Raw genomic sequence first — 1,055,635 nt, 5'->3', positions numbered from 1 at the left:
AAATATACGGAATTTTTTTGCATAAGCTTCTATAACTGCAAAATCAGCATCATTGAGCAAATAACTGTGCCCACTTAATAAAAATTTAAGTTGAATTGATTCAGCTTTTATATCTTCACTCTGAACCAATTTCAGTAAACTTAACACAGTTTTTATATTTCAATTCTGTCCTGAACATGAATCTGAATACATTATAATTTTTTGAAAATCCCTTTTTTTTTTTTTTTTTTAAATTTAATGTGTTTAGTTAAACACGATGACACTTCTTGTGAACCCCGCGATGCTTGGGTTTTAGGCCAAACATACATGTAACCCTCGTTAGTCTGTAAATCATAGAACTAAGATTGTATACAAATAAGTTTCTCTTGTAATAAGCCACTGATGTGGATAGTTTCGGAAATGGTAATGCTTTTTCAAAATCAGAACTAAACACGTATATTTCGTCTGAAGCTCTTAGTCGATCATTAGCCATACTATTACGGGCAATTTCTGCACTTCGCAAGTGTTCGTCGTGTTCAACTTCAGCTGCATTTTTTTCTTCATCTATTGTAGATTTTTTTTTTTTTTTTAACCAAATAATCAGATTTTGCATAAGTACTTTTTGAAGGTTGCTTAAAATGTAAGTTAAATTTTGTCGAAAATATATGGTAATAAAACTTTTCCTTTACTTGTACAATTTGCTCTTCATTACATTGTTCGACATACAGGTTATACATTTTTGCAATAGAAAGATCTAAATTCAAGTATCTGCCACTGGGATTATGATTTCTTGTACTATGAATTTCTTGTTTTTCAGTGTTGTCGACAAAAATCGAAAGAAGAAGAATACTTTAATTTTTATTTCAAAGTTTATGCAAAAAATATTGATAAAAGGTGGACTTATTCACAATGGCTTCTGAAATTATTATACAATATTTTCAGAAGCTATTAAAAAAGGGCTGTCTAACCTGGAAAAAAATAACCAACTAGTAAATCCTTTAATAATTAAGAAGATTATTATTTATTTCATCACAATTTCCAAAAATCAGAAAATATCCAAAAATGGACTTAACCGCATTGGCTTCTGAGCGGCTCATTATATCAATTGATTTATTCATTTAGTTATTCGTATTTTGTTTCATTATCTTTTCATTTATTCATTCAATCTTTTATTCACTGATTCTTTTGATCAAAAATCATGTTTTATAATCGAATAAAAAATTTTCCATTAGAAAAATATTTTATTTTTCACTTTGCCCCACGGAAAAAAAGTGAAAAATTCCCACCTTTTTTGAAGACTCAAATTTATTGCCAAAAATAAAAAATACTGTTTCAACATAAGTTTTATCATAAAATACAATGTTCATTCTTTATGTACTGTAATTTTCAAAGCAAATTTCTGATTTTTTCATTTTGAAAAAACTCAGTCATCTTAACCATTTCACTTTGCCCCACATTCCCCTACATACATTTTTACATAAAATGTACATTTATACATTAATTTTAAGTCTATAGGTTATAATAGTAGTATAAGAAATTAAACAACATTAATTAGTAGGTTCCAGTTACTAGTTAGAGGTTAAAGTTTGCGTTAATTGAAAATATCGGGTATATATCAAAATATCCGATATGTATCAAAATATCGGATCTTTTCGATTTTTTCGAAAACATCATGAAATTTTCGAACCTTGTTCTTATCCGATTCGGTGCTTTTTATTGACACTCAAGCAATTTCAGAAATATTTCGTGTCAAATCGTTTATGGGGGGGGGGAGGTTCAGCATGACCCTCCCCAGTGATGTGCTGAATCTTTGAAAAAGCAGATCCGCGGATACGGATACGGACCCGGATCACTAGTGTCAAGATCCGCGGATACGGATCTCAAATTTTTTTTTACCCAAATTACCTACCCAAGGGTAAAATTTGCTACAGAAAGTATTCCCGTTATGGTAATGGCACTGCTTCTTCAAAAAATGTCATCTACTGCAAAAATATAAACAAGTCTCAATTATTTACTCTTTAAATCTCCGTTAAAATTGAGGTGGAATTGGAAGGAATGGGTCAGCGCTACATTAATGCTTAGATAGAATATGAAAAATTATTTCTAGATAGACTGGCAGATGTAGGATACAGAAACAAGAGTGTAAAGTTGCTTCTGGACAGGCTAAAAATAATTTTTCGCATTTTATTTCAATGTAAATGCAGCGTTGACCCATTCCACCCAACTTACCCCGATCGACGAAATAACAGAGCCGGGAGCACCTTTACAACTAGTAAATAGATAATTTAATTCCACTTTTTTTGAAGGATGCCGAGAAAAACCAAAATGAAGAATTACACAAACCCCAGGTCCAATAACAAAAACCAATATTAAATTAAAAATTTAAAAAAAAAAAAAAAAACATTTCCCAGAGAGCCGACCTTATATTAAGATGAATTTCGCAATCTTCCGACTATGAAATCTCTACCAATCACGCGTATAAAGGCTTAGAATAGCATTAAATTTATTTAACAAGATTATAGCTCCTACTGCATATAACTTGGAAGTTCCAAATAAATATCAAACACAGAAAACTTCGGTCTTTCAATTAGGGTCAATATTTTTAACCTACGAGTAAGTTTTTACTACCATAATTGTAAAAAAACATTAAGTCGGTTTTTAATTAATATCTCCGGTAGTTAAAGTTCTACAAAAACGAGGTCAAGCTAAGAACACTTTTGATCAAGTCACATTTGAAAGAAAAAAATAACTATCAAAATCGGTTCATCTGTTTAGGAATTACGATGCCACAAATAGACACACAGATGCACACTTTTAAAACTTATTACCCCTTCTTTTTTGCGACGGGGGGTAAATTGGCTTCGGAAATTATAACTTACTAGTGGTACCCGCACGGCTTTGCCCGTAATAGAAAATTAAAAGGCCCTTTGGTTCGCCTGTATACCTACAAATAACGTATGGTGAATTTTCTCGCCAATAGGCTTGTGCCCATGTTACGGTTCCACGCTATGATAATTTCGTAATTTACTCGTCCATCTTATGCTAATTTTGCTCAGGAAACTGTTCTTAAAATTGGAATAGAGAAAGAACCACATCGAATTTTCGAAAAATCGCTTCGAGGTGCACACCCCTATGCTACAAACTAACTTTGTACCAAATTTCATGAAAATCGGCTGAACGGTCTAGGCGCTATGCGCGTCACAGAGATCCTGAGAGACAGAGAGACTTTCAGCTTTATTATTTGTAAAGATGAAGATAAAGATAGTTTAGACAGGGAATAAAACCTAATTTAAGGTTTTATTCCCTGTCTAAAACCTAATTTAAGAATTAAAACGGAATTTAAGATTCGTTAATTCAAATACTTAAAAATTTTTAGAATAGAAAAGATCCGTTTAAGATCCGCCAAAAAAGTAACGGATACGGATACAGATCCTTATTTTTTTATTATGATACGGATACTGATACGGATATCCGGAACATCACTACCCTCCACCCCACTGAAATACGTAGTAGTTTGTATCTGCTCCTGGGTGCTAGCGCCTATGTGAAAGGGAATTGCAAATTTCCACGATTTTTAAAAATAGTTTTCCTAAAATTCGCGATTTTTTAAATGTGAAAATTGCTCAAAATTTGACATTCCCTTTGTTTTTTAATAGCAATTTACACTCTTCTGAAAGTGCAAAATAATTAATACGCACCCAAATCATTTAGAAAATTAGATAAATATCAGAACAGCAATAAAACTATAGTTGGACATAAGCCCATTCATGTCAAGGAGGATGATGAATTTAACATGACAAAATCAAACGAACTGTAGAAAAACTAACTGCCTTTTCTTTGAAACGCAGCAAGATAGGAATGACAATGCTGAAAAATCGTTGAATCGTTTTCTAAATAAAATGGATTATGCGATGATTGACGAAGTTTAAACAAAGATGGTAATATGCAATATTTTTGTACCTAAGATCTGTATGTTTAAACTAGAGGACCCGACAGACGTTGTTCTGTTCAAACTTTGTAAATTGAAAAGTTTTTAAATTTCAATAAACTATCAAGTGTTTGAACCGTTTTTTTTGAAAAAAAAAAAAAAAAAAAAAAAAAAAGTAAAAAGAAAATGATTTAAGCTGTTGGTGTCAGAATGCGTATGTTTATTACAACTTGATTTATCTAATGCCCACTGAGCTGTTGTTTTATTAAATATTTTCCCCCCGTACTTGATAGTTTGTTCCTTCAGCCATACTCAAACGATAAAAAGCGTCCCCAAATATTAGGTGTAAAAAACTAACTACCCATCTAGAGCAAACGGGAAGTCCCGCTGCAACATCCCCCATATGAAAAAGAATAAAACAATCGAAAGGATATCGTTTAAAAAAATGATAAAGGCAAAAACAGTTTTCTGAATAAGCGAAAATCACCCCCCCCCCCCGCTTCCAATGTAAAAAAAACACATTCTTCAACTAAAATGACTAAAAACCCTTTAAAAATGAAAAGCAATTCTTTGCAATTTGAAATATTTCGCCAAATAAATAAAAAATACAATAAATGACATTAACAGTAACTTTAAAATGTAAACAAATGATCATGCAACTCTATTGTTTATAGCCAAAGTCGCCAAGCCACCACGTTACTGTAATCCAGCCGATCAGTGAAGGAAGCCAAATCTTACAGATTTAGCAGTCTGATCTTTTGAACGAAAATTAATAAAACTTCATATATTGCCTAATTTGTTCTTTCCACCAAAGATAAAGATCTTCCGGGGATATTTCTATAATTGGGAATCTGGCGATCTTTTTTCATTGGCGTCCATTTTTGGCTCCAGCGCCTGCGCGAGAGGTATTTTTCGTTGCAAAGCTAACAAAGAGAACGGAAACATCTATTTACACAGGGCCTTTATACACTGAAGTGACAAAATTCATGGGATAGCAATATGCAAATATACAGATGGCAGTAGCATCGCGTAGAACAGGTATAAATGCGCAGTGCTTTCGCAGAGCTTTCATTTGTGTTCAAGTTGTTCATGTGAAGAGATTTTGACGTGATTATGACCGCACGACGGGAATTAACAGATTTTTAACGCGGAATGTTAGTTGGAGCTAGACGCATGGGTCATGCCATTTCGGATATCGTTAGGGAATTCAACATTCCCAGATTCACTGTGTCAAGAGTGTGCCAAGAGTATCGAATTTCAGGCATAACATCCCACCATGGACAGCGCAGTGATCGACCGCGACCGGCGACGTCTGCGTAGAGTTGTGAATGCTGACAGACAAGCAACACTTCGTCAAATAACCGCAGAAATCAATGTGGGACGTACGAGGGACGTGTCCGGTAGGACTGTGCGGCGAAATTTGTCTTCCTTGGGCTATGCCAGCAGAAGACCGACTCGAGTACCTTTACTGACAGCACGACATCGTTTTCAGCGACTCTCGTGGTCACGTGAGCATATCGGTTGGTCCCTAGATGAATGGAAAACCGTGGCCTGGTCCGATGAGTCACGATTTCAGTTGCTAAGAGCTGATGGTAGGGTTCGAGTGTGGCGCAGACCCCACGAAGCCATGGACTCAAATTGTCAACAAGGCACTGTTCAAGCTGGTGGTGGCAGCATAATGGTGTGGGCTGTTTTTACATGGCATGGACTTGGTCCTCTGGTGCGACTGAACCAAACAGTGACTGGAAATGCTTATGTTCAGCTACTTGGAGATCACTTGCAGCCATTCATGGACTTCATGTACCCCAACAACGATGGGATTTTTATGGATGACAATGCACCATGTCACTGGTCCACAACTGTTCGCGATTGGTTTGAAGAACATTCTGGACAATTCCAGCGAATGATCTGGCCACCTAGATCGCCCGACATGAATCCCATCGAGCATTTATGGGACATCATCGAGAGGTCTGTTCGTGCCCGAAATCCTGCACCATCAACACTTTCTCAATTATGGACGTCTATTATAGCATGGCTCAATATTCCTGCAGAAGACTTCCAACAACTTGTTGAGTCCATGCCACGTCGAGTTGCTGCACTTCGCCGGGCGAAAGGAGGACCTACACGATATTAAGACGTATCCCATGACTTTTGTCACTTCAGTGTAAATCAGCAGAGTTACCAAAATAAAGTTATTAACGCCAAAAATGAGACGACCGCACCAGATTCCCAATTATCGAAATATCCCCGATCTTCCACTGTACTGATCTTTTGTGTCCAGAACTACGCCGTTGTAATTTATCTGGACAAAAATAAAATTTGTTTCGTCTTTAAATTCCATCATCTTTTAATTTAATAATGTACTGATTAGTTTGATAATCCTTAAAGTAATCTTGACATCGGTGTCAAAACTCAGATGGATTTGAGCCGAGAAACAAATGTTGCTAGGTATGGTACTTTCTGATCATTTGGTTAGGAAAACCTGAAGCACTGATCCGGTCACATGGTTCAACTACGACGGCAGAACACACGTTTTGCGTGAACCTTCCAGCACTTTATTTTAAAATATATCTCGGGGCCTAAAATCGTTGCTTTTACGAAATGAGACCATCTTTCATTCCCATGAGACCATCATCCATTCGTCTGACCATCGATTGCATGGAAAGGCTAATATCCGGTTTATAGGCGGAAATGGACGTATCTATTAGTTTATAGGGGTGTTAGTTGGTTTGTTTCACATGCGCACTTTTGCCTCTCTATTATTTAGCCTTAGTTTTGTAAAAATGAAAATTTGCTTACAGCGACATTTTTTAATCTAAAGCATATTCGATCTATATTTTCACGGCAAGAATAAATAGATTTATTTCTTCACAACAAAGTTTTGAGCTTACCATTTTGCTTTTACGTTCCTGAACGAAATGAAAATATTTTATTTTATTTTTGTTGTTTACATGGTAACTATTTTTGTTTCCCCTTATTTTATGTTTGAGAATGCAATAAATGAATAAGACACTAGTGACATTACAAAACGCGAGAATCAAAATCCCATCGTTATTTTCCCTTCTCCCCTGCTAGATTCATTCAGATGGAATCGTCTTTACTTGGCAGATTGCCTAATTACATACAATACGTGGTCAAACAGTAGGCTTCACTCTCTCTAAGTTTTATCTATTATAAAATTAACATATCACAGTAGGAAATTACATTGCAAAAAGCAGAGCTAGCTTTCGTACTGTCCTTTGGCAACAGGTTAAATATTTATTTCAATTCTCGCTCAACAATAGGTTAAAATAAATATTAATCATTTGGGAGATATAACCATCCAATGTTTAAATTAATTGATTAATTAACAAAAACGTTTCCGATTCGATCCATCGCGCTTCAAAACCATGCTTGCCACAACTTTATTACACACAAAAAATTTCTTCAAAATCGGTCCAGCCGTTAAAAAGCCTTATGATGACAAACGTCCGCTGAAATCAAAGAAAGGAAAGTTTTCTAATTCTATTATACGTTTTGTTATTTAGACCATGATCTTTCATTTCAGATATCGTATATTTTATTGCATTTGTGTTACTGCGAAATTTGCGAAATTTCCGTTTCTGTTTTTTGCGACAAATTTACAACCCTATGCATAACATCACTACGTAGTTTCTGTAAAAGTAAAGTTGCATCATAAGGAATTCTTTTCCAAATCTTTACCCTGTTAGTATCAGATTTTAAAGTAGTTGACGTACACAAATCTTTGAAATAGAAAAAATTATGTTTATTTCGGTCGTAGTAATGCCCCTATAGTGGAGGAGTCGACGCATCCGCCATTTTGGAGCAAACTTGATCCAGTGCTTCGCAGCGATAGCATTGCTGCTGATGTTTATATTGCTTTAGCATATATTAAATTCAGTCAAATGGGTGGTTGTTCGGTTGTTAATTGTGCAAACAGCTCCACGAAAGGATTTCAGCTCTTCAGATTTCCAGCAGAAGCAGAAAGAAAAAGAAATGGGTAATTAATAGCCGACGAATAGACTGGCAGCATGGAGATGAAGCTCGCTTGTGTAAGGTTAATATCGATTTATTTCTCATGATTTTACTATCATTATGTTATAAATATGCTCTGTAATCTTTGCTAATATGTTGCAGTGTTCTACGGAATGTCTTTTATTCTGTATTTCCCTGTTGTATGATGCTCCCGCTTGCCCCAACATGGCGGATGCGTCGGCCTCTCCAGTTATAGGGGTTCTAGGTCTTAGAGCACAAGAAATAAATTTCGGTATTGTTAGGGAGCAGAAAGTATTAATTTTGTATCATTTGTGGAGCAACAATTTTTTTAATAGTAAATTATTTTATTTATTGATTCATTTTTAAAACCATATTTTAAGAGATACAGTAAAACTTTTAAAGTAAATCACCCTTGTAAGTTGACCACCTGTCTAAGATGATATCTTTTGTCAGGTACATAACTAGTCCTATGTCATATATATCAACCTTTATAAGTTGTGCACTTGTTCAAGTACTAGTGCACTGCAATAGGTCAACTAACAGAGGTTTAACTGTACCAGCTAGAAGCAGTTCAGAGTTTTCTCATAGCAGAAAAGGAAAGTCTTTCAAAAAATTGCTAAATATTGCAGTTAAAATAACATAACCAGGGGCGATCCTAGCAGGTGTGCAGAGTGTGCACCGCACAAGGGCGGCCAAAGCAAGGGGTGGCCGCAGGCCGCATCACATAGTTCTTTTAATCAAGAAATATTCCTCAAGAACTTCTCAAAAGATAACTTATAATAAGTCAAATAAATGTGCTAAATTTTAAATGTTCAATTATCAAAGTAAGTGCCGATTTTCCGACAGCATAGCATAGTTTAAGAAAAATGGCCCCCTCCTGAAGCATGAAAGGGTGCCTTCTAAAAGGAGCACTCAGGGCCCAGGGCAAAGGGCTTCAATTTCTAAAAACCTCTAGAGGAGAACTGCCTGGTTTATGTTACTTTTCACGGCGCTAGGGCATATATCCATCAATCGTCGAAGTGAGGTGGACAAAAGTCTATAGTTTGTTTTTCAGATATGAATATCGAAAAATATCCGAAAGATCCGCCGAAGCGTCCCAGTTTTGTTAACGTCACCAAAGATAGCATAAAATAGTGCTTTTATCCGCTTGAGAGCCACAAAACCCTTCCTTCCCAAAAATAGCCTAAAATGGATTTTAGTTCCGAAAAATATTTCGGTTCCGAATTTTTTCACGTTTCCCCTATCGTTTTCAAATATAGCCAAAAACGGATTTTTGAAACAATAGTGCCGGGGGGCATATAAGCTACCTTTACTCCTGTTCGGTCATAGGAAAATTTCAAGCCCTCTCATTGGCTTATTCGAGTTTCAATCAAAGCTTCAAAGACGCCATTGTAATGTTGCTAGTCCTCTTTCGCACTGTGTTTCTTGTTTGTAATCTGCTAAATACGAATAAGCATTTGCAAATGATATCTTTAATTGAATGTTGCTGGCAAAAACAGCATTATTATTTCCAATCAATTTCATTCTTTGCAAAACAATTGAAAGTGCCTTTGAGCAACTATGCTTTGAAATAAAAATAAGTGGCGCCATCTTTGGGCAAAAAATGCATATTTTACGACATTGTTTTGATTTAAATTGAAGTTATTAATTGAAGTTTAAAATAATTCTTATGGTAAATTATTTTGTAGATGGAAAAGAGCAAATTCTGCAATTTTTCATATTCACAATGATATTTAATGCAATTTAAACAGCTCTTCTTAAAGAAATGATTACCATTTAAATTCTAGTGAATAATTTAATACATAATAATTTCTAATATAATTTTCTCTTGTTCCAATTTATTTCTAGCTAATTTCTATTGAATATGAGTTAGCATTCAAGAATAAGACTTCCAATTGAATTTTGAGTGAGTCTGGCAAACATATCCTTCTTGTCTCCTTCTAATTTCATAACTCATAAAATAATGCTATGCTTTAAAAAAAAAAAAAAAAAAAAACCTGTAAAATATATAATTAAACGAATAAATAGCATTATTTTTAAGCAAAAAATGGCGCTTTCGAAGAAGGAGCTATTGGAGTTTAATTTAACTCATTTGTCAACTAATTCTCAATGTAAGTTTTTTTAATTAAACAGCAAATTCTTTATCTTTTAATATTCTTCATAATATTTAAAGTTATGTAAAAAGGAATAGGTAATTTAAACTCTTGAATGAAATAATTGAAAATAACATTAAAAAGCAATGTTTAATAATGTAAAATTATATACAGTGAAACCCCTCCTAACGGACACCCCTCAAAGGCGGACACCCCTCTTATGCGGACAATTTTTAATTCCCCAGTTCCAATGCAAATAACATTGTTAAACCCCTGTTCTGCGGACACCTCTCTACTGCGGACAAAAAAATTTGTCCCGATAGTGTCCGTATTAGAGGGATTTTACTGTATATGTTATTCCAAGTCAAACTTTCAGAAATCGCACCGTTTGTTACTTTAAATTCATTTATTATTAATTAAAAAAATTATCACATACAGTTGATGAGGCAATTCAAGAGAATTTCATGCAGTTTCATTTACTATTTAATTTAAATACATTTGGGGAAAAAAAGTTTCACAAAATTCTAAAACTTGAAAACTCAACCATTTTTGAGACAATTTTGAAATCAATATATTACTTTTAATGTATTGTAATAAAAAATACAGCGAATTTTTTTAGACTGGCCCATGAAGAGAACTGCAGCTGTTAAATATTTTCAGCAAAATTATCAAAAAAAGTTTTCCTTATTTTTTTGCTGTACTGATGATGAGACCTTCGTGGCTTCATCGCGTTAACTCGCTGTTTAAAAAGTTATGAGTGGTTCTGGGCTACAAAAGCTAGTTAACCTAAAACAAAAACAAAATTTTAAACGTGTTTTTAACCTGTAAAACTTTTTAAAAATATTTTATGTGTTTCTTTTATATTTTTACTTTATATGTTAACGTGATTTTTCGGACCTATTAGGGTTTTAGTTTAATGTTAAAGATGTAACTTAAAGTTTTTATATGGTGTTTCAACGAAAAAAAAAAAAAAAAAACCCCCACAGAAATAAGGTGAATTAGCCACTCCCCTAGAAGTTATTGCTTCCCTCTAGATCCGGCGCTGGTAAATGTTGACATTCAAACTGCCGCTTGATATATGTCTAAAATATTTTATGTATGGAGCTGTCCAAAAAAAAAAAAGGTGTCACACTTTTTTCAACAAATTTGACCCCCTGCCTTCTTGGTCACAAAGTATAACACTGCTTCATACGCATTATTGTTTTGTGTGATGTTATAATGTTGTAGCTTGTTACTCCCCCCCCCACTTATCACTAACTCACATAATTGCACGAACCCCCTCCCCTTCAAAGCGCTACATCATTTGTGAACAACCCCTATCCGTATTTCTGATTGTGCCCACCTAAAATGTCGACTTCCACCTTGGGGCGTGCACAGAAATTATGGGGCCCGTCACAAATGACTTTTCCGGGCTCCCATCCACACTACCCTGAAAATTTCACTCCTAGTTTCAAAAATATGAGGCCCCCTTCAGGCTCAAGCCTACAGGTATTCCCCCCCCCCCGTGCACGCCCCTGCTTCCACCACGCGCTACGCAGACGCATCAAGCACTAGTAATGAATGCTGAATATTTCGAAGATCTTTTACTACTCCGTATTTCAGACACGATTTAACATCACGTGGATGACGTAACTTTTTCGCTTCTCTTACTGGGAAGATTGACCAATCACGGGAAGGAGAGAGATCTGTCACATTTCTGTGTGGAAGAGCTTCTCTCCGAGCTGCATTGACTTCTCTTTTCCGCTTTCACCGAAGCATATCTTTGTTTGTCGACATACGCCGATGATAGCCAAAAGTACTAAAGAGTGAAACCAAATGTTCGACCTTTCACTGACGTATTTGCCAGGGGCGTAGCTAAGGGGGGGGGGGTTTGGGGACAACCCCCCCCCCCCGAAATGTTTGTCCCAAAAAAATGGTGGGAGAGAGAGAAAGAAGGAAAAGAGAAGAGAAAGAAAAGAGAAGAGAAAAAAAAGAAAAGAAAAAGAAAAGAAAAAAAAATCAATTTTTTTTTTCTGAATAACAGTGGTCAAAAATTCACTTCGCTCTCCCCCCCCCCCTCCAGTGCCATTGAAAATCAGCTAAATGAGTGACCCTCAAGCGTAAAGACGCCTCACTCCTCACTGTGCTGCAACATTTTTTTGATAATTGAGTGAAATTTCACACTTCGCTTTAGAAATGAGATTGATTTATTAAATCCACGTATATGCAGCCTTTTTTTGTCATAGATTCTGAAAATTGTTAAGTATGTTTAATTTTATGAGCGGCGCAGTGAGAATATTACATACAGTTGAATCTGTATGTTTCGAATTTCACAGGAAGGAAAAAAAATCGAGATAAAGAGGTTTTAAGATACGGGGACTTTAGGAAACTTTATAGAAATTTGGAATATGATGGTGAAAATTTGAAATCGATACTATAGACCACATGGGCTCTTGATCAAAATTCCTCTGTATTAGTTTTGTTAGGTCTTTGTTCTATTATTACATTATTATGTGCTTTATTGCCAGTTTAAAGAAACTTTGAGCATATCTTTTTGAAGAAAACGTCTTTTATTGCTTTTTGGTGCCTGATTTTTTCTTTTTCTTGTTTTTTGATTAATTATTTATCCTCTTGAGGTTAGCAATTGCTGCAAATCTAACCTGGCCAATATTCTAGGATTTTCCTTTTTTCTTTACTTGAAAAAATCTTAAACTTCCCTCCTATCATCTTGGTTTTCTTTAAGGAATCATAATTTTAAGAAAGATAGCGATCACAGAACAGTACTAAACCAGATAACAGAGCAAAATGGCTTTTAACTTGAATGACCTTTAACCATGAACTTGAAATACTCATCCATAAGGCAACTAATACTCAACCTGTGAATTTCACCCCTTTACTCTTCTTCCAAGTGCTCGAAACGACTGTCCTTTCCTTAATTTTCCTAAAAAACCTATTCGTGGAACGCATTTCTCCTTTTTTTGCCCCCTCAGCCCTTTCTGTTTCGAGTTGAAGAAAATGCTTTTGCTTGCTGCTTTGAAGATCATTGGGCTTCGAATCCGAAAATGATAGCATATCCGGAATTCGAGACATAAGGTTTTTGTTGGCGTTGTGCTGTGATAGTCAAAACGGCCTTTGCTAACCAGAAAATCCACCGCAATCACATCGATTTGTCGAAAATGTCAGCCAGTATTTACTGCGTATTCTTTTAAAAACGTTTAGTCTGAACTATTTAGAATAGTATATTCTAAGTGAACGTTGTTGTATAATGAAGAGAGCAAAACCGATAACAAGCTTTTCAAACCTCCCCCCCCCCCCCCTAAAATGTAAATGACGAAAATGGTTGCTCTAAAAAGAGAAAGTTAACGTCCTCTGAAGAAAACGAAGTACAGTCTGCTGAAGCAGCATTAATTCCATCGAACCCTTCTGAAGGAAATTTTATTTTAATTTAAAAGAAAAACTGCATAGCATTACAGAAATAAAATGTTTAACAAGAAGTTCCGTCTAGAACTAGACGAGCCTACTTTCCCGTATACCCATACTACTTTCTAGTACCTGATCAATATTCTCAAAAATAGCTAAAATCGCAAATTTTTTCAAACATATTTTTTTAAATATTTTAAGCTGATTTCTAGGAATAAAATATTCCTTACTTTTCTTCAAAAAAAAAAAACGAACAAATAAAATAGCAGCACCTTTTAAACAAAGCAGCTAATACACTTCTTTCCATTAAAAATTTTTTTAACTGCTTTCAAAACGAAAAAATAATAAGTTCATTAAAATAAATACATCATATAAAAAAAAAATCGTTTCTTTTTCCCCTGTTGCCGAAAATAATTTTTTAAACGAATTAATGCACTTACCAAAATAAAAAAAAAACAATAAAATGTCAACTTAAAAAAATAATTTTCATTGTCAAAAAAAAAAAAAAAAAATCGTCTGCGCATATTTTTCGAGTTTATTCACCGAAAACTAAATACCTAAATTAAAACTTTAGCGTGAAAATAAAAACAAATCATATCAACAATAATTATTTCACAGTTAAAACCACAGCAGCGGAGTTAGAGTCAATCTCATTTTGGGATAAAAGAGTCGGAGTCGAATATCCAAGAATCGGAGTCAGTCATTTGTCCTCCGTGTATAAATGTTTGCCAAAGCTACGAAGTCAGAGTCGAAGTCGGGGAGTCGGAGTCCGATTAATTGTCGGGAACAGGAGTCAGAGTCGGTGTCAGGTCCCCCTAAATTCTCGGAGTCGGAGTCGGGAGTAGGTCGTCAAGAGCTATTTCCAACAAAGTTTGTTTGAAGTAAATCCGCCTTCAAGTACGGAATCTACATTGACTTTCAGTTTCCCCGTAGGCGCTAATGTTAAGGGATTTGAACTGTTCAAAATTGAACGGAAAATTGTTCAACTCAAAAAGATATCTTATATACAAGTTTTTTATCAAAAGCTTTTTCCTACAAAGTTTGTTTGAAGCAAATTCGCCTCACAGTTCGGAATTGCTTTGAATTTACCCGTAGGCGCTAATGTTAAGTTTTTTTGAACTGTTCAAAATTGAACAAAAAATAGTTCAAATCAAAAAGTGAAATAAGGGAATGAGGTGTCCTCGCCGAGATCTTTCGAACAAAAAAAAGTTTGTTCGAATCGGACTATTCATTCAAAAGTTATTAGGGGGGGACAGACAGACAGACAGACCGACAGACAGACAGACAGACCGACAGACATTTTTCCCCATCTCAATACCCTACTTTCCAATTTTTAATTTTTCAATATTTATTTAATTATTTTATTTATTTTTGACTTTTTTTTGTTTTTCACGATATTTTTAAGATGCATTAAGCCTTCTTTCATGCTTTTTTCTTCTTTTTCTGACTTTTACTGGGAAAGTAGGCTAATAAAAACGAAATGAATCTAGACTGTTATGTACTATTTCTGTTAGCTTGGTTCGCATTAAAAAGTAGAAAATAAACAAGACTTCTGTTTATAACACTCGAAAATTGCTGTTGCTCTCTCAAATAGATATTTATATAAATTCTAAAGCAGGTAATAAAATTAAAAATAAAAACTTGAAAGGAGAACAGATGGTATGCAGCTTTGTGCAAATAACTTTCTACCGCCTATATTTCTTCCCTCTTTTTTAATTCAAATTTTATTAACTGCTTTAGAACTAGCATAAATGTAAATACATATAAAAAGCAACATATAAATATAACGATATGAAAAGTCATTTCATTTTTTGCAGGTTATAATCAAGAAGTCTTTTTTTATTTTATTTCATGCTTTTAGTGCGAACCAAGTTAGTAAAAATAGTCTGACCACCGATGAGATTGAAAGTCAAACATCCAGTTCACAGGCGGAAATGGATCCATCTATTAGCTTTCAGGGATGCCAGCTTTTGTAGATGTGTGTTAGCCTCTAAATTAAGCAGTCACACTGAAATGAACGGAACACGCTCATCAGATATTTGATTTTCCCCCTGATTTGGATAGACTGGTTTTGACTAGACCTGTTGCTAGAAAGTTTCACTTTAAATTAAATGGAGAAAAAGGAAAAAAAAGTTAAATTTTCCAAAACATTACAAAAAATAAATTTAAAAAAAATCCTTTGATTTTGTTTTGTTTGACACAAGTATCGAACTTGGGGCACCCCATTCCAAAGTATGTAAAAGTTCACTCACACACACACACACACACACACACACACATATATATATATATATATATATATATATATATATATATATATATATATATATATATATATATATATATATATATATATATATATATATATATATATATATATATATAAAATAAAAGAAGTAACCCCCCCCCCCGAAAGTCGGGTCTAGCTACGCCTCTGGTATTTGCCATTTGTTGTTATGACATTGAAAGTCGACATTCGCTAATTTCGGTCTTTTGCAATACATATATATATATTTCGTATTCACAATGATAATTGATTTAAAATTTAACAACACACTTGTCATTTACAAAGCAGTCATAATCATACAAGGGCGCCCATATGCAAAATTTTAAGGGGGGACTCGGATATTTTCCTCATAGAAACCCATTTCAGTACAGATTAGAGTTATTAAAGTTTGACATTTTTAATGAATTATTCATTAATGCTGGAGAAGAAATGTTTTTACATTTTTGCAAATAAAAAAGTACTAAAAGCAAGGAAGCTCCAATTTCTAAGGGGGGATTGAGACCCCCCTCCCCCTTGCCCCTTATATGGGCGCTCTTGCAATCATAAGTTTCGGTGGAAGGTTTTCAAGTTTAACTTCCATAAACACAACATTATCACTAATTTTTATTTATTTCACTCCACTGAGCTATATTGACATCTAGAGAATGGACTGAAGAGTCGTCATGTGTTTTTCAACAAGGAAACTTGAGATTTTTACATGCTTGAATCAGGGTGTCAATGATTTGAATCAATTAGTTTGACGCAGTGATTTAAATCGTATAAGAAAATCATTGATTTAAATCAATTTCTTAAACTTAAACCACGGAAATCATCTTGAAAATGCCAAGTTCTCCGAGTTTTGCCTTTTCTCAGTCAGTTCAATCATTCTTCCTTATTTTTCGTTATATCTTAAGTGTTATCTTTACGTATCATTCTTATCTGTTCAAAGTCTCTCTCTTTACTCAACCTGAAAAATTCAGCTTTTTCGACTCCTTTCTTTACTCTCCAATTCTGGTAAAATATTAGCGTATTGTATTTTTATTAAGATCCTTGTGCAAATAAAAAAGTACCTCATGTTTATTTAAAATGTCAACCGTATTTTAAAACAATGGGGTCGTTTCCAAAATTTTAAAAGTTTTTTTTTCTGAAAGAGCATGCTTAAAAACATAGGATATGACCATTCTTTAATAATTTGTTTAAGTTTGATATTTTAAAAAAATACTTAAATCTGCGTGCTTTCAATATTTATTATGCTTCTGTCCAATGACATCACAAATGATGAAATGCCATTCTGTGTTGCCACTCACAGAGCAAAATATTTAATTCGCATCTTTACTCATGTGTATTGGCAACGATATTGTTGATAGCAAGCGTAGAGCGCAATTTTAATTCGCTTCTTGATTATCATAACGTGGAATCGCGATAGAAAGATGCGCCAAAAAGGGCATCATTTGTGACGTCATCAAGACCACGCCTTGCTTCAAAAATCGGACATTTTAAAAAATTAATTAAAAAATAACTGTTGGGAAAATGAAAGTATTTTCTGGGTCCATGTTATTTTTTTTTTTTTTTTTGCTTATTCTATCAATTTCAGTGACAAAAAGTACTACTTTTGACTGAAGGAAACAACCCCATTAAAACAAAAAATAAATGAAGTCATTCATTTCGTTTTTCTAGTATTTAAACATCAAAACTATTCATTTTTACAGATGAGTCTAGGTATTCTGGTTTATAAAATCAGCCGCTTTATAAAATCAAATGTCCTCAGAACGAATGTGATTTTAACAAGCGGCGGGCACTGAATCTCATATTAAAAATTTATTAAATGTGGTCATTTAAGTACATATATTTTAAAACATATAAACCTTATTCATGCAGCTGACTGCAATCCAGTTACAATAGAAGTTTCAACTCAGCATTAAGAATTTCAATTAGCAAGTATGAATTAATTAAAAAAAATAGTAACCAAATTTTCTTACATGTATAAGCATGTGTAAAAATGAGGGTGCTAAAAATATAGTGTAATAATCGACTCAAATGCAATAAAAAAACAAGTTTTCGTTTGAAGAAAAAAAATATACAGTGGTGGACAAAATTATAGACTCAATTTTTTTTTATTTTGTTTCAACTACAACATGACTCAGTTTAAATTATTTTCATTGAAGTAAAGATGAATAGTTGAAGAAATAGTTCTAAAATTAGTACATCTTATCAATTAAATTAAAAAATTCATAAAATTAGAAAATTTGCAAATTTAATATTTTATCATTACGTGAAACCTGGACAAAAGTATAAACTCAAAGGTAAATAATCCAGGATTACGAGAAAGTTTCGTTCGAAAATGTTATTTTAACGCCATAGAATGAATAAATGTTGCCATCAGTGATTGCTAAAAGTTTTGTTTTCGGAAATTTACGAGAAACATATAAATGAACAGCTGGACAAAATTATAAACTCATTTTTCTTTCTCATTTTTTCAATCATAATTTAACTCAGTTAAAAAAATTTTTGTTCCAGTAAAGATAAATAACTCTTTCAGCATAGTAAAGCAGGATTGGCGTTTCTTAATTGAAGATCGAACGCTGAAGATCATCTCTTACCTTTTGATCATCTGATTCCTGGAGGTAACTGGTTATTTTAGCAAGATAATGCGAGTGTACACACAGCGAAAAGTACAAAAGAATGGTTCAAGCGCTGGGATATCAAAGTTATCAAATGACCAGCTTGTAGTCCGGATCTAAATCCGATTGAAAATCTTTGGGGGACCTCGGTTCGCAAAGTTTATCATGATCGGCACCAGTACCAAACCAAAGAGGAATTAAAAAGGGCAATACTTTCAGCATGGCACCATATGTCACTGCAGTTGTTAGAAACTCTTGTAAAATCTACATGCCCAGCAGCCGCATATTCGAGGTAATTCAGAAAACTGAGGGCCCAACTCGTTTTTAAAAGTTTGTAGTTTACACTAATGGCTAGATTTAATGCAGTGTTAATTTTTAAAACATTTCATATATTGATTTTTTTTTTTTCAATTTATCCATGTTAAAAGCAAAATTACATTTTAATAAATCTAATCTTTTGTTTTACTGAAGTAATTGCAAATGTAACTTAATTAAACTCAAAAAAAAAAAAAAAATTGTCAGGTTATAGTAATTGTGTTTACGCAGTATTGTAAGTTCGTAATTTTGTAATTCAGCATTGGTTCATTTTTAGATATTAAATGATTAAGTATTTGAATAAAATTCTACCAAACTTCAGAGTTTCTTACTTTTGAGTTGATACTTTTGTCCAGATTTCATGTATTATAAAGATATTAAAGTTGAGATTTTTATAATTAATTAATTTATTTTATAAAGTTTATGATTTATACTGAATTTAGGACTATTTAGTCAGTTATTTATCTTTACTGGAACAAAACGTTTTTTAACTAAGTTAAATTATGATTGAAAAAATGAAAAAAAAATGAGTTTATAATTTTGTCCAGCGGTGCATTTATTTGTTTCTCATTAATTTCCAAAAACAAAACTTTTAGCAATTACTGATGGCAACATTTATTCATTCTATGGCGTTAAATTAACATTTTGGAACGAAACTTTCTCGTAATCCTGGATTTTTTACCTCTGAGTTTATACTTTTGTCCAGGTTTCACGTAATGATAAAATACTAAATTTGCAAATTTTCTAACTTTATGAATTTTTTAATTTAATTGATAAGATGTACTAATTTTAGAACTATTTCTTCAATTATCCATCTTTACTTCAATGAAAATAATTTAAACTGAGTCGTGTTGTAATTGAAATAAAAGAAAAAAAAATTGAGTCTATAATTTTGTCCACCACTGTATATATGTATTTGAGACGTTCAAAACTTAGGTGTAATTTTTCTTCTCTAGTTATAGTGATGAAATGACCACTTCATGATTTAAAACTAAATTACCACCAATCTACTCAAAGAAAACTCTGATAATTTTTTCGAAAATGTAGGAAACTACTATGTATTTATTGTAGAGTTTTACAGAATGCTTTGTATTAAAAACATAAATTAAAAGTGAAAATTGGGCTATTTTTAAATTTAAAAGTGCTTACACTTTGTCATCAATTTATTATTCATCAATCAATGATTTAAAAACAAAAATTCATTAAAACATCGTGTAAAATATTATCATGGAGAAATCTTTTTTTTTTTAATTAAAAAAAAAGTTTTTTTTTATGGCAAAATATTACAAATATAATAGCGGTTAGAGTTATAAATGGAACTGAAATTAATTACCTTGGTAGTGTTTATAATTCCTTTGCATAACACTAAAAATTCTTGCATAAGAAAATTTTTATATAATTGAGTTATTGGTAGTTTTTACGAAAAATATTTTTAAATGAACATTTCGAAGAATAATATTTTCAAATATTCATTAATTACAAATAATTAATCAACAAATGTAACAAATATTGTAATTACAAATACTGCAGTATAAAGCACTCTTTTCCACAGTTTAAGACACTTTTATCCGATATTTGTTTTGAAAATATTATGATATTTTGATATTTTCGACATTAATTATTATTATTTTTTTTTTGACTACGGTATTTTCAATATAAAAATCATATTAATCATAGTAATATTGTTCATTTATTATTAAAAATAACTAAAATGTTATGTACTATATTTTTATGATGTATTAATAAATAATATAAAAATATAAAATAATATAAAATTATATAAAAAAGCAATATAATATTCCTTTTTTAAAATTTATATTCATAAAATTATTAGAAATGCAACAATTGAAATGCACATTAAAAGTGTATAATTAGATGTTAAACGTTGATCAGAAAATGTCTTCTGACTGGACACCGACTAATGCATATTTTTTATTTCAGGACCATAACTGTGAAAGTAGCTAAGAGAAGAAAAAAGAGTAAAACAGCTAATGCTAAATTAACTCCATTAAAATTGAGTAAAATATTAAAAGAAATATTAGATATAGATAATTAAAGAAACCTTGATTTTAAGTCTACATATTGCAATAACAATATAAGAAAATAAAGAGTGATTTGAGGATGCATTTACTATTCGAAGACTTTAGTTTGTGCTGATTGAAAACATCGAATGCATATCAAAATATCCGATATATATCAAAATATCGGATATTTTCGAAAATATCATGATATTTTCAAACCCTGACTGTATTTAAAGTGACTGAAGTAAGGTAATATAGCTGCTATGTTTTTAACAAAGCTTTACTTTAGTTTATCCTCTAAGCTCTTCGTCTGAAAATTAATTTCTATCTCCTTTATTTTTGTGAACTGCTAAGTAAACTAAGTAACTCCTTTTGGCTATCAGTCTATTAAACCTATATAGCCACCAACATTCTGTCTCTGATACTGTAGCATGGTAAAAAATTTTAGAATCTGATTTAGATATGTTTATTAATTTAAAAAAAGATAAACAAATAATGTTTTAATAAAACAAAAACGCACATGACATTGACATTATTCCTCAACCGCTATGAGCAAAATTCAGATATGGAAAAGGGTGGCACATGTGAACAACTTTTTCATTTCTTTACTTTGTCAAAAAACATTATCAATTTCTCAGAGCAAAAGTGTCCTCGTGATTGTATAGTCTTTTCTTTCTGTCATGGAAATTTTTGGAATTTAAAAGAAAAAAGAAAAAAACTTGGTACTTTTATGCCATAAAGGAAATAATATCATAATGTTTATGGTTTTTTAAGAAAATGTCTTCAATTGTTCACATGTGCCCCCCTGAAAGTCTACAAAACAAGATTATATATTAAAAAAAAAGGCAATCATTATCTTTTAAAGACTAGCTTTTCCATATGAAACACTTTCGCATATACTAATTGTATCGAAGGGTTTTTTACCTATACAATGCCAGTTTAAATAGTATTGTGAAGAAAATATTTTCCCCCAGACATATAACCCTGTCCCAGGGTTGGCCGGATTGGACCCAATGGGTTTTTTTTTTTGAAAAAACCCATTATTTAGCCCATTTTTGGGTTTTTTAAAATTTTCTGAGAAGTTTTTAAAAAGAATAATTAATTGAAATACTTTCACAATTTAAACTTACTTTTTATTTGTTCTTCACCACAGACAATGGACATAAAAGATGAATTTTGAACTTCAATAGTATTTCTTAACTCTTAACGGTATTAAAAAAAATACTTTAAAGATTTTAAAGAAATATATTTAACTTTTTTCTTTAACTGGTCAAAAAATAACTCAAATTATCTTGACTAAGTCCTGTCACATCTGATTTTTTCAATATTTGTAGATTGTACTGAGGAAACTACTCTAGCTAAAAGGCTTTCATTTGAATTATTTTCTGCAAACCCCTCACGTCACAAATCTCGAATAAATAAGGTATATTTTTTAGAAATTAACAGGTTTTACAAACGGTCGGACAGAAAACAGAATAGGATGTACAGTATTTTTATTATCTTACGAAAAAGTTTAATATTTCTTACTCTGTACACTGAAATAGAAAAACAGGCAACATAAAATTCAAAGAAATGTCTTGATTAAGCTGGGATTCAGTAAAAAGGGATTTAAACTACTTGAGGTTCTACAGTAGTTTTGCATAACAAAATGAAATTTAATAAAGTAACATTCAAAAAAAAAAAAAAATGTAGTAATTAAAAACGAACAAATGAACAATAGATTTTATCACTCGAGAAGTAACTTTGCCTTAACTGTTGATAATTATGGAAACTAAAAAATCTGAAACTTCACCATTCTTGGTTTCGTCATCTTTTATACTTTTCTCCAGAAAACGCTGAATTTTCCAGCTTTTTTTTTTACCCCAAGACAATTTTTGTGCTTTGTCCATATATTTACGTTACAATATGCTACAAGTACCCATTTTCCCTAAAAAAAGACAAAAAAAACACATTTCTTTTTTAAAAAAACCCAGCTTTAGTTGGGTTTTTTTGTGGGTTTTATTTAAAAAAACCCAAAAAACCATGGGCTTTTCAAAAAAAAAAACTCGGGTTTTTGCCAACCCTGCCCTGTCCACTGTCAAATTTTAAAATTTCGTTGCATGCTCTGATCACTAGATAGACAAGAAAAAGTTTTTGAGACTACATAGTACAAAAAATATTTCATTATGTAAAGATTATTCTAATCATTTGACAAGCTTAATGCAGGGTATGATAATGTATTTGAAACGATTAAAAAATTAAATTTTTAATTAAATTAAATTAGTTTTTGTCTTTTTACTTCCTAACTCTTCTATGACACGAAATTCTTGATCAACCTTTTGGTTACGACAAATAAATAAATAAATGAAGAATTTAAAAAATTCACTATCGATAAATTTATGAATCGACTGTATGGAAAAATAATAGCTATAAATGTTTACTAATTTTCATGAAACTAATAATATTCTACACATTCATAATATGAAGAGAACATGGTAATTGTTCACAAGTGCCCCATCACAAGTATATCTTAGGACTAACTTGCAAAAATAAATAACTTTTAATTCAATAAAAATATGTAAGCATTATTATGAATTTACCTGAATGTTCATACAATGGTTAGCAATAATTAAGATTAGCTTTCGAGTCAGTTAAACGTTTTCACGTGAGGAAGAAAGTCATGAAATTACACACAACAGCTTCTAAAACAAAAGAGTTGTCACCAATGAAACATAAAATAGCCCATTGCTCTAAAAGTTTTGCCAAGAGTTACTGCCACCACTGGAGAATTTTTCAAGATCTTTTGCTTTAAGTTATCATAGTAAAACATACAATGTTCCAATAGCGGATTTTTTTTTGGGGGGGGAGGGGGCCTGTGCCCCCCAAAGGATAAATTAATTTAACTATTCCATTTATTATTTTTAATTGACTTCTCTATAACATATTTTTTTTTACAGATATTTAAAAAGAACACAAAACACAAGCATATTTTGAACAAAAGCATTTGAGTTTGCAAAAAAAAGTAATATTAGAGTCGTAAGATAGACCTGCAAAATACATTTAACTCACTGGTTTCGAATACAAGGGAACGAAATACAGTCGAGTCCCGACTTACGCGAGGGATGCGTTCCAAGACTCCTCGCGTAAGTAGAAATTTCGCGTTGTAGAAAAATGTACGTATACAATTTTTTTAGAAACATACCAAATTCTTTTAGACACTCTTAAACACCCTTTAACTGCTTTAAAGCATTCCTCAATCATACATTACAGTTTCTTACATGAAGAGCTAAACTTTTACTATTTTTAAAAAATATAAAAAGCCGTTTTATTCAGCATAAAATACTGTAAGATGCACAAAATGAATGATCAATGGGAGGGAAAGACATAAAATAAAACACGGTACACGCACAGTATGTAGTAATAATAAAAGCTGCACTATAGTAGTACTGTACAGTAGATACAGTAATAATATTCATGACTTGAAAAATAAAGATGGTGATGATTTATGCTCCATGATCAGGTCGTTATTCTTTTTTAATACATTTTTAAGTAGGATTGCTTCTCCTTTTCTTTTTGCGTTTCCATTTATGCGATAGCCCCTCTTCCCGATCGCTTTAATCCACAGTACAAGATCAGCTTCCATTTTCATAATACATATTTACTTTGCTTAGACACTACTCTGCAAGCTTCAATATTGAAACTAAGTTCTGAACTTTTACGGATATCTTTTTGTTTTGACTTTTAATTGTACGAATGGAAGATTTATTCGTACTTATTGTAGTGCTACCGTCGACGTTTTGTGTTCAAAAACATATCGAGAATCGTAAACTTTTTTTTATTTTGGGCAGAAACTTTCTTTTTCTTCCCATCTTCAGACTTTGGATGAAACAGCGTACTACGGTGGCATTATATTTCATCAAATTTAATAATTAGAATGAAAGAAATAAACAAATGAAAGATGATGAATGGTTATTTGATGCACTAACAACGCGATGTGTCGAATAGTTTGGTGTGAGAACTTTCGCTGTCAGTGATGCTGAAGAGATGTAATAACATTTCACGAAATCAATATTTAGTAGCCGATAACAAACCGATACTTCCTTCCAAAAAAAAATTCGCGTTGTCGACGAGGAACTCGCGTCAGCTCTCAAATTCGTTACTCATGAAAAATTCGCGTTTCAGCCCTTTCGCGTAAATCGAATCGCGTTGTAGTGGGAGTCGACTGTATCGCGATTCATCCATTAATTCTTCTTTGATGGAATCAATAATTAAGTCTTAAAAAAAAAGTGTGCAGACGTGTCTAAAAGAGTCATTTCGGTCCAGGAAGCTATTTGAAAAAATATTCTTTTTCAGCTTGTAAAAAATGCAGAATGAAAGAAATCACATGGCAGTTTCTTTTCAAAACCATGATATTAATGGAAGCGGGCATGTTGTATCAAAATGTCACCTCAACTGTATCATGGCTTTAAAAACAAATCAGTAACTGCTTTGAAATTCGAAAGAAATAGAATCTGAATTCTTCAATGAATGAATTTACGATTTTCTCAATTACATACTATTTTATAATAAAAAATATAATCAATTTATAAAAACTCCAATACTCAAATGAGGTATGGGTTTATTTAATGATATTGCCATCGTGTTATAATCATTATGACAATGATCCTAATTAAAGCCGTTCATTTAAAAATCATCTAAAGCCGAAAGCATCTCGGTGATGTTATATTGGGTTTAGTATTTAATTTGCTTGAAATGTTATTTTACGTCCACATTCAAAGCATATATTAGCAAAAAAACATTTAAAAAGTAAAGTCATGAAAACTGTGGTACATATTGTATGCAGGGGGGGGGGGCTATTCAATTTCCAGGCCACCTCCAAAAGTTATTTCTGTGTCCGCCCCTGCAATGTTCGTATGTTCACATGTGCCCCCTAGAAAAAAAGTCATGAAATTACATACAACAACTTCTAAAACAAAGAAGTTGTCACCACAGAAACATAAAATGGCTCCTAGCTCTAAAAAGTTTTGCCAAGGGTTACTGGATAATGTTTAAAGATCTTTTGCTTTTGAGTTATCATAGTAAAACATACAATGTTCGTATGTTCACATGTGCCCCCTTTTTCTTTACTGGTCATTTTTCAGCATTTCTGTCCAACCCCCAACTGTAGACAAAATATCCAGTTATAAGAGTAACACCAAAAGAAAAAGGAGCTACAATTGAGTTTACAAATCATAATCATGATGTTTTGGCTACATTGATGAAAGGTTTTGCAAATGATGAACATTTTTCTGTGACTTTTATGATGTTTGAGAAAAATGAATTTGCACTCATTGGAACAGCAATATGGATCTTGAGCATAATAAACAGTTCTTAAGCTAAATTAAACTTGAAATTTCATTAAGGGCCGCTTAAAAATTTTACAATGGGGTCGTTTCCAAAATTTTAAAAGTATTTTTTTCTGAAAGAACATGCTTTAAAACATAGGAACTAACCATTTTTTTAAATAATTTGTTTAAGTTTAATATTTTAAAAAAATTACTCAAATCGTTGCGCTTTCATTGTTTACATTTCTTGCCGATGACATCACAAATGATGAAATGCCATTTTGTGTTGTCTCATCATTACTCACGTGTATTGGCAACGATATGGTCGATAGCAATCGTAGAGCGCAATTTTAATTCGCTTCTTGATAATCATAACGTGGAAACGCGGTACAAAATGCGCCAAAGAGCATCATTTGTGACGTCATCAAGACCACACCTTGTTTTCAAAATCGGACTATTTAAAAAAATTAATTAAAAAATAACTGTTGAGAAAACGAAAGAATTTTCTGGGTCCTTTTTTTTTTTTTTTTTGCTTATTCTATCAATTTCAGTGAATAAAAGTAGTACTTTTGACTGAAGGAAACAACTACATTGTAAAACTATTTTTAAAATATACGAGAGGGAGGAAGAGAGATTTGCCAGTCACAAATAATTTTTGTTTGCACTTGCAAAACGTTTTTGAATAATCTCAAAAGTCTAATGTTCTTTACCTTGACCATGGTTTATTTTAAACTCAAAAAGGAATCAAGAAGGAAGGAAAAGAAAAATCATTTACAAAAATTATTAAAAAATTGTATTAAGTATTGGCGATAGAGATAAAACCAGGCACCAAATGTACATTATAGAGCTTGAAAAAATATGATCAATGTTATTATCGTAAAAAAATTATATTAAGTTATTGGTAGAAATCACAAATTCATAACTAAATTATATCCTTCATTAATTTTGCATGCGGAGCTTTTCTTAATTTTTATAAAGAATGAAGTCACACTTGAAGGGTTGAATGATAGCATACTATTAATCAGGGTTCGCCGATATATATCAATCTATATATATCATGATATGTACTCGATATTTATTCTGAAAATATCATACTATTTTTATACTCTCGATATTTATTTTTTGATCTACGATATTTATAGTACAAAAGGTATATGTATTTATTACATAAATATTATTAATTAATTAGCGAAAAAATCGAATTGTAATGTTCTATAATGTATATGATTATATCATTAACACAATCAATTAATGTATTATTACTTTTTTATTTTATATTCATAAAAGTATTGGTAATGTATCAATTTTAATACAGATTTAAAATGCCTAGTTGAAACTTAAAAATTTAGCAGAAGACAGGAAAATTTCTTTCGGCTGTGCACTGACTAATGCATATTTTTTTATTTCTAAATTATATAATTTTGTAAAAGAAGCTAACAAAAGGAAAATGAGTGAAGCAGTCAATGCTTTCTTAAGTAACTCAAATAAAATAAATGAAAATTCAGAGTATAATATTAATTTTAAAATGCATATAAACGTTATGCAGTGCTATGCAGTGCTACAATCAAACAATTATGCAAATATAATATTAATTTTAAAACGCATATAAACATTATGCATTACTACAATCAAACAATTATGCAATTATAATATTAATTTTAAAACGCATATAAACATTATGCATTACTACAATCAAACAATTATGCATATATAATATTAATTTTAAAATGCATATAAACATTATGCATTACTACAATCAAACAATTATGCATATATAATATTAATTTTAAAATGCATATAAACATTATGCATTACTACAATCAAACAATTATGCAAATATAATATTAATTTTAAAACACATATAAACATTATGCATTACTACAATCAGACAATTAGGCAAACATAATATTAATTTTAAAATGCATATAAACATTATGCATTACTATAATCAAACAATTATGCAAATATAGGTGGTTTTAAATCCCGTTTTCATATTTGAATTTCGCATGATATTTGATATTTATGTATAAAATATTGTGATGTTTTTTCTGAGGGCACATGTATATACGTAATCAATTTTACAGTACACGTGAACATAATCATCAATATCCAATACAACAGCCAGTATCAGTCCCAATTAGGTTAATCGTCTATTTTTCGTTTCAAAAACTTGTTATTATTTGAAAAATTCTTAATCAACTGAATATTTATCTATGTAAAACAGAAAATGGCAAAAGTTAATTACTGTACAAATGGAAATGCAAAAAAAAAAAAAAAGAAGAAGGAGGGGGGGGGAATAAAATAGCTTTTTACGATTAAGGGGTCACTTCAAACATTTTTTTTAAATTTAAGTAAATTTTAGATTTTTTGAAACTACTACATGCATTCTTATTTCGTAATCAATCATTTATTTTCAAAATTTAAAAATATTGCCTATTTTTTTTAAATTCAAAAAATTGAGGAAAATTTCAATTTTTTAAAATCCCTAAGGCTTTTTTATTTTTGCACTAATTTAAAAAAAAGTTTTTTGCTAAACGATCACTATAATCATATCTAAAAATCTGTGCATTCATTTGCTTATAAGTTTATTCGATAATTTTCTGTGATTAATTATGTAAAAAATCAAAGTTTTTTTTAAAAAACATTTGGTTTTTAAAGGTTTAACATGCTCTAAACATTTGAGTAATTTATAAAATGCTTATCCAATGCACAGTTTTGTCAAATATGTTATACCAATTGCAAAAAGTATTACTTTAAAGCTGTATCTTTAATAGAAAAAAATGCTTAGGAATTCTAATGACATGAAAACGCAAAAAAAACATCATCGAGAAAAAGCAATTTAAAGTTTTTCTTTTGCATAATAACACATAGCGATCATGGCCTAAAACCACTCATAACTTTTTAAATATTTGAACTAAAGCAATGAAACTTTTCCCCTGTGTTCAGAATAGTTTTTGTTTTGAAATAAGTAATAATTTTTTTTTTTTATTGTTTCATCATTTTGAGGTACTGTACCCCTTAAAAAAATTTAAGCAATATAGAAAACATCGAAAATGTGATACATTATTTTAAAAACAAAGACAGCGAATATTATTCTGTCATTTATGAAAACAAAATCCAACAGGGGAATGTGGGGCAAAGTGAAATAGTTAAGATGACAGCTTTTTCGAAAGGAACAAATTGGCAATTGTTTCGAAAATTGCAGTACGTAAGGAAAGAACATAGTATTTAAAATAAAACTTGTATTGAAACATTATTATTATTATTATTATTCATTTATTTGGGGGGGGGGGCAGTAAAATTGTTCTTTCAAAAAAAAAAAAGAAAAGTGGAAAAATGTTCACTTTTTTATAGGGCAAAGTGAAAAAATGAAATATTTTTCGAATGAAATATTTTCTATTCGATTGTGAAAAGGATTTTTGAACAAATTAATGAGCAAATATAAAAGGATAATTGAAAAAATGAAAAGATAATGAAACAATAAACTAATAAATAAATTAATTAATTAATATATGAAGGAAAATAAATGAGCAATTAAAATAGTGAATGAATGAGAAAATAAGTGAATGTGTGAATCAATAAAATAATTATTAAACAAAAGAATGTAAATAAATTAGTTAATACATGTATAAGTAAGTGATTTAGTAAATTATTGAATGAGTAAACGAAATGAACTAATTTTACTTTGCCCCATTCACTTTGCCTTGCATGCACTTGACTAATTGCGAAAAATATTAATAAAAACAAACAAATAAGCTAAATTTTAATCAAATAAATACTGCACCGAATATTAGAAGGTCCTAATAAATATTTAAAATGTTAATAATAAGAACTTTATCATTTGGTAATATCAAAATAACTTTTGACTTACAACAAAATATTACAATTTGAGTATCCATTTTTGAAAATTGCTTATATTATCATATGCTTTGATTTTCAGAGTTTTTTTTTTGAATGGAATACACTACATATGTTACTACATAGTTAAAATATTACTAAGTAAGTGACGCGAAAAGTAGAGTAAGTTTTCACCACTTCATTTTGCCCCGCTATTTCACTTTGCCCCATATTACCCTACCAATGGAGATGTCAAAATTATGATACATTGTAATTTTTTCAAAGTATAATAAATAGTAGAACTAGCGATAATCGGTAAAGATCATCAGACATATTCGGCGGCACCTCCTCCCCCCTCAAGATCGAACTTTTATTGTAAAAAAAAATGTCCGGGAAATAAACTATTCCAGGTAATGGACGCAGTGCCGGATCTACGATTTTTCCGAACCGGGGCAAAAGCTTGAAACTGCCGCCCTTACCTACCTTCTTTTAAATTTTTATATTTGGATGCTTTAATTCCAAATCGATTAACTCCACTTTTTAAAAAAAATCTCATTTCTGCTTCAATATTGCTTTATCAGGACTTAGTATGTGAATTTATATTAAAATTATGGTTCAGTACATTTTTGACCATGTGATGGCAGAAAATGACACACGAGGCTTATATACTTCTATGGATAGCACCATCTTCTTCACCACTTTTCTCTACTTTTTGTTTTATGGAGTTAGTCGATTTGGAAAGTGATGCATCCATTTAGTCTACCCCTTAGATCCGGCATTAAATGGGGATCCGGGCACGGGATTTTCTACTATATATCACAAAAATTTTCTAGAAATTTAATATGTTCCTGCGAAATGGAATAGCCAATTTTCCACGAAAAATTATTCTAATAAACGGGATATTCCATTAAACAAGATTAAAATAATAGACATCAATGGTACTTTTCATTAGAGCGCGACATTCTTTTGACCTATATTCTAATAAGCGAGCTTGACTGTAATCGAATTGCATGCAAAAATTCAAAAAGGTATCGAATAACTGTCACTATAAAAAAAAAATCTCAGAAGTAGACGTTAAAAGCCGTACCAAACAGCAAAAGATGACAAAATTTTAGGCTTACCGGTATCCTCTCTCATCGGAATCCAGCAGGAGAATAAAGGCCGGTCGGAGCAATAATTATAAAAAGCAGAGCACCGAGATTTTTCGCGGCTCCTTTGGCAGCTTTTGTTTTCTTAGTAGCCATTCATTAATTACGCAAGGGCAGGGTCGTGCACAGAAATTTTGGGGCCCGTTACAAATGACTTTTACGCCCCCCCTCCATGCTGTTTCCCCCACGGCCCTTTATATATTTCACCCCTCATTTTAAAAATCTTGGGCCCCCTTCAGGCTTGGGCCCGGGCCAACAGGTGTCCCTTCTCCCCCCTTGTGCACGCCGCTGCGTAAGGATCCTCAGGGGTACGGGAAGGGGTTTGGAAAAATCTCTACATTCCCTTACTTTGGGGGGAGGGGGGAGGGTCAAACCCATTCTTACGTATTGTTTTTCAAGTTGATATTTTGTATTGGAAGTCGAGCGGTCAAGTGATTTGGCAGGGATCATATTTCATTTGCGTCTGGAAGGTAAAAAAAAAACATATTAGGATGAACTATTTTTTACTTTTTTTACAAAGAATGAATAGTATAAAATATTATAAAAGAATCGTACTATATATATATATATAGCATGTTTTATTTTTAATTAGTATCGCATAATATACGAAAAAAAAATGTCGAAAAATCATTTAGTCTAGATTCCAACTTTTTAGTATTTCTTTGCACAAAAAGGTTTTTAAAAATAATTTAAGAAAACGATTCCAGTGATGTAGGATTCGTATGCATAAGACAAACTAACTGTATGGAGACGTTTGTTTATGTTACACGCGGCGTATTTAGTTACATCGCCCGTAATAGTACTTAAGTACTAAGATAACGTGAATCAACCACGTCGTCAGGCACAGTCAAAGTAAACAGTTAATTTTCTTTGAAATTAATTAAAAACTTGTCGATCATAGTTTTAAAGGTGTTATTGGTATTAAAAATAAACCAACCAACCAACCAACCAACCAAAAACTAGATATTTATCTAATAACATAATGGTAATATGTAGTTGACAGCAATAAAATAATATAACTTATCTGTTGAAAAATAAAAATTTTTGATTCATGTCAAACTGGGAGTTTTAGTGTAACTGATACTTTTTTAACAACATTTTAATATTATTTTGAAAAACAAAATTTAATCTTACGTAAGAATAAAGGGGAGGAATTTGAAAAAATCTTACGTACCAAAATTTTGACCCCATAGGTTGGTCAAAATTGCCCGGGAGTGACCCCCTTCCCCAAGTTCAATGGCGCAAATCCCCCCGCCCAAAATTTTCCCCCAACCTTCTTTCCCTTTTTTTAATTTTTAGCTCTTTTTTCTCATTTATTTATTTTTAAAAAATCTTTTTTATTTATTTATTTATTTATTTTTAATTATTATTTACTATTATTATTATTTTATAAAAAAAAGTTACGATTTTTAATGACATGCATACATACTCACACACACACATACGCAAACTAAATAAATAAATGAAGTAAAATATAAACAGAATAAAATAAAATAAAATAAATAATTTAAATTAGAAATAGATCAATAAACATTTAAATAAATGAATTTGAAAACATTAAAAAATCACTCCTAAAAATTTTGATGGCACAACTTGCCCCATAATAACCCCCTTTGAGCACCCCTGAAAACTGCCAAAATCATCCTTACGTAATTAATGAATGGCCCCTAACCGGTGTTTCCCCCTGCTGAAGAATTTCTTTTAACCCATTGCCGGGGCGCTCCGGCAAGGAAACTGCTGCCCTTAACCCCTTACCCTCCTTTCTTCAAGTTTTTATATTTAGTTTCAAGAAAAAAACACAGAAACAGGATAAATTTACAGCCCGGGGCAAAGGCCCCGTCCTGCTCCACCTTAGATCCGGCACTGTATGATCGTCCGGATATGGAATTTTCTACAAAATATTACAATAATTTTCTAGAAATTAAAAAGTAGAATTGCATGCAAAAATTCAAAAAGTATGAAATTATTGCAACTTTTAAAAAAAATCTCAGAAATCGGCATTAGAAAGCCATACTAAACAGCAAGATGACGGAAATTTAGGCTTACCGGACTCCGCTACGAAATTTTTCCGAAATATGTGGGTGCAGCGACGGAAGGGTCCTCTCCGATCGGAATCCAACTGGAGAATGAATACCGGCCGAAGCAATTAGAACATCCCCCCCCCCCTCCAGTAACCCTCACCGTGACCCAGAAAGCATCGCGAGATGGTTTTGCTGCTCCTTCGGCAGTTATTGTTTTCTAACCGGTGTTTAGCGAGTGAGAGTGTCTTCCCCGACGCGACGCAGCGAAAGGATTGTCTTTTTAACCCTTGGCACGCGACTGCGGAGGTATTTCCGGCAATGTAAACATCGCAATAGGAGCACCCCGAGCAAAAATTTTTGGGGCGGGGAAATTCTTAATTTACCGAGTGGAACTATAGTGCCACTTAAACTTAAAATTTTCAACTTAAAATTTTACAGAAAAAAAAAATACCGGAATGCAAATACAGTGGCCGCCGCTTATATGAATTTGATTCCATATTCCTTTTTTTTCCCGCCCTTGAAGCTGAGCCCCTTTACTTTTTTTTTTTTTTTTTTTTTTTTTTTTTTTTTTTTTGCGCCGTCGAACCTGTGCACCTTTATTTTTATGCGCCCTCAAGCCCATGAGCCCTAGTTGTTTTTTTGTGCCCTTGGTCCTAAACGCCTCCGTTTTTCTTTCTTTTCTTTTTTGTCGCTCTCGAGCCTGTGCGACTTCGTTTTTTTTTTTCTTGCGCTTGAGCACCTTCAGCTTTTTTTGTGCCCTCGAACCTATGATCATTTTTTTCTTTTTGCACTCTGAAAGCTGTGCACCTTTTTATTTCTTTGCTCCTTCAAAACTCCGATTTCGTTTTTTTTTTTTTTTTTTTTTTGTACCCTGCACACTTGTACGATTTTTTCTATTTTGCACCTTTAAAGCTGAGCTCCTTCAGTTTTTCTTTTGAACCGTCGAACTTTTTTTTTCGCCCTTAAACTTGTGCGCCTTTGCGTTCGTCTTTTTTTTTTTTTTTTTTTGCTCCTTCAGTTATTTTTATTTTATTATTTTTTAATGACTATTTATTTTTATTTTATTTAATTGACATTATTATTATTATTATTTATATATTTATTTATTTATTTTGCACTTTTAGGTTTTTTTTATTTATTTATTTTTATTTTTTTTTTTGCGCCCTTTGGGAGCCAAGTTTGGCGCTTTCTTGAGAGATCCAATTCGCCCCTGATTGAATTTTCCAAATTTGTCTAATAAAGAAATTTTTCGGAAGGTCGCAGCGACCTCCCGTTCGGAATGTAATCAGTGGCGAATTTAAAATGCTGCAAATGTCGCAATTGCGAGAGACCTCTAAGACCACTAGGAGCCCCGAATGGGATACAAAATGTGCGTGATATAAATGTTTTACAAAATTTAAATTTTAGACGCGTTGATACACATTTATCTTCTAATATGGAGCATTTATAAGTGAAAATAAAATGTCATTTCGTAATGGTAACATCATACCATTTCTGAAATATATCTACACTAAAAAGAATGAAATGAAAGTATTTTTGATAAAAAGAATCGAATTCAAAATTGCTGCAGGAAATTGCTCTAAAAAGTTTAAAAATATATATTTTTTTATTTTTTGAGCACCATCTTTTAAAAATAATTTTTGAAGTTGACGCAAACGCAAACACAATTTAGATAAAATCGTACATAATCATAATTCAGAAATTGAATGGATCCAGATTCTTCAATAACATTCGCATACCTTACATTAATAATAACATATTTGTCTAAAGGTATAAATGTTTCGATCTTAATTTTAAGTGGTTGTTCTGAATTTAAAAAAAAAAAAAAAAAAAAAAAAAAAAAAAAAAAAACAATATTGTTACACATCATTTTACGTACCATTTCTCGGCGATATCAGAAATTATGTTTGAAAATAGTGTCGATGGTGTTCAAAAAATAAAATTATTTTCAACTTTTAAGAACAATTTACAGTTGCAGTTTTAAAGTATGTTTTTTTTTTTTTTTTTTTTCAAACTCCTTTGCTGCAGAATATTATTTTTTGTTCATATTTATCAAATGAAAGAAACGTATTTTGTTAAAAGTTGCATTAAACGTTAAAAAGGTATTTTAAGACAAAATAATAATAATAATAATGATAAAAATAAAATAAAATAAATAAATAAAAATTAATAAACTGACTAAAACTGAAAGAAATAGGGGTGAGCTATCTCCAAAAAGTGGTGGGTGAGTGGGGAAATGGTTGTCATAGTTAGATTCAGAGGATCATTTTACAAAACAATCAGCAAAAAAGTTGTCAGAAGCATTTAAAAAGTTTTTTTTTTTTATCTTCTGCCTTGCAACTAAGCAACCATTTTCACTCTTATAACCAACTCGTTTGAATTTAAATTAGTTCTTTGTTATTAATTATTTTGTTTCAGATAGTCGAATTTGACAATGAAGTAAAATGAAACATAAAACCTGTCGTCGTGGGGATAAACGAACTCCACAACTCCACTTTTGCCGGACACTCTGATTGGCTGTTCGAGTGTGTGGAGTTGTTTTCAATCGGAGTGGGGGGCGGGGTTTCAGATGGATTGTTGTGACGTCACATTAACATAGTTTACCGATACAGTAAAACCTGTAAAGTTGACCACCCTTGTAAGTTGACTACCTGTCTATGTTGACCGCTTTTGTAAGGAACGGAATTAGCCCTATCTCATATAATGTAGGAAAACCTCTGTAACTTGACCACCTCTCTATCTTGACCACCTGTCTATCTTGACCACTAATGTACGCCAAATTTGGTCTGGAGTATTGCAAAAAACCCTTTGTAAGTTGACCACTTTGTTTATTTTTTTTTTAAACTTTCTTCAGCATATTATTTTATTATTAATTTATTTATTATAATAATATTTTTTTTGATAGCATTAAAAAAATGTTTTAATGCTTTAATGAAGTACTAGCATTTTTCTAACTAAACAGTAGCATAAAGCTTATGCTGCTCTTTATTCTCCAAACTTGTTTTTCATTTGTTGTTCTATTTGAGATAGCTTTTTGTACTCTGTTCAATGAAAATAGGTGTCAGTAGAAAAGTTCAGTCTTTTCTTTCAGTTGCAACACGTTGTGGCAACACAGGAATTCTGCTAAAAAGAGCAGGCCCGGATCTATACAGGCACTGCGGGTACGCAGATTTGGGCCTGCTAATGAGTAATGAGTGAAGTTACATGTTTCTGGTGCAAGGGATTAAGAGATAGGGCATTTTAATTTTGCCTTCATGAACTGGGAGAGTCGAACTTGTTGCTTTTTGTGCTATAAGTTTTATATAAAAAGACTTCAAAAAGAAAGTTAGTGGAACTTGATATTAATTAAAAGTATGAAATATTAAAAGTGATTGAAAATGGAGAAAGCCACAGAAAACTAGCTGGCATATATGGAATTTCTAAAACTACAGTGTCTAATATAGTTAAAAACAAGGGAAAAATAACAAAAGTATTTGAATAGTATTTTTAATTATTGTTACTTTCAATAATGTTAAACAATGAAAGTGGAGTTGAACAGAAAGAGTAAGGGTGAATTCCTCAAAATAATAATAATAATAATAATAATAATAATAATAATAATAATAATACATGGTGCAAGAAATAACAAAATATATTTTAAAAAAATTACCACCCTTTATAAGTTGACCACCTGTCTAAGTTGACCGCCAAAGTACTGCACCGCGAGTGGTCAACTTACACAGGTTTCACTGTACCTGCTAAAAAAAAGCGCGGTAGAAAGTGGTCGTGGTGACGTAAGATCTGATGCCTGGGAGCGAAGCAAGTTACGATAAAGCATGCATAGCGCTACTTGTTTTGCAACTGGTATCAGTTTTAGAACAAAATGATATCGATTCATACTATTCATTTTCTCTATAATAAAACAGTTGTTCAGCAGATCAGTCATCGCTGTTTCTTTTTTGTTTTAAAAATTAAAATCTAAAAAAAAAAAAAAAATGAACATCTTAAAAATGTAAAGTAAGACAAACAACGTTAGAAAAAGCACAAATTTGCCAATTACAGCAGACACGTGCGTTCCCTGCAACGCCGAAACACGTGTCTGCTGTAATTGGCAAATTTGTGCTTTTTCTAACGTTGTTTGTCTTACTTTACTGTTCAGCACAAAGGTATTTAATTATCTTATCTTAAAAATGGTTTTATATGAAAAAAATTACCCGCGATTTTTCTTTTTTTTTTGAACAATAATCATTTTTTAAAAATATTTATTTTCTTTTTTGAACTTGATTTAATGCTATACTTTGAATAGTTAGTGCAATGCTTGGCAGAGATAGCACAACCAAAGCTAAACGAAAAAATGAAAGCCTAGCACATACGCAACCTAATATCTCTCGTTATTTTTAAAATTTGTATTGTTTCCTCTTGAAAACCCTCAACAGTAACGATGAGGAAATTTGATTTTTAATGGCGAATTCAAAACTAATTTAGAACTAATTTGTGTGAATGGAGTGGTTACACAGCATGCCGAATAAGAGAAGAAAATAAATATGTACTAGAACTTTTCCCTTGCTGTTACTCAGGAAAAGGTTTGAAATATCTGAGTAGCATATGTGGCATTCACTGCAGTCACCACACATTTAATCAAAACTACGTTTTTTTTTTTTTTTTTAAAGAAAATCCCCACACTTTAGGAGAAAAGCGGATCATTGTTGTAGGTAGAATTTTTGACCAAAGCCTTGCAAGATGAAAAGCAAGTTAGTTCTAAGTGGAATTAGTGAATTTCGGGTTGCTTTGTAAACGGGTTGTTATGTTACGACGATGAGTTGTTACGCTCGAAAATGTTGTCAGAAATCCCTGGTCCTTGCTTTGAGCCGGTTCGTATCAATATCAAATGAAGGAACATTATCATTTTAAAATTTTTCACATGATTCTTTGAACACATCGTTTTCGTTAGACTAAATAACGGAATGAAACTAAAAAAAAAAAGAAATATTATTTAAATTTAAAATCAAAATTTTAAAGCTGTGTATGTGGAACACTATACCTTGTATCAGTTTTAAAGAGACCAGCCATTTAATTTTTTTCTTTGGTGTAGCAAAGGGTTGATATTCAATGCATATTATATTGGAAAACAACAAAAGCCACTCCCGCATATGTATCACGTCAATGCATTAGTTTCTCAAAACCAGGGAGGGCAAGTGCCCTTTCCTCACGACCCGAAATAACAAGCCTGGTTTTAAATATTTGCAGGTGAGTATAGTTTAAGATCTGTGGCACATTGAAAGTCGTGGTTTAAGGGAAGCTTCGGATGAGAGTTATTCATTATTGGTTAAATATCAGAAATTAATAAAAATCGTACTTACATGTGCTTCATAGCAGTCACAAACGAATAGTATCCAGTTTTGATAAATATAAGCCACGAGTTATCTCCCATGTTAACGAATTACATACACAGCAGAGAAATCTAGAGCTTCTCTTAGCCTACACGTCTACCAGTCGAGTGGAGAGGAAATTCATTCTCTATCAGTTTTTTCTCTCGAGATCCTGTTTCCTCTGAGCTATGCGAAGGCCGTGGCTATGCCGCGTTATGAAATAGTCTTTCTTTTATTCAGGGTCACCAGGTTGATGACCCGTATGACGCGTTGATTCGTGCTTTTTTGCTGATGGTAAAAGTAAAGTCAAAAGAATTGACTTTGCGTCATCTCTTCGCTATGTCAGATCCTCCACACTAGCAGTGCCAAACAGGGCAGGTGCCCCGGGTCCCGATTTGAAAATGGAACTTCTAAAATATTCCCTCAACTTAAGTATAAATTTTCAAAAAACACACATCATTGAAACCGAAGAGAAGTAAATAAATGCCAGATCCTCCACATCAGCACAGCAGTGCTAAAACATTCCCTCAATTTTCGACAAATTTTCAAAAAAGACACCATTGAAACTGAAGACTGATTCTCGAAAAAATATCCCGTGCGTAACGCTTTAAGTTTTTTTATTTTATTCAAGTAACTATTACTTAAATATGGGATTAACTGTTATGCTTTGACAGTATATTAAAGCATGTAATATTCCCAAATAGCATTATTTTTTGAAGGCTTTGGTTAGATGGAAAAAATAAAACCTTAGCGTTACGCATGGGGGGACATTTTTTTTTTTCAAGAATAGCTCCGAAGATAAATAAATAAATGTCAGATCCTCCACATCAGCAATGTTAAACAGTGCAGTTGCATGGTGCTCCGGAGCCCGGGGCCCTAATTTGAAAAGGGAGCCTCTAAAATATTCCCTCGACAGGTATAAATTTTGAAAAGACACACCATTGAAACCGAAGATAAGTAAATAAATGTCAGACATGGGCGGATTTATGGGGGGTCAGAGGGGGCAATGCCCCCCCAGTTTTGGAAGGACTTTATGTAGTAACACACATCTTCCAAAAATTTAAAAAAAAAATCATTATTTTTTCGTTTTTGAATAGTTCAGAAGAGCATGGGTGGATTTATAGGGGGGGGGAGGGGACAAGGCCCCCCCCCCAGTTTTGGGAGGAGTTTATATAGTAACAACTTATCTTCCAAAATCTTAACAAAAAAATCATGATTTTTTTCTTTTTTGAATAGGAAATTCAAGTTTATTTTTTCTTTTAAACTTAAAATAACCGTTTCTTACAAAGTTTGAACAATACTGTACAAGTGTATAATCTACTACTCAATTTCAGAGACTAGAAAGTGCAAATTATTAATAGGTTCTAAAATCCCTGAAAAGAATTGGCGTAGATAGCCTACAAGGGCTCTTGAACCAAAAACCCAATCTAACCAAAGAAACCTTGAAAATAATTAGACAAGTCTTTGAAACTCCTAAGCAAAGTGTGCTTCAATTTTATTTCTTATCAAGTGTATAAATTAAGAATTGTTCAAATGGGTAGTATGTTACTCTCTTGATACCTATTCTCTAAATCTGTGCACCATTTCTTTTAAGGGGTCTAAGGACCCTTAACCTTCAAAATTTTCGACTTTCTGGAAAAAATATATGTTATGCATATTTTAATTCTGAACAATTTGATACCTTATTTATTACCATACGCCAAAAACTTTTCAAGTTATTGTAAAAATGCGTAAACTTTCCCCGTAGAGATTTATGTTAACAGCAGCTGTTTAAGCCTCTTTTTCTCAGGTGCCGGTTTCTTCGGCTTTCTCATTTTGCGCGCATAATATCTCAGAAAGTTTCTTATATATTTCCGTAAAACTTTTCATACTTGTTTGTCTGGTTTATATTTATGACCTGAACCTAAATTTGTTTAATTTTTTTTAAAATTATTTATTTATTTTTTGAAATTTTACAAGTCATAATCAAAAATTTCCAAAATTTTGGGCAAAAAAATATATATTTTTTAATATTACCTTTCATTTTTAGTTAAAATTTAGGTTCAGATCATAAATATATACCAGACAAACATGTATAAAAGGTTTTACGGAAATATATAAAAAACTTTCTGAGATATCATGCGCGCAAAACGAGAAAACCGAAGAAACCGGTACCTGAGAAAAAGAGGCTTAAACAGCTGCTGTTAACATAAATCTCTATGGGGAAAGTTTACGCACTTTTACGATAACTTGAAAAGTTTTTGGCGTATGGTAAAAAATAAGGTATCAAATTGTTCAGAATCAAATTATGCATAACATATATTTTTTCCAGAAAGTCGAAAATTTTGAAGGTTAAGGGTCCTTATTAGACCCCTTAAAGTATTAACTTGCATCACAAAGCACTTTTAAAGCGTAAAACTTAAAAAAAAAATTATTTGCCTATTATTTCCAATTAACCCTTATAAGACTTCAAAATGCAGAATTTTATATCCATTTTAGATAATTTCCTCCGGGGGTGTAACCCTCGGACCCCCTAAAACTGGAGATATTCTATATCCCACTTAAAAGGGAGCACTGCGTTACTCTCTTAATACCAGCCCCCTCTCTTTTAAGGTCAATTTAAAAAGGACAGCATGCTTACACACTAATGAAAACGACACATAAAAAAGTAAAGAATGGCTTTACGCATCACAGAAAACAGACAAAAACATGGGGGGGGGGGGGGGGCAATTAAAAATGTTGCTCCAAAAAAAAAAAAATCCTGCCCCCCATTAACTCAGTCCTAAATCCGCCTATGATGTCAGATCCTCCACGTCAGCAGAGCTAAACGGGGCAGGTGCCCTGGGTTTCGATTTGAAAATGGAGCCTCTAAAATATTCCCGCAATTTTCGTCAAATTTTCAAAAAAGACATATTGTTGAAACCGAAGATAAGTAAATGAATGTCAGATCCTCCACATCAGCAATGCTAAACGGAGCAGGTGCTCGGTGCTCCGGAGGCCCGGGCCCTGATTTAAAAAGGGAACCTCCAAATTTTTCCCCCGACTAAAGTATAAATTAAAAAAAAAAAAAAATCACACCATTGAAACCGAAAATGTCAGATCTTCCACATCAACAACAATGCTAAACGGAACAAGTGCTCGGTGCTCGGCTCAGTAGCCCCGGGTCCTGATTTAAAAAGGGAGCCTCTAAAATATTCCCTCAACTTTAAATTAAATTTTCAAAAAAGACACATCTTTTAAAAGATAAGTAGGGTCTGGTGGGGTAAAGTGGTTATAAAATCGTCGATTTTCAACTTAAGTGGACATTAAATAAAATAAATTCTTTAAACACTTAAACTTTTTTGGTTGTTATTTTACATTGCATTATTAAAGAACACAACACATAGAATTTCAGGGGAAAAAATATTGATTTAAGTAGTTTTATAACAGTTTCATTTCCCTATGTATTTATGACCACTTTACCCCATGGGGTGGGGGAAAGTGGTCATAGCATGGGGTAAAGTGGTCATAGGTACAAATAGATGCAAAACCGTTACAAATAACCGTAATATTTGTATATTTCGGTTATTTTTATACTTACAAGTATATGCCCGAGTATATGCGGGTATACATAAGAATGCATACGTGATTACCTACAGTATACGTGTCTACAAGGGTATATACGCGTATAAACCAACATCATATGCGTGTATGCACTTGTATCTCGAGTATATACATGCATATCTGAGTATATGCGTGTATGCACTTGTATCTCGAGTATATACATGCATATATGAGTATATGCGTGTATAGTAGACATATATACGCATATATAGGTATACATACATACATATACGGGTATACACGAGTTATTTCGAGGATCCAGTGCGTGTTTGTACATGCCTATTCACGTACATACATATGGAAGCAACGAGTATACACGTATGTTTACGTGTAAACACGATTATGTACCAGTATAGACGTATATACGTACATTTACGTGTATATCAGTACATGTATGTATACACGAGTATATCCCCTAATACACATGTATGCTTACAGAGTGAATCCAAGCTCTGGGGCAAAGATCAAAGGGGTGTGAGAAGGAAGGATACGAAGCAAAGAATCATAATGAACTTATGGTCGCTGACGCGCTACATGCACACGAAGCCAGAAACTGATGGATGCAAAACAGGTCACAAATTTGTTACACAAAGATGATTTTACATGACCAGCTGGTGGCGTGATGGTTAGGCGCTGGCCTTGTACGTCTGTGGAATCGGGTTCTGACCTGGGGATGCCGGTCGGTGGATTTTCGAGATGCAGAAACTCATCAGCGCCCATGTCGTATGATTATGCGGCAGGTAAAAGATCTCTATGGTATTCGTTTTGATTAGAATTTCTTAGGCAAAATCAAATTTCTACAGCAATTTCGCATCAAAGAGAGCCCAGGTGCCTCCCCCTGGTGAAAACTGGGCGTCAAAGAAACTGTGTCATACATCAACGTCTTAATGGTGACACATGAAAGACTGATGCATTGTAGGGGAGCGCACTAGGTCTGGTTATGGCCCAGACGCCTCTTCAGGTAGGACTCTTATACAGCCCCATTAGGGAAAAAAGATGATTTTAACCAACATTTTAGTTTTTAAGAATTATTTAGAGCAGATGTTAAAGTTACAGCCTGTAGTAGCTCTAATACACGCATCGCAACAAAGGCACAGCGACTGTTGAACGTTTTTCAAAAGTCTCATTATTGCAACAGAGAGTGCTTTGTGATTGCGACGCATGTATTACAGCAGCCGGCCACAAATTTCATCAATCACTTTAACACTTTCTTAAGACCTAAAATGTTGTGTAAAACTGTCTTTTTGTAATAAATTTTGTGACCTGTTTTGCATCCTTTAGGTTCTGATTTTGCGTGCATGTAGCGCGTCAGCGTTGTGTTTGTGAATATATGTTTCTTATGATTCTTGCTTCTTCTACTCCCCTCTTACATCTTTTAAGAATTTGCCCAAGAGTTTAAATTCACCCTTTATACATGTATATCATGTCTTGTGTGCAAGTGTCTGCTCGAGTTTCGAGTACTTACGCGTATATACGTGTCTAACTGAGTATATAAGTGTTCGTAAATGTACGAGTATAAGCGGGTATATACGTGTATCGATAGTCGAATGTATATTTTTATAGACAAAAAATACTTGCAGTTACCCATATACTACGCGTTTATTGGTGCATTTATGTTAATACGTATATATACGTGCCTACACGAGTATATGAGTATGCATACGCATATACTCGTATATTTAACCCTGTTTACTGTAAAAACAATGCATATTAAGTTAAATTAATATTTCATTTATGTCTGCCTCATACTTAAAGTTTAAGTGACGTTAAAAGGACAATATTCGTTAAGCCTAATATTATGACCACTTTACCCCATCTTACTTAAATTGTTCTAAAAAATTAACCAAAATAGATTCAGCTAACTGCTAATGAGTAAGAGTTCTTGAGACATGTAGGAAACTTCCTGTGCAGTCATTCTGTTCATAATTCTAACAAACGAAATTTTCCAAGAAAGTTAAAAGAGGTGTTTAAATTTTGAAATTTTTCATATTCACACAAAATATTTTATTTTACCAAATAAAATTTTGCCAGTTGTGAAATTTTGTATTCAAAATGTTGTTTCTGACTGCCCTACTCTAAAATAAAATTTTCACATTCATTCGAACATTTATTTCCAAGCTATAGCCATTTATTCGACGTATGACCACTTTACCCCATTGACCACTTTCCCCCACCAGACCCTAAATAAAAAGTAGAACTCTAAACTGCGAAAAAGTTAGATATCTAAAAGTTTCTTCATTGATTTTTTTCGTTGCAAGCTGAGGCAGATTGGTTGATTTTGGCCCAGTCGGCAAAAGAATATTCTGGTCCACCTCTGTAAATCAGAAAAGTGAAACTGAACAATACAGGATCTCGAGTCTTCCAAGATCAAGCAAAGACATTAACTACTTCTAGTTCTTATTTCCCTTTAAATTTCTAAATCAAGTTTTAAAACTTCTAGAAAAAGAAAATAGTGAAACATAAAATAAAGCTAATACTGGCACATTTTGTATGTGCCTTGAAAAAAGAATACTAATGGTTACGAGTCGTAAAAGGCACCTTTTTAGGCTTCTATGTTGACAACATAGGGAGGACACGAGGAAAGAGAGGAATCAGGTAAATCCCCCCGGAAATTTTCGAAATTGGTTTGATCTATTGCAGAAAAAATCATTCTACTTTTGGAAAAAAATCGATTAACATTTTGAATTCAATCAAAAGAGAGATAAGACATAAATCCTGAGAAAAAGTGAACACACGACCCTTTTTTTTTTTAAATTGGTGTGGTAAGGGGCTGTGCACATATAACGTTATCAATTTTTCACATATTTTTGACCCCCCCCCTCCCCTACGATATCAAACGTTATCATTACACGACCCCCCCCCCCCCCCTCACTCTATGATATCGTTATCAGGTACAAAAAAATTAAGTTTTTAATTCTATATCCCACCCATTAATTTATAAAATTATTTGTGTACAGTCAATATCAATACCATAATTATCAGTAATGTTTTTATAAAATCGAGGTATAATTAACAAAGGTATTAAAAATAGAATAATTTTAATATTACGACTAATATGTGATAAATTAAAAAATGTATTTGTTATAATTATTTTATCACGTATAAATTGACATTTAAAAAAGGAAATTTAAGAATTTACAATAATTAAGATAAGGAAAAATGAACAAAAATTAAGTGGAATACAGTGATGAATAATGAAATAATGTCACAATTCTTCCCATGTTGGTTCCATTAGTTCTATTATAGGTATCTCGTCTGAAATGTTTGGAAGATCACTTTTCAAATCTGCACTGCAATCACACTCATCTTTATCAATCCACTGTAGATCATCATCATCCCTAAAACAAGCCAAAAGTTCTGTCCGCCTGCGAGCAGCAATACGCTTTGGTTTCATTTTCTCAATGATCATGGCTTTTCCGCATACTTTTGAATGATCTTTTAAAGCCTTTAAGGTGCAATGATATATATCACACTTCACACAAATGCGTTTTTTCAAGATTTCGTCGTTTATTGATGGCAAGAACAAATCATATGCAATTTCACTAACATTTGAAGATGTCTGCTTCAGCTTGGCAGCATCCTGCATCAATTGCGCGGCACACAAAGGAAGATATGCTCCTCCCTTTTGAATGGTCAATCCCTCACTGACTGGAACAGGAACTGGCAAGAAATGGTTCTTTAAGATTGAACCAATATTTGATCGTTTTGGTGTACAGCACGATCGATCGTCACATTTTACTATTTGACACAAATATGTGGAACATCTCATATGTGTTCTTTTCCAACTCTGACAAACTTCTGAACTTATACGTTCACTTCCAGGTGCCTGATACTTTGCTACTACAGGGTAGTCATCAATTACTGTTGAATTCCATACTTCAGAGAGCACATTTGCAGCTGCTTCGAAGTTTTTCTTCTCTTTCTCGACATCAACAGTCTTACCACTCGAATCCAAGTGATTTCCGAAGTGATCATGTGGCAAAACTAAACCTGAGAGTTGGCGGCTAAGGGGTGCCATTCGCCTCTCTACTGCATTGTAGGCCGAACGACCAGGGGCATTTGTGGCTAGGAATACGGCATCCAAATCAAACTTTTTAAAAGTCTCAATTGCGGCAAGCTGTACTTTTTCATACCGAGGATTTTCGTCGGGGCCACCATCACTTGTGATGATTAATACTGGTTTTACAGTAGAATCTTCCCTTCGAACTAATTTTGAAAATTCTGGCAGAGTCATCACATTGTCTAAGTCAAATGCATGAGTTTCAGCAGTTGAAGAATCGTGTTTAGCAGAGCGAATCGCTATATAAGTTGGACCGGAATATGATACTCTTGTCGGATCGCATGGTTTACCATCTTTAATTACTAGTCCGGCATAAACACTTGGTATTAGTTTGTGTCTAGCTGCTTTCACAAAATCATGGTCTGGAAGTCGAACACGATAGTCTAAGTGCATTATCAATGGGCTTTGATTTTTAGCAGCTGTAATGCCAATTGGTACCCTACATTTATCATCAACTGACAGAAAGACAACATCTTGACTGGTTAACGTTGCGGATAATTCTTTCAGGTGATTGATTGTCATTTTACAAAACTCGCTGTCTGCGTGAGCTCTTCTTTGATTGTTTTGTGGTTGGCATAAACGGACCGGCACAGTAGTAACATGGCGCTTTCCTTCGACTGTAGAATAATTTCGCGGCAGTAATCGCAAGTAAGTAGCTGTTCTACTTAGCATTAATCCGTGATTTTCCTTCAGTTCGTTGTGCAAGTCGTCTAATGTCATACATGAATTAAGGGCTTCACAACGTCGTCGTCCATCTGCACCAGCTCCCTGCTTCGCCAGTTCACAAATCACTTTCAAAATCTCTGGTTGGTCATTTTCCAGAGCTGGTCTCCCTATTTTCTTAACTAACTTCATATTATCTTCAGGATATTTCTCTTCCAATGCCTCAAAAAGTTTTCTCTTTTTTTCTCGCGCTTTCCTATTGGCTTCAGCTACATTTATTAGCCGTTTTAATTGCTTTTCTAGATTTTTCACATCATCTCTGGCCTTTTGAATATCAGAGTGGCTCACTTCAGCGAGCCCAACATCCCTTTGACGCAAAATCAAGAAAAGCCGATCTTTCGCTAGGGCAATTTTTGAAATCAGTGTCTTTTGTGCTGGTGCTTCTCGGGCATTGTTGATGGGCTTCTCAGATGAATCTTTCGGAATAACTTCAGGTTCGGGTTTCGAATTCGTTATTTCGCTACTTCCAGAACTGGTACTGTCATTCATAGCTGTTGACGCTGCAATCTGTGCTTTCTTCTCCGTTGAAGGTACCTGTGTAAAAATAAATGTTGTTTAGTGAGCGCCTTTGGAGTGAATGTTATATTTTCAAACAAAATATTACATTCACTAAAAAGAATTATAATAAACCCTTGACCGAGATATTAAGAATACCAATCGATTAAAAAAATTCCATTCGAAAATTCGCATCGGTTCGAGAGTTATCGTGCGAAGAAACGTCCGTACGTCCGTACTAACATTACGATCTTAGTATACACTACGTGATCCTAATAAAGAAAAATCTGACAAGTGTAAGAAAAGTCAGAAATCCATTTTATCAAATATTCAGAAACTGCAATTCAAAACCAACAATCAAAATCACTATGCTAATCTTTGATAAGTTCTAACTTTTGTTTTGATATTTTTATTTTAAAAGGATGACTAGCCTGTTCCGCAGTTGTAAAGGGGACTAAATAAAAACGAAAAGTACAATTTACATTTAACAAATTTCTAACGTATATAAGAATGCAGAATAAAAGAAAAATAATCATTTTTCTAAAGCAAACACGATTCAGTTTCGATTTCATTAGAAAAAATGTTCTGATGAAAAAAAAATCTTCCTGTCTGCTAAGGAAAACAAAAAAAACAGAAGTTCATTGGAAATGACAAAAAAAAAAAAAAAAAAAAATATAAAATCATAACTAAAAAAATAAATATTCTCTAATAAAAAAAACTTCAAAAAAAATGTAAAATCAAAAATAGAATAATCAACCATGGTCAAAAAAGAAACTAAAAAAATATAACATTCATCTATAATTCCAAACGATAAAAAAAAGCAGATGTGTATAAAAGAAAGGAAACTGAAAAAAAAAATTAAATTAAAAATTCTCCCCGCTAAGAAAAAAAATCTCCTCCATAATGCTCCAATTTTCTAGTGAAACGGTTTTAGAGTAGAGTGGACGCAATAGTTTACATCCCCATGTTAATACCAACGCATGCATTATCAAATTTTTAGAAAAAACTTACCTTTGTCCAAAAGGATAAAAGCCCTGCTCTCTTTTTCTTTGCAATTTTGTTCAATTCTTCAAGCTTTCTCTGTAAAACAGTGTTGAATTCTGGATCAAACTTGTGAGCATTCCAAAATATGGTTGCCTCTCTCTGACAAACTTGTTTTGTTTTATCTGGATTTGCAGTTTGAATGCTTTTATGTAGTTCTAAAAACATTTTATTTTTATCCATTTCAAGAGATTTAGAAAACGTCTTCACACAACAAGAACGATTGCATCGATGAGTGTGACTCCACAAGTTGCCGTCTTCATTCCTTATCAGTTCGCAATTCGCATAACTTCATTGGTCAATAGGTAGAAAAAAAAAGCGAGGGAATGGAACAAAGGTGACATTGGGCGACCTTGGTCGATAGAACAAAAAGATGTATCCCAGGCGAATTCTCGGAATAATCGTGGGGGAGGAGGATTTGGCTCTGGAGTGCAGGTGTGATATTTCTGGTGTTATTTCAATCAATCGTTACTGTATGTGTTTTGTGCCTTAAATTAGAAATAAACTCGCGAATATTGCACGAAAAATACGAAAATTGCAATATTATACGAAAATTTAAAAAAGTGATAACGTTATCAAACTTAAAACCCCCCCTCCCCCTCTCGATATCATACGATATCATTTGGCTTTACCCCCTCCCCCCCCCCTAAAATGATAACGTTATATGTGCACAGCCCCTAAAGGAGAATTTAGAAATTATATTTGTTGAAGCAAATGTTAAATCATTTCCGATATATATTTCCGAGGATATTGTAACTCTAAGTCAGGCTAATGCAGATGAAAACAAAAGAAAGTGACTACAATAGCAACAAATGTGAAGAATTTGAAGTTAAACAGCCTTGGACATACTGTCAGCCCGGTTAGTCGAATATCGTCGGTTCCAAGAAATATTATTCGATTAAGCGGGGCATTTGATTAAGCGGGGAAATTTTATTTACCTTTTTAAATTTACAACGTGTCTTAAAATATGGTAATAAAAAAACAATTTTTGAAAGGAAATAATTAGTGTTACTGCTAAAGTTTTAGAAATAAGCTAAATAAACAACAAAATAGTTTAATAATTAGCATATAAACAAGTATATTACAAGTACGAATGAAAATTGTAAAAAGTAACTTACAACTTCAGTTATGATATCTTTATTTTGGCACTTTTTTTTCAGAACAACGTTGTTTTTTGAAAAATTCCATAATAGTTGATTGCTCGCTCAAGGTCTTTTGGAACACTTTCTGACACCCTTTCCCCCCTCCTCGTCTAACGTATCTTACATTAAATATTTGTCAATTTATCATCGTCTAAATTATGTATAGTTATAGTATTTATTTGTGTTATTTAATTTGGTTATCGATTGCGCTATTTTTTTTTAAATGTCAAAGACATTCGGCGATAAATATTACTTTATAGCTTAACTCAATAAGTGTTCTTACTTAACTTTTTTTCTAATGAATTCAAAATGTTTCTCATCAAAATTATTCGTGAAAGCTGATTAATATTATTCGATTATCCGGGGAAACTATTCAGGGTTCGTACGCTCCTTCAAAACTCCTAAAATACTCCTTCATTTAGGAAATTTTTTTGAAGGGTGCTTCAAACTCCTTCATTTTGGTTTTAACTCCTTCAAAACTCCTTCTTTTTTGGTTCAAGACTACATAATCTTCCTCTATGACAGTAACTTAAAATACTTCGATCGACAACTTTGTCCCAAGGGCGATTGTATAAGGGCAGTTTTAATATAGTAATTTCATTTTTTTTTATTTTCCCCCATAAAGATGTGATTTACAAATTGATCATAGTTAAGTCACAAAAGTTGAAGGTGAAAATATTATTAGATGACTGAGACATTTCATAAGTGATGTAAAACATGCTTAAATGGTGCTTGCCTATTTTTTCAAGTTTTATGATTGTTGTTTTCCCCTCCACCTCAGCGCTAAAGTCAGATTATCTAATTATCCTAACAAATATAATAGCCAATGATCGAGTAACGATGAAGTGACGTCATCGACAATGAAACTCACACCACGGTATGATAATTTGATAATATGTTTTGGTAATGTTTAAAACGCTGGAAAATGTTTTATTTTGATAGGATTGAACTGTTTCGCTTGTAAGGTTGTTATTTTAGGAGAATGAAGAAACGTAAAAATGGTCAACAAAAAACGCTATCTACTGGAGTTCAGGGTTAATCCACTGAATTTAGGGATAAAATGTCAACTATATCAAAATATCACCAAACAAGGCAATGGCTTCGTTCAAAAGTAGAAGCAATTTTCACCCGTCATACCTTGACGGGCGACTTTCTAGTTATTTAAATGTTTAAAAATACATAAATATGTTATTATTATACAGACAGTTATTGTAACAATATGTTTATAAAAAATATGATATGTGACAAGAGGAGGAGGTATGTGAAGTGTGACACTTTGTGATAAAGGGGGAAGGGGTCAAATATGTTGAAAAAAAGTGTGACATCATTTAATGACTGGCCATTAGTACTCCTTCAAAATCTCATTTTACTCCTTCAAAGCTTCTCCAAAACTCCTTCCTTTTATTTCTAAAATTGAGTACGAACCCTGCTATTCGATTAAGCGGGGATCTTTAACATTGCGTCTATGGGGAAATATTAGGTTCCGGGAGGTTTTATTCATATAAGCGGATTATTCGTTTATCCGATATCCGATTAAGCGGGGCTGACAGTATTCAGTAGTTTCTAAAGTGCAGAAAAAATTCAAACTATTTTAAGCCGCGGATGCTAATGGCGATGTTTTTCGGAATATTATTCTATTATCCGGGGAAATTATTCGATTAAACGGGGATCTGTAACATTGCGTCTATGGGGAAACATTAGGTTCTGGGAGATTTTATTCGTATAAGCGGGTTATTCGTTTATCCGTTACCCGATTAAGCGGGGCTGACAGTATTCCGAAGCTTCTAAAATGCAGAAAAAATTCAAACTATTTTGAGTCGCGGATGTCAATGGCGATGTTTCTCGGAATATTATTCGATTATCCGGGGAAATTAGTTGGTTTATTCGGGGATCTTTAACATTGCGTCTATGGGGAAATATTAGGTTCCAGGAGGTTTTATTCGTATAAACCTGTTATTCGTTTACCCGTTACCCGATTAAGCGGGGCTGACAGTATTCAGTAGCTTCTAAAGTGCAGAAAAAATTCAAACTATTTTAAACCGCGGATGCCAATGACGATATTTTTCGGCCCACGCATTCCTTGAAAACATGACAAGAAAGAGAAAAATGAGACAGTTCAAAGCAAATAGTGAACTTTGGTACAATACAGAAATATAAGAATAACGCAGTATGTATAAATTTTCATGATGTTTATCACAAATCCTTTTTTTTTTTTTTTTTTTTGTGAGCACTCCTGTACTCTGTTATATATAACAAGCAAATGCTGCAATCTCTTTGCGCTTGTTTTTAGTGAGTTGGACTGTACTATTTCTATGAGAGCAAGCCCTTGCTACAGGCGGCAACTTCTGAAAGGTGGTAAATTCACCATGATTATTTTCTTCGTTCAAACTTGATATAAAAACTTGAAGGCAGATGGGTAAGGGCTAGTGATGGGCATAATCGAATCACTCGAGAACTTTTATTATCACAAATTCTTGGTTATTGATTGACTCAGCTCGAGTTCTCCATTTCAAAAGATCTCGATTATCAATCGCTCAAGTTCTCGATTTGGAAACAGTTCGATTATCAAAAGGTCTCGATCATGCCCATCACTAGTGAGAGCATCAGTTTCAACATTTGCCACAGCTCAGAAAAATTAAAGATTTGGCACTGCTCGCTTAGCACTATCACCCCCCTCCCAAACCAATATTAAATGACTGAATTTGAAATTTGCCCCCCCCCCCCCCTTGTCTGACTATGTTGTGTATATGCACCTTTGTGTAGTACTGCCACTAATTTTTTCTTTATTGAAAAAAAAAAAAAAGCAACGGGATTTGGACCATATTTATTTTTTCATTTATTTACAGCGAAACATTCCTGCCAATTACTTTTTTAAAAGCATGTATATGCAGTATATATATATGTTACTGTAAAACACCAAAATAATTAAAGAATGTCGACTTTTACTGGTGATTCACCAGAAATATTACATATATCACTGATATCTTTGGTATGTGTATTAGGATGGGCCAAAAAAAACTCATTTTTTTATTTCGAAGTTGTAATAGCGCGGAAAAGTTGCGAATTATAAAGACAAACAAAGGAAAAAAAAATTATAGAAATCTATTCACATCTTCCGTTCGCGCACGGGGCCTAAAGTTTGACAATATATATATATATATTAGGGTGCATCATACGCCCCATCAATTTTTTCTTCGTCTACAAATGCTTTGTCCCTAAGCTACTTTTATTCTACATACAAAATTAATAATTTATGTGAAATTTTTTCCACTTTGAACAATATCTATGTGTGCCACCTGACAGTTGAAAGTTATGAAAACTCAGAAAAATATCACACTAAGCAATTTTTTACATTTATTTAATTATTGAAAGAATTATTTGATTTATTGAAGCTAATTTATTATATATTTCAAAATATTACTTTGTTAAATATTAAAGTTTGGCTTAAAAGTTAGTTTTTAATCAATTTTCCTCCTTTTGCGAAGATTTAGCAGTTGTTTTCGATCATGCTCAACTACTTGTAATATATTATGGTAAGTATCATTAGTTTTGGCTGATATTAAAAAGTCTTTGGTCAGCTTTATTCCTCGCTCAGCACAATCGTTTACTACATTTATTCCTTTCAAATTAGTTTTTGAAGTCTGATATGAAATACAATTAGTCCACTGTTTAACATCTTTCACCATGAATTCTGAATATAACTTCAAAATTAAAAACAAAAAACCAGGAATCAATGCCAACAAAATCAGACAGTGTTGATGAAAAAGGAATTTCTGTTGGAAACTGTGGTTTTCCAAATCCCATACCAAATCTGTGATTTGGATTAGAAAGAATAGCTGGTCTAACGGCTAATATACTGTCAGCAAGAGCACGTCAGTCTGCTTCAGGCACTTTATCACTCCAAAGTGCTAGAGATACTTTCTTCTGTCAGATACCAAAGGTGATTTTTAAAAGCATTAATTGCTCTTCCAGAAATTTCTGAATTAATAATACTATATTTTATAAGTGAATGAAAGAATTGCAAGTCATTCCACGGTGCATCCAAGACAGAAGTGCACATCCACTATGAACTATATACCAAAGTGACAAAATTATCAAAATTTCTACATTTTAAAACTTATTGATGTGTAGTCATTGTTCCAGTTAGTAGTTCTTGGATTCGAGATTTCAATTTTTAAATCGTCAAACACTTGTGACAATATAATTTCTCCAAATGTGGTGACGGCAAGCCGACCACAGGAGAGCTTTACCCAAACGCTCTTGAATAGCTACATATGCTGCAGTTATATGTCCTGTATTAGAAGCAGTTGTGACAAAGGACTTATTAATTATTGAGTCAGAATAGTTCCATGAATTTAGCAAATTAGTTGTTAAATTAGCAATGATATCTCCGTTTTTTTTTTTTTTGTCTGTTCCTATAAGATATGCTGGTATACCAAGAAGCTTAACTTTATATGACCTACCCACTATAACTGCAAGCCTTTCCTCTTCAATATTTTGATTTGTTAAAGTTGGTAAGAGTTAAGAATCCCAGTGCAAAGTTGCAAAATCATAACCATTCCATTGATCCTTACAAGCTTTGACAATGTCTCTGACACTTGATCGTCTTGCTCTGTCTGTTGTTGCATATGATGCTGAAATTTAGTGTATGAAGCTTGCTGTGCTGGTGTCATTTTAAACGTATTACTAATGATATAACATCAGGTCGTTTTATAATATCATGTGGAATAAAAGCATATGTACCAGCTTGTATTGTACGGTGATGATTTCTGGTATTATGAGCATTATAAATCTGTTCTCTCGGATCTGTCTCATCATTTGTATCGCTTACATCACTATTTTCATCTCTTCCAATTTCATCAATAATAGCTGAATTAAAACTTGTATTGATGTTCCTTGTTTCCTTGGCTATTTTTTCACAAAATGCTGCTTTTGATATTTCACTCATTTCCTGACACTTAATGCTTCAGTGTAATATTTAATCATGTGAGTCACAGGTTGCTAGATGATCACTTTTCATAGATTGAAGAAAAGCTAAATCTTCTGGATTTTTTTATAAGGCATTCTACATTTTTAGGCAATAATGAAAATGTTTTAGCTAATTCTTCTTCCATTTTCTTTACTTTATTAATGGAATTTGTTGTATTTCTTCTTTGAAGAGGAATTGCTTTTAATTTTGTCTTCATGAAGTTTTAGTATTTTCTCACAGGCTTTACTTTCAGTAATCATTGGAATGTTTGCTTTTGCATAGAAATCAAATATTTTTGATAAGACAAGTTTTGAAGACTCCCATTCGGTAAGATTCTGATCCGCACTTTTCTCAATATGATACATCAAGCAGCGAAGCACTTGCAAGCTAGTGGGTAAATGTAAGCCCTTAAATTCCGAGTCCTCTTGAGTTATTCCAAGTCCAAATACCATTGAAGATTGTCTGGTTTTGACTTTTACCATTTGTACAGGTGAACAAGGCTTTGTTTGTGAAGAAAATGTCACTGATTCAACAGCAGCTGATTTACTCGTGTTTATTGAAAAATTTCAAAATGTGTTACTTTTGAAAATTCATGGACCTTATGAATTAAAATAGTATAGATCAACTCATTTAAGTGGTGTTTACAACACATATGCATAGAATAACAAGAAGAAAACATAAAGAACTAGCATTGGCAGTTGTATGATAGAAGAAAATGGTAGAAAGTTGAAAACAAAGAGTGAACCTAAACTTACAGTTACATAAGATGTTATGGAAAGTTACTGAAAAAATGCTAACAGAGTTGAAGTTAACACTGGTTCAATGTAAATTAAATAATTTAAAAATTAGTTCCCAGTATTGCACTTTGAGTCACTTTTGATGTTATAATTGTTGATTTACCTTAAAAAAGAAACTTCCTGCTTGAGGTGGGATACCTAAATCAATTTTGAATTTCATAAAAATTCACAGGAATACTATCTAGTGGTATGAGAATATTTTTAAATTAGGGACAAAACAATTTTAGACTAGTCGGGCAAATGATGCACCCTAATATATATATATATATAATAAAAGTGAAAAATATTGAAAAGACCACACCAAGAGCCCATAGATGCGCATTATTGTTTCGCAAGCTATCATAATAAAAAGAATTTGCAATACCATTTCTGCATTTAAGCAAGAAATTTCAGTACTCAAAAACTTACTTGTTAATAATAACTTCCCTAAAAATCTAGTTGAAAACATTTGCTTAAGTATAGCCTTCGATGAGCATGTCGCTTCTTTTGAAACTGTTTAACTGTGTAAATGTATGATACAACCGTGACAAACCATTTTTTATGAATCACCGGGGTGGATGAATTTTTTACACGTGGGAAACAGGCGACTCGGTATGTTTATGGATTGATTTCTGGATATGGTTTTATGTTTTTAATGTTACGTTGACAACTGGAATGTATTTTTATCAGGTTGAACAATGGATTGGGCTAAGTTTACGTGGATTTCAAGGTAAGACAATTTTGTTATAGGCAGGTACTGTCCCGTGGAAGGCTAATTATCGGAACTTGTTTTCCTAATTCGTCGAGACGAAACCCCCTGCTTTTAGTTTTAGGTTTGAGCTCTAGTTTATTGTTTTTAGTTTAACAAGTGGTGCTTTTGCCCATTGTTACTCTATATTGCATGTACTGGAGCTTAAACATTCTCTTTTAGTTCTTAGTTAAAAATTTTGGTCTTTTGACCATATTTAATGAACCCTCCACGACTGATGAGCTCTGGATTCATACTTTATCTTTTTTTACTTAATAGCTGTTTGCAATTTTCCTTTTTCTCATCATTAATTATTTATAATTTGTTTAATATTTGCAATTCTGTTTGCTTAATTTTATATATCTATATATATATATATATATATAAACATAATTTTTGAGGTTTTTTTTTCAAATTTTTTAATTAGATGTTTTTTTAATGTAATAGTTTGTAACGTCTTTAAACAGAGCCTCAAAACAATGTGTTTAAATTTGGTTTCGATCAGCTAATATCTTTCGGTCGCGCATGGCCCCAAAATTTTCCAAAATAATGAAAAAGTTACATTTTTATGGGTTTTCGGTATTGGAAGAATAATCAGTATTTAAATATAATAGATGAAGTATTTTTTTCAGTCGAACTGAAAATGAGATTAAAAAAAAAAACTGTCAGGTTCAGTCAATGATTTCCGGTAGAGCAAAGCTTAGAAACTCTCCTGCGCAGACGTCGGACAGCAATCCAAAAAACGTCAATAGCCTGGTTGGGGGCGCTCTCCTCCACGTCTTCCCCGCCTTCCTAGAACCGCGTTAGCTGTCTCCCAATATTGTTTTTCCAGTTTGCATATGTCAGTAGTGATTTCAGTAAACTATTATTTAGTTCGATCTAGCTGTTTTCATTCTACAACTCTTGTAGTTTTCTGTCATGATATATGGCTGTGCAATGAGCAGTTTGTCTCTTCCATTTCAATGAGTTGCCATTCCACCACATGTTTCAGCTCTTAGATGGCAAGACAACGAGGTTTAGTACCTCTTAAGGGTCAATTGGGGAAAAGTTAGTTAACTTCCAGAATCTTCCGATAGTTAACTTTCAGAGTATTGATTGCCTGGTCCCAGAAATGGACCAAAGCGCGTTCAGCAAAGATCAGAATCATCATTAATTTGATATTTCAATGGCAATTGAATCAGGAACCAGTAAAGAAGATTTGGCTGTACGAAATCCTCGACGTTTATCAGAATCGAGGTGGTTGACAAAGGCAAATAGAACTCTTAGATTGTGTATGTAAGTGAAAAAAAAAGCATTGCATCTGAACTTCAAGAATTAGTATGGTTTATATTGAAATCATTCATGCCAATGTGGTTTTCTATCAAACTATCTTAAGTAGATTTGCCCACAGAAGAATTCCAACAATTGAGACATGGACTGTGCTAAGAAATATATTTTCACAGGTTTCCAAAAATGGGATGTTTTGTTTCCAGTTTTCAGGTTCTTCCAGTCAATCAATCCTAAATCAAGTTCTCTCTGAAGCAATAGCAAAGAAAATTTTCTAATTTCTACTCCAAATTTATCCATAGCACTGTGATGCCAAAATAATTGATTAGCAAGTTACCAATATGACAGATAATTTTGTTTATTAAATCTGCCAATATTGATAAACCAGCTAGTTTTGAAAGGAACAAGTGTGATACTTGAATTAAATCTTCTGCAAAAATGACAAGAACAGGGTCAACGAAATGCTTTTTGTCCACATAGTTGTGCATTTGCTTGCCAATGCACCAGGGTCCTTTAACTTGAATACAATAACTATAAACTTTCTTGTTGTTACACCATTCTCCGAGGGTCCCCTCTTTCTATCACTGAAGTGACTTCCCGATGAAGTGACCCCCGGATATTGTTACAGTGGCCGCAGCTTATATGAATCAACTTTCTTCTAAACATCTTCAATAAAGATGAATTTTGTTATTTTTGACAATTTAATTTATCACTGCAGTTTATTCAATTAACCGGTATTCACTGTATTAGCCTTACTTTAGTCATCTTTTGAATCACAGATAAAAACCACAACATGAAAATTTTACTATGCATAAAATATAAAGTATGTAATAATAAATATACTCTTTTGAGCTCATTTGCAACTTATAGATATCAAAAGTCTCCAACTAAGAGTACTTTTAAACCCTACAAATCTATGTACACTGAAATCTCCCTACCACAAACTTCACATTTTGTGCATTGCACCGGGAATTTTGTTGCAATAGAATTTAAACAATACATTGAAACTCAGACCAGGAACCAATTTTTTTTTTTTTTTTTTTTTTTTTTTTTTTTTACGTTGAAACGAATATTTCATTGAAAGTTCATTACAACGGGATATCATTCACTGTATTCTTTTCAATCAAACCACACGAGACTTTTGTAAAAAGTTTTCAATACATCACAAACTGAATACAAGGAATCAGCAAAGAAGTAGAGGACATACCCCTCCCCAAAACTCAGAAATTCCCCCCTTTTTTTTGACTAAAAGCAAACCATCTATCTTTCCGTATTTGTTTATCCAACTAAACATGCATATATGTATGGAAGTTTTTTAGAATTCAATTTTTATATCTCAAGACCATTTTTAAAACATTAATATTTCTCATAAGATATTTGGACATAGGATAATTTTTAACGTTCGATATATAAGGGGAGGCAAAATTTATCTATCATGTGTAGTATTTTCAAAGTTTTTGTTTTTACCTATGCATTATCAAATGCTAAAATTAGTCTGAGACTGTTAGATGTTTGCATTTTAAAAAATAAGTGAAAAAATTTTAGAAGTTTCCTGAAGATTTTGAACAAAAGAGAAAGTTTTTGCTTTTAAATAACTACAGAACATGTTTGACTGAACAAAACGAAGTTTTACATTACAAATATCACTCATAGAATTTAAACAAAGCCACTATCGCAATGTGTACTTCTGATAAAAATTTTAAAGAAAATGCATGAAAATGAAGAAAAATTAACTTGAAGTAAGTAAAAATGAGCAGTGAACAAAAGCGTATTGCGGTATCATTTGATTTTCAAAACATTCCGCTGTAACGAATCTCTTCTGCCAGAACATGTTTAAAATAATAAAAGCACATGGTGTACAATTATCTTTTTGCAATTAAGAGATAAAAAGCATTCGAAACACGCAATGCGGAGTCAAACGCTATATCAGTAACATTATACATTAACACCGATAAAGTAAACATAACAAGGAAACTATGTTAGTACTACTTGACATTAATGACAGTTGTACAGATATTATACTACAACACTGGACGAAACTAAACATAATACCCCCCGAACACTGAAATATATAAAAATACTGCACAAATAAGAGATTATTATGTAAAAAAAAATGCGAAATAGGCTACAGCTCGCAACAAATGGAAAAATCAACAAAGCTTGCTATGTAAAATGCGATTACGGCCACGGTTAGTTACAGGTTTCGGTCCGACATTGATCATCTGGGCAACGCCCACTTTTTCTCATTGGAATCGCCAATTGTCTAGAAGAAGCTGTGTCGTCCGTCAGCGTCATACGCACCAGGTGTCTGTCATCGCGAGCTGACGTAACATTTCGGGATCCACTCCCGGATTTTCGTGCTATCCGACTCTCGTCCGTCCACTGCTTCCAAACACGCATGATTGTGCTGCTATTACGCCGCACACGAGCCCGGCTACTGCACGATAAAACAATCCAGCTTCACGAAGGTCGACGATTCTGCCCCGTTCAAACTCCGAAATTTGCTCAAATTTCGCTTTTTTTCGTCGAAGAGGCATAGTAAAGATTCAGTTAACGTTTACTCTAGCATATAAACACCGATAATCATCAAGGAGGATAGAAGAAAGGGGAGACGTCCAAAGCCGTAAACTTGCTGTGCGCACTTGAAGCCGTGGACACAGCGGATAAGGGAAAGGGGAAGGGGAAAACTCTACCCAAGAAAGCAATGGTATTCAATGTAGAGTAATAGGGAAAACGTTCAGAAAGAAATAAATGTGCGGCACTTTTGTAATTTTTATTGTCGTAGCAAAAAAAAAAAAAAAAAAAAATGCTTTATTTATCACATACAACAATGAAAAAGCAATATTTCTTTAAGATTTTCTGTTTCTTATTTTTATTCATTTTTGCTGTTAGTGAATGCATTTTTGGAATGTAGAGTAGTTATTTATTTCCCCCGATTACCACACAATTTCAGAAGCTTAAACGCACTTAATTAATGAAAAAGTATGTCTAAAACTGTGCTTAGTTAGAATTAGAGTATAAACTCATAAGAAATAAATTATACTAAAAAATGTAGATGCCTTCAATCTTAATTTTTGAACATTGTTTAAAAGAATTACAGAATGTAACAAGTACAGAAAATGTCTTTATTATACACAACAAATATTGACACATTGAAAGTAAAACACAAATGTATGACAAAAATTTAAATTTCTTAAAAAATACCCTTAAAATAGCCAAACATTTAAATAATTTTTCTATTACATTTTCTTTGTCAAGAGCTCTCTTCAATAAGTTTAGTTTTAAAATAAAACTGCCTTGTAGTTCAAAATTTATGTATTGCTTAAGCCATTTGCACAAATGAGATATTTTTACGCGCTGTATTTTTGGAATATTAAACTTGTTTTTAATTGTGACAATTAAAATATGATGAATCATCATTATGTATCATAACATGATGTAGCAAATTTATAGTTTTCTTGCATTAAAAAAAATATGTGCCCTATCCTCTTTTCTCTATGGTTCTAGTAGAGATATTTCGAACAAGAAATAAGTTATTCAAGTTGTGTTGCCAGGGTTGGCAAGTATTTCGCCACGGGTAGAAAAAACCACGGTTTTCCCCTTTCAGCAAAAATAGATTTTTTTGCCCAGTATTCTAAATGGAACAAAAAATGGAATTTTTACAGACAACTTATGCAGTTTTTTTTTTTTTAATTTTGTCCTCAGTAAATTAATAAAGGATATTAAACATGCTTTAATTAAATTCTAGTTTTCTTTGACATCTAGCTTAAAATAAATGTAATATTAAACTTGCTTAAACGAATGCTTCCAAAGATTGTTTTTTTTAAAAATAAAAATTGAATTTACAATTTGTATTTGAGACAGGAAAATAAATGCAAAGGATGATTGTCTAAAAGGACTAGACATTACCAGTTCTCAACTACTTTTCCTCGGGTATCAATTTCCCCAGTCAGGAGAAAAAAGCGTATTATTTCTTTTGAGAAAAAAGATAATTTTCTATATTATTTCACTATTTTGTCAAAATTAAATAGCTTGAAAATCTAAATGAAATCTGGAAAAAGAATAACAGTTTAAATTTTTGATGAGATTGGTCGTCCTGCCAGCAAAGGGTTATTTTTTCCAGGAAAGTGGCAAAAACTGGGAAAACAAGTACATCAATTGTACAATTTGAATAATCCAATTGAAATTTAAATTAAAGCAGACCAAGACTAGGTTCTTCATTAATATAAATGTATAATTAAAACAATTTAAAGTAAACTAGGGGAAATAGATAATGATTTAAAACTTGCATATTGCGATGCAATGTTAAAAAAAAATATCCTGATATACCGGATCCAACTGAATTTGAATGAGCTTTGACTATTTTTAGGAGTAATTGTCAATAATAAAATTTCATTTAGTATGAATTATACATTTTTATCACATTTATATTTCACACTATATAATCATAGTTGACCTCTTATAATTTTTATTACTCTGTTGGCATTGCAAAATTTGCACTACTTCCCTGCTAAAAATTAAAGGATGAGAATTTCTTATTTAATAGTTAGGACAGTTTAATATTTTATACCAAAATCAGTGAGTTGATTTTTATTGTTTTTTACTCTCCACTTTCTTTCTGTATTCATAAAATAAAAAAGAAAAGCATTTGACTAAAACAATGGATTACTGTTCCACTGATGCAATTTAATATTTTAGACACAAAAACATGAAAATTATTAGAATGCAGTTAAAATTACTATGATATTAAACACGTTATATTCAATCCCCATCCCCATAAATGAAGCAAATCTAGTTTTGCCACTTTGTCAAATATGGGCAAAACATAGTTTTGCCAGTACACTTTTAGAAATTTTTTTTCCTACCTTTGGCAGAAATGTGCCAGACCTAATTTTTTTAAAAAAAGTTTACTTATCTGAAATTTTATGTTTAAAAGAATTAGGCTCATAGAAAAATTGTACTGCATTATATTGCAACATGTTGTGGTGGAGGTTTAAAAGGATTACTTTTGTTATTAAACGCAAATTTTTCAAATTATAAATAAATATAATAAATAATAAAATTGATATCTAAAAAAATTCATTCTTATATCTTTGTTAACAACTCAATTCAACTTTCCCTAATACTGTTTTTGCCATTTTTTTCACTGTCCTGGCATAAATGACTTCTTGCCTGCAAAATGTCTAACCCTTTTTGTTACCCACTATTGCCCTCTAATGTGCAATAATTTTCAATATAATCGTCTAAGTGAATTGCATTTTTTTCCAGTATTTTTTCCCCAATACCTAAACCTTACATTTAAATATTCTTTTATAATGGCACGAAAGATATCCCTATAATCTTGCTTCTCGGTCTGTTTGTACACCCGTACGCAACACAAGCGGGCATTTTAGTTAAATCAACAAAAAATATTCACTATTAAACACAGCATTCTAGGTAAAATAGCACTGATATAGCCCTTCAAGGCCGAATGTTTTGGGTAGACTTTTCCCCGCGTTAGTTAAAACCTGTTACGGTTTTAGCTTCTGTTTTGTTGCGTTGAGCGTCTCTCCTTTCTTCTATCCTCCTTGATAATCATACACGCCTCGCTACAGCTGTCAATTTATATTCGGTTCGATCCGCCGTTCAGAAGACGCTTTTCAGCATGCGCTACCGTTCAGAAATTCTAATCATTTGCATATCATGCCCTACTTGACATTTCCTGCAATTTTCAGCTCACTCGCGTAAGTCCTTCGTGGTGTAGCAATTTTCATAAACAGGAGTGTAGTTACAAAATTAAGAATACAAAAACTTTGTTATTTTTCTTTCTTGACATTAGAAATTAAAAAAATAATAATAATCTTTTGTTTTACCCTACAAAACATTTTTGGTTTGGGAGCGGGCGGCCGTTGCCCCCCCCCCCTTCTGGATATGGCCTTGGTCTGCAATTTTCTTGCAAATTTGCTTTTAGGTTCATATTTCATACTTACACTGAGAACCTTCTTTCAAAATCGGGGAAAGTATTTTCCTGGCATATATGCATGGCTATAAATTTCAACTAATTAAGATCTAAATATAATGTATGAATTATGCAGAAATGCATGGAGATAAATAAAGAGAGTGAAATCTATTTTCCTTGTGGTACCCATTTCCACAAGGGTGTTCCTGCAGCTCTCCCAAAATGAGACTAAAAGTCCCCTAAAAATGTAAATGGCACAGTCTGCTCCATGAGCCCCCCTCCCCTGTGGGCACTTCTGCTTAATCTTATGCAGGAGTAATTATGATGAAAGATTCATTGATAACCTGTGATTATTAAAAATTAATTACTTAAACATTTACAATTTTTCATTCAATAAAAACTTAATATTTATGAACACTACTTTACTTTTATGTACTATTAATTTAATCTTGCAACGAAAATAAAGTTTATACCAAAACTTTACAGTATTTAGAACAAGATTTTGTCAGTTGCTTATATATGTTTAGTTGATGTAGAAATGGGATCGTTTCCAAAATTTTAAAAGTATTCTTTTCTGAAAGAACATGCTATTGCTTAAAAACATACGATCTAACTATTTTTTAATAATATGTTTAAGTTTAATATTTTTAAAAAATTACTTAAATCGGTGCGCTTTCATTGTTTACATTTCTTCCCAATGAAATGCCATTCTGCGTTGCCATTCACAGAGTAAAATATTAAATTCGCATCTTGCTCACGTGTATTGACAATGATGTGGTTGATAGCAAGCATAGAGCACAAATTTAATTCGCTTCCTGATTATCATAAAGTGGAAACGCGGTACAAAGATGCACCGAAGAGCATCATTTGTGACGTCATCAAGATCACGCCTTGTTTGAAAAATCGGACAGTTTAAAAAATTAATTAAAAAATAACTGTTGTGAAATGAAAGAATTTTCTGGTATCATGTTATTTATTTATTTTTTTTTTTGCTTATTCTATCAATTTAAGTGACTAAAAGTACTACTTTTGTTGTCCCTTGTGGAAATAAATCAATAAATGTAAAGTGAAAAAAAATGTAGAATTTTAATTCAAAATTAATAATATTTTTAATTTTAAATTTTTGAAATTGAATTTCAGCATAAATATCAAATTTTATTCAACTTACCATTTTTTTAAATTTTGTATTTTTTTAAATTAAATTTCAATTATAATATTAATATTGAAGTATATTTTTTCAAAACTTGTTCTTGTAATTTGTTTGAAATTAAGCATTTCAATACGAGAAATAATGTTTTATTACATTCCAATTGAATAATGGTTAGAAAATATTGATTCCGAAAAAGAATTTGAAGAATTTGACCAGTCATTTTCGAACAGTCTCATAGAAATGATTATTTTTAAAAAAAAAAAAGAGAGAAAAAATTAATATGAATTTTGACATCTTGAATTCAAATTATGTTTTTCGCAATCACGAGTGTGTGTGTGCGTCTGTATGTAGGCGTGTGTGTCTGTGTGTGTATATATGCGTGTATGTGTAGAATATGGACGCAACCTAGAGACGGTTTTCGCTAGAGGAGCAGAATCGGGAGTGGCCGGTCGACGGTGGTGCTGCAGAGGGAGGCGGGGAGGGGATAAAATCACAGGAATTCAAAACAGTCAAGTGAGAACAATAAGCAATGTGATTGCTCAAAAAAAAAAAAAAAAGAGAGAGAGATTCTTATATCATGAACAAAACACATACGTGTAGACAGGAAAAAGAAATAAGATCGTTTTTGCGCTGACGTCATCGCCGCTGCTCGCGTGTGTTCCTGTGACGTATTGGCGTCAGCCAATGAAATGCGAGATGAGTAAAAGTGGACGGAACTTGACTCCTCCCTCGTTACGTGGTATCCGATGATTCTATATCGTTGTTTTCCGCAGAAGGTATATTTGCAACTCCAGCTCTCGAATACGCTACGTAGCAGTGATTTACAAAATTAAAGAAAAAGGTAAAACATTGCGTTTCACGTGTGTCTGTTGATAAACATAGGCAGTTTGTTATGAGTATTTATCATAGACTAATAATAAGAATAGACCGAGCTATGGCAACCCTTTTGCTGCTCATAAACCAAACCATGTGACTGGTGGATATCCTAGCAACAGCGGGCGTTGATCGTAGCAGACGATCGAAATAAAATAAATAAAATTGATGGAACACAGAAGAATGATCTTTTATGGAGTCCGATTTGTAAATTTGTTATTCTAAGTTGTGAATATTTTGTTAATATAGTGAGTTTTTCGTTTAGATAGTATTGTGCATTTTCTTTAGTCAATTTCAATAACTCTCTAAGCAATTAAATATTCAAGCGCCCAAAACGAATCGGCAAACGGTAAGATTTTTACCTACAATTTCAATTTAAGATACCGATTAGTACATTTTTGCGTTAACGCAAAACGTTTACGCCAACGCTGACGTAGTAGTTCCGAATGAAATTAAAGTTACTGAAAACTGTGACCAAAAACTATTACTAGTGTCAAAATAATGCATAACTAAAAAAAAAAAAAACAGTTCAATCTCTGCGCTTGGAAATTTTTTTTTAATGAAAACACATTGTCTTAAAATACATGTCGAGTGTCAAACTATAGATAATGCTGCAATCTAGCAACCATGCTGCCAAAGTCTTCGCCAAGCCCTTCCACTAGTCACGTGATACATCTATGAACCAATTTTCTTCATCAGCAAGAATGAAAAAGCTCGGTCTACTCTTATTATTAGTCTATGGTATTTATTGACGCATTCGATGAGTTTAAGATTGCTGTCAGCAACAGAAATTGTTTCGTCCTGAAATGGTATTCTCGAGCTTCTCAAAATAATGTTAGTTTTCCTTATTTTCCTCTAAAAAGTGAGTTGATTGTTGTAAATGGCGAAGGCGTAAACACAAGAAAACTCTGGATTAACAAACTTCGCATTTGCATGAAATTAAAAACAAATATGCTCGTCTGTTCGAAGCTTTCTTTTTTTTTTCTTTTCTTTTCTTTTCTTTTTTTTGAAAGAGGATAACGTTATACCAGGTAAAATGTATTATATTGTTTTGTATGAATTTGTATGAATATGTTTTTTTTTTTTTTTTTAAAGCTCGAAAGAAGGATTTAGTAACATTAACTAAAGAATTCGGGCTTTCATCTCCGCCTAGTTTAAAAATAATTAATTTAAGTAACCTTACTTTACTGCAGCATTTAGTTGAAATGGACAGTATAGTAGGGGGGCATACTACATTCCGTGGGAAATTTCGTGAGGAAATTGTGAGACCAATTCTATTATGTTCCTTATGGCCTGTGTAACTATGCCTCACTGGGTGTTTTGCTTGAATTTGTGTCAGACGGCCTGTATGACGTCATCAATCCAAGATGGCGGCTGTAATGAGTTTTTGCAATTCTGACTCAATTTTTGGGTATTTTGTGATAATTTTCTGGTGAATTTTATTGATTAATATTCTATTACTTTTCTTATTATAAGTTGAAAGTAAAATACTTGATTTATTTGTTTATTAACTCATTAAAAAAAAAAAAATCCGAAGTCTTCATTTTTGACTTTGGCATTCAGAATAAGCTAGTTTAAAAGTACCTCGGATGAGTTTTTGCAGTTAAAAAATACTGTTAATTTTCAGGCTAAAATCATCAAACATTAGTACAGTCGAACCTCGTTAATTCGGACACGCTTATAGCGAATTACTGTTAAAGCGAACTATATTTGCGATCCCCCATTTTACTGTACTTACACTTAAACTATTTTTTTCAAGTAAAACGAGCTACTGTTGAGACAAATTCACTTTTAAAGTCCATTTGAGTTCATTTTAACAAGGTTCGACTGTAGAATCGTTTAACAGAGTTCCTTATAACCTGTATCATTATGCCTTAGGAGCTTTTCTTGCATCTTTTAGAACGCACGTTTCATTTCATCAACGTAGCTTACGTTCATGCAGAAACTGGTACATGTAACTAAATATATTTTAGGGGAAAATTTACCAACAGTAATCACCATGGATATTGGATTATACAAACCAGTTTTAAAACTTGCCCTGTCAAACAAAACTTGTACAGGTCTTGACAACAATTTGACTGAGTTATACAGTAAATCTGTAGTGTCAAAAATTCTTGCAGAAAAGTGTGTTAGATGGGCTACAGAAGCACATTCTACATTAAGGGTTGCACAATTTAAATGTTACCTCGATGCTTTTTATACACACAATGAAGAAATGAAATTTCAATGTGATGATAGAGTGCAAATTCAAGAAAAAAAGTATGGTAAAACAAATGAACTTTCCTCAAATATAATGCAAATATTACTAGATTCTAAAATACATGAAAAAATGAAAGATTTGAGGACATAGAATCAATTGGAAGACCAACATTTAAACTTGCTTTGTTATACATTCCATATAATGGGTATTGGATACCATGTTACTTTTATACGGTCTGTTAGATCAGGAAATTGGGAATTACACATTTTCTTCATTCGATGGTTTCGTTCCCTATTTCTTTGCTTTGAATTTAACAAATTATGCAAGTATGATATCATGGTACTTGACTAATATGAAGCGTCTTAAAGTAAAGCAACAAAATCTTAGGAATGAATTCATGGAAGGCAATTGGGCTGTTAAAAAGTCTTTTGTACTGTTTTGTGCTTTAGGGTCAGACGAAGCTTTGGAGCAAGAGAAAAGGAGTGTGAAAGTAATTGGTAGAATAGTAAATACATAACTCAATAGAAAAAATAGTTTAGCGTTAAAGAGTAAGTATTATCATTTGACAGGTTCAAGAGGAAAGCAACTACATGAAGATGTGCAATATATATTTAGTGCTATCAGAGTACAGTAAAACCTGTGAAGTTGACCACCTGGCTAAGTTGACCGCTTTTTTTAGGCACGGAATTAGCCCGTATCATATAAATCAACCTCTGTAAGTTGACCACCTGTTTAAGTTGAGAACTAAAGTTCTGCACCGCAGGTGGTCAACTTACACAAGTTTCACTGTATGAATAAGTATAAGTCCTATAATATATGAAGGAAGTGAGTGAACTTATTAACACAACAAAGTCTGAATATAATGAAGCCATACAAACAGATGTATTTAAGGCATTTTAAACAAAGGGCGTGACATGTATGCCACTTTCAAACGAGAGAGTATTAAAACTGAAAACACGAATTTCTGGGCCCCAAAGAAGAAAGAAAAGCTAAATTTAAGTAAAAATAACACGATGAAAGTTGCAACAAATATAGCTGGCACTGTTCTACAGCTAAAGTCCATCGTTATTTAAACTTCTGCTAGCTGTTTCGAGGAGTCGAGCAGATATTGATTTGAAAACAGCATATGAATTTTAGGCTGTTCCACAGTCTACGTTTAATCTGGATGATAGATAAAATTGTTACAAAACAAATCAAAGTTAATGAAAGTTTTAGAAGAATGTGGCTCAGAAAAATTAGACAGCAGCATCGAAGATTCTTTGCCAAACCCCATGAAAGACTCAAGCATACCGAAGAAAAAGAACAGAGAATCTTACAGTGTTGCTGTTCTTTATGGAATGGCACAGCTACAATCATAGAAGAAACCAAAGCAAGTGAAAATATGTAATGATTTAGCTGCAGAATTTAATAATAAGATCAAGGAAATTCTTTTAAATTATGATGAAGCACACTTAGTGTTTGACACATACATTGAAAACTCGGCTAAAATCTGCCTATCTGCCATGCGGAAAAAAGAAGTAAATTAACACCCATTGAGTTCAAAATAACCGATTGTACTAATATTAAAAACGTACAAGACCCTACTTTCTCATGTAAAAACAAAGGATAACTTAACAGCTTATCTGGGGAATAAAGCGTTAATATATACATGCAGCATTTAAAAAAAAACCTAATCGTTAGCTGGAGAAATGAAGCTAAATCATCATTAAAAGGTGATGTGACTGCACAGCAAAGCAGTCATGGAGAGGCAAAATAGTACTGTGCTATCTTCATGCTTCAAGAGAAAGAGCAACCAGTACTCATACATATTCGCCTGACACCGATGTATTTTTGCTAGCATTGTTCTGGTTAAAATCATTTCACTGTACATGCACATTTTTGACTGGGGTAGGTAGCAACCGAAGAATGACCAGCATTATGACCGCATTAGGACTAGATAAAACAAGAGGAATATTATGACTTTATGCTCTGTCAGGAAGTAATATAACAAGCTCACTTGCTTAAAAGGGAAACCTTCTTTTTGGAAAATTAATAAGACGGCTGACAAAGATACTCTCGACGCTCTGACTCATCTGGGGATCAACTGAAGAATTCGGTACAAATGATAAAATTGTTATTGGAAGGAAGCTTTATTTGTTCTGTATATGTGCCGTTGACAAAGATTTTTGATATTGGAGAATTTCTTTGGTTCATCTTTTCCAAGCAGGAGACTCAAAATGAAAATTTGCCTCCTGCAAGAGCATCTTTGTCCCCTTACATTTTAAGAGCGCATTATCAGGTATTGGAACGGCATCTTGCTGACCAGCAGCACCCGAATTTAGCATCACCGTCAGACTTCGAATGGGAAGAGAAAGACAACTTCTATGTTCCAGTTATGTGTACATTTTTTTGTTCTTCTGAGTCCATTTTAAAACTAGTTCGATGCAGTTGCGTTAAGGGAAAATGCATTGTTTCATGTAAATACAAATCTCAAAATATTTCATGCACTGAACTTTGAGTGTGAAGATGATGAGGATTTATGTGAAAATCATAGCCAACAAAGCGATATTGATAACGCTTTAGATGAAGATCTTTAAGTAAGAACTGTTTGTTTACCTTTAAATCTATATTTTGAATTAAAAGCAGAGTATAGATAATGAAATCAATCATTCATTACTTGAGAACATAAATAAAATTATCATTATACCTAATATTAAGTAACGGAAGTTGTAATTTTTTTCTGCATTGAAAGAAAAAAATGCTTCTTATAACCCCGAAACGCGTGTATGCAAATTATTTTACAGGTTTTTTGGAATAATAAATTTGATTTTATCGTACAAGCTTTCCAAAATGTTTTTTAATTGTTACTGTTTTCTAAAAATCTGCATCTAAACAAAAAAAAAAAAAACTAAATGAATAACTTATTTTAAATTGGCAATTAGCTTTCAAATTTGAAATATAATAGTATTAAAACATTAAATATATAAGATAAGTTGAAAAAATGTCATAATATGCCTCAAAAATCAGTTAAACCGAAAATTTTCATCAATATCTAGTGCAGCCGCCATCTTGGATTAATGCCGTCACACAGGTCATCTGACACGAGTTCAAGCAAAACACCCGGTGAGGCATAGTTATATAGGCCATAAGGAATGTATTAGAATTGGTCTCACAATTTCCTCACGAAATTTCCCACGGAGGGTCTTTTTCCTTAAGTATGCAACTGGACTAAGTATGCAAAATATTTTCTTGAATATATGATCGTAGAACGAAATGAAAAATGTTTAACCGAGAAAGAAATTTGCAATAGCAAAAACAAAAGCCGAGCTGAAGAGTTTTACCAAAAAATTGTTTAGGGTTATAGTTTTAGTATTGTGCGAGCAAAGAACCCTTGGCGAGGTTTCGCATGACAGTTAAACCATTTTTATTTTTTATCATGAGTGGAATAAAATGGTAGAAAGATTAGCACAATTCGATAAGTTAAAAGAAACAACGGTTTATCAATTATAAAGAAAACTACCGCCATATATCCGTGAGAATTTTGTTTATGATTTGCATAACATGACAGAATTAATATCATAATTCAGAAATTAGAAACATACGAAACAGAAAAATTTAAAATAAACCGATTTGGGCAATTTGAGAATTAGCTCTAGCCAAAGGCAAATAATATCATTTTCTTCTTTTGATTCTTCTTATTCGTAATACCACATAATTCAATTATCTAGCATTAATTGTTATTCTTGTCAGTCTTATGGTTACAATGAAAATGTAGTTCCATCAAGAACTGATAAATATCGAATTCAACATCGTGGAAATGGCTGCTTAGAACTACGAAATACGTAATTTGCATTAATTTCTGATGTTTAGTAATGTTTCTTTAATTCTCATTTCTTTCTACCTGGGCCAGAATATCCACAAGACTTAAAGAATTAATTTAAAAAGAATAAAGCAAAAAAATCATACATACAAACAAAAAATTACTATTATTATTGGCATTTTCTACGCTACGGCATGCGCTTGTTTCACCTTTTTCATCCGCCATTAGACGGTGGAGTGCCCCCTATAGTTTGCTGGAGTTGCGAATTCGGATCATAGCATTTTGTTGTAAAAGCAGCGGTTTTTAAAATGTAAGAATAACTAAAATGACAACAGACAAATAAAGCAAGTGATGTAAAAGCACTGACTTTTTTGCACATTAAAATGGGCCCCCGGGGCCGTGGTAGCCGGATCGGTAGAGTGTCGGATTCGGAGCCGGAGGGTCCTGAGTTCGAACCTCGATGGTCGAAGATCCACCGTCGTCATTAAAGGGGACTGGGCGACGTTAAATATGCTCGTGGTCTCAATATCCTCCAAGTGAAAGGATACCTTTGGGGATGCTAGCACCAGGTAGCTATTAGCTCCTGGTCTAGTTCTAAATTCTCATAAACTGTTCGATCCGGTGATGGTGCTTCTGTCTATCGGTATAGAAAAAATAATGGAGGCAAGGCACTTAGTATGCAGTCCTTGACATAAATACAGTTGTGACTAAATCCATAATGACAGTTGTGACTCGGAATCGAATCGAAAATGCGCGCCCAAGTAAAGGCTGTCTGTGGCGACGTGCCAACTAAAAAATATTGCGGCTTCAATCATCGAAAGTTGCGGAGGTATCCAGAGCACGTTTTTTAAAGTACATAAAATAAAAATTTACTTTTGGAGCAAAGCCTGACCTCTCGGTTGCTCCATGATTTTACGTTTATCGAAGAAGAGAGCCTTACAGCCTACGCCTCTTATCTTTTTAGTGCGCTACTGAGCCTAATATATTGTAATTTGACGTTTTGTTTTTGTTCTCTTCCCGCTCGTAGTATTTATGATTTTTTTTTATTAATATCGATATTTACTTGACTTGGATGGTGATCTCTGCATTCACGCTATGAATTCTGAAAATATGCAGTTGATAACTGTACACTTTGTCTGAATTACGATTTAAAACTCTCAATCTTTCTTTAAAATACTTTTTGTTCATATGCAATCAAAGCTCGGAATTAAATCTTCTTTTACATTGATGCTGCGTTGAAAATGTATTTTTTTTGGATGAATGAGAGTTTTTGTTTTGTATTTTTTGGGGGACATTTCGATAATTGGGAAATTGATGTAGTCTTCAAATTCTTGGCATGAATAATTATATTTTCGATACCATGTTGCTTTGTGATAACCCTATGCAAATATGTATTTCCTTACTCTTTCCTCACGGATGCAACTGAAAAACATTTCTTGCGCTGACGTTGGTACTAAAAATTTGACGCCAATGGATGAAACTTGCCAATTTCCCAATTTTCGAAATCTTGCCTTTTTTTGTGTAAATTGAACCACATACATTAGGTTTTTATAATTAGGTACTATTTGCTTGTGAAATAACCAGGGGCGCCCCAAACTTTAACTTTGTAAGGGAGGAAATTCTCAAATTGCTGAATGATATTCCAAATTTTGTCGAACAATAAAAACAAACATGATGCACAAAGCATGTCCACATTACATCTAATAAAGACAATAGACATCAATTGCGAAAAAAAAAAAAAAAAACGATGTTGCAAAACTCCAGATTTGCCAAATCTTTAGTAAAAAGTTTTGGATAATGTACTTTGGGAATTCGCAGCGACCTCCCATTGGGTCGCCCCTGAAAGTAACACATGTAAAGAATTGGTATGAACTGCCTAAATCTATTTGTTACAATTTTGAAAATTGAAGATCAATATGTACTTTGTGTAAGAATTGTCAGTTATTGCTGGTCGAGATATGATAATGTAGAATTCATGGAAAATGTTTCTGAGCAATCAGAATGTTTTTTTTTAAAAAATCAAGTACTTTGATTACGTCTGCAAATTATTATTTTTTGGAGCCTATAATGTCGAGTTTGAATGTATGCTTTGACTCGTTTGTTTCCTATGCAAGGGCGGATACAAGGGTGGGGCGATTGCCCCCTCCTTGAGCCGAGATGCAGGAAATCTGCTTTGGCATATTTTCGGTACTGAAGTTCGAAAACGCCCAATCCAAAAAAAAGTGGACATGAGGATGAAAATTCAAATTTCATTCAATATGGTTGAAATTTTGCATACACACTGTTAAAAGTATACTATTTCATATTTTATTGAAAAAAAATTTCATTTATGTCATTAACATTCTTATTTTAATTACTAAAGTGGAACTATATCAGTGCGAACTAGACTGCACCAAAATTGCTTATGTTGCATGGTCTATTACAGCTGAACAAATAATTCTAGAAATCTATAAAGTTTCACATATAATCTGACATTCATTAGCAACAGTTTTTTCCTGAAGAGAAATGTCTACTAATCTTCACTACAAAAGGTAAGCATATTTAATTATTCTTAATTATTGTGTCACACCCGCAACAAAAAAATGCATTTATATTTCCACAGAAAAATTTATTTGCCTAAAAGTTTTGAAACTTTGTATTCTAAAATAGTTTACTAAAGTACTTTGAATAACAAACAGAAAAAAAAATTAATTAATGTTTTAATTGGAGTTATTAAGCGTTGCGGGTGTGACGTGTTCCTGTTGCGGGTGTGACATTTAGTTAAAGTCACACCCGCAACATCTTTTTAAATTAAACACAAATGTAATTCTGGAATGCATGTAGATGACAGCACTAATGTTTTAACCTTTGACCTAACCTTTGGCCTTTGACTTATTTGTCTAGACCCCAGTTAATTCAAAATTAGTATCTTTAGAGCATGTGCAGTTGATTTATTTAGTTTGGTATTCTATATTATTGGTTCTCCTAAGAAAAATTTTTGTATTTCTTGATTTATAATTAAGGCAACTATTCAATAAGGTAAGATTTGTTTTTTTGTTTTTTTTTTAAATAAAACTTTAAAAAACCAAAACAATATTTTATCTTTTTTAATATGTATAAAAATGTATAATTTTGCTTTCAGCATTTGACTTTTTCCCCCTTTACTTTTTAAAACAAATAATGTAATATTAGGGACAGATTATTTTTTACTTCAAATTCAAAATAAATATAAAGAAATAATAAAAATAGTAATGGAACTTTTATTAAAATATTTTTTTAAAAAAAACTTTGTATAAAATTCTGTTAGTTAAAGTTTTAAATGAATCAAAACTTAATGTTTTTAATTTCATTAGGGGTTAAAAAATTCAAAGAACTTCAAAAAAAAATATGTTCAACAATATATTTTGGGACTTGTAGTGCTATATTTATTCACTTTACACATTTTTTTTTTTGCAGAAGAATGAACAGCACTGAAAGATTCCGAAATCATCGTAAAAAGATGAAAGAAAACTCGGCTAAATACTCGGAATATTCTCTAAAAGGAAGGGAAAGAAACAAAGCAAGAATAGAAATTACGAAGAAACTACTTAAAAAAATTACAATCTGTGGCCATGAAAAAAAAAGAAAATGTAGAGGCAAAACCAGAATGAGAGGCAGAGAAAGTGTAGAGAGAGAAAGAAATCTTCGACAAAAGGGGCCACACCATCTCCAGCTGTAGAAGCAGAGTCGATGGCAATTTTTTGATGAGCTCAAACCTTTGGTAATGCAATCCATAGACAGGTACAATCTTCTGTTAATGTCATACAACCATAAAGACTACAACATTAAAATTGCATGGTCATACTTTGCAAGGACTCATAGATAAGGAGCTGTGGATGGTGTTGGTGCGGTAACAAAAAAAAATGGTGTCACTTGCCGTTCTACAGCGTAGAGCAACAGTCAATTCTGCATCGGATTTTGCCATTTGAGCAGAAAAGGCTCTTAAAAAAAATCAGAGTACTTTATTCTGCAAAGAGCGACATCACAAAAGATGTTGCAAAAATGCTTCACGCACGCTGCTGCCTTGTACAAAGCTATACCAAACTTCCAATCGGTACACCATGCTGTACCGATCAATATGGGTACAATTCAAGTGGCAGGCACTAACTGCAGAAAGTGCACTGAAGATAGTTTCATTGCTGCCTCAGTCGGAAACGATCTCCCTTGGTAATATAAATGCTATTAGAGATTTTGTAGAATTAGTTTTGTTTTCTACCTCAAAAAAAAAATAAAAAAAAATGGTCAAATCAAGCAAATAGATGGAGAAGACAAACAAGTAGAATACTTTGAAAAAAACCCTTCAGAACATGTATACATCTGGCCCAATCAGTCAGACATATCATGGGAGAAACAGAACATTGTAATAAGAAAACTAACACCCCCTGAAATCATCAATTCTAGATTGGAAATGAGATTTATGTAAAAAAATTTCCTTAGTTATTTGCAATTTCTCTTATTTATTACTGTGCTAATCATAAAATGTCTGATTGAAAACTATTTATGTATGTTGTTATGTTATTGGCCACACAAGTCACACCTGCAACGGGGTGTCACACCCGCAACGGCAACTTTGAATATTTTTTACAGTGAAACTAATTGAGTGAGTATCTAAATTTTTGTATAGAATAATTAGTTAAGTATTACTGTCTAACATAAAAAAAAAACAGTTCGATCAGTTGATATAATTCACAGAGTTTTGAGTGTTTTGATCGCAAGGTGAAAATGCATGTCTTTTTTATGTCACACCCGCAACGGGTAGAAATTAATTTTTTAAAAAATAAATAAAATATCAATCAACTTGCAAATTGGCATCAATGTACCTGCAAGTGATCTTTATTGAAAAATATAAAAATTGAAACCTATACTCTAAAATATTTTTGCTGATGACTAATTTAGTTAGTGTAAATGTCACACCCGCAACTTTGGATTGGGCGAAAAACGTAATTTTAAACTATCTTCAATAATGTTACAAAAGAGGGTTCTACCTCGAAGTATTTTCCGAATTGTAGTCTTAAAAATGCAATCAAGGCACAGCTCTTAATACTTGAGTGATAAGGATTGGAACTTTGTACTGAAAGATTTTTGAAATTTTAAAACTCAAATTTTAGACGATCTTAGATGACTATAGATGTGGTTTAGGTGATACTGCCTTGGAAAGTTTTTTAAATTGAAGTCCAAAAAAGGGTAATTATATGACACCAATGAAGTTAAAGTAAAGGGTGGGATTCACTCCTCCAGAGTTTTTAACGATAGAAGTTTAAAAAAAAAAAAACTTGAGAAGATTTTCCATGACATTAGGAGGTGGAGATTTGGAAATTTGTAAAAGGGTAAGTATCTGAATTCAATCGCCCCCTCCTTGAATACTTTTTGGATCTGTCCTTGTTTCTGTGTGATATCAAATTTATGTAATTCCAAATCTGAAAAGTTTCAGCAAGGAATCTTTACAAAAGAAAAAGTTTAATAAGCTGTACTGCGGTGGGAAGGTAAAGGGCCATTATCTGCAGAAATGAGCTTTTCAGATTTTCGAAGTAATGCATTTTGGAATGTTAAATTTTTTCATGCTTTATTTTCAGTGGAAACCAAATAAGCAAGCTTGTGCAATAAAGCTCAAGTACAACACATGATAAAAATGAAAAATTTGCAGATGCTGCCCTTATCCTTCCCACAACAGTATATTTTTTCTATGATTTTCTGTCTCTTAATTGTTAGTCAATAATTCCATGTAAAATTTTTTCCAAGATTAACTTTAAAATTTTCTTCTAGGTAACACAAGTGTCCTGTCACGCATGTATTATGTCATGCATGTTATTCAATTTTTGTCCTGGCGAATAGAATCATTTGAAATTACATGAAAATAATTTTGAGTGACAACCATAGGCGTGTGCGGGGCTTCAGAAATGGGGGTACCACTGTACGAGAAGGTTGAAATTGCGCTTGGAAAGGCTCCCAGACTTGCTCGCTTAAAGAAAATTTTCAAATATTGGGAGTAAAAAAGCGTTTTTAAAGCGTATGAGGTAAGAAATTAATGAACCTAAAAATGTAAAATTTTAGCCACTTTTGTTAACTTTCATTTCTCTGTGCTAATGGTGTGCCACGGTACCCCTAGTGACCCCTGTGCACACGCCTATGGTGACAACTACGTATGCTGGTGGACTAGGAACTTGTCTCAGACTGCAAAACAGGAGAGAAGAAGAATTTGTGTGAAGAAAATGTACCTTAAAAGTTGAAAAGTTATCAAGTGTCTAAATATAAGAATAAGTTCAACTGAACACATACATATGACACTTGTTCCCACGTTAAAGCTATTCCTAAACCTCTTAGGGTGTCATTGTTGGAAAGGTATATATTCTAGGGTTGCCATGGGCGACTAAAAAGGCGGCTATTTCTGACTGTATGCGACTATGACGACTTTTTTGATTTAAAAATGCCCAAAAGCGCCTTTTAAAAATAAATTAGCTAATTTTTGCAATTTTAACGGACTTTTTTTTCATAGCTTCTCATACTCATTGCAAAAAAGAAGGAACGATTTTGAACTTATCAGTTGCATTAATTCACGTCACAAAGATTGCGTCATGTATTTTTTGGCCAAGTGCGTTGAGCAACAAAGGATGAATGCAAATGTAAACGGGAGTATGGGTAGAAAGAAAACATGAATGCTGTAAAATTTTATTGAATTGTTCTTACAAAATTTGAAAATAGTTAATCAATGTAATATTCTTAGCATAGGTAAGGGATGTACGTGCATAGAAACTTTGGGACGCATCACAAATGAATTTTATGGGTTTCCCCATATTGCTAAAAATCTAGGTCCCTATACAGTCAAACCCCGTTAACACGAACTTGCATAACGCGAAATTTCACTTAGCGCAAAATAAATGCCATTTCCTGTCCGATAAAGCTACCAATTAGTGTTAAATCTATCACTTAACACAAAAAGGATTTGGGCAAAATCCCGCATAAGACGAAAAAATTTTAAGTTCTTGAAGAAAGAGGGGAAAATAAAAAAGAAAATCTCCATACTTTTACATGAAATTACTTTCAAAAGTCAAAAGATCTGCACTTCAACGTAAGCGACATGGATGGCTGTGAGAAAATTCCCTTCCATGATTAGGAAACTCGGGAAAAACCTGGTTGTTTCAAGAAAGTACGAACTTTAGCTGTAAAGCTTAGCTTTAGCTTGTAGACTGCTTGCAGTAAAAAGCTTGTATGATCAGTGAAGTCTTCAGCCTAAACATGAAATTTCATCGCGAAAAAAAAACAAAGTCCAATTCTTGACACCTGTTCTACCCATGTAGAGGTTTAAGGTCTAAAAGTGATAAAGTTTTTTTTACCAGTCAATACTGCAGGGAAAATCCAGTCTCGCGATCAAGGAAAAATCAGATGTTTGAAAATGACTTGTTGTAGAGAAATGGTCCAAATGGCCATTGCCTGTTTCAAATTACTTGTGTTTCTTACTTAAACTATAAATTTTTCTGCTTCGGTGCACATTTTTGTACAAATTTTCATTGGTTCCTATATTTTCTGAGACCCCCCCCCCCCCCAAAAAAAAAAAACTTCACGGCTTATCCAAAATCCGGTAAAAGTGGAAATTGGTTAACGCAAAATATTTTGGCATCACCGTTGAGTTTGTGTTAACGAAGTTTGACTGTATATATTTCACCCATTATTTAAAAAATTTCAGGCCCTGGCCAACCCATGTGTCTCTTCTCCTACCCCACCCCAGCCCTGTGCGCCCCTGAATTGGTACGATGTGCCTAACATGTGTATCGCAAAAAATACTTCCTCTGTTTTAGACTTCAATCCTTTAGCATCTTGTAAATATTTTAAAATCAGAATTTTTTTCGACATAGGCTATGTTTGATTAACATATTTTATGCTTTATTTTTATAAATGATACAAATTTATTTTTGGAAGCATGCCAACGTTTTTCATTTATATTGTGGACTCATCTTCCCATGTTTGAGATTTCAATCATTTTGCATCTTGTAAATATTTTAATAATTTTGATAAATGGACTTTAGTTTGATGTATGCTACCTTAGCTTAGCTTATTTTGGTTTTATTTTGATAGCTGATAAATTAGTTATTTTTAATTTTATATTTATATACTTATTTAATTTTTTCAATCTTGATTTTATTGATCATTAGATTATCTATGTTACAGATTTTTTCAGAAAATGTTTAATTTAAACACAATATTTTAATTTTACATTTGTATTTAAAATGCAGTATTTTGAGCTGAATTTTTATAAGTAATGATTTTAAATACCTACTAAAATACTTCAGTAGGATTTTCTATGTTACTAGCAGTGGTGCTGCTTGATGTGCTGTGAAAAATTCAAAGTTATGTACACAATTATCTCTCTCCACAATTCAGAAGCTCTAACATTTAAAGTTTTGTACATGTTTACAACCAGCGCAGATTTGGTTGTAATGTAAATGTATTTAATTTTTTTCGAAAGAAAAAGTATATGCAATATTTATTCTTTTTGCAGTAAAGTTGAGTATGACTAAAATGTTTCCTTATGCAAGCTTCTTTTATACTTATTTTAAAACTAAAGTATTTTACTTTGTACTTTTATGAGCAATTATATTAATTTTTCTTTTTGGGTGTTGATATAATTATAAAAGTGTAATAATTTCACCGAAAGTCCTACTATTCTCAGGACATTTGGTTACTTTTACTTATATTTTAATATCTTATCGCTGTACTTTATAACTAAATTTGGGTTAATGTTTCGCATGTATCAAATAAATTTATAAAATAGTCATTGAAGTACTGAAATGATATTGAAGTTAAATGCTAATAATGTTCTAATCATCATAGAGACATAAATATTGTTTCCAAGTTAATCACTATGCCAGTAAGATTTTTCATATATTTCTCTTTTTATTAAGATATTTATATTTTTCAGATTTTGAACTTCGAATTCAAGTGGAAAACAGTTACAGTTGTGAAGAAAATGGACTGAAAGTTCCAATATTTAGCTGCTCATTTTGTCCATATACATCTAAATTTCAAACTACGTTAAAGCGTCACATTCTGAGACATACTGGTGAACGTCCATTTGCATGTTCAAGGTGTGGAAAAAGGTTTATCCAGAGAAATAAATTGCAGAAACATGTTTGCCATTTTAAATATTCAGACATTTAGAATATATTTTGCCTTATCTTTTGATAACTCAGTTAATGAGTATTTGTTTATAATATGAAAAGTAAATATAACTAACAGGAAATATTCAACATTGTTTAGCACAAATAAACAGATTACTGAATACATGTGTTTTAGGGTTTTCAGAAAATTCTTTTTCAATTCAAAGTTATGAGCTTTTGGAAGTAAAGACATCCCGTAAAAGCACAACAGAAATGAACAGCGGACAGCTTTAGTAGCAAAAAAAAAAAAAAAAAAAGCAATCAACAAAAACAAACAAGACAAAATGAAACTCAAAGATTCTTTCTTTCCATACATGTGACAGCTGATTCCTTGCAAAAAGTTTTCTAACATGAAATTTATTGCTAATTTATTAATTAGCGGATTCATTTTGACACCAGAGCTTTTTTACTATTTAAATTGTCTGCTGTTCATTTTTTTTTTTTTTTTTGCTTTTACTGGATGCCTTTACATTTAAAAACTCTCAATTTTGAATTGAAAAAGGAATTTTCTGGAAACACAAAAACATGTGTGTTCAGCAATCTGTTTATTTGTTCTAAAAAATGTTGGATATTTTCTGTTATTTCTCGGCACAAATGTATTTATTTATTTCTTTTAACTAAATGATTTTGTAGCACATCGCACATCTTAATCCAATGACACAACTAGAATTTTTTTTTCTGGGTAGGGCTTTGGCTCATGATAACCGTTGCATTTCCATGCATAGGTAATTTTATAGAAATATACTATACCTGAGCAGGATTGTCTTTACCAGTAGTCGGGCAACTGCAGACGGTAATCTTGGTTCATACCTCGATTGTTGAAAAATGGGACTTAAAAGTATTCTATTGTAGATCATGGCCGCCCATATGCAAAATTGCAAGGGGGCGGGGGCTCAGATATTTCCCCCATGGTTTAGCAGGATATTTTCCGCATGGAAACCGATTTCAGGACAGTATAGATCAATAAAATTTGACATTTTTAATAACTTATTCATTAATGGCTGGAGAAGAAATGTTTCAACATTTTTGCAAAGAAAAAAGTATAAAAGCAAAGAATTTCATTTCTAAGGGGGGAGGAGACTCGAGCCCCCACTTGCCTTCCCCCCTATATGGGCTCCCATGTTGTAGATAACAGTACCTTTGAGAGTCACCTTCATCATTTTCTTTTATTTTTTAAAATATTATTTGCCTGTTTTTAACTGCTTACTTGGAGATTACATTTGGAAACACATACATTTAGAAAACAAATATTGCTCAAAATTATCAGAAGTTCTCCTGAAACATTCTTTGCATTAATAAACTGCTCCCTATGCGACTCTTACTTGGAAAATCTTAAGACTAAATGTGATTTCTCCCATTGGTTTTTGAATACAGATATCATTGCCTCATACAGGGGTGATTGTGGTCCGGTATTTTACCGAATTTCCGGTATTTTCGGACGTATTTCCGGTATTTTCAGACATGAAAATACCGGAATCATCTTCTTTTTTCGTTGTGCTTTTACCTCCCTACCTCCGCAATTTATTTCAAATTATATAATACTCATCAAATATACCTGCAAGAGCCTTAAGATGGACAACTATCCCTTAAGATGGACAAATGTCAAGATAATTTGTATAACTCCAGCTGAAAAGTAACTTTGTAATCCATTAAAAATTTAATTAAATGTGCACGCAATATTTTGACTCAGAACTATTTAAAACTATGGCAAAGGTGCACTTAAGTAATAGGGGCCAAAGATTACCCCCCCCCCCCCCATTCTCGCTTTGAAACTTTCAGGTATTTTTTGATGAACTCACAATCACCCCTGCTCATAGCAACAGTAAGATATCTTAGTGTTATTTCTGGACTAGATATCTTACTGTTGCTCTGAGACAATGATATGCCTATAGATTGTCTTGAATACTAATTCGTGTGTGAAAATTACAAGACATATGTTTTTTTTCCCTGGATCCCAAAGAAATTTTTTCAAGTGTATCCTGATCTCACTTAAAATTACTTGGCGACCGCTGCCTATATAATAGGATCCCACGAAACTGAGACCCGTTATTCCGACCTCCAAAGAATCGGAGGTCGTGCAAATAATGTACTTTTCCCCCCAATCCTTTTGCTAGCAGTCCTGGATAAAATATAAAACTGTCTGCGAACTCAAATAATATCTAAACAATTTTTCTACAAAAAAAAAAAAAAAAAAACTGCCTCCCAAGTTCTATTTTGCAACTAACAACAAAAATAAAAATACAGTGAGCGCCGGGTAATTAAATCAGCTGCTTTGATGAATTTAACCCTCAAAAAACAAAACAAAATACTGCTTTACCACCAAAAAACTGCCAGATATTAGAATAAAACACGCCGCCTAAATGAATCAAGCATATATAACTGACCATTTCCCACAAGCATGTGCTGCATCAGCGCAGTGTTTTGTTCTTTTAGAAAAATGATTTAATTTTTTTTTCTAAATAGTTAAACAGTATTTTCAAAACTGTTTAGTAATCCCAAATAGATAGGGGTTTTCCATTAAAAATTTAATAAAAACCTCCTAATTTTTATGTAAAATTTGAAATTGAAAAAAAAAAAGAAACTCATTTTTTGCTTTATTGAATCAAAACTGTTGGAAACAAACATGATTCATATAAGTGTAGCCATAGTAAATGCAATTGAAGTGCCACTGTATGACCAGCAGACTGATTGCTGAAACATCATGATTGAAAAATGTGAATTTTGTTTGTAAAATAGCACTTTTTTATTTTTGAGAAATACATTTTTTTCTTTTCTCTTTTTTAAAAATAATTTCATAAAAAGAGAATGTATAAAAATTTTCAAAACTGTCTGTAAACTTTTAAAATTTTCTGTGAACAGTGTTTGCATGTTTGTCTATATTATCTGAATCTGCTTGTAAGAGTTTAAAATTTGTAACTGGCCTGCTGAGCCAGTAATCTGGTGTTTTAGGAATTTTTGCTTATTTTCTCCAATTGCCATTTGTTTTGTATGGCTGTACAAAATATTTATTTGCAAATCTGCTAGCCCATTATTATTTGCTATTTAATCTCTCCTTTCCTTTTTATTAGCATTCATAACTGAATTTTTCTCCTAAACTAAATGAATTTCTGACAATGAACAGACATGCAACCATCAGAAAGATAATCTTGCTATTGTATATAGTATTTACATCATTTTTTAAGTTGTACATTTAGAGTACCATGATCCTATTTTTAAAAACTGCTCCAGAGTTTTCAGAGTATTCTGGTTTAAAAAAGATAACTTCACATATTTTGTTTTTCATACATTATGTGAAGCACACACGGGAAAGTCAGCTTTTACAAGGAAATGAAATAACACAGCAGTCTAGTGATTGCTGAAGCATACTTTTCAAATAGTTTATCATCTTTTGACCAAACTCTGTGAGTCAGCTAAAATATTTGTTCGAAAATAAATAGTACTGGGGGAAAAGTTCATCAGTCAAACATTCAAATGCATTTTTCTGAAAAGTAGTTTTTTTTTTTGACTGACAGGTTTTCTCTCTGTACTCTTCATGTATAGAGTTTATTCCTGTCCCCTTCTTACAAAAAATAACATTAAATGTTGTATCTGCATGAAATATATTTCAATGAAGTGTTCTTATTTGTATAAATTATTTTGGGAACAAATTAACTACATTAATCAAAGAAAATTGCAGAGTCTCTAGACAAATGCAGTAGAATTGTTTAGTTGTATTGACAAAAAAGAAGTAACTTTCTAAACACTGAAACTCTTGGGCATCAGTGTGTGTTTTATGTGTATAAGCAGTGGTGCTCAACCGTTTTTTTTTTAAATCAAAAGCCGCACATCATACTAAGATGAATCTTTTTTTATAGATTACATAAGAAAATATATTTAAGTTATATGCGGTTAGTTTTTGACCAATCTATAACGTGCGGTCAGAATAATGAACTTATCCGACATAATTTGAGCAAAACAAAAAAAGCATAAAACTCTGGTTCCGAAAACCACATAGAATTTTTTATTTCATTCATATGTCCATGTAAAAAAATATTTATGTTGTTTAAATCGTTTAATCGCTTTAAATAGTTTATTTAAACTTTTTCTTCAAAACTGAGAACAAACTAAATTAAGAAAAATTTTGACGATCAAGAGTTTTTTTCATAAAAGGAATTTAAAAGGTAAAATTTTTACTGAGAAAGATTCATTTGTCCTCAGTTTTTAAGACGAATTTAAAATAAACTAAATAAGCTATTGAACTGTTAACTACATAAAATAATTTTTTACATCAATATTTGAATGAAATGAAAAAAAAAATGATGTGGTTTTTTAGGACTAGAGATTCATGGGTTTTTTGCTTGAATTATGTAACGGGTAATTAAGTTGATTATTCTTATCACAAATTATAGACGGATCAAAAACCAACCGGATATAGCTTAAAAATATGTGTGACTTTTTTTTATATAATTTTACCAAAATATGTATTAATGACACTAAATATGCTGATGGAATATGCAGAAATTTAAAAATCTGTAGTTTATTTTTTAAATCTAAGAAATTTTCTCGTTACCAGCAGGGTTTCCAATTATAATGACATTCAGTAATTTGAGACTGATTTGTACGATTGTGAAAATTGTAAGAATTAAAATGAAAACATTTTAAATTACTTATTTTACATTACGCAAACAATCAACAAGTAAGGACTTATGTCGACAATTATTAAATATTGTTGTTTTTACTGTCAATGATTTCATTACAAAGAAATATCTTTAAATTACTTATTTTTAAGAATAAAATTGAATATTATGAAGAATGAAAAAAAAATGAATAGTTTACTTAGTAAGTTACAAAGTAATTTACACTGACACATCATTAAAAATATATTCTAATTCAAATTCCAGGGATTTCATGAAAAGTAGTTTTTTGTATGCTCTAAGAGAGAGTGCCGCCACTTATTTTGCTATTAAAAGAGTTGTTAAATTGTACATTATAATTTGTGTTATAAGAGATTGAATTTCTTGGGAATAACAAAGATATTTTCGTTAGCTACATTGAATTTTCAGTTACAGATCTTATTCTTAGACACAAATTCTATTCAGTGGATAGTTTAAGCTAGAAATATAGTGTTTGAGACTGAATAAGAGTACAATGGTGTCGAAACTTTGATTGACATCCAGAACAACCAATCAGTGGGCTAGAAATGTCCCTATACCCCAATAAGAGTAAGGGTAGCTTATATGCGCCCGGGCTTGAAGAGGACCCAAAATTTTTAAAATGAGGGCTGAAAAATATGTATTGATGTAGTGGTAAGCAATATGTTGGGGAGCCAGTAAAAGTCATGTGACGAGCCCCAAAATGTCTGTTCACGCCCCTGATAACACAGAACATAAAAACAGGCAACAATGATCAGCTTCACGGGTCACATATAGCCAGCGGGCCGTAGGTTGGGCATCACTTTTATAAGAAATAATTTCGCTAACCAATGTGATCAAAAAGTATTTATGAACATTTTTTTTCGTGAAAGTAATGAAATTATTCCTGTTACTTTAACCATTAGTATGCTGAAAAATATATAAATGTTTACATGTTATTCTTAAAATTTATATCAATATATAATCTTGTTCCCATTTCTTGTAAATTTGTTTCGAAAATATGTAATTTATACAGTGACATGTTGTATATATACAACATGTTACTTTCACCACTTCAGACCAGGGTTGGCAAGGTTTTGGATTTGGACACTATGGTGAAAACCACGTTTTTACCGTCCTATCCAAAACCTTTGTGCCCAAAACTGTCTAAAAGCAACCAAAAGTATATTTTTAGAAAAATTGTATTCTGTGAGAAAACATCAAAAACAGAATAAAATATATCAAAGCAATATTTTATAGTGAACAGTTATTCAATGAGAACATTCAACTTATTTATGCACCTGATTTTATATACATAGAAGTTGAATTCTTGATTAAAATTTCAATTTGTATTCATGACTTGATTTAGTTCTTTTATTTTATTTATTTATTTACTTATTTATTTGATATTAGCAACCAAATTTCCTTATGTTTATGTATGTGTATAAATGAAATCATGGTTGGCAAGGTTTTTACCATCCTGTTCAAAACCTTTGTGTCCAAAAACAGAACAAAATGTGTCAATATTATATTTTTGACTATTTAATATTTTTATTCAATGTGAACATTCAAGTATAAATGTATATGTAACTGATTCATGCAGCTGATTTTAATCTAGTTACGTAGAAATTAAATTCTTCATTAAAAATTTCAATTTGTATGCAGGAGTTTTTTTTCCTCCATAAACCAAATTTTTCGACATTTATGCATGTGTGCAAAAGAAAGTGCAATAATTGACTTAAATGCAATAAATTACAATTTTTACAGTTACAGAAAGTATTATATTTAAAATATGAACTAAAAAAAGAACAGCACAAGTTTTATAACATAAGTGTTTAACCATCAATTTTTACTCACTTTTACAAAAAAAGGAAGTATTGTATTCGCGAAAAAATTTTCACTCAAAAATCGACCTTAATTTCCATTTTACTCTAGCAAGAATAAATATTGAGTTTTTTTTCTACTCGACCACACGTGGATAAGTGCCTAAGAACGTATAGACTTGCGAAATATCCAGTTTGATGATTCCAGAGTTAATTACAACGAGTTTTCTCGTGATGTCTGTTTGTACGTATGTGTGTATGTATGTTGCATAACTCAAGAACGGTATGTCTTAGAAAGTTGAAATTTGGTACCTAGACTCCTAGTGGGGTCTAGTTGTGCCCCTCCCCTTTTGGTTTCATTTGGGTGCTTCTAAAGGAGTCTTTTGCACCTTTTTGGGAGGAAATTATTGTTAATTTCGATGTAAACTCAAGTGGTGTTATAATTTGAAGAACACTTGGCGATATATTGCCAGTATTTTGGTCGCCAACTTGGCAATTTTTTTTAATTTTTTTAAATCTGGTTTCAATTTGGCCACTGTTGGTGATATTTACTGTGCATTTTTGAGACTGAAAGAGGAGTGTTATCATATGTAGAAATGTTATAAAGTAAATGCGAAGCAACTGTATTTAAAAATATATTAGAATAATGATCTTCAAGCGCAGCAAAAGTCAGCGTCTTCAATTTTAAGGTCATAAATGTAACTATTGTATTTACTGTACAGTACTAATTGAGTGCAGTGCTTTATTATTTCTACCTACTGTATGAACTGACCTATTTTTAGTCTCTCTCCCATTAATCATTGATTTTGTACATCGTAACAGTACTTTATGTTGAATAATGCAGCTTTTTAAAAAATACAGAAAAAATCAGCTCATTATGTCAGAAACGGTAATATATAGTTAAAAAATGTCTAAAACAGTTTGAGGGGTGTTTAAAAATGTCTAAAATAATTAGGTATGTTAATCAAAAAAATCTTACGCATGCCCTTTTTCACAATGCGAAATTTTGACTTACACGAGGGATCTTGGAATGCATCCCTTGCATAAGTCGGGACTCTACTGTATACGCAATGTAGCAATATTTTTAGCTGTAATTTAAATGTATGTGTGAGTACTATTCATATTTTTTAGGTATTGAAAATACACTTTCCTTGTTGGGATTATCCGCGGTTTTCGCTTATCCCCGCTTTCCATGCCACTCTATTCCATGAATAATTGAGAGTTTACTGTTTGTATATAGATAAATGAACAGTAGCATTGTATAAAACTAGTATGGATACCTGCAACAGCTGATAACTATCAGTTGCCTAAAAGTAGGGGGTGAAACTCACAAGATCACAGCGAGAATTTCTTCCTGGTTTTGGTCATTAGTCCATACATGTATCCAAGCCTGCCATTTTGAATTTTTTCAGGGGGGGAGGCAAAGGATGTATAGTCAAGTCATATTTAAGTAAAATTCTGAAAACATTGATAGTTATAGAAACAAAAGAACTTTGCACTTACTAAAAATTTAAATTAATAGTTAGCTCATTTAATAATATTTAATTTTACATGATATTTCACACATTTTAATGAAAATAATTTTTAACACGTTTGAGCAAGAACATTTGATACATAGTTAAACTCTTGATACTTTTCAAAAAATAAAATATTTTGATATTGAATTTAATCTTGGGATATTTTTCAAAGTTGTTTATCATTTATTTTAAACATCCTGTTGTTTTTAAAAGTAATTCATTTTCAGTTCTAGGTATTAAAAATCGTTGAAACATTCGAAAAGGGCCTTCAGTTTGGTATGTAAAAATATGAACAATATAGAGCCTTATTTCCACTTTTGGTTCATAATAAATTACTAATTGTTACATATTCTGAACTTCGATCTTTATAAGTTCATAAATATTTTGTGTACAATGTATCTCTATTCTGAACATATAAAGTGACATGTTATGAAAAAGAAATTTTGTTTCCTTGGTACTTTTCTCTTATAGGTTATAGTCAGGACCCAACTAACTAAAAGTGAGGCTCCCTGAAGACTCTATAGTGGAATGCAGTGGTTGATTTACAGGTTTGGGACCCATCGGAATGCTCATTTGGGGGCTTCTTTGTCTGTCACAGAATTATGTTAATCATATATCATGTGCATTTAAGAATCCCCTTCCGGGCTCCTCAAAATTGTGACATGTTACATTTGCCACTGGCAGAATGAATAAAACTTCTCCTTTATGGAAGTTTTTTTGTTCCAATAAACAAGTCATTATTTTTTGTTATTATTTTAAAAATAGATGTATTTTTTGTTTAGTAGTAATGCTATGCAAGAAACTTTAAGTAATTTGGGACCCCATAGGAAGATGTGGCCCCAGGACCAGGCCTACTCGGCCTGTGCAGTAATTGAGCTCTGGTTTAGTTAATTTTAAATTTTGGTGCTTTTCATTTTATTTATTGTAGTCTTGTATAGTCAAAGTTACTTAAAGACTACGTACTTGGTTGGTGATACCATACTATTTTGTCTTTTTAATAGATTTTTAAATAAAACAAGCCATTAAACAAGACTGAAATTTCTTTAATATGAAAAAAAAACAATCTGACAAATAACTAAAGTAAACCATTAAGTGTAAAATAATCTTCCCAAATAAAAACTAACTAATAAATAACATGAAAAGTCCCATTAATATAATGTGCCAAATGAATGAAACAATTTTAAATGCCCCTTAAGTGTTTAATAATCAGCCAAATTAATGTTTCCAGTCATCAATAAATTTTATAAGTTCTATTGAGATGTAAAACTGGAAAAGAGGAGAGCAAACTTGACATGAACATTATTCTTCTATTTTCATCAAGGTAGAAAGTAAACAAAGTGATTTATCTATAACAGAAATTTTCAGTTTTCTTTTAACTTAAGTGGAGGAAGACTAGTGTATGATCCTGAATACTAATGCACATTTTATCTGGAAATAGTTTCATAAATTGGGGTGAGAAAGTTTAAATTGGATTTAATTGAGCATATAATATTGTGGTGCTATGTTATTGGTATGGCTATATATCCAACAGTCCACAAGACTTAACTTGACTTTTGCCACATTTTGAGCTCCTATCATTCTTTAATTTTTAGAAGTGCCTTGCTAAGGCTGTTGTAGGGGGCTATCCATAAATAATATCACTTTTCTCCAACATATTTAACCCAACTCTCTCCCTTTTCAAAGGGTCACACTATAACTTACTACACCCAACTTCCCCTTGTCACGATATATTACATAATAAACAATTTTTAAAACATATTTGACTCGTCTCTCCCTTCTAATTCACAAAGTCACATTTACCCTTCCATGTTGTCATGCTATATTATGTAAACACATTGTTGTGAAAAAAATATTTTAATTTCAACAAAAATGTGATGTCACTTCTTGTTACCTCCTCTCCCCCCCCCCACCCCTGTTACCAGCTGTCACAATTTCACAAACTGCCTTCGACCTCAAAATGTGATATCATTTGTGGATAACCTTTAGGTGATTTTTAGAAAGAAACTTGATTTTAGGTTATATATTCCCTTTAAGAAACATTTGATTGTGAAAGGGAAACTTAGTCCTGATATAAGTTGTTTTGGTGGTTATTCTGGGGAGTTTTGTGTATCATGCATAACCAATAATTATCTTTTTTCCCAAATTGTATCCCCAATTATAATAGGGTGTGCACTATTCGAGATTGTACGGTAATATTTAAAAAGGTTCTACGGGGGTGCCCCTCACCCCTAAGGGCAAGAGCCCTCCAATATTAGAAAAATGCCCCTAAAATCAACCCCTCTAAAAATTTTAATTGCGCAGTCAGTGCCATGACCACAATGAGGTGGACACCCTAGGTACTATTAATTTCAAATTTTTCAAAAAAAAAAAAAGTATTTCCATTTTCAGAATTTAATGTTTTATTTCTGAAGAAGCTAAAATATGTGTAAAATATTTGTTGAAATTAAAACGATATACAATTACAATATTTCTTCTTATTCGTTATTGAATGATATAATTTGTATTGTAACACATTGTGGATGAATTGTGAGAATCCTTGTGATTTCTCTGTTTTGTCAAATAACGGTTCAGGACAATGACTGTTTTTACAATTGTAAAAAGGGCTGATGAGAGGTCATGTTGGGGTAGTCGTAAAATAGGGGCCCAGCTCAGAATTAATGTAGTGTATAACTTGTAACGGGGGGAAGGGGTGCCCGCAACCAAACTGACAAGGGGCCCACTGTGGCTCTTAGCAGCCCTGATTGTATAACTTCATGTAGGGCCGGATTTAGGGGAGGGCAGGCAAAGCTACTGCCCCGGGCCTCCGCAACAAAAGGGCTTCCCACAGTAAAATTTTTACAAAATATCCTAACTTTCACGGGTCAAAAAATCGAAAATATCGATATACATATACATCAAAATATTCGTATATATATCAAAGTATCGGATACTTTCGAAAATATGATCTTTTTGAACCCTGATTAGGGGCCTCCACTCCTTCGTTGCCCCGGGGCCTCCACACTTCCAAATCCAGCCCTGACTTCATGCTATCAAATACATTTTTCCTGAACTTTACTAAATATGCGTGAAACATGAGACCTATCCACAATAATGTTAAACTGAGTTTATAGGACTGAATGTAAAATGGCATTTAACTTGCATAAATATGAATAGTCATTTGACAAGAATGCTAGATTCCATTTTTTGTTTCTCTCCCTAAATTTGTGTATGTGTGTTACATAATGTGTAAAAGGGAAAATTACTTATGCTGACTCAATAGAATTTTATTTTTGTCACCAGTTTCTGACCTTCTCCCCTATTGCAAAATTATACTCTAAAACATTGATGTTTTTCAGGTTTTGAACTTCAAGCTGAAATGGAAAGCACTTGCTGGTCTAATCAAGATAATTCAGTCAAAATACCAGTATTTAGCTGCACTTTTTGTCCTTACACTTCTAGATTTGCAACTACGTTAAAACGCCACATTCTAGCTCACACTGGTGAACGCCCTTATGCATGTGCACTTTGCGGAAGACGATTCATACAGAAACATGAAGTAAAAAAACATGTTTGCCGTTTTTCTTAAAAAGAGGTTTTGTGTCAGTCATTATGGTGTATTTTAATGGAGTGAATCATGTTGAAAAAATGGAATATATTTTTTTTGACTAATAGTTAATAATTTTTGCAATAATTTAAACAAAATGAATTATAAAACTATTAAAAAAAGCATGATATTATATTTGTGCTTAGTCTGATTATATTCACAAAATATTTTTTTAGAAATGAAGTTTTTTTATTGAATGATGTAAAGTGAGCTACTATTTTAATTTTGCAATATATTGTTACCATGTTATATACATTTTCGCGACATTCGCTTTCATCATATACAATAACTAAACATATAAAACTAAAAAGCACATACGTAAAAAAAATTGCACAAACGTACAGGAAATTAAAATTAATTTTGAGGCCACTACTTTGAACAGAATTGAAATTAGAAATTACTTTCTTTAACTACGCTGCGTGCAGTCTAAAAAGCCACAAGGCATTTCCATTTCGGTTCTGCCTTTTGGGTGCATCAGATTACCATTTCCGCAAAAGTCAAATTTTTTCTGTATCTTAAATTTTCCAGAGTTTTGACAAAATCTAGAATCGAATTTAATGAGTTACAGAAGTTGGCCATCTTTTTAATCTTCTTAAATTTCTGACATTTTCCCTCAATTTTCCTACAACAGTGAATCTTTGAGGCAGTAGTCAAGATTTTTTTAAATTTAAATATTTAGGTTTCTCTGATTTTCTTCAGAATCCAAATCCTTTTTAACAGTTATCAGGTAAACTCCTCCTTCCTGAAGATAATGGGTGAATTTTATAATTTCAGTTTTTTTTATATTTCTCTAAATAAATTTTGTTAGCTATTTGGGAAATTTTTCGAATTTAGACAGATTTGCAGGGTGTGAGGTCTGTTGAATCCATTTTGACCATTTTTGGAAAATGTCTGTCTGTGTGTGTGTGACCTGTTTTCTGCAGCTGCTTTTGAGCAAAAATCGAACGAAATTTTGTACTTATTTGTGCCCTATGTGAATTGGTGCCGATACTTCCAAAGGGGGGGGGGGGGGCAATTGAATGTTTTCCCCTATGCTTGCTTGCTATAACTCAGGAAGTAGTGGGCAGAATCAAACAAAATTTGGTCTACATGTTGACCTTAATGGGTACAGGTGCTGATTAAATTTTGGTAGCATTAGCCTGGAGAAGGGTTGAGCAATCAAACTTTTTTTCTCGCTACTCAAGAAATGAACGGAATCAAATAAAAATTGAATCCAAATGATCGTTAGCTAGAACTTAGAAAGTACAAGAACTGATTTTAATTTGACGCCAATAGCTGAAAAGGGGTGGTGCTATTGAACGTTCTTTCTTGATTATTGGAAGTGCTATATCTCAAGAAGTAATGCTACATTTTAGATGAAATTTTAATAAATGTGAACCAACACAGAAACAGGCACTGATTCGATTTTGGCGCCATTCGCTCAGGGGTTGGGGGGGGGGGGGGCTGATTTTTGCAGGAATAAAATAGCATAATTGATACAACTAACAATATATTTGAAAGACAAATCACATTAAAAATTGTCTACTTGAAAAAGGTTGTCACGCAATTTATTGTTGGAAAATGATTGGAAAAATCGCAATGATTTAAACTTTTTATCTGTTGCTAGCTTCTATTTGTTTACAAATAAAATGTTTGTAATTGAAATAGGAAAGGCTTTCAAAATAGTTATCAATTTCCACTCTTTAACTCTGCCTTCGTGGATATATTTCAATAATTTGGAAATTGGCACGGTGGTTAAATTTTTGTGACATTCATTTTATTTTGGTAATCCTATTTGTTTACGTATTCAAAGGTAAAACATTCTCGGCACAGGCACTGGTGCCAAAATTTTAACCGTAATGAACTAAGATCGCCTATTCCTCAATCATTGAAATCTTCCCACTTTTGAGAACAGCTGAGTTTTTTGTAGCAATTACATGAGCGATTATGCGTTAGATCCAAAAATTCATAAGATAGACATTGAAGAAAGTTACGTGATGGCCACAACATGCTAGTCAAAAATAAAAAAGAGCTGCCTGTGCGTCAGGTCTATTGAATTGGAAAGCCACAGGTTAGAAATATTTGTTGTTGGTAGTGCATTCTTGTTGACTCTCCAAGGTACATTTATCCTCCTATCCCCAACATTACAGACTCTGTCTGGAAGGTGACTTTTCAGGGTACAAAGGCAAGGGGGACTCCTTTAAAAAGCTCTTTCCGAACAAGAGTCTATTGTTTGACCATGGAACCTGACTGCAAAATTCTTGGGAATGGTCGACACAAAAGACGGAAGAAGAAATTGGACTACAATAATCAACTTTTTTTATTTATTCAGACGAAGTGATTTTTTACAAAATTGAATAACTTTTAAGGAAGTTAAAAAATTTAGTTCCATAAAACAATAAAAAAGTAGGGCCAAAAAAAAAAAAATAAATAAATAAATAAATAATTTGATTAAAGCTTTCAAGCTTTTAAATAAGCTCTAGTGTTGTGCTATATTTTTATTATTCCACCAGCAAAGTTCACGTAATCATTTGAACTTGGCTCCTATACACAAATGAAAACCTATGGATGAACCTAGCATTGCAGGGTATAGAACTATGCCGATAATGCTGTGTTTGCTCACATAGACCATGCTATTTCAATATTTTTCATTCTATTTCACTCTTATCAGAGCATGCCTATTTATATGTTTCTGTGGCTTTCTAATTAGGTGTAATGTATCATAACCATGTAAATAAATAAATGAATTTCAATTAAATTTTTGTGGTTTTTGGTATTTGGTCAGTTTCTTTATTAAGTCAAGTCAGTGGCGCAGAGAAGGGGGGTTTTGGGGGTGAAAACACCCCCCAAAGCCAATTCTTGTAACATAAATGCTTAAACACTTAGGACGACTCTGTTTTATTGATCAGACCAGAAGCCAAGCAATCCCTGGTCCAACACCCCCAAATATAGAGTTATTTGGAGGACTTTGTGACCAGCACATATTTAACATCAATAGGTATCACTGCCGAAGTATGGCTGGAGTGAGACTATGTAACCTTCAGTCGTATCGATATATGCTAGTCCTCCTGGGATAAAAAAATGACTAGTCTACAAATATCCATTTAAGTTTTGCATGACTATTCTTATGATTTTGAGGATATTAATTATTCAAACAAATTTTAGGGTAAATTATTATTAAGTTTGCAGCCAAATTTCAATGTTTAAAAATGTAAGGGTGAATATCAGGAAAAGTGCTAATTTGAGTCCCAGATAAATATTCCAAACATTCTAAGTGCATTGGTTTTCCTGTCAAACTACCTCATGTTTTAAAATTAGTTTAATTTCTTAAAATATGCTTCAAAAATACAGCCACCCTAAAATAGGGGTAAATGTTGATCCTATCCCTAATTTTTTTAAAAAATCTGTTACTAATGTGTTGTTTAAATACCCTAATAATTTTAATTTCAAAACACAGTGGTACCCTAATTTTACGTTTTTTGTCGGAACTGATAAAAAACATTCCAAGCGGGAAAATTTAAAATATGGGTTGTGTTAAAAAAGCTAACCATATTGTTCAAAAATTTACTCGTATCCAATGAAGTAATAGGGAAAATTTGTATATTTCCCCTTTTTTTTTCGTTTTTAGATACAATGTCATGTATTACACTATCTGTAATAAAATATTTTGCAATTATACTTCTTAATAGGCATTCAAATAAAAATAGTTTTTGAGTTTTTATTCTTGGAATTGCTTGATCAGCTGCAGGGCAGGGCCCAGGGGTGATTGTGTTCCGGTATTTTACCGAATTTCCGGAATTTAAGGACAGATTTCCGGTATTTTTATGTCTGAAAATACCGGAATTATGTTTTTTTTTGTTATGCTTTTATCTCCCTACCTCCGCAATTTTTTAAAAAATTATACAATACTCATCAAATATACCTGCAAGAGCCTTAAGATGGACACCTATCCCTTAAGATGGACAAATGTCAAGATAATTTTGTATAACACCAGCTCAAAAGTAACTTTGTAACCCATTAAAATTTTAATCAAATGTACACACACAATTTTGACACCGACTATTGAACTATTAAATACTATGACATAGGTGCACTTAAGTAATAGGGGCCCCCCCTGTTCTAGCTTTGAAACTTTCAGGTATTTTTTGATGAACCCACAATCACCCCTGGGCATGCCCTTGATTATTTCTTCTTCATCATTATCACCAAAAGTGGGTAGTAAATCTGATATTGACGGAATATGTAATGTGATGAGACGATACATACGTCACCAACTTCTGGAATATTTTCAAGAAGAGTGTCACCTGCTCTAGTCCTGAATTATCATTAAGGAAGATTGGACCATCACAGGAAATTCCTGTTGCAGACAAAGGACAGTTAGATTGAAAAAAAAAGAATGACACAGCGGATTCAAACAGCTACAAAACAAATTATTTTGAAAAATAGAAATCTAAAAAAAAAATATGATTCTTGTAGATGAAAAATTATTTTGATCTGTTTAAAGAAAAGCTTATCAAGCGAACTTTCTGAAAAAGGGTAACATAAAATCTGGAATATTGTAACATTATCAGTATAGCATTTTTCAGGGATTAGCAGAAAATGATGTCAGAAGTGGGATAGCATATGAAACGGACTATTTAAAACTGGGGTTCCACTGCATTTTTAAAAACTGAAAATTTCTATTGTCGAACTGGAACTTTTCCCGATATTCACCCGTAAAATGTAGTTCTGTTTTGAAGTTTCTCTGCAAAAGAACTATTTTTTTTTGAATGAGTTGTTTCACTGGCTGACAGCAAGAAAATGAAGCTTTATCTATCATATTAATGTTAGTACTTGTCATTAACATTGCATATTTTTGACTAAGAAAACTAGTTCAATCCTTCAAACGAGTATAAATATTTCAGTAATGTGTAATAACATTATGTAACTGAGAATAATTCTGTAGGAGGTTTTAAGTTTTTAAAAAAGCAAAGATTATCCTATTACATACAACACACAAAATTAAAAAACAGTCTCAATAATAATGCTAGTAAACAAACTACCAAAAGTTAAACACATAAATAAAAGTGTTAATTTCCAGAAGCTAATCTGATTTGGCAACCTATGGGCTCTGAAAAAGACCTGCTTCTCAAACTCTTATTTAAGATTGATAAACAAAGGGGCCTCCACACTTTTACCAAATCATGCTGCAGGAATGCCATGAATTGAATACCATACTGCTTTAAGTTTTGTGAATTCAACAGGGTTGGGAGGGGGGGGGGGAACCAGGTTTCTGTGAAAGTTTTTCTTTTTTTGGAGAAGAAAAAAAAAAGGGGGGGGGAGGGGTAAACCAGGTTTCTTTTGATTTAAACTGGGTTTATTTCGTTTAAACATTATCTGTACGAAAGAAGATTTTATTTTGGGAAAGGCTTGAAGCCTATATGTATTAATTGTTAATGAATGTTAAATATTTGTTTGTACTTAATTTCTTGATGATCAATTAACTAATTTTGAGTCAAAAATTGTGATTTCCTTTCCTCATAAGTAGAGCTTTTTATGGGGGAAATATTTATTTGAAAATCTTCAATTATTAAAAAATCACTATTTGTAAATAACCTTTTTGAAAATAAATAACTAAAGAAATAACTTTTTTATGAATGGTCAGATATGATTAACAAAAATAATTAAGAATCAGTCTTGTAAATTAATTACTTAACAATAGCTTTGACCACAAGTAAATAAACTGAGGTATACTTAAAACCATGTATTCTTAAGCACATTAAGTATTTTGCCGTACCTACAAATTAATCACAAGTCTGATGTTCATTAATTGTTTTGAAAATTCAAAAGATCAGCACATATTTTGGGTAAAGATTTTTAAAAAAAGATCATGTAATAATTTACCTACTGTAACATGAAGGACACTTTGACAAATAGGAGGAACAGGCTTTAAGAAAATCATGTTTTTCATTGTAGACAATATTTTCCCCGTTTTAATGTGCTTCGGAACAAAATTCCTTTATTTAAAAAAACATTAATTAAAAGCTTCGAATAAAAGACAAGTTTCAAATTCTTTTCCCCTCCTAATGCATTCCTTATTTTTGACAGTACAAATTCAGAAAATGAAAACATTCTTTTAACTGATTATAATAATAAAGACTGCCATAAAAATTAATATTTATTGATTCAGTCACAATTCATAGAGGGGACTTCTTTTATTATATTGGGATTGAAAAAGTTCTTTGAAAGGAGAAAATTCATTTTTTATGTTAAAATATTTTATTTAGTCAAAATATTCTGCCTAGAAATACCAGGCCCTGTGCCTGTTATATAACCAGCAACAGGCACAAGCTAGACTGGTCCCTATTAGATTCAAATGAAGATCAATGACCCTCCTTAAGCTATCAACCCCTTTGCTGATTGCAGCTTCTTTCGGTAAGCTGTTCCAAGTACCCACAACCTTACTAAAGTAGTAATTTTGAACATTTGAGGTAAAAGGGAAAATTGGAAATATAGGAAAGGTAAAAGCATAACGAAAACTACTGGATTTCCAGTGAATAATCATAGCACAACCACACCTGTTACACACCTTAATTATTTTAGCAGACATAAAGAAAATGATGCACTTATAAATTCAACTTCATAAAATTATGTAATTAAAAACTTTATATTTAAAATACAAACTTTTAAGTTAATTTTTTAGGTGCTCAATTGCTTAAAGTTAAATTCTTTTCACAAAATATGTTATGACCGAGAATTAGCTAAAGATAAATTAGCGAAATTGCAAAAACAAATAAGCATATAATTAAACAAGAAAAAGTAATTAATTCTTCAGTTATTAAAATAAAAAATAAAATAAGCTAATCTGATGTAGCATGAGTCAAACTAACTTCCACTGCCAAAAATATAAAAGTATTTACAAGATGCAAAAAGATTGAGATCTCAAACAAGGGAAGCAAATGTTCGCAAATTCAGTTTAATGTTGTCATGTTTCCCATAAAATAAATTTATATTTTACTAAAATTAAACATAAGATATGCTTATCTAAGGTGGCATATATGAATATAACATCTGATTAGTCAATATATTTAAATATTTGCAAGATGCAAAAAGATTGAAATTTCAAACACAAGAAGCTATTTTTCGCAAAGTCTGAGTTCGTTCAACGTTGGCATGTTTCCCATAAAATAAATTTATTTGTTTTTTCTTAAAATTGAACACAAAATATACTAATGTAAGGTAGCATATGTGAAAAAAAAACATTTGATTAGCCAAAATGTTTAAATATTTGCAGGATGCAAAAAGATTGAAATTTCAAACACAAGAGCAATTTTCCGCAAAATCCGAGTAAGTTCAATGTTGTCTTGGTTTCTAAATTAATTTCATTGTTAATTAATGAAATTAAACAAAAAATATACTAATCTAAGGTACCATATGCAGGGGTAGAAGTAGTCCTATATATCCTATATTTCCTATATTTTCAAAAAAAGCATCAAAAGTGTCCTATATTTCCTATATTTTTAGTAATTGTCTTATATTTCCTATATTCTCATAGTTTCTTGTATATATTTTTAGAAAATGACCTTGAAAAAACCTTTAGGTCACTTGATTCACACTTTCTTTCAAACCTTGACAACAAATAACTCAAGATTGCTTAGAAACGAGATGTTTGTATATATATTTTTTTTTTTTTTTGGAATCTCTAGCATAACTTGTCTGTTTTAATTTTGTTCTAGGTGTCGAGTATTTTTGACAATGTTTAAAATTGTTTTAAGAGAAAGCTTCAATGATCCATATTTTATAACAAGCTCTCCTAACTATTGATGAAGTACTTTGACAATGAATCGGTACGAACACCAAAATGTGGGGAAGGTTCATTCGATATAAATGTACGAAAAAAAATGGCCTATTTAAAATGCTTAAATTTAGGTAACTATGCAGAAAAAAAAAGGATAAATGAACTCACCCTTGATTCGAAATTTGAATGTCTTGCAAAAGTTAGTTTACATTATTGTAACACTATATTTTTAGCAGAATTCGTTACTGAAAAATAAGCTCTTCGGAAATTAAAAAAAAGTTGCATCCTCTTATTAGAAAGAAATGTTCCAAAGCTACGTCACCATCTGAAAAATATCTAGGCAATATTTTGCCCTAAGTACTAACCAAAAATTATCTAGGCAAACTAACAGATGGAGTCAAATCTTTACGTACATAATGTTAAAATTTTTTGAGGAATGGTGATTTGATGGTACTTGGAAATCAATTATTCATTTTGGAAAAATGTTTTTGAAATGATAAATAGTCAGCTTTCTAAAAACAAACACTTAGAATTTTTAGCGGTGAAAGTCGTTTTAGTCATTTTGGCTTTTTCTCGGTTTGTATCATCTGTTGAAAGACGTTTTTCTCCAAAACAAAAAGATACTGACATAAGAAAGATCCTCTTAACCATTGATGCTATAATGAGATTTTTAAGGTTAATTAAGATGCTGAGATTGGGAAAACATTACCAAGAAAATTTGTTTTATCACAACGTATTCTCTAAATACGAAATTCAAAAAGTAATGGAAAAATCATACAAAGACGCATGACAGTCAGAGGCAAAAGAAGTTGGGGGTACCTTCAATAAAAGAAAAAATAGTGAAACTTAAAGAAAAAATTGATTCTGCGCTATATGATTCATGTAGCATTCAAGGTGTGAAAATGGTTTTGATATATATATATATATATATATATTAGGACTCGACCGATGCATCGGCCAGGCCGATGCATCGGCGCCGATGGTTCAACAATTTAGCCATCGGCATCGGCATCGGCGGCCGATGCTAACTTGCAGGAAACATCGGCCCATCGGCCTTAAAAGCATCGAAAAGCCGATGGAATTGGCCGATGTTTTTGAAAAAAAAAAGGAGCTTTGTTGTTTTACCTTTTAATACAAAGTAAAGGGAGTTATTGTTTTCAAACAAAATTGTTTACTTAAATTTCAGTATGAATTTCTATTTTAGTCACCCCTGGAAGAGATTTTGATACTGCATTCAGGTACCAAACAAGTTAATTATTGCGTTGTTTCTTGCAGCTGGATGTACGTACGTATGTATCTCTTGTAAGTCATAACTCAAAAATGGTAAGCTGTTGAAGGCTAAATTTTCGCATGTGGGATGTGAGCTCGTTCCAGTTGTGCACTTCCTTTTTTGTTTTCGATCGGGTGTTCTAAAAAGCCTATTAACTGATTTTTTATGGCTATTAATTACTTATTTCAACGCAAAACTAATATAGAGTCTCAGACTGACTATCATTTGGTGATATATTGCAGAATTGGAGACCATGGAAACAAATATGAGATGGCGAAACCGGTTTTGTTTCATTTTGTTAGATTCCCGTTGAACCGACGGTAATTTTTAATTTTTTGATATTTGTAATATGAACCACAATAATGCAGTCTTTTCTGTATCGCTTCGGCGGAGCTACAAGTTTGGGGCCCGTCGAAATACATTTTGGAGCCCTATTTATCTATCACAGACGTTGTAAAACATTTATCATAAGCATTTTTGTAACTCCTACGGTGCCCCTATGGTTATGGGGTCTCTTGCGCAATTGCAACATTTGCTATATTTTAAGTCCGCCACTGCGCGTCAAAACAAACTCGGGTGCACGTTTTAAAAGGGTTTTTCTGCTCAATGTTTATAATTATTTTGAATTATATTTTTTACGACTATTTTTTGTATTTCCAAGAACACTTGCGTGCCCCTCCTCCCACTCCCTCCATTTCTGAAATTAAAGTCTAGTTGTACTGCTGATTTGTTTAAAACTAACACCATTCATAAAATTAGAGAAATTTTTTTCCAAGCTTCATCTATTGTTTAGGAAGAATTTAGAGCATTAATGTAAGAAATTGATTAAAGACGTTTAGAATGGTGACATAATTCGGAAAACAAAGGGACTTTTGAATTTTTTCTTCAGATGTGCTGAAGTAGATTCAGAAACTCTCCCGAGGCGTTGGTGGTAGCAGTTCTGTACTAAAAAAATTAAGTCGAAGTTGGAGCCGAAGCTTAACGTTGTGAGTTACTCCAAAATCAGACCCCCCTAAACCATCCTCGTCGTTTCAAGCATTTCTTAAATACTTAGCAATTATTTATTTTTGTCAAGAAATGTCATTTTGCGTATTTCTTATACTTGTTTCACTTATATTTTGTAATGCGCCATCTTTTTTTGCATCACTAATAGCGATCGAATTTTTTTTCTGTTGTAAGTAACTATTTTTATATATTTATATAAAATCAATGAATAAGTTATTTTCGTGTTCATCATATGTTTAATAATTTTCGTGTTCATCATATGTTTAATAATATGTTATAGAAAAATTCCAAGGATTTTCTATTATGCAATTTTTTTAAATTTCAGAAAATTATTGTTAAATTGAAAATTTTAATTTGAACTTGTTTGTAGTGTTTCATAAAAGATTAAACAATCAAATTGTTCAATATTATGCGTGCAAACATCAGATCAAGTAGTATATGTATTAAGTTATTATTAACTTGGTATAAATATAGAGTTTGTTTATTGTAGCTGCGTTTTAAGAGCCTCGCTCTTTTCATGACTATTTCTTTTTTCAGCAAAACTTTTGTCATTGTTATAGCTTTTATGAAAAATGCAAACTTTTCTATTCATAAATTTTAAATAAGTATAAAAATATTCATATTATGATTTAATATTGTTATTTATCTGTTACCTTTTTTGTTTAATTTGATGACTAAAAAATATCTATGTGCAGTCTTTCCACTTTAACTGCGTAATTTGTTGACGGTTTCGTAGTTTTATTCTTCTTCTTATTATTTTTTTGAATGATTAAGCAACATAATTTAATGTTTTTTTTAACTATGTTTCGTTTACCTAAATCCGTACATTATTACAATATTACTGAAATCTTAGCTATATGTTATATCAAAAAAAAAAAAAAAATCTATTGGTCATTAAACAGTTTTTCTTCCTTTTTTGGCTGTTCTTTGTCTTCCATCATACAGCAGTCAAAAAAGGAGAAGCATAACTACACCCTATATAGACTGTACGTAGTACAAACAAAAGTTCGAGGGACAAGCTGCATAAAATTTTTTCCAGAATAGTTCACATTACTGAAGCACATCCACCTTCAAAAGATCATCTTGAGGGACTATGTACTTCGGCCAGTGTTCATATAATTTTTGGAAACACTCCTGGAAGCCATTTTTCGCAACCTTCTGCGATGCAGCTTTATCTTCTCCTGACGTAAGAAAGCGGCGTCCATGCAAATGTTTTTTTTTTTTTTGCTGGGAACAGGTAAAAGTCACATGGAACTAAGTCCGACGAAACGGTATGTTATTTGTTTGTCATATCAGAGTATTGACCATTCGAACCGTGCGTCCTCAACATGAAAGTCGCCTTCTTCCCCACGATGAAGTTAAAGCAGCAGCGCAAGAGGCCTTACAGATGGTTACGATAAATGTCTTCCAGGAGCAGGGACTGATTTACGGTGGGGCATTCGGGGCTCGGGCCCGGGGCACCAAATTTCTGTCATCTTTTTTTTTTTTTTTGAGCAAAAAGACAGAGTGCAAAAAGACAGAAAAAAACTCCAAAACAGTTTTATGATGGACAATGTGAAGAAGTCATATTAGACTCTAAGCAAAGTCTCAAGGTTTCCTGTTTTTATGTAATCTGTGATAATTTGTTTACAAAACTAAAATTCAAGATGTCAGCTTATAATGGCATATTAAAGAAATCTTCTTGCTTGTTTGAATGCAACAAGCAAAATATTCGAGAAAGTGCAAAAGATCTTTAAAAATCTTACTCCTGTGATTTGGAGGAATCTTTTCCTGATGACTTTATTCATATTAGTTCAGTCATCGAAAAAAAAAGTTTAATGACCGAAAAGTTTAAAAAAATCCACGAACTTGGTAAATGGATACTTTTGCCAATGTAGATACAGCCGTGAAATTGTTTTTGACTTTGCCAATCTCCAATCGTAGTGGAGAACGATCATTTTTGCTATTGAAGAGAACTAAGTGTCCTTTGCGTACTCTCATTTCTGATAGCAAATTATCTTCATTAGCTCTATTATCAACAGGAGGAAGTTGGACCGCAAAACTTGGTTATAAGGACATTACGGAAGAATTTACTACAAGAAAACAAAGGAACGCAAAAAGCACATTATAATTTACCTTAACCATCCTAGTTTCTCCATCTGCGACTGTAAAAAACTTTCTTACATGAAAATCAGGAATTTATTTTAGAGTTTTCTTTCTATCAAAATAATATACAAAAATTACCTTCATATATTTGTTTTGGGGGGGGGGGGGCACCATATTTGTCAGTGCCCCAGGGCATCCAAGTGTGTAAATCGGTCCCTGTCCTCGAGTACTTCTAAAATCTATACGAACGTTGGCCGAAGTGCATAGTCGTTCAAAGTGACCATTTTTTAGATAGATGTACTTCGGTAATGTGAACTATTCACGGTAAATTTTTATACAACTTGTCTTCGAACTTTTAAAACATACTACGTACGTATGAGTTTTCAACTTACTATTTCATAACGTTTTTGAGTGGTGTAAGTTTACGCGCATGAAGACATCACAAGATAATTTGCTATAATTAACTAAGGAGGCGTTCAAAATGGATATTTCGATCATCTATATGTTCTTATAGGTACATCTACATATGCGCCGAAAAAACTTGTGAAGTTTAAATTGGATGATCGTAAAATAAAAATTTAGGTCGAAATTTTTTTTTTGGGGGGGGGGGGATTACAATTCCTTATTCGTAAAAAAGAATAAAGTGAAATGAATCAATGATCCTTTAAATCCCTGACAATCTTATCAATTTATTTCTGTTAGATTTTTTTTTTTTTTTTTGCCATCGGCCAACAGCATCGGCCATCGGCAATCGGCCATTTGGAGGCAAACAATCGGCCATCGGCTATCTTTGAACAATCGGCATCGGCCCATCGGCCAAAAAATGCCATCGGTCGAGCCCTAATATATATATATATATATATATATAAATAACTGAAGCTTCGCAAATTCTTTTTATGCTGGTAATAAAAATATTAAACTTGCAAAAGATGAAATGGAGAAAAAAAGGTTTAACAAAAGCTTTTTAAAAATATAAATAATTAATAATTGTAAATAATTGTATTAAATGTAAATAGATGTCACATTGTTTAAATTTTGTTTAAAAATATTTTTACATAAGTAAACAGTTTTTTCATAAGTTATTCTTTCAAGAACTCTGGAAACTCATTCTAGGTATGTTATAGTTTTTATTTTAGTTTTTTTTAACTGTATGCTGTATGATAAATTGAAATCATTGATAATAATTACTGCGAGAATAACTAGATAATATAAACTATGTATTGTTTACTTTTTCAAACAAAATTATTCATAAAATGTGTCCTATATTTGTCCTATATTTTTTTTGGAAAATGTCCTATATGTTACAAGTTAACCACTTCTACCCCTGCATATGTCAAAATATCTTTCGGTTGTAAAAAACATAAAAATATTTACAAGATGCAAAAGGATTGAAATCCCAAACACGGAAGCAATTTTTTGCGATGTTGCATATTGAACACATGTTGAGAAAATTGCATTGGTGAAATACTTTTTTTAAAACTTTTAAGCACAATCTGATGATTTTTGAGAGAATTTAAGCCCCAAGAAACTTTTTCATGCACTTGAAAATAAACTTTTTTTCAAGGGTGTACAAACCCTGTTAAATCTAACAACCGCCACTAATGGAGAGACTGCCTTTCTTTTACAAAGATGGAGTGAATGTTACAGAGAATGAGCAATGTATTTAACTATCTGTGCTTGTGATTGAAGTCGAAAAGAAAAATTTAAATAAAGCACAAATTACAGAGAAAACAGCATATAGTTATTTCAAGGCTACAATGTAGTTTCTTCATCAGTGAAAAATGCTCAAATACACAACAAGAATGTCGTGAGAAAACAAAGCATTTTCCACGTGGACACCGTTATGTATAGTAAATGGGTCAAATTAGAAGTTAACCAATAGAAATGCAGGTGAAGAGACAAATACCAACTAACCATCAAATTACAAGTCAACAGTAAGGACCATTCAAATTACTTATATGAAATGGAAAAAAAGATATAAAAAATTAATGTTGTTTAAACCATAAATTTTTCCAAAAGAAAATTTTAAGCAAGCTCATTTAATAAATAAGGTTGAAGAACAAAGTATTTTTGTTTGGATCCATTGTTTTTTTTTATGTTACTTTTTATAACCGAAATTGCAAATTGAAATCTGAAATTGAAAAGCGTGCATGCATTAAAAAGTCAGTGCTATAGTCTTCCACTTATTTCCAGAGCTGAAGCATTAAAAATTTTTTTGCCTTTGCGTCCCTGGCTATATTTATGAAAGCATGGCCGCTAAAAAAATATCAAAGCACTGCTATGTTAAGATTTAAGAAACACAATATTGTCGCCTCAGAGCAACAGTAGGATATCTTAGTGTTATTCCTGGGATGAGATGTCTTACTGTTGCTCTGAGGCGACGATATGTGTACCTTTGCATGATTAAAAAGTTTCGAGAAAACCAATGTTTTAATACAGCAATTATAGGGTAATAAGAATACACATGTTTTAGAACCTAAACTGCAAAATTCTGATAAAAATATATAATGAAATTAGTTTGGAAACATTTCAAATATTTTAAAATAATATAAAACATTTATTTATCAGCTATAAAATTACAAATTTTGTTGCCTGGCATGTAAATTCAAATGTGCTTGTAAATTTCCCTTCAAAGTAAACCGTTTATTACAAATGTGACATTCATGAGGTTTAACACCTGTATGAGTCAATTCATGGCGATTGAAATCTCCTTTCTGATCAGTAGAATAACTGCAGTGTGGGCATGAAAATCGCCGCCCAGGGCCCTGACCTTTTCGTCTCCGTATACCTCTCCCACCACATAAGCCCCAATGGCCGTAGTCCAAGTTTGTTGAATATAACAGCTGTGAAAAGCCTAAAACTGAAAACAAAGATATGTGAATATTTTTTCACCAAAAGACTAACATTCCAGAAATTTGTTAAGAGTACATAAATATTTATTCACAAGTTTGAAAGAAAAAATTTATTTTGCGAAATACGAATATAGTTTTGAATTTTATGTCAATAGCAATTAAATAAAAGCATAATTAAAATATTTTCCGTACTATACAATCAAACCTTGTTAACATGAATGTCACGGGACCGTGATAATTATTTCATGTTGACTGGCTTTCATCTTATCCAAAAAATTATGAAGTGATTGTTAACTCATGGGATCAAAAATTATTTCATTCAAAGTGATGTTTCACGATAAGAGATTCTGCGTTAACAAAGTTCAATTGTATATTAATTTTACTTCTCTATCAAAAATGTTGGTACTTTTCTGTTCTGTAATTTTTTAATCCTGGAGATTATTTTCACTTCAAAGAAATTTTTTAAACACACCAAGTGTTTGTTTCACTTTAAGATAATTCCCTCAATATGGTAGCTACATTAACAATATTTTTCTGTTATCGCAAAGGTAGAAAATAAAGAAGTCGTAAAGCCAAGTGATATACCAATAACAGAAAGGTACCAAACTATTATAAAATATCTTAGGTCACAAAGTACATAGATTACCTTTATATTCAGAAAAATGTAACCAGTATGTAATTGTACATTCAAATTTTTGTACACCTAATTATATTCGATTGAAAATAATCTAAACTAAACTATACCTAAATTATGATATTTGAATGTATTTTAAAAGCATGCAAATACTACAACTACTGTTAATATTAAAGAGCAGATTAATGATATAAACATATTGAAACCAATGTCTAAAACAAAATTTTATAGCTTTAACTATTTTAATTTATGAAATTCTTTTGCTTAAGAAAAACATTTGTTTGGGACCATTGGAAGAATATTCCGTTTTTGAATGAGTTCTCTGAAATGAATTTTTCTAAAAAAATAATAAATTACAAGACAACATTAATCAAATTGTTAATAGACGCTAATATACAAGTGAATAGATATTGAAGCAATGTTAAATAAAAGAAACATTTTCCTCAATATCAGTTTCTGTTAGAAAAGCTATTAAACATTCATATTCAAATGCATAAATACAAAATTTAAGTAAAATAATTTAAGATTAAGCATATTCACTTTGAAAACAATTTGCAGTCATAGTTGAAGTTTTTACAACTTGATGTCAAATCATCAGGCTTAACAACGCAACTGGAGTGATATCTGTCATAAACTTAATTGCTCAAAACTAGAGTCCCTATATGAAAACGTAGTTACTTTACATTGCTTTAAAAATCAAGGTATTACACTGCTTACCTTTCAGTTGTCGTACCGCATTACAGTTCGTTGATTTTTTAGTTTTCTGCTGATGAGATACAAACAGTGAGATGTACTACTTGGTTTTCGTTTTAAAACTTAACTAACTTAGGTTTAAACTTTTGACCGTAACTGAAGATGTTTGTGTCAATAGTTCTAATTTTCAATAATAGATGGCGCTAAGTTGCGGATTGGGAATTTCAATATGAAATATTGGCGAATAGTAACCACAGTTTTCATATTATGAATCTGTCAATGGTGTTTGGTGGTATAATTAGACGACTGTATAAGTATACTGAGCTATCTCGTTTGTGAATTTATGTTTATTAAACAAGTTACTTGTTATTCACATCCTAATTCAAAATGATAAAACTTTTCTGAAGACGTGAAAGAGACTTTCTGTCGAGATTTGTAAGTAGGCTTAGAAATACTTAGATGCTAAAATATATGATTGCCGAAACGAAGTTTTTCTGCGTTATTATGTATTGATTTCATTTAATTTTTCATCAGAAGCAGAACGGGATGCCTGAAACTCAATTTTGTTTGATATAATTTGACCAAATGATTACAAGTTCAGAATCATTAAAAACGTTTATATATTATTATTATTTTGTTTTTATGAAAAATCTGTGTCTTTAATAATTCATTTCAAAATGATTTGTTGTTGTGCGAAAATAGTTCGAAGTACTTTCGATTGCATGATGGATTTATTTCAGCTCCTGATTTTACACACATCGGTGGGTGTTTCAAATTGAAAAAGTATATAAAAAAAAAAGTGATCCCGGTCACTCTCTCTCTCTTTTGTTTTGTTGTGCATATCGAAACCGGACTCAACTGATTCTAAAAATAAGTAGTAACATGGAAAATTAACCATTGTCTGAAGAAATAAAAATGAACCTTTTTTGATCCTTTCAAATATATTATCAAAATAATAGCAAATGTATCTTCTGGTTTACTTGATTTCCAATGAACGTCTTTACAATGTAATAAAAATTACCACAGGATATGACGGAAAGTTCTGGAATAAACTTGTTCGTAAAAGTATTCAGTGTTTTCATAAATTCAAGAAGATTGAGATTTTTTTACAGTATGTTATTTGGTAGTATTTTATTTTAGTGGTTTATTATTTTAGTATGTTTTTATCTACATATGTCTTAAAATTAGGATCGATCATTATACTTAAGCACAGAGACTGTTGCTGGTTGTCTAGATGTTTTTATGATGAGTTAATTATTCTTTTTGTATGCAAGGAGATAGCTTTAAATGCATTGAATTTATATTTTGATCAGTTAAGTTCATGTATTTATTGTTATCATGAAAAATTTGTTTTTGTTGTTTTCATGGACAAAGTGATCTGCTTTTCAACTTTTAACTGTCGGTTTTCATATTTCACCGCCCGGCAAAAAGTGACACAACTCAAAATTTAAAAAACAGTACTAACTGTTGATTTAAAATTTAAATTAAATGCCCTTTCTGGCAACAAAACTCACACAAAGCTAGCTTGCATAACTGGTGCATATTGGCATAAAAAAAAAAAAGACATAATAGCCGACCACACATTGTTACTTTTTTGAACTTTAAGTATACTTTATTAATGCAGATAACTAAAACTTACTAATACAAATCATATTATAAATTTTTGCTCGTATTGTAAAGTTTGAGGTTAAATTGCTGAAAAATACTAGTACATAAAACCTCGATTTTCTCCATTGCTGTTTTCATGAGCTTCGAAGTACAGGGTGTGGAGAAAGTTCCCACGATTTTATTAGATATTTCAATAGACTAACTAATAACATAATTGAACAAATCAACAAGTTAAAGCAGTAAAAACTCTTTATTGAAACATTAATAATAACATTAAACAAAAAGATTATAACAGTTGTTCAAAATTGGCTCCTTCGGCTTCAATACATTTGCAGAGCCGCAGTCTGACATTGCCGATGATGCTCGCGCACGCATCCACCGTTATCTCACTCCAGGCATTTTGCAGTTGTTGGACGACCACTCCATGGACGGTCGGCAGTCTCTCCAGTCTTCTTGTAGCGTTTCACACAGCTTCATAGACTGTTTTACTCTTGGGTCCAGTCGTTCAAATAATATCGGCTGTTTTCATTCCTTTCTTGTGTAATTCAACGACAGTAACACACACATTTTCACGATTCATAGGTCACTGACTCAATGAACTAACAAAGAACAAGTGATAAACCTCAAATACTTTTGATGCCAATAAACAATACGTGCCAAATAAATTGCCAACATACGATTTTGACACCAAAAAAAAAACGTTTTAAACAAAATTGTGGGAACTTTCTCTGCACCCTGTAATTGCATTCTAAAGTAAAACTTTCAAAATTTAAATTTTCCTCTATACTAATGCACCAGTCTTTATCAATTATATTGGCCATTCTGTAAGACAACTGTGTTGTTTGCTATAAATTAGTCATTGTACTAAATAATCTAAAATCGTTTTGCTACTTTCCTTTATGTTTCAACTACACTTTAAATTTATTATTCAAAACTATGTTTCGAAAAAACTGCCTAGATAAGTACGTTTTAAGCTGGGGGTGCACAACCGTTTTCAGTGAATTGCCATACACATTACAGGAGTTTTAGTATAGGGGTCAGGGAAGCCTCCCCCCCCGTACCCCCTTTGTCAGCCTTGAGAAATTAATGTATTTTATAAGAGTTTTAGTTTTGACCGGACAAAACTTATTCTATCCATGCCACTGGTTAAAACTGAATTTTGCCACCAAAGAGCTGGCTGAAACTAAAAAGCACACTAATATGCTTGCAGACAGGTCCGGCTCTGCTGCTCTAAGCAATATTGAAAAGTGCTCTCCCCCATTGAATAATTAATATAAGTATAAAATAATAATGTACTAATAAAAAAAAATAATAATAAAGTGCTTAAAATTAAAGTGAGTTTCTAGTTAAATTCCAAACTGGTTTTTGCATATCCAAGCACTGGTACACACTTTAAATTATCTTTTTTGACATTAAAGAAGTAATCTGATGGCGCTATGCATATTAATATTTTCAAAATACTTTTAAATCACGCAATTTGCCGCCTGTGAAATTAAATTGAATTTCTTGTTAAATTACAAACTATGTTTTGCATATCCAAGCACTAGTAGACACTCTAAATTATTTTTTGTTAGAATTGAAGCAATGAATCTTATGACACTGAAACAAATATTCATACTTTAAAAAAAATGTTTAAATTCCAAAATTTGTCGCCCCGGGCGGCCGCCTACCCCAACCTGCGTGCAGATATAATTTATCTGTACTATAATGTTGTACATTTTGTTCAGTGATGTTCCCATCAATTTTTTTTGAGGGTATACTCCCAGTTGTCTATTGTGCACAATATTATGTATGCAATCATATACATAATATGTCATAATATGAAAATTTTTGAAGCTTCAGGGCATATGCTATGTGTCTAAAAATGTTTGAAAGTATACAGCGTAAATAGAAACCCTATGGGAACACTACTGATTTTGTTGCGTAAACATAAATAATAGAATGTGTATTTATCAAAACTGTAGTTGTTTTTCAAAGTAGGTTAGTGATTTATATTCAATTTTTTTCCAATAACAATATCAAAAATAGCCTGCTGCTTTTTTTTTTTTACAAGACTTCTAACAAAACATGTATATTCAATTTGTTTAAAAAATAAATGAAATACTTTGAACAAATTTTAAATTTATTTAGTGCTTATGAAACTATGAACAAAGTGTATATTGTGCTTATTTACTGTTTGACATATATATATATAAAAAAAAATCACATATTTTCCCTGTGATGTGACCAACCTTTTGGAACATACAGTAACTTCCATTGGCTCTAAAATTCACTTTTCTGAAATAATGAATAGTGATTGATAATTGGATTGCTATTTCATGTTATTTAAAATTATGTTCTCATTTATTTTCATTTTAAGCTTTGTTATTTCCTGTATCCATGTCCAATGGCCAAAATTGATTTTATCCAAAACTGGTTTTATCCATGGTTAAATACACAACTGGGAGAAACTCATACAACCCTGTATTTTATGTACAAATAGGCATGGTTCTTATTATCCATAGTATAATTTGCATTAAGTACAGTAGAGAACCAATTATCCGTGAAGTTCGGGACCATCGCTATCCCGGTTTTCTGCATCGCTAAAAAGCGCTATTGGGCGATTGTTTGTTAAATTACTATGATAAATAGTTATGCATATTAAAATAAGAAGAAAACAGTTCAGAAATTCTTATAAATATCTAAATATTAAAAACTAACAGTGAGAGAATAATTTGAACACCAAAAAAGTTATTCATAATACCTTAAACGCTCACATTCTATTTGATAAAGAAAAAAAATCCACCACTTTTTGATGTTTTAAAACAAAAGACAATAAAGGGAAGGGCAAAAAATAAGTTTTTGAACCTTAATGTTCGGTTTTTCTACTATAGTGTATAAAAAAAATTCGATTTTCATGATCACGTTTTTTTAAAAAATTTTCTAAAAATTTTTTTGTAAAGGTTTCGTGTTTGCGATTACGGTAGTTATTGATAACTAATGCTTTGGCATTTTGTTAATACCAATAGAAATTTAATTTATGAGTTCTTGAAGCCTTATTAGTCTTGCGTTTAATTTCTAGATTTCCAATCAGCTACGAGTAACTATCCAGAAAACTGGCGAATCTGGTTTTCGCGTTTCCCACACTTTCGCGACGTCACTAACGTAAATGCCTTTAATTATAGGCCATTCAATAAAATACAGCATTAGAATGTGACAATATTCATTTCCTTAGCTTTCAGTTGGAATAAAACATGAAAATTTCAGACTTACGAATGTACTTTTTAATTCAAGAAAATATTTCTGAAATTTTGTCCCCCATAAAGGATAATCATTTGAAGTTAGTGTTTGCAAACATTTTCCTCGAGTTATATGTGAGTAATATGATGTTTATTAAGAAATCTTTCAATGTTCTTTTTGGTACTATTTCAATTTTCGGATTTAGACTTAACGGGACTCTAAGCTATTTCAGGTATATGGGGCCCCTTTTGTAGTTTGAACAATGTTTCCCTCTACGGTGTAAGAGGCAATTTTTAATTCCCCCCCCCCCCTTTACTATGTTTGTCTCTTTCCCTGATTAGAGATGAAAATAGTCCGAAAAAACCCGGAAAGTTTTGGAAAAAACTTTTTTTCTGAAGGGGTTTATTTTCGATTCGGAAAAATTGAATTTTTTCATTTTTTCAGGAAGTTTCAACTGAAATTTTCAGCAAAAAGTGATAAAATAAGTAGATCTCATACTTAAATTCTGATGCTATTTCCTTCTCCCCCCACCCCCTCCTTGTATGTTAAAATACTGTCTAACTTTGAAAATGCAAGTTGTTGTATGATAATAAAATTTCATATATAGATCAAAAAACATTTAATACTTTTTGCCCAAAAAATGAAATGTTTTCCTCAAAATTATCTCAATAATATCAATTATATATTTATTTATTAGAGTGTCTTAAAAAAATGAAGGATGGTTTTTCAAGTCGCATATCCTCTTATATTTTTCCTTTTTGATCAAAATATATATATATATATATATATATATATATATATATATATATATATATATAATAATTATATAAATAATATAATAAAAAAAGTTTCGTATAGTTTAAACAACGGCTACCCATGCCGACTTGCGCCTGAAAGTGTAAACCAGCCTTGTGTACTAGGCCGAATAATACATGTATATATATATATTTTGGAAGTTCGAAATTTCATGTTGATAAAAAATGTTTCTCTATAGCCCCACATGTACCACAAAAATATTTATCCAAATAAAAAATAATTTTGAATTTTAGGCCTCATAATTTAGGTGTCCATCAAGAGGCCTAAAATTTATAATTTTCTTCAAAAAAATTGATTTTTTTTATTTACCATATAAAAACTTACACATCGATTTAAAAAATAAAATATCAAGTTCAAAAATTATTAGCAAACATATTTTTGAATCAACATTTGCAAATGAATTTAAAAAAAATGTATTTAAAATGGAAAATTTAATTTCAAATTGAAAAGATCCATATTTTGAGTACCACGTGGGAGATTTAAATATCGCAAGAGAGCAAAATTTTCTATTCAATGCTATTATCCACTCTATTGTCTATATTTTTTGTCTTGATAACTTCTTAAAATTTACCTTACATTTTAAAAATTATATAGAGAAATTAAATCTATTTTTGAAGAAAAGTACAAATTTTAGGCCTTCTCAACACCTAAATATTTTTTTTATTTGGATAAATAATTTTATGGTACATGTGCGGCTAGAGGCAGCGTTTTATAAACATAAAAGTTTCAAACTTCCAAAAAAATATTTTTTCGATTCAGTCTAGTACAGTGTTGGTTCACACTTTCAGCACATGTCGTCATTGGTTGCCACTTCAAATTGTATGAAACGTTTTTGACTTTACCCTAAATCTGTTATCCTAATATCTATTTTATTATTAACTTTTACATTGCATTGAACAAAACCCAACTAACTTTTATGTACACAGAACAAAACTTAAACTTAAATAAAAAGTTTTGAAAAAATACAGAATTTAAATATTATAAATTCACATAGCAGTTTATTAAAAACTACTTTAAAAAAAATTCCTGCATACTCTGCCAGGCTAAACCAAAGAGGATTCTGCAGTTGAGCTCAAACTGAGATAGTGCATTTTAAAGTTTGGCTTTTCCATATATTTGATTCAGACAGGGCGGCTCGTACCTTGAAAAAGTGAGGGGGCCAGATCATGGGTACAATACCCCCCCCCCCCGGTTTTTGAAACAAAAATAATTTTTAAAAATATTTTTTTAATATTTAAACTTTCTTAAAATACCTATTTGTGGGGGGAAAAATTCATTTTAAACAAAGGACAAGCTACAAAATACATAAACTGTTAAATAAATCACAAAAAATATTAATTTCATGTTTATATCCATGATTGACGGCAGGGTGGAGTACTTTCACCACCTGACTTTCAAAAATAAAATTTGATTAACCAGATAAGGAAAAGCTACAAAATACGTCACGAAAATTAATTATGTCATGTTTATATCAAGAACACTTTCCGGCGTTGCAGTACGCCTCCCTTGTAGCGTCGGAAAGGGGCTGCAAGGGAGGCACTTTCACCCCCCTGACTTGTCAAAATAAATAAAAATAAATTTTAAAAAGAAATACTCTTTTTAATCTTATAATATATTATTTTGAATTGTTGTAAAATTAATTTATTTTAAGCAAGACCAATTACAAAAGTGCAAAAATATTGTGATCAGAGAAATATATAAAAATTATAAATTAAATAACTTTAACATAGATGAAAATACATCTCAGTATTTGCTTTAAAATAAAAAAAAATAGATAAACTAAATTTAAAAAAAAACCTAAAATTAAATAAATTAAAAACTAGTTAAAAAAATTCTTAGCGATTTTAACGAGGGTGTACCTTTCTGCCGATGATTCTGCCGGTCCCTATGGGCCAGATTCAGAATTTTTATGCAAAGACAAAAAATATCGAACTCTTTGCTACATAAGCAGTAATTTAAAACAAGTAATAATTTCTGTGTAACAATGGAAAGACAGTTTTTGAATTAAAAAATTATCTTGTAACGATACATGCGCACACTTACATACAACACTACACACGACAGTGGAGCAACAAGAAAATAGTTTTTAAGCAGAGGGAGAGGAGGGGAGCAAAATAGGAAAAAAATATCATCACTTTGATTGATTTGATTTGCTCATCAAGTCTCTAAATTCTGAAACTTATAATTTTAAAAACTCAATTTTATACGGTATTTGGTGATGTTAGGGGAAAGAACAGAACAAGGGACTCAGCTGAAATTTGTAGAAATTGAAGCCTTAAAACGCGGTTATAGGCCTGATTATTGACCTTAGGGTAAAGAATGGTGTTCCAGGACTCTCCTCGAACCGTGTCTTTTTTTTTTTAATTTCTTTTTTGAAAAATAAATAGATATCAATTCTCCCCCCCCCCTACTTTTCGAAATTGCAGTTCCAAAAACGTAATTGTAGACAAACTTTGAAGATTTTTACAAGAAGGGGTTCTGGAGCTCTCCCCTGGAATTTTTTTCAAAACTAAAGTCCTAAAAACTGAAGCACAATATACTATGATATTATGAGGAGGGGTTCATAGACTATTCCGCTTAAATTTTTCAGAATTGGCTGTTTAACAAAACCTATTTTTGATGACATTAAAAAAAGGCGGTTCGGGGGCCCTTGCCCGAATATTTTCTGAAAATGAAATCCTAATAAAAATCCTAATGGTCCATATTTGGTAACATTATTAGGAACAGCAATCTTTCGAAATTGAAGCTTCAAAAACGCAAAACGCTTCGAACGCAAAGTTTTAAGCGATGTTGCAAGGTATTCGGAGTTTTCCCCTGAAATGTTTACGAAATTGAAGATCTGGAAAGGAAAGTTTGATCCGTAATGTTTTTGGCGATAGGGGGATTCCGAGGAGAGACTCTTTAATTTTCAGACGAACTAAAAAAAGGGAAAGAAATAGGATGGGGTGGGGAGGGGGGAACTAGTTGGACCAATTAGCTGTAACTATTGAAAAGTTTTAATTCAAAGATTTCTTTCTAAAAGAAATCATGATTTACCCTAACATTATTATTTTTTTTCGGATTAAAATCTCTTCTGCCCTACTGTGTTCCTCAGATACGTTTTTAGAAGTTTCAAAGAGCAAAATACTCTTTGACAAATAAATGTCTTGTGTAAGTGATTGGCTGGCTTCGCACCGATCTTTCTTGAAGGAAAAGTTGAGAATATTAGGATACACATTTCAGGGGGAAAATGAAACAAAGTCAAGTTTGAAAAATATTTTCTGATCCCTCCTTTCCCTTCCGCATAAACAATCCATTTTTTTTTTAATTTCAAGCACACGCACGCACAAAAAAAAGGGGGTGGGGGTTGAAAAAAGTAAAAAAATTATTGTCTGAAAAAAGTGAGGGGCCAGGGCCCCCTCTGGCCCCTCCCACGAGCCGCCACTGATTGCAAGTGTTCAGTTGTTGATTTGCTCTTTTTTTTACTCGTCATGCTCACAAATGTATATTCTACTGAACATTGTAACATACATGCTTGCCTTTTCCTTAATATTGGTAAATCCTCGAGTTAAGGATTTGTAAGACTCCAAAAGCCCCAATATTCAGAAACCTTATTTGCATATATCAGTGATCTGCATGTCAACAAGCTCCAACTGCTTTCTGACCTTCATACGAACTCAAAATGGGTTTCCAAATAGTATTTGTAAGTTTTTAGATCGGAAAATATCCATCTGCCACGTAGAGAGTACAAAAAAAAAAAGTTATTGATAATATTATTTATTTTGAAAAATATGTTCGTATTCTTGCTCAGTAAGGTTTATATTGTATACTATTTCAAAAATAATAAGAAATATTGTAGCCTGAAAGCCGATGCCAAAAAATTGCTGAAAAATTACAGATAAACCCTCACCTTACGCTTGACACATGGCATCGAAGAAACTAAGCCAAAATTGCAAAGCATTTAACTTCTCAAAACCAAATGAGCAGAAGAAATAGCATATAAGTTGGAAACATAGACCTTGAGCACTGAAATATTAAAAAATAGGTCGTGTTTTTTAAAATGGCGTCAGGTGGTTTTTTTTTTTTTTTTTTTGGTGGCGTGTTTGGTGTTAGAACAGTTATTACGTTTGCTGAAATGGTGACAATAAAGCTATAAAAAGCTATAAGGGTGTGTCCTCTGGTTAGTCACTGGAAATTTTTTTCAGGTGAACTGTTTTTCTCTCTAAGTCCTGAAACCTTTTTTTAAACGAGCATTTAGGACAGTCCACGGTGACGGTGATTGAAGTTACAATTTGACTTAATTTTTAACTTATAAATTCAGCACTGTCTTGAAATTAAATTTTTTTTTTTCTGAAATTGATCTAAAATATCATTATATGGTACATCACTACTGCCCTCACACTTATTTTCAGACTTGAGGAAATGTTTTTTTGTATGAAATTAAGGGGGATAAAAAAACGTGGCTGATGTTACGCAGAAGAGACATTGAAAAAAGTGACTTATATGTAATTTGATATTATCTTCAAACTAATAACGTACAATCTAAACAGATCCCCTTAAAATAGAGATTTTAAACTTGATGAAAACAATTTGTTTTATTGAAAAAACTTAAAAACAAAAAGTATAAAAATTATTTAACACCCGTGACTGATGATACAAAGATTTTATGACTGATGTTACATTTACAATAAATTGCTGCAATTATAAATTATTTCTCCTTGAAAATTAAATTAGCACATATTTTACTTAAAATTGTATTTAAATTACGAGAAAAGTACACTTATTAAGTTTTAAAAGTTATATTTTTGATGTATTTCATAAAATAAAAAGTTCTCTTGCCTTAACTACATCTAGTGCGCTAAATATTTTAGTCATTTCACATGTGAATAATGAATTTCATCCACATTGACAGGCTATTTACAATGTTTTACTGCTTGAATCTTGACAACTACTAAATACTCCTAGTTTTCAATTTCAATGCATCTAACTTCTCGTGATACAATTGTTTAACATGTTCTTCAAGAACCCGTTCCCCAGTTGCAGTCAATAATTTTGGAACATGTTCTGCTGGAAGTTATTCCCTCCTTTACTATATAAAAAAAAAGAGTTGTTGCTAACATCTGCTACAGCTTCTGAATTAAAAAAAAAAGTATTACTCAAATATAACTCTTTCTAACATGACTGTGCAAGTCGGATGGTGATAGCTCTGAAATTTGCATAAAGCTGTGACATTTAGAAATATTTCTGTATCCATGATGTAGCACTTTTATTCAAATGTAATACATGATGAACTAGGAGTATCTCTTTGTCAAATTTCATGCTAAAAATTTTTTTTACGGCAGCAGTTTTCTTTGTGAAGTTATAACAAAGAGCGCTTTGAATGACTAGCAGATTTTACCAAGGTTTCATTATCTTAAAGAGGGATAATGCAGCTGCTAATTCAAACCTGGGACTTCAAGCTTTAAATTTGTTCTACTTCTGCACCTAATTTCTCTTTTTAATTTTATTCTAAACTAACTTTGATAATTATGCTATGTTTAAAAAAAAAATTTATTTATTTCTTATCATCCGCTCTTTTTAGCTTTTACTTTGTTTTACTTTTTCTAATTTTCATGCTTTCCTGTATTTCTTAATTTATCTCGCCTCCTTTTTTGCCTTTCTGCAGCAGTCAATGCCATTTGTGCAATTTGTTTGAGGTTTATTAACGAAAGGAAAAATGTGATTGATGTTACTGTGACTGATGGTACATATTTTAAATAAGTTTTAAATAATTAAATTCAACTATTTATAAATATTTAAGGGATTAATATTAAAGATATCTTCATAAATGAAGAGAATATGACTTTTTATAAACTTGGGTTTGTTTTTGTTTAAGCAATGCAAACTTTTATACAATTTTGTGTCTGATATTACATTAAACGAGGCCTACTTTAAAAACAATTGTTACAAGACAATTATTAGTTTAAAGTTTCTTTGTTGGTCTAATTCCTTCCCATATAAACTAAATTTCAATAAAAAATAAGATTGTAGACATAGAAATTTATTTCCTAAGTGGAAAAAAAAAAAAAAGATTAACTTTTAGAACCGCTTATACAACGACACATGGGCACTGAGTAGTGTTGTCAAAATTCGCCTATAAAACTTACAAATCATGTGTTTATAACTTTTTTCGCATAGTTTTATAAAACTGCAGTCTTTTTTTACCTCATACGAAAGAAAAAAAAAACACTGATACAATGAAGTTTTTTTTTACTGTGATGTTCCTAGTTTTATGGACATGCCCATTTTTATTTGGTCCGTCTAATTTAAGATCATATTTGCAAAATCTTCCTGAATTTTTTCCTTTCCCTCTCATTTCTCCTTTCAAAAAAAGAAAAAAAAATGTTTTTGGAAAGATATCAGCGATCTAGAGCCGAATTTCAATAATTCTTGGATAGGCGACGAATCGTGAGGGATCGTTCGCTAATAATCTGTTTTTACAATCGATCAGTGACGATTGCAGGCAAGTGTTGCAAATTTGCGAACGACCTCTTACTATTCGTCGCCTATCCAAGAATTATTGAAATTAGATCGCTGATATCTTTCTAAATTTTTAAGATATTGAGCTGAAATTTTACTATAAGTTGAGAGATTTACTTTCGTTTTGAATTATAAAGATTATAAATTGCTATCTTTCGTGCATGCTCAGTGAATATTTAATTGCTTTAAATATTCATATTTCATCAAATTTTCAACAATATTTTAACTTTAAATTTTACAGTATTATGTTTCTCTTGTATGCTGCGAAATATTCTGTACGTTTGGTAAGGGATGACGGAAAATTCTTCGTGTAATGAGCAAACTCCCCCCCCCCTTTTTTTTGAATGAAATGCTTATAATAAAGTAAATATGGGTGAGTCATTCCATTTCAGATCAGGCAGGGTCTGTCACATGACCATCACCGATTTTTTTGAAAAAATTACAGTAGTTACAACTAAGGGACATATGAAATATCCCAAAAGGATTTTGCAAGAAAATTTTTTTTTCTTCAGTTATAGCCTATTAAAATTCTGCACAAAATCCGCTATTTTGGAAAAAACCGGCAAAACACTCCATTTCAAATCGACATTATTTCAAAAGTATTTAACCTATTTGAATAATTCTTTTTTCTAAAAATAAATAAGGACCCATATATCCTCCAGACATCGTTTTTAAAAGTTTAGTTAGGTTTTTTGATAAAGAAAAAAAATCATTTTTGTCGCGAAAAAACTGCATTTTTACCGATTTTATGATTTTTTTTCTCCATGAAAAAAAAGTTTTTTTTACTAAAGGAGATGGCAGTCTAAAGCCCTTATATGATAGTTTCATAACATATTTTATTATAATCCTTGAATGCATACAGCCTCGGAAATAAAATTTGAAATTTTAAAAATTTTCAAAAATTAGCGATTTTTGAAGTGATTTTACTCAAAAAACCCACTTTTTAAAAATCTAAAAATTGGCTCATTTGAACCCCATATAATGCTTAACAAGTGGGTAGACACCGCATCCCGTATTTTTTCCCACAAAATGTTTCATGATTTTTTGAAAGTGACCTTATCGCCCATGGCATGCATGTAAAATAAAAATTTCTAATAATTTCAGTCACTGAAAATCTGATGAAATTAATTGACAAAATAAAGTAATATTTATAATATATATATATATATATATATATATATATAATAGCTACAATAATGGTGCACTTTATCAGCAACAAATAAAATTTTACTAACTTTTAATAATGTAGCAGTATCAAACCGCTTCTGATGACCCAGTCAATTTGTCTTTTTGTACTTCGTTATATGAATATATTTTTCTGCTGATCAGCGCCTAATTGTTATGGGAGCTGAGATCCCATACTTCCTTATTTGTTTCATTCAAATTTTTGTATTTTTGACCGAATTCAGGCCACTTAAGCATTAAAATAAGTTCTGAAGACTATAGGGATCCTGACCTTCTTTTGTTAGAAATTGGATTCCTGGCTATAATAGCCACCTTTGGTGAGATCTGTTTGGTTACCTCAACTTACAACCATGTTCAATTAATTATTTCTCTCATAAAACAGTGGGCTTTTTAAATTCTTAAACTACAAGTGAGTTTTGCGGTATGAATTTAGTATACATATATTTACGTATAAAAGTAATCATACTAGGTAGGATCCAAAAATTATGTGACAACATTCGCCAATGTCAAACCAAAGCACGAAATTAAAATTAATCGTTTTAAATGCATTGTATTGTTCTTCCCTTTGATGGTTTCCCCTGTCGCGTAATTGAGTTGAAGAGAAAGAGAATTGAAAGAGAAAAAATATGATTCGTTGCTGCATATGAAAGTAACGGTGAATGCATAGCTTTGGAGACAAAATAAAGTAATATTTATAAAATATATATATATATATATATATATATATATATATATATATATATATACACATATATATATATATATATATATATATATATATATATATATATATATATATATATATAGATTTTTACTGTTGCTGATAAAGTACATAATTATCGTAGCTATTAGTCATTAATATAATCACCAAAGGCTCTTCTATCTAAAGACTACACACAGAGTCTTACAAAAAGACGAATTGACTAGGTCATCAACAGCGGTTTGTTACTGATATATTATTAAAAGTTTAAGATTTTAGTTGTTCCTGATAAAGGGCACCTTTATTGTAGTTATTAGGCATTAATATAACCAGAATTTTAGTTACTGAAATTATTAGACATTTTTATTTTACATGCATGCCATGGGCGATTAGGTCACTTTCAAAAAATCATAAAACATTTTATGGGGAAAAATACGGGATGCGGTGTCTACCCACTTGTTAAGCATTATATGGGGTTCAAGTGAGCCAATTTTTAGATTTTTAAAAAATGGGTTTTTTGAGTAAAATCACTTCAAAAATCGCTAAGTTTTGAAAATTTTTAAAATTTCAAATTTTATTTCCGAGGCTGTATGCATCCAAGAATTATAATAAAATATTTTATGAAACTATCATATAAGGGCTTTAGACTGCCATCTCCGTTTAGTAAAAAAAACTTTTTTTTCATGGAGAAAAAAAATCATAAATTCGGTAAAAATGCAGTTTTTTCGCGACAAAAATGATTTTTTTTCTTTATTAAAAAACCTAACTAAACTTTCAAAAACGATGTCTATAGGATATATGGGTCCTTATTTATTTTTAGAAAAAAGAATTATTCAAATAGGTTAAATACTTTTGAAATAATGTCCATTTGAAATGGAGTGTTTTGCCGTTTTTTTCCAAAATGGCGGATTTTGTGCAGAATTTTAATAGGCTGTAACTGAAGAAAAAAATTTTTTTCTTGCAAAATCCTTTTGGGATATTTCATATGTCCCTTAGTTGTAACTACTGTATTTTTTTCAAAAATATCGGTGATGGTCATATGACACTTTTCATACCTGCCTGCCTGATTTGAAATGGAATGACTCGGGTGATACTTTCTGAAAATATAAAAATGAATTCTACATAGTAATATAACTTACTTCTGAAATTAATAGCTTATTCCCCAGTATTTACGATAAAAGGTGATCAAAAATCGTTTTTTTTTTTTTTTGTGTTCTCTGAATTTGTTGCTGGTCCCTTAAATACATGGGTTATTTAATTTTAATTAAAAAATGACAGCTGGAACATACCTTTTATATGCCAAAATACAGAACAATTAGTCTCTTATTTCTCAATAAATCCGGTGAAAAATGTGAATTTTTGAAAGTATCCTAATACTTTTGATGATATAGTGTATACGAAATTTCCCAAATGTAGATTGTTTATCAAGTTATTTAACCCCACTCCCATTTGTAAGAAAATTTCTTTGAAACAAATCTTTACCTGGAAGCGAGTTGGATGTACTTACTTACCCTTTAGGGAAACGAAAAAAGTTTTTTTGCACTTTAGTTTGCGATAGGGTAAAATTGCATTGCGTTTTACACTCTACTAATTCGATGTAGACAAAATGCCCCGTTCACGGCTGTCATTCATCCCAAACGAGCGCTAATGAGGCCATAATTAATCTCTTCCCATTTCCATGAAGACACTGGTCTCAACTAAATGACAATTGCGTCCTCCTTTCTCGTCCGTCTGAGACTTTGATTAGCGCAGGAATAGCTCTTGTTAATTAGATTAAGCCCCACTTGCTCTTAATTGACGTGAGTAATTAATAAGATGTTTCACTTAAATTGTCGTTCTTCAGTTCCTGCTGTACCGAGTCTTCCATGTCCCGTTCTAAGAAGTTAGGAGGAACATCATTAAAAAAAAAAAAAAAAAAAATAGAACGGTGTTAGCTGGAGTTGAAAGAAATCACTTATGCATCTGCGTGTGCAAGGATGATGATAATTGACGTGTCATCTGTTAAGCTTGAAGTACTAAAAAAGTCATTTGCCCCCCCCCCCCCCCCCCCCTTTTTAGGGTTCAAGTTTTTTTTTTCCGTGTTTGCTAGTGTCTAAAAAAGTTTTTTTTTTTTTTTTTTAATTATTTTTATTGTGTCCTTGTAGTAATCGTTCTTTTGCCCAATTTCTGAATCAAGGATGAAGTGATTTTTAAGAGTATAAGTTACAGAGGTCTGTCCACGTTTCAGTTTTTTTTCTTTCGATCTATGAGGGTTATTTTCTCTCGGCAAAATAAGATTGATTATGTAAAAGGTACAATTATTATTTTTTTCTTTTTTTGTGTGAGGAGGGAAAGTGTCATTAATTCGTAATATACAGAAATAATTAATGAAAAGAAATGGAAAAGTTTTAGTGTACCATGAGTTAAAAAGTGTAAAATAATTTCTCTCTGCTTCATGTAGATTTGAAGCCCCATACACTTCCAGAATTCCTTACAGATTGTCTGAAAAATTTGTGATTGTGAGATTTTAATAGCTATCATAATTCTTGTCAGCTTAAAAGGAAAAATAAAGGGCGCACGCAGCAGACAATCAATGTATTTATTTATTTTTGAAACTGCGATTAATAGATGCTTTTTTTTTAATCACCATCCCCCCCCCCCACCATTTAGTCACCCTGTTTCTGGTGGTGACCGCCTTTTTATACTCTTTAATTGTCGGACATTTGATGTGAATATACCATTACATATGCAGAAAAAAACAAAACTTATTAAGTAAGGAACATCGGTTTAAATGTGTACATTTATGTACTTAAAATAAAAACTTAAATTTTCAGAATATGGGGTTGTTTCCTTCAGTCAAAAGAACTACTTTTAGTCTCTAAAGTTGATAGAATCAGCAAAAAAAAAAAAAAATTCTAATTTGAATTCCGAAACTTTGAATTCAAATTATGTTTTTCGCAATCACGAGTTGCGACAAGACCCTATTGATTAGAGTTATTGTTTCTAGAAACGGCTCCCCCCCAAGCATGTCCCTCCTCCTGGGTGGTTACGTGTGTATAGTTGTGTGTGTAGGCTTACGTGTGTGCACGTAGGCGTGTGTATGTGTGTAAAGGCGAGCGCGCGTAGGGGAGTGTATATGAGCATGCGTGTGTAGGACATGGACGCCACCGTCCAGCCAAAGTGGATTCCGGTGGACAGTGCTCAGGACCAGCCGCGCCGCCGCCGGTGGACGGTGGTGCTGCAGCCCTGGTCCAAGCTGAAAAAGGAACCGTAACGTCAAGGACAGTCAAATGAAAGCAATAAGCAATCGTGATTGCTCAAAAAAAAAACCCTTGCGAGGAAAATATTTTATCTTCAAACCGTTTAATTTTTAATTATTTTTTTTAAATATCCGATTTTTCAAACAAGGCGTTGTTTTTATGACGGCACAAGGGGTGAACGTTGGTACGTACTCCACTGGCGCTCTGAAGGCTTACTCTTGCTGTCTACCGCGTTTACAACTCATGATAATTCAGAAGCGAATTAAATATTGCATTAGCGTATGGAATTCATCATTTGTGATGTCATGCGCAGAAGCGTAAAAAATGAAATTGAGTCTTCGCACCGATTAAATAATAATGTTTTTTGAATAGTAAACTTTGTCAAATTTTTAAAAAATCGTCAAATCTTATGTTTTTAAGCATGCTCTTTCAGAAAAAAATACTTTTAAAATTTCGGGAACGACCCCATTATTGCTGGGTTGGGAAATAGTAGTTTCAACCACGACGTAATTAGTGAGTTTGTGCTGCAAAATATCTATTATGTTAGCGGAAACGAGTATTATTGGAGCGTTACTCATATTAACTAGCAACAGAATCCATTGCTTTTGAAATCTCAAAATAATTTTATCTTCCCTCTCGCATAAAAATTTTACCATCTTGTTTTATTCTCTAGTGTGACCGAAGGAGTTGAGAGGCAAGAATTTTCGTCTGATAGAATGTTTGTGCCCCGAAATTATTTCATTAGTTATTCAAATTGATGTAAACTCGACTATCTCCCGAGGCTTCTTGAATGGAATACTTAATAAGACTAGTGTTCGGCGGCCCAGAACGGAATTTATTAACTTTAAAAATAAAAATATTTTAGCCCGAATAAGAGACCGCCACCTCATTTTTATGAGTCATCCCCCCTTTGATGTGCCTGCCCTTTTGTCGAAAAATTAAAATAAGCTCCAGTCGCTTGCCATTTCAGAGGGAATCCAGCGTAACATTGTGTTAAATCCCCGGAGAAATCTTATGCCTTTTTATTTCGTCGGTTTGGAAAAGTGGACGCATTCCAAAAAATGACTCTGTAAAAGTGTTTATGGAATTGCAGAGAAAAATAATCGACTTTCTTTCCCCGGGAAGTCAGAAGATGACGTATTCAATGAGTGAATGACTCGCCCCGTGCTCGTTGTAATTTGAAATTTTAATTCCGGTGCGTTTAGTTTTTGACCCTTTTTATGGAGATGGTTGACAAGATTGTGGATCCACTGGGGAGTTGGATGGGCGCGATAGCATTTTGCTTTTGTTGCTTTGCTTTCCACACCGTTGCAGCAAATGTGTTGGAAAGATGAAATTTAGTTCAAGATTCTACTTCGTTTTAATGGAGACTTACGTGAATTAATAGAACTAAAAACTGCATTTATTGGCTTAAGGGCAGATCAGAATTATGTTTTAAAATTAAATGAAACCCCCTCGCTAGGGATTAAAAATTGCTAGTCAACAAATTAGCCAAATTTTAAAAGTCTTGGCTAAAGACTTAATTTAGAAAATGTTTATTGTGAATTTTTATTTCTTGTTTATTTTTTTTTTTTTTTTAAAGAAAACTTGAAGGGTCGTTTCCAAAATTTTACAAGTATTTTTTTCTGAAAGAGCATGCTTAAAAACATAGGATCTGACCATTTTTTAAATAATTTATTTAAGTTTAATATTTAAAAAAAAATACTTAAATCTGTGCTCTTTCATTGTTTACACTTCTGTCGTGTGACATCACAAATCATGAAATGCCATTCAATGTTGCCATTCACAGAACAAAATATTTAATTCGCATCTTTACTCACGTGTATTGGCAACGATAGGGTTGATAGCAAGCGTAGAGCGCAATTTTAATTCTCTTCTTGATCATCATAACGTGGAAACGTAGTAGAAAGATGCGGTAAAGTGCACCATTTGTGACGTCATAAAGACCACGCCTTGTTTTTAAAATCGGACATTTAAAAAAATTTATTAAAAAATAGCTGTTGGGAAAATAAAAGTAATTTCTGGGTCTATGTTATTTTTTTCACTCATTCTATCAATTTCAATGACTAAAAGTAGTACTTTTAACTGAAGGAAACCACCCCATTGAGCGACAACCTTGTACATGAATTCTACGAAATTTGAGGGAAAATAATCTTGTAAATGTTTTATTAATAATTCATCTTGCTGTAAATACTGTGCTATTAAGACTAAAGCAAAAACCCATAAACTACAAAATACTCGGAAGAGAAGATTCAACAGAACAATTACAAGTCAACAAAAAAGAGTATGATCCAGCTTTCAGAATTTCTGATTATTAATGCTTTATGAATGCATATTGATATTCTGCAATTATTTTTTAATACGCATTATTTTACTAATTTTATTTAATTAGTTTTTTTAGAACTCTAGTGTATAATTTTATATTTATACTAGCTGCGTGCCCGGCGTTGCACGGGCTACCTAAAAAATGAAAGTTATATCAAGTGACGCGAGTTCAACACTCAGGCTTGAACCAAAAAAAAAAAAAAAAAAGTCACTGAAATTTTGCGGCAGATTGCGGAAAACCCCAAAAAGTAAACATTTTAAATCCCCTGATTACAGGAAAAGCCTCAAAACAAAAACAAGAATTTTACCTGAGCAAAAAAAATGGCAACAGATCTTTCATCTCAATGATTTTCTTCACGCTCACATACATTTTAATAAAAGCATTGTTGCGGAAAGTTGAGATGAAGCACTGAATAATAATTTAAATGGAGGAAAGCCTTCGAAAAATAGGGATTTGATTTTGAAATCTAAGAGTCATAATTAATAATTTTTAATTGATATCTCCGCTAATTATTATCGGAGGATTATGTTAAATAGCTAAACATGAAGACGGGAGGATTACGAATCCATCGATACCTGGGGCCCTACAACGTAAGTAACGTTCCATTCTGGTGACGACGTTTTCTCCCTCACGAAAAGAGAGAACAACCGAGAAAATAGTCGGTTCCTCCCATTTGCTCTTACCACCATTGTATCGAGTGAGTATTTTGTCTCTGTTTCCAGCGTTCCGAGAACTACTCGTGACGCGGAAAAGGAATCGCTTCAGTCGGACTGGAGTTCTTTTTTCCTACGGCAAAAGAGGCTTGCATCTCCGTTTCCCACGGCATTTGCGGTTTCCCGTACTTATTGAGTTTTTTCGTCCACAGCAACGGGGATCCGCAACTTTTAATTCCACGGCGTTTCGGGATGCGATGAGTTATCTCATGGCCAAACAAATTGACAGATACATTTCTTGATATGTCATAACCAACTTTTTTTTCTTTTGTGTTTACGCATTTTATTAATTTTATTTTTGGCTTATTTTTTTCTTTTAAAAATATTCTTTCGAAAAAATACTTTAAAATGCAAAGTGCCTTTTTGTTTGCCTTTTGTTTATTATACATCAGATTTCAAAATCTTTTCACGGTAAGTAAGCGAATAAAATTTGACAATGTTCTAGTTTTAAGATTATTCCCCCCCCCCTAAATCGTTGATAATGACTCACCCTTACGGTTATGTTTCGTAAAATTAGAAATGCAGATTTGCGAAGCACGGTTGCTTTAGTTTGAAACTAGTGACTGTTAATCTTCGTTTACACCAAAGAATTCTCTTTTGGCATGAACTTTCATGCGGTTTAATAATTAAAAAAAAAAAAAAAAAAAAAAAAACCCTAAGCAATTGCTATATTTTTGAAAAAATAAACAATGGACTCGCTCTTGATTATCTTTGAAAAGCAAAACAAAGGGCTTTTAAGAACCATTTGACAGAATTTTTTGGTCCATAATTACCCCACTAGAAACCGTGAAAACATTATACCTATTAACGCAAAAACAAATCCATTGTTTAATGGCATTAACTCTTACGGACCAAGATTGTGGACACCTTATCCATTTTTTTAAAAACTATTAATAATCGAAATTTGTTTAAGAAAAGGCTAAAAAATTTTATACTCAATTCTACTGCAGTCAATTTAGGATAAAGTAGCATATTTGTAATATAGTATACCTGGGTTCCGTTATAAAATTAAACGTACTTTATTGCATTGCTTGTGTTTATGTGTTCTTTGTATGATTATGCATTTATTTTCTTTTAATTCTATCTTATGTTATAAACAGGCTCTAAATTAAGTTCTTTTCTGAGTGGTGGGAGCTATTCAGGCTACTGTTATAGCCTTTACTCCCATCTACTCAATCAGGGATTTTCAAATAGACAGAGTGAAATATATTTAAAAGAAAAATTTTTTTTATTTAATGCAAATTTGAAGAATAATAGATAAATAATAAACCTGGGGAATTCAAAAACGATCGTTTTGAATTGACTACAATGCCCTTTCTCATTACTTCTGATGAAATAACAGTGGTCCAGCAAATCAATTTTGCTAGAATAGTGTATAACTTATAACTTAACATGAAAGTGCTGTGGGTTTTAAACTTTATTTCTTTAATTTAATTAAATGGAAAGTGTTTCGCGTTGATTTTGTACTGAGGTTACAACAAAACAATGTGTAAACATACTGCGGGAAAAAAACTGAATGCAATTTGATTCGAAAAATGAAGATTGATATTTTATGAAATGTAAAATTAAAAGATATTTGATTGGTGAAAAATTTCTAAGGATCTTGAGGTCCTATTAACCAAAGTCTACTGTCCAAATGTCATACCCTACTATTTATTAAGACAAAATTATATGTACAAAAATAAAGGGGGGGGGGACTGTAAAAATATTCTCAGTTATTAGAAAACGCCTACCTGTAGAGCAACGTTGCTTAACGTCGCAAAATTGAATCCAGCAGCATGTATGTCAAAACTATCAAAACATGTAATTTAAAGGCAGAAACACCAATATGTAAACCAAGAAATGAGTCATTTCTCGCGATCGAAATTGTTAAAAAGTGTATCTATTTGCCCTCATCATAATTAATGTTTATTTAAAAACATCCATATTCGGGGAATGAGCCTAAGAAAAATATGTTCGTACCACTCTATAACGAAAATATGTTCATAATATTTTGAAACCAAAGACATTTAATTTAAATTACTAACCGATTTAAACAATGCGTCAGTGTTTAATGAAAACCATGTTCCTATAATAATATTACTATTATTAAAAGTAACTTGGCTGCAATAATTCCTAGACTTCTCCTCTTGCAAAATTACGAGCATTAAATCCCACAATTGCAAAATTTCCATCACTACGCAAGTGTAAACAGTCACACCGCTTCTCTGGCCACCGCCATCTTGACTAGGAAGCACTTCTCACCTCCCGAGAAAGCCATCTCACCACCTGCCACCCGGGTGAAAACGAGAATGGTCCTTCTCGGCAGCTAAAGTCGGCAGCAGGACGTTTAGGATAGCTTCATGGTAGGGAGAAATGGTGCGTCACGGAAAGTGACGTCACGCACGGCGAAAAACTGGTTTTCTGATCGGTTTCTCGTTAACGACTCCCTTCTAGATATAATCATTGTAAGGCCCCTTGGTTCGATGGTCAGTTCACTGTCGTTCGGGAGAAGAAGCTTGGACATAGATAGATACTCAGATTTTATATGTATAAGATTCGTTTTCATAAAAACTCAAAGATGCTTCTCATTTTTTATATTTATTTAGAATATATTATTTCTTGTATCATTGCTCTTTGTTGGGTAAATTATAAAAAACAATATCCGCAAAACAATACCCGCAATATTCTTTTGTGCAAATTGAAAATATAAATTAATAGAAATAAGTTAAAATTATATTTAAATTGAAACTACTGTGGGCCTGGTGCCCTAGTTCCTCTCAAATTTAAAGCAGTATATAACAAAATTCAAGCTATAATTGAATACTTTGCAATTAGAATAAGTTTGTAAACTGAAGAATGAATAGTTCCTCATAAGGGATAATAAGGCTATTTTTTTCTCCTTAGCATACTGCCGTTTTATTCAATGCGCTAACTAAGGCAGTGCTTGCATTTTCTATTTCGCTTTTTAACGCTCACGTTGGTAATAATTAAGTAGTTTTAAACAAAGTGAATGATGACGTTTCAGATATTATTGATTCCCTAAACGGTTAAATTATTTTAAAAAAGAACTTATCTTTGGAAAAAGAGCTTTTCGTATTTTATAAAAAAATTTTGCATGGCTGCTAAAAAAGGAATTTTACTTATAAACCAACAAAGATAGAACTATATAAACATCGATAGGTTTTTCAAGCCCTTGTTCTGTTGCATCTTTTGCCACATTTTTAGTGATTTACTTCTTACGGTTCGCGAGTTATGAGTGTTTTAGTAAACGGCGTCCCCCTACTGCTTTCCCTCTCCCCCGGAGATGTCGACCGCCGAGGGGGGGACGACATGTGTTTTCATAATCACTATAGTGCCTGTAACAATAATAAGAAATAATTCTGCGTCAGGTCTTCCATGCATGCTCAAAACCCCCTTCAGATCCTGTGTATTTCATGTACTACGAATAGTGTTCGAGCTTGCTACTTTCATTTTGTTTTTCAACGCGTTAACAGTACTTAAATAGTTTTAACAAACTGAATAATGATATTTAAGACTTTATTTGAAAAAAAATCAAACAATTTTGATTTGGAATTTATTTTGGTCAAGAAAAGTTTGTTTTGCGCATTTTATTCAAAAATTTTGCTTGTTTGCGAAAAATGGAATTTTACTCAGAAACCAACAAAGATAGGTTCATAATCATATTTAGCTTTTATGAAGCCCTTGTTTTGTTGCGTCGATTGCCACTTTTTTCAGTGTTTTATCTCAAATAGTTCGCGAGTTATGAGTGTTTTAGCAAACGGCTTCCTCCATTGTTTTCCCCCCTCCCCCGGGGTTGTCGACCACCCAGGGGGACGACGACATGTGGTTTCATAATCACCATCGTGCCTGTAACAATAATCAGAAATAATATTGCGTCAGCCTTTCCATGCATGCTCAACCCCCTTCAGATCCTGGACTATAGAGGCTACTTCGTTTTAATGGATACTCATGTGAATTAATAGAACTAGAAACTGTCTTTATTGATTTAAATGCAGATCGTATTAATGCTTTAAAATTAAATGCAAGGCCCACGTTAGGGATTTCAAATTACTGGTTTACAAATTAACCAAATTTCAAAGACATTAGCCAACGAACTTATTTTTAAAAAAAATTAATTGTAAGTTTTTATTTATTGATTTATTTATTTGTTATTTATTTTGTTTAGAAAACTTCTATAAAAAAAATTATAAAGTGTACAATGCAAGTGCGTATATTTTAAATATGCAGCTTAATAAATAGTTCATAAGAATGCATAGGACATTGAGTTCTTAATTTGGAGTTTTTTTTTTTTTTTTTGCTGAATTTTTACTAAAGAGTTTGAGGATCGAAGAAAATACCATTTTTTTTGTGTGTGGAAATTTTTGAGCATTTTCCGTTTACCAATATTTTCGCCAAATCCAAATTTCGTTCGCCGATTTTACGACTTAATCGCATTTGGCGCTGTGTAACTTTGAGTCTTAGTAGCAGACTAAATGGGGCAATTATTTTGAACGTTTACATTTGACAATATTGGAAATTTATTTGGGAAAAAACGTAGTAATCTAATTTATTTTAAACTACAAAAAAGAGGACTATGACTTTTAAATCAGTTTCGATGTTGAACTGATGCATAGTTATTGCTCAGATGCGTATGAGCACAAGTAACTCTGTATGGCTTCAGATTCTCACTACGATATCTCTGTCCAGCTTGTGCGTCTATAATTAATTTTTTTTATATCAGTAATTGTCGAATCTGTTCTGAGTAATCACTGAATGCAATCGTTATTCGCTCTGAATTTGTGTTCAAGGAAAAAAAAAAGTACATAGTTGCGTTGAATCTCGCACTGTGTCAATCTTCTTCAATTTAAAATTCTAACACTCGCCATTTTTAAAAATTCTTTTCCTTTTATAAGCAGTATATACTGGGTGGCTTTAGGGTTCTAACACTCCTGAAATTTTATGAGTTTTCATGTATGGTTAAAAAGTTGTCTATCCTCTTGGTGTTTTTATGCATTGCAGTTAAAAAAATTTATTTAAAATGGAATGTTGCCCTGTCTTGAAGTTGGAAGTCATCATATTTTGGGAAATCGCGATAGAATAGTTTGTAGAAAGTTTAAAGGTAAAAGCTGCATACTAGAACCTATGCATCATACGTAACGATTTAAAAATTACTTTTAAATCGTTTTTGTTAACATGGGAAAACGCAAAAAGGAATGAAAATTACTAAACGAAGAATTACAAGCATAGCATATACTGACACCCTGGCTGCGAAATGCCTTTTTTTCTTCTTTTTTCTCCCCTTTTCATTTTTTTTTTTCGATGTCATAAAAACTCTTGAACCTGTGAAGTATTATGGTGCAAACCACAAATTCATACGACAATTTTTTGGTTTTCTATGATTTTTTAAAATCTGTCAAGGACTTTTCGGACACCCTGTATGATAAACCATGCTTATTCAGGAACTGATTGTGCAAAACAGCATTTTAGAAGTTCAGCAAATTAAGGTTGTTGAGTTGAGAACTACAGCCCATTTCTTTCTGAAATTCGAATGTTGTGTACAAAATCCATCATGCCCATCTTCTTGGCCTCTTCGCCCCCCCCCCAATCCTTGGAAATAAACGAATTCCTCCTTGCCAGCTAGCTCTGTAACATAATACGTTTCCGGAGAAACAGTGTCATCTGCTTGCTGGCTGAAAGTAGTCTCCTGGTGGAGATATTTCGTTCTGCTCGTCCGACTGTCTCCAATCCTTAGTAAACAAGACTTTCCTTTTATGCCGCCGAGGCGGATGGAAATTAATTTTGGCCACTTTTAAATGGCGTAAGCATAAAATCCCTGGAGATTTTCTGTTAATGCTAAGAAGAGAAGGAGCATCGGGTCCTGACAAATAAATAAATAGTTTTGTTTCTAATGGTAACTTCCTTTTCGGAATGAATGATGGATAACAAGAGGATCTCGTGCGCGAGATCATTTTCCATCTTGCTGAAAATTATGTTGTTTTGGGTACGAAATGTTTTTGGAACTGTTTGGGTGTCAATAAAATGCGCCAAATCAGCCAGGATTTAAGCATGCAGTAGGGCATAAACTTTATTAATGAATTTCAGCAGTAATGAAAGAAGTACTATTGTTTCAAATATTTACTTTAACAGTTAATTAATAAATTTAAAAAAATACTATAAACACTTATAGAGAAAGTTTAGCTCTGCCCTTCACTCGATTATGAGTTTTGATTAAGCCCACATCCAAAGAGTCGCCAGAGAAAACGTTTAGCTTTGTTCATCACGTAAATCCAAAAAGTCTCACGAGAGGAAGTTTATCTCTGTTCTTTACACGTGTAAGAAGATTTTTGATAAGGAAGCTCAAATTCAAGAGTTGCGAGAGAGAGAATGTTTAGCTTTGCTCTTTGCACGTATAAGGGGACTTCTATTATTAAAAAAGCTCAAATCCAAAAAGTCGCGAGAGAGAAAATTTAGCTCTGCTCATCACATGAGCTCAAGAAATTTTTTGATAAAGTAGCTCAAATTCAAAGATTCGCGAGAGAGATTTAGCTCTGCCATTCATAGCAATGCTCTAAACCAACTCTACTTCAGAGCTAGAAAAATCCAAATAAAATGTCCACTTCGATCGTGTTTATATGTTAGAATTTATTTACTTGCATCTAAGCTTTTTATTTGCATGTTAAAGTCACTTTAATCACCTTTGCCTGGCAAATAACTTATTTCCCCGAAAAACCTATCTATCCAGCCGAAATCGCTCCGATGGAAATAAAGGCTAAAACGCTGAAATTCAATAAAATACCAACTACTGTTATTTATACGTTACTTCAGCACATCTTGCTTTTCTTGATCATTTTCTGTTTCCTCTGTCGGTTCCTTTTCGGTTGACTTTCTTTAGGCCCCGATTACATTTGCCGAAGGGAAATTCCTTTTCTTGTTTGTCCTATCGAGTTTTAAACTGGAATTTGATTTAGTGCGGAAATCCATGTGTCCCTAATACTCCAGAGAAGGGAATTGTCATCTTGCGCTGGATGTCGCAAATTGGAAGTTTGTTGCGCCCCACGTTCGCGTCTCGAGCATATTATGCAAATAGACACGGACTCGGAAGATAATTGCGTTTCTGCTGCTCCGTACCCTTTAATGAGCCGCGTTTGTTGGAACGAAAGATTCGGTCCGGATGGGCATTCCTAATGTGGTTTGCTCGCCCCCCGGTTGGCCCAATCGAAATAAGTAGTTCCTCGCCATGGTGGCGCCCCGGGAGCGCTGGAGAGTGCTTTTCGCGGATGGACGGAGGAACAACTGGGGCTTGCCATCGCATTCTTGAAGGTCCAAACAGGAAATTATTTCAGTTTGCTTGAAGGTCCCCCAGCGCTGCCTTGGAATATAGCGCGTCAGCGCCGGATTTTGACGGAAACTGAATTAATGGCCTGACTTGATGTTTAGGGTTACACTCGAGGGATTTTTAAATGATTTTTTGAGGATCTTTTTGAAGATTTTTCAGACATTTTGTTTGAATCGAAGGGATCTTACCCACGGTGTGGCAACGGTACATTTAATTTTTCGTCTGCAAGTATTTTGGTTCAGTGTTAACGATGGCGTTGTAGTGTTTAAAATATGCGTTATGTATTTAATAATCACTGGACTCTATATGCATTCTGAGCATGTGTAAGTTTTATAAAGACTTAAGATTGGTGTCAAAAATGCCGAAAAGCACGATAAATTAAAAAAAAATTGCTTTTCACTGATTTTTTTAATGAGAAACTTAAAATTTAGAAAATACAATCAAGATTGGTGTGAAATAAATAATTCATATTTCTTTTAGACCTTACAGAAACACTTTCTAGAAACTTATTTTTTACGCATAGAAGAGTTTATATGTCTTAAAAATGCTATGCAATTTGGATGCCTACAACGTAAGCTATAGAGTGATGATCTGCTTAACCATTTTCCCATCTACAGTTGCATTGTAAAAAAATTTTGAAAAAAAAAAAAAAAAAAAAAATAGAACCGACTTTAAAATTGCTCTAAAAAGTGAAAAATAATTTTATTCTTTAAACACCATCAATAATGCTTTTAAACATAATTTTTGAAGTTGGCGCAAAAACAAAACGTAAAATCCAGTGTAACCATGCTTTGTTCATATTTTTTTCAGAAAAGCATCCAAAGTTACGAACGAAACATTTATATCGTTATTTAAATATGTTGTCATCAATGCATAATTTATGTGATAGTGAAGAAACTGGGCCTGGTTAAATTTATAGTTGTGGTTGAGTTATGGCTGTGAATGATTTTATCTATCGTTTTAGCGCCAACTTCAAAAATTATGTTTAAAAGCATTATCGATGGTGTTTAAAGAATAACATTATTTTTCACTTTTTAGAGCAATTTTGAAGTCGGTTCTTTTTTTTTTTTTTTTTTCAAATTTTTTTTATTTCATTCTTTTTAGTGTAAATTTAGGTATTTCAGAAATAGTAAGAAGTTACAATCACGAAACTTCACCTTATTTTTTTCATAAAAATGCTCCATACTAAAAAAAAAACTATGAGCACGCCTTAAACTTTAAGCGATTGGCACTAAAAACTTACCTTTGTTCCTCTTTGGAATTAATGTGTAGTTAATATAATTATAACCATTTAAGTATTACGATTTTCCTAACTAATTTACATTTCACAGCATTTAAGTTGCTCATGATGCAATTCTGTATTTTCTTACTTAGCTCCCATCATTTGTTATTGGCATAGATGATAACGAAAAAAATACTACTGTAGTTGAGGCAAACCTAATGATAGCATTGTGAAGACTAAGCAGATTCTAATCACTGCATCACCTAGCTTCCAGGTTAGGTTTACCCCCACTATGGAGCAATAGCACTGAAGAAGGGAAGATTTCGATAATTCACATAGGTTTCTATAAATCAGCAAGGTTACCAAAATAAAATTATTTACGCCAAAAATGAGACGACATCGCCAGATTCCCGATTATTATCGAAATATCCCCCCTGAAGAAACTTGATGCTTGCTTCAGAGAAGCCTTCATTCAAAATTATCATTACAATTACTATTAATGTTACTGTCGTATGGTACCAAACTTTCATAAAAATGGGTTTTAAATTTTATCATTTAATAGGGAAATTGCATGAAATTTATTGTTTTTTGCCCATAACTTTTTTTCTAAAGGAAAAATATGGTCAAACAAAGTAATGGGACCTAAGTTGAGCCATCCCGTATCCATTAAAAAAAAGAATCATCAAAATCGGTTCACTAGGTGAGACGGTGTGAGTGGACAAAAAAAAAAAAAAGAAACATACATACGGTATGAACTGATAACCGCCTCCTTTTTGAAGTCGGTTAAAAAATGAGTTTGAACACCTAATTTCCAAATAATACATTTCTAAATAACGTGTTCCATTGCTGAATCATACACTTCAACTATTGCGAATAATGTGGCTTTGTTCCCTTCACGTTTCAAGTTCCTGTTAACTTCGTTGAGCTCTGCCATCGCTTTCTTGCGCAAAACGAAAACGTGAGCATTGAATCGTTAAAAGAAAGCCCAAGTGCAAATCAGGGGAAAATGAAAGATTGGAAAAAATATTTATTAGAAATTATGAAAATTTTCTAATACAGTTAGCTTTGCAAAAATCAAAGTGGGGGAGCATTAATTAATAGAGTGATTATTTTTAAACTATTTAATTTTCCTTCCTTAAATTAGAAAAGGGCTGCAACGTTTGTTAAAGTTTTCGTTTTAGTTGGATGAATTGAGTTGCCAAAGAAACAAAAAATACGTTTGAGGCAGTGATATACAAAGGGATGTAAGTGGACTTTTCAGAGTTTCGAGTAAAACGCGTTCAAAGTTCAGATCCTATGTAGGCTTTCTTTGAAATTTTTTCTCTAAACCAAACTGTATAGCAACAATAGGAACACTAGTACTCTCTTTTGCCCCAAGACAGAGGGGAGATTCTCCTTCCAATTACTGTTCTGATTGCTCCAAATTTTTAATTTTGGTACTTACATCTCGTCTAATTTGTTTTAACAAATGAGAGATGAAGGGTACCGACTCCCTTGCTGACTTCACTGATTTAGTAATAGTAATGATTCTTTTTGTGCTATAACATTTTTTTTTCTTTGTAATTATCCACTTGAAAGGGGGGGGGGGAACAGGGTTTAAGCTGGGTTCAAAAGTTCTTTAGCATAAAAGCTAAAATTGATGGAAAAATGTTAGCAAAATGCTAAAATGTTACACATTCTCATGTATTTATATATGCCTCAGTGTGTTTCATCTCCAGTTGAAAATAAAATTCATATTTCATTTGTGACATCCTTGAAGAAATAAGTACAACAGCAATTTTTTTAAAACATAAAATAAAAAAAGAAAACAGGATTGGTGTTTAGAACGTTGCAGTCCCCTCTTCCTAATAAAGCAGTTTTTGGGGGGACATAATGCTGGATAAGACTAATAGTTATTAAACTTAATTGTAATTTAAACATCTTAGCTAAGATTTTAAAAAGATTAAGTTGATTATCGCCATGCACGCTTCCTCTCTAGGATCATACATTTCTTCTTTATTTAAAAAACTAATTTGTTTTTTATTTCAGCAAAAAAAAGAAAATGCATTGCTTAATTTTCGCAATTTAGATAGTGTTTTCGCATTTTGCGAAAAATGCGACCGTAGCGGAAACCCTGGGGGGAAGCAAAATTTGCTAAAATCTATATCTATATTTTATCACATGGTTATTCTTATTTGTCGAATGCAAATGTGTTCCCTCCCCTATAAAATTCAATTTTTATTGAATATTTAAAATTTGATTAGAAACTTTCTTTTGAAACTTTGTGTTTAGTGCAACAATCAAATTTAATCACTGTAACGGATTTCCTTCACTTTATGTAAGCCAACATTATGTGGCCGAAGGACGCTATGTCTGAGTCTGTAGCTATTTTAAATTTTTAATCGAAAGGCTTGTTTTTCCTGGAAAAATATCTGAGAGGATTGTGATATACTTTGCTTACGTCACGTTGAATTATTTTATTGTTCTTTAGCAAACGTGTACTGGATAAACGAAACCTCTGCACTGCGGTGATGATCTGGGGTCAAAATTAATTTATCTTCCCATGGCGGTGCTTAAGGCCTTTGTTGATGGAATTAATCCCCTCGATTCAATCCCTCGTTTGAAAATTATTCAGGTTGCCATGATTATTTGTTACCTTGGTATCGAAACGAAAATTTATCCGGATGATAAGCATTATCGGTAAATCCATCCTTATTCCGGGGACGATTACCAAAAAGCTCGGCAAACAACGATAAAGCTTTCATCTCTCCCTCTCTCTCTCTCTGTAGCATTCGTAGGAGTTTGCGTTTCAATTAATCCGGTTGGCTCTTGAAGAAAACACGGGGCCCAATCACCATCGGATCTATGACCATGTAATCGGGCTTAATTAATTAGGGCTCGGCAATCTGTGCCCGCTCTGAAATTCAATGTATTTACCAATATCCCTTTAAGTGGTGTAAGCGCGCAGTGGGAACTCAAAGATCCTTTGGCTGTTATAAATCAATTTCATGGTGTGCTTTGGAATGATTGTTATGGAACTGATCTGTGTGTGTGTGGGGGGGGGGGGGGTTCCAGTGATCGATTTTTCTTTTCTTTTTTCTTTTTTAAACTTTCGTTTCAAAACTGATAAGATGCTTATGAACCATTAAATTTCCCGCCTGGCTTTTGATTAGTCTCTATCTGCATTGCGGAATGTTTGAAGGGTGCTAAAACGTAGTTTACTTCAATGTAATTAATTTTTTTTTCTCTCCGATTCTGAAACTTCATCCATCTCAAAGGCATCGGTTCTCCCGAGGATCGGCCATAAAATTTTTACGTCAATAATTCCCCCCTCCAGGTTGTAGAAATGGTAATTAAAAATATTTTACCTCCAGCCATTTCGTCATTAGTTTTATGAACTCTATTATATTTATTATCTCTCTTGTTTGGAGACTGGAGCAATTTTTGCATTTTTTTTCAATGGTTTTCGTTGCTTCATCTCAATCGCCCAGTTTTGAGAGTATGGTTGGAAACTTTTTGAATTTCGACTTGAACCGTAATTTTGTATTGTCGTAATTTCCGCCATGCAACCATTTATTATTTGTTAAAATGGGTTTCGAGTGTAGCAAAGTTTCTCTGAAGCGAATTCAATTAACTAAGTACCTAGACTTTTAGTGGGGACTGGCATATTTGTATTGAAAACGGTTTTCGCGTGTGCAAGAAGGGTGAACAACTTCCGTGAAGTTAAATTTTGTTCGAAAATATTTCTGTAACTATTTATTTTTAGTTTGCAAACACTCTTAGGGCCGTAACTAGACTTTTGTTTCGGAGGGGGTTTTACCAAACATTTTTTGAAACATTTAAATGGTCTATCAAATTTGGTTTCATGTGTATTCTATTGATATTTGTTACAATAGATTATCTAAATGGTGGGAGCGGATGTTCTTACAAAACGCATATTGTTACATAATAAGTGAATTTCTCAATAACTATCATAAACTATATTAAACACTTCAGTCATACTATTTTCATTTCACAAATGAAATTGAAATAATAATAATAACAACAATATCATTTTTGTCACGAAAATATAAATAAATAAATAAATAAATAATAATTGAAAGCATTTCTTTGGATGAAAAATTTCGGAGGGGGTTTGAACCTCATAAACCACCCCCTTGCATACGGACCTGCTCTGAAATTATTATCACGAAAAAAATGTTTATATTGATTTGCTGTTCTCTTAAGTAATGCCTCAACTGAATTTTTGTGTTTTTTTTTCTCTCTCTTCTTTATTTCTCCCTTTTTTTTTTTTTTTTGTCCAATAAAGCTTATTATGTCCCAATGTATTTAACGTTCATATATCATCTCCCTTCTTTCAAAAAAAAAAAAAAAATCTTCTGGAGAAAACTAGATTTATTTTTCGAAATTTTGAATTTTTGTTTTGGTGCAAAAAAATCCATACAGCTAACTGTTGAAGAAAAAATCATAATTTTTTAAGTGCTTTATGGCAGGGGCGGCATTTCACCAGTTCATTTGGGGGGTCGAGTTTCTTTAATGTGTATAACCCCAAAGCAAAACCAAACACACATTAGTTAACAAGAAGTTGTCATAAAATCGGTCTACTATGAATAAAATTAGTGTTTAGAAACAATTAAAATTTTGGTTCATTGATTAAAAAATTATCATACAAAACATTTCGCTACTGAAGGTTTTATACCTTTTGGAAAAGTTATAATGAATGAATTTTGGAATTCGGAAGAGCAGGGAATCGTGTTACTAATCTATCAGTGCCCAATGTCGTGCTGTTTTGCCAGTTCAGCTAAATGGAAAAGGTAATTTTCCATTTCCTCTAACCTCCTGAGACATAAAAAAAATCTTTCTCTACTAGCTGAACTGATTGTAATAGTTAGAAAATAATTGAAGTAACGCAAATTTATGTATTAAAACACTTTTTATATCTTGGTCTTCAAAAACTACTTCAAAAACTGTGAGGGGCTTAAAATTTTCATCATTGAATAATCTAGTCATGTCGGCGCTCTCAGCTTCAATGAGATATCATCTGCCTCTAGCTCTGTTATTCACTATTCCAGACTGATAAGTCCATAACAATGACGAAACTGCAGTCTCTGGATGTGAAAACCATTCTGTCGGTATATTGCTTGTAATTTTTCTTGCCTCATGCTAAAAACTTTACTCGCAGTTGAAGCATTTTGTTTTTCGTTTTCAAAATCCAATCCAAATAACCATAATCCCACTCAACCATACAGAAAAATAATTATCATCAAATCTTGTGTTAATTTCATTCGAAACTGAATCTATTACTTCATACAAAATATTCAAAAATCATTTTTTGCCCCTCTTTAAAATTGGCTCGGAGGAAGAATTTTTTTGAAAAATTTCACGATTGATTGAAATATACATCTATAAAAAATCTATTTTCAGTTTCAATTGTAGATTAAACTGTGGTAGCATGGTGCACAGATCAATTGTAGATTGAACTGCGGTTTGAATAGTCGAGTAGGGGATTAAAGATATAAGATTTGGATAGAATAAAGCATTTTTCAAAAACCTTTTCCCGATACAAACAAATTGGATAAAAATTCAAACGAAGTCATACATGCTAAAGGACATGAGCTTTTTCACCATTGAAAGAATTGTTTTGCAATAATTCTTTCAGTCGTCAAATCACTGCTTTGAAGTTACAGAGAAATGTTTTTATCGTTTTAACTCTTGAAGATTATCTTGTGTCACTCCGCGATTGCATAATTATAGAGCCCCATAAAAGGTATTTAGTTGATATGTCTTTTTTTATTCAATAATCACATGCATTTTTAAGAAGTTTCTAAGAAAGCATTATAATGTATTGAGCAGCTGTAAGGTGTTTCTAGCAGAAGAAAGCAATGAACACTCATTAAATAAATATACACTTAAAAAATGAGCGTAAAGTAAATGTAAAATATCAAGGAATTTTCTTGTGAAAACCATGCTGCTACACCACTTTTCACGAGGCCTCTCATATTGGACATACCATCGTTACACTGGGCACACAAGTGTGAAATATTTAGCCTATATCTATATGAGGCAATGTCTTCTTTAGTTAAAATTAACCATGGTTCTCTATCAGTTTTCTATGTTCTGAAAAAGTCGAAAATACTTCATGAATTTTTCAGTCATCATCCAAATAACGAAAAACACTTTTTCTAGTCTGAGAATGTGTCGAGTTTCATCAAATAGTTGCTGAGAACCAGCAAGATTTCCTTTAATGAACATTGATTTCCGACTTACAGAAATTAAATTCACCCATTTTCTATTATTCTGCTCAAAAAATTTGGGGGTGCGACCGCCCCCTCTTGACCCCCCTATTTGCCGCCCCTGCTTTATGGGTACTCGACATGAATCTTTTGAAACTTCCTACAGTCCACGAAAATGTTTAAATTCTGCAGGGAATTCATCATTTTTAGAGCTAAAGCTATACTCATTGAATATACCACGAGTCCTTAGAAATCTGTGCTTTTATTGTTTGTCTTTCAATCCTCATCCTTGTTTGCTTTCGGAGTGCCTAGAGAATAAGCTTATTCCTCCCTTTGGACCCCCCCTTTTTTCCTCCCCCTTCTTTTTGTGACTGCTTCATCATACTCATTCTGTTTAAATTATTTCGTACAAATTCTACGTTCCTTTTATTTTTAAATTTTTTTTAATTTTATGGTTGCCTGAAATCATTTTTTTAAAAACATTTTAAGTTACGAATGGTTGCGAAAGAAAAAAAAAGTTTTATTTGCATTTTTTGTCTCTCATTTCCCTCACTGCATAAGTCCATTGCAAAGAAAATTTTATTCATCTGCGTTATCCGGCTGGGGATAAAAAAAAAACTCGCCGAAAATTATTTTTGCATGAAGGTTAAGGGAAAAAAAGATGCAGAAAGAAGAAAAAACAGCTGAAGCAAACAGTTCCCTTTTCCTTCTTTTCCCTTTATTTCCTAGTCCCTCGTTTTTCTAGCCGCGCTGTTTTATTTCTTTCCAAATGCATGGACTGTATCTGAGGTTAATCACATTAGAAGATCGTAAACTTTTTTCCCAGTGCCATGAAGTGACTTTTTTTTATTTATCTAGCGCCGATGAAAAAAATTCTGAAAAGAAAACAGAACTTCTGTAAAGAAGCTTCGTTATCACTTATCTGCTTAATATGTTGTAATTGATGGCGGTAAGAAACGTAAATATATAAAAGTTGATTTTTGAATGAACTTTTCGAATGCAGTTCTAAATCTTTCTTCGTAAAGTTCAAAAACAGCTTTAGATGTTAAAAAGCTAAATTTTCTTCTTCCATTTGGTGTTTTTTTAAAGTACGATCCAAAGCTGAGCTAGAGGAGAGAGGGAGGATGAAAAAATGATGAAATTGTAATGATATTTAACTTTTGAATGCGCTCGGCTTGTGTGTGTATTAGGGAGAACGATGCGTGAAAACTCGGATATACGAAAAAATGTTTCGAAAATCTTGGTGTCAACAGTACAGAGAGACTAATAGTTATTTCAGGAAATGTTTGAACAGTACTAATGAAACTAAAGTTGAGAAAATCAGTTTCCAGTCCCCGTTCTGAATTGTTTGGATTTTTTTTTTTCTTGCCTAAGTGGTTTTTGCATCTTTGAAGTAATTGTTTTCTACTGTTTTTAGGTTAATGTTAATAAATTTATGTTCTCAGAGTCGTTTGTTACAACATTTCTCAATATTTTTTGACCCGAACCGCCAAGAGCTTTTAAAAAAAGCCATGAACCAGTAATGTCCCCCCCCCGCCCTTCTTCCCTTTTCTGTCCCCCTCCCCCTCAAAAAAAAAAAAAAAAAAACCTTTCAGTTGCGGTCCGTTCAAAACATGTGATAAATTTGTTTCCAACAGGAGAGGTTTTTCCCCTTTTTTCTTTTTCTTTCTTTGTATTTCTTCAAAAATAAAAAAACTTTCAACTTGAGGATAGTGAAAGACTTTTGAAAACATTTGTGAACTCCTGAGATTTTTTCCCCTTTTTTTACGAAATGAAATAGTAATAATAAATGAATTGTACAGAAGGAAAAAACGTAGAAAAGTACGAAAATTATTCACAAAATTCACGTGAAATATTTCGTATAAGATATTTTATTTTCTGACGGTGTTTTCTTTTTTTTTGAATAAAGTACATTTTTTAACGTGGACGAGCAAAAATATCTGGGGATCGATCTAATTTTCTGCGGACCGGTGCGGGTCCGTAGCACACCACATGTGATAGGGGAAGGAGGACTGGCGGATCTAGCCGATCATTTTAAAAGGGGCTGGCTACCCAAAATTTTTGAACAAACTCCCCTGAAATTTTATTAACATGAAGTTTTAAAACTCAATTTTGTGCTATCTTTAGAGACGTTAAGTGAGGGGGATGGATTTAGGAATCTTCCTCGAAAATGTTTCGAAATTGAAATTTCGAAGTAATTTCTGAAAATTAAGGTCCTTAAAAGGCGTTTCAGGCTTTTCCCCATGATGCTCTTCTGCTGTCGAGCCTAAAAATGCGCCTTCAGACAATGCTTGCTGACATTAAAGGGAGAGGGAGCGTACTTGGAATCTCCCCTTCCTGGAAATATTTTACCATTGAGTCTCTAAAAATCCTATTTGGGCTGTTTTTGGATTAGGAAAATTCGTCAGCACTCCCTCCAAAAACCTCATTTTAAAGCTATCACCGACCAGGGGAGGGGTGGCTATCGAAAATCGTTTGTAATTGAATCCCTTAAAAAAATTAAGGGATAAAAGCTGGATAAGCTAAACTTGGTTGAAAAATTTTCCAAATTGAAGTCCTAAAATGCAATTTTTGGTTACTTTCCGTGGCATTTGTGGAGGAGCATGGGAATAGGGGCTTCCCTTCAGGAGATATTCGAAATTAAAGATACAAAAACGCAAATTTAGGCTCTCTTTGATCTTATGAGCAATAGGTGTACTCTGAGGACATCGGTATCTAGAGATCGTCCAAGAGTCTCAAGATGAAATCAAGATGTAAACGTTGGAGCAAAGTTTTGGGAATAGTAGTCCTGTTTCGTGGAGAGGGATATAACTTCTCTCCTAATTAAGACCTAAATTTCTTTTAGAGTAAAACATATGTTTTGGATTTTGTTATCTTCGCATAATCTTTTCTTTCTTTTGTTTCTTCTTTAAAAAAAATCTTCTACAGTTTCCTTCTGCAATCACAAGGTTTTGGGAGAGGCCATGGTCCCCATGGCTCCCCTCTAGATCCACCCCTGGTATTGTAAGGTGAAGTGCGACACTTTGCGACAAAGGGGGCAAATATGTTGAAAAAAAGTGTGACATTTATGGTCAGCCCCTAATGGAAATAAAAAACTAGCAAATTTTTTTTTTTTTGGTAGTATTCCGGATATGGGGTGATGAGGGGGCGGGAATTTAAAAAAAAATGTAAAACTTGCTACTCTGTCGGTTTAGAAATGCGGCAGTGGACATGCGTTTTCCTTGGACAATGCATTCGTCGAGTCGCTGCAAATCCAAAACAACCTGGCTGCGAAGAAGGGTATTAACGGCCTATCGACCGGCCCAGCTTCCCGGTGAAAAGGAAAGGCTCTCGAAGGCTTTTATCTGACAGGTCCAGGCAGCAGATGTCTCCGCAGAGCGTAATGAGTTTTCATTGTCCCCCGACGGACCCCATTCTTCTCCCGATTTCGCTCATGGCTCCGCATTAGCATATTTAATTAAGTGTTGCTTGGCTTTTATCCGGAGCGGATCGTCCGGATTTGAAATCGGGGAGGGCGCCTGATGAAGACGTCGTCTGCTCGAATGGGCGCAAGGTGAGCCTTTCCTCTCACCACCGCCTTTTATGCGTCTGCTACTGCTACTTGGATCGCATTTAAGTGACCGAGGTTGCGTTTGAAAGGTGATGTCCTCTTCCCTCACGGTTTCAGCCCATTTTTTTTTTAAATTGCGAAACTTTAGCTCCATTACTCCCCCATCCTCCGACTCTTTTCTTAAATGATCCGCCTGAATTTGACAAGCGAGGAGGTAGTGTACAATTTAAATTCCTGTCTGGATGAGTTGTGGAGTTTTTTTTTTTTTTCAAATTTCTGAACCCTCAGTTAATCTGGCGCCTTGTCATCGATCCTTAAGGGAACTCTACTGAAGGTAGATTTTCTTACAATTTCGTTTTACATGTTTCTGGTTTATGGTGTTGTGGCTGTTTGTTTTTTGAGGAAAAAATAACAATTGTGTACCGGCTACGTTGATGAGCGGGGAGAGGGTTGTGCTATGTCGTTTCTAAAAGATCTAAGTCATTCACGTTATACTTCTCCGAAACTTTGCAACACATCGTGGTAGAAATCTTCAGCAACGTACAATAAAGTTGATCAGGCATTGCAGTGGGGTCGCAATGTTTTTCTTTTCTGTAGTTGAAAAATCTTTTCTTTTTTTAAAATTTTTATGGGCGCTTTTGCAAAGGAAATGCAATGAACCGGTTTAATGCCGTTAGCAGGGATTTCCGGAACTCGTTTACATTGCTTTGTCTCCATTGGTTTTAACGTACTTGCTATTAGACTGCTTCTTGGGCAGTGTAAACGGGCTGCGTGATTTCTATAATTCTCCTACCTCCGCAGTAAATATGTTAACTGCTTTTAAAGAGGTCTGGGCCAGATTTTTAAATTTACTTTTGGTTATGCTTCACTTAGATTCAAGGTTCAAAGGTCGTAACTCTTCAATTTTTTCATCGGACGTGACAGGACTTGGTCAAGATAATTTGAGTTATTTATTGACCAGTTAAAGAAAAAAGTTAAGCATATTTATTTAAAATCTTTGAAGTTTTTTTTTAATGCCGTTTAGAGTTAAGAAATACCATTAAAGTTCAAAATTCATTTTTTATGTCCATTGTCTTAGGTGAAGAACAAATAAAAAAATTTAAATTGTGAAAGTATTTAAATTAATTAATTTTTTAAAAACTTCTCAGAAAATGCAAAAAAAACCCAAAACTGGGCTAAATAATGGGTTTTTTAAATGGTTTTTTTCAAAAAAACCTATTGGGTCCAACCCAATTGGGTCCAGTCTGGCCAACCCTACTTTCCCCTCCACACTCTGATTTCTGTTTTTACCACAAAACTAGAAAATCGCCCATCAAGGTATGACGAGTAAGAATTGCTTCTGCATTTGAACGAAGCAATTGTTCGTTTGGTGATATTTTGACGGTTGTAATTTTAACCCCAGCTCCAGTGGATTAACCTTAAACTCCAGTAAATAGCGTTAATTGTTGGCCACGTTTTCGTTTCTTCATTCTCCTAAAACGACAGTCTTACCAGTAAAACAGTTAAGTTACCGGATCCAGTTCAGCCTTGTCAAAATAAAGCATTTCCTTGCATCTTCAAACATTGCCAAAAAAATATTATCAAATTATAAATATAAATAACTTACTGAATTTTTGGTGCTTCAACAACGAAATGCATGCTTTGGCGCGAGTTTCAATCTTGGTGACGTCAGAGCGTTACTCGATCAGTGATTTTGACTATTATATACAGTAAAACCCCTCGTAACGGACACCCCTCTTATGCGGCCAATTTTTAATTCCCCGATTCCAAGGCAAATAACATCATTAAACCCCTGTTCAGCGGACACCCCTCTTTTGTGGACAAAAAATGTGTCACGTTACCGTCCGCATTTGCGGGATTTTACTGTATATGAGGTTCAAAAAATCAGTAATCCAATGTCAGAAAGCACAAATATTGCAAAATATTGCAGACACGTGTTTCGGTGTTATAAGGAACACCTTTTTCAATGCAAAGAAATGTGAGCTTCTGGATGAAAAGTCATCCGAGAAAAATATAGGCTTTTCTCGGATGACTTTTCATCCAGAAGCTCACATTTCTTTGCATTGAAAAAGGTGTTCCTTATAACACCGAAACACGTGTCTGCAATATTTTGCAATATTTGTGCTTTCTGACGTTGGATTACTGATTTTTTGAATTTTCAGCACAAAGGTATTTATTCGTTATGTATATGAGGTTGTTTATTTTGTGAAATTCCCATCGGAAAATCGGCTGCAACTTCAGCAAAGGATTTGTTTTTTTAAAAACATTCACACTTCTTGGTTTTCATTTTCCTGTTACTTTTTTTAAACATCCACTAATAGAATAAATGTACCCGCTATAAAGCTCTAGATTTTTTTCAACAAACTCAATGCATGCAAGGATGAAGAATTTCACTGAGTAGTTTTGCAAAATTTTGATTAGTTTTTGAAATTGGAATTATTATTTTGATTTTACAAGAAGCTAACATAGCATGCTATGGAGGGTCCACGGCACGTTGTCAATATAGCCGCTATTCTAGCGTATCAATTTAATGCATTCACCTTTGGTTATTGATTTTTGCATATGGTGATCATAAATCAATTTCACTGAATATTTTTCATCTGATTCGTGGCTAAAATAGGGGCATTGTTTTTATGACTTATCAAATATTATTTTAATTCACTTTTCCCTCAAAAGGGGGGAAATGCCATTTTTTTACATTTCAACAGCAATCTCCCTGCATTGCACTATTTTGATAAACTTATTCAAAAAAAAAAAATAAATAAATAAATAAATAAAAATAATAATAATAATGCTTTTTTTTTGCATTGAACAATGGTTGTAATTCCGTCATAAAAGCTTATTAAGTTGTCTAAGTTATCTCCTCTTCATTAGATAGTCTTAAAACATATGAGGCAGTGAGAAGCAAAGGGATGTAAGTGGCAAAATGGAAAATTCGGAGATAACCAGTACTAATAGTAGGGGAACCTCTCCTCTGTCTTGGGGCAAGAGATAGAACTAGTAGCCCTAGTAGATGCTGCTATACAGCATGATATAGAAAACTTTTCAACGAAAACCTACCAAGGACCATATCTCTTTAAACGAGTTTTACTCAAAACTTGAAAATGTCCGCTTACATTCCTTTGCTTCACTGCCTCATATGCACTAAGCAGCAAAAAAAAAAAAAAAAAAAAAGTGTGGGGAAGAATTAAATCATGCAATTACGTAAAAATTAATCATTATCATGCCTAAATTATTAAAAATAGTTAATTAGCTTGAAAATTGAATTTTGACACTTACCTTAAATATTTTACTTCGGTATACTTTTCGATCTCGTTGCCTCAGAGCAATACTAAGAAATCTAATCCCAGAAATAACAGTAAAATATTCTGCTGTTGCTTTGAGGTGACGATATACTGAAGTAACATTCGTTAAGAATAACATATAATATTTGTTTAATGCAGAATAAATACCGTATAATGAATAATTTATGTCTTGATACTGTGGCTTTTTGATTTTGTATGAGATTTAAATCTCAATATACCATCTTCCAGAATAATGAAATTAATCATGTGAAACGCAGAACAAATAAATGACTGCGGAAATATTTAATTTACCTTCCTTTCAAAATGGTTGTCCCGCCTAATGAATGAGGCCCAGTGCAAATATAAAATCCCTCTTTTTTTTGAAGGCATTCTTGTTTCATTAATAACGTATTCTTTTTAAAACGTCATCCGCTTTTAACTTACAATAAATCTGACATGACAACAAAGGGGGGGAAAAAAGAGCGCAAATTGTTAATTTTTTCCCCCTCTTGATTTTGACACGCGACGATGAAAAATCTGGAGACGGATCTCGGGGAGATTCTTTGGATTTTTGAAGTAGAAATTGAATTACCCCTGGAAGACGGCGGGAAACACTGTTTTAAAAACTTGAAATTCAATTTCGTTCCATAAATACAGCTAATACGATCGTATGTGGAAATTCTTTTACTTTGAAGTTTCTTTTGTTTGCCACTGGAGTTTGATCAAATTGTCAATTTCGTGCAAATTTATTATGCAGGAAAGAAAAAAGAGTTCGAAATTCTGTCTTTATTATTCGTTGCTGAAGAAGATGCATAGAATGTCCAATTGTTTGTTGCTATGAAGTTTAAATTCTCTCAGATGTTTAGATTAAATGTTTAAAGGAATAGCAAATCAGTTTCCATTTCTGTTATATAGCTAAGAAAATACTTTGGTCTTTTTTCTTCCCAGGAGAATATTTGTTATTAAGGTAAATTACTTTACTCAGTAATGTAGTGCGACTGCACAATAAATCTTTTTTACAAAAATGTTTTTAAAATCAGGTTTTAATTCAGAACCCATTTAACAATATAAATAAGGGTAGAAATCGAAATGAAATGAGCTTATTTCATCAATTATTGAACTGTTTTGTTTGTGGAAATCCATTCCACTTGCTTTTAGCATAAACAAAATGGTTGTAAGACTTTTGATTATTAGCTTTTATTATACTTTCTCTGTCTTTGGTAGGTGAAAGCGCTTTTAAATCGTTGCCAAGGATAAAAATGATTAATAATGAAGTAGTTATCTTAACTATAATTCATTAGTGTCGACTTTCTCACCTGAAAGTCACACTTCATATCAAGATAAATCTCACGAACCAAAACAGATAGCATGGGAAAACACGGGAGAAAATAAAATTACAATCCACGAATTGTTGTTATCACTACTATATACTTATAATATTGATACGAAGTTTCCATCTGCTTCTCAGAACTTTAATTTTTTTAAATTTATATGATTCCGTATTTGAAACTATCTTTCTCAATGCCAAACAAAGATGGTCGATTGTTTTGGAAGTTTTCGCAACATAGTTTTCGATTCTTAACATTGAACATGACAACGGGCCACATGGATCAGCTTCGCGGGCCACATCAGGCCCACGGGCCGTAGGTTTGGCTTTACGGCTTTTGGCTGTCGGGCAGGAGTTGAGTAGAATACCACCGAGTGTGAAATCATAGGTTGACCATAAGTGGTGGTGGTGGATCATAGATGGACTTTAACTATTGGGAAAATAATCGATCCCCGAAGAAAGCAATTTCGTTGATCCACAAGGACAATCGTTTTGTGCCCCCCCCCCAGCAATAATAGTTATTGCATATTGCAGTGGGACCCCGATTTAACGAATTCGACGAGACCGAGACTTAGATATGTTAAATTGGGGTTATTCTCAATATCGCGGGGTGTGAAACAAAATTTAAAAAACTGCACTTACCTTATCTAAAACCCCTAATAAGGAACGGCGCAAAAATATCCATAATTAGAAAATGTACACTTTTTATTCAGCATTCCACTATTGATCACACACTAATGTGAAAGTTCAAGCTACTAAATTATCGATGTTTGACAATTTCCTTGATTATTCGAAATAGTTCTGTTTCGACCTCATGGAGATAAGAAAATACTGTGTCATTTGCAGCTTGCTGCATAAGATATGTTTTTACAGTTTCCAAGCCATGCAAAGCATTTGAAAAAGTAAGTTTTAATGGGAGTTTCATTATTGCTTTCTGCATCAGAACCATTATTCGTTGGTTTCCCCCCTCGCCCGTCAAAAATTGCTGATTCCAAGAAAAGTCTTTTCCTGCTTCAGACAATATGGATATAACATTTGGAAAACAATCCATTATTTCCTAACTCAAATTTACGATTTTTTTTTCGGCTGTTAAAATAATTCGTTAATTCGGGGTTTATTGTTCGGTAAATAGGGGGGTTTTTGCCTTAATTTTAGTGGGGGAAAAGAAAAATTCACTAAATCGCGAAATTCGTTTAATAGACGTACGTTAAATCGTGGTCCGACGGTAATAGCATTCGCTTTACAATTAATGATTGAAAAAGTTTCATTTTAGGGGCTCTGCATGTGTGCAGTTAGTTTTTATGTTTATTGACTCATAGGACCAGTGTATTTTCAAATCTCCTTAATTTTTATATAATGTTACTCATGGCCCACATATGGATGTGCTTTAAATTACCACGACCGTACGCCCGATTTGAAAAGGCACCCGACCTAAAAATGTGGTGCTATAGCATATTTTTGTAAATCTACTGGCAAAAATGGAAGAAGCTGGTGGCACAATCTTGCAAGGGGGTTTTGTAATAAATGTGGGTGCCATGTCTGGATTATCTATCATTCTTATGTTTGCTTTTTTTTTTTTTTGAAAAGAATGTAACAGTGCAGTCGTATAGAGTTAGTCATCACGTTTCAGTGACTCTTAAAAAATAAATAAATAAATAAATAAATAAAAAAGAGGACTGGGATACTTGATTCAGTGAGAAAGTATTTATTTAAATTAATCAAGACAATGTAGAGTGTAACGCTAAATTAATTTTCAAATATTGTATGTTGAATAATTGAACGATTCGAATATCATGGTGTCTTACTATGAAAGATATACATGTATACAAAAAGAAGAGAAGTGTTTTAATTTTAGACTCGTTAGGCAGGGAAAATCGCAGGTGACTTACGGATCATAACGTGAATGAAAAAAAAAATAAAAACCCCTAGCACGTTTCCAAAAAATCGATACTTATTATCCAGAGATTTACTCGTCCCTTGTGAAGCAGAACATTCGTGAAGGAAGGGAAAAAGAATCATGTCCGGCCTAGCGTTAATGGTTCTGACAAGATGGCCATGCGTAAAGCCTTCTATCGTTTGGCAGAGCGCTACTTGTCCATGACTCGTACTTAGCCTCTTGTGACGAGCATTAATGGATCCATGCGCCTTCAGCCAAATATTTTACCAGGTGTCGAGATTCGAGACACATGCTTTTACTGGCATGCACGTCACGCACGATGGGTCGAAATGTCATGCCTCGAGCTCAAGTGGCTTATTAATGGAACAAGGGGGGAGGGCGCATGTTGCCTCGCAAGGTGGATCTAATGAATACGTGCTCCGTGGGGCATGGTGTTGCATCATTACTGGCTGTTTGTAAGCTGCAAGGTGGGTTTTCGGTTGTAGTTTTTAAATGTTGGCAAATTTTCATTTTACCGAATCAATGCTAATTTGTGTCTAGTTCTGCCGTGCAGGAGGTGGTTCAGTATTTTTAGATGTAGTTTCGAGTAGTTACGTTTTGTAATCGTGCTGATGCTGGTTTAGTGTTTGTTGTTGTAGTTTTAAAGGAGTTACGTTTCGTAACCGTTTAAGTGAGTGATTCTCAACCTGGTGATTCGCGGACCACAAATGGTCCACAAGCAATTTTAATGTGGTCCTAGAACAGCTGGTGAAAATTTATCTTGGATCTGGAAGAGAAAAGTAATGCACATGCACTTTCGGATCACCTAATATAATTGCTGTGAAACTATTATTTCTATCGCATGTGGTCCGGTTAGGATTTGGAAATGTACCAAGTAGTCCTCATCAGTGAAAAGGTTGAGAATTACTGGTTAAAATGATAGTTGAATGTTAAGTATTGCATTTTAGAGTGCGTTTAGATTTCCCCTTAAGGTTTCATTGATTTGAAACGGGTAACAGTATTATCCATAAACCTGTTGCCTGAAAACTAATGCATATGCACATTTGGATTCATCTCATTTCACCTAAAATAATTGTTTGTGAGAATATTATTTCTATCGCATGTGGCTCATTTAGGATTCGGAAGGGTACCAAGTAGTCCTCAGCAGTGAAAAGATTGAGAATCACTGGTTAAAATGATGCTTGAATGTTAAGTATTGCATTTTAGAGTGCGTTTAGATTTCGGCTTAGGGTTTCATTGATTTGAAACAAGTAACAGGAGTATCCGTAAACCTGTTACCTGAAATCTAATGCATATACGCATTTGCATTCATTTCATTTCACCTAATATAATTGTTTGTGAGGATATTATTTCTATCGCATGTGGTCCGTTTAGGATTTGGAAGGGTACCAAGTAGTCCTCAACAGTGAAACGGTTAAGAATCACTGAAGTCGCAGTTGTCGCAAGTTTTATGCATATGAGCGATGTGTTTTGTGATTATAGACAAGGTTTTGCGTATAATAATTACCTTTTTGTGCTAAAGATTTAATTAATCGGAATTTGTTGAGATATATGACATTCTTCCATCGTATATAAAACTCACCTTTTCGCACATTTCAACTCTCCACGCTGTTTAGATAAAACACGAGTTCTTTCTATACCTGAATTTAAATTTTCGCAAAATTCCGGTTTTAGCATCTTCTAAAAACATTACAGTCATGATTAACCAACTCAGAGCCCGTTGTTTCAAGTGCCTTCATTTAGCCCCATTCACGTGGAAAGAAATGTGTCTTCATCGGAAGCAAAGAACCACTTTTCCGCCCATCGCTTTTGCTAATTCAAATATTTGCCCATCAAAGTGGTTTCGGTCCGGATGGAATTGGACGATGATGGTGCAGAAGAGGTTTTCCCGCCCACCCCCTCCCTACTCAAGCCTCGCCAGAACCCCACTTCCCGCCTTTTCTGCTGAGTGTGTATGCATTACCTCCGAAGGGCCCATCTGCGTCTTCCATCTTTCCTCGCCTTTGAGAAGTTTCCGAGAAAAGTGAGAGCAAAAATAAATGTTCGCACCCAGTGACAGAAGCCTTTATGTTTCCCCCCTGATGGATTTGTTTACCAATCCTTCATTTAGGCGGAACTTAAGTGCCTGTTTTTTTTTTTTTTTTCGAATCAGATTAGATTAAATCTCGATAACTTAAAATCTGAAACGGATCGAGCTTTTCATGTCACTTATATCATTGTCCTTAATACAGTGGCTATCACTATTTCCCTTTTGTATCTGGCGCTACTGTGATTCCTAGCAAAACTTTTGGAGGACCCTCTAGTTAAAATGACATACCAATATGCAGTAACGTACCTAGCGAGGTTGACACCCGGGGCGGTAATCTTTGGTGAAACCCGACCCCCTCCCACACAAACGCCCCCCCCCCCCCCAAGAAATGGTGATGAAATTTATGGCCCGTAATTATTTCAAACACAGCCGCATTGAAAATATGCACATAACCTAATCCTGAGTGTAGTACGTATTCACTCCGTGATGTGAGGTGGGAAGGAATGAGGCCGGATGGTTTTCTCCGGATAATTTTCCAATTGGTAGTCTTAAAAATGCATTTTAGCTTCATATTTTTCAAAAACTTGCAGTTCCATTTTGGGTGTCATCCCAGACATGGGTGACACCCAGGGCGGACCCTCCCCCCTCCCCGTAGCGACGACACTGCAATGTAGAATGTAAATCAAAATGACATGGTTTACTGTGTTCTGTAATAACTTTCTTTGCACAAAGCATTTATGCTGTACCCTGCCCCATTTTCTCACGAAAACTCATCCTGGGTGTATACTTCTGAAGGCAGCGCAGAATATCGTTTTTTTTTTTCAATCGCTCAACTATTAACTCAATGTTGATTTACTGTAAGAGAAATAACTTGAGAATTGAAGAAGACATACTCAACTATTAACTCAACGTTGCTTTACTTTGTGAGAAATAACTTAAGAATTGAAAAAGAATTCTTGTCTTAAAAAAAAAGTGATTTTAAGGAGGAGGCCACCTTAGAAACACACATCCGTATCTTGGGTTGTGTCCTCTTTCTTAAATTTGCCTCGCTGTTTTAGTTTCCTTAAGTTTCGATTTATTTAAAAATTTTATCAGTTTCATTATATTTTGTTGTTTTGACTCAATGCGTAAAGATTTTGTTCCTGCTAGATCCAATTAAAAACTTCGGAATTTAAATTAAAGAGCATGCTACAAAATCAAAATTAATGGAAAAGTTCCCCAGTCGTGGTAAATCATCCGCCTATTTCAAATCGTTTTCCAGTGCTGAGTGTGCATTCAACTCATCATTGCATCTTCGAAAGGAAAATTCCTTGCTGACAAAAACTCCCAACTTCTCGTCATTACCATATGGCTGTGACAAATTCATATCGCCGAACTTGTTGAATCCTGAGATCTGCCATCTTTGTTTGGGGAGGACCATAAGATAAGAGTTTGAGTTGCCCGGCGAGGTTCATTAAAAACCCTTTTCCCCCCGATTCTGGATGAGTTACCCTGCTAAGTGTGTGTGCCCATGATTTTTTTTTTTGTCCGTTTTATAACCTAATCCCTTCTCTCTTTTTTCCTCTTCGACGCTGAAGATGAGTTAGGGAATCTCATTTCCACTTTGGAAGTCCTTCTTTTAATGGGAATTATCTCTCGAAAGTGGGGAAAGGTGGGGGATGAGCTAGACATTAGCAAACGGAAATAAATCATCTCTTTTTTTTTCCCCCAACCCTTTTCCAGATTAACATGTCCAAGAGTGAAATGTGCTCTTTTGCATCTTGGAATTTAAATAACGTGGTATGCCTCAGGCCTAAATGTCGGGGAAAGCTTTAAAAATTTGCTGTGCATTTCTGAGTGGGGCGGGTTTAAATAAATCGTGTTTCTTGTTGCATTTCCATAGTTTGACGATAGAAACTCGGCAGTAGAAATGACGAAAACTTAAGTTACACTGAACTGGAAGTTTTGTACTGTGAAATTTCTCTGATCATTCTAGCAGATGAAATCTGAAGGATGAATCAAAATGAGCAGTGTATTCATGCATTGTTGGCTATTGAAAAGCCTTCATCGAAAAAAAAAAGGAAGTCATGGTGAAATGATTGTACGTTCCAACTACAGGAGAATGGAGTGGAGGTATACTTGCAGAAGTGTTACTGGAATTCAATATTTTCCAATTTAAAAAAAGGGGGGGGGGGCTTAAAAAATAGACATTGTTTCTATCTTTTATGTCAAAGACATTTACTTTACAATCTAAGGGTTTAAAAAGAAACAAATACTTTCTACGTTTTTTTTTTAATTCCTAAAACAAAGTCGTTTTAGTTCAGCAGAGAAAAATATTGATATCAATTTTTAATTGTTTGCGGGGGGAAAATAGTAGCATTAATTCGTAGTTCTAGAGCTTCAATACGCCACCTTTCGGTGATTTAAGAAATTTGCCATACAGATAAAACATTTCAATTTGGTACGGACAGAGTCGATGTCTGTCTCATTGGACAGATCATATCTTTCGTAAGCATGTTTCACCTCTTTTTGCAGCCATTAGCCTAAAACTAATTCGTCCTCTACAGGGTGCCCAGAAATAACTGACGGTTCAAAAAATTTTATCACTGTAATACAAATTTTTCTATAATGGATAAAATAAATGTTAAATAAAAGTAATATCATTGTTGTTCAATGTTTAAGTAATGGTTTCTATTCTCGCGCCTTTAACTGTAACCACAGATGACAATTTTTTGGAAAGGCTTCTGCTGCGGCATGCACTACAGAGAATGGAATTTCATTCCATATCTTTAGTAGTAAAATTTTAAATTTAACTGTGGACATTGGTTTTAGTTTTTCAATTTATTTTCCATCTATCGTCATGTGCAATAGTACAGTGGTTTGAGATCAGGACTAGATGCATGCCATTCTTCTGTGGAAATAAGGGATGGACATTGGACAAATCTGTTTGCACCATTGTTGAAAAATCTTTGCTTTGTGGGCAGATGCCGAATCTTGCAGATGTGAATAATTCCTTTTCAAATAATTTTTGGACTTCTTAATACTTTTTGTAAATAATAATTTTTGTCAATTTTCTTACCTTTTTCAATAAAAAGAAGGGGCAGTTTTCCTCTCTTTCTTATAGCACCCCAAACATTACTGAAAATGGTTTCTGGAACCTCTTTTAGTTGTACTGATACTCTGCATTGATGTTGCATAAATCCTGTTATTTTGCCAATTATGAGATGCTTGTTGCAAAAATAGTTTCTCATCCGAAAAAGTTATCTCATTAGCAGCGTCTTTTCAGCAGCTCTTTGCACTTTCTTAGTCTTTCAACTTGATTTTTCTCTGTTAATCCGTGGACTGTCATTTTCTTGTAAGGTTTTAATTTTAAATCTGTTTTATGAAGATTATAGCCATATTTTTTGATAAATTTAGGTCTCGTGAAAATGTTCTGGCAGGTTGTGCAGGATTTCTTTGAATTCTTTCGCGGACACATTTTATTAATTGTTTTGTTCGTAAACTGCGTTTTCTTCCACCACTATACCTTACTTCTACACTACCTGTTTCTTTAAACCGTTTTAAAGTTCTTTCAATAAATCTCTTTGCCACGTTTAAATACTTTTTTTTTAGAAACTTCACAATTCCGCTTACCTTTTAAATGCAATTAGAGAATTAAACGTTGTTTAGCATCCATCTTGATAATTCAAAGAATAAAAGGGATTTTAATTCAAAAAATTATCTGCGTTATTACTCATGGAATTAAACTAAAACTATTCGCAACTCCAGAGCTCGAATACGCTACCTTGAGGTGATTAACAATATTTAAGAAAAAGTTAAAACATTCCATTCCACATGTTTTCTTTGGGGTAAATTACAGGCTTCAGACAGTATGTGGTGCAATGTAATTTCATAAGAATAGAAGAAAAAGCTTCCCACAAACACGATGAAAAATTACTTCATTCCCAAAGCGTCAAAGCAAGTTATAAGTTACGGCATTTGTTTCTTTTACCTTTTTCATCCGCCATTAGACAGTGGCTAGTTTACTGGAGTTGCGAATTAAGTGTTGTCAACACTAAAGCACATCTTGAATGCAAATTATGCACAAATGAATTTTGCCGTCAGTTATTTGTGGGCACCTTATATAGTTAAATTGAATTGTGAGTTATAAATATCAAATTAAGAGAACCCCCTCTCTGTGTAAAAAATATTAAAATATGTAGAAAGTTAAAAATAAATGTATATTATTCAATAATGTAGTAATGAATATTTTATGCTACCACTAGGAATTGCAATACCGGACCAAAAATTCAATACCGATATTCGGTATTTTTAAAACGTGATACCGGAATACCGATATTTGAAATTTCTCAAAAAGTGCTTGAAAACCATTTGTTTCGTAGCCACACTTAGTAATTTTGTACGCAAATTTTATTATTTATGAAAACGTATTGTGAACAAATATACGTAAAATGAAGGAACAAATGTCGTAATAAAAAATTAATAATAGTAAAAAAATAATATATCTATTGAGTTGTCTCTAAGCCTCAAACTTATTTTAATGCTTAACTTTCCTACAGTTAAAAATACTTTCTAAATTCACGCAGGTCGGTGGTACTGTTAACAATGCGTGATAGTCCTCCTCTAACTGTCTAGAAGTTCTTCATCTTCAAACAATTCAGTCTGATGAGTGTTATTTTTGGATTAATACTTTTCTGTGTGTATGTGTGTTTCTTTTGTATTCTGTGTATTATTATAATTTTTTAAAATTTGTCTAGTTGTAATTAAGTTCCGAGAGACGATACTTTTCCAACATTAACATCGTTTTCTCTTGAGCAGTTGAGGTTTGTGTTTGCTTTTTATTAGCCCTTAGGTTTGAAAAAACGACAAACTTGACTAAATTTAATCTTGTTAGTTTGTTGTCTTATTTGTTTTCGATTTCTTTCCAAAATTCTTCACAATTATAATTATGTAAATATCTGAAAATAAGTTTTAATTGATTTTGCTTTATTTCTATGCAAATTTTCAAGGCACTATATAATTTCGATATATATTATCTTGCCAAGTATAAAGTCAAATAGCGAGACAGGACAACAAACCAATACTGGTGGCAACAAATCACTATTTGTTATGCTAACAAGAAAAAGTTTTGTCAAAATTTAGTACAATTGAGGCAAATAATTAAAAATGAAATCATAAAGTATTACTGCAATTGATGGTTGGAATAAGTTGTTCATAGGACAAATGCATTCAAGATTACATTCGAAATTACCTTTCACTAAAGGGAAAGTGAGTGATCAGGGAAAGGAAAAAAAAAAAAAAAACTAAAACATGGTGCACAAAAGCATACGAAAATGCTATTCATCTCACAATCTATTATTGTAACGGGAATATCATTTTGCAATCTTTCCGCTACTTTTGTTCAATGATGTTCTATTAGTTCGTGCTTTTAAAGCCAAATATTTACATCAAGAAATTGATTTAGGATCTGTAACTTGGAAAAAGAAATGTATTTTTAAAATATACGTAAAGATTTAATAAGTTAAATTGAAAATTCTTTAAACTATTCCTTATTTTCAGCTAATACCGAAAATACCGGTATTTTACCCCAGCAAATACCGTTACTACGAAATTGCAAAATTGCTCGAAATACCGGTATTGCAATCACTAGCTATCACATATGCATTATTTTTCATTTAAATCAACTATTTTGTTTCATGGTACCATAAGATTTAAATAAAAATACCTAGTTAATTTTTAATCGAATTTTCTTGTTTAACAACTGAGTACGATGTCAGAGTCGATCGATTCGGTCAGTTGTCGCTTTTCTGATGGGCTAGTAGGTAATCTAGTTGTAGATTTTTTTTACAAATTTTTGCTACAAGTTTTGTGTTGCTTTTTTATAAATGATAAATGTATTTTCATATAGATTGAATTTTGTTTTTATAAAGTTATCGTAGGAAATAGAAAAACTTAAAACAGGAGTTGTGATGTAAAATAGTGTTGGCCGCATAATTGTTATTCTTGCTCAATTATCTTCATCTTAAACACATCGTACTGATGTCATCGCATATAGAAAATGTTTGTGACAACGTAGATGAAAAAGGATGAAATGATTGGTCATTTAAGGAAAATACACGAGTAATAATTTTATGCAATTCTGAGTAGAAAAAGAAAATTCTGAAAATGCTATAAGTTTACTTTGTTGAAGTTAATTTGACAGTATTAGATTCGTGTGTATGTTTCGTACATTTTTCGGAATGTTCTTATTCAAATAATGAGTCTCAGTTATCTGCACTGTTTTATATTTATTTGAAATACTGTCCATCAACAATTTAAAAAAAAAAGTCAACTGTCTTGCTGTTTATTCGCCATTAGACTTTATTTAATTAATCTTTATTATTCTGCTATGTACACAATGTCAAATAGGATCAGGCGAAACTTTCGTATACTTTGTTTACTTATACGCTTGCATATTCTTAAAAAGCTGACCGAATAATGGCGAAATAATGACGAAAAAATATTCCAAAAGAGTAACTAAGTTACCAAATGTGACTATTTTCTGGAGTAATCTGCTTTGGTCTCTCTGCGGTGAAATATTAATTAACCCTCCCTTTTTCCGAATTCCTTCCCACGTTTCTTTGCCGTAGTGAAGACGAAAACTGTAATTATTGCAATCTCTGTTTTATTTCAGCTCTGTTTCGGTTTTGCCTTCCATTCTTTGTCTGCGAATCAACAAAGAGAAACACAATTCGGCGTGTTTCTTTTGCCTCAGATGTCACGGCTGCGGAATAAGAATTGGACGAAAAAAATGCATTTGTGTGTATCTAATTAAAGCTTTTGAAATCTGCTGGGATTCTAGGCAAACAGAATTAGATTTTCGTTTCCTTGCTACACGGCGTTAGCCCATCTGAATGATTAGTTATTCCTTATCGCTGCGGAATTAAGTTGCTTCCACTGTGTGGCGGCGCGGAGCGAATGTTGTGTGCTAAGCAGAAATCAAACAAACTATAGATGAGTTTTCTTGAGCTGATTTGACGGCGCTGCTAGTTTCATAATTCCTTTCATTATTATTTTTATCCGTCTTTTTGGAGCGATATCTTTCCGAGTTCATCTTTGGTATCGAGTGAAGTTAATGGGAGAAAAGTAAATCGAAATAAATACATAAACACGAAGGAGAATTTTCGCTTGATTGTGAATGTTTTTTAAATTGCTGTTTTGACTGTTTCTTTTCCAAGCAGTAAATTTATCAATAAACAAAATGTGCAAATATATTTCCTAAGTTTATGGTATGTACAGTAGACCCTCGTTTTACGAGTGTTAATTTTACGCGGTTTAAGATTTGACATCTTTATTTTATTTTACGGGATGAGTTTCGGTTTTACGCGGATGCGGCAATGCAAGGAGATGAAATTTCCCCTCTTTCGAAGTCCAAACTCTTAAAGATAGCAGATTACGCGTAATCAACTACATTTTGGCGTGCTAATAATCGAGCTTGGGCCACTGGAGAGATATGCGACTGGTTCCAGAGCTTTTTCCAGAAGTAAAGTTATTAAGCTCACACATTTCAGAACTCACTGGAAGAAGAGCTTTTAGGAGTGACAAAGGAGGACAAAAGCAACGAGGATACCGACATCGATAACACAGAACTAAAAACGTTAACATTGAAAATTTTGAGCCATTCCTTGACAATAGAAATGATCTTTCTGATTTGTTAGTGAAGGAAGAATCTATCATGGCAATAACGCAAGTGATCATAGATGCGTTAATGCTCTGCAAAGAATTACAGAGAAAAATTTTTAATGACTGCCAGAAGACTATCATAGCCAGCTCCTCTTTATAAACAGAACACGAAACTAATTTGTTTTCTTTATGCATGTTGTGCATAAAAGTCGATATAAGCCAGGGGCCAATCCAGGATTTTTATCTTGCTACCTATTTTTGTGAAAGTATTGCATCATTCTATTTTTGTGAATGTTCTTTTTTATCAGCATTGTTTTTGTGAACTTTTAGAGGCATCCTAATTTTTGTAAAAGAGAAGTAGAACAAGTGAAATTTTAGTTCAAAAAGTGTAAATGTCATCTAGTATTATTTTTAACAGGTTTCGTTTTTGTGTTGGGAGGGGGGGGAGCTAAAAACCTAAGAAGTACCTAAAATACCATTGTAATTTCAGCTTAATGGGCTATGTAATGTGTACAATATTGGAAATTATGAGAAAAACGGTGCCCCAAAATATGTTAAAAGATTGTGATGATATTATTGCATAAATACTTTGGCGAGAAACAGCTAAAAATTAGTTAAAATACCACAAAAAGGTTGCTATTTAAGCGATTGTTCATATAAACCTGCTTAGAATTTTAGTTTATGAGTAAATTTTGTTTTAAACAGAGAAACAGGTTTTATATTTTAAAATGCAAATTTTTGTGAAATTTTCGATGTTTTTGTGAAGCTACTGATTTTTGTGAAAGTACCTACTTCAAAACAAGATTTTTGTGAAGGTACCGAAAAACGGTAGCAAAATCAGCCTGTATTGGGCCCTGTAAGTGCACATTAAACTTCTCATCACTAGAATGAAGTATTTTGTTATCTATAGAACCAAACCAATATTTTAACACTAGTATTAGGTCTCAATATACGCGATTTCGATTTACGCGGCATTTCCTCGGAACGTAACCCCCGCGTAAAACGAGTGTCTACTGTATATCTTTCTTGGAAAATATAGTAAGTGTTGATCTGTCCCAGCGTAAATCATTCAATTGAAAAGGGTATGAATAAAGTGAAAGCTCATTGGAGTAATCTGCAAATTCCGTTTACTGTTTCATAAGGTTGTTCTCATTTAGACACTGTAATTATTATTTAAAAGAAAATTTTATTTTCGTTCCCCAGTAGCTCATTGAGTTATCTTGTTTGATATGAAGAAATGCCCCAACCCTGCTTTTGAGTGTCAGAATTTTCTTCCAAAAACACGTTCAAGTTGTTAAACACTATAGCTCATGAATTATGCTAATGCTAGTTGAAACTACAGCGTCGTGGAGCCTCCTGAACTCGCTTAGTGCAGTAAATCCCATTTTTCACTGTTGCATATCATTTAGTAGCAATTAAAAAATATTAAATCAAAGATTGATCCTGAAAACGTACTTTGACTGCATTCATTCTGTGACCAAAAAATTGAAAATCTGATATGTGATTGCGAAGAAAACTGCGCCTCTAAATCCACTATGTGAAAATAAAGTAAAATGTGAAAATATGTCAAAGGTAAATAAATCGCTACGAAATTGTAATCGGAACTTAAGTTTCAAATCAAGCAAAATTAAAGTAAATGAAAACGTTTTTTCTTCTTCCGAAACAATTCGTACAAACGCACACAGCGGATTTTGGAGGAGCAACGCGACTTTTATGAAATTTGAATTTTTGTCTTTAATTAGTAATTCTATGAACAGTGGATCCACACATTAGTCCTCAGTGGTTCATTACTCTATGTATGAGCTCAAGTTAGAAATAGCCGCTTTTTTATTCTAAGGCTTCAAGATTTCCATTTGACTGTCTTAAAATTTCTGGGCATTTAATGAGAAATAAAAGTTACAATTATGCGAAATATAGTACTATTCTCTAATACACTAGAAAATCGCCCGTCAAGATATGACGTGTGAAAATTGCTTCTACATTTGAACGAAGCCATTGCCTGTTTGGTGATATTTTGATAATTGAAATTTTATTCCAGTGGATTAACCCTAAACTCCAGTGGATAGCGTTAACTGTTTTCTACTTTTTCGTTTCTTCATTCCCCTGAAATGAGTCTTACCAGTAAAACAGTTAAGGTACCGGATCCAGTTCAGCCTTGTCACAGTAAAGCATTTCCCTGCATGTCAAACACTACCAAAACACATTATCAAATTATCATGCCGTGGCGCGAGTTTCGTTGTTGATGACGTCAGGATCGTTACTCGATCATTGTCTATTATATATATATATATATATATATATATATATATATATATATATATATATATATATATATATATATATATATATATATATATATAAGGATAATAGGGGTTTTTTTCCTTTTCACTTCAATATCTGCTGTTGCTTTTATTAACGTTTCAAATAAGAGCGTTCTTTTTGCACCAGTCTGTATATTGCATGTAGTTTCAAAAGTTAGAAAAGCATATATTCATGTTTACATAATGACTTTGCTTTCAACGTTCAACACTAGCACAGCGAGAAATACCTTCTAGAGGGTTTTTTTTGTTCAAAAATACCTTCTGGAAGTTTTTTTTTTTTTTTTTTTTTTTTAATGAAAAATACCTTCTGGAGGTTTTCCTAAATCAAAAAACCGTCTGGAGGGGTTTTTTGTTCATTAATTCCTTCTGAAGAGGATTTTTTGATCAAAAATACCTTCTGGAGGGTTTTTTTTTTTTTTTTTTTGTAAAAACAGCATAAACTACTGTATTAGAATTTGCATTTATGTTAAAACCAATGGCTCTGGGGTGGGGGTGTTTCTCCCCCCCCCCCCCCTCCGCTGCACCACTGACTCCAATTACTGTATGTGAAGGGATCACATGAATAACTGTCACTTAAAAGTTTTTAAGCCTGGCTTGTTATTGATGTTCCAATATTCACTTCAATTACTTATTCAATTTTTTCTTTCTTTAAATCTACATCTGCTGTTCGAATTCTCATTATACATCATTTCCGAGGAGGAAACTAAGCGCGTCGGAATAGGTTGTCTAATCTTCGCATTATAGAAAGGGAGTTTTGCTTTTCCGTTCTTTTGCTCATTACCAAGTAGTTTGTGCAACATGGCATTTTTGAGCTAGGCGCGAAAAGGGGTTGCCGAGTCATTTCTCCGAAGTCATTATTGCCGTTTATCGTTTGCTCCAGAACTCGACGAATGGAAATGACATCGAATCATAAAAGGTATAACGGAATCTTCCGAATCATGAATGATGCATTTTCCTGATGATGGCCTGAAGAAAAAAAAAAGGCAATGTTCTAGTACGCATTCTTTTATCTTTTTCCTCTTCCCAAAACCGTTTATGGCAGTGGAGGCAATTTTATGTGAAAACATTTCTCTTGATACCTTTGTTTTTTGCTTCTTCTTATTCTTTAGGTTCTGAAAAACCTTTTGTTACTTACCTGATGTCAGAAATCTCGGACTTGGGAGTTCTTGTTTCTTCTTTCTTTATCAGAAATGTGATTTGAAGAAAACGAGAAATCTTATATATGAAATGCCGAAAAGATCAAAGTCTTCGCTCCCAACAAATAAATCCATCGCCCTGCGAGAGCTGCACGGGAAATTGATTTATCGGCGTTGCTCCGAAGATCTCCGTACTCTGTTATATGATTCATGAAAGTTGTTTTGTGCAGTGGAACGTGAAGGAAGGTGGAGGGCCCTGGGCTGTCAATCCAATTTGACCGTCTTAAGTTTCTTTTCACAATTGTGGGTACAGCGTGTACCGTCGTTATTCATCTATTTTATTTCGAACTGTGTTACTATTTACCTGGTTCCGTGTTAACTTGGTATCTATCTGTTTTTGAAACTTATTTCTGTTGTTCTACTTCTTCGGGGGAAAAAAAAAACTTTTCTTTTAAATGAAATGAAATTCTTCAATTTTTATAAACTGGTGGTACCCGCACGGCTTTTCCCGTAGTAGAAAACTAAAAGGTCATTTGCTTCGCCTGTATATTTACAAATGATGGATGATGAATTTCTCGCCAATTTTCTGTGTTAGTTTGCTCGCCCATGTTACGGTTCAACGTTATGATAATTTGGTAATTTACTCGTCCACGTTATGATAAATTGCTCGGTGAAATGTTCTTAAAATTGGAATAGAAAAGGAACAAAATCAGATTCTCGAAACATCGTTTCTGGGTGCTCACCCCTATGCTACGAACTAATTCTGTGCCAAATTTCGTGAAAATCTGCCGAACGGTTTAGGCGCTATGCGCGTCACAAAGAGACAAACTTTGAGCTTTATTGTTAGTAAAGAAGAAATAGTTTAATTACATTTTTACATAGAATACTAAACAATATTCCTTGCAACGACAAGTCGAACAACCTTCACATTCCATCAAAACATTCCTAGTTAACTATCTTTTTAAGCGTTGCCATTCCAAGAAACAAATAAATGACGAAGACGATAATTAAATTGAAGTTCTAAAGAAATATAAAGCATCACAGACAATAATAAATTGATAAAAATGCGTACACAGCATAACAGATAGTAAATTTACTAAGCACCAAAAGTATTTCTGCTGGGACTACGTTTCTTCGTTGAATGTGCTATGAAACTTGGGCTTTTACTAGTCAAGGAAAACTTCAGATTCCGAAAGGTGTTATCAAGTGGAAAGCGTTGGAGGGAAAAATAGGTTTGAAAATAATCCTGGCATTGTACCAAAAACTTCAACACGGGTTTTTAAAAATCAAAGTAATTAAAAATTAACTTTTGTGGTACGTATTTAGTGAAATTCTGGTTGACAGATGTGACTAACTTAGTAATAGAGTGCCGTATGAGGAGTGAAATAGAACGAAAATAAACTAAAAAAATTATTAGTAGCTAGTGAACAGTTATTTTGCTGTCGCAGAATTTGCCAGAATGAAACCTTTTATTTATGTTTATAGTTTGTACACTCTTCGTCATCCTCATATATATAATAGCGAATGATCGAGTAACGTTCCTAACGTCATCAACAATGTAACTCGCGTCACGGCATGATAATTTGATGATATTTTTTGGTAATGTTTGATATGCAGGGAAAGGCTTTATTTTGACTAGGCTGAACTTGATCCGGTAACTTAATTGATTTACTGGTAAGACTCATTTTAGGAGAATGAAGAAACGTAAAAATGATCAACAATAAACGCTATCAACTGGCGTTTAGGTTTAATCCACTGGCGTTAGGGTTAAAGTTTCAACCATCAAAATATCGCTAAACAGGCAATTGCTTCAAATGTAGAAGCAAATCTGCACGTCATTAGACACGACAACAACAACAGATAAGATGCAATGAAATCAAATGAAATGGAAGCGTTTCCCCAAAGTAAATTGGCGATACGTACTGAAGTTACGTGATATGATTAAAACGAGATAAAGAAATATTAACAAAATCAAGTACTTCTCATGGCGTGGATAGATAATTTTCATTTGTTAAAATGTTCCGAGAAATGTTCTCGTATTGAAATCTTTTAAATGTAAGGGTATGGTTAAAACCGATCACTGATCTAGTAGGAAGAAAAACTATAAAAGCGTTTGCTGAGCAATGAATCTTTCATTGTAGTGCTTGATCTTTATTTTTAAAGCAGGTCATTTCGATCGTGGAGAATGGGCGTTTTGGATTCGTGTTAATTACGTGTCGTGATGAGATTTCTAATAGTTTTTTGCCGGTATTCCACAAAAACTTCTCACGGGCACGTTTTGATCGCACGACGAAGAGCTGCTTCTGTGTTCCTGGGTTCATTATCAAATCGGGATAGGCGAGGAAGGATATCAAACCAAGAGGGGGGGGGGGGGGACTTTTAGACTGCCTTTTTTGGGTTTGGTTTGGTTCCCTCGTCGCAACAAAAGACGAGCTAAGTCCGAAGACACTTGAATCATGTGAAAATTATTTGCAGCAATGCATAAAACAATTTATAGTACCAAGTATTTATGCTAAATTTGTTACGAGTTTTCAACAAAGTCACGTTTCTACTGTAGTTTAAACAACAAATCCGAGTTAAATCACCAAGAATGAAGTGGCAGACTGCCGCGCTTAAATACAAATTAGGTCAATACATTTGTGCAAGCGTGACATTTTTATGTGTGTATGGGCATTTTATTCCGGGAACTTTAAACTTGGGCTTTTAATTTTTATATTTTTGTATATTAATAGCCATTATGTATCATGACATCAAGTATCAACTTTCTAAGAATTGTTTTGGATTTAAAAATGATTTGTACGTGTGCGGATGCGATCGTACAGCTGACGTACAGTTCGCAATTTTTTTTTTCTTTCCTTCTAATGCGGCTGTAAAAAGCTGCATAAGGCTAAATGGGGTTTTAGCCTTTTGCAGACCTTGTGCGATCCTCCATTATGGCATCCAGTCTTTCATGTGCCACCATTCTGGCGCGGTCGTCAACGGCACTGATAATTTTGACACCCAGTTTCCACCAGATGGAGGCACCTGAACTCTCTTCAATGCGAAACTGCACTCAGGATTTAACTTTGCCGAGTGCATTCAAAGCCAAACGAATACCCAACTGCTCAAGCTTAATTTTCAGAGTAAATTTCAAAGTATTCGTAAAAATGGAACACCTGTGCAAATGGATTGAACAATTACGCCAAGCAACTTGGAAAGTTCCAAAGACGCATCTGGTGCTAGGATGGCTCTAGAAAAGCCTTCTATTTTTGGAGATTCGTCGTTGTTTGCCAAATCGCTAACTTGGCGACCAACTTTGTTGTTTGTCCTCTTGTATGTTAATCCTCGTTTAAAAAAATCTGTAAAAGTTGTTTTTCTACTAGTACAGTGTCAATGCAGGGAAAAAAAGACAGCTCTTGCTAAAAAAGACCTCATTTCGTGCCATGTGCTGTCAGGTCATAAGTTCTAATTGACCTTTTTAATTAATTTGTTATGGAGAATAGTGTATTACTTATCCTGAAATTAAAAGAGAGTGTATAAAAGCTGTTAGCGGATATATTTCGTATTTACCGAACATTATCGGTTTTAAACGGACAAAGTGATTACTCCTCTCTTGCCACACCTTAGATGTTTTTGCCAAATAGTAATAGTAAATTACAAATGAAATAGTACTTCATTTTTTTCAAATAAGTGTAGTTTTGAATGCAGTTCAGATTGAATAGGGTGAAAATTAAATAGTCTGACAATAAAAAGCATTTGCGGATTATGCTCTTAGCGTTAAGTTTTGTTTACGAAATATAAATTATAGAGGTTATTAATATTGTATTTGTGCTACGGTAGAACAAATTTGTAAGTTCTTGAATTCAGTTTGTAATTTTTGTAAAAAGGATTTTTTTGGGTGTTGAAGTTAAATTTGCTTCAACTTAAACTTAAATGTTAAAATATTAAGCAAATAAACGTCGTTTTCTCATTTAAAAAAAAAAAAAAAAACCTTACCTACAACTTTACTCCTATTTTTTAGTTTTTATTGAACTACGATGAAGTAGAAAATAAAAACTTGAATTCAGTTTGTAATTTTTGTAAAAAGGACTTTTTTGGATGTTGAAATTAAATTTGCTTCAACTTAATCTCAATTGTTAAAATATTAAATAAATAAACATCGTTTTCTCATTAAAAAAATTTACTTACAACTTTACTCCTATTTTTTAATTTTTATTAAAATACGATGAAGTGGAAAATAAAAATTCAAATGCTTAATAATAGCTTCTTTTAATTAAAAATTGATCTAAAACTATTAGACAGGTTTGTTATTTTTCTTTTTTGATGCATTAAAGATTATTGTTAGGGGGTGGGTAGAGTAACATTTTTGGCTGATTTCGTTTTCTTGGAATTAATGAAAGAGTAAAAGGTGAACTGTGTAAAAACACAGCCAGTTTCTACTTTTATTACTTTCCATAATAAACTAATTGCATCCTAAAAACCCATTTTCTCAATTGTGTTTCGTTATCTGTAGTATTTAATACACCATCAAACCATTTACGATACCATTTCGTCGTCCATTATTGCTGCTTCGACCGCATCGAACTTGCAAATCGATCGGAATTAAATTGATTTCTTTTCATGTGGACAACGTCGTTCCGTTTGTACGTTTGTTGGTTATATACCATTTTCAGAGCAAAAGAATTGTTTATTTAAGGTAGAAAACCAGATACATGATTTAGCAAAAGGAACTTTTTTTTTTGTCAAATGTACCTGAGTTAATGCTCGATGCATTTTATATTTTTGCTTTTTTAATATTTAGATGACTTTTTATTCATATCATTAGCTGTATTGAGCCTGTGTTACGCAGAGTTTTTTTTTTTTTTTTTTGTGAAGCAGACAAAAAGGTGCTTGAGATATGTATGATTCCTTATTTACTCGTATCTATTAGCTTTATTGAGCCTGATTTAAGAAGTTTTTTTAAATACATTTTTGGGGTTTGTTTGGGAGTTTGCGATCTTACTCCCACAAAAAAAAATAAATAAATAAAAAATAAATAAATAAATATATATATATATATATATATTGTCTAGAACTTTTCTAACTAATAAATGAACCTAAGAATTTATAATTTCTCGCATTTACTTTCAATCAGTTTTACACTACTGGCCATTAAAATTGCTACACCAAGAAAGTGACATGGTACAGACATGAAATTTTAACGACAGGAAGAAGATGATGTTATATGCAAATGATTAGCTTTTCAGCGCATTCAGACAACGTAGGCGCCGGCAGCGACACCTACAAAGTGTTTAAATGAGGAAATTGTACAGTCAATTTCTCACGTGCAAATTCAATTTGAACGTTGTTGCGTGTTGGAAAATTGTTGTGATGCCTCGTGTAAGAAGAAGAAATGTGTACTAGCTCGTTTCTGTCTTTGATAGAGGTCGAATTGTAGCCTATCGGGATTGCGGTTTATCCTACCGCAGTATAGCTGCTCGCGTCGGTCGAGATCCAATGACAGTTCGCAGAATATGGAATCAATGGGTTCAGGATGGTAATACAGATCGCCGTGCATGTTTTCAACGGCCAGTAATCACTAGCAGCTGAGAGGACAGGCATGTTATCCGCATAGCCATAGTGAATCGTACAGCCACGTCACGAGCCTTGAGTCAAGAAATGGGGTCATTTGCAAGACAACAAGTGTCTGCACGAACAGTTCGGCGACGTTTACAGCAGCATGGACTGTCAGCTCTGAGACCATGGCTGCGACTACCATTGACACTGCATCACAGACAGAAGCGCCTTGAATGGTGTGATCAGCGACGAACCTGGGTGTACCAACGGCGAGACGTCATTTTTTCTGATGAATCCAGATTCTGCTTACAACATCATGATGGTCGCATCCGTGTTTGGCGGTATCGTGGTGAACGCACACTGGCAGCGTGCATTCGGCATTGTCATACTGATGGCCCCTGGCGTGATAGTGTGGGGTGCCATTGGATACACATCTCGGTCACCTCTTGTTCGCATTGACGGCACTATGAACAGTTAGCGTTACATTTCCGATGCGTTACGACCCGTGGCACTACCCTTTATTCGACCCCTACGAAACTCTACGTTTCAGCAGGATAATGCACGATCGCATGTGGCTGGTATTGTGCAGGCTTTCCTTGATGCGGAAAATGTTCGACTGATGCCCTGGCCAGCACGTTCTCCAGATCTTTCACCAATAGAAAACGTCTGGTCAATGGTTGCTGAACAACTAGCTCGTCAGCAAACGCCAGCCACTGCGGTCGATGAATTGTGGCATCGTGTTGAAGCTTCATGGGTGTCTGTACCTGTACATGCCATCCACTCTCTGTATGACTCAATGCCCAGGCGTATAAGCACTGTTATTGCTGACAGAGGTAGTAGTTCTAGGTACTAATTTCTCAGGATCTATTCACCCAAATTTCTTGAAAATTTAATCATTTGTTATTTCCAACATTATAAATGTGTCCAATAAATATTACTTTGCTATCTGCATTTTTCCCTGGTGTAGCAATTTTAATGGCCAGTAGTGTATATTGCCTACATTTGAAAAATATTTAAAAATTTGTAATTTTGTTATTGTTGTATGCTTATACCTGTATATTAAAAACGAAATTTTGTTTGTTGTTTTTGTAGACTATCATAATATTTTCATGTTGTTAATATTACTAATATTGAACGGTGTTTTACTTTTTGCGCTGCGCTTTCTTAAAGAAAAAAAACTCTGCTTAGATTTCGATAACTTTTTTTTAAGGTTGTATTTTCATTTAATAATTGCAAAAAATGCAAAATGTTTTTAGCTGCCGCTTAACCATAGAATTAAATGCCTGGATTACATGATTTTATGACCACAAGCATTTTTCATTTTATTGACCACAAACATTTTTGTGAAAAATTGTGGCCAGGGGAAAAAGTGTTTTAATTCTCCAATGTGTTTCACCTACATAACTTAGTAAACGGAGGGGTTGTTTTACTGAAAAGTGCTTCTTAGTAAGATATGCCAGATTTTAAGACCAGGACGAACTAAGTTTTTGGGAAGGAGAAGCTTACAATTTACTAAATAGAATTCCGAATTTTACTCAATGCTCAAAAATAAATAAATAAATAAATAAAATTAAAAAAAAATAAAAATAAAATAAAATAAATAAATAAATAAAGTGTGCACACATACCTGCCTTTAGTTAAAAATATTAGTCATTAATAATAATGCAATGATGTTATACTGTTTCCAAATTTTCCGAACCGTCAATCAAAATTTGCCGAATAAAGAATCGTTTTGGGAGTCACGGTGGCCTCCCTTAAACTCTCAACTGGGCGCCCCTGTTTAAGACCGTGCAGTTATTCATTATTGCCTAGAAATGTTACATTTTCCTATTATTCCTATGTGGTAATAAGATGAAGTGAAAATGTTAATATTGTTTATCAACTCATATCAATAATTAGTCTTACTTTAATTGAAGTCCTTTCTTGAAACACATTTTCACTGTCTGATATATTTATTGTGAAGAATTAAATAAGGAAGAAATAATTAGTATGGTTTCATTTGATAAAATCAACATATTACTCTTATGATGATGCTGAACTGTGAACTTGATCCCATCTTGTGGTACATCACGTACTTTTTCACTTATTTCAAACTTCTATGAATATTATGCACACGTACCATAACACCGTTGAATTTTGAAAAATGTGACGCCACTTGCTTTATTGTAATATCACGTTCAAGTCGTTATAGGGAAAGCCACACGCGGAAAACGTGATACCATAATTTATGAGCCTTCAAAGTGTCACAAGTTTTCTAATAAGGTTTTCCAGAAACTTAGTGCATTTGCGCACCCACTGGTAGTACACAGATTTTCTCAAGTAATAGGTGGGGCGGAAAGTAATTTTTGTTTAAAGCATATACAATTGTAGTAAGTTTTAGTTTTAATCAGTGATGTAAATGTTCTCATTATCAACAACCTTTTGCCATTCAGGATGCAAATTTTCCATCCCGCATCTATAAAAATCGATTCATCATCATCGGTCATCTTCTTAGTCGCCACATCGTTTCCTGAACCTACCACGGTTTCGTTTGCCCCTTGGTCTGTAATAAAAGGCAGCTCTTGTTAGAGCCCCTATAACTGGATAGGCCGACTCATCCGCCATATTGGAGCAAGCTTACAACAGGGAAATTTACCTTTATTGGCAATTATTAGCCAAACAGAGAACGAGAGAGCGAAGGTGAGCATTGACGAAATTTTGGAAACAGTTGCCGTCGTTTCCAGGCTGCTAGTCACTTCGCGAGCTGTTAATTATCAATTTTTTTCTCTCTACATTTACTAAAAATCGGAAGAGCTGAAATCCTTTTTTGGAACTGTCTGCACAATGCACAGCCGAACAACCACCCATTTGACACAATTTAACTCATGCTAAAGAAATGTAAACATCAGCAGCAATGCCATCGCTACGAAGCACTGGATCAAGTTTGCTCCAAAATGACGGATGCGTCGGCTCCTCCACTATAGGGGCCTTAGCCCTTGGAAGTCTCCCTCGTGTCATATGTCGAACATGGTTTTTCCAATCGTTAAAATATTCTGTAATTTCTAAAAATCAATTGGTTTTTGAGCAAAATACCCGGAGATGTCATTTTGAATATCAGCCAAATTTTGCAGTTTTTTTGTAACATAGAGATCGGAGTAAAGAGAAATCAGATGGTACAGTTTGGAATCCCACAGAATCGGGTGAGTGGTGAAGACAACCGTCACAATTCGTAATTATCCCCCCCCCCTTCTTTCCAGGATTCCTCTCAAGTAGTGTGGTCTTACTTATTATTATTTTTTTTTTCCAGAATCGCACCTTCTTGTTGAGAATCCCTCTGAATGTACTTTCCCAGCACTCTATTTTCCTTTATTCCGATCGCCGCGGCGCAACCCTTTCTTTATGACCAACAACTTGAAAATTTGGATGACGTCCAAAATGCCATCTCCAGATATTTTACTCCAAAACTAATTGATTTTTACAGATCCAGGTTGGAAAACTTGCCCACTATAAAAAAATATAGTGGGCAATATATTTCTTAAGATGCCTTTCTTTTAGGTAGCAAATAGGTATTTAATAACAAGAGTACTTAAAATTAAAAACTTAATAAAAAATTATTTATTTCGTAAAATAAAAAGACGACATATTATTTTTCGGTCACCCTAATAGTTACGTATAATGTGCGCCGCATTTTATAAACATTAGTATAATGTTCAAAATTTCTGCTCTACTATGTAAAACTATTTAATGATAGTTATGTAAGAAGTTTACGGTGTATTTCATTAAACTTATTACATTATTGCATAACTTCTCTTTTTATTTTGTAACGAAACTGCGTTTAAAGAACTTATTAAATGACACAATGACAGACGAATGATCCATATAATTCACTTGAATGGTATACAAAGTCAAGGAAAAAAGGTTCAGAGGAAGATTTTTTGTTATCAAATTAAATAACTGCGGTAGTTGAGGGAGATTAACGAATAACTTTGAAACGTGAATAAACCGTTGCAGTTTCATTAGATGTTCCAACATCATTAATTTTTTTTTCTTTTCCTCTCTCTCTTTTCGCAACTACTGCTTCAGCAGGTATTTATGTTTTTCCCCATTTTTTCGAGATCAAATGATCCTTTAGGGAACATGAGAACTTGATTCTCTTCCCAAGTAATGCTCTTAAAATTGCTTTTTGAGTGCGTCGTTGTGTTTTGTCACCATAATCTTGTGTATTCAAAATTTAATTGGCCCGAAACCGCTGATTCAGTTCTTGCCGCTGAACTTCATATTAATCCTTGTAACAAAATCTTTATTAGTGTCTCAGGACATTTTTTTTTAAAGAAAGAAAATTATCCTCGGACTTGGTTCAGCATCAGGAGGAAAGGGAAGGGGGGAGGGTGATCGTTGACAAACTCCTCTGTGAATTGTTTCTCCTGAAACCAAAAAAGTCGTAAACTCTTCTTTTTTTTTTTGGTAATCGTTACGACAGCTTTTGTTTTCCGACGGTTAACAACAATCTGTTTACGCGCCTATTTGTGTCCCCAGCATTTTTCTTTGTCTTTATTTTTCGGTTTTTTATTTCTTTATTCCTAGCTTTTGTTTTGCCTCGGTGAAAGTAAGTAACAAAGGATTTTTTTTCTTTCCTTGCTATAAATTTTTCAAATTTTATTTCCATCCTTTCTATTTCCTGTGCCACTGTTTTACTGTAGAACGACTATTTGGTTGGTGAATTGTAGAAACGTTTTCTTTCTTTCTTTTTCCAATCTCGTTTTTTAAGGTTATTATGGTTGCCCCGTCTCTCTCTCTCCATCGTACATTATTGGCAGAAATTTTTAGTTTTCTTTCTTTGCAACAGTTTTTTTCCCCCGTTTTTATTTTGCGCCTCAATTCGTGAAATTTTTTACAATTTCTTCATATATATAGATGTCATTTTTATTATTCTTTGAAATTTCCTTTTTACAATGATCTATTACCAACTTCAATATATGCTTGGAGTGTTGAGGTTGGTACATTGGTTGTTTCAGTGCATCACCAAGTTTAGTGACCCGGGGTTACGATAGATACCGAATGCTTTACTGATTTTATTAAGCGCTGCTTTAAATTTTCTACGGTGTATATTTATTTCATTTATTTCAACACTGATTAATATATTATATTAAAGTGGTATTGAGATAATGTTTATGTTTTCCAAAAAAAAAAAAGAAAAGAAATTTTTATCTATTTTATGAAACTGGTAAGTTTTAATGAATTATGGCGGAATATCCGTGCAAAAAGTTGAAAAAAGGTATTGTTCAAATTATATTCTGTTATATTATCTGTGATTGCATGCAAAATTTTGTGCATCAAAATTATAATAATTACTTGGAGTGTACTTTCTTGTGGCGAAGGTACTTACACGATAGATTATCGAGCCATTTTGTTTGTTTTTGATTTTATACATGCATTGAAAACTGTTTGGATTGAAACAAGTGTCAATCTAATAACCGTATAGTAGTATTTTAATTTGAGGTGCTGCTTGCTAGTAAAAAAAAAAGGGTTGAGCGCCACGGATTTAGAACATTAAAATGATAAAATTATACATTTTTAATCTTACCCGCGAGATTAACCTTAATACGAGGTGTATCCTACTGGTAAAAAAAGGTCGAGCACCACGGATTTAGAGCATTAAAATGATAAAAATATAAATTTTTATGCCACAAAAATCTGGGTTCCTGTATTTAAGTAAATTGTGAAAAAAAAAGTTTTTAGTTTGTTTTATTTTTGGATAGCTTTTGCTCTAAAAACCTGACACTCCTTTTCAACTTTTGCCGTACAGAAAGAAAAAAAGCTGCAATAACAATTCTGGTTTCTTCACCATTACAACTTTTGGATTAAAGGGGCTGCAGAAATTTTTCGTTGGGAATAACTGACTTTTGTGCAACCTGATAAAACCATGAAGGTCCTGAAAAGCAGCTCGCTTACGAAAAAAAAAAAAAAAAAAAAAAATCAATACTGTCACTTTGACTGCCAGTGCTGTGCCGGTACACATTAATTTCCCTCTTCTTTTTTTTACTTCGAATTTCTGGCTGGTTGATTATCAGATGTTTCGTGCAACTAATGAAAGACATAAAAAGCAGGAATAAAATGGCAATAAAAGTGTCCGAGTTTCGCTGTCCTCTCGCTTCCGATTTGAATGAAGACTCATTTTCCCCGCTGCTCATAAATCCCCCCCCCCCCCCTCGCCCCTTAATTCGGCATTTCGATATCGTAAATTCCACCCCTCCGCATATGCGCTTCATTGTTCGTAAATTTTTATTATTGAATTTTCAATTTGGGGAAAGAGTCGGCAGGTTTTTATCTTCTATTTCGACCCAAACCGAAGTTCCTATAAGACCGTCTGTCTGTCGCCTTTCCTTGCTTCGATTCACACATTTCTTATTTGCACCTTTTTTTCTCCCTCCACTTCTCAATCTTAACATGTAAATGTGGCATACGTTTTATGGAATTCTGTTATGAGGAAAATGCATGCGGTTTTGAATATTTCATGTGCTTTTCATGAACTAGGCCAAGGAGCTGCTCGAAGTAAAGTTTCATGGTTCCCACTGAATGGTTCCATTCCGTTTGTCATTAAATTTCTACTCATCTTAATCCTTTAGTTTAAAGAAGTTTTTAAAAATAGTTCTTAAACTTTCGGGTGTTATCTGTATGATATGTGGGTAATGCTGAAAATTTCAAATGAAGTAGTTTTCTGATATTTTTTCCGTTCCAAGTTCGTTGCTACATTGGAATACTTTTATTCGAATTCTTGATACTGATGATTTTATGATTTTGTTTGATTGGTTTTTAGATTTAACATTTACATATCAAGCATTTTCTTAAAACAGTGTAAAATAAGTTTCAAAAATCCAGAATTTGCACTCTTAAGCCACGCCCCATTTCGAAAGATCTCGATTATAGGTTGAACTATTTAAAGTTGGCCAAGAGGGAGAATCATTATCACTTCATCCTCAGTAATAATTCCAACACGATCTGCATTAGGCCAATAAAAAGTTTCACTTTTTCTATTCTTTTTTGCAAATTTAGCAGTGTTGTGTGTTTTCATTTACATCATCAACTTCCAAAATTACAACGAGAACGACATGTTACTTTGTGGTTTTCTTTGATGCAACATTTCCCAAATACATTGGCACCTGCTTTTGCAGTTTTTGTGGCTAACTATCAATTTCTTCTAGACCTTTATAATTATCTTGTATTTCATCATAGAAATTTCTTCATCAGAGTTTATCTTCATTCTGAAATCGTCCCTATTATGACGATGAGGAACTCATTTACCCCTTAAGGGAAAATTTACGGGGTAGGTGTGAGTGACCCCTCCTCTTAGACACTTATTAATAATACTTCGTGTACAAATTCCTATTGCATTATGCATTTTTGCTATACATGAAAGTTTTGTAAACATAAAAGAGGAATAAACTAACCTGGAAATTTTTCTTTGAAAAATGTTACTTAACTCATGAAAAAAAAAATCAGATTTTTTTTTCTTAACATAAGTTTTCTGACCTAGAAAAAAAAAATCCTTGAAACCCAAATATATGCGAAACCAATCACTGATTCAATGTGACATGATAGGTGTAAATTAATCCCTGTTATAATGTGGGTTTGTGTACAGTGTGCATGTTCGTACTTTATCAATCGGTAAAATTCGAAGCTTCATTTGGTTAAATTGAGAATTTTTCCCCTCCCAAAAATTTTAGTTCGGGGCTCTCTTTCGGATGGTTTCAGTTCAGATGCTGCTTGCTTCATGCTCACATCAGCAAACATAAATTATATCATGACGTCTCCTTTCCGAAAGCGTCCATCGAATTGTTGTACAGCATTTGATTTTTGCTTGTAAAGCAGGAAAGGAAATTAAACGTAATAAATCATTCTCTTATCCAAATGAAAGTGGTAGTCTTTCATCCTATCGGACAGAATAAGAAATTCCACGCGCGAACGATCGTAAAAATGACCAACCCAAGTGGGTGGGGATGGAAGCTTTTTCTCTGAGTGATGCCGTTGGAGACTCCCTTTTTATAGGGCCTTAAAATTTTTAGGACCCGCTACCATCGCTTTCGCGCGCTTTTCTTTGCTACTTTCTCGGCAGTAGAAAAGGGAGAGACTTCACAGGAAATGGGTTGGGGCTCTTGGTATAAAAGTTTAACAGAAAATGGACTTCTTTTTCTCTCCCCATTTTCAGAAATTTCCTCCCTTTCCACGCGTTTCTTTTTATGCTACAGGCTTGCACTTTATTTAAAATCAAACGGTATTGGCTAGCAACTGCTTACTTTGATTTGCTTGCTCTGAAGTGTTACGTTTCTTATTATGGGTGTGTTTGTCGGAGAAGCGCTTGACTTGTGATTCGTCCAGTTAGGCTACGGTCAAGTGATTTTTTAGGGGCATTGAAAGTGTTGCATTTAGATTCGCGTACTGTCTCGGTGTTTTACGCCGCCTTAAACCGTTCGAAGTAGAAAAGGGAAAAAAGGTTAATGCAAAACCATAAAAAATCCTCATATCTGCCAGTAAATACAAGCTTAAAATTGTGCTTGCAGTGTAAACCAAGGGTTCCCAAACTTTTCAAACTCGCGGCACCCTAGTCTATATCTAGTTTACGTACGAATTGAAAATATGGACTACTCGCAGCACCCACTTTGGGAACCCCTTGTGTAAACTAAAGGGAATGTTAGAGAGCAAATTTTCTAGAATGACGTCTAAATATATAATTCGTTCTGGATTGTTTTAAAATTGGTTTGGATGATTATAACGCAATTGCTGGCAGTAATTAGTAAAATATCAACTCCTTACGGCATGAGCTCCCTCCCCCTGATTTTAAGTGCGTACAGTACACTCGACTTTAGAAAATTCCTAGTTATTCAAATTCAAATTATTGTAAGAGGGTCTAGTTAAGTAACTTGACTCTACAAGATTTCTTTTCTAAATGTTTTCTAAATTTGTTTTGGCATGATATGTATCAAAAAATGATTCATTCCAGTTAAATTTGTAAGAGAATTATCATTTTGACGAATCTTCTATCCCGTATCACTGCAATGGTCAGGGAATTTTGTTTCTTTTTGACAGTTGTACACGTTTTCAAATCGTTTTTCAGCGGAAACCACATGTACACAAAGCGAATTTTTCGTCGTTGCAGAAATTGCACATTTTTGAGCGACTTCTTCTACAGGCGTTAACTTGTTCGTTATTATGACTATTTGTATTTTTACGACTGTTCCTAATAATTGTAATAAAAGTCTTTTGTTTTAGTTTATTGATTGATTGGATTTCTTTGTTGAAAGTGATTGATCATCAAATTATCGCTTCATTTCATTTTTTTGTAGGGGGGGGGGGAGGGGAGTATCATTTATTTTACTACTTATTTTTGAAATTTTGTATATTTGAAGTGTTTTTAGATGCGCTATATCATTTTAGTATGTCATTGTTTATCATTTTATCTAAAGTTTGCTTTTCTTTTTCAGGAGGAATATTTGTAAGACAGCAAATATCTTACTTATCCTCATTTTTCATTTTAAGGTAAGGTGTTAATTATATTATTGTATTTTACCAATTAATATATTTCTGAACAATATTTCCATTAAAAGCAGAAATTAAGTCCTGGCGAGGTTTCTTACTACATTTTTGTAAGAATGTAATTCATTTAGTTAGATTCACTTAAAATGTTCAAAACATTGCTGGATATGCAATTAACATTCAATTCTTATTTATAAACTTGTGATTTTTTTTCTACCGCAGTTTATTGAAGTATTTGAGATTCTTTAAAAAATATCTTTCGTTTTTCCCTTAGATCGACTGAAGAAATATATTATTATAGATTCATCATCAAAATTCTAAGATTTATCAGCAGCAACAAAATAACTTCACTTTACGTCTCAAACATTTATTGATTGGTGACAATGTGAAAAGCTCGATATTTCTCAAGCGATTTCTGGTGCAAATGTCGCCATGCTAAAAATTTCTCTGTTCCAAGATAAAACTAACGTCAGGTCAAAACATTTTTTAATAGTCTATATAAAAAATTGTAAAAAACGAATATTATTCCTAGTAATTTAAACCTAAAATCTAAATGTAAACTTGGAAATAAAACAAAGAAACTGGCTCCTCATTTGCAATATAATTTATTTTACGTGAAACGTGTTCCTGAAAGAAATATCTTTGAGTGAAGCACCGTTTATACGTTTCTGTAGGGACAGTATGAAAAAAGCGTATAAATGAAAAAAAAAAAACCCCGTAAAATATGTATACGTTAACCTTATATAATTAAAAAACGGAGCGTATGTACCTATGTATGTAATAATGTATTTATGTTCAAGTTACTTCTCCCGAACGACAGTGAACTGACTAGCGAACCAGGTATCGAAGGATTCGTATTTTTCCCGTCTTTATGTTTTGCTTTTTAACATAATCCTCTGATAATAATTAGCGGAGATATCAATTAAAAACTTTTAATAATGACACTTAGATTTCGACATAAAATCAATATTTTTTGAAGACTTTCCCACCTTTAAATTATTATTCAGTGCTTCATCTCAATTTTCCGCAACAATGCTTTTATCAAAATTTATAGCGGGGGTGAAGAAAATCATATTGAGACGAAAGATGTGTTGCAATGTTTTTTCTCGAATATGAACAAGTAAAATTCTTGTTTTTATTTTAAAGGATTTTCCTGTAATCGGGGGATTTAAAATATTTACTTTTTGTTTATTTTTCCGCAATCTGGAACAAAATTTTACTGATTTTTTTTTTTTTTTGGTTTAAGCCTGAGCGTTGAACACGTGTCAGTTGACATAAATTTTATTTTCGAGGTGGACCGTGGAAAGGGGGGGACAGAGCTAGTATGTATAACACTTTGCAGGTACCAAATTAAAAAAACGTATAATTGATAAAAACGTATAAAAGAGAAACGTATAAACGGTGCTTCACTAAAATTTGAACATATTAAGATATTTTTATACTTTTTATTTACCTCTACTTAATAAGATCTCAAATTCGAGTAGTCCGGCAGATACTGGATGTTTCTGAGTAGTATTAATATAGATATTGACAACATAAATCGGACCGATAGGATAATGAAATTTTCGTGTTTCAAGTTGGAGGAGGATGAGATTTGACTAAATTTAATTGTTTGATCGCTCGACACTGCAAATCAGATCACTTATTTTGCTGGCGACATTTGGAAAAAAACACCGACTCAGGTACTTTTGCCAAATGTAAAAGGCAATTTCACCGTTAGTGCAGGTGTAGTGCAAAAGGCAATTTTACCGTTACAACAGATGTAACAATTAAGCAATAAGTTACCGTAATTTACTGCTTAATACTCAAGCTTTACCTTCAATTTACGAGTTGAACCGCACCATGTCTGCGGACTCTCGCTGGCGAGATAATTTCCCCTTTTTATCTACCAGTTTGTTGGCACTCTCAGCTTCAGTGAGATGACATCTCCCCCCCCCCCCCCTCAGCTGGGTTATTCCCTATTCCAGTCCATAACAAAGACGAAACTGCAGACTCTGGGTGGGAGATCCGGGCTGCCGGTATATTGCAAGATGTATCAATTGTTGCACAAAACACTACAAAGACTCCAAACGTGTTAGATCCTTATTTTGAACATATCATGAAAGATATAGACTCTACCTGTGATGTTCCCATCAATTTTTCTGAGGGTATACTCCCAGTAATCAGTTATGCACAATATGTGTATGCGATCATGTACATAATATAAATATGTCATAATATGAAAATTTTTGAAGCTTGAGGGTGTAAGCTATATGTCTAAAAGATGTTTAAGAGTATACGGCGTATATCCTATGGGAACACCACTGGACTCTACATCTATGTTTTGGAACTGCTCAGTAACGGACGTATTTCGTTAGATACGACCGTTACTGAGCCAAAAAAAAGTAAGTATTATATCCCAAAATTTAATTGTGTTATATCGAGGTAGAGTCCATGATCTACATAGTATTCTTGCAATGAAACAAGGATCTAAGACAGGGGTTCCAAAAACTTTTCTGATTCGCGGCACCTTAGTCTATCCCTCTAGAAATACATATTTGTACTGTGTACATACACTTCGCGGAACTCCTTGCTCCTCCCTGCAGCACCCCAGGGTGCTCCTGCGCCCACTTTGGGAACTCCTGATCTAGCAGATTTGGAGCCTTTGTTGGATGTTTTCTGCAACAATTCACCGTTTCTTAAAATCGAATTGCCCAAAGGCAACCCACTTCTACATTTCACTAACGTTTCATTTTGTGGACCTCGGCCTTTTGGCATCTAGAAATGAGTCCCAACCCTCAACAGCATTTTCATGTAAGTGTATTTATTTATTTATTATTTATTTTCTGGGATATGTGTCATTCGAATTGGAGGCTTCTCGAGTCATGGACTAAGTGATTACGGCCTCCCGTGGGCTGCTTCACATGTGTTGTGGGATGATGCATGGGTCCACCCTATCTTCGAGTGGTGGCGGAGGAGGGAGGGTCGAATATGATGGATTGAGGGAGTTCCGTGACATGATCCCCGTGGTGCGCTCATTATCATGGTTTGCCACCCCCCGCTGGGAAACGTTACGTCTTGCTTTTCCAATCTTCTCCTTCTGCCTGTTTTTGTGACATCTTTATTCGCAGCGATTTTCTTCGCATTTTTCTCCCCATTTTTTTTTTTTTTTCAAATTGTTATTTCATTTTTTTTTCTCTCTGTTCGCTTGATTATTTCTGCCCAATTTATTCTTTGAATCATCTAGAACTTTTTAAATTCCTGTATAATATCATTCATTGGTGTTTTAGCGACATAGAACTGCTCGAAGTCTGTTTTGTAAAGAATTCATTAAAAAAGGTTTGGTATGTTTTAACAGAATAATTTCGGTCGGTTTCTGTCTTTTTTAAAGAGAGTTTTGGGATTGTTGCTTTTCTATTTCCTTTTACAAAAAAGGAAGTATTGTATTCGCGAAAAAATTTTCAGTGAAAATCGGCCTTAATTTCCATTTTTCTCACCCCCGAATGAATGTTGAGTTTTTTTTTTTTCGACCCGACCACACGTGGATAATACTGCCGTGCTAAGCACAGATGTGGTATCTGCACATTTTATCAAAATTGAGTTATTGTTACCAGGTGATCGTTAGTAATTTAATTTACCTAAATGTCAAGTTTTTTGGCGATTTGTGAACGCGAAATATTAAAAAAAGCTTTAAGAAAAAAGTCGTAACTGCACAGTTTGTGTAGTTTGCTAAAGCAATTTGAACGTAAGTGACAAATACTAAGCCTTTAAAGTGGCATCTGCGCAGTTACCACTTTTTTCCTTAGTATTTTTTGTAGATACGACATTTATACCTTAGTAAAGCAGCATATTTAATAATGTAGCAGTTTATTGTAACACAGAATATTAAAATTAGTTTACCGTTGAATAGTTGATACAGGTTGATAATAAAAACTAATACAACTTTGCATAATTGTTAAAGTAAATATTCAGCTTTTTCTATTTAAATGTTTATTTAAAATGCAATTCTAAAAATGAAATGCATGTAAAATATTTATATCTAATTCTTTCAGGCAAACAAACCGCATTTCATTCTACGGCCAATAATATTTTTATTTAAGTATCGTCTGCTGTCAAAATTATCTTCATGCTCGGTAAAAATGAATCTAGAAAATAAAACATTATAAAAAACATTCTTTGAATATGAAAAATAGAAAATTGTTATGGGTTACAGAGTTTTGAAAATGGTATCTTTCAGAAAGCACATTCTGTTAGATTTGTATTAACAAAATAAAGCGAAATAGCAAAGTCCAAAGGAAGCAGATGTTTTTAGTATTATTTAATGATACTTTGAGTACGTTTTACTAAGCTATTTTTGTCGTATCTGTGCAGATACCCCTAAAAATGCCTAGTAATTGTCACTTACGGTGAAAATAGCTTAGTATATGAAAAGGTTTTGAACAGAAAATTTGTCGTAACTACATTTATTAATTTTAAATTAAGATTTTTACAAAAATACTCTCTCACCGTTTTTAGATAAGTTATTTACGAAACAACTACCGCAAATTGAGCATTTAGTTAAGTCATAAATCAAAGAAACGAGTTGTAAAACTTTAATCGTCAATTTCTCATTTTGAGCTCTACTGCAGATACCACATCTGTGCTTAGCACGGCAGAATACACGTGCCTAAGAATGTATAGACACGCGAAATATCCATATTGACGATCCCCGAGTTAATTACAACGAGTTTTCTCGTGACGTCTGTATGTACGAATGTGCGTATGTATGTCGCATAACTCAAGAACGGTATGTCCTAGAAAGTTGAAATTTGGTATGTAGGCTCCTAGTGGAATCTAGTTGTGCACCTTCCCTTTTGGTTGCATTCGGGTGTTTCTTAAGAGGTCTTTTGCCCCTTTTGGGGGGGGGGGGGGATCATTGTTAATTTCGATGTGAACTCAAATGGTGTTATAATTTGGCGGACAATTGGCGATATATTGCCAGTCTTTTGGTCGCTAATTTTTGTTACCAACTTGGCGACAAAGTTGGCGATTTTTTTTTAAAATTTGGTTTTAATTTGGCATCTTTTTTTTTTGATATTTAGAGAGCAGACTATTGAATCACATTAAAACTGCAAGTAATGGGGAAATGACATTAAATTGGATTAAAAGGAAGAAGTCATGTGATGCACACATCAGCTAGTTTTCTCCTCTGTTTTTTTGAAGTGAATCTTTTTATGCGAGAACATTGGTTTTCTGATCCCCAACATTTTTGTGTGACGGAAGTGACGTAGTTGTTTCTTAATTGTTGCCATGAAAAATGACAGCATTTAAATTTAATTTTGTTCATAAAATTAACAATTTAATTTTAATGCTTAAGTAAGCGTATATTTGTGGATTTCAGTCACTTTAAACGTTTCAAATAATGCAGGTTTTCGAGGGTTTCTTTGATTCAAGTTCAAGAGCGTAATCCACATTGCTAAGGTTTAGCCTTGAATTTAGTTTGTTAACTTTTATTATCAAAATTAACTTTATTATTACTATTATTTTTTATTGTTTTTGGCAACAGCTATTGTTTTTGGAAGAGCGTGCTTTTTGAATCTTTCCGTAAACTTAGCATGTTGAGAGAGCCGAAGTTGCACTGGTTTACAACTCTATACAAAGCTTCTCTGCAATTGATTCTTATCTCCTGACCTCTCATTTTTGATTCCTCAGTCTTCTTAATTTTTTTTAATCGTTGTTTGTGTGTGTGTGTGTGTGTTTTCCGTATTATTCGTATACGTTCTGCTGCTTTTTTTTTCTTATTTTCTTTTTGTTTACCTGCCATTCTTGCTCTTGCTTTTAACTCTCTCTCTCTCTTTTGTTTGAGCTGCCGATTTTTCCATAAAATGCAGCCCATGAAAATTGCACAAATATGTGTTGAAGATAATTGTTGAAAAAATATTACAAAATATTATACAGTAACATTGAAAAAACAATTATTTCAAAATATACATTTGTTTATTTATTATTGAACTAAACGTTCGAAAGATGCAGTGTTTGTTTTAAGCAATTACGTTCGTCACAATCAATATGTTTCGTTGCTGATAGCTAATTGTGTAAATGATTTAATAAAAATTCAACATTTTAAATGCATTCTATGAAGCTCTTGGGAAGAGGATAAAGCAAAATTTTCTTTTTATAGTCCGACAAAAAGTGTTTAAGGGAATATACGACGTTTTTTGACGAACGTAATATGCCGTTCAACACAGAATTCAAATTAGGCTCAACGCGAAAAAAATTAAAATTCAGCAAAGAAATTAAAGAAACTGAAATCTCAAAATGTAAGCAATAACTGAAAAAAAAAAAAAAAAAAAAAAAAAAAAAAAAAAAAAACGAATGTATGCTTAAAAAATTACAGGTCGCGTTTCTTGAATGCTTTATAGTTAAAATTTACATGTTGTTGTTGAAGATCTTCAAGCAGTAATTATTCTAGGCACGGCATCCATCTTCAAAAACCTTTGGAAGAATGTTATCTCTAAAATTATATGTAACACATTAATATTGATTGAGTTTGAAATTTTGGTCTGTAGGTTGACATTTTCGTGGAATTTTTACCGTTCGGGGAAATACTATGTTTATCGTACATGGGAAAAACTGATTATTAAAAACATACAGTGGCTCCCAAAAGTGTTCATACACCTTGAAATTTTGTAGTAAAACCAAAATATCGCAAAATTGTATTCGAATATGAAGTCTTTTTTTTTTTCACATCATTCCTATGCCATTCTAAATAAAACCCAGTAGTTTTTTTTTTTTCCAAAACATTGCCTGATTTTATTTTTGAAATTAGTCAAAAAACGAAGAGACAGAGAAAAAATACGCCACAAAAGTCATCGTACACTGAAACATTTTCGTATAAATTCATGGTTAAAATTATCACATGTCGTTTTTTAAAAATTATTTTTGCATTGTGTTGGCACTTTTAAGTCATTCGGCTTTAATTTTTTTGTTTATTTATTCCCCAATATTCCACTTATTATTTTAAAATGGTGTCATTCGTAAAAAACAGCACCATTCGAAATTTGATTTTTTTTCCTCACAGTAGCAGTAAAGTGGTTTAAAATGTCTCTAAATTAGTTAATTTATACCATTCTACAGTGAAGTGCTTGAAAAAATGCTTTAAACAAAAGAATCGATCGAAAACAAGGTAAGAAAAGGTCAACCGGCAAAGTTGAAAAAGCGTGATCGGAGATTTCCACGTTAAAAAAAAAATATATGAAAAATACACATTTGAGTACTGTAAAAGTTTCTGCAGAATTTAATGAAACATTTTACGTTTAATTTTCACCTAAATGTGTTCTCCAAGTTCTCTGATTCGCTGGATTAAATGAGACCTCCTCCCTCAGAAATTTTCTTGTTCGTGCGAAAAACAGAAAGCTTACGCTTTTCGTCGCAAAATCAATGATAAATAAGCTCAAAATGTTTTAGAATAACGTCTTACTTACACACGAAAATAAATTCAACATTTTTGGTTAAATTGTTGTATATGTAAATAGAAGGAATCATGAGGAATTTAATCTTAAGAACTTAGGTGGATCAGTTAATCAGGACGGTAAAGGTGTTTTTGTCTTGGGTGCATATCAGCATCAGGACTTGGTAATTTGGAATTCAAAAAAAAAAAAAAAAAAAAAAAAAAAAAAAAAAAAAAAAAAAAAAAAAAAAAAAAAAAAAAAAAAAAATTTAAACTATTAGCCCAAAATTTGCTTATCGGAAGCAACTTTTTTTTTTTTTTTTAATCAAGATAACGATAAGAAGCACACGGTTTTCAACGTTTTGTCTGGTACCTCAAAAATTGTCCTTGAGCATAGAAATATCTCCTCAATCGCCAGATTTAAATTTAATGTAACATATTTTTATATATCTTAAGGCTAGATTACGAAAATACGGCTTTGAAACGAAAAGAGAACTGGTAACAATAAGATTCAAAGTGTGGTTGAACACACACACACACACAAAAAACAACAACATTGAAATCTATTCGCACAAGTGCACGAAGACTTTTGTGACACAAAAATTTCCGGTACTTTTTGGTTTTTGATTTTAAAAAAATTAAGTTTTAATATGTTTTTAAAAATTTTCATGTAGTTTTGTTAGAAATACACTGGTGGCAAAATTAACAGATGGAAGGCATTTTCCCAAATATCTCGAGAAATACTAGATAAATGAAATTTGGAATGGATATAACTTATAGTATGACAATGTGTGCGAAGCAAAAATTAAAGTGCCATTCATTGACAAGAGTATTTGACAACAGTCCAATGTGGACTGAACTTCAATGAAACTGAGGCTTGTATGGTGTGTGATCGCCTTTAGTATGGTGTCTCATCACCTCTGACAGATAGACAGCATGCACAACGAGTATGCATGCTGTTAAAAAGAGAGTTAAGGAGTGCTTGTGGAAGACCCTCCCACTCTTCCACAAGAGCGGTTTTTAACAACGGAATGGTTCTGGATGGGGTTTGGCGTATCACAACAGCCCATCCAAGAGCACCCGAAGCAAGTTCAATGGGGTTAAGGTCAGGAGATTTGGCTGGCCAATCCATTCGAGGAATATTTTCGCTTTCCAGATACTCTTCAACTAGGACAGCCCTATGTGGTGGGGCATTGTGCATCCATAAAAACAAATTCAGGATCAAAAGCACCTCTGGAAAAACGTACATAGGGTTGTAGGATCCCCTGCCTGTCCCTCTGGGCATTCACGGATTCAGCGTCAAGCACATGGAGTGGTGTGCAGGTATCCTGCAGGATCCCCACCTAAACCATCACTCTCACACCAGTATAATGGTCCCTTTCCATGATGTTACTGAAATGGTATCGAGTCGCAGGTTCCCTCCATATGAATATTCACCGAGAGTAAGGTCGTAGACTGAATCTGGTCTCATCTGTGAAAAGAACATTTGCTCATTGGAACTGTATCCAGTGCTGGTGCTGTCTGCTCCATTGTACACGCTCTGTTTTGTGGGAGGGAGGGAGTGAAATGCAAATGGCGGGCTTCCGGGCATAGAACCCTTTTTCACCATTCCTCCTGGCAACTGTATTCCTTGAAACTAATGTTTCTGTTGCAGCAGCGAGGTCCATAGACAGTTGTGTCGCTCTAGACGTCCTCTGGCGCTTGGCTGTAAGTAACAAACATTGGTCTTTATTGTTCGTTGTTGCTCTCGGACGACCTTGTCCTGATCTTCCGGACACTTCCACTGTCTTTAAGCTGACTCCACAAATTCGAAACAACGCTTAGAGTTACACCCAATTCTCTAGAAACCTCAGCTTGGGACTGTCCCGCCTCAAGTCTACCCACAGCTATCCACCTCATGCCTTCGTTCCGAGAAATGTGTGAAAATGCCACCCATCTCTTAATTTTGTCCACCAGTGTAGATCATAGATCAGCCGGTACTTATTACTTTTTCCCAGTTTTTCCCGGCTGGATGGGAAAAACAAGTTTTGAACGGGAAAAGCCAACCCTGCTTGAAACTCATTGTTACGGGATTTCACTGTATTTTCACAACATTTATATATTTCGAGAAACAATACAGTTATATTCGCTGAATGCAAAAGTTTTCTGTAATAAATTCAATTACAACAATAAACAATGATATAATAGATTAATTTTCACTAGTTGTTCGCGGAACGCATAAAAATTGCTCTCTGACCACAGGACTAAAGGATTATGAAAATGTGTCTTCCCTCTTCTTGATATATCATTGAACTTAGTGCCTAAATATGAGACTCAGACATTGGGAACTCGCCACTATTTTGAGCTTCATTGTGTCACAATAAATTACATTCAACTTTATTGATGATCTTAATTCAACGAGGAGAAAATCTTCGGGAAATTTCTTCAAATAATGTAACAGTAACTGTTTTCTTAATATTTTAATGCAATGGGAGCTTCGTAATCTTAAGACAAAAGATCGGTTTTTGCGCAGATGGTATCTTCCTTTGTAATTTAGTTCCTAGAAACTCCCTAATTCAGTAAAACCACGAATGTAATTTGGGCTTGGAATTCGTAATTGGAATGGTACCACATCCGCTTTTAGTAACAAGTCTCTCCCCCCAGAAAACTTTCTGCTTTCTTGTTAAGATTCCCGCTCTTTATTCGGCCAGATCGATGTGTCTGATGCTTTTTTCACTCTTTTAATGATACGAATTTCTTTCCATTTCTTTCTTCTTTTTCATGTTGCCGTATCTTTTCTTTTATGTCTGCTTCTCCACCTCATTGTTTGGCGTGATTAGTTTCAAAAGCTGTGCCGTTAACGCTTGTTATTTTTGAAAAAATTTTCTTTAAATTCCCGCTTTAGTTATTGTAATTCCTGGTGAAATTCAATGGTTTGTTCTTCCGTTTTTGCATTGATGTGACTTTTTATTTTATTGTTTAGATGTCGTTGAGATTTTATTATGCTTTGTGAATTTAAAGAATTTCACCATTAGTTAGATCTTGTTATTTCTAACTGATTAAAGAAATTCGACTCTGCCTAATTATCACTCCTCACTTCATCTGTTGTGTTGGGTAGTAGCAATTTTGTTTAACGAATTTAGCGTTTTGTGGCTTCACATATTTTTTAAATTTACATTTGATATCTTGCCCCTCCCCCTTCCTCCCCAGGGGAGTGCGCAGAAATTTTTGGGCTTGTCACAGATGACTATTCCGGGCCCCCTCCATATTGTTGACCCCTACGTCCCAACATATTTCACCCTTCATTTCAATGATCTCAGGCCCCCCTTCAGGTTCGGACCGGGGCCATCAGGCAGGGGCGGCATTTCAGCATTTCATTTGGGGGGTCAAGTTTTTTAAATACGAATTACCTCAGTATGGAAACAAAACACATATCGGCTAACAGCAAGTAATCATGATATTGGGGGGGGGGGGGGAGGAGACTGCATAGTTAAAGAGCCCCCAGAAAAGATATTTGTTAATGCAAAAATTTTTAAAAAAATTAGTATGTATTTTTAAAGTGTGTCTATGAAAACATATTATGCATTGTGCAGCTGAAGTGTGTTTCCAGTGTTGCCAGATTGGGGGACATTTCCCCATTTTGGGGAAATCTGGTGCTCTCTGGGGAAATTTTGGGGAAATGGGTTTTGAGGGGAATTCTTTGGGGAAATTTTTATTTCTTGGGGAAAACCTGGGGGAAAAAAAAACCTCAAGGAAAAAATATTTTTTTTCGTATTTAGATTCACGTCAAGAAGTAGTAGTTACATTGTTTGTATCAAACAGCGTTGGTTTAGCTTTACTGAACTTTATGGAATTCGCATTTCGCATTATGCGGAATATTATGCTACGGAATTCGCATTAATGTTCTGCGTGAGTAACTAGTTGATACGTGAAACGGGTAAAAATAAATGTGATAAAGAATGTTCTTGGATAAATATATACAAAAATTATAGTTTAAATATACATACAGAAGCAGAGTAATAAATGCAAGTTAAAAAAAAAAAAAAATGGCTATTTCTTATCTTTCGGTCTGGCGCTTGTATTTATGACTAGTGGTACCCGCATGGGTTTGCCCATAGTAGAAAATTTAAAGGTCTTTTGGTTCCCCGTCGATATTTACAAATAATGCATGATGAATTTCTCGCCAGTTGGCTTGCCCACGTTAAGGTTCCACGTTATGATAGCTTGATAATTTACTCGTCCATCTTATGATAATTTTGCTTAGGAAAATGTTCTTAAAATTGGAATAGAAAAAGAAGAAAATCGGATTTTCGAAAAATCGCTTAAAGGTGTTAAAGGTCAAATTTCATGAAAATCAGCCGAACGGTCTACGCGGCACGTAACAGAGATCTTGACAGACAGAGAGATATCCAGACAGAGAGACTTTCAGCTTTATTATTAGTACAGATAAAGAAAGATATTGATAAAGAAGACAAAAAAAAAAAAAGCGAAAATGGGAAGAAAAAAAAAAGTTGGGGAATTTTCTAAGAAAATTTGGCTATTTGGGGAAAAGAGACAAAAATATTAGAGACAAAAATATTAGAGGAAGTCGATTCGTTTTCTGAAAATATTAGTGGAAAAATAATTTTTGAATTCGGGGAATTTTGGTAGAAAACATTACTTTTTGGGGAAAAATTGGTAGGGAATTGGGGAAATCTGGATTTGACCATCTGGCAACACTGTGTGTTTCTAGCAGAAGAAAGTGATGAACACTCATTAAATTGACATACTTAAAGTATAAGCGTAACAATGAATGTAAAATACCAAGGCATTTTCTTGTGAAAATCATGCAGCAACACTACTTCACGGGCCTCTCATAACCATCGTTATTCTGAGCACACAAGAACGAAATATTTAGCCTATATGAGGAAATTAAGTCTTTCGTTAAAATTAACCATGATTCTTCATCGGTTTTTTCTGTTCTGAAAAGGCTGGTAAAGGCTTGATGAATTTCTAATAATTTAAAAAAAGCGAAAAATACTTGCTCTTGTCTGGAAATGTGTCAAGTTTCATCAACCATAGAACCAACAAGATTGTTTTTCTTCAACTTTGATTGGCGATTTACGTAAATTGAGTTTGATCACTTTTTATCATTCCTCTCAAAAATTTGGGGGTGCAACCGCCCCCTCTTGACCCCCCTATTTGCCGCCCCTGCCATCAGGTGTCCCTTCTCCCCCTCCCTCTTCCTGTGCACGCCCTTGTCCCTACATACAACTGAATCCGAACTCTAACCAATCACATACTTCTTACATTATTACGCAAGTAAAGTGACGTACTCAGTCTGTATGGATTATGACGAATGTTCCCCTAGCTTGAGCCCCCCTCCCCTTCCGCACTATTTTAAGTGATAGTTCTGAGAAATTTCTCCCCCAATCTGTTCCGAATATTAGCCCAAGATTTAATAGATATTCTATTCGCGTTCAAACATACAATATTTCATTTGGAGCTCAGTGCGCCACGAGACTGATGTAATCGTATATTGGAATATTTTGGCAAAATTTTGGAATCCATGTCATGCGAAAGATAGTTTAGTTCACCAAGATACCATGATTTTTTTAACCTCCACTTTTCGGCTGCTTTACATGTCTCGACTTCACCTCTGGCAGGTTGCCACGATATCTAATTTTATTTTTCAAATTCGCCGTTGCTGTCACTTTCTGCATTTTTATCTTCGTAGAAATTTGATAACATGCTAATTTTGTTGAAAACAAACTTATTCTTTTTTTTAAGTAAAGCTGGAAAGGATCGAGGTCCTTGTTTTCGTTATCGTTGCACTTTATGGAAGTTTAGAAATTATTTAAGTCTTGGGGTAAAATGTCTTTTCAAGGATTGTGATTTTTAATTAATAGATTTCAAACTACCGAATCCAAGATTTTCGTGTGCAATTGGTTAAATATCATTCTGAGTAACTTCTTATTGCCGAATCAAGTATAATCTTATTTATTTATTTTTTTTAAATAGAATCTAAATAAGAAGTACTTTGTGACCGTAGTCTTGAGACGGGAGGAAAGGAAGCGACGAGTTTAAAATTGCGAAAAAGTAAGTGTAAAATGTTGGTCTATAAAAAAGTAGTAATTTGGTGCGTTATGGAGTCTGTTATCCGTAAAACTCTTTAGCTTCGTACTAGGCAGAGCCATAGAAGAGGAAGGGCTAGGTCTTAGCGCCTCGAAAGTAGGAACGGAGGGGGAAAGTGCCAGTGACGTCACTAGGTACACTCGATCTGGGACATTTGTGTTGTGCGTGCGTGCGTAATTCCTCACTCTTTTCCCGTTTTTATACCCATCGACAAGTTAATAAGCGATACGAAAAACAGTAAACCTGATTAAAATCTACAATACAAATTTTTAGTTTCTCTTGTGTAGTTTTGGATATTCTTTAGCCAATATTCCTGATTTAAAGGGGTAGAAAGCGGAAATTTCGCACAATAAAATTGAGCATATAAAGAAATGAAAATAATTTACTGTGCTTGTCAAGTTTCCTCTCGTGTGTACATAATTTTGTCAGTTTAGGCTTTAAATAATATTAATAACATTGTTATTTCAATCTTGTCTCAAATAAAATGAAAGAGATAAGATTGATATAAGGAATAATTAAAACATATTTGAATTTCGCGATACCATTTGAATCTAAATACTGCCGATATGTTTTAGAGAAAATTATTTTTTACGAAGTAACTATAACTCTGAACAAGAATCTTAACAAACGTTGTTTTTGAAAACTGAAGTAGAACCTCATTAACCTAGACTAATATAGGATCCAGGTCATCTATATTGTTTAAAACGACTTAAACAAAACAACCTTTAAATTCAATCAATGTACATAAGTAAAATACTTGAACACAGTAAAAGTTGTATTTTGAATTCAAGAGAATGAAATATAAAGCTGCATTAAAGAAAATTAAAAAAATAAAAATACAGCCTTACAAGAATACATTATTGTACTAACGCGTTCTTCATTTATACCGTATGTACATTTAAATGGTTTTCCCAGATTAATGGGTGTTTACTGAAATTATTAATCAACATTTTATTCACTTCAATTTATAAATAACGTATTGAAATTTAGCAACGTAAACCAAGTTTAAAGTTTCAATGATTATCGCCAAATTTATAAAGCTAACTTATTTGTAGACTGAAAAATTTCTTCATGTCTGAATTCTACAAAACATTACGTTACAGTAATTAATTGAAATCTTTCGGAATATTCTACAAAGTTTTCTTCTGTGATAAAGTCCATTTAAAAAAAAAATGTCGGCGTACCTTTTGTAATCAGAAAGTTTTTCGTTCAAATATCGGATTCTTCCAAATGTTCTTACGCGAGAAAAAAGTTCAACAGCTTTTTTATATAGGTCAGGAAATTAGTCTTCCAATACAGAAGAACAATTACCGTACTACCCCGCATTATTCGGCATGCCGGAAAAAAGCGAGGTTGACCAGCACGCCGAGAAATTCGAATTGTCCGGCATGCCGGATAATTCGGGGTTTATTTCGCATTAAAACAAAAGTAAATTTTCCCGTTCCGGTCCAATCAAAAGTCAAACCACTGTAAGTAAAAAAATAAATAAATCGCGAAAGTAACCTTTTTTCAAAATAAATGTGCATTTCATATAACATGTGCGATGTGCGTGCTATTTATGATAGGACATAACTAATGGATTTGATTACATGCCAATTAAGTAATCAGTTCAGAAACAATCATCGTTACTGCGATTTATTCATATTTTTTTTGCATAAAAATATTTTAGGTTCCTTTCAGAGAGGTAAGTTTAATTTTTATTTATTGAAGAGCTATGGTAAATTATTTAGCACTGGTTTAGGGGCGGACTCTTACTGCTTAAATGTTTGCTTACATAGTTTCAATTTAATTTTTATAAAATTATTTGTTATCAAACAATATTTTTCTTGTTAAAATAACAAATGGCATTGTTAGTAAATATTTTCACAAAATTAAACTGTTTGTTAATATCAATAAGATATGAAAAGAATTCATATTCATTTTTAAGCTGATCATATATTTTTTATATTATTATTATTTTTTTCCTAACCTCGATTTTTCCGGCATGCCGGAAAGGACCAGGCAAGTGTTATTGAAAATCTGGTAACCCCCAAATTTTGCGGCATGCCGGATAATGTGGGGTAATACGGTAAATGGCCAAGCTTTTGTACAATCACAAAAACACTAATGTATCTGATTTGAAAGCTTTAAATGATCACAAAAAAAAAAAAAGAAAAGAAAAGCTCCTACAAAAATAGATACACGATTGAAATAATCACGATACGGTGCTCATTTTACATGCGAATTATTAATTATTTTAAGCATGGGGATACAGTGTTCAAGAAATTGTTTAGTTAAATCTATTGAATAATATTTACAAAGAAATTTCATGCATTACATCTAGATATTGTAATTTTACGGTTGAAGGAAACTTATTACGGTCTCACAGTGCCGTTAATAAACTTATTAAATATCATTAACTTGCAATGTGACAGGGTTGAACCAAATCCTGCATTAAAAAATAACTTCGTACACCACATTTTATGAAATTTGCCTAGCTCTTTATCTTAACTTTTTAAAATTCTTCCTCCAATTATTTATTGAAGCAGCTTCAAATTTAGTATTCCATAAAAAAAGCATTTAAAAACAGAAAAGAAGGTTGTATTCTCAATTTTTTGATGTGTTTTGAGCTCTTTGAAAATTTTGAAGGAAAGCTTAAGTTTCCAGAACTTTTTCAGTACTAGGCCATCAGCACGTGAAGGCATTTTCAATACTTTCAAATATAATTACACACAAATATTTTCGATTCTAAAAAATGTGACCTTTAATGTCTACTTTAGCATAACGTGGAGGAAAAATGACCTGCAACTGATCTAGCGCAGGAGCATATTTCTGAAAAAACCCTAGTCAAATGTTATGAGACATTTCCAAATTAAAAAACCTTGAAAACAATATTCATATCCTTATTCATAATAAGTGATTTTTAACCTTGTCTGGGATTGGCCTGGGCCCCTTCAACTGCTTCTTTAACAACCCTTGTACAGAGAACAAATTTTTAAATTGTATTTTAGGTAAGGCATACAGCACTTCTTTGGGCACACACACACTGGATTGTCCCGCATAAGGCCCCTAGACCCGCGGAGTGTACCCGATGACGTCAAAAACGAGTTTTCTACTCTCGCTGTCCTTTCGGCGGTGGAAGGGAAAGATCAAAGGATTGAGCTAGCCCTTGTAACTTTTATGGCCCTGGTACTAGGTATAATAATGAAATCGCACACGTAGGTGGATGTTCTGCAGTAAAGCAGCATTCTGGCTAAATGGTTTTATTACTTTTCATAATTCACATTATTGAGCAATCACGATTGCTTATTGCTTTCATTTGACCGTCCTTGATGTCCGGTTTCTTTTTCAGAATGGACCAGGGGCCACTGCAGCACCACCGTCCACCGGAGGACGGAGCTGCTCCTCTGGTCCTAGCCTCCACTAGCAGTACTGTCCACCGGAATCCCCTCCTCCTAGCCGGTGACGTCCATGCATACACACACTCCTACATACACACACGTCTACACAGGGGCGGCATTTCACCATTTCATTTGGGGGGTCGAGTTTTTTAAATATGTATAACCCAAAGCGAAACCAAATACACATTAGCTAACAAGAAGTTGTCATAACATCGGTTTAGTATGAATAAAATTAGTGTTTAGAAACAATTAAAATTTTGATTCATTGACTAAAAATTGATCATACAAAACATCTCGCTGCTAAAGATTTTATACCTTTTGGAAAAATTATAATGCATGATTTTTCGAATTCGGAAGAGCAGGGAATCGTGTTACTACTCTATCAGTGCCCAATGTCGTGCTGTTTTGCCAGTTCAGCTAAATAGAAAAGGTATTTTTTCCCCCTTTGTGCCTCGAAAATATTTCTCTAACCTGAGACACAAAACAAATCTTTCTCTACTAGCTGAACCGATTGTAATAGTTAAAAAATAATTGAAGTAACACAAAGTTATGTATAAAAGCACTTTTTATATCTTGCTCTTCAAAATCGCCCATGCTACTTCTAAAACTGTGAGGGGCTTAAACTTTTCATCATTGAATAATCTAGTCATGTCGGTGCTCGCAGCTTCAATGAGATATCATCTGCCTCCAGCTCTGTTATTCACTATTCCAGACTGATGAGCCCATAATAAGGACGAAACTGCAGTCTCTGTATGTGAAAACCATTCTGTCGGTATATTGCTTGTAATTGTTCTTTCCTCATGCTAAAAATTTTACTCACAGTTGAAACATTTTATTTTTCGTTTTCAAAATCCAATCCAAATAACCATAATCCCAGCCAACCATACAGAAAAAAATTTATCATCAAATTTTGTGTTAATTTCATTCGAAACTGAATGTATTAATTCATACAAAATATTCAAAAATCAATGTTTGACTTCACATCATCATGTGGATTTTTGTCACTTTTTTTTTTTTTTTTTTTTTTTTTGCGCCTCTTTAAAATTGGCTAGGAGGAAGAATTTTTTTTTTTTTTTTGAAAAATTTCACGATTGATTGAAATGTACACACAGATCGATTGTAGATTGAACTATGGTTTGAATAGTCGAGTAGCGGATTGAAGATATGTATAGATTTTGATAGAGTAAAGCATTTTTCAAAAACCTTTTCCCGATACAAACAAATTGGATAAAAATTCAAACGAAGTCAAACATGCTAAAGGGCATGAGCTTTTTCATCATTGAAAGAATCGTTTTGCAATAATTCTTCCAGTCGTCAAATCACTGCTTTGAAGTTATAGAGAAATGGTTTTATCGTTTTAACTCTTGAAGATTATCTTGTGTCACTCCGCGATTGCATAATTATAGAGCCCCATAAAAGGTATTTGGTTAATATGTCTTTTTTTTTTCAATAATCACATGCATTTTGAAGAAGTTTCTATGAAGCATTATAGTGTATTGAGCAGCTGAAACGTGTTTCTAGCAGAAGAAAGCAATGAACACTCATTAAACATACACTTAAAAAATGAGCGTAAAAGCGAATGTAAAATATCAAGGAAATTTCTTGTGAAAACCATGCTGCCACACCACTTTTCACGAGCCTCTCGTATTGGACATACCATCGTAACACTGGGCACACAAGTATGAAATATTTAGCCTATATGAGGCAATGTCGTCTTTAGTTAAAATTAACCATGATTTTTTATCAATTTTCTATGTTCTGAAAAAGCCGAAAATACTTCATGAATTTCTAAGTCATCATCCAAATAACGAAAAACACTTCTTCTAGTCTGAGATTGTGTCGAGTTTCATCAATTAGCTGCTGAGAACCAGCGAGATTTCCTTTAGTGAACATTTATTTACGACTTAAGTAAATTGAATTCTCCCATTTTCTATCACTCTGCTCAAAAAATTTGGGGGTGCAACCGCCCCCTCTTGACCCCCCTATTTGCCGCCCCTGCGTCTACATACAAACACGTCCTTACACACATACACACGTCTACACGCAAACACGTTCTTACACACATACACACGTCTGCAGACAGACACGTCCTTACACACACATACACACGTTTATACACAAACCCGTCCTTACACACATACACACACGTAACCGCCCAGGAGGAGGGGCAGGCTTGGGAGGAAATGAACCGTTTCTAGAAACAATAGCTCCCAATGAACAGGGTCCTGTTGCAACTCGTGATTGCGAAAACCATAATTTGAATTCAAAAATGTCAGAATTCAAATTATGTATGTATACACACACATATATCTATTAATATGTTTTTTTTTTTTACTTTTTTTTTTCTTCAGAATTATGAAAACATTTTGTATTTTTTCTTGGATCAGTAAGGTACCAAACTTGAAACTAGACTCCAATTTATTATCTTATTTTTCAATGAAACAAAAAGATCCTCATAGCGTGAGTGCAAGTGTGGCGCTTCGATTTTCTTTTACTGTTGTTTGTATTTACAGCAATTTATTTAAATGCTCTGCATCAGCGGTGCCCGATCTTTTTCGACCCGAGTGCCACACCTAAGATGATTCTCATGGGCCATAAGACATATGATTTTAAATCATTATATTTTTTCTTGGTTTATATTTGTGAACGTAGAAAAGGAAAGAAAATTACCAATCAAGAACTGTTGTAAACATTACTTAATGTTAATCTGCTAAGTTTACATCTGTTTTTCGAAAATCTATTTCTGAATATTTGACTCTAACTTGGTAACATTGTGATGAATCGTGGTTTTCGGTGTGTATCATTGAGCAAAATAACGGGGCAGCTTCGCGAAGCCGCACATGGCCTGCAGGCCGTTTGTGGGCACAACTGCTCTGCATAGTCTGATGCTTTAATAAATGTATGCATTTCCACTAGTTACATTTTATGTATCGGAAACTGTAACACTTAATTGCCTGTAGCAGTATTACTGCTTTTCAAAGTGCAAATCTTTTGTGGGGTATAAGATGACAGAGCCGACTAACCTGTGTTTTTTCCTGCATATTAGATTCGTAAAGTAATTAAAGTCTTAAATCAGTGTTTGTTTCAAGTCGGTTAGTCCTCTTAAGCCCTTTTTCGAATTACTGCTTTATTTCTCTTTCTTTTGCTTGGTTGTACCTCCTCAATCTAATCAAGACGGGGTTATGAAGTAATTAAACCTGAAAGATTCGACAATTCTTCTTGTCGTTGCTGTAATTGCTCACCAGGTCAGAAAATATTACGCCCGAAGAGCGTAGGTTGCCCGATTCTCCGGCTTCTTTCACAAAACATATCAATTTACACCCTTCGCAATTAGAGGGAGTGTGGTGGAATTCACCGTTCCACTAAAGCTCTTATGTGTGCAAGATTTCTGTTCCTTCTTCTCTAGATAATGAGTAATGTCGAAAGGTCTACTCTTTTTGGTGGCTTTAACAGTTTCCACCCAATCCCAGTTAAACCGCTTAACTGGGCGTGGATTTTGTAGATTAACAACACTGTATCGCCCGTTTCTCCAATTACAGCTTTTTCAATTTGCTCGGCAATTATGTGGTTTTTTCTCCTATCCTCGTGTTAGAATTTTTATCGCTCAAGAATGCTGATATGAATTCCTAGAATGGAGTTACTATTTGATTTGAAATATTAGAGGGGAATATCTTTTTGGAAAACGACCATTTAATTCATGAATAACATGGAAATTACAGATGCACCGAATATTCGGTTGATGTTATTCAGTATACTGCAAATTCGGCAAACTAAACATTCGGTTCTGCTCAGGGGTGGATACAAACAACCGTGTAAGGGCGGGGGAATCATGCTGAAGAATGTAGGGTTTTAAGAGACGAAAAATTTCTGGAACTGTTTGGGTGTCAATAAAAACACCAAATCGGCCAGGAATAAGGCACCTCGTAGGGCGATTGTTACTCATTAACTCATTAATATCATAAGCATTGAAAAGGATTAGAATTTCAAATATTTAGCTCTAACAACTTGAGAAGATTACTGAAATCATTTACATCTTATTCATAAAGTATTTAAACACAATGGATAGATAATATTGTCGACGGTTTAGGGGGGAGGGCAGGACCCCTAGTGACCCTCCCCTTGTATCCGCTATTTGTTCAGCCGAATACTTTATTATTTGGCAACCGAATAGTAAACAAATGTACATATTTTTCTGTGCAATAAATGAAAAAAGAAAGCCCTCCTGTGTCAGAAAGTCACACCTCACCTTACCCCCTCCCTCCCTCCCCCTCCTGTCACATGTCACCCCGATTTGCATAAGCTATTTGAGGTTTAAATAATGTGTGTCACATTTCTTGTCACCCCCCCCCCCCCGTATTACACACTGTCACAAAATCTCGAAATTCGGGTAAAGTTTAATAATTTTCGCAGACATGTTGCACGCAACACGATTATTTCATTGAACCTTCATTTTAATTATATGCGTATCTTATATCTTTGAGTTTATTCTGAACCGAATTTAGCATTTTCGCGAAATTGTACATTTGAACTTCGAGGCTGTGTAAATAATAAAAAGTATGCATACGTTTTAGGATATCATTTAGATATAATCCATAAAATATAAAAGTAGACTTAGATCACTCCTGTTCTAACACTGTCTGAAATTTTATAGGCTATCAACAACGTTTCTGAGATTTTAGAAAATAAAACAAATCAAAGAATAAGACATCGTCATGTTTTCTTTATTTACGTTTATTAAGTTCCAACTCCTTCATAGGGTTCGTCAAACAAGCATTTATACTTGGGTCTTTTCACGGGAAAATGTATGTGACACCTCATATGTTTTATCCTCATATAAATAATAGCCGATTATAGAGTAACCCGCGTGTTTCAACAATGAAACTCGCGCCACGGCATGATAATTTGATAATATGTTTTGGTAATGTTTAACATGCAAGGAAAGGTTTTATTGTGACAAGGCTGAACTCGGTCTGTTAACTTGACTGTTTTACTGGTAAGACTGTGTCATTTCAGGGGAATGAAGAAACGAAAAAATGGTCAACAATGAACGCAACCTAATGGAGTTTAAGGGTTACTCCACTGGAGTTAGGGTTAAAATACCAACTGTCAAAATATCACTAAACAGGCAATGGCTTCGTTAAAATGTAGAAGAGTAGAAGCTATTTTCATCCGTCATATCTTGACGGCCGACTTTCTAGTTAAAAATAAATTTGAAAAGGTAATGAACAAAATTTTGTCGCTTCAAAAATTGCAAGCGTATGTGCGATTTATTAAGCAAAAAAAAAAATTTTGTTCTTAAACTTTTTAAATTATTATTTTTAATGAAATATATAAGCTCTCACGTGCAGTACAAAATGGCGTTCCCCCCCCCCCCACCATGGAATCACCCATTAACTTTTTTTATTTTGAAGATCTATTCTTGAGAGAGATGTTTGAAAAGTGCGTATACATATTACATTTTTGGATACTACTATACTTTCACCTTTTTCTTTTTTTTTTTTGGTATGCGGCGAAACTTTAAACTCGAAATAATAAATGAAACCTATACAATGCTCGAAACATGTTTTATTTTTATTCTTCCTTGTGAAAATTCATTTTAAAGAGAGAGTCCATCGTCAACATTCCTGAATCATTCCTCAGTACATTATCTAGTTTTCACTCATATAGCAAGGAGTCAAAAATAATGAATGATTCGGTTGTTAGGGGATTCATTTCAGAGTTCTACTGTTAGGCAAAAAATTGCGTTGTTGATTAAAGAGACTGGTTTTTGGAATGGAGTTCATTTTCAAGAGAACTGCTGTTGTGTCGTATCTGTTGCGTGACTCCCTTCTGTGACTTGAATGGCAGCAATTCTTTTATGAATTCTGAGAAGAAATGCGAACATACTTAATGCACTACTATTTACACAATAGGTTGCTTCTTTTTTCATGGGTTATCATATTTTCAAATTTAAATTACTTTTTTTTGTAATTTTTTATTGTAGTTTTATCTTTTGGAACTAATTTCTTCGGAAGTAAATACTTTTCTTTTTGTCAATTTTTACTAATGGCGCTGTAAACAGGGACCGTCATGAATGTAAGATTAAATGTCAGGCTTGGAATTGCTCCCAATTATTTATAATTGGGATATATTCTTCTCATATTTTTTTCCTTTGAATAAATGATACCAGGCAAAAGATTTTGTATTTGAAAAATACAGGTTTTGTTGGTTGGACCTTTTGTAGATTGTAGGATTTTGAAGATTGGGCCCAGTGGTGCCCAACTTTCGACCCGCTGGCAGTATGTGGGTGCAAAACTGATTGATGTGGTCCGTTGATCTATTCAATGTTACAAATCGAAAATTGTTTTAGAAACTTCCAAAACAACCAATCAATCGTCTTCATTCGTTATTAAGGATGGTAATTGCAAATTTGGAGCCAAAGAGTCAGAAATTGATTTCTAAAAGACAGACAAACTTTGTATTGATAAAATAAGCATATAGTGTAGTGATTTTTCTTTTGCTTTGTAATTTTCTTCCTTTTCTGTCTTTTTTCTGTGTTATCTAGTGAAGGAAATCAAACGTATTTAAATTTTGTGTATGTTCTGGCCCGCAGGATTCATTTTTTTCTTAATATGAGGTATGGGACCTCGGGAAAAAAAAAAGGTTGGTCGCTACCGCAATCTAATATGAATTCGAATAAGTTATATTCTTTTCTGGTCCTCGTTTATACGTGTGCATGGGTTACTCTACTAATCTTTAGTGTCCTTATAATGAAATTAAAGATGGTTTACTTTCAAACTACGATATATAGACTGCTGAATCAATAGTTTATTTTTTTTGACTAATCATGTTAAGTGATCGCCTGCTTGTTTTGTCGTCCGAAAACGCCATTGAAAAGTGTACTGGAAGCAAACTATCAACTATATACGCATTTTTTTTTTTTTTTGAAAAGGTTAACTCCTACAGCAGTCTGATTGTGTTGTTTTCAATATCTGACTTACACTCATTGCCCGTTTCAAAACTTAAAACTAAAACTTAACCTCGAATTAATCAACATGTAAGATCAAAATGCGGAGCATGGAGGACATTAGGTAACTACACTGCTCAAAACAATTAGGGGAGCAAGCAAAAAAGTGAAGAAAACCGCACGAGACAGCCACGTATTGGCATACGATGGATAGTAGTACACGCGTATCAATACGCAATACAGAAAAAAGACGTAAAAAAATTTGGAATTTAGCTTTAATTCTTTAAAAACATGGAAAAAACATGAAAAGATGATTTGGAGCTACAACTAGGTTACTTGTAAACGATAAAAAAAAAGGTACTGTTTAGACATGATGCATGAGTTTTAATAGGGCGTGTGGTCTCCTCGAACAACTAAGACTGCTGCACACTTGTTTGCCATGGATGCGATGAGGTTATTCATCTGACTTTGGGTAATACTGTTCCACTCCTCAGGAAGTGCAATCTCCAAGTGTCAAATAGTAACAAGTGGCTTTGATAGCGCAGCAATGCGTCTTCCGAGCATGTCCCAAACATGCTTGATTGAATTCAGGTCAGGAGAGCACGCTAGCATACCTTCGGCCCGTCAAAGTGCCATTCCGAATGATATGCAGGCCCGTACGTCCGCCTATGCTCATTCCACCACATACCATCCAACCAGCTCTTCGGTTTTGTGACCTTTCACGAACGAATGCGGGGTTATTTCGAGTGCCCCTGTCCCTCTATACCAAAACACGTCGGGTGTCGCACTCCAGACTGAATCGTGACTCGTCTGTAAACAGCACTTGACTCCAGTCATGTTGCTCCCAATCTCAATGTTCAGCAGCCCATCTTCTTCGGGCCGCACGGTGGCGTGGAGTAAACGGAATGCAGACCATTGGCCTACGTGCATAGAGCCCCTCCCCCTCATGAAGCCGATTACGTACTGTTTGACTGGACACCCTTCGTCCTGTAGCCAAGCGCAACTGTCTCTGCAGCTGCGTAGCATTCTCTGTTTTGTTTCGACGGGCTGTAAACCGTATGTACCGGTCATCAGTTGCTGTAATGGAGCATGCCGACCTTGCCCTTGTCGACGTCTAACATTTCCTATTTCTTGGAATCGATTCCACAGCCTTGTAACAACACTTCTGGCGACCCCAACAGCGTCCGTGCCGCTACCTATAACTTGCCATGCCATGGGTTCCGATATATTACGTTGTTGGGACATTCTCAAATAACTTTGTCTCAAAAACAAATACTGCGCAATCGAATTTCTCAGTTACAGCAATAAAACAGATGTTTTTACAACATCCCGATTTCTACCCTTATCTCCTTTTTCTGGATTTTGACGTCATGAACTTCGATTTACATAGAAAGTTTTCTTATTCTGTTTCCTGATAATCTTTAAATTATGGATGATTCATTTTATGTTACTTATTGGTATACATCTTTGCGTAATTTTGTTAAAACTATGTGCCCTCCATAATTGTTTTGAGTAGTGTATATATACATACTCTGCAAGTGTTGAATTCATTCAAGTGCGGATATAATGAATTCTAAGGGAGCAATTACATTTGTTTGAATTGAACTTCACAACAACTAATGTATTGATTTGTTTCTTATAAACGATTAACTAGTTTTTTTCAATATATCCGCATTATAATTATTATTTTTTATAGATTAAAGAGAAAAGGGAAATGAATGAGAATTCTTTTCTTTACCTATTTTAATTTCGAAATTCTATTCGTATAAGAGGAGTGTACCAACCAGCTAAAAGTAACTTTCTAAAGCGGGGGAGGGGGGAGGGGGGGGATCTCACCAGTAAAGAAGGTGTGCTACTGAAGAAGACTGACGATAACTGAAGATGATTCAGAAACTTAAGAGGAGATGATTGTGTTGTTGAACTAAAAATGCGAAGTGCAGGGGTCGCCGATTTTTATCAGTCGATATATTTCATGATATATATCACGATATATGTCCGATATTTTTTTTTTTTTGAAATTATCATGATATTTTGATATTTGCGATACTTATTTTTTCAACTACGGTATTTTCCAAACAAAAAAATATTAATCATTGTAATATTGTTCAGTATTATTAAAAAGAACCAAAAAGTTATGTACTGTATTTTTATGATGTATAATACATCATTAATATAACATCAGTAATAAAATATTCCATTTTTACTTGTATTTTATATTCTTAAAAGTATTAGTAATGTAACAATTTTAATTAATATTTAAAGTGTCTAATTAAATATCAAACATTGCTCAAAAAAAAAAAAAAAAAAAAAAAAAAAAAAAAAAAAAAAAAAAAGACTTATGACTGTGCACCAAGTAATGCATATTATTTATTTCTGAATCATATAACTGTAAAAGTAGCTAACAAAAGAAAAATGAGTAAAACAGCTAAAGCTAAATTAACTCCATTAAAATTGATAGAAATGTAAAATGAAATAATAGATATAAATAATGAAAGAAACATTAATTTTAAGTCTACATATTGTAATCTTTACTAATATTATAAAGAGAGAGGGCGGATGTTTGCGTGTTTGTATGTTCGAGATAATCTCCGAAACCACTGCACCTATTTGAAAAATTCTTTCACTATGTGAAAGGCGCTTTCTTACTAAGTAACATAGGCTATAGTTAGAAAAAAACCGATAAATAGTTCTTTTTTTTTATTCAAATTTAGGCCCAAATTTCACGTAAATTGCCTATTATTGGCTATTAAAGGGGTGAAAAATTACTTGCACGTATTAATATTATATATCGTTAAAAAGGGTAGAATTTTCCGTGTTCTAAGCAATTTGTTTCGATGGTAACTTTATTACGACGGGAGTAATTTGCGTTTTTAGCTCGAACTTTTTTAGGCTTAGCTGAAATTTAGGCACTACTTTCTTCATTTAATCTATCACTAAAAAGTGAAGGATCTGTTCCACAGTTTTCGTTTTTACAGCATTGGAAAAAGCGAGATTTTTTACTCCAGATCTCTCTTGACCTTTGGTCGAAAAAATTAGTTTCTATCTTCAAAGGAAAAAAAGTTACAAGCGTTTTTAAATCAATTTCGAAATACGTCATTTTGATTCAGATTTTCAACCATTTTATTTTCGCGTTTTCATTCTTAAACTTATTTTATTTCATGTTTCCATGGTTACGCTTTTAAAATCCATCTTCCGCATTTTAATTTCTTAAAAGTACTTTAATATCTGTCGTCATTGTTTGGAAGGGTAATTTTGCATGGTGTTTTTTTTCTTTTATTTAAGTTTTTCTTTAAGTTATTCTTTTAATTAATTGTTGAATATATGTCACTTGACACAATTTTTGTTCTCAAGGTAGACCGGGCAAAGCCGGGCAACGCAGCTCTTATTATGTAAAGATTTGAAAGCTACTGTTAATGTGATTTTATACCCTTTTGTCTGGCGAAACATTTATTATTGGCCAAGAAAAAACATCCGCTTCACTCGCAAAAGGGCTGGGTTCCGATAGCGTGGTCGCTTGGTACGTTAGGCGCTGAGCAGGTTCAGTCTAGGATTATTGTTTTAAGGCAACCGTTAATGTAATTCATTGTTTTGAAAGAAAAGAAACTTTTGATTTGTTTTTATCCAAATGAAATGTACGATAGTTTCTTCTTTTTTTCTGACCATGATTTTTGAACTTTCCACGGGATTTTTTTTTTTTTTTTAGACGGATGGATTGTGATAGCGTGGTTGCTGGGCAAGTTTGGCGATAAACAATAGAGCTGCAGAATTATTTTTACATTTGAAAGATGTTATTTGATGTCTTTTTTTGTTTATTTGGCGAAATATTTTAAATTGCAGTAAAAACCGCTTCACTCGCTAAATAGAGTTTTAAAGCAACTGTAAATCTAATTTAATGATTTGACCAAAAGTTTTTAATTTGAAAGAAACTTAAATAGTTTTTTACTTTCTTCTATATCTAATATATAGAAGAAAGTATTGGATTCGTGCAAATTTTCGAATTTCGAATTTTGACGGATTCGAACGTTTTGAGGTGTGCTGAGTCCATTTCGACTATTTTTGGAAAATGTCTGTCTGTCTGTGTGTGTGTATGTGTGTGTGTATGTGTGTGTGTATGTGTGTGTGTGTGTCACGTCTGTGTGTGACCAGTTTTTTGTGGCCGCTCTACAGCAAAAACTACCGCATGAAATCGAACGAAACTTGGTACACAAATGTGCCCCTATGTGAACTTGTGCCCATTGGTTTTTGGCGCAAATTCCTCCAAGGGGGGTGGAGCAATGGGACGTTTTTTGAGTTACGCGTAATTGCTATTCTTCAGGAAGTAACTGGCGGAATCAAAAAAAATTTGGTCCATATGTTGCCATTAACAGGAACAGGTGTTGATTCAATTTTGTTGTCAATAACTCAAACGGGGGTTGAGATATAGAACGTTTTTTGTCGTCAATTGTGACTGCTGTATCTCAAGAAATAATGAACGGAATGAAAGAAAAATTTATCGGCAAGTAGCCCTTAGTAGGTATAAGAGCTGATTTTGTTTTGGTGTCAACAGCTAAAAAGGGGGTAGCGCAATCGCCCGTTCTTTTTTTCCATTGTAAGTGCCCTATCTCAAGAAGTAATGCTACGTTCTGGTTGAAATTTGGAATGTATGTGAATCCATATGTAAACAGGCTTTGGTTCAATTTTGGCGCCAATCGCTCCAAGAGGTGCTGATTTATTTTTATTATCATTATTTTTTAGCGAATAAAAATAGTTTTATTAATGCAACAATAAGAAAGATAAATCGTAATAAATTGTCGTCTGCGTATTTCTCGTGATTTTAATTGTATGGAAATGATCGGAAATATTATCTCAGTGATTTAAAATTTTTAACTGTTGCCATCTTATGTTTGTTAACAAATAAAATATTTGTAATTAATTAAAGCAAGGCTTTTAAAATAACTTTCAATTTTCGCTCTTCGCTTTGCTTTTGCAATAATTCAGACATTGGGATGGTGGTCAAGTTTTTGCATGTGTAATTTCGTTTTTGTTGGGAATATTGCTTCCTCGTCAAGCATGGGGAGGGATCAGAAAAAAAAAAGAAAAATATAGAAGAAAGTTTCGTGATGGCCACAACATACTAGTTTTTTTTTTTTTTGAAAAGGTGTGCACGCATTTTATACAAAGAAAAACGATCATTTGACATCAGAGGGGGAGGGGGCGTCAGTTTTTTTTTATTCAACGAACATTTTTAGCGCGGGCATCGCTGTGCGGGTACTGCTAGTTATAATGTAAGAAAATAAAGAGTGATTTGAGGATGCATTTACTATTTTGACGACTTTAGTTTCTGCTAATTGAAAATATCGGATATACAGTGAAGCACCGTTTATACGTTTCTGAAGGGACTGTATGAAAAAGCGTACAAATGGAAAAAACGTATAGCAGGATACATTAATATGTATTAAAAGTCAGGCAAAAAATAGTTTCAACTGTAAGAAACTTATGGAAAAGGACAGGATGGGGCCGAGGTGATTGTCGAGCAAGAATTGACGATGATGAATATCAGAACGTCTGATTGTACTTGTTCAAGAAATTGCATTAACCAGTTTTCGTTGGTCATGTATGCCTTGACACATTTCATCATATATTGATTCATGACTTTTCACCAGGTCGTCATTTTAAATTTTTCCAGGGGAGGGGGCGAATGTATAAACTCAATGCAAATTATGTGGGGGGAGGGACCACAAAAACCACGCCCACTTAAATTTAAATACTTACTTGCTCAAACCCAAAGGGCTGCAATCGCCTTCTTTTGATTCCCCCCTCCACCATCAAATGACGGGCCTGTTTTTCATCCGTCACTTTTAGTCAAACCATCTTTATTAAACACATTCGTGTTGGATCGACGAATGAATATAGACATTAGTAACTTACAGCTCGTGATGTGGTGATGGCGATTTTCGACGAACCCTATGTCTGGAAGATTTTTTTTTAAAAGTCTCCTAACAGGGAAATGTTGGATTGTTTTTGAGTACACTTATAATAAATTAATAATCTTAAATGATTAGATGAGTCATTGTATCATTAGGGGTACATATCGGTGTTCTCAAGTTGTCGTCTTGCATTACCATTCAAAAAAAAAAAAAAAAAATTTCTTTGTTAATTTTTTCGGTGGTACTTATCTTATGCTTTCAGAAATCAGAAAGAAAGCTTTAATGATGTCCGCGACACTTATTATTTTTCTGGTAATTTTCTTCTTCATCTCTTTATGTGTAATTACGAAATGATGCATGGGAAGGGAATAGATGATATGTTGTTGTGGCGAATTCTGTTCTTCTAAGAAGTAAAAAAGTTCGCTAATGATAGTAATTTTCCGTTATTTTATTCTTTTCTTTGTGTGTCGTCTGGATTTTTTTTTCTCCCCCATCAATAGTGTTCGCGTGACGATTTGTCCACGGATGCTGCGACCCATTTAATCGACTCCACCCCATGACCTTGTCGCCTTTGTCTGACATGTGACATAACGAGGGGTTGGGTCTTATGTCCACTGTTTCGTTTCACATTCAGCTGGCCTTTTTGGAATTTCTTAATGGATAAGAAACTTGGTTTGTTGCTGGCGCGGGATATTTTCTGACTTAATCCATTTTTTCATCATTAAAATAGCTCAAGGTGCTTTATATGATGTAGGTTGTCTGATTGTTTTGCGTGTGTTTTTAAGAACATTCGGACGGTAATTTTTGCTTCAGCAATTTCAGTTGTTGTAAAAACGATTGTGTGAAAGATACGTTGCTGTACTTAGAGCATGAATTACGCGAGATTAAACCTCTGTTCATCTTACAAGTACACGAAAAATCCGTCCAGTAAAATAAGATTGCTGTTGTTAACGAGTTCATATACTAAGGAGGTAAAACTGATTTGTTGTGAGTTAATGGCAACCAAGCAATTACCTATCTGTAGCATTCATTAACTCTGTTAATCGATTGCGGAAGCCTACTTTTAATTATAGGTATTGTTTACTGAGTTGAGACACTTTTGTTGGCCTATGATCAATCTACATAGATGTTCCTATAGATACAGAAAATTAACATCATAGTCTTTTACTTTGTACATGGGTGTCTTTAATCATTCAGTTCAGGATCCCCCCACCCCTCCCTCCAAATTTGGTCGTAGTTCTTTCTTTCATACACATAAGAGTTACGAATTCGTTACTACATTATGTCTTCTGCTATCTTCAATGGCTTGATAGTAAAGACTTCAACTATTCTTTGCTGGAAATTGAATTTTCGAGTGATCCACTTTTGCTGCAAAACCACTGTACTGATTTACAATATATAAAAACCGAATTTTTAATGTAATAATTACAAGGATAAATCGATGTTTGGATAAATGATATACCATAATGCAATAGTACCACCGATTCAAAATTTCTTGTGTATATGTTACTGTGAAGGATAGAAATAGGAATAAGTCGATTTTTCCCCCCGGAAATATTCAGCTTTCCGCCAATGTTTTTGCTATGTGTGTGTTCATATTCACCGGCTAATGTCTACATTTACCAGATTTCGAACTTTCACAGCAACATATACGCGTATTTTGGATGATAAAAAGAAAGAAACTCAGTAGAGCCCAATAATAGCCTGTAGAAAATTTTTTCATATGTAACTTGTCAGATATCTGTCTAGTATGTAAAAAGTATTATAATGCTGAGAAGAAGCAAACAGCCTTTCACCAGCGCGGTCAGAATTGTCTCATGTGGGGAGGGGGGGGGGGCGGGGGGGGGGGGCAGCCACGACAGGCCTTAAATGTTAAAATAGTATCACACTAGAATTGGCAGTACCGCTTAAAATAGAGCTCTGGGTGTAAGAGTTCCTTATCCTGGCTGCGCTCCTGCTACTATGAACTCCCCTGTAAATGTGTTCTATACTGCTTGACAATTGCTAAGGAACAAGTACATTTTTGGAATAGTTAAGAATAGATTATGGTTAATGAAACAGAACGAAATATATAGTTAGTAGGGAGGATGTGCCTTTATTATAAGTACAAAATAATACAGATATTACTGCATTAATGAAGTAAAAACTTAAAAATAAAAAAATAATCCTACTTAGATGATTTTAATACAACACCAAAAAAAATGATCTAGGTCAGAATGATGGAGACATGAGTACATTAATATGATGTATGATTACTAGGGACACTGATGCACAATTTACATCTGTTTTCGATACTCCCCATTAATTATTGAGGAGTGCTTGGGGGATGTTTTCCCACCCCTCTCTCAATGCGGATTTGAGTTCTTGTACTGTTTTGGGAGGGACGGTTCTTCGCGCAACACGTCTGCCAAGAGCCTCCCTGGCAAGTTCAATTGTATTTAAGTCGGGAAAGTAAGCAGGCCACTGCATACGGAGAATGTTTTCACTTTGCAATGTGTCTGACAATTCAATGCTCCTATGTGGCCGTGTATCGTGATCTGTAAAGAGAAAATCTGGACCGACAGCCCCCCTAAAAAGACGAACATGGTCCAGCATAACATCTCTGCAATACATTCGCGACGTATCGCTTTCTTATTCAAAAATGTGAAGCTGTGTTTTGCCATTGTGCATGATGCCTGCCCCACGTTCGCAAACAATTTTTTGTGCATAACGTGTTCCACGCTCTCTCCACAGTAGTTGGTGACCAGAATCACTTGTCACGCTGTAACGAGATTCGTCAGAAAACATCACTCTAGACCAATTTTGATGATCCCACCAGCATGTTCCTTACACCAGCGTAATCTCTCTCGACAATGGCGTAATTGAACTTGGATGCAACGTACGGGCTTCCGTGCATACAAACCGACGTTATTTACTCGCCGTGAGATGGTTCTTGCAGAAACATGCGTACCGGTAGCGGTTTTTAGATTTGCAGCTGTCTGTCCAAGAGTGAAATTTCTGTTCCTTTTTGCCACGAGGGCTACATAGCGATCCTCTGAAGCTGCCACGACTGCCGGCATGTTTTTGCAAAACATTTCTACCTTCAGCAGCCGTCTTTAATCGGGAGATGGCATTTTTTGATATACCCATTGCAGCAGCCACAGTGGTGACACTTTGACCTGCTTCCAGTCGTCCAACCGCTCGTCCACAATCGTAGATACTCAAATGATGTCTTGCTGACATTTTACTCTTAAGTATTTCGTTAATCAAACAGAATTTCAGAGAAAAACCTTTTTTAACATCCAGCACTATTTTTGTTAAAAACCAAACAGCGTGAATTTTCGTACGAATTTTTTGCGTGCGATAACGAGTCTTGGTCTACCACGCCATCTGAACTTGAATTTATTTCCATTGGCCAGGTGGTTGAGGTACAAATTTGCATAAATCACTTGTTCCTTTGCAATTGTCAAGCAGTGTATATTCGTGCGTACGATTATCTGTCTAAAATTGTTGTTTATCTTTATTGTATTCACTGGATAATCGCAGGGTTAGCCTGCTTAATTGTGGTTTTGTTGTTGATGTTCTCTTTTGCAGGTTAGGTTGGCAATTTGGGTTTTGCTGCTTCACTTTTCTAACTGTACTGTAATACGGTGTGAAGTCCGATTTCCACAGTACACACATGCCATAAGGACTCGTTTATAGAGTAGGCAACCATTCACAGCACAAAAGCACATTGACACCAAGAAAGGACGACAGAAAGTACAGTAGGCGCCGCTTAATGTGATTACTTTGGGACAAATTCAATTTGATAACTATAATCGATTAATAACAATAGCCGAAAAAAATCCAGGACGCACAAATTGAAGATTTCTTCAGTTCAGTAAGCATTTTTTTACAACTGCATATGGAAATTACAATGACTCAATTTATCGCAATTTAAAATTATTCATTAGCAGAATATAATAGTTCTTTCTTCCATCGATTTAAGCATCTGTTCGATGCTGTTAAGTCTTTTTTGCCCATTTTAAAAGCAAGAAAAAAAGTTTTTAAAGTAAAATTTTTTCTTGATTAACGAACCGTTTACGCGCACATCCTTTTCTCCGACATTCGTAAATCACAGTTTCAAAGCAGATTCAAGTTAACCATCTTTTCCAGCATGGTTTTGCTAGTTGTTTAAATTTTCATTTAGCTTCACTTGGTTTTCAATCTCGTCACGATTTTTTTTTCTTTTTAACTAACGAAGTAATGGCTGATAAATCTTTAGTTGTACTGTTTTGACTCATCATGATTAATTTGTCGAAGTGTTTTAAGTTTGAAAGTGTTTAAGTGTTTTAAATCCGTAAAAATTAAATTGTTAAATCATTGCACTTTTTCTCCATGGCTAAAATGCTTGACAGTTTAGATTAGATTTTTTTGTATTGTTGGTCAGGGGAAAAAATTCTTCTGCTTTACTGGAAAGAAGAAAAATTATTTTTCCGGAAGCTACTTGTCAGTGTTTGCCTTATGTTTCTGTTGATTGAGGAACAAAAGGAGGGAAAAAATTCAAAGTTTATGAAAAAGTGATAACAATAAACGAAGACACTGATCACAATATCCGACCTTTTTTAGCACATGTTAATATCCAATAGTTCCCGGACTTCGTGATTCTGATAACATTAAGCGAATGATAACATTAACCGTGATCACATTAAGCGGCGCTTACTGTACATCCATGCCCGAACCGAGATTCGAACCACCCATCCACTGTCAGGCTTTTCTGACTACGAGACGAGGTGGTCGGCAATTTATTGTGATGCATTTACTACTTGCTCTTGCTGTCTTTCGACACTTTTTCATGGGCGCATCCTTGAATCTTCTTCACAGATCTTCTGAACAAACCATGGTGCTCCTTTCCAGTTGAACGCAAATCGAGCTGATGACGATAAATAAATTCAAAGTCAAGAAGTAATTCTAAGTTTTAAATAAAAACTTATATCATCAGACACGACAACTACAAATAAAAACTTAAATTTGTGTGTATATATATATATATATATATATATATTATTGCGACAGAGACACAAACACAAAAAAAGAAAATTAATTTAATTTGAATTCTGAAATTTTCAATTCAAATTATGTTTTTCGCAATCACGAACTGCGACAGGACCCTACTCATTATCGTTATTGTTTCTAGAAACGGCTCCTGTCCGTTATATTTTCTAGAAATGGCTCCTGTTCTTTCAAGCCTGCCCCTCCTCTTGGGCGGTTACATGTGCTTAGTTTTGTGTGTGTGTGTGTGTGTGTGCGTAGACCGGTGTATATTCACGTAGGTGTGAGTGTATATGTATGAAGTCGCGTGTGTGCTGTGTGTGTGTGTGTGTAGGATCTGGACGCCTCCGACCAGGAGAAGTGGATAGCTCAGGACCGGAAAAGCCGCGCCTGCAGAGGACGGTGGGCGGTGGTGCGCGCTGCAGAGGCCCCTGGTCCAAGCTGAAAAATTAACCGGACATCAAAGACGGTCAAGTGAGGACAATAAGCAATCGTGATTGCTCAGAAAAAAAAAATAATAATATTAATAATTTTATTATTACGGAACGAACGAGAAGAAAAAAATGCTATTTTGTATCCCAAGGTTTAAAAAAAAATGCATATATATTTTTTATTTTGCTTTTTCAAGCACGAGACATTAAAAGCATCATTACCTGATCTCTCTCCTTCTAAAACAGTTCACGAAAAATTCCCATTTCATCTGCGGAGCAGTGTTTTATCGGTTATTCTTATCTGCACGACCTTTTCTGCGTGCAAGCTGTGTGAGAGAGAGAGAGGTAGAGAAGGGGCTGCTTCTCCACAAAGAGGTAGTGAAAAAAGCGAATGAAAGTCTTTCTCTTTATACCTCAGTCGTTACCAGATGAAATCTATTTTCTCAAGATCAGCGCCGTCGATACATACTCGCTTTAAAAACTATCTCTACCCCCCCCCCTCCCCTCTCCCCATTTCTGTGCTGGAAGAACCAGCTTTTTCATCGGTTTATCCGCGTCATATGCTGCGTCAAAAATCGCTGACGTGGCTCAGTTCTCTGGTAATGCACCCCCCCCCCCACACACACCGACACCTCTTTCTTCCACATACCCCAAAATGCCCTGATGATGGAATGAGAAGAGAATGCCTTTTCCCTTCCTCTTCCCGCTCTTTCTTTTCTTCTTTCCCTTTGTCTATTAATATTGTGTGTGAGTGAGTGTGTGTGCGCTGTTCGTTCGTCGGGTTGTCGTTCGGACCTCGTGATTTCGTTCGAATCGTGTGCTTCCGAGAGGGCGTGAGATTCTTAGCATTCCGCGCCCTTTTTGTTTTCAAAGAGGGATGCGTAGTTTGTCAGATAACTCGTTTATTAGTGTGGGACACGACGTGGGATCATTCGAATCGATCATTTATATGTTTTTGTTTTTCCATCTTTGCTGTCGTTTGAAGAAAAATTATGTTTTTTTAAGAAAATTGTTCAGGCATTGGAATTCAATTTTTTTTGCCACTTTTGATAAACTTCATTTTCCATATCAAAACTTAAAAAAAAAAAGATCTTTACTGTAAATAATTTAATTAGTAACGATCAAAACGTGTTTATGGCAGTTAAAATTAGTGTTCAATACCTTACCTGGGAGGTAAAGAGCACTGTGTTCCATTTTTTTTTTTTTTTTTTCAAAACCAGCAGCTGAGCCGTGGGCAGGTAAACGGCAATATCTGCAGAAATGAGATTTCGAGCCGCGTAATTCGAAACCACGTAAATTGAGACCTAATACTAGTGTTAAAATAAGGGTTTGGTTCCGGAGACAACAAAATACTTTATGCTAGCGATGACTGATTGTATAAGTTCAATGTGTACTTATATCGACTTTTATGCACAACATGCATAAAGAAGACAGAAATTAATTTCGTGTTCTGTTTATAAAGATGATTTCTATGATAGTCTTCTGGCAGAGTCATTAAGAATTTTTCTCTGTGATGGGGTGGTTTTCTTCAGTCAAAAGTACTACTTTTAGTCATTGAAATGGATAGAATAAGCGAAAAAAATAACATGGACCCAGAAAATACTTTCATTTTCCCCAACAGTTTTTTTTTAATTATTTTTTTTAATATCCGATTTTTCAAACAAGGCGTGGTCTTTATGACGTCTCAAATGATGCACTTCGCCGCATCTTTCTACTACGTTTACACGTTATGATAATCAAGCAGCGAATTAAAATTGCGCTCTACGCTTGTTATCAACCATATCGTTGCCAATACGCGTGAGTAAAGATGCGAATTAAATATTTTGAACCGTGAATGGCAACACTGAATGGCATTTCATCATTTGTGATGTCATCGGCAGAAGCGTTAAACGATGAAAGAACACCAATTTAAGTAATTTTTTAAAAATATTAAACTTAAAGAAGTTATTTAAAAAATGGTCAGATTCTATGTTTTTAAGCCTGTTCTTTCCGAAAAAAATCCTTTTAAAATTTTGGAAACGACCCCATTCTTTGAAGAGCATTAACGCATCCATGATCACTTGCGTCATTTCCATGATAGAATCTTCCTTCACTAACAAGCCACAAAGATCATTTCTTTTGTCTAGGAATGGCTCAAAATTTTCAATCTGAACGTTTTTGGTTGTGCATCACCGACATCGGTATCCTCCTTGTTTAGGCCTTCTTTGTAACTCTTAAAAGCTATTCTTCCAGTGAGTTCTGAACTGTGTGAGTTTAATATTTTTACTTCTGGAAAGAGCTCTGAAACCAATCGCATAAAATGTCTCCAGTGGCTTAAGCTCGATTATTAGGAGGCCAAGATGCAGTTGGTTAAGCGTAATCTGCAATCTTTAGGAGTTAGGGTTTTGAAAGAGGGGAAACATTTATTTGTTTGCGTTGCTGCATCCGCGTAAAATCGAAGCTCATCCACATAAAATAAAATAATGGTGTCAAATCTTAAACCTCGTGTGATCGAAACCGCGTAAATTAAACCCGTGTAAAACGAGGGTCTACTGTATTTGAAGAATTGCGTTTTAGGTTCAATACTAACATTAGGGATGTTTTTTTCGCTATTTTTTTTACCAGAGGAAACCAAATTCGCAAGCTTGTACTAAAAAGTTAATGTACAATAGATGTCAAAAATGTGAATGATAATAATAATAATAATAAATAAATAAATAAATTTAATGAAATAAAATTTGCAATTACTGCCTTATTCCTGCCCACGGCAGTATACTATACTTTTTATATTCTATTCAGTCATAAATATACCATACGACCCGTTTCAAACGTTACAGTCCCATTTTTAGGTATAAGGAAAATTTGATAATTTCCCCCTACTACAACATGAAACTTAATTTCGTCGTCGTAATTTTTACTTGCACACTTTTTGGTTATCATCATCAGCCTTATCTTAAAACTCTTTCGATTTGTCCTGATTATTACATGAACACATTTAAGATAAAGGCTCTAAAATTCCTGCGAGATACTTATCATTAAAGAATCCAACTGGAAGAAATGGTTTTTACCGAGAAGGAAATATTTAATGGATTTGTAAAGTGAGGGAGATGTGTGTGAAATCGGGTAGGTTGTTCTAATTCATTGAAATTGAACTCTGAAGCAAAAATACTTAGGCTCCTTTAGCAAAGGAGAAAATAACATCTCTTTTTGGAGATGTTTTGACAGAATTTCACCGCAAGATACATTTTAATCATCGAAAACATTTCGTCTTCTTGTAAAGGCGTCTTATACATATCCTAATTAGTCGTCTCCTGTTTTCTTCTCAGACAATGGAGCCGAAAACTTTTAGCTTCGGGAAAGGAAATGTAATTAAAAGTTTCAAAAATTAATTATCTATAGAATTCAGTGCTGTGGCGTCGGTAATTCCTAATCTTCAAATAATGAGCAGACTTGTTATGCTTTTAAAAGTCATCTGTTGTGCCTCTAGGCCGATCGGTGTCTCGGTTTGCCTGGATTTCCGAATTTCTGCCTGTGGATTAAGTTTCATCGTTGTTATGTTTCTCCGGTTCAGGGATAATTGAATCTTCTCAATGTTTTAATACAGTTGAACAGTCGTTCCCAACCTTTTTCACTGCGCGACCTTTTTTTTTTTTTTTGACCGACTAAAGGATCACCCGTAGCCTTCCCCTCCCATACCAATATGCGTTTAGAAATCAGTACAATATAGAGTAACTTTTTCTACACATTCAAAATTCACGCACTCAGATGATAAAAATCCTTAATTGTTTAGTAAGAAAAATGGAATTGAAAGGAAAATGCTATTTAAAAGTTAGAAGTGACTCAAACCAAAATATATTTTTTTTTCTTCTACCATATGGAAACTGAAAATAGAATTAGTGAAATGATGTTATTTTGCTCTCTGGATTACGTAATCTCTTTCTATTTTCTTCTGTTGGAATATACAAATTGCTAAGCAATGTTCCTTACTGAGTAAATGCTAAGAGTTCACATTTGTGCAGAAAACAATCTGTGAACGAGCATTAAAATAATACATATTGCATTGATTATACTTGTACATCTAGTAATAAGGTTATGTAGATTATTAGTGAAACTGTTCTATTATATTCTTACGGTTCCATACAAAAACAGAACCTCTAAATCTAGTCTTCTAAATAGTTTGAAGCATCGTGACTACTAAATTTGGCTTTCAAAATTTCAGTGAGTAAATAAATCTGACATCGAAGTAATTAATAATTACAACAATTTTTGATTTCAAAACTGATTTAATATTGCATCAAGTGACGTTATATTTGCACGATGAAGAAATCCCCTTTCGACGCGAAATTTTTACACAGAAAAAGTAGTGGAAGAAATGCAAAGGCTTTTCCATTTGAGATGACTTTTTCTTTTGGAAATGTTGACCCTACGGCGTTGGTCACCAGATGGCACGACCTTCCCAGCGATGAGCGAATCAATGGACCTTTTTATCGATTCCCTCTTTCGGTGCTGCTGTTGATGAGACAACGGGAATCCATCTGCATCTTGGATTTCCCAGTGGATACGGGCTCGAAAATACTTTGTTCCAACTCGTGGAGGATTCATAAAATTCCGCATCCCCTTATTGCCTCGGTAACTTTTTATTCGAAGCGTTGGCTTGGATGTAGCCCGCTCTAAAGAAAAAAGAAGCAATTCGATTACATCATTGATCTTAGGTTGAGGATTTATTATTGAGCATAGATATTTTATCAAATCGGGTAGTTTCATATGCGATCGAGCGTAGTATACTTATGTTTGATAAATGTTTGCATATATATTTGTGTTGCGGTGACGATTGATGTAGCCGTTCTAGAAAAAAAAAAAAAACAATTTGATTACATCATTGATCTTAGATTGAGGGTTTATTATTGAGCATAGATATTCATTAAATCGGGTAGCTTCATATGCGCACTAGCGTAGCATACTTGTTTAGTGAATGTACTGTCTGACCACGGATTGTATAGAAAGACAAAACATCCGTTTTATAGCCGGAAATGGACGAATCTATTATTTTTTACCGATGTCCGCTTTTGCAGAAGCAGAGTCTCATTCAAATGAGCGGAATACGCGCATCAAATTTTTACTTTTCCCCCTTATTCACATAGATTCGTCTTATCTGGACGTTTGAAAATTCCATGCAATCCGTGGTTGGACAGTATGCATGTTGCATATATATTTGATTTAGGCGAAGTAGAAAATTTCTGTAACTCTGCGGCTCAATAGTGCTTGGGGGTTTGTCACAATACATTTTTAGGCTAGGGACCCCTAAGAGATGGATAGAACTATGTAAAATGTTATTCATGTGCCTTTTTGGATTCCCCTTCCGTGCTCTTAGGGCATGGGGGCCTTTCTGCCTTCTCGATTGTGACATTTGCAGTATGGGAAATCCGCCAGGACTGCTGCTAAATGTTTTTTTCTGAACATTAAAAGTTTTAGTATCCAGCTGTTTTCAATATTTTATAAATTAAAACAGATATTTGTTACTTTGTTGTTTTCAGTAAATTCTCATTAATCCAGACCCTATTAAACCGGACTTCGCTTAATCCGGCCAGCCATTTTGATGTGCATATTGTACAAATAAAAGGAGAGTTTAGGGCAATTCCACGAAAAAGTGGATATGAGGGTTGAAATTTAAAAAATTTTTTATTACTACAAGTAATACATCAAATTAAAACTAATAACATGAGATTTATGAAATTATAAATAAAAATTTCATAAAATTTACTTTTATTATTATTTTTTTGAGCCTAAAGCTAATGTAATATATCATACTTGTATTTAGGAAAAACACAGTATTTTCGTTCCGCCTATTTAAAACAGGAGAATTTTGTATTGTATATGTATGTTACTATTTGTGACATTTGTTTATCTTTTGGAACACTTAATTTTTCATAACAAAATATTTAACAGGATTTTTAGAATAAAATAAAGTTATAAGGTCTTGCTGTCACAGCCGTCACAAAAAAGATGCATTAGTTACCATAGCAAATGCATTCTTCCGTGGAAAAACATGAAACTTTCCAAAGTTCTAATGTTTGCAGGTCTGAATAGGAGTACAATGTTTAAATTTGATCCAATATATATTCTCTGGGAAAATTTGGTGTGACGGGTATGACAAACGTTTGTGACGGGTTTGACAAAATCATTGGGACATGTGTAATAGCATTTAAAATAGCTTTAAAAAACTTTCTAAATGAAATAGAAGATTAAACCATTTTATTTCTTAACAAATTAGCATTGTAGTTTAAAAAAAAAATCTGAAAATCTTATAACATGACAGATTTGAATTATTTGTATTTGAATAATTTTTTGGTTATTAATTGAGTTACTTTTATTTAATTCTTGAAACATATCAAAGGAGTAAAATAGTTTTAAAGGAAGTAAATAATCAGTTGCATATTTCCATAAATCTCTGCTTTGTGAAAATGCCCCAGTCAATTTTTATTTTCATGAGATATAAAGTAATATCGGAGACCCTGGAGCTATACAACAATTAAACTTTGCCCAAAATTATGGCACTGGTTGTCTTGATGCAATTTAAAGTCTTATTAATCAGTTATCATATTTACAAGTTGCGTATGGTAAAAACAAAAGATAATACAATTTGCTCCCTTATGGAAGTACACTCTTAATTCAAAAGAACGAAAAAATAACTCTTAAAAAGAGTGAAATCTATTGCGGGTGCATTCATTCTTTCGGAGTGCTAGCTTTATCGAAAAAAGACGCTTTACGAAAAAACCAAGACTAAAACTTTTCTTTATTGGCGTGAAATTCAGAAACACTCCTTTTGATGCGCGAAAAATAAAAACATTCTTTAAAAGGACTTAAAAACATTTTCATTGGTTCGATTCTGTCACGTGATTTTGTTTAGGGAGAATCTTCTATACCTCCACGTTCGGCTTAACTAACGTTGGTCGCGAATACCAAGTGAATGTCGCTATCTAAATGTCTTCATTTAATGCATTAAAACAATATTTGTTTCCCAATGAGGTTTCTGAAGGAAATGCACAAAAACTGCATGAATTTTATTTTTTATTAAAACTTGTAACTGTTAATATTTCTTGAACCTCTCGTATATCGTTACAAATCACCCACGTGCAATGTTACGGCGAACTTTTTGTAATTTTTTCTTCCAAATTAAAGAAACTTTCATCAACGATTTTGTTTCGGTCATCGAATCAGAAATATGACATTTGAAACAGTCGTTACCATCTTTGGTGTGTGTGTGTACTGTATATATATTTTTTAGGCAGGTGTTACAGACCCGACCATGCTCAAATCTATAGGTCGGATACCGAATCCGCTCCCGATGGTCGGAGCTCCAACCACTGCTTATATTTTAAATTAATCAAATATTGTTTTTGTGTATAATAAACTTTAAAGAGTATCATAAACTTTGTATAATACACTCATTCATATGTGTAACGGGCCATTCATTAATTAAGTAAGGGTCCTGGGGGGAAGGGGTGGAAAATTTTATATTAGAAATCCGCGGTCAAGTGGTTTTGCAAATATTATATTTCATTTGCTTCAGGAAGGTAAAAGTATGCATTATAGGATGAGCTGTGTTTTACTTGTGTTTCGAAGAATGAAACTGTAAAATATAATAAAAGAATCGCACTGTGTTTTGCATGTCGTATTTTTAATTCTTATCGCATCATATACAAAAATAATTTGTCGAAAAAACATTCGGTCTAGATTCCTTACAGTTAACATTTCTTTACTCAAAAATGTTTTAAAAAAATAAAAAATAATAATGATAGTTAATTTAAGAACAATCCCAGTGATGTAATATTTGTTATTTTATTATTGTGAAGAAAAAAAACAATCTTACGTAAGATGGGGGGGGGGGGGGAGTCTTACATACCCTTACATAGGGGGAAGGGAATGTCGAAAATTGCCAAAATTGTCCTTACTTTATTAATGAATGACCCCGAAGAAACAAAATTCAATTCAAACGTATCTTGTCACAATTTGTGAGAGACTTTTTAAATTAATTTGAACTGATGTAACTTTTAAAACATTATTAATGTTAAAAGGCACACCGAGAATATCAATATAGAGTTTCAAAATTTTAAATCTATTTATTTGGAACTGTGTGGGTTTTTTAATTTTATATCAATCTTTAGATTCGGAAATGTACGTAATATTGCACGTGGGTGATTTGCAACGATATACGTGTAGTTTAAGAAATGTTACCAGTTAAAGTTTTAATAAAAAAGAAAATTCTTCGTACTTACCATACAGTTTTAGTGCATCCTTTTCGGAAACACTAAAAACAAGTTTTTTTTTTTTTCGTTTTTTTAACTTAAAAAATAATTTTTTTTTTCAAATGAAATAACTATTTAAAAAACAGTTTTAAATTCAAATACACAGCATAAGCACATGAAAACACGTTTAAAAAACAATTTCACCAAATGAGAGTGAAATGATTTTACCTATTTTATTCTAAAAAAGAGTGAAATAGCGGCTTTCCAAAACAGAAAGCAGCCACTCATTTATGATATTAACTTAGTCTTAAAAAAGAGTGAAAAACACTTACCAAAAGGGAGTGAAATTAGCTTATTTAAAAGGAGTGAAAATCACCGCTCCGCAAAAGGAATGAAATTCACTCCTATAAGGAAAGTGCGTTTTCAATACTGGAAAGGAGTGAAAATTTACTCAGTCTGAGTTTAAATCGCTGGAATTTTTTAAGAGAGTAAGTTACTGCGCCATGACAAATATGCTCCACGGGACGTTTTAAAATGCTAGCATAACGGATCTGAAAATGGAATTGTCTTAACTTTGAAAAGGGGAAAAAAATGTTCCGTTTGCTGTAGAGCTCAATCACAAATGATGTATTACAATCAAACTAATGCTTTCTTCTAAAACAGGGGATTTTCAAATGACATGAGATTAGAATATTTTCACCATTTTGTATAGAACGCGACAGTAGTCGTATTTGTGGGGGGCTAAATGCAATCAACATTGTCGAATTGAGCTAAGTCAAATCAAACTACTTTTCATTTATTTGATTGTGCAAGTGCAGTGAAGATGACAAGAACTGATTCGTATATTAACGCAAACACTGTAGTCCGAGTGAATATCGTCTGCAAGTTAGAATTAATGAAGAAATGAAGTTCACAGAGAAGTGACAACTTTTGGGAAAGCAGCTCTGATAATGTTTAAATTGAACAGACTGCAAAGTTTACATTGTAAAATATAGCTATCACTGCAATTCAAATGCTATATCTTACTCAGTTGGATTATATTAACACCTGATAAACTTTTATTTTTCTTTTCACTAACCACTCAAGGCAATGTAGTACAAAACACTACAATATTAGTATTATGTTCATGTTTTACTTATTAACTTTAAAAAGAAAAAAATAAATAAAGATATGCAAGCAAATGGATGACCCTGTTCATTTTTCCCCGTAAAAGGTGATAGTACTAGCTTTTTTTCTTATGAAATATAATTTATATTCAGTATTGTCAAGTATGTCATCTGTACTGATCACTATTCTTTTAGAAATAACTCATCCAAGTAGCGGATTTGCACAGTGTCGCACCCGTCACAAATTTTGTCATACCCGTCACAACACGCACACACACACACACAAAAAAAAAAAAAAAAAAAAAAAAAAAAAAAAAAAAACCTGTACAGTAAAAAAAATTTAAATTCATCATAAATATCATGTATTAAGTTTCATTTGAATGTCTTTTATTAGGAAAAAAATGCTATAGTCTTGAAACATTAAAATGTTCACAGGAATTTCTAGAAATATGAGTACAGGTGAAAACTCATGTCTCGCAAACGTCACACCCGTCACAAGGATTTAAAAATTTCTTTAAAAAAATTGAAAAGTCCCGCAGTTTTGCTTCATCTCAATTATTCAAGCAAATGCATAGTTAAACATGATTAAAATACTTTTTTAGTATTTGTTAACTGATTTAGTGAGATTGTTTGAACCAGTAAAAATAGTGTCTAAGTGTCATACCCGTCACAATGGAGTTGCCCTCAATGCAATAATATATTTTGTGGGCCGTATTTTTGTATTCAATTTTCGAAATGCTATCTTAAGTAGTTTTATGTTTCGTTCTCTTGAATTAAAAATAAAATTCTTACTGTGTGCAGTAGTTAGTTTATGTACCTTAGCTCAATTTATAGGTTATTCTGTTTAATACGTAGGGGAATGTGGGGCAAAGTGAAATTGTTAAGATGACTGAGCTTTTTCAAAATGAACAAATTGGAAATTCATTTTGAAAATTACAGTATAATATAAACTGCTGTACATATTTTTTTCGGCAGTAAATTTGTGCTTAAAAAATAATAAATAAAAATAAAATAAAATAAAAACTTTTTTTTATGGGGCAAAGCGGAAATATTTTTCTAATTAAATGTTTTCTATTCAATTATAGAAAATATTTTTCATCAAATGAATCAGTAAATAAAAGGTTTAATGAGTAAATGAAAAGATACTGAAACAATAAACTAAAAATTAAATTAATTAATATATGAAATGTACTAGTAAAAGAGTGAATGAAAAATAAAATAAGTGAATGAATGAATAAATCAGTGAATTACTAAGTGGAGGAATGTAAATGAAGGAAATAATAAATGAATACGTAGCTGATTTAGTAAATGAATGATTCGTTACTCTTCCATACTGAAAAGCAACGCTGGAAATCTCATGTTTCGTCCTTCAGCTTTTCAATCTTTTTCATCGCTTCCAATCAACTTAAAAGCTCCATCTGGAATTTTGGCGAATCGCAGTTTTGTCTACATGTGAAGTACCTACCCGTTCTGTACAATGTTGCAAGATTTCTTTTTCCAACACAGTCGTTTGCAAAAGAGAATAAGATAGCTTTGCCAAGTTTGCTTGAATTTTTGTTCGTGCATTCTTTTAGAGATGAGACTACGTTTCTCAGTCTCGCATGGCCATTTAGAAACGGGAGTGAAATAACTTCCAGTAGTTTTCCCGAACAGTTCAAGTGTTTAATTTGGGAGATTAAGAGCTAGTCAAAAATAATGGATCTTGTTGAGAGTTACATTTCTAGGTTTTTGCTGACATTTTCTAGCTCTATTTTTTATTCTCTTAGAATTTCGTTTTTCATGTTTGTTTCTATATATTGTGTATTAGAAAAAATGTCTGTAGTTATTCAAAAGCAATGAATTTTGATGACAGTTGCATTTCGACTTTTTTTGTTGTCATTTTCTAGCTCTATTTTTTATTCTCTTAGAATTTCCCTTCTCATTGTTTGTTTCTATATTGTATATTAGGATAAGTTATCTTTATTAAGTTCACCTGCATTTCAAATGGTAAGAATCACGCTTTTGGTTCTTGCTTTTCAAAAATATCTCGATTCAAAACTGCAGTAAAAAGTCTCCATTAGTTGTGATCAGGGTTGAATTTCTGACAAAAGAAGTGCCGGAGCCCTATAGTTATCAGATGTCATTTTCATTAGGTTGAATTTTCGTCGAGCGTGGAAAAATTCGCCTAAATTTGACAGAAGTGCATGAACTGGAACTCCTGTGGGCTCCCGTGCAATCTAAGCTCTGGTTATGATTACTACATAAATCGTCGGGGCTACGCAAAAGCTGACGTTTTATCCTGCATGTGACAAGTTCTATAGTTCGTTGAAAAATGTGTAATAATCAAAGTGTTTCAAATATTAGGCAAAAAAAAAAATAAAAATAAAAAAAAAATAAATCGTTTTTTTACATTTTTAAAACGTTACTTTCGAAATAAAATACAGCGCTGTTTCTTGGAGTACAAAATGTCTGATTTTCTGTGGGACGCTTTCCTCCCCTCCCACTTATCGTTTCTTATTAGAACTAAATTGGTAGGAAAACAAAGTATATATTTAAAAAAAAAAGAAAAAAAAGTGTTAGCAATAGATTCGGTGGTTAGTTCTTTAGAATTGAGCTGTCCAAAATGTACACTTCATTTTATAAATAACAATATAAAATGATGGTGTAAGTTTATTTTTTTCTGCTCATCATATCACGCAAGAAAAGTACTTTTTCTAGATCGACTATTTAAAAAAAAATCCTCTAAATAACTCGTTTATAAATAAAAATGTTATGAAAAATTAAGTCATATTTGTTCCACATGTGACATTGAAAACGCCTTGTATAACTGAATGAGCTGTCTTTCTCATTTTTCTTAATCTATACCACCCCTTCAAACTGCTCCTGATAAATTAGTCAGAGTTGAATTTTTAAAAAGCTTTCATCGCTGAGACATCAATTTCGGTTTTTATTATCATACTAGAATGTCGCCCATCAAGATATGACGGGTGAAAATTGCTTCTACATTTGAACGAAGCCATTGCCTGTTTGGTGATATTTTAAGACTTGAAGTTGTGACCCTAACTCCAGTGGATTAACCCTAAAGTCCAGTAAGTAGCGTTCATCGTTGTCCCCCCCCCCTTTTTTTTTGTCTTACCAATAAAACTGTTTAGTTACTGGATCGAGTTCAACCTTGTTCAAAACATATTAAATTATCATGCCGCGGTGCGAGTTTCATTGTTGAAACTCGCGGGTTACTCGATCATTGGCTACTGTATATGTATGAGGATTTTTTTTACTTTATCATTTTTGAGATTAATGATTTTCTAATCTAAATAGAAGCAATTGCGCAAAAGTGAATAAATCTTAAAAATTATTATTTGCATGATGTTATACTTTTTTGCGTATATCTTGGGGAATTTTATGTGCCCAATTTTGGGTTTTGAAAACAGTTCCTTTAGCAACCCTGTTTCGGACACGTTGTTATTTATGTAGATATTTTTAAACACAGATTTTGTCATGCTTCTTACAGCTGCTAAATTGTCGTGTGTGTGGTGGTTAGGAAGCATGGACTCAACAACGATTAACTATCTCTGCGATTTAATCCCATCAACATTAAGCTACGAATGCCTGTTCAGTATTTGATGCATCAGGGATGGCTAATGGGTAATGGCATATGCACGTTCGTGGAATGGTGTGAATTACTCTGCAGCCAATGGAGTATTTTAGCCGGCGTTTTCAAAAGTATGCACCATGTATTAATTATCCTACCCGGTACTATACTATATGAGTTGTGTAAGTGCGTACGTTAAATTGGTCGATATATGAATAAAATTGGCTTCTTCTTTCAAATCTCGTATAATTCCACCAAGTTTCTTAGATGACGAGATGTCAAACTAAATTAAGGATACCTCTGGCAGTAAAAAAATATCGTTCGTCCTCCTAAAATGTGCTGTAAAATTCCAAAACTCTTGTTTGAATCTGTTAGAATCAGTTAAGAAAGTTAAGAAAAAAAAAAAAGACATTTGCGTGACTTGCAGGCAGAAGCTGTTGTTTTATTGAATAATATAAGCTTATAAAATTGAAGATATATTGAAACAACAAATCGAATCAAGTTTCAGTTAATATGGTTAAATTCATCAACTGCAACATTATAAGCTTAATTTATTTAATAAAAACACAGCTTCTGTCGTTTAGTCCGCTATTGCCACTTTTTTTTCCTTTCAAGTATCATTATTTTAATATTTAAAAAAAAAAAAAAAAAAAAAAATCACTGCCGGATGCATATAAGCAACCTTTACTCTGCTAGAGACCATATAAAAGTTTGGAGACTGCTGACTGTGTGTGTGTGTGGCTGGCTACCGTGTGAAAACAACATCCGTCTTCTATATAGCTTGTTTTGCACGCTCTAATTATGGTTTCATTTCGAAACAAAACATGTCTTACAGACATTGTTCAAGAAGAGGGGGAGGATTTAAAACATTCAAACGTGAATTTAGAACTTCCGAGGAACGAAATTTGTTCAGAACGTTGCGTTGGATGTTGAAAAAACATGGCTGACACATTTGCGTCGACTGGCCAATCAGGAGTCTTAAAACTATTATAAGGTCTCTGGCTGACTGAAGGTTGTTTGGTTTATATGCCTCCCGCATATGCTCGAACCACGCACTTTACGGTTTACAGCCGAACGCGCTAGCCAACGTTTCATAAGATGCATATAGCTTAAACAGGATTCTCTTCTTGGTTACGAAATTAATTTTATTCATTCTTTAAATGTCAAATTTTAATTTTTGTTTTATTTTGACATCAAAAGAATGAATAATTTCAAACTGCCAATGCATGTGTATTTTTGTAAATGCATATATATGCACTGGGCAGTTTATCATTTGCTAAGTGCAAAATTATATTGATATTTTTTTTTTTAATTGTAATTTTTTTAATTATTTTTTTGTAATGAATTCTTTTATCCACAGAAGGTTCTTTTTCGGATTGCCAAAATTTCTCTTGTTAATGCTGTACTTATCAAGAAAATGATATCTCTGGGCTGTGTGACACATCGTCGCCTCACAGCAAGAGTAAGATATCTTAGTGTTATTCCTGGGATTAAATGTCTCAGTGTTGCTCTGAGGCGACGGCATATAAACGAAGTTTCTTTCTTTTTTTCAATTTATTTTTTTAATGCCAAAATTCAATTATTGTTTTAGAATTCTCACCAACTTTGCCGAAAGAGAAGGTTGGAGAACTCTCTCAGAATTTTATTTCTCCGCCATAAAACATTGCACTCGTGCGCTGTCTGTATTATAATCAGTTTAAGAAGTTAACCTAAACAGATTTTCTCTCTTTTTCTTTGTCGATTGGAAGGAAATCTCTTTACCAGCAACGGATTCCGTATTTCTTTTTCTTTTATTGAAACCTAATTTCCCATACCTTCTCCACCATTCTACCCTCTTTTGTTTGCGGCTCAGCTTCAGGTTCTTATTTATTATTAGTTGCTTTGTCCTGCTGCGGCTTTTATCTAAACGGTCTTTCCCAAAGACGATTAGAACAACTTGGATCGAAAAGCGATCCCTGCAGTTCTCTTTTATTCTGAACTTTTTTTGGGGCACACAGCAGGGGGGCTCTTCTCTGGTACGGAGAGTGAAGCAAGCGAAATAGAAGGAAAAGTCGAGTCTAAAAACTGATAGCTTGCTTTTACCAAACTGCAATTCTTTTTTTTTTTTTAATCTTAAGAATTGAAGTGTGGGGGGAGGAGGAGGTGGATCTTGTTCGTTTTTACCTGGAGAACTATCAGTTTAGATATTTCTTTAAGTAGAGAGAGGGGGCGTATGTGTAGTAAACATTCTCTACTCAATATGCTTGTAATCAGTCATGAATTTGAATTTTGCTATCGTAGATCATAACTCCACGTTTCACTCAAACCCAAAGTTTCATTCAACTATTCTCACATTAAAGAACCTAAAATTCGGATCGATGTAAACTTGAATGTATAGGAGAAAAAATCCTATTAGGGTCTGCAATAATCCGACAGATCTTCACACTTTCTTTCTTTTTTTTTAAATCTGCGTGCGTGTTATCAAAATTGATATATATATATATATATATATATATATATATATATATATATACATATATATATATATATATATATATATATATATATATTTCTTTCTTTCTTTCAAATTTCTCTAGTTTATAAGCAGTATTAAATAACTCAAATCCGGTTTTTGTACTAGTGGAAATTTAATGACGTTACAAAATTATTCGTACATCTTTTAAATTTGTTTTCATCTTTTAACTTGACGAATTTGTACTGATGTTTCAATTTTTTCCTTTTGTATTTTAAATGCATAAATTATTTATCTCTTTGCAATACCCCATTTGGAGTGTTATTAATAATTAATTATTATATTATTATTTGGTTTTCTTTGACAATTAAATAATATTCTTAATTAATAAATTTCTAACATTAATAAATTTCTCTTGGGTTTATTGTGCAGGGATATACGTTAAAAAGTTTCGATGTTTCAAAACGCCGAAGTTTTGGAGTCGATGTATCGATACCATCCATACTTTACTTTTGAACATCGATGTTTCAAATCATGGATATTTCGGGATCGATGTATCGATACTTTCATTTTGAGCATCGATGTTTTTGCATCGATGTCGCACCACTAGTCAGGATTCTTGTGTAATGTTGTCACATCATGCCAGTTGTGAACTTCAATATCATTAAGAAAGGGCTCCAATTTCTGAAGTTTGGGCCCAAGTTTTGTTCGGTGGGCAAGGGGAAAAAAAGACTGAAAGGTGAACCGCCTATTTGTTGTTGCATTTTTCAGAAGTAAGCTATCCTCTTAGCGTGTTAAATAGAATAAAGAGCGAATGCATAAAATACACCGCCAGCTCAGTTATTCCGTGCTTTTTAGCACTCATCAGCCCGGAACTGAGCTGGAGGCGGAAAACCTCTTAAAGCAGCCAAGAGAGCCAAACAAACTGGTAGCTAATGTAAAATTAGCACATCAGACAGGGTGACCGCAGCAATGGTGCGGTTAAACTCAAAGTTTGAAGGCAAAGCTAAGTATTTTGCAATAAGTTACCGCCCTGCCTTAACCCTGGCTTTGGATGATATCTTACCGCAAAAAAAAAAAAAGAGTTTACAACAGTTACTTGTCTTTTTTGTACTTTCCGTTTCTGTGATTGTTTCCAAATCAACTGCTGAGCATATCAGCAGTTGATTTGGTCGATTTTATTCAGTGTAAGTGTTTTTGTTTTTGAAACGAGAGAGAGAGAGAGAGAGTGAATAACAAGAGAATGATCAAAAGAAATTGTATAATCACATGATGAGTTAGATCAACATTTTCTTTATTGTATTTACAATAAACTTATTAGCAATATTTTTACTTGAAGGAAATTAAGAAAAAAAATCTAATGATTAAAATAGAGAATAAAAACTAGATAAATAGGAAATATTTCGTGCTAATATTCTATTTAAGTGTTTGTTGCTGTTTGAAGTTTATAATTATTTGTTAAGCCTGATTAGTGCCCAAACCTGTTGTTCCCTTCGTTGCAAATACTTTATTGACTAAAATTATTTTTTTCCGTACAAACTGTAGGTCAGAACTTCTATTTGGACAGACATGCAGTTAGATCGGTCGTAGAACGTGAAGAATAAATAAATAAATAAATAAATAAATATATATATATATATATATATATATATATATATATATATATATATATATATATATAGGGGCATTCCAAGGTATTTGGCTGTTACGGACTCTACACTTCATAAGGATGTTTTAGCCTCCTTCTCATGATTAGTGCAAATAGTAAAATTAAACTTTTTGTAAATGATTAGTCCTATGTGTAGTTATGTCATAACATTGAAAAAAGTTTAGATTTGTGTTGAATTTCTAAAGATATAGGAAGATATATAGCATGTTACGGACTCTACACTAAAAAGACATGGGAATTTTTGCTTAAACTATCTTCAAATTTTCTGTGAAAGTAACAACTGCTCTTACCTAATGAAGGTTTTCCACTATGTCTCAGTTTATCTATAATACATTTAAGCACCAAAATATTTTTTAAAAAGGTAAAAAATATTTTTTACGGAATTATTTACTGAAGAACTGCAGGATTATGAACATGTTACGGACTCTACATATTTGTCACGTTCGAGTATTGTTTGAATTATTGTTTATAGAGTGTAAACAACAACAATACTACTCATTGTTCAATAGTTACAATGATAGAATCAACTGTTATGACTATTTCTTCATCATATATTCTAAAGGTGCCCACCTGGGGGGGGGGGGGGGCATGCCACAGACTGTGCCATTGAAGTTTTTTGAGGGGTATTTTTCTCATTTTTGGGGAGAGGTTTTTGATGTTATGGGGGAGGGGGGGGGGTCAGTGTGATATTTAGGGGAGGTGCACCAAAGCTCTAGGGGTGGGGGGGGGTACCAGATTGAAGGTGGCCTCTTGTTGGAACAGACCAAGTGATATGTTGATTTCTTCAGTCTTGAATTTGTTATTAGAAAAGATAGGTTTTAATGCAAATTTCACTTACAATTCAACTTTTATAGTAGAACTTTGGTTATCTGAAGTGATCAATACCGGACCATCTTCGGTAAGTTGAAATTTCTGGATAACTTTTTTTTTTTGGGGGGGGGGGGGGGCGGGACATGTTAGGAAGAAGATGTTTTTAAGCCAATACTTTTTAAATTGCATTTTTAAAGTTAAGTTAAATTTTCTGTTAATTCAATTTAAAAAGGCAACATTTTTTGCTTCATTAATCACATATATTTTTAAGCAACAAAATTTTGTTCATTTCCGGTTTAAATAATAGCGTTTAATTAATTAAATGTCAAGTCTCAGTCATGTATGGCACGAAAAATCTTATATTTTTGTTTAATGACCTTAATATCAATGTACTAAATGGCATCTTACATGCCTTACTTTGTTCCTTTATTTGAACGTGAAAGTGATTTTTTTCTTTCTTTTTTTTTACAATATATACTCTTATTTTATACTGGAAATTTTTCAAATGTCACACTGGAAATATACTGAAATTCGGGATCACCAGATCAGTCAACATCCCATAAGATAATAGGGTAAATTGGGACTCGTTAGACCGGCCTTGATAATTTTAATACCTTTTTTTTTATTTATGACCAGCAAAAAGTAGCGCCTATAGTTCTACAATTCCTATAATGAAATCATATTGTACAGTTATTTTGAACAAATTTCAGAAACTGTTATTTTGGCAGTGCTACTTTTAATTGATTAACTCTCATAACTAAGCAACTTTATTTTTTAAATGGTTTTCATGAAGAATGAAGCAATAAATTGAATTCCTCTCTTAAAATAAGTTTTTTTTTAGTTCTTAAGTATTAGCAGTTTATTTTTTGTTGTAGGGAAAAAATCAGGACAACTTTTTTTAGACCAAGTACCTGGGGTATGTTGCTTCACTTTTAGAAAACACACGAAAACTTTTAGAACAATTAAAAAAGCAATACTCCAGTATTAGCAATAGTAAAGTTGCTAAAAACACAAATTGTGCTGATTGTTAAAAAAGTGTAAAAGTAGATGTTGGTCAATTTTAATTATATTGATCTTTAAACTTTGGTTTTTGATTCTAATCATAAAACATTTGTTTGGTACAAATGTTGGATAATATTTAACATTAAAATTGTAATAGAAGTTGGTTTTGTAATAAGGGGACTCCAGGACTGTGGCAGGTTGGTTCACTTCACAAAGTTCACTTAAAGTATTAATGGGGGGAAAAAGGTAATGAATTGAAAATTTTCTGAGGTGGTGAGAAATATTTAACTCATGGTAGAAAATAAAACTACAAATTGAAATTTATGATGAGATAAAAAAAGAAGAAGAAAAGTAGAGAGCCAGACCAATGTGCCCTGACTCCCCCTATACACTTACTTGTTCAGTTAAAATTCTTCTGAAAGTCAAAGTTTTTTTTTAAGTATAAGTTGTAATTTCCTTTAAAGGGCTACTTTTTTCTCCCCCTTGTGCAGGCTGTTCAAACATTTTGGTAAAGAAAGAACTGTGTTGAAACGGTTGCCAAATGTAGAGTCCGTAACGTTTTGTAGAGTCCGTAACCAAATTTAGAAAAATAATTAAAAATACCGAATTTAAATAATCATGAAACTTATTTTAGAATATTGAAACACCATAGGTGAAGTTAGAAAACATTCAATTTAGTGACATAAAATGCATAAATAAAAAATTTAACAGAACTTTTCTTCTAATTATTGTTACGGACTCTACAATCACCATTTTCACAACTTATAATTTTTTAACGAATCCACTTTTTGATTAAAATTATTATATGTATTAGAGATAATCCTTTACTTTATTTGTTCCAAGCACCAGTTTTGGCTTGAAATTCGGTTCAAGTCACTATTGAAGAAAAATTCAATGTAGAGTCCGTAACGTTAAAAGTTGTATTTTTGATGTTTTGATTGCGATTACATGAATAATATGAAGTAAATGAAGAAAAAAATATGACATGCGTGTCCTTTGGAATGTGCTTTTTTAATATATATAAAAATTTTAACCTTTTAACAAGTTTTGTTACGGACACCCCTATGTCACAAATACCTTGGAATGCCCCTATATATATATATAGTCTTCATGGTTATAATTTTATAATTGATGGAAAAATAAATGTTGCTAATAAATATCCAAAACTATATTAGAGTTAAAATGTGACTTGAAAGCAAAATTTGTTGCTAAACAAAACTATATTTAAACTTAAATTTAAAAAAAAAAAAAAACTCAATTTTGCGTCATCCGACCTTAACAATTTTTTGGCTCGGTTCCCACTCGTTATTTTTCTTGTTAAGTGTCCGAAAAAAATTGGGCAAGACGAACAGCTTTTTTGTTTTACTGTAGTTTTATTATTTGGGTTCTTTAAAAGTACAATTATAATTTTTGCACATTTTTAAGAAGACATGTTTGTTTTTGAAATTACGGGAGTGAACATTGAAAGTTTATTTTGTGAATTTAAAAAAAAAAAAAAAAGTTTAGTCAAAGCAGGAGTTGCAATGAGTAGTCTTTAGCGTTATCTCTGGGTTTTTATCTTTTCCCCTTTGATGGAGACAAAGTTAGCCATGTTGCATGTAAACCGCTTTTTTTTTTCAGTTTGAGTTTTTAATTAGTAAAAAGCAATGTAGAGGGTAATTTATTCCGTGCTTGGAAAAACGAACAAGGGCAGAGTTAAAAAAAAAAGCCTTTTTAGAAGCTTCTTTTATGTTGAGGATAGTACTCAAGAAGCAAAGAGAAGAAATCGAATAATAGAGGTGAAAGTTCCCAACACTTCCCGGTTTAATTAATAAAATTAAGATAAGAGACTTCTTTTATTGCCGGCATCGAACAAGCTTTTCGCTTCCCGCCCGAAAAGCATTAACATGCCGCCTCCCCTGGTCAAGAGAATTTAAAAAAAAAGTCAGAAGAACAAAAGTGGTTCTCGGGGAACAAAACAAAAACACTTCGCCAACGAAATTGAGCTGTCGTTCCCGCTTTGTGAAAGAACATGTTTTTCTCTTTGTTTCAGGCCGCCTCTGCAGGACCCATGGAACGCTCGTCGTAGTAGACCGCGGCAAATAGCCCCGCCTACCCCTGGGGTTCCTTAGCCCGGAGAGGGAGAGAAAGCGAGTGTGGCCTCTGAGGGGGAAAGGAAAAAAAAAGGAGAATAAAAAAAAGTGAATTCGAAAAGAAAACCTGAAGGTAAACCCGGCGGAACAGAACAGACCGCGTTCTTGTGTTGTGCTTGTTGGAGGCATGGCTGCTGCTACGAGCGGCCGGCATTCGTATGCGATGGTGATTCTTGTGGCGAGTGTGTTTCTCTTGGTTCTACCGGAATGGTGTGCTTCTACATTCTTCGTTTCGCACCCGGATCACAGAGTTTCCCCAGGTATGGTTTTATTTCTTTACTACTTTTCTATCTTTGTTGCCAATTGAAGACTAAAATGAGAAAACGCATTAAGGGTACCAAAAAAAAAAATCTTGTCAAAATGAAGTAAATGCCAAGCATTTCACCGTGGTATACGATTTATGCACCTATCTTCCCTAAAACAGGGTGGCGACAGATCAGGGAGATCAGGGAAAAATCAGGGAACTTTATTAATCAGGGAAAAGTCAGGGAAATATCAGGGAATTTTGAAAAAATAACAAAAAATCAGGGAAAATTGATTTTATCAAGAAAAAAATGTTTTTTTTTTTTGCTTTACAAAATTAAGTTCTCTAATTCCCTATGTATTTTCCACCAATTATCTGTTTAAAAAAAAAGTAAAATTAATGAGGTGCAATTATACACTGCCGCATATTTGCGCACCTTTTTTCCTCAACGTCAAAATATGGAATCTTACTTATTAATCACAGGATGAACTTCCTAAGATCGCTTCTGTGTCTGTTAGGTTGTTTATTTTACCTAGCTTGAAATTTCCTTTCACGCTTTCAATGCTACGTAAAATAAACAACCCTACATGAAAAGAGGAAGCCTTCATTAATGCCTTAGCTCCTTTGCCTTTATTCCATTGTCTCGAAGTAATTAGCATACTGTAATCGCAATTTCAAGAAGAAATCTTTAGTTTTTGAATTAATACTACAAAAGCTTAAAAATAATTGCTTCGTGTTTTTAATTTAATTGCTAAAATTGAACTTTCAATCAAAAAAACTTTTTTTTTTTTTTTTGCCGTTATACTATTTGCAGTCACCACAGATCGTAAAGGTTTTCTTTTCTTCAGTCTTAAATGATACTTTTATTTTATAACCAAGTTGTATTCTTCTTTTATATACTTTGAAATTATCTAATTGCTTTTTTTTTTTTTTTTTTCATTTCCAAGTTGTTTGTTACAAAAGCAATCTAAGATTTTTTTCGTTACATACTGAAATCATTTGAAATAGAGTTAACTTGTGTACTTAAGTAAATATCTTTATTTTTTATTGTTCAAATGCTGTTTTCATTCATTAAAATCTATGTTCTTGATTAGAGAAAAGCTCCCTATGAATGATGTCAAATGGTTTCATCTTTTTTGCATAAATATGTCAGTTAGTTACATAAGAATAACTACATTACTTCTATTCTTCTTAAAATTCTTATGCTAAATGGGTTCTGGAAGTAAAGTTTTTTTTAATTTTAATTTTCTATATTCTTTCCATATAGAAAAATGTAATATACTATTTTGTAGGTTTTTCCCCCCAAAAAATTTGATTTGATATGTTTTTTTTAAACAATTTTATTAAAAAAGTAGCATCTTTTAAAAATATATCTTTAATTCAACAACTTAAAACGTTTAAAATACTGCATTTTATACAAACATACAATGGATTTCAAGTAGAGCAAAGAAAGAAAACCATTATCATTGCTAACGTAAATCAGGGAAATTTAGTGAACTTAATCAGGGAAAAGTCAGGGAACTTTTTTTCACAATTCCTGTCGCCACCCTGTAAAAGTAAAATAACGTTATTAGGGTCCGCCAGTGGAACAAGTGTTAGCGCCCGTGCGGTGGATAGCGCAGTAAGTGCCATTAAAGGTTATTAAAGGTTACTTATCTTGGTTGGTTCAAGTCAATATTGCAAAAAGATGGAAAACGTAGAAAGTGCCATAATCCTCCTGGAATCTTATTTCCGATGCCCTGTAAAAAATTTTATTTCGCACTTTCTGCGTTTTCTATTTTTAGTCTTCAATTCATGATTGATTTTACTTTTGTTGCGTCACTCATTTACATCATTGAAATGCGCGTATCTAGTTAAATGCTCTACTTTCCACGATCCTGAACTTGGAACCGGTGTGTTTAGAAATGTTGCTTATATACAGTCTCCTTTTCCTTAGTAAATGAAGTGTTCTTTTAAACCAGTGCTATTGTTGTTTTCTGTGTTCATGATCTTGAAAGTTTAACCTTCCTGGAATGGGAATATTACACTGTAAACAAAGTCTCAAATCCAGTGCTGCTATGGTTACCTTGACCCTGGAACTGGCACCCGGTACACTATTGTGGGATGAAGTGGTAAATGAACTTTTACTTCCATGCAAGTGCTACTGGGTCCTTAAACCGAAAACTTTAGGGGACGAAAATACCTCGTAAGGGAACTGCAGTTAGATACAGTAGCACATCAAGAACAGGGCCTGATTTACAGTTAGGTCCTTAAGGCCCGACCTGGAAGCCTTACCAATATACCTGGAGGCTACACCAATGCATGGCTTTGTTTTTTATGGTGCTTAAAATCACACACAAGAGTGACGTATAAAATGTGTAGCAATAGCAACCTGGTTTTTAAGATCAACAAAGCCACGTTTTTCCATCGAGGGTATTTATTTCTCTTTGTTAGCTTACCTCAGCGTCACCTAGCCTGTAGCATATGCAATTGCAGAACAGCTATGCAGTTGAAACTCTGCAGCACTTTCATCGACTTTGTTGTTCAAGGGGCATCTGCAGATTTGGCTCTTTTACTGCCTTAAAATTGCTAAAAATGATCCTGATCGATCATGACGAGTACAATTACAATGCAAGACAGTTTACCTAACTTGTAAAAAATGGTGCCTCCATCCAGCTTCACCTGAGCATATCTTGGACTGGATCGTATTTTCTGAGATTAATCTGACAACACATCCCCTAACATTTATGTACTTTCTTAATGTCAACGACCTGTTGGAATTTATTTGTCTCTTGTCAGAATAGAGGATTAGCCATAACAACAACAACTTTCAAACTAGTATTGTTATTATATTTCGTGTCTTAGAGGCTTGGATGTCTGGAATGAAACAATGATTTTGGTTACATTATTAATGTAACCATTATTAATGTCAGATTAATGATTAATCTGACCTTGGAAGGAAAATAGACTCGACGTTAAATCCCGGTTATCACAAATTTGCCATTTCAACTGCGCTTGCGCCCGGACTTAGCTAATTTTAAAAGTCTTGATAAATTAATTACAAACATTTTAAATTTGTTAATAAATATGCGATGGCAACAGATAAAAATTAGAAATCACAACGCTTTCTCTGATTTAATTTTTAGGCCTCGGTAAAGATTGAGTTTTGTGTCTTAATTATTAATGGATTCGGTGTCTGATTTTTCTGCCCCTTGAAAAGCGTAATAGAATTGCTGTATCACTTCTAATACAAAGTCGAACTCTCAGCCTAAATAAAAACTTATAATACTAAGCTGTTTACGCCTAAAGTAAAATATCTTCAAAAGACGGATGTCTGTACTCATATTCCAATTATTTTTGAAGTACACAACGTGTTTTACGTTTATGTTAAATAAATTTTTCCAAACCAAAAAATATTGAAGTGTCATTTTTCTCTTTACATTATAAAAATTATCAGTTATTCATTTCCATAGTTTCATATAATATATCATGAAATCGATGTGAAAATATTCTAATAGCATTCATTAATTTTTGGGACTCTAGCTTAGCCTAAATATAAACAAGCAACACGAAATTTTAAAACAGAAAGCCCAAAAAGCTTAGTCCGCGCGCAAGCGCAGTTCAAATGGCAAATTTGTGATAACCGAGATTGAACGTTTAGTGGAAAATAGTATTTGTGCCACATGTTCAGACTCGACATTTGAGGAATGAGAAGGGAGGATGCGTTGGCCTTGGTTTTTATAAACATATAAACATGCATTAATATTGTCATATGTACGATACTGTTTTATTTCTTTTTTAAGGGTTATATTGAGCAAACTTTTAAATGACGACCTGTGTGGATGCTTTCATACTAGTTCTTTGTACACATTCTGCATTTTTTTCTACATTCATGACTGAATTTAGCTTGCGCGAAATGATCACTTATGTCACAGTCTCCTGAAATGGGTGTGGGGTATGGAGTATTTTTACACCTCTTTTTTTATCTGTAGTGTTCTTCTGAAACTATTTTGAGGATTTAACATTCACTTACGTCATTTGCGAAATTTGCTTTCATACCAGCACCAGGAATAGTTTCTTGCAATTTCCTAGAGCATGGGGCGCAGAGATACAGTATGACTCTGAGAAACAAGAAGCTTGACCTTGAACAAGCTCATTTATGCTTGGGTTTGAAAAAGAAGACGCCAAATACCGTTATTAGCAGAGCAAACCGGCGCACAGTGGAGTATTTGACTGAAAATCCTGGCCAAAAGTCCAAAATTAAAAATTTACCCGATTTTTATGAAATTTTATTCTATGCTAGTTGACTAACTGGTGCATCGATCGGCACCTGTTTTGGAAACCTGAGTCACGTACACTTACTCATAGCCTCGGTCAAAGATGAGATTTCTATAAAAATTTTCGCTTTTTTGTTACGTTTCAGCTTAATTATTACGTTTCAATGTCGATTTTTTTGTGGTTTTATAAATGAATGGAACTGACCCAAATCAATTTTACGGGATAAAGAAATGTCAGGGCTTTGTGCTAAATATAAAATAAAGTAAATACTTTTATTTCCTTTTTGTAAAAAAAAATAAACAAAACTTAGTATGGAAGATTTTTAAAGGCTTTTTGTCTTAATTTATAACTAGAGAAAGCTTTTTAAATGGGTGTCGGGCTCGGTCGGGCTTTTTTGAAAGTTGCATCGTATTTGGCAAAGCCTCTAGTGCTAATTTTTGCAAAAAAAATCTTCCACCTACAACTGCCTTTTTTTTAATGAATTTTTTTAAAAAAACGCATAATCCGATCGTTTTGTGACAAGTCATGATTTTAAACTGAATTTACCTACAAAGATTTAATAAATTTGTAAAAAGTTATCAAAAGTACTACTGAATGAAAAAATCAACATATTTAAGGGCACAAACATCAATAAAATTTCAGACACAAGTTTCAGGGTTACGAGAAACCGCTTCATGAATGTATAAAAGTGTAAACTATGGAATGAGAATCATCGAATTAATTTCGAAAATGCTAGCCTTTATGCTTCGCTAAAGAAATTCATTGCACCCCTAAAATATGTGTTTGCGTTTAATTATGTTAATTTTCTCATGTACGTTAATGAGGTAACAAATTAAATTACTTTGTGATCTCGCTAAGAAAATTTTCTCTTCCTTAAAATTGAGATATATTATAAATAAAATAAATATTTATATTTTTTCAGATTATTGTTGCAAATAATGTGCCGGGGGAAGGGGGGTCTTTTCCCCCTTATACATAGTATATTTGTAATTTTCTCCTAACGCTAGCGAGCTATCCACATTTAAGACATTTTACCTACTCATTGTGAAATTGAAGTTGTATTAAATTTTAGTTCCAAGTTTTTGTTCACACAATTTTTAGCGGGACACATCAAGCTATGTAAAACTAAGAATCGACTCGAGGTACGGGTATATGTACAATGTATGAAATTCAAAAACAAAGAGTTTTTGAATATCCATTTTCGAGTGTTTTTACAGTTATAACTTCCTAGTTCATTTTTCTTTTCTTTCTTTCTTTTTTTTTAGAATAGAAAAAAGGTTCTTTGTAACCCCGAAACCCTTGTCTTCAACTCCTTTTGTGCATGATTTACTCAGGGTTTTAATGATTGAAACCAAACGAAAAGAATAAAATTGATTTTTTTTTTTTGGTTCCAAATTAGTGTTTTGTACAGAACACTAGGATTTTTTAATCGTTTTTTGTTTTTATTTATTTTTCTTAATTACATATCTTCGAGGAAAATGATGGGGAAAAACAGCCAGATCGCATTAAACATGTTTACTTATCACTTGTTAAAGCGTTACTTGCAAGCAGCCAACTGCTAAATCCATTTCGGATCGAGTGAAAATTATTGAAAATTTTTATTTCAACTCATTGAAAAAAAAATTCATCATAAATTAGTGAAACAACATAACTTCACCGTTTTTGCTTTAAATAAAGATAAGGTGTTTATATTATTTCCTTAAAAAGTTTCAGAGCCATAACATTATTAGAATACCGGATGCAGGAATTTTAGTTCACATTGATTGAATAATTGAAAAAAGTCGAAAAAGTGACTTCCCTTTGTAAATTCCTAGAAATTCGGTTAATTACGTTAAAACTTCAAACAAATCATATTTCCGAAGAAAATTATTTTTCCTATCTTGTGATGCATTAGTTTTTCTTCTACGTTCACTAGGATCGTTTTTACGGTCGTAAACATGCAAAAGTCTAGACCGTGGATAAAACATTAAATATTTCATTTTCTAATACAAATTTAAAAAATCGAGCTTCAAATTGTAACATCAGGATTTCAGACCACTTGTATACAAAGTTTCGTGTCTTTAAGTGGAATAGTTTCGCCGTGCAGCGCACAAACACACAGAAGGAGTTGCCTTCAGAAGAGTGAAAATTTCCAACTAGTTTTGGCCAGGATTTTCAGTCTAATACTCCACTGTGCGGCGTTCCTTATCCCTGTTTCAACAAATGGAATAGTTTAAACTTATACTTTGGTACATTGGCAATCATTTTGCCAAAGTCATTGTTCGAATAAAACAGTGCCTTTTTGTGCCTCCGACGGAACAGCTGGTCTATTCACCCACTGAAAACATCGATCATATTTTTTTTTTTCTGGAAGATCACAATGAGCGCTAGGTAATTGAATCAGCCCGGCTTTTATGAAACATCCTCAGAAGCAGAACGAAATCCAGCTTTAACATTAAAAAACTGCCGGATATTTGAATCAAAATCGCTGCACAGACGGGTATTTGAGCCAAAAAGCCGGCCATAAGTCGAAAAGTCAACTTTACCGATTGGCATCGACCTTAAGGCTCAAAAGAGGTGGATAAATATGCCATTTATGTGGAAGTGTTCTTTTTTCATTGAAATTATCCATAAAAATTTGCCTGCAGTCGGAACTTAGCACTTTGATGATTCGTTTGTCTTTGTTTACGACATTCCGAGATTTTCAATAAATTTTCACCGTCTTATTTTTCGCGTTAAAATTACGTTAGAAGAAAATATTTTTATGGTTTGGCTTGGGAAAGGATTGTAGTCTATTATTTATCAATTTTTACTTTTTAAGACTGTTAGTATTTTTTTAATGCAATTCTTGAAGCCTCACAAAAATGCCATCCCTTTTTTTGAAATTTTTTATGTAAATGAATGGTTTTAAACTCTTTGTATTCATTTGCACTACTTCTAAGTTATACCTTATGTTACTTTAGAATGTCTACTTTGAGAGTCTGCAGCAAAAGTTTGCCCGAATTTGCCCGAAAAAATAATAAAGCTATAAATAGAGCACATTATTATTTTCATAATTTTGAGCTTTTTCGATTACTTTTAGGTTCTATGGCTTCAGTCATGTGTAAGACTCAAAAGCAACTATAAAATATAATAAAAGACAATACACAAAGGCTGTTTGATGCAAAAATCAAGCAAATAGAAATGAAACTAGCTGAAATTATATATTTCTCTTATAAGAAAATATCGAAATTGAAAAATATCACCCCGTTTTATTTCTGGGTCTGACTTTGAAAGTCCGTAGCATCAAATTGTCTTCCTATAGTCTAATTTATAACATCCTGCAGTTGTTTTCAATTTATGCACCTGAGTGAAACTTGTAAACCCAAAAATAACCGAAAAAATGAAAATTTTCGGAAATTAATAGTCTGCTCTATTTATAGCTTTTTTATTTTTCTGTGCAAACTCGTACAAACGTTTGCTGCAGATTGTCAAAATAGACAGTATGATAGGAAAACTTGGACGTAGTACGAATGAGAACAGAATATTTAAAAGCATTCACTTACAAAAATGAAAATAAGAGGGGGATGTGTCTTTGTGAGGCTTGAAGAAAGGCATTAAAAGAAATAATAATAATATATACACATAAATTGATGAATAATGGAGTACAAACCTTGCTCGTGCCCTTCCATAGTAAATGTTTCTACTAATATCACTTTTAACGTGAAAAATAAGACAATGATGGTTTGTTGAAAAACTTTAATGGTCCCAAACAAGGACAACCGAATCATGAAAGTATTAAATTCCGACTACTGGTAAATTTTTATGGTTAGTTTCAATGAAAAAAGAACGCTTTAACATACTGTCATGTTTATTTACCTGTTTTGGTACTCAGGGCCGACAATAACCAGTAAAGTTGACAATTTCGAGTTTTGGCCAGCTTTTTGTCTCAAATACCCGTCTGTGCGCCGCTTAAAGGAATCAAGCGTATATGACTAATCATTTCCCACAACACGTGGGGAATGCTGCATCAGAGGTGCATTAGCGCATTCTTTCTTTGCGTTATTTTAGGAAATCTCGTTTTTTTTTTTTTTTTTTTTTTGTTAACAGTGGAAAGAGATGGATGCAGGATGTTGCACACTTTTAGTGAGTTTACTCGGGAAAAGTTAAAAAAAAAAAAAAAAAAAAAAAAAAAAAAAAAAAAAAAAAAAAACAGTGGAATGGAGAGAAACAACGTGTCAACATTGAACTAAAGGGCGTCAACGGGACTTCTGCACTCTAGGCTTTGTCACCGGTAGCGTTAACATTGGCCAACGCAATGCGAATTTCGAGGATTTTTTGATAGTTTTTATGACATTGAAAATAGAGTGTTACATTAATTATTACCTATTCTTTAACAATCAACAGCAGATACATTTTCCGGAGCAAATAAGTTAAAATTTGAATTTTATAATTGTTTTTTCATACTGTTAAGTACTATGATATTCTATAAATATCAAAGAATGAATATTTTGAGTAAACGGCATACTTTTAATGATACTTTACCTCATTTGACTAAAAAGTAACTAAAGTTCTGTTACATTGTGCGTAGAATTCCACATTTAAAAAATCAGTTATGCATTTTTGCTTAGTTGAACCAGCAGCTTTATTGAATTTAAAATGTTCAAAACAAACATGGCTTAAAAGCCTCACCGACAGCCATGGATGTGGATTCACAACATCCATTTTGCTATGTTGAGGTCCATTCGTCACGTGAATTGTCGGTTAAACAGTTCCATTGGCAGGTGATGGCCCTGCGGTTGTAGATAATTAGATGTTTAGAAGTCATCCCTTCCAGGAAAATATCCCAAACTTCACCGAAAGAGGTGAAGTTTGTGTTCTTTCGTGTGCGCAACGGATCTTTGTGAATTTGGCGCTTGAATGAAAATAAAACTTAAGGATTTAAAAGAAGCTCCAAAAGATACTTTATGACTTTTCGCCCATCCCTGGAGTTAATCTGCAAGTTCTTAAGTGTTTCCGAGTTCAAATTATCCAATGTTTTTAGCGTTCAGCGTTCAAGCATTTTAATGATTTTTGTGCGACAAGTATTAATTTACTGTCTATTATATGGTGATGGGAAGTTCCACGGAAAACGGTAATTTTGTCCCGCACTTGACGCTTCATATATTTCATAAAAAATAATAATTTAAAAGGATGATGAACAAAATTTTAAGGAACTGTCACGTGCAGGACAAAATGACCATTTTCAATGGAATGGGCAAATACATCTTTTTTTCAATGGTTCAAATAATTACTTCTAAACTAATGAGATATGTTTCTTTTACGTTGGAACCATAACTTTCAAAATCTACAATTGTTTCGTCATTGCTGTATTAATAGAACAAAAATATTAGCTTATTCATAAGCCATATATACCAGAGGTTGACTTTGTATGTCCATGTAAAAAAATGTTTTTAAATAAAAAAAATTGTTTAATAAAAATATAATTGTGTCAGGAGTATCTTTGTATCAAATGTAAAGAGTAAAATTATTGCTTACCCCTGTTTCATTAAAATATTAAGAGATATGACGAAATGTTAATGAAATTTAAGCGTATTTTTTTCCCGCACGTGAGGGTGGAATGGCGATAAATTTCAGTTTCAAGGTCATCAAGACATTGTAGATTATTTGAATAATTTAAACAATTTTGATCTATCTATTGCTCTAATTATTTTTTGTTATGTATTTATCATTTTTTACATTAATACATAATGGAATGCTTGGTACAAGGCGGTAGGAATTTTAGGCAAAATCAATTTTCCGTTTTGGTTAATGATATTTTTCAAAGTCACAAAAACTGCTTCCGGCTAAAATCAGCACCAGTAACTTAGCAGATGTGTTTCAACTTGTGGATAAAAGCTTAATGTTTTCACCTGGAACAAAAAGTTTTGCGAAATAGATGGTGATGAGTTGAGACTTGAATGCAATGAGCCAGAAGCAAAACAGTTATCGTTTTCCCGAAAAATAACTTAAATAAATTGTACGTATGTTAAATGATTCCAAGGATAGATCCAGAAATATTTCAAGGAGAGGACGATTGTTTTTCCCCCTTACCTCTTACTGCGTATCTGATTTACACCTGCCTAGGAATGGGGAGGGAAGGCTGCCACATCATTTTTAATTAAAACAACTAAAATACATAGTTTAGCCAATTAGGTTCTACAACTTATTCCTTTCCTTTTCAGTTGATAGATTTATTCTAAAATTGCATTTTAGAAATTCTATTTCGTAACAATTCCGGGGGAATGTTTTTAAACCCCCTCCCCCTAACATCATGAAAGGTCAACTAAAATTATAATTTTTGGTACTTCAGTCCCGAAAAATTACTGGAGGGAAGTCACCCATTCTGACACTACCTGAGATGTCTTGTCTACCATCGCGTCTTTGACTTACGTTTTGAAAAATGACCTGGGGAAGGATTCCGAACTACTCCTAAAACTACCAAAAATAGTCTAAAATTGCTGTTTCGGAACTTCAGTTCCTAAAATTTTCCGAGAGAGAAATTCGACCCCATTTTCTTTTCCTTAACGTCATATCATAGATGGCCTACACTGTTGTTTTAGGACCTCAATGCAGAAAAATTGCCGTTGCAGGATCCCTCAAGGGAGAGGCGATCGCCCCTCCCTTGTATCCGCCCTTGCATGTTACAAAACACTAAATTGTAGTACTTCACGTTAGAAAATTGGATCGTGTGTTAATTGCACTGCCATCCTTTTAATTTTTTGGTATTCCGAGGAAGAAGTGCCGACGCACAGTGGTTCAAGGGCGGAAAAAATAGCCATTTTTAAGTTTTAAAATAAAAAATATTTTATGCCTTAATTACTTAGTCCTTGAGTTGTAGTACCTTACTCCGAAAGAGTTTTTGGAAAAAAAAATTCGTTTTTACAAAAAAAAAAGCAGAGATTGTTGAACAATTGCGTTTTTACTTTTTTCGGACGTACGACGTATACTTCAGTTTTAATTCATTCGTTCAATAAGGAGGACTAAAATTTAATAAAAGTCATTTCTGATTTGTTTTTCACACTTATAGGATGCATATTACATCGTAGTTAAAAATTAAAAATTCATCAAAATTAAAAACTACCTGAAATAAAAAAACATTTTTTAAAAAATATAATGAAAAGTATTGTGGAATATTCTTTTATCGGCGGCTTCCGGTGGGCTAAAATTTACATACATCAATAGTTTAATCCTTCCTGTAAATAAACAACAATATTTTAGCTGCGACCACCTGCGACTGCAGGCGTGGCAGATGTTTTTGTTCGATCTACGCTATTTACGAATACCAATATAGTAAGTTAGAAAATAACCCATAACGGTATGACGGGGGTAAATTGCTTTTTTATCAAAGAAATTGGTCATCAAATTTGAGATGCTCCAGACTAACGTATGTCACAGTTTCACTACTTTGCAGGAGAGCCTAAAAACGTTTGTTTACTGTTTCCGAAAGTTGGGGCTTTTGAAATATTCATCTAAAAATATAGAGGATTTTTTTTAAACAGATTTACGTTGTTATGGCTTAATGCGGCGCATTTTTCTACATGCAATGCCGTAGTAACCTGAAAATAACAATTTTCGGAACTGTTTGGCTTTAAAGAAGATACATATGAGAAAGAAATTTTTAAAACTCATACAGAAATCCATATAAAAAGTTAAATAACCATTCTGTTCATAAAACAATGAAATTAGAAAATCATTAAACGTTTGAAATTTCTGATTTCTTTTTCGAAATCATTCTAGTATAAAGCTGTTCTTAGTTTGTCAACATTGCCAGAAAATATTGTTCGAGGGTATCAATTGCAATAAATAAACCTTGCATGTGGTATACGACTGATTTAATTTATATTTTTCACTAAAACACAGAAATGAATTTGAACTACAGAGAAAACCCGATTTCACGTTCTCAGAGGCCTGAATCAAACATAAAATACATAAAACATGGGAAAACGTTAAATACAGGAAATGTATAAAAAGCAGAAATCAGATAAGGAAACAAAAATAGTAATAAAGGTTGCTACGATGACACTTATAAAATGTAAAAATAAGATATTTTACGAAAAGAACATTTTTGTACTCACCATTTTAGATCATTCTAACACATTAAGTAACGAATCCGAGCTTTTAGGTTGAAAATAGTCAGTAATTATGAGTCATTGAATCCAAAGTAAATACAGCATCTTCCAGGATTGGAACATTTTGCAAAGTTTTTTCCTGGTCTTTATGATAAAGAAAATAGTCTTTCGCTATTATTAAGCTCTTAAATGCAGTATTGAAAGAAGAGACAAGTTGTGTTTCCTCTTCTTCTTGTTCATCTTCAGTCCATAAAGTCAGATACGGACGGAGCCGAAGCGTTTCTGTTTTCATGGATTAACTTTCAACAGAGTGGATTATGTTTAAAAATGCACAGAGGGAATTTTCTTGATTTTAAAACATTTTTTCTCTTTTTTTTAAACTACCGAGAGAAAACGTAAAATGCGGGAAATTCATAAATAACAAGCTTTCCATCCGTGTTAAATTAATATTATTAGTGTACGGAAAAACTGGGACCTGATGATAAAAAACGTAAAATGTGGGGATAACGCAGATTCGAGGGACGTAAAATCGGGGTTTCTCAGTGTATACGATCAGCAAGCATGAAGATAAATATTACCATGCAACAATTTTACAATTTTCCAAAGCATTTTTTGAGAATATTCAAAGTTATTGAATTTTTTCCGCTTTTTTGTCGTTTTGAACCACTGTGCGACACCTCGGTTTTTGAGCAGAGTTATTCCCTTTTTTTCATCTGTCTAGTTATTCTTTAATAAATTAAGCTGTGCGGGAATTTATTTTAAAAGTGAGACATTTTTGTTAATGTTTGATATTACCAGAACAGGCGACGCTGGTAAAATGCGTGAGAAGCATTCCATCGGGGTTGTCACGCCATAGAGAGACGCAGAGGAACAGGAAAAATACAAGGAATTCAAAAAAAAAAAAAAAAAAATGGGGGGGGGGGGAATCTAGGTAATTATGAAAATTTCCTTAAAAACCTGGAAAGTGCAGGGAATTTCTATTATTATTATTATTTTTTTTTCATTGAACTACAAAAATCAATTCCCTAACTTGAAATTTTTTTGAAAAAAGTAAATAGTAACATTATTATCATAAAAGCAAAGATTATTCATTGTTTTATTTGACATGCATCTTGGTTTTTATGCTCCTTTAATTTAGAGAGCATGAAATTAATGATCAGTATTTATTGTCCAGCTTGCTTTTTCCTTTTTTTATGTTTTGACGTCCAAGTAGTGAATGATAAAAGAAGTCGGTTTTTCATTTAGTTATAATGAACTCTTCCACTATTTCCCATTACTTTTATTTATTCGTTTTTTTTCCCTCCCTCTGTGATGGAACTATCAGGATTTTAATGTTCTTTTTCAACTAACACGGTTCACTCGTTTGTGATGTTGTTTATTCATACAGGAAAAACACAAGTTTTTTCCCCAGAATGGGGTCGTTTCCAAAATTTTAAAAATATTTTTTTCTGAAAGAGCATGCTTAAAAACATAGGATTTGACCATTTTTTAAATAATTTGTTTAAGTTTAACATTTAAAAAATATTACTGAAATCTGTGCGCTTTCATTGTTTACGTTCTGTCGTGTGACATCACAAATGATGAAATGCTATTCTATGTTGCCAATCACAGAGCAAAATATTTAATTCACATCTTTACTCACGTGTATTGGCAACGATATGGTTGATAGCAAGCGTAGAGCGCAATTTTGATTCGCTTGTTGATTATCATAACGTGGAACCGTGGTATAAAATGCATCATTTGTGACGTCATAAAGACCACGCCTTGTTTTTAAAATCGGACATTTAAAAAAATTTATTAAAAAATAGCTGTTGGGAAAATAAAAGTAATTTCTGGGTCTATGTTATTTTTTTCACTCATTCTATCAATTTCAATGACTAAAAGTAGTACTTTTAACTGAAGGAAACCACCCCATTGAGTGACAACCCTGTACATGAATTCTACGAAATTTGAGGTAAAATTTTATCGCGATAGCAATACTTTCTTTACTATGAAAAAGGGAGTAAAAAGTGAGCCGTGGAGACACTTCTTCTGATGATCGACTTGCCGAAGGAGTTCTTGGAGAAAATGGCGAAGAATAGATTGTAGCATGCATTTTTCAGGGCGACTTACTAGTCAAGGAATGGCTCCTTCACCGTCTGATGTATCTCCGCAAATCGCTCATGAGAAATGCATACCCCATCCCGGATCATTGGCGATTATGGGGCAACAGGAAGTTCAGGAAACGAGGATTATGCCTCTGCCCCCCTATAAATGAAACAAGTGGCCATCGCCTGCAGTACTGGACGTGCATTATTGAGAAAGGGGCTCAAGTTGATATAGAGCAGGTGCTCCTAATGTATTTCCTTTGGCATTTGTTTCTAGCTTTGCTGGAATTATTTTCTGCTCCATATCTCATGCGTTTTTTTTTTTTTTTTTTGTGTGTGCGTGAGGAATAGGCGAATATTCGGGTGTCATTCTTTGCTTTAACCTATGGTACCCGAGCTACAGCCTGCGAGCTATGTGTGGTCCGTAAAGTTTATCCCTGTTACTCGTAATTATTACGAATCGGCAAATATATTCTGGAATCTTCCAAAACATTCGATCATCTTCATTCAGTTTCCGCATGATTGTGGAAATTTTGAAGCCAAATAGTCAGAAATGGATTTCTGAAATACAGTTGGAAACTTCGTATCAATAAAATCATATCATTACTATAGAAATTCTTTTGTGGTAATTTTCTGTCCTTTTTCGCGTATTCCCTAGTGTTCTGACCAGGGTTGGACAGGGAAAATGGCAAACAAACAAAAATGACAATTACTGTAAAATTTACTGGATTTTGAAAATTTTCCAAAGGTATTATATACTTTTGTACACAGCCTTAACTTAAAGACTGAGGAAAATGAAGTTTTCATAAATGAGTACATTCATGCTTTCAAATTTCCCTGAACATTGCCATACATTACAAATAAAAACAAGCATCCATTTTGCAACACATAATATTGCTGATTATTATTCTAAAGTTAGTCAATCAGTATTTAAAGCTTTTTTATAGTATTAAATCAGAGCATTTAATTAATTTTGGTCACCAAAGCCAGCATTTTTGACTTCCCAAACAGTTTAATCCCTGATACTTTATCTTTAATTAAGTGTTGAAATGCAAGAGTAATCTTGAAAATAGTAAAATAAATTGCTGTATATCCTTAACCGAAGTAAAGCCCCAAGTTTTATGGAAAAATTACTATATTTTTTACACTACAGTCCCATGGCTTACGTCCGCAATATTTTAAATTGTACGGTGTGTATGGTAAATGCACACAAGAACAAACCTCTGTATGTGAACTAGTAATTTCCAATTTATTTGCAGATTAACTAAACTGCATTTGATCTGTTTTCCTTGCGTAAGAACATTGCCTGGATGTTTTATCTTTAAATTTATACACCCAATTTTTCTTTACATTGTTATAACTCTGCATTATCATTGGAAAAATCTCTAAGAACAATTTTTCTATTTTTGTCCGAAGTGTAGGTAAGATGAAGATAATATCAGAGCAATAAGGTTTACATGACAACTACATTTGTGTAAATTTTCGAGATGAGAAAAAAATTGTTAGGTTTAAATTGTTATCTTTATTTTCTGCCTTTAACTTTCATCATAAGTTCTTGCAGTATAAGTGAACTTAGTTTCTGTACATGCAAAAATATTTGCTGATTAGTAGTAATTAACAATCTTCTGAATGTGTTCTAGGCTTTACTAAAATATTTTTTAACTAAAAATTAACAGGGTTAAATGTACAATTTATAGATTTTTTTTTCACTTTGTATTTCCTGATGTCATAATATTTCTTGAAGTTTTTCCAGTGAGTTTTTAAAGAAAAATATTGTGAATGAAACACTGCTCTTAATCATTTAATAATATTTTGACCAGTTGCAAGATCTTTTTATTTATTTTCCTAATCATCAGAAAAAAGTTTTATTCATTATTCAGTAAATATATAAATCAAACTCACATTGTTTAGTCAAAATTTGTGCCTAATAAGCTTTAAATGATGTTGCTGCAGCATCTATTTCACTAGGTATGATACTTTTTTTTGTTACGCCAAAGTTTATTAAGTTTTAAAATTTTAGTAAGTTTTAGGTCAGTTTTTAGTCAGTAATAGTCAGTATTTTATAAATTTTGGTCAGTAAAGTCAGTATTTTTGTCCCTCCAAACAGATTTACCCCCTGCATCTGCCGTGTCCGGGCATAATTGAAATGTTTTACCTCTTTGGCTAATTTGTTAAATCACCACAAGGTGGCATGCTCGAGCTCCAAAATGCAAATTAAAAAGTGCTTGCTGTGGAATTCTTGATTAACCGATACTCTCTCTGCTTACCTGTCTTTCAGTTTGTGTTTATTGAGAACTATTTTTGCTGAAACGGTTTTCTGAACGATATTGTAAGTTTAAAATAGAGATATCCCTCTTTACCGAGGACCCAGCCCTCTATTTCTTTTCTGAAAGCCCGTTTCTAGAGTCATGACAGGAGAGTGCACACCCCCCGACCATTCCATTCATCCTTTCCCAATGCTGCTTCGACAACGCCGACCAAGCACAAATTGTTACCACCGAGCCCGGCACAAATAGCGATGCCGAAAATCCCTTTTAGATCCTACATAATGGTGTTTCCAGAAGAACACACACGCACTCAAACAAGCGGCGAAAATGTCGTTCGTGGAATTTTCCAAAAAGGGGGCAGAGATTAAATAAAATAAAATAAAATGGCAAAAAAAGAAGAAATTGTGTTCATTCGCTGATTCTCAGCCCCCTCCCGGATCATTGTGTGTGTGCTCGGACGCTATTGAACCCACGCTGTTGGATGAAATCCCCCCCCCTCTTTTCCACAAATGGAGGCCGATTTAGGGGCTGTCGGATCAACACCCTGGACAATGAAAGTGTGGATCTGGAAAGGCGAGAAAATGTTGGCTTTTAACGAGTTCGAGTATTGGATTCGGAATTTGAACTGCTGACTTATATAATACTGACGACTGGGCTATTTCCTTTTCAATAAGGATCATGAGGGTCCCGTGTCGTATAACCGCTGTGGGACAGTTTGCTTTGTAGCATTTTGTCGCTTGTTTAGGAATTTATCGAATGATGTTTTAAATAGCTTTGAACTGCTGACTTTTGATTTAGAATCGAAATTGAAATATAATAACTTTTCTGACTCCTGTAACAATCATTATATCTTTAAACAGTCTTTTCTCGTTGAAATGTATTCATCTAAGGCGAGGTGTGTTTTAATTAATTAGCTAAAAACTTTTATACATATGAAGAGGCAAAGGGGTGTAAGTGGCAAAATAAAAAAAAAAAAATGAAAACCGTTACAAATGGTAGGTGACCCTCTCTTCTGTCTTGGCGCAAGATAAAGTACGAGTAGCCCTGTTAGGCGCTTCAATACAGCATGATTAAGGGAAAAAAAATCAATGAAAGCCTACCGAGCCCCGCAATTGAAATGTGTTTACTCAAAACTGGAAAATGTCCACTTACATCCCTTTGCTTCTCACTGCCTCATATGGTCTTCATTTTTTTCATTTTTAATGCGGGCACAGGATCATTGCGAATTTTGGGAGAGACTTTCATTGTTCAAGTTTGGGTAGAGTGGTTAATTGATGTCAGGGGAAATTGGGGAGTATGGTGAAACCGCGAAGCTTGTGACTCTGGCTTGTTTAGCTCTCCTTTGCGAGCGTATTTGGAATTTCGATCCAAATACAGTCGAATCCCGACTTACGCGAGGGATGCGTTCCAAGACTCCTCGCGTAAGTCGAAATTTCGCGTTGTGGAAAAGTATTGTGTATATGATTTATTTATTAACATACCCAATCACTTGAGACATTTAAACACCTTTTGAACTGCTTTTGACTATTTTTTAACAATATACTACCGTTTCTTACATGAAGAGCAGAATTTTTACCGTATTTTTAAAAAAGTTCCTTTATTCAAAATAAAATACTGTTATAATGCACAAAATCAATGATCAATGGGAGAGAGAGAGACATAAAAATAACACATTATGGTACTACAGTATGTAGTAATAATAGAGCACTATACTGTAGATACAATAAGCTACATTTATAACTTAAAAATTGAAGGTGATGATTTATCCTGCGCAAACTGATTGTCATTCTAATATTTTTAAATACAGTAGCTTCATATTTACTTTTATAACATTTACATGTGTGGTAAACACCCCTCTGGGACCACCTGGACGTATACGGATTACCTTCTCTTGACTTTTAATTATACGTATGAAAGATTCACCTTATACCTAATTGTCGAGCTATCTTTGACCCACTTTTTAGTTGTTAAAGCGTATCAAAAATCTTTACCTTTTCTTAAATTGTCGCAAACTTTCACTTTTTTTTCCATCTTCAAACTTTAGATGAAACAGCATGACTGGGTGCCACAATAGTTCATCACCTTTCATATTTAGAATTAATATATGAAAAATGAGGAGTGGTGATTATACACACTGATAAAGCTATGTTTATAGTACAGTGTGTGGGAACTTGCGCAGTCAGTGATGCTGAAAGGATGAAAGTACATTCATGAAGTCAATGCTTAGTAGTCAATAACAAAGCCGAATCTTAGCATCACGATTCCTTTCCAAATATTTTTGTGTTGAGAGTGAAAAATTCGCTTTTTAGCTCTAAAATCCGTTGTTCCTGAAAAAATCGCGTTATAGCCATTTCGCGTAAGTCGGATCGCGTTGTAGCGGGAGTCGACTGTAGTCCAGAGGAAAAAGCCGTCGTATTGTTGCTATTTAATTCAATGTCGGTACGGAAGAATATTTTACAGTGTCAAGTTTTTAAAATCATTTCTGTTTTTAAACTTTTGTTACCTAAGAGACAACTACAGTTATAAAAGTCGATTGTTTCGTCGGTGTGCTGATGGACATAACAGTCTTCACATGGATATAAACTGTCGAATTAGAATAGGAAATATGTGTGAAAACTAAAAGTTATGGAAGAGGGGGGGGGGGCTTCAAAACTCCCCTTGCGGCTTTATGAAAATTTTGTACATTTCTAAAGTTTTATCGGTATGGTGGGCCTCATATTTCTCTTTTTGCATTTCCGTCTTCATTTTATTTTGTTTTATTTAACTTTATTATTAATTATTTTTTTAAATGTTTGTAACCAAAGTTGCGTTTTTACCTTTTTATTCATTTTTTAGTAAGTCCAAGTAAAAATTTCTTTTGTGCTCACGTTCATTTCGAACGGCTTTTAGAAATTTACTTCTTTCAAAATGTTTTGTTATGGAGAAATGCAGCACTTCTTCAATATATTTAGAGAAATTGTCGTGATTCGAAATGTTTTTCTTCTTGATTTTTTTCCCTCTAGCGTTCGTCATTTTTATGTCGTTTCCTCCCTCTTTGCTAATCAAATAAACTACTCAGAACTTTGTTCTTCATCCTTCTAAAATAACTTATTTTTATATTTCCAATTTTTAGGATTACCATCACCGTCCAACGCAGACTACCCGTTTGACGCGAAGGGATTTTAAATAGCTGAAAACTTTCAAAAGGTTTACGAAATCGTGTCATTAAAAGAGTTTGAAATCTCTTAATTTTGTGGTTTAAGTTTCATAATTCCTTTCATCTGACAGCTGAATGAGTCGTTAAGACTTCTTAAAATCTCCAGCGGACTTCAGTGAATTATGTCAACTTTTAAATGTGATGGATTTGAAATCTTTATTCTACTTTTTTTCTTTTGATTAAAGGTGCTAAGTTTTATTCGACCTCAAAAGCATTTGTGTTTTTTGGTCCCCCCCCCCCTCCTCTGCAAGAGAGAGAGAAAGAGAGAGGGAAAAATTTCAGAGTAGTTTTAAAAGTTTAAAAAAATTTAAATAACATATTTTTTGAATAGTCTCTAATGAGACCAACTGGATTAGCAAAAACTGATTTAGCATCAATAGTAGCAAGGGTGCAAAATATGTCCGAATGCCTGGACTAGATTAGGGAGAAATGGGGGGGGGGGGGGGGGTTGGATTTTCTACTTTTTGGGAATACGTTTCACAAAAAAAAAGGGGGGGGGGGAGCTATTTTTCAAAGAAATATTTTGATGAGTGAGTTTTTGAGAACTTAATAAAATTTATTTTCTTATTTTTAGCGTGCTTTCCCTGTGAAATTCAGAGAAAGAAGAAAAAACCATGAAAGAAGGCTTAATGCATCTTGAAAATATCGCGAAAAAAATAAATAAATAAAAAAAATAAATATCGAAAAATTAAAAAATGGAAAGTAGGGTATTGAGATGTGGAAAAATGTCTGTCGGTCGGTTGGTCGGACTGTCTGTCTGTCCCCCACTAATAACTTTTGAGTGAGTAGTCCGATTCGAACAATTTTTTTTTTGTTCGAAAGATCTCGGCGAGACACCTTATTCCTATATTTCACTTTTTGATTTGAACTATTTTTAGTTCAATTTTGAATAGTTCAAAAAAACTGAACATTACTACGGGAAAATTCAAGGCAATTCCGAGCTTAGAGGCGAATTTTCTTCAAACAAACTTTATAGGAAAAAGCTTTTGATAAAAAAACGTGTACTTTATATAAAATATTTTTTTGATTTTAACAATTTTCCGTTCAATTTTGAACAGTTCAAATCCTTTAACATTAGCGCCTACGGGGAAACTGAAAGTCAATGTAGAAGGCGGATTTACTTCAAACAAATTTTGTTGGAAACAGCTCTTGACGACAACAGCTCTTGACGACAAACTCTCGACTCCGACTCCGAGAATTTTGGGGCACCTGACTCCGACTCCTGTGCCCGAAAATTAGTCGGACTTCGACTCCCCGACTTCGACTCTGACTTCGTAGTTTTGGCAAAAATTTATACACGGAGGAAAAATGACTGACTCCGATTCTTGGAAATTCGACTCCGACTCCTTTATCTCAAAATAAGTCCGACTCCGACTCCGCAAACATTGGGAGAGTTGCGGACTCTAAGGGAAATGACCGATTCCAACTCCGGGTCTTGAATTAAATACCTTCGGCTCCCGAATCTGACTCTTTTATCCCAAAATGAGATTGACTCCGACAACGCAGCTATGGATTTAACTGTGAGATGATTATTGTTAATATGACTTGTTTTTATTTTCACTCTAAAGTTTTAATTTATGTATTCAGTTTTCGACGGATAAAACTCAAAGTTCTTTATGTTTTTACATGAAAATATACGCAGACGATTTTTTTTTAATTGACAATGAAAATTATTTCTTTAAGTTGACATTTTATGGTTTTTATTTATTTTTGAAATGACATTAATCAATTTTTAAAATTATTTTTTGGCTACAGGGGAAAAACAGACTTTTTTTTTTTGAAATATGATGTACTGATTTTAATGAGCTTATTAATTTTAATTCGGAACTCCGCGCTCGAATACGCTACCTTGCGGTGATTTACAAAACTGCCGATGAAACTAAAACATTGCCACGTTGCGTTCCACGTGTGTCTGTTGACGTAAACACAGGCAGTTTGTTCTGAGTATTTATTAACGCAATCGATGAGTCTTAGTTTGCTTTCAGCTACAGAAATTAATTCGTCCCTTAGTAGTATTCTCGAGCTTCTCAAAATAATGTTAGTTTTCCTTATTTCCTTCTAAAATATGAGTTGATTGAAAATGGTGAAAGCGAAAACTGGATTAACAAACTTGGATAACGTTATACAAGGTAAAAAATTTTATTGTTTTGTATGAATTTGTAAAAATATGAGTCTTTTTAAATCTTAAATTAATTTAACTAACCATCTTTTACAGCAGCATTTAGTTGGAATGGACGGTATGCAAAATATTTTCTTGAATATATTATCGTAGAACAAAATGAAAAATGTTTCACCGAGAAAGAATTTACTTTATTCCTTTTATTCTCAGCTGAAAGGTTTCGCCAAATTTGTTTAGGGTTATAGTTTTGGAATTGTGCGAGCAAAGTAGCCTTGGCGAGATTTCGCGTTTTTAGTTAAACCATTTTTAATTTTTTTCATGAGTGGAATAAATGGTAGTAAGATTACAGAATTCGATAAGTAAAAAGAAATAATGGTCAATCAACTGAAAAGAAAACTACCACCATATATCCGTAAGAATTCTGTAGATGATTTGCATAACTTGACATAATTAAATCGTAACTCTGAAATTAGAAAAATCGAAACAGAAAAATTTTAAATTAACCGATTCGGGAATTCGAGAGAAATAACTCAGTAACAAATGCAAAACAATAAGCGCTAGCCAAGCAAGGCAAAGAAGTATCATCTTCTTTCGATAATAATTTGTAATGTCATATTGAATTTTCTAGCATTAATTGTTGTTCTTGTCAGGCCACAATTATTATTTAGTTTTATCAAGAATTGATAAATATCGAATTCAACATCGTGGAAATAGCTGCTTAGAACTACGAACTACGTAGTTTGCAGTAATGCTTCTTGAATTCTCATTTCTTTCTACGTGGACCAGAATATCCACAAGACTTTGAAAATGAATTTCAAAAGAATAAAACGAAAAATATCATACATACGAACAAAAATCACAACGCTTTTAGCATTTTCTTCGTTACCACATGCGTTTGTTTTAGTTTTTAAGTCGGCCATTAAACAGTGACTGCAGTGCCCCCTATAGTTCGTTGGAGTTGCGAATTATTATTTTTTTCTTTTGAAAGCGGTTAAAGATTTTTTTAAAAGAATAAAAGTGTATTAGCTGCTTTGTTTAAATGGTGCTGCTATTTTATTTGTTCCTTTATTTATTTGTTTATTTTTTTACGCATCTAATTTTTTATATGAGTGAGGCATATTTTGTTCCTAGAAATCAGCTTAAAATATTTAAAAAATATGTTTGAAACAATTTGCAATTTTAGCTATTTTTGAGAATATAGATCAGCTACTAGAAAGTAGATATGGGTCTACGGGAAAGTAGGCTCGTTTAGTCCTATACCGAACTTCTTGTTTAAACCAGTTAAATCTTTTATTTTTTACCGATTGTTTTTTTTTTATGTTAAATACACAACTTTACATTTTACTTTATTGTTTAATTACTGTTTAAGCAGTTGTATAATGTCCAGTTACCGTAAAACAGGAATACTAATAACTTGATCTTAGCTTTTATTGAATTCAAGAACATTATCTACGAAACGCACTTCAATTTTCCTTAAATTCAGTTACATTATTAACGAAGCGCACCTTAGTTTGGTAATTTTGCTTAAACTTAGCGACATTATCAAAGAAACGCACATTAATTTCCCTTCATTCTTTTGCGACTATTGCAAAACATGTATCATGTCCCTGATAGGGAAAAAGAGAAAATGGTTAAGTATCGCTATATGAGGGCACTAACTTTTAGGGATGCATCGAGCCCAAGTTGTTTTCTCTGTATTGGATGTCCGCTCGCAAAGAAACAACTTTTACAGAGTTCGCGTATTTTCTTGACTACCAGCATATGAGAAAATTGGTAGGCAAGTTCACTTCTTAAAGGCAAATTTGACTGATAATTTCAAATCACCAATGTTTTTTCCAATTTGTTTAAACCAGTGTTGCCTATGGGAATCTTTCGAAATATTTTTTTCTTGCTCGATTGGTGACAACACTTTTTTGATTCTAGAATAAATGTTCCCGTTATTTGTGTTTACAAAGATTATTAGGGGAACTTATGTGTTAATAATATAGCGATTCATAAGTAAAAAGAAATGTGTCAGTGAAAAAATGATTGTTAGCTTCTTGCAATAACTTTGCACAGCTATGAAACTTTCATGGCACTAAAGAACAGATTACGTCGGCATATCTGAAGAATGTACTGAAACAAAGATGTGCAATTTCTCCTTAAATTTTCTTGCTATTCTCTGCCTTTAGTTACTGCAAATAAGGCCATTAAAGCAATTTTTCGGCCTTTTGTCTGTTATGTTTCAAGTTTCAGTACCTCCTCATCCCTCCTCTTCTGGCGTCACTGGGGGGGGGGGGTCCGCCCCGGGTATCATCTGTCTGGGGGGGGTGACACCCAAAGTGGAATTACAAGTTTTTGGAAAATATGAAGCTAAAATTAGTTTTTAAGACTACAAATTTGAAAATTTTCCGGGGGCAACCTCCCGGACTCTCATTTTTTATTTGTTTTTTGTACACTGCTTCACTTAAACGTTCAAACACAAATGTAGTTGTTTCCTGAAGATTGCACAAAATTCATGTTTTCACATAAAAAGTTATTATTTTTTCTTTTGCTTTTGTGTGTGTGGGGGGGGGGTGACATCAAAAATTACTTCCCTGAGTGTCACCCTTGCTAGGTACGCCACTGGTTTAGGGTTAATAAAAATGGAGCATTACGCAACTATACAGCCAGTGAAACAATTCAATTACTGCATGAGGCATCAGAATCGGTGAACAGAATTGGCACCCTAGATCGTGTGACTTAACTTCATTAGATTTCTTCTTATGGGGTTATTTGAAGTCAAAGGTCTGTGTCAACAAACCCACTACCGCCCGTGCGCGTTGCCATATCGAGCGCCAGTAACAGTAACTGCTTGATCAGCCCCTACTTTCGATATTTTTAAAATAATGGTTTAATAATGAAAACGCGTTATTGTATCGTATAACGCTCGATTTTTAAAAACCTTGAACTCTCAGCTGTCGAATTGTTCTTTTTTCAGGGTTGCTAACTATTTACTGCAAAAATGACAATAAATTCAAATCTTGCGTTAATTTTGAAAGACCCTTTATTTTTAAATAGGAACATTTAGTAAACTTGTACTACCTTGCCCTGATGATAATCTATTGACTGCTATCGCCTTTCTCTTCGTTTTACATCCTTCATGCTGTGTGTTGAACTTCCTATTTGAATTGTTCTTTACTTAAAATTTCCTTAGAATTCCATGGAATTTTTTCCCTCTATATAAAATTAAATTTTTTACTCTTCAATGCATCGTAAGTAGTAGCATTGCGAGACAGCAATATGTAACATTTATTCCTTTTGGCCAGCTTACGAATGCAACAGAACATTCGATCCGTGCCCCTTCCATGGCAATAAATAACTCAGGCGTAAGAATATATTCATAGACTTTTTTTTCTCTCTTAAATTAGCCCGTTCTTTCCTGAAATCCGATTTAGGAAACCACGGACGCAAAAAACCGGAATAAAAAAAAAAATTACAAAATATATTCCCGTTTAACAAGCGGATTATTTCCTGTTTGCTTCCCGTCCCCCATGTCAGGATTAGGGCTTACCTTCGAACTTTCCCAACGATTTTTCCCCCTTTTTCCTACCAATTTAGTAATTCTTAGATGTATGATATTTATTTATTTTTTTTTGAAGTATTCCTTCCGCCCCTTATTCGGGTTGGGAGATTTCTTTCGCAAAAAGACAAGTTTTAGAATTCTCCTTGAAAAATTGTGTTTTTTACGATTTTGCATTATAAGAAAAGTCGTTCCCCATACAGTGGTTCTGTGGCATTAAATTGATTAACATATGTATATTTTTAATATTTTTTACGTTCATTCATAAACTATTTGTTCGTAAAATCTTTACGGTAATCTGTTACTATATTTTTTAAAAGGATGCTGTACTTTTTTTCTTTAAAATGTCATGCTTTTTTTTTTTTTTTGCACGAAATGTTTTTTGTTAATTTTATATCGAGAGTTGCAATCATGTATTTCGCGTTCTTCGAAAATTTATCAGAACCGTTAGACATTACAAGCATTAAAAAAAAATTTTAAAAATGTCAAAATATCTTGATTCAAATTCATTTAATTCCACTCTTCAGACGAAAAATCGAAGTGGCATTAAATGCTTTTGAAAATAATGTAGGGGTATGATGGGGTAAAGTGAAATATTAGAGCAAAGTGAAATGATAAAATAATTTTACAGTTCACAGCGCCACCTATCTAGAAGTATTTTATCTAGATTCTTAAACATGTAGTTGATTTCAGTCGAACAAATAAATACCTCCAATGTTCAAGGGAAAAATAATACAAATTTTTAGAGTTTGATACACATATTGTAGTACTATTTTGTGCTTTATCAAAAAGGATGTTTGGTATTTTAAAATTCTAAAGTTTTCGTAAGTATTTATAGTTTTCGGAAGAAAAATGAGATCTACTGTTGTCCAGTGCAGTACTTAATTGATTTACATTAAACATGTTTTGATTTTAAATGTTTAATGCAATACGCGCGGGGAAAAGTGAAATAGTTCGTTTCGGTTACTTTTCCATTCCTTTATGAAGCCACTTATGTATTTATTCAGTAATTAATTCAATAACAATTCTTCCTTTATTATTTTTTTATTCATTCATTCATTTGGTCACATTTTTTTAAAAAATAATCCAATAGATGTTACTTCATTGGAGAAATATTTTATTTTTCACTTTGCCTTATGAAAAAAAAAGCGGATTTTCCGCTTTTTTAAGGTACAAATTTGCTGCCAAATGTGAAAAATAATATTTCATTGCAAGTTTTATTATAAAATTGCTGTTATTTTCAAAACAAAATTTTCAATTCGTTTATTTAAAAAATGGTAAGTTATCTTAACTACATCGCTTTGCCCTACATTCCTCTACTAATATTAGTTGAGAAATATTGAATACAATCATTCAGAGTTTCTTTGGGCCAGTCCGGGTAACTTTGCTCTACTTCGTGTTTTTTATAGTGCAATATAGTATTTTATAAAACCATAAAGATCAGAAATATAATTTTATGACCTTTCCAGCGGAATATCTTAGTGGGACTTCTAGTTTTTTTTCTCCCCGAAGTCAAGTAAACTAAAAAATATGAAGTAGCGGCACAAAAATATCTTGATGTCCTGAGTGACTCTTTTCAGATATAACCTTTTTTATTTTGCACCACTTATATTTAAAAAAAAAAAAAAAAAAGCTTATTTTGAAAAAACTTATTCGTTCCAAAAAAAAAAAAAAAAAAAAGTTTTCACTTGTGTACGCTATTAATTTACACTGTTCAGTGTCTTTATGTAGACGTTTTCTATACTTTTATGAAACAACTTACTAACAGATGAAAAAGGACAGTTCTGGGACAAGAGGGGGTGTTGGGGTGTTAACACCCCTTCCCGATCCACCTCTCAACTCAATCTTCCTCTCACTCTTCCTCCCAATCTCCTCTCCACCGCCTGCCGTTCCCCTCTCCCTCCCGATAGCCGCCTGTGACCTCATGGCTGCGCCTCTGTGCAATCTTCGTAGAAGACTATGGGATATTCTCGCGCGTTTTGTCGTGTTTCCCGCGTTTTTGGATTTTGTCGTTTTACCGTGAAGAGTTACGGTGGTATTTTCGCGCGTTTTAGATATTTTGGCGCGGATTTTATTTATTTACAAACATACTGGACTTCGTCATTTTACCATGAAGGGTTACGGGTTTTTATTCGCGCGCCCGCGTTTTCGGACTTGTCGTTTTTCAAAAATAAATTTTTGTTTTAAATTGATGGTCCCACCATCCAGCCCGGTGTATTAAAACAATACACCCCAATTAACAAAACTACCTCTAATTCTAATTCTTGCCCAGCCTTTTTCATGTACTTAGTTATGCTAAGAGACTTCAGTAGAGAATTTAATTTCTTTAGTCACGAAGAACGAGAGATGCTAAGCGATATTATTTTCTTGTGTTTTCAAGTGTAAATATGCAGATTTAGTGATTAAAACATGTTAGTAAAATAGGTACATTAGGTTATCATTTAGCGGTACCTGAATGCAGTATACTATCTCATATCTCTGAAAAGGTAATTTGTCAAAAGGGGAGTCAAGTGCCTAAACATGCTGTTCAGATGTGATAACCGTAAGCCAGTGGTGCCCAACCTACGTGTCCGCGGGCCACATTCGTCCCGCGAAGCTGATCCTTGTGGCCCGTTGTTTTGTTTAATGTTAAATGTCGAAATGCACGATTAATGACAATGTTACAAATTTGGTGCCCAGTGCTCTGAAATTGGTTTATGAAAAACAAATACATCTGGGAAGAGAAGCATAGTTATGATAACAACAGTTATTGGTTTTTTAATATTATTTCCTTTTCCATATTTTACCATGTCATTTAGAAAAAAATGTAAATTTTTTGAAATTTTATGTGTTTTTGTTCTGATTTGCGAAAATCATTTTATCAGGAGGTGCGGCCCTTGGGTAGAAAAAAGGTTAGGTACCATTGCCTTAAGCTATCGTTTCCTAACTTGATTTGACCCGTGGACTGGTAATTTTTGCAATAAAGTTTCCGCACTAATTGTGTCCTTAAATAATAATAATAATTATAATAATAATAATATTTATTTTATTTTGCATATAAACTTTTTAAAGCTTTTAAAGAGCTATTTAATAAACGTCAACAATTGTCTTTCCTGAAATACATGGCCAAAGCCATGCAGTGCATTGATTATAAATTTCCATTCTCGACAAAATGGCAGGGAATGTATTAAGACGTTGATTCCGCCGATTGCATGCATTTACATCACCGATTTCCAACTGCCTCGCTTACAGTTTCGGATGCTGAATGAAGTTGTGAGCGACGGGAGTGACAAGCTCGACTTTTCTCTACTCGTCTGACTGACGCATACTTACTTAACTGGAAAATGTAGTTCCATTTTGCCTCGCTTCAGTTTCTGTGGAATAAAGGATAAGTTTTGATACAAGAAATTGTGTCCTTTAAGGACTTGATGATAGCTTTGATAGTTTAAATTCCAGTTTTGTCCTTGTCAAGAATTACAAGAATATGTTTTCGTTTGTTTATTCAATTATCACATATTATTTGTGATATTTTTTTGTAAAACTCTTTCTTAAAATCAGGGAATGAGTAATGTGGTGTGATGTTATCATGCAGTTTTAAATGTCAAAAGGTACTTAAATTGTCTATAACTTTGAATAAATATATTGAAAGTTCAGTTTGACGTAAATAAATTCTTCGATTTCCCCGGCGGAACAAACTTTTGTTCTAGTCTTGATTGGAATTGATTGATATTATTACTAAATAGAGCCTCGGTTCAACGTAATTTTTCTCGATTCATCGAATATTTTATTCTTTCATTGTTATTCGATGTGTCAAAATCAAGTTATCGCCATCACTATTAATAATAATAAAAAAATAGTTTTCGCCATTTAAAACTTTTTTGGCTGCTTTAAGTTTTAGGTTTTTAGTTGCGTAAAGTAAAATGTGAAGTTTCAATCACAGATACTCATTTTTCATGGGCGATTTATATGGATGATTTACAGGAATTAATGTTTTTTTTTTAAAATAACTTACTGAAGTTATCATTTCTTAGATGAACCTTTGAAATAGTTTTACCAAGTGATCTCAGATTTTCTAGATCATTTTAGAAAATCTGATTTTATGCTGCCTTTTTCAAGTCTTCTGCCTGCTCAAGGATTATTTCATTTTCAAAAGGAAAAAATGTTCTGAGAACACAAATCAGGCGAATTCATTAATTGTGGAATGTTCGTGCTATTCTATTTATAGTGATACAAAGCAATGATCATCTGGATTTAGTCTCGTAGGATTCGTGACGCTAAATTTCCTGTTGATCAATATGATTTGTTGTTTTAGTATCAAAAATATATTTGCAATGAATTAAGTCTGAATGATGGTGAAAATTGTATCTTCTGTTCTTAATAGAAGAGAGCAATAAATTTTCAACATTCAACAGATTTGTTAAATTATTGAGTACGTTATTTTTAGTTGAATAATGCTTCTTATTTTGTTATTAGTTCAGTTCAAGATTCTATTTTACATATCGGAGAGCGTAAAATTCCATTTAGTTAGTTCTGTTTGCAATGGTCAAAACAGGCCCCGATGTTTTCATTTAAGACGATGTATTTATTGCAGATTTTTTTTTTTTTTTTAAATATCTCTAGGGCAACAACACCAAATAGAAATTACTTTGCACGCGTGATGTCTGGTCTATCTCATTACTATTCAATAGATATTGCGATTTTTTTTCTTTTCCCAGTCTCTGCTAGACGGATCATTTTATTGTTCATTAAAAAAAATCTCTTTCGGCGGACATTTGCTCTTAACTGTTGATGACGATATATCGTGGACAGGGAAATGATAATGATGAAAGTCTTGCATAATAGCTTCAGAGATAGAGAGAGCAAGAAAGAGAGAGAGAGCTACTCTATTTAATAACCGGTGGTATCTTCGTATCGATTTGAGAGTTATTTCTTGCGGGGCGTGCCAGTGAAATTGGGAATTATGATTATGGTATTAAAGGCTCCAATTTGCTGATGCCGCAGAGACTGGAACTTTAGATTTCCGTCTTTTCCATCCACCGGAGGTTTCTTCAGGATGAGGTGATTAGCTTTAAATGGTCTTGTGCTTCTTCCCCTTCTGCCGTTGTCGATCATCGCTTCTGGAAGAGTTTTGTGCGAAAACTTACGACTTTTAGGCCATTTAATCCGGATGGAATCTCATTATGGCGGCGCTTACTTTTATCGCGAAATGATGGGAGACCCCTTCTTTTCCTATGGTCTTTTCACTTCACTGGAGGAGATAGACATTTTTGCCAGACCGAATGCACTAAGTGAGCTAAAGGCCCTCGTTTCGTTGGATTCACTTTTGCTGTCTCAGCCTCCAAAGACCTTTGGAGTTCTTTTAAAGGACCGCGGTGGGAATATAAGCTATTTTGTCTTGAAACCGTGATCGGTATCTTTGATTGGTTTGGATTAAAGTTTTAAATTAGCAACTTCCGGAGTAATTATGCTCGTTGTAATTTTAGTTAATTCCCACTCTGTATAGTAATGGTTATAAGAAGCTTTCTCAATGTATGTTGGCCGATGGGAGTTCACTGTGACCTCCCAAAAATTTCCTTATTCGGCAAATTTCGTCTGACGATTCGGCAACATTATTATCAACATTCGGCGAAATTTGGAGCTCTATTCGGCAAAATTATGATCATTCGGCGAAATTTATAGCTCTATTCGGAAAAATTATGATCATTCGGCGAAATTTGGAGTTTCATTCGGCATAATTATCATCATTCGGATTTGGAGTTCGACTTGGAAAAAAAATGGAGTTCCATTCGGCATAATTATTATTATTCGGATTTGCAGTTCCATTCAGCAAATGGAGAATTCTTGCCCTCCCAAAAATTGAAGTTCGGAGCGCCCCTGTATGTTAGTTCAAAATGTGCCATTTAAATGTACACAGGGTCTTATTAATGAATCGGCCAACTAGGCCGTGGCCTAGGGCCCCCACTTTTTAGAGACCCTCAAACGCCTAAAACTTGTTTCAGCCAATGACAGAAATTATGAGGTTTAACTACAAAAGGGCTCCGAAAAAGTGTTTGGCCTAGGGCCGCGAGCTAACTTTAACTTAATCGGGCTCTGAATTGTACAGTGGAAAAGTGAAAGTATTTTTATGAATACGAACGTTTTTTTTTTTCCTCCTCAATAGATCTAACATTTAATCCTACCACGACTATTGTAATTACTTGTAAAGTTGGTATAGGAACAGGTTGTTTTATGGTAATTATGATATATAGTTTGGGATTTTTAAGTATTTTGTTAGACAGTAATTGGCATTTCTTTCAAATGAGCTACTCAAAGAATTTTATCCTCACCGCGAGTTTCTTTTATTTTATTTTTGGTATGCAGTTCAAATGAAGTTACTTCTGCCTAGTTATGCCTTTAAAATTAAATGCTTTTATGATTAAATATGCCTTTTGGTTAGATGATGCTCGAACGAAAGTAGTTTTTTTTTTCAAGCAAACCTTAATTTAATATCTGCAAACGTTGCTTTTTGAAACCTCAATCTGTAATTTAAAACAGGTATAACTCTGGTCAAAGCTTTTGGATTTCGTTCAATAAATAGAGTCGAACCTCGATAAAAAAAATTTAAAGAGACCTTTAATATCAACTCGTCTAAACCGTAATTCGTCTTATCCGAAAAATAATTAACAACAAATAATATTTACAACAATGTGTCACAACTGTAGTTTGTCTTCGCAGTAATGTATTCATTTTGAAAGTGTTTAAATTAATGAATTTTTGGAAATGGTATTAGTTTTTTTTTTTTTTTCATTTATTTATTTATTTATTTTTATTTTTTGGAAATTTAGATTAGTTGAGACTGGAACTGAACATCGATGTCGAAATAATTTAAAATTAGACTAAAGCTGTATTTTAGGTGATCTTTGTAACATTTTAACTTGTCTAGTCTAAAGCCTAGAATTTTTAGTTGCCGGGTGAGGCCTGTGTTCTTTTGTTTTGCACACTCCGATTCATTCGATATACCGTAGTAACGTTTATTTTTCGGCAGTTCAGATATGAATCTGGCACTGAGTTAGGAGAAACATTTTAACTTCCTTCGATGTTTCAAGATCAGCAACGTGGTTACTGTTCGATTAATTTTTTTAACCGTTTTGTGTGTTTTACATTTTGAAATAATTTTAATATAAATTAAACATTTTTTTTGTTTCATAATGTATGTTAATGGAGTTTTTTACATCGTAGTATTAGGATAAATTATTGTTTTCTCTACTTTTATACACTTGAGAAATAATGCCTCTAACAATCATTTCAACAACTAAATTTAACGTAAAATTAGTTTTAAACTTCGCTATTCTGTTACCGAATATCTAGATATCCTGCCAAACCAAACATTCGATCTCATCATATGTACAGTCCCCAGTGCCGCCGAGAGTTGGCCCTGACAGTTCAAATACCAAATATCAACAGGACCATTTGGTACAACTCGATCTGTAACCGTTATGGGAATTCGGATGTTTAATTAACAGGAGCACGGTGATTGGCCATTTGGGGGATTTTGATTACCTGAAACTGAATGTGTTCCGTTTTGAATGCATCTATACCGATTTCGCCCTTTCCTGTCAAATCTCTTCGACTTATAATGAATAATTTAAAACATAAAGTAATTTATCAAGTTATAATTGAAATTCATCGACTTTTAAGACAAATTCTTTGGGAGAGTCCTTGACTCACTGTGACATTTCCTCCTTGAAAATTTTATCGTTCGAAAGTCGTGGTAGTGAAACCTAAATTGTCTCCGTATCAAAACTGTCAAACTTTCCAGCTAACTTTCGTGGGTGATTTCCTCTCGGTTCCCCTGGTGAATTTTAAAGCATAACACTAGACAGAGTTGAAAATAGAAACATTATAACAATGGATTTCAACATTAGTTAAGTGAAAGGAACTGTGGGAGAAGGGGGAGAGGGGAATGGATTACGATATAATTGAGCCTCGATTTTTAAAATTTTTGAACCGATATACAGGTATTGGTTCGTTAATATAATTTTTAATAGTTTTGCGTTTGTAAGATTTATTAAATTGTCTCTAGCTTTAGTTTTTCTTAACTATTGAAATTTAAGGAAAATCTGTGACGGCGATCTTCTATTTCTCAAAGTTGCAATGTGGCCCTTTAATTCATGGTGAGGCATAAATGATTTACCGTTTTATACTGAATTTACCCCTAAAAAGACCACCATACAGACTTTTTGTGCGTTGATTTTTATTTCATAAAACCCTTATTGATTTGTAACTGTTCTTTCACTTGCAATTTCATTAATGGTGAATTCAATACAAAATGGGATGATTTATTTACACCTCATCATAGAACGATTGACGATTAACAGTATTGAACGATTAAAAACGTGCTGCATTTCGTTGCTGAAGGAATTCATATTGAAATCATCATCCAGACAGAACTGCATTTAAATACAGAAAATCTCGTTACAGCAAATACCAATCGTAGAAAATCAATATTCTGTCATGATTTCTTTGCCATCGCACTGCTTGAATTCCCCCACAGCGAAAATCCCATTACAACGAACAAAATTTGCGGCCCTTCGAAGTTCGTTGCAACAGGATTTTAATGTATCTGCAAGTATCGTAAATTGACTAAAATTCTGCGAAAGAATTCATAACACATCCCTATATGTCTTATTCTTTCTCTCCCCGCGGCAATAACTTGAAATCAATCGCAAATGAGGCGACATCTTTCCATCGATCAAAAAGTCAGTGGCGAAAAATTTATGAAACGCGGATCAAAATCCATTTCGGAAAAACCCTCCCGTGTCACAGAGGTCATGAAATGAATGCTTTTTACATTTCAAGTACACAACTGCTGTGTCGGGCGGCGGCTGGAACGAAACCGCCATCCAATTTCAACCTTCTCGATATTTTTACTCGAGTGATTTCATAAACCCATCAGACAACTGTCACAGCTTATTAGGGATACAAGCGAACGAGTTGAGATGCCATTTTTCTTCCCCATCAAAAATCCTGGCGGGGCACTTTATTACTCGACATAATTCCCCCCATCTTTTTTTTTTTTTTTTTTTAACTTTTTCTATGAGTACTTCATCCAGACAGATAGACTGCTTGCCAATCTATCTTCCCCTGCCCCTCTCTGTTCCTGTAAGATCTCCAAAAGGAAGCTCGTTTGGGTTTTCTTTTCTTATGATTGGCCTCTCGGATTTTCTTTCTTGGGGAAACTTTTCGGCCTTGTCTTTTTTCATTAATCACCAAGGGCTCCTGAAAATTCTCCCTCTTTTGTTGTAAGGCTGCGCCCCGCCCCCCTCTCCTTTGGTCCCACCCAACCTCTTGTCTCTCATGATAGCCACCCATTTTGCAAAATGATGTATTTTTTTTCTTTGCCGGGGGGCACTGGGATTTTTACTCCATCTCCGTTTTCTTTGTTTCTAATGATTGATTTGAAGAGTATGTATTTCTATCCTTTCGGGTTATCGTACCTCTGTCTTAGATGTCTGTCTAATTGGTTTATCTCGTTGCTACTTGAACTCTTTTCCGAAGGAAACTCTATAAAAAGGGTTCGACTTATTTATTTCATTGATGTACGCTCTAAAATACATATCATTCAGGATCCAGAAATTGTTTTTTACATATTTAATTGACTTGCTGCAAAAAAAATTTGGTTGGCTGATTTTTTCTTAGAAATGTTCGAACACGAAGTTAAAATAGGAATCATTATGCTTAAAAAAAAAAAAACAACTTTTAAAATACTAATTAAAAAAAACTGTTGTTTGATTTTTGATTATAGCTTCTAAAAACCTAATGAAGATATAGATACGTTCATTTTTTGAAAATGCTAAAGGTAAATTTTTATTGCGCTTTAATAGTGGCCACTCGAGCAATTTAAAAGGTGTGAGGCTGTTCGGCATTATTGATAACGTTAAAATTGTGAGTCACGACCTAAAAGATACATTTGCTTTTAGGTGCACACATGAAAAAGCGGCTTAGGCAACAATGATGCTGGGCTTACCGACATGGATGTAGACCATTGAAGTTGGTTCTGCTGTGTTGATTTCGTTTTACTGCCGTTTCTGGCTGTCCGATGAATACTTTGGAGTTGCCATCTAATGTTTCAATCAGGGCCTCTGAGACGAAGAAAAATGACTGACTCCAACTCCTGAAATTTTAAAGCCTTTTACCCCAAAATCGGTCTTGACTCCACAGCTCTGGTTTCTATTCCAATTGACAAAATGTCTACTTCATTGTTTGCTGTATCCCGATATATTTATGGTTCAGCCTGGTTTGTTCAGTTACTTTTGCTGGAAATACTTTCGGAAACTTGTAAAAAAGCAATCGAAAACTTTGTAGTATGGAATGAGTAAAACGACACAACGTGTATAAAGTACAAATAAAATATTAAAATAGAGTTGAAAATTTAGCAAACAGCTGTTTCATCACTGCTTAGAAGAAGAACGAAAAGCCCACACAATGTAAACCAAACGACAAATGTACGAAAAATGGAAGATTACTAACTTTCGAAAGCGTTTTGCCCCCCCCCCCCCCTGCAATGCATATATAGGAGTTGATCACTGAAGATTGATTTCTGCACTTGTCTGTGGCCGAAGCTAGACTGAGCTTCCGGGAACCAGATCTAAACCACATTGAAATCTATGGGACGAATTTTGAGCACAGATTCTTGTGCTTAGGAACTAAAAAGTTTTATGTAAACAGGGTATAAGTCATGTCTACAAGGTGAGTCTGATAAGTTGAGCTATGACCTTGACAATGTTTGCTCCTTTTAGTGGTAATAAAAAGGGTAGTTAGCGTTGAGTTGAGTTTGCTTACTTTCGTAGTTTTACAAAAGTATTCCAACACGAATCCGCCGCCGATAGCACCTCCCTTTTTACTAAAATCCCAAAAAAGAAGTAAGCATTGTCAAGGTGTGGCTCATCTTATCAGAAGAGCCACATCCAGAGCCGCACACAGCCAAGGCATGACCCAGTTATGTCGCCGCCCCTCCCCTCTCAAAAAAAAAAGAAAAGAAAAGGGAGAAAAACAAAGGGGAGAAAAAGAGAAAAAAGAAAAAAAAGAGGGGGGGGAGGAAAAAAATCGAAATCGCTTACTAGAAAACAATTAACTCTATTTTAAGTGACACAGCAGTAAATACCAAAGGGTACATTTTACTTAATCTTTACGTTTTCTTTTATTCCGAGTTTTCCCCCCTTTTCTTTCTTCCTTTCTTTTTATTCTTTCTTTTTTTCTTTCCTTCTTTTCTTTGCTCTAGTGTCGCCGCCCCCCCCCCCCCCCCCTCCAAAGGTCCGGGCCGCTAGTTTCCGACTAGGCTGACATGTCCTCTCGTCGTGCCTGGCCACATCTCATCAGAGCGGTACTATAGATCGCCACTGAGTGCATGCATCATCATTTGCTTCCGTTTGCTTTTTACATCGACCCGAAAAGCCGGATCGTTTCTCAAATGACTGGCTCCGAAAACAATTATAAGTTTGTTTAAAATTCCAGATCTCTCTTCCTCCTCATTCCTCGCCGAACTCTTATTTGTTGCCGCCGTACCTCCTTTGTGCGCGAAACAAATTGAAAAGCATTTTTACTCTCCCTTGTCTAACATGAAATTAAATTTCCTTTTTCTTCGCATGCTACTACCCTTTTGTAATTTCAAATCCTACTTGATACTCCAGTCGGCTGGAAAGTCCAAAGAAGCATTTTGAGTTGCCTCCGCGGGCATCCATCCTCTCTCCCTCCCTATCTATCGCCTTCGTTGCATCCTCTAGTTGCTGCTGCAACCGCCCAGAAATCTCACAGAGGTTGATTATTTCTCGGAGATTTGTTGGTGGAATATATTGCAAATGTTTGTTTTTCTGTATTGATTTTTTGAGAAGATTTTCAATTGCGATATGTTGATTATTCGAATAATGATGCACCTGTAAATTGTTGATGTGTGAAATTATGAAGTAAATCGATGGTTGGAATGCATTTCTGTTTATTTTTCATCTTTCCTATATTTTCGTTCATTCTTTATTAAATGGTTGAAGCGGGGGGGGGGGGGCGTTTTAGTTGCCTAGATTAATTCAGGCTGATTTGTGCTCCAGTGTCGAAATTTCTGATCATTGGAAAATATTCTAATGTTCTGCATTTTTACTTCCTTTCACATAGTAAAGGAAATATTGTAATTCAAGAGTAGTTTATCAAAATCTAACCTATCCACTTTTTAGAAAAATTCATTTTATGACATTTTTCTAAATCTTTCAGATGACCTTTATCAATCACTTACTCTCAAGAAGTCCAAGCGTGGAAAATCCTATTTTATTTGAGGTTAAAATGTGGCTTTTTGTCAAAAGGTAACAAATCCGTCCTCTGCACGTTTTATTTTGAACAAAAGAGGACATATCCTGAAAGAATCTGTAGTACGAAGACTTTTAGATCTTAAGGAACACATGTCCAAACTCCTCAAATTATAATCCACTACTTTTAGATTCATATACTTCGATAAAAGAGTATGAGAGGATGAAATATTAGGGTCTTGGTGAAATTGGAACTCTCAACATTCAGGTTTTCGTTCAAGAGGGCACATATCCGAAATTAAAATGACGATATCTCCTTGTTCTTTTTTTACACAAACATTTCTTACTTGGGCCGTGATTTGCCGTGCTTTTCTGCTCAATTTTGTACCCTGAGAAGTTGATACAGTCGACGCTCGATATAACGACCATCTCCGTCCCAGAAAAAAAGGTCTTTATAACGAGTGGTCGTTATAAGAGGTATAAATTTAAAAAATGTACACTGTCATTATGCATGCTCAAGTAAATGCCCAAATGTTTTTTATCATAGGAATTTTTAGAAAAGTAGTGTGCAAAATATTATGACAGAATATTAAGCAAGTTCTAAAGTAGAAAATATAGGGAGGAAAATGTTACACACTTTCAGATCTGCTACTACTGCTACTACCACAATAATTTCTGAAAATAAAACCAGAAACAGAGGTCAGCCTTTTCAGCAGATGTGATTTTTGCAAAACATTATTTTCTGTTTCAGATATAGGTGATAAATTGTGTTTCTCTTGCTTTCCAAAGAAACATTTAAAAGTCCCTCGAGAACCCCAAATCTTTAAAAATACTAGATTCAAACACCAAACTACCAATACATCTGTCAACTCCCTTTTCTTAGGAATCTGGAATTTTCTCGATTTTTCCTCCCATTATTTTTTCTGTGCTAGCTGTGGTAAATGGTAATCTCCTCCCCCCACCCCCTCTTAAAGTTGGATTTGACATTGAAAACTTCAGGCAGATGTCCGTAAACAATAATCAATGTCATTTTAAGCTACAAATTTGTTTTATTGGAAAGAACACAAGAAATAGCGTCCGCTGATTCGGTCGCTGTATTGGATTAGACGATACAGAACGGTCGTTATAACGAAAGCAAATTAACATAGAGTTTATAGGAACAAAGTTGGGACTTCTACCACTGGTCGTTATAATGGGACGGTCTTTATAATGGGTGGTCGTTATAATGAGCGTGGACTGTATAACTATTTTGCTCTTACCCTAATTCGTTTTTCTCACCTCCTGAACATTTTTGGAAAATGAATACGCTTCTTTTTGAGAAATTAGTCCTCAATTGCGAAAATATTTTCCTTCAAATTTCGACCTAAAATATCATTTCACTCGCCACCGAATTGTTTCGTATAGAATGTCGTCACCAAATACGCATTTTCCACCTTCAAAGAAAAAAAAAAATCATATTACAATTCATTCGACGAAATATTTTTTGTAATGTTAACGATGTTCGAGATGATACGAATCAGGAAACAAAATTGAGCTACTATTGAGCAAAAGCAGAATATAGGAACCTTAATTTCTGTCTGATCAAAATCGTATTGACGTTTTTTAAAGCAAAATTGAGGCAGTGAGAAGCAAAGGGATGTAAATGGACATTTTCAAGTTTTGAGTAAAACGACTTTAAAGATAACATCCTAGGCAGGCTTTCATTGATTTTTTTTTCTAAATCATGCTGTACAACAGCACCTACCATGACTACTAGTATTGTCGCTTGCGACAAGACAGAGGAGGGGTTCACCTACCATTTGTACTGGTTATCTGCAAAGTTTTACTTTTTGCCACTTACATCCCTTTGCTTCTCACTGCCTCATTTGATCTTTCATTTATGTATTTATCCTCTTAATTTGTTCTAGACTGACTGTTTCATGATTAGTTTTTCCCTCCTGAATTGCAGATTCAAAATTCTCACATAAAAAGTGCGTAGAAATCTTGGTTTTGGTTAATTAAAAAATGTCTTATCAGATAAGTTTCATGTAAAAATACTGAACTGAAGATATCTCTGAAATCTTCAAGGAATATTTTTATAAGATTGACGTTCTCCGATTTTTTTATGTTTTTATTTTTATTTATTTATTTTTTTTTTGACAAAGAAGCAGATTTAGGTTTTTTGCCCCCCCCCCCCCATGCATATAAAAATCTCAATGCCGTCAGAAATTGAACTGTATTTTTATCATTCCTTCAAAAGCCATTTCTGAAATTTAAAGGTTCTATTTCTTATTTAGAGTTCTCTACTCAGTAAAAAAAAAAAATTCGTTAAACTTTTCCTTCCACCATTTTTTAACTCCAGTCGACTTTTCGTCTGGATTTAGCCGGCGAGTTATCGTGGCAGAAGAATTTCAAATCTCTTTACGAAAGTGGGAAAGAATAGCTGGCGCCCAAGTGCCGTTCCATGGCATTTTCTCTTAACTCTGGCAGAGATAGTTCTCAACTCTTTTGTTTGGTATGGGGCAGAGAAGGAGAGAGAGAGAGAAAAAAAGGGGTGCAATAGAGTGGTATCGAATTTCGAAAAAGGCAGATCGCCCACTATGAACGATATATTCTTTGTATACATATACATCCCAGCCGGGTTTTATTTTTCGCTCTTCCCCTTCTGCAGTGCACACCGAGCATTCAGACTGAAATTGAAAATACGACTTTTGCCTCGGGGTCCTGATCCTTGTTCTTCGACTTCTTTCGTAACTTACGAAGGGATGGTTTCGGGCAGCTTCGACTTCTCTCGGAATTTATGTTCTCCGCTTGGCTTGGAGGCTTTGATTTCCAGATGCTGCATCTAGTAGGAGTGGACCAGAGGTCCCCCCCCCTCTCTCGCCAAAAGGTTACACTTTGTTGCGTTATAAATTGTAGTCTATGACTAGCACGTATTTCGTTGTGGTGCAGTTTTTGATTTATTCGGTCTATATCCTGGAGGTTTGTAAGAAATGGAAACTTTCGAAATGTGCCGTTATTGTGTTCTTACCTGAAGGAAAAAAAAATGTGTTCTCTATTTCATACCATACGTGGAAAACTAGGTCCGAAATCACTTTCAAAAAATGGCTTTGATAGATTTATTGTTTTCAATTGACATACACAGTGCGATCTGAAAATAACCGAACTTTTTTTGTGGTAGAATACAATAACCGTGGTAATATGTTTTAAAGCTAATATTCATTCAAAGTAGGATCCATTTAACTCAATGCAGCGTTTTAAATGGTCATCCAATTTATCCTTAAACTTTTCCAATTCGGTTTCGAGATTGTTCTTTTCACCTGTATCACGGCTGGAACACCATCGTAAAAAGCTCCTTTCATTGCAGGTTTCAGTTTCGGAAACAGAAAATAAATTTGGGTCCTCGATCACCCTCCGTACTCACCTGATCTGTCACCGTGTCCCTATTTTCTGTTCCTGAAACTGAAAACTCCAATAAAAATAGCTTTTTACGATATTTCAGCCGTTCAAGCAGCTGTGATGCAAGTGCTAAAGAGCATTTCCAAAACCGAATTAAAAAGAGGATGAATACATTGGTTGACCGTTCAAAACGTTGTTTCGAGTTAAAAGGATCCTATTTTGAATAAATATTAGTTTTAAATCATATTACCATGCTTATTTTATTCTATCATTAAAAGAAAACTGATTTACAAACTCGTTTCTTTTTTGTTAATTGTTGGCATCTTTTACTGAAAATGCTACAAGCAAGGCAGCTTCACCTGGTACTGTAATTGTTAAAATGTCTGTAATTTCTGTTACTTTATATTCAATTTATTGTTCGTTTGATTTCGTTGTGTCAATGCGTTATTGTATTACAGTATTTTCAAAACTTTGTATTCGATTTTAAATGCTAATGTTTTTTTTTCTCCCTTTCAGGTAAGTCTTATCTGAATATATATTATGGTGCCGGTATGTTTTATTTTGCTTTTCCTGGGGTTTAAATTATGAAAAAAATTACTGATGTTTATGTTTTTCTCCGCAACCTCTGTCATAGTGTCATTCTTTTTCAGTTCACAAAATATCGCACAACATAGCGATTGATGTCCTTATTATTATTGTGATTTTTAGGAACTGTTATCTTTGTGTCTGACATGTCCTTATTTTGAAAGGGGTTTTTAGAAGGACCGTTGACCATTCTTAGGAACTTTTTTTGCTCTAATGGGGACTTTTATAAACTTAGGAAAGAAGCTTGCATAAGGCAACAAAGTCTAGCATTCGAAACAAATCTCTCAAGAAAAAAAAAGTTTTTTTTAATGTGATGTCTAATTAAGTAACTTCCGCATGCTCCTCATACCCGGAAATTACGCATGGTGGGGGGGGGGGAGAATCAAGAAAAAACGAAAGCATTATCGTGTGTTTCAATTACAATACCTTTGCAATTCTATCGCAGATGGTGGCCTAACTCATCTCAGTACCAATTCCGCTTTAGTGAACTACCCAAGAAGAAGGGAGCGCTCTTAAAGTCAAGCTTCATCTTATCAGAGCCAGTAGTCATACGTTTTCTCTAAGTTCGTTTTGCAGAAACCCTTCCGTCACCCTTTTTCTTTCGCTGTCATAAAGGAAATGAATTCTGCTTACATTTATGTTTAAAAAATAATCGAAACAATAAGGGTTACCTATGGCTACTAAATAGACAACTTTTGCGACTATATCTGTTCGTAGGTGACTATGGCGACTTTTTAAAAAAAATTATATTTGTACATTTTCTCCTTTTAAATTTTATATTTTTACAATTTTTCAATTGTTTATTCTGCCTTTTCCTTTTTTACTTGTTACATTTTCCAATTTTATACCTTGTTTCATTTTTATATTGTACTCTCTCTTCATGTGTGCTGCGTGTACTGCCTATGTGCGTGCACTCTAATCAATGAATTCCTATGTCAGGGTGGCGGCTGATCAGGGAGATCAAGGAAAAGTCAGGGAACTTTATTAATCAGGGAAAAATCAGAGAATTTTGAAAAAATAACAAAAAATCAGGGAAAATTGATTTTATGAAGAATTTTTTTTTTTTTTTGCTTTACAAAATTAAGTACTCTGATTCCCTACGCATTTTCCGCCAATTATCTGTTCAGAAAAAAAGTAAAATTAATGTGGTGCGATTATACACTGCCGCATATTTGTGCATCTTTTTTCCTCAACGTCAAAGTATTGAATCTTACTTATTAGCCACAGGATGAACTTCCTAAGATTTCTTCTGTGTCTGTTAGGTTGTTTATTTTACCTAGTTTGAAATTTCCTTTTACGCTTTCAATGATACGTAAAATAAATAACCATGCAGGCAAAGAGGAAGCCTTCATTAATGCCTTAGCTCCTTTTCCTTTATTCCATTGTCTCGGAGTGATTAGCGTACTGTTATCACGATTTCAAGAAGAAATCTTTGGTTTTTGAATTAATACTGTGAAAGCTTCAAGTGAAAGCTTATAAGCTTATTACTATGAAAGCTTATTACTTCTTTGCGTTTTTAATTTAATTGCTAAAATTGAACTTTCAATAAAAAACTTTGTTTTTTGCCGTAATAACTATTTGTTGTCATCGCAGATTATAAAGGTTTTCTTTTCTTCAGACTTAAGTGATTCTTTAATTTTATAACCAAGTTGTATTCTTTTTTTATGTATTTTAAAATTCACTAATTGCTTTTTTTTCTTTTTTTTTTCTTGCATTTCAAAATTATTTGTTACAAAAGCAATCTAAGATTTTTTTTCGTTACGTACTGAAATCATTTGAAATAGAGTTAAATTGTGTACTTAAGTAAATATCTTTACTTTTTTATTGTTAAAATGCTGTATTCATTCATTAAAACCTATGTTCTTGATTAGAGAAAAGCTCCCTATGAATGGATGTCAAATGGTTTCATCTGTTTTGCAAAAATCTGTCAATTAGTTATATAAGAATAACTACACTACTTCTATTCTTTTGCTATTAAACTACTACTTTCGCTATTAACTTCATTCAAAATAATTTCAATTACTTTTTAGTTCTATCATAAATACACATATGTTTTTAAGAATAATTTTAATAGTTTCTTAAAATTCTTATGCTAAGTGGTTTCTGGAAGTAAAGTTTTTTTTTTTAAATTTTCTGTAATCTTTCCATGTAGAAAATTTTAATATACTGTTTTGTAGGGGGTTTTTCCTAAAAAAATTGACTTGATATGGTTTTTTTTTTCAACCATTTTATTAAAAAAGTAGCATCTTTTTAAAATATATCTTTAGTTCAACAACTTTACCCAACTTAAAACGTTTAAAATACTGCATTTTATAAAAACATACAATGGATTTCAAGTAGAGCAAAGAAAGAAAACCAATATCATTAGTAACGTAAATCAGGGAAATTTGGTGAACTTAATCAGGGAAAAGTCAGGGAACTTTTTTTCACAGTTCTTATCGCCACCCTGTATGTTCAAATGCTACTGCTTAATAAATAAAAAAATCAATCAAAAAAGGCCCAAAAGTGCCTATTTTTTTTAAAAAATGGCGACTTTTTGCAATTTTCTGCGATTATTTTTTCATAATTTTGAGATATTCACTGAAACAAATAGTAGAACAGGGGTCGGTAATCAGAAGTATGAAGAATGATTCTTTATACCTTTGATTTTTCTGCTGCTAACATTTTTTCAGTTTCAACTCATTAGCATTCTGAGCCGCGTCACTCGTAGCAAAAATGACATCACGTTGAGTGTTCATCTCGCGTTTGTGTCTGGCCATGATTATCATAACTCGCCTAAAAATCGATCTACTGTGGAAGAGGAAAGCAAAATTTTCTAGAGAGCAAATTAATATTTCTACGATTTCCTAGTTGCATGAGAGGAGTACCGTCAAAGAAGAAATTCTCCCGTTTCTTCTCGAAAAATTCAATTCCCTCGCGACGGATTATCCGGAAAAATCCGCGCCGTTGCCGAAATTGCAGCGACTCATCCGGGTATTACGGAATTCAGCACTACAAAGGCGCGAACGGAAATAGTTTCGTAATATTAATATCGCACCATTTTTTTTCCTTCGCTAGTGAAGAAATACCGCGCTTTTGAAGACCGTTTTCTTAAATTTTGATAAGTAAGTTCACGGATGCTTAGAAAACCAAGAGAATTTCATGTCAAAGAAAATTGTTTGAACGGAGCTGTTTCAGTTTAAAATGTGGGGTCTGCGCGATTTAACTTTTTGAGAAAGTACATTTTCTCGTGCAGTATTGGTTTGTATGATTGTTACCCGAACAGCATGACTAAAATATGACCAGTATGTGAAAGTTGCGTCGTGGTCACATAGGGACACCCGTTGTATGACGGTCACAAGTCGTCACTGTAATGAAGTCATTAACATATTGCAGTAGCGGTGACGTCACAAAGTGAGTGCACAGTGACTAGAGCCGCTATATAGATAGGCCGACGCATCAGCTTACGTTTAGCCATTTTGGATAGGATTTTTCCATTGTTGCGCTGCTAAGGTTACCAGAGCAAAGTTTCGGGTTTCGCCAAATTTGCTGAAAATAATACTTTATTTAATAAATAATTCACGTGCCGCGAATAATCGCTCGCAGTGAACAATCATAAAACGCGATTACTCGCCAGAAAAGACAACCGCTCAAACACGCGCTCCGATATATAATGGCCTTAACAGTGACTAAAATGTGACCCATGTGTGAAAGTTGTGTGGTGCTCACGTAAGGGTCCCTGTTATATGACGGTCACAAATTGTCACTGTAAAAATGTCATCAACATGTTTAGTAGCGGTGACTATGACCTGTGTGTGAAAGTTGCGTGGTGGTCACGATTGGGTTCCCCTTGTATGACGGTTAAAAATCGACAATGTAATTAAGTCATCAATATGTTGCAGCAGCGGTGACCTCACAAAGTGATGTGACCCGTGTGTGAAAGTTTCGTGGTGGTCACGTAAGGGTCTCTGTTGTATGACGGTCACAAATCGTCATCGTAATAAAGTCATCAACATGCTGCAGTAGCGGTGATGTCACAAAGTGAGGTTGGAGTGGCATCTATAAAATTTTACTATAGTTGGGGCCAAACTAACCTGGCAGCTTTCTGTGAATAGAGCGTAGGATTCACAATACTGCCAGGTAAGGTTTGCCACAACTGTCGGTGACTTGTGACAAATTACTAGTTGTTGCAGTCATAAGAAAAGACTATGTTCCTACTTAGTGAGGAAAATACTATGCCGAAAGTAGCGGCACATGTTCTTTTACCATCGCGAGCTGTAGAGTGGGGACAGTAGTTGTCCGGTAGTTTATGTCTTGAAATGTGTCCAAACAAGAAGTCTTTTTTGGTGTGACGTCTAGCAGATGAATCTCACCTAGTTGAACGATTAATCAGCATTTAAGTGAAGGCCTGGGTGTTCTATCCGGCCATGTTCCTTGACCCCGAGCACGATCTCGTGACCATGCTCCCTGTTCAACGACCGTTGTTCCCTGTATTTCTGGTGCTGCAATTAAGCCGAAGATGCTATCACCACTTCGCCATCGGGATTCTGGATCACGTTCTGTGATCGATGGCGGAGTAAAATGGCCACTTGCCTTCTTCCGATTCTCGTCCACCCTCCACGTCACTTTTTAATGTGTGTTTATTTTCTGCGTTGCGGAGTATGTTGAAAGTTCCTTTCTTTCACGGGAAGCTCGTTTTGCTGGAACAGCTCGAGTTGCTATCTTCGAAGTTCGCACTGCTGTTGCAAAAAGTTCTGTAAGCATATAGAAGAAATAGCACAGTGTAATTTGTTTCAACTTGCGGCGTGTGTTTCAGATGAACAATCAAAATCAGTGACTCGTTGTGCTGCCTAAATGATGGGCACTGAGGAAGCCGAAACGATTCTTGAAGTTCACGCAGTGACATGAAGAATCCTGTGTAAATAAAATTACATATTTAACGTTTTTAGTTGGCTAGAAAGTGTATTAAGATTTTTTAAAGTGATTGTTTGTGATCAATTTCAACTTCGATGTCTCTTTTGGGAACTTCTCTGTTTTAATAATGCATTGTGTTTACTGCAATAACAGAAATGAGTTACTTAAATATTGTATAGGGATTCAGTGGCTGTTAATTTTGTTGGATGCCAAATACTGTATATTTTTCGGATAAAAGCAGATGTCCGGCAATCTGGCTGTAGTAAGATTACTTCTGTATTTTTGGTTAGATATAAGAGGACTCTGGTGGCACTGAATTTATTTCGTCCCTCTCTTAAGCTTCATATCGCATAAGTAGAATAAAGGACCACAGCTATAATGATATTCTATTTTGAGATGTGTCTCTTTGCTCTGTCATTCTAAGTATGCGATATTTATATTCGTTATAAGTTCAATATGTTTTTTTTCTCCTTGTACCTTAATACAGTTTGATAGTTCCTCTTCTAAAATATCAATCAATAATCCTTGATGGATGTGTGAAAAAATTACAGAATTAGTATTGCGCAGATTGTTATAACGCCGAAGCTTACAGTACCCATAATTTTTTATTGGCTAATAATGACAACTTTTGCCCAGGATAATATCACCTCAACTCATCCCTCAAGGCGCAAATAAGCAATCAAATCAATCACGCATTTTCAGTCTGGGTTACATTCATGAAGAGAATTACCAACAATCCAACAAAAACTCGGCACACTTTTTGAGATGAATACATGCTTAAAATTACTTCGAATTCAGCAGAGCGCTCATTTGCAAGACATAAAAAAAAAAAGATCTCGCCATAATAGTCATTCAGAAACTTTAATCCCGGTTAGGATGAGGACATAATTATTTTCGGGAACGAATCCAGGAAACTTTCCTTTATATTTAAAACTTTCCCGATTCCCGTTAAGGAGATTACCGCTTGCTCAAATAAGGGAGGTATAGAGGCTGGAACCAGAAAATATAATAAGCTTCTTCTCTTCGCCGCCTTCGCGACGGCCGTGTGTGTCCCCTTTCCAGAAATCTTAAAAGTTCTACTTGAACAAACTTAATCACATTCTTCCATAGCACAGCAAGTAATAGGATTACCGTGAAATTCCGAAGTGCAATAGAAAAGAGGAATATAAATGTAAGAATTAATCTGGAAAATTCAATTAAATTTTGAGACAAGCACTAAATGTAGATTGCGTGGACGAACATACAACATTCGAACTGAGAAAGGAATTGCCCGCATATTTGTTTGAAGCAGATTACCATTCCATTTACGTGCAGAACACGAGTAAGGTATTTAATTCGTGTTTATTACGCAGATAAAATACATGCAATTATAGCAAAACAATTAATAATATTATTTTCACTGATGTAAGTCCGGTAGCTTAATTTTAATAGCAAATAATCATATCGGTTAGCTCTCGGCCGAGACCTATTTGATTACCAATTAACAAGAGAGTCGCCCTTCAAGGTACGAGGGGTGGGGTGAAAATTGCTTCTACATTTGAACGAAGCAATTGCCTGTTAGGTGATATTTTGTTAGTTGAAATTTTACTCCAGTGAATGAACCTTAAACTAATGTAGATAGCTTTAGTTGTCGACCACTTTTTCGTTTCTTCATTCTTCTAGAATGACAGTCTTACCAGTAAAACAGTTAAGTTACACCATCCAGTTCAACCTTGTCAAAATCCAGTTTAGCCTTGTGCATTTCCCCCTGCATGTCAAACATTACCAAAAAATATTATAAAATTATCATGCTCTGGCGCGAGTTTTATTGTTGGTGACTTCTGCGTTTCTCGATTCGTGAATTGGCTATTATGTATGTGAGAATAACCGCACATTTGGCGACAAAAATTATTATCCAAGATAATCTGATGATGTATTGAGATTTCTAAAATCAGAAGATTTATACTCAACCCTCTCAATAGTCACCAATTTTTCCAAAGCCATGCATTCAGGGTGAGTTTGTAAATTTATTTATTTATTTTATTTATTTATTTATTTTTTTAATGAAATAGAATGCTTTGAGCTGTAGTGCAAGGTTCAGTTAACATACTGGACTTTACCATGTTGAACTTATTCAGTTTCACCGTTTGAGCATAAGGAATTCATTAATATCCTCATACGTATAATAGCGAATGATCGAGTAACGCTGTCGTGATGAACAATGAAACTCGCGCCACGACAGGATAATTTGTTAATATTTTTTGGTAATGTTTGACAAGTAGTGAAGTGCTTTATTTTGACTGGGCTGAACTGGATCCGGTAACTTAGCTGTTTTACTGGTAAGACTCATTTTAGGAGAATGAAGAAACGTTAATGCGGTCAGCAATGAACGCTATCTACGGAGGTTAAGGGTTAATTCACTGGAGTTAGGGTTAAAATTTCAACTGTTAAAATATCACCAAACAGGCAGTTGCTTTGTTCGGAAAAATATAGAAGCTATTTTCACTCGTCATACCTTGACGGGCGATTTTCTAGGGTTTAATGTTTTCCAATTTATTTGACTACTGTTGGTCATTCTTTTTAAGGCACATAACTCGAAACTCGATTTCTTGGCACTGAAAAAATGCTAAAAGGACTACTATCTCAAAACAAAACAGCTGCACGTGGTTTTGATTGACTAGTTGTACCTTCCCTAGCTGATTTTTTTTTTTTTTTCAGTAGAACCAGTTGGTGTTGCAAATCAGCAGGTCGACAAAAAAAAAAAAAAAAAAAAAAAAAGAAAGAAAGAAAGAGAAAAAAAAAAAAAAGAAAAAAAAATCAAAATGTTTCAAATTTTATGTCATTACTCTGTTCAACAACTGTTAACACATTTTCTGTTCACAATATGCACATGGAGCGTCTGAATGTGTGCGTCAAAGCCCATTCGAAGTCACGGCGAATACAGCTACATAAGTTACGAATTTATATCTTAGGAATATAATTTTTTCACCGCAAAACTTCTTAAATTTTTCGAAAAATATTTCGATCAACAAAATTTTTTCTGTTATGTATTAGCTTTAAGTTTTGTCAATATTAGTTAAACCCTGTATTGGTGCTAAAATATCAAATGATTAAGATTAGCAATTGCCATTCGCCACGTGGCGACAAAAAATAGTATCATACTTCTCTGATATCAGAATTAAATGTCAATGTTTATCTGTATTTAAAGTTTAATCTTATAATTTTTATGTCTTAGTACCAGTTTGAAAGGTGTTTTATTTTTTAGTTACCTTTTTGGTTTACAAAAAAAGTGGATACTCGACAAAAAAGGGGTAGCGACTAATCAATTTGTATTTACTCACCGTTGGCAAAAAAAGTTCTTGTTCTTGACCTTAAGCCAAATGCTAAGACATGTACGAGTAACATTTATTCAATACATTTACAGTAAATGTATTGAATAAATGTTATAAAACTGGCTTTTCAAGATTTTGAATTTTTGATACAACTGTGAGCAATGGAGTTTATCTAATGTGATATTCTTTTCAACATCCCCGAAAGTATAAAAATCACTTTTACTTTACTAGGAACAGAAACCTTATTTATCAGATTAAATACAAAAATTAAGTAAATAATTAACTTATTTTTTAGTTTAAGTTTTCCAAACTGACAAATTAGATTGAAATGCCAAATCGTGTTTTTTAAACGTTGTTAAACCGTCTCTGGAGATTAAGTAGTCTTTTTCTTCATCTCATTTCCATTTTCATATCTTATTCACTATCCTTTTTTTTTTGAGTATGTTCGATTTTTAATGTTGTCGCCTTACGAAAATAGACCTGAGTTTTCAAAAAGATTTTTTTTCTCTCTCTCCATTTATCTTTACATTATACGTTCTACATTTTTTCATGATGTTCTATTCTATGGGGACATTGATCAAGACGTGGCGACAGCGGTGATGAGGACCTCTGAGAGCAACATCGAACAAATTAAAGCTTCGAAAACTGGCATCACTCTTTAAAAAAAAGCTTGCTTTTCTTATTTTTATGATAGAAGAGGGGGGAAAATCCTCCTTTTTAGTTGGAAATATGCTGAAAATATTCTCTTGTGGGAATTAATTTAGTACATTGTATCCCTCCGTAGAACCGCGTTTATGTGTTTTCTCTAGTATTTTCTCCCCCTTTAGTGTTCCGTAGGGGCTATTCATGTATGTCAGCCACCCCCCTTTTTAGTTCCTGCGTCAGATGAGTGTGAGTTGGCACAGTTTTCTGTTTTATGACAGCTGAATTCTGAATGTTAATTGAAAAATTAAATGGTTTTATAAAAATATTGCGGTGTTAAATTTTACTTTGTTGTCGTGTTTTAAAGAATTTTGTCATCATTTGAGCGAGTTACAATCAACTCAATTAAATCAACAATGTGGAAGATAAATTATATTAAAATGTTTTCTTTGACGATTGCCTTAAGAATTAGTTAAGAGTTAGAGATTGAACAAGATTTTAAAATTTTCCAAATTTGCCAAAGATTCTGTTAAGCCAGGTATTTTTTTTTTTTTTAATACAAGAGATTGTAATTAAAAACTGAATTAGCTTTCTAACGAAAGTTTGGTATTGGAAACGTTCTCATACATTGAAAATAAAGGTGAAAATCGAAAGAGCCAATTTTTATGCGTATGATGGACTTAGTTTGAAACTTAATTTACGTAGAACTTGAGTTATAACCTTTTGAAACAATTTTAGGTAACATTCTAGGCCTTTCACTGGATTTAGTTACTACAGACGTTCGGCAAAATCTCAATGATATTTGCATTTTTTTATGATTTGCCATCTTCTGTTTTTGAACAAATAAAATGCTTGGTAGCTTATTGAAACTTGGCTTTTTAAAATGCCGTTCAATTTTCTTTCTTGAGTTCTGCATTTACGAATAGCGAAATTTAGTAGTAGCGATTATGCGTGCAAGTCAATAATTCGTAAGAACAGTGGCGCAGCGAAGAGGGAGGAGACACTCCCACCCCCGCGCATTGGTTTTAACATAAATGCAGTATTTAATATAGTAGTTTATGCATATGAAAGGGCTGTTTTGACAAAAAAAATTTCTTCAGAAGGTATTTTTAATCCAAAATCCTCCTCCAGGCTGTATTTTTGATCAAAAACCCCTCCTGAAGGTATTTCTGGCTGCGCTAATGCGCAAGAAACATATAGAAGAAAGTTTCGTTATGGTCACTACATGCAAGTTTTACGTGGTTTTGCTTTTGGCAATCGTAGTCTGAAAGTACATTATCGGGTATTAATTTCATTCAAAATTTGCACTTAAAATGTGTCATAACTCTTCTTGCATTATTCAACTCTGTTGCGGTCAAAACAACAGTTCGGCCTTTCCTAATGTTCCTAAAAAAAGTCGATTCAGCCGTCGCCCTTTTATTGATTCAAATGACTTCGTAAAGGGAAACGGAAAACACGTAACGTCGTGGTCATCTCCAAAATAGCGGCTATTTGAGGCGAGTACGCAAATGCATTCGAGCCATCTGTTTACTGTATTTTCTCTTTGCTGCAGCTGAACCTCTCAAAAGTTTTTTTCCTCAAAGCCTAATCGAATAAATAAAAATCTTATAAAGCTCGCTTTACGGCATTGCGTTCTCGAGCTGAGATTTTTACCTGTCCGCGTTAAAAAAGTTTTCTACTTCAATAAATAAATAAATAAAATGATCAATGATTAAAGTTCGTATATTTGGTGTTACGGGGGGGGGGGGGGGGGTAATACCATCATTTTAGAAAATACAATCAGTAATTTTGTTTTTGAAGATTGGCAGCTGGTAAAGGTTAACACAGTGACAACGAAGTGTAGGATCAGGTGGGGTGAAACGGGTAGATTTTGTCTTATTTTTTAAAATGTTGCCATTTGCAAACCTATAAACTTTTTTTTTTTTGTACTTCTTTAAAAATTTCTTCTTTACATCTGATTCTTCCCCTTTAATTTAAGCTGCTTCTCATTGAAATTTCTTGTTACTGACAATCTGAAAATTGCAATTTAAGTATCTGACCCATTTCACCCCACGGTGGGATGAAATGGGTTTTAATAGGGTGAAATGGGTCATAGCAATATAAACACACAATAACTAAGTAATTTTTACCAAAACACGTACAATAGCTGAAAGAATTTGTTTCCAATGAACTATTTATTTATTTTAACTTATTCAATACCAAGATATTTTGAACTAAAACTCAAAAGTATTATGTCCACAACAATCGAATTCTGCTAGTTCAAAGTCTTCAGAATTTGACATCTAGAAACAATGTCTGTATCTTCTCACTCAGGGAAGATGTAGTATTTGCCTGAGTTGGCCTTTCGTAGAAAATTTACGCTGCTGAAATGCTGGTCATTGACTTCTGTCAAGTGATCAACAAATTCTTTTGATGATTTCTTGCCCTTATATTAGACAAGAGCCCACTTCCCAGGTGTTGGTTCTTGCATAAGTAACTCAGACATTTCTTCATCCACGAGTTGAGTTTCATTCAGTTGCTGCTTCTTAGAAGATGTCCTGGCTCTTGCTTTCGTGAGCAATTCTCGCTTCCTCTTACATAAGTGGCATGCCGACCTTTTTTCAAAATTCTTGGCCCACTCTATGCCAGGAGTGCCACAATTGCATTTTTCAGAATTGGTCTTTATGAAATCCTTAGCAACAATGACTGTATCTTTCTATCAAATAGGAAACCACACTTTGTAGAAATGAAGCAATACATCTTTCTTCTTCTTCACTTAGCATTATACGTTCACCCGAACCTTTTCGACTTTGTATGTCGGAGACCCATCTCCTCGGTGTTTCTCTTGGCATATTATATTTCCTTCCAGCTGCAGGAATTGCTAAATCACCTTCAACTTCAATTAGTGCAGCCTTTAAATCAGAGTCTGAATATTTCTTTTCCCTTTTTCTTACATACACCCCAGGCATTTTCATTGAATAAATAAAAAATTTGAATTAGGAAATAGTAGGTAAGTAATAGGTTGTAAATATGGATGGCAAGTTTAGCTTTTGAATTCTGCTCATTAATAATACATACTTTATTTTTGTTACATTTAAAAGTCTTTTAAATTCTGTTTAAGACCTATTTATGGATTTTAAAAGTCAATTTACTCTCGTTATGAATTAAAATTCGCTAAGCCTAACTATGCCCCATTTCACCCCACCACATGAAAATAGCAACAAAAGAAAGAATTGATACTTTTCCTATCTGTTTTTTGCAAATTGTAGATGAAAATCTGTTCTAACTGATAACACTTGAGAATTTCAAAAGAAAAAAAAATGTATATCATGATTTTAAGAAGTTTGTCAGGCTCCCTTAAATTTCACATGTGACTTGAGAAACAAAATGTCAGTGTAGTGCTCCCAGCAATTTACACAGAAACTTTTTAAAAATCAGAATTGTAGCCAAAAAGCCACCCATAACTTGTGTAAAGTTTGAGAAAAAATTAGCCAGACCAAAAATTTTTATGAATAAAAATACACAGCATGACCCATTTCACCCCACCTGACCCTACTTATATTTTTCGCTTGGAAAACTGCCTTCACATTAAAAATAAGAAAAAACACATTATTGTGCTTATTTTTTTATAATTTTCTGTGAGTTTTTCCAAGGTTTACTTGATTATAGCTACTTAATGCATCAACTGTTTGCCCTTTTGTTTAAAAATAAAATATAAACAGATGATAAAAAAGTATCACTTACTAGCTGCATGGCCCGGCGTTGCACGGTCTACCTCAAAAATATACATATATTCGGCGTTACACGCATTTTATGTTTTGATATAAATTTTAACGTTTTCATAACATTTTTTATTGCTGCTCCACTCCTATCAATCATAACATGATGTTATATAGCCTACAGCCTTCCTCAATAAATGGACTACCTATTCAACACAAAAAGAATTTTTCGATTCGAACCACCAGCTCTTGAGATTACGGGTTCAAACAAACAAACTCTTCAACTTTATATTATTAGTATAGATAAACAACTCATTTAGCAGTTTTTTAATACTTAGTTGTTGTTTTTTCTCTGTGAAACCACTTTTATGAGACATTTAAATTCTTTCTAATGAATTTTATTTACATTTACGTCGCTTATTAAGCAACAAAATTGTTTAAAATTTAAGTTGCTGAGCGGACTTGGATTCAAAATGGTATGCATTATTCTATTGAAGAATCACGTTTGAGCTACAATCATTTTTAATGAATTTCGGTTACGTTTTGAAAATGGGCTCATTTTCAGTGCACGTACTCATCTTTTGCATAGTGATTGTAGCTGAAAAAATTGTTTGTTGAGATTTTATTTGTTGCAGTGAATGCGGCTGCAGAAGTGGCTTAAAAATGCAACGTAACAAATCATTTCGTTTTACTGAAGTTTTGAATTCAGTTTGTTTAATTTGATTTCTCATTTTGAATTAAGCATTTTTCGTTTTGTTCATTATTATTTTTTTTTTATTTAAATTTTTGTACCTTTAGTTGTGCACGTCGTTGTTATAATTTCGTCCCCCCCCCTTTTACTTCCTTTTACAAAAAAGGAAGTATTGTATTCGCGAAAACATTTTGACTCAAAAATCGGCCTTAATTTCCATTTTTCTCACCCTCGAATGAATGTTGAGTTTTTTTTCGACCCGACCACACGTGGATATATGCCTAGGAACCAACAGACACTCGAAATATCCATTTTGACAATCCCCGAGTTAATTACAATGAATTTTCTCGCGACGTCTGCATGTACGTATGTATGTGTGTATGTATCTCGTATAACTCAAAAACGGTTTGTCCTAGAAAGTTGAAATTTGGTGCGTAGACTCCTAGTGGGACCTAGTTGTGCACTTTCAATTTTGGTTGCATTCGGATGTTTCTAAGGGGGTCTTTTGTCCCTTTTTGGGGGGAAATCATTGTTAATTTCGATGTAAACTCAAGTGGTGTTATAATGTGTCGGACACTTGGCGATATATCGTCAGTCTTTAGGTCGCCAAGTTTTCTCGCCAACTTGGCGACAAATTTGGCGAGTTTTTTTAATTTTAAATTTGATTTTAATTGTGTCACTATTGGTGATATTTAGAGAGCAAACAATTGAATCACATTAAAATTGCCAATGATGGGAAAATGACATTAAATTGGAGTAAAAGGAAGTCATGTGATGCACATGCATCAGCTCGTTTTTTCAATTTATCCTGATAGCAGTTGACATTTGAGACAGTGAGAAGCAAAGGGGTGTCAGTGGCAAGAGGAAAAATTTGAGGATAACCAGTACAAATGGTAGGTGAAACTATCTTCTGTCTTGGGGCAAGAGAGCGTACTGATAGCCCTGGTAGGTGCTGTACAGCATGATTTACAAAAAAAAAAAAAAAAAAATCAAATGAAAACCTATCTAGGAAGTTATCTTTTAAAGCGTTTTACTCAAAACTTGAAAATGTCCACCCCCCATCAAAATGTCCCATCCCTTTGCTTTTCTCACTGCCTCATTAATAAATTTACAGGCCTACCAACTTTCCCGTTTTTCATGGCAGATTCCATTGCCCTTTTTCTGATAATTTCTTGAATTGTACACTTTGCAAAGTCTCTAAAATACAACGATATTGTTTGCATCCCTTGTCCCCCCCCCCCGAAAAAGACTTGAAATATAAGCCTATTGTTCAATTGTTCTGCTTGAAATGGTTTGCTCCAGAATAGGCTTCTAATAACTTTTTTGTTGAGTTTATTTTTCCATGTATTCTGTATTTTTTTAACAATTTGTATCACATATTTTATACGCATTATTAACAGAATTAAAAGCATGGTTTAGATGACATTAGTTCCGTTGTACTAGTGACATTAATATAACATCTTACTGCCAGTTATAATAAATAAATGTTTAATGAAGCAAAGTAGGTCGCTTGCTTTTTTCCTTCTAATAGCTCTGAGATGATACCAAATTTATGTATTAAAGTAGTGTAAGGTAGGTGCGGGTAATAAGGCCTACCTAAGGGAGATTTGGAATAAAATGGGAAGAAAAGGATCCGAATCAGCAAATTGCAAATTTAATTAAAGTACCATTCAATTACTACACGAAAACAACAAAAAACGGCCTTTCTTGCCGAAAACAAACATAAAATTAATTATTTAAAAAAACCTTGCAATTAGGCCTTATTATACTACGGTAGGGTAATAAGGCCTAATATTTTAACACTCGTAAATAATCAAAATAAGCTATTAACATTGGTAATTGAGAGCATTTGTAATATCCTTAAGCATTACTCATGCTGAAAATCTTCAAAATAACAAAAAAAAAAAAAAAATTAACAGCCGTTAGGGCACTCAAAAATATCTTCGTCATCGGCTGTCAAACCGACGCATTGCTCATGATACCACCTGTTGCATTTTGAACAGGGCCTCATGTCAATCATTTTATCCTCCTCACAAGCGTGACAGTACCAACTAGCATCGTTTTTTTTTTTTTTTTTTTTTTATCGTCTTTCTTTGAAGGTTGACGTCATTTTTTGCTTTTTTCTCTTTTCTATATTCTTCAAACAGTTCTTTGGTGACTTTAATTCCTCGATAATTAATAGATTTTCTTCTTAAAATTGATGTTTTTTCAGTATTTTTCACTGGAGTACGCATAAGCTCCTGAAATGCCTTTTTTTTAGTGGAGCTAGTGGTACATTGTCCTCTTCATCGTCCGAACTAGAACCGTAAACCATGCCGTACGTCGCTCCAGGAGGTTTGTTTGGGGTACTGTTAATTATTTCATCTTGTGCTGTCGATGTGGAAGGCCTTGGGGTTATTGGCGTGAGGGAGGTGCGAGGTTGCGAATTTTTTTCTTGAAATTTGTCAGCTTCGGGAGCTGGAATTTCTGTTGATACAGGCGGAGCAAAAGCTGTTTCTGAAATAGCCTGTGGATTCAATGGATACAAACCAGTGGCTTTAAAGCCGCTTGTAATGTTACTATGTGTCATGCATTTAGACCAGACATTTGAAAGAATAACATTAAACCGTGCCTTGTTGAGCTTTTTGTCTGGGTTTTGTTCCATAAATGATAAAACTTCTGCATCCCAGTGGTGTTCAAATGATCGATAGACGGCTTTATCAAGGGGTTGGAGTTCATGAGTGGTGTTCGAAGGTAAACAGTATAATGATATATCGAGAGAATCGGCGACTTCAACGATTGTTAAGTCTAGGTGACAAGCCGCTCCATCAAATATTAAAAGGGACTTTCCTGCACTTTTAAATTTAGATAGGTGTTTTAGAAATTCTGTAAAAAGTTCATTAGTCATGTAACCCTTTGTAGATTTTTCTACCAAAGAACCCGGTGGCAAATTATCATATAATTCTGCCTTCAACCGTTTGCCTTTAAATATTATCATTAGTGGTATAGCAGTACCAACTGCATTTACACATCCAGCTATTGTGACACTTTCGGCGTGTTCCGAAGACTGTAAATGCACTCTTTTAGTCCCCTTCTTTGCCAAAACAGTCTGCTGGTGGTGAACTGTGAGACGGCAGCCTTTCTCATCCATGTTGTATATTCTTTCAGGATGACTTCTCAAGTCCAGACTATCATAAATTTCATTCAGTCTGTTAAAGTGATCATTAACGATAAATTTGTTAAGCTTTTGAGCTCTGGCCGGGTTCATAAATTGAGCTTTTCGTCTAGATATTTCCGGGTGTCTTTTCATAAATGCTTTAAACCAATCTTTACCAGCAACTTTAGCAAGTTTATTAAAATTATGCTTTATGTTATTAAGCTCACAAAATTTATAAACCAAGCGTCGGAGAATACGTGGTGTCACAGGCAACCCTACTTCAGCAAACCTCAAAATTCTGATGACAAGATCAGCTTCCTGGTCATCACTGGGAATAGATTTTCTACCAAGTGTTTTTTTCAAACTTCCGGTCTGGAGATGGTTTCTAATGGTTCTCCTGGGAACATTATACCTCACAGCTGCTTTATATGAGCTCAGCATACCTCTTCTTACTGCTTGGACAGCCGACACTAAGTCATTATCAGACCACAGTGCTCGTTTGGGGGGCATCGTGATGTAGGCACTAAAATAAGAATGAACCAAGTCGTAAACAGCCGCAATTACTAATAAACACTCATACCATGTTGAGAAAGGTTCAAAATAAGATGCACAGCTGAGAAACTACGTTACAAAAAAAAGGAGTATAATAAGGCCTACGGTCAACTTTCGTAGGCCTTATTAGCCGCTGACGTCGAATTTGAAAAAATACAAAAAAGTACAATAATTCGATCATATTATTTCCCTCAGACATGAAATATCGATAGAAGCATTCACGACAGATAACTGTAGCACAAAACTATGCATAAAAGTATGATATTACAAAAATTACTTACATTTCAATCTGACGATTTTTTATTATTCGTGTCTTACAAGCGTTCCGTGAAAATGAATCTGGGCTCGCTGGTCAAAACAACTGAGCATGGCGTTGCGACCAGTTTGAGGTGCCATCTGGGAGTGTAAACTATCTACGATAGCGTTTTTGAGCGGCCACAACCATTTTAAATTATATTTTCGCTGTTTAGGCCTTATTACCCGACAGGCCTTAATACCCGCACCTACCTTAGTTCAGTCAAAAATCACTTCAGAAATCAATGATTTTTCTCCAAATAACGTACTTAAAAATCTTCAATTTTTTCTCCCTTCAAACTTTGGCTCAGTCTCCTGTTTTTCCTATTTGTAAGGTTAGCAGGTCTCTAACATGAATGCATGCAGCTTTTGTGTTTGACACGGTGGTATTGTTCTGTTATTTACTGTAAGAACAAAATCTTCGTGATATTCGAACGCTGATAATTTGGAACCCGGCCCTCACAAGATCACTGTTTTATGCCAGCTGTAACATAATTCGTGTCATTTGCCTAGTAAAACGTTTTTCTCTATTTTCAAGAAAGTACAATTTGCAGTTCCTGCCGATGTCACATTTCCTGGTAAGTTTCTCACTTAGCTTTTCAAAGCAGTCATCGTTCTATCCTTCATCTCATTGCTTTGTGATAATTTTCCTTTTCGGGTTGGATCAAAATTTAACAACCAGTTCATCGTTCTGTTCATTTCTTTCGTTATATCGTTAAAAAAAAAAAATAAATAAATAAATTAAAAAAAAAAAAATCTGCGGTTTTATTGTTATAACTAAGGATTAGTTCATGACTGGTAGCTGGTATACACCAGCCATGTCGGTGATCCCATCGAAGTTTTGCATTTTGGCAAACGCTAAGCTCTTTAAACGTCAATCTCGCTCGGCACTACCGATTAATTTGCTGACTCTGCCCCCCCCCCCCTTCCCCATGCTTAGAATTCGTAGCAAATATTCATCAGCTTCTGTATTGATAATGAAAATCCCGAGTTTTAAAGTCAGCAAGTGTTCTTTAGTAAAGCGATAAATTTTCGACGCTCAATGATTCGAAGAAACAATTTTCTTTTGAATGCGAGAGGCCATAAAAACGTTGCAACCCATCACCTTAATCGGACTTCCTACGCACTTCGAGTCGATCGGACGAGGCACAAGCGCAATAAATCTCACATCAGTATGATATGGATATTTAATGGGAGGATGCGTCCGCCCACCACGACAGCAGTTACAAATGAAAGCGTTTAAAGGGATAAAAAGTGTCTTTCGTACGTGACGGGACACGTTCGGCTTTAAATCCAATTCCGCGTCGAACATCAGATTCAGAATGAGATGGAAGGCAAAACGGGAGAAAACATAATTCGCATTTGTAAAATGGGCAAGCACAGCTGCGAGAATTGATCTCCCGCTGGAAGAGAACAGTCATAAAACCGAACGGAATATGATATGAGGAGTGTTTGGGGGGCAGATATAACAAAATCTGAAACATTAAACTTGCCGCCGAGATGGACTCGGCAATGTATTAGGGCCATCCCGCTGCCAAAATATTAATGTTCCAGTTTGGGTGGATGGAGAAAAACTCCACTACCAATCAGGCGAAGTGCAATTTGTTGGAGGAATCAAGTCGTTTTGACTCCATCGTTGAGGACAACGCAATGCACTTAGGAGTCCTCTTCGCCACCACCCCAATTTCTGGATCTCTCCAGAAAGCTGCTCGTCTTCATCAGTGAGAAACAAGTCGCGGCGGGCCTCGCAAACAATGAAGAGATATGCATTGAGTTATGCGGAGGCCTTCGACGTCAAGATCCCACAGGGCTTACTATAAATCTTGCCTCCCCCGTGACCCGCGCTATCAGAGCGCAAGCACTTCGGGAGATTGGCTCTCCCTTTGGGTCCTTATTTTCGTTTTTAGGACTCTTCACATGGAGACAGTGTTCTGTAAATCTGCCAAACATATCCATTTCTCTCAGCAGAGATCACTGGCAATGACTCTTACGGTGGTGACAAAACCTTTTCGAGTCCATTTGGTAATTATGTTGTTCTTTTCACGTCGCTGTTGACCCCGATTCTAAATAGGGGAGGGCGTAGAATATCCGGTTTTTGTGTTGGAAAATGGTCAGTTTTTGTTTCAGAGTTTCACTACTTGCTCTTTAACTATTAAATTGCATTTCTGTGTGAAACATTCTTAGCCTCTTCAGATTAGTCTTCGAACTTTTGAAGCAGTTAAAATTTTAACACTGTGGCTAAAACATTAAAAGTCAAAATGAACATAAAAAGTACAAAATAGCGACGAAGATTACAGACATTTAATTCGGAATTCCAAGGAACCCTTCTTTCGATGCAAAAAAAAATTGAGCTTAACGTCCAAAAGATGCTCGACGAATTCCAAAAAGCTTAAAATAAGTATGAATTTGTTTTCCTTCCTAACTGATTACGATAAGGACTTTAAAAAATAACTTAATGATGCAATATTTTTGGGCAGCTCTTTATTTTCATGGAAGCTCACTGGAACTTCCTGCACTTTTAAATTTTGTATGAGTTTTCACACAATGAACGGAATTCATACTTTTTGCGAAGTAAAATGAGTTTTGAAGACTATAGGACTCCTGCTCGTCTTTTGTTAAAAATTAAACCCTATGTCTGGTTATTACAACTGTCAGATGTTCAAAAGAATGAACAGAAATTCTTGAAGAATTCGATAATCGCACATAATTTAGGTCTGAAAGAGGAGGTTTTTTTTTTTTTTAACTTAATGGTTCTGAAATGTTCACAACTAGAACTAACAAGAATAATAAATAAAAATAAATAAAATTAAATTAAATCTTGATTTTTGTCTGTTACACTACAAAAAAATTTCGTGACATGTTGCATAAAATATTAGTGCAAAATTCGCTTCCTTCAAAGGCTTGATGCTTAATTTCACTATATTTTAATGCTTAATTGCCTATGTTGCTCCGCAACATAGTAAAATTTGGCACCATCTTTTGTTGCTGCAAATTGGCTCCATTTTTTCGTGCAATGTATCACCGAGCCTCATATAATTTAATCGGAGTTTTTTTTTTATTACTATTGGCTCCAACTGAAAAACATGAACATCGCTTAAGTTAACTGTCCTCAAGAAAACTGCTGCCACATTATGGTTTTTGCAATCTGCCGTAACGAATTGTGAAGAAAAATTTTTATCGTATGAAGCAGCTACTGCTGTGAAAGGGAACCAACCCTCCAGAAGCAGGATATAGCCGATACCGACTGCTAACTACAATCTGCTCTTCCGCAATTTAGGCGTTATTCTGCAGGTGAGAGAAAACATCTAAGAATCATGCATTCATGGTAACTGCTAGCAGCCTACCACTGAGCTTTCAGACCCACGGATTGACGAACAGGTACTCAGCATGTATATACTGTGAAAATATGAGAAATGTTAATGCACTGTATTCTAGACTACATTAAAATTTGTTATATTTAGAAATCTGATAAACCGAGGTTCATTAAATCTATTACATTGTTTATATCGCAAAAAACAGGTAAATAAATAAATAAATAAATAAAAAGTAATAATTAAATAAATAAATAAATAATGAAAAACTAAAAAAATATTAAATAAATAAATTTTAAAAAAAAACGACTAACTAATCATTGAAAGGATATTTTGAATGTTCTTGAATGCAAACCATACTCTTAATTCGATAATTTATTGCTTAGACTAAAAGTGTTGGGACCCATTTTATAAGCTGAACATAATACTTAATCGAAAAAGATCGGATTATTTCATGTTTACGCGAATGCGGAAAAATGTAAGAAGCCGGAAAACTTATTCCGGGCTCACAATTATTTAGGACATCGACCAGAAGTTGTTCGTAATCAATTTTCAAAAAGCTTTGGAAACTTGGCAAGTCAAACTTACATCGCTTTGCTGAACTTAGATGCTGAGGAATTGGCAGCAGAAATTCATATTCCGATAAATTATGATTGTGCCAAGTTGAAGTTTTCCAGGGAAGACAAATTGCCTCTGCGCCGTTGCCAATTTTTAAGTGATGTAACAAATTCACTTGAAATTTTCGTTGGATGGTACTAGAAGTTGCTTTTAAAATTACGCATTTTCAGAAAAATACAGTGTAATTAATCAAGAGGAAATGCTTGAAAAATCATCACAATATTTTGCTTAAAATATAGTTACATTGAATAAACATATTGATGAAATTCATACTCACGAAGAATAGCGGCACTTGGAATTTAAAAGTTATGGTTTTCGTATTTTGTTGCAATGTGCCTGAATCGTGCATGCAGTTGCAAAATGTTTTCATCTTTTACGATAAAAAAAACATGTTGCAGATTTTTTTTTATCTCCGTCCTATACGTACATTCTGGAGTAAAAGTATTTTACTGATCCAGTACACTACGCATTAACGATGCAGTTACTGCATTGTCTTGCAAAAGACAAAATTAATTAACAGCGCTGTAAATCTAATTTACGAATACAGTGAAATTTCGTTACAACAAATACCAATACAACGAAATATCCGTTTCAACGTTATGCATTTTTAGTCCCGATTTGATTTTAATTACATTGATTGAATTCCATCACAGCGAAATTATCGTTACAACGAACAAAATTTGGGGTTCTTTTCTGCTCGTTGCAAAGAAGTTTCACTGCATTTATTCTAAATGCATTATATTAGCGAGAGTGAAAACGTGTTGTAATGAGGCCGTACCCGATTCAAAATATAGCTCTTGAAAACGCATTAACATGATTTTTCTCCGCGTTTAAAATAGTCGCTCGTCGGATATTTGAGATGCTGTGTTAATAATTTAATAAGTGGAATTTTCCCTAATTCTGACCACGTGGAAGGGCACTGAATTGCAAAAACAAATGTTTCCATCAGACGTGTATCAAGTCTTTTTACCTCAAAACCATAGCGTATGAATTGTTTCATCAAGTACTGCTTTCCATTGTCTATCTAGTTCACTATTACACTGTAAAAAAAATTCGGAAACGTTTCTGAGTATATCGTGCAGCTGCGGTTCATGAAATTTTCAAAAACGTTTCTGAGTATTTCGGAATTCTCTTTCTGTAATGTCCGGAAACGTGTCTGAGTATTTCGGAATCCTCTTTCTGTAATGTCCAGAAACGTGTCTGAATATTTCGGAATCCTCTTTCTATAATTTCCAGAAATGTTTCTGAGTATTTTGGAATCCTCTTTCTGTAATTTCCAGCAATGTTTTTGAGTATTTTGGAATCCTCTTTCTGTAATTTTCAGAAACGTTTCTGAGTATTTCGGAATCCTCTTTCCGTAATTTCCAGAAATGTTTCTGAGTATTCTGTGCAGCTGTGGTTCATGAAAGTTTCGAAAACGTTTCCGAGTATTTCGGAATTCTCCAAACAATTTTCAAAAACGTTTCTGAGAATTTCGGAATCCTTTTTCCGTGATTTTTTCTAAAAAATAATTCTTTTTTAATAGTATTGCATGCCATATCAATTTCAATTCTTTCATATCTAAGAGCAATGAAACAAGCAATTTTAGAATCATTCGTGGATTTTTTTTTCTGAATTTCTAATGACAAATAGCATGGTTAACAGCATAACATATGCACAGTTAAAAATTTTTGAAAATTTATGAAATTATATAGTAGTTTCATTCATAATCACAAAATCGTCGGGGGAGGGAAGGGGAGTACTTTCTCAAAAGTGGGATTGTTTGTTAAACAATATTAAACTTCAGTTTTTCTCTCAATATTTTCAAGACAAAATTATCAACATATTGCGTTTTTAATGCAGAACTTAAAAACATATCTTGTATCAAACTTGATAGCTTTTATTTTCGGATAAAATTTGACAGAACTTACCTACACTTTGCGTTCCGAAATTCGTTCACGTCAAGTCAATTTCTTTGACGAACAAAGTGTACCGAAAAGTACCAACAGAGAAATTGATGAATTTAAATATGACACCAAAGTCCCCCTGCTGGAACCATTCGGGTTTATTCCTCTGTTCTTGCCCTTTTCCAGTTTATCACAAATATAGATACTTAATCAAAATAGGTTACTGATTTAGAGTGTGCGCAAAATGCATTATATATTTTATTTATTAAAACATTGAACTCTATTACATAATTATTCCATTTCATATATACGAGAGTTCCCCCCCCCCCCCCACACCATAAGAGTAATGGTGCACCCATAAAAGGATATAAAGCGCCCCCCACCTTAAAAAAAGCAACCCCTTGAAAATGTCAATGGCACAGTCTGCGTGGTGAACGCCCCTCGTCTTCTCACCATATGTGCATTGCATATTACTAACATAGTATTTAAAAACTGATCACTTTTAAAACGATGACATGAAATAATATTACTTTTTATTTCAGCATGTAAATGCAGCTGTTCCATTTTTGCCACTGACTCATTTCTCCTGACTGTCCTACATTAAACTAGTATATCCACGAAGGAAATGTTATTTTCGAAACTAATGTCAAGGAATTTTTTTTATTGTTAACCACATTTAACAAAATGAATAAGCAGATGAATTAATTTCATAACTATGTTCTTACTAATAGATAACATGGTCATTTTCTAATGGCATAAATATTTTTAAATGAATGAATAAATTATAATAAAAAAAAAAATGATACCGGTACATTTTTTGTGAAGCATATTACAATACTAGAAAATATTTGCATTACCATATTTCTAATGAATTAAACAATTGATTTTTTTTTCTTTTTGAACCAAAATGTATGTACATCCAAGTATTTCGAAATAATTTTTCTGTGATTGCTTCTCAAATATAAATCTTACTTCTTTTGCGTAATTAATCAGTTTCAGTTGGTTACAACAAATAGTACACCGCGCACATCGGTATGTAGGATAACTTTAAATTAATTCGATAAACCCAAAAACAGTTACAATTGGAGCCTCATCAAATGCAAATCAACAAAATTATAAATGTATATAACAACATATTTTAAAATATTCATTAATACTTACAAGTGAACATGAGCGGAAGAAAACCTAAGTACCTCCATTACAACTGAATAAGTAATCCAAAGGGTTTCGTTTCATTAAGTATAAACACGGGTGTTGAAACTATTCACGCTTGAACACACAATATATATCTAATTATGGTCACATTGGAAATTGTAAAGAAGCAAATGGTTATTAACTAACTTAATAGCTGCGTACATCGTCTAAAAAATCAAGGGCAGTCCAAAATGCAAAGGCGTAAAATTAGTTCCGACAGATTTTACTACTCTCTAGACATGAAATAACAAGCAATCCAATGCTAAAACAGCTGCTGACTGCAGCAACCATAGATAACAAAAAAAGAAGTTCTCGTTATTTCCGACTCATTGGCGCCTGTGTTGGAAGGATGAAATAGGTTTCGAAGCGTTGCGTCATCACTTCCGCTTCTAGATATCTTGAAATAACAAGAAGCTTTCTGAATATTGAGGAGTTCGCTATTGGATGAAGGATTCCTACTATTTCGGAAACGTTTCCGATATATCCAGAAACGTTTCCGAAATTTGTTACAGTGTAAGAATTGTACTAAGTGTTTATTTTTCTGAATCGAGACTAAAATGTTGAGTAATATAATGCTTAAATTCTTCTCGATTAAAAAAAAAAAAAAATAGACATAGTATTCTTAATCAGGAGCTCACATGAACTCAGTTCCCTACACTCCCCCGCACCCCCCCCCCCCCGTTTAGACGAATTTTTACATATTTGGCTGGAATTCAAACTAACCAGTTCTGAAGACTATTGGGCTCCTGCTTTTCTTTTGTTAGAAATGAAGCCCTGCTGCCAGGTTCTTAATTAAATTGTAGAATTCGTTCTGCTTCTTCGCCAATTCTTCGCATTGATTTAGTGAGAATTGATGAAGAAATACTTGTTCTTTAAATCAGAATTTCGAGAACCATTTTCTTCAGAGACACAATGTCTTTTCTACTATAATCGCATGTTGAAAAATAATCAGAATTTGAAGAAAATTTTCTTAAAAGGTCGCAGTGATTCACTCCCTCTCTTTCACTGTAATCGCATGTTAAAAAATAAAGTTTCTGTTGATCGTTATGTTTCAAATTCTTTTACCCAGAAGTGCTCATAGCCTGCAGTATTATTTTTCCAGGGACTTATCTCTTTTTCAAAACATCACATCGCCGTGTTCTTCGGGAATCATGGTGGTAATTGTGAACGTGACCAGCGCCATCTTTTCCCCGTCTAATGAGTCAAAAGCTCTGGTCCATCCCAAATTGCGTTCATTTTCCTCCGGAAAGGCCCTGAATTCTAATAGCCGTGTAGTCTGAGGAAAGGAGTCTTTAATTATTATCGTTACACTGGAAACACGCTTCTTCTTTACCTAGATATCGCATGTTTTTCCCTTATTATCTCTCCTCGGAAATTATCTTGTTTGAGTTAATCCGTTTCCGTGACTCGGCACGGATCATTAAGGGCCATCGTTTAGGAGGGATAAGTTACGGATCAAGCGGATAACAATGCGATCCTTTGTTTTCGGCTGTTAATGGATGTCATGTTTTTTGTGCCCCGAATCATGGAGAATATTTAAATGTAGCCATTAAGAGATTATTCCTAATTTTTTGGTGGATCTGTTCATCTCTGTTAATACCCTCGGAATCGGTGATATTTATTATGGAATATCATGCGAATACGACGAAAAGATTTCGGATCGGTTTTTGTAGTGTTTGACGAAAGATAGTAACTGAGTATTTGTATGAAAGAAAGTCAGTCGGGCTTCGTGTATCTTTGTGTCCGGATTCTTTGCCTATCTAAAAAATAAAATGTTTATGACATTTTAAGGAATTATATACGGTTTGTCCCAAAAGTAATAAGAATTTTTTCAAAAAAATAGTTTTATTGATCAAACATGTAATAAAACTTAATGCTCTCCAAGATAGTCTCCTACTTCGTCTATACACCATTTCCCATGTGTTTTCCATGCATCGATGGTCCTCCGGAACTCGCTTTTTGGAATGCTGTCAAGGTACCTTGTCACGGTCTTTTGAATGTTGTTTAGGGTCCCCAGATGCTTTCCTTTTTCATCTTTGAGAGCAAGAAAAAGTCTGCCGTGGCTATAGGGAGTCTGTGGCACATTTGAAACACTAATCCGGGTCAGATAGGAGTTGACAACGAAGCCGGTCAGACTTATGGCTCAAGTTTCGCAAAAATCTTAACGCATGGCCAAGTCTTCCGTAACAATTCGATGAACATCTGTTTTCGGCAAATTTAATTGCTTTCACATCAAACGAACGCTCATTCGGCGGTCTTTGTTCAGCAAATCTCGCACACGAGGGACATTATCGTCCGTTCGCGATGATGATGGACGCCCGGAAGGAGCCTCATCGGCGATTTCCTCCCGGCCGTTTTTGAACGACTTGTGCCAATTTTTGACCTGCTAGTTCGACAAGCAATCATCCTTGAAGGTCTGAGTGAACTGATCAAACGTTTTCATTGCCGTCGTTTTGAGTTTGACACAAAACTTTAACCGCATAGCACTGCTCTAAAGTTCTCACCATGACGACAGCTCTGTTCGGAGGTTCACTAAAATTGACCCCCCCCCCCTCAACGCTCCGAGAGCTCGTAGACAACTAAACCTGGTGTCTCTGGAAAGCCCCCCCCCCTTCCAACCGGTCGCACAGGTGTGGGCAATATAGTCTCGTGGCAAAAAAAAATCAGTCTTATTACTTTTGGGACAAACCGTATAAATGTTTAAGGTTTTAGTTGTTGTCTTCAAATGATGTCACTTTTTGTGGGACAGAAAGGTTCCTGAAATTGTGAAAGTTTGTGACTATTGGATAACAATAAGTGTGACTTGTGAAATCACGCGTGTTTTTTTACATCAGCGGTTAGGGGGATCAAATATTTTTGACGGAAACTGTGACATTGTTTATGCAGAGCCCCTTGAGGTATTTTATCACTTATCTTCGCTTAAATCACATTCGTTTATTTTTTATTATTTTCTATTTTTTTATTTCATGCTTTAGAAATCGTTTATATTCATTTTTGATATCCAGAGCCTACTTGTATGATTATCCCGTCCAATGTAAGAATTTTGGTTAGATCTTACGATTGTACGAAAGACTGCTCATTTTGTACAAATTTGTAATGTTCTCAATTCCAAACCGTTCATTATTCAATTTTTAGATCATGGTGCACCGTTCATCCTCATATAAATAATAGCTAATGATCGAGTAACCCACGAGTTTCAACAATAAAACTCGCGCCACGACAAGATAATTTGATAATATTTTTAGACAATGTTTAACATGCAGGAAAAGGCTTTATTGTGACAAGGCTGAACTGGACCCGATAACTTAACTGTTTTACTGGTTAGACAGTCATTTTAGGGGAATGAAGAATCAAAAAAGTTATTGAACTAACGCTATCCACTGGAGTTTAGGGTTCATCCACTGGAGCTAGGGTTAAGATTTCAAATCTCAAAATATCACCAAACAGGCAATTGCTTCATTCAAATGTAGAAGAGTAGAAGCAATTTTCACCTGTCATACCTTGACGGGCGACTTCCTAGTTTTAAATAGTCGGTCTTTTAGATCCGTTCGTTCATGAAGCACACATCCTTACTAGAGGTCAAATCCTAGTTCGCTTGAAAGAAGTAGCAAAAAAAAAAAAAAAAAAACTTTTAGCGCATTTGTGTTTAGAATAAAATTTATTAAGAGTTTCTTGATGGCGTTATGTGATTATCTTCGCTTTGAAGTGATGACTTGACTAGAATACAAACTTTCGTTGCCAAGCGACATGTATCTAAATCTGAGATGGTAGAGGCATGGGAAAATAAAATGCAGCACCATTATCATTTATCAAAAAGCATCGATAGAACTATGAAAAGAAAGAAAGGATTATTCTGGCGGACAATGAGAGGGAAACAAAGGAAGATGATGAAAAATTCATAAAAGCAACAATCTGTCGATGTAGAATCTTTTGTATCGAGTTAATATTTCATACAAACTGGATCTCCTCTCAATGGCCAATTTTAATCCGTTGAAAGATGTACATGCATTCTTTGGAAACACTCCTTATTTATTGCATGAAAACTACTTCTTCTTTGAACTGCCATTTCATTAGGCAAGATAATAATAATTCAAGCGTCAGTTTCGTCCTTAATCAGTTGAAAAGGTTAGATTATGGTTGGAAGGCAGGAGGGGTAAAGTGTTGTCAGGGTCAGCTTTCGGTTTCAACAATACTTCGTCAGATCTTATCCTTGTGCTTGTGTGTGTTGAAATGTCTTTTAAGTCTGTATTTAACTGCTAAATTTTGAAAAATTCTTCAACGAAACATTTCTTAGTGATGATCTTTCATTTTCTTGATTTATAGCTTTATCTTATACAAATATTTGTTTGTGTGTATCTGTCTGCGCGTTGGACAAAAGACAGTATTGTTCAATTGTTCAGTTTTAATCAAAAAGTTTAGCCAAACCCACTTACAATCAAAACATTTAGTTGAGATTTGTTCAAAGTATGGAAATGTTCACCTCTTAATGAGGATTTTTCCCAAATTCGATTTCTTTTGGTGTTCAATTTGTAATGCATTCTATGCATAATTTCTCAAATATTTTGACGAAAACATTTTTGCGAATTTGACATTTTTCACTGATTTGAAAGCGTGATGGATGTTGTACATATCTAGGTATAACACTACGTTTTTTAAATTATGTAATTTTAATTAAATGATGCATTTACTTTAGACTTTTCGAGTTTCTTGAGTCGCGGCTGTTATTTTTTGTGGCGTAGAAGTAAATATACTTTCCATTTTCACCATGTTCAGGGCGTTCAAGTCTTTCATAGTTTTTATAAATAATAACCTATTTTGAATTGGAAAGGCTTGCGTATCAGATCATGGAGCTGATTTTGTTGGGTTTTAAAGAATCTAATACATTTTCTATACTGTACCTTTTTTTTAATCCTTGAAAGTGCCAGGTTTTTCAACAATCGATTGTTTTAATGTAATGCAATTTCATTTCTATATATTCATAAGTGTTCTCAATGTGACAATGGTTTCGAGGAAAATCGTCTACGTGGGTATAAATTTATGTCTAAAATGCTTTTCATTTCCTTTCAGTTTCGCACGAATAAAATAATTGTTCCTGCTTTAATACACTGTCCATAAAGCAGTTGCGTCTATTGAGCTTTAAAATATATTATTCTAATTAATTTTTTTTTTCAAATAACGGTTTTCCTAAAAACCATTATGAAAAAAAAAAAAAAAAGGTTCGAATTTCTGTTCCTGTTCACAAGCAAAATTTGTCAAAAAAAAAAAAAGAAAGAAAAGAAAAACTAAGAAAAAACAGTTGTGTCGTACGATATCGCAGGAAAAGAGCGAACGTTGGTTTGATCGAGGTTGTAAAGTAAGATCGTTGTACCTGTCAGTGTCAACTACGTGTGCATTGGTGGATTCAGAAATAGTTGCTTCCGAAAACCATCCCATTGCTAGGAACTAATCCAGAAACTTGGTTGCTCCACTGTCCAAATTATTCGTAGCAAGTGTATACGAGTGGAATCAGCAGTTTTGAAACAAAAGCAACTTGAACATTCTGTCAATAGAAAAGAGGAGTGGTAAGTTGAGCGATGAGGGCTCGACATTAACATGTAAATGTCCACTTCGTGTGCTTTTCTCGATTCAGAAAAACGTGCCTGTTCAAATGATCTTATTGGAGGACACTATTCCTAAAGTTGCGTTGTTCTGTTACCGAAACCATTTGCAACGACTACAACAAGAGCAAAATAAACAGTTTCGAAACAAAAACATCTTTAACCATTGAAAAAGAAACAAGGCTTGATAAGCTGAGCGAGAAAGGTTGGAAATAAACATGTAGATTCCATAACATGTGCGTTGGTTGATTCAGTAATAGTACGTGCTTGTGCAAATGAATTCAGTGCAGGGAAGTAATCCACAAATTTGGTTGCTGCATTGCCTAAACCACTTCCAACGATTACGCACGGAATTATAATTTTCAAAACAAAAACAACATTAACCTTCATCAGAGATAAGAGGAGTGATAAGTTGAGCGAAAAAGGTTCGAAATTGATATGTAAATGTCCACTACGTGTGCTTTGATCGATTCAGAAATACGTACTTGTTCAAATGCTCCTCCTATTGGAGGAAACTAATCCAGAAATTTGGTTGCTCTATTGCATAAACCACTTCCATCGATTATGCACGGAATTAGCATTTCCAATAGAAAAACAACTTTAACCTTCCCTAAAGATAAGAGTTGAGCGAGAAAGGTTCGAAATTAACATGTAGAAAATGTAGATGTCCACTACGTATGCTTTGATCGATTCAGAAATACGTACTTGTTCAAGTGTTCCTTCCATTGGAGAAAACTAATCCAAAAATTTGGTTGCTCTGTTTCCGGAACTATTTGCAACTGTTACACCAGAGCGGAATTAGTAGTTCCGAAACAAAAACAGCTTTAACCGTAACAAAAGAAACGAAGAGTGATAAGTTGAGCGAGAAGGGCTTGAAAGAAACATGTAGAAAGTAGATTCCTGTACTTGTGCATTGGTCTATTCAGAAATACGTACTTGTGCAAATGAACCCATTGCAGGAAACAAGTCCAGAAATTTGGTTGCTCCATTGCCGAAACCATTTCCAGCGATTATCCACCAGCGGAATAAGCAGTTTCAAAACAAAAACAGCTTTAGCTGTAACAAAAGAAACGAGGAGTGATAAGTTGAGCGAGAAAGAAGATCCCAGTAATCCGAAGCAGTTTGAGAGAGTCTCCCTCGTTTAAAAAGGGCACAAATGCGCTTCTCCAGGCCAGCAAAACGAGTGTTCATTATTTACCTCGCACGATTTCCGAAACAAAAGCAACTGGTAATGAAAAGAACAGCGCCGTAAAATACCGGTCCCGAATCCGCCCACCATTCCCGGTAATTACAGCATACATTTCGTGGAGATAAATGTCCGAACAGACCCGATGTTCGGTGTTGAGCGTAATGACTTAACTCGCGTCCACAAAGGGAGGAGGCATTTTCTAATTAAACCGTCATACGCCGAGGTGATGCACTCGCCATTGTTTTCTGAATTTTCTGTCTTCTTTTGTCTGGGCTGACGTCATTACATCTCCTCGCTTTAAACCACCTTCAATACGCACTTAACTCTTTTTACTTTAATATCGGAACGTCAGATTTTCCCTCAAATAATCTCAAACTAATTAATGGAGGTTTGCAATGCAATTAATGCGCGTTTTTTCTCTTTGAAATACCCATTCCGGTGGATAGCGCAGATTGAATACTAATATAGTGCGCCGTTGGTGTATAAAAATAAATAGCCGCATTAGCATGGAAATGATAAGGAGACAAAAAAGGTCTTTAAAATTAATTTATGCAAGCCGTCTGGAATACGAAATTCTCTTCAAAACGTAAAACGAGGGCAGTTAGGGTTAATTACGGCGGTAGGTAAAAATTCAGTAATCTGCTATTCACGGACAGGCGAGAATTTTGGATTACAGCAAACAAAATATGTGTGTAATTTGTAATTACAACAGCTGCATGGTAGAGAACCCTATTAAAATTTGTTTGTAAATGTATCGAATAAAATAAATTTATTGAAAACTAAAAAAAGTGACATTTTTTTTCTCATTTTATAATTTAGTATGAAAGTACCCATTTGCGCTATAGGAGTTTGCTACCTTTTTCTATCTGCGTCCCAGAATGAAAGTGACCAACCAACTTTGATTGGTTTTCTAAATGAGTTACTCATTGAGAGATTTTAAATTAGATTGTCAAACAACAGACAGGCATGCGTTGTAGCGTACTAGCAATGTTAATACCAATCAAAATGTCTTTAAGCAATGTAAACATGTTAACTACTTTGGCTTGACTGTTTTGATCGAGAAGAGGGACAACAACTGTATTGTTGATTATGTGTCTGAAGAGAAGGGCGACACTGGACTGAAATTTTTTTTATAGCAGGAAAGAGAAGTACTCCAGCCGCTCTCTTTTATTTTGCGCTGAAGCTCTCGAGGGATGGTCCGAAATGAAAAAACTTCATTAAAAAAGAAGAAGAAGAAAGAAAAGTTTCTCGGAGTTTGTCGTTTCATCCATCAGTATGACTTTCATTTTTCCCCTGAATACTGTTCGTATTCGTATGCAGTATGATAGATGCTTCAAAATGCAGGCAGGGAACTCCTGCGCTGATTGATGCAACAGCCTGCTCCAAAATTATATAATTTTCCTGCTCCAAAACAATATTTTGGCTTCTCCGAAATAGTGTCCATCGTTCCTCATCCGTAAAAATGTAATTCTATGGGGGTTTTTTTTTCCATACGTTGTACCGAAATATTTGAAAAAAGAAGTTATATTTGATCTTGTAACTTGGTCTTACAATGTACTAACCCCAATTGTAAATAAAAATCGGAAGATATTGGTGAGAAAAAACAGATTTTTGTTAATATGATCATGTTGTATTTTGTTTATACTACTATAAGACATACAAGAACTACACCGTAAGTTTAAATTCCGTAGAAAAAACGTTAATATTTTAGCAATGAACGCGTTCGGGACCTTCGGCCATTAGTTAGCTCTGTTATCTATGTAAATTTGCCTCGTCCATTTTCCCTTGAATCCCCGAAATGGGAAATAGTAATTTTATCAATCGTGGCCACAGTGGATCAATAGTTCAGCTGAATGACATTATCGTCAATTCCGCTGCGTAATCTTTGATTTGAAACCGGAGCGAGAAAATTGCCATTGACATTTATTCGGTCAGATGATAGTGAGATTACCCCGCATCAAACAGCCTTTGTTGCCTGTTTTACTTGCATATATATCTTTGAATTCCCGTTGGCAACGTGAGTTCTCAATTCGATTGGCCGAAAATCACGAATGATTGTGTGTATTTTTTTTTTTTTTAAAGAAGTTGGTTGTCAAGTTAGACGGAACTAGCTTTCGGATACTTTTTTTTAATTTCGATTGGCTCATCTCTGGTATCACGTTTTGTGTTTGGTTATGTGTTATCAGGTTCATTTGCTTTTTGCATTAGACAGAAATTTTAGTATACTAGAGGAGGGCAACCGCACCCTACTCACCAACTTCAATGCATTCATCTCCATTCGCGTCAGATCACTTCGCAATCCAGCTATGAAAGTATTGCCCTCCTTTGGACGCCTACTTTAACTTCGTTCAATAAATGCAAAAATACTATACAGCAAATTTGTATAGCAGTGCTACTCCAGTGTTATTTTAATCTATCGCGAACTGTAACGTTTTCGTCTTTTGCAACCCTTGTTGAAAATTTTAAGCGTCGAATAGGAAATTCTGCTCGACTTTTCCGTACGCATTCGTCTACTATTTCCTTTCATCATGCTATCATTTCATTTCATTCCATTCATTTTCATCTACTACAGTGCTGGCAAAATTATTGGACTAAGACTGCTTTAAAAGCAAATTCTTTATTGATTACATAACTATAGACACATTAACGAACAGTGAAATAATTATCTAATATTTAGTATGCATTCCCTTGTTCTTGATGAGCATTTTAAGTCTTTTTGGCACAATTTTCACACGGTTTACACCATTTCTTAACTTTTTAAAAAAGGAGGTAAAAATTGTTTATACTCACTATTATATATACTTACATGCACATACTCACTAATTACCTAAAACTAACTTTAAATATAACAGAACACACTAATAAAAAGAACTAGTGAACTGTTTAAGCTGATTGAGGTTATGATCCTGGTAGGTAGATAAACAAAGAACATAAACAAAGCAGACAGTCCTGCCACCTGCAATCATGAAATTATGCTAAAATAACGTAATAATAAGTGTACAGTATAAACTGTACTTTAACAGTAAAATAAATAGTATTTTAGTACAAATAGTGTACAAAAAAAAAGACTCTTTAGTCTAATAATTTGGCCAGCACTGTATTTCATTGGCTATAGCGACAACATCATTACATTTTTGTAATGTGTAAAGATTTATAATATTTAAAATCCATTGCGAAATTTCATACCCGCGATACTAAAACGCAGGAAATGCTTATTTAAGTAATAGCAGTTTTCAATTTATCACGGTTTTAAAACGGAAAGCATTCACAGATTCAGAACTTCTTACAGATTCCCGGATAATCTGTAATTGTGAGTTTTTAATAACTAACAAAGTACTTGTACGTTTCAATTTGGAATTCCTTGATACGTGAAATACCATTTACGTGTGTGTAATATAATAAATTATGTATAATATTGTCGGATTTCGCTTAATCATGTAATGAATTAAAAAATACTCCGCTTGCATGACTGAAACCTTTTCCATATCTCAAATTATGTAGTTATCTGCTTAAATAAATATTTATTTCTAATTACTATTGTGCTTTGAATAAATTTTAACTGCATGTTTTAATAGTTATGGCTTTCCCTCGCACTTGAACAATAGTGATTGGAAGCGCTGAACTTAGTTTCAGCGGAGTATGTATAAATTTATTTATATGAATATCATTATACTACAATTTCAGAAAATACTGGACGAACTGGTTGGTTCTTCAAATCGTAAATCCAGACATAATTTATTTTTTAATTAAAAACAAAAACACCGAAGCGGAATTTCTCGAGTGTTTAATATTCTGTTCAAATATCTGTTTTAATCGCAATTTTTTCCCGGTCGAAAAAAAGAAACAGCCTTCTTTCGTCAGCATCAGCGAAATTCATTAATGTACTGAACTCGGGTGCTTCTGCAGGATGGAGTATCTTCATCGTAGAATTCATTTCGAACAGTAGTGCCTCACCGATACTTACTTTCTTACGTCCGTAATTAGTTTTTCAAACCGCTTTCTATTCCTAATGAAAACGACCTCCTCTTCAACCGAACCTTTTTCGGGGACAAACAATCCGCTTCGTTTCCTCATCGAACAAAAGCTAAATTATTTATTCCATTCTTTTGTTTCCATTTTTATTTTATTTTCTCAACTCTCCTCGACGAAACATTAATTATGAGTCTGGTTGCTTTTCATCATTCCCCTTTGGATATTCTTTCTTCTGCATTGCTATTCCGTCGTCTGCTTCGACAGATTAATTGGTTTTCCATCAGGCGGTCAGCGTCACAAGTCGGGGTCGATTTTACTTCATACCCCCTTCCCTTTCGTTCTTTCTTTTACTTTTTTATTTTCAATTCTCCTCCTCCAATGCCTTTATTGCTTGCCGAATTATTAATTACTTTTTAAAAGGGTAGCTTTTCCATCCTGTCTTCTCAAGTACTGTACTTCATTTGAAATTAATTCTTTGATTTTTGACAAAGCACTATTTCTATTGCGTTTCATAGTAAGTCTTACGTGAAATTACTTAATCGTGAAAAAATGAATTTAAATGACGAAATTCCTCAAAATGTAGCATATTGCTTTCCGATTCGTCGTAAGAAATTGGATATCTATTTTGATTTTTTTTAAAAGAGGTCTGGGTATTGTATGAGTCGGGGGTTCCCATTATACTACAATACGAGGCAAAGGGTGTCCATGATATCAATATATACCTATATAAAAAGATATGGGCTAGGGTGCCGTGAGAAAATTCTAATGCTTCAAAGGATGCCGCGAAGAGGAAAAGTTTGAAAACCTCGGGTATAAGCAATGGAGTTACATTTATAAGTTGAAATAAAATTTAAAAACATTTTGCAGTTTGTTCTTGTTTATTAAAAGCCAAGGGTTGTGGGAAGGCTCCCCCTTGCACCCCCTAGCGGCGCTCGTGGACATAAAGATAAATTGCCGTGATATATTTCATTGTGTCTTTGTAGTTTAAGTGCTTTGTCGTTTCTACTTTTTTTTTTAAATTGATTTTTTTAAATGTATTTAGAAATGTTTTTCAATGTTAAAAACAATCAGTCTAACATTTTATTATGTATTATTATCGTTTTTTCTTCCTTCAAAAAGCAGTGGGGTTCTAGTGTGAATTTCATTAACTTTCCTTGTAATTATTGTTCCTTTTTTCATTATAAATATTAGTTCCTCTTAAATTTTACAATTTTAAAAGATTTCTTTGCAACAAGTGTGGTTTTTCATTCTTCGCTTTGTTTTTCAAAAAGTTTATTTCAAAAACTAGAAAGTTGCGGAATAGTACTGAATTTAATTCTGGAAACTAATGGAGATCTTGTAGATTTTCACTTTACACTGTCCTATTTTGTACCACCTGTATGGTATTAACAAATAAACTACAAAACTTGTACTTGCGATTTTATTCATTTAACATTCTTTCGCACTGTCCTTTGACTAATAATCGGACTTTCTAATTGATTTACTTGAAGTGCTACTCAATATTCAAAACCTCCATTTCTTGCTATTACAGCAACAGTTTTAATTAGATTTCCAGAATGTGATGTATCAGGGAAGGGAAAAAAAATAAAAAGAAGAGAGAAACTCTTTTTTGATACCTTTTTAGCGTTGTCGGAAATTTTCCCCACTGTTTAATGAAGGATAAAATTTTGAAATATCAGTACTTTGTGCTTAATGACGAACATTTCCTCTGCCTTTTATGTTCCTTCTTTAATGTGAAAGATTCGCGAAAATTCTCGGTAACATTTAACTTTTTCTTCTCTCCGTAATTTATTTGCATTCATTTTTTCATTTCTTAAAAAGCATTTCTATCTTCAAAATAGCTTCTCATAAATACTCTAGTAAAAAAAATATATCTTCTGCCGTTTTTTCCCTGTTGGATTGTGTTACGCTTTTAGAGTAGAACATTTGTTTAATATTCATGTTCTAAACAAGGCATTTTTTCCCAAATTTATGGCTTTCATTATGAATTTTCTTCTTCACAGTTTAAAGCATTGATTTGTTCGTTAAAATGTGTCTAAAGCTTTACGCTGTAATGAATGAAAATGGCATTTTTCGTTCTTCATTTTGTTTCTTTGTCAGTCTGTAATTTTTATGTATGATTTATATTGTTCTTTGTTTTTTCGCATTTCAAGGGATTTACTGTGAAATTTTCGCTTTAAGTGTTGTTTGGGTGTGAGTTTAATTTTTCCCTCTTTCTGTCTTGTGCTCTTGGGGAAGAAGGGGAAGAAAAAAAAAGATGCATAATGAATTTTCTCAACCAGTTACTCTTCTTTTAACCCATTCTATAATATAAATTTTTTGGGGTCGTTTACAAATGATGTCACCCTTTGAGAGGGAGAGGGAGGAGGGATCATGAAGTTGTTACAAGGGGGAGGAAAGAAGTAACCAGAAGTGTGACATCACGCATTAAAATAAATAAATAAATAAATAAATAAATAAATAAATAAATAAATAAATATATATATATATATATATATATATATATATATATATATATATATATATATAATTTCAATTTGGAATTCCTTGATACGTGAAATATCATTTACGTTTGTGTAATATAATAAATTATGTATAAATATTGCGGATTTCGCTTAATCATGTAATGAATATATATATATAAAATATGTATAATTAGACCGTCCCAAAGGGGGGAAAAAACAATTTTGGAATTTTAACTCGCATACCATGCATTATTGTGACATTTGATGTAAATAACTGTCTTGCAAAATTTTAAACTATTTGAAGAGTATTAAGTGACAGCTCAATGCCATTAAAAGTTTCGAAAACCTAATTACTGAAATTTTTGTTTCTCTAATTTTCATAAAATTTACACAACACAAAAGCATTTTTTCTAGTACTTTTCTTTTAAAATGAGCAGTAATCTCAATAAATATATTTTTTTTTGTTGAAATTATTTATTTTATTTTATTTTTTTTTTTAATTGCAATTCCACTAGTTTTTGGTTTGATGTTCCACTAAATATGAAAAATGAGTTGAAGCTAATTTATTCTTTAGTACTAAGCTGCAAATTAAAATTACTTCCTAATTTAACTGCTCGTTCAGCATAGTCACTTACTATCTTCACTGCAGATGCTACTTCAGTTGGGTTTAAGCATTTCTCTCAGCCCAGGCATGAACATCACCTTGCAAAAAGAAATAGTATAAAGTTTTATTACAGTAAACAGATTCCTAGTCTATTCTGTAACAAAACCTATCAATGATTCTGTTACAGAAATCCCCATAATATAATAAATTCACTGATCGAGTAACGAGTAACGCTCTGACGTCATCAACAATGAAACTCGCGCCATAGCATGATAATTTGATAATATTTTTCTGGAATGTTTGACATGGCAGGGAAATGCTTTATTTTGACGAGGCTGAACTGGATCCGGTAATTTAACTTTTACTGGCAAGACTGTGTCATCTTAGGACAATGAAGAAACGAAAAAGTGGTCAATAATGAACGCTTTCTACTGGAGTTTAAGGTTAATCCGCTGGGGTTAGGGTTAAAATTTTAACTGTTAAAATATCATCAAACAGGCAATTGCTTCGTTCCAATGCAGAAGCAATCGTCCCCCGTCATACATTGACGGGCGGTTTTTTAGTTATAAATAGTTGTTCCTTTAAAAAAAATTTAAAGGTAGTTTTTTAAAGATAATGTTTTTATGATTAAGACATTAATAAGTATAATCATGTATAATTGAATGGGTGATTGGAAAGGAGTTCCAGTCATTGACTCTGACTGCTTCGTTGCGTTAAACCCCGTCTTGATCGGGTTGTCTATTTTGGTGGGAAAACTGAAAACTCCTGTGTTTTCAAGCATTAATATACAGGGCGGTCGGAAGTGGGCATATCCACCTTTTATTTTCAACATTATGTTAATTATGAGTGAATGTTTGTTATACATAGTTACCTAGAAGTCTTTAAAAGTCATAAGCATTGGTAGAAAACCATGCATGTAGTAACACAACTGAATTTTGCGCCATGCTCCTGCTGTTGTTTTGCAGCAAAACAAGTCCAATTCCCTGAAACTCCGCAAAATATCCCCGAAAACACGGCGCAGAATTTAGTTTTGTTACTTCATGGGTGGTGTTCTGCCGATGTTTATGACTCTTGAGACTTCAAATTAACTATGTATAACTATTCAACAATAGTTAACATAATGTTGGAAATAAAAGGGGATGCGCTTACTTTCGGACCACTGTGTAGTTAGTTTTAATATCATGATTAAAACAAAGAAATAAAAGCCAAAGAGACTTTTGGAAAATGTTTTTAAAAAACAGGCATTTAATGGTTTTTAATTTTATCAGCTTATGCGCTCATTCTTATTAAAATTGTGTTTACATTAAGCGGAGGCTACTGTACGTATTTAAAAAAGAAGGGAGATAAAAGAGGAAATTGGCTGTTGCATAAATTCGTTTTAAACTCTATTTAGCATTGAAAAGAAATATTTTTTTTTTTTTTTTTGTAATAATATTGTCTTGTTACGGAGACCTTTAAACAAACGAATGTAAGTACTTTCCGAAAAACATAAATGTATAAAACAATCAATTATTTATTTTTCATTATCTTTCCATTATGTCATTAATAGCTTCCCTGTGAATATTTAATCTTGTTTACTAAGCTTAAAAGAATATCCTATTAAAAGAAAAAACAATGCTGAGTTTGCTTTTATTTACCGTAATTATAAAGGTAGCAATTCAAATGCTGATAAAAACAAAATCTCCACTTGAAGCAGTTGTAATTGTAATAAAGAGCTAATTGTAACAAGCAGCGTTTGATGGAATAAGTAAATCGACTTTTTCAAACATAAAAAGGAGCACCTTTTATGCGAACAATCAATTTAAACTAACAACCATTGTTTTAAAAACACGGTTTTGCGTTATTGTGAATTCAACATCAGCTGTAACAATATATAGTAAGTTTTAATGATTTTCTATCGAGAAATGCTGTAAAAAAATTCAGAATTGTTCGACTTTTTTAAAAATGGTCCGCTTTTGTAAAGAAGGACTCCCTGGCGATTAGTTACGCTCAATTAAATTATTGCATTCTATTCCTTTTTCAAAGCTGAAGCACTATAAACGTGTACTGCTTAACCCCATTTCTGTTAAACGTATTTTACTTTAATTGCAAAAATCGATTTTTTTTTCAAACTCCGTTTTGCTTAATACTAGTCTTATTCCGTTATTCTCTCGTGATTTAGTTGCTAATTTTTCTTTTATGTTCTCTCTTTTTCCCCTCTGATTCTTTCATCTTTAATTCTGCAGGTTTTTTCTCTCTTTGTAACCTTTTAGTTAGTTTCATCTTTTGAGTTTTGCACATTTTCTTTTGCGAGTCATCCTTTTTTGTGCTTTTAAGTTTTTATTGCTAGCTTTCACTTCTCTTTGTTTTTCTTACGTAACGGGAATTTAAAGAAGTAAATTTATGGAGATTCGTTTTTACATTTAAGTTTTTAATATTTGTTACACAATTCTCACTCTTCCAAAAAAATAAATAATAATGAGCAGTTATATTATTCAACTTGTTAGGTAAGGAAGTCATTTGGAGCAGGGATAAATAACCTTTTTTTACTCCTAAGTCACATTGTAAACAATCCAACAGTAAAACAGTTCAAATTTTGTAGTTAGCGTTAGCAGCATCCCCCCCCCCCTCCCTCAACTTCAATGCATTCACTATTTTTTCGTTTAAATTATGAACTCAGTGGTGGTTACTGAGCTTAGTTTCCTCAAAAAATACTAAAAGAATTTTATATTATCAAATTTTAAAGGGTTTTTTTTCCTGCCTTTTATTTTTTGGTGGGCCGTAGGTTGGAGATCCCTGATTTGGAGTAATTTAGACCCCTGTCAGTTAACTTTTTTTTTATTTACAAGAAGGGAAAAAATGCTATGTATCGTGCGATGTCACACGGCTTATTGTATCATTCAATACTAGTGCAATTACTGTTTGGAAGTTATTTTTGAAGTTGTTGAAGTTACTGATCCTATAATGTAATATTCTATGTAATATTATGAATGATACTGATAGAAATCTTAGTGATGTTGTGAAGTACAAAAAGGAAATTTTTAAACACTTAGAAAATTAATTTTTCTGTTTTAGTCTCACTACTTTTATTAAAACATATTTTATTAAAACATTCGTTCCCCAACCATGACGTGTGTCAAAAACGGTACCCTAAATGACGGAATAACTTTGAACAAGGCTAATAATTTATTTTAAGCAGGGTTCGCGATTTTTTTAAAAAAAATCATAAAAGTCAGATTTTTTTAAAATTTAAATCGGTTTTTTGTTTTACAAATCTTCTAAATTTTGTATATATTAATTACTTTACATTTATAAACATAATATATTTCATGCAATAGAAGAATCCATTCAGCTTACTTTTAAAATTAAGATAAGTTCTCTAACTATTCAATACATTAAAAAAAAAAATTATAAAATCGTTATAATGCTTAGATAAGATGTAATTTTGTTTTACGCTTTGCTTAAAGATAAGATTTCCATCATCGTGTACGTTTTTAGTTTAAAATAATATGTTGAACAATTTTTTTTAGTTATATTAGTCCTGGTGTATAAGAAAATCTGCAAATTTTCTGAAAATTTTGTGATGAACTGTAATTTTGGAGTAAAAGCAATATTTCAAGAGTGAAAATCTGTTACACACACGGTCTTACGTAGTTTCGCCTATTGAAGTTGAGATAGTATAATGCAGTGTAGTTAAATTTAGAGCAATATATAAAAAATGCATAATTAATTTATAAAAATAAAATCAACTGATTTTAATTAATGATTTTCTTAAAAAAATCTCTTAATTCAAATCGATTGATCTAAATCAAGGATTTTTTTTTTAATCACTTGATTAAATCATGATTTCAATCATGATTTAAATCAAGCTGATTAAAATCAACGAACCCTGATTTTAAATCGATTTAATAATTATTATTTCCTTATTTTGGATAACTATACTGTTTTTTCGGAGCTTTCATACCAAGTTTCACACCAACAAACACAATAAAATTATATTAAAATACGAGTGCAACAGTTTTAAGTAGAAAAATTGTAACTCAAAGTTGATTATAAATTTTCAGAAACTGTTTTCCCTTTGAACTAGTAGTTCCACTTAAACCATTCTTTATTACATCAGAAGCATAATACAGAAATTACTTCATGGCTTAACAAAAAAAAAACCGTTGGTAGAAAGAGCAATTTCAATTTATTTACTCATTAAATACAGAAACAGTTATCACAGTTGAGCTTAAACTGAACTATTGAACTAAAATAGTAGTTCTTCTCCCCACGTTGCCGTGGGGCGGTAAAGCTCAGCATTTGCAAGTGTTTCATTTTTTGAGCAATCACGATTGCTTATTGCTTTCATTTGACTGTTTTGATGTCCTATCATTTTATTTTCTCACCGCCACCCGCCGCGCCATCACCGTGGACCGGCCGCCTCACGATGCTGCTCCTATAGCGAAAGTCGTCTCCAGGTTGCGTCAATATCCTACTCTTACACGCATACATACACGCACGTGAAACAAACACATACACACGCATACATACACATACACAAATGCATACATACACCTACACACATACATAAACACATTCATACTCCTACACACATATATACACCTACACACATACACAAACACATGCACACACACGCATACATACAGATACCTACACATACACACACACCTACGCACAACTACCCACACACTCATGCCTACACACACATACACATTCCCCCCCCCCCCACCACAAACACTCATACACACAACTGCCCACACACTCATACCTGCACACAGGCACAAACACACACGCCTACATACACACACACACACACACTCGTGATTGCGAAAAACATAATTTGAATTTCAGATGTCAAAATTCAAATTAATTTTTAATTTTTTTTTTTTTTTTTTTCATTTTGTCATCTATTGTACTTAAGCTTTACTGTACACGCTTGCTTATTTGATTCCCTTTGAAAATAAAAAAACGAAAAAAAGACAAATTATAACATTTTCCTATTGTTAGAATGGAATTCAAAGTACATTTCTTCAAATATCTCATGAACTTATTTCTGCAGATACTGCTCTTTAACTTCACACGGCAGCACAACTCTGAGGCAGATAGTAGTCTTTGTCCTTTATGGGATCAACCTCTGCGACATGCTGACTCAATTATTATAAAAGTATGGGCTGACTGCGACTCGCTCTTATTTTATCTTCTCTTTTCCTCCGCCCTCTTTCTACTTTAACCAGTGCAAAATCTTGTTCTCGGATTTTAAGGAGCAGTCGCCGAAATTAACTATTCAGAGAAAAGCTTTTTGCATTTGAGCCCCTAAGAAATAACTTCTACCCCCTTTCTGTTCCAAGTTTTTATGGATGGAACTCTTCTGAGAAGAAATGAGGTGTGTGGAGCTTTGAATTTCTAAAAGGAAGGATTGTAAATCTTCTTATGCCAAACTTGGAATGCAAAACTCGGTTGACTCCGCTGTTACAATCGCGACTTTTGCAGTCTGGTAATCTCGAGCTATTCGTGCCATTTTTACTTCCATTTCTACTTTACATGCATGGCCTATTTAGCATATAACAAGCTCTATAAGTAGAAACTCGGTAAGAACTTTTAACCCAGGTGGTGCTACATTTATTCAGCCTCGAAGAAGCAAAAAGAATTGCCTTGCATGGGATAATAAATAATGGATCTCGAAAACTGCCGCCGATGAGGCACATTATTGAACTTGAGAACAGTCAAATAAAGAGTAAAAAGTTGACCTTTGTACAAAATATTAAAAATCATTTGAAGGGGGGGGGGGATTGCTATGAAAATTGCAGACACGCGTTTCGAAGTCGGAAGGACTTTTCATTGCAAAACATGTCAAATTATGAACTGACAAAAGCATTTGGCGGATGTCATTTCATCTATAAGTTCGCATCTTTTGTTCTAAAAAATTGGTTCCTCGTAACAGTAAAAACTTTTGTGTACGATTCTCACTCCACCTCTATATGATGCAATTAAATTTTAAAGATTTCTTAAAACAATTTTTTAATGTTTTTTGACGTAGTAACACATGTATCTTATGAGATAATTCCGTTTCTGAACAAAAATATCTTTGTAAGTATTGTTCCTTGAAATCTCCAAAATTTAATTGCATTATTATATAGAAGTTATTTATGGTTTTCTCATAAGTTCATACAATGAAGCAAAAATTTTTGAACTAACATATTTTAGTCTTTGTAGGGTACGTACAACATGTGTACATTATGTACAGCAATTGATATGTCTGTTGCCGTGGAATAACCCTTTAGGTTATATTAAGTTTCAATCTTGTTTTTACTAATAATATAGCTTTGAAACACATTTTTATTTCAGTTTAACAAGATAATCTACATAAAAAATGAACGTATCAGACAATCTTGTTGAAAGCTGTATTTTTCTTCTGTCGATTCTCGATAACTCGAATCCTTATAACTTGAATGCTCCCTTATCTCAAAGTTTTCACTGGGTACCAAACTCTTGAGAAAGCTGAGAGAACTTTCCATAACTCGAGCTACCACTAACTTTGAACGTTTTAGCCGACCCCTTGAGACTTCGAGTTACCGGAAGTTGGCGCTAATCAATTTTTAAGAATTTGGTTCATTCTTTTTCATGCATTTAAGTAAACTGAAGTAAGAAATGAAATGTGCATAAAATTTGCTTACAATTTGAATACTGCAGCGATTTTGTGAATGACTTCGTACAGCACTCTTGTTGATTATAGCTATGACCATTAGTCTTCGTGGATTGCAATCATTTTATTATTATTTTGCTCTGAGTTAAAAGTTTTGGCCCATTATTGTGTTATAGTAGTATCATTTCTCTCTAATCATTTTCTGTTAAAAAATTAATAAAAATATAATGCTGATATTTTTTGTTACTTAATTATTTTATTTTATTTTGTAGGTAAGGGTCAATGGTTTTGTATTCGTACACATTCTTTGCCGCTATTTTGAAGAAAGGTTAGTTGCATTTCTTCAGCATAATTTAAAATGATTGTTAAGGTTCGATGTGCAATAGTCAAAATTATTTTAGTACTTTTGTTTTCAATTTAGCTGAAATTTCAACATTCTGAAAATTTAAAATGAGAAAACAAAACCTCAATTTTTAACGAGATGCGACCGTCTACGTACAATGTGCTGCTTGCAATTTTATTCAGTGGTTGATTTTGTGTATGTCAGATCTCTTGAAATATTCTAAACTTTCAATAACATATTCTGACTCTTTATTTAGGGAAAGGGGGTAGAAGGAGTTGTTTTTCTCGGAATCCTACGAAATTCGAACTTTCTTTGGTTGTCGGTGGTACAGCCACTTTTGATGTTTTGCGCCGAGACATTATTGAATTGAGGCTGTTGCTTATGGATCTTTTCTTCTCCTTGAAAATTTTCTCCTTGAACATTCGAGATGAGGTAGATTTTCTTTTCCGTCGTCTCTTGATTGAAAAGTCTTGGCTCTGGAAGATTTGTTGCCTCGAAAAATGCGCATAACCGAAAGCCAGCTGCCACCTCATTTGAGAATTTTTCTGCAGTTTCCTTTTTGAATGAGGCGAGTAGACCTTTCTTCTTTTGCCACCAGCGAGAAAATTATTTCCTTTAGTATGTCCCTGCACTTGCAAAAGTTGGATGTGGGCTCATACTACTTCATTTCAAAAGAAGGAAAGAACGGTTTGTGGTTTGAAAGTTAATTTGAAGTACCTGAAAGTTGGTGTGTAGATTGTTTAGACCTCTGATTTTTAATTAATATTTGCTACGAAGATACTGGGAGCATGTTTTGAACAGTTAACGTATTTTATTTTGTCATCATCTATTCATTTCTTCATCTTGTCTGCTGTTAAAATTTGCTAAAACCTTTGAGTTGCATTACAAACGAGTGGATTGCAACTCGACGTCACAGCTTTTGCAGACACAGTTGCACGCGAGATAATCTAGACGTCAAGCTCAGAACAAAAAATGCCACTTTGATTTAAACTCATTCATAATTCAAAACCTCACGGTCTCGGGAATTTAGATCGGGATGAAATTCAGCAGATTGGTATAGTAACCCTCGGCAGTATCCACACAGTAAAATAATAAAGCGCACTAACCAGAACAGCCTCTAAAGTTTTACACGCAGCTTATAATACATACTATTAGAGATTTCTCGCCAACAGCAGCTCGGTGGCTATGTGGTCAGCGTACTGGATTCTCGTGCAATCCATCCAGGGTTCGATACCTCTCGAAGAATTTTTTTTATATAAATTTATAAAGCGACTGTTACAGCTAATTGAAATTTCAATTGAAGAAAATACTTTGTTTTTAAATACATAATTAATTTTTAATAGAGAAAATAGAGATAAATTCGATCAATTATAAATTATAATTTGACTTACCACAGCAACAAAATTAGGGTAGAATTTATGTTTAAAATTTAACAGTATAGTTTTTATTTATCAATTATAGGATTTATATACATACACCAGAATGACAATTATTATTAAAACATCGAAAACAAAAGTTGTTTTGATATCTTGCACAATGTATGAAGGAAGATTGTTTACAGGAGCAACCTTACTGTAAAAGATTCGTAGGAAAACATACTTCATTAATATTCATGGAAATTTCTCTTTTGTCCGAAAGTTTGGAAGCACAGCAGGCATACCGAATGATTTTATTAAAAATTTGCAATGACAGTTGATGATGGACTATTGATTGTATTTTTATGCAGTCTTTACGAGTATTTATTTTTCTATTATTTTCAACGAGATACGCACAATTTTGTATATGCTATATCAGATTCTTCACCTGTCTATAAAAATAGATGTCGCAAGGTTAAACAAGTGAGGTACATTTTGGTGAAAAAAAGAATTCTTCAAGAGGTATCGAACCCGGGATGGAGTGAACGGGAATTCAGTATGCTGACCACATATCCACTGAGCTGCTGCTGGCAAAAATCTCAATTAGTGTATAAGCTGCGCTTAAAACTTAAGAGGCTGTTTTCTCGGAATGCTCTGGCTAGTGCGCTTTATTACTTGACTGTGTGAACACTCTCAAGGGGTACTACTAATCTGCTGAATTTCATCCCGATCTGAATTTCCGAGACCGTAAGGTCTCCTTGTTAGCTTTCTTAGTAGACTCATACTTAAATAGAATTGCTTCATTAATTGAAACCATGGAATAAAAAGGTATAAAGTATTTAAATGCATAATAAATTTCAAGATATAACGCTTGTGTAATTTGGCTTAAGTCTAAATACTTCGTTTCAATTGAAAGTGAAACCTCGAATCAAATGTATAAATGACAATTCTGATCTTGCTTTGTATTGCTGTAAAAGCACGTTTATTATTTTAAAAGAAAAGAGTTAGGCCTTTTCTTCTTCAATCAAAGATACCTGGATATTGTTAATTCTACTTCGTTTATAAATACATCAATATTCCTCACCCCCACACACGAATTTTCCATAATCATTGAATCTTTCCTTCTAAATAATATCCCTGTCCTTGTCGTCTGCTTTTATTCTATTTCGAGGGCGGTTGATCCCATTCCATTAGTATGGTAGGAAAAGACCAGCCGTGTTTTTCTTCCATTACATTCGCCCCGGCAGATTTGCCCGGAATGTGCCCCGGGGAACGCTTTTACCCCTTCCCGTATAAGATGGCGGCGGTGTCCTTTTAATAAGTCCCAGAATTCCATGCGCGTGTCCTGCGGGCGATGTAGGCGGATTACTGAGAACTGAATGTTTGTTTGAGTTTCTACCCCTTCTGCCGTATATGCGCGCCATTTTTGTATTTCTTCCTTATTTCCTTCGAATATGGGCCTTAGCTCTTGGGTATCTTTTATCATTCGCTTTTTTCCCCCTTTTCTTTTGGTCTCTGCATCGAGCGAAAAGATATCGAAGTCAAATTCGATGTAGGCTGTTAAGGTTTATTTCTTGGTGTTTTTATTTCCTTTCTGAGTTGAGGAAATATAGCGAGATCTTACTTGGTTGGCGTGGTACTATTTCTTTTTGCTGTCTATTTATGTCGGAAATTCTTCTGAAGTAAAAATGTTAGTCGCTTTTGCACCCATTGCTGTTATTTATTTTCCTCAGCACCTTTTTTAATGTCATGAATATTTTTCAAAATAATACTTTTTATAAATGTTTTATCCTTTTCTTCAAGAATTCTGGCAATTTTTCTATTTTTTAAAATAAAAGTTTTTGTAATCGCGATTTTAAATGTTTTCGAATTCTTTCTCCATTTTAAAAAGGAGAAGAATATGTAAACGTAGTTGTGGCGTTCGCCATTGGTAGTGTGTCCAAATTGATTTTCTCAAAGAGTAAAAGCTATTTAAAGAAACCTTTAATCTTGAATAAATGAAAAATGAACAAATAAGCTTTGTTCTATAATATGATTTAAGTGAAAAACCAACGTAAATAACGAATTCTCTAGAAAAAAAAATAGCTATTTCAAAGCTATAATGGAGCCTCTTCATCTGAAAAAAACTCATCATACAATCAGAAAGTATTGAGGGAACTGCAGTATGCTGTATGAATTTGTGCTTTATTTACGTTGGTTTTTCACTTTAATCACTTAATCTTGAGTGTTGAACCTTCCCCCCCCCCCCCCACAAAACACCCAGTAAAAGCCCGACTTTTACTGGGTTTAAAGCTTTTACTGGGTGTCTTTACATCTAGAAACTCACACCTTTGAATTGAAAAAGGGGTTCCTTGAAGCCTCGAAACACGTGTATTCTGAAATATATTTATTTGTGCTAAACAACGTTGGATATTTCCTGTTACTATGTGGTTGGTTTGGCCGAATTGAAACCTTTCTTTGTGTTCTGTTCTGTTCTGTCAATGGTGTCCTGCCCTCTTTAACCGTTGTATTTTAACTAATTTCCCAACATCTTTCTCCCTATGTATCCTTCCCTGTTGCGAATTGGTACTTTGCGTCCCCCCCCCCAATTGTTCACGTATTCTCCTGATCCCCCTAAAGAAGATTCTAAATATCTTACTTTCAAAATGAAAAGTGTTTCCGTATATTTTTTGGGGCCAAATCTTCAGAGGGCCCTCGTTTCCGTTGCGAAAGTAAAAACGAGTCGCATTGAACAACTATGAATCTTCGTCAAAATTTTCCTTTGAATATGATTGGATTATAGACAAAATGTTTTCTTAAACTGAGGTAAACGTTATCAATTATTGTGTGTAGAACAGTATTGTAGTCTAGACTACTCAAGTAGCCCATTGCGACCAAATATTCGCAACATCATTATGTTCTCTAAAATGAATTTTGGCTGCAGTTTTTATCTACGAAGGATTTATCTTTTACAGTTCATCCAAATAAAAATGCTGTCTCCTGTGAAACTGCCATTATCATGAACTTTTTAACGATACATAAAAAAAAAGGTGATTATCTCCTGATCAATCAATTAAACGAAGTTCAGTTGTTACAAATGAAGACCTCTTTAAGCCCATTAAAGTAGCCTCATCTGGTTTGAGATCAGAGACTAAGCTGCTTAATTGCGCCATTTTGATTTCCTCTCCATTTGTTAAAGAATGGATTCCACGTTCCTTTTTGTTACCTCTTGCCAGCATCCAGATGAAAGAATGTGTGTAATTTTGAGTTTGCCTCTGATCTTAGGAAGGGCTGGATTATGTGGGAGAAAGAACATGTTTCGCAGTTTCACGAAATTACGGTTAATTTTCTGAAAGCTCTGCTGGTAGAATATATTTTTATCATTGATTAAGAAATATCTCAAGTGCATATTTTTATAATGAAGTTTTTGGGGCAATCATAATACACTTTTTTACGGATTAACATCGTAAACTATTTGATTATTATTATTTCTTTTTTTTCAATAAGAAAGTTATGAAACGTCGAAATGAATCTTCCCTTAAAATTAGATGCAAATTCTTTTGCTATTGTTATTAAGTGTCCTGCAAAGTACATTGTCCTATGTTCCAATCCAGGGTTGTCCAGTAACAGGTCGAAATCAATCGCGAAGCAATTTTTGTTCCATCGAGTAGAGCTTGAATAGTTGATACTCCCCCCCCCCCCCAATGAAAAACTATCTCATATCATCTGTATAAATTTCGCAATTCCAAAAAACTATAGGCGGCGCTGCTATCTCTGGCTAATGGTGGCTGAAAGAGGTAAAAGAACAAACATTTTATCTGCTTTTAAGCTTAGTGAATGACAATAAATTTTCATCGTGTTTATGGAATATGTTTATTTACTATTCTTTTCAAATAACATCGCAGCGCAAAGCCTATCTTTTAGCACAAAGAAAAATTGTGAATGAAATGTTTTATCTCTTTCGGAAGTTTCTTAAATCACTGCAAGGTAGCGTATTCAAGCTCTACGATTGCGAATATGATTTTGGTATCGAGTAAGTTTAAGTTTTTAAACATGTTTCAAATTTTCTAAACATCTGGTTAATAAGGTGATTTTCCGCTTACACTCGAGTTTGGCTTATGTCGCCTTATGTAAAATTAGAATTTTAAGTTGCCTTTTTCGTTTATTATTGCATCGTATGAACTTTGTCTTATTTTAAAATGAATATCAACAAAATACATACTTACTGTATGCAAAAAAAATGGAGTTTTTTAAAAACTGAATCAACTTGATATATGTATTTGTATTTATTTATTTATTTATTTATTTATTTATTTATTTAATTATTATCCGTTCTGCATTTGTTTTTAAACCAACGTTTTGACCAGTTTGATTTAACCAAAGGAACAGCAGTGGTATATTTTCGCATAGCTTTACACCAACTGCTATGTGAGAAAAATGAATACTGGCCTACTTAATTCAATCAGAAAGTTTCTTAGAACATGAATGTTAATGAATATTCATTTAAATTCGTTGCTGTTTGATAATGTTGCTAAACCCTTGCAAATTAGTTCTTTCTAATTGGATTTCAAATGGTGAGGATTTATTCAAATTTAATTAAATGAGATCGAATTCCAAGAAAGGATTTACAAAGGAGCCATTTTTTGAATGCACAGAATCATTGAAATGTCATGGTTCAATCGTGGCGGACACCTTAAGCAAAGTGTTCTTTTAATTTTTTCTCCAAATGAAGTAATAAGCTCTCGAAAAAGTTTTTGATATAATTTCTTTCTAACGAATGAAGAAACACATTGTTCTTTTAAATATTTGTTTAAAATGTTGAATTGTGATACAATTTGGAGATATAATTAGATTCTTTTATTTTAAGTTATTTAAATAAAAAGAGAATAAGAGTTTTTTTACCTATTTATCGAACGAAAATGGGTAGTTAATGTTATTTTCTTAAATTTAAATTATCTCAAATATTCATTCATATCTTAAAGGGGGAAAAAGGAAATTTTTAAGCAGTTTGTATTGTCATTTCTCATTTATTTGTAAAAATAAGCTATCTGTGATCTGAAGTTTTGTAAATACAGTATAGCCCCGATTTAACGATCGTCAGGGGACTGGAAAAAGTTATCGTTAAATCAAGTATATCTTTAAATCGAGGAACATAGATATTCGATGCAGTCAGATCCGGACCAGTGAAATGTATCATTAAATTGATGAAATCGTTAAATCGAAGTTATACTATATGTGTAAAATACGAAAAATTGTTGCAATCCCCAAAAATATGGATAAAATATATATATATATATATATATATATATATATATATATATATATATATATATATATATATATATATATATATATATATATATATATATATATATATATATATATACATATATATACTGCTTGACAATTGCTAAGGAACAATTACTTTTTTTGGAATAATTAAGACTAGATAATGATTTAAGAAACAGAACGAAATATATAGTTAGTAGGGAAGATGTGCCTTTATTATAAGTACAAAATAATACAGATATTACTGCATCAATGAAGTAAAAACTTAAAAATATAAAACTAATCCTACTTAGATGATTTTCATACAACCACAAAAAAATGATCTAAGTCAGAATGATGGAGATATGAGCAGGGCTGTGGAGTCGGAGTCGGAGTCGGAGTCGAAGAGTCGGAGTCGGACTAATTTTGGGGTAAAGGAGTCGGAGTCGGAGTCGTTAGAAAACATGTCGACTCCGACTCCGGGCTTCTTTTTGTCTTTCATTTTTACTGACTCTCATTGCATTTTTTAAAAACTGACTACTAGCAATTGGTTCGATTACATGTATAAAAAGTTACTAATGAAAAAAAATAACTGCTACAATGGCAATCAGCTAGCTTGAGTGCTTATCGAACTTTCTGTAGCCGTCCCCTAGTTTGCTTGCTTTTTAACTTAACTAATATATAGCAACTGTCAGCAAACAGTTTTATCGCCTAACATTTTCAAGTAATAAATTTCAAATAAAAATAAAAATATAGTGTTTTGTTCGATCTCAGTTATAAAATAGTAAAAGGGACGTAACAATTTAGTAAGTCGGGGCCCGTACCTCAGGTGGAAACTTTTGAGAGTGATCGACAAATTCAAATAAGTTCTTGCGCGAAAACACGAATACAAAAGATCCGATGAAATAATCTAATGTTTTTTTTTCTTTATTAAGACTATTTCTATAAGTTTGGTTCTCACTAAAAAATTTGGAGCAAAATAAGTATAAATGATTTCTTGATTACAATACTAAATAATTGCAGTTAATCTTAAAATCTTCACATTAAGGTTAATTCTAAAGCAGCCAATAAAATTGAAATTAAACATTTAGCGAAGAAGAAATATAGGTATAGTAAAAACTATTCGTATAAATCTGTATACCGCCGCATTTTGTGTAAAATTTGCTCCTGACGTATATGTGCCCTATTTTCGTTGAAATTTTATTGATGAAATATAATTTAAAATATAATCGGGAGAATTTTCAGAATTAAAGTATTTATACCTTTTATAAACTCTGAAATTAACTTTAGGTGTCACCTACCACATGGGTGTCACCCGGGGCAAACCACACCCTCTCAAGAACTTGGACTTAGGAAAAAAAAAGCTTTTTTCCTCTCAAATTACAGCTTTCAAAAATTGAAAACACACGATTTGATCAATATCTATTTGTTAAATATTAAAGGGGGCAAGGTAATCCTTTTCAATTTTTTTAAAGGAATTTTTAAGTCATTTCATTTTTAAACTCGTAACTGTTCGAAAATTTGATTTTTAAATTGAATTTCTAACGTTGTATGCATCTTGGGTTTACAAAAAAAAATGCGAAATTTTCATAAAAAGGAATTAATATTTTAATCTCTGTTTAAAGGTTTCCCCCCTTCTCCTGAAAGGAGAGAGGGAATTGAAAAATACAATTAAAAAAATCCGGAGTCGGAGTCGGAGTTGGAGTCGGAGTCGGGCGTTTCAAAATCTAAGAGTCGGAGTCGGGGTCGGAGTCGGCCATTTTCCTTCCGACTCCGCAGCCCTGGATATGAGTACCTTAATATGATGCATAATTACCAAGGACACTGTTGCACAATTTACATCTGTTTTCCATACTCCCCACTAATTATTGAGGAGTGCTTGGGGGATGTTTTTCCACTCCTCTCTCAATGAGGATTTGAGTTCTTCTACTGCTCTGGGATGGACGGTTCTTCGCGCAACACTTTTACCAAGAGCCTCCCAGGCAAGTTCAATTGGGTTTAAGTCGGGAAAGTAAGCAGGCCACTGCATACGGAGAATGTTTTCACTTTGCAGTGCGTCTGACACTTCAATGCTCCAGTGTGGCCGTGTATCGTCGTCCGTAAGAAGAAAGTCTGGACCTACAGTCCCCCTTAAAAAGACGAACATGGTCCAGCATAACATCTCTGAAATACATTTGCGACGTATCGCTTTCTTATTCAAAAATGTGAAGCGGTGTTCTGCCATTGTGCATGATGCCTGCCCACACCATGACGCCTGGGCCGTACCGATCACGTTCGCAAACAAATTTTCGCGCATAACGTGTTCCACACCCTCTCCACAGTGGTTGGTGACCAGAATCACTTGTCACACTGAAACGAGATTCGTCAAAGAAATCACTCTAGACCAATTTTGATGATCCCACCAACATGTTCCTTACACCAGCGTAATCTCTCGACGATGGCGTGGTTGAACTTGGATGCAACGTACGGGCTTCCGTGCATACAAATCGACATTATTTACTCGCCGTGAGATGATTCTTGCAGAAACTTGCGTACCAGTAGCGGTTGTTAGATTTGCAGCTATCTGTCCAAGAGTAAAATTTCTGTTCCTTTTTGCCACGAGGGCTACATAGCGATCCTCTGAAGGTGTGGTGCTCCTACCGTAACCCCCGGCAGGCTTTTGCAAAACATTTCCACATTCAGTGGCCGTCTTTAATCGGGAGATGGCACTTTTTGATACACCCATTGCAGCCGCCACAGTGGTGACACTTTGACCTGCTTCCTGTCGTCCAACCGCTCGTCCACGATCGTAGATACTCAAATGATGTCTTGCTGACATTTTACTCTTAAGTATTTCAAGAACCAAACAGAATTTCCGAGAAAAAACTTTTTTTTTTTTATCCAGCACTATTTTTGTTCGTACGAATCTTGAGCGTGTAAGCAATGTCTTTTATACAGATAACGAGTCTTGGTCTACCATGCCATCTGAACTTGAATTTATTTCCATTGGCCAGGTGGTTGAGGTACAAATTTGCATAAATCACTTGTTCCTTAGCAATTGTCAAGCAGTATATATATATATATATATATATATATATATATATATATATATATATATATATATATATATATATAACCTGCTGAATTCGTATTTCTATATTGTTAAAATCAAGTTGGCGTACTAGTTCTGTGCAGCAAGGCAGTGCTAGGCAATGGCGAATTCAGCCCTTGGTTTTGGAGGAGTGGTCATTTTTGAAATATGAATATACAAACCGAAAGGGTCACACACACACACACACACAAGTGATTTCACTTATTACATTCCGGCAGAAACAGGTACTCTTGAGGTTCTCCCCTGCAGTTTTTTGAAATTGAAGCCCGCAAAGCGTAGTTTGAGGCTATTAATGGCATCATAAGGAACTTAAACTTAACAACAGAAGATTCAATAACAAAAAATTAAAATTAAAAAAGAGCAACTAAACTTCTAACAGCATTTTTAAAGCTACTTCTTTTTTATATTGAGACTCTGGTGTCTCAATATCATGGAAAAAATACGATTTTTAAATTTTATTCGAGAATGTATGAAACTAACTTGAAACCTAGGACACACATGTCCCGTTAAGGTTCTTAGATGGTTAAGGGGGTCATAACCCAGTCTTCGGATCAGCGTTTGGTGCTAGGCTTGTCATGATTGGTATTTATAAATTAGTGAAGATTGCTGAGAGGGTTTTTTTTTCTCTGATTTTGTTGCTAACAAACCAAAATGAAATGGCGAAAGGGATATTCGTCTGATGATTGTCACATTGCAGCAAATACTATATCGAAGTTCCTTGCGATTAAGAGGTCAAACACGCTTGCTCCGACAGCTACCTGAGCCTCACTTTTTTACCCTGTGTTTTGCAAGTTAATTTTTAAATTTGGTATTTCTAGCGGGGTCGAGGCTTTGCTCTCTCTTTATACACTTGGTTCGTTTAAAAATTCACTGAACTCATCTGATTTAACTATATGAACATTTATTTACACACATCCTCTAATCTACTGTACAATATACAAACAAGCATAAGCATATGACACAACGTCAGCAGATCAACCAACCGATTAGAGCCAGCGCACAAACACCGCTGCTCTCTATTAATCGGCCTTCGATCGTCCCTCTCTGAAAATATCCCTTCGCTCCTCCGCACCCCAGCACCAGGCTAAAGTAATCGTGTGACCAGGAGAGAGGGGTCGAGAAATATCTCTGTTTTGGGTGCCGGACACTACAGTATTTTATTTTCAGACATTCTATGGTGATGTTTTTTTAATCAACGTTGCGACTAATCTACCGCTGGTTTGCCTAGCATTTTTTTTTTGTATGGGGGGGGGGGATAACCTGCGTCGGCAGACTATCGAAAAAAAAAAAAAAAGCATTCTGCTTCCGGGTCCACCATTCTCGGAGCAGATCTTGCAACAAGACTGCTAACTCTATTTCACAAGTTACCCTTCTCCACCCCTTATTTAGTTGCCAAACACGATTAGCCACCGCTTATTTCGAACCCTGGGTCGGGATCAATAACGGATGAAATGTAGGTGAATTTTTCGTGCTGTAAACGGGAATTAAGTGTTCAAAGAATGGGATATCGATATGTTGGTAGTGTCATGACAAAAGTTTGAAAAACTGCGCCCCATACGTCCCCTCGGATAGCATCTCCCAAACCCGCGCTTTGCTCCAATGTATCATTCCCCCTCACAAAGAATCGGTGCGACTCCATCCTTCACTGCTCCTCCCCATCACCGAGTTTTATGATCCGACGACGCTTTTCTTCCACCTGAAGTCCTAGTGAAGAGAAATGCGTCCCAGGGCTCCCATCGCTCGTCTTCCATAAGAAGTGCTCCGTGATGTTTACATTAGGACCTTGCCCTTTTCTTTTTTTGTCTCTCTTCCCCATCTTCGCGCTAATCGTAAACGTAAGTGTCCTTCCGGTGTCTCGTACGTTCCTCCATCAGTGGCCTTTTATTTTCCCTCATCTGCTTTTTTTTTTCTTCTTCTCGTTTGCTTGGGCCTGACATCTTTCTTTGCTTTCTTGGTCGTTGGTTTTATTAGGCGGTCGTAATGGTCTGTCTTTTATTTTTTACCTTTTACCTTTTTTTCCCCTTCTTGCCCTCACGGCGACGTGGCGTTAATGGTAAATCTCATTTTTCCTGCGAAGATTTTTACCGCTTAATAGCTAAACAATGAAACGTTGTCTGAGGTGAGGGAAATATGTCAATTTCGCCATGAACTTGTTTGAGGAGAGAATTAAAAATTCATTACTTTTCTGGGCAAAGCTTGTTGCTTCGTTTGAATATCAATCTTCTTGCGGTCTCTGTTTCCTAGTTTGCATTTATTTTTTAACAACATATAGGCGGGTTAGAATAATTGTAGCATAGATGAAATAAATTTTTTACAAAAATAGTTCCCTTTTTAGTTTCTCTTTTGTGTGTTCCGATCGCTGGAAAGGGTGAAGACTGTATTGCTTACTAGGAACGCACGAAAACTGGCCACTAACCGAAATTGCTCTTTAGATGATGTTGACAGTGATGTAAGTCCCTCCATAACAGTCCTTGCGTGCATTTTACTTTCTTTCAGCAAACTGATCTTTAATTTTAGAATGATAGTGGTGTTAGTCATTTAAAGTTAATATTTCCTAATAAATCCGATTATGATGCATTCATTTCAACATTATTCCTCTGTGTACTATTGCATCTTTGTTACGAGCTAAACAAGTAATAACTAAATTTCAAAATTAAGTAATAGAGCAAAAACTATTCTCTCCCATGCAGTTATTATATTAATTACCGGGGAGGATACAGACGATCTTTTTAGGGGGGTAGTCCTGCTAAAGAATGCCCCCCTCTCTGATGTATGAACGAACGGTTTTGGGTATTATGGCGCAGTCGTAATGTTTACGTTACGCGTATTTTTGTCGAGTAACAATACAGTTTACATGGACTATAAATTTATTCATGCGGTTTGGGCTATTTGCATATATTTACACTATTTACAGTCCCTCATTCACCAAAATGAACATACTTGACTTTTCAATGACACTTTGACTCAAACGGAGGACTTAGTGAGAAATTACATACAGTTTGTACAATGATAATGACTAAGCAGCACGACAAGAGTTGTGGCTCTGGAACACAGTTCCGAACGTTGTCTACCTTGCTCCGTACCCCCAGGTACGAGAGATCGCAGATATTTTTTTTAGATTCCACACCACGGACACGGAGTCCTGACGAGTTCCTGTGAAAAAAAAATTTTTCAGGGGAACCTACCATGATGCGTGTCCGTGCCAACTTTAACTTTTTAAGTGGTTGACTTCTTGGCGCTGCGATCGTAAACAAATCAGGAAGAGATTTGATTTGCTTGACCAATGGCTCCAAAAAGTTTATATCCTCTCACTGCACTCGGTACTTAGGCACAAGATCAAATGCAACCATGGTAATTGGCCTTCAAATGGTGCTGCACTGTCCAAGGACCTAATGGTGTCCCAGCCTATTCACTGCTCAGACTGGACGGCGCTGTACGTGGTGACCTACCGAGGTCGGCCAGCAGTTAGGAGCACGTCACAATACGAAAAATTTCTAAAACTACTTGAGTGTCTATAAAAAGCAATAAATCGGCCAGAATTAGGCCTTCTAATAGGCATAAACGTGACAAATTAATTTCATACGCGTTGAAAAGAAGTAGTATTTAAAAAATTTAGTTTTTAAAGAGATTAATGGATTGATACTACTGAAATATTCATGCATTGTTTGAACACAATCTGAACGGATATTATTGCCGATGGTTTGGGGGGGGGGGGGGTTATGTCCCTTCCCTTTGATCCGTCTGTGGTTAATTACAAATGACTGGATTAATTATATTTTATGCAAAATATTTTATAGGTTCTCTTGAATAGTTTTATGAACAATTTTTTTGAATAAAATATGTTTTTGTCACAACATAAAGCAACTAAAGGGCTTCAAGTCATAAGGAAGACTTTCTTTCAGTAAAGAAAGAATCGACATGACTTCCTAGCATTGTTTTCCTTGAATGTGCGCGGACCTAGCACGTTGTAACTTTCTGGCACATTCAATCCCCCTCCAGAATCAAAGCTCCTTTTTGAAAACACTGCGAACATCGGAACTCGAACAGCAGCCCCTGACAAGTCCCATTGTAGCGACATCCCAACTCTACTTTAATGCCCCGGCAGCGAGTGTTTTTGACGAATTCAATTTGAGCTCTCTCCCTCGCACTCCAGTGGGGGGAAGGGACTCTATTAGTAAGTTCTTAATCTGCCAACGAGACACGTCCATGTTTTCATAAGAGCGAACTTAGTTGTTCCGTCAGGTTGTTCCGTCCGATTTGTCAGGATTATGGCTGTCATTGTTGCTGTCGGCGTGAGTTGTTGCAGTTGACTTTCAAATGTCGTCCACTCCGCCGATTGTTTGGGGGAGCTTTGTAGAAAGGATAATGGATGTGATAGATGCCATAATTTCTGTTAACGGTATTGATGAATTACTGATGGTACCGCGAAGTTTTTTTAAGCTCGGAGAATTTTTATCCATGTGTCGGTAAAAAGATTGTATTGGTGCGGCTAAAGGGTCTTTCTTTTTCTTTTTTCCACTACCTGATTCTTTAATTGTAGTTTTGTCATATGAACAAAATATTTTGCTGTTAATCGCTCCAAGGGTTTTTTTTTTTTTTTGCTATCATTCGCTCGAATTAAAAAAGCGTAATGAACACACCATGTGAAAGATAAATCAGATTATAATGTCGTCTGCTGGAGAAAGCCTAACACGCGATTTAATTATTGTTAAATGATCGGAAAAATTGTAATGATTTAAAATTTTTATCTCTTTCTACCTTCTTATTTTTTTTTCAATTAAAATGTTTTATTTTGCGAATAACGGGATTTTGTAGTACGATTATCAGAGCAGTTATACGTTTGATCCATATACAAGTGGATCGCAATATAGATATCGAAGCAAGTCTCGTAATCGCTGCAACAAACTACGTAGATTAAACATCAACTTCTGCATACTGTTGGTGTGGAACTGGGTTCCCCTCCATCTCAAAACACTTACACTAGTTTTAGTTTTAGTGTTATTTATTTTTTATCCCTTGGCGCTCACATTTGTAACTGTTGATTAATCTAGTCATCAGTAGCAGAAACATCGCGAAGCTAGTCGCAGATTCTTGAGGACATCTGTCGACTATTTCTGAATTGCATTTTTTTTTTTTTTTTTTTCGCTTTCTTCACGAATTTGTCGAATTTAAAGTAGAAAAATGCAATTCAGAATGAAAAATAAAGCAAAAAAGGGAAAAGTAACAGAAATAAATAAATAAATAAATAAATAAATAAATAAATAAATAAATATATATATATATATATATATATATATTTATTTATTTTTATTTTTATTTTTTTTTAACTAGCGTCTTTAGTGGCTGAGGGAAGCAAAAAGCACTTGCTCCGGCAGCAGCGTGCGCCTCAGCTTTCCATTTTTTAAAAAAAATTTCATCCTACTTTTCTTTCATAGTTTTTAAATTTGCATTTGTTTTCAGAAATTTTTGAGTGATGATTTATAATAATTGTTACGAGTAATCTAGTGCTGGTTTTCTTTGCAGACTATTTTTGGATTTTTAATGTGCGTCGTAGCCTGGTAAAAAAATGTTCTTGTACCGGGGTCATATGAGGTAAACATGATTTTGATATGAGAAGTGCTTCAAACTGCAAATTTGAACATTGAACTGATATTTGACATTATATTGAATGCAATTTCACTAGCGGTTGTGATCAGCTTTTCTTGTCTTGGGGGAGAAAGAGAGTGAAAGACAAAAAAGAAACGTTCATTTTCTTATTTACTTAATGTAAAACTCTGTTGTGAAACTTTGCATCCCTTTAACTAATATCTTTTTTAGGCGACATTAAATTAAAGACAAGTCATAGTAAGCTCAGGTCATAAATTTCTGATGATGTATAGTAAATTAAAGTCATCATTGACAGTCAGGTTTTTATATGACCGTCAACTAATTTCCTTGCTCCAAAGACCGTCAAACTCCAATGAAATAGCCCATCCTTTAAGAAACTGCTTCTGCCAATAACAATTAATCTCACTTTGAACGAACGTTTCCGCTGCTGAGCAGGTAGACTACTCCCTTCATTTTTTTTTTTTTTTTTACTCCTAACAATTTAAGTCTTTTTTTTCTCGAAGGTGACGGTGTTATTATTATTTTTTTACTTCGTCTTGTTCGAAAAGAATGTGGAAAATGAGTTCCATCGATTTGATGGTCGAACAAGAGAGGGCCGGTGGTAATCCAATCGCTGGAAAGTCTTTACTTCATTTATAACCATTAACCGCTTCGTGAGTTTCTTCTTTGTCTCTCCACAGTCTTTTCGCTCCTAAGTTGATAAAATTAAATCGCGTGTCTGAGAATTGTATTTTAATCTTTTTCTTCTTTTCCCCCGTTCTTTAGCACTAAAAATGTGCTTTTAAGTAGACATTATCCCCGGATGTGTCAGAACTAGTTTCTTACTTCCGAATGATATCGTCCTTAAGTTTTTTTTTCAATGGCAATTTTACTTTAGGTTTTTGCTTCCGCAATAGTGGGATTTTTGAGCAATATTTGATGCTTTTCTCAAGACACCGTCTGAAATAGAGGCACTGAGTTGTTGTTCTTTGCTAATTCTGAGTCAATGGTATTATCGTAACTATTTTACCATAAATATCCATGAATAATCATAAAATACATTGTATTACAGTATAGCCTCGATTTAACGATTGTCAAGGCAACGGGAAAAGTTATCGTTAGATCAGGGATATCGTTAAATCGAGGAGCATAGTCATTTAGGTGGAGTCGAAAAAACGAAACAGAGAAATATGTAAAGCCTGTATGCGGAAAAGTTGCCTCTTACCAAGTTTATTTATCATACAAAATTTCAGCTAAATCAAATGATATCTTTAGCTGCACATTTGACTTTGAATTTTAAGTTATTTGCCTGATTTTTCACAAACTGGCGAAAGTGGAATGGTAAAGTATAATTACCTCTCATTTGAAACTTTGAATGTTTGTTATGAAATTCTAGATAAATTAATACTTAATGTATAGTTAGTTGAATGACTTAGGCTATGGCGAAATTGCTTTCAAACGTGCATTAAGAGCGCTAATCGCACATGCTCTACCGGAGCACTTTCTTTGCGTTCACTGCTATCAACTACGTTCTTTTCTTTGTTCTAGTTGATTGTTTCTCTCTTTTAAAGTCGTTTATTTAAATTGAATTATTTCAAAGGATTAAATTATTACTTCAAATGTAAAGGAAGACGCTGATTGTACATACAAACAACTTGAAAGGAAAAAAAGAAAAACAATTATAGGTCAAGATTTTTCTTCAGCATCGTAAATAAGAGTAAAACTTTCAAATGAAGCATAGGATTGACTCCGATAGATCAACGTCAATTCTTATCAGTGCTGATTTAAAAGATAAAGGAGTCACAACTCATGAGATACATCCGTTACGGAGCCAAAAATATTATTTTAATATTGTTTCTGATAGTCTACAAAATGTATTTTCACAACCTGGAAGGAGTTTCCTTGTTCCTTCGTGCATTTTATGATATAAAACAAAAAACCAACATATTTGGAGTCTTTGTAAAAATTTTGTGATGCAATTGGGTTGTTTCCCCATCTTCCAAAAATATTTTTTCCCGAAAGAGCATGATCAAAAACATGGGGTGAGTTTGAGTTACTTTTTTTTTAAATATTGACTTTTTTTCTCTCTTAAAAAAAATAATCTTAAAAGACGTTCAGTTGGTGTTTTCATTTTAGCTGATGGCGTCACAAGTGAAAAAGTCGCTAGGTTTACCAGAATAAACTTTTAGAACATTGCCAATTTTCGCCAAATGAATATTTTATTCAACAAAAACTTCTAGTTCCGCTTAATTGCTCGCAATGAAAAATCACCAAAAGGGGATAGCTTGCCAGTAAAGACAACCACGCAATCCGATCAGAGATGGCTGTCTTTGCTTTGCTACGTCACGCGATGAAATATCTTGTTTTAGAAATCTGACATTTTAAAAGAAATTAAAATTGAAATGTTGGAAAAATAAAAGTATTTTATAGCTCCTTTTTTTTTTTTTTTTTGCTTTGTACTTCTATTGAAACGAAATCTCCAAAAGACCAAATCAAAAGAAGAAAAAATAACGCAATGATATGGATATAAAACTATAAAAATTGGTGTAAAAATTTCTGAAATAGAAAAAAAATCTCAAAATACATCAAATAAACTGGAAAATACAGGCTCTGAAAAGAAGATTATGTTCTAGTAGACTGGTACGCACGTTGGGCTGTCGAGCCCAACAAGGAGAGAGCGATTATTATGTTCTCACACTACAATTCAAAACTCTTCGTATTAAAAAAAGGAGTAAAAAATAGAATATTTTGAAACTTGTTTTGCTTTTCGAACTTTCCCTTCGCTCATTTGCTCTCGGAATCTATTTGCAAATAAATCAGAATATTCCTCATGGATGGAATCCCGAGCAATGCAAAAACCGCATCCCATTCGGCGAGGAGTTATGACCGGCGGCTAGAAGATGAAATCTAAGTGGAGAGCCGGCGGGAAATCTGATCAAAAGGAGAGAGGAGGCTTAAGGGTCGGCTCGCGTGAGTGAGAAACAAACACCATTAAAAACAAACAGGGAGCCCGGAGGCGTTAAAACGAAATGCAAAAACAAAGTAAAGCACATTTCCAACGAGACGCTTCTAAGTCGCGATTCTCACATCGTGTGATCTCTCTTCTCTCCCCCGCAACAACTTTATTTCTCGCGCCCCACAACTTCAAAAGGAAAAAGGAGATGATGTTAAAGGATGTTGCCATCAACCTTTTATTTTTTTTCTATTTCGGAAAAAGAAATCTTCAGATTTTTACCGAAGTCTGGTAACGCCTTTCGTGCTCATCATCATTATGCTGCTCGCTGCATATGCAGAAGAGAGAGAGGTGGAGAAAGAGAGAGAGAGAGAAAAAAAAACGTTTTGGAAAATCATAAAAAAAAATCTCAAACGAAAAAAACGGAATTTAGCGGAGAGGAAGGATTAAGGGGAGTTTTTAGTGGCAGAGGAAAGCCACCGGATAATTAACATGGACCTTTTCTAATGCTTCCGACCCTGATTAGGCCTTATATCATGACCTGAAGTGTGCAAGGAGGTTACGGAGAACAAAAAAAGGGTATCTTCGGAAGAATGAAAAAGGGTGGAAGGACATAAAAAGGTGGAAGGCGTGAACACATGGCTGTTGAAGATGGGGTGTATCGGGAAGTTTTATTGCCGGAGAGGTGCTTCGGTTTCTTTTATGACGTTAGAGAGAAAAAGCCCGATGTCTTGTTTTAGTGGGAGTCTAGGCAATTAATTACGTCTGTGATGCCCCTGAATGCGACCATGTTTCGAAGATGGGAAATTAGTTCTTGTAGAAATAGTTCTGTGCAGTTGTAACGAAGAGGGATGTGAAAATGGGTGGAGAGTTATGTCTCTGGTAACTGTCTCATAGTTTTTGAAAGTATTTTGGCAGGCATAGTCGAGTTTTGTTATGCTGTCCGAAAAAGAATTCGAATCCATTTCATTCATCTTAGTGCAGTGGTACCCAGCCTTTTTTTTTTTTTTTATCGGTGGACCACAACTCATATTAAGATTAATCTCGCTGGCTAAAGCGCATATAAAGTTTGATTACATTTGAATTTCTTGTTAGATATCATGGAGAAACACGGAAAATGAAAGAAAATTACAAACCAATAATTGTTGTTATCGTTATTTTATGCTTACTTTATCAATACGAAGTTTCATCAATATTTTAGGTACCAACTTTTTACCCTTTGGCTCTAAATTTGCAGCAATCATTCTTGATACCGAATGAAGGACTATCTGCTTTTTGGAAGCTTCCAGAACATAATTTTCGATTTAAACATAACAACTGGCCACACAGATCAGCTTCATTTTTATTATTCTCTTTGAAACTTTTCTTCCATCAGTATTATATTTCAAGAGAAAAAAAAGGGGGGGGGGGAGATCAAATCTTGTTAAAATTACGTTTTGTTTTCAGTAATGAATCATAGGATTTATTTAAAATATTTTCCGCAGTTTGTAGTGCTCCTCACATACGTTATTATCGAAATCTTCTGTTATCTTCAAATGGAACATTTTATAGGGAATAGCTGGATATCTCTTTCCTTCTCCCCCCTTGTTCCGCTTGATCTGAATAATTCGAACAAGCTCTTTTCGAACTTGTCTCATCGTGCTACACGTATCGATCTTCTGTATAGCCTTCGGTTTAAAATAGTCCGAAATCGGCATTTCTGTTTGAATACAAGTCGAGATGTGATGTTGAATTCGCTTTGAATATGTCCATGGCTTGTTGTCATTGTTGATGTTAAATACCCCGGGGCGCCCGGGGTATTTATAAAAGCTTGAGAAATTTTGATTCTCTTTCCGTTATAAATTAATCGCCATGATCGAAAATTTGTTCTCCAATTAGTTGCTGCATTTCAATGCTTTTGTACCAGGTATGGAAGCTGATGGTTTTATGATATTATTTATACATTTTTCAGAAATTTCAGTTGTTATGCTGTCAACCTCAACATTTATTTAACAAGCACTCCCTTCTTAAACCAGTAAAATCTAGCTCTCGCGCTCTTCAGTTTGTTATGCGCTATCAAGCTACAACATTAATTTACCAAGCAGTCCCTCGTTAAACCAGTACCAAATTAGTTTCTAAAATCCAGGGCTCGCACACTTTTAAGAAATTCCTCGTTTTGTAAGGACTCTTCCACCAGTGATCGCATAAAACTATCTTCCATCTGTAATGAATCCTGAATTCTTTAGAAAGTTAACTAACTTCTTTTGGTATACTGCTTGTAGAGAGTCCTTCCAAAAGACGTCGTGACTTAAGAAAGCACGAACTGTAGACTTTTGAAACTAAATTGGTACCGATTTAAGAAGAGAATGTTTTGAAAGTAATTGTTGTTAATTTATGGCATAGCACCCTGAAATATCTGAGAAAGGTTTAAGCAAAATCATAAAATCATCAGGGTATCAATAATTTGTTTAAAAGTATTCAAATGCAGTAGCTGGGACGGAAGTAGTATATTTTTTGGCCTCTCGTGGCCCCATGACATTAAGATTTTTCTTGAGATAAAATAACCATGTCGCTAATGCACTGAAGCTAAGTTGGTTAAGTATGTATCGGTTTAGAGTTATGTAGTACAAATGCACGATTTCATGTTTTTTATAACTTTCTTGATAAAAGTTTGCACTACACACAGAGACACACAAATAAAGTCTCCAGCTAATTATTCTGAATTTACAATAGTAGAATTTACGAGTGATAGAGAAAGAATTCTCCTTTTTATGGCTTACTTTGTTTCAGTAATAAGTACCAACTAATTTCTCCTGTTATGTTTGAGTGGACCCTTATTCATGATATCATCACACTTTTTTTTAGGTAAAATTTCATTTGATAACGGAAATCAACCACTTTGTTGTTCTGTGTCCACAATATCTGTCGGTTCATTATTACCCTACATTCATATAGATAACTTTATACTCCTGCTAGCTTTGTTACTCTCACCACGATGTACTGGATGATATGTGCCAAGCAACTCACCCAAGACTTCGGAAATTTGGCTTGCTATTCCATCCCTAAGGTGGATGGGAACTCCAACAGAAGCCAGGCGCTTTTGTTCTTGTGCCACTTGTCGCAGTGCATTCGAAAGAGGGTTTCATGTTTGTTCAGAAGCTCCTGTTCCGCTTCGACTTGGAGGCCAATTTAGTCTTCATTAAGCCTATCCTTGACTAAATTATGAAGCTCGCTGGTAGAGAAATTCATTCGATTCGAATGGCACAAGATGGGGAGAGCGGATCTTACGCTCTCTGCTATTGCCTCGGGGTGGAAAACAGAGAGGCATTCTAATGCATTCGTAGCGACTTCGTATTCGTTAATCTAAGCTCTGATCTTTTCGATCTTCTCTTCTATTTTCCCCGGCTTTGCTTTGTTCGACAATTGTAATTTATTTCTTAGTTAGATTCTCTGAAAGCCGTCTAAGAACACAGCTGACATTTATCAGCTTTGTCTTCTATAATTCCATCAATGGCGTTTCGGAATCTTTCCATTGAGGCCCCCGCCAGGTTGGAAGAGGGTTGATGTTGCATATTACGTTTTGTGAAATGATTTTGGTTCGCTGCTCATGCTCATGCTCGTTTATTATGGTGGTATACCGTTTGTTAAATCTAAGAAATACAGTAGGTTCTCTCTATTCTGAGCACTCGTGGGACCGGACAAAAGTGTTCAGTATATGGGGATGCTCATTATAGAGGGAGACTGGATAATCCATATGTATTCGCCGGGAACTTTGACAAACCTAACTTGGTAGCATTGTGAAGGTTACGCAGATTATAATCACAGCATTACAAAGCTGCCAGGTTAGGTCTTCCTCAACTATACTCAGATGTTGTTGTTGTTTATAGTTTGAAGAATAGAGAAAAAGGGAAAAGAAGAGAGAGAGAGAAGAGAAGAGGGAAGAAAACATATTACAGTTATTTTTTGTCAAGAAAAATCCCTGAGGAAAAGTGCATATATTTTTATTCCTGTAAATCATTTTAAAGAAACTCAAAACAACAATGAATATTCCATTTCTTAATTTGAAAATCAACCTCTGTTGGCGTTTTCAAATTAATAAATGCTTTAAGCCAAAATTTCTATCACTAATATCCTAAAAACGTTCAGTGCTAGATGCTGTTATCCAAAATTACAATAGATCTAAGGCTGAATTAGAAATTATGAAGCGGATGAACATTTCATGGTGGGAGAGTTAAAAATAGGTGCAAATTAATGTACAAAATATTTTTTGTGTCTGTAACGAGCGTATTTTATGAGCTACGTCCGTTACTGAGCAAATGAAATTATTTAAATATTGTTATAGAAATCTTCAAAATTTAATTGAATTACATGGAAGTAAAGTCCACGTTCCTCGAAGTTCATGCAATTAAACAAAAATGTACCGTATTTGGAGTCATTGTATGGTGTTTGTACAACATTGATACGTCTGTTACTTTGAAATTGCCCAGGTTACTTTTGAAACGCAATTTAATCCCAGTTTAATAGAAATTCACTGTTGCCAACTCCAAATAATCGCAACATATTTAAACATTAAGTTGGAAAAAGAAGAGAGACAGCTGACTAGGTAATTCTTGTCGTCCACCTTGTTAACTACCCCGAGTCCTTGTCTTTGCTTTAAAAACCCAGCCCCTTTCTTTTTATACGGAGGCAGTCTCCATTCACTGGTTAATGGACATTAATGACATATCTCGGGTGTGGCACACCGATTTCTGAATTACGTACTTGGGACTTTTAAGCGGGACATGAATTATTGTTTCTGTCGCTAATTCTGCGTGTCCCGGGATATGATGGACTGGTAAATGCTAGACTGAATTGTTTCCAAAGGGCAGAGCTGTCCCTAGAGGACGATGCTTTTCCTCTTTTTTATTTGGTGTCTTTTTGAATCACTTTGCTTCGAGATTTTCCAATGTTTCAGCCCACGTTGTGATTTATAACATTGGGCTGTTCAGAGGTTCTCCCAATTGTAGAGTATGCTTTTTGATTTAAGGCTTTGGGTTTGAGTCCGCCTTTTCTTTTAATTAACTGAGCGAGCTCTGGCTTTTAACATCTAGGCTTAAGGCGGATGCTCGCTATTATTACAGTGAAACTCAGGTAAGCAGCGGGCATATAAATTCTTCCGCCAAGTTGCTAGAAGTTGGCAGTGTTAGTAGCTCGCTTGTTGTGGGAGTACTAGTTCCATTCCATGCCAAAACGTGTCTGTGATGTTATTAAGTCTCGAGGACTTATATTAATTATTAGTTTCAAATGTATTCTTGAAAAACTTGAATAAAACTAATTTTTTTGAAGAAAAAAAATGCATTTCCCAATTAATTGCGACAATACTGTACCTTTTTAAAGAGTCATTCATCTATACTATCTTTAGTTTTTTCTATTTTCTTTTTTTTTTCTTTTTTTTTTTTTGCTATTTATATATTTTCCGTACTTTACGTTTTCTGGCATTTTACGTTTTTTTAAAATTTAGTCCCCTGAGAAACGTAAATTCGGGTTTTCACTGTATTATTATTATTATTTTTTTTTGGTCATTGCCAGTTTACCACGACAATAGCATTAAAAAAAAATGTTTTCTGTTAGCTGAATACCATTATTAGAATAGTTCGTTGGTATGAGTTGTTTTTCCTTGACGTATTTTAAAGTTGCAGGTTAGTTTAAAAATAATGATACGCTTTGTTACTTTCGCTATAAAAAAGCAGACTGTATAAAAGCTAAATAAATTATAAAGGCTTGCTTAGCTGCAAAGCTATTTTATTATTGTTCCTTGTATTTCCTGATTACTTCTTTTGCATATTTCTGCAATGAATTAAGCTTTTTGAAAACATTTATACTAGTCAGCCTTATTACAGTTTCAAATGTTCTCTGTGTTGAGCTTTTTTGTATATTCATTTTAATCCTACTTTGTTTTGTGGCTACCATTTGCATAAGGCAGAAAAAAATAAGTTTGAAATCTAAAATTGGTTTTAATTGTCAGGCTTATTTCATTTTAATCTAAATCAGACACTTTTAATTTGCAGTTTCAATTTCTCTTTTAACAATTGATTGCAATTTCGGCGAAGAAAAGTTCACCTTAATCGAAAAATAAAATTTCCCAACTTGTTTCTAAAAATAAATACATATTGTCAAAAGTTATTTTTTGTTGCACCTCACTTCTTTTTGTTTTAAATCGAATTTCGAAAAATTAATTTCTATAGATGTTTTCTATCAAAGTGTTCGCGCTTGATGTTCATATTCTATAATTACCTTTTGCTCAGCATTGACTTTTTGAAAAGAATGCTCCTATTGTGATGTTAATTGTTCTACGAATTCCAAAGAAAGTAAAAATATTTTGCTTAATCAATTAAGGATTTTTTTTTTCCAACCAGGATTATAAAAATATCCGCATCATAACGAGATATCAGAAAGGGGCAGCAAAACTTTCATCGGATTGGTTTTCGCAAAAGAATACCCTCCTTTTTGAAGTCTTTGAATTTCGAAAGCTTTCTTTATTTTTCGCGTTCTCACAACCAGGGGGAAAGGAAGGCGTTTCCTTAGCGACATTTACTTAGTTATAATCTTCCACTGTTTTGTTCGCGTATTCATCTAAGTTCCCTGGAGGCTTAGTCGAGTTTAAAATGTAAAGACGACGAAATGTTCGAGTTGGGAAAAAAATTAAATATTAAGAGGAAAGGGGAGTAAAAGATTCTTTTCAAATCCACCCTACTTGGATTCTGACTGGCTCTAACCCAAAATGGCTTTTCTTTTTTTATCATCAGTGCTTGATTCTTCCTGAATCGCGCAGTACTAGCAGTAGTGCTATCTGCTGTGACTGTCCTATTAGATTCGAAAATTAAAAACTACAAATTTGAATTTTTTTGGGGGGGACCCCCTTTTTTACCACCCTACATCATGGACGGATGAATACTACACCCAGGATTAAGTTCATGTTGTCATTACTTAGAATGAAAATTGCATAAATTTCATGCTTACATAGAATATTAAAACCTTTTTTTCGTGCTGGTGGGACCGGGGGGGGGGGGTGAAACCACAAATTGCCGCCCCGGGTGTCACCCATGCTAGGTACGCCACTGGTATTATATCAATCGTTTATGTCACTGTTAGGAAAACGTATTTCGCATTCGTGCACCGTATTTCAATGCGAGCTGTTGCATCGTAGTGATCTTGATAAAGATTACAATGGAACCTAGGCAAAGAGTGGCGCTAGTTCATTCACATTTCTTCTAAGCATAAATACGTTTAAGTTCTTAATTTATTGTATTGGGGATAAATCTACAACCCCGTCTCTAATGAAACAAGTGTAGTTTTAAAATATACTTTGTTTAAATAATCAAATCGCGTACCATATTGGAATTTTCTGGAAGTGAAGAAATAATGGAAGGTCGCGTAATGAGTTCGCTTCTTTTTGAAGAAGAGTGGTTCTGCAGAATTGGAGTGAATATCATGGAAGGATTCGTATTCAGGGGTCTACAGCAGAATCTTCACCAGCTGAAATTAAAATTCAAGTTTATAGTTCCCTTTATGTGATGGTTGGCATTCATGTTCGGACGAGCCTACCTGAAAACGGATTGAAAACAAAATAAATCAGGATTGCTAAAATTTTACATTGTCGAAACATGTTTTCTTCGTGGAGCATTGTTGATTATTTATAATTTTGCAAGCGGCGTGTACTTCAAATAAACTAATTTTTGTGGTTTGCCGAGAACCAACTGTAGTGAAGTAGGCTGTATTAGATTTAACTGCTGTTTACAACTAATAGTTTTCGTTATTCGTTTCATTGTTACTTAGCAACTTTGAACATCAAAATGATTCCGATCAGTGAATTTAAAAACATACGAAGCATAGTTACGCCGAAAAAAAAAGTTAATAATTTATCATTTTAATGGACTGATTCCATTGCGCTACAGTTTCGAGTTTCGTGTTATCCATTTTCTGCGCTACAAATGTCAACTTTTCAGCAGAAACCACTTGCAAGTTAGAAAAATGCTCGGCTCTTAATGACTTCTTTATTTCGTGAATGTCGCGTAATGAGTACGGATTAAACGATCAGTAAACAACGAAAGATGACCTGTTGAATTTCGAAGAAAATAACGAGCGAAAAATCTTCCTCCGGCGTCAAGAAGTTAAATTCGAGTGAGTCGAGGATCGAATTGCGATTATTTCTTGAACCTATTGTAGGAGGATATTCGCGGGGACTTTTCGCCTCCGGAAGAGAAAGGGGGGGGGGGAGACGGAAAGAGAATTTTTGAAGAAGAAGACTTCATCCCGGCGATGAAAGAAAATAAGTATATCTTGCCAAGGGTCGAAGGAAATAACGGGATTCGGGGGGTTATTCGACCCGTGCACGCGATGTCTGTGCCCCGGCGATGTCGGGGATGCGGTGCGGGGGTGGATGGAGGTGGAATGAAAGAGAGAGAGAGAAAGACAACATCGATCGGGTTCGGGAGAGAGACGCTTTCATTGGTGGACGGCTGCCAGCTGTCGGAAGGGCCGCAACAAACAACTCCGCGATCCTAGTTCCGTCCATCCACATTTCCCAGTCGCCCGCCTTCCCGGATAGACTGAGTGAGAGATCTTTTCTTTCCGATGACAGAGTCGGAGTGGTGAGATCCGTGTCGCTGTGCGTGTTTTGTGTTGTGTTGTGTTTCGCGCTTCCGCGCGCGCGTGTGTGATTGTGTGTGTGTCTGTGCGTCGCTGACATGTCGTGGACCGTCCTGATACCCCTGGCCGCGTTTGCGATGGCAATCGGGGCTCACCGCGGAGGGCCCGGCGGAGGACACCGGTGGTATTCTTGGGCTGCTTCTGGGCACATGAGGCATCACAGAGGTAAGTCCCCCACCCTTATTTTGTTTAGAACAAGCAGGGATATAGTTGGAATTTATTTATTTATTTTTTCTTTGTAAGGCATAAAAATATTTTTTGACATTTTCTAGAGGAGTGAAATATACGAATACAATAAAGACCTTTGGGAAGAGATGTGTACTTTTTTGATATTTAGACTATTGGATATTTAAATTTTAAACGTAAAATATGCATTCTAATATAATACTTAAAAAATTCTCATTGGCCTCCGCCCCCCCCCCTTTTTTTTCACCATGCTTATTTTTTGAGGCGTATTTTCAAGTCATGAAATACGCTTAAAAATATGTCTGAGTTCTATACACCTTTTTTACTGTGCGCACTTTTCATTCATATCAACTGAGACATATGCTAAATGTAAAAGTAAAGTCTCAATTTTATGTTTAGAGAGCGTAATAATAGAAATCTAGAGGTGAAAGTCAAGCAACAACTGTAGAACTGGTTGCTAACTGAAACAACCTGAGCGACATAAGTATTATATACAGCGGGAATTTACTGAAAATTCGATTTTTAATGTGAAATTAAGATTGCTTGAGAAAAAATCTTAACCAAATGATGAAATAATTATATTTTATGTTGCAGAAAACCAATATTCACTATTTCGAAAGGTGTAATTGTATTATCTTTCTCTCTTTATGTTCAACTTTTCTCTTCGCGTCCCTCAATTTAGTCGTTTTTTGCACATTTATTTAGTACTTTTTATCCACTTTTTTCTTTCTTTCTCTTCTTTTTTAATTTCTTGGTTTTTTTTTCAAAATCTTTCTTGCACATGAAACCGTTCACATGAAAAATTTTGTAATAGTATTCTAGTTATAATTGATTGCTTTACTAGTTAAACAGCAATTTTGCCTTGTGCTCATTAATGAATGGAATTGTTAAAATTTCAAAAATGTCGCATAAAAATTTCTTAACGACTAAACTAACGAAATAATGCTTTTCTAAATAAAAGATTTATGGTTAGAAGTATTTAACTGCTAAACTAACAAAGAAGTATTTCCTAACTGCTAAAATGACTAAAAATGCTTTTTCCAAATCAAAGTAATTTTTCTTACATGTTAATTATAGGTGTACTTAAAACAAGTTCAATATCCCCCACGCAATCGACTTACACGAGATTCCTTATAAATGTGGTAGTGTAATGCACATACGGAAAATGCTCTTGATGAAAAATGTCAAACATGATGTTTAACTGAATTCAGGCGCTCCTTAAAGCTAAAACCTACTCCGTGTAATATTTTATTTAGTGCCAGCGAATGCATTTATTTTATATCCCCCTCCTCCCATTTTCACGATTTTCCATTTTCATTAATTTGATGATAGTACAGGCTTGTAATCTGTTTCCTACACAGATAGAGATTACTTTTTCGTTTCAGGCATTTTTAATAAATTGTCAACCCACAAATTAGGTTGACTGCATTGGTGGAGAGAGTGAAAGGAGTTTTGGGAGTCAACTCGCTTTAGCCCATGGTTTTAACTAACACACATTTCCAATCCTTATTCGGTTATTTATATACATGTTGGATGGTTGTGTCCACCCTCCTCAATGAAGGTAAATTCTGGCTGCATCAGTACTTGATGTTGACCTTGCACCATCTATTGTGAGTTATTGACTAATTAATGGCAATCGATTCACTTGTTGCTTTCATTGACATAATGCCGCCAGATGAATCAGGCACTTTTCTCCAAAAGGTGTATAGCTAGACTTGCCAGAATGTTCAACCGGGACATTATAATGCCCCCCCCCCACCCCCTCCAGTGCCGGAAGCTTTCAAAAGGGTTGTTTTTAGAGTGTTTCATTGGGCAGTTCATTCTTGATGCTATGGATAAATTATTGTTACTAATTATTAACTCAAACAGGGGTAGTAAAAAATGACACAAGCAGATAAATTTCAACATTTTTCCTTGGATGTTAATTTTTAAAAGTTTTTTTTAGTAAGAAGAAACATTTTGAATGAGGAATAAAAAAATTGAGCAACTATTAACATATATTTTTCATTTGCTAGGACTTTTTTAGAAAGTGTTTTTTGTTTTTATTCTTGTTGTAAAAACCCTCACAAGTTATTCCGATATTAATTTTAAACCGGGTCGGGACACCGGGATTTCGTGTGAAAGCCGCGACTGCCCCGGTCAAACCGGGGCGTCTGGCAAGCCTTGTGTATATCTGTCTTGGTATATACGTCTTATGTATGTACGTCCGTACGTACGTATATACGTCTTGGTATTTTTGTATTTTTGTACATTAGAGTCCTTTTCCCATAGCAAGTGAAATCCGTTATTACTTCGTTTCCCAGTACAACATAGAATTTTTTTGCTTCAATTGTAGCCATTTTTCAAAGCATGTGTCATCAATTTTATTTTTCGTGATCGTGAAATTCTGTGTTTTACGAATGGTATGGAAAAAACTATCAAAAACAAATGAAATGAAAATATTGTCAGGATTTTTTTTTCTCTCAAAAGTTTTGTATCTGTCCTGCGTTTGATTCCAAAGCTTTATCTGGCGTTCAGTATAAAAAAATTCTTGCTTAATGTTTTGAAATTATTTTAAATATTAAACTTACCTACCTTTTTCGTTTACCTTGGTTGAGTCCACTTCAGTAATCATCCCGTGAACTTATCTTAAATAATGCGTGATATTGTTGTACGTCTGTCTAAATTTGAATAGTAGTATGATCAGGCCCGACTAGAGTTCATGTCAGCTTAGTCGGAAACTAGGGGCCCGGAACTTCGGGGAACCCGGCGACGCTGAAGCAAAAAAAAAAAAAAAAAACGGAAAGATAGAATAAAAAAGCAAGAAAGAGAAAAGGGGGGGGGGGACTCCGAATAGGGAGAAAATGTAAAGATGAAGTAAAATTTACTCTTTTGGTATTTTCTGTTGTGACACTTAAAATAGAGTTAATTGTTTTCTAGTGAGCAGTTTGCATTTTTTCCCTTCCCCCCTTTTTTTTCTTATTTTCCCCCTTTGTATCTTATTTTCCTCCCTTTTATTTATTTATGTTTTTTTTTGGAGGAGGGGGGGAGGGGCCAGGCGACATAACTGACAACAAGCCGTCCTTAACTCTCTGCGGCCCTGAGTAAGATGATTGCGTTAACTGAAATGTTTTATTTGAAACTTGAGCTTAATTTTAAAAAAAGAAAAGAAAAAATGCTGCACCTTTCGTCAGTATTCTCTTTTCAGATTGAAGTTTTCAGATATTTTTTATAATATTTCGGGAGATTTTTTTTTAGTGTTTGCTGTTATCATTTAGATAAATTTACATACATGCTGTATGAAAAGTAAAACATTTTTTATCTTCAATCCATTTTTATTTTGTTATTAATGTTAATTTCTCTCTCTCTTGATTCTCTGCATTTTTTGCTCTTCCCCCCTCTTCAACCTCATGTATTTATTTATTTTTTACAAAAATATTTAAAAAAAATTTCCTCTTGAACTGATTATGTTTAACGATTCCTCTGGCCAACAAAACATTGATACATGCTGCTTTTTTCCCATTTGAGTATTTTTTCCTTCCCTCTTTTTCTTCGTTTCTTTTTAAGGTTTATATTGCTTTCGTGTTAATATTTATAATCCCCCCCCCCATATATATATTTTTTATTTTAATAATGTTATGCGAAATACGTGAATAAAGCGACGGTTAAAGTTTATGTACTTCGAGCATGTTTTATATATTTCACCATGACATCTCAAGCAAAAATCAATATTCTTCTAGCAAAAAGAATAAAACTATGTAATAAAATAAATAAACAAAACTAAATAAATGAATGAGATTCAGTGATCTATTTTGCCAGCTCAAACTCAAGATAATCATATGACTGATAGTGGCTCAAATATTTTGAAATGCATCTGAAAACAGCAAAATATTGTGATTCATTGATGCTCTTGGAGAATAGTTGTCATATGAATAACATAAAGCTTCATGTATTCATCTGCACAATCAGTATAGTGTTTCACGACCGAACTTCTTGTTATTCTTCTCGAGCCTTTTCTTTTAATCTTTACTAATAATAAAGCGGAAAGTCTCTCTGTCTGGATATCTGTAGGATGTCTGTGACGCGCATGGCGCCTAGACCGTTCGGCCAATTTTCATGAAATTTGGCACAAAGTTAGTTTGTAGCATGTGGGTGTGCACCTCGAAGCGATTTTTCGAAAATTCGATTTTATTCTTCTTCTTTTTCAATTTAAGAACATTTTCCGGAGCAAAATTATCATAAGATGGACGAGTAAATTACGAAATTATCAGGACGTGGAATGGGAGAGAGAATGAACGCAGCCAATTGGCGAGAAAATCGTCATCCATTATTTGTAAATATACAGGCGAACCGAATGACCTTTTAATTTTCAACTACGAGCAAAGCTGTGCGGGTACCACTAATGTGAAATAAATATGAGCTGAAATTTTTTCCTGACAGTCTATTTTTCTTTTTCCCCATTTCTTTTTTTCTTCTTCTTCTTTTTTTTTTTTTTTTTTTTGAAGTGCTCGCTAAAATTAGAAAAATAATCTTCTGAAGCTGCTTCTCATGAGGGGGGGGGGGGTAATCTGACGCGGGCACAATATTACTAAATGTATATTTTTTTGTTACTAAAAATGCCGGTGGCAGAAACAGCTCTACACTGCGCCGTGCGTCGCAAATTCTTCAGGAAGTCAGCAGACTATTTCATAGTTTTGGGGTATTTTCTGAAATATAATCAACAAGTAGCATATACTTGTATTAGCATTTAATTTTTGTTATTTAAAGTTACAGTACCACCTGAATTTGATTGGAATTTCGAATGAAAATGAACAAAGATAAAAGACCGATTTGTTTGAAAAGCTGCTCAACCCAAAAAAAAAAAAGTAATAATCTGTAAATAATTAGACAATACTGCGAATTTATGACAGAAAACAAAAATGAAGAGGTTCGCCAAAGATTATTCAAGCAAAAATTAATTCCTCGAAAAAATTAAGTGATCTCTTTTTTTAGAATTTTTAAAAAATGTATTGAGTTGGTTTTGAAATAAAAAGAAAGAATAAAATATACATTTCGTTAGTTTTGAACGGGTCTCCCGGAACATTAAATTTGTAAGGAGTTCTCACAACGCAATAAAACATTTATTCGGTTTTGAATAGATTCCATAGAATACCACTGTCCTCTGTGTAAGTACGGTCTCTCACCCTTTCTGTAATTGTAGATACCAATCTCCTTTTTCGTAGTCTGATATCAATGAACGGCGATAAATCATTCGGTGAGCCTCCAACAACATTCGCTAACAGTTTTGAAAAGGGTAAATATGTTTCCGAACCTTGATAACAGTGTTTCCGAAGATAGATGTGTGTGCGAAAAACATTAAGCAAAGGAAAGCGTGTGGTGGGAATAAATTATGCAAATGCGGTGTTGGTGTATCTTTCGCTATGGATACAACTACGTGCTGAAGGTCTATAATATGTATCCTGCAATGTATGCATTCGTGTTTTTTTATAGTGAGGTAGATCGGCCAGTGAGTGTACTGCTTGTAGTTTCGTATTATTTTGTTAAAAAAATAAGGTTTCAAAAGTTTTTTTTCTAAGATAAATTGGCAGTAACCTTCCATTTGCGCCGACTTGTCGTTTTCATAAGTTGGTGGAGCAGATACCTCACCAATATTGAGGTTTCAAAGTACATTGCTCTTCATACCATATTTTATAGCGACGCGTGAAAGAAAACGTTTAAAAACTATCAATTTTATTGATAAACTAAAATTTTACTTCTGAGTACACAACACCTGAAGTACATGTTTCAAACACGTTCTCATCATTGGTAGCATTAAAGTCAGTTGCAAAGATGAATATTAAACTCTTTAAAATGTTTTTGTCACTTTTAGGACAGGTTTCATTTTGTTCATTTCTGAATGTGTACTAAATTGGAATAAATGTTTTGAACTTGAATGAATATATATTTTTTAATTTGAACAAATGTATTACAATAAATGTTTTTTGAGCCCTAACGAATATATTAATTACACTTGATTTCTTGCATTTTCACTCCGTCTCGTGAAATTTGAGATAGTTCGACTGTAGTATCTTTATTAAACTTGTGTATTTCCCCCCCTTTTCGATAATCACAATTCTCAGTATGTTTTAATCTCATTAAGCTTTGATTAAAAATTTTATTTGCTTCGTTATGTGTTTTATTTTTTAGAAACGCCTTTCTCCTTTCATAAATGACTTTTTTCTTGAGCTAAATGGAATGGAAATGATAATTGTATTTAACAAAATGCATGTGCAAAACAATATTTCCCTTAGCATTTTGTGCGTGTGCGAAATGATCGGTAATTGGAAGATCGGTACACAGGTGTGTGCGCATAGTTTGCATAACGGGGTCGTTTCCAAAATTTTAAAAGTATTTTTTTCTGAAAGAGCATGCTTATTAACATAGAATCGGACAATTTTTTTAAATAATTTCTTTAAGTTTAATATTTAAAAAAAAATTACTTAAATCGGTGCTCTTTCATCGTTTAACGCTTCTGCCGATGACATCACAAATGATGAAATGCCATTCAGTGTTGCCACTCACGGTCCAAAATATTTAATTCGCATCTTTACTCACTTGTATTGGCAACGATATGGTTGATAGCAAGCGTAGAGCGCATTCGCTGCTTGATTATCATAACGTGGAAACGTAGTAGAAAGATGCGGTAAAGTGCACCATTTGTGACGTCATAAAGACCACGCATTGTTTCAAATATCGGAAATTTAAAAAAAATTAATTTAAAAAAACTGTTGGGAAAAATGAAAGTATTTTCTGGATCCATGTTATTATTTTTGCTCATTATATCCATTTCAATGACTAAAAGTAATACTTTTGACTGAAGGAAACCACCCCATTGAAAGTTTTTGTTTCATTTATTTCTTGTAATGGTGCCATTTTTTCTGTTAGTGTTGGTTCTCTCAAATCTGAATTATCAAAAAAAAAAAAAAAAAAAATCTAAAAAGCATCTGAAAAAAAAATTTATGATTTCTGTAGTTGCAAGATAATAATTACTACTACTTTGTTACTTGCATTAAAGTGTACGCAAGATGCCAACAAGGGTTGAGAAAAATCCCCCCCCCCCCGTATTGACCGCGAAATTGTCAAAACTGATTTAAACCAGTCAACGCTGATCAAAATAAAACTTTTTATATAATTATTATAAATACATTAGGAATCACTCATAATTTAAATGTTAAAAATTTATGGTTTAAGTTGATTTTGATACTAACCACCTGAACTCTAGAACCTGTATCATGCAAATTAGTGTTTAAAAATGGCTGTTTACATTTGAGCATGTAATAAAATGTTTTCTGAGTTAGAAGGTAGGAAATCCACATCTGGTGATTTTTTAACCATTTGGCATTTTAGACTGGTTTTAACCTGGTAAAAACAATGTTCGTGAAAACCATTAAGACCCTAAATATGCCGGGTTAGAAATTTCTTCGTGCATTTATTTATTTATTTATTTTTTATTGAGCAATCACGATTGCTCATTGTTCTCATTTGACTGTTTTTGGCGTGCTATCATTTTATTTTCCCACCAGCACCCTCTGCCAGCACCACCCGTCGACCGACCTCACGATGCTGCTCCTCTAGCGAAAACCGTCTCCAGGATGCGTCCATATCCTACACGCATACATATACACGCGCATCCTACACACTCACACACACACTCATGCCTACACACAGACACAAATACGCACCTACACAGACACACATATGCCTGTACACACGCAAAAAAAAACCACGTGATTGCGAAAAACATAATTTAAATTTAAGATGTCAAAATACAGATTAATTTCTTTTATTGACCAATTACGATTGCTTATTGCTTTCATTTGACTGTTTTTGGCGTCCTATCATTTTATTTTCCCACCGCCACCCTCCGCACCATCACCGTCGACCGGCTTCTCACGATGCTGCTCCTATAGCGAAAGCCGTCTCCAGGTTCCATCCATGTCCTACACACACGCGCATACATACACAACTACACACACACACACGCACTCATGCCTGCGCACAGACACAAACACACACTCCTACACACACACACACACACATACACACACTCATTCCTGCACACAGACACAGACATATGCCTACACACACACACGAACGCCTACACACATGCGCGTACACACACAACACGCACACACATGCATGCATACATACACACACACGCGCACACATGCATACATACACGTACACAAACGCACACGCGCATTCATACACACACACGATCGTGATTGCTAAAAACATAATTTGAATTCAAGATGCAAAAAAATACAAATTAATATTTTAAAATTTTTCTTTTATTTTATTTTATTTATTTATTTATTTATTTTTTTTTGTATCTGAGCCTTGACCCTTCGCAGAATTGTAATTACAAAAGCAAAGGTTTCTCAAAATTGTTGGCTTTCATGGTACAGAAACAGCCTCCTTAAGTCCTTTCATTATGTCATTTCCTTGTACTTTTCTTCAAGATAAATATCCTCAGGAGAAAAAACTTTTGCTGCTGTTAATATAATAGCACATAGGTTTATTGTGTTTTATGAATTTGTTTGTAACAAAATTGCAGGTAGAAAAGTTTCAATGATCAGGGCCGCCGTGAGCCAAGGCGGACCCCTCGTCAGTTTTATCGTCGAGCCCCCCTGCCCCATAAAACGTACAAGATTTATATTACTCTGATTCCGAGCCAGGCTCCCCAAAGGGCTGGGCCTCTGGTTTCCGATAAGGCTGAAATAGCCTCTCGTCAGCCATGGCAATAATATTAGCTAAGCGTACTTTTTCTTTGAAATGCATCAGTATTGTATTTCTCACTCGAGCTGAAATTTTAGGTAAACGTCTATTTCTGCCTGTACAATTTTTAAGTAGGTAACTTAGTATTCATCGAAATTTGGGACCTCCGTACCACAGCGTGATTCACGAATTATCCACTCCATTAGCTAAATTGGTGGGAGAGGAGTGAGCAAGAGTTTTTTTTTTTTTTCCCCTCCTCACCCTCCCTGATGAGTTGCGCAGGGCACCGTAAGCAAAAACGATTTTTATTACTATACTTAAATTTTGGCGATGAGAATTTCGTCTGAAATGTTTAAGTGGTCGCGTGGTCATGAGCTTTATAATCGTAGTATATGTTGTTATTTTACCGGCGTTCTGGGTGCCTTCAGAACAGTGTCGGATTTTCGACTTTTCCAAACTGGGGCAGATCTTGAAACTACCGCCCTTACTCATCTTCCTTTAAGTTTTTATGTAGAGTAACAACGAAGAAAACCCTGAAATAGGATGAATTTGCCCACTTTCCCCCTAGATGCTGCAGCCTGGGCCCGGCTTGCTGCCCCCTAGATCCGGCACGACTTCAGAATAAAACTGATCTGCGCAGAATTCCTTACATTCTACGAAATTCAAGATCGGGTATTCCGAAAGTTTGATTGACGAGTTTATTTCGTATTTGTCTTGTTTTTCTTATTGACCTCAGATTATTAAGTGATAATAAGCAAGACTTAGAAATGTGATAAAACATTCTCTTTTATCCAAATGTAACAAATATTCCTTCTTCAGTAGACAGAGCGCTTCAAAACATCTTTTCTGTTTTAAGTTCATTAATTCGTACAAAATCCCTCCCCCCCCCTTTCCAAAAAGAAAAAGCGCAAGATTTGATTAACTTTTCTGACGACCTACTTTCGTTTCAGAGAACGAAAAAAATATTATATTGAAAAACAAATAAAAGATAGTAGCTCTTGTATTTATTTCTTTAAATGTAAAATTTTCCTCGCTGATGAATTTTCAAAATTGAAGAAAATGTATGCAGAAAATTATAGAAGTTTGGCTTATTAGTGAGATTTCTGCAACAGTTTGAAGATTAACTATCATTGTGGAAAACAAATGGTATACAATTTAACGAGCAACAAAATATTTCATTTTGTTCTGTCACGAAATTTTCTAAATGTAATACGTATACGTTTCAAAGTGCATTAAACTATGCAAGATATATATATTATAGTGTTGCATTTTGCAGGGGTATTACTCCAAAATATAGGATAACCTTCAGGTCTTCGCACTAAGACGCAAGATTGCGCAATTCTCACAGTACTGTAAAAGCACTTATTTTTGCGAAATGAAGATTTTCGTGATTACACGAGCTAAAAATTTCACGAATTTTATAAGTACAGAACCGAAAGTTGAAAAAATAATTTTTCCCGTTTTCGCGTCTGCAACGAGCCTGCGATAATCGCGAAAATTGAAGCCTTCCGAAAATAAGTGCTTTTAAAATATTATCCGAAACATCACCCCACAAAAATCCATTTGCAGGCAGTTCCCACATAGCCTCACTTAGCATTTCGACCATGGTGAAAAATCCCAACTTGGACGCCTTGATGTTGTTTTCCTAGTATAAACCCTACCTACCATCTGAGGCAAAAAATTTATTGATGATTTTGTAGTCTTTTTTTTTTTTTTTTTTTGAAAAATAAATTTATTTTATAGCAACCTCTATTCTGTTGACTCTAAAACTACGTTAAAGAGGCGCAACTTATGTGAGGGAGCAAAGAGAAATAAAAATTTCCTGTTTGTGTGTGTTTAGACCTTAATGATTTTTCTAATTTTTAGTGATCGATTTTTACAAAATGCCTCTTCCATCTTCTTGGAAAGCAGTATTTGCCGAAAATAGCTTTGCGGCATTTAGCCCGCGTTTATTTGCATTTTTCTATTTTTCATGACGCTGAATTTGAAGGAAATTTAAATAATGGGTCTTTTGCGTGACCTCGATTTCCTAGAATAGCGCTGTTTTGAACAAACATTAAGAAAAAGTTAAGACCATCTAAATTTCATTAATAGCTCATCTAGGGAAAATTTTCACACTTTATTTTTTGCTTTGACTTTTTGGCAGAAGTGATTTTTTTTTTTTTAATCTGAGGGTTTTGACGGCTTCGCTTTTATTACCTTACTTTGCTCGAATAATTTTATAGTTTTAATTTTTGTTTGATTGATTGCATGTAAAGTATCGCGCAAAATTGTAAAATGCGTTGATAGAAAAAACACTAAGCCAATAAAATTCGCTCTTTGAAAACCACGTTGAATTTCTTAATATTGCTTTAAGTTCCTTCTCCCTTTCGTAAGTTCTTCTCAGTGCAGGATATCCCAACCAATGATCTATTTTCATCTGCTGCTATTTTGGCGATTAATTTGGCTACAAAACAGCTCGTTATGAAATTAAAAAAAAAAGAGTTTGTTTCATGTTATTGTTTCTTAAGGGTGGTTTGAATCACATTTACATTAAATTAGTATTTTTTATAACAAAATTTCTGCATATTTGCATATTTCGGGAAGCTCCCCCCCCCCCAGGCACTTGTTATAAAACAATGCTTCTGCACCTATTGGATTAGAAAACATGCGCAATCTATTCAGGCATAATTTTTACCAAAAATTTCAGCTTTTCAGTATGTGGTCTCGGCTGAAGAGGAAGCTGCGACAAAAATAAGCTCCTTAGTAATTCTTAAATGTATTTCTCCGCCATTCTCGTTTTCAATGATTTCATATGAAGTTTGAGACGCACTTTTTCCGGAATGCATTTGAATCACAATTCGTTGGTTTTTGAACAAAACCGTGAAATAAAAGCGACAGGGAACAAACTCCGCGATGCGGAGATTGGAACATCTTGTCTCAATCTGCCGGCTGACTTGTCACCCGGGTGTTAAAGATGACGTATTTCTCGTCACTTGCAGGAGATGAGCTTTCCCATATGCAGCGCGTGTCGAGCTTAATATGATTAATTAATTGCGCCTCCAAGTTTTGATCTGTGTCGAAGTGGAACAATGCTGTCCTTTGTTCTGGATACTTGAGCTTCGAGCCCAATCAACCTCGATGGGCACTGATGACAGTAATGAATGGAGCTCCGAGCCTGTTTTGTGGGCTGGAAATTTCGACGACCTGTTGGAGTTCGCGGACATAACACCTCAATTGCTGGTTGCTCTTCCTGACAGGATTTATTTTCGATTGAAATATTCTGTTTTCCAGAAAATTTTCTGAGTTCATAGTTATAATCCAATCAGTCTCGAAGATTCATTCTGTTTATGAAAAAGGATATTGATCTTCTCATTCAGTTTATGTAGAGATGACAATGGCGTTTTAGGCCATAATATTTAGAATGTAGAGCAGGAATCAAAATGGAGGGAGCAAGTCCAATCATTGGCCTAGCAAAAGCTGACTCAAAGACCCCAAGTCACTTGACTCAACAACGAAGAATGGTTGGCACGTTTTGCGTGAAACAAGCGAAAGAAACCCGATTTCTTCCAATGCTTTGCTTTAAAATCTACCACGTGACTTTTAGTCTTGGCTTCACGAATGAAAGTATTCGCTCCCTCCATTTTATCTCTTTTCAATGGTTTAGAATTGTTTTTCCCCTGTTAAGGGGCTTTGTTTTTAATGTATAAAATATTTTTCAAATGCTTGTTGAAACATTTACTAGTATGTTGCAATGTCTCAAAGCTGCAGAGAAAGTATTTTACAACGAACAAGTGTATTTTAATCGCATTATAAATTGAAGTTTTTTCAAAACAGTTTTTTAAAAAATTTGAAGCAGTAGCAGTTCCAGCCATTTTGTTCGTTTTTTTGGAAAGCACTTTTTTTACAAAAAAAAATTCCCACTTAAAAACCTGTTCTCAAATGACAGAGGATATTCATTATTATGCCAAATGAGCTAAAAACATCCTTTTCCCCTGCCGGATCAACTTTTCTCCGCACACACCCCACCTCTTAGCCGTAGGCCTTAGGTTCCACCGCCCGGGGGGTCCGCGTAGCGGGCCCCCCGCACGGCTGGGTGCGGCGGTCGATAGTCGTATCATGCTACGGACGCGCTTGATGCTTATTGCGCCGGGGAAGGTCCCCGTGCTGGGCGTCAACCCAGCTGGGAGTTTACCCCTTAATGTGTGGGTCTTGCTCACCGTGAGATACGGTATATCTCCCCGTACCTCGTTAGTGTGCCATGACCCCCTCCTGCCGGATCAACTCATTTGGATACCGCTTTTATGGTCGCTGGCCAATTTTCCACGCGTGACGTGGTCGAACATAGTGATATTATTTTAATAAGTAGTTCGTTCTAACCAATTTTTATATCAGGGCAAGTTATCGATAAATAAGTTGGGGGAAAAAATCAAATTGGGTTTTTCTGTTAAAAAGACCGGAATGTGAACGTATGTTCAAAAAAATTCCCATCAAGTAAAAGAATTAATGACGTATCGGTTATCTTTATTTTAAGTTGTTAAAAAAAAAAAAGAGATCAGGGTTGCCACGCCACAGGGAAACCTGAAGAAACAGGAAAAATACTGGGAATTCAAAAATCAACAAAAAAAAAAAACAGGAAAAATGCAGGGAATTTTTAAATTTAAATTACAAAATCAATGCCCAAATGTATAAACTACCAAAATAAATAATAATAAAAATAATATTTATCAAGTTCATTTGTAAAATAAAATAAGAAATAGTAATACTTAAAGTTTTTTTTTTTCCTTTAGTAAATATTAAAATGTATATCATAAAAACAAAAATTATTTGTTGTTCTATTTGACATGCATCTTCAATTTTATGCTAGTTTAATTTCAAGAACATGAAATTAGTCGTTAATATTCATTATTCTACTTAACTTTAATTTTTAAAAGTTTATTGTTTGTAATGTTGCATACAGGGAAAACACAGGGAATTTTTTTTCCAAAACTGAGTGGCAACCCTGGAGATGCAGGGAGGGCCTTTTTTTTTCCACTGAAGGTAGCAATAACGAAAAGACATTGTGATCTCAAGTGATTTTAAATTCAAGTTAAATTATTGCGTTGATACGTAAAACAGCAATCATGAAACTGTTATTTATTGCTTTGTTTTAATGATCAGGATGGTTTATAATGTTTATTTTGTTTGTCACTATTGATCAAAATTCATAAAATTTTAAAATAAATAAATAATGAAGAAATAATAGTATTGTTTGGCCAACGCAATGTAAGATAACATTTTGATGTTTCGTATAAATATAATATGTGACGCTTGTAAAATGCAAATTTATATTTTATGAAGCCCAGTTTACCTCCGCTCCGACAGGTTAGAAGGAACTTCAATCAAACACGTCCCGACGGAATCGATACAGCAGTTCATTTTTCAGAGATCTGGACGGTGTTTATCTCGGTGTAAAACGTCTCGAAATTTCTACTTCACCTGCAGTTAAATGATCTCGTGCATTCATTTTTGGCGCTCACTTCTCTCTGTTGCTCGAGAATAAATATTTATACGAGGTTCCGACGAAAGAGAGAGAGGGAGAGTTGTAAAACAATTTGATTAAGCCGAAACGTGGACTTGAATATTCATGGACAGCGCATTTATTTTAGATCGTTATTTTTGTTCAAACAAGTAGAAAATGTGCGCGCTCTTGCGTCAACAATTTCGACCGAAAATTATGACGGGCGTCTTCCAAATCGATGTTCCCTTGCCAGTTTTTCCGCCTGATGGCTGCGTTTCGTTTTTTTTTTTTTTTTCAATGCTCTCCCTTGTGGGAGTTTCATTTCGAACCTGAAATAACCCTTTTGGAGCAATGAAACAATTGTGTTCTTACACAAACTCGCTTTTTCTTTTCGTTGACTCCGTTGGTATTGAAGAAGATATCACTTGGAGCAATTTCGTGTTAAATGGCTGTGATTCATCGGGGAGGTCTTTATTCATGTTTAAATAATTTGAGATGATGATTGCCGTTTAATGTAATCATTCATCCTCAATAAATAACCGCCTGAGACCTCAGTGTCTTTCTGGTATTTTTATCTTAATTAAAAAAAAAAAAATTCTTTCTTTCTTTCCTTTTTTTCTTTTTTGCTCCAGTTTTTGATTTAAGGTAACTGATGACAGTGGGAAGCTAAGAGTTGCGAGTAGACTTTTTTAAGTTGTGAATAAAACGGATGCTATTTTAATCCTTTTATAGACTTTTATTGAAACTTGTTTATGAATCATGCTGTATAGCAGCGCCTGTGAGGAGGACTACTATACTTGCTTGTAACTTAAGTTGACTATGACGTCACGACGCGCGGAAGAAAAACGCGTTAACAGATAAAACGTCACACTTACTAGCGAATAAGAAGACATCGCCACCTGTCTATGAGCTGCTATTGGCTGGCGCGTTTGATTCAAATGGCTAAATAATGTCATTTCCCCATTATTGGCATTTTTAACATGATTCAATAGTTTACTCTCTAAATATCACCAACAGTGGCCAAATTAAAACCAGACTTTTAAAAAAAAATCGCCAAATTTTTCGTCAAGTTGGCGACAAAACTTTTCGATCAAAATACTGGCATATATCGCCAAATGTCCGCCAAATTATAACACCACTTGAGTTTACATCGAAATTAACAATGATTTCCCCCAAAAAAGGTGCAAAAGACCCCTTTAGAGACACCCGAATTGAGGCAAAAGGGGAGGTGCACAACTAGACCCCACTAGGAGTCTATGTACCAAATTTCAACTTTCTAGAGCATACCGTTCTTTAGTTATGCGACATACATACGCATATACATACATACTTACATACAGACATCACGAGAAAACTCGTTGTAATTACCTCAGAATCGTTAAAATGGATATTTCGCATGTCTATACGTTCATAGGCACTTATCCGCGTGTGGGAGTTGAAAAAAAAACTCAACATTCATTCGGGTGTGAATAAAATGGAAATTAAGATCGATTTTTGAGTGAAAATGTCATTATGAATACAATTCTTCCTTTTTTGTAAAAGGAAGTAAAAAGGTTACGTATGCGTGGGTTTAACTAACTAATCCGATTTCTAAAGCGAACAGCGTAATTTCACCTGAATATCGGACAAGGCGCTAGGAACTATTTGCTTTGCTTGGCCTCAGCTCATTTCTCCATATTCAAGTAAGCTTGCAGTCGAGTATAGTACTATCTTTTGCCCCAAAACAGATGGAAGGTTCTCCTACCGTTTGAACAATAGTTAGGGCAATCCTAACCTGACAACGTCGTAATGCTGCGATTAGGATCTGCGCAGCCTTCACAATGTTGCTAGGTTAGGTTTGCCCCAACCATAGTTACCTCTAAGTTTTCATTTTTGGCACTTACCCCCGTTTTGATCCAGGTGCTTTCTCATTTTTGAGGACGGCACGATAAAGATTTTGCCTAAGCTGACATGTAACTATAGTGGAGTGAAACTTAACCTGGCTGCATTGTAAAGGCTACGCTGATCCTAATCACATCATTTTAACGCTGCCAGGTTCGGTTTGCCCAACTATAGGTTATTTTGAGCACAGTTCCACATTCAGGATACTTTACGGAAATCCAATTTTATGATTTTCATTCAATTTATCGATAGTATGCACATAAAATTAAAAAATTATTTTTGTTTCAAATGCATGTTATTTGTCATATTCGCGCTTTTTTCTTTGCATAGTATAAAATGAAGTCTTTAAAAAGCATTTATTTGTGTGAACTCGCAAAACTAGAGAACTACCGGCCGATATCGCTGAAATTTTTAGTCTCTTTCTTTCAGCACCAGAAGGGTTTGCAGACCAATTCGAAGAAAATCAGATGAATAGTTCTTTTTTTATTCCAATTTAAGCCCAATTTACACACTAATTCCCGAATATGGGGGGGGGGGGATTTCTTGCATACATTAATATTACATATCGTTGGAGAGGGTAGAGTTTTCTGCGTTCTACGCAATTTGTTTCAATGCTCTAATTTAATTACGGCGGGAGTTTTTTGCGTTTTTAGCTCGATTTTTTTAAGCGTAGCTGAAATTTAGGCACTACTTTCTTCATTAAATATATCACTAAAAAGTGAAGGAATTGTCCGACAGTTTCTTTTTGCCACCACCGGAAAAAGCGGCATTTTTTACTCCAGATCTCTCTCGACCTATAGTCGAAAGACTAAGCGTCTATCTTCAAAGGAAAAAAAGTTACGAGCCTTTTTAAATCAAGTTCGAAAAATCTCATCTGCATTCGAGTTGTTAACCATTTTATTTCGCATTTCCACGATTACGCTTTTTGAATCCATTGTTTCTTTCCATCTTTCTCTTAGAACTTATTTTGTTTTGTGTTTCCATGGTTATGCTTTGTAAATCCATCTTTCTCATTTTACTTTCGTAAAAGTATTTTAATATCTGTCATTGTTTGGAAGGGAAATTATGCGTGATGTTTTTTTTTCTTTTATTTGAGCCTAATTGTTGAATACGTCACTTGACACGATGTTTATTTTCAAAGTAGACCGGACAAAGCTGGCAACGCAGCTGGTACAACATATATTTTGCTTATGAAACAAATAAACGTTTTCTTCAACACTAAAAGGCTTCATTTCTCGATCATTAGTTTTTGATTACTAAATGTAGATTCTCTTATCGAAACCGAAACAGCCCCTCCAATTTGCTTGCTTAACTTTTTGGTCTTTCTCGAAATCTATCTTATTTTAAGAATATTGGCTTTTTTTTGAGTTTGAAGTATTGATTTTCTTGCCGCATCTGCTGTCGCATTTAATATATCGATTTAAGATTCCACTTCCCACATGTTGTGATTCGTGATGTCTAAATTTAGTGTTGTTATAAACTTTCCTTTTGTATTCTCACATTGCTTACAAGCTGTTATACATGCAAAAGTGGGCTTGTTTTTCATTTTTCTGCGACGTCTTGGAAACTTTAATAATAGAAATCGTTATTGTTTTAAAATAACTCGTTGTGTAAGCCAAGAACAAATAAGGCAGTGAGAAGCAAAGGTATATTATTGAACTGTTTAAAGTTTCGTGTAAATCGCGTTTAAAGTTCAATCCAAGGTAGGCTTTCATTAAAAAAAATTTCTGAATCATGCTGTAGAGCAGCATCTACCAGGGCTACTAGTACTGTCACTTGACTCAAGACAGAGTAGAGGACTACCTACCATTAGTACGGGTTATCTCCAAATTTTTAATTTTGTCACTTACAATCCCTTTGGATCTTCTCACTTCCTCAAATGTTCATGTGTTTAAAAAGATCGGTTACAATTACACCTCAGAAAATTTTGGGTGTTAGCATTGTTGCCAAATTCAGCTACAAAAGTATATACATTGAAATCCCGTTACAACGAACTTCAAGGGACCGCAAATTGTGTTCGTTGTAACGGGAATTTCGTTGTAATGGAATTCAAATAATGTAATGGCAGCTATATAGGGTCTGAAAATGTAGTTCTATGAAACTGAAATTTCGTCGTATTGGTGTTCGTTGTAATGGAATTTCACTGTACTGCCAAATTACTAAAATAAGGTTTAAAAATAGCTAGTACATTACGACGGCTTAAGATGCTTTTGTTTTTACTCGGATGTTCTTGAGATGATATCAAGCCTCAAATTTTGTCTACCCTTGCTTTCAAAGTGAACTTTCTCCCAATAATTTAGAATTATCACATTTGAGGCAGGGAGAAGCAAAGGGATGTAAGCGGCAAAATTAAAAATTTGGAGGTAACCAGTACACATGGTAGGTGAACCTCTCCTCTGTCTTGGGGCAAGAGATGGTACTAGTAGCCCTGGTAGTTTCTGCTATACAGCATGATTTAGAAAAAATTTCAACGAAAGCCTACCTAATGTTATCTTTAAACGCGTTTTGCTCAAAACTTGAAAATGTCCACTTACATCCCTTTGCTTCTCACTCCCTCATTTGAAAAACTTTCGCACATTAAAACTCTGATGCATTTGCTTTGTATTTTGCTCTAGTCATGTATTGTTTACATTATAATATTCCCAGCTCCTGTATTGATTTCTATCTCATCAAAAACAACCCTGTTGTAAAAATTCCCCCCTTAGAAAACCTTTACCTCTTCTCCACAAAAAAGAAGGCCTTCATCCTAAACCTCAAAACCCTCAGCCTTAAAAAGTTAAGATATCCAGTTTTCCCGCCCAAGCATCTGCCAAACTACCATCCTCCCTGTTTTCCTCTTTCATCACAACTATTTTCGCTAGAACCTGCCCCCATCATCAACTCCTTACCAGTGAGGATAGATCCTTTAAATTGTTTTCAATCCTGTTTAACGGGTAGCTTTTTGCTCTCGAAGGAACTACCTGAGTTAACAAAGCTTCCCGCCAAATAGCATTTAAAACAGTTTAAAGGATCCATCCTCACTGGTAAGGAGTTCGTGATGGGGGCAGGTTCTAGCGAAAATCGTTGTGATGAAAGAGGAAAACAGGGAGGACGGTAGTTTGGCAGATACTTGGCGGGAAAACTGGATATCATAACTTTTTAAGACTGAGGGTTTTTGGGTTTAGGATGAAGACTTTCTTTTTTATAGGGAAGAGGTAAAGGTTTTCTTGATGGGGAATTTTTGCAACAGGGTTGTTTTTGATGAGATATCACATCTTTTTGCATAGAAATTATAACTTTGCCTGTGTTTTTAGAATTGAGAACTTCAAATCAGAAATTTTCAATTGAAACATCGTATTTTGTGCTTTTAAGAAACAATAATTGCAAGCTTAATTTTACGTCATGATATCTTCTGACCAGTAAGATTCTATGTTCGTTTGGATACGAACATAGTTTGGAGAAAATTGGGCCGTTTAAATTTTATCGCAATCTTTGTATTCTCTCTGTGGCAAAGAAAACTGCTTGGCTAATAAAATACTATGTTTTAAATTATTTTGTTTTCGAGTGTTTTACTACTTGGCAATAAAGTCTGTTACAGTTTCTTTATTTGACGGGTTATTTTCATGAAGTTTTTTTAAAAAAATATTTTATAGCTTGCGAGCTCTTTCAATCTAGCTTTTCACTTCATTTAATGATTTCTTTTCTTAAATAACGGATTATTTTACATTTTATGGGCTAATTTCAATTGTTTGGTGATTGATCTTTCCTTTTAATGCAGCTTTCAGTCTTGTCTAACGTCTTTTTTTCTCTCCTTAGTTCAAGACAAAATAACGTTTGGTATCGCTTAACAAGTAATAGCGGCAATGAATAAAATAAAAATATTATCTCCACAATGGTTACAAATAAGCCAAATCACGAACCTGTAGCAGAAAAGTACATTATTTCACATTTTAACTGCTTATATTAATTATTTGGCCGATTATTTTTCATTTTAATAGAACTCTTTGTCTTATTCAATATCTTGTTTTGTTTAAAAGTTCATTAAAAAGACGAAATAACGTATGGTATCGCTACATTTGAAAAAAAAAAAAACCCCTAAGCCATAAAATATATTAAACTTGGATGCGTCAGAATATCTATGCAACTGTTGGATCTGTTTTAGTCTTGATTGAATTTCCTTTTTCTAAGACAACTTTTGAATAACTTTTAGATATATATATTTCAGCCTTGCAGTTTCAGTCAGAAATGAACAAACCATATGAGCTGTAAGTAAGTAATACGAATTTAGTGATTTTCATACTTTAATTACTCCGGCCCATGATGTCCCCGGGGTGTTTTGCATATGGCCTCAATGACCCCTCAAGAATATTTATAAAAATCATTAACGAAGATCCCCGGGGGGCTGCTACAGACCCCCGGGATGGTACGATTTGGGGGATAGAAACAAAGGTCGGGAGGGGGTGGGGTGGGGGGGGGGTCAAAAGGCACATCAGTAGGGCACAAGGAATGTGTGTGCGAAATTTCAGCTCGATTCTTCTTCTCGTCTGGGCTGTAGGCCTGTCAAAGTACACGAAAAGGTTTTTGAATAGCGATTTTCTAACTTAAATTCATCCTCCCCTGGTGGTACTGGAGATTGTATTTTGGAATACTTCGTCAGGGGCTACAAGAGATGAAGTATACCAAAAATCAACTACGGGGGTCTTCATGGGGCTAAAATACAGAGGGGTGAAAACCCCAACATGTTCTGTCGTATAAACTGTCCTTAGTCGCGTGTTTAAAATTTCTTTCTTCTTTCTTGGCGATGGATATTTGGCTTTGTTGGTGGCTGACATTTGGTTTTCTTGGCGGTCGGGACGCTTCCGCGTCCCGTGATATGCAAAAAAGGAATAAAAACCGTAATTTCTGAAAAAAAAAAGTACTCAACTCATTCTTTGTTTGTCGAAAAATCACAATTCCATGACCTTTGAATAACTTCCTTCTTTTATGTCGAAAATTATTCTGTTGCCTTGAATCCTTTTCATTTATCCAGAAAAGCTACTGCTTATTAATACGGTATCTCAATATTGGATGTTCGACCAGTATTTAGAATTCCAGGAACCGCAATTTAATCTTTCACAGATGATTCCGATTTGCGTTCAGTGTTTGTCCTGATAAGCGTATTTTGCTGAGCAAAGAAAATAGCTGTGTTCCAACCTCAACACAGCCAAACCCTGCCTAATGACACCTGCAAACTCCTGTTCGTCGTCATTTTTAGGAGGGCTTTAATCAACCCCCGTTTCCTCTCCGATGGTCGTTATCGTGCCCTGAATGGAATTTCTGCCCAATCCATTGTCGAAACGGCATCCTAATATTTTGTGATCGTTATCTTGCGCGCGCGAGTTGCGTCTAATTAGTCGCAAATGAGTCGGAGGACCCCAGCGGCCACTCCCCCCACCCCCGCAGCAGGAATGCGCTTCCCGGCACCACCCAGGTAACTAACGCGTGCTGATTTATAACGGTTATAAAACTCTGGGGCGCTAGCCGCCGAGCATCCTAATGAATGAAAATGGGCGTGCAAATGCACCGCATCTTCTCTGGTCGAAAACAGATCCATACTTTCGGCGAGAGGAGGCTTGAGTAGAATGCAAGGTGGTGTTCGCTGATGCCCTGTTTTGTTGAAGGCAACTACAGACGGTTGGGCTGAATTGTAGTAACTACCAAAAGTCTTCGTCATTACCGATTTGGGTGTGTAATATCTGCCTCTGCTGGTGCGTGGTCACGTTTTCTGTGTTTTTAACGTTTTACAGAATCTTTCTCGTTTTTTTTAATATTTTTGCGGCCTTTGTAGCATTCTAGTCAAGAATCTTATAGTAATTCTTAACGTATAAAAATTATTGTTGCAATTTTATAAGATATTTTTCATTTTATTTTATTACTGTCTGGAAAAATAGGAAGTTCGTTTGTGTTTTGGCCTTTTCTTGACAAAATCAGACAAAACACTATCAACATTGAATCAAGAATAATAACTCTTGAAACGGTATTCAGTAGCTCATTTCTAATTATATCTGCCAGGTTACAATTTCCACTATTCAGCAGAGAGACTAAAATCCCTATTTTTAGTGGAGGGGATACTTTTCTCCAAGTCTTATGTGTGGTAAGTAGTGCTGTAGATTAGCGTGTGTGTGGGAAGGGGGGGACGTTCTCTGAAGTATAGTCAACTCTTGATAACTCAAAGTCGCAAGGTATTCCAAAAACTTTCTTTTTTTTTTGGTAGTTCGAGTTATGGGAAGTTCTCTTCTTCTATGGGCCATAGTTTGAGGAGCCCTATGATAACTTCGAGACAAAGGAACATTTTAGTTATAAAGGCTTCTTCGAATTATCGCGAGGTGACTGTATTTGGTTTATTATTGCAAAAATTATGCAAATTAAACGTTATTTAATTTCAAAGGACTTTTTAAAAAAATAAGTATATATCTGATTTTTAAATTAAAGCTGGCAACTGATCCTTTTTTTTTGGCCTTCCAAAAAAAAAAAAAAAACAGTTGACCATGGTATGTGCCTTCTAGCCTAAAATGAAAGTGACTTCTCCTAAATATTTTTTCCAGTAACATCCTTCACTTTTGGTTTTGTTTCATTAATTTTTGGGGAAGAGAAAAGTCAGTATTATTGCATAATTTATCTGCCTTCTGTGTCTATCCGTATTCAAAAAATGTGCATAGTATGCCTGGTTTTTTTAAAGCTTTATCCAGATTCTTAACCATTTCTTGTTTTTACACCAATAAAACTACAAATGTTTTTGAAAATTCAATAAATTTGGAGGCATGAAGTGTTAATAAATTGCATCATTATGCAAGTGACGTCTGGCATCGAATCATTTTATAGACTTAGGTGAATCTTTTGCGGGGAGATGTCTCCCACATTTGTTATTTTCTTCTTTGTTTAAAAATTTCGTAGTGCAACGCATTTCAAACTTTTTTTTTTTGCAAAAAGGGATTAGAGTGATCTAGTTAAAATAAATCAAACCGCATTAGCAAATCTTTTTAGGAAAGTTTATAATTACAACTAAATGAGTCTTTCACGCGAATATCCCATTACAGAAGCTACTAAGAACCGAAGAAAAAAAATCAGAAAAAAATCCAACCTCATCATTATTTCTCATTTCACTTTGTTTTTTTTCTCCTGAACACCCATTCTTTCCATCAGTCATTACGACTCCTCTTCTCCAAGTAATTTGTTCTCGGATATCCGTCGTTTATCACCATCGCCAAACAGTCATTCATTTGGCGAAATTTAATTTTTTTTCGCCTGCACGTGTTTGTGTGTGTATATTAAGTGCGAGACGTCTTGCGGCGATATTTTGCCGTTTGCGAATTAATATCGTTTTTGAGGTTCGGATGGATAAAAAAATGTTGCATTAATCATGGAACGCTCTACAGGAAATATTTTTCGAGCGAATAAAAAAAAATATAATAGAAGAATTATTAGATTTATTTAGTTATTCTAGTGGGTATTCGTTTTTTTCGTTTTAAGAATATGAATATCCTGAAGGAACAAAATGTAAGAAAAATGCTTTTAATTAAACGGACTATTTGCGCAAAATTGTTTTTCGTTTTTTCAGATGTTATGTAAGAAACTCGTCTTGGACCGATTGCTGACTTAATAATTATCTTTCGAACTTTTTGAGATAAAATCTTTAGCCATATTATTACAAACTAGCAATACCCGCACGGCGATGCCCGTGCTAAGAATTTAAAGAATGCCCGTTGAATGAAAAAAATCCATCCTAAAAATCACATAAAACATTAAATAACATTTATTCTTATTAAAATATCAAAAATCAAAGCCCGGGGTGCACATTGTCTTCAAAAATCGCACCTGTATACCAAACTTCATCTTTCTAGGGCTTACCGTTTTCCAGGGAACCGCACCCCCCTCCCCCCCCCCCACACACACGAACAAACAAACAAACATCTTATTTTATTATATGATGGATTTTCATTTCTGTGAATGCCTTTTTGAGAACAAAAGTAGTCATTTTAAACTACTTTGGCATTTTCATTTGTACTATTTACCTGATGCGAAAATAACGCCAATTTTCGAAAAATTGGCTATATGTTGGCAAAAATATTATGATATATTTGCAAAAATATTTTGATAATTAAAGAATTTTTTGGAAATGTTCGTTTCAGCGGTTTATGGATAACTCTCTTGAGCAACTAGCTTAAAAAGTATTTAAGAGCCTTACGCTAGTAGACTTTGCCCAAGTTTGTTTTGCATAGTTGTGATTGTCTCAACCCCCCCCTCCCCCCGAATTCAGTAAAAATCTCGAAGTAACTACAAGCATATTCCTCTGATTGCCTTTAAATGAGGCACAACAATTTCTTCGGAACATACCGCTTTGAACTTCGAAGTGGTATTTTAAAAATTTGATTTTTTTTTCTTTCTTATTTGATTTTATGCCGAACGTTCGCATAAATCCGTTGCTATGAAATCAAAAAAAATTTTCTCGCTTTATTAAGTTTTTGTAATCTTACCAATAAGCATCGAAAATTTCCTGAGACTGTAAGTATTTGTGTATTTTCTAACTTTTCATGAAACTTAACTAATCGACTTTTTTTTTTCTTATAAAATAGATTTAATTTGAAGTACATGTTCCTTTTTTTTTAATTTCTGTTTTATGTAACTACTGGAATATAATTTAGAATGTTTCAATGTACGAGAATGTAGTTACTGTGCAATCATGTAAAAATACTTCTGCTGTGTAACTTCCTTATATTATGCAATCATGAAAATATATATATTCTTTTTAAAATTAAAAGATTTTTTACGATCTCCCAGGGAAAAATTTTTTTTTTCGCTTTCAAACTAAGAAAGTATTTAAAAAATGTATTCATCATGTTACTTAGAATGTTTTGTTATATATATATATATATATATATATATATATATATATATATTCTTTATTGTGTGAAATAAAGCTAAGGAATCGAACATTTTCCCTCATTAACAATTTTTTTTTCATTTCATAATTTTCATGTTGCTTTATTATTATTATTTTTTTTTACATTAATTCTTTGTTACATATTTTGTTTTGAAAATGTGAGGAAAAAAATCCGTTCTTAAAGTTACTGCGCTATCTAACTTCTTAATCTTTTTTTTTTTTTTTTTTTCAATTTTAAATCGTGAAAAAAAAAGCACTCACCTTACAAATAAAAAACGAAACTTCATGTTGGTACTAAAATCACGTTTTAAAATCTATATATAATGTATTGGGAAGGAGAAAGGAAAAAATACGTATTTGAAGAATTCCGTATTCTTTTTTACATTCTCACTAATTAAGTTATACATTCTCCGAATTAATTAGTAACTAAAAGGGAAAAAAGCAAAACTGAAAAATTACGAAAGATGTTAATTGCTTTTTTTTCACCCGTATTTTTGTTTTTTCGTTGTGAGCATTCTCAAGTTTGAAAATGACGAATATCTTTACATTCCAACAAAAATAGAGTCTTCTTGTTTTTATGAAGAAGATGGAATGCATAAAAACTTGATTTTCGTATAACACATTTTATTTTCTTTCAGTTGTGAAGAAGTTGTTTTTTTGGAAATAATAAATGAGTTTTTAATGTGAATTTTCGAAGGTATTTTAAGTTGAATATGCTCGTAAAATATGCTTATGAGCGTATGTTTACGTTTTAAATTAGTTTTCAGTTAATCAACCGAGTTAGAAATTGTTATTTGGCGTTATTTTTAAATTTTATCTTCCGCTTTCGTTCTTTCTTTCTTTCCTTCTTCAGTTCATTCGATCTGCGAATTATTAATTAGTACAAAGGACGAAATGTCTTCGTAGTAATGAAAGGTTTTTAGTGAAGTAGTTGATTTAGAACAAAAGTCGTGACGTACACATCGCTAAGAGGTAACGGAAAGTCACTGTGATCTCACAAAAAAAATGTCCTTGTTCGGGAAATTTTGTCTGAAGATTCGCTAAATTTAAAGTTAGTACGGTTTTTATGAATTAACTAATTATTTTCATTTTAATTTTAAATGAGTCCTACCGTCTCTTCTGATTAGATTTAAGCAGAGATCGGAAATACGACTCAAAAACTTGATCTAGCGTATTTTTACGCTTTGTATTTTTAAGTAAAAATTTGGCATCACGTGGAAAAAGGGAAAATGAAGTAAATGGATTTGTAAAATATTTTATTTGAATGTTTTGTTATTTTGTAAAAATAAATGTTAAATATTTTAAATGTGTAAAATTAATATGGTACATTGTACATTAATCTTTTTTCCCTGCCATATTCAATTTCGTTCTAAGAAAGATAGGTTTTTTTTTTAATGTAATTGATCGCAATCACAATAATTATGTTCTTTACTGTTTTCGTATTTTTACTCCTCCAAAATAAATTTCTGTCTTCTTAAAAATGTCAAGGAGTATTTTCATGCCTTGAAAAAAACTCTAGCAGTATCTCTGGATGTAGAGGCATGCGCGCATGCTGGTTCGGTTCAATTAGAGTTTTATTCGGTGAATAGAGACTTCACCCCTCGCCGAAATTCAAGCACGGGCGCCCTTGCATAGTAGATGGTCGACGCTACATTGAAAAGTTAGTGGTCGTAACATAATAGGACTTTTTCCACTAATAACATAGAATTATTTTCAATTGGAACTCATAGGAAGCGACTGCTCTTGTAACCGGTTTGCCACTTTTAATTATTACTAGCTACGTCGCCCGGCTTTGCATGGTTCACCTCGAAAATAAATGTTATGTCAAGTGACGCGTGTTCAACAATCAGGCTTGAACAAAAGGAAAAAAAAAACAGTATAATTTTGCGGCAGATTGCGGAACAATAACCAAAAAGGAAACATTTTAAATTCCCCGATTAGAGGAAAATCCTTTAAAACAAAAGCCAGAATGTTTTTTCTTCATATTCGAGAAAAAAATGGCAACACATCTTTCTTCTCGATGATTTTCTTCACGCTACAAATTTAAATAAAAGCATTATTGCGGAAAGTTGAGATGAAGCTCTGAATAATAATTTGAATGGAGGAAAGCCTTCAAAAAAAAAAAAAAAAAAAAAAAAAAAAAAAAAAAAAAAAAAAAAAAAAAAAAAAAAAAAAAAAATAGGAATTTTATGTCGAAATCTAAGTGTCATAATTAATAGTTTTTAATTCATATATCTGCTAATTATTATCTTAGGATTATGGTAAATAGCTAAACATAAAAACGGGAAGATGACGAATCCATCGATACCAGGTTCGATGGTCAGATCACTGTCGTTCGGGAGAAGTAATTCGGACATAGATACATAGGTACATAAGCTCAGTATTATTTCTTTTTAAGGATAAAATGGAAGATAGCAGTGAAAGGAGAGTTGTGCATTTCTTTGATTTTTGATATTTAGAATATTTAGCACTGATATTTAGAAAAGTAAAGTATTTAAATACATTACTTTAAATTTGCAGATGCTCTTATTGTAATTGTTATTTATTATTATTGTTATTATTATTATTATTTTCGTTTTCCACGATAATAAATCTTATTCAAGATATAAAGCCTAAAAATATGATTCACTAAAATTTTGAGTCGTATTTCAAACTTTCATTGCGTAATACGCATGTAGAGACGTTAAAAAATGTCTCTGTGTATGTATATATTTTTATAAAGCGTTATTTAGTGTCGTATTTTTAATACTTCATGAGTGAACAATAGATATGTGAATCAACGAATTAATTAATCATTCATTAAATTACTAAATAAGAAACATTTACGTTTCAACACATAATTATCTCAAGTGAGTTAGACAAAGTTCGGTTTCAATGGAAGTTGCTATTTTTTTAAATATATATATTTTTTACTTGCGCTGCTCTTATTGTAATTGTTATTTATTATTATTGTTATTATGATTCACTAAAATTTTGAGGCGTATTTCAAACTTTCATTGCGTAATACGCATGTAGAGACGTTAAAAAATGTCTCTGTGTATGTATATATTTTTATAAAGCGTTATTTAGTGTCGTATTTTTAATACTTCATGAGTGAACAATAGATATGTGAATCAGCGAATTAATTAATCATTCATTAAATTACTAAATAAGAAACGTTTACGTTTCAACACATAATTATCTAAAGCGAGTTAGACAAAGTTCGGTTTCAATGAAAGTTGCTATTTTTTTAAAATATATATATTTTTTACTTGCGCTGTGTTAGCGTTCCTGCATAAATGCAAACAACTTGATCATGTTGAATTTCCAAAACAATACCAGGAACTTTCGTTTTAGTATTTCATGTTCCATCAATATGATGAGGAATTAAGAATTCATTAAATTAATCTATGAGTTAAATCATATAAAAATAATTTTAGTTGCATAAACCAAAAGTCTTATGCCATTTCCATTCTGTAGCACTTAATTATTTTCTTTTCTTTCAATTTTATACTTTACTCAAGAAACGTCAAGTAATAGGCGAATGAAATAACTTTTAACTTTCCGTAACTGCGTATTGATTTTCTTCCTTTTCCTGTAATGTTAAATACTACTTCAGTATTTTGAGTAATTCTTAGTTATTTTGTAATAGATTTTTGAAGCATAGATTAAAAAAGTAGATTAATCGTTGGGTAACTCTGGAATCGTTTGAGTTACTCGTGATTGAAAATATTTAATCACTTAATAGAAACAGGAAACTGAAATGCTTGGTGTAAAAAAAAAAAAAAAAAAAAGGTAGAAAAAAGTACGTGCTGTTATCTTAACTAAATGTGCCTTCGTTATTTTCTACCTTGATGCATGTTTCTTCAGAAACGAAAAGAAAAATGGCGAAATCATTCTTTTTCGAGATTTTAATCAGAATAAAGAAAAGATGTAAATGAATCATTTTATCTTCACAGATTCCAATCTGACTTTAATCATTTAGATTTTTTTTTCTCTCTCTTTCACCTACGGTTCGTTCTCGAAATAAAGTTTGAAGATAAGGAGAGTATTTTAAACAAGGTAAAAAGTTATTTCGTAAGTGATGAAGATGTTTAATATAGTAAATTATTTTCACCTTGCCATTTCTTTCTAATCTATCTTATAATTTATTTGTTTGGACGACGTGACTTAAAAGTGCAAACACGCTTTTTATGATTGTTTTCAATTTTTGTTTTTTATCTCTAAAGCTTTTACAGAGCAATTTATCATACTGCATTTATCCCTACAAATTACATGTGTTGGAAAATTTTCTGTCGATTTTTAATTTTGCTCAACAGTTTCTGTAATTTTTTTAAAACTCTCTTTTTCTCAACTTTTACACATGTTTTAGTTATATTCTTAAACTTGCTGTACCCGCACGGCGATGCCCGTGCTAAGAATTTAAAGAATTTCCCTTGAATACATAAAAATTCCCATTCCCCACACATACCATAAAAAATAACAGTAAAAATTACTTTGCTATTCAAAATATTTTTCTGAAGAAACAAAAAGCGTTAAATTATATTTACAGTTGCTTTAAAATGTCAAATGATCCACCAACGCTGTTGTTTATCGCCAAGCTACCGAACCCCAGCCGATTAGCGAGCGAAGCGAACTTCAATCAATTTGCGATCCAATCTTTTTAACTGAAACGTTTAAACAAAAATCCCGCTCTCTCTCCCCCTTCCTTTCAAAGAAAAGAACGTAATTAAAAAACACATTACATTTAGAACAAATGGAAAATCCTATCCCCCGTATATAAAAAGACTTTGACTCAAATATGCAACGCAATTTACATAAAATGATCATTCCGCTCCACCTAAAAAAAAAAAAGTTTTGAAATGAAATTCGCATTGCAAATACAAAAGGAAAATCCTACTTCCCCCTATATACAAAAAAAAAATAAATAAATAAATAAATAAAAAATAAAAAAATAAATAAATAAAATAAATAAATAAATAAAATAAACTCAATTGCGCAACACGATTGAGGAGTAATTTATCAAAATGGAACATATCCACTTTTTAGAAAAAATGAATTCATGACATTCTCTGAATCTTTCAGATAACATTTATGAAATCACTTACTCTCAAGAAATCCAAACGTGGAAAATCATATTTTATTTAAGGGTAAAGTTTGGCTTTTTGATCAAAACGTAAGAAATCCGTCCTCTGCACGTTTGATTTTGAACAAAAGGGGACATATCCTGAAAGAATCTGTCGTACGAAGACTTTTAGATCCATAGGAACACATGTCCAAAATCTTTAAATTTTGATCCACTACTTTTAGGTTCACGTTTAGGTACCTCGATAAGAGAATACGAGAAGGTGAAATATTAGGGTTTTAGTGAAATTGGAACTCTCAACATTCAGGTTTGGGTTCAAAAGGGCACATATCCAAAATTTAGATGGTGATACAGTCGAGTCCCGACTTACGCGAGGGATGCGTTCCAAGACCCCTCGCGTAAGTTGAAATTTCGCGTTGTGGAAAAAGGTCAGTTTAGGAATTTTTGAAAAGCATACCCGATTGCTTCAGACATTTGTAAACACCCCTCAAATTTTTTCAAACCATTTTTAACTATATATTACAGTATCTTTTAAAACGAACTGACTTTTTTCTGTATTTTAGAAAAAAAAACGTTATCATTTAACATAAAATACTGTTAAGGAGCACAGAATCAATGATCAATGCGGGAGAGAAACATAAAATAAAGCAGTATGTTTCTTACAGTATGTACACTACAGCATTATAATAGCACTGAACAGTAGATACAGTAAATATATTTATAATTTAAAAAATGGAGAAGGTTTATGCAGCTCGATCAGACTGTTATCAGTCGTGTGACTGCGTATGCACATCAGGCAGCTCGTCATAGTCTAAGATCCCACTAAGCATGACCTACCCTCATCGAGTTTCCAAAAATTGTTATCATAGATGAAGAGCAAAAATTGTAAATGAACGCGAACGTAAGAGTTTCTACCTCTTTCACGTAAACTAATCACAGTTACCAGGGGTTAAAGGTGCCCAAAAATGAAACATTTACTGTCATTGAGTTTCTAAAAATTATTATTATAAATAAACAATAAAAGTTGTTAACGAAACGCTTAAGTAAGGTTGCCAACCTATTGCATGCGAACTAATCAGGGTTGCCAGGGGCAAAAAGTGCCCAAAAAGGAATAAGTTACCTTCATCGAATTTCCAAAAATTGTTGTCATAAATGAAGAGTAAAATCTGTAAAGAAAACGTTAAAGTAAGGTTGCCTACCTTCTTCTGGTCCCTAATCAGGGATGTCAGAGGTTAAAAGAGGATCAAGAAATAATAATTTTCCTTCATCGAGTTTCCGCTTATAAAAAAATGTAGCTAAAAATATTACAAAACCGATGGTATAGGGTTGTCCTAGCAAAAGTGGTTCAATCATTGGTTATCGCTGTTCGAAGTTTCAATAACTAAGACTTTGCGCCCCGTGACTCTTTTTTCAAAAATTTTCGCCCTGCAGGCGAGAAGTTGGCGTTGGAAAAAAAAAATCATTACCCAGGAAAAACTCGCGTTATAGCCATTTCGCGTAAGTCGGATCGCGTTGTAGCACGATCCGACTGTATCTCTTTGTTTTTTTTTTTCCACTAACATTTCTTACCCTGGGCCTGATTTGCTGTGCTCTCGTGTTCAATTCTGTATCCAGAGAAGTTGATAAAACTATATTGCTCTTACCCTAATTCGTTTTACTCACCTCCTGAATATTTTTAGAAAATGGATGTGTGCCTTTTTGATAAATTAGTCCTCAATTCATTCAAAACCGGAAACGATAAAAGTATTTATTCTTGTAAAGGATCGCGCACGACAGAATAGCTCGCAGTCGACACATATGTTTCGTACTTACGTGACGCTTATTGTTATGTATATTTGAAAAATTCACTCTATCTTTATTCTGATATGTGAATATCTTTATTTATCTCAACATCTTTATTCTGTATTCTATGTGTTATTCTGATTCATGAGCTGTGTTATTGTTAAGTTTCATTAAAATCCATTCTGTAGTTTTTGTGTGAAAGAGTAACAAACATCCAACTTTTGCGTTAAAATTAGTAGTACGATTTTTAACTCATTTTCAAATGGCGACATATGCAGAACTATGAATCAAATTTATTCAATTTAGCATTCAAAATGTAACTATAGTATTTCCGCTAGCTGCTTTTATACATTCTTTGATGTGTGAAACCAATATGGTGCATTAATCTTTTTTCCCTGCCGTATTCAATTTCGTTCTAAGAAAGGTAGGATTTTTTTTTTAATGGAAGTTATCACAGTCACAAAAATTATGTTAATTATTGTTTAGTATTTTTACTCCTCCAAAATAAATTTATCTCTTCTTAAAAATGTCAAGGAGTATTTTCATGCTCCTTGAAAAAAAAATCATACTCCTCATGAAAAAAACTCTAGCAGTATATCTGGATGTAGGTATAAGCGCATGCTGGTTCGGTTAAATTCGAGTTTTGAATTTTCGTCGATATCTAAAAATTTTGATAAACTTCCCTTCGTCATGATTTTGTTTTAGAAGACATTTTGGACAATCAGACTTGTTTATTAAGTATACTAATGGTACGATAATAATATGCACCTTTACTACTAACAAACAACACCACTAAGTGATTATTAACCAACACAATTCACGTTTTCTCGCTCTTTCATTGCTAATTTGCGTAACAAATCTTTCTCATTTATTTCGTTATGAGTTTATAAAAAATATTTTATAAGAATGATATCAAATATTTTTGATACATTCCTATAAAATATTTTATATAAGAGTGTATTAAAATTTTTGTGGATTAAATGAATATTATGGAATGAATGAAAAAACCCACTGAAAAATAAGGAGACATATTTGGTGATTACTTGTTTTAGAAAGTTATAATACTTGGACACTCGTTTTGTAGTAGAGTTTTTGAAATAACAATAGGATTTACGAATATAAGTAAATAACAAATAATTAAAATTACATGTTAAAAATTTTACTTTGTTATTTCATTCCTGTTTGATTCATCAGACACATCTTTTTACCCGGTTAAAAAAAAGAAAAAAAAAACTGCCAATTGATGGTTCACACAAAACTGTTCAGTGAACTACCTTACCAATGGAGTTAGTATAAATCATAAATGTGCTTGGGGGGCCATTCATTAACTACGTAAGGGTTCCGAGGGGTGGGAGGGTTGAAAATTTCTCTACATACCCTTACTTAGAAGAGGGAAGGGGGGGGGGGATAAATCCATTCTTACATCATATTTTCCAAGTCGATATTTCATATTTAAAATTGCGCGTTCAAGCGGTTTGGCAGAAATTCTATTTCATTTGCGTCTGGAAGGTATTAGAATGAGCTATTTTTTATTTGTTTTACAAAGAATGAATAATGTAAAATATAAGGAATAAATCGCACTATGTATGTCATGTTGTTTAATTAGTATTGCATCATATACAAAAAGAAAAAAAAAGTCGGTAAAACATTCAGCCTAGATTCTAACGTATTAGTAAATATTTCTTTTCACAGAAAAGATTTAATTTAATAATAGTGAATTTAATAACGATTCCAGTGATGTAAGATTCGTTATTTTATTGTTTTGAAAAACGAAATAGAATCTTACGTAAAAATAGGGAGGAAGGGTTTGAAAAACCTTATGTACCCTTACATAGAATTAAAGGGGAGGGTCAAAAATTGCCAAATTCATCCTTAGTTAATGAATGGCCCCTTAGTATCAATTAATATAAAACTTATTCACTAAACTTGTTGGAACTGAAAATGAAACAATATTAATACAGTAATCATTTAGTCATATAAAAAGGTTTATACCTTTTTAAAATAACGTCTTCAAATCCGGACATTTTTTCAGAACAGACATTGATCTGGATTTTCTGGTTACCTAACTTTTAGGGACATTTTTAAACATTTCCGGTTTACCTTTTACTTTGAAATAAACTACAAATGTTACTCTCTCTTGAGCTGTAAAACCTTTTCAATTTCGAGTTAAAAATTCAGAATTTCTCATAGAAATCTATATTAGTTTTTCATTACTGAAATTGTTTTAAAACCTTTCATGTGAGCACCAAAATTATTTTTGTGCAAATTAGGAGCTTTTATTATACTTATTAATGACTTTTTCCATTGAAACCTAAGATATGATAACAGGTTAAAATTGTTCTTTGTTTTGCAAATTACAGGCCGTTGTGGGAAAGAAAACCAAAAATGAGAACCAAAAAGGGGGGGGGGGAGCAGAGGAAAAAAAAATTATAAACGCTCATAATCGAAAGAAAAAAAAAAACCTTCTCTTGTGTTAATCTTCATTCTTTACTTTTTGCATCATTGATAAACTTACGCAAATGTTTTTTTGAAGCTTGCTACCCTATTTAAAAGAAATGCCTGAAGAAGAAGCATCAAATTTTCCTCTGACAGATTTTAATCAAACTAATGAAAGAAGCAAGCTCAAACTTCGCAGATCATTGGATTACCTACTGTTTAATAATTTCCTTTTTTAATAAGGCATTTCTGCTGATAAGTGAGACGTTTTTTCTCCTTGTAAATAAATTAAAAGGAGAAAAATATGAGCCCCTAACCATGTTTTCTTATTTTTCTTGCTCTTTAAAAAATTAATGTTAGGGAGGCGAAACATATTTCTTTTATCCGTAAGCTAATTATTGACAGACGCGTTTTCTCCGAAATCTTGTTTGTTTCATACTGATATATTATGCATAAAGTTTTGTTTCTTTAAGAAGGTTCCTTTTTTTTTTTTTTTTTTTTTTGCTAGATAAAAGTAAGAAAGGATTAAAAAACTAATAATAAGGTAGAAAATGGTGAATTACATCTTGTATCCACGTTTATATATATTTATGTAAGTACGGAACATCCTAACCATAAAGGAAGCGCAGAGCAACTAAACTCTTAAAATTGTATGACTCTCGTTAAATATAATTTAAACATTAAAAAAAAACTTCCACTTCTATCTAAGAATTTTGATCGTGAAAGGGCTTAACTTATAGAAGTGTTGAATTCAGTGTTGTGACTATTTTTGGTTAGAAATAAGAGTTTTGTGTAAATTGAAGTTGGGGGGAAACCAAACAAGGAAACTTCGTAATGCTGTGATTAGGATCTGCGTAGTCATCACAATGGTGCTACGGCTAGGTTTGCTCCCACTAATAAGTAAATTTAAATGAGTCCTTTGCGTGTGTGAGTGTATGTGTGTGTGTGTGTTTTTTAATTGCAGAATTCGGTATTGATTGTTATTATTTGATGCTCGACATGTGCGGGTATTATTGTATGAATTTCTACTAATAGCAAACTGTGCAATCTAAAAATCTACTCAAAAGAAAGTTATGTTTGGTTGCCTTTGAACTAATACTACTAGTCTTTATAATTACATGTAGAACAAACGTATTCTTTTACAAGCTTTTGAAAAGCATGTTGATTAATTATTTGAAATACATTTTTCGCGTACGTATGAACAAACTAATGTATCGATGCTTGATATGTTTTCGGTACACAATAAGTTTTCTTTTGTTTGAATTAGGTAGCAACCAAATTGATAGAACCATAAGTGATTGACCAGGCATTGTTAACGTATGAAGAAAAAGAATACCGCTGAAAAATAAGGATATATATTTGATAACTAATCTCGCATTTTAAAATTTTACACGGGATTGACCAAATATACAAATACAAATACGACGACCAGCAACAGGCTCTTGGCCCAGCTAGGCTAGTCCTAGTCAATTTATTAATCCTCAATAAAGATCAGTGGCCTTCTTAAAGCTATCCACCTCCTTGCTCATTACCACCTCTTCCGGTAAGCTGTTCCAAGTGCCCATAACCCTACTAAAGTAGCAGTTTTTCCTTATTTCCAGGTTAGCCTGAGATTTGAATTGCTTAAAACAATGACCCCTCGTCCTGCTTTCGGTGCAAAAATTTAATCCATTAACGACATTCATTTTGATAAATTTAAACAACTGAAACATGTCCCCTCTGATCCTCCTTTGCTCCAGGCTATACATATTATAAGTCTGGTATCATAATCTAAATCACGTCCCCTTACTAGTACTTACTTATATTCCAAATTTGTTGGGGAGGGGGGGGGGGATAAAATATCCCTTTGAAAAATAGGGGTAATGTGTTCGATATCTTGTTGAGAAAACGTTCGTATGCTAAAATGGCGAGTTGTCATAGGAAAGTTTTTTTCTTTCTTTGGGGAAAACCGTTCAAGTGTGAAGGAACTCTGTAAATCACGTTTTGCTGCAACAGAAGGAACGCTTGCAGTATTGCCGGCGAACTTCCTTTCTTAAACAACTTCGCTTTTTTCCATTGTATAAATTAAATTTTCCTGCTTTCTTTTACTTTTCTCTCTACTTTCGCAAGTGTTTTCTATTCTTCAATTCACCGTCGTTTTGTGTGAAACATATTTTATGTTTTTATTTATAAACGGATCTACGTTTAACAACTTATGGTTTCATTCATGGTTTCAGAGACTAGGGGTTTTTTTTCTTTCAATAATCGGTCATTGATTGGAACAATACCGTATCAATCAAAAGTCATTTGCTTGTAAAGAGTCTTTGTTTTTGTTTTTTTTTTCGTTTACACCATTGTTAAGCCGTGTAAATGAAATAACTCTTTAATAATCCGCTTTTAACTGTTTTCTAGATTATTGTATGGAGTTAAAAAAAAAAAAATGCTGAAAATCGAGCTTGGAGTTTTTGACGACTCTTTAATTTATCGATAATTTGTTTAACAGTTCCATTCGATATTACGACTACATGCAGTAAAATGAATCTTGACGCACAATGTTTCAATGTAAGAATTTTTTTCGATTTAGCGAACTTCGTTTTTATGATGACAATCGTTTTATTGATGTTAATGTACCGTGTCAATTTCCACAGTTTTATAAGTTTTAAGACACTTATTCCCATGCCTCCCCCCTGCTCCATTATTGAAAAAATAATGTTTTTACACATAAGTAGGCGAGGTTTTTGTTGTTTTCGGAAGAGTTTGCATTGGATACACATCCTGCAAGCCCCCCCCCCCCCCAGAAGAAATTGAAGTGTACGGACTTGCTTGTTCCTTCAAAAAATTTCTTCTTTACGGAGTTAGTCATGGTTGTTATTTGTCTTTTTATTTATTTAATTTATTTATATTTTTGATTAAAAATACATTGTGCTTTAATGATGTTTGACTCAAAAAATTATTGAATTTTATTTAGTCTGAAGGTGAAGCGCTTGTTAGAGCATTTTATTCGGTCTTATGCATCCGACTATTATGCTCTCGTTTCACAACATGCATTGATGGGGGAAAAAATGGGGTTTTAAACAAATGTTGTTTTTTAACTTTTATTTATTTATTTATTTATTTTTGTTGCGAATTATGGGAAAAGTTAAAAGTTCAAACACAGTTAGTTCTCTTTTTATTTTTTTAGTTTTACGTTCAAACAGAATGCAGCATCGTAAAATTTACTGTGAAATAATTTTACTTCCTTTTCACCAAACTAATGATAAACACTGCCAGTATTCGTTATCGAAAGTCTTTCGTTTTTGCTTCATTAAAAAAATAAATAAATAAAATAAGTAAATAGTTCTAGGTAATGTGATATTCGTTACTTATATTTTTTCCCGGTGCACTTTACATAATTAAGCTAATTGGCTAAATTTCAATGACGGATTTATGCTTATTTTTGCGTGATGGCACGTTTACTTTTCACCTTTTCACGTTCAAGTACATTTTTAATGAATGTGGAAAGATAAAAAGTGATACATGCATTTCAATTTGCATATATTCGTTGGGGAAAATATTTGTTGGATATATGCGAGTATTTATTTTAATGAAATTCCTTAATTAATTATTTTTTTCGTTTACTCGGTCTCGATGTTGAAATTTGGTCATTTGTCACTATTGAAGTTGAAAACATTTTGGATTTAGATAAATATATTTTTATCTTGACTTAACGTGCCTCGGTTTTAACTTATTAAAGGTGTGATGGAATAGGTTTCGCAATTTTCTTTTTCGTAGCTTGCATTTAATGCATTAAATTTTATTCAATGTAATCTTATATTAGTCTGCTTTGTTTACGTTTTTGCTGTTTCAGCTCACAGTTACCTTCAAAGCTTCGACAATAAAACTGCTTTGTTAAGTTTTACCTTTTGTTTGGGATGTAGTCGAACCGTTTATTTCAGAGACCAATCAAGCGCCCAAATTCGGAAAAGCATTTTTACCATCGTGTTAAAAATGTTCGATACAGATTAAAACTGAAAGGGAACACAAGTTTGGATATATTCCATCTCTAGAAAGCGTAGTAACTCCTAATAAATTACTTAATGTGATGATATAAATATTTTCCTAAAAGTAAAAAAATTGGAGTTCTTTAGTTTCTGAAATAAACAATTGAGAAAATGTTTTTTTTTTTTTTTTTTTTTTTAACTAAACCTGCTAGAAATTGCCATTGTTATTTAATAAATGTATTTTTATATAAAGAAACAGGATTCGCCGATATATATATATATATATATATATATATATATATATATATATATATATAATATATATATATATATATATATATATATATATATATATATATATATATATATATATATATATATATATATAATCAGTCGATATGTATCATAATATACATCCGATCATGATATTTTGATATTTTCAATATTTTTGTTTTAAGTATGACATTTACAATATAAAAATTATATGTATTAATCTTATTAATATTACTTATTTATTATTTAAAAGAATCAAAAGTAATTGTCTACTATATTTATGTAGCATATTATTATATCATCAGGGTTCGTACGCCCTTGAAAAACCTTGAAAAGTGCTTGAAAAAAAAAAGTTCATTTTCAAGTGCTTGAAAACCTTGAAAAAGTTTTAAATCCTTGAAAAGTTTCTTAGTGCTTAAATTCTCCCAAAAATCAACGAATTGTGCTTAGAAGTTTTAAAAAAGTATTTCACCAATGCAATTTTCTGAACATGTGTTCAGTATGCAACATCGCGAAAAATTGCTTCCGTGTTTGGGATTTCATTCCTTTTGCATCTTATAAATATTTTGATGTTTTTTACAACCGAAAGATATTTTGACATATGGTACCTAGATTAGTTTATTTTTTGTTTAATTTCATTAATTAACAAAGAAATTAATTTGGAAACCATGACAACATTGAACTTACTCGGGTTTCGCGGAAAATTGCTCTTGTGTTTGAAATTTCAATCTTTTTGCATCCTGCAAATATTTAAATATTTTGGCTAATCAAATGTTAGTTTCGCATATGCTACCTTAGATTAGTATATTTTTTGTTTAATTTTAATAAAAAACAAATAAATTTATTTCATGGGAAACATGCCACGTCGAACGAACTCAGACTTTTCGAAAAATTGCTTCTCGTGTTTCAAATTTCAATCTTTTTGCATCTTGCAAATATTTAAATATATTCACTAATCGGATGTTATTTTCATATTTGCTACCGTAGATTAGCATATTTTATGTTTAATTTCAGTAAAATATAAGTTTATTTTATGGGAAACATGACAACATTAAACTTAATTCGCGAAAATTTGCTTCCCTTGTTTGAGATTTCAATCCTTTTGCATTTTGTAAATATTTTTATATTTTTGGCAATTAGTAGTTATTTTGACACTGCTACATCAGATTAGCTTATTTTATTTTTTATTTTAATAACTGAAGAGTTAAAGAATTTATTACCTTGGTCTTGTTTAATTATTTGCTAATTTATTTTTGCTATTTTGAATGATTATCTTTGCCTAATTTTTGGTCATAACAGATTTTTTTTTAAAAAATTTAAATTTCAGCACTTGAGCACCTAACAAATTAACTTAAAGTTTGTATTTTAAATATAAAGTTGATTTATATAATTTTATTTATAAGTACATCATTTTTTTATGTCTGCTAAAATAAATAAGGTGTATAACAGGGGTGGTTGTGTTATGATTATTCACTTGAAATCCAGTAGTTTTCGTTTTTATGCTTTTACCTCCCTATATCTCCAATTTTCCCCTTTTCCTCAAATGTTCAAAATTACTACTTTGTTAAGGTTGTGGGTATTTGGAGCTTACCGAAAGAGGCTTTAATCAGCAAAGGGGTAGATTGCTTAAGGAGAGTCATTCATCTTCAGTTGGATCTAATAAATTGACCTGTACAAGCCTAGCTAGGCCCAGTGCCTGTTGCTGGTTATCAACAGGCACTGGACATGGTATTTCTATGCAAAATATTTTGATTTAATAAACTATTTTATGAATTGTATGCATAGCAAAAGTTGTTGTTGTAAATATGTATATTCAAGTAATAGGGGTCTTAGTTTTAAAAATTATTTCCTCCCCCCCTCGCCCCATTTTGCTCTTTGAAACTTTCGGGTAATTTTTTATGAACTCACAAATCACCTGAATATTATTGCCTTTCTAAATTTAAATTCTAATTTCAATAATAACCCATTTTTTCCCAAAATAAAACTACTTTTGTCGTAATATATGTCAACTTCTTGTGAATCTTTTCAATTTCGAAATATGGCTCTATAAATCTGAACTTGCACATTTATTGTCTATTGCAAGTTAATCAATGAAAGCTGAATAGGCTCAAGTTTGCATTCAGAGTTTTTATCACTGCTTAAGCTGCTTTTGTATATTTTGTGGTGTAGAGACTGGACTGTGGACTTTCATAAACTTTTCTTACTTCCTAATTTTTAAATTTATTCGAGGACAGTTGAAATGCCTTATTGTCTGAACAGCTAATAAATACATATAAATAATTGATTTGCATACTTATAAATGATTTGCAAACCTAATATTTTTAGAACTTAATAGTGAAAACTGAAATAACTTTCTGGGTAGTGTTTTTGTCCTAACCGCCCTTATATTGTAATAAACCACTGTATAGATATTGGCAATAAATGTTGAAACTGGGGGGAGGGGGAGTGACTTCAAAAACTCCTCTCTGGCAATGCCATTGAACTTGGGTATTTTAGTTTCTTCCCATAAAAGTTAAAAGCACTTATGAAAGGTTTTTTTTTAAGTATTAATTTGCTGATTCTAGAAAATATACAAACCTCTGACTGCTGCAACCTTTGAAAAACCTCAAAATTAAACCTCTTGGTATCTGCTTCTCTTTATAACCAAACTTTTCAAACATTTTCAGAAAAACTTTCAACGCAGTAGATCTTTCATCAAAGCGTCTCTCGTTGTAGAAAAGCAATTTTGCTTTCCTATACTTTTTTGTATTATTGCCTTATTTCTATGTGTTTGTAGTAAATGAAATCTGCATACAATATTTTTAGTACAAATTTATGATATTGCCTTGAAAACAAAATTTTTTACCTTGAAAAGTACTTGAAAAGTGCTTGAATTTTTTTCTGCCTAAAGGGTATGAACCCTGATCATTAAAATAATGTAACTAATATAATATTCCTTCTTTATTTTATATTCATAAAACAATTAGTAATGTAAAAATTTTAATATAGATTCGAAATGCCTAGTTGAAAGTTAAAAGTTGGTCAAAAAAAAGTTCTTGAAATGTCTTATTTATGTGCACTAATACATATTTTTTATTTCTGAGCTATATAAAATTCGTAAAAGTAATTAAACAAAAAAATAAAGATAGTTAAAGCAGCTAGTGGTCACATAATTCAATTAAAATTAATAGAAATTTAAAGTAATATATTAATTCTAAAATACATATAAGTATTACATATTACACAAAAAATAACACATGGTTTTGAACAATTTTTTCATGTTTTAACTTTAAGATATTTTGTATTTATGAACATGATACTGTGATGCTTTTCAGTGATTTTTACAGGGCACATGGCTATGAAAGTCAATATCCAGAATAATAATCAGTATCAATATTGTTTATGTTATATTTTATTTTTAATACATTAAATTATCACATTTCACAAATGATTGCAAAAGTCATTTATATTTAAATGTCATTCAAAGTACATAAATTTTTACATAAAATGTATTTTATGAATAAAAATAATTCATGAAACATGAATTTTAAAGCTGATGCATTATAATCATAGTATACGAAAGTAAACAACAGTAATTTGCGGAAACAGTTGCTAATTAAACACTTAAGTCTGCACTGGTTAAAAATATCGGATGTGATATATATCAAAATATCGGATATTTTCGAAAATATCATGATATCTTCGAACCCTGTAAAGAACTACGTTTGTCATTTTAAGGGATTAAATTACAAAAGCTGTAAATAATATTTAAAAACAAAAAAATCGCATAGTATGCTTTTATTCTGATGAAAACGATTTCGAACATTGGTAGAAAAAACAGTGGTTAATTCATTCGAATTAAATGAAGTAAGAACATTGTGTTTAATGTTCTCTATTATGGGGCAACTGTTAACAGGTTCAAATGTTAAATAAATATGCTTAATTTTGTTGCTTGAAATTAAATTATTTTGAATTATCGCGTTTTTGTTGTTCCTACTGATTTGTTTGAAATTTTGATTTTTATCTCATGTTTCGATTACTAATGTTGCCCTTCTTTTATAGGTAAGCTTCTGTTTGGTACTGTTCTGTAAGAAATCTGTAAGTTAAAATTCAAGCTCATTTTTCTTATCTTATCACTATGATTAAATTCTTACACTTGTGAATTTACAAAAGTGCTAGAGTAGCTTATGATTTTGTTGTTGCTGTCGTTAAATTTCACTTGAACTGTTGGATTTTCAAGGAATGATTTTGTAGTTGTTTGTTACTAGCCAGATATTGCTGAAAATTATGTTTTATGAGGTCGTATATGAGGCCCTTACGCCAAGTTGTATCAAAAGCTCTACTGAAGTCTAATAATAGACCTATAGAGCGGTTCTTATTGTTGAAATTGTTGGTGAGAGAAATGTAGGTAGATAGCTTAGCCAGTAAACAATTCTAAATCTTTCCTAAATCGCGAAGAACAATAGTATTTAAAAAACGTTTGCGTTATCAATGAACTTCAAATTTGCACTGCAAAGTCATCATTCTCGTTCTAATCAACTTAAAAACACCAAAAAATATCCGTATGCCAAAAATCTAGACTTAAAAAGTATATAAAAATTTTAAATGTGCAGGATTAACCAATTCATGTTGAACGTTCGCTTAAAGTTTGAATAATAATAGAACAACAAAGGGGGAAAAATAATCCCCTGTACTCCGAGCTAGTTGAAGAGTTAACTCTCAAAACGGATTATATCCTCTTTTTTTCTTTTTTTTTTTTTTGTTTTGTTTTCAGAATCTCTAATAGAAGTCTTATCGACCCATGAATTTCTTTCTTCTCGATTTGTTTATATCTACTGTTAAAAAATGCGTAAACATTGGTTTTACCACCTAAACGGTGTATTTCCATCCCTTATTTCTCGCCATGTCTTTTACAGCAAAGTGGAACTTATCCCTTCTTTACCGGTATTCACTCATTCACTTTCATACCAAAAGGGCACATATCCAAATTTGAATTTACTACTTCTAATTCAAAAGTAGTTCACAAGTAAAATAGCGTAAGCGAAGCACTGGCTGAACATTTACAATCAAGCATAATACCCGTCTGTATTAAGAGATAGCAGCACCTTGTGCTTTGTGCAAGTCTGTTATCAGTTAAGCAAGCGCGACCTCAAGCTGTGATTACTAAATTAATATTAAATAATTACTTATACTATTAAATTGTGATTAATTAATCATTAAATTGTGATAAATTGAAAAAATTTGATTAATTGTGGTCTATTAATACCTACAACGTTGTTATACTTGAATCGGCTTAGGTGGTTTCATTGTTCATACATAATTGGATCGAAGGTTTTTTTTACTTCCTTTTACAAAAAAGGAAGTATTGTATTCGCGAAAAAATTTTCTCTCAAAAATCGACCTTAATTTCCATTTTACTCACCCGAATGAATATTGAGTTTTTTTTTTTTCGACTCGACCACACGTGGATAAGTGCCTAAGAACGTATAGACTCGCAAAATATTTATAATGATGATTCCTGAGTCACACAGAAGTATTTTCTCATTCGCTGTGAATTTTCTCATACGGACGTATGAGAAAATTCACAGCGAATTTTCTCATACGTCCGTATGTATGTGCGTATGTGTGTATGTATCTCGCATAACTCAAAAACGGTATGTCCTAGAAAGTTGAAATTTGGTACGTAGACTCCTAGTGCGGTCTAGTTGTGCACCTTCTCTTTTGGTTGCATTCGGGTGTTCCTAAAGGGGTCTTTTGCCGCTTTTTATTTTGGGGGGGGGGGAATCGTTATTTTCGATGTAAACTTAAGTGGTGATATAATTTGTAGGACACTTGGCAATATATCGCTAGTCTTTTGGTCGCCAAGTTTTGTCGCCAACTTGGCGGCAAATTTGGCGACCTTTTTTTTTTTTTAAATTTGGCTTCAATTTGGACACTCTTGGTGATATTTAGAGAGTAAACAATTAAATCACATTAAAATTGCCAATAATGTGGAAATGACATTAAATTGGAAGAAAAGGAAGTCATGTAATGCACACATCAGCTCGTTTTTTTTTTTTTTTTTTTGAAATGTTCAATGAAAAACTTGTAGATAGCACAGTGGCAAGTGTACTAAACAACAAGAAACTGAAAAGAACATTAACAATGTAAATTGAAAACCATGTAAATATGAAAAGTTGAACAATATGAACATTGAGATAAATAATAGAATGGCCATTAACTGCTACGTTATCAAACAACTGGAGCAGTTGGCATATTATACTAATTTGTAGGTTTCTATAGAGGTCGGTAACGCACACAAGTCAGCGAGTATTTGCATTTTTATCAAATTAGCAAGAAATTACTTGCTTATTTCAACTGCGTGGGAGACTAAGTATTGGTTGACATTAAACGAGTATTATAAAAGGTGACAAGCTTTTTGACAAGTACTATCTAACCCCCCAGCTCTTAGTACACGTCAGCATTTTTAAAAATGGCTTTATTTAGTAAGTGACGTCAACCCAAAGTGATTAATACAGTAATTTTCACTAATATTAATGAGGTTTTTTTCTGCAAGAACATTTCACGAGCAAAATTATTATAAGATGGACGAGTAAATTACCAAGTTATCATAACGTGAAACCGTAACATGGGCAAGCCAATTGACGAGAAATTCACCATACATTATTTGTAAATATACAGGCGAACCAAAAGACCTTTTAATTTCTACTACGGGCAAAGCCGTGCGGGTACCACTAGTCAGAAATCAAATACTATAGAAATCTTACAATGTAATGCTACTAATTACAAGAAGAAAGTGCCGCATTGACCATTTTCAAAATTAATAATGGAGACAAACCTTTAAACTAACCAAGTTGCCCATAATTCAAAGAACATCAAAATTTTTGGTTAAAGGTAAATGTTTTCAAATAAATGATCACTTCCCATCGATTTGGGGTAGTTCGGCCTGGGAATCTGCTAATTAGATTCTAGCGCAAAAGGTTAAAGTAGGGAGATTAACTAAACTAATTGAGACCGCGGAGAGCTCGAATTATTGACTTGTTTGGATTATCGAGCGTGTGTCTGTTACAGTGGCTTAGCGCCTGCTTCTGGCTGATATGTTGTGAATGAAAATAACGTAAAAATGTTACAAAAGCATAGATTAGAATAAACCCCCATTAAGCCGGACCCTATTAAATCGAACTTTTCTTAATCCGGACAGCGATTTAGATGTGCATACTGTATAAATGAAAGGCGAGTTAGCGTAATGATGTATTTTTATAAGCCGTATTTTGATTCTTGTAACGTATTTTTAAAAGTTTCTCCTATGCAGTTTTATATTTCGTTCTCTTGAATTCAGAATGCAATTTTTGCTAATTGCAAATTTTTCTAAGAGATTTTCCCCTAATTGCAAAATTTTCTTCAGTGCTTTTTCAAAATGTGTGGGCGGGTTCTTTTTTTTTTTCCTCGCAAGTGCTTCGCACGGGGCATTACGCAAATTGGGGGAACAGGCCTGTGGGAACAGGTTCGTCATTTAGAAGCATCAGCAGGAGGCAATTGCCCCCCCCCCCCCCCCTTCCTGCCTCTGATAAGTTTAAGTATCTCCATATGGGTAAGCGTAGCTTTTGTTTTTCAATGAAATTTTCATTAAACTAATACCACCTGACCCCCCCCCCCCCCCCGCCCCCTCCCGCCTCTGATAATTTTAAGTATCTCCATATGGGTAAGTGTGGCTTTTTCAATAAAAATTTTCATTAAATTAATACCATCTGCCCTCCGCCCCCTTCGCCCCCGAAAAATTCGAAATGTCGGAAATGCTGCAGAAGTTCTCCGTAGGAAAAAAAAAAAAAACATTTCTTAGCTTTGAAACACGACATAACGTTTTCGGTCTCTGAAACTGAACTCCCGCGCAATTTCCTGATAGTCTTGTAGATAAAAATCAATAAAATCAAGTTAGTGGAACGAAACTCGCAACCTCGGTTTCCTTAGGCCGAGCTGTTATTTATGTGTATTAATGCTTGAATCTCGAGCGCTCATTTACAGGGCCATCTGTCTATTCAGAAACGCTTTTTCCAGGCCTCTTATCTCGGTTTGCGATATCTCCCTTCTACTCTTCAGCCCGGCTTCCTATCTTTTGTCCAACATGTTTATTTATTCTGTCTACCTAATTTGTCTTCCGGAATCTGGATCCGCCATTTATTCTGCCCTGAACAAGATATTATTCTATACCACGTGTGGATGAAATTCTTGATTGTTGAAGATTTTGTTTCTACTTTTGGAAGGATTTCGTATTTTTTGTTACCTCTTTAAATATAATAGGGAAGTTTTCGATTTTTCAATTTTATTTTTATATGATAGAGTAACATGTATGAACATCATAGGAGAAAAAAAAATTTGCGATACGATAAGTAGTTTTTTTTAAATTATTTTTTAAAGTTCAAGCGCTTGTGACGTCAAATGGCATAGGAAGTGACGTCATGCGCTCTTCCGATAGGGGAGAAACCGAAGGACGTGCATTCGACTTCGAAGACGAAACGTAAAAGGCTTATCTCCTCGCATTTAACTCCTCGTTTCTGGAACATTAAACCTCTCATCCTCTCGGAAATATTCGAATATCATCATTGATGTTACTCGAGGAAGATTATTTAGATTGTGCTTTAACGAATCCGGCCTCCATTGTGTGTTCAAAAGGATTATTGAATTTCTAAAAAATAAAAATATCAGCGCGCTCAAAATGTCCCTAGCGAAGACAAGGGATCTTCGGCGGAAGGCTGCCCATTAGTGCCCTGTGACGTAATCTCGTGACGTTTCAGAAGAGCGCACTTTTGCGCGTGGATTTTTAAAAATTCATTAAAAATCAATCACGATGGTGAATTTTTTAGTTTTGAGGGTCAATTAATAATATCCAATAACCAAAATATGAACATTTAATAGGTTGCAACTTCCCTATTGTTCGAGAAGTTTATTGAACATATCTTGTGGATTATATGTTCAATAAACATATATCAATCATGTAAGTATATAGATATAGAACATAACTATGACTTTTTTAAAGTTGGTTTTGTTAAGAACAATGATGAAGTAGGTATTTTCAGCTGTGTTTATCGGTGCTCTGAAGGAGTATTCTTACGTAGGGAGTTAAAAAGCAGTAACTGTGTGATTTTTGCATTTTCGTCATCTATTGCAACATTGCAAGTTAGCTTTATTGTACAAGCTAGCTTGTTTGGTTTTTGCTGGAAAAAAGTTCGGGGAAAAAAAACTTCAATTTTCGACTTATCCCTATTGTTAGTATTGAATCCAAAACGCGTTTCTTCATTTATCTCGGAAACTCATTTATTTCTGCAGATACTGCCGTTTGCCTCCCCGTGGCAGTTATCATTCCAGCTAAAAAGAGTTTATTGTAAAAGCTACATTAATTCTCATATTGTAATTAAGGTACGGCGACTTTCAGGATTCCCTTTGAGTCATGAAATTATATTTATGAATGTTTGAGTACGTACTTAGAGTGCTTTTTTTTTTTTTTTTTGGAGCCATGGACTTTTTATGGAACCCCAGCAGACGACAACTGCCGACGACATCAAAGATTTGGATCCTAGTCCTGCATTATCAAGCAATCAATAAGCATCACTACGACACGGGAAATGTATCTATAAATCACTTCCAACTGTCAGTCGTTTCGTAGAGAAGGAAAATCAAACAAGCGAATTCTCTGACAAGCAGTTGCTCCTCTTTTCAAAGCTAGTTTCGTTGTCCATAAGCTTTTAAGAAACCTGTTACGTCGCTTAGTGCCATCTCTTGTTCGTCTTTCCCCTTTTGTCCCATATTCCTTTTCCTCGTGCATGCTCGATTCTTCTTCTGCAGTTCGGATGTGTCATTTATAAAACTGCAACATGGTCTAGCAGATATCTTTCCATTTTCTGTGCGCTGGCGTGGAGCATTATTTTCCCGTCAGAATTCCATACTTCCTCTTCTTTTTTATTATTGTTCTGCCATTCGCTTTGGAATCTGAGTCTTCTTACTTTGGTTCGCAAAAATGGCCTTACCAAGTCGTTATTGACCGCTGTTGGTATTGGTTCCAGAGGGCTATTTCGCTTTCGTTGCATGTGACTAGTAATTGGTTTTTCTTCCTTTTTATTTCTTATCGGAGAACTTGAGAAGTTTGCGAATTATCATCCCCAGAAAGAATAGATGGCATTATCAAGTAGACCAGTTAAAATATAACTCACATTAAGTTTTTATTCAACATGTGAAACGATAATGGCTGTAGGTTTTTAGTTCCGATTTCGATATTAATTGATTTCGAATGAAAAAAAAATAAATTCGGCGATAGTAAACTATTTTTCAAATTTAAAAAGTCTAACTGGTTTCATATAAGCTTTATAGTGTACTGTATATTCAAGTTAAATTTGATTCATCAATTCACTGCTTTTGTTGTTCGATGTAAAACTAAATTCTCATTATAAAAAAAAAAAAAAAACCTTTTTAAACATGACTGAGTTTTAGTTTTTTTCCCCCTCCGTTCTCTTTCAGTTACTTATTTTTTTTTTTTTTTTTAGCAATAATGTTATTGTTTTGCCTTTTGCAGAGCATAAAACTGAAGAAAAACTTCTAAGTATTACATTATTATCCAACATTAAGAATTAATAGTTATAAAAGTGAATTAACTTTTAATCCAATAGTTAAGTTTTCCTGCTTCTTAGGATATTACTGAACCGTTTGCGAAATGTGGTGATGTGAAACAAATTGTTTTAATAAACATCGTGCAACATTTTTTTACCAGAAAAATAAAAAGTGCTATAACTCCTCATTTTATTCATATCATCCTAAGGTTTACATAATTTACTATGCTGGACAGAATATTGCAATGTAGGGTGTGATATTTCAACAATTTTAAATAACTACAACAGCAGTAACTTCAGAAGTATTGGATTATTTAATTGTGTGCCATTTTGCTAAAATAGGAAGTAGAAAGCATATTGTATCCCTTGCCCGCAGAATGCAGCTCTGAGCTGGACTCGAAATAACTGGTAATTAATCGTATTTTGCAACAAAAAATTGTTGTTCAACAACCACGATTTCACACCCAGTCGCCATTTTTTCAGCCTAAAGTTTCTTAAAAAATTAATTTGACGATCTAAGGTTTTGTCGTACTTTTTTCATAAATTTACTAGGCTTAATAGTTTGCAATTGTAAAATAATACAGTAAAACCTGTGTAAGTTGACCACTCGAGGTGCACTACTTTAGTGGTCAACTTAAACAAGGGGTCAACTTACAGAGGTTGATCAAAAAGTAAGGGCTAATTCCGTGCCTGAAAAAAAGCGGTCAACTTAGGCAGATGGTCAACTTACAAGGGTGGTCAACTTCACTGGTTTTACTGTATTGTTACCAATTCCGTGCAGCTTCAAACTTTCTTTAAATGACGACGCAGTTCTTGAGAAAACACAGGAGATTTATTTACGATTATGTACAAGAAATATCGTTAACAACTGCTAAATTAACCATAGCAATTAGGCAAGTATCAATTAACACCGTAAACTCAACGGTAAAACACGTATTTATACCAAAATACGCAATAACACAGCGCGAAGCGCAACGAGAAATGAAACTCCACAGTTAGAAAGCAAACCAACTAACTCTCCCATTCACAAGACTCCTGGCGTTTTATACCGAGCGAAGAAATATCTAGAAAATCCTACAAAGTTCTACAAATTTCACATATCTTCTTTTTATTCCATTCACAAATCTTATCATTCAGAAATGGGGGGGACCGTATACTTCGGGTCGAATGTTAGGGGGTTGTATGTACATTACAGGAAACTATTTACAGGTTACAATGCTAAGATAATGGATTAAACGCCAAATTTAGCTAGATTACAACAAATTAATCACAAAAATAATTACTATTTACAGAATTTGTAACAGTATATTTTTCTTTTATCCAAAAATTTTTCACTGTAGCCTGCTTATCGTAACATTCGGAGAATGAAAGCTCTGCTTGAATTATTTTGAAATTACAACTAAGCAGAATATTTTGGCAACTAAGAAAAATAATTTAGATACCTATTCCGCCTAAGTTTTATATCGACCAAACCCATACTTGAATACTGTTTCTTTTACAGTTGATATAAAAGTTAACCTATATGATTCAAATTTACGCTTAATGACTGTAACCGAATCTAAAACAATCCATTGACAAAAAAAAAAAAAAAAAAAAAAACTATTAATTAATCGTAGCTGTCCCCGAAATTAAAGATACTCAAGTGAAAGATTAAGAAATTGTTTCATTCTAAAATTTCATGTTCAGCTATCGAGGAGCTTTCAAAATTGAAATATGAGATTCTCCTTAGTATGGGTGTGCCTAAATACTGCGTCTTGGTAATAACTGCTATCATAACTGGAAATTTGCTAATGAACTTTGCTAATTACAATCCGTGCTGTAGATCCCGGGACTTGAGACTCGTTTTTTTCTGCGTTGTTCTTTGTAAACATCTATCTTCTTGATTCGAGTCATTTGCAGGAAGATTCTTCCTGAAGTAGCTGTGGGAGGTATTAAAGAATGCCGTGTTTTAATTAATGACATTACAGGTGCAGAGTTATGTACCTCTGTTTACAATTTTTAGGAAATGGTAAAATGTATCGCAGTCGTAAATAATGATAACTGGTCTCGATTTGCGAGTTTTACGTTTAAATTACTTCGATGAAGTTACTTTGTCTTTTCTACTAAGTAGTGTTATGACAGTTCAATTATACTTAATGAGACTCCCCATGAGTCAAGTAAACTCAAAGCTCGGCCACTTTTAAATTAAATGTGTGGTAAAATGAATATAAATTGAATTTTTCAGAAGAATAATTTTGCTTTTCACTTTTCTGCGGAATAGGGTCAGAAAAGCATTTCGTTTTTCCAGAAAGGGGTTGACTACAAATAATGCTGCACTTTTTTCCAGCATATTTGACCCCCCCCCCCTCCCCCACACTTTTTTTTTCACTAAGTTCCACACTGCACCTTACCCTCTGCTCTCCTCTTGTAACACATCACGCTATTTTTTGCAAACATGTTATTGTATGTAAAAAATGTGGTGTCGCACTTTATTAATACCCCATCCTTTTTCGAGTCATTAACTCACAATTTCACAAATAAAGTGAAACATCATTTATGGACGATCGCAAATGGTAGTTCTTACGCCATTGCCATACGAAAAACTATTGACTGTATGCTAGATTTTTCTTCACAAACATCACCGTATACTAGGACTTAATTTGCAGGGGAGTTGCGCTCTCCTACCAGTGTTGGGCATTAATCAACTAAATCCTCAATCGACTAAAGTAATCTGACTCACATTTAGTTCAGATTAAATTTAATTTGATTTTTTTTCAATTGCAGACGAAGATTAACGTTAGTTTAAACTAACTCGTTAGTTGCTGAAAAAACTAATTTAGTTCAGATTGATTTAGTTCAGATTAAATTAATCAGATTGAATTTAGTCAGATTAAATTAATCAGATTGAATTTAGTCAGATTAAAAGTAATCAAATCGATTTGATTACTTTTTTAATTCAGATTAAATTCGTAAAATATAAATGTCACATGAACAGAGGCACATTTATATTTCTACGTGTATGTACATATTTATGCAAGCATACACGAGTTAATACGTGTATATTCGACTATATGCGTGAATATACGTATATAAACGTGTTATCCCGCGTATGTTCGTGTACGGAGCTTTATTTGAAATTTTAAGTTAATATACATATTTATGTGTGCATACACGAGTAAATATGTGTGTATATACGAGTATGTACGTGTACACAAGAGAATATGCATATGGATATGTGTTACCCCGAGTATACTCGTGTACAGAGGTAAATTTGCATTTAATTGTGAAAACACATACTTATACGTGCACACAAGCGAAAATACGTGTATATACGTGTACACATGAGAATATGCGTATAGATACGTGTTACCCCGAGTATACTCGTGTAAAGAGGAACATTTGTATTTCGACGTGCATATACATATTCAAGCGTGCATATACGAAAAAGTACGTGTATATACAAGTATGTTCGTGCACACACGAGAATATGCATATAGATATTTGTTACCCCGAGTATACTCGTGTAAAGAGGTACATTTGTATTTGTACATGTATATACATACTTATGCGTGCATAAACGAGAAGGTACGTGTATATACAAGTATGTTCATGTACACACGAGAATATATGTAAACATACGTGTTACCCCTAGTATACTCGGGTACAGAGGTAAATTTCTATTTAAACGTGTATATACATATCGATGCATGCATATAAGAGAAAATACGTGTATATACGAGTAAGTACGTGTACACACGACAAATAAGTGTTTAACCAGAGTATACTCGTGTACGAAGGCACATTTGTATTTCTACGTGTGTGTGCATATTTATGCGTTTATAAACGAGTAAATATGTATATACACGATTATGTACGTGTACACAAGATAGTATGCGTATAGATACGTGTTACCTCGAGTATACTCGTGTACAGAGGTAAATTTGCTTTTAATTGTGTATATACATACTTATGCGTGCACACAAGCGAAAATACGTGTATGTACGTGTACACATGAGAATATGCGTATACATACGTGTTACCCCGAGTATACTCGTGTAAAGAGCTACATTTGTATTTCTACGTGTATATACATATTTAAGCGTGCATATACGAGAAAGTACGTGTATATACAATTATGTTCGTGTATACATGAGAATATGCGTCTAGATGCGTGTTAACCCGAGTATACTCGTGCACAGAGGAAAATTTGTATTTATGATTGTACATACACTTTATGCGTGCATGTAAGAGAAAAGACAAGTATATACGAGTATGTACGTGTACGCACGAGAATATGCGTTTAAACCAGTGTTGTGCATTAATCAACTAAATCCTCAATCGACTAAAGTAATCTGACTCACATTTAGTTCAGATTATATTTAATCTGATTTTTTCAATTGCAATTCCATTAATCTGATTTTTTATTCAGACGTCGATTAAAGTTAGTTTAAACTAACTTGGTTAGTTAGAGGGAAAAAAAACTAATTTAGTTCAGATTGATTTAGTCAGACTAATTTAATCAGATTGATTTAGTCAAACTAATTTAATCAGATTGATTTAGTCAAACTAATTTAATCAGATTGATTTAGTCAAACTAATTTAATCAGATTGATTTAGTCAACTAAAGTAATCAGATTAAACTTCGTCAGATTAAAATTTATACTAAATCTAGAGAGATTGAAATGAATCTACACCGTATGTACTTGTATTTTCTTATGTATGCACGCATAAAAATGTATGTACAATCTTAAATACAAATGTACCTCTACACACGAGTATACTCGGTGTTACATTTATCTATACGCATATTCTCGTGTGAACACGTACATACTCGTATTCTCTTATATGCTGGCCTAAATATGAACATACTCGTTTAAAAGCAAATTTCTCTGTACACAAGTATACTCGGCGTAACAAGTATCTATACGCATATTCTCTCGTGTGTTCACGTACATACTCGTATATACATGCATTTACCTGTGTATAAGCGTATAAATATGCAGAAATTCAAATGTACCATTGTATACGAGTATACTCGGTCTAAAAAGGAATATATACGTCTATTCTCGTGTGTACACGAACTTACTCGAATATACACGTATTTTCTCGTATATGCATGCATAAATATGTATACATACGTTTAAATACAAATTTACCTCTGTGCACGAGTATACTCGGATTAACACGTATCCATACGCATATTTTTTGTGTACATGTACATACTCGTGTAATCACGTATTTACTCGTGTATGCACAAATAAATTTGTACATACACTTAGAAATTACACATACCTCCGTGCACGAATATACTCGGGATAACACGTAGAATTCCGAAAAAAATTTAGTTTACACTTATCTACTCGTATATACACGTATTTACTTGCGTTTACACGTACTTGTATTCTCACACGTACTTGTATATACACGTAGAAATACAAAATTTCCTGTATACACCAATATTCGGGTTAACCCGTATATATACGTATATGCACAAAACTACTCGTTTATACATGTTTTTACTCGTATATACAAATGTATGCGAACATAAATATGTATTTTAACTTACAAATACAAATGTACCTCTGTACACGAGTATAGTCGGGTTAAACACGTATCTATTCGCATATTCTCGTGCGTACGCGAACATACTCGTATAAACTTGTCTTTTCTCGTATATGCACGCATAAAAGTGTATGTACAATCTTAAATACAAATTCTCCTCTTTGCACGAGTATACTCGGGTTAACACGCATCTATACTCATATTCTCGTGTGTACACGAACATACTTGTATATACAAGTACTTTCTCGTATATGCACGCTTAAATATGCATATACACGTAGAAATACAAATGTACCTCTTTACACGAGTATATTCGGTGTAACACTTTTCTATACGCATCTTCTGATGTGTACAAGAACATACACGTATTTTCGCTTGTGTGCACGCATAAGTATGTACATACACAATTAAAAGCAAATTTACCTCTGTACACGAGTATACTCGGGGTAACACGTATCTATACGCATAATTATCGTGTGTACACGTACATACTCGTATATACACGTATTTACTCGTTTATAAACGCATAAATATGCATATACACGTAGAAATACAAATGTGCCATCGTACACGAGTATACTAGGGTTAAACAAGTATCTATATACCTATTGTCGTGTGTGCACGTACTTGCTCGTATATACACGTATTTTCTCGTATATGCATGCATCAATATGTATATACACGTTTAAATAGAAATTTACCTCTGTGCACGAGTATACTCGTTGTAACACGTATGTTTACATAGATTCTCGTGTGTACATGAACATACTTGTATATACACGTACCTTCTCGTTTATGCACGCATAAGTATGTATATACATGTACAAATACAAATGTACCTCTTTACGCGAGTATTCTCGGGGTAACACATATCTATACGCATATTCTCGTGTGTACACGAACATACTTGTATATACCCGTACTTTCTCGTATATGCATGCTTGAATATGTATATACACGTCGAAATACAAATGTACCTCTATACACGAATGTACTCGGGGTAACACGTATCTATACGCATATTCTCATTTGTACACGTATATACACGTATTTTCGCTTGTGTGTCCGCATAAGTATATGTATACACAATTAAAAGCAAATTTACCACTGTACACGAGTATACTCGGGGTAACACGTATCCATATGCATATTCTCTTGTATACACGTACATACTCGTATATACACGTATTTACTCGTGTATGCACACATAAATATGTATATTCACTTAAAAATTCAAATATACCTCCGTACACGAACATACGCGGGATAACACGTTTATATACGTATATTCACGCACATAGTCGTATATACACGTATTAACTCGTGTATGCTTGCATAAATATGTACATACACGTAGAAATACAAATGTGCTTCTGTTCATGTGACATTTATATTTTACGAATTTAATCTGATTACTTTTAATCTGACTAAATTCAATTTGATTAATTTAATCTGAACTAAATCAATCTGAACTAAATTAGTTTTTTTAAGCAACTAACGAGTTAGTTTAAACTAACGTTAATCTTCATCTGCAATTGAATTATATTTTAAAAATATTAGTCTGAACTAAATGGGAGTCAGATTACTTTAGTCAACTAATCAATCAATTACAAATTTAGTTGATGTTTTAAGTTGATGCCCAACACTGTCCTACTTCTTTTCAACTTTGAGAAACTTTTACACAAAATACAGACTATATGAGATACGTTCTGGAAACTATAGAGCTCCCTCACTTCTTTTCTTAAATCTTAAGACCTTTCGCACGCATAAGATTAACTACATTTGTCGAAAAGGTATTCCCTAGTTCAGATTTATTTAATTTATTGAGCAATCACGATTGCTTATTGTTCTCACTTGACCTTCCTTGATGTTGTGGTTCCTTTTTCAGCTTGGAGCAGGGGCCTCTGCAGCACCACCGCTCACCGGCGCGGCTCCTCTGGTCCTGAGCACTGTCCCCCAGAATCCACTTCTGCTGGACGGTGGCGTCCATGCCCTACACACGCATGCTCATACTTATTCAAACTCACACACATACACTTACGCACATACACACACACCTGCGTGCACACACGTAAGCCTATACACACACACACACACACACACACACACTCAACTTTACACACGGAACCAACCAGGAGGAGGGATAAGCTTGGGGAGGAGAACCGTTTCTAGAAACAATAACTCCAGTGAGTAGGGTCTTGTCGCAACTCGTGATTGCTAAAAGCATAATTTGAATTCAAAGTTTCAGAATTCAAATTAGAGTTGATTGGGGGAAGTGGGGGTCACAGGTTTTTCTTTAATTAATTTATTTTTATTTTATTTATTTATTTTTATTATTTTATTTTTTGTAATATGAATTTAGTTCAATTGTCAATCAGTTTCAACGTTACTGAAGTTAATATTCTCCTGCATGTTGCAAGTGAAGCATCTTTCTATTGCCGAAGTTAGTTTTGTGAAACCAAGATTGTAATGATTTTTGTATGTGGTTTACTTTAATTGCAAATCAGTTTCAATGTTAATGAAGTGAATATTATCCTGCGCTTTGCGAGTGAAATATTTTGCTAATGCTGAAGTTTGTTTTGTGAAACTGAAATTATAATTTTTTTTTTTTGTGCTTTTCTTTATTTTCAGAATGATTAGTATTTGTCAAATTTGTTGAAGAATAAGTGTGACATCATCTGTAAATAGTTAGTTAAAAGAAAAAATTCAAACATTTTTTTATCTTTTTTCCTTTCTTCCCCCCTTTTCTTATTCTCTTTTTCTTTCTTTTTCAATTTAAATTGTAAAATATACGTTGTACAACAGCAGTTCAACTCCCAGTCGTTGGATTGATAATTAAGAAACTGCTATCAATATGAGAATACTTTTAACTCAAAAATACATTCATCGAAATACCACATCATTTCATCTTTGATAACGATTTTTATTTTATTATTATTATTTTTTTTTCAATTAAAAGTGTAGAGTATTCTTTGTACAACAGCAGGTCAATTTCCAGTTGTTGAATTTATAATTAAGAAACTGCTATCAATATGAGAATAATTTTAACTCAAAAATTCATTCATCAAAATACCACATCATTCCACCTCCGATAACCGGGAGGCTATTACACATCAAAAGCATATGTGTTTGAAATGTGAGTACGATAAATCAAGTGTGTCAAAAGTAATTAAAAGATAAATATTGGAATTTGGACATCCTGATCGGAAGATTAATCATTAAATCTCCCATGTAATTGCTATAAAAAACGTAACCCCACCTTATTGACCTCTTGAAATTATGAATTTTGTTCAACATTAATGAACTTCGTCCTTCTATTAGTGCTACAGATTCTGCATAATGGTTTTCCTTTTCATTTTTCTTACTTCTTAATTGATACATGAGATATTTAAAGCTCTTTTTTTCCTTTTCACGCCCTCCCCCATTCACTTTTGCCCTTGATGACTAGATTAATAATGGAAAAACGTAAATTTATGTCTGGGGAAGAAAAAAAGGTTTTTTTTTTTTTGAAAAGTACGGGCTCAATAAAATCTTTTATTTTGTCAGTGCGTTGTTTTTATTTAAGCAAATCTTTAATAACAAGACACTGAACATTGTTAAGCAATGAGAAGAAAAACAGAGTATAGGGTAGAGTTAGACTGACCAGCAAATGATCTCTTAATCGCATTTTCATTTTCAAAAATTCATAGCATCTTTAAAAATTGTAGTATCTGCCACGTGACAATTAAAACCCGTTAAAGATTAAATGATATATGAGGCAGTGAGAATCAAAGGGATGTAAGTGGCAAATTAAAAATTTAGAGATAACCAGTACAAATGGTAGGTGAACCCCTCCTCTGTCTTGGGGCAAGAGGTAGTATTAGTAGCCTACCTCTTTACAGCTGTATAGCATGATTTAGAAAAAAAATTCAATGAAAGCCTACCTAGGAAGTTATAATCAATGAAAGCCTGCCTAGAAAGTTTTTAAACCCGTTTTAATCAAAACTTGAAAATGTCCACAAGATCCCTTTGCATTTAGGTTTTTTGGGGGGTTGAAATGAAAAAAAGTTCACCGACCCATTGACTGAACACCCCCAACCAATGGACAATCACAGCATTGTCTAGTCTAGTCGTTGTCTTTCTGCAAATGGGTAGAAGGGAGTTACTACTGCCGATTCATCTGAAAGAATTTGTTTTAAAACTTTTAATTTTTCACAAAAAATATACGAGGTGTTCATTTAGTGGATGGTGTTCATTCACTGATCGGACTATCCTATTTATTTTTAGTTTTGAACTCTCTAAATATTAACGCTGGTCAGTTTTTAACTTTCGTAATTCTTGCTCAAAGATTAGTATGGATCTGTCGCGAAGGTAAATTCATTAATGATTGCGAATCGCCTAAATCGTTTTTGGAAACTTGTTAAAACCAGGGCTGCGGAGTCGGAGGAAAAACAACCGGCTCCGGGAATTTTAGAGCCTCCGACTCCTTTACCTCAAAATCAGTCCGACTTCGCAAGCATTGGCAGAATTGCGGACTTGAAAGGAAAATAACAGACTGGCGAGTCTTGAAATTTTAAACCTGTGACTCCCGACTCCCACTCCTTTACCCCAAACTCAGTCCAACTCTGACTCTACAGTTCTGGTTAAAACATTACGAAGAATAATCAAAACAGCGTTCGCTTGCACTAAGATGTGTTGAAGAAAAAATCCCTTAGTGGTTCAGCGCAAATTCGCTGTGAAAATTATAAAAGTGAAAATGTCTGAGGTACACGCGATTAGTTACAAATTTGGAGAAAAATACTCATACATGAGTACCTGGAAAATGAGGTCAACTTCGCAATAATAATATATGCATCAAGTAATTGGTAACAAAACCTATATTGGTTTGCACTGCTTCTTTCATTTTCCAACTTTTTTCTCAATGTTATCTATACTGCGTTCACCGAAAAGACAACTCGATGTAAACAAACAGGTTGCCAGAAGGCTTGCCACTTTTGGAGATTTTTTTCAGGAGTTTAAAAAAAAGTAAACTAATTAGCACTAATTTGTTCTTCTCGCGCAACTTCTTTCTTCGCACTCTTTGTTTATGCCAAACACGTGAGTGACATCGCCAAATGACGAATTTCTTTGTTTACATCTAGTCTATCTTTTCCGTGAAGGCAGTATAGAAGCACTTTATAATAATGTTTTAAAATGTTGTAACATTTAAAATACTTTAAAATGTTATCTGTGGTCCGATCTGCGAGATTCATCTTTAAAAAAGGTGTAGAGAAAGGTTGGGCGCAACTGATATGTGACGTTCATCAAGTCGATCTATCATAGCCTATTTAATTCTTCTGTTTTCATTTTTTGTGTCAAAAATAATAATTTCTAATAATGATAATTGAAAGCAAGTAATTAAATGAATACAAATAAATGAGCACCAGAAAACAAGTTATAAGAAAATTCCCATTAAATGATAAAGTAAGATCAAAGATTTTCGAGTACTTGTAAGAAGCATATCAGAATTATTAAGTCAAAATAAATAAGCCGAGAGTATTTTGTTAAATATATCGCTCGTAATTGGACTTTCGGCAAAGTACACTATGTGTCTGAGGAAATTAATTTTTCGTCGTTTATTCATCCTTTTTTGTTTCTTCAGCCTTTTGTGTATTAAACTAAATTTCAATGGAAACTTGTCTTCATTTATGAAGCATAAATATATTTATCGTTTGATTTTCATTAAAATGAGCATGAGCGGACGAGTTTCAATTCTTCATCGACTGTTTGTAAATGGATTTTGGCGGTACGGAAAAGAGACGCATAAAATGTCTTAGATAATATGCTGGCATGAAAATATTCGTTATTGGATATTTTATAACTGATGAAATTTTCAAATTTGTCTCCTTTGATCTTTTGTTTCGTTTACGTTTGAATGTATGCTTTGACTTGCTTGCTGATTGAAATATTATTGTAGTTATTGTTTTTAAGGTGATCAGAAACTGCCAGTTTTGTCGTGGTGAGCAGGTCGCTGTAGGCGACGGGTTGGTGAGCGAAGCGAGCATGGGGTGGATCCATTGCTTTCGAACCTTCTAGACTGCGTCCTAGTCAGCAAGCACTATTCCTAGGCCCCTATTCAGAGTGAAAAAGTAACGATCATGAAAAATTAATTAAATAAAAATTCCACCAGGGAAATGTTTGCTTAAAAATAAAAAATAAAAAAACTTTTATCATATTTTCTTCACTTTTAAATTATTTGAGCTCATGTTACCAAAATAAAAGCCGTGATTCTTTTATTTTTCTTTGAAGTATTTGCGTCGTATTTTGATTGATCGTGATTCAAATATGGGGCGAAGGGATTTTCATTTACTCATAGGACTTCTTTGCCTATACACTGCCGGTCGAGTACAGCTAGTAAAGAAAAAAACGAAAAACTAAATAAATAAATAATACGTAGGAAAATCTACTGCAATAGTAATCATAATTATTAAATGAAACGAAATTTGCTGTGTACTGTAATATATTCAAAGTTCAAGTTTTCTTGAAATTTCATTTTAACCGCACGTAATAAATGCTTTTCTCCTCTTTTTATCAATAAGGATAATTGTTCATGCATGTATTCCAAATTTCTTCGCTTAATCCCCCCTTCTCTCATGATTCATTCGTGTGCTTAAATTTTCGTCGTCTATTTTTAAATTGCTTACTTTCACAATTCTTTAAATATTTTGCATGAAGCATTTTTGTAAATTTTTCTTCTTTCTCAGTTTCCAATTATGAAAGTTTTTTTCGTTAAATATTTCAAAATGTCTCGTTGTTTAGCCAACAAAAATGTTTCTAAAAGGACTAAAACCCAATTCAATGAAAAAAAGGGGAGAATTTCAAACATGGTATCGAATAGGATTATCAATTTCCAAAGTAAATATATCGGCTTAATTTCGTTTGCCTCGAAAGCAGTCCTATTAAATTTTAAATCCTTTATCATACCTTCTATCCAGCACGAAAACGAACAAGAGAATCAAAAATATAGTTGTTTTCAGTTTGAAAATTCATTTCTCATTTTGTTACGGAGAAATTGTAAAATCTATTATTCACTTTGCCTTAAGATCGTTGGAGATAAATTATTCATTTATTCATTTGTATTTCCGTTATCGTTTAACTCTCGAATTCCATCAAATATTAATTGAGACGTTAAATTGAAAAATTGCTCCACTCTCTTACGTAGTTCTGGAGGAGGGAGGAAAAAAAAATCAATTTAGCGTTTCTTTCCATTGTAACGCTGAATGAAAAAGCGTTTAAAAATCTACGATTCAAATGCTCGGGTTGAATATCTGTTTCGCAGCTCATTTTATATTTACAGTTTAATTCGTTTGATTGCAAATCATATCAGACATTATCTAGCAAACGCGTGTATATTTAAAATAAATTACTCCTTGCATGATTTAAAAATAATTACGTGTATGTGGTGTTGAATTTTTTTTTCAGTAGAGAAGGAGGATTTAAAATTTTTATGCCTGACTTTGTTATTATTATTATTTTTTAATTGCTCTCATTCTGTTCACTTATATGTGTAACCAGGGTTCCCACGGTCCTTTAAAAGCCCCCTACAAAGGCCCTGTTTTCATGTAATTTTTGTGGGGATCCCTCACTCTAAAACAACAATTTCAAAAATGATGAAAAAGTTCTTGAATTTGAACATATCGCAGAGTCAGAATAGCTCCGACTATGTATTCAAATTTAAAACATTCAAATTCCCATCAAATACTCAAATCAACAGGTGCTCATTTCTGGAGATATTTGTGCTCGTTTTTTTTTTTTTTTTTTTTTGAATATGTAATAATTTTAAAATTGAGTATTAACCGAGTTCTGTACTCATTTTTGAGTATGAAATAATTCAGCACACTATTTAAAAACATGGGTACTCATATTTGAAACAAAATGTTTCAAGAGAATTTGAAGGCATGAATATACTCATTTTTGAAAACTTCATTGTTTTCAGTGCTCTAAGGCCATATTTGACTGTCAAAAACCCTAAAAATTAATCAGTCTTTTTTGGGATTTGACGAACCCTTTGACATTTAATAAACTGGCGACGACATTTTCTGAAAAGCTAAACCTAATAAACTGATTAGATTTTAACAAAGAATTTTGCTATTAAAACACGTGCTCATTTATTAGCAAATGTATATGAATTGGTTATAAGGATTACCCAGGTTCACTTTCGCGAAGTCTCGGAAGAGTGACCTTATTACGAGGTCCGACCTTATAAAGCTTGACCACGGAAAGATGGCGGAAGACTTTGAAACGGAAGCATCATTTCTATCATTTGCAAATTGTAGAATCAGCCAGAAAGCGCGAGTCGTCGAGGTGCGTTCTTGCTCAGTGGCGTAGCTAGACCCGACTTTCGGGGGGGGGGGGTTACTTCTTTTATATATATATATATATATATATTTATATATATATAATCGCTTGGAATTTTTTGCTTTTCTTCTTTTTTTTTCTTTCTCATCTCTCTTCATTTTCTCTTTTTTTTGAGACTAACGTTTCGGGGGGGGGGGAGGTTTGTCCCCCCCCCCTCCTTAGCTACGCCCCTGTTCTTTCTGATCGTATCCGTTACAAAAAATAACAAACAACCTATTGCAATTCATACAAATGATGTTTCCGCTTCAAGGTCATCCGCCATCTCTTCGTGGTCAAGCTTTACTTATATATGTGTCAATGCATGTGTTAAAAAGCGAAACTCTTTCCACTATGAAAAATTTCTTTTTGCGCCTCTAAGTGGACTTATATAGTGGAAAAGGGGCCGGAACAGGGCCATATAGAGGCTTTTATTTTTTAATCTGCTGGCAGAGTGAAAACCCTGGTAACACATAACGATGATTTGTAAAATAACAAAATATGTAAACATATTCTACTGTAACAACAGTGATGGATAATTAAGATAGTTGTGAACGTTTTGTATTGGCAAGGTTTTATTTTTCTCGTCAAGGGAAACGAGGAATGAAAAAGTAAAATCTTTGTGGATCATCAGGTTGACCTCCTAATCATTTGTCGGCAATTCTACGGTAACAGACAGGTCAATTGTCGCACAAACCACCCTGCAAAGACTCCAAAAAGGTTAGATCCTTGTTTCAATGCACAAACTGGATGAAAGACAATGGACTCGCTCTAATTCTATAAAATGCAATTCTATTTTTAAGATTTCTATAAATCATTTTTAAATGATTTCTCTTGATCTATCTCTATCTTTTCACTCTACGATGCCAGAGTGACACATAGACGGTACACTGACAAGCCAAACTTCTCTATTCCTTCTCAATTTTGGTTTACTTGTTTTCATAGTAATTGAAGATAATTTTGATTTCTTAACTCCTGTTTCCGTTCTTTGCACCTAATGTTGCATGAATATTAAGTGTAAAGAACAGAGTTATTTTTTCTATGTTTGTGTCTGCTTAATTATTCGTATTTGTTTTTATGAGAAACAATACGATTTGAAAAGCATTCAATTTATTTTAGGTACAATAAATTACTTTTTTTTTTCCTTCATAGACTCAGTTATGAAAAAGGTTCTTTTGGGATCAAAAGTTCACAGAATGCTGAAAATTCCCACATCCATGTTTTGAAAGAATTACGTTCCTCAGAAGCGAAATGTTAGCTCACTAATTCCATATTTTTTGCGGTTTCTACATTTTAAGCTTTATGTATTTTTAATTTTTGTCTATTTTATCAGCCAATTTAAAGCTGCTTTTTAAGTTTGTTAATGGCCAGCATTTAAAAAAAAAAGCTTTATAATGTGCGGTTTCGCTGTAAGCTGCACGTAAAGTTATTTACTTAAATAAATAAATGAAGGGGGAAATTTACGAATTGTTTAATCGGATTTCATGTTTTCTGTACGTTTATGAGAGCAGAACTTTTAATTTAGAAAATTGAAAAAGCCTTTTTCTTCTAATGAATCTTACATTGAAGGGGAAAAAATTCATGCGTATTAAACGCTTTTCATTATTCAAAAATATTTAATTCCTTGTTTCGTTCCGTTTCGCATTTGCTCTTGTACAAAATGATCCAATTTTCAATTCCTTTTCTTATAAACTTTTCCGAAAATGGTGTTCATTTATTTTCTTCCGCCAAATCCTCTTTCCCATAAAAGTAAATAACGTTTCGCATATGACGCCCGCAGCATCAATCGTTCCTCGGCAACCCCTTTTGTAAGGAGGCCGCCCCTTCGCAGCCGATTTTTATAGCCTTAATTTGCAACCGAAATCAGTGCCCTGTTAAATTGGGTTGTGCGAGGAGTAATAGCACCATGTAAAATTGGTATTCTCTCTCTCTCTCTCTTAGCATGGCTGTCTGATTAATGGATTTTTTAATGGGAAAATGGCCCCTTTTAATATGTGTGTACTGTGTACATGTATTAGCTATCGGGAGAAGGGTTGTGATGTAAATTCGGTCGATTTTTGAGTGGATTATCTGATGGAGTCGTTCTTTTGTCGGAATATTCTTTCTTACGTATAGTCATCTCGCATTTCTAAGTGCACATTTTGTTTGTAGTACTATACTGCCGCGAGAAGGTAGAAAGCAGTATCTGAATTTTTCAGTTTTTTCGCATTTTTGTCATGTATTGTACTTTAGCTTTACTGTACAAGCCTGCTTATTTGGCTTCAGTTGTAAATAAAGCACGAAAAAAACGTCTTTCCATCATTTCGTTATTGTTAATATGATACTCGAAACGCGTTTCTTCAACTACCCTCGTATCCGCAGATACTGCTCTTTACCTTCCCAGTTCCCATGGCAGTATATTCGGCAGATTTCTCAAAATGGTCTTTATTACTATAAAACATGGTACATCCTTCCATTTTTTCTCATACTTCATTTCCGTTAGCTACTTTCTTTGAAACGTAGAATGCTTCTAGGAATCCTTTTCTTAACGTTTGTCCGTATAACCAAGAATATGAGCTGTTAAAAAAAGTTCCTAAACTTTTACTGTTAAATGTACTGTCACCTATGTTGCCAGTATTTTTACCGTAAAATTGAAAAACGAGAACGCTGTGGCTAATCCCACTGATTAAAAAGAACGAGATACAAGCACTTGGATTTGAACCTGCCTTCTCATAGTTCCAAGAACGGCGCACTAGCTCCTATACTGATTAGGACTCGAGGGAGAAATGAGATTGAGGAATTATAGGCTTCACCTCATAAGTCACGTGGCGTACCAAATGACTCTGTAATCGTTTCTTTTTCCTGTAAAATTTACTGTAATTTTTTTTTTTGTTCTGTACGTACACTCCATTTTACAGAAATATTCACTGCAACATATTCCTGAACTACACTTGGGTTGTTTGAGAAATTTACTGCATTTTTATAAAATCTAAAGTTTGTTGCTAGTTTTTAAAAGGGATAAACGGGGGAGGGAGGAGGGATTTAATAGCGCTGTACTTATGCCAAAATAAGGCGTGAGAAAGTTTTAGTCTTTCTTTGATCATCACCTGTAAATCCGTTTCTACCATCAGCTTCGTAAAATATATTTGTTTCGGTTTTTTTCGTTCTATAAAATTTTATTTTTTATTTTTTTAGAACTGCGATTAAAATCCTTTAAAAACTTATATTTATATATTAAAACACACTAACTTAACAGGCTTATCTTACAGTTAAAGAAACAGGCTTATCTTACGACGTCACTTTATCGTCTTTGTAACAAATTATAATATTTTTGTCGTGAAATAAGCAAATACCATCTCGGCTTTGTACTTAGTCTTTTTCTTTTTTTCTCGCCGTTTGTTTGCGTCCCTCAGAAACAAACAAACGCTTCGCTGCTCTTGATTAACTTTCAAGTACAAAATTTGATTTCAAAACAATTTTACTCGCAGTTAGAAAATGAATGTCATATTTACTCTCTGATTTTCATTTGTTTGGATAATATTGTTGAATTAAAGCCGATGTATAATATTTTTCTTTCTGCCTCTTGTTTGCATTACGTTTTGAATAGAGCGTGTATTTATGGAAATGTTTAATGTCGGATGAATGGAATTTAATTAGTTGTTTCTTTAGTGTTTTGTTCGAGTATTTTGTAGTTAGAGATAAAAAAAGAGGTATTTATTCAGATTCTTTGAATAACTGCTTCTGCCTTCATTTTTTTCGTAATTAAAGGTTTGACTTGACTGGTTGAATTTTATGCTATTCAATTTCTAATAATTATTATTGAAGATATTCAATTTAAAACTAATAAAAAGCATTTATTTTAAAATTTGTAGATAAATGCTCTATTGATGCATGAAAATGAAATAAAAAACTGATTACTTATTTATATGTAATTCAAGTTTCGTGCAATCCTTAAAAGTTAAAACTCTTCTATAATACCGAAGGAGACTCCCCTCCCCCTCATTTTAGATTTCTTCTTCATAAAGCCCTTATAATTTTTCAAAATTACACGCAAGTTTACTTTTTTTTAATCCGAAGTTATTAAAGATTTTCATAATGGTCATTTTCTTTAAAAACTTTTATGTTACTGCAATTTATTCAATATTATAAAAGGACCTTCGGTTTTTCGAAGGAAAATAAACCCCTTGAAGTCTTTATTTATTTGTTTGTTTATTTTGTATTCTAAAATAATCACAATCTTATTTTTGGCGAAGAAATTATAAATAGGGGAAAGGGGGGGGGGGGAGTCGGGATTAATTAAATGTTTTTTGAATTTATCTTTATATGTTTTTTGAATTTTGTTTTTACTTGTCTCAAGCTTTGTTCTAAAATGTTGGAATGGTTTGTCGATGGTTTTATTAACATTCATCGTAATTTTATATTTTTTACTTACGAACTTTTTGAAAATATTTTTTTTAATTGTGATTAATTATTTTTTTAAATAATTAAATGTTTTTTTAATTTATTTTATCTCTTTTTGAGTTTTGTTTAAACTTGTCTCAAACTTAATTCCAAAATGCTGGAATGGTTTGTCGATGGTTTTATTGACATTCATTTTATTTTTTATACTTTTTACTTACGAGCGTTTTGAAAATATTTTATTTTGTCGAAGACATTTGTAGCTATAAGGGTTGAATCAATATCTTTCAAAAAATAAAAGAAATGTTGCAACATACCCCACTCTCCCCTACATAGTACTCTTCCAATTGAAACTGGATACTATAGTTTATGTAAAACAATAACTTGTTTTTAACACAACCTCCACTCTAAACGTAGTAATTTCTTGAATGGATCTCTATCATTTTTCCATCTTCTGGAACACAATGATGATATGCATCACTTTAATACTTCTACGATAAGAACTACAACTTCTGCGCTTTTGTGTCCCTGTGTAATGTCTGTCATTAAATTCAAATCAATTTTGCTCGTGACGAAGCAAAAGAAGAGAGATGAATGTGTTTCGAAAAGGGGGAAAAAAACTTGGGCTGCATTTTTTCTAGAAAACATGTTAAGAATACGTGCATTAACTTTTATCATCCAAAAAATGGAGGAAGAATTTCAGAAAACTTTTTTCAATACAAGTTCTTCATTTGACTTTTGCGATAAGTCTGTCTCCGGCGGTGCCTTCAGAAATGCTTTTTCGGTTATCATGACTGTAACTGCAACGAGACCGGTTTCTTGCGCGTAAAAGAAAACCAGCTGATACTCCACCCGGACAAGGGAATTGCTAGGCAATGTAAGAGGAAGCATTGCCTTATGATGGATGGAATAGATAGAAAAATGAATTACGCTTTCAGATTGATTATAGACCATAGCTTTTCCTCTTTTTCTCCCCTTCGAAGAGATTGTAGTTTTGCTGTGTAGGGAGTGTGTGCGTGTAGATTTTCTCCCCTCCACTCATCCCTGACCGCACAGGTAGATTAAAGCCAAATCACAGTTCCCTCGACTTTTTTTTTCTAAGTAGGTAGGGAGGGAAGTATCGATTTTTTTTCGTGTGTTTTGCAATGAAGGCTGTAATTGAAAGTGTCTGGATAACCTTCCGTGTGAAGTGCTGGATGGAATGGTAGCGATTATAAATGTTATTGATGTGCCTTGTTATTATATTTAAACTGTACTGTCTTCTCGTTTGGTGGTTAAATTGATTTTTGCTTTCGCTACATTGTCGATGTTTTTATGTTATTGGAGGGATAATGCTTGTTGTGAACGACTTCTCTGCTATCTCTATGTGTGTTGTAGTTACGTCTTACGGCAGAGTCATTGATGTGGGTTTTAAAATATTTTTAATTTGTTGTATATATTAATAGTCTAGTTAGTAGTCATTCTCCTGGGGGAAAGAACGAATTCGGAAACCCTTTCCGAAAGGCATTTCTTGCTGTGGCTTTGATTTCTACAAGTCAACAGCAGTTTCAAAGTGCTCTTAGTACCTAGGCCAAAAGCGTAGGCCAAAACCACGTGCCTTTCGGAAAGGGGGTTTCCGAATTCATTCTTTCCCAAAGCAGAATGACTACTTACTAGACTATTACCATACAAAATAATTTCCAAATATTTAAAAGCCCATATCAAAGTGCTGTTGATTGATATGGCTGTACAGTGTACAAGTTGGTACAAGTTAGTTTGGAACCCGGGAAAAGCGTGCTCTTCAAATAGTTTTTTTTTTTCATATCTTGGTTCTATAGAATAATATATTCAGTATATTTCTATCAAGTTCTTTTTGTCTTTGAGCGGAAGCAGGATTTTGCTCTAATTATGAACTCTTTACTTTAGTTCCATTTTTTACAGGAGGGAGAGGAGTATTTCCATTTTGTTCGAAACGGAATTCGGAACGCGGTTTTTAAATCTGATTATTTCTAATCGACGATTCAAATCTTTGAGAATCAAATAGGATTGCGAAGCAATCTTTCGGGGCTGGTGAGGGTTGGCGAGCAGAGGACGGAGCCCCGTAGTAAAATTTTAAATCGTTAATTTTTCACACTCACAAGAAGAAGCTTGTAGCTTGAAATTTTAACGGACGCTGACGTCTATCACATTTAAAATATTTAAATAAAAAAAAGCGAAGTGTTGTCAGAATAAACTTTAAACTTTTAAATGAACTATAAAATGTGTTCAAATAATAAAACTGTAATAACAATAAAAATACAGAAAAGTTTGTTTGAGTATATAATAATTTTGCCACCCTCTGTACATTGAAGTTGCACGTTTTTGTAAATCCATTGATTTATGTTGTTTAAATGATTGAAAAATCTAGTAGATAAACAATCTACTTAGGGAAAAAGAAAATCGGAAACCCTTTCCAAAAGGCATTTCTTGCTGTGGCTTTGATCTCCATCAATCAGTAGCACTTTCAAAGTCATTATTCATCGGGATCGTGCTGACTCCGAAATTGAGAGTTAGCTTCTCAACACCGATTTTATTTGTTTACCTACCTTCTTCCTCCGAGTATCACCGTCTTTCATCGGAAATCTTCCCCCACCACCACTCTCCCCGAAATAGCAACCCACGCCGCCTCACAGGTATCTTGCCATCGGTCCGGTCGATACTCCAGCTTTTCCAAAGTTTGCCCATAATAACAAGGGTTCGAACGACATCCTCCAGAAATCGAAGGGCAACCAAGAGGGGGGTTGTGGGGGGGATCGATGCCAGTCAGAAAGGAAAAGGGGGGTCAACCGACCGGAAAACTCCACGACGGCGAATCGGAAGAGAAAAGCTATTGGAAGATCTTTTCCAATGAATCGACGTTATTAATACCAAACCTCGGAGGACCATCATTGTTCCATCATCACCGCGAAGAGGTAATTGCGTCTTTAGAATCTTTTAGGGCCGCGCGCCAGATTCCTCGGCCGCTGAATGGGAAATTCCTTAACTTAATGATTCTGGAAGATAGCGGGATCGATGACTCTACCGAGAATAGCCAGGACAGGTAAGGAAGTAATTGAATTCGTGTCCATTCACTGTTGGAGGACGGATTGTTCGTTAGTTAAGGAACGGCAAGTACTGTCAAAGTTTTGATAGAACTCGTCTTGTTGTTCTTCGTCTCGGTGGCCGCGCATAATCGTCTCGTCATTCAAAATTTAGACACAAGTCGCGGACCTTTTCAATGGATAGCTGGTGATTTATTGGACTTATTCGTTCTAAGGTGTGTGCAGATGTGAGGAATTGAATAGTTAACGGAATTTCGTATTCTATGTTGATTACAGTTTTGTAAATTAAGATCTTTGCCAGTAATTTTCCCATCACTTTATTTTGTTCATTACATTGCAATCAATATATGAGTCGTTTGTTTTGAAAGCGGCTCACGACCATTTTTGTAAAAGTTAAGATATTATTAACAATAGATAAAACTTTGGATAATCGTTTTGTCTAAGAGTCAAAAAGTTTTCAGAATCCTAGAATTTGAGAGATAGCCTGAAATCTATAGAAAAGAAATGATATTGAAAAGGTGTGGGTCCATCGGTCCATCCATTTTTTTACTTCAGCATCAAGGATCTAATCTATGGTATCTCGATCAGGTAAGCAAGATTACGGTTCGCGCTGCTAAATCATTGAAATCATTACTGAAGTTCCTAATAATGAATTAAACTGAAAATTTTGGTTACTTTTTTCTGTCAACTAGCTGTAAATACATTTTCTTGCGCTGTCTATCAATGCCCCCTAGGATGTACCATAATCTTGTGTAAGTTCCATTATAAAGCCATTATCCCTTCGTGCACTCTTTGCATGTTCAAAACTTTAGTTTTGAGACATTATCAATTTAAACTTTCAAATTGTTATCAAAGTAGTAAAGGGTAATTCGCTCAGTTTTAACTAAACCAGTAAATTTAGTGGTGTAACTGTTGTATGATGAATTGTTTTACATTATTAAATAATCGAGTGAGAATTTTTGCCGACTGCAATAGTTCGTCAAACATATTTTGTGGCTAAAGTTAATTTTTAAACATCAATGATTAGAAACATACACCATGCTAGTTGATTCTAAATATCGAAATCCCAATGTCTACAATGAACTTCAACAATGGCTTTCTTTCCATATTTTAATTCAGAACGTTTTGATGCGCCATTTGGGACAAACTCTGCTCAAATAAATGAATAAAAAATCAAATTAAAATTTCAACTGCTATTTTTAGTGGGTAAGACATATTTAATATTTTTTCAGCAATAGTTTTTCTTTCTTTTTTTTCCAAACAAGGCTGAAAGGATAAATTGATCTACGTACATGCTTTAGTTCTGCTTCAAAATTTTTATCTACTCACTCCAGCCTACTGGTATATATTACGCCCTTCTTCTGAAGTAGCTCTTGAAGTTGTTATCTTTGGCGAGTCAATCATAATTAATAGCCCATGTTCTCACGCATAATGCTGAAATGCATACTGCGTGCCACAGTTTAAAACAACCATCTCTGCACATGCAGAGTAAAACAGTTAATGAGTATGGGGGGCCTTCAGCATACAAGTAGCGTTCCAGTGTTTCCCCTCCACTTCCTTTTGGGACTTTAATTCCCCTTGGCTCTCCGTGTTCGAAATCTTGCCGCTCCAGCGCATCCACCAAAGCACTCCCTCCTCTTTTCACGCTCCTGGAATCAATTTCCTGGGATGCTCCCTCATGCTTGCCCGGTCCCTCCTCACCTGACCGAAGTGAATTGCTTCTAAAAATCCTGAGTCATTTGCATGCCGGCTACCTTCCTCGTTCGTTTCAGAGTTAATCCTTGACCTGGCGTATCTCTCTCTTCAAGCTCGTTTTGTTGGCAAGCGGCTTTCTTAAATCGTTGAGGCAACTTGTGCTCTCTCGCGTCGAGGGGGACGAGTGTTCTTCAAGCGTCTCAAACCTCTGCTTCGATTTTCTTGGGACGATGAGAGCCGAAAACATTTACGGTAGCACTCTGCCTGATTGATGATTTTGGCAAATTGATTTTCCACTCAAAAGAATTGTAGACGCGCCGTTTTGAAAATTGTGATCCTTTAGTTTGGGTATTTGCTTCGACGTTTTTCACTCATCAATTCGAATCAGTATTTCGTAAGACTTTACTACGCTACTTGCCTTCGACGTTTTTCACTCATCATTTCGAATCAGTATTTCGTAAAACTCCTAACTTACCGCCGTAGATTTTGTGCCATAACTGTTTGATTTTTTATATTAATGTTCGGATTGATAATGTTTATGATATCCATCTTATCGACTGCTTATTTGTAATAACATTTTAAATTCTAGAAGATTATATTTTTATCTTTTGTAAAATGTTTTTTTTTTTTTTTTTGGTGCTCCTAGTCAGTTGCTAGTAGTACAAGAATTATTGTTCGTCAGTTTTACCTCATTGAAACAAATTTAGCAAATGCGTTTCCTGTCTAATCTATGAAGTAACCATCTGAGGTAACCATCTGCTCATTCATTTTGGGAAATGGAATTGAATTTGTTTCCCATTGTTTGATCTTATTTACCTATTTCTTTATTTTATTTATTTATTTTAGTTATTAATTTACTAGCAAAAATACCCGGCGTTGCCTGGGTCATAGTAATAATTGCGATTGTGAGTAACAATCGCTACTTTCATTCGTTTTCTGTTTTAACTGAAAGAACTTAAAACACCCCGCTTTTATGTGATTCAAAATCGAGCTTCTTCCTTACCCATAAAATTGAAAGAGCAATAAGTATAAAGAACGAAATATTATTCAGTTAGAAACGAAAGCACAACATTTAAGCATATAAAAATTTGAAGAATTTCCAAAATATGAAATTTCACTTGTGTAAAAAGATTTATCACTTTTTTTTTTTGAGCAATCACGATTGCTTATTGTCCTTACTTGATCGTTTTTGATGTCCGGTTCCTTTTTCAGCTTGGACCAGTAGCCTCTGCAGCACCACCAACCACTGTCCTCTGCAGGCGCGGCTCCTCCCGTCCTGAGCTATCCGCTTTTCCTGGTCGGAGGCGTCCATGTCCAACACACACGCACGCTCACACACACGATTTCACACATATACACTCACACACACCTACGTGCATACACACAGGTCTACGTACACACACAAGTCTACACACACACACACACACACACACAACTATGCACATGTAACCGCTTAAGAGGAGGGGCAGGAGCCGCTTCTAGAAACAATAACGCCAATGAGTAGGGTTCTGTCGCAGTTCGTGATTGCGAAAAACATAATTTGAATTCAAAATAGTTTTCTTTCTTTCTTTTTTGAACACAGTCTAAAACTTTTTCTATATGGCTTTTGAAACACAAACGGTTTTAAAAAATGTAGCCGTAAAAAATACTAGTTTTGAGAAATAACAAACGAATTATAACATTTCATGCAATATACTGAACAACCCGGTTATGACAATCCAGAGATTGCGGGAATTTATTACTGAACTATACCTTTTCGTTAAATGTGCATAGTGCCGTCTTGGTGCTTTAGTAAATATGCCAGCTTACTGAAAAGAACTAATACATGGTGACATTTATTGCAGATTTTTCATTTTGTGTAGCGAAACCTTAATCTTAGTCTAGAAATTTTGAAAAAGATCTCGCTTTCGAATGTTGAAAGTGTTTCGTTTATTACTTTGATGTCGCATCCCAAGCAAGACTAGTGTTACAACTCAAAGAACCTTATTTTCCAGTAGAACAAAAATAAAATATTTGTGAATATAAATAATTAATGTACTAAAGGTCCCAACAGTATCGTTGCAGACAGGTTTTACGGTATATCTCTATTCTATGTTTGTGAAGACATAAGAAAAGAAATATATTAAAACATAAATAAATAAAGTTTGAATTTTTTGACAGCTTGAATTCAAGTTATGTTTTTCGCAATCACGAGCGTGTGTGTGTTTGTGTAGGCGCTTGTCTGTGTATGTACACGTCCGTTTGAGTGTATGTATGTATTTACGCACGTGTATGTAAGCGTTCATGTGTAGGCGTACATGTGTGTTTGTGTGTGTACGCGTGTGTGTGTTTGTGTGTGTACGCGTGTGTGTGTTTGTATGTGTACACGTGTGTGTGTTTGTGTATGCACTCGTTTGTGTAGGATATGGATGCAACCTGGAGACTTTGCTCGCTAGAGGCGCATCATCGGGAGGGGCCGGTCGACGGCGGTTCTACAGAGGGAGGTGGGGGGGGGATAAAATCACAGGAATTCAAAACAGTCAAATGAGAACAATAAGCAATGTGATTGCTTTTATTATTATTTTTTTTTTTTTTTTAATTTAAGATCAATTGAAATTCGTGCATTTTTGAGCTGTGTTGCTAAGCAACACAGCTCAAAAATCAGAATATCAGCTCAGAATAGCAACTTGCTATTCTTGTGTTGGAAAATTAACTATTTTAGTTTTTTTCGTCTCGCGTGATTCCAACTGAATTCAATAATCTTCAATCATAAATCACAATATTCTATCAATGCCAAATATAATTATTGTAAACTGAAATATGGATTGAAAAGGGTAAAAAAATGTTCTTAGAGAAATGAATTGGTTTTGCTTGCATAGCTGTAAATGAAAAAAAAATATATATATATATATAAAAAACTGCAATGGACGTTACCGGGTTTATTTTGTAACAACTTTTTTCTGACTTGTGGAAATTTACCAATTAAAACAAAATCGAAAGTTTCCAAATAAACTGCTTCAACGCGCATTTTGATTTATAATTTAACCGCTATTAGAATCTTAAATTTCAGCTTTCGTATAGTAATTGAGGCCTGCTTTATGAATAAATAATTATGAATCCCAATGAGCTACAATTAATAATCCATCAACTACGCTGACTCCTTTTCCGTTTGATTCTTTCCAAAACGCGCCTAATTCCGGTGTCTTGGTGCAATGCGAATTTAATACCCGCGTCGTAAAATTCGCCTAATTATATTAGGTAAATAACTTTCTACCCATCTTCGGCAGCCGCGGGCTAATTATGCAATTCTGTCCGGGATCTCGGTTTCAAGCCTATAAATCATTGCAGCATCGATATCCGCACTTGTATTTCAGCGCTTCTGGAAGTTTTCGTCTTTTCCGAGCCATTGAATCCACCATTTTGCAAGATGGGTCCCTTAATTAGAAGAGGCGAGCCTTTCTGCCGTTTTGACAATTATGACCGGTCGTGGGGGCTCACTTTTAATCGGGATCGCCTATAAAACTCCGTCATTAAGTTATTAAATTTGCATGTTGCTGCTAATTCGGAGAAATACCGCAAACAAATTCGCCCTTAACAGCGATTAGCTGGTTTATTTTCAGGGATTTGCTCGTGTTATCTCTTGTGCAGAACATTTTACTTCCGGTACCGTTGTATTCGATTCTTCAATCATTCTAGACCCGTGTTAAGTTTAATGAAATTGGCCATTGGGAAGAATGAACATTGCAATTTCTCGTTGAAATCTAGCTATTTCTTATGAAACTGTTATTAAACATTCTTTAATTTATGCTATTGTGTAAAATAAAGTCTTTTTTTTCATAAAAATTCGGCAAAATACAACCATTAAAATTTTTCCGCTTTTTCCCATCTTCCATCTAGATTCTGCTTTTTCTTGCATGTCTTATTCTTTTATGTCAACGCTATTTTCCCGAAATCTGAGAATTTTTAAAAAAAAGCTTTTTCTTTCTCATTTTTACTTTTATTAAGTATCACAACATGTGAATGCTATTGTAATTGCTGTACAAGAGATATTTCACTTATAAGCATAGAAAGGTTTAGAGTAAAATATGTGTTAATTACAAAGTCCTTTTTTTTTTATCAGAACGTTGATCACAAAATATTCAATAATTCATGAATATATTCAGTAATAGGATGGAAATTCGTTCGGCTAATACTTGAGGGTTATAATAGGGAAGTTTTCAATTTTTCAATTTTATTTTTATATGATAGAGTAACATGTATGAACATCATAGGTGAAAAAATTTTTGCGATACGATAAGTAGTTTTTTTTTAATTAATTTTTAAAGTTCAAGCGCCTGTGACGTCAGATGGCATAGGAAGTGACGTCCGATAGGAGAGAAACGCTAGCGAACCGGTTCCCATGTCATGGGAGAAATCGAAGAACGTGCATTCGACTTCGAAGATGAAACGTAAAAGGCTTATCTCCTCGCGTTTCTGGAACATTAAACCTCTCATCCTCTCGGAAATATTCGAATATCACCATTGATATTATTTGAGGAAGATTATTTAGATTGTGCTTTAACGAATCCGGCCTCCATAGTGTGTTCAAAAGGATTATTGAATTTCTAAAAAATAAAAATATCAGCGCGCTCAAAATGTCCCTAGCGAAAACAAGGGATCTTCGGCGGAAGGTTGCCCATTCGCGCCCTGTGACGTAGGCTCGTGACGTTTCAGAAGAGCGCACTTTTGCGCGTGGATTTTTAAAAATTCATTAAAAATCAACCACGGTGTTTTAAAATTCGGCGATGGTGAATTTTTTAGTTTTGAGGGTCAATTAACAATATGCAATAGCCAAAATATGAGCATTTAATAGGTTGCAACTTCCCCATTGTCAAAATAAGAGAAAAAGCGAGATAGTTCCAAGGAACAAGCTTTCAAACGTTTCAGCATAGTTAAAATATGAAGCATTCAGAACTAAAGTGGATCGACTTCTTCCACTTTAGCTCTGAACGCCTCATGTAAAGTGCTTTGTGTTAAATGAGGTGTTTAGAGCTTAAGTGAATCAAGTCGTACATGCACTTGATCCACTTTAGCATTGAATGCCACATGCATTGGAAAGTTTTCTGGGATTGTCGACCGCTTATCAAGCTTACTACCGCACAAGCGATAGTAAGCTTTCCCACTGGTCTGATAGCCCATCTTCCTTCCCTACATAAGATTACTAAGCGCTGATTGTGCTACGTTATAATAACCCAAATGTGCATTAATACATGAAAACTATGGGTTAGATATACAAATGTGTTATGCACCAGATTCGAATGTTAACCTTATGTAATCAGTGTCCCTCGATGCTAGTTTCCATTCACTGGACAAAACAATGCGTCTTCCCAGTTTGCTACTTGGCACACTTAATATCTTACTGGAAAATCTTGGAGCCGTATATGGCCAAGCAGGAATGCATCTCATCCTCTGTGGGATTCACCTAGTTCCGATCTTTTATCGATAGTCCCATTATGTAAATTGCCATTCGTCGGCACTTGTCCTCCGAAATGAAAGTCCAAAACCCTTTTAAGTCTTCCATCTAGTAATCACTAGTGAATCTTCCCGAAGCTCAACTGATGCAATAAACATCAGCGGAGAAGATGCTGAGGCAATTTAGCTGGATATCTCTCGCCCACCTCACCTAAAGGTGACTGGTGTTTACTACGACGCTTATTTCGCTAGCTATCTGTATTCATTAAATTCGGAAATAATGCTTTGGCTCGCTCTTATAAGTGTAGATGCGTGCTCTGTTGAGAACTTTGATCAAATTTTCATTAACTCCAACCTGGTCTATGAAAGCATATGCAACGTAAATTATGTTGGTGAATGTAGATAAAGCGCCAGCGCTGCTGTTATTTTAATTTAAAGTTGAAAAGCGATTATAATAATTCAACGGAATCTGTTTCATAAATAAAAACCTCTTGTGTATGGAGTTTCGTCGTGAATTGAAATGAATAAATGAATTACCACAACCATTTCATATTGACGGATTTGGCCACTTCATATTTGATCTTATATTGATGGATTTGAATCATTTGATATTTGATAACTGAATTAGAGTCATTTGATATGAAAGCAGATGCAACGTTAACTATGTTGGTGAGTTTATATAAAGCGCAGCTGTTGTTTTAATTTATGTTGAGAAGCGTTAATAATAATTTAACGGAATCTGTTTCATAAATAACCGCTTGTAATACAGTCGAGTCCCGACTAACGCGAGGGATGCGTTGCAAGACTCCTCGCGTAAGTCGAAATTTCTCGTTGTAGAAATATGTACGTATACAATCTTTTTAAAAACATATCAAATTCTTCTAGACACTGCTAAACAGCCCTTAAACTGCTTTAAAGCATTCCTCAACTATACATTAGAGTTTTTTACATAAAGAACTGAACTTTTACTGTTTTTAAAAAATAAAAAAAGCCATTTTATTTAACATAAAATACTTTAAGACGCACAAAATGAATGATCTATGGGAGAGAAAGAAATAAAATAAAGCAACACGGCATGCATACCAGTATGTAGTAATAATAAAATTCTGCACTATAATAGTACTTTACAATAGATATATTAATAATATTCATAAGTTGAAAAAAAAGATGATAATGATTTATGCTCCATAATCAGATTATTATTTTCCTTTTTTATAAATTTTTAAATACGATTGCTTTTCCTTTTCTTTTAGTATAACGTTTCTATTTATGGCAACAGCCTCTCTTCCAGATCTTATTCATCCACAGTACAAGAGCAGTTTCCATTTTGATAATACATATCTACTTTGCTTACACACTCTGCAAGCTTCAATATTGAAACAAAGTTCTGAACTTTTATGAATAACTTTTTGTTTTGACTTTTAATTGTACGTATGGAAGATTCACTTATATTTATTGTTGTGCTACCGTCGACGTTTTGTAGTTGTTCAAGCAGATCGATAATTAATCTTAACCCTTTTTTTTGGCAGAATTTTTTTTTTCTTCCAATCTTCGAACTTTGGATGAAACAGTGCACTAAGGTGTCATAATATTTTATCTACTTTAAAAATTAGACTGGAAAAAAAAAAAAAAAACTCCGAAAGATGCTGAGTGATTATTTGATGCACTAACAACGCGATGCGTTAGATAGTTTGGTGTAAGAACTTTCGCTGTCAGTGATGCTAGAGGAATGTAATAACATTCACGAAATCAGTATTTAGTAGCCAATAAACGAAGCCGATACTTTCTTCCAAAAAAATTAGCGATGTTGACGAAGAATTCGCGTTAGCTCTAAAATTCGTTGCAAGTGAAAACTTCGCGTTATAGCCCTTTCGCGTAAGTCGAATCGCGTTGTAGCGGGAGTCGACTGTATGGAGTTTCATTGTGAATTCAAATATTCATTTGAACCATAACCATTTGATACTTGATTTAATCTTGATAGATTTGAATCATTTGATAACTTAACGGAACCTGTATCATCAGTAAAAACCGCCATCTTTTATAACAATTTTTATTTCATTAAAATCTTTATTCGTCATTTTGTCTTCAACAGCTAATTAGTTGGTGTAATGCAGGGTTCGTGTTTTTTTTTTTTTAATTTTAAAAAAATAATAAAAAAAAAGTCGGATTTTTTTCTATTTAAATTGGATTTTTTTTAATTTAAATCAGATTTTTTTTTAAATGTTCAAATATTTGTAGATATTAATTACACTTTACATTTATAAACATAATATATTTCATACAATAGATGAATATCCATTCAACATACTTTTAAAATTAAGATAAGTTCTCTAACTATTCAATAATATTTTAAAATTTATAAATACGTTATAATGCTTAGATAAGATGTGATTTTGTTTTATGCTTTGCTTAAAGATAAGGTTTCCATTATCATGTACATTTTTAGTGTAAAATAATATGTTGCACAATTACTTTTCTGAACTACATTAGTCATGGGTGTATAAGAAAAACTCCAAATTTTTATTTAGTTCTAATAAACTGTAATTTTGGAGTAAAAGCAATAGAGTGAAAATCTGTTACACACACAGAAAGAGGGATCTAAGTAGTTTTGCATGTTGGAGTTAAGATAATATAATGCAGTGTAGTTAAATTCAGAGTAATACATTCTAAAAATACAAAATTAATTTATAAAAGTAAAATCAACTGATTTTAATTAATGATTTTGTTAAAAAAATCACTTAATTCAAATCAATTGATTTAAATCAATGATTTTTTTTTAAATCACTTGATTTAAATCATGATTTTAATCACGATTTAAATTAAGTTGATTTAAATCAACGAGCCCTGGTGTAATGTAATAAGTAAAAATTTCTTTTTCTTAAAAAACTAAAAACTTATTCATCCTGGGTTGTATTTTATTCGTAAATCCAACTGAAAAGTTTCCTCCTGCTTTATAACCGTACAGATTTCAATTGCCACTTCAATGTTTTAGAATTGTATTGTATCAGTAATAGGCTTTTAAAAAGTAAAAATTTGTTGCTAAAGAAATATTTTCCTTTTATTTTAGAATGCTTAATATGTCTAGTCTTGAGCAAAAGTGAATACGAGGAGACATGATCCAGTTATTTAAGCTTTTTGAAGTAGAGGATAATGATAGACTAAATTTTTGCTCAGATGGCAAAAAATGATTTTTAGCTTTTCAAATACCAAATTAATCTTGGAATTAGGGTACTACTTCAACAGGGTTGTAAGCATTTGGAATACTTTACCAAAAGCAGTGGATACTTGCAATAGGGTGGACAGTTTCAAGACAGCTCTTGATCTTCATTGGGCATTGAAAAATTGATTAGGATCAGCCTAAGCTTGTCTCGGAGCTGGTCGTCAGTTCTGTACTCTTTACTACTAATAAAGCTGAAAGTCAATGCCTGGATCTCTGGATGTCTGTTACGCCCATAGCGCCTAGAACGTTCGGCCGATTTTCATGAAATTTGGCACACAATTAATTCATTGCATAAGAGTGAACACCTCGAAGCGATTTTTCGAAAATTCGATTTGTTCTTTTTCTATTCCAATTTTAAGAAAATTTTCCCGAGCAAATTACCATAACATGGACGAGTAAACTACCATAGCATGGACGAGCAAATTAACGTAGCATATTGGCGAGAAATTCATCATCTATTATTTGTTAATATACAGGCGAACCAAATGATCTTTTAATTTTCTACTACGGGCAAAGCCTTGCGTATACCGCTAGTTATTTTTATAAAAGCCTTGCTTTGAACCGTAAAACTTACTTCACGGAGACAAGAGCTGTTCTTTGGAATGGCGTTATTTAGTAAGTGACGTCAACCCAAAGTAATTAATACAGTAATTTTCAATAATATTAATGAGGTTTTTTCTGCAAGATAGATATATTTTTATCGAAAGTATTCGATTTTTCCGCGACCTCTTCCTTTTTTTGACAGACATCTGAAATTCGCAAGTCAATGCATTTGATTTCCATATCTCCCACTGGAGGTCTGTTTTAAATTCAACGGGCGTTCGCAAAATGCTAATGCACGTGTCTTCCACTCTGTGTAAGCAAATGCTGTGCCCCCTCCCCCCTCCACCCTCCATGACACGTGCCCTCTACTGATTTTCCCATCTCGCCGGATTCAGGGGGAGAAAAAGCTTCTTGGAGTGTAACTGCAAATGTTCCCCCGTCTGCCTGGATGACCAATATCACGCACCAGTAGTCCCTGGTGACGTCATCCCTGGAAGACCATTTTCTAGACGGAAGAGGCGGATGAAGAGCTAATCCCTGCGATCTATCAGGGAGGTGGCCGACCGGTCTTAACGGACTCACCCGTCCTTCGATTTCGCCAAGTTGCTCAATTAACGAAACAAAATAAATCTATCTGCAATAGATTTCTTAATGCAGCAAACCTAGTCCCCCGAAGATTTGTAAGCTCCCGACTAAATGGAGTAGTAATGAAGCAAGAATTCATCTTATAGTTCGTTTCAAACTATATTTAATACTCATAACGAATCTGGTTTGATTTGGTTGGAGTAAATGTTTCTGCCTAAATTTAGATGGGAATTTCATCTGCCTAAATATCCGTTTTTATATATGAATTTCAATTGAATGGTTTCAGAAGTTCTATATTTATACTTTCTTGAGTTTATTGTTTTCCCCTTCGCAGTTTTTAAAAGTACTTAGTTTTGAGTTTCGATCAAAGACGTAGATTCGACAAAGAACAAAAGGGATTCCTTTATGTTGATCTAAATTTTTATCTAGCATTTATATGGTCTTTAATTGTCTGACCTTTTATGCTTATGATATTATGAGAATACCCAAAGATAATTACGACTTAACATTCGTTTTGGGTATCACTGTGGTACATTTGGCTCTACATTGTGTAACATTTGATTTTAAGCAAACTGAACATAAATAGAAAAAAAAAACATTACAACGTTAAATCGCACAAATTTGCAGAGAACTGCATTCACCTGTTTCGGCGTTACAAGAAATCCCCTTCACAATGCAAAAGAGGTGAACTTGTAGGTAAAACGACATCCGAAGACTTTTCCTCCCACCCAGTAGACTTGTTGAATTTGACGGTTGTCTTTGCATCCATAAGCTTACGTTTTTTGAGTTGAAAAAGAAGTGTCTTGAAACCCCAAAACACGTGAATTTTGTTCTCTGCAAATTTGTGCAATTTAACTCTGTAATATTTTCATTTACTTTTCTCTCCCAAGGTATTTCTAAAACATATCTGAACATGTTTAAGTTCGTGAAACATTTGGATGACATTCTTTTTAAAAAACAGATTACCATGTTTGTAGCTGTCAGATTATATAATGAACTAACTTAGTGATGTAAAGTGGTTTAATGCCAGCCCCCCCCCCTACCCCCGATTTCGATTTGTCTATTTAACAAAAAATGATGGCGGACGTACACAATCAGTATAACATGCAACAAGCCGGTATATGGTGCTTGGCCATACCAGTAAATCTGCTTGGTGCTGGGATGACTGGAAACGGCTTTTCGTCTGTTGTGATGATCTCTTACTTAAAAAATATTTTAAATCTTTCTTTTGAATCAGATAACAAGGTTGAGAAAAAATCTTTGCAAGGAGCATGTGAGAACGAAATAGCTTTAAGTATAATTTTAATTAAAACATTAGAATAGTTACATATAGTAAGTTCTTAACGTAAAAAAAAGAAAATATATATATATATATATATATATATATATATATATATATATATATATATATATATATATATATATATATATACTAGCCGCCTGCGGCGACCAGCCGGTCCGCTTTCTTACGCCATTCGCCTTTCTATGCAAGCAGCCACCTACGGTGGCTGGTTGGCTAACTTGTCATTTAAATTTTTACTTCAAGTTTGCCGCCTTCGGTGGCTGTTTAAATAAATTTGGCAGCAGTATTAATCATATATCTCTATCTTTTGTTGTGCCATTCACATTTTTACGCCAAGATTGCCGCTTTCGGCAATTGTTGAATTAAATGTGCATAACTATGAAATGTAACGTAATATAGATGCAGCAAAACGTTCCAGCTTGGGGGGGGGGAATGGAAAAAGAAAGAAATGCAATCCCTAAATAAAACAAAAAAAAAGGAAAGAAAAAAGCAAGCTCTGCCGGAAAACACGTGGTCATCACGTCATAAAATGTAGAAGTAAGCTGTATAGTAAAAACAAAAGATAAACATTGTTTGCGATTAAGGTTCCATCGTAAATACCGAATCGAAATCCAAGTAGTGACGTCAGAGGCATAAAAGATTGAAGAACGCTTTGTTCGACCGATGCGTGGAAAGACATAATGTGTTCAGCATTGAAAAATTGTTTAAAAAAGAAACTATTGCGTATTTTTAAGAACTTTTTCCTTCTGAAGAGGGCGAAATGGTTTTACTATTACCAACTTAAATTTTAGAAATGGGGCTTTGATACTTCTCGCAGGATGATATTTAAAAAAAAAAAAAAAAAAACAGAAAAAATGCAAATTAAAGGTTTTTTGAAAAATTCATAAAAAATACAAAAATTGCTCTATTTTCAAAATTTCGTTCATCATATTTAAAATTAAATCTTCTACTTTATAGTGCAAAAAATATTTGTGTGGCGCGATTGGTTCGGGGTCAGTGAGGTAAAAATTGCAAAAAAAAACACATAAAACATTAAATAACTTTTTTTCTAATTAAAATATCAAAAATCGAAGCCCGAGGTGCACATCTTCAGCAAAAACTGCACCTGTATACCAAATTTCATCTTTCTAGGTCTTACCGTTTTCTCGGGATACGCGCCACACACACAAACATCTTATTTTATTATATATATATAATATATATATAATTATTTTTTTTATTTATTTTTTTAACGTTAGCTTTTTATGTATTTTCAATTTTATATTACCATTTTCTATCTCTATTACTTTTCAGTAATGAAACCAGTTACTATTAGTAAAGAGTTATATAACAGATATTACTTATAATTACAAACGGATATTACTTTTATTGAAGACAATAAAATCTTATCTATAAATTTGTATTGTCAAACGATAAACCGTAGATGCTTTCACCTTTTCCTCCAATCGAAGTAAGTTTTGTTTGATGCAGATTTCCCTGTAACTTGTCACTCTTCTGCATTTAATATACAAAGGAAATTCGTGAATTATCAAATAAAAGAAATCGCGTCGCTTTTCTACTTTCTCATATTTCAGAAAATCGTTTGTTCAGCTCGTTTGTCACTAATCGATGAATACTTCTTGAACCCTTCTCTGAAACGCAAACTTCTCGAAATTCATTTTCATAATTTTACTCGCTGTCGCGTTGCTTTGTAAATATTTGAAAATATTTTACTTCCTGAGTTTGCTTTCTCAGCAACTTTTAAAGCGATGTTTTTTTTCCCTCTCCGTTTTGGTTACGTGTGAAAGGATATTGATACATTTAGAGCAATTTTAGCTCTTTTTATCTTAAGGAATATCTTTTTAAATTTTTGGATGAGGAACATACCACAATGTTTGATCGAGTTCTCTCTTTTGTACATCTTTTGAAAAGATGTTGGCAAAAACTCTTAAATCTGTAATCCTTATCAGCGATATTTTTTCTCGGCTGATTGTCCTTTCGCCATTTTGTTTCTCTTATGAGGCGATTTCATGTTCGATAAAGTGTTACTTTTATATTTAAAAAAGAAGTGGAATAATGAAGATTGGTCGGTAGGTTTCGCTTATGATGTGGTTTACTGTTACAGCGGAAAGTGTTGTGTTAGAATATGTTAGAATTACACTCGATTTTTTAGGAATTATGAAATTCTGCTGTACAATTGGTTCTGAAATGTTCGATAGTACAGATCAACCACGCATTGTATGGAATTGACAAACTTCCAGTTGAGACGAGTCCATCTGAATGAAGTGGAGAAGTAAAATTTTGATGTGCTTGTTCCGCTTGTTTGAATGAGACTGCTTAATTTAAAGGATAACATACATCCACAAAAGCTGACATCCCTAAAAACTAATAGATGCGTCCATTTCCGTCCGTAAACCAGACGTTTGCCTTTCCATACAATTCGGTGATCAGATAGTAGGTTTATTTTTTTCCCCTTTCATCTTGTTAAAATGTTTGTTTGTACCGATGACCGCTTTAACGAATCCAAACAAAATGTAGGTTTTGTCATTTCCAAGAAATATTCTTTTTTCCTTTCTTCTTTCGTTTCTAGAAAATAGTTGAATTGAATAATAAATAAATTTAGTATATGACTCAATTGCTACTTCGGTCTATTTGCGTTTACAACAAAGCATATGTTCAATTATTTTTGAATGTTGCGACATAAATACCCTAATAAAAATTCTTTTGTGCAATACATTTTACCGAGAGTAGAATATTTTAGATAATGATCAATAAATTAGTTTAAAATTTAACAACTTATTGTTTGCTATAACTTTGCTTGTAACATGCATGTTTGGGCATTATACATTTCCGACGGATTAAATTTCGTATAGCTTATCAGAGCTTGCGCCTTAAAACCTAATACACTCAAGAGCCAAAACATTATGACCACCCCTACATTTTGCAATGAACTCGCCTGGATAACGTGGAAGGCACGTGATCAGGTGGAAGTGGTATTTAACTGCTGCTGGAGAGTCTGAGGAATCATTCTTTCACTTAACTTTTGTGTGTGATGGGAAAGGCTGAGAATCTAAGCGACTTTGATAGAGGCAGTTGTAATGGTTCGAAGGCTCGGAACAAGTATTTCAGAAACTGCACAACTTGTGTGTTGTTCGCGGCCTATAGTTGTTAGCACTTATGCACAGTGGATGAATGACGATGAAATCAGCAGTAGACGACATGGTATTGGACGTCCACACGCTATCGAAGAAAAAGGTCGTCGGAGACTGTCTTGCACGGTGAAGCAAAACCAGGGCCAGACAGTGGCTCAGCTGACAGCCCAATACAATGCAGGATCAAGTAGAATAGTATCAAAGCATACTTGTCAGCGGACACTGTTGGATATGAGGCTACGCAGCAAACGTCCCACTCGTGTGCCTTTGCTGACCAAGCGTCACCGCCAACTGCACCTGCACTGGGCCGGGGAACATCGCGACTTTTCCATGGATCAGTGGGAGAGAGTTGCCTGGTCAGATGAATCACGTTTTGTCATGCATCACAGTGATGGCCGTGTCAGGATACGCCGTCTTCTGGGCGAACAGTTGCTCCCACAATGTACAGTAGGTCATACACAGGCCGGTGGTGACGGTTTATGCTTTGGGGAGCGTTTTCTTGGGCGTCTCTGGGACCCATGGTTGTGGTACAGCAGACTCTGAATGCGACAGGGTATCTGAACATCATTGCAGACCAGTTGCACCCTTACATGGCCTCTGTTTTTCCAGCTGGAAATGAAATGTTCCAACAGGACAACGCCCTGTGTCACAAGGCTAAAATTGTGTTGGAGTGGTTCGAGGATCATGATGTTGAATTCCAGTTAATGTCCTGGCCGCCTAACTCATCGGATCTTAATCCGACAGAACACATTTGAGATGTCATGGGACGGCAGCTCAGAGTTCAAAGACCACTAATTCGCAATATCTCGGATTTGCTTAACAATTGCTTAAACATCTGGTACAATCTGTCTCCGGCCAATCTACCAAGGACTTGTGGCATCCATGTCAAGGCGAGTTGAAGCTGTGTTGCGCGCCAAAGGCGAGCCAACTCGTTATTGACAGGTGGTCATAATGTTTTGGCTCTTGAGTGTAGATAGACCCAACTTTCTACTACTGTTGGTCTTTGAATTATATGCGAGGCGTGCACACGCACATACGTATGGAGAAGAAAAGATACTACTCGTCGAAATTTATGGTCAAAATGAATTATTTGGTTGCCCGTACGTGCAGACGTCTCGAATAAATTAGTCAAAATTAATTCATGAGTGACTGAAATAGAAATAAGAATGGGAAATTTTTCGCTGCTGAAGTTCTTTTACTTCGGACTAGGAAGTAAAACTCAGAACAAATAAGCATTTCCGACAGGAATTTCATTTTGACCAGTAGATTCCGCTCATTGTGATGGTTTTGACTAGAAGGGTGTGCTATCGGAGATGTGTTTAACTGTCGTTTAATACGTGGAATAATTTTGTACAGGTGGTATATTTTTTTTACCATCTCTTTGTGTAACATTGTTACTCTTTATGAAACAAGTTAGAACCTCTGTTTCGTCAATTATAAATGTGGCTTTAACTCGCAAGGTTTTTTTTTTTTTTTTTTTTTTTTTTTTTTTTTTTTTTTTTTTTTTTTTTTTTTTTTTTTATAGAGAAAAGCCCCCCCCCCCCCCCAAAAAAAACTGCCCCATTTTATGCTTTCACTTATAAAGCAGCTGAGTATGGTGCGGGAGTTCTCATAGTTATGACAATCTAGAGATACGTCTCTATATTTATTGTTATTGTTTTAAAGGAAAAAACTAAGTTGAATTAAACTTTTTAAAACAGGTTTCTTTTAAGTGAGTTAATTGTGTAAGTTTATCAAAAAACGTTAGATTGATGTTTGTTTATTATTGAAATATTCAGTGAATATATAAATACATCAATTAAATATTTTTGCTCTCGACACAGAATGTAGGCCGCCATTCACTTTTGATATTTTGAACGGTTTGTTTTTAAGTTGAATTTTTGAAATAGAACATCTCGACTTTCAAAATAAGTTATATTCTGTGCAACATTATGTTTTCAAAAACACCACGTCCACCACGGAAAATAGCACTCCATTACTGTTTTTAAGCTGTCGCATACGCCTACAAACATTCATTAAAGTGAAGATTTAAAAAAATAATACTTTCAGTGTCCGATTAGAATCATCATTGTTCTTATTCGTGTGTAGTTGGAAAGAAATATTTGAACCAAGATGGCGGGTGGAAGAGCTTGGCTTCTGAAATCATTTCAATTACTTAGTAATTGAAACGTTTTCAGAATGTTATTTGCTGAATCAGCCCTTTCCTTCCTTTGAAAATGTTTTTCGATTGAAGTATAATATTCAGCAGAAATGTTCGCGAAACTGTCCTTGTAATTTTAATTTCAAGCAAGATAAAATTCCTAAAATTTTTTCGAGGAAAAAAACATCTAACCTGAAAGAATACGTTCGAAAAAGGAAGTAAAAAAAGTACTTCTTTGAATCTAATCTCTTTTCTTTAAACTAGGGTTCGTATAGCTTTAGTCGCGTTCTAGACTCTAAAAGACAGAAGGAATAAAAACTGAAGGAACCTACTCAGCAACTCCCCCAGTTCAACCAGAGATTTTCCTTATTCGAGGGAAAAAAAAATCCAAAAGTAAGATTGTGCTACTTGGAGAGCTTGAAACCATTCGCCTTTTTTATGCATCAGGCGGAGAAGGATAAAATGGAAGGAAAGGATAGATCGGGACAAAACTCCCGAAGTTGTTTTGCAAGAGACTTGCTATCCTATAAAACATAAATGCTGTTGTACAAATGGAAGAGAGGAAGGGCAATAAATTTTAATGGGAGCTATGTTTAGATGGATTTGTGAGTTGTAAGCGTGCTTAGAAAGGAATATTTGGGAAAAAGAGTGAACCCTCTTCTGTTGGACGAGGTGAACTTAATCGTTCGATTCAAACTCTTTTAGTTTTGTCCTATTCGAACTCGTGTTTATTTAAAGGGCTCGTTCGGATTTTTTCCCCTGTTCTAAGTTTGGTATCCGTTTTTATAGCATTCATAAAAATATTTTACGAATTTATTGTTTTACAATAATTCTTTTATGTAGCAAGGCGATTGATCCACGATATTCTTTTTTGACAGTATTCGTTTGTGTGTTTCGCTAAAGAAAATCCTTTTTTTTTTTTAATGGGACTGCGGTAGAGGCAGGCACCACGTGTTACCACTATCGGTGGGATGCCATTGCCATGAGAATTTCGACACCCAGTTTCCCCACTAGATGGAGCCACCTGGGCTCTATTTGATGCGAAACAGCTCTAGAAATTTAATTTTGCCAAGAGATGCTCCATGCCAAACAAGTACTCGAGGGATCTTTTACCTGCCGCATGATCATACGACATGGACATTGTCGATTTTCTGCATCTTGAAAATCCACCGACGAGAGCTAGGACCGAACCTGAGCCTTTGAGCGTAAGAGACCAGAATCTTATAACCACTCTCTCGGCCCTAACGAAAATCTTTGGTTGTTCATAATGCAAGAAATAGCCACTAAGAGGACAATCGCCATTTTTTTTTTATAATAATTGATTTCTAATTCGTTAGATGTTCCATTCAGGAGCGTGCACAGAAGAGAAACCTGTTGGCTTGGGCCCGATCCTGGCCAAGATTTTTAAATTAGGTGTGAAATATGTTTAGAGACGTGGGGTAAACAATGTGGAGGGCACCCCGTAACATAAATTTGTAACGGGCCCCAAAATTTCTGTGCACGCCTCTGGTTTCATTTTATTGGTTCAATTTCCATTACCGTTATCGCTCTGAACCGAAACTTGTAATTTATTTTTTGTTTACTCTCCTCCCTTTCTTTATCGCACATGCTTTTCTTCTCTTTCTTTTTCTTTTATTTTTTCCTTCACTATCGTTTGGTCTCGTTATTATAAATCCAGAGGAGATGATTATATAGGTAGAACACCTATAACTGGAATACCACTATAGGGGCCTTAGTTATATGTTATATTTGAATTTATTTCGTAATTTTATTTTTGTTATTATTTGAATTTACATGCATACAGAAGCCATTTTGATCGCGAAGTGCCAAGTTGTTCGTGTTCGCCCTGTAAATACCATGAGCTTTGACTTTAGAATATGGACATTTTTTTATACATGAATTGTTAAATGCCTACGTAAAGAACATGTGTGACAAGTTTTGTGAAAATTGATTCAGTAGATTTTGTGCCAATAGGTGGAACATATGTGTCTGTTTGGTCCATAAGAGATGCAAAACTACAACTATTTTTCAAAATTTATTCAGTTTTTTTCAGCACAGAAATATGTGGATGATTAGAGATTTTAACTGTATTTAATCTTTAATTAAAAGGTAATTTGGAATTAAGGTAGAACCATCACAGTGTAACTGCAGATGCATTTCATTTGCGATATTTTCAAAATAAAATTACAATCTATTTTTTATGCTGTTGTTTAAATTACCTGTTTTCGATCATTTTAAAAATAAATTTTGTACGAAAAAGAACACATATAAGGCAGTGAGAGGCAAAGGGATGCAAGTCGCAACATTAAAAATTTGGAGATAACCAGCTCAAATGGTAGTTGCACCTCTCCTTCGTCTTGGGGCAAGATACAGTATATTAGTAGTATTGGTAGGTGTTGTTATACAGCGTGAGTTTAGAAAAAAAAATCAATGAAAGCCTAACTAGGAGCTTATCTTTAAACGCGTTTTACTCAAAACTTGTAAATGTCCACTTACATCCCTTTGCTTCTCACTGTCTCACGTGGTCCCAGGGCCGGATTTAGACTTAACGGGGCCCTAAGCAATTTCAGATATGGGGCCCCTTTTTGTAGTTTGAACAGCGTTTCTCTCAGTGATGTAAGAGGCATTTTTTTATTTTTATTTTTTCCGCGTTTTATTATGTGTTGTCTCAGCAGTACTTTTACTTTGTTTATCTTGACCTTAAGAGGGAGAATGGTATTAAGATAGATTTTCCCTTACAGTTGAGTAATAGAATGTTCCCAAATGTAGGGGGCTCAGGGATTTCTCCCCCCGGAGGAAATTTTGAAAAATAGATATAAAATTCTGCATTTTGAAACCTTATAAGATATAGTTGGAACTACAAAAACATCAGGACAGAAATAGGCAAACAAAACTTTTTTTTTTAAGTATATACTCTTTCGAAAATTAAGACAACACACAGTAAAAATTGGTTTTTTATTCGACAAATCAATGACAGCAGTTGACAGAGAGAAAGAGCGCAGGAAGAGAACAGACAATGCATTGTTACTTGCTCCCATTGGCTTTCTGTACAATTAGTTTTTATTCACCCCTCCAACCCACCGATAAATACAACAATGAATTAAGCAACAAACGATCAATAGTAAAAAATGCTTTAAAAGAAATGGTGTTTAGTTTTAGAAAATAGGTAACAAGATTGTAACATACTGCCCATTTAAACAATTCATAATTCGTGCACTTGATAAGAAAGAAAATTGAAGCCCACTATGCTTAGGATTTTCAGAGACTTATCTAGTTATTTTCAAGGACTCTACAACAGTTAAAATTATTTAACGCCTTTTATATGTACTTCCTAGTCTGATATTTTAGTAATTGATTGTAAATTTTTGCAGTCCTGTTCTAACTTTGTAAGAAACAGTTATTTTTAATTTAAACGAAAAAGAAGCTTTAGATTTCTTATGCCAACAACTTTGCTTTAGTTGCAAGTGGGGCAGAAAGCGAAAAGGAATAGGAGTAGTATATTTTTTTCCCCCGTGTTAAACAGTTTGACAACATGCAGAAGTAAGCTAAACGCAAGCAATAACAAAAGAATTTCCAAAATACTGCATTCGGAATTTTTTAATAGCAAGAAATGAAACATGTGAATCACAAAAATTTGTTGTGTTTCAGAAACAAGAGAACCATGATTTTTACATTTTTGGTGCAGGATGTAGCAGGGAACTGAATTTGACATTTCTTCTCCCTACCCCCTCCCATTTGTGGTTTGTAGCCACTTTTACAAATTTTCAAGGTTTTCACGCACTAAAAAATAAAATTTATTTTTTCATGTACTTTTCTTTTCTTTTCTTTTCTTTTTTTTTGGAACGAATCATGCTAATTTCGGGGGATTGGGGGCTCCCAACAATGCGGGGACCTTAAGCTATTGCTTGCTTAGCTTGTACGTACATCCAGACCTACGGTGGTCCCATCGTTCTTAAACGGTTAAGAGAAATTCAGATTAACAATTCGACTATATTCTGGCTTCGTTGTACAAAAAATTTCATTTTTATTAGTTTCTGATCGCAAATCTTTATTTATATATGATTGTAACGTCAGTATCGTTTTATGTATTTGGATGTATAATTGCATTTTATTAATAATTGGTATTTTTCTATTTCAGGTATGTCCAATAATTCTTTAAGGGTCATGATTGTTGGTATGTTATTGATTTTTTATACTTTTACGAACATGTTTTGTAAGCAGTTAGATGTCTACTATGCTGGCCTCTTCTTTTTCGTTAAAGGGGATTGTCTTTTCTACGTTTGAAATTTTGCGAACGTCTTATAAAACAGCAATCTCTTAAATGATCCTGATATTATAATGAAAGACAACTTTCCCAATGGTATGCTTTAATGATCAGCCTTTTAATTATAATGCGAGTTCTGAGCTCGTAAAAATGTAGTTAGTGATAAAAAAATCTATTAGAAAAATATTTTTAATGGAATTCGTCTTTAATTAAAAGCAAAGTAAAGATACAAAAAAAAGTTTTTTTTTTCTTTTATCCATTATTTTTAGATCTTTTATCAAAATACTTTGCTTTTTTTCTGGTTCAAAAATTTTAAATCCTTTTTATTTCTTATGTTACTTTTTTTAACTGGTTGTAGTTTTTCATTACTTAATGTTTTCTTGAGGTTTTTTTCTCTCCTAAAAGCAAGATAGTATATTACAATCTTTCTTTGAAAATAAATGGCTGAAATATTCGTCTAAAAATCTTTATCTAACTTCTAAACATTTCAAACTAGACACTGTCTCACAAATTAAAGCTGTTTCTGGTTTTCCTTAACACATAATCGTATACATACGACAGCAATTTTATGCTTGCGTTTTCGGGTCACATTTTTTAAAATTTCACTTTGAAAATATTATCTAAAACGGTAATGTCCAGAATATTCTTGGTCAGAAAAATAATATTGATCGCACTAGTAGCGTATCATGTAATACTTAAGATTACAATTTGTGGTAATTTTTTTGAGTGTGCTTGCAGTTGTTGAGAGGTTCAAAAAAGTGCTATAAAATCATTTTTCCTTACTGCTCGCCTAGTTCTATTTCGAACACTGAAAGTTTCTCCACAGATGAACCGCTGAAGGAAGGTAATCTGTTACTCACCATGTTGGTTCGTCATTCTGGAGGGTCCAGGAGAAGACAATTCCCCCCCCCCCCCCCGTTTTTGAGAAATAAATGTATTTACAGAAATCCTGGCTTGAATTTTGTTATTTTTTGATGTAATATACGTTGAATCTATGCACTTTGCCAAGTGTGCATGAAGCTCCTGATTGTGTTGAGGTTCATTTTCGGAGGGTGTGGATCATTAGCGCAAAGTTCGGGAAAAACGGGATCTGGGACAGATTTTATGAAACGTGTCTCTAAAGCACAGCCTTAGGCTAACTTTGGTTCCTTAATCAGGGAGGTCATGAACCATCCCCCTCTGGATCCACGCCTGCCCTTTGCCCCCCTCCACCTGAAAAAAAAATTTAAACGACGGGCCGGTGTACAGTATTGCATGTCTCTTGTTGGGCATTAACTTTTTTTTCTTACTAAAACCATTTTCGTAGATCATGGATAAAACTTTTCACCTCTTTGCTTCGATTGATGCAATTTTCATTCGAATCTTTGAAAAATGTATCACAAGCCGAATCTTGCATCCGAAATTTTTGTCGCGACCCTCTACTCGACCCTTTTGCATCATTCAAGTGTTTTCTTTCCATTTTTGGAGAAAAGTATCCGCCCTGAATAATACATGAGGCTGTTACGTGTCTTGATGCATGGTGTGCAATACAGCCCGCTGCCCAATCTTTTGCGTCAAATTGCTTGTGTTTGATATTCAAGCACGCCCCTTTGCTGGATGGTGATCTGTTCTGTAATTGGTAATGCAAATGATGAGGGTCAAGTCGGTAGCCGAGTTCGTTGTCTTGCTTATTCATAAACTCATTCGGGAATGGCTGGTGTGGAAATATAGTTTTTTTATTTTTCATAGATCCCGTTTATGTATTTTGTCGATTCGGAAAATCGTAGGATGTGACAAAAAAAATCTATACCAGTAATTTGAAACACAGTTTCTCTATTTTTAACTGGCGCATGCATGTTTTCATATTTTTTCCTTCTTTTAGTATGAAAAATCATAACTTTGAAGCATGCCAGAAATGTGGTGTAAAATACATAGTTTCTGTAATGGTAGTGCAACTTTGAACCTGAGAAATAAAATTTCTGAATATTTAAAGACTAATAATGTTTTTACGACGACTCGAAATTTAAGAAATTCAACATCATTGTATATATGTGTTCTTTTGGAGTTACATTGGGAGACTAGTTGGTTTTAATTAATAATAATGGATCTTATTTACTATGTAGACGGGCTTCTGTTTTTCATTTTCAGATATGTCCATTTTGTACTGGTTTCTTATGATTTGCTACCCGTGGATGCGACAACGACATCGGAAATATGACGTTCTGTGCCGGATGATTGTGAACTGCCATTTAAGGGATCCGAACAATTTATTCCGTTCTGTCCGGTTCCCCGTCCGATTCGTTATCGAGCCCTATCTGTCCGGACGGCTTTATATCCGGGTCTGACGCAGAAGGGGAATGTTGCCTGAGCCTTGATGACCAATTAATTCCGCTGTTAGCCCTACTCTCGTTAACGCTGAGTGACCGTAGGGAATTTCAGGAGGGATCCCGTGTTGGATGGGGTAGATGGGATTTCATTGGCCTAGCGAATGCAGCTCTCTTGGCTTTGGATCTAGGTTACGGTTGTCGTGAGGCAGGAATGTTGATGGTAGTTGAGAAGATTTTTTTGTTGAAATATTTGGAATTCACTTTCAGTTGAAGTACAACATGAATTTTTAACTTATTAGGTATTTGTGTCCTGTTCGGTTACAGTAAACTCCCCAAATATCGGCGGTCGGATTATCCGCGGGTCTTTTCACATTTTTTTTTTTTGAACTAATGATAGTGTTCTTGTTCGCTTTTAGATTTTACATATAATATTTTTTATATTCAATGTTAGTAGATGAAATACAGCAATGTTTTTAGTTATAATATAAACGCATTTGTGAGTGTTATTAATATTTTTATCCAATGCATCTAAGTATCGTTTTTCACCCATTATTTGGATTATCCGCGGTTTTCGCTAATCCGCGGTTGCCGTGCCTCTGTTCCACGGATTATTGGGATTTTACTGTATTTTTGGAATTAGCTTCTTTTGCATGTCAAAATATTACAAAAGGAGAAAGAATAAAGGTTAAACTTTCAGTTGCATTTGTGGTGAGTTCGTATACCTTTAAAAGTATACAAAATTGTCCTTGTTCCGAGCAAACTTAGTCTGAATTTATTGTGTTCAATCGAAGTATTTTGATCAAAATTACATCTGGGTCATTAATATCCAATTTTAAGATTTTGATAATAATCACGCGCAATCGTAAATCCAAAGAAAAAGATAGAAAGGACCTCATCTTTGCACTCAGCTTGATCGCAATCAATAGCTTAATTGATCAACTGCGTCCTGCTGTAAAAGGTACCATGTTCGTTGATGATTTTCAAATTTCTTTTTCTTCATCGAGCATGAGTATCATTGAAAGACAACTTCAAATAGCCATCAATAGAGTATCACAATGGGCGGAAGAAAATGGCTTCTCTTTTTCTGCTCAAAAAACCTTCTGTTTTCATTTTTTGTCCTAAAAGAGGTCTCCACCCTGATCCAAATCTTAACCTTAATAATCAACCAATAGCTGTAAAGGATCAGGGAAAATTCCTGGGTCTCATACTTGATAAAAAACTCAAATTTGTACCGCACATACAAGAGCTGAGAAAAAAATGTTTATTGAAACTAAATATCCTGAAAGTCTTAGCAAACACATCTTGGGGTGCTGATACAGAGTCTCTGTTGAGAATTTACGGGGCTCTTATACGCTCAAAACTAGATTATGGATGCCAAATTTATGGCTCTGCAACGAAGAGCTATCTGAAAGCCCTGGATCCAATACATAATCAGGCACTGCGCATTTGCACAGGAGCCTTCCGAACCTCACCTATAAATAGCCTTCATATTCTAGCACATTAACAATCTCTAAACAACAGACGTCTCCAACTTTCTTTAAATTTTTACTTTAAAACAAAACCTTTCACTAATCTTCCAATACATCTCCATATTTTTAATCTATCTAATGTTGTTTTATTTCTTCATCGTCCTTCGATTACCCCAACATTCGGGATTCGAATGCGTCGGGTACTATCAGGCCTACAGCTACCAGATTTCAAAACTGTCAACACAATAAAACTAATCGAACCATGGTGCGAAGTAAAACCTTCTATAATTAATGATTTCTCAAAATTCCCCAAACAAACTACTACCGATTCAGTTTATCAACAAATCTTTCAGGAGATCAAAAGCAAATATTCTGGATATAAAGACATTTTTACTGACGGATCAAAAGCAAACGATCACGTCGGCTTTTCCACAATAATTGGTCAGGTCACTGCAGAAAAACTTAACCCATCTTGTTCAGTATTTACCTCTGAAATAAAAGCTTTATTTACATCTCTTCAATCCATAGCTTAATCCAACCACAAAAAGTGGGTGATATATACTGACTCAAAGAGTTCAGTGGAAGCCATCACTCACTGCAACAATAATAGCCACCCCATAGTCATTCCGTCATATAATTTGTACAAAATTCTAATGTAAAATCATTTTCGTGTTCTGTTTTGTTGGATCCCTGGTCATGTGGGCATTACAGGCAATGAGGCAGCCGATGCAGCTGCCAAAACCGCAAACAAAATGGTCGATGATAGTGTTCCTTTTGATGACATTAAAAACGCAATTTCTGAATGTCTTAACACACATTGGCAGCAGACATGGAATCTTGAAACACTAAATAAATTACATTCGATCCAACCGTCGGCTAAAGGTTTCAAATCAATACAACTTTCCAGGAGAGAACAAGTTCTAATAAGTCGTCTTCGCATCGATCATACTAAGTTTACCCATAAATACCTATTACGCCGTGAACCAGCTCCAACTTGTATAAAATGTAATGTCAACCAGACAGTGTTGTATATTTTATGCAACTGCCCAAATTTTAATCAAATGCGTTTTAAATATTTTAATGATTTTAATCCATCTTTGAAAGACTTGCTGGGAGACCCACCCCATTGCAATTTGTACTTCTTCCTCCAGGAGATTGGATTCTCCTTTTTAATTTAGTATTCGTCCCACCATTATGTGATTTCGTCCTTTCCGTATTTTTCAAGTTATTGTTTCATCCATTTTTTCTTATATGTTTTTAACGTTTATATGTTTTTAAGGCTGTCCTTTTTAAATACTAGTACTTAAAGGTTTATGCTTTTTACTACAAAATATACTTACTTTTACTTTTTTGACTTATTCTTAAATGAAAAATAAATAATATATAACAAAAAATCGTTTGGCGCAGTATAGCCCTCAAGGGCTCTTGCGCCATAAAAATCAAACCAACCAACCAACCATCTTTGCACATTCCGTCACACACACACAATTAATTCTTCTGCCAACCAACCCTTGGTTATTCAATCACTTATTCGTTTTACTCTTACTTACTCATATTTATTGTGTGGTTGGTTACTTCATGAAACTATAAAATTTAGATAAATTTGCTCAGCTGTAACCAATTATCATGATAGTACATTTTGTAAATTGACAATGTAGAAGTATTTTTCTACTATAATGAAAGATATGAAGGTTTTATACTACGGTACTCTAAGCTACTCTAGCTACGGGTACTCTAAGGAAAGTAGCTCTCTGTACCTAAGTCTTCTCTGCTGGATCTGCTGAACACATCTTAAGTATGATTCAAATATAAAAGACTAATTAAACAAGTTGATTATGTCACATGAGTTTGTAACCTGGATCTAGAAGTATACCACATGGAGTGAAATTATAGCTATATCTTAATGTTATTGACTAGTGGCTGAATGAGCATTTTACCTTTCACTATGATGTATCTATATTTTTTTAAATATCTTTAAAATTAACCTTGAGATTGAGATCGTTTAACTGCTAAAGCCAAGAGTAACCCGACATCTTTTATATATTTCTGACTACCATTCTAGGGAGTGTAGTTGATCCAATAGTTCTTTCTATTGATTACTTATGGCTTTAGCAAATATCCAGACAGAAAACGAGACCAAGAAGTAAAAAAGAAAATCAACGAAACAGATTTTTTATTGTTAAATGACCTTGGCTCTGAAAACCATTAGTGAGCCACCGAACCATTGATGCTAGTATGTACCTAGCAAGAAATGGTATCCATATTTAAAAAAAATATATATCATTGGTCACTCATAGATTGATTAAGAAGCAAAAGATGATCATATAGTTTAAACCACATTTCATTACCTGGAACTTTGACTTCTATTGGTAATTAGTCAAAGCAACAGTAGGATATCTTACTGTTATTTCTGGCATTAGATGTCTTACTGTTGCTGTGTGGCGACGATATCCTGAACGTTTTAGAAAAGTTGAAAGCATCAACTATCGTATGGCTTCTTGCAATTAGATATTTGGCATTGAACGCGCTCATTTGTGTTTGAATTGAAAGAGGAGAAATTTTGTAGTTGGGCGCAACGCCTTTAATCGATATCGACAACGAAAAGCCGTAGCTTGAAAAAAGTAGTGGCTTACCTCACTCCTATTCGAATTGTTTAAGCGGTTTACCCTACTTTTCGCCGACATTTAAAATCCCACCCCCCTTTATTTATATCTAAAGGTAAGATTGAAACTGAAAAAGGGGGGGGGGGATTTTGTCTTGGTGAGAAGTTGAGGCCACCGTTTAAGCTTAGCCTATCGGAAGTCAACTTGACAGAACCAGTCTGTTTGACAAGTTGTCCAACGAAGAATGGCTATCAAAATATCAACGTCTTACGAGCGTAGCGTGTTCCACCACGAAATTCTCATTGAAACTTTTATCGCAGAAAATGCTTTTTAGAGTTAAAATTGATCATTATATGTGAAGAAATTAGACCCGAAGGAATAATAAAACTAATAATCTCAAAATGTTTTGTGGGTTACGTTAATGTTATCTTTGTAGTGGATGCCTGGCCAGCCGCGATACCACTCCTAAAACCCGTCCGTACTAACAAATCATACCGCATTCGGAATGCCAGAGGAATATGCCGGATTCTGGAACCCAGCCAGGACCTCGTGCAGGAATCCAAGCAATTTATTCTGCTACGTTCATTTCCCAATGCGATTCGTTATCGGACCTGGGATGTCCGCGCCGTGATGACCAATTAATTTTGTCGTTTGTCCCTCTGTCCGCTAACGATGAGTGACCACCGCGCCCGGAGGAATATTGGAGAGCCTTTCCATTTCAGCCGAGTGGTTTGTGCAAGCCGAAGGAATGTTGGAGTGCCCCGCGTAATGAAAGCTGTGATTGCAAACAGTTCTGTTTATGGTGGAATTGAATCTTGGGACGGGATCGGCATTTCGCAGAAATGAATTGAAATATGCAGATCGACCTCTCCAATGAATGCTCTAAAATGTCCGCCTTCTGTGAATCAATTGAATGTTTTCATTTGTTGTTGGAGGGGATCGTCTAAGGAGCTCTTTGTAGAGGAATTCTGGAATCGGAGCTAGACATTTTCCGGTCGAAAAATTAGCCAGACAAGCATATTAACGACAAGTATCAGAAAAGCAAAAGCTTTTAAAAGCTACCTGGATTATTTCTATAATTTGAAAGGTTTCAAAAATCTTTGATATTGAGCTCAGAAAAAAATTCAGCGCATAAAAATTAAAATCTTTTACTTTTGATATAAGTGGTTATTATGCCCAAATTCTTTTTGATATTGCAAGGCTATCATATCTCTAACAGTCATTCAAAAGTAGTCTTCAGAAATTGATTTAAAAGGAAAATAAGACAGAGAAATAAACAAAAATACATCAAAGCTAAAACACATCTGATCCATACTTTTGACGCATCCAAGATTTATATATTTAATGGCTTACTTCATTTGCTTTTTTTTTTTCATAATCCTTGAGGAGGAGGAAGAACATTTTTTAGAGTAATTTCTAGATGCAATTTTGAAAGTTGTCCCCCCCCCCCGCACACACAAGGATTAAAAATTTCATCCTATCAACCCACCCAAGACAAAGCAATTATAATAAAACCTAACACTCTCAACTCTCGATAACTCGAAACTCCAAGTCTCAAGGGACCGACTAAAACCTTGGAGTTTTTTTCCCCATGAATATTCTTCCTGCGTTTTTCATAATTGCTGCTTTCAAAGTAAAAGAATTTTGTAAAGTGCTTTTTTCTTATTTAAATTATGGTCCGTGTGTGCCACATATAACTCAAAATTAAATTGAAATTTTCTGATGTAAAAGAATGTATTTGAACCATTTTTTACTAAATTCAACACTGCTTTTTGATTATGAAAAAACTCCACTTGTGTTTTTCGTTGATTTTCTGAGGTCGTTTTAAAAAGGGATTTAGAGAATAGATTTTTTTCAACTTTCAGAAACTTTCAAACAGGTGTTAAAAATAAAAACAATATTATTCGGGAACTAAAAATATTTTACTCGGCGCTTTTAAACCTGGTTTCCAATAAGAAAAAATATTCCTCCTCTTTTTTTCCTCTTTTTTTTTACATCGCTTTTAATTTCCAACCCAGGAAAACTCAATTACTTAACTTTTTGCCTGGTTAAATTTTCTTCATTGTTTTTGAAATTGGTGGTTTATGTTGGGGAATGTGAGGCAAAGTGAAAAGGTAAAATATTTACTCTGTTTTCAGTGCCACCTATCTGGTAATATTTTAACTATGTAGTACCACATGTAGTCTATTTCAGTCACGAAAAACTTCAAAAAGATCAAAGATAGTACAAGCAATTTTCAAAAAATTGATACTCATATTGTATTATTGTGTAGAAAGTTAGAAATTACTTTTGTTATTGCAGAATGATAAAGTGCTTCCTATTCAATTACAAATAATAATTGAGACCTTCCAGTATTTAATTTTTAATCTATTTTTTTTTATTTTACATATTTTGAGCTATTAGTTAAGTATTTAAGTAGTCATGCGGTGTAAAGTGGATGGGGCAAAGTAAAAATTCTTCATTTCGTTTACTTTTTCAATTATTTTTCAAATCAATTACGTATTCATAAATTAATTAATTTATTTACATTCCTCCAGTAATCCCCGACCTTCACTGCCCAAGAAACCTCTCTTCTGCAATAGCTGGGCTACGCACTGGACATTTCAAGGACATGAAGATATTACCAACTAATAATAAATCCTATCCCATCTGCAAGCACTGTCCCCATTTACAACTCACCCCCGGATCATGTTTTTAACTGTCAGGCCATTATTCGCTCCCTCCTCCAACTTGGAGCACCACCAATTGAAATTCTGTACAGACATCGGGCTCCAGAAGTAGCAGATCTTGTTATCAAGACTTTTGGAGACATCTAAACCTTTCGCACTCTGCACGTCATTAGACACGACAACAGCAACAACAACATTCCTCCACTAAATAATTCACTTGTGTTTATTCATTCTCGTTCACTTATTTTCTTATTCATTCACTATTTTATGCACTCAGTTTTTTTTTCCCATATAATAGTAATAACCCAATGCTGTCCGCTGTCGGCCGCTGCCATATGGATAGCAGCAGGACCGGCGTGTACAGGGTGTTCCGTTTTAACCTGCAAGACCTTTATTTTCGCAACCGTTAGTCCTAGATGTATACTTCCAATTGCAAAAATGTTCAAAATCAGATGCAGAGTTAAGATATCTAAATTTTGAAGCAAAAATAAAAATGAGTCAAAAAATACAAAATTCAACTTTTTAATTGGACCCTATGTCCCCTAACTAATATTTAAATAAATAATCCCCATTGAAAATTATTACTGACACAAAAAAAAAAAAAACTTGACATTTGTACGACCAAAACTCGGGGAGATATTCCATCTAAAATCTTAAGGGACCATACTGAAAATGAGATTGGTACTTATCGCCTTTTAGAAGAATGACAGGTCGTCAAACTAAGAAAATTTGTATTTTTCATTGCTTTTTAAAAATAAATGCAAATGTTATGCCGTGATATGCTAAAACATTTTAGAAAACCTCGGACAATTTGAAAACCACACTCTACGCACAAATATAATTTTAAACACTTGTTAACCGCTATATTTTCCCCCCAAAAGGTGTTACTGACGACGAGTGAAAATTGGTTCTAAGTCACAAAACTATATATCTCGGTGAACATTGATCGTACTAATTTCAAACTTTTTGTGTTGGAATTATTTTTCAATGAAGATTATTTCCCTAAATATAAGTTAGGGGACTTGGGGCCAGTATGAAAGGTTAAATATTGTATTTTTTGACTCATTTTTATTTTCACTTCAAACTTTCAACATCTTAACTCTGCATCTGATTTTGAACGTTTTTGCAATTGGAACGTATACATCTAGGACTAACGGTTTCGAAAATAAAGGTCTTGCGGGTTAAAACGGAACACCCTGTATAACCACATTCCTTCGTTCGTTCAGGAAACATAGTTGGGATAAAAATACTTGTATCACCAAATCAATATTTGTTGCATCATTTGGTGAAATTCTACCAAGCGGAGAACTCTTAACTTGGTGTCTACTAAAAAAATTTCGGTTCCGGAAGGTTTCATTCGCTTAAGCCAGGTATCCTTTTATCCGCTACCCGATTAAGCAGGATATTATTGCATTGAATGTTTCAGTTCAAAATGCTTCAAAATGTCACCGATTAGAAGTCAAGTATGTTTTTGAAATTCAAGTAATACGCAACTACATGCAACTTACTGATTAGTGTGAACTAAGTTAAGGGGCCTCTTTTTGTGGTTAACATGGAATCTTTGAATTAATTAAGGCAAACATCACGATAATGGTTAATCTCAAAGTTAATATTATTGTGCCCAACCATGCAGTTAGTTCGAAAGCTAGTTCGAAACTGTATCTGCTACTGAGAATGAATTAAACGGAGAGTATCTTGAAAAAAAAAAAAAAAAAAAAAAAAAAATTTTTTTTTTTTTTTGTTACACTATGAAATCTTACTTAAACAAAATGCACAAAAATTCTCTCCTCGTATATTTCATAATGCTTCATCCTTAAATGTCTAAAATAGAACTAGTAATGTAGGACGTAGTTTCTTTTTTACTTTACAGTTTTTCTCTTTATTCTCTGCATAATTTGATCAAGACCCTTTCGTTTTATTGATTTTCTTCAATAAGTGTTTATCAAAGTTGCTAATGCCAGAAAGAAGCGAACAGCAAAAAACGGGTAGCGGGAAAATTTCTTTTACAATGATATCTTACTTCTGAAGTTTGATGAAGTATAAATTAAGTTATGGACGTACCCTCAAAAAACACCTTTGAAAAATAATATATATGATGCTGTGATTTTTCATGTTAAAATAAAGTTTTTTTTTTTTTGGCAATTACAACAATAAAATACGACTATGGTTTCGAATCTCGCCCCCCATGCTTTAAGAATATATATTCATTGGACCAGAATTCTTCTGAAAAAAATCATTAAAACGATATTTTTCAGCCCATGAGATTCGAGCTCTCAACGTAAGCATTATTAGCATAACCAACTGAGCGAATGGGTCGGCATTTTGGGATGCTATGCATTCAAGCAATGCGTAATAAAATTAAAATAAATCTTTTTTTTTTTTTTTTTTTTTTGCCTAAGCAACTAAAATGTCAATTATCTCTTTATTTTTTTCCGAAAGCAGTGAAAAATCTTTAAAAATGATGTATTCTTTTGAAATTTGATAAAGTATTGAAGAATTCACGGCTTTGTTACAAAAAAAAAGAAAGAAACACCTTTGAAGAATTGTACTTATATATAATATTTAGGGGGGGGGCAAAGATCTCCTTAAATGTGTAATTTTTCATTTCATAACACTTAATGTAAATAAAAACATTTTGGATTACTATTTCCGATTTTGTGAAAATCTTCTTTAAAAAAAAAATCATAAATTTTGCTAGTTTTCCTAATAATTTTTTACGAAATGTAATCTTAGAAATCGAACCCAGACCCCTGGTAACGCCTCATTAAAGGACTCTTCTCATTAATTTTAAAATCCGTTTCTTTTCATTAAAAAGTAGTTTTCGTCTGCCATCAAACCGCAGAATCAGCAATGAGAAAATAGTCGTCATTTGCTAACTAACCTCAAAGGGATTTGAACTCTGAAATGAAAAAAAAAGTAGAAGAAAAAGCCTGCAAACCCAAGAATAGTTGCCTATATTCGTCTAGGGATTCATTTAACGCGAAGCGAAATTTTTTTGATTAATCACTTTAGAACAAGTCTAATTCTTTTCATTCCTAGAAAGAACTTTTTTCCCGTTGCTTTTATTTTCTTCCGCCTTCCTTTCGTGCGATTTTTTCTGGGATGGGGAGAGTGAAACTAGCTAGAATTGCATCTTCCTTCCTTTGAAGCTGGACTCAGAAGGATGTATCCTTCAAAATTAAAAGTTGCGATTCCGAAGTTATTGATGAAGAAAGAGAACTCTAGATTTTTTTTTTTTTTAATGATTTGCGAAAGGGAAAAGAATCATTTTAGTTTGTCTCCGTTGAATTTGAAAACGTTTTTGACGAATATCACTGCAACCAAACCCTGCCTATTTTAGCGAGAGAATAGCTCACTCTAATTTTCATTCACATGAATGTGGCCTTTTGCGCAGTGGAATTAATTTTTTTATAGTCGTCTGGGGATTGAAAATTCTCACTTCTTCAGAAAAAAAAATCCTGCAGTTTTTTTTATAATCAAGTCGCAAGTCCATTGTAATTCTGTGATTTCCAGTTCATTAAAAGCGCTCCCCCCCCCTCGTCTCCCGATACAGAAAAGTGCGTTACACGATGTATATTTAGTATTTAGGAAAATTTGATTTTTACAATTGTGGGAAAACGTCATTAAATAATTTCTTTCCAGAATAATTTAATGTGTGTACATAATTACACTGAGTTTAGTTACTCAGTTTTGAAACATTATTATCAGTGTTTTTCCCTTGCTTAAATATTTGGTATTTGAGTTGAGGAAAAGAAATAAGAATTTATTTTTGTATTTTAAACGGAAAAATATTTTGAGTTGATATTGCTCTACAACTGATGCATTTTTTTTTTTTTTTAGTTGATAGTTTGTTACAAGACGCTGCGATGAAAGGGTTTAGGGGTTGAACCCCCCTCCCCCCCTAAAAAAATCCACAGTTTTAAACCATAATTCTTAATACGATATTTTTGTATCAGAAATTTAATTGAGACATGTTTTGCAGCGGCGATTGTATTCCAGTTGTGCACCGAAATTGTAAGTTTTTCGCTTGCTAACCAGAAATACGGTTTTTCCGTTGTGCTTTTATCCGGGGCTGCGGAGTCGGAGGAAAAATGACCGACTCCTACTCCGGAAATTTTAGAACCTTTGACTCCGAATTTTTTAACCCAAAAGCAATCCGACTCCGCAAATATTGGCAGAATTCCAAACTTTGAGAGAAAATGACCGACTCCGACTCTTGGAACTTTAAACCTTTGACTCCCGATTCCGACTCTTTTACCTCCAAATCAGTATGACGCCGACTTTTTTTTCGCCGTATTTTTCGACGCCGACTCCACAGCCTTGCTTTTATCTCCCCACGTCCGCATTATTTTACTATGTCGCTGATAATTTTAATTGTTAACTAATATAATTATGGTTAACATATGTATTGATACTGTTAGCAATTGATACTAATAACATTCATCGTGTAGATTTCTTGAAATGTGATTCATACTTTAATAATTTCTTTTCTTGCCGTTTTTATACTTTACTTGCCCTCATTTTGAAAAGAGTGATCTCTTTGCATGTGATACGTGAACGGGTCTTTCTGGGTTTTTTTTTTTTTTTTTTTTTTTTAATGCTTACTGCGCTTTATTAGCAAGCAAGCAAAGGAATTTATTTTCCTTTTGATGAGTTTCGAAAAGTTAAAATAAAATAATTTTATTTTTGCTTCAATTATGTCGACGTTTATTAATAATTTGTTAATTGTAGAGTTTTAAAATATACAAGTCTGAAATAGTTTTAACTAAATAAATTCTTTTATGTGCCGTTTTTATACTTTTGATAAGTTCATCTTGAAAATTGCAATCTGCCTCAATCTTATATGGGAATCAGATTGTTAGCATTTTTGATGTTTACTAAGCTTTGTTCAGGGGGAAAAACAACATTTCTTTTTATCTTTACTAGAATGAAAGAAAACTGAAAAGTGTTAACCAAATTCCACACTTTCAAAAAAAAAAATATATATATATATATATATATATATATAATAAAACGCTGAATCTCTGAAATTTATTTTTGGTTTAAATGCATAACATCTCTAGTTAATGTGTTATATCTGTGTAAATAAATGAGGCAGTGAGAGCAAAGGGGTGAAAGTGAACTTTTTAAAGCTTCGAGTAAATCGCGTTTGAAGTTTAGATCCCAGGTAGGCTTTTAATTTAAAAAAAAATGTTTCTAAATTATGATGTAGAGCAGCAGCACCTACTAGGGCTACTAGTGCTATCTCTTACCCCAAGACAAAGGAGAGGTCCACCTACCATTGGTACTGGTTATCTCCAAGTTTTTAACTTTGTCAATTACGTCCCTTTGCTTCTCACTGCCTCAAATGCCTTTTGTATGTTTGTTAAAATAATTAATGTATGTATGTAGAAAATTACGTGCATTTAAGTATTGGTGGTCATACTTTACCCCCCTCCCCCACCCTCCTCCCTCTTTTTTTCTGTTGACTTTTTTTTTTTTTTTAAAGCAGGGGGATTTTTTTTTCATAAACTCACTATCATTACTCAGAGAAAAAGAAAAAAAAAATACAGGGTGTCAGAAAAGTCCTTGACACATTTAAAAAAATTCATAGAAAACCAACAAATTGTTGTATGAATTTGCGGTTTGCACCATAATACTTCACAGGTTCAAGAGTTTTTATAACATCGAAAAAAAAAATGAAAAGGGGGGAAAAAGAACAAGAAAAGGGGCATTTCGCAGCCAGGGTGTCAGTATATGCTATGCTTGTAATTCTTCGTTTAGTAATTTTCTGTCCTTTTTGCGTTTTTCCATGTCAACAAAAATGATTTAAAAGTTACTTTTAAAAGTTTTTTTTTTTTTTTTGACAATTTGTTGGTTTTCTATGATTTTTTTGAATATGTCAAGGACTTTTCGGACACCCTGTATATTGAGATGTGCATGTCTGATACTTTGTACACATTTAAAATTATGCTCTTTTTCAAGCAACTAATATTAATTCTCTATAATTAGCACCGTACAGGAATGCTTTTTTCAATCTTTTCTTAAGTATTGTTATTTTTTTTTTTTTTGAGTGTTAGTTTTTTAAAGGTGAGATGAGGAGGAAAAAATAGAAAAAGAACTTTTTCTTCTTGCTTTGCATAATTTTCTACAACTTTCCATGTAAATTTAAATGAAAAAAAAAAGGAAAGAAAAGCAAGAAAGACGGGAAAAAAGAGAACAAGTTTCTCCTCATGATTTTGAATGCTATTAATTTTTACGTTCCATGTATGACGTAATGACTTTTTAAGCTCTGTTTTTAATTAGTTTCAGTTGGAAATTGCAATGAATTTTGTTATTATGATTTAAACTGTTTTGCTGTTGAAAAGTTTTTTTTTTTCTCAAATTAAAAAAATTGCAACTTTTTTTTTTTTTTTTGAGAATTAAGCATGAAGATATAAATCTAATAAACGTACTTCCTTTTCAATACATTTTTCGTTGAAAAAAAGAGGAAAAAATGAAATGTTATTTTATTACAATTATTTCGGTAAAATAACTCTTGTTTAATTGAAGTTCGAGGGAAAAAAACTAATTGAGCTTGCAATATTTTTTACACGCAAAAGCGTCTGTTTTTAAAATGTTTCATTCATTTGCGACTTATCTTTATTTTAAGTATGTACTCGTATTAAAAAATAAGTAAGTAAAAATGAAGCATGCATCAAGCTGTCTTGCTGTCGATTTTCACAATTGACTTAGAAATGTTCCATTAGATCGCGCACTTTTCTCAAAAGAAAAAAAAAGGCAAAAACAGACATTTTATGCTTGACAATGCAAAATTCCGATCCACTTAATATTAACCTCCCCCCCCCGCCCCCCATCTTGAACTTTTTTTTTTTTTTTTTTTGATATATTTTTATTCTTTTCGAAAAAAACCTTTTTTTTTCTTCGTCAAACGAAATTGCAGGTAAGTTTTTACATACAAGTGTACAAATAATTTGCGTGGCTGATTTTGTTTTTATTTTAAAATTTGCTTGAAGCATCTTTTTTTTAATACTTACACTTTTATTAGCATTAACTGTATTTGTATATTTAACGGAAGCTTTCAACTCAATCTTCACCCACTTCCTGCAATTGGATTCTTTTGAAATTTGGTATGCGACTTCCTTCGGAGGATTTTGTTAACTAGGTAATAAAAAATTGAATAAGAAGTGAAAATGCGTTTTAATAGGTCAGAGGTGTTTGTGATTCAAACTTTCCGAAAACTGCGTTGCCGTTTCTGAAAATTTTGGACTTACAGCGCATTCTAAAACTGAAAAATAATTAAAAATAAGAAAAAAATTTTAAACGATTTTAATGGTTTTTGTATGCATATTTGACGAGTTTTTACGGGGGGTGGTGGGAGAGGCGTCGAACTTCCTCATAGTTTCGAAAATTTCGCGCTGTCATCAGAAAATTTTACTTGAGTCCAATATCAACCCTGCATTAGGTTGACCTACACATAAGACTGGGATGGAATATTTAAATTCAGTTACATCCACTTTCACACGTCCTATGTTTGAAATTTTGCTCATATACAATAAGCCAAAGACAAAAAATACCATAATTTAGTTTTTAGCCTAAACCAACTTTAAGGAGGTGGCGGAATCGATCTCGTTTTGTTTAACTGCACTATCTTAAGAAGCAATGCAGGGATTTAAACAACAATTGGTATACAAGCGGGCCTTCATAATAACAAGCACAGATTGAATTTTGGTAACAATTGCTTGATAGGTGGCGATAAATCGGCGCAGTTGAACTACTTTCTGTTACTTCTCTATGTCAATTCTGAATTTCTTAGCTGTTATTCCACAAGGAGCGTTATTCTTCTTTTTAGACTTCAGGAGGTCCCATTTCCGAATAATGCTCGAGCCCTTAGTGGCGTTTTATGAAATTTCATGAGTCTTGAACTATGTTTAAATTGAAGAAGGAAAGAAAAATATATTACTTTAAAAAAACTAAAAATGACATCCTTTTTTTAGCAATGTTCATTGAAAGGTACAAAATAATCTTTGAATGTGAAATATGTTCAGCAGCGAGAGTATAACTTAATTTTTTGAATTCTCACAACTAAGTAAGTACAGCTTAATTCTTTGAGTGAGCTTAAAATAATTGACCAAACAATTAACAAGCGTGGGGAGCTTGATACCCGTTGCCGTAATATTCTTATCGCTACCTAGTTGTAGATGCAGAGTCGTTGCAAACATATAAGTATTGAGCATTCATGATTTCTTACATAAAAGTTAATTGTTTGGTCAATCAATCATTTTACCGTTATTGTTTTGAACTAATACAAAAAGTGAAGTTATAGGATTTCAAAAAAATAAGTTATACTCTTATTTACTCTTACTGCTGAACATATTTGACGGTCAAAGATTGTTTTATACTTTTTTGTTCATATTGCAACAAAAGCGTGTTTTTTTTTTTTAATTATTATTATTATTAATTTTATTTAATGGTTGGCTTAAATTTTCAGTGTCATGATTTTCTCACCTATTCTGGGAATGTAGGTATAATAATATAAAATTTTATTGAACAAAATTGAAATCGAGTGAAATCCTGTCACAACACATACCATTTCAACGAAGTAAATTTTCAGCCCCGATTTGATTTACATTGCATTGATTGAATTTCATTACAGCGAAACTATCGTTACAACGAACAAAATTTGCGGTCTTTTGATGTTCATTGTAACAGAATTTTACTGTATTTCCCTTTTATTAACGCAGTGCACCGAATCATTTTCTATACGCAGTAGTACGTATAAACCATTTTCAAAACTACACCTCAAGCCGAAGAAACAGTGTTGCGCCGTCAGGCTGTTTTCCCTGTATTGACACTGCGCTGACGGGGAAACAACTTTTACAGATTTTATTGTAAGCTGAAGCTGGCGACGGGAACGCGAGGGGGGATGTTTGGTGTTACAGCCCCCCCCCCCCCTTCGCCACAGAGACCCTAAATATAAAGCCTTATGCCAATCTCAATATGATATACGTTTGTAACATACAAGGACTGCTATGATATGTAAAGACTGTATTATGTTCAAAATTTCGGTACATTATTTTGATGGAAATGACATATATAATACTTTTTGTTAATGAAAATATTCTACTGTAACTTACTACTGCCAGCGCAGTTTTTTTTCTTTTTGTGGGGTCTAACTATTTTGATCACATTATTCAATTTAGAAAAAAGAAGGACTTAAGAGTAAAAATTTTAAAGTGATATTTATAAAATATGATGTTTTAAAAATGAAAATAATAACTAGGGCTCGACCGATGGCATTTTTTGGCCGATGGGCCGATGCCGATTGTTGGCCGATTGTTCAAAGACGGCCGATGGCCGATTGTTTTCCTCCAAATGGCCGATGGCCGATGGCCGATGCCGTTGGCCGATGGCAAAAAAAAAAAAATCTAACAGAAATAAATTGATAAGATTGTCAGAGATTTAAAGGATCATTGATTCATTTCACTTTACTTCTTTTCTACGAATAAGGAATTGTAATCACAAAAAAAAAGAAAGAAAAAATCAGATTTTGACCTAAATTTTTATTTTACGATCACCCAATTAAAACTTCACAAGTTTTTTCGGCATGCATATGTACCTAAGAACATATAGATGACCAAAATATCTATTTTGAACGCCTCCTTAGTTAATTATCGCAAATTCTCTTGTGATGGCTGCATGCGCGTAAACTTGCGTCACTCAAAAACGTTATGAAATAGTAAGTTGAAAACTCATACGTACGTAGTATCATATAAAAGTTCGAGGACAAGTTGTTTAAAATCTTACCCTGAATAGTTCACATCACCGAAGTACATCTATCTACAAAATACTCACCTTGAACGACTATGCACTTCTGCCAACGTTGATGTGACAAACAAATAACATAACGTTTCGTCGGACTTAGCTCCGTGTGACTTTTACCTGTTCCCAGCAAAAAAAAAAAAAAAAAATTACATGGACGCCGCTTCTTTCATCAGGAGAAGATAAAGCTGCATCACAGAAGGTAGCGAAAAATGGCTTCCAGGAGTGTTTCCAAGAGTTATATGAAAACTGGCAGAAATACATAAGTCTCTCAAGGTGCCCTTTTGAAGATGGATGTGCTTAGGTAATGTGAACTATTTTGGGTAAGGTTTTATAAAGCTTGTCCCCCGAACTTTTGGATCGTACTACGTACAATCTGTATAGGGTGTAGTTATGCTTCTCCTTTTTTGACGGCTGTATGATGGAAGAGAAAAAACAACATCAAAAATAAATAAATTAATTAATTAATAAATAAAATAAAATAAAATAAAAATAAGTGAAGAAAAACAAAGAGACTGTTTAATAACCAATTGGCTTTTTTTTTAATTGAACGTATAACTAAGATTTCAGTAATACTGTAATAATGTAAGGATTTAAGTACACTAAACATCGTTAAAAACATTAAATTATGTTGTTTAATCATTCAAAAAAAATTAAGAATAAAACTATGAAACCGTCAACAAATTACGCAATTAAAGTGGAGAGATTGCACGTAGACATTTTTAGTCATCAAATTAAACAAAAAAGGGAACAGATAAATTATAATATTAAATCATAATAAGAATATTTTTATACTTATTTAAAATTTATGAAAGGAAAAATTTGCATTTTTCATAAAAGCTATAACCGTGACATAAATTTTGCGAAAAAAAAAGAAATAGCCATGAAAAGAGCGAGGTTCTTAAAACGCAGCCACAATAAACAAACTCAATATTTACATCAAGTTAATAACTAAACACATATACTACTTGATCTGATGTTTTCACACGTAATATTGAACAATTTGATTGTTTAATCTTTTATGAAGCATTACAAACAAGTTCAAATTAAAATTTGAAATCTATACATATAATAAAATAAGATGTTTGTGTGTGTGTGTGTGTGTGTGGCGCGCATCCCGGGAAAACGGTAAGGCCTAGAAAGATGAAATTTGGTATACAGGTGTAGTTTTTGCTGAAGTTGTGCACCTCGGGCTTCGATTTTTGATATTTTAATTAGAAAAAAAGTTATTTAATGTTTTATGTGATTTTTAGCACTTTTTAGTACTTTTAACCTCACAAACCCCGAACCAATCGCGCCAGACAAATATTTTTGGTACTATAGTGTCGGAAATTTAATTTTAAATATGATGAGCAAAAAAATTTTGAAGATAGAGCAATTTTTGTATTTTTTATGAATTTTTGAAAAAACCTTTAACTTGCATGTTTTTTTGGGTTTTATTTTTTTCTAATATCATCCTGCGAGAAGTATCAAAGCCTCATTTCTGAAATTTAAGTTGGTAATAGTAAAAACATTTCGCCCTCTTCAAAAGAAAAAAGTTCTTAAAAATACGCAATAGTTTTTTTTTTACAATTTTTTAATGCTGAACACATCATGTCCTTTCACGCATCAGTCGAAAAAAGCGTTCTTCAATCTTTTATGCCTGTGACGTCACTACTTGGGTTTCGATTCGATATTTACGATGGAATCTTAATCGCAAGCAATGTTAATCTTTTTTTTTACTGTATAGCTTACTCTACATTTTCTGACGTGATGACCACGTGTTTTTTAGGCAGCGCTTGCTTTTTTCTTTCCTTTTTTTTATTTAGGGATTGCATTTATTTCTTTTTCCATCCCCCCCCCCCCCCCAAGCTGGACCTTTCGCTGTATCTATATTACGTTACATTTCATAGTTGTGCGCATTAATTCAATAAAAACAGCGAGATTTTTTTTATCTTTGTCAAACGCTACTTTTTGCACACTACGGGGAATTTGAGCTTTTTTTTTTTTTTTTTTGCTCTACTTAAATAAAAAAAAGCGGTTTTTTGAGTGTTCTTTGTTTTTATTAGGAAATGGGTGATTAGGTCAAAATAAATAGAGATGGATAAGAAAATGTAGAGATAGATTGTAAAGGTAGATAGCCGCCGAAGGCGGCAATCTTGGCGTAAAAATGTGAATGGCACAAAAAAAAAAAGATAGAGATGGATTGATTAATACTGCTGCCAAATTTATTTAAACAACCGCCGAAGGCGGCAAACTTGAAGTAAAAAGGTAAATGACAAGTTAGCCAATCAGCCGCCGTAGGTGGCTGCTTGCACATTGGATGTCAATGCCCCCCTCCCTCCCCCACATACACCATGACTTTGAAAAAACAATGCTTTCACATAAAAGTGGAAGTGCATTTTGTTATTTTTCGACCAAATTTTCATGAAGAGTACGTCGTTTGTGTCTCCCCTCCCCCTCCTTTAAAAATATTCCAAACGACGAAACTGGAGACAGATCTAGAAAATATTTTATTCAAATTATTAATGATATAGATAGATATAGATTGATTGACACTGCCACGAAATTTATTTAAGCAGCCGCCGAAGGCGGCACCCCTGGCGTAAAAAGGTGGACCAGCTGGTCGCCGCAGGCGGCTAGTTTAACAATAATTTTCTGAAATTTAAAAAATTGCATAATAGAAAATCCTTGAAACTTTTCCATAACATATTATTAAAAATATGATGAAAACGAAAGTAACTTATTCATTTATTTTATATATTTATATAAAAAAAATAGTTACTTACAACAGAAAAAAAAAATCGATCGCTATTAATGATGCGAAAAAGATGGCGCATTACGAAATATAGGTGAAACAAAGTATAAGAAATACGCAAAATGATATTTCTTGACCAAAATAAATAATCGCTAAATATTTAAGAAGTGCTTGAAACGACGAGGGTGGGTTAGGGGGGGGGTCACCCTCTGATTTTGGAGTGACTCTCAACATTAAACTTCGGCTTCATTTTTTTAGTACAGAACCGCTGCCACCAACGCCTCGGAAGAGTTTCTGAATCTACTTCAGCACTTTCGAAGAAAAAATTCAAAAGTCCCTTTGGTTTCCGAATTATGTTTCCATTCAAAGCGTCTTTAATCAATTTCTGACAACAATAGAAAAAGCTTGAAAAAAAGATCTTCAATTTTATGAACGGTGTTAGTTTTAAACAACTCAGAAGTACAACTAGAGTTTAATTTCAGAAATTGTTCGATTTGGAGGAGGGGCACGCAAGTGTTCTCGGAAATACAAAAAATAATCGTAAAAAATAAAGTTCAAAATAATAATAAACATTGAGCAGAAAAACCCTGTTAAAACTTGCATCCGAGTATGTTTTGACGTGCAGTGGCGGATTTAAAATATGGCAAATGATGCGATTGCGCGAGAGGCCCCATAACCATAAGGGAACCGTAGGAGTTACAAAAATGCTTATGATAAATGTTTTACAACTTCTGTGCTAGAGAAATGAGGCCCCAAAATGTATTTCGACGGGCCTCAAACGTGTAGCACCGCCGAAGCAATACAGAAAAGACTGCATTACTGTGATTCATATTACAAATATCGAAAAAATTAAAAATTACCGTCGTTTCAAGTGGAATCTAACAAAATGAAACAAAACCGGTTTCGCCATCTCATATTTGTTTCCATGGTCTCCAATTCGGCAATATATCGCCGAATGATTGTCAGTCTGAGACGCTATATTAGTTTTGCATTGAAATAAGTAATTAATAGCCACAAAAAATGAGTAAATAGGCTTTTTAGAACCCCCGATCGAAAACAAAAAGTGAAGTGCACAACTGGAACGTACGCACACCTTACATGCGAAAATTTAATCTTCTACAGTTTACCATTTTGAGTTATGAATTATGAGAGATACATACGTACATCCAGCCGCTAGAAACAACGCAACAATTAACTTATTTGGTACCTGAATGCTGTATAAAAAACTCTTTCAGGGGTGACTACAATAGAAATTCATACTGAAATTTAAGTAAACAATTTTATATGAAAACAATAACTCCCTTTACTTTGTATTAAAAAGTAAAACAACAAAGTTCCTTTTTTTTTTCAAAAACATCGGCCAATTCCATCGGCTTTTCGATGTTTTTTAAGGCCGATGGGCCGATGTTTCCTGCAAGTTAGCATCGGCCGCCGATGCCGATGCCGATGGCTAAATTGTTGAACCATCGGCGCCGATGCATCGGCCTGGCCGATGCATCGGTCGAGTCCTAATAATAACCTAGAACAGAAGAAGATATGAAATTGACTATAGAAGGGAAATATAAAATGTAATAATAAATAAATTTGTACGTGTAGACCAGTTTTGATTTCCTTGTTTCTTCCCCCGTAGCTTAAAACCCTGATTTTTGTCCGTGCACTTTCTCTTCAATTGAATCTGTACGAAAGCAGCAAATCCAACAACTCGTAGTCGGTTCTCTCAACCAAGCTCAAGCGAAATCATCACGTTGTTGTCAGGCCAACGTGTTAAATAGCTTTTTCGTGCTCTTTGTTATACTTCCCTGTACAAAGCTTGCTGTACAGCAGCACCTACCAGGGCCACTAGTACACACTCTTGCCCCAAAACAGAAGAGTGTTCCCAATTTTTTTTTAATTTTGACTCTTACATCCTTTTGCTTGTTTGAAATTTAGTTGCAGAAGTCAAATCCCTTTGGTGCGTAAGGCACCCCACCTCCCTGGTTAATGAGTTCCGGGACAGATTTCGAAAAACATTTTATTGAATAGTTCTGAGTTTTAAAATTTTTTGCTCTAATTCACCATCTATTAAATAAGCAAAATCATAACATAAATATTTTTTAAAAAATTTTTTTATTTAAATGAATTAATTTTTTTTTTTTTTTTTTTGGAAAAAAAGGGTCGCTCTAAATCACTAAAACTCAAAATATTCTTTGTCAATTTAAATTTTTTTTTCATAAATTTAAATACCTAAGCTTTAATTTTTATCCGGCAATTGAAAAAATATTGATTCAATAAAAAAATATTTGGATGAAAATTTTGAAAAATTCTAAGATTTTTTTTAAAAGCACATGTTTTGAAGTAAAGATTATTTTTAAATTTGCCGAATAAAAATTCAAGAAAACTGTTTGAATAACATATGCTCCAAATTTCATTACTTTATCAGTTCTTGACTTATAAGAGTTTGAATGAAAAGAATCGGGAAAAATTGCATCATGGAGAAGAACGCGTTCAAAATTTTAAAGTTAAGAATAATGTTAATTAAATGTAAGCAACAAAAATAATTAAAACTTTCGTTCTAATTAAGATAGAGACCAGATTCAAACGGCATTTTCAGCAGAAAAACGAGCTGATGTGTACATCACATGACTTCCTTTTAATCCAATTTAATGTCATTTCCCCATTATTGGCAATTATTTTAATGTGATTCAATTGTTTACTCTCTAAATATCACCAACAGTGGCCAAATTGAAACTAAATAATAATAATAATAATAATAACACGCCAAGCTGGCGACAAAACTTGGCGAGCAAAAGACTGGCGATATATCGCCAAGTGTCCCACAAATTATGACACCACTTCAGTTTACATCGAAATTAACAATGATTTTCCCCCAAAAAGGGACAAAAGACCCCCTTAGGAACATCCGAATGCAACGAAAAGGGAAGGTGCACAACTAGGCCCCACTAGGAGTCTACGTACCAAATTTCAACTTTCTAGGACATACTGATTTTGAGTTATGCGAGATACATACACACATACATACGTACATACAGACGTCACGAGAAGATTCGTTGTAATTAATTGGGGGGTCGTCAAAATGGATATTTCGGGTGTCTGTAGGTTCCTAGGTATTATATATCCATGTATGGTCGGGTCGAAAATAAACTCAACATTCATTCGGGGGTGAGAAAAATTTAAATTAAGGTTGATTTTTGAGTGAAAATTTTTTCGCGAATACACTTCCTTTTTTGTAAAAGGAAGTAAAAAATCGAAAGTTTTTTAAATGATTAAATAAAATTGTAAAACTTAACGACTTTTGTGTCCCGAACCCCCCTTAAGGGTTTTAAAAAAGTGCATTTTGGTGCTCGATATTTTCGCGCCAGCCTGCGAAAATCAACCTACGTCTCACTGTTGAACATTTACTAGAGATATTCTTGCATTCCTTTTCCCACTCGCAAACGGGCGAAACTTTCTTTTATTAAATCAGCCTTCAAGCATCCAGAAGCTTTATTAATCTCGCGCGCTGCGAATGTAATCTGAGTGCCGAGTCTGGGAGCCCTGCGAGCGCTTCATTTGCGAAATGGCTCCAGAAGGAATCGTTCCGGCTGAAAAACAATTTCCATCAGCGACGGCTCGTTCTTTAATGAGCCGCTAAAGTTCCGACGAAATGGAGATAAAAGTTGCGCGTGGGGCTCCGTTCCCGAATGTATCATTTGCAGAGAGACCCCACCCCCACCCGAAAATCTCTTTCTCTCTTTGCAAGTTTCCGCCGAAACTGTTTAAAACCTCTTTTTCGATCCACCCCCCAAATCAGTCCAAGAATCGTCCCGAAGAGTCTTTTCCGGGACAAAGTTTTGCGTCGTCAGGATTCCTGTTTAATTAACCGGAACTTTGGCTGGCTTCGCCATTTTCCCGGTATCTTTTCTCGGCCGATGTTTGTGGTTTGGCGATCATTGCCAGCTCGAGCATGATTATCGCGAGACGCGCATTACCGTTTTACAGCCCTTCTTCTTCCTCTTGTTGGGGAATCGAGTTAATTTGTTTTACCTTTGGTGGAATCTTTCTTTGATCGCACGATGCCCCTCGACTTCTCTTCCTATCGATTTCCTTTTCTTGTAATTTTGCCTTTGTTTGTTGGGACTTTCACAAAAGACTTCTAGTACAGAATCACCACATGAGAACTCTTTGTGCTGATTTATTGCTATAGCTGACGAGATAATAATTTTTATTGACCCGTATTTAGTATGGAGTGAAGAGAAATAATTCACCCCCCGCAATATGTGCTTCTCACATTGCAGTGGGGGGGGGGACTGTGCAATGGTTATATTTATGTACTATGTGATTCTTACTTTTCTCATCTCTTTGCAAACGGAACAATTGAATAGTGTTTCCCCACTCTCTAGTGTCCTACTACACATGGTTTAACTGTTCGAATTGAAACCTGAATACCTGAATACAGCTTATATATATATATATATATATATATATATATATATATATATATATATATATATATATATATATATATATATATATATATATATAATGATCAAAATTGATGTAAAATATTCTACATTTAAACAGCGCAATGTTGCAGCTAAAGTAGTTAAATGTATTGAAAATATAGTAAAGTATGTAGTTTCACATACACGGGTAGCACGGAAATAAGTGTATGTAACAACGAAGATAAACAACAATAACAACAACAAAAATGAACATGGAACGTTAAAAAATAAACTAGGAACATTGAAAACAAGAATTGATGAAATCATGGGTATTAAACTGCTGCTACGTTTACGAAGAGCTGGAGCAGCTGGCATATTAAATATTCTGCAAGGTTTCTGTACGGGTCAGTATCATACATGCAGCAAAATTAATTAGAAGTAAAAGTATATGTATTTGAATTAACGAACTTATATGTGTAGCTACTTATAAGGCTTAATATAGTAAGCAGGAAAATTATAAACGTTATATATGCTTATTTTTTGGATAAATGCAATAAATTTTACATATATAAATAGTATGCTTATTAGTAATATGCTGTCATGTATTACCAACCCCCCAGCTCTGACTTGCAAAATAAAAGAGAAAAATTTTCGTCTCTGGCAAATGGATACCTAGACATAGACATTGTTGTCGACGAAATGTTTGAAATCATGTGGTATGTAATTTTTTTCTCTTTTATTTTGCAGGTCAGAGCTGGGGGGTTGGTAATACATGACAGCATATTACTAATAAGCATACTATTTATATATGTAAAATTTATTGCATTTATCCAAAAAATAAGCATATATAACGTTTATAATTTTCCTGCTTACTATATTAAGCCTTATAAGTAGCTACACATATAAGTTCGTTAATTCAAATACATATACTTTTACTTCTAATTAATTTTGCTGCATGTATGATACTGACCCGTACAGAAACCTTGCAGAATATTTAATATGCCAGCTGCTCCAGCTCTTCGTAAACGTAGCAGCAGTTTAATACCCATGATTTCATCAATTCTTGTTTTCAATGTTCCTATTTTATTTTTTAACGTTCCATGTTCATTTTTGTTGTTGTTATTGTTGTTTATCTTCGTTGTTACATACACTTATTTCTGTGCTACCCGTGTATGTGGAACTACATACTTTACTATATATATATATATATATATATATATATATATATATATATATATATATATATATATATATATATATATATATATATATATATATATATATATATATATATATATATATATATATATTGCAGCAGTAGCTGAGCAACCTCTAAGGTATTTAGAATGTGAACTTGATGGACTTTGTGACCGCGACAAATTAAACGTGCACAAATCACCATCAGCCTGCACAGAGGATTTTTGATCCAGCATACATCGACTAACCAATTACCGAGTCTAACGCCTTACCGATAACGCCGCCTATTGAATAATGTTTCTCAACGGTTGGTGCTACCCTTTTAAATTTTGCTAGGGCGGGAGCTGTTAGCGTTCCTCTTCATAATTTAGAACAGTTAATCATAATCTTTTCGAAAGCGGGCCACCCTTCAAACAAATAAGTGAATGGAATATAATTATTACATATAAATTTTTTTTGCCACGTTTAGGTAAGTTGACGCAAACTGTTTATCAGACTTAGTTGATGTGTGTTTAAAAAACCGTAAACATTAGTCGGTTACTAAACAGATAATCGTTATAATAATATTTTTTTTCTATCCTGATTCCTTTTATAAGAAATGCAAAGCTGGTAATAAAATATGATTTTAAAATGTGTTCGTAATCCCGTAAGGAATGCTAATTGAGTTTCTGGACCCTTGGAAAAAAAATTTTGTTTGTCAGTAGCTTGTAGAACCAAGTTCATTAGTCGCTACTGTTTTATTTCCCTCGTCGCACCTGTTTTTGTAAAACAAAAAAAGTAATCAAACAAACAATTAGCGTTTAAACTCCTAACTGAAACATAAAAATCATCGGTTTTCGTAAATATTAATAAAACTAATAACTCTGGCATTAATATTAACTGACATTAAGGCCATTATAATGTCACAACGTAATGTCTCTATCTAACACAGTGGTGTTGGGGAAGTTGACGGATGATTTTTTTTAGTATTTCGCCCCCCGGTATATTCTTAATCGCTCGCTACTTTATTTAGTCGCCAAGTGGCGAGTGGCGACCACTAATCTTAATCGTTATTAGGTCCGTATTCAGGAGCTCAAACTTAATGATGGATGCAAAATCTCATAACATCTGTAGTTTGTAGATTTAAAAAATTAAAAAAATCACCTAAAAAGTGACTTCATCCACACTACAGTGATCCATTTATTACAGTTATTCTGAAATAGTCAATAAAAATAAACAGTTAGAGAGATGGTTTGAGTCGTCAGAATGTCATTTTGTTCAGAAAATTGTTGCTTACAAGCTTAATAACAATTCCAGCCGGATGTCGTTAAAGGATTTCTGAAATTTTCCCAACTCCTCGAAAGACCCTTTAATTTTCAGAAAAATGAGTCTTTTCCTCTGGTATAAATATGCCTTAGTGCCACCGAGCGTAGAAAAATTTTCTAATTGCATAACAAAATGTTCTCAGTGGGGTCGTTATTGTTATTATTTTTAGATTTAAACAGAAAAAAAAAATCCTTAGCTTTCGTTTGGAAATAAAATATCTACTAATCTTCTAAATATGCCCATATTCCATCTGCGTTACTGCTATGTCCTCATTTCAAGAATTCAAATTCCATTAAAAATGCAGCGACGTTGCAAAACATCTTTCAGGAAATCCTAGCTCTAATAAATCCTAATTGCACACGTGAAATATCTGTGCTGCTGAGTTTGTAAAATACAATTTGCCTGCTCGGCTCCCAAGAGCATCATTTGCTCACACTGCAGCCATTCGTCTACAGTAACTCCAGGGATATTTCTTTAAGAATCTCATTCCGAGTTGTTTCAGGGAGTTGGAAAAACGGATGCAAGAGAAACCATTTTCGAGATTATCCGAAGAATGCCTGTACTTGTGTGCGAGGGAATGCCAGATTTTTGTGCATTTTTTTTCCTCTCTTTGATTTTTCTTGTTCCGCAGTCGTTGCCGTTGAAACATAAACGTCTTGTCGCATTTCTTCTACATTTTATCCTAAGATTTCTTCTGGTAGTTGTGTCATGATTATTGAGCAATCACGAATTGATTATTACCCTCACTTGACCAAAGTTGATGTTGCTCTGATTTTTTAGATTACCCTTCCGACGTTGTTTTTAATATTTATTTAGTAAGCGAAATTTTTGTCGTCATAGTTACAAGTCGCCTGCGGTTTGATTTTATTCATATTTTTTTCGGGGCTTAACTCAAGCAGACTTAACATTAAAAAAGGGAGGAGGGGTGCATAATTACGTTTTTTCAAGGAAAAAGATGAACATTCAAGGATATAGATGAACTGTTAACAGCGAAACTTCATCTAAATACAAATTTCTAGATTACTAATACTCATAATTTAAGATTGATAAGATTTTTAAAAAATTAACGTTATACGCTGTAAATAATCTTTTTGATGAGTGTCTGGTGAATATCGGCTGTAAAATCTTTTTACTTCCTTCTACGAAGTAAAAGTAGTATTGTATTCGCGCGCGAAAAAATTTTCACCCAAAAATCGGCCTTAATTTCTATTTGTCTCGCCCCCGAATGAATATTGATTTTTTTTTTCAACCCAATCCTACGTGGATATATGCCTAAGAACATATAAACACCCGAAATATCTATTTTGGCGACCCCTGAATTAATTACATCGAGTTATCTCGTGGACGTCTGTATGTATGTGTGTATTTGCGTATGTATCTCGCATAACTCTAAAACGGTGTTTCCTAGGAAGTTGAAATTAGGTACGTAGACACCTGGTGGGTCTAGTCGTGTACCTCCCTCTTTGCTTGCATTCGGATGTTTCAAAGGGGGTCTTTTACATTCATTTTGGGGGAATTCATTGTTAATTTCAATGCAAACTCAAGTGGTGTAATAATTTAGTATTTTCGGTTGCCAAATTTTTTCGCCAACTTGGCGACAAATATAGCGGTTTTTTTTTTTTCTTTTTTCTTTTTTTTTTTAATTTTTGATTTTATTTTGGCCATTATTGGCGATATTGAGAGAGTTAACCATTGAATCACATTAAAATATCCAATGTTAGGAAAATTAATCTGTATAAGACGCTATTTTGCTTCAGTTCGCAACAAACTTGGGGTAAAAATAGTTTCTTTTCTTACTCCAGGGCAGTATTATCATTAAATTGGCGTAAAAGGAAGTCATGTGATGCAAACATCAGCTCGTTCTTGATTACCGCATCCTAATCATTATTTATTTTTTTATGAACAAATCTCGTTTCACCTACTCTAGAAAATCACTAGTCATAATATGGCGGGTGCAAATTTCTTGGCCATTTCCATTCAATCCCATTTGTAGAAACAAGAAACCCCACGAGTAGGCTCCTTCGCAATTTGTGATTGCGAAAAACATAATTTGAATTCAAGGCGTTAAAATTCAAATGTTTTTTTTTTTTTAATTTTTTTTTATTTATTTTATTTATTTATTTATTTTTTATTTATTTATTTATTTATTTATTTATTTTTTGAGACACTTTAAAAAAGTTTTGACCGAAAGTACTGTTTTCATTGCTTTATAAATATCTCTAAAATATGCATAACGTTCCCATTCTTATCATTGTAATATGATTGAAGGGAAACCATGTCGGAAACACCATTTGTGTGTAACTGGAGAGAGTCCCGCTTGTCCATGTGATCCCACTTTTTGCCATAGCTGAGATTTGTCTATTCACCGAGTTATTTGTAGCATGATTTAATATGATACTATTTAAAAATAATAGGGGACTATTTTCCTTTTTGGCGACTATTTTTCATTTAAGAGGCTACTAAAACGACTATTTTTAGGACCATAACTCAGTGGCAGCACTGAAAGTTCAACTTTCCTATCACGGATTTATAAAAGTTACGATTAGAAATACAAGTTTTACCTTTTACCATTTTAGAGCTTCTTTTTTTTTTTTTTTGGATTTAACATATTTCGATGATTTAAATATTTCTTCTTGTTAAATTATTTCTTGTTAACAAATAGTTATATTAAAGCTAAAATTTAAAAAAAAAATCAATTTTACTTTATTTAGGAAGGAATGGTTTTCGAAGAATTCGTTTTTTCCCCTCCAAGCTCTAATCTGGCAATATTTGATGATGATTTCAAAATATCATCAATAGGCAGATTCTACCAATATTTTGAAGAAAATTTTATTTTCGTTGAGAACTTTCTCGAAGATTATTAAACGTGCTTCAGTAAAACCAGTCTCTTATTACTTCCAGTGCCAATTTATTTTTATTTTATTTTGTTTATTTTTTTTCATCTCCGAGCTTATTTCTAGTTAAGGAGAGTTTCGCTGCATTTTTTTTTTTTCATTATCATATTTCCAGTCATTGTCTTTTTAGGCCATGAAACTTTTTTTTTCCTTTCTTTATGTCAGGACTTCAACATTCCGTTAAAAAAAAGTACAGGAAATAAAGATTTAAAAATAAAGAACTGTTTCGGGCAACAGTGTATGTTGTAACAAAACGAAAATAAGATTCCTCCCCCCCCCCATACTTTTTTTAAAATAAGATATTGTTCCTGCAAATAGCTGGTTTTTCATTGATGGCTGGCCTGCGGCAATATCGTAGATCCTGGGAGGGGGGAAAATCCATCAGTCTTCAAAAACTTTTTTTCCAGCTGGAGCGAGTTTGGGGATGCAGTGTCCCTCCCCCCCTTTCGTGCTTCTTTTATCGAGATCTATTTTTTTAATTAGAATTTATGGCAGAGGAAACTAAAAAAAATAAAAAATTTAAAAAAAACGAGGCTCTTCAAAAGAATGATCTTGATTGATAAAAAAAAGTAATCGATTTTTTTTTCAGCAGTCTTTTTAAAATTCAGTTTTAGTTTAGTTTATTTCTCTGGTGTGTTTATTTTTGATGGCATCATGGCATTAATAGTATTCTTGCTCGCTTTTATTTAACTAGTTCGTGATATAAACCCTTCATCGTAAATGAGACAAAATCACTGCCTAGACGACTACTTTATAATCATTAGTTGTGATATCGTAAATAGAATTACTGTGGTTGAGATTGATTCCTAAATTTGATATTTGGTAGATTACACGCCGAGCTTCGTTCTTAAGTAAATGAATTTGATGATCTTTGAATATTAATAAAGTAACACTAGTAGTACTAATAGTTGTATATTCGTAGTTGTAGTTGCTATTGCAAAAGTTACAGGTACTGGAATGTCAGCATAAAAGTTTACTTGTGATCATTTGCTTTCTAAATTAATTATTCTTAAACACTTTTAAACTCAAAATGATGTTTTTTGTACACGATTACAGCAGCATTGCTGGTAACTGTTGCGGTTGTGCTTAGTAAAGATTAGTTAAAGAAAATTATATCTGCGTAGGTACAGTGAATAAGATTACGATGATTACGTAAAACTGTGATCAAGTGATAATAATTATTTTTTACGAATAATAAAAATATGTATACACTACATATGAAAACGTGCGACAGTCACTCGAAAAATTGGCATTTATTATTTTTTTATTTTTTAAATTCATTTATTTATTATTATTATTTATTTTAATACTTTGATAATATTCTTTTTGCCATCCTTGGTTTGGAGTCATACCCTTTATAATGTCTACCCTTAAAGCAAGTTATGCTGAAGGATTTCTATCCGAGTAAAAATAGTTTTATTTTACCGCTGCTTTATAATTTGTTCACTTTTGTTTCATGCAATGTATAGTTACAATATGCTACAACTGCTATATACATATTAGCAGTTTGTTTACAATGTTTTGTTGTTTATCGTCAACTTTATTTTGATTATGTTTTGGAATTAGCTATGCTCTTTTTTTTTTCTTTTTTGGAGGGGAGGGGGATGCAGGTCTTCGTTCTTTTTTGATAGCTTAAAAGTCGTAGTCCACTTTACTAAGATCCTTTTTACTTCCTTTTACAAAAAAGGAAGTATTGTATTCGCGAAAAAATTTTCACTCAAAAATCGCCCTTAATTTCCATTTTGCTCACCCCCAAATGAATGTTGAGTTTTTTTTTCGATTCGACCACATGCGGAAAAGTGCCTAAGAATGTATAGACACGCGAAATATCCATTTTGACCATCACCGAGGTAATTACAACGACTTTTCTCGTGACGTCTGTATGTATGTGCGTATGTGTGTATGTGCGTATGTGCGTATGTATCTCGCATAACTCAAAAATGGTATGTCCTAGAAAGTTGAAATTTGGTACATAGACTCGTAGTGGGGTCTAGTTGTGCACCTCCCCTTTTGGTTGCATTCGGATGTTCCTAAGGGGGTCTTTTGCACCTTTTTGGGGGGAAATCATTGTTAATATCAATGCAAACTTAAGTGGTGTTACAATTTGGCGGACACTTGGCGATATATCGCCAGTCTTTTGGTCGCCAAGTTTTGTCGCCAACTTGGCGGAAAATTTGGCAATTTTTTTTATCTGGTTTTAATTTGGCCATCGTTTTTAATATTTAGAGATTAAACTATTGAATCACATTAAAGTTGCCAATAATGGGAAAATGACATTAAAATGGAGTAAAAGGAAGTCATGTGAGGCACACACCAGCTCGTTTAGTAAATAGGATCAAAATAATAAAAGTTTTTTTTTTTACTTGAGTCAACTCGGAACGAATACTTCTATTCCATTTCCAAAATTCTGTTTCAGCGTTTTATAAAGTGTACTTACTATTTTATGTTTGCATCAAAAATCGATCCGCAATATTCATTTGATGTTTTTCATTTTTAAGAAATAGTGGTTAAACCTTTAATTTAATGTAAGCAACTGGTTCATAAATCGAGCAACAGCGAAGTTGTGAGGCTCAAATTCTGTGTCAAGTTCTATATGTACACTTACTTTGGAATTGTGAAATAAATATCTTATTTTTTCATGTAGTTCTGGACATTAAGCTAACCTGCTCTTAAAACTGAGTTCGAATAATCTACAGTTATTGATTGTTAAGACTAAGTGTTTCAAGTTATTTGAAAAAGAACCTTTTCTTCATTGATTAAGATGGGATTTTGATTGAAATGATGTTTTGATTGAAATGATATTTGATTGAAAGCGATATTTGATTGTAAGTTTGAAAGTGATATTTTGATTGAAACCTTTGATTCAAATAATATCCGATGGTTGTATTTTTTCTATTAAAACGCTTCATTTTCCATCAGGGTTGGCAAAAACCCGGGTTTTTTTAAAAAAGCCCATGGACCCAGGGTTTTTTGGGTTTTTTTAAATAAAACCCAAAAAAACCCAACTAAAGCTGGGTTTTTTAAAAGAAATGTGGGTTTTTTTGTCTTTTTTAGGGGAAAGGTGGGGTACTCGTAGCATATTGTAGCATAAGTATATGGACAAAGCACAAAAATTGTCTTGATAAAAAAAGCTGGAAAATACAGCGTTTTCTGAAGAAAGGTATAAAAGACGACAAAATTCAAGAATGGTGAAGTTTCAGATTTTTTTAGTTTCCATGATTACCAACAGTTAAGGCAAAGTTACTTCTTGAGTGATAAAATCTATTGTTTATTTGTTCGTTTTTAATTTCGACAAAAAAATTTTTTGTATTTTACTTTATTGTATTTCATTTTGTTATGCAAAACTACTGTAGAACCTCAAGTAGTTTAAATCCTTTTTTACCGAATTCCAGCTTAATCAAGACATTTCTTTGAATTTTGTGTTGCCTGTTTTTCTATTTCTGTGTACAGAGTAAGAAATATTAAACTTTTTCGTAAGATAATGAAAATACTGTACATCCTATTCCGTTTTCTGTCCTACCATTTGTAAAACCTGTTAATTTCTAAAAAATATACCTTGTTTATTCTAGTTTTGTGACGTGTTGGTTTGCAGAAAATAATTCACATGAGAGCCTTTTAGCTAAAGTAGTATCCTTTGTACAATCTGCAAATATTGAGAAAATCTGACGTGACAGGACTTAGTCAAGATAATTTGAGTTCCTTATTGACCAGTTGAAGGAAAGAAGTTAAATATATTTATTTAAAATCTTTGAAGCATTTTTTAATGCCCTTAAGAGTTAAGAAATACTATTAAAGTTCAAAATTCATTTTTTATGTCCATTGCCTATTGTGAAGAAGAAATAAAAAAGAAGTTTGAATTGTAAAAGTATTTAAATTAATTATTTTTTTAAAAAAAGTTCTCAGAAAATTTAAAAAAACCCAAAAGTGGGCTAAATAATGGGTTTTTTTAAATGGGTTTTTTCAAAAAAACCCATTGGGTCCAACCCAATTGGGTCCAATCCGGCCAACCCTGTTTTCCATGCTTTGATTTTTTACTTTTATTAGCTTGAAATACGATTTTAAATTTTAAAAATCTGACTTAATTGTTTTTATTTTCACAGCCGTAGGCTAATACAAAAAGTTAGCAGGTGGTTTTTATTTTAGCCTATTCGCTTGATGACACTTTTCTGTGAAAAGAGTGGGAAAAAGAAATAAATAAATATTGGACGTTTTTATTGCCGCTTGACAGGTGTTGCATTTCGAACGAGGAAAGGGAGGATACGGTAAAAGCACCTGTTCTTAGAGACCTCCCACAGAATATAGTTGCAGAAGAGGAAATTGGTATTTTTTTCTCTCTTGAGAGCACCATATCGATTACGACCGAAAAAGTCCACGTGGGGAATCTCGTTTAGTCCTTTGTTTTTCATGGAGGTTTTTTTTTTCCTCCTTCGTTTTTCAGCTGCGTGATTAACAGTGCGTTTAGCTGTAACCGTTAGTGATGAAAGGGGTATACGCTCGGAGAATTTATTTCTGAATGGTGGTGATTTTTTTAACGAAACTAGTGCAAGGACGAACAAATAAAATATATTGTAAAATATAAATTAATTTTCGATTCTCGAAGCCTTGTAAGCAGGACTGCAGTTGGGATTTGATTTTTTTTTTTTTTTAATGCTTTTTGAATTCTTGGCCAGGAAATATTCAGCAATTATACAATATAATGCCTTAAAAATTTGCATAAAGAAATTGCATAGCGATCTAGAAAATATTTTCTGATATTTACATAATTATACAGAATTTCGACTAGAAAACTGTAACGCATAAAAGAAACTAACAAGATCAAATTTAGTTAAGTTCATCCGTAAAAATGCAACACAAACTTATCCTAATCAAGAGGAAATCGGTTAAGATGATGTCAACGTTGATGAAAAATCGCCTCTCGAATAGAAAGTTTAAATTGTTATAAATGAAAACAAATACTGGATACAATACAAAAGAAACGCAAAAAAATATGTATCCAAAACCAGTTCGCAAGAGACTATACTATTTGAGATGAAAGATTTCGAGGAATTAGGCGTATTGTTAACAGTACCACCGAACATCGTAAATTCGAAAGAGTATTTTCGACTTCAAGAAATGTGTGCATTAAAATGAATTCTTGGTTTAGTGAAATTTTAATACATAGGTGCGTAGTGTCTCTTACTATTATTGATTTTTCATTTTGAGATTTGTTCCTTTATTTTATATCACAATAATTTATCCTAATTATGCATTTTTTGCTAAAAATTCGGAAATATGGCAACGAAAAGGGTATTTTTTTTTTTTATCTTTCTTCGAGAAATTTCTAATACCGGTATTCCAGTACCGCGTTTTAAAAAATACTGAATACCGATACTACATTTTCTGTCCGATTTTGTATTGCAATCACTAGATACCAATTAGAAACGCCAAAAAAATAACAGGTTTTGAACAATAGAAACAACCCTGGAACTTAGAGGAACATTGGTAATTTTGGTAAGTCAACAAACTCCATGCTTCTATTCGTTGATATTAGTCCTTGAACATAATTAGTTTTAGGTTTTCTTCTGGCGCTATCATTTCTAAAAACTCTTGTATGCTCTGTGCTCTCAGTAACAAGCAGTTGTTTACGTAAAATTGAACAATAACTGAAAATCTTTTTTTTTTTTTTCTTTTTGCATTTTATCACAGAATTCAAATTTGCTGTTTGTGCAAAAAGAAGTATATACTCAATGCTTGTTCATGTAATAGGATATTATTATGAATGTTGTGAGAAGTTGTCGGCAAGATGATTTTATGGTTTTGAACAAGTTATGTACAGTTGATTTCCTTAAAAAAATAGTGCATAATAAATTATTTTTTCATTCACTCTGTACGATAGAATCCTCTTGCTCTCATATGAGGCAGTGAGAAGCAAAGGGATGTAAGTAAGTCGGGTTTTGATGGATTAAATTTAAAAATTCAATTACTCTATAGCCATGTACTACTTTACACTCGCATTAATAAATCCGTTGTCAATATATTACAGACGAATAATTTTTGTCGTGCGAGGGGTGAAATTAGCGGAAGAATTGTACTAGAAATGCAAAACATAAATATTTGAATCTTAAGTTTATTTCACTTTGTATATTTTGACTGTCTGAAGAGAACTAAAGTTTAAGAATTTTCAATGCCATTGGAGCGGCTTTTTTTTAGTTTGAATTGATTGAACAAAATAACTGCTGTTTTCTGATTATGTATCAAAAAGCTCATTGATTTTTACTACAGGCTAAAAAAAATTGTTTTAACCGTAACACTAATGTGCATATCGCTCGTTTGGAAAAAGAGTGCCATAGTACGAAATTTATAACTTTCTTTCTTTCTTTTTTTTTTTTTAAAGACCTTCAAAAGACGTTATCTTCTTTGGAAAATAATGACAGATTTTTTGTTTGAATATTAATTATTGGAATACAGCTAACTTACTTTTCTTAATGCAAATTGCCTGAAGAGCTCAACTTCAAACGCTTCTCCTGCAAAATTTCGTTTCTTCATTTCGTAGCACTCTTCTTCCAAATGAGTGATGTATTGGGGAAAAAAAGATGCTTTTATGTGGAATGCCAATAGGAAAAATGACAGACTCTGACTCCGAGAACTTTAGAGTCCTTGTCTCTTTCTCCACAAGCACTGACAGAATTGCGGACTTGGAAAAAACCGACCGACTCCGACTCCTGGAATTTAAAACCTTCCGACTCCGACCCTTTACACATAATCAATTCTACTCCACAACCCTGGTTTTGTCATCAATGTCACATGTCTACTATCAGTACATACCATGCAAACAAAGCTTAACCGTTGTTTAACAATTTTTTTTTTTTTTTTTTTTTTTTTTTTTTTTTTTTTAAGCTCGTTTTGTACGTAACGTTCGTTCAAAATATTTTGCAATTACGCGAGTTTCCAAATCACTCCACTCCAAGCATCTAAGCTCTAATTTTCGCATGAACGCACTCAGCAAACATTTATTCTATTTTTTCTATCACGGAGGAGGGGGGTTGGGGGATGAAACTCTCATCTTTTTATGTTTTATTGAAATTTCTAAAAACGAGCGAGTTTGAACATTCATCCGCTCTTATCATGAAACATATTGTTATTTCCTTCCACATAAAGCTTCGAAATAAATGCAATTCTTCCTCTCATTTTTTATTGTTATTATTCCCATTCTTGTTATTCTTTCCTTTTTCCCAGAATTACATTTTGGAAATGATATAAGCATTTGCAAATGGGGATAGAGCTTGGAAGATGCATTTCAATTCCACTGCATTAGACGAAAGTAAAAATCTCCCTCCCCCTCTATTTTTAGGGGGGGGGGGCAACTATGTCCGTCTCTTGGATGGAGACATTTTTCATTTGGTTCTCTTTTTTCGAGCTGCTTCTCGATTAGGCGAAGGTAATACTCAGATTGAATTCTTTGGGTCGGAAGGTTTATTGTTTAAGCAATGGCGAAATAAAGGGTATTCTCATATTCTTGAAAATTTCAGTTGCGATTCGTATTTTATTTCCAAGCGAAAATAACCGTTTAATACACACTGTGAAATGTAACAAATGTTTCGAACTTGAAAGAATGTTATTCTATCCCCTCCCGTAGCAAAACTTGTTTATTCGAAATGAGAATGAAAATATTTCCATTAGGAATAATAGCATGATAATTGTAATTAAAGTAGAATATATATGTTGCTGCTAAAGTGCAGAAATCTGGTATTCTGCTGATTATCTAGTTCATTTACAGATTAATTTAGGTGCTTCGTTATTAAAAGACTGAAAATTGTATTAATTTTCAAATTACAGAGAAAACCTGCAAAATGCTGAATCAAAATCAACGTTTCTATGAGTTCAATAAATACATTTTCTTCCTTTCCTTCTATTTTTCCCCCTAAATGTCTAAAGAATCAAATTAGTACAAACAAGCAATAATTGATCGCATTAATGGATAAGATTAATCAACAATCAGTTAATAAACTACCACTTCTTAGTTTGCGTTTCTTTTCAATTCTGTGCAAATTTTGATATTTTAGGCGACTTTCAGGCAATTTAGGTGTAAAAATCAATTGCGGGGAGTCTGGAACTCCTGCATTTCTTTTTGTAGAAATAAAGCCCTGCATACTACAATACAAATAATCAATCGGTTTAAAATATTACAACTAAGGAAGTGAGTTTGCAAAACACATGATAAAAATATGCTTAAAGGGGTTTATAGCTCTAAAGATTGGTGGCACTTTGAATTGCGTAGCAATTTTTTTTAATACTTAACTTTGGTGCCTTACGCTCCAGAAAATTACGAAGGAATAAAAGGTGGAGGAAGGGAAGCTATGAATTCTGCAATGATTCTAAGTCACGTGATACATTGCATTTGAAAGTACGGTGTAGGAAGAAATCAGGTTTCCTTTTCCGGTTTTGCGTGAAACCCTCTAGTTCAATGCGTAAAAACGTGTCTCCCATTCGTCGAAGTTGAATCATGTGACTTGAAATCTTTGCCTCAGCATTTCCTAAGCCAATGAATGGACTTGCTTTTTCCAGTTACTAATTCCTGCTCTCTAAGTTCCAGAAGACTTGGACTTACGCATTCAAATGTTTTGTAATGTTTACATATACGGCTTTATATGTACACTCACGTTTGTGAAAATTGCAACAACATGAAGGATCATTGGAAATGAATAAAACTTATTGCACATATTACTCATAGTACTACAAATAAACGATGAAAATTACAGATCAATGAAGTGAAAATAACTGGCGTAAATAATTATCTAATGAAGCTACTCCGCGCAGCTATGCAAGACTGTATACGTTTGTTATCGAATCATAGAGATTCTGAATACCACGATTGGGAATATCATCCCATATGGCTTCAATCTGAAGCCAAAGTTCATCCTTACTAACTGCCGGATGAGACACATGGGCGAGCCTCAGCCCAACGCATTTTGAGACATGCTTGACGGGCATCATATCCAGAGAACGGGCAGGCCAAGGAAGTAGCGTAACCTTTCGTGCATCGAAGAGCACTTGTACTTTACGTGCGAGATGTGGACGTGCATTGTCCTGCTGAAACACTGCACCGGGAATGCTCTGAAGAAAGGGTAGAACCTCCGGCGTCACAGCGTCCCTGAAGTAGTGCTTGCTATGGAGGTTACCCGTAATTCGGACTAGATGGGACTACCTTTGATATTCAATAACGCTCCAGAACATAACGCCTGGCGTTATGCCGATGTGACGTCGGATTATACACTCTAGGAGGTGACGTCCAAAGTAGAACGTCTGACGCGTACACGTCCATCGTTATAGTGCAGATTAAATCTGGACTCATCCGAGAAGACGACCTGTTGCTAGTTAGCACGCCATCGGTTGTGTTGGTATGCCCATTGAAGCCAGAAGTGACGGGGGGGGGGTTGAGGGTAAAGGAAAACCTGTTTAGGGGAGTCCTTGCATGCAGGTCCTGCCGCAACAGACGTCAACGAACTGTGGATGCCACAAGTGTGACATCTGTAGCCATACTTCAACGTAGTGCGAGCGTACGAGAGGACGCTGTACGATCCATCACAGCTAGGCAGGTGAGGTGTCAATAATCTCGTGGCGTCGTTCAGTTGCGTAGGCTGGCGCGAGTCCTTCGGCTAATTTCATCATCCTCTGTCCATCTTCTACAAATACGCATCACAGTTGAGTTATTACGCCACGTGCGAGCACTGATTTCTCTATGCGTAAGTTAACCCTAACGCATGCAGGTCATACGACCCCATTCGAACTCCGTTACTCGTTCGTATGACGCTCTGAGTTTTGGACGAGGCATATTGAGTACTAGAGAAATATCTACCATCGGCAGATAATCATACAATTGATTCCAAAAAACATTTACAGCCGTTTATATACAGAGTCTACGCCGCAGTTCAGAGGGCATAACTCGGTCCGCGCATGCGCGACGCCTCCGTAATTCTAATCATTTGCATATCTTATCCTGCTATACATTTCCTGTGAATTTCAGTTCATTTGCATAATTCTTTCTTGGTGTTGCAATTTTCACAAACATGAGTGTGTATGTGTGTCACTTAAAGCACTATTTTCGTTGTATTTATACAAATGTATGTCACGCCCAATCATTGGACATTGTCCTACTTCAATTTGCTAGTGCGCTAGACATATGTTGGGGTTACCAGTTGCGTTACAAAGACAATCATTTCATCACTAAGCGTTAAATAAATTTTTGAACTTACGGAAGTCGTTAGTCTGTACAATACCTGGGCAAAACGCTGAAAACTGAATTCCGCACATTGTCGTGCAAATTAATCAATCTGTTAAGATAATTAACTAAGTAGTATGAACATTAACGGCTTTCGAGCTTTAACGGTGGCATTATATATCTATATAATGCTTTCTTTTCTTGATTTTAATTATTCGTATATTTCAGTGTTTGAATAAGTGTTTTTGCTCTTGAAAATACCTCCAACAGAGTTTACATGAAAAACCACTTTCCTCGCAATTTCCACTCAGCTACAGAAATATTCCAGGGATGTATTTAACTTTTACTTTAATCACTGCTCTTTCCATCTATGACCGGCTCATTCCTAAATTCTGTATTCAAATTGCTATCCATTTGCAGTTCGTCCCTCATTTACTGCCACGAGAGAGGTCTACCCTTATCATTATGCTTTAGAAAAAACCACGTTTGAAACGGAAGAAAGAAAAAAAAAAGTCAGGTTGGTGACTCTAAAAAGAAATTTAAAAATAAACGAGCCCATTTCTCCCAGTAGCCCTAAGGCCTACATTCCCGATAGAGGTGACACATAACTATATTTCCACCTTCCCCCATCCCCACGTTTTTGGAGTGTCATCCTCCGAAAAGTTGTGATTAGAGAAAAAGTCCTGTCTCTCTGCCCTGAAGACATCTCGAAGAGTCATCAGGCGGGGGTCACATACCTGAGTCCTCTTGCTCTTTCTCGAGAGGGGCAACCACCTGAGGCCTCGCGTGGTCTTTTTTTTTCTTTTGGAGGCGATTTCTCTTTCTGGCAGCAGCTCCTTATGATGTAAATCACAAGTTTTCACCTGGTAAATAATGGGCTTGCATGGAAAGTAATGTCGCGTGGTTTTCTGGTGAAGTTCTCTCGTTTCCTTGTGAAATAATTTTTCGGCTTAATTATCTCAGTACTGGAATTGCCCCTGTCTGAATTTTATTTTTGAGTTGTGAGTAGAGCGGTGAGGTATTTTGCAAGGTTGGAAATTGTTATGTTTTTTAATGTTAGGGTTTGGAGCTGAATTCCGTAAATGTAATTTGTTATTGTTTTTGTTATTTATTTATTTGATAGCGAATCCCGTTTATATATAAGGAACTGATCGTTGTTTTGTGTCCTACCTTTGGTTTTTCTGAGGATGGAAATGAGATCAAGGACGATGTGTGTGAAATCGAAGAGATTGAAGATGATAGACCTGAGACATTATTAAACGCTGAACTAGTCATACAAAATGGCATCGCTTTCTTAGTGTTCCGTTCAAAGAAAAATTGGAATGAAAAACGAATTGATTCGGTAATCATTGTGGAAAAGAACCTTTTAGAAGGAGAGGATCACGCGGTTGAAAAAATATATATGGATATTTATTTTTTATAAAACCAACAACAGTAACAGTGGAGTGAGAAAAAGACTTTATAAATCCAGTGCGTTATTTGCCACTAAAATTCGATCACGACGAGGAGATAACTATTGGATCCATTGTTTTTTACGTTCTTATTTTTTAGCATCAAGGAAATTACTGTTAGTATGATTTAAAGACTTTTTAAGACCACAATTTTCATAACTGTTTTGTATCTTTACAAAAGATGAAATGTCATATGCTTTAATCTTTTTGTTTTTTTCATACTTATCTTCAGTTGCAACTTATTAAATTAATTCTAAGTTTGAATGAAATACTTTATTGAGACTTATTAATCCCACGTTATTAGTAAATCTCAATCCCGAAATCCCATAAAGGCAAATATAGTGTGGGGTTGCAACCCCTGGTTTCGTATACATTATTTACAGATTCCTCCCTCTAGGGTCATAAGATCAAGTTGATCTTTGCTTGCTGTGTTGTCGAGTAAGTTTACAATGTGAAGCTTAGAGGGAAGACTTGGTTCATATCCATGAAGCAAATAAAACGGTGCCTTTTTTTTTTTTTTTTTGAGAAATTTTGCTCTGTGGTGTTAATTGCTAGTAAGACGTTTTGCAGTAATTCGCTTCATTTTTCTGGTTGTTGGTCAGTCATTTTTTTTCAAGGTTGATGCACTGACAGTATAAATCAAATTTATTTTACAATTCCAGTACAAAACTCAACTAAACTAAACGCTCAATTATAAAATAATAACTGATCTTATTTACTATACGATGAATCATTTTAATATATAATTAATAATATACGATCTCTTAATTTTAGATAACCATTTGCAGTCGGGAGCTGACAACCCACCAAATCCCGAGTTAAACAGTAATTTAACAAAACGAGAAAGTCTTTAAAACTAAACCTACTTAGTTTTTTCTTTTTTAATTATGAGATTTTTAAGCAGAAAAGTGATTTTTGAACGTTTGTTGCATGCACTTAAATGTATACACATATACACATGTACGTATATGCACACATTGAATAAAAATGTTAAAATTTTTTACTTAAACATTTCCTATCATTGAAATTATTGATATGACTAATTCTGTGCTGTATACATATACAGTGTTAATGAAAAGAGTAGCAAATAATACTTAGGTGTGCAAGGAAATTAAGCTATTTTACAGCTTATATTATCAGAGTTAATGTTTTCATATGAAATACTGGTCATAAAAAAATAATTGATTAACTTTTAAAAAAAAAGACATTTTAATGTATGTAAATTTCTAAATAAATAATTTTGTACTAGAAATTTCTAGCGTTTCGATTTTTTCCGAGTAGAAATAAACACCATCAGACTCCTCTCCCCCCTCGCACAAAAAATCCGTATTTTTCTGATCATTTGAATTTTAATTCATCTGTGTGTGTGTGTATGTCTGTCTTGTCTCCCCCCCCTCTCTGTGTTGATGACGGTTTCCTATTTTTCCCTAATGTGGTTCAAAAATACGTTGGTGTAACAAAAGAGCATGGCATACCGAACATTTTTTTTTTACATACTATTTTACGAAATGTTAAAATTTGTTTTACCTTATTTAAATGTTGTCAGTGATGTTCATCGATGTAGCAAGATGAGTCGGAAATCCCCTGAAAAGATATTCTCTTACCCATTCCATGTTTTATGGATGCTATATATTAAAAAGTAAAATGCCACAAACTATTCCTGTGATTTATTTCGTGTTAAATTATCCATTTCAGTGTGGGGAAAAGTTGATTTTTTTTATTTTTATAAACGCTCCTTTGTCCTCATTCGGCTCAAGTTTTATACACACTAACATACTGCTTGAATTTCATCGCGTGTTTTTCGTTAAATGTTGTCGTGAATATCCCTTTTTACTAAATTCATGCTTAAATTTGTGATGGTTTTGTAGAACATATTTCATTATTATTCCTTTTCCAAACATTCCAGTTGGATTTGAACATATACTATCACCAAAAAATAACATTAGAATGTGAGAAAAGGGAAAATAGTTTCATAAATATTTTAAATAATAGTGCTTTCCGCTACTTGAAGTTAAACCATGAATTCCATTCAGCATTGCAATTGACTCCCACTTTCGAGTTCGGAAGAGTTGAGAACATTTTAAAATGTCTCTTTAAAACAAATTTTGGGGCTTTTTCTTAATTTTTTTAAAGGCTTTTTATTTTTTATGAATATCCAATTTCTTTTTAACACTCCCCACCCCCAGAAATAAATAAATAAATAATAATAATAGTAATAATAATAATAATAACTTTTGAGATATATTTTCAGGCTTCTCGTGCATAATTTGAACATCGTTTGAGAAACTACAGTACTGCAGAACATTCTTTTTAAAATCACCGATGCGCTAAAACAAATGAGTTTAATTTAACTAGTCGGGTAGAATGTTAATCATGTAAATTTGTAATGGAGGTTATTTATTCTAGTTGAAACTACGGCATCTTGTTTCACCTTTCGCATGGCATAGTTTATTAACTCGTATTACGTGAAATTTATAAAACAAGAGTAGTTGTAGTAAGTGTTGTGGAGCCTGAAAACGGACTTTCGCGATCGTAAAAATTGAATTTTCTCTAAAAAATATTGCTCTTTTTAAAACAAAACCTTCACTAAAATATCGAAACTACAAAAACGAACCCTTGAACGAAAAATAGGACCCTCTAAAAATTTAGTACTATTCGTTAATTTAAAAAAAATTATGTTTAATAGTTCTCAATTCCGAAATTGCATCATTTTAAATGTTTCAAAACCAAGCTAACGTTTCCGACATAATTTAACTTCCTTTTAATTTTTATCAATTTTTTTCAATAAAACGCAGTAACTTTCGCAGTACCTATAGCAGTTTAAATCTTGCTTCTATGCTCCTTCTGATAACCTATGAAAATAATAGCTTTCAGATTGATCAGTGTCTATTGAATTTCTTGGCGTACTGACCTTCAATTTTATCAGTGCTTGTTGAATTGCATGGCGTACTGACTGTCGGATTTGTAAATACAAATAAAAGTACCATTGGGAAAAGTAGGGGAATGAAGCTCACTTTAGGGAAAACGTGATAGCTAGTATACTTCTTGGTTTGGTAACAAATTGCTGAAATATATAAATGGTTGCATTTCTTTGTCTCAATAATTAAAATTAATTAAAAGTATTATTTATTTATTTTTTGTTGCTAAAGTAAAGAAATGCAGGTGCTAATTTGTCTTTTAGATTAAAAATTTTGGGAATAACTTACTATTATATAACCCATTTAATGGGTAATAGCCTTAAAAAAATTGGGAACCATTGATTTATGTGAACTAATTATTTCTGCATAATAGTTTTGTTTTCTACGCAAATGTTTGTGCGCATGTGACTGTTTCTTTCTTATTTTAACAAAATGAGTTTATGTACTCATGAATGAATTTTCATAGATTTATTTCTTTCATTGATTTTTATTTTTATTTATTTATTTATTATTATTATTATTAGTCCTTGCACGAAAAAATCCTCAATTTTTATGTTGAAAATTTTTACGAGTCCCGTAAAAAATGACTGATCTTTTCCAATAACCACCCTCCCCTTACCTTAATATGAAACGTTTTATTTAAATAATTAATTGACTCCGAGCAGCTTTCAAATTCAAATTCTCCTACGCTTCAAGTTTATTTCAATTAATATTGTTCTTGTTTTGCTTCCTGTCTTCCAAAATTGTAAGCTCCATTTAATTACATACCTAACTTTGACGTTTAATTCTCATTTTTATCTCATCAAGTGGAGTTTCGCAACAACCAAAAAGGCTTAATGCCTTTCCATTGTCAGTTGTTTTGTAATTAAGGGGCACAAAATGAGTTAATTCAGAATAATAAGACAATTATTTTCTAAATATGCCTGTGCTGCCAAGTCGCTTGAAACAAGCGTTTACCTCATTATTTCAAAATGTTTCTTAATTAGCGATTGTTTAGCCTTTTTACCCGCAGTTCCAGCCAATTGCTAATAGCTGCTTTGACCGACAATGTCATGGTTAAAGGAAAAAAACACACACTAAAATCAACGATGTACAAATAACTACTCTTTAAGGCTTTTATATGTGAAATAATTAACTTTTGTGTGTTGGTTCTTTTAGGTAAATCTCGTTAAATTATGCTAATGTTCTTTTATAAATGTCGTGCTTTTTGGAAAACTTGCAAAAACTTAATAGTAAATTACTGTGTTACTTATTATTAAAACACCATAAATTGTAAAAATATTTTGATTTTTTTTAAACTGATCCATTTGTATTCATATTATAATTCGCTTGAGGCAGTCAGAAACAATGAGTTGTGATTGGACATTTCCAAGTTTTGAGTAAAACGCTTTTAAAGATAAGGTCCTACGAAGGTTTTCAATGAAAAGTTTTTCGAAATCATGCTGTAGAACAACACCTACCAGGGCTACTAGTACTATCTCTTGCCCCATGACAAAGGAGAGGTTCACCTACCATTTGTACTGGTTGTCTCCAATTTTTTAATATTGCCACTTGCATCCCTTTGCTTCTCACTGCCTCTGTAGTAATTTCTTGAATTCTACAGAATTCTGATAAACGGCGGCCAGGCTGTTGCTTTTGTCAGCGAGTGTCGCGGTTGCTTTTAGAATTGTTCGAAAGAGAGGCAAAATTTAAAAAAATACCCCTCTCCCCCCTCCCCACTTCTCCTTTGTTTTTTTCTTCTTTTGCAATGTTATGTAAAGATTTTGCACCATCTAATAAATAATTCAATTTTTAAGTAATAGTTTCATTCATGTGATTTCTTTTAGCTATCATTTATCACGACTCCATCCCCATCGCTTTCAAAAGTTGACGGTATCCTCTTTGCTGCTGCCGATGGCATTGTGTGCAGAGAATATTGAGAAATCTATTGAGAATATTTTTAAAACTAACTGTAAGAGTGCCTCAAAATTCTGCAGAAATTCATCCATCTCACAAAAAAAAAAAAAAAAAAAAAGTTTCTACCACCTTCAATAAAGCAAATGAAAACAAATATTTCTCTGCTTTGTTTGTATCAACCTCCCATTCATTTAGTTAATGATTTGCATATTTCCGAAATCTTTTTCTAAAACCAAACTACAGGAAAAGAAGAAACCCCCAAATCATCCGAAAGACTGCATTTTGACGAATCACGCGGTGTCGGGATTGTTTTAAAAGGGTCGATTTGCCACTTGTCGGCGAGAATTAATTGGCTATCGGCTTTTTCGCTCCCGGAGAAAGTCTTTCGTTCTATCCTGTTGATCGATGGATCCCGATTTCCTTTGTTTGAAGGAAGTCAGGCGGCTAAAAAATTTAGCCCCGATCCTAAGATTTCTAGTCCAATAGTTCGGTTTTGTTCTGGTGGGAATTGAAAATACTTAAAGGGTGCCATTTGTCGAGACCTCGTGCCATTGCCGGCTAAGTTTGGCGCTAATTTCTCTTTAGGTATTTCATTGAACTGATTGGAAGCGATGAGGTGAGCGAGGCGAGATGAGGTGCCCCCCGTTTTCTCTTTCTCTCTCCTGGGGAATGTTTGTAGTGCTGCATTCTTTTCGGAAATTCTAAATGACTTTAGATCTTCTGTCAGATATTTTCGAAAAGGGGAGGGGAAAATGAAGGAAAACTACCCCAGTGCTTCATTTCTGACAAAGGAAGTGCGGCAGCCCTATAGTCTTCGTAACTTATTTAGTCTGAATTCTCTCCGTCAGAACTTATTTTAATGCTTAAATAACCTGAATTCCGTCAGAACTTTTTTTAACACTTAAATAAGTCTGAATTCCGTTTAGTATGTCGTAGCTGCCATCTCTCCCGATTCGATCCGGAGACTCCCAAATTTTGACGCCTTAATAAAGTAAATATGTCCCAAATTTTTCACAAAACAACGAAATTTCCTAAAAGAGGGATTATTCAGTGATTAGAATTTCGGGGGGAAACTCTCACGATTGGAGAACCCGAAACCCTTTCTTCGAGTATGAGAAAGTCATTTTTTGATACTTGTTTATTTTATTTTTCTTCTTTATAAATTTGTATTTCCCATATTTTATAGTATTGTGTCCTGATTTTTTTTTTGAAAACCACTACGAAATCTGCAATTTTTAGGTTTAAAAGAGCATCAAGAAAACATCTGCCTTTCAACCCAAGCCCCATCATTTTTTTAAGACATAATTTCTTCCATTTACCCTGAAATTTATTATTATTTTGTTATTTTTTCATTTAATTTATTTATATATTTATTATTATTATTATTTGTTTATTTTAATTTTCATGCAGACTTATGTGAAAAGTTGTGATTTGCTTCAAAACTCTATGTAATATCTTCTCTCTCTCTATCTCTCTCTCTTTGACTAGAAGATATAGATTTGCTTCTTATGGAAATAAAATACGAACTGGCAGCGTTGCAATGCTCGGATTAGGATCTGCGTAGCCTTCCCCATGCTTCCAGGTTAGGTTTGCCCCCAACTATAGTTGTAACATGGTGGAAACAGTTTCCCTCTGTGGTTATCGCAGGCAGTAGACTACATCTAGTATATTAGGGATGACCAAAAATCTTGTCTTTTTTAATTTATGTCTCCCTCTCGCAATAATTTCCTTTCGCTCGAATTGACGTTATTTGCTGAACTAATGTGACTACAATATTTTAATACACGTTTACTTATGCTTATTTATGCATGCGTATTGTTTGGTTAATCTTAATGCGTACATGTTCTTTATTCCTGTTGATACGTTAGTTTTATATTTATTTCCTTCAGAAATCTGATAACTTCTTTTTGATTATCCCTGAACTTTTTTACTTCTAATAAGAATTTATTATTTGTTTTCCTGCATATTTCAGTACATTACAGTCCAATGTTTACCAACAGTTTTTGATTGTTGAAATCATCTTCTAAATTTCCGAGCTTAATTGCTTCTTATTTTGCTCTTTAACAAAAAGTGTGTTAACGATAAAGGTTCATTGACAATTTATTCATCCAAAAGAATCAACTCATTCAACATCTAAAAATCCGGGCTTTTTTTTATGTGTGTGCCTGTAGTTTGTCTTTTAAATTGTAATTTATAATTGTTATTATGATTTTTTTTTTTTTTTTTGCTAGTTTAAGTATTATTTCCTTCACCCCTAAAATATAACTTGATCTAGTTTTAGAGGGGTAAAAAGCCTTCGAGCTATTTTCCGTAATAAAAATGAATTTACTCTTTACTTTTATTCCCCCAAGGGAAAAAGATTAAATGAAGTAAAAAGTTTTCTTAATTATGCGAGTACTTTTATGTAATTATGGACAAAGATCTTTATTTTTTTTTTTTTTTTTTTTTTAATAATGCCTTGAAGACATTTTTGTGACGAAAATGAATCGTGCATTCATTTTGCTTTTCATGTTGTTAGCATTATGGTTAAATAAACTTCATTAATGTTGTTTTCATGTAATAGGTCACAATTTTGGATAGAAAATCTTAAATGTTTTGTAAAAAACTTTGCCGTAATTTTAAATAATAAATATAAGCTGCGCATTCATAGTTAAAATACAACAAGAGTTTTAAAAATACTGTTTCGTTAATTATTAGTATTATCATTTTTAAGAAATATATGAATTTAGTATTCCTATCGTTTCTCTCTCAAAATGTTAGGCATTGAAAAATAACTTAGTTCTAACGAAAAATGTATTTTTTTTTTAAATTTAAACTATTGATTTTATTTCGTTTAATTTATAAATGTAAATCCTGGTTATTTTTAAAAATGCTTTGCTTTTTTTTTAAAAATCATTTTTTAATTTATTCTCAGAATGCTTTGAGGCGAGTAAGATTTAAATTCCATTTCTTATGTGCTCATGTAAGAGTGTCATTTAATTTGTAGAAAATTCGTTATTAATCAATTTTTTATACCAGTCATTGAAATTTAAGTAAACTCTCTTCATGAGACTTGTTCACGTTTAAAATACTTGCATTATCAGCTGCCAGTCTTTGTCTGGACTAAGTATGAATAAAAGTTGCATGGGCGCCCATATGCAAACTTTTAAGGGAGGGCTCCGATATTTTCCTCATTATTTAGCAGCATATCCCCCCCCCCCCCCCATAGACACCGATTTCAGTACAGATTTGAGTTACTAAGGTTTGACATTTTTAATAAATTATTCATTAATGGCTGGAAAAAGAAATGTTTTTACATTTTGCAAAGAAAAAAGTATTAAAAACAAGGAAGTTCTAATTTCTAAGGGGGGCTTGAGCCCCCCTTGCCCCTTACATGGGCGCCCTTGAAAAGTTGTGGAGTTAATGAACTGCAAATTAAGAACATAAGAATGTTAAATCACAGTTCATTATATAGTCATGAGTTATGAACTGGCTTAAAAAACTTGCTGAATTAACAATTATAATGCGTATCATTGGAGTGTTTGTGATCCAAAATCAAAATTTCCGACATTTCCAAAAAATTTGGGTTGCCGTTTCCAAAAATTGTGGTCTGTCAGCCTCCTAAAACTGAAAAATTCAATTGAAAAAAAAAAGAAAAAACTTTTATTTCCTTTTTTTTAAAAATGATTTTAATGATTTTTGTATGCATATTTGAAGAGTTTGCACGGGCGAAAGGGGGACCGGACGGCGGGAGTCGAGTTTCCGAAAATTTCTCACTGTCTTCAGAAAATTTTACTTGAGTCTACTTGCACCCCTAGCGTAGCAGCATTATGTTCGGATTATGCTGCTTGTCCATATATATCCTTAGAATATTGATGACAAAACTTAAGAATAAAATCAAAAATCGAACTTAATTATTTAATCACAAAAGCATCTGTGACTTCTCTAGGAAATGCATTAAAGTTATTTTTATCACGTATATAAATTCTTCCTTCATATCATTTCATGTTTTATCGAAACGCATTATTTAACTAAAAATGTAAATGCGCAAGATTGAGCATCGTTATGTGGTCACAAAATGTAGACTAACGGCTTCGATAGCGACTTGAAGTCATTTTTGTCAGAAATACGAATTATACATAATGTATCTCTCTTCATAATATCGCAAATCAAGAAGCTTGATTGAGACAAAAAAAAGCTAATAATTTACTTGATGCGGTTCTTGGCAATCTCCGATAATGCCTCGCGGCCATTTTTTTTTTGTCATAAACACGGATTCTGCATTCATCTCTATCCACTTCCCAGGCACTTGAGCTGCAACAGGGGCGTTAATAAGCGAGAACACGGTTCTAAAGTTGATGAATCTCATTCCATCGATCTCTATTTCGGTAGCAGTGTCATAAATCGCGTTCCATCAATCCCTCCCAGAATCGTAATTTGTTTTCGATGGACGCGCGGAGGCATCCATCCCTCATTCATTAGCGCTGCCGTTCTTAATTATAAAAGCAATTCGAATCTAATCACTTATATTCGATCATCGTTTTTGAGTCGGTTAATTATCCTGACGCCTCACTGTCACTCTATGCCTCGGTAGTAATTAACGCAATCTGTGAGAAAATTTTAACAAATTATTTCGGTAATGAATGGAGATGAATGTAAGAATGACTTCATCTCCGAAAGGTTTAAAATTGCACTTAAGGTTCAAAACAACGCTGTTTTAAGCGTCATTAAACGCGTTAATAATCCATTCATCTAAGTTTTTCAATTAAGTTTAAGAAGCCACTTTTTAGGGTTAGTTATTGAATGTGACGTACAACGTAAATGCTTTTAACTTACACTTATGCACTTATTTGTAGTGAGAGTAAATGACACGAGACTTTAAGTTTAGTTTTAACTACCGAACACGTAGCCTGTTTCTAACGCTTTTCAGGGTTGTTGAACTGGGTTAAAAATTCGCATAATTCTTAGTCCCGTTCAATAAACCTTCAAGTGTCTACCTTCCTTTATTGCACCATTTCATACAGTTACCTTCATACTGAGAAAGTTGATCTTTATACATTCATAATTTTGGGAATGTTTAAGTCATACATTCACAAAATAACAGGCACCTAAATTCCATAATAATGTGTGGTTTATAGCTAACATTAATGGAGACTAATGTCGTATGCTAAGTTTTTTAAATTTTTTTTACAAGAAATTTTACCTAAAGTTAAAAGAAGAAATTTTACCTAAAGTTAAAAGAACTGCTGCAAAAGTTTCCTGCAGCGTTTTTATAAGCATTTACTAACAATGGAAGAAAATAAATCTTTGAGAAAAATCACAGAAAATTACGAAAAAGGGTGACAAAATCCACTATTGGAGACATTTAAAATTAATTTCTCTTATCCGTAGTTCGTTTTAGCAGTAATTTGTTTTACGCGTGCTCGAGTTAACGAGCTTCGACTATTATATACAGGGAAACATAGCATCTAGCAAATGTAAACGTACTCCAGCAATGCCAACCTTCATGGACGAAATCGTCTATTCTGAATCCTACAATTATGGTATTAACTTTTTTTTTTTTTTTTTTTTTTCGTTTTAAATGTGCAAACTTTTTGAACCCAAAAAAATAAAAGTACCTGAGACCAGTCGAAAATTTCCAAGAACCGGTAGCCGGTTTGCCCAACCAGCAACTGAGAATACCTGTTCTAAATCTTTGGTTGTAGTGCTATAACTAGATAACTGCAAATGCGGAAAGAATATAATGTTTCACTGGGAATTTTCATTCGAAAGAAGACATAATACTTCTATTTAAATACAATTTAGGAATGGCAATTCAATAACTTTTAAGTTGTGGTGATTGTCCGGGTCACTATTATTTTGGTGGTTGCATATTGACCACATAACTCGGTATTTTCTGTTGTAACACTTAATTATGTAACTACATCTTCACTCTTCCAGTGACAAACGAACTCTACTTTAAGGAATGCCTAGTTATGTGGTTAATAACCAAACACCACAATATCAAGTCTTCAGATTCAACTAAAACCGTGAACAAACATTAATTTGTTGAATTGAATAAATACTTTTTTGCTTGAAAAGTATAGGAATATAAAACAACGCATTAATTCACCAATTAGGAATAACGTGTATTTCTAGCTTTCTCGCTAATCTGTGCAGTTAATACATTGTTTTATATTCATGTTTCATTTGTTGAGTTTTCCTCGAAGTAGTACAGTGGACGCCGTTCAATTGAATCAACCGCTTTAAAGAATCAAAATTTTAAAAAACAGAACAAAATCCAGCTTTATTGAATTAGCCGCTTTTTTGAATCAGCCGCTTTGTGGAATCAAAATTGTTTAGAACAAACGTGATTCAATTAAGCAGTGACCAATGTATTAAAAAAACTGAATTGTAGTTCCAGAGTTCGCCGATATATATCAATTGATATATATCACGATATTTATCCGATATTCATTTTGAAAATATCATAATATTTTGATATTTTCGATACTTATTTTTTGAAATATGATATTTTCAATATAAACATTATATTAATCATATTAATAGTATTCATTTATTATTTTAATAGCCCAACAAGTAATATTCTATACTTATATGAACTAACCTGTTATAAATATAATATGTTTATACTGTATCTGATACAATGATGTTTTTCTGCGATCTTTAGAGGGAACACGTAAATTAGTTAGTAGCAATATTTGAATAGTTTTACATAGCATATGTATAAAATATTACAGCCAATATCAATATAAGTTATGCATAATAATTTAGTTTTTAACATTAAATTATCAGATTTTGCAAATAATTGTAACTATCATTCATATGAAAATACTATTTAAAGTACATAAATTTTTACATGAAATATATATTTAGACATAAATAATGGAAGAAAAATTAACTTTAAGTCTGTATATTATAACAATAATATAAGAAACTAAACAACAGTGATTTGAGATGCATTTACTAAATTCAAAGACTTTAGTTTGCGCTGATTGAAAATGTCGGATATATATCAAATTATCGGATATTTTTGAAAATATGATGATATTTTCGAACCCTGATTACCACTGATTACCACTCAAAACATTCACCCCACGAAATGCTGAATGCCAAACCCACGAAATTTACCATTCATCAGATAAAATCCCAAAATTTATCACTTAGTGGTTCGTTGATGAATTTCTGGCTGCTCCCTCCACTTCTCCAGCTCCATTTTTGAAAATATCTCCTCTGTGTCTTTCTTGTTCGTGTGCATTTCGTGTCACTCATATTAAATCTTAACCACTCTTTCCCTTTTTTCCAGAACATGTGCGGGAATTTAGCTGCGGTTTCCTCTACTATCGAACTTTTTACCTGGACGCCAAGCGGGACTCTCTGTTCGTCGGCGCCATGTAAGTGAAATATTTTTTTTCTCTCCAATTTTTCTTCGCCATCTGTTAATTACGGCCTCATTACTAATTCACCTGAGCACGTCTCTCCTCTTCAGAGCTAATTTAATAACATTTTCACCCCTTTTCCCGAATTGAAAAGCGGAGATCTGAAGAGTGTCTCTCCCCCATGCGGGACTTTTAATTAAAATCATAGTCTGGGTACTAGTTTCCGGGAGTAATTTAATCTGATAATTAAAGCTTGTTCGTCGTAGCTTTTCTGCCGCTCGATCTGTAAACCAGTATATTTCACCTATGGACTCTAGACTAGATCTTCGTTTGAGGTGGCAGCGGTTCTGAAAGATGTTATCTTCAGCAAGGATATCTCTATTCAAATATACCTCTTCCGATTTCGGGTGATTGCTTTGCTGGTCTTATGTTACTATCAGACATCTGTTTAATGAAGTCGTGAAAAGCTCACGAGAAGCTTCCAGGAATGGCAAATTTCATTAAAGGGAAATTCTCTTTTAAGTGAATTTTGTATGTGATGTTGTTTGATGTTAAGATGGAATCATAGCAGACGTGTGATATTTCAGTATTTTTACTGAGTTCAGTATTTTTTGAAAAAGCAAAATACTGTATGTAGAAAAAAGGGGGCATTTGAAGCTAAATTCAACATGTTCCAGTTAATTTAATGCATGCAATTGAAATAGTCTGCTGTATAGACACAAAATACTCGGGAGAGCTTTCAGGTGTAGTGCAAAAAACTAAGTGTTGTGTTTACAGTTTATACAACCATGCAATTTCAGTATTTTTTTTTTTATCCTGTTTGGGTCTCATGTCTGCAATCAATACTAAATCTGCAATCACATGCTTTAAAATATTGTACGACTATTAACATATGTACAGAAAACTAAAATAAAATAGTAAAACATAAAGTAAAAACCCTCTTGATGTTTTTATGAATACTTGGTTATATCACGTAACCTGCTACATGCAGAGGAACGGACGAGCGTCTGAATTCCGTTTAGTAATGTTGAAGTGCTGAGAGTCATAAGGTGGGAAGCCGCTCGTTCTCATGGAGCTTAACTGTATCACTCCCATTTACTGACGCATTTGCGTATTGACGAAGACAAATGAGGCAGCGAGAAGCAAAGTTATGTAAGTGGCAAACTTAAAAATTTGGAGATAACCAGTACACGTGGTAGGTGAACCCCTCCTTTGTCTTGGGGCAAGAAATTGTAGTAGTAGCCCTGGTAGTTTCTGCTATACAGCATGATTTAGAAAAAAAATTAATGGAAGCCTACCTTGGACGTTATTTTTATAATCGTTTCACTCAAAGCTTGAAAATGTCCACTTCCATCCCTTTGCTTCTCACTGCCTTAAATGTTCTTGGACAGATGTAAACTATTTAAAAATTAAAAATGTTCGATCCTTTTACAATAGTTGCTATTGCAATGAGATAGGACATTTTCATGTTTTCGACGCTTAAAAATTTGAGACACTAGACCCGGGGGTCTCCAAACTACTGCCCGCTGGCCACATTGAACCTACGAACAGATTTCATCTGGCCCACGATTAATTTATCAACTGAAAAAATAAATAAATAAAATAATATCTTTCCTTTTGAACACTTTTTTTTAAGCCTAGAAAATCTCAAAAACCACCACTGAGCGCTTAATTAAAAAAATAATAATAATGATTTGTGTATTGGGGAGGAGTTAGACCTAACTAGACCATTTGAACTGAGATAATGTTCAAAAAATTTACAATGTGGCGCTTGAATAAAAAAGGGTTCGGGACCACTGCACTTCCATGGCTTCCGAAAGTATGAAAAAAATTATTCCTGTTTGCGTTTTATGTCAATTAAATGGCCCCTTGAGCAAAAGATTAGAAACCACGAACCATTAAGTTTCTGCTTCATATATACAGATGAACTGTGTGACATTAGTGAAACAGTAAGTAAAATATAAATTTAAAAAACGTCTTTTAAGAACTATTGCTTTGTATTTTTCACCTCTTGATGAAAAAACTTAATGATGCTTCGTGAGTGATTGCTAGCGAGTGATTTTTTTCCTTCTTCTACTTCTTCTCAGGAGCAAGAGTAATGTTTTTATGCTTTTTCTAAATGGATAGGAGTTATAAATTCTAGAAATCTTTTTTTTTTTTTTGTAACTTTTTTTTTCAGTTTATTTATTTATTGCGTTTATGTTTAACGTGTACTACACCATTGAGTTTTAAAAAAGTATCTGCGCTTATTTCTCTTATCTTATCCTAAATCCCGATACATGTTCAACCAGCTTAAAACGTACTATAAAATCAGAAGAGTAGTTGTCTGCTTCGAAATCAATCGATGGTCCGAGAACGTTCACTTTGGAGTCTGCATGTTCAGCCGAACTTTTTAAATGTTCATTTTAAATTTGATTTTTGAGTGAATATGTCAAGGATAAAATGTAATAACTCCGAAATAAAACCACCAAAAAGTAAATAATGATAAGTGGAACAAAATTTAAGAGTCTAATTTCAATTATTTTTAGTTAATGGTATGAGTCTCATTGGGCTATACTGTGTTACATTCTTAATAGAAAGACAGGTTCAGGGCATAGTTTTTTTGTCGTCTTCCTTTATACTTATACCCATTCCACAAAAAATCAAGTTCAATATTTCAGCAGTCCGTGCAACATTAAGACTGTATGATAAGGCAAAATTCTTAAAATTTTCATTATGTTGTGTAGGCAAAAATATTTTTTTTTAAAGATGTGTATATAGTTTAAGCTATGTAAATTACTTAAAACAATTTATTTCTTCAGAAGTTTTTTTTTTCCTTCAGACCGGTTACTATATTTTTCAAAAGGAAACATTTAATTCGATTTTCGTTAAATCGAAGGTATACTGTATTCCAAATAGCTGCCAACAGGATTCTTAAGGTTTAGAGCCACGTTTTTTCAACCCAGTGCAACTATTTCTCGTCGCAGCGTGTCTGGAACTGAAGTGCCTGTCGAACATATTCCACCCTGGAATGTACCTACCTCTTAGTACCGCAGTCGCATCGAGTGGGGGAGTCAGCAGACGATCGAGGATGCCACGGCAACCAGAGCAGCATCTCTCCTCCTCCACTTCACTCGATGGGCTGCAACCACTCGACCCCCATTCGATCTGTTGCAGTGTTTGGCCCCTCATTAACTCCCTCCTCCGTCCTGCTGCAGAGACGAGGATCAACAAGAGTGGGGATGCGGATATCTAACTGCACGTCGAGGCAAGTGGAAACATCCCATTGTCGTGGAGATTCTTGGGTTCTTGTGAAACAGGTGTGCTTCGAATACCACTGCAGATCTTGTATGATAACAGCGTAACCTTTACTTGACTCCATGTCTAGTAGTAGTCGTTCCTAGTTTTCCGTCAGAGAGGGAATAGGGAGACTTTTGGATGAGCAGAATATATATTAATGTGCAAATTACGATTTCCAATTTTATAGTATTAATGCCTCGAAAACTTAATAACAACCTTACAGCAGGAATTCGTAAATGTAGGGAGCAAATCCAATCACTGGCTTAACAAAAGCTTGGGCAAAGATCTCAAGTCATGAAACTTAACAACGATGAATGGTTAACACGTTTTGCGTGAAACTAGCGAAAAAAAAACCTGATTTCTTCAATGCTTCGCTTTAAAATCTATGACGTGACTTGGTGTCTCTGTTTCATGAATGAAAGTTTTCACTCCCCACTCCTCCCCCCTTTTTAATTTCTTCTCGTTGATAGCAACTGAAGTATTTTTTTATTTTTTAAATTTATTATGTATATTTGAGGTAATGTTCCTATAGTGATCGCTGACCCAGTGGTGAACGCTTCGCATATGCTTTCCGTTGCTGTCCCTTTTCATTATGCTTTTTGACGCCTCAAAATACACATTGAAACGTACATATGTTTAATTATGTGTTTGATGCATGTTTAAAAGAATGGTTCTGAAAAATTTACAACCGCCTACTACAATATAATGTAAACTTCATCCATAAGCTCATTATTTTTGCATTGAAAAAGGCGTTCCCTGTAACGCCGAAACACGTGTCTGCTGTAATTTATAAATTTGTGCTTCTACTTACGTTGTTTGGTCTGAATCCTTCACTGTTCAAAAAATATCTTAATACTAGCTGCGTCGCCCGGCTTTGCACGCTGCACCTCGAAAACAATAGTTATGTCTAGTGACGCGTGTTCAACAATCAGGCTTGAACAAAAAAAAAAAAAAAAAATCAGCAAAATTTTGCTGCAGATTGCGGGAAAATAACCAAAAAGTAAACATTTTAAAAAACCCGATTGCAGGAAAAACCTCAAAACAAAAACCAAATTTTTTTTTGTTTATATTCGAGAAAAAAATGCCAGCAAATCTTTCATTTAACGATTTTCTTCACGCTACAACTACAAATTTTAATAAAAGTATTGTTACGGAAAGTTGAGATGAAATTTGAATGGAGGAAAGCCTTCGAAAAATAGGGATTTTATTTTGAAATCTAGGAGTCATAATTAATATAGTTTTTAATTGATATCTCCGCTAATTATTATCGGAGGATTATGTTAAATAGCCAAATATGAAGACGGGAAGATTACGAATCCATCGATACCTGACTCGATGGTCAGTTCATTGGCGCTCGGGAGAAGTTACTTGGACATACATAGATACATACGCTCAGTTTTTCATTATATAAGATATTTATTTCTTCTGTGCAGACATTTGTAACCGTAAGGCTTTTAAACGGCTGGACCGATTTCGATCAAATTTTTTGTGTGTAATTAAGTTGTGTCAAGTATGTGTATATCTATATATATAGAAGCGCAATGGATCGAATCGGAAATGATTTTGTTAATTAATTCATTAATTAAAACATTGGATGGTTATATGTTATACAGTGGTGGACAAAATTATAGACTCAATTTTTTTTTATTTTGTTTCAATTACAACATGATTCAGTTTAAATTATTTTCATTGAAGTAAAGATGAATAGTTGAAGAAATAGTTCTAAATTTAGTACATCTTATCAATTAAATTAAAAAATTCATAAAATTAGAAAATTTGAAAATTTAATATTTTATCATTAACCTGGACAAAAATATAAACTCAAAGGCAAAAAATCCAGGATTACGAGAAAGTTTTGTTCGAAAATGTTAATTTAATGCCATAGAATGAATAAATGTTGCCATCAGTGATTGCTAAAAGTTTTGTTTTTGGAAATTTATGAGAAACATATAACTGCATCGCTGGACAAAATTATAAACTCATATATTTTTTTCATTTTTTCAATCATAATTTAATTCAGTTAAAAAAAATTTTTGTTCCAGTAAATATAAATAACTCTCTCAGCATGGTAAAGCAGGATTGGCATTTCTTAATTCAAGATAGAACGCTGAAGATTACCAATTAATACTGGAAGATCATCTCTTACATTTTGCTCATCTGATTCCAGGAGGTAACTGGTTATTTTAGCAAGATAACGCGAGTGTACACACAACGAAAAGCACAAAAGAATGGTTCAAGCGCTGAGGTATCAAAGTTATAAAATGACCAGCTCGTAGTCCGGATCTTAATCTGATTGAAAATCTTTGGGGGACTACGGTTCGCAAAGTTTATCATGATCGGCACCAGTACCAAACCACGGAGGAATTAAAAAGGGCAATACTTTCAGCATGGAACCATATGCCACTGCAGCTGTTGGAAACTCTTGTGAAATCTACATGCCCAGCCGCATATTCGAGTTAATTCAGAAAACTGGGGGCCCAACTCGTTTTTAAAAGTTTGTAGTTTACACTAATGGCTAGATTTAATGCAGTGTTAATTTTTAAAACATTTCAAATATTGATTTTTTTTTTTTTTTTTCAATTTATCCATGTTAATAGCAAAATTACATTTTCCTAAATCTATGCTTTTGTTTTACTGAAGTAATTGCAAATGTAACTTAATTAAACTCAAAAAAAAAAATTAAAATTTTGTCAGCTTATAATTGTGTTTATGCAGTATTGTAAGTTTGTAACTTTATAATTCAGCCTTGGTTCATTTTTGGATATTAAATGATTAAGTATTTGAATAAAATTCTACTAAACTTCAGAGTTTCTTACTTTTGAGTTGATACTTTTGTCCAGGTTTCATGTATTATAAATATATTAAAGTTGAGATTTTTTAAATTAAAATATTTATTTGATAAAGTTAATGAGTTATACTGAATTTAGGACAATTTAGTCAGTTGTTTATCTTTACTGGAAAAAAAGTTTTTTAACTGAATTAAATTATGATTGAAAAAATGAAAAAAAATGAGTTTATAATTTTGTCCAGTGGTGCATTTATATGTTTCTCATTAATTTCCAAAAACAAAACTTTTAACAATCACTGATGGCAACATTTATTCATTCTATGACGTTAAATTAATATTTTGGAACGAAACTTTCTCGTAATCCTGGATTTTTTACCTCTGAGTTTATACTTTTGTCCAGGTTTCACATAATGATAAAATATTAAAATTGCAAATTTTTTAATTTTATGAATTTTTTAATTTAATTGATAAGATGTACTAAATTTAGAACTATTTCTTCAACTATTCATCTTTACTTCAATTAAAATAATTTAAACTTAGTCATGTTGTAATTGAAACAAAAGAAAAAAATATTGAGTCTATAATTTTGTCCACCACTGTATCTCCCAAATGAGTCATATTTATTTTTGCCTATTGTTGAGCGAGAACTAAAATTAATATTTAAACCGTTGCCAAAGGACAATAAGAAATTCATGCTTTTTGCAATGAAATTTCCTACTGTGATATGGCAATTGAGAATAGATAAAACGTAGAGACAGAGAGTGAAGCTTTCATTTCTTGAAAGCAACGATTTTCGGTCCCGTGATATATTTTACAGTAAAGTACTGGAAGAAATCGGGTTTCTTTAACTAGGCTCACCTGTCATTGTAGTTGAACCGTGTGACGGAATCGGTGCCTCAGGTTTACCTAACCAAATGATCAGAAAGTACCGTATCTAGTAACATTTGTTTATCAGCTCCTCAATTATTTACATTTTATAGCTACTGTAATTTACTGTATTTTAGTTTATTTGGCGAAATATTTCAAATTGCAAAGAATTGTTTTTGGTTTTTAAAGCGTGTTTAGTCATTTTAGTTGTAGAATGTGTTTTTTTTTTACATCGGGAGGGAGGGGGGTGATTTTCGCTTATTCAGGGAACTGTTTTTACCTTTATCATTTTTTTAAACGATATCCTTTCGATTGTTTTATTCTTTTTCATATGGGGGATGTTGCAGCGGGATTTCCCATTTGTTCTAGATGGATTGTTAGTTTTTTACTCTCAATATCTGAGACGATTTTTATTCTTTGAGTATGTGGCGGAAGGAACAAACCATACAATCTATGAAGATCTTTCAAATAAGCGAGAAACAAAATAGTTAATAAAACAACTAATCAGCGGGCATTAGATAAATCAAGTTGTAATACATATACGCATTCTAACACCAAGCAGCTTAAACATTTTCTTATGTTGTTGAAATTTTTCAAATTTTCAATTTACAAAGTCTGAACAGAACAGCGTCTGTGGGGTCCTCTAGTATACATATATATAACTTAAAGTTGTATAGTTAAAAATCATGTTTTGATTTGCGAACTTATACAGTGATAAGCATTAGTTTAATAAAATATTACAGTGTGATTATAAACAAAAAAATATCTATTCAAAAAAGAGGAAAAAAAGTTTTAAAAACTCTGCAAGTTATTCCCCCATTAAGACATTTAACGAGCAAGGTGTTGTTGTCAATATGTACCAAATGTATAAGTGAATTTTTCGTGTTTCAATTTGATTTTTACTGAGGGCAAAACCCATTTTTTACGCTTATTAATTGAACTCTCTGGTTAATTCCATATTAGTCATAAGTAAACTAACCGCCAAGAGCAAGAAAATAAATATTGCGTCATTACGGGAAAATGAAATTTTAATCCTACCATAAATGTTCTGTAATCTTTTTTTTTTTTTTTTTCCACTTGATGTAGATCGGTAATATTTTCAAGCGTTAAAAACCATTAAGTAAATTTACATTATAATTTAAATCACCTCCGCTTTGTTCTTTTTTTTTTCCACACTTTGTTCTTTGCTTAATGCTTAAAGTAAACTTATCAGGATGAACAAAAACTGCGACTTTAGAGCTTTTAACTTTTTTCTCCGTCGTATTAGTGTCCCGCTCTTCTTTTTCTTCCCCCTTCCATCACTTTTTTATTTTGAAAATTTAAGCTCTGCTATCTATATTTTAAAATTAAGTTTTCTGCCAAAGGCAGAAATCCTTAAAAAAGCAACTGGTCCTGCAAACCAGTAAGTATAAAAATATACTAGTCCGCTGACCATATAACACTAACCCACGTGACATTGAATGTTGTCTAACATGAAACATAATTCTTCATAAATTTATAAGCATAAAATTTACCTCTTTTTTATCTTTTATTTAATCTGTGTAGCCAATAAAAATTTAATTCAATATTTTCATGATTTAATTCAAAATTCAGAAGGAAATTGTATAATCAATTTCTCGCCAAATCTTTAAATTTCGCCCTTTTCTTAAAATTTCGGCTGACTTTGAGCCATTATATCTCAATGATAGGCGGACGAGGACAAATAATGTTTGCGTCAAAAATATATCCCAAAATGCTCTTTCAATCGCTACTTTTTTGAACTTCTTTTGCATTATTACACTATTTATGTGATCCCCTAGAACCTGTGAAACACCTTTAAAAAACCTGTGAAAGAAATCAATTTCGATACATTACTGTTTTCTTGGAAATGGATCGTTATTTTCCGCAGTTTTTTTATTTAGATCAGCTTGATTGAAATCATGATTAAAATCATGATTTAAATAAAATCATTGATTTAAATCAATTGATTTGTTTCAAGTGATTTTTTTAACAAAATAATTAATTAAAACCAGTTTACTTTATTTTTATAAATTAATTTTGGATTTTTAGAATAACACACTAACATTTACAACTTAAAAAAAAAGCAATCTTCTACGACCAAAATTGACCGAGTTATGAAATCGCTATTTTTGAAGTTATTATGACGTCAGCGAGTGAGCTTTTAAGGGCACATATGCGAGTTGACAATGTGTGTTAATAGGTTTAAATTTATTTTGGGCCTTGTTATCGAGGGCAATATTAACGGTTGAAAAACTTAGCAAGTGCTATTTATAAGCTCAAAGTCTATTTATGGTTAAAAGGCAGAGGGGGGGGGGTATTGAAGTTGTTTTGTCGTTTTGTTTTAAGAACCTCTAATTTCCAATCCCCCTTTAAAATGTATTGAATGTTTAGAGAACTTATCTTAGTTTTAAAAGTAAACTGAATGGATTCATCTATAGTATGAAATTTTTATGCTTGTAAATGTAAAGTAATTAATAACTACAAATTTGAATATTTAAAAAAAATCTAAAAAGTCGGATTTAAATTTTTAAAAAAAAGTCCGATTTTTTTTATTAAAAAAAATCACGAACCCTGAGTTTTTCATAACACTCTGTATTTGTGTATGTGTGTGTGAAGTAATGGTGTTTCGTTTCTTAAAGTTTCCTGACAAAACATCCTGAATATACTTAGATTTCCTTTCCTTTTTCTTCACTTTGTGTCTATTTTAATTTGCATAAAAAGTTGAATTCAACTGCACCCCTAGAAGTATTATTTTTCTTTGTCTTGTCTGCATTTCGTTATCTTCATCTATCTCCCAATTTTTCCCTTTTCCTTAAGTTTCGTAGTGTGGCATTTCCTTACCGCTTTCTCGTGTCCTTATCCTTCTTTGCGCTTTTGACTTTGTAGTAGAGATAATATAAGGATGCTCGTCGTCAAAAATAAGCTGGAAAAAGTTCAACACGCAAATATAAGCTAGAAAAAAAGTTCAACACGCTGAAACGTAATGATAGATTTCTTTTTTTTTTTTTTCCTTTTTTTTTCTCTCTCTCCCAAATTGCGAGCAAGGGTACGTTTATAAGGATGCTTCATTGAAAACTAAAACTGAAAAGGCTAAAATGAAAAGAAAAAGGAAGAAGAAGAAGGAAAGAGGGGGGAAAAAGCTACACTGAGCTACGACTTCCACAACGAAACAAATTTTTCCTTCCATTCTCCTTTTCTTTTATTGCAATTGAGTGCAGAGATGAATGATGAAAGAAGACGAAGAGGACGCTTTTTCGAACTTCATTCTGATCCAGTTTCCTCCTTTCTGCTTTACTTTTTTTTTCCTCCCTTATTTATGTCTTTTTCATTGTTATTTTCTTTCTATGTTTTGTTCTCGCTTTTATCTTCGGTATTATTCTCCAAGTTGTGCGGTTGTCTTAACAAATGGTATATCTGGCACCATCTGGTCTTCGTCTTTTTCCGTAGCATGTCCCATCTGTATATTCCAACCGCCCCCCCCCCCCCTTTTGTTCGCCCTGTTTCACAGCGAAGTGAAGTGAAGTACTCGTGCAACCGAGGGAACCTAATGTGCGAGAGCTGTAAGCAAATTTACAACCTCAAAGCCGTATTTCTCGACGAAGCTGCTCAAATTTCGAGTAACCTTGTTGGAAAACATTTGATTTGGGGAAAACCACGCAATGAGTTTTGACTCTTAGTCTTTTGCTTCGTTTCAAGAAAAAATAACAGATGCTCACCTTTTTGTTTTACATAATAATGGGATATCTATTTTATGTTTTATGATCCTCCTTGATTTGCATAATAACTTCTTATGAGATGTTGATAAAAAAAAAACTCTAAGTTTACTTAAAGCTTTTATTATTTATTTATTTTCCTGAAAAAAATTGTTTGATGAAAGTGAAAGAAATAAGAATAGTATGGCGATACCCGACACTAAGAAAGGGAGAAATGAAATGTAGTAAAAAACAGTATTTCTCTAAAATATTTTTCCACTGTAAAGTTTTATAAACGTCCGTTAAACAACTGCCGATGAGTATATATTCTTGATAGACTATATCTACTTTTAGTTGCTCTACATGATAAAAAAAAAGCTTTTAAAATTAATTTATTCATTATGTATTTATTCATTACATAGTTATTCATTATATATTTGTATATTGTTATTTATAAATATACATATATATTTTGTTGTTTCTTTGACGTAAAAATATCTTGGACAGTGCAGTAATTTAATTTAATAACTTAAAAGTTTCAGAGAAAATGAACAAGTTCATTTTAAAAATTAGCACATTTCATAGTACATATTTTTCAAGCAATTATATCTTCGTTTGTTTTTGTAATTATTAGCGTTTGTATTTGATTTTATGAATGCTAAAGGTTTCCCGCTTTTGAAACCTTTTTCGCTCAATACTGCTTTAGCGATATTATATATCACCATCACCCCTCCCCCTTTTTTCTTTTTGCTTGAACATTCTATTTTTATGCACCATATATATTTAACACAGAAATTTTACACACATGTATAACATTAACCGAAGTTACTTAGTTGAGTAATCCTAAACCCTTAATTATAATTTCTGTATTTGAACATTAAAGGATTTTTCTTCTTCTTTTTCTTCTTTTCTTTTTTTTTTGTAAAAGCAGCTATAAAAAATGTCTACATCTGAAACATGTTTCACTCAATACTTCCTCAAAGATATAAAATATAGCTATCCCCTCTCCCCTCCCTCCTTTTTTTGCTCGAACTTTCTGTTTTTATGTACCAAATATTTTAAATACACAAATTATATATCTATTGAAAATATTGATCAGAACTTTTTTGATGAGTAATCCTAAATCCTCAGTTATAATTTCTCTATTTAAACATTTTAAAAACGATTTCTTTTTTCTGTATTTTTTGTTTCTAATTGCGTGAAAAAGGAGCTAAATTGGAATAAACGAAAGGAAAATTGGATTTTATGCCGAGCTTCAACTTAATCTCTCTCTTCTTTTTTGCCAGATGTTAATGCATTGAAAGTATATCCAAGCGGCGCATTTTTGGTCGTTCTTTATTTACGCTCTGGACTCATAAGTTTGCTAATCCTCAATTGACAGCGGGCATCAAAAGCATTTTAAAATTTGTTTTCCACAAACTTTTTTTAAAGACGTTTGGTTGATAAGCCTTTGTGTTTTTCTTGCTGCTTCTCGACCGATCTTTTAATAGCTTTAAGTACCATTTTACTTTAAAAACGCATCCCTTCTATTTACTTTTCGAGCTAAGTAGGTACTTTAAGGGATTATTTTTTCCCCTTTTGTGCCTCATTCTTAGGAGGAGTATTCTTTTCATATGAAAGAACAATATGAAAGCTTTAAAGCGATAAGTATTTCTCCCCTACTCCCCCTTCGAAAAAGGATTTTTTCGTGGGAATTTTTCGATTTTTGTGCCTTCTACGATTTAATGGATGGCGCAACTTGAACTAATCCCCCTCTGGGGAAAAAATTATTTTGCATATAGCTAGTTGGAAAAGATTTTTAACGAATAGCTATTTCCTGTTTTAGCCGTAAGGAAAGCGATGTGATTCTACGATTTGTTGTTTTTTTGGTCCCAATTGGCTATGACATACAGGCAGTGCATTGCTCTCAGACCCCTCCCCCGCTTGAAGAAAAGGATTTTATATTGTACAGAGTAAAAAAGGGCTTTCGGGTTTTTTTTAAAATAATTTTTAATATTAACTTTCGAGATTTCTTTGAGCCGAGTCTAGAGAGTTGATATTTATTAGATTATAAAATCATCGGTTATAGCATAGCCTGGTTTTGAAACCAAATATATTTTGGCAGAAATGTTTAAAATATTCTTTGAGTAAATCATTGAAACGAATGTAAAGCAATGGTTTTCATTTCAAATACAAACTCCTAGTTCAAAAAAAGGTTGCTATAAACTTAATATTTTGGTATTCAATGTTAAAAAGAAAAAAAAAGGAAGGAAAGAAAAGGTTTAATTAAAGTTTCATTATTTTTACTAGAAAGTCGCCCGTTAAGGTATGACCGGTGAAAATTCTTCGCTTCTTTTACATTTTAACGGAGCACTTGCCTTTTTGGTGATATTTTGATAGTTGAAATTTTAACCCTAAACTCCAGTGGATAGCGTTCATAGTTGACCCCTTTTTCGTTTCTTCATCCCCCTGAAATGATAGTCTTAGCAGTAAAACAGTTAAATTACCAGATCGAGTTTGGCCTTGTCAGGATGAAGCCTTTCCCTGCAGGTTAAACATTACCAACAAAACATATTATCGAATTATCATTTCGGGGCGCGAGTTTCATTGTTGAAACGCGCATTAGTCGATCATCAGCTATTATATATATGAGGATTCTATTATTATTTAACTTAATGTTGTAAGGGGTAATGCATTTCCTGCATATCGTTCATAACGAAGGCATTAACTAGGTACATTTAAACTGAATTTCTTCAAACTATCATATAAAATTTTTTTCAATTCGTATTCGATATTTTTGAGTCATTGTCATTCCGTTACAATCGTACTATTTATAATGTTATCTTAGATATGCATTTAATATAAATAAAAATGCTCCAATTTCAACGTCAGTAAAATTGAGTTAGTTAAATTACGTTATTATATGTAAAGTTTTCGAAAATATCAGAATTACTGATACTAAGAGGGAAAAAAATGCTTTTTTTTTTTTTCACATTCATGCCAGATTTTGAATGGCTATCATTCCGTTGTATTTCTCAATGCGGTCATAAACGAATATTTGAGCATTCAATTCGGACGAATGCATTCCAGTTTCAAATTTTTTAGTTCGTTAAATTACATTGAAAATTTAAATTTGCAGAAATGCCAGAATTTAATCCTTTGGGGGGGGGGGGAGATGTACTATTTCCTGTTTTTCACATAAAAGCCAGGTTTTAGTTGGCAACCTTTATATATTTATTTATTTGTTTATTTCCTATTCGTGTTTGACATTTGAATGTCTTTCACACCGTCAAACTCTCATCATTACAACACTGTCATAAATGTGCATTCGATTAAAACGAATGTAATCTAGCTTGAACACTAAATTTCAAATATGTGCATTCAATTAAAACGAATGTACTTCAATTTGCACGTTAAATTTCATATACAGTGAAGCACCGTTTACTTTTTTTTTTTTTTGAAGGGAACGTGTTAGGAAAGCGTACAAATGAAAAAAAAAACGTATAATAGTTATCCGTCAATGTGTATTAGACTCTGCTGGGATCAATTCAAAAAACGTATAAAAGAGAGGCGTATAAACGGTGCTTCACTGTATGTGCATTTAACTAAAACAAATGCAATCCAATTAAGTTTGAACGTCAAATTTCATAGATGTGCATTCAATTAAGACAAATAACCTCCAGTTAGAGCGTTAAATTTCATAAACGTGTCCTTAATTAAAACGAATGTACTCCAGTTTGAACTTTAAATTTAAGCAAGTAAAATTACGTTCACTCTAAAAACAATTTCAAAAATGACAAAAACGTCCTCAAATTTGAACATATCACGAAGTGAAAATGGCTCCGACTATGTAGTATTCAAATTTGAAACATTCAAAGATTCATCAAACACCCAAATCAACATGTGCTCATTTTTGAAGTATTTGTGCTCATTTTTGAATATGCAGTAATTTCGAGTATGTAATAAAATTGAGTACTAACCGAGCAATGTACTCATTGTTGAGTAAGAAACAAAACAGCACACTATTTAAAAACATGAGTACTCATATTCGAAACAAAATGTTTCAAGAAAATTTGAAAGATGAATGTACTGATTTTTGAAAACTTCATTTTTCTCAGTATTGCAACGTTAAATTTTCAAAAATATCAGAATTACTGATCCTGTGAAAAAAAAGTATTCTTTTTCGGGTGCAAGCAAATTATTTTCTCTGATAGATTAGAAATCGATACGTTTTATATGCAACGTAATTTATGATCCATTCCCGCAGCTTGATCTCCTGACCACAACAAAATATTTTCTGCATCGTCAGAAAGTTTTTTGTGTGCATAAGGTGGAATTATTGTTTCCTAGAAAGCCCAGGAATCATTTATGTTTGTGTGATAACAAAATTCCTTTGATTGTTTTTGGGGGGTAATACCAATTCTGCTCTTGGGGAAAATTATTTCTTTGCCTTACGGTAATTGGAGCTTGAGAAAAATATATTTTCTGGTCTGCTTCGCGTAGGAAGAAAATCTATTCTTGGTCATATGTCCAGAAAATCGCTATATCTTTGCATTAGACGAACTATTTCTTAGTTTTGCTGCTAGAAAATATATTGCTTTTTGCTGTATTGCTGAACGCTTGACGCTTGGAATGATGTTGTAGACGTGAGTATTTTTGGACGTTTGAAACATACCATTTACTTGTTTCTTTGGCTTACCTTCGAAATGTTGTATGGAGGGTTCGCCGATACATATCATGATATGTATCATGATATATATCCGATATTTATTTTGAAAATATCATGATATTTTGATATTTTCGATATTTATTTTTTGAACTACGGTATTTTCAATATAAAAATTATATTAATCATAGTAATATTATTCATTTATTATTGAAAATAACTAAAAAGATACGTACAGGTATCCCTCGTAAAACACGGTTAATTTGTTCCGTGTAGTATCGAAACCGTGTTATACGAGATTTTTTTATAAATGGTTTTTTTACTCATGGGGGAGGTGCACACCCCCATTCTACAAACTTATTTTGTGCCAAATTTCATAAAAATCGGCCCAACGGTCTAGGCGCTATGCGCGTCACATACATCCAGACATTCAGTTTTATTATTAGTGAAGAAAATGAAGTAATTTTCTCTGTACTTGTGTTTCGTTATGTGTATGTGGGGGTGGAGGGGATTCTCTTGCGACAAAAATTTTGCAACTGTGAAACCTCGTCTTCCATTCATCTGAGAGAAACTGCAGTGACAGAATTACAGCTTTTCCTCTTATTTCAATGGGAACTAGACCTTCGCAACAGTTACTCGACAAAAAAGAAATTTCGTTTAAAAAATGGCATTTTCTCTGTCATATGGTCGCAGGAAATTTGAAATAGCGAGGAACGAACGGAGGAGAAAAAAGTGTCTCTTCTCCTGTTGGGGCGCTTCTCCTGTAGGCAGCATCGTTAGGCGAGTCTGAATGTTCGATCGTGAGAACAAGAGAACCTGAACAATTTCCGAAAATAAAAGCACGAAATAAGGGCGGGGCGCTGGGGGTCACGGTGCTCGTTAGAAGAGGGCGCAAGGCACGACCGAACTAATTAGACTCCGCGACGGATTTATAAGCACTCTTTGTTTCGCTTTTCGCGTGCGGAGGGATCCATTTTTAGCGTTAACAGATGGGGCGGATATTGCTCTTAATTGGAAATCCAACAAGCGACCGCTGGCAAGAACAATTTCTCACTCATTCTCTGAGGGGGAGGCCGAAGGAATTTTCATTTTCTTCGGCTGTAACAATTAGGCGTCGGGCAATGGTGCGCACGTACCTCTCGCCTTTTTCAGCCGTAGACTTGCGTTTCATTTCCATTATTCTATGATGTCCTTATTTCAATGTTAAGTTATTATTCTTGGGAATTTTTTTACTCTATTTAGTGGCTTCGTTTTAATGCGTTTGACAACTCGGATCAAATAATGAGGATACAAATTATGCTTGTCCCTAACCTGAAGACCTCTATTGGCAACCATTCTTTGATGCTTTTTTTGAGCAATCACGATTGCTTATTGTTCTCACTTGACATTTTTGAATTAATATGATTTTATTGTCCCCCCGCCTCCCTCTGCAGCACCACCGTCTCGTCGGCCGGCCGCCTTGCGATGCTGCTGCTCTACGAAAACCGTCTCCAAATTGCGTCACTTACTTGCCTACCTTTACACATGTACCAACACACACATACACATACACACACGCATACATATAGACACCTACACATACACACACACAAACACACACATACCTACAGATACACCCAACTACCCACACATACACCTCCCCTCCCCCACAAATACAACTACCCACACACACAAACACACATGCCTACACACACATATACATACCCCCTCACACAAACATACTCCCCCCCCCCACACACAAACACACCCGCCTACACACTTGTGATTGCGAAAAACATAATTTGAATTCAAGATGTCAAAGTCCCAAATTAAATTTTTATTCCCCCCATCTGGTGAAAATTGTTTTAATGCTGGTGAGTGCTCGGGAAAGGTCGAGCGATGAGGTGTCAAATGATTCATTTAACTGGTGCAGTAAACTCTCGATTCCCCCCCCCTCCCCTTGGACCTCCCAAAAATTTCCTTATTCGGCAAAATTAGGCTTACTGCCTTAGCTAGGCTAAGGTCTGGCCACATTAGATGTCAGGCCTACGACGACTTCACCAAGGCTTTTTCTACTTGCCCGCATGCTCGGCTATTGCCTCTCCCTCTCATAATTTTTGCTGTGTTTCGGTGCCTCTGTGGGGCAACTGTCGGATGAGAGTGGGATTATCTCTGATCTTTTAGTGCGTCATGATCTTTTGAACTTGGTCTTGGGGGTGTAAACTGACGAAATCAGCAGCACCAACATTTTGTCTGACGATTCGGCAAAATTTGGAGTTCCATTCGGCAAATTGAGAGTTTCCGCCCTCCCAAAAATTTTAACTTCGGGGCGCTCCTGCCAAAACAAAACCTTACATTGCCTCATTGCGAAGTATCTCTTTCTTTTCCTTTCAAGCATTTGCATTAAGAAGTGATGTACCACTTGGAAATGTTTTGATTTAGTACTTAGGGAGTTGCTGACTTTCGGTCGTTTCCACCCACATTTCCATTGCTATCGCTTCAGAACTGTTATTTCAATTGTGATCGATTTTCAGTTGCGTGTTCCATATTTAACCAGGACGTTTTGAATGCGTAAACACGACACATTTTCCTTCCCGTCACTCGCCAGAAAGTTGCTGAATGATTCATCCGGTCGTGCATTTCTTCGCATAAAAACTGCATCGCCTGCTGCTCGGAAATTCAGAAACGCTTGCTCGAAATTTAGGCCTTCGGTTTTGTTCGTTTCCCTTTTCCTATCCTCTTATTTATTGATGCCTGCGGCCATTCCTAAGAGCTTCAGCGCTCGTTAGAAATAACCATTTGTGATGTCGGAGCCAAGTGTCTCGAAAGGTTGGCCCGCGAATACTCCATAAAAAATAATGGATATCCTTCGTCGGAGAGAGGTTTCCCTGCCGATCCCTTGTCAAAAATTTGAGAGCAATACCTCCTGCTATCCCAGGCGGATAGCGCTTGTCGGAGATCGATGTTGGGATAACGTTGCGAACGGCCAAAAAGTTATCGATTTCTGCCATCGCTGTTGTATCTTTTATTCAGTCCCGTCCTCTCTCATTTGTGGGTTCAAGTGGCTTGAGTCTGTCCTGCTCACCTGGATTTTGCGAAGAGGGGCTGACCATAAATGATGTCACACTTTTTTCCGCCCCCTCCCCTTTGTCACACTATGTCACATTTCACCCTCCCCTCTCCTTGCTACACACAGGTCACGCTATTTTTCATTTACATATTCTTATGCAATGTACCGACAGTCCGGTTATCATATCCAGATACCTGCAGTTTCGTCCTTTTTATGCATTCATCAGTCTGGAATATTGACTAACCGAGGTGGAGGCAAACGTCATCTTATTGAAGCTGAGAAATCCACCAAACTAGCCAAGTAAATTTATATCACCAGCAAGAGTTCGCTGTCATAGTGCGATTCAACGTGTAAATTGAAGGTAAAGTTTGGGTATTAAGCAGTAAGTTATCGTCCCTAAGCCAGGGCTAAGGCAGAGCTACATGCAATATACCGACAACCCGGTTATCACATCCTCATCCAAAGATTACAGTTTCGTCCTTGTTATGGTCACATCAGTCTGGAATAGTATCTAACATATTCTTATTTTAAAAAAATGCATGATGCCGCACTTCTTGCAACCCCCCGCCCTCAAACTTGTCATAAACTATCCCAATTTCTCGAACCCCTCTCCACTCAAAGCGTGACATCATTTTTGGACAACCCCTTAGACAGAAATTTGTAATACGCGTTTCAATGCTTATTCAGGTACGTTTGTATTTTCCCTCTCTATGCTACTTAGATCAAATGCTTCTTATTGTAAAAATTAAACTATTTTCATGGGGCAAAAAATAATTAATACACTAGTTACATGATCTAGTTACTACAAAGAATTTTAAAAATTCTCAGTCACTAGCACAGCCAAAACTTTTTTCTAGGGGGTGAACCATAACCAGGAACTTTCGAAATGGGTTTTGAGGTCAACAAAAATAAGGTACAAAATCAAGGAAAATTAAAAACTATAGTAAAAATTGTATTCACAGATTTTTTCAAATTTACTAATTTAGCCCTCAATATCTCTAAAATAAATGAGGATGTTTTGTGAACTTTTGCAGTTTAAAAAAACTACATATCTTGCGTTTCTGACATGCCAAATTGAACCCCTTGTGAATAGTTGAAAAGTTTGGGGTGCAAAATACCCCTCTCTCCACAAGTGGGGAATTTTAGCTGCGCTAGTGGTAAAATTTTCCCCTGAAAGTTAAGGTTTGGTAATAACAGCTTACACGTGTATTATATATTACCACACTCTGATTGGTAATACAGCAAAAAACCAATAGTTTCGTGGAGTGGCCCCTACCCCCTCTTTTGTTGAGCCCCTATTCGCAGTATCTTTTATTCACTTTTGCGTCTCTTATTGAGGTTTCAAGTAACTGGAGTCTGCCCCGCTCGCCTAGTTTGCCCAGTTCTGAGTTTTGTTGATTTTACAAAGATTAACGTGTTATAGGAACCCACGTTTCAGAGCTGCTTACCTATATCAGGTTTGGCAGAACAATTGATGGCTTTGCCACCGTGTTTCTTATCGTGCTTTTTTTCATCTGTGACAGAATTTTTCTGGACAAAAGAGGGTATTTTCAGTAGGGATACGATTTGGCTCTTATTCATTTCGTTCAGTTTGGTATCGTGAGCTAAAAAGATTATTTTCCAAATTAACTTTCTGAAAAATGCAAATTAACTTTCAAAGCTTACGATCCGATTTTATTCATTATGAGTAGAATGTGTACACTTGACGCAAGTCACTAGGTCAAAACATTAATTAAGAAAGAAAAAAAAACTTTCGATACAGTCGTTAATATGTTAAATTGCCGAGGAAAAATCCATAGTGGGGGAAAAAATCAATTGACCAAGGGCAAATCTTAATGATTTATGAAAATTCTAAGAACTGAAGAAATACAAACTACTGTCTGCCTATGGTAGCTCTGGAATTGGTTAATGTCCAGTTGAGACGAGTCTACCTGAATGAGAGGGAAAAGTGAAAATTTGACGCGCATGTTTCTCGCATTTCAAAGTAACTCTGCTTAATTTAGAGGCTAACACACATCTATAAAAGTTGGCATCCCTGATAACTAATAGATGCGTCCATTTCCGCCGGTAAACCGGATATTAGCTTTTCCACCATATCGGTATTAGACTTTACTGAGATGAAATTCTTAATGACTAAAAACTACGGAAATGCATTAGTTTGTATTAATAAGGGAGGGTTGGGATGGTTTATTGCAATATTTCGTTTCCTCTTTATACCAATAACATGAAATACTAGAGCAATTCTTGTTGCCCTTCCCTTTTTACTGTCCTAAAATTGTTCAAGTCAACGCATGCGCATTGTAGTTCATGTAAATTGCACATTGTTTTCTATTTCATAAGTCCACGAGGATCCTATGAATCTTCCGAAGTTTATTTTTCATCCTGAAGTTTTTGTCGCGTACAATAAACTCCCGATTATTCGCGGTTTTTTTTTTTTTTGTCGATAAAATTGTAAGTTTAAACTTAGTTTTTTTGTTTATTTATTTATTTATTATTCTTCCTTCGTTGTATATACACTTGTTCTAATTGTTGATGTTAATTTCTGTTGTGTAAAGTTACAAAACGTTCATACTGTACTATATATATATATATATATATGTATATATATATATATATATATATATATATATTCACTGTTTGCAGTAAGAATTATGCGTCAATACAGCTTTTTTGAGGAATGACGAATTTTACCATATTTGTCCCTCATTTTAGCCTTTTTGCGGTCGATCCGCGATTTTTATTATCCGCGGTACTTGTGCCACCGAATTCTGCGGATAATCGGGTATTTACAGTATTTATTTTCCTAGCTAAAATAATTTTCTGAATCAAATTTCCAGCTTAGTGAATTTTCTTCGCACTACGCTGCTATTTTTCGCGAATTTTTCACGATGAACTATAAAAAGGAAATTCGCCCTCATCTACGGCTAATGTATTTGAGTGAAATAGTTTAATGGCCGACTTTTAATGATGCCAATCTTTTAAATAAAGCAGAACATTTATATTCAGCCCCTCGCTGGAAATATTTTTATAGCATAAGGAGCGTTTTATTTCCTGTCTTACGGTGCAATTATTATGCCTAAAGTTCTTAATTATGGTTTAGAGCAAAGAGTGCATAAGCAGTAATTAAATTTCCAGTAGGAGTAGTGTCTGAGCTTTTAAAATTGCCCGAAACGGTACGTAATTTTTAAGGAACCATAATTATTGATGAGACGAGGAAGATTTAATAGTACAGAATTAGAGCGTCGTAAACGCCGAGAATCAGAAGTGTTCCGCAATCGTAATTTTTGATCCATTATTTCCAAATAATTATTGCAAAGTAGTTAAAATTTAGGTCATGCCACATATTTTCGGTCTTTTTCATTGTTTCGACTGTTGGAATTATTATTTTAAATTCCACCTAGAGATGCAACATTTCCGAAAAATTTGTGGCAGTGGGAAAAAAAGTTTTTTTTCCGGATGTTTCCTGGAAAAGTTGATTTTTTTTTATCCAAATCAAAATGCAGTTCAATAGTTATATTTACTTTAAAACCATAAAATATGTTAAATACTTAAAAATATGTATGCAATCCATATTATTTTTTCTTTTTAGCAGAAATATATACACTACAAGTAGAAACCTATTTTTTAAAAAATAGCCAGTAGCTTTCTTTGTTCAAAACACCCAAAAATAACAAAATTATTCTAATTGACTTTCAATAATGAAGTATGAATAAAATAAGACTTTTGTAAAAAGTTGAATGTGTTTTTTTTTTTTTTTTTTTTTTTTTTTTTTTTTTTTTTTTTTTTTTTTTTTTTTGTAGATTGTGAGATTTTAAACAGAAAGCTGGAATATTTTCTTTACTTGTTAACGAAACAATAGAGCAGTGAGTAATACGATACAAAAAAAAAAATAGTAGTTTGTAACAATTTCTGGAAACTGCTTTTAAATTGTTTATAAAGAAACAAGGTTCAAGCGAATCTGATTGGTGCAAATCTTAAGCTGGTACAGCAACGGATGCAATGAAAAATATGGATCATATGGGGGTGGACTGGGCCCCCAACAGAGCGCCAACCTTGACTCCCAAAAGATGTAAAAAATAAAAATAAAAAGACTTAGTGTGCAATAAGAAACGAAGGCGCACAAATTCGGGGGTACAAAATTTAAAAAAAAACGAAGGCGCACACGTTTGAGGGAGTAAATAAAATAAAAATTAAAAAAAAAATAAAGGCGCAGAAGGGACACATCGGCCCGCGAGCCGATGGGACGGCGGCGGACCAGTCCATCCCTGATTGGATAGAGCGTGGCTTAGAAAGAAAAGAATAAGCGATAAGTGCCAATTTAGTAGCACTTTTATGTTTTTGGCTGCCGAGAATGTCCCGTGGATGAACGTTTTAGATTGCAATGGGGCTATTGTTCCAATATTCATCAAATATAGAAGCTTCTGTAAATGTTATAGAAGAGGATTAACTACCTAGAGCTTATAAACAAAGCTCAACGCATGTGATTTGAAGGTAACGGGTGGAAAGCTTTTTTATGCTATTTTTTCCCCAATTCACTTCCGGCGCCTGCGCGAAATAAGAAATATAGTTTCAAAAAAAAGAAGGGGAGGAGCACCAAATGCTATCAAGATGTACATTTAGCAGATATTTATATATAAACACTCGACTACGTTTTCCGATTTTTTGACTCCTCCGAGACATAATTAAAACCAAATTCTTCAAATTTTATTTCGCTCTCGCTAGAACACTTGCGTGGGTGGATTTTACGTTGATTTAGCTCAAGTTAACGATGGGCGTTATGGAGTCTCCCCACATGCCTAATGTGGGCGATACGGCCTCACGCCTCCACTTTACAGCATCCATTCCCCGTCTTAACGTCCCCTTTTTAGCGTTTCGCCGGACATAAACGCTTATCTCTCACTTTCCTTGTTTGACCTTACTGCATGCTAGTGGACGTTTACGATGCGATTGTAAACTGTCTGTAAAATCGTCTGCGTGTTCTGGTGGCGCGAAATTGGTTAACTATCTGCCGGTGAAATCAGCCTTGCAAGTGCTTTTTTCGGGGAGAAGCTATTTACGAGATTCGGAAACGGAACAAAAAATAACAATAATTAGTTTAATTTCCACATTAATAATGTATTCAATTTAGAACAGAGAGAAGCAGAAACGAATAACTTCATTCATTTCAAGTATAACATATCATTCGCATGCAACCCTTAATGTATGGGATGGGGTACGGTGGTACTGCGATAAGGTGACATAAAATGAGTATTGTACCACTCGAATCCGAAGTTTTCTCCAGAATTAAATGTGTAAATTCATTTGGCAGAACGATATGCGTTTTTTGCGTAGCTTAAGTATACTGCCGTGCTAAGCGCAAAAGTCGTATCTGCAGCTGAGCTCAAAATTAGAAATTGCTATATAAAGTTGTGCGGCTCCATGTATTCGATTCAGATGGATTTTTTTTTTTTTTTTAGAATTTCTTAAAAAATATTTCGCATTGGCATATGATCATAAAACATTGTATTCAGGTGAGTATGTGACAAGGAACCTCTTGGTGATCGTAATAACTCAATTTTTATAAAAAAAAAAAAAAGTGCAGATACGACTTTTGTGCTTAGCACGGCAGTTAAGACGTCACGGGTGCAAATCGGCCATACCAACTATATCTTTATTACCGCCTCCTAATTACCATTTCGTTTTTTTCCCTTATGAATATGCCTCGTATTACCTATTCTAGAAAATTACCAGTCATAATATGACGGGTGCAAATTTCTTTCCCGATTCCATTTCAGGAAACAAAAAACGAGTAGGGTAGGTCCAATTGCAGTTCGTGATTGCGAAAAACATAATTTGAATTTAAGACGTCAAAATTCAAATGAATGTCAGGGACCGGATGCTATGGATGTTCTTTTGTATTTTTGTTATTACAGTCGAACTTGCTTATTACGAGCCCTGATTTAGCGAGAGTCTAGAGTTAACGGGAAAACCAGACACACTTGTTTCGCGCAATGTTTAATCTATGGGGAGGGGGATCCAACCTGCATTTAACGAGCAAACCCCGGTTAAAGCGAGAAATTTTTTGTGATTCATTAAATTTCCATTTTCTTCCACCCCTTAAGCCCGGCTAATCTTTCGTTACAAAAATACATTCAGCATTCTGCCAACCAAAAGTAATAAGTCACAAGTACTACTCTCGAGCTTATTGCATCTAAAATTCAAGCGGAAACAGGTAAATAAAATATAGTAGAGGAGCTATGGTAGAAAATATAGCCGGAAACTGCATTTTGTGATAAAATCATGAAACTTGGCATGCATGTAGACAATGTACTAACAAACATTTTTAGAAGGGGAGGCAATTCAGAATCCCCCCAAACCCCTCTGGCAGCCATTTTTGGTCAAAAATCTAAAACTACTTTTCTTTTTTTATTTTTTGAAAAATACCCACTGTATCTTCTTTTTGGAGTTCTATTATATTTACTAAAGCGTAAAAAGTCATAAAAATATCTCTAAACCTCCTAATTTTAAAATTAATTTTAAAAACTTGATTTTTTTAAACAAAACTTTAACTAACATTTCTTGAGGGGTCGTTTGAGAAATGTTTTCTTATGCATTTTAAAGCACTGTGTTAAGGAAAATCAATTCATTTACAGTAGAACCCAATAATCCGAACCCCAGAAATCCGAAACATCAGAAAATCCGAACCTATGTTTTAAAGTTTCCTATTAAAAATTGATTACAAAACTAAGAATAAAACTAGAAATTAAAAACCATAAACAAAGCTAGTAATTTTTCAAAACTTGAAACAAACATTTAAATTGTTGTTTAAGAATAGATATAGCACTTTGATTAGATAAAACAAAATCAATTTTCATTATCGGTGAAAAAAAAAAAAAAAAAACTTCAAACACTTGGAAATGAAGTACGCAATTTTTTGGGAGTTTCACTCACATTCTGCAGTTTTATCAGTCATATGTGCACTTTAAATAAGGGGGATGGGGCACGGACGTTATTTTTACAGAACTCCAGTCTTTATTATTATTAAACGCTTTAAAAAAGTCTCAAGTTTTTTCTCATTAGACGATTTAAGGTGTTTGTTCTATGTTTTAAACGATGTAAGAGGAAGAAATATTTAATTACTACAATAAGAAGTTTAGTGCTATGTTGATAAAGCTAGCAATATTTTTACTATTAATAAAATTCTTATTTATTGAATTTTGCAGTATTTACACATAGGTGTTTAGATAAGTCCATTTTTGAAGCACCCACGAGTTATTTGAGAGCAGTTTTTTTTTACACTTGCATAACGTAAATTCGCTTTCAGCAAGAACTTGAAAGTTCGGGTAAACTCAAACAAATAAGAACGTGCTTTTCATCAGTTACTGTAAAACCCCAATCATAAATTGAAGTTAAGGCTAAATTTTTGGACATACTGCCCCACTGATGTCCACCTTGATAAGCACTAAATATCTTGCCTTTGGGCTTCAGCAGTGGGTGGTAAGTTATTCATTGATCATTGTTCGCGGGTGGAAAAAGTTTCCAGCTTCATTTACGGACGGCAAGTTGCACGCAGACGAGTAGTAGCAAAGATTAATAAATCGCTAAGTTATTTGAAATTTTTAATTAGATGTGCATTTTTTTTAGGTTAGGATATATATATGAAAATGCACCAATAACATCAGGATAGTCTTTTCATCATTTCCACATCGTCACTTTTTTCCGATCTGCAAGAAAAGAGGTAACCATGAGAGTTCCGCTGAGAATGAGTGGAATTCTCTTAGAACAACTGATTTTTGCTGACCGAATTTGTACGCTAAGTCTTGGACTAGTATAAGTCGAAAGTGTTTTCCAGCTCCAAAATCTTCTTCATCCCCTTTTCGTACAGCTGATGGAAGCATTGTTGTCAACAGTTCGAACGAATATGCTCATGTGTCCTCTCATTGCAGCATGCAAAACATGAACGAAGATCCAGAAATTAGCCTCCTCGTGATTTTATGGCACTAGAGATGTCTTATTCGATGAAAGTCACCGTCACATCATTAAGAGCAAACATAAGATCATATAGCTAGTGCAATTATGGAAAACAATTCTGTCTTATCTGCGTTTCGTAAAAACTGAACCAGTTCTTAGAAAGCAAACCATTTTCTCTAAAATGATATCTTTCTTTTATTCCTCTTATATGTCTTACTTGTTGTATCCTGAAAAGAATGCAGATACTCCACCGAAAAATTTTCTGTCCTAGGTCGTTTTATGTAAACGATGAAAGAACCATCATAGACAATGGCGTCACAATGTATCTCCATTGCACTTATTTTAAAATTAGCATTCATCATTTGCATCTTTATCATCCCATCTTAACTCGTTTTCTTCTTCTCTCGAGTTGTTTTCATCAGTAGGAATACTATAATTTAACTTACTGAGCAGGAATGTTATTGACCAGACTTATTTCGCGTTCAAAGAGCTCCATTTATTGAAATCGATGGAGGCTGAGGTTGATTTTCATAGAGGAGAAATTCAACTAGGTTGAATTTACGGTATTGCAAATAATGAAAAGCTTAGAAAACGAATCTGTATGGGATTGTAATCTCATGACATTGATTTTTCTGGAAAAATGAAATGCTAAAAAGTTATTGTTTTTCTACCCGTGAACATAAAGTGACTTTTGAGTCACAACTCTTTAAATTTGTTGCACTGTTTTTTTTTCCCCTCAACTTGCCCAATCTTCATCAGTTGCTCCACGTATTCGTCGTCTACTGCTACATTCGTCTCCGAGAACAGTTCTTTGGATGACTCTAAAAATGGATTCTCATGTTTAGCTATTTCTCTTCAAGACCTTTCTTGAAAACATGCTTTGGAAACTTAACATTTCTTCATTGCGCATATACAGCGTTTCTTTAAATCAGCAGAGGTAACTTTTTCAAACTGTAATTAAATCGATAGTTTGAAGACCAGCCAACACACATCTTCTTAACGCAGTTGGATCTGTGAAAGTCTAATAGCCCCACCATCTCCTTTCACTATCGCATTGTTTTGCTAAGCATAGTACGATCCAATTACAGAAAACACGTTCATTGTCTTTTTTACAACAAACGTTCCTTTTTCAAATATCTTGAGTAAAAAGTGGTAACCATCCAGCATAGTTACCAAAGTATATGTATAGCGTATAGCAATAAAATGAAAAAAAAAAAAAAAGAAAGAAAGAAAAGCCACACACACAAAATCAACTCCTTCGAAGTTTCAGTAAAGATACTAAAGTTGGTTGAAATCTATGATCTAATAAACCAGGGGTCGAAGTAGTCCTATATATCCTATATTTCCTATATTTTCAAAAAAAGCATCGAAATCGTCCTATATTTCCTATATTCCTGTTTTATACCATATATATCTTTTAAAAAGAATGGTAATATATATATATATATATATATATATATATATATATATATATATATATATATATATATATATATATATATATATATAATTTGAATTTTTGGCATCTTGAATTCAAATTATGTTTTTTGCAATCACTGGCGTGTGTATGTATGCGTGTGTGTTTGTGTAGGCGCATGTGTGTGGGTGCGTGTGTGTGTGTGTGTACGTATGCATGTGTGTGAGTGTTGTGTATGCAGTGCTGTGAGTGTAGACGTTCGTGTGTGTGTGTGTGTGTGTAGGTATGTGTGTTTGTGTCTGTGTGCAGGCATGAGTGTGTGTGTGTGTGTATAGGTGTGTGTAGGATATGGACGCAACCTGGATACGGTTTTCGCAAGAGAAGCAGCATCGTGAGGCGGCCGGTCGACGTCGATGCTGCAGGGGGTGCTGGCGGGAAAATAAAATCAGCGTAACGCCAAAAACAGTCAAATGAGAACAATAAGCAATCGTGATTGCCCAATAAACTTTCTGACATCGGATTTTTCGCTTAAAGTACGTGCCCAAACGAATTTCAAATTAAAAAACTCGACTGACTAAATTCTGCAACATGCATCTTCTCTCATTGGCTAGAGCAATGTGACATCACGCTATAGTGGGTGGAGTTTCGAGAACTAATGCTGAAGTTGGTTTTAGAATCTTTCATTTAGGGGGGGGGGGGGGCAACAGCCGTTTGTTTTGTTTTCCATCATATGTTTTCGTTGGTGTATTTTTGCATTCAGTGCATTTTCTGATCGGAATGTTCCAATTTTCTTTTTGCAATCTTTTCTTTTTGTGGAATTTTGGGATCGTGGAATGATTAGTTCCTTATGATGTTGGAATGGTTAGTTCCTTATGATGTTAAAACGTAGTTTGTTGTAATAAGTGGAATTATAATGGCGAAATCGCACCGCTTAACGACATTTCGTGTGGAGTTGTTGAACCAGGAAGACAATTATTCTACAAATTTTGGTGCATGGTGCACTAAAGAAATAGATGATTTTACCGCTTTTTGCCATTTTTGCAAATGTTCAGTGCCCATAAGAAATAGTGGATTTTCGCAATTGAGGCAGCATGCTAAAACATTCAAGCATAAAGAAAACTCTGTAAAACATCAGAAGGATCCTTCTCAAGCTCTGTTTGTTCTTAATACAAGTAGTAAAGGGTTCAGTTTAGATATAAAATCTAAGAGCAGTGGAATTAGTACTTGGGTCATGAGTCAGAAAGAAAAAATAAAAATTGTCTTTGTTCAAATTTTGTTTAGTTATTTAATCTATAAAGTACACTTTTTTCAAAAATTATTCTTCCAACTACAGGAAAGTCATTATAGATGTAAGGTATTTTGTTTGAGGTTTTTTTTAAACAAAATCATTGATAAGAATAACTGAATAATATATGATCTGTATTATTTCATTTTTCATAGCAAAATTATTCACATAATGTGTCCTATATTTGTCCTATATTTTTTGTAGAAAATGTCCTATATGTGACAAGTCGGTCACTTCTACCCCTGAATAAACTTTAATTTTAAAAGCATCAGCTTTAATACGGTGCTCCAAAACTTGAATTTGTTTATATATATATATATATATATATACACGGACGTAACTAGAGGGGAGCAGACGGGGCTTGTGCCCCGGGCGCCAGATTTTAGGGGCGCTAAACTGACCAACTGAAATTTATTTTTGTAAAAAAAAAGGGGGGGGGGGGTCAAATTATTATAAGTCCAAAAAAAAAAAAAAAACTCAGTGCGAGCGCAGGCAGAAAGTTTGCATGGTTTTATGCGGATAAAGAATGGTAGAGATACACGAAAGAGAGTGAGGAGGGCGCAGTAAATAGCATGAAAGTATTTTCTTAGAGTGACTAGTACTTGTTATATGTTATTTAAAGAGCATCCCTCTCAGAGGAGGAATATAGGAGCAATATGGGAAGTTCAAAAAACAGGGGAAATGCTCAAACGTCATTTTTCTACAATTAAACGTCATAAAGCTGCCAACATGATGTCTTCCTCTCATTTACAATGACGAGAGCTAAGGTCTACCCCATTGGCCTAAAGGAAAATCGTTATACTGTTCCCTTGGCCTAGTTTAGTTTAAAATTTTCTCATTCTTGGAGAAAAATCTCGCACTAAAATAATGGAGATTCAACTTAAAGTGCGAGAGGCTGCCCAATTTTTCTTTAGAAAATACTGAAGTTTTTTAGAGATAAATTGAGTTAAAATGAGAAATTTTAGATTTAGTTTCGATACATTTTCGCCACATACACAATATTTTAAATATGCTTAAATCATCTACTTTAATTAATGTGTTAGAAATCAACTTTTTTTTACAACTCTCAAACTTCAATTTTGCTTTGGTACTTTTGATGCATATTTATATTAACAGTAGAACCTCGTTTATCTGGCTCCCGTTTATCCAGATCTCCAGCTTATCCGGATCAAAATTGTAGAGTTAAAAAATACAGTCACTAAAATGATGATACTTCTAAATTAATGATAAGAACGAAACTTTAAATGTGCCAAATATTCGCTTATTTTGATTAAATACACAACTGCTATATATAGGTCTTACTTCGTGCAATAAATTATAGTCATCTAATAAACAACGTAACGTATCTGGAGTGTTAGTCTGACACCACTGCAGCTGAACTAGAAATGATTAAGTATTTGCGAGTAATAATCCGATGCAATTTTTTTACGAAGATCGTTTTTCGCTGCTAATAAAAGCTAAGTCTTCCTAATTACAAATTAATTACTGCTTATTATCCGCATTATCCAGAATTTCGTTTATTCGAATTGCCTTTGGTCCAAATTAGTCCATATAAATGTAATTGTACTGTAAATGGAGACTACCTGAAAAGTAGCTCACTGAAAACATGTAACGTTAATATGCTTAAGATTTGTGTTTTTAAAAAAAGATTAATAGAAAGAGTTTTGATATCAAGCACATTAGGTATCTGTTTTTCTATTAAATGTTTTTCAGATGTATAAACTATATACCAGATGTGGAGAGTGTGCGTTCTTGATAAAAATTAGATCTTGTAATAATTAATATTTAACTATATAGATTGCGACAATTTAAAATGTGTTGCACATTAAAAATTATCAAGGTAATGTTTAAGTACAATCAATCAATGTAATGCTCGTTTTGAGCTATTGTAAGTTGTTGGCTTATAGTCATTATACTAAGTAGTACATAGTACTCAATTGATTTCAAGTGAAAAACAAAAAACAAATAGCCTACTAATTTTTTCATCGGAGTTAAAATTATTTCACATATTATGGCAACACGTTGTTGAATACTGTTATTTTTCTTACGAATTTCTTCATAGTAGTATAAAAAAAATACTTAAAAATAAATAATTGAAAAAATTTCTGCTTTATTGTTTTATTTGAAGTAGTAATTTTAAATTCGAATATCGATATATTTTTTAAAAAAAGGAACGTCAAAGAAATTATGAAAGGATGCCTGAGGCGGGCCTGCGTCCAGAAGACCTCAGACCCACTTACAGATTTGAAATTTTGTACAAAATTACTTCGAGGCCCGATGATTTGCAATTGGGGTTGCTTATTTTAAATTTCGAATTATTATTTATTCATTATTTTTTTCTGTAATTAATTTTTTAAGCTAAAATGTCACATAAATTGCCTATTAAAGGGATGAAAGATTTCTAACATCCCTTAAAATTTCATATTGTTCCAAAAAGATTTTTTCTGCATCAAATAAAGCTTCTAACAATTTTATCAACAAATTAGAGCAACAGGTATAAGGGTTTCTATTTTAGCGAAACGTTCCAGGCTCAGTAGGGAGCTAAAGATCCCCTTTAGCACCCCTTAGCATCGCAGGAAAAAGCTTTTTTTTCTTCTAAAATATCTCGGTTATGCATATTTCTATCAAATTATTTTTATATTTTCGGGTAGAAGTGATATTGTGTTCTAAAAATGAGCTCCAAACTTAAATTATATTTTCTATGGGAGAGAGAGGGGAATTTTCACTTTGTTCGAAACGGAATTCGTACTGTAAACGCGGGCTACTTTGGTCTTAAGGTCCTTCTTTAGCCCAAATGGATAAAAAGATACAACATCCTCTGTCAACCTTCAGAGCGCAATTTTTTCAAAATATTTTGAGAGATTCCATTAGAGAGTATCCCCAAGCACTCAATCATGTATACTAAGCAGTATTATAGCTCTGCTCAAGAAGCAACACTAGTGATTCTGCATTCCTTGTGCTAACATGTGAATTTATAACCTCTCAAACTTCTCCATGTAGAAGCAGTTCTAATTCAGCTAAGAGTGTTTTTAAGTACCTGTTTACGAGCACTATTTAATACTCTATGCCGTACTATAGTTGCACTTCTCATTTCTGTTTCGTTTTTTTTTTTTATTTATTTATTGATTTTAATTGACAATGACAGCATATCTCTCTACCTAAAAATTATGACCTACTTTGGTCCAGCATAGAAACTTGAAAAAATCGGCCAAAGAGATTTGGAAAAGTAAACACAAGTTAAAATTAAGACTCTAAACAGGAAAAACACAAGAAAAAACCTGGAATTCTCGAAAACGGATAAATAGAGAGATTGCAGACTCAATTCATTAGGGCTGAGTTACATAGCTTTCATTATGGAAGATGAAGAGGAATTAAAAGTTGCAGGAGGCTTTAAAAAAGGTTTACCCAGTTGCATCTATATATTAAAAATATTGTTAAATTTGTTGGAAAGATTATGGAATTTTATTATTGTAGATTGGAATGAGTTCATGTTTCCAAAGACAGCTGTTGATGCGAGAGAAGAAGGAGCGAGTGTTGGAGCATGGAATGCACCAAAAAGTTTTGGCGGTGACTGAGAATTTAGGATCCTTTGTTTTATGAATGGTGTTGTCTTAGTAAAATTATTCAACCCTCAAAACTGATGAAAAGATGACTGTTCTCCGTCGGTAATTTCTGTGACTAGATATGCACACACATATTAAAAAATATAATAATAATAATAATTTTCCTTAAAACAAAAAGGTGCGACTCAAACTTCTCTTATATGTGTTTTTCATTCAAATAAATAGTTTTTCGTATGAACACCCGTATTTCTTTAGCTCTAGTTAGTTGTACAGTGATTTTAAATAGAGAAATTCACTTTGGGCTAAAGTAACCCAAACGCAAGGGTAACATTGGCCCAAATAAAAAACACTAATAAAGGGTAAAAATACTTGGAAATAAACTGATCGCTATTCAAAATTTAAATTAAGAGACCTCTAGATGCATTAAACAAGTTTCCACATCTTGGAAATATGAATCGTTATAAAATTATTGTGTGTGTGTGAGAAAAGAATGAGAAAAGTTTAAAATGTGAGCCAAAGTAACCCGTGTTTACGGTAACGTATTTTTCAATCTGATTCTGACAGACGATTTAAATCTTCGCGAATCAAATAAGGTTGCGAAGCAATCTTCGGGGTTGGTAAGCGTCAGTGAGCAGGAGGCAGAGCCACCTGGTAAAAAAAAATAATGCAACAAGTTGTTAATTACTCTCTTGTGGAAACACAAAATATTTTTCATTGAAAAACTTCGTATGTAAAATAATAAATAAAATATTAAATGATTTTTACCGGCTATCGAAAATTTAAAAAATGCAATACAGTGATAAAACTGCATAAAAACTTACAATTACGTAAAAGTCGCATTTATAGGCTTATCAGTGTATGCGTCTTCCTTAATTCTGCCTAATGTAAATTTATATATTTAGAATAATTATTTTTAAATATTTATTTTTATAGGGGGGGGGGCGCCGAAACGAGGTCTTGCCCCTGCTCGAAATTCACCTAGTTACGTCCCTGTATATATATATATATATATATATATATATATATATATATATATATATATATATATATATATATATATATATATATATATATATATATATATATGTTTTATTTTTTTTAATAAAATGAGAAAAAGCTTACTGATGATCAATTGGGTGACGGAGAATTAACTACAGCAACAACAATAATAATGAACAGAAATTTAAAATTCAACTTTAAATTTATTTCTATTAGAATTATCTTGTCTTGAAATTAATTTCTCCCTTTTTTTTTCAAGTCCTTATTCTATTATACCCTTCGCAAATAGTTTCAATTATGCGTGCTCAGACATTTAAAACGAGGGGCATCATGACCGGATAATTGGACAGTTCGGACAATTACAGTTCGGATAACTGGAACCCTACTTTGATATAACACTAATGTAATGTGTCTTCAAATTCAGAAACCTGTAATTCTGTTAGGGGGGGGGGGAGGAATTCACTTCAGACAATTTAAAAATATCGATTTTTTTTTTAAACCACTTTTTGTGAAGTTATTTCGGAAATTAGACATTTTTTGGAGTTTTAAATAGTAAAAAAGTGTAATCAACATCCATGGAATGACACAACCAATGATTTAAAAAAATTATAGTAACGAAAATTTAAAAAGAATCACCGTTTTTGGTTTAGGACCAAAAATGGCCGCCAGGGGGGTTTTGGGGAGGATTTTGGAATGCCTCCCCTTCCTGAAATTTTTGTTTATACAATGTCTACAAGCATGCCGAGTTTCATAATTTTATCACAATTTGCAGTTTCTTCCCCCGTAGCCCCCCGACTAATAATGAAAGATACGAGTGATAGTTCAAATTATCAAACTTCTTTGGGTGTGTGCAGAACTAAAAAATAATGATAATAATAGATTAACTATGTGTGATTTTTATTTTAGCAAACCCGTTTTTTACGAGCACTCGGTTATGAGGAGCAAATATAATGGTCCCCTACCGAAATTTTAGTGAGTTGAACTGTATTTATGTATTTTCTTTAATTCATTTATTTTGTTTTATTTTTTATGTTTCAGAATCTGCAATACCGCGTATTAATCTCTGAAAACATTTCCCGTAAGGTATACTTTACTGTATAATCAAGTACATTTCAGAAGATGTGCAATAGGTAATACTTTACTAGAGTGATGATGAATTCTTGCGACAAGCTTTGCTCTCTTCGCCCAGAACCATATTACGAAATGTGTAACAATCCCGAATTGAGTCGGTGATTAGTAATATGAATAGAATAAACATAATGCTCCGAATTAATGCAAACAACACGTTGCGAAACATAATAAGCCGACATTGTAGCTAATGATTGCTGGGAATGTTTCCGGTAATTCTAAGGCCGTAGAAAATGCTGTGAAGCAAGGAATCGTTTCTCTCAACAAGGATTACCCATTTGTCGCCAAACCTGGCCACTTGGTGGGGTATAATTGCTTTACATTAATATCCCATAACTCCTTAAGTTACCTTAGTTCATATTCTCTTAATTGCTGCAACCGGCGGTCCTTTAAAATGATTGCGGCTGCAGTTAAAATATGACACTCGAGACCATCATATTTTAATGCTATCAGCATAGAGAATACCATATGAAGTGTGAACGGGTGTGAAAATTTAAGGATTGCCGTGCAACGGAAATTTAGTTTTTAACTACTGAGAAATATATATATAAAAAAATTTGCGATCAGTTTCGTTGTACTGGTAGATATTAGAAATATAATTGAGAGATAATGTTTCGACATCAACTAAAAGTGACTTTATAGAGTATTTAATGTATAAATAAATTATCACTCATAAAATTCTGAAAAATTTATAACTGCAACTGCCATTTCAATTGAGGAAGGCAAAATTAAATTCACTGACATGACGGGAATTTCGAAATAGTTTCTTTCTTATAAACGATTTCTGAAAAAGAATTATTAAAATTTGACTTATAAGAATATGTTCTTGAAATCATTTACTGGGACTTACATAGGGATAATGATTGGACTTATATAGGGTTTTAATTCAGAAAGTGCAAAACTGAATTCACTGAAATGGCGGGAATTTTGAAATAGTTTTTTTGCAAACGATTTCTAAAGAAGAATTATTAAATTTAAATAAAATCAATATGGCGTTACTGATAAACTTTTTGAAAGCATTTGCTGGCTAACATGGAGGTAATAAGAATGTTCTGTTAAAGCTTTCATAAGTTGAGAACCAAGTTTCAAAAAGCTTTTATATATTTTTGACTTCGATGTAGAATTTGTCAATGTAAGAATCTAAGCCTTTTCGAGTTTTCGAGTAATTAAATCGTTTTTTTTTTTCATTTTCTTGCTAGCGACTTGGGGAGTTAAAAAAAAAATCGTATATTTCTTTTTGTCTCGTTAAAATATTTCGAAGTTAAATGGAAGAGAACTTTAAAACGTTGCAAAGATGCCAACTAAATTTTTATAAATGCTTAAAGTTCGCTCATGATGTAGATTTTTCTTCCTTCGTTAGAGGGTATTCGAAGATTTACTTGGTGAATCAACTGCTGCACTTTGGAAAAAGTTTTTATTCGGTGATGGCAGTTTTCAAATGGTGCTCATAGCGATGAAAAAAAATTTTTATGATTTGAATTTATGATGGGCATCGAGTTGATATAAAGTTAGCTACTGTATACATTCCACCATGGATTGTTTTCAAATATGTGTTTTATTTGCATGATTTGCGAAATTATTTTAGTTTTATGAAATGCAAGTTAGAATATGAGGCAAATGTTCACATGTTTAGGTTACTAGATGTTTGGATTTCGCCTGGACAATTCCGGTAGTCGAAACCCCCCTCAGGAAATTTTAAGTTTTGATAGGCGAGACATATGCATAGTGGAAATGTGCATTGTACAAGACACGCAATAATGTAATCATTAAGTAATGAAGTGATTAAGTGTTCAAAGTCAAAAACCAAACCGCGGGCCTCTTCATTCATAAACCCTGTGCACCCTTGCTTAAAAATAATAGTAAGACTTTGACACTGTCGCTGAAAAATATGCGACAAAACCATGTATCAGGGAAATGCATATAAAGACATATAATTTCTAATGTCCATCTGTACTGTTGTTCATTTATAAAAATAAAAAAATTAAAAATAAAAAAAAACCTTTAATCGTTTTTCATTAGGAGAGTATTGCAGTAAATAAAACAATGTGATCTCCAGTTTATTGTTAGAGATAATTTCATTGAAAAATCAGTAGTGCATTGTTTTGAGAAAACGCCAACGAAAATTAAAGTTGAACCAAAGACATTATATCTTTGGTTGAGCTGTCAACATGAACATAAAAGATGGGTGACGCTAAGTTCATTTACTTGTTTAAGCAAAAATAAAGTCTCTTGAAGTGTTAGCAATAAAATATGTTTACCCCCTTTCTTTTTCCCCTCCCCCCCCCCCTTTTTTTTTTTTTAAGAATAAATGCCAAACGTATAAATAGTGTACACTGTCTGGCAGTCACAATGGCTTCTTAAATTCCAGTCGCATACTTTAACGACTCACGCTTTAAGCCTTCATTCCAATTCTACTGAGCTTTCTTCTTAAGCCGATTGTAGAGCACTCTGGCGCATTTTCTACGAAACATACAAAACTCCTTAAGTCTCCCGTTGAGGCGAATTTGTTCGAAAACAAGCATTTTATATAAAAAATACCGCCTCTGAGATTTTTTCTGTTAGACTCTTCAAGTCCGAAGCCAAATCTAAGCACATACACGTTGTGCAATACATATATATTCTATTTACTGCGTCTGATCCCCCTTCAATGGGCGAAACGAGAGTTGGAAGGGAAAGAAATTTCAAATATATTCTTTGTCTTTCAAAGAAGATTTTGCGTGGACGAAAGGAAATGTTATGTACCGTCCAAAACTGCAAAACTAGAAGGGTAAAGGAGGAAAAAAAGAAGATATAAAGTTACATTCTTTTCTGCAAAATGAAATGGAAAAGAAAAGATCGTGGCCAGACTGCAAATGAGATTTCTGATTTTTCTATCATGATGGCCGCAGGGCGCAGGGAAAGGAGTGAGAAAAAGAAGAGAAGGAAGAAAAAGAGAACCAGAAAGAGAGAGAAAAAAGAGAAAATTACTGTTTGTTACTGAAGAACAAAGGGAAGAGGAAAAAAAAAAGGAAGAAAGGAAACTCCCGCTCTTTAACTGGATGATCCAATTGAATAATTATAAAACGAAACACAGAAAGAAAAGATGGGTTGAAATGGAATCAGAAACGGTGGTGGCAGGACCTAGACCTTGACTTGAATTCGTGATGACTTTGGGATGGGGAAAAAAGAAAGAAACAGAAATGAGTATGAGATGGGGGTTCCTGAACTGGGTGATTTGGTTGTGTGAGGGTGGGGCGGAGAGACCAATTTGTCCGAAATGGCGGAAGGATAAGGAAATGCGGTTTGGATGTAGGGAGGACGGGGAGTTGTCGCATCTCATGGATGGAGGAAAAAAGAGGCCATGGGGTGATGGAAGGAGGGTGAGCTAATCCGTTTCTGTGATTGCCACCTTAACATCCATTGGGATGTGTTTATCTCTTTTCCCGCTCTCCCCTTTTCTTCCCAGTTGATGAGCCTCTGGGAACAGGAGCATCTGTCCCAGCAGAAAGTCAGGAAATGTTGGAATAAGTGGTGATAAGAGCTCAAAAGGGACTGCTGGGGTTAAATCCATTTCCTGCTTTCGGGATTCTGTCTGCTTGTTTGGGAATCTGACAGGAAACGTCCTTTTGACTGGTGGCTCTGCGTCATCAGATTGTTGTTCCGTCTGACGGAAAAGAGATGGATCATTCCTGATGGGAATTGCTTTCAAGAATAGGCTTCGTTATGGCCGGAAACGGAGTTAATGTATCCAGTGGACTGATCTGAAGCGATATTCTTCTCCCGATGACACACTATCAGTTAGTTGATCTTGACACTGTGAAGTTTAATTGGGGAAAAGGGTTCAGTTCCGTTTAGTCTGTGGTGATTTATTTAGTATTTTTAGTCTCAAGCTCCCTAGGAAAATAGAGGAAAGTTCCCAAATTCACGATTAGCTTTCTATCCTCACTTGACCCAAGTTGAACGTTTTGATTTTTCAGATTACCGTGACAACGAGAATAATTCCAGCTTGTTGTTTTTAATATTTATTTAGAGAGACCAATGTTTCAATGCTTAACTCAAGCAAATTTTATTTTAAAAAGTAGGAATAGGGGTGTAAAATCTTTTTTTTTTTTTTACTTAAATAGCAAAACTTCATCTAAATGCAAATTTTCCAGATCTCTAATTCCTATCATTTTCTAGTTCCCAAACACTATTTTAATTCTTTATCTAGCTTTGCCCTGCTTTATTTACTAGAATTTTTCTGGAGAAAAATGATTTTTTGCAATTTTCGCCAAAATCAAAATTTTCCATTTTTGCATTCATTTTTAGAATGCTTATTTTAACGAGATCTTATGATACGCACATGCAGATTGTTTCTACTTTGATATCCCCAAAACAAAAATCCCTATTTTTCTTTAAACCACTTAGTCTAAAAAAATATATAACGTTGAACTGCTGTATGTTTTAAAGTAATGTTGAGACTTCATTACGCAAAACAAAATTTGTACAATTTATCGTTGCATTAAATTGTTTTGCCTAGGTATAACATTGCAGTCTCACGCTTACCGGATTTTTTATTAGTTGTTTTTCAATTATACCCTATCGAAAAATCAATGATTTTCTTTTAAAAAACTGAACAAAATTAAACATTGAACTTAAATGGCATAATTACAAAAATATCGTCTGGTTCTTGACATATTCAGATGTTACAAATATCCCCTCCCTCTAAATATTTCTGTTTTTTTTTTTTTTTTCCTTTTGCTACTACAAATCAAACTTGCATTACAATGCTTTCTTTTTTTTCTCCGTCAAAACCTTTCTGGTATCTTCTTTTCATTTTTTGAGCAAGCATGATTGCTTATTGTTCTCATTTGACTGTCCTTGGCGTTACGCTGATTTTATTTTCCCCCGGATCCCTCTGCAGCACTCCCGCCCACCGGCCTCTGCAGGCGCGGCTCCTCCGGTCCTGAGCAATGTCCCTCCAAATCCGCTTCTCCAGGTTGGTGGCATCCATGTCCTACACACACGCACACTCATACACACGCCCACGTGCATACACAAGTCTATGCACACACAAGCCTACACATGCACGCGAGCCTACACACGCACACAACTATACACACATAACCGCCTAGTATAAAGGTCAAGTTTGGGGGGACAGGAGCAGTTTCTAGAAACAATAACTCCAATGAGTAGGGTCCTGTCACAACTCGTGATTGCGAAAAACATAATTTGAACTAAAAATATCAAAATTATATATATATATATATATATATATATATATATATATATATATTACTACTTAAAATCTTTTTGAAAGATGAAAATGATTTTCTTTTCGTAACACCGAACACAATTTAGCATTTAAATAGACTAATTCCAAAAATATCGTCTGTTTCTTGCCATATTTAACCATTTCAAATGTTCCTTCCTTTCTCTCAAGTTGATTTCTTTCAGCACTGCAAATCAAATTTGCACTTCAAAACTTTTCCGGCATCTTATTTTTAGTTGCATTATTTACATAATTTACATTATTTTTTTATTACTATTTACAGTGATGTCTTTTAAATGTGAAGAGGAGAGCTTTTTCTCTTCTTCTCAGAGTGGGCGTTAAACGTTTGAGAGAAAACTCGCTCTTTGTTTAAATAATTAGATGACGATAAATTGCTTGAACCGGGGGTCGTAATGATTCATCATTATCCTTTCCCTCGATAGTCGTCTTGCAAATCTCTCGCATTCATTTTTATGCGTAGATTTTAAATATTCACGTTTTCTCTCCGAAAAACTAACGAGAGAAATAGTGTACTGCGAAAATTATTCTCTCTGTAATAATAATTGGATGATGAAAAACGACTTGAGCCCCGGGGCACACCGATTTGTCATCATCAGTTGTCAGCATAAACAGATGGAAAATGTTCCCTTGAGGTCGCATTCCATCCGCGGAATCGTGCGTGGAAATTGATTTCGGAAAACAAATTTCGCTCATTATTGTCGAGACTGGAAAATGTTCGAACTTTTTTTTTTTTTTTGTTTATTATTCATCGTTTGGCGTAGTGACTTTTAAATTGTTTCTCTTTCTACCCCTCTCTTTGAATTAACTGCAGCCATTAATGGAATATATCAACTCAACCTTTCACTTCTTGAAGCTATCATCAACTGGTAAATTCTATGGATGGATGATTCCATAGTCCATCATGTGGGACAAATTGGAATACATTTTGCCTAAGTTTATCTATTATGTGCTAGACACGCTCTTGAAGATCAGTTTTAGACTTTTCAATGCTTGCAAAGTATCTAAAATATCCTCTGAATCTAATGTTGCAATATTTTTAATAAGTACTTTGCTTTTCTGCTAATTATATTTCAGTGTTAGTATCAAGAAAAAACTAATAGTGGATCATTGCTCAGAAATCAGACATTTAATTTTGCACATGACAGCTCTTTTGTTCAAACAAAAGTGAATAAAATGTATGAAATTTCTACCTAGTATGACGCCAGTCAAAAATAATTATGTTTATTGAAACCAGCTCGCTAAAATTACTACTTCATTAGAATCTCTAATTCGAATTTGAAGTTTTAAATTTCTTATTTTCGATGAATGAAATTTCTTATTTTCGATGAATGAAATTTCTACTTTCGGAATTAATGTTGGCGAAAGAAAAAAAAAAGGAAAACTCATGCAAAACACATGACTAATGATTATGTTTTAAGCTAAATAAAAAAAGTGCGTTTTCAGTCGAACTCGTTTATAACGAAAGCGAAGGGACTACAATATTTGCTCGTTATAACCTAGTGGTCGTAAAAAAAACGGGTTAGTGAAAAAAATTATGCATGCCTGCTTATATATATATATATATATATATATATATATATATATATATATATATATATATATATATATATATATATATATATATATATATATATATATATATATATATTGTACAGTACCAAAACAGTTTATTTGTTTTGAACTTCTTTTTTCGTTATTGTTTTCGAGGAACATGTGGCCCGAAAAATATTGTCATTTCCATCCGTGGCTTAAAAATAGTTTGAAGTTTTTTTGCACTTTAGAAGTCAAGTATGTCACGGGCTAGTTAAACTTCAAATTCTTCACATTTGTCACTATCGTGGTCGCGTTTATTATTTTTTCATCTGCATTAGTTTCACTTTCAGCTACAATATCCTCGGAAGTATATTTCAGAAATGATAACATTCGTTTCAACAGATAATTCAACAAAACATGGAATTTTTAAATGCTCCTTTACTCCACAAGTTTCAAAAAAAAAAAAAAGGGGGGGGGGGAGGGTTGTGTCATCAGTTGTTTTCAGGAATTATGTCTTATCTTTAACACTCTGTTGAATTCAAAAGGTTGATGTAATTACTCTAAAAGTAGAAAAATCTTTTTGAGGTGGAAAGCAACAGAAATTTTATGAATTACAAATATATTGCTCGCTTTAAGCAAGGTTTGCTCGTTAAAAGAGAGTTATGCTTTCAGTTACTTAACATTGTACCAACCAAATCATTTTGATTTTCTCTCTAAATCCGAGCTCTCGTTAAAACAGGGCTCCTTATTAGCGAGTTCGACTGTATTTCATCTGACTTTTACCATCCATCTGTAAATATTGTATTCATGGCAAAAATTGTATTTATTTTTATTGCAGAAATAAAAAATATGCATCTGTCGCTGCACAATCATAAGACTTTTTTTTTTTTTTGACCGTATGAATATTTAACTAGGCACTTTTAATATGAATCAAAATTGTAACATCACTGATAATTGAATAAACATAAAATGAAAAAGAATACTTTGCTTCATTAATGATGTATTAATACTCATAAAAATGTAGTATATAACTTTTTGGTTATTTTTAATAATAAATGAACAGTCAATATTACTATGAACAATGTAATTTTTATATTGAAGATACCGTAGTTTAAAAAATAAAATATCGGAAATACCAAAATATCATGACATTTTCAAAATAAATATCGTATATATATCGTGATATATATCATGATATATATCGACTGATGTATATCGACGAACCTTGCTAAAAGTTCAATGCCTTATTTTAATTACAGTTAAAATTTCCTCTAAAAATGTTAAAACTACCCATTTAAAAACATTAAATCTGATATTTGGTCTAACGATGCCATAAAGAACTGGCAGTGAAGCAAATTTGAAAAACATTTATTAACCTCAAAATAAACACGATCGAAGTTGGTTATGTTATTTCACCTCCGAAGAATAAATTTAGACTGTCGTGATTAAAAATTCAAATGATCTGACCGAAATCCCAGAAACTGCCTGCATGCTTCCCTCAGCTCGTTAAGCAATGATTCTCAAATTTCGGGGCTGTGTACCTCATCTTTTTAAAAATCGTTTGTTTCCTAAACTTTACTTCCACACAAATAGAAACCGCTATGTATAAATAAATTTTGATTCCAATCCCATCGTTAAGAATTTAAATCGGCGCGCCTCTGAGCCTCAACTTTGCTTAATTACGCCATATGTTCATGTTAGACTTGCCTTATTTTTCCTGCTAATGGCGGATGAGGGTTGATTAACTCGAGTTTTGAAACTGATGGAAAAGACCAGTCAAGCAGACGATGCGTACGCTAGGATAGATTTTTAAAATATTGGCTGGATGGTTATCGTTCCGTTTGCTGCCTTGACGTCAGAGACAAAGTAAAAAATCGGTATCGACAGCTACCTACACGCCCCCACATATCGTGTTAACGTGTTCGGTGCAGCTGATGTGAGAGTGCTGTGTTGACTCGGGTGGAAACTCTAGCTAATGTTGTTATCTCGATAGACGCAATCAAATTATTACGAGCTGTAGCTGCTTTACATCATTTTTGACGCTTTTTTGAGTTGTTACTCACCTGAATGGAAACACAATCTGCGTCGAATATGCGTCATTTTTGATCAGGGTTTAAGGAGTAAATGCGCGTCTATATGTCTTATCCATCCATCGAAATTATACATCAATCTCTTTCTTTATTTTATTTCTTCATCTATTGTGTGTGTGTGTGTGTGTGTGTTTTAAATACATATTTAATTTTTTTTTCTTATTTATTTATATCTTTCGGTTGTAGTATCGATTTATTTTTGTTGAGATTTTCTTTTTTAACTACCATTGTGAAAATCGGGTCAATTTTAAAATGTTTATATTTTTTTCCGAAATAATTTTCGTAAACCATACAGCCTGATAATGAGACCAAGTATGTCAAAACGATATGATAAAGGAATTAAACTTTCTTGTGGTTTTATAATGTTCAATAAATACAAATTATTTCGGTTAAAGTTAAAAGCATTACGAAGATCTCAATTTTTTGTGAATTGTGAATTTCTGTTCCCATACATTTACCCTAAGTGAGCCCTTGCATAATATATGTCTAATTCTTCGTATTTTACTACCTGTTAATCTGTCTATACATTTATATACATTAAATTATTTTTTTAAATATTATTTGCATCTTGAAAATCTGTTTTTTATCAGTATTTTTTTTACTCATACGTTTATAAATTTTAGATAAATATCTATAAATTATCTTTATTTGTATCAGTTTCACCTACATTCAAAACGTTCGACTTATATACAATACTTATATAATACTCTGTACATATGTTGACTGTGTATGTAATTGTCAGTCTATCTCGATTATCTCCGTATGTTTTAATGTCTCGACCACAATTTTCAGTTAATTTGTTTACTTTCATACTATTCTGTTTGGCTACTCGTAAACTTATTCATCTCTTTTGTTGATAATAAACCAAATCAGTAAAATAGTAAAATAAAAGGTAAATAGACACGGACAAGTAAATGTCGCTAAGTAGCAGGTTGGAAGGGATTTAAGATGAAAAGCTAAGCAATGAACATTGAATATATACAGTTAAATATGTAATAGTGCGACTAATCTCTGGTATATCTATGAGTTACAGGATAAGTTGCTTTATTGGTTTACATGGGCTAAGGAATTTTATACGGCTAGAGATTGGTTCATAAACAGTCCTTATTTTTACATTTATCCAGTCACGATTTTTGGCGGAGTCTCCTAAACCCCTTTCGTTATTTTATTCTGCACCTGATACTGATAGGTTATAGATTTGCTTAAAAATAAATAAGTAAAGTGGTATTATTTGAAATAAATGTATGGACAAATGTGTAGAAAGCCTAGTAAAATGGATAAATGAAAAATAAGGAAGATTGTATGCAGTAGAAATGTAAATTGTATTTAGTAAAAATGTATATTGTATTCTGGAAAAATGTATGTATTAAGTAAAAGTGTGTGGTTGTATTTAGTAAAAATTAATCTTACTCTTTCACTGATTGTATATTTTTTTTTTTTTTTTTTTGAGGGAGGGAGGGATATTACACTGCTATTAGAAAACATCGCAGTTAGAATGATGCTACCCATCCCACTAATTTAATGCCTATCTTTTCTACGCAATCCAGTGATACCGCTATTGGAAACGATTTCTGTGCTAAGAGCGCTCGTAAATATACACGGCGTGAAAAAGAAAGGAATAAGTGCTCTATCCTCCACGTTTTTTGCATAATTCTATGTAAAAGGGAATTCGTTGCTCTTTCTCTGTCATAACTTCCTTAATCCGAAAACAAACGGCCCTTCACGTGTGTGTGCGCACGGTAGCAAATGAAAAGAAAAAAATCCCTTTATTTTATCCCGTCGTTGTTTTCTTCTCTTCCGTAATTTTTCCCGCTTTTTCCGGAGAAGTAGGAAATGCGTTCCCATAAACGTCATCCGTGATTGAGAATCTCGTCATTTCTTCCGAAAAAAAAGGGGGAATCGCCCCCGTTCTTGAGAAGTGAGCAATAATTCCTGTGTGTGTCTGTGTGTAAATGTATAAGGACGACGAGCAAGCCATAAAAATCCGAGAAGAAAAGACTTCGAGAAGGATGGAAAAAAACCGGAGTCGTTCTTCTTTGGGAACGAAGGGATGCCCGGCCAGGTGTTGGCCACAGCCCGCTTTAATCAACATTTGTTCCGTCTCCGCCTTGCTTTGCTTTAGCTTTTTCTCATTTGTTTTGGGCGGCCTATTCATTGCGGGCTCCCGTGGGATTCGGTGAATAAACGTCTTTCACCAGGTTAGGCGTGGGTGCCTGGCGCTAAAAATAAAGTCTTTCTTCGGAATTTGAGTTTCAGTTTTATTTTTTGGATTGGACCGTATAAGTTGCCTGCACCACATGCAGATTGTACCGATTGTTGTCAAGTTAGAATTTTCCAACATTGCTGTTTTTTATTAGTCGACGAAATTGGTGCAAACTAGAGGGTTTTTTTTTTTTTTTTTTTTTTTTCCAATTTGTGGAAATACTTGACATTTTTTTATACGAATGAAATTAATTTTGAAGTAGTGAAATATACGGAAACAGTGAAGACCATTATACGATCAATTCCTATAAAGAACTTCACAATATAAAATTGAAGATGGCGAGGAGAAAATAGATGTGTTCTGTTTTAATTTTCATTTATTTTATTTTAATTTATTTATTTTTATTTATTTATTTATTTTTTTTTTTACATTTGTGTTTAAAAGAAAAAAAAAGAAAAGCATTCAAATGTGTTATATTTAAAAAAAAAGTCCCGCTTTTTTTCTCTCTTGCCTTTCTCTTTTGTGTGTTTTTTTTTTTTTTTTTTTTTCAATTATCACCATATTAATTTTTTTAATGAAAGCTTGAATTAAATTTTTGAAACGTATTTTCCATTTTAAGGGTTCTTGTAGAGGTGTTAAAAATATCTCTGATTCTATCTAATAATCCCTTTAAAACAAAAGTGACCAAAACCGCATTGTAAAAACTTAGAGTTGCTTAATTATTAGTTGCTGCCATGTGTTTCGGTTTAAGAAGCTATTTCTTTGTCGATGCATAAAAATGTGAACTCCGGCACGAAAGATGAAAAGCAGAATATATTTGACTCATTATTTGACTTATTTTATTTTTATTTTATTTTTTTAATAGTTTTGCACAAAATTAAACTTTTTACTTTTTAATCTTCCTTGATTTTTTTTTCTTTTCTCCCTTGTCTATGGAAGCAGTTGTTGACTATCATTTTTTTGCTCGCATTATATTTAAGCTTCAATTAAAAATAATTAGTTATGATTTGAACAGCACATAATTTCAGGATTCATTTTTCATAAATTCAGATAGTTTTGTATTGTCGGAGTGTTGCACACAATTGAGTGTATGTGCGATCATCACTGAGGTGCTAATATTAAAATTCGCGTCAAGGAAAGAGTCGGAAAAACTGTTGATTTTACTGCAGGGTTTTAAAACTTCAGCAAATAATGGTGCATTGTAAAAGTTAAAAATACGTAGACTCTGTGTGCTTTGCTTGAGTGCTTAGCTCCTTTCGATTTAATTATTCATGCGCTAGCTAGTGTTTTTGATTTATTATTTCTTTAATACGTTTTTGATCATTTCTCTCTTCCCATCGGAATAAACCAACCCTTTCTGCCCTACAAGACCGGGAAAAAGGTATTCTAGACATCAGGAGCACAATGGGGTCGTTTCCAAAATTTTAAAGCTTTTTCTGAAAGAGCATGCTTAAAAACATAGGATCGGACCATTTTTTAAATAATTTGTTTAAGTTTAATATTTTAAAAAAAAATACTTAAATCGGTATGCTTTCATTGTTTATACTTCTGCCGATGACATCACAAATGATGAAATGCCATTCAGTGTTACCATTCACAGAACAAAATATTTAATTCGCATCTTTACTCCCGTGTATTGGCAACGATATGGTTGATAGCAAGCGTAGAGCGCAATTTTAATTCGCTTCTTGATTATCATAACGTTTGAAACGCGGTAGACAGATGCGCCAAATTGCAAAATTTGATGTCATCAAGACCACGCCTTGTTTGAAACATCGAACATTTAAAAAAAAATAATCAAAAAATAACTGTTGGGAAAATGAAAGAATTTTTTTTTTTTTTTTTTGCTTATTCTATCAATTTCAGTGACTAAAAGTACTACTTTTGACTGAAGGAAACAACCCTATTCCCTGCACTTCGGGATAAGAAGTAAACAATGTTTTAAGGAAACTTTGCTTCAGCACATCGGGTCACTACATATCGATGGCTAAGGTGTGATATCTCGTAACTCAATATTAAAGAGTATAAGTTACGAGGTATCATACCTTTAAACATTGTTGCTGTCGATTAAGTTAGTGTTCCTTTTCTTACATTCCTAAAATTTTTTCTTTTTCATTTTATCTGTCTTTCTTGTACTCTATAAAAATAAAATGTTTTTAGAACCAATAAAAATTTTGAAAAAGTCTGGTGAGAAATATGAGCAAGCGGTAAGATAGTTTAGCTTTAAATGGCACACGAACGCTTAAAAAATCATTTTCATAGAATTACTCATCCTTTATTTTTCATCAGAAGGTATTGTTTTTAACTAGACTTCATTTAATCCATTCGTTTAGATTTAGAAAAAGTGATGATATGCTGAAATTTAGGTGCTTGTGTGTGTGTGTGTGTGTATTAATGGAATTTTTTTTAAATAACAGTTATTCTTAGTTTACTGTCTTCTATAACTACTGGATGAAACATAGACATATTAATGCATGTAAAGAACGTGTTTAAAACAATTCAAGTCCATTGAATTTGCATTTAATTGGTATTGCCCAGTTTAGTTAGTTACATTCCCCGTATCAGTACAGAATTATAGGATACTAAGTATGTACCACACTGAAATTAGTAGTTTTCTAGTATTACAAATATTCAAAACTGCCAACTGCTACGAAAAAATCGCAGTTTCTACGAATTACAGCTTTAAACTACGCCGATACGAAAGCGGGTCCAAAAACTACGATTTTCGGATTTTTTAATTTACAATCCCAAAAACACACACACACAAAAAAAAAAAAAATAAATAAAGCAGCATGAAAAGTCTGAACCGGTAAGTTCAGAAAATCAAACTTCTACACGTGTGCAACAAGCATCGCTCTTCGAAAGTTGCATGGTGTAAAGATGGATCGGTTTTTAGATCGCGACGCTGATCCAGTCATTGAATCTTAAAAAAGCGAAAAAACTGAAAAAAAATTCCATGAAGAATGTATTTTTTTTAATGTTCCGTATTAATATTTTCTGTATCATACTTGAAAGTTGTCAAGAATCATTGTTTTTGTTGTTTATGCTGTTGAAAATTCATCACTGTTTAAATCGGTGGCTGCGGCCACGCTCCCCCCCCCCCCCCCCCCCTCCCGCCCGCTGCAAATGCTGCTACGATTTTGGATTTTAAAAAGTTGGCAGCTCTGCAAATATTATAAGCACGATTATAATTATGAGAACACCTCTTTGAGACTAAAAGTGTTCGAAAACACCCCAAATGTATCGGTAATGGATTCCTTTCATTTATGCTTCCGCTCGCCCATGCCATTATCTTAAATATCGAAGTTACTCGGGGAACTGATAAACATATACACACTATATGTATTCATTAACACGAACCATTAATGCCAAACATTGTAACTCTGCGACATATGAATATCCTTTCGGGATATCCGCTCTATTTATTCAGTCCTCTGGCACTTCGATTTTGACCAACATACCCACCAGAAACACTCTCCCCCCCCCCCCTTCTCCCAACTAATAATTCGAATTGTTCTCGTTAATCCCACACTGTGGCCATTCGAATACTGATATTAATAAACAGTAATCTGGATTTGTTACATCGGAGCTTTCATGGTGGATAATCATGTTGTTGGGGGCAGAGTCGGCTTTTGGATGGACTAACGGATATTACAATGCATATGTGAGTGGCTCTAAATTTTTTAATTGGGGTGGTTGCTCAATGGAATAGTCGCGCCGCGTTGGAGCTGGATTGCTTTTGAATGCATTCATACTGTTTCAAGATTGAGTTTGCTTTTGAATTCGATCGTGTATTCAGTGTGTTTATTAGATGAATTTACAAAACTCTTCTCCCGGCTTTGATTAAATTAAGTTTGCACAAAGTTTGAAGTTGATGCTTAATGAAATCGTCATTTAAGGTAGTGAGAAGCAAGGGGATGTAAGCAGACATTTTCAAAATTTAAGCAACACCGTTAAGTTGCGGTCCTAGGCATGCTTTCATTGAAAAGTTTTTCTAAATCATGCTGTATAGCAGCACCTACCACACCAGGACTACTAGTACTATCTCTTGCCCCAAGACAGAGCAGAGGTTCACCTGCCAGTTTTACTGGTTATCTCGAAATTTTTAATTTTGGCGCTTAATCCCTTTGCATCTGACTGCCTCATTTGTTGTTGCCTTAATTCTGAATATGTGAATTTTTAGATAGGTTTGAACGGAATAATTGAAAAGCAAATTTGGAATGTAAATGCTTTTTTACGAATTGAGAAATGGAAAAAGGAAAGAAAATTACAACCAATAGTTTGACATCCGAATCTCCAATGTGTGCGTCTGTCCTAATAATTATCCTTCTGTGTTACAGCCACTTTCGGCAATTAAGTATCGCGTACCACATATTTCTGTTGTTATTCAGGACGATTTCAAAAGGCCAAAAAATGAAGAAGAAAAAAAACCACTAACTTTATATTTATTATTTTTCGAAAACAATCTATCATTAGTTTTTGTTTCTTTCTGCGAAAATACGTTTTCTCGATTTTTAATTGCTTGGTAGATAATTGGGATTTTACTGTGTACCAATGCGCTACGGAAATGTTGGTACAGCTTTTTTTTGCCTTTGACTGTTATAAAATTTGATGTGTATATTAATACTGCATGACTAATTTTAGCCGATTTTTCTAAAACTAGTTCTATAAGAATCAATATGACTTCGTCCTGTGACGAATAAAAGCTGATAATAAAATTCTTCACAATGATAAAGTGTTTTAATCATTTCTCATATTTTTGTTTTTAGCCGTTGATCATGCAATAGTAATGAATACACTCTACTTACAAAACACAGTACTAATATACGGTGTGTCCCAAAAGTTTTAAGACTTTGGGTATAAAAGACGCAATAAATGCACAAAAGTTTTTTTAAAAAACTTTTAATTCAAAATAGTCTCTTAGTGGCACGATCTTCCAGCCTCTTCATGCCGTTTATAAACTCATCGTTTTGAATACTGTTTAATTTCGTTGTCACAGCTTCTTGTATCTCGTCTATCAACGCAAAACGGTTACCATTAAAGTCCATTTTTAATTTTGGAAACAGGAAGTGGTCAGGGGGACTCAAATTAGGCGAGTATGGTGGGTGGCTGACTACAGGAACCTTTTTTGGCCAAAAATTCAGTGTTAGCCGCCGCGGTATGTGCTGGTGCATTATCGTACAAGAGGAAAAAAGAACGGTCTTTCCAGAACTCGGGTCTAACATCCGCAATTCTTTTACGCAAGCAATCGAGCACTGTTGTTAGTAGTGTATCTGTGTTGGTAGAATGCAGCATTCATAATAGCAACTTGAGGAACGAATTCTTTGTGGATGACACCTTTAGAATAACAAAAAATGCTTGACGTCCTAACTTTTGGTTTTTGAAAGCGCAATTTTTCTGGTCACGGCGAGTTTTCGCCAACCCACTCAGCACTTTGGCGTTATTCACCATAAGCGATTTCTGACATTTCGTTCGTTTCCGTTGCACTTTTACCAACTTTAAAGCAAAATTTAATTGCAACATGTTGTTCGATATTTTTATTCATCTTAAATAATGACAGCGACCACTTTGATACTCCCACGCAATCTGCTACTAAACAGCTGTATATAATCCGATAAACTTGAAATTTTTATAGAGGTAAAGGAGGTTGTAGTAACTAGTTTGCGTAAGTTTCATGAAGCTGGCGGCTGTAGTACAGATTTTATAGCCACTGTCTTAAAACTTTTGGACACACCGTATATATGTAAGCAGGTTTAAGTTGTAAAATATTGTATGCAGAAATGCCACGCCAAGGGAGTCAAACCACCTTTAACAATTAATTTTAATCTTGTTTAGTTTATTTCTGCTAAAATTATTTGTATGATTGTATTTTCATTACAAAAACAATTCTCACATTTTAATTTTGTTTTCCTTCTTGAAAGCGATGAGGAAAAAAAATTATTTCAATCCGAATAAAAGATTTTAATGTATTCCATTTTAAAAAGACTGGTTTAAAAAATTTAATTAATTAATTGATGCATTTCTTTTTGGAAACACTTCTTTCTCCGCAAGTGCAAAAGTACATTGTAACAAATTCTAGCGACTGCGTGTTTGTTTTCCTTCTTTCTCTCCCCATTACTGGCTCATTATCCCAACCCATAATACTGATTTTCTTTTCGACGGAATTAAAAGTTGTCTTTGATCGCGCATAATTTGCATCCATTTTTAATTAACCTCAACGATACATACTTTCATCATTATCTCGAAATGTTTCGTTTGTGTACGTATGTCTGTGTGTGTGTGTATGCATTTGTTTCTGTTTTCTTTTTTTAACTGTGGTCTTTCTTTATCTTTCAGGGACCGTTTATACAAGCTAAATTTAAACAACGTTAACAAAAGCCGCTGTGACGTAAGTACATTTATTTGGTGACTTTTTCTTATTCTGATGCCCAGAGTGAGGCTTTTCTAATTATTTTGGCGCGAAATTAGTTTTCAGGACAAATGTTTCCTTTTAATTGTGCGGACAAAAGTCGCTTGTGTGTTCGCGAAATTTGCTTCGGAAGCAAGTCGTTTGTTTCTGTATTGGTACTGTAATTGCCCTCCCGCTTTGAATGAGTCGAGCTTTCGTTTGCAGCATTCTAAAAAGATGGCATATTTCACGTGGAATAAAAGTTTTTGTTTCGAATGGAATTCTATTCACTTTCTCATTCAAAAGCTTGCTTTGTGTTTTGTAATTTATTTTTTTTTCCCGTGTTTATAGAGTTTAGCCTCAATTTAAAGTGAATTAAAATAATAAATGTCCCTTTGGAGTAAGTCTTTTGTTTCAACAGAGAAGAGCCTGTTGTAGAAAACGATCCGAATTTTTCTCTAAAAAATGGATCGTTTTCTACAATTGAATTGTCTTTTTTTTGGGGGGGGGGATCGCGCAATAATTAGTAATTAGTACTGAGGTTTATATTTATTCGTATATTTTTTTTCAAATAAAATCTCAAACAATAGATCGTCGCGCAGAGCAACAGTAAGACATCTTATCCCAGAAATAATACTAAGATATCCTACTGTTGCTCTGAGGCGACGATATTGGTAAGCATAAAACATGCATGTTGTATTTAAAATTAATTCGTTTAATTTTTTAATATTTTCTTTATTATTATTAAAATAATTGATTCTTTTTTATTATCACCCAAAAAATTAAAATCTAAATGCCGATTTTTTTTTTTTTTTTTTGCAAAGTGGTTTTGTTTTTAGCCATAATATCCTGTAAGATCAACTTTTGAAGACTGAGGGATGGAAAATTCATTTGGGTGGAATTAGATGTAAAGAATGGTTTAGATGCTCACGGAACATGAGCTGATGTTATCGACTTGTTTGAAATAAAATGAAATGTGATTTTTATTTAGGTCTGAAGTAGGAAGTCTATTTTGTATTTTGTCATTCGAATTTCGTTTAGAACTTTTGTAATCATGCTTCCAAATGAAAGAGAAGAAATCGCTCAAAGATTAAATTCACTTTTCATTTAAAGGAAATCTTAAAATTACATTTTTCATGCGTCTTTAAGATAGTTTAATTTTATTCATTTAGTTTTACGAAAATTTAAGCGAAATTTGCGGATGATATATTTTCGTATAATATTAAGTAAAACTCTTTTGTAGCCAAATGGAATGATTGAGATATGTGTAGCAGAAGAAAAGGAGTTTAATAATATAATTGATACTTTCATTTTCAAATCTGTGTCCGGGCTTAGGTCTAAATTGCATATCCCGCTACAATATTTGCAGGAGATTGAAAGAAAATACAATTTAATTATCTATTCGATTGAAAATTCCTGAAATCTTTTGTGAATGAAATCGTATCAGTTTTCAGGTAAAACTGTTATCTCCGGAACGTACTTTTGTTTACCGTCATGTTTATAAATTTAAAATGAATATTCATTAAAAATATTAAAATTGTGGAGAAAATTTAAAATGCAGTGTCTCGGTAGTTTTTGTAGCCTCTTCAATTTAACACTTGCTGTTAAACAATGTTGTGGTTAATAGCGCTTGGTTATATGCTCTCTGTATATTCCCTCTTGGGGAAATGTTCTAGGTTGGTTCAAATCGCTTTACATTTTAAAATGAAAATTTTTAGGTGAAATCGTTTTATCACGAAATATAGTGCTTTGAAAAGGATAGCATGTATAAAACAGGTACGGAGGGGTGGGGGGAGTTCTCTTCTGGTACGTTTTTATTTCTATTGTGACTTCAGTCTTTTATTCATTTATTTATTTTATTTTATTCGCGTGTTTAAATAATAATGGTATGTAAAAATGTTAGCATGTATCTCTTTTTATCTTTTCCCGTTTCTACATTTAATATCAATTAAAATAGTTAGTGTCTATAACAACCACTATCGCTTAATATATAAGGATGATTTAATAACTTATTCATTAGGTAATTCAAACAATTAAAAGAGTATTAATTTTGATTATAAAGGATCCCACGTGTGTATATGTACGTGTGAGTGTGGAAAATATCTTCTACTTTCCAAATATCTTAAGCAAGTTAGCGCACAATTTCAGCGATTCGGCAAGTTTTAATGCATTATTCTTCAGCGAAAATTATCTCAATCGTGAAAACGTTTTTCCAAAATATTACGTTACTATGATCGAAAGTTTTAATTTCGATTAGGGCCCGTAGCAATCAGTTGACGTTCTGCCTATTAAAAACATGTTGATTTTGTATTTGTCCTTGATTTACCAAGGAATTTCCTGTGCGTGTGTTTGTGTACATATTTCAGACACTTTTTCGCATTTATTCCTCTAATTGAAGAGCTCGGGGCAAGAACGGGATAAGCCACACTTTTGAAAAAATGAGTTTTTTGGTCTAAATGGCTGCTTTAACAATGGGGTCGTTTCCAAAATTTTAAAAGTATTTTTTTCTGAAAGAGCATGTTTAAAAACATAGGATCTGACCATTTTTTAAATAATTTGTTTAAGTTTAATATTTAAAAATAATTACTTAAATCGGTGCGCTTTCTTATTTTATGCTTCCGCCGATGACATCACAAATGATGAAATGCCATTCAATGTTGCCGTTCACAGAGCAAAATATTAAATTCGCATCTTTACTCATGTGTATTTGCAACGATATGGTTGATATCAAGCGCTTAGCGCAATATTTAATTCGCTTCTTGATTATCATAACGTAGAAACGCAGAAGAAAGATGCGCTAAATAGAATCATTTGTAATGTCATCAAGACCACGCCTTGTTTGAAAAATTGGACATTTAAAAAGATTAATTAAAAAATAACTGTTGGGAAAATAAAAGTATTTTCTGGGTCCATGTTTTTTTTTTTTTTTTTTTTTTTGCTTATTCTATCAATTTCAGTGACTAAAAGTACTACTTTTGACTGAAGGATACAACCGCATTGAACCAAACATGACAATGGATTATGTCATTTACAGAAAAAATATCTGTTTTTAGTATTGTAGAATATAGAATGTATAATACCTGTAAAAAGAATACTTGTAGAATTTTTCAAAGTTGGAAATTGGCCTACTGAAAAATTCACATCATGTGGCTTGTTACATTCTTGCCCCGAGCCCTTCAATTATATTATTCATACCTTGTTATTGTAAAATTACGTACTTTTGAAAGGAAAAGACTGATAAGTTATTGATGCGGAGGTCATTACGATGCATTTGTTGCAATTGGAGATTATATGTAATCCTTGTTTGTGACTGTCCCAATTAAGTTGGATTATTGGCCTCTCTGATGGCCGAGCTTTGCTGCAGGATTTCATTGACATTTACCGTTCTAATCAACGCAAATAAAGTAGTACAACGTAGAATCTTTTCGCTTAATACCTTTTCGTTACGATAATATTGCTCTGTATTGATATATTATATTATGAAGTTCTGTATTTCATTTGAAGCAATTGTGAACTTTCATCAATTTTTGCTCTCGTAATAATGATTTTTGTCATACGAAACAGTGATCCGCATTGTGACCTTTCATCAATTTCGGCGCACGTAAAATTACTTTTTGTTTTTTCATTTGAAACGGTGATTTCTATTGTGACCTTTCATCAGTTTTTGAACTCGTGAAAGGAATTTTTGTTTGTCGTTTGAAAAAGTTAATCCGTATTGCGACCTTTCATCACGTTTTTAACGCGTAGAATGATTTTTTTGTGTGTCGTTTGAAATTGATCCGCATTGCAACCTTTTATTAAGTTCTGAGCTAGTAAAATTGATTTTTGTTTGTCGTTTGAAACTGTGCAGAGCGCAGAAATTGATGAAATATCTCATTGAAACTTTTCATCAATTACTGAGCACGTTAAGTGAATTTTTTGTTTGTCTTTTGAAGGCAGTGATTTGCATTGCAACCTTTCATCAATTTCATCATTTATATCTACACACTTCAAGCAAAAATAGAAGGAACGAAGCAGTAGCATTTCTTTACAGCTTCATTTGATGCGTTTAAAATAACTTTTTTTTTTACAAAATATAATTTCTAATTTTAACGTATTAAACAATAGTATTCATTTTGAGCTCTAGTTAATGTGATGTATGCTTTTTTTCACTAAACAAACTTTTCAGTTCTGATTTGCTGTAGAAAAAAAACTTCTGTTAAAACTCATCAACACAACTACTCATATTTCGTTCAAAAGTAACTTATCAGTGGTCCGAAACTGTTCGTTTTTAATCGAATATTTAAAAACCTCAAATGAATTTCCAAATTTGTAATTTAAAAAGAATTTCGAATCATTTTTGGGCATTTGAAAATATTGCTGTTTCTAACTTTAAATATGATAATTAGATACTTTTGATGTTAAAAGCCAATAATTTGCTCGATATTTATTACATAAAATGAGTGTAAACTAGTAATAGTAAATCCAATCAATGTTTCATTTTCTCGTGCAGAACGGGGGAAGAGCACTTACTGTATTTATTCTTAACTTCAAAATTCTTAGTGAATTTCGTTAGGATGTCTTACCAAGTTTAATTACAAACATTTTAGCTTTTTGTGACACTACTGTAATGTGTTGTGTACTGGAGAAGATTATTTTTCTTCTCTTTTTATTTCTTTTAATGTAATATTTTATTATTGGATCACTGACAAAAAAAAAATCGCAATTGCGGATATAGAATTTTAAAAAAAAAAGAACAAGAAGTCCCTTCTGGAGAAAAAGTCCCTCTTGTAAAGAAATTTCATCCATTGTTTTTACTGAGTTGTGTCATTTTGTCTTACGTAATTTCATATGAGACCTCTTTTTTTAATGAAATCCTGAATTGCTCTTATAGGGGGGGGGCAGTAGAACCTAGGGAAAAAAAGTATTGGATAGATCCGGAGCTTCAACAGCTACATGCATTGGTGCTATCTTGTAAACATATTACCCAACAAAGCATAAAATGTGTAAAAGAAGCAAAGTTTGGTCGAAAGGCGGTTCGAGGTAAGACGGTGGTCCCCGACAAAAAATAGTTCAGATCTAAACTGTTACCAAGTTCCATAGCAGTTCTACATAGATGTTGGATTTTCCCAGGCTCTTCAATTCATTTAGAAAACAATTTTTTACTTTCTTTGATAATGGATTTTAAACTTGCGGCAAATTCTAGTCATCGCTATTTTTTTTTCAAACTTGCCAAGTTTTAAATCCATTATCAAAGAAAGTAAAAAATAGTTTTCTAAATGAATTGAAGAACATGGGAAAATCCAACATCTATGTGGAACTGCTATGGAACTTGGTAACAGTTTAGATCTGAACTATTTTTTGTCGGGGACACCGTCTACCTCGAACCTCCTTTCGACCAAACTTGGCTTCTTTTTCACATTTATGCTTTGTTGGGATATCATTACTTTTTGAAAAGCTAAATCAAAGGTTATGTTCTAATTCAGACGATTCTAAATGCAAAAGCGTATAGAACTATATGATTTCCTTTTTTTCCCCTGCTTTTACGGTTCACTGGTTTGCGGTTTCTCTTTATTAGAAGTTTTGAAGATATTTCGATAGCTGGGGACTGGGTGCGATCGCCAATTTTAGGCAGTAATCCTCTGTTTTTCCCATTTATCAGCAAGGCCAAAGTACATTAGTTCTTGGTCTTTGATGTCCTCAGATTTGTCGACAATTAGGAAAATTGCTGACTCATCTCAAAATCTGTCTGGAATTTATTGTTCAGGGGGATAATCATAACGTAGATCGTAAAATATGCAGAATTGGCGAAAATATTTCTCAATTGTTGAAATAATTGCTGCCATTTTTGCTCCTCCTGTAAAATTTTGCAGTTAATTGAGATCTAAAGATTTTATAAATTTTAAAGCTGTTATTCTTTATTTTAAAGGCTTAGCTCTAGATTTGCAATTTTAATTATTTGAAGGATCATTTTTCATTTTAGCGGAATTTAAAGTATCGTTTAAAGCCCCATTTTGGTTAGAAATTTAATTGTTAATTTAAAACATCAACAACCTTGTTTTGGCAACGTTTGACGAGCCCTTTTGTTTTGATTTATTTGGCGAAATATTTTGCAATCGCTCGGTAAAGTGATTACGCCGTGATGCTCATAAAAAATAGCGTAATTTTTTGCTACTTTAATGTTTTTTTTTTTTTTTTTTTTTTGACTTTTTAGATTTTTCCCTTTACATATGCATGAAAATCTATCTTTATGCCAAATTTCAAGTATGTGAGACACTTGGAAGTTCGTAAACAATTTGATGAGTGAGTGAGTGAGTCAGTGTTAAAAATGACACTTTTCAGATCTTAATAATTCCATAACTATAAGAGGTACACTCATGAAATTTAGGATTATAGGTCTACTATGCAGCTCTATTAGACATACAAAATTTCAAGCACGTAGATTTTATAGTTTTTGAGAAATTGGGGGGTCAAAAGTAGCTTGAAATGGTTCGTGTAAGATACACACTGGCAGATGTGTCGCCTGATTTCCGAACTTGGCTGACACACTGCCAAGTGTCTAAATTATTTCGCAAAGCAAAACATTCAATCTTAACTTTCATTGTTTCAAAACAGTGGACATTTGGAAGGAAGTTGCAAGCTATATGTATAGGAAATCGGGATGGCTCGTAAACTCTTGCATCTCGGTTATTTAAATGTTCTTAATCATTTTAACATTTTTACTTCCTTTTACAAAAAAGGATTCGCGAAAACATTTTCACTCAAAAATAGACCTTAATTTCCATTTTGCTCACCCCCGAATGAATGTTAAGTTGTTTTTCAACCCGACCACACGTGGATACCACGACCACACCGTACAGACACCTGAAATATAAATTTTGACGATCCCCGAATTAATTACAACGAATTTTCTCGTTACGTCTGTATGTACGTATGTGCGTATGTGTGTATGTATGTCACATAACTCAAGAACAGAATGTCCTAGAAAGTTCAAATTTGGTACATAGACTCCTAGTGGAGTCTAGTTGTGCACCTCCCTTTTTGGTTGCATTCGGATGCTCCAAAGGGGGTCTTTTGGGGGGGGGGGTGTTATAATTTGGCGGACACTTGGCGATATATCGCCAGTCTTTTGGTCGCCTAGTTTTGTCGCCAACTTGGCGACAAATTTGGTGATTTTTAATTTTTTTTTATTTGGTTTTGATTTGGCCACTGTTGTTGATATTTAGAGAGTAAACTATTAAATCACTTTAAAACTCCCAATAATGAAAAAAAAAAAAAACATTAAATTGGAGTAAAAAGAAGTCATGTGATGCACACATCAGCTCGTTTTTTTTTCAATGTAGCAACTGGGAAACCTTTGTGTGGTAGGCATTGTCATTTTCCAAATTCCCTTCAATTCACGTTGTCACGTTCGCTTCAAACAGTAGAGAAGCAAGAAGCTAAATCGACTAATATTAGTTGAACAGCATGCTTAGGAGCCAAAAAAATTAAGATGACCTATTATGCGACATGGTAAAAGTGTGCAGAAGATCGATTATGTCATTCCACTTCCGTACTTTCGTTAACAGTTCTCTTCAATTTGCCTTTCGTTCCATTTAGTTTCTTACATGAGCGTTCTATAAAAGGAAAAAAACATGATTTGATGAAAAATCTTGCTTGAATTCATTTGCTTCGTTTATTTTTTACTGATGCATTTTTATTTGCTTTTTGTACTCATGATAGAGAGTTCTAGTGTGATTAAGGCTTTCACTCCGTTTCGCTATCGAATCATTTATTTGCACCAGAGTACCGGACAAGAGGAAAAAGGAAAACAATAACTCTGCTTTTGAATGGACCATGCTTTGATGTTCATGGGGAAAAAATCATAACTTTATGTTCTGCTACTTCGGAAATTTTTTGCTTGATTTCCCCCGAATATCTTCTTAAATCTATTCCTCATTTCGTTAATTTACTTCAGTTCCGTGGAAAATTATCGGAGAGAGAGAGAGGGAAAAAAACGTTAAGAAAAATAAACAGTAACTGTCCTGCAGGAAATACTTGCTTTACTTTTTACCGAAGAAATTATGACGGTACATTCTATCTACTACATTTTGCAATTGGGTAATTGGCGAAACAGCTCTCCATTACACACAGCAGATGAAGAACGTCGCTCGTTAATCATGTCTCTTCGTCAACGCCTCCCCCACCGCCATCAGCCCCCTTATATTCATGCGTCATTTGACCTCCAGTCGCCTATATGGACAATGCCTTCTTCCCCTATCGATCGCCGCCCCACATCCATATAAGTATTAAACATATTCTTTGCGTTTATATCTTCCGACACTTCCCCCTTTTTTTGCCCTGTGATCCTCCTCCTCCCTGGCTTTGTGTTTCGCCATTTTTATTATTTTTTTTATGTTTAGAAGGGAAGAGCGAATGAATAAAAGAGCAATCTCCGAGCCTACACCCACCCATCAAAGGCATTCCATCTGTCGGTCTATTGATATGCTGTGGCCACTTTTATGACTTTAATCGAATTAGACAGCGCTCTTCGACTTTTTCTAAAAGATGACAGGGGAACAGTTCTCTTTTTTTTCCCCTCCTCTTCATGTATATCTTATTTTTTCGCTCTTTTCCCCCCACTACCAGCAGTGATGACTAACGGGACTTCACAAGAAAGTTTTGCATTGACAGGATACGTAGGCACACCCTGTCAATGTTGGAGAATTTAATTTTATTACGATTTATTCTTACGGGTCTGAAGAGTTTTTTTTAACAATTTTTTTTATCATTGTCGCCCATTACCCACAATTTCTGGTTGACGCCCATAATTGAAATGCAAGTGAAAATCTCCCTCCTGTATGTCAGCGTGCAATTTATGAATATTTTCTGAAAAGAATTGATGAATTTTAAATCTTGTGTACTTCAGACGTTAAACGAAGTTTGACGAGTTCAATTTTGAGCAGTCATTTTATGGTGCCGCATCAACCGAAAAAAACATTTGAGGGAGTGAGAAGCAAAGGGGTGTAAGTGGATTTTTTAAAGTTTTCCGGAAAGCTCATGTCTAGTTCAATCCTTAGATAGACATTCATTGACATTTTTTTCGAAATCATTCTACTGATGATACGTGTACAGCAAACAATCATTAATCCGGAGCTTATTATACCGGACTCCACTTAATCCGGACAACCATTTAGATGTATATATATTGTGTAAATAAATGGCGAGTTTGCGCAGTATAATTTATTTTTGTTGTTGTCATATGCCAGCTAGGCCGGCAATTAGGAATGCGCTGCTTCACTTTTCCAACTGTGCCATAATTTGATGAGAAGTCCGACTTCCACAGTACATATATGCCATAAGGACCCGTTTTTAAGGTAGGCAACATTCACAGCATAACGACACATTCACACAAAGAAAAAACAAGGACAGAAAAGAGAAAGTTCATCCATGACCGAGCTGGGATTTGAACTCAGGACCTCCCCATCGCAGTCAGGCTTCTTTGACCACTTGACAAGGTGGTCGGCTTGTATTTTTGTAATATATTAATTTGTTTTGTAATTAGTATTATTTTATCATTAGTATGTACAGTAGTTGGTTTATGTACCTGCGCTTAATTAAAGCTTTTTTTTTTTTTAATCTGTACTTTCATTAATTCAGACGAACTGGGTCCCTGTTGGTCCGGATTAATTATGTTCTATTGTAATATGTGGTACGTGGATGAAAACCAAATTATGTGTGCTAGTTGTGTGAAACTGAAGCCTTTGACGATGTCATCTTATAGTTCTGCCTTCTTCATCGCACATCACACTTGGAGAGAGGTTCCTTTTAGAAGGAAGGGTTAATTCAATAAAGAATCCTGACGAAGAGCTCAGATGAATGAGGAGTCGAAGCAAGAGGGGAAATGCCACGCCATAAATCATCAGCGGATTTATGGGCCCTGTTTATATTCGCCCGGGTATGGGCGGGGCACGGGCTTTACCTGGCTGCATGAATCTATTATATGGACAACGGTCACGCGATACCGACCTCTCTTTCGTTGTTTGCATAGAACACAATTCTGCAGATCCAGCGCTCGGGCTGACATGTTTGTACACGTCATTAAAACCCCGCTGCGGAAATATTTAATTAAAAATCTGATGGGCCCTCCACGTGACTTCCTAGTACGTCTTTTAAATAATCGATGTATTTAGTAGCTAAAAAGAGTGATCCATGTATATACTCTTGTACTCGCGTTTGAAGCAATATTTTTTGAATGAATATTTTTAGTGTCGTTCTTGCAGCTGTAAAACTATATTAAATACAAAGAATCACTTTTTAAAAGAAAAAAGACGATATTTTTAGGCATGAAATTTGAATTACAAAAATCAAATGTAGGAATAAAAATGCAACAAATAGAGTCTTCGAATGAGCAAAAAACAATTTTCTAATGTCCCTGATTTGTTAGGAACTGATGCAAAATTTGCCTTTGCAGATATTCATGTTACAAATATCAACAATTTCAACGTTGATTCTAACTAGAAGCTTGCCTAAACTGACATCAGACTCAGCATATCATTTTTGTCGCTAACTTGGCCAGGGCCTGATTACTGCGCATACCAAGTAGGCCTGGGCCTGGGGCCCCATCTTCCCAAGAGACCCCGATCTTTTGAAAAACGTATGCATAGCAGTAAAGAATCATGTAGTTTTGAGAAAATAATGAAAAATCAATGATTTTTTAACTTGAAAAACTTTTTTGAAACTTTATTAGTATTTCTCTCATTTAGATAGTTCTGTATGAGTAAAAAAGCTTTATTTCTTGAATTTCATGCTAAGTTAAGTATAGTTACTTTTCATTTATTTATTTATTTATTTTTCACAAATTAACTAATGAAGCTAACAAGACTCTGAATAAAGAATTGTTAATTAAATGACTAGTTTTTTCTTTTGGATATTTGTAGGGGAGGGGGGGAGGCAATATCATCTACCTTGTTTAATTGAGCTGTAAAAGAATTAAATTATAAAACGAATATAAAATAGCAGTAGTGGTTCTAGGTATGGGCAAACAGTGGGACTGCACAGGGCCCCGGAGTGCAAAATACAAGGGCCCTGCAAGTGCTAGTACCGATACTGCGGAAAAGTTAAACATTATTTTGCGTTGACTTAAAGTGATAGAATAGACTCTATTCCATTTATTTTCCATTATCCTCTATGCAATAGAGAGAGGGCCTCCAAATTTTTGAGAGCCTTGGGCCTCACTTATCGTCGGGCTCTGAATTTGGCAGTGTATCGCAAAACTTTCAGAGGAAATGAATTACCCTTTGTTTTAAAGCTATATGTGCTAAGGAACAATAGTGGTTTTTCCATATTGCAATTTGAGACAATTTCGTTGCCCCATTGCATATTCATCCCGAAAAGGACCTGTTCCTCAATACCTCAATCTATTATTTCACGGGTAACGGATAAAAAGACCCCCAAAAATTCGTTGCGATGACTCCCAAACCTGTAGATCCGCCACTGCTAAAGGGCCTTATGTGCGTAGCAAAACGGCCGTAAGTGCGTAACGTTTGAGAAGTCGTTTTGAAATTCGCAGTCTCCAACAACGTTTTTCTCTTTAGTTCAGAACTCGAATTGAGTCAAGCCTTGAATTTTCGCTAAATTAGAAACGATTTATAGCTCCTGTCCTAATTGAGAAAATTGTAGCAAACCTCATCTTGTGCAGAAAAAAAAGCTGTTTCGAATGACATAAAATGTTAAGTGGTGCGAAAATTCTTTCCCTCCTCTATTCGCTATTTGTGTAAAATTTCATAATTAATCACAAAAAAAAGGTATATAAATAAGATAAAAATAATTTGAAATTTAAAAAGAACGCTCCGAGCTGCAAACTCCCGTTAACCGAAATAATAATAAGCTTCATCTACAATGCATTTCAGCTGTCATTTTCTAAGAATACTAATTATTAATTAAACCAAGCCTGAGATGGTTTTATTTTTGAAGTCAAAACATTTAAAGCATGATAAAACCATAGTGTATAATTCATTTTAAAAGATTTAGTTAAAAATGGCGATGTCTAAGCTTGATATTTCATTCCTCCAGTGGCGACCCTCGCGCCATCTGGCGCAATCTTCGCTTTCCCATAACAAGCTTGCCACTTCACTTCACTTTAACTACCGAGATCCGTGACCGCAGTGGGATTCCGTTTTTGAGAAAGAAGAGCCAACTCACGCACCCGTATTTATGTGTCGTAAGCTTATTAAAAAAGATGTAGTGGTATGCTTTTTATAGTTGGTAAGACCATTGTCTAAAGATTTACTGCTTAGGAAACCAATTTACTGGTTTTAATTATGTTACTGTTTCGGTGTGATACTTAGTAGGTTCAGTAAAAAAAAAAAAATTCTTAGACACCCCTCCCCCCCTCCTTGTCCCCGGTTTTGACCGCAGAGACCTTGTGAATAGAACTGATGTTACAAGTATAATTCAGGATAGTATAAAAAGTTATTACGATTATTTGCATAATTCCTACATAATATTAGACGTTTCTGCAAGGAAAGTAAAACAGATTTCTGTAATCTGTTGTAATAGTTTAAATTATCTTTAAAATGGAAATTTAAGTAGCGTAGATAAGCATAGAAATTTTGTGATTACCCATCAAATCTCAGACCACACACAAGCTTGCTTTACTTCGATGCGCATAAAAAGTAGAGTCATAAATTCTTCCTCAAGACTAATAAAAAAGGTGGTTTTCAACAGTTGATTGTCGATTAATTTGAAGTATTGTATCATGAAGTTTAACTCAAAGAAACACTTAAAGAATTATTTTGAGATATTTTTTAGTTAAAAGAGGTAAAAAGCAGCAGAAAACAGTATAAAAGTATTTATAGAAGTCACACCTTTTTACAGAATATATTCGACCGCCCCCACCCCCGTGATCAAGTGTCACACTTCACCTTACCCCGTCCCTTAATTCATTGGTTCATGAATGTACTTTCAGTGGTTTTTTTTTTTTTTTTAAATCAAATATCGATAATTCGATCGTCTTTCTGCTATTCATTCGTAGTAAATCTGCTTAATGCATGTAGGGCAATTCTACAGTGTCGGAGGTAAAAATTGCACAATAATTACTCATTGAAACAAACTTCTAGCAGTGAACAATTTTGAAACTGATGTTTTTTTTTTAAAGACTTAACCATGTATGTAGCATTATTAAGCATAAAAAGAATTTGTAATAAAGAATTTTATGTATATAAAATTTAAAAAAAAAAAACATAAAACATGCAACTCGTGGCGTCAGACTTAAGAACTGAAAAATGAGACTTGGGAAAACAAAACGCGAAAACTCAGCAGATCAATGATTCAATCTGCAATACTTTAAATATTTCATGCCAAATAGTTTTGATGAACAATTAATAACTCATACACATGTTTTTATTATTATTTATTTATTTATTTATTTTTATTTATTTTTTTATTGTAGTGGTATTAGGTTGAAATATATAGACTTTCGAACTTAAAATGTACAAAATTAAAATTAGCTTGGTATCAGACGTAAACAATAGTGTTTAAAACCAATTTTAGATACTTTTTATTGTTAAATTAAATCGTGAATAACGTGTTAAACAGTTAATTGAGGTATTCACATGTATTTACATTATTACATATCAAAGAATTTGGGTATATGTGAACTGTCTCCTACTTCCTATTGGTTTTTGGAGAAAAAAAAATTTTAAGTAAAATTTTCCTTTGTGTAGTTTCCCTTTTTTTTTTTTTTTTTTAAGGAGAGCAATTCTAAAACTAGAATGCGGTATTAGTTTTAAAAATCTTGGTGTCTGACATAAAAAAATATTTGCGTCCGACACCGTAATTTAACAACTAATTTTCAAAATTTCATATGAATTTCACATTTTCAACAGCAGTTAATATTTTGATTTGCAAGCAAAATGTTTTGCAATGCCATCCTACTTCATAGGGTCTGGTGGGGGAAAGTGGTCAATGGGGTAAAGTGGTCATACGTCAAATAAACGACTATAGCTTGGAAATAAATGTTCGAATGAATGTGAAAATTTTATTTTAGGTTCGGTGAGTTAGAAACTACATTTTGAATACAAAATCTCAAAACTGGCAAAATTTTATTTGGTAAAAAAAAATGTTTTGTGTAAATATGAAAATTTAAAAAATCTAAATACCTCTTTTAACTTCTTTGGGAAATTTTGTTTGTTAGGATTATGAACAGATTGACGGCACAGGAAGCTTCCTACATGTTTTAAGTTCGCTTACTCATTAGCAGTTAGCTGAATATATTTTAGATAATTTTTTAGAACAATTTCAGTAAGATGGGGTAAAGTGGTCATAATATTAGGCTTAACGAATATTGTTCTTCTAATGTCACTTAATAGTTAAGTATAAGGCAGATATAAATTAAATATTAATTTCTCTTAATATGTATTGTTTTTACATTAAGTAGGGTTAAATATACGAGTATATACGTATGCATACGCATATGCTCGTGTAGGCGCGTACATAAACGTATTCACATAAATGCATCAATAAATACGTATATGGGTATCTGCGATATGGGTATTTTTTATCTATGCAGATATACATTCGACTATACACGTATATACTTGCTTTTACTCGTATGTATACGAACACTTATATACTCAGGTAGACACGTATATATACGGACCGTACGTACTCGAGTAGACACTTACATACAAGCATATGATGTACAAGTATACAGAGTGAGTTTAAACTCTTGGGAAAATTTTAAAAGGTGTTAGACGGGAGGATAAGAAGCAAGAATAATAAGAAACATATGGTCACAAACACAATGCTAACGCACTACATGCACGCAAAGCCAAAGACTGATGGATTCAAAACAGGTAACAAATTTGTTACACTAAGACAATTTTACACAACATTTTAGGTCGTAAGAAAGTTTTAAAACGATTGAAGAAATCTGCGGCCTGCAACTGTAATACAGGCGTCGTAATCACAAAGACCTCTCTGTTTTAATAACGAGACTTTTGAAAAACTTTCATACGTCGCTGCGCCTTTGTTGCGATGCGTGTATTAGAACTACTACGGGCCGTAACTTTTAACAAGTGATCTAAATATTTCTTAAAAACTAAAATTTTGAGTAAAATCATCTTTGTGTAAAAATTTTTTGATCTGTTTTGCATCCATCAGTTTCTGGCTTTGTGTGCATGTAGCACGTCAGCAACCATAAGCTCCTAATTATTCTTTGCATTTTAGCCTCCCCTCTCACACCCCTTAGATTTTTGTTCCAGAGCTTGGATTCACTCTGTAGGCATACATGTATATAAGCGTATATACTCGTGTATACATATATGTACTGGTGTATACACGTAAATGTACGTATATACGTCTTTTCAGGTATATAATTCTGTTTACACGTATACATACGTATATAATCATGCTTCCATATATACATGTATATACGTGAATAGATACGTACAAACACGCACTGGATGCATCCACGAATTAACTCGTGTATACCGGTATATATATTTATGTACACTTGTGTATGTACCCACATGTCACCTGTACATATATGCGTATATACGTCTACTATACATGTACATATTCAGGTATGCACGTGTATACTCGAGATACAAGTGCATACATGCATATGACGTTCGTTTATACGCGTATATAACGTATACGTTATACGTATATAAACATGACACATATATACTCGTGTAGATACGTCAACACTCCTTTAGGTAATCACGTATACATGCTTATATACTCGTGTATACACGTATACAGTTGAGTAGGCACGTGCATGCATGTATCTGATGTATACATGTATCTACTCATATATGAACTTGTTTCCTCATGTTTACACAACACGTATATACTCATGAATACACACATATATTAGTGCATATACTTGTAACCATAAAAATAACTGAAATATACAAATATTAGGGTTATTTAATATGGTTTTGCATTTATTTTTAATTATGACCACTTTACCCCATGCAATGACCACTTTCCCCGCATCCCATGGGGTAAAGTGGTCATAAATACAAAGGGAAAAGAAAGTGTTATAAAACTAAATAAATCAATATATTTTTCTCTAAACTTCAATGTACAGTCGACTCCCGCTCCAACGCGATCCGACTTACGCGAAATGGTTATAACGCGATTTCTTTCACCAGTAAAGAATTTTGGGCCTAACGCGAATTCCTCACCCGCAACGCGAAATTTTTCGGAGGGGAATCGTGGTGCGTAAGTATTATCTTTGTAATTGGCTACAATATTTTTTTCGTGACAAAAGACCTTCATCCCTTTCGCATCACTGAACAGTGAAACAACTGTTTAAAAATATATTAGTTTAACGGTTTGATTACGCAGCATAAATCATTATCATCTTCACTTTTTTAAGTTACAAATATCATTAGTACTGGATCTACTGTACAGTACAACTATAGTGCATTAGCTTTTCTTACTGTAAACTGTACGCTCCGTATATTGGTTAATTGTCTTTCTTTCCCATTGATCATTGATTTTGTGCGTTGTAGCAGTATTTAACGTTGAATAAAACTTTTTTTTTTTTTAATATAAGTAAACATTCACTTCTTTATGTAAGAAACAGTAATGTTTAGTTACGAAATGGTTTTTAACACTTGAGGGGGTGTTTACAAGTATCTAAAATAATTGGATACGTTTATAAAAGATTTTACACCAACCTTTTTCCACAACGCGAAATTTCGACTTACGCGAAGGTCCTTGGAACGCATCCCTCGCATAAGTCGGGACTCGACTGTACTGTGTTCTTTAATAATGCAATGTAAAATAACAACAAAAAAAGTTGAAGTGTTTAAATAATTTGTTGTATTTATTATCCACCAAAATTGAAAACCTACGATTTTATGACCACTTTACCCCATCAGACCCTACAGCATAAACTTTTAGGCAATTTAGTATCGGAAGTAATTTTTAGTGCCTGTTGATTCTACATTTCTTTTGAAGTTGTGGCAAGCACCTGAAATAGTTTAAATTTAATAAAATATTACAACTATACTTTAAAATGCCAATTCAATAATACCATTATTCAAAAGCTTGTAACTCTTTCAAGCCTAAACTTTAGTACTAATTTCTATTACAGTGAAACCTCCCTTAACGGACACTCCCGAATAACGGACACCTCTAATTAACGGACATTTTTGAAAGTCCCAGTCCCTAAATATAGGCCATTCCATGTAATTCACTCTGAATAACGGACACTCTGAATAACGGACACTCCGAATAACGGACAGTTATTTCACAAAAAATTTCCCTTGCGATCGTAGCACTTCCGTTTTGTTTTTTCTTTTCACAGAATATCTTAGTATCTGCTTGCCTTACTTACAAAGCTTTTCATCCTCCACAACTGATATTCCACCCCTCCCCCCCCCCCCCACCTGTCATTTCCTTATCACTGTTTCTTGGAATTAAAAGGGTGGTAATGGGCAGAGGCAGCGATTGGGGCTTAAAAGTTGGGGCAGAAAAAAAAAAGAACTAAAAGGCATGATACTTTTTGCGGGCAGCAAAAAATGAAAAAGGAAAAAAAAGTCATAATTTTGTAACGGCTAGTTTTGAGAGTATTGAAGCAGAGTGAAAACTGATGTCAGTCTAACAATTAACGTACGTTTTTCTTAAGATTTTAATGAATTTTGTATACAATAACTATTCAAAATTTAAGATAAAAAGGAGGAAACTGGGCGCTTTTTCTAAGTGGGACTCTCGGGAGATGCAATTGAGCAGACCGGCGCCGGTAGTAGTCGGCTTTATGGCGCCGTGGTTTCGTTGGGTTGTTTAATTTTTAGACATGAAAAAGATTTGCCCATATTCAAGGTCATATTGCCTACTGTCAATCATGCAATAGTGATACTCGAGATTAAATAAATAAATTAACCATAAAAAGTGTGGGGGGGAAGGGGGGTTGCTCCGGCGAATCGCCGCCGTTGGTAATGCAAAAGAGATGTCAAACTGTTTTAACTGATTACTTTAATTGATTAAATGCTTTTTAAGACAAGTGTGTGCTGTCAGTATACCTTTATTAAGAAAAAACAGTTTAATTACACTTGATGTAAAATGTAGTAAACCTTTCGCAATTGTTTCGATTGTGTTCTACAAAGGGAACAACAGTCCACTTTGAAAAAGGTAAATTAGGTAGTTCCTCCTAATAGCGGACACCTCCCAATAACGGACAAAACTTCTGGTCCCTCGACTGTCCGCTATTCGGAGGTTTCACTGTATTTTATATATATATAGTATCGTTTAACGGTTTTTCTCTTAACGTTCCTTTCTGTTTCTACTTCTCATTACGTATGATATTTAACTGCTTTGTTGTTTATCTATTTACTTTAACGAAATTTTTCTTTTAATTTCCACCTTTTCTGTTCATTTCTATTTTTTGTATCAATTAGAAAAATAAACCTGAGATGCTTTCTTCATACAAAATAATTTCGCGAAAAATTAAAAACAAGACTTTATTTCGCCTTTCTTAATTCTGGTTGCTATGGCAACCTGTGGAAATGAGTCGGGATTGTTTCTCTCCGTAATGATTTCGCCGACTTCTTTCTTTTTAATTGGCTTTCATCTTCTATAAATATTGTTCGTATTTATTACTGTATCGAATAAATTATTCATTGCTTATTAGTAAAAACGCAACCTCCTGGAATCGATTTGAGCGGCGATGCGCATCTTTCGTTTTCATCTTAGATGTCTATGATTTTCGTGCGTAATGATGATTTCGTTAAAACTTGGGAAATCATTGATAATTATGCTCCAATATTGCAAATGAAGTGCAAAATGCAAACAGCTGTATTGAAGCTGTCGTTGTTAGAATTAATTTAATTTTAGTACTATGCCAAATTTTTTCTTTGCATGACTTTCAGTATATGTCTGGGTAGATATTGCTGCATGATTAAAAGTTAAATAAAATATTGTTTTTTTTTTTTTTTTTTTTTTTGGACCGGGTGAGGGAGGGGGGGGGGGGTTGGAGGAACCATGAATTACCAACCCGGATGACAACGCCACTGTATAAACATAGAGAAAAAGTTCTTGAATTACGTAATGGGGTTTCCGAAATTTTAAAAGTATTTTTTTCTGAAAGAGCATGCTAAAAAACACAGGATCTGACCATTTTTTAAATGATTTGACTAAGTTTAATATTTTTAAAAAATTATTTTAATCGGTGCGCTTTATTGTTTACACTTCTGCCGATGACATCACAAATGATGAAATGCCATTCACTGTTGGCATTAGCAGAGCGCAATATTTAATTATCATCTTTACTCACGTGTACTGCCATCGATATGGCTGGTAGCAAGCGTAGAGCGTAATATTTAACTCGCTTCTTGATTATCATAACGTGGAAACGCGGTAGACAGATGCGCCAAAGTACATCATTTGTGACGTCATAAAGACTGCGCCTTATTTTCAAAATCAGCCTTTAAAAAAAAAAATCGTTAAAAACTAAGCGTTGGAAAAATAGAAGTTTTTTCTCTCTCCATGTTATTTCTTTGCTTATTCTGTCAATTTCAGTGACTAAAAGTAGTACTTTTGACTGAAGGAAACAACCCCCATTCTTATGCAAACAATTTTTAAAGGGTTGCAATTAAAAATTGGGAATGGTAGACATGATAAATATGTTGCCCTCCCGCCGTTGAAATCATGGTTTTGAAACCCTGTAGTTACACGCCCACTCCAAATGTGAGGAGCGAAAATAATCCTTCATTTAATTCAACATCACGCACCCCTTTATTTAATTTAACCAGAAATGTATTTAATAAAAGTCTGTGCTTGGCTAATCTGTTGAAAGTACTGAGAGCTTTTCCAAGAATGTCGAATGGGAGGAGGACGTGAAGTGAAGGGAGCGCTTTCAGCGCTGCCATCGATATTCGCTCGCGGCTCTCTTTCCCCGGAATGCCTAATGAAATCAGGCCCCCTTCTTTATATTCATGGGCATTCGCTGAATCTGCATTCAGTGACTAAAAGGCTTATCCCTCATAATTCAGTGCCTTCTTGAAGGCAATTTGTAAAACTGTCCGCTGAAGAGCGTTAAAATGTTTCCGTGGCGAGGCCCCGCCTGCAGTATCGAGTTTCCGGAAAATGCGCCCGGGATGACGTGACGGGCCCCAAAGGGCCTTTTCCAAACACAACAAATGGTCACGTCATTTGGGAGAGGACGTGAGGAAGTGGAGGCGCACGGTATGGCTATGGCTCCCTGGAAATAAAAACGGGGAATGCCTTCTCTCTCGGTTGGTTTCGGAAATCGCCCGATGGCGAGTTGTGGCGTGAGGCGATAAGTGATCCGCCGAACTTTTGTTTTTCAGTGCAAACGGGGCTTTCGTTTTTGCTTTTGGAAGCTGGGGCGTACAATGATTCCATTTCAACTTGTTACATGTAAGAGGGGGCGCTGTAGGAACAAACGCGAGGGAAATCGAAAATGGAGAGCTATTTCTCTGTTTTCCTTAATAGGAGCTGAAATCCACACGTAAGAGGAGGCGCTGTAAGAACCATTCAGAAGAGAGATGTTGAGAAACCAAAAATTGAGGGCTTTTTTCCGATGTATTCCATAATAGGCGCTGAAATCCTAAATCTATAAAATTGTTAAAGTTATTCACGACAATCTCATAACACAATACGTCTTTGAGTTTCATAGTATTTTGATAATAGTAGTCATGCCGGGTTTTTTTTTATTATTATTATTTTGGAAAAAAAAAATGTGTTGATGACGTTAACTTCAGCGTTTAAAACTCCAGTCTTGGAGTCATTCCAGCACGTAGAAGCAAAGGGATGTAAGTATTAAAGCTAAGTATTTAGAGATAATTACTGCAAATGGTAGAAGAAACTCTCTCTCTCTCTTTTTTTTAAAACAAGAGATTTTACTGCTGTTAATTCCCGTCACAACGATTTTTAAAGGACCAGAAATTTTGTTCGTTGCAACGAAAGTTTCGTTGAAATTTATTTCAAACAATGTAATAAAATTAAAACGGCGCAGAACATTTATTTCGTTGAAACGGATGTTTCGTTGCATTGATATCCGCTGGAAAGATTTTGCTGTAGCAGCACTGGTAGTAATTGCTATATAAATCAGGTTTGGGGACGTTTATCGGTGCGAGTCTACCTAAAGCTTGAACTTCGTACGCGTTTTACTCGAAGCAGCCCTTTGTTTCTGGAAAATATTTACATGTGACAGCAGTTTCAGATTTTATCTGGAATTTTAAATTTGGATTGTGATGTGTTAGTCTGGTCGCCATAAAGACTTATCACTGCCTCTTTGTTTCTGGAAAAATATTTGCATGTGACAACAGTTTCAGATTTTATCTGAAATTTTAAAATTGTGATGAGTTAGTCTGGTCACCATCATTCATCCTGAACAAGGTCTTCTGCCAGTCTCAAAAGTAAATAATCGCCCCCTCTCGGCGCGGAGGAAGCAAATCGTCTCGTGATTAATCTCCATCTTCGTCTACCAATATGTACCCTCTCCATATGTTCTAATCCCCACCCCCACTTCCCTGCCGATCCGGTCACCGCGTAATCGGGAATCCCGGACTACTTCTCCCTCTCCCCCTCCCCTTGTTATAAAGCCATAGGTTGACCATTGACGCCGTTAAGGACGACCAGGTTATTCAATTATCCTTCCATTGCAGATACATCGGTAGGATTAGTTCGTTTGTCGAGAGGGATGGACATGGTTGCCGGGGAAACTGTGGAGGTGTTCAGTTGGTGCAACAGAGAAATGATTTCTGGAGGGGAGTGAGGATTTTCTGTTAAAATTAAACGCTGTTGCAGTTGAAATAGAAGACTTTGATGCAATGAGAGGACAATCTACTTTTTGCTGACGGGAGTATAATGAAATGAATGCATCTAAGACTAAATTCGCTAGTAGCTGGTTTATTTACCACAACACTATCAACTTACTTCACAAACTGAAAAATTACAATTGCAGCAGGTGAGAAGCATAGGTACTTATGTGCTAAAATTAAAATTTTTAGAGATACCAGAACGAGAAACTCTCCTCTATTTTGGGACGGGAGAGAGGCGCTGCTATACATACATCATGATTTAGGAAAAATTTTGAATGAAAGTCTACCTATAGGATCTGAACTTAATACGCGTTTTACTTAAAACTTTAAAACATCCTCTTATAGCTCTCTGTTTCACACTACTTCACTTGAAAACATAAAAGATAGTTCAAATCAATCATAGTTTGATTCGTTTTGAAACATTTAGCTTTATTTCAACTACTCCGTTCTAAAACACAAACGTGATAATTTTGTTTGATGTTTCTATAAAATAATAGTAATAATAAACTTCATATACCCTTTTTAGCTATCATTTTCAAGGGGTACTAATACATATATGACAAAGGTGACCAGAATTCTTTCTTTATGTGAAAAATAATAATTAAATTTAAAAAACAGTGTGTGCTTATTACAAAGAATAGAAATGAACAGATTATAAAGAAGAATGGTTCCTCAGATTTCAATAGACACACGTATAATAATAACACTTAGTCAATCACTGTCAATAAATTAAAACTAATCTGAGAGCATCGACTGTGTTTTTTATTTCCGTCTCTCATTCCGTCTCTTTTCATCCGACCAGGGGTGTCGGTTGAAAAGTTTTGAAAATGGCTAAACCACTTAAAATTAGCCGAAAACAACTGAACTGCACCTCCTTTCGATGATTTTAAAAGCATCAATTGTATAACCACACTTGAATATGTCTAACATATACATATTCGCTGTATTTTTACCCACAAAATTTTTTTCGGTCACATAATAATTCCTACTTTGATATTCTTTTAATTCATCAAATGTGATTTATAAAAAGCCTAATTACTGTCTGACCACGGATTGTATGGAAAGACAAACATCCGTTTTACAGCCGGAAATGGACGAATCTATTATTTTTTAGCGATGCCAGCTTTTGCAGAAGCAGAGTTTCATTCAAATGAGCGGAATACCGGCATCAAATTTTTACTTTTCCCCCTCATTCAGATAGATTCGTCTTATCTGGACGTTTGAAAATTCCATACAATCCGTGGTCGGACAGTAGCTAATATTTACCATGTATGGTAACTATTTTCTGCACACTTATCTGCTAATTCCGCTTTATGCTTTTAGTTTATTTCGCTAGGTTGGTTACTGTTAATTTTTCACTAATGGGACTAATTTTATCACAGCTGTATATTCTATCATATGTACCCAAGTTCCATACCCTTTTCTTTTTCTCTCTTCAGTTTGATGGAGTAGGTTGCTAACTTTCAGAGAACGGGACGTTTCTGCGCTCCGACACAATGTTCGGGAAAAACGGGACAGGCAACCTGAAAAACGGGACTATCCCGTTTTTCAGGTTGCCTGTCCCGTTTGCCTGTCCCGCCTGTAACGTAAAGGTGACGCATGGTCACCTTTAATATGACCCTAGTCTTTTAATGGTTTTAGGTTTTCATTTTTTTCGGTCACATAATAATTCCTACTTTGATATTCTTTTAATTCATCAAGTGAAAATTATAAAAAGCCTAATTATCTAATATTTACCAGGTATGGTAACCATTTTCTGCACACTGATCTGCTAGTTCCGCTTTATGCTTTTAGTTCATTTCGCTAGATTGGTTACTGTTATTTTTTCACTTATATGACTAATTTTATCACAGCTGTATATTCTATCATATGAACCCCATAATTAAATTTGTTTTATAAGATTTATTTAAAAATGGTGACATGACAAAGCTTATTATTTCATCCCTACAAAAAGTGAAAGTAGAAGTTAACAAAAACGCGCATGAAAGTCAGAAAACAACAATCGCTCATCTCGTGCGTCATACCATCGACACTAAATTTCGCAACATGGAGAACTTCAATACATAACATAGCAACTTAATTACATATCGGCAACATTATATTTTGCTAAAATGCCATTGAAGTTGGTTTCATTGTGACAAGTTTTAAAAACATTTAGTAAATGTAAAGAGATTTTTTTTTAAGTTTGAAAAATGCAGCTGTCCCCTTCTTGTCTTCTTGTACTGAAATCTAAGCAGATATACGATACAAACACTTCCTGACTCCAATATAACAAAGAAGATTTTATTTACAAAACTTATTTACATCGACTCGTACGGTTTAACCATTTATATTTTCTTCAACCCCCGCCCTTTTCTTTACATTAAAACATTATAAAGGGCTCCAATTGCAAGAACTGAAATAAAATAGAAACTTATGTGTGCGGTAAAATCATCATTTTCCAAAAACAAAAATAATAATACTAGTTAAAATTGGGGGGGGGGGGAGTAAAGTTGTACGAAAGAGAACATTTATGTGATAAAAAAGCAGTGTTGATTTATAAGACTGCAATAGTAGTTTAGTACAGCAACTTGTTACATTTTATTCTTCGAACATTTCTCAGAAGACTTTTCCATATTTTTCTGAAAATAAAATACTCTGACGATGAAAAACTTCTACAAAAGATAAAACCCAAACTAAGACACTATTAGTTGCAAAAACAAACAGGACCATGAAAAGAAATATATTAAATGTTTATTAACTGAAGGAATGGCCTTCGTGAGAGAAGGAAAATGAATCCTTTAGAAAAAAATCCCAGGAAATAGAGTAAATAGTTGAGTATTCTTGGCAGAACCTCCTCTTCGATTGAAAGCAGCCACACGTCCCTAATTGAAAACTTTTTTCCTGTTTTTTTTTTTTTTTTTTCCTTTGGTGTTCCGTCCGGTAAACTTTTGAGTCAGCCCCAAGAATTAGAAAATGTCAGCAATCTTGTTACGCTTTTTCCTTCGATGAGGGCGTCCGGCGGGGTTGATTGCGGGCTCTGGTCTCCGGTTTTTTCTTTCCCTCCGCGCCCCATGAATTTTGTTTTCCTTATTTTTGCCTGTATTCTTGCGTGGACTTTTTTTTAGCGCAGTGTTTGGTCGTTAAATGTGAAAAGAATGAGGCGATTGCTTTTCTCGCTATTTATTTCCCACGGAAGAAATAAGTGTCGCAAAGGGCGAGATATGTTTGGGTTAGTTTCCTCTTTTCTTTGCTTAGCACTCCAAGAAAATCCGGTTCTGAAGAAATTTCGCTTCGCTTCTGTTTGCGTTTGAGTTAAAAGGAATACTTTATCAGAGGTGAATTCGTAAACATTATTTTAGCTTTGATTCAGTTATTCATGACTCTCTGACATTGCTTTGAAAGAGAATTTTTGTTAATTACGATTATCTTGGAAGAGCTATGATTTTATGAATGGGTGTTAGAATTTTACATAACAGATATAATTTGTTTCGCCATTGTAACATATTTTGACTTTTAGCTACAAGGATTTTTTTTTTTTTTTTTCTTCGCTGTATGTTGCTTCCTAGACGCCGGTAAGCTGCAAAATATTTCTTAATCTGCTTTTGAGGATATTTCCGATTTTATTATGGGTCATTCTCTAGAAAACGTAACTTTTGAACGCAAATATTTTTCAAATTCGAAACCTTTTGTTTTCTTTTTTTTTTTTTTTTTCATTCTTACATGAAAGTGTTACCTACAAGAAGTAACCATAAACAATGACACGGCTAAGTTCCAGTTATTTTACTCATAAATAAAAAAAAAAAAATAAAGTGTGCACGAGAAAAAAATTTAATATTAAAAAATCGAGGCCAATTTTATATCAAAGTAGTAATTTTGTTAAATGTGCAAACAATCAGCTATTTTAATGATTAGCGGGAATATAATATTAAACTATCTTACTTAAAGTTCGGCTTAATTAGAAGTTTCAAATGCATGTTAAAAATAGTATTTAGTAAATTTGAGGATATACTAGCAATTTATAATTTTGGTTGAATGCCGATCATTGATGTATTTCCCCTCCATCATTTATTTTCACCTCAGAAATAATGACATTGATAAGGTCTGTCACGGAGGTGAGGAATTTTCCATTAATAAAGGCCTAATAGATACATTTTTCTTGGAAATTTTTTTTCTTCGTTGCTGCAATCTGCACATGTTAAACATATGAAAACATGTTCATTTCCTTTTTACATTAATTTATATCCCTGAAATACAAGTTCACGGAGGTGAGAAATCAGAATAACCACACTAAGTTTTTAAAACAAAATCTATCTTCTTGTTTTTCGACAAAAATATCACAACTTCTTTATGGCTGGTAAATAAACAAGGAGGCTGCCATGTATCATGGACAATAAAATTTGATGTCATTACTGCCACGTGTTAATGAGGAATGGCATTTTGTGTTTAGGTAATGGAGGTGAGAATTTATTGTGTGACATGACTCCTTGACCTACTAAAACGAACTAAAACACAATATTAAAAAATTAAATATACTTAAATAATTAGTATTTGAGACACTCGTGAGAGGAATAATAAATAAATTTTTAATTAAACATGTTATTATGCATCATAAACAGTTACACAAGGTGTGTGATATGCCACGGCGGTGAGAATTCACATGTTGTGAACCAAAAATATACTAAAATAAAAGTTATTATTAAAAAAATTGTTGGCAAGTTTAAATAGATGTATTTTGGATAAAATTAAAAATGATTGTTAAATGAATTGTTCCTTTTTTTTTTTTTTTTTTTTTTTTGTAAAAGGCGTGTGACAAAGAAGTTACACTTTTTGAAGAATGGCCTATATGAGGAAGTGAGAAGCAAAGGATGTAAATGACAAAATTAAAAAGTTGCAGGTAACCAGTACAAATGATAGACGAATATCTCCTCTGCTTTAGAACGTGCAGTAGTAGTAGTAGCCCTGGTAGGCGCTGCCATACTAAAAGAACAGCCTACATTAGACTGGAACTTTAAACGCAATTTGCTCGATTTTTTAAAACTTCCACAACATCCCTTTGCTTCTCACTGCCTCATATATAATTCTCTCGATATTTAGAATTCATTTGCACCAATAAAAACGAAAGTTTGAACTACCGAGTTAAAATGTTATTAAATCCAATGAATTGCGATAAAAATGCAATGTAACAAAATATGATAAAGCTGGTTACGTCTTAATACGTTTATACAAGCTGTTATAATCCCTACACCATAATTTCTTATTACTCATGTTCTGAATTCTAATTACAAAAGTAGCTTAAATGCTAGTTTCATCTGGACGACAAAGTATTTGCGAATCATTTCCCCAGTGCAGTTCATCTTCTTCAAATTCCTTGGTCTTCACCAAATGCCTTGTACCAACTATTCTTATTACCAAAATTTTTTAATCCGCCAAATCGCCGTGTTCCTGCACTTAACATATATTCAAACTGACATACCTGTAACGTACGAAACATGGAATCTTTACGTTATTTTTATCATTTAAATTTAAACAACACATTCCAAAGGTGGAATCTTTGTTGTGTGTGTTGTTTAAATTGGTTTGTTTAAATAATTAAACAATTGGTTTGGTTTAAATAGTTTAAAGAAGAATTAACTGTAATAATTGGCTTGGTTTAAACTAAGATGGTATCTTTGGGGACACCTTGGGTCCATGCTCTTTTCTGATTTGTACAGAATAATGCTTACCTTCTGCTAATTGGATTGTTGTAGATTTGTGTTGAAAAATCAAAAGATGATTCTTCTAAGCCCTAACTCAACTATTTTCTTTTCATGCCTGCTTTAAACAAAACCCTGACGTCTTAGAATGAAATTTTTATTTATAGTTGAGAGTTAAAAATGAATTGCAATTTTACGATTTGAAGGACATTTATTCTGGTACCGATGTACAAAAGGCAGGAATATTACCAGAGCAGAAATACATCCTTGTTTGCCCATTTAATGGACTGTCAGCTGTGGATGACCCAAGCTCATAAACAAAAGGGCCTCATACATCCGCCCATAAAGTCGGGAGGGTACAACTAAATCATGCAAATGAAATGAAAGTCTCTCCCTTCCATCATTTTTGGCCACCAAACCCCCCTCTGAGCCAGGGGAACTGCGGGTAGTCACGAAGGCTGCTTGTTCGTTCATCGCCTGAGATGGCCGATTTCGACGAGATATTTCCTTCTTCGCGGGGAGCGCCTTATACTATTGCAGTGTTTGCAAATGGCTTGGATTTTTGCCTAAATCGGCGATCTGGACTGTAATGACATGCAAATGGACGCTGTTAAAGGAGAAATAAAAAAGGCATCCGCGCTCTGCCGGAGATTTAGTAGGCAACTAGATTGCCTATCTGCCACGTGTTTTGCTGGCGGAAGACGAATGGGCGCTGTGAATCTTGTTAATACTTTTCAGGCTCGTCCGTTTTAATTTAGGTGGTCTTAAAAAGAGCCGCGGAATGAAAAAATATTTTATCACAACTACTATCTCTGCAGTACAATTTATTGTTTTCGCTTGAATTCATTGGCGAACAACACAAGAGGAGGGAGCCTGAGCCCAAATCCCTACCAAGAGCTAGCTTGGGGTCCGAACTGTTCTTGAAAACCTTACCCGCTGTGTACTTACTGTACAGTATTTTTATTTTGTAGACATTGTAAACATCGTCATCTTACCCTTTAGATATTCTATACTACTAGATATTCTGTGTATAATTTATTAGAAAAAACGTGATGATTCTACTGTAGTCCTTTTCTCGATCACAAGAATTTTTATTTTGTATTTTGCGTTGCTATTTTGTGATAACACGTTTCACTTATGGGGAAAAACCTTAGGCAACCGAAAATAAAAGATGAAAGTAGAGAGAAATAGGCTTAGACGCCGTTAAAATGCTACCCCTTTTATTTTATATGCAAAATACTAGTAAATGTGAGATTTGAAGTCAATTAATTGCCTTTTTTCCTAAGATCTAAAACGAAAAGTACGTTGCGGAAAAGCTGTTGTTATAATATTATTGAATTCGATTGTGTTTTTATAGTCTTTGAGCTGTTTCAGGCGTCCTTCTTAACTTCTTATGATTCTGTTTATAAATGTCTTTAAAACCCTTAAGTTTTATCAGAATTATACTAATGCCATTTATTTTGGTTTAAAAGTTCGTTAAATTTGAAATTAGTTGAAAATGGGGCTCTATCCAATCAAAACGGAAATATTTTTTTGTCCGTCTCCTAGGCTTTCGGTTTATTTGCGAACGGAGGGTAGAGGGAGTTATGAACTGTTTTTTCATCTTTGTGAATAGTTCTTTTCTAAGATTGGTTTATTGATTTTGGGATTTTACGATAAAGAGCTACATTAAAATAGCCTATTAGTACCATATCAATCATTAAAGTTGGGCATTAACTTGATAAAGAAAAAGTTTGATAAAAACAGAAATACGTACTCTAAAAAAGAATATTAATAAAAGAAGGAGCGGGTTGTTGTTTTTCATCATACCTACTCAATAAGTTAGTCACAAGTTTTGTGCAGACTAGGACGAGATAAAAGCCACTTGCTGAAGAATTAAATGTCATGAACTCCCGTTTTCGCCTGACATGCGTCTTCGCATCACTGAGCAAAAGCAATATTCAAAGTCGGCCCTACCAGCTCTCCAAAGAACAAATCCCTAACAAGGCGCTTTGAAAGATTTTGCATTCGACCGTAATTAATTGGAATGAAGGCCCCATGCCGCAAGATCCCTCTCATCCCTAATTGATGAAGGGAACAGATAGCAGACTGCTATCGGAGGTAAGAATTTGGGACGTTTATTACCGCCAGCCTTTCAAAACTCTCTCTCCCAACCTTTTCTATTTTTTTATCCACCCCCCACTTTCTACCCTGATTTCTTGTCGTTTTGTTTGGAAGTCGATGTCACCTAAAGCCGGGCCGCTGAGATGATGACACAGCTAATGGATGTCGTGGAAGTCTTGCTCCAAGCTGTCATCTGCCGCTGTGCGCCCCTCCCTTCCACCAGGGTCTGTTCTCTCTCCCACCCTTCCTCATCGTTTTGTTCTATGAACTCTTACGTTAGTGTGAGATCTCATCAGTTTTGTTCATCGCTTTTTCACGGTCGTCTGATCCTTTATTTGAAGAGATGAAGTGAGTTGATGGCCCTACGACTCCTTCTTCTCACCTTTCTGATTTTTTAACCTTCCATTTTTTCATCCACACGAGATTAAAAGTTCACTAATTGCGAGAACAATTCTTCGTCATGAAATCAATTAACCTCAAGTCACGAGCCTTTATTTATCTACTTTCTAATTACCTGTCCATCATATGTAGGAAATAAATTAATCAATACGTCTTAGTAGATGTTTAACACATTATCGAACATACTAAAGCAATATTTATGTCAGGCATATAATGGAGTAACTACGGCTGTTTCAAATCTACTGGGAACGTTTCCTCCAGAGTAGGATATCTGCAAAGCGAAGACTAAATGGCGACAAAATAAAATTTGCTTTCATGTCTTTAATTTTAAAAATCTTTGTTTCCATGTTCATTTTCAGAATCAAGTTGCTTAGGATAATTATTTGTTTATTTAAATTCAGAGTAGAGTCAGTTAGTTAGAGTAGTTGGAAACAAGAAGTAAATGAAACAAACTGCATTACCAATTTTGTTGTGATTTGGAAAACTAAACTCTTGAGAGACGACTGGGCAACCGAAGAGACATCGAGACTGGACGAGTTCCATGTGTTTCCGAACAACTATTGAGGAATCATCATTCTTTTATATGTAGCACTAAAAAAGCAAATTTTTTTGCACGTTTGAGCTTGTTGATTTTACTTTTACTTTTGATAACAAACGTAGAAAACTCACTTGTCACTAAATGTAATGAAAGAAAAATAGTATTGATTTCAGTGAAAATATAGACAATTTTTTGCGAGAACTTTTTACTTACAGTATATAACGCAGGGTTCGAGATATTTTCGAAAATATTCGATAATTTGATATATATCCGATATTTTCAATTAGCAGAAACTAAAGTCTTAAAAATAGTAAATGCATCATCCTCAAATCACTCTTTATTTTCTTATATTATAATTACAATATGTAGACTTAAAATTAAGACTTTTTTCATTATTTATATCTAATATTTTATTTTACATTTGTATCAATTTTAATGGAGTTAATTTAGGATTAGCTGTTTTACTCATTTTTTTCAGTTATATGATTCAGAACTAAATAATTTACATTAGTCGGTGCATAGTCATGAGACATTTTCGTTTTTCTGAGCAATGTTTAATATTTAATTAGGCACTTTTTGCATGAGTTAAAGTTGGTACATTACTAATAATTTTATGAATTTAAAATACAAGTAAAAAAGGAATATTTTACTATTTTGCTACATTAATAATGTATTAATACATCATAAAAATATAGTAAATAACTTTTTGTTATTTTTAATAATAAATGAACAATATTACTATGATTAATATACTTTTTACTTTGAAAGTACCGTAGTTGAAAAAATTAATATCGAAAATATCAAAATATCATGATTTTTTCAAAATAAATATCGGATACATATCGTGATTTATATCATGATGTATCGACTGATATATATCGCCGAACCCTGATATAACGAGAAAAAAATTCTGGAGTAATTTCATGTTAAGAATTTAGTCATAGGTCCATAGTTTCTTCTTATACAGTAGTCTAACAGCGAAGTTTTTTTTTTTTTTTAGCTTGCAGTGTGAAAAACGCCAAACTAATAATGTGAACTGATGTCCTAGAAAAAAAAAGGTATTTTCTTTCAAAAGCAAAGAAAAAGTTGTTAAAACCAAAAAGTCTAACTACTGTTGCATTTAATGATAGATCAAATAAGTTTTAGGCAAAATAACATCAGAGATAACTTTAATTTTATACTTCAAAAATGCTGATAAATCACGTCTTGTGGTTTATATCCTTATATTTATTTTTATTGATCATGAATTAAGTTTTTAAATATTTCGGACTTTAACATGAAATTGCATTTTTGAAAAATACGATTATGTTTCGAAATAGCAGTTACTGCAAGCTTTCTGAATATAAAAATCCTGGTAGAGACGTGCACTTGGCTAGAAAGCAGCATCCAACTGCGCGATTAATTTTTATCCGTGTAATGGTGCTCTTCCAGAAATGAAACGTCAATGCACAACTCCTAAAAGCAACCCCGGTAATGTGCTTTTTCCTGAATTATGGAACTGATGCCTGTTTGCGAAAATGTTTTGGTCCAACCTTCATTTACAAAAGCCCAAATGATAATGAGAGCGCTATTATTTCTTTACTTACCTTCTTCGCGGTTGGCGACTTCTCGCCCCAACAACCCTGCAAACGCAATATTAAGGCTTTGGTAATTAATCCGTTCGCCGGGGCTTCTGACTCCCTGCAATAATATTTGACGTTTTCCGCCAGAGGGGGCTCTTATTTAACGGATGACGTCAAACTGACATCCGTACGAAGTGGAAAAGTGAAGCGGGCTCGTCTGGCTGGGGGCATCTGTCTTGATCCACTTTGCCCGAGATGTGCGTCTGTTATCCTGGCTGTCTTTTGTTGCTCATCTCTAAGTAGGGTCGTCTCGGTAATCAGCAAGATCTTTCGCAATGCTCTGGGGGATGCTTGTCTCGATCCTTTGTCTCTTCATCTTAAAAACTGCTTCCAATTTTTGGGATGAATTGATGTTAATTCGCCCTTTCCGATTTTGGGAAATAACTGGGCAATTTCCTTTTCAGCCGAAAATTTAATGAAACTTGTTTTGATTCCTTGCATTAATGATTGCTTTGATTTATTTATTGTTGCAAAGAAAAGTTGTTGACGGTTTTACTATTCGATTGTGGAAAGATTGAGTTACACTGTTTGATAAAGTCGTAAAGTTTATTATAGTTTTCTTGTGTAATATGAATAAAGTTTCAAAAAGACAATAACTGCGTATAAAATAATGTTCAAAAGTCTTTATGTTTCAATGTGTAGGGTCAGTTGAGATCAAAGGCAGGGATGCGGAGTCGGGAAGAAAATGACCGACTCCAAATCCGAGAATTTTAGAGCCTCCCACTCTTTTACCCCAAAAATAGTTCGACTCCGATTCCGCAGCTGAAAGTGTAGGCTTTCACGTGGTATAAAAACCAATCCGTTATCTGCAACGGCTTCGTCACAAATAGAAAAATAACAGCGGAAAGAAAAAATACTTCCAGACTCAAAAAACCGTTTTCCTTGAGCTCTGTCCCTGCTACTCACTGCAAGAACTCCAGTGGCCATCAGGGAATGCAGATCGGTGAGAGCTATCATCTGGTGCAAGGAAAGTCAGTTTCTACTGGCGGTTAATTTTAAATTCGAATGTAACGACTTACACCGTGTAACAACTAACCCTGGTCTCCCCTACATGGGCAGAAACTTATTGGCAGTGCACAATTCTGTAATTTAAAAAAGTGTATTTTAAAACCACAACTTGATTATTTATATTAATACTAATAATAACAGTAATGTTTCTGAAAGTTAATTTTACTGCGAGACAGCTACTGTTGTCAAAAGAGCAACATTTTGAGGGGCAGAAACTTAATGGCAGTGCACAATTCAATAATTTAAGAAAGTATTTTAAGCGGCAACTTTATTATTTAATAATACTACTAATAACAATAATAACGTTTTTGCTAGTTAGTTTTCTGATAAACGACTACTGTTGTCAAAGAACGATATTTACGGGGACAAAAACTTAATGGTAGTGTCCATTTCAATAATTTAAGAAAGTATTTTAAACGCCAACTTTATTATTCAATAAAACTACTATTAATAATAATAATGTTCCTGCAAATTAGTTTTCTGATAAACGACATTTACAGGGGCAAAAACTTAATGGCAGTGTACATTTCAAATTTTTAAAGTATTTTAAACGGCAACTTTATTATTGAATAAAACTAAATAATAATACTATCGGGCTCTGCCCCCTGCTCGCTAACGCTCACCAACCCCCGAAGATTGCTTTGCAATCTTATTTGATTCGCAAGCATTTAAATGGTCAATTAGAAAGAAACAGATTGAAAACGCATTATATGAGCTCCCTTTGAAACAATGAGCATCACTTCCCCGGGTTTCAAAATAACTTGTACCAACTTGCAGAGCCGTAAGGGCTAAGGGGCTCTTGAGCATTGGAAATTGCAGTTTTGTACGTTTGAAAAATCGCTTTCATATTCGTGGTCTCTAGTAATATATTTTGCTCTTTAGCTCGATACTTGAATTGAGTTGAGCCTAAGATTTTTGGTTAAAATCGAAACCCTTAAAGTTTGTGAATAAGAAAGAAGAAACACGCAAACCAAAAAGACACAACTATGGCAACGCCAAATAAAACATCAATAATTTTAATTGATGTGAGATTATTCGCACTTGATTTTTAACTGCTTGTAACTTTTTTTTCCTTTGGAGATAGAATCTTAGTTTTTTGACTATAGGTCGAGTTAGATCTGGAGTAAAAAAATAGCCACTCTTTCCAGTGGTGTTCAAAAAGAAAACTGTGGGTCAATTCTTCTGTTTTTTACAAATAGATTTAATAAAAAAAAGCAGTGCCTAAATTTTAGCTCAGCCTAAAACAGTTCGAGCTAAAAACGCAAATAACTCCCGCCGTGTTTAAGTTAGAGCATTGAAATAAATTGCGTAAAACGCGAAAAATTCTACCCTTTTCAACGATATATAATATTAATATGTGCACGTAATTTTTCACTCCTTTAATAGGCAATAATAGGCAATTTACGCGATTTTTGAACTTAAAAAATTAATTACAAAAAAACTGTTTCGAATTTTAAAAAATAAAACACCAAGTGCACACCCTTGGGCTCGAAGTAATTTTGTACAAAATTTCAAGGCTGTAGGTGCTATGGGGTCTCCTGGACGAAGGTCCACCACAGACTTCCTTCCAGAATTTCTTAGAAACCTTACTTTTATTTACTATAAAGAGAAAAAAAAATTGACTGTCGTCTGCGCAGTACATTAACACGAAAACACATGCGTCCGCATCGTACAAGGAAAACATTTTCCGTAAACTTTATGGGAGAGTACATTTTAATAAATAATGAAATGCCTTTTAAACGGCTACTTTATCATCATCATTATTCAACAAATGTTTCTGAAAGTTGGTTTTACTGCTAGTCGACTACCGTTGTCGAAGAACGACATTAAAATTTCAATCACAATGAAATGTAAATGAATAAATTTAAGAAGAAAAACAAAGAAGTAGAAAATTGTCTATCGTCATACACTAAACATTTACACCAAAACACATGCTTTCGAATCGTATAGCCAAAGCGTTTTTCGTCAGCTAAACTTTATGGGAGAGTGCATTTTAATCATTAATGGAAGTGCCTTTTAAACGGTTAGTTAATAATAATTATTGTTTGACAAATGTTTATGCAAGCTAGTTTTACTGCAAGACGGCTCCTGTTGTCAAGGGACGACATTTAATGAGGCAGAAATATAATGGCAGTGTGTACAATTTAATAATTTAAGAAAGTGTGTTTTGAACGGCAACTTTATTATTTATTACTGCTACTAATAATTATAATGTTTCTGCAAGTTAGTTTTACTGCGAGACGACTACTGCTGTCAAAGAACAACATTTGCAGGGGTAGAAACGACAACTTTATTATTTAATACTACTACTAATAATACTACATTATAATTATAATGTTTCCTCAAGTTAGTTTTCTGATAAACAACTACTCTTGTCAAAGAACGACATTTACAGGGGCAAAAACTTAATGGCAGTGTACATTTCTGTAATTTAAGAAAGTATTTTAAACGGCAACTTTATTATTTAATAATACTACTAATAACAATAATGTTTCTGCAAATTACTTTTACTGCGCGACGACTACTGTTGTCAAAGAACAACATTTACAGGGGCAGAAACTTTATGGCGGTGTTCAAATTCAATAATTTAAGAAAGTGTATTTTAAACGGCAACTTGATTATTTAATAATACTATTAATTATAATAACAACGTTTATGCAAGGTAGTTTTCTGATCAACGACTTCTGTTGTCAAAGAAAGATATTTACAGGAGCAAAAAGTTAATAGCAGTATAAATTTCAATAGTTTTAAGAAAGTATTTTTAATGGCAACTTTATTATTTAATAATACTACTAATAATACTAATATTTCTCAAGTTAGTTTTCTGATAAACGACTACTGTTGTCAAAGAGCGACATTTACAGAAGAGAATTTCAGTCAATATGAAAAATAAATGATTTTTTTTATATAAATAGGTACATTTTAAAAAAATATAGACTGTCGTCTGCGCAGTACATTTACACGAAAACATATGCTTCCACATCGTATAGGGAAAACGATTTTTGTCAGCGTTTTTTTATGGGAGAGTACATTTTAATAATTTAATGAAATGCCTTTTAAACGGCTACTTTATCATCATCATTACAGTCGACTCCCGCTACAACGCGATCCAACCTACGCGAAATCGCTATAACGCGATTTTTTTCCCGGGTAAAGAATTTTATTCCTAACGCGAATTCTTCACCCGCAACACGAAAATTTTCTGAAGGGAATCGCGGTTTTTTCGTGAATTGACCTTCATTTCTTTGGCATCGCTGAGGACGGAAGTTCCTACACCGTACTAGTCTAAACATCGCTTACACAAATAACTACTCCTCATTTTCCATTTATTTTTTTCATTCTATATGGGAAAGTTGATGAAATAATGACACCTAAGAGCGCTGTTTTATTTTAAGTTTGTGAAGTTAGAAGGGTAAAAGAGAAAGTTTCAACAGAGAAAGTTTCAACAACTATAGTGCATTTGTTTTTCTTACTACATAATGTACGTACCGTAATGGTTTATTTTACGTCTTCCTTTCCCATTGATCATTGATTTTGTGCATCGTAGCATTTTTTTATGTTAAATAAAACTTTTTTTTTTTTTTTTTGAAACTACAATAAAGAAAAATTCAATTTTTTGTTTAAGAAACAGTAATGTATAGTTAAGAAATGGTTTTTAACAGTTTGAGTTGGTGTTTACATGTGTCTTTAATCGTATAGGTATGTTTATAAAAGTTTTTACACATACCCTTTTCCACAACGCGAAATTTCAACTTACGCGAAGGGTCTTGGAACGCATCCCTCGCGTAAGTCGGGATTCGACTGTATTCAACAAATGTTTCTGAAAGTTGGTTTTACTGCTAGACGACTACTGTTGTCAAAGAACGACATTTACAGGGGAAAACTTCAATCACAATGAAAGGTAAATGAAGAAATTTAAAAAGAAATACAAGTAAGTAGAAAATTGTCTATCGTCATACACTAAACATTTACACCAAAACGCATGCTTTCTTTCGAATTGTATAGCGAAAACGTTTTTCGTCAGCGTAACTTTATCGGAGAGCACATTTGAATAATTTATGAAAGTGCCTTTAAACGGCTACTTAATTATCATTATTATTCGACAAATGTTTCTGCAAGTTAGTTTTGTTGCTGGACGACTACTGTTGTCAAAGAACAACATTAACAGGGGCAAATTTCAATCACAATGAAAAGGTAAATGAATAAATTTAAGAAGAAAAACAAGGAAGCAGAAAATTGTTGATCGTCATACACTAAACATTTACCAAAGCGCATGCTTTCGAATCGTACAAAAAAGCCAAAACGTTTTTCGTCAGCTAAACTTTATGGGAGAGTACATTTTAGCAATTTAATGAAAGTGCCTTTTAAACGGCTGGTTAATTATGATTGTTATTTGAAAAAAAAAAAGGTTTCTGCAAGTTAGTTTTACTGCTAGATGACTGCTGTTGTCAAATAACGACATTTACAGGGGCAAAGTTCAATCACAATTGAAAAGTAAATGAATAATTTTTTTTTTTTTTTTTTTAAAGGTAGAAAATTGACTTCGTCGTACCCTGAACATTTTTCGTTCGCGTAACGTAATGACAGAGTGCATTTCAATAATTTATGGAAGTGACTTTTGAACGGCGATTGTATTTTTATTATGTATTATTTTAATAATAATGTTTCTTCAAGCTAGTTTTCCTGATAAACGATTACGGTTGTCAAAGAGTGACATTTGCAGGAACAAAATTGACAAGTAACATATTGGCTTAATGTCGCACGCATTCCGTGTTTTTTTTTTTTTTTTTTTTTAACGATTAATAAATTGCTACATTATTCCTTTCTGAACCTATGTACTCACGTTCATCACTGATTGTACACGTTTTATTAATTTTATTATATAGATAACTTTTATGGGATCAGAGCTAGGTAGTATGCTTACTCGTTAGTATCGACTTAAAATAAATATTTTTAAAATAGTGTTCTTAAAAATGTTTTTTTTTTTTTTTTTTTTTGAGAAATCAGGATTGCTTATTGCTTTCATCTGACTGTTTTTGGCGTGCTATCATTTTATTTTCACGCCAGCACCCTCTGCAAGCACCACCGTCGACCGGCCCCTCCCGATGCTGCTCCTCTAGCGAAAACTGTCTTCAGGTTGTGTCAATATCCTACACTTACACGCATACATACACAACTACACACACACACACACACATACACACAACTACCCACACATTCATGCCTGCACACAGACACAAACACATATGCCTACACACAAATACACATACCCCTACACACAAACACACATACTCTCCACACACAAACACACACGCTTACATACACACACACACACACACACGTGATTGCGAAAAACATAATTTGAATTCAAAATGACAAAATTCAATTTTTTTTTTTTTTTTTGGTGAAATCGTGCAATCACGCTTCTTGCAGTTATGGAAGAGGTAGTATTTTAATACAAACTAAAAAACTGCTGAATCATCATTCCAATACATAATAGCAGAGTTGAGCAACCTATAGGTACCTAAGGCTTTTCTTAATTCTTCCCACTATGCAATTTGCTCGTTTCGAGAATTAAAGAGATATTCTACTCTTAGTTTTTGGAAATCTGTTTTTAATTGATTTCTGACTGCCTCGATTAAAACTGTGCCAATTAATCTAATTTTCTCGTTGTACCGTATTCCCATCTTTTTTTTTTTTTTTTCATTAGTGCTCTTTTTTGGAATTAAAACTTATGGCGCTTCCGTCGATGCTAATTAGTTTTCCTTCTTTCTCTTTTAACAAAGAACGGGTCTTCTTTGGTGATATGTATATATATATTTTCATTAAACTTCGCCGGAAGACAAGAATTATTTCTTTGAATTTTCGTTCTGGTAAGGCTAAAAAGAAAGAAGGTAAAAAAACAAAATCTCCCTATAAATTCCATTTTATCCGGAATATATATAGTAGTGATATTTTTTCCTCCTTAATTCTGAAAAGGAATCATTTTCCTAAATGTTTCTGGCTCGATCTTGTGTATGCGTTCTCCCCCCCCCCCCCCCTCCTCCCTTCCCATAGAAAAGAAGAAAAAAAGGTGCTATTAGTTTTAATTTTGTTTTCTTTTAATCAGTTGCAAATTGATGTCTACTGCATGCAACAATTTCTGTCGTTGGTTTCCAACCGAAAATGTTTGTAGATTGCTTTTGAAATGTTGAGTTTATGTGATTATTTCAGCTTTTATGTTTAATTTTTAAGTGCTACGCATTTAATTTCATCTTTATTTATTTTGCAAAAAGGGGAGGGGGTATAAGTTTAACTTGTGTATTAGTAGAATCATCGCTCTTCTCTGACTTTTTGTTTATTTGTTTGGTGGTCGAGAGTGTTCTTTGCTGTGATTCATTTGCGCCGATTTTGTTTTAATTTGTAACTTAATATCAATTTAGTTATTGTTAATTTTCAACGTTTTTGCTGTTTGTTCCGAAATTCTTCCTGCAGTCGTTTATGAGCGAGTCTAAAAAAAAAGTCAATACATTTTTATTTTTGAAAAATAGTCTGTGTTTATGTTTTATTTTACTAAATTTTATTTTAATTTATTTCTTTATGTATTCATTTAGGTATGTTAAAATGGCTTCTGCGTAATAAGTTCATTTTTACTCTTTCCGATATTGATCTGTTATTTCTTTTGAGACTTCTCCTTCATATTAAGCTGCTTCATGTACTTTTCGAAGATCATTTTTGAAGTACTATTTATCTCATTCATTTCAATTGTAAAATCCTAAAAGGCATTACTCTGCCTTGTCAATATTGCAACAACTAAAATTTTTATTGAAAATTCATCACGACGAAGAAGGAAAACAGAAAACTCTTAGTAACTACTTTGTAAACCTAATAGATTAGAATTCTTGCATGTATTGTATAGATTGCAGCACTTAAAAGTATTTTATCCAAATACATTATTTTCAATACTGATGATCTCATAAAGAAAAGCCTATAAAAATCAAGTGAGTGTAGGGGAAGTATGGGGGATTGTAAAGTTAAACGTACTTACTTGTTACTTGAATTCAATGTAAAATCCTCTTTTGGATTGTCTGTATTTTATGGAATCTCAGTTTCCTTTAGATTTTCTAGTACTGTAGTTTTTTTTTTTTTTTTTTTTTTTTTTTTTTTTTTAATTCAAAATAATAGAATATCAGAACTGTTTGAAAAAAACATGTCCCCGAGTCGGGAAAAATGAACGCGTACAAATTAAAAAAACTAAAACTCGTTATTGATGAACGGGTAAATCAGTTTAAGCAACTTTTCAGATATTATTTTAAGAACTTATGGATCATTAACGCATTGGAAAAATAGATAGATTTTTTTATATGGGTCGAAAATTTTAGAATAATCTATTCACTTAATGTAAATTTTAAAAAGTAGCGAAAATATTTGCATACGTGTTACCTTATAGTTTGTCACAAGTATGGAGCTTGTCGCTCGGATAATTTTACGCTCTTTTAAAAGCCTTTTATTGCTCAAAATGTGTCGTCAAGGTGATAAATAGGAAAAAATCGAAGTTACATGTTGTATCATTTCTTATAGTTAGAAATAAAAACTATCAAACTCAATTCAAATGAACGTTTTACAATCTATGGTATGTAAGATTTTAAAGGAATATAGAAAGACTGACCAACTAAAAAGTAACTGAAGTAAACGAGGTAGAAAAATTGTAACACCTGGCAAAGATGAACCAAAATTAAAGTAAATTGTCCAAAATAATCGTTGAAAAATGCTTCTTACGTCCATAAGTTGTTGGACAGAATGTATAGCTATCTTATCCACGCCAACTACACTTGGACGGGTGCATAAACTGCAGTTTTATTTGCGGATCTACGAAGTAAGACCAAAGATAAACATGGAGCAGAAATGTGCGCGACTCTCCTGGAGCAAAGAGAAGCTCAAACGGGGGCAACAAGATTGGGAAAGTATTATATTCAGTAATGAATCTTTTTTTGAAATATCAGTAAACAAGAAAAGGTGTTCGAGTTGACGTTTAAAAAGAAAAGCGTTTGAGAAATATTGTGTTAGACGTTCTCTCCACTTTGACACATTGTTCCTGATTTGTGGGTGCATGAGGGCTGCAGAATCTGGAAGTTATATATATCTTACAATAAAACAATGTGTTAATTCCGCTGTTTATCAGTAATACTGCATGATACTTCATCTGATGCACAGCAGTTACACATTTAAACACATTTTATCTTTCAGTAAGATTCGACTCCGTGTCACATCTCGTAATCGACTCATAGATTTTAAACAGAAAGAGGAATTTCGGTATTTAACTGGTCAAGCAACTCTACCAATTTCAATTCGATCAAGAATTTGTGGTACCGTCGAATCTAAAGAAAGCGGTCCAAGACCTGGTGCCCACCAACAAAATTGAGCTCGTTGCCGCATTGAAGAGGGTGTGGAAACAGCGTCAGAGAGAGAAACAATTAATGTAAACAGGTGGTAGAATCCGTATGAGAAAGAATTAAAGCATTTAATCCAGCAAAAAATGACGCATTCTAGTATTGATATTGTTTCTTTTGAAAATGTTTTTCCCCTTTAACTTGAATATTCTAATTTTTTGACTCTATGTAAATATTCATCACTATAAACTTTTGAATTATTCTGTCTAAGGTTATTTTTAATTGATTATATTTGAAATGAAATGCACACTTTAAGTCTAAGAAAGGTGGCACGTTCATTTAAATACCTAATTTGCACTTATATTTGGTTAAAATAAACTTTTTTCCAAAAAGTGGAAAGTGTTCTATTATTTTGACTTTGGATTGTATAAGTATTTTTATTTTTTGAACAAATGTTCAGCAGAAATCATGAGTGTGATTAATATTAAAAAGAACACGATATTTTTTCATATGGAATTAGGATCTAAACTTACTCTACTGCTATATTCCTATAATAAAGCTCACAGTTCTTTAGTGAGAAGAAATGCTGTGCTACCACTTATTACGAATAAATTATGAAAACTCTTTTATACGTAAAAGGACATAACATTTCTGACAAAATTTTGCTTGTTGAGGCTTTTAAGAGCGGATTTTCTTTTGTTAAATAAAGCTAGAGGAAATGATTCACTGAGCTTCCTGCAGTTGGTCTTGAGTTTCTCTGAAGTGACATTTCTGAAGTACCTGCGGGAGTAAATATTCTAAGACAATAAAGAAATGACAACTTGTGTTGTTGATTATGCACATATTTCTGTAGGTTATTTCTTAATTAGACTGGGGAAGGATTTGCTGTCTTGTGAAAGGAAAATATTTTGAGAACAAAGTTATGTTATCGTCTCTACCGAAGACTTGTATTTACATAGAACAGCGAAGTGTTAAAAAGATTTGTAGTTTCTTAATATTTCGATGGAAGAAGAACTTTCCTTTTTTGCATTCTTAAGAAGATGTATATAGCTAGAGCATTTTTATTGATAGAGTTTTGCGAACTGAAACAATGATATTGTCAATAAATAACTTGCGGTTTGCGTGTTTTTTTGTTTTTTTAAGAGAGAAAGAGGGGGGGGGAGAGGTTTTCAATTAATTTTTTATTCGTTTATTTGTTAATGTTGAAAAAAATAGCGGATAAATAAGCTATTTCGTTATAGTCTGGCTCTGGTAAGAGGTGTTTGGGCTTGGACGTGTTCATTTATGCTTGAGTTGAAATAGGAGAAATTCTTAGATTGGCAAAACGCTAATAGTCGTTATTGGCAGCAGAAAGTCGTAGGTTAAAAAAAAAGCGGCTTTACTCACCCCTATTTTAACAAATGAAATCGTTTACGCTTCTGCCGGATACTTATCAGAGCCCCAGACTATATAGTTATAGAAAATTTTAAGTTTTGATGAAGTACATAAAATGATAAAATTCACTAGTTTAGTCAATTCAAAGCAGTTTTTGTTCCAGAAAATACTAATATGTTTTTTTAAAGGTCTGTCTTAGCGATCGTATACTCGAGAGAGTCTTTTTTGCAATTACAGTTTGTAAGGTATTGTTTCAAGACTCAAATTGAACTCCAAAATAGTCACTTGTATTTTTATGCGATCCCCTCCCCCTTTTTTTTTGGGGGGGGGGGTAAATATATTTTCTAGGTAGACTTTTTTTTTACTTCTCATTTAACTGTACCTCCTGAACGAGTTATACAGTCAAATGTATAAGCTATTCATTTGTGAACTTGTGTACAACATTTTAATTTAAAAACTAATTTATCTCATGAAAGAAATCTAGCGTTTTTATCAATTGTGATGTAAAAGTTTCAGATACTCTCTCTCTCATTTTTTCCTTTTATTGAACTTCGATGAATTTCGAACGAGCCACGAATTTGAAAAGCTTAGTTTTGCAGGATTGTTCAATATTATTCGAATAATTTCGATATTAATCTTTGTAACTTTACAATCTAAATCGAAGAAAAAAAATAATTTTTTCTCCGTATATGAGACTGATCTTTTTAACTTTTATCTCATTTTACTCATTCATTTCTTGTTTATTTTTTTAATTGATTTTTATTTTGTTTTATTTATTTCTTTTCATTATTTTTTTAATTTAATTTATTTATTTATTTGTCGAAGTGAAAGCAAAAAATCATTTTTTTTTTCGGCAATCACTGGCAAAGTTTGATTTGGTTTTGGAAAAAAAAATTTAGTAGCTTAACTCAATATTATTCAAAATGATAGGTATACCCATCTACGGGCCTGCGCACTGTAGCGTAAATAATGTGAGATTGATTTAGTGTGAAAAAATTTGTTTCCTAGAAATATCTTCACCCTGAAAAAAAAAAAAAAAATCCTTCGGGTCTCACTTTAATTTCGTTATTGATTTCTTCCTCTTCCTTTTCCGGATTTGAAGTAACGATTTTATCTAACTTCGTCCTCACACCCATCTTTGCTTTTTATCACTTTAGGTTCCCTGATATCGCCTGCAGGGAGGGAATCTTGAGTATAGAAAGCTCATGTATTATTTATTTTTTCCTTCTCAGGGTCTTCTACTCTTACTGCTATATCTAAAATCGAAAATACGTCGATCTGGCTTATCACTTAAGAGTCAGTTTTTACTTTTTCATATATACGGGAAACCTTGTTCCAGGCTAAATAAGATTCCGAAAAATTTTCGGCCCTCAGCTATTCTTATAAACATTTTATCGGATACAGATAAAAATATGCTGAGAAACATTTATAAATTTTTTATTGTGTTTCTTTCTGAGTTTCGCATATTTATTGATATTGAAATGCATTTAAAATGATTTTTTTAATGTAAATATATGTATATAAAACATTTTTATTTACTTTAAATCGTTCCTGAATGAAATTTGATACACTCAATTTATTTATTTGTAAGTTGTTTTTGTTCTACGCTAGGTATTTCAAACATTTCCCTCCTTTGATCCAAGGTTTGGTAAAAATGAGCTATGTTGCAAGATTCCGTATTTTTGTATTCTATTTCTTCTTCCCTTTTTTTAATTAATTTATTTATTTTTGTTTCTTTTTTATTTAAATACTAGCCGCCTGCGGCGACCAGCTGGTCCGCCTTTTTACGCCATTCGCCTTTTTACGCCAGGGGTGCCGCCTTCGGCGGCTGCTTAAACAATTTAGCGACGACATTAATCAATGTTTCTCTCTATAAATCAGTATTATCATTCGTTTTTTTATGCCAATGTTGCCGCCTTCGGCGGCTACTTAAATAAATTTCGTGGCGGTATCAATCAATCTATATCCATCTATATCATTAATAATTTGAATAAAATATTTTCTAGATCTGTCTCCAGCTTCGTCGTTTGGAATATTTTTAAAGGAGGGGGAGGGGAGACACAAACGACGTACTCTTCATGCAAATTTTGTCGAAAAATAACAAAAAGCACTTCCACTTTATGTGAAAGCATTGTTTTTTCAAAGTCATGGTGTATGTGGGGGAGGGAGGGGGGCATTGACACCCAATGTGCAAGCACCCACCTACGGCGGCTGTTTGGCTAACTTGTCATTTACCTTTTTACTTCAAGTTTGCCGCCTTCGGCGGTTGTTTGAATAAATTTGGCAGCAGTATTAATCAATCCATCTCTATCTTTTTTTTTTGTGTCATTCACATTTTTACGCCGAGATTGCCGCCTTCGGCGGCTATCTACCTTTACAATCTATCTCTACATTTTCTTATCCATCTCTATTTATTTTGACCTCCTCGCCCATTTCCTAATAAAAACAAAGAACACTCAAAAAACCGCTTTTTTTAATTTAAGTAGAGCAAAAAAAAAAAAAAAAAAAAAAGCTCAAATTCCCCGTAGTATGCAAAAAGTAGCGTTTGACAAAGATAAAAAAAATCTCGCTGTTTTTATTGAATTAATGCGCACAACTATGAAATGTAACGTAATATAGATACAGCGAAAGGTCCAGCTTGGGGGGGGGGATGGAAAAAGAAATAAATGCAATCCTTAAATAAAACAAAAAAAGCAAAGAAAAAAAGCAAGCGCTGCCGAAAAACACGTGGTCATCACGTCAGAAAATGTAGAAGCAAGCTATATAGTAAAAAAAAAAAAGATTAACATTGCTTGCGATTAAGATTCCATCGTAAATATCGAATCGAAACCCAAGTAGTGACGTCACAGGCATAAAAGATTGAAGAACGCTTTTTTCGACTGATGCGTGAAAGGACATGATGTGTTGAGCATTAAAAAAAATTGTAAAAAAAAAACTATTGCGTATTTTTAAGAACTTTTTTCTTCTGAAGAGGGCGAAATGTTTTTACTATTACCAACTTAAATTTCAGAAATGAGGCTTTGATACTTCTCGCAGGATGATATTAGAAAGAAGTAAAACCCGGGAAAACATGCAAATTAAAGGTTTTTTCAAAAATTCATAAAAAATACAAAAATTGCTCTATCTTCAAAATTTTTTTTTTCATCATATTTAAAATTAAATTTCCGACACTATAGTACCAAAAATATTTGTCTGGCGCGATTGGTTCGGAGTCTGTGAGGTTAAAAGTACTAAAAAGTGCTAAAAATCACATAAAACATTAAATAACTTTTTTTCTAATTAAAATATCAAAAATCGAAGCCCGAGGTGCACAACTTGAGCAAAAACTACACCTGTATACCAAATTTCATCTTTCTAGGCCTTACCGTTTTCCCGGGATGCGCGCCACACACACACACACAAACATCTTATTTTATTATATGTATAGAAGAATGACTTTACAATACATCGTAAAACTGAGTACCTAATCGAATTCAGCAGAAGCAGAGTTTCTTATAGAGCACTATTTCTGTTTTCGCAGAATATGGTTTAGACTTAAAGTTTTAAATACAGAAAACAGACCCAAACGTAATTCTATTTACTTACCATGCCGTGCTAAGCGCAAAAGACGTATCTGCATCTAAGTTCAAAATGAGAAATTGCCGTTTAAAGTTTAGTGCCCTCCGTGTGTTTGATACAGATGCAACTTTTTCAGATTTTTTACTTCCTTTTTTCCAAAAAAGAAAGTATTGTATTCGCGAAAAAAATTTCACTCAAAATTCGGCCTTAATTTCCATTTTGCTCACCCCCGAATTAATGTTCAGTTTTTTTTTGAAACCGACCACACGCGGATAATTGCCTAAGAACGTATAAACAGTCGAAATGTCCATTTTGACATTCCCCAAGTTAATTACAACTTTTCTCGTGACGTCCGTATGTACGTATGTATGTATGTGCGTATGTATGTCGCATAACTCAAGAACGGTATGTCCTAGAAAGTTGAAATTTGGTACGTAGACTGCTAGTGGGATCTAGTTGTGCACCCCCCCCCCTTTTTGGTTGCATTAGGGGGTTTCTAAAGGGGTCTTTGCCCCTTTTTTGGGGGGAAATCATTGTCGATTACGATGTATACTCAAGTGGTGTTATGATTTGGTTGACACTTGGCGATATATCGCCAGTGTTGGCGGCAAATTTGGCGATTTTTTTTGAGCAATCACGATTGCTTATTGTTCTCATTTGACCGTTTTTGGTGTCCGTGCCTTTTTCAACTTGGACCAGAAGCCTCTGCAGCACCACCGCCCACCGTCCTCTGCTGGCGGCGCGGCGCGGCTGCTCCGGTTTTGAGCTATCCGCTTCTCCTGGTTGGAGGCGTCCATATCCTACACACACACACATACAGCACACGACTTCACACACATACACACACACCTACGTGCATACACACAGGTCTACGCACACACAACTATGCACAAGTAACCGCCCAGGAGGAGAGGCAGACTTGGGGGGGACAGGAGCCGTTATAGAAACATTAACTCCAATGAGTAGGGTCCTGTCTCAGTTCGTGATTGCGAAAAACATAATTTGAATTCAAAATTTCAGAATTTAAATTAATTTTCTTTTTTTTTTTTTTTTTTTTGAGCAATCACGATTGCTTATTGTTCTCATTTGACCGTTTTTGGTGTCCGTGCCTTTTTCAACTTGGACCAGAAGCCTCTGCAGCACCCCCGCCCACCGTCCTCTGCTGGCGGCGCGGCGCAGCTGCTCCGGTTTTGAGCTATCCGATCTCCTGGTCGGAGGCGTCCATGTCCTACACACACGCACGTTCACACACACACACATACACGGCTTCACACACACATACGCTCACAGACGCCTATGTGCATACACACAGGTCTATGCACACGTAACCGCCCAGGAGGAGAGGCAGACTTGGGGGGGGGGACAGAAGCCGTTTCTAGAAACAATAACTCCAATGAGTAGGGTCCTGTCTCAGTTCGTGATTGCGAAAAACATAATTTGAATTCAAAATTTCAGAATTCAAATTAATTTTTTTTTAAATCGTTTCAATTTGGCCACTGGTGGTGATATTTAGAGAGTAAACTATTGAATCACATTAAAATTGCCAATAATCGGAAAAATGACATTAAAATTGGAGTAAAAGGAAGTCATGTGATGCACACATCAGCGCGTTTAAACAATATTTCCCACTCACAAATGATCATAAAACATTGTATTTAGGTACAATGTGTGACAAAGAATCATTTGGTGACTGCAACTCAATTTTGATTTTAAAAAAATGCAGGTACGACTTTTGTTCTTAGCACGGCAGTTCCCTGAAACATTTATCCGATATGACGTGTTGACTTGTCTGCTTTTTAACTACAGTCATTTATTTTCTCTTTACAGGTTGATGCGCTGTTCCTAGATCCACAACACGTAGCCAATTGCGTCTCCAAGGGAAAATCAGAGGTATGCTTTCAATATCACAATCTAGACAAAGTTTTGCGCTGTACGAAAGCTAACGAAGGGATAGTATATAGTTTGTGCAATGTACAAACTATCCATTTGTTGGCTTCTTTTTTTTTTTTTTTTTTTAACCGAAAGTGCTCTCAAAAGCTTCTAATAAAGAGGGAAGAACTTAGTCAGACTAACTTTGCCGCGGGCAGGTAAACGGCACTATCTGCAGAAACGAATTTTCAAGATATTTGAAGAAAAGCATTTTGGATTCACAGAGTGGCCACTCACTCTGGAAACCTGGAAAGCAGGGAATTCTCAAGAAATTTTGAAATACCTCTGGAAAACCTGGAAAACGCAGGGAAATTTACAAGTCAACTTTGGAAATTACGACAGTTAATTTATCGATTTTCACTGCGAAATTGGTACAATGGTTTTCCACTAATTGACTTTTTGTATCTATGCATAAAAATCGGTGTTCTCGCGTCAGAGGAAAAAACTAGAAATTTGCGGAAGTCCACGCCATACTTTGAAAAAAAAGGGTAACTGTTTGCTTCATTTTTCTTGAAAATAAACGCTAAAAAAAGAAGACAAGGGAAATGTAAGCTATTATTTATTTTTTTTTTATTATGCCAAACAATGGAAATAAAAGGGTGTTACCAGAGTTATTTTTTAAGTTTTAATTTTCCTGATTCATTAGGTACTTCTATTTGTTTCTTTTAGTCTCTTGTTTGTTTAATCTTGCGGTTGGCAACTATGAATAACAATGTAAGGAAATTAAATTCGCAAAATGGCCGTAATGCCATTTCAATGTGTCTGAAGAACAAATTCTAAACGACTTTCCTCATGATGTGTTAAATTTTACCTCACAAGTATATAGGGAAGGGGGAGCACATGTAAGCAACTTTTATTTAATATACAAATCATGAGAAACGCTTGTAAGGGCGATACACATAGTTGTGTACGTAATGTATGTATGTGTATTTATAGATGTGTTGTATAATATAGTGGTTTAATTATGTATCAAAATGAAATTAATATATCGGAAATACGTTTTGTGATCTCTGTAATTTCAGGGGTCGAAGTGGTCCTATATATCCTATATTTCCTATATTTTCAAAAAAAGTAGGAAAATCGTCCTATATTTCCTATATTTTTGGAAAATGTCCTATATTTCCTATATTTCTGTTTTTTATCCAATTTATTTCTTTAAAACAACAGTAAATAAACTATCTGACTTCGGATTTTTCGTCGAGAGTACATTGCAAACGAATTTCAAATTAAAAGACACAACTCAATAAATCCTGCAACAGGCGTCTTCTGTCATTGGCTACAGCAATATGACGTCACTGTAGTGGGTGGAGTTTCGATAACGAATTCTGAAGTTGGTTTTAGAATTTTGCGTTTGGCAACAGCAGTTTGTTTTGTTTTCCAGCGTGGTTTTTTTTTTTTTGGTTTTGTTTTCGTGGGTTTTTTTTTTTTTTTTTTTTTTGGCTTTTGTTTTCGCGGGTATATTTTTGTGTTCAGTGCATTTTCTGATCGGAATGTTATAATAGTCTTTTTGAAATCTTTTCTTTTTGTGGAATTTTATAGAACAAAATATCTGTATGTTTGTGTTACAAAGCATTGGTTATTTCCTGTTAGTTCTCAACACAAAGACGGTTTTTATTTATTTATATAAGCTATGTTTGTGACACTTCTATCCCTGCAAAAATTGTGTTGCTGTGTTAATTATCAATAAATTTCACTTTATTCTTTTTTTTTTGTCTACAAAGTACACTTTTTTCAAAAATTATTCTTTCAACTACAGGAAAGTCATTTCAGGTGTAAGTTATAATTTTGTTTGAAGGTTTTTTTTAAAACAAAATCATTGATAAGAATAAATAAATAATATGTATGTATTATTTCTTTTTTCATAGCGAAACTATTCATATAATGTGTCCTATATTTGTCCTATATTTTTTGTGGAAAATGTCCTATATGTGACAAGTCGATCACTTCTACCCCTGTAATTTCAGAAATTTTACTCTGGAAATCTCAGCGAATTTGAGTTTGTCTGAAGAGTAGCCACCCTGTTTCAATACTAGACCAACAATAGTGAAATGTTGGAATAAGACGTTTTCTCGCTCCTTTTTTTCAGCGGAAATTAAATAACCGAGCTTTTACAATAAATCCAGCGTACAATAGATGACAAAAATGCAAAATTATAAAAAAATGAAGCGTTTGCAGTAATTGCTCTCTACCTGCCCACGGCTGAACTGACCAACATATCTCCTAAACAACTTCTCTCTCTTTCTCTTTTTTCGCAAATTTCATTTATTTATTTCTTACTTCTTTTTACAAAAAGGAAGAATTGTATTCGCGAAAAAAATTTCGCTCGAAAATCGACCCTAATTTCCATTTTACTTACCCCCAAATGAATGTTGAGTTGTTTTTTTTTTTTCTACTCGGGACCACACGTGGATAAGTGCCTAAGAACGTATAGACACGCGAAATATCCGTTTTGACGATTCCAGAGTTAATTACAACGAGTTTTCTCGTGACGTCTGTATATACGTATGTATGTATGTGCAGATGTGCGTATGTATGTCGCATAACTCAAGAACGGTATGTCCTAGAAAGTTGAAAATTGGTACATAGACTCCTAGTGGGGTCTAGTTGTGCACCTTCCCTTTTGGTTGCATTCGGCTGTTTCTAAAGAGGTCTTTTGACCCTTTTTGGGGGGGAAATCAGTGTTAATTTCGATGTAAACTCAAGTGGTATTATAATTTGGCGGACACTTGGCGATATATCACCAGCATTTTGGTCACCAACTTGGCGACAAATTTGTCGGTTTTTTTTTATTTTTTATTTTTAATCTGGTTTTAATTTAGCTGTTGGTGATAGAGAGTAACTACTGAATCACATTAAAAATGCCAATAATTTGGAAAATTCATTACATTGGAGTAAAAGGAAGTCATGTGATGCACACATCAGCTCGTTTTTTCCTACTATATCAGTAACTTTAAGCAATTGAAAATCATGCAATAGGGCTTGATTTACCGTAAGAGCACTTATTTTTGCGAGACTTTAATTTTCGTGAACCCCCGTCTGAATCGCGAAAATTTTAACCTCGTAAAATATTTTTTCGCTACGGATTTTTCGTTGGCTATATTAATATAAAATTTGCAAAGTTGGCAGCTCGTGAAATCACAGACATCTTTATTTTCTCCAAAATTGCGGCGTTTTGAACCTACATATTTTAAAACTGGAGTCAATCTCTAATCTAAATTATAAACACTTTATGGAGAAGAGTTCAATCCCCTACAACTTTAATCGTAACTACAAGTACAGAAGAGTTCTTCTGTTAATTGCTTGAACTTCTAGTACGATTCCAGTTACGGAAGTATTATTTTGAGAGTCAAAATGTCTGTCCTGTTTACAGTACATCCCATATTTTGAAGACTCCAGATAATGAAGGAATCAATTAGCATCTGACAAGGGGACTTCTTGGCTTCGATTCTGTTTTGTATGGCGGTCGTAATTTTGAACTTACAAATTTTAAAACTGGAGTCAATCTCTAATCTAAATTATAAACATTTTATAAAGAAGAGTTCAATCCCCTACAACTTTAATCGTAACTACAAGTACAGAAGAGTGCTTCTGTTAATTGCTTGAACTTCTAGTACAATTCCAGTTACAGAAGTGTTATTTTGAAAGTCAAAATGTCTGTCCTGTAAGTTTTGTAAAATATAATTTTTAAATGCCTTCTGCCGCCCCCCCCCCCCTTTTTTTTTTGAGCAATGATTATTGCTCATTCTCTTCTTAATATTCTATTTGCCCAATGCCTGAAGTTATCTCTCAATTTATATCAATTGATTATTTATGAATGTTTGTAAGTCCAATTGATTTTTCTGAAATAAAAATCTGTTGTCTCTGCGATTGGTAGATAGCGACCACGTGAACCATTGCATAGTGGTTAATGAAATTCATTGTCTTTAATTTTATACCATCGTCTGCTTCTCCCCTATCTATAGGCAGTTTTTTTTTTATTATTCGATTCGATATTTCTACGTAACTATTGTATTATTTAGCTTTCGACGCCTAGAAACAATAATTGTGAAAGATATTTCTTCAAATCATTTTTATTTATTTTATTTTTCTAAGGCAATTTCGATAATTTTGCTTGATCACTCTCAAAATAATATGACTTAAGGATTTCTTTTGAATAAAAGAAGGATGTTTATTTTATTTTATTTTTATTTATATTTATTTATTTATTTGTCTCTTTTAAAATAAATAGGTGTTTTACGTTCTCTTTTTAAGCTTTATTTTTTGTTTATTTATTTTTAATGCATGCAGGGTATTGTAGTCTAAAATGAGGTTTCACATTTTAAGAATATTTACCTCCTCCTACTTAAACTGTCGATATTTTTTACAAACTTTTAAAAAATTCCATTCAGTAATTTATTAAATCTAGGTTCAAGTTATATAAATTCGGGTGCTCCCCCTTCCCCTGAGTTTATTTATTTATTGTATTTCATTTATTTATTTTTGTTGATGTTATAAGCTCTTTGTAAAAGTTCTGTTTGTTATTTGAAAAAAGAAAAATAATAACAATTTTTCGAAAAAATTCGTTGCATTTTTTTTTCCTTCCTTGATTTTAAATCATGCTTACATGTGGACTGTCATATCCTTTTGAGAATCACTGTGTTTGATTTTGTAACTTCAAATTTTTCTCAATAAAAGAATTTAAAAGAAACCAAGATAAATAAAGGTGCAAGTTCAAGATTAAAAATCAAAATTGTCCTATGTGTCTATACACACAGCGCCAGCAAGAAAAATAAAAGATTAATTTTAATTAATTTATGTAAGTCTTCTTATTCTGCTTGTAAAATTATTCTCCTTTTTTCTCTTCTGTACATTTTACTGAATTATTTGCTTTGTTATAGCGCTATGACTGCAGGAATCATATTCGAGTGATACAGCCTATAGGAGATGGAAGTAAACTGTATCTTTGTGGGACGAACGCTCATAACCCTCGTGATCTTGTAATATATGTGAGTAATTCTTTGTTTTGCATTTAATCACTAAAAATTTAGGAAAACTCATTCATTTAAAATCAAATATTTTCATTTAAATTAGTAAGTAAAAAATTCTAGAATTATTCCTGCAACGCCTTGTCTCGCGCCATTTTAAAAAGTGTTATTCCATAAAAAGCGCGCGCGTGGACGTTCTTTTGAAATGAATGAAAACAGTATCTAAAAAATAAATTTTAAGATAGGAGAGGTGCTATTTTTGTACTCTCTATTATGTACGACGGACCGCCATTTCAACGAACGCGTTTTTTCTAAAGGTTTTGAATTTGCATATAGACAAAGTATAGATACACATGTGGCACTGAAAAATAGCAAAGAATAAAAATAAAAATCTCATTAATTTAACTAAATAAATTGAATATATAAAACAGGTCAAGATTTGGATTAATTAAGATTAGGGTATATAAGTTAAGATTAGGATTGTGAAAATGTGTTAGGTTGGAAAAATATTTTGAATACTTGAAGGATAAAAAACAATAATTAATATTTAATAATAATTTTTCGGTTTTAGGCAAAAATAATAATAATAATAATAAATAAATAAATAAAAGTTTCATCTATGTACTATTATAATTTATTTTAAAAATCTTGAAGGAAACTTAATATATTTGAATTTTATACTTAGGCTAATCTCAGCTATCTTCCTCCAAATGAACATTTTCCTGGTATTGGAGATGGGATTGCAAAATGTCCTTTTGATCCAGATGACAATGCTACTGCTGTTTGGGTTGGTAAGTATTAGTCTTGTTCATTCAAACAGTTACCTTTCATACTTTCCAATACTACAACGCTCTGACTTTTTATTGTGATATACATCTGTATTTTTAATTCCTTTCACTCAACTTAGGATTCTCTTAAATTGAATGAACAATGAATTGAACGTCCATTTTAATGATATGAATTTCATTTATTCCTGCAAAATTCATTGGTTGATGAAAATATCTTGGTTGATGCAAGTATACAGTTTGAGATTTGTACAGGTTTTAGTGGCAAAGGCTGAGCTGCTGATTTTACTGGGGCTTTCAGCTGAAAAGTGTTTAGACGAAGACAATATGATTGCAAAATGCACTGAAGTCGAAATATACAAAAATAACATGAAAATTGCATCAATAAGAACTGGGCAGAAACTTAAACCTACATTGTTGCAAACAGCAATATTTTTTTTCTACTCTTCGTAAATATGCAAAAATTATATAACTTGCATTTAAATGGAGATTTATTTTAACTGTGCAGAACATTTGACTGTGTTTCATTGCAGTATTTTTTTAGAAGTTGGGAAAATTATACTAATAATTGAAAGCAATGCTTTGAAGTGAATTAAAAATGTGTTTTGACTGCTTCGTTTCTATTTATATATGCTGAAGATACAATACAGGTAACTGATTTTTGAGCATATCAGAAATATCGTCTAGGATAAATTAAAAAAAAACTTTTGTAAGATAAAAAAAAAATTGAAAAGTGTTTTGTTTTTCTTATTTAAGTACCAGAATAAATAATTAAAAAATTGCCATAATTTTTTTAGGAAATGGAAATTTTAATATTTTGATGTTTTCGAAATCAGCAGCATTTTGCTTTCTCAAAAAAGTTAAAAAATAGTATTTTTAAACACGAAAAAATATATGCTTTTTCATTAAAATTTTCTGCTTTTTCATTTTGAGAGGTTAGCAATTCTGCAAAAGAAAATGTTGACTCCCTGCTTTGGACTCACTTTTGATGTGCATAAGTTTTTTGTCTTAGCATTGTAGGCACACTAAATTTTTCCTTTTCTATTATGTGGTGTTTGACATCATCTAAGCAATTTTCTGTAAGTAAGCTGATTTTTCATTTTGAGAGGTTGACAGCTCTGCGAAGGAAAATAATGATATCCTGCTTCAGATTGTATTTCAATGTGCGCAAATTTTATTCCATAGCTTTGTACACACTAAAGTTTTCCTTTGTTTTTATGCGGTGTTTGACATCATCTAAGCAAATTTCTACAAGTTGACTGAAAATATTCAACGTAACATTAAATTCGAATAACGCTTCCTCAAAGAGGATCCTGCAAGAGAGTCACTTTTGGCTAATGGCTGCATTGAACATTGATTTTGAGACATTGGAGACATTGAGTAACTGGGATTGTTCATCTCAGAAGCTCAGAGATAGAAGAAGCAGAAAATGCATCTTTGAGATTAATTTCCAATACCTCTTACAAGTATTTCTAAACATTCAAATGGATTATTCTTAGCTTAGATATACCCTTTGTAGAATTTTATGTTATGCCTTTTCAGTGCTAGATCTAGTGGGGGGAGGGGGAGAGAGCAAGCTGGAGGGAGCCCTTCCCCTGGATGGCAACATCTGAGGGGTAACAAATGCGCTCTATTTCTGTGTTTTTTTCATTGAGACTCTACATAAAACTTGAAGGAAGATGGGTAAAACTGGTAATTTTAAGATTTTGCACTGGCTATGAAAAATTGTTGATCCGGCATTGTGCCTTTGTTTGATTTTAATTTGAATAGCTGCAGTATGACTGTAGCAGAAATGGCAATTACACTTTTTTTTTCTTTTGAAGGAGTTATTAAATTAAAAGCTCTTTAAAATTATGGGAAAAATATCGTAGAAACACATGTGGCAAATTTAATGGAACCTTTTTCTCTTATAAACTTTAAATATTTCTTGGTGAAGTAATAAAACCTTAAAAAGTTTGTGCTGAAGGGTCTGTTTGCATGGCGCATTGATACTGTTGTCTTGTTTCATGCTAATGTTGAATCATAAAATAACTGTTGTAATATCAAATATTTTCAGAGCACGGCAACCCTGGAGGACTCCCCGGGCTCTACAGTGGTACAGTTGCGGAATTCACTAAAGCTGATACAGTCATTTTTCGCACAAATCTCTATAATCTTACGACAGGTGCAAGTGTTCACCCATTCAAAAGAACTATCAAATATGATTCAAAATGGCTTGATCGTAAGTAACAGCCTCAAAATGTCTTGATATCAACTCTTTTTTTTTAACTTATAACAATCGTTTAATTATTAACATTAAGTGTTATGCCTGATACAAAATTCAGCAGCCTATGTATTTTTTATATAAAATTACTGCTGTAATTTTCATAATGATATTTGAAAGCTAGCTTGTTTTTTTTTAAGAAATAAGAATGTGTTTGCAGCTCTTAAGAGCTATCATGTTTACAGTCGTCTCTCGCTACTTCGCGCTTCGACTTTCGCGGCTTCACTACATCGCGGTTTTTCTAGTTTTTTTTTTTTTTTCAAATATAGTAATTAGCCTTTTTTATGCGCTCGTGTAACTTTTTTTTCTACAAAAGAATAACAAAGCATATGTCTTTTTAGTGAGGTAAGCTTTTAAATAAGGTCTGAAGGGCTAGTTGTACTAGTTGAGGGAACGGAGGTATAAAATCGCCGAAGAAAATGTAGGGAATCGCTACCTCATTTTAACTGTTAAGCACTTACTACTGGAAAGTATAAATCACTGCATTATTACTAGTGGATAAATACATCTGTAAATGGTGTTCAACAATGTACTAGCTTTTTAAGTTGTATAGGTAAATGTAGAGGAAGAACGGGGGCTCTTACGGTCACTAATGGGCAATTGATTCATCATCGAACAAGTTGAGGTTTTTTCATAGACTAGTAGTAGTGTGTAAGAGCTAGAACTGCATGTGTGTGTGTGTATGTGTGTGTGTAGTTTATTTCCCAATAATTAACAAGGTGATCTCTAATATATCTAATAACACGTCTAACATATCTAATTTTCTCATATTTTGTGCAATATATTAAGTAATACAAATATAATGGTGGCTAAGGGTGCTGTTTTATGTCTAAGGGACTCTAACTGTGATTAAAAACCTATTTAAATTGCTGTAAGTAAGTTTTATGCACTCTAATTGGAAAAATATATACAGAATACTACTTCGCAGAAATTCAGTTATTGCGGTAAAGTCTGGAACGAATTAACCGCGATAAACAAGGGTTGACTGTATTTTTATTGTTTTAAAAAATAATTAAACTGATTTGTATTTATTTCAAATTTTATTCAAACTAAAATCTTAAAGTTTCGGTTCACATGGTAAACCTATAACTGTATCTTATATGCATAAAAAATAGAAATGAAATATTGTACAAAATAAAGATTTTTCAATCATATGAAAATTTATGCAGCTCAATTACTTTTCAGAGCTTTTGAAAGGAATGAATGCTGTTTGTTTGTCAGGTAAATCCAACTAGGCACTAAAAGTGTGAATAACATCTTGTTTCGTTATAGTTTAGGAGAAAGAATTATTTTCTATAAAATGAAAGATGAATATTATATCTTTACAAGTGCTGTAATAGTGTAGTCGTGAAAAAATAAATGGGAGGGCATATATGAATATATGCTGTACAATAATATTACTGAAATTAAACATTAACATGGAGTTTTAAAAGTGTGAGGAGGCTTGAGTTACAGTAAAAGGTAAAGGCAGGAGGGCTCTTGTCCCCAGCGTCCATCTCGACTGCACGACTGCTGCTGTACTGTAAATCAATTTGTGGGAAACAGAATTGCACAACAGGTTTTTCAAAAACTGAAGAAATTTTTAACAATGTATCAATTGAAATTGTGGTTTATGCCTTAATTCTTCATATAAAGTTATTCTCTTTTCACGCAACTTTTTATAGATTAAACTTGTAAAACTGTTTCATATTGTGGCCTATATTTAAAAACTTAAACAGAGATGTGGTCTTGAATCCCCACTGTTCCTGACACAAATTAACAGTGACATAAAGTTAAATTATTTCAGAATGTATGTATCATAGTAGAGCAGAAGGAATTTTTAGATGCAAAATCAATTATGCAATAAGTAAAATATTACCATTATTTTTTTTTTCTTTGTGTAACTTATTGGTAATATGAACTTGTGTCAGCTTATTTCTCAGTTTCTAAATTATTGGGGAACTGCTCCCTCTGCCAAGTTATTGCACGGACATCAAACCCCGATAGGTTGTGATACTGGTGGATTGAAAGACAAAATTCTGTTCATTTTATACAGAAATTGTTTGATTTTGAATGAACCTCAAGTTTTCCTAAGAGTTCTGAAGAGAAATTTACAAATTTGTTATAGTTATTTATAGAGATTTTAATTACTTAAAAACTGCTTAATTTTGTTAGTAAGCATAATATTTATTTGTTTTGCAACTGCTTACTGTTCATAAAAAATTATATCTGTTTTTTTTTTTTTTTTTTGCTTTGCTTAATTTTTCTGAATTTGTTCTAGGACCTCATTTTGTTGGATCTTATGATATTGGTGATTATGTTTATTTTTTCTTCCGAGAAAGTGCGGTTGAGTACATAAATTGTGGGAAAAACATATATTCTAGAGTGGCAAGAGTTTGCAAGGTTTGTTTTGATCTTTCAATGATTTTATTACATCATACTTAGTTATTACAGTAGAAGACCGTTATAATGCACACCTTGGGACCAGAGCTTTTGCGTTATACAGGTTTTTGCGTTATGTAGATCATTTCACAAATTTTGAAACTAATATTCAGAATATATCTATATATTAGCACTTCAGAATGAGTTTTATCTTCAATGAGTATAAAGCACCAATATTACAATTAGTTAATCACAAATAAATATGTTTCACAATCAAAATCCTGCACTTCTGCTAGCTTTATGGTTTGCATAACAGCTGTATTTTCAAGAGCCATCTGGTATTCTCTGTATACTATGAGTACTCATTTTCAATTTAAAAGCTTTGAAATAAGATGGAAAGATGAAAAACTTTCAAAATTTAATTTGCCTAACAATTTTTAAACTTCAAAACCTATTGTTTACTTCTGAAAAGTAGTGGGGTTTATAGAGAATTGCATTATACAGATTGGCGTTATTATGGTCTTCTACTGTATAAAAGAGTGGTGTCCATGATAATTATTTTACTTATTTCAACAGAGAGACACTGGAGGAAAAAACATTTTAAACAAAAACTGGGCTTCATTTTTGAAAGCTAGATTGAACTGTTCTATTCCTGGAGAGTTTCCATTTTATTTCAATGAGATTCGTAAGTTTGAACTTTATTGTCCATTTTTAACTTAAATTATGAAATTTTATGTTTGGATATTATTGCATCAAAAAAAAAAAACTTAAGTAAAGCTATTGATTGTTGAAGTGATTTTCACGCACCTTTTTGTTTCTCTTGATATGATGAAAAAATCATTAAACTTTTTTTTTCTCTCGTGAGAAATTTTTGTGTGTGTTTTATTTATTTATTTTACTTTTTTTTTTGCTTTATGAGTATTTTTTAGAAAAATGAAAGTGAATATACTAGTTTTTACTGTCATAAATAGGATTGTTTTAAAATAATGAGATTTTTTTTTTTAATTGAAGAGTTAACAATTTATTGACACAAACTTTTTTCTAGGTTTTTTTTATAGGTCTCTCTTTTTTTTATTTTTTATTGAATATAAAAATATTTTTGTGTTAATATATACAAGATGTTTGAGACTAAAATGGAAGATGCTAAATTGTATACCTTTATCCAATGAATTACTCCTGGAACAGTTTAAAAAAATCGCAAACTGGAAATTTCACTATGGAAGCATTTAGTGACCAAATCACCAAACTCTCTCAAAAGAAAAATATTAATCTATAACACTTGCAGAAATGCTTTCCTATTTAATGTTTATTTCCCTCCTTTTCTCTAATTCCTATTTCCCCATAGAATTAACTGCCAGCACCTTTGACTGTGAGGGGAATTTTTTTTCATGCAAAACTAAATAAGTGATAATAAAAATTAAAAAGCAATCCGTGTTGTCAAAACAAAGAGCAGAGTAAATTTTGATAAATTAAGGTCCATTAATTATGTAAAAACTAATTATAACTATCTTTTAATTTGTTTACTATAATGAATAATTACACTGAAGTATTCCATAACATCTCACTTTGTCTTACTTTAATACCAAAGCTCAAAATTAGGATACGAAAAGAAAGTTAAGCCTCATTGGCACCTAGCTTTTTTCTTTTGGTTTTGCTTAGGCATCAATTTGAAATAATTTTTCTCTCTTAAGCAAAGCAACCAGCTGCTAAATATTACGTCAGCTATATATTTGTTACGAATTATTTCAAAATATCACAGCTTTATTGACAATATTATGGATAAGTAAGTGAACAACTATTGAAAACCTAATTTTTATTAAAAACTGTTGAAATATTAGCAATTTAATTTAGATTGTGTTTGTGTAACTTTCAATGAAACAAAAATTAATTCTTTTGTTGAAGTTTCGTATTTTTTGTATGATTGTTAAAACTTTTCAATCAGAAAAATACTATACATAAAACATTTTTAGATATTGTTATATGCATCCGTTTGAAAACGAAGTTTTTTAGGGAAAACTTTCATTTTAAGTCGAATTTTTTTCCGTATTGCAGAGCATGTCTACAAACATCCAGAAGATGAGAAGAAATTTTATGCTGTGTTTTCCACATCTACGTATGTACAATTGTTTCTTCTTTACTTTTTTTAATCAAATAATATTGTTCAAATTATGCAAAAGAAAAGTAGTGCAAAAATTATTTTAAATTTGTAAATTCATCAATTATTTTTTGTTTGTTGTTCATTTTTTCCTAAGCTGATATTGGTGGTAACGTTAAACTTAAAGCTAAGAAGACTTCTGTAACTTCATTTTTCAGAATGATACTTAATCAAGTATTCATCAATATATAATATGTAGATTCAATATTTTAGCTTGAGTTTTGGCTTAGTTTTTGAGATTTTCTTGTTGACTAGTAGTTATTATACGAAAACCTTAATATATATTGTGCTTGTAAGGAAACAGTAAAAAAATGTGATGCATCTGAAAACACAATATAACCAAAGTTATGAAAAGTAACACTGCATTTAATGTACCAATAAGTTATGTGTGTAACAACAAAAACATTTGTTTACTACCACATTAGAACGACTTTTTAAATACAAATAATAGAAGAAAATTACTTACCTATTGTTCTTTTAAGTTAAAGCATTAAATAATATATATATATATTATCTTTTGATGATGAGAATTCAAAGTAACAGCTTTAACTGCAGTGAAACATATCAGATTTGTTCGTTGATTAAATGGAGCATAAAACTACTTTTCCTGAGAAAAGCAAAGTTTTTCTGATCTTTCATTTTCTGGTAGACAGTGAAAAAGCATGTTATATCTGAATGAACGATATAACGTGGGGTTGCTTTATTATTGTTAATGAGACCAGACATTTTTCTAATAATGATGGAAAGTTTTTCATTTACGCATTTTTATTACGGTAGATTGTTTACCTACCACCTTTATACACATTATTTAACTGATGGACAAAAAGGAAAAAAAAGGAAGATTTATAGCAAATCTACAGAATCTGTACGGACCAGCCTAACTGGACCCAGAGATGTTGCTAATCGTTATTTTCTTTTATTTTGTATATTAACATATATCTTATTTAACAAACTGAAAATTTTCTTTAGCAATGGCCTCCTTGGGTCTGCCATCTGCAGCTACAGTTTGGACTCCATCCAGGAAGTCTTCAACGGGAAGTTTAAAGAGCAGGCAACTTCCTCTTCAGCTTGGCTTCCAGTCCTGACCAGCAAAGTCCCGGAGCCACGACCTGGTCTCTGTGTCAATGACACACAGACGCTCCCAGACTCTGTATTGAACTTCATTCGAGGACATCCCCTCATGGATTCTGCCGTTTCCCACGACAATGCAAAGCCCGTTTACTACAAGAGAGATGTCATATTTACTTGTCTTGTTATAGATATGATTGAAGTGGATGGTGTTCAGTATACAGTTTATTATGCTGGATCAAGTATGTATTGAAATTCATTCAACTCATTAACTAAGGTTGTTTGGGGTAAAGTTTAAGCAAGTGGATAAATTTTGCACCATAACAGGGCCATAACCAGAGGGAAGCCAGGTCAGGCAGTCCCTATGCCAGAAGAATGTTGGCCTGTTCTGAGATATCTTTTAATTGAGCCAACTTTTATACAAATAAATAAATAATAGTACTACACAAATATATGAACGTGAAAACAAGGCTTGGTAGTATAGACTTAAGTTGGGGTTTAAAATTCGAGTATCACTGTACTTAAATAAGTATTAAGCACAAAGGCGGATCCAGCTTCTGGTTTTGTAGGGTTCATTATTGAAATGTGTGCTCACAAAACAGACGGTGGAATATAAGTATATTTAGGTAGACATAGAGGCTCTGTGGTTCTCTCCCAGTAATTTCCTGACTTAGAAGTCCACAAAACATGGTTTTTAGCAACCTTTGGTAGCTTTAAAGGAAGGTCATAACCTCCATTTTTTTACACCCCATCAATAAAATTTCATGCAGAACCTAATAAAGATTCTTGGCTATGTGCTTGCACCATCCTATATTTTTGTACATTTAATCTACCTCAGTACTGCCTGCTTATACCTCTGTAAAGTTTCTATTAGTGTAGTAGGGGTGTGCAATCTGCAAATTTTAAATCCCAGGTCTGCCTCAAAGAGTTTTAATTTGTCAACTTTAGAGCTGAGGTATGACTTTATCATCTCCCTTCCGTGATGAATTTAATGATTATTTTTAAGTGCTTCTCACACATACACACACACACACACATATATATATATATATATATATATATATATATATATATATATATATATATATGTAAAAAATCAGTTAACCAGCTGTCATTTCTAGGTTCTGAAAACTTTCTCTTTTTCAAACAGAAGCTGTTATATTGATTTTAGCAAAGAAATGTCATTTTTCTAGATTTAACCCTTAAAGCGGCCGTGACGTAAAATTCCTTCACCCAGCGATGTATCGAAGAGCGGCCCTGTCGGAAAATTTCGCCATGAAAATTCTGCTACGAGAACGGCTGTGGCGTAAAATTCTGCCACCTGAAAGCTACTCTAAAAACTGCCGCGATGTAAAATTCTGACTGTGCTTTCCCTTGTTCCAAATTTCGTGAGGGACAGCCGCTGACCAAGGGGGTGTTTTTCTTTCTATTCACTGAAGGGGTGTTGAGAGCTGACACTGCGGGATGCTGACTCTCTTTTTCAGTCAGTGATTTTTCAGTCAGTGGACAATAGTTTTGTGTTCACAAATGTTCTATTTAACTGTTTTTATTACCACAATTATTTTCTATTCGTTGTTGCTTTATACATATTTTCGAAGTTTGCTATTATTTTATTAAATTATTGTTTCAGTTATTTAACGTACCATCGTCGAACATATCTGAATCAAAAGGGGGCTGATATGGTTCGGGAGGGGGAGGGGCTGGTCTTCATTTCCCCCTTAAAACAGCAGTCGAAAACTTTGTACTGTCGAATAAGTAAAATGATACAACGTGTATAAAGTCCAAATAAAAGCATTTAAAATCTGTTTATTTGTACCAAAGCAAATGCTGTTTGCTGAGTTTTTAACTCTCTTTTAATGCTTTTATTTGTACTTTATACATGTTGTGTCATTTTACTTATTGCTCTATCATGTTAAAATCTGTTTAAGTTCAGTATTGAATGTCTGGCAATAAATTGCTTGTTTATGTCAATTAAAAATAATTTTGACTTGGATTACTAATTATTCTGTGTTTTATTCTAGCTGAAGGCTACGTGTATAAGCTGGTAGAATGGTATGATCGTCTTGGAGAAGAGCATTCAAATCTAGTAGACATTTTTGAAGCGACTGTTCCTGATTCAGTTCGTGCCATTGAAATATCAAGCAAGGTATAAATATTAAAAGATTATTAACAAAATATATCATCATAATTTTTTTTAATTGAGGAAAAAGTTTTTAAATGGCAGGTATCTGAGAAAGCTTTTCTTTTTATCCTAAAGGTAATTTAGTGTTGTAATAAATTTAGAGGTTTTTAGCTTAAATTTTATGGTAAAGCCATTCTATACTAAGAAGCTTAGTGGCTCAGCTGTAAACTGCTTTTGCTTTGGTTCATAAAGCTACCATTTTATTTTATGTAATGCACAACGTGGCTATTTAACAATAAGTTTATCCAGGTCTAGTTGAGCCTAATTTCTGGTGTAGCAACACTTAACGCAGGGCCAGATTTGAAAATAAGGAGGCCTAAGGGCAACGAAGGAGTGGAGGTCCCTAATCAAGGTTCGAAAAGATCGTCATATTTTCGAAAATATCCGATACTTTGATATATATTAGTCGGTGGAGTTTGTGCAAAAACATTTCACTTCCAGATACCAGTATGAAATTTTGTACAGCATTTATGTTCATATAAGAGAGCAAAAAAACGCCGGGAGGCAATTGATTGGAGGTCAAGACCCCCCCCCCTGTGGTGAGGTCATCAAAATGGCCGCCATGTATCAGTTAGTACGTTGGTTTAACTGCTTAGAATTACATAATAGGTCATAATTTTGTAAAATTCAAATACATTATCTGAAAGCCGTTTGAAAAAGCTCTTCAACAGTGCTTAGTTTTATTTTCTACTAGCGGTACCTGTACGACTTTGCTGGTAGTAGAAAAATTAAAATGTCATTTGATTCGCCTGTATATTTACAAACAATGGATGATGAATTTTCCCTCAATTTGCTATGTTAATTTGCTTGGCCATTTTATGATTCCTTCCTTCCTTCCTCAGGTGCACGACAGCCCTGGTTGGGCTCTGGCCTTCTCAACAATTATTTTATGTTACGGTTCCACGTTATGATAATTTTGTAATTTACTCATCCATGTTATGATAATTTGCTCGGTAAAATGTTCTTAAAATTGAAATATAAAAAGAACAAAATCGAATTTTTGAGAAATTGCTTCGAGGTGCACACCCCCATGCTACAAATTAATTCTGTGTCAAGTTTCATGGAAATAGGCCGAACGGTTTAGGTGCTATGCTCGTCACAGAGAGACATCCAGACAGATATCCCGGCAAACTTTGAGCTTTATTATTAGTAAAGAAGACAAAGAGTTTAATAATTATTACAATATCAACGTGAAAATTTGTAGGAAAACAATGACTTTCCTGTATTCTGTGACATTGGAATAAAATTTTTACTGTTATACGTGCATTATGAAATAACCTTTCCCGTTTCATTAAATTTAAATTTGTACTTCATGCTTTAAGACTTTTTGTCAGTATTTTACTTTTATATTGAATGAAGAAATGTTAAAATGTAGAAATAATCAAAGTCACCGCCCCAAATGGATCGAGAACTTAATTAGTAATGCTATCGTATAATAAAACAATTTTGTTAAAATGCTTACATTTTAAACATATAAGAGAAATAGACGAAAATTACATGTTTTAATACATAGAAAAAGTACCTGTTATAACAAAAACCGTAATAAGTTTTTTTAAAGAACGTTTTACGTATTGCACTGACCCTCACAACTAAAAAGAAATGTACAATTCAAACCTGATCTGACGCATTGACAGCGTGTAGACATCTTTTTGCACTTGCATGATATAAGTTCCTGTAAATTTTCCATTGTTATTTCGGGGTGTGCATACCAAAGAGGTTCAAACTCTTCACCGATTTTTACCCATTCCCACTGATATGGATCCAAGAGCTGTAAATTTTGCTGAAGATATTTTGTCCATAGTAAACACTGCAATATTGCTCTCTTAAGGTGATGCAGAGGAATGTTGCTAGATGGCGGATTACAATCAACTGGTCTGTTTTGCTGGGTGAAGAAAATTCTCCTAGCCTCATTTTTTTTACGGTTTTCACAAAGCTTAATGAATGATACGTCAGGGCTACGAAGCGCTAAATAAGTAGGAAATGCTCATCGTCTTCATTGATGCTCTCGGGTACTTAAGTATAGTACAAAAAAACTTGGTCAACATCTCTAATTGCCATCTACATTTTCCTAGTTTTATCAATGCTGGCAAAACTAGACACCGTGTGCTCATGTAAAGGCATGAGAAAAAGGCAGAAGATCTGGAACACCTTGCGGAACTTTACGGTGCAAAACGTAGATGGGAAGATACCGCAGATATTTTCCACTTCCATACTCCACCCATATCTCTTGCAGTTTCGGAACATAGCAATCACTACATCATCACTGTCAACAGTTTTTACGGTGATCTTTGCATGACCCGAGTATTCTATTGCATGCTGCACATAAAGGAATAGCCTCGCATCGGGTTCTTCATGGGATACGGGAGACATAGTTTCAAAATTGCTCTTGACTTAAGCAATTACAGTGTCTTTGTAGGAGCATGCAATCTGCTTCCCATCTGGTAGATTCATCTTCACGAAATTTTCTGACAAAAATTTGAAAAGCTCCTATTTATTTTCATCTTCTGCAAGAAATTTAGTAAATGACTTTGGTATGAAAACATTGGATTTAATACTTTTTTTTGGTCCAGATCCTCTCAATTGTCTCGTGTCGCTTTTCAAACTTCCTTTTGAATGCCAGTCAAAAACTAAATCTACCCTCTGAACGCTTTTTAGTCTCATTAATATGTACGGCTTCACAATCTGATCGCAGTTTTGTTGGACAGTTCAAGTAGACTGAGGAACAAGCATGTGAATCAGTGCAGCCCCATCAATGAACAATTTGGTTCTGGAATAGCTGTCAAAACCAGTCCAGTTGATTGGACGATACAAGAAACTACGTCAGACTTTTTTCTTGGTTTCCTAAATTTGGCAAGGTTGGATGTAGAAGGTGGACACGAGCTGTTTTCATGAGAAAAAATTCTTTTACATCCATTTGAATTGCTTGGCATGCAACATATAGCTTAGCAAAAAGAGTGCTGCCCCTCCTCAAATCAGCAATGTCTGCTTGTCTTTAGACTGAACAGAAATATTTTTCTGCTCATCAAGAGGAGATTGTTTATTTTAATAACATCATGTGTGGATAATTCTCTTAACACTAAGTGATCTTCTACAAATGTATTGAATTGGCTTGCGCTGACATCACAGAAATGGCACTTTTTCCGAGAGAATAATTTTGTTGCTGTTTAATGTAGTTAATCTTTATCTTCGAAAGGATTCCCGTGTTCTTCAAATGTTTCAACTAGGCTGAAACATGAGTTTCATACCGAATACAAAAGCTTCTAGTATCTTCATGTATCTAGTATCTAGCTTTTCAGTAGTGACGTCAGACTTCAGGCTCTGATTTTCTTCAAACTCCCCAATCATGCGCACAACTTCCAGTCCAGCAACCATCCATTGTATTAATGATGCCTCATGACTTAAACGTGATAGATTAGTTGATGATTTTAAAATTAATTTGTTGTTTTGTTCATGCAAATGGTCGTGTGCCATCCTGGAAAATTTCCTCTCAGTTTTGGAGCCAGATATGTTTCCCCTATGAAACTCCTGAAAAATAGCTGGATGCATCTCTGGTAACTGCTTCAAATTGAACAGAAATACTGAAGACAATCGGGCATAATTTGTATGATCAAGAGCCAACATTCATGGACATATGTTCTCAAGAGTGACAGTAAAATCGGAGAAATTTCCTTGACGAATAGTGCGCACCAGATTTGAAAGTATACATTCTAGCTCCATGATGATCTTCCAGTACTTAAACTGAGGCAATTCTTCTGATCTTCGCTTAACCCAGTCTGTTTAATGTTTCGTCTATATCTTTCCGATTTTGATACGCTTCCTCTAACAGAACTTGGAGAGTAGTTACTGCAAAATCGTGAGCATATCTCTTCACATGCGAAACTTTTAGTGTTCTTTCTGCTCTTCCCGATGTTATTACATGAGCTTCTACTAGGAGTTCAGTTCATCCACTTCCTACAAGCCATGTACCTTTTGCAGATGAAATAGCCATTTCTATGTGGAGACCACCTGACATGACCAACATTTTATCTTCGCCATACTCATTCACCGCTGAGTAGATTTTAGCAGGGCGTAGATGAAACCAGGGTTCGTACGGGTCATGGAAATCCTGGAAAGTCATGGAAAAAAAATAACAGAATTTCAGACCTGGAAAAGTCATGGAAAATTGAAATTTTCATTGAAAGTCATGGAAATTTATTTCAAGTCATGGAAAAATGTCCTGGACAAAGAGAAAGGAACAATAGCTAAAGGAGCATTAGAAATCTTCAGTGATTTTACAGTATAGCACATAAAAACTATTAAAAGTGGAAAATTGAACGATCCAAAAATCAAATCTGAATTTTGAAATCTCATTCCATCCACTTCTGTCGCCGCCGCTTGCCATTTTTTGCGATGTGATTTTACTGCCTGGACATCACTTATTTTGAACTTTCTGTTATTTTCAACACTTCTTATGTTTCATATTCTGTAGTAGCAAAATTTCATGTTCTTAGTTTTGCCACGCCCACTCAAAAAAAAAAGCAATTCAATTGCATGCAAGTTCGATTCCATCACTCGTAAGGACTTTATTATAAAATTTATCATAGTTTATCTTAATTGTTTACCAGCGGCACCCAATACGGAGCTGAAATGGCACTTCTAACTAGGGTGAAAAACAGGTACCTTTTAAAAAATAGGCAGCCGGGGTGAAAAGAATGAACCTTCGGAGAGAGAAATGGCTCCCTTACTGTAGATCCCCCTCCCCGTATTGTGTGCGTTTTTGATTACAGTTGTGTATTTTTTTTTAATAGTTTTGTTTTGATTCATGATAGTCTACGTTTTGCACACGTTTCACATTGCATGAATTCAGTACTGGAAATGATTAAAACTTGTAATTACAGCATTTGATCATATTTCAGAGTTTTCAACATAGTTAAGAAGTGCTCATTGCTTTAATTCATCTGATCGTGCTTTAACTCAGTGTTTCTCAACCTCTTTTGACCCACGGGTTGGTAAAAGCAAATGAAAAACATTGCGGACCAATGAAAATTTTATCCTTTTCTAAAAAATAAATAAAAATAATTATAACTCTTAGGCCGTTAAAAACTTGTGAAAAAATTCTGCGTACTGATGATTTTTTTTTTTTTTTACAAAATAATATTAAAAATTAATAAAACAATAAATATCTACTCACTTCACTTGATATCAAAGAGTTGTCACAAATATATTTAAAGTTGAAGACGAATAATTATTTCAATAATCATACAGTTATTAATCATTTGTGAGAAATAACCGCACCGAAAGTAAAGTGTAGAGGTAGTTATGGATTATTTACATGAAGAGCCAAAAATATTCTGGGATATTAAATTTACCGAAAAACAAAATCGTTTCTCGAACGTTCAAAATTTCAATCAAGAGTAACAATAAAATAAAATGCATATGAAATTTTTCGACAGTTTAAAAACCAAAAGAAATAAGAAATTCCTAACGCTATCGAAGTATTAACCGCTAACAGGAAATGATTCAAACACTTGAATGAAAAAGCAAGAAAAAAAAAAGCTAGACGGAGAGAGATTTCTTTATTATATTTTGCGCTTGCTGTTTTGTAGTAATCTACGAAGCACAAGAATCATTTTTATTTAGGTTCTCACTTGTTGGTTATTGATAATCTGATTGCGCTTATTATTTTGGTGATTAAATGTTGCTTATTGAGTAATCAAGAAAATAATGATAAATATATTTAGTAGCGTTTTGAATGATGGAAATTTCACGATAGTAACGGTAAACTGAAACTAAACAACTAACGGTACTACGGTACCGTAACGGACTAATGGTAACTGAAAAGTTAGGGTTAAGTTAGTTTTTCCCCTTAGGGGGAATATATTTACTCGTCTGGATCCCCTGGTTATAACAGTGTATGGCACACAAAACTAATCCATGGGACCCACTGCTACTTTCAATGTCGGGAACTAAACGTGTTCTGAAATTTCTGAACCTATTAATTTATATGCATTTGAAAATATGCAAATTTGTAAACAAAACAAATATACTTTTGAATCAGAAGATTGATTCATTACTGAATGGTTTTTCCAAAAAAGATCTGTTTTAGAAACATAAAGAACTAAACTATGTGACTTTACTTTAAAGAACCAAAATACTGTCAAGCTACGTGGATGATTAAAAGCACTGTTGACACTAAAAAGAAACTTTTGAAGCAAATTTATTGAAACTTAGTGATGACTCATTCAACCTTTGTCTCATTCAATGTCATTCTGCCTGTTTAAAAAAATATATACGACATTTATGCATCATCATATTCGCTTCACTGCATTTTTACTTTACTTAAATTTATATGATGAAGACAAATAAGAATAGTTTAGTTTTTTAAGTGTGCACTTATATTTTTTCCATTATGAGTAAGTGCTTCAATGAGGCTGTGGCATTCATATAGACGTTTTGCTAATGCTCATTTCCAAATATTACCAAGTTTGAGATTAAATAGTGCTATTATCTTCGTGTAACGAGGTCATGAAAATTTTCATTGAAGTCATGAAAAAGTCTTGGAAAAGTCATGGAATTTTTTCATCCAAATAGAGTATGAACCCTGTGAAACCCAGATTACAAACACTCAGTTCATTAAATATTTTACTTTTTCAAAAGCACATGAAAGAAATGATTGCAAGCTATGTTAGTATTTTGAGGTCACATGGACCAAATGAAGGAGAAAAATTTATTCTAAAAAATATTGCGAGTTTTAAATACCATTTGTTTTTTGAAAAGGATGTAAAGGAATGTATACAAGCTATATGATAATTTTAATGCTAGATGGAACCGACAACTGAAGTTATCGGTTTCAAACCGTAATAGAATTATATGACTGATCTTTATTTGCTATTATTTGCTACAGCATTAACCAGTCAAATATTCAGTTATTGAAAATTATATTTGAACAATAAACATATCAGTATGGTATTAATTATTGCTGAGAACAGCAGAACGGGAAAGAAACGAGCCAGGCGGACTACAATCCGAAATTACAACTTGTTGGCGAGAAAAAAATCGAGTAGTCTTTCTGATTCTTCCCGCTAGATGGCACAAGTTCGTACTTGCAGAAGAAGTGAATAATTATGTGACAATACATTATTTAATCCGGTAAGGAATTTTTAATTAAAAGTTTTAGTACGGGTTAGATGCGGCGGAACAGTTGGAACAGTTCAATGAGAAGGCCCCCCCCCCCTCCCACCCCATCTAGTTACGTTATTGCAGTGAAATTTTTAAAACTATTTACTAAGGGGGAGGGGGGCAAACAAATGCATATTTTATATTTTATTTTTGAGCTTTAATTTAGTGTAGCTATTTTTTATGGAAGAATGATTTTTAATGGCGTTTTGAGCAGTTAAACGAAACTTTTCACCTTTTCACGACGACCATTTTGATGACGGAAATTTTAATAACTCTAAAACTACTCGTCTTAGGAGAAAAAATCAATCTCTCTTAAATAGCTCTTTTAAAGCTCTTTTAGATGATACACATTCATATCACAATGTAAAGATCTTTAATGTAGTTTTAAGCAGTTAAATTTATGTACTTAGCTTTCCAGGCGGCCATTTTGATGACGTTAATTGTCAGTTAACGTTTGTAAAAAGTCAATTACTATTAAATAACTCTTTTAAAGTGCTTTTAAATGATACACTTTAATATTGCAATATTAAGATCGATAATAGAGTTCTAAGCAGTTAAACGAACGTACTTTTCTTAATAAGGCAGCCATTTTGATGACGTCATCACAGGGGGCTCATGACCTCTGATCAAATGCCTCCCGGCGGATTTTTGTTCTTAGATATGTACATTAACACTGTACAAAATTTCAGACTGGTATCCGGAAGTGAAATGTTTTGGGTATTTTTGTCACAAACTCCACGGACTACATCCGAATATTTTGATATATATGTATATATCCGATATTTTCCATCAGCACTTTAATAGTAAATATATCCTGAAGTTACTGCTATTTATTTTTTTATATTATTATTATTATAATTTATAGACTTAAAATTACTGTTTCTTATTTATATCTAAACATATATTTCATTTGAAAAGTGAAAATAAGGATATTTTGTAAAAATTTTAATGTGGAGGCCCCGGGACAGTAGCCCCGCCTGCCCTCCCCTAAATCCGGCCCTGACTTAACGTGTTTTTTAATTTAAATAATAGAAATTTGATGGCTGTTACTCTTTGCAATTTTTGTAGTATGAGCTTGAGGAAAATGAGAGAAAAGAAATTCTACTTTTGTATATAAAAAATTACCCAGTCAGTTGTTGCATTTTATTTTTTTAAATGGAGATTTTTTTTTTTTTTTTTTTGGTATTTCGATTAAGTTTAATTTTTAACTTGTGATGTCAGAGGTGGTATATTCACTACATAACTCGGTTTTTTGTAGATCACTGTTTAATACACATATTTACACGTTCACTCTTCCAGTGACAATCTTCCTCTGACTGCCGGTGCTGATTCTCAGTTAGCCTTGCGGGAATTCAAGTGGTTGTGCAATTGGGGTTTCCATAATTGCCCAATTGGGATTTCTCCTTTTGCATGAACTGATCTGATGAATTTATGGGTTTCCCACAAACTAAATTGCTTATGCATAGGTTTTGGGATTTTGGTTGGTAAAAATTAACTCAAGTTAACAATTATTTATATTATTTTGACAACCAGCAACAGGCTCTGAGCCAAACTAGGCTGGTCTTAGTCGGTTTTTTAGCACCCAATGAAGATCAATAGCCCTCTTAAAGCTATCCACCCCCTTGCTCATTACCCTCTCTTCTGATAAGCTGTTTCAAGTGTCCACGACCCTATTTAAGTAGTAATTAATTAACTACTACTTAAATAGGGTCGTGGTATTAAGTAACTACTACTTAATACCTTAAGTTAAATTACTAAGGTATTACGTAACTACTACTTTACTTAAAGTTGTAATTTCCAGATTAGCGCGAGATTTCAATAGCTTAAAACAATGACCCCATGTCCTGCTTTCCGTACAAAAATTGAACCTATTAACATCTTTTGTTTTGATAAATTTAAACAACTGAATCATGTCCTCTCTGACTTTCCTTTGCTCCAGGTTATGCATATTAAGCCTTTTAAGTCTGGTATCATAATCTAAATCTGAAAGACCCCTTAGTCTAGTAGCCCTTTTTTGAACCCTTTCTAATAATGAAATATCTGGAATCTTTTTGAATTGAGGTTCTGAATTTTTCAGACTACAATTTATGTCTGCAATTACTGTTTGTAATTTTTCACTTGATGTTGTATTAAAAAATAAATAAAATACTAGAACGATTCAAAGCATTGCTGTAAGTGGTGAAAGTAGGCCCAGACTAAAAGTTTCAACATTTTTCAACAGTGGCATGTATCAGTTTTTCCTTTTTTTCCCATGAAGTTGTGAAAAGAAATGTGACATGATACTGGAAATTTTAAAATGTTTTGCCGAAAATACTGAAATTGTTGATCACCAGATTCAATCACCAGTTCAACACCCCAAATTACAATAACTAATTTTGGTATCTCAAACTTTCTTCCAATTCAAGTGTTGTACTTGAAACTGAAACTTTTAATACATCTGAAAATCCGATGTAATATTTTTATTTTATATTGTAATGAGAAAGCAATCTAGTTCTTTCTCTCTCTCTCATCCCCCTCTCCCATTTAAAAATAAGACAAAGAATTAATTTGTCTCAAATTTGACAAAAAGTTATTTTATACCTTGAACTCATTCAAAGTATTAAAAAATCCAGCACTAAAAAATTAAATACAGATTTAATTTTTTTCATATAAAATGTTTAATTATTGCATATTTTTTCATGTTTTGTTACTAAAATTTTGGGTTTCTTCTTATTAATATATTATTCTTATTTATGTATTTTATTATATTTCTTCTTAGCACAAGTCCCTGTATGTGTCATCAGACTATGTACTAAGACAGTTTGATCTCGTAATGTGCAAAGGAAGGTATGCCAATTGTTTACGTTGTATTCAAGATCCTTATTGTGGTTGGGACAAAGAGAGGGGAGAGTGCAAGCCATATGTCCCTGGGTATGTATATGGATTTTGATTGGTTTTTGAAATTGTATTTTTAATTTTTTTTTTTTCACCAACAGAAACATTGCCCTTCTGGATTAAATTTCAAAGCATATTAACAATTTTTTCTATTTCATACTTTAATGGAAATGATTCATTTTTTGAACTTTTTTTTTTTTTTTTTTTGAATGCACTTGAAATTAGATTTACTTACATGTTTGTGACATGTCTTTTAAACTTCAATATATCGTCACCTCAAAGCAACAGTAGGATGTCTTACTGTTGTTCTGAGGCGACGATATATATATATATATTTCTTGTTTGATGTAGTTTTAGCATTTATATTTAGTATTATAATTAATTTGTTATTTTTCTTTATCTATATTCATGCAGAGTTGATTCATAATTAAATGATAAGATTCAACGAACTATTAAACTAGCACATTGGTAAATTCACTACCCATGCAGCCATAGTTACAATATATATAGTGCCTCCAGTACACACACAGACTTTCAACACCAATGCTCCATAGTAGCTGACTAACCCGTGGACACCCAAATCTGATGAGAAAGTCGGTGTGACGTATTTGTTGGTCACAAAGTCTCAAACATGTTAAAACTTTCTTCCAGAATATAAATAGATTGTGACATTTTTAACAAACACTACATAACTACTTGCTAAACTCCACCACTATCTGAAATAATTGCTTCGTGGTGACTCCCTTCTGCACCTCATTCAACTACAACTACTGTAAAAGTACTTATTTTCCAAGGCTTTAGGTTTTGCGAGCTTGTCGTAATGGCAAGTGTTTAAGTGTTGCAAAAGATTTTTTTTTGTTAATATAAAAGTTCCTGAATTCACTAATATCTTCATTTTTGCCTGTATTTTGTAGCTGATGAAACTAAGCACTTATACAGTATAATTGCAATAAAAGAAGTTCTTTCCTGTTAAGAAATTGTCATGTTCATATCCTCTGTGTTTCATGAAAAATAAATGATAAAATCAATATTATTAAATCCATTTATTCTTTAACTACTGCTTTTTATGTGACATCATGTTTAAACACAAGTTGTCAAAACTTTTTTTACCGAAATTAAACCATTTACGCATTTTTCATTTTAATATTCTTTCCTGAAATTTGCTTTTTTTGTGGCAGAGCATTTTTTAACATAGGTACTACGCGACACCAATGTCGCGTTGTGAAAAAATTCTGTCGCCTAGAAGATGCAAAATCAAACTACTGGGCAACATTGGAAAATTCAACAATGGTTCCACTCCTCGTTTTTGTAAAAGGATTTCAAACCTTTCTTTTCTTTCCTCTTGAGCAACAGAATTACATCGGGCATTTTCCAGCCGTCAACCAAAAGCAGTTTTTCTCTTTTTTTCCTACTCGTTTAAAACCGCCCAACTGGTTACGAAAACATGTCATCCCCTGCGGGTTAAAGGATGCTAATCGTTGTCGCCATCCAGTCATCATTGTACCGTACATCGGGTAGACTCAGTGGTGTAAATTCCAGACTAATCAGTGATTCACTCGGGGTGTGATGATTTTTAGCGGGAACTTGAGGGCTTATGAACAAAATGGGCAGTAAGAGTTTACGAACGGAAGGCGCTTTCATTGACAGATTTTTTTTTCTCTCCCCACCCCACCGCTCAGCAGGAAACGTTGTTCTTTCCTTCATCAAAAAGGTAAGAGAAATAAATGATTATGCTTTGATTTTAATTTGTTATTTAATTCAAATACATACGCTTTTTATTTTAATATATGTCTGAATAAATAAGAATGTCGGCATATGGTTTAGAGAGGGGTTTTTCAACCTTTTTTACTCATGGGCCACATTGCAAGTTTTTGGAGATGAGGCGGGACAACAAAACTTTAGTTCATATGGTTTAGTTCGCACTCCGCCCCCCCCCCCCCTCCTTTCCTCAACCTGCCACATTCATCCATAACTTTTTTTAGAATAAACGCTCAATAGCATGGGGCAGGGGCGAATACAGAAAAATCTTTTGAAGGGGGTCCGGTAAATTGAATGCCCCCACCCCCACACACATACATTCGGTGTTTCATAACAAAGTTTTCATGAATTTATTTTAAAATGTTTTATTTATTTATTTGTTTATTTTTTTTAATATTCCTTCTGTCAATATGAATCTACTTCTATAAGTTACTGAATATTATTTACTAACTAGAAAATCGCCCGTCAAGGTATGACGGGTGAAAATTGTTTCTACATTTGAACGAAGCCATTGCCTGTTTGGTGATATTTTGATACTTAAAATTGTAACCCTAACTCTAGTGGATTAACCCAAAACTCCAGTAGTTAGCGTTCATTTTTGACCATTTTTTCTTTTCTTTATTCCCCTGAAATGACACAGTCTTACCAGTAAAAAGTTGCCGGATCGAGTTCAGCCTTGTCACAGTAAGGTCTTTCCCAGCATGTTAAACATTACCGAAACATATTATCAAATCATCATGCCGTTTAGCAAGTTTCATTGTTAAAACACGCGGGTCACTCGATCATTTGCTATTATATATATGAGGATATGATCCCTCCGAAACTAAAAGCTGGATGCGACCATGCATGTATTTGTCTTCTAGAAAGTGGTAAATGCTAGCCAAACGTTCGTTTGTATCACGCCTCGACATATTTAAAAAATACTAATTGTTCTATGTTCTTATTTGTAACAAGCACATCTGTTTCGTTTCAAATGTGCATATTTGATGCGTCTGTTCTTGGTTATGCAGAAATAAATCACCAGGGTCATTTTCCAAACTTTTGCCTAAATAACATTTGAAAAATTTCAAACATAAATATCATCAACTGTTTTATTTCTTTCGGGAAAAATTTCTTGTAATAGTTTATTTTTAAGGGTACAATCATATTCGAGGCAGTGAGAAGCAAAAGGATGCAAGTGGCAAAGTTAAAAATTTGGAGATAACAAGTGCAAATGGTAGGTGAACCCCTTCTCTGTCTTGGGGCAAGAGATGGTACTAGTAGCCCTGGTAGGTGCTGCTGTACAGCATGATTTAGAAAAAAAAAATCAATGAAAGCCTACCTAGGACGTAATCTTTATACGCGCTTTACTCAAAACTTGAAAATGTCCAATTGCATCCCTTTGCTTCTCACTGCCTCATTTGAGCTTAGTATGTCATACAAATAGAGATATTTTACTTTAAAAGTAAATTTTTCGCCTTCTATGTCATAAGTGTTACTGGGCAACATGACAGTATTTTAACGCAGTATTTAAATGTTTATTTTTATGAAAAATCATACATTTTATGAATAAATTTGTCCCTTGAATCGCATAAAAAAATAATAATTTTTAAATAAAAATGCATAATATTCATCGTCATGAGTGTTACTACGTATCATATTTTCACTGCCTGTCTAAATTATAAATGAAAAGAAAAAAAATATTGTTAAAATAATGTTAGAAAGATAACATTGTTTTTAAGTAAGCTACAAATTTTAATAGAGTTTTTATGCATTTCCTTTGTTTTTTTGAATTGAATTTTAGAACTTGTTTACTAGGTAAAACTCACGACACATATGATTAGACTTTGTTAAGATGTGCCGTTTCCGTTAATAATTGTGGTTTTTCCAAGAAATTCCCATATGATTTCTTTCATTTTAATTACACATTAAAAAAAAATATTATTGATTCCATCAAGGAAAAGTTAGAGAACGAATCACCATAATATGTTCCTTTGAGTTTGAAACCAGTGAGTTAAATGTATTCTGCCACTCTAGGCATCTGACTCCAGCATTACTTCTTTAGCAAACAAAACTGCTTTTGTTCAAAATATGCAGTGTGTTTTGTGTTCTTTTTAATTATCTATATCCGTAACCTTACCAAAGATAGTCTAGTATGCGATTTTAAGTTTACAAATTAGAAAATTTTCCTGAGATGGGATGGGAAATCTTCTCGTATGGGAGGCCTTTCAATCTCTCCTCCTCTTAAATCCCCATAGATCGTTTAAAATAGCATTTTCAGAGTTACAATTTAAACCAATTTCTGAAAGAGCTCTCCAAACCTCTTCTCCCCTACCATTACCAACAATAATTAGAATGCATTTTTAAAGCAGCAAGTTAGAAAAATTTCCTGGTGTGGGGCTTCGAGTCTTTCCTTCACGTAACATCATGAAAATATGGTATTAACCTGCGTTTTTAGCACTACAATTGCAAAAAAATTCTGCCGGAGAACCCCCGAACCTCCCTCTTCTTTACATAATTGGAGATAATATTTGCGTTTCTAAAAGGTTTCAATTTTGAAGAATGAGTGACAGAAGGGTGGTCCTCAGACCCCTTAATATTACGAAAGACAGTTAGAATGCATTTCTAAGATTACAAATGAGAAAAAATTCCTGGGAATTGCCTTGAAATCTCTCCATAGACAGGGGAGTGCCACCAAGCCATTTCTCCCCTAACATTACCAAAGATGGTATAAAATGCGTTTTTAAGACTACAAATTTGAAAAATTTTCGGGGGACAACCGACCCGAACCCCCTTATTTCGGAGTTAACCTTATAAAGCAAGATATTCTCTTTTCCCGGTAATCTAATAAGCGAGCTCGACTACTTACAATCAGGTTCTTTTTGTCAATATTTAGATCTATTAAAGGTTTACTCATAAACCAGAAGCTGAACCTATTCTCTTTGTATGTATTTAAGATTCGCTTGAAATAATTAAAGACCCACCAGTTCCATACGTCCCCTACGTTTTTGATCTCACGACAGATATAAAAAGATATATATATAGCAACAGTTAAACATGTAATTATTTTAAACTTATGTCGCCTAGTGAAAATTCCTTAAAAAAGGCTCTGTTTTGTGGTTTACTTATTCTTTTAATTTGAACTGAGGGTTTTTGGAATTTAAAAATATGCATTATTTTCAATGAATTCATAATTAATTAATAATAAATTAATTAATGAAATTGTAAATTAATAAATAAATAATTTATAAATTTTCTATAAGTGAATTTTTAAAACCTTAGCTTATTATAGCACAGTGAAATTCCACTCCAATGAATGCCAATACAAAGAAGTATCCATTTCCAGTGGTGCAGCTGCAGGAGGCATTTGAGGGTTAAATCCCTTTTAGAACTCTAGCATACACATACACACACACATATATATATATATATATATATATATATATATATATATATATATATATATATATATATATATATATATATTTGATAGCAATATAAGGATTGAACAAGAAAATTCTTTAAAAGAAGGAAAAAATCCCAAAATGAACTGAGTAGTGAAGTTTATTTTTAGTGAAGTTCATTTTGGTTGACTTGTCCAGATTATAAATACAATATATGATAGTCTTTCTTTATATATATATATATATATATATATATATATATATATATATATATATATATATATATATATATATATATATATATATATATATATTATTTATTTATTTTTATTTTCTAATTTCACTAAAATAGGGGGGGGGCGGATTCTGAACTGGTTATGTTTTAACAAAAGCTCTTACTGAACGGGAAGCTATCACAAATTACTTTCAAATTCTGAGGCATACAAATAATACTTAATTATGAATATTCCCAACCAGAATAATAAGAGAGCTGGGTTAAAATGGTTTTAATAAAGCTCAAAATAGGATCTGATTTGCATCGAGAGATTGAAACTGTCAGCTTGCATTTCAGGAAGTGATCTTAGTGACTGTTATCCTGATTTTAACCTTGATATACTTTATGAGACTTTTGAATGACTATTCAAGTAAAATAAATGTTTCTCCCCCAACCTCAAAGCTTATGATAGTCTTCCCTTGAATTTAGAACTTCTACATAGCAATTTCAGTAGAATGATTAAATGGCCTAGCTCTTACGTACATTCATAAAGATATTCATGTATCTCAAGAGGAGGTTTTAAATGATCTCACAAAAAAAAAAAAAAAAACTCTAATGTATATAACAGGGGTGATTGTGTTCCGGTATTTTACCGGATTTCCGGTATTTTCATCTTGAATTCCGGTATCTTCATCTTCGAAAATACCGGAACTTCTATATTTTCAGAAAAACCCACTTTTGTAAAATTTAGGGCGATTAATGAAATGCCAAAAGTTCAAATTGAAGACGTTTTGTTTGGTATAGAGCTTAAGCTACGGTCATGGTTTGTAAACTCTATGGTAATTATCGAAGAACAGCTGGGGTGGGGGATTGAATAAAAGCTAGATAAGAAGAATCCTTGAAAAATTTTAAGAAATGAGAAAAATTAAAAGAATTTATTTCCCACCATGCACATAGACGTATTAAGTCCAATTAGAACTTCTAGTTTTAGCCCCAACAAATAATTATGTATATAAATGATTTATATACATAATATAATGTGTACATACACATAATGTATATATATATATATATATATATATATATATATACATATATATATATATATGCCCATCAAAACACTTTTTCTTCTTTGGAAAAAAAAGTTCAGATATTTTTTCATGGAGTCACAATCACCCCTGATATAAGCTTAAAAGGAGTGAAAAAACTTTTCACTCCAGTTTATTACTTTGTTTCGTTTTGTTTGTTAATGTTTTGCTCATGGTTTGTTAATGTTTTATTTTTTCTTTAGTTTGCTTCAAGATGTTACTAATGCAACTCCTGGTATCTGTGATAATTGTAAGTGTTTTTATTCCACTGATATGTTATAAACTATCTATAATATTCTATTTTCAATATTGCCCATGATTGTTTGGTATTATTGGTGTCAAAGGTCACATCAAGCATATTTAGGGAATTTTCTTAAAAATAGGGCTCCTGAAGCAAAACATTTTACAGAAATCTCTTGTTATATATCCGAAACAGCAATATGACTGAGGTAACAAAAATGCCTATTCATTTAACACTAGGGGGCTCTGCCCCCTGCTCGCTTCTTTTGCCCTTTGCCATGGCTTAATGCCACCTGCAGCGGATGACAATTGATGATTGTCCAGCCCCTTAAGGTTTAGAGGGGTGGGACAGGGTGGAATGGCTTCTCCTGGATGTCACATGTCCAACGATACTAGTATTGAAGAGATAAGGTTACTGACAGATGCACACAAGTTTCAAATGTATAGATGTTGAGGTTATCCTTTATAAGTAAATGATGCATTTACCTATGAAAAAGTTCATGTGTTATATTTGGAAGGCTTCCTAATACAAATCACAAAAGAATATTAGTTTAAAATTGTTATTTTAAGATACATAAAAAGGAATTTAAAATATTTCTACTGTCTGTTGAAGAAATAGAATCTAAAGTTGCAACTTAAACAGCAGTAAATTCATGTGAATGTCAAAACCCGTATGGTTTGTTTGTTCAAAAAATAAGACATACCTTTTTTCTTAAGAAATGCAATGTTTTTAATTCAGTGTTTAAATTTTAAGTCTCAAATTTTAAGCAAAGTTTTTCTACTTTTAATCTTTTAATGTTTAGGCAGGAGTGAAAAGGCATGATATATGCGAAATAGCGATATAATGAGGCATGATGTAAGGAAAGTTATATAAAAGCATTTATTTAACTGTTTAAAAATAACTATCTTTTGCTGAAAATTGTTGACTTTGATGTAAATCTCCTTCAAAGGCACACCAGACCGTTTCATTTATGTGTTGTATTATTATAATTTTAAACAAGTCAACAGTTTTTTTTAGTTAATTTTAGTCTTGGTAATCATTATATCGCTCAACTGTTGTAACACCCACTTTAGTTGCTTTGATTTTTGTCATATTCCAAGTCCTTAATTTTTATTTCCAGAAGTTCCTGTAATTTTTTCCTTGTTACTTTCCACTTATGCAATAACCGTGATCTGATCTGCATTTTCAGGTGTAAAAAATAAACCTCTCCATGTGTTTTGGGGGCAGAGTGTGCACCTGTCCTGTGCAATTCACATGCCTGATATTGAAAGCATGGGTTTGGGGCCTCTGAGATGGTACCACTACACTCGAGAGAAGGGGAAGTATGCGGTCATTCACAGAAGAGAGAAATACATCCACACGGCCGATCACGGTCTGGTCATCCTCTCCGTGTCCGAGAGGGACGCTGGCCGGTATGACTGCAAGCTCGGTGCAAGCACCTTATGCAGCTTCAATATCACAGTGGACACTAGTAAGTTTTGTTCAGTTGTGATTATACAAATACAAAAGTGACGACCAGCAACAGGCTCTGGGCCCAGCTAGGCTGGTCCTAGTCAATTTGCAATCCCCAATGAAGATCAATGGCCTTCTTAAAACTACTCTCTTGCTCATTACCACCTCCTCCGGTAAGCTGTTCCAAGTGCCCACCACCCTACTAAAGTAGTAGTTTTTCCTGATTTCCAAGTTAGCCTGAAATTTAAATAGCTTAAAACAATGACGTCTGACAAAACTCATAAGAAATGCACTTGTCCCCTTTACCACTCTTAACCTCCTTCAAAATGCATATAACCCCCATAGCTTCAAAGAATAGAAAAACACTTTAAGAAAGCAAGTAAATAAAAAATTATATACTTAAAAACCAAAAAATATTTAATGAAATGTATGATAAAATACATTAGAAATTCTGAAAATTAAGCAGTAAAAATAAACAATTACAGTAAAAAATTACTTACCTCTGGAGCTGCAAAAACTCTCTCCAGCAACACTAGCGCCCTCTATTGGCGATAAAGTGTCTTTATCCCTTGCCAGTGTTGCCCGAATCCAGTGCGGGCTACTACTACTTAGGATAGGACAGGTGAAAAATTAAAGTTTTTGTTTTGGTTTGCCCGTGCTGAGTTTGTTTCTACTTAAGGATACTTAATTTACTATTTCCCTAGTAGATGGCATTAGTTGACACAGTTTTTCACCGATTATGACCAGGGGCGGACTGGCCCTAAACTTTTAATGTGGAAAAAAAAAATTCATGCCGGCCCCATCCAAAAACGTTTGGCTGTAGTTTTCCAAACCTAAAAAGTTTCTAGTGTGTATAAAAAAAAAAAAAAAAAAAAAAAAAAAAAGCTTCCTCCAGCAGCCCTCACCTCTCTCCCCCCGCTGAAATACCTAGATTTTTTTTTTTTTTTTTTTTTTCAGAAATCCTTATTTAACTTTTCATTTCAAGCAAACTAGTGGGCAGATTGATTTAAACTAAGCATACAGCAAACGCCCATAATATACAGATGATATTTCAAGGATCTAACTTTCTCAAAAATATTTGCAAGCTTAAATTGCTCTACGCAATAAAAAAACCACTGTGAAAACTGTGTGGCTTCTTTGAAAAGCCGCATTTAAGAGTATTTCGTTTATGTAAAAGTGAATAAAAATCTTATTTAAAACAAAACGTAATACATTTGAGGCAGTGAGAAGCAAAGGGGTGTAAGCAGACATTTTCAAGTTTTGAGCAAAATTCGTATAAAGATTACATCCTAGGTAGGCTTTCATTGAATTTTTTTCTAAATCATGCTGTACAGCGGCACCTACCAGGGCTGCTGGTACTATCTCTTGCCCCAAGACAGAGGAGGGGTCCACCTACCATTTGTACTGGTTATCTCCAAATTTTCAAATTTTCCTCTTGCATCCCTTGCTTCTCACTACCTCATATGGCCATGAGCGGTACTATTTACCCTTCAGAAAAAAATTCTTTTTTTTTTAAAGTCTTTTCTTAAAATTGTATTGCACGTATTCAAACTAATGAAAATTTTCATGTAAACCAAACGTAATATATCCGTTCAGAATGAATACATCACAGATCATGAGACAGTGAGAACTGATCGGAAATATCGGATAAGACCGAATTAATCTACAAAAAAAAAAAAAGAATTTCGCCCGAAAAAGTCGCCATTTGTCTCAGTGAGAAAACTGATTTTCAAAGGTATCTCTCAAAATGTTATCTAGTGAGTGAAATTTATTTATCAGGTTCTAAGAACTAAAGTGAAAATCATGGGATATACACTTGGGGTGGGGGGATTGCGGTCTCCTCCCAAGGCCCTTGGTTTTAACGTAGATTTATATTGCCAATAATTTTAATACGGTAGTTTATATGCATGTAAAGATGGTTATAACCAAACTCCCCTCTCCTCTCCACAGAAAGCAAGTTCTGGCAGTGCTTGTGCTTTATGGTATATGTGTGGCCTATGCTACATATTAACTTGCCTTTAATAATAATATTCCACTGACACAACGTTTTCAAGTAAGAACAATTTATTTATGAGCTTCCAAGATTTAAAGTGAAAACGAAGAAATGTATTGGGAAAAGCAATAAGATGTGCGTATTCTTTTTCGTAAGTAAATATGTTCAACTAGAGTTTAACCTACGAAGATGTTCAACAAAGTGAAACTCAACCGCTTAAACCAAAAATATAACAATTTATACTTCTATTGTACGAGTTTACATGCTTGCTGAAAATAAATAATAATCGAGTAACAAAAGAAAGCACAACACAGAAATGGTCCGACTTAAACCTTTTTAATGACATAAATTAAACAAAATTAATGAAAACGAAATAATATTTGAAAAAAGTTACTCAAGAGTAATAAACTAAAAATGACAAAATTAATATTACTCTTCAAGAATCAGTGAAAATGTTTTCATACAAGGCCCTAATTTCGTCAAACTGAAAAATCTAATAATAACTTTGTAAATTTCAAATTAGTGCTAAATCTTATCATTTTATCCGGAAAAATTTTATCCGAAATTTGAAAGTATGCTATTTAACGAATTTCAACATTGCATTTATCAATTTGACACTGAATAATAACATTAAAATTGAAAAGTATATGATGATAAGATTTTTAAAAATGTACTTTTCGTACTAGTTGCAATATGGTAGTGCTACTAATAAATTAAAAACTAATAGTTTCTGGGAATACTGCATTTTAGATTCGGAAATTTTAGATTTGCTTTTAAGATTGTAACATTAAAAATATAAGTAAAAATAGATACATTATTTATGATTAAAATGGGCAAAAACACTTAAAGCAATTACACTTATCAATCTAGCTAAGAAAGAAAAATCTATAAACAAGCATTACAAATCAGTTAACAGGAAAAAAACTTCAAAAATAAAGATTATTTGATGAAATATTATTAAATACTGAAAATATGGTTAAAGAACCTAATTTTTTTTTCTTCTATAACTCAGTGTATCCCTTTAAAAGATAGGGAAACAAAATTTTACAGTATTTAAGACATAATAATTACTTAAATTTTTCAACATTCCTTTTTAATTTTATCAAAAAATTTCTTTCAAAGCATGTAACATATTTTTTTCCTTAAAAGTAATAGATTATGAATATCCGTTAAAAACTACTTGGTACTAAAGATAAAAATAAAAGAAATCGCGAGAAAAAAACACATTTCTACAACATTAATCTTTCTTACAAAAAAAAGTCTACTTTGTTGAGCAACAGCATCAATGGTATCCTCTGAATCTATTTGATTTAAAATGTCCTTCTCTAAAGACATCAACATGAGAGCTTCTAAATTTTCTTGAGAAAGGGTTCAACAAAAAATCATGAGTGTAAAAAAGAAATGAATTAAGTTCAGGAGGGCCATGCACATTCTCATATCTTGGACAAGCATACGAATTGTACTCAGGGCAGGTTCTGGATACCGGAACAAACCCTTCTCTCTCTCTCTCTCTCTTTTTCAAGTTTAAACTGCACAAGTTTATTATTCTTCCAAATCCTAAATTTCATACCAAAAAAAAGGGGGGGGGGAGAGAAAAATGTTCTGCTGTCTTTGAGAAGTATATTAATAATCTTAGTTTATTATCTCCCTTCAAAAATTAATTACTCTTGAAAAAAAGGCATAAAAAATGTGTGTAACAATAATTGGATAAAATTGGTACAGTATTTAGGCTTTAAATTAAAATTAAGTACAGTAAAACCTGTAGAGTTGACCACCCTTGTAAGTTGACCACCTGTCTATGTTGACCTCTTTTGTCAGGAACGGAATTAGTCCTATCTTATATAATGAAGGAAAACTTCTGTAACTTGACCACCTGTCTATCTTAACTACTAATGTACGCCAAATTTGGTTTGGAGCATTGTAAAAAAAACCTTTGTAAGTTTATCACTTGTTTTTTTTTTTTTTTACTTTCTTCAATAAATTATTTTATTTTATTATTCATTAATTTATTATTATTGTATAATTATTTGATAGCTTTCTAAGAATGTTTTTAATGCTTTGATGACGGACTAGCAATTTACTAACTAAACAGCAGCATAAAGCTTATGCTGCTCTTTATTCTCCAAACTTGTTTTCATTTGTTGTTCTATTTGAGATAGTTTTTTGTACTTTGTTCAATAAAAATACGTGTCAGTAGAAAAGTACAAAGTGTTTTCTTTCAGTTGCAATAGGTTGTGGCAATTCTGGAATTGCACTAAGGCCCGGATCTGTACATTTTGGGCCCTCTGCAACAAAATGGGTAGGGCATCTCCCTTGTGGCCCAGTGTCTATTTGTAAAGTTAATAAGTCTCAATGCTAGTTTTTTTCCTTCAATTTCTAGGGCCGTCAGCCCCCTAGAGGAAGTGAGCCCCCCCCCCCCCCCCCGCACTGCGGGTACACAGATATGGGCTTGCTAAAGAGCCCTTCTGGCTTATTTCGAGTGTAAGGGATTAAGATATAGGACATTTTAATTTTGCCTTTATGAACTGAGAGAGTCGAGCTTGTTGCTCTTTGGGCTGAAAGGCTTCAAAAAGAAAGTTTTGAATTTGAAATTAATAAGAAGTATGAAATATTAAAATGAATTCAAAAAGGAGAAAGCCAGAGAAAATTAGCTGGCACATATGGAATTTCTAAAACTACGGCGTCTAATATAGTTTAAAACAAGGAAAAAATAATAAAACTATTTGAATAGTATTTTTAATTATGGTTTCACTTTCAATAATGTTAAACAATGAAAGTTAGTTGAACAGAAAGAGTAATAAGGGTGAATTCCTCGAAAAATGAATACACGGTGCGAGAAATGACAAAAAATATTTCAAAAAATCATTACTGCCCTTTATAAGTTGACCACCAAAGTACTGCACCGCGAGTGGTCAACTTACACAGGTTTCACTGTATGCAAAAAATACCTAATATCGATTTTACGTTCCTCTAAAATTTGCTTTTTTCAAGGAAAAAGGTAAGGGGGCGACGGATAAAAAAAATGTTGGAAATCACTGTTTTAAATATTTATACTGTTTGTTCTTTTACAAATTTTATCTTTGCTAAACGAAAATAGATGAATTGGACGGTGTTATACAAAAATGAGTTATCCAACAAAAATTTTCAAAAAAATAATGAGTTATTCACATAGCTTGGCAGATAACCTGATACACTACGGGGATACAAAGACGATTTCTATTAATATGCCATCTATGAAGATCAGTTTAGAACTCAATTTACTCAAAGGTACTGCTTGGTGGGTTGACCCATTTTTGTGTAACACCGTCAATTTGTTATAATTATAACTGACAGTTCAAGTTCTTATTATTTAAAGTGCTGATGACAAAAAAAAATTAAAAAACACATGATGATTAAAAATATTAAACTTACCTAAAAAAAATTCTTGTCACCCTTGAATTTAAAACACATGCAATCCCATTGAGCAGTCAACACGGTGTATAACAAATGACTCGTTTTTTTCCTCGGAGACAAAATTGTGGAGTTCTCAAAATTATCTAATTGGTTGAGAAAGTCGTGGATCTATCTATTTGCAAAGTGCTGGGAAACAGAAGAAAAAAAAACGAAGGATGAAAAGGAAAAAAAAGCTTTTTAGCAGACGTTTTGCTCCTATTCATTCTATTCTTAGGATGGCGCCTTTCTCTTATTTCATTTGAAAAAGGTTCAATGTAATCTTTTCCCAGACAGTCTCGGATCAGATCGTCTCAGATGGCCACAAAAAAAGATCCCCACCCCCAATAAAACTCCTTACCAGAATTCCAGGAAACATCAATCCCGAACAGATACGAGAGACACCCATGGACCCTGAAGGCTTCGCTTCGGACGAAGACCACCCAACAAAGACATTGTCCCCTACGTAACAAGATACGGTAAAAGTTAGGCAAGAACAGAGTAACGTCCTGAGGGTGACCGTTGGAAAAGGAGTGGCTGTTCTCCCTCTCCCTCCGCCCCCCCCCCCCCACCCAATAAAGAGCTGTTCTGGCTACAGCCCTCGACACAAGAACGGCCGGCCTAGCTGAAAACTTTTTTTAAATAAAATTAAGAAAAACGGCACGTACACATTGAATGCACAGAAAACGGCCCGAGTTAAGGACGGCCCATGTGGAATTTTCCACATCTCACACGTGGCCAGTCCGCCCCTGATTATGACTTCAGTGCGACTTCAGGGAGTGCGATATAGGCTTGTGTGCAGTGGATGTGTTTGGGATGTATCTTATTGTAAAAGATTTGTAAAATTTATGTATTGGAAATCATGTTGTTGTGTTTTATATGATATTGTACGAGTTATATTATATTTAGTTTCAAAATTCTGTTTAATTTATTCTAATTGAATAATATGTGTGATTAATCCATTACCTTTTTTATATGCATGTAAAAGTTAGATGTAGACATGTATATATATATATAGTAGTTATTGTATTAAAAATTTTATTTTTGCAAAAAATAATAATAATGATGATAATAATAACTTTTTCTAACTAAGAAAAAATTAAACAGTAAAAAAAAAAATTTCCATTTTTGGTCCATTTTTCTGAAATATATATCACAGTTAAGGAGTTAAACAAAAATCTCAAAACAATGCAGTGCAGAAAAAAAAAACATTCATATAGCTCTTACGCAACAATTATGAGTGTGAGGAGATGAAGATCCCAGCTTGATCTGAAAATACGCCACATTGCGACTAAAGTCTTACTTTGGCGACTAAATAAAATACTCAACCAGCCACTTTTTAAAACCCTGCCAGCCACATATAATTATTACCTCATTTTTCTCCCCAAGTCCATTTCTATATTGACCCATTTAGTTAGTGATATGAAAACAATCTCTAATTCTTGTATGATATTTCATATCTCCAACAAATAAGCACTTCAATTTTTTTTTTACAAATATTGATGGTTGAAGCAGTATTAATTCTCAATTTCCATTATTTCAATTGTTAAAAATAAACATTTATATATAGAGAGCTGCAGTTAGTTCTTGTATGCAAATGCTTTCATTTAAAAAAAAGTCCTGGATAAAGTGACTACTAAATTAACTCAGAGTGTGCTCCCGCCACTGGCAACTAACTAAAAATTTGGATTTTCAAATCAACAGCTGTACTAAGGATATTATTATACAACAGGAATATTTATTATCAAACAACCACCCAAACTATTTTAAAGGAAAGGCAGAAAGAAGTTTCAGTAGGAATCCCGTCATTCCTCCCTGAATTTTAGTTACTGATAAGTTATTGTAACTGTTTTTGTGCTGTGTAAAACTGAAACTGAAGATTACAAAATATACCCAAAGAACAAACAAAGAAGTGTTTTATTAGATAATGACTTTCAGTAGTTTCACACTTTTGTCAAATATACATTTGCATTATTATTTTAGTTTAAAAAGTATTTTCCTTAACTCTTTATTGAGTTAAAATCGGTTTTCATTGATTGGTATTAAAATTATTTTCATTTCTCAGCTATTGACATTGTAGTTTTTATACACTTTTACAAGTAATTTCATTTATTTATGTTTAATAACTGCATTGAAATGGCGAAGGCTGTATGAACCTCTTTGGGTCCAATCTAGACCACCCATGGACAAGCCCACAACAAGATCATTTACTTTTAATTTATTTCTTTTTGATGACTGTTGTGTTTAAATGCAGTCGAACCTTGTTAAAAAGCACTCAAAGGGACCTTTAAAATCAAAAGAATTTTAATTATTGAAAAACAATAAACAGCAAACAGTAGGATCACAAATGTAGTTCATCTCAACAGTAATTTCCAGACTAACGTAACTCCCAAAACTGCAATTTTTAGTTTATTCGTGCATTGTATGTAGAAGTCTATTCTGCGTCGAGCCATGTGAACATAATTCAAAAAAAAAAGAAAACTATTGTGATTATTTACCAGCATAGAAAGAGCACACATCCCATCTTTTAAGTGCACCAGACAACCTTTTATCCTCTCGCCTGTAAAGTAACAATTACCTGACTTACGTTGTTCTGGCTCTGAGGTAGAGATTTGTTTTCAGACATTTCGAATTAACGAAGTTCGACTGTACTGTAATTATGAACCGAGCTGATGTGTGCATCACATGACTTCCTTTTACTCCAATTTAATGTCATTTCCCCATTACTGGCAATTTTAATGTGATTCAATAGTTTACTCTCTAAGTATCACCAACAATTGCCAAATTGAAACAGATTTTAAAAAAGAAAAAAAAACGCCAAATTTGTCGCCAAGTTGGCGACAAAACTTGGCGACCAAAAAACTGGCAATGTATTGCCAAGTATCCGTCAAATTATAACACCACTTGAGTTTACATCGAAATTAACAATGATTTCCCCCCAAAAAGGGGCAATAGACCCCTTTAGAAACACCCGAATGCAACCAAAAGCGGAGGTGCACAACTAGACCCCACTAGGAGTCTAGGTACCAAATTTCAACTTTCTAGGACATTCTGTTCTTGAGTTATGGGACATACATACAGATGTCACGAGAAAATTCATTGTAATTAACTCGGGAATCTTGAAAATGAATATTTCGCGTGTCTATACGTTCTTAGGCACTTATCCACGTGCGGTCGAGTCGAAAAAGAAACTCAATATTCATTTGGGTGTGAGTAAAATGGTAACTAAGGTCGATTTTTGAGTGAAAATTTTTTCGCGGATACAATACTTCCTTTTTTGTTAAAGGAAATATAAAAATTCAAATAGTGGAAGATTTGTGTATAAATATCATTTGATAACAATTTTCAAATAATAAGATTAGCGTAGAACAATGATAGATATCACATACAGAATGTAAGTATTTTGTATATTTTTAATGAGATTTAAAACACACACACATTGACAGTTTGATACCTGGAAAAGCTGGGGAAATTAAAAAACCAATCTGGAATAGACACCCTGTTTTTGGACTTTCTTATCGTAACTCTCATTCAGGTTTTGTCCCTGCCATGGTATCTTTTTCCTCTTCAATCATTAAAAATTCAGAGTAACTATTTCAAAAATTTGTCATGTGTATGTGTCATATAATGCTGTTGGTTTGTTTTTTCATGCAATGTTTATATTTTATTCATATTGCTCGAAATAATAATTTTGTTTTGTTTTGCTCAATTTAGAAACTTGCAGTGCTCCTTCTGAGGCTGAATATAGGAAAATTTATTCGGACTGGTGTCATGAGTTTGAAAAGTATAAAATGGCAATGAAGACGTGGCAGAATAAACAAGCAGTAAGTGAAACATTGTTCCCTCCCCCCTTCCTCTGTATGTAACATTTGTTGAAGTTCAATTTTTATTCAGTTTCAGTATGGTGAAGCAATCTTGGAGGCAGTGGATAAGTACCTTAAGCACAGAAAATATTGTGTTTTGTAATTTGTTTCCTCTATGCCCCCTTTTCTGTGTTGCCAAAGTTTGCCTCCTCACCTGGTCAGAAATTTTTCGGAAGCCACCACCGTAGTTTAATTTAAAATTTTTATTGTTAATATCAATGAAAGTAACATTTCGGAGTTATTTTTTATTTAAAAAACATTTTTTTCAATAAAATTCAAATAAATCCTGACCCTTTATGCTGATGAGCATCCCAATAAAATTCAGCAATACAAGTATATTTGATTAAAACTTAATCATCAATATAAGGCATAACCTTTTTTTATTATTATTATTTATTTTTATTTTTTTATTTATTTTTTTTCTTTTTCTTTTTTCAAATTTTAATAATGGGTGAGTATGATGTTTATAGTTTACTTTTTATAAACGTTTTTAAAAAGCATGAAAAAAGGTTTACTACTTCTTTTAAGTATCACTGAGAAAAAATATAAGTTAAAAAAAAAGTTGACTGTTTCAGTAAACCTTTAAAAATAGAAAATTTGAATCTAAGATTACCCCTCTTAGATTAAAAGTGAATATTTGAATCATATTCGAACCAAACTTTGTTTGCAAGCTATTGGCCAATATCCATTTTCATGTTTCGTTTTTTGATTTTCACAACTTTTTGTTTAAATTTGTCCAATTAAAAAATGTTGACATTTTGTTTACTTGGCAAATTGAAATCCTAATTATGGGTAGAAAATTTAAATTTGCTTGTAAGACTTCCACAACTTATTCCATAACCCTCCTAGACAAGCTTCAGAACCACCCTGGAGCTTACGGTCAAGTGTTGGCAAGCTCATTTAATCCGGAAACTCAATATTTTTACAATATTATATTATAGCTACATTGCTTTTTATCATATGAGGCAGTGAACCCCTCCTCTGTCTTGGGGCAAGAGATATTACTAGTAGTCCTGGTAGGGCTGCTGTACAGCATGATTTAGAAAATACTTTATTATCTTTAAACATGTGTTACTGAAAACTTCAAAAGGTCCACTTACATCCCTTTGCTTCTCACTGCTTCATATGCTGTTAACTTATTTCTAATTTTAAATGACTTTAGTACGTGACAGCATGAATTGTTTTGCTGACGATGTAAAAGTTATGGGGATTGTCGAAAATGAAGAACAAGTAAAACAGCTGCAAGAGGATTTAGATCATATTACTAAGTGGGCAGATAAATGGGGTATGGCAGTTAATGTAGGGAAATGTCAAGTGCTACACTTAGGTCATGGAAATAAGCGTATGAGATATCGTTTACAGGGTTCAGTCATAAATCAGGCAGAAAATGTTATGGATCTGGGTGTCTTTATAAATCAGGACTTCAAGTTTAGTCAACAGTGCAGTATTGCTAGTAACAAAGCCAACAAAATGCTTGGGTTCATCAATAGATCTATTTCAAACAAATCTAAGAAAGTTCTTCTGCCTTTATATAGGAGTTTAGTAAGACCTCATTTGGAGTATGCTGTTCAGTTTTGGTCGCCTTATCTGAAGAAAGATATTTTTGTATTGGAAAGGGTTCAAAGAAGGGTAACTAAATTAGTAAGGGGACTCTCAGATTTAGATTATGATGCCAGACTTAATAGACTTAACATGTATAGCCTGGAGCAAAGGAGAGTCAGAGGGGACATGATTCAGTTATTTAAATTTGTCAAAATGAAAGATGTAAATGGATTAAATTTTTGCGGGGAAAGCAGGACAAGGGGTCATTGTTTTAAGCTATTTAAATCTCAGGCTAACTTGGAAATCAGGAAAAACTACTACTTTAGCAGGGTCGTGGGCACTTGGAATAGCTTACCGGAAGAGGCGGTAATGAGCAAGGGAGTGGATAGCTTTAAGAGGGCCATTGATCTTCATTGGGGACTAATTAATTGACTAGGACCAGCCTAGCTGGGCCCAGTGCCTGTTGCTGGTCGTCACATTTGTATTTGTATTTGTATTTGTACTATAACATTCTTAATACTATACCACTACTCCTTGCATGGCATTGGTTTTTATGGTTGCCGCAAAATAACTGCACTAATTTCTAATGTTGAATGTTTCACTTATTTGTAACTAAAAAAAGTGATCATATTATTAGTAGAACATTAGAGGAAAAAAATATATATATTTCAATGTGAATGCTTCCAAGGAGCATATATAGGAATTTATTTAGGGAAGATCCAAGCTAAATATTACAAGAACTTTCTAAATTTAGGTTGGAAATAGGTACTAAAATCTTCATTCGCAAAAAGTAGTAGTGTCGAATCTTTTTCGGTAGGGCTTCTTAGGCCCACCTCTTAAATACGCCTTTTTCATAAGTTCTTAAAATCCCAAAACCATAAACATACTTGTGCTTTGATGGTTTTAACTTCATGTTTCTCTCCTTTCTTTTCAAACAGAAATGCCAGTCTGTGCATCCAAACGACGTGACATATCAAGGTGGCACTCTTGTGTGAGACTAATATACCGTCGATGCAGCCAAGTTCCAAGCCAAGCCACAGTGCTCAATTTGCGTCCTTTGTACAGAGTACTGCAGAAGATTAAAGACTGCCCTTTCTGAGCCTGGTGGATAAAGTGTGTCACCAACTGCAGGCACATCCAGGCTCAAGTTCTGATCTCCGATTCGATGCCTCGGATCTCCCATCCGCGGGCAGCCAGAAAACTCTGAGCCAGCTTCCGGCCTTTCTGTTTATAAATGTGTGTGTGTGTGTGTGAGTGTATCACAGATGATCACCATGTTTTCTGAGTGTACATGATATACTTTTTATCTCTCATCCCTCCCCTGCCATTATTTAGTCCCGAGTGCATTTTCGTTTCCTTTCCGATTATGCCGAATGAACGGTATGGCAGGCATGCAGAGCTTAATAATATGACTGAGTCAATTGTACAACTTTTCAAAGTCAACTACTTGTATGGCCTTGCTGAAAATGAGAAGACTTCAGAGGCTTGCGTTGGTGTTAATGTATATAACATGTTACGATATGGAATAAACTTTATTCTTAAACTGCCATCAAGCCCATTTGATTCATATTTTTCTAAACAACTCTCTTTTTTTTTTGTTTCATCAAAATTACGTAAAATTTGGAGAACATTTATTTCCAAATGTTACAAAATGTTTCTGAAGTTGGAAACAGCGGTCAATCAGATCTTGAATGTTCAAACGAGTGATGCCATATGTATGTCAAGAAAGTCTGCGTTTATTATAGATTTAAAAAAATGGATTATTGCCATTTGAGACTTAAGAAGAAATTATTACACAACATGCAATAATGTGGCCACAAGAAAAGAAGAATATGATGATATATAAGTCACAGAACTCCTTTCATAAAAATTTTGCCTTGTACTGTTTTTAAAATAAACTGACAGTACTTTAAAATTGTTGATCTTACACTTGCAGTTTTACATCTGATGCTTTGTTTTAAGAATTATTACAAAAAGGAAAACGTGCAGCTAGAAAAACATTGATTAGTTGTCATTATAAGATTTAAATTGAGTTAAGTAACATTTATTAATTTTGTACTAACATTTATAATTTTTAAAAAACTATTTTTTCATTGATTTTTTACAACTAAAATTTTGAATGTAACATTTTTACATAATGTTTGGACATTAATGGATTCATTATTCATTTTATAATTAACTTTTCTGTGATCATTTATTTATTTTATATTTTAAAGATCATTCATGTGTCTTTGTTCCATACTTGACAATTTTATAATAAGTATTTCGTCAGAATTTTATGAAACACAAATCAAGATAAATTTCCGAAATAGGCTGTCAACTTCTGACTCTAAACTAAATTTATTAACTCTTTATGTGAATCTGAAAGTACTTTTTATTATTTTAAGTAATAGCTACTTATTTAAATTTTTTATGTATTGAAAAAATGGGATATCTATAATGTCATATTCAAATTTATTTAACTCATATGCATTTGTTAAACTTTTTACTTTAATAAAAAGCTCTTTACCTGAGTAATTATTCACTATTTTCCTTTAAATTTTAAGCTGAATTGATACTCAAAGTTTGAACTATTCATCAAAAAATTTGAAATTTTTTAAAACGGTGCTGTGTGTTACGGAGTAAGCTTCAATGTATTATCTCAACAGAAAATGATAACACTTAACTAAAAAATTATACTTAACTTATACTCATTTATTTATTAATTTTATGTTCATTAAAGATTTCATGTGATTTTTACACTCATTTTATAATTACTTTAGTTTTTATTTAAAACAATGCTTAAAGAGTTTTTTTTTTTTTTTTTTGCTCTGAAAGCTGCTTGAATTGTTAATTATAGATACATGAATAAAATGACTTTTAAAAAAGAAAGATAGATATTACATTTTTGTTTCATGCTGCAGTTTCTTTAGCCTGAAAATAATCTTTTGTGTGCGTGATTAATGTGTGTTTCATTGCTTTTCAACTTGTTTCATGTATACAAAATTTCAAGCATGCCAATTTACTTTTACATGTATTTGTTATATCATTAACACCTGATCATTTTCACATTCTGAAACAAATTCTTATTTTTGATTTCGACATGTGAAGTTCATTATTCATTTGCACAATAAATATTGCTTATGATGTAATGAAATGTGATACTTGCAAAAATCAACTGTACATTCATTGTATTTGTTTTCTATTAATAGCACAATTTCTTTCCTTTAATAAAAAGATTTTGTGTAAACATTTTTGTTGCAGCTCATGAGTATATTATGACATATAATTATACCCCCATGTTTCTTACGAATTTAAATGAACTAGTATTGAAATTCAGCTTATTTTTTGTATAATTAACTGGAATTTGTTTAATGTGTGTAAGAGAGAAAAAAAACCCTATATGTCGGAAAACTTTCCTTGACCTAGCCATGACATGAAATGTAGTACTTCCGTTATAGCTTTCCTTGTAGGCTTTGATTTTTTTATACATTAGTTTCAGCCATTTTAACAGACTAAAGAGGTTCAAGCAAATTTAATCGTATGTATTGAGATTTTAAAAAGGCTATTCAATTGGTATAAAAATGTTAAGTGTGACAGGAATTTTTTTGTTTCCAAAGTAGAGAATTTTCGGATAAATTTCAATCAAAAGTGAAATTTAAAACCAAAAAAGAACCAAGTTGAATTTTTGTAAAGTGCCCCATGGTCATATCAAATATTGTGCCATATTTCATGACTCAAGGTGGAGAAAAAGTTAGCCAAAGTGGCGGACAATGTTTACCCTTTAATAAATAAAGAGGAAATTGGAAGAAAAAAGTAAGTGCAGTTTGTGTGGGAAAAAAAACAACTCAAAAGAATTTCTCCTTCCTTTTCAAAAATTACTTGAAAATAACCAGAAAGTCCCAAAATGGCCAACAACTACAAAATGATTCTGCTTAGCCTTGGCTTTTTTATTCCTTAAATATGAATTACAGATGTTCTAAGCAACTGAGAAAGTTCGAACAAAGTTCAACTTCTGTTTTAAAAAATCTGACTTTTTAATTGGTACAAAAAATTTTGAAAGCATGTTAATGCTAAGATTTTTTGCCCTAAATTAAATAAATTGAGGTGAAAGTTTTGCTTATGTAATATAGAAATTTTAAAAAAGGAACAAAGTCACTTTTATAAAATGTTGTTTCCCAGTGCAAAAGTACGCCAAAGTACATTTTGAATTAAATGAGTCTCCTTCCTCAGAAAACTAATCCTAAAAAAGAGTGGGAAAGGTTCCGACATTCACATATTAATGTGATTGTTTTGGAGTTGTAGAATCTCTGGACCAGGCAGCATTTAGTTTCTTCTTTGTTTAATAAGAACTGAACATATTTTGTGATATCTTTTTATTTATTTATAAATGAATCACATGTTGATTTGTATATTTATTGTGTACCCTCTCCCTCCTTTTTTTTAATTTTATTTTTACTATTTTTTTAATAACTTTTTGGTAAAGTTTAGTATTATTTGTTAATTTTTATTTTTATTAAGGACACATGGAAATTATCAGTATCTAGTCTTAATGAATTTTTTATTGTAATTGGAATTTTCCATTGAATTAAGTATGACTTCGAAAGACAGTTTTTCATTTGCCACAAATGACTGAGATATATTTTTACATGTTTTCATTTCATTAGCACGAGAAATTTTGCTTTGAGAATACAAATCAAAATTTATTTGTATATTTTAAAAACCAACGAGGTTGACCTTTAACTTTAGAAAATTCTGAAGGTAATTTAAATTGTTGTATATATTTATTGTTTGTATATGCATAAATAAACTTCATGTTGAAATAATTATTTTTGTTCATTATTTTTTCATGCTACTGTACATATTGGCGCATGAGTTGACATTACTTTGAAAAATATGGAAGTTGAAAATTAAAGGTTGTTTTTCAAATATAGTGGAACCTTCGCCATTCAACCACCTCTTTATTCATATTACTCGCTATTTGTCCAACTTGTTTAACTAAAATTAAACTTGTCATTTGTACGCTTCTTCACCATTCAGACAGCTTTACTTACAGTCTAAGATCCCATTAGGATTGACCTACCCTCATCGAGTTTCCTAAAACATTGTTACCATAGATGAAGAGTAAAAGTTGTAAATAAAGTGTGAAAGTGAGAATTTATTTCTTTCATGTGACCTAATCAGGGTTACCAGGGGTTGAAAGGTGCCTAAAAATGAATGTTTTACCCTCATCGAGTTTCTGAAATTCGTTAACATAAATGAAGAGTAAAAGATGGAAATAAAACAATAAACTAAGGTTGCCTACCTTTTTCGGCTCCCTAATCAGGGTTGTCATGGGATAAAAGGTTTTCAATGAGGCAGATAATTTACTTCTCATCGAATTTCCAAAAATTGTTGTCATAAATGAAGAGTAAAAGCTGTAAAGAAAACGTTGAAGTAAGGTTGCCTACCTGTTGCATGTGAACTAATCAGGGTTGCCAGGGACTAAAAGGTGCCCAAAAATGAGTAATTTACCCTCATCGAGTTTTCAGAAATTGTTGTCATAAATGAAGATTAAAAGCTGTAAAGAAAACATTAAAGTAAAGTTGGGTTGCCTACCTTTTCCCGGTCATTAACCAGGGTTACCAGGGGCTAAGAGGTGCCCAAAAATGAATAATTTACCCTCATCAAGTTTCTACATGAGTTATATAAAAAAAATGTAGGGAACAATATTACAAAACCGATGGTATTGGGTTGCCTAAGCAAAAGTGCTCCAATCATAGGCTTGCCGTTGTTCGAAGTTTCAATAAGAGAGAACACCTGAAGGAATTTTATCTGATATCTTTATGGAAGGTGACTCTGCTTCTAAACAGTGACAAAAACATCCCTCTTCCACCTCCCCATATTCTACTTGTGCCATCAAAAAAAAAAATCAAAAGCAGTTAAGTTTTTATTTATGCAGTTCAAGTACTGTAGATTATTGTTTTTCATAAATTTAAATAAATCATCTGTGGTCTAGAACGCATTAGTCCAAATTACATTATGTGAAAAAATGATTCTCTATTCATACAAATTGCCATTCAAACTGCTTTTTGAACGAATTTTCTACGAATAGCAAAATTCCACTGTACTTTGGTCAATGAAGAATTTTTTTGACCAATTCACTGTTGTTCAAGATCTTTAAAAATAAAAATAATTTTCTACACAATTCATGAATTCTAAAAACTTTTTTTATTTTAAAACTAGAAAGTTTCCATCAGATATGACGGGTGAAAATTTTTCCTTTTGTTCTACCTTTTAACAAAGCAATTGCCTGTTTGGTGATATTTTGACAGTTGAAATTTTTACCCTAACTCCAGTGGATTAACCGTAAGTCCAGTGCATAGCGTTCATAGTTGACTGCTTTTTTGTTTCTTATTTATTTGGAAATCAGGGAGGTAGAATTTGGTAGAATCCTATTCCATGGTGGAAATAGAGTATCCCCAATTTCAGGGGTCCGTTGGTTTCACCTTCGGGAAATATTTTGAAAGATGGAAGTAAAATTCTGCATTTTGAGACTTCATGAAAGGTGATTGGAACTGCATAAATATTGGGAAAAAGATTGCAAACAAAACCTTTTTAAAGTTACACATGTTAAGCCTTATGTTAAGTTTATTTAAAGATTATATTTTAGTCTCGTGTGTTGAGGCATCCCTGTTGTCAAGGCAACAATCACTTTGAAAAAAGGCTGGCTCTGATGATTTCAAGATGATAGTTTACAATGTTTTAAGAGCAAATAAAATAATTATCCTGTTAACCTTATAACTATGGAGTCTAGTCTCTTGCGAGTATTTTAAGGATAGTTACAGGTTTTCTTAGTATAATTTTAAATAAGACATGAGAATGCAACATTTGGCGTCCGTGACAGGACTTGTAGCTATAAAAATTTTTAAAAGGCAAAGTGCACGGGACTCATAGTATTGGTATTTGATAAAAAGTAAACGGAACAGGTATAATTTCGAAGAAAATTATTTGCTAAGAATTGCATTGAATATTTTTTTGTTTTAATCATCGCTTTAATACAAAAGTGTAAAGTGATTAGATCTGCATTTACCCATTTATGCAATAGTATTGATGCGTCTTTAAAAATTGAGGACATTAGTAATGCAGATAGTTGTGAAATGTTGACAGGATTTGAACTTCTTGGTGAAAAGTATGACGAATTAGTCGCCTTAAATGAAGAAGTTTTAAATAAAATGCTTGATGATGAAAAAACTACAGAAGGTGATTTAGAAATTGAAAGTCGTACAGCTGCTGAATATTCTGCAAAATTTAAGAAACTTATTCTTCTTTTAAAGACAAAACAAGTGAATAACATTAATGATGATGATTCTATATCCGGTCTAAAGAAAAGAAGATTTAAATTGCCTTTACTAGAACTTAAGAAATTCAGTGGCGAGATTGGCTTGGTTTTTGGAGTCAGTTTTCTAAAACTTACGAGGATTCAAGTTTGGCTCCTGAAGACAAATTTCAATATTTGATTCAATCAATTGAAGAAGGAACAAAAGCTAGGGAAATTATTCTGAATTTTCCGCCAACCGGTCATAATTGTTCGAAAGTAATTGCATCTTTAAAGGGGAGCGATTTGGCTTTCTTTTCTTTTTTATAAGTACACCAATACATACATTTTTCTACGCTCTTTTTTAAATTAATTCAATTGATAAAACTCTTAATTTTATTATTGCAAGACAAGAAGCAAATAAATTGATTTTTGTGCTAGTCATCCTATTTTTATTTTTTTTATTTGCTGTAATTTTAGCTTCACTGCGCTACTTTAAAAAAAATTGTTAATTTTATTTATAAAATATAGTGTGTTCACAAATGTATTGGAGAATAAGTAATTGATCAAAAGCATCATAAGTTCATTAAAGTTGTATAATTTTTTTTACAAATGTCCTAGTGGATTTTTAAACAATGTTGTTTTGTGTTCACATTATTACAATCTATTGAAGAAACTAAAAAATGGCATTATTTTTTAGAAGCATTATCTAGAAAACTAAATTCCATAATGCAATTGCTGATCTGATGAAAAGTATATGTACTTTCTTTGTGGGATCAAGTATCCCTTGTATCCCTTGATGTGGGGATACATGATTCCTTTATGAAATTATTGAAAAAAATTATTTTACCAAAACTATCTGTTTAATTTCAACTAAAAAAATACTGTCTGATTGAGGCAAAAATTACCTTTTGCTCACGTACTTAAAAAAAAGAATAATAATAATAATTTGAATTTTGACATCTTGAATTCAAATTATGTCTTTCGCAATCACGAGTGTGATTGTGTGTGTATGTAGGCGTGTGTATATATGTATGTGGGTATGCGTATGTATATGTGTGTGTATGTGTGTAGGCGTGTGTGTGTCTGTGTGCAGGCATGAGTGTGTGTGTGTGTGTAGTTGCGTATGTGTGTGTATGTATCTGTGTATGTGTTGGATATGCACGCAACCTGGAGACGGTTTTCACTAGAGGAGCAGCATCATGAAAGCAATAAGCAATTTGTGATTGCTCAAAAAAAAAAACTGATAATTTGCAGCAGAGAAAAAAAAATTGAAAACTAAAGTGGGGATCAAGTATCCCGTCTCCCCTATGTATTTTTTTTTTTTTTTTCCTCAAATGGGCAGTTTTCAAAAGCGGAAACTTTGAATTCTCTGCAAAGTAATCCAGCTACAATTTACTAATGAAATATCATCCAACATTGAGGATTGGTAAGAAAACAAGTGAGTGTAATAACTCAGAGGAGAAATTATTCAAATCATTGATTTGTAGCTAAAAGGAAAATAGCAGGATGAAAATGCTGTTATGAACAAAATAACAACTGATAAAATTGTTAACGCACAAGACATGAAAGTTCAATGCTCAATGCTCATCAAAGATTGGGCTATATAGATATTAAATAACTAGGCTAGAATTTCGATTTCAATACAAAGTTTTGGTCAAAAGAGCCCTAACACATTTTTTTTTTTTTTTTTTTTTTAAGTAACAGAATTAATTTGGAATGTATAATCAGTTTATCTCCCCGATTTCTGTCATTATATTTTTCCTTATAGGTCAACTTAAGTAATAGTGTATGCCATTTTTCAGAAATTCATCTGCGTTTGCATTATAAGGAAATGTTTTAAAACTCCAAAGAATGAAAGAGAACATATTTTATGAAACAGGGCCATGAAAAAATAATAAAAATGCTCTATTGATAACTGTAAATAAATGTACATATTATAAATATTATTTAAATTGGTCTTATGTGAATCACTTGATAATCTGCCCAAGTGCAGTACTTAAGCTGTGAACCCCCAATGTACAAAATTAAATAATATAAAAAGAAGCGCATCGAACTAACACTTTTAGGAGGAGGAAAATTCTAATTTTACCGAATGATGAAACACGAGCTTACACGCATATACCATACTTACGTGCAGAACATCTAATGAGAAAAGGAGCGTTTGGAATCATTAAAAAACAACTTTAAACGTTGTAAAAAAGAAAAAGAATATGTTGCAATATATTATCTTCAAATTTTCTGAATCGTCACCAAAGTTTGCCGAATAAGGAATCTTTTGGGAGATCGCTATGACCTCACATCGGGGTGCCCCTGAGTGTGAAACGTCATCATTTCTTCATTAGCTTGACAGTTTAAATTTCTGGAACACTTTTTTACGTGTTTTTGAGTTCTTGCTCCTTTTAGGAGGGGGTGGGGGGGGGGCAGATTTCAAATCTGCTTAGGGGCGGCATGTAGCTAAATTCGGCCCTGTAAATACCCCTCCCCCCACACTATGCATACATATGGTACATGATGGGAAATGGTGTCTCTCTTATTAAGTAGGGTATTGAATATACCCAATTTTAAGGGGTCTGGGTCTCCCCCGGAGGAATCTTTGTAAAATAGATATAAAATTCTGACTTTTTGAAGCCTCTTATAAAGGGTAATTGGAACTACAAAAATTTCAGAAAAAAAATAGCAAAATATTCTTTTGTGAACTACAATGATACACAGTAAAAATTGTTTTCGGGTCGATAAATCAGTGATAGAGCAGTCCTCAGAGAGAAAGAGCGAGGGAGAATTGGCGCGAAACTTTGAAAGCAGTGCAGTTTACAACGGTCTAGGAAGATTGGGCGCCGACTATTGGGCGCCGGGAACTTTGGGCGCCGAGCATATTGTGCCCAGTATTCCCGCGAAATGGGAAGATTGGGCGCCGGGAACTTTGGGCGCCGAGCATTTTGGGCGCCGGGAACTTTGGCGCCGAGCACTTTGGACGCCGAGCATTTTGTGCGCCGAACATTTTGGGCGCCGGGAACTTTGGGCGCCGAGCATATTGTGCCCAGTATACCCGGGGCCTAAAATGCTCGGCGCCCAATGATTCCGGCGTCCAAAATGCTCGGCGGCCAATGTTCCCGGCGGCGAATTTTGAAACGCTCTCAATGCTTAAATTACGGTAGCTACCGGTTAGTTAACCACGTGACAGCTAATGATCACGTGCTCGAATCAACTGCTTAGAACGGTAACCGGTTGATCATAGAACGCTGCGGTTAGTAACCGGTCGACTGGTGAGGTTCGTCGAACGCAAGGAATGCTTGCGGTCGCCGAGCTCAACTGGTAGCTACCGGTTAATCGATCACGTGACATCTAATGATCACGCAGCGGTTGCATATTGACCGATCCCAAGCGGTAATTCTGTAGACGTGCTAATTCTTTCGTGAACACTAGATGGCACCACTATTTTATTGTTTATTTCATGAAATAAAACTTATATTTTTGTTGAGAAATTCAGTTTAGCTTTGTTTTTAGTGTGTGAGAAGAAGATATTAAAAGTAATCAGTCAGTGCACCTATTGATGTGTAATTAACCAATTAATTAAGAAATAAAATACCTTAAAACTTCATAGCTAATATAATTACTATCTTTTTTTAAATCAAAAAATAAAAATCTTAAAGTAGAAATTCAAGAGAAAATGATCTATGATACCTTATCATGTGTCGATAGGTTTTATGACGGTGTACAACATATATTTAATGCTCAAAAGTTTACTTTTCATGTTAAAAATTACATTGGCTCTTTTTTTCATATATAATGGGGCATTTAACATAAAATGAAAATGATTATTTTTTGAAAAAAAATTCTGTTCTGTTTTATTCAAATAATCATGCTTTTAATTCTGTCCCGCCTGCTCCCCCTCAGTTCTTATATTATCAAAATTAAAAAACAAATTATGGTTCAATGTTTCTGATTATGAACTCAAAAATAATTTCAAGAAAAGATCATCATTACCCTTATCAACTTAATATAAATAAATAAAAAGGCAAATTGAGAACCAGAAACTGGTATTGGATTGTAAACTACTAACCACGCTGGTCTTATTCATGCAATCTGCATGCATATCCTCCAGACAGTATGGTTATCCCACCCAGAGGCTGCTGTTTTGCCCTTGTTATGAACTCATCAGTTTGGAACAGTCAATAACCATGCTAGATTCAAATATCCTCTTATTGGTGCTCAGAGTACCAACAGACTGGCAGTTAAATTAAGTTAAGAAACCCAGCGAGAAACACCAGCAATGGTGTTCTTGGGTATTAAGGAGTAAGTTACTGCCTTAAGCCAGAGCTAAGGCAGAACTACAGTTAAACCTCCTGTTAAACCGCCCCTCGAAAAACCACCACAGTCGTAATTCGCCAAGAAAGATTATTTAAAAAAAAGTTATGTATAGAAATGTAATACAAATTCTCTCATTAAATTGCCACCCCTCTGTCCAGTACTGGACAACACCGCAGTCTCTGGATAAGATAACTGGGCTGTTGGTATATTGCATGTAGCACTCTTTCGAGATTTTTTTTAAGAAAGCTGCTGAAGGATTTCATAAACATATATTAATAAACATATTATATATACATTTAATTGAAAGTAACTTGCCTTTGTATTGTAATTGTCAATTTAGCAGTGCATCCTGTACAGAGCCTGATCATTCTGATATTGGACATGGGGCACAATTCTATTTCAGGGCCCACTTAAGGCCCGACAAAGGTTTTTGAGAACACTGGGCATGGAATTCATTTTGTGCTCCACCCCTCCTATTCCTGCTTATTCTATGTAATGAAGCTATAAAATATTTCGATACTTGCGTATTAGCACAGCCATGCTAAATTTGGTGGTACCTCATGTCAAAATATAGTACTATATATTTAACAAGTAGAAGTGATATAGTGTTCAATAATTATTAAAGATGTAGTTGCACTTTGCCCGTTGCAGTAAACCGTAAATATTCAAGTTATCTATGATATAACTTTTAATAGTAAATACAGACTAAACTTGGAGTGGTTTTAGGATTTGCACAGAGATCAAGTTTTTAAGGGGAATTATTATCAACAAATAAGAGATTTTTTTCCTTGTCTTAGCATTTGCAAAAATATCAATGACATCATTGCACTCTAGATTCTGAGGAAAATTATTATTTATTTTGAATTAGCATGATAAATAAAGGGGATTTTGGGCCCCCCTGAAATCTAAGAGGAGGAGCCTGTGCCACGCATGCCCCTGCGGTAATCAGGCTCTGATCCTGTATGTTTTGAAGGACAATCCCCTGGTCTTCTGTCTGTCTTATGCACACAGCGATAGCTGATTTTGTATTTATTAAATCTCCCTTATTTCGGATATGTTGTTGCAACACGCCAAGTACTTTTTGTATCTTCACTGTATTGCTGTAACCAGTTCTGTGTATAAAATAAACAAGCATATTTGAGTTAAATCTGTATAAGCCATTCAAAAGAGAAATTAATTCAAGTTCTATTAAAACACAAATACAATTTAAAAAATCTTTAACCTAAAAAGGTCCAACATAGCAATTAAGTAAAGAACGTGTAAGTATTGGTGAAAAAAACAACAAAACGTAAAGAACAAACTAAACAAACTAAACGGAAAATTAATTTTAAAAAATGCTGCAAAACATGGGTAAATAAAACTAAGGGGGAATATGTTCCCCTCCCCATCAAAAGGAAGCGATCACACCCCCATCACCCATATAAGTGTGTGTGTGTTTTTTGCAAAATAAATAAATAAACTAGAAAGCCTATTGGAGTGCTTTTGTAAAAGAGCTGTTCTGACTTACATTTTCACACTATATATATGTACCCCCAATACTGCATATAATGTTATCTAATTGATATAGTTGTAGCAATTAGACCATTGATTAAATTATTAATTACAACGTTAAACCTATAGGCACATGGATTGTCACAATTTTTTTAAATTCCAATAATTTAAATCGGCTGTTCTGTCCCTTTTAATAACATTTTTTTTTCGGATTATCCGCAATTAAATTAAGAAAAAAAAAATTAAAACTTACATTTGCAGCATTTTTATCAGTGATTTCTTTGACTCTGAAAGTTAAATTTTCATTTTGATCGTTTGTAATATTAATATTTGAATAAGTAAAGCCGGATGGTAAGCTATCCATGGTTAAAACTTCAAATGACATAAGACATCTGTTAGAATTTTTTTAATTTGTTTTTCGTACGTACATTTGAAAGCACATTTGCATATTTTATTATATATTTTTAAAGTGAAAAGTATCACTGCAAACCGTGAACTGAATTATGCAAATGTTCTGTCCTTATAAGTTAAGGAAACAAGTTGTTTTTGCTTTTAGAAGGTTATGCCGTTAATTTGGTTAGCAACAAAGCTCGTTGATATGAAATTCATGTATGTTATATCTTCAATAAAAGATTTGCTTTTAAATAAGTGTCTTCTGATCTCAACAGACGGAAATTGTTATTTTCATGGTGGATGTAAGTTATAAACGCTATTAGCGGTAATATATTCTACATTGGTTATGGGCCTTAAAAACCCTGATAAATAACTATAGACTTTTCGTCATATTGTTGGACTTGATATATCGGAAAAGAATGGAGAACAGCCTAGAAGAAAATTACAGTAGTATCAACTTTCCAAAGTTGAATGCGTTCAACTATAGTTCATGGAAGTGTGATGTAAAAGTTGTTCTAATTGACAGAGGATGTTGGGAATTCATCGTCGGGGAACCAAAACAACCAGCAGAAACATCCCCGGAAGCACTGATAAGAAATTTCGAGCAGAGGAAAGCCAGAGCTTACACAACAATTTACACAAGTGTTGAACGGCAATATTTAAAATTGATTCAGTGTACCGAAGATGGAAAAGAAGCTTGGACTATTTTAAAGGAAAACTTCGAACCTTGTTCCCGTGCTCGTATAGCAACTTTAATCGATGAATTTTATGAACTGAGATATTATCCAGATGAAGAAACAGTTGGAATCTTCTGCCAAAGAGTAAAGGAAAAGCAACTTCAAATCAAAGATGCTGGATTTGAAATACCTGAACTGTTAGTAACATTTCAGTTAATTAGAAGACTACCCAAAGAGTTTGAAAACCTTGTTCAAATATTATATCGCCTGGATGATAATGAATTCACTTACAACAATGTGGAAAAGCAGTTAATAAGCGAATCGGGAAGAATTCAGTTAAAGATGAAAGACGAGGGAAATCTACCCGTAGATAACGCACACATTTCCAAATTGGAAGACTGTTCGAACTTGAATACAACCCCTAAATGGAAGAAAAGTCAGTTCTCGAGCGTTAACAGTGGAAGCAAGCTGAGGCAAACATCGCATGAAAGACGAAATCTTCTGGGGCCGTGCACATTTTGTGGAAAGAACAATCATTTATCTAAAAACTGTTATTTCAAGAACAGAAGAAAACCGGATGTCAAAAGTAAATCGTCTCAACCAGACAGCCGCATTTTTTACACGGAACATATGGAAGTGCAGAATTCGTCAGTCTCAAGTAATGAAGATACGATAGAACTCGGGGAATTTTTGATAGACAGTGCAGCAACAGGAAATTTTTGCAACAACAAAGAATGGTTTGAATTCATTTATCCTGTATCTAAACGTGAAGTTTTAATTGGGGATAAAAATTGCACTAGTGAAATAAAGGGCATAGGTGATATAGTGTTTTATGTAAAAGATAATGGAAATTTTGTGAAATTAATTCTTAAAAATGTTTATTATACACCTAATATGCGTAGGAATTTAATTGGAGGTGCAAATATTGATTTAAGAGGGTACAAAATAATTTGGTGTAATAATAAAATGAGAATTTTTACTAAAGATGGTGAATATTTCTTAACAGCTCATAGAGTAGGGAAATTGTATGTTATTTACGGTATACCTAACTATAGGAAATCTGAAATATTTAATGTGAATGCATATAATGTTTCCATTAACATAAATGATCTGCATAAAAGATTTGGTCATGTTAATGCTAATTTACTAAAAAATATGAGTGTTAACAATAGTGTCAAAGGTATTGAAAACGTAACGGGAAATTTCGATTCTTGTGTGACTTGTAAAATTGCTAAATCTACTAGAGTTTCTTTAAACAGAAATTATGGAACATTAACTAATAATGTGTTGGATAAATGTTATATGGATTTGTGGGGTCCCGCTCCAGTTCGTTCGCTGGGAGGTAGTTTGTATTTTTTATCGATAATAGACGACTATTCTAGAAAAGTAGATGTATTTACGATAAAAAACAAAAGTGAAGTATTTGATTGTTTTAAATCTTATCTAGCCAGATCTGAACGTACATTAAATTGTAAATTAAAATCAGTTAGAACTGATAATGGCTTAGAGTTTTGCCATAAGCAATTCGAAAAATTTCTAAATGAACGGGGGATAAAAATTGAACGATCTTCTGTTTATACACCTCAACAAGTAGGCGTAGCAGAAAGATTTAACCGTACAGCTTTAGATGGAGTTAGAGCATTATTGCATGAAAGTGGATTGCAAGAAAGGTTTTGGGCTGAAGCCCTGCATACTTTCGTTCACATTTACAATCGTTGTGAGCATAAACTTACAAAAGGTAAAACACCAATTGAAATTTGGAGTGGTCATAAACCTTCAGTACAACATTTCAGATTATTTGGATCGCTAGCATATGTACATATTCCTAAAGTTAAAAGGCATAAATTAAACGACAGAGCTAAAATTGGCATACTTGTCGGATATGCAACAAATAGAAAAGGGTATAGAATTTGGTTACCGAAAGAAAAAACTATAGAAGAAACTATTCATGTTAGTATAGACGAGCGTAAAAACGGGGTAGAAAGTCTTTTCGGTGAAGGTCGTAAAAATGAGTACGCAAACTTTAAAATTGGTACGCTAAATTGGCCGATTGAAGAGGAACATGAAATTATTGAGGAACAAAAATCTGACGCTGATAGAAAACTAAAACCTTTAAACATTTCTGAGTGGGAAAGAAAAGAACGACCGCGAAAAAAGAGCAATAGAGTTGACGTCTATTACTATCCACCTGAGGGAAAACCTAGGTTAAGATCTTTAAAAAAAGTAAAAGAATATTGTGAGGAGCAACAAATCGAATTTAAACCTGATGCATTTTTGTTTAAGCCGAAAAATGATCGAACACCGGAGTCAGAAAATGAAAATAGTGTCGAGTCTAATTCGGAGAACGAAAATAATTTTACTTGTGACGAAATAGATTTCGCTTTATTTCAGGACGAAGTAAATAACGTAGAATTACCTAGAACCTTTCAGGAAAGTCAAAATGTTCCAGAAAAACTTGAATGGGATCGAGCGATGAATGAAGAGTTAAAAATATTCAAAGAAAGAAAAGTATTTACTTTAGTTGAACCCCCCAAAAATTCTAGAATCATAGGAAACCGTTGGGTATATAGCATAAAAAGGGATGATAAGAATAAAATTAAAAAATTCCGTGCAAGATTAGTAGCTCTTGGTTGGAAACAGCGGGCAAACATTGATTACAATTTGGTGTTCTCGCCAGTCATTTGTTTTTCAATTGTTCGATTGTTTTTCATTTTATTTGTATCCGTGCTATGTTGGTCTCATGTACATTTAGACATAAAATCTGCCTATTTGTATGGAAGTCTAAATGAGAAGGTATACATGACCCAACCTGTTGGACATGAAGTTAAAGGTGAAGAACATAAGGTTTGGTTGCTTAATAAAGCACTGTATGGGCTTCATCAAAGCGGAAGACAATGGAATTTGGAGTTAGACTCTAATTTACTCAAACTTGGGTTTGAAAAAATGAAATGGTGTAATTGTACTTATAAACTTAAAGATGAAATAGTTTTGTTGGTTTACGTAGATGATTTAATATTATTTGGAAAAAGTAAAAGTAAAATTGATGAAATTATAGCATTACTAAAAAGTAAGTTTGACGTCGTAAATTTGGGGGAAATTAAATTTTTACTGGGTGTAAATTTTGAAAAGATTGGCAATAAAATTTATTTGCATCAAGAAACTTATATAAATAAACTAATGGAAAAATTTAAAGATTTGCCAAGAAATCATGTTAATTTACCTTTCAAAAACAGTGTTGAATTACCTCAAAGGGTTAACGAGAAAGAAATTGTGGAAAATGATGTAATGAAAAAATACCCGTATAGAACTTTGATTGGGTGTTTATCATTTCTAGCTGCGAGAAGCAGACCAGATATTTCTTTTGCAGTAAATGTCATGTCTCAATTTTGCAATGGTTATTTGTTTAAACATTGGACTGTTACTGTAGATATCATGAATTATGTGTTTAATACTAAAAGTTTAAAAATTAATTTGTCGAATGTTAACAATTCTAGTTTAATTGCGTATTCTGATGCAAACTGGGGTTATAAGTTAACGAATAGGTATTCTACAAGTGGGCATATTGTTTATTTTGCCGGTATTCCATTTAACTGGAAATCGAATAAACAGAAATCAATCGCTCTTAGTTCAATGGAATCTGAATTTGTATCTCTAACAGAAAGTGTTAAAGAACTTGTATGGTTTTCGAGAGTATTAAAAGAAATTAATGTCGTTAAAAACTTAAATATTCCTATACAATTTTGTGATAATCAATCTGCTATATATTTTTCTAAAAATTCACCAGAAAATGTTAAAACTAAGCATATAGATATAAAATATCAATTCATAAGAGATCTGATCAAAGAAAATTTATTTAGTTTAAGATATATCAGTAGTAAAAATAATTTAGCAGATTTCTTAACAAAACCTTTATCAAAGGAAAAACTTCAGTATATTGTAAATATTATTTTTGAACTAAGAAAGAATGAATGTACGCCCGATGGGGCCGATTGTTAGAATTTTTTTAATTTGTTTTTCGTACGTACATTTGAAAGCACATTTGCATATTTTATTATATATTTTTAAAGTGAAAAGTATCACTGCAAACCGTGAACTGAATTATGCAAATGTTCTGTCCTTATAAGTTAAGGAAACAAGTTGTTTTTGCTTTTAGAAGGTTATGCCGTTAATTTGGTTAGCAACAAAGCTCGTTGATATGAAATTCATGTATGTTATATCTTCAATAAAAGATTTGCTTTTAAATAAGTGTCTTCTGATCTCAACAGACGGAAATTGTTATTTTCATGGTGGATGTAAGTTATAAACGCTATTAGCGGTAATATATTCTACAACATCTTTGAAAAGAGCGCAAAAAAATGATGAAAAAGTAGTGGCGCCATCTATCGAGCACGGAAGAAACCAAGCCGTCTTACATAACATAGCGTAGCTTACAGAGTTACCGCTTGGGAACGGTCGATATGCGCAGCGGTTAGCAACTGGTTACTCAGTGGTCGACCGGTTAGGATCGCCGAACAAAACCAATTACAGTACAATGGCGGAATGAGAAATAAAAACGAGCGCGTTCAATTAAACAGCATATTGACCTGGATACATTAAAGCAACCCCGAGTAAAATGTAAACAGAGCCGCCCCTTTGAATTGTGAGGTAGAAATTGCAATGCGAAATATTGCTGTTTAAAGTTTTAGTTTGTTTTAATTTCACGATTTACTGTTTTTTGTGTTGTGAAATATTTCCGTTTTCGTAGGGTTTCTTCTGAATCTTAATTTACGTCTGTATTGTTGTTATGTTTGGAACCCTTTCCCCCAACTACCAATCACTTCTGAAGTGCTCCAAATTCAGAGTTAATTACAATACAATATGAATAGCAACCCCTTCTGGAAGTTTTCCGGATTTTTCGCATGCCACGAATGTAAGGGAAAAAAACGGAAACGAACAAGTTCAGAGGGTGCAAGAATGCACAAGCCAAGGGCACTCACTTTGGCTCCCCTCCCCCCTCTAACTTAACTATTACAGGTGCTATGAATTCAAAGTCAACTATACAGTATTTGCTGTAAACTTCTTTGATAGGGAACATTTTAATATAATTAAGGTTTTGGTGCAATCTGCAAATTGTTATCAATTATCAGTTCATTCAGGCAAAATTAACAAGGCCAAAAAAAAAAAAAATTTTAGAGCTCTGAATATATTATTATCATTAGCATACAAATGAACTCACACCTATTAGACTATAAATGATTTAGTACACTTAAGGAGTGACACAAGCTCGGAGCATAAAACAATCGAAATGGAAAAGCTTACAGTTCCTGGGGCCAATGACTACTGATTGCGAGTAGTTGGTGGTAGCCAAACGTATAATTTTAATTTTTGCTAGGAAATGGGGGGGGGGGGAGTGTGCAAAGGCTGACACTGGTCGCTCAAATTCTCACGAGCCCCACAGAGCATAGGAGCAGTGACTCAACATCTTCCCACCCATCCTTTCCCCTTTTTATTTTTTTTTTTTTTTTTTTATAAAACTAAAAACTGAGACAGATGAAGGTGAAATAAATTAAATGAAAAGGGTTATATTCTTTCCTGAGATAAAATGTATTTCTTAGATCATTAAATGGTAGTATTTTTTACAGATTTTCTCACGACATTTTTATTGTTAAAAAACTTTATGAAATAACCAAAATCTTCAACATATTGTTCAGAGAAAACCAATAAATTAAAACATCAACAACATAAGAGAAGCGCACTCAGATTGTATTTCAGTACTATTCTCAAGAATATAAAAAAATCAACAGTCAAATAAACTCATTTTGAAACAGCATGTATTATCTACCATGTTAAAATCTGTTCTGCGTCTCTTTCAATGTGAGTTTATTGCGAATGTTTACAGCAAGCAGAATTTTCCAAACATAACAACAATACAGACGTAAATTAAGATTCAGAAGAAACCCTACAAAAACGGAAATATTTCACAACACAAAGAACAGTAAATCGTGAAATTAAAACGAACTAAAACTTTAAACAGCAATATTTCGCATTGCAATTTCTACCTCACAATTTAAAGGGGCGGCTCTGTTTACATATTACTCGGGGTTGCTTTAATGTATCCACGTCAGCATGCTGTTTAATAGAACGCGCTCGTTTTTATTTCTCATTTCGCTAATGTACTGTAATTGGTTTTGTTCGGCGATCCTAACCGGTCGACCACTGAGTAACCGGTTGCTAACCGCTGCGTTCTATCATCAACCGGTTACCGTATTAGTATGAAGCACGTGATCATTAGATGTCACGTGATCGATTAACCGGTAGCTACCAGTTGAGCTCGGCGAACGCAAGCATTCCTTGCGTTCGACGAACCTCACCGGTGGACCGGTTACTAACCCCAGCGGTCTATGATCAACCGGTTACCATTCTAAGCAGTTGATTGGAGCCCGTGATCATTAGCTGTCACGTGGTTAACTAACCGGTAGCTACCGTAACTTAAGCATTGAGAGCGTTTCAAAATTCGCCGCCGGGAACATTGGCCGCCGAGCATTTTGGACGCCGGAAACATTGGGCGCCGAGCATTTTAGGCCCCGGGAATACTGGGCACAATATGCTCGGCGCCCGAAGTTCCCGATGCCCAAAATGCTCGGCGCCCAAAGTTCCTGGCGCCCAAAATGCTCGGCGGCCAAAGTTCCCGGCGCCCAAAATGCTCGCCGCCCAAAGTTCCCGGCGCCCAATCTTCCTAGACCGCGCTTTCCGAGCGTAGCTGTTGTCGCAACTCTAAAAACTACGTTTTTATACAGGGACTCTAGGCTTCATCGTAGAGCGCGTCCGTTCAGCTCGGGCGCCAGTGGGATGTTTCTGTTATGCTTACATTGGGCTGTCGGTTCAATTCAAATAGTTTTTGATCACGCCTTCAACCCACCCACAAATACAACAATAAATTTGATAAAAAATGATCAATAGTAAAAAATGCTTTAAAAGAAATGGTGAACAGATTTAGAAAATAGATAACAGGAGAGTCGTAACATTGTTTCTCTTTCATTTTTTTGCTGCCGATAAAATTCCAACAGCTTCTAGTTCTGTGTGTGATTTTTTGCCCCCCCCCCCTTTCAGTCCCAATCGTCGCCTCTGTTTTCACTGTTTTAATATCTTATTCGGAACTCCAGCGCTCGAATACGCTACCTTGCGGTGATTTACAAAACTGCAAATGAAACTTAAACATTGCCACGTTGCGTTCCACGTTTGTTAGTTGACGTAAACACAAGCAGTTTGTTCTGAGTATTTATTAACGCAATCGATGTGTCTTAGTTTGCTTTCAGCTACAGAAATTAATTCGTCCCTTAGTAGTATTCTCGAGCTTCTCAAAATAATGTTAGTTTTCATTATTTCCTTAATAATTGGTGAAAGCGAAAATTCTGGATTAACAAATTTGGATAACGTTATACAAGGTAAAAAATTTTATTGTTTTGTATGAATTTGTAAGAATATGGGGTTTTTTTTAATCTTAAATTAATTAAACTTACCATATTTTACAGCAGCATTTAGTTGGAATGGACAGTATGCAAAATATTTTCTTGAATATAATATCGTAGAACAAAATGAATAACCGAGAAAGAATTTACTTTATTCCTTTTATTCTCAGCTGAAAGGTTTCGCCAAATTTGTTTAGGGTTATAGTATTAGTATAGTGCGAGCAAAGTAGCCTTGGCGAGATTTCGCGTTTTTAGTTAAACCATTTTTAATTTTTATCATGAGTGGAATAAAATGGTAGTAAGTGTTTGAGCATGGCGGGCTACGTGACTTTTTTTGAATTGTAGAGCCGCTTACTCTTCGTTGTGAATTCGCAATAAAATATACTTGCAATAACTATACTGAAACATTTATTACAACACACGAACGTAACATTTAACATAAATTTAGAAATAAATATGACTTAGAATGATCGAGATATTTCAGAATGAAAAGAATGTGATGCAGCAACGCTGCTTGACTTATCGCTACTCAGTAATCTTTTTGTTCCATCAAGAAACTTAAATTTTAACGTTGCCACTCACGCAAGCAATGAAAATTATAATAATTAAATTAAAGTTCTAGGCTCAGCTGCAGACGATAAGAACTACCATACTCCCCCCCATTGGACAAATGTCCAAAACTAAGTCTAAGTTGGTAGGGGAGCAATCTTAGTTATTGGTCTTTTAAATGTTCCTGATGTAGTTTTCACCTGAACAACTCTTACAGCTCCATCATCTCCAGGAAAAGTTTCCATAACTCTTCCTAAACTCCATTTCATGGGATGTTTGAGATCTTCTTTTAACAACACCCAGTGGCGGATCATCGCGCATAGGCGCATGAGGCGCGTGCTGGGGCCTCCAGCAAAGCAGGGGGCCTCGGAGCCGCCAAGTGTCACATCCTCGAAACCAAAATTTTTTGTTTTGAGGATTTGCCATCGAGAGTCATAATTTTGAGAGGAAAATGCTCAAAACTCATGGAAATTGACAGATAGTCACGGATTTTAGGTGCGGGCTGATTGCTCCCAATAGGGCCCCAGCGTCTAAAAAGTGGCCCCAGATCTCAGGTCTTTCGTTTGGATTTTTCCAGGAGAGAAAATTTGGATATTAAAAAAAAGTATGTTTTTTTTTTTTGTATGTACGAGGTTCAAAGTTTCAAAATATATTTGTTACTTTCCTCCGGAATGCTTTATCAAAACAAGCAGCATATTTCGTGCTCTATAATCAAGCGAGAAGTGTCTTTTCTTTAACTTATTGTACCGTAACTGCTTCTGCTGATGTCAAATGCAGGTTCAGCGAAATGAGTGGTCAAGGTGGATTGCGCGGAGCGTCAAATCAGGGGGAGCCAAAAGAAAGTCGGATTCTAAGTTTCCTAAATTATGTATTACTTTTTTTCGTTCCCTTAACATTTTCTGTTTGGAAAATATTCAGAAAAATTTAGTTGTTTTATTTTTCAAATTATATATTCTAATTTGAACTTCTTTGATGAATTCAGTTCTCAGTTGTCTGGATAAAAGAAAAGTTTCTGTAAATCGAGAGAGAAAAGTCAGGGGAACAACACAAACGAATCTTTGACCTTCAGCGAATTCAGCTCCTTCTGGGCAACTTAGGCCCTGCACTTGCACGGTTTTATTATTGCGGGAGGGGTAGATCCAAGAACTCGCACTTCTTTGTTCAACAAGTCCCCAGGAAAGTGGGGTGTTAAGATAAGACGTAACAAAGGGCTTAAGGCTGTAAACTAATGGGGAAGCAGAAGCATTACCATTGCTCCAGTTTCACGTCAGTATTCTAATGTATGACAAAACCAGGGGGTTTTGACCTTGGGAAAATGACCGCGACAGCCGTTTTCCTCTCTTTATACTCGTACATTTCAATCCAATCAGTTCAGAGTTATCTTGTTGTCTTGTCACAATGTTTAACCTCTTTCTAGTTTAATGGGAAAAGCAGCCTTTTCCCTTATAAAAAAAGACTGGAATTTAGGTGAGCAATCAAACTCCCCCCCCCCCTTTTTTTTTGTAGTGCCTTAGTTAGCAGTTTAGTTATAAGTTTAAAAACAGAATAGTTTTGAAAGAGCCGAAGCGTATTTCTTTTTCATGCACTGCTCCTACGCATCATTTTTTACGATGCCGGAATTTTTCCTGCTATCGATATAAACTATTCGCCCTGCCTATGTAAGAAGGGAAACCCGTTTTTTTTTTTGCTTAGCGAGTTATCCATAAAAAATAGTGAAGTAAATTTTTATTATTTCTTTTCAATTGTTGCGTAAGGTGTTTGTATATCATATTAACCAAGATACAGTGTTCCTTGATTAGAAGACATGAATCTACGTAACAGAAGTTGCTTATATTCGCAACTGTTTTTTATTCGTTTCTGAGCTGACGTAATTGTGTTGCTGTGGTTAAACTGATACCGAGTTAAACTTAGATTCACAAATTTTAAGTTTTTTTTTTTCATTTTCCAGAAATAATTAGAAATGAACAAAAAAAAAATCTCAAATGAAGGAAATTATTCTGGAAATATTTAAAGAGCGTGTTTCTGAGAAGAGAGCAGGGTCATTCCTTGTGCAGTGTGATCCAAAATTTGAGAAATTTTTCCCCACATTTTTGTATTTCTTTGAAATTTGGCTCATCGATTGTATTCTTCAAGGTAATCAAAAGTTCAAAGTTTTAGATTTTTATCTCTTTTATTTATTTTTTTTTATTTATAAGACTTTGATTTTTAGAAAAACCTTCTTTTTTTTTATGAATGCTTGAACATAAAATGGACGATAACTCAGCACCAAATATAGATAAAAAAGATTTGGTAAAAAACATTTTAAAGTACATGAGTTGCTGTTTAATATGATATGCAACGATTAATTTTATAAAAAATTTCATTTTTAAAAAGTGAAATTTAAATTTCTCAGAAAACATAATGATTTTTTTTTTAAATATCAAAATATTTGTGTATTTTATCTTCGTTTGTGCAAAATTTCAAGTTGGATCTCAATGGGATCATATTTTTATGAATTTTTGAATAAAATTTGATTTAAGAAATAATGATATTTTTCAGATTCTATTTAGTTAAATATGAGGTACTCTTACTGGTGATGGTCTAGCGAGTAGTAATTAAACATGACTATGCTTGAAACGAGCTGACATGAACCTGTAGATTAGTACGAACTCCTCCTCGCCGCACCACCGCTTTTAATATTTTTTTAAAAACTCCTTTCAAAATAAAAAAATAAAATAAAATAAATAAAACAAAAGGAATAGTAAACTTATTAAAAGTTGCTAAATGTTCTTCTTTAAAACAAGACGAAGTCACTAACATATTTATTTTCGTGAAAATTACCACTCGCTAAAATTAATACTTTTACAGTATTACAAATTTATACTTGAAACTATTATTTTTGAAGTCCCCTGCACATTTTTGCCCCCTAACAATAGCAAAGAAAGTCTTAAAATGTGTTTTGAAAACTACATGTTTCAAAAATTTTCTGGGGGAGAGCCCCCAGACCCCCCTTTTCTATCAAATCAAAGGTTCTTTCTATTTCTTTCCTTTTTTTTTGTAAAAGTGCCTCCCCCCCCACCTCTAAAAAAAATTTTCTAGTTGCGCCACTGAATTACATTTGCATTGAAAAACAGCGTGAAAAAGCTGGGATTTTGCTAGATGCCGGAGACTGGAGCTTTGATCTCCTCCCCTGCACTGGCTAAATTACGCAAAAATATATAGAAAGGTAAAATTTTTCACTAATTTTTTTTTTTTTTCTTTTTCTTTGTCAGAAATGTCGTTTTTCCCCTTTTAAATAAGTATGTAACTACCTCCTTCCCCTTCAAATCTTGTTGATTCAAAGAACAAAAAAAAAAAAAAAAGTTATGATTTTCTGCATTGTTTATATTAGTAAACTATATCAATTTTGTTTTGTCAAAGGCCTCCGGATAGGGTTGCGCCTGGGGCCTCACAATCCCATGATCCGCCACTGACAACACCAGTTGTCCAGTTTTTATATTTGGGTTAGATGACTTCCATTTACTTCTCTGCTGTAACTGTGTGAGATACTCAGCACTCCATCGCCTCCAGAATCCTTCGCGAAGAGCTTGAATCAACTTAAATCTTGAAGTGTATGATAGCGAATTTTCTGTATGATAAGACTCAGGCATTGCTAGAAGCGGTGCTCCAATCAGAAAGTGACCCGGTGTTAAGGGATCAAGGTCGTTTGGATCACTACTAAGAGGAGTTAGTGGTCTTGAATTCATACATGCTTCAATCTGAATAATTAAAGTTGATAATTCTTCATAATTAAGCACTGCTGATTTACATACTTTGAAAAGATCTTGCTTCATTGATTTGATGTTAGACTCGCAGATACCTCCAAGATGAGGTGCACTGGGTGGGATGAAATGCCAGTTAATAAACAGTTCTGAAGCAAAGTCCTGAACTGATGCTGATTTAAGAATTTCCATTTGAATGTATAAATAGTTTCTTGCACCTTTAAAGTTAGAGCCGTTATCAGTATATATGTCTGAAGGTTTTCCTCTTCTCGATATATATCTTCTGAGGCACGCTAAGGATGAATCTGTACTTAGTTCGGACACAACTTCAAGATGAACTGCTTTTGTCGTGAAGCAAATGAATAAAGCAATGTATGACTTTGTGGTAACCCTTGTTCTCTTGAGATTTGGCTTCGTTATTATCGGCCCTGCAAAATCTATACCCGTTTTGAGAAATGGTCTGGAAGGAAGAACGCGATCTTTAGGTAAATCTCCCATAATTTGGCACATGATTTTCTTCTTCATCTTGAAGCATGTCAGACAACGCTGAATATTTCTTCTGACTTTATCTCTTCCTGATATCAGCCAAAACCGCTGTCTAATGAGAGAGAGTACAACTTGTGTTCCACCATGAAGAGAGAGTTTGTGATAATAATCAATAATTAAATCCGAAAGGTGATGATTTTTAGGAAGTAGAATTGGATGTTTTTGATCATTTGACATATTAGAGTGTTTAAGTCTGCCGCCAACTCTTAAAATACCGTTTTTGTCAAGAAAAGGATTCAATGATATTAAGGAACTTTTAGCTGGCAAACTCCCTTTAGTTTGAATAGCATGAATTTCCGATTTGAATTCTGAATCTTGGACCAACTTTACAATGCGAGTTGTGGCGTCAAGTAATTCTGATGTCTTAAGAGAACCTACTTTCCGATTATTTTTTGTCACATTTTGCATTTTGAATAAATCGTACGCTATAAGCAACTACTCTAGAAAGCTTACTCAGCGAAGAATAGTTATGAATGAAGTTTAACTCGCCTTCTACTTGATTAGAATAACTTGCCGTTTTCACTGACACTTCTGAGATTTTTTCTTTTTCCAAAGCTGAATGATTTTGTGGAGGGATAACTATTGGCGAATCTGAAAGCCAAGAAGGACCTTTCCACCATAGTGAATGATTAAGAAGTTTTGAAGGCATGAGTCCTCTTGAGGCACAATCACAAGGGTTCTCTTTGCTTACAACGTGATGCCAGGCATCGACTTGAGTATTAGTATGAATTTGCGATATCCTATTAGAAATGAAGGATTTCCATTTATGAGGTTCGTAATTTATCCAATCAAGCAATATTTGGGAATCCGTCCAAAAGAATGACTCATCTACTTGAATGGCAAGATTTTCAACTACATTCTTGTAGAGTTGGCTTAACAATACAGCTGCACACAGCTCCAAACGAGGAAGCGTTATTGTTTTTAGTGGTGCGACTCTGGTTTTCGCGGCGATTAAACTAATCTTGACTTTCTCGTCTTCAAATTCTGATCTCATGTAAATGACAGCAGCAAAAGCCTTTTGGGAAGCATCGCAAAAGCCATGAATTTGAATACATTTTACTGCAGAATTTTGGATGAAGAAATGTCGTGGCATTTGAATATTTTCAAGTATCGGAAGCTGTGAAGCAAAACTTGTCCATTCTTTAAGGATACTGTCTGGGAGTGGATCATCCCATTTTGACTTGCATAACCATAATTTCTGCATCATAATTTTAGCTAAAACTGTAGAGGGTGAAATGAAACCGAGGGGATCATAAATTCTTGCAATGCTTGACAATAATTGCCGTTTTGTGGTGACTTTTTGAGCTGGATTTAAATGAATCGCAAATGTGTCTTGATTTGGATCCCACTGAATGCCAAGAAGTTTCACTGACTGATCTTCAGCAATATTTATAGACTGTTCTGTTCCTTTTAGTTCAGGAGGTAATTTTGAAAGAATACTATGTTCATTTGATATCCATTTTCGAAGAGTGAATCCACCTCTTCTCATTAGATTAATTAAATCACTCATGAGATTTTCAGCTTCCTGAATTGAATCGGCTCCTGTTAATAGATCATCTACGTAAAAGTCCTTGTCGATAACTTTTGAGGATTTAGGAAAATTCATCTCTTCATCTTCAGCAAGTTTTTTAATAGTTCTTATGGCTAAATACGGTGCGCAAGCAGTTCCGTAAGTCACTGTCTTCAATCTATAGTCTTCAATCTTTTGATCGGGATTTTCTCGCCATATAATTCTCTGAAAATCAGAATCTGAATGTGAGACAAGAATTTGTCGGAACATTTTTTCGATATCAGCTGCAAGAGCTATGGAGTGTATTCTGAAATTTGATAGAATATAAAATAGATCAGTCTGGAGTTTGGGTCCAGCATGCAAAACATCATTTAGCGAGATGTTTGTTGATGATTTAGCTGATGCGTCGAACACAACTCTTAATTTTGTGGTGCTGCTATGTTCTCTAATTACTCCGTGGTGTGGCATATAAAAACACTTGCGATCTTCTACTATGATCTCTTCTGCTTGCACTAATTCCATGTGGTTTAAGGATAAATATTCCCTCATGAAATTCTTGTATTGATCATACATGCTAGGATTTTGGATTAGTTTCCTTTCCAACGACAGAAATCGTGCAACCGCTTGATCTCTCGAATTTCCAAGACTCGGTTCTTCCTTGAATGGCAGTTTGACTTCATATCTTCCAGTGTCATCTCTAGTTGTAGTTTCTGAGTAAACCTTGTCACAGTTTGCGTCTTGAATGCTTAACTTTTCTTTCTGAGGAATAGATTCCAATTCCCAGAATTTCTGAAGAACTTCATCAATTTTTACACTGGAATGGTGACTCAATTTGGTATTTTCTATACCTTCATATAACTTGGACGATACCCTTCCTGAGAGAATCCAACCTAACTTTGATTGAATAGCAGTAGGTGTGTCTTTTCCACCACTTATCTTGCGACCTTGAATTATGTCAAAAAATACATCTGCACCTAATATTATGTCTATGTTTCTGAGATGTAGAAATCAGGATCTGTTAACTGCAAACTTTCAATGTGTGACCATTTATGACTAGAAATAAGGAAATTTGGTAATTTCGTAGTAAGTTCTTTAACTTACTACGTGCTTTAGTAGAAAAGGTTTCTGAATTAAACCGTGGAGTAAAGTTTAAATTTACTAAGTAATTGGACTTTCCAGCAACTTGATTACCAGTTCCTATGACTAAGTGATTAGTTGAAAATGTTTTTAGATTAAGTCTATTACAGCATTCTTCAGTCATCACCGTTACTCACCGGTCGATCGGTGAGGTTCGTCGAATGCAAACAATAAGTGTTCTTACTTAATTTTTTTCTAATGAATTCAAAATGTGTCTCATCAAAATTGTTTGTAAAAGCTGATTAATATTTTTCGATTATCCGAGGAAATTATTCGATTAAGCGGGGGTCTTTAGTATTGCATCTATGGGGAAATATTCGGTTCCAGGAGGTTTTATTCGTATAAACGGGTTATTCGTTTATCCGTTACCCGATTAAGCGGGGCTTACAGTATTCAAGTTTCTAAAGTGCAGAAAAAATTCAAACTATTTTAAGCCGCAGATGCCATTGGCAATGTTCTTCATTTCACGAAATCCTTGAAAAAATAACAAGAAAGAGAGAAATAAGACAGTTCAAAGAAAATAGTTAACTTTGGTGTTATATTGAAATATAAAAATAACTCAGTATGTATAAATTTTCATGATTTTTTCCACAAACCCCTTTTTTTTTACGAGCACTCTGGTATATATAACAAGCAAATGCTGCAGTCTCTTTGCGCTTGTTTTTAGTGTTGGACTGTACTACATATATGGGAGCAAGCCCTTGCTACAGGCGGCAACTTCTGAAAGGCGGCAAAATTCACCATAATTATTTTCTTCAAATTTGTTCAAACTTGATATAAAACCTTGAAGGCAGACGGGTAAGGACTAGTGATGGGCATAATCGAATCACTCGAGAACTCTTATTGTCAGGAATTCTTGGTTATTGATTGACTCAGCTGGAGTTCTCGATTTCAAAAGATCTGGATTATCAATCGCTCAAGTTCTCGATTTGGAAAGATATTGATTATCAAAAGGTCTCGATTATGCCCATCACTAGTGAGGGCATCAGTTTCAACATTTGCCACAGACATATAAAAATAACAGAAAAATTAAACATCTGGCACTGCTCGCTTTTCACTATCACCCCCTCCCAAACCAGTATTAAACGACTGAATTCGAAATTTGCCCCCCTTGTCTGACTACGTTTTGCATATGCACCTTTGTGAAGTACTGCCATTATTTTTTTCCTCATTGGAAAAAAAAACAACGGGATTTGGATCGTCATTTATTTTTTCATTTATTTACAGCGAAATGTTTCTGCCAATTACTTTTTTTTAAATCATGGATATGCAGTACATATATGTTACTGCAAAACACCAAAATTAAAGAATGTCGACTTTTACTGACGATTCACCAGAAATATTAAGTATATCACCGATGCCTTTGGTATATGTATGTTGATATGCACTGACTAGTGTCGACATTTACCAGATTTCAGACTTTCACAATTTACCTTTTAATGGGAGCACAATGCATGTCATAGTAGGAACTTATGCCGGGGCCATGTAGCTAAGTTTGATGCATTTTGTTATTGTACCATAATGCGCAAGTAAATGAAATTTTAGCAAATAATTGAAAAATACTAGCCTAGAATTGAGATTTTATATTAGTAAGATAGTGAACGTTAAACAAATTTACTCACTTTCAACAATCCCTTTTCTTTTTCTTTCTCAACCAGTATAGTACTAACTAGTAAAATTACAACAATGAAGAGAATTTAATTATAATTTCTCATCACAGTCGTAATTCAACTTGTATTGTTGTTCAGCCGGAAAAAAATTCCGTTGATTTCTTCAAAACGACGAAGTAGTATAATGACTATGCAGAATATTATGCCATCAAGTATTAAGTCATAATTAAAATGAGTACTGCATTTGTGGATGAAAACAGTGTTAAATTGAAGAGGTATCGCATATTTTAAGTAAATAAAACCAATTTTACTTCCAATGTAAAATGAAGGCTACTGCAAAATTGCTACGGTAAACAAAAAACGACTCTTGCATTGAGTTGCCAATTTAGAATTGAAAATTTTCAACAATAACATTCCATTAATTCTAAAATCAACTTTGCATTCAAAACAGACGCCATTCGGAACTCCAGCGCTCGAATACGCTACCTTGCGGTGATTTACAAAACTGCAAATGAAACGTTCCACGTGTGTCTGTTGACGTAAACACAGGCAGTTTGTTCTGAGTATTTATTAACGCAATCGATGTGTCTTAGTTTGCTTTCAGCTACAGAAATTAATTCGTCACTTAGTAGTATTCTCGAGCTTCTCAAAATAATGTTAGTTTTCATTATTTCCTTAATAATTGGTAAAAGCGAAAATACTGGATTAACAAACTTGGATAACGTTATACAAGGTAAAAATTTTTATTGTTTTCTATGAATTCGTAAGAATGTGGGGTTTTTTTTAATCTTAAATTAATTAAACTTACCATATTTTACAGCAGCATTTAGTTGGAATGGACAGTATGCAAAATATTTTCTTGAATATATTATCGTAGAACAAAATGAATAACCGAGAAAGAATTTACTTTATTCCTTTTATTCTCAGCTGAAAGGTTTCGCCAAATTTGTTTAGGGTTATATAGTTTTGGTATTGTGCGAGCAAAGTAGCCTTGGCGAGATTTCGCGTTTTTAGTTAAACCATTTTTAATTTTTATCATGAGTGGAATAAAATGGTAGTAAGATTACAGAATTCGATAAGTGAAAGGAAATAATGGTCAATCAACTGAAAAGAAAACTACCACCATATATCCGTGAGAATTTTGTTGATGATTTGCATAACATGACACAATTAAATCGTAACTCAGAAATTAGAAAAATCGAAACAGAAAATTTTTAAATGAACCGATTCGGGAATTCGAGAGAAATAACTCAGCTACAAATGGAAAAAAAATAAGCGCTAGCCAAGCAAGGCAAAGAAGTATCATCTTCTTTCGATAATAATTTGTAATGTCATATTGAATTTTCTAGCATCAATTGTTGTTCTTGTCAGGCCACAATTATTATTTAGTTTTATCAAGAATTGATAAATATCGAATTCAACATCATGGAAATAGCTGCTTAGAACTACGAACTACGTAGTTTGCATTAATCTTTGACGTTTAGTAATGCTTCTTGAATTCTCATTTCTTTCTACGTGGGCCAGAATATCCACAAGACTTTGAAAATTAATTTAAAAAGAATAAAGCGAAAAAATGATACGTACGAACAAAAATCACAACACTTTTAGCATTTTCTTCGTTACCATGTGCGTTTGTTTTAGTTTTCAATTCCGCCATTAGACAGTGACTTCAGTGCCCCCTATAGTTCGTTGGAGTTGCGAATTGAATTGAGCAAAATCGAACTTTAGATCAGAAGATTTTTTATCGAACCTAACCAGATAATGAAAATCTGTTTTCAATGTGAAAAAAATTTCATAGAAATGAGAATTGGGTTTAAGCCTCTTTAGTTCCTTACCAGAAGCATGGTGTTCTCTTTTCTCGGCATTTTAAATGAAGTCATTAGTCTGTGTAAGCCCTAAGCATGATCATGTGCTGCATATTATGAGGTCCATTCGAATTTCTTCGATCTCATCCTATTCGAACGCGACCTTGACTGCGAAAATAGTGAAAAGTAGAGAACCTATTTCTATTTCTCTAATCTGAAACTGCGCCATGGCGTTTAATGAAAGGAAATAAAATTAATGTATGAAAGTGGCAACTGGCAACGAAGAAGATTAAAAACAAATGTCGGCCGGTGATCGGTTATAAGTAGTTATGAATTAATAAGTTAGTAAAAATGGCTGATCTAGACCCGAAAAGTTTATCTAAGCTACGTGTGATAGATTTAAGAGAACATCTGTCCAGCCGAGGTTTACCAACTTCAGGGTTAAAAGCGGAATTGGTGAAAAGATTACAAGAAGCACTTTTAGAAGAAGGGAAAAATGGTATGATTTTTTCTTTTGAATGTAACCTCAGTATAGTTTTTATGAAGCAGTTTCTTACTACTGAGTCTTCTCCGATCGTTTTTTAATTTACAAACCATGGGCTTCTTATGCATGTGGCCTAGCTAGGCAAAAGCAAGAAAAAACCGGAAATTTCGGGGATTTTTCTAGTTATTTTGAGAACTCAGTGACAGAAAGTTTTGTAGCTGTCTGCGACAAGCCTTTAGAACTTCATAATCTGTCTGCAAAATTTCGAGCGTGGTTTCAATAAAAAAAATTAGCGAGTCTTTTTTAAAATAATATTTGAAATAATGCAGGAGGTGCCCCCCCCCCCCCCCGTTCCAAGACGATGGCGCACCTCCTTTAATTCTTTGAAGCACTCCCCTCTCGAGCGATGCACCCCTCCCCCAAACTGAGCCCAAGATCTTTCTCAAATTACTTACCCCTAAAAGTTTCAACGGTGCAATCTGATGACCTCCCCCCCCCTCCAGCGGCAGAAAGTTTTGTAGCTGTCTGCGATAAGCTTTTAGAACTTAATAATCTGTCTGCAAAATTTCAAGCTTGATTTCAATAAAAAAAAGAGTTTTTTTTTAAATAATTATTTTTGAAATAAGGCAGGAGGTGCTCCCTCCCCACCCAAAGACAGTGCCCCCCCCCCCGAAACTAAGTCCAAAATCTTTCTTAAATTACCTCCTCCTAAAAGTTTCAATGGGTGCAAGCTGATAACCCCCGCCCCGCTGTCCTTGGTGGACACCTGACATTTGCAAAAATGTGTTGGCAATTAAACAGAGGTCTGTCCAGGATTTTTTCACAGGGTCTTTTTTTTTTTGTGAAAAATCAATTCATTTTGTGAAAAAGCAAATAATTTTGCGTGGAGGGGGAGGCAGAGTAAAATGAAATTTCAAAATGGGTGTTCATGTGAATTTTTTTCTTTTTCCCGCTATTATATTTTCTGTTTAATAATTGAAAAAAAAATCAAGCAATGGTTGAGCATTTAACCGTTTGAAACTCTTAAAAACCTCAGAATTTTGTTATATACATCTAAATTTCATGATTTCAATAAAAGTAAAAGATGAATTTATTTGTTTACCTCTTAACAAAGTGTATTAAACATAGTGATGTAAAATACCCGGGTATTTATTTTTAGGGGTAAATACCCAGGGTATATACCCGGGTAAATACCCAAAATGGGTAAATACCCGGGTATTTATTTCAAAAATTCATATTCATCTAAAATACTTATTTCTGTATGTATTCCATTATGTATATATACAACCAACCATATACAAAACAATAAATTTTTGCCCAAAAATTGTATTTTGATCACATAATTAAAGAATTATTATGTGAAGCTTAGCAATCTAATATGATATTCACATTAAATGTGTTGGATATGCCTAATCAATGTTGATAGCCAAATTTCAGATATAAAAAGCCATTCTACAAAAAGAAAAAAGCTTAACTGGTTACAAAAAAAGCAAACATCAATTTTTTAAGCTCCTAGTCTTTTATAACCCAGTAATATGTCCCTGCATGACATCAAAATGTAACAAAATGTCGCTCAATTTATTATTACAATTTATTTACCTATATCTTATGCAGAAATTTCCTCCAAACTTAGTTCAATTGTTCAGGTGTATTCTGTATCACACACACATATATATACACTCACACACATAATATACATAAACATTTAAAATTCATTTAAAATTTTTAATCTTTTATTTTAGGGTTTATGTTTAAGAAAGATAATAGTCACCTTTTAATACTACCTAAAATTTTTTTGCAAAATGCGCAATTACTAGGGGATTTACCCTGCCTTCGGATAAATACCCAAAAAAATATTTACCTTCCCACCCTACAGGGGAGCAAATGCAAATGAGCAAGGCAACAGAAAAGAAAATTTTGCTTTTTTTTTTGTTTTGTTTATTAATGTGAAAACTGTTTCTATATTTTCCATGATATCACTTAAATATCAATAAAATAAATAACACCATAGTTTCTTAATAACTTCTCAGTTTATTCTTCCAAACATCCCTCATGCTTCCTTTTTTTTCATTTTGGATATGACTAACCTAGATTGTGATTTTGAAATCCTGAAGTTCATAATGAATTGCTTATACTTCTCCAATTATGACATTGAAAAGAAAGGTTCTTTGGTTCACGATATGTTTCTTTTATGATTTCATCAAGTCTTCCAATAAAAAATATTATAAACTGTGTAATACATATGTATATAACAGTTTTACCAGTTATTTCATATTTAGATTTAAAAAAAAAAATTCTCATTCGCTTTTTTGCATTTTCTTATTAAATACCCAGTTTTTGGGTATTTACCCAGGCCTTGGGTAAATACCCGGGTAAATACCCAAAAAATATTTACCTACCCGCTGGGTATTTACCCGATCCACATCACTAATTAAACATCAAAAATTCAAAAAATCCGATTCTCAAAGAGATTGCAATTCACAAAGTGACGGCTCCAAAAGTGTAAAAACGGCCTCATAAAAGATTTTTTTTTTTTTGAATTTTAGAACTGCATTTTAGAGGCTTATGATAAACATATCATTTATATCTATCGACAAAGTTGCAGCAAAAACTAAAATTAAACCATCTATTCAGCATTTAAATGTTTTACTCAAACAAAAAAAGGAAATTTCATTTTAAAATCTTGAAATGATGGTTTTAATAGACTTTTCATTTATTTGCCTCCATATAAAGTGAAGTTAGCTTGAAAAAAAGGAGTAAAAGTTCGATTCTCATATCGGATGCAATCAGATTGCATTTTTCAAAATGAAAGCATTAAAAGTATAAAATGGTAAATAAAAAGTTTATTAATGTAAAATAATTTTAGAATAAGCATTTAACAGGTATGCCTGATGAATATTATTAATATCACTGACATATTCACCGAAAATTCGGAGTCGGGGGGGAAAAAAAGGATGAATAAACCATAATTTTAAAGCTGGTAATCCTATTTGAAGTGCTCACATTTCAATTCGCCGATAAAGGCTTTTTTTTTTTGGTAAGCCTTTAGGGAGAAGAAAAAGTCTTTACTCTGTATTTTCAGAGGACTTTATAACAACACTACTGCTAATGATTTGATGAAACAAGCAAGCTAAATTATTCACTATGTTATTAGATATTTATCGGTTGCATCACAAAAATGTGCTGACTTTTTTTTTTGTACGCAGTAATATATTTGGCCTAGTACACAGGGCTGGTTTTTACTCTCAGACGAAAGCCGGCACTAATTGCCGTTGTTCAAATTATATGAAACTTTTTTTTACAATTGTTTTGACTTTAAAGGAAAAATACAAAGGGTGTGCGACTTGAAAAATCAACTTTGGATTTTTTGGGGGCACCCTAATACACACCCACTGTAGGAGAATTGAACGGAAAAAGGTTTAGATTGATAAATTAGCTCATCTGAACATGGAATATTACTAAGAATTATCTATTTCTTTTTTCTTTCCCAAAAATGTCCATTATCATACTTTTATATAACACCCTAGTGCTCTTATTGATTGTAAGCCGGTCAGGTCAGTTTAATATCATCTTCTATAATAACATTTACAGCTTCTTTATTTGGTGAACACCCCCAAAGCAGAATACTACTAAATTTGCGACGTACGTCGCAGAACAGATGCCTGAGCTGCAGAACAATTCAGTTCAAATGTGAGAGAAAAACTGACAAATTTTCTGCAGAAATTCTGCAAATTTCAGTAACATTTTTGCAGAAAATCTGCAGAAACCGCGGTGCAGAAAATCTGCAAAAACTACGGTGCCGAAAATCCGTAGAAACTACAGATTTTCTACAAATAGCTTCCAACTCAAGATAGAATTTTTCAGAAATACTGCAGATTTCTCAAAATTAGAAGAAAATCTAAAATTTTTACAAATTACTATAATTTGGCGGAAAGCTCGCGATGTTGAATTTGATAAGTAAGAGTTTCCCAACCGATCTTCATCTACTTCCCACTCAATCCCTTTGCGTCCAGAAAATATTTAAATTATTTAGAAAGTTTTGAAGTGATTTATTATATGCAACCCAATCGCGACTCATTTTATTTATTATTTCAGTACTTTCTGTATTTAGTAACATTATTTTAATTGCTTTTCATGCCATGTAAAATTAACTAAAAAAATGTGTTTTGACACCTAGGTTCGGATTTTTATAAAATTTTGCATCTTTGCTCTTTCTATGCATTTTTAAAAGCATATAAACTAGTTTCGGAGAATGTCAATCGGTTTGATTTTATAGTTTTCATGATCAACGAATTTTCCAAATTCAGTGCTCTTTAATTAGTTATTTGGTTGAAAGCTGTGATGCTTCCGGAAAAATCTCATTTCCACAGAAATAAATAGCCACAGTCCAGTTAAAAAAAAAAAAAACGTATATGAAACGATTTTGATTTTTGACAACCAGTTTGTGGAAAATGCCACGTTTTTTCGCGTACAATGCTTGAAGTACTTGCAGAACAATTTTGGTCGAGGGCTTTTACGTTGCAGAACATCGTAAATTATTCAGCTTTGGGGGTGAACACTGTAGAAGCACTATTGTCACAAAACTTTAATTTTCACGAATTTTCCATGCCTGTCGTAATCACAAAAATTAAAGCCTTGCAAAATACTTTTGTTTTTCAACTTTCAGTCTGCTCATATAAAAGAAGTTTTGTTAAGAGGAGGAAAGGTTCATACCATCACTGGAAAATTTTCAAAATTAAGGCCTTAAAAACATGATTATCACGTCCCTTTTACTGAATACTTGTAGGCCAGCATTCGCTGACGTTAAAGTAAGTAATGGGTCACAAGAAATGCCACCGATCAATTTTTCGAATTGATTTACCACCTTCACACAATGTTTCAAACTTGAAGCTTCAAAACCAAAGTTGTAGAAAACACGATGTTATCAGGCCCGGATCTGCGTACCTACAGTGGCAAGGCGCCTACGTCCTTAAAGGACCCAACGTCCCACAAATTGAGAAAAAAAAAACTAGCACAAGTTGCAAATATTCACGGCTGGCTTTTGAGGCCTTAATTTTGTTGCAGTGAACCTCAAAATTTATAGATTCTGGCCTTGGATGCTCTTTAAAAAAGAGGAATTCTAAGCTCTTTTGTGAAAATGTTTCGAAATCAAAGTCCTTAAAACGAAGTTTTTAGTCGTTCAGTGATGTTATACAAAAAATTTCTAAGGTTCTCCTTTAAAATTAAACGAAAATAAGATTTTAAAAACAAAAATTTCATCTTTTTTTTTTTGCAGATATTAGAGGGAAGAGTTTCGAGGGTCCCTCTCTGGAAATTTTTGGATATTGAAGTCTTAAAATGCAGTTTTATGCCATATTTGGTAAGATGAGAGTCCTAGTAAATTTTCGAAGTTCAAGCCCCAAAATCCAAATTTAGATTATCTTTAATGTTGTTAGATAGCAGAACTCAGGGCCCTTCTTCAGGGAAATAGCTTCAAAATGGGTGCCCTGAAAACAAAATTTGAGCAAACTGTAATCATTTTGGTCCAGGGGGGGGGGGGGACTTTTGTGGCACAATTCTCTTATTTTCAGGTGGACTAGAAAAGAAAAAAGAGGGGAGTGAATTAGGATGGGAGCAGAGCATAATTAGCTGATCAAAAGTCATCAACTATTAAGTTTTTAATTCAGCGATTTCTTTCTTGAAAAATTATGTTTTTTTCCTAATATATCCCTAGCAGAGGTCGAAATTAGCATCAGCTACTTAGGTGCCATTGGCAACCAATATTTTTTTCTTAGGTGCCGTTATGCTTTACTTGGTTGCAATTTGCAAATGCGTTCAATAACATGCTGAAATTTATACTAAACTATAATATGCATGAAAACAAGCTGATATATATGTACAATGCATTAAAATAATGCATTTTGGAATCACCTGCTAAGTTTATACAAGTACCATAATTACTATTAACTTAATTTAGTGACATAAAAAAAAAAAAATATTGACAAGATGCAAAAGGATTGCAATCTCGAACACGATACGCAATTTTCCTCAAAGTACAAGTTTAGTGTTGGAATGATTTCGAAAATAAATTTATTCATTAAAAAGAAAAACAAACGCAGAAAATAAGTTAATCTGAAGTGGCATGCGACTAATTGTCAAAAAATATTAATATATTTACAAGATGCAAAAGGATTGAAAGGTCAAAAGCGAGAATACACTTCCCGCAAAGCACGTGCTCATTGTCCACATGTTTTGAAAAAAATAATATACTATACATTAAAATAAAAAAGAAAATAAGCTAACCTAAAGGTAGCATATGTAAAAACAAATTCTAGATTTTAAAAGTATTAAAACATTGACAAGATGCAAAAGGATTGCAATCTCGAACACGATACGCAATTTTCCACTAAGTAAAAACAAGTTTAGTGTTGGAATGATTTTGAAAATTTTTTATTCATTTAAAAGAAAAACAAACGCAGAAAATAAGTTAACCTGAGTGTCATGTGACTAATTGTCAAAATCTTAATATATTTACTTACAAGATGCAAAAGGATTGAAAGGTCCAAAACGAGAAGAAATTTCTCACAAAGCACGTGCTCATTGTCCGCATGTTTTGAAAAAAATAATATATTATAAATTAAAATAAAAAAGAAATTAAGCTAACCTAAAGGTAGCATAAGTAAAAATAATTCCTAGATTTTAAAAGTATTAAAACATTGACAAGATGCAAAAGGATTGCAATCTCGAACACGATACGCAATTTTCCACAAAGTAAAAGTTTAGTGTTGGAATGATTTCGAAAATAAATTTATTCATCAAAAAGAAAAACAAACGCAGAAAACAAGTTAATCTGAAGTGGCATGTGTCCAACTGCCAAATAATATTAATATATTTACAAGATTCAAAAGGATTGAAAGGTCAAAAGCGAAAATAAACTTCGGCAAAGCACGTGTTCATTGTCCGCATGTATTGAAAAAATAATATGTTATAAATTAAAATAAAAAAGAAAAAAGGTAACCTAATCGTAGCACATGTAAAAATAACTTCTATATTTAAAAAGTATTATAATATCGGCAAGATGCAAAAGGATTGCAATATCAAACACCGGAACTATTATTCCGAGAAGAACGTGTTCAGTATTGAAAATTGCATTTATGATGTGTTTTGAAAAACAATTAAGCGCAATTTAATAAATATCTTTAAAAATAATAATAAAAATAAAAAAAGCGAATGAACCGCCTGCACTAATCAACAAGAAAACTACTTATTGTTTCGAATCTTGCAGTAGGACAACCATCGATGAATCCAGTATCTTCCTTTTTTCCAAAATCTTTACAGACTTTACATACCATCAGGTCTTCACCCTTTCTTTCCAACCACGGAAACTGCTTTTGCCACTTGATGAAAGTTGCAGCGTTGACCCTTTTCCGTGTACATTTAGAAGTTGCATCTACTTCGTCTTTATTTTTTTCTATTTCGACTTCATCGGCAATCCTTGGCCGTTTATTTCCGCTAGTATTTAGTGGCTTAAAGTATGACTTTAAGTTACGTTTACTCATATTTTCAACAAATAAAAAATGATGGTAGCGATGATTAAAAAAAAAGAAAGAAAAAAAGATGAGCGAAATCCTGTGGGAAAAAAAAGGAATCCTCGTGCTCGCCGTGCGTTCGTGTTACAACGGGGGGGTCGAACTTGAAACATGAAGAAGATCAGACTATCTGCTCAAACAACCCTGAGATGAGTCCGGTTTTGGAGGGGTGGGGCGATCGGGGGTAAACAACACTAAGGGAACAAAGGGGAGAAAAGATTACTCCAGAGAGAGGAGGAATGGAGGGGTGTGCTTGCAATGACACTGGCTGCTACAGTTCGCGGGCGAAGGTGGGGGGGGGGGAGGGATTGTTCAAGCTTTTCCGACTGAAAGCGATACTTCCAGGAAATTTTCCGCGATCGCAACGCACGCAGATGTTTTTGGAGACAAATCTTCCGAAAGTGAAAGCTTAGTAGGGGGGAAAGCTAGGCGTCACAGTGACGACTACGTTTCAAATCGCGGTCGTCAAAATGAAATTTACAGTTGCAAAATACGACTAACGACCGCTAATTTCGAGCTCTGATCCCTAGGCCCCCTTCTGGTTGCACCACAGGACTGAGGTGATTAAAATTCTATGTCTCCTTGACATTACCAAAGGTTCATTGATGTGAATGAAGATGTTTTTTAAAAACTAGATTATTTTTTATCTAGGGGTGTTAATGTCTAATCAAGTTTTCTGAGTCGCACTTGAAATTGTCTGAAATTTTTTATTCTGTGGTAAAATTTAAATGTAAGTGAAAAAAAAAAAATATGCATTTTAGACACCATTGCTAAACTATTTAAAGTGCAAAAAGGTTGCGCATGGGTGGCATGAATGTTGGTGGTGTAAACAAAAAAAAGCTGAAAAATCGTAAAGTAATAATTAAAAACAGCGAGAGCGGATGCAAAATTTGAAGAATCGATACTAAACGCGACAATTAAAAAGAGAGAGAGAGAGAAAAGAAGTCTGCCTTTTTTCCCCTAGTCCCTTCTTTTAAAGAGTAACTACTTTTTCAGAAACTTAATTTAACTAAATTTTAGCACATTTTGGGAAACTGACATTCGTGTTGTGTGAACCTTAGTAAGTGCGAGAACAAATTGATTGATAACATAGAATGGTTGCAGGAAATTATATCGAATTTTAGTTATCACTATATTTTACATTAAGATGCTTAGACATTTTAGTTAATAAATGCGTAAGAATGTTTTCGATATTTAAATGGATGAAAAAATTGTTTTTTATGAAAAAGAACTGCTGTTTTCGAAATGAAAGACAAGTGAACTGCAATTCACAACCATTTTGTGGATAGAAAAGAAATACGAAATATAAAGCAAAACTTACCGAAGTAATTTGTATGCTTTGGGGTGGCGTAGTTTTTTTCCAGCAGTATTCTTTAACCATGAGGAGAGGTTGGTAAAAAGACGAATAATAAAGTCTTCAGTCGAATCAAATAATAGTCTTGTACTTAACATTTCTGGCAAAACTCACAAAACACAGTAAGGCTTGAATCTACGAAATGACTTTTTTCCCTCGAAATATGGAATACATATTGCTGGCGATTGACGCAAAAAGCAGCTAACAATTTTCTATTTACTAATTAGAGTCCAGATTGTTTGTATACAGCCCGTACATGCCTAGTTCTTGGTATGCAGAGAAGTACATTGCAAGAGCTAAATAATACTTTTTATAAAAAGCTCAATCCTACAAAATTGAGTGGAAATCTATCGTTTCCACTCATAAAGCCAAACAGGTTGTCTCTGTTTCTCATTCATTTGCAAATCTGATAGAAGCATGATTGTGAGGAGAGATTATGCTCTTTTATAGCAGCTCGATGTAGTGCAAAACAAATAACAGAAAGAAACTTCTGTGCTGATGAAGTGAAAACAGGGGTGTGGAGTCGGAATCGGACTGATTTTGGGGTAAAGAGGTCGAAGTTGCTCGAAAACATGCCGACTTCGGGTTTCTTTATTTCTTAAATTTTCACCGACTCTCTTTGCATTTTTAAAAAACTGACTACCAATTAATTTGATTGCATGCTACTAATAAGAAAATGCTTGTCATTGTAGCAACCAGCTAGCTTGATTGTTTATCAAGCTGTCTGTAACAGCTACCTATCGTCTCCTAGTTTGCTTATTTTTAAACCTTATTTAAGTGATAGCAACTGTCATCAAATAGTTTTTTGCCTAAAATTTCCTATGTAAGCACTTTCAAATAAAAATAATAATATATTTTTTATCTCGATCTCAGTTATGAAATAGTAAAAGGAATGTATGAATCGCTTGAGCAAATCGTGAAACTTCTGAGGGTGCTTGGCAGAAGCGTAACTTGGCCATGTAAAGTGGGGGGGGGGGACTTTTTTTTTATGGGAAAGGTATTTGATTCATATTCTGCCATCCAACTAAAATAATGAAAAAATTTACTTTTCAGAAAATAAATGAATAAATTTAAGAAATCATAACTTTTAGCGCAATGTATGCTATTCAGTTTAAACAGAACCTAGCTACAGAGAGTAATGCGCTCATACAACCTATGCCCCTAAATTTTAGATTTTCTTCGTTGATGTTCAAGGAACAAAAGGTACAGGGGTCTCAGCGGAATTTCTAGAAATTGAAGCTTTAAAAACGTGATTATAGGCCAAATTTATCGGAGTTAGGGTAATGGATGGAGGACTGTCCCCGATCTATTTCTTTCTTAATAGGTTGATTTCAGTTCCTTCACCCCCTGCTTTCTACATTAAAGTTTCAAAAACGCAATTTTAGACAAACGTTGAGCATTTTACGGGAAGGAGGTTCTGAAGCTCTTCCCTGGTAAAGTTTTCAAAATCATGGTGCTAAAAACAAAAGTAATGTTTTACATTCAGGTGCTATTCCACTTAAAATTTTTGTAAGTGTAGTTTAAAAAACCTACTTGCTTATGATGTTGGAGGAAGGTGGTATAGGGACCCTTGCCTGAATATTTTCTGAAATTCAAGTCTTAAAAACGCGATTGTATGGCCATCTTTTGTAATATTAAGGCCTGTGCTTTTTCTAAATTAAAGCTTGAAAAACGCAATTTTAAGCGATTTTAGACGTTGTTCGGTGATTGGGGTATTTCCCCTGGAAAAATCGCGAAATTGAAGACCTGAAAATGAAATTTAAGATGCTCCATAATTCTTCCGGTGTGTGAGGGGGACTTCGGAGGAGTAGTATTTTCAACACTTTCTTATTTTCAGACGAACTAGACAAACGAGCTGATGTGTGCATCACATGACATCCTTTTAAACCAATTTAATGTTATTTCCCCATTATTGCAATTTTAATGTGACTCAAGAGTTAACTCTCTAAATATCGCCAACAATGGTCACATTAAAACCGGATAAAAAAGAAAGCGCCAAGTTGGCAACAAAACTTGGCGACCAAAAGACTAGCGATTTATCGCCAAGTGTCCGCCAAATTATAACACCACTTGAGTTTGCATCGATATTTACAACATGATTTTACCCCAAAAAGGGCAAAAGGCCCCTTTAGAAACACCCGAATGCAACCAAAAGGGGAGGTGCACAACTAGACCCCACTAGGAGTCTACGTACTAAATTTCAACTTTCTAGGATTTACCGTTCTTGAGTTATGTGACATACATATGTACATACAGACGTCAGGAGAAAACTCGTTGTAATTAACTCGGGAAAGATCAAAATGGATATTTCGGACGTCCATACAGGTACATATTAGTGATGTTCCGGATATTCGTATCCGCGGATATCCGAGGGAAAATAAAGATCTGTATCCGTATCCGTAACTTTTTTGAGGGATCTTAAACGGATCATTTCTATTCTAAACATTTTTAAATATTTGAATAAAAGACTCTGAATTCCATTTGAATTAGGTTTTATTCCCAATTTAAATCATAAGGTATCATTTCAGAAGCCAATCTGTTACTCCCCCCCCCCCTTGTTGCAAAAAAGGAAGGGGAAATAAGTTTTAAAAGTGTATATCAGTGTGTCTTTTTGTGGCATCGTAGCTCCTAAACAGATGAACCAATTGTGATAATTCATTTTTTGTTCAAACGGTGACTTGATCGAAAGTGTTCTTAACTTGGCCTCGTTTTCGTAGAAATTCAATTACTGGAGATATTAATTAAAAACCGATTTAAATTTTTCCACAATTATGGTAGTAAAAATTTACCCGTACGTTAAAATGTTGGCCCTAATTGAGAGAACGAAGTTTTCTGCGCTTGATATTTATTTGAAACTTTTAACTTATATACAGTAGGAGCTATAATCTAGTTAAGTAAATTTTAAATGCCACGGAAATATGAGATGCATGTTCAGGTGTGACTGCTATTATTTTAAATGCAATTCTAAGCCTTTATACGCGTGATTGGTAGCGATTTCATCGTCCGAAGATAAGGAGAAAAAGCTCAATGATTTAAAAATTTACCTGCTGTCAGTTCATATTTGTTAAGGGGAGTTTTTTTTTTTTTTTTCACTTTTTAAAACTTTACTGCTGCTGTGCATCTCTGTGGAACCTAAACCGATCGAGATTCTCCAAAAATGTTTTACATGCTTCCTAAAATGCATAAAAAGAGCAAAGATACAAAATTTTCTAAAAATTCTTCTAAGAAATTAAAATAATGTTTAAAAAAATAATAAATTACTTAAATAATAAGTAAAATGAGTCGAGTTAGGGTAGCAAATAATAAAACACTTAAAAACTTTCTAAATAACTGAATTATTTTCTGGATACAAAAGGATTGAAATCTCAAACAAGACACGTAATTTTCGGCGATAGACATTGAAATTAGAGACGTACCGAGTACTCGGTAACTACTCGGTACTCGGCCTACTCGGCCAATTTGCCGAGTACTCGGTACTCGGCCAAATTCTGATCAGATACGCGGCCAATACCGAGTAGTTGCAAAAAATTGAATATTGTCCAAGAGATACTAAAATTTATTAAAAAAAAAGAGCAAGCATTATATTCTGCAATCACTTACAATTAAAATTTATAAGTCAAATTTAAATTTTGAGAATAATGAAGTTTGTAATGCTTCAATGGAATAAATCTTTATTTTAATGTCCCCAAAGTTAATAAAACTTATTTATTAAAAAATTACACAAAAAAGGTAAGTATAGAAAATATGGAATTTTTATATTAAAAATGGATTTTTGCTACAAACAAAAATTAGTAATAAAAATGTAAAAATACCTTTGCTTAAAAAATAAAAGGAAATAAAACAACGTTAAAAGCACAATACAGGAACTCTGCAGACACGTGTTTTGGCATTTCAAGGAATTCCTTTTTCAATGCACAAAATGGGGGCTCGTAGATTTAAAGGCATCCGACAAAAGTCAAATTTTTTTGTTGAATGTCTTTACATTCTTTAGCTTACATGTTATGCAGTGAAAAAGACGTTACTTGCAACGGGGGGGGGGGGGGGGGGGGGCAGAAACACGTGTCTGGAGTGTTCCTGCACATTTGTTTTATCTGCTTTAAAAATTATTTATGTTTGGTGGACTAGAACTATAATTGATTGGTATACAGTGAAACCCCTCCTAACGGACACCCCTCAAAGGTGGACAATTTTTAATTCCCCAATTCCAATGCAAATAACATTATTAAACCCCTGTCCTGCGGACACCTCTATATTGCAGACAAAAAAATTTGTCCTGTTAGTGTCCGCATTAGAGGGATTTTACTGTAATTTGTTTTAATTCCAACTTGATTAATCATACTTTTTATTTATTTATTTTTAATTTTAAAAATTATTTTTTTGTAAAATTTTTGACTCAAACAAAATTATATATATAATGCGTAATTAAATTTCAGCAGGAATTTAGTTTTAAAAACTATTATATGGACAAGGAGGTCTATACTACTATTCCAATAAGTTCAAAATTCATCACATGTGTGTCGGTGGTTCTTCTTAAAACATAATTGGTACTTGGTAACTCGGCCGAGTAGTGCAAGGCCGAGTACTCGGTATCTCGGTACTCGGCCGAGTAGTGAAAGGCCGAGTACTCGGTGCTCGGCTACTCGGCCAAAGTGCTACTCGGTACGTCTCTAATTGAAATGTATAAAAAAAAAAGGTTTATGGAGGAAACTGCAGTGGATGAGGGTCGATTGAGGGAAAAACCAAAAGTGTTAGAAAAATCAGAATCTTTTCAGATTTAAAATATGAAATTTCTGCAGAAGCTTTGCGCAAATTCTGTAGATTTCTTTAAGTTCAAAGTAAATCTTAAGTTCCTGCAGATGACTTATCGAATTCAACATTTTTTGCGAGTTTTCCGCCGAATTGTTGTAATTTCCAAGAATTTTAGATTTAATTGTATTTTAAAGATATCTGCAGACTTTTTGAAAAATTTTATCTTGAGTTGGAAGATATTTGCAGCAAAACTGCAGTTTCTGCAGATTTTCTGCAGAAATTTCACAGAAATCTGTAGAATTGCTGCAGAAAATTTGAGTTTTTTCTCTCACATTTGAGTAGCATTGTTCTGCAGCTCAGGCATCAGTTCTGCGACGTGCATCGCAAATTTAGTAGTATTCTGCTTTGGGGGCTATTCGTACAAAGCTGTATACCGCTACATTTTGGGTAAAATTTGCCCCAGACATACATGTACCCGACTTCTCTGCGCAATATATTGCAATATTTTTGGTGAAATTTTTAAGATGAAATTTAAGATTTATGGAGATGTTATTGGGGAATTTTTTTACGAATTAAAGTATTTCAATTTTTATAAACTCTGAGATTAAGTTGAGGTGTTACCCACCAGATGGGTGTTATCCAGGAAGGGGGGGGGGGACTGCCCTCTCTCAAGAAAAGTTTTTTTGACTCAGCAAAAAAAAAAAAAAAAAATCTCTCAAGTTTCAGTTTTCAAAAGTTGAAAGCACAGGTTTTGATCAACATCTGTTTGTTAAACATTAAAGTGGAGCAAATTAATCCTATTCAATTTTTTAAAAAATGGGATTTTTTAGTAATCTCACTTTAGAAATTGCAACTGTTGGATAATTTGATTTTCAAATTGAATTTCTAACATTGTATACATCTTAGGCTTACAATAAAATACAACGCAAAAATTTCATAACAAGGAATTAATATTTCAATCCCTGTTTTGGGATTCCCCCCCCCTTCCCATGAGGAGATGCGATTTGAAAAATAAATAAATAATAAAAAAAAGTCAGAGTCGGACGTTTCAAAATCCAGGAGTTGGAGTCTGCCATTTTTCTTCCGACTCTGCAGCCCTGAGTGAAAGAATAGTAGTTAATTTAGTTTAGTGCAGCTGTTTCGGAACTACTATCAGAGCCACAAAAAAAAAAAAAAAAATTGAACCCGGGGGGGGGGGGGGGGAGGTTATGGAGGAATGAGTTAGTCTCTCCCAAAACTAGTAAGGACATAAAAATACCAGAGTATATTTATTTGCTGTAATTAAAAAACAAATCACAATTTTCAGTATTAAATTTTTTTCTCTGTGTATTTTTGCTGTAAATGCTGCTGCTGTAAAAAAATAATTAAAAAAAAACTTTTAGTTCTGGTCTGGGGGCGGCTGCAGCCTCATAGCCGCCCCCCCCAGGTTCGCCACTGTGTTAAAATATTTAATAACTGCATTGTTTTTCTCAATCAAGTGCAAAACCCCCCAAAAAAATATTAAACAAAATTCTAAGAATCCAAGATTATTTCTGATATCCTAAGATTCTGAGGGAAAACCTAAGTGCTGGCAGCTCTGCTCTTGACCCTTCTAAATAACGCTGGAGAGAGGCCCAGCAACTTAAGGTTCAGAACCAGTGGTTGTTTGTCTTAATTTGCACCCAGAAGTTTCTGTTTCACAAAGGAAGATGTTTGTCTTCTATCTTCAATATATTTCTTTCGATCTTATGGAAAGGTGAAAAAATGGAGACTATCCATAATAATAGCTTCAAATTTTTCAGGGGTGGGTGGTTGTTGAAGACCATAGCGTGAAATTAACAAAAAAATGATACACTCAAAATAGTAATGTTTGTTTTTGTTAGTAGTTGTTGTCCTAAAATTTTATCAAAAGCATTTTCTAAATCTCCATTCTGACCCCTGTTAAATACCAAGTTTATGTAAAAAAAAAAAAAAAAGAGAGAAACACTGGTGAACTTTGTAAAATGTTTTGACATATATCTTTCAGGCCCATGGGTCAAAAATTGTTGAGAAAGTCTGTCGTAAAATATTTAGTATTTACTATGAAATTTGTTGCTGGATGCTTATATACCAGGGGTCTATCCAGGATTTTTCACAAGGTCCTTTTTTTTGTGAAAAATTAAATAATTTTGTGAAAAATAATTAATTTCGCAAAAAAAAAAAAAAAAAAAAATTGTTAAAACGAAATTTTATAATTTAGAGATGGCACAAACTGCATTGATTAAAGTTGAGTGTTTTCCTTTTCTATGTCGAGAATATCATTCTGGAGTGTTTTTCTGATATTTGGCGGGGGGGGGGGGGCATCGCTCTCTCAAGTATCAATATTTATCTACCATTCTACATTTTGTTAAATTATACTACAAATATTTCTGTCCAGTATTTAAAATAATTGTAACAAAAAAAATAAATAAATAAAATTCAGAATAGGGTTCAGCATTTAACTTTGTGACCCAAGACACTCTTAAAAAGCACAGAATTTCGTTTAAAACGTATAAATTCCGTTATTTTAACAAAAATAAAACGTTATTTTAATTGTTTACCTTTTAACAAAGCGTAATAAACATCAAAAATTCGAAAAATCGGATTCCGATAGCGGATGCAAAGAGATCGTAATTCACAAAGTGAAGGCATCAAAAGTATAAAAACGACTTGTAAAAGAAATATTTTTGATAAAATTATTTTAAAATTGCATTTTAGAGTCCTATGATAAACATTTCATTAACATCTGTAGACACAGTTGAAGCAAAAAAAAAAAAAAAATAAAAAAAAAAAAAAAATAAATAAATAAAAATAAAATAAATAAATAAATAAATGAAATAAAATAAACTATCTATTCAGCATTTTAATTTTTGACTCATAACAGAAAATGGAATTTTGCTTTAAAAACTTGAAATGAGAGTTCTAACAGAAATAAAGAGACTTTTCATTTATTTGCATCCTAATAAAGCGAAGTTAGCTCGAAAAAAGAACAAAATATGACTCTCATATCAGATTTAAAGGATTGCATTTTTCAAAATGTAGACATCTAAAGAAAAAAAACGGTAATTAAAAGAGTTTATTTAAAGTTAATCATCCTTGTTAGCATCGAAAAATCAAAACCCATATAATTTTCTCCCAAAATAACAATTAAACATCACACCGCACTGTAAAAACGCAAATATTGACAAGCTAGTAAAATGAGAATATTTTCTAATCAAGTCATTATAAAGGTTCAACGCCAGATGCTAAGTGGTGATAATTTTGAACCCTATCTGAAGCGATCATATTTTTTCCCCACCCTTACTATCCTTTTGCAGTTCTAAGTTCATTTCGCAGATATGTATTATTATTGTTTATTAAATCATGAGCGGGGAGAAAAGTGCTTACCAATGCCTTTTCAGAAAAGTTTACAACAACATCGCTGCTAATTAGCTGTGATAGAACAAACAAACAACCATTATATTTATTTGGCAGTAGCAATTATTTATCGCTTGCAGGAGCACTGCAAGAGTGCCGATTTTTTTCTTTCAAAATTAGCCGATTTTGTATAAGCTGATCCCTCTAATTTGACTTCAAAAAAGGTTCCAAAAATTATCGGTTTATACACAGAAATATGCATTGTTTTGCTTTCAGATTTGCTCTTTCAATTAACAATCTGTGAAAGATCCGATCTTGTTTATCAGAATTTTGTGAAGGGTTCGTTTTGTTTGATCGGGATTTTGTGAAAGATCCGTTTTTGTTTGATCGGGATTTTGTGAAAGGTCCGTTTTGGTTGATCGGATTTTTATGAAGGGTCCGTTAACGGACCCAAATATCCTCTGGCCAGACCCCTGTATAATATTCTTTTAAAAATGAGCATTTTGTTTTCATAATGGTAAAGTGTATTTAATTCATTACAGATGGTGTACAAGATGCAGATGACCAGACTATGTCTAGAGACTCTGACGAAAATTCGTCCGAAATGACTGATAAAAGTAGCAAATCAAATGCAAGTACAGAAAATGAATCTTGTCAGAATGATGAAGAGGAGCAAATGGAAGTAGATGAAGAAGCACATGAAGCAGAAAGGAAAGAGGATGAGAGATTGAGGATTGAAGCTGAAAGAAAAGAGGAAGAGGAGAGATTGCGTGCTGAAACAGAAAAACAAGCAGCTGAGGAAAGGGCAAGAGTTGAAGCAGAAAAAAAAGCAGAAGAAGAGAGATTGCAAATCGAAGCAGAAAGAATAGCAGAAGAAGAGAGATTGAAAATCGAAGCAGAAAGAATAGCAGAAGAAGAGAGATTGAGAATTGAAGCTGAGAAAAAAGCAGCGGAGGAAAGAGCAAGAATTGAAGCTGAAAGAAAAGCAGCTGAGGAGAGAGCAAGAATTGAAGCTGAAAGAAAAGCAGCAGAGGAGAGAGCAAGAATTGAAGCTGAAAGAAAAGCAGCTGAGGAGAGAGCAAGAATTGAAGCTGAAAGAAAAGCAGCAGAAGAGAGAGCAAGAATTGAAGCTGAAAGAAAAGCAGCAGAGGAGAAAGCGAGAATTGAAGCTGAAAGAAAAGCAGCAGAGGAGAGAGCGAGAATTGAAGCTGAAAGAAAAGCAGCAGAGGAGAGAGCGAGAATTGAAGCTGAAAGACAAGCAGCTGAGGAGAGAGCAAAAATTGAAGCTGAAAGAAAAGCAGCAGAAGAGAGAGCAAGAATTGAAGCTGAAAGAAAAGCAGCAGAGGAGAAAGCGAGAATTGAAGCTGAAAGAAAAGCAGCAGAGGAGAGAGCGAGAATTGAAGCAGAAAGAAAAGCAGAGCAAGAGAGATTGAAAATTGAAGCTGAGAGAAGAGCAGAAGAGGAGCGATTCAGAATTGAAGCTCAAAGGAAAGCAGAGACAGAAAGATTGAAATTAGAAGCTAAAAGAAGAGCTGAAGAAGAACAATTAAGAATTGAAGCTCAGAGAAAAGAGGAAGAGAGATTGGTTGTTGAAGCTCAAAGAAAAGCTGAGGAAGATCGTCTGAGAATTTTAGAAGAAAAAAGAAAAGCTGAAGAGCAAAAAAGAATTGAGGAAAAAAAGAGAGAAGAGCAGCGAATTCGAGAAGATAAAAGAAGACTTGAAGAAGAAGAGAAGAGAAAAGCTGATAGAGAAAAAAAAATTAAAGAGCAACGAATGGCAGAAGAGGAAGAAATGAAAAGAGAACAAGAAAAGTGGCTTGTCGAAGAGCAGATGCGTAAAGCACAGGAAGAGCATAAGAAGAGATTGAAGGCAGAAGAGGAAAAACGCCTGTTAGCAGAAGAACAGCAAAAGCAAGTGCTTGAAGAACAACAAAGATTAGCAAAGGCTGAAATGAAAAAGCAAAAGCAAACAGAGAAGGAAATTGACCAGTCAAGTTCAGCAAAAGGCATTTCTTCTACTAGTTCTTCTTCATTTCATGCAAGTTCATTAACAATACCTCCTCCTCCTCCTACAACACTTATGTCAAATTTCCCACCACTACCATCTATGCCCCCTTCAAATGCCCTAAGTAATTCAAACGTGTCAGTTGCGCAAGAAACATCAAAATTTACTACCATGTCATTTCCACCATCTAATATTAAATCCAATCCTAGTGGAGAATTTCAAATTCTCAGTGACAGCGAAGTTCAAGAATTGGATCTGAACTTTAACTCAGAAGAAAGTATGGATACTACTGAAGTTCCCTCTGATATCAAGCTTCCTCAGGCTTTGGAAAAAGTATTAGCATTGAAAACAGAGCGTGCTCAACAATTAGGTGTTGATCCTGATGCAGTTGTGCAGCCTGATCAAGCAAATGAAGAAAAGACACCAACTCTTGTCAAACCAACTGTTGTTAGTTTGGTTTCAGTTGATGAAGATGAATATATTGATGATGAAAATGCATTGAATAAAAATAAGGAGGCTAAAAGCAAGCGAAGGAAGAAGAAAAAGAAGAAGAGGCATACTGAAAAAACAGCTGAAGGGAAGAAAGATTCTACAAAACGATCTGAAACTTCTAAAGAAACAAGTGTTGACATAGATGTAGAATATGTCCAGGAAGTAATTGATGTTTCTGATCCTTTATATTCCCAATTTATGAGAATATTTGAAAAGTTCAAGTTGTCTGAAAATGAAAAAGGGAAAGAAGATACGGCAGCAGATGCATCCAAAGATGCAAGCAAAGAAGAAAATATAAACCCAATGGCTCTGAGGAAAAAACCTATGGATTTAGATGACGATGATGAACAAGATGAAGATGACAAAAAAGAGGAAGAAAAACCCAAGCTGTCTAAGAGAAAGCTAAAAAAGTTAAGCCGTATGACTGTTGCAGAATTAAAACAAAAAGTTAATCGCCCAGAGCTTGTTGAAATGCATGATGTAACAGCTAAAGATCCTGTTCTTTTATTACATCTAAAAGCATCTAGGAACACGGTTCCTGTTCCCAGACATTGGTGTTTTAAGCGAAAGTATTTGCAAGGGAAAAGAGGCATAGAGAAACCTGCTTTTGAACTTCCTGATTTCATAAAACGAACAGGTATTATGGAGATGAGACAAGCTTTGCAAGAAAAAGAGGATCAGAAAACTATGAAAGCAAAAATGAGGGAACGAGTGAGACCAAAATTAGGAAAAATTGACATTGATTATCAAAAGCTTCATGATGCCTTTTTTAAATGGCAAACAAAGCCAAGAATGACGATTCATGGAGATCTTTATTACGAAGGTAAAGAATTTGAAACAAGATTGAAAGAAAAAAAACCTGGTGATTTGAGTGATGACTTAAGAACAGCTTTAGGCATGCCTACTGGTCCTAATGCTAATAAATGCCCTCCACCTTGGCTTATTGCTATGCAGCGTTATGGTCCTCCACCATCTTATCCAAATTTAAAAATTCCAGGCCTCAATGCACCTATACCTGACAGTTGCTCATTTGGTTATCACGCTGGAGGCTGGGGGAAGCCTCCTGTTGATGAAACTGGGAGACCTTTGTATGGTGATGTCTTTGGAACTCAAATTACAGATAATCAACCTCACATTCAAGAAGAAGAAATAGATCATACTCTATGGGGTGAGTTGGAATCTGAATCCTCTGAAGAAGAAGAAGAGGATGAAGAAGATGAAGAGGAAGAGGAGGAAGAGAAAGCGGAAGACGAGAGTGGTCTTGTTACTCCAGCTGAAGGACTAATAACCCCAAGTGGCTTCAGTTCAATACCAGCAGGTATGGAGACTCCAGACATGATAGAATTGCGTAAAAGGAAAATTGAAGCCGAATTAGAAGGTGGTGAGACTCCTGCACTCTATACAATACTTCCTGAAAAGAAAACAGAACGTATAGGTGCAGCAATGATGGGTTCGACACATATTTATGATTTAGCTGCTGCCATTCCTGGAAGCAAACTTAGAATGCCAGGTACATCATCTGTGCCACCTCAAGGAATTGAAGTTGCCTTAGATCCTAGTGAGCTGGAAATGGACACTGCTGCTATGGCAGCAAGATATGAGCAGACTATGCGTGAACAGCAATCTCAGTTAGAAAAAGAAGATTTGAGTGATATGGTTGCTGAACATGCAGCAAGACAAAAGAATAAGAGGAAGAAACAACAAATGGATAGTGCAAAACCTCCCAAGAAATACAAAGAATTCAAATTTTAATGGTGTTTCATGTAAATTTATTCATTACTATATGTATACAGCCAAAATAAAAATTATTTCATCAATTTAGAATAAATTAATTCTTATTGGGACTTCCAAGTAAGATATAAACTTTGTTTATTTATTTTTTTAATGATTCAAAAAGTATCAAGTGTTAGTATTGGCTATAAAACCTGTAAATTTATGCAAGGGTGAACGTTTTCCGTCTTTTTAGAAAAAAAAATTGGGATAAATGAAAGTTCAAGTGAATAATTCAAATCTGAGATAAGTTCAGATAAATTAGCTTTTTTATTTAATTGCACTATATGATCATAATAATGAGTAGTAGAAGTAAACTACTATTCATTACCTAATGGTGAAAAATGAATTATTCTTGTATCATGATCATTTGTTTTAATTTTATTTCTTAAGCAACAATCATCATAGTTATTCATTATTTTTTTTTTTATAATTTTTATTTTTGAATGCTTTTTATATAAATAAGTTTTTATTTTTTGTTAATGACGTATGAATTTTTGTATAGAATCCTTTTATTTACTCAAAAATTTAATTTAGAAATCCTTTCAATTTAAAAATTCTAGTCTTGAGAATTTTTGAAATTTTCACCCCTGCATTTATATGAACCATATGATTAGAATTAACTTCATACACTTGACACAAACTAAGCTGGTTATTTATTATTATTTTTAAGTTATTTTTTATTTTACTTAATTCATTACATTAAAACCACTATAAAGTGTTAAGTAAACTTTAAAAGAGTTGTTCTTTGTCTTTTAAATCTTGCATAGTACTACTGTAGTATAAGTGTGCTTGCAGCTTGCACTATAAAATGTGCTAATTTTGAAGACTTATTTTTGAAAAAAGGCAGCTTGATATGCTGTGATGTTGTTGCAAATTCTGAAGGGAAAAAGTAAAGAAAAAAAGCAACTAGCATTTCTAAGAGAAAAATCTTTTGGTAGCTAGCACCTTTACTATTTTGTTCGCTCTTTGCAAAAAGTCCTGGAGACTGGAAAAAGTTTGGAAAATGAAAATTCAGATTTTCCTAATGTTTGAAATGCGTACTCTATTGCATTGATCTAAAAGAATTCTATTACCAGGGTGTACAAAAATTGGAATTTTTTTTCAGTATTAGAAAAAATCAAAATGGATTTTGAAAAATATTTTTTGAACAGACTTTGGGATTTTAGTTATTTCTAGTTAGTACTTCTCACAAAACTTAAACGTCATGAAATACCCAACTGTTAAAAATCCTCCAAATGTGCCAAAAATTGTATTTTGTGACACATGTAAGCAATGTACTGTCGAGTCTCAAAAATCCGATGTAATCGGGGCTCAGAATACCTCTGATTATCCAAAAATTTCTTCCATAATAAAATTTTTAATTGTTTGGGTGACATCAGGACAAGCACGTTCCACTTTCTTCTGCAAAGCAAAAGAAGTATGGTCTTCACAAAAAAAAAAAAAAAAATCAACATGAGTTTTCTTTTCAATTATACCTAAAATTATTGACTTTTTTCAATGTCTGTACGTATTTATGGTATACATTTGTAGACAACCAAAAAATTCATATTGGATGTACCTGAATACATTTTGATGAATTTTGTCGTGACTATATGCATCCGTATACAGTCAAACCTTGATATCTCCAGGGCCAGATTTAGGGGATTGCAGGCAGGGCTACTGCTCTGGGGCCTCCACAACAAGAGGTCCTCACAATAAAATTCTTACAAAATATCCTAACTTTCATGGGTAAGCAAATTTTACGTTTCCCCCCTTATAATTATAATAATAATAATATAAAAAATAAATAGTAACTTCAGGATGTATTTACTATTAAAGTGATGATCGAAAATATCGGATATATACATATGTATCAAAATATTCGGATATATATGAAAGTAATTGGATATTTTCGAAAATATGATTATCTTTTCGAACCCTGATTAGGGGCCTCCACTCCTTCGATGCCCCGGGGCCTCCACACCTCCAAATCCGGCCCTGGATATCTCGATACCTTATCTCAAAACCCTTGATGCCTCAAAAAAAAAAAAAAAAATCTACCAGCGTTTTCTATTAAAAAAACCTTATGTATTTTCTACGGTTATCTCAAAATTTATTTTTCGAAACCCTTGATATGTCAAAATTTTTGCACAGAAGCAAGTTTCAATTGTCGTTTTTCTTTGGCAATTTTTGTAGTAAAAACATTTCCAGTGACAATTGCTTAATGTTTTCCCCTTTTCTTGGGAATTTTGTGAATAGGGGATTGGGGCAAGATAATAGGGGAGTGTTGGTATGGGGAGGGTGCTGTATTTTCCCCAAAGTCCTTAGAATCTTTGTGCATTTTTCTCGAACATATTGTCTACTTTGAGGAAAGGGGGTTCGATTTTTTATCCGTCAGTTTTCAAGCGAAAACAGAAAATGTGTTCCTTATTTTCATCATTCTGCTTTTTTAACTCCTACAAAATGGCTGCTGAGAACTTTTTGTATGTAGGGTTTCTTGTTGAAGATAAAATTAGAACTTTTAAATTTTTAGGTGAAAAAACCAAGTTGAAATTATTGTTCATTTCAAAATCTCATCCTGTGCACTTTCGACAATTATAAAATTTCAAATCTAGTAAGATATTGAAGACTACTTTATTGATCGTAATTCAAAGTGGTCCTATAATACATATATAAATGCATATAGCATACATATGTGTTGTGAGAGTTACTAGTGTATTTTTTTTCAATCTTGATAACTCAATATCTCAAATTTTTTCCCCGTCCTGAGACGTTCGAGATATCGAGGTAATACTGTATATCAAACTCGTATAGCCCAAAACAGTTAGCTGTAGAAGGTTAAAATTTCTTGCATAGGTCGTATAGATGCAGTGGTGCACCTCCTTTATTGATTGCAGTCGGATATTAATTGATGTTTGGACCGTTTTTTGGAGAATCAATATTTACTTAAAGTCATTCTATGCATCAATTCATTGCTTCCAAAGCATCTCTAATCCATATTTTGTAGTCGATGAATATTTCGTGCCACTCAGGGAGGGATGATGACACCAACTGCTCAATATCTTTTTATTATTTACTGTATGTTGTTGTATAGGTTTTGCTGTAGTGAAATATTTCTATTTTCAAATTTTAATGAAAACCATTTTTTTAGCTACTAAAAGATGTAACTTAAAATATAAAAAATGCATTTCAAATTAAACGGAACCTCGAAATTTCGAGACTACTATATGCAATCCATTTCTGTTGGAAAGTGGACTCCCTCCATCTGAACAGTCTCTAATATGAACACCCTAATATTCTGAACCCATTTTGATTGTCCCGGCGAAACTCCACTGACTTAAAACTCTCTGTACTTGGAACATCCTGTAATATAAACACCCCAGTATTATGACCGCTATTTTTAACCCTGTTCAATTATTAACTCTCTATAAACTGAACATGTTCACAATCGGTGCTCAGGAATTCCTATAGATCAATTTGGAAAGCCTGAAAAAAAATTCACGATTTTATGACAATGATTGAATGGCATTCAAAAGAAAATGGAGAGAGGAAGAAGAACAATTACTTCCCTATAGTTATTACTGCATCATATGAAATCATTCAGCTGAGCAATATGAGCCAGAAGTTTCTGCCACTGCACTATACTATATATCACAAATCAATTAGTCTATCAAGCTGTATTCATGACTTTAAAATGTGATTACCTTCAAGCAAAATGGTCGAGAATCACCCGGAAACATTTTCACTTGAATGGTAATGCTTGCTTTGCATGAGAATACACAATGCAAAAACAGATTTAAAATAACTTTTTTTCCCCAGGTATTGTGCCGATAGCTGTTTTCTTATATTTTATATTGAATGTTACATTACAATTTTTAAATGAAAAGATACTAGGGGCGTTCAAAAGGTAAGTTACACTCGAACAATTTAGGTCAAAAAACACTTTATTGAGAAGTGTGCTACAATACGACAAAGATACATCACTCTATTTTACTACAAAATCTCCCAATCGCTGCAGACATTCGTCGGATCGTAGCACTAATCGTTCGATGCCCTGACAATAGAAATCCGCTCCCTGGTCCTTGAGCCAGCTTAGAACAGCAGTCTGGACCTGGTGACCGCTGGTAAACTCTCTTCCACCCATATGTTCTTTGAGTTTGCAGAACACGTGGAAGTGACTGGGCGCCAGATCGGGACTAGGGTGGATGCTGCCAGACCTCCCATCCAAAACTGCAAAGCAAATCCTGTGTTGTGCGTTCCTTATGAGGTCTTGCATTGTCGTGCAAGAGGACAACATCTTCGCTTAACTTTCCATGTCGCTTTTTTTCACACCTTTGCCCACGTACTGTTCCACAGACTTAAGATTGGAGTACGTTTACAGTTGCTGCGCCTTTTTTTTCTGGTAAAATTCAGCACCTCTATCTTAGTTACTGTTATAGCTCACTGAGCAAAGTACTGAACATAATCCACTAACGCAATAGAATGTATATACATGCATTCCCCAATCTCCCTCTATAATGAACACCCCCATAATCTAAACACTTTTGTTTGGTCCCATGAGTATTCCAAAAACAGAGAGTTCACTATAATCCAGGGTCTGGTGGGGGAAAGTGGTCATACGTTAAATAAATGGCTATAGCTTGGAAATAAATGTTCGAATGAATGTGAAAATTTTATTTTAGGATAGGGGAGTTAGAAACTACATTTTGAATACAAAATTTCAAAACTGGCAAAAATTTTTTTGGTAAAATAAAATATTTTGGGTGAATATGAAAAATTTCAAAATCTAAACACCTCTTTTAACTTTCTTGGGAAATTTTGTTAGTTAGAATTATGAACAGATTGACTGCACAGGAAGCTTCCTACATGTCTCAAGAACTCTTACTCATTAGCAGTTAGTTGAATCTACTTTGGTTAATATTTTAGAACAGTTTAAGTAAGATGGGGTAAAGTGGTCATAATATTAGGCTTAACGAATATTGTCCTTCTAACGTCACTCAATTTTTAAGTATGAGGCAAACATAAATGAAATATTAATTACACGTAATATGTATTGTTTTTACAGGAAACATTTAAATATAAGAGTATATACGTATGCATACGCATATACTCGTGTACGCACGTATATATACGTAACCACATAAATGCACTAATAAATGCGTAGTATATAGGTATCTGCAACTATTTTTTATCTATGAAGATATACATTCGACTATAAACGTACATACCTGCTTATTACTCGTATATATACGAACACTTATATGCTCAGGTAAACAAGTATATACGCGTACGTACTCGAAGCTCGAGTAGACACTTACACACAAGCATATGATATACATGTATACAGGGTGAGTTTAAACTCTTGGGCAAATTCTTAAAAGATGTAAGAGAGGAGTAGAAGAAGCAAGAATCATAAGAAACATATGGTCACAAGCGCAACGCTGACGCACTACATGCACGCAAAGCCAAAAACTGGGCCATGCCAAACACGTCATAAATTTGTTACACAAAGACAATTTTACACAACATTTTAGGCCTTAAGAAAGTGTTAAAGTGATTGATGAAATTTTGCCGGCTGCTGTAATACATGCGTCGCAATCACAAAGCACTCTACGTTGCAATAATGAGGCTTTTGAAAACTTTCATCAGTCACTGTGCATTTGTGGCAATGCGTGTATTAGAGCTACTACAGGCTGTAACTTTAACATCTGCTCTAAATATTTCTTAAAAACTAAATTGTTGGTTAAAATCATCTTTTTTTTTTATTGTTTCCAATGGGGTTTTATAAGAGACTCTCCTGAAGAGGCGTCTTGACCATAACCAGACCTACTGCACTCCCCTACAATGCATCAGTCTTTCATGTGTCACCACTAAGGCGCTGATGCTTGACACAGCAGTTTATTTGACACTCAGTTTCCACCAGGTGGAGGCACCTGGGCTCTCTTTGATACGAAATTGCACTAGGAATTTAATTTTGACTAGGGAATTTTAAGCCAAACGAATACCCTAGGGATCTTTTACATGCCATATAATCATACGATATGGGCGCTGATGATTTTCTGCATCTCGAAAATCCACCGACCGGCATCCCCAGGTTAGAACCCGGGTCCAAAGACATACAAGGCCAGCGCCTAACCATCACGCCACCAGCCGGTCAGGTAAAATCATCTTTGTGTAACAAATTTGTGGCATTTTTTGCATCCATCAATTTCTGACTTAGTGTGCATGTAGCGTGTCAGCGACTATAAGTTGATTATGATTCTTTACTTCGTATCCTCCCCTCACACACCCCTTTGATTTTTGCCCCAGAGCTTGGATTCACTTTGTAAACATACATGTATATTAGGGGATATACCCGTGCATACATATATGTACTGATATACACGTAAATGTATGTATATATGTCGATACTAGTACATATAATCGTGTTTACACGTAAACATACGTATATACTCGTTGTTCATGTATGTACATGAGTAGACATGTACAAACACGCACTGGATGTATCTACGAAATAACTCGTGTATACTCGTATATATATGTAGGTATGTACAGTAAAACCTGTAAAGTTCACCACTCTTGTAAGTTGATTACCTGTCTATGTTGACCACAAATATGCACCAAATTTGGCCGAGAATCATATAACAAACCCTTTGTAAGTTGACCACCTGTCTAAGTTGACCACTAAAGTACTGCACCGCAGGTGGTCAACTTATACAGGTTTCACTGTATACCTATATATGTGCGTATATATATGTCTACTATAAATGCATATACTCAGGTATGCATGTATATACTCGAGATACAAGTGCATACACGCACGTTCATTTATACCCGTATATATTGCATATACACGTGACACGTATATACTCGTGTAGACACGTATACTGTAGGTAATAATGTATACAGTGAAACCTGTGTAAGTTGACCACTTGCGGTGCAGTACTTTGGTGGTCAACTTAGACAGGTGGTCAACTTATAAAGGGGGTAATGATTTTTTTTTGTCATTTCTTGCACCATTTATTAATTTTTTGACTAATTGGCACTTACTCTTTCCGTTCAACTCACTTTCATTGCTTAACATTACTTTGAAACAATAATTTAAAATGTTATTCAAATATTTCAGGAGGTTATTTTCTCAGAATGACGTATAATGTGTCATGTAAATTTAAAATTTCAGTAAATTGATCAAAAAAAAATCATTGTTCATAAAAAGTTATTTGATATTAATAGTTCCTAAAAATTCATATCTAATCAAAAATAACAAATTTTTCGCTTTTTTTTCTCATATACATTTAATACATTTATAACCGTGATGATCTACTTTTCAACAAAATAACTCCTTATTGAAATTTGGTGCACTTATTAGACACTAGTTTTGGAAATTCCATATGTGTCAGCTAATTTTCTCTGGATTTCTCCCTTTCAATTAATTTTAATATCTGGAAAAAAATACTTTGAACTTTTCTACTGACACATGTTTTCAATGAACAGAGAGTACAAAAGGTAATCTCAAATAGAACAACAAAAGAAAAACAATTTTTTAGAATAAAAGGGTTCTTAGTAGTTTTTCAATGTGGGGGTTAAACTTACAAGGAGGTTTAGTTATGCTGCTGTTTTATTTAGTTGGTAAAATGCTGGTCTGGCATCAAAAATATTCTTGGGAAGATATAAGAAAAATAATAATAAAATAAAATAATTTGCTAAATTAAGTTTTAAAAAATAAACTAAGTGGTCAACTTACAAAGGGTTTTTTACAATACTCCAAACCAAATTTGGGGTACATTAGTGGTCAAGATAGACAGGTGGTCAAGTTACAGAGGTTTTCCTTCATTATACAACATAGGACTAATTCCGTTCCTGACAAAAGCGGTCAACATAGACAGGTGGTCAACTTTACAGGTTTTACTGTATATGCTTATGTATACCCGAATATACTTGTGCATATACTTGTAACTGTAAAAAAAACCGAAGTATACTAATATTACTGCTATTTGTAACGGTTTTGCATCTATTTTTAACTATGACCACTTTACCCCATGCTATAACCACTTTCCCCCACCCCATGGGGTAAAGTGGTCATAAATACATAGGGAAATGAAAGTGTTATAAAACTACTTAAATCAATAACTTTTTTCCTAAAATTCTATGTATCGTGTTCTTTAATAATGCAATGTAAAACAACAACAAAAAAAGTTGGAGTTTTTGTAGAATTTATTGTATTTATTATCCACCTAAGTTGAAAACCTACGATTTTATGACCACTTTACCCCACCAGACCCTACAGTGGCTCCCAAAAGTGTTCGTACACTTTGAAATTTTTTAGTTAAATCAAAATAACGCGAAACTGAATTCGAATATGAAGTACAATATTTTTTCACATCATACCTATGTCATTCTAAATACAACCCTATTAAATTTATTAACTTGAGTTTTTTTTAAGTTTTATTCCTTCTTTTTTTGATAACTAGCTTAATAACACACTACGCTTTTTATTGTTTCATGATACTAATTTGTATTCCATCCTTTGCATTTCTATGTTATGATGTTACTAGTGCCAAATCTATAAGGAGAGCAAACTGGGGACCTAGCACCGTATTTGTGTTCTTTACTTTGAAACTGGATATAAAAACTTGAAGGAAGATGCATATGGGTGGTAAAATCAAGATTTGCCTAGCCAAAAAAAAAAAAAAAAAAAAGACCCGGCACAGTGCGGATCTTTGATGCCAAAAATCATTCCCTTGAAATTTATAGAATTGCTGTTAATAAGAACATCCTAAATTTTGTCCTTTTTTTGTCTATGGTTTTTTTGTAGTTTAATATTATTAAGTTATTATTACTGAGAAAGTAATAATATTTGATTTAAGTGGTAATTTGAGTCGAATTTTTACTCACAAATACATGCAAAAATTTTCCTTAGAACCTTTTCCAAAAATTTAAAAGCATTAAAATGTCTTTAACCTGTTTTTTGTACAGAGCCAGGCTGACAGGTCTTAGCACTAGATGTGGCCCCCCTTTCCTAATCGCGTGTCGGATCATCATGTGACATTTCTTTGCATTTTGCTTTCACTCAACTTGAACTACGAGTTAAGTGAAACTTGCCCTTCTCTTTCAGTTTTAAAGTTCAAATAAAAGTACATTACCTTATCTGACTATTTGAAAAAACCTTGAAAAGGGATCCTCAGGATAAAAAAAGGTTGGGAACCTCGACCAGGGCCAATGAGAGACCATATCACTTTATGTGAAACTTAAGAACCCTTGGAAATTGAAAAGGTTGCATTTTAGATTTAGGAGAAGCTTTGGAGCAAGTAAATTTATCTTCAATGTTAATGGTTTCAAATCTTGATCTCTTTGTAACATCTGCACCGGATAGCAAAATTCCAGATGCGTTTTTAAAACTTCAATTTCTAAATATTTCCAGGGGAGAGTCCTCTATTCCCATTCTTTCCCCTGTACAGTGAAAATATTTCAGTTTAGAAATAAAAATGCACATTGTAGTTGCTTTCTTTTTTTTTTTTTTGACTGCAAAATGTGTAGTTGGCTATCCTGCTAATGTATAAAAAGTTCGTTAGTGTATCATTATGGAAATAGTTGTTAAATAAACATGAACAATAAGAGGTAATTTTTCTACTTAAAAATATATGATCAATTTTAAAAAGAAATAAAAGGGCATAGAAAAAATAAATTCAAAACATTAAGAAAGGTGGGCTGTTTTTCTTAGTAATTCTTTGAATTAAAAATTTCAATAAAAGAAATAAATATAATTTTTTAATTTTTTAGGACTTGATTAAAAAAAATCAAAAATTAAGCACATTGTCAAAGTAATAAAGAATTTTGTAACGGGTCATTGTAGTAAAGCACTTTCAAGGAAGTCCCTTGGGAAGCCCTTCCTCTTGGCTCTGCAATATTTCTTGACAATGCAATTAAATTTATCTATATATAATCTTCCGGAAAAGCAGCTTCCATGACTTGCATAAAGTACAGGTTGGAGAATCCGTCAGATGAAAATGGTACAAATAGGCATTTAGGCAATAGTGTCCTGCTAAAAGTCTAAAATCAGTTGCAGCAGCAGCTTGAGAATTCAGGATGCGGTGGGACGTTTTATCCTCAGCAGCCTGGGAAGCAAAACGACGAAACGAATTTCTGTAAATTCTTTTTATCTCCAAATGAGCAGTGTGAGGTAGAAAGGTTACACAAGACTTTTGGAGAATAGCTAGTTTTTTGGCCAAGAAGTCTGCTTTCTCATTTCTTGGAAGGCCATAGAGGGAGTGGGATCATACCCACTGAAAGCAACTGCTTTCCCGATCCTTCTTAGATATTCTTTGCAGCTCTTATTTTTTTCGTCATTACTAGACAGAGTCTGTAGTGCAGAGATTGAGCCTGAAAGTGCTGCAATAACTACTGCCCTTCTGAATTATGCTAAAGCTATCAAAAGGAGTTAACGATTGATTCTCTAAAATTGACTGAAGCACCAGAATAAAATTTGTAATTAAAATTTTTTTTTGAGGGTGTGTGTGTGTGATGAGGGGTTTGCTATTTTTTTAAAAAAAGATGTGTAAAATATTCTTCAACTATATAAATGATAAATTATTTGAATCTGGTGTTAAACTCCAAATCTATTATTGATTGATATAGGTTTCCCCTGGCAGTAAAAACTTTTTTTTTCACTTCAAATGTCATTTTCAGTTGAAGTTTGGTGCCTCCCAAAATTTGCTTGTCAAGGTCCAATTTTGATGTTGCTTTTCCACTGACTCTAAAAAATGGTTTTGAACAAACATTAGCATGGTTACCACATGGGTTCCTTGTAATGGGACACAGGCATTTTTGAAAACTTGCGACCCAACATGAAAGATATTCCAAGTACATTTTCCGAATACGGGTCAAGAAAAAAAAGGGGTTAAATAGAGTTTGCTTAGACAAAATTTCAAAGACAAAATATAAATTAAAAAAAAAAAAAAGTAATTTTTGCAGTAGTTAAGAAACAGTTTTTGATAAGTTAAAAAACCAATCTTAGAGATGTCTTGATCATGAACTCTGTCAGTACTAAACATCAAAGAACAATAATGAATATGTATTCAGCTGATTATTTTATTGAAATGGTTCAGGTACATATCAATAAAATAAATTTTATTTATTTATTATAATCATTATTTGAAATAAAACATTCAACTAAGATAGAAGAATGAGAAATTATCAAAGAAATTTAAATTTTTGTGACAATATGAAAAATGTATAATGTAGTTACAGGTAGAGAGATAACTTATACAGTATTGCATTAAATGTGACTGTTATCAAATTAAAAGTTTGAAGATACCTAATAGCAGAACTGAATTCAAAATAAACATTAAGGACAAATAAAAGTATAATATTTTTAATATAAATTTTCATACAAAGACATTTTTGGATAAAAATACAAGTATGTTTTAATTACAAAGGATCTTGGGATAAGAATAAAATGGGTGGAACCTAAAAAAGCCAACTATGATTTTTTTAAATAAATGTTGTGATAAATACAAAACAAACAAGCTAAATCAATGGCCTTCTCTTCTATGGATAGAAATGAATACATTCCTTTTTCTGAGTAGACCCAGACACAAATTAAGAGTCATAGTTCATCAAATAAAATAGCCTTTTCCTTCTAAATGTCGTACAACTACTTAACTTTTCCAGCTTGATGATGCTTGAGGTATAGATGGTGATTGGACTCTATCAGAGCGATAATTCCTGCGAATATCGTTTTGACCCGTAGATGGCTTTCCTCTACTGTGATGAGAACTTGGTGGAACAAATGATGTTAAAGACAATACATTGGGATGCAAAGGCACACCTGACGCTAATAAATGTTGGGCTTGAGCTTGTAAAATGGATTGAAACTGGGGATTTAATTTGTTCATTTGTGCCATATTAGTATGATTTAATGGTGGTGCAGGTTTGGGAATGTATGAAATAGTTGATCCAGTTTTAGGAACAGAGAAAGCAGATGCTGTGTGATGAGTCTGATGTGCAGGAGATGGGGTATTGATGCGAGAACTTGGACGAGATTCACGAGTAGAGGAATGTGACTTTGGTATTGTCTGAGCTAAGCGGTCAATCTCCTTTTCTTGCTGAAGTGCTTTTAAAAATGCAGCTTTCAGGTTATTGGTATGTTGAGCTTTCAAAGCTTTGCGTACATTAGAATTTATACATGCCTCACAAAAAACGTCGTATGTCTTTTTTCCATTTTTCTCTACTTCTTTCCACTTCCAAGAGCAAGTGAAATCGATGGAGCACTGAACACATCTCAGCGGTTCTTTCCATACATTGTTCTTTTTTGACTTTGTTATGAAATCTACAACATAGTCTAAACCTAGTAAACAAAAAAATTCTATACTGTTAGGGTTTGGGAAAAAGTTTAGTTTTAGTGGAGGTCTCTTAGGTAGAGGAATTTGTAAAAGTGTTTTTTCAAGCTGCTTTCTCAATGCCAGCTTAGCCGCTGCTTGTCGCTGATAAATAGTTTCTGCATCAATTTTTTCTTCAGGTTCTTTTTTGACTTCTGATGCTGGAGCTGGTACCTATAAAATAATAAGAAAAACAATTACAACTTCTAAAAGAAAAAAAAAAAAATTATAAGAACAAACAATTAGAAGTCTACAAAGCAACTTCTACTTAAAGTTGCAAAGCATACAAGCTTGTGAGATACCCTATTCTAAACCTTGTTCCTCCTTTTTTCTTGAAATACTTTAAGAGATTCTCTAAGCAGCTTCCAAACCAATATCAAAAAAATTGATTGCTAACTTTCAAAGCTATGATTTTGCAGATTTAAATCTAGCACAGTATTAAAAAAGAAATTATTCATTTTCAAGATTAGTCAGTAATTTTTTTATCACTTGGACAAAGAAATATTTTGTTGCAAAAAAAAAAAAAACCTTTTATCACAAACACTAGTTTAAATGCACAAATGAATTTCTTTCTGTTTATTTGAATAAAACGGGGGTCAATACAGATTTTCTTTTAGGTTTGCATTTTTGGGAAAAAAGTATAGAGCATGTTTAATTGTGACAAATCTAACCCGAAATATGTCTGTTGTCCTATTCTCTCCCCCAAAATAATTTTTGAAAGAATACTTTGAATAAAACTTAATTTTTTTTTCATATATTCACTGCACGAGTTGTACAACCCGAATTCAAAAAATTAGAATACTTTTATTTTTTGGGGAAAAAGCTTAATCTAACAAAATATAAGAACAAAGTGGGTATTTAAATGATGATACTTTACATTGAGTCAAAAAAATAGAATATTAAAACTAAAATGAGAAAACACATTTTCAAACGAACAAAATCAAGATTTGGTCGCGTCCTTTTTTTTTGCAAGAATCCTTAATCCTTCCAGATATAAATTGCACCAGCTGTTTCCATCCCTCTTCAATGCGACAATGAGTTCAATTTTGTTAGTGGACCCTAGGTCTTGAACTTTCATTTAGATTTGACGATGCCACAAATTTTTGATGGTATTGAGATCAGTAGAGTTGCTTGGCCTAAAGCCCTTAGCTTGGCCAGCTAAAAACCGAAATCTCTCTTAAAATCTATGAGTTGATTTAGAGATGTGACAGAAAGCGGAATCTTGCTGAAAGATAAATGTGTCACTGATTGTGTCCCTGCTGTGCCAGCAGAATTCATACATTGTTTTAAGATGCATAAAATTGCCCAATTCCAGCAAGGCTCATGAATACCCATGTCTCAATTTGAGAGAACATCTTGCACAAGATTTCTCAAGCGTTTCGCTTTTCTAATGCCACCTAAACACCTCTTTCTTGTTGTACCTAGATGAGCTTCATTTTGCTCCAGAAGCGTTAAGCACGTCTCTGCTTCAGGTTCATCTTTGGTTTCACTTCGAAGACTCGCAATTGCAACTGCAGTTTATGCAATCGTCTAAGTGTAGTTGGCTTGGACACAATAACTACAGATTCTTTTCAACATTTATGGATATAGGAGGCATTTTTAAAACAATTATTTAGGACGATTCACTTTAATTTGCATTTCTCTCTACCAGTTGTTGTAAGCTTTCTACCTCATTTACCGCGGTTGTTTTTAATTGATCAGTCCTTCTATATTCTTTTAAAATCTTTGTAAACGTAGATAGTAAATTATTCTTTTAATCAAAGATTAATTGTTTTTTCTAACTTTAAACTATGATACAAAAAGCAGCTTCCTTGTCTCTGATTTTATCACGTTGACGACCCATTTGCAGCAAAAGAATAACGTACAGTTTTCTGAGCGCCAGGCTTTATACTTGTCACAACCTACGCAGTTAACAGGTATGGAAATATTTTCGCTACTTTTCAAATTCACATTAAATGAATTGATTATTCTAATTTTTTGACCCACATAAAAAATCAACATAATTTTCAAATGTGTGTTAATGTTTTATTAATTTATTATTATTATTTTTTTTTTTTGCGTTTCGTTCAAAATTGTTTTAATTTATTTACTACTTGTTGAAAAGAAAGTACTTTCAACTTATTTTTGCATTTCTTTGATGCTTTGTGTCATGCGTAATGTTACGTTTTGCTGTAATCTTTTAGCATCTGCTTTTGGTTTACAATAATTCTTTTTATTTTCTTATTAGTATATAACAACAAAACATATTGAGCAAAATACAAAGCTATTTTTCAGTATAAATATGATTAACTTGTTGCATTGATTGGCATATCATATAATGCATAACAAAAATCAACATCTGCCGATTATAGACCGATGCCAATAATCATCAGTTTTTTTTCTTTCATATTGTACTATAGGATGCTTACATTAAAATATTCCTTTTCTAGAAAATAATTAATTTTTAAAAAATTATAATTTATTGCATATAAATTATAATGTATGTTACTTTCAATAGAGATAAAGAAAGGAACAATGAATGTTTCTTTCATTGAGATAAACATCCAATTCTGTTTTTGGAAATTTACCTCTATTTCCCTCTTGCAAACGACCTAATTCACATCTCCAATAAACTATAGGGGGCGCTGGAGCTAATATCTAATGGTGGATGAAAAAGGTAAAACAAATGCCGTATCTTACAACTTGCTTTGACGCTTAGTGAATGACAGTAATATTTCATTGTGTTTGTGGGAAGCTTTTTTTTCTATTCTTCTGAAATTACATTACACCATAAACTGTCTGAAGCCTGCAATTTACCCCAAACACGTGGAATGGAATGTTTTACCTTTTTTGGCAGTAGTATTTTTCACCGCAAAGTAGCGTATTTGAGCTCTGGAGTTGCGAATATGGCGACTACGTGAAGAATTTAAGATACTAAGTAGATTTTTGAATGTGTAATATAAATGTATCTGTAAATAATTAATGATCCTTAAAAACTACAATTAAGACAAAATAATCAGTTTTTAGCAAATTAAGCGTCTGAATCAATTAGAATAAAAAAATGTTCTAAAGATAAAATTTTGCATTTTTCCAGAAAAAAATTGCGAATTATCCGAAATAAAGGAACATTTTGCGTTGTTTTCATTAGTTTGCATTGCAATAAACATCCAATGTCGTTTTCGGAAACTTAGGTACTTAAAAAGTCTTGTGCACTTCCATCTCGGGAATGACCAAATATGGCGGCTATGCCAAAAATTAATGATAAATTTTTTGAATTTGTAGCATGAAAACAATTTAAAAATAGTAAATCTTCATGAAACTACAGTTCAGTTGAAAAGTTTTTAGCACATTTGCGTCCAAGGCATTGAGGATAAGATTACATTTTAAGAACAAAATTTTTTCCTTCCTCAAGAAAGTTATTTTAAATAATAATAATTAAAAAAAAAAAAAAAATTCGGCACATTTTGCATTATTTTCATTAGTTTGCAGTTAAAGAAAACGTCCAATTATGCTTTGTTTTGGGAAACTTAGGCATTTAAGCGTTGTGTCTTCAATCTTGTGAATGACCAAACATGGGGACTACTTTTCACACGTTGCTGAGAAGACTTTCCGATCAAAAAGACAATTTCCTCGATGGAACCTCTCCTCTCCAGGTTTGTGCTCCCGAAGCAGTGGCTTGTCTAGTTTTTGTCCTATGAAAAGTTTGTGCATTACTCCTGTTCACCCAAGGAATTTTTTTTCTTGGAAACTATTGATAACCAAAAATGGCGGCTGCGGAAACTTTTTTTGGGTCTCAATCTTTTTTATTGCCAGCGTCATTTTGCCACTAAATTTTTAAAAATTTTTTCAGGAAACATCGATAAGAAGAAAGAATAGATCTCATGTTGCAAAATTAACTGGGAAAAAATTGGAAAAAAAAATTTCAGGCGAAATCGGAAAACTCCCCAACTTCTCCCTGACATTTTTAACTACAGTGCAGAACCTTTTATCCGGGAACCAAAAAACCGGGAAACCAGAAAATCGGCAACTTTTCCCCGCCATTTTTCAAAAATAAGCATTTTTGGTAATTGTTGAAAAATTAACCTTTTTTACTTCCTTTTACAAAAAAGGAAGTATTGTACTTGCAAAAAAAATTTCACTTCAAATTCGGCCTTAATTTCCATTTTGCTCACCCCCTAATTATTGTTGAGTTTTTATTTTCAACCCGAACACACGCGGTAAGTGCCTTAGAACATATTATAAACACTTGAAATATCCATTTTGACATTCCCCAAGTAAATTACGACTTTTGTCGTGATGTCCGTCTGTATGTCGCATAACTCAAGAACGGTATGTCCTAAAAAGTTGAAGTTTGGTAAGTAAACTCCTAGTGGGATCTAGTAGTGCACCTCCCCTTTTGGTTGCATTCCGGTGTTTCTAAAGGGGTCTTTTGCCCCTTTTTGGGGGGAAATCATTGTTAATTTCCATGTATACTCAAGTGGTGTTATAATTTGGCGGACACTTGGCGATATATTGCCGGTCTTTTGGTCGTCAAGTTTTTTCGCCAACTTGGCGACAAATTTGGCGATTTTTTTAAATAATCTGGTTTCAATTTGGCCACTGGCATAGGCAGATTTAGGACCGAGTTCCTGGGGGGGGGGGCAGGATTTTTATTTTTTGAGCATGCTTTAAAAAAAATGGTGTACAGATTTAGAAAATAGATAACATGTGAGTACCATAATGCCCATTTGGACAAATCATAATTTAAACACTTGATAAGAAACTAAATTGAAGCACCCTTTGCTTAGGAATTTCAAAGACTCATCTAACCCGTTTCAAGGACTTGAGAACAATTAAAATTATTTAATTACAAGCAGTGCAGAAAACGAAAAGGAATAGAGGTGGTGTTTCCCCCCCCCCCCCCCCCCCCCGTGCTGAACAGATTAACAATATGCAGTATAAGTAAGATAGAAGCAAGCAATACAAAAGAATTTCCAAAATACTGCACTGCATTTTGGGATTAAATAAACAGCAAGATATGAAACATGTGAGTCAAAAAATGTTTTCTCAAATACTATGTTACAAAAACGTGAGAACCATGATTTTTAAATTTTTGATGCAGGATGAGGCGAGGAACTGAATTTAACATATTTCGACATTTATTCCTCTACCGCCTCCTATTTGCTATAAATGTTTAAATTTATGGTTTGTATCCGTACTTTTCCAAAATTTTCAGTGTTTTCAAGCACTTTAAAATGAAATTTATTTTTTCAAGTCCTTCCTTTTTTTTTTTGATAACCAACAAATCATGAAATTTTCTTGAGTTAGTGGCTTTCAACAAAGCGGGTGTCCTAAGCTATATTGCTTGTTTAGTTTATAGGCAAATCTGCTTTTTTAAAATCTTCGTTTCAGTTTCTAATTTGTTGAAATAATCCTCGATTATTTTAAGTATTGCAGCTGAATACATAGCTCGTTCAGTCAATATTTTCACTTATATACTTGCCCTAATAGCTTTCAGTTCAAAGTAGTCGTTTTCAACACATTTCAGCATCCCAGTGACCGCTTTACTACTTGTAATATATTGTACGGATTTCTCTCCCCCATACCCCTCCCCCCAGAAAAGGACAGTCGCTATTCTCTGCATTTTCGCTTCTGAACTATTAGAAAAAGAAAAAAAATCATGATTTTTTTGTTTAAAAATTTTGGAAGGTTTATTGTTACTATGTATAAAGTCCTCCCAAGACTGGGGGGCATTGCCCCCCCATAAATCCGCCTATGGCCACTGGTGGTGATATTTAGAGAGTAAACTATTGAATCACATTAAAATTGCCAATAATGGGAAAATGACATTAAAATTTGAGTAAAAGGAAGTCATGTGATGCACACATCAGTTTTTTTTTTTTTGAAGTACCAAAAGGAAAATGAACTTTTTTAAATAAACACCATATTACTCACGTATAACTCAGGAAAATGTTTGCAAACACCAACTTCAAATAGTTATCCTTTATGCGGAGCAAAATTTCAGAAATATTTTCTTGATAAAAAAAGTACATTCGTATGTCTGAAAATTTTCGTCTTTTATTTTAACTGAAAGCTAAGGAAATGAATATTGTCCCATTCTAATGCAGTATTTTATTGAATGGCCTATAATTAAAGGTGTTTTGCGTAAGTCACGTCGCAAAAGTGCGGAAAACGCAAAAAATCAGCTTTGCAAATTTTCCGGATAGTTAGTCGATTGTGAATTCTAGAAATCTATTAAATGCAAGACTATTAAGGCTGCAAGAACTCATAAATCAAATTTATGTTGATATTAACGAGATGCAAAAGCATTAGTTATCAATAACTACCGTAATCGCAAACACAAAACCTTTACAGATAATTAAAAAAAGAAAAAAACACGATCATGAAAGCGAATTCTTTTGTACACCATAGTAGAAAAATTGCACATTTAGGTACGAAAACTTATTTTTTGCCCTTCCCTTCATTTTTTTTCGTTTTAAAACATGGAAAAACGGTGGATTTTTTTTTTTTTTCAAACAGAATGTGAGGGTCTCAGGTATTATGAATAACTTAAGTTTTTTGGTATTTAAATTATTCTCTCACCATTAGTTATTAATATTTCGATATTCATAAGCATTTCTGAACTGTTTTCTTCTCATTTTAATATGCATAACCATTTATTATACTAATTTAAGTTTTACAAACAATCGGCCAATATTTTAGTGATCCAGAAAGCAGGGAAATTCACATATCTGGGATAGCGACGGTCCCGAACTTCCCGGATAATTGGTTCTCTAATGTATGTCATTTTCCCTGACAATTCCAGGTGTTCCCGGAGCGTACGAACCTAGAATAACTAGAGTTCATTAAAGGGGTTTCTATTATTTTTCAAACACTAAAACAAAAAATAACTACAAATTTAATTTCACACTTTTAGCATAAATAGAGAAAAAAATCTTCAGCACTCAAACTTGAAATAGCAGGATTATCTGAAATCGCCGCCACATGATTGAAGTGTGCAGTATGTTCCTACCAAACAGCTAGACTCAAAGTCTTTTACAAGAAGACATAATTTTAAGACTGTTCTAATTTTATTGCCAGAAAAAATATATTGTCAAACTGAGAGTTTTATAAAAGAAAGGCATTTTTAAAAAATATTCTTTAATTGACCATCTGATTCATTTTTAAAAATAAATATTCTGTATCACAAAAAGATGTTTTAAATTTAGTATCCCCTTTTGGATCATGTTTCCTTGTGGAAATTTTTTTTAACACACACAGAAAAGCAAACTAAATACTGTGAACCTAAAGTAAGACTGAAACTGTCAGATTTGAGTTAAACTACAGTTCCTGTTCCAACTACTTCATTTAGAGGGTTTTTTTTCTTTTTGAAGTTGGCTGAAGCTTAATAAAAAATAATCATTGAGTCTGTTTTTTGTTGAAATTTTTTTGCATTCATTCTCTAGCTATCATTATAGTCTGTAGAAGTAGGTACTTCCATACTTTGCTGATATGTTTACGTTTTTGCAATGAAATATTGAGAGATGTCAATCTAAAACATTTTCCCCAATTTTTATTATATGCATGGCTATTCTTTTTGTCCTCTTCTTTTTTTGATCGTTACTTATTACAAGTACATGCTGCACAAGGGGTTCGCTAACTTCTTGTGCATTTTACAAGGGGTTCAAAAGAGATAAAAGGTTGGGAAACACTGCTTTAGACAATAGTCAACTTCAAGCTTGGAAACATTATAAACAGTTTCCTTATTTAGTTTTTACAGAAAATTTCAATGAAATGGTAGTATTTTTAAGGTCATGGTTTTCAGATTTATTAGTTTAATTTAATAATTTACACCATATCTGTTGCATGTAATAAAAAAGTTTGAATTAATTTTCATCACGAAGTATTGGCAAGTAACAAATGCAAAAGATGTGAAAAGCAACCTAGTGCAACATTTTTAAATTTTTTGTTCATCAAAGTAAAACTTCACTCAAATTATGAAAAATGTTCAGGATTATTGTGTTTCATACCCTTTAATATTGTATTTCTAAAAGCATTTCATGAACACTTTAATTCAGAAATCTAATACTGTGCAAGTTGTTATAAAAGAAATACATTTTCCTTAAAACCAAGCATTTATTTAAAAAAATTAAGATAAATGTGAAAAATATATAAACACTGGCACTTACTTGTGTTATTGTAATTTGATTTGACAGATTTTTAAGAAGAGGAAACTGGTTAAATGGGTTCGATTTGAGCTGCTGAGAACTTGTAACAATATTTTTATTTAGTTCTTCTTTGACAATATGCTGACTCACAGATGTTGGCAATGGTAATGATTGTTTGGCATTATTGCTTTGTACAAATGAAGTCTGTTTTACTTCCTGTAACAACAAGACACATTAATAAAGAACTAGCTACATGCATTATATCAGCATGAACACTGCATTTTTCACATTACGCAATTACTCATAATACTCATGGTTAATAGAATTGTTATTTTCTCCACTTTTTTTGGTAAACTGTTCGGGAAGCTGGAAAAAATTGGACAAAATGAAAATTTACAGATTTTCCATGCGTTTGATATGAAAAATTATTGGTATGATGCAATTAAATTGTTGTATAATTCAATCCAGTTATATTTCTATTGCACTGCTTAATAATAAAAAAAACTTTTAGATTAATCATAAAATTAAAATAAAATGATTGTGTAGTAATTATAATCTAATAAATGTGCAAAGAAAATGTTAAATTACAATTTGGTGCATCAAATTTTAGGTAACTTCTTGGGGGAAAAGCAATCAAATTCAACTAAATGAATATACAGTTCAACATAATTGCATTACAATATTGCAAATTACTAGGGGGACCCGGGGTAAAATGGGTATAGTTGCATTTTTCTTGATTTTATTCTACTGGACAACATTTTTTAAAAATAAAAAAAATTTTGAAAAAAAAAAAAAAAAAAGAACCGACTTCAAAATTGCTCTAAAAAGTGAAAAATAATTTTATTCTTTAAACACCATCGATAATACTTTTAAACATAATTTTTGAAGTTGGCGCAAAAACAAAAAGTAAAATCCATTGTAATCATGCTTCATTCATATTTTTATCAAAAAATCATCCAAAGTTAGGAACGAAACATTTATATTGTTACTCATATGCTGTCATCAATGCGTAATGCATGTGGTAGTGAAGAAACTGGGCCTGATTAAATTTATCGTTGTAGTTGAGTAATGGCTGTGAATGATTTTATCGATCGTTTTTGCGCCAACTTCAAAAATTATGCTTTAAAGTATTATCGATGGTGTTTAAAAGAATAAAATTATTTTTCACTTTTTAGAGCAATTTTGAAGTTGGTTCTATTTTTTTTTTAATTTTATTCTTTTTAGTGCAAATGTATTTCAGAGATATTAAGAAGTTACCATAACGACCTTATTGTTTTCATAAAAATGCTCCATACTAGTAAAAAAAAACACGCCTGAAACTTTAAGCGATTGACACTAAAAATTTATCGTTGTTTCTCCCTGGAATTCATTTGTGTGTTAATTTAATTAGAACCATTTGAATATTACATTTTCCCTAACTAATTTACATTTCAAAGCATAGTTGCTTTTTATGCAATTCTGTATCTCCTTACTTAGCCCAGATCATCTGTTATTGGCATACATGATAACGACAAAAATACTATTATAGTTGAAGCAAACCTAACCTAGTAGCATTGTGAAGGCTAAGCAGATCCTAATCACTGCATAAACCTCGCTTCCACGTTAGGTTTGCCCTCTGTTTCTGTTAGAAAAAGAATTTTTCTAACAGAAAACACAAAAAATAAGTAAATTTTAATATTTACAAAAAATTTATAGTACTTTTAGTTGTACGGGGTAAAATGGGTATAGCAAACATTTTCGAGTTAAAGACATTGAATGCATGAAGATTAAAAAACTTAAATTATCTTTGCAAGATAAATGTTAGATATTATTCATCTTTTAAACGAAAAGTATGTTTTTAAAAAGTTTTATAAATAATTACGCTGCATTTATCTGTTTTATTTTAATTACTATAACTTAGGCCAATTAGTGCTTAAAGGTATTATATTTTTCGATTATTATCGATATAGTTCATGATTACTGTAGGTTAGTAATTTACTGTCAGTTTACTATGTATGTGATTCATTGCTACACATTATTAAACATAGTAAGTATTAATAGCTAATATGCTGTCTTTTTAATTTCCTTTTAAAACCACCAACCCCCTCTCCCCTTATGCCCAGAACATAGTCTAAGTACAACCTCACACACAATCACAACAGAATCCTTATGTCTCATAGCAAAGTTGTACTGAATAACTAAATCCTCCTGCTATACCTCTTGGTTCACAGCCATTTTTTAGCACTGGTAAGAAAATGAAAAATTTACAAAAAAAAAAGTAAGTCCAAACAAAGGTGGGAGAAGTTTTAATTACAGAGCAGATGGCTGCAAGATTGTACACAAACAGGCAAGAGACAAACAAAAAAGCAGAAAAAATAAATAAATACACATAAAATAAATAAATACACATAAAATAAATAAATTAAAAAAAAAGACATTAACAATAATTGATAAAATAACTAATGAAGTAGAAGTGAAAACTGGTGGTTCTCCTAGTTGTTAATCCCAGCAATTGGCGACAGGGCCGTTGTTAAATTTGGAATTCATAGGTTTAATCACTGAAGGTGAAGGTCAGCTGAAGGTAAATATACTGAGAAGTTTGCTACAAAATCATCTGCCAAATTATCCTATTTGCTCCCCAAGAAAGATGACATTGATGTTGTGCATGCATTAAAAAGTTGTAAAAATACTTCCTCAGCCAAACCGCAAATCTTTGCCAATGCGCCTTTTGTTCATAAATTTGATTCTGTAAACATTTTTTGTGGTTGTTTTGGAGTAAAGTTTTTATCCTCCAATGCAATTTTACTCAATTTAAAAAAAAAATTCTCCTTTAGTGCAGTGTAGTTCAACTTTAAACAGCATATACCCATTTTACCCCAGTGTATACCCATTTCACCCTAAAGCACGGGGTAAAATGGGTGTACACAGGGGTAAAATAGGTATTCCCCTTTACACTAACTTTAAAGTAAAAAGTTAAAACATATTATGTCCAAATTAGACCTAAGATACACAATGTACAGAATATTGAACTAAAATACAATTATATTTCATGATATTTCTGCTATGGGTAACTTAAATTAAAAATGCTGCTTTTTATACCCATTTTACCCCGGATGACCCTAGAAAAAGAAAGGATTATTTTCTCATGGCATAAATTAGGGATACAAAGATTAATCAAACAATTTTCACTGATTAATTGGCAGATTTGTTTTTTCAAAAGTTAAAATTACTCTAAGTATGCCCAGAACTATGCTGAATGAGTTCATAAACAATAAATAAATGTGATTTTCTGTATATGTATACAGCTTGGTTTTAAAATAAAAGCATTTTCAATGCCTGGAAAAAAAAAATTCTTCGTATAATTTGAGGTAACAGCGAAGAATAAGATGGCAAAAAACAAATTTGATCTTGATTTTCATTCAAATTTAGCAATTAAGTTAAATACGTAAAGAAATAATAACTTTTAAGCCTTCATTAACCTTAATTTAAAAAACTAATATTTCTATTGAAATCATGATTACAATACGCTACTTATTTCAAGACAATGAGGCAAGGGAGCTAAGTCATTAATAATGGCTTCCTCTTTGCCTGTAGAGGTGTTTATTTTACGTAGCATGTAATGTATAAAAGAAAAATTTGAGCTACGCAAAATAAACAACTTTACAGACACAGAAGTAATCTTAGGAAGTTCATCCTGTGGTTAATATGTTAATAGTTAAGATTCAATATTTTGACGTTGAGGAAAAAGATGCACAAATATGCGGCAGAGTGTTATCACACCTCATTAACTTAACTTATTTTAAAACAGATAATTGGCAAAAAATGCATAGGGAATTAGAGTACTTAATTTTGCAAAGCAGAAAAAGAAAAAAAAATTTTTTTCTTCATTTCATCAATTTTTCCTGATTTTTTTGTTATTTTTTCGAAACTCCGATATTTCCCTGATTAATTAAGTTCCCTGAATTCCTTGATATGTTGCCACCCTGTAAAATGCAATTATAATTTTTTTAAAATGTAAATCAAAATAAAAGGAATAAATACCCTTTTGCTTGTTGTATATTTATTGCAGGATAACAATTGTTTACTTGGCAGACTCTGAATTTGGATGCCACTCTTCTGAGGTATAGTTAAATTTTTAGGAGTAGTATTATTAACTGTACTAACTGTTGATGGAGATGGACTAACATTACTTTCTCTTTTTGAATCTTTGGCCTTTTGACTTTCTTTTAGTTTGCAAAGGAGAACTAGTTTCATCTCTTCGTCAGATAATTCTTTCTTTAACTTATCAATCAAAGCTTCCAATTCCTCAAGCTCTTCTTTAGATTTGATTTTTTGGACAGGAGAAGGCAACAAACTGCACTCAGAATCACTATCTGAATCACTATCTTCATCTTTATCTTCATCAGAAATGACAACCACATCTGGTGAAGTTCCGCCATAAGATTCTGTGAATCTGGCTGCTCGATGTGGTAGAAGCCGTTTAGGTGCGTCATCAGCGAAGTCTTCTTTTGCCTTTTTGGCACTTAAGCTTTCCAAACCATTTGTCCCTAAAATCTGAATTTCATCTGTTGCTTGCTCAGCTGATTTTCGCTTTAGTGCTGCATTTGAAAAGTTATTTAAGCTTGAAATTTGAGCCACATTTGGAACTGCAAGATTTTTTCTTGGGCGCCCTCGACTTCTTCTGTAATAAAAAAAGAAATCAATCAAAATCTCAAATCACTTAAAAAACACCAAACATGTCTAAACTTCAAACTTTCAAATGCAATTGCTTTTTGTAAGTAGTGTGAGCAAGAGAAAGGAATCTAGGTTCCAATTCTTCTGTCTCTCGACAGGAAGCAAATTAAAAAGCAAAGGAAATTAAAAGAAAGTGAGTACAATTATATGTTACTTACATATAATACAAGTTTCTGAACCAGTGGTGCACCGAGAAAAAATGTCCGGGAGGGTTTTTGAAATCGAAAACTGTTGTTTCCTTTCCCATTCATTTATAACGTGAAAATATTCAATATACTTAATCAAAGAATTTCTATGAATAAGTAATTGCTTGTTTAAAACCCCAGCTTAAAGAAAATAATTCATATGAGCCATTCCATTTCAGATCAGGCAGGGTCTGTCACATGACCATCACCGATTTTTTTGAAAAAAATACAGTAATTACAACTAAGGGACATATGAAATATCCCAAAAGGATTTTGCAAGAAAAATTTTTTTTCTTCAGTTACAGCCTATTAAAATTCTGCACAAAATCCGCCATTTTGGAAAAAACCGGCAAAACACTCCATTTCAAATGGACATTATTTCAAAAGTATTTAACCTATTTGAATAATTCTTTTTTCTAAAAATAAATAAGGACCCATATATCCTCTAGACATCATTTTTGAAAGTTTAGTTAGGTTTTTTCTAAAGAAAAAAAATCATTTTTGTCGCGAAAAAACTGCATTTTTACCGATTTTATGATTTTTTTCTCCATGAAAAAAAAGTTTTTTTTACTAAACGGAGATGGCAGTCTAAAGCCCTTATATGATAGTTTCATAACATATTTTATTATAATCCTTGGATGCATACAGCCTCGGAAATAAAATTTTAAACTTTGAAAATTTTCAAAAATTAGCGATTTTTGAAGTGATTTTACTCAAAAAACCCATTTTTTAAAAGTCTAAAAATTGGCTCATTTGAACCCCATATAATGCTTAACAAGTGGGTAGACACCGCATCCCGTATCTTTTCCCATAAAATGTTTTATGATTTTTTGAAAGTGACCTTATCGCCCATGGCATGCATGTAAAATAAAAATTTCTAATAATTTCAGTAACTGAAATTCTGGTCATATTAATGCCTAATAACTACAATAAAGGTGCCCTTTATCAGGAACAACTAAAATCTTACTAACTTTTAATAATATATCAGTAACAAACCGCTGTTGATGACCTAGTCATTTCGTCTTTTTGTACTTTGTTAAATGAATATATTTTTCTGCTGATCAGCGCCTAATTGTTATGGGAGCTGAGATCCCATACTTCCTTATTTGTTTCACTCAAATTTTTGTATTTTTGACCAAATTCAGGCCACTTAAGCATTAAAATAAGTTCTGAATACTATAGGGATCCTGCAGGGTGGCGACAGGAACTGTGAAAGAAAGTTCCCTGACTTTTCCCTGATTAAGTTCACCAAATTTCCCTGATTTACGTTACCAATGATAATGGTTTTCTTTCTTTGCCCTACTTGAAATCCATAGTATGTTTGTATAAAATGCAGTATTTTAAACGTTTTAAGTTGTGCTACTTTTTTAATAAAATGGTTAAAAAAAAACATATCAAATCATTTTTTTGGGGGAAAAAAATTACAAAATAATATATTAAATTTTTCTACAATGGAAAGATTATAGAGAATTTAAAAAAAAAAAAAACTTTACTTCCAGAAACCACTTAGCATAAGAATTTTAAGAAACTATTAAAATCACTCTTAAAAACATATATGTATTTATGATAGAACTAAAAAGTAATTGAAATTATTTTGAAATAAATTTTCAAACAGTATAACAATTGTTGCAAGAATAACAAGCAATAGTGAAATAATAGAAGTAATGTAGTTATTCTTATATAACTAATTGACATATTTATGCAAAACAGATGAAACCATTTGACATCCATTCATATGGAGCTTTTCACTAATCAAGAACATAGATTTTAATGCATGAATACAGCATTTTAACAGTAAAAAAATAAAGATATTTACTTAAGTTACTTAGTTAACTCTATTTCAAATGATTTCAGTATGTAATGAAAAAAAAATCTTACATCGCTTTTGTAACAAACAACTTTGAAATGCAAGGGGGAAAAAAAGAAATAAAAAAGCAATTAGTTAATTTCAAAATATATAAAAGAAGAATACAACTTGGTTATAAAATAAAAGAATCACTTAAGTCCGAAGAAAAGAAAACCTTTATAATCTGCGGTGATAACAAATAATATAACGGCAAAAAACAAAGTTTTTTTTTTATTGAAAGTTCAATTTTATCAATCAAATTAAAAACAGGAAGAAGTAATAATTTTTAAGCTTTTATTGTATTAATTCAAAAACCAAAGATTTCTTTTTGAAATTCTGATTACAGTATGCTAATTACTTCGAGACAATGGAATAAAGGCAAAGGAGCTAAGGCATTAATGAAGGCTTCCTCTTTGCCTGTATGGTTGTTTATTTTACGTAGCATTGAAAGCATAAAAGGAAATTTTTAGCTAGGTAAAATAAACAACCTAACAGACACAGAAACAATCTTAGGAAGTTTATCCTGTGGGGAATAAGTAAGATTCAATACTTTGACGTTGAGGAAAAAAATGCACAAATATACGGCAGTGTATAATCACACCTCATTAATTTTACTTTTTTTTGAGCAGATAATTGGCGGAAAATGCGTAGGGAATTAAAATACTTAATTTTGTAAAGCAAAAAAAAATTTTTTTCCTTCATAAAATCAATTTTCCCTGATTTTTTGTTATTTTTTCAAAATTCCCCGACATCTCCCTGATTAATAAAGTTCCCTGATTTTTCCCTGATCTCCCTGATCTGTCGCCACCCTGTCCTGACATTCTTTTGTTAGAAATTGGATACCTGGCTATAATAGCTACCTTTGGTGAGATCTGTTTGGTTACCTCAACTTACAACCATGTTCAATAAATTATTTCTCTCATAAAACAGTGGGCTTTTTAAATTCTTAAACTACAAGTGAGTTTTGCGGTATGAATTTAGTATACATATTCTTACGTACAAAAGTAATCATACTAGGTAGGATCCAAAAATTATGTGACAACATTCGCCAATGTCAACCAAAGCACGAAATTAAAATTAATCGTTTTAAATGCATTGTATTGTTCTTCCCTTTGATTGTTCCCCCTGTCACATAATTGAGTTGAAGAGAAAGAGAATTGAAAGAGAAAAAATATGATTCGTTGCTGCATATGAAAGTAACGGTGAATGCATAGTTTTGGAGACAAAATAAACTAATATTTATAAAAAAAAATATAGATTTTTACTGTTTCTGATAAAGTACATCATTATTGTAGCTATTAGTCATTAATATAATCACCAAAGGCTCTTCTATCTAAAGGCTACACACAGAGTCTTACAAAAAGACGAATTGACTAGGTCATCAACAGCAGTTTGTTACTGATATATTATTAAAAGTTAGTAAGATTTTAGTTGTCCCTGATAAAGGGCACCTTTATTGTAGTTATTAGGCATTAATATAACCAGAATTTCAGTTACTGAAATTATTAGAAATTTTTATTTTACATGCATGCCATGGGCGATAAGGTCACTTTCAAAAAATCATAAAACATTTTATGGGAAAAAATACGGGATGCGGTGTCTACCCACTTGTTAAGCATTATATGAGGTTCAAATGAGCCAATTTTTAGACTTTAAAAAAATGGGTTTTTTGTGTAAAATCACTTCAAAAATCGCTAATTTTTGAAAATTTTCAAAATTTTAAATTTTATTTCCGAGGCTGTATGCATCCAAGGATTATAATAAAATATGTTATGAAACTATCATATAAGGGCTTTAGACTGCCATCTCCGTTTAGTAAAAAAAACTTTTTTTTCATGGAGAAAAAAAATCATAAAATCGGTAAAAATGCAGTTTTTTCGCGACAAAAATGATTTTTTTTCTTTATCAAAAAACCTAACTAAACTTTCAAAAACGATGTCTAGAGGATATATGGGTCCTTATTTATTTTTAGAAAAAAGAATTATTCAAATAGGTTAAATACTTTTGAAATAATGTCCATTTGAAATGGAGTGTTTTGCCTGTTTTTTCCAAAATGGCGGATTTTGTGCAGAATTTTAATAGGCTGTAACTGAAGAAAAAATTTTTTCTTGCAAAATCCTTTTGGGATATTTCATATGTCCCTTAGTTGTAACTACTGTATTTTTTTCAAAAAAATCGGTGATGGTCATATGACACTTTTCATACCTGCCTGCCTGATTTGAAATGGAATGACTCATATTGATATCACTATGGACTTTAAAACGCAAAGCTATTAAAAACAAGTCTCTTTAGAATAGATTTGTTTTTGATAGCCTCGAAAAAGCTGTGAGCTGAGTTTTAAACTTTTTTTAATGTTTTTATTTGTATTGTTATTAGTGATATACCCAGGTATTTACTTTTAGGGGAAAATACCCAATATATACCTGGGTAAATGCCCAAAATTTGCTTTTACTCGGGTATTCATTAAAAAAATTTATTTTCAACTAAAGTACTTTTCTGTATGTATTTCACTATGTATATATACAGGGTGTATTCCAAAAGTAATGCAATTTTTTTTAAAAGTAATTTATTGAACAGATTTGAAAAAACACTTAAAATTCTTCAAAGTAATGTCCTTGGCCTTCTGCACATTTCTTCCATCATCTCTGCCATGACTGGCAAGTACCCCGAAAGGTGTTTTTGGGGATCTCCTCTAAAGTCTTCGTCACGGCCGATTGGATCTCTTCTAGGGATGAAAAATGGGTTCATTTCAGGCCTGCCTTGATCCGAGGGAATAAAAAGAAGTCTGCCGGGATGACGTCAGGACTATAATGGGCTGGGACAGCTTTTTCACTTTGTGTTTAGCCAGGAACTCGCAGATTCGCAGCACCTTATGGAAAAGGTGCTTCGTCACAAACTTGCCTCGCACTTTTCTCATCGCTAAATCTTGAGTAATGCGAAACACAGCAGTAGATGACGTGTTCAGTTCATTTGCAACCATCTTAATAGTCAATCGAGGGATGTCCGACAATTGAGGAACATGAGCCACATTGTTGTCGGTTTTGCTGGTTGACGGCCGCCCAGAGCGTTGTCCATTTTGAACCTCTTCCCAGCCCTCTTTAGAGGTCTTTAACCACCTCAAAACTTGTGAATAGGACAGAGAAGAGTCCCCGTAAGCCTCACGAATAATTTTGTTAGTCTTCTCAAGAGACTTTGTTGGTTAAGCAAAAAAACTTAATTGTGTACCATTTTTCCCTGTGACATGGTCGATGCACAGAGGTTAACATTAACTTACGTCCGGTCACTTCCACAGCTCGGAGAACCATGAGACTGGTTTTCCGGAAAACCTTAGGGTCTCCCTCACCTAAACTAAATAGTTCGATTATACTCCAATCAATAAAAGCGGCCTGGAAAAAACCATTGCATTACTTTCGGAATACACCTTGTATATCCAACCATACACAAAACACTCAATTTTTCCCAAAAATTGTATTTTGATCACATTTTTTAAATTATTGTGTGAAACAACTTAGCAATCCAATATAACATTCACATTGAATGTGTTGGGTATGCCTAATCAATGTTGATAGCGAAATTTCAGATATAAAAGTCATTCTACAAAAAGTAAAAAGCTTAACTGGTTATAAAAAAATAGCAAACATCTTCTTCATTTATGACATTGAAAAGAAAGATTCTTTGGTTCACGATATGTTTCTTTCATAATTTCAACAAGTCTTTCAATAAAAAATATAATAAACTATTGTAATACATATGTATCAGTTTTACCAATTATTTTATATTTAGATTTTAAAAAAACAATCCCATTCACTTTTTGCAATTTTTAAAAAAAATACCCAGTTTTTGGGTATTTACCCAGACCTTGGGTAAATACCCAAAAAATATTTATCTACTTGCTGGGTATTTAGACGATCCACATCAGTAATTATTATACATGCTGCCTTATTTTATTTAACATTAATAACTTTTTAGATTTAGTTTATTTTCTAAAATTAGCATAAACCAAAGGTGAAGCCTGATAAAAATTTGCTAATTTCTACGAAAGACATTGACTTGCATGCAATATACCATTTGCTTAGTTCAACTGGGATGTATTTAGATTGAACTTTTAGAAGAGGTGTAACAAAATAGGGAGTCTACAGGTCCTCTAACAGAAAATAAAACTAAACTGGGTTCAAAATAAAGGTAAGAATTGAAATTAATTGATGTTAAGATGTAAAATCACATAGTAAATCAAACTGATAGAGTTTTCCTGAAGCTGATGCAATCAGACTTTGAAATACACGAAAAACCAGGATAGATAAGGTAGAAAAGCTAAAATGCATAAGGATCATTTCACGTCAAATCGCTTAATGCCATGCGCCCATCATATCTCGATTTTGTCCATTATTTTTTTACAAATAGATATCTATGAGAAAAGCCTAAATAATTTTTTAATGAAACTTAAGGTTTGATTTTTTCAAAAATTGATTTTTGATCATTTTTTCGGAGACACCATATCAGCATGAATTTAGAAAAATCTCTCTAATTTCTTTACTTTTCAACCAATTAAGCTGAATTTGATATCAATTTCAAGCTAATATTTTTCTCTTTCAGTATAAATAACAGAAAGTATTCTGTGAATAGTTGGGTGTTGCCACTCCGTATCTAAAGTCAGTTTTTATGCTTTTTCAATTGGGAGATTAAGTAAGTCATATCTCCGGAGTACCAGCTATGATCTGCATCAATTTTTTTTTGTAACATATTTAAATCATTCTCTTGATATGTAGAAAAAAGGAGAAGGGCGTTTTTTGTTGTTATAAAAAAAAAGTTTGTTTTGCAGAAAATACAAGTTTTTTTATTGCTTTAAAGCCCTTTTTACCTTAAAAAAGCCCAAAAACATTTCAGAATAACAAATACTGGACTGTTAAAGGATAAAAATTGATTTGTATCAATATTTAAGAGCTAAAAAGTTCTTCAGTTTGGAAAAAAATTGTGCGAAAACCTTCACTTCAGATTGAAAGGATACTAAATACAGTGAAACCTGTGTAAAGTGGACCACTTGCGGTGCACTACTTTAGTGGTCAACTTAACCAGGTGGTCAACTTATAGAGGTTGAATTATATAATAAGATCTCAATCTGTGCCAGAAAATAGCGGTCAACTTACAAGGGTGATCAACTTTACAGGTTTTACTGTATTAAGTAGAGAGTTTGAAGAATAGTGCAAAAACTATATCTAATAGCATTATTTTTCATGTTTTTCAACATTAAAAGATAAAAAAAAAGAATTAGAATTGAAAAGTTTTTGTAGCACAAACTTGTTCGGATTACATAACGCCTGACAACGATCTTCCACTCTTACATTACTCATGCAACCCCACTCTAGATTTCTCTGAAGATGATATTTTTTGCTGATTGAAGTATATTTTAAAATCTCTTTGAAACTAATTGATAGAAATTCTGATTTTCTCATCTTTTGATATAAAAGAAACGTGCTCCATCTGCCATCTTTTTAAAGAGATAAAACGGAAGGTATTGAAGAAAATTTTCTAAGTTGTTCTGCAATTAAGATAAAAAGTGAGATAATTTTGAATTGAATTAAGAAATAGAGTAATTTTTTAAAATAAATGCAGTATGCATAATCATCCAGTTCATTTAACATTTTATAAGTGACTAAAGCTATATGTCGATTGACTTTCAAAGCATTAGAAGAATGACGTGTAGTATGGCCTACAAACTATGTTGCTTTAATTATAAAAAACTTTGAAAGTGAATTGAAGCATTAGAAGAATGATGTGTAGTATGGCCTACAAACTGTGTTGCTTCAATTATAAAAAGCTTTGAAAGTGAATCGACACATTTTGTCGATTATAAAATGTGAAATGAAATGCATGCTTGTGTGGACTGCATTTATATTTTAAAAATTTACTCTATTTCTTAATTCAATTAAAAGTTAGGTCACCCTTTTTTTTTCTTTATTACAGCACAACTTAAACAATTTCAATCAATATATTCTGTTTGATGGAACACATTTCCTTGAGTACTGTAAGAGTGAAGGAAACTTTGTCAGGTGTTACCTAATCCAAACAAGTTCATGCTATGAAAACTTTTCAATAGTAATTTTTTTTTCTTATCTTTTAATGTTGAAAAACATGAAAAATAATGCCATTAGAAATATTTTTTATTATATTCTTCAAATTATTATCCTTAATATTTAGTGTACTTTCAATCAAAAGTGTTTTTTTTTTTTATTTGTAAAGCGGAGGTTTTTGCACAATTCTTTTCCAAAGTGAAGAACTTTTTAGCGCTTAACTATTGATAAAAATCAATTTTTATCCTTTGACAGTCCAGTATTAATAATTGCTCTGAAAAGTTTTTTGCACTTTTTTAAGCTTAAAAAGGCTTTAAAGTAATAGAAAACTTTTTCTGCAAAACAAACATTTTTTCTAATTTCAAAACAACAAAAAACACCCTTCTAGTTTTTCTACATAGCAAGAGAATAATTTAAATACGCTACAAAAAAAAAAAAAAAAAAAAAAAAAAAAAAAAAAAAAAAAAAAAAAGATGCAGAACAGAGTTGGTACTTGGGAGATATGACTTATTTAATCTCTCAATTGAAAAAGCATAAAATGTGACTTTACACAAAGAGTGGCGATACCCAGCTATTCACAGAATACTTTCTGTCGTTCACACTGAAAGAGAAAAATATTAGCTTGAAATTGATATCAAACTCAGCTTAATTGGTTGCAAAAAATAAAGAGATTAGAGAGATTTTCTAAATTTATGCTGAAACTGTAATTCAGAAAAAAGATCAAACCTTGAATTTTTGAAAAGATTCTCCAAAACGTAATTTTTATTCAAAAAGTCTAAAAAAATTAATTTGAGATTACATGATAGATATCTATAGTAAAAAAAAATGAACAAAATCGGATACAAGACGGAACGGCCGACTACTTAGTTTAGGTGATTTGACGTGGAATGATCCATAATGTGCTGAAGACTTTCTATTCAGCCATTTAAAAATGTTTTAATGGGTTAGTTTTTATAAGAAAATGCCTTGCAAAGAGCCTGTTTTTATGATAAAATATTTTGTGAATGGTCCATGAAATTCTCCTAAAGTGACCTGATTTTTTTTGCAACACCAACAAAACCTCGGTAAAATATTAAAAGTTGGAAAAAAATTTAGGAATTTTCGGGGGAATGTGACAACACAATGCCCCCACACCCCACATTAATCTTTAAGAACTAACAGGTCAACCGTTATGCATACTCACTTGAACTGTAACACACCAGCATTGTTCATTTCTTTGCTATATCTTAACAAACCTATAAAAGAAACTAAAATTAATTTAGGTACCAATTTAATTACTAGAATACTAGTTAAATTAGGTATGGTAGTAATGTAATTTTTTGATAAACCAAATATTTTAAGTTAATACTAATATTATCGATGAATACATGCTTTAAAAGTTCATAAAAACAATATAAGCTTTAAAAAAATAATAAAACACTGAAAATGCAACACAGACTTGCTAACCTTACACAATGCAGGAAAAACATAACTAAAAAATAGGGTTTTCCTTTTGGTATCTTTGTAATGCTTGTACAAAATTGATAATTTAATGTTCTTAGATATAAATTATAGAAAAATTAATCCACAAGCAATATAGCACAGTGAATTTAGGTCGAAAATAGGGTCGATGTACCACAAATTTATAATTAGATGTGAGCTTCTATCTAAAATGGCGGATCAAAGATGGTCGCCAAGTATTTTTTGTCTCTCTTATATCTATGTCAAAATTGAAAATATTTCAGTTCTGGAAAAAAAAAAACCTGTAGCTTCTGGAAGTAATATTGTTTTGATACATAACATGAAACAACCAATAAAAAAATTCAAACATTTGCTTTGACACCAAAAGTTGAAATTTCTGTGTTATGTAATATGCAGCATAACATATAAGCTACTAAAACAAAGTTTGTTTTTTTTTTGATATTTTTAAAAAAATATTTTTCCTCAAATCTTAGTCAATAGTTATTTTTTGACTCTGAAAAATGGTATGTACTCTGTTTGAATTGATGCTTGTGTTTTACCAACATTTCCCAGCAAAAAAATTATAATCATACGTATGATGTGTAATTTGTGTTTTTTGTCAGAAATGTACAATTTTCCTTTTGAAAATTCAATTTTGCACTGTTTAGCTCCTTAAAACTACCATAAATCGTAAAATGGTTCCATTTTTTTTTTTTTTTTTTTTTGTATGTTAAGCGAGAATTATTTTACAAAAAAAAAAAAAAAAAAAAAGAAAAACTGACAGTAACAATAAACATTTATCAAAAATGATTCAAAACTTTTATTTTTAACAAAAAGATCATTGTAGTCTGAAATTAGTATTTTTTGTACATTTCAGGTAGCAAACAGTTGCTCAGGAATGTCTTTTTTTAACTTACGTTTCCATATAATTATGTGATAATGGAAAAAATGTCAGTGAAAAATTACTGCTTTCAACTTTAAGAAGATTTTTTGACTAAGTTAAACTTCAGAAAAAAAAGGTTCTTATTAAGAAATGAATGTTCTGCTGTTTTCCACAGCCTTTCGCCAGGATTGCTGCTGTTCTTAAAAAAAGATAACTTTCTAGATCAATCTCAAATATGAATTTGCCCCTTAACGCTTTTTGTTCAAGTTTATCTGAGAAAGAATAAAACATCAAGCAGGTTGGATCTATAAATTATTGGCCTCCTGCAATAAAACTTGTAGGGGCCCCTCCCCAGAGGCTGGCAGTGTATATTTGACCAAAAGCAGAATACTACTGAATTTGTGACGTACGTCGCAGAACAGATGCCTGAGCTGCAGAACAATTCTGTTCAAATGTGAGAGGAAAACTCAGACAAATTTTCTACAGAAATTCTACAAACATCTTCCAACTCAAGATAGAATTCTGCAGATTTCTTTAAATTAGAAGAAAATCTAAAATTCGGCAGAAAACTCGAAAGTCATTTGCACCAACTTTAAATTTACTTTAAACTTCAAGAAATCTGCAGAATTTGTGCAAAACTCCATCTTGAGTTAAAAGATGTTCGTAGAAAATCTGCAGTTTTTGCATAAATTTCATATTTTAAATATGAAAAGATTCTTATTTTTGTAGCGTTTTTGGATCCCCTTTTCCTTATATTGCCCGATTGATCTTCCTCCACTGCAATTTCCCCCATAAACGCAAGTTTTGGAAACATACCAACATTGAAACATGCCCATTATCAAAAATTGCGTGTCTCGTTTGAGATTTCAATCCTTTTGCATCCTGAAAATATTTCAATTATTTATAAAGTTTTGAAATATTTTATTATATGCTATCCAACTTGCGACTCATTTCATTTATTATTTTAGTAATTTACTAATTTATTAACACTTTGAGGTCTATGCCGAGCGTTATTGGGGTTGCCGTTTTTAGTGAAGTTAAATAAGCATGAGATTCTCTTGGGATCAAATAAAAGTAAGAGTTCAATACGTTTATACGTAGCCTTTTTAGAAATAAATTTTATTAAATATGTTTATTTACAAATTAAACCTATTTACAGATATTTGTTCAAGATTGTTCAAGTTAAGTTTTTAATTTAATCTGGGTAAACTTTTATGGTTAAAAATAATATTTTCCTATGCAGAACTCTTTTAAGTTTCAAACATGCTTTTTTCGACAATTTGTTACTAAAAATTTATTTCATTCAAATACAGTCGACTCTCGATATCTCGACTTCGCTGAACTCGAATTTCCGCTTATGTCGAAGTTTTTGGATGGTCCCAAACTTCTGCTAATGTTCTTAATGGGTTTTTTTTTCGTTAACTCGAAGTTCACTCCGCTTATCTCGAAGTTTGAGACAGACATCTCTTAACATTTATTGTCCTGATTATCAGTAGCGAAACCAACTTGACCATAAAATGACGGAGAAAATTCTGCTATTTTCACCACCTGCTCCCTTTTGTTAGGGCTTTGAAGACGGGGGCGTAATTGACAGGTTGCCACCTCTTTTGACGAGAGAAAGAGCTAAAATGCACTCGTTCACGCGTTGCTTGTTCACGCTTCGATAAGTTCTTTTCAGTGGCTCTGTTAGAACGAGTACAAAAGGGAGATAGACCAGACGTTGATAAGGGATTAGCAAGAAAGAGAGCATGTGTAATACCCCCTGGGTGAGGGCTAAACCAGTTAGTGACCCACCAATTGAACTTGGAACTGCTCACTTGAAGCTTCGCTGATCTCAGCTTTTTAGCACTCATAGCATTTAGTAAATGATTGCATGCTCAGCGTTTTGAAAAATGAGTAAGAGAAAGCTAAAAATTTTAACTATTGAAGAAAAGGTCGATTTAATTAAAGATGTAGAGAATAATCCTACCGTTAAGAAAAAGGACTTGGCCCTGAAATATGGCATACCGCCGAATACATTATCGACAATAATGTCGAACAAAGAAAAAATATTAGAACATTACGAAACAAAGGGCGGTTCTGCAAATCTTAATCGTAAAAAAATCAAGGAGTGCACATACACCGACATTGAAACGGCACTCTTGAAATGGTTTAAGAATTATGAGCATAAGCGGACTGAAATCCCTGCGAGTGGAATTCTGCTTCGTGAAAAAGCACTTGATTTTGGCAAACTCCTTGGACACATGGACTTTGTAGCAAGCAGTGGATGGCTCGAGAGGTTTAAAGCTCGTCATAACATAGTTTTTCGGAATTTACATGGAGAAGCTAAAGACGTCCCGGAAAGTCTTTGTGAAGAATGGAGAATAAGACTTCCCACCCTACTGTTTGGTTACAAAGCATCAGACGTCTTTAATATTGATGAAACCGGATTATTCTACAAATGTGTTCCCCAAAAAACTTTAATGTTCAAAGGAGAGTCCTGCGCTGGAGGAAAAATGAGCAAAGATCGCTTAACTGTTCTTGTCGGTGCCAATGCTGATGGATCAGAAAAATTACCCCTCTTAGTTATTGGTAAATCGAAAAACCCACGTTGCTTTAAAAACGTCAAATCTTTGCCGGTAAATTACAAAAGCAATAAGAAATCCTGGATGACCAGCGAGCTGTTTGAAGAATACGTGAGAAAACTTGATTTGAGTTTTCATAAAAAATCTTGAGAAGTTTTGCTGTTTGTGGACAATTGTCCAGCACATCCAAAGTTAAAAAATTTAAAGTCAATTAAGCTTGAATTCTTCCCACCAAATACAACGGCAAAACTTCAGCCAGCTGATCAGGGAGTAATTCGTAATTTAAAAGTACATTATAGGAAACGAGTAATTAGAAAGCTCATCAACGATATTGAAAATAATAAAGAGCATACAAGTTCCATATCGGTATTAGATGCTCTTCGGATGGTTTTTAGTGCCTGGCAAAATGATGTTTCCCAAGACACAATTGCTCATTGTTTTCAGAAATGCGGATTCTTTCCTTTAAGTGCTCCCAATATTGTTGATGAGCTTAACGAATGTTTGGACAACGAGTTCAGAGATGTGTTTCAAGAACAATCATTGGAACTTTCTGACTTCATAAACGTTGACTCCGAGCTCATTACCTGCGATGAAGATATTATTGCAGAAGTAACAGCTAAAGAAGATGGTACGGACAATGAAGAGAAAATTGAAATTTCTGAACATAATGATTTGCCAACAAATGCAGATGTTAGTAATGCACTATCGATTATTCATCGTTCTATTGAAAGTCGGGAAAATGTTCCACAGGATATATTCAATGCCATGAGTAAAATTAATGATTTCATACATAGCAGAAATATTAATTCAAAAAAACAAGCAAGTATAAAGCAATATTTATTAAATGTGAAGTAAGAAATACATTTTTTTATTAGTAATATTTTTGCTTATGTTCTTCAAGTTTTACACACTTTTGTATTTTTTTTTTGGGGGGGGGGAACTAATACAAGTTTTCTCTCCTATCTGAGCATTTATGAGTGGTTTTGTTTAATTACTTTTACAATTGTTTCAAAAGGGAAGTAATAGTTAGTTTTCGGTATCTCGAACTTCGGCTATGTCAAATCTTTTTCTTGGTCCCTCGTACTTCGAGATATCGAGAGTCGACTGTAGTCCCTTTATTACAAAAGAAAACATCTTGAAGTATGCAATACAGTGAAACCTGTGTATAACAATACTGTCTATAACAAAAAACCTGTCTATAACAATATTTTTTTTGGCCCCAGCAAAATGTCAACTTGAATAATCAAACTGTGTATAACGATAACCTGTCTCTTACGATATTTTTTTTAGGTCCCAATAATATCGTTGTAGACAGGTTTTACTGTACAATAAAAATTACTAAAATACACATCTTCCAAGTATTTTTTAAAAAATCATGCAAAGTGCCAAAAAACCCCAGTCTGGAGGGAGATATGTGGTTGAAATAGCTCAGACTTGAAAGTGTTAACATTACTTTAATTGCTCCTTCATGCCATGTAAAATTAACCAAAAAAACCGTAATTTGACAACTAAGTTCGGATTTTTATAAAATTCTGCATCTTTGCTCTTCGATGCATTTTTGAAAGTATATGAAATATTTTTGGAGAATCTTAATCGGTTTAGGTTTCACAGAAATGAATAGTCAAATATAAAGTTTCAAAAACTGAAAAAAAAAAAACCTTCCTGCATGAAATAATTTTGATTCAGGGCTTCCGATTTGTGGAAGAGGTCACGTTGGTTGCTTGTGTAAACAATGCTTGAAGTCCGTGCAGAACAATTTTGGTCAAATGATTGTACATTGCAGAACATCGTCAAGTACTCTGCTTTGGAGCATATTTGCAACATTAAGAAGTCTTGGTGCCAGTTTTTTTTAATTTCTCGGAGCGTTGGGGCCTTTTAAGGACGTGGGCCTCCCTGTACTGTGGGTATGCAGATCCGGGCATGACATAAAGTGTAGCAGCTATCATTGAATCAGTAGAGTCTTGTGTTAACCCATTAATGCTGGTCGGTACAAAAATATACCAGCTGGGACAAAAAATAATTCGTCATTACATGGTGCTATCTGCCAACAGCTATGCATTTAACATAGTAAATAATCACAAAAAGGAAAAAAAAAAATACTACGTCTTTGTTAAAAATGGGCATATTAGTAGGCTTAAAACTTCAATAAAAAATTAATCCAACAGCATTCCTCTTCTGTCAAAAAGTAAAAATGCAAGTTTTGCATCTGTTTCAGTACTTCCAAAAATGTTTTAAAATTGAATCGCAATTGTAACAAGGTATTTGATTCAAATATATTTATAAAAGTTGTTTTCATCTTTGTTTTGTGTTGTATATTCACTTCTACTTTCTGTGGTAGAAAATTGTACCAACTGGCAAAAATATGAAGTCTCAGTCTTGCTTCAGGAAAATGAAATGTTTGACCTAAATTTTGTACAAATAAGTGATATTTTTGAAAGAATTTATGAATTTTAAGTTTTCATTTGAATTACAAATTTCATATTTCAAGTAAAAAATTCAAGATGATTTTTTTCTAGGCTTTTTGAAGTCTGCTCCCTTTTTTAACCTTTCAACAAAGTGGCAAATATTTAGAAATCTCAGAATGCGTCACTGTAAATGAGTCAATAGTTCTTTATTATCGACATCATGGAGGCAAAAGTTAATAAGAGCAATCCCGATTTGATTTGGATATATGCTTTCCAGACTTATTTCATCAGCACCTAAACAAATTGGTTTAGGCTGACATTTCACTTGGATATTTGGAAAAATACAAAGTATCAGAGGAAACTCATGCCATCATTGGCATTTTTTACTTTTACTAAAGTGCTAAAAGAACTTATTCTTTCAACTTATGAATTAAAAGAGAATTTCCAATTGGATGCTTCATTGAGTTCAAAAAATGAAATGAAGAAACATACATTCAACCAAGACTAGTATGATATTGTTGCAATGAAGATGATGTTGCAAAATTTAAATGCAGTACTCCTGTAGCATTTGCAAGCAATTAAGTATACAAGACATGATATGAATCAGGATGTAACTGGAGCATTTCTGAGTAATAAAAAAGTAATTTTTCTTATGTCATAGCTATTGACCTAGTAGCAAAAACTTGCTATCAAGTCTGTGACACTATTTTGGGCAGTTGAAAATAATCTGCAGCATTATTATCAGTTTTATTTTGAGTTTCCATAAAATACACAAGTAAAGGTCAAGACTCGGAAAATTTTCAACTGGCCAGTGGCCGTTAGACCTGAAAAACTTAGTGGCCTACCACTGTCGCCGAGTTCTAAAGTATAAAAAAATGGGGGGGGGGGGGGGGGCAGTTTTTTCACTACTTTCATAAAAATAAATAGAACTCTGCGCACTATGAAAAGCATTTAAGCAATACATATTTATTTAAGTGTGGAAAATTTAGGTTAAAATAGGTTTTTTAATTTTTTTAGATGAATAAATAAGTTAATAAATGAAAAGTTGCAGGAAACTGCATTTTAGATGAATGTTTTAGTTTATAGCAAAGCTTCCAAAGCAAATGCAACTGCGCAGGTAATAATTCATTTTTTATGAAAATCATTTAAAAAGAAACATGATTTATTGTACATTTGATATAATCTTCAATAGTTTGTATTGAGGTAAACATCAAATTCTGTTTTTGGAAACTTAGGCAAGTAATAGTGTCGTCTATTTCTATTTTGCGAATGACCAAACATGGCGTCTGCGCGAAAAAGGCGTGATTCTAATTAGATTTTTGAATTTGTCACATAAAAGTAGAAATAAATTCAAAATCCTTAAAAAACTACGATTTAGACGAAACAGTCAGTTTTTAGCACTATAGCCTCTAAAGCAATGAAGATAAGATATTATTTTAAGATAAAATTTTCACTTTATAAGAAAATTAAGAATTATCCGGAAAAAATGGCACATTTTGCATAATTTTCAACAGTTTGCATTGCAATAAACATCCAATTCGGTTTATGAAAACATAGGCACTTAAAGTGTCTTGCTTACCAACATATTGGGAATGACCAAACATGGCGACTATGCCGAAAATTAAAATATAAATTTTTGAATTTGTTGCGAAAAAATAACCTTAATATATAAAAATCTTCTGTGCGGACGTTTGTCACCATAAGGATTTTAAACGGCTGGACCGATTTTGATCAAATTTTTTGTGTAATTAAGTAGTGGCAAGCATGGTTTCAAAGTGCGATGGATCGAATCGGAAACGCTTTTGTTAATTAATTAATCAACTTAAACATTGGATAGTTATATCTCCCAAATGATTAATAATTATTTTAACCAACTGTTGAGCGAGAACTGAAATAAATGTTTAACCCGTTGCCAAAGGACAATAAAAAGCCAGCTCTGCTTTTTGTAATGCAAATTCCTACTGTGATATGTCAATTGAGAATAGATAAAATGTAGAGAGAAAGAGAGAGTGCAGAGTGAAGCCTTTATTTCTCTTTCACTCACTCTCTCTCTCTCTTGAAAGCAACGATTTTAGATCTCGAGATATATTTTGAAGTAAAGTACTGGAAGGTTCACGCCAAACGTGTGTTCTGTCGTCTTAGTTGAACCATGTGACCGGATCGGTGCTTTAGGTTTTCCTAATCAAATGATCAGAAAGTACCGTACCCAGCAACATTTGTTTCTCGGCTCAAATCCATTTGAATAATGGATGTCAAGAAGGCTTTAAGGATTATCTTACTAATCAGTACATTATTAAAGGAAAATATGATGGAACTTAAAGACGAAACAAATTTTATTTTCGTCCAGATAAATTACAACAGTGTAGTCCTTTACACAAAAGATCTGTGTAGTGAAAGATTTCTCATCTTTGGTGGAAAGAACACATTAGGCAATATATGAAGTTTTTAAAATTTTCGTTCAAAAGATCGAACTGCTAATCGGTCGGGGTTGGATTCGCTCACTGATCGGCTGGTTTATAGTAACGTGGTAGCTTGGCGACTTTGATCATAAATATTAGAGTGGCATGATGATTTGTTTACATTTTATAGCTACTACTAATGTAATGTATTGTATCTTTTGTTTACTTGGCGAAATATTTCAAATTGCAAAGAATTGTTTTTAAAGAGTGTTTAGTCATTTTAGTTGAAGAATAAATTTATTTTACATCGGGAGGGGGGAGGGATGAGTGGTTTTCGCTTATTCAAAGAACTGTTTTTACTTTTATTTTTTTTTAAACGCCATCCTTTCGATTGTTTTCTTTTTCTTCGTATGGAGGATGTTGCAGCGGGATTTCCTGTTTGTTCTAGATGGGTAGTTAGTTTTTTACCCTTAATATCTGAGGACGCTTTTTATCCATTGAGTATGGCTGAAGGAACAAACCATCAAGTGTGGGAGAAAAAAATTAATAAAACAACTGCTCAGTGGGCGTTTGATAAATCAAGTTGTAATAAATATACGCATTTGACACCAAAGAGCTTAAATCACATTTCCTTTTTACTTATTTTTTCAACAAAACGGTTCAAACACTTGATAACTTATTGAAATTTTTTAACTTTTCATTTTATAAAGTTTGAACAGAACAACATCTGTCGGGTCCTCTAGTTTGAAAATAAAAATCCTCATGAGGTTACATTTTAGTTGAAAAGCTTTTAGCACTTCTGCATCCAAAGCAATGAAGATAAGGTGGAATTTTAAATATAAAACTTTTCATTCCTCAAGAAAATTACTTTAAAAAATAAAAAGAAAAGAAAACGATTTGTTGCACATTTTAAGTTATTTTCATCAGTTTGTAGTTAAATAAGCATCCAATTCTGCTTTGTTTTTGAAAACTTAGGCACTTAAGCATCTGATCTACTTTGATCTTGTGAATGACCAAATATGACGACTATGTTTCTAGCTGAAATGCTGAAAGCATCCATCGCCTTTCCGGCCAAAAAACAATCTCTAAACGATCTTTGCAAAGTTGTATCTATTTTTTTTGTCTTTTATTTATTAATTTTTCTTTCTTTCTTTTTGTTCTTTTTCAAAATTGTCTGCAGGTCGCTGAAAAATCTGCGACGCACGTCTCCCGTCTCGCATTTTCTGCTACCGGGGCCATTAAAAACGCATAGCAAGTGCATCTGTGGGGTAGCCCTTTTTGATCTGTAGATGAATATGAATGTAATATTAGAAACTGTTTAAAAAAAACTGTAGACGTCAATTTTTTCTTGGGCAATTTCTGCAAAGTGATGGAAAAGAATGGCACATGTACTAGATTCTTTGCAACGACTACCCACTTCAGGTGACTTTTGATTCAGGGCTTCCGATTTGTGGAAGAGGTCACGTTGGTTGCTTGTGTAAACAATGCTTGAAGTCCGTGCAGAACAATTTTGGTCAAATGATTGTACATTGCAGAACATCGTCAAGTACTCTGCTTTGGAGCATATTTGCAACATTAAGAAGTCTTGGTGCCAGTTTTTTTTAATTTCTCGGAGCGTTGGGGCCTTTTAAGGACGTGGGCCTCCCTGTACTGTGGGTATGCAGATCCGGGCATGACATAAAGTGTAGCAGCTATCATTGAATCAGTAGAGTCTTGTGTTAACCCATTAATGCTGGTCGGTACAAAAATATACCAGCTGGGACAAAAAATAATTCGTCATTACATGGTGCTATCTGCCAACAGCTATGCATTTAACATAGTAAATAATCACAAAAAGGAAAAAAAAAAATTACTACGTCTTTGTTAAAAATGGGCATATTAGTAGGCTTAAAACTTCAATAAAAAATTAATCCAACAGCATTCCTCTTCTGTCAAAAAGTAAAAATGCAAGTTTTGCATCTGTTTCAGTACTTCCAAAAATGTTTTAAAATTGAATCGCAATTGTAACAAGGTATTTGATTCAAATATATTTATAAAAGTTGTTTTCATCTTTGTTTTGTGTTGTATATTCACTTCTACTTTCTGTGGTAGAAAATTGTACCAACTGGCAAAAATATGAAGTCTCAGTCTTGCTTCAGGAAAATGAAATGTTTGACCTAAAGTTTGTACAAATAAGTGATATTTTTGAAAGAATTTATGAATTTTAAGTTTTCATTTGAATTACAAATTTCATATTTCAAGTAAAAAATTCAAGATGATTTTTTTCTAGGCTTTTTGAAGTCTGCTCCCTTTTTAACCTTTCAACAAAGTGGCAAATATTTAGAAATCTCAGAATGCGTCACTGTAAATGAGTCAATAGTTCTTTATTATCGACATCATGGAGGCAAAAGTTAATAAGAGCAATCCCGATTTGATTTGGATATATGCTTTCCAGACTTATTTCATCAGCACCTAAACAAATTGGTTTAGGCTGACATTTCACTTGGATATTTGGAAAAATACAAAGTATCAGAGGAAACTCATGCCATCATTGGCATTTTTTACTTTTACTAAAGTGCTAAAAGAACTTATTCTTTCAACTTATGAATTAAAAGAGAATTTCCAATTGGATGCTTCATTGAGTTCAAAAAATGAAATGAAGAAACATACATTCAACCAAGACTAGTATGATATTGTTGCAATGAAGATGATGTTGCAAAATTTAAATGCAGTACTCCTGTAGCATTTGCAAGCAATTAAGTATACAAGACATGATATGAATCAGGATGTAACTGGAGCATTTCTGAGTAATAAAAAAGTAATTTTTCTTATGTCATAGCTATTGATCTAGTAGCAAAAACTTGCTATCAAGTCTGTGACACTATTTTGGGCAGTTGAAAATAATCTGCAGCATTATTATCAGTTTTATTTTGAGTTTCCATAAAATACACAAGTAAAGGTCAAGACTCGGAAAATTTTCAACTGGCCAGTGGCCGTTAGACCTGAAAAACTTAGTGGCCTACCACTGTCGCCGAGTTCTAAAGTATAAAAAAATGGGGGGGGGGGGGGGGGGGGGGGCAGTTTTTTCACTACTTTCATAAAAATAAATAGAACTCTGCGCACTATGAAAAGCATTTAAGCAATACATATTTATTTAAGTGTGGAAAATTTAGGTTAAAATAGGTTTTTTAATTTTTTTAGATGAATAAATAAGTTAATAAATGAAAAGTTGCAGGAAACTGCATTTTAGATGAATGTTTTAGTTTATAGCAAAGCTTCCAAAGCAAATGCAACTGCGCAGGTAATAATTCATTTTTTATGAAAATCATTTAAAAAGAAACATGATTTATTGTACATTTGATATAATCTTCAATAGTTTGTATTGAGGTAAACATCAAATTCTGTTTTTGGAAACTTAGGCAAGTAATAGTGTCGTCTATTTCTATTTTGCGAATGACCAAACATGGCGTCTGCGCGAAAAAGGCGTGATTCTAATTAGATTTTTGAATTTGTCACATAAAAGTAGAAATAAATTCAAAATCCTTAAAAAACTACGATTTAGACGAAACAGTCAGTTTTTAGCACTATAGCCTCTAAAGCAATGAAGATAAGATATTATTTTAAGATAAAATTTTCACTTTATAAGAAAATTAAGAATTATCCGGAAAAAATGGCACATTTTGCATAATTTTCAACAGTTTGCATTGCAATAAACATCCAATTCGGTTTATGAAAACATAGGCACTTAAAGTGTCTTGCTTACCAACATATTGGGAATGACCAAACATAACGACTATGCCGAAAATTAAAATATAAATTTTTGAATTTGTTGCGAAAAAATAACCTTAATATATAAAAATCTTCTGTGCGGACGTTTGTCACCATAAGGATTTTAAACGGCTGGACCGATTTTGATCAAATTTTTTGTGTAATTAAGTAGTGGCAAGCATGGTTTCAAAGTGCGATGGATCGAATCGGAAACGCTTTTGTTAATTAATTAATCAACTTAAACATTGGATAGTTATATCTCCCAAATGATTAATAATTATTTTAACCAACTGTTGAGCGAGAACTGAAATAAATGTTTAACCCGTTGCCAAAGGACAATAAAAAGCCAGCTCTGCTTTTTGTAATGCAAATTCCTACTGTGATATGTCAATTGAGAATAGATAAAATGTAGAGAGAAAGAGAGAGTGCAGAGTGAAGCCTTTATTTCTCTTTCACTCACTCTCTCTCTCTCTTGAAAGCAACGATTTTAGATCTCGAGATATATTTTGAAGTAAAGTACTGGAAGGTTCACGCCAAACGTGTGTTCTGTCGTCTTAGTTGAACCATGTGACCGGATCGGTGCTTTAGGTTTTCCTAATCAAATGATCAGAAAGTACCGTACCCAGCAACATTTGTTTCTCGGCTCAAATCCATTTGAATAATGGATGTCAAGAAGGCTTTAAGGATTATCTTACTAATCAGTACATTATTAAAGGAAAATATGATGGAACTTAAAGACGAAACAAATTTTATTTTCGTCCAGATAAATTACAACAGTGTAGTCCTTTACACAAAAGATCTGTGTAGTGAAAGATTTCTCATCTTTGGTGGAAAGAACACATTAGGCAATATATGAAGTTTTTAAAATTTTCGTTCAAAAGATCGAACTGCTAATCGGTCGGAGTTGGATTCGCTCACTGATCGGCTGGTTTATAGTAACGTGGTAGCTTGGCGACTTTGATCATAAATATTAGAGTGGCATGATGATTTGTTTACATTTTATAGCTACTACTAATGTAATGTATTGTATCTTTTGTTTACTTGGCGAAATATTTCAAATTGCAAAGAATTGTTTTTAAAGAGTGTTTAGTCATTTTAGTTGAAGAATAAATTTATTTTACATCGGGAGGGGGGAGGGATGAGTGGTTTTCGCTTATTCAAAGAACTGTTTTTACTTTTATTTTTTTTTAAACGCCATCCTTTCGATTGTTTTCTTTTTCTTCGTATGGAGGATGTTGCAGCGGGATTTCCTGTTTGTTCTAGATGGGTAGTTAGTTTTTTACCCTTAATATCTGAGGACGCTTTTTATCCATTGAGTATGGCTGAAGGAACAAACCATCAAGTGCGGGAGAAAAAAATTAATAAAACAACTGCTCAGTGGGCGTTTGATAAATCAAGTTGTAATAAATATACGCATTTGACACCAAAGAGCTTAAATCACATTTCCTTTTTACTTATTTTTTCAACAAAACGGTTCAAACACTTGATAACTTATTGAAATTTTTTAACTTTTCATTTTATAAAGTTTGAACAGAACAACATCTGTCGGGTCCTCTAGTTTGAAAATAAAAATCCTCATGAGGTTACATTTTAGTTGAAAAGCTTTTAGCACTTCTGCATCCAAAGCAATGAAGATAAGGTGGAATTTTAAATATAAAACTTTTCATTCCTCAAGAAAATTACTTTAAAAAATAAAAAGAAAAGAAAACGATTTGTTGCACATTTTAAGTTATTTTCATCAGTTTGTAGTTAAATAAGCATCCAATTCTGCTTTGTTTTTGAAAACTTAGGCACTTAAGCATCTGATCTACTTTGATCTTGTGAATGACCAAATATGACGACTATGTTTCTAGCTGAAATGCAGAAAGCATCCATCGCCTTTCCGGCCAAAAAACAATCTCTAAACGATCTTTGCAAAGTTGTATCTATTTTTTTTGTCTTTTATTTATTAATTTTTCTTTCTTTCTTTTTGTTCTTTTTCAAAATTGTCTGCAGGTCGCTGAAAAATCTGCGACGCACGTCTCCCGTCTCGCATTTTCTGCTACCGGGGCCATTAAAAACGCATAGCAAGTGCATCTGTGGGGTAGCCCTTTTTGATCTGTAGATGAATATGAATGTAATATTAGAAACTGTTTAAAAAAAACTGTAGACGTCAATTTTTTCTTGGGCAATTTCTGCAAAGTGATGGAAAAGAATGGCACATGTACTAGATTCTTTGCAACGACTACCCACTTCTCATCCGAAATTCATTCTAATGTATAAGTATTCGTTTTTTAAAAAATTCGTTAAATTACTATTTTTTAGTTTCAGCTTTTTCTCAGCTCATATTTTTTAAAATTTTCTTTTATAAATTAAATACAAAAATTTTCTTTTTTAAAAAGTTAAATTTTAATTAGAAAACGCTTTTATGTAAGCAGAAGTAATATTTTACAATTATAGATATTTATAATCGATAATCAATAATTATTACAATCAAACAATAAATGTAACGTTCAGACTACACAAAAGCCGCTTGGTAGAAAAAATACACCATAAATATTAAAATAAGACACAAAAATGAACAAATACTAAAAAATTATCAAAACTTATTTTTTTTTTTCGAAACCGGCATTAATGGGTTAAGTCTCTACCAATCTAGTTGTGCATTATACATAAATAATTTCTTATGCACACATTGGCATGGTACGAGTCAGACATAAATACATTTTATATTTTATAAACTGCTTAGTATAATCAAAACTGAAAGGACATAAAGAATTAAACAGGGAACATTGGTGGAATTGCGATTTCAAATCAACACATACCTAAGGGCAGGGCCATCCCAAAGGGAGGGCGAGCGGGGCAATCGCTCCAGGCGCCCCTCGTTTCGACGGAACACGATGACATTCACACGAAATTAGGGGCACCCCCTCATTTCAGGTATCATAGATACGTAGCCATAGACACACAAAATAGAGAATCATTGCAATGATTCTCTATTTTGTCCTATGGCATGAAAATATTCCTGTCTCTCAGTCTCCAAAACACTTGTTTCTTTTGTATCATTGAAACATACAATTTCTGAGAACATAACTGTTTAGAATCAAACAAAAGGTACTTCACATTTGTCTAGTTCTCACCAAATTTGCTTGAGTTCTGCCCCTGCATGCAATGACGTAACTAGAAAATTTTCTTAAGGGGGCATATTGGAAAAAAAAAATATACATATTTTTTTGTTGATCAGATAGAAAAAAAAAATCAAAAGGTGTCCGGTAAAAATTTTGAAACTTTCAGTTTTAAAATGTAATTTTAGTCTTTAAATGCGATTATAGGCCATGTTTATTGACGTTAGGGTAAGGGAGGGAGCTCACAGACTGTTTCAGATCGATTATTTTTTTAAAAATAGATTGAAATCAATTCCTTCTCCCCCTGCAAGTTTTCGAAATTGAAGTTTCAAAAACGAACTTTATACAAACTTATTTTTATATTTTCTTATTAACTTATTATTGTACTTTTTTTTTTTTAATTTCTAAACAAGATTTTATGGATAGGAGGATTTGGAGCATTTCCTTGGAAAATTGCTCAAAATTATGGTTCAAAAAGTTTAAGCAGTATTTTACTTTAGGGGCTTTCCTACTTAAATTTTTTGTAAGTATCGTTTGAAAAACGCATTGCTTGTGATTCTTAAACTCAAGTCTTAAAAGCAATTTGTAAGGTCATACTTTTTAATATTAGGGTCAGTGATTTTTCGAAATTAGAGCTCCAAAAACGCAATTCTGAGCGATTTTCGGTGTTGTTGAGTATTTGTGTGCTTCTCTCTAAAACTCAAATATTTGATGCAAAAGAATAACATCTTTGTTTATAACATATATAAGAACACTGATATTAAATTCGTACAAGTAAAACCAAAAAATTTGTGAAAAGAATCATTGGACGAGTCCAGATTGAAATTTAATTTTGAGGTAATTGACTTCGATAAATACATTTTCTATTTATTAGTCAGAAAATTATTTATTCGTGTTCTTAGTTTGATCAATATGAATAACCAATTCAGTTTTAATTGTTTGTTTTTTTATCTAGTGGGATGACATTTTACTAGATAAATATTTGGATTTTTAACATTTCGATTTTTCGAAAAGTTTCTGGGGCATTAATGTTTTACAAATATTAAAAACAGATTCATTGCTTGTGTTTAATTTGTAATAAGCATAGCCCTTTGATTGTTCTGTTTATCAAAATGTAAAAAATTCAAGTATGTATTACGCACTGATGTTATAACTTGATTTTTCTGTGCGTATAGGGGGGGGGGGGGCGGGAAACATTCGTCTCGGGCGCTGTGAGCTCTTCCGACGGCCCTGCATAAGGGGGTCCCCTCCCTCCATTTTTCCTTCAAAATCTCTAAAATCCTTTTAATTTCTAAAAATAAAAACAAAGCACAAAATGTTCTGTCACATCTGTACATTGCAGGGCTACATTGCAAGCTATTGCTAAGAACTATTGCAGCAATGACAAGTATTTCTAAAAATTATACTTAGATCTTTCAAGCATTAACAATTTTTAACATCCTCCCCCATTTCCATTTCATTTTTTGCTGTCGATACTGTTCACAATTTATCAAACAAAAATGCTAGTAAACTCTTATAATACACGTAGTAATAAATTGAAAGGAAATATAGCAAAGAGTTCAACTGATATTTTACAATAATGCATACATATGGATAATTCAGACTTGTGTTCATCATAGGCAACTGGTACAGGGGCAACTGGCAACTCACTTTCAAGAGTAAGGATGTCTTTGCCTCCTTTACTTTTCCCCAAGTTGAAAAGTAAGTCATTTAAAAAATGATAATGCTGATCGATTCACATGTTTAATGAAAGGAGAATTGACTTAATAAGTGTGTTTCATATTTTTCTCGTGTTATTTCATAAAGATTATGGTTTGAATTTAAAGAAGGCTAACTACTGTAACCATCCATCCTAAATTTTTCAGGAGGCAATTTAATCAATAACGATGTTATAACATCCAATAAGGTAGCTTAATTTTCCAAAAAAGTGAACTTTGGTGGTGTGCCCCCCCCCCCTTAATCTCCTTTGACACCCCACTTTTTTGGTGCACCAGCTGCTTATGGTGTCTTTTATTTCATCAAAAGTTCATTACATATTTGATCATATCTTGTATTAATCATCTTTTAACATTGTTTCAGCTGTCAATCATATCGGTTAATAGAGCAATTACAAAATTAAAGGTTTTTGGCATGGCAGTTTAAACCATGGTTTAAACTGTCAAAAACGCATACATCAAAAACTTGTCAATCCTGGTACAAAGATACCGAAAAAAAACCCTAACAAGCAAAAATGATCTCACTTATGTATCTGAATGAAATTAATTTTTATTTTAGTTCAAGCAAACCAACTTGCAGTTCTTGACCAGGTAGATATCTTGTACATTCAACATGCAACTCTCACCCTGCCCAACCTCAAACCAGAGCATTTTTTAAGGAATTTTCACTAGGCGACATAAGTTGAAAATAATTAAATGTCTAACTGTTGCTATAATATCTTTTTATGTCCGTCGTTAGATCAAAAACGTAGGGGAACGTATGGAACTAGCGGCCCTTTAATTATTTCAAGCGTATCTTAAATACATACAAAGAGAATAGGTCCAGCTTCTGGTTTATGAGTAAACCTTTAATAGATCTAAATATTGACAAAAAGATCCTGATTGTAAGTAGTCGAGCTCGCTTATTAGATTATCGGGGAAAGAAAATATGTTGCTTTATAATATTAACTCCCAAATAAGGGGGTCTACAAAATTTTCAATTTTGTAGTCTTAAAAACTCATTTTAGGCGATCTTTGGTAATGTTAGGGGAGAAGTGGCTTGGTGGCGCTCCCCTGTCTATGGGGAGATTTCAAGGCCCTTCCCGGGAAATTTTTCTCATTTGTAATCTTAGAAATGCGTTCTGTCTTTCGTAATATTAAGGGGTTGGAGGACCCCACCCCCCTCTCTCGCTCATTTTTCAAAATTGAAACCTTTTAGAAACACAAATATTATCTCTAATTACGTAAAGAAGAGTGAGGTTCGGGGGTTCTCCGGTGGAATTTTTTTGCAATTGTAGTGCTAAAAACGCAGGTTAATACCATATTTTCATGATGTTACGTGAAGGAAAGACTCGAAGCCCCACACTAGGAAAAATTTTTTCTAACTTGCTGCCTTAAAAATGCATTCTAATTGTCTTTGGTAATGGTAGGGGAGAAGAGGTTTGGAGAGCTCCCTCAGAAATTGTTTGAAACTGTAACTCTGAAAATGCTGTTTTAAACGATCTATGGTGATTTAAGAGGAGGAGAGATTGAAAGGCCTCCCATCCCAGAAGATTTCCCATCTCAGGAAAATTTTCTAATTTGTAAACATAAAATCGCATCCTAGACTATTTTTAATAAGGTTAGGGATATAGATAATTAAAAAGAACTCAAAACACACTGCACATTTTGGACAAAAGCAGTTTTGTTTGCTAAAGAAGTAATGCTGGAGTCAGATGCCCAGAGTGGCAGAATACATTTAACTCACTGGTTTCGAACTCAAAGGAACGTAATTATCGTGATTGGTTCACTAATTTTTCTTTGATGGAATCAATAATATATATACAGGGTTTGTCCGGAAAGTAATGAGCCTCATTTTTTAAAAAATACTTTTAATGATCAGATTCTTACAAATACTTAAAAATCTTCAAAGTATGACCCTTCTGCATCGATACACTTTTGCCAGCGCGATTTCCATGAATTGAAGGCTCCCTGGAAGTCCTCAACCGATAAGCTTTTTAGAAGTGACGTCGTAGTAGACTGGATGGTTTCTACGGTGTCCCAATGTTTCCCCTTCAGCTCTCGTTTCAGTTTGGGAAACAAAAAAAATGTCGGGCGGGCCAAGTCGGGACTGTAGGGTGGCTGGGGAAGCGCGTTGACGCGAATTTTGGTCAAGTAGGAGGTCACAACAAAGCTGGTGTGAGACGGTGCATTGTCATGATGGAGTTTCCAACAATTTTTGATCTCCTTTCGGACGCGGGTGACGCGGTTATTCAGCCGTTGAAGCACTTCTTCGTAGAACTGACCCGTAACGGTCTTGCCAGGTGGGACGAACTCGTGATGCACTACTCCTTTAACATCGAAGAAGACAATGAGCATTGATTTCACGCGTGACTTGCACATTCGAGCTTTTTTTCTGGCGAGGCAACGCCGTGGTGTGCCATTCCGCACTCTGTCTTTTCGTTTCTGGGTCGTACTCTAATATCCATGACTCATCTCTAGTGCTGACGTTGTCCAAAAAATTAGGGTTGTACCTACACATTTTTTTCATCTCCTTGGAGACTTCCAAGCGATGCGTTTTTTGAGCATCGGTCAAAACTTTGGGCACAAGTTTTGCGCAAATCTTTTGCATGCCCAATTCTTCCGACACAATCTCATGGACAATTGTTTTCGGCAAGTTCAAAGAGTTTGACAACAAACGAACACCCATTCGGCGGTCTGAGTTCAACAATTCGCGCACACAGCTCACATTGTTGTCCATTTTCGAGGTTGAAGGGCGTCCAGACCGGGCCTCGTAGGTGACATCCTCACGACCCTCTTTGAAAGCTTTGTGCCACTTTTTTGCCTGCGAATAGGACATGCAAGCCTCCCCGTAACCCTCCTGAAGCATATCGAAGGTTTCCTTGGCAGTTTTGTTCACTTTGACACAAAATTTTATCGCGTAGCGTTGTTCAATCGTTCTTTCCATTTTTAGTATGACAAGGGAGCGAAACAGGGGTCTCCTTAAAATGACGTCCTCACCGTTTTAGAGCTCGGAGGCGATTGAGGCATGGCTCGCTGGAAAGCTTAGGGTTCCCCCCACCACTTCCAAGCGGTCGCGTCACAATAAAATAAAGCTCATTACTTTCCGGACAAACCCTGTATATATTTTTTTAATGTGTAGTTAAAATGAAAGAAATCATATGGCAGTTTCTTGGAAAAACCACAATTATTAACGGAAACGGCACGTCTTAACAAAGTCTAACCATATGTGTCATGAGTGTTACCTAGTAAACAAGTTCTAAAATTCAATTCAAAAAAACAAAAGAAACGTATAATAACTCTATTAAAATTTGTAGCTTACTTAAAAGCAATGTTATCTTCCTAACAATAATATTTTAAAATATTTTTTTCTTTTCATTTATAATTTTGACAGGCAGTGAAAATATGATTCTTGGTAACACTCATGATGATGAATATTGTGCATTTTTATTTTAAAAATATTATTTTTTTTTAATGCGATTAAAGGGACAAATTTATTTATAAAATGTATGATTTTTGTAAAATTAAACACTTAAATACTTCGTAGAAATACTGTCATGTTGTCCAGTAACACTCATGACATTGAAGGTGAAAAATTTACTTTTAAAGTAAAATATCTCTAGTTGTATGAAATACTAAGCTCAAATAAGGCAGTGAGAAACAAAGGGATGCATGTGGACATTTTCAAGTTTCGAGTAAAGCGCGTATAAAGATTACGTCCTAAGTAGGCTTTCATTGAATTTTTTTTCTAAATCATGCTATACAAGAGCACCTACCAGGGTACTCTACTAGTACCATCTCTTGCCAGAAGACACAGAAGGGGTTCACCTACCGTTTACACTGGTTATCTCCAAATTTTTAATTTTGCCACTTGCATCCCTTTGCTTCTCACTGCCTCAAATATGATTGTACCCTTAAAAATAAACTATTACAAGAAATTTTTCCCGAAAGAAATAAAACAGTTGATGATATTTATGTTTGAAATTTTTCAAATGTTGTTTAGGCAAAAGTTTGGAAAATGACCCTGGTGATTTATTTCTGCATAACCAAGAACAGACGCATCAAATATGCACATTTAAAACGAAACAGATGTGCTTGTTACAAATAGAAACATAGAACAATTAGTATTTTTTAAATATGTCGAGTCGTGATACAAGCGAACGTTTGGCTAGCATTTACCACTTTCTAGAAGTCAAATAAATGCATGGTCGGATCCAGCTTTCAGTTTCGGAGGGATCATATCCTCATATATATAATAGCAAATCATCGAGTAACCCGCATATTTCAACAATGAAACTTGCGCCACAGCATGATAATTTCATAATATGTTTTGGTAATGTTTAACATGCAGGGAAAGACTTGATTGTGACAGGCTGAACTTGATCCGGCAACTTAAGTTTTACTGTTAAGACAGTTTTACTGTTTCAGGGGAATAAAGAAAAGAAAAAATGGTCAACAATGAACGCTACCTACTGGAGTTTTGTGTTAATCCACTGGAGTTAGGGTTACAATTTTAAGTATCAAAATATCACCAAACAGGCATCGGCTTCGTTCAAATGTAGAAGCAATTTTCACCCGTCATATCTTGACGGGTGATTTTCTAGTTAGTAAATAATATTCATGAACTTTTAGAAGTAGATTCATATTGACCAGAAGGAATATTTAAAAAATAAACAAATAAATAAATAAAACATTTTAAAATAAATTCATGAAAACTTTGTTATGAAACATCGAATGAATGTGTATGGGGGGGGGGAGGCATTCAATTTACCGGGTCCCCTTCAAAAGATTTTTCTGTATCCGCCCCTACCCCATGCTACTGAGCGTTTATTCTAAAAAGAATTATGGATGAATGTGGCAGGTTGAGGAGGGGGGGGGGTGCGAACTAAACCATATGAACTAAAGTATTGTTGGCTCGCCTCATCTCCAAAAATTTGCAATGTGGCCGATGAGTAAAAAAGGTTGAAAACCCCCGCTCTAAACCATATCCGACATTCTTCTCCTAATTTATCCAGACATATATTAAAACAAAAAGCGTATGTATTTGAATTAAATAACAAATTAAAATCAAAGCCTAATCATTTATTTCCCTTACCTTTTGATGAAGGAAAGAACAACGTTTAATGCTGAGTGGTGGCGAGAAAAAAAATTCTGTCAACGGAAACGCCTTTCGTTCTTAAACTCTTACTCTAAACTGCCCATTTTGTTTATAAGCCCTCAAGCTCCCGCTAAAAATCGTCACACCCCGAGTGAATCACTGATTAGTCTGGAATTTAAACCACTGAGTCTGCCCGAGGTAGAATGATGACTGGATGGCGACAGCGATTAGCACCCCTTAACCTGCAGGGGATGACATGTTTTCGTACCCAGTCGGGCGATTTTAAATGAGTAGGGAAAAAAAAGAAAAATTGCTTTTGGTTGACCGCTGGAAAATGCCCGATGTCTGTTGCTCAAGAGGAAAAAAAAAAGGAAGGTTTGAAATCCGTTTAACAAAAATGAGGATTGGAACCATTGTTGAATTTTCCAATGTCGCCCAGTAGTTTGATTTTGCATCTTTTAGGCGACAGAATTTTTTCACTACGCGACAATGGTGTCGCATAGTACCTATGTTAAAAAATGCTCTGCCTCAAACTGTAGTTAAAATACAGGAAAAGGTGAAAAATGTTGAAATGATATTGATTTTATTGTCATTAACTGGACAGTTGAAAATGATGCCAACAGAAAAAACATTACAATTAAATTAAATTCATAAGCAAAAACAAATGTAAAACTTTTAAAAGTATTTTAAAAGTGAAGATTGTTTCCTCATTATTTGAAATACCATTTTCATTCTCATGCAAACTAATGTGTTAAACTATTTTAACAATGATTATTGAAAAACATTAACATATGAAAGAAGTCGATTAAAAATGCATAAAAGTTACTACAGCTCTCTAATTAGTGACTACCTATAGATCTTAAAGATTATAAATTGTTGAAAATTTTAAATAATTTAAAAAAAAGACCTCTCCCCCCTCCAAATGCAATTTTTGTGCATTATTGATGCAAATTTATTTTATCCCCCCCCCCTTTTTCCCCCACAATGGTACTTTTTTTTCCTAGTAAAATTTTAACCAGTGTATAGCTAGGATATTCCTCAGGTAAGAGGGATAAGAAAAAATGAAGTAATATTCTTCAAATTGTTTATGACTGAAATTTGTACAACTTTTCTCTGATTGCAAACATCATGGCACTCACCAAGGGCGGATGGTTTTGAAGTGCTCCTTATCGGAAAGGAGGGGGGGGGGGGAGCAATTTTTTGAGTTTAATAGGGATGTCTGGAGCAATTTTTTTCAAACATAAGTAGCAACAATGCCGCTAAAAGCAATATTGGGTCGCCAAAGGGGGGGGGGATGGATCTCATGAATCCCCCTTTTAAATCCTCGAATGGTTCCCACACGGGGGGGGGGGGTGCTAGGGGGTACAAAAGCAATAGCGACCGGGAGGAAAAAAGTGAGATTAAAATTGATTCTTAAATGTGTATTCCGAAGTCTATTAAAATTGGAAATGCACGATCGGGGGGGGGGGGGGTTGCAATAAATGAGAGGGCCATGAATGACATTATGACAGAACAAAATAAAACTCAAATCTTCAGATATTCTATAGTATTTTAAGTTCTTGTTAACGATTTCTTAAAAAAAAAATTTGAAACGAAATCTAGTGACAGGAACGAATTTAAATATCAAATATTTGTTGATATCAGCAAGGGGGGGGGGGGCTATAGGGCAAAACCTATAATACGGCTTAGGCTTAGCTTAATTCGGATTTTAAAAGTTATGCATCAGAACTTTATAACAAAAAATTGATAAGGTAAATTGTTTTTATCTTTGTATGTATTTTGCACCTGCTTGTAATAACAATGAATTATTAAAATTACACTTAAAATCCTGTGTCATAGTTATTAGCCGAGTAAAATGTCGATAAAAAAAAAGGTCCGTATCATTCATGAACAGTGTAAGGTAGCTTGAAAATTTTACGATAAAATTCACAAAAGTATAGCATCTTAAAATGCACACAAACAAATACACTTAGGGATTACACTTATAATTGATGGTATGAAATGTACCGGAGGTTAGCTACCCATAAGATAATCGCAATACCAAATATTCAAATTGAGGCATAGTTGAAAAACGCATGACACGGAAGATGAATAAAATCAAGAAAGTACTAAATAATCGTCAATATTCGCCTGACAATTTCAACAACTGAATAAATAATGCAAAATTCACTCACAGAAAGCATCACAACGATCAGAAAAATAAAAGCAGCAAAACAACCATACAATTACGCTATTGGCTGTTCAGAAAATAAGAAAAGCATAACCACGCCTAACGAAGATATTGAAAAAGAAAAACAAATACATATTTCAAAATCATTGCAGTATTTCTGAAATGAGAAATACATTCAATGTCAGTAGTATTGACAAATTAACTTATTTTTTTGACAAGAATACCGCAATTTCGTTTTTTACTTTAGAAAAGAAATTCATTGCACAGTTTGATTTATCAAATCAATCATTTGACCTCAGCTTTATTGAAATAATTCAAAAAACAGTAATTTAAGACGTTGTTTCCTCAAATGAAAAGCAAAATGACATTATTATTGTGCTCGTTCGATAGGTTGAACTAGGGACTCTAGGGAGCTGACCTCCACTACGTTCTTAACTGCAGTTTGATCCTAGCTGTAACTGCTTGTTTATTGTTTATATTGCAACTGTTTGTTGTTTTAAATTCTACTCATTTATGTCTGAACATTTGTGTATATTTCAAAAAATCGCAATTTTGTACTGTGAGAAAGAACCTTTTATTTCATTTTTCAGATGACTCATTCATTACAAGTGTACAGGAAATAAAATCGTATGCATTTTTGTTATTTATATTATAATTCCTGTTATTTTTCACTAATTAAGAAATTTCCGTGTTGTTTGTTTCCTCTCAGTTAAAAAAAATGTTTACACTTTGCAGCAAATTCAATGTGCCTATTGGGAGTTTCTTATTTTCCAGCTTAGCAGAAAAACAAATTTGACCTTGAATCCCTTGCGTTTATAAAGTATTTCCTATTCAGTCTTTTCGTTTGTTAGTTCTCTTTAAACTTGAGAATAGTAAATTTTTCAAACGGTGAACTCATGGCCATTTCTTGTGATCCTAGATACATAATTGCATATTTTCGTGTTACTATATTTAGCTTTTAGTAGGATGGCATACAAAGACTGAGATCAGGAATCCTCCCTTATTTTATTTATTTTTTTTTTGAACGAGTCCATTTTCGAAAGCTTTAAGAAAAACTAATAAAACGGACACTACCAAACTTAATTTCTTACGAAAATCTTAATATCGTTTAAAGAAGGAAGTTTGTAATTTTTGCAATAAAAAACAAAATACTGTGAGACTTCTAATACACCCTATAGCCCAGATCATAAATAACATGATTCAATTAACGTACTAAATAATGACTTGTGCATGGGGGGGGGGGGGGACTGGGTCACCTGAGAGGACGCCAACCTTGAATCCCAAAGAGAGCATAGGTTTAATTTAAAAAAAAAGCGAAGCTGCACAGGTTTGAGGACAATAAAATTAAAAAGAATGTGCACTGGTTGGAGGATGCACCGGGCAACAGGCCAGTTCGCTCCCCCTTTTGCACATGCTAAATGATTTTTTTTCATCATATTACGACAATTTTTTAAATAAAAATGGAAAAAAATTGGCTAACCAATTGTTCTTAAACCAAGAAAGGATAATATTTTTAATTGTTTTTAAACAGAATACAAATTTAAAGTTGTAACTTAGACTCAAAAGATAACATTTATGGAAAACGAACTAGTTTTGCTCATTGATTGAAAAAAAAAAAAGAAAATTTATTTTCTGAGAAATATAACATTTTTTTCCTGTGATACCAAATATAATACACTCTTTTTTGAAAACTAATGTTTGGGAGAGAGATGAAAAGCTGGATATCTCGGAAAGAACAATATTATGAGGCCTGATGCGAGAAAGAGTTACTAGAATAATGTTAAGTTAAATTCATTTAAATGTGTCGAGAAAATATAATTATTTTATGGGTTGATGGTTGCCTAGATTCTGTTTATAGACCACATTTTATGATGGGCCTGATTTTCATGATTTAGAATTTTTTAAAGAATATCTTCTCATATTTTAGAATTTTGTGAACAGTAAATTAAATACTGTAAAAAGATCCAATTTCCTTCGAAACAAACTTAATCCTTCCATACAAAAATTGAATTTAAGGTTTTTGATTTTGTAGCAGTTAGGAGAAAATCTTTTCCAGAATCCTAATAGTGACTGTGTGCCTCACATTTATTGATTGAATTGGAGGGAGGAAAGGAAACTCCTTTCCGAGTGAGCTCATCAAGGGCTGCTGTCGGGCCCCATGTTGACTCATTTATCACTGACTTGCAGGAATGAATTAGCTCCTTGCTCAATCTATTTGCATAAATTAGGCATCTTTTACGCATATATTTGCATGTTCTTCTCAAAATTTTAAGCTTTGTCTTTTAACTTTAATATATTTGAATATAAGGATATATATATATATATGTATTTTAACTCCTCTTAATGACAGGCCTGGCCCCAAACTTCTTTTTCATTTTCTATCCCTCCTATGGCCCATTCAGACAATGCCACACCAGCTGAGTAACAGAATTTGGAAAAGAAAATGAAACAGCTCGTAGAAACCAGTAGGTTCTTATTATATCTTTTCATTCAATTAATGCAATGTTCTGCGAAACAAACTCTCCTGTAAGCTTTTCCCCCTCCTCTTCATTGTTGGCTTTAGTTTTTTCAGAATGTCAGTGAGTGTTTATTTCTTTTTTCTCTCACTTCAGTTAGAAATCAGTTTTTAATCAATCTCCTAGTTTGTGTTTTGTTTTATGGCATTTTTACAATGGTCAAATAAACAATCTGCTATGTTCAGAAAGTGTGAAAAAAAGTACGTAATGAGCACCAGGGCCGTCGACAGGATTTATGGGCCCCTATGCAACTTTCTTCAGGGCCCCTAACTTTTCACTTTAATCTTTAGCCTCCTCTTTCTAAGTTCCACTTTCACATAAATATCCAAAAAAAAAAAAAAAAGTTGATCTAATAAAAAGGTGTTTTTTCTCAGTTAAAATTGATTTGCGATTTCAAGTATGGGGAACCCTTTTTGGAGCTCGAACAACTTGATGTCAATAGCAAAACAGACCACTTATTTGTTTTTTCCTCACGACGTGTTTTCTCCTCCCGTGTGTGTGCTTAACGAAAAAAATAAAATAAATTAAACAATTCTGCTGTGCTGTCTTTTTTTACCTTGGAGGAGGAGGGATATCAGGAGAGTGATGTAGTGACCTCCTTAGGGTTGAGAGTAGAATATCTCCAATTTTAGGGGGTCCGGCGGTTTCTCCCCCGGAAATTTTTTTGAAAAATACATTAAAAAAATCTGCATTTTAATGCCTTATACGGGATAATAGAAACTACAAAAACGTCAGGTAAAAAAAAAAAAAAAAATTTCTTAAACTTTATACTCTTTTGCAAACTAAGGCAGTACAAAATACAAATTGCTCTTGGTTCGACAAATCGATGACATTAATCGATAGAGAGAAAGTGTGAGGGAGGAGAAACGATGACGCATTGTCACTTGCTCACATTGACTCTCGGTATATAATTAGTTTTTGATCATCCCTTCAACTCATCAACAAACATAACACTGAATTTACTGAAAAACGATCAAGATTTAAAAATGCTTTAAAAGAAATGGTGGAATTATTTAGAAATTAGGTAATGAGAAAATAACACCCTAACCATTCGGACAATTCCTACTTTATGCACACAATAGGAAATAAAATTGAAGCACTTTTCAAGCAGTTTCAGAAACTTTTTAAATTATTTTCAAGACCTCTAGAACAATTAGGGTTTTTCAAAGCAGTTCATTTGTACAAATCTCTGATATTTTAACATTGATTGCATAGTTTTACATTCGAACTTAGTAAGAAACCCCTATTATTCTGCACTACTTGTGTTTTTTAATAACAAGTAGTGTAGAAAACGAAAAGGAATAGAGGTAGTGTAGTAAATTTTTCCCAAGCCAAAGAGATCGACAGTATGCAGTAGAAGTAATAAAAACAAGCAATATAACAAAAGAACTTTCAAAATACGGAATTCACGTTTGAAAATAAATAGCAAATGTGAACATGCTAGTCACGAAACTATATCTCAAGCAAGCAATGTGTTACATGAACGTCATAACCGTTTTTTTACATTTTTAATGCAGAATGTAGCAAGGAGATGAATTTGGCACATTTTGGCATCCTCTGCCCCCTCCTCGCGCATTTGAAGAAGTTTAAAATGTCCCTAGTTGGCAAGATCTTAATGTTTTCAAGCACGTAAAAATGAAATTCATTTTTTAAAGTAGTTTTCCTTATTTTAGGATCGACTCATGCAATATTTTCGAGAGTTGGGGACCTCCAAAGAAGCGGGGGACCTTAGCTATTTTAGCTTGTTTAGCTTATAAGTAAATCCAGCACTGATTCTAATTAATGGTGACATAACTGTGCCCCTTTTAGACATGTAAGGGCGTTCTATACACTTTGATGAGGAATGCTGTTTCAAAAGCCCCCCCCCCCCCCCCACACGTTTTTGTTCTAGAACAACACTAGAAATAGTTTCAATTTGTATCACTGTGCCCAGAACTCAAATCAACTCATATTTTAAAATCTTTTCATCAAACTGCGTCTCCTGCCTTGTTATGAGTTTCGAACGCTGAAATGCAAGTGCTTATTTAAAAGTCTTTTTTTTTTTAATTGCCCCTTGTCGATTTTAGTAAAGTTCTGTTTATCTTTCAAAAAGAAGCAATTGCCTTTTGCTTTGAATTCACGCAAAAAATAAATAGATAAATTTAAATCAAAATAATAATAATAATTCTTTTTGGTTAATGGCGTCGATAGGGGGACTCGCTTCGAACATGATCACTCACTGAACTCACTTCTATTCACAACTCCAATGAACTATAGGGGGCGCTGCAGCCACTATTTAATGTCGGGTCCAAAAGATAAAACGAACACATGCCGTAACTTATAACTTACTTTGACGCTTTGTGAATGAGAGTAATTTTTCATGGTGTTTGTGGGAAGCATTCTTTTCTATTCTTCTGAAAATACATTACACCAGAAACTGTCTGAAGCTTGTAATTTACCCCCAAAAAACACGTGGCATGGAATGTTTTACCATTTTCGGTAGCATTGTTAATCACCTTATTAGGTAGCGTATTCGAGCTCTGGAGTTGCAAATCAAAAACTTTTAATCTTAAATGACTTCCTTCAACTAAAAAGTTTTCGAAATAAAAGGGGGGGGGGGAGATTTATCTTTCTCTTAGGCCCGCTTCGCGGGTCCCCAATCTCTCACTTGCCCCTATGCAATGCATAGGCTTGTCCCCCCCCCCCCTCTCGACGGCCCTGATGAGCACTTTTAATCGTAAGGCCAACAAAAAGCAAGTTCAATGAAATCCTCGGGTTTCCATGAAAGAGATGGTTGGTGGAACGGGAATATGTGAGCGATCAGTGTGACTTGGGCAAAACAAAGCTCAGATAGAAGCTTTACAAGTTCCAAAAAGTTCAGCCTTTTTCTGAAGAAAACAAACTTGTGCTGCTCCAAAGATGCTAAAAACTTTTGAGATGTGCAGCAATTCACCACTGGCGACCTACGTTCAAGCTGTCCGGAACTTCCAGTGACGTCTATTTCTCCCTCACGAGAAGGAAGGATTACTGAGAAAATAGTCGGTTGCAACATTTCGTGCTACGTTCAAACCTCCTAGTGACTCCCCTTCGCCCTGCAACTCAAGACAGGGAAACGATTGACCAATCAAATGACTACATATCCCACCTCACTAGTGTTTATCCAAACAGCTACGTGCGTTTTATTAGTTTAACTTTTTAACTTAGTCAACTTTATTTCTGATTCTGATATGGTGAATCACAAAGGCGCATTTTAATAAGAGGGCGGGGGGGGGGGGGGGCATCTCTCCTTACATAGGGATAAATTATTTTTTCATTTATTATTTTTTAGTTGACTCCTCTGTGACATGAAGAAATTTTTTTAGTTATTTAAAAAGAGCACACTATACAAAGCATATTCGCATTAAAGCATTTTTCTTTGCTAAAGAAGTAATACTGGAGTCATTGGGAGTAACAAAATATATACTTAACTCACCGGTTGCGAATTCAAGGGAAGGTAATATCGTGGTTTGTCCAGCAATTTTTCTTTGATGGGATCAAAAATTTACATTTTTAAAAATATGTGTAGAAGTACCTAGAAGAGCCAAATCGATCCGAAGCTATTTACGAAATGCTAGATTTATTTCTCAGCTTATAAAAAATGCCAAATGAAAGAAATTACATGGTAATTTCTTGGCAAAACCATAATGTTAATGCAAACGGTAAGCAGATTTAGATAAAATAAAAAGCTTTCTGCGAACACAAATCCGAACTGGAAAATTTTCTGCAAATAATTATTTTGCCTAACTCACCCTTGAATAAAAAATTAAATTTATATTCAAATATGAAAGAGACAAAAAAAAGTGCTTTAAATCATTTAATTTTTTTTTTACAATAACATATAGTTTGCTTATTTTTCACCAACTGAAGAAAACTGCCAAAACCATTATTCTTTTTACACATGTGCTTTAAAAGGATTTTGGAGAAAGGCTTTAACATAAATAAACTCTTGGATTTTCTTAAAAATTCCCTTAAAAAAAATAAATAAATAAATAAACTTTTTTTTTTTTTAAATCAACGTTAGCAGTTTGAAAAAAAAATTCTGCAGAGCCAAAAATTTTCTGCGAACGCCGTTCGCGCGTTCGTCTATATTATGCAAGACTGACGGTAAGTAGTATCAAAATATCTCAATTGTATCATGGCTGTAAGAACAAATCAGCAACTGCTCTGAAATTCGCAAACAAATAGTTTCTGAATTCTTCAATCAAGCTTACAACATGTTATGAAGCTATGATTTTCTCAATTACATAATATTTTATGGTAAAAATATAAATTAATTTTAAAAAACTCAAATGAGGTATGGGTTTATTTACTAATAGGCTTGCCAGATTTCTGAAATGTTCAACCGGGACACCGAAATTAATGCCTCCCTCCCATTCAAAAGGGTACACAGTTGTGGCTGATTTTTAGAGTGTACGGCAGTTTATTCTCAATGCTATGAATAAATGGTTACAAACTATGAACATAAAACAGATGTAATAAAAAATGACATAAGCAGATAAACTTTGAACGTTTCATTTCCAAGATGTAAATATTTACAATTTATTTGAGGTAGAAAAACACTTTGAAGGAGGAATAAGAAAATGAACACTATTTTAGATATACTTTTCATTTTATAAGACTTTTTAAAAGTCTTTTTTGATTTATATCTTGTTGTAAAAATCCTCACAAACTAATCCAGTTCTAATTTTATAAGTCAATGTTACAAATGATAAAGAATAATCTTTCTAAATAACCCTTCACACTCAATTATTTTAAACCTTTTTGATGATTTATAAATAAATTTATCTTTCATCAGGACGTGAAGTAAACCGGCCGGGACGTCAGAATTTTGTCTGAAAACCGGGACGTCTGGCAAGCCTATTTAATAACCATGCCCTCATGTTAGAATCATCATAACAATGTTCCTTATTAAAACCATTCATTTTATAGCATCTCGGTGAAAGTATACAGGGTTTAGCATTTAATTTTTTTTTAAATGTTGAAGATATTTTTCGCCCCTGTTCAAAGTATATCAGTGAATAATAATATTTATGTACTTAAAAGTATAGTAATCGGTCTTAAGAGGATCCTCAAAATCATCTAAAAAGCAAAGTCATGAAAACTAGTTAGTGAAACAGTGTAAGCACAAGGGGGGGGAGCACTTTTCAACTTTCGGGGGCCCCTCCAAAAAAAATTTTGTATATCCCCCCGCTCCCCAGTGAATCACCTACAATTTTACCATAAAAATGGACAGAAAGAAATGTCAAAATCAACAAGGCCATCACCAGATTTTTGTATCAGGGAGGGTTTTACCAACACATTTCTTGTGAAACCTATACGAGACTTTGTTCGCATATTATATTGGTTTTTGTTACAATACGTTAGTTAAATGAGGGTTAGGATATCCGTATAAGCAAATATAAAAGGGGACTTTTCCATTAAATGGAAAAAAAATTATGTAACCACCCCCATTAAATATTCAATGTCTATTTAAAAACTTTAAAAAAAGAGGGAGGGCGAGAAATAAAATAGATGCGTGTGCTCCTGTATGCGCATTCAAACTGATATTTCTTAAATTCATACTGTTTGACACTTTAAAAAATGTAAAATGCAGAGTTTGGCTCTTGTAAATTAAAAAAACTTTGATGTTTTTGTTAGCGTCAGGTATTTAAATCTGAAGAAAACTAATGTTTTAAAAGAAATTATATTCACAATGATAATAATTAAAATAAAGACTGCAGAAAAAGCACTTAGTTTGTACAGATTCGTTAAAAAATAGTTTAATTTTTAAAAGGAATTTAAAATAATAGCAATAAATAAATAAAAAATAAAACAATAAAAAGAAGTTTTCACCAAAACAGTTTTATAAAAACCATATTTTTGCTTTGTTTTGAAATTTTTTTCTCTTTCATTTTTGCTGCCTTTTTATTTTCTAATTCCATTGTTGTAGAATGAAACAATATAGTTGACTGTCCCACGACTAAAGATAATGTAGCACGAAAAACACTTACTGTTTTTACAAACTCCCCATAAAAAAGTTTTCTTTCTTTTGCAAAAGTATTCTTACACTTTAATCCCTCTCCCCCCATACGTATTCCAAACCAGGATCCCACTCTGTGATTCATATCAAAACTGGATATAGTTATAAAAAAATTTTTGAATTGAATCTTAATTAATTATTAAATGATTGTTTCAGCTGCTTCCAAGGTTTGATCTTCATGCAGTATGGATGTCATACTTTCAGAATTTGTTGCTCATACAACAGCAGAACCAGGTCTTGCTACTGATTTATTAGAAGGTAATTATTACTAAAGTTTGAAACATTACTATATGTTTATGGTTTCAGGCTTTTACTAAGCATTTTGTTTCACTGCTCAAAATTTAAATTTTGATATTTTAATTATCTTTTCATACTTTTTGTGGATACACGCTTGGATGTGTTGAATATATGTAGATAATTTATGGTCAATTGTTGTTCAGAGAAATATTGTTAGCATGCAATATTTTAAACCGGCGCACAGTGGAGTATTTGACTGAAAATCCTGGCCAAAACTAGTTTGAAATTTTCACTCTTCTGACGGCGACACCCTTGTGTGCGTTTGTGCGCTGTACGGCAAAGCTATCCCACTTATAGACACAAAACTTAGTATACAAGTTGTCTGAAATGTCTGATGTTACAATTTGAAACTCGATTTTTAAAATTTGAATTAGAAAATGAAATATTTAATATTTTATCCACGTTTTAGACTTTTGCATGTTTACGACCGTAAAAACGATCCTAGTAAACGTAGAAAAAAACCCAATGCATCACAAGATAGGAAAAATAATTTTCTTCAAGATTATGGTTTGTTTGATGTTCTAACGTAATTAACCGAATTTCTAAGAATTTACAAAGGGAGGTCACTTTTTCGACTTTTTTCAATTATTCAATCAATGTAAACTAAAATTCTTGCATCCAATATTCTAATAATGTTATGACTCTGAAACTTTTTAAGGAAATAATATAAACATCTTACCTTCATTTACAGCGAAAACGGTGAAGTTATGTTCTTTCACTGATTTATAATGAATTTTTTTTCAATGAGTTGAAATAAAAATTTTCAATAATTTTCACTCGATCCGAAATGGATGCCACTGTTGGCTCTTTGCCAAAATGCTTAGACAAGTGATAAGTAAACATGTTCGATGCGAATGGCTGTTTTCCTTTGAAGATATGTAATTAAATGCACTGTTCGGGGGGGGGGGGGAGCAAAAAGCGGTTAAAAAATCCTAGTATTCTGTACAAAACACTAATTTGAAACCAAAAAAAAAATCAATTTTATTCTTTTCGTTTGGTTTCTATCATTAAAACCCTGAGTTAATCATGCACAAAAAGAATTAAAGACAAGGGTTTCGGGGTTACAAAGAACCTTTTTTCTATTAAAAAAAATAAATAAATAAATGAACTAGGATATTATAACTGTAAAAACACTCGAAAATGGATATTCAAAAGCTCTTTGTTTTTGAATTGTATATATTGTACTCGTACCTTGGGTCGATTCTTAGTTTGACATAGCGTGATGTGTCCGCTAAAAATTGTACGAACAAACTTGGAACTTAAATTTTATATAACTTTAATTTCACAATGAGTAGGTGAAATGTCTTAAATATGGATAGCTCGCTAGCGTAGGAACGTTAGGAGACAATTACAATTGTCTCCTAACACTAGTAAGTGGGGGGGGGGGGGGGGTTCCCCCCTTTTGCTACGTATAAGGGGGAAAGACCCCCTCCCCCGGCACATTATTTGCAGCAATGATCTGAAAAAATGTAAATATTTATTTATTTCATCTAAAATCTCAATTTTAAGGAAGAGCAAATTTTCTTAGCGAGATCACAAAATAATTTAATTTATTAACTCATTAACGTACATGAGAAAATTAACATAACTGAACGCAAACATATGTTTTAGGGGTGCAATGAATCTCTTTAGCGATGCATAAAGGTAAGCGTTTCAAAATTAATTGGAGGATTCTCATTCCATAACTTACATCTTTACCCATTGATGAAGCGGTTTCTCGTAACCATGAAACTCGTGTCTGAAATTTTATTGTTGTTTGTGCGCTCAAATATGTCGATCTTTTCATTCAGTAGCGCTTATGATAACTTTTTTACAAATTTATTAAATCTTTGTTGGTAAATTCAGTTTAAAATCATGACTTGTCACAAAAAGATCGGATTATGCACTTTTAAAAAAAAAATCATTAAAAAAAAGGGCAGTTGTAGGCGGAAGATTTTTTTGCTGAAGTTAGCACTAGAGACTTTGCCAAATATGATGCAACTTTCAAAACAGCCCGACCGAGCCCGACACCCATTTAAAAAGCTTTCTCTACTTATAAATTAAGGCGAAAAGCCATTAAAAACTTCATGTACCAAGTTTTCTTTATTTTTTTTCACAAAAATAAAATAAAAATATTTACTTTGATTTGTAATTAGCACTAAGCCTTGACATTTCTTTATATCGTAAAATTGGTTTGGTTCAATTCCATTCATTTAGAAAGCCACAAAAAAAATCTACATTGAAACGTAATAATTAAGCTGAAACGTAACAAAAAAGCGAAAATTATTATAGAAATCTCATCTTTCAACGAGGCTATGAGCAATTGTATGTGACTCAAGTTTCCAAAACAGGTGCCGATCGATGCACCAGTTAGTCAACTATCATAGAATAAATTTTCATAAAAATCGGGTAAATTTTTAATTTTGGACTTTTGGCCAGGATTTTCAGTCAAATACTCCACTGTGCGGCGATCTCCATTCTCTTTTACTCAAAGGCTTCATTGTACATTTTTCAAGGTGAGGCAGGCCAACAATTACGGCCTGGTTAAAACACCGTCGTGCAAATCTGTGAACCTGGGTACCATAATTTTAGAAAGCTCCAAAATAGGGAAACTTTCTTTCTTTACCTCTCTTTATTTTTTAAACAACTACTTTTAAAATGTGCAGTTTTTCTGATGAAATGGGCACCAAATTTTACCAAGACTTTTGCATCATCATGACTTGGTCGATCCCTGCCAACACTCCAACAGTACTTCAATTCAGATAGCCTAGTCCCCCCCCCCCCATATGCATTTTTTTTTTAAATTATGTACTCAATGGTGTTTTTTAAGAATTCTTGGCTAAGTTCTCTTTTAAAACACATAAAAAGGGATAGGTTATTTATCAATTTAAAAAAAATATTTTTTTTTTTTTTTGGTTTTTGAGCATTTTACGGGCTTGAAAAAATCTGTTCGCTGCTCGGATATGACCCACAAGCTGTAGGCTTCCTTACTCGAACCAAAGCAACTGCTTTATGTACAAACATATTTAAGCCCTTTTTAGGATCTTGGAACAGGTCCTTCACAAAAATTGTAATTACAAAAAGTGCCCTTCAGATAAACTAATCATTGTAAATTGAAACAACATCCACAAGATGTTAATTCAGATTTCATTAGCACACATGCTCCTCAGATACTTAAATTCCTTTCCTGTTTCAGTGTTCTCATGTGCAGAGTTTGACAAAAATTGTTATATCTTAGTTGTCAAAACCAACTTTTAGGTGCCAGACAAATTAAAAATTAAAGCAGAAAAAAAACCGTTTCCTTGAATTATTTGAGGACATTATTTTTTAATCTTAAGATATTGGAAAAAAATAAATAAGTAAATAAAAAAATAAACTTCAATTAAAATTTCTTGTTTGATTTAGATTGCTTTAAATTTAAAATAAACTACAACTGCATGGAAAGAGGCATTTTTCTGCGTTTTTTTTTTTTTTTTGTAAATCAACAACTTTTTAAATTTATGCGATGACTAAATAACTAAGTTCCTCTATTTTCAATTAAATTTCAAACTAAAACTTGTTCTTTTTTCCCCTTTATATCAGTTTTCACACATACTGAACATTAATAAGGTGTTCAAAATACGTAATACATTGTTCAGCAAGAAATTAGAAAATGTTGAAAATTGAAAAATCTAAATTTTACAAGCGACAATCTTGTCTTGCTTGGAATTTTTAAGACAACAAAAAGAATAATAATTCGCTAGATCAAAAATTATATTTATGTTGACTTTTTTTCTTCCTCACCTTCTAAAAGAACTAGTAGTTCAGGATTTGTGAAACCCTGCTTGTTGGGCTTGTTTCCTTTGTACAAAAACTTTGGATTCTATGTTAATTTATTTTCAATATTTTAGCTAAGAAACTGAATTTTATCAAATATTTCTGTTCCTTCACAAACTATTGAATATTCATTAAGAATAGAACCCTGCTAAAAGATGCCATAATATATCTACCTGTCATCTCAAATTAATAAGGTCAAAATTCATGGTTGCCTTAAATCACATGTCAACCTAGCGGTTAAAAAAATTGCAACTATCACAAGTTTAAATCAAATTTCTTTTTATTTAAAAGAAAGGGGATGATATCTTTAATCATTTAGGTTAATACACAGAGGCACTCTAATCAGGGGCGGATAGACGACCATTTTAAGTTACACTTTAATAAAAAGCACTAAATCTGCCAAGGATAAGGCACCTAATGGGGCATGCTTGGGACAAACTTTGTCACTAGGTGGCGCAACACATACAGTTGGTATTCTTTACTTCCGATCATTCAGTTAATGTGCTTGAGAGCGTACCTGATGAAGAAATATAATTATTTCTAGAGCTAAATCAATTTTGAAGTGAATGTATAACAAATATAAAGATTGATGTTTCAAGTTTGAAAGAAAAACTAAAAGTTATGGAGATTAAAACAGGGATCCAAAGCTGAATTAAATACCACGAAGTATAGATAGTACTTAAATGAAGGTTAGAACCCAGACAACTTGGTTAAAACTATCAAATAATAATAATAATAATTAAAAAAAAGGTGAGATTTCCATAATTCTACAGTTAACGTAAAATATTCTTACGTTTTAATTGCATATTTTCTCATTATAAAGAATAACTATTTAGTAATTATTTATTTATAAAACTATTTATATCTTTATTTCGACGTTCAAAACTGCAATATTTTACACTAGAATACATTCATATGTTGCAGTTTAATTTTTTGCTGAATGTACGTTTGTCTTGATGGTGAAACTGTAACGTGTAAGAAAGCCTAACAACGTTACCGCTCTCATATTTGTCAAAGATTTCATTTTTTTACATACACATACACACAGCAAACTATACATAATTTCAATAACTATTAATCGTTTTTATTCAAATTATTGTTCTATTTTCCCATTAAATGTGCAAAATTTGACAACCGAAGATAGAATGAGAACTTTGTTCAGGGTTCGTACGGGTCATGGAAATCCTGAAAAGTCATGGAAAAAAATTAAGCGAATTTCAGACTTGGAAAAGTCATGGAAAATTAAAATTTTCGTTCAAAGTCATGGAAAATTATTTAAATTCATGAAAAAATGTCCTGGGCAAAGATAAAATAACAGTTGCTAAAAGAGCATCAGAAATATTGAGTGATTTAACAGTCTTACCTATTAAAACTGGAAAATTGAATGATCGCAAAAACAATTCTGAATTTTGAAATCTCATTACATCCGCTCCTGTAGCAGCCACTCGTCTTTTTTTCGCAATGTGATTTTACTGCTTGGACATCACTCGTTTTGCATTTACCATTATTTTCAAGACTTTTTATATTCTGTAGTAGCGAACTTGCACATTCTTGATTTTGCTACGCCCACTTAAAAAATGCAATTCAATTGCATCCGAGTTTGTTTTCATCACTCGTAAAAACTTTACTAAATTTATCAGAGTTTATCTCAATTTGTTGAAAGTTTTAGAAAATGTAGATCTTTAGTCAGGTGATAAAACACAGAAATAGAATTCTAATACTCTAAAACAGTACTGCCCAACATACGGCCCGCAGAACTAATCCATGCGACCCACTACTACGTTTAATGTCAGGAATCAAACCCTATGTTCAGGAATTTCTGAACCTATTAATTTATTTGCCTTTGAAAATGTGCAAATAAGTAAACAAGTACATTTGAATCAGAAGATTTAATCGCTACTGAATGTTTTTCTTTCTTTTTTTTAAATATAAATATTTGGTTTAGAAACATGAATTTACTGAATAATGGCTTTTCTTTAATGAACCAAAGTACTGTCAAGCTATGTGTATGCTTAAATGCACTGCTGATGCTAAAAGCCAACCTTTGAAGCAAATTTATTGAAACTTAGTTTTAATGACTCATTCAACCTTTGTCCCATTCATTATCATTTTACCTGTTTATAAAGATTATTAGACATTTAAGCACCGTTATATTTCATTCACTGTAGTTTTACTAACTTTACTAAAAGTTATATGATGAAGACAGGGGCGGCAAATAGGGGGAGCGAGAGGGGGTAGTTGCACCCCCAAATTTTTTGCACAGAATGATAAGAAACGGGCAAATTTAGTTTACGTAAATTGCAAATCAGCGACCATATCGTCACCTCAAAGCAACACTAAGACATTTAATCCCAGAAATAACACTAAGATAGCCTACTGTTGCTCTGAAGCGACGATATGCCAAAGGTTTTTTTTTTTTTTTAATACAAAACACGCCCATTGATTCTCGATAATAGTCAATGAATCTTCAGACATTTCTACTACACAAGCGGATTTTGCTATTTGGATGTAACTTAGAAAATTGTAAATCATTTGCAGCCCTTTTCAGAGCAGAAAAAAGTGATGGAGAATCACAGTTTGTTTCAACTAAAACAGTAATCTCCTCGTGTGGACTAAATATTTCATACTTGTGTGTTTAGTGTTATGAGAGGACCAGTGATGTGGCTGCACGATTTTACAAGAAATTCCTTAGTATTTTGCGTACGTTGTTACGCTCATATTTTAAATGTATATTTAGTTAGTGAGAGAACACCGATTCCTTTTGGTAGAAAGACATTTCAGCAACCCAATGCTTTGTATACATTCAAAGAAAATTCTTACAAAAGACACACCATTTTTGAAAAAAGTCATTCATCAACAAATGCCTTTTCTGGTTACTCCTTAACTTTGTCATTTCTGAGTGACACAAGATATTCTTCAAAAGTTAAAGTTATAAAAACCCTCCTTGTTAATTTTGGACTGTTTGAAAGCGATTCTTTCAAGGAAAAGCCGACATCCTTTTACATGCGTATGACTTAGTTTGAATGTTTATTCGCTTTGCTTGTATTGTGGAGAGTTTAAAAAAAATTCTGTACTTTATCAAAACATCTTCAATCCGCTAACCTTAATTTTCGGACTGTCCATGCTTCAGCTAAATCTACAGTCGAAACAGTTAATAAATTTTGCTTGGATGTATATTTTAACCAAGAGCAAAACTTAAAAAAAATCTTAATTCGCGCCAATTTTAAAAAGGCGGAAAAAATCCAAATGAATTTAGAAGGTGGCAAAAATCAACATGATGATATAAAGTCACAAAATTGAATTAGTATTTTGTATCAGATAATAGATTGTTTCTAATAAAATTAAAATGAGATTTGATGATAAAGATTTATCTGTATTGTTGGCCTTAAGCTCAATGTTATGTTGATAGTTTATTGAAAAGGAGAAATAAAATGTTTAAATTATAAGTAAAATTTATAGCACTGAGCAAGGAGAATTGTTTTGCAAATAGCCACTATACTATTCAATGAGGAAAAACGAAGAATAGCACAATATTCAAAGTTACCTGGGTTATTTTCAAGAGAAAAATCTAAGAGATGTGTTTTCTAACTTTGTAGCTTCAACTGTTTTGCAACCATTCCAATTGGCTCAGCTAGTTGTGAAAGATCATTTTTGTGCATTAGGAGGTTAGAAAATTATCTTCGGAGCACACTGGGACAAAAAAGACTTTCATCTTTAGTTATATTGGCAAAAAAGTACGACATTGCATATTGATGGAATAAAGTAACACGATTTCCAGATTCTAAAAATCGTACATTAAAACTTTCTGAAAGGTAAAAACTAATGTCAAAATATTTTCAGGAATAATTTATGATCAAATAAAACTATATTAATTAATATTTAAACTCTCTTAATAGCCTTATTTTTATAAATACTTAATCCATTTTATGATCCTATCTTGTTAACCAATATGTATTTTAATCCAAACTGAGATAACTCACATTTAAGAAACTCGACCCCCCAAATGAAACGTTGAAATGCCGCCCCTGGATGAAGACAAATAAGAATAGAGTTTAGTTTTTAGGTGTACACTGATATTTTTTCAATCTCAAGTAAGTGTTTCGATGAGGTAGAAGCATTCACGTAGAAGTTTCGCTAATGCTCATTTCCAAAAAATTTCCAGTTTAAAATTAAATAGTACTATTCTCATCATGTAGCAAGGTCATGAAATTTTTTTATGAAGTCATGAAAAAGTCTTGGAAAAGTCATGAAATTTTTTCATCCGAATAGGGTATGAACCCTGTTTATTGTATATCAAATTTAAAAAGAACTAGATATGAACGATATGATTTAGATGAATAAGATATGATTTTTATGCCTCATTAAAGCCTGTTATTTACTTTATATTTATACTTTTAAATTTTTACTAAAAATTAAATTATTCAATCCCCAAAAAGGCTAATTTATAACTAAGACTATGAACTAAAGACAGACAAAAAATAATTTAAACAGATAAAAATGTTTCTGATTGGGATTTCAGTTAATTAAGAAAACGAATTTAATATGTATGTAAACTAAAATAAGAAATTTCCAAATACTGATATAAATGATAAATACTTCTTGTAAATTTTAACCTTGAAGTTAAGTAATAGAAATATTCAGATATTAATTAAGATTATTGATGAAAACAATTATATCACCTGTTATATTCATACTAAATAATGCGAATGAATAAACAAATTAAAATGAAAAAAAAAAAAAAAAAAAAAAACTACTATGATTTGAAACATATATGTACACTTCTGAGGTGGAATAGAAGTGGTATTTACCACTTATTTTATCTGCGTATTGTAGATAAAAAAAAAAAAAACAATCTTAACCATTACAATTTACACTCAATAGAAAACCTCAAAACGAAACGGACCTTGCAAGCAGTATACTCTTACTATCATCCTAACAATTAATACTCAGTTTTGATGTCACCATGCTTTTTTCCCCCCTTAAAATATTAAACATCGACATCAAAAAAGCATGAAATGCAAAACACCGATTTTAATCTTTTCTAACCTGAATTTTTAATTTTCTTCGCAGCTAGCAGTAAAAAACGATATGTATAAAATTTAAATTAAAGGGGAAAAAAAACAAGTTTTCTAATAAGCAAGCATATGTATCTGTACTTAGACAAATGCACATTTCAGATTGGAAATCCCTTTATTAATTTGGTATTAGTAGAAAATAGCGATTCACGCTCAAAGCTTTTTGTACTAATGGGTGACACATTCAGCTAATTTCAATAGGACTCGCGACAGAAAGGGTATTAAAAATATTACTGACTCTAGTACGTCTATGGTAAAAATATATTGATTAAATATATAAAAATTGATAAAAATATATTGATATGGTAAAAAAATATTTACATAAAACTTATACCAAAAAAAAAAATCTCGTGGAAGATCTAAAAGAACATCGAAACTTTTCAGCGTTTCTATGACAATACGAATGCGGAGGAATAGCCGGAAATAACTTATACCAACATTCGCCTAGGCGCGCTAGGAACTATGGGAGTTTTAGCATGCCCCATAGGTATAGACGTTTAAGTTCATAAGTGGTGGAAGGAAGTAGTATTTTAAATACTTATTTAAAAAATGATTTATGAATTGAAATGATGAATGTATCGTTTACATTTGACTCATAAAATATTTGAACACAATGTAGATGGATAATACTGCCGTGTGCAAGTAAACGGCAGTATCTACAAAAATGAGTTTTTGAGATAATTGAAGAAATACATTTTTGATTTCCCACAAACATCAATAAAATATTGAAATTTGATTTTAGGTGATTCTATATATTCATATTGAAGTATTTTTTGGGTTTGTTTCATTTTGATTTTGCAATAGCAGATACTGCCTTTTTCCTGCTCTTCGCACTAGTAATTTTCATACAGTTTTGACTGGTAATTAGCAGTGACTGCACAATATACTATTGAATGACCAATAATTACAGATTCGACAGAATACAAAGTAGATACGTTATTATGTAGATTTACTGCAAAGTGAATAATATATTTTATTTTAAACACACACACACACACACATATATACATGTGTGTGCGGACGGTGGAAAGCGAGGACCTCAACATGCTAACACGCCTTCAAACCGAGGACGCACCTGCAACCGAGGACGTTCTCTGTTTGAACTAACGCTGTTTTCGCTATCAGGGGATCTGTCTTATGGTAGAAAATTGTTTTTTATTGAAATTTAAAATTGTCCTCGGTGGCCGGTGTTTATGCACTGGTGTGTGAAGTGTCGAAAAGTTCGTGTGTGAACTCACGTCCCCGTTTTCACGTTATTAATCAACACGAGTGTAAGTCCTCGGTAATGCAAAGTTAATGTATGTCCGATACACACCTTTTTCGGAATTGATTTTTCTTCTCATTCTGGTTCTTTCATTGATGTTCATTAATGGATAAGTTGAAAGTTTTTGCGTTTCAAAGCACGAATTTCCTTTTGAAATGTCCCGTTAAAAAGAAAATCGATATAAGGAAAGGGTTTTTTCTTTCTTTTTTCAAACAGTTTTGATATTTTTTATTCTACTTCTTTTTGACTCAAAATTTGATAAACTAAAACAACATGGACAAAGCATAATAATTAGTTATGTAAAATCTCGTTATAACGAATTCCTATACGACGTAATTTCCACGACGGCGAAACACATTTAAAGTTTTCTTTCCACATATTCGAGCATACTTTGACCATCGGTCTTTTCTCTTTGCGAAAATTGATGTTTACAACATATTGAACGTTTTTTATGTTTTCAGTTGCAACAAAGCAAAATCTAAAAATAAAATGAAGCAAAAAAAAAAAAAAAAAACATTTATACATAAATACATTAGTTTTAAAAAGGAGGGTATCTCAGAGTGCCAGGGGCGGATTCAGGGGAGGGTCAAAGGGTCAGCTGACCCCCCTGTGACAAGAATTTTACTATGATTCTTATCAAACTTATAAATGCAAAAGAGTTTTTAAAACCGCAAAATAGTACAATAGAATCAATGTTAACCTTACATTACTTGGTTATGCAAAGTATTTCTTCTCAGTACGTCATAATTCAGAACAGAGGCGGCGGTTGGGGCTCAAAAGTGGGGGAACAAAAATAATATTATAAAAAATTTAAAAAAAAATATTTAAAAAAAACCCCTGCAGCAAAAAAAAAAAGAAAAGAAAAATAGAGAGCAGATAAGCGGAAATTGATGTAAATCTAACAACTTAACTCATATTTTCTTAAGATTTTGAGGAATTATACAAATACAAATACAAAAGTGACGACCAGCAACAAGCTCTGGGCCCAGCTAGACTGGTCCTAGTCAATTTACAATCCCCAGTGAAGATCAATGGCCCTCTTAAAACTGTCTACTCCTTTGCTCATTACCACCTCTTCCGGTAAGCTGTTCCAAGGTTCCACTACCCTGCTAAAATAATAATTTTTCTAATATCCATGTTAGCCCGAGATTTAAAAAGCTTAAAACAATGACCCCTTGTCCTGTTTTCAGTGCTAAACTTTAGCCCCGTAACATCTTTCATTTTAATAAATTTAAACAGCTGAATCATGTCCCCTCGGTCTCTTCTTTGCTCAAGACTGTACATTTTTAGCCTTCTAGGCCTGGAATCATAATCTAAGTGGGAAAGTCCACTTATTAGCCTTGTAGCCCGCCTTTGAACCCTTTCCAATACATTAATGTCTTTCTTAAGATAAGGAGACCAAAACTGAACAGCATACTCCAAATGGGGTCCTACCAAAGTTCTATATAAGGGCAGAAGAACTTCTTTAGATTTATTTGAAATAGATCTATTGATAAACCCAAGCATCTTATTGGCTTAGTTGCTAGCAATGCTGCACTGTTGGCTAAACTTTAAATCCTGACTTATTAGGACCCCCAGATCAGTAACTTTGTCTGCCTGACTAATGACTGAACCTTGCAAATAATAACTTGTACACTTATTTCCATGCCCTAAATGTAGCACTTGACATTTCCCAACATTAACAGCCATACCCCATTTATCAGCCCACTCCGTAATATGATCTAGATCCTCTTGCAGCTGATTTGCTTGTTCTTCATTTTCTACAGTCCCCATAACTTTGACATCATCAGCAAAACAATTCATGTTCCCAGAAATATTTTTGTGAATATCATTCATAAAGACAATGAACAAAACAGGCCCTAACACTGATCCTTGAGGAACCCCGCTTAAGACCTCACTCCAATTAGAATAATTTCCCCTTACAACTACTCTTTGTTTCCTTCCGGTCAGCCAATTTTTTACCCAAATGAAAGTTTTCCCTCCTATTCCTATATCAGCTAATTTGCTAAGTAGAGCAACATGCGGTACCTTATTGAAAGCTTTTTGAAAATCAATGTAAACAACATCTACAGGCTTCTTATTGTCCAAAGCCATGGTAACTTTGTCATAGAAATGTAATAAATTAGTTGCACAAGATTTACCTTTCCTAAAACCGTACTGAAAGCTAGTCAATAGATTATTAGTCTCTAGAAAATTTACTATCTTAATTTTCATCAATGTTTCAAAAATTTTGCAAACCACCGAAGTTAGACTCACAGGTCTATAATTTCCCGCACTCCCTTTAGACCCTTTCTTGAAGAGCGTTGTAATGTTAGCCAGCTTCCAGTCCTCTGGCACTGTCCTCGAATTATAAGAAGCATTGAAAATGTTTGCGTTTACATCTGCTAATTCCTCTGCACATTCAACTAAAATTTTCGGATAAATATTATCTGGCCCCGGAGCCTTAGTCTCTTTAATTTTTTTCAAATGAAGTAAAACGTCATCCCTGGAAAATACAAAGTCCTCAAGCTGTACTATAGCTTGTGTCTTGTTGGTGTCAACTGTTGAGATACAGTTATCGTTAAAAACACTCGAAAAAAAGTTATTAAGAACATTAGCAATATCACTATAGTCCTGAATTAAAATTCCGTGCTCATCAACCAGTGGCCCAATATAACTATTTCGAACTTTCCCCGAATTAGCGTATGCAAAAAACCTCTTGGGATTCCTGTTTATGTTATCTGCCAGTCTTTGCTCCAACTCTCTTTTCTGAATCCGTACCAAATACTTAAATTTACGCCTTGCCTTACAATATTGGAGCCTATCTGCACTGTGACCTGTTTCTCTAAACCTATGAAAAGCAGCTTGCTTGTAATTTAGAGCGTCTTTAGTTTCCCTGGAGAACCACATTGGCCAAATTTTAGTGTTGACACCCTTTCTCCTAAAAGGAACATGATCCCTAACCGTATTCGCTAGATTTTCCTTAAACTCTGCCCACTGAAGATTCACATCGCTATTGTCCAATCCAGAAGAAAAAACTGCTTTCAAACTCTGCCGAAGTGCCACAAAGTCAGTATTTCTGAAATTGGGCACAAACCTAAAATTCTCTACTTTGTGCATATCAAATTTAATCCCAAACCTAATACTGCTGTGGTCACTATCTCCAATGTGTTCCCCTACACATAACCCCTGAACAGAGCCTTCCATGTCGCAGAAAACTAGATCTAAAATCGCGTCCTGTCGAATACCCTGAGTTACAATTTGATCTAAGAAAAGGTCACCAATTACTTTCAAAAAATCCTCTTCTCTGCTATTACTATGGTAAAAATTATTCCAATCAATTCCTGGAAAATTAAAATCTCCCATTATGATGACTGACCCCTTGCTAGAAATGTCACTAATAATACTAAACATTTGTTCGTCTTGACCCTGGCTTAAGTTGGGTGGCCTATAAATATTCCCCAAACGTAGTTTTTTGCCCTTATTACTAATCAACTCCATTCAAATCATATCAATCTCATTAGGTTTATCATTAATTACCAATTCATTGCAAATTAAAGTGTCTCTGACATAAAATAAAACCCCACCACCTCTTTTACCTACTCTATCTTGTCTAAACAAATTATACCCAGCAATAGATAATAAATCATCATCACTTTCGGTAGCCCATGTCTCGGTAACTCCAATAATATCCAACCTCTCGTCTATTCGGAACTCCAGCGCTCGAATACGCTACCTTGCGGTGATTTATAAAACTGCGAATGCAACTAAAGCTTTGCCACGTTGCGTTCCATGTGTGTCTGTTGACGTAAACACAGGCAGTTTGTTCTGAGTATTTATTAACGCAATCGATGTGTCTTAGTTTGCTTTCAGCTACAGAAATTAATTCGTCCCTTAGTAGTATTCTCGAGCTCCTCAAAATAATGTTAGTTTTCATTATTTCCTTAATAATAGGTGAAAGCGAAAATTCTGGATTAACAAACTTGGATAACGTTCTACAAGGTAAAAAATGTTATTGTTTTGTATGAATTTGTAAGAATATGGGAGTTTTTTTAATCTTAAATTAATTAAACTTACCATATTTTACAGCAGCATTTAGTTGGAATGGACAGTATGCAAAATATTTTCTTGAATATATTATCGTAGAACAAAATGAATAACCGAGAAAGAATTTACTCTATTCCTTTTATTCTCAGCTGAAAGGTATCGCCAAATTTGTTTAGGGTTATAATTTTGGCATTGTGCGAGCAAAGTAGCCTTGGCGAGATTTCGCGTTTTTAGTTAAACCATTTTCAATTTTTACCATGAGTGGAATAAAATGGTAGTAAGATTACAGAATTCGATAAGTAAAAAGAAATAATTGTCAATCAACTGAAAAGAAAACTACCACCATATATCCGTGAGAATTCTGTTGATGATTTGCATAACATGACACAATTAAATCGTAACTCAGAAATTAGAAAAATCGAAACAGAAAATTTTTAAATTAACCGATTCGGGAATTCAAGAGAAATAACTCAGCTACAAATGGAAAACAATAAGCGCTAGCCAAGCAAGGCAAAAAAGTATCATCTTCTTTCGATAACAATTTGTAATGTCATATTGAATTTTCTAGCATTAATTGTTATTCTTGTCAGACCACAATTATTATTTAGTTTTATCAAGAATTGATAAATATCGAATTCAACATCGTGGAAATAGCTGCTTAGAACTACGAACTACGTAGTTTGCATTAATCTTTGACGTTTAGTAATGCTTCTTGAATTCTCATTTCTTTCTACGTGGGCCAGAATATCCACAAGACTTTGAAAATTAATTTAAAAAGAATAAAGCGAAACAATCATACGTACGAACAAAAATCACAACACTTTTAGCATTTTCTTCGTTACCATGTGCGTTTGTTTTAGTTTTCAATTCCGCCATTAGACAGTGACTTCAGTGCCCCTTATAGTTCGTTGGAGTTGCGAATAATTATGCTTTTAAATTCTTCCATCTTGTTCCTAATACTACAAGCATTTGTATAAAAAACCTTAAGTAAGCCCATCTTACTTTTATTTAATGCTGCACGGTTGTTTGAATCCCAAGTGTTAAAATCTTTTGTTTTATTAGCCACCCTATTTCCGTTTCTACTAAAATCCCGATAGTTAGTACCCTTTCGAATTCTGCTCCTTAAACCATGCCCCCCATTCCAACTTAGTTTTTTGATTCTGAAGCCTCTAAAACCAAACCACTAACCATTTTGACCCCTGTAGAGCTCAGATGTAGGCCATCCCTAGCAATCCAATCTCGTTTACATCTACTCCACACATCAATAAACCTGATACTACGCTTAACGCAAATTTCCTTGAGTACCAGGTTCATACACCTAGCCCGTTGGTTTAACCAACTCCTATGCACTCCATACCCAACATGTACCCAATAACTTCTCTCCAAGAAACTTAGACATGAATTAGACTTGCATTATTTATCCCGAAGTATTTTGAGGTGTCACAAACACTTCGTAATAACTTTGTTAAACCAAGTATGGCTTGTTTAAATAAAGCAACTGATTTACTAATATCTAAACAATCAATACATAAACTTAAAGTTACTGCTTGTGCTAAATAATGTTTCGTAAGCAGATGTACAAGTAAAACAAATTATTATGTTCTGAATTTGACATTTCTCCTTTTTTTGTAATTTCTAGTTTTGATTTCTTAGTTGGATAATAAAGTAAATTTTCCATAAAAAGTGAGAGGGGGGGGGGGGCAAAATGTTTCGAAAACAGTTGTACAAAGTAAAACAAACAATTATGTTCTGAAATTTTTGACATTTCTGCTTTTTTTTGTAATTTCTAGTTTTGGTTCCTTAATTGGAAAATAAAATAAATTTTCCAAAAAAAAGTGGAGGAGCGGTTGCCCCCCCCCCTCGCCGCCACTGATTCAGAAGATTGATTTGGTTGGTTTGCTGTGCTATTGCTATTTTGAGATTTTTGTTCATTTTCAAAAGAACTATCATCTTTAATGAGTTTAACGTTTTTTTTTTTTTTCAAAGTTTTCTTCCACTTCAAACCACATATCATTCGTGCTTTTTTCATCTATTTTATAGTTGTAATCTTATCTAGTCAAAGCTTACAGTAACGTGGCCAGCCTGTTTTCCTGAAGAAATATGAGTTTTGATGAACATTTAAAGGGAATGAGGGGAGGTACAGGCTGTGCCATTGAAAAATTTCGGGGAGGCTGTAAATTGAAAGGGTTTTGATCTCATTTGCCGGACGGTGCTGTGTAGCATATGAGGGGATGCGCTGACATTCTTGGGGTGTGGCCGCACCTGCTTGACTGATACTTTTTTTACGTAGGAGTAAAACACTGGCGATAGAAACCACTTACAAAATTTTCTGGATCCGCGCCTGCAGAGGGCCATTGACCCCCCTTCCTCTCAAAACCCTCTAAATTACGGGCCTGGTTCAAGGAGTGGTCTGATGACATTGACGCGATTAAAAATTCGAAGTATTATAGTGTATTAGTACGTACTACTTTGTAATGTGTCACTCGTATTTGAGGAATTTTTTAATAAAGTTCTCGAAACTCAGGCGTTTGTAATAGAAAGCGATCCTTCTTTTGCTTAAACATAGATTTTTTTCCACACACTTTATCGTTTTAGCTATGGTTTATATGTATGCAAGTGTAATTGATTGATTTAAGCTATTGCATACACTGACACTGATATCGTTTTTTACTTATTTTTAAACTGGAAAAATGGAAATTCGAAATGACGGTCCTGAATAACACTGCTTACAATATTCGGATCCGTACATTTATGAGGCAGTGCCTAGATTGATAAGTCGAATAAAATCGCAATGCAGAAATTCCAAATTTAAATAAATATTGTGCTTTAAAAACAAGCTATAACCCAAACATAAATGACGTGCCAAAAAGGTTCAACAACAGATGTTGCACTAAATGAGATAAATGCATGTGGTTTTTGAATGTAATATTCTAGTATTTATTTTTAATATTTAATGAATGTTTGTGCGTGCGTTTTAATTTCTACTTCTACACCTATTTATTATTTTTTAAGAAATCGAAATTGCATAAAATCAAGTATAAATATAGTTACTAAATGGGAAATAGCGTTACAAAATATAATTGGATAGTTTGAAATCCAAGTATGGGTTTAAAGATGACTTTTTAGTTTAAAAATAACAAATGGAGCACTGGACACATAATAAGAGACCATAATTTTTTTCGGTGCAGTAATCGAAAAGGTTTGCCTTTCGTGCCTTCAACTGTAAGAAAGGTTTTGTTTTCTTTTTCTTTCTTTGCGAACCGGCGAGAGACAGAATAATATGGAGAGAGAAAACATTATTCTATCAAAATGAGTAATTAAATGCATGTTTTTTTTTCTTTTTTTTGTTTATTCTTTCTCTAAACTAATTATCAAAAATTTTCATAACAATTAAATTACTTCTCATAAAACATATTTTACGATAATGACGGGAAATAACTTCATTTTCTTCTAGCATTCAAATCTCCTGCTTTTGCGAACGAATTATAGAAATACCCCCCCCCCCCTTTTTCTTATTTAATATTTGTTTTCAGAAATAACTTGAAATTATGGGGGGGGGGGAGAGGTCAGGTGCTGCTTCATTTTTTAAAGGATTTTCAAAGGAATGCAATCTTATGAAATATTTTCATAAGTATATTTTCATATTTTCCTAAGTATGCATAAGTATAAGAAAGGGCATCTTATGCAACAAATTAAGTTCTGGAAATGATTCACAAAAGTGAGATATTTGAACACTACTACTATTGTAAAGTATATGGATCGTATATTTTATGAGAAGTAATATGTTTGTTGTGAAAATTCTTGATATTTTAATTATGGTAAAAATTACATTTAATGTGATTTGAAATGTCTGAATCAAACATAATTCAAAACGTTAATTGAGTTGAAATATCATAAATAACGCAGAACCTCTGATTTTATTGCAATTGAGATTTACTATTTTATTGTCATAATAATAAGAAAACAATGGGATAGTTATCTATGCAGTGAAATATGGGCATTTTGATTCCGAAAATAATTTTTAGATAAATCTACTGAACGTAGAAATACTAAATATGTTTCGCGTTCTCATAGCCCTCAGTTCGTTGTCTCTGCCTTTGCTGACCACCCGGTTTGACACTCTGGTTTACGACAAGCCAGGGAATTGCGGATTGCTTTAGACGGGTTTCGTTCCCGCGGTCTTGGACACTTTAATCCTTTATTCTTTTACCTTATCTCTAGGTAAAGCCATAAAAAAGTATCAGTTTAAAGGCCGAAAAATTTGCAAGGTGTGTGGCCGTTGCTTTTAGATTTGATGCTTTTAATGCACCTTTCTTATTTTCTTTGTCTCGTCCGATATAAAAACGCTAGTTCAGAAAAGAAGACTTCATTCAGCATCGAAACCATCGTTGGATATTTCCGGTATTCCGGTCAGCTTGGAGTGCTCTACTTTCAAAGAAGTAAGTGAATTGTTGAAGTTTTCTACTGTTTGGAATAATCATTTTTTTGGCATTGCTACAATTCACCTTTCTTGATATTTTCTAAGTTTAAAATATTTTAATTTTTATTTATGCATATAAAATTGCAAATTTTATTGATTTCTTTATTTGATTTTTTCGGACACTGCATTTAATTGCTTATTAATTTTAAAACTTTGTAAATAGTTTCTTTAACTGTGGTAGCGAATGATTGTTTGTGCTAATTTCCAGTGAACAATTTGTAAACGTCATGAAATCATATTCAATCTCTGATTAAAATTAAATTAAAGAAAGGATTTTTTTAAAGTATTTTTTTCTCTTTTAGTGTAAATAAATGTTAAGTAAGGGAGAACTGTTCAAAATTCTACCTACTAATTCCGGAGAATTATTAAGTTTGTAAATGATTTACGAAGTTATATTTGAAATTCAAACTGTTTCCTGAATTAATATGCATATATCATAAGTAAGTGTTTAGCGCAATACATGTAAATGTTATTTTTATTAAAGAGGTGATATAAAAGGAAATTATTTGCATAATTCAGCATAAAATGTTTCTGTAGAAGCGCAATACATGTAAATATTATTTTATTAAAGAGTGATAACAGATGAAATTATTTGCATAATTGTCCATAAAATGTTTCAGTAACTGTGGTTGTGGCCATTTCCTTTTATTTCAATTGCAAGCACCTTTTTGACTATAAAATTCTGGTTGAAGAAAACACAATCATCAGATTGTAACTAGTTATTTTTAATCATGTTACATATTTGTTTATTTATTTATGGATTTGTATACATTTATTTATTCATATTTATTATTATTATTTATTTTTATTCATTTATTAATATTAGTGTTTAAACACATCTGGATATCTATTTATTTTTGAACAGCGAAAGTATCTTGTTGAATCCGCAATAAACTATTTTTTAATGAACATTCTTGTTTGAAATCAAGTATATTTTCCACTGTTTTAAGTATGATTTCAGTTACACGCTGTTTATTATATAATATCAGTTGGTCAGAATTAAATATACTTATTTCTTAAAACATACAAAAATAAATAAATAAATAAATAAATAATTAAATAGATAAAAATGAAACACTTTTGTATGTGTTTTCTAGTGCATTGCTTTTATTAATTTCGGTTATTTTTTTCCATTCAGGCAACATATCAAAGCCAGAAATATGAACGGAAAAGAAAGAACCAAGGTGAGTTAAATTTGTACATAATAGAACTTAAAGTAGTCTTAAGTTTAATCAATTAATTTCTAAGTTGAGTTCATTTACGCGTCTTGTTAATTTGCCCGCATTTGTTTCTTTTTAACACTTTTTTACGAGTGCAATATATGTATGAATTTAAGTGCCATTTCAAAAGGAATCATTTTATTAAATGTTTTGTGCTCTTAGAAGAAAGACCTATTAATGTAGTTGACAACCTTCTAAGGAGATACGTAGTACGGATATTAATTCTCAAAGTATAGTATTTTGAAATGTTGAAACTTTTCCGATCTTTGTAAAATTTTGTCATTTTTTTTCATGCATCAAGCATTTTTTTTTTTTAAACTTTAAGAATCCTTTAAAGACAAATATTTTTGGTTTACTATAAATGGCATTTTTTGTAGAAGTACGATAAATGTGGAAGAACTTGACAAACCCTCGCACAACATCTGCGAACTAGGACTTGTTGATTTGTACACCGGTTAAGATTTGTTTCGCCTTGTAATCATTTAAAAAGAATAACATTGCTTAAAAAGTAATTCAAAAGCAGGGCCTGATTACCGCACAAGCCAACTAGGCTTGGGCCTAAGGCCACATCTTCCCAAGGGCCCTCGAATTTTCTAAAAATCTATGTAAAGCATTAAAAAATCTTGTATTTTTCTAAAAATAATAAAAATTAATGGTTTATTAGTTAAAAACATACCCATTTTAAATATTGTTAAATATTACTTTAGCATTATTTTTCGTTGACTTAAAGTGATAGAATACAGAAGGGGGGGGGGGGGGGGCTCCAAAGCAATGTGGACCTTGAGCCTCACTTTCAGTTTGTCGGGCCCTGTTCAAAAGTAAACCCCAATAACATCTCAGATACAACGGCGCAGCCTGGTATTTCAGGGCGGGGGTCATGGATCTTTAAAGGAATAAATGGTCCTTTCTCCTATAGCGTAGTGTATTTCGTCCGAAGAAAGTGGGATTAGCATAATTCTTCCGCGAATCAAGTGATCATGGGACATCGAGGGTACTCCCTTTCCATTCTCTCGGGCAAGCTCAACGTGACAATGCGAAGCATCGCGTTAGTGTACTGAAGATTTTCTATACACTAATATGAGTAATTTCTTCCTGGAGAATCTGAGCTTTCCTCCACAAGATGGTGACTTATTGTTCCGCGTATGGCCTGTGATTATTTTTTTGTTTACTAAACGAAGATGGCAGTCTGACTCCTTTATGTGCTAGTTTCATAGCTTAATTTATTGAACCCTTACATGCATACAGTCTAAGAAATCAAATTTAAATTTTAGGAAATGTTTAATAATTAACAATTTTTGAACTGAGAGAAAAAACCTATTTCTTTTTAAATCTAACAATTAGCTCATTTGAACACTTTTTAATGCTTAAGTGGCTATGCATCAAATCCCGTGTCTTTTTTTTTTTTTTTTCAGAAGTTTTTTAATTTTTTGAAAATGATATTGCTGCTCTCATCTGTTTCAAGGCTAAATCAGATCCAACACTTATATTATATAGGCCATTATGACATATTCAAATGATATATATTTAATAGCTAAGTAAATTTATTTAGCGGATTTTTTTTTTGCATTTTAATGTAACTGTTAATCTTCTTTATTGGCTTGCTTAATTAAACATTAAATTTTTTACTACAGCAGTATCGATTTTGGAGACGTGAATATATCACGTGAATAAAATTAAGGATTTTTTTCGCAAAATCCAACTTTATATGTTTGTGGGCAATGGTGAGTGGCATCGTAACATATTAATGGAAAGGGAGGATAAAAATACAAAATAGTATAAATTATAAAAGAGTATTGTGAATCAGTAACCCGTAGAGATAATTTGTTACAATGAGGGTTGGTCAAAAAAAGAAAGAGAAAAAAACACCTCTTGCTATGCCACTGGTTTATTCCCTGACCCTGGCAAATGCAACACTGCTTATTAGACGTGACGGACAGCGTAAATTTCTGTTTCTTAATTCTAATTGCATAGATTTACTTTTCATTCTTCATTTGAGGCAGTGAGAGGAAAAGGGATGCAAGTGGATAGATCCTTTCATTGAAAAGTCTTTTTTCTAAATCATACTGTACAGGGACAGGAGGAGAGATTCAGCTGTCCTTTGTACTGGTTTCCCCAATTTTTTTATTTTGCCACTTACATCCTTTTGCCTCTCACTACTTCATATGGTCTTGCGTTTGACTTCATGATCCGTAACTGTTTCCCTCCCTCTCTTTCAGAAATCTATCAAAAAGCTATTTAAGAAGAATGAGATAATATATCATAGGGAAGAAATGGTAAAAGTAAAATTCATAGACGACGAAGAAGTTTCCATAATAAATGAACGATCAGGTAAGTCTCTTGACATTATATTGTACTTATAAGTAAAAGCATTACATAAATTTAAAGTTAATAGTTTTTCACTACAACCAATTTCTATCAATTATTTAAATCAGGCCTTTACTTGGTGATTACCTGACTGCAGAATGCAGCGTTAATATCTTGCAGGTCGCGAATAAAATACTTCTGAGTGAAATACTGTAGAGTGAAACTTCGATAAGTGGAAGTTGCAGGGATTTCGAAAAAAATTTGAGTTACCGAAAATTCGTTTTTTCAAACTCGAAAACAAAACTCTAGAATAATGTAAAATACCACCACTGACAACCCGAAAATTTATAATATGAGCAAAAAAGGGATAGAATTGTTGGTATGTCTTAGGGATGCAACTATATGTAAACAGTGATTGGACAGTTACAGTTAGATATGAAACTAATTCAGGTGAAAATTTGACTACATGAGTGTTATTGGACCTCTTTTAGAACCTTAATTATTTTTGAGCTGTAGGAAATTGTTACTAAATTATCTTTTGCTATACTATTTGTGGGATTGACTGTAGCAAATTCTAACATATCTTTCCCCATCCTCTCTCTTCAACTCAACTCTGCACTGGTTGGTCTGGGGGGAGATTTTTGGAAAGGGGTTCTTTTTGGGAGTGGCAACAGTGGGAGAAAAGGAGAACAACAAGGTGGTTAGAGAGTGGAGAAGAAAGGGATTCCCATGTGTGGTGTTTTTTGGAGATCCCCAAAAGAAAGCTAAGAAGCAAGGTTTCCTACCCAAAAAGGAAAAATATGCATGTGGCTAATTCTGAAAGTGCATAAGTGGTGACTTCAACTAGATGCTGATGCCCTTTGAAGAATGTCTACACTGATGCAGTTTGATAACAGTGGGTGTGCTGGATGCCCAAAATGGCTATGGATGCCTGGTGATAGAAGAAGGTACCTTCTTGTGTGTTTAACTGTCATCAAAGTTTTGACTCAAACCCAACCCACCTAAAAGGTATGAAATTGAAATTATTCATGATAAGAAATGAACTAACTCAGAAAATGAACTCCCTCAGTATCCTAAATTGTTGCTCCCATTTGTAAAAAAAAAATTAGTGTATAGTTGAGTTCTCCCTTCTTGTACATCAGATATATGTAATGTAATAAATGTTTTGATGAATTCCCTCACCTTCCTGAGCCTGTTTTATATTACAATAACACAACGCAAGTATTATTTGCAATTATAAGTGCTTAGTAGAAGAAATAGAACAGAATAATGTAGGGTCATTCCATACGAAATGAGCAAAATTCACAAAAAAAGCGGTTGCCGCATGGCAACAGATTTTTATGAAATTTGGTACACAGGTTCCTTTTATGCCTGCATAGAAATACCTAAAATATTTTTGCTTAATATTTTTTATTTGAATAGTTACATGCGATTGAAAATTGGTCAAATTGAACAGCATTCTCATAAATGCTAAATGTTGCATTTTTTAAAGATTGTATTTTATTAACTATTTAATGAAAACTTAAAAGTTATATGTTGTTGCAATCTATGGAGTAGGGTAATTTATCTGATATCAGTAAAATTTTCAAAGTTATTATAGTTAAGGTTTAGCCGAGCTTCAAAAACTGAAAATATTTCAGTTTTCTCATAATTAAGCATTTTATTTTTTAATCTCAATCTTTAAGGAATGCATTAGCTTTGCTGAAATTAATACCTAATAATATGCCAAGTATCATAATAGAAAGACCTTACTTTTGAAGTTTTATTTTAACTCCTTTATCTTCAAAATCAGTTTTAAACATTGTGACATTTTGTAAAATGATGATTTTCCCATTCACATAGGCACAAAAATTCAAATGAGGGAAAATTCAGACAACTTTAAATTTTTGCAAGAATATAGAGCTGTCTTTTTACTATTTCCTTGAAGAAACTCGAAATTGGTTTTCTATTTCCAAACGTAAAATAAAATTCAGAAAAATAGCATTTTCTTTGTGTGTTATGGGGTCAATCCATACAGGTTCGACGGATGTGTGCGCTCGACCATTTTTAATTTGTTTGAAATTCATATCTCTAAAAGCTGCATATGAAAGATGTTTAAAACCACTTTTATTTTTTCACTCAACTGGACCTTTGATTTTTTAGAGGTCATCTAAAGTGATTTTCGTAGTCAAAACTGGCACTTTTAGACATTTGCATTTTGGCCAAAATCTATTTGAATTATATTTATGACAGTTAATGTAACGCTTTGATGTTAAAGTGCATAAGTTGATAGTCTTACATGCTGGGTTACGTAGCTGTAAGTTAATAATTAAAATAATGGCAACGGGTTAAAGTTCAAAGTCAAATGCAAAAATTTTACTCATTCCAAAGGGGGATAACTCGCATAGGGGACGGAAACGCAAAATGAAATACGGCAAAAAATAATCATTGGAACCATGCTAAAAAGAGTATGTAACTGTTGTTGTGTGTTTGTGTACCCTTTATAGATTACAGCCCCTCAAAAATTGGAAAAATGACAAAAAGGACATTTTTAAACGCCGGTAAAACAAAGGGGGATGGAATTAAAAATAAAATTTCTTAGCCAATTGAATATTCCATTCAAGTACTATACATGTTATATACATTGTTTTTTGTATTTGGTTTGTAAAAAAGATACAGGTCTTTGAAATTAAGCAATTTTGGCAGTCAATTTACAGACTAAAACATAAATAAAAAATCAACACAATAATTAAGGAAACATTTCAGCAAGTACTTCATAAGCGTGTTTTTGAGAAAATCAAACATGAAAGAAATGTTTAGTTTTGCTAAACTTACAATAAAAATAAGTAACTAATGAAATTTTCCCTTAGTTCAAGTTACTCTACTAACAAAAATATGCCGATTCCAATTATTAAAATACAGCAGCATCTAAAAGACACTTCAATATGTTAAGTAAAAAAAATTGAGTAAATTTAGAGCATTCCCTCATCTTCAAAAAACCATCTGAAATAGAGGAAAAAATGAAATTTTCGGAATTTTTTGACTTTTTAAAGTATGATTTCGTCATCAAGAAATTCATAAACAATTACTAAATTATAGCAGATAGTTAGTTATAGATATTTTTTCAATCTGAATCATTTTTACTGTTATTTTTTCATTAAAAGAGCTAGAAGAGTGATTTGAAATTTGAAGTAAATTGGCAAAATTTCAATCTTTGTTAATATCTCAGGTTGAAAAAAAGATCCAATGCTTTTTCCCAATAGAGATTTGTTTATAGAATGGAAATATTTATTTTTTAAGTGTACGTTTATAACTTACGGAGTTATTGATTCACAAACTGGCTGCAATGAACTCTGAAAATTTAGGCTTAGCGTAAGCATGAACTTCTAATTTCAATAACAAAGCAACAAACAGTTTTTAAACTTCCATACTTTGCATTCTCTCATAGATATGCATAGTTTAACTAAATAAAAATTTTCATTGAAATCTAAATATGCATTGAGGAACATGGGATTAAAAAAAAAATCAAGTTAGAGTTGAAATTAAAATAAAATTTCAAAAAGAGCAGGGATTCGGCAGAACGATCTGTGCTAATACTGTTCTAATTTTTAAAACATTCTTGTGTTATTTATTATTTTGTGCAGCTAAAATTACTGACATTTGAATTAAAAATATCAATCCTATCTTTTAGTGAAGACCAAACCGCTGCAAAAGACGGAACAAGAAAGCAATAAACAAAAGAAGCAGGAGAACAAAACATATTCGGGGTCAAGAAGAGAAGTTCCCAATGCACATCTAGTAGATAGGAAAAGAAACATTAAAGAGAAGAAGAAAATTAAAGTGAAAGAGGTTGAAGAAATTCAGAAATACTCGTAGAAGAAACGAAATTAACTGAAAAAGGCGAAAAAGCATCCAATAGCAAGCAACAAAAGAGGCAAGAAAACGAAACATACTCGAGTTCAAGAGAAGTTCCCACTGCACATCTAGCAGATAGTAAAGGAAGCGTTAAAGAGAAGAAGAAAATTAAAGTGAAAGCGGTTGAAAAAAATTCAGAAATAGTCGTAAGAGAAACGAAATTAACTGAAAAATTCGAAAAATCAGTCAATTGCAAGCAACAAAAGAAGCAAGAAAACAAAACATACTCAAGTTCAAGAGCAGTTCCCATTGCACATCTAGCAGATAGTAAAGGAAGCATTAAAGAGAAGAAGAAAATTGAAGTGAAAGAGGTTGAAGAAAATTCATAAATACTCGTAGAAGAAACGAAATTAACTGAAAAAGGCGAAAAAGCAGCCAATTGCAAGCAACAAAAGAGGCAAGAAAACGAAACATACTCGAGTTCAAGAGAAGTTCCCACTGCACATCTAGCAGATAGTAAAGGAAACATTACAGAGAAGGAGAAAATTAAAGTGAAAGCGGTTGAAAAAACTTCAGAAATACTCGTAGAAGAAATGAAATTAACTGAAAAAGGAGAAAAAGCACCCAATTGCGATAAAAGGAAGGAAGAGGGGGGGAAAAGGTTCAACTGTTTCAGAAAACAACGGAAGAGAAACTGGAAGGCAAAAGAAGAGTAGTAGGAGTAAAAGGATGGTGGTTTTCATGGATGATGAAGAAAAAACAAAATCAATTGATTCAGATTCCGATACAATCTCAGAGATAAAGTCAAGCTCCGAAAGCTCAAATTTTGAGCCATATTCAGACTATGAAGATGAGTTATCTAAAATAAAAGACAGTGCCGTCCTCCCATCTGTTCCCCAAAATACAAAGAGCATTGTTGTAGTAGGAACAAACAATGATATTAAAAGAAGGTGGGACAAAAAATGTGTGTCTGTTTTGTGGTAAATATGCCAAATTACCAAGGCATTTTGAAAGTGCCCATCAGGAGGAAGATGAGATAAGACGAGTTTCCCTTCTTCATTCTGAAAAGAAATTCTCCGAAAAAAATATCTGTTGATGAAATTAAAAAACCTCGGAAGTTACAAAAACAACTGTGATGTTGTTCGAAAAGGTGAAGGTGATTTCATGGTTGTTTACCAACCCCAGAACAACACTGCGTCATACGATCAGTACATTCCATGCAGTAGCTGCTACGGCTATTACACAAAGAAAGATCTTTGGAAGCACAAATGCCCTCTTGCAGAGGAAAAAAAAAGAAATTCTCCAGTGCCTTTAGGAAAGGAAAAGAGTTACTACCCATTCCTGTGGATATAGACAGTAATATAAAAAGTATTCTGACATCTATGAGACTTGATAAAGTTACAAACGTAATCAAAAGTGATGTAACAATATGCAAATATATTGCAAAAATGTACGCAAAAAAAGGAGGAAATAGGGAGCACCGAAAACAGGAGATTAGAAATAACTCCCAAGAAGTTGCTCGCCTGGTTCTTGCGTTTAGAGAAGTATCAGGAGAAAAAAATGTGTTTATACAAGACATTTTGCATCCACTCAAATACAATATCATACTTAAGGCAATTAAAGAAGTTGCACAGTTCAATGTAGAGCAAAATAAATATGGAACCCCTGAGCTGGCCAGGAAATTAGGTATCCATCTAAAATCGGTAGCCAATATAATTTTAACAGATGCCTTGCGACTAAATGATAAAGATAAAGTGGAAGAAATTGAAAGGTTTTTGAAACTACATTCATTAAGTTTTTCCACTGAAATTAGGGCGCAAATCTTGAGGGACCAAAAAGCAACCCGAAAGAATGTACCAAAACTTCTCCCTATAAGCAGCGATATCATACTGCTTCATGATTATTTGAAGATTCATACTGAGAAAAACTTAACAGTACTGGAAGACCCCCAATCAACCCCTGAACAACTAACTGAGGCGTGGGAGAAGATGGCGAAATTAATATTAACAAAAGTGATAACGTTCAATCGCCGAAGATCTGGGGAAGTCTCAAGGATCAAGTTAAATGACTTCCAGTCCTCAATAAAAGCAGGTGAAAACACACCTCATTTCAGAGCTCACAAAAAAAGAGCAGGCTCTTTGTAAGCTGTTCTCTCGAATGGAAATTTTAGGGAAGGGGGATAGAGTTGTCCCTGTATTGTTGACACCAGACGTTGTTAACATAATTCAGTTATTGATCAAATTAAGGTTGGCGTAGCCGAAGAAAACGAATACATATTTGCAGTCTGTGAAAGAGGCTCGTTACGTTAGCACAGAGGGAATGACTGCCTGGCAAAGTTTTCCGAAGAGTGTGGTGCTAAATTCCCCAAACTCATCCGTTCCACCAAACTACGGAAGCACGTTGCCTCCCTGTCACAAATTTTAAATCTGAAAACTAACGAACTAGATTGCTTGGCAAAATTTATGGGACACGATATAAACATACACAGGGAATACTACAGATTGCCAGACGAAGTCATGAAACGAGCAAAACAATCCAAGATATTTTTGTGTTTAGAAAAAGGAAAGCTCCCATCTCAGATGGGTAGGACTTTGGAAGACATGGAAATAGAAGAAGGTAAATTTTTTTCAATCTAAGTAATTAAGCAACAGATGTGAAACTTTATTTCGAAGTTTTGTTTGAATGACACATGTTTAATATTACTATGCTAAAACTTTTTAATTTTTTAATACTGTCGTAATATTTAGTGTATACAGAATTATATATATATATATATACACACAGAGCAAAACGATAAGTATTTTGAAACATAAACCACAAATTATTAATTTTTAAAAAGATATTTTCTCCTCGCTTATTGTACTTTTTAAGCTGAATTTCATAATGTAATTGAATTTCCAAAATACATATTGGATGATTATGGAAACAGCATGCTAACTGACTGACATGAATGCAACCTGTGTGAAAAGTAATGCTGATTCAGTAAGAGATTTTTCTTCAAGTTAAACGAATTAAAATCAGGATAAAAGAACAATGATTAAACTTTTGGCCTATAGCATTTGAGTTGGAAAATATTGCTACAATAAAGAATTACAGTAATTAGAACAGCTTTGTAACAGACTTACGCTCTGAAATTTTTCTTTTTGCAAATATTCAAAATTAAGCAGCTAAACTTATAAATAAGTTTATATATAAGGTAAGCAACGAGAAAGCATTTGTTAAACTTAATACACTTGACGACGGTTAGTTGAATCAGTAGTTTATTGAATCAACTGCTTTAATGAATCAAATTTCAAAAAACTGAACAAAATGCAGCTTTATTGAATCAGCCGCTTTATGAAATCAAAACTGATTAGAACAAAGGTGATTCATATAAACGGCGGCAGTGTATTGCTAAAATAAATATTTTCAGCATTTACGACAAGTTGGTAACTGGCTGATATTACAAACATGTAACACGAACTATCCATAAAAAAATAATAAATAAACATTGTATATTTATTAACACATTGACTTCATCAAGCTGAATTTCTTGGTATAATTGAAATATTAAAACACACTTTAGATGATGTTTAAAAAAAATCTAAAAAGCATGGTAACTGACTGACATGAATGCAACCTGCGGGATAAGTAATATAGATAGAATAAAAGACTCGAAATTGTAATTCACCCAGTTTTCTCAAACCCAGAGTTCTGTTAGTGCTTGAAGGATTGGTAAACACATTCATGTGCTAGTAAAGATTAGATAGTCTTAACTTCGGTGCGCATTTTAAATCTGCGAAAAAGTCTTACTACGTCACTGGCTTCGTTTATCTGCTGCTATTTTCGTTACACTTAAATTTGTGCCAAAATAACATAAAAACAAATAAATATGCATTAATCCGAAAACAGCGAAAAACAACGAAGCCAAGTTCCAGCCGTCTCCTGGTAAGCGGACAATTAGTAGCTGCAAAATGAAAACTGTAAAACGTGTTAACGTATAGTTAAAAATTGTTCTTAATTTTTTAAAAATAACTTCCTGTAACTTTAGATCTTCAGACAAATCCAGTAAGCTGTACTATTTTGCATACAATCGTATGCATTACTATCATTTTTGTTCTTGTTTTATTTAATTATTTATTAAGTTATTTATTTATTTATTTGAGTTTGAATTTAAATCAACACTTCTCTCTCTTTAGATTTGTGCACGGATAGCAGCGATGAAGAGCCTCCAAGTGAAAGAACTGCAGGTAGATAAAAATAAAATTGACATTCAATACTTATTTAATTAAAGAAATTTTTTTTTAAACTTCGATCAGGATCATGACCACGAATTCATCAAGAGAAGAGTTTTAATGTTTGCCAGAAACAAAAATCAGGGGGTCAAATTACACATTTTTGTTTTATGGTCGCAACCAAGGGCGAAGCAAATGGGTTGGTTTATGGGTGAACTTTAATAGAGATGCTAAAATCTTCAAGAACTTCCTCTACACTTTAATTAGACTAAAAACTAGCTCCATTCCATTCTTTCATTTTAAACATCAGTTAAATATGATATTTGTATAGCAAGTATCTGAATCGGTCGCAAAATAGGCGTTTTGCTCATTGATATTATCATAAGTGCCTCCAAGAGTGATGCCGTGAAGTATTATTAAGTAGCCTGTTAATAAACACTACATCTATAATTAATTAAACATGTACTATTAATTATATTAGTCTACAGGCATATTTGTAGTCTATGTCAAGACGCGAAATACAATTATTTATCTTTTAAAGAACGTTATATTTTTAGGATTCAAGCAAATTTGTTTACAAGTTTGTATATGGACGTATGAGATTTGTATAACTTAACTACCAAATGCAGAATTCAAATTGTTGCTAAACTGAGTCCCAAATAATTCAATAAAGGGTTTGGTTATGCATTTAATTTATAACATAGATAAATATTGAACTCAAAAGAATGTTATCGGACATAACAAAGCTTTAAGAAATTTCTTCAAATAATAAACTCAAATTTGGCATTTAGCGAGTTAGAGAGTAGAATTTTAGTAGAAAAGTCAGTCTTAAAATTCAAGTATCGTTATTTCCAGTCGATCATCGTCAGTGAAGTCAGAAAGGTACTGTAAGTACAGGGTGAGACAAAAAAAAAAAAAAAACGAACAAACAATTTTTCATTCAACTTTGTGGAAAATAAATAGATTAACAAAACACAACCAATAGTAATATAAGTAAATCTTTTGTAATCAATAAATTTAACTGTTTTCAAACTGGCCGCCCGCCGTTTGCAGTTATATACAGTAGACTCTCGTTTTACGCGGGGGTTACGTTCCACGGAAACGCCGCGTAAATCGAAACCGCGTAAATTGAGACCTAATAGTCGTGTTAAAACAGGGGTTAAGTTCTGTAGATTAAAAAAAAATACTTCATTCCAGTGATGACTAATTGTATTTTAAGTTTAATGTGCACCTATATCGATTTTTATGCACAACATGCATTAAGAAAACATAAACTAATTTCGTGTTCTGTTTATAAGGAAGAGCTATGATAGTCTTTTGGCAGTCATTAAGAATTTTTCTCGGCAATTCTTTGCAGAGCTTTAACGCATCCATGAGCACTTGCGTCATTTTCATGATAGAATCTTCCTTCACTAACAAATCAGAAAGATCATTTCTATTGTCTAGGAATGGCTCAAAATTTTCAATGTCAACGTTTTTGGTTGTGTCTCACCGAAGTTGGTATCCTCGTTGGTTTTGGCCTCCTTTGTTGCTCCTAAAAGCTCTTCTTCCAGTGAGCTCTGAACTGTGTGAGTTTTTTATTTTTACTTCTGGAAAGAGCTCTTGAACCAATCGTATAAAATGTCTCCAGTGGCCCAAGCTTGATTATTAGCACGCAAAAATGCAGTTTATTGCGAGTAATCTGCAATCTTTAGGAGTTTGGATTTTGAAAGGGGGGGAGGGTGTATTGTTTGCATTGCCACATCCGCGTGAAATAAAATAATGGCGTCAAATCTTAAACCGCTTATAATCGAAACCGTGTAAAATATACCCGCGTAAAACGAGGGTCTACTGTATACCGAATCTCAAGTTTAGTTATTTAGTTCTACCTTTGGTCTAGTTCAATCTTTGCTGAGCATTGAACTTTAATGCTTTGTGCATTAACCAATTTATCATAGCTGTCATCTTAATTTAAAATAGCATCTTTATCCTGTTTAAATTTTTTGCACATCAACAAATCTACACTTTGAATAATTTCCTGTGTGTCATTACGTTTGTTCACGAGAAATTCTTAGCGCTCCTCACTTTTCAATGGAATCTCATTTGTTACTTACTGGATTAAATTTCCAAAGAGACAAAATTTTCCGCTTTTAAAAACTGCCTTCATCTGAAATCGTTCAGTGGTTTTCTCTCATTGTCTTTGCTTAAGACCCAGTTTTCATATTATACTTTAAAAAATGCAAGCGATAAAATACGCGTCAATCACTTAAGAAACCACAGTGGAATGAACTTTAGGATAGCACCAAAGTGTTAGACAAACTTCAATCTTGTTGTGGCCTCTAGCCAAACGCAATGACATCTGCTGTCCTTCAATCAACACCCACTTTTCGTCTTCATGCTTATTATTTTACACTAAATTATTACCATGCGTGAAAAATATTTGAATTTCATAAGATGTGTGAAAACCATTAAATAACCCCCGCGCATCCCTACGTTCGCCCAGAAAGCGCACCTTCTCCCGGGTAAAAAGTATTGGCCTATACAAATCAATATGTTTTTCTTGAAAAAAACGAACTCTGACCTCTATAAACTTTAAGAATATTTTTTTTTTGCAAAAATTAAAAAACACGTATTTAGTAGTTTTAAATAAGGGACATATCCTGAAAATTTCAGCAAAATAAAAAATGTTAACTATCCAGCCTGCCTGATCCTTAAAAAAACTGATTCTTAAATATAATCACTTATTTCTCTTGTCTTAAGAATGGGTATTTTTGGTACATTGATTGTTGCTTTTGTAAACAAAAAATTTGGCCCTGACATTGATGTATTTCCCCCCTTTAATATATACCTTTCTCAAAGCTGTATTTGATTATTAAGTTTAATAGCTAAAGTTATTTTTAAAATGTATTTCCATAGGATCGAGGGTCTCATTTCACCAAAAAAGGAATACTTGGACCTATAATGAGAAAACTGCAGTACAGAAAAATCTCGGATCATTTATTTTAAGGAAGAAGCTTCCAGGAAAAAAAGAAATTCAAGACGTTCAAAACAAAGAACCTGCTTTAAAAAATCGGACGTGGCGAAACATTAAAGACTACGTTCGCAACAAAATACAGTCTAATGTTAAATAAGTGAAACTGTAGATTTATGTACTCATTTTTTTTCCTCTCTTTTAAAATAGGAGTTATTTTAGTAACGGAAATCGAAGAACTTATTTCTAAAAAATAAGTGCAATGCTTTTTCTTTCTCTTGCTTTTTTTCTCTCTTGTTTAAATATATTATTTACTAGTCAGAGGTAGCCATGGATTATAAAAGTACAAGAAAACCTATCTAGTGTTTTGTTTCTCTTAAATAAAGCCCTCCTGGAGTTTGCGTGCGCGTCGAATATGCCTTACTTGAACCAAAATAGGGATGGTAAGAGAAATTATGAGCAGGTTTTCTTTTTCAAAATGTACATAAATCGGAATTTGCTTTATTAACAGTGTATTATGAGTGAGAGTTTGTGTTGGTCAGATGATGAATTTTGAGTTAATCACTATTATTATTAGTTTTTATTTTATTTATGTATTTATCTTTTTTATTATTATTGTTTTTCATTTCGCAAGTTGATAGTAGTGTTTAATGGTAAAAATGCTACGCTCCTGGCGCAATATTTTAAATACATGCATTATGTTCATCATCATGTGACGAAATTGAAATCGTTTCATTGGCAAATAGGTTCTACCCCAAAATTCTACGAAGTTAGAAACTTACTAGCCTGGGGTAGCAATAGATTATAAAAGTCCAAAGAAATCTGTCTAGTGTTTTTTTTTCCTTAAAAAAGCCCTTATGGTATTTGCGCGCGCGCATCGAATATGCCTTAATTAAACCAAAATAGGGATGGTAGGAGAAATTATGAGCAGGGCTTTCTTTTTCAAAATGTACATAAATCGGAATTTGCTTTATTAACAGTGTATTATGAGTGAGAGTTTGTGTTGGTCAGATGCTGAATTTTGAGTTAATCACTATTATTATTAGTTTTTATTTTATTTATGTATTTATCTTTTTTATTATTATTGTTTTTCATTTCACATGTAGATAGTAGTGTTTAATGTTAAATATGCTACGCTCCTGGCACAATATTTTAAATGCATGCATTATGTTCATCATCATGTGTCGAAATTGAAATCGTTTCATCGGCAAATAGGTTCTACCCCAAGATTCTACGAAGTTAGAAACTTACTAGCCTGGGGTAGCAATAGATTATAAAAGTCCAAAGAAATCTGTCTAGTGTTTTTTTTCCTTAAAAAAGCCCTTATGGTATTTGCAGGCGTGCGTCGAATATGCCTTAATTAAACCGAAATAGGGATGGTAGGAGAAATTATGAGCAGGTTTTCTTTTTCAAAATGTACATAAATTGGAGTTTGCTTTATTAACAGTGTATTATGAGTGAGAGTTTGTGTTGGTCAGATGATGAATTTTGAGTTAATCACTATTATTATTAGTTTTTTTTTATTTGTGTATTTATCTTTTTTATTATTATTGTTTTTCATTTCGCAAGTTGATAGTAGCGTTTAATGTAAAAAATGCTACGTTCCTGGTGCAATATTTCAAATGCATACATTATGTTCATCATCATGTGTCGAAATTGAAATCGTTTCATCGGCAAATAGGTTCTCCCACAAGATGTTACGAAGTTAGAAAATTACTAGTCAGGGGTAGCCAAAGATTATAAAAGTCCAAAAAAATCTATCTAGTGTTTTATTTCTCTTAAATAAAGCCCTCCTGTAATTTGCACGCGCATCGAATATGCTTTGAACCAAAATAAGGATGGTAGGAGAAATTATGAGCGGGTTTTCTTTTTCTTTTTCAAAATGTACATAAATAAGAATTTGCTTTATTAACTTTGTAGTATGAGTGAGGGTTTGCGTTGATCAGATAATGAATTTTAAGTTAATAATATTATTATTAGTATTTATTTTTTTTTATTCATTTGTTTATCATTTTTATTTGAATTATTTTTTTTTCATTTCGCAAACTGGTATAAATGCGTGGGGTCTGCTTTGTTTAAACCAAATTTGGGATTGTATCAGGAATTATGAGTAGATTTTCTATTTTTTTCTTTTATAAAAATGTACATAAATAGAAATTTGCTTCGTTAGCAGTGTGGATTTGCATTGATGTCTTATCGTTTCTTCTCGGATCTGGAGGAAATAAAAATAACTTTTTGTAAGGCTTGCGTTGAACTAAGAACTTGTAAATGGAATGGTTCGCAAGTACTGGTAGCGGCATTCGTAAATGGACAGTTATTATACATTTTTCAAAATAATTTTGCAAACCCCTTCTTATAAATTTTCAGTGATCACTGCTGGTGAACATTTCTAGCTTTAAATATGAAACATTGAAAATTTTGTGAAACCTTCACTTGCTTTCTTTTTTGGTTTGCATATTACTTTGCAGTACTTTCGTTTAATTTTGATGCTTTAACTCATGAGAAGAATTGTATCTGCGAAGTGAGGGCAGACAAAATGTGCCGTGACGAAAAATAAAGTAAACATAAAGTAAGTAATAGATAAATCCGAACGTTAAGTAAAGAAATTCATTAACCCCCCCCCCCCCCCGGGTAATCATCTGAGCACAGCCTGGGAGCGTTCAGGAACAGCGAGCAGTGAATTCAAAATTTGCATTACTAGTTCATGATATAAATATGTTTGAAAATTGGAATGATGGAGATAGAGAAAACTTTAACTTGTTTCTAAGTTCTATGTTATAATTTGCTCTGATTTTGTTTCACGTTAAAATTTTATCTGTAATTAATTTCATTCGCTTTTTTTTTTTTTTTTTTTTTGCATTCCTTCTTTCTTACTATCGCTTCAAAAAAAAAAATAATAATAATAATAATAATTTTATGTATAGCCATTGTTTTGGATAATGCATCACTGCATCCCAATTTACAATTTTAAACAAATGCTTTTGTATGTAAATTGAAAAAGTTAAATATTTTGGTTGTAAAGATATTTATTGCTTTGTACATCATATTAAATTTCCTCGTAGATTACATGTCTTTGTATTCTTGTTATGTGCTTTACCAACTAATGTATGTGATGCTTTTATTCAGTGTCGCTATCAATGTTTGCACCCCATGTTTATATTTTCTCTGTAATTAAGATTAAATAATGGGACTAAAAAATAAAGAGAAACGGTTCTTGTTTTTATTATTTTCAGAAGTGCATATAAATTTGCAATGACTTGTGTGTACGTTCGTGACTTATGCTAAAATATAATCAGCAAATAGGGTAAAAACACCAATAGTCGACCATTTAAGAGATCGATTATTGATTTTTTTAACCTATAAATTTCAGCAATCATACAACAACAAACACACTGTATAATTTTAGGCTATACCGTTCTGATAATGATTCTCAAACTTGTTACATGAATGAAAACATTTTTATTTTAAAAACCGAGTTATTTTTAGTACGAGAAAATGTTCCAGTAGTCTTGTTATAGAAATTAGTTGCTCTGCCTTGTATGAGCCCAGTAGTCGGCGTTTCATTTTCATTACTCTTATGGGGTGTGAATAAATTTAAACAAAATTGAAAACTTACAGCACAGCAGAGTACTCACAAAATTAATTATTCCAGTAACTACGAAAGAATCCTGCATTCTTGATGTAATCGCATCGTTTATCTGTATATTGTTTTTCAAGCTGCAACCAGTTTGAATATGCATCACATGCAATACATTTGTTATTAGATATTTATATTCTACATCAGCGGTTCTCAAATTTGGGGTCAATTGCTCGAAAAGGTACAGTTTGTAGTTTTAGCAACGCATGGTTGTTAAAACAGGGTTTGTAATTTTATAGTTGTTTCCTCAATGAATAGAATCTATATCCTAAATGTTCTAGTTTTTTGCATATTTCCGAGAGAATTTTTGTATTAGTACAAAAATTTTCATTTTTAATCGCACTTGATCGTACATGAATCTTTCCCAACAAATTTTAGACTAGGAAAGAAGTATTAAGAATTTTTCATGGCAATGTTAGGGGACGGATTTAGAGATTCGGGAGCTCGTCTCCCTCCAAAAAAGTGTTTTAAATCTCACTGAGGAGAGGATAAGAGAAGTTCCACACCAGAAGTAGTTTGAAATAACGTAAAACATCATTTTAATCTGTATTTGCCCGAGTTAGGGGTGAAGATTTAAGCAAATTGGAAATAAAGCTAGAAAATTTCCTCCAGAAATAATCGAAATTAGAGTGCTAAATGCAAGTAGTCTTTGGTGACATTACGGGGAAGCGGGGGCTTTCTTCTGAAAGTTTTGAGAAATTAAAAGCCTAAAAACAATTTTAGACTCCGTTCGTAAAAGTATTACAGTATTCAGAATCTCCGAAAATTCAATTTTATCTAGTGTAAGTTCTGACCTCATGGGGGGGGGGGGGGTGCTAGAGCCCTCTTAGCCCGGGAAAGAAGTAAAACATATGACTGTGTTATTTGAAAGTAATAACCATGGGCGGATTTATGGGGGGCGGAGGGGGGCAATGCCCCCCCCCCCAGCTTTGGGAGGACTTCATGTAGTAACAACACATCTTCCAAAAATTAAAAAAACATTATTAATTTTTTTTTTTTTTGAATGGTTCAGAAGGGCATGGGTGGATTTATAGGGGGGGGGGGCATAGGGGGCAATGCCCCCGAGTTTTGAGAGGACTTTATATAGTAATAACACATCTTCCAAAATACAAAAAAATCATGACTTTTTAATTTTTGAATAGTTAAATGAAAATGAAGAGAAAAGTGAATATCCTTTTCTGATGGGAGAAAAGAAAAGGGGGAAAAAAACGAACATTAAATACAAATAGTACAGCTGTCACAGGGGTGCTGAAAATGTGTCTAAATTCACTATTTTGGACTGAAAATAATTTGGGCAAGTATATGAATGAAAATATAGGCTAAGCTGCAACACTTATAATAATTGACGATTATTTTAACAAATTAGAACCTAAAGCAAAGGGGGAAAAACTCCCCGCCCCCCTCATTCCCACTAACAGAACTACTCGTTATGATTTGTGTCCACATTTCAAATATATTTTTGCATAATATTTATGTTCTTAGTAGATTAAGTGGCCTTTTGAGAAATTCTAAAAAACATAGTTTTTTTTCCCTTCTCTCTCTTTTTTAAAGAGAAAAGAAGAGAGAATAAACACTACCGCAAACTGAATAAATTTCAGTTATCTGAGTGTTCTGATTAAATGAATCTTTTTACTTAGAGGGAGAGTACAATTTTACTAACTTTATAAATACTGTTTAAAAAGTAAAGTAAGTCATAATCATCTAAGTCTAAGTGAGTCAGTCCTTGTCATTATTGAAATCTAAATGATTGAGTCATCACAAGTTTTGGAAAAATTTGCTGACATTTTATAAAAGTCTATAAAAACCTAACAAAGATTGGTAAAATCGTAAAAATCCTTTAGCTGTAAAAACTGACGAATTTTTCGTAAAAATTACAAAAAATCAAGCATAAATTTACAGGTAAGAGTGATTTACAAACAGGGCAGAATTTGCCTACAAGATAAACAAGCTATTGCTTAGGGCCCCTGCTTTGAAGTGGGTCCCTAACTCCCCAAAAAAAAATCATGATTCGTTCCTTAAAAATGGATATTGCGTGAAAAAACTAATTTCATTTTTAAGTGCTTGAAAACCTTGAATATTTGGAAACGTGTGGCTACAAACCTTAAATTTTAACATTTCTAACAAATGGTAGAGGGGGGAGGAATGCCAAAATATGTCAAATTCAGCTCCTTGCCTTGTATTAAAAATGTAAAAATCATGGTCCTCACATTTGAAACATATTATTTAAAATAAATTCTTGTGACTCACATGTTTCATATCTTGCTATTTATTCAATTCCGAATGCAGTATTTTGGAAATTCTTTTGTATTGATTGCTTTTATTTTACTTCTGCATATTGTCTATCTGTTTAGCACGGAAAAAAATACACATTACTTCTATTTCTTTTCGTTTTCTGCCCCACTTGCAACTGAAGAAAAGTTGTTGTCATGAGAAATCTATGGTTTCTTTTTTCTTTTAAATTTAAAATAGCTATTTCTCACAAAGTTAGAACAGGACTGTAAAAATTTACAATCAAGTACAAAAATATCAGAGACTGGAAAGTACAAAAGAAGTGTGTTAAATAATTTTATTCATTCTAGAGTCCTTGAAAATAATTAGATCCTAAGCAAAGTAGGTTCCAATTTCTTCTACTGCATATTGTTAATCTGTTTAGCCAGGGGAAAAAAATGATACACTAACTCTATTCCTTTTCGTTTTCTGCACTACTTATAATTAAAAGAATTTTGTTGTAATGAGAATTCTATAGTTTATTTTTTCTTTCAATGCGACTGTTCTGATTTATGGCTGTTTCTTACAAAGTTTGAACAACACTGTACAACTGTATAATCTAGTTATCAATTTCTATGTCTATCCAATTAACCTTTATAAGGCTTTAAAATGCAGAATTTTATATCCATTTTACAAAATTTCCTCCGAGAGAAAAACCCCCGGCCCTCTAAAATTGGATATATTCTATTTCTCACTCAAAAGGGAGCCCTGCGTCTCTCTCTTGATACCAGCTCCCTCTCTTAAGGTCAATTCAAAAAGGACAGCATGAAAACACACATTAATGTAAACGACACACAAAAAAATAAAGCATGGACTTATGCATTACAGGAAACAGACAAAAACATGGGAGTGGGGGGGGGGGCAATAAAAATGTTGCTAAAAAAAAATCCTGCCCCCCCAGGAACTCAGTCCTAAATCCGCCTATGGTAATAACTTCAGATCAAAAAACCTCGATAACAGGAAGAAGCTATCTTAAAGGAGAAAAAATTAAATCGAAGGCTTATCCAAGCCTTCCTATGCCATTGCAAACCACATTGCAATTTCTTGTAAGTTTTTCCCAAATTGGAGAAGGGGCTAAAGGTCCTTTAGCACCCTCCCCCCCCCCTCCAATAGCAATACACCACCATATATAGTGAATATATTTATTTTGAAGCAATACACATTTTAATTCGCAAAAATATTAAAATATTTAAAATTTTCGAAATTGTGTTTTTTTTAGATTTAGTATTGACCTCAGGGGAGAGGGGGAGGTGATACTGCCCCTTAGCCTAGGAATGAAGTAAAATATGTATTACTGGTTTAGTTTGAAAGTAATAATTTTCAGATAAAAAAGCCTCGATTGCAGAACAACCTATTTCTTTTAAGCCTCTTCATGCCAATGCAAATCACATCGAAATCAGTTGTAAGTTTCGACCAAGCGGGAGAGGAGGATACAGTTTCTTTAGCCTCCATCTCCAACCCACCATTGACACTCCACTATAAAAAGTGTATATATTTATGCAAATATAATGCATATTTCAATTCCCAAAAGTATTGAAGCATAAAAATCTCCGAAATTTCGGTTGTATCTAGAGTAAGTTATGTATTCATGAGGGGGGTGGGCTATAGTCCCCTTAGGCTAGAACTAAGTAAAATATACCTGACTGATTTAATTTAAAAGTAATAACTTTCAGATTAAAAACCCCGATTGCAGAACAAAACTATTTCTGCCAAGCCCTTTCCATTCCATTGCAGGTCACAATATAAACTTAAGTTTTGACCATTTGGGAGAATTGGCAACAGTCTCCTAGCCATTATAAATGGTGTATATATTTATTAAAATATAATACAAACTTAATTCGCAGAAGTATTGCAGTATTAAAAATCTCTAAAATTTCGATTTGGTCTAGTGTAAGTTCAGACCTAAAGGGGGGGGGCTAGCCCCCCTCCCCTTGGATCCGCTACTGGGATAACGGGTGGAATAAGCCAAGTCCTCGTTCTCCGGAGAAAACGCACATGTGTATGAGGTCCTCGCTTACATTGAAAAAAAAACATGTTTGAAATTTTCTGAAAAATTAAAAAATTGACGTTTTTACGCAATAATCAAATGATTTTTAGTACGAAAATCTAAAAAATTGTTCTTCTGACACAACGTCTTCAATCGGTGTGACGACGGAAGCGTAGGGTCCTCGCTTTGCACCATCCGCACACATTTGTGTATGAGGTCCTTGGTTACATGGTAAAAAAACATGTTTGAAATGTTTCGAAAAATTGAAAAATCGAGGTTCTTACGCACTAATCAAATAATTTTAAGTACAAAATATAAAAATTTGTTCTTATAACACAACGTCTTCAGTCGATGTGACGTCGAAAATGTAAGATCCTCACTTTGCACCATCCGCCCACATTTGTGTATGAGGTCCTCGGTTACATTAAAAAAAAAACATGTTTGAAATTTTTTGAAAAATTTAAATATCGAGATTGTAGCGCACTAATCTAATGATTTTAAGCACAAAAAACTAAAAATTGTTCCTCTGAAATAACGCCTTCAGTAGGTCCTTCGGTGTGACGGCGAAAAAGTAGGGTCCTCGCTTTGCACTGTCTGCACACAGTGGTGTGTGTGTGTTGGTTACAAATTTATTATTAAAAATGATACAACTTAAATATGTATCAAACAAAATGACCTACATCCACTTGATATAAATTTAATGCAATAACATTTACATACCTATCCAGATACCAGATATACTTGCTGATTTAAACAGTTCTTGCTAAAACAAACTCAGATTTAAAGTTTATATTTTTTGACTTTAATAAAACATTGAATATTAAAAAACTTTATTAGATGTTCTTTTTTTTTTTTTCGTATCTCCAGCAATGTGTTGAGCCTGAGTTCTACCTTGCGTTTTTGTAGACTGGCTTAGACAAGAGGCAGCATAATTTGCTGTCTCCGCTGGAAGAACTTCAGCATCCTGCATGGAATTTCGTTTACAGGATGAATTTGATGAGTGCTTTTGCTCCGATTCCTCTCACAAGAAATAGTCGACAAGGCATATGTTTTGATTGCTTACGGCATTATCAAAAACTCTTTTATGTTTCTGTGTTGTCACTTGACAACTAGAAGATTCTTTAGGCATTTTTAAAAATTACGACATATCGCTTAATGTTCCGCACTTTGCAATCTCTATAAAAATTTAGACAAAAGAAGTGCTTCGTGTGTTAACAATGGCTCTCAGCGAACAATTGAAAGGGCAGCAGCTTAGTATTAAAAATTATGAGAAATATCGTCTACGACAAGACAAAACAAATGGAACAAAATTGTTTTGTTGCTACACGTTTATTTATCGTCTGCCAAGTATTGCTTGTGTTTACTCGTATGTTATCTTTTATAACTGTATATTAGCAAGAACTGATTTTGTTTGATTGTTTTTAGAACATGAATATGAAGCATCAAGGAACATTTAAAAAAAAATATCTGAGGCCTGTGAAATTACAAAACGTTTTCTTCGACATTGTTTGAAATAAAGTATGGTTATTTTCCCTAAATAATAATTTTAATTCTCTCTTGCACTGAAGGAAGCCCAAAGTTAAATTTTTGAGAGGCGGTAATTCCCAATTTTGCCGAATGATAAAATACGACCTGGCACGCATACCTACATTTAATGAGAAGTGACTAGGAATCATTTTAAAAAATGCAATATTGTCTCTAAATTTGCAGAATAAAGAAAATTTTTGAGAGGTCACACAATGATCTCCCATTGGGGCGCTATTGCTTGCACTTACTTGAGCTAAAAAGTATAAAAAAATCGCTCCTCATCAAATGTAGGTATGTGTGCAAGTTCATATTCATATTTTATCATTTAGTAAATTTTAAAATTTTATTCATAAATTAAGAATGATTTCAATTGATGATGTTAATGACTGTTAACTTGCTCTTTATTTATAACATTCAAATTCATTAATTTAATTTTCAGCTCATGATTGGAATTTGCACTCTGCACTCTCAGCATATTATGTTATGAAAGGAATTTTGCCCGGTGAAGTGCCTTCAGATAATCAAGTTTCATCTTCCTGTTCTAAAAGTCATTCTTCCTGCTCATCCAGTAATGTTTCTGAAAATGGATTTGTTCATAGCACCACTAATTGTGGAACTCCTTCCAAGAAAAATCCTGATGGAGAGGAAAATGGTGAAAACTTAATTCTTCTATTATAATTATCAACAAAGTATAAACTAGTGGAACTCAACCTATGCCCCACAGGCTGAGAAGCTGCTTGATGTGGCTTGTTATGTTCAACCTTACAAATCAAAAACTTTGTTCTTGTGCTTTCCAAAGCAAATGATCATTGTCATTCGTTATTAAGAATGGTTCTTGCAAATTTGGGAAGCCCAGTGGCTCAGTGGTAGCGCTTCGCGCTCCCACACCACAAACCCGGGTTATGCATCGTTGACTCAGCCCTTTATCCCTTCAGTGGGTCGATAAAATGAGTACCAAGTGTACTTGGGAATCAAACACTGAGGGTTCCGCATTAGGCAACCAACTAACCGTAACATCTCCCTTGCACCCTAAAGCGCCTAGTCAGAAAAACTGAGTTAGGCATAGTAGACCTTGGCCCTCACGATCTGTCATGCCACAGGGTTTGGTTTTGTTTTTGTTGCAAATTCGGAGGATCGTAGTTGAAAATTGTTTTCTAAAAAACTGATCCAAATATATTAACATTCTATCTATGTTTCAGCCTGTGAGATTCAACTTCATAAGAGGTGCAGCCCTTGAGTAAAAGAATGTTGGGCCCTACTGATATGAATATTGTTGTTAGTGTTATTGGTATTTAATAACAATTTTCAGTCGCAAGTATTCAAATGTACTTCGTAGTTGCCTCTTTGAACAACCAAATAAATACCTGCACCAGCAGTTAGACCATGTTAGTTGTAAAATTGCAAACGGCCAAGAACTTGAAGGTTCTTTTGTAACGAAATATTTAGTTTTGATGCTCTGATTTCCAAAACTAGGTGCCACATTCAGCACTTAAAATTTTGATTTAAAAAACTGTCAGTGCAACTTGCAACTGAATAAATAGGAAGAAACTTTCTACAAATGTTCCGCCTTTATGTATATTTTTTTTTCTTGTATGTATATTATTTTAATTTAATGGAATTTTTTAGAATGTTATATATGTTTAATCTACGAAAAATGGCTCCTAGATATTGCATTTCAATGCTCATATATTTGTATTTTTTGAAGTTCGTATATTTGCTTTAAAATTTATGTAATTTTGATGTGATAGTTTAAATCATTATTTGGTTCCTATGTATATTCTTTCTTTCTTCATAGGCAAAAAGCTCTACAGAGGGATATCACGCACTACTGATAATTTTTGCATGATTTCTAAAGCTCGGAAAGAATTAGATGAAGATTTTCAATCTGGTTTCAATGTTCGACCTACTTCCTTAGAAATTCCTGAATATACTTTTTCATTGCCAGATTTTTCTGCATTTCCTGAAAATTTGAGAGAATATTTAGAACGTGATTTAATAGAAACTGCCACTTTAGTGTCTTTAGAGCAAGCTGGTGAGAAATAAGTCTGATTTTTTTTCTTGTTTTATTTTGCAAAATATAATTTCTTTTCTAAAAATTCCAGTTTTTATTTGTTAATGAAAGTTATACCACATTTCATATTTTGGAAACGTAAACTGTGAAGACTATTTTTCCAAAAAGCTGAGCTTTTGCAGAAAAGAAATATAGTATCTACAATTTAGAAATGTGTAACTTGTATTAATTTTTTCAAGTTTGTAACTGAACAGATAAATGCTAATGATACCAAATTTTCATGTCCTAATTTCGAACCCTGCTTGGGAGCGATAGAAAAATATACATATGCAGTGGTAAAGAATGGGCCAATGTTTGGTTTTTAATTATTGTAATTTTTTCTAAAACTCTTTTTAAAGCTCAGAATTGTCTGTTTAGCTGCTTCACTCATTTTTTTTTTTTTTTTTTTTTTAAGTTATAAAGTTGGATTCAAAAATGTCTATCAATGCATCTAATAAAACAAGATGTTTGTGTGTGTATTTGTGGCGCTCATCCTGGGAAAATGGTAAGGCTAAGAAAGATGAAATTTAGTACACTGGTGCAGTTTTTGCCAAAGATGTGCATCTTGGGCTTCGAATTTTGATATTTTAATTAGAAAAAAAGTTATTTGATGTTTTATGTGTTTTTTTGCACTTTTTAGTACTTTTTATTACATCAGACCCCAAACCAATCACACCACACAACTATTTTTTGCACTATAGTGCAGGAAATTTAATTTTAAATATGATGAATGAAAAAATTTTGAAAATAGTGCAATTTTTGTATTTTTTATAAATTTTTGAAAAAACCTTTATTTTGCATTTTTTCTGGGTTTAGTTTTTTTCGAAACCCATCCTGCAAAAAGTATTGAACCCTCAATTCTAAAACTTTAGTTGGTAATAGTAAAAACATTCCGTCCCCTTCAGAAGAAAAAAGTTTTTTTAAAATATGCAATTGTTTTTTTTTTTTTTTTGCAATTTCTTTAATACAGAGCACAACGCGAGTTGTTCGCTTGCCGGCTGAGTTCGGAACTTACCTCATCACGTGATCCAACTGAAATCCTTTGCCTTTTCTTTTTTTTTAGTTTTTTATCTTTTTGCAAGCACTACATTTTGCACACTACAGGGAACAAAGAGCCTTTTTTTTCTTTTGCGGACTATTTTAATTAAATATATAAAGCCCGCGGTTTTTTTTGCATGATCTTTGTTTCTGTTACAGATTGGCTGTAGATTAGGTAGATACAGAGATAGATCGAGATTGAGTGGACAAAAAATGTTTTTTTCGAATTGATACTTATATAAATAAAAAAGATTGTTAATTACTGTCAGAGGTAGATATGCATAAATCGTATAGATATAGATAGACAAATACAGAGGTTGATATAGTAGATGGACAGCAAGAAAGAGACATGCCTGTCATTTAAGGAACTTCAATGGCGTGTCAATGCCCCCTTCCCCACACACACACACCATGATTTTGAAAAAACAATGCTTTCACATAAAAGTGAAAGTGCTTTTTGTTATTTTTCGACAAAATTTGCATGAAGAGTACGCTGTTCGTGACTCCCCTGCCCCTCCTTTACAAATATTCCAAACGACGGAACTGGAGATAGATCTAAAAAGCATTTTATTCAAACTACCAATGATGTAAATAGATATAGATTGATTGATACCGCCACGAAATTTATTTAAGTAGCCACCAAAGGTGACAATAATGGCATAAAAAGGCGAATGATAATATTGATACATAGAGGAAAACATTGATTAATACCGTTGCTAAATTGTCTAAGCAGCCGCCAAAGGCGACAACCCTGGCGCAAAAAGGCGAATGGCGTAAAAATGTGGACCAGCTGGTCGCCACAGGTGGCTAGTAATAAATAAATGAATGATAATAAAAAATAAAAATATAGAAATTTGGCCCATTCATCCCCACCCATGGGGCTGGATGTGCGATTGAAGGAAATGAATGGACCACTAAATTAATTCAATGAAAAGATTTGGAATTAATCTTTTATTTACTAAATATTATAAAATGAATAGCACTTGCCATGATATGACACATTAAAATTTTATAAACATGAAAAGTGATGTGACTAATTGTAGCAGAAAGTGACTAAATAATGAGACAGTAAGAAAGAAAGAACATAAAATATGCATAAAAATAATAGATGATACACATTATGATTTAACAAAATTTATATTTTTGAACATTAATATTAAACGAGTGTTGTAACAGCTTGGTTATGTTCCACCAGTGATTTCTGGCCGTGGTGACTTGCTAACAATGTCTTCAAAATTCACAACACTGGCATCTGATAGGTGTGGTCAACAACTGGACAGTTCATCTTAAAGATTTATTGAGTTTTACTTATGTTTCTAACAAATAGCTAATATTTCTTAGGGTTAAAATGTGCAAATTAATTTTTAGAAATTACTATAAACCTATTCTAATGGAACAGTAATCTAAATCTATGACAGGCAGATATGTTTCATGTTAAAGAGAAAATTTAGAAATTAGAAAAAAAAAATATTTTAGTGGCCCATCCATAACCATGATATAGTGGCTCATTCAGCCCTATCTATACTTCTGAAATATATTCAGGTTTTTTTAACACATTAAATTCAGATAACATAGAAATACATATTAAAATTAGTTTACAGATATGGAAAGACTTCTAATACACATATACGCAATAAAATAACAAATACTTTTTTAGCTAGTTCAGGGGTCCTCGTATAACACGATTAATTCTTTCGGGGTTGTATTGAAACTGTGTTATATGAGACGTTTTTATAAATGTTTTTTTTACTCGTTTTTTTACCTAATTAATCATGTACATATCATAAATCATGTCTATGTGTACCGTGTTATATCGAAACCGTGTTATACGAGCCCTTGAAATAATGTAAATTAAGGACTGTGTACTGTGTTATATCGAAACCAAATCCTAAGGTACAAATTTTATAATAGCTGAAATTTCGGCTCAATAGAACATACAAACAAAAACCGGCAACCAGAACAAACAATGGCAACATACAATGATTTAAAAACAAGAGTTGCTATAAAAGATAAAACTTAACTATTTTACATATTACAAATCAAAACTGTTATACACAACAAGAAAAAACTTTATCTGCTTTTCTTTCTGTACTAAGAACAAAACGCATTCCATAAGAAAAAAAAATAAATAAAAGAAATAGAATGATTCGATTTATTTTATTTCATATTTTATTTTGACTACATTTTTTATTCATCGTTAGCCAAATTTAGCTTATGTTTAATCCTAATCTTATTTTCTTACAATACATTGGAAACAAAATAATATTCACCTTTTTGCTTTTAGAACACTGATGAGAAAAATCAAGTATGTATTTAAAAGTTAGTGTAATATGGGGAAACCAAACTATTGAGCCCAAGACACAATTTCTCGTAAAATTTTCATAAAAACAAAGTAAAAACTTATTACAATTGTTATCATACATTTTTTTAACAGTGTATTGAACAAAAGTTAAATTCTTTCTTTTAAAATTTGTGGGACATCAGAACCGTGTAGTTGTACTGTGTACTATTGATACCGTGTTATAATAATCACAAATTTGATACCATGTAATATCGAAACCTTGTTGTAGAAATACTGTGTTATACGAGGGACGCCTGTATTTATTTTACTGAAAAGGGAAAAAATTACTTTTCACTACGATTCTTGACCATCCTACTCCAGTGGAAAAGTGACTACTCTCAAATAATTGAAAATGGAATGAGTTTAGTAGTACAAATAGTTTCATCTATTGGTGGCCCCTAAAATAATTTTATGCAAATACTTTTTCATATTTTGTTAGTAGCCCATTCATCCCCACTCATTACCACTCATGACCCATTCATTACCACTCTCCCCTATATAATTTATGTGTTTTTTGTAAGTATATCATGTTGTAAAAATTTTGTTGTTAAAAAATTATAATTAATGCAATATAATTATTTTCTGAGCATAACTATATAAATATATTTAGGGCGCTTAAACTGGTGGCATTCAAGAAAAATAAGCAGAAGGTTATGGCCTCTGTCTACAACTGGTGATGGCAATTGTCTTCTTCATGCAGCTTCTTTAGGTATATTTTCCTTTTTTTAATGTTTGGTTTAGCATTTATGAACTGTATTTTGAGTTTACGTTGCTCAAATTACTAGAAATTCACTGCATAGCTCGTCATTGCATCTGCTATCTTAAATATTAATTCATTTCCTGATGAAGAAAAGAGGTAAAGTCACTGACACATGTACAACATTCCCTTTTAAACAAATAATGAGAAGTTTAGTTTAAAAGCACTATCCAAATGAGGAAAAGAGTTTTTAAAAATTCTATTAAAGTAAGGATAAGAGTTTCTTAAAATCTCCATTAGATGGAGGATGATGGCGCCTAAAAGTTTGCATGAACCCAAGGAAAACTACCTGAAAATTCCTATTTGAATGAAGTCAGCCGTTCCTAAAGCTTTCCCTCTGAACAAGGGCAACAGTTCTTAATTAAGTTCAGTGCCTCAACATTCCTCTTAGAATAACAGCCATGAAAAATAAATATTTAAATAATGGCACTGATCTCTAAAAATAACTAATAGAATGAGGACAACAGTTCCTAAGGAGCATTAAGTGTCTCTAAAAATCAAAATAAAAGTTCATATTGTCATCTGTAAGTAAAAATGAAGTTACCAAAGGAAAGAAAAGAGAATAAAAGTTAGTAATAGCAAGATAACAAGATAAGACATGCAATTTTGAAAGATTTGGGAAGAAAGCAGAAGATAAGTTTAAAGCCAGCCAGGGGGGGGGGGGGGGGGGAGGGACTGTAATTTAATGAGTTCAATTTGTCACTTTATATTTATTGTCTGCTTAGCTTTTGAGAAGCACTCAGTTCAATTGGAAGGACTAACTCAAAAAAAAAAAAAAAGGTTTTTGTGGTTTTGAATTATATACTGTCTCCTTAATTATAAAACTCAACAAGGATATGATCAGGCAAAAGTAAGAAGATAGCAAGCTATTTGCAAGAAAATAGTCATAAATAAATAGCTACATACATTTGTTTGTCCTTAAAATTTAATGATGTTAATGTTATAGAATTGTATAAAGTGTAAGTTCAAAAATTAACAAACAATTTTCATGCTTTTATACATTGGCCAACGAGTCAGTCATTGCTTTGTTAATTTTGCAGAATAAACATTAACATAATGGTTTGTTCATTGCTATTCCTTTAAGTGGGATATTCCTTAAAAGGAAAAAGTGCTGCAAAATTGGGTCTTCAACCTTTTACCTCCAAGGGCTGCAGCCAAAAATTCATAAAGCTTGCGGGCCACGCATCTGTCGAATAAGTAAAGTAGACTATTGGAAAAGTGAAGTGAAATGTTTCAACGTTTTATTAATTTCAAAGCAGAGGTGTGGGGTTAACAAATTTAAAATTAAAATGTTTTTTTCTCAAAAAAAAAAAAAAAAAAAGAAGAAGAAGAAGAAGAAAAAAAAAAGAAAAATTAGTGAAATATTCAAATCAATCTTACTTTGCACTTTCTTTAAAATATAATGAATCAGAATGATGGTCTCGTGGTGCATAACCATGCTACAAAACCCTCCAACAGTAATGATGTTTTTTTTTAAATCACATTATTGGAAGAACTTAAGTTACATTACGTTTACATGAAATTTGGTATTATTTTTCAATAATTATTAATCTTTAAATTAAGTATTAAAACTTCAATATTTGAAAGAATTTGTGTTATTGCTATTCGTAATGTATTTTGGAAATGTTATTTGTCATTTGTTTTCTTCATTTGACTAAACATGTTTGCATATGAGGCAGTGAGACGCAAAGGGATGTAAGTGGACTTTTTAAAGTTTCGATTAAAACCCATTTAAAGTTCAGACCTTAGGTAGGCTTTCATAGATTTTTTTTTTTTTTTTATTCATGGTGTATAGCAGGACCTACAAGGGATACTAGTATCATCTCACCTACCATTTGCACAAATTATCTCAAAATTTTAAATTTTAGCACTTACATATCTTTGCTTCTCACTGCCTCAAATGTAGGTATTTCCAAAGATAGAAGAAAAAACAATGCATGTTACATATTCTTAGTACGGAATGTGAGGCAAAGTGAAATGGTTAAGATGACTGACTACCAAACGGCACGAACTTGAGGGTCACAGATTTGGATAAAATCCTGGATTTAGGTCAGTTTCCACTAGTTATGAACCCATGTAAAGCGGTTTGACTGCATAGGCCTTAGTTCGGCTGAAACGGGGGTCCAAAGTTGCTATTTGAGTCCAGAAAAGCAATGGTTTTCCTTTGAAATTAAACCTTTTTTTACGCTTCTCTTGCATTTGCATTGCAGAAAGAGCCAATTAAATGCATTCACAACATAGAATAAGTCTCCCCCCCCCCCTTTGTTGTATTGACTAGAGATGCCGAATGTCTTGAGAGGGTAGATATTGTCCCAAAGTTTCAAATTCCAATGAAAATGCCATTACAATTCTGGAAGCTTGCAAATCAGTGTGGTTCAAGCGGCAAAAACTTGAGAGTCACGAATCTGTATAAACTTCTGGATATAGGTCAATTCATACTAGATATCACCCCAGGTAAAATAGTTTGAGCGCATAGGCTTTAGTTCGGCTGCAATTAGGTTCTAAATTTACTTGTTTGGCACCGGAACTGCAACAGCGTTTTCTTTGGAATTTGAAACTTTCACAAAATATTTGCTCTCCTTACATCTGCCGCGTCTCTTGTTAGTAGGGATGGTTAGCGTAGGGATGGTGGAATTTGCTCTATGCTGTGAATGCATTCATTTGGGTGATACTGCAATGAAATATCAAGAAAAGAGTTAAAAAAAAGGTAAATTTCAAAGGAGTCAAACTAGAATCTTTGGACCCCCATTATGGCCGAACTAGAACCTATGCAGTCAAACCGCTTTACATGGTCTCATATCTAGTGAGAATTGACTTATATCCAGAATTTCGTCCAGATCCCTGAACCTCAAGTTCATGCCATTTGGTAGTGAGTTTTTTCAAAATGAACAAATCGGAAATTTATTTTTAAAATTGCAGTACATAAAGAAAGAACATTATATTTAATAATAAAACTTTTATTGAAACAGTATTTTTTATTTTTGGCTGTCTTCAGAAAAGCAAAACATTTTCACTTTTTTTTTTCCATGGGGCAAAGTGAAAAATAAAATATTTTTCTAATGAAATGTTTTCTATTTGATTATGAAACATATTTTTGATCAAAAGAAATAAAAGGTTGAATGAATAAATGAAAAGATAATGAAACAAAAAGCAAATAATTAAATGAATACCTGATATATGAAGAAAAATAAATGAGTGAGTAAAAGAATGAATGAATAAGAAAGTAAGTGAATGAATAAATAAATAAAGTAAATTACTAAATGAAGGAATGTAAATGAATTAATTAATAAATGAAAACGTATGTGATTTAGATTAAATGATTGAGAGAGTAAATGAAACAAACTAGTTCACTTTCCCCCGTATGTATTCGATCAATTGCATAATTCATTTAAAACACAAATGAGCTCAATATTAACTAAATTCTTGCTGCATTGAATATTAGGAGGTCTCAATTAATATTTCAAATGATAATAACAAGAACTTTTGACTTACAATATGAGGATCAATTTTTAAAAATTGCCTGTATTACCAAATGCTTTAATCTTCAGCGGTATTTTTTTCCTGACAGGAATAGACCATATATGGTTCTACATAGTTAAAATAATACCAGATAGGTAGAGCTAAAAGCAGAGTAAATATTTCACCATTTTACTTTGCCCCATGCTCCCCTACTTGGTTGGGGCACATATTTCAAATAAAAGTCAATTAATTAATGCATTTCAAAAATATATTTTACTGCAGAGTCACTCTGTAGATCTACAAATTCTCATTGAAGTTTAGGTGGAACACTATTCGTGTCCAACGAAAATGTAAGAACATTTCCATGAATGGAAGTCTGCAAATCTGCTCTCCAATTCCACCCTCAGATGTGAAATGCAGTGTTGTAATTGTCAGAGTCTCATGTAGTTTTATTCTACAACTCTGTCAATTTCAGAAAGCGAATAGTATTTTTATCTCATAGTTTTTTCTCAAAAGCTTTCACATATTCATAAAGATAATGAACAAGTTGGACTTTTCCCAAAACCTTTACTCCTATTCTGCTTTCCCCTTAAAGCTTTTTTTTTTTTTTTTTTTTTTAAATAAAATTTCACACTTATTTCGGTCATTTTCTTTTCTTTCCTCTTGTTTCTCTGTTTTGAAGTTTCATTTTTATCTTATCAAAAATGCTTCCCAGACCAAAAAAAAAAAAAAAAAAAAATGGTGAGCCATTAGTGACTTGCCGGTCATAGGTTGAAAGCCCCTACTTTAAATAGTTAAATATGATTAATTAGAGCATTTGCTTCATGCTATAGCTATTGTAGGGTACATGGTACTTTTCCTCTCATTGTTATACTGTATGTTAGTCGTTTTTAGAAAATGGAGCAAATTCAAAATATACTGCATTTGTTCATTCCATTTATTAATTTGTGCTTTAGTTTTTTGATTTAATTGTTATTTTTTTAAATAAATAAATTTATATGTATGTATACTTAGGAATGTGGGGATATCACGACAGATTACTAACTTTAAGAAAAGCACTTCACTCTCTGCTAACAAATAGCTCATATACGGATGCGTTTTATAGAAGATGGAGGTGGCAAACAGCTTTGCAAAATAAAGAGGTAATTTCATCTCTGCTTTTAATAAAAGGAAGTGTATGTCTGTGATGCCTAAACTAAATAATTGCTCCCAGCATGCAAGTAGTGCTCTATAGTTGATCTAATGCATTTTGAATACTTAAATTTAAAATTTAGCAAAGGAACTTTTATTTTAATATTTCGTCCATTTTAAGGGAATTTTTGCTCAGATTTTCTCGTGGTATCCCTAATAGCAAAATTTCTTGCATCAATCTTGACAGATCTTGATATTATACTGACGGCGTCAATATTGACGTGTTTCATACTGCATAAAGCTTGCATAAAGATTAAAAAGCAATATTACAATAACAACACGTATGCAACATTGCATTCATCTTAAAATATCAATATTGATATTACCTTACAATAACAACATTGCATACATATTGACGCCGTCAAGATGTATTGATTTCATGCTGTCGCCGTCAAGGTAATTAGTACACAATAGAACAGGTGGACCTTCGTTGATACTTGCGCATGCGCACAGTTCTTTCTACCCAGCATCCCTCGAATTGCTGGCACATCTTCCTCCTTCGACCTACGATTTCAGTCGGTTCAGAGGAGCTGCACGTGGCGTTGTCGTTGCGTTCTTTAGGCTTCGTTAAGTTGGTTGCTTAGTTATTAGTGAGGAATAGTATTGTTTTAGGAATAACTTATGAATGACTGATAACTGCATTTGTTTATTAATATAGTACTAAAGAAGTCATATCGCAGACGATGTGCGATCAATAATAGAAATGACCGAAAATAACTTTTTTCGTCCCTAGACTTCGAAACGAAGGACATGAAGCCCAGAATTTCGTATTATCACTTCAAACTCATGAGTAAGATTAATTTTATTCAATGGTTATTTATGTTATTCTTTAAGATAAATTCATGTGTTTTGTCCATGGGATATTTTCAATGCTGACATCCATTTGGAAATGTACTTCATTGTATTTATTTACTTATTTATTATTTTGCTTTCTTTATTCTTAAATGTGTTATAAAAACTTCCGCAATTATTCCTAACTAGGCATTTTATGTCTTTATAATACAATTAGAAGCATGAATTTATAAAATAAGTCAAGTATTACGCAAAACGAAGAAACTTTCATTTTTTAAATTAAATTGCGAGTACTATTAATACCTTTATATGAATTTCCGATCAGGTGTCAGCTTTAAGGAAATATTCTTAGGCTAGAAAACAATCTTGAAGAATAACAGAAATAATTACAGAATGAAATTTAATTCTCGAGTTTCAAGTGAAAATAATACAAAGAAATAAATAGATAAAACACCTTGCAAACGTGCTGATTTCATACTGTCATGTCAATGTATCCTGACATTTTCCTGTCATATCAATACGTATGCAATATTACAAAAGCAAGATCATCTTGCCTAGACCTTGATTTCATGCTGTCATGACAACATCTTGATATTATCCTGTCATATCAATACGTATGCAAGATTACAAAAGCAAGATCATCTTGCCTAGACCTTGATTTTATGCTGTCATGACAACATCTTGATATTATCCTGTCATATCAATACGTATGCAATATTACAAAAGCAGCCTACCTTGATATTTTCCTGATATTATGTTGCATACACCTTGTCAGCCAATATTGTGGCAGCCTGCTGACAGCATAAAGGGAGTAACATAACAACATTGAGGCAGCATTAATGCAAGATGATTTTTCTTGCATGTCAACCTTTATGCAATACTGAGGCAAGATATTTTGCTTACTGGGATAGTTCTTAAGGTTCTATAAAAACATAAAAACAATGCTCTATAAGATAATACTAATAATAATGACTAAAATGGCCTTTTAATGATCTGATGTAATAAGCTGCTGAATTTTAAGAAAATTTCAGAAAAGAAAAAAGCTCTGTCTTTAAATATTTAATGAATTAAAATTCATGTATCCGATATTCAATACTTATTATACAGAGTGGTCTTTAAGAGTTTTCTGTGGTTACAAGACTTAATAGTACAAAAACAAGCATAATGATTTAGATTCTTATGCTTGTTGTGTTTCTTTGTAAAGAAGATGATCAAAATATTATTTAATCTAGTAGCTTCATTGTAACCGCTGCTTGTTGTCAAAAACTGGAAACGTTTTTTAACACTGAACAAAAGATTTTTTGTGAGCTTGAAACAAGTGTATGCAATATTTTTAAAATTTGTGTTTCAATGCGATTGAATTTGTTTTCCTTTATCTTGCTAAAAGTTAACTTTTGTTTTTTAAAAAATGACTCATATATTAGCTTGTTCATTGGAATCAAAGGTTCAACATACAAAAATATTGAAAACAGTTAATAAAAGAAGCACAAACTCGCAAGCATTTGCAAAAAGGAGTACTGTTAGTGTTCCTTTAAATATATTTTGCAAAACTGAAATTAAATTTCATTTGCTGAAACTAAAATAATGCATTACCATAGGAAACTAAAAATATTTTTAAAAAATTCAGAAAGGGCTTTTGTTTGCTATAAACAAAATGTGGCTTAATATCATACAAAAGGGTTTGAATATTGTAGGAATTAACTGACCCTTGTTATCATAGTATCAGTCTTAAAGGGTGTATTGTCCATTCCTATGCAAAAAATACTTTTTATTACCCAGGATCAAGGGTGACTATCACCTAACAACTAATTACTCTTATTTCAATGAAAAAAAAAAGGTAATTATTTTGAAGTAGACTGTTTTGGAAGGGACTGAGACACAGAAAGAATGATTTTTGCTGTGTGTGTGTTTTTGTGATGAAGTGTTGTAATTTCACTTTACTGATTTCTTTTACAGGCTGGTTTAATACTGTGTGAAGAAGAATGGGAAAAAGAATGGATAAACTTACTAAAACTCTCTTCTTCTGAGCCACGCCAGTCCAGCATTCAAAAAAATTCGAATGAGCAACTTAGTACTTCTAAGTAAGGGTTATTTATTAGGTTCAGTACATTAGTTTACCAAAATTTTAGAAAATAAAATTCAATTAAAAAGTTTATAAGGACATTAGGGAGAGCTATAAAATTATTGCATGCACATGTTTTGGGGCGACAACAAACCCGTTTCTTTCTATGAAAAAAAAATTTAGCTTATACATGAAAAGGCATCATACAAAAGCTTCTGCATGGCAACTTTTGTCTTATGTCTTTTCATTCATGACATCAACTCTTTTGCATTGAGAAAAGGATTCCTTGTAACCCCGACACACATTTGCAGTTATCTGCAAATTTGTGTGATTTAACATCATAATATTTTCTTTTACTTTTCTTCAGCTTATTCCTTTATTTACTTATTCCTTATTTTCTTCTTACTTATTCCTTTATTTCTTAGATAAAATATTATTTCCTGCATTTTATTATGCAGCTAATAACCTTTTTTTTTTTTTTTTTGGATTTTCTAGCAATGGAACGCAGAGTAATAGCGACTGCCAGTTAGAAATATATGAAAGTTTAGAAGAATTACATATCTTTGTTCTGGCTCATGTTCTTAAAAGAGCTATAATTGTGATAGCAGACACAGTTCTCAAAGATGTGACTGGGGAGCCTTTTGCTCCTATTCCATTTGGTGGTATTTATCTCCCACTAGAATGTCAACCATCTGAATGTCATCGCTCACCATTGTGCCTCACTTACGATTCTGCCCACTTCTCGGCTCTTGTTCCTATGGATGAAGAATGTGATGAGACATCATCTGAACCCAAAGGTGTGGCATTTAATTATTATTGTAAAAAAAAAAAAGAAAAATATGTGCTGGAAATGGATTACTTGTGCCTAGTTACAAGATAATCTATTTGGTTATTTTTAAGATACCAGTTTTGAAAGAAATTTAAGCTGCTTCTTTGTGAAAATTGTATCTATTTTGGAACATTCACAAACCTATTTAGTTAGCATACTAAAATTTGATCTGAACTTGTTAGATATTCAATTATTAAATTTTCATATTTTTGTATGTAAAAATTTTGTTGTGTTAGAATATGGAATATTGTATATTTGGAAGAATTGAAATATTTGGTTGAAGGTGTTGATTGCTATAAAAACTATTTTTTAAGTCAATAAATTTTGAAGATTTTAATTTTAAAAACTGAACTTTTTAAATCTATAACCAGGATTCTGGCCTGAGGATATTTGGGTCCATTAGCGGACCCTTCACAAAAATCCGATCAACCAAAACGGACCCTTCACAAAATTTTGATAAACAAGGATGAATCTTTCATTTTGTTTATTGAAAGAGCAAACCTGAAAGCAAAATAACGCATATCTGAAAGCATAATAACGCATATCTGAAAGCATAATAACTCATAGTATTAGCTCTGATAAAATAATTTTGTTTGTTTTACCACAGCTAATTAGCAGCAGTGTTGTTGTAAACTTTTCTGAAAAGGCTTTGGTAAGCACTTTTCTCCCCCCCCCCTGCTCTTGATTTAATAAACAATATTAATAATAATTTATATCAGCAAAATGAACTTAGAACTGCAAAGGGATAGTAAGTTTGGGGGAAAAAAATGATCGCTCAGATAGGGTTACTAACTTCAAAATTATCACCACTTAGTGTCTGGCGTTAAACCTTTGCAATGAATGACTTGATTAGAAAATATTCTCATCATTTTACCAGCTTGTCAATATTTGCGTTTTTATGGTGCAAGGTGCGAGTGCGAGGTGTGGTGCTTGCAATGTTTAACTGTTATTTTGGGAGAAAATTATATGGGTTTGATTTTTCAATGATTAACTTTCAATAAACTCTTTTACTTACCTTTTTTTTTCTTTAGATGTCTACATTTTGAAAAATGCAATCTTTTAACATCCAATATGAGAATCATATTTTGTTCTTTTTTCAAGCTAACTTCACTTTATTAGGATGCAAATAAATGAAAAGTCTTTTAGGATGCTCATTTCAAGTTTTTAAAGCAAAATTCTATTTTCTTTTATGAGTCAAAAATTAAAATGCTGAATCGATGGTTTATTCATTCATTTATTTTTTTTCTTTTTTGTTTCAACTGTGTTAACAAATATTAATGATATGTTTATCAAACATATTTCTTTTACAAGCCGTTTTTATACTTTTGATGCCTTCACTTTGAGAATTGCGATCTCTTTGTTTCCGCTATGGGAATCTGTTTTTTCGAATTTTTGATGTTTAGTATGCTTTGTAAAGAGGTAAACAAATAAAATCTTTTTATTTTTGTAAAAATTATTTGTTTTTCAATGTGTAAAGATTCAAATTTTGTATCCCACTCTTTCAATCCTGCATGTAGAAATATTTGACTGATAGTGTATATTATAGGACAATTTAAGCAAAGCAATGTCATAAATAACAATCATTTTTATTTTTGCAGCTGCAATACCAGTGATTGATTCTGACAATAAGTTGCTGCCCTTGCAATTTGCTGTAGATCCTGGACCAGAAGTTAGATGGAGCCAAGATGAAAATGACTCATGGGTAATTGCTAGACTGACATTAACTGACAAAGAGAAGTTGATTTATTTGAATGAATATTTGGACATAAAAAACATTGAAGTGACCTACGAGCCTCGTGATGTAATAGCTAATCCGGTTGCAGAAATGAATGGGCATTTGGCAGCTGCAAAATGCTATGATCCCTACGATTCTGATGATAGTTTACCCGATGGGGGGATATCGTGTACTGGTGGGAAGAATGGCAAAAGTAAAGCAGCTCGTCAGCTACAGACTGTTGCAAAGCAATTTGGTAGTATTGGTAGAAGTATGAGCAAAAAGCTAAAGCATATTGGAAACATTGCTCGGAGGGGAGGATCATTTAAAGGTGAATCCACAACTTTCAAGCATACATCTGAATCATTAAAAAATAAAAGAACTCTAAGCGGGCTTCCAATTTTAACTAGAACTTCCACTGTAGATGCTTGCTTGAACCCAAGACAAATAGTAGTTGCAGTTTTGAACACTGAAAAAAAGCATGAATATCAAAAAGAGTTGATCCAGAATTATATAAGTTCTGCAATTAGCCAATTTGAAAATGACAAAATGTTAAAAAGTCATACATTTAACAATGGAAAGCCTTTGGCACTGCGGTGCATCAATCCTGGTTGTTCGATGTATAGTTCTCCTTCTACAAGTTATTTGTGCTCATCTTGTTACACGAAACAGAAACAACGGGAGTATGAATTTGTTGGTCAGAAACAAATGCATAAGAACAACATTGTTGAGAATGCTGTGATAGTGTCTGGGAAATCTTCTTTTTACACAGAAACTGATGAAGCTATGAAAAAATCAGTTGAAAAAGTACCTCTTGGGAACCGCTTAACTTATGGAATTTCAGATTGTAAGAATTCTACATTTTATGATAAATATCTATGTGATAATACTCCAGTTTATCCACCATTACTTCCTAATTGCAAAAATAAATCTCTCTGTATTGATTCACATTCTTCCCTTAAAACTATTGAAGAATCTGCCTCATTTTGAAAAGTAACTGGAATTTTTCTTCCAGTTCTTTTGGTTGCAAAAACATTCAATAAATATAAAATTTATCTTATTATTAAATTCATTTTTTAAAAAGCTTTTATGCCTTTTTGGATGATCAAAAAAACTTATACTTATGAAAACATATACTTATAATTGAAACAAAATTGAACTAGCTGATTTCGATGTTTTGAATTTTTACAACAAATAAATTTAATCTCCTTTTGTATAGGTCTGAGTTCATCATTTTTCAAGTGCTTCATTGATGCTGGAAATTCATTTTCCTCCATCCTCCTTCTCTTTTTTTTTTTTTTTTAATATCTTATCACCTTGCATTTATAACATTTCGAATTCAAGGAATTTTTCTTCCATGTAAGATTTTGTTTACTTTCATTAATCTTTACTTTTACTACGTTAGTTTTAAACTTATCCTTATGTAAAGTGTTTATTACATTATTCATGTAAAAAATACATTGCTAAAATTATATGTAATGATAAACTTAAACTTAGGTGTATGTATAAGCATCTAATTAACAATGCAATAATTTAAAATAAAGTTTTGCACTTACAAAGACAGCTTCAGAATATTACTGCTTACTAATTAATTCTGATATACATTGGTTGCTATTTTCTTTTCAAAATCTCCTTGTGCCTTTACACAGTAAAATATTTTACTATTTTTTCTTTATTGCTTGGAAATGAGAAGCAAGAACTTATGCATACTTGTATTGCTATAAATGATCTGAAATGTCACCTTTAGAATTGTGAAATGTTTTTCATGTATATATCAAATTTATATTGACATAACTGTTTCTATTGTTCTTTTTTTAACATAAGAATAACCATATACTACAACTTATTTTCACATAAAACATCAACTGTTTTAATAGTTATTAGAATTATTTTTTCCTTTGTGGGACCCCTTCCCACAAAGGTTTAGGGGAGATAAATATGCTAGAGGGGATAGATATGTTTAACGGAATGAAAAACATGTGATATAATTGCTTGTTGTATTTGTTCATTTTATGGTACTAATGTGTGATTTGATCAAAATATATATTTCTATGTAAACTGTTTGTGAATTATTATTTTTACTATTATGATTCAATTTATTTTATTTATTATTATCTTTTTGTTGCTGTTTGAAAATTTTGATTTATTTATCGTTGAATTCTGCAAAGTGTAAAGAAATTATTATCATGTTTCACTTTATGTACATGTGTATTAAATGCAAATTATTGTTATTCATACTAATGAACACTATGTAAATGCAAATAACTAAAAGAATATGAAAAACAATTCATATCTATATCAAAAGTTGTGTTTAACTTGAAATTTATGAGATTTTTAGAATGTTTTATCGTTTTGTGTTATTATCTCTTAAATTTACATGTGTATGTTATTGTATACATTTCTACTTTCAGCATTTATATAAAAATGTTAAAGTTTTTTGCAAAGTACCATGACTTTTTTTTTAAAGAATCATTATTATAGTTGTTATCATTTTGTTTATTTTTGTTTTTTGCAAATGATTTTTGTGAAATAACTTCATTTTTTGAAATTTTAAATAAGGTTTTATTTTTATTTTCTAGTTAGTACAGTAGGTTCTTTTCACATAGAGCAAAATGCAGGGTTCGAAAATAGTTTCCAGCTTAAAAACCAGCTCTTTTTTCCAAGCTCTATATTTTGTATCAACGTGAGAACATTGGAAAAAGTAATTGACATGGTGCTATTAAACGAAAGTTACAAGGAGTTATTTTCTAGACTATCTTCTTTAGTCTCAGCAGTTTGCTTATGCAGACCAAAGACATTCCATAAAAGTTTGATTTGATTAAACTTTTTTTTGGCTTGTGTTGATGCCTTATGGATGCCTTGAAATTAATCAGATTTAAAAAGTACCTTTCTCTGAGAAAGATCTGTTCTTTATTCTATATTTGTCTTCCATTGCCCTATTGTTTCCATGAAATTTTGATTCTGAAATGAAAATATTTTATAGCTTTATTTATTGAGTAAGTTTTTTTTCAATAGCATTAGAATTTTTTTAAAACCATTTTCTGATTACCAAAAATTAAAATCAAAAATTTAAAAAAATCGATGCCAGAAAAGTGTACTTTCAATGTATTTTGACTTTTCTTATATTTTTAGGACTTTCTCCAGAAAAATGAACTAAAATGTAATATGCAATATTCCATTTTATTGTATGTACATATTACTTTGCTGTTCATTTTTAAATTTGTGTGCCGTAGGCGTAGGACACATTAACAATTTGGAATCACATTTATTGCAGAGCTGGAAATAGCTCCTTCATGCGGTTAAAAGCTTTCTGCAAGAGTTTGAAAGCTTAAAAAAAAAAAAAAAAAAAATCACATTTTGTATGCTGTGAAGCAGTTTATTTTTGAATGTAAATTCTATGTTGTTAGAGCACAAAAACTGCAAAATTGCTGCTTACGCCCTTTTTTTTTTGCCAATGAATAATTCTTTTTTCAATACAGAAAAAGTCTTCAGATTACCATGATAGTCACCAAACAGAATGTTTGTTCTTTTACATTGCAGAAGTTTATTTTTATACATTCATTGTTTTTAACAGAAAACTCAATTTTTTTTTTAAATGTGCTCAGCAAGGGTGTGCCCCCGCCCCTTCCAAGAGTGATGATGCATCCCCTCAAAGAACTCCCTCCCACACCAAAAAAGAGAGAAATATCTCCCCCCCCCCCTAAAAATTTCGACGGCACAGTCTGCTGCATGCCTCCCCCCCCCCATCCACGGACATGCCCCCATGCGTTCTGTATCTAAATGGAAAGCTTTCATCCTTTCCAACACCTCCAATGATCCCCCCCCCCCATGGCCGGTCTATAAGGTCACAAAAGAAAGGAAAATATGTGAATAAAAAACTTTCCAGCTGATTCTTTGTTATTATGTTTCTAATTCTGAAGAGGTGTTCGTATTTTTTCACCATATTTCAATAATGCCTTTAAGTATGTGGAATGAAAATGCGAATAATGTAACACAAAATAAAATTCATGTTATTTTTCTCACTTTAGAAATCTGATGGTTTTATATGAAATGAAAACCATTTCATTAAACTTGTTTTCATGATGATCGAGATGCTGAGTTAATCCAAAATTCATTCTCTTGCAATATCATGCAGTGGCAACTTTTTCAAGCATGATTTCTTTCAGGTTTTAGCAAATCTTTCCTTTGTACTTGTATTGACTGTTGTCCAGAATAATTGCCAGTTCTGGATGATTTTACAGCCATTTTGAAATGCTTTGTACCATTCATTTTTCCTGCTTTTTGATAGCTCAACATTTTCTACAAAGCTTTCTATACTTACTTCGTGCATGCACACAAAAGTTTTCTTCTTTATAGAAATGCTCTTTAATTAATTCTTTGTCCTTCTAAAAATCAACGTAAATGAGAAACTTATTCACTAAGTTCTGTTTAAGAACTCACATCACTAATGACCCAAAATTTGACAGTTATAGTGTTGGAACATACAAAACAAAAAAATTTAAACTGTTGCATTTTATAATCTGTTCGACTTACTTATTCATGATATTTTGGAATCATAAAAATATTAGAAAATTATTTTATAGGTTTTCATTTATTTCACTAAATGTTAGATTTAAAATGTGTTGTTAGTATAATTTTTGTTAAACTTTAGTAATATAAACTGCTATATTAAAATCAGGATCCGATTAATAAGTGATGGGCCCTAGGCCTGTGAAAATTTTGGAGACATATACTAGACAATAAACTATTTAAAAAGTAAAAGAAGGAAGAAATATTTAAGATAAACCTTTTTTAAACCTTAAATTGCTAAAATTGATTCATAATTAAAATATAAATTTTGATAGATTTTTAATGAATAAAGGTTGGGGGGAGGGGCAAAACACAGGAGCCCCTATGCTTGGGCCTAGTGGACCAGTATGGTTATAGATCCCTGATTACGAAGTTTCCAAACTTTCATTTTGTTTACACCATGATGGAAATATTAAATTTTGATTTATCCTTAACTTGTGTAATTTATACTTTCTACTCCTGCAGTCTATTTTGTCAATTTATTAGATGTTCAAATTTTTGTTTAAACTTTTGCATATATAGCATATAAAATAATATTTTCTCCAAAGCTTGTTTATCTGCATTGAAGTTTAAAATATATATATTTCAAATTATCAAAGTACATATCTAATGTTATTCATGACTTTAATGATAAATTTTGAAAATAAAAATAAATTGCTATTTTTAAATGACTTTGTTCTTTTGTGCATATGTTTGTTGCATAATTTATCCTTTAGACCTGAGTTGTACTTTATCAATAATATCACATTGTGATTTTTTTTTTCATATTTTTTATTACAATATGCGAAAAAGCAGATTTAAAACAGAAACATGACTAGAAGGAGAAGATGAGGACTTGATTAGCCATTCATGCAGGGGTTGCATAAGAGGTACTTTTTTTTTTCTTATTTCATGTAAATTTTTACATTTTAGACTGCATTCAGGCTTAAGCATAAAATAAGTTCTGAAGACTATACTGCCGTGAGAAGGTAAAACGCCACATCTGCACATTTTTAATATTTTACATTTTTGTTATCTGTTGAACTTAAGCTTTATTGTTCAAGCTTGCTTGTTTTGGTTCCCACTGAAAATAAAGCACTAAAAGAGTGTCAAATTTTAACATTTCCCTAGTATGGAATCCAGCAGGCATTTCTTCAAATATCTCAAAAACTCATTTCTGCGGATACTGCACTTCACCATCCCATAGCAGTATATTGCTCCTGCACTTCTTTTGTTTGAATTTAAGCCCTTTGAATATTATCAGTGATGCTAGTAAAATAGCCAGGACTCAAAACCAGGCACGAAAACTCAGCATTCAAAACAGAGTTTATAAACAAATATTTCAAAGCATGGAGTACACAATTGAAACCATACCCAGAGTCATTGGGTATGTAACCCCCCCCCCCCTCAATCATTCAAGGCAGCAATGCTTCAGGGACTTGTATCAACAATCTGAAATATTAACACTCCGATTAACTTCCAATATGCTCTCTCCCCTCTCCCATTGGAAAATATTTTCTGGGAACAATATTGCACACAATGGTAGGGTCATGACCCCCCCCCCCCCCCACCAAAAAAAACGTGGACAATTTAATCTGTTCACATTGTGTTTTAATCCCTTAATTGTTTTTAAAGTAAATATTTGAAATACTACTTCTTTTAGTTGTTTATAAAATTAATTAGTTAAATTAATGTCCTATTAAGTGCCCTATTCCTGCTTGATTTAGTGTTTTTTATTGAGATCCAAGCAGTTTCAGAAATTTTTCGCACCCAAAATGGCAAATTTATTCATGTAAGTTGGAAGGGGGGTCTCTTTTTAGTATGACCCCCTTAAAATGGTACTCTGAATCCACCGCTGATTTCACACAATAGCTTTTGAATTGGGTATTGCACCAGCACAACAACAAAAAGCTTACACAACTGCAAAGCTATAGTTGTCATTGGTAGTAATTAAAACTTACAACAAAGCACTGATTTCCATATCGGTACTAAATTGCATACAAGGATCAATTGTATTTAGAGTTGCAAGCAAGTAGCTAGTTTTTAAAAATAATTTCTAATTTAGCAAAATGAAACATTAAAAAAGAAAAGGTTCTGTAATGAAACCATTCTAGGGCAATTCCGCCAGAGGCAGATAAAAGGCAGAAACTACAAATTTTTCTCTTTTTTTTGCACTTTGTTATCTTAGCTTTACTGTAAAAGCTCGCTTATTTGGTTTGCGCTGGAAAAAAAATGTCTAATTTCATCATTTCCCTACGTTAGTATTGAATCCAAAATGAATTTCTTCAAATATCTTCAAACATAGTACATAATTTTCAAAAACTCTATGCACATTGAAGCAAAACTCACAAATGCTCTATATACTATTTCAATAAATGGCAGAACAGACTTCCAATTAAAGTTTAACCCCCTCTCCCTCAAGATATTTTGAACTTTTGTACCTTACATCAGGGCCGATCCTAGGGTGTCGGCCGCCCATGTGCAAAGACCTAATGTGCCGCCCCTCAAGTGTAATTTGCATATTTTGACTAATCTTTAACGTGTATATAAATCTTTCTTTAAATTTCTATGCCAAGTTCGAATTTAAAAAGAGAGGGGGGGGGGGAGTCAACAGAAGAATGATCTTATAAAAAAGAAGAAATTTTTTATAAGAAGAAACTTCTTAGGTACAATTTATATCTTTGAAGAAAGTAATAAATACCAAAATTTATTAGTCGTAAAACCGCATTTTATGGTCTTTCTTCGGTGACACCAGAGAAGGGATGGAGGAAGGGGAAGCGTGGGGGGAGGTGTCAGGGGTTCAGGGGAGGAGAATTGCTCCAAGAAAATTGTCGATATTGGCGTATTAAAAATATTTTTAGTTATTCTTTAGTTGTGTTTGGTTGCAAGGACAAAAGAATCAAGTATATTCAAGGTGCATGGAGAAATTTTCGAAATTGACGTCAAATATCGCAATTTTAGGAACTTTTTCGAGACTTTAGGTGAAAGTAATGTTGCAGTTCTTTCCTAAAATTCTTTCAAAATTAAAATCACTTTGAAGCTATTTCTTAAGACCGTAGCTTAGGAAGGATCGGCGTTCTTCCCGAAAAATCTCCGAAACTGAAATTTTAAACCAGCAATTTTCGGTTACCTTTGTTGAAGTTGCAAGAGCGAGGGAGATTCAATCGTCTCCCATCGAAAGATTTTGAAATATAAGTTTAAAACGCAAATTTAGGACGTCTTTGTGACGGTAGGGGATCTCGCGGCTATCCTCCGGTATTTCTCGGTACTATTTTTTCAAAAACGCGTTTTTGGCTAGATTTGAAAACAATAGGGGAAACGTGAAAATATTCCGAAACAAAATATTTTTCGGAACTAAAATCCATTATAGGCTATTTTTGGGAAGGAAGGGTTTTGGAGCTCTTAAGCGAATATTTCTAAAATCACAATTTTATATTATCTTTGATGACGTTAACAAAACTGGGAAGCTTCTACGGTTCGGATATTTTTTAACATTAATATCTGAAAAATATAATTATAGACTTTTGTCCACCTCACCTCGACGATTGATGGATATGCCCCAACACCGTAAAAAGTTACATAAGCCTGACAGTTCTCCTCCTGAATTCTTCAGAAAAAAAGGTCCCAAAATCGTATTTTAAACATTGTTTGATAACAATAAGACGAAAAGCGGGCGGGGGGGTTCAGTGTGCCCTCACGAACTGTGTTTTTGAAACTGAAGTCAATTTCAGGCTAGTTTAGGCAGAAAACTGTAGCTCCACAGAACCGTCTAAAAACGAAATTTTTAGGTATAGTGATTGCGTTGGAGAAAAGGGGGATTCGGGGTCTTTCCCCAAAAGTGCTTGAAACTGATGTTTAAAAAACGCAATTTTAGTTTGTTTTTCAATAAGTTAAGTGAGAAGAAGGGGGGAAAAAATAGGGGCTTTTTGAGGATGGAATTAGGGGCTTCTCTAAAGACGCTAATTGAGACTGTCTTTGGTAGTAATGTTTGCGAATGGATTTCAGGGTTCTACACCACAAAAATTTCGAAAAATGCCAAAGCAATTTTATATGACTTTTGATGATAGGAAGGGCTGTCGTCTGAAAGCACGTTTTGGATTTTGGAGCCAACATTTTTAGGCTATGTTTTATTAAGTTAAGGTGAAAAAGATGAATCAGAGATTTAATTGGGTTTTTAAGATTGATGGTTCAACCAACGAAATTTTCTGAAAATAAAATCCTAGAAATGCAATTTTAAGCCTTTAGTTTCGTCAAGGAGGTCATGGCATCCTTTTGGATCTTCGCTTTGGAGCTACATTTAAATTTGCTTCCCGGGGCAAGGGCCCTGTCCTACCTGATCTGAAATCGGGCAGTTCATTCAAGATTTTAATCAGAAAAATTGTCGTAAAGGGGGAAAAGTACAACATTTTTGTTCGTCATTCATATATGTTACTCTCAAGGGAGTCGCAATTTTCCACTTTCTCTCCATGCATCCTCGATGGTTAAACACAGAGTTTGTTACATAGTTTGTTGTTTGAAATGCTTGCGAGAGTATCTAATCAGTATAGATTTTTTAAAAAATAATTTAAATAAAATATGTTCTTCATTGTTTAGGTCTATAAAAGCTTAGAGAGTAAACATTAGTGGCCGCCCTCGGTGCTCCTGTTAGACGGCACCATTTCATGCTTCAGAAGGGGGCCTTTCCTCTCCCCTGTATCCTGATTACCGGTTCTGTCAAACTTTGCAACCAAATGAAGCATGTTGTTAAGAGTAGACATTAATGGACAATGAACCAACACAATGTTCCCTAACATTCTATTTTTATTAAACTATGCTATGCTGTCCGGAAATCGACACATACTTTGACAATTGAACATTTAAAAATCAGCATATTTATTCTACTTATTATAAGTTATCTTGTGAGAAATTCTTGAGGAATTTTGCTTGATTATAAGAACTATATGATGCGGCCTGTGGCCGCCCCTTGCTTTGGCCGCCCTTGTGCGGCGCACACTCTGCACACCTGCTAGGATCGGCCCTGCATTACATATATTTTTGTACTCCCATTCCCAGCACATAAGGGTGGTTAGTTGTTTCAGATTTATCGCTTCTTAAAATTTATCAAGTGTGATTACAGTGATATAAGTATATTGTAACTCATTCTGAAAACTCCACAGATGAAAATAGCTTGCTACCACATTTTATGAGCTGTGTCCTCACTTTTTTAAATTCTTTCAATATTTTTATTTAGCGAGTTCTAATGTTTGAATAATTTTAAAAATACATTCAAAAGCGAAACTGAAATTTTTAAGTCATTTTTGCGCCCCCTGTTAATTATGAGGGGAAGCTCAAGCTTCCCGAGTCTTATGGGTAATTTTAGGCCCTGCATGTAGAGACAGAGGGAAGGGAGGGACTGACAACTTATTGAATTCTGTACGTTTCCGCCTTGAAATTGCAGAAACGCTTTACAAAAGTTGAGGAAGGAATAGAAGAAAAAAAAACATGAGAAACTGAGAAAAGCCTAATCAGCATATAATACTATAAAACCAGTGCCTCATGAAATTGGGCATTGGCTTAATTATGGGGGCAAAAGAATCCGATGTAAATGCCCAAAATGCAAAGTATTCCTACAAAATGTTTTGATAATTGGCAGAAGGCAATTTTCTTCAATAAAAATAACTTCTTCAATAAAAATTCCCACATAAATTAAATATTTTTAATGTTGAAAACTTACTTCCGTTTTTCATCTTGTTGTAGAAGTAGAGTAATCAATTTTGTTTAATTAGATTATTGAATGGGAGTCGTACGCTTTTGAAACAATTTATTACATGCTTAAATTGATATGTTCTAATGTCTCTGTAAATTTTTTTCGCATTGGAATTGTTGAGATATAATGTGTTACGAAATAGTAAATAAATTACCTTTATCACTCATAGATGGCAGCACATTTTCATTATGTTTAAACCAAGCAGTGAAGCTGTCATCCATTAATTTCAATTATTCTTATCGATACTTTCATTTTCTCGGTTCTTTTTAACTAATAATGAAAATGTTTTCCAAAATTTTGTTTACTCTCAAGTATGGGAGCCATGGGCACACGACTCCTCTCTGGTTTCCCTCCTAAAAATAATTCCTTGTAAATTCTGTGCTGCCATCTATTGTCAACTGTCTCAATGTAACGTTCTGTCTAGGGGGGCGTGTCTGTTGTAAGCAACGTGTAAGGCGCCAAAAAGAGTAAACAAACAAATAAAACTGCCATATTGGTGGTATTAAATTGTTTCAAAACATTTAAAACAAAGCGAGGGTGTTATTTATAACTTGTCGTTGAGGTACAATATGTCTTTCTGTTTGTATTTCTAGTAAAAACATATCATTTTGGTTGGAAAAAATTATCACTACTAATGATTAAAATAATTTAGTTTTGTGTAAACACTTACCGTTTTTTATCGGAATTGAAATAGATAATTCTAAAAACTTAATATTGGGGCGTGTCATTTCTGCCTACGTTGCAAGAACTGATTTCAAGGAACGTTGTAAGTTTGATTGGGATTTTAGTATTCTAGAATCAACTATTGAAAAGTAATTGATTGTGCGCTTTCAAAGCAGTGAATCTAAACTTTATTTTTCCTCTTCTGTATGGAGCGCAAGTACTTATGCAGAAAAAATAGTTCACACACACACACACACAAAAAAAAAAAAAAAAAAAAAAAAACTGAAAGTTCTGTTGCCTTTCTGAAAAATATGCCGATGAATAAATTTCAGTTCATTATACTTTTTTTTTAAGTCAGCATTTTTCTTAATTCCTTGCTAGAGTAAGAAAACATTCTGATAACTGCAACATTACTACTATCCTGCGTGCAATATTAGATGTAGTTCACAGAAAGTCTTTTGACATTATTTTTAGGTTCTGGTTTGTTTTCAATGATGATCCACAAGGTTCAGTCTTAGGGTCACTGTTTTTTTTTTAATGACATTGGTGAGAGGCTTTGTGGGAACATCAATTGAAGATTCCCACAAACTTTGAAAGTCAAAAAAATTGTTTTTTCAGGGATTTTTTATTAATCTAGAGCAAGGGCAGTGTAAATTTATTCTGCTCAGCTGTGAACAGTGGTGAAACTACATGGGGGTGGCCTGCCTCGGGTCTCACCCTATTTGGATTTGACCATTTTTTAAATAATTGGACAAAGTTTAATTTTTTTTAAAAATATTTTAATCGGTGCTCAGATTTAATTTCCTTTTTTATGCTTCTGCACATGACATCACAAGTGATGAAATGCCATTAGTGCAGAGCACAATATTTAATTTGCTTCTTTACTCACATGCACTGGCAACAATATGGTTGATAGCTAGCATAGAACACAATATTTAATTCACTTCTGAATTATTGTAACCTAGAAACTTTGTAGACAGCAAGCCCAAGCATTCAGTGCGCCAGTGGAGTGCTCGCCAAAGCTCATCACTTGTGACGTCCTAAAGTCCATGCATTATTTGAAAAATCGGACATTTAAAAAGATTAATTAAGAACTGAAAATAATAGATTTTTCTCGCTCTATGTTGTTTTCTTTTGCGCATTCTATCAACTTCAGTGACTAAAAGTAGTACTTTTGACTGATGGAAACAACCCATTGTTTAGAATTTGGATTTCAAGAGGGTAAAATATAAGGTAATAAAAAAATATCTCCAAGTTTTACTCCTATGGTCAGTGATGTTCCCATCAATTTTTCTGAGGGTATACTCCCAGTAATCAGTTATGCACAATATGTGTATGCGATCATATACATAATACGTCATAATATAAAAATTGTTGAAGCTTGAGGCTATATGCTATATGTCAAAAAATGTTTGAGAGTATACGGCGGATATGGAGTACACCCTATTTGAACACCCTGTCTGTGGTGTCATATATACGCAGTAGTAGACTCTTCTGAAGTGTTTAAACACTCCAAGAAAATATTTCTGTTGATGAGCTGCACCTCTAAAATTTCTAGTTATGTCCAATGCAAAATTTTCAAACCTAAATCAGTTGATTCTGAAATAATCAAAGGAGTTGCATTTAAAGGCATATTCAAATTTTCTCATTGGTGGATCATTGTTCATTTCTAGCTTTCTTTGATAGTTTCTTATAAATATGCTTATGATGCTTGATGGATAGTAATGCAGTTTGACATGATGCATGATTTAAAATATTTTATTCAAGTATGTTGTCTCAAAATCTGTACTTCATGCCTAAATGCTTTTTTTATTTAACTTTGACCATTTTCATGGGGGGTACCACAGTGGCAGCGATTGGGTTATGGGACTTATAGTGGTAGCAAAAAAAGTACAAAATTTTATTAAAGCTGATTTTGACGAATTAAAGGGCTGATTTTCAGAATATTGAAGCAGATAAGTCGCAATTGATGTAAGTCTAACAACTTGATTCAAAAGATAAGATAAATACCTTCGTGCTGAACAGTAAAGTAAGAAATAACAATGTCAGAAACGGTGTTCCCTGTGATGCCGAAACACGTGTCTGCAGTAATCTGCAATTTGTGCTTTTTTGACGTTATTTCTTACTAAACTTAACTCATGTTTTTCTTAAGATTTTGATGAATTTTGTACAGAATAACTTTTCTCAAAGAAACACTTAGCCATGAAATAGACTTACATTATTTAAATTGAAGTATTTTGAGGTGTCGCAAAACAATGAACACATAAATTAAAAGTTATTGCTTGTGCTAAATAATGTTTCATAAACAGATATAGTAGGTACAAAGTAAAACAAATAATTATTCTGAAAATTTTGATATTTCTGCTTTTTTTAAAATAATTTTTAGTTTTGGCTGTTAAATTGAAAAATGAAATAACTGCCCCCTCACTTTCCAGAGTTAAAAATTAATGCTCAATTGAAAGATGATTTTTTATAGGTTGGATTGATTTATTTCACGAAAGTAAAAACTAAAAAATCCCCAAACAAATGAACCTTTTTCATTAAGTCTACTGTGGACCATTCATCCGATTTTTGAGACCCTATGCCATTTTTTGGAGGTCATAGGATCAGTAATCCTAAAAGCTTTTAATATAGCATTAAAAAAAAATAAAAGGCTAAAAGGTCACACCCCTAACTCTTCATTTTTGTTCTACCCCCCACTTTTTTGGTGCACCAGCCCCTATGGATATCATGTTTTCAGATGTTTAGCATTATTTGCCTCCAAAGTTGATGTGTTTTTCAAAAATGGCCATATCGTTAGCAAGAAGTCATAAAAAATGGTGGAAATTAAATTGTTCAGAAATAGTTCAATGTTTTGAAAACTTTGCATTTCTCTTTAAAATCATGCAGAACTTTCTAATATATGTGTATTTGTCTATGTTCTAAAATTTTTACTAAGAAATTGAATTTAGTAAAAATTATTTAAAAAGCTCACCCATGTCCCAAGGAACTTGTAACCAAAATATAATACTTCTGAGCTTTTTAATCTTGTCAGAAGGCAACCTACAAAAATCACACACGAACCAGTTGCATAACTACGTACCGCACGACCCTGCAACGTGAGAGGGCCTGGAGTCGAAAGGGGCATGAAAATATTTGAGCTTTATTTCAATCAATTTTAACTAATTCTTCCGAAAATCAAACTTAGATTGAAAAGCTTATATTGGTTCCGGAATACCGTAACTTTGCACTTCTTACCTGTGTAAGTAGAGATGGGCATAAATAAGATATCGGGGGCCGAGGCCGAAAACTTTTTCGGAGCTTCCTTGTAATCAAACATCACAATTTCTGCAATTTGCTAAAACAGTTTTAGTCATTTGGAGGCTCCCGAATAGCAAGGGTCCGAACCGCAAATTTAAGTCAAATTAAGTGAACTTAGGGAAAGGAGTTCGGAAGGGGGGGGGGGGGGGCTCTCTCCCAAAAAATTTCTCCGTTCTAAAGTATTGAAATGCTATTTTGGCTATTTTTGAGTGAGGTAAAAGTTGGAGAATTCAGGTGTCTTTCACGAAACATTTTCGAAATTGAAGTCTTAAAACGTTGGGTTGTCTTGGGCGATGTTTGAGGGGAGTTGTTCTGTCAATCAGGGGTGATTGTGTTCCGGTATTTACCGAATTTCCGGTATTTTCGGACGTATTTCCGGTATTTTTATGTCCAAAAATACCTGAATTATGTTTTTTTTTGTTATGCTTTTATCTCCCTACCTCCGCAATTTTTTAAAATTATATAATACTCATCAAATATACCTGCAAGAGCCTTAAGATGGACACCTATCCCTTAAGATGGACAAATAAATGTCAAGATAATTTGTATAACACCAGCTCAAAAGTAACTTTGTAACCCATTAAAAATTTAATCACATGTACACACAATATTTTGACTCAGAACTATTTAATACTATGGCAAAGGTGCACTTAAGTAATAAGGGTCAAAGATTACCCCCCCCCCCCTAATTTCACCACCTGCTATCTTATGAAAGTATCCTTTTTCAAATGAAGACTGTGTGGGTGAATGGTGCCAGTTCATTATCATTAGTCGGCCATACCCTTCCCCCACCTCTCCTTCTTTTCTGGTTTCTTGGCGCTACCTTGGGTAGACTTTCCGATCAGAACTGATTTATGTTGCAAAAGTGAAAATCTCATGTCCTATTAAGCGATTGTTGTCCAAATTAAGCTTCATGTCCAAATTAAGCGATTTTATTGCTACAATAAAAATGTTTACGATCGGCAAAAACTAATGGTGAGGAGCTGCGAACGCTTTTACGCCTAACCTTATCCAATGTCGTCTAAAATTGCGTTTTTGGAACTTCAATTTCGAAATATTGCCGAACGAGGGTTCCTGAATTCCATCCCTTCAATAGTGCATTCAAAATATGTATAAACGTTATGAAAGATGAACTACAATTTCGTTTTTAAAGCTTCAATTTCGGGGAGAGCCCAGAGCGCCCCCCCCTCTCTAATATTTTTGAAGGTTGCCCAATAATGTGATTTTGGGACAATCAGTTTGAAATAATTGATGTAAGAATCCCTGAACCCCTCCTTTCCCTGAACTTTACCAAAATGGCCTGCCATACGTTTTTTGGACTTCAATTTAAAAAAATTTCTGGGGGAGAGCCTCCCCTCCTTATTGCCCAATTTTAGGTTTTTTGGAATTTGATGCCAAAACGCTTAAATATTACAATTTAAAGACTTAAAATTTTAGGAGGGGAGGAGAGCCTCCCCTCCTTATTGCGCAATTTTAGGTTTTTTGGAATTTGATGCCAAAATGCCTAAATATTACAATTTAAAGACTTAAAATTTAAATCAGATTCCCAAACTGGCATTGTTAAAATCTACAACATTCATACACATAAATTTTTCCTTAAACCCGCGGGCGGGAGGGGGGGGTCTGGAAATATTTTCCGTCTTGATTACATCACCATACTTGCACCCATGAAGCAACAGGTTACTCAAATAATTAACAATTATTGTGCCTGAAATCTGTGTAGGAGTGACGACTCTGATCTAACAAATGACTGACCAGGGGAGAAGGTTTCTTGCATTTTTTTTCCTTTAAATAAATAAAAATATGGATGTAGCCAAAAAGGTGGGAAAGAAGGCATCCCAAAATTGAATAATTTGATGTTATTTTTTCCCAAAGGGCGCCTAAAATTGTGTTTTTAAATTTCAATTTCGGAAACATTCTATGAGAGTCCTCAAACCTCCTTCTCCCTAATCTGTCCAAAGATTGCTTAAAATTACTTTTTTTGGAACTTCGATTTCGAAAAATTCCAGGCTAAAGTTTCGAACCTCATCCCTATCCAATGTTATCGAAAGTGGTTTACAAATCTGTTTTACAACTTTAATTTCAAAAAATTTCTGAGAAGATTCCCAAATATTTCCTTATATCATCATCCAAGATCAGCTAAACCAGACGTTTTTGAAGAAATTCTCTTCATCAACGAAAATTGCCTTAAATTTGCGGTTTTGAAACTTTGATTTTGAATAAATGTAAAGAAAGCCCCGGAAACCCATTCCTTCTCGTCAGGTCATCAAAAATAATCTGCAATTGCATTTTCAGGAGTTTTATTTCAAAAAATTTCCAGGGGAGAGCCCCTGAACCCTCGTTCCCCTAAAATTATGCTCTGGAAACTTCAATATCAAAAAAAATTCCAGAAGTCTCGTCTTCAACCTCCTTCCCCTTACATAACAACCTAAAAACGTGTTTGTTGACCCCTTTCGATGAAGTTAGGGGAAGGGATGGAACTTTGCCCCCAAAATTTCGAAATCGGAGTTCCAAAAAGGCAATTTAAGGTTGGCTTATAATTGTACTTTTAAAACTTTTAATTTCGAAACATTCTTGGAATTTCAAATCTTTCCATCTTTTTATCATCACCAAAGTTCGCCTAAAATGGTGTTTTTTAAACTTCAATTTTGAAAAATTTCTGGACAGAGTCCTCAATTCAATCTTTTCTTCTAAAGTCATCAAAGGTGAAGTACAAATGTGTTTTTAGAAATTCAATTTTGAAAATTTTTAACAGGTAAAAGCCCTTCCTCAAACTCTTCCCCTTTCCCAATTTATTTATATTAACGAAGATTTCCTAAAAATAGTTTTTGGAACTTTTAATGTAAGACTTCAATTTCGAAAAATTTGACGAAAGGCCCTGAACCTTCCTTCTTTCTAATATAATCTAAAATTCCGTTTTTCAAACTAGAATTTCAGAAGAATTAGCCAACCAACCCCCAACTCCACCCCAACCCCCTATTTTTGTGCAAATATTAGATTTTCTTTCTCTCTCTCTCTCTCTCTCTCTCTATATATATATATATATATATATATATATATATATATATATATAAACATACATATATATATAATGTTTGAAAAATTTGTGGACAGAAAAACTAAAAAATATACTAAAATTTTACATTAATACGATTTTTAAGAGGGGGACCCAAATTCAGATTTTGTGGTGGGGCCGAAAATTTGAAGTTACGCTACTGACACAAACACTCTGTTTAATTTAAAAGTTGTACTCAGCATTGTTGGTACCTGGTGAAAGAGTCAAGAACATTGAATTCGTAGAAAATGGGAAGGGCAGTAAATGAAATAAGCGAATCAATACTTCAAATCAATAAGTCTCAATGTTCACCTTATCAGGGAGATAGTGCCCAATTTCCATTTGAAATTTAATTCTTATTGTAAGCAAACAATGATGGTTCAGAAAAAAAAAACTGTTTTGCTTTATTACAGCAACCCATGTTTCTTTTGGTTTCAACTGGTTTGATTTGAACTTGTCCAATGACTAGGACAAACAATACTGAGCTGCACAGTATATAGATTTCTGCATCATGATGCAAACTGATCTTACTTGGCAACTTTAAAATTACATAAAAATTGCTGTTATAATTTTGCTAAACTATAATAGCATAAATATAGAATTGAATAATGAAATTCAAATTTTACTACCATCTTGATGCTGTATCTTGGTCACTTGGTGATTGAATCTTTGGGGGTGATAAAATGGGAAAGTGCCATTTATATTTTTAAAAAATCTTTGCTGTATAAACGCTAGAATCATGAGCAGCAAATGTAAACTTTTCCTGAACAGCTAGATAAAGCCAAGCAATTTTATTATGTTATAATAATATTTCAATGCCCTTTTTTATAATTTGTATTTTGTTCAACAAGCAATTTTTCACGCATGTTGTTTTATTTTTTATTGCATTTTTTCAATGTATATGAGTGAGTTAATGTTTTTTTAAGATTAAGCATTTAGAAACTGAATGACATAATCCAAAGGAATGAGGCCTTTTTAAGTGTATCCTGAGAAACAAAATGACATCTTGCTACTTCAATAGCTTGTCAAAATCTAAATGTTTATCACTTACAACCCATTCTTTACTTTACAGCATCCAAAATGGCATATGTAATAAAGCAAAGGAAAACACAGGAGTTAGCTTACTTACCAGAAGAATTTCAGTTACCCGAAACTACTGAAAGAGTTATACTTGATCGATACAGAGACGAGGACTATGATGGAGTGTACGGAATGCTCAAAAATGCTGTTGATGAAGGCCAAACATACCCCCAAGATGCATTAGAAAAAGAGGACTTTGAGCAATATTACTTATCACACGATGTGTTTGTGCTTCGCGATGCAAAGAATGAAAAAGTAATGGGCTCATTTTATGTCAAGCCCAATTTTCCAGGCAGATCTTCACATATATGCAACGCTGGATTTTTGGTACATCCTCATCACAGAAAAAAAGGCATTGGCGAAGTTCTTTTTCAAAAGTATCTCCCAATAGCTAAAGATTTGGGCTATGAAGCTAGTTTTTTCAATTTAGTCTATGCTTCCAACGTAGCTTCTGTGAAAATTTGTCGAAAATTAGGCTTCACCGAAGTAGGAGTGGTTCCAAAAGCTGGTAAACTGAAAGATTTAGGTGATGTTGATGCTTTCCAATTTTATTATGATCTTACAACTTTGAATGAAGAGTAAAAGATTCACAAATCATATGCCTTAAAAAAAGAAGAAATAAATAAAATAAAAAGTCAGAATTAAAAGCAAATTGTTCTTGTTTTTATTAGAAATTAACTATTTATACTTACTAAACCCTTTTATAGGTGGAAGAATTTCTACTGAATTCGGAAAGAAAGTGAATATATGCTTGGTCAAAAATTACGTGACGAGTTTGAGATTGAATCTTTTGCATCTTTAAAATGTTTGAAGTATTTCGAAAATTGGAAGTTATTTTAATACATCCTATTCTAAATCAACTTATTTTGCTTGTTATTTAAAAATGGATTAATATTTTTTCTAAATTTTTTTAATTAAAAATTGGAAGATTTCAGAACTAATTAATTTACATGTCTAAATACAGCAAAACTTGAAATTGATATTTTTAGAAGTTTCTAAAGTGTTATATGTGAAGTATTGCTTCATAAAAAAAAAAAAAAAGCTTCCATATTGTGTTCTGAAACTAATTTTGATGCAGATGTGTATGATTAGAAGTGTTGTTTTGAATAAAAAGGTGGAAGAATGGTTATACAGCTGTGTGTAAACATAAGAATTGTTAAAAATTAAAAATTGATTTTAAAAGTGGGAGTTCCTTGAAATACAATAAAAAGTTGGGTGACGCCACCCCCCCCCCCCCCCTTAACTCCATTGTATGAATTAAATCTAATGCATTTATCAATATAGAAAAATTTGGAAAATAAACAAATAAGATAGTTTTATAAAGTTAAAAATCAAATGAGAGTTATTTTTAAAAAATAAAAACTTTTGGTGATAAATTATCTTAAAATCAGACAGTTGCCACTTTTATTTGCAGACTTTCTTGTCAAAATATACATATACTCAGTTTTTTCACATGATAGTATACATTTTCCAATTTGCATTAAAAATTTCTACTTTTGATAAGTATTTTTTCAATTTTGTGCATGCTTTAAATTTTTTTGAGCACAATTGAGGCAGCAAAGGGATGTAAGTGGACATTCAAATTCTGAGTAAAACACGTTTAAAAATAACATCCTAGGTAGACTTTCATTTAATTTTTTTTCTAAATCATGCTGTATAGCAGCAACTACTAGGACTACTAGTACCATCTCTTCCCCCAAGACAGAGGAGAGGTTCACCTACCATGTGTACTGGTTGTTTCCAAATTTTTAATTTTTCCACTTACATCCCTTTGCTTCTCACTGCCTCAATTGATGGTTGAAGGAATATTTTTTTTTAAATTTTTTTTTCTCTATTTTATACAAAGATGCATAACAAACTAACAACAGGCCTTATTTGTTAAGACTTTTCTACACACTCACCTTTTAGTAGGACTCGACCGATGCATCGGCGCCGATGCTTCAGCAATTTAGCCATCGGCGGCCGATGCTAAATTGCAGGAAACTGTTGAAAGGTTGTGTAAAGCAGAGATTCAGACAGCTGAACATAAACAAATACGTTTAATACGAAACATGGAGACACACATACAGCAGGACATAGAGAAAGTAGTGAAGGCCCTGATAAACAGACTGCGGCTCTTTAAATAGAATAGAGGGCAGATTTTCAGTATCCAATGATGTTTCTTAAATAGCAATAAGCTTTCTCCAAAGTCCGATGGTGGATTAAAGAAGAGATTTTGCGAACTCCGTGGAAAGCTGCAAATGTCTCTTCCAATAAGATGTAAGCACAGTTCTTTCTTTTAAACCAATGGAGAAAGCGATTACATTCAACACCCGCCCTTAATCGCTTATTACTAAACAACTCAATGACATAAGTTCATGCAATTTAAATTTAGGAAGAGCCTTAGTAAACATATCAGCAATTTGTTTATCAGTAGAAACATATTCAATATATATATTTTCAACATTTAAAATATTTCTAATAAACTTTAACTTAACATCAATATGTTTCAATCTACCAGAACTATTTTCATTAGTTATACATTTGATTGCAGACTGATTATCTTCATATATGACAATGTTATTTACAGTAAGAAATTCACATGCAATATTTTTATAATACACTAGATCTAATAAAGACTTACCAACTGCAAGTACCTCAGCTTCAGTAGAAGAAACAGCTATTGAACTTTGTTTCTTCACGCTCCATAAAATTGGACACTTTTTATAAAAAATAACGTAACCTGAAACTGATTTGCGATCACGCGGATCTGATGCCCAATCTGAATCAACATACATAGATAAATCAACATTAGAGTCACAACACTTACTATACACAATTTTATATTCCGATGTACCTTTTAAATAGCGTAGAATTCTTTTAAGTTCATTCCAAGCCGATTCTGTTGGATTCTCCTGCAATTGACTGAGACAGTTCACAGCGAACAGTATATCGGGTCGTGTTGTCATCGCAAGATACAATAAAGATCCAACTAGTTCACGGTAAGGTCCTTTGAAGATAGTTCCTTCCTCAAAGTCAGCTGGAGTTGACTTTGCTTCTAAAGGTGTTGCACTCGGCTTGCACTCACTCATGTTAAATCTCTTCAATAGTTTAAGAATATACTCCTTTTGATCCAGCACTAATTTAGTAGAAGTAAATTCCATACAAATTCCTAAAAATTCAGAAGCTGGTTCGAGTTTGGACATCTGAAATTCATTTTGAAGAAGTTTAATCACAATCATTATTTCTGAAACATCTGATCCAGCGATAAGAATATCATCAACATTAAACAAATTATTATTTTTCTTCCATTCACAATTCTGATAAAAATACACGGTTCCGAGTTTAACTGCTTAAAATTAATTTTCAACATAAATTGCGAAAATCTGAAGAACCATTGTCTATGAGCTTGTTTTAATCCGTATAAACTTTTATTTAATTTGCATACTCTGCCAGATGAATCGTTGAATCCTTGCGGTTGTTCCATAAAAGCAATTTCTTGCAACTCACCATTCAGAAAAGCTGTTTTCACATCCATCACATAAGCCTTTAAATCCTCTTGAAGAATCGAAACAAGAACTAATCGTAAACAAGGCGTCCCAATGACTGGCGAATAAGTTTCTACGTATTCCTTCTGCTGGTCTCCCCTTGCGGCTTTGAGAGTTCCGTCTCTTTTCTTCCTAAACACCCACTTACACTTTATGGGGGTCGCGTTATCAGGGAGATCTACCAGTTCCCAAGTTTTGTTTATCTGAATGAAGCGCAATTCTTCCCCCATCGCGACTTTCCACAGGGCTTGTTGTTCTTCCGGTAGTTTTGAGATGTCATGAAAGGTCAACGTTTCTTCTGACGTGTACATTGCTTCAAATCGCTCTAGCATTTTACTTTTTCTTCCTGATCGTCGGGGTGTATCTGCCGGAACTTCTTGCTTTACATTGGTTTCGTTTTCTCCTAACTCTTTATTTACTTCGGTGCTGTGTTTTTCCTCGTCTTTTTCTTCTCCTTTCGAAAGCTTGTCTGGTGAATTACTTCTATCTTGCACATATACTTTATTTTCATTGAAGCGAACATTACGTGACACAGTAACTCTGTGCGTATCAGGATCCATTAATCGATATCCCATGCTAGAATATCCAATGAAGATCATTCGTTTAGATTTCGGATCTAATTTTTGTCTGCGAGTGTCAGGAATTTTGGCATAAGCATCACAACCAAATAATTTAATTTGATTTAAATCCGGTTTCTGGGAATATTTTAGTTCAAAGGGTGACATATCATTTATGCTTGAACTAGGGATTCTGTTATGAATATATGCTGCAACTTGAATAGCATATCCCCAACAGTTCTTAGGTAAATTTGCATCATATAAAAGTGCACGGGCTTTATCAAAAAGTGATCTGTTCATCCGCTCTGAAATTCCGTTCAATTCGTGAGTATAAGGGGGGCAGGGATCTATTGTAACTCCAAGTTTATTTGCTATCACTTTAAGTTCACCTGAAACATATTCCTGGGCATTATCACAACGAATTTTTCGAACGCTTTCATTCAATTTGAGAAACTTTTTGATTTCCACGGGAACATCACTTTTCTTTTTAAGAAGACGAACTTCACAAAAACGAGAATAATCATCAACTAATGTTAACACATACCTTTCACCCGCTTGAGTTGGTGGGTTGACCGGACCGCATAGGTCAGAATGGATTGTCATCATGGGAGCTTTTTCTCTTCTTCGGTTTCCAATTCCTATAGGGTTCGCGTACTGTTTCGCTAACACACAGTTTTCACAAAATTTTTCACTTGTTGGTAATCCTAGTTTGCTCAGAACATGGTTTCCGGAGTGTCCTAACCTGCGATGCCACAGTTCACCTCCATCTTTTTCTGCAACAAAGGAATTTGAAATGAAGGGAACAAAATCACTTGCATATTGACCTTTTGAATTCAGCTTGCACAAAACGAAATTTGTACTTCCCTTTTCAATAACTGCTTCGTCATTTTTGAAGCTCACAGTGTATCCAGCTTTTTGTATCTGTTTCACTGAAATGAGATTTCCATTTAGTTCTGGAACATATAACACATCTTTCAGTAGGATCTCCTGCACCCCGTCACCTAATACACCGCGAATAGTTCCTATTCCTTTTACTTCCAGTTTATTGGTTTTTGCAGTGCATGACACAGTTCCTGAGGATGGTTTTAACTCCTCAAACCATTCCCGATGTGCACACATATGAGCTGTAGATCCGCTATCTACTATAAATGACCGATGTTCCACTTCGCCAACAACGAAAGTCACTGCAACTGCTCCATCCTTTGATGATGTATTTTTTCCTGTCTGAACTGTGCAATTCCTCTTAAAATGTCCTTTTCTTCCGCACTGGTAGCAAACTATGTTACTTCTACAAAATTTCGCAATGTGCCCTCTTTTGCGACACTTGTTACACACTACCCGATGATTTGTAGAAAAGGCTGCACCATTTGATGACTCTGTTTTCCACGATTTGGGCTCCGAGACTCGACGATCTCTCATCAGCGCTTCAGCATCCAGAAGACGACCGCAAACAAACTCTAAAGTCAAGTTCTCCGAAGGCTGATTTTCTATTGCAGATTTCGATGCGTCATACTCTGCTGGAAGAGACATCAAAAGATAGACAATACTGTCCATTTCACTCACTTTCACGCCACACGATTTTAATTGGGTAACGAGCCTGTTCACTTCATCAATATGCTCCTGCATGGATGAGTCCTTTTTCATTTTCAAAGTTGAAAGTCTCTTTCTAACCAATATCTGACTGACCGCTCCTTCTCGAACATAGATCGATTTCAATTTTGCAATTACTTCAGCACAAGTCTTTTCTTCCGAAAGCGAAACTAAAACTTTATCACTAAGAAATGATAACATCAAGGCATAGGCCTTCTTACTCGCCAAAAGTTCATTTGCTTTCGAAGAATCCGCTTCACGTTCCAAAAACATCTCTAAACTCTTTGCTGCGAAAACCGCTTCCATTCTCCTGCTCCACAGAGAGAAATTCCTTCCGTCAAAAGGCTCAACGGAATATTTTATCTCGTCCCCCATGTTACTCCGCTACTGCAGTGATTTAGTAGCTGGGAAAAACTTAGAACTAACCACGCTCTGCTGTTGAAAGGTTGTGTAAAGCAGAGATTCAGACAGCTGAACATAAACAAATACGTTTAATACGAAACATGGGGACACACATACAGCAGGACATAGAGAAAGTAGTGAAGGCCCTGATAAACAGACTGCGGCTCTTTAAATAGAATAGAGGGCAGATTTTCAGTATCCAATGATGTTTCTTAAATAGCAATAAGCTTTCTCCAAAGTCCGATGGTGGATTAAAGAAGAGATTTTGCGAACTCCGTGGAAAGCTGCAAATGTCTCTTCCAATAAGATGTAAGCACAGTTCTTTCTTTTAAACCAATGGAGAAAGCGATTACATTCAACAGAAACATCGGCCCATCGGCCATAAAATACATTGAAAAGCCGATGGAATTGGCCGATGTTTTTGAAAAAAAAAGGACCTTTGCTGTTTTACTTTTTAATACAAAGTAAAGGAAATTATTGTCTTCATATAAAATTGTTTACTTAAATTTCAGTATGAATTTCTGTTTTAGTAACCCCTGAAAGAGTTTTTAATACTGCATTCAGATACCAAACAAGTTAATTATTGCGTTGTTTCTTGCAGCTGGATGTACAGTAATGGCCAGAGTGGATGACTCACTTGTTTTTTCCCATTCATACTAACGTATTGGCCGATTGTTAAAGTGATGGTGTTCTTGCTTGGCATTTGGTTAGTTTATTAGTTGTGTTTGCCGTGTATTGACGCATAAATTTTTGCAGAAGGGTAAAATAATATCAAAATGCCCAGTAAAAGAATTTTACGCGAAAACACTCCCTGCATCACAGGCGCCACTAGAGGGCGCCTGTGATGCAGGGAGTGTTTTTTGCTGCTAATTTGATAAGTGTTTTTTTACTATAATTTTTCATTATTACTGTCTAGTTTTAGGTTTTTTTACTTCACTTTACCATGTAATTTAGTTTTATTGTGTTTTGGGGGCTCATTTTTGCTGTTATTGTATTCTTGAAGTGTTTTTGCATTTTTTGGAGCTAAGCCTAACATGTGGTGATCTCCTGGTTTTTGATCTTGTGTGCTTTATTGGGTGTAGCAACTCTGTTTATTTACTGCTGTTTTTAGTATTTATTCTGTGTTTTTTTGCATTTTTATCTTACTGTTTTGCCTTTTGGAACATATTCACTGAGTAGAAATGGGTGTTATATGCATTATGAAAGAGGTAAAGAGTGGGAAGGGGGACAGGTGGATCTCTTGTGATTTATGTCATATGTTCTGCCTGTATAAGGGGGAAAATGAGTCTGTTTTTGAAGAGGATTATATTTGCACTAAATGTGCTGAACTCTCAGACTTAAGACTTAAGATGCTAGTTTTGGAAGCCCAGTTAGCATTAGGGTGTAAGCCAGTTGTAGAGGGTATAAATGTTCCAGAGATTCAGGGGGAAGTTTCAAATGAGGAGTTAGATGTGGAAACTAAGGGTGTAATTTTGGGGGACTCTATGGTAAGGGAGGTGGGTAACACAGTTGGGAGAGTAAAGCGTAAGGTGGCTAGGTGTTGTTTACCAGGGGCTCGGGTAAAAGACGTTAATATGGTTGCTGAAAAAAAGGGAGTATTGAATAAGGAGGACATGGTTACTTTGTGGGTGGGAACAAATGATGTAGGCCACAGTAAAAATGAGGAGTTTTCTAGGGAATGGGAATCCCTGTTGGATAAAGCAACCAGCTTTTCGACAAATGTCCAAGTGGTTGGTTTGCTTCCCAGGTATGGAGTGCATAGGAGCTGGCTAAATCAACGTGTGAGGTGTATGAACTTGCTACTGAAGTCAATTTGCGAAAAGCGCAGTATCAGGTTCATTGATGTATGGAGTCATTGTAAACGGGATTGGATTGCTAGCGATGGCCTGCATCTGAGCTCTACAGGGGTCAAAATGGTTAGTGGATTAATTTTAAGGGCTTTGGAGTCAAAAAACTAAGTTGGAATGGGGGGCATGGTTCAAGCACCAGGTATCGAGAGAATGATATGTTTTTGGGTATTGCTAGAAATGGAAATAAAGTGACAAACAAGAGTAGTAATGTTAACAATTGTAATTTAGGTAATTTCAGGGTGTTAAATAAAAGCAACTTAGGCATGCTTAAAGTTTTCTATACCAATTCTCGCAGTATTAGGAACAAGATGGATGAATTGAAAAGCATAGTTATGGATGAGAAGTTGGATGTTATCGGAATTACAGAGACATGGGCTACCGAATCTGATGCAGAGTTATTACATATTGCTGGGTATAATTTATTCAGACAGGATAGAGTAGGTAAAAGAGGTGGTGGGGTTTTATTTTATGTTAGAGACAATTTTATTTGCAATGAATTGGTCATAAATGATAAGCCTACTGATATTGATATGGTTTGGCTGGAGTTGATGAGCAGTAAGGGCATAAAGCTACGCTTTGGAAACATTTATAGGCCACCTAATTCAAACCAGGGACAAGATGAACAGATGTACCGTATTATTAGTGACATGTCCAGTAAGGGATCCGTTATCATAATGGGGGATTTCAATTTTCCGGGTATTGATTGGAATAATTTTTATCCTGGTAATGGCAAAGAAGAGGAATTTTTAAAAGTAATTGGTGACTGTTTCTTAGATCAAGTTGTAACTCAGGGAACTCGAGAGGAGGCCATTTTGGATCTAGTTTTTTGTGACATAGGTAGTTTTGTTCAGGGGTTGAGTGTAGGGGAGCATATTGGAGATAGTGATCATAACAGCATTAGGTTCCGGGTTAAATTTGAAGTGTGCAAAGATGATAATTTTAGGTTTGTGCCCAATTTCAGAAACACCGATTTTGTTGCACTTAGGCAGAGCTTGAAAGAGGTTTTTTCGTCAGGGTTGGAAAATAGCGACGTAGATCAGCAGTGGACGGAATTTAAGGATAAACTTGCTAAAACCGTTGGGGACTATGTTCCATTTAGGAGAAAAGGTGTTAGTACCAAAATTTGGCCCATGTGGTTCTCCAGGGAGACTAAAGAAGCTCTTAATTATAAGCAAGCCACTTTTCGTAAGTTTAAAGAAACTGGTCAGAGTGCGGAAAGACTCCAGTATGGTAAGGCAAGGCGAAATTTTAAGTATTTGGTACGGATTCAGAAAAGGGAATTGGAGCAAAGGCTGGCAGATGACATTGATGGGAACCCTAAGAGGTTTTTTGCTTATGCTAATTCTGGGAAAGCTCGAAACAGTCAAATTGGGCCTTTGGTTGATGAGCATGGAAATTTAATCCAAAACGATAGGGATATTGCAAATGTTCTAAATAACTTTTTTTCCAGTGTGTTTAACGATAACTGTATCTCAACAGTTGACACTAACAAGACACAAGCTATTATACAGCTTGAGGATTTTGTATTTTCCAGGGAGGAGGTTTTATTTCATTTGAAAAAGATTAAAGCAACTAAAGCTCCGGGACCAGATAATATTTATCCAAAAATTTTAGTTGAATGTGCAGAGGAATTAGTGGATGTTATTTTGAATATTTTCAATGCTTCTTATAACTCGGGGATGGTGCCAGAGGACTGGAAGCTGGCTAACATAATGCCACTCTTCAAGAAGGGGTCTAAAGGTATTGCTGGGAATTATAGACCTGTAAGTTTGACTTCGGTGATTTGTAAGATTTTCGAAACTTTGATCAAAATTAAGATCATGATGTTCTTAGAGACTAATAGTCTGTTGACTAGTTTGCAGTATGGTTTCAGGAAAGGTAAATCCTGTACTACTAATTTATTGCATTTCTACGACAAGGTTACCTCAGCTTTAGATAACAAAAAATGTGTGGATGTTGTTTATATTGATTTTCAAAAAGCTTTTGACAAGGTACCGCATGTTGCTCTTCTCAGCAAGTTAGCTGACATTGGAATAGGAGGAAAAACTTTACTTTGGGTTAGAAATTGGCTTACTGGTAGGAAGCAAAGAGTAGTTGTGAGAGGAAATCATTCTAATTGGAGTGATGTTTTAAGTGGGGTTCCTCAGGGATCAGTTTTAGGGCCTCTTTTGTTTATTATATTTATGAATGACATCAATGATAATATTTCTGGAAGCATGAATTGTTTTGCTGACGATGTAAAAGTTATGGGGATTGTCGAAAATGAAGAACAAGTAAAACAGCTGCAAGAGGATTTAGATCATATTACTAAGTGGGCAGATAAATGGGGTATGGCACTTAATGTAGGGAAATGTCAAGTGCTACACTTAGGTCATGGAAATAAGCATATGAGATATCGTTTACAGGGTTCAGTCATAAATCAGGCAGAAAATGTTATGGATCTGGGTGTCTTTATAAATCAGGACTTCAAGTTTAGTCAACAGTGCAGTATTGCTAGTAACAAAGCCAACAAAATGCTTGGGTTCATCAATAGATCTATTTCAAACAAATCTAAGAAAGTTCTTCTGCCTTTATATAGGAGTTTAGTAAGACCTCATTTGGAGTATGCTGTTCAGTTTTGGTCGCCTTATCTGAAGAAAGATATTTTTGTATTGGAAAGGGTTCAAAGAAGGGTAACTAAATTAGTAAGGGGACTCTCAGATTTAGATTATGATACCAGACTTAATAGGCTTAACATGTATAGCCTGGAGCAAAGGAGAGTCAGAGGGGACATGATTCAGTTATTTAAATTTATCAAAATGAAAGATGTAAAGGGATTAAATTTTTGCGGGGAAAGCAGGACAAGGGGTCATTGTTTTAAGCTATTTAAATCTCAGGCTAACTTGGAAATCAGGAAAAACTACTACTTTAGCAGGGTCGTGGGCACTTGGAATAGCTTACCGGAAGAGGTGGTAATGAGCAAGGGAGTGGATAGCTTTAAGAGGGCCATTGATCTTCATTGGGGACTAATTAATTGACTAGGACCAGCCTAGCTGGGCCCAGTGCCTGTTGCTGGTCGTCACATTTGTATTTGTATTTGTATAAGTGCTCGGGAAAGTGCTGCCCGATTACAATTGACACAGATGACAGTTTCCAAGTGCATTAGTAATTTCAAAACGGAAATTATGGATATTCAAAGCCAAAAGGCCGTCACAGGAGCACACGCAAACGCGTGGATGATTCCATAATTTTGTCCCCGAAGAAGTCACCCAGAAAATCAGCGAAAGCAATCCAAGGAGGTTTACCAAAAGATAATAATGTCCCTAGCCAAAGCAGGGCCGTATTTGGAAGCGTGGAGGCCCCGGGGCAACGAAGGAGTGGAGGCCCCTAATCAGGGTTCAAAAAGATCATATTTTCGAAAATATCCGATACTTTGATATACATCCGAATATTTTGATATACATGTCCAAATATTTATCCAATATTTTCGACCCGTGAAAGGAAGGACATTTTGTAAAAATTTTATTGTGGGGGCCCCTTTGTTGTGGAGGCCCCGGGGCAGTAGCCCCGCCTGCCCTCCCTTAAATCCAGCCCTGGGCCAAAGGACAATCTGCAGGAGGCTATTCAATACCAATTTAAAGTCCTACAAGCCTATTAAGAAGCCTAAATTGTCTCTCAAAAACATAGCTGACCGACTGAAATTTTGTAAAAATTATCAGGGGTGGACTGCGGAGCAATGGAAACATGCGATGTTTTCTGACGAGACTCAAGTATCGCAGTTTTATACATATTGTAGAAACATTCGACGACCTCCCAATAAAAGAGACTGTCAACTCTACAGTATTCAACCGTTAAGAATGCTACAAAACTCATGATATGAGGAGCCATTTGTGCCAAGGGAAGATGTGGATTGTGGGTCATGCCTGAAGGCACATGAATTAATTAATGGAACTGTTTATCTTGATCTGCTAAAAGAGAAGTTACCAACGTTTATGAATATCAACCAGTGCACACACTTCCAACATGATGGAGCACCTTGCCACCAGACTAAATCTGTTACGACATGTATTGCAAAGAAGGGGGTTCAGATCCTTAGGCAGTGGCCAAGAAATTCCCCAGATCTAAACCCAATCGAGAGCTGTTGGGTAATTTTAAAGCACAAAGTTGCTGAGTGTAACCCACCTCACTTTTGGACTTAAGATAAACTATAAAACAAGTGCGGATTACAGAAATTACACCAGACTATTGCGAAAACTTACGTATTTCTATGCCTGATTGTATCCAATCTGTATTGGAAAAACAAGGTTTCCGCACCAAATATTGAACCCTTTCTCAATTATTTATGTATACTGTGCTTATATAACTAAAATTAATCATTCCCATAAAATAAGCCTTTAGTAAAATGCTATTATTCTTGTGTATTCATAAACATCACAGTTTTTTGTGGTGAGACATCCATTCTGGCCAGTACTGTACGTATATATATCTCTCATAAGTCATAACTCGAAAATGGTAAACTATAGAAGGTTAAATTTTCACACGTGGGGTGTGCGAACGTTTCAGTTGTGCACTTCCCTTTTTGTTTTCGATCGGGTGTTCTGAAAATCCTGTTTACTCATTTTTTGTGGCTATTAGTTACTTATTTCAATGTAAAACAAATATAGCGTCTCAGACTGACGATTATTTGGTGATATATTGCCGAATTGGAGATCATGGAAACAAATATGAGATGGCGAAACCGGTTTTTTGTGTCATTTTGTTAGATTCCTGTTCAACCGACGGTAATTTTTAATTTTTCGGTATTTATAATATGAATCACAGTAATGGAGTCTTTTCTATATCGCTTCGGTGGAGTTACAAGTTTAGGGCCCATCGAAATACATGTTGGGGCCCCTTTTCTCTATCACAGAAGTTGTAAAACATTTGTCATACGCATTTTTGTAACTCCTACGATGCCCCTATGGTTATGGGGATTCTCGCGCAAATGCAACATTTGCTACATTTTAAATCTGCCACTGCACGTCAAAACAAACTCGGGTGCAAGTTTTAAAAGGTTTTTTTCTGCTCCATGTTTATGATAATTTTGAACTCTATTTTTTAACGACTATTTTTTGAATTTCTGAGAGCACATGCGTGCCCCTCCTCCCACTCCCTCAATTTCTGAAATTAAACTCTAGTTGTACTTCCGAGTTGTTTAAAACTAACACCATTCATAAAACTAGTCTTTTTTTTTTTTTTTCAAGCTTTATCTATTGTTTAGAACGAATTTAGAGAATTAATGTAAGAAATTGATTAAAGACGTTTTGAATGGTGACATAATACGGAAATCAAAGGGATTTCTGAATTTTTTCTTCGGAAGTGCTGATGTAGATTTAGAAACTCTTCCGAGGCGTTGGTGGTAGCGGTTCTGTACAAAAAAAATGAGGTGAAAGTTGGGGCCAAAGTGTGAGTTACTACATAATCGGAGGATGACCCCCCCCCCCCCAACCCTCCCTCGTCGTTTGAAGCATTTCTTAAATAGTTAGCAACTATTTATTTTGGTCAAGAAATGTCGTTTTGCGTATTTCTCATACTTGTTTCACCTATATTTCGTAATGCGCCACCTTTTTTGCATCATTAATAGCGATCGATTATTTTTTCTGTTGTAAGTAACTATTTTTATATATTTATATAAAATCAATGAATAAGTTATATTTGTTTTTTTATAGATTATTTGTTTCAAGGATTTTCTATTTTGCAATTTTTTAAATTTCAGAAAATTATTGTTAAATTGAAAAAATTAATTTGAACTTCTTTGTAAAGCTTCATAAAAGATTAAACAATCAAATTTTTCAATATTATGTGTGCAAGCATCAGATCAAGTAGTATATGTATTCAGTTATTAACTTGGTGTAAATATTGAGTTTGTTTATTATAACTGCGTTTTAAGAACCTCGCTCTTTTCATGGCCATTTCTTTTTTCTGCAAAATTTATGTCACTGTTATAGCTTTTATGAAAAATGCAAACTTTTCTACTTATAAATTTTAAATAAGTACAAAAAATGTTCCTATTGTGATTTAATATTGTAATTTATCTGTTACCTTTTTTGTTTAATTTGATGACTAAAAAGTGTCTACGTGCAATCTTTCCACTTTTATTGCGTAAATTGTTGACGGTTTCATAGTTTTATTCTTATTTTTTTGAATGATTAAACAACATAATTTAATGTTTTTTAACTATGTTTAGTGTACCTAAATCCATACATTATTGCAATATTATTGAAATCTTAGTTATATGTTCAATTAAAAAAAAAAAAAAACAAATCAATTGGTTATTAAACAGTCTTTTTGTTTTTCTTACTTTTTTTTTTCTTCCTTTTCTTTTTTGGCTGTTGTTCTTCCTCTTTCATCATACAGCAGTCAAAAAAGGAGAAGCATAACTACACCCTATACAGATTGTACGTAGTATGATCCAAAAGTTCGAGGACAAGCTGTATAAAACCTTACACGGAATCGTTCACATTATCGAAGCACATCCACCTTCAAAAGGTCGCCTTGAGGGACTATGTACTTCTGTCAATGTTCAATTAACTTTTAGAATCACTCCTGGAAGCCATTTTTTGTTACCTGCTTTATCTTCTCCTGACGGAAAAAAGCAGCGTCCATGCAAATGTTTTTTTTTTTTGCTGGGAATAGGTAAAAGTCACACAGAGCTAAGTCCGACGAAACATTATGTTATTTGTTTGTCATATCAGAGTATTGACCAATCGAATCGTGCATCCTCAACGTGAAAGTCGCCTTCTTCCCCACGATGAAGTTAAAGCAGTAGCGCAAGAGGCCTTACAGGAGGTTGCGAAAAATGTCTTCCAGTAGTGTTTCTAAAAGCTATACGAACGTTGGCAGAACAGGGTTCATACTCTATTCAGATGAAAAAATTCCATGACTTTTCCAAGACTTTTTCATGACTTAATAAAAAATTTCACGACCTTGTTACACGAAGAGAATAGTACTATTTAATATCAAACTTGCCAATATATTTGGAAATGTGAATAAGCTAAACTTCTACCTGTATGCCACTACTTCATCAAAGAACGTGTTTGTGATTGAAAAAACATCAGTGCACCCTGTAAAAACTAAACTATTTGTCTTCTTTACATAAATTTACGTAAAGTAAAAATGAAGTGAATGCAATATAATGATGCTTAAATGTCTAATTTATTTTTTCATAAGAAGGCAGAATGATAAAGAATAGGACAAAGGTTGAACGAGTCAATCCTAAGTATCAATAAATTTGCTTTAAAAGTTGCCTTTTAGAGTCAACATTGCATCTAATCATGCATGTAATTTGTCAGTATTTCAGTTCTTTTAAGTAAAGCCATTCTACAGTAAATTCATGTTTCCAAAACAGATATTTACAAAAATCATTCAGTAGTAAATAAATCTTCTGTTTCAAATGTACTTGCTTACCAATTTATACATTTTCAAATGCATATAAATTAATAGGTTTTGAAATTCCAGAACATAGTGTTAGATTCCTGACATTGAATGTAACATTTGGCCGCAAGGATCAGTTTTGCGGGCCGTACGTTGGGCACTACTGTTTTAGAGTAGTAGAATTCCCCTATTTCTATATTCCATCACCTTATTAAAGATCTTTACTTCCTAAAACCTACAACAAACTAAGGTAAGCTCTGATAAATTTAATAATAAAATTTTTACGAGTGATTGAAACGTTCTCGGCTGCAATTGAATCGCGTTTTTTGAGTGGGCGTGGCAAAATCAAGAACGTGTAAGTTCAATACTACAGAATATAAAATATAAGAAGTGTTGAAAATAATGATTAATTCAAAATTAGTGATGTCTAAGCAGTAAAATCACATTGCAAAAGAAGAAGGGCGGCTGCTACAGATGTGGATGCAATGGGATTTCAAAATTCAGATTTTTTATTGGGATCATTCAATTTTCAAGTTTTAACAGCTTTTATATGCAGTGCAGTTAAACCATTCAAGATTTCTAATGCTCTTTAAGCTACTGTTACTTTCTTTTTGTGCCAGACATTTTTCCATGACTTAAAAAAAAAAATTTCATGACTTTTAACAAAAATATTCATTGTCCATGACTTTTCCAGGTCTGAAATTGGTTTATTTTTTTTCCATGACTTTCCAGGATTTCCATGACCCGTACGAACCCTGGCAGAAGTGCATAGCCGTCCGAGGTGACTATTTTGTAGATAGATGTGCTTCGGTAATGTGAACTATTCTGGTCAAGGTTTTATACAACTTGTCCTCGAACTTTTAGATCATACTACGTACGTATGAGTTTTCAACTTACCATTTCATAACGTTTTTGAGTGACACAAGTTTACGCGCATGATGACATCACAAGAGAATTTGCGATAATCAACTGAGGAGGCGTTCAAAATGGATATTTCGGTCATCTATATGTTCTTAGGTACATATGCATGTACAGATGTGCCGAAAAAACTTGTGAATTTTAAATTGGGTGAGCGTAAAATAGAAATTTAAGTCAAAATCTGATTTTTTCTTTCTTTTGTGATTACGATTCCTTATTCGTAGAAAGGAAGTAAAATGAAAAGAATCAATGATCCTTTAAATCCCTAATAATCTTATCAATTTATTTCCTTTTTTTTTTTTTTTTTTTGCCATCGGCCAACGGCATCGGCCACCGGCAATCGGCCATTTGGAGGAAAACAATCGGCCATCGGCCATCTTTGAACAATCGGCCAACAATCGGCATCGGCCCATCGGCCAAAAAATGCCATTGGTCGAGCCCTACCTTTTAGACACCTTAAGATTTCTTGATTGTTTTCATTAAAATGAAAAAAAAATTTATACTTAAAGTGGCTACTGACTGTGCTAACAAAATATTTGAAGTTTAGGTTGAATAAAGAGAAAATTGTCAAGTAAGGATAAATCCTAGAAACAAAATAAAAAGATCTTTTATTGTAAATTGTTCTAGGAAAAAAGCATAATGAATGAAATTTAGAATTCTCTAGAGAATGTCTACTTTAAAAAATAATTTAAAGCAATTTTAAAAAAAAATGATTTAAATCATGACTAAAATTACCAATTTACCATGCAGGAAAGCATGGTTTTTATTAAAATCAGAACTTAAATAATAACTGTGAATTGGAGTGTATTCTTCAGAATTTGTTCCTTTACTTTCCCTTCACTTTTTAACTGAATTTGAAGTCTCAAAGAACAAGACGATTACAATCCAATAACCATGGCCTTAGCCAGAGGGGCAACTGCCCGTCCCTAGAAAAGAACCTCTGACCCCTTGCTCTTTCCAAATGTCACCAAAGGTAATTTAAAATAGCAATTTTAGGACTTCAATTTTGTAAACTTTCTGGGGGAAAGCCACATCTCTTTTTCTGCCCTTATCTGACCAAAAATAACATAAAATATTTTTTTAGGGGAAGAGAACTATAATTACAAGCAATTTTAGAGATCCAGACTAGGGGCGAGGGGGGGGGGCAACTAAAAACCACTATCTTGTTGGGCTATGCTTGTCCCTCCTTCACCCATGCTAGTAACAGTGGGAAAAGTTAGTTTTGTACAGTGAGATTCAATGAATTCCTCTTAAGTTTGTCGAAAAATTATGATCAGGGGGTTGTCTTGTTTTTTGAAAAGTAATTTTAATCTCAATTGCTAACTACTGCTTAGCTACTTTTACATTTCATAGACCTATAGATAATTTTACATCATGGATCTATTTTCACTTGAATATATTGTAAGAAAAATGGAAGAAAAATATATATGCCATTTGAAGACAGGTTTAACATTTATATGAAATATTATCAAGATTCTTTTTTCTAAAAATTAACCATTTTAAGTTAAACATTTACCTCTATTTAGAAACAATACATATGTAAAAATACATTATGTTGTCATATTTTTTTGCAGTTTTTTCCTGCAATCTTTGATTAAGATTTGAGATAAAGGGGCAACATAAACCATAATCATGAATAACTAGTCGACCCGTGCGGAACTCCGCACTGTACTTCGAATCGTTGCATAAGGCATTTCGCTCTTTAAAAATTTCAAAGAAAGAATATTATGAAGGAAAACCGAAAAAAGTAAACGGAAAAAAGTAAGCGCACAAGAGAAGGCATGTAATTTGAAGACATCAGTAACAAAATCTCGTTAAATACAACGTTGTGATAATTTGATCATCGCTCCCCTTTTGGTTGTACGTATTTTCAATGCAAATATAAATATTATTAAAAGTGTGGCTGAGTGACACGTAAAAAATCAGTAATTTTGCATGTGAAAAAACAGGTTGTGGCAAATACAGTCCTGCCCATGTAAGCATCTGACGGAAAAAAAAGAAACATTAAAGAGATATTTAGTGGCACGGATTCGAACTGGCACCATTCTGATTAACAGTACGACGCTCCAACAAACCTAGCAACTGTGCCTTCCTTTTCGAATGCTATTCATTGAAGGAATGCGTAATAAAATACAATAAAAAAGTTTTTTGCCGAAAAAAATATAATAAGATCATGCGTTTATGTTTTGTCATTAGCCAGCATGATACGATTTAAAATTATTCGTAAGACATGGAATTTGATTAAAGAATGAGGAAGATCTCACATTGCGATTGAAACAAACATTAGAGAAGTAATAAATTCCGTCGAAAAAATAAGTGTTTTTATTTTTGAATATTCAACAATTTCCCATAGCAGGCTTCTTTGACCTGTACGGCTTAAAAGCCCGCACTTGTTTATCTTTTAATCGAACATTTAAAATTCAAAACCAAAACCAGTTGAACTGAGTCCGTTTTTTAAGTGTAATTTTTCGAACGTATACAAAATGTTTTTTTTCTTTTTCAGTCGAGAGCAGAGGAGTAGAAAATGATTTCTTACTAATGAAGTTGATAATAATTTTAATGTTTTATATCGTATTCGAATAAATAATTAAAGATTTACTGGTTGAAACTCGTAGTTTTAATTTGGCGTAGTATTTTTTCATTTGTTTAAAAGTTCGAACACTGCTATTAGAAAAATCTACATTTCAGCATACAATGAAAATGTTTTTCTGCACAAAAAGGATTCCCTTGAGGTATATCTAATACTTTTTTTTTTATGCTTACATTATGCTCAGTGGTCTGGACGGAGTCAAAGCTTAAAAAAAAGGGAAGAACACCCTTCGATTAGTAGTCAACTTATCTGAACGAAAACTGTAGCCTGCATAAAGGAGTCGAAACACCGAATGGCATTCCCACTGCATTTATTTTATTACGTGTGTTATCTGTTGTATGTTATGAGTACATGTAATGCGTAATATTACTGTAAATTTGCTATTATGTCGGACAGCCCGAACTGGCCCGAAGTTCAAACAGTTTATAACCGAACGCTCTACCGAAAAAAAAAAAACCCACAGGTAATTTTAATTTTTTTTTCTTGCTGAGAAGTGTTTTTATTAAAAAAAAAATTTTTTTTTTACAATTTGTTATTGCAGGCTGTTGGAACCGTTATGACTTAGATGGCAGCACGTGTTCATCATTTAACAGCACGGTTAAAATACAAAATAATTTGAACTAAGTTCTTTTTTAAGCGTAGCTTTTCAAATGTAGTAAAAATGTGATAAGCTATTTGTTTTTCTGCAAAAAGAAGAAAAATATATATATTACCCTTTAAATTGAGGTAGTATTTTTTTTTATTTGTACAAAGAGTGAAAAAGTCATTAGAAGAATCTATATTTCAACATACGATTTATTATATTTTATGGAACAAAAAACAATTCCAATCTAGTCTGAAATCTTAAACCTGATACTTATATTTTCGCTTACACTATGCTTTAATTTTCTTCCCGGAGCCAAAGATTAAAAAAAAAAAAAAAACCCCTTACAATTGAGTATTAATTTAGCTCCGTGTTGTATCAAGTTTTCATAACAGCTAGGAGCGTTTCTACCTCATGTTTGTTATTCATCGTTCATGTATTGCGCGGTATTTTTCTAATTTTTTGATGCAGATTGTCCGGACGTGGGCCCGAACACGCATTCTCCTGGTTACCAGTCGAACGCTCTGCCGATCAAGCTATTCAGCTCTGTCGGTAACAGTGCAAGTTAAAGTTATAAATTTAACCGAAAACCTCATTCTGGTTCTTTAAAACAGGTTTTTTTGCCGGGAAAAACAATTTTTAAACCGTGGGTCTATTTTTTGTTAGTAGCCTGCACGATAAGCTTTAAAATAAGGTGTAAATCAAAGAAATCGATCAAGAATTGAGGAAAATCTCGCGTAGAAACCAAAAACAGGCTACAGAAATATTTGATATAAGGATATCAAATATTTTTCTATTCATTGATTCGAGAAGTAGGAAATATAAATTTGAATAGTATTAAAATAATTACTTATTAAGTCACGTAATAAATCATACATATGATAATATAACTGAATATATTATAAATATTCAGTTATGGTTAGTTTCAGGAATATTGTGTAGCCATCACGCTTTTGTTTCATTTCATGTGATTATTGTAATCTATTTTGCTTTAAGCTGCTGTAAAAAAAAAGTTACCCTGCAATAGTTAATCAAAGCATTCTCAAAAAAAAGAGAACAGTTTAGAAATTAAAATTTTTTATAAAAAGTATTTTTTAAAAACTAAATAAATAAAAGAAATCCACGTGCAGTTTAAATTTCTAATACTCCACACATTGTCCAGAAAGAAAGATGGAGATTTCTGAATACTTTAGTGCATATTTTTAATGTGCACCAAGTTCTGAAAAACCCACTTTATAGTGAGTTCTTTTCAAATGGGCCCACCCTAAAAAACTCAGGTGGGTTTTTTGGGTTGCGCCTGATTTGACGAACTATGCATCCTCACCATAGTGTTTAAAAATTTTTCCTAATCAACTTTCAGGGTCGCAGTCCTGTATAATTATGTTTTTTTTCTCCAGGTATGAAAAAGTTGAATAAAAAAATCTTTTGTCACATCAATGTGCAGTTTAAGTATAACATTCAATCCTTGATTAGGTCCTGCAATCCAAATTTGAGACCCTCAGCTTCAAAAAGAAAAAAAAAAGTGGGGGATATTTGGGTTTATATGATATTTTTCTGCATAACCACTTTTCTTTGAAATAAACTTAGTTGGATTTTTTTTTTCAAATGAAGAATCATGAAAAATGGATATAGTTTAGGTGCAAAAATCATAAGAAAAGGAGGATAATTAGGAGAAGATCATAAGAGAGTCGTAAAATCTCAAAGCAAATATTAATTTTAGTTTCCAGCATCATAAATTCTCTCTAAAATCATGCTATTGATCTTGGATTCAATTTGGAAAATCTCTATTTGTTGCAGCACATCCTGCCTAATGGAAAAGTACCAGAACACTGTACCAGCTTCTCTACACCCATCCCTTTTGTTGTTATGATCTAGTTTTTTAAACAGTTTTAGGTAAAAAGATCAGCTGAAAAATATTTTATTTTGAATTATTTTATACAGGCTGAGACTTATAGTGCTTAGTATGTTTATAAGCTCTTACATTCTCGGTCAATCTTTCCACTTCTTCTGCTGTTCCAAAAAGAATCTGAAAATAGCCCCGAGGGAGTCCAATTATTCTTATATAAACAGCTCAACATGTTTGAAGTGGAAAGCATCTTCACAAACAATGTTAAAATATGCATTTATTTTTTCCTTGAACATAAAAACATGAGCAGTAGCATTTTATGTCGCAAAAAGGGGTGCCCAGTCCACGGCAAGGGTTTCATGCAGGGACATGCACAGAAATTTTGGGGCCCATCACAAATGAATTTTACGGGCCTCCCTCCATGTTATGGAAAACACGTAGAGCTGTTCACTTACTTTATCAAGATACAAAATGTATTGCTGGGCGATCAAGACACTCGGACTTCTTGAAATATTTTCAAAACAACATATCAACGGGAAAAATTCTTCAACAACTAAGAAAATCTATTTTTTTCCCCTCAAGTTGAGAACTAAGAAATCTTCAAGAGATTCTACTGAACACAATAATGTCAAGGCTGTTCAAACGCTCGTAAATTATAAAGTAGTTATGTAACATCTTGCTTCTTTTTTATCCTTTCTTCCTTGAATTTCTGAATGTTTGGATACATTATGTATGTTGATGTTATTAAACCTAACGCACCTCCAATTAAAACTGTCATAAATGTTATTCTCCGACGAACATAAGCCATTACGAAAGTTGATTCCAAATAAAAACAATTCACAAATCTAAATTGTAATCAGCTTTTGCATTAAACTTCTTTACTCTGTGATCAGGACATGTTGTTTACACATAAACAAAACATAATGCTGAGAAGATTAGTTTTGTTTCATTTCATTCGTTACAATCACCCCTCAGAAAAGATAAGAGACATAGGTTCACTGCCTCTCCTCTCCGTTATTCATCAAGATACTGTGTCTTAGCAAGGGAACACTGGACAAAGGCAATAATGCAGCAAAGGATACATAAATTCAATTTATTACAAATGTGATCAGCGACATTATATGTTATGTTTTTAATATTAGTGCTTGCAAAATGAAGTTGTGCAACGCTACGCCTCGTTGGCTACTGTCAGATCAGAATTTTCAAATTAATGGCAGCAGCTCATCCACCCGTTTAAAGTTTTTGTTTGTAATTCTGTTTTGACGTAGTAAATTCTTGTTTAAATTTACATGGTTTGTTGAAGTGAAAAATCCATTTCTTTCGCCTTAAAAATTTCACAGTGCTGCCTATAAGACAATTTTAAAAAGTTTAGGTTTTCTGAGGAAATGGAAAACGCTTCATGTTTGCAGAAACTGATCTAAATCTTTTAAAAGTGACATTTGTACAAATGTAAAGCATTTTAGCTAGTTCTATTTTGGACAATTAGTTTATGGGATTGTAATTTTCAGGGCCTACGAGAGGCCATGTCAGCCTTATTGGAAACTAGGGGTCCGGCTTAGAATTGAAGTAGTAAAGTTTCAAAGTTTGGAGTTCTAGTGGCGGAACAAATGGCCCGTCTTGACTTTCGGTAGCCCTGGTAATTTTCTATGAATGCTAGCCGCGAATGGAAGATTCAGTTGTTTGTCTTTCCAGCATCAATAACCTTCAAAACTGATAAGGAAACTGAGGACTCTACTGTCAGCATGCATATTTGAACTAAGGCGAATATTTTTAAGGAAGTTTGTCATTGTACAGTAGTTTCATAAAATTTTAGACTTCAGCTGGGGCGCTCTGTGTGGTCTCTTTAAAGCTAAGAAAGTAAACTTATTAGAAAGGGTTCTAAGGAGAGTCGGAGGGGAATTGCAAGGGAAGTTGTGAGAACTCTTTTAAGATACCACTTGAGAATGGTGAGGCAGCATCGAAATAAAGCATTGAATAAAATTTTATCGAAGACGTCTAAAATGCTTTTGAACGAAAAAAATTTTAAAACTGGTAAAAATATTTCTATAGAAAATTAAAATAGATGAAATTTCAATAAATTTGGCCCTCCTCACAGGTTTTCGGATAGTTGAGCTTCTACCATACTATTTTATTTACATTATTATTATTATTATTATTGTTTTTCAATCATAATAGGTAGAATTGTAATCCATATTTATTTTTATATAGTTCATTTGCGATCAGGGCTATTGCTGAAATTCATCGCTTATGGCTGAGAACTGTACAAACTTACCCAGAAAGACAGTTCAGAATCATCATATACCCACACATTTGTTAAATGATTTAAGCAGGTAAGTAAAAAATCCTTGCCATTTATTGCCGAACAGTGTATGAAATGTCTTTAGTCACATTTTGTCACCAGAGTTTTTGATTTGGCGCTTTGATTTCTAACTCCCCTAAGTGCTAAATTTGACGTGGAAAGTTTTGGATCACTTTGTTATTTATCGTGATTAATACCTGTGCTTGACTCAAATTATAATTTTCTTTGAAAAATAATTTTCTTTTGTACATTTTACAGATCTCTTTAAATATGCTATTAGCAATCTGTAGTAATTATCTTTTTTTTTTTTGTATATACAAAAACATATATATGTATTTATCTACATAGGATACTATATATAGCCTCATAATTTGGGAGAATTGATTGCTTAGTTAAAGATTAGGCGATAGACCAGGACTTTTCATTTTTTACTTGTTCCATTTTAAATTTTTTAGTTTCTGCAGTGTGCACTGATATTTTTTCAGTCACAAGTAAGTGCTCAAATGAGTAAGTGGCACTCAGCTAAAAGTTTCTCTAATTCCCATTTCAGAAAAATTTGGCAAGTTTGAAACTAAATACTACTATTCTGTTCATGTAACAAGGTCATAAAACTTTTTTTGAAGGCATGAAAAAGTCATGGAAATTTTTTATCCAAATTGAGTATGAACCCTGTATAGATACATCACAGCTGCTTGGGCCACCACACGTACCTGTGATTTAGTCATACTATAAGTCAAAAATTTGGATCATGGCCTGATACGTAAGGCATCAGATTAGTAACCAATGGGTTCAGGGTTCTATGCCAGTCAGTCAAAGATGATCCGTGTTCATTAATGGTGACAGGGGCATGTTAAATATGTCGTGGCACGAAGTTCTCCAAGTTCTGATTCGAAATCTAATGCTTCTGAGGGTGCTGGACCAGAGATTGCTTGTCTTCTGGTCTGGATAAAAAAACAGTTGTGTTCTAAGTCCCACCAAACCAGTTGAACCACTTATAGTTTTAGGTACAGGAAGCCCTGGAGTGTGAAATGGGAAATATAAATTAACAAATTAAATATTATGGTTTATTTATTTATTTTTGACATTGATGAAAAAAACATTCGTCCCACTGCAAATAAACCACAGCAACATATTTGAACTTTTTTAATGTGTAATCTAGTGATAAAGGACAGATAATTATTGTGATTAAAGAATTAAGAATTTAAGCAGGGGCGGCAAATAGGGGGGTCAAGAGGGGGCGGTTGCACCCCCAAATCTTTTGAGCAGAATGATAGAAAATATGTGAATTTAATTTATGTAAGTCGGAAATCCATGTTCATTAAAAAAAAAAGTCTCGCTGGTTCTCAGTAGCTATTTGATGAAACTCGACACATTCCTTGACTAGAAAAAGTGTTTTTCGTTATTGGGATGATGACTTAGAAATTCATGAAATATTTTCCGGCCTTTTCTGAACATAAAAAATTGATAGAGAATCATTGTTAATTTTAACTAAAGAAGACATTTCTTCAAATAGGCTAAATATTTCATACTTGTGTGCCCAGTGTAACGATGGTATGTCCAATATGAGAGGCTCGTGCAAAGTGGTGTTGTTGCATGATTTTTAGAAGAAAATTCTTTGATATTTTACAATCACTTTTATGCTCATTTTTTAAGTGTATATTTATTTAATGAGTGTTCATCGCTTTCATCTGCTAGAAACACGTTTCAGCTGCTCAATGCGTTATATGTTTTCATAGAACCTTATTAAAATTTCATGTGATTATTGAATTAAAAAAAAAACATATCAACAAATACCTTTTTTGGGGCTCTATAATTATGCAATCTCGGAGTGACACAAGTTGGTCTTCAAGAGTTAAAACCATAAATACATTTCTCTATAACTTCAAAGCAGCGATTTGATGACTGGAAGAATTATTGCAAAACAATTATTTCATTGGTGAAAAAGCTCATGCCCTTTAGCATATATGACTACGTTAGAATTTTTATTCAATTTCTTTGTATTGAGGAAAGTTTTTGAAAAATGTTTTACTCTATCAAAACATCTTCAATCCGCTACCCTTAATTTTCGGACTATTCAAGTCACAGTTCAATCTAACAATTAATCTGTGCACCATACTACCATACTTCAATCGACAATTGAAACTGAAAATAAGTTTTTACATATAGATATATATTTCAACCAAGCGTGAAACTTTTCAAAAAAATTCTTCCTCCGAGCCAATTTTAAAAAGGTGAAAAAAAAAAAAAAAATCCACATGATGATGTCAAGTCAAACATTGATTTTTTAATATTTTGTATGAAGTAATAGATTCAGTTTCGAATGAAATTAACACAAGATTTGATGATAATTATTTTTCTGTATGGTTGGCTCTATATTATCTGGATTGGATTTTGAAGACGAAAAAAAAAATGTTTCAATTATGAGTATTCAATTTTTAGCATAAGGCAAGAAAAATTACAAGCACTATACCGACAGACCGGTTATCACATCCAGAGACTGCAGTTTGGTCCTTGTTATGGACTCATCATTCTGGAATAGTGAATAACAGAGCTGGAGGCAGATGACATCTCCTTGAAGCTGAGAGCGCCGATGAGACTAGATGATTCAATGATGAAAAATTAAGCCCCTTACAATTTTTGAAGTTGCCTGGGTGGTTTTGAAGAGCTAGATGTAAAAAATGTTTTTATAAATAACTTTGTTACTTCAATTATTTTTTAACTATTCCTATCAGCTCAGCCAGTGGAGAAAGATTTTTTTTTAATCTCTCAGGAGGTTAGAGAATTATTTTCGAAGCATAATGGGCAAAAAATTCAAGCGAAGTCATATATGCTAAAAGGCATGAGCTTTTTCACCATCTTTTCTATTTAGCTGTACTGGCAAAACAGCACGACACTGGGCACTGATTAGTAACACGATTCCCTGTTCTTCCGAATTTCAAAAATCATACATTAAAACTTTTCCAAAAGGTATAAAAACTTTAGTATCGAGATGTTTTGTATGATAACTTATTAGAAAGTTAATCAAAATTTTTAATAGTTTCTAAACACTAATTTTTATTCATATTAAACCGATTTTATGACCACTTCCTGTTAGCTAATTTACGTTTGGGACCGCACTGTGGTAATACCTATTTAAGAAACTCGACCCCCCAAATAAAATGCTGAAATGCCGCCCCTGAATTTAAGTGTTTGTGTTTCTCATTAAATCTCTCAAAAGTGTGTGTGTGTTTTAATGAAGCATAATTCTGTTGTTCCCTATATAATATGTTTGACAATATGTGTCTAAATGTTTCTTCTTCATTAGTCGATTCATCATCAATGTTCCGGAAGAAGAACGTGTGGATCTCATCAGAGTTTGCTTTCAAATAGAGTTAGCTCATTGGTTTTATTTAGACTTTTATTGTGAAGAAGATGGAAGGCTGCCAAAGTGTGCTCTTAAAGATTTCATTCGTATAAGTATCCTTAACAAGTTGATCTCATTGTTTTATTTTCATTAAAAATAAAGCAATGTTGACAGATGGTGCAAATGGGCATTTAAGGTACAACATAGAAGATCTCTCCCTTGTTTTGTTGTCTTGCGTGTAGGAAGTTGTCCATCCTTTGCAGATTTACTCATATAAAGTATCTGGCAATATTTCTCTATCACTTTTGCAATTTTTTAAGAAATTTTTTAAAATAATTTAATTGTGAAATTAGTCCTATGAAATAACGTATCAAAAAGATCTCCAACCAGCTATTTTTGTGCAGAAATTTTAATACTAAGAGTTATTTCACATTCTGTTCATAATATATGATTTAAGTATAACATTTGAGGCGGCTATGTACATGTTTTTTTGGCAGTAAAAAAGTTTTGAGGGAAATTCTAAAATTTCAAAATAAATGAGTCAAATTGAAGTATTGTCTGAAATATCATATTCCCTGTAGACAAAGTGTCTATTATGATGAAAAGGAATTTCTAAAAAGTATTGTTTAAGGTGTTCCTAGACATAGATGAGTGATTCTCCAAAAACCTGACATTTTCCAATCACATTTTTAATAAAAATAAAAATGCTGAAAAAAATTATACTTACTTTTTGTTAGGAACTTATTAAGAGAAAAATAGAGGGAACTCACTTTAACTATGTTACACTCTCAAAGAGGGGGGGGGGGGCAATTTTCATATAGCAAGAGACTGACAAGCAGCACCAGGAGAGTTACAAAATAAATTTCTTTATATGTTATCTGAAATGTGACTATATTAATGAAGAAATAACTAAAGCCTAAATCAAAAAGTATGGTTATCAAATGACAGAACAAAATTTATGTAAAACCTCCCTTAACGGACACCCCCAGTTTCTTCGAGTACAAGTCCCACCTAAGTTTTTCCATATTATTCACTCTGAATAGCTTACACTCCGAATAACTGACATTCATTTCAACGAAAAAAAATTGATTGCTACATTAAAGCTTTCTTTAAGTCAGCCACACACAGTATGATAAAATTTATAAAAAGAAAAGTTACCTTCTCATTACCTGCGAATTATTTTATGGTTCAGGAAATACAAACATAAAAAACAAAAAGGGAATCAGCAATATTAATAACATGTATTTTACTTTTAATTTAAAGCAGCTACAAAATTTATAGCAACTTCACTAACGTATTCGAGCAACATTTAGATAAACAAATGTCTAACCAATAAATCTCTTTTGGAACAATTTGATTCGTCTGAACTACAGAAAATAAAATAAATAGAATTATTTCACTGGTACATTTTTTTTATTTATTGTTTGCCAAATTTAACTTTCTTTTTTTCAATCAATCTTATTTTCCAACTAATGTATTTGAAATAAATCCTTCTGTTCTACAACATGCATTGCATTACCAGTGCTTGAGAAATAATGCTAGGAGCGTGATTTTTTTAGGACAGGAGTATGACATTTTCCATACAATTTGTCTGTTGCATAAGCCCAGGATTATAATTAAGGTAACTAATGTTATTTTTCGTTTCTAACTTCTTAATTCAACTACACACTATGAGTAGAATCATTATTTTTCTTTTATTTAACACAGAAATTTTGTCCAGAAGAATGCCACCAAAAATGTTATACCCATTTTTGAACCTTAAAGTTTTAGTAATAACAGCAGACAAATCATATGAACTTAATACTCGAGAAATCCAACAAAATGGTGATAATAAACAGTGTTGTAGCACAGCAAATCAAAAATTCCTTTTTTAATGTATAATAATTGAACTCATTCCTATGACAGGAGAATGACATGAAACCTGTTGACAAATTTTAAAACGATGTACCTTGATGATTTAAATAATTCAATTTATTTAAAGAATACTATTTTATACCTTTAAGCATGCTTAATTTTGTACTACAAATTGAATTTGTGGAATGTTGATATAAAAATTTTAAGCAATTTAAGTCCATTTGAGAAATAGATGGGGACACTCCAAAAGTGTGATTTTCTGGTTATTTAAAAAAATTTTGTAGAAAAAACTAATTGAGTTATTATTGTAATAAGAGCAGGCTAACATCAGATAAGTTATTTCTAAATATTAAAAAATTTAAAACACTTTCTGAGTTAAACAATTTTTGTGTTAGGTTACTGGGACATAACATTGTTAGGATTTTGGAGAATCACCCAGATATACTATTAAATAAATTATTACATAACAGTGCCAGTAACCTTTAATATTCAGTTTTTGAAATAGTTGAAAAATATTTTATGCATTATTATTATTATTTTTTTTGAGCAATCGCGATTGCTTATTGTTCTCATTTTACTGTTTTGATGTCCTATCATTTTATTTTCCCACCCGCACCTGCTGCCAGCACCGCCGTCACGTCGACCGGCCTCACGATGCTGCTCCTCTTGCGAAAATCGTCTCCAGGTTGCGTCCATATCCTATGCACACACGCATACACACACTCATGCCTGCGCAGACACAAACACACACTCCTACACACACACAAACACACACTCCTACACACACACACACACACACATACTCAGTGGCGGATCTAGCCGATCATTTTGGGAGGGGCCATTGAAAATTTATAAACAAACTCCTCAGAAATTTTATTCAAATGAAATGTTAAAAACTTCTATCTTTAGAGACGTTACGTGAGGGGGATGGATTAAAGAATCTCCCGTCAGGAAAGAGTTTCGAAATAGAAATTTCTAAGTAGTATTTGAAAATCAGGGTCCTAAAAACGTATTTTAGGCTATTTTTGATGATGTAAGAAGATAGGTCAGGGTTCGGGTGTTGACCCCAAAATACTTTTTGAAAATGAAGCTTAGAAACCGAAATATTCTGTTGTTAAATGTTGAGAAATTAGGAGAGGGGTGGGTGCTCTTCTAGCTCTTCTGCTGTCAAGCCTAAAAATGCATCTTTAGGCAATGTTTGCCGACATTAAAGTGAAAGTGGGGGTGTTTAGAATGTTCCCTTCCTGGAAATATTTTGTCATTGAGGCTCTAAAAATCCAATTTCAAGCTATTTTTGGACGTAGTATTAGAGAAAGGGATGCAAGGTTCGTGTGTGAGCTCTCCTTCCAAAAATCTCGTTTTAAAGCTTTCATTACGATATCAACCGGAAGGGAGAGGGGGGGGGGGGCTACCGGAAATCATGTATAATTGAAGCTCCAAAAATGTCCAGTTAAGCCGCTTTTACAAGTTAAAGGATAAAAGCTTGGAAAGCTAATCTCTGTTGAAAAAAAAATCTCAATTTAAGTTCTAACATTCAATTTTTGGTTACCTTTTGTGGCATTTGCGGAGGAGCAAGGGAAAAGGGGGCTCTCCTCCAGAAAAGTTTCGAAATTAAAGGCATAAAAATGCAAATTTAGACTCTCTTTGGTCTCGTAAGCAATAGGTGTGTTCTGAGGACAACAGCATTTAAAGATCGCCCAAGTGTCTAAAGTTGGTATCAAGAAATGATGTAAACGATGGAGCAAAATTTTGGGAATTATAATTCTGTTTCGAGGGGAGGAATATAATTTCTCTCCCAATTAAAGATCTAAATTTCTTTTAAAGTAAAAAACATGTGTTAAATTTTATTGTCTTCTCATAATATTTTTTTTCTTTAAAAAAATCCTACAATCTCAAGGTTTTGGGAGGGGCCATGGCCCCTATGGCCCCCCTCTAAATCCGCCTCTGCACATACTCATGCCTGCACACAGACACAAACACATATGCCTACATACACACACATGAACGCCTACACATGCACACACATGCATACATACACACATAGACACGCACCCACACACATGCACCTACACAAACACACACACATGTGCCTACACAAACACACACGCAAATTCATACACACACACGCTCGTGATTGCGAAAAACATAATTTGAAATCAAGATGCCAAGAATTCAAATTAACTTTATTATTATTTTTTTTTTTTTACTTTGCAAATGATTCCATTAAAAATGGAAAATGCTCACTGTTTTAATTCTGGCATTTTTATTCTAATATTCTTATCTGGGGAAGAAGAAAAACTGATGATTTAAAAAATGGTAATGCCTCATGTTATCGGGTAAAGACACCAGTCACAGACATACTTAAGGCATCACTCTCAGGTTAACTCGGTTTTCTCAGCCTTCTAATGTATTTAGAGTTTTTAAACTATTTTTCTCTTCTGCAGCTACATCTCATTTAATGTTTGGCTGAATCTGGGTCCTCTGAATTAGTTAATTCTTTTTTTACAGTCGAACCCGCTTAATGGAATAGCCCTTTTGCCACGCAAAAATATTCTAATAAGCAGGATATTTCATTAACCGGGATCAAAATAGTGTATTACATTGGTTTAGTACATTGAAAATGTATTGTATTAAGCGGGATATTCTTTTAACAGATATTCTATTAAGTGGGCTCGACTGTATTTGCTAGCTTTCAAAAAGGTCCGGCCTCCAGTAACAGGCACACCAAAACATGTTCGAAATTGGCTTCACATTCGAAAGCCAGGGTTGCCACGCACCGGGAAAACCGGGAAAACCTGGAATTGTCAGGGAAAATGAAAATGGCCGAAAATCAGGGAAATGTCAGGGAAAATGAAAAATTGCTTTTATCCGATCGTTCTTAGCGCGGCCTGCGGTCTATGACGTCAAAAAAAAAAAAAACTTTCTGCCTTGTTTTTTTCGCCGCCATTCCCTTCCCATTCGTCGTTTTGTCATTCCCCTTTTTCTTTTTCCCCCTGCAGTTCTTTTTATCAACAACTCTGCCATTGGCATGTGCGCCAAAGCAGTCGGCGTGCACCATAGCAGTGCACCATAGCAGTCAGCGGCGGACATGCGCAGAAGGTACTTCTTTTCTTCCTCGTTTGAGCGGGCTCTGTTTAAGCGCTGCTTGTTTACGTCAGCAGTTCTGAAGTTGTTATGATGCACAGCACGTTGTTTTGTCTGGGAGTGCCACTGAAGTTTTTAATGAGCTGCAATAATCTTTTCATATTTTATATTATTTCTTTAAATTAATTAATGTAATCGTATTATTCTAAACAATCTTGTTCTGTAAATTTAGTTCATTAGACAATTTTAAACTTAGAAAGTTTCTTTTTTACAGAAGTATCGCTAATCTTTTAGTATTTTGGTAGTGATCTTTTAAGACTTCCAATGCGCTTCTTTCTTTCAAAATAAAAGTAATCCGATTAAAAAAAAATCTGCACATCAGAGAAGTTTCTGATCAATGCTCAAACTTTAACTTTATGACAGGGTGCCCACAGGAGTGATTATGGCGAAAGTTGCGCCATCAATTTTTTTTTTGGGGGGGGGGGATTTTTAATTTTTTTTTACTTTATTTTTATTCAAATTATTTACTCATATTATTTTACTTTATTATTTTCATCTGTGTGTGTGTATTTTATTGGGGAGCGAGCACACTTTTTTTTCAAAACAACAATAATTAAAAATAAATAAATAGGTAAAAAAAATAAAAAAAGAGGGTTAAAAATAAAAAAAAAAGCGCTAAGGCGTTCGGAAATATTGGGGGGGGGGGGTGCTATTGAACTTGGGCGGGGGGGGGGGGAGCACCCTTGTGTTATGAGCAACAAACAGGGGAAATATGTGAAGCTAAAAGGTGCATGATTTTTTTACAGGCCAAAGTCTAAAAGCGCTTTGAGTTCAATGGATTGGAGGGGTAGACAGCAATAATTGAAAAAGTTTAGGTTTCATAAGTTTTAGTTCAGATTATTTTAGCAATTAACTTTATTTTTGTGATACAGATGTCACAATTGCTAATTCTGCAGTTCTTTCACTTGATGTAAGGCAGCGGCTCCTCGCTATTAAAAATTAGATATGCTACATTTACATTAATTGTTTATTACAGTGATTTGCTTCACTTGTGTTAGTACATTCGGGGAAGTTCAAAAATACACTTTAAAAAAAAAGGTTTCTCCTAGAAAACAGGACACCACTCAATGTTTTTAGACTTGTGGATAGTAAAATACTGGAGGAATTTTAACTTCCTATCCCAACTGAAAGAGGGTGCTCGACCCCCTGCCTCAAACTTCATAAGTATGAGGAGGGGGTTAAAAAAATTCATTGAACTGAATAAACAATGTTACATACTATAATCTACACGAGTTATATGCATATTCATTGCATTAAAATAATTACTTACATAAAAAAAAAACAGCTGGGGAAATTAAATGTTTCTAAATTTGACTTTTTCTATGCTAGAGCTAATGTTAAATGGAGGGGTCATTGAGCACCCTCCTAAAATTTGAGCAAGAAGCTAAAACTTTTACAGCACAATACTATTAGTAAGTCTAAAAAAAATAAGGGGTGTCTTGGACTCGAGCCGAGAGAGGAAAAAAAAATTGAACCACCCTTATTACATATTTTTGATTATTTCAGCTTGAGTAAATTAAATTTGGTAGCCATTGTTTGTAAAGTTTGAAAATGAGGTAAATTTTATCAAAATTTGAGATGTATATATTAATGTTGCAAGATAAAGGTGGAGATTGATAACCTGGAATTTTTCTCAAAACCACCTGGAAAACCTGGAAATGTCAGGGAATTTCATTCTTGAACTTCTGTGGCAACCCTGGAAAGCCCACTTTTCTGCATTGAAAAAGGTGTTCCTTGGAACCTCAAAACGTGTGTCTGGAAATTTGTGTGATTAAACTTTGTTATATTTTTCTTTTACTTTTTTGTGCTAAGGTTTTTTATTTCTCATTTTCACTCATGTTTCATCTTGAGATCTGGGATTAACGAGTCCATTTAAACTTATTTCACATTGTCCTAAGAGTTATCATACTTAAAAAGAGGCTATGAAAATGAACATGCTTTTCTCCTCCGGATCTTTTATCACTTTTTCATCTTAAAATTAAAATAGAGTGATTTCATGTTACAATAATATGCAATGTTTGTTATCTTGGGAATGTTAATTGACTTCTTCATGTCATTAGATCATTTGCAAAATGTGAGAATCTTAGAAAACACATTTAGCTCCAAGAAAAATTAGTAAATAATAATTTACTAAAACGCAAAGTTGAACTAAAGAGACAAAATTGTTTCCACCACTAAATTATTAAGCTGAAATTTAGAAATATTTTGTTGGAAAAATAAAAAATAAAATGAAAACGGTGTTATGAAAATATGGCACAAATTTGGATACAGTTCTGAATGACTACTTTTGGGAATCTATCTCATATTGGTGAAAGATATGAGCATAAAACTTTTAATGGCGGCAAATATGTTTTTTTTTTCCATTTATTTTATTTTATTTTTTAAGTCTGAATTGTTTGGTAATAATTTTATGGGTTTTTTCATTGTACAAGAGATGATAATTTTATGAAAGAAACAAAATGGTTTTGACAGATAAAGTTCAAGTTTTTGTAGCAGAATTAGTACTTTTATGGTAAGAAAAAAGGTTTATGGTCTTATTCTTATTTAACTAATAAATAAACAGTTAAGTTAAAAAATTAAAAATTCAAAAAGTTTCAAAACTTAAAATTTTTTAAAAATATTTTATCTGCTTTCATTTTGTACATTTAAATCTTTTCAGTTTTTATGTATGTGTGTAATTTTGAAGCAAAATTTAGACATCTATAAACATTAGAAAAAATTTTGTGTTGGTTTCAAGAAACTGATTTTAAAAGTAAAATGTGGAAGGAGTTCTTGCTAAAATGTATTATTAAGTTTATAAATGGTCTTCTGAAATGAAATATGTAAAAGTAAGAAAATGACAAAGGTTTTTTCTTTAATTTTCCATTCTAAAGAATTTTATAATGTATCTAAAATTTCAAGTAGCAAAAAGAATTGTCATAAACCTTAAAACAGTAAAAAATAATGGATTAAATATTACGAATGTTGTTGTTGTTGACGTGTCCGTCATAAACTAATACAGAAAGATTGGTGGCATTGCCTCAAAAGATTGAACTTCTTTATTAACAGATAAGACAACACAAGAAATATTTACAGCAGACAGAGAGAAAATAACCTCCATGGCACTGCGGGAATTGAACCTGCAACCTCCGTTTTGGGAAGTGAAGCTTCTACCATATAGCCACGGAGGCCCCAATTTTTCCAAAATTATAAATATAGAAATACTGAATAGGAATCAATAACCAAGATAAATAAAGCACAAATCACTAAGATACTGAAAGTAGTTATTTTAATACTACAGTGAAGACCATTAATCAGTGTACCCCATCTAAAGTTTCAACACACAACAACAAAGTCATGAGGGAAGGTGACATAGCCACTGTATTTGTACTTAAGGAATCTGGTTGAAATTCAACCAATGAGAATTGAAGGACATGAGACGATAGCATCAAATCAGAGACCAAAGAATCGAACACTAATGAATTAAAATAACACAATGATCAATAGTTATAGAAAGAAGATGCACTTCATATATTAGAGAAAAAAAATAAATTTTTACTTGAAAATAAGATTTTTCTCAAGCTAATAAACTTTTCATGTGTCCAGATCTTAGACTAAAAGACATTGATATTTCTTGCAGGAGAGTAATCAAAATATTGGCCTTCCCTTAAGTTACTGCTGTGCCAAAGGCAAAAGTCGTATCTGCAGCCGAGTTCAAAACAAGAAAGAGCTATTTAAAATTTTGCGCTTCCATGCAGGGTTGGCAAAAACCCGGGTTTTTTTTAAAAAAGCCCATGGACCCAGGGTTTTTTGGGTTTTTTTAAATAAACCCCCCCCCCCAAAAAAACCCCAACTAAAGTTGGGTTTTTTAAAAGAAATGTGGGGTTTTTTGTCCTTTTTTCTGGCAAATGTGGGGTACTTGTAGCATATTGTAGGGCAAGTATATGGACAAAGTGCAAAAATTGTCTGCGGGTAAAAAAAGCTGAAAAACTAGTTAAAATTCAGCGTTTTCTGAAGAAAAGTATAAAAGACGAAAAAACCCAAGAATGGTGAAGTTTCATATTTTTTTAATTTTCATTATTACCAACAGTTAAGACAAAGTTACTTCTTGAGTGATAAAATCTATTGTTTGTTTTTAATTACTACAATTTTTTTTTTTTTTTTTCATTTTACTTTATTGTATTTCATTTTGTTATGCAAAACTACTGTAGAACCTCAAGTAGTTTAAATCCCTTTTTACTGAATTCCAGCTTAATCAAGACATTTCTTTGAATTTTATGTTGCCTGTTTTTCTATTTCTGTGTACAGAGTAAGAAATATTGAACTTTTTTGTAAGATAATGAAAATACTGTGCCTGTTCTGTTTTCTGTCGACCGTTCTAAAAATTTGTTTATTTCTAAAAAATATATCTTGTGTTTATTCGAGATTTGTGACGCGTTGGTTAGCAGAAAATAATTCACATGAAAGCCTTTTAATTGGATTAGTTTCCTCTGTACAATCTACAAATATTGAGAAAATCAGACGTGACAGTACTTGGTCAAGGTAATTTGAGTTATTTATTGACCAGTTAAAGAAAAAAGTTAAATACATTTGTTTAAAATCTTTGAAGTATTTTTTTAATGCCGTTAAGAGTTAAGAAATACTATTAAAGTTCAAAATTCATTTTTTTGGTTCATTATGGTGGATGTGGATTTGTTCTTCATGTGGTGAAGAACAAATAAAAAAGAAGTTTAAATTGTGAAAGTATTTAAATTAATGAATTTTTTAAAAAACTTTTCAGAAAATTTTTAAAAACCAAAAGTGGGCTAAATAATGGGTTTTTTTAAATGGGTTTTTTCAAAAAAACCCATTGGGTCCAACCCAGTTGGGTCCAATTCGGCCAACCCTGCCTCCATGTATTTGATGCAAATGCAATTTTTTTAGAATTTAAAAAATATATATATTTACTATTGAAAAAGGACTATAAAACATTGTATTTAGGAGAAATGCGGGACAAAGAACCACCTATTGACCATAGCTCAATTTTAATTATAAATGCAGATACGATTTTTGTGCTTAGCAAGGCAGTATAGTCACTGTAGTCTTAAACTAGCTATTTGAAGTATTTCCCTCGCAATTAGCTGTATTTATGTTGTTTACTAATTTAATTCATATTTTAACACATGTTATTCAGGGCCGATCCTAGGGTGTCGGCCGCCCGCGTGCAAAGACCTAATGTGCCGCCCCCCAAGAGTAATTTGCATATTTTGACTAATCTTTAACGTCCATATAAATCTTTCTACAAATTTCTATATACCAAGTTCCAATAAATAAATAAATAAATAAACAGAAGAATGATGAACTTATAAGAAGGAAGAAAAGTTTTATAGTAAGAAACTGCTTAGGTACAATTTTTATCTTTGAAGAAAGTAAAAAAGGCCAAAAATTACTAGTCGTTAAAAACGCATTTTATAGTTTGTCTTCGGTGACATCAGAGGAAGGGGGAATGCTCCGAGAAGATTATTGAAATTGGTTTTATCGAAAAATAGTTTTAGTTCATCTTTGGTTGTGTTCGGTTGCAAGAACAAAAGAGTCGGGTATATTCAAGGTGCATGGAGAAATTTTCAAAATTGACGTCAAATATCGCAGTTTTAGGAACTTTTTCGAGACTTCAGAGGAAAGTAATGTTGGAGCACTTTCCTAAAATTCTTTCAAAATTGAAATCAACTTGAAGCTATTTTTGGTGAGCGTAGTTTAGGAAGGATCAGCGCTCTTCCCGAAAATTTTCCGAAACTGAAGTTTTAAACACGCAATTTTGGGTTACCTTTGTTGACGTTGCTCGAGGGAGGGAGATTCAATCGTCTCCCATCGAAAGTTTTCGAGACTGAAGTTTAAAGCGCAAATTTAGGCTATTTTTGCTTACGGTAGGGGATCTGGCGGCCTTCCTCCGGGAGTTTCTCGGCACTATTGTCTCAAAACCCCATTTTTGGCTATATTTGAAAACGATAGGGGTAACGTAAAAATTTTCTGAACCGAAATATTTTTCGGAATTAAAATCCATTATGGGCTATTTTTGGAAGGAAGGGTTTTGGGGCTCCCAAGCGGATATTTCTAAAAGCGCAATTATATACTATCTTTGGTGACGTTAACGAAACTGGGAAACTTTGGCGGATATTTTTCGATATTAATATCTAAAAAATACTGTTATTGACTTTTGTCCACCTCACCTCGACCATTGATGGGTAGACCCTAGCGCTGTAAAGAGTTACATAAGCCAGGCAGTTCTAATCCGGAATTTCTTAGAAATTGAAGTCCCAAAATCGTATTTTAGGCATTGTTTGAGAACGATGAGACTCAAGAGCGAGCGGGGGTTCAGTGTGCCCTCACGAACTGTTTTTTTTTTTTTTTGAAAATGTAAGTCAATTTCAGGCTAGTTTAGGCGTGGCTCCACGAAACCGTCTAAAAACAAAATTTTGAGGTGTATAGTGATTGGATTGGAGAAAAGGGGGAGGAAAGGGGTCCTTCTCCGAAAATTCTTGAAACCGATGTTTGAAAAACGCAATTTTAGTTTGTTTTTCAATACGTTAAGTGAGAGGGGCTGGGATTCGCGGCCTCTCTAAAGATGCTAATTGAGACTGTCTTTGGTAGTAATGTTTGGGAATGGATTTCGGGGCCCTCCATCGCAAAAATTTCGAAAAAGAAATCCGAAAAATGTCACTAAGCAATTTTTGATTACATTAGGAAAAGCTGTCCTCTTAAAACACATTTTGGATTTTAGAGCCAACATTTTTAGACTATGTTTGATTAAGTTCAGGTGGAAGGGGTGAATCAGAGGCTTAATTGGGTCTTTAAGATCGGTGGTTCAACCAGCGAAATTTTCCGAAATTTAAGTCCTAGGAACGCAGTTTTAAGCCTTCTTTAGTCTCGTCAAGGAGCTCATGGCATCCTTTGAGATCTTCGTTTTCTTCGTTTTGCAGTCACATTTAAATTTGCTTCCCGGTGCAAGAGCCTTGTCCTCCTACCTGATCAGAAACCGGGAAGTTCATTCGGGATCTTAATTAGAAAAAATTGCCGTAAAGAAGGAAAATGACAAAATTTTAATTCGTAATTCAAATATGTTTGAATCTCAGGGGAGTCGCAATTTTCCACTTTCTCTCCACGCATCCACGATTGTTGAACACAGAATTTGTTGTTTGAAATGTTTGCGAGAGTATCTAATCAGTATAGCTTCTTAAAAAAAAAAAAAAAATGTCTTCATTGTTTAGGTCTATAAAAGTTTGGGGGGGGGGGGGTAAACATTAGTGGCCGCCCTCGGTGCTCCTTTTAGAAGGCACCCTTTCATGCTTTAGGAGGAGGGCCATTTCCCTCATTTCTCCTCCCCTGTATCCATGCCTGATTACCGGTTCTGTCACAAATTTTGCAACCAAATGAAGAATGTGTGTAAAGAGTAGATATTAATGGACAATGAACCAACAAAATGTTCCCTAACATTCTATTTTTCTTAAACTATGCTATGCTGTCGGGAAATCAACACTTACTTTGATAATTGAACATTTAAAATTCAGCATATTTATTCGACTTAGTATAAGTTATCTTGTGAGGAATTCTTGAGGAATTTTGCTTGATTATAAGAACTATATGATGCGGCCCGCGGCCGCCCCTTGCTTTGGCCGCCCTTGTGCGGTGCACACCCTGCACACCTGCTAGGATCGGCCCTGATGTTATTGATCATTTTTCACATAAAAGATCAGCACTGGTGATATTTGCTATTTTTGTTTCATAATGTGTATTTAGCATGAAATTTATCTCCATCTTGCGTAGACTGTATGCAGTTATGAGTGTTCTTTTATAAGGTAGGTGCGGGTAATAAGGCCTACCTAAGGGAGATTTGGAATAAAATGGGAAGAAAAGGATCCGAATCAGCAAATTGCAAATTTAATTAAAGTACCATTCAATTACTACACGAAAATAACAAAAAACGGCCTTTCTTGCCGAAAACAAACATAAAATTAATTATTTAAAAAAACCTTGCAATTAGGCCTTATTATACTACGATAGGGTAATAAGGCCTAATATTTTAACACTCGTAAATAATCAAAATAAGCTATTAACATTGGTAATTGAGAGCATTTGTAATATCCTTAAGCATTACTCATGCTGAAAATCTTCAAAATAACAAAAAAAAAAAAAAAAAATTAACAGCCGTTAGGGCACTCAAAAATATCTTCGTCATCGGCTGTCAAACCGACGCATTTCTCATGATACCACCTGTTGCATTTTGAACAGGGCCTCATGTCAATCATTTTATCCTCCTCACAAGCGTGACAGTACCAACTAGCATCGTTTTTTTTTTTTATCGTCTTTCTTTGAAGGTTGACGTCATTTTTTGCTTTTTTCTCTTTTCTATATTCTTCAAACAGTTCTTTGGTGACTTTAATTCCTCGATAATTAATAGATTTTCTTCTTAAAATTGATGTTTTTTCAGTATTTTTCACTGGAGTACGCATAAGCTCCTGAAATGCCTTTTTTTTAGTGGAGCTAGTGGTACATTGTCCTCTTCATCGTCCGAACTAGAACCGTAAACCATGCCGTACGTCGCTCCAGGAGGTTTGTTTGGGGTACTGTTAATTATTTCATCTTGTGCTGTCGATGTGGAAGGCCTTGGGGTTATTGGCGTGAGGGAGGTGCGAGGTTGCGAATTTTTTTCTTGAAATTTGTCAGCTTCGGGAGCTGGAATTTCTGTTAATACAGACGGAGCAAAAGCTGTTTCTGAAATAGCCTGTGGATTCAATGGATACAAACCAGTGGCTTTAAAGCCGCTTGTAATGTTACTATGTTTCATGTATTTAGACCAGACATTTGAAAGAATAACATTAAACCGTGCCTTGTTGAGCTTTTTGTCTGGGTTTTGTTCCATAAATGATAAAACTTCTGCATCCCAGTGGTGTTCAAATGATCGATAGACGGCTTTATCAAGGGGTTGGAGTTCATGAGTGGTGTTCGAAGGTAAACAGTATAATGATATATCGAGAGAATCGGCGACTTCAACGATTGTTAAGTCTAGGTGACAAGCCGCTCCATCAAATATTAAAAGGGACTTTCCTGCACTTTTAAATTTAGATAGGTGTTTTAGAAATTCTGTAAAAAGTTCATTAGTCATGTAACCCTTTGTAGATTTTTCTACCAAAGAACCCGGTGGCAAATTATCATATAATTCTGCCTTCAACCGTTTGCCTTTAAATATTATCATTGGTGGTATAGCAGTACCAACTGCATTTACACATCCAGCTATTGTGACACTTTCGGCGTGTTCCGAAGACTGTAAATGCACTCTTTTAGTCCTCTTCTTTGCCAAAACAGTCTGCTGGTGGTGAACTGTGAGATGGCAGCCTTTCTCATCCATGTTGTATATTCTTTCAGGATGACTTCTCAAGTCCAGATTATCATAAATTTCATTCAGTCTGTTAAAGTGATCATTAACGATAAATTTGTTAAGCTTTTGAGCTCTGGCCGGGTTCATAAATTGAGCTTTTCGTCTAGATATTTCCGGGTGTCTTTTCATAAATGCTTTAAACCAATCTTTACCAGCAACTTTAGCAAGTTTATTAAAATTATGCTTTATGTTATTAAGCTCACAAAATTTATAAACCAAGCGTCGGAGAATACGTGGTGTCACAGGCAACCCTACTTCAGCAAACCTCAAAATTCTGATGACAAGATCAGCTTCCTGGTCATCACTGAGAATAGATTTTCTACCAAGTGTTTTTTTCAAACTTCCGGTCTGGAGATGGTTTCTAATGGTTCTCCTGGGAACATTATACCTCACAGCTGCTTTATATGAGCTCAGCATACCTCTTCTTACTGCTTGGACAGCCGACACTAAGTCATTATCAGACCACAGTGCTCGTTTGGGGGGCATCGTGATGTAGGCACTAAAATAAGAATGAACCAAGTCGTAAACAGCCGCAATTACTAATAAACACTCATACCATGTTGAGAAAGGTTCAAAATAAGATGCACAGCTGAAAAACTACGTTACAAAAAAAGGAGTATAATAAGGCCTACGGTCAACTTTCGTAGGCCTTATTAGCCGCTGACGTCGAATTTAAAAAAATACAAAAAAGTACAATAATTCGATCATATTATTTCCCTCAGACATGAAATATCGATAGAAGCAGTCACGACAGATAACTGTAGCGCAAAACTATGCATAAAAGTATGATATTACAAAAATTACTTACATTTCAATCTGACGATTTTTTATTATTCGTGTCTTACAAGCGTTCCGTGAAAATGAATCTGGGCTCGCTGGTCAAAACAACTGAGCATGGCATTGCGGCCAGTTTGAGGTGCCATCTGGGAGTGTAAACTATCTACGATAGCGTTTTTGAGCGGCCACAACCATTTTAAATTATATTTTCGCTGTTTAGGCCTTATTACCCGACAGGCCTTAATACCCGCACCTACCTTAATACCTGAAATAACTTGAAAGTTCAATTTACTTAACTGCGTTTAAGTAATTCGACACATACCATTTCTCCAAAAGTATGCTTCACAAGTTGATTCAATAATTGCTGACTGGAGGGAATATAAAAGAGCAGTTCCTACTTTTGGTGCAGTTTTACTTGATCAAGGTCTTCAAAATGTAAGATTTTTTCATCATTATTACTTACAAATTTTAAAAAGTCGAAATATGATTAAAATTATAGTTGACATTGTTGCTGAAATTGTCCTTACTTAATTCATGAATGTCCCCTTACATGCATATACAGGCATTACAACAAATGGTAGGCTTTGCAATATGTTTAAAAATTAAAATCAAAAGTTCTGGAGGTTTGGAAAGGGGGTGAACTAAAGAACTAAATAAAACTATATTTATTATCTGTTCGCCAATTAGCTTCAGAAGTAAATTCAGAGATGATTGCTTAATCTAAATTGCACATTATTGTAAGCTAAATATTGAAATTGAATAAATTAGTTTTATTAGCTATAAAATCATTGGTTAAACTGTTTTTTAATTTTATTATTTATTTATTTTCTTTTACAGGTTTTATTAGTTCAGAGCTACGTTGCCAAAGCTAGCTGGGGCTTTCCAAAAGGAAAAGTGAATAAAGATGAACTACCCCAACATTGTGCAATTAGAGAAGTAATATATTTTCTTTATCCATGTTATACATTTTTACTCAAACTGCCAAAAATGTTTGATAGATTAACTTCCTTCAGGTTGAGTTTACTATTAAGTTTGAATCTGTAATGCATTATGATTACAGTGAACTCACAATTATCTGCGGAATAGGGTGGCATGGTAATGGCGGATAAGTGAAAACTGCGGATAATCTTAATAATAGATAAAAAACGATACTAGAGGAAAAAAAATATCAAAAAACTATGAATAGCACTCGCACATACATTTAAATTATAGCTAGAAACGACAACATAGATGTAAAAACTGAAAGTAAACAGAATTATAAGTTTAAAAAACATTTAATGACTATTAATGTATTGGAAAGAGTTCAAAGGCCAGCTACAAGACTAATAAATGGACTTTCTCATTTAGACTATGATTCCAGGCTTAGAAGGCTAAAAATGTACAGTCTTGAGCAAAGAAGAGACCAGGGCGACATGATTCAGTTGTTTAAATTTATTAAAATGAAAGATGTTACTTGGCTGAAGTTTAGCACTGAAAACAGGACAAGGGGTCATTGTTTTAAGCTATTTAAATCTCAAGCTAACATGGATATTAGGAAAAACTATTATTTTAACAAGGTAGTGGAACCTTGGAACAGCTTACCGGAAGAGTTGGTAATGAGCAAGGGAGTAGATAGTTTTAAGAGGGCCATTGATCTTCACTGGGGATTGTAAATTGACTAGGACCGGTCTAGCTGGGCCCAGAGCCTTTTGCTGGTCGTCACTTTTGTATTTGTATAATATTACTACATACCGTAAAAAAAAAATTTTTTTTTGAAAAGACCCGCGGATAATCCGATCGCTGATAATCGGGAGTTTACTGCATTTAAATATGGATTTATTTGCCAATTTTCTTGATTTTCAAACACTATGTTAGGTTTATCTTTATACATAAAGGGCTACTTCTGTCCGGGGTAAACTTCAAAACTACTGGATGGATTTTAACCATTTTTTCACCATTGATAGCTACATTATCAGGGAACAACTTAGGCTATAATTTATTGCTAAAAAACTTAGTTTAAAAACGTCGTGTTCGAAAACAGTAAATGTCATGTAATTTCCACATCAAATGATTAAAGATTAAACAACTGATGCCGTAACGGTAACGATTAAACCCATTGTTTCGAAAATTCATTGCCTTACAACAGCAATATTAAAGGTAATCATAATGTAAATTTTGAATCAAGGCCTCTCTGAAGCAAGCATGACATTTATTGCTTTCTTAGGAATTTCATCCTCATCTTTATACATAAATGGCTACTTCTGTGGGAATGTCCGGGATAAGCTTCAAAACTACTAGACGGATTTTAACCTTTTTTTCACCATAGATAGCTACATTATCATGGAGAAACTTAGGCTATAATTTATTAATTAAAATTGAAGCCGGAATTATAGGATACAGCAGTGCAATCATAAACGGGGTTATGATAACGTCATCGCTTCGCGAGTATAGTTTTCACCAATCTCGCAAAGAGACCGTATAAAGTAGCTGGCGGATTGGTTTGCATTTTAATTCATGTTTTAATGCAGTTTCAAAAACGTGATTCATAAACTTGCAACAATATCTAAGTTTAAATTAACAACCAATTGAGATTCAGTAATGGAATGTTTTGAATCAAGATGTATTTCAAAATACTTAGCAAGAAGCTAGGGATCTTGGAATACAGCGGTGCAACTTCCGGCTTCAATATCTTAGTATAGCAGGGCTTCTCTATGTAATTTCTGTACTCTATGTGATTAAATATAAAACCTGTTGTTACAAAAATTCGTAGCTTCACAACAGCAATATTAAAAATAATCATAATAAAAATTTTGAATCAAGGCTTCTCCGCAGCAAACATGAGTTTAAAGTCATTAAAACGAAACTCTACTTTTTGCACCCTGAGGGAAACATAGTAGAGAGCTTTTTTTTTTCTTTTTGTGTGTGTGTGTGTGTACTATTTAATTAAATGAAGCAAGTGCACGGTTTTTTTAGTGATCTTTGTTTTTGTTGGTTCATATTTTGGGAATTCTTTTATGCTTAAATTCGTGCTTTCGTTTCTAAATGAATATTCGTTGGTTCTTTATACTTATTGCTATATTACCTTAATGGGTAAGAAAGACGCTCGATTTTTAATCACATCAAAATGATGTGTTTTGAGTTCTTTCAGTTAAAGCTGAAAACAAAAGAAAGTAGCGATTGTTTCTTACGAATATTACTGACCCAGGTAATGCCGGGTATTTTTGCTAGTTAGCTCTAAGTTAATAAGATTTACCTTTGAACTGTGTTGGAAATAAGACAAATCTATGCATCACCATAATGCTTCATATGAATTTTCTACGCTTCGGTGACATTTTTTGAAAATGAAACCAAAATAAGAGTACTAAAGAATCCTTTAAACAAAAATAATACACATGAAGAGAAAAATGTCTAATTTAGAAACATAAATTGAAAAGAACGTTTCTTTTTGATTCTATCTTTCAATGGAACATAACTGCAATGATTTGGGTGAAAAGTTTAATGTGATCCAACATTTTTAGGTGTCAAACTCGGCAATTGGGTTTGGAAATCTAGGCTTTAAATCAGATACTTGGTGCCTAAAATATTTTTAACACGGGCTTTAAAAATACAATTGCTGCATACATTGCTAAAAAGCACCTAGGTAAAAAAAAAACTTTTGTTAGGTTTTTGAGGGATAACACGTAATAAATGTTAGAAAATATCTTTGTGCAATTTATTACACAAGATTCAATACACAAGATATAATACACTAATTTAACAAATAAAAATTGTTAAAATAGTATATTAATGCAGCAAAATTTTGCAGGGCAACTGTGAGGTTCCAATTGAGTAAAAGTATCAATTGTTGCATAAAACACCCAACAACTTGGTCTCCATGAAGTTCATGCAATAAAGTAAGGATATAACATATTTGTGGGCTGTTTTCTGGAAAATTAACCTCTGTTACCATGAAATTGTCCAGCCAAGTTCTCAAAAATTCTTCAATGTCAAAAAGCACTGACCAAAAAGCAGTAAAGTTCTAGAAAAAGAACATGGAAAATGAGAAGAAAACAACAATATGGAATGGCTTTTTAGTTGCTCCTATAAATTTTTGCTGCTTTTGCAACTAAAATTTACAACTATAATTCATAGATTTAAAAAAAAAAAAAAAAAAAAGAACAACCTACAGTTCAAGGCTGTATTCAGAATTTTTTCTCCGGAGAAGCCCAGATTCGCACATTGCCCTAACACACACACACACAGAAATATTTTTATATAGACACACATACATGCATAGAAATATTTAACATAGAAGATGTTTCTTGTCTCGACTTTTAATGCTTTCCACTGTTGTTATTTGTATTATTATTATTTATTTATTTATTTTTTCAATTTTTCTTTTCCATCTTGTAGTGGTAAGGCCCTTTAAATGGGATGTAGAACATACATAACTTCAGGGGGTCGGGGGGGGGGATTTTCTCCCCCGGGAATATTTTTGAAAAATGGATATAAAAATCTGTATTTTGAGGCCTTTAATAGGTGTAATTAAGACTGCAAAAATATGAGGAATTTTTTTTCTTTCAATCACAAGTAGTGCAGAAAATGAAATGGAGTAGAGTAAGTGTTATATTTTTTCTCATGCTTAAGATATTAACAGTATGCATTAGACGTAAGATAAAAACAAGCAATAAGAAAAGAATTTCAAAAATACTGAATTCGGTATTAAATAAATGGCAAGACATGGACCATATCAGTCAGAAAAAATTATCTTGAAAAATATGCTCCAAAAACGCGAGAATCATAATTTTTGAATTTTTTATGCAAGATGTATCAAGATCAAGGAGCTGAATTTGGCACATCTTGGTAATCAAATACTAGCCTAATCGGAAACTAGGGGCCAGGCCCTTGGGGAGTCCCCAGCTCGAAATTGGTGTAGTATAAGTTTTATAAGAGTTTTAGGGGAGGAGGGCAAGTTTACCAAACTGACAAGGGGGAGGGGGCTGCCTTGTTCCTGGATGGCCCTAAATTGAACTGGGAAAGAGAGCAGGAAGTCCTAATAAGGGTCTAAATTTCAAGTATGCTTTTCAGCTAATGAAAACTAGAATTACTTTTTCTGTATCTCTTCAAATTTTTACTCGTTTATTAATTACAAAATTAAGAATAAAAAAACTTTATTTTCTTATTCTGACATTAGAAAGTAAAACAAAAAAACTTCTGTTTTACGGTATAAAACATTTTGGGTTTCAGGGGGGCGTTGCCTCCTTCCCTCTGGATATGCCCATGCAACAGTTAGAAAATAATTAAAAATGTAATCAAGGAAACATGAGATGCTTAAAAGAGGAATAACCTTATTTTGAAAAGATCTGAAATTAAGCTTTCGATTGTTTAGCTAAAAATTTAATCAGTCCATTTAATTAGAGCAGTTACGGTTTGGGGATCTGCTGCAATGCAGTTTTAGAGGCTCCCTTTGTCTATCACAGAAATATGTTAACACATTTATCAAGTGTATTTTTGAATCCCCTTGGTCATGGAGGTGCATTGCAATTGTGACATGGTAAATCTGCCATTGAGTTTAAGGTATAGTGATATGGAACAGTTGTTGAGTATTAAAAATTCAACAATTATCAGGATGATGATTGGAGCACAGCATTAAACCAGAATGGATCAAATTTTTATGCAAAAGTGAGGATGTAGAAAATGAACAAAAATTACTGTTAGAAAATCTCTTTAGTCTGTTTGAAGCTGCAAACAAAGGAGTCGATCAGCTGAATAAAGTTATGAGACAAGAAATCAAGGCTGTCAACAAAAAAAAGGGGGGGGGGAGGGATGTTGCTAAAATTCCAAACTTATAAAGCAGAAAACTGGCAAAATAAATTAACAAGGTTCTGATTTACCAGGAAAATTTGTAATTAAATTCTTTTGTACCCTAAGAAAAAGTTCTTATTAAAGTATCTGCTTTTTTAGTGTTGCAAACATATTCTAAGGGTAATCAATTTACGAAAGAATTTGCATGCAAAGGACCGAAGATCGGTTAATTTTGTGACAAGCAAACTGCTTATTGTCTAAACATTCTGAGTTTGAACGAGTCTTTATAGAAGATTCTGCACTGCATTTGTTTAGATTTTATGTTTTTTTCGTTAGGAATATTGTTGTAAAAGTTGTCATAAACTATGTTTTTCAAATCTTTTTAGGTCCTTGAAGAAACTGGATTCGATATTACAAACTTCATTAAAAATGAAGATTATCTGGAACATTATTTCAATGAGCAATTAATTAGATTGTATATTGTAACAGGAATTCCGAAAAATGCTAAATTTCATCCTAAAACAAGAAAAGAAATAAAGGTAAATATATTTGGAAGTTTATTTGAAAATATTTAAGAGGCAGTTTTTGTAAGAGTCAGTCAGGTCAGATGATTACCATTTTTGATGGAGTATGGGTCTTTGGTGGAAGATCTGCCGTGTTCACTTATGAGAACTGGTGCAAGTCAAATTTGTCATGGTCACTAAGTCCTCCAAGTTCCTTTTCCTGGAGCTCATTTTTGTCCTACTTTTCTTACTTTCCTTACATTTTAATAGGAAAGTAGAAAAAGTTTTACATCATCCTTCAGGGGTGGAAAATTTGCGCCAAACTGCTCCAATTTTGAAATTCTGATACAACCTGATACAAAACCGGTCAAATTCGCGATTTTTGTGCAAACTGCGCAAAAAATGCGATGTCATTTTCCAAAAACATTTTCTATAAGGAAAAAAATAGCTTTTGCATTAATTTTTCGTCATTGAAAGCTAAAAAGAAGCAAATAAGTAAAAGATGAGGTAAAGAATTCCTTTTTTTGCCAAAATTGTGTGCTGTGCTTTAAGCTTCAATCCTTTTGCATCCTGGAAGTTTTTCAACGATTTTGAAAAGTAAAAGTTGTTTTCACCTATGTTACTTTACATTGGCTTATTTTATTTCTTATTTTATAATTATTTATTGTTTTGAAAAAAAAATTAGGGGGATGTGAGGAAAATAACTAAATATCGAATCAAAGTGGAATGGGGGAAATATTTACTCTGTTTTTAGTACCACTTATCTAGTAATATTTTGACTATGTAGTAACGTATATAGTCTACTGCAGTCAAAAGAAAATTACCTCTGAAAATCAAAGAATATGATAATACAAGCCATTTTCAAAAATTGATACTCATACAGTAATATTTTGTTGTAAGTCAAAAATTAATTTTGTCATTATAAAATGACAAAGTTCTTGTTATTAACATTTTAATTATTAACTTAAACCTACTAATATTTGGTGCAGTACTTATTTGCTAAATATTGTGCTTATTTTAAATGCTTTGTACAGTTAGTCAAGTGCATCCGCAGCAAAGTGAAATAGTTTGTTTGATTTACTTGTACGATCCTTTATCAAATCACTTACGTATTCATTCATTATGTCCTTTACCATCCTTCATTTAGTAATTCCCTTATTAATTTGTTCATTTGCTTATTTTTTTCTTAATTCACAATTTTATTCCTTCATTTACTTTTTATCATATGTTAACTTATTTATTCATTTATTGTTTCATTTCTTTTTCATTAATTCTTTTCTTTAATTTTACTCATTTATTTGATTAATAATATCTTTAACAATAAAATGGAAAATATTTCATTAGAAAAAATATTATTTTTCACTTTGTCCCATAAAAAAAAGTGAAGAATTTCCTTTTTTTTTTTGAAGGTGCAAGTTTACTGCTAACAATAAAAAATAATGTTTCAATGCAGGTTTTATTTTAAAATACATTGTTCTTTTTTCATGTGCCTAATTTTCAGTGCATATTTCCAATTTGTTCATTTTGAAGAAATTAAGTTCTCTTTTAACTATTTTACTTTGCCCCACATTTCCCTACTTATAAGTTAATATTATATGTAAAAAAAGTCTTTTTTGAAAAAAAAAACTGTCTTTAAGCAGTATAATCTACCACACATAAATGCATCCATTTCTTTTAAAATATTTTGCTTCCATGCATTCCTGCATCTATTATGTTTAAATTATAAAACAAAATATAGTTTATTCAGTAAATTACCGCCCATTAGCCAGGGCTAAGACAAAAATACATGAAATTCACCGCCAGCTCAGTCGATTCCATCCAATTACTGCAATTTCGTGCTTATTAGCACTCATCAGCCCGGCTTTGTATTTCATGTATTTCTACCTTAGCCCTGGCTAATGGGCGGTAACTTACTGAATATACCTGCTTTGCCTTCAATCTTCGAGTTGAACTGAACCATTGCTTAGGTCACTCATCTGGTCAGTGCTAATTCTGTATTAGCTACCAGTTTGTTTGGTACTCTAGGCTTCCTTAAGAGATTTTCCACCTCCAGTTTAGTCACTTCCTATACTGGACTGATGAGTGCTAATGAGCACGAAACTCCAGTCCTCGGCTGGAATTGACTGTGCTGGCAGTGTATTTCATGAAAGTATAGTTTATTTAATACATTATCTACCAGATATTACTAATGTTAAGTAAGAAAGTTTTCTCTGGTACCTGGTGAAATTCGAACTAATCAAAAGTGACACATCGACATTAAGTGAAATCAAACTTTATGCAAATATGTGGTCACAGCAGGTATATGTAAATCGATATACTTAACAGTAATATGGAGTCCACGTCCTTTTTTTTTAATTTTTTTTGTCCACCAATGAAATGTTACTCCTGAAAATGAGCTGCTTAATAAAGTTAAAAGTAATGCTAATCTATTGCCTGAAAAGAATCAGTGAGCTCTCTTTTTATATAGATGTTGATAAATAATTTCTTCAGTACTTGTTAATTAAAATTTTGAAACTTTTAACTTCTTTTTTAAGGATTTTTAAAATCTTAAGCTTAAGAACATTTATTTATTCTTTTTTTTTTTTCAAAATTTTATTTGTCTGTGCAAGAAGAAGGCCTATCGATTCAAGTATTAAAAGTAAAATTTCAGATATTGATGCAAGACGAGAAAATTTAAACGGAGACTACATTTTTTCGTGTGCATGTGAATAACTTATCGATGTAATGGTTTCTAAATTATATTCATGACATGTTGAGGTATAAAAACTTTTATTTTAGTAAATCTCTAATTCATGCAATTTTTTTAACTTTATTTTCAAATCTTTCTGTTGAAGTACTGTTTTTTGCACCCAAAAAAATTTCACTTTTCAAATCAAATACAAATACAAATACAAATGTGACGACCAGCAACAGGCTCTGGGCCCAGCTAGGCTGGTCCTAGTCAATTAATTAGTCCCCAATGAAGATCAATGGCCCTCTTAAAGCTATCCACTCCCTTGCTCATTACCGCCTCTTCCGGTAAGCTATTCCAAGTGCCCACGACCCTGCTAAAGTAGTAGTTTTTCCTGATTTCCAAGTTAGCCAAGAGATTTAAATAGCTTAAAACAATGACCCCTTGTCCTGCTTTCCCCGCATTTTTTTTTTTTTTTTTTGTAGTAATTATAAGCTTTAAATACATTTTTTGAAGGGCTTTTTTTTTCTCCTCTCTTTAGCTTTGTATGTAATAAGTATACAAAAGGCATTTTTAAATTGAATCAACTAATCAATTCCAAAAAAAAAAAAAAAAAATTCTTTTTTACAAAAGTAAAAGAAAATCTCACATCTTTAGCATATTAGCATCTCCTCCCCCTCCCTCCTCTGTTTTTTTTTTTTTTTTTTGTAGTAATTATAAGCTTTAAATACGTTTTTTGAAGGGCTCTTTTTTCTCCTCTCTTTAGCTTTGTATGTAATAAGTATACAAAAGGCATTTTTAAATTGAAATGCTTTAGTCTGGGTCATGAAATGCTATGTATAAATATATGACAAATGTTTGCAACAACTGCTAAGAAACCACTCTTTCGCTGTTTGCCAAAAATTTAAATGTCAAATTTGTGATCTTTTCAAGAGAGTAAAAACAAAACATGACATAGTTATCAAATTTTGGTTTAGAATTATATGAAAGTTTGAATTATATCATGTTTGGTAGTTCATATTTTTTCCGCTAACAAATTCTGGCATAGAAAAATACAGCTCCAAAAACATATCATGATCCGTAAAATAGCACATGGTCAAATTTGATTTATCAACTTTAGCAAATAACCACAGAACTAAAGTAAGGTTATAGTTAGGTATGCATTATGAATGATTAATCGTACCTTTACTAAAAGTAGTTTTTGATCACTTTTTTGAATTATAATATTGCTACCAAATTCGATTTTAAAAATTATTCATGTACTTCTTTTGCTACGAATGTTTTGTATTTGCTTCAAATTGTGTAGTGACAGTGTTCAAAATTAAAAAATTTTGTTACGAAACCATGATTTCACCTGATACAAAACTGATCATTCTGATACAAAACAGTGTTTTTACGGATACAAAACTGTTCATTCGGATACAAAATTGGCATTTTTGCTGATACAAAAATTAATTTTTGATTTTCCACCCCTGCATCCTTTGAACATTTTAATTACATTTTTTCTTTTTAGCTTGAATTTCCTTTAGAATATGTTCATGTTTGCTATAACTTCAAAAATCTTTCACTAATCAACTAAAATTATGAAAAAACTTTGGAAATTTTGCTGAAATGGAAGAAAATTGTCTTAAATTATTTTGTTTGCATATATCTGTAGTATGCATACTATTTTTATGCTATTAATTATTCAGTGTGGCATTTCATCAAGGAATTAGTATAATATTTTGAGTATAATTAAATTTTGACCTGCAAACTTTTAACCCCTATATAAATCCAGAAGTATGTGGTATCAGATGTTTCCTTTTAATTTTTTTCTATTTTCTGTGTTAGAGTAGGGTATATTTTATAGAATTGAAATTAATTTTATATGTTTTTTTTTCCAAAATACTTGTCTCTAGAATTTAAATTATATTACTCAGAAAGAAGAGTTATTGCTAAATTGGATTACTCAATTTTCTTGATTTCATGTTTAATCTTTCTCTCTCTCTCTGTTTTTGTTATTTTTTAAGTAAACACTTCAAAAGCATTGTTCCTCATTACAGAGCATTGAGTGGTTTCCTCTTAATCAGTTACCAACTGGCAGGAAGGATCAAGAACCAAAAAACAACTTAGGATCTAATAACTTTTTCATGGTTACACCATTTGTTAAGTAAGAGTAATATTTTAATTTACACATTGTTAAATGTTGCTATTATCTGTATAATAAAGTACAAAAATCAATTTCAGGACTTTCAAAAAAAAAAATGTTATGCATGATTCGTATACTGCAGTGGTGCCCAACTTTTTTCTGCCTTAGAACCCCATCTCATATTAAAATCATTCTCACGGTCAAAACAGATTTAAAATTTCAAAATAGTTCATTCCTCTCTAGTAACATGGGAAAAATATAGGAAAAGAAATTTACAAACCAATAATTGTTGCGAATGTTATTTGGTGGTGTTTGGGAGAGTTCAGGTTAATGGACTTGGTTTTGATGGTGCTGTCGGCCAAGTGGGATAAGCCACACACATGTTATTCGGTGTTTTTTTCATTAAGTGCATGTTTTTCAGAAACCAATTTCTGAATATTTGGCACCAAGTTTCTGACATTGTCACTAATTGTGCTTTTTGATTTTCAATATTGAACAAAAAAAATGAGCCACACACCACACAGATCAGCTTCACATGCCGGATCTGTTCTGCAAGCTGTAAGTTGGGAATTACCAATATAATACATAAAAATCATTTATTTTAAGGAAAATAGTTTTTAAAGTCAGGTCTTGATTTCAGGTCTTGAAAATTTTCTAAGTCATGCAAAAGGCATAAATTTGAATTATTATTTCTTGTAGAAAAATATTTATATGCACAGAATGTTAAGGAAGAGTGTATTTAATATAAGGTGGATTTTTGTTTTTAAATTTTTTATATATAAGATGTTAGTGACTCTGTGACTAAGATATATACTTGTATCAGTACCAATAAACTAAATGTAAAGCAGCCAAAGTGCACCACTCAAGTCACACTGGTCAACCAAACAATAATGTTACTAAAGAGAAATTTAATGATATTTGATTTGACCGCAGAGTCACGATAGGCAGTAGAGGTTTTAAGGAAAAAAGGAAAAACTCATGTTCTTATATATATCTGTGTTAATTGAAAATATTGATTATTTAAAAAATCAAAGCATCCATGCCACTTTAAAAATAGCAACAAAAGTAATTTGTTATGTGTTACATAAATCCCAGATGATAAGGAGAATTTCGTTGGTTCAAATGAAATTCCAAAGAATGATTTAAATATCTCCCTTCACTTTTTTTATGCTGATTTTCCTTGCCCTCTGAAAATTCTACTGTCAAACTTCAAATTAAGCAAGTTTACCTCCAAACTCAATTCATAAAGTATTGAATATTTGAAGAAGAGGGCTTATTATAAGTTATTAACTCTGTAAAATAGACAATTGCTAATACTACAAAGTTAATATTATAATTTTAATACATAATGTATAAAGTCTAGTTCGCACTTTACTACTTTTAATCAATTAATTGTATTTCCTGTACAGTGTATTGTCCATGGAGTTGTTAAATTTCAGTTACTTTTTATTAATGAAATGATTTTAGCAAATTTGCTTTTCATAAAAAGTTTCACAAAAAAAAAAAAAAAAAAAACATAAATGTACTACCAAAAAGTTTGCTTTTACTAGCTGCGTCGCCCGACTTTGCACGGTCTACCTCGAAAATAAAAGTTATGTCAAGTGACGCCTGTTCAACCCTCAGGCTTGAACAAAAAGAAGAGAATAAAAATCAGTAAAGTTTTGCAGCAGTTTGCGGAAAAATAACCAAAAAGTGAACATTTTAAATCCTCAGATTACAGGAAAAGCCTTTAAAACAAAATGATGAATTTTACTTCTTCATGTACAAGAAAGAAAATGGCAACATATCTTTCGTCTGAATGATTTTCTTCACGCTATAAATTTTAATAAAAGCATTGTTGCGTAAAGTTGAGATGAAGCACTGAAACTGCAGTCATTTAAATGGAGGAAAGCTTTTGAAAAATAGGGATTTTATGTCGAAATTTAAGTGTCCTAATTGATAGTTTTTAATTGATATCTCTGCTAATTATTATCAGAGGATTATGTTAAATAGCCAAACATGAAGACGGGAAGATTACGAATCCATCAATACCTAATTGGATGGTCAGTTCACTGTCGTTCGGGAGAAGCTTGGACACACATAGATATGCTCTGTTTTTAATTATATAAGATTTGCCTAGCTGAATTTATAAACATTAATTCTTTGCTATCTGAATTTTACAAATTCTTTAGACCTTTGAAAAAGTGGATTGCTTCGAAGCAAAGCACTCCTGAAAAAATAGAACCTAGTTTTGAAAATATGTCAGAAGCAGAAAAGCATGTTTTAAAGCAACAGCAACTGTTTTCTCAATTAACGAAGGTAATTTTTTTCTTATTAGGTTTTGTCAAATTTACAAATTGTTTTTCATCTTAACTTCGTTTTAACATGCATGTTTGTTACTGTCAATTTAAAAAATAATTTTTATTGTCTTTATATTTTTTAATATTTTGTTTTGTGCTATTTTCTTACTAAATTAATTAAATTAGGATTAATGCATCAATATTCATTGGTATATTGAGCTACCAGGAAAATAGTAGTTTTAGTTGCTCATAAAATGTTTGATAAATAAAATAACTTCAAAATCAATTCAGAATTTATTAAGCTTTTTTGTCATGTAATTGCTTTATACAGTTGTTCTTATTGTTATCAAAGATTTCTGCTGGCTGGTTTTTTTTAGTGTGATTATTTTGTTGATCAGTAACATCTTTCTTTTTCATTGACGAATCCTCACTTAAAGTAACTTGAGTTAAACTTCACCGTAAATCATTGCTGAGTCAATCCATACAGGTTTGACGGATGGGTATGCTTGACCATTTTTAATTTTTTGAAACTCATATCCCTAAAAGCTGCATATAAAAGATGTTTAAAAGCACTTTTATTTTTTTCTCTAAACTGGACCTTTGATTTTTTAGTGGTCATCAAAAGTGGTTTTTGTAGTCAAAAATGGGACTCTTAGACCTTTGCAATTTAGCCAAAATCTATTTGAATTACATTTATGGCAGTTAATTTTATGCTTTGATATTAAAGTGCATAAGATAATTGTCTTAAATGCTGAGTTACGTGGCTGTGACTGAATAATTAAAATAATGGCAACAGGTTAAAGTTCAAGGTCAAATGTAAAAATTTTACTCATTTCAAACGGGGATAACTCAAGTTGGGGACGGAAATACAAAATGAAATATGGCAGAAACTAATCACTAGAACGATGCTATTAAGAATATGTAATTGTTGCAGTGTGTTTGTTTACCCTTTATAGATTACAGCCCCTCAAAAATTGGAAAAATGACATTTTTAGACCCCTGTGAACCAAAAGAGGATGGAATTAAAAATAAAATTTCTTGACTGATTGAATATTTGATTCAAGTACTACACATGTTATATATATTGTTTTGTGTATTTGGTTTGTAAAACAGATACAGGTCTTTGAAATTGAGTAATTTTGCTAGTTAATTCACACACTAAAACAGAAATTAAAAGTGAAAACTTTATTGCACCTTTTTAAATTACGTATATTGTGCTCTACTTAACATATTATAGGGTCTGGTGGGGTAAAGTGGTCATAAAATCGCAGGTTTTCAACTTACGTGGATAATAAATACAACAAATTCTTTAAACACTTAAATTTTTTTTATTGTTATTTTACATTGCATTATTAAAGAACACGGTACATTGAATTTTAGGAAGAAAAACATTGATTTTAGTAGTTTTATAGCACTTTCTTTTCCCTATGTTTTTATGACCACTTTACCCCATGGGGTGGGGGAAAGTGGTCATAGCATGGGGTAAAGTGGTCATAGTTAGAAATAGATGCAAAACCATCACAAATAACCCTAATACTTGCATATTTCGGTTGTTTTTATAGTTACAAGTATATTCACGAATACATGTGTGCATACACGAATATATTCGTGTGTTATACACGAGTAAACACATTCCTATATGAGCAGATACATGTATACTAGGGTGGGTCGATTTTGACTTTTTTTTTGAAATCGAAAACGCCTGTGGTGGGAAAAGTTGTGTATTGGCATCAAATGCTCGCATAAAAAATTTTTTGGAAATCAAAATATATTTAGATCCTCCGCCAGCCCCTTAAAGTTTGGCCAAATGTGTAAAAATTGACATTTTTTAATTTTTTAAAAAAAATCTTATGTATAATATTTTTAATTGCCTGTGGTGGGAAATGTTGTGTATTGACATCTAATGCTCATATAAATTCTTTTTTGGTAATCAAAATATATTTAGATCTCTCACCAGTCCCTTGAAATTTCACCAAATATGGAAAAATCGACATTTATTTGTTATTTTTTAAATTTCTCATGTTTGATTTTTTTAATCACCCGTAGTGAAAATGATTGCCTAGTAAGATTCTTCACTCATGAATAATAATAATTATAATATTCAAGCTCCGCTCAATAGGCGAAATTTGGAACATTTTCATAAGTTTTAAAAGCTTGACGTTTTAAAGCAAAAATATTATCCAACACTTTTTTTTTTTAAATTTAAGCATTTTTTATACTTTATTTTTCTATAATAACACTATAGAATTCTTTGGGATTAAAACATAGGTATAAAAGATTAAAGTACCAGAAGTCCGTCGTCGCAGTTTTACAGCAGCTCTTCGCTCATTTTCCAGAAGTATTAGGGGAAAATGACTAAGAATTTACCTCGGAGTTTTTTGTAATAAAGAAGTTTTACACCTTATACATTGCTTTGTTCTCAAATTTTGGCATTAATTTTCGGGAAGCCAATGTTGTACGTATAAAGCCATCATGGCGTGTTGCTCCACAAACTGATAAAGATGCTTCTGTCACCAATCTAACTGCTCTTTCTACCGCTTGTGTATGACATGGTAAATTCCTCAACTCACTTTCAATAACGTCACCCGTTTCAGCTACTTTCTTAAGTTCCGCATTGGGTATATGTTTGGTGAGTGGAGGGTCTGTAAGGACACAATTTTGCCAATTTATCAATTCTGTATAGTCTTTTGCTTGAAAATTTAGAGGTGGAATGACAAAATTACGAACAGTTTCATTAGTAAGAGTTCGGGCCTTGAGGTTTGGTCTGTAGCCTAACTTCCTTACTGAGGATCACGTGCCGTTGATCATGGCAGGTTTTCTGGATGACCAAAAAAACCCATTTCTTTATATAACAGGGTCAACTACTGATTTCAGATCATCGCTAAGATATCTTGAGTAGTGGATAACTTCCCAAAGATGCTGTGCACCGGCTGTGCATGAAGGCTCAGTTTTAATCAAAAACCACTTTTTACTTCTACACTTTTATAATGTATTCTACAATACTCCCTATTTCTAGCGATGACTCTTTTGTACCAACATACAAACTAAGTACTCTGTTTGCTGTTGTAAGCCACCTAGCATGAGATAGCTTTCCTGGTGATTTGGTGGACAGTGATGTTGAACAATTTCCTGAACATATTGCTTGACATATTTGATACAAGTATTTTTCGTCAGTGCCAAGTCCGTCTGTATCAACTGTTGACAAATCAAAAGCGATTTTTTTTTTAAAGTTGACAATTGGTAGCTGCTTACATGTGCCACGAAGCTTCCCTATAGGACCATTATATGTAAAAGGACCTGTAGTGCTTCCATCAAGATGCCGTAACAGAGACCGTAAAGGTAGCTCCTTGGCGTGCAATTGACATATGAGCCAATGCAACGGCCTTTTTAAATGCAGCTCAAACAGTCTTATTACACTACCTTACACACCAGTATTGACAGCTGTTCCATCTGATCCTACTGCAGTTAAATCCACAGTAGCTACTTGGGTTGTTTTTAAATAGTATAATATGCTTGATAACACTTCATTCGCTGTATTCATTCACTTCATTCTTCTGCTCTGATTCCCGGCAGGGATGGTATATGTAATATGATATGATAATTATTTTGTTCACAAACAAAGGGTCTTACTGTTATTTACTATTTACACCACAGGTCTTATTTAAAAAAATACATAAGAAATAGAAAAAAAAGTTTTAAAAAAAGTCAATTTTTACGTACTTAGCGAAACTTCAGGGACCTGGCAGAAGGTATAAATATATTTTAATTACCAAATATTTTTTTTAATGAACATTAGATGTCAATACACTACTTTTCCCACCACAGGCGATTAAAAATATTATACATATGATTAAAAAGAAAAATTTAGAAAATGTCAATTTTTACATATTTGACCAAACTTTAAGTGGCTGGCGGGGGATCTAAATATATTTTGATTTCCAGAAAATTTTTTATGCCAGCATTTGATGCCAATACACAACTTTTCCCACCACAGGCGTTTTCGATTTCAAAAAAAAAGTCAAAATCGACCCACTCTAATGTATACATCAGATATATGCATGCACGTGCCTACTCAAGTATATACGTGTATATACGAGCATATGAGCATATATACGAGTACATAAGCATGTATACGTGATTACCTACAGGAGTGTATACGTGTCTACATGAGTACATACGTGTCACGTGTATACATGTGTCGTGTATACGAGTATATACGCGTATAAACGAACATCATATGCGCGTATGCACTTGTATCTCGAGAAAATACGTGCATACTTGAGTATATAAGTGTATAGTAGACGTATATACGCATATATGTGTACATACATACATATACGGGTATACACGAGTTAATTCGTGGATACATCCAGTGCGTCTTTGGTATGTATCTACTCACGTATATATAATATGGAAGCACAAGTATTTTTGCATGTAAACGCGTAAACACGATCATATACCTGTATAGACGTATAACGTTCATTTACATGCATACACCAGTACATGTATGTATACACGAGAATATACGCTTATATACATGTCGGCCTACAGAGTGAATTTAAGCTCTTGGGCAAAAATCAAAGGGGTGTGAGAGAGAAGGATAAAAAGCCAAGAATCATCAGGAAGTTATAATCACTGGCGCACTACATGTACAAAAAGCCAGAAACTGATGGATGCAAAGCAGGGCAGAAATTTGTTGCACAAATTTTAATTTACTTAATATTTTAGTTTTTAAGAATATTTAGAGCAGTTGTTAAAAGTTACGGCCTGTAGTAGCATCGCAACAAAGGCGCAGCGACTGATGGAAGTTTTTCAAAAGTCTCGCTATTGCAACAGAGAGTGCTTTCTGATTGAAAGGCACATGTATTACAGCTGCAGGCCGCAAATTTCATCAATCTCTTGAAAACTTTCTTGAGACCTAAAGTGTTGTGTAAAATTGTCTTTGTGTAGTAAATTTGTGACTTTTTTTGCATCCATCAGTTTCTGGCTTTGCATGCATGTAGCGCGTCAGCATTGTGTTTGTGACCATATGTTCCTTATGATTCTTGCTTCTTATCCTCCCTTCTAACACCTTTTAATAATTTGCTCAAGAGTTTAAACTCACCCTGTATACTTGTATTTCTTATGCTAAGTGTCTACTCGAGTACGACTGCGTATATTACATGTCTACCTGAGTATATAAGTTTTCATGTATATACGAGTATAAGTGAACATATACGTGTATAGTAGAATGTATAGCTGTATGGATAAAAAAATACTTGGACATACCCATATACGTATTTATTGGCGCATTTATGTGAATATGCCTATGCACGTGCCTACACGAGCATTTATGCGTAAATATACGCATATACTCGTATATTTAACCCTGTTTACTGTAAAAACAATAAATATTAAGTAAAACTAATATTTAATCTGTATCTGCTTTATACTTAAAGATTAACTGACATTAGAAGAACAATATTCGTTAAGCCTAGTATTATGACCACTTTACCCCATCTTACTTAAATTGTTCTAAAAAATTACCTAAAATAGATTCAGCTAACTACTAACGAGTAAGAGTTCTTGAGATATGTAGGAAGCTTCCTGTGCAGTCAATCTGTTCCTAATTCTAACAAACAAAATTTCCCAAGGAAGTTAAAATAGGTGTTTAGATTTTAAAAAATTTCATATTCATGCAAAATATTTTTTTTAACCAAATAAAATTTTGCCAGTTGTAAAATTTTGTATTCAAAATGTAGTTTCTAACTGCCCTACTCTAAAATAAAATTTTTATATTCATTCGAACATTTTTTTCCAAGCTATAGCCATTTATTTGACGTATGACCACTTTACCCCATTGACCACTTTCCCCCACCAGACCCTACTGCAAAAACATATTGTAAGTATAAGAATAATGATTTTAATTTGATAACTTAGAAATATATTTGGACATGAATGAGTAGTTCATACTTGATTGACAGCTTAAGTAGTTAATTTATAGACTATGCTGACAATCTACACACACAAATTTTCAATACATACAAACATACTCTTTGTACATTAACTTATGTAACTTGCCTAAACACACGCAAAAACATTGTCTACATCAGTGCTCCTCAACCTTTTTTACTTTGCGGCACACTTAAGAAATTTCTAGATAAACGGGGCACACTGAACTTAATTTCCCAATGGTGATATAGAAATGTTTTTATCATTCACTGATAAAAAGACGGGGAAGGAGAGGAGGTGGACATTTTTCATATGAATAAAACAATTAAAACAAACGCAATGTATTTAAATTTATTTAGAAAGCAGAAATATTTCGAATGTATTGAGGTTGATAATGAACAACAAAACTATAGCTATTTACAGAAAATTATGTTTCATATGTTTCAAAGCATTTCTGTCAAGCATGTCATTAAAGTGCACACTGCAGTTAAACGATGTATCAAATAATGTTTTAAGACAGAAGAAAGCAAGAAATTAAAACTAAGCACCTAATTTCCGTTTGACACTAATTTTTGACGTTTGATGTTCGGCTCTATGCTGGAAAGAGCTAACGAAATTCTCTATCCAGGCTCTTTAGAGATGATCTCTTACTGTTTTTTTCTATAAGTGCGAGGGCTGAGAGGTTGCGTTTGCAAATATATGTGGTTGAAAATGGTAGCAACACATCAATAGCAAGGCAAGAGATAGTGGGATACTCATTTTTAACCAGGAACCAAAACTCGTCCAGAGGCACTTCGCTCAACTTAAGTTAAGAGTACGGTCGCTCTTGAGGTCCATAAATTCTTCTCGCGCCTTCAGAGAAATGTCTTTAAGTGATGCATCCGCAGATGAAGAGAATGGATCGCGAGTCCAGTCATACTGTTCCATGTTACGATTCTTGAAATAGTGCTTAAACGAGTCCTGAAGTATGACTAAATGTTCTGACACCCCATTCAGCAGCTTTTCTTCCATGCCATTTTCTTCACATACCATGTTGACGGTCCGTTTGAACATGTCCAATGAGCCACGAACTACTTCTCTCCACAGCTGAATTTTTGATTTGAACCTGTTTGGACTTGTCCATACATGTAACCCCAATTCTCTCCTTGTACTACGATTTCCGATTCAATTTGTTAAGGTTTTCAAAAATGTCAGCCATGTGCGCTAGTTTTGTCAGCCAATATTTGTCTTGCAACAAACTGGTGTACTGCATTTCGTTTTTTAAAATCAAAAACTGTCGTACCTCTTCCCTCAATTCAAAAATTTTTGATAGTAACTCACCACTTGAAATCCAGTGAATCTCTACATGAAAAAGTTGAACTGCCCCCATTTCCTTACTAAGTATGGAGAAAATTCGAGAATTACGCGGCCTCAATTTTATGAAATTCACCACTTAGGCCAAAGTTGTCTTCAGCTCATCTGGTAAGTCTTACCATGAGAGCTTCACGATGGAGGAAACAGTGCATGGTTTTAATTTCTGTTTTACTAAGTCTTAGAACCGAGCTCTGAGAAACTACGATAAAAGGAAATTAATATCGGAACTCGAAAAGAGGAAAATGAAAGCTAAAGCTGGGGCTAAAATTCCTGGAGGAGGGAACGATACTCCCGTTTGCGAAAGATTTAGAAAAATTCTATATAATTAGTTGATTTCGTGTAAATTTAAATCCGTTTTCAAAAACAGAAAGTAATAGGATCACTTCTAACCCGAGGGTCTCCTGTTCCTATCACAGTTGTGACTTGCACAAGAAGATTAAAAGAGGTGGGGCAGTAAATTCCGCCTCTCCCCTTGTCGGGTATGTCTTATTGCACTAATCAAAAGGGTCAGTTGAGAAGTTACTGAACGATACAAGCGCTATTCGGTCGTAACTTAAAAATAAAATACGTCAAGGCTCTTTCTTTTTCAATAATTACGAAAATACAGCGGCACACCGGGTTCATTATCGCGACGCACCAGTGTGCCGCGGCACACCGGTTGCGAAGCCCTGGTCTACATAGTTGAAAGGAAAAAAAAGCGTGTTTTTAATTTCTTGCTTGAGTGTAGTTATCAGAAAATGAACTCACACAGTAGTGCTATAGTTCTGGTGATGACACAGCATGTGGTGTACTGAAATACTTTGCTCAAATACACTACAAAAATAGAAAGAACTTTGTTAATTATGTAATCACGAAACAGATGTCAACTTGAGAGCTGAATGGCATTTCTCTGCAATATCACATGGTAATGGAAAATGTAACGAAATCAGAGGAACAGTAAAAAGAATTGATACTAGGACTAGCTTGCAAAGAACTACTAGAAGTCACATTATAATTCCTACAGAAACGTATACCTTCTGCATTTTTGCTACTAAACATTGCATGTATCCTTGTGAGCATTCAGTATATTAAACTTGCTGAAAAAATGTTGCAAGAAAGGTTTGACTCTGCAAATAAAATTCCCAATACATCTAATCACTGCTTTATGCAACCCTATTTAAGTATTATCACAGTAAAATTATTGTCCAGTAGCAATAGGTATAAAGAATAGTGTGTTACTAAAAAGACTATCAAAAGAAAATGTTCATTATTATTGTCAAAAAGGTTGTTACAAATCTTGTGTTGATCACTAAATTTAGAACCCCTATCATTGTCTTGGTCCTGGTACAGTTTCAAAGTATCAAATTATGAAAGTACCTTGGAAAAGCATTTCAAAACACCATATACTTGAGTCACCATTGCAACTATAGGACTACTAGGTGAGTTCATTTTCTCAAAACTACATTTAAACAAGAAATAAAAAATGCACTTTTTTAAATTTAAATTTTTTTATGTATAATGTTTTTGCATATGTTTAAGGCAATTTAGATCTCATTAAAAACAACCCTGTTGTAAAAATTTCCCCGCCAAGAAAACCTTTAACTTTTCTGCACAAAAAAGAAGGCCGTCATCCTAAACCCCAAAATCCTCAGCCTTAAAAAGTTATGATATCTAGTTTGCCCGCCAAGTATCTGCCAAACTATCATCTTCCCTGTTCTCCTCTTTCATCACATCTACTTCCATTAGAACCTCCTGTCATCTTCAACTCTTCAGAAATATGGATAGAGCCTTTCAATTATTTATCCTGTTTGGCGAAAAGCTTTTCAAAGTGAAGTGATTGCTTGGTGAGCAAAAAGCTTCCCGCCAAACAGGATTAAAAATTTAAAGGATCTATCCATATTTCTGAAGAGTTGAAGGTGGGAGGAGGTTCTAACGGAAGTAGATGTGATGAAAGAGGAGAACAGGGAGGATGATAGTTTGTCAGATACTTGGCGGGCAAACTAGATATCATAACTTTTTGAGGCTGAGGATTTTGGGGTTTAGGATGAAGATCTTCTTTTTTGTGCAGAAAAGTTAAAGGTTTTCTTGGCGGAGAAATTTTTACAACAGGGTTGTTTTTGATGAGATATCACATCTTTTTGCATTGATATTATTACTTTGTCTGTATTTTTAGAACTGAGAACTTCAAATCAGAAAATGTTCAATTGAAAAAACCTTGTTTTGTGTTTTTAAGAAACAATAATGGCAAGCCTAATTTTACGTCAAGTTATTTTCTGACCATATAGATTCTATGTTCGTTTTGCGAGAATTGGGCGGTTTAAATTTGATTGCAATCCTTGTATCCTCTATGTTGCATAGAAAACTTCTTGGATAATAAAATACTATATTTTAAATTATATTGTTTTCATGTATTTTACAACTTCGCAATAAATTCTATTAATTTCTTTATTTGATGGATTATTCAACATTTTCATGAAGGTTATCCCAAATTTGCCACAGCGACTCTGCATGACGCACGCGGACTTAGCTCTTTAAAAGTCTTGATTAAAGTAATTGCAAAAATTTTGTCTGTTAACAAATTACTGCAAAACACATATATCTACACACGTATTTCATATATTTTCAATACATAATGTATTATGTTTGTGAAAAATGCATTAATTTAGAAAATAAGCAAACCAATAAAAAAGAGCTATTTTTCGCTTTCAGTTACAAAGTAAGATGTATCATATTCATATGCGTATAGTTTCATATAAAATGTCACGCAAAATATTCTAATGGTTTAACCCCAGTTTCGCACCGACATTTAAAATCTCCCCCCCCCCCCCCTAAATATATCAAAACTGAAAAACAGGGGGAAGGAAATTTTGCACGGCAAAACTTGGGGGGGGGGGAGGATTTCAGTATAGGAAACTTAAAACAGAAAGCCCAATAAGCGACAAAACAACATGGAATCTTAAAACAGAAAGCCCAATGAGCTAAGTCTGCACATGCGCAGTCGCTGTGGCAAATTTGAGATATCCGCGATTTGAAGTATAGTTGCAACTGTTGGATCTGTTTTAGTCTTGACTGAATTTCATTTCCTAAGACAACTTTGAACAACTGTTAGATTTGTTCTAACCTTGCAATTGCAGTCAGAGATTAATAAACCCTATGATCTGAGAGTAAGTATATAAGAATTTAAAGGAAATTAGTGATTTTCAAACTTTAATTACTCCAGCTTATGATGTCTCTGGGGGTTGAACTTTCGTATATGTACTCAATGGCCTACCAAGAATATGTATACCAAAAATTATTACCATAGCCCCCCGGGGCTGTAACAGAACCCCGAGAAGGTACAATTTGGGGGGTAAAAATGAGGGGGGAGGGGAGGGGATCAAATAGCACAAAAGGCACATCAGTAGGGCACAAGGAATGTGTGGGCAAAATTTCAGCTTGCTTCGTCTTTTCATCTGGACTGTAGCCAGGGGCGGATCTAGAGGGGGGCCATGGCCCTGTTGGGAAATGTGTCTTTACCTTAAGTTCATAGAACTAAATGAAAAGGTTTACAGAACCCCAACATCAAAAAGCCGTGCAGTCTGCCAGTAAGAAATAAAACATACTCAAAGTAATTTTAAATAAATAACATTTATTAAAATATCACAGTATACAACAATAAACATTTGTTAAATACCAAAAATAATTTAGAGTGTACAAAACCCCCCAATAATCACAGAAATTTCAAAGTTAAATTATTAAATAAACACTTTTAGAAAAAAACGCGAAACATTTTAGAAGAAATTGTAAAATGTCACCTTCTTGCGCTAATGCGCATGTTTACATTGCTGAAGACTTCTTGACCAAGTGTAATCGAAGAAAACTGTTCCATCATGCACCGGCCGATAGGCTTGCTTAGTTCTAGCAGAACCTCTTCAAATACCGGAAAGCAAACTTGTGCATCCACAGGAATCACACCGGAACTTTCTGGAACTCTGGTAGGAACGTCTAGGAAATCCAATCATGAAGGTCACTCTGAAGGACATCGATGATTTCAAACTGATGACAGTCCCATACCACCACAGGAGCACCGATAAATCAATCCAGGTATTGGCCAAGGTTAAGTGTTATGCCTAATGGCAATGAACTTCATCTCCTGCGAACTTCTTCAGCAATGTTGACATTTTTCCCTCCATTAGCCGGAGTAATTTAGAACATTCTTAAATCTTAAATACAACGCTTAACACTGAATAAACTTATCTCAAGCCCAGCTTGAATTCAAAAACGTTGCATCATCAACGGCTCGAGCGCGAAGCAACTTCAATCAACAACCTAGCATGGTTGCCAAACCTTCAAAGACCAATCCCTGATTGGTCAACAAAAAATGGCAAGACGCCAATGGGGAGTAAACACAAAACAAAAGTGAGCACTGAAAATATTTCGATCAATCTATTTATACGTTCTATGACCGCGATACGTCATCCCATGACACACCCTACTTTGCATTGGAGATATACATCTCAACTATTCCTGATTGAGTGATTTAAAAATCTTTCTATTCGTTTTTTCGGCTCAAAGTAGCCAAAAACATCTCAACCATCGGGTGTTACGTCATAGGATGATTCCGATGTTGCACGATCATGCCCGAATCAATTTCAGTTATCCGCCGCTGGGACACAAGACGCGGAGTGGCAAAAACTTATCGGAGGTAAGTTTCAAAAAATACTTTAACATTTGTAATTGAATTAAAAGCGCTCCAAGATACTGAATAAAGGCTTTTAAGCCCAACAGGCCCCTCCCAAGGCTTTGTAATCATAGGAATTTTTTTAAGGAAAAAAAAAGAAAAATATATTATGAGAAGATAAAATTTAACACATGTATTTTACTGAAAAAGAAGTATAGGCCCTAATTGGGAGATAAATTATATTCCTATCCTCAGAACAAAACTTTTTTTCCAAAATTTTTCTCCACCTTTTACATTATTTCTTGATTTCAACTACAGACACTTGGACGATCTCTAAATGCTGCGGTTCTTAGAGTATACCTACTGTTCACAAGACGAAAGATAGCCTAAATTTTCGTTTTGATGGCTTTAATTTCGAAACTAGGAGGAGAACCCTCTTTTCCCATGCCCTTTGACAAATGCCTTGATATGTAGCAAAAAATTGCATTTTAAGTCTTTTATTTGGAAAAAATGTCAACCGAAACTAGCTTATCCAGCTCTTATCATTTAACTTGCTTAAAAGCAACTTAAATGATTTTTTTTGGGACTTCAATTACAAACGAGTTTTGATAGGACCCCATCCCTCCCTAGTTTAATATTGTGATGATAGCTTTAAAAGGAGGTTTTTTGGAGAAGCTCACGAATCTTCCATCCCTTTCTAAAATATGTATAAATATAGTTAAAAATCGAATTTTTAGAGCCGCAAAGGCAAAATATTTCCAGGAAGGAAGGATTCTAAGCACCTTCACACTTCCTTTAATGTAAGCAAACATTGCCTAAAAGTGCATTTTTAGGCTGGACAGCTGAGAGCTAGAAGAGCAACCCTCCTCTTCTAACTTCTCAATGTATAATGACAGAATATTTTGGTTCCTAAGCTTTATTTTCAAAAAGCATTTTGGGGCTAATGCCCGAAACCTGACCTTTCTCTGTACATCATCAAAAATAGACAAAATGCGTTTTTAGTTTCCTAATTTTCAAAAATTACTCGGAAATTTAAATTTTGAAACATTTTCGAGGGAGATTCCTAAATCCACCCCCTCACCTAATGTCTCGATACCCCTAAAATTGAGTTTTTTAAACTTCCTTTTGATAAAATTTCTGGGGAGTTATCAGGGCCTAATTTCCCATTAGGCAGAGTAGTCAGCTACCTAGGGCGGCAAACTTTTCAGGAACGGCAAATTTGCTCTTATAATACACATTTTTTGAATTAAATTGTTATTCTTGAACGTAAAATATTAGCATTCTTTCATTTTCCACAGAGACAACTTTTTCTTGTAATTTAATAATTACTTTCACACATCTTGTGAAAGTCAAATGTTTTTCAATCACGGTATTTGGCGAATCATCAGCAAAATTTGCCGAATAAAAAATTTTGTGGGAGATCACTGTGATCATTTCATCGGGGGGCCTAAAAATGTGAAACGACATTATTTCTTCATAAGTTTGAGTTTTGAATTTGCGGAACACTTTTTTACGTTTTTTTTTTTTTTTTGAGTCAAGGATATTTTGCTTCTTTTTTTGGGGGGGGGGGGGGACAGCAGATTTCAAATTTGCCTAGGGGCGGCATGGAGCTAAATTCAGCCCTGGGGAGTTTGTCCAAAATTTTGGATGGCCCCTCCCAAAACAATCGGCTGGATCCGCCACTGACTGTAGCCATGTCAAAGAAAGCGAAACCTTTTTTTGAACAGCAATTTTCTAACTTGAATTCCTCCTCCCCTTGATTGTCCTGAGATTGTATTTTGGTGTATGTCGTCAGGGTCCACTAGAGATTTAGTATACTGAAAATCAACTCCGGGGGTCTTCATGGGGCTGAAGTACAGAGGTGTGAAAAACCCAGAAAACCCCAACTTGTTCTGTCGTGTAAACTGTTCCTTAGTCGCTTTTTTCTTTCGTCTTTCTTGGCAGTGGATTTGCTTTTGTTGGCTGCTGATGTTTGGTTCTCTTGGCGACCGGGACGTCCCACGTCCCGTGATAAGTAAATGTACAGAGCATATTTTTGTATATATTGAAAATTTGTGTGTGTAGATTCAGTATAGTCCATAAATTAACTACTTAAGCTATCAATCTAGTATGAGCTACTCATTCATGTTTCAATATTTCTAAGTTATCAAATTAAAAGAATTATTTTTATATTTACAATATGTTTTTTCAGTATAATATATTATGTAGAGCACAATGTATGTAGTTTAAGAAGGTGCGACGAAGTTTTCACGCTTTTTATTTCTGTTTTAGTGTGTGCATTAACTAGCAAAATTACTCAATTTCAAAGACCTGCATCTGTTTTACAAACCAAATACACAAAACAATATATATAACATGTGTAGTACTTGAATGGAATATTCAATTGACCAAGAAATTTTGTTTTAATTCCATCCCCTTTTGGTTTACTGGGGTCTAAAAATGTCTTTTTTTTTTTTTCATTTTTCTAATTTTTGAGGAGCTGTAATCTATAAAGGGGGTGTGAAATTGAAAAGAAGTAGTGGAAGAGAGTTTCAGTGAGTTGCTATGCAAATTAAACCCTGATCATGGCCCGAAATTGGGTATTTTGTAACTTTTCGATTATGTTAAACCCATAATATATATTTTTGGTTCAAAAGTTTTTGCATTTTGCAAAGTCTAAGAATGTGCATTCTTAAAATCTTCTGAAAAGTTCTAAACACAAACTTATTTTTAAGTCCATTGTTTACCAAGTTCTTACGATGTCATAAAACTTGCCTTTGTTGCATAGTGAACTCCCTATTATCCGCAAAATAGATTCTTAAAAGAAAAAACTTCTCCAAAGAGTTTAGAAATGGCCACAAAACACTTTACAAAACATTAACTGCTGTAGTATCTAGGCATACAGACTGCTGCAGTATTTAGAGGACTGCTATATAATACTATCACGAAATACTATATTTGTACTGCCAAACTACTATATATGTACTCTTGTAGTGTTTAGAGGAGCAAGATATCAATGCACTGCTGGGTTTTAAAAAAAAATGTTAAAAAGTGCTGTTAAGAATTTAAAGAAATTTCTCTTGTAAAAAACAAAGACAGATTACTGATTTTTCCTCAGTTTTTTTTCTTTTTAATTATTGTAAATTTAAAGTTTGTTATTTTGATTTTAATTAATGTACTTCCTTCATTGTAAGTGCACTTTTTTAAAAATGTGTTTTATGTTCTATTGTGCATAGGATACAGATATTTTCTATTGTTCTGTACATATTTTCATTGTTTGCATAGTATGTACCAATAGTCAATTTTTTGTACATTATCTTATTTGCCCCACTTTTTTCCCTTTTTTCTGACTATCCTCAAGTTTTACCATTCGCAATGTCCCCTTCATTTGCCACAAAATTCTGAAGATAATCAGAAGTTTATTGTAGTTTACATTTCTATTGCGAAACAGCATTTTAGTTTTTGTTTTATTCCTTTTCTAGAATGAAATGGCCAAATACATTGATTTTAAGAATCATTCTTCACCTGAGTACAAAATTAATCATCCTAACTATTCAAAATCTAACTATTCTCCTCCACCAAGAATGATGCGGCAAAGAAATTTAAAGCAGAATAGTGAAAATGAAAGGAAACAGAACGTCCATCAAAGCCCTGTCAAAGGTGTAAGTGTTTTTCCTATTTCTCTAGTGCTCTAAATTCTTTATTTTATGGAAATTGTAAGTTGGTAATTTAAATATTTACTATTGAGTGAATTATTCACTTGAATCAAACATAAATCGGGTATGAATTTTTTATTAAATTTGTGTTAGTCCAAGAAAGCACAGCTATGCACGGGGGGGAGGGGGGTCAGTTTCAGGGAAATAGAGCTCTGCAATAAATATAGCATTTCCTATATTTCTTACAGAGCTCTATTTCCTTGAACCGAGAAAGAGAGCCTGGAATCAAGGCTGAAGAACACCATGTTCTTGCCTCAGCATAGGCAAAAAAAAATCAAGGAGTGGGTCTGACCGGAGGAAATTGGTGTCCATTTGTGAACTCTTCTCAAACTTCCAATCAATCAAAACAGACTCTTTTCTAAATTCTGTTCAGACTTCTCTCAATACTTCAATTCAGCAAAATGGGCCCTACACAAAAATCTAAATAACCAAGGACCCTCCACAAAATTCTGCTGAATCAAATCGAACTTTCATATAGTTACGTATTAACAAAGTTGTAATCAAATCTGAAATAAAAATTAATGTACTTCCCGGTTAATCTACATTGCTAAATAACACAGATCATATGATGCCATAGGCAGAAAAATGTACATAATTTGTAACTTGTAAAAAAGCTGATAAAATGAAGAAAAGAAAGTTACTTGCAAACATAGTTTGCAAAATAAATAAGTAAATAAATAAGTGTCTTTTTGTTGTAATACATTTTCATGTTTATATATGTGAGAAAGAAAACTTCAAAAGGTACTCCAAGTCTGATCTTTCATGCCAACATTTGGAACAGGTGTAGCTTCTATTCTTTCATTTAGGTTTTAGCGTGACTTAAATTTCTGTTTTGCTACGGTTAAGATCCATAAAGTTAGTCATAAGAGTGCTTTATTAAAGAAAACTAATAATGGAACTGGAAAAGAGAAAGACAAAAGCTAATGCAGTTAATAAAATTAATGGGTGTGGAGTGATTTCTGCTAAAGTTCATCAGACCCTTTCCTTGAAAAAAGTTCAGACACCAAAGTTCAAAATATTCCCTTGAAAATCAGGGTTTTTTTCTACTTATGTATAAAACTACTGATATGTGTTTTGCGGTAGAGTCGAGATCTTTTCTGATTGTCACTAGAGGGCTTTACTAAAGGTGAATTCCTCCAGAATCCACTACTGTTTCTGTACTTTCTTCAGATTTTTAGGTCTATGGAGGTTCTAACTTTCCTGGACTGTCTGAGATTAGTAGTGACAACAACAACTGATATTAAAAAAAAGTTTTTGAGTCAGCTGTAGAAGTAGATCCTTCTTTAGGTGATCGATAATATAAATGTTTAACATGGAAATACTGTCAGCCCTGCCTATTCAGGTGCATATAAACAACTATTCCACTCATTAGAATCAAATCTTTTGGAATGGAACAATTCCCCATAGAGACGAAGTTAAAGATCCTTAAACCAAAAAATTTAGTTGCTCAATCCCCGTTTTAGCTATTGACACCAAAATTGAATCAGCACCTGTACCTTTTTGGGTCAACATATGGACCAAATTTTTTTTAATTCAGCCAGTTACTTCCTGAGATGTAACAGGTAGCACACATAGCTCAAGAAATGTTCGATTGTTCCACCCCTCCTTGGAGGAATTGACACCAAAATCTAATGGGCCCAGTTCACATGGGGCACATACGTGTACCGAATTTCGTTCAGTTTCATGCTGTAGTTTTTGCTGTAGAGCGGCTACAAAAAAAAAAAAAAAAAACAGTCACACACATACAGACATTTTTCGAAAAATGGTCTGAATGGACTCAGCACAACTCAAAGTGTTCAAGTTCTTGGCAAAGTTGGAAAATTTGCTCAAAGCCAATACTTTGTAAAATAGAAAATAAAAATAAATGTAGCCCCCTCCAAAATTGTTTTCTGGTAACGCTACTATTTGGAATTATTAAGGGTGTTGTCGAAAAATGTTTTTCTTGGAGGTCTTGTAACCATTCTGCCTAGTACTTGGTGTGTTATTTTGCAATAAATACTATTCTTTATTACACCACAATGCATATGAAAAATATTATTATTACATTTTCAGTGACTATTTTTTTTTTTCTTCTCTAGGATAAGTCTCTTGCAAAATACTCTTCAAATTTATACGAAGGTACGTATTATCATTAAGAAATATCGGTATTTTTACCTGATTTTTTTTTTCCTTTTCAAATTAATGGTATTGTTTTGTTACCTAAACTCCTAAACATTAAAACAGGAGTGTTTAATATTCTATATTTCATTTGGTTTATTTGCTCTTGTTGGGAATTTATTAAAAAATGGAGAGTCAAATGCTAAACGAATCTGGTCGTATCAATAAGATAAAGGCCACTTTTCAGGCCCAAACTAGTTTTTCATATGAAATTTGTCTTTCATTAATCTCAATTTCAAAGTCTTACAATTTAAATATTGTTAACTCATAATTTAACTTTAAAATATATGCTGCAAAAATTGCTTTAAACTAAGCCTCCCACCCCTCCCAACCCCCCATTTTTAAGGATATATTTTAAGTATAGAAATGTATCCTAGTTTGTGAACTGAAACCAGGAATTGTTTATAGATTCAAATGTTCTTTAAACAGACTGAAGAAAATATTTTTCGGTTTCTCTCGTATTTAATTTGCAAATTAACTTTTTAAAAGAAGAATAAAAAACTATTTCAGACTGATAACGTTTGTGAAATTACCATAAAATTTTCCATGACAATCACCATCCATTATACATTGTGGAACAAGCTTTCCTTCTGAACAACAGACAGTATTTCAAGCCCATTTTCTCATCCTTATCTAAAAAAAACACCATCGGAAAAAAAAAGATTTTGATAAAAGATTTTTTTTCTGATAGTATCAACGAAAAGAAGATGCAAGGTGACAAACTCGAGTTACAGCATATTGAAAACAAGCTATTTTTTCATGAGCAGGAGTTTGATGACTTATTTTAATGGCAATATCTTTTACAAAACTGATATTTATGTTCTGCAACTGTGACCCATTAAAAATAAGTATTTTGGCCATAGAATTATACAATAAAAACTTAAGTATTATTTTTGCTCAGAGTTTACATCAGCCTAAAATCCAGGAAAAAATTTCCCCACCTCGCTTTTTCCCGAGTTAACATGTGTTCTACACAAAATCTAATGAGCTCAAACTCACAAAAATGCTAGAACATATTGTCAACCAAAAGTATTGTAAGCTCCCAAAATTTCAGGCTTCTAGTGGGATAAATTTTTTTGCAACCATAATGTAAATATGGCAATTCCTTATGACAGACAGTATTTCAAGCTCATTTTTCATCCATATCTGAAAGAACACCATCGAAAGAAAATTTTCTAATAAGAAAAAATTGTTCTTTCTAATGGTATTAACAAAAAAAAAGAGCCTACATCAGCGGTTCCCAAACTTTTTAGGCCACAAAACCCTTAATGCTTTGCTTCTACCTCATGGAACCCCATCATTGTTTATGACTTAAAGACAAAATTTTAACGATCTGGAAGTCAAATAATAATGAAGAAAAATCATTTGCATGCTTTCTTCTACACTGCTTGACAATTGCTAAGGAACAATTAACTTTTTTGTAATAGTTAAGAATAGATAATGATTAAAGAAACATAACGAAATATATAGTTAGTAGGGAGGATGGATATTTATTATAAGTACAAAATAATAGATATTACTGCATCAATGAAATAAAAACTTAAAAATAATAAAATAATCCTACTTATATTATTTTCATACAACAACAAAAAAATTGATCTAGGTCAGAATGATGGAGACATGAGTACCTTAATATGACGTATGATTACCAGGGACACTAAAGCACAATTTATATCTATTTTCCATGCTCCCCACTAATCATTGAGGAGTGCTTGGGGGAGGTTTTCCTAATATTCTCTCTCAATGCGGATTTGAGTTCTTGTACTGTTCTGGGATGAACGGTTCTTCGCGCAAACCGTCTGCCAAGAACCTCCCAGGCAAGTTCAATTGGATTTAAGTCGGAAAAGTAAGCAGGCCTCTGAATATGGAGAATGTTTTCACTTTGCAGTATGTCTGACACTTCAATGCTCCAGTATGGCCGTGTATTGTCGTACATAAAAAGAAAGGTTAGAACTACAGCCCCCTAAAAAATCGAGCATGGTCCAGCAATAACATCTCTGCAATACATTTACGACGTATCGATTTCTTATTCAAAAATGTGAAGCGGTGTTCTGCCATTGTGCATGATGCCTGCCCACACTATAACGCCTTGGCCGTAACGATCACGTTCGCAAACAAATTTTTGAGCATAACGTGTTCCACGCTCTCTCCACAGTAGTTGGTGACCAGAATCACTTGTCACACTGAAACGAGATTCGTCAGAGAACATCACTCTAGACCAATTTTGACGATCCCACCAACATGTTCCTTACACCAGCGTAATCTCTCTCGACGACACCGTGGTTGAACTTGGATGCAACGTACGTGCATACAAACAGACATTACTTACTCGCCGTGAGATGGTTCTTGCAGAAACAAGAGTACCGGTAGCGGTTGTTAGATTTGCATCTATCTGTCCAGGAGTGAAATATCTGTTCTTATTTGCCATGAGGGCTATATAGCGATCCTCTGAAGGTGTGGTGCTTCTGTTACGACCCCTGGCATGCTTTTGCAAAACATTTCCACCTTCAGCGGCCTTCTTTAATCGAGAGATGGCACTTTTTGATACACCCATTGCAGCAGCCACAGTGGTCGTCTTCTAGTCGTCCAACGGCTCGTCCACGAACGTAGATACTCAAATGGTGTCTTGCTGACATTTCACTCTTAAGTATTTCAAGAAACAAACAGAATTTCAGAGGAAAAACTTTTTTTTAACATCCATCACTATTTTTGTTGAAAACCAAACAGCGTGATTTTCGTACAAATCTTGAGCGTGTATGCACTGTCTTTTGTACAGATAACGAGTCTTGGTCTACCACGCCATCTGAACTTGAATTTATTTCCATTGGTCAGGTGGTTGAGATACAAATTTGCATAAATCACTTGTTCCTTAGCAATTGTCAAGCAGTGTACATAGAAGAAACTATTAATCACGTGAACATTTTCGTATTTTGATAGATTATGGAGTTTTAAGGTGTGCTGAACACAGGGCCGCGCCAAGCCTGATCGGTGCCGTCGTGCAAATGACTTTTGAGTGCTTTTATGCTCTGGCGTTCGGAGAAAATACAATTAACACCCGAAAAGAAATTTTGTAAACAAATATCAAATGGAAAAAAATACGTTTGGCATTTAATTTATTAAAAAAATAACGTGTGAATCTTTAATTTTGGAATATAGTGTACGTTTTTACTTCGTGTTTCGAAATCATTTAGAGTTCAGCAGCTCCTCTGATATGCTAATAATGCATTTCGGAAAAAGGAAAAAATTTGAAATAGCAAATTTCACGCCACTGTTAGTATCTATCTAATCTTTAAGTAATAAATAATTAATAAAACAGTTATGCCTGTCAAAACATGACAACAGGAGCAGTGGCACAACTAGAAGATAGTTTTAGAGGGGTACATTGAAAAAAAATTCTCTTTTAAAATCTTTGAAATTTGTAGTTTTGAAAACGTAATTTTAGACGATATTTTGTGGTGTTATGGGAAAAAACGGTACAATGGGCTCCGTGAAAATTTGTAGAAGTTGAAGCCTTAAAACGCGAATAATAAGCCATATTTATTAACATTAGAATAAGAGATGGAACTCTGGGATTCTACTTGATTTTTTTTCTTTTTTTGTAAAACAGATAGAAATCAATTCCTCCTCTACTCTTCATTTTTTTGAAATTGAACTTCCAAAAACGCAATTGTAGACAACTTTGAAGATTTTTACAGGAAGGAGATTTTGGAGCTCCCCCTAGAAAATTTTTCAAAGTTAAAGCTCTTAAAACTTGAGCAATATTCTATGATATTAGGAGAAGAAGTTCAGAGGGTATTTCACTTAAATAATGATATTAAGGGAGTGCGGTTGGAGGTCCTTGCCCGAATGTTTTCTGAAATTGAAGTCTTAAAAACGTGATTGTAAGACCATATTTGGTAACATTTGGGACGGCAACCTTTCGAAATTCAATTTTAGGTGATTTTCAAAAGTAGCTTCAAGCAATGTTGTTGGGTATTCGAGGACTTTCCCTGAAAATTTTATGAAATTGAAGATCTGGAAACGAAATTTGAGATGCTCCGTAATGCTTTTGGTGGCCAGAGAGGGAGAGAATCGGATGAGTAGCATTTTGAAGACAGTCTTACTTTCAGAGGAACTAGAAAAAAGGAAAATAATAGTGAAAAAAGAAAAAAGATAGGACGAAGGGCGGAGTAGCTGAACAATTAGCTGTAACTACTGAAAATTTTTAATTCAAAAATTTATTTTTGAAAGAAACTTAAGTTTTTCCCTAACATCAAAATATTTTTCTTATCAAAATCACTTTGTTTTACTAAGACATGCTTTTTTTTTTTTTTTTGTCTTCAATAATAAAGAATATTTTTGAAAAACATTCAACTCAGCATTCTGGAGGTGCATAGATATTCACTGCTAGAACCAAAGTGGGGAATAGCAAATTTCTTGCGCTTCGTATACTCAAACTTGTGAAATTATAGACATACCGAAACAGCATTCAACGGCTCCACATATGAAGAATAAATTACTTTTAAATTAAAAACAAAAATTGCCTTCAAAAAATACCCAGGAACTAAAAAGCAAAAAATAACTGATTACACTTACATTCTATTTCCTACCCAAACATAGAAATGAAATTTATTTTACAATTCCAGTACAAAAATCAACTAAACACCGAATTATAAAATAAACACTGATTTAAATTACTGTACGATGGATTATTTTAAATACCTAACTAATTATATACGATCTCTTAATTTTTAATGACCTTTTGAAGTCGAGGCCTCCTATAAACTACTACCTAACGTAACTGAGTAGGTTTAGTTTTAAAGCCTAATTTCGCGCATAGTTAAATTAGTGTTTAATTCAGGAATCTGTGGGTTGTCAGTTAAGTTATGTAGTCGTTTATAGGAGGCCCCGACTTAAAAAGATTATTAAAAATTAAGAGATCGTATATAATTAGTTAAGTATTTTAAATAATTCTTCGTACAGTAATTTAAATCAGTGTTTATTTTATAATTCAGTGTTTAGTTTAGTTGATTTTTGTACTGGAATTGTAAAAAAAATTTCATTTCTATGTTTGGGTAGGAAATAGAATGTAAGTGTAATCAGTTATTTTTTGCTTTTTAGTTCCTGGGTATTTTTTGAAGGCGGTTTTTTTTTTATTTAAAAGTAATTTATTTTTTGCTTTTTAGTGGTGTAAATAACACGGCGAGCGTCTCGGAGACTTCCAACGACTGTGAAGAAAGGCTTTTTCAAATGCGTAACTATGTACAAAAAAAATTGTCTTCATCATTTGTTCAACTTTATGAAAGTTTGCTTTCCGCAAGCAAATGCACAAGTCACTGAAAAAAAAAACGAAATTGCTTTAAGTTTAAATTTGTAAAATTTAGAATTGTAATATTGTAAATTGTAATTAATGTTTCGCAATTAGTGTCATGTAACTCGTGATAAAAGTCGCATGTTTCTTCACATGGCCCCTCTATAGATGAAGATTAAAAATTTCACTAGAATGAATTTTATGTTTGCTCCTGTTATGGTTCCTTTTTATGGAACCTATGCTCGCTGTAATATGTAATGGATTATTAATCATTCAGGAATTATAATACTAGACTTTACTATTCTAATTGCTACATTTACTATATACATAATACTATATACAAGACAGAGTGTGCCGCCAATGCGCACATCTCCGGAGTTCGTTCCGATCTGCCCCGTTCCTGAGAGGATGTTTTTCCTCAGTGACGTCAGTGACTTCTGACGTCACTGCGATTACGATAGCGGAGTTCAATTAGTTCGATACACCACATTCCTCCCTTTTTAATCTTTAGTAGCCCAGTCTATCTGGTGCTTTTCTCGCGCGGGTGGAACGTCTAAGTGGAGCAGGTGCAGCTGATGGCTCTCCTGGCATCTTGGTAACTGCCATAGGTATGGCGGCTGGAGATCCTGGCCGGACATCAGTCATCTCCGAAGGCATGGACCGGTCTCCCTGGAGATTGCTGTTGTCGTTGTCGGCTGTACCGCTTTCAGGACGTACGTCACTGGATCTTTTCCGGAAGGATGGTCGGCGCACCCAGTCGACGTCTTCAATGTCTCCCCCGTCACGCATCTGGTCGATGTGACGTCGCCAGAGTTGACCATTCACATCTACTGTGTAATGTAGTTGGCCGTCTTTGCTTTTTACTGTTCCAAATCGCCATTTTCTATCGCCTTGACGATAGTTTCTAACTGCAACCTTATCTCCTACATTGAATCCTCTATCCGAAAATTCATAAGTTCCTTTGCGAACTCTTTCCTCGACTCTGCTCTTTAGATCTGGTCTAACCAGGTCGATCCTTGTACGAATTTCTCTTTTCATCATGAGCATAGCTGGGCTTTGTAATGTCGTCATGTTGGGGGCCTTCCTATATTGCATAAGAAAGGTACTCAGCTTTTGTCTAAGAGTTCCAGGATAATTTTTCATAGTTCTCAAAGATTGCTTTACAGTAAACACATACCTTTCGGCCTGACCGTTACTTGATGGTTTGAACGGTGCTGTGGGTTTGTGTTTTATGCCATTAACTTTCAGAAATGCCTGAAATTCTTGTGACGTAAATTGTGGACCATTGTCACTTACCAACATGATCGGCAGTCCAAAGCGAGCAAAGAAATCACGTAAACATTCGACAGTTTTGAAAGTAGTGCTTGTTTTCATGGGGTATACTTCTAGCCATTTTGAGTGTGCATCAACTATTATTAAAAACATATGTTCAAATATAGGACCTGCGAAATCAACATGAATTCTATCCATTGGAGCGCTAGGGTACTCCCAATGGTGTACTTTTACTTTAGGAGGATCAGTTTTGTTAACTGCACAATCTACACAGTTTTTTGCAACCCTTTCAATGTCCTTGTCGATTCCCTGCCAGAATACGTATGATCTCGCGATTGTTTTCATTTTGACTACACCTAAGTGTCCGTGATGCAGTTCATTTAAAATTCTTTCTCTATACAGTTTCGGAATGCATACACGTTGCCCATACATTATGCAACCATCTTGCAGGCTGTATTCCATCTCCCTTCCCTTCAGTTCACCACCACTTTCCAGGATTCGTAATAACGGAGTGAGTTCTTCATCCCTTTCAGTTTCTTTGGCTAAATCTTTCGCTGTCACCGGCAGCGTTTCAATTTGATGTAACTGGAAGATATCAATATCATCATGTATAGCCAATTTTTCCGAATCCGTAGGTAAACGCGAGAGAAAGTCTGCATTGCCGTGTTCCTTAGTTTGACGATAAATAATGTCAAATTGAAACGATTGCAGAGTCAACGCATAATGCAATAGACGTGTAGCAGCTAAAACTGGCAAGCCTTTCTTTGAGCCAAAAATTGCCAGTAGTGGCTTATGATCTGTAATTAGAGTAAACTTGGTATTTTTCACATAGAGAAAAAATTTCTTCACAGCCCATACTATAGCTAAGGCTTCTTTGTCAATTTGAGAATACCGTTGTTCGGTCGGAGAAAGAGTTTTAGATGCAAAAGCAAGCGGTTGTTCTGAACCATCTGGAAATTTATGTGACAATACTGCTCCCAGTCCAACTGGTGACGCATCAGTTGCCAACAAAAGTGGAAGTTCCGGGTCATAATGTGCCAAAATTCTTTCCGAACAAATTTCGTCTTTGACCCTTTGAAAAGCTTCCTTACATTTCTTATCCCATTTCCAAGGAACATCTTTCTTCGTTAACTCATGCAAAGGATAAGCCAGTGTAGCTAACTTTTTTGAAAAGCGCGAATAAAAATTTACCAACCCCATAAATGATTTAACTTCATGAACATTTTTTGGTTCCACGGCATTTTTAATTGCTTTAACTTTTTCAGATGTTTGGGATAGTCCTTGAGAGTTTATCTTGTACCCTAAAAATTCTATTTCTTTTTGAAAGAATTTACTTTTTTCTTTGTTAATTTTTAATCCATGAGCGCGGCATCTTTCAAAAAATTCTTTTAATCTTACTAAATGAGTTTCAGCGTCTGGAGCTGCAATTCTAGCATCGTCAAAAAATACTTCAACTCCCTTTAAATCCTGAAAAACACTTTCAATATATTTCTGCCAGATCGCCGGAGCGGCATTTACCCCATACATTAATCTTTTACACAGATAGAGTCCCTTATGTGTATTTATTGTCAACAATTTTTGACTTTCAGGGTGCATTTTCATTTGCAAATATGCCTGAGAGAAATCAACCTTGGAAAACACCTTGCCATCACTCAGTGATGCAAAAATATCTTCCATTCTAGGAAGTGGGTGTTGTTGCACTTTTAAATTTTTATTTAATGTTACCGAGTAATCTGCACACAACCTAACTTTACCATTTGATTTAATCACCGGTACGATCGGTGTTGCCCAATCCGAAATATGTACCTTTTCGATAATATTTTCGCGTTCTAAGCGATCTATTTCCTCGCCAACCCTATTTTTCAGTGCAAAGGGCATGGGTCTAGGTCTGCAGAATACCGGACTAGCGTCAGGTTTTAGCTCTAATTTGCACTCGTAATTTTTAATTTCTCCCAAGTCATTACTAAATAACTCTTTGTATTCGTCTAACAATTTAGAAAGACTAACATTTGTTTCAACTTTGCAATTTTTTATTGAATTCCAATCTAGTTTAATTTTATACATCCATTCGCGACCAAAAATTGTATCTAAATTTTCCTTAACGATATACAAGTTTAATGCGTACGTAACCTCATTATAGGTAACATTTACCGTTACATAACCCATCGGAACAATTCTATCCCCTTTGTAGGTTTTAAAAATTAATTTTGTAGGCTGAATTTTCTTATTTGAAATTTTTCGGAAATTCTTCAGCGACATTATTGAAACGGCTCCACCTGTATCGGCTTCAAAGTTTACCCAATGGCCTTCGATTTGAACTTTTACCATTATAGGTTTCCTTGGTTCTTGTTCAGGCAGTGTACACTCTTCAGACTGAATTGTGTAAATAGGCACGGAATCATTACCTTTATCTTCAAGAAAAGCTTCTACATCCACCTGTTTTTGCTTAACAGGTTTGTTAACTTTATTTGCTTTGGCAGAAAAACATGCTTTTCCTAAATGACCAATTTTGCCGCATAATTTGCATTTGTAAGTCTTGAACCTACATTCAACTGTAGAATGATTTTTTCCATTACATCGAGAGCATTTTCTATTATTTTTATCTTCAGAGCACTTTTTCTTCCGATCTTGGCTCTGTTTCATTTCAGCATTATATTTATGAATTCCAGATTGCCTTCCAATTAATTCTGCCGTGGATTTATGAGATTTTTCCATCGCTAAAGCAATCTGTAAGGTTTGATTTAATTCAAGGTCATTTTCCTCAAATAATCTATCTAGTATTGCTCGATCTCTTAATCCGCTAACAAAAACATCTCGAAGCATCATATTTAAGACATCTGGTTTATACATACAGGGAATTGCTAATGAGCGAAGTTCTGCGATGTAGGCGTTAATCGGCTCATTCTCGTTCTGCTTGCGGTTTAAAAATATGTGACGGCTAGGAATAATTAATGGCTTCGGATTGAGATGATCTCTTAGTATGTCCTTGAGCGTTTCGAAATCTTTTTCCCCAGGGTTGTCGGGTGACAAAAGATTCTTCAGTAAATTGTATAATTTTGCTGACAAACTTGATATTAGCGTTTTCGCCCTTTTTTCTGTCGGGACATTTTGAATATCTAAGAATGCCTCGAAACGTTCTATAAAAGAATCAAAATTTTCGGACATTTCATCATATTTTTCAAAATTGACCCCTGTCACTTTTGACTCATTTGGGGTATCCACTTTAAGCTTGAGAGCTTGTACAAGGGCTTCATTTTGTTTTATGAGTTCCTGAACCAGGGCCTCCATTATTTTTCAATCCAAAATACAAAAATATATAAATTTCCTACCTTGAGCCGTCTTCGGGTAATTACCCTATCCTTTTTGAAACGAGAACACTGTTATAGCACTACATTAGTGGTTTCGTCACATCCTCGTCGCCACTGTTATTGTTCGTTTTTAGGGAACCTACTCTCGCTGTAACATGTAATGGATTATTAATCATTCAGGAATTATAATACTAGACTTTACTATTCTAATTGCTACATTTACTATATACATAATACTATATACAAGACAGAGTGTGCCGCCAATGCGCACATCTCCGGAGTTCGTTCCGATCTGCCCCGTTCCTGAGAGGATGTTTTTCCTCAGTGACGTCAGTGACTTCTGACGTCACTGCGATTACGATAGCGGAGTTCAATTAGTTCGATACACCACAGCTCCTTAATTCAAAATTTTCATTATCATTACTCTTAATAATATATATTTTTAATACTTTCTTTAACTATAGGTAAAGAAAGTATAAACCTTCGTTTTATGGCCTTTGTTTATCAATGGGTTTTATATTTAATCGTTTGTGAGGGAAATTGCATGAAATTTATTGTTTTACCCTTAACTTTTCCCTAAAGAACAAATAGGGTAAATCAAAGATTTGGAACCTAAGTTAGACCACCCCTAAACAAAAAAAAAGCATAAAAACTGGTTCACTAAAGGAGACGATATACAAAGTTAATAAAGTACAAATGGATTTAAATGTGAGTATGATATTTGAAGAGTTCCCTCAATTTCATCAAACCTGAACTTGATTAACATTAGACCGATGAGGAACTATGCTGTTTCAAACAAAAAAAGACTTTTCCTTATCGGTACAGGCAGGGGCGTGCACAGAAATTTTGGAGCCCATCACAAATGACTTTTCCGGGCCCCTCTCTATACTGTTTGCCCCTATATTTCACCGTTAGTTACGAAAATATTGGCCCCCCTCCAGGCTCAGACCCGGGCCAACAGGTGTCCCTCCCCCCTCCCTGTGCACACCCCTGGGTACAGGTGTCTTCGAGTATTTATGGAACATTGTACAAAGAAAAAACAAATACGACGAGTTCAGAACCTCCTCCTTTTTTTGAAGCTTGCTAATTAATATAACCCTGATTTCAAATTGAACTGGCGGCATCGTGAAATAGTAAATCCAGAATATTGGTCAAACTTCGAAATCATACACAGTTATAATGTATATTATTAAAGAATATAAATTAAATCGTGGGGGAGGGGTGTTCTGTATTCAATTCCCCCTCAATTGAACACTAAATATATTTAAGAATTAGAATATTAAATAAAGAACTTTATATTTTAGTGCCTAAATAAAATTATTTATAAGTAAATAAAATATTAAGGTAATTGATTAAACTATTAAAGTAGCAAAATATATTTAATTTACTACTTTGCTACGCAGTAATAAATACATTAGTAACACCTATAATAAAAAATTCATGTGCCGCGAGAATTAAATATCGTTCAAGAGAAAGTCAAAAGCTTAGGTGTGAAAATACACCAATCACAGCAACACCATGTGATCATGACGTATGAAATTTATAGTTTCTTGGATTTCTCCAGGACCCCTTATCAGATCCAGACCAAATTACAATGGGACCATCTGGGAAGTATACCCTTCCAAACAAAATTTTTTTTTTTTTCAAATCGGTCCAGTAGTGTTGGAATAATTCCAAAACACACATAAAAAGCCGCAATACGAAATCATAACCTCCTTTTTTGAAGTCGGTTAAAAATGCTCATGTATGCATAAATTAAAATAATGTGTTTTCAGCGAAAAAGATTGCGCTTTTGAATAGCATGTTTGGACACAACACGGAATTTTTTCCTTTTAGAAAGTCATCGAGGAGGATTGCTTGTTTTAATGAGCAGTATAATTTCACCATCACTATTAGATATAATGAAAAGTTTAATTTTATTTTTTTTGGTTGGAGATTTTTTTCACTCATTTGGAGCATTTTTGATTGATACAGCCCGGCGCCTTTTTGACTCTGGCGCCGTCGTGCACCGCACGACCTTGCACATAGGGACGGTGCGACCCTGGCTGAATGTTACACTTATTTTGACCATTTTTGAAAATTATCTGCCCATCTGTTTGTTTTTGCATTATCTGATTGACTTATTGTATGGGCATTCTAATTCAAAATGCAATACATGGATTTGAACGAAATGTGCGCCCTCATGTGAACTGTAATGATTAGTTTTGGCACCAATGTTTTCAGAGTGTGGTCCATCTGAATGATTTCCGCTATTATTCTGACTGCTGTATTTGAAACAAAAATACAAGGATTTGCATAAAAATTGGAGTTTATATGCATCACAATGGGAGGGGAGCTGATAAAGTTTTGCCGTCATTCATTTCCAAGGGGTTTAAGAACAAAAAAAGCTTTTTGTCTCTAAAAATAATGCAACAGTTTAAAAAAGCCGAAGCACGAGGGAACCTCAACTCAACATTTGTAGATTAGTTTTGAGTTGACTTTAGCATCAATTGATTGCTCAAAAAAGGGAGGTGCATCAAGTTCTTTTGTGATCCTATGTAACTGATGTTCTCTTGCATGATTAAGCCCCTGTGCATTATCAAAAGTAGAACTGTGACCAACACACTTAATCAATGAAACTTGATTGCAATAATACATACGTTTAAAAGTCCTCCGAGAATAAAAATTGCGCCATCCTGATTAATGTAATAGGTAAAGTTCAAGTATCGCCATAACTTCTTCATAGAGATGGTTTTCTTACGGAACTTCATTTTAAGAGAGGAAAATATTCAATGTTGTTTCATCTTAGGCAGAGAATACAAAAACTCAGCTTTCCTGTGTTATTTTGTCGTGCACAACAAAAGATGTAACTTTCTCCTTGAATGAAAATTGACTTAGTTTAGTTTACCAAAAATATAGGCAACAGATAGGCTGATTTATACCAACCGACGTCATGCAAAACATTGAAAACTGCTAAAAATATTGTTTCCCTTCAACTGAAAAAGTCCATTCATTAGTAAAATTCATACAATTTTTCAAAAGTTCATTTTTGATAGCCAGCTTATTTCGTACGGAACTATAGTGATTTGTGATAATTACTCATATCTTCATAAATCTTGCTCAATAGTGTTGACTAGAGGCAACAAGAATTGAAAAAAATAACTACTTCTGAAGCTTCATCAAGAACTTTCTTTAAATCAGATGGTGTTCTTTTTTTAATTGCTGGCATTAGGATGACGCATACTACTTCAATTTCGAGGAGCTTTTTTTGTTCCTGAAAGCCCCAAAGCAGAATACTACTAAATTTTCTATGTACATTGCAGAACAGATACCTTAGCTGCAGAACAATTCTGTTCCAATGTGAGAGGAAAACTGATAAGTTTTCTGCAGAAATTCTACAAATTTTAGTGAAATGTATGCAGAAACCGCGGTGCAGAAAATCTGCAGAAACCGCAATGCAGAAAATCTCCAGAAACTGCGGTGCAGAAAATCTGTAGAAACTGCAAAGTTTCTACAAATATCTTCCCCCAACTCAAGATAGAATTTTTCAGAAATTCTGCAGATTTCTTAAAATTAGAAGAAAATCTAAAATTCTCGCAAATTACGATAATTTGGCGGAAAGCTCGCGATGTTGAATTCAATAAGTCTTTTGTAGGACTTTCCTAATTGGTCTTCATCCGCTGCAATTTCGGCCATACACATATGTTTTGGAAACATGCCAACACTGAAACACTTCCATCACCGGAAATTGCGTGTCTTGTTTGAGGTTTCAATCGCTTTGCATCCAGAAAATAGTTCAATTATTTAGAAAGTTTTGAAGTGTTTTATTATATGCAACCGAAATTCAAATCATTTTATTTATTATTTTAGTAATTTATTTATTTAGTAAGATTATTTTAATTGCTCCTTCATGCCATGTAAAATTTACCAAAAAAAAATGTGGTTTGCCACCTAGGTTCGGATTTTTATAAAATTTTGTATCTTTGCTCTTTCTATGCATTTTAGAAAGTTTATTTACTTTTTAAAATGCATATTTTTGGAGAATCTCAATCGGTTTAGGTTTGACACCTTGTTAAAGTTTTTTTGATTTCATGGTTTTCCTGATCAACTAATTTTCCAAATTCAGTGCTCTTAAATTAGTCATTTGGTGGAAAGCTGTCATGTTTCCGGAAATATCTCATTTCCACTGAAATAAATAGCAACAGTTCAGTTAAAAAAAAAAAAAACTCCTATATGAAATGATTTTGATTTTTGGCACCCAGTTTGTGGAAAATGTCACGTTTTTTCACATACAATGCTTGAAGTACCTGCTGAGCAATTTTGGTCAAATGATTTTACATTGCAGAACATCCTAAAGTATTCTGCTTTGGTGCCTGAAAGTTTCTCTTTTTCTGAAATTACTGTAGAAAATAATAAATTTATGCAATTCATGGTGGATTCTTTGTCATCCTTCGGCAGAACCCTAGGGTTCCACGGAACATACTTTGGGAATCACTGTGGTAGATGATAAACTTAGCTACAGCACGTTGAAAACAGGCTATTTTTCATGAGAAGTATTATAATGGCTACTTTGGCTGACAATATCTTTTACAAAATCAATATTTGCACTCTGGAACTGTAACTCATTAAAGATGAGCCTTAGAATTATTTTGTTCAGAATTTATAACAACCTGAAGTCCAGGAAAAAATTTCCACAACCACGCTTTTCTCGAGTTTCTGTGCATGCTACACAAAATCTAATGAGCTCAATCTCACCGGTTCAGTCAACTACTACGTGATGTCCGAGCTGACTTTGGGCAGGAGAAAAATTAACATTTCTATTTTTTAAAGCCAAAGCTGAGTTTGTTTCTATTTCACTATTTTCCTAATAGCTGGCATTAGTAGCCCTAGTGTTTCACCGACTGCTAGTCAATTGAAGGAACATATGGGTGTTGTATGCTGCTATGATAAACAAAGACACACTTGTGTTGATAAACAAAGACCAAGTTTCGCTAACTCGTTTAGTTTAGATGTCTACTGTTGGGATTTTTTATTATATTACAGTACTGTGCAAATTAATTGGGACAAGTTCAAAAATTTTCACAAATGTTGTTCAATGGGTATAGGTTAACTTACATGGACGGTACAGCAATCTAATACGAAATATGTCCTCTTCTAGCTTAAATGAGATCGTGTCCATGGTTTGTCATGGGTTTCACTAAATTAGAACATAAATTTTGGATCTTCTTCTCACCTAGCCAAGCTTTTATAACATTATCAGTCTGTTTTCTTTGTTGGTCAGTCTATTTTACCCACATGTCTCTTTGCAATGCTTCAGAAATTTTTGGTAGAGTTCACAGCAGGAGAATTATCAGAGCAATCCAAAACCATTAATTTCTGCTCTTGGAAAATATTTTGGGAAGATTTTGGTTGTAAGATACCAACCACCAACGAACCTTTGCATCCTATGCACAATATTATCATTGTGCTATTAGAAATGTGCTTAGAGTTCATCATCCCTTGCACACGTACTAAACTGCCAGGTCCTCCAAAAGTTTTATAACCCCAAACATCTCTTCTTGAGGGTGTTTAACTGTTGGAATAAGATGTTTTTCCCTGATGTTTCCATCACTTCGCTTGACAAATCTTGGTCGAAACCATTGCACAATAAGATGTGTTTCATCCCTGAATACAACTTTCTTCTAGTCTTGTCCAGGATTGATATTTTCTGACCCAGTCAAAACGTTTTCTCTTTATTGCAGGTGTTAATAATTGTTTTTTCATTGGTGTTCTTGCAAATCTCTCAGATTCAGTAAGCATTCGTCGAATTGTCTGTGAATCCATGCTCACACCAGTAGCTAATTATTCTCTTTGAAGATCTGTAATTGTTTTTCAAGGATGCATTTTACTATTTCGTACTACAAATTTGTCTGTTTGAGGTGTGGTCATGCATTTGAGTCCACATTTAACCTTCTATTTTGGAGACGCTGTCCCAAAATTGCTTTGCTGATTAATAATCCTAGAAATGTCGAATTTTCCATCTCCAACTGGCTGCAGTAGTATCCTTCAGACATAGAAATATATGCTGACTAAGGGTAACAATTCTGGTCCTTTTCCTTAAAGTGATATTTATTTTTTAAATACATGACAGAAGCAAACAATTCCCACAATCGACCAGTTCTTTCAGCAAATGGAGGGAAATTTTTCAACATGTCATGATCATGTATTCAAATCGGTTTAGATTAGCCAAGGGCAGTCGCATGCTCTAGGAAAATGCAGTTGAAACTGGTTTGAGGTAAAACATTCCCAAGAAAGGAAGTTTTCTTAAAAAATATGTTTGTCCCAATTAATTTGCACAGTACTGTATACTAGTTATATTCAGGGGCAGATAGACTACTATTTTTGAGGTGGGGGGTCATACTAAAGAGTGCCCCCCCCCCCCCCCCCGTCCAAGAATGAACTTGCAGTTTTGGGTACAAAGAATTTCTGAAATTGTTTGAGTATTAATAAAAAGCACCAAATTGTCCAGGAATAAGGCACGTAATAGAGCATTATAAATTAATTTCATAAGCAATGAATAGAGAAATAGTATTTCAAATATTTTCAAAAATAACTAATGAAGTGGGAAGACTGCTGAAATCGTTTACATTTTATTCATAAAGTGTTTGAACACAATGTGAACGGTTTGGGGGGGGGGGGGGTCACGACCCCATGACCCTCTCCTTGCATCCGCCACTGATTTATATTATATTTAGCTTCAAAATTTTGTTTAATTTGCTCTAAAATTTTCAGCACATCTCAGATAACAATCTGATCAATTGAGGCAGTGACAAGCAAAGGGATGTAAGTGAGTTTTTTAAGGTTCTGAGTAAAATGCTTTTAAAGATAAGGTCCTAGGTAGACTTTCATGAATGTATGACAGAACCTACCAGGGTTACTAGTACTATCTTTTCCCCCAAGACAGAGGAGAGGTTCACCTACCATTTGTACTGGTTACCTCCACATTTTGAATTTTGCCTCTTACATCCCTTTGCTTCTATCTGCCTCAATTGTTATCTGTTTTAAGACTAGTTTGTACTAAATTTTTTTCTTCTTCTTTTTGACTTCCTTTGATTTATGGCACTCTTTTGTGTATGCATGTATTGCTTGAAAGATTGATTGTTGCTCTTAAGAACTTCATAACTGCTTAATTTGAAAAAATTGATAATGTTGTTTTAATTTTGTTGTTTTTTAAATTATAGTTTTTTTAGTTATTTGTGGCTTTTTATTGAGTTTTCAATCATTTTAAGTTTATTTATGGCTTTTTTCTCTCTCTCAATCACTTCTAATGTTATGTTACAGGCACAGTATTACAAGAAGAAGACAGGAATCTTAAAGTCTTAAGAAAAGATGGATTAGGTAGCTTTTTTTCTGAAACCTGGGCAAAATTTTCTTTAGACAAAGAAGCTCTCAGTGCAACCTTCAACATTAATTTGAGGTTTGTCCTTTTTCTTTTTTTTTCATTTTCTAAATAAAAAATGTGTCTTTTAAATGTTAAACTTTGTTAAAGAAAAATTTTCAAACTGTATGCTATTGCATTGCTATAAATTATATTATTAGAAATAATATCATTTATAGCAATTATATATTAGCTAGTCTTGTTAAATACTACAATAAACTCTAGTTATGACTCCGACAACAAGACCTCCATGTATCTTAACAGCTGGAGTAATCATTAAAGATTAAAGAGAAACAGCCGGCTTTCAGTCTGGCCGCCTCTCTACAGCTACTTAATTGTAAAGTTGTACCCAACTCGCTACAATGCTGCTTGAATCCTGCAGATGGTCTCCCCAGGGTTCACTTTCATTTTAACTTAAATTCTTTTGTTAAAAAGAAAGACTACACTCCAGAACATCTTGGACAACTGGCCTTGGAAAACCTAGACCACATTCCTAACAATTCCATCAACATTTTTACAGACGGTAGTAAAATTGACAACCTTGCAGGTAGTGGCATATTTATACAGACTCCTCATGCCAACTTGACTCTTTCTCATTGTAATGCCGATCACTGCTCCCTCTTCAGAAGTGAATTGATTGCAATAGACCTTGGACTAGAAGCTTTTCTTTCTGAGGAGGATTATGGTGACTTATGGAACTTGTCTGACAGCCGTAGTTCTCTCCACTATCTTATTAATTGGCTTCTTGGTGGCAATAAGACCAGCAAATTCCTTCTACCTAAATTAAAGCTCATTTCTCTTAATCATGATGTTCATTTGCAGTGGATACCCTCTCATGTGAACATCCACGGGAACAAAATGGTTGATAATCTTGCTAAGGAGGGTTGCAGGATTCCAACAGCTCCGTCATCCACACTTACCTTTATGGAGTTATACTCCCGAGAAAAATAGAATCTTGGAGGAGTGGAAAACACCCTCCACCCATGATTGGTGCAAGGGATCAAAATCGGGTTTGTCCCTTGACCTCCCGGGTGACAGATGCACCCAGACTGCTCTCTCAAGACTTACTAGTGGTCACATCAAGTGCCTCACTTTCAACGAAGGCAGGAAAACTTTCGCCACCTGCACCAAGTGCCTTAGTCATCAGGCTTCTCCAGTTCACATTTTGGAATGCATGGGACTCTCTAAGGAGGATCTCTTTAGCAATCCCCTTTTGGTCTTCGACTTCCATACAGTCAACGGGATCATGGATCTTGTCTTACTCCATCAAAAAGTGAGGATAAACAACAACAGCATTAGAAATATGATACTTAATCTTAAGGAAGCTCACATAACTTTGTGTTTTCATCTAACTCATGAGATGAGTAGGGATGATAATGGCTTTGTCGCCAAAAAAAAACATTTTGCGGTCTACCACTTTTGTTATTTTGGTTATTGTGAAGTGTTACCACTATAAGTAACCAACTGAATACTTTGGTTTGTTACTTATAGTTACAGTCATAGTAGTTTTAAATTAAGTAATTAAAAGCCAATCATTGTGATGTTACTGAATAAAATCCCTATTCCATCAATTCAACTTTGTATTTAGGTTAGTTAATACATCAATTATATTAATGAAATTTTCATGAAACGAAACAAGCATTTATGAGCAAAGCTCCCAATAAAAAGTTTAAAGTAAAACTTCATATTAGTCAGTTACATCTGTGTTTGTTGTCAAGTTTAAAAAGACTCCATCTGTTTTACACACATTACCTTCAAGTAGAACATACACTATATAGGGCCATCCCTCCGTCACTTGCGGGACAGTCTGATTGGATAATGTCAGCACAATTTTGTACTAGGTCTTAATATTTTGATTAAACAGGTGTAAGCATATTTTTTAATGTTTATATTTGACACAAAGATACTCCTGACACAGTATTATTTTTATTGAATAACTTTGTTACTTTAAACTTAATTTACTTGAATGCATCTGACTGTAGACATCCAAATTGACCTCTTTTTGTTTGCTTTATGCATTACTTGATATTTTTCCTCTATTAATGTAGCAATGACGAAACAAATTATAGCTTTTGAAAGTTAAGGTTTCAACGTAAAGGAAACATATTTCATTTGTTGAGAAATAATAATTTTAACCGTTAAAAAAAAAATGTGTATTTATCAATTCCACAGAACATGATAATTTTGTCCTACACGAGACGGTTCCTATGTTTTATATTAAAAGAAATAATTTCAAAAGGCAATGATGAAATTTTTTGCTCAAAAAGTCACACATATGTTTCTGTTTTCTTAAGCAACAAAATTTTGTTTATTACCCTTTTAAATCATTATTTTTAATGAAATGTATGAAGGTTCACGTGTGAGACAAAATGACTGTTTTCCGTAGAATGGCGCTATAGCCAAAAATGCAGAGACATTTTCAAAAATGGAAGTTGTTTTGAATTTTTAGCTAAAATACCTGATGAATTGTTCTAGAACTTTTGTCATACAGAAGATTCCTTGAGCTCACAATTTCCGGTAAAACTGTCACACGCAGGCATTCATCAACAACAAACTGAAGAAGTCAAATAGTGTTTTTGATCACCCTGCCTTGTAAAAAGCTAAGAATAAGCTTTTGTTTTTTCCAAATGAGCTACATTTGCTGTATGCAATTATTCTATGGATTTTGCTGAAAATATTATTTATATTCATGAAGATATTAGAATTTCTTTCAAACCTTCTTATTTTCTTTGTGAGTTTTTTGCTGGTAAGTGGAAGAGTTTTCCAAGAAACTTTACCAAGCTTTCAGACATCTGTGCTGTGTACAAAAGAAAGAAGTACTTTAGAAAGAAGTAGAATTTAGAAGTACTTTTAAAATTTTTATGATACTTAGCTGATCTTTTTATTTTCTTTTTTTTTTAAATATATATATATCTAAGTTACCATATGTATTTAGCTTTGAAATTATGAAGGTTATAATTTATGCTGTCTTTTGTGCATTAGCAAAGAAAACTTAATTCCTCTCAATGTTCATACTTTATCAAATTTTTAATATTTTCATTCCAAATTTCAGTATGATATTTCTCTTGTATGCTGTAACGTTTTCTTAAAGTTTAGCGAAGTTGTTGGAAAATTGTGCTATGAGCCAAAAACTTGCAAAGGAAATTGGTGTATGGTAGAGAACCAATTATCCGGGAAGTTCGGGAATATCGCAATCTCGGATATTTGAATTTCCTGGTTTTCTGGATCACTAAAAAGTGCTATTGGCCAACTGTTTATAAAACATAAATTATTGTAGCAATACATATTAAAATAAGAAGAAAACAGTTCAGAATTGATTTTCAATGTCGAAACATTAAAAACTACTAGAGAGAATAATTTAAACACTAAAAAAGTTAAGTTATCCATAAGACCTGAGACCCTCACATTCATTTTGAAAAGGAAAAAGAAAAAAAAAACACATCACTTTTCTATGTTTTAAAACAAAAGAAAATGTAAAGAAGGGCAAGAAACAAGTTTTTGAATGTAAGTGTGCGCTTTTTGTACTATAGTGTATGAAAGAATTTTTTTCATAAAGGTTTGGTGTTTGCGATTATGGTAGTTATCGATAACTATTGCATTTGCAGTAAGTTCATACCAATAAAAATTTGGTTAATGAGTCTGGCGTTTAGCAATTTCTAGATTCCACCATCAACTATCCGAAAAATTCACAAATCTGGTTTTCGGCGTTCCCGCGCTTTTGCGACGTCACTTACGCTCTAAATGGCTTTAATTAGAGACCATTCAATAAAATATTGCATTAGAATGTGACAATATTCATTTCTTTTGTTTTCAGTTGGAATAAAACCCGAAAACTTCAGACTTACGAGTGTACTTTTTAATTTAAGAGAATAATTCAGAAATTTTGCCCCCTTTGAACCCTTTGAAGTTCGTTTTTGTAAACATTTCCCCAAGTTATAGATGAGTAATGTGGTATTTATTAAGAAACTGCTTATATTCTTTTAGGTATTTCCAAAAAATGCTTAGTTTTTCATAACTTGCCGAAAATGCGTATTTTTAAAAAATAGCGAGAAAATCGGCAAAAGGTTGCCGGTTTTCTGGTTTCCCGGATAAAAGGTTCTGCACAGTATTTGAGTGAAATGCTCGTAACTTCAAGAATATAAGAGATATATAATTTGAACAGCTTTTTGCATTGTAGAATGATTAAATGATTTTTTTTTTTTTTTTTTCATTTCTTCAATTTGTTCTTGGTCCTCTAAGTGCACATGTGAAATAATTTTAACTGGCAGCTGGGGACTCAAGCCGTTCTTTAGTTAAGTCTCTCAAAAGTTACAGAAAAATTTGTTAAGTAAAGCACTAAACTTGATCTGTCTTTTTCAACAAATTTATTATTTGGTGTGACCAAATAAACTTAATATTTCATGTAATTCAAAATTCTTTCTGAGCATTGATTTGATGAAAATATTACACAAGTAGTAAATACAAAACAAAAATACAGTATCGATAACATGCAAATGAAGAAAAAATTCATAAAAGCTAACAACTCTTTGTTATGATTGCTTTGATTGAAACCCTATCATAAGTATTAAGATCAATAATGAAAAAGATAAAAAAAAATTGCTTTGTATTTGAGTAATTCATGTATTAAAAGGCATTTAATTAAATAATTAGAAGACTTTTGCATTTAAGTAACATGATTTATAATGTTTCTTTCATTGTAATTTTTTGCTTCTGTTTTGCAGACAAAAACAGATTATTGCAAAATAGTTTTTTATTTGGAGAATGTTCAAGAATTACTTCTATGTAAGAATCATTGTTTTCTTCCTTTACTTTTATGTTATATATATTTTGTTTTTAAACTTTTTCTCATTTCCCCTTGCCGTTTTATAATTTTATTAGTTGCCTTGACACATTGTTTTTCTCCAACAATTTTACATTGCTTCTTCAAAAGTCCCAGGATTCTTTAAAATGAGCTTTTTTCACTTTCTAACTAACAAGCTGATGACCTTACATAGTTAGTCACAGGTGACTCTTGCATTCTTTTCGCAAACAGAGGGGAAGGGTAGAAAATCTGTACTGTATTGCGAACTTCTCATAACCTGGTACATACCGATACAATGTCTTATTTCGCTATTTTAACGTCCAAAATTTTTTTTTATTGAAAAGTACAGCAATTAATTTTTAACAAAGATGAAAAACTTCACCTTTTTGTGTGTGTGTGTGTGTGTGTGTGTGTGTGTGTGTGTGTTTTTTTTTTTTTTTTTTAATTTTTAGTGCTTTCCAAAAAATTAACCTTAGTACCCCGACCCATCAGACGGCATAGTTAGTTTTTCTAATAAACATGCTTTTGCCAAAAATTGTGAAATAATTTAGTGTAATAGTTTATGATGCAACTATTCTTAGTATCTATCAGGGCTGACACTGGGGACTAAAGAAGCAACTAAAGCAGCTATTTTTAAGCAAATGCTACTATATGAAATACACCGCCAGCTCAGTCAATTCCAGCCGAGGACTGCAGTTTCGTGCTTATTAGCACTCATCAGCCCGGCATAGGACTAACTGAGCTGGAGGTGGAAAACCTCTTAAGGAAGCCAAGAGTGCCAAACAAACTGGTAGCTAATATAGAATTAGCACTGACCAGACGAGTGACCGAAACAATGGTTCGGTTCAACTCGAATATTGCAGGCAAGGCAGGTATATTCAGTAAGTTACCGCCCTATAGCCAGGGCTAAGGCAGAAATACATGAAATACACCGCCAACTCAGTCAATTCCAGCTGAGGACTGCAGTTTCGTGCTTATTAGCACTCATCAGCCCGGCATGTATTTCTGCCTTAGCCCTGGCTATAGGGCGGTAACTTACTGAATATACCTGCCTTGCCTGCTATATTCGAGTTGAACCGAACCATTGTTTCGGTCACTCGTCTGGTCAGTGCTAATTCTATATTAGCTACCAGTTTGTTTGGCACTCTTGGCTTCCTTAAGAGGTTTTCCACCTCCAGCTCAGTTAGTCCTATGCCGGGCTGATGAGTGCTAATAAGCACGAAACTGCAGTCCTCGGCTGGAATTGACTGAGCTGGCGGTGTATTTCATGTATTTCTGCCTTAGCCCTGGCTATAGGGCGGTAACTTACTGAATAAATGCTACTATGTCGACTATTTTATTCAAAATGGGCAAAAATGATTATTTTAATATAAATTGTTAAAAATAGCAACTATATTCTAGAGCTAAAAGCAACTAAAATGCATAAAAGCTCCTCCCCCCACCAGAGCCCAGGTTTTTCCTAGGGAGAGAAATTGTTTAAAAAATATGAAATTCACAAATAAGTTTGCCTCTACTTTCCATATAAAAAAAATTCTGTCAATGAATTTCTGCAGCAGACAGGTTCCTTGCTGACAAAAAGCAAATCACTTATCAAACCTCACATGCGGCAGGCGAGTTGATAGTCTTAAACATTATGAAAGCATAGAACAGAACCAGACAGAGCTGAAAATGAGCACAGTTGTTCCCGAAGCGTGCAGATACACGACGCACGTGTCTGTTGTGGTATGCGTGCGAACTACTGGAGTCTATAACAAAACGGACCTTATATAAAAAACACGCCTTGTATTTATTAATCTTAAGAAAGATTTGTAATTGTGATCAATTGAAAATTGCCTTAGTATTATCATTCATATTATAAATTCTCTATGTGGGTATGTTCTGAAACTGTCCCAAGAGTTCTTAAAAATTTGTTTGTAATATTTTACGAACTCTAATTAAACATATTTCGCTGCTACTTATTGTAAATTATGATCTATTAATAGGCTTGCCATATTTTTGAAATGTTCACAGGGGACAATCAAAATGCCCCCCCCCCCAACCCCCTCTCAGCATTGCGAGTATTCAGATGGGTACGCATCCCTGGCTGGTTTTTAGAGTGATTTAAAGAGTAATTCATTCTCAAGGTTATGAGTAAATGGTTAGTAGTTACGAACATAAACCTGAGGTGATAATAAATGACACAAGCAGATAAATTTAAACATTTTATCTCCTGCGTGTTTTTTTTTTTTTTAAGTTAGTATATAGTAAGAAGAAGCACTTTGAATCAGGAATTAAAAAATTGACTAATAATTACTTGAACTTTTTATTTGTTAGGACTTCTTTTAGAAAGTCTTTAATTTATATTTGTTGTAAAAACCCTCACAAGCTGACCCGATATTAATTTTGCTAGTCAATGTTACAAATGACAAAGTAGTTATCTTAAATAATCTTTCACAGTTAATTAGTTATAGACTTTTTTGGTCATATGTAATCAAATTTATCTTTCACCTGGACGTGAAGTAAACCGGCTGGATACTGGGATTTAGTTTCAAAACCGGGACTGTCCCTGTCAAATCAGGATGTCTGGCAAACCTATCTATTAAATAACATTAAAACTTATTTTCCTGAAGTTCTTCTAGATCATAAAGCTACTTTTTAATTGATTTATTTTACGTGATTTTTCAGATGAAGTTGTTTTATCCATTCTACATGGTCCATTGTCAAGATTCATCAAAGGATATTCAAGATCTCATCCCAAAGCTGCTAAAATGTGTGCATTAATCATTATATGTCTGAATTATTCATACAATTTTATACGTGTTACTTCTGCACAATGTGTTTAAAATTTATTCTTAAATTGTACATTTTAGTTGTATAAAATCTTTACTTTCTATTGGTACAAATTCATTTCATTCGTGGTTCTATCTTCTCTTATTACCATTAAGTGCTTAGTTAGAAAATTTAACACAAATGGGTTTTTCTGTATTTGTATTTCTTAGGAAAAATCTATTATTGGAAAACTTCTCAATGATTATCATAATTGCCCATTTACTTTTATTTCAGACAACTGTTGCATCTGTAGAAATTTTCTATAAGCTCATCTGTTCTGCATTGAAAAAGGAGTTCTTACTATTACACCAGGGGCAGATCTAGAGGGGGGCCATGGGGGCCATGGCCCCTCCCAAAGCCTTGTGATTGTAGGAATTCTTTCAAGGGAAAAAAAGAAAAATATATTATGAGAAGATAACAAAATTTAACACATGTATTTTACTGTTAAAGAAGTATAGGCCTTAATTGGGAGATAAATTATATCCCAATATTTAAAACAAAACTTTTGTTTCCAAAATTTTTCTCCATCTTTTACATCATATTTTGATTCCAACTACAGACACTTGAACGATCTCTAAATGCTGCGGTTCTCAGAGTATACCTATTGTTCACAAGACCAAAGAGAGCCTAAATTTTCGTTTTTATGGCTTTAATTTCGAAACCAAGGGGAGAAACCCCTTTTCCCATGCCTTTTCAGAAATGCCTTGATATGTAACAAAAAATTGCATTTTAAGTCTTTTTTTTGGAAAAAATGTCAACGGAAACTAGCTTATCCAGCCCTTATCACTTAACTTGCTTAAAAGCAACTTAAATGAATTTTTTGGGGACTTCAATTACAAACGATTTTTGATAGGACCACCTCCCTCTCTAGTTTATATCGTGATGATAGCTTTAAAAGGAGTTTTTTTGGAGGAGCTCACGAATCTTCCATCCCTTTCTAAAATATGTAAATATAGTTAGCAAAATATTTCCAGGAAGGAAGGATTCTAAGCACCTTCACACTTCCTTTAATGTAAGCAAACATTAATTAAAGATGCATTTTTAGGCTGGCCAGCTGAAGAGCTAGAAGAGTACCCTTCCTCTTCTAACTTCTCAATGTATAACGATAGAATATTTTGGTTTCTAAGCTTTATTTGCAAAAAGTATTTTGGGGCCAGCACCCGAAACCTGACCTTTCTCCGTACATCATCAAAAATAGACGAAATGCGTTTGTAGTTTCCTAATTTTCAAAAATTACTCGGAAATTTAAATTTTGAAACATTTTTGAGGGAGATTCCTAAATCCACCCCTTCACCTAATGTCTCGATACCCCGAAAATTGAGTTTTTAAAACTTCATATTAATAAAATGTCTGGGGAGTTATCAGGACCCAATTTCCCAATGGGCAGAGTAGGCAGCTGCCTAGGGCGGCAAACTTTTCAGGGGCGGCAAATTTGCTATTATAATACACATTTTTTGAATTAAATTGTTATTCTTGAAAGTAAAATATTAGCATTCTTTCATTTTCCACAGAGACAATTTTTTCTTGTAATTTAATAATGATTACTTTCACACATCTTATGAAAGTTAAATGTTTTTCAATCATGATATTTGCCGAATCGTGAGCAAAATTTGCCGAATAAAAAATTTTGTGGGAGATCACTGTGATCATTTCATCGGGGCGCCTCCGAATGTGAAACACCATCATTTCTTCATAAGTTTGACAGTTTGAATCTGGGGAACTTTTTTACGTTTTTTTGAGTCAAGGATATTTTGCTTCTTTTAGGGGGGAGGGGGAGGCAGATTTCAAATTTGCCTCGGGGCGGCATGGAGCTAAATTCGACCCTGGGGAGTTTGTTCAAAATTTTCGGATGGCCCCTCCCAAGACAATCGGCTGGATCCGCCACTGTATTACACTAGGGGTTACCTACTGTCACATTCAAAATAATTTAAGTCTTTAGTGGCTATCCTTTGTACTTAGAGATAAAAAAGACAAGATGTTTCATGTAGAACTGAACGAGCCTACTTTCCGGTATACCAACTTCGCCATTCTAGCATCTAATCAATATTCTATAAATTTGCTGAGACTGAAAATTATGTCAAACATTAACTTTTTAACATTTTTGTTAATTTCTAAAACAAAATATGCCTTTCGTATAAAAAGAAACACGTAGGTAAACATTAAATAAATGAACAAATACAATAGTAGTGCATTTTTAAACAAAGCATTTTTCATTAAAAACAAAATTTAATCGCTTCCAATTAGAAAAAAGGAGAATTAAAAATAATAATTGCATTAAAATAATAACATTATATTAAAGAAAAAAAATAGTTTGTCTTCCCTACGTTGCCAAAAAATAATTTCAAAAATGAATGAATATAAAAAAAAAAGAAAAAACAATGTAAGCTTAAAGAAATAATTTTCTTCAGCAAAAAAATAAGAAATCATTTGTGCAGCTCTTTATGTTAAAACATAAAGGACTCCGAATGTCACTTCATTAGCTGCTGCCAAAACTAGAGTCCATAAACTAAAATTGTAGAGTGAAAATAAAAACAAAACATATCCACAATAATTACTTCACCAAACAAAAAGCTGTGGAGTCAAGAGTGGATCTGATTTTGAGGCAAATGAGTCAGGAGTCAAAGGTTTTAAATTCAAAGTCTCAAAGTAGGAGTCAATCATTCTCACTCAAAGTCCATAACTCTGCCAATGTTTTCAGTGTCGAACTTATTTTGGGGCAAAGAAGTAGGATTCTAGGACTATAAAATTCCAAGAGTCGGAGTTGGTCATTATCTCTCCATATTTTAATTTATGCTATGGAGTCAAAGTCTGATTACGACTAATTTTGCAATTCAGGAGTCTGAGTCGGGAGTTGATCCTCAAGAACTATTTCTGACAAAGTTTGTTTGCAGCAAATCTGCCTTTTAGTTTGCAATCTGTATTGACTTTTAGTTTTACCATAAGCAGCTAATGTTAAGGGGTCTAAACTGTTGCAAAAGGTAACGGAAAATTGTTCAAATCAGAAAGATATTTTCTATACATAGCTTTTTACAACAAAGTTTATTTGAAGAAAATTCGCCTCTTAGTGTGGAATTTACATTTGCCTTAAACTTAGCCTTAGGCGCTATTGTTAAGTTTTTTTTTTTTTTTTTTTTTGAACTGTTCAAAATTGAACAAAAAATTTCAAATGAAAAAGGGAAATATAAGAATGAGGTGTTCTCACCAAGATCTTTCCAACATTTTTTTTTCTTTCGAATCGGACTCTTCACTTAAAAGTTATTGTGGGGGGAGGGGGGGTGCAGACAGGCAACTTGTTTTTTTTTTATTTTTAGTTTCGAATTAGTTTTTTTGGTAATGAATTTTTAAGTAAAACTTACATGTAAATTGGCTATTAAAGGGTTGAAAGAATTACGGTACCTCTTAACGTTTGATGTTGTTTGGAAGAGATTTTTTTTTTCTTCATCAAAAAAAGCTTGTTTGATGCAGAATGGTAATACAGTATGTATGGTAAATACTGTAGAATTCATATCATAAGAATCAATTAGGCCCGTACCCATTCCGATATTTGATTTTTTCTGAAAAAGGTTCTATTTTAGTCAATTATTGAGTGTATGTTTAGAAATAGGAGAAAAAACTAGTTTTAAGGAAATAAAGCTTTTAATTCATCAAATGAAAAGGCAACACTTTTACTTGTGAAGTATGCTTACAAGTGTTATGCCTTTGTACAGTATGTATAAACAGTGCTTCAAATGAAAGTCATTGCTTCTGAATATCTCTGTCAAAGTAAATCAACTCACTAATTTCATGGAGGAAATAGTGCATAGATAAAATTGTTATTTTGTGAATACAGTACATTTCTGTTGTATTTTTTTTTTTAACTTTTTTTTCTCAAATTTGATAATTGGAGATAGAATGTAGAAGATTCTTCATTTTTAACATTTTTGATAATTATCAGCTATCAAATCAAATATCAGGAGAGAAATAGCAGGGGGGAGGAGATGAGCGAGCTCGTTGAGTCACTCCCAATGTTTTTTCTAGTTGAGTTCGGCACGAGTCTTTGCCCAATGTAGCTGCCAATTCGGCATCCTCGCATTTTTGTGGCTGTCCATCGTGCTCTTTGTCATTGTTATTAAAACCACCACTCCTGAAATGGCTATACCGAAACTCACATATGGAAATTAATGAAGCATGTTCCTCGTAAGCTTCTTGCAGCATTCGATGGCCTTCAGCTGCACTTTTCTTCAAACGGAAGCAGAAAAGTAAACTTTCCCACAAATTGTGTTTTGTTGGTACAAAAGTTGACATATTCAGAGCGCACAAAAACTATGTTACTGGAAATACTGTCAAATGCTGAAAATGAAAGCTTAACAATTAGGTTATATAATGAAGTTAGTTGCAATATTGTCCATTTCAATTTAATGAAGTATGAAGTGAAAAGGGGGGGGGGGCGCTTGAAAACAGCGCGAGCACCGAGACCACAGGTCTATTGTACTATCCCCGCTTAGACTACTAAAGGAGCCCAGTAACAGAAATAAATCTCAGCAGTTGCCTAACCGAAATTCTAGGCAGTTCCCAGGGATCTACAGTGGTATCCCAAGTACTCAAATCTTTGTGCAGAGTAGAAGTCACATTCACATAGCACATGAATTGAGCTTTCATCAGCCATATGACATCCTCTACACGAAGGGTTGTCGATAACACCCATCAGATTAAGGTGCCTATTAAGAGAGCAGTGTCCAGTTAGTAACCCAACAGACTTCTTGATCTCATTCCTGCTCAAGTTAAGCAGTTCCTTGGACCTGAGCCAGGGAGGCTGCTGGTTCAGAGTCTTGGCCTGTCTTTGAGACTCGGACTGAAGCCACAAGCCATAAGATTCATCCATAAGAAAGTTCTTTGCAGTGGTCCTTACTGCATTGTAGGGCAGGCAGAGGACAGGCTCGGGTCCCATAAACGGTACATTGGAGCCCTGTTTAGCTAACTGATCTGCCAATTCGTTACCTAAAATGTCACGGTGACCAGGAACCCAGTAAAGGGAGACCCTATTACTGCCAGCTAGTCTTACCAGTGCATTATGGCGCTCCCAAACTGTTTTGGTAGTAAAACAGTTACGATTGAGAGCTTTCAACACAGCTTGGCTATCAGAGAATATTCTGATAACCTTCCCGCTTAGGCCTCGATCTAGGCAGTTGTTTAAACAAGCAAATATGGCTAAAGTTTCTGCCTACCATGGTAGACAGTAGCTAGCTTCCCTAAAGAGAAGCACAGATTAGTGTTATTGCTGCTGCAATATGCACCAGAACCAGTTCCAGACGAAGTCTTGGAACCATCTGTAAACCAGATTTCGTGTGCATTGCCAATGATATCCTGTACATCCTTCCGTTGCTCTCTGGTCGGAAACACAATGTTATAATTGGCATTAAAGCTGAATTGTTTTAACATCCAGTCAGAAGGCATCATAAAGTAAGGATGCTTACTAGTCTTTGCACACAGTTTATCGTACAGAGACAGGTAACGAGGGGACTTCCAGAGACCCATGAGCTTGAGGCGGTATGCACACAGAATCGCCTCCATTTCCACTTGCTTATGCAACGGAAGAAGGCCTAGAAGTAGATCAAGGCTATGGGAAGGAGTAGTTCTCATGGCACTAGTGATAAATAGTAGCCATCCTTTGTACTTTGGCGAGGCAACCCTCAGCCGTAATGGTACAGGTTCTACCCCACCAGGCAATCGCCCCATACGTAACCGTAGGTACAATTACTCTATTATAAACCCAGTGAGCAATTTTTGGAGAAAAGCCCCAATTAATACCAATTGCTCGTCTACAAGACCAAAAGATTCTCTTGGCCTTATCGGTAATTTGCTTAAGGTGAGAATTCCATGTCAAAGTTTTGTCAAAGATCACACCCAGGTACTTGACCTCACTAGAGTAGGCAAGAGGCGAACCAAAGAACTTAATTATCTTCAAGTCTTTGAGACGTTTACGAGTGAAGGGAACCAAATAAGTCTTATTCGGATTGACCGTAAGACCTGCCTCCAAACACCACTTTTCAATTTCCTTAAGGGCAAACCCCATGAGATTTGTAACAGTTTCATGGAACCTACCCCTAATAACAAGGGTTATGTCGTCCGCATAGTCAATGCAGTGCAGACCTTTGCGACGAATTCTTTCCAGAAGTTCATCAACCACCAGGCACCAAAGCAAAGGGGAGAGAACGCCCCCTTGTGGGCAGCCACGGCAGTTACCCACCATCATAGTTCTGCCCAGCATGCAAGCTTTTGCCATACGGGTTGTTAGCAGGCTATTAACCCAGGTACATATCATGGGATCAATTCCCTATGTGTGCGAGAGAATCGTTAATAGTCTCAGTAGGGACCTTATCAAAAGCTCCCTTAATGTCAAGGAAAGCAGCGAGAGCTACTTCTTGTCCATTGACTGCCCCAAGTAACACTGAAACGTTACGTCATCGTTACATCACGTTGCAATTAGTTGAAACATCGCTACCATTTCCCACGCAACGTGATATCACGTTGCTTTATCGATTCGTTACAAAAAGCATAATTTTGAAACGTTACATCACGTTGCAAATTTCTTAAATTTGTAACGTTGACAAACAGTTGCAAAAGAAACGTTACTTATCGTTACTTTTCGTTGCATCTTACCTTGTCTTCGGCAACCTCCGAATCCTAGTGGCCATTTTCAGTAAACAACTTCTGGCTTGCTATGCCGCCATTGCTTTGCTGCTCCGCAATCGCGATCTCTCATCACTTTTAGCGGTAAGTACTTTGCATTATTGTTAATGTATTATTGTTGATATACTTATTTAATTTTAAAAAAAGTGTTATTACAAACTTTTATGAAGTTAATGAACCGCCGTTGGTCGGTTTTTCATTAATTTTAACTATTAATAGAATTCCACTTGATGTAAATTCGGCTATGCTATGTTATGCTCTGTTTATTTTTAAATACCAGGAATGCTCTTACAAAATATTAAAAATGAAGCAACAGTGTGAGAATACTCGAACGCCTTTAAACGGCATAAGACATTTTATAAATTGAAAAAAAATGTAAAGATATTATAAAAGTATATTAACAGTAATTGCACTGACAAAAAAATGCAGAATACTTACTGTATAAAAAAATAAGGGTTCAATGAACCCACCTTCCTTCTTATCAAGAAAAAAAACTGTATTCAAGCTTTGGGGGGGGGGGGAAGCTTAATACAACTTTTAAAAGCAGCGTGATGTAACGTGATAAATAAAGGTTGATGTAACATTTCAAAAATCGTTGATGTAACGTTACTGAAACCGTTGATGTAACGTTACTAAAACCGTTGCTTTTGCGTTTTGCAACGAGACATATTTTCGCTCTATCAACGTTACCAGTAACGTGATGTCAACGCTTCAGAGCAACGTGATGTAACGTGATTTATGTTACTTGGGTGCATTATCCAGAGCTGTTGTCAGCTCATAAAGTGCAGTCTCAGTGGACCTTCCAGGCTGATAAGCATGCTGGCACTTAGAAAGAGGGTTGGTTTTCAAAACACAATCCCTGATGTGCCTATCAATCAGTTTCTCCAGAGTTTTTAGGAGAAAAGAGGTAAGACTGATGGGTCTAAAGGCTTTCGTCACATTGTAGTTTGACTTACCAGGCTTGGGTATAAAAATTACTTTGCAAGTTCTCCAAGCATAAGCCAAAAACAAGACAGGACCTGTAGATCCTACTGTGATAATATCCACACCCTTCTGCAGAAGAGCAGGTATAATATCATCCGGTCCAGCAGATTTAAAAGGCTTGAATGAATTAATGGCCCACTCAATTTTACCAGGGGTCACAATTTCACCCGCTAGTTTCCTTTCCTTACAACCACGTAAGGGGTGTAGCGGAATATCAGGATGACTTTCGTCATCTTTAATTACAGAGCCAGGAAAGTGTACCCTAAACATCTCTGTTAGAGTACTTTCCCTGTCATCAGTAAAGGAACCATCTTCCTTTTCAATGGAACCCAGCTGACAAAAATTGTCTCTAGAGAGTATTTTCGTGAGTTTATAGCAACGCGAGAGATGCTGTCCAAATGGCTACAGAACTGTCTCCAGTTATCCTGTTTACTGGTTCTTATAGCCTTATTGTATTTATTGCGAGCTTCATGGTACAAAGACCAATCGCCCGTCTTCTTGGCTTTATTAAAAAGTCTTCTGCAATTCTTTCTTAATCCACTAAGATTTTTACACCACCAAGAAGCTCGTGTTAGTGACTAGTGGAGATTGCATTGCAATTATGTTGATAAGATTGGAGTATAGAATGTTGAAGTGAATCAATCAACTGCTAGTTCCAAGTCTAACAACGAAGTAAGTTTGAAATTCTTACCTGATAGGGAGACCCTTAGATCTTCTTGATAGGAATCCCAAGATGTTCGTTTGGGATTCCGTTCCTCCTGCAGTACGCTTAGTGCAGGACCTGAAAAAGTCATAAGGATTAGTCTATGGTCAGATAGGGTAATCCGGTCTGACACCTGCCAATCACTTACGCAGTTCAGTGCTCTATCATTACATATCGTTAGATCAATGACTTCACATCTGTTTCGAGTAATAAAAGTAGGTTTATTACCTCTGTTGAGGATATTTAGGTTGTTACCTAGCAGGTACTCTAAAAGTTCCTCACTTCTCTTGTTGCAATCACTGCTTCCCCACACAATGTGGTGAGCGTTAGCGTCGCAGCCAATAATGAACTTCAGCCTTGCATGCACACAGAATTTTACAAAATTCCTGGTTGAGGTCGCTAAAGGAATCTCATCCTCATAGGGTAGATAAGCCGACATGAAACATGCCGAAGCACCATCTTCATTAAATACTCGGATGGCGACATTATCACCGTCAAGAAACTTCGGTAGGCAGAGAGCATTCAGGCGCTTGTTAACAACTACGCAGAATCTCGGTCTACTACAAGTCAGATCATAGAAGAGATTACCATAGCTACCTAGACCGAGGATTTTCCTGTGGTTAACCCAGGGTTCCTGTACTAGGGCAATGTCAATTCTTCCTTCAGCCAAGTCTTTACTGAGAAGAGCAGTAGCAGACTGGCAATGATGAAGGTTAAGCTGCGCAACTATGATGCCAGGCACCTTCATTGCAGAGAGCGGGGACCCACTAAGGGGCAGCTTCTTTGTTAGGATGAGTATCCTGCAAGAGGGTCTCATCCGTTAACGTGACATCGGAATCTGCATCCGAAACGTCAAGATTTTCCATAAAGTTCGTAATCGAACTTGTAGTGGATTTAGGAGAGTTAGAACCATTATCTTTGCTCTCAATACTTACGGTAGGAGTGGATTCAGATGGTGTCCCATCCACCGAAGTTTCCACCCCTTCCATCTTTGAAGGATCTTGAACATTGCTCCCAGCAGGAGTTTCAACTACCTCCACATTATCCTTGGGCTTCAATGAAACATCGGAGTCCTTGGATGAGGCAGTTTCTGCACCAGGAGCATTTTGTGTGTTGGGATTGTGCAGGATCTTACACAGACCCTTGCCGAAACCCCCAACAAACAATTCCAGGTTGGACTTCTTAATGAACTCGGCTGAACCACAGTCCACCTCGAAGATCCACCTGACATAGTTGTCTTTAACAACTGTTTTGTCTCTAGCCCTCCAGCTGCTTGTGTTGAGGCCGGGGTTGAGACGAGCAAGTCGTTTCAAGACTTTATCTTATTGCTCCACGGTGTAGATATCCCTTGTCTTAAAGGCGATCTTCACCGGTTTCACAAGGTCTTTAAAGGGCAACACTGCAAGTTCAGAGTCACCTGCAGTGCGCCCATTGAAGTGCAAATGTACCCAATCTGCAGCAAAGTCATTGGTGCACTGAATAACCAGCGCACCATTTGAAAGACTGACAGCTGCAAATTGAGGTACGTTGTCGTTGGGGGGGGGGGGGGGGGGGGGTTATCATCAATGGATTGCATCGATGTCCCTTTGGATACCAATGGCATCATCCGGGGAAAGTTGATCCCCCGGGTAACCTTTCTTGGTGATAGCCAACTTAATGGCAGATGTAGCCTGGCTATAGGAGACTCTAGGTCTCTTGACCTGGGCTACATTAGATGGTGAAGTGGTGGAACCCTCCGATAGGACCCTCTTTGTAGATGGGGTGCCCTGCTGTCCATGTTCCAGGCTCTGTTGAAACTTGATGGCTCGCTGCCGGTTTCTTCGTTGCCGGCTGGACAGTTTTTTGGAGGTACCGGATGGACCAGGTACTTTAGTGTTCATTGCTGCTGCAGGAGGTTCCTGAAAAACAGCTTTATTAGTGTTGTCTGCTGACCCCTTTTCAGGAGCAGAGACAGTTTCTGTGAGGGTTGGCTGAGTCCGGATATCCCGGGACGAGTCAACTTTTTGTTTTGAGCGGTTTTCACCGCCAGGTTTTTGTTTATTTTTGTGTTTACCCGTGTTTAGGGAAACGGAGGGTAGGTAAACGGTCACCGCCCAAACTGACCCTCTCTACAGGCGGAAGGCAGAATTCAACGTGGTTTGCCAAGCCACGGGGGATCGTTTGTAACAACCTATAACCCCGGTTGCCATATGGTAAGCCATATTTCCATCGGCACGGTTCCACACCTTAGATTTGGGTTGCCTTTCCTGGTTGGTCGAGAACCTTTCGGCTCTACTGACCAGCACCAGTTATGCCATGGAGCTTTTGGCACCCTCCTCTTTTCTCATCCGAGCTTGGGACCGGCAATGGCAGAGTTTTTCAATTTAATACTAGCGACGCAATCTCTTGAAAATCCTTTAAAACTTATTTGTACACCAGATATTATTCTTAATAATTATAATATTAGATAATATTCTTAATAATATAAAAAAAAATTCTGAGCTTGTATTTAAAATTTTGGCAACCACTCCTATCGTTTTACGATTGTTTGATTTTATTTCAATATTTGAGTCGATGAAATTTATGCAATACTAGCTGCGTTGCCTGGCTTTGCCAGGTCAATATTTAAAATAAAAATTGTGTCTAGTGACGTATATTCAACAACCAGGCTTAAATAAATTAATAAAAAATACGTCATGCAACATTTTTCTCCCAAACAATGACGACAGACATTAAAATACTTTTAAGAAATTAAATCGAGAAAAATGGATTTAAAAAGCGTAACCATGGAGACACAAAATGAAATACGTTTAAGGAATTAAAATGTGAAAGAAAATGGTTAACAATTTGAATGGAAATGATATTTTTGAACTTGATTTAAAAAGGCGTGTAACTTTTTTTTCCTTTCGAGATAGAAGCTTAGTTTTTCGACCACAGGTCGAGATGGATCTGGAGTAAAAAATATCGCTTTTTCCAATGGTGTCAAAAAGAAAACTGTAGGACAATGCCTTCACTTTTTATTGATAGATTTAATGAAGAAAGTAGTGCCTACATTTCAGCTAAGCCTAAAAAAAAAAATTCGAACTAAAAACGCAAATAATTCCCCCCCCCCCGTAATTAAGTTAGAGCATTGAGACAAATTGCGTAGAATGGGGAAAATTCTACCCTTTCCAATGATATGTAATATTAATACGTGCAAGTAATTTTTGACCCCCATATCTGGGAATTGATGTGAAAATTGTGCATAAATTGGAATAAAAAAAGAACTACTCATTGAATTTTTTTCGAACTGGTCTGCAAACCCTTTTGATGCATAAAGAAAGATACTGTGAAAATTTCAGTGAAATCGGCGCGGTAGTTCTCGAGTTTTGAGCGTTCAAACAAACAGACGCTTTTTGGGAACTTCATTTTATACTATGTAGAGAAGCACTGCTAATCAATGAATTAATCAAAATTCATGTTTCAAGAAATTTCCCTTCAATTTGTCCTATGAAATTGACCGAAAATTCGGCAGATTGAAGAAATTAACAATTATTTTTAAAACCTACACACTGACTGATTTATTTTTCATTCTCAATGCAGTTTAAATATTCCAGTGCTTAAACAAAGGCAGAAACGATAATGCTTTAGAAGGCTGTTTTTAATGAATTAAGTTCTATTTAAATAGAAGAAGCTACTTGTTCTAGATTTTGGAATAAAAAATGTTTAGTGCTGCTAAGATAATTTTGATGAACTATTTTAAGATCTTTCATAATTAAAAAGAATTTTCTTAATTTCTACCTCTTATAAATGAAACCTCTGTTTTGGAATCATGCCAACATCGAACACGTGCTTCGCCGATAATTGCATGTCGTGCGTGCCACGATTTTTGGTCCTTTTGCTTCCTAAAAATTTTTTGATTATTTTGCAACTTGGAAGTTATCCTATGTTATTTTAAATCAGCGTATTTTATGCTTTATTTTAATCATTGGTGTATTTTTATCATTTTTTTAACTTGGAAAACATTGCTAACCATATCTAAAACCTTGTTCCAATGTAAGGTCTCTAGATGGCCAGCATTCCTCTGGTTTAGTCATCATAGCTGACGAGCATGTGTTATAGAGGACTTGAGTGGGATGAGCTCTTTTTCATGACCATTCCATGAATTGATTTTTATTCGGAATCTGTTATAGACTGCCAAAAGCTAGTAGGTAAAGTTTTGAACATTACTTATTTACATGAAGCATGATATAATTTTATTTTTACTGATAAAAGAATAAATTGAAATTTTTGCTGTAAAATATTGCAAAGAGCAATAAAGTATTAGGAAAGCCTTTGTTTATTACTTGTACAGAAAAAAAACTTAAAAAAATTGACCTATATTTCCCAAACACGGCACAGCAAAGTTATTATTGGTTACCCAACAAACATTGAAACATTAAAAATAGTTGGACCTTCTAAAACAGAGGTTCCCAAACTTCAGACCTCCGCGGATCCCCCTCTGGAAAAATTACGAACTTCGCGTCCCCACCCGGCGTGCAAAATAAATAAATAAATAAATAAAATTTGACACAGTTAAGTATATTTGTACGCTTTTTTTCTTTTAATTTATTCGTTTATTGTTCTGTATATTTTTCAGAGCTCTTGTCTGCTTTACATTTCTTTCATTATTATTTTGAGTTATGGAAGTAAAATTCTATTTCAAATTCAATTGGGAATAAAACATTTTTGTTATCACAAAATTTCTGCAACAAGTTTACTAATACCGGTCGATCACTGAGTAACCGGCTGCTAACCGCTGCGTTCTATCATCTACCGGTTACCGTATTAAGCTGTTGATTAGTTGATTGAAGCACGTGACAGAGCATTTTTTAAGGAATTTTTACTAGGCGACACAAGCTTTATCATAAAAGCTGTAACATTCTCTATAATTTTCCTCTTTTTTTCAACAAACGTGTGCATGTATCGTCGCTTCAAAGTAGTATTTCTGTAAGTACTTTTTGTTCGGAGGTGACTCCATGGGACTTCTGATTTAAGAGGAAGCCGATATGAACCTAACGGAAGTATAATATTGACTCCGAAGTAAAGGGGGTCCGAAAATTTTCGAATTCGTAGTCTTAAAAACGCATTTTAGACAATCTTTGGTAATGTTATGGGAAGAGGTTTGATGGCGCTCACTTGTCTATTTTTCGAAATTGTAGTTCTAAGAATGCAGTTTTAGACGCTCTTTTTGATGATGTTAGAGGGAGGAGGGATTTGAGGTCCCATCCAAGATAGTTTTTCTGATTTGGAATCTTTGAAACGCATTTAACTGTCTTTCGTAATATTAAGCGCTCGGGTGCGACCCCCTCCCCCCCCGCCCACTTTTCGAAATTGAAACCTTAAAAACGCAAACATAATGTCGAATAATGTTCAGAAGAGAAAGGTTCGAGGGGTTCTCTGGCGGATTCTTTTTTTTTTTTTTTGCAATTGTAGTGCTAAAAACGCAGTTTAATACGATCTTTTCATGATGTTGCGTGGAGGAGAGATTCAAGGGCCCGCACCAAGAATTTTTTTTAATTTGCAGTCTTCAAGATGCATTCTAATTATCTTTTATAATGGTAGGGCAAAAGAGGTTTGCAGCGCTCCCCAGGAAATTGTTTGAAATTGTAAAATTGTAGCTCTAAAAAGGCTGTTTTAGACGATTTTTGATGATGTTATGGGGAGGAGAGATGAAAAAGCCCATCCCAAGGAAATTTTTCTAATTTATAGACTTAAAAACGCATTCTAGACTATCTTTGGTAAGGTTAGAGGTTGAAGAGGGTCTGAGTTCTACTCCCAAATTTTTAGCAAATTGCAAATTTAGGCAATCCACTGGGGTGCTCACCTCCCCTAAGAGCAAGGTTGCACCCCCTTAAATATCGTGAAGACCCCCACAAAAGTAAGAGCCCCCCACCAAATGAGAAAAATACCCGTCAAAACACAAACACCCCCTAAAAAACTTCAATTGCGCAATCTGCGCTATGACCATTCCCCACCTTGGTGGGCACCACTGCAATCCATGATTCATGAGCAGATTTTAAAGGACCATAAATTTTTTGAAATTGAGCTCCAAAAACGTAGATCTTGAAGACTTTCAATGATGTTAGAGAGCTAGGAGTTCTCCCCCGGAAACATTTTGAAACTCAAGCGCCTGAAACAAAATTTAGACTGATCTTGAACGATATTGGCGAAAATGAGAGGGGGGACGGGGGGGGGGACCCTCCCCTTGAAACTTTTACAAGTTCTTTTTTAAAACGCAGTTTTTAGACGATTTTTGGCAATATTAACAATAGAAGTGGTTTGGAGGGTCCCATATTAAAAAGGAAATGAATAATTACCTAGCACTCACAGCATAAAGCCAGTTTTGCAGGGCCTAATTTCCCAATAGGCAGAGTAGGCAGCTGCATAGGGCCGCAAAATTTTCAGGGGCGGCAAATTTTGCTTTAACCACATTTTTTTTTTTAATTAATTTTTTATTCTTGAAAGTAAAATATTTGCATTCTTTTATTTTCCACTGAGACCAATTTTCTTGAAATTTAATAATGATTACTTTCACACACCTAATGAAAATTATTTATTTATTTATTTATTTATTTTTATTGTTAAACGTGATATATTTTTTTCAAGTGGACAGTTTTCAAAAGCGGAAATTTTGGACTCTTTGCAATGCAATCCAGTAACAATTACTAATGAAATACTAAGTGAGTGAACGTAATAACAGAGGAAATTATTCAAATCGTTGATTTGTAGATGAAAAAAAAACATTGTAAAGATGCTGTTTTAAAAAAAGATGACAACTGATAAAATGGTTAACACACAAGACATTAAAGTTTAGTGCTCATCAAAAATTCAGCTACATCGATGTTAAATATCTAAGCTAGAGTTTTGACATCAAAACACAGTTGCGATCACAAGAGCACTAATACGTAACTTTTTTTAAAAAACAAACAGAATTAATTCGGAAAGTCATCGTTTTTTTCTCTCTATTCTTTTTTTTTTCTCTAAAATCAAAAAGTCTTTTTAAGCAAACGATGTCAAATAATGAAACAACAAAGAAGTTTGTTAATTAATTCCGAAAATAAAGATGCTGTGTTATGTGAAACATATGAACATGCTTAGCATTCGAGAAAAATCTCGCTTTCTGTTTACTTCCCCATTTTCTATCATTATATTTTCCCTTATAGGTTTAACTCATGTCTGTATCATTTTTCAGTATTTCATTTGCGTTGTCATTATAAGGAAATGTTTTAAAACTTCAAAGAATGAAAGAAAACATGTTTTATGAAACTATATTACCATGAAAAAATAATAACCATGCTCTATTAACCGTTTACCCGCCAATGTTCCAAAAATGGAACATCATATTTAAGTGAAAATTTTCCCAAGAAATAACGTTAAAATAAACAAGTTTTTTTTAACACAGTTTATGCTTATTTCAAAGTATTTTTTGATTTCCTGCTTGATTGTTTATATGTTTTCAATTATTTATTACGATTTTTCAAAGATGAGTGTTTTTTTAGCTTTTTGCAACTTTTTCTTATAAAATTTACCAAAAATTGACTTTTTCAGAAAATGTGATGATATTTATTATAGTTGAAAAAAATACTTTAATGTACGATTTTAAAATGCTTGTAGAAATGTACATTGATATTTCCGAAAGGTGTGCCCCTTCAAAATAGCATGTTCCAATTTTGGAACATTGGCGCTTTTAGGGAGTCAAATTTCCAAGAAGTAAATCGTTCGACTTCCAAGGGGAAATTTCATTTTTCGTAATATATGTTTCTTTTTTTTTCTCATTTTGAATGTACTCTGATGTAGATGTTGGCAAAACCAAGTAAGTTTATATTTTGAAAGGATATGACATTTCGTTAGCAAAGAAAATAATAACAGTCTTCTGTTTGACGGACTATATGGCTCCGAATCCACACATGCTCGGACAGCTGCATTGTCACGTGATAATAAAAAATAATATTAGTGAGCGTTTTATTCTTCATATTTTAAATGCAGTTCAATAATTCGCTAGCTTTGTTTTCGAGCGAAACGAAATTCTGTTTGACGTATACCAACTGTTCATAAATGTTAAAAAATGTCTACAAGATTTCTTACTGTAGAACAAGCTGTGGCTTTTTTAGAGACATTGTCAGATTCGGATTTGTCAGATGTGGATATATGCCAATTACCCCTGATGAACTAGGCAATATCACTGAGGAAGAATAGATGTTGACAGAGATGAAATCCTACAATTTTTTGGTTTGTTGCTTTTGAGTGGGTACCATTCTGTTCCTTCTGAAGATATGTATTGGAGCAGTGCAGAAGATACATCTGTGCCAATTGTACCAACAGTTATGCCTCAAAATCGTTTTCGAAAAATAAAAAACAACTTTCATTTGATGGACAACCATGAATTAAAAGAAAATGATAAACTAAGAAAAGTGTTCCCTATTTACGAAGAATTGTGTAAAAACCCTCAACAATTTGGTGTATTTTATGAAAAATCGAGCATAGATGAATCTATGGTTTCCTATTACGGTCGGCATTCATGTAAAATGTTTATTAGATGAAAACCAATAAGATTCGGCTTCAAAATTTGGATGCTGTGCTCTTCAAGTGGATACCCATATTCCATGGAGATTAATTCAGGCAAAAAAGAAGGATCCCCTAATGTGCAATTAGGATCCAGAGTTATAAATGATCTATTATCAGTTTTGACTGACACGTCTAAGCATGAAGTATACTTTGATAACTTTTTTACATCATATGACTTAATTTCTCAGCTATCAAAAAAAAAAAAAAAGTGTACGAGCAACATGAACAATTCGTGAAAACCGAACTGGTCATTGTCCACGGAAATTCAAAGAAGCCCTTTCTAAAGAAGATCGAGGAAATTTTGACTATCGATCTGATGGATCAGGGTACATGTGCAGCTGGAATGATAATGCAGTGGTTACAGTAGCATCTAATTGTTATACACATGAGCCACTTGTATCTGTAAAATGTTACTCAAATGCGCAGAAATGCAAGATAGATGTGCCACAACCTCATCTTATCAAGAGATACAATGAAGGAATGGGGGGGGTGTGAACGTCTTGGATAAACTTTTAGGGAGCTACAGACGTCATTTGAGGAGTAAAAAATGGTGGTGGAATCTTTTTAGTAATGTTCTGAATGTTTCAGTTGTAGCTAGTTGGTTACTTCATTGTGAGTTACACGAAGTCAAGATGAAGCATTTAGAGTTCCGAAGAGGAATAACAACTGACCTCCTAAAAAGAGAAGTACTAGTAGAAAGTCATCCAGGGCCTCGTTGTCATTTACATAAACGATCAAGAATGTCTGACGGACATTATATTGTATCTGCATCCCAAGGACGTTGCGCGGTCAGCAAAAAGATACGACTAAGAAATGTGACAAACGACTTCACCAGCAATGCTTCCTTTCATATCATGGGCATTACATATTTCTGTATTGGATTTTCTGAATTCTGATATGTAGATAAATGCAATTTAAAATATTATTTTTTCCGTAATAATGTATGCTAAGATAAAAACCGCATTCAAAACCTCTTATTTTAAAAAAATTCTCTGAAAAAAAAAACTTCATGCAAAGCGCCAATGTTCCAAAAATGGAACACACTGAAAAACATAGTAAAAAATTTTTTTCTGGAAATTTTATTTTATTTCTGTATTTACTAGACATAAATAGACATAATTTCAAAAAATTACTCAAATTTGATCATCCGTCAATAGTTCGGCGGTTAAACGGTTAATTGTTAATAAATATACATATTGTAAATATTATTGAAATGGGTCTTTTATGAAACGTTTAATAACCTACCCAAGAGCAGTACTTGAGCCATGAACGATGTACAAAATTAAATAATATAAACAGAGGCGCGTCGAACTAAAATTTTTGGGGGGAGGAAAACTTTAATTTTACCGATTTCCATGTTGCAATATTATCTCCAAATTTGCCGAATCGTCAGCAAAATTTGAGGAACACGGAATTTTTGGGGAGATCATTCTGACATCCTTATGGGGCGCCCCTGAATGTGAAACGTCATCATTTCTTAATAAGCTTAACAGTTTAAATTTATAGAACCCTTTTTTTTCGTGTTTTTGAGTGAAAGATTTTTTTTCTTTTAGGGGGGGAGGGGCGGCAAATTTCAAATCTGCCTTGGGGTGGCATGGAGCTAAATTCGGTCCTGCAGTTCTGTTAATATTTCTAAAACATATGATCAGGGCCGCAAGCAAGTTACTAGAATTTTGTCAAGGGGGCGGGCGGCGGGGGGTCCAAGATGGAATGAACTTTAAAAATGAGGGAATACTGAATAAGAAGCTTTAGCTGTTAATTATATTAATTAGTACTATTTCAATTAAAACTTCAGTTGTTAATGCATGATAAATAGTTTCAAATTATTTAGCTAATCAAAATTTTAAGGCATTAATAAAAGATAATTAATCAAAAAAGTTTTTTAATCACCTCTAGATAGTATGAAATGAAGTCTCCAAAAAGCGTCTCACATAAATTCCCGAATATGGGGGTGAAAAATGACCCGCTCATATTAACAGTTTTTATCGTTGGGAAATGCAGATATTTCTACTCTCTATGCCATTTTTTTCAATTCTCTAACTTAACTATGGTGGGAATTATTTGCGTTAAAAACCCGAATTTTTCAAAGCTTCGCTGCAGGCACTTTGGGGTAGGTTATACTTTTCAAATCCTTCGTTTCTTTGTTTCTTTTTTATTTCAATTTCTGAAAAGTATTTAATTTAACAAAAACTATATAGTTCGCAATCACGAATTGCGATAGGAGCCTACTCGTTGGGTTTCTTGTTTATTCAAATGGAACGGAAATGGTCCAGAAATTGGCACCCGTGGTGGACTGGTGATTTTTTACAATAGGTAGCTCGAGGCATATCCATAAAAAAAAGAAATGGTAATTAGGTTCTGGTAATAAAGATTAAGATTTTTATGGCCGATATGCACCAGTACACTAAGCATAAAGATTATTTACAGCGCGTAACGTTATGCATTTTAATTTCTTATCAAACTTAAAGATGAGTATTAGTAATAAGTAAATATTAAAGACGATTAGATGACGTTTCGCTGTTTAAGTTAATCTATATAGGCGTTTTCTAATGAAAAAAACATAATTTACGCACACAAAAAAACTTTTTTTTAAATATAAAATTTGCTTGAGTTAAGACCTGAAATAAATATGAATAAAATCAAACCGCAAAAGATTTGTAACTACGACGAAGAAAATTTCACTCTCTAAATAAATATTTAAAACAATTGGCGTCACAGAAATCTGAAAAATCAGAGCAGCATCAGTTTTGTTGAAATGAGGATAAAAAGCTATTTGTGATTGCTCAATAACCCTATGGCAAACTACAGGATTACTGCAAACACAAGGAGTGTGCAGAGTGACAATATGTTATTTATTCGATGCTATTTTTGTCTAAACGTATTATTTAGATGGGATACCAAAATAAGGTGCAAGGCACAATAAAACACATTTCAAAAAAGTGCAATACAACTTACCTATCATTTTTGGAGTGCGTTGAATTTTTTTCTTCTGTATTTCGATTTTTTGAAAGATTTTTTCCCTAATTTGAGGAAGAAAAGTTTGCTATGGACACCAATAATAGATATGCGTTGTGCAACCTCAGAGACTCACAAGCGAGCCCCTGGCACCTTCTAAAAATGTGGTGCTGTTTACAATGGCTCCGGTGCGTTGCGGACAGTCCCTTCCCTGATTATCCCAAGGTGTCACTTTCCTTTCACTATATGGCCCAGGGCCTTGATATGACCTTCCCTCAAAACCATTCCTACAAATGAGAGCGGGACGATTTCGAGAAAGGTTTATAATGGCTACTCATCATTGTTGACGAATGAAACTTTCCCGAGGTTCCCTCTGGTGTTGCATGACTTTCTCCCAGTCCTGGCTTTCTCTGATGCAGTCTGCTCTGGTCTGCTTCCCTCAGGGGAGCAGACTGTTCGGAGAAAGCTATGGCTGTTGGAAAACAGGGCCTGAAACCAAACTACTTCTGCTGTCCCAAGTCAGCGTTCCAATTCACAGGCGCGAAAAGCTTATCGGCTATCCTCAAGGGAAGCGCTAATGAGGTGGGGTGCTAATCGATTGTTCATTAATCTGTCGCTGTCGCCTAGTGCGAGGTGACCCTGGGCAGGGTCTCTGGGTGGCCCGTCTACGGGCAAGGCCTTTCCACAAGGAAAAAAATCTTTCTTTCATCAAGTACGAGTCAGCGGTTTTAAAGAAAACGATGGGCTTCCTAAGGTTTTACAAAGATTTGAAAACCGTTTACAAAAATGAGTGAACTAATCTTGGATTTTCCTATGTCGCCCAGTGGTTTGATTTTGCATCTTCTAGGCGACAGATCTTTTTCACTACGCGACATTGGTGTCGCGTAGTCCCTATGTTAAAAAATGCTCTGGCACGTGATCATTAGATGTCACGTAATCGGTTAACCGGTAGCTACCGGTTGAGCTCGTCGAACGCAAGCATTGAGAGCGTTTCAAAATTCGCCGCCGGGAACATTGGGCGCCGAGCATTTTGGGCCCCGGGAATATTTGGCACAGAGTGCTCGGCGCCCAAAGTTCCCGGCGCCAAAAGTGCTCGGCGCCCAAAGTTCCCGGCGCCCAAAGTGCTCGGCGCCCAATCTTCCTAGACCGGATGCCTTTGGTATGTGTATGTTGATATGCACCGACTAGTGTCGACATTTACCAGATTTCAGACTTTCACAGTTTAACTTTTAATGGGAGTACAATGCATGTCATAGTAGGAACTTATAGCAGGGCCATGTAGCTAAGTTTGATGCATTTTGTTATTGTATCATAATACGCAAGTAAAAGCAATTTTAGCAAATAATTAAAAAATACTAGCCTAGAATTGAGATTTTATATTAGTTAAATAGTGAATATTAAACAAATTTACTCACTTTCAACAGTCCCTTTTCTTTTTTTTTCTCTACTAGTATGATACTAACTAGTAAAATTACAACAATGAAAAGACTTTAATTATAATTTCTCATCACAGTCGTAATTCAACTTGTACTGTTGTTCAGCCGGAAAAAAATTCCGTTGATTTCTTCAAAACGCCGAAGTAGTATGATGACTATGCAGAATATTATGCCATCAAGTATTAAGTCATAATTAAAATAAGTACTGCATTTGTGGATGAAATCAATGTTAAATTGAAGAAGTATCGCATATTTTAAGTAAATAAAACCAATTATACTTCCAATTTAAAATGAAGGCTACTGCAAAAATGCTACGGTAAACAAAAAACGAGTCTTGCATTGAGTTGCCAATTTAGAATTGAAAATTTTCAACAATAACATTCCATTAATTCTAAAATCAACTTTGCATTCAAAACAGACGCCATTAATATTTTTCTGCACTTGCGAGGGATTTTCCAGACTTGTGGGAGCTCGAGAGCAATTGCAAATTTTGCGAGGGAATCGGGACTGAAGACAATCGCAATTTTACACTTGAATTCAAATTGGGGAAATAGCGATCGCAGCGGTGCATTGCGATCGGCCGTGTTTCACTTGTGACCAATATAATAAATAATAAAATTGATAGCTAAAAAATTTAATTCCTATATCTTTGTCAACAGAGCTCAATTCAACTTCCTCTAATACAGTTTTTGCCATTTTTTACACTGTCCTGGCATAAATGACTTCTTGCCTGCAAAATGTCTAACCCTTTGTGTTAACCCACTAATGCCCTTTAAAGTGCAATAATTTTGAATATAATTGTCTGAGTGAATTGCTTTTTTTTTCAATATTTTTTCCCCAATACCTAAATCATTTAAATATTCTTTTATATTGGCACGAAGGATATCCCTGGAATCTTGTTTCCCGGTCTGTTTATACACCCGTACGCAACACAAGCGGGCATTTTAGTTAAATCAACAGAAAATATTCACTATTAAACACAGCATTCTAGGTAAAATAGCACTGATAAAGCCCTTCAAAGCCGAATGTTTTTGGTAGACTTTTTCCCGCGTCAGTTAAAACCGGTTACGGTTTTAGCTTCAGGTTTTGCTGCGTTGAGCGTCTCCCCTTTCTTCTATCCTCCTTGATACAGACACCTAGGCTGCGTTCGGAAACGATCCACCGGTTACACCGCGTGGTTAGTCCGGTGTGGTTATGACGTGTTTGGAATTTCTTTAGGAATTCCGGTAGAACAGCTGTGTTTCCGAACGCTCGTGGTTAAACCGCGGTAGTTCTAGTTCAGCAGCAAACGACACTCCAATCAACGCGTAACTTTCATAGTAGGCAAGTCACGTGCGTTACGATCAAAACATGAAACACGACCGGATTGGCCAACACAGTCTTTGTGACGTTTGTGATCTCGCTAACCGCTTCCAGACAGCGGTGCCACAGGTTGCTACCAAGTCGACCGCCAGAAAACAACCGCAGTGTTTCCGAACACGGTTAAGTGACGTCACCGGTTCCACCGCAAGCGTTTCCGAACGCTTGCGGTTGCACCGAGGCGACCGATCCGCGTTTCCGAATGCACCCCTATACACACACACCTACACACAACTACCCACACACTCATGCCTGCACACAAACATAAACACATATGCCTACACACACATACACATTCCCTACCACACACAAACACTCATACACACAACTACACGCACACTCATACCTGCACACAGACACAAACACACATGCCTACACACACATACACATACCCCCTACAATCAAACACATACTCCCCCCACACACACATAAACACACATGCCTACATACACACGCACACACCTATAGTTAGTTTCCGCTCCTAATGTAAAAGTGTCTATTTCTACAATAGTGTGCTTTGCATGATGTGCTCGTAACCGTAGTGTTTTGGAAACAAAGCGGGACCGGCAGGCGACTTTTTTTGCTCTGCTTCTATCTATTGTGTGTAATTTCCTTCTTTTTTTGGCTTTTGAGGTGAATAATTGTCATTTCTTAATTTAAAGCAGTAATTAAGGTAATTATTTTTACTATAAATGCTTTCTGAAGTTTTAAAATGTTTTTATACTTCACCTGTTCTGTTCATTACAAGCTGTAAAACGTATCCTTGTGCCTGTAATATCATTTAATTCTTACCATTCGTAAAAATAATTTAAAAAAATGTTTAAATTCATTTTCCCCCCTCTCAACTTCAAGTTTTCTGTTTGGACTGACCCTTAAGTGGCTTTTCGTGTTTGAATTTACTGACTGTCAAACTCTTGTAAGTTTCGTAGAGTTTGTCTGTTTAATTCTTGAGCTGCTGTTCAATAGTGTCGATCTTCGTATCTTTTCCTAATGTAATTTGAGACAAGTTTGGTAATGTCTTTCAAAATACCCTTTAATTTCTAACTGGGTATTCTATTTTAATTCATAATTCTCGAATATTTGCTTTTAAAAACTTATTCCTGCTGTTCAATTTAATGTGTTCTTAAGTGTGAGGAAGTTGGTTTTAAAATATCTGAAAGAAAAAGAATGAACTTTCCAGTGAGGGCTTGTTACTCAGAAATAAAAATTAAGTAGCAATGAGATTTAAATTTTTTCATCATATTACCTAATCTAAATGGCCATTTATTAATTACGTAAGGGTTCCGAGGAGAGGGGGGGTTAGAAAAATCTACATATCCTTTTTTTTTGGGGGGGGGGGGTGTAAAATCCATTCTTACTCAATATTTTCCAATTCAGAGATAAAAACGTATTAGAATGAGCCAATTATTACTTGTTTTACAAAGAGTTAATATTGTAAAATATCATAAAAGTATTGCACTATGGGGGGGGGGGGGGGTTGTCACGCCACAGGGAAACCTGAAGAAACAGGGAAAACACAGGAAATTCAAAAATCAACAGAAAACAGGGAAAATACAGGGAATTTTTTTTTCCTTCTTAAATTTAAGTTACAAAAATCAATTCCCAAATATAAACTACCAAAAATTAAATAAATAGTAATAATTATAATGAGAATATTAATAAAGTTCAGAAATAAAGTAAAATAAAAAATGGTAATTTTGCTTGAAAGTTTTTTTTAAAAGTAAATATTAAAATATTTGTCATAAAAATAGAATCTTGAATTTCATGATAATTTAGAGTGTATGAAATTAGTCGTCAATAATCATTGTTCTGGGTCACTTATACACTTTTAGGTCCATGGCTAAGATAAGTTTTTTTTGGAATAAAAAGTTGAATATATTCAACCATCATGCTATTATTTCAGTTATTATGAATTCATATTTATTTTCCCTTATTTATTTAGAAATTTGTGTTTCGTTTTTTTACCTTGTGGTGAAATTATCAAGATATTAATGTTCTTTTCCAAATAATCAGTGCTCGCTCGTTTGTAACGTTTTGGGCAGTTCTCAAAAGGTGGGAACAAAAAAGTTAACTTTGAACAATTTCAAAAATTTTCAAATTTGACATCAATTTTGCTTTTATTCTATAGTATGCATACCTGGAACACAATATATGAACATGAAAAGACAGCAGGTATTTGTAAAAATTGTTAATTAGCAAATTAAATTAGCAATCTGTAGGTAACAGATTTTGGACATTGTTGTCCTGTAGGTAACGGATTTTGGACATCATCATAATGCAAGTTTCACCATTTTTGACAATTGTCAATATGATTTTTAACTTTTCCAATGAAAATTTTATTTACTACTTTTTGCAATTTAATAGCAAAGAGGATATTAATGAAGTACTTGAATGGCTGTACATACTGCTCTTTACGTATAATAAAGTTTTGGAATGATTTTGAATAAGTTGATGAAAGGTTTAAAAAAAAAGCTTCATGGAAATAGCTATACAGACTCGTAGTTTGATTTATTGAGACAAATAAGGAATAAAAATGGAGACAAATAAATACGACATATATATTTTTAAAGGAAAAATAAACAAAATGTGCTTTAAGAAAGTAATAAATATTTTTACACAAAAAAATGAAATTTTAAATGCAATGTTTTAAAGGCACTAAGTTTGCAAAACAAGAAAAAAAACAGACATGTGTTTCTATGTTACAGGGAACCTTTTTTTCAATGGCACACACATGTGAATTAAAAGGCATCAAACAAAAACTGTTTTCATTTTTCTTTACATTGAAAAAGCAATTCCCTTTAATCCAGAAACACATGTCTGCAAATTTTTGCTAATGCTGTCCTTTTCTAATGCTGTTGCTGTTAAACTTCAGTTTTTTTCTTTAAGTTTATTTACACTAAACCATTTTTTGGATACAGTGAGCTATAATTTCTTTATCAAAAGAAAAATCTCCTCTTGTAGTAATAGGATGAGGTGGAGACGTTGATTTCAGAAGTATATCTTCGTACTGCAGTTCTGCAACATCTGTCTTCTCTGGGTAGCGAAATCTATTACAATTAATATCACCTTGAGGAGTTAAGAAATTTAAGGAATACTCTTAACACTATTAATGGTTGTGATTTTCTCAATAACTCCTGGCCATAAATTTTCATCATATATGACAAAACACCAGTCACCCATTTCATATTCTTCATTTAATTGTGGAGACCCAGTATCTGGAGCAGAGCTGATTATAGAAACAATTTTTGTTCACTGGCTTCTCTTGTGACACATGGCTGCAAATTTTTGCAGTGCATACAGAAACACGACCTTGGTCTTATTTCCACAAGTCCAATGTCATTTGTTGCTCGAAGTGCATGAATTTTTTGAGTGCCTTTGACAGTCTTAGCTGGTTGTCTGGTCACTTGTCGAGCATGATCCATTTCGGCTTTTTGAACTAAAATTACTGCCCGCTCAGTTTTAAATTTTTTTCCATTCTGCATCGATGTTGGCATTTCCTGGCAAATCTGGACAAAGTCTTCCGCTGACTGAATCAGGCAACCTGTATGGACAATTTGCCTATCAACCCATGTTTTGATTACTGCGCCTTCTGCATGTCGAGAGCCAAAAAAATGGTGTTCGTAGTCATGTTGAAAGGTTTGAGGGTATAGTGAATAATCAAAGAAAAGCTTCACAACTTTTATATTGGCTGGCACATCCATCAGACCATCCGACATGACGCTTGATTTTTAGACTTCTTTTGGTTATAATATGGTTAACTACCTTGGTACGGAACACATCGGCTGCAAAATGATCATGTACCAAGTCAGATGTAACTAAAGTTACACTTTCCCTTATAATTTTCTGTGTTTGGGGATCTCGATAAAAACATACAGTAGGATGTAAAGTTATGCCCTTATTATCCCAGTATGACAATTGAGGGTTTAACTGGTATTTGACTCGAAAATTTTCTGAAAAGTTTTCTACCGTTACCAGCCATTCGTCACATAAGTTATCGATCAGAGAATTAAATTGCTGCAACTGCCACATTGCATTAAACAAATGCATGCCAAAAGGTTGCAGTTCTTCACGTAATTCGCTCAGTAAAAGTTTTACATCTCCACATTTTTGCGCTAAATCCTTCACAATTTTAACTTCTTGGTTTGACTTATGTGACTCTGATGATTTCAGAGCTAATCGTTCAGTTTTTTCATACCGATGCCACTTTGTTGGAACATTTGCACAACAGTTTTCAATTTTATCCAATAATTCGATGTTTATTTTGTTTTTACAGTTGCCACACTCTCTTTCAGCACAAAGCAAAGACCTTTCCTGGCACATACATAGTTCATTTAACTCATATACAGTGCTTGGCAATTTCGGAAAATTAGGCCCATTATGAGGGGCAAGGCGACGAAGACAGTCCAATTTGTACAATAGATTCACACAATATTCACACATGCATGTAATTAAATCTTTTGACCCTGTAATTTTTACATTTTTAGGCCGCATTCTTGCAAAACTGCTGTAACCTATACAGTCCTTTGGAAATTCCTTTTTATAACGATTGAATGCATTTAATATAGTGGTTTCCATTAGGTACATAACTTTAAATTTCTTAACTGTTTTTTTGCACGGCAAAGGTTTGCTTATGTCTCCTCTTTTGTAGAAATTAATAATTTTTTCTCGAGGAACTTTCAAAACTTTATGCTTGTATGGTACACTATTTATAGTTTGTTTTGATCGTTTAATGATCTTCAGAGAAACTTGAGAAATGGTTTTTAACATTTTCATCCTGCTTAAATCTTTTAAATTTCTTTTCTGTTTTAAGATGCTAGCCTGTCTCTTGATTTCTCTTTCAATATGACTTAGATCTTTTGTCTTCTTAAGGCTAGGTATTCCAATTTTTCTCAAAGCATGCTTTTTTTCTATTGAACATGACCGGATTAAACTTTTTATCGTGCTTGCATATTTAGTAGGAGATTTGGGCAGGCTTTTATGTATCCTTGATGTTCGGGAACATACTGATGGAGATATTGATGAGTGAGAAGGAATAGTACTGACACATGAAAGCAATTCTGCTTTTGTATTTTGAAGCTCCTTCTTTGCAACAGCCACTTCTGTTTTAGAATTTTTAGGCTGTATTTTTATTGCAGGTACTTCTGTTTTGGAATTTTGAAGCTGTTTCATAGTAGCACGGTTACTTCTATACTTCTTTTCCTTTTCAAGAACCCTTCTTTTCTTTTGATGGCTCATTTTAGCCCTGGATTCTCTTTTCCTTATACGATCATATTCTTTTCGTTCTTCTGGAGACATATCTTTAATTTTCTTCTGAAAGGTTGAGCGTATTGCAGTTCGATTCCCAGCTTTTCTTTTTTCACGCAACTTCTGCATACCAAGACGGGCTTGTTCTTTTCGAATGGTTTTCTTTTCTTCAGATAATGTGTCTCTTGTTTTTTTTTTATTTCTTGCAGCTTCCTTTATTAAATAACATTTGTATTTCTCTGGATTATTAACTTTCATTTTCTGCAGATATTTTCTAAACGTAGAATGCTTCTACCAGAACCTCACTTTTTGTTCTACTTCTAGGAGACATAATCTCGTGTGAGCATTAAACTTTGCAATAAATCCGTTTTCAAATAGGTATTAAAAATCAATAATGACTTCAAAAATCATATAAATACACGTTAATTGCACAAAAGAACTTAACTAAATTGTTTAAAGCACTTTTTCAAAACATGTTAATTCAGAAGACTTACTATCTCTCAAATTTCAAGATAGAATGAAAATAACCAACTGATATTTGTTCACAAATCAACTGCAGACGATTTTTTAAAACTCTAAAAAATTCGAGAATTAAAACAATTATTTAATTTAAAAATGATACAAATGTAAAAAGTGACATCAGTTTTAATAATGAATATTCTTTCTATTCTCATAAGAATTAAAACGATGTCTTAAAAAAAATTATTGAAAAAAGAAATTCGTATTTCTATTTGGAGATCGTTAAATTATGTTTCCAAAAGAAAGAAGAGAAAAAGAATTCTAAAATAAGAAAAGCGGAAAAAAAAAAAAAAAATTGCTAGCGCAGGTGATAAAGTCGCCAAAACTGGTACAGCTGACGATAAACTACATTTGTCAAATTGGAATTCCCCTCTGGTAACCTTTAGCTTATCGTATACTTTGTTGTCGCCAACGGAGGTTTGCTTGGCGATTTTAGCGCAAAATGGCTTTCGGTTCGATCATAAGCAGCCATGTTTCTACTGTAATTTATGTATTGTTCAATGTGCAGGCATCGCAGCGTTCCTATATTCCTATATTTTCCTATATTTCTGAAAAAGTTCCTATAATTCCTATATTTTCCTATATTTTCAGTTTCCGATTCCTTTTTTTTTTTTTTTACTTTTCCCCTCGACTTTTGGCTACCGCCTTTTCCGCGATCCACGTGCAGCCGCCATTTTATCTTTCCTACTGTGCAGGGCTCCCAAATGGTTCGCTTTTCCCGCCAAAGTCCGTGTTTTATGGTAAAGTCCGCTTTAGACTTTTAACATTATGGTCTGATTAGTTCGCTTTTATATTCTTTTTACTTAAATATCAGATTTTAAAAGTTTTTCATTTCATTAAAAGTTACTGTTCTCCCAAACACGCCGCCGCAGCGCGTGTTAAACAAAGTTCATACGCCCATGAAAAACCTTGAAAAGTTCTTGGGGGGGGGGGGGGAGGTCACACACATTTTCTAGTGTTTGAAAACCTTGAAAAAGTATAAAAAGTTTCTTTATTGCTTGAATTTATTTATTGTTTGGATTGTGCTTGTAATTCTTTTAAAAATATTTCATTAGTGCAATTTTCTGAACATATATATTCGATATGATTTATCGCGAAAAATTGCTTTCGTGTTTGAGGTTTCAATCCTTTTGCATCTTGTTAATATTTTGATTCTTTTTACAATCCAAAGTGATTTTGACATGTGCTTACCTTAGCTTAGCTTATTTTTCGTTTAATTTCAATAATTAATGAAGGAATTATTTTGGAAACCATGGCAACATTGAACTTACTCGGCTCGGACGCGGAAAAATGCTTCTCGCTATTGAAATTTCAATCCTTTTGCATCTTGTAAATATGTTGATGTTTTCCACAATTAGAAGTTATTTTAGTATATGCTAATTTAGTTTAGCTTATTTTTCGTTTGATTTTAATAATTAACGAGGGAAATATTTTGGAAACCATAACAATAACATTGAGCTTATTCGGACTTCGCAGAAAATTGCATCTCGCGTTTGAAATTTCAATCCTTTTGCATCTTGTGAACATTTTGATGTTTTTGGCAATTTGAAGTTATTTTGACGTATGTTTCTATAGATTGGCTTATTTTTCGTTTAATTTCAATAGTTAACCAAGGAAATATTTTGAAAACCATAACAATAACATTGAGCTTATTCGGACTTCGCGGAAAATTGCATCTTGCGCTTGAAATTTCAATCCTTTTGCATCTTGTGAACATTTTGATGTTTTGACAATTGGAAGTTATTTTGACATATGTTTTTATAGATTAGCTTATTTTTCGTTTAATTTCAATAATTAATGAAGGAATTATTTTGGAAGCCATGGCAACATTGAACTTACTCGGATTTCGCGGAAAAATGCTTCTCGCGTTGGAAATTTCAATCCTTTTGCATCTTGTAAATATTTTGATGTTTTCCACAATTGGAAGTTATTTTGACATATGCTACCTTAGTTTAGCTTATTTTTCGTTTAATTTCAATAATTAACGAAGGAAATATTTTGAAAACCATAACAACATTGAGCTTATTCGGAATTCGCGGAAAATAGTTTCAATCCTTTTGCACCTTGTAAACATTTTGATGTTTTTGACAATTGGAAGTTATTTTGACATATGCTACTATAGATTAGCTTATTTTTCGTTTAATTTCAATAATTAACGAAGGAATTATTTTGGAAGCCATGGCAACATTGAACTTAATCGGATTTCGCGGAAAAATGCTTCTCGCGTTGGAAATTTCAATCCTTTTGCATCTTGTAAATATTTTGATGTTTTCCACAATTGGAAGTTATTTTGACATATGCTACCTTAGTTTAGCTTATTTTTCGTTTAATTTCAATAATTAACGAAGGAAATATTTTGAAAACAATAACAACATTGAGCTTATTCGGACTTCGCGGAAAATAATTTCAATCCTTTTGCATCTTGTAAACATTTAGATGTTTTTGACAATTGGAAGTTATTTTGACATATACTACTTTAGATTAGCTTATTTTTCATTTAATTTCAATAATTAACGTAGGAATTATTTTGGAAACCATGGTAACATTGAACTTACTCGGACTTCGCGGAAAATTGCTTTTAATGTTTGAAATTTCAATCTTTTTGAATCATGTAAATATTAAAATATTTTGCCCAATCGAATGTTATTCTCCCATATTCCAACTTAGATTAGCATGTTTTAGGTTTAATTTAGTAGAAAATTATTTTATGTGAAGCATGCCAACATTGAACTTGGTTCGTGAAAATTTGCTTCTCTGAGCTTTCAATCGTTTTGCATCTTATAAATATTTTTATATTTATGGCAATTAGAAGTTATTTTGACATGCTACGTCAGATTGACTCGATTAAATTTTTACTTAAATAACTAAAAAATTAATATTTTTTGTGTTGTTTAATTCAAGCTTATTTAGTTTTCCAAACATAATTTTGATTATCATTAGCTTATTTTCGGTTATTACTGTTTTTTTGTGTGGGAGGGGGAGGGATATTAAATTTAAACAATTGAGCGCATAACATTTTAAAGTAGCGTCTGTATATGAAACAAAGTTGAATTATGTAATTATATGAAGTTGAATTTGTACATCATTTCATTGTCATGATGCCTGCTGCTGTTGTTGTCGTGTGCCAAGTAGGCTGGCAATTTGAGGTGCACTGCTTCACTTTTCCAACTGTAGAGTAATTTGGTGTGAAGTCCGACTTCTACAGTACACACATGCCATAAGGACCCGTTTATAGGGGACAAGGACAGGAGAGAGAAAGTACGTCCATGCCCGAGCCGGGATTCGAACCCGGACCTTCCTATTGCAGTCAGACTTCTCTGACCACTAGACAAGGCAGGCGGCATGATGCCTGCTAAAGGGGGGAATTTGTCCCCCCCCTCATAAAAGTTCAAAGCACTCATAGCCCTGCAATCATGGATTATTTTTTTAATGTAAGCTTTATGATTCTTGAAAATATACTTTGAATATGAAAATTACAAAACTATGCCTCATGTGATCTGCTTCTCTTTGTGATTGAGAATTTCAGACATTTTTAGGGAAACTTTCAATACAGTAGATCTGTTTGGTGTGTGATGGATTCATATCGGTGGAGAAGGGATATAAATGCTATTAAAGAAGCATTACAATACAGAAAAACACAAAAATAATTTTAAACTATAGAAAGATGAAGCACAGCTTCATCTATCCTTCAGTGAGACTACCAGCATCCCTGGTTCAATTCAAAATGTATCATTACGCCCATTTAGTTCTATGGAGGCTGCCTTAAGTGCTGCGCTAAGTGCCTCCCCCCCCCCCTCCCATCCAAATGTTTGTGTAAATAATATTATTCAATGGATAAAAAGATCAGTTGTGCAGAAGGTGATAAAGGAATTGTATCATTAAAAATCAGTATTATGGTTAACAAATTATTTTCAGGGATTTAGCAGCAGGCAGCTAATTTGCCTTTTGATGCTTCCTTGTGTTTAAATGAATGGTCCTCTCAAGATCCTCTTTTTAATCCTAACTGGTCCTCTTTAGTCCTCTTTTTGATTGAAATTGGTCCTCTTTTACCCTTTTCTAAAACTAAAATGTGTTGGGAGCCCTGCATTAGTTTCTAGAAAAGTGAAATTTTATCTGCACAATTGCATTCGATCCTCATTGATTTGGAGGCTTTGGTATGAACTTAAAGAAACGGTTTTGATTACTAAAATGCAGTTTCCTAACGACTTCTCATTTATTTATTTTGAAGTAATTTAAAAACCTATTTTAACTTAAATTTTCCAAAATGCATGTTTTTGTAAACAAGTGCAAGGTTCTATTTATTAATTTTTTTTTATAAAAGTAGTAAAAACTAACCCCCCCTCACTTTTTGTACTTTAAAACTTTGGGACAGTGGTGGCCACCAAGTTTTTTTAGGTCTGGATTATTTTGCTTTAATGACCAAATATTTCTAAATCAAATATATATTTTACTGGGTGTCCTTCAAAGTCATGGGAAATCACTGATTTCAACTATGATCGAATTTGGTACTGAAAAGTCAGGATTTTCAGGGGGGGAAATGGTCAAAAAGTATCATATCAGAGATTTTTCTGAAAAAAAAACACAGTATACATTTAAATTTTTAATTTGCATACATTTAAATTTTTACCTGAACACTTTTTTCTAGAAAAGAAAAGGAAATTCACAATTTCTTTTTCACAAAAATAAAGAAAATTCACAAAAAATATTTTGCTTTTTCGCATAACGGGGACTTAAAAAATGAAACCTGGATTGACCCCTGATATTACTGTGACATGTGACTTTGATTTCAGCATAGCACATGTTTCAACAACTTATAAAACTTTAAGTTTGGCTTTTACTGCATTGTCAAGTGATAACATAAATTAGAACAGAACTTCACAAATTTCATTCTACTGCACAGCTTGCCCATCGAAGTATCGGATCATGCAAAATCTTTCATTAAAAATTAGATTAGTGACACAACTATTTTAAGAAAGATTTGTGTTCATCTACAAAAAGTTTCGTCTATTTTCTTTTTATTTTTAAAGAAGTATGCCTTAATATGTTTTGTACAAATTACAGTTTTACGCTCTTTTACTGTTTGTAAAATTGATTTTGTGTGTATTTTTAGACTTATTTATGCATATGTATTGCACTTATGTCAGGTAGTGTAATTACATGTTTTTAATCGAATAGTAATATTGCATTTTGAAAAAAAATGTCATATCTGGCGAGCTTTGTTATCGAAATTCCTGTATATCCTCTTTTTTTTTCAAAATATTCCTATATTATTTCGAAAAATTCCTATATTGTTTGCAGAAAATTCCTATATTTTCCATCGAATTCCTATATTTTTTTCAGAAAATTCCTATATTTTCCTATATTTTTGTTGGCAAATGTCACTTCTATCCCTGAATGTGTAACGTATTAATTATGCAAAATACCAATGGATTAAAGAAGATAACATTATAATAACCTTTTTTATTGAGGTTAGAAGACAGTGGATCATCAAAAATTATGAATAAACGGACAGAATTATCGGCATCAAGATCGTAACGCCATTTGGACATCTCACATGTATGTTTAAGAAAAATCATTTTTCTTCTAAGATACTGCATAAAAGCTTATGAAAACACTTTTAAACAATTAAAAATTGATTCTGAGGATCGATAAATACCTTTAAAACGAAAACATCATATACTTAGTTCTCAAATAATAGCATTGTAAAGATCGCAACTTTTGGACATACATCAAATTTCAAAGTTACGTTTTTTTAAAATTGTCTACAAAATAAATAATCTATCTTTACTTTTGTTATCTGTGTAAAATATTAACAAAAAGTTATTCAGTGTAAGATTCATACCTTTAATTTTTTTTTTGAAACGTATGGAAATAATTTAAAAAAAATTTTTTTTAATGATACATTTGCTCAGTTAACGTTTTGATATGTCCAAAATTGTGCCTTTTAGCAAAGAAAATATTTTTTTAAGGGCATTTGAAGAGCATTTTTTCCATAATTTATGTCGATTCTTGTCTCTATACAGTATTATAGTTTAACTCAAAAATTTTTGAGTTAATTAAAATGAAAGTTATTTGGTGTTGAAGCTTCAAAGTTGAGGTCTGTGTTTGTTCCCACCTTTTGAGAACTGCCCTTTTATTTTCATACAGGGAAAACACAGGGATTTTTTTTTTTTCCAAAATTGAGTGGCAAACCTGGTATTGCATGTTTTACTTTTTACTAGTATCGCATCTTTACTAATAATAAAGCTCAAAGTTTGCGGGATATCTGTCTCTGGATCTCTGCCGCGTATAGCGCCAAAACTGTTCGGTCAATTTTCATGAAATTTGGCACAAAATTAGTTTGTAGCATGGGGGAGTGCACCTCAAAGCAATTTTTCAAAAATTCGATTTTGTTTCTTTTCTATTCCAACTGCCCCGAGGTCCGCCCCGAGTGTTACTTGTATGAAGGGGTAACACCCAAAGTAAAATTGCAAGTTTTTGAAAAATATAAAGCTAAAATGCATTTTTAAGACTACAAATTTGAAAATTTTCCCTTGGAGGGGGGGGGGATCCATTGAGAAGAGATAAAATGAAGGGAGTCAAGACTTTCATTCATGAAACCAATACCCCAAGTCATGTGATAGATTTTAAATCGAAGAATTGACTTCTGCCAATCAGGTTTCTTTCGCTTGTTCCACGCAAAACGGGCCAACTAGTCGTCGTTGTTGAGTCACAGGACTTGGGTTTTTGGGTCAGCTTTTGATAAGCCAATCGTTGAACTTGCTCCCTCCATTTTAATTCCTGCTCTAAGGGGGGGGGGGTCACTCTTGCTAGGTACGCCATGTATCAATATCTGGTTCAGAAAGAGGAATTTAGTATAATTAAATACGTTGTTGACAGTAAAAGGCAACTTTTGAAGCAAATTTATTGAAATGTATTAATGACTCATTCAACTTTTGTCCTATTCATTATATTACATTCACTGTATTTTTATTTCAAGTTACATTATGAAGACAAATAAAAATGGCTTCATTTTTTTGGTGTACACTGATATTTTTTCAAACACAAGTACGTGCTTTGATGAGGTAGTTAGTGGCTTTCACGTAAAAATTTTGCTCAGGCTTTTTTCCAAAAAAATTGGCAAGTTTGATGTTAAATAGTACTATTCTCTTCATATAACAAGGTCATGAACATTTTTATGAAGTTATGAAAAAGTCTTGGAAAAGTCATGGAATTTTCCCACTCAAATAGAGTATGAACCCTGATTATCATAACATAGACGAACAAATTATAACATGATTGGTTGGTTTGCTTATTTTTAATGGCGCAAGAACCCTTGAGGGCTATACTGCGCCAAACGATTTTTTAGTTTAAAATTTATACATAAATAAAAAATCAGGATATGATAAAAGTAAAAATGTTTTGGAGAGAAAGGTTTAAACAACAGTAGTTTAAAACAAGTAATAAAAAGCCTGTAAACCTTAAAACTTTTGAAAGGGTTTGAAACAATAGGTTGTCAAAGAACCTTCAGTAACAAGAAAAATGGATAAAATTACATTTTGACGACACAACCACTAAATTAAAAAGGAGAAGCCAATCTCCCGGAGGAAGGAGTATATATTGGGATGGGGTGGGTCTCCCAGCAGCTCTTTCAGAGATGGATTAAAATTATTAAAATATTTAAAACGTATTTGGTTAAAATTTGGGCAGTTGCATAAGATATGCAACACTGTCTGGTTGACGTTACATCTAATACAAGTTGGAGCTGGTTCACGACATAAGAGGTGTTTATGGGTGAACCTGGTATGGCCGATGTGAAGACAAGTTAACAAGACTTGTTCTCTCCTGGTTAGTTGTAATGATTTGAAATCTTTAATCGACGGCTGGATCAAATGCAATTTATTTTGTGTTTCGAGATTCCAGGTCCGTTGCCAATGCGTGTTAAGACATTCAGCTACTGCGTTTTTAATGTCAACTAAAGGAAGACTGTCATCAACTAGGATATTTGCGTCTTTGGCAGCTGAATCAGCGGCTTCATTGCCGGCAATGCCTACGTGACTATGGATCCAGCAAAAGAGTACATGAAAATTATTTTGTATAAGTCTTTTGTATAAATGATAATATTGAATGACTATGGGGTGGCTGTTATTGTTGCAGTGGGTGATTGCTTCCACTGAACTCTTTGAGTCAGTGTATATCACCCACTTTTTGTGAGCGGATTGGGCTATTGATTGTAGAGATATCAATATGTCTTTTATTTCTGCTGTAAAAACAGCAAGATGGGTGTGATTGTTCAGCGGTAACTTGACCATTTATTATTGCAGCAAAGCCGACGTGATCGTTTGCTTTTGATCCACCAGTGAAAATGTCATGATAATCAGAATATTTGCATTTTGTGTCATAAAATATTTGTTGGTAACCTGTATTGGAGGTAGTTTCTTTAGAGAATTTAGCGAGGTCATTGATGGTAGATGGAATTACTTCACACCATGGTTCAATCAGTTCTATTGTATTGAGAGTATTAAAATCTGACAGTTGCAAATCTGAAAGCACCTGGCGCATTCAGATCCCGAATGTCGGGGTTGCAGAAAGACAATGAAGAAATAAGATAACATTAGATTCATTAAAAATATGAAGGTGTGATGGGTGATCAGTATAAGGTTTTGTTTTGAAGTAGAAGTTCAATGAAAGTTTGAGGCGTCTATTGTTTAAAGATTGTTCATGAGCAAGAATATGAAGACTGTTGATAGGTGAGGTTCGGAAAGCTCCTGTGCAGTGCCTGATTGTGGATTGAATCTAGAACTTTCAGATAGCTCTTTGCCGCGGAGCCATAAATTTGGCATCCATAATCAAGTTTTGAGCGTATTAGAGTCCTGTAGATCCTTAAGAGAGACTCTGTATCAGCACCCCAGAAAGTGTTCAATAGGACTTTAAGGATATTTAATTTTCGTAAACATTTCTTTTTTAACTCTTGTATATGTGGTATAAATTTGAGTTTGTTATCAAGTGTAAGACCGAGGAATTTTCCTTGATCTTTTACAGCTATTGGTTGATTGTTAAGGAGAAGTGTTGGATCAGGATGAAGACCTCTTTTATGGCAGAAGTGGATACAGATACAGAAAGTTTTTTGAACAGAGAAAGTAAAGCCATTTTCCTCCGCCCATTGTGTTACTTTATTAATAGCGATTTGAAGTTGTCTTTCAATGATACTCATGTTCGATGAAGGGAAAGAAATTTGAAAGTCATCAACGAACATGGTACCTTTGACAGCGGGAGACAGTTGTTCGATTAAGCTGTTGATTGCAATTACAAAAAGAGTTATGCTTAGTACGCTTCCCTGGGGAACTCCTTCTTCTTGAATAAATGTATCTAAACTTGACACATACACGAAAAAGTCGGTCTCTTAGAAAATTAGAGAGAAAGATGGGTAGGTTACCTCGCAACCCATACTCGTGCAGGGTTTTGAGGATCCCATATCTCCAGGTACGGTCATATGCTTTTTCAATGTCAAAAAATACGCTCACAAGATGTTTTCGTTTGAGAAATGCTTCTCTTATTGATGTTTTGAGAAGCAATACGTTGTCTATTGTGCATCTACTACGCCTGAATCCACTTTGATATGGAGATAGCAGATGGTGCGACTCCAGAATGTATATCAGCCTGGAGTTGACCATCCGTTCCATTATTTTACATAGGCAGCTAGTGAGAGCTATAGGTCTATAGCTCTCAGGTTTTTCAGATGGTTTATTGGGCTTAAGGATAGGAATTACTGTTGCTTGACTCCAGGATTTCGGGAATCTGTGTTCCGAATAAATTCTATTGAAAAGATGCAGAATATTTTCTAAAGAAGACCTGCTTAGATGTTTTAACATACTATTATGAATTTCATCTGGACCTGATGCTGTGTTTTTTTATTTTTGTAAAGCATCATTCAGTTCTTGAAGGGTGAATTTTGTGTTGTATTTATTAAAAATGTTTGAATTAAAATCTAGAACTTTTTGTTCTTTGCGTGATTTGATGGTTAAAAATTTTGAGCAATAGGTATTTGCACTGGAGACTTCTGCCAAATAAGTCCCCATGCAGTCAGCCACTTCATTGTGATCGGATAAAATACGACCATTATTCTCCAGAATGGGTGCACAAGATGTATTGTAGTTGCTAACGATTTTTTTTATTTTACCCCTTACGGTCTTTGATGGGGTGGACGTCGTGATTGTGCTGACATAGGTCTGCCACGAGTCCTGCTGGCTCTTCCGTTGAATCCTTCGAGCTTCAGCACGAGCTCGTTTAAGTGCCACGAGATTTTGTGTGGTTGGACGAAACGTGTTCCATGCCTTTTTTTGTTTCTTATGAGCCTCCTGACAATCAAGGTTCCACCAAGGCTTAGGAAACTTGATCCTGCCTTTAGTGGTTTTTGGTATGGTAGCGTTAGCTGTGTTTAAGATAGTGTCGGTTACTCGCTTTACCGCTACATCGATATCAATATTAGTCACGTCTTCTGATTTAATTTCTGCAAACTGGGTAAATGCTGCCCAATCAGCTCGATCAATGCGAAGTCGGGCTTGATGATGCTGCTGATGGCCGCAGCGTAAAGTGGAGGTTATCTTGATCGGAAAGTGGCCACTGGTGTAGAGACCACCCTCCACCTGAAAATCCCAACGTGGCAGAAAAGAAGGTGAGCATATTACGAGATCGATGGCATGGTAAGATTGGGTAGGAAGATGAAAATAAGTGTTTTCACCGTTATTAAGAATGCAAAGATCATTGCCTTCTATAAAAGTTTCTATTGTTAAACCTCTACTGTTGGAGTCTGGACTCCCCCAGAGAGGATTATGGCCATTAAAATCCCCCAAGATATAATGGGGGAGGAAGTTCTCAAGTCATATGAAGGTGGGATATACAGAACAAACTGTGAACAGCGAGTGAAGGTGAACTCTCGCAGCTACTGCTTGCAAGGATGTGTTGATATTGAGCTGGCTAGATGCATAATCGTTAGAAATTAGCAATGCCACTCCTCCACAACGACGGTCTCCTGACAAGCGGTCCTTGTGGTATATATCAAAACCTTTCAACCTCGGTCTATCAACAGGGGACAGAAATGTTTCTTGCAGACAGAATATGGCGGTTGATGATATTCAACAAGATCTTTGCTGTCCGTGACATTATGCGAGTAACTCTGACAATTCCAAGAAAGAATGCTCACGGCCATGAAGAGAAAAAGAAGGAGAAACGGCCAGAAGAAGAAAAAGCAGCTCATGAAGGAGGATGGTCCGTCCACCCTTCATCGTGGGATGGCGGAAGGTCTTCAAAGTCGACATCCTCGTCCTCCTCCTGGGGAGGAGGTTGTTGGAATTTTTCAATTTGGGACTTGGTTAATTTTACTTTCTTACTAGAAAGTAAAAAGTCCTCTTTTTTAAAATTATAAAGTTTTGGGGGCCTCTGTTTAGACGCTACCCCCCCCGATTTTTGCGCGCATTTGGATAATTTTCTTTTTTTCACTAAGTGTTTTTTGAATTTTACATGAGTGATTTCTTTTCAGTAACAGATATAGTATTTGTTTTTTGTATTTGTTGTTGATTTTGATTAGTTTCCTTAAAAGAAGATTTGGGGCTATTTTGTTTATTTGATTTGGTTGTGTTGACAGTTTTGGCATTAGTAGAAGCATCTGTTTGGGTATCTGTTTGTGTGCTTACAGACTTCAGTACCTTTTTAACGGCTGAAGTATATGAAAGACCTGTTGGTGTGCGGGATTCAACTAGTTTTCTTGCATTTGGATAAGATATTTTTTGTGTTTTAATTATCTGAATTTCTTTTGCTGTGTGCCATTTTGAGCATGATCTGGAGTATGAAGGATGGTCCCCTTTGCAGTTTACGCATTTGTAGGTCTTGATACATGTATTACTGTTGTGTCCGGGCTCTGCACACCTGGCACAGGTGTCAGTACCACGGCACGCAAACTTCGAATGTCCAAACCGCTGGCATTTGAAACACCGGAGCGGATTTGGAATATAGGGGCGAACTGGGCAAGAGAGATAGCCGGCTTTAACACATTGTGGGAGGACAGGTGTGTTGAATGTCAGAATGACATGTTTGGTGTTTATTTTTTCGCCGTTCCGTTTGATGGTGATCCTTTTTACTGAACTTACGTTTTGATCCTTCATTCCCTCCAAGATTTCCTCCTCAGGTGTAAAGAGAAGGTCAGGTTCAGAAATTATTCCCCGTGAAAAATTAAGAGTTTTATGTTCTGAAGTTGTAACAAGATATGAACCAATTTGTGTGATTGCCATTATAGATTTAATTTGTTTTGTGTCTTTAATTTCGACTAGAAGTTCACCGCTGCGTAGTTTTTTAACAGATTGATATTCTCCTATTAAATGAGTGAGCGCTTTATTTATCAAAAAGGGGGAAACTTTGCTTAAATTGAGGTTTGGATCGTTGCGTTTAATAAGAAAAAACTTAGCTGTGCTTAACAATACGTTCTGACGCCCCCCGCAGGGGGGAGAAAGGTTATTTATATTATCATCCATAAATAAACCTGGGAACTAAGGGGAAAAGATGGGGTCTAGCCCCTGTGTAGCCCCCTACACAGAGGTAAGGCTGCGTACGACAGGGTTCGCCTGCTATCCCTGGCGAGCAAATTAACAAAGCAAAATAGCGAGAAATTCATCATCTATTTATTTTAAATATACAGGCGAATCAAATGACTTTTTAATTTTCTACTATGGGCAAAGCCGTGCGGGTACCACAAGTATGAAATAATTGAAAAATTAAAATCTTTGATTTACATCAAACTAAGAGTTTTAGTGTAGCTGATCCTTTTCTAACAACATTTCATGGTTTTGAAAAACGAAATGGAATCTTACGTAAGAATGGAAGGAGGGGTTTGAAAGATCTTACATACTCTTAGATGGGGGAGAGGGTTGGTCAAAAATTATCAAAATCATCCGTACTTAATTAATGAAAAAGGCATTTAAAGACTTTTTCAAATGTAATTTTTGAAACGTAAAATGGATTTTAGTCAAATCAAGCTAAGCATAATTTAAAATGAAAAATAACTTAAAATGATGAATTAAGGGTTCTAATTATCCCTCGAACTTCGGGTAAAGTTCATCTGCAACTTTTCAACAGCTATCTGTGCAGCTTTTTAAGGGCTTTGACATGCTGCAAAAATTGGACAATATGACCTTTTTTTTAGATGAAATACTCTCAAATTTATGATTTTCTTTAAAACTGAATAAAAATCATGGAATACTGTTTTTTTAAATGAGAAGTACCCAATGTTCACCCCGTCATCCCTGATAATGTGTACAAAATTTATGATGATCGTTTAAGTAGTTAAAGTTTGAAAGGTAACAAAGTCACTTTCACATTAATAAGTTAGGGTTGTATTGTAATTAGTGCTTTAACGTTAACTTATTTTGAAGTGCAAATACAGGGGTCTGGCCAGAGCAAATTTGGGTCCGTTAACGGACCCTTCACAAAAATCCGATCAACCAAAACGGACCTTTCACAAAAATCCGATCAACCAAACCGAACCCTTCACAAAATTCTGGTAGACAAAAACGGATCTTTCACAAATTGTTTATTGAAAGAGCAAATCTCAAATTAAAATAATACAGCATATTTAAAGTTAAATTAAAGGAATCAACTTATACAAAATCAGCTAATTTTGCAAAAGAAAAAAATCGGCACTCTTGTGATGCTCCTGCAAGCCATAAATAATTACTACCGCCAAATAAATATAATGCCTGTCCTTGGTTTCTCTGAAAGAAATTAACAGCTAAAAGTCAGTTTGGTTTATAATTTTGCTTGTTTGTTTTATGCAGCGGTGTTGTTGTAAACTTCTTTGGAAAAGCGTCAACATTCTCTGAATAGGCGTAGTAAGCACTTTTCTCCCCACTCATGATTTAATCATCAATAATATACAGCGAAATGAATTTAGAACTGCAAAGGAGAAATGAATTTAGAACTGCAAAGGATAGTATGGGTGGGACGGATGTGATCATCGTGATCATCGCTTCAGATAGGGTTACAAAATTCAAACTTATCGCCACTTAGTGTCTGGTGGTGCGATGTTAAACTGTTATTTTGGGAGAAAGTTATATGGGTTTGGTTTTTCGATGCTAAAAAGGATAATTAACTTTAAATAAACTTTTATTTGCTGTTATTTTTTTCTATAGATGCCTACATTTTGAAAAACGAAATCTTTTTACATCCGATATGAGAATCATATTTTATTCTTTTTTTCAAGCTAACTTCGCTTTAGAGACGTACCGAGCAGCACTTTGGCCGAGTACCGAGTTACCGAGTATTCGGCCTTTCACTACTCGGCCGAGTTACCAAGTACCAATTATGTTTTAAGAAGAACCACCGATACACATGTGATGAATTTTGAACTTATTGGAATAGTTGTATAGGGTAATTCCATATCAAATCAACCAATGGTCAAAACGTCATGTCTTTAGATTTTGCTCATTTTTTGTTCCAATGGAGTATTACCACAACAGAGAAAATATACCAAGTTTTGAATTTTTTCACTCATTTGTTTTCGAGTTATAATATTTTAAAGTTTTGACGAAGTTGAAAATTTTTCCTGACACGTTTTCTTTAAACGGCCGTAATTAAAAAACTATTCGACTCAAAGAGTTAAAACTGGTAGTGTTTTATTCTGTATTTAATAAGGTTTTATAAAATATATGACATGACCTAGTTCTACCTTTTTCTTTTTTTAAACATTTTTTTGAAATTTTTTTTTTTAATTTAAAAAAATTCAAAATCGAAATTTTGTATTTTTTTGAAAAAAATTTATGTTATTTAGTCTTACTTTAGCAACATTTACACAAAATTTCATGATGGCATTATTGTGGTATCATAAGAAAAAAAAATATTTCCTCTTTCAACATCTTTATTCATGTAACAATTCATACAGCTTGATCAGTTAGATCATCCAAAGGGGGTGGAGGGATGGCAAAGACTGTTCCATTAAGATTTTTAAGGGGATGTTTAAGGGGCATTTTTCTCTAAAGAGGTTTCATCCCTGTGTGTGTGGGGGGGGGGGCTGTACAGTATTTGAGGAGGTGTTTTTGGCACCCTTGGCTTGATTCCTTTATATACATATATATATATATATATATATATATGTTTATTTATACAGAAATATATATATATATATATATATATATATATGTTTATTTATACAGAAATATATATATATAATATACAGTTGGCTCTCTGTTTAAAGACTTTCAAGGGACCACAAAAAATCGCCCTTAAGTAGAAAGCGTCTTTAAATAGAATGCTTTTAATACTACAGTGGACCATTTAGGTCCGTGAAAAGCCGTCGTTAAATAGAGCATCGTTAAACAGAGAGCCAACTGTATATATATGCAGGTTTTTTTAAATAGCCAAGAATTAAATTTTATTAACTGAAAATAGATAGTCTACGTATCGATGGCAAATGGTCCGTAATCGAAAGTGTTGAAATAATTCAGTAAAGCAAAGGTCTCCAATCAACATTTTTTCAATCCTATCTCCATGGGTTGATACAGTAGAAGGGCTTGACCATCATGAGTCATGCTTCAGCACCTACATCCCTGCTACCCATCCCCTAAGTAGCCACTCCCACTCATCAGCTGCCTGCTGCAACGAGCCCTTAAGCTTTCTCCTGGTGTAATATGAAACCCGTCTGCTTTCTCCCACTACAGATGCATTGAAATCTTCAGTACTTTGTATGTTCTTAGACAGTGCACATTCTAAATTTTACTGCCTGCTTTCTTTGAAATTTTTTTTTCCAAGTTTTATTGTTATTTTAATGTTAAATTTATGCATATTTTTGTTAAGAGCCAACTTTTAGTTGAAAATGGATAAACAATGGAGCATATTTTGCTGCAATCCATTTAAAAAGGAAGGACATTGGGTGACAAAAGATCTAAGAACTGCAAAATTTGGATGACAACAGTAACATATGGCATTGAAGAAGGAATGAAAATTTGTACTGCTTGTCACATACAATTAAGTAAGCAAAAACATTCTTCAGTCCCTGAAATTGATGATGTTATGAGTGAGTTCAGCAAAGATCCAAAACCAGGCTCTAGTACAGAGGATCCAGAGTTCATGAGCCCTCATGATGGGGATGTACAGTTTGAAGAAATTGTGGGCTATATTGCTTGTGCCTATGACAGCAAATGGTGGATAGGATATGTAATTTCAAAAGAACAGGTAGAAGAAGAAATCCAGGTTTCTTTCCTTCATCCTAGCGAACCATCATCATCATTCATTTATCCAAGAAAAGCAGACATTTTGACAATTCCTAAAAATTTTGTTCTGTGCAAATTACATCCTGTCACTGCTACAAGCAGAACATACCAAGTCTCGAAAGAGGAGATGGCAAAAGCAACTGAATATACTATATCTATACTAGGACTTACAAATTGAGTTCTATTGTAGCAAAGTGAGTTTCAAAATATGGCTAAAAAAGCTTCAGTAACTTTTAAATTGAAGTTTTCAAATTTAAATAAAATTTATATTTTTTATTCAATAATAAATATTTTTTCACCGAAAAAATTGTTTGAACTTGTTAATATGCTTGCAATACTGCCAAGTACTTGTTTTTCTACGCAATAGTCCCGGTTTAAACTTTAACTACTTTTCATTGGAACAAATGTTTTTTACATATAAACTTAAAGCAACTGTTTGAAAGAGAAATTTTTTTTCTCCATGATACCACAAAAATGCCATCATGAAATTTTGAATTTATGTTGCTTAAAGAAGACTAAGTACCCTGTTTTTTTTTTCCAAGAAAATTAAAAATTTTGATTTTCAATTTTTACAAAATAAATTTTAATGATTTTTTTTTTTTTTTTTTTTTGTTGTTGCTAGGTTTTGTTGCATATTTTTAAAAACCTCCTAAAATACTGAGCAAAACAGCACAAGTTTTAAACTTTTAAGTCAATTAGTTCTTTGATAATAGCCTTTTAAAGATTACTAAATGATGTAAAATTTATGATGCTTCCAGAGTTAAAAAAATTTATAACTTTGGAAAGAATTGTTGAAAAAATTTGAAACTTCAGATTTGTCATCATGGAGGTGTGTATCATAGACAGATAAATCATTACATTCTAAAACATTGACCTTAAAAATTTATTTTTTATTGGTTGATTTGACATGGAATGACTGATTAAAGCACTGTTGACAGAGGAAAATTTTTTTTCTGCATGATACCAAAAGAATGCCATCTTGAAATTTTGAATAAATGTTGCTAACAAAAGGCTAAGTAACATATATTTTTTCAAAAAAATTAAAAATTTCTATTTTGAATTTTTACAAATTAAAAAAACTTATTAAAAAAATTATAAAACTTTTTTTTTTTAGCAACTGGGCTTTGTTATATATTTTTGAAAACCTTATAAAAGACTGAACAAAACAGCACCAATTGTAGACTTCTAAGTCAAATAGTACTCTAATAATAGCCCTCTTAAGATTTTAATCAATGCAAAATTTTGGATTCCTTCAAAATTTAAAAAATGCATAACTTTGCAAAGAATTGTTGAAAAAATTTAAAACTTCAGTTTTTTCATCCTGGAGGTGAGTATAATAAACAGACAAAAAATCATAATCCAAAACATTGACCTTCAAAATTTATTTTTTATTGGTTGATTTGATATGGAATGACCCTATAGACCTCCCTGTCCATATAATAGTTTTTAAAATTACATTCCTGCTGAAATTTAATTATGCATTATTTAAAAAAAATTATTTATATATATATATATATCTATATATTTGACAAAAATTTTACAAAAAAAATATTTTTTAAATTAAAAATTAAAAATAAATATAAAAGGTATGATTAACCAAGTTGGAATTAAAACAAATTGTACCAATCTATTATAGTTCTTGTCCGCCAAAAATAAATAATTTTTAAAAGCAAATAAAACGAATGTGCAGGAACGCTGCAGACACGTGTTTCTGCGTTACAAGGAACGTCTTTTTCAGTGCATAAAATGTTAGCTAAAGACTGTAAAGACATTCTACAAAAGAATCCGATTTTTGTCGGATGCCTTTAAACGAGCTCACATTTTGTGCATTGAAAAAGGAATTACTTGTAATGCCAAAACACGTGTCTGCACTGTGCTTTTAACGTTGTTTTATTTCCTTTTATTTTTTAAGCAAAGGTATTTTTATATTTCTCATAACTAATTTTTGTTTGTAGAAAAAATACATTTTTAATGTAAAAATTCCATATTTTCTATACTTACTTTTTTGCACAATTTTTAATAAATAAGTTTTATTAACTTTGGGGACATTAAAATAAAGATTTATTCCCTTGAAGCATTACAAACTTCATTATTCTCAAAATTTAAATTTAAATTGTAAATGATTGCAGAATATTATATGTGATTGCGTTTTTTTATAAACTTTAATATCTGTCTTGGACAATATTCAATTTTTTGCAACTACTCGGTATTGGCCGAGTATCTGATCAAAATTTGGCCGAGTATCGAGTACTCGGCAAATTGGCCGAGTAGGCCGAGTAGTTACCGAGTGCTCGGTACGTCTCTACTTCGCTTTATTAGGATGCAAATAAATGAAAAGTCTCTTTATTTTTGTAACAAAGCTTATTTCAAGTTTTTAAAGGGTTCCATTTTCTTTTATGAGTCGATTATTTAAATGCTGAATCGATGGTTTATTTTTTATTTTATTTATTTATTTATTTATTTTTGCTTCAACTGTGACCAGATATTAATGATATGTTTATCATAGGACTCTAAAATGCAATTCAAAAGTAATTTTATCAAAAATATTTATTTTACAAGCCGTTTTTATACTTTTGATTCCTCCACTTTGAGGATTGCAATCTCTTTGCATCCGCTGTGGAAATCTGTTTTTTCGAATTTTCGATGTGTAGTACGCTTAGTTAAGAAGTAAACAAATAAAATATTTTTTTGTTTTTGTGAAAATCACGGAGTTTATAAAGTTTGAACGAAACTCTGTGCTCTTAAACAGTGTCTTGGGTTAAAAAGTTAAATGCTGAACCCCTGCCTAATTTTTTTCTTAGTTATTTTAAATACTATACAAAAAAACATTTCTAGTATAATTTAACATGATGTAGAATGGTAGATAAATATTGATACTTGAGGGGTGCCCATCTCCCAGGGAGCGATGTCTCCCCCTTCTCCCCAAATACTAGAAAAACACTCAAGAATAATATTCTCAACAGGAAAAAGAGAAAACACTCAACTTTAAGTGTTAATGATGCAGTTTCCACCATCTCAAGAGTCGAAACTTTCGTTTTTACAATGAAAAAAAAAAATTTTTTTTTAATTTTTTGATTTTTTACAAAAATAATTGATTTTTCACAAAATTATTTTATTTTTCACAAAAAACGGACTTTGTGAAAAATCCTGGACAGACCCCTGAAATATGTAGCTATGTTCTGAATACTAGTTTCAAAATTTGAAATGATTTATGTATCGCAAAAGCTCTGCTCCTGAGGTGTGCGCTGTATCGGTCTTGTACTGTATGTTTCTTTTGAACGTGCAATTCTTAAATGAGTATATTCTTGTTTTTCTTAGGTTAATATGTCTAGCAAGAAGAAATCTAAGCTTGAAGACAGTGACTCTGATTCTGGACCAGATGATGTGAGATTTATAAACTTTAATTATTTAAATTTATTTTTGATATTGTCGCCTCAGCAAAACTAAGACATCTAATCCCAGAATAACACTAAGATATCCTACTGTTGCTCTGATGCAACGATTTGTGGTAAAATGTTAAATTAAACATAATGTATCCCCCAGGCATTTTTAGGAGGCAGCAGCACCCTGCTTCATTTAAGTTAATGTTTGATGTGCTCTGTCCTCCTTTTTCAGGCTACTTTCCCAGAAAAAGAAGAAAGAAGCATGAAAGAAGGCTTAATACATCTTAAAATATATATATATATATATATATATATATATAAAGTCAAATAAATCAAATAACATCTGTTGGTCCGTCAATTGTCCTTCCCCCCCAATAACTTTTGAATGAATAGTCCAAGTCGAACAAATGTTTTTTGTTTGAAAGATCTCGGCAAGGACATCTCACTCCCATATTTAATTTTTTGATTGAACAATTTTTAGTGAAATTTAAAAAACTTAAACATTGGCTCCTACGGGGAAATTTAAGGCAAATATTAATTCGGAACTTAGGCGAATTTGCTTTAAACAAAGTTCATATTAATAAGTTTTGAAGAACATGTATAGAAAATATCTTTCTGATTTGAAAAATTTTCCATTCAATTTTGAACAGTTCAAATCCCTTTAGCGCCTACGGGGAAACTGAAAGTCAATATAGATTCCGAACTTGTAGACAGATTTTCTTCAAACAAATTATATTGGAAATAGCTCATCATGATGAAAGACTCCCCAACTCTTGACTCCTAGAATTTTAAGATGACAGTCAACTCCAAATCTGACTTTCGTGCCCGATAATGAGACAGACTCTGACTCAAGCTTTGGCAAAAATTTAGACAGAGAGGAAATGACTGATTCTGACTCTTGGAGATTTAAAGTTTTACACTCTGACTCATTTATTCTAAAATAAATCTGACTCTGACTCCGCAAATAATGGCAGAGTTGCGTACATTAATGGAAAATAATCAATTCTGACTTCCAGTCTTTAAGTTAAAAACCTTCGACTATCAAATCTGACTTTTTTACCCCAAAATGAGATACTCTGGCTCTGCAGCCAAATTTGAAGTCCTTTGTTTCTATAATAAAGAAATAAACAGACTTTTTAAAAACTGATAATGAAAATTATTTCTTTAAGTTGACATCTTGTTTTTTATTTATTTTGAAAGTACATTTATTTTTTAATTATTTTTTGGGCAACAGGGGAAGAACTATTTTTTTTTCTCTTGACATATTGTATTTATTTTAATAAGCATTATTTTTCATTATTTTTTCTGTTTTAAAAGCAATTAAAGATTATTTTAAATGGAAAAATTATATTAGCTGCTTTGTTTAAAAGGTGCTACTACTTTATATGTTTTTTAATTTTTTGTGCATCTATTTCTGGAGATGAGGGAGACATATTTTATTTCTAGAAATCTGGTTAAAAAGTTGCACTTGAAATAATTTGCTTTTAGCCAATTTTCAAAATATTGATCAGATACTAGAAAGTCGATATTGGTATAGAGGAAAGTAGGCTCGTTTAGTTCATGGACGAAACTTCTTGTTACATTTTTCTAACTCTTTAAAGTTTTAAAAGAACTACACCATAAGCAAATTTTTTTCCCTGAACTATAAAATTTCCTAAAAGATTAAAAAAGCTTTTAAAAAATAACAAAATTATGATAGCAATGTAAGAAAAAAATTGCTATTAAAAAATAGTTTGATTTTGTATGCTATAGTGTAGCAAAAAGAGAGAAGCACCTTTTTCTGATACAAAATTTCTTTTAAAAAGTGTCCTTTTACTTGAATTTAAGCACCTTCATATCTGGAACTACTCTGCCCCTGTTTTAATCTGAAAGACACTAAAACATATATAATGTCACAATTTTTAACGCAATAAGATTGTATTGTGCTTTGTATGCACATACTGTGTGTTTATATTGTACACTAGAAGCCCATTCCAAACTCCTTCCAGTCGAAAAAAATTTGTCTTAAAGATTCTGCAGAGTTTTTTAAATGTCAGAGATGAAACCCCAGTGCTTAGTTTTAGGTCTTAGTTTCATAAAATCTGCATTCATTTTTCACATGTGGTGCATTTTGCCCAATGTAATCCTAAATGCAACATTCTCGGAACAGGACATCCTACGTTTTGTTTTAGTATAATTTTTGGTCTTTCGACCATAGGATGAAGTTTCCACTGCTGAAGAGTACTGGCTTCATCTCTTTCATTTATCTTTGTTGTAACTTTATCTGCTTGTTGTTTTATGGATGTTTATATATATATATATATATATATATATATTTATTTATTTATTTATTTATTTGATAGCAATATAAAATTGAACAAGAAAGAACAAAATTTGAAAGAACGAAAATTTGAAAAAATCCCAAAATACCCTGGGGCCTCATCGGGGTTACTCCCCAAGGGTAGGGAAAAACCATGAGATGTTTCATGAGTGCTGCTGGAAAAAATTGCCTAAAAAAGCAGCACTAGCACCCCGACATCTCACAAAACAAGCAATTGGGATTTTTTTCAAATTTTTGTTCTTTCTTCTTGAATTTTATATTGCTATTAAATTTATCATCTACTAGTATAGAGCTGCCTATGGCTCCTATTGAACTGAGTTGGGATGTTCAATTTGATTCAATTGTCCAGGTTACAAATACAGTATAAGATAGTGCTTCTTATATGCATACAGGGAGGAAAATCTTCTGCGGATCTGCGATTTTCTGCTTTTTATATGTTTTTCATTTCTAGGCCGCCAAGCATTTTCAAGCGATCGATTGGGATCTTCCCGTCAGGATTTTTGCTGACTCACATGTTCTTTCTTAGGTAGAAAGAAGAAAGGAACTTCGTTTGTGGATGGGGAGGGAAAAGGGCTCGAGAATGACGTAGGAAGCGTCAGCGTTTATGCTTTTTGAAATCCGATTGTATCCACTTTCATAACTATCGAAAAATGCATTTTGATACTTTTCATCTTAGTGAGGAACTCAGAATTGATAAGAATTTTTTCGACATTATTTGCCATTTCTATTTTTTCAATAATTTTGTAACTTTCAACAATTTTTCTTTTAAACAGGTTCATAGTAAGTAGTATACATTTAATACTTTAGCTGCATTTGCACTGTCTAAATGTAGAATATTTCACTTCCGAGTTTTAATGTGTGTGTAAAGTTACATAGAACAAATATTTTCATTTTGTCATTTAGTAAAGATGAAAGTTCTTTTTTAGTCAGTTTTTTTTTAAAATTATTTTTTGGAGTAGATTTTATTGAAAATATTTTAAATTTCTCCTACTTTTTTTGTGAGGGAGCTATCAGCATATATTATAAACCCTTTTATTTGAGTCAAATATTGGGTCTAAATCCATTTCTTATTATTAGTCTTAGTTATATTTAATTTCAAAGAAATCAACTGATTGTCCATTAACCTATGTCTTTAAAATTTTTTTATTTGAGTTGACTATTATATGTAAGAGGTATTAGCTTAATGACCACGATTTCACACCCAGTCATCATGTATGAGCCGTAAATAATTCTGGGAAAGAACCAATACAACAATCTTAATTTTATGTCTGATCATTATTCAATTTCCCTCCTAAGGTTTAATCCTCTGTGTATGGCTTATACTTTTCAGTCACGAAATACTGGGTGATTTAAAAATATTTTCTTTATATACCTTTTCACATCTTGATCAGTTGCTTCAAAATAATACTAGAAATTTAATCGTTTTTAAGCTTAAGAAAATATAAAATACGGCACCTGCTGTTTCAGCGGGCAGGGTTTTTATAAGTTAAAAAATTCAAACTATTTCTATATTCAGATATACATATTTTTTAATCATTTTATCTCGAAAAATAATGCTGAAATATTGTAATAAAACAGAATAAATGAAAGAAAAATGTCAGTTTTTTTTAGAAAATATAAATATGGAAAAAAAATCATTGCTTCTTATTCCCACATATAATGCCACTGACTGTTGGCAAATCTATCTCTTTAATGAATGTTCATCGCGCAAAATACAAACAAAAAGCAAAACTACAAAAGATACTCAGAAATACGCAGGGGAAAAAATCAAGCAAGCGAACAAAAATTCCTGAACCCTCTAGTGCCATCTAGCAAATGAAAATAATATTGAAATAAGGGGAAAATGTTCTTAGCCCCAACGACCTGTAGTCGGGGACAAAAATGATGCCCCGCTCAAATCGCGGGAGCAGCTGCACATGGATTAAGGTTGTGATAGTTTGCGATTAGAAATGTAATTATGTTATCCCTTTACTTCGCAAAGAATTTTTTCTGCAGTATTATGATTATTGTTCAATATGCTACAGCTCTGATTAGGGTATCAGGAATTATTTTAAAAGTATCCCTAAGCATAATATTTTTGCAACTAGGATTAAAAAAAAGAAAAAACACTTGGTGTCAATGACAACTGCTTTGTTAGCTTTCTTTCGCAAAGTGAAGTTGTTGCGCTTCCAAATTAAGTGAAAAACATTCTTCTGTTACCTCTTCTCAAATGTAATTTGCTCCTCAAGACAAAAAAAACTCTCAAACTAATATTTTGTTATATTCAGTAAATTACCGCCCATTAGCAAGGGCTAAAGCGGAAATACATGAAATTCACCGCCAGCTCAGTCATTTCCAGCCGAGGACTGCAGTAATAAGCACGAAACTGCAGTCCTCGACTGGAAATGACTGAGCTGGTGGTGAATTTCATGTATTTCTGTTTTAGCCTTTGCTAATGGGCAGTAATTTACTGAATATACCTTGCCTTGCATCTTCCAGTTGAACCGAACCATTGCTTCGGTCACTCGTCTGGTCTGTGCTAATTCTATGTTAACTACCAGTTTGTTTGGCACTCTTGGCTTCCTTAAGAGGTTTTCCATCTCCAGCTCAGTCAATTTCCTATGAGTGCTAATAAGCACGAAACTGCAGTCCTCGGCTAGAAATGACTGAACTGGCGGTGAATTTCATGTAATATTTTGGTGTTCCAATTTTTTTTTTCTGAGCCAAAAATATTTAGCAGCATCAAATTGAATGTGTTGATCTAAAGTAAAGTCTCCAATGTATCATCACTAAATATGAAATTGATTTGTTCATGCAATCTCGTAATGTTTTCATAACCTTTTTGTATTTTCTTAGCTTTTGATTTTTTTCTTTTTGAAAAGTGCTATAACTTTTATTTGATGAATTCAGTATTGAACTCTTTTTTTTTTATTTTTAAACTTGCTATGATAAAGGTATTTCTCCTCTAGGATACTTCAAATATTTCAGTTGCTGATTTTTTATTTCGTTTTTTAATAAAAACTCTTTGTAGCGTACACCAGCAAAGAAAAAGCAAAAGGGCAGTGATAAGGCTTCCTCGTCTGGTGGAAATGATGAAGATTCGAACATGTTTAAGGTTTGTTATTCATCATTTGGCCAAAAATTTTTCAATTTTGAGCTATTTTTATCATAGTCATCATTTATAAAAACCAGAAATGACCCATTTTTATGAATAAGGTCTATGATGAAAGTAGTTTTTAAAGAAATAATATATAATCCTAGTCTACATTACATAATAATAATATTTTTTACTTAATTCAGTAAAAGAAAGTTTTTCAGTTTGTAGATCTGGAATGGCAAAGATGATTTAAAGTGCCAAATGCCTCTTGTTTTTTTAACAACCTATATAATTTTATTTGTTATAATGTACAATAAATAAAACCTATGGAACAAGTAATATTGTCGTGGGAAGGTCAAGTGCTAGCTGCAGGAATGAGTTTTTGAGATATTTGAAGAAATGCATTTTGGATTCAATTTAGCAATAACAAAATGTTGAAATTGAATTTTTTTCTTGCTTTATTTTCAGCAGAAACCAAATAGGCAAGCTTGTACAATAAAGTTGAAGTGCAATAGATGAAAACAAAGATGCAAAGAAATGAAAAATTTGCGGATAGTGTGCTTTACCTCCCCCTGGCAGAATACATATTTTTGTACAGGGCTGCTGAGAGGCAAGGACCCTTATCAGATTGGTCGCCAGTCCCCCGCCCCCAAGCTTATAATACCTTCATTACTCTGGTTCCGGGCAGGGCAGTGGCGGCTCGTGCCTTGAAAAAGTGAGAGGGGCCAGATCAAGGGTCACTCGCAACCCCCCGCCCCCCTTTTTTTTAAAAGAAGTTTTTGTTTCATGAGGAGGTTTTCAAGAAACTCTCAAAATCCATTCTTAACTTTTTCTTTTAACGAAAATTGGAAAAATTCATTGTGTTCTTCCTCTTGAAGTTAACTTCTGCAGTCTAAAAAAATGTTGGTCCCATGACTGTACGCTGCCGTCCCCTCAGAGAAAACCATGGAATTTACTGATAAGCTATCAAGAAAAATTCTTGTTTTGTATCAAAGAAATTTTAATCCGGAAGTGATAAAAAAGCCTTACATTTCGAAGATTTTCTTTTTGCCTGCAGTTACAAATTAGAAAACCATAATGGAAAATACGTTTTTTTTCCACATCAAATGGGTAAATTTGCCGCCCCTAGAAAAGTGCTGCCTGGGGCGAACCGCTCCCTCAGCCTCTCCCTAGCTATGCTAAACAGCACAATATTTTATGATATTATAAGGAGGGTTAAGAGACTATCCTACTTATTTTTTTTTTTTTAAGCGTCTGTTTAAAAACCTATTTTTTTATGATATTAAAGAACGGCGGTTCAGGGGCATTTGCCCGAATATTTTCTGAAAATTAAGTCTTAATGACGCGATAGTAGAACCATATTTGGTGACATTGGGGACAGCAATCTTTCGAAACTGAAGATCCAAAAAATGCAATTTTAAGCGGTTTCCGAACAGTTTTAAGCAATGTTGTAAGGTATTCATAGGCTTTCCCTGGAAATTTTGCAAAATTGAAGATCTGGAAATGAAAGTTGATGTTTCGTAATGTTTTTGGCTGGAGGGGGGGGGGGGAGTAACTCTGACCAATTAGCTGTAACTATTGAGAATTTTTAATTCAAAGACTTCTTTTTAAAAGAAAAGTCAAGAAAGGAACAAGAGGGCTAATCTTGTGCAAATGAAGGCGTCTTCCTCTACTGTATGTTGTTTGTTTTTACATAGATTGAACCATGTAAGAACATTCAAACTATATAAAATAAACAACATGCAGGCAGGGTAACGGTCTTGGCGAATCCCGCTGTAAATATTGAGGTTCAATGCGTTGGTGTTAAAGAAAAAAAAGATAATCCATGGCTGCTTATCTAATATGCACCTCATTAATTTTACACTTTTTTAACAGATAATCCGCGGATTATAGGCAAGAAAATATGGTACAATTTTTTAAAAAATAATTTCAAGCATGTACGCACAAAAGAAAAAAAAAGGAAAATAAAAAGCTGTAAATTGTCTGAAAAAAGTGAGGGGCCTAGGCCCTCTCTGCTCCCATGAGCCGCCACTGGCACAGGGCCTCTAAAGGGTTGGACCTGTAGTTCTGAACAAGTTTGACAGGGCATCTCATTGGCCCTGTTTATGCAATATAAGACATTTAAAAAAATTTAGTTTTAATAATAATGATTTTTTTTGTTTGTTTGTTTATTGTTACATGAATTTTCTTATCAGACTACAATTGCCAATTGAAGGATTTGCTGCAAAAAAAAAAGGTTGCTTCATTTTCAAAGTTTTTAAAAGGTATGCATTACAGCTAGAAACACCAATCCACTTTTTTCTTTTCATATTTTAATAGCTCCTCATATCTGCTCCTAAGTATACAGTGATACAAGGGAATTCATTTAAATTAAAAAAAAAAGTAATGTGGTATTTTAAGGTTTGATGCAGACCTTTTAAAAATGGAAATTTAAAGCTACCTTTTTTTTTTTTTTGCAGCAACAAACCTATAAATTGCAAAATAGCGCCTGCTGCTTTTGATCATTTAGTTAAATTGCATGTAATATTTTGAAATTGATAAGGAATTATATTTGCAGAATCTTATCTTTTCCCCTGGGTTATTAAGCGTAATTTTCTCCAAATTATCCAAAAGATTAAATTTTCCTAAGTTTTAATTTTTTATTTTGCTACAGGATCTGAATTTCATTTGCCATTAAAAATGAGTGTGGGCAGAGATGAAAATATTGTTTTTAGGATAATCAAACCAAATAGACCAAGAGCTGAGCCCCCAAAACACGATTCATCTCTTTTATGGTTGGCAGGCCGAGGAGTCAGTCACCTTTCTCACCTTTAGTCAGCTTTTGAAAATTAGGTTACTTATAGTCACCTTTTGCAACTTTTGTCACCTTTCTTGAAATGTCTTAGGTTTTTTTTTTTTTTTTTTAATAATTAAATCCTTGAAAAGTATCTGAATGATAGCTTTAACAGTGAAATTAATTTAAAAAGTAGCATTAAATATGTCCCCCCCCCCCCACCTTGTTGTTGTTTAAGAAAAATAGCTATGGTACCGGAAAATCCAGGATTTTTTTTTTATTGCTTGCAATTGCACCCTATGAGCAGAACCAGTCTTTCTATCCCCCTTCGACCGTCAGATGCATTTTCCGCAAGTCTCGTCTAAACGCCATTTTGTTTCCTATCGTGTTTCTGGCCATAGAGTGCTGTTCGACTAAAGTTCAGCTGTGCAATTTGTTTCTACACACTTTGTTGAGTGAGCGGTCATCGAATGCAAGTTGTCTTCTGTGTTTATCAAATGACGTCATCTGAAGTCTCTGAATCTCACTCTCATCTCTAGCCAGGTGTGTTACTTGCTTGTTTTACTTTTACTGACTTCGAAAGTCGCGACAGCCACAAGCGATTCGATTTGAAAAAGGGGTGATGGGTTAAGGAGGCGTGCCTCGATGTCTTCTTTGAGCGCAGAATAGTGAAAAGTTTTGGTTTGTGTTTATAGTTTCACTTTGTGTTTGCACAGAAATGGTTAGTTTGGGTTTTATTTTTGCTGCGCAAGTGTGAAGTGAACTTGGTCTGTGTAAACATTTCCTAACGTTTCCTTTTTTGGTGTGTCTCAGAGAATCTCCAAAATTTTTTTTAGTAGGTCAGGGGTCTGGCCAGAGGATATTTGGGTCCGTTAACGGACCCTTCACAAAAATCCGATCAACCAAAACGGACCTTTCACAAAATCCCGATCAAACAAAACGAACCTTTCACAAAATCCCGATCAAACAAAACGGACCCTTCACAAAATTCTGATAAACAAGATCAAATCTGTCACAAATTGTTTATTGAAAGAGCAAATCTGAAAGCAAAATAACGCATATTTCTGTGTATAAACCAATAATTTTTGGAAACTTTTTTAAAGTCAAATTAGAGGAATCAGCTTATACAAAATCGGCTAATTTTGAAAAAAAAAAAAAAATCGGCACTCTAGCGATGCTCCTGCAAGCGATAATTGCTACTGCCAAATAAATATAATGGTTGTTTTGTAGTAAGTTACCGCCCTAAAGCTCCTGATGGAATAACTGAGCTGGCATAACTGAGCTGGAGGTGTATTTTATAATGGTTGTTTGTTTTATCACAGCTAATTAGCAGCGGTGTTGTTGTAAACTTTTCTGAAAAGGCATTGGTAAGCACTTTTCTACGCTCATGATTTAACAAACAATAATAATATATATCTGCGAAATGAACTTAGAACTGCAAAGGGATAGTAAGGGTGAGGAAAAAATGATCGCTCCAGATAGGATTATTAACTTCAAAATTATCACCACTTAGCGTCTGGCGTAGAACCTTTATAATGACTCGATTAGAAAATATTCTCATCATTTTGCCAGCTTGTCAATATTTGCGTTTTTACGGTGCGGTGCGATGTTTAATTGTTATTTTGGGAGAAAATTATATGGGTTTTGATTTTTCGATGCTAACAAGGATGATTAACTTTAAATAAACTCTTTTAATTACCGTTTGTTTTTTCTTTAGATGTCTACATTTTGAAATATGCAATCTTTTAACATCCGATATGAGAATCATATTTTGTTCTTTTTTCAAGCTAACTTCGCTTTATTAGGATTCAAATAAATGAAAAGTCTCTTTATTTCTGTTAGAACTCTCATTTCAAGTTTTTAAAGCAAAATTCCATTTTCTGTTATGAGTCAAAAATGAAAATGCTGAATAGATGGTTTATTTTATTTTATTTTTTGGGTCAACTGTGTCCACAGATATTAATGAAATGGTTATCATAGGACTCTAAAATGCAATTTTAAAATAATTTTAACAAAAATATTTCTTTTACAAGCCGTTTTTATACTTTTGATGCTTTCACTTTGAGAATCGCGATCTCTTTGCATCCGATATGGGAATCCGACTTTTCGATTTTTTGATGATTATTACGCTTTGTTAAGAGGTAAACAATTGAAATATCTTTTTATTTTTGTTAAAATCACCGAATTTATAAGTTTTAAACGAAATTCTGTGCTTTTTAAGAGTGTCTTGGGTCAAAAAGTTGAATGCTGAACCCTATTCTGAATTTTATTTTACTTATTTATATTTTTGTTACAATTATTTTAAATATTGTACAGAAATATATCTAGTATAATTTAACATAGTGTAGAATGGTAGATAAATATTGATACTTGAAAGAGCGATGACCCCCCCCCCCCCTGCAAAATGTCAGAAAAAAAATCTAGAATGATTTTCTCGACATAGAAGAGGAAAACACTCAACTTTAAGTTTAAATGATGCAGTTTGTGCCATCTCTAAGTTCTAAAATTTCGTTTTAACAAAAAAAAAAATTTTTTTTTTGGCGAAATTTTTTGATTTTTTCCAAAATTAATTAATTTTTCACAAAATTATTTGATTTTTCACAAAAAACGGACCCTGTGAAAAATCCTGGACAGACCCCTGTAGGTTTCAATGCTTTATATGGCTAGTTCCAGTAAAAAATAAAGCTTTTAGAAGCAGATGCTAGCTAAAAGCTTTATTTTATGTAACGGCAAGATCGATTTTATTGAAGTACGGTTTTAACATGGTTTGGTAATGTAATGATTTGGTTCTTCCACATTCATTTTAAAAAGCTGCTGATTTTATAATCCAGAGATTTTATAAGTGGCGGTTAGTGTTTATTTATTTATTGAATTGGAACAAAAAAACTGCTGTAAACCTATTTGAAACAAAATGCACTACGACAGTATTTTTGATAAATGTGATATTATTTTCCTAGATTCAATAAGAAATAAATTTATGTTTAAAAAAAAGAAAAGAAATAAAAAAAAACAGTCAACCAACGCATCTAACAAATGAGTCCTGATTGAAAAAAAAACAAAAGTACCCTCACATCGTTATCTTTATCACCCCTATTTTTATCAAATCAGAAGAGACCATGACAGTATTCCTGCTTTTTCGGCATTATTTTTTATTCCTAAGCCTGATAAGTTGGGGATTGTAAATTGACAAGGAACCAGTCTAGCTGGGCCCAGAGCCTGTTGCTGGTCGTCACTTTTGTATTTGTAATTATTAATAACTTGATTTAACACTACATTTTTTACCTCCCATGGACATGTCATGGAATATTTTCAGAGCTTGCTAAAAAAATAGAAAATAAATAAAACAAGAAAGAAAAAAATCATGAACATTTTCAGGCATATGAAATGATATTTTCAGTTTTATACTTCAACATCATTTTATTTTTGCATTGTAAGTACAATTATCATTTTGTTAAAGTCTGATTTTTCAAATTGGTTTTCTCAGTTATTCTCTACTGTCAAGCCTTTCGATTTAATATTTATGCTTTGTATTTACTAAGAAAAAAGAAAGAATGCTGATAATTTTTCAACAAGCTAAAAAAAAAGAGGAAAAAATACTAAAAATGTGATTGAATAACATAAATTCTATGTTCAAGAAATGCATCATTCACAATTTCAAGCTTTATTATGTTGATTAAATATATATATATATATATATATATATATATTTAATCAACATGTTAAGCTAAAAACAATAAACTAGTTTATTGTTTTTAGCTTAACAAGTGGTGCGTTTGCCCATTGTTACTCTATATTACATGTACTGGAGCTTAAGAATTCTCTTCTAGTTTATAGTTAAAATTTTGGTCTTTTGACCATAATTAATGAATCCTCCACGGCTGATGAGCTCTGGATTCACTCTTTTTCTATTCCTACTTAATAGCTGTTTGCATTTTTCCTTTTTATCATCATTTGTTATTTATAATTTGTTTAATATTTGTAATTCTGTTTGCTTAATTTTATATATATATATATATATATATATATATATATATATATATATATATATATATATATATATATATATACAGTGAAACCTGTGTAAGTTGACCACTTGCGGTGCAGTACTTTGGTGGTCAACTTATAAAGGGTGGTAATGATTTTTTTTTTTTTTGTAATTTCTTGCACCATGGACCATGTATTCATTTCTGGAATAATTGGCACTCACTCTTTCCGTTTGACTTTTATTGTTTAATATTACTTTGAAACAATAATTAAAAATATTTTTTCAAATATTTTGGCTAATTTACCTATTTTTTTACTAAAGTAGAAACTGTAGTTTTAGAAATAACGTATATGTCAGCAAATTAACTCCGACAATCTACCTTTTCATATAATTTTAATATTTCATACTTTTTATCAATCTCAAGTTCAACTAATTTTCTTTTTGAAACCATTTTATGTAAAACTTTTACACAAAGAGCAACAAGCTGGACTCTGCTGGTTCATAAAGGCAGTTGAAATTCCAGTGTTTCCTCAAAATATTGCTGCTGGAGGAAAATACTTTGTACTTTTTCTACTGACACCAGTTTTCTGTTCCATTGAACAGAGAAAGTACAAAAAGCAATCTCAAATAGAACAACAATAAAAAACAAGTTCGGAGAATAAAGATCAGCATAAGCTTTATGCTGCTGTTTTATTTAGTTGGTAAAATGCTGGTCTAAAGTGTCAAAATTATTCTTGGAAAGCTATAAAAAAAAAATAATAATAATAAAAAATAATTTGCTTGATTAAATTTAAAAAAATAAACCAAGTGGTCAACTTACAAAGGGTTTTTTACAATACTCCGAACCAAATTTGGTGTACATTAGTGGTCAAGATAGACAGGTGGTCAAGATAGAGAGGTGGTCAAGTTACAGAGGTTTTCCTTCATTATGTAAGATAGATTCAATTCTGTTCCCGACAAAAGTGGTCAACATAGGCAGGTGATCAACTTACAAAGGTGGTCAACTTTACAGGTTTTACTGTATAATAAAAGGTTACATAGAGTTTACACTGAAAGTTTTTTGAAAATGTCTTAAAACTTTTATTTTACTACTTCTAGCCCTATAATATTCATTTCCAAAATTGTCAAGAAATCTTTACAAGAAATATATAGGCTATTTTGGTAAAAGTCAGTAAAAAGGGATAATCCTTTTCTGTTTTTTGAGTTCTTAACAAATTGCTTTTGGTCACCTTTTAGTTACTTTTTTGTCACCTTTTAGTCACCTTTGTTTTCAAATTGGTCACCTTTCTCACTTTTTTTAAAGGCCATCAGCAGTCCTCGACCTTGGTTGGCGGCCGGTTAAAAAAATAGAAAAATGTAATTAAAAAACTTTGGCTCTAATCCCCCCCCCCCCCCACTGATTTTGGGTCACACGGCTGCGTGGGTGGATGAAAGGTCAAAAAAGATGAGTTAAATGGCTAAAAATTACATAACATTAAATGAATAAGAAAAAACACATAGCGAATTTCTCCCCCAGCTATGTTGGGACGAACGTGGTGTACCCCAGGGGTAATGTATCGGTTATTAAACTAAAAAAAAATGATGACTTTCGGGGGGGGGAGGGAATTTTACAGGGTATTATTTTCATTATTTTGATTGGCATAAAAAAAATCCCCCCTCAGTAACTATGGATCAATTTGTCAAAAAAAAATTTTTTTTGTTCCTCTTTATTTGGTCCAAGTCGAGTACTATTCGAACTTACGCATGACCGTTTAAGTTGCAAAAAAGACCGAAGTTTGAATGTTTATTCGTTAAAAAAAAAAACTCGTAGCAATTCCCCCCCCCCCCCCCCCCCACCTATGGAGGTGGTTGCTATGTGGTGCACGGTGGGCTTCCCTCAAAGCATTATACTTGCAAGAGATCACAATTTTTAAGAGAGAAAATCAACTGCTACAGACTGTTGTATATTTTGAGGTAGTAAAAGTTTTGTTTGTTGTTTTTTCTCACAACTTTGTCAAAATTGCTATTGTTCATTTTCATAAAACATTCTTAAGTTTTCTGTGAGCAGGAGTCTCCTGCCCATTTTTAGTAGGAGATCTAAGTAATTTCAGCATTCTTCCAACCATTCAAACCTGAATCCCCCCCCCCCCCCCACCGCCATTGTGCTCAAAGTTTAAGCTGAGCAGAATGTGCAGCGGCAAGCAATACGGCTAAGTGGGGAAGAGAACAAGTTTCCTTAGATTTTTTTTAATAAGGCATCTGTTAAATACCTTTTTTACTATGGACGTGTAGCACTTATCAGTTTTTTTAGTTCAATTTCACACCTGCTTTCAAAAAAACTTTTTAGACTTTTTTTTTCTTCATAAAAAGTTTTTACACTACTAAAAAAATTAGAACTTCAATATGAACTATCGTGCAAAAATGTAAGTAAATTACACAACATCACTCATATTGCTGTAAGTATCATGACTTAAAAAGTTTTCAAAGCTTTTGTTCATAAATGTTCTTTTCATGTTTAAATTTTTTGATTTTCTGTATTTGATTTCATTTATGATTTGATTTTAGCTCTCCAAAATGAGATATGTCAACGTAAGAGAGTTTAGAGGGAAAATTATGGTAGATATTCGAGAGTATTATGATTCAGATGGAGATCTTAAGCCAGGCAGAAAAGGTAAAGCTCTTCAGTTGCTTTATTGTTTAGCATTTTGTTGACAGGTATAACATGTAGCATGTTCATACTAGTGTTAATTATTTTGTCAGTAAACTGATATTTTTCAACAAAAATGGAAAGCAACCTTGTAAAAGCTGTAAGAAATGATAAAAATTAGAAAATTTCACAGTTAAAAAAAAAAAATAAATTCAAATTTCTACGTATAGTAGTATCTCAAAAGTCAGAGTTTCTATCTTTTTTAAAATTAAAAAAAAAAAAAAAGATTAAAGTCTGAAAAACAAAATAATAAGCTGTTGTAAAATTTCTTAATTTCATACAATAAAGTAAGGTTGTGTCAATAACACTAACAAATTTTTAAAGACTATTTCTCAGTTTACTTTCTCTGTTAATTTCATCGCTGAACTTAAGTAGATATGTGGGCATTTTTAAAATCTTTTTTTTTTTTACTATATTTGTTCAAAAGTTCTTTTAAATTTGAGCATAACACTCAACAGTATTGGAAAAAGATTATTAGTAAATATCAGCTATTCTTTCTTTATGTGCAATAAAATTTATATTGAAACAAAAGTGAACATTTTTTTTTCAAAGAAGAATAGGTAACAATATGTTTTTCAAGAAATCTCACCTCAAATAATAAAACTTTAGAATTAAAAAACATTTTTTATATTTTATTTTAAAGATTATTTCTAAAAGTTGGTTTGCACTAAAAAGTAGGAAATAAGATAAGTATGCAATTTCTTGATTACAACACTTAACCTGTAACAGGGGAGGTGAAAAAACAGGACGTAACAGGAGACATGAGGTCTCAGAGACTGCTCTGTTTACAAATTTTTTAAAAATCGTATTATTAAGATAAATTCCTGTAATTTTTTTTAGATGTTCTTTGAACTTTCATTAGCTCAGGAAAAAAATATTTTTCAATTTTGAATTAAAATATACCTTTTCCAAAGATATTTAACAAGTGCCTAAAGATATTTCGATAGAAATCATATGCTGCAGTAAATAACTAACCTACTCGAAACAAAAATTAATCTGTTTATTAATGATTTCACTTAACGTCTTCAATACATACAGGACATTTTAGTACCAAAAAAGTGGTTATATCATGTTATGGGAAAATTTTGACAGCCCTTTGACTAGTAGTATTTTGCGTTGTATTTTGAGGAGTAATTCAGCCTTTTCAGTTCAAGAGTTCAAACAACTCTTAACCTCATCTAGAATATTTTGCATCTCTTCCGCATATTGCGAAGAAGATAAATGAACCTATATCCGCGACTCTGACGTTAAGAGCCATGTCTACTACTGCCGAATATTGTAACACTGAAGGGGAGCTGCGGTCTCACAGACCACTTCTAAAGAATGCAATAAAATTTAAACCAGATGCACTTGCCGAAAAATACTGATAAGCAAGAGGGGTGTTCAAGGTCACAAAACAGAAAGCTATTGGGGGGAAAACCATTCAATCGGTCTGAAAATGAAATAGGTGTGATTAGATGAACTTTTGAGCAGTCTGTGAGACCGCACCTCCGCTGTTAAGGGTGGGCTAAAAATTGAAGTTGATCTTAATATCTTGATGTTTATGTTAATTCTAAAACAGCTAATAAAATTCAAATTGAGAGGAGGAGAATTTAGCAGTATACAGTTCTGTACAAATAGCTTTTACTATACTGCCTAATTTCTTCTCTCAATTTTGCTTACAATAAACTAGTTTCTTAAAATTACAGCGTGTTCCCAGCTATTTACAATTAAGGATAACCAAAAATCTTTTTTGCTTTCTTCAGTTTGTTGCTGGTCCCTTAAATGTGTGGATGATTTAATTTTTATTGACATGTCAGCTGAAGCATACCTTTTATGTGACAAAAGTGACAGTTTTATTTCTCAAGAAATTCTTAGATGTGAATTTTTACAACGGTCCCCATACTTATGTTTACATAGTCTATATACGCTATTCCTGGTCCTAAAAATTTTATTCATCTTCTAGCTCTTGGCATTTAAATTGTTTACAAACAGTTAAAATTAATTATGTGATCGTCTAAAAAAAAAAGTGATCAGTTAATAGTATTTTTGACATTTTGAGTTGATAAATCTAATGCTACAAAATCTGATCTTGTTCCTCCAAAATTCTTTTATTTATTCTTTAATTTTAGTATCAAATACATATCCTGTCATGAAGTTTTTCTTGAAAAATAAATTTAGGTATGCTATTGATATTCCCTGACAGTGTAAATTGAAGATTATAATTAGTTAATATATATTTAATTAAATAAGTAAAGTTTTTGTCATTTTTGATTCTCTATAATGATTTTGCTTACAATCTTCAAATCAGTAATATAACTTTTAATTAACAATGAGCTTGAGTTTTAAAATGAAACATGTTTTTAAAAAATAAATATTAAGTTTCTTGCTAAGTTTCAGTTTTGAATTGCAATGGAAAAAAGTTAAGAGCAATTTAATTATCAAACCATACTAAATTTGATTATATTTCTAAATTGAAATTTTTGTTCATTTCAGGCATTTGTTTGAACATGGAACAATGGAATGCATTAAAAGAACAAATAGATAGCATTGATCAAGCTGTGAAAAGATTTTAAAACCCTTCATTATTTTCTCTTCAAAACTTTTTGTATGTTTCGTTATTATAATCTTTTAAAAGAATAAAAGTTTCTTTAAATTCTGATTTGTTCTTATTATAACCAATATTTCTCTTACTTTTGCAAAAAAAAAAAAAAGTTAGAGTTTCGAAGAATTAGCTTTAAAGTTCCAAAGTATGTATCTGTACCTGTTAAGTGCACAATATACTCAGTTGCAGGGGTGAAAATTTTCTGCCAATTTTCAGTTACAACCTGATACAAAATGGCCAAATTCGCGATTTTAGAGCCCAACTTTGCCAAAAATGCGATTTTATTATCCAAAATATTTACAACGAGAAAAAAATAGCAGTTGTAATCATTTTTTGTCATTGAAAGCTAAAAAAAATGAGCATACAAGTAAAAGAGGGTGAAGAATTCTTTATTTTTCGCCGAAAATTGCGTGCTGTAGCTGTGCTTTAAGTTTCAATCCGTTTGGATTCTGCAAATTTTTCAATTGTTTTGAAAAATGGTTACAGTTATTTTAACCTATGTTACTTTAAATTGGCTTATTTTATTTTTTATTTTAATAATTATTTCATGTTTCGAATAAAATTAAGATGTACTGATAATTTAATGTATGTGGAAAAAGTGTCTTGAGTGCATAAAAATGTTAACTTATTTTTTTAAAAATAGTTTCTTTAACTCATTATCTACTAGCTGCAATTCATACTTGCATCAATTTCTTTTAAAATTAAAAAACAAAATATAGTTTACTTCACACATTATCTACCGGATACTACTGGTGTTTAGTCTTACTGGGGAAGTTCAAACTAGTCAAAAGTAACACATTGAGTGCAAATATGCGATTGTGGCAGGTAATGTGTAAATCGACATACGAAACAGTGATATGAGGTCCACATCCTTTTTTTTTTTTTTCAGACAATGAAATGTTACTCTTGAAAATGAGCTGATTAGTGAAGTTAAAAGTAATGGTAATCTATTGTCTGAATTGAATGGGTGAGCTTTTACTTTTTATATATAGTAGGTGCTGTTTAATGTGATCACTTTGGGACAGATATAATTTGATAACAATAACCGAAAAAATCCAGGAGACAAAATAATTTTTTTTATCCAATTAAGGTGCATTTATTTGGCAACCTCAAATTAAAATCACGACTCAACTGAATGCAGTTTTAAATTATAAATTAAACAGAATGGAAATATCTGAATTATAAAAAGTTAAAGCTAAATTATGCAATTTTTAATCACATAGTAATAGGTGAAGTAAAATATGACCGTTTTCCCTGACATTCGTAAACCCGTTTCAAAGGACATTCAGCTTTTCTATCTTTTCCAGCATGGTTTTGCTTGTTGTTTAAATTTTAAGTAAACTTTGCTTTGTTTTCAATCTCAGTACAATTCTTTAACAGCTACAAAGTAATATCAACAATGGAGTTCCTACATCCGTGTCCAGCGACTGAGTTTCTTAGGTGGAGTCTGTGGTCACTAGGGCAAACTTTCGGTAGCTTCACTCCTAAAAACATTTTTTCTTTTAAAAATATTCTTTTGAAAACCTTTTCATGGTAAGTAAGCGAATAAAATTTGACAATGGTCTAGTTTTAAGATTATTCCCCCCTCCCTTCCCTAAATTGTTGACACTGTAGTCTCATCCTTAGGGTTATGTATCGTAAAACTAGAAAAGCAGATTTGCTTCGGATGCTTTAGTTTGAAACTAGTGACTGTTAATATTCGTTTACACCAAAGAATTCTCTTTTGGCATGAACTTTCATGCGCCACATATTTAGGTGGAATCTGTTTAATAATTAAAAAAAAAACTATAAGCAATTGTAATATTTTTGAAAATATAAACAATGGACTCGCTCTCGATTATCTTTAAAAAGCAAAACAAAGGGCCTTTTAAGAACTATTTGACAGAATTTTTTTAGTTTATAATTATCTCACTAGAAACCGTGAAAACATTATACCTATTAACGCAAAACAGATCTATTATTTAATGGCATTAACTCTTTCGGACCAAGATTGTGGACACCTTACCCAATCTTTTAAAAACCATTAATAATCGAAATTTGTTGAAGAAAAGGCTAAAAATTTTTATACTCAATTCTACTGCAGTCAATTTAGGATAAAGTAGCATATTTGTAATAGTATACCTGAGTTCCGTTATAAAATCAGACGTACTTGATTGCATTGCTTGTGTTGTGTTTATGTGTTCTTTGTATGATTATGCATTTATTTTTTGTTAATTCTATCTTGTTATAAACTGGCCCTAAATTAAGTTCTTTTCAGAGTGGTGGGAGCTAGTCAGAATACTGTTATAGACTTTACTCCCATCTACTCAATCAGAGATTTTCAAATAGAGTGAAATATATTTAAAAGAAAAACTTTTTTTTTATTTAATGCAAATTTTAAGAATAATGGATAAATAATAAAGCTGGGGAACTCAGAAACGATCGTTCTGAATTGACTGCAATGTCCTTTCCTATTGCTTCTAATGAGAAAACAGTGGTCCAGCAAATCAATTTGGCTAGAATAGTGTATAACTTATAACTTAACATGAAAAGTGCTGTGAGTTTTAAACTTTATTTCTTTTAATTAATTACATGGAAAGTGTATCGCGTTGATTTTGTACCGAGGTTACAACAAAACAATGCGTAAACATACTGCTTAAAAGCGCGAATGCAACGGGGGAAAAAAAACTGAATGCAATTTGATTCGAAAAATAAAGCTTTATATTTTATGAAATGTAAAATTAAAAATATTTGGTTGGTGAAAAATTTCTAAGGATCTTGAGGTTCTATTAAAATGACCAAATATCATACCCTAATATTTTTTAAGACAAAACTAATTTTAAAATGACAAAAAATAAGGGCGGGGGGAGTGTAAAAATATTCTCAGTTATTAGAGAACGTCTATATGTAGAGCAGCGTTGCTTAACGTCGCAAAACTGAATACAGCAATATGCATGTCAAAATTATCAAATCATGTAATTTAAAGGCAGAAACACCAATATGTAAACCAAGAAATGAGTTATTTCTCGCGATTGAAATTGTTAAAAAGTGCATCTAGTTGCCCTCATCATAATTAACGTTCGTTTAAAAACATCCATATTCGGGGAATGAGCCTAAGAAAAATATGTTCGTGCTACTTTATACCGAAAAACACGTTCATAAAATTTTGAAAACGAAAATATTTAATTTAAATTATTAACCGATTTAAACAATGCGTCAGTGTTTAATGAAAAACATGTTCCTATAATAATATTAAAAAGTAACTTGACTGCAATATTTCCTAGAGTCCATTGTAAAATTACGACCATTAGAATTCCCACAATTGCAAAATTTCCATCACTACGCAAGTGAAACAGCCGCCACCATCTTGACTAGCAAGCACTTCTCACCTCCCGAGAAAGCCATCTCACCACCTACCACCCGGGTGAAAACGAGAATGATCCTTCTCGGCAGCTGAAGTCGGCAGCAAGACGTTTAGGATAGCTTCATGGTAGCGAGAAATGGTGCATCACGGAAAGTGACGTCATGCACGGCGAAAAACTGGTTTTCTGACCAGTTTCTCGTTAACGACTCCCTTCTAGATACGATCATTGTAAGGCCCATGGTCCAGTATAACTTCTCTGCAATACATTTGCGACGTAACGCTTTCTTGTTTAAAAATGTGAAGCAGAGTTCTGCCATTGTGCATAATGCCCGCCCACATCATCACGCCTGGGCAGTACCGATCACGTTCGCAAACAAATTTTTGTGCATAACGTGTTCCATGCCCTCTCCACAATAGTTAGTGACCAGAATCACTTGTCACACTGAAATGAGATTCGTCTGAGACCACCACTCTAGACCAATTTTGACGATCCCACCAACATGTTCCTTACACCAGCGTAATCTCGACGACACCGTGGTTGAACTTGGATGGAACGTACGTGCATACAAACCGACATTATTTACTCGCCGTGAGATGGTTCTTGCAGAAACAAGAGTACCGGTAGCGGTTGTAAGATTTGCAGCTATCTGTCCAGGAGTGAAATTTCTGTTCCTTTTTACCACGAGGGCTTCATACCAATCCTCTGAAGGTGTGGTGTTCCTACCACGACCCCCGGAATGCTTTTGCTAAACATTTCCATCTTCAGAGGCCTTCTTTAATCCGGAGATGGCACTTTTTGATACACCCATTACAGCAGCCAGATCCACAGTGGTGACACTTTAACCTGCTTCCAGTCGTCCAACCGCTCGTCCATGATCGTAGGTACTCAAATGATGTCTTGCTGACATTTTACTCTTAAATATTTAAAGAACCAAACAGAATTTCAGAGAAAAACCTTTAACATCCGCACTATTTTTGTTAAAAATCAAACAGCGTGAATTTTTGTACGAATCTTGAGCGTGCATGCACTGTCTTTTATACAGATAACGAGTCTTGATCTACAACGCCATCTGAACTTGAATTTGTTTCCATTAGCCAGCTGGTTGAGGTACAAATTTGCACAAATCACTTGTTCCTTAGCAATTGTCAAGCAGTGTATAACAACTTAAGGCTGTCCAAGCATTAATCATTTACTTACAAAAACGTTGATGATAATCATGAATTTTCAAAATTAAAAATATTCATTTTAAAACAGCTTGAAAGACCTTAAGTTTTGGCATAAGTTTCCGGGACTCCAGTTGGTTCTTTATTAAAGCTTCTCTATTTGTACAATGTAGTTGAAACTTACGTCAATTTTAACTGACCTACCACAGGGGTGCCCATTCCCGTGGTGTGATGGCAGCCCCCAGAGGGAGAGCCCCCCCCCTCTGGGGGCAAAAAAAAAAAGTCAAAAATCTGTAAAATCAACCCTCTTAAAAAATTTAATGCCGCAGTCTGTACCATGAACCCCCCTGGTGGGCACCCCTGCCTTTCAATAGCCTGTGTGTATGGCATGGCAGGCATAGTAAAGTTTTTTTGCCTAAAACAAACAGTTGAATATCTTCTTCAGAGATTAATTTCAGTATTGGTGGATCAGACACATTTTTCCAGTCATTGAGATCAATGTAAGATTCTGCATCAAATTTAATAATAAGAATGTGAAAAATTTGTCTTTTGAGTCTATTTTGCTGAACACTACGAGCTTCTAAAATTCAACAGACTGCCAATTCAAGGATGTGCTGTTCCAAGTCTGTAAGCATTGTAATAAATTAATTTTTCAGACACAAGTAAACACTTTCTTTGGATTGCGGGATCTATTTTGCACTTCAACTCGGTGGATAAATATCTAGTTGCAGTGATTTTGAACAACTCTGCCGAGCCAATCTGCACATAAAAAGTAATTTTTCGTAGCAAACCAGATTGGAGCACAAACGTTGATAACTTATATTGCAAGAATTATTAAATTTTTGGAAGGAGATTCCACTGAAACACCAACGTGGAATTCGATTAGCACAAGTTTGCCATAGAACATGAGACATTTTGCTAGGCTTTGGCTCTTGCCAGGGCAGATTTTCGTGCTATTTTGCGCTTCCGACGAAGCATGTTCTCAACAATTTCTGAAGTGGTGTGGTAAAGTGCCGCTGAATCAATAGCTACTTCAGCCCTGTCGGATACTTCGTATCTCTCACATGTCCGTGAAAGCAAATTAAAGTCCACTGTATTGCTTGTAGTAATGAATTTATCGATATAAGCATTTGTAGTTTGAAGCTTGTAAAGGTCCCTTGAATTCATCCTCACTGTCCGTATCCGATAAAAGAGATGCAATGAAGTAATGATACTAAAACTGTCTCAGGACCGTCGCCATAGGGGGGGGGGGGTGAGGGGGGTGTCTCACCCTCCCAGTAATTTCATCCAGTCGGCAAAATCAGTTCATAAGTCGGCATTTTCAATGTTTCGGAATTTCAAAGCTTTAATTGACAGAAATTATAAAAAAAAAGTTATATTCATACAAAGTTATACATCTAACCTTTTCATACTTTGTGCAAGAGAAAATAATGAATGGTGTCTCCGTTTACATTCAGTTTTATTGCTCACACTATGCCAATTGCTTAGTTTGCGACTGCTCATTTTGCCGAGACAATAATCGTCCACTCAGAAAATTCAGCTAGAGTCGGCATTTTTTCTTTTTCAGTTGATTCTGTATTCTAAATCTTTGAGTAAAGTAATATGTAGCTTGACCATGTGCACGTTTTCACCTTTTATTGAAAAAACATGTACATTTTGCTTACTGACGACTATTCATCTGAAAGCCCACCTGAAAGACATAATCAATTCGTCGACTGCTAACTGCACAGTATTCTCAATTTACCGACATTTACTTGAACAAAGTATTATTTTGCCGACACTATATCCAGGGACACCCCAAACTTAAATTCTTGGGGAAAATCCTCAATTTTCCGAATGATAAAATACGGATATGCAATGCACACATGAGAAGGGACATTCAGGAATTTTAAAAATGCAATAATATCTTAAAATTTGCCGAATAATCAGACAAATTTGGCCGAATAAGGACTTTTATGGCGGCCATTAATGAAGAATACAATACATTGAATTTTAGAAAGAAAAATATTTATTTAAGTACTTTTATACCACTTTCTTTTCCCTACGTATTTATGACCACTTTACCCCATGGGGTGGGGGAAAGTGGTCATAGCATGGGGTAAAGTGGTCATACTTAAAAAAAGATGCAAAACCAGTATGAATAACCATATTATTTGTATATTCTGGTTATTTATAATGATTACACTTATAAACACGAGTATATGTATGTATACAAGAGTACATATGTGCATACATGAGTATACAAGTATATACATGAGTATATGCATCTATGCAATAGATGCGAGTTATGTACATGTCTAGTCGAGTATATACGTGTATACTCGAGCATATACGTGCGTACACGAGTCTTCACGAATATATATGTGTTATGTAGAAATGTGTTTGGTAGAGTATAAACGAGTATTTACGCGTATTGACGTATATATACCTGTATAGACGAACATCATGTGCATGAATGTATATCTCTCAAGAATATACGTATGTGCACGAATATATACGAGTATACACGTACATATAAGTGTGAATACGTACATATACGGGTATACACGAGTATGCTTGAATATACGTTTATATGTCTAATGCGTATATGTACTTGTATACACCAGTATGGATGTATATAAGTACATATAGTTGTATATACGTAAATTAGGTATATACACTAGTATATGCGCGTCATCAAATGCTTGTATGTAGTGTATGTATTCACGATTATATATTTATAAATATATATCGGATGCTTTTATGCGCGTGTATACTCGAGTATATAGGTATGTGTCCAAGTATTTACGTTTTAGGCATTACAGGAGGTTCCACCCCCTGCTCGCTCTGCTCGACAACCCCGTTCCCCACCAGCGGCGGGTGACAATTGATGCCTTTAATGTTTTTGATGATTTAATAACCGGCCCCTTATCTCAGGTTACTTAAGAATAAGAGGGGGAGAGACAGGGTGAAATGGTTTCCCCTGAATCTCCTACATCCAACAGAACCAGTATTGACCTGGTTGACGTTGCCAGTCCGGAGGAGATTGGGTTACAGCCACAGACAGAAGCGCTCAGAAATTAATGCTATAGAGTAGGCAGCTCTGCCCCCGCTCGCCAACCTCGTTCGTCTCCTGCGGTGACTCGAAACCGACTGCGTTTGAAAATTGATTTCTTCAAGTTTCTTCACCCGGATATCCGTCCCCTTAAGGTTTAGAGGGATGAAACAGTGGAATGGCTTAATCTGGATGTCCTGCATCCAACGGTACTAGCATTGACATGGAAGACATAACCAGTGCAGAGAAAATAGGTTTAGAGACGCACAAACAGACAGACGCGCAAAGAAAATAATTGTAAAGATAAGCGAGTATATACGTGTATAGACGAATATATACCTATATAGAAATATTCTTGTAGACACCCATGTAGGTATTTATTTGTACAATTATGTAAATGCCTTTTTTTAGTATACTTGTAACTCTAAATATCGGTGTATAATCGTTTATGTACAGGTAAAAGCATGTGTTTACACTCGTGTTTACAAGTTCATACTCGTGTACACACGCATATACGAGTATATACTCGGGCAGACATGTATACCCACATATAGACTCATGTATGCATGTAGTTTCATTAATGCTTCTCCATGCCCGTATATACTTTTGTATACAAATATATAGTATACTTATATACAAGTATATACACGTGTCGGCGCTCATATACGTATTTACGTAAATCAACGTATTTATTCGGACGTGCATCTATATACTATTATACGTGTTTACTTACACATATAGTAGTATCACACGCATGTGTTCGTAAATTAAACTTTATTTCAAAAAAAAAAAAACATGTTTAGTGAAATGAATATTTAATTAATAACTGCTTTGTACATTAAGATTGAGTGACAGTAGAGCAACGATTTACGTTAAGCCTAATTATATGACAACTTTACCCCATCTTACTTGAATTGCTCTAAAATATTATCTATACATATCATAAAATAAGATGTTTGTGTCTGTGTGTGTGTGGCGCGCTTCCCGGGAAAACGGTAGGACCTAGAAAGATGAAATTTGGTATACAGGTGCTGTTTTTGCCGAAGATGTACATCTCGGGCTTCGATTTTTGATATTTTAATTAGAAAAAAAGTTATTGAATGTTTTATGTGTTTTTTTGCACTTTTTAGTACGTTTTACCTCACCGACCCCGAACCAATCGCACCACACAAATATTTTTTGTACTATAGTGTAGGAAATTTAATTTTAAATATGATGAATGAAAGAATTTTGAAGATAGAGCAGTTTTTGTATTTTTTATGAATTTTTGAAAAAACCCTTTAATTTGCATTTTTCCAGGGTTTTATTTTTTTCTAATATCATCCTGCGAGAAGTATCAAAGCCTCATTTCTAAAATTTAAGTTGGTAATAGTAAAAACATTTCGCCCTCTTCAGAAGAAAAAAATTCTTAAAAATACGCAATAGTTTTTTTTTTTACAATTCTTTTAATGCTGAACACATCATGTCTTTTCGAGCATCGGTCGAAGAAAGCGTTCTTCAATCTTTTATACCTGTGACGTGACTACTTGGATTTCGATTCGATATTTACCATAAAATCTTAATCGCAAGCAATGTTAATCTTTTTTTTTACTATATAGCTTACTTCTACATTTTATGACGTGATGACCACGTGTTTTTCTGGCAGCGCTTGCTTTTTTTCTTTCCTTTTTTTGTTTTATTTAGGGATTGCATTTATTTCTCCCCCCCTCCCCAAGCTGGACCTTTTGCTGTATCTATATTACGTTACATTTCATAGTTGTGCGCATTTAATTCAATAAAAACAGCGAGATTTTTTTATCTTTGTCAAACGCTACTTTTTGCACACTACGGGGAATTTGAGCTTTTTTTTTGCTCTACTGAAATAAAAAAAAGTGTTTTTTTGAGTGATCTTTGTTTTTATTAGGAAATGGACGGGGAGGTTAAAATAAATAGAGATGCATAAGAAAATTTAGAGATAGATCGTAAAGGTAGATAGCCGCCGTAAAAATGTGAATTGCTCAAAAAAAAGATAGAGATGGATTGATTAATACTGCTGCCAAAATTATTTAAACAGCCGCCGAAGGCGGCAAACGTGAAGTAAAAAGGTAAATGACAAGTTAGCCTAACAGCCGCCGTAGGTGGTTGCTTGCACAGAAAGGCGAATGGCGTAAGAAGGCTAACCAGCTGGTCGCCGAAGGCGGCTTTTTTTTTTTTTTTTTTTTGTCGTGTCCATGGACAATTAAATGGCTCCGTGTGTCTTCAAGACCGCGCCCGCTAGCGCGGCCAGTGTAAGGCGGCTAGTGTAAAATAAATACAGATAGCTGCTAAAGAGTAAGTGTTCTTGAGACATGTAGGAAGCTTCCCGGGCCGTCAGTTTGTTCGAAATTTACTTAAACAAAATTTCCCTGAGAAGTTAAAAGAGCTGTTTAAATTTTCAAGTTTTTCATATGCACACAAAATATTTTTTTTTTTACTAAATAAATTATTGGCATTTGTAAAATTTTCTATTCAAAATGTAGTTTCTAACTTCCCTAGTCTCAAATAAAAATTTTATACTTATTCGAGCATTTATTTCCAAGTTACAGCCATTTATTTGATGTATGACCACTTTCCCCCACCAGACCCTAATATTTATTGATTCTTCCACCATTCATGCATGAGACTTCTTCGATTATATTGGGATAAAAAAAGTTCTTTGAAAGGTAAAAATTTAGCATTATTATTTTTTTTATTTTATAAGAGCACTGAGTTAGTTATACCAATCTTTTATGTTTTCATAATTTTATATATATTTTTTTTCTTGCTCTAACTGCATCGTCTATCGAGGATGCAAAAAGTGTGCATACTACTCTAAGTGTTTTTTGGACTTCTTCAGTTATTTTTTTCTCTTGTCATTTAAATATTCAAGCATTACAATTTATATACACTATTCATCGCTTCAATGGTACACAATCTATCTCAATAAAGCTTAAGTAATGAAGTAAATTAGGTAGTCAATGAAGTTTTGGTTAAAATATGCTTTTTGGACTATTTTGAAATAGAAAATACTGAAAAATAATGATAAAGTCGAGTCCCGACTTACGCGAGGGATGCGTTCCAAGACCACTCGCGTAAGTTGAAATTTCGGGTTGTGGAAAAGGGTATGTGTAAAAACTTTTATAAACATACCCAATTATTTTAGACACATGTAAACGCCACCTCAAACTGTTAAAAACCATTTCTTAACTATACATTACTGTTTCTTTCATAAAAAACTGAGTTTTCATTTGTATTTTTTAAAAAAGTAACGTTTTATTCCACAGAAAATGCTGCTACGATGCACAAAATCAATGATTAATGGGAAAGAAAGACATAAAATAAGCCACTGCGGTACGTACAGTATGTAGTAAGAAAAACAAATGTACCATAGTTGTAATGTACAGTAGATCCAGTAATGATGATTGTAACTTAAGAAAATAAAGATGTATGCCGTGTGATCAAACGTTATTCTTATATATTGTTTAATACACAATACAGTTGCTTCACTAGTTCTTTTATAAAGTTTCCATCTATGACAAACCCCTCTTAATGATTTCTTAAATTCACAATATGAGAGCAGCTTCCATTTTCAACATTTTTGCATTTTGCTCAGATGCACTCGGTAAACTTTTACGGATTTCCTGTTTTTGACTTTTAATTGTACAAATGGAAGACTCACTCATAACTAATTGTCGTGCTGTCTTCGTTGCATTTTATAGCATACTCAAGCATATAATCTTTAGCTTTTCTTCAATTGTCAGAAACTTTCTCTTTTTCTTTCTATCTTCACAAACTTTAGATGAAACAGTGCTCTTAGATGTCATTATATTTTACCAACTTTCACATTTAGAATGAAAAAAATAAATGGAAAATGAGGAGTAGTTATTTGTATACGCAATGGTGTGGGAAATTCTTCTCTCAGTGATGCTAAAGGGATGAAGGAAAAGAAAAATTTAGTAGCCAATAACAAAGCCGATACTTACACACCACGATTCCTTTCCAGAAATTTTCGTGTTGCGCCAGGAATTCACGTTGGGTCTAAAATTCTTTACTGGTGAAAAAATCGTGTTATAGCCATTTCGCGTAAGTCGGATTGCGTTGTAGCGGGAGTCGACTGTAATTGAATAAATAAAAAGGAGCTACTTGGATTTTTACTTCATGTAATTTTAGAAAAACTAAGTTGGTCTGCCTTGTATATTTATGTACCTAATAGGAAAGGTGCAATGATTTAAAAAAAAAGGAAAAAACAAAGAAAAACTATTTAGCAAACTTGCACTACCTTAAAAAAATATGTGTTTTTAAATTTGTTGAATCTGTAATTTGTCTATAAAGCTCTGCTAGTTACTTTGCAGCAATTGTATTTTTGCTCTTTGCAATAATATGTAAAATTTATGAAAATATTTTGGGAAAACAATAAAGTTTTTCCAAAAAAAAAACATTTTTGAAAAAAACCACACGGTTTAAAAAAAAACCCACTTGGTTTAAACTAAACAGCCCTCTCTCTCTCTCTGCCCACACACACAACACAGACTTAGAGAAAATTAAATTTTTTCTGCAAATGCAAATCCTGACTGGAAAACTTTCTGCAAATAATTTTGCCTAAGTCAACCTTAATTTATATTGAAGTATGAAAAAAAAAAAAAAATGATTTAAAGTTTTTTTTGCAATAACGTATAGTTTACGCTTATTTTTCACCAACTGATGAAAACTGCCTTAACCATTATTTTTTGCCCAATATCAATCACATGATAATTATTATTATTTTCATTTTATAGTGAAAAAGTTCATGTAAAGTACAGCTCTGGTTAGTTGAGCTGTGCCTTGATCATGTTTACCTGTTTTAGGGGAGTTAAGTGAAAAATAGACGCGTTATTGGCTCGAATTTTAGTTGGAATATTTTTGAAGAACTACTAAGAAAGTTTCAACTTAATTTAGCGCAACTCAACTTTTCAGAGCCTCACAATAGATCTGTTAAAACATGAGCTACCTGTTTTTTACTTGAAAATTTTATGAAGATATTTGATTCTGTAAACAAATCAACAAACACTAGTACTATTTGTTTTAAATTGGGTATTTCTGAAAAAGTAAATGCTGTATTTTCCTGCATATTATCTGTTAAAAAAATTCAAAATTAATGAGGTGAGGATTATACAGACTGATCAGTGCTTTCTCTCTCTCTCTCTTAAGGCCAATGTAGGCCAACGCACTGAATAAAGTTGTTTATTTTACGTAGCTTGAATTTTTCCCTTACGCGATTCAGGCTGTGTAAAATAAAAAACCATACAGTCATAGTAGAAGCAGTCTTCTTTTGTCATCACCGTTTACTCCATTGTCTTTAAGTAATTAGTGTATTATGATCACGATTTCAAGAAGAAATAATTTTTTTTTTGATTAATTTTGCTTTAGCCTCGGAAAAAACAGAAATAAAATGTGGATGAAAAAAACATTTCTTAGTTTTTTTTTTTAAATTAACGTTAGTAGTTTTTAAAAAAATTTCTGCAGAGCCAAAAATTTTCTGCGAGGGCTGTTCGCGCGTTCGTCTATATCATGCAAGACTGGACAGACATTTTTCAAAAATTCTTGAAATGGACTCAACACACCACAAAACGTTCAAATTCGTCAAAATTTGAAAATTTGCTCGAAACCAATACTTTTTCTATATACTTTCTCTATTGAAGAAAGTAAAAAGTGAAAAAATAATGTGATCAGAGAAATATGTAAAAATTATAAATTCATTAAACTTTAATAAAGACGAAAATGCATCTCGGTATTCGCTTTAAAAAAAAAATTATAAACTAAAAAAATAAATAAATAAATAAAAATAAATTAATTAAAAAGCTAATAAAAAAAAAAAACTCTTAGCGACTAATGTGCGAGTGTACCCTTCTATACATGAATCTGCCGGCGCCTATGAACCAGATTCAGAATTTTTATGCCGACAACAAAAAAAAAAAAAATCGAATTATTTTTATTTTCTTCAAATTGTTGCAGGGGCGTAGCTAAGGGGGGGGGGAGGTTTTGGGGACGAACACCCCCCCCCCGAAATGTTTGTCTCAAAAAAGAGAGAGAGAAAAGAGAAGAGAAAAAAAAGAAGAGAAAAGAAAAAGAAAAAAAAATCAAAACAGCTTTTTTCTGAATAACTATGGTCAAAAATTCACTTCGCTCCCCCCCCCCCCCCAGTGCCATTGAAAACCAGCTCTATGAGTGACCCTCAAGCGTAAAGACGCCTCACTCCTCCCTCTGCTGCGACATTTTTTTGATAATTGAGGTAAATTTCACACTTTGCTTTAGAAATGAGATTGATTTGTTGAATCCACGCATATGTAGCCTTTTTTATCATAGATTCTGCAAATTGTTAAACATGTTTAATTTTATGAGCGGCGCATTGGGAAAATTACATACAGTTGAATCTGTATTTTTCGAATTTCACAGGAAGGAAAACAATCGAGACAGTGGTGGCGCTAGGAAATCCCCGACGGAGGGGCAAGCTTTCCCGACAGGGGGGCATAGCCAAATTTTAATTTGCAAGATTCCCCCCCCCCCCCAATTTAGGTGATAAAGAAACTAATCATTCTTGGCGTCTAACAACACGAATTCTCCATAAAAATTAAAAGCAAACAATAAAAATTTTAATAAAGATAAAATAAAATAATTAGAAAAATAAAATCAAATTTAAAACTAAAAACATGAAACTAGGCTTTTGTGAGCAGGTTCATATCGCGAGATCAATAAACTAGAACAGTGTAAGACACAGAATTTGACGAAAAATCTGAATATGATGTAAAATCATTAAAAATGTGTGCTCTACAGAGTTTATGCAGAGAAAGAAACTTAACAACATTAATGTAGTTGTGAATGTAATGTTGCTCTTACAGAAATGAGGGGGGTCCTCCCCCGGAAAATTTTCGAAATTGTAGCTCTGAAAACGCAATTTTAGATGATCTTCAGTGTTTTCATGCAGACAAGGGTTGGATGCTCACCTCCAAATAATTTTAAGAAATTGAAGTCCAATAAACAAGATTTTAGTCGATCTGTAATGGTATTTTGTAGGGTGTGAGAGTCGAGGTGCACAACCGAAAAAGTTCCAAAATTAAAGAAACAAAAATGTAGGTCATGTATTGTAATGTTAGGGTGATGAGGTTAATGACCAATTAAGATATTCAGTGTTCCTCCCCCCTCCTTCTTCCGTAATCAAACCTTATAAACACACAAATTTACGGGATGGAAACTCTATGGCTCAAGAGTATAGCGGTGCTCATCCACTAGCTCATCAACATATTTATTAGGGAGCAGAGAAATCCACATCTTAAGTAAGCAGAAGAACAGTAACTAATATTAAGTTAAAAAATTCAAAAGAAACTTGAGCCCGATGCCTAGTTTTATATTAAGATGAACCTCGCGAAACAGAACATGTGTAAAATTAAATTTATTTATATTTTCTTTCATTATTTTATTTTTCCGAGATAACTCGGGAAAGCACGAAAAAGGGAATACAATCACAACTACTAAGTTTTGTTATTGCAAAAGCAGAATCAAGAGAAAAAAATGAATATCTTTTGAAGAGCCTTGCTTGCTGAAACCAATTACAAGTATTTTATTTGATAACAAATAGAAACTGGAAACGGATAAAAATTTTGCGCTAAAAAAATTAGAAAAGGTGCAAATTTTTACGGATTTTAATTATTTTCTATGCCATAGAATCTATGGTAATAAAAGGTCTACATCGATTAGGCCTAGCTGGTGGTGGATGGAACCGGCGGGCCGCATTGGATTTTGCAATTAAATAGTATAAAAATAAATCCATGATTTTTCCTTCCTTTCTTTCTTTTGATCGTATGAATAATCATGATAGTTTCATAGGGACCGCCAACATATTTCATTCCTAGATTTTTAAAAATATCATCCTGCAAATCACAGATTATTTGGAAGAAAATGTGTGGGCCGCCGAAGCAGGTTTGAAATAGAAAATAAAAATTAAAATGTAGTGAGCGAGATTGAAATTATACAAATGAATAGTCACACCAGTAGTTCTAAGCAGGACTGAGGAGTCGGAAGAAAAATGACCGACTCCAACTTCGGGAATTTTAAAGCCTTCGACTCCGATTCCACAAGAACTGGTAGGGTTGCAGATTTTAATTGAAAATGATCGACCCCGACTCTTGAAGTTTTAAACTTTCGACTCCTGACTCCGACTTCTTGACCTCAAAATCAGTCCGACTCCAACTTCTCAGACTTGGTTCTAAGTTTTGAATGCACAAACCGAAAGTAATGTGTGTGTGTGTTGTGCAATCAAAAAAAAAAAAATTAATAAAAAAAAAAAAAAGAAACGAAACTTAATAGTATGGTCAGCACCATGCTAAACTTAATAAACAAACGAAGGTGAAAAATCGCGAATCTCGTTTTTTAAATTCAATGGTTTGCCGCAGTACTGAAAAAAGGCTATTACTACTTCGAACAATAAATTTTACACTTAAAGTTATCTATAAAAATTAATACATTGAAAATAACTAAACGCGTCTAATGGACAAAATTTTGTTTTGGCTCTCCTGAAAAGAGCCAATTTTCAGATTCGTTAGTTCAGCATGGTGCCGACGATATTACGCAATAAACAAATTTATTAAGTATCAAAGTGATTAACATTAATTGCACCAATTTTATCTTGTGTAAGGTTTTTTCTTTTTTCTTTTTTTTTTAAATTTACTATATACCTACCTTTTTTTATTTTTAAAATTTTTTGAAGCACTTTTCATAATTCAAAAATGCATAACCATTAGTTTCAAACTTTTTATTGATCATTTCAGTTGAAATCTGTCATACTTTCAAATTTTAAGTTTGCACTCACTTTCCAGACCAAGAGGAAAAAGTGTAAATTCTATGTCTTACCCCAAAATTTCCATACATGGAGCTTTTTTGCAGATCTACGGAGTCGGAGGGAAAATGGTCGACTCCAACTTCAAAAATTTTAGAGCACTCAACTCCGACTCCTTTACCCTAACGTCAGTTCGATTCCAACTCTCACTCCGACCCAGCAATCACTGGCAGTGTTACGGCCATTGGGGGAAAATGACTCCAACTCTGACTCTTGTCATTATTAACCAACAAATTCCGATTCAGACTCCTTCTCTCCAAAATCAGTCTGACTCCGACTCCGCAGCACTGCTTTTTTTACACTATTTTAGCACTTGAAAAAAAGCATATTAAAAAAAAAAAGAACATAACTTGCAAAAAAAAAAAAAAAAACTTAAACAAGACTGAGCCTGGTACCAGTTTGTAAGTTGGTTTGATCGATTTCGAAGGAGCAATGTTGACTTTTGAATTAGACCTGGTCCAATCAAATAATTACAGCTGTATGGACTAAGCGCAGCTTATTGCAAGCTTTACTTTAAGTTAGAAACATGAGTTTCGACTACATGATAACATCTGAAAAAATGAAATTTGGAAGCAAAATATATTTTCAATTGTCTTTAGCACATGATTTATTTATTTATTTAATTTGGCCTTTTCCAAAAGGTTCGCCCCTCCCCTTCCTCCAGACATTTTTCTCAAAAAGAACCCAAACCTGATGCAATACCAACCTGACGCTTAATAATCCAATGATTGTTTAGTTGTGCCAAACCCGATGTTTACTAAATCATTCTCATTTCTTCTTCATTCCCAGCAAAACTATTATGCCCCCTAGTATGCAGCCCCCTAGTATGATCCCCTGATCCCCCAGTATGCAGCCTACAAACAAGATCAATATAAGTTTTTGAGAAACATGTATTTAAAATGTTAAACATGTATTTGCTTTTATTACATTAGTCAAAAGAATTTTTTTCTTGCGTGTAGCATTTACTGACAAAACATCATTACACTAAAAAATTAAATCTACCTTAGTACGCTTCCTTGTATGAGGTAAAAGGATCGTTTACTCATCGATATGTTTTGTTGTAGAATAATCCAACAATAATCAGATAAATTTTAAATAACTATGGTAATAACTTGTAACTACAGAGTGAAAATGAAAGATAATATTGCAGTTATTTACCCAGAGAAGTATTTTAAAACGCATCAATAGTGTGTCTGCACTGGCTGAAGTGCTGTTTAGCAAATGTAATAGAAAAGGAAAAATCTCCGAAGCATGTTTTTTCTCCGATGACCCCCCCCCCCCCGTCTCGTCCTGGCTGTTGTCATTCGGTACGTATTTGTCTCGTAACCCGATAACCAGATGACAACGCCTTAGACCTGAACGGAAATCACCACTACATTCAGCAGGGACGTGGATAGTCAAGGGGAGATTGTACTCTTTTATTAGTCGTCGACACCCTGAGGTGTCGAAACCAGCTCATCGATAAATAGAAATTTCAAGGATGAAAAACACACCATTTCCCCCGTAGCAATAGCTATCCCTTATTTTATCACCATCTGGGCGACGTTAAAAGGAGACTTACGGACTCGGGCTAAATTGCAGGTGTCAAGGTGGGTGGCCCCGAAGGGAATTGATTTTTTGTTTCCTTTTTTTTAAATATTTAAGATACTTCTACTTTTTTCTACTAATGTTTTTCGAGTTCATATCCGAGGAAAAAAATTTTCATTTACGATAAACGCCAAAGCAAACAGATTTCCCGACAAAATACAAAATTTTCCCCGACGGGGGGGCAAGACGTTTCCGACAGGGGGGCAATTGCCCCCCCTGCCCCTCCCTTGGAGCCACGTCTGAATCGAGATGAAGAGGTTTTAAGATACGAGAGCTTTAAGAAACTTTATAGAAATTTGGAATATGATGGTGAAAATTTGGAATCGATACTAAAGAAAATATGGGCTTTTGATCAAACTTCCTCTGTATTAGTTTTGTTAGGTCTTTATTCTATCATTACATTATTAAGTGTTTCATTGCGAGTTTAAGGAATCATTTTGACAGTAAAAGAAACTTTAAGCATATCTTTTTCAAGAAAAAATCTTTTATTGCTTTTTTGGTGCCTGATTTTTTTTTTTATTACTTATTTATCCTCTTGAAGTTAGCAATTGCTGCAAATCTAACCTGGCCAATATTCTAGGATTTTCCTTCTTTTCACTCCTATCATCTCGATTTTCTATAAGGAATCATAGTTTTAAGAAAGAGAGCAACCAAAGAACAGTACTTAACCAGATAACAGAGCAAAATGGCTTTTAATTTGAATGACCTTTAACCGTTAGCTTGAAATACTCATCCATAATGCAACTAATACTCAACCTGTGAATTTTACCCCTTTACTCTTGTTCCAAGAAAGTGCTCGAAACGTCTGTCCTTTTGTTAATCTTCCTAGAAAACCTATTCGTAGAACGCATTTCTCCCTTTTTTGCTCCCTCAGCCCTTTCTGTTTCGAGTTGAAGAAAATGCTTTTGCTTGCTGCTTTAAAGATCATTGGGCTTCGAATCTGAAAATGATAGCATAGCCGGAATTCGAGACATAAGGTTTTTCAGTAAATTACCGCCCATTAGCCAGGGCTAAAGCAGAAATACATGAAATACCCCGCCAGCTCAGTCATTTCCAGCCGAGGACTGCAGTTTCGTGCTTATTAGCACTCATCAGCCCGGCATAGGAAAGTGACTGAGATGGATATAGAAAACCTCTTAAGGAAGTCAAGAGTACAGTCTGCTGAAGCAGCATTAATCCCATCGAACCCATCTGAAGGAAATTTTATTTTAATTTAAAAGAAAAACTGCATAGCATTACAGGAATAAAATGTTTAAAAACGAAATGAATCTAGACTGTTCTGTACCTTTCTGTTAGCTTGGATCGCATTAAAAAGTAGAAAATAAACAAGACTTCTGTTTATAACACTCGTAAATTGCTGTTGCTCTCTCAAATAGATATTTATGTAAATTCTAAAGCAGCTAATAAAATTAAAAATAAAAACTTGAGAGGAGAACAGATGGTATGCAGCTTTGTGCAAATAACTTTCTACCGCCTATATTTCTTCCCTTTTTTTAAATTCAAATTTTATTATTAACTGCTTTAGAATTAGAATAAATGTAAATACATATAAAAAGCAACATATAAATATAACGTTATGAAAGCCATTTCATTTTTTGCAGGCTATAATCAAGAAGTCTTTTTTTTTTCATGATTTTAGTGCGAAATAAGTTAGTAAAAATAGTCTGACCACCGATGAGATTGAAAGTCAAACATCCAGTTTACAGGCGGAAATGGATGCATCTAGTAGCTTTCAGGGAGGCCAGCTTTTGTAGATGTGTGTTAGCCTCTAAATTAAGCAGTCACACTAAAATGAACGGAAGGCGCTCATCAGATATTTGATTTTCCTCCTGGTTTGTATAGACCCGTTGCTAGAAAGTTTCACTTTAAATTAAATGGAGGACAAAGAAAAAAAGTTAAAAACATTAAAAAAAAAACAAACAAATAAAAAAAAAAATTCTTCGCTTTTGTTTTGTTTTGTTTGACACAAGTATCGAACTTGGGGCACCCCATTCTAAAGTATGTGAGATTCACCTCCCTCTTATTATTATTTTTTTAATACTAAAAAAGTTTACACATACACACACACACACACACACACACACACACATATATATATATATATAAATAATAAAAGAAGTAACCCCCCCCCCCCCGAAAGTCGGGTCTAGCTACGCCTCTGAATTGTTGATAACTTGTCATATTTTCTTTTAAAACTAGCAGTAATTTAAAACAAGTAATAATTTCTGTGTAACAGTGGGAGTTATTTTTTTGAATAAAAAATATAATCTTGTAACAATATATACACACACATATATACAACACAAAACAGTGGAGCAACTAGAAAATATTTTTTAATGGGAGGAGCGGCATAATAGGAAACAAATCTCACAAATTTGATTGATTTGATCTGCTTATCAAATCTCTCAATTTTGAAACTCTTAGTTTTAAAAACACAATTTTAGACGGTTTTTAGTGATGTTAGGGGAAAGAATGGTATAGGGGACTTTGGAGAAATCTAGGCAGTGAAGCCTTGAAATGCGGTTATAGGTCATATTTATCGACGTTAGTGTAAGGGATGAAGCTCGTGGACTCTCGCCGATCGTTTTTTTTTCTTTTTTAGAAAAATAAATAGAAATCAATTCCTTCTCCCCCCTCCAAATTTTTTAAATTGCAGTTCCAAAAACTCAATTGTAGACAAACTTCGAAGATTTTTACGGGAAAGGGTTCTGGAGCTCCTTCTGGAATTTTTTTTTAAAATTGAAGTTCTAAAATAGGCTTGAAGAAAAAAAATCTATGCAAAATCGGCGGGTAATGCGATGCAAAAAAATGAAGTTTTGATTTAACATACTATTTTAGCAACTAAATTTAACATGTGAGGAAGTAATAACTTGAAAAGTACATTCAAAACTAAAATAAAAAATAATTTAAAAATTAAGGATTTCTTCTCTGAATTGTCATTATTGTACGCTAATTACTTGAAGACAAAGAATCAAGGAAGGAGTAAACTGTCTAATCTTGTGCAAAATGAAGGCTTCTTTCTTTACTGTATGTTTATTTTACACAGCCCGAATTGCTTAAGAACATTCAAGCTATGTAAAATAAACATCATAAATGCAGAGTAACAGTCTCTGTAAATCCTGCTGTTAATATTGAGGTTCAGTGTGCTGGTGTTAAGGGGGGGGTGCAGACACAGGTAATCCGCGGCAGCGTATAAACCGCACCTCATTAATTTTACATTTTTATCAGATAATCCATGGATTATACGCAGGAAAATACGGTATAAGCCCATTTTTTTAAATTTCAAGCACGTACGTACAAAAAAAAGTAAAATAAATAAAAAGTTGGAAGTTGTTGCCTACAAAAAAGTGAGGCGGCCTGGCCCCCTCTGGTCCCTCCCACGAGCCACCACTGATATCGACGAAGCCTGGCAAGAACAAATAGAAATAATGACTTTTTATTGGCATAGTGCAGAATAATGTTAGAATAATTACTGATTATGAAACGATACACAGGGCAACAGTGATTTTGGTTCTGGGGTTTTTGGAACTTATTTCGTATGAATTTGGTACTCTGAGTTCAAATATGACATCAGTTTTTGCCCAGAAGCTCACATTTCTAAGATATAACATTTAAATATACATAAAACAGGTTGAAGTTACATTTATAGATCAAATAAAACACAAAACAGGGATTTTTTTTATTCCTATTGTATTGTACAAATAATAAGAGATTGAATACCAAACAGTCCAATTAGGCTCTTAGACATGGGTTCCTAATTTTTATGAGCCTCAAAATTACTAAAATTGTAGTAGTCTTACTTAAGAAAACTTTACCTTAATTTTCTTTCCTTTTCTTAAGTTTTCTCCTTTATTTATTTACCTTTTTAAATGTACTAAAGTGTGGGATACTCTGCTTTCCAACAAATATTTTGAACGAGTGGTAAAATACCTCAACACCCATGAAATGGTGGTTCCCCATTAATGTTTATGTTTATAAGGTTCGACTTCAGAGGACCCCACAAAAAATGTTTATTTCGGGTCACCCACTATATTAATCAGGCTCTGAAAAATACTGTATACAAAGATCCAGCTCATCACACATCGCAAGAAGCGCATATATGCAAGCCAAGAACTTACAAATTGACCTTAACTTGTTGAAGCGTTATTACTAAACTTCTCAAACTTTTACTGCATCTGGTGAATTTTCCTTTTAATTCTAGACTGCATGCTGACAAGAGGGTAAATATGCCAAAAGCAATCCTTGTTTAAGAAGCCTACACTTGCTTTATAAGTGCGCAAAATGGGGATAAAACTGCACATTTTGGGTAAAACAGCAGCCTTTATTTTAAAAAGTAAAGCTGCTAGTGAAAATCTAATTGCATATTTCAATTCAAAGCCCCAAACATATCTAAAATCAGTTCTCAAACTCTGGGCACCAAAGAAAATTTTTTTTTTTGTTGGCCTGTGAATGGTTCTTCCTTAGCCAACTTTACATAGATGCAGTCAATTAGTGTTTCCAATTTCTTTCTATAGTTGTGACAAATTTACTCAAATTGATCTTAATCAACTGCATTACGTTAAAAACACACCTTTATATGTAAAAGTAAATGTATACCTGTAGTGTTTCAATACATTTCAAAAATGAAATTGTTTTGATGTTTGTTTTTAAACTTTTCTATGATAGATTTAAAAGACAGTAAATATCTCATAAATGGATGATTATACAAAAAAATAATTCACACTAAAAATTTACATACTATTATGTAACCCCCCTTACCCTTTTTCTAGATATGCATCATTTAAATTTGAATAAAAGGAGGGTGACCCACTTACCCCTTACTATGGGGTAAGTGGGACACCCAACCAATTTTTTTAAAAATATAATCGTTAAGAATATTTAAACCATTACATTTAGAAAATAATGATGAACTTTTGTTTATTAATAATGTCCAAGATAAAATAAGACAAAAAGTTTAAATTTTTTTGTTTCGAAACTTTTGTATGAGGTGTCAAAAATGAACTATTCTCAAAAGGAGTCCCACTTACCAACCCTAGTTTAATCAATTTTGTGGTCATATGTGAATACCAAATATTAGTTTAACATGAAATAATTACCAATCTCATGAGTTTTGCGTTAACGGGTTTACGAGGTTTAGTTGTACTTGAAAGTACTTTTGGCTACATACTGTTTTTACTAGCGTGGATGATGGAGTAACTAGGGGTGTTTCCCCCCCCCCCCCCAAGAAAACATAATCTGTATGAATTTAATATGGTTGCAATGATAATTGACATGATCTTCAACAAGAAAACATTTTTGGTAAACTAGCAATACATGAAATTTATTTAAAAAACCACATTAAAATTGTATGGAAAATTATGTACAAATTCTTAATGTAACACAAGTCATCCCAAAACTAGTTTGAAGATTATAACTATTGCATTCAGAAATATCAATGGAACTGAAAGAAAAAAAAATACAATTGTACAAAATGCAATACAGTAAACATTTAGAAGTTTTAGAGTAAATGAAAAATTTTTAAATATAAAAATAGGTCAGTAACAGATGTAATTATTTGATAAAAAATTTAAGCAAAACATAATTGTTTAGATGTTGGCTTCTTAATTGTCGGAATATAAACTGTTCCTATTTGCCTGAAGAAATTGGAAGAATGGAAAAATAAGTAGGTGGGTTGTGATCATTACTAACTGCATTGAGCTATAAACGAACTTTTCCCTTCCTAACGCAATTGGGCCTGGGGGGGGGGGGGGGGGAAGGGTGAAATAGGAGAGCAATTTATCAGATCAATATTTTGGTACAGCTTGGGACCATAAATATTATGAATTTTAGGATTTTGTAGATTTAGCAATGTAACTCACAATATTAAATACTAGTTCAAAAAAAGTACAAATATGTTTTCAGTTTGCTAACCAAGATTTGTAGGTTGATATGTAGCATTAATTTTAAATTTTACTGCCAGACAGTGAATTGTTGTCATCCCTGTCTCGTAACTTCAAGCATTTGTTAAGCTTTACCTTTAATTTCACATTTCATTTAAAAGATATATTTAACATGTACGGTCAAACTTCATTATCACAACACCTGGATTTCACAACACTCCATGTATCCTGTAACTTTTTCACAGTCCTGAACTTATGGCTAATAATCTTAATGTTGCATGGCTCCTGATTTTATGACGGTTCTATATAGTGAAACTTGAATTATCACGGCACTTTGAACTGCTCAGACAGATTGAATTTTTCTTAACAATTGAAATTTTTTTATTAAAATAACGAAAACGTCCAGAAAATTTGAATGTAGAAATTTCTGACAAGCGATAACAGACCTAGGTTGTCATAGCCCATGCACATTACAGAGGTGGTCAAAATTATAAGGACAGAAGGAAAAAACCACCATAGGTGCCCATATCGGGGCGGGGCAAGTTTGGGTCTCAAGCTCCCCTTCCTTAAAAATTAGAATTCTTTCTTTTAGTACTTCTTTCTTTGCAAAAACATTTCTTTTCCTATCATTAATGAAGAAGTTATTAAAAATTTTGAATTTTAATGACTCTAATCTGTACTGAAAGCGGTTTCCATGGGGGAAAATAACCCTGCTAAACCATGGGGAAAATATCTGAGCCCTCCCCCCCTTAAAATTTTACATATGGGGGCCCATGAAAACCACTTAATCTCCTCTGCATTTGGTAGGAACGTTATGCGAATTTTATGCTTAATGAAACTTTTTTTACAATTTTTACTGGAAATACTAAGGAATTTCCTATACATAGAAGGAAGTTTGAGTTTAGACAGCCGTTTCATATGGACAAAATTATAAGGACAGTTAGATTTGAATGTTCTAAAAAGCAAAATTTGCATGCTTTCTTTTAAATCAGGAAACAAGACAGTAATTTTGACATAGTAAATCATCAACTTTTTAAAACTATTTTAAAGAAATAGAGGCATTAATTTCAATTAATGTTGTTGCTTTATTACTTACTGCTTTATAGTGTACTAGCTTTTACCCGCGGCTTCGCTCACGTTGATGCAGTTTTTTTCAATCGATTAAAGTTAATGGTCAACACAGGCAGAGGTCAAATAGTTACCAAAAAATGGTTTTTCCCCAGTTTCGCCGACAAATCGAATTGCCTCTCCTCTTTAATGTATTAAAGGGTATGATTAAAACTGAAAATCAGGGGGGGGGGGGGTAAATAAAGTGTCGGCGAAACTGCGAAGACTCCTTTATTGTGATTTAAAAAGTTACCAAATTTGTGGTAATCATTTTGGGATACCTTGGAAAAGGCTCCCCTCCCTACTTCGTAAAACTGTGTTACTGATTTTCATCGAAGAGATAGTGTTGCCAAATAATGAGATACTTCTGGTGACCATAAAATGCTACCCGAAATGTTTACAAAATAAGTGGTAAAATTTAGAAATTGTTTGCAATTGTGCGCAAATTTCTGCTGTTTATGGATTTGTTTAATTTAATTGGCGGATCGTTTTACATGTTAACAAATTATTTAAAGAAAGAAATATTAATGAAATGGCGATATTTTGGTTGTTGAAAATCGAGAAACAGTATTGCGTAGTATTTAGCTTTAAAACCAGCGACAATTGAAAAAAATTGCCAAATGCCTTAGGCATTGAAATGATTCAGCAAAAAAGTTTGACGAGATTCCTGCTGGTCGATCACCTACCCAGTGAACTCCAATAAAAATACCTTATAATTGCCTCAAAGTTGCGTTACACTGGAAAATAATCAGTCAAATCCATGTATTTATTTGCCAATCTTGTACAAAGATCTTACTTTAAGATTTGTGCAAGATTTGACTTGAGAAAAGCCTTGAACGGTCACGAAAAGCAAAGATAGCCAATAATACAACAATTGTCACTATGGATGGGGAGTTGAGATGATACACTAAATACTGTATTGGGTTGAGGAAAGCCTTCGAACAGGGAACTAAAAAGCTAATAACTTGTTTTTTGTTCTACTTAGAAATTTAAACGTGCCATCTTCAGCAGAAAAATTAGAGCTTTCGATGGACACATAATGTTAATATATGCAAGTATTTTTTCATCCCCATATTAGATAATTTATACAAAAATTGTGTTTTATCGCCTCCCATGTGGGTTTTGCCCCCCCATAACGGGACGAAAACTACCCTATGTGTTATTCTGATGCATAAGCTATATTATTGTAAAGTTTCATCAAAATCCATTCAGTAGTTTTTGCGTGAAAGAGTAACAAACATCCATACATCCAGACAAACTTTTGCATATATAATAGTAGTAAGATGATTTTTGCACAAGATTGTCACATAAAACATGGATTTGGCTGATTATTTTCCTGATATGATTATATTTAAAAATCATATCTCATGAATATAGATTAAGCAAACATTTTACGTAGTTTTATAAACTTGGCAAATCTCTGGGGAATGTACAGCAACAACAAACATCCATCAACAAACAGATAACAAACATCCATCCATGCAGACAAACTTTCGCATATATAATAGTAGCAAGATAACATATTGAGATGAAAGCTCAGTTGGTAAGAGAGTCCTGCTAATAATTCAAAAGTCAAAGGATAGATTCTCCCATAGGCCAGAAAATGTAGTTTTTGAACGACTAATTTTCCTGAACTCAATTCTGATTCAAATTTCTATGAATACATAGTCTTAACTCATTGGGAGCAGCATTTCAAACCGTTGCATTAAAATCAGAAGAAAAGAAAACTATTTCAACACAGTAAACCGCAGTATCATATATATATTTTTTCTCAAAGGTGTTTTTTGTGGGTATACCATAACTTCTTTAAAATTTCATCAAACTTGAAAAGTAAGAGAATTTTCACTCCAATCAGCAACTTTTTCATTGCTATTGCCAAAAAATAACCAAGTCGTGTTTTTGTGGTTATTCAAAAAAATATTTTAAAAACTGGGTTTTTGAATTCCTTCTGTTGAATGTGAATGCTTTGCATGGGTCAGCCAGTCACTTATACTCATTTAAATTAGTTTATTTAGTAACTTCATTGAATAATTCACTTATTTAATCATTCATTCACTTATTTTCTTACACATTCACTACTTGATTTGCTCATTTATTTTTTTCTCAAATAAAAATTAAATAATTTATTTATTTTCTGTTTCATTATTCATTTTGTCATTTCTTCTTTTGCTTATTCATTGATTTGATGAAAAACATTTAAATGAATCAAATGGAACATACATTAGAAAAAATTTTATTTTTCACTTTGGCAATTGCAAAAAAAAAGGGGGGGGGGCAGGAGGATAGATTTTCCCTTTTTTTTTGAGTGTAAATATATTACCAAGAATGAAAAATGAGGTTTCAATGTGAGTTTTATATATATATATATATATATATATATAAAGATTGCTCTTTCTTGATGTACTGTAATTTTGAAATCAAATCTCCAATTTCTTTATGTTGAAACAGGTACGTTATCTTAAATGTTTCACTCTGCCCCCATAATTTCATTCTTAACTATAGTACCAATAATCAAGGTTGTTCTACACAAAAAATGGAGAATATTATGTTAACTGCAGGTTTTAAGCTATATCTCTGACGATTTTCATCTCTACATACAATACTTCTGTATTTATACAATGCATAACTTGTAACTGCTAAAATGAGAAACTTACTTCGCATGACTGTCCTAACAGAATGAATTAAATTCATTAGTTGTCCTTTGACGCCAGGTTCTTCACCAAATCCTCTACTTTGGCCTCTGCCCCATCCAACTAAAAATTTCATTTGTATGACAAGAAAAAAGAAAATTAATAACATTAAACTACAACATAGTTTGGAAGACAATAACATCGTTTGAACAGGAAATTAATCTTTATATAGTGCAAGGGTTCGCCCTCAATCATAACTAATAAGTTTATAGATCATCCATCAACATTGTTTAAGTGAGAAGTTGCTATAGCAATGAGTAAATGGAAAAAAAACATTGATTGCAGTTTATGAGTTAATAGATCACCAGATTGGTTGGGAAATACTAAAATAACATTTAGGTTAGTTGGTTAGATGGCGTAGTTTTTAAAATTGTTCCTTGGTAAAGAATGGAATTCAGCAGTAAAGATGTACATTGGAAAAGGGGGGGGGGAGGGAATAAACTACAGCTATCTAAAGTTTAAAAAGAAAAAAAAAACAATAATTGGTGGTACATGGTCAGAAAAATTGCTAAGAGCCTGTGCTATTGAAACCTTTCACAGGAAAAAATATAATTTCGAGAACACCTGCAATTGAAATAAAAAAAATTTCTAAACCAGCGGTGCCAAACCTTTATTACGCGAAGGCTGTACCTCCGATTAAGATGAATTTTGTGAGAAATCTTACTAATATGAGGTAGTCATCTGCTTTTTGAAATTAGTGTTCGACTACTAGGCTCTAAAGTTGCAATAACTATTCTTAATATTGAATGAAGATAATCACTTATTTTGGAAGGTTCCAGGACATGACAACAGGCCCCACATATATCAGAATTGCTGGCCTCATATCGTCCATGGTCGTAGGTTGGGAAGCATCTAAACTAAACGCAGTCGCCTTATGTCAAATTTTTCCCGGGGGGGGGGGGGGCAAAGGTAGTGGCACACCTTAGAGCTTGAAGCCAACATATTTTTACACAAAGAAAGGGAGGGGAAAAAACTATTTAAACTTTCCTAAACGGTATGAATTTTAGCAAAATAGTTTGAGCCTTGTTTTGATTAGTTAGGTAAAAAACTTTGAATTCTAAGTATTGAGAACCAAGTATTCTGACGAATGATAATTTCCCATTTAAAACTTTCAACGAAAATAAATGGACACAATTGAAAAAAAAAAAAAAATGTACACCTTTGTCTAAAAACCTTTTTTCGTGTAAAACTGCAATAGCATTGATGCACAACAATGTCGCCTCAAATAAGTTATACAAAGTAACAGCCATGTTTGACGATCTTGGAAGGTGCTCAATGAAGTAGATAGAAGTGAGAGAAAATACTGTATAAGTTAAGACAAAAATGACACGACATTTAAAAGTCTTATTAAGTAAACAAATGAAAACTGTCCGAAACCGTATCCATGACTGAATCTGTACGGTCGCAGCTAGTTGAGCGTTTGCTTTTAATTTTTAGAACTGCAGATAAATTCATAGGAAGTGTCTGCTACTCCTCGATTTTTCTAGCAACCTTTGAAGTAACTTGGCGTGGTTTCAGACGTCCTCGATATTTGGCGATCACGTTCGCGTTGTTTTTTGGCAGCAACTGCTGCGCCTCGTGCTTTTTCTCAGCATTCTTTCCCATGTTGATAGTATTTTAATGATCTAATTATTGTAATTATGGAGAAATGATTTTTGAAGTAGGGGCGAAGTTTTCTTCATTTGAACAAATTAAAATACACCAATGTTTTTGGCGGGCGAGAGTGCCAAAAAAAGGAAAGAAGACAAAAATGAAAGGAAATCCAAGTGAGTATAAGTTTTGTGTGTTGACCAGTACACCGAACTGACATGTAAGAAATTTAATCTAATTTTCTTACAAGTTGCTTCCTCTTTAAAAAAAATAATACTACGTTGCATATATTAGCTGTTTTATAAGGTAATAAATGACTACATTGCTCAAAATGTGTCTGAATTCATTAATGAGCCTAAGTTTGCCGATGATTGGTTTTATGAACTGTATTTAGTCACCAAAGAAGATTTCTGTTATTTTTGGGACCTCGGTTTGGTGTATTTTTAATCAAGATAAATGCAGCTTTCTGTTTGATGATACATTTGTTGCATTAACTGCCATTTTTTATACTAAGAGCTAGAGACGTACCGAGTAGCACTTTGGCCGAGTACCGAGTACTCGGCCTTTCACTACTCGGCCGAGTACCGAGTTACCGAGTACTCGGCATTTCACTACTCGGCCGAGTTAACAAGTACCAATTATGTTTTAAGAAGAACCACTGACACACACGTGATCAATTTTGAACTTATTGGAATAGTAGTATAGACCTCTTTGTCCATATAAAAGTTTTATAACTAAACTCCTGCTGAAATTTAATTTTGCATTATTTAAAAAATTTTGTTTATGTCAAAAATTTTACAAAAAAATTCTTTTTAAAATTAAAAATATATAAATAAAAGATATGATTGATCAAGTTGGAATTAAGACAAACTATACCAATTTATTTTAGTTCTAGTCCGCCAAACATAAATAATTTTTAAAAGCAAATGTGCAAGAACACTACACACACGTGTTTCTGCGTTACAAGAAACGTCTTTATCAGTGCATAAAATGTGAGCTAAAGAATGTTAAGACATTCGACAAAAAAATCCGACTTTTGTCGGATGCCTTTAAATCTACAAGCTCACATTTTGTGCATTGAAAAAAGAATTCCCTGTAAAGCCAAAACACATGTCTGCAGTGTTCCTGCACTATGCTTTTAACGTTGTTTTATTTCCCTTTTTTTAAGCAAAGGAATTTTTATATTTCTTATAACTAATTTTTGTTTGAAGCAAAAATCTATTTTTAATGTAAAATTTCCGTATTTTTTATACTTACCTTTTTTCCACAATTTTTAATAAATAAGTTTTATTAACTTTGGGAACATTAAAATAAAGATTTATTCCATTAAAGCATTAAAAATTTCATTATTCTCAAAATTTAAAATTGACTTGTAAATGATTGCAGAATATTAACTATGCTTGCGCTTTTTTATAAATTTTAATATTTGTCTTGGACAATATTCAATTTTTTGCAACTACTCGGTATTGGCCGAGTATCTGATCAAAATTTGGCCGAGTACCGAGTACTCGGCAAATTGGCCGAGTATGCCGAGTACCGAGTAGTTACCGAGTACTCGGTACGTCTCTACTAAGAGCTCCTACAGCTCAACAGGCAATTAAAATAGCTATGGGTTATTATTTTATACTTAATGCTAATTGCTTCATGTAATATCTTTTCAATAATGTTTTTATAGCTCTTTTACTGTGTTATTCTTGTTGCACTGTAATGTTGGTATTATATTCCTGGCTTCTTTTTTCTTTTCATGGCAATGCATTACTGGTCCCGTTTTTGTGAGGCTACTTTTATCTTAAGATGGACAGCATTTTGTCGAGTGGATGTAAATAACAGCTAAATCGTTGGTGATTTTGACTTGGAGTTTATGGCAACTATGACGTTAGGCGACTGCAATGGTTTCACTTGCATGAACAAACGGAAAGTACCCAAGGATAATTTGGTAAGGCAAATTTAAATAATTAAATTTATTTTATGTTTCACAAAAGAACTAGATGAGTGCCCAAAAAACAGTATTGAAAACTTCAATTATTAAAGAATCAAATATGTATTTAAAAATTGATGCACCTAGTTAATCTATTACAAAATTGTTTCGCTCCGCCTTGCATGTGGATAATATGATTTGATGCCGGTAAAATGTGACAATGTATTTAATATTTCGTATTGAGGTGTAAATGATGTTTGATGCACTTTTGAATCCATTGGGAGACCTGGAATCCTATTTTATAAAGTATGAACCTTGAAGTGGCCTCTATTGAAGCACTGATCACAACTGGTGTGTTTATCTTATTTGTCTGCGAGCACTCCAGGTTAAAATGCATCGTGTGCAAAGTGTTTCCCCGCTTGATATTTGGTATTCTTGATTTTTTTCTAAGCACAGAAGGCAGAAATTCATATTAATTTATTATAATTGTTCTCCTTTTGGATGCTATTCTATATTGTTCATCTGAGTAAGTAGAAACCTGGTGTAATAGACAACAGAAATATAATAATTTGTTTATGAAAACAGGGAAAACTCATGCATTGCGTACTATTCCATTGTGATGCATTGTAATATTGTTGCATTTAAGATTTAAATTAAGTTGTTTTTTCCCCCCACAGTTAAAGAAGTATTTTGGGTGTGCAGCTTCAGAAACTGAATTCCGTACTGAATGGTACATGGTAGAGAGATTTGGCTTCATTTACTCTCAGTCATTTCCTCTGCTTGTACTTTTCAGTTTAGCCTGAGCCTGAAGAGTAACAACTGAATCAACAGAAGTATGGATCTGTACAATATTTCAAGGGTTTTCATCTGTAGAGGTAATCAAGTAGAAAATCATACAACTTTAGACTTTAAAAGTTGACAAATGACACAAGCCTACATGAACTTTTTCCCATGTGTTCTAACTTTTGATTGTTTATTGATTTGTGTTCGAAACAAGTTAAACAGAGTAAGCTATTAAAAACAGCTTGTTAACCTATTAAAACTATTAAATAAATGATTTAATTAGAAATAGATGAGAAATACAATACAGTTGACTCTATTTAACGAATTTCAGGGGACCACAAAAAAATCGTACTTAAATAGAATGCTTCTAAAACTGCAGTGGAGTATCTGGGACTATAAAAGTCATTCAATAGAATGTTATTAAATAGAGAACCAACTGCAATTTGATATTTGAAAAAGTAGAAAAAACAATGCATTGTGTATTATTCCAGTATGATTATGATGCATGGTAATATTGGTGCATTTAAGTTTTAAATTAAGTTGTTTTTCCCCCGCAGTCCAAGAAGTATTTCGCATGTGCAGATGCGGAAACTCTAAATGGCACATAGTAGAGAGATTTGGCTTCATTTGCTGTCATTTCCTCTGCTTATGCTTTTCCAGGGTTCACGTTTACGCGCTATAGCGGGTTTTTTACGCAAATTCGCGGAAAGGGGACGCAACTTCCGCGATAATTCGGGTCCTGGGGACCCAGAAAACCCAAAAGATAAGAAACAAAAAAGAAAAAAAAAATTGGAAAATGCTGAAGATCCATTTAGTAATTGCTTTTAAGCTTCAATAGCCAGGAGAATCAGCAGAAACGAATTAAAATGACCCTATCTCTTTATCAGCTATTCTAACACACCCCTATTGTTGACCAGTCAATGGAGTTTTATTAGTGATAAGACTGGAACTTACAGTGATCTCCTGGGCTGAGCTCAGGGAGCAAAATATTGCAGGTTCATAAATAGTCCATTGTACTGTAAACTGTATTCTAAGAACAAGCTCTCCCTCAACTTTTATCTTTCCTGAAAACAGCAATCAAGACTAAAAGTAAGAGTGTGGTTTCAGTGTAATCTTCAGGATTAATAAAAGACAACTTGTACAGTAAAAGCATATCTATTTTGCACTCATGTAACCAGAATTATTTTTGGAAATCATGAATCCCCAATAACAGGATAGGAGAAAAAAAATGGCGAAAATTTTCCCGATCGCGCTGAACACAAAATTCTGAACTTCACCACTCATTTTTCTTCTGAAATTGCTTATGAATACTTGAACTTTATACAAAAGCACTTTAAGCTTGTCCTGTTTCTAGTAATTAATCTCTTTCTGATGGGTTTTTTTTTTTATTTGGACTTGCAAAAGTCAGGTATTAATCGACCGCGCCATTTTGAAAATGGCGCGATTTTAAAAATACCACGGAAGCCAAAACAGATATTTTGAAAGAGTCAAAATTAAGTCAAATGTACTGATTTAAGATTGCAAATGAGCAGTTTTCACACATGTGAGAGATTGGATCGGTTTTTGCGTTGGGTTCATTTGCTTGCAATTTTTTTCTTCTATTTCTGTGTAATTCCCAATGATAATTGATGATAGTTCATGCTGGATAAAGGGGAGGGGGCTTTTTGGTATTTTCATTTAGAAAAAAATTTAGGAAAATAAAGGTAAAGGGAGTGCTATCTGCTTGATCAATCAGAGGCACTTGTTTACTATTTTATGGTAAAATCCATTTTTTTTTTAAAGTAAATTTTGAGTGTGATTATCTCATTGTAACTGACCAAATAGTTTCTCACATAACTAAGTCTTGCAAGTGTATTATTTGAAAATTAATTTTCAATGATAATCGGAAAAAATAAAACCAATTTAGTTTATTTCATGGGCAGTTCTCAAAAGGTGGGAGCAAACACAGACCTCAACTTTGAAGCTTCAACACCAAATAACTTTCATTTTAATTAACTCAAAAATTTTTGAGTTAAATTATAATACTGTATAGAGACAAGAATTGACATAAATTATGGAAAAAATGCTCTTTAAATGCCCTTAAAAAATATTTTCTTTGCTAAAAGGCGCAATTTTGGACATACCAAAACGTTAACTGAGCAAATGTACCATTAAAGAAAAAATTTTTTAAATTATTTCCATACGTTTCAAAAAAAATTTAAAGGTATGAATCTTACACTGAATAATTTTTTGATAATATTTTACACAAATAACAAAAGTAAAGACAGATTATTCACTTTGTAAACAATTTTAGAAAATAGTAAGTTTGAAATTTGATGCATGTCCAAAATTTACGATCTTTAAAATGCTATTTTTTGAGAACTAAGTATATGATGTTTTCATTTTAAAGGTGTTTATCGAGCCTCAGAATCAATTTCTAATTCTTTAAAAGTGTTTTCATAAGCTTTTATGCAGTATCTTAGAAGAAAAATAATTTTTTTTAAACGTACATGTGAGATGTCCAAATGGCGTTACGATCTTGATGCCGATAAATTCTGTCCATTTATTCAAAATTTTTGATGATCTACTGTCTTCTAACCTCAATAAAAAAGGTTATTATAATGTTATCTTCTTTAATCCATTGGTATTTTGCATAATTAATATGTTACACATTGAACAATACATAAATTACAGTAGAAACATGGCTGCTTATGATCGAACCGAAAGCCATTTTGTGCTAAAATCGCCAAGCAAACCTCCGTTGGCGACAGCACAGTATACGATAAGCTAAAGGTTACCAGAGGGGAATTCCAATTTGACAAATGTAGTTTATCGTCAGCTGTACCAGTTTTGGCGACTTTATCACCTGCGCTAGCATTTTTTTTTTTTTTTCTCGCTTTTATTATTTTAGAATTCTTTTTCTCTTCTTTCTTTTGGAAACATAATTTAACGATCTCCAAATAGAAATATGAATTTCTTTCTTCAATAATTTTTTAGACATCATTTTAATCCTTATGACATTAGAAAAAATATTCATTATTAAATCTGATGTCACTTTTTACAATTGTATTATTTTTAATTTGAAGCTTTTTTTTAACTTTGCATCAATTTCTTCAAAATCATTCCAAAACTTTATTATATGTAAGGAGCAGCATGTATAGCCATTCAAGTATTTCATTAATTATCCTCTTTATTATTAAATTGCAAAATTTAAAAAGTAGTAAATAAAATTTTCATTGGAAAAGTTAAAAATCAGATTAACAGTTGTCAAAAATGGTGAAACTTACGTTATGATGATGTCCAAAATCCGTTACCTACAGGACAACAATGTCCAAAATCTGTTACCTACAGACTGCTGATTTAATTTGCTAATTAACAATTTTTACAAATACCTGCTGTCTTTTCATGTTCATATATTGTGTTCTAGGTATGCATACTATAGAATAAAATCAAAATTGATCTCAAATTCGAAAATTTTTGAAATTGCTCAAAGTTAACTTTTTTGTTCCCACCTTTTGAGAACTGCCCTCATAACTTTTTTAAATCGCTATGTGGATAGTTTTTTTCCCCAAGTTTTTCACCTTTTTATATTATTCATTTATATGGTAAGATGTTCTGTTTCAAATTTAAAGGACTCATTTTTTCCACCAAAGGACCCAAATCTGTTTCATTAATGGGTCCCTGGGACTCCGGTTACGGATAGTTGAGCGCGAACACTGCTTTTCAATTTAGTCAGAGCCTGAAGAGTAATAACTGATTCAACAGAAGTATGAATGTGTGATATTTCAAGAGTTTTAATCTGTAATGAGTAATCAATGAGGAAATTATTCAACTTTAAAATCATCAAATAACAAGTGTACATGAATTTTTTCCTTATGTTTTAACTTTTCATAATTCATTGATTTGTGTTATGCAGTTGACTCCAACTCGAATATTTTTTTATTTCATAGATTTCATTGGGTCCCTAACTCTTGAGAAGGCTGTGGTTGCTTCCCGTAACTCAAAGGTTACAGCCGGTTTTTTAGGACTTTGTGATTGAGAGTTAACTGTACTATGTAGTATTTTGTCTACACATCTGAGGAGCAAAAGCGAACTGTGTTAGCTTTAGCTAACTGAGCTGTTAGCGAAAGATAACAGCTCAGGCTCATTGATCTCTTGAATTTACAGTGATTGGCATAGTTAACCTAAATTAAATTTTACTGTGTACTTGTTAGGTAATTTTTATGCCTTCTGAAACCTCTTTACACACCCTTGATGAAAAAGTTACCCAATTTTACTCCATATAGAGATGTTTGGTGCTTCTTTAGATCACCTGTTTCTTTCATGTCTTGATATCTCTTACCCCATCTTTGTTAATAGCACCCATAATTGTTGTAAAATAGTTTAAATGAAAATTCAGAAAGTAAGTTTTTAAGCTCAATGGAAGACTCAAGTAGGAGCATATTCTTGAAGATTTAAAGCTTGGATCCTCCTTTTTTTAGATATTTGCCTAAAAGCTTGTTAAGACACCTTTAATGGTATCCTACGTAGAACGTGTGATGCAGGATAATGGTAGAACTAACGAGACATTGGGACAAAATATTGAAATTATTTTGTGTAATTTGTCTGCTTGTCATCAAAAAAGGGTGGAAGTATCTGAAGACATAACAATTCCTTTAAGAGGAATTTGTTAATTTTTAAAAGGTTTTTACCATATTGTTTGGAGGCTTGCTCCATTTCCCTTGAATTAGGATCTTTTGATCAAATCCAATTTGTTAAACAGTTATATTTCTGTTTCATTCATGAAGAAATAAAGATTTGATCATTTGAATTGTTACCTACCATGCGTATATTTTTGGAAGCTATAAATAAAGTTCTTGTATCAAATCTATGTGTCTGTATATTTAATGTTTTCTACCAGATTGTTATAAATTTTCTGCAACCTCTCGAATTAGCTGCTATGTATTTTTTAACAGCTACATCTAGCCATTTCATATAAATCTTAGAAGTGTGGTGGAAAAAAAACATTTTAATCATTTGAAGTTTGGTTGCTAATATTGCTAATAAGTGTTGGTTCACTTATGTTAGGACAAATGATGAGTAAAAGAAATTGTTTCAGACATGCACTGCTCGTGGATCCTTCAAGTGTGCATATTAGAGAAAATATGAATTTCTTTTTCAAATTAATACATGATTTATAATTATCTGTTTTTAGCTGATAGCCCTCACACATTTTCACTTGTTTTAGTTTTAGCCATGATTTCTTAGATTTCAAAATTTTGTTTCTTTAATCTCTTTTTCAAGATTCTTGTCATTTTTTTTCAAGCATTTGCAGCGTAGCACATTCTGGTCAAGAGACCCCACAGTAATACAAAGACCACACATAAACTTTGATTTCAATTTTACTTGAAAACGTATAAATTGTTGTAACTTGAAAAAGAAAAAAAAAAAGCCCCTGCCATTCATTTGAATTTTGACGTCTTGAATTCAAATTATGTTTCTTGAAATCACGAATTGCGATAGGACCCTACTCGTTGAGTTTCTTGTTTCTATATATAGAATGGGAGTAGAGGACAAATTCACACTCATATCATGACCAGTGGTTTTCTAGGTTAGGTAAAACGAGGCATTTTCATAAAAAAAAACTAGTAATTAGGATGGGGTAATAAAGATAAGATATGACCAAATTGCACTCGTGCACTTTTCATAAAGATTATACTTACAGCGTATAATGTTATACCTTTATCCTTACCAGAATTAAGTATTTTTAGATGTTTTTCCCAAAAATACTTGATTTTATACAAAAAAAAACCCTTTATGCAAAAACTATTTGAGGTAAGCCTTGAATGCAGACGATTTGTAACCATGACGACGAAAATTAGTCTCGCTAAATAAATATTTAAAACATAAAATTTTTATTTGTTTATAAATATTTTATTAATTTCCTCATTATTTGGGGTTTGTGTATACATATTTTATATTTGGAAGAAAAAAGGAAAATAAATTTTTTGATTAATTTTGTATTTAATGACTCAAGAATCTCAACGGAATATCAATTTTCCTTGATGTGGAGTTGAGATACGTCCATTAATTAGCATATCAATCACTTAAATTTGTTTTACCAATTAATCCGTGAATCTTGGCGTTTGTCTTTTTCCTACCCTAACCTAAACTCCAAATTCGACATACAGAATCTGCTTTTCCCACTTCTGTAATGCGCTGAGGTAGTTGTTCCTAACTATGACATAAACGGAAAAATCGCACTTTTTTTCTTTCTAGGAATAAATGGTTTTGAGGTTTTTTTTTTTTTTGGACCAACGTTCCAGGAGGGGTTTTGTCACCAACCCTAATCTACGCTGCACTGGCTGGGAGTTCCCCCCCCCCCCAAAGGATGAATTAATTTCACTACTTTATTTATTACATTTTAATTGACTTTTCTTTTGCATTTTTTACGTAGTTAATTAAAAAGAACACAAAACACACACAGCATATTTGCTTGCTAAGGAAGTATTACTGGAGTCAGAGGCTCAGAGTTGCAGAATATATTTAACTCACTAATTTCGAGTTCAAGGGACCGTATTATCGCGATTCGTCCACTAATTCTTCTTTGATGGAATCAATAATTATTTTGATTTTTTTAATTTTTCTTTTTTAATTTGTAGGCGCGCCTAAAGAACAAATCAGCAATTGTTTTGAAATTCACACAAAAATAGTTTCTGAATTCTTCAGTAAAACTTATATGTTATGATTTTCTTTATAAATTAATTTAAAAAACTCAAGTGAGGTATGGGTTAATTTAATAACCTTGCCCTTGTGTTATAATCTTAATGGCAAATGTTCCTGAGTAAAACTGCTCATTGTCTAGCATCTCGGTGACATTATATTGGGTTTAGTATTTAAATGGCTTGAAACATTAAAGATGTTTTCGATCCACATTAAAAGTATATTAGTGCAAAATATTCATGTACTTCGAAGTAGATTCCTAGATAAAGGAGAAATAAAGTCATTAAAACTTTAATTATGAAACATCGAAGGTGGGGCGGGGGAGGGGGCTATTCAATTTTCCGTACCCCCTCCAAATGATTTTTCTGTATCCGCCCCTGCTGGCTGCGGACGTCGTATTCGTATTAGTTAATCAGCACAAAGTACTTTTTTTTTTTATCAGGGACAATTGCCACAATAGGCCATATAGTCGTGGGGGGGGGGGGGTCAGGCCCGTTATTTGGACAGTTTAGTCTTAAAGGAGGGTAGTCTCCGATTGAAGGAAAACTCAAGCTCTGGTGATCCTCTATTGGTAGGCCCAATTTTTTTCTTGACCATCAGGGGCTCTGTTTTTTATTTTACTTTGAACTGAGCAGGACCGGATCTATAAATTTTGTGCCCCAAAATCTGTAGGGCTCTTCCCTTAGTAGTATGTGTGTGACGTAATTAAGTCTTTGTGTATTTTTTTATTTTTATTTATTTAATTAACTTTTTTTTTCAATTTTATCCCCAATTTCTTGGGACGTTGGGCCCCTTGCACCGCGGGGTCTGCAGAACCGAGGACACTCATGCTCCACTCTCCCATTGTGCATATATACAGTAGGGGATTCATAACTATATCGTCCAAATAAGCTGTGCTGTCTGTGCGTAGCTCAGAACCACGGTTACAAAGCAAGATACATGCTTAGGAACATATGACGTTAACGTAATGCTGACGCGCGATATGCATACGGAGTCGGATTTCTCTCCTGAAGAAATACTAAAAATGATGCTGGACAAAAAAAGTCAACAGTTTCGGAATAGTGTTGACCTTGCCAATATTCATTAAGATAAAATATAGTAGTTGACATTAGTCCAAAAAAAATTTTTATGACGGGGGGGAGGGGCGTCGACACCTCCTAATCCCCAAAAGTTACAATCTTGGAATGAAGAAACAGTTTAATAGTATCAAGAGTGCCTAATCTTTCTCATGAGCGATGTCCTAACTCCATTTAACACCAGAGTATATTGATATATCATTGTGATCCCGGAAAATGGGCACTCATATGCAACATTTTGTGAAGAGCGGGCCCAGATATTTTCTCCATGATGTAGCAGGATATATTTTCCCCGTGGAAACCGATTTCTGTACAGATTAGAGTTATTAAACATTTGACATTTCTAATAACTTATTCATTAGTAGCTAGAGAAATGTTAATACATTTAAAAAGTACTAAAACCAAGGAAGTTCTGATTTCCGAGAATGCTCACCTGGGGGGGGGGGGGTCATGGCGCAGACTGCGCCATTAAAATATTTATAAGGAGGCGTATTTTTCTCATTTGGGGGGGAGGAGCGCAATATTGAGAGGGGTGCGCCCTTGCCCTTAGGGGGACACCTCTGTGATTTCTAAGGGGGAAGGGCTTGAGCCCTCACTTGCCACCCATATGGGCGTCTATGGCCGGAGTACCCCCCCCCCCCCCCCCTCCGTAAAAAGAATCCCTCTAAAATGAGGATAAACATATCACTTAAAACTAGCCCCTTAATAAACCTAGTTAAAGCAGCCTGTGTACCATGAACTCTCTCTCTCCGCGTATATTTCTTCCTAAATAACGTCAACGGTCCTATTCAAGCAACGCATCAAATTAAGGACAGTAGTCCCTGAAAATCTTCATTTGAATGACAGGGGTGCTCATCCCCGATGGGCAAGGGCGCAACTCCTCAAAATCGCAAATAACACCCGAGCAAGAGTCCCCCCGAATGAAAAAACCCCTAAAAGCACCCCCTAAAAATGCCATGATCCTCCCCCTAGGTGGGCATCCCTGTGAATGGTGACATTTAATACTCAAGAACTCAAGCTATATTATAAAAAGAAAAACATTCCCCAAAAGTCTCCATTAGAGTATTAAGAGATCTCCTTTCCAATGCATAGCTCTTAACCCCTTACGCCCTCTAAAAATGTGAACTAGTACTAGTACATTCCCCCCCCCCCCCCCCACAAAAAAAGGAAATGAACAAATTCAAGGAAAGTCCTCATCGCAATAAGGATCCCACAAAATTCTCATACACATCAGCATTTCTTAAAGAATAGGTAATCAAAAAGGAAACATTTAAAATGCTTTCGCTTACGACAAAGCCTCAAAGCTTTTGTAATATTGATTCCGAGCGCATTTCTCTTTACGCAAGAAAAAAATGGCAACCGACAATATTACTCAACTGTATAATTCGTCATGTAATTTATTTCCTGTAGAATTAGAAGTTTTTCGCCAAAATGAGCGATTATTTTGCCAATAAGTAGTCCCTACTGGAGTAGACTACGTTAGCCAATCATAGCTGCTTATTTTCGAGGAGTAGTAGCAACGTCCAAATTCATATCATTTTAATGAGATTTTGTATTTGTATATGTTATTTTAAGGATCATAATTGTTTTATTTGTGTCAGGTAATAGTTGCGATTTCTTTTCTCTTAAGGAAGTGTCTGCTACTCCTCGATTTTTCTAGCAACCTTTGTAGTAACTTGGCGTGGTTTCAGACGTCCTCGATATTTGGCGATCACGTTCGCGTTGTTTATTCCAGCGAGAAACAAAAACAACTGCGCCTCGTGCTTTTTCGACATACTTTCCTATATGGATAGTATTTTAATGATCTAATTATTGTAATTATAGAGGAATGACTGTTGAAGTAGGGGCGAAGTTTTCCTCATTTGAAAGCTTACAAGACAAATTACGGAAGAAGAGAATTTTGTGCATTTTGATGTGCAAGATTCTGCTAAATTGACGAGTGATGTTCATATTCGACACATTAAAAACATGGAAATGTCGAATTGGTGTATTACAAATTAAAATACACCAATGTTTTTGGCGGACGAGAGTGCCAAAAAAAGGAAAGAAAACAAAAATGAAAGGAAATCTATAAGTGAGTATAAGTTTTGTGTGTTGACCAGTACACCGAACTGACATATAAGAAATATAATCTAATTTTCTTACAAGTTGCTTCCTCTTTAAAAAATAATACTACGTTGCATGTATTAGCTGTTTTATAAGGTTATAAATAAATACACTGCTCAAAATGTGTCGATATTCATTAATGATTCTAAGTTTGCCGATGTTTGGTTTTATGAACCGTATTTAGTTACTAAAGAAGATATCTATTGTTTTTGAGACCTCGATTTCGTGTATTTTTCATCAACATTAATGTAGCTTTCTGTTTGATAATACATTTATTGCATTGACTGACTTTTTTTTATACTAAGAGCTCCTACAGCTCAACAGGCAATTAAAATAGCAATAAGTAATTATTTTATACTTAATGCCAAATTGCTTCATGTAATACCTTTTCAATAGTGTTTTACAGCTCTTTTACTGTGTGTTATTCTTGTTGCACTGTAATGTTTTGTATTATATTCCTGGCTTTTTTCTTTTCATGGCAATGCATTACTGGGCCAGTATTTGTGAGGCTACTTTTATCTAAATATGGACAGCATCTTGTCGAGTAGATGTAAATAACAGCTAAATTGTTAGTGATTTTGACCTGGAGTTTATGGCAACTATGACGTTAGGCGACTGCAATGGTTTGACGCTCATGAACAGGGTTGGCAAAAACCCGGGTTTTTTTAAAAAAGCCCATGGACCCAGGGTTTTTTGGGTTTTTTTTAAATAAAAACCCAAAAAAAACCCAACTAAAAGTAGGTTTTTTAAAAGAAATGTGGGTTTTTTTTTGTATTTTTTTAGTGAAAATGTAGGGTACTTGTAGCATATTGTAGCGTAAGTATATGGACAAAGCGCAAAAATTGTCTTGGGGTAAAAAAAAGCTGGAAAACTAGTTAAAATTCAATGTTTTTTGAAGAAAAGTATGAAAGACGACGAAACCCAAGAATGGTGAAGTTTCAGATTTTTTAGTTTCCATGATTACCAACAGTTAAGGCAAAGCTACTTCTTGAGTAATAAAATCTGTTGTTCGTTTTTAATTACCTTTTTTTTTTTTTTTTTGCATTTTACTTTATTATATTTCATTTTGTTATGCAAAACTTCTGTAGAACCTCAAGTAGTTTAAATCCCTATTTACTGAATTCCAGCTTAATCAAGACATTTCTTTGAATTTTATGTTGCCTGTTTTTCTATTTCTGTATACAGAGTAACAAATATTAAACTTTTTCGTAAGATAATGAAAATACTGTCATCCTATTCTGTTTTCCCGTCCGTCCATTTGTAAAACCTGTTAATTTCTAAAAAATATACCTTGTTTAATCGAGATTTGTGACGTGTTGGTTTCCAGAAAATATTTCACACGAAAGCCTTTTGACTAGAGTAGTTTCCTATGTACAATCTACAAATATTGATAAAATCAGAGGTGACGGGACATAGTCAAGATAATTTGGGTTATTTACTTAACAAGTTAAAGAAAAAAGTTAAGTATATTTATTTAAAATGTACATTGTCTGTGGCGAAGAACAAATAAAATAGAAGTTTGAATTGTAAAAGTATTTAAATTAATTATTTTTTTTAAAAACTTCTTAGAACATTTTAAAAAAACCCAAAAGTGGGTTAAATAATGGGTTTTTTTAAATGGGTTTTTTCAAAAAAAACCCATTGGGTCCAACCCAATTGGGTCCAATCCGGCCAACCCTGCTCATGAACGAACGAAAAGTACCCGGAAGGATAATTTAGTAAGGCAAATTTTTAATAATTAAGTTTAATTTATGTTTCACAAAAGAACTAGATAAGTGCCCAAAAAAACAGTATTGAAAACTTCAATTCTCAAAGAATCAAAATATTTATTTAAAAATTGATGCACCTAGTTAATTTATTACAAAATTGTTTAGCTCGACCTTGCATGTCGATAATATGATTTGATGCGGGTAAAATGTTACAATGTATTTAATATTTCGCTATTGAGGTGTAAATGATGTTTGATGCACTTTTGAATCCATTGGGAGACCTGGAATCCTATTTTCTCAAGTATTAAGTGGCTACCCGCTGAAGCACTGATCACAACTGGTGTGTTTATCTTATATGTCTTTGAGCACTCCAGGTTAAAATGCATTGTGTGCAAAGCATTTTCCCCGCTTGATATTTGGTATTCTTGATTTTTTTTCTATGCACAGAAGGCAGAAATTCATATTAATTTATTATAATTGTTCTCCTTTTGGATGCTATTCTATATTGTCCATCTGAGTAAGTAGAAACGTGGTGTAATAGACAACAGAAATATAATAATTTGATTATGAAAACAGTGAAAACTCATGCATTGCATACTATTCCATTGTGATGCATTGTAAAATTGTTGCATTTAAGATTTAAATTAAGTTGTTTTTCCCCCCCATAGTTGAAGAAGTATTTTGGGCGTGCAGCTTCAGAAACTGAATTCCTTACTGAATGGTACATGGTAGAGAGATTTGGCTTCATTTACTGTCAGTCATTTCCTCTGCTTGTACTTTTCAGTTTAGCCTGAACCTGAAGAGTAACAACTGAATCAACAGAAGTATGGATCTGTATGATGTTTCAAGGGTTTTCATCTGTAAGAGGTAATCAAGTAGAAAATCATACAACTTTAGTTGTATGTCTATCTAACGACTTTCAAAGGACCACAAAAAAATCATACTTAAATAGAAAGCTTCTAAAACTGCAGTGGAATATCTCGGACCATGAAAAGTCATTCAATAGAATGTCGTTTAAACAGAACCAACTGCAATTTAATATTTGAAAAAGGAGAAAAAAACAATGCTTTGTGTATTATTCCAGTATGATTATGATGCATGGCAATATTTGTGCATTTAAGTTTTAAATTAAGTTGTTTTTTCCCCCTCAGTCCAAGAAGTATTTCGCATGTGCAGATGCAAAAAACTGAAAATTCCTGACTAAATGGCACATAGTAGAGAGATTTGGCTTCATTTGCTGTCATTTCCTCTGCTTATGCTTTTCAATTTAGTCGGAGCCTGAAGATAATAACTGATTCAACAGAAGTATGAATGTGTGTGATATTTCATGAGTTTTAATCTGTAATAAGTAATCAAGGAGGAAATTATTCAACTTTAAAATCATCAAATAACAAGTGTACATGAATATTTTTCTTATGTTCTAACTTTTTATTATTCATTGATTTGTGTTATGCAGTTGACTCTAATTCTAATATTTTTTTATCTCATAGATTTCATTGGGTCCCTAACTCTTGAGAAGGCTTGTGGTTGCTTCCCGTAACTCAAAGGTTACAGACGGTTTTTTTCAGGACTTTGAGTACAGTGATTGAGAGTTAACTGTACTATGTAGTATTTTGTCTACACATCTGAGGAGCAAAAGCTAACTGTGTTAGCTTTTGCTAACTGAGCTGTTTAGCAAAAGATAACAGCTCAGGCTCATTGATCTCTTGAATTTACAGTGATTGGCATAGCTAACCTAAATTAATTTTTACTGTGTATTTGTTAAGTAATTTTTATACCTTCTGACACCTCTTTACACACCCCTGATGAAAAAGTGTTACACAATTTTACTCCATATAGAGATGTTTGGAGCTTCTTTAGATCACCTGTTTCTTTTATGTCTTAATATCTCTTACCCCCATCTTTGTTAATAGCACCCATAATTTTTGTAAAATAGTTAAAATGAAAATTCAGAAAGTAAATTTTTAAGCTCAATGGAAGACTAAGTAGGAGCATATTCTTGAAGATTTAAAGCTTGGATCCTCCTTTTTCTAGATATTTGCCTAGAAGCTTGTTAAGACATCTTTAAAGGCATCCTACGTAGAACATTGAAGGAACAGTGTGAAGCAGGATAATGGTAGAACTAACGAGACATTGGGGCAAAATACTGAAATTATTCTGTGTAATTTGTTTGCTTGTCATCAAAAAAGGGTGGAAGTATCTGAAGACATAACATGCCTCATAACAATTCATTTAAGAGGAATTGGTTAATTTTTAAAAGATTTTTACCATATTGTTTGGAGGCTTGCTCCATTTCCCTTGATCAAATCCAATTTGTTAAACAGATATATTTCTGTTTCATTCATTCATGAAGAAATAAAGATTTGATCATTTGAATTGGTACCTACTATGCGTATATTTTTGGAAGCTATAAATAAAGTTCTTGTATGAAATCTCTGTCTGTATATTTAATGTTTTCTACCAGATTGTTTTTTAAATTTTCTGCAACCTCTCAAATTAGCTACGATATTTTTTAACAGCTACATCTAGCCATTTCATATAAATCTTAGAAGTGTGGTGGAAAAAAAAAAAAAAACATTTTAATCATTTGAAGGTTTGGTTGCTAATATTGCAAATAAGTGTGGGGTTCAGTTATGTTAGGACAAATGATGAGTAAAAGAAATTGTCCTCAGACATGCGCTGCTCATGGATCCTTCAAGTGTGCATATTAGAGAGGATATGCCTTTCTTTTTCAAATTAATACATGATTTATAATTATTTATCTGTTTTTAGCTGATAGCCCTCACACATTTTCACTTGTTTTAGTTTTAGCCATGATTTCTTAGACTTCAAAATTTTGTTTCTTTCCTCTCTTTTTCAAGATTCTGTCATTTTTTTTTCAAGCATTTGCAGCGTAGCACATTCTAGTCAAGAGACCCCACACAAACTTTGATTTCACAATTTTACATCAAAACGTATAAATTGTTTGTAACTTGAAAAAAAAAAAGGCCCTGGCATTCATTTGAATTTTGACGTCTTGATTTCAAATTATGTTTTTCGAAATCACAAATTGTGATAGGACCCTACTCGTTGAGTTTCTTGTTTCTATGTATAGAATGGAAGTAGAGGACAAATTCACACTCATCATATCATGACCAGTGATTTTCTAGGTTAGGTAAAAGGAGGCATATTCTTAAAAAAAACTAGTAATTAGGATGAGTTAATAAAGATATGACCAAATTGCACTCGTGCACTTTTCATAAAGATTAAACTTACAACGTATAATGTTATACTTTTATCCTTACCAGAATTAAGTATTTTTAGATGTTTTTCCTGAAAATATTTGATTTTACACAAAAAAAACCCCTTTATGTAAAAACTAATTGAGATAAGCCTTGAATGCAGACGATTTGTAACCATGACGACGAAAATAAGTCTCGCTAAATAAATATTTAAAACATAAAATTTTTATTCGTTTATAAATATTTTGTTAATTCCCTCATTATTTGGGGTTTTGAGTATACATATTTAATGTTTGTTTCCTCCTATTATGGGAAGAAAAAATGGAAAATAAATTTTTTGATTAATTTTGTATTTAATGACTCAAGAATCTCAACGGAATATCAATTTTCCTTGATGTGGAGTTGAGATACGTCCATTAATTAGCATATCGATCACTTAAATTTATTTTACCGATTAATCCGTGAAAAGATGCTTCCCCCCCCCCCTACCCTAACCTAAACTCCAAATTCGACCTACAGAATCTGCTTTTCCCACTTCTGTAATGCGCTAAGGCAGTTGTTCCTAACTATGACATGAACGGAAAAATCGCACTTTTTTTTCTTTCTAGGAATAAATGGTTTTGAGTTGTTTTTTTTTTTTGGACCAACGTTTCAGGAGAGGTTTTGTCACCAACCCTAATCTATGCTAGACTGGCTGGGAGTTGCGCCCCCCCCCCAAAGGATGAATTAATTTCACTATTTTAGTTATTACTTTGTAATTGACTTTTCTATTGCATTTTTTACGTAGTTAATTTAAAAAAACACAAAACACACACAGCATATTTGCTTGCTAAGGATGTATTACTGGAGTCAGAGGCTCAGAGTTGCAGAATACATTTAACTCACTAGTTTCGAATTCAAGGGACCGTATTATCGCGATTCGTCCACTAATTCTTCTTTGATGGAATCAATAATTATTTTGATTTTTTTTTTAATTTTATTTATTTATTTTTTTTAATTTGTAGGCGCACCTAAAAGAGTCATTTTGATCCAGGAACCTATTTGCGATTCTTTTTCAGCTTATAAAGAATGCAAAATGAAAGAAATATGGTAGTTTCTTGGAAAAACCATGATTTTTAATGGAAACGGCATGTAGTATCAATATGTTATCTCAACTGTATCATGGTTTCAAGAACAAATCAGCAATTGTTTTGAAATTCACACAAAAATAGTTTCTGAATTCTTCAGTAAAACTTATATGTTATGATTTTCTTTATAAATTAATTTAAAAAACTTCAAGTGAGGTATGGGTTTATTTAATAACTTTGCCCTTTTGTTATAACCTTAACGGCAATGTTCCTGAGTAAAACTGCTCATTGTCTAGCATCTCGGTGACATTATATTGGGTTTAGTATTTAAATGGCTTGAAACGTTAAAGATGTTTTCGGTTCATGTATTTCACATGTTTTCGGTCTACATTAAAAGTATATTAGTG

The 1,055,635-nt window shown here is 33.5% G+C and overlaps 8 protein-coding genes and 1 long non-coding RNA gene across 15 annotated transcripts; 6 read left to right on the top strand and 3 right to left on the bottom strand.

The window, feature by feature from the left end:
* Positions 1–106,392: 106,392 nt before the first annotated feature.
* On the bottom strand, positions 106,393–107,916 carry LOC129225176 (uncharacterized). The gene is made up of 2 exons (XR_008580724.1): positions 107,883–107,916; positions 106,393–106,716 (listed from the first exon to the last, which is right to left on the bottom strand). It is a non-coding gene; the product is annotated as an uncharacterized LOC129225176 (long non-coding RNA).
* Positions 107,917–108,260: 344 nt separating this feature from the next.
* LOC129224521 (semaphorin-2A-like) lies at positions 108,261–649,554 on the top strand. Its single transcript, XM_054858986.1, has 19 exons — positions 108,261–108,470; positions 181,270–181,324; positions 237,363–237,722; positions 499,440–499,527; positions 551,588–551,639; positions 599,874–599,936; positions 604,853–604,960; positions 605,625–605,730; positions 607,781–607,945; positions 610,248–610,369; positions 610,925–611,033; positions 612,401–612,461; positions 613,473–613,813; positions 615,593–615,717; positions 625,670–625,821; positions 632,432–632,478; positions 633,659–633,940; positions 643,058–643,167; positions 645,687–649,554. Exons 3-19 carry the CDS (start codon positions 237,590–237,592, stop codon positions 645,741–645,743), a joined length of 2,121 nt encoding a protein of 706 aa, XP_054714961.1. The 5' UTR covers positions 108,261–108,470; positions 181,270–181,324; positions 237,363–237,589; the 3' UTR covers positions 645,744–649,554.
* Positions 649,555–677,530: 27,976 nt separating this feature from the next.
* On the top strand, positions 677,531–699,056 carry LOC129223958 (splicing factor 3B subunit 2-like). The gene is made up of 2 exons (XM_054858342.1): positions 677,531–677,740; positions 695,293–699,056. The coding sequence occupies exons 1-2, from the start codon at positions 677,593–677,595 to the stop codon at positions 698,997–698,999; spliced, it is 3,855 nt and encodes a 1,284-aa protein (XP_054714317.1). The 5' UTR covers positions 677,531–677,592; the 3' UTR covers positions 699,000–699,056.
* Positions 699,057–710,360: 11,304 nt separating this feature from the next.
* On the bottom strand, positions 710,361–757,859 carry LOC129224304 (transcriptional repressor p66 alpha-like). Of its 3 annotated transcripts, none has more exons than XM_054858738.1 (5): positions 757,823–757,859; positions 733,498–733,549; positions 723,523–724,162; positions 719,524–719,718; positions 710,361–711,550 (listed from the first exon to the last, which is right to left on the bottom strand). In XM_054858738.1, the coding sequence occupies exons 2-5, from the start codon at positions 733,524–733,526 to the stop codon at positions 710,657–710,659; spliced, it is 1,758 nt and encodes a 585-aa protein (XP_054714713.1). In that variant the 5' UTR covers positions 733,527–733,549; positions 757,823–757,859; the 3' UTR covers positions 710,361–710,656. The 3 variants fall into 3 exon arrangements, with proteins under 3 accessions (XP_054714713.1, XP_054714714.1, XP_054714712.1); XM_054858739.1 differs by lacking the exon at positions 757,823–757,859 and adding an exon at positions 757,690–757,788; XM_054858737.1 differs by lacking the exon at positions 757,823–757,859 and adding an exon at positions 757,656–757,778.
* Positions 757,860–758,336: 477 nt separating this feature from the next.
* LOC129223992 (OTU domain-containing protein 7B-like) lies at positions 758,337–830,705 on the top strand. 2 transcript variants are annotated; one of them, XM_054858383.1, is made up of 9 exons: positions 758,337–758,445; positions 766,528–766,629; positions 809,689–809,901; positions 811,045–811,281; positions 815,289–815,387; positions 819,909–820,036; positions 822,834–822,958; positions 823,435–823,736; positions 825,367–830,705. In XM_054858383.1, exons 2-9 carry the CDS (start codon positions 766,557–766,559, stop codon positions 826,470–826,472), a joined length of 2,283 nt encoding a protein of 760 aa, XP_054714358.1. In that variant the 5' UTR covers positions 758,337–758,445; positions 766,528–766,556; the 3' UTR covers positions 826,473–830,705. The 2 variants fall into 2 exon arrangements, with proteins under 2 accessions (XP_054714358.1, XP_054714359.1); XM_054858384.1 differs by lacking the exon at positions 758,337–758,445 and adding an exon at positions 760,240–760,283.
* Positions 786,424–794,200, top strand: LOC129223993 (uncharacterized). Its single transcript, XM_054858385.1, has 3 exons — positions 786,424–786,492; positions 788,745–788,856; positions 792,503–794,200. Exons 1-3 carry the CDS (start codon positions 786,469–786,471, stop codon positions 792,685–792,687), a joined length of 321 nt encoding a protein of 106 aa, XP_054714360.1. The 5' UTR covers positions 786,424–786,468; the 3' UTR covers positions 792,688–794,200.
* Positions 830,706–866,373: 35,668 nt separating the features above from the next.
* LOC129223934 (m7GpppN-mRNA hydrolase-like) lies at positions 866,374–941,988 on the top strand. 2 transcript variants are annotated; one of them, XM_054858314.1, is made up of 13 exons: positions 866,374–866,578; positions 867,338–867,459; positions 870,733–870,884; positions 886,245–886,372; positions 886,775–886,873; positions 892,087–892,239; positions 896,917–897,023; positions 899,174–899,300; positions 914,666–914,845; positions 916,978–917,017; positions 934,226–934,361; positions 939,044–939,104; positions 941,788–941,988. In XM_054858314.1, exons 2-12 carry the CDS (start codon positions 867,377–867,379, stop codon positions 939,066–939,068), a joined length of 1,230 nt encoding a protein of 409 aa, XP_054714289.1. In that variant the 5' UTR covers positions 866,374–866,578; positions 867,338–867,376; the 3' UTR covers positions 939,069–939,104; positions 941,788–941,988. The 2 variants fall into 2 exon arrangements, with proteins under 2 accessions (XP_054714289.1, XP_054714290.1); XM_054858315.1 differs by lacking the exon at positions 866,374–866,578 and adding an exon at positions 866,915–867,160.
* A 23,118-nt stretch (positions 941,989–965,106) lies between these two features.
* LOC129224209 (activated RNA polymerase II transcriptional coactivator p15-like) lies at positions 965,107–1,007,462 on the top strand. 3 transcript variants are annotated; one of them, XM_054858629.1, is made up of 5 exons: positions 965,107–965,235; positions 989,919–989,984; positions 995,314–995,397; positions 1,004,682–1,004,787; positions 1,007,299–1,007,462. In XM_054858629.1, the coding sequence occupies exons 2-5, from the start codon at positions 989,925–989,927 to the stop codon at positions 1,007,376–1,007,378; spliced, it is 330 nt and encodes a 109-aa protein (XP_054714604.1). In that variant the 5' UTR covers positions 965,107–965,235; positions 989,919–989,924; the 3' UTR covers positions 1,007,379–1,007,462. The 3 variants fall into 3 exon arrangements, with proteins under 3 accessions (XP_054714604.1, XP_054714605.1, XP_054714603.1); XM_054858630.1 differs by having other exon boundaries at positions 965,130–965,275; XM_054858628.1 differs by lacking the exon at positions 965,107–965,235 and adding an exon at positions 971,039–971,105.
* A 23,243-nt stretch (positions 1,007,463–1,030,705) lies between these two features.
* LOC129224538 (immediate early response 3-interacting protein 1-like) lies at positions 1,030,706–1,036,460 on the bottom strand. Its single transcript, XM_054859010.1, has 3 exons — positions 1,036,237–1,036,460; positions 1,035,042–1,035,140; positions 1,030,706–1,030,841 (listed from the first exon to the last, which is right to left on the bottom strand). Exons 1-3 carry the CDS (start codon positions 1,036,325–1,036,327, stop codon positions 1,030,786–1,030,788), a joined length of 246 nt encoding a protein of 81 aa, XP_054714985.1. The 5' UTR covers positions 1,036,328–1,036,460; the 3' UTR covers positions 1,030,706–1,030,785.
* Between the last annotated feature and the right edge of the window lie 19,175 nt (positions 1,036,461–1,055,635).

Source organism: Uloborus diversus, chromosome 6 (assembly GCF_026930045.1).
Source record: "Uloborus diversus isolate 005 chromosome 6, Udiv.v.3.1, whole genome shotgun sequence".
Taxonomy (NCBI): domain Eukaryota; kingdom Metazoa; phylum Arthropoda; class Arachnida; order Araneae; family Uloboridae; genus Uloborus; species Uloborus diversus.
Note: the sequence above shows the minus strand (reverse complement) of the source record. Positions and strands in the feature narration are given on the sequence as shown.

What these genes read in the sequence shown, in the direction of transcription:
- LOC129224521 (XM_054858986.1), top strand. Translation starts at nt 237,590, where the DNA reads ATGGCTGCTGCTACGAGCGGCCGGCATTCGTATGCGATGGTGATTCTT. An exon ending in GGATCACAGAGTTTCCCCAG is followed by an intron (nt 237,723 to 499,439) that starts GTATGGTTTTAT and finishes CCTTTTTTCCAG; the next exon opens with AACATGTGCGGGAATTTAGC. An exon ending in ATTTTATTTCAATGAGATTC is followed by an intron (nt 611,034 to 612,400) that starts GTAAGTTTGAAC and finishes TCCGTATTGCAG; the next exon opens with AGCATGTCTACAAACATCCA.
- LOC129223958 (XM_054858342.1), top strand. Translation starts at nt 677,593, where the DNA reads ATGGCTGATCTAGACCCGAAAAGTTTATCTAAGCTACGTGTGATAGAT. An exon ending in TTTAGAAGAAGGGAAAAATG is followed by an intron (nt 677,741 to 695,292) that starts GTATGATTTTTT and finishes AATTCATTACAG; the next exon opens with ATGGTGTACAAGATGCAGAT.
- LOC129224304 (XM_054858738.1), bottom strand. Translation starts at nt 733,526, where the DNA reads ATGAACAATGCTGGTGTGTTACAGTTCAA. An exon ending in GCTGGTGTGTTACAGTTCAA is followed by an intron (nt 724,163 to 733,497) that starts GTGAGTATGCAT and finishes TTTTTATTACAG; the next exon opens with AAGAAGTCGAGGGCGCCCAA. An exon ending in ATCAAATTACAATAACACAA is followed by an intron (nt 711,551 to 719,523) that starts GTAAGTGCCAGT and finishes ATTATTTTATAG; the next exon opens with GTACCAGCTCCAGCATCAGA.
- LOC129223992 (XM_054858383.1), top strand. Translation starts at nt 766,557, where the DNA reads ATGGATGTCATACTTTCAGAATTTGTTGCTCATACAACAGCAGAACCA. An exon ending in TGCTACTGATTTATTAGAAG is followed by an intron (nt 766,630 to 809,688) that starts GTAATTATTACT and finishes TTTAATTTTCAG; the next exon opens with CTCATGATTGGAATTTGCAC. An exon ending in GACATCATCTGAACCCAAAG is followed by an intron (nt 823,737 to 825,366) that starts GTGTGGCATTTA and finishes TTATTTTTGCAG; the next exon opens with CTGCAATACCAGTGATTGAT.
- LOC129223993 (XM_054858385.1), top strand. Translation starts at nt 786,469, where the DNA reads ATGAACGGAAAAGAAAGAACCAAG. An exon ending in ACGGAAAAGAAAGAACCAAG is followed by an intron (nt 786,493 to 788,744) that starts GTGAGTTAAATT and finishes CCTCTCTTTCAG; the next exon opens with AAATCTATCAAAAAGCTATT. An exon ending in CATAATAAATGAACGATCAG is followed by an intron (nt 788,857 to 792,502) that starts GTAAGTCTCTTG and finishes CCTATCTTTTAG; the next exon opens with TGAAGACCAAACCGCTGCAA.
- LOC129223934 (XM_054858314.1), top strand. Translation starts at nt 867,377, where the DNA reads ATGGCTGAGAACTGTACAAACTTACCCAGAAAGACAGTTCAGAATCAT. An exon ending in TTGATCAAGGTCTTCAAAAT is followed by an intron (nt 886,373 to 886,774) that starts GTAAGATTTTTT and finishes TTTCTTTTACAG; the next exon opens with GTTTTATTAGTTCAGAGCTA. An exon ending in AACATTGTGCAATTAGAGAA is followed by an intron (nt 886,874 to 892,086) that starts GTAATATATTTT and finishes AAATCTTTTTAG; the next exon opens with GTCCTTGAAGAAACTGGATT.
- LOC129224209 (XM_054858628.1), top strand. Translation starts at nt 971,070, where the DNA reads ATGGTTCGCTTTTCCCGCCAAAGTCCGTGTTTTATG. An exon ending in GCCAAAGTCCGTGTTTTATG is followed by an intron (nt 971,106 to 989,918) that starts GTAAAGTCCGCT and finishes TGTTTTTCTTAG; the next exon opens with GTTAATATGTCTAGCAAGAA. An exon ending in TCTTAAGCCAGGCAGAAAAG is followed by an intron (nt 1,004,788 to 1,007,298) that starts GTAAAGCTCTTC and finishes TGTTCATTTCAG; the next exon opens with GCATTTGTTTGAACATGGAA.
- LOC129224538 (XM_054859010.1), bottom strand. Translation starts at nt 1,036,327, where the DNA reads ATGGCTGTTACTTTGTATAACTTATTTGAGGCGACATTGTTGTGCATC. An exon ending in AAAAAGGTTTTTAGACAAAG is followed by an intron (nt 1,035,141 to 1,036,236) that starts GTGTACATTTTT and finishes TGAAATTTTTAG; the next exon opens with TTGGATGGGGCAGAGGCCAA. An exon ending in TGTTAGGACAGTCATGCGAA is followed by an intron (nt 1,030,842 to 1,035,041) that starts GTAAGTTTCTCA and finishes TTTTTCTTTCAG; the next exon opens with TTCCATTGATATTTCTGAAT.